Raw genomic sequence first — 988,708 nt, 5'->3', positions numbered from 1 at the left:
CTGGGGGGGAAGAGAGAGAGCGACTGGGGGGAAGAGCGACTGGGGGGAAGAGCGACTGGGGGGAAGAGAGAGAGCGACTGGGGGGAAGAGAGAGAGTGACTGGGGGGAAGAGACAGAGCGACTGGGGGGAAGAGAGAGAGCGACTGGGGGAAGAGAGAGAGCGACTGGGGAAGAGAGAGCGAGTCGGGGGAAGAGAGAGAGCGACTGGGGGGAAGAGAGAGAGCGACTGGGGGGAAGAGAGAGAGCGACTGGGGGAAGAGAGAGAGCGACTGGGGGGAGGGGGAGGGGTTGGGGGAGGGGGGAGGGATTGGGGGGAGGGGAGGGGGGAGGGGGGAGGGGAAGGGGGAGGGGAGGGGGGAGGGGGGAGGGGAAGGGAAAGGGGGGGGTGGGGGGGGAAGGGGGGGTGGAGGGGCGGAGGGGAGGGGGGAGGGGGGGAAGGGGGGTGTGGGGGGGAAGGAGGGGGGAAGGGAGAAAGGGAGGGAGGGGGGAAGGGAGAAAGGGAGGGAGGGGGGAAGGGAGAAAGGGAGGGGGGGAGAAAGGGAGGGGGGGAGCCAGCAGACCCTCTCCCTTCTGCCGGCGATGGCTCCGCGGAGCTCCGTGTCGCCCCACGCACTGACATGGCCCAGCCGAGCGCAGCGCCCCGGTCAGCCCGAGCCCCGCCTCCCGAGTCCCGCCCCCCGAGCCCCGCCCCACGCCCTCCTGAGCCCCGGCTTCAAGTCCGCCGATTGTGGCTGGGGCTGTGAGAGAGGGCCGGGGTAACCCTTCCCCCCCCTTCCCGCTCTCCCGAGCACCAGCCTCCAGAACCCTGCCCTCCCGAGTACCGGCCCCCCCGAGCACCAGCCCCCTGCACGAGCCGCGGGGGGGACGGAGAGAGAGAGCCGCCGCTCCTCCGGTCGATGTGTTGCGGGCCAACCCCTGATGAGCGCCCGATCAGCTGAGCCCGAGCCCCGCGGTGACCGCAACTCACCTCCCGCTATGCTCCCTCCTGCCCCGCCAGCCTTTACCAAAATGGCAGCGATGGCTACGCTCGGCCCAGTCCCGCGCCGCCAGCCTTTACCAAGATGGCGGCGAGCGCAGGGCGGGCCCAGCGGGAGGGGCGGTGCCTAGCTCGGGCATGGCTGGCGAGGAGAGGCTGAGGCTTCCAGGCCTGCAAAAACGGTGACAGGTAGGAAAATTAATGAGGTTAGAGAAAAGATTGACAAATTAATTAACTTTTTTTAAAAACAAAGTGTGTTTTAAAAGCAACTTTTTTTTTGCTGGAAATGTAGATTTGAAAAGAAACACGCAGAAAGCGGGAAAAAGAAATGAAGAGTTTGGAATCAAGATGGCGCCACTCACCCCGGTTCAGAATGATTAGGCCCGCGCACACACGCACCGATTGGTCAACCATCAGGTCACTGAAGTGTAGGATTGGTCAATCGTCCTGTCACTCGCCTCTAGGACGGCCCGCACGCACGACGAACCCGCCCCCGTGATGCAGCGATTGGTCGATCATCGGGTCGCTCGACTGTACGATTGGTCGACCTTCATGTCACTCGATGCTAATGAGCGGATAATGAGCGGAACTTTGAATAATGAGCGGATAATGAGCGGAATTTTGAATGTTTTTTTGATACCGTGGGCGCAAATTTTGCCTCACCGAAAAGTAAATACACTTATGACCGTTCCAGAATCGTAAGCTTTCTTTTGATGTGACGCACGTGTAGGTACGCTCTATAACTTGAGAGTGTATAGCCGGACAGACAGACAGACAGGCAGACAGGCAGACAGACAGACAGACAGACAGATGGACAGATGGAATGACAGACAGAAGTACCGCTTTATGTATAGAGACTAGCTGGAGTGCCCGGCGGTGCCGAGGCTTTTTCGAGGGCATGTTGTTGTTGGAAGAGAGAGAGCGAGCAACTGGGGGAAGAGAACTAGTGACTGGGGGGAAGAGAGAGAGCGACTGGGGGGAAGAGAGAGTGCGACTGGGGGGAAGAGAGAGAGCGACTGGGGGGGGAGGGAGGGGGATGGGAGGGAGGGGGGGGAGGGAGGGGGGGAGGGGAGAGGGGGGGAGAGAAGGGGGAGAGAGGGGGGAGGGGGGAAGGAGAGAGAGACAGAGGGGAGGAGAGAGAGAGGGGGCGAGTGGCCCGCGGCCGCAAATGGAGCCAAGACCCGGGAACAGGCGTGAGCCGGCTTGAGGCTGTGAGAGACGGCCACGCCCGGTTGCCGGGGTAACCCTTCCCCCCCTTCTGAGCCCCCGTCCTCCCGAGCACCGGCCACACCGCCCCACCCCGCACTCCCGAGAGCCCCGCTCTCCGAACCCCGGCCGCCCCGCCCCGCACTCCCGAGAGCACCGCTCTCCAAGCCCCAGCCGCCCTGCCCCGCACTCCAAGAGCCCCGCTCTCCGAGCCCCGGCCGCCCCGCCCCGCACCGCACTCCTGAGAGCCCTGCTCTCCGAGTCCCGGCCGCCCCGCCCCACACTCCCGAGAGTCCCGCTCTCCGAGCCCCGCCCCCCCCACCCGAGCCGGCTTCAAGGCCGCCGAGCGGGGAAGAGAGAGAGACGCCGCATCTCAGCTGCTGGCTTCACGCGCTCTGTGCGTCGCCTGCTGCGCGCGCACCCTGTGCATGCCCCGTGACCCTCGCGGCCAACGCCGTTGCCCCGGGTAACGTGATGGGGGGGACTGTGGTGGGGGACTCTCGGGGGGGGGCTTGTGGGGGGGGTTGAGGAGCTTACCAGAAGCCATGGGACAATTACCTAGCTCGGGCGTGGCTGGGCAGGAGAGGCCCAGGCTTTGAGGCATTACAAAAACGGGGAAAGGTAGGAAAAAGAATCATCAGGTTGGAGAAAATATTTACAAATGAATGACCATTTTTAAAAAACAATTTAATAAAAGCAATTTTTTTTTGCTGGAAATGTAGATTTAAAAAGAAACATGCAGAAAGTGGGAAAAAGAATGGAATCAAGATGGTGGCCACTCACCTCGGTTCAGAACGATAAGGCCCGCCCACACACGCACCGATTGGTCAATCGTCATGTCACCGAAGCGTAGGAGTGTTCAATCGTCCTGTCACTCGACTCTAGGAGGGCCCGCCCGGCATGCGCGACGAACCCGCCCCCACCACGCAGCGATTGGTCGACTGTCGGGTCGCTCGACCGTACAATTGGTCGACCTTAATGTCACTCTGTGCTAATGAGCAGATAATGAGCGGAATTTTGAACGTTTTTTGGATACCGCGGGCGCAATTTTTGTCTGGCCGAAACGTAAATACGCTTACGACCGTTGTGGAATCATAAGCTTTCTTTTGATGTAACGCACGTGTAGGTACGCTCTATAACTTGAGAGTGTATAGCCAGACAGACAGACAGACGGAACGACAGACAGAAGTACCGCTTTATATATATATATATATATATACAGATTTAGCTGCCTAATGCAGGTATATAAATGAATATCACAGTTTTGGTTCTAGTTAATAAAATTATATTTACTCGAATATAGAACTCTTATGCAATACTAATTCAAATGGAATAAAAATTTATATTTTTTATTCCTCATTACCTAAACATATGGGGGGAGAAACTTAGTATCGCCCCATTTGGGGCGCAATTATCGGCCAGGCGCAAAGATTAGCGCCTGGCGCTAATTATCACCTCCGACTGCAAACTTGGCTTTTATCGCCCCTGGAGGTGATTGGAACGTTAAATCAGGCGGTTCATACCTGTCTTAAGGCGCAAAGGCCGAGGAGCAAGGCGCTAACTCAGAGTGCTGGCAAAGCTCATGTGATGTCAATCAGCAATGGAACACAGACACAATGGCGCCGGCCAGTTCTTAAAGGGGAGGGTTGATCTTGCTCTCCATCCACATCCTGCTCATTGCAGCCTTGAATCTCGGCCTGGAGAGACCTGTGCATCAAATCTGCTGGAAAGAACAATGGAGAGACCCAGGGAAAGAGCTCAGAGTGCAGCCCCCACAGTCTCTTCTAAATCGATACAAGGAAGGGAAAATCAAAATGAACCTGCAAAGTGCTGCACAGTACCCAAAACTCTTTCACACAGCGTTGAATCTCTCCAGAAGTCTCTCTCTCTTTCAGAATGCGTGGTGTGAAAATGTCACCAACAAAAAAAGGCAGGAAGCGGTCGCCTTTAAATAGCGCTCCCCCAGTCCCTTCCTGACTGCAAAACGCTCCCCTCAACCTGTCATTGCTAGCGGCAGGCGGTAAGGCAGGGGGTGGCACTCAATATCCAGTCCGGGGCGTTGCACACTCGACTGACGTCACGATCTGCCGGCGGTAGTGTTTAGCGCCGCCGCGCAAACATCGCCCTGCCCGGGCACTAGTTGCTTTGCGTCCCATTAGCGCCCTCTTAAGGCGCTAACGGGAGGCGCAAACCAACTGAATTTTTCCCCCATGGTTTGATTTCATTCATTTTCTCTTTAAAAGGTAATTTTAAAGCCTCAGGGAGGAGTTAGCACTACATCATTATAATTATAGTAATAATATTCTTATTAAAAGTCTTAATTTAAAAAATGTGGATTATGGACTCAACTATTTTTAACTGCAATGACTACTTGGGAAAAAGTTATTTATGCTATGAGGGAGCATCACGGTATGTAGATTTGATCATATCAGTGTCAGTCCTGTGTTATTTGCCCTCCCTGTAATCTTTTTATATTCAACTAGCTGGGGGGAGCCCGGCTTTGCCAGGGCTGTTTTGGGCCGGGCGGTTTAAATCGAGTGCGAGGCTTTGGGGCCTCTCTGTGTCCCTCTGTGAATCTGCTGCCGGGCAACATTTTAAATCGAGTCCCAGGCTTTTGGGCCCTGTCTGTGTCCCTCTCTCAATCTGCTGCCGGGCAACATTTCTACCTTTTAATACCTTGAAAGATGAAAGTGAAAGTACTTATAAAACGTTTTTGGTAAATCTAATGTTATTTTTAAAAGAGATACTAACTTTCAAAGTAGTTTGAGCTGGAAGCTGAAGTCATGGCACTGAAACAATGGCTGCCAGATCCCCGAGATGAAAACGATTAGTCCCGCCCACACACACACACACCGATTGGCCAACCATCAGGGGACCGTACTGTAGGATTGGTCAATCGTGACGGCACAGGATTGGTCGAACCTTGACGTCAGTCAATCAATGCTAGCAGATAATGAATTTAATTTTGAAGGTTTTTTGCATAAGGCGCGAACAATTTTCAGCCGACCGAAAAGTAAATACGCTTACCAGCATCCCGGAAGCGTCGGAGGTAACGCGCGCGTAGGTACGCGGTATAACTTTCGAGCGCATAGCCGGACAGACGCACACCCGAGGACAGACAGACAGAAGGACAGACAGACAGACCGACCGCTTTATATATATATAGATAATATTTTTTCTTGCAGGTGCTGCATCTTCATTTCTTTTCCCACATAATCAAAGAGTGGAAAAGGCAGTGTTTAAAATCTAATTCCCAGTACTAATCATGTTCAATTTATATAGGTGAGTGAAATTTTACCAATTTTAGATAAAGCTAATTGATCTCCTTTGTCATTGCATATGGGGAGTCAAGACTGAGGGCGCAAAATATTAGCGCCGGATATTTAGCGCCCGGTGCGGAGGTACTAAATTCGTCCGCAGCCACTAAATTCGGCTCACCGCCCCAGAGAGGAAGCGGAGCGATATCTCGGGCGCTCCACTTCCTCCTGGTGCAGTGTCGGGGGCGCAAAGCGTTTGAACGCCAGAGCACTACGTGGCCGTGCCACATAACGCTGACGATTTTCACCGCCCCTCCCCTTCCGTTAAAGGGAGGGATGCTGTGAGCTCTTCAAGGCCGCCGATGGCCCACACTAGGCCACCAGGGCGGCGTGGTGCCGTGCCCGCCGCCCGGCACCGAGACGGCGGCCATGGACCACGGCAAGGGCCGCCAAGAAGGGCCGACCTGGAGGTCGGCCAAAAGAAGAATATGGCTTCATGTGTCACGGCCGCACCTCCCCTTTAAATACCGCCCTGCGAGCGGAGGTCGGCCTGGTTCATGGCCCGCGAGGCTGGCGCTGACATCGCCTGCGACAGCCTCACGTGGCACAGCCGAATTTCTGCCGCGGGGCGGTAAGGGGCCTCAGCAGTGCCCCGCTGAATTTCTCAGGAAGTGCTATTATCGCCCCCGGAGGCGCTCATGGCAGGCGAAAAGGAGCCAAATTTTGCCCCCCGAGTGTAGTCATCAGGTGAAACGAGGTTAGAGGGTGGGGAGAATTAGAACAGGGCACACAGATATAATTCAGTCTCCGTTTTAGGCATACATTATATCCTTATTTTTACATTGCCATTATAAATTTCTATTTCCACATTTCCATTGGAAACATCCTACCCAGCTGAGCAGGCAGACAGGGCCTCAGTTTAACATCTCATCCAAAAGACAGGACCTCCAACAGTGCAGCACTCCCTCAGCACTGCACTGGAGTGTCAGCCTAGATTCTGGAGTGGGCCCATGAACCCACAACCTTCTGACTCAGAGGGGAGGATGCTACCAACTGAGCCACAGCTGCCAATCAGCCAGTAGGTTTACTTTTTCTAAAGAAAACTCTAGAAATCTTTTTGCAAGACGCAGAATTTTTTTTGACACTGTTTCCAATGTCTTTGTATGTGATACAGTAAGCTTTAGTAAGGCTCAAACACCACTCAATTGTCTTTATTAGGTACATTTGTGGCAACAGCTCATTAGATTTCAAGAAATTTAAAAAAATCATTGAGACTAACACCGTCGGTGTATGAAACCGACAGAGAAAGCAGTGGAAACATATCTCTCCCTCAAAGTATTCTCTTCTAGTTCCAGGTGTTTAGTCAGATACAATCTGTTACTCTATTCTCTATACTGGAATTTGCAGGGAAAAAGGGATTGGGCCTTCTTTGGACCATGGATATCAAAATCAGCCAGAGTATTCAAATATAATGATGGGCTGCATCCAAGAATTTTGAAAAAAAGTACGTTTATGTTGTGTTTTTTGACAACATGTCAGTTGTGATTTAAGATGCTCGCATGCTTTATATGTTTATTCTTGTATGGTCGATATATAATTACGCTTCTTTTTTTGTCAGTATATGTAATTATTATTAGAGTGTCAGCCGTGGCTCAGTCGGTAGCACCCTCGCCTCTGAGTCAGAAGGTTGTGGGTTCAAGTCCCACTCCAGGGACTTCAGCACAAAATCTAGTCTGGCACTCCAGTGCAGTGCTGAGGGAGTGCTGCACTGTCGGAGGTGCCGTCTTTTGGATGAAACGTTAAACTGAGGCCCCGTCTGTTCTCTCAGGTAGATGTAAAAGATCCCATGGCACGATTTCGAAGAGGAGGGGAGTTCTCCCCACTGTCCTGGCCAATATTTATCCTTCAACCAACATCATTGAAACAGATTATCTAGTCATTATCACATTGCTGTTTGTGGGACCTTGCTGTGCACAAATTGGCTGCCACATTTCCTACATTACAACAGTGACTACACTTCAAAAGTACTTAATTGGCTGTAAAGCGCTTTGGGACATCCTGAGGTCATGAAAGGTGCTGTATAAATGCAAGTTTTTTTACTTTTTAATCTAGTATGCTTCAGTACAATTATGTATTGTGTCAAATTACTGAGCAATAAGGGCTGTACACTGCTCTATTGCTGTGAATGATTTTCTCTTCTACTTTTGTTTGTTGAGATAATGAGCAGCAATAAAATGATCCAACACAATAAATAAAAACATGAACAGCACTGATTGTAAATTTAGTCACACTTAACAATTTCAAACGGATGCAAGCTTGCCTCTCAACACTGCAAATCTGCTGTGGAAAGTGCTGTAAGGTGAGAGCCAGTTTCCATTTCATTAAACTACAAATTGCTGTGAGGAAAACTCTTATGTTAGGTAGCCTGCAAAATAACAGACCCGCCCTCAAAATATGGAAATCTTAAAAAAAGACCTATAGACCAACAATACATAAATCTGAATGCAGCAAGATTTTGGTCACTTAAAAAAAATGTACATTCAAGTAATGGCTGCCTCTGGGCTCTTGTGCATTCCCCCACCCCCCCACCCAACCCTCGTCCCATCACTGGCAGCCATGCCTTCAGCCATCTAGAAATTACATTCCTATAATAATTAGCATTTTAAACGATACCCAGTCTAAAGAACGGCAGAGTAGGAGGGAGAAAGACAGCAGTATCTCCCTAAAGGGGGGATTACCCTCCCCGATCCCTGCAATCTAATTTTGCAGCGAGGTCTTTTAAGAACTCGAATCAAAATATCATAGTTACCAGCAGATGATTCTGCGTAAGAGCTCCACTCAAACCTCAGTAGCACAGGCGGCTGGGGTCTCTTTTCATGCCCTAGCTTAGCTTGTTGCCACATTCCATGCTGGGTAATGGCTTCCAACCATTGAGAGCACAAAATAGTTTCCCTTCTGACGAGTCTCAGTAATACCTGCCAAGCTGAGTGCCTTAATTTATGTGATAAACAAGACTAAGACTTTGACGGGTGGGGATATTTTATATAAAATAATGTATTGTTTCTACCGCTCATGCCTATTTAATATATACGTTTTATAAGATAAATTAGAGGGGACATCAATATTGATTAAGTTTGGTGCATGTGAATTCGAGTCTACTCTAGGATGGGAACACTGAATTTGCACTTTGAACTCCATCTTAGTCTTGGTCTGTTACATTATGTGTAGGAAATGGTACAGTGTGGTACAGTACACTATGTTCTATGCTGCAACACCATATTAAGTTAGGGCCCAGTACATTTTGTTTGTTCAGCTGAAATATAAAAGCGTCTGGTGTGCCAAGCTAAGTGGCACTCGGGTTCCTTTGAAGTGCTAACCTGATGGGCTGGGATCACTGCTAACAGGTGAACGTTACTGTGAAGAATGATGTGTGGACAGAGACTTTTGTGATCTTGGCTGCAGGTGGTTAGTATAAGCAGGTTTGTTCTTCTTGGACCGTGCTACGTTATTGTTGGGTTTGATGTTTGATGGTCATTATGGGCAAGAAGTGCTTTTACATGTTGTCTTTAAGACTGATTTCTCCGTGGTGTAAAAATCAAACGTTCAAAGGATTTTGTTTCTCTGTAGTTCACATGCATTCCAGTCATGCTGTACCTCAAAGGGAAATAAACTCAAAGGCTACTTACTGAGCGTGGAGCTTGTTGTGAGATCAGTAATCATTTGAAAAGAGGGCATCCAATTAAAAGTCTGAAACAATTGTTTTCTCGCATTTGTGCTTAACTCTATCTTTTTTGGACCAGCAATTATTTCCTACACCCGATGTACATTAACTAGATTTTGTATATCATATCTGTGTCCTGAAAAAGGACAACTTATCTTTGTGTAATAGTACAAAATAAAGAACATGTCATGCTAGCCCACTTCAGTGGGTCATCTTACTTGACTTAAAATGGCTTTTAACTATGTTTCAGCACTCTAAAGAGTCAGGGAGTGGGACTAACTGGATTGCTCTTAGAAAGAGCCGGTGCAGACTCGATGGGCCGAATGGCCTCCTTCTGTGCTGTCCTGTTCTATTCTATGATAATAGTGAATAAAACAAAGTCATAGAGATGACTTCATCGCCAAGTTTGCAATCTTAGATTTAGACACAAACCTTCCGCTTTAGTGCCCCATAGGCAGAGCTTGGCGTGACGGACGCATACCAGGAATTCAACCACGGGCTGCATGATTTTCCATCTATTGTGCTTCATAAACGTTACTCCTTAGACTTAGACTAGTACTTAAACTGGACTTAGACTAGAGTTAGACTTAGTTTAGACCAGTGTCAACCAATACATTAACCACTAGCCACATGTGGCTACTGGGAATCCAGATGTGACTAATTGCATTTCTGATCAGTAAATTAAAAATGAGTAATAGACACAGTGTGCATTTCGCGCAGTGTGTGCATGTCAACTTTAACCTTTTTATGCATTTGTTGGTAAAATGGTAAGACAAAAAGCAAAGCGTACGAGTGTTTTTTGATTGTTGAGAGTGCTTTACTTACTTGGTCACTGAACGGTGGTAGATGTTTGTTAATATACACACATGAAGTACATTTACCTGGATTGTGCGACTATCTAAGGCGTTTCCTGTTAAAATTATTGCATGTGGCTAAAACGGTGTCGGTGATTTTTATTGGACAACACTGGTCGAGACTTTGGCTGGGAATTTCCTCGTAGATGATCCCCCTCCATCATCATAACTTCAACAGAACCGCAGCAGAAACTACCGTTCCGATGCCTAAATGGGGTTCCCATTGCACTTCTGGAGAAGTTACGGTGGGGGTGTGGGAGGAAGTGTTCAGCCTTAAACTTAGATTTGAAATTGGATTTAGACATAGACTTGGATTTGAATTTGATTTCAATTTCTGTGTGCCAAGCAACAAACAGCATAAAGATTCCTACCAGATGTCTCTTTCCCTGCCAGGTGGTATCCATTGGCTCTGCTGCTCATTCTTGCCTCTGAACATTAGGCATTGTCCTCTGCTCCATAGGTGGCCTACCAAGTGGGTGTCAGCCGTGGCTCAGTGGTAGCACGCTCACCTCCGAGACTAAAAGGTCGTGGGTTCAAACCCCACTCCATGAGCAAATAATCTAGGATAACACTGCAGTGCAGTGCAGTGCTGAGGGAGTGCTGCACTGTCAGAGGTGCTGACTTTCAGATGAGTTGTTAAACCAAAGCCTCAGGTGAACGTAAAAGATCCCATGGCACTATTGGAAGTAGAGCAGGGGAGATCTCTCGAAGTCCTGGCCAATATTTATCCCTCAACTAACATCACTAAAACAGATTATCTGGTCATTATCTTCTTGCTGTTTGTGGGACCTTGCTGTGCACAAATTGGCTGACGTGTTTCCTACATTACAACAGTGACTCCACTTCAAAATTACTTCATTGGCTGTGAAGCGCTTTGGGACGTCCTAAGGTCATGAAAGGCACTATATAAATGCAAGTACTTTCTTTCTTCTGTTTCCAATCCAATTAGCTTAGAACTCTTGTGAGCAGTTCCCTCATGATCTGTCTCAGGTACACATGCCTTCTTCGTCCATTTGGTCTGTCAATCTATTTGTTTGTTTGTGTCTGGTTCATAATATTCTAATTGCTCAGCCAAGGCAGTATAAACAGATTTAATTCAGGGAATGCATCTGGGAAGCAGAAGATATCTTTTGAGCAGTAAAATGTAAATGCTCATCAGTCCAGTTATCAAACTCCTCTTATTTGGAGCATTTCAGCATTTCCCCTGCACCTAAATGAGGCTGGAATTATCCTATATACATACCTTTAAACTCACCAAAAGATGCTGGATTCATGTTCAAAGCTAGTGTCCATTTCTGGCACTACACCACCCAAATTCACAGACTCCAAAATCCCCAAGACTCTGGTTGGTTTCAGTTTGGGTGCAAGTCCGAGAGTCTTTAATCTGTGCCAGAGTGGATGAACGGGCAGTCTCCCCAGTTTGGGTACACTCCCCTCCACTTACAGCAAGTGCGTTGATGGTAACACGATTCGCCTGCTATAAGAAGTGGGCGGTACTTGTTATTATAACGGCAACACCCGTAGCTGGAGGGAGGCACCGACTGCAGTGTGGGTTTTGGGAAGCAGGGAAGCTACAAAAGAAAATTGGTGCCTGCAAGAGGGTTAAACAGCACATCATGTAGGAAGATATGGAACTCTTAGGAACATAGAAACAGGAGGAGGCAATTAAGCCCCTCAAGCCTGTTCCGCCATTCAATTAGATCATGGCCGATCTGTATCTTAACTCCATCTACCCAGCTTGGTTCCGTAACCCTTGATACCCTCACGTAATAAAAATTTATCAAACTCAGTTTGAAATTTTCAATTGACCTTTTTGGGGGTGAGAGTTCCACATTTCCACCACCCTTTGTGTGAAGAAGTACTTCCTGACATCACCCCTGAATGGCCTAGCTCCAATTTTAAGGTTATGCCCCCTTGTTTTGGACTCCCCACCAGATTAAATAGTTTCTCGGATCCTACCCTATTTTTCCCCCACGGCTCTAAGCTGTTCCCCGCAGGAACCAGAGATCAGGCCATCTTAGACTGGGTATTATGCAACGAGAAAGGATTAATTAGCAATCTTGTTGTACGAGGCCCCTTGGGTCAGACCGATCATAATATGATCGAATTCTTCATTAAGATGGAGAATGAAGTAGTTGACTCAGAGACAAGGGTCCTCAATTTAAATAAAGGAAACTACGATGGTCTGAGGAGCGAGTTGGGCAGGATTGAGTGGGGAATGGCGCTCAAAGGGTTGACGGTGGATAGGCAATGGCAAACATTCAAAGACCGAATGGATAAGCTACAGAATTTGTTCATCCCAGTTTGGTGTAAAAATAAAACAAAAAAGGTGACTCAACCGTGGCTAACAAGGGAAATTAGGGATAGCATAACATCCAAGGAGAGGACATATAAATTGGCTAGAAAAAGCAATAATCCTGAGGATTGGGAGCAGTTTAGGAGTCAACAAAGGAGGACAAAGGGATTAATTAAGAAAGGGAAAATAGAATATGAGAGTAAGCTAGCAGGGAACATAAAAACTGACTGTAAAAGCTTTTATAGATATGTGAAGAGAAAAAGATTAGTGAAGTCAAGTGTAGGTCCCTTGCAGTCAGAATCGGGGGAATTTATAATGGGAAAGAAGGAAATGGCAGACCAACTAAATGCATACTTTGGTTCTGTCTTCACAAAGGAGGACACAAATAACCTCCCAGAGATGCCGGGGAACATAGGGTCTGATGAAAGCGAGGAACTGAAAGAAATCAGTATTTGTAGGAAAATGGTGTTAGGAAAATTGATGGGACTGAAGGCCGATAAATCCCCAGGGCCTGATGGTCTACATCCCAGGGTACTTAAGGAAGTGGCCCTAGAGATAGTAGATGCACGACTGATCATCTTCCAGAACTCGATAGACTCTGGAACGGTACCCATGGATTGGAGGGTAGCTAATGTTACCCCACTATTCAAAAAAGGTGGTAGAGAAAAAGCGGGGAATTATAGACCGGTAAGCCTGACATTGGTAGTGGGGAAAATGCTAGAGTCTATTATAAAAGATGTAATAGCAGAGCACTTGGAAAGCAGTGACAGGATCGGACAAAGTCAACATGGATTTACAAAAGGTAAATCATGCTTAACTAATCTACTGGAATTTTTTGAGGATGTAACTGGTAAAATAGATAAGGGAGAACCAGTGGATGTGGTGTATTTGGACTTTCAGAAGGCTTTCGATAAGGTCCCACACAAGAGATTAGCGTGCAAAATTAAGGCACATGGGATTGGGGGCAAGGTATTGACTTGGATAGAGAACTGGTTGGCGGACAGAAAGCAAAGAGTTGGAATAAACGGGTCGTTTTCCGAGTGGCAGGCAGTGACTAGTGGGGTACTGCAAGGATCTGTCCTAGGACCCCAGCAGTTCACAATATATATTAATGATCTGGATGAGGGAATTGGACGTAATATCTCCAAATTTGCAGACAACACAAAGCTGGGCGGGAGGATAAGCTGCGAGGAGGATGTCATGAAACTCCAGTACGATTTGGACAGGTTGGGTGATTGGCCAGAAACATGGCAAATGCACTATAATGTGGATAAATGTGAGGTTATCCACTTTGGTGGCAAAAACAGGAAGGCAGATTATTATTTGAATGGCAATAGATTGGGAGAAGGGGAAGTGCAAAGAGATCTGGGTGTCCCTGTGCACCAGTCGCTGAAGGTAAGCATGCAGGTGCAGCAGGCAGTTAAGAAGGCAAATGGTATGTTGGCCTTCGTAGCAAGAGGGTTCGAGTACAGGAACAAGGATGTCTTGCTACAGTTGTACAGGGCCTTGGTGAGACCACACCTTGAGTATTGTGTGCAGTTTTGGTCACCATACCTGAGGAAGGACGTTCTTGCCATGGAGGGAGTGCAGCGAAGATTCACCAGGCTGATACCTGGGATGGCAGGAATGACGTATGAGGAGAGATTGTGTCGATTGGGCTTATACTCACTGGAGTTTAGAAGATTGAGAGGGGATCTCATCGAAACCTATAAAATTCTGTCAGGTCTGGACAGACTAGATGCAGGAAGGATGTTTCTGATGGCCGGGGAGTCCAGAACCAGGGGTCATAGTCTAAGGATAAGGGGTAAGCCATTTAGGACTGAAATGAGGAGGAATTTCTTCACCCAGAGAGTGGTGAACCTGTGGAATTCTCTGCCACAGAGGGCGGTGGAGGCCAGTTCATTAAATATATTCAAGAAAGAGTTTGATATGCTTCTTGAGGCTGAAGGGATCAAGGGATATGGGGAAAAGGCGGTGACAGGGTACTGAGTTTGGATGATCAGCCATGATCACATTGAATGGCGGAGCAGGCTCGAAGGGCCGAATGGCCTACTCCTGCTCCTATCTTCTATGTTTCTATGTTTCTAGGAAGGGGCCTACTTCTTCCCATCTGGAAGCTGGCACCCCTCATCTCACTCGCCTCCAGTCTGGTCTCCAGTCTTGACTGAGTCGGGGAAGCGGGAACTCCCAGCAGAGGGAGAGTCCAGACCCCCCTCCCCTCTGTGGATGCCCCATGGTGTCATTGACCTTGTAAGAGGTGAATAGAGGATCAGCCCTGTTGTGTATGTAATATGTGTGCTACTTTGAACCTATGGACAGGACTGCACTACTTGTAGGGCGTAGTGATACGCAGTACCACTCCTGGCCATAGGGGTATAAATAGTACTGTGGGTACTGATCTCCCCTCAGTTCCCGCCTGTGGGCATGAAGTAAAGACCTACGTGCAGTCCCTACCTCCAACCAGTAAAGACCTGTTTGAGTTATACGTTTAAGTCTTTGTGTTAATTGTTCAATACAATACACATACTTAACAAGCCCCTAACAAGGCCGGCCAGGAAACCCCAGAATCGGTGGGGATCCCGCACACACTGGTCCCTGCTCTGTTCTGATGGAGTCTAGTGGAAACCCCCAGGAAATTCAAAGCCCTAGGGGGAAAAATACATCGCCGGGGGGCACTAAAAAGTTAGTGCCCCTCCCCTGTAAATTTAGTGGTAGCGCCCCAAGAAACATAGAAACATAGAAGATAGGAGCAGGAGTAGGCCATTCGTCCCTTCGTGCCTGCTCCGCCATTCAATGAGATCATGGCTGATCATTCAAATTCAGTACCCTGTCCCTGCCTTCTCCCCATATCCCTTGATCTCTTTAGCCTTAAGAAATATATCCAACTCTTTCTTGAATATATTTAATGAAATGGCCTCCACCGCCTTCTGTGGCAGAGAATTCCACAGGTTCACCACTCTTTGGGTGAAGAAATTCCTCCTCATTTCAGTCCTAAATGTCCTACCCCTTATCCTTAGACTATGACCCCTGGTTCTGGACTCCCCGACCATCGGGAACATCCTTCCAGCATCTAGTCTGTCCAGGCCTGACAGAAATTTATAGGTTTCGATGAGATCCCCTCTCAATCTTCTAAACTCCAGTGAGTATAAGCCTAATCGACACAATCTCTCCTCATACGTCATTCCTGCCATCCCAGGTATCAGCCTGGTGAATCTTCGCTGCACTCCTTCCATTGCAAGAACATCCTTCCTCAGATAAGGCGACCAAAACTGCACACAATACTCAAGGTGCGGTCTCACCAAGGCCCTGTACAACTGTAGCAAGACATCCTTGTTCCTATACTCGAACCCTCTTGCTACGAAGGCCAACATACCATTTGCCTTCTTAACTGCCTGCTGCACCTGCATGCTTACCTTCAGCGACTGGTGCACAAGAACACCCAGGTCTCTTTGCACTTCCCCTTTTCCCAATCTATTGCCATTCAAATAATAATCTGCCTTCCTGTTTTTGCCACCAAAGTGGATAACCTCACATTTATCCACATTATAGTGCATTTGCCATGTTTCTGCCCAATCACCTAACCTGTACAAATCGTACTAGAGTTTCATGACATCCTCCTCACAGCATACCCTCCCACCCAGCTTTGTGTCGTCTGCAAATTTGGAGATATTACATCCAATTCCCTCGTCCAGATAATTAATATATATTGTGAACAGCTGGGGTCCTAGGACCGATTCTTGCGGTACCCCACTAGTCACTGCCTGCCACTCGGAAAACGACCCGTTTATTCCAACTCTTTGCTTTCTGTCCGCCAACCAGTTCTCTATCCAAGTCAATACCTTGCCCCCAATCCCATGTGCCTTAATTTTGCATGCTAATCTCTTATGCGGGACCTTATCGAAAGCCTTCTGAAAGTCCAAATACACCACATCCACTGGTTCTCCCTTATCTATTTTACCAGTTACATCCTCAAAAAATTCCAGTAGATTAGTCAAGCATGATTTACCTTTTGTAAATACATGTTGACTTTGTCCGATCCTGTCACTGCTTTCCAAGTTGTAGTGTATGTACCCGTCTACCTTTAAGGGAACTATTGAATGTAACCGTTCACCTTTAAGAGAACTACTTTAGGTGTGGCACTATTTGTTTGGCTTCTGTATATTGTAATACCGATAGTGACCACACCAGTATATAAGTGTTGTGGCAGGATTGCTGGGGCAGATTCGCCCTGACCTTCGAATAGTAAAGACCTGTTTGTTTGTTACTTCTGAAGTCTGTGTATTTATTAACCGTACAACCCACAGACTTTACAGTGGCGACGAGTCCGATCGTACCCTGCGGCAAGACTACCAAAGCAACGAAGAGCGTCGAAGAGAGGCAACCGCCCTCGTCGTGCTGCTGAAAGAAAACACGAGGCTGCAGCAGGAGGAAGGAGGAAGACTTTAGCAACAAAAGCTTCCATTAGCAACAGGCACTGACTACCCTTCTACCACGGTGCGGAGTGAGCCGATCAGCTGGAAACAAGGCGGCCGCAGAGACTGTGAGTAGGGGAAGGTGTAGAGAATATCCGGAGGATAAGGGCTGTGCACTCGACCACGGTCGAGGGGGAACGGAGCCGGTCAGAAAGTCGGGTCCAATGGCGTCGTGAGACAGTCGGACCTCGATCGGCGGGAAAAGCCGGGCAGCGACCGCAGCCACGAAGCGCTGAGACTGAGAGTAGGCGCGGGAAGAGAAACCCAGCTGCAGCCGGGGAGGGAAACACCGGTCTGCGAGAGGGCTGGGAGGCGAACAGGAACCGTGCGGGTGGGAGAGAGAGTGACAGAGCCGAGCAAGGGGAGAGAGACTGCGCGAGAGCCAGTCCAGCGGCTGAGCTGTTCTCCACCAACGGGGTACCCAGAGCCGGTAGAACCGAACGTGCAGGAGAGGGAGAGACAGAGCCGAGTAAGGGGAGAGAGACTGTGCGAGAGCCAGTCCAGCGGCTGAACTGTTCTCCACCAACGGGGTACCCAGGGCCGGTAGAACCGAACGTGCGGGAGAGAGAGCGACAGAGCCGGGTACGGAGAGAGAGACTGCGCGAGAGCCAGTCCAGCGGCTGAACTGTCCTCCGTTAACGGGGTGTACCCAGCGCCGGTAGAGCCGTGCGGGCGGGAGGAAAAGACAGAGCCGAGTAAGGGGAGCTGTGCGAGAGCCAGCCCAGCGGCTGAACCTGTCCGCTGTGGGGAAAGCATACCCCTTCCACCAGGAAGAAACGCGGGAAACCGCCATTAGGCGGAGGAGACGACAGAAGCGGGAAACCGCCATTGAAGTGGGCGGGGAGAGAAAGGAAGAGCGGGAAACCGCCATTTTCACGGGAAAACCGCCATCTTAACTGACATACCGCCATTGAAGTGGGCGGGGAGAGAAGGAAAGAGCGGAAACCGCCGATTTCGCGGGAAAACCGCCATCTTAGAAATAAACAAATAAATAAGAATACTTAAAGAAATACTGGTGCTGCTCCCAAGGGAAGAAAGATGCCTAAGCGAGGGAATATTAACGACTTTAATTCTGAAATAGAAGACTGGGCCACGTATGTGGAACGCATAGAGATCTATTGCGAAGCCAACAAAATAGAGGAAAACGACAAGGCGATAACATTGCTAAACTCGATGGGGGCAAAAACATACGGGCTCTTGAAGCATCTAATAGCACCAGATAAACCAGCGGATCAGACCTTCGAAGAGATTGTGGCTGTGCTGAAGGACCACTTGAACCCCACACCGTTGATGCTGGCTGAACGATTCAAATTCTACGCAAGAACGCAGAGGAAAGACGAAAGCAATGCGGAGTACTTGGTCGAACTGCGTAGGCTAGCGAAATACTGCCAGTTCAGAGGGAATCTGACAGAAGCACTGCGGGACAAGTTCGTATGCGGATTGTCCAAAGAAGGGACGCAGAAGCGACTACTGGAAGAGAACGACCTCACACTGGACAGGGCTGTCCTTATACCTGCATCGCACGAAGCCGCAGCGAAAGGAACGGCGGAAATGCAACTAAAGGCGGCGGCACTCGGGGTGGACCAAATTACTTCAAGCACAACAAAATGCTACCGTTGTGGGAAGACAACGCATGACCAGAATCAATGCTGGTTTAAGAACCAAGAGTGTAGGAAATGTGGCAAACTGGGTCACATCGCGAAGGTATGCCGGTCAGGGAAGAAGACCAACAATCAAAGGAAGCCACCACAAGAAAAGTACAACAAGGTACACAAGGTGGCTGAGAAGAGTTCAGACGAACAGAATTCAGACTCAGACCCAAACAACCAGGAGCTGGGTAGTCTGAGAATCCACAATGTGGGTAAAGAAACGGATCTACAAACCATCTGGGTCATACTAAAAATAGCTGGAGTCCAAGTAAGGATGGAGCTGGACACTGGATCAGCTCTATCAGTCATCAACCGAAGGGACTACCACCGGCTATTCTCTCACATACCTTTAAGAAATACCAAGTTCGTATTACAGACATACACGGGGCATAACGTATACCCCATGGGGAAAATAAGAGTCAAGGTGAGAGATAGGGGTAAAGAACACCCAAGAATGAACTTGTACGTATTACCTGAAGGAGGACCACCACTTCTAGAACGGGAGTGGATTAAGAAAATAGATATGGAATGGCACTACCTAAAAGCCATAATGAGGGAGGACTCGGTGCAAGCTATCAGCTCAGATTCTGAAATGGATGACGATAAGACCAATTCAAATATGGAAGACAAGGCTAAAAGGGACTTGCCGACGATGGGGAAGGAAACGAAGACATGCAGAAGGACTTATGTTACCAAGAAGAATAAAGCTGCAGAGCAGAACTCCAGGTTGACAGAGAATTCTGAGCCTGTTCAAGCAAAGGATTCATCCACGACGGAAGAACACCGAGTTCGGACTCAAACTTATGTCAAAGTACGACAACAATTAGAACAGTTGAGTGACCGTCTCGTACAAGAGATGAAAAATATGGAAAAGTTCTGGGACACCGAATGGGAGAACCTGGAAAGACAACAGAGACAGCTAGCTCAAGCAGAGAGCGACCATAGAGCCATCGTGGCCAAATACCAATCACATTCCCCTGATGCTGTTCAGGAACTAGAATATTTACAGAACGAACCAAAGGAAGAGGAATCTTCAGGAAGCCAGGATTTTATCCCAGTTCATCTCTACGACTCGTTGCAAGCAGAGTGTAACAAGTTGAAAGAACAGTATGAACAGGCCCAGACTACAATCCTGGAAGGGGTTAACTCGGCAACCTCCGAAAAGCTAGTTTTAGTGAAAGCATCTGAACAGCTAAAGGTTGAACATGAGCGAGAATTACAAAGGCTGCAGGAAATGTTTGAGGAGCTCCAGGCCAAGACAGACTCATCGGTAGAGATTCCATCCATCGAGGAAAAATTAGAGGTGGAAGACATAGCAGAACATGAAATTCAAGATGTCCAAGAACTCATTAAATTATTGAAGGCAACCCAGGACAAATATGAGGCGGCAATGGCCGAGGTTCAAAAACTTGAAGAACATATTCAACTAGGAATCCGGGCAGTGGAAGGAAAGGCAACTGGAAGGAACATAGAGAGTTGGTGGCGCTACAGCTGGCAGCCGAGAAAGGAGCTCCGAGAGTGTCAAAAAGGCAGAAAAGGAAAAGAAGAAGCAGAAGATAATAACTGTCTAAAATATTAGCACTTCTACCATCTCAGGCGGGACACTACGAAAGGAACTAAATTAGTTGAAAAACTGGAAAATATCAAGACAGCCAGTTGGTTGTAAAAGTCCGCACTGCTGGTTCAACAGGACGAAAGTTCAAGCTGTTACGTCAAGAAAAAGGCTATGGAGGAGTCACGCTAGCCATGTGAACTGGCTACACCAAAGAGATGTTGTTTGGAACGAGTCAAGATCAGAGACTGAATCTATGAACTGTTTCCGCAGAGACTGAACCTGTGAACTGTTCCCACCAAGATTATATCTGTAAATTGTTTTATATGACATTGACTCCACCGAGATTATATCTGTAATTTGTTTTATAGGAAGTTGAAGATATGTATGTTTAACGGGGACTCTGTAAGTAATAAGCTAAAAAGGGAGGATTGTAGTGTATGTACCCGTCTACCTTTAAGGGAACTATTGAATGTAACCGTTCACCTTTAAGAGAACTACTTTAGGTGTGGCACTATTTGTTTGGCTTCTGTATACTGTAATACCGATAGTGACCACACCAGTATATAAGTGTTGTGGCAGGATTGCTGGGGCAGATTCGCCCTGACCTTCGAATAGTAAAGACCTGTTTGTTTGTTACTCCTGAAGTCTGTGTCGTTATTAACCGTACAACCCACAGACTTTACACAAGTGCTCTGCTATTACATCTTTTATAATGGAGTCTAGCATTTTCCCCACTACCGATGTCAGGCTTACCGGTCTATAATTCCCCGCTTTTTCTCTGCCACCTTTTTTGAATAGTGGGGTAACATTAGCTACCCTCCAATCCATGGGTACTGTTACAGAGTCTGTTGAGTTCTGGAAGATGACCAGCAATGCATCTACTATTTCTAGGGCCACTTCCTTAAGTACCCTGGGATGTAGATTATCAGGCCCTGGGGATTTATCGACCTTCAGTCCCATCAATTTTCCTAACACCATTTCCCTACAAATACTGATTTCTTTCAGTTCCACCCTTTCATCAGACCCTATGTTCCCCGGTATTTCTGGGAGGTTATTTGTGTCCTCCTTTGTGAAGGCAGAACCAAAATATGTATTTAGTTGGTCTGGCATTTCTTTGTTCCCCATTATAAATTCTCCTGATTCTGACTGCAAGGGACCGACGCTTGACTTCACCAATCTTTTTCTCTTCACATATCTATAAAAGCTTTTACAGTCAGTTTTTATGTTCCTAGTTAGCTTACTCTCATATTCTATTTTCCCTTTCTTAATTAATCCCTTTGTCCTCCTTTGTTGACTCCTGAACTGGTCCCAATCCTCAGGATTATTGCTTTTTCTGGCCAATTTGTATGTCCTCTCCTTGGATGTTATGCTATCCCTAATTTCCCTTGTTAGCCACGGTTGAGTCACCTTTTTTGTTTTATTTTTATGCCAAACTGGGATGAACAACTTCTGTAGTTCATCCATTCGGTCTTTGAATGTTTGCCATTGCCTATCCACCGTCAACCCTTTGAGTGCCATTCCCCAATCAATCATAAGAACATAAGAAATAGGAGCAGGAGTAGGCCAATCGGCCCCTCGAGCCTGCTCCACTATTCAATAAGATCATGGCTGATCTGATCCTAACCTCAAATCTTCTATCACTCTCCATCCCACCCGAACCCATGTGACCTCCCGGGAGAGGCAAAAAACCAGATAAAAGACCCAATGGCCAATTTGGGAGAAAAAAATCTGGGAAATTCCTCTCCGACCCATCTAGGCGATCAAAATTCTTCCAGGAGATCACTCTGTCCCTATATTTTCTACAGTACTTACCTTCTGTAAGGCGATCTCCACCCCAGCCAGGAACAGGAATAAAACCATCTCCTGAAATCTAACACAGAATTAGAACCAGTAGGAGCAGAACCAGGCTACACGGCCCCTGGGCCCACTCCACTACCCACAGGGCCATGACCATTCCGAACCTAGACTCATGTCCAATTTCCTGCCCGCTCCCCGTAACCCTTAATTCCCTTTACTTCTAGGAAACTATCTATTTCTGTTTTAAATTTATTTAATGATGTAGCTTCCACAGCTTTCTGGGGCAGCAAATTCCACAAACCTACCACCCTCTGAGTGAAGAAGTTTCTCCTCATCTCAGTTTTGAAAGAGCAGCCCCTTATTCTAAGATTATGCCCCCTAGTTCTAGTTTCACCCATCATTGGGAACATCCTCACCACATCCACCCGATCAAGCCCCTTCACAATCTTATATGTTTCAATAAGATCGCCTCTCATTCTTCTGAACTCCAATGAGTAGAGTCCCAATCTACTCAACCTCTCCTCATATGACCACCCCCTCATCCCCGGGATTAACCGAGTGAACCTTCTCTGTACTGACTCGAGAGCAAGTATGTCTTTTCTTAAGTATGGACACCAAAACTGTATGCAGTATTCCAGGTGCGGTCTCACCAATACCTTGTACAACTGCAGCAATACCTCCCTGTTTTTATATTCCATCCCCCTAGCAATAAAAGCCAACATTCCATTGGCCTCCTTGATCACTTGCTGCACCTGCATACTAACTTTTTGAGTTTCGTGCACCAGGACCCCCAGATCCCTCTGTACTACAGTACTTTCCAGTTTCTTGCCATTAAGATAATAACTTGCTCTATGATTTTTCCTGCCAAAGTGCATAACCTCACACTTTCCAGTATTGTATTCCATCTGCCAAATCTCTGCCCACTTACTTAGCCTGTCTATGTCCCTTTGCAGGTTTTTTATGTCCTCCTCACTCACTACTTTCCGTCCCATCTTTGTATCATCTGCAAACTTTGATATCCTACCCAACTCGCTCCTCAGACCATCGTAGTTTCCTTTATTTAAATTGAGGACCCTAGTTTCTGAGTCAACTACTTCATTCTCCATCTTAATGAAGAATTCGATCATATTATGATCGCTCTGACCCAAGGGGCCTCGTACAAGATTGCTAATTAACCCTTTCTCGTTACATAATACCCAGTCTAAGATGGCCTGATCTCTGGTTGGTTCCTCGACATATTGGTCCAAGAAACCATCCTGTAAACACTCCAGGAATTCCTCCTCCACAGTATTGTTACTAATTTGGTTAGCCCAATCTATATGTAGATTAAAGTCACCCATGATGACTGCTGTGCCCTTATTGCACGCTTCTTTAATTTCCCTTTTAATGCCATCCCCAACCTCCGCCTTACTGTTTGGAGGTCTATATACCACTCCCACTAATGTTTTTTTCCCCTTAGTATTTCTCAATTCTACCCATACAGATTCCACATCATCAAAGCTAATATCCTTCATTACAATTGTATTAATCCCTTCTTTAACCAGTAATGCTACCCCACCTCCCTTTCCTTTTTGCCTATCTTTCCTGAATATCGAATACCCCTGGATGTTGAGTTCCCAGTCTTGGCCATCCTTGAGCCACGTTTCCGTAATCCCAACCAAATCATATTCGTTTACCTCTATTTGCGCAGCTACTGGAAAGCTCCTTCTTGGGGTCATTGCAGGCCTCGTCCCCTGATTAAAGGGGAGGGGCCTAGCGCTGCGTGCACCAGGGCCTTGCCGGATCACTGGGGAGCGGGGGTACCGTGAAAACGGCCCGGCATTCAAGAGGAGTGCTGGGCTGCACGATTGCGGCTGGCACCCTGCATACAAATGTTAAAGATGGGCAGGTGCTGGCAGTCGGCCAAAATAAAAATGGCTGCCCAACACCTGCCCTTTAAGTAGCGTCGCCGAGTGCTGGGGTATTTGTGCCCCCCGGGGGTGCTAACTGTTGAGTCTGTGTTTTCAAATGTAGTTATGCTGAATAACAGGACACAGACTACAGAAATAATTAAACAGGTCTTTAGTGATTGAGGGTCAGGGCTGAACTGGGATACACTTTGCTCCGCAGGGTTTATATACCGGTGTGGTCACCACCGGTACTACAATGTACAGGAGCCATCAAAAAGTAGTCCATCACCTTAAGGTATCCTCTTAAGGTGGTACAGGTTACATACACTACAATTCCTCCCCTTTTAGCTTAACAGTATACACCCCAAATTAAACATTACATGGATAACATATATACAATTTTCACACAAAACTGTTCAAAGATTCAGTCTCTGAGGAGTCCTCCTGATCCGGGCCGGATAACGCCTTTCAGGGGTCTCTGGTTCTCGTTGCTGGGATGACTCATCCATTTGATCGCCTATGGATTGAACATCATCATGTACGTTCGAGTCTGAGGTAGATGCTACAGGCTCAATAAATTCTTCAACTGGTGTCTCTGCCGTAGACATGGGGTCGACCCTTGTTCTTGATTCCACAAGTTGGTCAGCATGACGTCGTATTACGTTCTCTCCAACGTCTACCGTGTACATCAAGGGTTCTTGTCGGGCACGAATTGTTCCGGATTGCCATTTATCATCCCTATAGTCCCTGGCCAACACTGGTTGTCCTATTTCGAAACTACGAGTGGCCTTGTTATTTAATGCTGGAATTGCTTGTTTTCAACTTCCCTTCGCACATTGGGTTTTAACAAATCCAACCGGGACCGCAACCTCCTGTTATAGAACATTATGGCAGGGCTTTAATTTGTCACTGCATGCGTGGTGTTTCGATACGCCATCAGGAAATTGTCCACCTTGTGTTGTAGTGGAATATGGTCTTCGCTCATGGCCTTTATCGCCTTTTTGAACATCTGTACAAATCTCTCGGCCAACCCATTTGTAGCCAGATGATATGGGGCAGATGTATAGTGTTTCACCCCATTCTTTTTCATGAATTTCTGGAATTCTTCTGACACGAACTGTGGTCCATTGTCTGAACATATTTGTTCCGGCAACCCATTCCTTGCAAATATGGTTCTTAGAACTGCGATCGTCTTCTCAGAGGTAGTGGTCGACATCTTAATCACTTCTGGCCATTTAGAATGTGCGTCTACTGCTATCAAAAACATGGAATCCATGAATGGACCTGCAAAGTCGATATGCACACGTTGCCATGGGGTTGAAGGCCATTCTCACGGATGCAGCGGTGCAATTGAAGGTGCATTTTGAACTTTCTGGCACCCTGAGCAGCTTTTAGTCAGATCCTCTATTTGTTTGTCGATACCTGGCCACCACACATAAGTCCTAGCAAGGCTTTTCATCTTGACTCCTCCCAGATGACCTTCATGCAATTCTTTCAGAACTCTCTCCCTTAATTTAGGAGGAATAATCACCCTTGTTCCATACATCAATGTTCCTTGACATACGGACAGCTGTTCTCATCTGGCTGAGAATGCTGGTAACAGTGGTTCGCCATGTGCTGGCCACCCCTTCACTGTCAAGTCGTAGACCCGAGACAGTGTCGGGTCGTTTCGGGTCTCTCTCTCAATACCCGCATTGGTGACTGGTAAGCATTCGATGATGGTCGAGTGAAATATCTCGACAGGGTCAACTGCCAGTGCCTCTTCCGCTGTAGGTAGTGGCAGGCGCGACAGCCCATCAGCATTACCATGTTGCTTTGTACCTTTGAATTCAGTATCATATTGATGTGCCCCTAGGAAAAGGGACCATCTCTGAAGCCTCTGCGCCGTCATTACCGGAACACCCTTCTTAGGGTTGAAGATGGAAACCAACGGCTGGTGATCTGTCAGCAGCGTAAACTTTTGGCCTTGCAGGTAATGGTTAAATTTCTTAACTCCCCACACGAGGCTGATAGCCTCCCTATCTATCTGAGCATGGTTGCGCTCAGCGGAGGTCAATGATCTGGATGCGAACGCAACTGGCCTTTCTGAGCCATTTGGAAACTTATGTGAGAGCACTGCCCCGATACCATATGGAGAAGCATCACAAGCTAAGCGAATAGGCAGCGTTGGGTTAAAGTGAGCCAACACTTCCTTAGAGGTGATCAGTGCCTTGCTCTTTTGAAAAGCCCGCTTACAATCATCGCTCCACTTCCATGGTATTCCCATTTGCAAAAGAGTGTTTAGCGGGTGTAACACCATGGATAAATTTGGAAGAAACTTGTGGTAATAGTTAACCAACCCAAGGAACGACCTCAACTGGGATACATTTTCCGGTGCAGGAGCTTTCACAACAGCTTCGATCTTGTCAGGTGACTTATGGAGCCCCTCCTGGTCAATGACGTGGCCGCAGTATGAGATTCGCTTTTGAAAGAACTCACATTTCTGGCGATTAACTCTAAGCCCATATTCTTTCAAGCTGATGAGCACCTGCTCCAAATTCGTGAGGTGATCCTTATCGTCATCTCCTGTAATCAGGATGTCGTCCAGGTAGCATTGTGTGCCTGGGATTCCCTGCAATACCTGCTCCATGGCCCTTTGCCAAATTGCTGGAGCCGATGCCACTCCAAAAACCAGTCTATTATACCGATATAAGCCCTTATGTGTGTTGGTCGTGAGATACTGGCGTGACGCTTCATCAACTTCCATCTGTAGGTACGCCTGCGCCAGGTCTATCTTGGTGAAGTGTTTCCCGCCAGACAGCGAAGCGAAGATATCTTCAATCCGCGGAAGCGGATATTGCACCGTGTGAAGAACCGGATTAACAGTGATCTTGAAATCGCCACAGATGCGAACCTTCCCAGGTTCCCCCGGCTTGTTGCTCAACGAACGCTTCATGACAGGAACAATGGGTGTGGCCCACTCGCTCCAGTCCACCTTGGACAGTACCCCTGAACATTCTAGCCCTTCCAGCTCTGCTTCCACAGCAGGTCGTATCGCCTAAGGTCTGGCTTTGGGGTTTGCATGTTCTTCAACTTTGATGTTTGCCGTAATTCCTTTCAGTGTTCCCAGTCCCTGTTGGAACACCTCCTTAGCATCGTCTAATATTTTGGACAGTCGTTTAGGTTTGACATCGTCCTCCTTACAGGCATCTACAGTCAGTGCTTGTATGGAATGCCAGTCCACATTTATTCTCTGGATCCATTCCCGTCCCAGTAGTGGCGGACCTCCATCAGGTAACACATACAAGTCCATTTTCTGACTTTCTTTACCATTGTAGACCACATTTACTTTTATCTTTCCTCTGGGGTATACTATTTGCCCCGTGTATGTTTTCAATACAATCTCCGTATCCCTCAGGGGAATGTGCGAGAATAACCTTTTGTAATCTTGCTTATTCATGACCGTTAATGCTGATCCAGTGTCCAATTCCATCTTCACTTGGACTCCTGCTATCCGAAGCATAACCCAGATAGTCTGGTGGTCTGCTGTGTTACCCACATTATGTATTTTTAGACAACCCAGTTCCTTACTGCTGGAGTCTGAATCCATCTTCTGTTCATCCGAACTGTTCTCTGTCACCTTGTGTACTTTTTTGTACTTCTCCTGCGGTGACTTTTTGCTACTGGTCTTCTTTCCTGACCGGCATACTCTCGCTATGTGACCAAGTTTGCCACATTGCCTGCATTCTTTATCTTTGAACCAGCACTGGTTCTGGTCATGCGTTGTCCTTCCGCAACAATAGCACTTTACTGCACCCAATGCCATTTCATTGGTGCTGAATTCCAATGGCCTTTGCTGTATCTCTGCAGCACCTCGTGCTGCTGCCTCGTGCGATGCTGCAATGCTGAAAGCTTTGTCCAGCGTAAGGTCCTTTTCCTCTAGCAGTCGCTTCTGGGTTCCTTCCCTTAGGAGCCCACACAGAAACTTATCTCTCAGTGCGTCTGCTAGTCCTGTACCGAACTGACAGTACTTTGATAACTTGCGCAGTTCGGTTAGGAATTCAGCGTTGCTTTCTTCTTTAAGTTGAATTCTTTTGTAGAATTTAAATCGTTCCGCTATCAGCAGCGGCGTGGGGTTTAAATGCTCTTGCAGGATAGTAACAATATCCGCGAAACTCTTCCCTACCGGTTTATCTGGTGTTACAAGGTTCCTTAATAACCCGTACGTCTTCGCACCCATCGAGTTTAATAGGGTTAGTGCTTTCTTATCCTCCGGTACCTCATTCGTTGTACAGTAAACTTCGATGCGTTCCACATAAGTGGCCCAATCTTCCACATCGTTGTCAAAAGCAGTGATGTTACCCGTTTTTGGCATCCTTGTTGAGTTTCCTTTCCTTCGGATGTGATTATTATTTTATTTTACTTTTTTATTTTATTTTTTTTTCAAAATGGCGGCTTCCCGCGCTTGGCGGCTTTTCCCACGCTTGTCTTCTTCCCCCGCCAACTCAAAATGGCGATTCCCGCGCTGTTGCCGTTCACGCCTCCCAGCGGTCCTTTATTTTCCCCTACGCTGCTGCTCTTGTTCCCCGCCGCTCCCGCGGTCCTTGTGGTCATAAACACTTTTCTGGCTGCTGCGCGTCTCTGCCCCGATTGCAGTCCGGCCCCTGACACCGGCTGCGGTCGTGTTCTCCGCCCTTTTCGTCGTTTCCCTCCCCTTCTCTTACTGACAACTCGGCCGACTCCCCCCCCGTGCCGCTCGACCGGGCTTACCCGCCGCTGTCGTCGAAGGGATGTTCACTGATGTTTGACTTCGTGGCCAGAAACCAACCCGGGTTCCCGATGGCCTCCCGTGCGATGCAGTGCCCAGCAGGATGTTGAGGGTGGATGTCCTTGTTCGACGCCCGTTTCAGAGGATGAAGCTTCCTTTGATGCAACTGCCGCTAGGTAAGATCAGACGCGTCGCCACTGTTGAGTCTGTGTTTTCAAATGTAGTTATGCTGAATAACAGGACACAGACTACAGAAATAATTAAACAGGTCTTTAGTGATTGAGGGTCAGGGCTGAACTGGGATACACTTTGCTCCGCAGGGTTTATATACCGGTGTGGTCACCACTGGTACTACAATGTACAGGAGCCATCAAAAAGTAGTCCATCACCTTAAGGTATCCTCTTAAGGTGGTACAGGTTACATACACTACACTAACGAGAGGCACAAAGCAACCCAATTTCTCCCCCTTAGTGTTTAAGACAGCCTCTTAATTAATGGGCAGGAAAAGACCAGCTGGTTCACCAAGCCTGACCCCTCACCCCCCACAGTCTTGTAATCTCCTGGGAGAGGCAAAAAACAGAGAAAAAACCCAATGGGAGATGGGACTATAAGGGAAAAAATACTGTAGAATATTCCTCTCCGATCTCCACCGGTGATCAAAACCTGACCAGGAGATCACATGGACCAAGTACTGTCTATAAAGACACTTGCCTTCTATATGATGCAATCTCATCTCCAATCAAGAACCGGTCCAGCTCCCTCTTAAAGGCGTACAGATTGTCAAGAGAAAGAAATTACAACTTGGACACCAAGAGGTGACTTGATAATAGAGACCGCGAATTCTTCTGAGTCTAAGCAGTTCCTATTGGGAAGATGTGGTGGGTTGTCTCTGGTAGCCTGCCATTTATCATATTTCTAAATGATATTGATGAGCGTGTTTTGTCAAAATATTTATTTTGTTGCTGAATCAGGAGAGAAAAAACAAAGGGGCGTGACGATCAGTTGCGTGACAGAGCAGAAGAATTCAACTCAACAACAACAGCTTGCATTTACATACAGGAAACTCTCGATTTACCGGCACCCAAACAAGCGGAAATCTCGGTTAACCGGCAAAATTCAGGAGTAGGTTCAGTTAAGTTTTTCTTCATATTAGTGGGCGTTTCTTGATTCTTGGCTGTGTAATCGGGGGTTTCTGCACTTGTTGCTAAGCAACAGGGACGCTTGGTCTGTGGCCCGGGTTCCTGCAGCTGTTGCTAAGCAACAGGGAAGCCTGGATTTGTTGCTGTGTACGGAGCTCTCGTACCTTTTAACTATAACTCTCTGTAATCCGGACTTTTTGATAAACTGGCACCACGCCGGTCCCATCGGTGCCGGATAAAAAAGAGTTTCCTGTAGTGCCTTTAATGTAGTGAAATGTCCCAAGGTGCTTCGCAGGAGCGTTATCATCGAGCCACATAAGGAGATATTAGGACAGGTGACCAAAAGCTTGGTCAAAGAGGTAGCTTTAAACGAGCGTCTTAAAGGAGGAGAGAGAGGCAGAGAGATTTAGGGAGAGAATTCCAGAGCTTAGGGCCTAGGCACGGCCACCGATGAGTGATGAAAATCAGGGATGTGCAAGAGGCCAGAATTGGAGGAACGTGGAGATCTCAGAGGGCTGTAGAGCTGGAGGAGGTTACAGGGATAGGGAGGGCCATGGTGTGATTTGAAAACAAGGATGAGAATTTTAAAATCGAGGCATTACCTCACATCAAAGAGACCTACTAAGAATAAACAGCTTGGCCAATCAATGGGAGATGGGACTATACATTGAGTAATGTAAGATAATGAAAAAGCAGACAGGTGATTTCCAGTCTTAATTAACTAGGCACAGGATAAGCAAATGATGACCAAAGATCCAAAGTACCATTCCAAGTGGTGATGGTTGTCTACAAAACATTAGAGAGACCACCCATGGAGTATTGTGTCCAGATCTGGTCAGTGAACTCACCAAAAGGCATTACGACATTGGAAAGGGTTCAAGATAAAGCAACAAAGATATTTCCAGGTTGTAGATCACTGAGCTACTGGAAAGACTAATGCCCTTTACACCACAGAGAGAAATAAAATCAAGCTGGAAAGGAACATGATCCAAGTTTAAAAAATGAAAATCGCAAACTCTGATCGCACATATGTAAAGAGAGAACTTTATAAAGTGCTTTCCAGTTCCCCTGGACGTCCCAAAAGTGCTTCACAGCCAACTAATTCCTTTTGAAGTTTAGTCTTTTTTGTAGTCAAACACAGCAGCCAATTTTCACAAAGCAAGATCCCACAAACAGCAAATCAGATAAATGACCAATTAATTAGTTTTTAGTGGTGTTTAATTGATGAATGTTGGCCATGGCACCTCCCCAGCTCTTCTTGAAATAGTGCTACGCTATACATAGATACATACATAGAGATAGGAACAGGAGTAGGCCATTCGGCCCTTCGAGCCTGCTCCGCCATTCAATGAGATCATGGCTGATCTCTTTTACATCTAACTAACTTGACAGGTGGGAGTCTCAGTTTATTGTCTTATCCAAATGGCAGCACTTCTGATAATACTAAATTCCTTAAATAATGCATTGAAGTTTTAAAAATTCAGTTAAAAAAATCTGGAAATAAAAAGCTGGTACCAGTAAAAGTGACAATGAAGATGTCAGATTGTCATAAAAACCCAACTGGTTCACTAATGTTTTTCAGGGAAGGAAACCTGTTGTCCTTACTCAGTCCAGTCCAAAGTGGTTAACTCTTAACTGCCCTCTGAAGTGGCCTAGTAAGCTATTCAATTGTACAAGGGCAACTAGGGATGAGCAATAAATGCCAGGCTTGCCAGCGATGCCCACATCCTGAGAATGAATTTTTAAAAAAGTGTCACCTCGACTGTGTTTAAGTCATGGGTGGGGTTTAGAAACCCACAACCTTATGTCTTGGGGGGTGAGTGAAACAGACTGAGCCAAGCTGACTCTCAATATGGGGAAAGTGACATAGAGAAGCCAACAGGATGTGAGGACCAAGGGGCCAGATATAAAGTAACTTCAGGAGTAATTTTTTTTATACTTGTTAACTTATAGAATAGATTGTTACTTAATGTAGAGAATGCAAACTTAATCGAATGATTCAAGAAGTAAAAGGAGTGATTGGCAATTCAACAGGGAGTAGAGTGGTATCGGCTTTATGCTGGGACTCTAGCACTGAGCTAAGTGAGGGGGTGAGTGGAATTTCATATTCCTGCCCTTGAATTTCTTGAATTGGTATCACAAATATAATGAGGTAAACTGTCATAAGTCATCTTGGTTCCCTTCCCTGAAGAACATTAGTGAACCAGTTGGGTTTTTATGACAAAATGTCAGCTTTCACCAGCACCAGCCCACAAATTAACAGATTTATTGAATTCAAATTCATAACTTGCCATGGTGGGATTTGAACTCACAACTACTGGGTTACTCGTCCAGTACTATAGAAACATAGAAGGTAGGAGCAGGAGTAGGGCATTCGGCCCCTCGAGCCTGCTCTGCCATTCAATGAGATCATGGCTGATCATCCAAATTCAGTACCCTGTCCCTGCCTTCTCCCCATATCCCTTGATCCCTTTAGCCTTAAGAAGTATATCTAACTCCTTGAATATATTTAATGAATTGGCCTCCACTGCCTTCTGTGATAGAGGATTCCACAGGTTCACCACTCTCTGGGTGAAGAAATTCCTCCTCATCTCTGCCCTAAATGGCTTACCCCTTATCCTTAGACTGTGACCCCTGGTTCTGGACTCCCCGGCCATCGGGAACATCCTTCCTGCATCTAGTCTGTCTAGTCCTGTTAGAATTTTATACGTTTCAATGAGATCCCCTCTCATTCTTCTAAACTCCAGCGAGTATAAGCCCAATCGGCCCAATCTCTCCTCATACGTCATTCCTGCCATCCCAGGTATCAATCTGGTGAATCTTCGCTGCACTCCCTCCATGGCAAGAACATCCTTCCTCAGATAAGGCAACTAAAACTGCACACAATACACAAGGTGTGGTCTCACCAAGGCCCTGTACAACTGCAGCAAGACATCCTTGTTCCTGTACTCGAACCCTCTCGCTACGAAGGCCAACATACCATTTGCCTTCTTAACCTTATCAACACTAAGCTACTGACCCATGCTACCCACTAAAGTATAGAGTCAGGTAGCTGGACTATGTCAACTGTGAACCAATCGCACCAAGGGTATGGAAGGACATTCATGTCTTGAAGAAAAGTATGAAGGCAATGCAAAAGTGTTGCTGAAAATGCTACTTGCCTTAATCCGGATAGCAAGAATCATAGAACGATACCGCACAGAAGGAGGCCATGCGGCCCATCGTGCCCATGCCGGCTCTTTGGTAGAGCTATTCAATTAACCCCACTCCCCTGCTCTTTCCCCATAGCCCTGTAAATTTTTCCATTCAAGTATTTATCCAATTCTCTTTTGAATGTTACTATTGAATCTGCTTCTACCACCCTTTCAGGCAGTGCATTCCAGATCATAACAACTCGCTGTGTAAAAAAATGTTCCCTCATGTCGCCTCTGGTTCTTTTGTCAATCACCTTAAATCTGTGTCCTCTGGTTACCGACCCTTCTGCCACTGGAAACAGTTTCTCCTTATTTAGTCTATCAAAACCATTCATGATTTTGAACATCTCTATCAAATCTCCTCTTAACCTTCTCTGCTCCAAGGAGGACAACCCCAGCTTCTCCAATCTATCCACGTAACTGAAGCCCCTCATCCCTGATACAATTCTAGTAAATCTCTCTGCACCCTCTCTCGGGCCTTGACATTATTCCTAAAGTGTGGTGCCCAGAATTCACAAAATACACCAGCTGAGGCCTAACCAGTGTTTTATAAAGGTTTAGTATAACTTCCTTGTTTTTGTTCTCCGTCCCTCTATTAATTAAGCCAAGGATCCCGTGTGCTTTTTTAACAGCCTTCTCAACTTGTCCTGCCACCTTCAAAGATTTGTGTACATACACCGCCAGGTCTCTCTGTTCCTGCACCCTGTTTAAAATTGTACCATTTAATTTATATTGTCTCTCCACATTCTTTGTACCAAAATGCATCACTTCACACTTCTCTGCATTAAATTTCATCTGCCATGTGTCTGCCCATTTCACCCGTCTGTCTATGTCCTCCTGACGTCTGTTACTGTCCTCCTCATTGTTTACTACATTTCTGAGTTTGCAAACTTTGAAATTATGCCCTGTATACCCAAGTCCAGGTGATTATTATATATCAAAAAGAGCAGTGGTCCTAATACCGACCCCTAGGGTACATCACTGTATTCTTCACTCCAGTCTGAAAAACAACCGTTCACCATTACTCTCTGCTTTCTGTTCCTTAGCCAGTATTGTATCAATGCTGCCACTGTCCCTTTAATTCTATGGGCTTTAATTTTGCTAACAAGTCTATTATGTGGTACTTTGTCAAATCCTTTTGAAAGTCCATATATACAACATCAACCGCACTACCCTTAACAACCCTCTCCGTTACTTCATCAAACAACTCGATCAAGTTAGTCAAACACAATTTGCCTTCATCAAATCCATGCTGACTTTGATTTATTAGCCCATACTTTTCCAAAAGCCAATTAATTTAGTCCCGGATTATTGTCTCTAAAAGTTTCCACACCACCCACATTAGGCTGACTGCCCTGTAGATGCTGGGTTTATCCCTCTCCCCTTATTTAAACAGGAGTGTAACATTTGCAATCACCACCATATCTAAGGAGGATTGGAAGATTGTAGCAGGAGTATCTGTAATTTCCACCCTTATTTCCCTCAGTAACCTAAGATGCATCCCATCCAGACCGGGTGACTTTTCTACCAACCTTTTAACCTCTTTATCTATTTTCATCCTATCCAACATCGCTACAGCCTCCTCTTTTACTGCTATGTTGGTAGCATCCTCTTCTCTAGTGAAGACAGATACAAAGTACTCATTTTGTACCTCAGCCTCTGCCTCCCCAAGAAAATCGCCTTTTTTTGGTCCCTAATCGGCCCCACCCTTCCTTTGACTACCCTCCTTAGAATATATATGTATGGATAGGAAAGATTAAGTCATTCATTACTTATGGATGTGACACTTTATTGCTGAACTTATATTAATATAGTTGAATAAAGATATCACAAAGGAGGTTGGGGAGCATTGAAAAGCAGTATATTTTTTATTACATATACCATGATAAGATAATGTAGGATAAAATAAACATGGCTGAAATCACCTTGTGACTGACCTAGACTGTGATCTTAGCATCTTATTTGACCCCAAGCTGAGCTTACGACCCTCTCTATCACAAAGATCGCCTACTTCCAGCTCCATAATATCGCCTATCTCCGCCCCTGCTTCAGTTTATCTGTTGCTGAAAGTCAAATCCTCAGCCATGCTTTTGTCACTTCCAGACTCAACTTTTCCAAAGCTCTCTTGGCCGGCCTCCCATCTTCCACACTCCGTAAATTTCAGCCCATATCCTAACTTGCATCATGTCCTGCTTAGCCATCACCCCTGTCCTTGCTGACCTACATTGGGTCCTTGTCCGGCAACCCCTCTGTTTTAAAAATGTGTTCAAATCCTTTCATGGCTGCACCCCTCCATAGCTCTGCATCAACACCCAGTCCTAAAACCCTCCAGGAACTCTGTGTTCCCCCAACTCTGGCCTTTTGCACAGCCCCCCTCCCTTTGCCCCACTATTGGGAGCCATGTCTTCAGCCATCTAGGTCCTAAACTCTGGAATTCCCTCCCTAAACTGCAATGCCTCTCCACCTCTCTCTCCTTGAAGATCCTCCTTAAAATCTGCCTCTTTGACAAAGCTTTTAGTAACACCTCCTAATGTCTCCTTCTTTGATTCAGTGTTAATTTTTGTCTGATTACGCTCCTGTGAAGCACCTTAAGGTGTTCTCCTACGTTAAATGCGCTACATAAAAGCAATTTGTTGCTCTACACTGAATGTTACAGGCAACAATAGCACCTAATTGGAGGGTGAGGTCTGAAACTGGTGATAGATTCACAACTGATTCATATTTGGCTATAAATTTATGGATCTATCACTGTAGCAGAGTGAGAGGTCTTAAAATCTACTACAAATGGGGCTTAGCTCAATCCCCTCCAACCAAAATAATGCTGAAGGTATGACTCTAGCAATGGTTGTTCTTAGTCCAAGTGCAGTGTTCATAGAATCTTACAGCACAGAAGGAGGCTATTCGGTCTATCGTGCCTGTGCCGGCTCTTTGAAAGAGCTAACCAATTAGTCCCACTCCCCTGCTCTTTCCCCATAGTCCTGCAAATTTCTCCTTTTTCAAGTATATATCCAATTCCCTTTTGAAAGTTACAATTGAATCTGTTCTGTCCTAGTTTAACATACAGACAAGGTCTTCATTCCACACTGCACCATGTGATTCCTTATAGTAGTCATCCTTATGGAATGTCTGAGACTGCCCCTTTAAGGGGGGACACTTCTGATGTGAGCCTTTAAGAAGCCTGCATCAAGCTCTGGGTCTGTTATTTTAAGACAGGCCTTAATCTGTTTATTGTAAGGGCTTGCAAGTTGGATCTGTACCTACTAGAGACTGGATTGGACACAGGAAGATGTTCATCTCATCAGCCCAAGCTAGATTTGAGCCCAGATCCCCAGTGTTTAGGATTCTGTGCTAGTCCATCACAGCATTCCAGCCCCCACACGTCACCTCTTATAATTTATTGGCACAGGATCTCGGCAAATGTTCAATTCCACACTCTAGTTACATGTTTGCATCCAGCTCCACATACCCAGTTATACCTCTTGGGAGCAGCAGATTTACGTTATATGTGTGAAAAGCATGCTGTCAATCAAATACTGGCCAAAGAAAACCAATTTAAAGAGGCACCAAATCTTCAGAAGCAAAATGGTTCAGCATGTCTTCAGCGCAGTACATAAAACTTGGACTATAAATCAAGGAGTTATTTAGATAAGTAAATGTATTCAGTCCAAACTATGAAATGAAAGCGTATCCAGGTTTATATCCTGCAATGCATTCGTGCTAACATTGTAGCCCCGATTTTAACTCGAGAATGGAGGGGTGCGAGGGCCAAAGTGGGAGGAGATCTGTCCGACAGCACCCCCTTCCCCCGACGGGGTGTGAGCCCCGGAAGATTTTGACTCCCGGGCCTCATTTAAATATTCCAACGGTGATTTGCGGCTGAAGCCGGGGGGAGGGGCTGGGTTGCGTGGGAGCAGGAAACTGTCCTCGGCAAGGTCAGTCAGGCAGGAGGGGTGCTGGGCTGATCGCGGCTGGAAGATGAGGGAGTGGGGGGAATCCTGGGGCGGAGGAGGCCTAAGGAACTGTGGTAAACCACTGTATTGTATATTGCCACCTCTGGGTGGCGCTGTGTATGGAGGCATGCCTCAGCTGACTCCACCCACCACTGTGTGGGTTTCGTTCAGACTTGTTCAGTCACTCACGAAGAAGCATGGTCTCTTCTTAGCTAATAAAAGCCTTATTCATCTCTTCTTTCGACTCATCATCTCTTCTTCGACTCATCACCTTTTATGAAGTAATTGATAAGCGTATCAATTTTATTAGCTAAAAGTTAAATGGCGACACCTGAGGAGCAACAACAGCAACGGATACAGCAGACATTGCTGAGAGCCCTCAGACCACCACGCCTGGACCTCGACCCTCAAGATGTGGGTGCATCAGCCAAGTTTGAACACTGGCTGAGCTGCTTTGAATCCTTCCTCGCAATCTCACAGGTTACAGAGGAGGATCACAAACTGAAAATTTTGACCGCCCAGGTGAGCCATCAAGTATATATGCTAATCCGGGACTCTAATACGTACGTGGCGGCCCTCGAGCTACTAAAAGGGCAATATACGCGCCCAGTGAACACAATTTACGCCCGACACCTCTTGGGATCCCGCAGGCAGCAACCGGGAGAATCGGTAGGGGCATTTGCACGGGCGCTACTGGCACTCTGCAGAGACTGCGATTGTAAAGCGGTAACGGCTGTGGAGCACGCGCAGGGACTCGCCTGTGATGCCTTCGTCAGGGGCCTCCAGTCAGACCACACCCGGCAGAGACTGCTAGAAAGCAAGGAACCCGACCTGAAGACGGCCATTGCCCTTGCGCTCTCGTTAGAGGAGGCCCACCGAAACCTCGAGGCATACCCCCGTAACGGCGCCGAGACATGGCAATCGAAACCGTGGGACACGGGACCGCCGCCCCCGGCACCAACCGCTGCAGCGACCCAACCGAGACAGCAGCCTCCGGTAAGAACTGCTTCGATGCCCAGTAACCAGGCCCAAAAATGCTATTTCTGTGGCCAGTTAAAACATCCCAGAGCGCACTGCCCAGCTAAGACAGCTACCTGCTCGGGCTGCGGGAAGAAAGGCCATTACGCTAACGCCTGCAAGGGGAAGCCAGCCAGCAGCGCAGCGTGCGGGCCGTGGGAGCAGCCATCTTATCCGCCATTTTGTGTACCCCCGGCCGCATGGCATCCGCCGCCATCGTATCCAACGCACTCAACCGCCATTTCGTCACCGGAACCGACCACCGTCTCGGCGGATGACTATAGTGACTCACTAAGCCACATACTGGCCTCCGTGACGCTGGATCAAGGCCACCCTCACCATCTATCCAGCTCCATGATGGATATCGCGGTAAACGGCCGCGCCACCAGTTGCCTGATCGACAGCGGGAGCACAGAGAGTTTCGTCCACCCCGACACGGTACGTAGCCACTCCCTCACGATTCTGCCAACGCACCATCGCATTTCTATGGCGTCCAAGTCCCAGTCAATGGACATCAGCGGCTACTGTGTGGTGACCCTGTCAGTAGGGGGCACTGAATATCAAAAATTTAAACTGCTAGTCCTGCCCCGTCTTTGCGCTGCCGTCCTGCTAGGGTTGGATTTTCAGTGCCACCTTAAGAGTGTCACACTAGCATACGGTGGACCCCTCCCCCCACTCACAGTCTGCAACCAACAACTTTTAAATCGCCCGCTGCAAACCACCTGCAGCCTTTCCACATTAAAAGTCCCCCCCCCTCCCCTGTTCGCTAACCTCACCCGCGACTGTAAACCCATCGCTACCAAAAGCAGGCGGTACAGTGCCGGGGACAGAGCTTTTATCAGCTCTGAGGTGGAGCGGCTCTTGAAGGAGGGCATTATCGAAGGTAGCACTAGCCCCTGGCGAGCCCAGGTTGTAGTCATTAAAACCACTGCAAAACGCCGCATGGTAATCGACTACAGCCAAACCATAAACCGGTACACCCAGCTGGACGCGTACCCCCTCCCTCGCATATCTGATATGGTCAATCAGATTGCGCAATACAAAGTATTCTCCACCATCGACCTTAAGTCAGCGTACCACCAGCTGCCCATCCGCCATGAGGACCGCCAGTATACTGCCTTCGAGGCAAACGGCCGCCTCTACCACTTCCTTAGGGTCCCCTTCGGCGTCACCAACGGGGTTTCGGTCTTCCAAAGGGAGATGGACCGAATGGTTGACCAGAACGCGCTGCGGGCAACCTTCCCCTATTTGGATAACGTCACCATCTGCGGCCACGACCAGCAGGACCACGACGTTAATCTAGCAAATTTCCTCCGTACGGCCCAACGGCTGAACCTAACGTACAATAAGGAAAAATGTATGTTTCACACCAAGCGCCTGGCCATCCTCGGCTGCGTGGTGGAGAACGGAGTCATCGGGCCCGACCCCGACAGAATGCGCCCCCTAATGGAGCTACCCCTTCCCCACTGCCAAAAAGCACTGAAGAGATGCCTGGGGTTTTTCTCCTACTACGCCCAGTGGGTGCCCCTCTATGCAGACAAAGCCAGGCCCCTCATCAAAGCCACCTCCTTCCCCCTGACACCAGAGGCGTGTGCAGCCTTCACTCTTATCAAGAACGATATCGCGAAGGCCGCAATGCACGCGGTGGATGAGTCCATCCCCTTCCAAGTGGAGAGCGATGCCTCCGACTTCGCCCTAGCCGCGACCCTTAACCAGGCGGGCAGACCCGTGGCCTTTTTCTCAAGGACCCTCCAGGGCCCCGAGACGAGACACTCCTCCGTCGAAAAGGAGGCCCAGGCTATTGTAGAAGCGGTGCGTCACTGGAGGCATTACCTGGCCGGGAAACGATTTACCCTGCTCACTGACCAGCGTTCAGTAGCTTTTATGTTTAATAATAAGCAGAGGGGTAAAATCAAGAACGACAAGATCTTGAGGTGGAGAATCGAACTCTCCACCTACAATTATGATATCTTGTATCGGCCAGGGAAACTCAATGAGCCCCCAGATGCCCTATCACGTGGTACATGCGCCAACGCGCAGAGTGATAGGCTGCAGTCCCTCCACAATGACCTCTGCCACCCGGGGGTCACCAGGTTTTTCCATTTTATCAAATCCCGTAACCTGCCCTACTCCATCGAGGAGGTCAGGACCATGACCAAGAGCTGCCAAATCTGCGCCGAGTGCAAACCGCACTTCTATAGGCCGGACAGAGCAAGCCTGATCAAGGCCACCCGCCCCTTCGAACGCCTGAGCGTCGATTTTAAAGGGCCCCTCCCCTCCGCTGACCGCAATGTGTACTTCCTCAACATAGTTGATGAGTACTCCCGTTTCCCCTTTGCCATCCCTTGCCCAGACATGACCAGTACCACGGTCATCAAGTGTCTGAATGACATCTTCGCTCTGTTCGGGTTCCCCAGCTATATACATAGCGACAGGGGCTCATCGTTCATGAGCGACGAACTTCGGCAGTACCTGCTAACAAGAGGTATCGCCACGAGCAGGACCACCAGTTACAACCCCCGGGGGAACGGCCAGGTGGAAAGGGAGAACGCGACGGTTTGGAAGGCAGTCCTCTTAGCACTAAAATCTAAGGGCCTTCCGACCTCCCGCTGGCAGGAGGTCCTCCCTGCAGCGCTTCACTCCATTCGGTCACTGCTTTGTACTGCCACTAATGCGACCCCTCATGAGAAAATGTTCGTTTTCCCCCGGAAGTCTACATCGGGAACCTCGCTACCGGCATGGTTGACTTCTCCTGGGCCCGTCCTACTGCGGAGGCACGTGAGGACGCATAAAACGGACCCCCTGGTCGAGCGGGTGCACCTCCTACACGCCAACCCCCAGTATGCCTGGGTGACATACCCAGACGGGCGGGAGGACACGGTCTCCATACGAGATCTCGCACCCTCGGGTACCCCTGAATTACCACCGTTATCCCCCTTACCACCGTTATCCCCCTTACCACTGTTATCCCCCACCACCCCTCCCAACCCAACCCCTGCAGACGGCATGCCAAAGCCCCAGGAATCTTCGCCAACCACCCAGACACCAGACCCGACGTCGGATGCTGCAACACCACCGCCGCCACCACGACGATCAGGACGTCAGACAAGGCCTCCTGATAGACTTAACTTGTAGTACCCTTCACCCCGCCGGACTTCACATTAAACAAGGGGTGAATGTGGTAAACCACTGTATTGTATATTGCCACCTCTGGGTGGCGCTGTGTATGGAGGCATGCCTCAGCTGACTCCACCCACCACTGTGTGGGTTTCGTTCAGACTTGTTCAGTCACTCACGAAGAAGCATGGTCTCTTCTTAGCTAATAAAAGCCTTATTCATCTCTTCTTTCGACTCATCATCTCTTCTTCGACTCATCACCTTTTATGAAGTAATTGATAAGCGTATCAGGAACCTTTTAAATGTAGCACTTACCTTGGGCTCCTTCAGACCCGTGCTTGGAGACTGTCCGTGATTCGTACATCTCACAGTTAAAATTACGTCGGGTCCAAATTACGTAATTGAACCCTAACATTTCAATATCTAGGAGAGCAACCCCCCTGCTCCTGGAAACCCAGGAGGGAACGCAGTGGGTTCCATTCGGCCGCCATTATAATTCCCCCTCTGCCCACACCAATCCCACTAGGCGGGCAGGGTTAAAATCGGGGTTTAAGTGTGTGTCTGATTTAGAATGCTCCTGATTTCCTGGCCATTACAATCAATGCCTGGAAAATCAGGAGTGTCGTAAAGTGGGCATCCTGATCTCTGACCCCGATTCTCCAATCTGTCAGCCCGTCAAGTGAGAATCTGCACTGTGTGTGGAGTCCTGCAGTTTAGGGGTTTAAGCTTGACAGGGTTCGATGAAGTAGGATGGGAGGAAGCTCATGTGGAGCATAAACACCAGCATAGACCAGTTGGGCCAAAAGGCCTGATTCTGTGCTGTACACTCAGTATAACCTGCATTAATGAGCATTCATAAGGGGTGATTTTAACTCGGTGCGGGATGGTGTCGTGTTATCCGAATTTCGTTTTTCCCACACGAATCTAAATGGATGTGGGAGATTGATGCAATTTTAACTGAATTGGCCAATTGATTTCCAATGTGTGGGAAGCCTTTGCAAATGGGTTTTTCATGACTGAAAGTCCCCTCTGATGATGTCATCATTGCTGCTGCATTTATGGTCCACAGCAAGCCTTGCTTCTTCTGCAGACTGCCAAGTTTCTTGACTGTGCAGTGTGAGGGAGCTGCAGCAAATATGACAAGCGGGAGGGCCAGATCAGCTCCTCGCTTTGACGAGGTGGCACTGCAGGCATTAGTGGATGGGGCTGGGGCCAACAGGGAGGTGCTCTTCCCTTCATCAGGGAGGAAGAGGCCTCCCACTCAGACCAAGGCAGTGTGGATGCAGGTGGCTGAGGAGGTCAACTCCTTGGGAGTCACCCGCAGAACCTGGATACAGTGCAGGGAAAGATTTCATGACCTTCAGCGCACTTGAAAAGTGAGTATGAATTTCCCATCGCCCTCAATCTGATCCCCATTGCCTTTCCTCACCAGCACTCAGCTTTAGCAATCTCTTCCTCCACATCCCACTTGACACTGACATCCATGCACCCTTACCCATTCCCTCTCTATGCTCACATTCACATAACTATTCCACCATGCAGACCTCACACTCCCTATCACTCTGATGCTTTGAACACAACTGACAACACACAGGGAGGGCCCTTGGTCTTACAACCTCACTCCATCTTTGTCTCCTTCTAAGTATCTATGCTATGCAATCTCTACACTCACTCCTTCATTCTCACCCAACCTTCATTGCAGGAAAAGAGAGCTCACAACAGGAGAGAGCGAGCCAGGACAGGAGGAGGGACAGCCTCAATAGCCCACCTGACCCCCTGGGAGGAGGCCGTCCTGGAAATTATGGGAATAGAGGATGATTCGCGCGTGGGGGACGGACAGATGGGTGTAACACAGCAAGCTGGTGACAGAAAAGTTTCCCATCTCTCTCTTTGACATTGCATGAGTCGCTGATAATGATTGTGAAGTTGTAACAGATGGACTTATGCGCATCTGCAAAAAGCTATGTGCATGTAGCCTTTGCATCACATCTCTGACTCTTTCCTTTACTCCCCCACAGGGCCATCACAAGCATCTGTCCCCCCTAGCCAGGAAGAAGAGGCTGAGCAGCCAGACTCCTCAGAGGAAGCTGCAACCTCTGAGGGCGCAGCGTCAGCAGAATTCAGTGCACCTCACACCAGCGCAGACACTCACACCTCGGTGGGACTTTCGGGACATAGAGTAGTGTTGTCACCTGGTGTATCACAGCTCACAAGTGAGCATCAGCAGATTGTGGAGACAGGGACAGCAGTGGAGAGTCCTAGTCGGAGGGCGCAGGACTCTGCCAGCTCGGCTCAGCAGCATGTCGACCCTCTGCTTTTGGGTCCATCCATAAGATCAGAGGTGATGGAACTCCAGGCACAGATGCAGGAGTCTCTGGCAGGTTTTGTCTCTAGGGTCGCTGCGAGTGTGGAGCGAATGGAGGAGTCCATAGTGAACATGAGCAGAGCCTTTGTGGAGTCATTGGCGCATGAACGCATCACCACGGAAAGGATGGCTTCCTCCGTGGAAAGGATTGCTACCTCCGTGGTAAAGCTGGCTACTGTAGAGGAGAGGATGGCTACGGTAGAGGAGAGGATGGCTACAGCCATGGAGGAGCTTAGTCGCCAGGGTATGGAAAATATGGTCATTGTTCAAATAGAATGACATCTCTTGAGGAGCGATGGGCATCTATTGAACAGAGAAACCAGACCTTCATGGAAGTCCTTCTGAGTAGGACTGCCATTGCAGATACGGGTCCCCATGGCCCCCCTGATGTGCAGCAAGGTGCTCTCCAGCCACTTGCAGGCGCTGAGGGGGACCTGACCCATGAGAGGGAAGTTGGTGGCAGACCTCAAGGAAGTGGGGGTTCCTCTCCAAGCGCTTACACTTCCATGCCCCTTCTGGCCTGTGCAGCTTCAGGTGGGTGAGCAGTAGCCTGGCGCTTCTGCTGCTGCTGCTGTTGCTGGTGCTGCTGTTGTTCCTGGTTCTGCTGCTGCCGCGGCTGGTGCTCGAGCTCCTCTAATGCCCAGATGGGAAGGAAGTAAATGGCTCCCATGCTTCTGGTATATGCATCCGTTGAGGAAGCGCCGAGTGAAGGTGGCGAGAGGGGTTTCCCAGGAGGCCACACTGGAGATGGGTGTGAGGCTCCAACCTTCCACAGGTGTGGTTAAGCCTTCTAAAAGTTGCCCCAGACCTGAGACCACTAAGTCCTGCCACCTGCAAATCATGGCTGATCAAATCTCCTCTTTAATGGTTGACCTGCAGTTGATAGTCAGCAGTCCAATCGTGCTCCCGCCAGGTTTCACAATCGTGTTTCCCACCAGGCGTGTTTTACGTGGGAAAAGGGTTAAATTTGCAAGGGCCTGTTAAAATAGGATTATAGAGGCCATTTAGTGGTTACTAAGGGCCTTAAAGACCAGTCCCGCCTGTTGGATGCGGGACGGAGTCGGGACCATCAGACACGCCTGAGTTAAAATTGCTCGGAGTCGGGAACCAGGCCGCGGGGGGGGGGGGTCCCGCCTGCCAGCTTTTGCAATTTTAACCCCCCCGCACGCCTCCAAGCCCTACTACATGGCTCAATGAAAATCGAGCCCATACTGTTCATTCATATTTTGGCTGTACTCCTACAGTTCCTCTGAGGAGTTATCCAGTTTAATGAACAGACAGGACGATCGTGGGTTTGTGGCTCCTTAAAGAAAGAAATACTTCCATTTATACACTGGGTTTCACAACCTCAGGATGTCCCAAAGCGCTTTACAACTAATGAGGTACTTTTGAAATGTAGTCACTGTTGTAACGTAGGGAAATGCACCAGCCAAATCATGCACAGCAAGGTCCCACAAACAATAATGAGATAATGACCAGATCATCTGTTTTAATGATGTTGGTTGAGAGATGTTGGGAGAGCACTCCCTTCCTCTCCAAATAGTGCCATGGGATCTTTTACCTCCACCTTAGAGGGCAGAGGGGGCCTTGGTTTAATGACTCGTTCAAAAGACAGCACCTGCAACAGTGCAGCACTTTTTCAGTACTGCACTGGAGTGTCAACCTGGATTATGCACTCAAGTGCCTGGAGTCCCACGACCTTCTGACTCAGAGACAAGAATGCTCCCACTGAGTCAAGGCTGAACATGCAAAGTTCCTCATTCTTACCTTCGAGTGTACATCATGTGCCTGAATTAAAGCTGATGTTAAGGCAGTAGAAAGAACCAGAAGAAGTTTGTTTGAAGTACAGCAGAAGGCATTGCAAGGAACGTTTGAGTTAATGCAGCAGCGTGACTTTAAAAAAGGAAAGACTTGCATTTATACAGCACCTTTCACGACCACCGGACATCCCAAAGCACTTTACAGCCAATGAAGTACTTTTTGAAGTGTAGTCACTGTTGTAATATATAAACCACGGCTGCCATTTTGTGTACAGCAAGCTCCCAAACAGCAATGTGATAATGACCAGATAATCTGGTTTGAGGGATAAATATTGTCCAGGACGCTGGAGAGAACTCCCCTGCTCTTCTTTGAAATAGTGCCATGGGATCTTTTACGTCCACCTGAGAAGGCATAATGCACTAATAGAAGTAAAATTGACAGTGGCACTCAACATTTTTTGTCACATTAAACTTCCAGGCAATTTGACAAGGATCAGCCAGTTGTAATTCACTGCTGCATCACTAAGGTCACAGATGCCCAGTTTTGTGTACATTAAATCGAGCATTGAGATACAGAAGGAGCAAGGGAGCCTGTCAACCTTTGTGAGTGGGGTGTCAACATTGACTGTAAACATGGGGCCATTTAAATAGCTATGCAACATTCCATCATGGTCATTGACAAAAAGGATACCACTCTGTGAGCGTTCAAATAGTAGTTGACCAAAGAATTCTTTGTCAATACATGGTTTACATGGAGTGCCCATATTTTGAGGAAATCCTGGGTTCCCTACTTATTCCAGGGTGACAACAGGTTCAGTGGTTGGCCCCTCAGAGATACGGGTGACACCCTCATGACATCACCTCATAGTCTCCAACAAAGAGCCTAGAATGAAGTCCATGCACGAGGCAGTAATCTCAATAGTGACTCACCCAAAGTTCCCAATCTAATGGCTAAGAGGGACCAACTGCTGCTCCTAGGGCTTTAGTATTTATTGAGTGACTCATTAGGTGTGTGTTCAACTAGCACCCAGGTAAGTTGTAAAGCTGGAAACAATAAATCTGGTAGTTTGTGGGCTAGGATTAGAACAAAATGACCAATGAACATACGAACAATGACGGACAGGTAAAGACCCTCTGGTCCATCGAGCCTGTCCCACACAATTGCGATACCTGGCGTATCACAACATAAACACTCCACCCCCACCCAAAACCATGTGATCTCCTGGGAGAGGCAAAAAAACATTAAAAACCCAGGCCAATCTGAGGGAAAAAAATCTGGGTAATTCCTCTCTGACCCCTCTAGCCGATCAGAACTAGTCCAGGAGATCACTCTGACCCTGAATTCCCTGCAGTACCTGCCTTCTGTAAGAGGTGATCTCCGCCCCAGCCAGAAACAGGCCCAGCTCTTGCTTGAAGGAATTCAGCGAATCAGCATCCACTGCACGAGCCGGCAGCCTGTTCCAGAGGCCCACTATTCTCTGGGAAAAGAACCACCTCCTGACATCTAACCTAGATCTGGCTGTATACAACTTAAATTTGTGACCCCTGGTCCTCCTGAACCAAGTTAATTGAAACAAACTGTCAACTGGAAAACAATCTATTCCCTTCATTATCATATAACCTTCAATCATATCACCTCTAAGTCTACACTATAAAGCGTAGAGTCCCAACTATTTTAGCCTACCTTGATAACTAAGATGCTTTAGACTGGGAATTAGTCTAGTGGCTCCTCCTCTGCACCCTTTCCAAAGCCACAATATCACCCACCATGTGAGGAGACCAAAACTGGACACAGTTTTCCAAGTGCAGCCTGACTAAGGTTTTGTACAAGGACAAAACAGTCTGCCTCGTCTTGTACTCAACTGTCCAATGGATACACCCAACACCTTATTTGCTCTAGTTATCACTACATGGCATTGCTCATGTACCTTCAGAGATGTATGCACTGGAATGCCCAAATCTCTTTCTATCTCCACTATCTTTAATGCCTTTCCCTGAAGGGTGTACGAATGTTGAGCATTTGCCCTGCCCACATGCATAACACTGCACTTATCTAAGTTATACATCATTTTCCAGTCTTGAGCCCAATCTCCCAACACATTAAGATCCGCCTGAAGTAGGCGAGCATCATCTACAGTTCTAAGTGGCTAGATTGTTGTTAAAAACCCAACTGGTTCACTAATGCGTCTCCAAGGTGGCAAACCTATAGGATATACACAAATAGAGATGTTAGCTATTGTCAGCCTTGGCTCGGTGGTAGCACTCTTGCCTCTAGTGTCAGAAAGTCGTGGGTTTAAATCTCACTCCAGAGACTTAAACCCATAATCTAGGCTGATACTCCAGCGCAGTACTGAGGGAGTGCTGCACTGTCAGAGGAGTCATCTTTTGGATGAGATGTTAAAATGAAGCCCAATCTACCCGTTTAGCTGGATGTAAAAGATCCTACGGCACTATTCAAAGAAGAGCAGAGGAGTTGGCTCGTCGTCCTGGCCAAAACAGAGTAACTGATTCTTTTTCTCATTGCTGTTGGTGGGAGCTTGCTGTGCACAAATTGGCTGCCACATTTCCCTACATTACAACAGTGACTATAGTTCAAACGTACTTCATTGGCTGTAAAGTGCTTTGGGATGTCCTGAGGTTGGGAAAGGTGCTGTAGGAATGCAAGTCTTTTCTTATATAAAGAGCGGAGATTTAAAAAAAAAACACGCATAAGATACAGACTCTCCTAATCAAGAGAGAGCACCTTCTGTGACTAAACGGATTTCAAATATTCAGAGCTTAATGATAAAGGCGAGATAAGGAACCTTGAACATGTAGGGCTCCTTTGATTTTCATGTCGAGTTCCGACAAAATACATACAAGTGTCCTTGTAACCTCACTCGGTTTCTGTAGGGGCGATTAATATACAGCTGTGCAGGAATGATTCTCCTGAGAAATCTCACATTATTTCTTCAAGTATTTTGTGTCTGTTTCCGGCATCTGTAGCAGTTGAGCAGATGCGAACAACCGACTCAGGTCAGGGAGTATGGGTGATGATGTTGTTGCAGACAATGGTTTCAGGAGGTATCTGCAGCAACGCTTTTGTAAACTGAGATGCTTCCAAGAGAAGGATTTTTGAGGTTTTATCTCGAAGCTCTCAAAACAATAATTTCTATTTTCTGTTTGCATCAAATGATGAAAAAAGAATTCTTAATCTAAAAGGTTAGCGGGTGGAGTTAGTTAGTTGTACATTATAGATGGCTTTTAACATTAGTGTATATTGAATATTTTGAAGTTAAATACATTTATGACAAGCATAAGTAAATATTTTTATGATAAATATATTTAACCCTTAGCAGTCTTGTCTTAACAGCCTGCCACCACTTGTGTGAGAACCAGAGAACCATGAGCAAGGAGGCACTATTAAAATAACCCAATAGAAAAGCAGTTATATTCAGTCACTGGGCTCAATTTTAACTCAGCCGTCAGGCAGGCTTTGAGGCGTGTGGGGGGTTAAAATCGCAAAACCTGGGGGTCGGGACCCCCCCCGCCTGGTTCCCGACACCTAGCCATTTTAACCCAGGTGTGTCTGATGGTCCCGAATCAGTCCCGCCTGCAACAGGTGGGACTGGTCTTTAGGGCCCTTAAACAGCAGTGATTGGCCTTTATAATCCCATTTTAACAGGCCCTTGCCTGTTTAACCCTTTTCCCACGTAATACATGCCTGGTGGGGATCACGCCTGTGAAACCTGGCGTGAGCACTATTGGCTTGCTGACTATCAGCTGCAGGTCAACCATTAAAGAGGAGATTTGATCAGTCATCATTTGCAGGTGGCAGGACTTTGTTGTCTCAGGCCTGGGGCAACTTTTACCAGGCTTAACCACACCTGTGGAGGGTTGGAGCCTCACACACTTCTCCACTGTGACTTCCTGCGAAACCCCTCTCGCCATCCTCACTCAGCGCTTCCTCAACTGAGGCATCTACCAGAAGCATGGGAGGCCTTTTTTTCCTTCCCTTCTTGGCATTAGAGGACCTCCAGCCCCATTCGCGAAATGACACACGCCACAACTGCAGAAGGTGCCATCAGAATTTTTATGCAAAACAAACAACTGATGGCATTTTTACAAAATACACAACATTTCACCCAAGTGACTACCCTTGTGACTATTTGTGCTTTATTTTCCTCTTACGCGTGCTCCTACGTAGTGGTTCCCCTCTGGCTTCAACAGATGTGGAGGCCCCTTGCTCACTTTCCTGCTGCTGCTGTCTCGACACCTTTGGCGGGCGTCCTCTGGGGTGGCGAGCCTGTGAGGGCTCGTCAGCAGTCTGCTGCTCCTGCGGCTGTGCAGGAGTTGAGACGTCTATCTCAGTTGAGTGTGGAATCCGGCGGGGCTCTGACCGAGGGCTCTGCAGTGGCATGGAAGTGTGAGCGCTTGGAGAGGAGCCCCCACTTCCTTGAGATCTGCCACCAACCTCCCTCTCATGGGTCAGGTCCCCCTCAGCACCTTGCTGCACATCAGGGGGGCCATGGGGACCCGTATCTGCAATGGCAATCCTACTCAGAGGGCCTGCCATGAAGGTCTGGTTTCTCTGTTCAATAGCTGACCACCGCTCCTCCAGAGATGTCAGTCTATTCTGAACACTCACCATGTTTTCCATACCCTGGCGACTAAGCTCCTCCATAGCCGTAGCCCTCCTCTCCTCTACCGTAGCCCTCCTCTCCTCTACCGTAGCCATCCTCTCCTCTACGGTAGCCAGCCTTACCATGGAAGCAGCAATCATTTCCACATAGATAGCCATCCTTTCCGTGTTGATGCGTTCATGCGCCACTGACTCCACAAAGGCTCTGCTCATGTTCACTATGGACTCCTCCATTCGCTCCACACTCGCAGCGACCCTGGAGACAAAACCTGCCAGAGACTCCTGCATCTATGCATGGAGTTCCATCACCTTTGATCTTACAGATGGACCCAGAGGCAGAGGGTCGACATGCAGCTGAGCCGAGCTGGCAGAGTCCTGCGCCCTCCGACTAGGACTCTCCACTGCTGTCCCTGTCTCCACAATCTGCTGATGCTCACTTGTGAGCTGTGATACACCAGGTGACAACTTTACTCTATGTCTCGAAGGTCCCACCGAGGTGTGAGTATTTGCGCTGGTGCTGGGTGTGCTTATTTCTGCTGACGCTGCGCCCTCAGAGGTTGCAGATTCCTCTGAGGAGTCTGGCATCTCAGGCTCTTCCTCCTGCACACTGGGGACGGGGGCTCTCGATGGTCCTGTGGGGGAGTCAAGGAAAAAGTTAGAGATGTGATGCCAAGGTTACATGCACATTGCATTTTGCAGATGATCATAAGTCCATATGATGTAGCTTCAGAATCATTATCAGCGACTCATGCAATGCCAATGAGAGAGATGGAAAACTATTCTGTCACCAGCTTGTGGGGATGCACCTGTCTGTCCTTCCCCAACTTCCGCATCTCTTGTTAGCCCCGACAATCTCCAGGATGGCTTCCTCCCAGGGGGTGAGCTGGGCTAATGAGGGTGGCCCTCCTCTTGTCCTGGCTCGCGCTCTCCTGTTGTGAGCTCTCTTTTCCTGCAATGAAGGAGAGAAGTGGAGGTTGAGTGAGAATGAAGGAGTGAGTGCAGAGATTGCATAGCATAGATACTTAGAAGGAGATAAAGATGGAGTGAGGTTGCAAGACCAAGTGCCCTCCCTGTGTGTTGTCAGTTGTGTTCAAAGCATCAGAGTGAGAGGGAGTGTGAGGGCTGCATGGTGGAATAGTTATGTGAATGTGAGCATAGAGAGAGAGAGGGAATGGGTAAGGGTGCATGGATGTGAGTGTCTAGTGGGATGTGGAGGAAGAGATTGCTAAAGCTGAGTGCTGGTGAGGAAAGGCAATGGGGATCAGATTGAGGGTGATGGAAACTTCATACAGTACTTACTTTTCCAGTGCGATGAAGGTCATGGAATCTTTTCCTGCACTGCATCCAGGTGCGCCGTGTGAGCCCCAAGGAGTTGACTTCACCAGCCACCTGTAGCCACACAGCTTTGGTCTGACTGAGAGGCCTCTTCCTCCCTGAAGAAGGGAACAGGACCTCCCTGTGGGCCCTACCCCATCCAGCAATGCCTGGAGTGAAGCCTCATCAAATTTGGGGGCAGCTCTTGCCCTCCCGCTGGCCGTTGCTCCTGCAGGCTCCTGTGCCATCTTAATGGTGAAGTTTGGAAGCCTGCAGAAGATGCAAGGCTTGCTGTGGACCTTAAAAGCAGCAGCAATGATGACGTCATATTCTGCGACTTTCTGACTGGAAATACTCAATTGCCAAGGCTTCCCACACGTTGGAAATCAATTGGCCAATTGAGTTAAAATTACATCAATTCACAGACCCATTTAGATTCGTGTGGGAATCACTAAATTCGAGGAACCCGCCAATTCCCCGCACCTGAGTTAAAATCGACCCCACAGTGTTCTGATTGTCACAATGGGCCAGAAATTCCAGGCCAGAAGCGTGAGTGCGGTCGGCTTACTCACGCTTCTGGCCGTTGGAAATGCCGGCGTTCAGCATGAACAGCGCATGCGGGGAACGCCGGCATTTCCAGACCTCGAGCGCGTGCGACTGCACAGGCAGCGCTTGCGCAGTGAACTTCGTGGATTTCATTCATGAAATCCGTGAGGTTAAGTCCTTAGAAGTTACACTGAAAAAAAGCAAGTGTAAAGTGGTTCATTGGCTGCGGAGGAAGATATATTTTATCGTGGAGCTTTTGAAATGCAATATTTTTGTTTGGGAAAGGGAGGGAAGTTATTTTAAGAAATTTTAAGTAAGTTTAAAAGTCAAAATTTTTTTTTTTTTTTCAAAAGGGTTTTCAGAACGGTAGGTAGAAGGAGCAATTGTGGCTGTGTGAATGGAATGTGAGAATGAGTTATGTATGTATGTCCACATATATTCCTTTACGTATATGTATGTATGTTTTATATTCCTTTACTATGAATGTATGTTTTTAATTATGATTTTCCAATAAGTTACTTTCTCTGAAAGTCATAATTAAATAATACATTCATACACATAAGTAAAGGAATATATACATAACACGCAAAGGAATATATACAGACATACATACTTTCAGAAGCTCCACGATAAGAAATATCTTCCTCCGCAGCCTCTGTAGCAACTGTACCCATGCTTTTTTCATGTGTAAGTTGTAATGACTGGACCTCACTGAAAGCATTAATGAAAGCGGCGAATTATACTGCATGTGCAGTCGCACGCGTTCTGCCTCTGAACCCCTTCGTTCAGAGGACAGGAAATGCCGGTTTTCCCCACATGCACTGTGCATGCTGAAAACCGGCATTTCATCCGGCCAGATGCATAAGTACCCCGACCGTACTAGCGTATTTGGAAGGGAATTATTGGGCCAACATTTTACATGTCAATAAAATAAAAAATTTAACACTTGCACGACTTGCCCCCTCGCATCTGCGACTGAGGGTCCAAGGAGGTGCATTGCGCAAGAGGTCATCATCGGACGTATCCTCACACTGTTCCCTTTGGGGAACTGTATGAAGTGGTGGAAGGATTTATGGCCGTGATTAACGCTCATTCCGTGACCGTAACCATCTTTGAACCAGCCATTAGGGTGGTTAGTCCTATGGCGGGAGGGTTTTACGGGCTCCCACAACCCATCTGAGGGGGGGGGGGCCACCAACACCCACGGACGCAAGTATCCCGCTGGATGTCCACCCAGAATTTAAAGTTGGAGCTCCGACTCCACTTGCCGGGACTGTCTGGAGTGGGGTTCAAAACCCTACTCCTTCTGGCCCAGCGGCGGGGATGCTTACTGCTACGCAAAAGGCCCACTCCGCACAAAAGGTGACACCCATACGTTTCCTGCACCTTTTCCCTCCCCGTGACTGGAGCCCTATGCTGCCATTTCACGTTGCTAATCGGATTGGGCGTTTGTCATAGCGGTAGGATCCCCGCCGCTGGGCCAGATCAGGGTAGGGTTTCGAACCCCGCTCCAGACAGTCCCGGCAAGTGGAGTCGGAGCTCCGGCTCTAAATTCTGGGTTGACATCCAGTGGGATATTTGCGTCCGTGGGTGTGGGTGGCCCCCCCTCCTTGTATAGCTTGTGGGAGCCCGTAAAACCCTCCCGCCATAGGACTAACCGCCCTAATGGCTGGTTCAAAGATGGTTACGGTCACGGAATGAGCATTAATCACGGCCATAAATCCTTCCACCACTTCATACAGTTCCCCAAAGGGAACAGTGTGAAGACACGTATGACGACGACATTGCTAAATAAATAAATGGAATTAAAAAAGTTCTTTTAGGGCTTTTAAAAGTCTTTAAATTGCTTTAATTCTCTTTAAAACTACTTCAGATGACTCAAAATAATGTAAACATTTAAAAAAGTTTATAAAAGTTACCAAAATCTTCAAAAAACTTCCAAAAACCTATTTAAACTGCTGCTTTGCATGTAAAAAAGCAAAGCAGCTTGACAGAAACATTGGGGGCGTGTCCAGTGAAACTGAGACCTCAAGGGGCGTGTCTCACTTACACTGCACGCTCCTGGGTCCGCGCTAGCTGCACTCCTGGGCGGCGTGATGTCATACGCTGCCCGGGAATGTGCTTTCTATTTCTCCAAGTTCAGGCGTCCCAGAAGCTGATCGGCAGGAGCGCGGGGTAAGTGCAAATACAGGGCTTGCACGCGCTGCAAGCCCCGTTCTGGAATTTCTGGCCCAACGTATTAACATCCATTCAAAGTATTCTACCAGACATGTTGTAGCCCTCTGGTCGTAATACTGAATATTAATTGAATAGACTGTACAGGCTGGGGCTCTTTTCTCTAGAAAAGAGAAGGCTGAGGGGTGACCTGAAACAGGTCTTTAAAATTATGAAGGGGATCAATAGGGTAGACGTAGGGAAGCTATTTCCGCTTGTGGGGGAATCCAAAATTAGGAGCGATTGTCACTAATAAATCTAATAAGGAATTCAGGAGAAACTTCTTTACGCAGGGAGTGGTGAAAATGTGGAACTTGCTACCACATGGAGTGGTTGAGGTGAATAGCATAGATGCATTTAAGGGGGAAGCTAGATAAGCACATGAGGGAGAAAGGAATAGAAGGATTTGCTGATAGGGTGAGATGAGGTAGGGTGTGGGGAAGCTCATGTGGAGCATAAACACCGGCACAGACCTGTTGGGCTGAATGGCCTGTTCCTGTGCTGTAAAAATCTAGGTTAAGTACTATTTTGCTCTTTTGGCAAATTAAGGAACCTATATATTCAAATCCTTTGATGCAGTTTGTAGACTTAATTTTGAATCTAAATGGAAAGGTGTTGCCTTAGGTATACTGAGTTAATCATTGTAGTGTTCCCAAGCCTTCGGAATTGTCCTGGAGTCTCCAGGGATTAAAGATTAATCTCCTGTACACTGCTGCGAGAAAAATCATAGAGGCATTAAAAAAATTGGGCATTTTTCTCATTGGGGAAAAATTCGTCCCCTTAGCGCCAGCAGATGCCGCTAACGGGGTACTCGAGCAGTATTGCCGGGGCAAGGCGAATCCAGCACCGCATGCCAAATCCCGCCCCCCACCCCCTCCCCTGTAGTGCCGCTGGTAAGAGTTATCACCGGGAACATCAACACCAGGTGGATTGTGACGTCAATGAATGTACAATGCTCACTGACCACCCGATCTGCAAAATTGATTGTTGCCACCTACGCCTGGAGGAAACACCGATAGGGAGAGCTGGCATGAAGCACCAGGAAGCCGGTTCCAGGGACATGATTTAAAGGGATCATCAGTAATGACTCGTAGCTGTCAAGTTAGTGCAGTTTCATTCAGTAATTTCAAGGTTCTTTTGTATCAGGAGTCTTGTGGCAACTAACAAGTAGCTACATTTATTCCTCAAAAATTCAAACTGCTGCACTTGGTAACATTAATGGGGGCTATACTGGCAGCCGTCCTTGCCCTCCAGGATCTACAACGGAGGGAGCGTAGGCAACAAGAATGACGGGAACATGTGTGCAGAGAGATGAGGAAGGTCACCAGGGCTCTCATCAGGAGGCCTTACCCTCCGAGGGTATTCTGAGAGCACTTCTCCTACCTTCAATGAAGTGAGGTGCAGTGTATTAGACGGCTCCGCCTCACCAAGGAGGTGGTCACAGAACTCCGCCACTTCCTCCAAACAGATCTCCAGCCTCACACCAGGATGACTTAAAGCCCACATCGTCTTTGCTCACCACATCCCCATCATTCCATCCCTCTCACAGGCAGTGGTAGACCCAGCCACAATGGCAGCAGTCAGAGCTTGCATGGCATCAAGCTGAGACTGCATGAGAGCACTAAGACGTTGCGTCGCTTCCACCTGTGCTGCAATGAAGCTGCCAGATCGGCCATCACACGTGGCATCAGGTCTGGGTCACCACGGTCTCTCTGGGAGTCTACCATCCTTTGCAGACTGGAAATGATTGGCTCCATGGTGTGCGCAGAGCCTTATGCAATGATGGAGGTGGACTCCTCCACGCTCTTTACCATTGCCGAGAGGCTCTCGGGCACCCTTGCCTTTGCACCTATCACCACTGTGTACATGCCCATCACCCTTCTTCTAAATGCCTCCCCATCGAGGTCCTCATCTGAGTCCTGTGCAGCAGAACTCGCGCGCAAACTCACCCTCCGGGGAACTGGCTACTGAGCTACCCTTTTCCCCTGGCCTTGCTGCAGCCCACTCATCCCCGGTGCCTCACCCTGTGCAGATCTCGCAACTATACTAACCTCTAAAGAATGTGTAGTGCCAGTACCTGAGCTGGTGTCTGCGGATGAGACATGCAGTGACGTGATGCGTTCTTCCTCCTCCTCTTCTCCTGCCTCATTCTCTATGGTGCCCTCAGGGACAGGCTGCTCAGGTGCTTGCTCATTATCTGAAAGCATAAAGGCACAAGAGTCAGGTTAAGGTAAGGGGAGGGAGGCAGGAAGGAAGAAATGCATGCATACAGCATGATTAGCTGGAAACTGTGAAACGCTTGAGGGGTGAGGGGGAGGAGAAGAAGGAGTAGGGATGAACATATCGTTGTTGTCGCCAAGGGGGTCAACGTTGCCGGTGGCCATGGTGCCCACCACCTGGCGCCCAATAACCTGCAGCATTCTATTCTCCAGCGCAGTCTGTGGTTGGGTGTCAGCTTGTCCCCGTCTGTGCGCACCTGCTCACTCCTGTTGTGAGCCACCTTGGCCTACCAGAGAAAGGAAAGTGTGTGAGTGAGGGTGGAGCAATGTGTTTGGGTGATGTGCCTCCCATAGCTGAATAGCTGTCATTGTGTGCAAAGTGTGAGGTAGAGATTGTTGGTGGGTGAGTGCTGGGGGTGTGGTGCTTTGAGTAGTCTGTGAAGACTGTGGTTCAGATGGTGGTATGTAGCATTTGTTGAAGCATTCACTCACCCTGACCACCCGAATGAGGTCATTAAATTTCTTCCTGCACTGTGTGTGGGTCCTGGGGACCACAGTGCTGCCCGAGATGTGCTGCATTACCTCCCTCCACATGGTGCGGAAGACTTGCAGCAAGGGACTCCTGCAACTTGCCGGGTACAGCACCGCCCTCCGTCTCTCCACAGCGAAAACCAATGCCTCCAATACTTCATCTGAGAATCTGTGGGCTCTCTCCCTGGGGCGTGGACCTGCCATGAGCACACCTGGTTCAGTCCAAGGCTCTTTCTCTTTGTTGTGCTTCTCCTTGCTGAGGCAGCTGCACAGCCAGCAATGTTGTGAATGAGGTGCTGCAGCATCAATGAACCTCCCCTTTAAGTACTGAAAAAAGCCTGTGGCAATCATGACTTGCGATTAGACTGCACCCGATACTGGTTCACCCTTTGAATGTAACGCCAATGAGCTTGGGCTTTAAGACTTGAACATAAGAAATAGGAGCAGGAGTAGGCCATTCGCCCTTCGAGTCTGCTCCACCATTCAATGAGATCATGGCTGATCTTCTGCCTCATTTCCATTCACTGGCCCTATCGCCAATATCCTTTGATGCCCTTACTAGTAAATCTATCGACTTCTGTTTTGAATATACCCAATGACTGAACCTCCACAGCCCTCTGAGGTAGAGAATTCCAAAGATTGACCACCCTCTGTGTGAAGAAATCTTTTCTCATCTCAGTCCTGAATGGCCTACCCATTATCCTGAGGCTGTGGCCCCTGGTTCTAGACTCCCCAGCCAAGGGAAACATTCTCCCAGCATCTAACTTATCAAGCCCTGTAATAATTTTGTATGCTTCAATGAGATCCTCTCTCATTCTTCTGAATTCAAGAGAATACAGGCCAAGTTTACTCAATCTCTTCTCATACGACAGTCCCGCCATCCCAGGAATCAATCTCGTGAACCTTCGTTGCACTCCCTCTATGGCAAGAATATCCTTCCTTAGGTAAGGAGACCAAAATTGTACACAGTACTCCAGGTGTGGTCTCATCAAAGCCCTATATAATTGGAGTAAGACTTCTTTACTCCTGTACTCAAATCCTCTTGTAATGAAGGCCAGCATACCATTTGCCTTCCTAATGGCTTGCTGCACCTGCACATTCACTTTCAGTGACTCATGTACAAGGACACCAGGTCCCTTTGAGCATCTGCATTCCCCAATCTTTCACCATTTAGGAAATACTCTGCCTTTCTGTTTTTTCTACCAAAGTGGATAACTTCACATTTATATTCCATTATATTCCATTTGCCATATTCTCGCCCACTCACTGAGCCTGTCGAGATCCCCTTGAAGCCTCTTCATGACCTCTTCACAACTGACACTGCCACCTAGCTTTGTGCCATCAGCAAATTTGGAAATGTTACATTTAGTCCCCTCATTCAAATCATTGATATAGATTGTGAATAGCTGGGGCCCAAGCACCGATCCTTGTGATACCCCACTAGTCACAGCCTGCCATCCTGAAAAAGACCCGTTTATCCCTACTCTTTGTTTTCTGTCTGTTAACCAATTCTCAATCCATGCTAATATATTACCCCCAATTCCATGTGCCCTAATTTTGTTCACCAACCTCTTGTGTGGGACCGTATTGAAGGCCTTCTGAAAATCCAAATACACCACATCTACCGGTTCCACTTTGTCTACTTCACTAGTTACATTCTCAAAGAACTCCAATAGGTTTGTCAAACAGGATTTCCCTTTCATAAATCCATGTTGACTCTGCCCAATCTTACTATTAGTTTCTAAGTGCCAAGTTATTGCATCCTTTATAATAGATTCCAGCATTTTCCCAACTACTGATGTGAGGCTAACAGGTCTGTAGTTCTCTCTTTTCTCTCTCCCTCCTTTCTTAAATAGCGGGGTTATATTTGCTATCCTCCAGTCTGCAGGAACCGTTCCAGAATCTATAGAATTTTGGAAGATGACAACCAATGCGTCCACTATTCCAATGGCCACTTCTTTCAAAACCCTAGGATGTAGGTCATCCGGTCCTTGGGATTTAACGACTTTTAGTCCCATTAATTTTGCTAGTACTGTTTTTTTACTAATAATAATTTCTTTAAGTTCCTCATTCTCGACACACCCTTGGTTTTCTCATATTTCTGGGAGGTTTTTTGTGTCTTCCTCCTTGAAGACAGAAACAAAGTATTTATTTAATTTCGCTGCCATTTCCTCATTCCACATTATAAATTGTACGCCAATCATTTTTTTGAGCAGTGAGCATGAATTTTGCATGCAGTCTAAAGCATTAGCGCCTGGCGCTAATTCTCCAACTTTTCTACTGACATTGCTCATTCCTGGGCTATAATGAATTTCTAACCCTTGGGAGGAAAAATTGAGTCGCGCCCCCTTTGGGGCGTTAACTTCGCCGGGGTGCTACTTTTACAGCTCCGAAAAAATTAGCACCCCCGCAGCCGAAATTCATCGGTAGCGCTCCAAGAGGGAAGCGGGGTGCTACTGGAAGTGCCCCGCCTCCCACTTGGGGCGCTGCGAGTAAATATCGCGGTGCTACCTGCCGCAGCACCACACGTTGCGCCGCTGTACTGCAGGCCTTCCTCCCCTTCATAAAGGGGAGGGGCCTTGCGCAGCGCGACCCGGGGCCCAGCTGGTCCACCAAGGATCGGAGTGCCGGCAAAATGCCCGGCACTCAAGAGAAGTGCCAGGCTCACGGAGCGCCGCCGGCACTCAGCGGGGGTGCTTCAGAGGAGGCCGGGGATGGCCGACGGGGCAGGTGCTGGCAGGCAGCCAGCAACAAAAATGACCGCCTGGCACCTTCCCTTTAATTAGCGCCGCCCCGGCCGCAGGTAGGCCCCCCTGGCCCCGTAGAACATAGCTTCCGGTGGTAAGTCAGGAGGCGCTACCGCAGATCGCGGCCGGGGCTAACCTCCCGCTGAATGTCGTGGGAGGCGATGGCGGCGCCGCACCCGGGCGCTAGTTGTTTTGTGCCCTATTAGCGCCCTTATAGGGCGCTAATGGGAGGCGCAAAGCAACCGAATTTTTAGGCCTTAATCTTTGAACACTTTTGTTTATTAGTTATAAAAATGGGGAAAAAAGTATGGGTTAGAGTTGGCAACCCTAAATCAGCGACATGTTTATTCTGAGCTGGAAAGACAATTCCCAGGTGGAGGTAAGTGGAAGAACAGTCTGCAGACCCATTACATCAGGTGCGAGCCCCTCCTGCAGTGCCCAGGAATGTCCTGGGTCTTACCCAGTGTATGTAAGTGGTGCAGTGCCTGTAGCAGGCCCAGGCCCAGGCCCAATGTTGGCATTTCAATGAGGCGTGAGGGGACGTGCCTGGCCTCCTACTAAAGCTCATTGTTTGCCTTAGCAGAGTGGTGCCTGTAGTAGCCTGCCGCACGTCCTTCCCATGGATCCCACTGATTAGAGGATCTGCAGGGGTGCCGAGACAGATCGAACACATAATGTGTAAGGAAGAAAATTACTCAGAGACTCTTCAGCAGTGGTCAGAAGGCCCAGGACCCTTGTGTCCCTATATCCTCCTTGGCTCAGGGTCTTGGGGGAGGAAAGACAGGCATAATGACCCCCGCCTCCCCCCCCCCCCTAGTGAGCACCCATAAAGGAAAGTCTACCCTGGGATACTTTAACGGTTTTAGAGAGTAGATAAGTGAGATTCTGGTTTTACATTCTACACACAATAGCCTGGCAGTTGTTTTTTGTGGGGTCAACTGAAGGTTGTCCTAGGAGTAAATTTTATGACTGCGCTCTCAGCAGGAAGCTCAGGGCAGGTGTTGACTGAGCAAAATTGCTGCAGAATTGGATATTAGCGAGGGAGGAAAGCCAGGGCTAATTCCAAGGCACTGGACACCCTACAGCAAGGTGCCAGTTGTGTCTAGTAGGGTAGACCCATTGTGTTGTGTAGTGGCAGAATAACATAGAATTTACAGCACAGAAACAGGCCATTCGGTCCAACTGGTCTATGCCAGTGTTTATGCTCCACACCAGCCTCCTCCGACCTTACTTCCTCCCACCCTATCAACATATCCTTCCATTCCTTTCTCCCTCATTTGTTTATCGAGTTTCCTCTTAAAAGTATCCATGCTATTCACCTCAGCTACCCCATGTGGTAGTGAGTTCCACATTCTCACCTCTCTGAGTAAAAAAGTTTCTCCTGAATTACTTATGGGATTTATTAGCGACTATCTTGTATTTATGACCACTAGTTTTGGACTCCCCCACGAGCAAAAACATCTTCTCTACGTCTACCCTATTGAACCCCTTCATAATTTTAAAGTCCTCTATTAGATCACCCCTTAGCCTTCTCTTTTCTAAAGAAAAGAGCCCCAGCCTGTTCAATCTTTTCTGGTAGATATAACCTCTCTGTTCTGGTATCATCCTTGTAAATCTTTTTTGTACCTTCCCCAGTGCCTCTCTATCCTATAGAAAAGACACAGTTAGGGTTCTACAATACAATCCTTCGGTTCCACCTCAAATGACAAGCTCTGTACCAATGCTGGCAAACCTGCTGTGTGTTTCGTGCGTTTTCTGTTCTTTGATTCATTTTAGATCCCCAGAGTCTGCAGTTTTAAACGCGCGTCCCATTACACAGTTTAATAGAATATTGATTTATATTTTCACTACATCATGCGGTTTGCCATTGTTAAATTATGCAGAAAAAGAAAGCCTCATTTGTCCAAAAATAATCAGAATGGATCAAAAAAGAAAGGGAGATTTAGCAGGATTTGCAGTGGACCAGTTGAGAATAGGAGGCTTCACCCTCCAAAATGATGAAAAATGTATCTAATGAAGTGCCAAAAATCAATGTTTTCGGTGGGCCTTTGTTTCCAACATCTCCACCCCCTCCCCCAAAATAAATCTTGATTCTTTAGCACTCACAACCCCGTCAGAAAAATCAAAATACCCCACAGCTGGCTGTTGGCTCTTAAAGTAGTTTAGAATCACCATGTGATTTGTTAAATCACTGATTGCTATTTTTCTCCTGCTCCTCAGCCTGAGCACCATGCCCCATTTCATTCCAACAAACTACATGTATGAGAGAGTCTGTCACCTTCAACTGTGCTGATACTTAAAAATTTCCAGATCGTTAAGCTCAATAATACCAGAACTGACCTGGTCTACAGTAACTCATTCTTCAACCTGACTAGGCAGCTGCACATTTGTGAGTCCAAGTTTTGGTTTGGCTCAGTAGGTAGCACTTTCTCCTTATGAGTCTGAAGCGTGTGGGTTCATTCCCACTCCAGAGACTCAAGCTCATAATCCACGTTGACACTTCCAGTACAGTACTAAGGGGGTGCGGAACTGTCGGAGGTGCCGTCTTTCGGATGAGCTGTTAAGCTGGTGTCCTGTTCAGGCGGATATAACAGATACCTTGGCCTTATTAGAAGAGCAAATGAGTTGTCCTGGCAACATTAATCCCTCAACCAACATCACTAAATCAGATTAACTGGTCACTTACTGTTTATGGGATCTTGCTGTGTGCAATTTTGGCTGCCTCATTTGCCAAGACAATTATAGTGATTATACTTCAAACGTAACTCATTGGATGTTAAGCGGCTGGGGATATTGAAAGGATTTATGCAAATATAAGTTCTTTTCTCTGCCTTAAGAAGCAAAACCTTGGCTTCTTCCTGACTTCTCACTAACTTATGAAAGGCTAGAGCTGCTGGGAGCAGCACTAAATACCGATCAATAGGCCACTGATGCTTTCTGTCGCTATTCCGCCACTTTTTATTCCCACCCACTTTTCGTAAATTTCAGCCGCTGCGTTTCAGAACAAAGATCGAATCCCGCTCACCCATCACCCCTGTGCTCACTGACCTACACTGGCTCCCGGTCCGGCACCACCTGGATTTAAAAATTCTCATCCTTGTGTTCAAATCCCTCCATGCCCTCACACCTCCCTATCTCTGTAGTCTCCACCAGCCCTACAATCCTCCGAGATCACTGCACTCCTTCAATTCTGGCCTTTTGCACAATCTGATTTCCTCCATCATTGGCGGCCGTGCCTTCAGCTACCTAGGCCCTAAGCTCTGGAATTCCCTCCTTAAACCTCTCCGCTTCTCCACCTCTTGCTCCTCCTTGAAGACGATTGTTAAAACCTATCTCTTTGACCAAGCTTTTGGTCACCTGTCCTAATATCTCCTTATGTGGGCTCATTGTCAAATATTGTCTGATCACACACCTGTGAAGCGCCTTGAGATGTTTTACTATGTTATAAATACAAGTTGTTGTTGTTGTTGTTGAATGTGACACCATTGTTTCTCGTTTACAGGCTGTACTCATATGAGGGTTGAATTTATAAAACCGAACCCCCTGATGGGGAGTCTTGCCACCCTCCTCTTATGTTCATTAATAAATAGACATTCTTATTATAAACACAGCTAGCTTTTGCTAGTTACTTTATTGAGCACATGTGGACTGGTACAGTATCTGTAGAGGCTTCCATCTTGACTGTTGCCTTGTGGGTAGCCTAGTGCCTCATGGGTAATGTAGTCTTAATATATATACAGCTGGGTAGTGTAGTCTTATATACAGCTCTACGGCTCCACCTAGTGTCCACTATAGAATGACATGTTATTGATCGTTACATCCCCCTTTCTTTGAGGTTTAACAAAATCAATATCAATCAACTTTCAAGAAAACAATAAAGATAATATCAGTAACACTTTTGTTAGTGCTCTATAAACATAAACATTTTCAAAACAGTCAACACATTTTCAAAGCTTTACATTGTACTCAAAGATTAAGTCTATCAGGCTTTTTTACTTCACGTGTGGATCTTCTCAACACGGGTAAGTCTGATGTGTCTTCATGAGATTGTTCTGGCGGTGAATGACAAGATGCAGTTGCGGCATTGCCATCAATCTGCTCTTGTATAGATCGAGGTGTCCTTGCGATCTTTGCTTGGAGAGGGTTTCAGTGTTTCCTTCACTCTTCATGCCATAACTCTCAATGTAGTCAATGCACTCTCGAAAAACTGCTGGCAGCTGGATCCCATCATACAGCATAGTCCTCTCAGCAGCCTTGGCTAATGGAACACCAAAGATTGGCCTGAGGGAAGAAGGAGTATCCACCGGAACTGCTTCCTGCTCTGGTGCAGGCTTCTTCTTTTTCTTTTTCTCTTTCCACTGCTTAACAACATCTGCTGCGGTTATATCTTTGGACTTTTTCTCCTTGTGTTTTTCCTCTTTGTGCTTTTCTTCCTTTGGCTTCTCTTTGACCTTAAAGTCTTTGGCCTAGAAATTCATTGACGCCACTTTTGGGGCGCTAAAGTGGGGCGTCCGCTAAAGTTAGCGTCCGCCTCCAAATCTAGGCCACTTCTCCGATATTCATTAGCTTCGCCCTACTAGTTCGGGCGAGCGCTAAAACTGCTGTTGGACGCCTTCTTTGGGCGCTAAGCCGGAGGTGGTGATCGATAGCGCCTAGGCCGGGCGCAGCGCAGGTGCGGCCATCTCGTGACTGACAGCAGACACCCTGGCGCCGGCCAGCTCTTAAGGGGGAAGGGTCGACTGTGTCTGCTGCCACGCCCTGGATAGTGGAGCCCTCCAGCTAGGCCTGAACACTGCTGCTGGACCCAAATAGCGCCTGAAGACATGGAGAAGGCCCGTGAACGTGCGCAGCGCTTCTCAGAGCATGATCTGAGTGTGCTGCTTGCTGCTGTGGAGAAGAGGCGCCATGTTTTGTACCCGGACAATGGCAAGAAGGCGACGGTCCGCGTCTACAGGAGAGCCTGGAGGCATGTCGCCACCAAGCTGTCAGCCAACAGCGACGTCCCCAGGACCGGTGCCCAATGCCGCAAAAAGATAAATGACCTTACACGCATTGTCAGGGTGAGTACCCTTTCCAATGACCTCCTCATCCTTGCATGTGCACCTCACATTATGGGCAAAGGGACCTGAAAGCTCTAATGGCCAGCCTTCATCCAGCAGCTATGGCACAGGCATGAGCATCAATTGCACATTCTGCACTGAACACACTGGCCAAGCTATTCCACCATGGGAGGCAGTGCACAGCAGATCATGGCGACACACTGACCAAGCTATTCCACCATGGGAGGCAGTGCACAGCAGATCATGGCGACACACTGGCCAAGCTATTCCACCATGGGAGGCAGTGCACACCAGATCATGGCGACACACTGGCCAGGCTATTCCACCATGGGAGGCAGTGCACACAAGATCACGGCGACACACTGTACTTAGAGGCCGTCCTTTCTCTTGCAGGCCAAGCTGGCGAATAATCGCAGGAGCCGGACTGTGACCGGGGGAGGACGACACCATTTCCAGCCACTCACCGACCTGCAACATCGCGTGGAGCGCCTCATGGGTCGCCGGGTGATTGGGCCTGTGGCATGTGGAGATGCCGACCCTGTTCTGGGAAGCAATGGTAAGGACATCACCTTTTGCACCTCTCTCGTCCCACTTGCGCATCAGATCTACATCCTTTGCCACTGTCCGACCAATGCGCTGAATGCCACCACTCATGCATCCCGCACTGACGCCCTCTCCTCACTCTAAAGCTACTCTTGTGCCTTCCTGCTTTCAGATGGTCAAGAGGAGGTCCCTCAACTTGCCAGTGACAGACCCTCCGAGGAGGAGCAGGAGGAGGAGCAAGAGGAAGGCGGCCCATCAGGGGAACCCTCAGCCGCGGCCACCCAGGCCAATGTAGGGGACACGTCTTCCCTGGAGGGCAGCGTGGCGGAAGTGTCGAAGGGGAGGGGAGCTCCTGGGACCTGCGTGCTGCAGAAAGGCGGGAGGGGGGTGGAAGCTCGGCGGCCTTCTCCCCAGAGGGGGGATGCATCGGAGGGGAGTCCAATTGCTGGGCCCAGCGGCCTCCAGCAACGCAGGAAGGGTCGGCCAGCTCGGCGGCCTTCTCCCCAGAGGGAGAGTCCGGCCTCCAGTCAGGAGATGCTCTTCGCTGAGGAGATGGAAGGCCTCGAAGACTTGTCCGCGGACTCGGAGCGCCGGCACACGGCGCTCATGGCGGTAGTGTCACGGTTGCCATCGATTCCCTCTCTCGGAGTGTGGCCGAGTTCGGGCCCTTAGAGGCCACCAGTCGGGCGGAATACCGGGCAGATCTTGCAGTGACTGGCCAGGTGATTAGTGGTGCTGTCCAGTCACTGGCTGCTCTGCTGCGGGCAGTGAACAGGTCAACACGGGCACTCACTGCTGCCACACTCGCTGTGTCTGCCAGGCATCGCCAGGGCACCCGGCGCGCTGCAGCAGCACATTGGTCTGTCCCTCGGCAGATTGGTGCGCATGCTGCAGTGCTGGCCCGGGCGAGTGCCAGTGTCTCAGGCGACCAGCGAGCGCCTGCCATCCGCCAGCTTGCCGCCATTCCTCCAGCCGCCACTGCCACTCCCCCAGTGGAGCTGCCAGGAGCTGCTGCAGCGACTGATGCTGGCCAGCCACAGCTGCAGCAATCAACAGCCGGCCGCTCGACGCCCAGACCTCGACTAGGCCGACCCCCAAGGGCATCTGCCGTCATGACATGTGCCCCTCAGGAGCCTGCCCCCAGCCTTGCAGCAGCCAATGGCCTTACTTTGAGGCGGAGCAGCAGGGCGGGCAGGGGCCAGCCAAAGATGGCCAAGGCATCGCCCTAGTGGGCCAAATATTCGAATGTGTGGCCATTTGTGTTTGTTTCTTGAGGCCGAGAATTGGATGTTAGTTTTTTGAAGGCCGATGATGTGATGTTTGTTTTGGACGAAGGCCGACAATGACGGCCATTTTAGTTGCCCTATTTTGTTAATCCTCCCCAGGTTGTGGGAGCGAGTAATGTGTTTGAGTGTTTTTTGTGGGTTTCCTCTGTTTTTGGTTTTCATGTGGGAAGGGCCCAGAGTTTGTACAATAAAGCATTTTATTTATTCACATTGTCCATGTTTGATCTTTGAAGTGTTTGTTGCCTTAACCGGCTGCGGGCTTGCGGAACGGCTGCAATCATGTTCTATCATTGGCGCAAGCCATTCCCTGACCGGGGGCCTAGAAGTGACGTTCAATAAGCCGCCGACGGGCGGCCCTTGGACCTTGTGCGTCCCTCCTGGGCTGGTACTCCTCGTCCTCGTCGTCCTCATGCTCCTCCTGCTCCTCCTCCTGAGGTGGTGGTCCAACGTGAGGTGGCAGTGCCTGAGTCGTGCGGATAGCCAGGTTGTGCAGCATGCAGCAAACGATGACGAATTGGGAGACTCGATCCTGCGAATACTGGAGGGCTCCCCCGGAGCGATCGAGACAGCGGAACCGTTGCTTGAGCACGCCGATTGTTTGTTCTATGAGGTTCCTCGTCGCTTGATGGCTCTCGTTGTATGCCTCTTCAGCAGGGGTCGTGGGCGCGCGGAGCGGGGTCATGAGCCAGGTACACAAAGGATAGCCTTTGTCCCCGATAAGCCATCCTCTTGGGGGAGGCTGTGCCTGGAACATGTCAGCCACAGTTGTCTGTCGCAGGATAAAGGCATCGTGGCTGCTGCCTGGAAAGCGGGCATTGACAGCTAGGATGCGCTGCCTGTGGTCACACACCAGCTGTACATTGAGGGAATGGTAGCCCTTCCGGTTGCGATAATCCTCGGCATGCTCAAGAGGTGCCCGCAAAGCCACATGCGTGCAGTCAATGGCGCCCTGCACCATGGGGAAGCCCACTATTCTTGCAAACCCCAGTGCACGCTGCTGCTGCTTGTCCAGGGTCATGGGGAAGGAGATGAATTGATGTCTCCTTCTGAAAAGGGCTTCGGTCACCTGGTGGATGCAGCAATGCACGGCGAACTGGGAGATGTTAGCGATGTCCCCAGTAGCGGATTGGAAGGAGCCGGAGGCATAGAAGTTGTGAGCCACCGTCACCTTCACTGCCACCGACAGAGACGTCCTGCGCATCAGCTGTGGCTGCAGATCTCTCTGAAGCAGCCGGCAGATGTCTGTGATGTGCCTCAATAAATCCAAGACTCGATGTTAGCGAAACAAAACAAGGCTTTTATTGACTTAGAAGGTAACACACAGAGGAGAATGTATCTTCCATCCAGAGGTCTGCCGTACTGGATGTGCTGCAGGCTGGGCCAGCTTACATAGGAGCCAGGTATGGGCGGAGCCCTACACACAGTACAATACAATGGAAATGAAACTGAAACCAACCACAGTCACAGGCAGAGAAATACTGATGAGTGATGAATGGAATATTTCATCACAGTCTGCAACCACCTCCCTTCGGAATCGCAGCCTCCTAACACACATCGCGGCAGACATGGTCAGATAGGAGGTCTGCTGGCGGTATACCCTGCGTGGGTAAGGCCTCAGTTGGTGACGCCTGTTGCCCCCTCTGCGTCTAGCCAGGGCTGCCACTCTCTCACGGCATCTGTAAGCCCTTCTGGCATAAGGCTGAAATTCAGCGTTGCCACCCAATGCAGCCCCCATTATATGCTGGCAAACACTGAGCTCTGAATGAAGGCTAAGATAATTGGTAAGCTCTGGCCTGAGCCAAAAATACCTGTCCAAGTGTTGGTCCAAACCAGTAAACTCTCCTCCTTGGTCTCTGTCCAAAAAACCGTTGCACAAGAGTGAATGCTGCAAAATGGCTGGCCTTTATACTGCTGGGTAAGTGCCCTTTAATTAGCGCTCCCCCGGCCCGGCTGGCCTGTGTACCGTTCCACTTCACAGTCACTCGGGACGCCCAGCGCACAATGGGCCGGCGTGAGTGAAGTTCCGGTTTGGGGCGCACAAAGGGCATTGCACTATTATATGACGTCATGATCTGCGTGCGCAGCAGGGCGCGCGCTAAGACTTTGCGCCAGCGCTAAATGTGTCCTGAATTTGGGGAGAGGCGCAGATCGCGCTGCGCCCGGGCGATAAGCGCCTAGCGCTCGAGATCGACTCCCCCTAAGGCGCTAACGGCTGGCAGGCCCAACTGAATTTCTAGGCCTTTTTCTTTCTTCTTGGAGAAACTAGGCTTTTTGAAGACATGGATACCCTTTGGCCTTTTCATCCTTGATGGGCTCTCTGCTTCATCACCTGAGTCATCTGGTTTGCTTATGGCACAGTTTATATGGTAGACTCTCTTGACCAGTTCTAAGTCTTCACAAGCTTTGTCACCTAGTATCGAATCAAGTCTTTCAGCCACAACAGAAAACATGAGATGATGCACTTTGTCTTTGACTGTCACTTTAAGTCTGCATACACCTAAGCTATCTATTTTCTGTCCATTATAGCTCTTCAGTCGTACTGACTTTTTCTGTATTTTGAGCTTTTCTTTCATATTTTTTATGTCACTCATACTGATTAAGTTTGCTTTTGCCCCAGTGTCCAGTTTCAATGTAACTAATGCTCCATTTATCTGCAGTGGGATCATCCATTTGTCCTCTTTTACTGCATTAACTTTATGTTCAGCATTGTCTATTTCTGAGGGCTGCACATTTTCTGTATCCTTTTTGATATTGTCACATGACACCATTCCTACAAAAAATGTCTCACTTAAATCAGTGTCCTCAATTACATTAACTCGTTGCCCTTTCGTTGTTTTTACTTTTGAAAAGCATTGTTTGGCAAAGTGATTCTTTCCATTACACTTTGTGCACATTTTTCCAAATGCTGGGCATTGTCTTAACTGGTGTTTGTAACCACAGCGTTTACAATTAAAAATTTCATCCTCCGATTGCTTTTCATTTCTGTTCTGCCCACGTTTCTTCCCCTTGTAGGACACAGCACCGACAGCAGCATTATCACTCGTTACAATCGCATCATTATTGATTTCACTGAAAGTCTTCGCCTGCTTTCGAGCTAGCTCGCTGGCTTCGCATATTTTCACCGCATTTTCCAAATTTAGTTCGGTTTCTCTCAACAGACGTTCCCTGACTTTTTTATCATGAATACCAAACACAATCTGGTCACGAATCATGGATGCTTTGAGCTCAGAGAAATTACATGTCTGTGCTTTCAGTTTCAGATCAGTTATAAAGCTATCAAAAGTCTCATTTTGCTGCTGTGTCCGAGAACAGAAGATGTATCTTTCATACGTCTCATTCTATTTGGGAGAGCAATGTGCATCAAATTTTTTTAGCTCATCTTCTAATTTTTCTCTGTTCTCCACTGGATTAAATACAAATGTATTAAATACCTCTATCGCCTGTGGGCCTGCAACCGTAAGCAGCAACGCTATTTTTCTTGCGTCTGGCTTCGTACCGAATCCGATGGCTGCAATGTAGAGTTTGAATTGTTGTTTAAAAATCCGCCAATTGTAGTCGACATTTCCCTCGAGATTCAAACGCTCTGGTGGCTTCAAATTCTCCATTTCGCTTTTCACAATTTTCAGCAGATCTTCACCACCCTGGTACCATCTTATGTTCATTAATAAATAAACATTCTTATTGTGAACACAGCTAGCTTTTGCTAGTTACTTTATTGAGCACATGTGGACTGGTACAGTATCTGTAGAGGCTTCCATCTTGACTGTTGCCTTGTGGGTAGCCTAGTGCCTCATGGGTAATGTAGTCTTAATATATATACAGCTGGGTAGTGTAGTCTTATATACAGCTCTGCGGCTCCACCTAGTGTCCACTATAGAATGACATGTTATTGATCATTACACCTCCCCCTTCCCTCCCCCACCCAGTTAGCAGCTTGGGTGCTGCCTGTCATTTCTCATTGAGTAATATTAGTGGATGGAAAAGCACGTGACTAGCTGACATGGCCCGCGGATGAGCTTGGTTTTTGCAAAAATTGGCCCCGTAATCTTGTTATAAAGTATTTTTTTAACTTTTGCACCCCCCCCCCGCCCCGTCTCCACCTCACCATAGCAGCTCGTATAATGAATCTGCCTGGCGCAATGGATGGGAAACAGCCCTGTTTGAACACAAGTGTTTTAACCTCTAGCAGCGGACCATGTCATCAAAAGGGCCCGCTTAAATGAAGCTTAGTAAAGGTGGGTCTTTTGTTGCCGAGCTCTGCACTGGGCTGGAATTCCTGCTGCCCCTGGTGTGACACCAGGTGGTTGTAGATGTTGCTGGGGGTTTAAAAGATAAATAAGACAGCACACCTCTTTTTAACAGATTTTTTGTTGATGATTTATTGACGCTATTATATAACTAATAAATCATCCTTTGAAACTCCGGCCACTTTAAGACTTGACCAGTAACGTTACACATGGAAGAAAACAATTCATGGCAAGAGTGCGCTGTAGCAGAGAAAGACTCAGGTACATAGGACTGAGAAAGGGGAAGAATTCAGGGGAAACTTTGAAAACTGCTCGACAATTTATTAACGCACCATCTCAGATTGTTCTGATTTGTCACGGGTGTACGCTGAAAAGAGCATTGTTTAGATTTGGCTTCTAATTGCCTCAAGCTCTAGGACCAGGGCTCAAAGCCTAGAGGAGGTGCTCAGAACCTGTGGGGTTGACTGCCCAGGGAGGCACACGGGGTGGAGAAATTTAAGGGAGAGTAGGACAGGTGTGTGAGCGAGCGGGCGATTGAGTGGGATTAGTTTTGGGACCGTGACACCTTTCCTGGTTTCGTACTTTTCGGTGAACAGCTTTGCAGGTGAGGTAGCGGAAAAAAACCAGGATCTTTTCTCTCTCCTAGTGCTGTAGTTACAGAAGCACAGCCTGAGAAAGGCACGCATGTAAAAGAGACTTTAATGTTTTGTGAAGCATTGATTCTGTCTCACTTTAACAGTGTGTATGCCTGTCGTGAAACATAAAACTAGTGCCAATGTAAAAACAGCCTTTTTCTGGCTAGCTGCCAATACCTTTGTAATGCTTATTAGTTCAGATGAGAAGGACTTGGTCTGAAGTTTGATTTTGTTCCTCTCCCTGCACTCTCTCACTCGTATCCTCCTCCTCTTCACGCACAGGAGCAGAGCAGTCGGAGTGCTTGTGAAGTGCTGTCATCAGTAATGAGCGCTGTAGTACTCGTCCTCCCCTGACTGTGCGGTTTTCTTTCTCTCTAGGCTGGTCAATTGATATGAAGTGCGATCCTACAGGCGACAGTATCAGGCAGTGACACTGAGAGCTGTGTTGGCCTTTGTTTTTTTTCCCCTCCCTGGATGCTGGTCATGGCAATTCCACTCCATCACAAATCACCTGCAATTGCTTTGCTGCAGAAGATTCAGGCTAGCGATTTGGACACTTTTGGCAGGCAAACTCTACAGTTACCTATAAGTGGCGATGGACCTCTGAATGAAATCTATGTGGAAAAAAATCGAGCAGGAACGATGAATTACCCAGAAGGTGGTTATGAGTTTGCTGCTGCAGCTACCTTGTACAACCCGGCCAGTCTCAGCTATGCAGGCTCCACTGACTCACATGGTTCCAGCAACATTGGAGGTCTTCACTCCCTCAACAGCATGTCTCCGAGCCCGCTGGTCTTTTTACAGACGGCACCCCAGCTCTCTTCCTTCGTTGCCCATGGGCAACAGGTCCCATACTACGTGGAAAACGAGCAGAGCAGCTGCAGCAGCTTTGGGCTGCGGGAGGCCCCCCCTTCCACCTTTTACAGGTAAGGTGCCTACTTTTCTCTGCTATCCTTGCAGCCGACAGCCACTGTATCTGGGTGGGGGAGGGAACGGCAGAACTTTCAGCCGATCCCCTTGAACTTTGCATCGTTACCTCAAAGTCTGCTGTTGTGCTCGGGAGTGATGCTGAAGTGCTACGTTCGGACATAACAGTTTTTATTCCCTGTGCAACGTGTGATGTTTGATACGGTTTTATGAGGTGCATCTCGCTTCATTCACTGCTTGCCACGTTTAGCTCTGCCTTATTTTTAGTTCAGGCTACGCAGTTTCCCCCCCTGCATTGAGTGAATCTGGCTGGCGGGCTGGTTCAGTTTTGGGTGTGCCCCGGATTTATTGTATAGATATCTGAAGTTGCTTGTAACGTAGCTACAGTTTCTGGAATTTGGGTCCGATCTTAATTGCACAAAGTTGCACTACAATCGAATACCTGATAGCACAATGAAACCTCTGAATAGTTTAACTTTTGATTGGAGTTTCTAGGTGATGTCAAGACTGGCTGTGCAGTAAATCTGTCGGAGGAAGCAGAGCATTCAATCAGCTTTGGGCTTATCAGGTTCCTTGAAAAAATAGACCCAAAACCATTAGCCTTCAGGAGAGGAGAAAAAAAATTGCGGGATATGTTCCACTGTTTTGTATTCCTTGCGCTGCTGTTGCTTTGGAAGGCTACCGAGCACGTAGTGAGTGCAGCTGTGTAGTCCAGACTCGCCTCCCCACCCACCCCCGAAATTCGATGCTGTTAGCACCGTAAATTGACCCGGGTCAAGACTGAGCTCAGCCGAGAAACCTCAGAACTGACTAAAATTTCACACAGCCCCAAATGTAGAGTTACACAGCGGGCACACTCCATGGTGTAGGGGCGTTATAGTAAGAGATAAACCCTGGGAAGAAAACCCTTTTATTCTCTGGCAAACGGGGTGCATTGGTGTAAAATCTGTACAAATCCACTCTGCGGCATTAGACGATATCAGTGAATATTGATCATTTGATGTGTCCCGAAATATAACTTTTTTAACAGCGCTCAGGAGTTTAAAGCATTACAAAGTTTATAAGCCCTCCATACTGGTCAAGGAGACGCATTTCAGAAATGTACACTGGTCTGGTATGAGCAGGGAAGGATTCAAACCCACTGGCCTCTACATAAATGACAGCAGGAGGTGATTTGTAGCCCAAATATATTAGATACAGGTTTTTCTATTATTGCTATTTCTCTCAACATGTTGAGGCAAGTTTCCATTTACACACACTCGGACCGCTGTTGTCACTGTTGTGTTTCATTTAAATTGCGCAATCAATATTTTCAATACCAATCCTGTGAACAACACAATGCCGAACGTGTATTTTTTCTTTAAAAAAAAGCTCTGTGGCATGAAGGGTTTTGATAAAGTAGAAATGGAGAAGCTGTTTCCACTGGCAGGAGGGTCGGTAACCAGAGGACACAGCTTTAAGATTATTGGCAAAAGAACCAGAGGGGAGATGCAGAGAAATGTTCTTTTTACACAGCGAGTTGTTATGATCTGGAATGCACTGCCTGAAAGGCTGGTGAAAACAGATTCAATAGGAACTTTCAAAAGGTAATTGGATAAATACTTGAAAAGGATAAATTTGCAGGGTGATGGGGAATGAGCCGGGGAGTGGGGCTAATTGGAGAGCTCGTTCACAGAGCAGGCACAGGCACCATGGGCCGTATGGCCTCCTTCTGTGCTGTGTGATTCTAGGATTCATCCTGACCAGGCTGTTTGAGAAACTGTTTGGTGTAGTGAGATCACCTGTCGGTGATGGGAGTGGTAACAGTTGATTTCTGTTTCACTCTCTTGTCAGTCCATGTCTGCACTTCAGAGGGTAAGGTGGAAATTCCCTGGTGGACCTGGGCAGGGAGAAAACAAATTCCTTGGGAAGTACAGAAAAAACCGTAACCAAGGAGCATGTGGTAGAAAATAGAAAGGCAGTGAATACGGTTGAGTAATAGCTTGCCTATAAACATTCCAAGCGCAGTGCTGATCAGTGCTGATGTAATATTATTATTTCTTTTTATTTATTCTCCCTCTTTTACCCCTCTCTTCACTATGAGCGCCTTCCCATTGATTGTGAAGCCTGTTATTGGGGAACTCCCTCCTCCACTGCTGCCCCCTCACCAGCCCCTCCAGAGTGTGCTGGGCGAGCCCCAAGCTGACCTCTCCCATTGCATTTTCCTTTTCTTCATGTGAAGAAGCACTTGGCCTGCACTCTGTGCTTCCCCAGGGGCCCAGATCTGCCGGTCGCTGTGTCAGGAATTGTAGGGACAGGCCTGCATGCAGCCCCTCAGCCAGCCCACCCTCTGGCTGTGGTAGTGGGAAGCCAGCACCGTGAGCCTGCTCAGGCCCCCCAGCCCTTCCTGTTGACTCAGCTGCTTAACGAAGCCATGCAGGAGCTCCCGCACTCGATCCCCAGCCTGTGCTGATCTCAGGCCAGGATGGAAGTATGGGTGATACAATCAGCCTCAGTTCCGCTGGGCTGGGGGTGGGTGGGGGATATCGGCCAGATCACCATCTCCCTGTTGGAGACAATTGTGTGTGGAGATGAGGTTGGAACAAGAGCAGACTTGGTGTTGATGCCCTGGGTGGGTCAATAACCCACCAACACTCGCTGTCTGGGCCCACACATGAAGAATAGATTCTTGGCTGAGGTACCGGGTGGCACCTGACATCCACACAACTATTGGGTACATTTTTCAATGGTCTCCTCCTGGCGCACAGCCTGTCCCACTGGGAGCGGGAGCCTGTACCAGGAAACGGGCCTGCTCAGACCGACGAGAAGTCGGCACCTTCAGGAGAGCAAGTTGGCATCAGGCCAAGGAGAAAAATAAACCCTACCCCGAGAAACCTCGATAAAAGTAAATAAACCTGCCAGTGTCCAGTGCTTTTTCAGTAAGATGCCAGGATTGACATGGATAGAAATTGATTCTGCAAATGTTTTGAGAATGGGGCCCAGAATTAGTTTCAAGATCATCAAATCAAAAACACAATATTACAGTGTACTTTATAACAAGGTGTCTGAAGGAAAATATTCTGCCTGTGAATTTAGAATCCTAGAATGTTCTAACACACAAACCGGCCATTTGGCCTATCAACTCTGCGCTGGTGTTTTTATCCACATGAGCCACCCAATCTAATCCCACTCTCCTCCTCACTCCCCATTCCCTTTAACATCCCACCCAATCTAATTCCACTCTCCTCCTCACTCCCCATTCCCTTTAACATCCCACCCAGTCTAATTCCACTCTCCTCCTCACTCCCCATTCCCTTTAACATCCCACCCAGTCTAATCCCACTCTCTTCCTCACTCCCCATTCCCTTTAACATCCCACCAAGTCTAATCCCTCTCTTGCTCACACCTCATATACTTTGATATCTCACCCAGAGTAATCTCACTTTTCTGCTCACTCCCCATACTCTTTAATATCACATCCAGTCTAATCACACTCACCTGTTCACTCTCCGTACCCTTTAATATCCCATCCAATCCCACTCTCATGCTCACTCCCCTGTCTGTTTAATATCCCATCCAGTCTAATCCCACTCTCCAGCTCACTCCCCATACCCTTTAATAGCTAAACCAGTCTAATCCCACTCTCCTGTTCTCTCCTCATACCTTATAATATTCTTCTTTTACAAGCAATTATTTACCTTATCAGAACCCTTCATTATCTTGACGACCTCCCCTTAACCTCATGCGCTCTAGTGAAACAAAGCCCTAACTTCTCAAATACACATTTCAATGGATACTGTAGTTTTTTGCCAAGTATTTCTCACCTTCACTTACACCAGCGGCCGTATGTTGTGAGGAGCAGCTCGGCATACATCAGTCACCACCCTGTTGCCCTCAACAATATTTGCTCAGTGAAAGGGGTAAACTGTTGAGATATTCATGGGGCAACCGATCTGTTCTCCTGCTGTGTGTGCAGACACTCGATGTCTGAGGTTTTCCTTCCTGAAATCTGTTTTACTGTTGCCTGAGACCTGTGCTAGTGCTGTTCGTCCAGCAATGGGCCTTAATGAGTGTAGACTGGTTGCATCAAGGTTGCCGCCAGCTGTGTGAGAACCAGAAATCCATGAGCAGGGAGGCAGCAGCAAAATAACCTGATAGAAAAGCAGTTATATTCAGTCTCAGTGTTCCTATTGTCATAAGGAATTAACGTTCATTTAAAGTATTCTACCAGACATGTTGTAGCCCTTTAGCCTTGATATTGAATATTAAGTATATAGAAAGCCAGAACAGGCTAGGGCTCTTTTCTCTAGAAAATAGAAGGCTGAGGGGTGACCTGATAGAGCTTTTTAAAATTATGAAGGGGTTCGATAGGGTAGACGTAGAGAAGATGTTTCTACTTGTGGGGCAATCCAAAACTAGGAGCCATAAATATAGGATAGACACTTATAAATCCAATGAAGAATTCAGAAGAAATTTCTTTACTCAGAGAATGGTTAGAATATGGAACTCACTACAACATGGAGTGGTTGAGGCGAATAGCATCGATGCATTTAACAGCAAGCTAGATTAGTACACAAAGGAAAAAGGAATAGAAGGATCTGTTGATAGGGTGAGATAAATAAGGTGAGAGGAAGCTTCTGTGGAGCATAAACACCAGCACAGACTAGTTGGTCCGAGTGGCCTGTTTCTGTTCTGTAAAATTCTCTGTAACTTGGACTTTAGTAACATTGAACCTTAACTGTAGCTCACTTTCTCTCTGGCAGTAGGTGCTGGTACAGTGTAGGATGGGTGTGCCAGTGTTTCCAGGGGTGGAGGAGCTGAGTGGGTTGGTGCTTGGGGTGGGGACCCCCGCCGCCGCGGTGATCATCACCCTTGGTGTTGACCTGCTTTTATTTCTGGGCTGCTGGAGCCTGCTCTGCTTTGCTGCTTTTTTTCATGCTTCCCATTCTACTTGCCTATCCACCTTTTAGCTCTTCTCACACTCTATATTGTATTTGTCTTTCATTTCTGTCAAAATGCCTCCGTTTGTCCCCTGCACATCTCCCATCTGCCATTTAACCATCGCTACCCAAGCACTTTGCAGCTCATTCTATTTCTTTTCCTGTGTTGTGTGTGTGCTTCTTCCCCTCCCCTTCTTCCTTTCCTCTTTCCCTTTGTTCTATTCCTTCCTAAATGCTGTCCATCTACAACATCCTCCAGTTCTGAGGAAGGGTCCCAGACCCGAAACTTGACCTGACTTGTGTTCTCACAACGGATCCTGCCTGACCGGCTGAGTGTCTCCAGTGTTTTCTGGTTTGGTTTTGGATTTCCACCATTTTCTTTTTGTTCCAACAGCTCACTCAGTGGACTGGTGTGGGGTTGGGGGTGCATGGGCCGCGAGCTTATTTGCCGTTTCGCCAACACAAGTTTGGAATTTTGTTGTCAGGGTTTCAAACTTAGTAGATACTCTTTGTGACTGGCATTAGGTTTTCCAGCTTCTTCTGCACACCCAATGTAAAAGCAGTCCAAGAATAATTGTTTTATCCATGTTGACAAACATAACATTGGCACAAAAGCAAAGTAGTCATCAAAACACTAGGAACAGGCATTATTGTCTCCATGGAAATGGGCCTCTGAGGGTAGTGTAGTCCCTCTAGAACGTAAATGAATAGCTATGTAAGAGAAACGTCAACCGGGAATCTTACTCTGCTCCAGAAACCATAGCACGAGTTGGCTAATTCCGCGCATTTCTGATGCTGATTTTGGGACTTAAAGAGTTAAATTATGTTGTTCATGCATAAACCTAGGTTGTATTTCCTTGAGTTTAGAAGGTTGGTGGCTGATCTGATCGAGGTATTTAAAATGATGTAAGGATTCGATAGGGTGGATACAGAGAATCTATTTCCTCTGGTGGGGGAATCCAGAACAAGGGGACATAATCTTAAAATTAGAGACAGGCCATTCAGGAGTGAAATCAGGAAGCATTTTTTCACACAGAGGGTAGTGGAAATCTGGACCTCTCGCCTCTAAAAGGCTTTGGAGGCTGGGCCAATTGGAGCTTGCAAGACTGAGATCAATAGATCTTTGTTAGCTCTGGAGCAAATGTGGGTAAATGGGGTTGAGGTGCAAATCAACCATGATCTAATTGAATGGCAGAACAGGCTCGAGGGGCTGATTGGCCTCCTCCCGTTCATTAAGTTCTTAACTATTTTGGACCCTGTCTCTCCGAATTGTCCTTGTTTGAAGGAAGACAGTGACAGTGAATGGTGTTCTAATGTCATTCTGCTTTCCCTTACTCCTTTAAATGCTGCAAGTTTATCACTAATATCCAATCCTCTTCATTCACACAGTCCATTTCTTTTTTTGGGATGTGTACAGGTGATTTACATCTGGTGCCATAAACCTCCTGGACCTCAGGTCAGGAGCGAGTGGGTTTGAGTTTTGATCCACCATTTGCACCCAGCCTGCATTCTCTTTACTATAGTATCTATAGGATTGAATTTGCTTGTAAAAAGTTGAGGCTCTAAAGAGGGTACAATGTACTAGGATACTGATTGGTACGAGGAAATACAAATACAAGGACTTGAAAATCTGGGTTTTTCTTCGTTAAAACAACCCAGATTACAGGGCTATATACCAGATGTTTTTAAAATTATGAAAGGATGGGACAGGGTAGATAGAAGCAGACCGTTTCCAGTAGTTGAGGGTTCAAGAACAAGAGGCCATAGATACAAGATTAAATGTTAGAGAGTTAGAACAGAGAGCAGGAGAAACTTCTTCACATATAGTTGTGAGGCTGTGGAATTCACTTCCAGGGTTAGTGGTTGAGGCAGAAACTATGTCAACATTCAAGATTAGATTGGAGAGCTGGTTGAAAGTAAAGGGGAATGAAGAGATATGGGAACAGGGCAGGTAAATGTGATTAGGATTATTTGCTTGTGTGGAGGGTAAACACCGACATGGACTGGCTGGGCTGAATGGACTATTTCTGTGTTGTAACTTATGAAGTGTTTTGATAGAGTAGATACAGAGAAACTGTTTCCACTAGCAGGAGGGCCGGTAATCAGAGGACACAGGATTAAGATAATTGGCAAAAGAACCAGGGGGGAGATGAGGACAATTTTTTTTACGTAATGAGTTGTTATGCTCTTGAATGCACTGCCTGAAAGGGTGGTGGAAGCAGATTCAATAGTAACTTTCAAAAGGGAATTGGATAAGTACTTGAAAAGGAAAAAATTGCAAGGCTATGGGGAAAGAGGGGGGAGTGGGATTAATTGGATCTTCTTTCAAAGAGCCAAATGGCCGCCTTCTGTGCTGTATGATTCTATGATAAGTTCCATATATTTCTGTGTATTCATTTTTACCTGTCTTTTCATTGATTTTAGACTGTTCTATTGGCATCTCACAATGCTGAGTCCTTTGCGGGCACTATTACACTGTTGAGTCTGTAAAAAAAATCGACCAAAAATTGAACTGAAGAAGGATAAAACCCGTTAACTGAAGCAATCGGTATAGACAAAATGACTGATTCACATTCCAGCAAGCGCTGCTGAGAATGCATGTTGTGTACGAGGTGGGAACGCAGTTCCCCGAGGCCTCCTTGTATCTCCTCGTGTGCTGTTTCTCATCCTGTCCTTGCACTCTGTTGTGAATCTGCAGGATTAACAGCGACAATCGACGCCAACGAGTTAATGACCATCTATCCAGCACCAGTGAACAAAGCAGCCCGTCAGCCGGCGCGTTAGAGTCGAGCAAGGAGACACGGTACTGTGCGGTGTGCAGCGATTATGCCTCAGGCTATCACTATGGAGTCTGGTCGTGCGAAGGCTGCAAAGCCTTTTTCAAGAGAAGCATTCAAGGTAACAGATTGGCTATAATCTATCGGTACTGCTCGTCATGGTAACGGTAGAATGAGCGGGGCTCTGAGGCGGCAGCCAGCTTGTGCAATCTTAATGTGTGTTTATTTTCTGTGTGATAAATCGGGATATGTTGCATTATTTTCAAACTACATCTGTTGCCTTGGGAACAACCATAAGCAAAAGACGCTGATCAACTCAAAACATCATTCGCGGCTCTCATTGGGATCATTACACAGTGTTTTCATCTAATGTTACACGGCGGTGTGAGCGACAACCCAGCTTGACAAGCTGATCCCCGTTATTTGTTCGTTGGTACCAGTGATGTTAATTAACTGATTGCAGGGAATGTCTTGGCTTTCAAGCTCAATTTCAGTACAAGCCTCGTGGAATCTGACTTTTGGAAAAAAAACAAGATGATTTCTGAATAACTTTTGCGTCGAACTTAACTGCTCAGGTGCTGCACGGAGTAACTGGGATTGAGGAGGTGTTGAACAGTCATTGCAGCAAGTGACTTGGCGCGGGAAGTGACTTGTTGTGGGGAAGGATTGTTGGTGGAGAAGGATTGGTTCATGCTCCGCTCCAATCAGCAACCAGCGTTGTTACTGCGTCCGAGACTTCTTGTGCAAAATCTTTGGTGCTCAGCGTTGAGTCAGGCTGCATATGCAAAGCGCAGAAATTGCTGTGGGATGTTAGCGTCGCTGTAAATCCCACGCCATGTCCTGCTAGCCCATCACCCCTGTCCTCGCCAAATTACATTGGCGGCTCCTGGTCCTCCAACGCCTCAAATTTAAAATTCTCACCCTTCTGTTCCAATCCCTCCATTACCTCGCTGCTCCCTATCTCCTGTAACCTCCTCCAGCCCCACAACCCTCTGAGATCGCTGTGTTTCTCAGACTCCAACCTCTTAAAAATTCATTCTTGGATTGTGGGCATCGTTGCCCTGAGAAGATGGTGGTGAGCCACCTTCTTGAACTGCTGCAGCCATCTAAAGGGAAAGTTGGAATTCTAAATTTCTGGATCTCCAAGGGATGTATTCACTATTGAAGCGCTCTTCAATTACATTCAACAAAAGAACTGTTTACTAAGATAAAATTATATTTTGAGTTTAGTAAAAGTTAAACTTCACTTATCGTAACTCAAAGGAATACAGGAATGAACATTTCAGCCATGATGTAATTGAATGGTGGGACAGGCTGAAGGGGCTGAATGGCCTCCTCCTGTTCCTATGTTTCTGTGCCAGATTCTTTGACTTCAGGTGCGACCATGAACGTTTTCTCCCTCTGATCTTTCGGACAAGTTTGGTTTCTCTGCTGACAGATCAACCATAACAGTGACTGATTTTCTCTTTGAACTTTGCACCCTCTGGGGTAAATTACACTCGGAAGGTTCTTGCCACTGAGCTTCACAGGCCTGAAGAGTGTTTCGGGAATGCTGGCGCACATTTGACTCATGGCTCTGCACGATTTTCCTTGACGGGAGCTTCCAGGGCGTCCAACTGCCCTAGCAGCGCTAAAGACAATAACGATCCTTATCTTGTTCTCACTTCTTACTTCAGTCTTTGATTCTTTTCTGTAGCGCCGTGTAGCTCAATGAAGTGTGGGTAATTGTTTTTTGTTGTTGCTATCATTGCCTACGCACTTGCCTTTCATTTTGGCAGCAACTTGGCTTTTCCATGGATCACACCTTGATGTTTGGACAACTGTCCAGCAGAAACGACCTCAGGATGTCCTAAAGCACTTTACAGCCAATGAAGTACTTTCTGAAGTGTAGTCACTGTTGTAATGTATGAAACACGGCAGCAAATTTACGCACAGCAAGCTTCCACAAACAGCAATGTGGTAATGACCAAATCAGCTGTTGGTTGAGATAAATGTTTGTCAGGACACAGGGAGAACTCATTTGCTCTTCTTTGAATAGCGCAATGGGATCTTATCTGGGTTCTGGAAATTCCAGGGAGTGGGGCCTACCTGGCTGAAGGCATGAACCTCAATGGTGGGTGAAGGGAGGAAGTGGTGAAACAGCGGCCAGAGGCAAGGATAGAAATTGCAACCTGACTTGCTTTACTTGGATCAGCCCCAAATTAAGGTATTCTTTGGTGTCTGAAACAGGTGTTGGGATCCTTGGTTCCCAGTTGGCAATGTGTTAAACCAAGCAGTGCATCTAATTCCCTTGTAAATTCCAACACTTGTAAACTTCCCCACTGCAATTCCCCCAGAGGTCTGCATTTGTTGTATAAATCTTTATGCTCTACCCCAGCGCGCTCTACACTATGAAGACTGCTCTCCCCTGTGCAACTGTGAAACGAGGCTGCTGGTAGTGACTCAGTGCAATGGGCAACCAGTGTTTGAAATGGAAGTACAACCGTGAAAGTACAAACCACTCTTGCCACTTAGACCGGCTGAAGTTTGTCGCCCGATTCCAACGTTTCAAGATTAACTGATGTAACATTTGAGAGCCTGGTAACGCCGTGCAGCCCATTGTTCCAGTTCGAATTTGCTTCATGCAACACTGAAGAAGTAATGAGATTGATTTGTTCATGGCAGTGCAGTCACTGTTGTTAGTAGAGATGAGATAGCTTGTCTGACCTTGATGTGGGAGAGAACAGTTTGTGTGCCGGGTGAGTTTCTGCCAGGGAAGCCAGCAAAAGTGAATCATAAAGGCACTTAATGAGGCAATTTTAATGCAAAAAGGAGAGGCCCCAGCAATGCTGTTGCTGTACTATGTATAGTTTGTGCTGATTTATGTTGTTCTTTGAACTGGGATTCCGATCGGTCTTTCAAAGAAATTAACTTATTTGAATAAAGGTTGCGGTTGTTTTTATTGAGAGTGGTTGTGCACCTTTTTTTGAAGTCTCCCCTCCAGCACTGTCTCGCTCAGCCATCACCCCCTCCCACCGCGTCCATGCTGAGCTACACTGTCTCCCTGTCCCCTACTGCCTTGAATCTGAAATCCTTGCACTGGTCTTCAGACCCCCTTCACGGCCTCACCCCACCCTTCCCCTGCCGCCTCCTCCAGACTTACTTCCCTTCCCCGCTCCCGCTGGCTTTACTGACTGGGATACTCCCTTCTGGTGGCCCCCACCACTGTTGGCAGAGCCTTAGGCGGCCTCAGCCCTACTCTCTGGAACTCCCTTCCTTAACGCTTTTCCTTCTCTACTCCTCTCCCCATCTCTAAACCCTTTTCAAACTCCATCTTTCTGACCAAGCTTCTGCTCATCTCGCCCACTGTGGCTCATTGTCTGATCCTTTATTCCTTTTGTTTTTTACATTTTTGTTTCCGCATCTTCTGTAACCCACCTTGCGGGGTGTTTCCCCCATTAAAGGTGGTATATTGCATTGCCCATATATCTGTCAACTGTGTCAGTTTAAACACTTTAACTACATTTAACAAAAATTATCAAACCTAATGAATGATTTGCTCTCAACGGGCACTGAGCTGTCTTTTGAAAACAGGCCTGTCTACACACCATCCTCACTAAAGCACCATGAGGAGCAATTCCAGAGGCTGTACTCCCCAGCCGGAGCACAGCTGACCTAGGCGGGAGCAGGAGGCACGGAAAGGGTTGCCGAGAAAGAACTTGCAATTAATACTATCTTATGTCTCCAAGTGCTTCATAACCAATAAATGACAGTCTCTGTTGTTTTGTAGGCAAACACAGCAGTCAATTTGAGCAGAGCAACAACAACTTGCATTTATATAGCGCCTTTAATGGAGTAAAACGTTTTTAGGTGCTTTGCAGGAGCGATATCAGACAAAAATTTGACACCAAGCCACATAGGGAGATATTAGGATAGGAGTAGGTTTTAAGGACTGTCTTGAAGGAAGAGAGTGAGTTAGAGAGGCAGAAAGGTTTAGGGAGGCAATTCCAGAGCTTAGGGCCTAGGCGGCTGAAGGCACGGCCGCCAGTGGCGGAGCAAAAGCAATCATGGATGCGTAAGATGCCAGAATTGGAGGAACACAGAGTTCTCGGAGAGTTGTAGGGCTGGAGGATGTTACAGAGATAGGATGGGGCAAGGCCATGGAGGGATTTGAACACAAGCTTGAGAATTTTATATTGCTGGACCCGGAGCCAATGTAGATCAGCGAGCACAGGGTGTGATGGGGGTGAATGGGACGGTGCGAGTTAAGATACAGGCAGCAGAGATTTGGATACAAAGCCCCACAAACAGAAAATGAAATAAATGAATAGTTAATCTGCTTTTAGTGGAGTTGGCTAAGGGAAGAATGTTGGCCAGGACACTGGGAGAATTTGCCTGCTCCTTAAATAATGCCATAGAAGTGGGGATGTTCACTGATGATTGCACAGCGTTCAGCTCCATTCGCATTCCCTCAGATAATGAAGCAGTCCATGATCACATCCAGCAAGACCTGGACAACATCCAGGCTTGGGATGATAATTGGCAAGTAACATTTGTGCCATACAAGTGCCAGGCAACGACCATCACCAACACGAGAGAGTCTAACCATCGTCCCTTGATAATCACTGGCATTATCATCGCCAAATTCCCACCATCAACATCCTGGAGGACAGCATTGACCAAAAACTCCACTGGACCAGCCACATAAATACTGTGGCTACAAGAGCAGGTCAGAGGCTGGGTATTCTGCGATGAGTCTCACACCTCCTGACTCCCCAAAGCCTCTCCACCACCTACAAGGCACAAGTCAGGAATGTGATGGAATACTCTCCACTTGCCTGGATGGATGCAGCTTTAACATTCAAGAAGCTCGACACCATCCAGGATAAAGTAGTATACAAATACAAGCCTTTTTATTGACTGTTGAATGTTCCTTGCCTTTCCCAAAATGGCTACCAAAATGAAACTTTGCCATTGTACAGTTCAGTGAAAAAACACTCAATAAATGTTTGTAGATGGAAAAACAGCATAAACCAATCTAATATAGTAATGTAACAATGACTATAGACTGGGAAACTATGCAACATCATCCAATAACCATCTCTATATGACCCACACCAGTGGTTAATGCTGAGAGGTGCAATCATTGACAACATAAATTATTATTCAATTTCCTCTCACAGTCACTCTGCTCTGCCAGTTCATCACCTTTCTTTATGATGTGAAGAGATTAGGGAGGCCTTGTGAATGAACCCTGTGTGGAGAATGTATTTTGTGATCCCACTGCCAAGATAGGCTGTGAGCAGTTGGCTTTACTGAGCCTCTCTTCTTTGATTTGACTTCCTTTCCCTGTAGCTCGGTCTGCGGACATCATTAAATAGTTGTTCAAGAGCAGAAGTTCACCGTAGCCATGATATAGAGGCTTTACTGAAAGTAGAAGGCAGTTTAAGAGCTAGTAGCACAAGGCCGTTCATTATCCAGTGGTCATGGGCACAACACCTTGTGCACTCTATCTCAATAGCAGACTGTACCGGAAACTACCGGAATCAAGGGCAGCTTGTGCTGTTAAAAGGGAAATCAGCCAAGCTCCTTCCATTGCCTCTGGTATCTTTAATACTAATAGACTATTCCTGTGTGTGATTTGTCCCTGGATCCTGAGGGGCAGCTGGAGGGCTAACCAAGAAGAGCAACCTCTTCCTCTTCCCATCTAAATGAAAGACTTGCATTTATACAGCACCTTTCACGACCTCCGGACACCCAAAAGCGCTTTACAGCCAATGAAGTACTGTTGAAGTGTAGTCACTGTTGTAATGCGCACAGCAAGCTCCCACAAACAGCAATGTGATAATGACCAGAAAACCTGATTTTAGTGATGTTGGTTGAAGGATAAATATTGGCCAGGACACAATATTTAAGACAATTCACATTTGCAGAAAGAAGATTCACAGATATATGCAAATAATAGATTTGCAAAAATGTGTCCAGAAACCTAAAAAATATTTGTGACTTGACTTCTTACATTTTTCTGATTGAACACCATGTATCGCTCTGTAACCAGACCTCCGATAGGATACAAATTATACATTCCTCGTCCTTTATCCATTTCATTGTAAAGGAAGAACAAAGCTATTGGCAGATTTCACAGTAATAGCCTCTCAGTCTATAATCAGGTTTCTATGTTCCTACTGTTCTCGTTGATTTCTAGAAATTTCTGCATCAGCATGCATTCCTCTGTAAGAGTTTAACTGTTGCTCATTTTCTAATTTATCTGATTAAACCCGACAGCTTTTGTAAAAGGGACATGATGCATCTCCAGGAGTAGATATCTTGGGGGGCTAATGTTGCATCGTGCGTTGGTGATTGACAACCTGAGCTGGAGTCAGCACATGTCGGAAACTCGCGAGCACGCGTCACATACTCAGGAAATTACCTCCTTTAACTCAGTTCATCTTCACTGATTTGATTACATTAACGATAAGATTGTTAATGGTTGTATAATGTATCTAAGGGAGCATTGATATTACTAGTTTAGCTTTGATGTGAAGCAGCTACACTTTTGCACCAAAGCTAAATGTGTGTAGTTCAATTGGGTGTTAGGGTGGATCCTGACTCCAGACTCGGGCTGCACTTACACTTAAAAAAAAATTCTTCTTGGGATTTGGGCATCGCTAGCAGGGCCAGCATTTATTGCCTATCTGTAGTTGCCCTTGAGAAGGTGGTGGTGGGCTTTCTTCTTGAACCGCGACAGTCCATGTGGTGAAGGTGCTCCCACAGTGCTGTTAGGTCAGGTTTCTGCCCCTGCCACAGCACTGAAACAGCCCTAATCAAAGTCACAAATTACATCCTCTGTGGCTGTGGTGCACTATCCTTTCTCATTCTTCTTGACCTTTCTGCAGCCTTTGACATAGTCAAACACACCATTGTCTTCCAACTCCTCTATTCCATTGTCTGGCTGAGTGGGACTGCACTTGCTTGATTCAACTCTGACCTATACAACGGTAGCCGGAAAATCTACTGCAGTGGCTTTCCTTCCCACCCCATGCTGTTATCTCTGTTGTCCCCCAAGGATCTGTCCTTGGCCCCCCTCTTCCTCAGCTGCATGCTGCCCCTTGGCGACATAATTCGCAGACATGTGGTCAGCTTACACATATATGCTGATAATACCCAGCTCTCCCTCTCCACCACATCTCTTAGACTCTCCACTACCTCACTGTTGTCAGACTGCTTTTCCGATATCTCGTCTTGGATGAGCCACAATTTCCTCCAGTTAAACATTGGGAAGACCGAAGCCATTGTCTTCAGACACTGCCTCAAAATCTGTTCCCTAGCCACTGACTCTATCCTCTTCTCTGGCCACTGTCTGAGGTTGAACCAGACTGTTCGCAACCTTGGTGTAATATTTGACCCCGAGATGAGCTTCTGACCACATATCCACACCATCACTAAGACCGCCTATTTCCACCTCTAACGTCGCCTGCCTCCTCACCTGCCTCAGCTCATCTGCTGCTTAATCCCTCATCCATGCCTTGTTTTCCTCTAGACTTGACTATTCCAATACACTCCTGGCCGGCCTCCCATCTTCTACATACCGTAAACTCATCCACGTATTCTAACTCGCACCAAGTCCTGCTCACCCATCACCCTCATCCTTGCTGACCTACATTAGCTCCCAGTCCATCAACATTTCCAATTTAAAATTCTCATCCTTGTGTTTAAATCACTTCATGGCCTCACTCCTCCCTATCTCTGAAACCTGCTCCAGTTCTAAGACCCCTCAGAAATCTCCATTCCTCTGACTCTGGCCTCTTGTGTATCCCCACCATTGGTGGCTGTGCCTTCAGGTGCCAGTGTCACACAGCCTGGTATTTCCTCTCTGAACCCCACTGCCTCTCCACTTCCCACTCCAACTCCTTTCCTTATCACCCACCTCTTTGACCAAACTTTTGCTCACCTCTCCAATTATCTCCAATTATCTCCTTCTTTGGCTCAGAATTTTTCTTTTATTACCCACACCAGCCGCCCCCCCCCCCCCCCGTGAAGCACCCTGAAATGTTTTTCTACTTTAAAGGCGCTATATAAACGCAAGTTGTTGTTACTAGGAGGAGTGACCAGAAGCAGTCCATGTGAAGCTGACACTGTGGCCTAGAAATCCATTGATGCCACTCCAAAGCATCCAAAATGGCAGGTGGCGTGTATGCGCCACCATATTGGTAAAGGCAGAAAAAGAGGCGTCCAGCACCCAAGCCTGAAATGGATGTTAGACCCTTTATATATTCCCTCTCTATTGACTCGTCCATCCTGATTACCCCCACTCCTTCTTGACTGCCCTCTCCCTCCCCATTACTTCCCCATCTCCCAATCGCCCCCTTCTCGATCATTCTTCCCTCCCAATCACCCCCTCTTTCTTGATCACCCCTCCCTCTTGATCACCCCTCTTTCTTGATCACTCTACCTTCCGATCACCCCACCCCTTTTCAATCTCCCTTCCTCCCAATCGCTTACCCATCTCTCAAACAACCCCATTCTTCTTGATTGCCACCCTCCCTCTCAATCATTACACACCCTCCCAATTGCCATCCTCCCTCCCAATCACCCCCTCTCCTGATCGCCCCACTACCTCTCAATCTCCCTACTAACTCTTAATCACTCCCTTCCTCCCGACTGCTTCCCCCATCTCCCAATCAACCCCCTCCTCGATCACCTCCCTCATGATTACCCCACCCCGGACCTATCTGAGGGCTGCTCCGAGCCACGCAGCTGCCAGAAACCAATGCCGAATCGCCAGCACGCTGCCGAGGGCCCAAGACCCAATATCGGGTGTGCCTCAGGCCCAATACCCTTGTTCAGACTCGGGGATATTTCCCTGCACCCAGTCCTTACCAGCCTGCCACTTTCTAGGCCTCTGTTTGTACCATAGACATAGAAACATAGAAGATAGGAGCAGGAGTAGGCCATTCGGCCCTTCGAGCCTGCTCCGCCATTCAATGAGATCATGGCTGATCATCCAAATTCAGTACCCTGTCCCTGCCTTCTCCCCATATCCCTTGATCCCTTTAGCCTCAAGAAATATATCCAACTCTTTCTTGAATATATTTAATGAACTGGCCTCCACCGCCCTCTGTGGCAGAGAATTCCACAGGTTCACCACTCTCTGTGTGAAGAAATTCCTCCTCATTTCAGTCCCAAATGGCTTACCCCTTATCCTTAGACTATGACCCCTGGTTCTGCACTCCCCGGCCATCAGAAACATCCTTCCTGCATCTAGTCTGTCCAGACCTGACAGAAATTTATAGGTTTCGATGAGATCCCCTCTCAATCTTCTGAACTCCAGTGAGTATAAGCCCAATCGAAAGAATCTCTCCTCATACGTCTTTCCTGCCATCCCAGGTATCAGCCTGGTGAATCTTCGCTGCACTCCCTCCATGGCAAGAACGTCCTTCCTCAGGTAAGGTGACCAAAACTGCACACAATACTCAAGGTGTGGTCTCACCAAGGCCTTGTACAACTGTAAAAAGACATCCTTGTTCCTGTACTTGAACCCTCTTGCTACGAAGGCCAACATACCATTTGCCTTCTTAACCGCCTGCTGCACCTGCATGCTTACCTTCAGCGACTGGTGCACAAGGACACCCAGGTCTCTTTGCACTTCCCCTTCTCCCAATCTATTGCCATTCAAATAATAATCTGCCTTCCTGTTTTTGCCACCAAAGTGGATAACCTCACATTTATCCACATTATCGTGCATGTGCCATGTTTCTGCCCAATCACCCAACCTGTCCAAATCGTACTGGAGTTTCACGACATCCTCCTCACAGCTTACCCTCCCACCCAGCTTTGTGTCGTCTGCAAATTTGGAGATATTACATCCAATTCCCTCGTCCAGATCATTAATATATATTGTGAACAACTGGGGTCCCAGGACCGATCCTTGCGGTACCCCACTAGTCACTGCCTGCCACTCGGAAAATGACCCGTTTATTCCAACTCTTTGCTTTCTGTCCGCCAACCAGTTCTCTATCCAAGTCAATACCTTGCCCCCAATCCCATGTGCCTTAATTTTGCACGCTAATCTCTTATGTGGGACCTTATCGAAAGCCTTCTGAAAGTCCAAATACACCACATCCACTGGTTCTCCCTTATCTATTTTACCAGTTACATCCTCAAAAAATTCCAGTAGATTAGTCAAGCATGATTTACCTTTTGTAAATCCATGTTGGCTTTGTCCGATCCTGTCACTGCTTTCCAAGTGCTCTGCTATTTCATCTTTTATAATAGACTCTAGCATTTTCCCCACTACCGATGTCAGGCTTACTGGTCTATAATTCCCTGCTTTTTCTCTACCACCTTTTTTGAATAGTGGGGTAACATTAGCTACCCTCCAATCCATGGGTACCGTTCCAGAGTCTATCGAGTTGTGGAAGATGACCAGCAATGCATCTACTATCTCTAGGGCCACTTCCTTAAGTACCCTAGGATGTAGATTATCGGGCCCTGGGGATTTATCGGCCTTCAGTCCCATCAATTTCCTAACACCATTTCCCTACAAATACTGATTTCTTTCAGTTCCTCCCTTTCATCAGACCCTATGTTCCCCGGCATCTCTGGGAGGTTATTTGTGTCCTCCTTTGTGAAGACAGAACCAAAGTATCTATTTGGTTGGTCTGCCATTTCCTTGTTTCCCATTATAAATACCCCTGATTCTGACTGTAAGGGACCTATGCTTGACTTCACCAATCTTTTTCTCTTCACATATCTATAAAAACTTTTACAGTCAGTTTTTATGTTCCTTGCAAGCTTACTCTCATATTCTATTTTCCCTTTCTTAATTAATCCTTTTGTCCTCCTTTGTTGACTCCTAAACTGCTCCCAATCCTCAGGATTATTGCTTTTTCTAGCCAATTTATATGTCCTCTCCTTGGATCTTATGCTATCCCTAATTTCCCTTGTTAGCCACGGTTGAGTCACCTTTTTTGTTTTATTTTTATGCCAAACTGGGATGAACAAATTCTGTAGCTCATCCATTCGGTCTTTGAATGTTTGCCATTGCCTATCCACCGTCAACCCTTTGAGTGCCATTCCCCAATCAATCCTACCCGCGCCTGGTTCACGGGGCCTTACTGTGCTGGCAGCAGCACAAGTTAAGGTGGAGGTGCGGGGCGGCCGCCTTTTTCGGCAGCCGCCTGCCAGCACCTCCGTCCCCGGCCTCCTAACCCCCCCCCCCCCGCGGCATTGCCGGCTGTTTCCCAAGAGCCTGGCACTTCTCCTTGGTGCCAGGCTCATTTGCCAGCACTCGCGAGCGGGGATCGCGCTGTTGCAGGCACCTCCCCCTTAACAGTGGGAGGAAGGCCTGCAGTACCGCAGCGTGCCGTGCCGCAGCATGTGGCACTGCGGCACGTTGCGCTGCGATATTCAGTTTCAGCGCCCTAAGAGGGACGCGGAGCGCATCGAGCCTCGCCCCGTCTCCCTCTAGGGGCAATGAAACTGAATATCTGACGATCGCTGAAGCCTCGAATGCTGCGCTAAATCCTGCGCTCAGGCGACTTTTGCGCCACTTTGGCGCCCCAACCCAATTTCTAGGCCAAAGCCTTCAGGCTTGTTTTTTTAACGCTCTTAGGCCTATTAGAATTATTAGAATTATTATTTACTGTGGCCACGTTTGATTTAAACCGTTGATTTCTCTGACTGCCACTTTTATTTTTCTCCTTCCTATCTTTTGCTTTTATCTCTGTTTTCCTTTCCTCTCTTTCCCTGCTCAGGTTCCCAACCCCCTGCCATTTTAGTTTAAACCCCCCCGAACAGTGCTAGCAAACCTCCCCGCAAGGATATTTGTCCCGCTCTGGTTCAGGTGCAACCCGGCCGACTTGTACAAGTCCCACCTTCCCCAGAAGCAGGCCCAGTGATCCAGGAAACTAAAGCCCTCCCTCCTGCACCAACTCTTTAGCCAGTCCCAGAGTTTGCCCCATTAGTGGAACAGTAGCTTTTCAAATTAACTTAACACCAGTCTGTTTACAGGTCCTTCCAGAAGATGGGGTCACTGAACCTGCTTTTCTCTCCAGTCACAGTTCACAGTTTTATTTGAGTCAACCTTAGCTTGCAGGTTAAGTCCACAGGGTCCACTAATAAATGCATTGTCATTGTCGATCACCTGTGGCATACCCCACCTCGAAGGAACTTGTTCAATAAGTACTGTTGCAGTCGATAAAGCGGTACAGTGAGGAGTAGGAATAACTTCGACCCATGTAGTGAAACAATCAACAATAGCAAAGAGATATTTATTTGTCCTTGCAATCTGTGGCAGCTTGCCTGTGCAGTCAATTCGCAATCATTCGCAGGGTCCCTTAGGGGGTTGATTAAGGAGCAAGGCTTGCTTCTTTCAGGAGGGAGGGTTGTGATGTGCACAGGGGAGACAATTATCAAGGCGGACCTTGACGTCATCTTTCCACTGTAGCCACCATTGATATGGTCCCGAAACTCATGATCACCTGTAATTAAGAACAGAAAATCCATTGTGGCTCTTTTGGAGAGTCCTGGAATGGGTTAATCTGCATAGCATGCATTTGTCAATTTTCTGATTTCCTTCTGTCACCATGGGGAGTGCAGTTGGTAAATATCCACTCAAATTAAGTCATAAGGTCATAAGAACATAAGAAATAGGAGCAGGAGTAGGCCTGTCATCCCTTCAAGCCTGCTCCGCCATTCAATAAGATTATGGCCGATCTTCTACCTCAACTCCATTTTCCCACACTATCCCCATATCCTTTGATTCCCTTAATATCCAAAAATCTATCGATCCCTGTCTTGAATATACTCAGCAACTGAGCCTCCATAGCGCTCTGGGGTAGAGAATTCCAAAGATTCACAACCCTTTGAGCGAAGAAATTTCTCCTCGTCTCAGTCCTAAATGGCCGACCCCTTATTCTGAGATTGTGACCCTGTGTTCTAGATTCCCCAGCCAGGGGAAACATCCTCCTAGCATCTACCCTGTCAAACTCTGTAAGAATTTTATAAGTTTCAATGAGGTCACCTCTCATTTTTCTAAATTTTATGGAATATAAGCCTAGTCTACTCAATCTCTCCTCATAGGACAATCCCCCATCCCAGGAACCAATCTAGTGAACTTTCATTGCACTCCCTCTATGGCAATTATATCCTTCCTTAGGTAAGGAGATCAAAACTGTACACAATACTCCAGGTGTGGTCTCACCAGGGCCCTATATAATTGTAGTAAAACTTCTTCACTCTTATACTCCAATCCTTTTGTAATAAAGGCTAACACACCATTTGCTTTCCTAATTGCTTGCTGTACCTGCATGTTAACTTTCAGTGATTTGTGTACAAGGACACCCAGGTCCCTCTGAACACCAACATTTCCCAATCTCTCACCATTTAAAAAATATTTTGCTTTTCTATTTTTTGCTTTGCATCCTCTTCGCAACTTACTTTTCCACCTAGCATTGTATCGTCAGCAAACTTGGACACATTATGCTTGGTCCCCTCATCTAAGTCATTGATATAGATTGTAAATAGCTGATGCCCAAGCACTGATCCTTGCGGTACCCCACTAGTTACAGCCTGCCAACCTAAAAATGATGCGTTTATTCCTACTCTCTGTTTTTTGTCCGTGAACCAATCCTCAATCCATGCTAGTATATTACCCCCAATCCCATGAGCCCTAAGTTTGTGTATTAACCTCTTGTGTGGCACCTTATCGAATGCGTTCTGAAAATCCAAATACACCACATCCACTGGTTCCTTCTTACCTACCCTGCTAGTTACAACCTCAAAAAACTCTAACAGATTTGTCAAACATGATTTCCCTTTCATAAATCTGTGTTGACTCTGCCCAATCATATTATAATTTTCTAAGTGCCCTGCTACCACATCCATCCATAACAATAGATTCTAGCATTTTGCCTACTACTGATGTCAGACTAACTGGTCTATAGTTCCCTGCTTTTGCTCTCCCTCCTTTCTTGAATAGTGGGGTTACATTTGCTACCTTCCAATCCGCAGGAACCGTTCTAGAATCTAGGGAATTCTGGAAGATCAAAACCAATGCATCCACTATCTCTGTAGCCTCCTCTTTTAAAACCCTAGGATGTGGGCCATCAGGTGCAGGGGATTTGTTGGCTTTTAGTCCCATTAATTTCACCAGTACTATTTCTTTTTACCAATACGCAGTAATGGCTATTAGATCAAACCCATTTATTTCTATCTGTGCTATTAATTCAGCTATTTTGTTGTGAATGCTTCGCTCATTCAGATATAATGCCTTTACTTTAACTTTTTTCTATTTTTTCCTGACGTCCGCTTAGTCACTGATTCCCTATTACTTTTGTTAAGCTCACTGTCACTTCCTGGCCCACTCTGGTTATTTTTACCCCAAATCACTGCTCTGCTCTACAGCCTTGACATTTCTCTTACTGCTTTTGAATTTCTCTTTCCTGAATCCTCCCACCCCTCCTTCATTAGTTTAAATTCTTGACACTTAAAAAGAAAATCTAATAAAGTATGTCTTTACATTCAGCATTGCAACTCGGCAAAAAGAAGTAAGGGGTTAATTACTTCTTGGATGTGAAAAACCTTGGGTGAGAGGAGGTGGAGTCAGTCACCACAACACCACTTTCGGACTTGTTGTACGCAAATTAAAAAAACAATTTGAAAACGTTCTAATTGATTTAAAATGGGACATCATCCTATAACTGTAACCTCATAATTCTCCAAATCTCCTTTTTCCTTTATTTTGAACTCCTTCATTTAACTGTGGTATAGTGTATCCTGTGGATTTATAAAACTTGCTACAATCAGTTTCACTTAAAATAAAACTTGCACAAAGATCATGACACAATTAAAGTTATAGATATGATTTACCCAATCAAATGCTTATGAATTCTGCCAAAGTAATTTTTAGCCTAAATGGGTCTAGGTTACTCCTGTTTGATTCCCCCCTCCCCCCCAAACATTATCCTTGCAGGCACAACGGATTTACAATTATTACCATTGCTGCCTTAAGCGACTGTATATAACTATAAAGAATTTGCATCCTTATGAAATACAAGCAGTTCAAACAAGCAGAAACCATTAGTCGATTGAGAACATCACTCTCGCTACCCCTCGTATTTCTGTGCAACATAATCCTATTGGGGAAGGCAGAATTTTAACTCATCTCATTTACAAATAATAATGTAGATTTTCCTGTCTTTGTCTCATGTGAACAAGGATGTTACTACAAATGTTTCAGATTAAATTCCAAGTTTTGTTCATTAATTTATCCCTGTTTTGTAGTTGTGGAGGTTTTCAATACCCCTTATTTTATAAACGCTTTGGCAGTCAGTACATTCCAATCACAAAGTCAAAGGGGTGCTGTCACCTTCCTGACGGCCATTCATTACCAGACTTAATCCAGAATATTATTGTTTTAATTTCTTTAACAATAGAACAGAATGAGTGAGATAAAGCAGGACTACCTTAAATCTCCAAAGCGCTTGGGGGCACAATCTTAAACTGGGCTTCATTAATGCCTTATATTTAACCAGGCTTTCTTAGATATCAACTATATTCATGTTCTCCAATATTTAACATATCAACTCCAATTACCTTTTTTATACAACTATTATTCCCGATATAGCTTAAATTATTGATTCCCTGTTGTGGGTGATGAACTCATAAATGCCAATGTCACGAACTAGAGACAGTTCACATAATATATATAACTAGCTGTCTGTAGTGGCCATCCACAGGAAACCAGAATGCATAATTTGATCATTTGGTCAGACACTCGGGGTTAGAAATTCACTGTGGACGATAGCCGTAAACAAGCGTTGTTGCATGGGCAGCCCGTTATACACTTTGCTTGAAATTCAGTGGAACTGAGTATTGATCGGGAAGTATAATGAGCTGCCAATTCGATACCGGCCACTTTGCACAACTGCCCGGGATGAACTTCTAACCCCGAATGTCTGTAAACTCAGGTCATTTAGTAATTACTCCAATTCATTTCAGATCCAGAAACAGAAGGACTCAATATCTCAAAATGACACATGTATGCATACATATGTAGAGAAAAAAATGAACAAGATTAAGATAGCATACGCTTGTAGAAAACACAATGGCCTAGACTTTGCTGGAGTGGAGCATCTTGTGGCGTGCCCCGTTAGTTAGACTTGTTCGTGCAGGTTAAGGTTTTACATTTTTTTGCCCACAAAGTTGCTGGAAGTGCGAGCTGATAAAGGCGCAGCGAGGGCAACTGGGCATCTGGGACCTCAGTGAACAACGGGACCAACAGTGTATCTCCTTAACCAATGACATTAAAAGATTGAGAAATAAACAGAGAAAGGACTGAGAAGCTGGGTGAATTAGAGTGGATGAATTCAATGTCAAATCAGGTACAGAGAGGGAAAGAAAGACTGGGTTAAGAGAGGGAGTAAAAAAGAAAGGAAAAAGGGGAAAAAAAAGTAAAAGATTAAAATGTTAAATTTTTTAAATCTCCTAAAACAATTCACAACTTGACGGAATGAGCCTCCATGCTTACAATTTTTCACTTTCTGGCGAGAGGTTGATTGGCAGTCATGAACAATTATCACATTGTTAAAAAGGATACTTATCCTGTTGATTACTAGACTTAACTTTCTTTGGCAAGTTTCATGGGCAGTTAATGTGCAAATGCAGCAACTTCATGAAAATCACGGGGAGGTTAAAGGTGAGATGCCGTTTTTTGAAGCTAACAGTGGAGCGGCACACATCGTCCAGCAACTTGTGCCGATTCACATTTCATGGGGTATCTCTTCCTCGCCACAGGTTGCTGGCCGATTTGTGCATTAATAATGGCGAGCATTGTTCAGACACCACTATTGTCTTATTCTGGGCCAATGATTTAAATGCTCATATTACTCCTAATATCAACCACAAGGACTACAAAGGGTTAAGCTGCTTTATTTCTATGATGAGGAAAGAGACGGAGCTGGCTGCAGCATTAAGCTGCAGAAACACCACATATTTAAAGAGACAGTACACTGAAAACAAAATCAATTCTGTCTTTTTCTCTCATTTCAGTTTTATCTTTCAATTTCTGATGTTTGCTGTGAGCTTTTCATTTCTCTTTTTTCTAATTCTTTTGTTGTTCTTCGCATGTCTCACAATTTTTTTTGATGCAACTCCTTTACAGCCTCTGTCTGCTGTGAAAGGGCTGACATTAACTTCTTGCCCTCCAACACAATTTATTTTCTTCTTCTCTGTTGGACAAGCAGAGGGGTGTAACGACATAGAGTACTGTAGGATGGGGGCATTGGGGAGCCAGTCCAGAGTCCCGGTCCCTTTCTCGGTTCTTGAACCATTGCAACTGCCTCTCTCACTGCTCGTCTCAACCCTACAACTCCCATTCCTCCATAAGGGCAATAGGGATGTACAACAATATCCTATAATACCTCCACATAAGGGCAATAGGGATGTATGACAATATCCTATATATACCCAACATTATCGGTGACTGTGGCACGACCAGAGACAATTGAGCATTTGAGTGTTTTAAGTTGAGCGTCTACTTGGGGACTGACCATCTCTAAGTTAGATAAACCCATTAGCTAGCAGATTCAGGAAATATCGGGGAACTGGGTGAATATATAGATGCGTACTTGGCATGACATGACAGAACATCTTTAAGAGTTAGTGATCTGTGGTGAAAGATCCTTTTGAGTGAATTAGCCCAAATCCTTAAAACTGACTTTCTGCAGATCCTGAAGGAGGGTAGAACCAAAGGTGCGGTACAATGATTGTTCTTAGTAGCTCAGATTGCATCCGAGGCTGTTCAGGATCTCAGAAGGGAGTGTAAAAGATTGAAGGAATTAAATAAACAGCAACAAGAGCTAAAGGAAAAAGAAAAGAATGATAAATTGATGCGGAAACAGTAAGAGATGGGAGCATAGGAGAATGAATTCCAGGAACTCAAGGATAAGATTGTTGAGCAACAAGCAGCAGTAGCTTGCTCAAAGCCTTTAAAGTTTATGTGGCAAGCGACCAACCCAAAACTCAGAATGAGATGTTAAAGCTAGAGAAGGAATGTGAGATGTGCAAACATAGTCTAAAGGAATGCGGAATGGGAATTGTTGGTTTGAAGCTAGCAGTGAGAGAGGCAGTCATAAACCGAGAAAGGGACTGGAACTCTCGACTAGTTCCCCAACACCCCTTCCCCCTGTAGTCTATGCCATTACAGCCCTCCCTTTCTCCAGCAGGGAGGAAGCAAAGGAATTGTGCAGGTGGATGAAAAGAGAGAAGTTAAAAGTCCACCGCAAACATCAGAAATTACAATTGTTGTGAGGAAAAAATGGATAAAATGTAAAAGGCTACAGGATATCTTTTTCAATGTACTGTCTCTTTAAAAGTCTGTGTGATGTTTGGTTTCAGTGCCTGCAATGTTAACCCTTTTCTGTAAGCCTTAGTTTAGTTAGCATTAAGAATGTTACAAAGTTTCAATCTTTGATTAACTGCAAAAGCTAACTTTTTCTTCACAGTTATATTCAGTTTTACTGTCATTTGGAAAGGCATGCTGAAGAAAGAACAAGAGAAAGGTGATTTGTAATGCACTGGGTATTTGTAAGCACGTGCTGTTCTATAACTTTATATGTGTATGTGTTATTTTGAGATATTGAGTCCCTCTATTTTTGAGTCTGAACTGAATTGAGTAATTGATGCTAAGTAACCTGAGTTTATAGACCGTAGGGTGGATCTTGACTTTTTGAAATGGCGTGGGATGGGTTGCTGACATGCTCACCCATTGTCGCCTGTTTTGCACTGTCGCGTGGGGTCAGGATCTATAGACTAAGTGTCTGATCAAATTATCAGTACTGGTTTTCTGTGGATGGCCACTGCAAACAACCAGTTGGACGTTTTACTATGTTAAAGGCGCTATATAAATGCAAGTTTCTCTATTTCGCGACATGCGACTGTCATGTAACAATTGGCACTTCTGAGTTCATCATCCATAACAGGAAATCAATAATTTAAGTTCTATAAGGAGTTAGTGTTGAGTGTAATAAGGAGTTAGTGTTGAGTGTAATTAAAGTAACTGGAGTCGTTCTGCTAAGTATCTGTGAATATGGTTGATATCTCAGAAAGCCTTGTTAAATACAAGGCATGAATGAAGTCTGTCTTAAGATTGTGCCCCTAAACTCTTGGCAGGTTTAAGGTAGTCCCGCTTTGTCTCATTTGTTTTATTCTATTGTTAAAGAAATTACAACAGTCAGTTGATCTTGGATATATTGGATTGAGTTAATTAATGAATATCTGTCAGGAAGCCTTTGATCTTGTGAGTGACTGTGGTCAAAAAGGGATCGCTGGAGGGCCTTCTGCCATCTACATTGCAACAACTGGATTCACCTTGTGATTGGATTGTACTGATGACCAAAAAGTTAATAATATCGGATATTGAAAAATCTCTCAACTATGGAACGGAGATAAAAATGTTAACAAATATTGGGGATTAATGTGAAACATTTACAGGTATGTCAGGAAAAACTATTTTCTTAAATGAAATGAACAAACTAAAATTCTGTCTTCCCCAACAGGGTTGTGTTTGAAGTTAACAGTGATGTTATCAACTGACTAATGGCTTCTGCTTGTTTTAACAGATTTGCATTTCCTAAGGATGCAAGTTCTTTATAGTTACTTACTGCACCTGTGGTACTGTCGCTTAAGGTAAAGATTGGTAAAAATGTTTGTGCCTCCACGGATAATGCTTTGAAAATTGGAAATCAAAGAGGAGTAACCTAGACCAATTTAGGCTGAAAGTTATTTGACAGAATTTATATGTATTTGATTGGGCAAATCATATCTATGACTTTACTTGTATCAGGATCTTTGTGTAAGATTTATTTTAAGTTAAATTGATTGTAACAAGACTAGAGGGGAAAGGAGGGGACTTTTTTCAGAGGGTTGTTAAGATCTGAAACAAACTACTTGAAAGGGAGGAATCAGATTCCATAGGAACTTTCAAAAGGCAATTGGACATTTATTTGAAGAGGACAAATTTGCAGGGCTATGGGGAAAAAGCTGGGGTGTGGGACTAAATTGGACAGCTTTCAAAGAGCCGGCACAGGCGCGATAGGCCAAATGGCCTCCTTCTGTGCTGTGAGATTCGATGATTCTGAGTTTTAGAAACCCACAGGATATGTTATACCACTGTTAAATGCGCAAAAAGCTTTTTTTTAAGTAAAAGGGATTTTGGAGAATTACAAAGTTACAGTTACAGTACGATGTCTGGTTTTTCAAATTTGTGCACAGCGAGTCTGGAACCGCTGTTGTGGTGACTGACACCCCTCACCCCAAGGCCTTTTAAAGTTCTGAGGTACCAAGAAGTAATTAACCCCTTACTTCTATTTGTTAAATTGCAATGCTGAGTGTGAAGACATCAATGCTGCATTCATTTTTTTTAAGTGTTCAGTCTTAACTTAAGTGGATATTTACCAACTGTATTTTTTTAACCCATTCAAGGCTCTCCAGAAGAGCCACAATGGATTTTCTGTTCTTAATTACAGGTGATTATGATTTTCGGGACCATGTCAATGGTGGTGGCTGCAATGGAAAGATGATGTCAAGGTCCACCTTGATATTTGTCTCCCCTGTGCACATCACAACCCTCCCTCTCGAAAGAAGCGAACCTTGCTCCTTAGTCATTCCTCTAAGGGACCTTGGGAATAATTGCAAATTGGCTGCACGTACGAGCTGCCTCAGACTACAAGGGCAAATAAATATTGTCTGGTTATTGTTGATTGTTTCACTACATGGGTGGAAGCTATTCCTACAGCTCGCTGTACTGCTTTAACGACTACAAAAGAACTTGTTCAACACGTTCCTGTGGGGTATGCCACAGTTTATAGATGTTGAATCCGTGATTCTTAAAGTATGATGTTTTCCAATAACTAGACGGAGGCTGTAAATTAACAATCAACAGGTGTTTACTGGAGGAGGGTAGTCTAAAGACTGACAGTAAAGAGGCATGCTCAAGGCTTATATAGAGGTGTGGTCACTGCCGGTACTACAGTATACAGGAGCTGTAAAAGTAGTTCTCTCTTAAAGTTACATACACTACAATTCTTCCCCTTTTAGATTAACAGTACCCATAACATTCAAATAACAGTTAACACTTTAACATGCACATTAAACTGAAATAGTCCATTTATAGATTCAGTCTTTGGGGCGGCTTCCTGATCCTTTCTGGATAGCGACTTTCCTGAGGTTCTTGTTCTTGGTGCGGAGGCAATTCTGGCCCCCTTTCGTCGGTTAGTTCATCAGGTTCCGCTGCTACTGTTTCTGAGGTAGATGCTACCGGTATGTCGGGTTCATCCCCAGGTACGCGAGACATGGGGTTGACTCATTCCTGTGACGCTAGGATCTGGTCGACGTGGCGTCTCACAATGTTCTCCCCGACATCCACTGTGTACATTAATGGCTCCTGCCGTGTGCATATCGTTCCGGGTTGCCATTTCTCTGTTCGGTAGTCGCGGGCCAAGACTGGTTGTCCTACATTGAAGCTCCTTGTCGGCTTTTCATTGATGTACTGGAATTGCTTATCCTCAACATTTCTTCGCACATTTGGTCTGAGCAAATCCAGACGAGATCTCAACCTTCGGTTAAAGAACATCATGGCCGGGGTCTGGTTGGTAACTGCATGTGTCGCATTTCTGTAGGCTAACAGGAAATTGTCCACCTTATGCTGTAGTGGAATTTCATCATCGCACATGGCCCTTATCGCCTTTTTAAAGGTTTGTACGAACCTCTCAGCCAATCCATTTGTGGCTGGATGATACGGGGCGGATGTGTAATGCCTTACCCCATTCCTTCTCATAAATTTCCAAAACTCTTCGGACACAAACTGTGGTCCGTTATCAGAGCAAATCTGCTCTGGCAAGCCGTTCCTGACAAATATGGTCCGTAGGACTGCAATCGTTTTCTCTGTAGTGGTTGAGGACATTTTAATCACCTCAGGCCATTTCGAGTGCGCATCCACTGCTATTAAGAACATTGAGTCTATGAATGGACCAGCAAAATCAATATGCACCCGTTGCCATGGAGAGGAGGGCCACTCCCATGGGTGTAGAGGGGCATGTGGTGGTGCATTTTGGACCTTCTGGCATCCTGAGCAGCTCTTTGTTAGGTCCTCGATTTGTTGATCGATCCCCGGCCACCACACATAAGCCCTAGCAAGGCTTTTCATTTTCACCCCTCCCAGATGGCCTTCGTGGAGCTCATTGAGCACTCTCTCCCTTAACTTGGGTGGAATTACTACACGGGATCCACACATCACTGTCCCCTGGCATACTGACAGCTGTTCTCTTCTGGATGAGAATGCTGGCAACAGTGAGTCGCCATGTGTTGGCCATCCCTTCACCGTCAAATCATATACCCAAGACAGTGTCGGATCATTGCGGGTCTCCTTCTTTATATCCGCGTTTGTTACTGGCAATCGTTCAATTATCGACGAATAAAATATTTCGATAGGGTCCACTGCTGGTGCTTCCTCCACAGTAGGCAGTGGCAGGCGTGATAGCCCATCAGCGTTTCCATGCTGTTTCGTGCCCTTATACTCTATTTCATATTGGTTCGCCCCGAGAAAAAGGGACCATCTTTGTAGCCGTTGTGCAGTCATCACCGGAACGCCCTTCTTTGGATTAAAGATGGAGACAAATGGTTGGTGGTCAGTCAGCAAGGTGAACTTCTGCCCATGCACATAGTGGTTGAGTTTTTTTACTCCCCATACTAGGCTGAGGGCCTCCCTGTCAATCTGGGCGTAGTTGCGCTCGGCTGAGGTTAGTGACCAAGACGCAAAGGCTACTGGCCTCTCCAACCCGTCTGGGAATTTGTGCGACAGCACCGCTCCAATACCATAGGGTGATGCATCACATGCGAACCGAATTGGTAGTGCTGGGTTGAAATGGGCCAACATCTCTTTTGATGTGATCAATTCTTTGCAGTTCTGGAAAGCTCGTTTACATTCGTCATTCCACTTCCATGGTACCCCTGTTTGCAGTAGGGTGTTCAGTGGGTGTAATACTGTAGACAAATTTGGTAAGAACTTATTGTAGTAGTTCACTAGCCCGAGGAACGACCTCAGTTGTGACACATTTTCCGGTGCTGGAGCCTTGACTACTGCCTCAATCTTTTCAGGGGACTTATGTAACCCCTCTTCATCAATAACGTGGCCACAATACGAGATCTGCTTCTGGAAAAACTCGCACTTGTGGCGATTAGCTCGTAGCCCATATTCCTTTAATCTCGTGAGCACCTTCTCCAGGTTGGTGAGGTGATCACTGTCATTTTCGTCCACGACCAGGATGTCGTCCAAATAACACTGGGTCCCTGGAATCCCTTGCAGGACTTGATCCATTGCCCTTTGCCAAATAGCCGGAGCCGATGCTACCCCGAACACCAGCCGGTTGTATTGGTAGAGACCTTTTATGAGTGTTGATCGTGAGGTATTGTTTCGAGGCTTCCTCTACCTCCATTTGCAGGTACGACTGGGCCAGATCAATTTTGGTGAAGCGTTTACCTCCAGATAGCGAGGCGAAAATATCCTCAATCCGTGGAAGTGGATATTGTACCGTGTGAAGGACTGGGTTCACTGTCACCTTAAAATCCCCACAGATGCGGACCTTCTTTGGTTCCCCAGGCATATTACTCAATGACCTCTTCATTACAGGAACGATGGGTGTAGCCCACTCGCTCCAGTCTACTTTGGACAGTACTCCTGAATGTTCCAACCCTTCCAGCTCTGCTTCGACGGCTGGTCGGATCGCATAAGGCACCGGTCTGGCCTTAAAAAACGTTGGGCTTGCATTTTCCTCTATTTTAATCATCGCTGTAATGCCATTTAGTGTTCCGAGGCCCTCCTGGATCACTTCTTGTGCATCAGTTAGCATTTTTGACAGTCGTCCAGGTGTGACGTCGTCATCCTTTTTGGCCTCACCCTTCAGTGCCCGTATGGAATGCCAATCTAATTGTATCTTCCGGATCCATTCACGTCCTAGTAGTGGTGGTCCTCCATCTGGCAATACATATAGGTCCATTTTGGGTATTTCCTGGCCTTTGTATATCACGTTCACCCTTATTTTTCCTTTGGGGTAGACTTTTTGCCCCGTGTACGTCTTCAAGACAATCTCTGTAGCTTTCAAGGGTATATGTGAAAATAGCCGCTTGTAGTCCCTTTGGCTTATGACTGTTAGGGCTGATCCTGTGTCCAATTCCATTTTCACTTGGACTCCGTCTATCTTGAGCATGACCCAGATAGTCTGGTGATCCTCCATTTTGATTACCTTATGTAGTTTCAGACAACCCAGCTCCTTGCTTCCGGAGTCTGTATCACTTTTCTGTTCGTCTGAACTACTGTCCATCACCTTATGTACCTTTTTGTACTTCTCCTGTGGAGATTTCTTGCTGCTGGTTTTCTTCCCTGACCTGCAGACTCTTGCTATGTGTCCTGCTTTTCCACACTGTCTGCACACTTGGTCCTTGAACCAACAATCCTTCTGGTCGTGTGTTGTTCTGCCGCAGCAATAACACTTCCCTGCTCCATATGACATTTCATTGGTGCCATATTCTTGCAGTCTCCGTTGTATCTCTGCAGCGCCCCGTGCGGCTGCTTCGTGTGATACTGCCATGCTGAAAGCCTTGTCCAGCGTAAGATCCTTTTCTGATAGAAGCCGTTTCTGGGTTCCTTCACTTTGAAGCCCACACACAAACTTGTCCCTTAACGTATCTGCTAGTCCCAATCCAAACTGGCAGTGTTTCGATAGCTTGCGCAGTTCCGTTAAGTACTCAGCATTACTTTCGTCTTTATGCTGGTTCCTTTTGTGGAACTTAAATCTTTCTGCTATCAGCAGCGATGTGGGGTTTAAGTGGTCCTGTAGGATTTCCACTATGCTTTCGAAATTCTTATCCACTGGCTTCTCTGGGGTTATTAGGTTTCGCAGTAAGCCATAAGTTTTTGCACCCATGGAATTCAACAAAACCAGTGCTTTCCTAGCATCTGGCACTTCATTCGCCTTGCAGTGCACCTCAATGCGTTCCACATATGTCGCCCAATCTTCTACCTCATTGTCGAACGCAGTGATACTGCCACTCTTTGGCATCCCTGGGTGTGATTAAACTGTCTAAAATGGCATCTGCCGCGCTCTCCCTTCTTCTCCGCTGGCACAAAATGGTGTCTCCCGCGCTTTCCTTTCTTCCCGTGCTCGCCCTTCTTCTCCGCTGCGGCTTCTAAAATGGCGTCTCCCGCGCTCTCCCTTCTTCTCCGCGGCTCAATGGCGTCTCCCGCGCTTCCTTTCTTTCCCCCGCGGACGCTCTTCAGCCCTTGAGCCCTGGCTGTGCTCTGCGCGTTCTCCTGTGCGCCTCTCTCGTTGCCGCCGCTCGGTCCTGAACCCGGCTGCTGCTTTGCCCTCTCTCTCTTTTTGTTTTCCGTCGACACTGCTCGGTTTTCAACCCCCGGCTGCGCCCTGTGTGCTTCACCCTCTCTCTTACCCCGTCGACGCTGCTCGGCCTTTTCTGTGCCGTCGGTCGGCTCCAGCCGCCGCTGTCCGGGAAGGGTCTGCGTTGTGCCTGTTGCCAGTCTGTTGCTGGATCGTCGTGGCTGGAGAACCAAGCCCAGCTCTCAACAGCCTCCCCTGCGATGTTCACTCTCTGCCGGATGACTGGGCGGTTGCTCGTGGTCGACGCCTGTGCTTCTGGCCTCGGCTTTCTTCCACCGTCCTCCTGGAGTGAATCCTTGAAAGGAAATGTAGAGTTGCAGGTAGATTCGAATCGACCTCGTCGCCACTGTTGAATCCATGATTCTTAAAGTATGATGTTTTCCAATAACTAGACGGAGGCTGTAAATTAACAATCAACAGGTGTTTACTGGAGGAGGGTAGTCTAAAGACTAACAGTACAGAGGCATGCTCAAGGCTTATATACAGTTGTGGTCACTGCCGGTACTACAGTATACAGGAGCTGTAAAAGTAGTTCTTTCTTAAAGGTACATACACTACAATAGACAGTGACAATGCTTTTACTAACGAAGCCTGTGGACTTAACCTGCAAGGTAAGATTGACGCAAATAAAACTGTGAACTGGGAGACTGGAGAGAACGGTCCCATCTTCTGGAAGGACCTGTAAACAAACTTGTAGAGATGCGCACACATGAAGCTTTGTATAATGAATTGCGATTCGAGATTATTCCTACTCTGTTCAGTTTTTCTTCTGTATCTTTGCCTTTTAATTTAGGTAATTGAATTTATGTAGATATTTATCATGCAGCGCTAAGAGAAATGGTACTCTATTTTACTAAGTGCAATTTGGAAGAAATCTAGATGAACGGACATAAAGACATTGGCCCAGAAATTCGGGTCGGGGGCTTCCCGCGGGTGCAAGCCCCCGATCTGCACTTACCTTGTGCGCCGGCCGTTGAGCTGTGGGCCCACATGGAATTCCGATCCGGGGCCTGGTCCAGCTGCCGGCGCGCAGTGCTTGCGTATCCCAGGGGCGCAGTTAGTTTGATGCGGCCCCTGGGATCACGTGGGCCATGGGGAGCCAATCAGAGCAGGGAATGCTCCATTCATAAGATTGACAGGAAGAGCTGTCAAACTTATAAATACTATAAGCCCCAAAACATCACTAAATCTTCAAATAAATTTTTTTTTTATCACATTTTTTAAATAAACTATAAAATAACATGAAATAACTATTTTAAACAATAATTTAAATTTTTGAAAAAAATAATTTTATTTTCTAACGGGGCTAAAAATAAATTTACCTTGCTTTAAAGTATTTAAAAATAATAAACCTGTGGAAAAATGTTTTAATTTTAATTAATTCACCACTTACCTTGTAAAAAGCAGGCCTTGCACCTGCTTTTTAAATGTGTAAATTCTGCAGACTTACCCTCCCGGGAAAACCTGTAAAAAAAAAACTAAGTTCAATGCGCACGCGCAGCCTCTCCCGCGCACGCGTTCGAACTCTGAACCCCTTCGTTCAGGGGAACGGAAGCGCTGGTTTCCCGTGCATGCACAGTGCATGCAGGAAACCGGCACTTCCATTGGGCTTACGGGTGAGTACCCCGTGCGTACTTGCCCGTGGAGACCCGAATTTCTGGGCCAATATGATGAACATGATGAAACATGCGTAAGCAATTAAAGGAATTGCTTAAAGGAATAATTAGGCAGACAGGGATTGTTATATCAGAAGAAGGAGAGTCTTCTGATGTAGAAGAAGAGTTAGGACAGGATAGGGATAAAGTTAATACGGTAATCATTCAGAACAGCAAAGACTATAAGGAACACCTGATCTCAAAGACAATCATTTGCAGTATGTATGTGCTGAATAAGGTACAAAAGGGGTTATATAATATAGAAAACAATTGGATCCCAAATTTTATATTAGACAAACTAACAAAAATCTGGAAATCAGGTGAGGACATGGATTGGTGTAAGGTGCGAAGATTTGGATCAGTGTATTATGCCAGGAAGCCTTGCAAGCAGAGTAACATTATTTTGGGACTGGTTCCTGTGATCAAATCAAAATCAAATCAAATCAACTTTTATTGTCATTGTTAGTGCACAAGTGCAGTACAACAAAATGTAGGCTTGCGGCTCCCGAGAGTGTACATTTAGATTAAGACATTTAAACATTCAACATACATTTGGCTTGTAATACATTAACATAAACATAACCATAATAAAGTGCATTGGCAGATGTGCAGGCTTTAGAGTTTATTTGTGGAGTTCAGTAGGATGACAGCCCTGGGAAAGAAGCTGTTCCTAAATCTGGTCGTACGGGTGCGAATGCATCTGTAGCGTCTCCCAGATGGCAGGAGGGCGAACAGACTGTGGCTGGGGTGGGTAGGGTCTTTGATGATGGACCGTGACCTCCGTAAACAGCGTTTCTGGTATATGTGCTCTATGGTCGGTAGCCAGGTGCCGGTAATGCGTTGGGCAATTTTGACTACCCGCTGCAGGGCTTTCCAGTCATAGTAGCTACAGCTGCCATACCATACTGTGATACCATTACCATTACCATTACCAATACCATTGCTATCTGTTAATATAAAACCAATAGTAGTATTTAAAGTGGAGTCGATAGATTTGTTGGAGGATGCTATACATAAGGAAATTGTAAATTGTCCACGGATAATAGTAAAGGGGAAAAGAGGGTTTCTGGATTGCAGCAGACACTTCATGCTGTTCCAGGAGAAGTGGGACTCGGTTGTGCAAATGTGATGTTTTACAAAGCGCATTGCCAGCTTCGGTATCACCCTGGATGAAGAATCCCCGAACTGTCTCAATGGAATTCTAAGAGGACCAACGTTGTTTATTTGGAGAGAGGAATTGTGTTAGAACTAATGAGAAGCACGACACACACACGGGGATACTTCATGCCCAATAGCCAACATTTTGTCTTACACTGACCGGAATGACGAAAATTGGGGATAAGGTATCAGTGCCTATTATGGCCAACATTGTTACAAAAATTCAAGTAAACATTACCCTCCAGACGGAAGCCTTATGAGCAGGTGTTAACGATGTTAGATGGAGCCGTGGAGACTTTACCTCCATAATCGTCCATGAGAAGAGTTTAAGAAGTATTGTAGGTATATAGTAAATCAATCAAGTAAGTGGAGGGAGGTAGTCTGGTATGAATAGGCTTGTGTTATGAATGTACTGGGAGAGATAAGAGGAAGGCCATACCTGCTCCATGGTTTCTTATTACTGAGTACAGTGAACGCAAACAGATGTTATTGCACAGACTCATGAAAGGGAGATTAACCAGATGTAGTTAGAATGCGTTGACACAATGGCACTACATTAGGAGGATGTAATTAAACATATAAAAGGTACAGACACTGGAGCTCTTTGGGGACTTTTCATCTAGTCTTGCTGAGGCTAGCATAAGCAGTTAAAGATGAAAGGCTTCGATCTCCTTAAGCAGTCCCTGGTCTGTGATATATAATTCGTACCAATATCACATTTACATTGCATGTGTAAGGGGTTGTGTTTTATTATCTCATTGACTTGATTTAATGAAGAGTAAATACAGGTAGACTATCCTTTATCCGCACTTCTGAAAACCTCAAGTTTTTTTGTGGAGCGTAAGTCGTGCGCACGACATAACCCGAGTGGCGCCAAACATGACCCGACGCGGCCGATGCTTTTCTGACCTGAATTGCGGGCCAGCTTAGCGTAGGAGTCAGCCGATATCCGGCTTTCCCACAACTGGCGGCGGCAGTCGAGCCCCAGACCCCCGCTAAGTCAAGGAATTCAGATACGGAGCAGGGGGAGCTGTAAACAGACTGGGAGCAGCAGCACAGAGAAGCAGGAAGGGGAATGAGACACACAACAGTCGCAAGAGGTAGTGTAGTGTATGTGCCTTTAAGTCAGAACTACTTTTACAGCTCCTGTATACTGTAGTACCGGCAGTGACCACACCGGTATATAAGCTTTGCGCATGCCTCTGTACCCCCAGTCTAGAGACTACCCTCCTCCAGTAAAGACCTGTTATTTGTTAATGTACAGCATCCGTGTGATTATTTAATAAGAGCATATCCACTGAACCACGGATCCAACAGTGGCGACTAGTGTCGATTCGAATCTACCTGCAACAAAAAAAACAAAAAAAAAATAGTCGAGGCCAGGAACACGAGCGTCGACCACGAGCAACCGCCCAGCAGTCAGGCAGAGATCCAACTTTGCAGGGGAGGCTGTGGAGAGCCGGGCTTGGTTCCCCAGCCACAACGAGCAGTAAGAGACCGATGACAGGTCCAGCGCAGACCCTTCCCGAGCAGCGGCGGCTGGAGCCAACCGACGGCGGAGAGAGAGCCGAGCAGCATCGACGGGGTAAAACAGAGGGTGAAGAGCGCAGGGCGCAGCCGGGGGTTGAGCACCGAGCGGCGTCGAGGAAAATAAAACAAACCGGAGAGAGAGAGGGTAAGAAACAGCCGGGTTCTAGACTGAGCGGCGTCGAAAAATACAAAAAGAAGAATGCGCAGAGCACAGCCAGTGCTCACGGGCCGAACAGGGTCCGCGGGGCGAAGAAAGGGGAGACGCCATTGAGCCGCGGAGAAGGGAGAGCGCGGGAGACGCCATTGAGCCACGGAGAAGAAGGAAGAGTGCGGGATACGCCATTTTTAGAAGCCGCAGCGGAGAAGAAGGGCGAGCGCGGGAAGGAAGGAAAGCGCGGGAGACGCCATTTTGTGCCAGCGGAGAAGAAGGGGAAGCGCGGGAGGCGCCATTTGTGATAGTTAACGCACACCCAAGGATGCCGAAGAGTGGCAGTATCTCTACGTTCGACAATGAAGTCGAAGATTGGGCGACATATGTGGAATGTATTGAGGTGTACTGCAGGGCGAATGAAGTGCCAGATGCTAATAAAGCACTGGTTCTGTTAAATTCCATGGGTGCAAAAACTTATGGGTTACTGCGAAATCTAATAACCCCAGAGAAGCCGGTAAACAAGAATTTTGAAAGCATAGTAGAAATCCTACAGGACCACTTAAACCCCACACCACTGCTGATAGCAGAACGATTTAAGTTCCATAAAAGGAACCAACACAAAGACGAAAGCAATGCTGAGTACCTAATGGAACTGCGCAAGCTATTGAAACACTGCCAGTTTGGAGCGGGACTAGCAGACACGTTAAGGGACAAGTTTGTGTGTGGGCTACAAAGTGAAGGAACCCAGAAACGGCTTCTATCAGAAAAGGACCTTACGCTGGACAAAGCTTTCAGTATGGCAGTATCACACGAAGCAGCCGCAAGGGGCGCTGCAGAGATACAACGGAGACCGCAAGAATATGGCACCAATGAAATGTCCTATGGAACAGGGAAGTGCTATTGCTGCGGCAGAACAACACATGACCAGAAAGATTGTTGGTTCAAGGACCAAGTGTGCAGACAGTGTGGGAAAGCAGGACACATAGCAAGAGTCTGCAGGTCTGGGAAGAAAACCAACAGTAAGAAATCTCCACAGGAGAAGTACAAAAAGGTACACCAGGTGATGGACAGTGGTTCAGACGAACAGAAAAGTGACACAGACTCCGGAGGCAAGGAGCTGGGTTGTCTGAAACTACATAATGTAATCAAAATGGAGGATCACCAGACTATTTGGGTTACACTCAAGATAGACGGAGTCCAAGTGGAAATGGAATTGGACACAGGGTCAGCTCTAACAGTCAGAAATCAAAGAGACTACAAGCGGCTATTTTCACACATACCCTTGAAAGCTACAGAGATTGTCTTGAAGACGTATACGGGGCAAAAAGTCTACCCCAAAGGAAAAATAAGGGTGAAAGTGACATATGAAGGCCAGGAAATACCTAAAATGGATATATATGTATTGCCAAATGGAGGACCACCACTACTAGGACGTGAATGGATCCGGAAGATACAATTAGATTGGCATTCCATACAGGCACTGAAGGTTGAGGCCAAAAAGGATGACGACGTCACACCTGGACGACTGTCAAAAATGCTAACTGACGCACAAGAAGTGATCCAGGAGGGACTCGGAACACTAAAAGGAATAACAGCAACGATTAAAATAGAGGGAAATGCAAGCCCAAAGTTTCTGAAGGCCAGACCAGTGCCTTATGCGATCAGACCAGCTGTTGAAGCAGAGCTGGAAGGATTGGAACGTTCAGGAGTACTGTCCAAAGTGGACTGGAGCGAGTGGGCTACACCCATCATTCCTGTAATGAAGAGGTCGTTGAGTAAAACGCCTGGGGAACCAAAGAAGGTCCGCATCTGTGGGGATTTTAAGGTGACAGTGAACCCAGTCCTTCACACGGTGCAATATCCACTTCCACGAATTGAGGATATTTTCGCCTCGCTATCTGGAGGTAAACGCTTCACCAAAATTGATCTAGCCCAGGCGTACTTGCAAATGGAGGTAGAAGAAGCTTCGAAACATTACCTTACGAGCAACACTCATAAAGGTCTCTATCAATACAACCGGCTGGTGTTTGGAGTAGCCTCGGCTCCGGCTATTTGGCAAAGGGCGATGGATCAGGTCCTGCAAGGGATTCCAGGGACCCAGTGTTATTTGGACGACATCTTGGTCACGGGCGAAAATGACGGTGATCACCTCGCCAACTTGGAGAAGGTGCTCACCAGATTAAAGGAGTATGGGCTACGAGCTAATCGCCACAAGTGCGGGTTTTTCCAGAAACAGATCTCGTATTGTGGCCACGTCATCGATGAAGAGGGGTTACATAAGTCCCCTGACAAGATTGAGGCAGTAGTCAAGGCTCCAGCACCGGAAAATGTGTCACAACTGAGGTCGTTCCTCGGGCTGGTGAACTACTACCACAAGTTCTTACCAAATTTGTCTACGGTATTACACCCGCTGAACACCCTACTGCAAACAGGGGTACCATGGAAGTGGGATGACGAACGTAGACAAGCTTTCCAGAAGTGTAAAGAATTGATCACATCAAAAGAGGTGTTGGCCCATTTCAACCCAGCACTACCAATTCGGTTCGCATGTGATGCATCACCCTATGGTATTGGAGCGGTGCTGTCGCACAAATTCCCAGACGGGTTGGAGAGGCCAGTAGCCTTTGCGTCTCGGTCACTAACCTCAGCCGAGCGCAACTACGCCCAGATTGACAGGGAGGCCCTCAGCCTAGTATGGGGAGTAAAAAAATTCAACTACTATCTGCATGGGCAGAAGTTCACTTTGCTGACTGACCACCAACCACTTGTCTCCATCTTTAATCCTAAGAAGGGCATTCCAGTGATGACTGCACAGCGGTTACAAAGATGGTCCCTGTTTCTAGGGGTGAATCAATATGAAATAGAATATAAAGGCACGAAACAGCATGGGAACGCTGATGGGCTATCGTGCCTGCCACTGCCTACTGTGGAGGAAGCACCAGCAGTGGACCCTATCGAGATATTTTATTCGTCAATAATTGAACGATTGCCAGTAACAAACGCGGATATAGAGAAGGAGACCGGCAATGATCCGACGCTGTCACGGGTATATGAATTGACGGTGAGGGGATGGCCAACACATGGCGACTCACTGTTGCCAGCATTCTCATCCAGAAGAGAACAGCTGTCGGTATGCCAGGGGACAGTGATGTGTGGATCCAGAGTGGTGATTCCACCCAAGTTAAGGGAGAGACTGCTAAATGAGCTACATGAAGGTCATCTGGGGGGAGTGAAAATGAAAAGCCTTGCTAGGGCTTATGTGTGGTGGCCGGGAATCGATCAACAAATCGAAGACCTAACTAAGAGCTGCTTAGGATGCCAGAAGGTCCAAAATGCACCACCACATGCCCCTCTACACCCATGGGAGTGGCCCTCCTCTCCATGGCAACGGGTGCATATTGATTTTGCTGGTCCATTCATGGACTCTATGTTCTTAATAGCAGTGGATGCTCATTCAAAGTGGCCTGAGGTGATAAAAATGTCTTCAACCACTACAGAGAAAACGATTGCAGTCCTACGGACCATATTTGCCAGAAACGGTTTGCCAGAGCAGATTTGCTCTGATAATGGACCACAGTTTGTGTTCGACGAGTTCCAAAAATTCATGAAAAGGAATGGGGTAAGGCTGAGAGGTTCGTACAAACCTTTAAGAAGACGATAAAGGCCATGTGCGACGAAATTCCACTACAGCATAAGATGGACAATTTCTTATTAGCCTACCGAAACGTGACACATGCAGTTACGAACCAGACCCCAGCCATGATGTTCTTTAACTGAAGGTTGAGATCTCGTCTGGACTTGCTCAGACCAAATGTGCGAAGAAATGTTGAGGACAAACAATTCCAGCACATCAATGAGAAGCCGACAAGGAGCTTCAATGTAGGGCAACCAGTCTTGGCCCATGACTATCGAACAGAGAAGTGGCAACCCGGAACGATATGTACAAGGCAGGGGCCATTAATGTACACAGTGGATGTCGGGGAGAACATTGTGAGACGCCACGTCGATCAGATCTTAGCGTCACAGGAACGCGTCAACCCCATGTCTCGAGTACCTGGGGATGAACCCGACATACCGGTAGCATCTATTTCAGACCCAGTAGCAGTGGAACCCGATGAACTACCCGGGGAAAAGGGGTCAGAATCGCCTCTGCACCAAGAACAAGAACCTCTGGAAAGGCGCTATCCCGAAAGGGTCAGGAAGCCGCCCCAAAGACTGAATCTATAAATGGACTTTTGTTGTTTAATATACATGTTGAAATGTTAATTGTTATTTGAATATTAGGGGTATTACTAATCTAAAAGGGGAGGAATTGTAGTGTATGTGCCTTTAAGTCAGAACTACTTTTACAGCTCCTGTATACTGTAGTACCGGCAGTGACCACACCGGTATATAAGCTTTGCGCATGCCTCTGTACCCCCAGTCTAGAGACTACCCTCCTCCAGTAAAGACCTGTTATTTGTTAATGTACAGCATCCGTGTGATTATTTAATAAGAGCATAGCCACTGAACCACGGATCCAACAGGTAGCCTGAACTTTTAAAATTTATATCAAATACAAATACTAATTACCAAATTAATTTAATGTTCAGAGTTTCCCAGTCTGAAATAATACCTTCTGAAATCCGAAAATTTCCGAAAACCGAAACACAGCTGGTCCCAAGGTTTTCGGATAAGGGATAGTCAACCTGTACCAGAGTTTCAATGTTTCCTAGTCCTCGAACTTGTATTAGAGGTAAAGGATGTATCACAATATCCTATAATACCTCCACATATGGGAAATAGGGATATTATGACAATATCCTTATAAACCCGATGCCGATGTCTGACAGATTGCATCATGACTGCTGATATAATGGCCCGGAATTTGCGGTCCTGATGACAGCATAACTGGCAGCGTTCGCCGTATTTCACCTTTGAAACTGGCCGCAACTTCAGGATATAGCACTTGCGCAGCCTAACGCGGTAATCCTGAAGTGGCGGTCTGTCATTCACTGCTCCGTCACAGGCTGCGCTGTGGATTCCCCCCCCCCGCCCCCCCCCACACACACACAGAGCCGGCAATCAATGCAATCAGTGAAATCAATGAAACTGACGAAAATTTCAGCTTTCCTGCAGTAATATCGCTGTTAAATACCAATTAAAAGTTAGACCCTTTTTGGATTAGGTGTAACTGGGGCTTTAACAGCTAAACAAAGGTTATGGCCCTGAAAAACTAACTTTAATTTTGTGCAATCAAAATTAAACATTTTAAGAAACTTAAAAAAAAAAGTTTTAATCGTTTTTGAAAGTTTTTTCCACCTTTATTTCAGGTTTGCCTTTCCACCGTGTGAGAGCCCCAATCTTTGTTTTGCTCTCTCTAGCATTTTAAAACATTTTTAGGAGCTTACCCACTTCCTGGATCGCTGTCTATGAGAATTCTGCCATTTGATTGGCTGCTTAGACAGCTTATTGACATCACAGCTGCTCTTTGCTGGGAAATCCCATTAACTTCTGTCGATTTAAAGTGCGCGTCGGAAAAACCCGAAATTCCGACACAGAGATCGCAAGATCCTTGTGCGAAGCTTACTTTGGGAGCCAGCGGTAAACGCCTTTGCTCCGCCGCTGACCGCAAAATCCGGGCCAATGATATCAATGTCTGACAGATTGCATCTGACTGCAGATATAATGACACAGTCCCCACCGCTGGTGGTGGGTGTGTTGGCGTCAACCCGATTTGCCCGCTGTACGCAATGGATGCTGCCATTGTGATAAGAGTATTTCTGTCCAGATCGTGGGAGGAGGGAGGTTCAATTTGGAAACTGAACTATTGATCGCGGGAGAGTCAGGCCAGGGTCCTCAGGCCCAGGAAATAAGTTCTGAGGTTTACTGCATCTCTCCCAACAATGATATCACTGCAAAAAGGAGTGTTTTAAATAGGAAAAGAAGCCAGCATGATGGGCCGAATGGTCCCTGTCTGTGCTGCATGATGCCATGATTCTAAATTAAAAGAAAACAGTACATCGTGCATATATGTATATATATATGAAATAAATCTCAGCTTCTATCAGGTGTTTGAGCATAAGCTGACTTGCAGCGCCAAAAGCAAACAAATGCCTGCGCGAATGCTTGGTCGGAAGGATTGAACATGTTAAACTAGCTGTACAGTGGTCATTCTATTGCTGCCTGGGGCCGAGAGATGAATCTTTGGCTGTTACTTTGGTTTTGCTTCAGGGCCGGGGTCCTCAAGCCCATGTGAAAGCGACCGGGGTCCTCGTGTGCAGCACTGTACCTGATGGCGGAGCTCCTGCAGCTGGTGGGTAACGCGGCGCGGGACAAGGACAAGTTATTACAAACAAGTGCCCATTGCACTCAGAGGGTGAGTTCAACTTTCAACTTCAATTTTAAACCTGATTGTAAAAACAAGACCTGGTGCTTGTGATGGGAATAAGCGGCACGATGAAGAAAGAGATTGTGCGAGCGGCGCTTTTGCATTTGGCACCTATGGAAATGACAAACGGTTGGCACTATTCCCCAGATATAGGCGGCTGTTGGGGATAAGCAGGGGCTGTGTAAATACAGGGGACAATGTTTGACATTGCATCTGGTTGCTGATGTAACGCTGCCAATGCATGACTGATTTTGAATGATTGCTGATGTATTGATACCAATGTCTGACGGATTGCATCTGATTGCTGATGTAATGATTGCTGATGCATGACTCATTATGTCAGATTGCTAATGCAAAAGTACCACTGCCTGACTGATTGCTTCTCATTGCTAATGTAATGATCCTAATGCATTACTGCTTGCATCTGATTTCTGATCTCATACCCAGCTATGATTAAGTGCATCTGATTGCTGATCCAATGATACTAATGTATGACTAATTGCTTTGCATTGCTGATTAATTATACCAATGTTTGACATTACATCTAATTGCTGCTGTAATGATACCAGTGTCTGGCTGATTGCTGATGTAACAGTGTAGGAATGTCTAGTTCCTATCCAAAAGACTGAGGTCCACTCAGGCGATCAAATAAACGAGGTTTAATGAAAACGAACAGAGTTTAACGGATAACTACAGGAGAACATCGAATATAGGTCTAGTCAGTTCGGAGGCTCCACGAGGACTGCTTGGGCGGTCCCGTGGCTGACGTCATGACATCATCACGTTTTTCCCGCCGGTGGGGGATCACGTGATGAACGGCGTGACGTCATCGCGTTTACCCGCGCTATTAAAGTGATCGCGCTCTGTACATGTAAACAGTGAAAACAAAGATACAGACTCAGGCTGTAGCTAACATATTATTAAAGGGAATTATATACAATTGATTGGAGTCCCTTAGTGGCTCCGCCACATGCGCCCCCCCAGAATTGTCTTTAATAGCAAAAGTAAAATGGCGAGGAGGCCTGACAAGCCTGTCAGATCGACTTCTGTAGCCTTGAAGTGGAAGCTGATGGACGGCGGGCGAGCTGGTGGGCGATTGCGTTTGATCTGGCATGGCGACTGTGGGCGGTCGGCCACGTTTCAGCGGTTGTGCGATCTCGACTGGGCGGTCAAGGTCCAAGTTAGCCGGCTTCAACCGGTCAACCAAAATGTGGTCCGGTTTACCTCCGACATCGACCAAAAAAGATTTGTCTCCCGGCTCTATCGCATGGAAAGGACTAGTGTAAGGGGGTTTGAGCGGGTCCCGATGAGCGTCGTGGTGGATAAACACATAGTTGGCGTTCTTCAGCTCAGCTGGGACGTGGGAGCTCTGCAAGCCATGATGCGACGTAGGCACTGGAGCAAAACTTCTGGCTGCCTCCTGGTGGCTGATGAGCTGCTGGGACGCGGACCATGGCTCTGTTGGAGTCGGAAGGAAATCCCCTGGTACACGTAGCGGCTGGCCATGCACGAGCTCCGCTGAGGATGATTGAAGATCTTCTTTAGGTGCCGTACGAAGACCCAAAAGGACCCATGGAAGCCTGTCCACCCAGCCCGCGCCTTGAAGGCTGGCTCGCAGTGCGGCTTTGAGCGACCTGTGGAATCGTTCGCACAGGCTGTTCACCTGTGGATGGTAGGCAGTGGTGCGATGTAGCTTGACGCCGAGCCCCTGAGCCACAGCGTTCCAGAGCTCCGAAGAAAACTGCTGCCCACGATCAGACGTGATGTCCGCCGGTACCCCGAAACGGGTGACCCAAGAGGAGATGAATGCCCTGGCGACGTCTGCGGAAGTGGTGGATGACAGTGGAACCGCCTCTGGCCATCGAGTGGTGCGGTCCACCATTGTAAGAAGATGAGTAAACCCGTGCGAAGGTGGAAGTGGCCCCACCAGATCCACATGCACATGATCAAACCTACGGTCCGGAACAGCGAAAGTGGCCAATGGAGCCTTGACGTGACGCTGCACCTTGGCCTTTTGGCAGACCATGCAGGTGTTGGCCCAGTCGCGAACATCCATGTGCATGCCCCGCCACACGAATTTGGACGACATCAGCTGTTGTGAAGCCTTCATGCCAGGGTGCGACAACCCGTGTATGGAGTCAAAAACTTTTCGGCGCCAGGCAACCGGGATGATAGGGCGAGGATCTCCTACGGAGACGTCGCAGAGTAGCGTAGTGCCCGCGGCATGGAATTTGACGTCGGCCGCTTGGAGGCTAGAGGGGTTGGTTCTGTAAGATTGGACCTCCGGATCCGAGGCTTGACCCGCAGCCATGAGGGCATAGTCGATGCCGAGCTGGACTGCATGAACGGTCGTGCGGGAGAGGCAATCCGCCACCAGGTTGTCCTTACCGGACACATGCTGAATGTCAGTGGTGAATTCTGAGATAAACGTCAACTGACGTTGTTGCCGAGCTGACCACGGTTTGGCGGTCTTGGCCACAGCGAACGTTAGTGGCTTATGGTCCACAAAAGCCGTGAACAGACGTCCCTCTAGCAAGAATCGGAAATGGTGGATGGCCAGAAAAAGGGCCAGCAACTCCCGGTCGAACGTGCTGTACTTCCGCTCGTTTCGCCGTAGTTGACGGCTGAAAAACGCCAGCGGTTGCCATGTCCCATGCACCCACTGTTCCTGCACTGTGCTGATGGCGTAGTCTGACGCGTCGGTGGTAAGGGCGATGGTGGCACCTGGCAGCGGGTGTGCCAGCGTGGTTGCGTTGGCTAAAGCGCCTTTTGTGTCGACGAACACCCGGTCCATGTCGACCGTCCAGCTAATTGGATCCTTGCCGGACTTGCCCTTGAGGGCCTCGTACAGGGGCTGCATGAGCAGAGCTGCATTAGGGACGAACCGGTGATAAAAATTTACCATCCCGAGGAACTCCTGCAGGGCCTTGACGGTCTGCGGGCGCGGGAACGAAGTAACTGCCTCCACCTTCGTTTGCAGGGGAATTGCGCCGTCCGATGTGATGCGATGGCCTAAAAAATCAATCTGCTGCAGGCTGAACTGGCACTTGGCCGGGTTGATGATCAAGCCGTGTTGGCTGAGGCGTCTAAAGAAGGTGCGCAAATGGCAGATGTGCTCCTCTTTTTTAGGGCTGGCGATGAGGATGTCGTCGAGGCAGACGAATAGAAACTTGAGGTCCCGAAGCACGGAGTCCATCAAGCGCTGGAAAGCCTGTGCAACATTCTTCAATCCAAACGGCATCCGCAGAAATTCAAACAGGCCGAATGGGGTGATGACTGCAGTTTTCGGGACGTCTTGCGGGTGTACGGGGATCTGGTGGTAGCCACGGACAAGGTCGACTTTTGAAAAAAGGGTATTTCCCACCAAATGGGCAGAGAAATCCTGAATATGAGGGATCGGATACCGATCAGGAGTAGTGGCGTCGGTAGTCGCCGCAAGGCCGCCAGGTTTCGGAACAATGTAGAGAGGCGAAGACCAGGGACTATTCGACCGGCGAATAATCCCTAGCCGCTCCATCGTGTTGAACTCCGCTTTCACAGCCGTGAGCTTGCCAGGTTCGCGGCGCCTGGCCCGTGCGTAGACCGGGGAGCCAGTAGTGGTGATGTGATGTTGGACACCATGTTTCGTGGCCGTGGAAGAGAAAGTGGGTCTGGTCAGGTCTGGGAAATCTCCGAGGAGGCGAGTGAAGTAATCCGGACGTGGGGACGCGCAGGAGACAGTGCGCGCCACAGTGTTACCGCGGTGGCACGGGATGGAGTGAAAAGTGGCCGCATTGATCAACTGGCGGTGCCGTACATCCACCAGGAGGCTGTTGGCACACAAAAAATCCGCCCCGAGGATGGCTTGAGAGACTTTGGCCATGATGAAATCCCAGTAAAACCGCTGGCCGGCGAAGCACACCTGCACCCACCGGCTTCCGAAGGTCCGAATGGCCCCGCCATTAGCCGCCTGGAGGGAGGGGCCGTGCCCCCCGGCTTGTAGATCAAGATTTGACGCGGGTAGGATGCTACACTGCACCCCGGTGTCGCAGAGGAAACGTCGACCAGATAGGGAGTCGTTGATGAAGAGGAGTTTTCCCGAATTACCGATTGCCATCGCAGCCGCGGGGCGCTCGTTATAACCGGCCCTCTTTCGACAGGGTGGCTGCTGTTTTTGTTTGAGCGAAAAGCTGCAGGAAGGGCGGCAGCATCTTGCTTTCACGCCAAAACAGGCGTGGTAGAAGCACAACCCCGCAGGTTGAGGGGCTGGAGCGGCGTCTGTGGGGGATGGGCGCCTCGTGGCAGCGCAGTACTGCTGTGTCACTGTGAAGATCTTGTCCGCATCGGCAGCCAGCTCTGCGCAGTCGGTGACTTCCGACCTGGCTAGGGCAGCCTGAACTTGCTCCGGTAGCTGGCTGAGGAATAGCTCCCTGAAGAGGAAGCATTCCGGTTCGGAGCCCAGGAGCATGAGCATTTGGCTCATGAGCTCGGACGGCTTGGAATCCCCAAGGCGGGCATATTGAGCAGCTGGCGGGCGCGCTCCGACTTCGTGAGCCCGAAGACCTGTAACAACTGCGCCTTTATCGTTTCATACTTGCGATCTTCTGGTGGATTACCAAGCAGGCTGACGATCCGCGAGGCTGTGGCACTGTCGAGGGCGGAGACCACGTGATAGTAACGGGACTGATCCACAACGATGTTCCTGATTGCGAACTGGGCTTCAGCCTGGATGAACCACGCGGCTGGCTGTTGCTCCCAGAACTGTGGTAGCTTCAAAGCAATGGCGTTCGATTCCATGTTCAGTAACTTCTGCGAAAACCGTTCGCAAAAGTCGGGGTCACCAATGTAGGTGATGCGCTATCAATTACTCATAAAAGACTGAGAGTTAAGAGAGTAACTAAAGGCTTTTATTAACAAAAGAATGAAGGTCTGCCTCGAGTGGTCGACCGGTCCAGAATACAAAAGGGCTGGGGAGCAGTCACCTTTATACTCGGACTTGTGGGAGGAGTCAGCCGAGGCATGTCCAGGCATGTACACAGTGGAATACAAACAGTGGTTTACCACATTCACCCCTTGTTTAAAATTGAGTCCGGCGGGGTGAAGTGTATTAAAAGTTAGTGTATTGGAGTCTCTCCGGAGGTCTTGTCTGCCGCTGTGATCGGCGTGGCGACGGCAGGGGTAGTGGAGCTTCCGGCGTCGAGTCCCGCGTAGGCTGTGGCACAGGCGTGTCGTCCTCGTAGGTGTTGAGCGGGTCACTGGGCCCAGGCCTGCCGTCTGCTGGGGCTGGATATCGGATCGTGGGGGGGGGTGGTAGTGAGTAGTGGGTTACTGCGGCCCCCGAGGGTGCAAGGTCTCTTATGGAGACTGTGTCCTCCCGCCCGTCCGGGTATGCAATGTAAGCATACTGGGGGTTGGCGTGGAGGAGGTCGACCCTCTCGACCAGGGGGTCCGTTTTATGGGTCCTCACGTGCCTTCTCAGTAGGACCGGCCCTGGGGACGTCAGCCATGGCGGTAGCGATGTCCCCGATGTGGACTTCCTTGGGAAGACAAACATTTTCTCATGAGGGGTGGCGGTAGTGGCAGTGCAGAGCAGTGACCGAATAGACTGGAGCGCATCGGGGAGCACATCCTGCCAGCGGGAGGTTGGAAGGCCCCTAGGCCTAGATTTTCAGTATAGACAGTTTTGGGGCGCTAACCTTTGCGCCCGCCCGAAGTTAGCGCCCGCCCCAAAGTAGCGCCCCGTTGCCGGAAATTCAGTGGCTTCGCCCTAAGAGGTTGGTGGAGCGCTAAAAGAGGCGTTCCACTACTATCTTTAGGCGCTAAGCCGGCGGTGCAGAGCGCAACACCCGAGCTCGGGCGCAGCGCACGGCAGACACTCTGGTGCCAGTGAGCTCTTAAAGGGGAAGAGTGCATGTGTTTTTTTCATAGGCAGAGTCTGGGGGGAAAAGATGATGATGATGATGATGATGAGGAGGAGGAGGAGGAGGAGGAGGAGGAGGACATAAATACACCGTTCACAACCACACACTTGATCCTTCCACACAACACATGCAGAGTGCCGTATATGGTGCAGGAGGAGTGCCCTTTAATTCGCGCTCCCCAGGGTGTGTTGCGTTCCATTTTACAAACGCTCTGGACGCCAGCCGCACAATGGGGCGGTCCGACTGAAGTTTGGATTCGGGGCGGCCAAAGGGCGTTGCACGAGGATGTGACGTCATTTTCTGCGCGCGCATCCGGGCGGCCGCTAAACTTTGCGCCGGCGCTACCGGGCAACTTAATTTGGGGCGGGGCGCAATCTGCGCTGCGCCCAGGCGCTACACGCATAGCGCCCGAAAATCACTTCTCTTAAGGCGCTAACTGCTGGCGCAAGCAACTGAAAATCTAGCCCCTAGACTTTAAGGCTAGCAGGGCGGCCTTCCAAACTGTCGCATTTTCTCTTTCCACCTGTCCGTTCCCCCGGGGGTTGTAACTGGTGGTCCTGCTTGTGGCAATACCCCTAGTTAGCAGGTACTGACGGAGTTCGTCGCTCATAAACGATGAGCCCCGGTCGCTATGGATATAGCTGGGGAAACCGAACAGGGTGAAGAGGTCGTTCAGACATTTAATGACCGTGGCACTGGTCATGTCCGGGCAGGGGATGGCGAACGGGAAACGGGAGTACTCATCAATAATATTGAGGAAGTACACATTGCGGTCGGAGGAGGGGAGAGGCCCTTTAAAATCAACGCTCAGGCGCTCGAAGGGGCGAGTGGCTTTTATCAGGTGGGCCCTGTCTGGTCTATAAAAGTGTGGTTTGCACTCAGCGCAGACTTGGCAGTTCCTGGTCATGGTCCTGACCTCCTCAATAGAGTAAGGCAGGTTGCGGGCCTTGATGAAGTGGAAGAACCTGGTGACCCCCGGGTGGCAGAGGTCATTGTGGAGGGCCCGCAGTCTATCGATCTGCGCGCTGGCGCAGGTGCCACGCGATAGCGCATCCGGGGGTTCATTGAGCTTCCCGGGCCGGTACAAGATCTCGTAATTGTAGGTGGAAAGTTCGATTCTCCACCTCAAGATCTTGTCATTTTTGATTTTGCCCCTCTGCTTGTTGTTAAACATGAAAGCAACTGAACGTTGGTCAGTGAGCAGGGTAAATCGTTTTCCGGCCAGGTAGTGCCTCCAATGACGCACAGCCTCCACAATCGCCTGGGCCTCCTTCTCAACAGCGGAGTGTCTGGTCTCCGGGCCTTGGAGGGTTCGTGAAAAGAAGGCCACAGGTCTCCCCGCCTGATTGAGGGTAGCGGCCAGGGCAAAGTCGGACGCGTCGCTTTCCACCTGGAAGGGGATGGATTCGTCCACTGCGTGCATGGTGGCTTTGGCAATGTCTTCCTTGATACGGTGGAAGGCTAAGCGGGCCTCTGCCGTCAAGGGAAAAGAGGTGGACTTGATCAGCGGATGGGCCTTGTCCGCATAGTAGGGGACCCACTGGGCATAATAGGAGAAAAACCCTAGGCACCTCTTGAGGGCCTTGAGGCAGTGGGGCAGTGGGAGTTCCATAAGGGGACGCATCCGGTCGGGGTCGGGGCCGATGACTCCGTGTTCCACAACACAGCCAAGGATGGCGAGGCGGTTTGTGCAGAATATGCACTTCTCCTTGTTATATGTCAGGTTCAGGAGTTGGGCGGTGCGGAGGAATTTTTCGAGGTTTGCGTCATGGTCCTGCAAGTCACGGCCGCAGATGGTCACATTGTCCAGATATGGGAAAGTGGCCTGCAACGCATTTTGATCTACCATCCGGTCCATCTCCCTTTGGAAGACGGAGACCCCGTTGGTGACGCCAAAGGGAACCCTAAGGAAGTGATAGAGGCGGCCGTTTGCCTCAAAGGCAGTATACTGGCGGTCCTCAGGGCGGATAGGGAGCTGGTGGTACGCTGATTTCAGGTCAATGGTCGAGAAGACGCGGTACTGCGCGATCTGGTTGACCATATCAGCTATGCGGGGGAGTGGGTAGGCGTCCAGCAGGGTGTAGCGATTTATTGTCTGGCTGTAGTCGATGACCAGGCGCTGCTTCTCGCCGGTCTTAACGACCACAACCTGGGCTCGCCAGGGGCTGGTGCTGCCCTCAATAATCCCTTCCTTCAGGAGCCGCTCCACTTCGGTTTTAATGAAAACCCTGTCCCCGGCACTGTATCGCCTGCTCTTTGTGGCGATGGGCTTACAGTCGGGGGTGAGGTTAGCAAACAGTGGGGGGGGGGTGACTCTGAGTGTGGAGAGGTTGCACCTGGTGCGCGGCGGGCAATTTGGGAGCTGCTGGCTGCGGACTGTGAGTGGGGGTAGGGGTCCACCGTACGCCATCGTAACACTTTTAAGGTGGCACTGAAAATCTAACCCCAGCAGGACGGCAGCGCAGAGGTCGGGCAGGACCAGAAGTTTAAAATGATCGTACACGGTCCCGTCTACTACGAGTGTCACTACGCAGTAGCCGCCGATGTCCGCCGACTGGGACTCGGAGGCCATAGAAATCCGCTGGTGCACAGGCAGGACTGGGAGAGAGCAACGCCGCACCGTGTCGGGGTGGATGAAGCTCTCCGTGCTCCCAGAGTCAAAAAGGCAGATTGTATCATGGCCATTTACCTTAATGTCCATTGTGGAGCTGGCCAGCTGGTGCGGTCTCGCTTGGTCCAGTGTAACGGATGCCAGCGTAGGGGTCGGTGTGTCGCTGCGGGTATCAGATGAGGCGGTGTTGGGGGCCTGCTGCATTCCGGCTGTCATCCAAGATGGCGGCGTCCATGATCCCCATGTAGCTGGAGGCGTCCAAAATGGCTGCTGTACCGGTGGTTCGCACATGGCCGGGGAGGCCCAAGATGGCGGCCCGCATGGCCCACACGCGGCGCTGCTGGGGTTCGGGGTGGCTTTGGCCCTGCAGACATTAGCGTAGTGTCCCTTCTTCCCGCAGCCCGAGCAGATCGCGTTTTTCGCCGGGCAGCGCGCTCTGGGGTGTTTTGCCTGGCCACAGAAGTAGCATTTCTGGCCTTGGGGCACTGCTGTCTGGCCTTGGGACACTGCTGCAGTAGTTGGGCCGTTGCTGGGGTGTGGCTGGGGTGGCACGGCGCTATGAGGCGGTCCTACCGTGTCCCAGGCTGTCATTCCCCGCGGCGTCCACGGTGCAGAGGAGTAGGCATCCATGCCCCGGTAGGCTGCATCCAGTGATAGTGTGAGTTCAGAGGCCTTGTTGAGGTCGAGGTCACTCTGCTCCAACAGTCGCTGTCGGGTGTAATTGGATCTGTGGCCCGCTACAAAAGCGTCCCGGATAAGTTCCTCTGTGTACACGGCAGCCTTTACATCCTTACAACCACAGGCCCGGCCAAGCACAGACAGTGCCTGAAGGTATTCCACGGTCGATTCCCCAGGTTGTTTACGACTCCCCAGAAGGTGCCTGGCGTACACTTCGTTCACTGGGCGCGTGTACTGGTCCTTGAGGAGCTTGATCGCGTCCGCGTATGAGGTCGCGTCTTGGATGACCGAGTACACTCGGTGGTTCACTTTGGAGGTCAGGACATCCAGTTTGTCCTCGTCCGATTTGATTGCTGCGGAGGCGGTCAGGAATTTTTCGAAACACTTAAGCCAGTGAGTAAACTTGGTGGATGAGTCCGCCTCCCGATGATCTAAGTCCAGGCATGCTGGTGTGAGGATCTTCTCCATTATAAAAATTTTGTTAATAAAATTGATGCGCTATCAATTACTCATAAAAGACTGAGAGTTAAGAGAGTAACGAAAGGCTTTTAACAAAAGAATGAAGGTCTGCCTCGAGTGGTCGACCGGTCCAGAATACAAAGGGGCTGGGGAGCAGTCACCTTTATACTAGGACTTGTGGGAGGAGTCAGCCGAGGCATGTCCCGGCATGTACACAGTGGAATACAAACAGTGGTTTACCACAGTAGGAATGTCTAGTTCCTATCCAAAAGACTGAGGTCCACTCAGGCGATCAAATAAACGAGGTTTAATGAAAACTAACAGAGTTTAACGGATAACTACAGGAGAACATTGAATATAGGTCTAGTCAGTTCGGAGGCTCCACGAGGACTGCTTGGGCGGTCCCGTGGCTGACGTCATGACGTCATCACGTTTTTCCCGCCGGTGGGGGATCACGTGAAGAACGGCGTAACGTCATCACGTTTACCCACGCTATTAAAGTGATCGCGCTCTGTACATGTAAACAGTGAAAACAAAGATACAGACTCAGGCTGTAGCTAACATATTATTAAAGGGAATTATATACAATTGATTGGAGTCCCTTAGTGGCTCCGCCACAACAGCACCAATACATCAATGATGGTGTCTGATTGCTGATATAATTAAACCAATATCTGACATTGCACCTGATTGCGATGAAATTATACGAATGTTTGACATTGCATCTGATTTCTGATATAATGATACCAATGCATGACGGCTTGCATGTGATTGCTGATACCAACGTCTAACTGATTGTGTCTGATTTCTGATGTGATGATACTATGGAATGTCAGCCGTGGCTCAGTGGGTAGCACTCTCGCCTCTGAGTCAGAAGGTTGCGGGTTCATAGTCCCACTCCAGTGACTTGAGCATCATAAATCTAGGCTGACACTTCAGTGCAGTGCCGAAGGAGTGCTGTACTGTCAGAGGTGCCGCCTTTTGGAGGAGACGTTAAAACAAGGCCCGTCTTCTCTCTCAGGTAGACGTAAAAGATCCCATGGCACTATTTCAAAGAAAAGCAGGAGAGTTACCCCTGGTGTCCTGGCCAATAGTTATGCCTCAACCAACATCACTAAAGCAGATTTTCTGATCATTATCATATTGCTGTTTGTCGGACTTTGCTGCGCACAAATTGGCTGCAGTGTTTCCTACATTATAACAGTGACTTCACTTCAAAAAAGTACATCATTGGCTGTGAAGCGCTTTGGGACATCCTGAGGTTGTGAAAAGCGCAATATAAATGCAAGTCTTTCTTTTTCCTTTCAATGCATGACTAATTGCTGATTGAGTGATACCAATCCATGACTCATTGTAATGATACCAGTGCTTGATATTGCATCTGATTACTGATGAACTGATACCAGTGTCTGATTGCTGACGAACATAGAAACATAGAAGATAGGAGCAGGAGTAGGCCATTCGGCCCTTCGAGCCTGCTCCGCCATTCAATGAGATCATGGCTGATCATCCAAATTCAGTACCCTGTCCCTGCCTTCTCCCCATATCCCTTGATCCCTTTAGCCTTAAGAAATATATCCAACTCTTTCTTGAATATATTTAATGAACAGGCCTCCACCGCCCTCTGTGGCACAGAATTCCACAGGTTCACCACTCTCTGGGTGAAGAAATTCCTCCTCATTTCAGTCCTAAATGGCTTACCCCTTATCCTTAGACTATGACCCCTGGTTCTGGACTCCCCGGCCATCAGAAACATCCTTCCTGCATCTAGTCTGTCCAGGCCTGACAGAATTTTATAGGTTTTGATGAGATCCCCTCTCAATCTTCTAAACTCCAGTGAGTATAAGCCCAATCGACACAATCTCTCCTCATACGTCATTCCTGCCATCCCAGGTATCAGCCTGGTGAATCTTCGCTGCACTCCTTCCATGGCAAGAATGTCCTTCCTCAGGTAAGGCGACCAAAACTGCACACAATACTCAAGGTGTGGTCTCACCAAGGCCCTGTACAACTGTAACAAGACATCCTTGTTCCTCTACTCGAACCCTCTTGCTACAAAGGCCAACATACCATTTGCCTTCTTAACTGCCTGCTGCACCTGCATGCTTACCTTCAGCGACTGGTGCACAAGAACACCCAGGTCTCTTTGCACTTCCCCTTCTCTCAATCTATTGCCATTCAAATAATAATCTGCCTTCCTGTTTTTGCCACCAAAGTGGATAACCTCACATTTATCCACATTATAGTGCATTTGCCATGTTTCTGCCCAATCACCCAACCTGTCCAAATCGTACTGGAGTTTCACGACATCCTCCTCACAGCTTACCCTCCCACCCAGCTTTGTGTCATCTGCAAATTTGGAGATATTAGATCCAATTCCCTCGTCCAGATCATTAATATATATTGTGAACAGCTGGCGTCCTAGGACCGATCCTTGCGGTACCCCACTAGTCACTGCCTACCACTCGGAAAACGACCCTTTAATTCCAACTCTTTGCTTTCTGTATGCCAACCAGTTCTCTATCCAAGTCAATACCTTGCCCCCAATCCCATGTGCCTTAATTTTGCACGCCAATCTCTTATGTGGGACCTTATCAAAAGCCTTCTGAAAGTCCAAATACACCGCATCCACTGGTTCTCCCTTATCTATTTTACCAGTTACATCCTCAAAAAATTCCAGTAGATTAGTCAAGCCTGATTTACCTTTTGTAAATCCATGTTGACTTTGTCTGATCCTGTCACTGCTTTCCAAGTGCTCTGCTATTACATCTTTTACAATAGATTCTAGCATTTTCCCCACTACCGATGTCAGGCTTACCGGTCTATAATTCCCCGCTTTTTCTCTACCACCTTTTTTAAATAGTGGGGTAACATTAGCTACCCTCCAATCCATGGGTACTGTTCCAGAGTCTGTCGAGTTCTGGAAGATGACCAGCAATGCATCTACTATTTCTAGGGCCACTTCCTTAAGTACCCTGGGATGTAGATTATCAGGCCCTGGGGATTTATCGGCCTTCAGTCCCATCAATTTTCCTAACACCATTTCCCTACAAATACTGATTTCTTTCAGTTCAACCCTTTCATCAGACCCTATGTTCCCCGGCATCTCTGGGAGGTTATTTGTGTCCTCCTTTGTGAAGACAGAACCAAAGTATGTATTTAGTTGGTCTGCCATTTCTTTGTTTCCCATTATAAATTCCCCTGATTCTGACTGCAAGGGACCAACGCTTGACTTCACCAATCTTTTTCTCTTCACATATCTATAAAAGCTTTTACAGTCAGTTTTTATGTTCCCTGCTAGCTTACTCTCATATTCTATTTTCCCTTTCTTAATTAATCCCTTTGTCCTCCTTTGTTGAATCCTAAACTGCTCCCAATCCTCAGGATTATTGCTTTTTCTGGCCAATTTATATGTCCTCTCCTTGGATCTTATGCTATCCCTAATTTCCCTTGTTAGCCACGGTTGAGTCACCATTTTTGTTTTATTTTTATGCCAAACTGGGATGAAGAAATTCTGTAGCTCATCCATTCGGTCTTTGAATGTTTGCCATTGCCTATCCATCGTCAACCCTTTTGTAGTGTATGTACCTTTAAGAGAGAACTACTTTTACAGCTCCTGTATACTGTAGTACCGGCAGTGACCACACCTGTATATAAGCCTTGAGCATGCCTCTGTACCCCCAGTCTTGAGACTACCCTACTCCAGTAAATACCTGTTGATTGTTAATTTACAGCATCCGTGTGGTTATTGAAAAACATCATACTCTCAGAATCACGGATCTAACAGTGGCGACGAGTGTCGATTCGAATCTACCTGCAACTCTGCATTTCCCTTCGAGGATTCGCTCCGGGAGGGCGGTGGAAGAAAGTCGAGGCCAGAAACACGGGCGTCGACCACAAGCAACCGCCCAGTCGTCCGGCAGAGAGTGAACATCGCAGGGGAGGCTGTGGAGAGCCGGGCTTGGTTCCCCAGCCACGATGATCAGCAACAGACTGACGACAGGTACAGCACAGACCCTTCCCGGACAGCGGCGGCTGGAGCTGACCGACGGCAGAGAAAAAGCCAAGCAGCGTTGACGGGGTAAGAGAGAGGGTGAAGCGCACAGGGCGCAGCCGGGGGTTGAAAACCGAGCGGCGTCGAGGAAAAACAAAATGGAGAGAGAGAGGGTAAAGCAGCAGCCGGGTTCAGGACCGAGTGGCGGAAACGGAAAAGGCACACAGAAAAAAAAACAACAAAAAAAAACACGCAGAGCACAGCCAGGGCTCAAGGGCTGAACAGTGTCCGCGGGGAGAAGAAGGGAGAGCGCGGGAGACGCCATTGAGCCGCGGAGAAGAAGGAAGAGTGCAGGAGACGCCATTTTTAGAAGCCACAGTGGAGAAGAAGGGCGAGCGCGGGAAGAAAGGAAAGCGCGGGAGATGCCATTTTGTGCCAGCGGAGAAGAAGGGAAAGCGCGGGAGACGCCATTTTTGACAGTTAAATCACACCCAGGGATGCCGAAGAGTGGCAGTATCTCTACGTTCGACAATGAAGTCGAAGATTGGGCGACATATGTGGAACATATTGAGGTGTACTGCAGGGCGAATGAAGTGCCAGATGCTCGGAAAGCACTGGTTTTGTTAAATTCCATGGGTGCAAAAACTTATGGGTTACTGCGAAACCTAATAACCCCAGAGAAGCCTGTGAATAAGAATTTCAAAAGCATAGTAGAAATCCTACAGGACCACTTAAACCCCACACTGCCACTGATAGCGGAACGATTTAAGTTCCATAAAAGGAATCAACACAAAGACGAAAGAAATGCTGAGTACTTAACGGAACTGCGCAAGCTATCGAAACCCTGCCAGTTTGGAGTGGGACTAGCAGATACGTTAAGGGACAAGTTTGTGTGTGGGCTTCAAAGTGAAGGAACATAGAAACGTCTTCTATCAGAAAAGGATCTTACGCTGGACAAGGCTTTCAGTGTGGCAGTATCACACGAAGCAGCCGCAAGGGGCGCTGCAGAGATACAACGGAGACAGCAAGAATATGGCACTAATGAAATGTCCTATGGAACAGGGAAGTGTTATCGCTGCGGCAGAACAACACATGGCCAGAAGGATTGTTGGTTCAAGGACCAAGTGTGCAGACAGTGTGGAAAAGCAGGACACATAGCAAGAGTCTGCAGGTCTGGGAAGAAAACCAACAGCAAGAAATCTCCACAGGAGAAATACAAAAAGGTACACAAGGTGATGGACAGTAGTTCAGACGAACAGAAAAGTGACACAGACTCTGGAAGCAAGGAGCTGGGTTGTCTGACACTACATAAGGTTAGCAAAATGGAGGATCACCAGACTATCTGGGTTACACTCAAGATAGACGGAGTCCAAGTGAAAATGGAATTGGACACAGGATCAGCCCTAACAGTCATAAACTAAAGGGACTACAAGCGGCTATTTTCACATACACCCTTGAAAGCTACAGAGATTGTCTTGAAGACGTACACGGGGCAAATAGTCTACCCCAAAGGAAAAATAAGGGTGAAAGTGACATATAAAGGCCAGGAAATACCTAAAATGGACTTATATGTATTGCCAGATGGAGGACCACCACTGCTAGGACGAGAATGGATCCGGAAGATACAATTAGATTGGCATTCCATACAGGCACTGAAGGTTGAGGCCAAAAAGGATGACGACGTCACACCTGGACGACTGTCAAAAATGCTAACTGACGCAAAAGAAGTGTTCCAGGAGGGACTCGGAACGCTAAAAGGCATAACAGCAACGATTAAAATAGAGGAAAATGCAAGCCCAAAGTTTCTTAAGGCCAGACCAGTGCCTAATGCGATCAGACCAACCATCGAAGCAGAGCTGGAAGGGTTGGAACGTTCAGGAGTACTGTCCAAAGTAGACTGGAGCGAGTGGGCTACACCCATCGTTCCTGTAATGAAGAGGTCGTTGAGTAATACGCCTGGGGAACCAAAGAGGGTCCGCATCTGTGGGGATTTTAAGGTGACAGTGAACCCAGTCCTTCACACGGTACAATATCTGCTTCCACGAATTGAGGATATTTTCGCCTCGCTATCTGGAGGTAAACGCTTCACCAGAATTGATCTAGCCCAGGCGTACTTGCAAATGGAGGTAGAAGAAGCCTCGAAACAATACCTCACGATCAACATTCATAAAGGTCTCTATCAATACAACCGGCTGGTGTTCGGGGTAGCATCGGCTCCGGCTATTTGGCAAAGGGCGATGGATCAAGTCCTGCAAGGGATTCCAGGGACCCAGTGTTATTTGGACGACATCCTGGTCACGGGCAAAAATGACAGTGATCACCTCGCCAACTTGGAGAAGGTGCTCACCAGATTAAAGGAATATGGGCTATGAGCTAATCGCCACAAGTGCGGGTTTTTCCAGAAGCAGATCTCGTATTGTGGCCACGTCATCGATGAAGAGGAGTTACATAAGTCCCCTGAAAAGATTGAGGCAGTAGTCAAGGCTCCAGCACCGGAAAATGTGTCACAACTGAGGTCGTTCCTCGGGCTGGTAAACTACTACCATAAGTTCTTACCAAATTTGTCCACGGTATTACACCCACTGAACACCCTACTGCAAACAGGGGTACCATGGAAGTGGAATGACGAACGTAGACGAGCTTTCCAGAAGTGTAAATAATTGATCACATCAAAAGAGGTGTTGGCCCATTTCAACCCAGCACTACCAATTCGTTTGGCATGTGATGCATCACCCTATGGTATTGGAGCAGTGCTGTCGCACCAATTCCCAGATGGGTTGGAGAGGCCAGTAGCCTTTGCGTCTCGGTCACTAACCTCAGCCGAGCGCAACTACGCCCAGATTGACAGGGAGGCCCTCAGCCTAGCATGGGGAGCAAAAAAATTCAACCACTATCTGCATGGGCAGAAGTTCACCTTGCTGACTGACCACCAACCACTTGTCTCCATCTTTAATCCTAAGAAGGGCGTTCCAGTGATGACTGCACAACGGTTACAAAGATGGTCCCTGTTTCTAGGGGCGAATCAATATGAAATAGAATATAAAGGCACGAAACAGCATGGAAACGCTGATGGGCTATCACGCCTGCCAGTGCCTACTGTGGAGGAAGCACCAGCAGTGGAAACTATCGAGATATTTTATTTGTCAATAATTGAACGATTGCCAGTAACGAACGCGGATATAGAGAAGGAGACCCGCAATGATCCGACACTGTCTCGGGTATATGATTTGATGGTGAGGGGATGGCCAACACATGGCGACTCACTGTTGCCAGCATTCTCATCCAGAAGAGAACAGCTGTCAGTATGCCAGGGGACAGTGATGTGTGGATCCCGAGTGGTGATTCCACCCAAGTTAAGGGAGAGAGTGCTAAATGAGCTTCATGAAGGTCATCTGGGAGGGGTGAAAATGAAAAGCCTTGCTAGGGCTTATGTGTGGTGGCCGGGGATCGATCAACAAATCGAGGACCTAACCAAGAGCTGTTCAGGATTCCAGAAGGTCCAAAATGCACCACCACATGCCCCTCTACACCCATGGGAGTGGCCCTCCTCTCCATGGCAACGGGTGCATATTGATTTTGCTGGTCCATTCATGGACTCTATGTTCTTAATAGCAGTGGATGCTCACTCGAAATGGCCTGAGCTGATAAAAATGTCCTCAACCACTACAGAGAAAACGATTGCAGTCCTACGGACCATATTTGCCAGGAACGGCTTGCCAGAGCAGATTTGCTCTGATAATGGACCACAGTTTGTGTCCGAAGAGTTTTGAAAATTTATGAGAAGGAATGGGGTAAGGCATTACACATCCGCCTCGTATCATCCAGCCACAAATGGATTGGCTGAGAGGTTCGTACAAACCTTTAAAAAGGCAATAAAGGCCATGTGCGACAATGAAATTCCACTACAGCATAAGGTGGACAATTTCCTATTAGCCTACAGAAATGCGACACATGCAGTCACCAACCAGACCCCGGCCAGGATGTTCTTTAACCGAAGGTTGAGATCTCGTCTGGATTTGCTCAGACCAAATGTGCGAAGAAATGTTGAGGATAAACAATTCCAGCACATCAATGAGAAGCCGAGAAGGAGCTTCAATGTAGGACAACCAGTCTTGGCCCGTGACTACCGAACAGAGAAATGGCAACCCGGAACGATATGCACAAGGCAGGGGCCATTAATGTACACAGTGGATGTCGGGGAGAACATTGTGAGACGCCACGTCGATCAGATCTTAGCGTCACAGGAACGAATCAACCCCATGTCTCGAGTACCTGGGGATGAACCCGACATACCGGTAGCATCTATCTCCGAACCAGTAGCCATGGAAACCGATGAACTAACCGATGAAAAGGGACCAGAATCGCCTCCGCACCAAGAACAAGAACCTCCGGAAAGGCGCTATCCCGAAAGGATCAGGAAGACGCCCCAAAGACTGAATCTATAAATGGACTATTGTTGTTTAATGTACATGTTAAATTGTTAATTGTTGTTTGAGTATTATGGGTACTGCTAATCTAAAAGGTGAGGAATTGTAGTGTATGTACCTTTAAGAGTGAACTACTTTTACAGCTCCTGTATACTTTAGTACCGGCAGTGACCACACCTGTATATAAGCCTTGAGCATGCCTCTGTACCCCCAGTCTTGAGACTACCCTACTCCAGTAAATACCTGTTGATTGTTAAGTTACAGCATCCGTGTGGTTATTGAAAAACATCATACTCTCAGAATCACGGATCTAACACCTTTGAGTGCCATTCCCCAATCAATCCGACCCAACTCGCTCCTCAGACCATCGTAGTTTCCTTTATTTAAATTGAGATCCCTAGTCTCTGATTCAACTACTTCATTCTCCATCTTAATGAAGAATTCAATCATATTATGATCGCTCCGACCCAAGGGGCCTCGTACAACAAGATTGCTAATTAATCCTTTCTCGTTACATAATACCCAGTCTAAGATGGCCTGATCTCTGGTTGGTTCCTCGACATATTGGTCCAGGAAACCATCCCATATACACTCCAGGAATTCCTCCTCCACAGTACCACTGATACCAGTGTCTGATTACTGATGAACTGATACCAGTGCCTGATTGCAGATGAACTGATACCAGTGTCTGATTACTGATGAACTGATACCAGTGTCTGATTACTGATGAACTGATACCAGTGTCTGATTACTGATGAACTGATACCAGTGTCTGATTGCTGACAAACTGATACCAGTGTCTGATCACTGACAAACTGATACCAGTGTCTGGTTACTGATGAACTGATGCCAGTATCTGATCACTGATGAACTGATACCAGTGTCTGATTGCTGATGAACTGATACCAGTGTCTGATCACTGAGGAACTGATACCAGTGTCTGATTACCGATGACCTGATACTGTATTGATTTCTTTGTGGGTTCAATGACGAGACATTTATGAAAGAGAATGCCTTTTAATCTAAAGTATGTTCAACTCTTGTTAACAGCATTTACAGGAGACATCATGCTAGAAATCCATCTGGAACGAAACTGAAACTAAACTCAAACTGCCTTGCTTGTCTCGGTCACATGCCCTCTGCTGGTCAGGCACAAGCAATCAATACATGCAAACATGCTGTTAAGGCATCATAATCGAACAGGCAAATACCATCTCTATTTGCTGATATCATTACATCTCCTTTTCTTAAAACAAAAGTATTTTACTTTTAACTAACAACATGTTTTCTTTGTATTAATCTGCATTTTAACTGTAACACTTAATGAACTTACATTATCATTATCATGATCAAGGTTTTTTAACCTTGCTTTGTGTGTTCACATGAAATATGTCAATACACTAGAACTTGAAGAAAGAATAAGATAACATTACTTCCTTCTATAACAATAGTCCTTAAATTTGCTCAATGAGTCTCTCAGGAGGCTTCACGTGTCTTGAGGATTTTCTGATTGATTGTCCTTGAATCTGAGTTGTTGCCTCAGATGATGGTTTCTCAGCTGTGATCAGGTTGTTCAACAGTATCAGTCTTCTGACTTGCTGTGGCTGGTCCCATGAGAAGATCTCGACGATTTCTTCTCAGAACAGCACCCTCATCTGTCTGAATGGTGTATGATCTTGGTTGAACTTCACTCAGGACAGTTCCCTTCTGAGTCCATGTGTTTGTTTTGTCTTTGAACCTTACTTGGTCACCAGTGTGGAGTTCAGGTAGGTTTTGTGTTCCTCTGTCATAGTAGTACTTTTGCTTTTCTTTCTGTTGTTCTTTGAACTTCCTCACTTTCTCCCCCTCTTTTGTTTTCAGGAGGTTCTCCGGGATGGGTAGGTTTGACCTTAGCCGACGTCCCATCAGGAGTTGGGCTGGTGACTTACCACACTCGAGCGGCGTTGTGCGGTATACAAGCATGCTCTGGTAGAAGTCAGTTCCACTGTCTTTTGCCTTGTACATCAGTCTTTTCACTGTGTTTGCGGGCTCTCCTGGGTCAACAGCTCTGGACAACGTGTCTGCTGTATACATCAGCTTACCCGGTGTGTACGCAACATTCAGTTCATCATAGACTGTCTCTCCTTCGCTTTCCACAACGAGGACTCTCTTCACCAGGTTCAGTCTCTCACAGGCTTTTAAACCTAGTATGGCTTGCACATCCTTTGGCACCACGATTAATGCTAGCGTGTGCTCTCTGTCCTTGTGTGTTACTTTGACAATGCATCTTCCTTTCACTGGTATTTCAGTACCTGAGTATCCTGTCACTTTCACTTTGATTTCATGTATCTTTGGTCTGGGTCTAATTTTCTTAAAATCAGTCTCTGATATCACATTAACTTGTGCTCCAGTATCCAATTTAAATGGAATATGTATGTCATTCACTTTTAGTGTCAACATCCAGTCTCTTTCTTCTTTTTTGTTTTCAGACACAACATCTACATTGAACTCCTCTATCTCGCTTTCATCTACTGTATGGACCTTGCTTTGTTGCGCTTGGTTCTTACAGCAACGGGCATAATGGTTGTTCTTGTTGCAACTATTGCATGTTTTATCATATGCTGGACACTTTCTTGGTGGATGCTGTGTACCGCATCGACTACATGTCTTTCGATTGTCCCTTTCATTTTCGTTCGTTGGCCACGCCTCTTTTTTCACATTGGCGCTCTTTTTGTTAAACGGTTTGTATCCGTTCTTTATCACTGCATCCACGTTGCAGGTACTGTCACTGAACAGCTCCTTTGCCTGCGACTTCACAGTTTCTGTAGCCCTACACAGTGCTATGGTTTTTCCCAGGTCTAGATCTTGCTCTCTTGGCAGTCTTTCCCTTAGACCATTATCTGGAATACCACACACCAGTCTGTCTTTTATCAGCGAGTCTGTCAGTCCCCCAAATACACATGATTTGCTTCTGTTTCTCAGTTCAGTCGCATACTGATCAATAGTCTCACCCGTTTTCTGCACACGTGAAAAATCTGTGCCTCTGAAACGTCACGTTATGTTTAGGTATGCAGTAGGCCTCAAACTGTTCCATTATTTTATCTAGCTTCATTTTGTCTCCATCAGCAGCGAATGTGAAGTTATTATACACCTCCAGCGCTTCATCACCCACGACATGTAAGAACAGTGATGATTTCCTTTTATTACTTTTCTCGTCAGCTCCGATTGCCGCTAAATACAACCCCACACGTTGTTTGAATCTCCTCCAATTTTCAGCCACATTACCTGTCAACTGAAGCGTCACCGGTGGGTGTAAATCTTCCATTTTTTCACTTCGTTAGCTATTCTCCAATGGTAAGCAATGATGTTCTCTTTTGGCTTGCTAATTTGTGGAGAGCTGATTTAACTTCAGATTTTTTCTCTTCATCTCTTTCAATCCCACTTCTGACACCATGTATTGACTTCTTTGTGGGTTCAATGACGAGACATTTATGAAAGAGAATGCCTTTTAATCTAAAGTATGTTCAACTCTTGTTAACAGCATTTACAGGAGACATCATGCTAGAAATCCATCTGGAACGAAACCAAAACTAAACTCAAACTGCCTTGCTTGTCTCGGTCACATGCCCTCTGCTGGTCAGGCACAAGCAATCAATACATGCAAACATGCTGTTAAGGCATCATAATCGAACAGGCAAATACCATCTCTATATGCTGATATAATTACAGATACCAGTGTCTGATTACTGGCAAACTGATACCAGTGTCTGATTGCTGATAAACTGATACCAGTGTCTGATTGCTGATAAACTGATACCAGTGTCTGATTACTGATGAACTGATACCAGTGTCTGATTGCTGATAAACTGATACCAGTGTCTGATTGCTGATAAACTGATACCAGTGTCTGATTACTGATGAACTGATACCAGTGTCTGATTGCTGATAAACTGATACCAGTGTCTGATTACTGATGAACTGACACCAGTGTCTGATTGCTGATAAACTGATACCAGTGTCTGATTGCTGATGAACTGATACCAGTGTCTGATTACTGATGAACTGATACCAGTGTCTGATTACTGATGAACTGATACCAGTGTCTGATTGCTGATAAACTGATACCAGTGTCTGATTGCTGATAAACTGATACCAGTGTCTGATTACTGATGAACTGATACCAGTGTCTGATCACTGATAAACTGATACCAGTGTCTGATTGCAGATGAACTGATACCAGTGTCTGATCACTGATAAACTGATACCAGTGTCTGATTGCAGATGAACTGATACCAGTGTCTGATCACTGATGAACTGATACCAGTGTCTGATTACTGATGAACTGATACCAGTGTCTGATCACTGATGAACTGATACCAGTGTCTGATCACTGATAAACTGATACCAGTGTCTGATTACTGATGAACCGATACCAGTGTCTGATCACTGATGAACTGATACCAGTGTCTGATCACTGATAAACTGATACCAGTGTCTGATTACTGATGAACTGATACCAGTGTCTGATCACTGACAAACTGATACTAGTGTCTGATTACTGATGAACTGATACCAGTGTCTGATTACTGATGAACTGATACCGGTGTCTGATCACTGATGAACTGATACCAGTGTCTGATTACTGATGAACTGATACCAGTGTCTGATCACTGACAAACTGATACCAGTGTCTGATTACTGATGAACTGATACCAGTGTCTGATTGCTGATGAACTGATACCAGTGTCTGATCACTGATGAACTGATACCGGTGTCTGATTACTGATGAACTGATACCAGTGTCTGATTGCTGATGAACTGATACCAGTGTCTGATTGCTGATGAACTGATACCAGTGTCTGATTACTGATGAACTGATACCAGTGTCTGATTACTGATGAACTGATACCAGTGTCTGATCACTGATGAACTGATACCAGTGTCTGATCACTGATGAACTGATACCAGTGTCTGATTACTGATGAACTGATACCAGTGTCTGATTACTGATGAACTGATACCAGTGTCTGATTACTGATGAACTGATACCAGTGTCTGATTGCTGATGAACTGATACCAGTGTCTGATTACTGATGAACTGATACCAGTGTCTGATTGCTGATGAACTGATACCAGTGTCTGATCACTGATGAACTGATACCAGTGTCTGATTACTGATGAACTGATACCAGTGTCTGATTGCTGATAAAATGATACCAGTGTCTGATCACTGATAACTGATACCAGTGTCTGATCACTGACAAACTGATACCAGTGTCTGATCACTGATGAACTGATACCAGTGTCTGATCACTGATGAACTGATACCAGTGTCTGATTCCTGACGAACTGAATTCAATGTCTGATTACTGATGAACTGATACCAGTGTCTGATTTCCAATAAACTGATACCAGTGTCTGATTACTGATGAACTGATACCAGTGTCTGATCACTGACAAACTGATACCAGTGTCTGATCACTGATAAACTGATACCAGTGTCTGATCACTGACAAACTGATACCAGTGTCTGATCACTGACAAACTGATACCAGTGTCTGATTGCTGATGAACTGATACCAGTGTCTGATCACTGATGAACTGATACCAGTGTCTGATTACTGATAAACTGATACCAGTGTCTGATTGCTGACAAACTGATACCAGTGTCTGATTGCTGACAAACTGATACCAGTGTCTGATCACTGATGAACTGATACCAGTGTCTGATTACTGATAAACTGATACCAGTGTCTGATTGCTGACAAACTGATACCAGTGTCTGATTACTGATGAACTGATACCAGTGTCTGATTACTGACAAACTGATACCAGTGTCTGATTGCTGACAAACTGATACCAGTGTCTGATTACTGATGAACTGATACCAGTGTCTGATCACTGATAAACTGATACCAGTGTCTGATCACTGACAAACTGATACCAGTGTCTGATCACTGACAAACTGATACCAGTGTCTGATTGCTGATGAACTGATACCAGTGTCTGATCACTGATGAACTGATACCAGTGTCTGATTACTGATAAACTGATACCAGTGTCTGATTGCTGACAAACTGATACCAGTGTCTGATTACTGATGAACTGATACCAGTGTCTGATCACTGATAAACTGATACCAGTGTCTGATCACTGACAAACTGATACCAGTGTCTGATCACTGACAAACTGATACCAGTGTCTGATCACTGACAAACTGATACCAGTGTCTGATCACTGATAAACTGATACCAGTGTCTGATCACTGATAAACTGATACCAGTGTCTGATTGCTGATAAACTGATACCAGTGTCTGATCACTGACAAACTGATACCAGTGTCTGATTGCTGATAAACTGATACCAGTGTCTGATCACTGATGAACTGATACCAGTGTCTGATCACTGATGAACTGATACCAGTGTCTGATCACTGACAAACTGATACCAGTGTCTGATTGCTGACAAACTGATACCAGTGTCTGATCACTGACAAACTGATACCAGTGTCTGATTGCTGGACAAACTGATACCAGTGTCTGATCACTGATAACTGATACCAGTGTCTGATCACTGACAAACTGATACCAGTGTCTGATCACTGATGAACTGATACCAGTGTCTGATCACTGACAAACTGATACCAGTGTCTGATTGCTGATGAACTGATACCAGTTTCTGATTACTGATAAACTGATACCAGTGTCTGATCACTGATGAACTGATACCAGTGTCTGATCACTGACAAACTGATACCAGTGTCTGATTGCTGATGAACTGATACCAGTTTCTGATTACTGATGAACTGATACCAGTTTCTGATTACTGATAAACTGATACCAGTGTCTGATTGCTGATGAACTGATACCAGTTTCTGATCACTGACAAACTGATACCAGTGTCTGATCACTGATAAACTGATACCAGTGTCTGATCACTGATAAACTGATACCAGTGTCTGATCACTGATGAACTGATACCAGTGTCTGATCACTGATAAACTGATACCAGTGTCTGATCACTGATGAACTGATACCAGTTTCTGATTACTGATGAACTGATACCAGTGTCTGATTACTGATGAACTGATACCAGTGTCTGATCACTGATGAACTGATACCAGTGTCTGATCACTGATAAACTGATACCAGTGTCTGATCACTGATGAACTGATACCAGTTTCTGATTACTGATGAACTGATACCAGTGTCTGATCACTGATGAACTGATACCAGTGTCTGATTACTGATAAACTGATACCAGTGTCTGATTACTGATGAACTGATACCAGTTTCTGATTACTGATGAACTGATACCAGTGTCTGATCACTGATGAACTGATACCAGTGTCTGATTACTGATGAACTGATACCAGTGTCTGATCACTGATAAACTGATACCAGTGTCTGATCACTGATAAACTGATACCAGTGTCTGATCACTGATGAACTGATACCAGTGTCTGATCACTGATAAACTGATACCAGTGTCTGATTGCTGATGAACTGATACCAGTTTCTGATCACTGATGAACTGATACCAGTGTCTGATCACTGATAAACTGATACCAGTGTCTGATTACTGACAAACTGATCCCAGTGTCTGATTACTGATAAACTGATACCAGTGTCTGATTACTGATAAACTGATACCAGTGTCTGATCACTGATAAACTGATACCAGTGTCTGATCACTGATGAACTGGTACCAGTGTCTGATTACTGATGAACTGATACCAGTGTCTGATCACTGATGAACTGATACCAGTGTCTGATTACTGATGAACTGATACCAGTGTCTGATTACTGATGAACTGATACCAGTGTCTGATCACTGATGAACTGATACCAGTGTCTGATTACTGATGAACTGATACCAGTGTCTGATCACTGATGAACTGATACCAGTGTCTGATCACTGATGAACTGGTACCAGTGTCTGGTTACTGATGAACTGATACCAGTGTCTGATTACTGATGAACTGATACCAGTGTCTGATTACTGATGAACTGATACCAGTGTCTGATTACTGATAAACTGATACCAGTGTCTGATTACTGATGAACTGGTACCAGTGTCTGATTACTGATAAACTGATACCAGTGTCTGATTACTGATGAACTGATACCAGTGTCTGATTACTGATAAACTGATACCAGTGTCTGATTACTGATGAACTGATACCAGTGTCTGATCACTGATGAACTGATACCAGTGTCTGATTACTGATAAACTGATACCAGTGTCTGATTACTGATGAACTGATACCAGTGTCTGATTGCAGATGAACTGATACCAGTGTCTGATCACTGATGAACTGGTACCAGTGTCTGATTACTGATAAACTGATACCAGTGTCTGATTACTGATGAACTGATACCAGTGTCTGATCACTGATAAACTGATACCAGTGTCTGATCACTGATAAACTGATACCAGTGTCTGATTGCAGATGAACTGATACCAGTGTCTGATCACTGATAAACTGATACCATTGTCTGATTACTGATGAACTGATACCAGTGTCTGATCACTGATAAACTGATACCAGTGTCTGATTGCAGATGAACTGATACCAGTGTCTGATCACTGATGAACTGATACCAGTGTCTGATTACTGATGAACTGATACCAGTGTCTGATCACTGATAAACTGATACCAGTGTCTGATTGCAGATGAACTGATACCAGTGTCTGATCACTGATAAACTGATACCAGTGTCTGATTGCAGATGAACTGATACCAGTGTCTGATCACTGATGAACTGATACCAGTGTCTGATTACTGATGAACTGATACCAGTGTCTGATCACTGATGAACTGATACCAGTGTCTGATCACTGATAAACTGATACCAGTGTCTGATTACTGATGAACCGATACCAGTGTCTGATCACTGATGAACTGATACCAGTGTCTGATCACTGATAAACTGATACCAGTGTCTGATTACTGATGAACTGATACCAGTGTCTGATCACTGACAAACTGATACTAGTGTCTGATTACTGATGAACTGATACCAGTGTCTGATTACTGATGAACTGATACCGGTGTCTGATCACTGATGAACTGATACCAGTGTCTGATTACTGATGAACTGATACCAGTGTCTGATCACTGACAAACTGATACCAGTGTCTGATTACTGATGAACTGATACCAGTGTCTGATTGCTGATGAACTGATACCAGTGTCTGATCACTGATGAACTGATACCGGTGTCTGATTACTGATGAACTGATACCAGTGTCTGATTGCTGATGAACTGATACCAGTGTCTGATTGCTGATGAACTGATACCAGTGTCTGATTACTGATGAACTGATACCAGTGTCTGATTACTGATGAACTGATACCAGTGTCTGATCACTGATGAACTGATACCAGTGTCTGATCACTGATGAACTGATACCAGTGTCTGATTACTGATGAACTGATACCAGTGTCTGATTACTGATGAACTGATACCAGTGTCTGATTACTGATGAACTGATACCAGTGTCTGATTGCTGATGAACTGATACCAGTGTCTGATTACTGATGAACTGATACCAGTGTCTGATTGCTGATGAACTGATACCAGTGTCTGATCACTGATGAACTGATACCAGTGTCTGATTACTGATGAACTGATACCAGTGTCTGATTGCTGATAAAATGATACCAGTGTCTGATCACTGATAACTGATACCAGTGTCTGATCACTGACAAACTGATACCAGTGTCTGATCACTGATGAACTGATACCAGTGTCTGATCACTGATGAACTGATACCAGTGTCTGATTCCTGACGAACTGAATTCAATGTCTGATTACTGATGAACTGATACCAGTGTCTGATTTCCAATAAACTGATACCAGTGTCTGATTACTGATGAACTGATACCAGTGTCTGATCACTGACAAACTGATACCAGTGTCTGATCACTGATAAACTGATACCAGTGTCTGATCACTGACAAACTGATACCAGTGTCTGATCACTGACAAACTGATACCAGTGTCTGATTGCTGATGAACTGATACCAGTGTCTGATCACTGATGAACTGATACCAGTGTCTGATTACTGATAAACTGATACCAGTGTCTGATTGCTGACAAACTGATACCAGTGTCTGATTGCTGACAAACTGATACCAGTGTCTGATCACTGATGAACTGATACCAGTGTCTGATTACTGATAAACTGATACCAGTGTCTGATTGCTGACAAACTGATACCAGTGTCTGATTACTGATGAACTGATACCAGTGTCTGATTACTGACAAACTGATACCAGTGTCTGATTGCTGACAAACTGATACCAGTGTCTGATTACTGATGAACTGATACCAGTGTCTGATCACTGATAAACTGATACCAGTGTCTGATCACTGACAAACTGATACCAGTGTCTGATCACTGACAAACTGATACCAGTGTCTGATTGCTGATGAACTGATACCAGTGTCTGATCACTGATGAACTGATACCAGTGTCTGATTACTGATAAACTGATACCAGTGTCTGATTGCTGACAAACTGATACCAGTGTCTGATTACTGATGAACTGATACCAGTGTCTGATCACTGATAAACTGATACCAGTGTCTGATCACTGACAAACTGATACCAGTGTCTGATCACTGACAAACTGATACCAGTGTCTGATCACTGACAAACTGATACCAGTGTCTGATCACTGATAAACTGATACCAGTGTCTGATCACTGATAAACTGATACCAGTGTCTGATTGCTGATAAACTGATACCAGTGTCTGATCACTGACAAACTGATACCAGTGTCTGATTGCTGATAAACTGATACCAGTGTCTGATCACTGATGAACTGATACCAGTGTCTGATCACTGATGAACTGATACCAGTGTCTGATCACTGACAAACTGATACCAGTGTCTGATTGCTGACAAACTGATACCAGTGTCTGATCACTGACAAACTGATACCAGTGTCTGATTGCTGACAAACTGATACCAGTGTCTGATCACTGATAAACTGATACCAGTGTCTGATCACTGACAAACTGATACCAGTGTCTGATCACTGATGAACTGATACCAGTGTCTGATCACTGACAAACTGATACCAGTGTCTGATTGCTGATGAACTGATACCAGTTTCTGATTACTGATAAACTGATACCAGTGTCTGATCACTGATGAACTGATACCAGTGTCTGATCACTGACAAACTGATACCAGTGTCTGATTGCTGATGAACTGATACCAGTTTCTGATTACTGATGAACTGATACCAGTTTCTGATTACTGATAAACTGATACCAGTGTCTGATTGCTGATGAACTGATACCAGTTTCTGATCACTGACAAACTGATACCAGTGTCTGATCACTGATAAACTGATACCAGTGTCTGATCACTGATAAACTGATACCAGTGTCTGATCACTGATGAACTGATACCAGTGTCTGATCACTGATAAACTGATACCAGTGTCTGATCACTGATGAACTGATACCAGTTTCTGATTACTGATGAACTGATACCAGTGTCTGATTACTGATGAACTGATACCAGTGTCTGATCACTGATGAACTGATACCAGTGTCTGATCACTGATAAACTGATACCAGTGTCTGATCACTGATGAACTGATACCAGTTTCTGATTACTGATGAACTGATACCAGTGTCTGATCACTGATGAACTGATACCAGTGTCTGATTACTGATAAACTGATACCAGTGTCTGATTACTGATGAACTGATACCAGTTTCTGATTACTGATGAACTGATACCAGTGTCTGATCACTGATGAACTGATACCAGTGTCTGATTACTGATGAACTGATACCAGTGTCTGATCACTGATAAACTGATACCAGTGTCTGATCACTGATAAACTGATACCAGTGTCTGATCACTGATGAACTGATACCAGTGTCTGATCACTGATAAACTGATACCAGTGTCTGATTGCTGATGAACTGATACCAGTTTCTGATCACTGATGAACTGATACCAGTGTCTGATCACTGATAAACTGATACCAGTGTCTGATTACTGACAAACTGATCCCAGTGTCTGATTACTGATAAACTGATACCAGTGTCTGATTACTGATAAACTGATACCAGTGTCTGATCACTGATAAACTGATACCAGTGTCTGATCACTGATGAACTGGTACCAGTGTCTGATTACTGATGAACTGATACCAGTGTCTGATCACTGATGAACTGATACCAGTGTCTGATTACTGATGAACTGATACCAGTGTCTGATTACTGATGAACTGATACCAGTGTCTGATCACTGATGAACTGATACCAGTGTCTGATTACTGATGAACTGATACCAGTGTCTGATCACTGATGAACTGATACCAGTGTCTGATCACTGATGAACTGGTACCAGTGTCTGGTTACTGATGAACTGATACCAGTGTCTGATTACTGATGAACTGATACCAGTGTCTGATTACTGATGAACTGATACCAGTGTCTGATTACTGATAAACTGATACCAGTGTCTGATTACTGATGAACTGGTACCAGTGTCTGATTACTGATAAACTGATACCAGTGTCTGATCACTGATGAACTGATACCAGTGTCTGATTACTGATGAACTGATACCAGTGTCTGATTACTGATAAACTGATACCAGTGTCTGATTACTGATGAACTGATACCAGTGTCTGATTACTGATGAACTGATACCAGTGTCTGATTACTGATAAACTGATGCCAGTGTCTGATTGCTGATGAACTGATACCAGTGTCTGATTACTGATGAACTGATACCAGTGTCTGATTACTGATAAACTGATACCAGTGTCTGATTACTGATGAACTGATACCAGTGTCTGATCACTGATGAACTGATACCAGTGTCTGATTACTGATAAACTGATACCAGTGTCTGATTACTGATGAACTGATACCAGTGTCTGATTACTGATAAACTGATACCAGTGTCTGATTACTGATAAACTGATACCAGTGTCTGATTACTGATAAACTGATACCAGTGTCTGATTACTGATAAACTGATACCAGTGTCTGATTACTGATGAACTGATACCAGTGTCTGATCACTGATAAACTGATACCAGTGTCTGATTACTGATAAACTGATACCAGTGTCTGATTACTGATAAACTGATACCAGTGTCTGATTACTGATAAACTGATACCAGTGTCTGATTACTGATAAACTGATACCAGTGTCTGATTACTGATGAACTGATACCAGTGTCTGATCACTGATAAACTGATACCAGTGTCTGATTACTGATGAACTGATACCAGTGTCTGATCACTGATGAACTGATACCAGTGTCTGATTACTGATAAACTGATACCAGTGTCTGATTACTGATGAACTGATACCAGTGTCTGATCACTGATGAACTGATACCAGTGTCTGATTACTGATAAACTGATACCAGTGTCTGATTGCTGATGAACTGGTACCAGTGTCTGATTACTGATAAACTGATACCAGTGTCTGATTGCTGATGAACTGGTACCAGTGTCTGATTACTGATAAACTGATACCAGTGTCTGATTGCTGATAAACTGATACCAGTGTCTGATTACTGATGAACTGATACCAGTGTCTGATTACTGATGAACTGATACCAGTGTCTGATTACTGATAAACTGATACCAGTGTCTGATTACTGATAAACTGATACCAGTGTCTGATTACTGATAAACTGATACCAGTGTCTGATTACTGATAAACTGATACCAGTGTCTGATCACTGATAAACTGATACCAGTGTCTGATCACTGATGAACTGATACCAGTGTCTGATTACTGATGAACTGATACCAGTGTCTGATCACTGATGAACTGGTACCAGTGTCTGATTACTGATGAACTGATACCAGTGTCTGATTACTGATGAACTGGTACCAGTGTCTGATTACTGATAAACTGATACCAGTGTCTGATTACTGATGAACTGATACCAGTGTCTGATTACTGATGAACTGATACCAGTGTCTGATTACTGATGAACTGGTACCAGTGTCTGATTACTGATAAACTGATACCAGTGTCTGATTACTGATGAACTGATACCAGTGTCTGATTACTGATGAACTGATACCAGTGTCTGATCACTGATGAACTGATACCAGTGTCTGATTACTGATGAACTGATACCAGTGTCTGATTACTGATAAACTGATACCAGTGTCTGATCACTGATGAACTGATACCAGTGTCTGATTACTGATGAACTGATACCAGTGTCTGATTACTGATAAACTGATACCAGTGTCTGATTACTGATAAACTGATACCAGTGTCTGATCACTGATGAACTGATACCAGTGTCTGATTACTGATGAACTGATACCAGTGTCTGATTACTGATAAACTGATACCAGTGTCTGATTACTGATAAACTGATACCAGTGTCTGATCACTGATAAACTGATACCAGTGTCTGATTACTGATAAACTGATACCAGTGTCTGATTACTGATGAACTGGTACCAGTGTCTGATCACTGATGAACTGATACCAGTGTCTGATTACTGATAAACTGATACCAGTGTCTGATTACTGATGAACTGATACCAGTGTCTGATCACTGATGAACTGATACCAGTGTCTGATTACTGATGAACTGATACCAGTGTCTGATCACTGATGAACTGATACCAGTGTCTGATTACTGATAAACTGATACCAGTGTCTGATTACTGATAAACTGATACCAGTGTCTGATTACTGATGAACTGATACCAGTGTCTGATCACTGATGAACTGATACCAGTGTCTGATTACTGATGAACTGATACCAGTGTCTGATTACTGATAAACTGATACCAGTGTCTGATTACTGATAAACTGATACCAGTGTCTGATTACTGATGAACTGATACCAGTGTCTGATCACTGATGAACTGATACCAGTGTCTGATTACTGATAAACTGATACCAGTGTCTGATTACTGATGAACTGATACCAGTGTCTGATTACTGATAAACTGATACCAGTGTCTGATTACTGATAAACTGATACCAGTGTCTGATTACTGATGAACTGATACCAGTGTCTGATCACTGATGAACTGATACCAGTGTCTGATTACTGATAAACTGATACCAGTGTCTGATTACTGATAAACTGATACCAGTGTCTGATTACTGATGAACTGATACCAGTGTCTGATTACTGATGAACTGATACCAGTGTCTGATCACTGATAAACTGATACCAGTGTCTGATTACTGATGAACTGATACCAGTGTCTGATTACTGATGAACTGATACCAGTGTCTGATTACTGATAAACTGATACCAGTGTCTGATTACTGATGAACTGATACCAGTGTCTGATTGCTGATAAACTGATACCAGTGTCTGATTGCTGATAAACTGATACCAGTGTCTGATCACTGATGAACTGATACCAGTGTCTGATTACTGATAAACTGATACCAGTGTCTGATCACTGATGAACTGATACCAGTGTCTGATTACTGATAAACTGATACCAGTGTCTGATTACTGATAAACTGATACCAGTGTCTGATTACTGATGAACTGATACCAGTGTCTGATTGCTGATAAACTGATACCAGTGTCTGATCACTGATGAACTGATACCAGTGTCTGATTACTGATAAACTGATACCAGTGTCTGATTACTGATAAACTGATACCAGTGTCTGATTACTGATAAACTGATACCAGTGTCTGATCACTGATGAACTGATACCAGTGTCTGATTGCTGATAAACTGATACCAGTGTCTGATCACTGATGAACTGATACCAGTGTCTGATTACTGATAAACTGATACCAGTGTCTGATTACTGATGAACTGATACCAGTGTCTGATTGCTGATAAACTGATACCAGTGTCTGATTACTGATGAACTGATACCAGTGTCTGATTGCTGATAAACTGATACCAGTGTCTGATCACTGATGAACTGATACCAGTGTCTGATTACTGATAAACTGATACCAGTGTCTGATTACTGATGAACTGATACCAGTGTCTGATTGCTGATAAACTGATACCAGTGTCTGATCACTGATGAACTGATACCAGTGTCTGATCACTGATAAACTGATACCAGTGTCTGATTACTGATGAACTGATACCAGTGTCTGATTACTGACAAACTGATACCAGTGTCTGATCACTGATGAACTGATACCAGTGTCTGATCACTGATGAACTGATACCAGTGTCTGATTACTGACAAACTGATACCAGTGTCTGATCACTGATAAACTGATACCAGTGTCTGATTACTGACAAACTGATACCAGTGTCTGATCACTGATGAACTGATACCAGTGTCTGATTACTGATGAACTGATACCAGTGTCTGATTACTGACAAACTGATACCAGTGTCTGATCACTGATGAACTGATACCAGTGTCTGATCACTGATGAACTGATACCAGTGTCTGATCACTGATGAACTGATACCAGTGTCTGATCACTGATAAACTGATACCAGTGTCTGATTACTGACAAACTGATACCAGTGTCTGATCACTGATGAACTGATACCAGTGTCTGATCACTGATAAACTGATACCAGTGTCTGATTACTGACAAACTGATACCAGTGTCTGATCACTGATAAACTGATACCAGTGTCTGATTACTGATGAACTGATACCAGTGTCTGATTGCTGATGAACAGATACCGGTGTCTGATTGCTGATGCAGTGTTTGACTGCACTTGATTGTGATGAAATTATATGAAAGTTTGACATTGCACCTGATTTCTGAAATAATTATACCAATGGATGAAGGCTTGCTGCTGTATTTATAGCAATGATTGACTGATTGCGTCTTATTGTTGATGTAATGATACCAATGATTGACAATGTATCTGCTTGCTGATGTATTTATAGCAATGCATGACAGCTTGCATCTAATTTCTAACATAATAAACCAATATATGATTGATTGCATCTGAGTTCCAATGTAATGTAATGATACCAATGCATGACTGCATGTGATTGCTTATGTAACGATGCCAATGTCAGACTGATTGCTTCTGATTGCTGATGTAATGATATCAATGAAACACTGAATATGTTGGATTGCTGATGTAATTATAGCAATGCATGACTCATTGCGTCTGATTTCTGATGTAATCTACCAATTTATGATTATTTGCATGAGTTCTGATGTAATGGTACCAATGTATGACTGCATTTAGTTGCTAATGTAATTATACCCATGTCCAACTGCATCTCATTGCTGATGCAAATCTACCAATGTCTGACTGATTGCTGTTCATTGCTGATGTAATGAATCCAGTGCATGACTAATTACTGATTTAATTGTACAAATTCATAACTGATTTCATCTAATTGCTGATGTAATGTTACCAATGCTTGACTGATTGCATCTGACTGCTGATGTAATGATACCAATTTTTGACATTCCATCTGTTAGCTGGTGTAATGATAGCAATGTCTGATTGATAGCATCTGATAGTTGGTGCAATGATACCAAAGCATGGCTTATTGCTGATTTAGGGATACCAATGCATGACTGATTGTGTCTGATGTAATGACTAAATACATTGGATTGCTGAAGTAATGATACAAATACATGACTGATTGCTTCTGACTGCTGATGTAATGATACCAATTTTTTTCATTCCATCTGTTTGCACGGTGTAATGATGGCAATGTCTGACTGATTACTGATAGAATGATGCCTGATGGAATTGCAATTCCCTCTGTTTGCACAATGTAATGATACAAAGGCAATGTAATGATACTTATTGTATCTGATTGCTGATGTAATTATCACAATTTTTGAATTACAGTATTGCTGAATGAATGTTACCATTGTTTTATATTGTATCTGATTGCTGGTATAATGACACCAATGTTTGAATAATTGCTGTTGTAATTATAACAAAGCATGACTACAAAACAGAAAACAAAGAGTAAGGGGTTAAAGTGGGTAATTCAAACTGGTAAAAGGTGGGAAGTGGTATTCCACAGGGATCGGTGCTGGGACCACTGTTGTTCACCATTTACATAAACAATTTGGACTCTGGAATCGGAAGTACAATTTCAAAATTTGTGGATGACACCAAATTGGGTGGGGTGTAATTAATACAGAGGAAGACTGAGACACAGTACAGGAAGACGTTAATAAACTTGCAGAATGGACGAGTAATTGGCAAATGAACTTCAATATAGTTAAGTGTGAGATTGTACATTTTGGTAGGAAGAATAAGGCGGCCACATAATCCGTGGAAAGTAAGTGTCTAAATGGGCTACAGGAGCAGGGGGATCTGGGGGTACAGATATACAAATCACTATAAAAGTAGTGTCGAAGTTAATAAGGCCATAAAAAAGAAGCAAACAAAGCCCTGGAGATCATTTTGAGAGGGATAGAATTGAAAGGCAGTGAAGTTATGTTAACCTTGGTTAGACCACACTTGGAGTACTGTGAACAGCTCTGGTCTCCACATTAGGGAGGAGATAGAGGCACTGGAGAAGGTGCACAAAAGATTTACAAGGATGATACCAGAACTGAGAGGTTGTAGCTATCAGGAAAGATTGAACAGGCTGGGGCTCTTTTCCCTAGGAAAGAGATGACTGAGGAGTGACCTGACAGAGGTCTTTAAGATTATGAAAGCGTTTGATAGAGTAGGCGTAGAGAAGATGTTTCCACTTGTGGAAGAAACCAGAACTAGAGGTCATAAATATAGATAGTCACTAATAAATCCAATAGGGAATTCAGGAGAAACTTCTTTTCCCAGAGAGTGGTGAGAATGTGGAACTTGTTAACACATGGAGTAGTTGAGGTGACGTGGACCACTTTCCATACCTCGGGAGCCTACTGTCAACAAGGGCAGACGTCGACGACGATGTCCAACACTGCCTTCAGTGTGCCAGTGCAGCCTTCGGTCGCCTGAGGAAGAGAGTGTTTGAAGACCAGGACCTCAAACCCGGCACTAAGCTCATGGTCTACAGAGCAGCAGTAATACCCGCCCTGCTGTATGCCTCAGAGACATGGACCATGTACAGCAGGCACCTCAAAGCACTGGAGAGGTACCACCAACGCTGCCTCCACAAGATCCTGCAAATCCATTGGCAGGATAGGCACACCAACGTCAGTGTTCTTGCTCAGGCCAACATCCCCAGCATCGAAGCTTTGACCACGCTCGATCAGCTCTGATGGACGGGTCACATTGTCCACATGCCCGATACGAGACTCCCAAAACAAGCGCTCTACTCAAAGCTCCAGCACGGCAAGAGAGCCCCAGGTGGGCAGAGGAAATGCTTCAAGGACACCCTCAAAGCCTCCTTGAAAAAGTGTAACATCCCCACCGACACCTGGAAATCCCTGGCCCAAGACCGCACAAAGTGGAGGAGAAGCATCCGGGAAGGCGCCGAACACCTTGAGTCTCTTCGCCGGGAGCAAGCGGAAGCCAAGCGCAGGCAGCGCAAGGAGCGCACGTCAACCCAAGCACCCCACCCACCCGCCCCTTCAACCACCGTCTGCCCCACCTGTGACAGAGACTGTAGGTCCCGCATTGGACTAATCAGTCACCTGCAAACTCATTTGTAATGTGGAAGCAAGTCATCCTTGGTTCCGAGAGACTGCCTAAGAAAAAGGAGTTGAGGTGAATATCATCAATGCATTTAAGGGGAAGCTAGATAAGGGAGAAAGAAATAGAAGGTTATGTTGATAGGGTGAGATGAAGAGGGGAGGGAGGAGGATCGTGTGGAGCATAAACACCGGCATGGACTAATTGGGCCTAATGGCCTGTTCCTGTGCTGTAAATACTATGCAACACTATGTAATGACTGACTGGTATCATTACATCAGGAATCAGACACAACGTCTGACATTGCATCTGATTGTGTTGTAAAATACAAATGTTTGATGTTGCATCTGATTGCTGATGTAATTATACCAGTGCATGACTAATTGCTGATTTAATTATACCAATTCATGATTGGTTACATCTGATTGATTTAATGATAGAAATGATTGATTGCATCTAATAGCTGATGTAATCATACCAATGCATGACCAGTTGCTGATTTAATGAGACCAATAAATGACTGATTTTGTCTGATTGCTTATGTATTGATATCAATGCATGACTGGTTGCATCTGACTGCTGATGTAATGGTATCAATTTTTTATATTGCAACTGATTGTTGATGCTATGTCAAACATTGGTATCAATACATCTGATTGCTGATATAATGATACCCATATTTCACTTTGCATCTGGTTACTGATGTAATAATACCAATGCATGACTGCATCTGATAGCTCATGTAATGACACCAATGCATGACTGATTGCTGCTGATGTAATGATACCTATGTTTGATTGCTGATGTAATTATACCAATGTTGGACTGATTCCATCTGATATCTGATGTTATGATGTTATGATAGCAATGCATGACAATCGGCTGAAAATTCAGTAGCCTTAGCGCCTCATTTGAGGCGCTAGAGGGCCTTGCGCCGGAGTTATGGCCAGTAGTGAAATTCCCTGGGGCCCTAAATCGGCGTTGCTCTGGTAGCGCTGCGCTGGCACCGATGACGTCATCGGTGTGCGCAGCGTCCCGGTTGCCGTGGTAACCCGCCCGAACTCCGAAATTGAGTTGCGGCCGCCTCGCCCGTGGCAGCCGCAACCAGCGTTTTGTCAGAGGTGCCTTACTGCAGTTAGCGCCGACGCATTAAAGGCCCCGCGGCGGCCGGCCGCTTTCCCGCCGGCCGCCTGCCCGCAGCTCCCTCCCCGGACTTCTCTCCCCCCCCCCCCCCCGGAACAGATGCAAGCCCGGCACTTGTCCGAGGTGCCGGGCTCATTTTTAAGCAGATTTGCGCGGGCCGCGGCCGGGTGCAGGCAGCTCCTCCTTAACGGAAGGAGGAGGCCTGCACTTCCCCAGCCTGCCGCACCGCATCGGGTGCCGCAGCGCCGGAATTGCGGCGCGAAACGGCAGTTAGCGCCCTTTTCCAGGCGCTAAGACCCTTCAGTAGCGCCGGCAGCCGTTTGGGCGCGGCGCCACTGAATTTTTGGCGCGCGCAGGGGACTTAGCGCCGGCACTAATTTCCGGCGCTAAAGCCCTGGCTAAGCCAAAACCCAATTTCTAGGCCAATGTGTCTGATTGCTGAAGTAATGATACCAATTTGGAAAATAGAAACATATGGTATTAAAGGAACAGTGGTAACTTGGGCATGTAATTGGCTAAGGGATAGGAGGCAGAGAGTAGTGGTGAATATATATTTTTCTGACTGGAGAGAAGTATGCAGTGGGGTCCCCCAGGTGTCGGTATTAGGACCATTGCTTTTTCAATTATATATAAAGGACCTGGACATGTGTACAGGGAGTACAATTTCAAAGTTTACAGATGATACAAAACTTGGCAACGTAGTAATTCGTGGGCAGGATAGTAGCAGATTTCAGAGAACATAGACAGACTGGTGAAATGAGTAGACACATGGCAGTTGTGATTTAATGCAGATAAGTGTGAAATGTTGTACTTTGGGAGGAACAACATGGAGAAGCAGTATAATCTAAATGGTAGGGGAGGGGGCATTTGCAAGAGCAGAGGGATCTGGGGGTGCATATTCACAAATCTTTGAAGGTGGAAGGGCAAGTTCATAAGGCGGTTAAGAAAGTGTATGGGATACTTGGCTTTGTAAATAGGGACATTGATTACAAAAACAATGACGTCATGCTAAAACTCTACAAATCACTGGTTAGGCTACAGCTGGAGTATTGTGTACAATTCTGGGCACCGCACTTTAGGAAGGATGCCAAGGGCTTGGAGGGTACAGTGGAGGTTTACCAGGATGATACCAGGGATGAGGGAGTTCAGTTATGTGGCAAGATTGGAGAAGCTGGGATTGTTTTCCTTTGAGCAGAGAAGGTTAAGGGGAGACCTAATAGAGGTATTCAAAATAATGAGGGGTTTTGACAGAGCAAGTCGGGAGAAACTGTTTGCTCTGGCAAATGGGTCAGTAACCAAAGGCCATAGATTTAAAATAATTGGCAAAAGAACTAGAGGGGAAATGAGATTTTTTTTCACACAAAGGGTTGTTAAGATCTGGAACAAATTACTTGAAAGGGTGGTGGAATGAGATTCCATGGGAACTTTCAAAAGGCAATTGGACATGTTCTTGAAGAGGACTAATATGCAGAGCTATGAGGAAAAAAATGATGAGGTGTGGGACTAAATTGGACAGCTCTTTCAAGGAGCCAGCATAGGCATGATGGGCTGAATGGCCTCCTTCTGTGCTGTAAGATTCTCTGTATGATTTCTGATGTAATTATATCAGTGTCTGACTGATTACTTCTTATTGCTGATGTAATGATCCCAATCAGATGCAATGAGCCATGCATTGCTATTATTACATCAGCAATCAGATTCAGTATCAAACATTGGTATCATAACATCAGATATCAGAAGTAATGATACCTATGTTTGATTGCTGATGTAATGATACAAATGTTTGACATTGCATCTTATTTCTGATAATGTTACCGATGCATGACATCTTGAATATGATTGCTGATGTAATTATACCAACGTCTAGCTGATTGCATCTGATTTCTGATGTAATATATCAATGTATGATTAGTTACATCTGATTGCTGATGTAGCAACACCAATACATGAATAATTGCTGATTGATACCAATGCATGATTGATGTAATTATACCAGTTTATGACATTGCTTCTCATTGCTGATGTAATGATCCAAATATTTGACATTGCATCTGATTTCTGATATATTTATGATGGCTTGCATGTTATTGCTGATGTAATGATACCGATGCCTCACTGATTACGTCTGATTTATGATGTAATATACCAATGTATTTTTAATTGCATTTGATTACTGATGTAATTATAACAATTACAGAAAATGCTGGAAATACTCAGCAGGTCAGGCATCATCTGTATCAAGAGAAAGAAAGTTGACGTTTCAGGTCGACGACCTTTCATCGAACCTGGAAAAAGTTAGATGTAATGGCCCAGTAATTCGGGTCCCAACGCGTGAGTACGGACGGGGTACTCACGCGTGGGCCCGATGGAAGTGTCAGTTTTCAGCATGCACAGCGCATGCGTGGAAAACCGGCATTTCCTTTCCTCTCAACCAAGGGGTTCAGAGGTCAAACGCGTGCGCGCAGGAGTCTGCGCGTGCGCGCTGAAATTCCTTTTTTTTTAAAGGTTTGCCCGTGCGTGAAGGCCTCAACTTTTTATGAATGAAAAAAGCAGACGTAAGGAATTAGTTTTAAAAGGTAAGTGGTCTAATAATTAAAGTTAGAATTTTTTTTCCACAGGTTTATTATTTTTAAAGACTTTACAGTAAGGTAAGTGTATTTTTAGACCTGATTTGTTAAAAAATAATTTTTTTCAAAAATTTGAATAATTGTTTAAATTAGTTTTTTACAGTTATTAATAGTTCATTTAATTAGTGTTTTTTTTAAAAACTTTTATTTGCAGTTTAAGTACTGTTTTGGGCACCCGGAGGTTTCATGAGTTTGACAGTTCTTACTATCAAACTCATGAATGAACTTTTGCAACCTCCGATTGGTTGCCCAGTGCTCACGTGATCCCAGCCGGCTCATCGAACTAACTACGCCGCTGGATCACGCAAGCACAGCGCGCCGGGAGCTGAACCGGGCCACTGACAGGAAATTCACGCAGGGCCAGGCTTCAACTGTCGGTGCGCTATGTAAGTGTAGGTCGGGGGCTTGCACCCGCGGGAAGCCCCCGACACCAATTTCTGGGTCAATGGGTTTTAAGCAAGTGCAGAGGCAGGGAAAGGGGGGAGGGGAGGAAAGAACAAAAGGGAAGGTCTGTGATAGGATGGAAGGCAGGAGAGATTAAATGACAAAAGGGATGATGGTGCAAGCCAAAAGGGGATGGTAATGGGACAAGTAAAGAAACAAAAGATGGGTCCAGAGGACGTGTAAATGGGAATATGGGAATAGCAGAATCATTACCAACAGCTGCTGTCTAAAAAAAATGGGGGCAGTGGTTATGATCTGAAATTGTTGGACTCCGTGTTGAGTCCAGAAGGCTGTAAAGTGCCTAATCGAAAGATGAGGTGCTGTTCCTCGAGCTTCCGTTGAGGAACGCTGACTGCTGATGTAATGAATCCAACGTTTGATATTGCATCTGATTGCTAAAGTAATGACACCAATGCATGACTAATTGCTGATTTAATAATACCAATGCATGACTGATTGCGTCTGATTTCTGATGTTTTATACCAATGTACAATTAATTCCATCTGATTGCTGATGTAATGATAGCGATGCCTGACTCACTACTGATGTAATGATACCTATGTTTGATGGACAAACAGGGGGCAATGGGGGGGGGGAGCTAAACACGATTAAAATCACTAAGGAGATGGTACTCAGTAAAATAATGGGACTTAAGGTGGATAAATCCCCCGGACCTGATGGCCTACATCCTAGGGTCTTGAGAGAAGTGGTGGTAGGGATGCGTTGGTGATCATTTTCCAGAACTCCCTGGACTCAGGAAAGGTCCCGGCAGATTGGAAAACTGCTAATGTAACACCTTTATTTAAGAAGGGAAGTAGACAAAAAGCTGGAAACTATAGACCAGTTAGCCTAACATCTGTGGTTGGCAAAATGTTGGAGTCCATTATTAAGGAAACAGTAACAGAGCATTTGGATAAACATAATTTAATAGGACAGAGTCAGCATGGTTTTACGAAGGGGAAGTCATGTTTGACAAATATGCTCGAATTCTTTGAGGATGTAACATACAGGGTGGATAAAGGGGAACCAGTGGATGTAGTGTATTTGGACTTCCAAAAGGCATTTGACAAGGTTCCACACAAAAGATTACTGATCAAGATAAAAAATCACGGGATTGGGGGTAATATACTGGCATGGGTGGAAGATTGGCTATCTAACAGAAAACAAAGAGTTGGGATAAATGGTTCGTTCTCGGGCTGGCAATCAGTAACTAGTGGTGTTCCGCAGGGGTCAGTGCTGGGACCCCAACTCTTTACAATCTATATTAACGATTTGGAGGAAGGGACCGAGTGCAACATATCCAAGTTTGCCGATGATACAAAGATGGGAGGGAAAGCAGTGAGTGAGGAGGACATAAAAAACCTGCAAAAGGACATAGACAGGCTAAGTGAGTGGGCAGAGATTTGGCAGATGCAATATAATGTTGGAAAGTGTGAGGTTATGCACTTTGGCAGAAAAAAATCAAAGAGCAAGTTATTATCTAAATGGAGAGAAACTGCAAAGTGCTACAGTACAAAGGGATCTGGGGGTCCTGGTGCATGAAACACAAAAAGTTAGTATGCAGGTGCAGCAGGTGATCAGGAAGGCCAATGGAATCTTGGCTTTTATTGCAAGGGGGATGGAGTATAAAAACAGGGAAGTCTTGCTGCAGTTATACAGGGTATTGGTGAGGCCACACCTGGAATACTGCGTGCAGTTTTAGTTTCCATATTTAAGAAAAGATATACTTGCTCTCGAGGCGGTTCAGAGAAGGTTCACTCGGTTGATTCCAGAGATGGGGGGGTTGACGTATGAGGAAAGGTTGAGCAGGTTGGGACTCTACTCATTGGAGTTCAGAAGAATGAGAGGCGATCTTATCGAAACATATAAGATTGTGAGGGGGCTTGATCGGGTGGATGCGGGGAGGATGTTTCCACTGATGGGTGAGACTAGAACTAGGGGGCATAATCTTAGAATAAGGGGCTGCCCTTTCAAAACTGAGATGAGGAGAAACTTCTTCACTCAGAGGGTAGTAAATCTATGGAATTTGCTAACCCAGAGAGCTTTGGAAGCTGCAACATTAAATAAATTTAAAATAAAGAAAGACATTTTCCTAGCAGATAAGGGAATTAAGGGTTACGGGGAGAGGGCAGGGAAGTGGACGTGAGTCTAGATTCAGATCAGCCATGATCCTATTGAATGGCGGAGCAGACCCGAGGGGCCGTATGGCCTACTCCTGCTCCTACTTCTTATGTTCTTATGTTCTTATCTGATTGCTGATTTTTTAGCCAGTGCATAACAAGCCCAACAAGAGAGGGAGCAGTTCTAGACTGAGTTTTAGGGAATGAAGCTGGGCAGGTGGAAGGGATATCAGTGGGAGAACATTTTGATGGTAGTGATCATAATTCAGTTAGATTTAGTGTAGTTATGGAAAAGGACAAAGATCGAACAGGAGTAAAAGTTCTCAATTTTTGAAAGGCCACGTTTACTAAGCTGAGATGCGATTTAGCAAAAGTGGACTGAAAACAGCTACTTGAAGGTAAATCAGTGTCAGAACAGTGGGAGGCATTCAAGCAGGAAATAGTGAGGGTTCAGAGCAAATATGTTCCCACAAAGAAAAAGGGTGGGACTCCCAAATCTAGAGCCCCCTGGATGTCAAGGCTCATAAGGGGGGAAAAAAGGGAAGCTTTTGTCAACACTGCAGAAAGCTGAGAGGCGTATAGAAAGTGCAGGGGTGAAATTAAAAAGGATATTAGGAAAGCAAAGAGAGGGCATGAAAAAATATTGGCAAGTAAAATCAAGGAAAACCCAAAGATGTTTTATAAATACATAAAGAGCAAGAAGATAACTAAGGAAAGAGTAGGACCTATTAGAGACCAAAAAGGTAACCTGTGTGTAGCGGCAGAAGACGTGGATATGGTTCTGAATGAATATTTTGCGTCTGTCTTCACAAAAGAGGGACATTGTCGTTAAAGAAGAGGAGTGTGAAATATTAGATGAGATAAAGTTAGTGAGAGAGGAAATATTAAGCGGTTTAACATCTTTGAAAATAGATAAATCGCCAGGCCCGAATGAAATGTATCCCAGGCTGTTAAGAGAAGCAAGGGGGGAAATAGTGGAGGCTCTGACCATCGTTTTCCAATCCTCTCTGGCTACAGGCATGGTACTGGAGGACTGCTAATGTTGTACTGTTGTTTAAGAAAGGAGAAAGAGATAGACCAAATAATTACAGGCCAGTCAGCCTAACCTCAGTGGTGGACAAATTACTGGAAAAAAATTTGAGGGACAGTATTAATCGTCATTTAGAAAGGCATGGATTAATCAAGGAAAGTCAGCATGGATTTGTTAAAGGAAGGTCATGTCTGACTAACTTGATTGAATTTTTTGAGGAGGTGACAAGGAGGGTCGATGAAGGTAGCACATTTGATGTAGTCTACATGGATTTTAGCAAGGCTTTTGACAAGGTTCCTACAATTGGTACGCTGGTCAGAAAAGTAAAAACCCATGGGATCCAAGGAAAAGTGGCAAGTTGGCCCCAAAATTGGCTCAGTGGCAGGAAGCATAGGGTAATGGCTGATAGGTGTTTTTGTGACTGAAAGGCTGTTTCCAGTGGTGTTCCACAGGGCTCAGTACTAGGTCCCTTGCTTTTTGTGGTATATATCAATAATTTAGACTTCAATGTAGGGGCATGGTTAAGAAGTTTGCAGTTGATACAAAAATTGGCCGTGTGGTTGATAGTGAGTAAGATAGCTGTAGGCTGCAGGAAGATATTGATGGACTAGTCAGGTGGGCAGAAAAGTGGCAAATGGAATTCAATCCGGAGAAGTGTGAGGTAATACCTTTGGGGAGGGCTAACAAGGCAAGGGAATACACAATAAATGGTAGGACACTGAGAAGTGCAGAGGAACAGAGGGACCTTGGAGTGCATGTCCGCAGATCCCTGAAGGTAGCAGGACAGGTAGATAAGGTGGTTAAGAAGGCATACGGGATGCTTACCTTTATTAGCCGAGGCATAGAATATAAGAACGGGGAGGTTATGCTAGAACGGTACAAAACACTAGTTAGGCACAGCTGGAGTACTGCGTACAGTTCTGGTCACCACATTACAGGAAAGATGTGATTGCACTAGAGAGGGTACAGAGGAGATTTACGAGGATGTTGCCAGGACTGGAGAATTTTAGCTATGAGGAAAGATTGGATAGTCTGGGGTTGTTTTCTTTGGAACAGAGGAGGCTGAGGAGAGATTTAATTGAGGTATATATAATTATGAGGGGCCTAGATAGAGTGAATAGGAAGGACCTATTTCCCTTAGCAGAGCAGTCAATAACCAGGGGGCATAGATTTAAAGCAATTGGTAGAAGGATTAGATGGAGGTTGAGGAGAAATGTTTCACCTAGAGGGTGGTGGGGGTGTGGAACTCACTGCCTGAAAGGGTGGCAGAGGCAGAAACCCTCATTGCATTTAAAAAGTACTTGGATACGCACTTGAAGTGCCGTAACCTACAAGGCTGCGGACCAAGAGCTGGAAAGTGGACTAGGCTGGGTAGCTCTTTTTCGAATGGGCCGAATGGCCTCTTTCTGTTCCGTAAACTTCTATGATTCTGTGTAATAATACCAATATATGTGACATTACACTTCACTGCTGATGTAATGACACCAATGCATGACTGATTGTGACTGATTTCTGATGTAAAAGCCCAATGTATGATTCATTCGATCTGTTTGCCTGATGTAATGCCTGACTTATTGCATCTGATTGCTCATGTAATGAAATCAAATATCTGACTGCATCTCACTGCTGATGTATTGACACCAATGCATGACTAATTGCTGATTTAATGATACCAGTACATGACCGATTATATCTAGTTGTGACATGACTGATTGCTTCTGATTGCTGAGTAATATTACGTGTGCATGTCTGGTATAATATTAACAATGAGGAGCAATGTTTGACATTCCATCTAAAAACAGAAGAAATAGGAGCAGGAGTAGGCCATTGGCCCCTCGAGCCTGCTCCGTCATTCAATAAGATCATGGCTGATTTTCTACCTCAACTCCACTTTCCCGCCCAATCTCCAAATCCCTTGATTCCCTTCGTGCCCAAAAATCTATCGATCGCTGTCTTGAATATATTCATCGACTGAGCATCCACAGCCCTCTGGGGTAGAGAATTCCAAAGAATCACAACCCTCTGAGTGAAGACATTTCTCCTCATCTCAGTCCTAAATGGCCGACCCCTTAACCTGAGACTATGACCCCTAGTTCTAGACTCTCCAGCCAGGGGTAACAGCCTCTCAGCATCTACCCTGTCAAGCCCGCTAAGAATTTTATACGTTTCAATGAGATCACCTTTCATTCTTCTAAACTCCAGAGAAAATAGGCCCATTCTACTAGATCTCTCCTCATAGGACAACCCTCTCATCCCAGGAATCAATTTGCTTGCATATGCAATTTTACCAATGTCTGACTGATTGCATCTGATTGCTTTTGTAATGACAACAATGCATGACTAATTGTTGATTGTGTGATACCAATGCATGACTAATTGTTGATTGTGTGATACCAATGCATGACCAATTTTGTCAGATTACTTATATATTGATGCCAATGTCTGTCTGATGTAATGAATCAATGTTTGATATTTCATCTGATTGGTATAATTACATCAGCAATGTTTGACATTGCATCTGATTGCTGATGTGATTATACCAATGTTTTACTGATTACTGATGTAATGGTTCCAATATCAAACTGAATGTGTCTGATTTCTGATGTAATATACCAACCCATGATTAATTCCATCTGGTTAATGATGTACTGTTAGCAATGTCTGACATTTCATCTGATTGCACCTGCAATGGTTTCTCTTCCCGCTCCTGCACCGTTACCTCGGGTGTCCCCTAAGGATCTATCCTTGGCCCTCTCCTATTTCTCATCTTCATGCTGTCCATCGGTGACATTATCCGAAAACACAGCGTCAATTTCCACATGTACAATGATAACATCCAGTTCTACCTCACCACCAACTCTCTCGTCCCCCCATTGTCTCTAAATTGTCAGACTGCTTGTTTGATATCCAGTACGGGATGAGCAGAAATTTCCTCCAACTAAATATTGGGAAGACTGAAGCCACTGTCTTCGGACCCTGCCACAAACTCTGTTCCCCAGCCACCTACTCCATCCCTCTCCCTAGAAATTGTCTGAGGCTGAACCAGACTGTTCGCAACTTTGGTGTCATATTTAACCCCAAGATGAGCTTCTGACCACATATCCACGCCATCACTAAGACCGCCTATTTCCACCACTGCAACATCGCCCGACTCCTCCCCTTCTTCAGCTCATCCACTGCCGAAACCCTCATCCATGCCTTTGTTACCTCTAGACTTAACTATTCCAATGCTCCCCTGGCTGGCCTCCCACGTTCTACCCTCCGTAAAATTGAGGTTGTGGCAGAGCCACTGAGGGACTCTGAACAACTGTACATAATTCCCTTTAACGATGTGTTAGCTACAGACTAAATCTGTACCATTGTATATACGGTTTGCATATACAGTGCGCGGCCCCTTTAAGAGCGTGGGCAAACGTGATGACGTCATGCTGCTAATCACATGATCACCCAAACGCGGGAAAAACGTGATGACGTCATGACGCCATCCACGGGACCGCCCAGGCAGTCCTCGTGGAGCCTCCGACCTGTTAAGACCTGTATACATAGTTCTCTTGCATCAATCTGTTTAAACTCGTTAGTTTGACATTAAAAACCTTTTTGATTGATTGCCTGCGTCGAACTCAATCTCTAGATAGGAATTTGACCATTCCTACATTGGTGACCCCGACTTTTGTGAACGGATTTCGCAAAAGGAACACAGCATGGAGGCAAATGCTGTTTCGTTGAAGCTGCCGCAGTTCTGGGAGCAACAAGCAACCTCGTGGTTCATCCAAGTCGAAGCCCAGTTCGCCCTGAGAGGCATCGTTGAGGATCAGACCCAATACTTATACATGGTCTCCGCACTCAACGGCTCTACCGCCTCGCAGATCGTCAGTCTTCTCAGGAATCCCCCAACTGACAGCAAGTATGAAACGCTCAAGGCGCGGTTGCTACAGGTTTTCGGGCTCACGAAATCAGAGCGCGCCCGTCGGCTGCTCGCTATGCCCAGGCTCGGGGACTTCAAACCTTCCGAGCTGATGAGCCAAATGCTCACACTCCTCGGCTCCGAACCGGAATGCTTTGTCTTCAGAGTTATTCCTCAGCCAATTACCGGAGCAAGTGCAAGCAGCTTTGGCAAGATCCGAGATCGAAGATTGCGCAGTGCTCGCTGCCGAGGCAGACAAAATATTCGCAGTTACGCAACAGTACTGCGCTGCCACGAGGCGCCCATCCCCCACAGACGCTGCCCCAGCTCCTCAGCCCACAGGGCTATGCTTCTCCCACGCGTGGTTTGGCATGAAGGCGAGATGTTGCCGCCCTCCCTGCAGCTTCTCTCAAAAAAGAACAACTCTGTCCAAGGAAGAACGGGCCTAACGGGTGCCCCACGGCCGCAATGGCAATCGGCACTGCTGGCAAGCTGCTCTTCATCACAGACACCCTCTCTGGTCGTCGGTTCCTATGCGACACCGGAGCGCAGTGCAGCATTCTACCCGTGTCAGCTCTTGATGTACGGGCTGGGAGGCAATGCCCCCCCCTCGAAGCGGCTAATAGCGGTGCTATTCAGACCTTCGGCAGACGGCGGGTCCAGGTGTGCTTCGGCGGCCAGCGGTTTTTCTGGGAATTCGTTATGGCCAAGGTTTCGCAAGCCATTCTCGGTGCAGATTTCCTGTGCGCCAACGGCCTCCTGGTCGATGTAAGGAACCAGCGGCTGATCAACGCGGCCACGTTTCACTCTATCCCTTGCCACCGTAGTAACACCATGTCGCGCACCGTCTCCTGCGCTTTCCCGACTCCGAATGAGTTTGCTCGCCTGCTAGGCGACTTTCCAGACCTGACCAGGCCCACGTTCTCCTCCACGGTCACGAAGCATGGTGTGGAACACCACATCACCACCACCGCCCCCCCGGTCCACGCGTGGGCCCAGCGCCTTGAACCTGGCAAGCTAGCGGTCGCGAAGGCGGAGTTCGCTATAATGGAACACTTAGGGATTATTCGCAGGTCGAATAGTCCCTGGTCTTCGCCTCTTCACATCGTTCCGAAACCTGGTGGAGGATGGCGGCCCTGCGGCGACTATCGGCGCCTAAACGACGCCACCACTCCTGATCGATACCCGATCCCCCACATTCAGGATTTCTCTGCCCATTTGGCTGGAAACAACTTCTTCTCCAAGGTCAACCTCGTCCGGGGCTACCACCAGGTCCCGGTGCACCCGCAGGACGTCCAGAAGACCGCAGTCATCACCCCATTCGACCTTTTCGAATTTCTGCGCATAACTTTTGGCTGAAAGAACGCTGCCCAGGCTTTCCAATGCCTGATGGATTCCTTGCTGCGGGACCTCAACTTCATCTTCATCTATCTGGATGACATTTTGATCGCCAGCCCCACCAAAGAGGAGCATCTTTGCCATCTACGCACCCTTTTTCAACGCCTCAGCCAACACGGTCTGATTATCAACCCAGCTAAGTGCCAGTTTGGCCTGCGACAAATCGATTTCCTGGGGCATCGCATCACCGCAGAGGGAGCAGTTCCTTTGCAGGCGAAGGTGGAGGCGGTGACACACTTCCCATGCCCGCAGAACGTAAAGGCTCTGCAAGAATTCCTAGGCATGGTGAACTTCTACCACTGTTTCGTGCCTAAGGCAGCACTGCTCATGCAGCCCCTGTACGAGGCCCTCAAGGGCAAGTTTGGCAAGGATCCGGTGGGCTGAACGGTTGACATGGACCGGGCATTCACCGACACCAAGAGCGCCTTGGCCAACGCGACCATGCTGGCGCACCCGCTACCAGGAGCCACCATCGCCCTCACCACCGACGCGTCAGATTACGCAATCGGCGCCGTTCAGGAGCAGTGGGTAAACGGGACGTGGCAGCCGTTGGCATTCTTCAGCTGTCAACTGCGGCGTAACGAGCTGGCGTACAGTACTTTCGACAGGGAGTTGCTAGCCCTTTTTCTGGCCATCCGCCATTTCCGGTTCTTGTTGGAAGGACATCCTTTCACCACTTTCGTCGCCTGGCGCCGCAAGGTGTTTGATGCCATACATGGGTTGTCACACCCAGGAATGAAGGCTTCTCAGAAGCTAATGTCATCTAAGTTCGTTTGGTGGGGCATGCATAAAGATGTCCGCGACTGGGCCAACACCTGCGTGGTCTGCCAAAAGGTCAAGGTACAGCGCCACGTCAAGGCTCCATTGGCCACCTTTGCAGTTCCTGAGCGACGGTTTGACCACGTTAATGTGGACCTGGTGGGACCACTTCCACCTTCCCATGGTTTTACGCACATCCTGACCATAGTCGATCGCACCACCAGATGGCCGGAGGCGGTTCCCCTGTCATCTACTACTTCGGCGGACGTGGCCAGGGTGTTCATCTCTTCATGGGTCGCCCGTTTTGGAGTGCCTGCTGACATCTCTTCGGACTGGGGACCGCAGTTTTCCTCTGAACTCTGGAATGCGGTGGCTCAACGACTCGGTGTCAAGTTACACCGCACCACAGCCTACCACCCACAAGCGAACGGTCTGTGCGAACGTTTTCACAGATCGCTTAAGGCCGCACTGAGGGCCAGCCTCCAAGACGCTGGATGGGCAGACAAGCTGCCGTGGGTCATGTTGGGCCTTCGCATGGCCCCCAAGGAAGATCTTCACTCTTCCACGGCAGAGCTCGTTTATGGTCAGCCGCTGCGAGTGCCAGGGGATTTCTTGCCAACACCAACGGAGCCATGGTCCGCCTCACGCCAGCTTAGCAGTCACCAGGAAGCAGACAGATGTTTCGCGCTGGTTCCCACATCGCATCACAGGGTTCAGGGCTCTCACGTTCCAGCGGAGCTGAAACAAGCCGACTACGTGTTCATCCGCCACGATGCTCACCGGGATCCGCTCAAGCCCCCATACACTGGTCCTTTCCGCGTGTTAGAGGCGGGAGACAAAACCTTCAAGGTGGATGTCGGTGGTAAACCGGACCACATTTCGATCAACCGTTTGAAGCCGGCACACCTGGACTTTGACCGTCCTGTCGAGACCGCGCAGCCACTGAGACGAGGTCGGCCACCCACCGTCGTCACGCCAGAACAAGTGCAACCACCCGCCATTCTGCCTGCCGTCCAACAGCTTCCGCTTCGGGAATACAGGAGTCGTTCTGACAGGCTTGTCAGACCCCCTCACCGTTTGACTTTTTCCGTTAAAGACAATTCTGGGGGGGGCGCATGTGGCAGAGCCACTGAGGGACTCTGAACAACTGTACATAATTCCCTTTAACGATGTGTTAGCTACAGACTAAATCTGTACCATTGTATATATGGTTTGCATGTACAGTGCGCGGCCCCTTTAAGAGCGTGGGCAAACGTGATGATGTCATGCCGCTAATCACGTGATCACCCAAGCGCAGGAAAAACGTGATGACGTCATGACGCCATCCACGGGACCGCCCAGGCAGTCCTCGTGGAGCCTCCGACCTGTTAAGACCTGTATACATAGTTCTCTTGCATCAATCTGTTTAAACTCGTTAGTTTGACATTAAAAACCTTTTTGATTGATTGCCTGCATCGAACTCAATCTCTAGATAGGAATTTGACCATTCCTACAAGGTAATCCAGACCTCTGCTGCCCTTGTCATAATTCGCACCAAGTCCTGTTCACCCATCACCCCTGTGCTCGCTGACCTACACTGGCAGCTAAGCAACACCTCGATTTTAAAATTCTCATCCTTGTTTTCAAATCCCTCCATGGCCTCACCCCCTCCCTATGTCTGTAATCTCCTCCAGTCCCACAATCCTCTGAAATACCTGTGCTCCTCTAATTCTGGCCTCTTGAGCATCCCCAATTTTAAACGCTCCACTATTGCTGGCCGTGCCTTCGGCTGCCAGGACCCTAAGCACTGGAATCTCCCCAAACCTTTCCATCTCTCTACCTCTTTTTCCTCCTTTAAGATGCTCCTTAAAACCCATCACTTTGACCAAGCTTTTGAACACCTGCCCTAATATCTCTTTATGTGGTTTGGTGTAAAACTTTGTTTTATAATGCTCCTGTGAAGTGCCTTGGGATGTTTCACTATGTTAAAGGTACTATATAAATACAAGTTGTTGTTGATGTAATGATTTGCATGCATGACAGATTGCATCTGATTTCTGATATAAAAGTATGATTGTAATGACACAATTTCATGATTGAGTGAATCTGATTGTTGATATAAGGGGTGAGGGACTTTACTTATGTGGCACGATTAGAGAAGCTGGGATTGTTCTCCTTAGAGCAGAGAAGGTTAAGGAGAGACCTAACAGAGGTATTGAAAAATATGAGTAGCTTTGATAGAGCAAGTAGGGAGAAACTGTTTCCTCTGGCAACTGCGTCAGTAATCAGAGGTCATAGATTGAAAATAATTGGCAAAAGAACTAGAGGGGAAATGAGGAGAATTTGTTCACACAGATGGTTGTTAAGATCTGGAACAAACTACTTGAAATCCGATTCCATGGGAACTTTCAAAAGGCAATTGGACATGTTCCAGGGTTATGGGGATAAAGCTGGGGTGTGGTACTAAATTGGACAGTTCTTTCAAAGATGGGTTGACTGGCCTCCTTCAGTGCTGTAAGATTCTATGAATGTCTGACTGCTTATCTCTGAGTGCTGAAGTAATTATACCAATGTTTGACATTACCTGATTGCTGATGTAATTATACCAATGCATGACTGATTGCATCTGATTGCTCATTTTATTGACACCAATGCTTGACTAATTGTTGATTGAGTGATACCAATGCATGGTTAATAACATCTGATTGCTGATATACTGATAACAGTGTCTTGTAGGAACGTCCAGTTCCTATCAAAAGACTGAGGTCCACTCAGGCGATCAAATAAACGAGGTTTAATGAAAACTAACAGAGTTTAACGGATAACTACAGGAGAACATCGAATATAGGTCTAGTCAGTTCGGAGGCTCCACGAGGACTGCTTGGGCGGTCCCGTGGCTGACGTCATGACGTCATCACGTTTTTCCCGCCGGTGGGGATCACGTGATGAACGGTGTGACGTCATCGCATTTACCCGCGCTATTAAAGTGATCGTGCTCTGTACATGTAAACAGTGAAAACAAAGATACAGACTCAGGCTGTAGCTAACATATTATTAAAGGGAATTATATACAATTGATCGGAGTCCCTTAGTGGCTCCGCCGCAGTCTGACACTTCATCTGATTGGTGATGCACTGATGGCAATGTCTGACTGGCCATGAATTCTGATGTGAAATACCAATGTATGATTAATTCTATCTTGTAATGCTTGAATCATTGCATCTGATTGGTGATGTCATTATACCAAATATCTGACTGATTGTGATGTAATTATACAATCCAATGTATGGCTAATTGCTGATTTAATTATACCAATACATGACTTTGTCTGATTGCTGATGTAATGATACCAATGTCTGACATTGCATTTGATTGAGATATAATGATACCGACTTAGGGGTGCAAAATTCCGGGAATTTTTAAAAGAGGAAACTTTCCATGGGAATTTTCGGGAATTTATGGGAATTTTGGGAATTTATGGGAATTTTGAGTTTTTTTGCACACTGATGGTTTTTGCCTCTGACCCTTATATTATCTTTGTCATCAAAATAGACATACTGTTCCATACAAATAAAAACAGGCTTTCAAAACTTTATTTAGGTTATAATTTTGAACTTTATTGAACCCCCACAAAAAAGACTCATCTAAAATAAAATAAAAAGAGCGTCAGCTTATTTATGCCTGTAATTTGTCCTTATTTTGTCCCTTTGAGTCTTCTACTCATGAGTCTTCTGAGTCTTCTACTCATCATTGCTCCCCCGATTCTCTGACTCTGATGTGTCCATTTCCTCCTCTATGTCACTGTCTAGCTGTGTGGTGGACACTTCTGTATCTGGCTCAATAAGTTGTAGGTTCACCCGGATAGCCACCAGTTTCTCCACTCTCTTGTTAGTCAGCCTGTTGCGCACCTTTGTATGCGTATTCCCAAAAAGTGACCAGTTTCGTTCAGAGGCCGCTGATGAAGGTGGGATTTGGAGTATCCTTCTTCTTCTTAGGCAGTCCCTCGGAACCAAGGATGACTTGCTTTCACATTAAAAATGAGTTTGCAGGTGACTGATTAGTCCAATGCGGGACCTACATTCTCTGTCACAGGTGGGGCAGACGATGGTTGAAAGGACGGGTGGGTGGGGTGCTTGGGTTGACGTGCGCTCCTTGCCCTACTTGCACTTGGCTTCCGCTTGCTCCCGGCGAAGAGACTCGAGGTGTTCGGCGCCTTCCCGGATGCTTCTCCTCCACTTTGTGCGGTCTTGGGCCAGGGATTCCCAGGTGTCGGTGGGGATGTTACACTTTTTCAAGGAGGCTTTGAGGGTGTCCTTGAAGCATTTCCTCTGCCCACCTGGGGCTCTCTTGCTGTGTCGGAGCTCCGAATAGAGCGCTTGTTTTGGGAGTCTCGCATCGGGCATGCGGACAGTGTGACCCGTCCATCGGAGCTGATCGAGCGTGGTCAAAGCTTCGATGCTGGGGATGTTGGCCTGAGCAAGAACACTGACGTTGGTGTGCCTATCTTGCCAATGGATTTGCAGGATCTTGCGGAGGCAGCGTTGGTGGTACCTCTCTAGTGCTTTGAGGTGCCTGCTGTACATGGTCCATGTCTCTGAGGCATACAGCAGGGCGGGTATCACTGCTGCTCTGTAGACCATGAGCTTAGTGCCGGGTTTGAGGTCCTGGTCTTCAAACACTGATCACTGATCAATCACCGATGCAATGGGTGACAGGGCCTCAGATGCACAAAGTCCCTTCCACCAGGTATGTGCATGGATATGCTTGCATGATTCCCATATCCCGTCCCCATTCCAAAGACCTTGCTTGGTAGAGAACTTTGCCAGACTTCCCAGAACTTTGCCCACGTCCAGATTGAGGTGGTGTGAGAGGGCAGAAATCACACTGTAAACGCTGTTGATCTGTTCTCCAGAAAGTATTGGTCTCCCAACATGCTTTGGGTCCAGCATGTATGCTGCAGCATGAATCGGCTTGACACAAAATTCTTGACGCGTCTGTATGAATTGAACAATTGCCTTCTCCTCTGCTTTGAGCAGCAGGGATGTGGGTAGGGCAATGCTGATTTGTTCTTTTAAATCAGCAAAAAGCCTGAGACCATCTGACAAGACAGTGTCATCTCCTTCAATCTGAGCAATTGCAGATGCTACTGGTGAGAGTAGTTTAAGGCTGCTAACCACTCTCTCCCAAAACACATCATCCAGCAGTATTTTCTTGATGGTGGTTTCCATATCCCCAGACTGGGATATTGCCATTTCTTGCAGCGACTCCTTACCCTCCAGAAGGCTGTTGTACATTAATGACAACGCCACCCCATCTAGTGTTGCTGGGCAGCTTCAGTGTGGTGTTCTTGTTCTTTGTCGTTTGCTTGGAGTTGTAGGTTGCTGCAACTACCTGTTTTTCCCTGACATACTTAACAACTTGCTTGGCTCTCTTGTACAGTGTTTCCATGGTTCTCAAACCCATGATGTCCTTGAGGAGCAGGTTGAGCCCATGAGCTGTGCACCCAATAGATGTAATATGAGGGTAGGCCTCCTCCACTTGAGCCCAAGCAGCCTTCATATTCGCAGCATTGTCAGTAATTACTGCAAAGACCTTTTGTGATCCAAGATTGTTGATGACCGCTTTCAGCTCATCAGCAATGTATGTGCCTGTGTGTTTGTTGTCCTTCATGTCTGTGCTCTTGAAGAATACTGGGAGAGGAGTGGAGACGATGTATGACATAATAAAACTCACCACACACTTGGTTTGAGTATAAAGCAAGGCTTTAATCAACTTGTTTCAGAACACGGAGGTCTAGTTGTCCTTCACTAGTTCCTGTCTTACAAAATGTCCCTGGGCAAGCTGGGCCCACGCTCGAATATTTATACTCCTTGGACGGCGCCACCAGCTGGCCGTCCAGTGTTATTTCATGAGTAGTTTCTTTATGATGATGAGGTTTATAACATTCTTCCTGCCTAAAAGATTTGGAAGTCCGACGACTTCCTCTTAACGGATTAGGCGGACCACAAATAGCCGCAGTCTTTTAGATCTTTGTTTATGGCTAGAAGGCACATCTCCCCAGACCGTGTCTTGGTCCCTGAGCCGCTTGATCCATACCGGTGGATCGACAGGGCCCGTGTTGTCCTGATCGACCTGAGGGAGGCTGGGGAGATCGTGACTCCGGGCGCGTGTCCCCACAGGCGCAGAGCTGGCTTCATCCTGTTTGATAGCCAGGGATTGACCGAGGTCCTGGCCTCGGGTAGCCATCCCACGGGGAGCGCTCGGCTCCCTGAGTGGATCCGGTGGGGCAGCCGGCAGATCTCTCGATGTCCCAGGTAGGGCATAATCTTCGAGGGAGCGCAGCGTGTCGGCATCATCACCGTGGGTCCCTCTATCAGTTGGGTCCGTGGAACCGGCTGGACAGGGAGCCAGGTCCCGGAGTGAAACGGTGGACTCCCGGCCATCAGGGTACCGCACGTGCGCATACGTGGGATTGACGTCCATGAGTTCTACCTCGTCGACGAGCGGATCGTTTTTAGACAATCGGACGAATCTTTGGAGCAGCACGGGGCCGGGAGATGCCAACCATGACAGTAGGGACGTCCCATGAGTGGAGCGACGCTGGAAGCTGAAGAATCGCTCCTGAGGTGTGACATTGGTGGACATAGAAAGAAGAGACCTGATGGAATGCAACACGTCAGGGAGCATAGTTTCCCGCTGCTGGTCTGGTAGGTTGCGTGACCTCAGTGCAAGACGAACAGCGTTCCAAATGATAGCGTTGTATCTCTCAACCTGTCCGTTACCGATGGGATGGTATGGTGTCGTTTTATTTGTGGCGATTCCCCGTTGGGAAAGATAACTTTTGAGTTCGCTTGACATGAAGGAGGGACCCCGATCAGAGTGGATGAAATTGGCCGTACCGCAAAGGGAAAAGACTTGATCAAGGCATTTGATCACTGTGGAAGTAAGCATATTGGGACAGGGGAAAGCAAAGGGAAAGCGTGAATATTCGTCCACCATAGTAAGTAAGTAGGTGTTTCGCGTTGAGGAAGGCAATGGCCCTTTAAAGTCAATGCTGAGTTGCTGCATAGGCTGCATAGCGCGTATGAGCGAGCCATCCGATGGACGGAAAAATTGCGGTTTTAATTCTGCACAAATTCTACAGGAGGAGCATGTTCTTTTCACATCTTCCGTAGAAAATGGGAGATTTTTAGATTGCACAAAGTGCAACATATGGGTAACGCCAGGATTACATAAGTCAGTATGAAGATCCGCAAGAGTCGAAGTTGACATAGAAGAGCAGAATGCCCGCGTGAGGGTATCTGGGGCCACATTCTCTTTGCCGGGTCGATAATGGTGTATCCAAAGGCGGCCAATTCCATCCTCCAGAGTTGTATTTTGTTATTCTTGATCTTCGTGTGTTTCCGGTTATCCAGCATAAAGGCCACGGAGCGCTGATCGGTTAGAAGTGTGAAATGGCGACGAGCGAGAAAATGACTCCATTTACGTACTGCTTCGATGATGGCCGTAGCCTCCTTCTCGACAGGAGGATAATGGAGCTCGCTACCCTGCAAAGTTCTGGACAGAAATGCAACGGGTCGACCACCTTGATTCAAGGTAGCAGAGATCGCCACATCCGATGCATCGCACTCGACCACGAAAGGAAGATTTTCATCAGTGGAACGAAGCATGGCTTTTTCCAGTTGTCGCTTGAGGAGGTTGAAAGCTGAAATAGCTGTTGCCTCCAATGGAAATGACTTTGCGTGAAGCAGGGGCTGGATCTTGTCGGAGAAGTGGGGTATCCATTTCGCATAATAGGCGAACATGCTGAGTGCCCGACGAAGAGAGCCGAGATTCGTAGGGGGAGGGAGCTCCTGAAGCGGACGAAGTCGCTCCGGATCCGGTTTGATGACACCGTTGCCCACCCAGTAGCCAAGGATGTTGACTGATGGTACTGATTTCACAGATTTGGATTTAAGGTTAAGTTGTGACGACGGAGAACGTCAAAAAATTCCTGGAGATTGGCAGCATGCTCCTTCTGGTCATGACCAGCAATGGTGATATTATCCAGATATGGAAAAGTGTCCGTTAAGTTCTCCTGTTTGACTAGGCTATCCATTGCCCGCTGAAAGACGGCCACCCCATTGATGACCCCAAATGGAAGGCAACAAAACTGGTAAAGTCGATCATTGGCCTCAAAGGCCATATACTTTTTGTCAGAGTCCTTTAATGGTACTTGATGATATGCGCTCTTTAAATCAAAAGTTGAAAATACCTTGTAGTTGGCAAGGTTATTGACCATGTCATCGATGCGTGGTAGTGGGTAGACATCCAGGTCGGTATACTGGTTAATAGTTTGCGAGTAATCGATGCAAAGACGTTTCTTGTGTTGCTTCAGAGGATTTTTAACAACGACGACTTGAGCCCGCCAGGAAGATGAACATGGCTCAATGATACCGTCAGCTAGAAGGCGAGAGATTTCTGCCTCGATAAAGGATCGATCATCTTGGCTGAAACGTCGTGATTTAGTGACTGTGGGCTTACATCTGGGGGAAAGATTGGAAAACAAGGAGGGCTCGTCGAGCGAAGCTGCCGAAAGCGCACAAACGGTACTTTGGAAATAGTAAGCTCCGGCTTTGACCCTCCAAACTCGAAGGTGAGTCTTTTGTGCTGTTTCTGGAAATCCTGTCCCAGGAGCACATCACTGCATAGGTTTTTGAGCACCCCGAGCCGGATGGAGAAATAAGTGTGGCCATTGAGAATAAGGTCGACAAGACAAAAGCCGGAAGAATTGGTAGTCAGTGTCGTCAGAGCCATTGCAATTTCCCTGTCTGAGGGGTAAATACGCAATTTTAACTTACCGACAGCCCGCTCAGGAATGAAGCTGTCAGAGCTACATGAGTCGATTAGTGCGCTCAAAATGTGTCCATTTACCGAAACCATCATGGCTGCATGGACAGACTTTGGGGAAAAACAGCTGTGATGGGAGGAGGGGCAGTTTTACCCTTGACAGCTGTAACCTTAGTAGTGGTTCTTGGGGGAGGAGCAGTTTCATAGATAGCAGCTGTAACCTTAGTCGTGGTTCTTGGGGGAGGAGCAATTTTATAGATAGTAGTGTAGGAGTCTATGTACTCCTAGCAAAAAATACTGAACTCGGAGAGGTTCAACAGAAATGGTTTAATTGTTGAGGCTGCATGCTGAACAGAAAATGGAGTCAGAGACTACACAAAGTGCAACTCTCTTTCATCAGTGCACAGCTTTGACTGCTCCTCCCCCGCTCTGGGCTTAACTATGTTGCAGATCGAGTTTCTTAAAGGTGTGATCCTTCTTAAAGGCATGACGCCTGATTTATAGTCTACGGACCGGAAAGCGGATTGTGTCCGTTCTGTGATCGGTACGCCACACAGCTCCCCCCAGAATCCGCTAGTAGGGAGTGTACGAACCGGCGTGGCGGCTTGATGGCACGGCCGGAACGGCTCTTGGCGGTTGGTGTCGGGAGCGGGGCGGTCGGACGCGTCGGGCTCTTAGGCGGTCTGCCCCGCGGTGGGGGTTGGCCCACTTGAACGGGTTCGTCGGGCTCTAGGTGCGCCAGCTTGAGCCGGTCGACCGACACCTTGTCAGTTCTGCCGCCCACTTCGAGGAGGAAGAACTTGTTCCCCGTCTGGAGTACCTTGTAGGGTCCATCGTATGGGGGCCGTAGAGGTCCTCGGTGGGCGTCATGGCGCACGAAAACAAATTTGGCCATGTGCAGGCTAGGTGGTACGTGGGTTGCTGGTTCGCCGTGCCGGCCGGTGGGTACCGGAGCGAACTGTTGTGCTCGGTTGGCGAAAGCGCGGCGTTGCTGGTCAGCCGACCAGGGGGTCGTGGTGGTGGGCAGGAACTCTCCTGGTACACGCAGCGGCTGGCCGTACACGAGTTCTGCCGCCGAGGCTTGCAGGTCTTCCTTGACCGCGGAGCATAGGCCGAGTAGCACCAACGGGAGGCGGTCGATCCAGGGAGGGTTGTGGGCGCGGAGAGCAGATCGGGGTCGGTGCGTTGCTCCACTGCCAGTTGAGCATAGTCCACTGCCAGGTGGGCGCCGTGGACGGCGGGGCGGGATAGGCAGTCGGCCACCACTTTGTCTCGACCGGAGACGTGCCGGATGTCCATGGTGAATTCGGATACCGCGGCGAGCTGGCGTTGTTGCCTGGCTGACCACGGGTCCGCAGATTTCGCCATTGCGAATGTCAGGGGTTTGTGGTCGACAAACACGGTGAAGGGGCGGCCCTCCAGAAGAAATCTAAAATGGCGGACTGCCAGGTACAGTGCGAGGAGCTCGCGGTCAAAGGCGCTGTATTTGGCCTCCGGGGGGCGCAGTTGGCGGCTGAAAAAGGCCAGCGGTTGCCAGGCCCCGTCGACCCGCGTGGTCGGAGGCGTCCGTGGTGAGGGCCACCCTGGCGTTGGGCTGTGGGTGAGCGAGCATGGTGGTGTCGGCGAGCGCCTTTTTGGCCGAGTCGAAAGCGGTCAACATGTCCACCGACCACTCGATCGCCATTCTGTCTTTCTTACCCCGGAGGGCTTCGTATAGGGGCCGCATGAGGGAGGCTGCTCCGGGACTGAAGCGGTTGTAAAAGTTGATCATCCCCAAGAACTCCTGGAGGCCTTTGATGGTGGTAGGCCGGGGGAACTGCTGGACGGCTTGCACCTTGGCGGGCAGGGGAATGGCTCCATCCTGCGTGATGTGGTGGCCGAGGAATTCGATCCTGCTGAGGCCAAATTGGCACTTGGCTGGGCTGATGATGAGCCCGTGCTCACTGAGCCGCTGGAACAGGGTGCGGAGGTGCTCGATGTGTTCCTGCTTGGAGGAACTAGCTACCAGGATGTCATCCAAGTAGACAAAGAGGAACTTCAGGTCCCGGAGGACTGAGTCCATGAGCCGCTGGAAGGCCTGGGCCGCGTTTTTGAGGCCGAAGGGCATTCGGAGGAACTTGAATAGCCCAAAAGGGGTGATTATGACCGTCTTGGGAACGTCCGTGGGGTGGACTGGCTCCTGATGGTAACCGTGCACCAGGTCGACTTTGGAGAAGACTGAGCAGCCGGCCAGTCTAGCCGAGAAGTCTTGAATGTGCGGTATGAGGTACCGATCCGGCGTGGTGGCGTTGTTTAGGCGCCGGTAGTCCCCGCAGGGGCGCCATCCCCCGTCGGGTTTGGTGACGATGTGGAGTGGGGAGGCCCAGGGGCTGTTGGAGCGGCGGATGATGCCGAGCTGTTCCATTGTGGTGAATTCGGCCCGCGTGATCTCCAGCTTGGCCAGGTCCAGCCTGCGGGCGTGGGCATACACCGGTGGGCCTGTGGTGGGGATGAAGTGTTCTACCCCGTGCTTAGCAACCTTCGCGGAGAAGGTCGGGTTGGTGAGGGCTGGGAACTCAGCCAGGAGTGCTGAGTAGTTGTCCGTTGAGCGGGCGCGGCACTGCCACGCCATTTCGGTGGGTTGGGGGGGGCCATGGCGCCCGGGACAGGTGACATGGTGTTCATGTCCACGAGGCGGCGCCGAGGCCTGTCGACCAACAGGCCGTGGGCGCACAGGAAATCCGCACTGAGGAGCGGGGAGAGCACCTTGGCGGTGATAAACTCCCAGTGGTAGCGGCGGCCTGCGAGGTCTATGGTGACGGTGCGGGTGCCGTACGTCCGGATGTCGGTGCCGTTGGCGGCAGCCAGCGCAGGGCCGCGGTCGCCTCGCTGGATCTCGAGGGCGGACGCGGGGATGATGCTGCGTTGTGCGCCCGTGTCGCATAGGAAACGGCGTCCGGAGGCGCTGTCCGTAACGTACAGCAGCACGCCTGCTTGCCCCACGGCCATCGTGTAGGCCGGTGTGGGGGCGGTTGGAAACGTGCAGGGATGGCTGCAGCAGCGTGCCCGTGTGCCGAACCGGGTATGGAAGTAGCAGTAGCCCTGGGTCGGAGGGCTTGGGGGACGTGGGGGCCTGGGGGGCCTCGTGGCTGAGCTGTGTGGCCGCGCGATAGAGGGTGGAGCGCGCGCCGACGCTGTGGAGGCCAGGTCGGGGGTGACGGTGTGGTTGGAGCTGGCGGACAGGAGCTTATCGGCTTCGTCGGCCAGGGCCTCGAGGTCCGTGAGGCTGGACACCACGATCGCCGGGCGGATGCTGGGAGGTAGTTGGCGGATAAAGAGCGTGCGGAAGAGGATGCCGGGCGGTTTCTCGTCGGTCAGAGCAAGCATGTGTGAGAGCAAGTCTGACGGCGTGGAGTCACCGAGGCCCGGGAGGTCGAGGAGGTGGCAGTTGCGCACGAATTGGGAGGCTCTGAATTTTTTAATGAGCGCGGCCTTGAGATGTGCGTACTTGCCTTCCTCCGGAGGGTTTTGTAGTGTTGTCCAGACTTTCGTGATTGTGGAGCTGCCCAGGGAGGCGAGGAGGTAGTCGTACTTCGTTGCATCGGCGGTGATGCCGCGGAGTCGGAATTGCGATTCGGCTTGAAGGAACCAGGCGGTGGCCAGGTTCTCCCAGAACTCCGGCAGCTTCACAGAAACTGCGTTTGTGTCAGCCATGGTTATGCTTAGGAGTCGTCCATCACGTCGGGGTCACCAATGTAGGAGTCTACGTACTCCTAGCAAAAAATACTGAACTCGGAGAGGTTCAACAGATAAGGTTTAATTGTTGAGGCTGCATGCTGAACACAAAATGGAGTCAGAGACTACACAAAGTACAACTCTCTTTCATCAGTGCACAGCTTCGACTGCTCCTCCCCCCGCTCTGGGCTTAACTATGTTGCAGATCGAGTTTCTTAAAGGTGTGATCCTTCTTAAAGGCATGACGCCTGATTTATAGTCTACGGACCGGAAAGCGGATTGTGTCCATTCTGTGATCGGTACGCCACAGTAGCTGCAAAACTAACAGGAGCTCTCGGCCGGTATACCTTAGAAAAGTGGCCTTTCTTACTAACAGAGGCTCTTGACTGGCATACCTTAGCAAGGTGACCTTTCTTGCTGCAATGATTGCAGGTTGCGTACGAGCAGGACAAAATTTCCTATAATGGAACGCTCCTCCACAGAAGAAACACTTCCTTCCAGATTGCCAAGATGCCGCTAGGGTGGGGTCATCATCAGTGAAGGCTTCTAGGGTAGGGTTGTCATCCACTAGGTTAGAGTCATCATCAGTGAGGGCTTCCGCCCGAGACCTATCGAAGGAGTCATTAAAAGTGATAGCAGCAGCCCGTGCACGAGGTAGAAGATAGGCATTTGCATTCCTCTTTGCTAAGTCCAGGGAACATGCCTGGTCATAGGCAGCCTGTAACTCAAGGGTTTTATTCTCCAACAGACGCTGGCGTATGAAGGGAGACGCAATCCCATTAATAAAGGAATCACGATTTAACTCCTCCTGGTACTGCTCAGCTGTGACAGCTTTAAGATTACAATCCTTGCTGAGCCTGCGAAGTTTCTGAAGGAATTCTTCAAGCGATTACCTGGGTTGTTGTTGAGTTGTGGCCAGTAGATGCCGAGCAAAAATTTCATTTGGGGCCTTAACATATAGTCGCAGTAATATTAGGATAGCGGAGTCATAGTCTACACAGTCTTCGATATAGTCAAACGCATGAGGAGATACATAATTGGCAAGTATCTCTAATTTATCAGGAACATTTTCACCACACACCCTGAGGAAGTTGCTGAAAGTACAATACCAGTGTTTCCATACCTTAGCAGTTGTAGGTGAATTTGTGTCCAGGTCAAGACAGGTCAGAGTAGTTTGTCCATGATGGATTGATTACTATGACGGAGTTCCCTTCTGCAGTTGAAGTTGTAGCTGGCTGTTCCCGAAATCACTCAGAGCGTGGAGTCAATTACAAGTTGATTAAATTGACGTAATAAAACTCACTACGCACTTGGTTTGAGTATAAAGCAAGGCTTTAATCAACTTGTTTCAGAACATGGAGGTCTAGTTGTACTTCATTAGTTCTGTCTTACAAAATGTCCCTGGAAAGCTGGGCCCACGCCCCAGTATTTATACTCCTTGGACGGCGTCACCAGCTGGTCATCCAGTGTTATTTCATGAGTAGTTTCTTTATGATGATGAGATTTATAACAATGTAGTTTATGATGCCCTCCCCTCGTACATTTGACCACCCATCTGAGATAACTGCAACACAGTCTGCCATCTCTATCGTTTCTTTGAGCTTTCCTTGGACTCTGTTATACTCAGCCCCCAGCAAATAAGTCTGGTGGGAGGACTGTATGCAGGGCGAATAACATTGAAAAATCTCTTCCAGTACACATTGGCTGTGAGCATGAGGGGTGAGCCTGTCGCATATACAGCTCGAGCAAGGCACTCATCTGCATTCTTCTGGCTATGGTTATCCATTATATCAAAGAACCTTCCAAGTGGGCCAGGAGTTGCTGATGATAAGGAGCCTGATGCTGAATGTGAACCATCATCTTCTTGAATGGAAGCAGAGGAACTCTGGGCTGACTGCTGTGAGCTTTGAGTGAAGTTGTTGCATTTGGATAAATGTTGCTGCATCTTTGGGGCATTCTTTACATATGGCTTTGTACAGTGTTTGCAGATGTACACAGTCTTTCCATCTTTAATGCCTGGGGTAAAATGCTTCCACACATCCGACGTGGCATTGTTCTATGCAGAGAAATAAAGGGCATTCATCTCTGTGTCAAACTGCGGTTGATCAGCACGATTGCAACAGGGTGAGCAAATTTTTCCTGATGCTCCATGTGATGGAAGCATGACCTGTGCACGTATGATGTTACATCACCAATAGAGGGAGTTAATTGCTCACCCACTCATCCAACCAATCAGGACACATTTATTCACAGTCACACACAAAACTTGTAATTATTAAAACAAGCCAAGTAAGAAGATAAACATATATTGATTAAGAAATTCCTTAATAATTAAGATTCCATCTCTGTTAGTAATTTTAAGAGAGGACCTGTGGAAAAAAATGAAAGAAATACAAAAAAGAAACAATATTATGCTAGCATGTGCTTTTTTGGGCAAAATTCCCAAGCTAAACTTCCCGTGGAAAATTTCCGGAAATTTCCCAGAAATTTACTGGAAACTTTCCACCCCTTCGCAACCCTATACCGACTCCATTCCCTTATCACCGATTCAATTCCTCTCCCTGGTAACTGTCTGAGGCTGACCAAGTCTGTTGGCAACCTTGGTGTCATATTTGATCACGAGTTGAGCTTCCTACCTCATATCCATTCCATCACTAAGACCGCCCATTTCCACCACCATAAGATCACCCGTCTCTGCCCTTGTCTCAGCTTATCTGCTGCTGAAACCCTCATCCATGCCTTTGTTACCTCTAGACTTGACTATTCCAAATGCACTCCTGGCTGGCCTCCCTAGTTCTACCCTCCATAAACTTGAGGTCATCCAAAACTCTGCCGCCCGTGTCCTAACTTGCACCAAGTCCCGCTCACCCATCTCCCTTGTGCTCGCTGACCTACATTGGCTCTCAGTTAAGCAACGTCTCGATCTTAAAATTCTCATCCTTGTTTTCAAATCCCTCCATGGCCTCGCCCCTCCTTATCTCTGTAATCTCCTCCAGCCCTACAATCCCCCGAGATCTGCCTCTGCCTATTCTGGCCTTTTAAACATCCCCGATTTTCATTGCCCCACCATTGGTGGCTGTGCCTTCAGTTGCCTAGGCCCTAAGCTCTGGAATTCCCTCCCTAAATCTCTCCACCTCCCTACCTCTCTTCCCTCCTTTAAGGTGCTCCTTAAAACCTACCTCTTTGACCAAGCTTTTGGTCATCTGCCCTAATATCTCCTTATATGGCTCGGTGTCAAATTTTGTTTTTTGATAACGCTTCTGTGATGCTCCTTGAGAAGTTTTATTATGTTAAAGGCACTATATAAATGTCAGTTGTTTGATGGTGCATCTGATTATTGATGTAATGGGACCAACGAATGACTGATTTTGTCTGATTACTGATGCCAATGTTCGACATTTGTTGATGTAATTGTACAAAAGCATGAGTGATTGCCGATGTAATGATACCAACGCATGACTGTGTCTGATTACTGGTGTATTGACATCAGTGTTTGACATTGCGTCTGGTTGCTGATGTTTTGTTAGCAATGCATGACGGATTGCATTTGATTGCTGATGTAATGATACAAATCCATGACTAATTGCTGCTTTAACGATACCAATGTATGAGTAATTGTGTCTGATTACTGATGTATTGATAGCAATGCATGACTACTTGCATCTGATTGTCGACGTAATGATACCAATGTTTGAGATTGTGTCTGATTGCTGATGAAATGACACCAATGCGTGACTAATCGTTAATTGAGTGATACCAATGTTTGACATTGCACCTGATTATTACATCAGCAATGTCTGACTCATTGTTCCTGATAATAACACTGAGGCATGTTTAGACTGGGAGTGGGCAGGGGTGGAGTGGGGGGTGGGAAATCTGGAAGAAATTTCAGTGCGTTTGTCAGTAGCATTTTAACCCACCCAGCCAGCTAATTACATAAGAACATAAGAATTAGGAGCAGGAGTAGGCCATACGGCCCCTTGAACCTGCTCTGCCATTCAATATCATGGCTGATCTTTGACCTCTACTTTCCTGCCCGATCTCCATATCCCTTGATTCCTCTAAAGTCCAAATATCTATCTATCTCAGCCTTGAATATATTCAACGACTCAGCATTCACAGCCCTTTGGGGCATCCACAGCACTTCTGGGTTTGGCATTGAATGCGGGACCGCGGGCATGGTGCAGACACGATCTCAACTGGAGTATTTAAAGGGCCAATCCAAAGATGAAATTTGGGTGAGTTTGAACAAAGAGGGAGAAGTTTCATCCTGGATTCAAGATGGTCAAGTGCTGCGCCTCAATTTAACGAAACTGCTGGGTGCAGTGAGGAGTCGGAGAGAGATACTCTTCCTCAGCAACGGGAGGAAGAAACCTGCTGCTGGCGCAAGGAGGTCAGCAGCAGGAACATTGTGCCACACTCATGGATTCAGTGCAGGAAGTACTTTAATGACCTAACCAGGTCAGGAAAGGTGAGTACACTTGTATATTCACCTACATCCTGTTGTGCACATCACCCCACCCCACCCGCACTCTGCCTTGTCAAGCCTATTCCGTCACATAACTCCTCACAAGCACACCCATCGTTCTCTTTCTATACACTTCTTCACATTCCCATCTATCCATCCACCACTGCCACTCACCCTGATCCTTATGTAATTTAATGCTTCTCCTTGATAGTCACCCTCACCAAATGCATTGCATCCATCGGGTGAACACATGCCATTGCAGTCACTCATAGGTTTGTTCTTTCCCTCATTGCAGGAGAAGACTGCGCAAAAAACTAGGGAGAGAGAGAGGGCTGGGGGGCGGTCTTCACAGATTGTGCAGTTGACAGCTGCAGAGGAGGAAGTGCTGGATATCAGTGGGGTTTTGGCATCCCTGGCTATTGGAGATGGGAAGATTGGGACCTCCCAGCTACCTAGCGACAGAATTAAATATCAGTGACCCTCATGTCATACAACACTCAGTCATGTTGACTTGATTTCAGCAGCAAGTGAAATATGATCATCTTCATAATGCTAAGTTGCCACATTCTTACCATGCCAGGACTAATTCATGTCTTTTCTCTCCACCAGGGCCTTCACGTGTACAACAGCAGTCGGTGGGGCTCCCGGTCAATGAATCCTCAGAGGAGCCGATTCCTCCTGAGGGTGCACCGTCACATTACACATGCTTACCATGCACCATTGCAGATACTCGCAATTCAGTGGGTCCAGCTAGACAGATAGTTGGGATTTCGCCTGTTGACTCACAGTTCACAAGTGAGCAAGAGCAGGTAGTGGTGACAGGGACAGTTGTGGAGAGTCTGCTTTGGAGGGCACAGTCCTCTCCAAGCTCTGCTCAGCTGGACCCGATGCTGTACCCTGGGGGGCCATCAGTGAAAAGGATAATCATTGAGAGGCAGCAGAAAATCTGCGATGTACTGGCAGGCCTTCCACACACACTGTCCACAATTGCTGACAGAATGGGGGAGTCCAGCTCAAGCATGAGTAGGGCATTGTGAGGATGTCTTCTTCCATGGATACAGCGACAAGTTCCATGGAACATCAATCATGGCAATCAAATGAGTCCATGCAGGCCTTGACCATGGCTGTGCAGACTCTGGATGTCAACATATCTGGCACCTTAAATAGGATGACAGACGCCTTAGCCTTGGCCTTACAGCACATCACTGATCTATACCAAGCTGCTCTCCAGCAGAGTGGTAGCAGTGAAGTGTTGCTGGTCCAGGAGAGGGATGATGGCGAAAAGGACATGGAAGTGGGAACTCCACTTAAAGTGCTCCTACTTCTCACCTCTTGCCCCCACCTCAGTCAGCACCCAATATGCTGCCTCCTCTCTCAATGGCCGAGTCTGACCCTGCACAGGTGCATGTGGAGCAATCTTTGATGGGGCTCTCACGGGCTCCAATACCTACAGGTCGTTGGGCAAGAGCATCTCAACAATCAGAGCAGGGATCTGAGCAGCCTGCCTCTACCTCTGCTCAAGCCACAGGGGTTGCACCACATAGGGGCGCTAGGAAAAGAAAGAGTAAAGCTTTGTAGTTGCACAAAGGTATGCATATAGGTGTTTGAGAAAATATTATGTTGTTAAGTTTCCATTGTTCTGTACAATCATATAAAATTTATTAACTTAGCACCACTTTCCTGTGTAGTCCATTCTTGTTTGTTGGGTGGCAACTTGCCTTTCCAGCATTTTCTGTTTGTTTTTATTTTGGCTTTTCAGTTGCTTGTTGATGAATGGGAAGGCATTAATTGATGGGGACCGATTGAGGGGTGGTGTGCAATGGCTGGATGGTTAGTTACAGGACTGCTTTGTGGCAGTGTGATTGGGGAGGAGAATGGCTGTTGGATTTGATTGTTACATCGGTCCAGTGGTAGTGGCTAACTGAACCGTACAGCTATAAGGGAATCCTGGGCATCTGGGCAGCACTGTGAGTGACTGTTGCTGCGTTGGGGTTGGAGTTGCCATCATTATTATCCTCCCCTCCTCCTTCTCCTCCTCCTCCGCCACCCCATCATAGAGTGCAGCACACCGCGAATATTCTGGAGTCCCTGGCTGGAAACTACTGAAGGGTGCCTCAGGTCTGTCCAGGCACCTGAATTGCATCTTGAGCATGCCGATCGCTTGATCAATGACACATCTGATTTTGACCCAGCAACGATGAAGGAACGACGATATATGTCCAAGTCAGGATTGACTTGGAGGGGCACCTGGAGGTGATGGTGTTCCCATTGCACCTGCTGCCCTTGTCCTTCTAGGTGGTGGAGGTCGTAGGTTTGGGAGGTGCTGCCGAAGAAGCCTTGGCGAGTTGCTGCAGTGCATCTTGTAGATGGTACACACTGCAGCCATGGTACGCCGGTGGTGGAGGGAGTGAATGTTTAAGGTGGTGGATGGGATGCTGATTAAGTGGACTGCTTTGTCCCAGATGGTGTTGAGCTTTTTGAGTATTGTTGGAGCTGCACTCACCTAGGCAAGTGGAGAGTATTCCATCACACTCCTGACTTGTGCCATGTGGAAAGGCTTTGGTGAGTCAGGAGGAGAGTCACTCACCACAGAATACCTAGCCTCTGACCTGCTCTTGTAACAAGCCGGAACGCAGTGGAAGGAATGGGCTGCCTCGTGTGCCGCTAGACACGGATGAGAAGAAGCGGGAACAGGTTCTGCTTTGTAGGCACGTACGTACCTGCTGGGAGCTGCATTTAGACTGTTGAAATTCATTTCAGACTGCTAATGGAGAGGAATGGTTTCATCCCACCAGGTGCAGAGCGGATTCAGACTCTGAAATGAAAAAACAGCACTAATCTGCGTGGAAGGGAGAACAAAGCAATTGAAGGGAACTGTAGATTTAAAACTAAAGCGCAATTAGCTGCCCATTATACACGTTGCCCGCCGGCCTTCAATGGAAAGGAAATCAGGCTAATGGGCGGCTGATTCGATATCGCCTGTTTTTCACCATCGGCAAAGTTAAAATGACCCCCACTGTTTCTTTACTTTAGGGTGCCAGTCCTCTTTGCACTCACATTTCTTAGGTTAGATTTTATGATTTTGCTCTCCTGGCATGGAGCCTCACCCCCAAGATTGCATGTTGGAAATAGAGCGCACGCAGTCAGTGATTTTCAATCCATAAAAAAAATGAATGGGAAATCCTGAGTTGTACAATCACGGTCCCACAATATATTCTCCGCAGATGCGATTAGTGCCAAATTGTAAAATTTACCCTCCAGTTTGCTGGTTTGTGGGCTTGGAGATTTGTAAAGGGCTGTTCTTGGAGATCCTGCTTCATTGGATAAATCCTAAATCAGAGAAAGAAAGATTTGCATTTATATAATGCCTTTCACGACCTCAGGACGTCCCAAAGTGTTATACAGCCAATGAATGAGCCCAGGCACATCCTCCTCAGTCCCTGTTGTCACCCTGGGCCTGATGTTCCTGCGTTCACTAGTCATGAGGTAGACATGAGGTAAAGTGTGTTGCAGTGCTGGGAGAGATGTGTTAACAGACACCTCGTCTATTTCTAGCACCGCAGTGAGCTTTCCTTCAGGAGTAAGAAAACTTCACGAAAAGCCAACAGTAAAGGTCAAATTAACTTGTTAAAAGATAAGTGTCCACTTGGCTCAGAAAGCCCTTTACCTGTGTCAACCCTTGTTGAGCTACAACAGTTCCAGGAACCTCTGTTGCCATCGTCACTTTAGACTAGTGCTTTGAGAAGGGCCTGCCTACTGCTATCTAGTGCTGCATGGTGACACAGAACTGACACTGGCAAGATGAGTGCAGATCAGCTACTCAGCGACTCAGTCTCGCACAAGGTGATGCATTGTGGGCAATTTCAACCTGACCCGACTGTGGGGAAACTGACGGCATCGGGTGCAACGCTGGTTTTACTCCCCGCCATTGAAGTCTGGGGAGAGTAATATTGGGCGGGGCGTAAAACCCACCTGATCCCGTAGGATTCCCACCCAGCGAGTTAGGTTAAAATCACACCCACTGAGTCATCTGCAATGATCTGGAGAGTAGTGCTGTTAGTTGCTGATACCATTATCTGCTCGTGACTGATGGAACTGTCAATCTGAGATTTTGAAGACGTTTCATTACTTCGCTCTGCATTCCCGAGCACCATACCTCGCACGTTCCCTCAAACTCATTCATCGCTGTTCTTCTTTGTGCATTTGAAAAATTCGCTTTTGCAGACTTTAGTGGGGATTTACCCGAGTGACCTTGTATTAAATACAAACCATTTGACTAACATCAAATTATTTGCATACATATGCAAACCTTTATTATTGCTCATTAATCAATAGTTTCAGTTTCATTAACAACCCAGGCCCTGAAAGCAGATTTCCTTTTATGGGGAAACAAGTATGTGATGGGGGGCGGGGCGAGAGAGCAGAGCGAGCGTCCATCCCTTGGGTGGCTGCATTGCTCACTGATTCATTGATGTTTTATTAAAAGCAGATATTGCGCTCAATTTTTAGCAGATCCTTTGAACATTTTTATTGCTATACTTTATAGTTGTCTGCTGCGGAAACAACAGGGATGTCTTGGACCTTTCGGTGTGTTTGATTTTTATTGCCAATATAGATTGCTTGCTCTTACCAGGAAAATAAGACCCCCCACTATCTTTATTATTAATCTCCCTTGACCTTAAATGTCATGTATTTTATTCAAAAGCTGTAGCTCATGTCTTCTGCAATTTGTCCTCTTTCATTTCGAATCTGTGCTGGGTGCAATAATATTGGAAGAGAGATTGGTACGAATGTGAAACTAGACAGAAATAGCCTGTGCTTTCAGCAGCTTTTTTAAAATCATGATTGATGCGTTTTGGACTTCTAACTGGCAGTTATAATAACACAGCTGTAACTAGAACCAATAGCCTCTTCCTGTCAGAGGTTTAATAACCAGTATCTTCATGAGAAGCCCGTCTTCTCCCTAAGAGCTGGTCGTAATAACGAGCAATGACTGGGCAGTAACATAAACACGTTCTAGATTACATGAAATTCCATAGAATTTACAGCACAGAAACAGGCCATTCGGCCCAACTGGTTAATGCTCCACACGAACCTCCTTCCACCCTACATCATCTCACCCTATCAGCATAACCTTCTATTCCTTTCTCCCTCATGTGTTTATCTAGATTCCCCTTAAATGCATCTCTGCTATTGGTCTCAACTGCTCCCTGTGGTAACAAGTTCCACATTCTCACCACTCTGAGTAAAGAGGTTTCTCCTGAATTCCTTACTGGATTTATTAGTGACTATCTTATATTTATGGGCCTCTAGTTCTGGACTTCCCACAATTGAAAACATCTCCTCTACGTCTACTCTATCAAACCTGATTATAACCTCTTAGTTCTGGTATCATGTAAATCTTTTTTGCACCTTCTCCAATGCCTCTATATCCTTTTTGTAATATGGAGACGAGAACTGTGCACAGTACTCCAAGATGTAAGGGTATGATATAAGTGTAATGCTGCAAGCACCATATCAACACGAGGGGCCCGATCTCCATCTCCTTCCCGTCCCGTTTTCTTCTGACTTGAACAGGGCAGTAGCAGGATCAATACCCAAGGCCCAGCCACCCATTGGGATTTCCAAGCGGGTTTTGATTGAGGCGCCCAACGCCCCCATTGGAAACAGGCAGGATGTTTTACTACATTAAAGGTGCTATATAAATACAAGACCTTGTTGTTGACATAGGAGAAGTGTAGACTGTGGTTGAAATTTATTTCGGATCTCTCCTCTCTTTCCAGGACACAATGACTATATGTGCCCTGCCACAAACCAGTGCACAATCGACAAAAATAGGAGGAAGAGCTGTCAAGCCTGCAGACTGCGTAAATGCTATGAAGTGGGCATGATGAAAGGTGGTATGTAATATTTGACTTTTAATTCTCATGTCACCTGTGTTCAGATTGTAAAAGCAGAAACACTGTTTTTGTCAATGTTTTTGATAAAAGGTGTGACAATGACAAACGATATTGCCCCTGTTGATCAATCTCTACATGCATGATGTCAGTCTTGGCTCAGTGGGTAGCACTCTTGCCTCTGAGTCAGAGGTCATGGGTTCAAGCCCCACTCCAACTTGATCCAGGCTGACATTCAGGGCAGTACTGAGAGAGTGCTACACTGTCGGAGGTGCCGCCTTTTGAATGAGATGTTAAACCAAGGTCCCATCTGCCCTCTCGGGTGGGCGTAAAAGATCCCATGGCACTATTTTGGAGAAAAGCAGGGGAGTTCTCCCTGGTGTCTTGGCTAATATTTATCCCTTAAATGAACATCACTAAAACAGATTATCTGGCTATTTATTTCATTGCTGTTTGTAGGACCTTGCTGGGTGCACAAATTGGCTGTTGCATTTCCCGGTTGGCAGGCTGTAACTAGTGGGGTGCTACAAGGATCAGTGCTTGGAGGAGGACACAAAGAGTCTGCAAATGGATATAGACAGGTTAAGTGAGTGGGAAATAAGGTGGCAGATGGAGTATAATGTGGGGAAATGTGAGGTTATTCACTTTGGTAGGAAGAGTAGATAAACAGAATATTTCTTAAATGGTGAGAAACTTTTAAATGTTAGTGTTCAGAGAAATTTAGGTGTGCTCGTACAGGAAACACAGAAAACTAGCATGCAGGTACAGCAAGCAATTAGGAAGGCAAATGGCATGTTGGCCTTTATTGCAAGGGGGTTGGAGTACAAGAATAAAGAAGTCTTGCTACAATTGTACAGGGCTTTGGTGAGACCACACCTGGTGTACTAATGCACAGTTTTGGTCTCCTTATCTAAGGAAGGATATAATTGCCTTGCAGGTGATGCAAAAAAGGTTTACTAGATTGATTCCTGGGATGAGAGGGTTGTCCTATGAGGAGAGATTGCGTAGAATGGGCCTATAGTCTCTGGAGTTTAGAAAAATGAGAGGTGATCTCATTGAAACATATAAGATTCTGAGGAGGATTGACAGGGTAGATGCTGAGAGGTTGTTTCCCCTGGCTGGAGAGTCTAGAACTAGGGGGCATAATCTCAGGATAAGGGGTCGGCCATTTAAGACTGAGATGAGGAGGAATTTCTTCACTCAGAGGGTTGTGAATCTTTGGAATTCCCTTCCTCAAAGGGCTGTGGATGATGAGTCATTGAGTATATTCAAGGCTGAGATAGATAGATTTTTAGACTCATGGGGAATCAAGGGATATGGGGATTGGGCAGGAAAGTGGAGTTGCGGTCGTAGATTAGCCATGATCTTATTGAATGGCGGAGCAGGCTCAAGGGCTGTATGGCCTACTCCTCCTCCTAATTCTTATGTTCTTACATAAAAAATTTGTTTAACATCTCTGCCATTTCTGAATCCCCCATTATAACTTTTCCTACCTCTGCCTCTAAGGGACCCAGGTTTACGTTCGCTAATGTCTTTCTTTTTACATACTTGTAGAAGCTCTTACAATCTGTCTTCATATTTCTTGTTAGTTCACTCTCATATTCTGTTTTCTCCCTCTTTATCAATTTCTTGGTCATCCTTTGCTGATTTCTAAAACCCTCCCAATCCTCAGGCTTACTACTCTTTTTCGCAACATTGTAAGCCTATTCTTTTAATGTCATACTTTCCTTAACTTCTCTAGTTAGCCATAGTTAGAACAATTTTCCCATGGAGTTTTTATTCCTCAAGGGAATGTATATTCATTGGGAATTATGAATTATTTCTTTAAATGTTCATCGTTGTTTTCTACCATCTTATCTTTTAATCTAATTTCCCAATCTACCTTAGCCAACTTACCCCTCATACCTACGTAATTGTCTTTATTTAAATTTAAGACCCTAGTTCCGTACTTAACTACGTCATTCTCGAACTCAATATGAAATTCTATCGTATTATGATCACTCTTCCCCAGAAGAGCCCCAGGTGAGCTAAAACACTTTGACAATGACAGACAGGTAATTGCCCTCTGGTCTATCCAGTCTCTCCCACACAATTGGGATACCTTGTGTATATCATAATATATACATTCTCCACCCCACTCAAAAGCATGTGCTCTCTTGGGTGAGGCGACAATGCAGATAAAAACCCAAACCCAATATGGGAGAAAGAAATCTGGAAAATTCCTCTCTAACCCATCTAGATCACCTAGTGGTATTACATGTTTTGGGAGTATTAATTCACCTAAGTGTATTAGATCACCTGGAAGTATTAGATCACCTGATCCAATACACGTAGGTGATCCAGTACTCCCAGGTGATCCAATACCCCAGCTGATCTAATACCCCCAGATGATCTAATAACCCAGGTGATCTTATACATGCAAAATGACCTACTACCCTCAGGTGATCTATTATACTTAAGTGATTGAATACCGCCAGTTGATCTAATAACCCCAAGTGATACAATACTCCCCAGGTGATCTAATAACACCAAGTAATCTAGTGACACTTAGGTGACCCAATACACCCAGGGGATCTAATACCTCCCGGGTGAAATAATACCCCCGGGTGATATAATACCCGCAGGTGATCTAATACCCCCTGGGTGATCTAATATCCCCGGCCGATCTAATACCCCGGGTGATCTAATACCCTGGGTGATCTAATACCCCGGATAATCTAATACCCCCGGGTGATCTAATATCCCGGATGATCTAATACCCCGGGTGATCTAATATCCCTGGGTGATCTAATAACCCTGAGTTATCTAATATCCCCGAGTTATCTAATATCCCGGGTGATCTAATACCCCCGGGTGATCTAATGACCCGATTGATCTAATACCCCGGGTGATCTAATACCCCAGGTGATCTAACACCCCGAGTGATCTAATACCCCGGGTGATCTAATGCCCCGGGTGATCTAATACCACAGGTGATCTAATACCCTGAGTGTTCAAATACACCAAGTGATCTAATACTCCCGAGTGATCTAATACCCCGAGTGATCTAATACCCCGAGTGATCTAATACCCCGAGTGATCTAATGCCCCGGGTGATCTAATGCCCCGGGTGATCTCATACCCCGAGTGATCGAATACCCCCAGGTGATCTAACACCCCCAGGAGATCTAATTCCTCCGGGAGATCTAATAACCCTGAGTGATCTAATACCCCGGGTGATCTAATACCCCCTGGGTGATCTAATATCCCCGGGTGGTCAAATACCCCGGGTGATCTAATGCCCCCCAGGTGATCTAATACCCCGGATAATCTAATACCCCTGGGTGATCTAATGACCCGATTGATCTAATACCCCGGGTGATCTAATACCCTGGGTGATCTATTACCCTGAGTGATCTACCCCGGGTGATCTAATACCCCTGAGTGATCTCATACCCCGGGTGATCTAATAACCCGAGTGATCTAATACCCCGGGTGATCTAATAACCCTGAATGAGCTAATACCCTGGGTGATCTAATACCCCCGGGTGATCTAATACCCCCGGGTGATCTAATAACCCCCGAGTGATCTAGTACCCCTGAGTGATCTAATACCCCCGAGTGATCTAATACACCCGAGTGATCTAATAACCCCCGAGAGATCTAATACCCCTCGCGTGATCTAATACCCCCGAGTGATCTAATACCCTGGGTGATCTAATACCCTGAGTGATCTAATACTCCGAGTGATCTAACACCCCGAGTGATCTAATACCCCGTGTGATCTAATGCCCCGGGTGATCTAATACCCCGGGTGATTTAATACCCTGAGTGTTCAAATACACTAAGTGATGTAATACTCCTGTGTGATCTAATACCCCGAGTGATCTAATACCCCGAGTGATCTAATAGCCCCGAGTGATCTAATACCCCGAGTGATCTAATACCCCGAGTGATCTAATACCCCGAGTGATCTAATGCCCCAGGTGATCTAATGCCCCGGGTGATCTCATACCCCGAATGATCGAATACCCCCATGTGATCTAATGCCCCGGGTGATCTAATACCCCGGGTGATCTAATACCCTGAGTGTTCAAATACACCAAGTGATGTAATACTCCCGAGTGATCTAATACCCCGAGTGATCTAATACCCCGAGTGATCTAATACCCCGAGTGATCTAATGCCCCGGGTGATCTCATACCCCAAGTGATCGAATACCCCTGGGTGATCTAACACCCCGAGTGATCTAATACCCCGAGTGATCTAATACCCCGAGTGATCTAATACCCTGAGTGATCTAATACCCTGAGTGATCTAATATCCCGAGTGATCTAATACCCCAGGTGATCTTATACCCGCGAGTGATCTAATAGCCCGGATGATCTAATACCCTGGGTGATCTAATACCCCGAGTGATCTAATACCCCGGGTGATCTAATACCCCCCGAGTGATCTAATACCTCGAGTGATCCAATACCCCGAGTGATCTAATACCCCCGAGAAATCTAATACCCCGAGTGATCTAATATCCCCGGGTGATCTAATAGCCTACGGGTGATCTAATAGCCCCCGGGTGATCTAATAGCCCCCGGGTGATCTAATACCCCGGGTGATCTAATACACCCCGAGTGATCTAATTCCGCCCGAGTGATCTAATTCCTCCCAAGTGATCTAATACCCCAGGGTGATCTACTACTCCGGGTGATCTAATACCCGAGTGATCTAATACCCCGAGTGATCTAATGCCCCCGGTGATCTAATACCCCGAGTGATCTAATACCCCAAGTGATCTAATATTGAGTGATCTAATACACCCGAGTGATCTAATACCCGAGGGATCTAATACCCCAGGTGATCTAATACCCCAAGTAATCTAATACCCCGGGTGATCTAATACCCTGGGTTATCTAATACCCAGAGTGATCTAATACCCCGGGTGATCTAATACCCTGGGTGATCTAATACCCCGAGTAATCTAATACCCCGGTGATCGAATACCCCGAGTGTTGTAATACCCCCCGGTGATCTAATTCCTTGGGTGATCTAATACCCCCGGTTGATCTAATACCCAGAGTGATTTAATACCCTGAGTGATCTAATAACCCGCGAGTGATCTAATACCCCGAGTGACCTAATACCCCGAGTGATCTAATACCCCGGGTAATCTAATACACCCCGAGTGATCTAATACCCCGAGTGATCTAATACCCTGAGTGATCTAATACCCCGGGTGATCTAATACCTCCACGTGATCTAATACCCTGAGTGATCTAATACCCCTGAGTGATTTCATACCCTGAGTGATCTAATACCCCTGGGTGATCTAATACCCCCTGAGTGATCTAATACCCTGGTTGATCTAATACCCCGATGGTGCTAATACCCCGAGTGATCTAATACCCCCAGGTGATCTAATACCCTGGGCAGTGTAATACCCTGGGTGATCTAATACCCCAGATGATCTAATACCCCCGTTGATCTAATACCCCGGGTGATCTAATACCCTGCATGATCTAATACACCAAGTGATCTAATACCCCCGAGTGATCTAATACCACGAGTGATCTAATACCACGAGTGATCTAATACCCCGGGTGATCTAATAACCTGAGTGATCTAATACACCTCTGTTATCCATTACCCCGGGTGATCTAATACCCTGAGTGATCTAATACCCCCGAGTGATCTACTACTTCGCGAGTGATCTAATACCCTGGCTGATCTAATATCCCAAATGATCTAATACCCCCGAGTGATCTAATACTCTGGGTGATCTAATACCCCCGGGTGATCTAATAACCCCCGAGTGATCTAGTACCCCTGAGTGATCTAATACCCCCGAGTGATCTAATACACCCGAGTGATCTAATAACCCCCGAGAGATCTAATACCCCTCGCGTGATCTAATACCCCCGAGTGATCTAATACCCTGGGTGATCTAATACCCTGAGTGATCTAATACTCCGAGTGATCTAACACCCCGAGTGATCTAATACCCCGTGTGATCTAATGCCCCAGGTGACCTAATACCCCGGGTGATTTAATACCCTGAGTGTTCAAATACACCAAGTGATGTAATACTCCTGTGTGATCTAATACCCCGAGTGATCTAATACCCCCGGTGATCTAATACCCCCGAGTGATCTAATACCCCGAGTGATCTAATACCCCGAGTGATCTAATACCCCGAGTGATCTAATGCCCCAGGTGATCTAATGCCCCGGGTGATCTCATACCCCGAATGATCGAATACCCCCATGTGATCTAATGCCCCGGGTGATCTAATACCCCGGGTGATCTAATACCCCAAGTGATCTAATATCGAGTGATCTAATACCCCGAGTGATCTAATACCCCGAGTGATCTAATACCCCGAGTGATCTAATACCCCGAGTGATCTAATACCCTGAGTGATCTAATACCCTGAGTGATCTAATACCCCGAGTGATCTAATATCCCGAGTGATCAAATACCCCGAGTGATCTAATACCCCGAGTGATCCATTACCCCTTGGTGATCTAATACCACAGGTGATCTAATACCCCGGTTGATCTAATACCCCAGGTGATCTAATACTCCAGGTGATCTAATATCCCCAGATGATCTAACACCCCGGGTGATCTAATACCCCCATGTGATCGAATACCCCAGGTGATCTTATACCCGCGAGTGATCTAATAGCCCGGATGATCTAATACCCTGGGTGATCTAATACCCCGAGTGATCTAATACCCCGGGTGATCTAATACCCCCCGAGTGATCTAATACCTCGAGTGATCCAATACCCCGAGTGATCTAATACCCCCGAGAAATCTAATACCCCGAGTGATCTAATATCCCCGGGTGATCTAATAGCCTACGGGTGATCAAATAGCCCCCGGGTGATCTAATAGCCCCCGGGTGATCTAATACCCCGGGTGATCTAATACACCCCGAGTGATCTAATTCCGCCCGAGTGATCTAATTCCTCCCAAGTGATCTAATACCCCAGGGTGATCTACTACTCCGGGTGATCTAATACCCGAGTGATCTAATACCCCGAGTGATCTAATACCCCCGGTGATCTAATACCCCGAGTGATCTAATACCCCAAGTGATCTAATATTGAGTGATCTAATACCCCCGAGTGATCTAATACCCGAGGGATCTAATACCCCAGGTGATCTAATACCCCAAGTAATCTAATACCCTGGGTGATCTAATACCCTGGGTTATCTAATACCCAGAGTGATCTAATACCCCGGGTGATCTAATACCCTGGGTGATCTAATACCCCGAGTAATCTAATACCCCGGTGATCGAACACCCCGAGTGTTGTAATACCCCCCGGTGATCTAATTCCTTGGGTGATCTAATACCCCCGGTCGATCTAATACCCAGAGTGATTTAATACCCTGAGTGATCTAATAACCCGCGAGTGATCTAATACCCCGAGTGACCTAATACCCCGAGTGATCTAATACCCCGGGTAATCTAATACACCCCGAGTGATCTAATACCCCAAGTGATCTAATACCCTGAGTGATCTAATACCCCGGGTGATCTAATACCTCCACGTGATCTAATACCCTGAGTGATCTAATACCCCTGAGTGATTTCATACCCTGAGTGATCTAATACCCCTGGGTGATCTAATACCCCCTGAGTGATCTAATACCCTGGTTGATCTAATACCCCGATGGTGCTAATACCCCGAGTGATCTAATACCCCCAGGTGATCTAATACCCCGGGTGATCTAATACCCTGGGCAGTGTAATACCCTGGGTGATCTAATACCCCAGATGATCTAATACCCCCGTTGATCTAATACCCCGGGTGATCTAATACCCCGGGTGATCTAATACCCTGCGTGATCTAATACACCAAGTGATCTAATACCCCCGAGTGATCTAATACCACGAGTGATCTAATACCACGAGTGATCTAATACCCCGGGTGATCTAATAACCTGAGTGATCTAATACACCTCTGTTATCCATTACCCCGGGTGATCTAATACCCTGAGTGATCTAATACCCCCGAGTGATCTACTACTTCGCGAGTGATCTAATACCCTGGCTGATCTAATATCCCAAATGATCTAATACCCCCGAGTGATCTAATACTCTGGGTGATCTAATACCCCCGGGTGATCTAATAACCCCCGAGTGATCTAGTACCCCTGAGTGATCTAATACCCCCGAGTGATCTAATACACCCGAGTGATCTAATAACCCCCGAGAGATCTAATACCCCTCGCGTGATCTAATACCCCCGAGTGATCTAATACCCTGGGTGATCTAATACCCTGAGTGATCTAATACTCCGAGTGATCTAACACCCCGAGTGATCTAATACCCCGTGTGATCTAATGCCCCAGGTGATCTAATACCCCGGGTGATTTAATACCCTGAGTGTTCAAATACACCAAGTGATGTAATACTCCTGTGTGATCTAATACCCCGAGTGATCTAATACCCCCGGTGATCTAATACCCCCGAGTGATCTAATACCCCGAGTGATCTAATACCCCCAGGTGATCTAATACCCCGGGTGGTCTAATACCCTGGGCAGTGTAATACCCTGGGTGATCTAATACCCCAGATGATCGAATACCCCCGTTGATCTAATACCCCGGGTGATCTAATACCCTGGGTGATCTAATACCCTGCGTGATCTAATACACCAAATGATCTAATACCCCCGAGTGATCTAATACCACGAGTGATCTAATACCACGAGTGATCTAATACCCCGGGTGATCTAATAACCTGAGTGATCTAATACACCTCTGTTATCCATTACCCCGGGTGATCTAATACCCTGAGTGATCTAATACCCCCGAGTGATCTACTACTTCGCGAGTGATCTAATACCCTGGCTGATCTAATATCCCAAATGATCTAATACCCCCGAGTGATCTAATACTCCAGGTGAACTAATACCCCCGAGTGATCTAATACCGAGTGATCTAATATCCCCAGGTGAACTAATACCCCGAGTGATCTAATACCTCCGGGTGACATAATACCCCGAGTGATCTAATATCCCCATGTGATCTAGTTGCCTGAGTGATCTAATACCCCTGAGTGATCTACTTCCTGGAGTTATCTAATACCCACAAGTGATCTAATACACCGAGTGATCTAATACCCCTGGTGAGAAAATACCCCCGGTGATCTCATACCCCGAGTGATCTAATATCCCGAGTGATCAAATACCCCAAGTGATCTAATACCCCCGGGTGATCTAACACCCCGGGTGATCTAATACCCCGAGTGATCTAATACCACGGCTGATCTAATACCCCAGTTGATCTAATACCCCGGGTGATCTAATACTCCGGATGATCTAATATCCCCGGGTGATCTGATACCCCCGAGTGATCTGATACCCCGGGTGATCTAATACCCCCATGTGATCTAATACCCTGGGTGATCTAATAACCGCGAGTGATCTAATACCCCGGATGGTCTAATACCCCGGGTGATCTAATACCCTGAGTGATCTAATACCCCAGGTGATCTAATACCCCCGAGTGATCTAATACCCCCGAGTGATCTAATACCCCGAGTAATCTAATACTCTGAGTGATCTAATACCTCGAGTGATCCAATACCCCGAGTGATCTAATACACCCCTGAGAGATCTAATACCCCGAGTGATCTAATACCCCGAGTGATCTAATACCCCGAGTGATCTAATACCCCGAGTTATCTAATGCCCCGGGTGATCTCATACCCCAAGTGATCGAATACCCCTGGGTGATCTAACACCCCGAGTGATCTAATACCCCGAGTGATCTAATACCCCGAGTGATCTAATACCCCGAGTGATCTAATACCCTGAGTGATCTAATATCCCGCGTGATCAAATACCCCGAGTGATCTAATACCCCGAGTGATCCATTACCCCTTGGTGATCTAATACCCCGGGTGATCTAATACCCTGAGTGATCTAATACCCCGGGTAATCTAATACCACGGGTGATCTAATACCCCGGTTGATCTAATACCCCAGGTGATCTAATACTCCAGGTGATCTAATATCCCCAGATGATCTAACACCCCGGGTGATCTAATACCCCCATGTGATCTAATACCCCAGGTGATCTTATAACCGCGAGTGATCTAATTGCCCGGATGATCTAATACCCTGGGTGATCTAATACCCCGAGTGATCTAATACCCCGGGTGATCTAATACCCCCCGAGTGATCTAATACCTCGAGTGATCCAATACCCCGAGTGATCTAATACCCCCGAGAGATCTAATACCCCGAGTGATCTAATAGCCTACGGGTGATCTAATACCCCGGGTGATCTAATACACCCCAAGTGATCTAATTCCGCCCGAGTGATCTAATTCCTCCCAAGTGATCTAATACCCCAGGGTGATCTACTACTCCGGGTGATCTAATACCCGAGTGATCTAATACCCCGAGTGATCTAATACCCCGAGTGATCTAATACCCCAAGTGATCTAATATGGCGAGTGAGCTAATACCCCCGAGTGATCTAATACCCCAGATGATCGAATACCCTGAGTGATCTAATACTGAGTGATCTAATACCCCCGAGTGATCTAATACCCGAGGGATCTAATACCCCAGGTGATCTAATACCCCAAGTAATCTAATACCCTGGGTGATCTAATACCCTGGGTTATCTAATACCCAGAGTGATCTAATACCCCGGGTGATCTAATACCCTGGGTGATCTAATACCCCGAGTAATCTAATACCCCGGTGATCGAATACCCCGAGTGTTGTAATACCCCCCCGGTGATCTAATTCCTTGGGTGATCTAATACCCCCGGTTGATCTAATACCCAGAGTGATTTAATACCCTGAGTGATCTAATAACCCGCGAGTGATCTAATACCCCGAGTGACCTAATACCCCGAGTGATCTAATACCCCGGGTAATCTAATACACCCCGAGTGATCTAATACCCCGAGTGATCTAATACCCTGAGTGATCTAATACCCCGGGTGATCTAATACCTCCACGTGATCTAATACCCTGAGTGATCTAATACCCCTGAGTGATTTCATACCCTGAGTGATCTAATACCCCTGGGTGATCTAATACCCCCTGAGTGATCTAATACCCTGGTTGATCTAATACCCCGATGGTGCTAATACCCCGAGTGATCTAATACCCCCAGGTGATCTAATACCCCGGGTGATCTAATACCCTGGACAGTCTAATACCCTGGGTGATCTAATACAACAGATGATCTAATACCCCCGTTGATCTAATACCCCGGGTGATCTAATACCCCGGGTGATCTAATACCCTGTGTGATCTAATACACCAAGTGATCTAATACCCCTGAGTGATCTAATACCACGAGTGATCTAATACCACGAGTGAGCTAATACCCCGGGTGATCTAATAACCTGAGTGATCTAATACACCTCTGTTATCCATTACCCCGGGTGATCTAATACCCTGAGTGATCTAATACCCCCGAGTGATCTAATACTTCGCGAGTGATCTAATACCCTGGCTGATCTAATATCCCAAATGATCTAATACCCCCGAGTGATCTAATACTCCAGGTGAACTAATACCCCCGAGTGATCTAATACCGAGTGATCTAATATCCCCCGGTGAACTAATACCCCGAGTGATCTAATACCTCCGGGTGACATAATACCCCGAGTGATCTAATATCCCCATGTGATCTAGTTGCCTGAGTGATCTAATACCCCTGAGTGATCTACTTCCTGGAGTTATCTAATACCCACAAGTGATCTAATACACCGAGTGATCTAACACCCCCGGTGAGAAAATACCCCCGGTGATCTCATACCCCGAGTGATCTAATATCCGGAGTGATCAAATACCCCGAGTGATCTAATACCCCTGGGTGATCTAATACCCCGGGTGATCTAATACTCCGAGTGATCTAATACCCCGAGTGATCTAATACCACGGCTGATCTAATACCCCAGTTGATCTAATACCCCGGGTGATCTAATACTCCGGATGATCTAATATCCCCGGGTGATCTGATACCCCCGAGTGATCTGATACCCCGGGTGATCTAATACCCCCATGTGATCTAATACCCTGGGTGATCTAATAACCGCGAGTGATCTAATACCCCGGATGGTCTAATACCCCGGGTGATCTAATACCCTGAGTGATCTAATACCCCAGGTGATCTAATACCCCCGAGTGATCTAATACCCCCGAGTGATCTAATACCCCGAGTAATCTAATACCTCGAGTGATCCAATACCCCGAGTGATCTAATACCCCCCCAAGAGATCCAATACACCTAGTGATCTAATAGCCCCGGGTGATCTAACAGCCCCCGGGTGATCTAATAGCTCCCGGGTCATCTAATAGCCCCTTGTGATCTAATAGCCCCCGGGTAATCTAATACCCTGGGTGATCTAATACCCCCGAATGATCTAATACACCCCGAGTGATCTAATTCCGCCCGAGTGATCTAATTCCTCCCAAGTGATCTAATACCCCAAGTGATCTAATACCCCAGGGTGATCTACTGCTCCGGGTGATCTAATACCCGAGTGATCTAATACCCCGAGTGATCTAATACCCCCGGTGATCTAATACCCCAAGTGATCTAATACGGCGAGTTAGCTAATACCCCCGAGTGATCTAATACCCCAGATGATCGAATACCCTGAGTGCTCTAATACTGAGTGATCTAATACCCCTGAGTGATCTAATACCCGAGGGATCTAATACCCCAGGTGATCTAATACCCCAAGTAATCTAATACCCTGGGTGATCTAATACCCCGCGTTATCTAATACCCAGAGTGATCCAGTACCCCGGGTGATCTAATACCCTGGGTGATCTAATACCCCCGAGTAATCTAATACCGCGGTGATCGAATACCCCGAGTGATCTAATACCCCCCGGTGATCTAATACCTTGGGTGATCTAATACCCCCGGTTGATCTAATACCCAGAGTGATTTAATACCCCGAGTGATCTAATAACCCGCGAGTGATCTAATACCCCGGGTAATCTAATACACCCCGAGTGATCTAATACTCCGAGTGATCTAATACCCCCGAGTTACCTAATATCCCCGAGTGATCTAATACCCCCGAGTGATCTAATACCCCGAGTGATCTAATACCCTGAGTGATCTAATACCCTGGGTGATCTAATACCTCCACGTGATCTAATACCCCTGAGTGAATTAATACCCTGAGTGATCTAATACCCCTGGGTGATCTAATACCCCCCGAGTGATCTAATACCCTGGTTGATCTAATACCCCGATGGTGCTAATACCCCGAGTGATCTAATACCCCCAGGTGATCTAATACCCCGGGTGATCTAATACCCTGGGCAGTCTAATACCCTGGGTGATCTAATACCCCAGATGATCTAATACCCCCGTTGATCTAATACCCCGGGTGATCTAATACCCCGGGTGATCTAATACCCTGGGTGACCTAATACATCAAGTGATCTAATACCCCCGAGTGATCTAATACCACGAGTGATCTAATACCACAAGTGATCTAATGCCCTGGGTGATCTAATACCCCGAGTGATCTAATACCCCCGAGTGATCTAATACTTCGCGATTGATCTAATACCCTGGCTGATCTAATACCCCAAGTGATCTAATACCCACAAGAGATCTAATACTCCAGCTGATCTAATACCCCCGAGTGATCTAATACCCTGAGTGACCTAATAGCCCCAGGTGATCTATTACCCTGAGTGATCTAATACCTCCGGGTGACACAATACCCCGAGTGATCTAATATCCCGTGTGATCTGGTTGCCTGAGTGATCTAATACCCCTGAGTGATCTACTTCCTGGAGTGATCTAATACCCCCGAGTGATCTAATAACCCGAGTGATCTAATACTCCCGGTGATAGAATACCCCCGGTGATCTCATACCCCGAGTGATCTAATATCCCGAGTGATCAAATACCCCGAGTGATCTAATACCACGGCTGATCTAATACCCCAGTTGATCTAATACCCCGGTTGATCTGATACTCCGGATGATCTAATATCCCCGGGTGATCTGATACCCCCGAGTGATCTGATACCCCGGGTGATCTAAAACCACCATGTGATCTAATACCCTGTGTGATCTAATAACCGTGAGTGATCTAATACCCCGGATGGTCAAATACCCTGGGTGATCTAATACCCCCGAGTGATCTAATAACTCCGAGTGATCTAATACCCCGAGTGATCTAATACCCCGAGTGTTCTAGTACCCCGAGTGATCTAATACACCTCTGTTATCTAATACCCCGGGTGATCTAATACCCCCGAGTGATCTAATACTTCGCGAGTGATCTAATATGACGGGTGATCTAATACACCTAGTGATCTAATACCCCGGGGGATCTAATACATTGGGTGATCTAATAACCCCAGGTGATCTAACACCCCGAGTGATCTAATACCTGTGACTGAACAAATACCTCCGATTGATCCAATACCCCGAGTGACCAATACACTGGTTGATCTAATAGCCCCCGATTGATCTAATACCCCCGGGTGATCTAATACCACCCGAGTGATCTAACACCCCAAGTGATCTAATATCCCGAGTGATCTATTACACCAGGTGATCTAATATACCTCTGTTATATAATACCCCGGGTGATCTAATACCCCGAGTGATCTAATACCCTGGATGATCTAATACTCCAAGTGATGTAATACCCCGGGTGAGCTAATACATTGGGTGATCTAATACCCCCAGGTGACCTAATACCCCGAGTGATCTAATATCCCGTGTGATCTGGTTGCCTGAGTGATCTAATACCCCTGAGTGATCTACTTCCTGGAGTGATCTAATACCCCCGAGTGATCTAATAACCCGAGTGATCTAATACTCCCGGTGATAGAATACCCCCGGTGATCTCATACCCCGAGTGATCTACTATCCTGAGTGATCAAATACCCCGAGTGATCTAATACCACGGCTGATCTAATACCCCAGTTGATCTAATACCCCGGTTGATCTGATACTCCGGATGATCTAATATCCCCGGGTGATCTGATACCCCCGAGTGATCTGATACCCCGGGTGATCTAAAACCACCATGTGATCTAATACCCTGTGTGATCTAATAACCGTGAGTGATCTAATACCCCGGATGGTCAAATACCCTGGGTGATCTAATACCCCCGAGTGATCTAATACCTCCGAGTGATCTAATACCCCGAGTGATCTAATACCCCGAGTGTTCTAGTACCCCGAGTGATCTAATACCCCGAGTGATCTAATACACCTCTGTTATCTAATACCCCGGGTGATCTAATACCCCGAGTGATCTAATACCCCCGAGTGATCTAATACTTCGCGAGTGCTCTAATATGACGGGTGATCTAATACACCTAGTGATCTAATACCCCGGGGGATCTAATACATTGGGTGATCTAATAACCCCAGGTGATCTAACACCCCGAGTGATCTAATACCTGCGACTGAACAAATACCTCCGATTGATCCAATACCCCGAGTGACCAATACACTGGTTGATCTAATAGCCCCCGATTGATCTAATACCCCCGGGTGATCTAATACCACCCGAGTGATCTAACACCCCAAGTGATCTAATATCCCGAGTGATCTATCACACCAGGTGATCTAATATACCTCTGTTATATAATACCCCGGGTGATCTAATACCCCGAGTGATCTAATACCCTGGATGATCTAATACTCCAAGTGATGTAATACCCCGGGTGAGCTAATACATTGGGTGATCTAATACCCCCAGGTGACCTAATACCCCGAGTGATCTAATATCCCGTGTGATCTGGTTGCCTGAGTGATCTAATACCCCTGAGTGATCTACTTCCTGGAGTGATCTAATACCCCCGAGTGATCTAATAACCCGAGTGATCTAATACTCCCGGTGATAGAATACCCCCGGTGATCTCATACCCCGAGTGATCTAATATCCCGAGTGATCAAATACCCTGAGTGATCTAATACCACGGCTGATCTAATACCCCAGTTGATCTAATACCCCGGTTGATCTAATACTCCGGATGATCTAATATCCCCGGGTGATCTGATACCCCCGAGTGATCTGATACCCCGGGTGATCTAAAACCACCATGTGATCTAATACCCTGTGTGATCTAATAACCGTGAGTGATCTAATACCCCGGATGGTCAAATACCCCGGGTGATCTAATACCCCCGAGTGATCTAATACCTCCGAGTGATCTAATACCCCGAGTGATCTAATACCCCGAGTGATCTAGTACCCCGAGTGATCTAATACCCCGAGTGATCTAATACACCTCTGTTATCTAATACCCCGGGTGATCTAATACCCCGAGTGATCTAATACCCCCGAGTGATCTAATACTTCGCGAGTGATCTAATATGACGGGTGATCTAATACACCTAGTGATCTAATACCCCGGGGGATCTAATACATTGGGTGATCTAATAACCCCAGGTGATCTAACACACCGAGTGATCTAATACCTGCGACTGAACAAATACCTCCGATTGATCCAATACCCCGAGTGACCAATACACTGGTTGATCTAATAGCCCCTGATTGATCTAATACCCCAAGTGATCTAATACCCCCGGGTGATCTAATACCACCCGAGTGATCTAACACCCCAAGTGATCTAATATCCCGAGTGATCTATTACACCAGGTGATCTAATATACCTCTGTTATATAATACCCCGGGTGATCTAATACCCCGAGTGATCTAATACCCTGGATGATCTAATACTCCAAGTGATGTAATACCCCGGGTGAGCTAATACATTGGGTGATCTAATACCCCCAGGTGACCTAATACCCCGAGTGATCTAATACCTGCGAGTGAACAAATACCTCCGATTGAGCCAATACCCCGAGTGACCTAATACTCTGGGTGATCTAATAGCCCCCGAGTGATCTAATACCCCAAGTGATCTAATACCCCCGGGTGATCTAATACCTCCCCCGAGTGATGTAACACCCCGAGTGATCTAATATCCCGAGTGATCTAATACACTGGGTGATCTAATAGCCCCCGAGTGATCTAATACCCTGAGTGATCTAATACCCCCAGGTGATCTAATACCTCGAGTGATCTAATATCCCCGAGTGATCTAATATCCCCGAGTAATCTAATACCTCGAGTGATCTAATATCCCTGAGTGATCTAATTCCCTGAGTGATGTAATACCACAAGTGATCTAATACCCCGAGTGATCTAATACCCAGAGTGATCTAATGCCCCGAGTGATCTAATAACCCCGAGTGATCTAATACCCCTCGAGTGATCTAATACACCGAGTGATCTAATACCCCCGAGTGATCTACTTCCTGGAGTGATCTACTTCCTGGAGTGATCTAATACCCCGAGTGATCCAATACTCCGGGTGATCTAACATCCCCGGGTGATCTAACATCCCCGGGTGATCTAATACCCCGAGTGATCTAATGCCCCCGAGTGATCTAATACCCCCGAGTGCTCTAATACCCCGAGTGATCTAATACCCCAGGTGATCTAATACCCACACGTGATCTAATACCCCCAGGTGATCTAATACACCCCGAGTGATCTAATACCCTTGAGTGATCTAACACCCTGGTTGATCTAATACCCTGGGCAGTCTAATACCCCAGGTGATCTAATACCCCAGATGATCTAATACCCCGGGTGATCTAATACCCCGGGTGATCTAATACACCGGGTGCTCTAATACACCACGTGATCTAATACACCCGAGTGAACTAATGCCACGAGTGATCTAATACCACGAATGATCTAATACCCCGCGAGTGATCTAATACCCCGGGTGATCTAATACCCTGAGTGATCTAATACCCCCGAGTGATCTAATACTTCGCGAGTGATCTAATACCCCGGCTGATCTAATACCCCAAGTGATCTAATACCCCCGAGTGATCTAATACTCCAGGTGATCTAATACCCCCGAGTGATCTAATACCCTGAGTGATCTAATACACCCAGGTGATCTAATATCCTGGGTGATCTAATACCTCCGGGTGACATAATACCCCGAGTGATCTAATATCCCCGTGTGATCTAGTTGCCTGAGTGATCTAATACCCCTGAGTGATCTACTTCCTGGAGTGATCTAATACCCCCGAGAGATCTAATACCCCGAGTGATCTAATACCCCCGGTGATAGAATACCCCCGGTGATCTCTTACCCCGAGTGATCTACTATCCTGAGTGATCAAATACCCCGAGTGATCTAATACCCCCGGGTGATGTAATACCCCGGGTGATCTAATACTCCAAGTGATCTAATACCCCGGGTGATCTAATACCACGGCTGATCTAATACCCCGGTTGATCTAATACCCCGGGTGATCTAATACTCCGGGTGATCTAATATCCCCAGGTGATCTGATACCCCCGAGTGATCTAATACCCCGGGTGATCTAATACCCCCATGTGATCTAATACCCTGTGTGATCTAATAACCGCGAGTGATCTAATACCCTGGATGGTCGAATACCCCGGGTGATCTAATACCCCCGAGTGATCTAATACCTCCGAGTGATCTAATACCCCCGAGTGATCTAGTACCCCAAGTGATCTAATACCCCCACATGATCTAATACCCCGAGTGATCTAATACACCTCTGTTATCTAATACCCCGGGTGATCTAATACCCCGAGTGATCTAATACCCCCGAGTGATCTAATACTTCGCGAGTGATCTAATATGACGGGTGATCTAATACACCTAGTGATCTAATACCCCGGGGATCTAATACATTGGGTGATCTAATAACCCCAGGTGATCTAACACCCCGAGTGATCTAATACCTGCGACTGAACAAATACCTCCGATTGATCCAATACCCCGAGTGACCAATACACTGGTTGATCTAATAGCCCCCGAGTGATCTAATACACCAGGTGTTCTAATACCCCGGGTGATCTAATACCCCGAGTGATCTAATATCCTGGATGATCTAATACCCCAAGTGATCTAATACCCCGAGTGACCTAATACACTGGGTGATCTAATAGCCCCCGAGTGATCTAATACCCCAAGTGATCTAATACCCCTGGGTGATCTAATACCACGGCTGATCTAATACCCCGGTTGATCTAATACCCCGGGTGATCTAATACTCCGGGTGATCTAATATCCCCAGGTGATCTGATACCCCCGAGTGATCTAATACCCCAAGTGATCTAATACCCCTGGGTGATCTAATACCACGGCTGATCTAATACCCCGGTTGATCTAATACCCCGGGTGATCTAATACTCCGGGTGATCTAATATCCCCAGGTGATCTGATACCCCCGAGTGATCTAATACCCCGGGTGATCTAATACCCCCATGTGATCTAATACCCTGTGTGATCTAATAACCGCGAGTGATCTAATACCCTGGATGGTCGAATACCCCGGGTGATCTAATACCCCCGAGTGATCTAATACCTCCGAGTGATCTAATACCCCCGAGTGATCTAGTACCCCAAGTGATCTAATACCCCCACATGATCTAATACCCCGAGTGATCTAATACACCTCTGTTATCTAATACCCCGAGTGATCTAATACCCCCGAGTGATCTAATACTTCGCGAGTGATCTAATATGACGGGTGATCTAATACACCTAGTGATCTAATACCCCGGGGATCTAATACATTGGGTGATCTAATAACCCCAGGTGATCTAACACCCCGAGCGATCTAATACCTGCGACTGAACAAATACCTCCGATTGATCCAATACCCCGAGTGACCAATACACTGGTTGATCTAATAGCCCCCGAGTGATCTAATACACCAGGTGTTCTAATACCCCGGGTAATCTAATACCCCGAGTGATCTAATATCCTGGATGATCTAATACCCCAAGTGATCTAATACCCCGAGTGACCTAATACACTGGGTGATCTAATAGCCCCCGAGTGATCTAATACCCCAAGTGATCTAATACCCCTGGGTGATCTAATACCCCCCCGAGTGATGTAACACCCTGAGTGATCTAATACCCCGAGTGATCTAATACTCCGAGTGATCTAATACACTGGGTGATCTAATAGCCCCCGAGTGATCTAATACCCAAGTGATCTAGTACACCCGGGTGAATTAATACCCCCGAGTGATCTAATACCCTGAGTGATCTAATACCCCCAGGTGATCTAAAACCCCGAGTGATCTAATACCTCCGGGTGACATAATACCCCGAGTAACCTAATACCTCAAGTGATCTAATATCCCCGAGTGATCTAATATCCCCGAGTAATCTAATACCTCGAGTGATCTAATATCCCTGAGTGATCTAATGCCCCGAGTGATCTAATAACCCCGAGTGATCTAATACCCTTCGAGTGATCTAATACACCGAGCGATCTAATACCCCCGAGTGATCTACTTCCTGGAGTGATCTAATACCCCCCGAGTGACCTAATACCCCGAGTGATCTAATACCCCCGGTGATCTCATACCCCGAGTGATCTAATATCCCGAGTGATCAAATACCCCGAGTGATCTAATACCCCCGGGCGATCTAATACCCCGGGTGATCTAATACCCTGGGTGATCTAATACTCCTAGTGATCTAATACCCCGGGTGATCTAATACCCCGAGTGATCTAATGTCCCCGAGTGATCTAATACCCCCGAGTGCTCTAATACCCCGAGTGATCTAATACCCCAGGTGATCTAATACCCACACGTGATCTAATACCCCCAGGTGATCTAATACCCCCCGAGTGATCTAATACCCTTGAGTGATCTAACACCCTAGTTGATCTAATACCCTGGGCAGTCTAATACCCCCGGGTGATCTAATACCTCAGATGATCTAATACCCCGGGTGATCTAATACACCGGGTGCTCTAATACACCAAGTGATCTAATACACCCGAGTGAACTAATGCCACGAGTGATCTAATACCACGAATGATCTAATACCCCGCGAGTGAACTAATGCCCCAAGTGATCTAATACCCCGAGTGATCTAATACAACAAGTGATCTAATACCCCCGATGATCTAATACCCCGGGTGATCTAATACACCGGGTGATCTAATTCCCATAGTGAACTAATACCCCAAGTGATCTAATTACCCCGGGTGATCTAATACCCCCGAGTGACCTAATACCCCGAGTGATCTAATACCCGTGAGTGATTTAATACCCCAAGTGATCTAATACCCCGAGTGACCTAATACTTGCGAATGAACTAATACCCCCGAGTGATCTAATACCCCGAGTCTTCTAATACCCCCAGGTGATCTAATACCCCGAGTGATCTAATACCCCCGGGTGATGTAATACCCCGGGTGATCTAATACTCCAAGTGATCTAATACCCCGGGTGATCTAATACCACGGCTGATCTAATACCCCGGTTGATCTAATACCCCGGGTGATCTAATACTCCGGGTGATCTAATATCCCCGGGTGATCTGATACCCCGAGTGATCTAATACCCAGAGTGATCTAATGCCCCGAGTGATCTAATAACCCCAAGTGATCTAATACCCCTCGAGTGATCTAATACACCGAGTGATCTAATACCCCCGAGTGATCTACTTCCTGGAGTGATCTAATACCCCGGAGTGATCTAATACCCCCGAGTGATCTAATACCCCGAGTGATCTAATACCCCCGGTGATCTCATACCCCGAGTGATCTAATATCCCGAGTGATCAAATACCCCGAGTGATCTAATACCCCTGGGTGATCTAATACCCCGGGTGATCTAATACCCCAGGTGATCTAATACTCCTAGTGATCTAATACCCCGGGTGATCTAATACCACGGCTGATCTAATACACCGGTTGATCTAATACCCCGGGTGATCCAATACTCCGGTTGATCTAACATCCCCGGGTGATCTAATACCCCGAGTGATCTAATGCCCCCGAATGATCTAATACCCCCGAGTACTCTAATACCCCGAGTGATCTAATACCCCAGGTGATCTAATACCCACACGTGATCTAATACCCCCGGGTGATCTAATACACCCCGAGTGATCTAATACCCTTGAGTGATCTAACACCCTGGTTGATCTAATAACCTGGGCAGTCTAATACCCCGGGTGATCTAATACCCCGGGTGATCTAATACACCGGGTGCTCTAATACACCAAGTGATCTAATACACCCGAGTGAACTGATGCCACGAGTGATCTAATACCACGAATGATCTAATACCCCGCGAGTGATCTAATACCCCGGGTGAACTAATACCCTGAGTGATGTAATACCCCCGAGTGATCTAATACTTCGCGAGTGATCTAATACCCTGGCTGATCTAATACCCCCGAGTGATCTAATACTCCAGGTGATCTAATACCCCCGAGTGATCTAATACCCTGAGTGATCTAATACACCCAGGTGATCTAATACCCTGGGTGATCTATTACCTCCGGGTGACATGATACCCCGAGTGATCTAATATCCCCGTGTGATCTAGTTGCCTGAGTGATCTAATACCCCTGAGTGATCTACTTCCTGGAGTGAGCTAATACCCCCGAGAGATCTAATACCCCCAGTGATCTAATACCCCCCGGTGATAGAATACCCCCGTTGATCTCTTACCCCGAGTGATCTAGTATTCTGAGTGATCAAATACCCCGAGTGATCTAATACCCCCGGGTGATGTAATACCCCGGGTGATCTAATACTCCAAGTGATCTAATACCCCGGGTGATCCAATACCACGGCTGATCTAATACCCCGGGTGATCTAATACCCCGGGTGATCTAATACTCCGGGTGATCTAATACCCCCATGTGATCTAATACCCTGTGTGATCTAATAACCGCGAGTGATCTAATACCCTGGATGGTCGAATACCCCGGGTGATCTAATACCCCGAGTGATCTAATACCTCCGAGTGATCTAATACCCCCGAGTGATCTAGTACCCCCGAGTGATCTAGTACCCCAAGTGATCTAATACCCCTACATGATCTAATACCCCGAGTGATCTAATACACCTCTGTTATCTAATACCCCGGGTGATCTAATACCCCGAGTGATCTAATACCCCCGAGTGATCTAATACTTCGCGAGTGATCTAATATGACGGGTGATCTAATACTCCAAGTGATCTAATACCCCGGGTGATCTAATACCACGGCTGATCTAATACCCCGGTTGATCTAATACCCCGGGTGATCTAATACTCCGGGTGATCTAATATCCCCGGGTGATCTGATACCCCCGAGTGATCTAATACCCCGGGTGATCTAATACCCCCATGTGATCTAATACCCTGTGTGATCTAATAACCGCGAGTGATCTAATACCCTGGATGGTCGAATACCCCGGGTGATCTAATACCCCCGAGTGATCTAATACCTCCGAGTGATCTAATACCCCCGAGTGATCTAGTACCCCAAGTGATCTAATACCCCCACATGATCTAATACACCTCTGTTATCTAATACCCCGGGTGATCTAATACCCCGAGTGATCTAATACCCCAGAGTGATCTAATACTTCGCGAGTGATCTAATATGACGGGTGATCTAATACACCGAGTGATCTAATACCCCGGGGATCTAATACATTGGGTGATCTAATAACCCCAGGTGATCTAACACCCCGAGTGATCTAATACCTGCGACTGAACAAATACCTCCGATTGATCCAATACCCCGAGTGACCAATACACTGGTTGACCTAATAGCCCCCGATTGATCTAATACCCCAAGTGATCTAATACCCCCGGGTGATCTAATACCACCCGAGTGATCTAACACCCCAAGTGATCTAATATCCCGAGTGATCTAATACCCCGAGTGACCTAATACACTGGGTGATCTAATAGCCCCCGAGTGATCTAATACCCCAAGTGATCTAATACCCCCGGGTGATCTAATACCCCCCCGAGTGATGTAACACCCCGAGTGATCTAATACCCCGAGTGATCTAATACACTGGGTGATCTAATAGCCCCCGAGTGATCTAATACCCAAGTGATCTAGTACACCTGGGTGAATTAATACCCCCGAGTGATCTAATACCCTGAGTGATCTAATACCCCCAGGTGATCTAATACCCCGAGTGATCTAATACCTCCGGGTGACATAATACCCCGAGTAACCTAATACCTCAAGTGATCTAATATCCCCGAGTGATCTAATATCCCTGAGTAATCTAATACCTCGAGTGATCTAATATCCCTGAGTGATCTAATTCCCTGAGTGATATAATACCACAAGTGATCTAATACCCCGAGTGATCTAATACCCAGAGTGATCTAATGCCCCGAGTGATCTAATAACCCCGAGTGATCTAATACCCTTCGAGTGATCTAATACACCGAGTGATCTAATACCCCCGAGTGATCTACTTCCTGGAGTGATCTAATACCCCCGAGTGACCTAATACCCCGAGTGATCTAATACCCCCGGTGATCTCATACCCCGAGTGATCTAATATCCCGAGTGATCAAATACCCCGAGTGATCTAATACCCCCGGGCGACCTAATACCCCGGGTGATCTAATACCCTGGGTGATCTAATACTCCTAGTGATCTAATACCCCGAGTGATCTAATGTCCCCGAGTGATCTAATGTCCCCGAGTGATCTAATACCCCCGAGTGCTCTAATAACCCGAGTGATCTAATACCCCAGGTGATCTAATACCCACACGTGATCTAATACCCCCGGGTGATCTAATACCCCCCGAGTGATCTAATACCCTTGAGTGATCTAACACCCTAGTTGATCTAATACCCTGGGCGGTCTAATACCCCCGGGTGATCTAATACCTCAGATGATCTAATACCCCGGGTGATCTAATACAGCGGGTGCTCTAATACACCAAGTGATCTAATACACCCGAGTGAACTAATGCCACGAGTGATCTAATACCACGAATGATCTAATACCCTGCGAGTGATCTAATGCCCCGAGTGATCTAATACCCCGAGTGATCTAATACAACAAGTGATCTAATACCCCCGATGATCTAATACCGCGAGTGATCTAATACTCCGCAAGTGATCTAATACCCCGGGTGATCTAATACCCCAAGTGATCTAATACCCCCGAGTGATCTAATACTCCAGGTGATCTAATGCCCCCGAGTGATCTAATACCCCGGGTGATCTAATACCCCGAGTGATCTAATACACCGAGTGATCTAATACCCTGAGTGATCTAATACCCTGGGTGATCTCATACCCCAAGTGATCTAATTCCCAGAGTGAACTAATACCCCAGGTGACCTAATACCCCCGAGTGATTTAATACCCTGAGTGATCTAATACCCCGAGTGACCTAATACTTGCGAATGAACTAATACCCCCGAGTGATCTAATACCCCGAGTCTTCTAATACCCCCAGGTGACCTAATACCCCGAGTGATCTAATACCCCCGGGTGATGTAATACCCCGGGTGATCTAATACTCCAAGTGATCTAATACACCGGGTGATCTAATACCACGGCTGATCTAATACCCCGGTTGATCTAATACCCCGGGTGATCTAATACTCCGGGTGATCTAATATCCCCGGGTGATCTGATACCCCGAGTGATCTAATACCCAGAGTGATCTAATACCCCGAGTGATCTAATAACCCCGAGTGATCTAATACCCCTCGAGTGATCTAATACACCGAGTGATCTAATACCCCGAGTGATCTACTTCCTGGAGTGATCTAATACCCCGGAGTGATCTAATACCCCCGAGTGATCTAATACCCCGAGTGATCTAATACCCCCGGTGATCTCATACCCCGAGTGATCTAATATCCCGAGTGATCAAATACCCCAAGTGATCTAATACCCCTGGGTGATCTAATACCCCGGGTGATCTAATACCCCAGGTGATCTAATACTCCTAGTGATCTAATACCCCGGGTGATCTAATACCACGGCTGATCTAATACACCGGTTGATCTAATACCCCGGGTGATCTAATACCCCAGATGATCTAATACACTGGTTGATCTAATACCCCGGGTGATCTAATACACCAAGTGATCAATACACCCAAGTGATTTAATGCCACGAGTGATCTAATACCACAAATGATCTAATACCCCGCGAGTGATCTAATAGCCCGGGTGATCTAATACCCCGAGTGATCTAATACACCGAGTGATATAATACACCAAGTAATCTAATACCCCGAGTAATCTAATACCCCGGTGATCGAATACCCCGAGTGATCTAATACCCCGGGTGATCTAATACCTGGGGTGATCTAATACTCCGAGTGATCTAATACCCCGCTAGTGACCTAATACCCAGAGTGATCTAATTCCCCGAGTGATCTAATACCCCTGAGAGATCTAATACCCCCAGGTGATCTAATACCCCGGGTAATCTAATAAACCCAGAGTGATCTAATACCCCGAGTGATCTAATACACCCGAGTGATCTAATACCCCCGCGTGCTCTAATACCCCGAGTGATCTAATACCCCAGGTGATCTAATACCCACACGTGATCTAATACCCCCGGGTGATCTAATACCCCCCGAGTGATCTAATACCCTTGAGTGATCTAACACCCTGGTTGATCTAATACCCTGGGCAGTCTAATACCCCGGGTGATCTAATACCCCAGATGATCTAATACCCCGGGTGATCTAATACACCGGGTGCTCTAATACACCAAGTGATCTAATACACCCGAGTGAACTAATGCCACGAGTGATCTAATACCACGAATGATCTAATACCCCGCGAGTGATCTAATACCCCGGGTGATCTAATACTCCGAGTGATCTAATACCCCGAGTGATCTAATACAACAAGTGATCTAATACCGCGAGTGATCTAATACTCCGCGAGTGATCTAATACCCCGGGTGATCTAATACCCCAAGTGATCTAATACCCCCGAGTGATCTAATACTCCAGGTGATCTAATGCCCCCGAGTGATCTAATACCCCGGGTGATCTAATACACCGGGTGATCTAATACCCCGAGTGATCTAATACACCGAGTGATCTAATACACCGAGTGATCTAATACCCCGAGTGATCTAATACCCTGGGTGATCTCATACCCCAAGTGATCTAATTCCCAGAGTGAACTAATACCCCAAGTGATCTAATTACCCCGGGTGATCTAATACCCCCGAGTGACCTAATACCCCGAGTGATCTAATACCCGTGAGTGATTTAATACCCTAGGTGATCTAATACCCCCAAGTGATTTAATACCCTGAGTGATCTAATACCCCGAGTGACCTAATACCTGCGAATGAACTAATACCCCCGAGTGATCTAATACCCCGAGTCATCTAATACCCCCAGGTGATCTAATACCCCGAGTGATCTAATAGCCCTGGGTGATCTAATAGCCCCCGGGTGATCTAATAGCCCCGAGTGATCTAATACCCCGAGTGATCTAATACCCCGGTGATCTAATACCCCGGGTGATCTAATACCCTGGGTGATCTAATACCCTGGGTTATCTAATACTCCCCATGTGATCTAATACCCCGAGTGATCTAATACCCCGAGTGATCTAATACCCTGAGTGATCTAATACGGCGAGTGATCTAATACCCCCGAGTGATCTAATACCCCAGATGATCTAATACCCCGAGTGATCTAATACCCCGAGTGATCTAATATCCCCGAGTGATCTAATACCTGAGGTGATCTAATACCCTGGTTGATCTAATACCCTGGGCAGTCTAATACCCTGGGTGATCTAATACCCCAGATGATCTAATACACTGGTTGATCTAATACCCCGGGTGATCTAATACACCAAGTGATCAATACACCCAAGTGATCTAATGCCACGAGTGATCTAATACCACGAGTGATCTAATACCCCCGGGTGATCTAATACCCGGGTGATCTAATACTCCGAGTGATCTAATACCCCGGGTGATCTAATACCACGGCTGATCTAATACCCCGGTTGATCTAATACCCCAGGTGATCTAATACCCCGAGTGATCTAATACCCCGGGTGATCTAATACACCCCGAGAGATCTAATACCCTGAGTGATCTATAGCCCTGGGTGATCTAATAGCCCTGGGTGATCTAATACCCCGAGTGATCTAATACCCCCGAGTGATCTAATACCCGAGGTGATCTAATACCCTGGTTGATCTAATACCCTGGGCAGTCTAATACCCCGGGTGATCTAATACCCCAGATGATCTAATACCCCGGGTGATCTAATACACCGGGTGATCTAATACACCAAGTGATCTAATACACCCGAGTGATCTAATGCCATGAGTGATCTAATACCATGAATTATCTAATATCCCGCGAGTGATCTAATACCCCGGGTGATCTAATACCCCGGGTGATCTAATACCCCGAGTGATCTAATACAACAAGTGATCTAATACCCACGATGATCTAATACCATGAGTGATCTAATACTCCGCGAGTGATCTAATACCCCGGGTGATCTAATACCCCAAGTGATCTAATACCCCCAAGTGATCTAATACTCCAGGTGATCTAATGCCCCCGAGTGATCTAATACCCCGGGTGATCGAATGCACCGGGTGACCTAATACCCCAAGTGATTTAATACACTGAGTGATCTATTACCCCAAGTGGTCTAATACCCTGGGTGATCTCATACCCCAAGTGATCTAATTCCCAGAGTGAACTAATACCCCAAGTGATCTAATTACCCCGCGTGATCTAATACCCCCGAGTGACCTAATACCCCGAGTGATCTAATACCCGTGAGTGATCTAATACCCCAGGTGATCTAATATCCCAAAGTGATCTAATACCCCCGAGTGATCTAATACCCCCGAGTGATTTAATACCCTGAGTGATCTAATACCCCGAGTGATCTAATACCTGCGAATGAACTAATACCTCCGATTGATCCAATACCCCGAGTGATCTAATACCCCGAGTGATCTAATCAAATCAACTCAAATCAACTTTTATTGTCATTGTTAGTGCACAAGTGCAGTACAACGAAATGTAGGCTTGCGGCTCCCGAGAGTGTACATTTGGATTAAGACATTTAAACATTCAACATACATTTGGCTTGTAGTATATTAACATAAACATAACGATAATAAAGTGCATTGGCAGATGTGCAGGCTTTAGAGTTTATTTGTGGAGTTCAGTAGGATGACAGCCCTGGGAAAGAAGCTGGTCCTAAATCTGGTTGTACGGGTGCAAATGCATCTGTAGCGTCTCCCAGATGGCAGGAGGGCGAACAGACTGTGGCTGGCGTGGGTAGGGTCTTTGATGATGGACCGTGACCTCTGTAGACAGCGTTTCTGGTATATGTGCTCTATGGTCGGTAGCCGGGTGCCGGTAATGCGTTGGGCAGTTTTGACTACCCGCTGCAGGGCTTTCCGGTCATAGTAGCTACAGCTGCCATACCATACTGTGATACAATTTGTCAGGATGCTCTCTATAGTGCAGCGGTAAAATTTAGAGAGGATCAGGGTGACAGGTTACATCCCTTCAGCCTCCTTAGGAAATATAGGCGCTGCCGGGCCTTCTTCACCAGAGAGGAGGTATTGAGGGTCCAGGAGAGGTCTTCCGTGATGTGGACTCTGAGGAACTTAAAGCTGTCCACCCTTTCCACCACAGCCCCATTGATGTGGATGGGGGTGTGACTTCCGCCTTTGGACTTCCTGAAGTCCACAATGATTTCTTTGGTTTTCTTGATGTTAAGGGCCAGGTTGTTATCGGCGCACCACTTCACGAGATGCTGGACCTCCTCCCTGTAGGCTGACTCATCGTTGTTGGTGATCTGGCCTACTACCGTGGTGTCATCCGCAAACTTGATGATGGTGTTGGAACCATTAACAGCCACACAGTCGTGGGTGAAGAGGGAGTAGAGGAGGGGGCTCAGCACACATCCTTGTGGGGCCCCCGTGTTCAGGGTCGGGAGGGGGAGGTGTGGTTACCTAATTTGACAGACTGGGGTCTGTTTGTTAGGAAGTCCAGGGTCCAGTTGCAGAGGGAAGTGTTCAGGCCAAGAGTTTGGAGTTTGGTGGCCAGCTTGTTGGGGACGATAGTGTTGAATGCTGAGCTGTAGTCTATGAACAGCATTCTGATGTAGGTCTCCTTACCATCTAGGTGATTCAGTGCCGAGTGTAGAGCAGTTGTGATTGCATCCTCCGTTGATCTGTTTGCACGATAGGCAAACTGGTGTTGGTCAAGAGAGGCAGGAACACTGGCTTTGATGTGGGCTAAGACCAGTCTCTCGAAACACTTCATTATGATGGGTGTGAGTGCGACAGGTCGATAGTCGTTCAGGCATGTCACAGCCGTTTGCTTTGGCACAGGAATAATGGTAGCGGTCTTGAAGCATGTAGGGACTACTGCCTGGGCCAATGACAGATTGAAGATGGCGGTGAAGACATCAGCCAGCTGATCGGCACATTCCTTGAGTACCCGTCCAGGGATGCTATCCAGTCCAGCAGCCTTTTGTGTGTTCACTCCGCGTAGAACACCCCTTACGTCGGAGGTCGACAGAGTCAGCACCTGGTCTTCCAGGGGTGGCAAGGCTTTGGTAGCCGGCTCCCTGTTGTCCCTGTCGAAGCGAGCGTAGAAGTTGTTAAGCTCCTCCGGGAGGGAGGCATCGCTAACCGGGGGGCTGGTGTTTTTGCCCTTGTAGTCAGTGATGGACTGGATGCCTTGCCACATGCGCCGGGGGTCCGAGTTGTTGCGGAAGTGATCCTCTATCCGCAGTGTCTGTTTCCTTTTGGCAGTCCTGATACACTTTTTTAGGTTGGTCCTAGCTGCACTGTAAGCCGCCGCGTCACCAGATTTAAATGCTGCGTCGCGTGCTTTCAACAGTGAGCGGACCTCTCCGTTCATCCAGGGTTTCTGGTTGGGGTAGGTCCTGATATTTTTATGGGTCGTGACGACCTCGACGCAGCTGTTGATGTAAAATAGCACTGTGGATGCGTATTCCTCGATGTCATTATGGGCAAACATGCCCCAATCAGTGCATTCGAAGCAATCCTGTAGCTCCGATACTGCCCCCTCTGGCCATACTTTCATTGCTCTCACTGATGTTCTCCCTCTTTTGATGAGCGGTTTGTATGCCGGGGCAAGAAACAGGGAGAGTTGGTCAGACTTCCCAAGGCGGGGGCAGGGAATGGCCTTATAAGCGTCTACAATGCTCGTGTAGACTTGATCCAGTGTGTTCTCCCCTCTTGTGTATCCCGAGTGATCTAATACACTGGGTGATCTAATAGCCCCCGAGTGATCTAATACCCAAGTGATCTAATACCCCCCGAGTGATCTAATACCCTGAGTGATCTAATACCCCCAGGTGATCTAATACTCCGGGTGATCTAATAACCCCGGGTGATCTAATACCCCCGAGTGATCTAATACCCCGGGTGATCTAATACCCCCATGTGATCTAATAACCGCGAGCGATCTAATACCCCAGATGATCTAATACCCCGGGTGATCTAATACCCCGAGTGATCTAATACCCCGGGTGATCTAATACCCCCCGAGAGATCTCATACCCCGAGTGATCTAATAGCCCTGGGTGATCTAATAGCCCCCGGGTGATCTAATAGCCCCGGGTGATCTAATACCCCAAGTGATCTAATACCCCGGGTGATCTAATACCCCGGGTGATCTAATACCCTGGTTGAGCTAATACCCTGGGTTATCTAATACTCCCCATGTGATCTAATACCCCGAGTGATCTAATACCCCGAGTGGTCTAATACCCCGAGTGGTCTAATACCCTGAGTGATCTAATACAGCGAGTGATCTAATACCCCCGAGTGATCTAATACCCCAGATGATCTAATACGCCGAGTGATCTAATACCCCGAGTGATCTAACACCCCCGAGTGATCTAATACCTGAGGTGATCTAATACCCTGGTTGATCTAATACCCTGGGCAGTCTAATACCCTGGGTGATCTAATACCCCAGAAGATCTAATACACTGGTTGATCTAATACCCAGGGTGATCTAATACACCAAGTGATCAATACACCCAAGTGATCTAATGCCACAAGTGATCTAATACCACGAGTGATCGAATACCCCCGGGTGATCTAATACCCCGGGTGATCTAATACTCCGAGTGAGCTAATACCCCGGGTGATCTAATACCACGGCTGATCTAATACCACGGCTGATCTAATACCCCGGTTGATCTAATACCCCGGGTGATCTAATACTCCGGGTGATTTAATATCCCTGGGTGATCTAATACCCCCGAGTGATCTAATACCCTGAGTGATCTAATACACCGAGTGATCTAATACACCAGGTGATCTAATACCCCAAGTAATCTAATACCCCGGGTGATCTAATACCCCGGGTTATCTAATACCCTGAGTGATCTAATACCCCGGGTGATCTAATACCCTGGGTGATCTTATACCCCTGACTAATCTAATACCCCGGTGATTGAATACCCCGCGTGATCTAATACCCCAGGTGCTCTAATACCTGGGGTGATCTAATACCCCGAGTGATCTAATACTCCGCGAGTGATCTAATACCCAGAGTGATCTAATACCCCGAGTGATCTAATACCCCCGAGAGATCTAATACCCCCAGGTGAATCTAATACCCCGGGTAATCTAATACACCCCGAGTGATCTAATACCCCGAGTGATCTAATACCCCCGAGTGATCTAATACCCCCGAGTGCTCTAATACCCTGAGTGATCTAATACCCCAGGTGATCTAATACCCACACGTGATCTAATACCCAGAGTGATCTAATACCCCGAGTGATCTAATACCCTTGAGTGATCTAATACCCTGGTTGATCTAATACCCTGGGCAGTCTAATTCCCCGGGTGATCTAATACCCCAGATGATCTAATACCCCGGGTGATCTAATACACCAGGTGATCTAATACACCAAGTGATCTAATACACCCGAGTGATCTAATGCCACGAGTGATCTAATACCACGAATGATCTAATACCCCGCAAGTGATCTAATACCCCGGGTGATCTAATACCCTGGGTGATCTAATACCCCGGGTGATCTAATACAACAAGTCATCTAATACCCCCAATGATCTAATACCACGAGTGATCTAATACCCCGGGTGGTCTAATACCTGGGGTGATCTAATACCCCAAGTGATCTAATACCCCGCGAGTGATCTAATACCCTGAGTGATCTAATACCCCGAGTGATCTAATACCCCCGATGATCTAAAACCCCGAGTGATCTAATACCCCGGGTGGTCTAATACCTGGGGTGATCTAATACCCCGAGTGATCTAATACCCCGTGAGTGATCTAATACCCAGAGTGATCTAATACCCCGAGTGATCTAATACCCCCGAGAGATCTAATACCCCCAGGTGATCTAATACCCCGGGTAATCTAATACACCCAGAGTGATCTAATACCCCGCGAGTGATCTAATACCCCGCGAGTGATCTAATACCCAGAGTGATCTAATATGCCGAGAGATCTAATACCCCCGAGTGACCTAATACTCCAGGTGATCTAATGCCCCCGAGTGATCTAATACCCCGGGTGATCTAATACACCGGGTGATCTAATACGCCGAGTGATCTAATACACCGAGTGATCTAATACACCGAGTGATCTAATACCCCGAGTGATCTAATACCCTGGGTGATCTCATACCCCAAGTGATCTAATGCCCAGAGTGAACTAATACCCCAAGTGATCTAATTACTCCGGGTGATCTAATACCCCCGAGTGATCTAATACCCCGAGTGATCTAATACCCATGAGTGATCTAATACCCCAGGTGATCTAATATCCCAAAGTGATCTAATACCCCCGAGTGATCTAATACCCCCGAGTGATTTAATACCCTGAGTGATCTAATACCCCGAGTGATCTAATACCTGCGAATGAACGAATACCTCCGATTGATCCAATACCCCGAGTGATCTAATACCCCGAGTGATCTAATACCCCTGGGTGATCTAATACCCCCGAGCGATCTAAAACCCCGAGTGATCTAATCAAATCAAATCAAATCAAATCAACTTTTATTGTCATTGTTAGTGCACAAGTGCAGTACAACGAAATGTAGGCTTGCGGCTCCCGAGAGTGTACATTTGGATTAAGACATTTAAACATTCAACATACATTTGGCTTGTAGTATATTAACATAAACATAACGATAATAAAGTGCATTGGCAGATGTGCAGGCTTTAGAGTTTATTTGTGGAGTTCAGTAGGATGACAGCCCTGGGAAAGAAGCTGGTCCTAAATCTGGTCGTACGGGTGCGAATGCACCTGTAGTGTCTCCCAGATGGCAGGAGGGCGAACAGACTGTGGCTGGGGTGGGTAGGGGCTTTGATGATGGACCGTGACCACCGTAGACAGCGTTTCTGGTATATGTGCTCTATGGTCGGTAGCCGGGTGCCGGTAATGCGTTGGGCAGTTTTGACTACCCGCTGCAGGGCTTTCCGGTCATAGTAGCTACAGCTGCCATACCATACTGTGATACAGTTTGTCAGGATGCTCTCTATAGTGCAGCGGTAAAATTTAGAGAGGATCAGGGTGACAGGTTACATCCCTTCAGCCTCCTTAGGAAATATAGGCGCTGCTGGGCCTTCTTCACCAGAGAGGAGGTATTGAGGGACCAGGAGAGGTCTTCCGTGATGTGGACTCCGAGGAACTTAAAGCTGTCCACCCTTTCCACCACAGCCCCATTGATGTGGATGGGGGTGTGACTTCCGCCTTTGGACTTCCTGAAGTCCACAATGATTTCTTTGGTTTTCTTGATGTTAAGGGCCAGGTTGTTATCGGCGCACCACTTCACGAGATGCTGGACCTCCTCCCTGTAGGCTGACTCATCGTTGTTGGTGATCTGGCCTACTACCGTGGTGTCATCCGCAAACTTGATGATGGTGTTGGAACCATTAACAGCCACACAGTCGTGGGTGAAGAGGGAGTAGAGGAGGGGGCTCAGCACACATCCTTGTGGAGCCCCCGTGTTCAGGGTCGGCGGGGGAAGGTGTGGTTACCTAATTTGACAGACTGGGGTCTGTTTGTTAGGAAGTCCAGGGTCCAGTTGCAGAGGGAAGTGTGCAGGCCAAGAGTTTGGAGTTTGGTGGCCAGCTTGTTGGGGACGATAGTGTTGAATGCTGAGCTGTAGTCTATAAACAGCATTCTGATGTAGGTCTCCTTACCATCTAGGTGATTCAGTGCCGAGTGTAGAGCAGTTGTGATTGCATCCTCCGTTGATCTGTTTGCACGATAGGCAAACTGGTGTTGGTCAAGAGAGGCAGGAACACTGGCTTTGATGTGGGCTAAGACCAGTCTCTCGAAACACTTCATTATGATGGGTGTGAGTGCGACAGGTCGATAGTCGTTCAGGCACGTCACAGCCGTTTGCTTTGGCACAGGAATAATGGTAGCGGTCTTGAAGCATGTAGGGACTACTGCCTGGGCCAATGACAGATTGAAGATGGCGGTGAAGACATCAGCCAGCTGATCGGCACATTCCTTGAGTACCTGTCCAGGGATGCTATACGGTCCAGCAGCCTTTTGTGTGTTCACTCCGCGTAGAACACCCCTTACGTCGGAGGTCGACAGAGTCAGCACCTGGTCTTCCGGGGGTGGCAAGGCTTTGGTAGCCGGCTCCCTGTTGTCCCTGTCGAAGCGAGCGTAGAAGTTGTTAAGCTCCTCCGGGAGGGAGGCATCGCTAACCGGGGGGCTGGTGTTTTTGCCCTTGTAGTCAGTGATGGACTGGATGCCTTGCCACATGCGCCGGGGGTCCGAGTTGTTGCGGAAGTGATCCTCTATCCGCAGTGTCTGTTTCCTTTTGGCAGTCCTGATACCCTTTTTTAGGTTGGTCCTAGCTGCACTGTAAGCCGCCGCGTCGCCATATTTAAATGCTGCGTCGCGTGCTTTCAACAGTGAGCAGACCTCTCCGTTCATCCAGGGTTTCTGGTTGGGGTAGGTCCTGATATTTTTATGGGTTGTGACGACCTCGACGCAGCTGTTGATGTAGAATAGCACTGTGGATGCGTATTCCTCTATGTCATTATGGGCAAACATGCCCCAAGCAGTGCGTTCGAAGCAATTCTGTAGCTCCGATACTGCCCCCTCTGGCCATACTTTCACTGCTCTCACTGATGTTCTCCCTCTTTTGATGAGCGGTTTGTATGCCGGGGCTAGAAACAGGGAGAGGTGGTCAGACTTCCCAAGATGGGGGCAGGGAATAGCCTTATAAGCGTCTACAATGCTCGTGTAGACTTGATCCAGTGTGTTCTCCCCTCTTGTGTATCCCGAGTGATCTAATACACTGGGTAATCTAATAGCCCCCGAGTGATCTAATACCCAAGTGATCTAATACCCCCGGGTGATCTAATACCCCCCGAGTGATCTAATACCCTGAGTGATCTAATACTCCCAGGTAATGTAATACCCAGAGTGATCTAATACCCAGAGTGATCTAATACCTCCGGGTGACATAATACCCCCCGAGTCATCTATTACCTTGAGTGATCTAATATCCCCGAGTGATCTAATATCCCCGAGTAATCTAATACCTCGAGTGATCTAATATCCCCGAGTGATCTAACATCCCCGAGTAATCTAATACCTCGAGTGATCTAATATCCCCAAGTGATCTAATACCCTGAATGATCTAATACACCCAGGTGATCTAATACCCCGAGTAATCTAATACCCCGAGTGATCTAATACCCTGAGTGATCTAATACCTCCGGGTGACATAATACCCACCGAGTGATCTATTACCTCGAGTGATCTAATACCCCGAGTGAACTAATAACCCCAGGTGATCTAATACCCCTCGAGTGATCTAATACCCCCGAGTGATCTAATACCCTGAGCGATCGAATACCGTCGGGAGATCTAATTCCCCGGGAGATCTAATGCCCCCGAGTGATCTAATACCCCAGGTGATCTAATACCCCAGGTGATCTAATACCCCAGGTGATCTAATACCCCAGGTATTCTAATACAACGAGTGATCTAATTCCCCCGAGTGATCTAATACCCCCGGGTGATCTAATGCCCCAGGTGATCTAATAACCCCGGGTGATCTAACATCCCCAGGTGATCTAATACCCCGAGTGATCTAATACCCGCGAGTGATCTGATACCCTGGATGATCTAATACCCCGAGTGATCTAATACCCCAAGTGATCTAATACCCCGAGTGATCTAATACCCCGAGTGATCTAATACCCCGGGTGATCTAATACCCCCAAGTGATCTAATACCCCAAGTGATCTAATACCCCTGAGTGATCTAATACCCCAAGTGATCAAATACCCCAAGTGATCTAAATCCCCCGAGTGATCTAATACCCCGGGTGATCTAATACCCAGAGTGATCTAATACCCCGAGTGATCTAATACCCCGGGTGATCTAATACCCCCAAGTGATCTAATACCCCAAGTGATCTAATACCCCTGAGTGATCTAATACCCCAAGTGATCAAATACCCCAAGTGATCTAAATCCCCCGAGTGATCTAATACCCCGGGTGATCTAATACCCAGAGTGATCTAATACCCCGAGTGATCTAATACCCCGGGTGATCTAATACCCCCGAGTGATCTAATACCCCCAGGTGATCTAATACCCTGGGTAATCTAATACACCCAGAGTGATCTAATACCCCGGGTGATCTAATACCCCCGAGTGATCTAATACCCCGGGTGATCTAATACCCCGAGTGATCTAATACCCCAGGTGATCTAATACCCACACGTGATCTAATACCCCGGGTGATCTAATACCCCCTGAGTGATCTAATACCCCGAGTGATCTAATAGCCTTGAGTGATCTAATACCCTGGTTGATCTAATACCCCGAGTAATCTAATACCCCGAGTGATCTAATACCCTGAGTGATCTAATACCTCTGGGTGACATAATACCCACCGAGTGATCTATTACCTCGAGTGATCTAATATCCCGAGTGATCTAATACCCCGAGTGATCTAATACCCCGAGTGAACTAATAACCCCAGGTGATCTAATACCCCTCGAGTGATCTAATACACCAAGTGATCTAATACCCCCGAGTGATCTAATACCCTGAGCGATCGAATACCGCCGGGAGATCTAATTCCCCGGGAGATCTAATGCCCCCGAGTGATCTAATACCCCAGGTGATCTAATACCCCAGGTGATCTAATACCCCAGGTGATCTAATACCCCAGGTATTCTAATACAACGAGTGATCTAATTCCCCCGAGTGATCTAATACCCCCGGGTGATCTAATGCCCCAGGTGATCTAATAACCCCGGGTGATCTAACACCCCCAGGTGATCTAATACCCCGAGTGATCTAATACCCGCGAGTGATCTGATACCCTGGATGATCTAATACCCCGAGTGATCTGATACCCTGGATGATCTAATACCCCAAGTGATCTAATACCCCGAGTGATCTAATACCCCGAGTGATCTAATACCCCGAGTGATCTAATACTCCGGGTGATCTAATACCCCCAAGTGATCTAATACCCCAAGTGATCTAATACCCCTGAGTGATCTAATACCCCAAGTGATCAAATACCCCAAGTGATCTAAATCCCCCGAGTGATCTAATACCCCGGGTGACCTAATACCCAGAGTGATCTAATACCCCGAGTGATCTAATACCCCGGGTGATCTAATACCCCCGAGTGATCTAATACCCCCAGGTGATCTAATACCCTGGGTAATCTAATACACCCAGAGTGATCTAATACCCCGGGTGATCTAATACCCCCGAGTGATCTAATACCCCGGGTGATCTAATACCCCGAGTGATCTAATACCCCAGGTGATCTAATACCCACACGTGATCTAATACCCCGGGTGATCTAATACCCCCTGAGTGATCTAATACCCCGAGTGATCTAATAGCCTTGAGTGATCTAATACCCTGGCTGATCTAATACCCTGGGCATCTAATACCCCGGGTGATCTAATACCCCAGATAATCTAATACCCCGGGTGATCTAATACCCCAGGTGATGTAATACACCGGGTGATCTAATACACCAAGTGATCTAATACACCCGAGTAATCAAATGCCACGAGTGATCTAATACCACAAATGATCTAATAACCCGCGAGTGATCTAATACCCTGGGTGATCGAATACCCCGGGTGATCTAATACCCCGAGTGATCTAATACAACTAGTGATCTAATACCCCCGAGTGATCTAATACCACGAGTGATCTAATACTCCGCGAGTGATCTAATACCCCGGGTGATCTAATACCCCAAGTGATCTAATACCCCCAAGTGATCTAATACTCCAGGTGATCTAATGCCTCCGAGTGATCTAATACCCCAAGTGATCTAATACCCTGGGTGATCTAATACACCGGGTGATCTAATACCCCGAGTGATCTAATACCCCGAGAGATCTAATGCCCAGAGTGAACTAATACCCCAAGTGATCTAATACCCCCGAGTGATCTAATACCCCGGGTGATCTAATACCCCGAGTGATCTAATACCCGTGAGTGATCTAATACCCCGGGTGATCTAATACCCCAAAGTGATCTAATACCCCCGAGTGATCTAATACCCCCGAGTGAGTTAATACCCTGAGTGATCTAATACCCCAATTGATCTAATACTTGCAAATTAACGAATACCTCCGATTGATCCAATACGCCGAGTGATCTAATACCCCGAGTGATCTAATACCCCCGGGTGAGCTAATATCCCCCGAGTGATCTAACACCCCGAGTGATCTAATATCCCAAGTGATCTAATATACTGGGTGATCTAATAGCCCTAGGTGACCTAATAGCCCCGAGTGAACTAATACCCCGGGTGATCTAATACCCCCATGTGATCTAATACCCCGGGTGATATAATACCCGCGAGTGATCTGATACCCTGGATGATCTAATACCCTGAGTGATCTAATACCCCGAGTGATCTAATAACCCAAGTGATCTAATACCCCTGAGTGATCTAATACCCCAAGTGATCTAATATCCCAAGTGATCTAAATCCCCCGAGTGATCTAATACCCCGGGTGATCTAATACCCAGAGTGATCTAATAACCCGAGTGATCTAATACCCTGGGTGATCTAATACCCCGAGTGATCTAATACCCCAGGTGATCTAATACCCACACGTGATCTAATACACCGGGTGATCTAATACCCCCTGAGTGATCTAATACTCCGAGTGAACTAATACCCTTGAGTGATCTAATACCCTGGTTGATCTAATACCCTGGGCAGTCTAATACCCCGGGTGATCTAATACCCCAGATAATCTAATACCCCGGGTGATCTAATACCCCGGGTGATCTAATACACCAAGTGATCTAATACACCCGAGTGATCAAATGCCACGAGTGATCTAACACCACGAATGATCTAATACCCCGCGGGTGATCTAATACCCTGGGTGATCGAATACCCCGGGTGATCTAATACCCCGAGTGATCTAATACAACAAGTGATCTAATACCCCCGAGTGATCTAATACCACGAGTGATCTAATACTCCGCGAGTGATCTAATACCCCGGGTGATCTAATACCCCAAGTGATCTAATACCCCCAAGTGATCTAATACTCCAGGTGATCTAATGCCTCCGAGTGATCTAATACCCCAAGTGATCTAATACCCCGGGTGATCTAATACCCCGAGTGATCTAATACACCGAGTGATCTAATACCTCGAGTGACCTAATGCCCAGAGTGAACTAATACCCCAAGTGATCTAATACCCCCGAGTGATCTAATACCCCGGGTGATCTAATATACCCGAGTCATCTAATACCCCGAGTGATCTAATACCCGTGAGTGATCTAATACCCCGGGTGATCTAATACCCCAAAGTGATCTAATACCCCAAAGTGATCTAATACCCCCGAGTGATCTAATACCCCCGAGTGATCTAATACCCTGAGTGATCTAATACCCCAATTGATCTAATACTTGCGAATTAACGAATACCTCCGATTGATCGAATACGCCGAGTGATCGAATACCCCGAGTGATCTAATATCCCCGGGTGATCTAATACCCCCGAGTGATCTAACACCCCGAGTGATCTAATATCCCGAGTGATCTAATATACTGGGTGATCTAATAGCCCCCGCATGATCTAATACCCAAGTGATCTAATACCCCTGGGTGATCTAATACCACCCGAGTGATCTAATACCCCGAGTGATCTAATACCCCCAGGTGATCTAATACCCCGAGTGATCTAATACCCAGTGTGATCTAATACCTCCGGGTGTCATAATACCCCCGGAGTGATCTATTACCTCGAGTGATCTAATATCCCCGAGTGATCTAATATCCCCGAGTAATCTAATACCTCAAGTGATCTAATATCCCCCGAGTGATCTAATACCTCGAGTGATCTAATATCCCCAAGTGATCTAATACCCTGAGTGATCTAATACCCCCAGGTGATCTAATACCCCGAGTGATATAATACCCCGAGTGATCTAATACCTCCAGGTGACATAATACCCCCGAGTGTTATATTACCTCGAGTGATCTAATATCCTGAGGTATCTAATACCCCGAGTGATCTAATACCCCGAGTGCTCTAATAACCCCAGGTGATCTAATACCCCTCGAGTGACCTAATACACCGAGTGATCTAATACCCCCGAGTGATCTAATACCCGAGTGATCTAATACCGCCGGGAGATCTAATTCACCCGGGTGATCTAATTCACCCGGGAGATCTAATACCCCAGGTGATCTAATAACCCAGGTGATGTAATACCCCAGATATTCTAATACAACGAGTGATCTAATTCCCCCAAGTGATCTAATACCCCCGGGTGATCTAATGCCCCAGGTGATCTAATAACCCCAGGTGATCTAACACCCCCAGGTGATCTAATACCCCGAGGGATCTAATACCCCAGGTGATCTAATACTCCGGGAGATCTAATATCCCTCGGTGACCTAATACCCCCGAGTGAACTAATACCCCGGGTGATCTAATACCTCCATGTGATCTAATACCCTGGGTGATATAATACCCATGAGTGATCTGATACCCTGGATGATCTAATACCCTGAGTGATCTAATACTCCGAGTGATCTAATACCCCAAGTGATCTAATACCCCGGGTGATCTAATACCCCCAAGTGTTCTAATACCCCTCGTGATCTAATACCCCTGAGTGATCTAATACCCCAAGTGATCTAATTCCCCCGAGTGATCTAATACCCCGAGTGATCTAATACCCCGAGTGATCTAATACCCCGAGTGATCTAACACCCCCAGGTGATCTAATACCCCGAGTGATCTAATACCCAGTGTGATCTAATACCTCCGGGTGACATAATACCCCCGAGTGATCTATTACCTCGAGTGATCTAATATCCCCGAGTGATCTAATATCCCCGAGTAATCTAATACCTCGAGTGATCTAATATCCCCCGAGTGATCTAATATCCCTGAGTAATCTAATACCTCAAGTGATCTAATATCCCCAAGTGATATAATACCCTGAGTGATCTAATACCCCCAGGTGATATAATACCCCGAGTGATCTAATACCTCCAGGTGACATAATACCCCCGAGTGTTCTATTACCTCGAGTGATCTAATATCCTGAGTGATCTAATACCCCGAGTGATCTAATACCCTGAGTGCTCTAATAACCCCAGGTGATCTAATACCCCTCGAGTAAACTAATACAGCGAGTGATCTAATACCCCCGAGTGAGCTAATACCCCGAGTGATCTAATACCGCCGGGAGATCTAATTCACCCGGGAGATCTAATACCCCTGGGTGATCTAATACCCCAGGTGATCTAATAACCCAGGTGATCGAATACCCCAGGTATTCTAATACAACGAGTGATCTAATTCCCCCAAGTGATCTAATACCCCCGGGTGATCTAATGCCCCAGGTGATCTAATAACCCCAGGTGATCTAACACCCCCAGGTGATCTAATACCCCGAGTGATCTAATACCCCGGGTGATCTAATACTCCGGGAGATCTAATATCCCGGGTGATCTAATACCCCCAAGTGTTCTAATACCCCTGAGTGATCTAATACCCCTGAGTGATCTAATACCCCAAGTGATCTAATTCCCCCGAGTGATCTAATACCCCGAGTGATCTAATACCCAGAGTGATCTAATACCCCGAGTGATCTAACACCCCCAGGTGATCTAATACCCCGAGTGATCTAATACCCAGTGTGATCTAATACCCCCGAGTGATCTATTACCTCGAGTGATCTAATATCCCCGAGTGATCTAATATCCCCGAGTAATCTAATACCTCGAGTGATCTAATATCCCCCGAGTGATCTAATATCCCTGAGTAATCTAATACCTCGAGTGATCTAATATCCCCAAGTGATATAATACCCTGAGTGATCTAATACCCCCAGGTGATATAATACCCCGAGTGATCTAATACCTCCAGGTGACATAATACCCCCGAGTGTTCTATTACCTCGAGTGATCTAATATCCTGAGTGATCTAATACCCCGAGTGATCTAATACCCCGAGTGCTCTAATAACCCCAGGTGATCTAATACCCCTCGAGTGAACTAATACAGCGAGTGATCTAATACCCCCGAGTGAGCTAATACCCCGAGTGATCTAATACCCCGGGTGATCTAATACCCCCAAGTGATCTAATACCCCTAGTGATCTAACACCCCTGAGTGATCTAATACCCCAAGTGATCTAATTCCCCCGAGTGATCTAATACCCCGAGTGATCTAATACCCCGAGTGATCTAATACCCCGGGTGATCTAATACCCAGAGTGATCTAATACCCCGAGTGATCTAATACCCCCAGGTGATCTAATACCCCGAGTGATCTAATACCTCGAGTGATCTAATATCCCCGAGTGATCTAATATCCCCGAGTAATCTCATACCTCGAGTGATCTAATATCCCCCGAGTGATCTAATATCCCTGAGTAATCTAATACCTCGAGTGATCTAATATCCCCAAGTGATCTAATACCCTGAGTGATCTAATACCCCCAGGTGATCTAATACCCCGAGTGATCTAATACCTCCAGGTGACATAATACCCCCAAGTGTTCTATTACCTCGAGTGATCTAATATCCTGAGTGATCTAATACCCCGAGTGATCTAATACCCCAAGTGCTCTAATAACCCCAGGTGATCTAATACCCCTCGAGTGATCTAATACAGCGAGTGATCTAATACCCCCAAGTGAGCTAATACCCCGAGTGATCTAATACCGCCGGGAGATCTAATTCACCCGGGAGATCTAATACCCCTGGGTGATCTAATACCCCAGGTGATCTAATAACCCAGGTGCTCGAATACCCCAGGTATTCTAATACAACGAGTGATCTAATTCCCCCGAGTGATCTAATACCCCCGGGTGATCTAATGCCCCAGGTGATCTAATAACCCCAGGTGATCTAACACCCCCAGGTGATCTAATACTCCAAGTGGTCTAATACCCCGGGTGATCTAATACCACGGCTGATCTAATACCCCAGTTGATCTAATACCCCGGGTGATCTAATAGTCTGGGTGATCTAATATCCCCGGGTGATCTGATACCCCCGAGTGATCTAATACCCCGGGTGATCTGATACCCCCGAGTGATCTAATACCCCGGGTGATCTAATACCCCCATGTAATCTAATACCCTGTGTGATCTAATAACCGCGAGTGATCTAATACCCCGGATGGTCGAATACCCCGGGTGATCTGATACCCCCGAGTGATCTAATACCTCCGGATGATCTAATATCCCCGGGTGATCTGATACCCCCGAGTGATCTGATACCCCAGGTGATCTAATACCCCCATGTGATCTAATACCCTGGGTGATCTAATAACCGCGAGTGATCTAATACCCCGGATGGTCTAATACCCCGGGTGATCTAATACCCTGAGTGATCTAATACCCCAGGTGATCTAATACCCCCGAGTGATCTAATACCCCCGAGTGATCTAATACCCCGAGTAATCTAATACCCTGAGTGATCTAATACCTCCCCGAGAGATCTAATACACCTAGTGATCTAATAGCCCCGGGTGATCTAACAGCCCCAGGGTGATCTAATAGCCCCTTGTGATCTAATAGCCCCCGGGTAATCTAATACCCTGGGTGATCTAATACCCCCGAGTGATCTAATACACCCCGAGTGATCTAATTCCGCCCGAGTGATCTAATTCCTCCCAAGTGATCTAATACCCCAAGTGATCTAATACCCCAGGGTGATCTACTGCTCCGGGTGATCTAATACCCGAGTGATCTAATACCCCGAGTGATCTAATACCCCCGGTGATCTAATACCCCAAGTGATCTAATACGGCGAGTTAGCTAATACCCCCGAGTGATCTAATACCCCAGATGATCGAATACCCTGAGTGCTCTAATACTGAGTGATCTAATACCCCTGAGTGATCTAATACCCGAGGGATCTAATACCCCAGGTGATCTAATACCCCAAGTAATCTAATACCCTGGGTGATCTAATACCCCGCGTTATCTAATACCCAGAGTGATCCAGTACCCCGGGTGATCTAATACCCTGGGTGATCTAATACCCCCGAGTAATCTAATACCGCGGTGATCGAATACCCCGAGTGATCTAATACCCCCCGGTGATCTAATACCTTGGGTGATCTAATACCCCCGGTTGATCTAATACCCAGAGTGATTTAATACCCCGAGTGATCTAATAACCCGCGAGTGATCTAATACCCCGGGTAATCTAATACACCCCGAGTGATCTAATACTCCGAGTGATCTAATACCCCCGAGTGACCTAATATCCCCGAGTGATCTAATACCCCCGAGTGATCTAATACCCCGAGTGATCTAATACCCTGAGTGATCTAATACCCTGGGTGATCTAATACCTCCACGTGATCTAATACCCCTGAGTGAATTAATACCCTGAGTGATCTAATACCCCTGGGTGATCTAATACCCCCCGAGTGATCTAATACCCTGGTTGATCTAATACCCCGATGGTGCTAATACCCCGAGTGATCTAATACCCCCAGGTGATCTAATACCCCGGGTGATCTAATACCCTGGGCAGTCTAATACCCTGGGTGATCTAATACCCCAGATGATCTAATACCCCCGTTGATCTAATACCCCGGGTGATCTAATACCCCGGGTGATCTAATACCCTGGGTGATCTAATACATCAAGTGATCTAATACCCCCGAGTGATCTAATACCACGAGTGATCTAATACCACAAGTGATCTAATGCCCTGGGTGATCTAATACCCCGAGTGATCTAATACCCCCGAATGATCTAATACTTCGCGATTGATCTAATACCCTGGCTGATCTAATACCCCAAGTGATCTAATACCCACAAGAGATCTAATACTCCAGCTGATCTAATACCCGCGAGTGATCTAATACCCTGAGTGACCTAATAGCCCCAGGTGATCTATTACCCTGAGTGATCTAATACCTCCGGGTGACACAATACCCCGAGTGATCTAATATCCCGTGTGATCTGGTTGCCTGAGTGATCTAATACCCCTGAGTGATCTACTTCCTGGAGTGATCTAATACCCCCGAGTGATCTAATAACCCGAGTGATCTAATACTCCCGGTGATAGAATACCCCCGGTGATCTCATACCCCGAGTGATCTAATATCCCGAGTGATCAAATACCCCGAGTGATCTAATACCACGGCTGATCTAATACCCCAGTTGATCTAATACCCCGGTTGATCTAATACTCCGGATGATCTAATATCCCCGGGTGATCTGATACCCCCGAGTGATCTGATACCCCGGGTGATCTAAAACCACCATGTGATCTAATACCCTGTGTGATCTAATAACCGTGAGTGATCTAATACCCCGGATGGTCAAATACCCCGGGTGATCTAATACCCCCGAGTGATCTAATACCTCCGAGCGATCTAATACCCCGAGTGATCTAATACCCCGAGTGATCTAATACTTCGCGAGTGATCTAATATGACGGGTGATCTAATACACCTAGTGATCTAATACCCCGGGGGATCTAATACATTGGGTGATCTAATAACCCCAGGTGATCTAACACCCCGAGTGATCTAATACCTGCGACTGAACAAATACCTCCGATTGATCCAATACCCCGAGTGACCAATACACTGGTTGATCTAATAGCCCCCGATTGATCTAATACCCCAAGTGATCTAATACCCCCGGGTGATCTAATACCACCCGAGTGATCTAACACCCCAAGTGATCTAATATCCCGAGGGATCTATTACACCAGGTGATCTAATACACCAGGTGTTCTAATACCCTGAGTGATCTAATACCCCGAGTGATCTAATACCCCGGGTGATCTAATACACCTCTGTTATATAATACCCCGGGTGATCTAATACCCCGAGTGATCTAATACCCTGGATGATCTAATACTCCAAGTGATCTAATACCCCGGGTGATCTAATACATTGGGTGATCTAATACCCCCAGGTGATCTAATACCCCGAGTGATCTAATACCTGCGAGTGAACAAATACCTCCGATTGAGCCAATATCCCGAGTGACCTAATACACTGGGTGATCTAATAGCCCCCGAGTGATCTAATACCCCGAGTGATCTAATACCCCAAGTGATCTAATACCCCCGGGTGATCTAATACCCCGCCCGAGTGATGTAACACCCCGAGTGATCTAATATCCCGAGTGATCTAATACACTGGGTGATCTAATAGCCCCCGAGTGATCTAATACCCAAGTGATCTAGTACACCCGGGTGAATTAATACCCCCCGAGTGATCTAATACCCCGAGTGATCTAATTCCCCCGAGTGATCTAATACCCCAAGTGATCTAATATCCCGAGTGATCTAATATCCCGAGTGATCTAATTCCCCCGAGTGATCTAACACCCCGAGTTATCTAATATCCCGAGTGATCTAATACACTGGGTAATCTAATAGCCCCCGTGTGACCTAATACCCAAGTGATCTAATACCCCCCGGGTGATCTAATACCCTGAGTGATCTAATACCCCCAGGTGATCTAATAACCCCAATTGATCTAATACCCAGAGTGATCTAATACCTCCGGGTGACATAATACCCCCCGAGTGATCTATTACCTCGAGTGATCTAATATCCCCGAGTGATCTAATATCCCCGAGTAATCTAATACCTCGAGTGATCTAATATCCTTTGTGATCTAATACACCAAGTGATCTAATACCCCGGGTGATCTAATACCCCGAGTGATCTAATACCCCGAGTGATCTAATACCCTTTGTGATCTAATACACCAAGTGATCTAATACCCCGGGTGATCTAATACCCGAGTGATCTAATTCCCCCGAGTGATCTAGTACCCCAAGTGATCTAATATCCCGAGTGATCTAATACCCCGAGCGATCTAATTCCCCCGAGTGATCTAATATCCCGAGTGATCTAATACCCGTGAGTGATCTGATACCCCGGGTGATCTAATACACCAAAGTGATCTAATACCCCCGAGTGATCTAATACCCCCGAGTGATTTAATACCCTGAGTGATCTAATACCCCGAGTGATCTAATACTTGCGAATTAACTAATACCTCCGATTGATCCAATACCCCGAGTGATCTAATACCCCGAGTGATCTAATACCCACAGTTGATCTAATACCCCGAGTAATCTAATACCTCGAGTGATCTAATATCCCCGAGTGATCTAATATCCCCGAGTAATCTAATACCTCGAGTGATCTAATATCCCCAAGTGATCTAATACCCTGAGTGATCTAATACCCCCATGTGATCTAATACCCCGAGTGATCTGATACTCCGAGTGGTCTAATACCCTGAGTGATCTAATACCCTGAGTGATCTAATACCCCCAGGTGATCTAATACCCCGAGTGATCTAATACCCCGAGTGGTCTAATACCTCCAGGTGACATAATACCCCCGAGTGATCTATTACCTCGAGTGATCTAATATCCCGAGTGATCTAATACCCCAAGTGATCTAATACCACGAGTGATCTAATAACCCCAGGTGATCTAATACCCCTCGAGTGATCTAATACACCGAGTGATCTAATACCCCTGAGTGATCTAATACCCCGAGTGATCTAATACCGCCTGGAGATCTAATTCCCCCGGGAGATCTAATACCCCTGAGTGATCTAATACCCCAGGTGATCTAATACCCCAGGTGATCTAATACCCCAGGTATTCTAATACAACGAGTGATCTAATTCCCCCGAGTGATCGAATACCCCCGGGTGATCTAATGCCCCAGGTGATCTAATAACCCCAGGTGATCCAACACCCCCAGGTGATCTAATACCCTGAGTGATCTAATACTCCGGGTGATCTAATACTCTGGGTGATCTAATATCCCTGGGTGACCTAATACCCCCGAGTGAACTAATACCCCGGGTGATCTAATACCCCCATGTGATCTAATACCCTGGGTGATATAATACCCGCGAGTGATCTGATACCCTGGATGATCTAATACCCTGAGTGATCTAATACTCTGAGTGATCTAATACCCCAAGTGATCTAATACCCCGGGTGATCTAATACCCCCAAGTGATCTAATACCTCAAGTGATCATATACCCCTGAGTGATCTAATACCCCAAGTGATCTAATTCCCCCGAGTGATCTAATACCCCGAGTGATCTAATACCCCGGGTGATCTAATACCCCGAGTGATCTAATACCCTGAGTGATCTAATACCCTGAGTGATCTAATACACCAAGTGATCTAATACCCCGGGTGATCTAATACCCCCGAGTGATCTAATACCCCCGAGTGATTTAATGCCCTGAGTGATCTAATACCCCGAGTGATCTAATACTTGCGAATGAACTAATACCCCCGATTGATCCAATACCCCGAGTGATCTAATACCCCGAGTGATCTAATACCCCCGGGTGATCTAATACCCCCGAGTGATCTAACACCCCGAGTTATCTAATATCCCGAGTGATCTAATACACTGGGTGATCTAATAGCCCCCGTGTGATCTAATACCCAAGTGATCTAATACCCCCGGGTGATCTAATACCCCCCGAGTGATCTAATACCCTGAGTGATCTAATAACCCCAGGTGATCTAATACCCCGAGTGATCTAATACCCAGAGTGATCTAATACCTCCGGGTGACATATTACACCCCGAGTGATCTATTACCTCGAGTGAGCTAATATCCCCGAGTGATCTAATATCCCCGAGTAATCTAATACCTCGAGTGATCTAATATCCCGAGTGATCTAATATCCCGAGTGATCTAATACCCCGAGTGATCTAATACCCCGAGTGATATAATATCCCCGAGTGATATAATATCCCCAAGTGATCGAATACCCTGAGTGATCTAATACCCCCAGGTGATCTAATACCCCAAGTGATCTAATATCCTGAGTGATCTAATACCCCGAGTGATCTAATTCCCCTGAGTGATCTAATACCCCGAGTGATATAATGCACGTGAGTGATCTGATATCTGGGTGATCTAATACCCCAAAGTGATCTAATACCCCCGAGTGATCTAATACCCCCGAGTGATTTAATACCCTGAGTGATCTAATACCCCGAGTGATCTAATACCCCCAGGTGATCTAATACCCTGAGTGATCTAATACCCTGAGTGATCTAATACCCCGAGTGATCTAATACCTCCGGGTGACATAATACCCCCTGAGTGATCTATTACCTCAAGTGATCTAATATCCCGAGTAATCTAATACCCCAAGTGATCTAATACCCTGAGTGATCTAATACCCCCAGGTGATCTAATACCCTGAGTGATCTAATACCCTGAGTGATCTAATACCCCGAGTGATCTAATACCTCCGGGTGACATAATACCCTCTGAGTGATCTATTACCTCAAGTGATCTAATATCCCGAGTGATCTAATACCCCGAGTGATCTAATACCCCGAGTGATCTAATAACCCCAGGTGATCTAATACCCCTCGAGTGATCTAATACACCGAGTGATCTAATACCCCTGAGTGATCTAATATTCCGAGTGGTCTAATTCCCCCGGGAGATCTAATTCCCCCGGGAGGTCTAATACCCCCGAGTGATCTAATATCCCAGGTGATCTAATACCCCAGGTGATCTAATACAATGAGTGATCTAATTGCCCCGAGTGATCTAATACCCCCGGGTGATCTAAGCCCCAGGTGATCTAATAACGCTGGGTGATCTAACACCCCCAGGTGATCTAATACCCCGAGTGATCTAATACCCCGGGTGATCTAATACTCCGGGTGATCTAATATCCCTGGGTGACCTAATACCCCCGAGTGAACTAATACCCCGGGTGATCAAATACCCCATGTGATCTAATACCCCGGGTGATATAATACCCGCGAGTGATCTGATACCCTGGATGATCTAATACCCTGAGTGATCTAGTACCCCGAGTGATCTAGTACCCCGAGTGATCTAATATCCCCGAGTGATCTAATACACCAAAGTGATCCAATACCCCCGAGTGATCTAATACCCCCGAGTGATTTAATACCCTGAGTGATCTAATACCCCGAGTGATCTAATACTTGCGAATTAACTAATACCTCCGATTGATCCAATACCCCGAGTGATCTAATACCCCGAGTGATCTAATACCCACAGTTGATCTAATACCCCGAGTAATCTAATACCTCGAGTGATCTAATATCCCCGAGTGATCTAATATCCCCGAGTAATCTAATACCTCGAGTGATCTAATATCCCCAAGTGATCTAATACCCTGAGTGATCTAATACCCCCATGTGATCTGATACCCCGAGTGATCTGATACCCTGAGTGGTCTAATACCCTGAGTGATCTAATACCCTGAGTGATCCAATACCCCCAGGTGATCTAATACCCCGAGTGATCTAATACCCCGAGTGGTCTAATACCTCCAGGTGACATAATACCCCCGAGTGATCTATTACCTCGAGTGATCTAATATCCCGAGTGATCTAATACCCCAAGTGATCTAATACCACGAGTGATCTAATAACCCCAGGTGATCTAATACCCCTCAAGTGATCTAATACACCGAGTGATCTAATACCCCTGAGTGATCTAATACCCCGAGTGATCTAATACCGCCGGGAGATCTAATTCCCCCGGGAGATCTAATACCCCTGAGTGATCTAATACCCCAGGTGATCTAATACCCCAGGTGATCTAATACCCCAGGTATTCTAATACAACGAGTGATCTAATTCCCCCGAGTGATCTAATACCCCCGGGTGATCTAATGCCCCAGGTGATCTAATAACCCCAGGTGATCCAACACCCCCAGGTGATCTAATACCCCGAGTGATCTAATACTCCGGGTGATCTAATACTCTGGGTGATCTAATATCCCTGGGTGACCTAATACCCCCGAGTGAACTAATACCCCGGGTGATCTAATACCCCCATGTGATCTAATACCCTGGGTGATATAATACCCGCGAGTGATCTGATACCCTGGATGATCTAATACCCTGAGTGATCTAATACTCCGAGTGATCTAATACCCCAAGTGATCTAATACCCCGGGTGATCTAATACCCCCAAGTGATCTAATACCCCAAGTGATCATATACCCCTGAGTGATCTAATACCCCAAGTGATCTAATTCCCCTGAGTGATCTAATACCCCGAGTGATCTAATACCCCGGGTGATCTAATACCCAGAGTGATCTAATACCCCGAGTGATCTAATACCCTGAGTGATCTAATACACCAAGTGATCTAATACCCCGGGTGATCTAATACCCCCGAGTGATCTAATACCCCCGAGTGATCTAATACCCCTGAGTGATTTAATGCCCTGAGTGATCTAATACCCCGAGTGATCTAATACTTGCGAATGAACTAATACCCCCGATTGATCCAATACCCCGAGTGATCTAATACCCCGAGTGATCTAATACCCCCGGGTGATCTAATACCCCCGAGTGATCTAACACCCCGAGTTATCTAATATCCCGAGTGATCTAATACACTGGGTGATCTAATAGCCCCCGTGTGATCTAATACCCAAGTGATCTAATACCCCCGGGTGATCTAATACCCTGAGTGATCTAATACCCCCAGGTGATCTAATACCCCGAGTGATCTAATACCCAGAGTGATCTAATACCTCCGGGTGACATATTACCCCCTGAGTGATCTATTACCTCGAGTGAGCTAATATCCCCGAGTGATCTAATATCCCCGAGTAATCTAATACCTCGAGTGATCTAATATCCCGAGTGATCTAATATCCCGAGTGATCAAATACCCCGAGTGATCTAATACCCCGAGTGATATAATATCCCTGAGTGATATAATATCCCCAAGTGATCGAATACCCTGAGTGATCTAATACCCCCAGGTGATCTAATACCCCAAGTGATCTAATATCCCGAGTGATCTAATACCCCGAGTGATCTAATTCCCCTGAGTGATCTAATACCCCGAGTGATATAATGCACGTGAGTGATCTGATACCTGGGTGATCTAATACCCCAAAGTGATCTAATACCCCCGAGTGATCTAATACCCCCGAGTGATCTAATACCCCCGAGTGATTTAATACCCTGAGTGATCTAATACCCCGAGTGATCTAATACCCCGAGTGATCTAATACCCCCAGGTGATCTAATACCCTGAGTGATCTAATACCCTGAGTGATCTAATACCCCGAGTGATCTAATACCTCCGGGTGACATAATACCCCCTGAGTGATCTATTACCTCAAGTGATCTAATATCCCGAGTAATCTAATACCCCGAGTGATCTAATACCCCGAGTGATCTAATACCCCCAGGTGATCTAATACCCTGAGTGATCTAATACCCTGAGTGATCTAATACCCCGAGTGATCTAATACCTCCGGGTGACATAATACCCCCTGAGTGATCTATTACCTCAAGTGATCTAATATCCCGAGTGATCTAATACCCCGAGTGATCTAATACCCCGAGTGATCTAATAACCCCAGGTGATCTAATACCCCTCGAGTGATCTAATACACCGAGTGATCTAATACCCCTGAGTGATCTAATATTCCGAGTGGTCTAATTCCCCCGGGAGATCTAATTCCCCCGGGAGATCTAATACCCCCGAGTGATCTAATATCCCAGGTGATCTAATACCCCAGGTGATCTAATACAATGAGTGATCTAATTGCCCTGAGTGATCTAATACCCCCGGGTGATCTAAGCCCCAGGTGATCGAATAACGCCGGGTGATCTAACACCCCCAGGTGATCTAATACCCCGAGTGATCTAATACCCCGGGTGATCTAATACTCCGGGTGATCTAATATCCCTGGGTGACCTAATACCCCCGAGTGAACTAATACCCCGGGTGATCTAATACCCCGGGTGATATAATACCCGCGAGTGATCTGATACCCTGGATGATCTAATACCCCGAGTGATCTAATACCCCGAGTGATCTAGTACCCCGAGTGATCTAGTACCCCGAGTGATCTAATACCCCGGGTGATCTAATACCCCCAAGTGATCTAATACCCCCAAGTGATCTAATACCCCAAGTGATCAAATACCCCTGAGTGATCTAATACCCCTGAGTGATCTAATACCCCGAGTGATCTAATTCCCCCGAGTGATCTAATACCCCGAGTGATCTAATACCCCGGGTGATCTAATACCCCGGGTGATCTAATACACCAAGTGATCTAATATCCCGGGTGATCTAATACCCCGAGTGATCTAATTCCCCCGAGTGATCTAATACCCCAAATGATCTAATATCCTGAGTGATCTAATACCCCGAGTGATCTAATACCCTAGATGATCTAATAGCCCGAGTGATCTAATACCCCGAGTGATCTAATACTCCTGAGTGATCTAATACCCCAAGTGATCTAATACCCCGGGTGATCTAATACCCCGGGTGATCTAATACCGCGGGTGTCGGCGGGAGGCGCGAGCGGGAAGCTTAGAATGGCTTCAGAGACCCAGGTAAGGTGTACCAATCTCCAGTCTCCGAACTCGGAACTCGGAGGGAAGGAGAGAGGTTAAAAAGTAATCCAAGTGTGACGTCACCACAAAGCGGGTAAGTGATTGGTTGGTAAGTATTTCTCTCTTTTTTAAGCTTAAACTCTGTGGTTTATAGTTTCTAAGGTGCGATATTCATCATCTAGAATCGGGGCAGAGGGTATTTAAAAATAATATTAATAAATTTAATTAATTACATAGAATGGGAGATCAGGTGATGTGTTGCTGCTGCAATATGTGGGAGCTGGTGGACACCATTGATGCTCACGGTGATCACATTTGCAGTAAGTGTTGGCTGCTCGAGGAATTCCGGCTCCGTGTTGAAGAGCTGGAGTCCGAGCTTCAAACACTGAGACACATCAGGGAGGGGGAGAGTTACCTGGACTCTGTGTATCAGGAGGTAGTCACACCAATTAGATTAATTAATTCAGATGTAGTCCATGGCCAGGGTCAGGATGGTGTGACTAGAAGTGAGGCAGGTACGGGGATCCAGGAGGTAGTGTTGGAGGAGCCGCAGCCCTTGTTCTTGTCCAACAGGTTTGAGGCTCTTACTCCCTGTGAGGATGGGAACAGGGACTGCGGGGAGGATGAGCAACCTGGCCACAGCACCGTGGAGCGGGGGGCCATTCAAGTGGGGGGAGTTAAATGAAATGTTGTAGTGGTAGGGGATAGTATCGTTAGGGGGATAGATAGAGTTCTTTGCAGCCGAGAGCGAGAGTCCCAAAGGCTGTGTTGCCTGCCCAGCGCCAGGGTTAAGGACATCTCCTCTGGGCTGGAGAGAAACTTGGAGTGGGAGGGGGAGGATCCAGTTGTCATGGTCCATGTTGGTACCAACGACATAGATAGGACAAGGAAGGAGGTTCTGCTGAGGGAGTTTGAGCAGCTAGGGGCCAAATTAAAAAGCAGAACCACAAGGGTAATAATCTCTGGATTACTACCTGAGCCACGTGCAAATTTGGCTAGGGTAAATAAAATTAGAGAGTTAAATGCGTGGCTCAAAGACTGGTGTGGGAGAAATGGGTTTTGCTTCCTGGGACACTGGCATCAGTACTGGGACAGGCGAGAGCTGTTCCGTTGGGACGGACTTCACTTGGCCAGTGCTGGGACTAGAATCCTGGCGAATCGAATAACTAGGGCTGTAGAGAGGGCTTTAAACTAATTAGTGGGGGGGAGGTTTTAAGAGAGCGAAAAATAAAAATGACAGTGGAGAAGGCAATAGAGCAAGGTAGCAGTGGGGGAATTAAAAACCAGAGCGTGTCAGGAAGGGACAGAATGTATAATGATAAAGGTAAAGTGGTAAAAGCAGGAATAAATTGTCAGAAAACATATTTGAAAGTTCTTTATCTGAATGCACGCAGCATTCGTAACAAAATTGACGAGTTGACGGTGCAAATAACTACACATGGGTATGATCTGGTGGCCATTACGGAAACATGGCTGCAAGATAATCATGACTGGGAACTAAACATACAAGGGTATTTGACAATTAGGAAGGACAGACAGGAAGGAAAGGGAGGTGGGTTTGCTATGTTAATCAAGGATGGAATCACTGCAATAGTCAGAAATGATATTGGGTCAAAGGATCAGGATAGTGAAACAGTTTGGGTGGAGATAAGGAATAATAAGGGGAAAAAGTCACTAGTGGGCGTAGTCTATAGGCCTCCTAACAGTTGCAACTCTGTTGGTCGGAGTATAAATCAGGAAATAGTTGGGGCTTGTAATAAGGGAACAGCTATAATCATGGGGGATTTTAACTTTCATATTGACTAATATGAACTAATATGAACTAATATTAACTAAGACAAGAATATATACAAACAAGGCGAATGTATATTTATAAACTGTATGAATAGAACCGCGTTTATGTGTTCAACCATAAATGTATTTTGATGCTTTGGCAACATAAGATGTACCTTATCATGCCAATAAAGTGATTTGAATTGTGAATTGTGAATTGTGACTGGACTAATCAAATTGCGCATGGCAGCCTTGAGGAAGAGTTCATAGAGTGTATTAGGGACGGGTTCCTTGAGCAGTATGTAACTGAACCAACCAGGGGGCAGGCAATCTTAGATCTGGTCCTGTGTAATGAAACAGGATTAATAAAAAATGTCCTAGTAAAGGATCCCCTTGGAATGAGTGACCATAATATGGTTGAATACCAAATTCAGTTTGAGGGTGAGAGAGTTGGATCTCAAACCAGCATACTGAGCTTAAATAAAGGAGACTATGAAGGTATAAGAGTAGAATTGACTAAAGTGGACTGGGAAAATAAATTAAAGTGTAAGACGGTACAAGAGCAGTGGTCTACATTCAAGGAGATATTTCACATCTATCAAGATAAATATATTCCACTGAGGAAAAAGGGGAGTAAAAGAAAAGACAGCCATCCGTGGCTTAGTAAAGTAATAAAGGATAGTATCCGACTGAAAACAAGGGCATATAAAGTAGCCAAATCTAGTGGGAGGATAGAAGATTGGGAAGCATTTAAAAGCCAGCAAACAATAACTAAAAGATTAATTAAGAAAGGGAAGATAGATTATGAAAGTAAACTAGCAAAAAATATAAAAACAGATAGCAAGAGTTTCTACAGCTATATAAAAAGAAAAAGGGTGGCTAAAGTGAACGTTGGTCCCTTAGAGGATGGGACCGGGAAACTAGTGGTGGGGAACATGGAGATGGCAAAGACGCTGAACAAATATTTTGTATCAGTCTTTACAGTAGAGGACACTAAAAATATCCCAACACTGGACAAACGGGGCAATGGGGGGGGGGGGGGAGGAGCTAAAGACGATTAAAATCACTAAGGAAATGGTACTCAGTAAAATAATGGGACTTAAGGCGAATAAATCCCCCGGACCTGATGGCCTACATCCTAGGGTCTTGAGAGAAGTGGCGGTAGGGATTGTGGATGTATTGGTGATTATTTTCCAGAACTCCCTGGACTCAGGAAAGGTCCCGGCCGATTGGAAAACTGCTAATGTAACACCCTTATTTAAGAAGGGAAGTAGACAAAAAGCTGGAAACTATAGACCAGTTAGCCTAACATCTGTGGTTGGCAAAATGTTGGAGTCCATTATTAAGGAAACAGTAACAGAGCATTTGGATAAACATAATTTAATAGGACAGAGTCAGCATGGTTTTACGAAGGGGAAGTCATGTTTGACAAATTTGCTTGAATTATTTGAGGATGTAACATACAGGGTGGATAAAGGGGAACCAGTGGATGTAGTGTATTTGGACTTCCAAAAGGCATTTGACAAGGTTCCACACAAAAGATTACTGATCAAGATAAAAAATCACGGGATTGGGGGTAATATACTGGCATGGGTGGAAGATTGGCTATCTAACAGAAAACAAAGAGTTGGGATAAATGGTTCGTTCTCGGGCTGGCAATCAGTAACTAGTGGTGTTCCGCAGGGGTCAGTGCTGGGACCCCAACTCTTTACAATCTATATTAGCGATTTGGAGGAAGGGACCGAGTGCAACATATCCAAGTTTGCCGACAATGCAAAGATGGGAGGGAAAGCAGTGAGTGAGGAGGACATAAAAACCTGCAAAAGGACATAGACAGGCTAAGTGAGTGGGCAGAGATTTGGCAGATGCAATATAATGTTGGAAAGTGTGAGGTTATGCACTTTAGCAGAAAAAATCAAAGAGCAAGTTATTATCTAAATGGAGAGAAACTGCAAAGTGCTGCAGTACAAAGGGATCTGGGGGTCCTGGTGCATGAAACACAAAAAGTTAGTATGCAGGTGCAGCAGGTGATCAGGAAGGCCAATGGAATCTTGGCTTTTATTGCAGGGGGATGGAGCATAAAAACAGGGAAGTCTTGCTGCAGTTATACAGGGTATTGGTGAGGCCACACCTGGAATACTGCGTGCAGTTTTGGTTTCCATATTTAAGAAAAGATATACTTGCTCTTGAGGCGGTTCAGAGAAGGTTCACTCGGTTGATTCCAGAGATGAGGGGGTTGACGTATGAGGAAAGGTTGAGTAGGTTGGGACTCTACTCTTTGGAGTTCAGAAGAATGAGAGGCGATCTCATCGAAACATATAAGATTGTGAGGGGGCTTGATCGGGTGGATGCGGTGAGGATGTTTCCACTGATGGGTGAGATTAGAACTAGGGGGCATAATCTTAGAATAAGGGGCTGCCCTTTCAAAACTGAGATGAGGAGAAACTTCTTCACTCAGAGGGTAGTAAATCTATGGAATTTGCTACCCCAGAGAGCTGTGGAAGCTGCAACATTAAATAAATTTAAAATGGAGATAGGCATTTTGCTAGCAGATAAGGGAATTAGGGGTTACGGGGAGAGGGCAGGGAATTGGACGTGAGTCTAGATTCAGATCAGCCATGATCCTATTGAACGGCGGAGCAGGCCCGAGGGGCCGTATGGCCTAGTCCTGCTCCTATTTCTTATGTTCTTATGTTCTTACCCCGGGTGATCTAATACCCTGGGTGATCTAATACCCCGAGTGATCTAATACCCCTGAGTGATCTAATACCCCCGGGTGGTCTAATACCCTGGGTGATCTAATACCATTTGTGATCTAATACCACCCCCCCGAGTGTTCTAATACCCCCGGGTGTTCTAATACCCCCGGGTGATCTAATACCCCGAGTGATCTAATACCCTGGGTGATCTCATACCCCAAGTGATCTAATGCCCAGAGTGAACTAATACCCTGTGATCTAATACCCGCGAGTGATCTAATACCCCGGGTGATCTAATACCCCAAAGTGATCTAATACCCCCGGGTGATCTAATACACCCAGGTGATCTAATACCCCGAGTGATCTAATACCTGCGAATGAACTAATACCTCTGATTGATCCAATACTGCGAGTGACCTAATACACTGGGTGAGCTAATAGCCCCCGAGTGATCTAATACTCCGTGATCTAATACCCCTGGGTGATCTAATACCCCCGAGTGATATAACACCCTGAGTGATCTAATACCCCGAGTGATCTAACACCCTGGGTGATCTCACACCCCAAGTGATCTAATGCCCAGAGTGAACTAATACCCTGTGATCTAATACCCCCGAGTGATCTAATACCCCGGGTGATCTAATACCCCGGGTGATCTAATACCCCCGAGTGATCTTATACCCCGAATGATCTAATACCCGCGAGTGATCTAATACCCCGGGTGATCTAATACCCCAAAGTGATCTAATACCCCGGGTGATCTAATACCCCCAGGTGATCTAATACCCCGAGTGATCTAATACCTGCGAATGAACTAATACCTCTGATTGATCCAATACCGCGAGTGACCTAATACACTGGGTGATCTAATAGCCGCCGAGTGATCTAATACCCCAAGTGATCTAATACCCCTGGGTGATCTAATACCCCCGAGTGATATAACACCCCGAGTGATCTAATACCCCGAGTGATCTAATACATTGGGTGATCTAATACCCCCGAGTGATCTTATACCCCAAATGATCTAATACCCGTGAGTGATCTAATACCCCAGGTGATCTAATACCCCAAAGTGATCTAATACCCCCGGGTGATGTAATACCCACAGGTGATCTAATACCCCGAGTGATCTAATACCTGCGAATGAACTAATACCTCTGATCCAATACCCCGAGTGACCTAATACACTGGGTGATCTAATAGCCCCCGAGTGATCTAATACCCCAAGTGATCTAATACCCCTGGGTGATCTAATATCCCCGAGTGATATAACACCCCGAGTGATCTAATACCCCGAGTGATCTAATACATTGGGTGATCTAATAGCCCCCGAGTGATCTAATACCCAAGTGATCTAATACCCCCGGGTGATCTAATACACCCCGACTGATCTAATACCCTGAGTGATCTAATACCCTCAGGTGATCTAATACCCCGAGTGATCTAATACCCCGAGTGATCTAATACCCTGAGTGATCTAATACCCTGAGTGATCTAATACCCTGAGTGATCTAATACCCCGAGTGATCTAATACCCGAGTGATCTAATACCCTGAGTGATCTAATACCCCGAGTGATCTAATAGCCCCAGGTGATCTAATACCCCCCGAGTGATCTAACACCCCGAGTGATCTAATATCCCGAGTGACCTAATACACTGGGTGATCTAATAGCCCCCGAGTGATCTAATACCCAAGTGATCTAATTCCCCCGGGTGATCTAATACCCCCCGAGTGATCTAATACCCTGAGTGATCTAATACCCACAGGTGATCTAATACCCCGAGTGATCTAATACCCCGAGTGATCTAATACCCCCGGGTGATCTAATACCCCGAGTGATCTGATATTCCGAGTGATCTAATACCCCGAGTGATGTAATATCCCCGAGTGATCTAATACCCCGAGTGATCTAATACCCCGAGTGATCTAATATACCGAGTGATCTAATACCCCGAGTGATCTAATATCACCGAGTGATCTAATACCCCCGAGTGATCGAACACCCCGAGTGATCTAATACCCCCGGTGATCTAATACCCCCGATGATCTCATACCCCGAGTGATCTAATACACCTGGGTGATCTAATATCCCCGGGAGATCTAATATCCCCAAGTGATCTAATACCCCGAGTGATCTAATACCCCAGATGATCTAATACCCTGAGAAATCTAATACCCTGAGTGATCTAATACCCCCCAGTGATCTAATACCCCAGGTGATCTAATACCCCAAGTGATCGAATAACCTGGGTGATCAAATACCCCGGGTGATCTAATAACCCAGGTGATCTAATACCCTGGGAGATATAATACCCCCCGAGTGATCTAATACCCTGAGTGATGTAACACCCCTGAGTGATCTAATACCCCCAGGTGATCTAATACTCCAGGTGATCTAATAACCCCGGGTGATCTAATAGCCCCGAGTGATCTAATACACAGAGTGACCTAATACCCCCGAATGATCTAATACACTGGTTGATCTGATACCCCGGGTGTTCTAATACCCCAAGTGATCTAATACCCCAGGTGATTTAATACACTGGGTGATCTAAGACCCCCGAGTGAGCTAATACCCCGAGTGATCTAATACCCCCCGATTGATCCAATACCCCGAGTGATCTAATACCCCGAGTGATCTATTACCCCGAGTGATCTATTACCCCAAGTGATCTGGTACCCTGACTGATCTAGTACCCCGAGTGATCTAATAGCCCGAGTGATCTAATAGCCCGAGTGATCTAATAGCCCGAGTGATCTAATACCCCAAGTGATCTAATACCCCCGAGTGATCTAATACCCAGAGTGATCTAATACCCCATGTGATCTAATACCCTGTGTGATCTAATACCCCAAGTGATCTACTTCCTGGAGTGATCTAATACCCTCGAGTGATCTAATACTCCCGGTGATCTAATACCCCCGGTGATCTCATACCAGGAGTGATCTAATACACCTGAGTGATCTAATACACCTGGGTGATCTAATACCCCTGGGAGATCTAATACCCCCAAGTGATCTAATACCCCGAGTGATCTATTACCCCAAGTGATCTGGTACCCTGACTGATCTAGTACCCCGAGTGATCTAATAGCCCGAGTGATCTAATAGCCCGAGTGATCTAATACCCCAAGTGATCTAATACCCCCGAGTGATCTAATACCCAGAGTGATCTAATACCCCATGTGATCTAATACCCTGTGTGATCTAATACCCCAAGTGACCTAATACCCCCGAGTGATCTAATACCCCGAGTGATCTAATCCCCCGAGTGATCTAATACCCCAAGTGATCTACTTCCTGGAGTGATCTAATACCCCCGAGTGATCTAATACTCCCGGTGATCTAATACCCCCGGTGATCTCATACCAGGAGTGATCTAATACACCTGAGTGATCTAATACACCTGGGTGATCTAATACCTCTGGGAGATCTAATACCCCCAAGTGATCTAATACCCCGAGTGATCTAATACCCCGAGTGATCTAATACCCCGAGTGACCTAATACCGCCGGGAGATCTAATTCCCCCAGGAGCTCTAATACCCGCGAGTGATCTAATACCCCAGGTAATCTAATACCCCAGGTGATCTAATAGCACAAGTGATCTAATACCCCTGAGTGATCTAATAACCCCGGGTGATCTAACACCCCAGGTGATCTAATACCCCTGGGTGATCTAATATCCCCGAGTGATATAACACCCCGAGTGATCTAATACCCCGAGTGATCTAATACATTGGGTGATCTAATAGCCCCCGAGTGATCTAATACCCAAGTGATCTAATACCCCCGGGTGATCTAATACACCCCGACTGATCTAATACCCTGAGTGATCTAATACCCTCAGGTGATCTAATACCCCGAGTGATCTAATACCCCGAGTGATCTAATACCCTGAGTGATCTAATACCCTGAGTGATCTAATACCCTGAGTGATCTAATACCCCGAGTGATCTAATACCCGAGTGATCTAATACCCTGAGTGATCTAATACCCCGAGTGATCTAATAGCCCCAGGTGATCTAATACCCCCCGAGTGATCTAACACCCCGAGTGATCTAATATCCCGAGTGACCTAATACACTGGGTGATCTAATAGCCCCCGAGTGATCTAATACCCAAGTGATCTAATTCCCCCGGGTGATCTAATACCCCCCGAGTGATCTAATACCCTGAGTGATCTAATACCCACAGGTGATCTAATACCCCGAGTGATCTAATACCCCGAGTGATCTAATACCCCCGGGTGATCTAATACCCCGAGTGATCTGATATTCCGAGTGATCTAATACCCCGAGTGATGTAATATCCCCGAGTGATCTAATACCCCGAGTGATCTAATACCCCGAGTGATCTAATATACCGAGTGATCTAATACCCCGAGTGATCTAATATCACCGAGTGATCTAATACCCCCGAGTGATCGAACACCCCGAGTGATCTAATACCCCCGGTGATCTAATACCCCCGATGATCTCATACCCCGAGTGATCTAATACACCTGGGTGATCTAATATCCCCGGGAGATCTAATATCCCCAAGTGATCTAATACCCCGAGTGATCTAATACCCCAGATGATCTAATACCCTGAGAAATCTAATACCCTGAGTGATCTAATACCCCCCAGTGATCTAATACCCCAGGTGATCTAATACCCCAAGTGATCGAATAACCTGGGTGATCAAATACCCCGGGTGATCTAATAACCCAGGTGATCTAATACCCTGGGAGATATAATACCCCCCGAGTGATCTAATACCCTGAGTGATGTAACACCCCTGAGTGATCTAATACCCCCAGGTGATCTAATACTCCAGGTGATCTAATAACCCCGGGTGATCTAATAGCCCCGAGTGATCTAATACACAGAGTGACCTAATACCCCCGAATGATCTAATACACTGGTTGATCTGATACCCCGGGTGTTCTAATACCCCAAGTGATCTAATACCCCAGGTGATTTAATACCCTGGGTGATCTAAGACCCCCGAGTGAGCTAATACCCCGAGTGATCTAATACCCCCCGATTGATCCAATACCCCGAGTGATCTAATACCCCGAGTGATCTATTACCCCGAGTGATCTATTACCCCAAGTGATCTGGTACCCTGACTGATCTAGTACCCCGAGTGATCTAATAGCCCGAGTGATCTAATAGCCCGAGTGATCTAATAGCCCGAGTGATCTAATACCCCAAGTGATCTAATACCCCCGAGTGATCTAATACCCAGAGTGATCTAATACCCCATGTGATCTAATACCCTGTGTGATCTAATACCCCAAGTGATCTACTTCCTGGAGTGATCTAATACCCTCGAGTGATCTAATACTCCCGGTGATCTAATACCCCCGGTGATCTCATACCAGGAGTGATCTAATACACCTGAGTGATCTAATACACCTGGGTGATCTAATACCCCTGGGAGATCTAATACCCCCAAGTGATCTAATACCCCGAGTGATCTATTACCCCAAGTGATCTGGTACCCTGACTGATCTAGTACCCCGAGTGATCTAATAGCCCGAGTGATCTAATAGCCCGAGTGATCTAATACCCCAAGTGATCTAATACCCCCGAGTGATCTAATACCCAGAGTGATCTAATACCCCATGTGATCTAATACCCTGTGTGATCTAATACCCCAAGTGACCTAATACCCCCGAGTGATCTAATACCCCGAGTGATCTAATCCCCCGAGTAATCTAATACCCCAAGTGATCTACTTCCTGGAGTGATCTAATACCCCCGAGTGATCTAATACTCCCGGTGATCTAATACCCCCGGTGATCTCATACCAGGAGTGATCTAATACACCTGAGTGATCTAATACACCTGGGTGATCTAATACCTCTGGGAGATCTAATACCCCCAAGTGATCTAATACCCCGAGTGATCTAATACCCCGAGTGATCTAATACCCCGAGTGACCTAATACCGCCGGGAGATCTAATTCCCCCAGGAGCTCTAATACCCGCGAGTGATCTAATACCCCAGGTAATCTAATACCCCAGGTGATCTAATAGCACAAGTGATCTAATACCCCTGAGTGATCTAATAACCCCGGGTGATCTAACACCCCAGGTGATCTAATACCCCATGTGATCTAATACCCCGGGTGATCTAATACTCCAGGTGATCTAATACCCCCATGTGATCTAATACCCCGGGTGATCTAATACCCCCATGTGATCTAATATCCCGGGTGATCTAATACCCACGAGTGATCTGATAATCTGGATGATCTAATACCCCGAGTGATTTAATACCCCGTGTGATCTAATACCCCGGGTGATCTAATACTCCAGGTGATCTAATACCCCCATGTGATCTAATACCCCGGGTGATCTCATACCCCCAACTGATCTAATACCCTGAGTGATCTAATACCCCTGAGTGATCTAATACCCCTCAAGTGATCTAATACCCCCGAGTGATCTAATAGCCTCGGGTGATCTAATAGCCCCCGGGTGATCTAATAGCCCCCGGGTGATCTAATACCCTGGGGGATCTATTAAGACGAGTGATCTAATACCCCGAGTGATCTAATACCCCGGGTGATCTAATACCCCGGGTGATCTAATACCCCGGGTGATCTAACACCCCGAGTGATCTGACACCCCGAGTGTTCTAATACCCCGGGTGATCTAATACCCCAAGTGATCTAATACCCTGGGTGAACTAATACCCCAATTGATCTAATACATAAGAACATAAGAAATAGGAGCAGGAGTAGGCCAATTGGCCCCTCGAGCCTGCTCCGCCATTCAATAAGATCATGGCTGATCTGATCCTATCCGCCAATCCACTATGACAGGACTATCTACTGAATCCAACAGAATTAGACACACGAAACAGGAGCAGGATCCGACTACACGGCCCCTGGGCCCGCTCCGCTACCCACAGGGCCATGACCGATCCGAACCTAGACTCATGTCCAAATTCCTGCCCGCTCCCCATAACCCTTAATTCCCTTTTCTTCTAGGAAACTGTCTATTTCTGTTTTAAATTTATGTAATGATGTAGCTTCGACAGCTTTTTGGGGCAGCATATTCCATGGACCTACCACCCTCTGAGTGAAGTAGTTCCTCCTCATCTCAGTTTTGAAAGAGCAGCCCCTTATTCTAAGACTATGCCCCTAGTTCTAGTTTCACCCATCATCTGGAACATCCTCCCTGCATCCACCCGATCCAACCCCTTCACAATCTTATATGTTTCAATAAGATCGCCTCTCATTCTTCTGAACTCCAATGAGTAGAGTCCCAATCTACTCAACCTCTCCTCATATGTCCATCCCCTCATCCCCGGGATTAACCGAGTGAACCTTCTTTGTACTGACTCGAGAGCAAGTATGTCTTTTCTTAAGTATGGACACCAAAACTGTATGCAGTATTCCAGGTGTGGTCTCACCAATACCTTGTACAACTGAAGCAATACCTCCCTATTTTTATATTCTATCCCCCTAGCAATGAAAGCCAACATTCCATTGGCCTTCTTAATCACTTGCTGCACCTGCATACTAACCTTTTGAGTTTCGTGCACCAGGACCCCCAGATCCCTTTGTACTTCAGTACTTTCCAGTTTCTTGCCATTAAGATAATAACTTGCTCTACGATTTTTCCTGCCAAAGTGCATAACCTCACACTTTCCAGTATTGTATTCCATCTGCCAAATCTCTGCCCACTTGCTTAGCCTGTCTATGTCCCCTTGCAGGTTTTTTATGTCCTCCTCACTCGCTACTTTCCCTCCCATCTTAGTATCATCTGCAAACTTTGATATGTTACACTCGGTCCCCTCCTCCAAATCGTTAATATAGATTGTAAAGAGTTGGGGACCCAGCACTGACCCCTGCGGAACACCACTGGTTACGCCGAGTGATCTAATACCCCCAAGTGATCTAATAACCCAGATGATGTAATACCCCGAGTGATCTAATACCCCTGAGTGATCTAATACCCCAGGTGATCTAATACCCCCGAGTGATCTAATACCCCGAGTGATCTAATACCCCGAGTGATCTAATACCCCCGGTGATCTAATACCCCAAGTGATCTAATAACCCGGGTGATCAAATACCCCGGGTGATCTAATACCCCTGAGTGATCTAATACCCCCGGGTGATCTAATACTCCGGGTGATCTAATACCATGAGTGAGCTAATACCCCGAGTGATCTAATACTCCTGGTGATCTAATACTCCCAAGTGATTAATACCCCGAGTGATCTAATACCCCAATGTGATCTAATACCCTGAATGATCGAATACTCTGAGTGATCTAACGCCCCAGGTGATCTAATTCCCCCGGGTGATCTAATACCCCCGAGTGATCTAATACCACGGGTGATCTAATACCCCAGGTGATCTCATACCCGAGATGATCAAATAGCCCCCGGGTGATCTAATAGTCCCATGGTGATCTAATACCCCCCGGGTGATCTAATATCCTGGGTGATCTAATACCCCAAGTGATCTAATTACCTCGAGTGATCTAATTCCTCCTGAGTGATCTAATTCCTCCCAAGTGATCTAATACCCCAAGTGATCTAAAAAAAAAAACAAGTCAGCTTGGTAGACAGGGCAAATATATAAGGGCAAGGCTGGATGGCATCTATTTTAATGCAAGGAGTCTTGCAAATAAGGTGGATGAACTGAAGGTGTTGATAAACACATGGGAGTATGATATTGTTGCTATCACGGAGACATGGTTGAGGGAAGGGCAAGACTGGCAGCTCAATATTCCGGGGTACAGAATCTTCAGGCGAGACAGAGGGGGAGGTATAAGAGGAGGGGGTGTCGCAATATTAATTAAGGAGTCAATTACTGCAGTAAGGAGGGATGATATATTAGCAGGGTCCTCTAATGAGGCCATATGGGTGGAGCTTAAAAACAAAAAGGGGGCAAGCACTTTGCTGGGAGTGTACTATAGGCCTCCAAACAGTCAGGGGGAGATAGAGGAACAGATATGTAGGCAAATCTCAGAGAAATGTGCAAATAGTAGGGTAATAATAATGGGGGATTTCAACTTCCCCAATATTAACTGGGATAGTCAGAGTATGAAAGGCTCAGAGGGTGTAGAATTCTTAAAGTGCATCCAGGAGAGCTTTTTGAGCCAGCATGTAGAAAGTCCTACAAGAGAGGGGGCGGTACTGGACCTAATTCTAGGGAATGTGGCCGGCCAAGTGGAAAAAGTGCTAGTAGGTGAGCACTTTGGTGATAGTGACCATAATATGGTAAGATTTAAGGTGGTCATGGAAAAGGACAGGGATGGGCCGGAAATAAAGGTTCTAAATTGGGGGAAGGCCGATTTTTATAGGATAAGGCAGGATCTGGCCAAAATGGACTTGGATCAGCTACTTGTAGGAAAATCCGCATCGGAGCAATGGGAGGCTTTCAGAAGGGAGATTGAGATCATACAATGGCAACATGTTCCCGTAAAGGTCAAGGGTGGTTCCAAAAACCACAGGGAACCTTGGATGTCAGGGGATATACGAGAATGGATTAGGAAAAAAAGGAGGGCTTTTGGTAGATACAAAAGGCTAAAGACGGAGGAAGCCCTAGAGGAGTACAAAAAGTGCAGGGGGATACTTAAAAAAGAAATTAGGAGATCAAGGAGGGGCCATGAAATAACACTGGCGAGCAAAATAAAGGAAAATCCGAAGATGTTTTATAAGTATATTAAGGGTAAGAGGATAACTAGGGAAAAAATAGGGCCCATTAGGGACAATATGGCAATCTGTGTGTGGAGCCGGAAGATGTAGGAGGGGTTCTAAATGAATTTTTTGCATCTGTTTTCACTATGGAGAAGGACGATGTAGACATAGAAATAGGGCGGGGGGACTGTGATATGCTCGAACATATTAACATCGAGAGGGAGGAGGTATTGGCGGTTTTAGCTGGCCTAAAAATGGATAAATCCCCAGGCCCGGATGAAATGTATCCCAGGCTGCTGTGTGAGGCAAAGGAGGAGATTGCGGGGGCTCTAACACATATATTCAGGACCTCTCTGGCCACAGGGGATGTGCCAGAGGACTGGAGAACCGGTAATGTAGTACCATTATTCAAGAAGGGTAGTAGGGAAAAACCGGGGAACTACAGGCCAGTGAGCCTAACATCAGTGGTAGGAAAATTATTGGAAAAAATCCTGAGGGACAAAATTTGTCTCCACTTGGAGAGGCAAGGATTAATCAGGGATAGTCAACATGGCTTTGTCAAGGGAAGATCATGTCTGACTAATTTGATTGAATTTTTTGAGGGGGTGACTAGGTGTGTGGATGAGGGTAACGCAGTGGATGTGGTGTACATGGATTTCAGTAAGGCCTTCGATAAAGTCCCGCACAGGAGACTGGTCAAGAAGGTAAGAGCCCATGGAATCCAGGGTGCCTTGGCACATTGGATACAAAACTGGCTTAGTGGCAGAAGGCAGAGGGTGATGGTCGAAGGTTGTTTTTGTGACTGGAAGCCTGTGGCCAGTGGGGTACCACAGGGATCGGTGCTGGGTCCCTTGCTGTTTGTGGTCTACATTAATGACTTGGATATGAATGTAAAGGGTATGATCAGTAAGTTCGCGGATGATACAAAAATTGGTAGGGTGGTAAATAGCGAGGAGGGTAGCCTCAGTCTGCAGGACGATATAGATGGGTTGGTCAGATGGGCGGAACAGTGGCAAATGGAATTTAACCCGGAAAAGTGCGAGGTGATGCACTTTGGGGGGACTAACAAGGCAAAGGAATACACAATGAATGGAAAGACCCTAGGCAAGACGGAGGGTCAGAGGGATCTGGGTGTGCAAGTACACAGATCCCTGAAGGCGGCGGAACAGGTGGATAAGGTGGTAAAAAAGGCATATGGGATACTTGCCTTCATTAGCCGAGGCATTGAATATAAGAGCAAGGAGGTTATGATGGAGCTGTATAAAACACTGGTTAGGCCACAGCTGGAATACTGTGTGCAGTTCTGGTCGCCACACTACAGGAAGGATGTGATCACGTTAGAGAGAGTGCAGAGGAGGTTCACCAGGATGTTACCAGGGCTGGAGCGCTTCAGCTATGAAGAGAGACTGGGCAGATTGGGTTTGTTTTCCTTGGAGCAGAGGAGGCTGAGGGGGGACATGATTGAGGTGTACAAAATTATGAGGGGCATAGATAGGATGGATGCTGAGGAGCTTTTTCCCTTAGTAGAGGGGTCAATAACTAGGGGGCATAGATTCAAGGTAAAGGGCGGGAGGTTTAGAGGGGATTTGAGAAAGAACTTTTTCACCCAGAGGGTGGTTGGAGTCTGGAACTCACTGCCTGAAAGGGTTGTGGAGGCAGAAACCCTCACAACATTTAAGAAGCATTTGGATGTGCACTTGAAATGCCATAGCATACAAGGCTACGGGCCAAATGCTAGAATATGGGATTAGATTAGACAGGGCTTAATGGCCGGCGCGGACACGATGGGCCGAAGGGCCTCTATCCGTGCTGTATTACTCGATGACTCTATGACTCTATGACCCCAGGGTGATCTAATACTCTGGGTGATCTAATAACCCCGAGTGATCTAATACCCCCGAGCGATCCAATACCCAAGGTGATCTAATATCCCAGGTGATCTAATACCCAAGGTGATATAATACCCCGAGTGACCTAATACCCCGGGTGATCGAATACCCTGGGTGAACTAATACACCCTGAGTGATCTAATACCCCCCGAGTGATCTAATACCCCCCGAGTGATCTAATACCCCAAGTGATCTAATACCCCCGAGTGATCTAATACCCCTGGGTGATCTAATACCATGAGTGATCTAATACCCCCGAGTGATCTAATACCCCCGGGTGATCTAATACCCTGGGCGATTTAATACCATGTGTGATCTAATACCCCCCAAGTGATCTAATACCCCGAGTGATCTAATACCCTGAGGGATCTAATACACCGAGTGAGCTAATACCCACATGTGATCTAATACTCTGAGTGATCTAATACCCCGAGTGATCTAATGCCAAGGATGATCTCATACCCCGAGTAATCTAATACCCCGAGTGATCTAATTCCCCCGAGTGATCAAATACCCGCGAGTGATCTACTACCCCAGGTGATCTAATATCCCCGAATGATTTAGTACCCTGAGTGAGTTAATACCCCAAATGATATAATAACCCCGAGTGATCTAATACCCCGGGTGGTCTAATACCCCCGAGTGATCAAATACCCGCGAGTGATCTAATACCCCAGGTGATCTAATACCCCCGAGTGATCTAATATCCCCGAGTGATTTAGTACCCTGAGTGAGCTAATACCGCAAGTGATCTAATACCCTGGATGATCTAATACCCAGAGTGATCTAATACCCCAGGTGATCTAATACCCTGGGTGATCTGATACCCCCAGGTGATCTAATACCCCAAGTGATCTAATGCCTCTGAGGGAACTAATACCTCAGAGTGATCCAATACCCCGAGTGATCTAATACCCTGAGTGATCTAATACACTTGGTGATCTAATAGCCCCCGAGTGATCTAATACCCCTGAGTGATCTAATACCCCAGAGTGATCTAGTACCCCGAGTGATCTAATATCCTGGGTGATCTAATACCTCTGGGTGACATAATACCCCGAGTAATCTAATATCCCCGAGTGATCTAATACCCCGAGTGATCTAATTCCCCCGAGTGATCTAATACCCCAAGTGACCTAGTACCCCGAGTGATCTGATACCCCGACTGATCTAATACCCCGAGTGATCTGATACCCTGAGTGATCTGATACCCTGAGTGATCTAATAGCCAGAGTGATTTAATACCCCCAAGTGATCTAATACCCAGAGTGATCTAATACCCAGAGTGATTGAATACCCCATGTGATCTAATCCCCTATGTGATCTAATACCCCCAAGTGATCTAATACCCCCGAGTGATCTAATACCCAGAGTGATCTAATACCCCATGTCATCTAATACCCAAGTGATCTAATACCCCGAGTGATCTAATACCCCGAGTGATCTAATAGTCCAAGTGATCTAATACCCAGAGTGATCTAATACCCTGAGTGATCTAATACCCCAATTGATCTAATAGCCCCAGGTGATCTAATACCCCCCGAGTGATCTAACACCCCGAGTGATCTAATATCCCGAGTGACCTAATACACTGGGTGATCTAATAGCCCCCGAGTGATCTAATACCCAAGTGATCTAATTCCCCCGGGTGATCTAATACCCCCCGAGTGATCTAATACCCTGAGTGATCTAATACCCACAGGTGATCTAATACCCCGAGTGATCTAATACCCCGAGTGATCTAATACCCCCGGGTGATCTAATACCCCGAGTGATCTGATATTCCGAGTGATCTAATACCCCGAGTGATGTAATATCCCCGAGTGATCTAATACCCCGAGTGATCTAATACCCCGAGTGATCTAATACACCGAGTGATCTAATACCCCGAGTGATCTAATATCACCGAGTGATCTAATACCCCCGAGTGATCGAACACCCCGAGTGATCTAATACCCCCGGTGATCTAATACCCCCGATGATCTCATACCCCGAGTGATCTAATACACCTGGGTGATCTAATATCCCCGGGAGATCTAATATCCCCAAGTGATCTAATACCCCGAGTGATCTAATACCCCAGATGATCTAATACCCTGAGAAATCTAATACCCTGAGTGATCTAATACCCCCCAGTGATCTAATACCCCAGGTGATCTAATACACCCGAGAGTTCTAATACCCCGTGTGATCTAATACCCCGAATGATCTAATACCCCGAGTGATCTAATACCCCGAGTGATCTAATACCCCGAGTGATCTACACCCCCCAGGTGAGGTAATACCCCCGAGTGATGTAAAACCCCCCGAGTGACCTAATACCCCCCCCAAGTGATCTAATACCCCTGAGTGATCTAATACCCCGAGTGATCTAATACCCCGAATGATCTAATACCCCGAGTGATCTAATATCCCAGGTGATCTAATACCCTGAGTGATCTAATACCCCGGGTGATCTAATAACCCAAGTGATTAATACCCCGAGTGATCTAATCCATCTGGGTGATCTAATACCCTGAGTGATCTAATACCCCGGGTGAACTAATACCCCAGGTGATCTAAAGCCCTGGGTGATCTAATACCCCCGGGTGATCTAATACACCTGGGTGATCTATTACAGCGAGTGATCTAATACCCTGGTTGATCTAAGACTCCAGGGTGATCTAATACCCGAGTGATCTAATACCCCTGGGTGATCTAATACCCCAAGTGATCTAATACCCCGGGTGATCTAATACCAAGTGATCTAATACACTTGGGTGATCTAATACCCTGAATGATCTAATACCCCAAGTGATCTAATTGCCAAGTGATCTAATACCCCGGGTGATCTAATGCTGTGGGTGCTATAATACCCCCGAGTGATCTAATACCCCGGTTGATCTAATGCCCCATGTGATCTACTACCCCGAGTGATCTAATACCGCGAGTGATCTAATACCCCCGAGTTATCTAATACCACCGAGAGATCTAATACCCTGAGTGGTCTATTATCCTGAAAGATCTAATACCCCGATTGATATAATACCCCGGTTGATCTAATACCCCGAGTGATCTAATTACCCGGAGTGAGCTAATACCCCACGTGATCTAATAGCCCGGGTGATCTAATAGCCCGAGTGATCTAATAGCCCGGTTGATCTAATACCCTGAGTGGTCTAATACCCCGTGTGATCTAATACCCCCGATTGATCTAATACCCCCAAGTGATCTAATACCCCCAGGTGATCTAATACCCCGGGTGGTCTAATACCCCCTGAGTGATCTAATACCCCGGGTGATCTAGTAGCCTCTGAGTGATCTAATACCTTCTGGGTGATCTAATACCCTGAGTAATCTAATACCCCGGGTGATCAATACCCCAGGTGATCTAATTCTCCGAGTGATCTACTACCTCGGGTGATCTACTACCCTGGGTGATCTAATACCCCAGCCGATCTACTACCCCGGGTGATCTAATACCCAGGGGCATCTAACCTCTTGAGTGATCTAAACCCCGGGTGATCTACTACCCTGGGTGATCTAATACCCCTGGGTGATCTAATACCCCTGGGTGATCTATTACAGCGAGTGATTGAATACCCTGGGTGAACTAATACTCATGGGTGATCTAATACCCCGAGTGATCTAATATCCAGATTGACCTAATACCCTTGGCTGATCTAATACCCCGAATGATCTAATACCCCGAGTGATCTAATATCCCAAGTGATCTAATATCCTGGCTGATCTAATACTCCAGGTGCTATAATACCCCCGAGTGATCTAATACCCCGGTTGATCTAATGCCCCATGTGATCTAATACCCCGAGTGATCCAATACCCCGAGTGATCTAATACCCCCGAGTTATCTAATACCACCGAGTGATCTAATACCCTGAGTGATTTAATACCCTGAGTGATCTAATACCCCGTGTGATCTAATACCCCGAGTGATCTAATACTGCCGAGCGATCAAATACCCCGAGTGATCTATTACTCCGAATGATCTAATACCCTGATTGATATAATACCCCGGTTGATCTAATACCCCGAGTGATCTAATACGCTTGAGTGATCTAATACCCCGAGTGAGCTAATACCCCAGGTGATCAGCTAAGATCTCAGACGAAGATCAGCCATGATCTCATTGAATGGCGGAGCAGGCTCGAAGGGCCGAATGGCCTACTCCTGTTCCTATCTCTATGTTTCTATGTTTCTATGTGATCTAATACCCTGGGTGATCTAATAGCCCGGGTGATCTAATACCCCGAGTGGTCTAATACCCCGTGTGATTTAACACCCCTGAGTGATCTAATACCCCTGAGTGATCTAATACCCCCAGGTGATCTAATACCCCGGGAGGTCTAATACCCCCTGAGTGATCTAATACCCTGGGTGATCTAATAGCCCCTGAGTGATCTAATACCCCCTGGGTGACCTAATACCCAGTGTGATCTAATACCGCAGCTGATCTACTACCCTGGGTGATCTAATACCCAGGGGGATCTAACCCCCCGAGTGATCTAACCCCCTGGGTGATCTACTACCCCGGGTGATCTAATACACCTGGGTGATCTAATACCCCTGGGTGATCTATTACAGCGAGTGATCTAATACCCTGGGTGATCTAATACTCACGGGTGATCTAATACCCCGAGTGATCTAATACACAGATTGATCTAATATCCCCGAGTGATCTAATACCCCGTGTGATCTAATACCCAGGATGATCTAATATCCCGAGTGACCTAATACCCCGAGTGATCTAATAACCCGAGTGATCTAATAACCCGAGTGATCTAATAACCCGGGTGATCTAATACCTCCGGGTGATCTAATTTCCTGGGTGATCTAATACCCCCGGGTGATCTAATGCCCCGGGTGACGTAATAGCCCAAGTGATCTAATACCCCGGGTGATCTGTTACCCCAGGTGATCTAATACCCGCGAGTGATCTGATACCCCGAGTGATCTAATACCATGGGTGATCTATTACCCCGAGTGACCTAATTACCCCGAGTGACCTAATCACCCCGAGTGATCTAATTACCCCGGGTGATCTAATACCCCCTGAGTGATCTAATAACCCGGGTGATCTAATACCCAGGGTGATCTAATACCCCTGAGTGATGTAATACCCCCCAAGTGATCTAACACCCCCGAGTGACCTAATACCCCGAGTGACCTAATACCCCGAGTGACCTAATACCCCGTGTGATCTAATACCCCATGTGATCTATTACCCTGAGTGATCTAATACTGCCGAGTGACCAAATACCCCTAGTGATCTATTACCCCGAGTGATCTAATACCCCGGTTGATCTAATACCCCAAGTGATCTAATTACCCTGGATGATCTAATACCCCGGGTGATCTAATATGCCTGAGTGATCTAATACCCCGAGTGACCTAATACCCTGGGTGATCTAATACCCTGGGTGATCTAATAGCCCGAGTGATCTAATACACCTGAGTGATCTAATACCCCGGGTGATCTAATACCCCGGGTGATCTAATAGCCTGGGTGATCTAATAGCCCGGGTGAACGAATACCCCGAGTGGTCTAATACCCCATGTGATCTAATACCCCTGAGTGATCTAATACCCCCGAGTGATCTAATACCCCGGGTGGTCTAAAACCCCCGAGTGATCTAATACCCCAGGTGATCTAATAACCCCTGAGTGATCTAATGCCCCCTGAGTGATCTAATACACTGAGTGATCTAATACCCCGGGTGATCTAATACCCCGGGTTATCTAATAACCCGAGTGATCTACTACCTCAGGTGATCTACTACCCCGCATGATCAATACCCAGTGTGATCTAATACCCCAGCTGATCTACTACCCCGGGTGATCTAATACCCAGGGTGAGCTAACCCCCCGAGTGATCTAACCTACCAGGTGATCTATGACCCCGGGTGATCTAATACCCCGAGTGATCTAAGACCCCATGTGATCTAATACCCTTAGTGATCTAATACCCAGGTTGATCTAATATCCCCGAGTGATCTAATACCCTGGGTGATCTAATACCCCGAGTGATCTAATACCTCGAGTGATCTAATACCCGAGTGATCGATTCTGGGTAATCTAATACCCCGGGTGAACTAATACCACGGGTGAACTAATACCCCAGGTGAACTAATACCCCCAGGTAATCTAATACCCTGAGTGATCTAATACCCCCGGGTGATCTAATACCCCGAGTGATCTAATACACCCCGGTGATCTAATACCCTGAATGATCTAATACACCGAGTGATCTAATACCCCGAGTGACCTAATACCCCAAGTGATCTAATAACGCGGGTGATTTAATACTCCGGGTGCTCTAATACCCCGAGTGATCTAATACCCCCGAATGATCTAATACCCCGAGTGATCCAATATCCCCCGAGTGATCTAATACCCCAGGTGATGTAATAACCCCTGAGTGATCTAATACCCCCTGAGCGATCTAATACCCTGAGTGAGCTAATACCCCGGGTCATCTAATACCTCGGGTGATCTACTACCACGCATGATCTAATACCCAGTGTGATCTAATACCCCAGCTGATCTACTACCCCGGGTGATCTAATACCCAGGGTGATCTAACCCCCCGAGTGATCTAACCTACCAGGTGATCTACTACTCCAGGTGATCTACGACCCCGGGTGATCTATTACCCCGAGTGATCTAAGACCCCATGTGATCTAATACCCTGAGTGATCTACTACCCAGGTTGATCTAATATCCCTGAGTGATCTAATACCCTGGGTGATCTAATACCCCGAGTGATCTAATACCCTGAGTGATCTAATACCTCGAGTGATCTAATACCCGAGTGATCTATTCTGGGTGACCTAATACCCTGGGTGAACTAATACCCCGGGTGAACTAATATGCCAGGTGAACTAATAATCCCGGGTAATCTAATACCCCGAGTGATCTAATACCCCCGGGTGATCTAATACCCCGAGTGATCTAGTACACCCCGGTGATCTAATACCCTGAATGATTTAATACACCGAGTGATCTAATACCCCGAGTGACCTAATACCCCAAGTGATCTAATAACGCGGGTGATCTAATACTGCAGGTGATCTAATACCCCGAGCGATCTAATACCCCAGGTGATCTAATACCCCGAGTGATCTAATACCCCCGGGTGATCTAATACCCCGAGTGATCTAATACACCCCGGTGATCTAATACCCTGAATGATCTAATACACCGAGTGATCTAATACCCCGAGTGACCTAATACCCCAAGTGATCTAATAATGCGGGTGATCTAATACTGCAGGTGATCTAATACTCCGAGCGATCTAATACCCCAGGTGATCTAATACCCCGAGTGATCTAATACCCCCGGGTGATCTAATACCCCAGAGAGATCTAATACCCTGAGTGATCTAATAGCCTGGCTGACCTAATACCTGAAATATCTAATACCGAGTGATCTAATACCCCGACTGATCTAATACCTTGAGTGATGTAATACCCCCAGGTGATCTAATACCCCGAGTGACCTAATACTGCCGAGTGATCAAATACCCCGACTGATCTAATACCCCGAGTGATCCAATACCCCGAGTGATCTAATACCCTGGTTGATCTAATACCCAGAGTGATTTAATTACCCTGGGTGATCTAATACCCCGGGTGATCTAATACGCCCGAGTGATCTAATACTCCGAGTGAGCTAATACCCCGAGTGAGCTAATACCCCGGGTGATCTAATAGCCGAGTGGTATAATACCCCAGGAGGTCTAATACCCTGGGTGATCTAATACGCCGAGTGATCTACTACCCCAGGTGATCTACTACCCCGAGTGATCTAATACCCAGTGTGATCTAATACCCCAGCTGATCTTCTACCGCGGGTGATCTAATACCCAGGGTGACCTAATACCCCGAGTGATCTAACACCCTGGGTGTTCTACTACCCCAGGTGATCTACTACCCTGGGTGATCTAATACCCCGAGTGATCTAAGACCCCATGTGACCTAATACCCCAAGTGATCTAATACCCAGATTGATCTAATATCCCCGAGTGATCTAATACCCCGTGTGTTCCAATACCCCGTGTGATCTAATACCTCGTGTGATCTAATACCTCGTGTGATCTAATACCCCGAGTGATCTAATACCCCAGAGTGATCTAATACCCCCAGGTGATCCAAAGCCCCGGGTGGTCTAATAACCCCCTGAGTGATCTAATACCCTGTGTGCTGTAATGCCCCCCGAGTGATCTATTACCCCCCCAGTGATCTAATACCCCGAGTGAACTAATACCCCGTGTGATCTAATACCCCAGATGATCTAATACCCAAGGTGATCTAATACCCTGAGTGATCTAATACCCTGAGTGATCAAATACCCCAGGTGATCTAATACCCGAGTGATCTAATACCGAGTGATCTAATACCCTGAGTGATCTAATACCCCGAGTGATGTAATACCCCCATGTGATCTAATATCCCGAATGATCCAATACACCGAGTGATCTAATACCCCGGGTGATCTATTACCCCGGGTGATCTAATACCCCGAGTGATCTAATACCCAGGTGATCTAATACCCCCGAGTGATCTAATACCCCCGAGTGATCTAATAGCCCGGGTGAGCTAATACCCTGGGTGAGCTAATAACCCAGGTGAGCTAATACCCCGGGTGATCTAATACCCCCGAGTGATCTAATACCCCGAGAGATCTAATACTCCCTAGAGATCTAATACCCCCGAGTGATCTAATACCCCGAGTGAGCTAATACCCCAGGTTATCTAATGCCCCGGGTGATCTAATAACCCAAGTGATCTAATACTCCTGAGTGATCTAATACCCTGGGTGATCTAATACCCCGAGTGATCTTATACCCCGAGTGATCTAATTCCCCGGGTGATCTAATGCTCCCGAGTGATCTAATACCCCACGTGATCGAATACCTCGGGTGACCTAATACCCGAGTGATCTAATACCCTGAGTGATCTAATACCCCGATTGATCTAATTCCCCGGGTGATCTAATACTCCCGAGTGATCTAATACCCTGAGTGATCTAATACCCCGGGTGATCTAATTACCCTAGTCATCTAATACCGAGTGATCTATTACCACCAGCTGGTCTAATACCCCGAGTGATCTAATACCCGGGTGAAATAATACCCCAGGCGATCTAATACCCCCGAGTGATCCAATACCCCCGGGTGATCTAATACCCCGAGTGATCTAGTACTCCCGAGTGATCTAATACCCAGTGTGATCTAATACATCGGGTTATCTAATGCCCTGGGTGATCTAATACCCTGAGTGATCTAATACCCCGGGTGTTCTAATACCCCCAGGTGACCTAATACCCCCGAGTGATGTAAAACCCCCTGAGTGACCTAATACCCCAAGTGACCTAATGCCCCGAGTGACCTAATACCCAACTGATCTAATACCCTGAGTGATCTAATACCCCAGGTGATCTAATACCTCCGAGTGATCCAATACCCCCGGGTGATCTAATACCCCGATTGATCTAATACCGATTGATCTAATACCCCGAGTGAGCTAATATATCGGGTTATCTAATGCCCCGGGTGATCTAATACCCTGAGTGATCTAATACCCCAGGTGATCTAATACCCCCAGGTGATCTAATACCCTCGAGTGATGTAAAACCCCCTGAGTGATCTAATACCCACGAGTGACCTAATACCCCAAGTGACCTAATACCCCGAGTGACCTAATACCCCGAGTGATCTAATACCCTGAATGATCTAATACCCCAAGTGATCTAATACCCTGAGTGATCTAATGCCCCGAGTGATCTAATACCCGGGGTGATCTAATACCCCAGGTGATCTATTACCCCCGTGTGCTCTAATACCCCGAGTGATCTAATACCCTGAGTGATCTAATACCCCGGGTGATCTAATACCCCCGGGTGATCTAATACCCTGTGTGATCTAATACCCCGGGTGATCTAATAACCCCGAGTGATCTAATACCCCGGGTGATCTAATACCCCCAGGTGATCTAATACCCTCGAGTGATGTAAAACCCCCTGAGTGATCTAATACCCACGAGTGACCTAATACCCCAAGTGACCTAATACCCCGAGTGACCTAATACCCCGAATGATCTAATACCCCAAGTGATCTAATACCCTGAGTGATCTAATGCCCCGAGTGATCTAATACCCGGGGTGATCTAATACCCCAGGTGATCTATTACCCCCGTGTGATCTAATACCCCGAGTGATCTAATACCCCGAGTGATCTAATACCCCGGGTGATCTAATAACCCCGAGTGATCTAATAACCTGGGTAATCTAATACCCCCAAGTGATCTAATACCCTGGGTGATCTAATAGCCCCTGAATGATCTAATACCCCCTGAGTGATCTAATACCCCAAGTGATCTAATACCCCGAGTGATCTACTACCTTGGGTGATCTACTACCCCAGATGATCTAATACCCAGTGTGATCTAATACCCCAGCTGATCTACTACCCTGGGTGATCTAATACCCAGGGTGGTCTAACCACCCAAGTGATCTAACCCACCAGGTGATCTACTACCCCAGGTGATCTACGACCCCGGGTGATCTAATACCCCGAGTGATCTAAGACCCCATGTGATCTAATACCCTGAGTGATCTAATACCCTGAGTGATCTAATACCCAGATTGATCTAATATCCCCGAGTGATCTAATACCCTGGGTGATCTAATACCTCGAGTGATCTAATACCCCGAGTGATCTAATTCCCCGGGTGATCTAATACTCCCGAGTGATCTAATACCCTGAGTGATCTAATACCCCGGGTGATCTAATTACCCTAGTCATCTAATACCGAGTGATCTATTACCACCAGCTGGTCTAATACCCCGAGTGATCTAATACCCGGGTGAAATAATACCCCAGGCGATCTAATACCCCCGAGTGATCCAATACCCCCGGGTGATCTAATACCCCGAGTGATCTAGTACTCCCGAGTGATCTAATACCCAGTGTGATCTAATACATCGGGTTATCTAATACCCTGGGTGATCTAATACCCTGAGTGATCTAATACCCCGGGTGTTCTAATACCCCCAGGTGACCTAATACCCCCGAGTGATGTAAAACCCCCTGAGTGACCTAATACCCCAAGTGACCTAATGCCCCGAGTGACCTAATACCCAACTGATCTAATACCCTGAGTGATCTAATACCCCAGGTGATCTAATACCTCCGAGTGATCCAATACCCCCGGGTGATCTAATACCCCGATTGATCTAATACCGATTGATCTAATACCCCGAGTGAGCTAATATATCGGGTTATCTAATGCCCCGGGTGATCTAATACCCTGAGTGATCTAATACCCCAGGTGATCTAATACCCCCAGGTGATCTAATACCCTCGAGTGATGTAAAACCCCCTGAGTGATCTAATACCCACGAGTGACCTAATACCCCAAGTGACCTAATACCCCGAGTGACCTAATACCCCGAGTGATCTAATACCCTGAATGATCTAATACCCCAAGTGATCTAATACCCTGAGTGATCTAATGCCCCGAGTGATCTAATACCCGGGGTGATCTAATACCCCAGGTGATCTATTACCCCCGTGTGCTCTAATACCCCGAGTGATCTAATACCCTGAGTGATCTAATACCCCGGGTGATCTAATACCCCCGGGTGATCTAATACCCTGTGTGATCTAATACCCCGGGTGATCTAATAACCCCGAGTGATCTAATACCCCGGGTGATCTAATACCCCCAGGTGATCTAATACCCTCGAGTGATGTAAAACCCCCTGAGTGATCTAATACCCACGAGTGACCTAATACCCCAAGTGACCTAATACCCCGAGTGACCTAATACCCCGAATGATCTAATACCCCAAGTGATCTAATACCCTGAGTGATCTAATGCCCCGAGTGATCTAATACCCGGGGTGATCTAATACCCCAGGTGATCTATTACCCCCGTGTGATCTAATACCCCGAGTGATCTAATACCCCGAGTGATCTAATACCCCGGGTGATCTAATAACCCCGAGTGATCTAATAACCTGGGTAATCTAATACCCCCAAGTGATCTAATACCCTGGGTGATCTAATAGCCCCTGAATGATCTAATACCCCCTGAGTGATCTAATACCCCAAGTGATCTAATACCCCGAGTGATCTACTACCTTGGGTGATCTACTACCCCAGATGATCTAATACCCAGTGTGATCTAATACCCCAGCTGATCTACTACCCTGGGTGATCTAATACCCAGGGTGGTCTAACCACCCAAGTGATCTAACCCACCAGGTGATCTACTACCCCAGGTGATCTACGACCCCGGGTGATCTAATACCCCGAGTGATCTAAGACCCCATGTGATCTAATACCCTGAGTGATCTAATACCCTGAGTGATCTAATACCCAGATTGATCTAATATCCCCGAGTGATCTAATACCCTGGGTGATCTAATACCTCGAGTGATCTAATACCCCGAGTGATCTAATACCTCGAGTTATCTAATACCCGAGTGATCTATTCCGGGTGATCTAATACCCCGGGTGAACTAATACCCCAGGTGAACTAATACCCCCGGGTGATCTAATACCCCCGGGTGATCTAATACTGTGGTGATCTAATACCCTGAGTGATCTAATACCCACGGGTGATCTAATACCCCAAGTTATCTAATACCCCCCGGTGATCTAATACCCCGAATGATCTAATACCCCGAGTGACCTAATACCCCAAGTGATCTAATTACCCGGGTGGTCTAATACTCCGGGTGCTCTAATACCCGAGTGATCTAATACCCCCGAATGACCTAATACCCCGAGTGATCCAATACCCCCGGGTGATCTAATACCCCCGGGTGATCTGATACCCTGAATGATCTTATACCCCCGGGTGATCTAATACCCCCCAAATGATCTAATACCCCGAGCAATCTAACACCCCCTGAGTGATCTAATAAACCAGTTGATCTACTGCCCCGTGTGATCTAATACCCCGAGTGATCTAAAACCCTCGAGTGATCTAATACCCCCGAATGATCTAATACCCCGAGTGATCCAATATCCCCGGGTGATCTAATACCCCCAGGTGATCTGATACCCTGAGTGATCTTATACCCCCGTGTGATCGAATACCCCCCAAGTGATCTAATACCCCGAGTGATCTAATACCCCAGTTGATCTACTGCCCCGTGTGATCTAATACCCCGAGTGATCTAATGCCCTCGAGTGATCTAATACCCCCGAGTGATCTAATACCCCCGAGTGATCTAATAAGGCGAGTGATCTAATACCCCGAGTGATCTAATACCCCGAGTGATCTAATACCCCGTGTGATCTAATACCCCATGTGATCTAATACCCCGAGTGATCTAATAGCCCCCGAGTGATTGAATTCCCTGAGTGATCTAATACCCCATGTGATCTAATACCCCTGGTGATCTAATACCCTGAGTGATCTAATACCCTGAGTGATCTAATACCCCTAGTGATCTAACACCCCACGTGATCTAATACCCCGGGTGATCTAATACCCCCCGAGTGGTCTAATACCCCGAGTGATCTAATACCCTGAGTGATCTAATACCCCGATTGATCTAATACCCCCGAGAGATCTAATACCCTGAGTGATCTAATACCCTGGCTGACCAAATACCTGAGCTATCTAATACCCTGAGTGATCTAATACCCCGACTGATCTAATACCTCGAGTGAACTAATAGCCTTAGTGACGTAATAGCCTTAGTGATGTAATACCCCCAGCTGATCTAATACCCCGAGTGACCTAATACTGCCGAGTGATCAAGAACCCAACTGATTTAATACCCCGAGTGATCTAATACCCCGGTTGATCTAATACCCAGAGTGATTTAATTACCCCGGGTGATCTAATACCCCCAGGTGATCTAATACCCTGTGTGATCTAATACCCCGGGTGGTCTAATACCCCCCGAGTGATCTAATACCCTGGGTGATCTAATAGCCCCTGAGTGATCTAATACCCCCTGAGTGATCTAATGCCCCAAGTGATCTACTACCTCGGGTGATCTACTACCCCGGATGATGTAATACCCAGGGTGATCTAATATCCCAGCTGATCTACTACCCTGGGTGATCTAATACCCAGGGTGATCTAACCCCCCAAGTGATCTAACCCACCAGGTGATCTACTACCCTGGGTGATCTATGACCCCGGGTGATCTAATACCCCGAGTGATCTAAGACCCCATGTGATCTAATACCCTGAGTGATCTAATACCCAGATTGATCCAATATCCCCGAGTGATCTAATACCCTGAGTGATCTAATACCCCGAGTGATCTAATACCTCGAGTGATCTAATACCCGAGTGATCTATTCCGGGTGATCTAATACCCCGGGTGAACTAATACCCCAGGTAAACTAATACCCCCGGGTGATCTAATACCCCCGCGTGATCTAATACCCCGGGTGATCTAATACCCCGAGTGATCTAATACCCCCGGTGATCTAATACCCCGAATGATCTAATACACCAAGTGATCTAATACCCCGAGTGATCTAATACCCCTGAATGATCTAATACCCCGAGTGATCCAAAAGCCCCGGGTGATCTAATACCCCGGGGTGATCTGATACCCTGAGTGATCTAATACTCCCGGGTGATCTAATACCCCCAAGTGATCTAATACCCCAGCTGATCTAACACCCCCTGAGTGACCTAATACCCCAGTTGATCTACTTCCCCATGTGATCTAATACCCCGAGTGATCAATACCCCCGAGTGATCTAATGCCCCGATTGATCTAATACCCCCGAGAGATCTAATACCCTGAGTGATCTAATACACTGAGTGATCTAATACCCTGGCTGATCTAATACCCCCTGAGTGGTCTAATACCCCAAGTGATCTAATACCCCGAGTGATCTAATACCCCGATTGATCTAATACCCCCGAGAGATCTAATACCCTGAGTGATCTAATACCCTGGCTGACCTAATACCTGAGATATCTAATACCGAGTGAACTAATACCCCGACTGAGCTAATACCTTGAGTGATGTAATACCCCCAGGTGATCTAATACCCCGAGTGACCTAATACTGCCGAGTGATCAAATACCCCGACTGATCTAATACCCCGAGTGATCCAATACCCCGAGTGATCTAATACCCCGGTTGATCTAATACCCAGAGTGATTTAATTACCCTGGGTGATCTAATACCCCGGGTGATCTAATACGCCCGAGTGATCTAATACCCCGAGTGGTCTAATACCCCGAGTGAGCTAATACCCCGGGTGATCTAATAGCCCGGGTGATCTAATACCCTGAGTGGTATAATACCCCGTGTGATCTAATACCCTGAGTAATCTAATACCCCCGAGTGATCTAATACGCCCAGGTGATCTCATACCCCGGGTGGTCTAATACCCCCCGAGTGATCTAATACACCAGGTGATCTAATAGCTTTCGAGTGATCTAATACCCCCGAAGTGATCTAATACCCCGAGTGATCTAATACCCCGGGTGGTCTAATACCCCGGGTGATCTAATACCCCGAGTGATCTACTACCCCAGGTGATCTACTACCCCAGTTGATCTACTGCCCATGTGATCTAATACCCCGAGTGATCAATACCCCCGAGTGATCTAATGCCCCGATTGATCTAAAACCCCCGAGAGATCTAATACCCCGAGTGATCTAATACCCCGAGTGACCTAATACGCTGAGCGATCTAATACCCTGTGTGATCTAATACACCATGTGATCTAATACCCCAAGTGATCTAATACCTCCCGAGTGATTGAATTCCCCGAGTGATCTAATACTGTAGTGTATGTGCCTTTAAGAGCCCCAGGTGTGCTGTAATGCCGGTAATGGCCACTCGGGCTATATAAGCCTGTATATTGTGTATATCCGTTAGAACCCCCCCAGACTTTGCTTAGTAAACACCTATGAACCAACTCCTGTCTTCAGTGTCTTTATCAACACACGGACACTACAGTGGCGACGAAGTGGAAACGGACTTACCTGCAATTCGGCAGCACCTCCAGGACATCGATTCCTCGGGCGTCCAGAAGACTCAAGAAAGTGAGAGAAGCTGTGGTTTCACCAGCTGGCCAAGCTGGTGGCAGGTACTGCGCTAATCCTTCTTGGGCGTCAGGCTGGGGCTCCAACGGCTGGCTCTACAGCTGAGACAGGCAGCAAAATCGGAGGCAAGCAATAACGGACTGGGAGGGAGCACTCGGGAGACGGCCGGCGCAGCAAGCAGGTCAGCGTTCAGACCTGCAGAGAAAGTCCGGCAGGAACGAGTCTCCAACTGTAAACAAATAAAATAAAAATAAAAAAACAAAGAACGGAAACCGCGGGAAACAGCGTTGTCATCGGCAGCAGCGGCGGGAAAGCACGGGAAGCGCCATATCTTTGCTGCTGAAAAGAAAGAAAAGCGCGGGAAGCGCCATATCTTTTCTGAAATGCCTAAGTCTGGCAATATTGATGCTTTTGATAGCGAAATAGAGGATTGGACCACATACGTGGAAAGAGTAGAGGTATATTGCACTGCAAATGGAATAGAAGATGAAAAAAAAGCTTCAGTACTGCTGAACCTAATGGGCGCAAAGGCATACGGGCTGTTACAAAATGTAATCACTCCAGCCAAACCAAAGGACAAGAATTTTAAAGAAATTGTTGATACCCTGCAGGAGCACTTAAACCCAACACCGCTGCTGATAGCGGAACGATTCAAATTCTTCAAGAGAAATCAACACAAGAATGAAAGTAACGCTGATTACCTAACCGAATTAAGAAAGCTATCAAAGTACTGCCAATTCGGGGCAGGACTAGCAGATTATCTTCGAGACAAATTCGTTTGCAGTCTCTTAAGTGAAGGAACACAAAAAAGGCTGCTTTCTGAAAAAGATTTAACATTGGACAAAGCTTTCAGTATGGCTGTATCATACGAAGCAGCAGCAAGAGGAGCTGCAGAGATATAACAAAAGACACAGGACTTCGGCACCCATGAAATGACACAGGGTTTCGAAAGATGTTATCGCTGCGGCAGATCCACCCATAACCAGAAGGACTGCTGGTTCAAGGACAAAGCATGCAGGCAATGTGGAAAGATTGGACACATTGCACGGGTATGCCGATCTGGACAAAATAAATCCACAGACAGAAAAAAAAAAATCAATAAAGGAAAGTACAGGAAGGTACAAATGATGACGGACAGTAGCTCCGAAGACCAGAAGAGCGATAGCGACTCCGAAAACAAGAGACTAAGCTGTCTCAAATTACATAATGTACTTGCCAAAGATGATTACCAAACCATTTGGGTTACCCTCACGATAGCAGGGTCCCCTGTTAAAATGGAGCTAGATACAGGATCAGCTCTAACCATAATAAAACGACGGGATTACGAGAGGCTATTTTCACATATACCTCTAAAAGACACATCCATTGTCTTAAAAACATATACGGGGCAGAAAGTATAACCCAAAGGAAAAATAAGGGTGCCTGTTGTATACAACGGCAAAGAAATACAAAAGTTGTATTTATACATTCTACAAGATGGTGGTCCACCGTATTTGGGACGTGAATGGATCAGAAAGATACATTTAGACTGGCACTCCATTCAGGCACTGACGGTGACCAGTAAGAAAATAAACAATGATGACATCATACTGAACGATTATGATACCCTGAGTGATCTAATACCCCGGGTGATCTAATACCCCAGGTGATCTAATTCCCTGAGTGATCTACTACCTTGGGTAATCTACTACACTGGGTGATCTAATACCCAGGGGCATCTAACCCCTCGAGTGATCCAATACCCTGAGTGATCTAATACCCCGGGTTATCTAATACCCCAGGTGATCTAATTCCCCGAGTGATCTACTACCTCGGGTGATCTACTACCCTGGGTGATCTAATACCCAGGGGCATCTAACCCCTCTGGGTGATCTAATACCCTGAGTGATCTAATACCCCGGGTGATCTAATACCCCAGGTGATCTAATTCCCCGAGTGGTCTACTACCTCGGGTGATCTACTACCCTGGGTGATCTAATACCCAGTGTGATCTAATACCCCAGCTGATCTACTACCCCGGGTGATATAATACCCAGGGGCATCTAACCCCTCGAGTGATCTAACCCCCGGGTGATCTACTACCCTGGGTGATCTAATACCCCTGGGTGATCTATTACAGCAAGTGATTGAATACCCTGGGTGATCTAATACTCATGGGTGATCTAATACCCCGAGTGATCGAATATCCAGATTGATCTAATACACTTGGGTGATCTAATACCCCGAATGATCTAATACCCCGAGTGATCTAATATCCCAAGTGATCTAATATCCCGGGTGATCTAATACTCCAGGTGCTATCATACCCCCAAGTGATCTAATACCCTGGTTGATCTAATGCCCCATGTGATCTAATACCCCGAGTGATCTAATACCCCAAGTGATCTAATACCCCCGAGTTATCTAATACCACCGAGTGATCTAATACCCTGAGTTTAATACCCTGAGTGATCTAATACCCCGTGTGATCTAATACCCCGAGTAATCTAATACTGCCGAGTGATCAAATACCCCGAGTGATCTATTACCCCGAATGATCTAATACCCCGATTGATATAATACCCTGGTTGATCTAATACCCCGAGTGATCTAATACGCTTGAGTGATCTAATACCCCGAGTGAGCTAATACCCCGGGTGATCTAATACCCTGGGTGATCTAATAGCCCGAGTGATCTAATATACCTGATTGATCTAATACCCCGGGTGATCTAATAGCCAGAGTGAGCTAATAGCCCGGGTGATCTAATACCCCGAGTGGTCTAATACCCCGTGTGATTTAATACGCCCCGAGTGATCTAATACCCCCGAGTGATCTAATACCCCCAGGTGATCTAATACCCCGGGTGGTCTAATACCCCCTGAGTGATCTAATACCCTGGGTGATCTAATAGCCCCTGAGTGAACTAATACCCCCTGGGTGATCTAATACCCCGAGTGATCTAATACCCCAGGTGATCTAATACCCCGGGTGATCTAATACCTAGTGTGATCTAACACCGCAGCTGATCTACTACCCCGGGTGATCTAATACCCAGGGGGATATAACCCCCCGAGTAATCTAACCCCCCGGGTGATCTACTACCCCAGGTGATCTAATACACCTGGGTGATCTAATACCCCTGGGTGATCTATTACAGCGAGTGATCAAATACCCTGGGTGATCTAATACTCATGGGTGATCTAATACCCCGAGTGATCTAATACCCAGGATGATCTAATATCCCGAGTGACCTAATACCCCGAGTGATCTAATAGCCTGAGTGATCTAATACCCCCTGAGTGATCTAATACCCCGATTGATCTAATACCCCGATTGATCTAATACCCCGAGTGATCTAATAACCCGGGTGATCTAATACCTCCAGGTGATCTAATTTCCTGGGTGATCTAATACCCCGGGGTGATCTAATACCCCGGGGTGATCTAATACCCCAGGTGACATAATAGCCCAAGTGATCTAATACCCCGGGTGATCTGTTATCCCAGGTGATCTAATACCCCCAAGTGATCTAATATCCCGGGTGATCTAATACTCCAGGTGCTATCATACCCCCAAGTGATCTAATACCCCGGTTGATCTAATGCCCCATGTGATCTAATACCCCGAGTGATCTAATACCCCCGAGTTATCTAATACCACCGAGTGATCTAATACCCTGAGTGATTTAATACCCTGAGTGATCTAATACCCCGTGTGATCTAATACCCCGAGTAATCTAATACTGCCGAGTGATCAAATACCCCGAGTGATCTATTACCCCGAATGATCTAATACCCCGATTGATATAATACCCCGGTTGATCTAATACCCCGAGTGATCTAATACGCTTGAGTGATCTAATACCCCGAGTGAGCTAATACCCCGGGTGATCTAATACCCTGGGTGATCTAATAGCCCGAGTGATCTAATATACCTGATTGATCTAATACCCCGGGTGATCTAATACCCCGGGTGATCTAATAGCCAGAGTGATCTAATAGCCCGGGTGATCTAATACCCCGAGTGGTCTAATACCCCGTGTGATTTAATACCCCCTGAGTGATCTAATACCCCCGAGTGATCTAATACCCCCAGGTGATCTAATACCCCGGGTGGTCTAATACCCCCTGAGTGATCTAATACCCTGGGTGATCTAATAGCCCCTGAGTGATCTAATACCCCCTGGGTGATCTAATACCCTGAGTGATCTAATACCCCAGGTGATCTACTACCCCGGGTGATCTAATACCCAGGGGGATCTAACCCCCCAAGTGATCTAACCCCCTGGGTGATCTACTACCCCGGGTGATCTAATACACCTGGGTGATCTAATACCCCTGGGTGATCTATTACAGCGAGTGATCAAATACCCTGGGTGCTCTAATACCCAGGATGATCTAATATCCCGAGTGACCTAATACCCCGAGTGATCTAATAGCCTGAGTGATCTAATACCCCCTGAGTGATCTAATACCCCGAGTGATCTAATACCCCGATTGATCTAATACCCCGAGTGATCTAATAACCCGGGTGATCTAATACCTCCGGGTGATCTAATTTCCTGGGTGATCTAATACCCCAGGTGACGTAATAGCCCAAGTGATCTAATACCCCGGGTGATCTGTTACCCCAGGTGATCTAATACCCCCAAGTGATCTAATACCCCGAGTGATCTAATACCATGGGTGATCTATTACCCCGAGTGACCTAATTACCCCGGGTGATGTAATACCCCCCGAGTGATCTAATAACCCGGGTGATCTAATACCCAGGGTGACCTAATACACCGAGTGATCTAATACACTGAGTGATCTAATACCCCTGAGTGATCTAATACCCCAAGTGACCTAATATCCCGAGTGATCTAATACCCCGAATGATCTAATACCACCGAGTGATCTAATACCCTGAGTGATCTAATACCCCATGTGGTCTATTACCCCGAGTGATCTAATACTGCCGAGTGACCAAATACCCCTAGTGATCTATTACCCCGAGTGATCAAATACCCCAATTGATCTAATACCCCGGTTGATCTAATACCCAAGTGATCTAATTACCCTGGGTGATCTAATACCCCGGGTGATCTAATATGCCCGAGTGATCTAATACCCCGAGTGACCTAATACCCTGGGTGATCTAATACCCTGGGTGATCTCATACCCTGTGTGATCTAATACCCTGTGTGATCTAATAACCCCGTGTGATCTAATACCCCTGAGTGATCTAATACCCCCGAGTGATCTAATACCCCCAGGTGATCTAATACCCCAGGTGGTCTAATACCCCCCCGAGTGATCTAATACCCTGGGTGATCTAATAGCCCCTGAGTGATCTAATACCCCGAGTGATCTAATACCCTGAGTGCTCTAATATACCGAGTGCTCTATTACACCGAGTGATCTAATACCCCGAGTGATCTACTACCCCAGATGATCTAACTCCCAGTGTGATGTAATACCCCAGCTGATCTACTACCCAGGGTGATCCAATACCCAGGGTGATCTAACCCCCCGAGTGATCTAACCCACCAGGTGATCTACTACCCCAGCTGATCTACGACCCCGGGTGATCTAATACCCCGAGTGATCTAAGACCCCATGTGATCTAATACCCTGAGTGATCTAATACCCAGATTGATCTAATATCCCCAAGTGATCTAATACCCTGGGTGATCTAATACCCCGAGTGATCTAATACCTTGAGTGATCTAATACCCCGAGTGATCTAATACCCCGTGTGATCTAATACCCCATGTGATCTAATACCCCGAGTGATCTCATACCCCCCGAGTGATTGAATTCGCCGAGTGATCTAATACCCCATGTGATCTAATACCCCTGGTGATCTAATACCCCTGGTGTTCTAATACCCTGAGTGATCTAATACCCTGAGCGATCTAATACCCCGGTTGATCTAATACCCAGAGTGATTTAATTACCCTGGGTGATGTAATACACCAGGTGATCTAATATGCCTGAGTGATCTAATACGCCGAGTGATCTAATACCTCGAGTGAGCTAATACCCCGGGTGATCTAATACCCCAGGAGACCTAATAGCCCGGGTGATCTAATACCCTGAGTGGTCTAATAACCCATGTGATCTAATACCCCGAGTTACCTAATACTGCCGAGTGATCAAATACCCCGACTGATCTAAAACCCCGAGTGATCCAATACCCCGAGCGATCTAATACCCCGGTTGATCTAATACCCAGAGTGATTTAATTACCCTGGGTGATCTAATACCCCGGGTGATTTAATACGCCTGAGTGATCTAATACTCCGTGTGATCTAATACCTGGAGTGAGCTAATACCCCGGGTGATATAATACCCCAGGTGATCTAATAGCCCGGGTGATCTAATACCCTGAGTGGTCTAATACCCCGTGTGATCCAATACCCCGAGTAATCTAATACCCCGAGTGATCTAATACCCCCAGGTGATCTCATACCCCGGGTGGTCTAATACCCCCCGAGTGATCTAATACCCCAAGTGATCTAATAGCCCCCGAGTGATCTAATACACCCTGAGTGATCTAATACACTGAGTGATCTAATACCCCGGGAGGTCTAATACCCCGGGTGGTCTAATACCCCGAGTGATCTACTACCCCGGGTGATCTACTACCCCGGGTGATCTAATACCCCAAGTGATCTAATACCCCAGCTGATCGTCTACCCCGGGTGATCTAATACCCAGGGTGATCTAATACCCCTGGTGATCTAATACCCTGTGTGATCTAATACCCAGGGTGATCTAATAACCCCGTGTGATCTAATACCCCCGAGTGATCTAATACCCCCGAGTGGTCTAATACCCGCAGGTGATGTAATACCCCAGGTGGCCTAATACCCCCCGAGTGATCTAATACCCTGGGTGATCTAATAGCCCCTGAGTGATCTAATACCTCCTGAGTGATCTAATACCCTGAGTGATCTAATACACCGAGTGATCTAATACCCCGAGTAATCTACTACATCGGGTGATCTACTACCCCGGATGATCTAATACCCAGAGTGATCTAACACACCAGGTGATCTACTACCCCGGGCGATCTACGACCCCGGGTGATCTAATACCCCGAGTGATCTAAGACCCCATGTGATCTAATACCCAGATTGATCTAATACCCAGATTGATCTAATATCCCCGAGTGATCTAATACCCCGAGTGATCTAATACCCCGAGTGATCTAATACCCCGAGTGATCTAATACCCCGAGTGATCTAATACCCCGAGTGATCTAATAGCCCGTGTGATCTAATACCCCTGGTGATCTAATACCCCTGATGATCTAATACCCTGAGTGCTCTAATACCCTGGGTGATCTAATACGCCGAGTGATCTAATACGCCTGAGTGATCTAATACTCCGAGTGATCTAATACCTCGAGTGAGCTAATACCCCGGGTGATCTAATACCCCAGGTGATCTAATAGCCCGGGTGATCTAATACCCTGAGTGGTCTAATAACCCGTGTGATCTAATACCCCGAGTAACCTAATACTGCCGAGTGATGAAATACCCCGACTGATCTAATACCCTGAGTGATCCAATACCCCGAGTGATCTAACACCCCGGTTGATCTAATACCCAGAATGATTTAATTACCCTGGGTGATCTAATACCCCGGGTGATCTAATACGCCCGAGTGATCTAATACTCCGAGTGATCTAATACCGCGAGTGAGCTAATACCCCGGGTGATCTAATACCCCAGGTGATCTAATAGCCCGGGTGATCTAATACCCTGAGTGGTCTAATACCCCGTGTGATCTAATACCCCGAGTAATCTAATACCCCCGAGTAATCTAATACCCCGAGTGATCTAATACCCCCAGGTGATCTCATACCCCGGGTGGTCTAATACCCCCCGAGTGATCTAATACCCCAGGTGATCTAATAGCCCCCGAGTGATCTAATACCCCCTGAGTGATCTAATACACTGAGTGATCTAATACCCCGGGAGGTCTAATACCCCGGGTGATCTAATATCCTGAGTGATCTACTACTCCAGGTGATCTACTACCCCGGGTGATCTAAAACCCCAAGTGATCTAATACCGCAGCTGATCTTCTACCCCGGGTGATCTAATACCCAGGGTGATCTAATACCCCGAGTGATCTAACACTCTGGGTGATCTACTACCCCGGGTGATCTAATACCCCGAGTGATCTAAGACCCCATGTGATCTAATACCCCTCATGATCTAATACCTCGGGTGACCTAATAAGTACATAAGAAATAGGAGCAGGAGTAGGCCAATTGGCCCCTCGAGCCTGCTCCGCCATTCAATAAGATCATGGCTGATCTGATCCTAACCGCCAATCCACTATGACAGGACTATCTCCTGAATCTTACAGAATTAGACACACGAAACAGGAGCAGGATCAGGCTACACGGCCCCTGGGCCCGCTCCGCTACCCACAGGGCCATGACCGATCCGAACCTAGACTCATGTCCAAATTCCTGCCCGCTCCCCGTAACCCTTAATTCCCTTTTCTTCTAGGAAACTGTCTATTTCTGTTTTAAATTTATGTAATGATGTAGCTTCGACAGCTTTTTGGGGCAGCATATTCCATGGACCTACCACCCTCTGAGTGAAGTAGTTCCTCCTCATCTCAGTTTTGAAAGAGCAGCCCCTTATTCTAAGACTATGCCCACTAGTTCTAGTTTCACCCATCATCTGGAACATCCTCCCTGCATCCACCCGATCCAACCCCTTCACAATCTTATATGTTTCAATAAGATCGCCTCTCATTCTTCTGAACTCCAATGAGTAGAGTCCCAATCTACTCAACCTCTCCTCATATGTCCATCCCCTCATCCCCGGGATTAACCGAGTGAACCTTCTTTGTATTGACTCGAGAGCAAGTATGTCTTTTCTTAAGTATGGACACCAAAACTGTATGCAGTATTCCAGGTGTGGTCTCACCAATACCTTGTACAACTGAAGCAATACCTCCCTATTTTTATATTCTATCCCCCTAGCAATGAAAGCCAACATTCCATTGGCCTTCTTAATCACTTGCTGCACCTGCATACTAACCTTTTGAATTTCGTGCACCAGGACCCCCAGATCCCTTTGTACTTCAGTACTTTCCAGTTTCTTGCCATTAAGATAATAACTTGCTCTACGATTTTTCCTGCCAAAGTGCATAACCTCACACTTTCCAGTATTGTATTCCATCTGCCAAATCTCTGCCCACTTACTTAGCCTGTCTATGTCCCCTTGCAGGTTTTTTATGTCCTCCTCACTCACTACTTTCCCTCCCATCTTAGTATCATCTGCAAACTTTGATATGTTACACTCGGTCCCCTCCTCCAAATCGTTAATATAGATTGTAAAGAGTTGGGGACCCAGCACTGACCCCTGCGGAACACCACTGGTTACTGATTGCCAGTCTGAGAATGAACCATTTATCCCAACTCTCTGCCTTCTGTTAGATAGCCAATCCTCTATCCATGCCAGAATATTACCCCCAATCCCGTGATTTTTTATCTTAAGCAATAATCTTTTGTGTGGCACCTTGTCAAATGTCTTTTGGAAGTCTAAATACACTACGTCCACTGGTTCCCCTTTATCCACCCTATATGTTACTTCCTCAAAGAACTCCAGCAAATTTGTCAAACATGACTTCCCCTTCATAAAACCATGCTGACTTTGTCTTATTAAATTATGATTATCCAAATGTCCTGTTACTGTCTCCTTAATAATGGACTCCAAAATTTTACCTACCACAGATGTTAGGCTAACCGGTCTATAGTTTCCAGCCTTCTGTCTACTGCCCTTTTTAAATAATTAGCAGTTTTCCAGTCTGCCGGGACCTTTGCTGAGTCCAGGGAGTTTTGGAAGATTATTACCAATGCATCCACAATCCCTACCGCCACTTCCCTCAAGACCCTAGGATGTAAGCCATCAGGTCCAGGCGATTTATCCGCCTTGAGTCCCATTATTTTACCGAGTACCACTTCCTTAGTGATTTTGATCGTGTTTATCTCCTCCCCCCCCTATAGCCCCCTGCTTGTCCAGTGTTGGGATATTCTTGGTGTCCTCTACTGTAAAGACTGATACAAAATATTCATTCAGTGTTTTTGCCATCTCCATATTTCCCACCATTAATTTCCCGGTCTCATCCTCTAAGGGACCAACATTTACTTTAGCCACCCTTTTTCTTTTTATATAACGATAAAAACTCTTACTATCTGTTTTTATATTTTTTGCTAATTTACTTTCATAATCTATCTTCCCTTTCTTAATCAATCTTTTTGTTATTTTTTGCTGTCTTTTAAAGTTTTCCCAATCCTCTATCCTCCCACTAGATTTGGCTACCTTATATGCCCTTGTTTTTAGTCGAATACTATCCTTAATTTCTTTACTTAGCCACGGATGGCTGTCTTTTCTTTTACACCCTTTTTTTCTCAGTGGAATATACTTTTTTTGGAAGTTGTAAAATAACTCCTTAAATGTACACCACTGATCATGTATCGTCTTACCCTTTAATCTATTTTCCCAATCCACTTTACTCAATTCCGCTCTCATACCTTCATAGTCTCCTTTATTCAAGCTTAGCACGCTTGTTTGAGATACAACCTCTTCACCCTCTAATTGAATATGGAATTCAACCATGTTATGGTCACTCATTCCAAGGGGATCCTTTACTAGGACATTTTTAATTAATCCTGTCTCGTTACACAGGACCAGATCTAAGGTTGCTTGCCCCCTGGTCGGTTCAGTTACATACTGCTCAAGAAACCCATCCCTAATACACTCAATGAACTCATCCTCAAGGCAGCCCTGCCCAATTTGATTTGTCCAATTAATATGATAGTTAAAATCCCCCATAATTATAGATGTTCCCTTATTACAAGCCTCAACTATTTCCTGATTGATACTCCGTCCAACCGAGTTGCGACTGTTCGGAGGCCTATAGACTACGCCCACTAGTGTTTTTTTTCCCTTATTATTCCTTATCTCCACCCAAACTGTTTCATTATCCTGATCTTTTGACCCAATATCATTTCTCTGTATTACAGTGATTCCTTCCTTTATTAACATAGCCACCCCACCTCCCCTTCCTTCCTGCCTGTCCTTCCTGATTGTTAAATAACCTGGTATGTTTAATTCCCAGGCATTGTCACCCTGCAGCCATGTTTCTGTAATGGCCACAAGATCATACCCATATGTAGCTATTTGTGCCATTAACTCGTCTATTTTGTTACGAATGCTACGTGCATTCAGATAGAGAACTTTCAAATGTGTTTTGTGACACTTAGTTCCTGCTTTTGCCCTTTTTATTACTTTACCTTTTACTCCATCCCTTCTGCCCCTTCCTGACACGCTCTGGTTTTTAATTTCCCCACTGCTACCTAAGTCTTTGACCTTCTCTGTTGTCATTTTTATTATTTGTTCTCGAGGAACCTCCCCCCCACTAGTTAGTTTAAAGCCCTCTCTACAGCCCTAGTTATATGATCCGCCAGGACTCTAGTCCCAGCACTGGCCAAGTGAAGCCCGTCCCGACGGAACAGCTCCCTCCTGCCCCAGTACTGGTGCCAGTGTCCCAGGAAGCAAAACCCATTTCTCCCACACCAGTCTTTGAGCCACACATTTAACTCTCTTATTTTATTTGTCCTAGCCATAACCGAGTGATCTAATACCCTGAGTGATCTAATACCCCGGGTGATCTAATACCCCTAGTGATCTAATACCCGAGTGATCTATTACCCCCCAGCTGATCTAATACCCCAAGTGATCTAATACCCATGTGATCTAAAAGCCTGGATGAAATAATACCCCAGGTGATCTAATACCCCCGAGTGATCCAATACCCCTGGGTGATCTAAAACTGCCGGGTGATCTAATACCCCGAGTGATCTAATACTCTGAGTGATCTAATATCCCCGGCTGATCTAATACCCCCCAAGTCATCTAATACCCCGAGTGATCAATACCCCCGAGTGATCTAATACCCCGGTTGAACTAATGCCCCATGTGATCTAATACACCGAGTGATCTAATACCCCAGAGTTATCTAATACCACCGAGTGATCTAATACCCTGAGTGATCAAATACCCCGAGTGATCTATTACCCCGTGTGATCGAATACCCCGATTGATCTAATACCCCGGTTGATCTAATACCCCGGTTGATCTAATACCCCAAGTGATCTAATTACCCTGGGTGATCTAATACCCCGTGTGATCTAATACCCCATGTGATCTAATACCCCGAGTGATCTAATACCCCCGAGTGATCGAATTCCCCCGAGTGATCTAATACCCCTGGTGATCTAATACCCCGGGTGATCTAATACCCCGAGTGATCTAACACCCTGCGTGATCTAATACCCCGGGTGATCTAATACCCCCTGAGTGGTCTAATACCCCGAGCGATCTAATACCCCGATTGATCTAATAGCCCCGAGAGACCTAATACCCTGAGTGATCTAATACCCTGGCTGACCTAATACCTGAGATATCTAATACCGAGTGATCTAATACCCCGACTGATCTAATACCTCGAGTGATGTAATACACCCAGGTGATCTAATACCCCGAGTGACCTAATACCCCGAGTGATCAAATACCCCGAATGATCTAATACCCCGAAAGATCTAGTACCCTGAGTGATCTAATACCCCAGGTGATCTAATACCCTGAGTGATCTAATACCCTGAGTGAGCTAATACCCCGAGTGATCTAATACCCCCGGGTGATCTAATACCCTGTGTGATCTAATACCCCGGGTGATCTAATAACCCCGAGTAATCTAATAACCTGGGTGATCTAATACCCCCAAGTGATCTAATACCCCTGAGTGATCTAATACCACTGAGTGATCTAATACCCCGTGTGATCTAATACCCCGTGTGATCTAATACCCCCGAGTGATCTAATACCCCCAGGTGATCTAATACCCCGGTTGGTCTAATACCCCCTGAGTGATCTAATACCCTGGGTGATCTAATAGCCCCTGAGTGACCTAATACCCCGAGTGATCTAAAACCCTGAGTGATCTAATGCACCGAGTGATCTACTACCTCGGGTGATCTACTACCCCGGATGATCTAATACCCAGTGTGATCTAATACCCCAGCTGATCTACTACCCCGGGTGATCTACGACCCCGGGTGATCTAATACCCCGAGTGAGCTAAGACCCCATGTGATCTAATACCCTGAGTGATTTAATACCCAGATTGATCTAATATCCCTGAGTGATCTAATACCCTGGGTGATCTAATACCCCAAGTGATCTAATACCCCGAGTGATCTAATACCTCGAGTGATCTAATACCCGAGTGATCTATTCCGGGTGATCTAATACCCCAGGTGAACTAATACCCCGGGTGATCTAATACCCCCAGGTGATCTAATACAGCGAGGTGATCTAGTACCCCGAATGACCTAATACCCCTGGGTGATCTAATACTGCGGGTGATCTAATACCCCGAGTGATCTAATACCCCCAGGTGATCTAATACCCCGAGTGATCTAATACCCCCTGGTGATCTAATACCCTGAATGATCTAATACACCGAGTGATCTAATACCCCGAGTGACCTAATACCACAAGTGATCTAATAACCCGGGTGATCTAATACTCCGGGTGCTCTAATACCCCGAGTGATCTAATACCCCTGAATGATTTAATACCCCGAGTGATCCAATATCCCCGGGTGATCTAATACCCCTGGGTGATCTGATACCCTGAGTGATCTAATACCCCTGGGTGATCTAATACCCCCCAAGTGATCTAATACCCCGAGTGATCTAACACCCCCTGAGTGATCTAATACCCCAGTTGATCTACTGCTCCATGTGATCTAATACCCCGAGTGATCTAACACCCCCGGAGTGGTCTAATACCCCAGTTGATCTACTGCTCCATGTGATCTAATACCCTGAGTGATCTAATACCCCGAGTGACCTAATACCCCTTGAGTGATCGAATTCCCTGAGTGATCTAATACCCCATGTGATCTAATACCCCTGGTGATCTAATACCCCTGGTGATCTAATGCCCTGAGTGATCTAATACCCTGAGTGATCTAATAACCCAAGTGATCTAACACCCCGCGTGATCTAATACCCCCTGAGTGGTCTAATACCCCGAGTGATCTAATACCCCGATTGATCTAATACCCCCGAGAGATCTAATACCCTGAGTGATCTAATACCCTGGCTGACCAAATACCTGAGCTATTTAATACCCTGAGTGATCTAATACCCCGACTGGTCTAATACCTCGAGTGATCTAATAGCCTTAGTGACGTAATAGCCTTAGTGATGTAATACCCCCAGGTGATCTAATACCCCGAGTGACCTAATACTGCTGAGTGATCAAATACCCCGACTAATCTAATACCCCGAGTGATCTAATACCCCGAGTGATCTAATACCCCAGTTGATCTAATACCCAGAGTGATTTAATTACCCTGGGTGATCTAATATCCTGGGTGATCTAATACGCCCGAGTGATCTAATACTCCGAGTGATCTAATACCTCGACGGAGCTATTACCCCGGGTGACCTAATACCCCGAGTGATCTATTAGCCCGGGTGATCTAATACCCTGAGTGGTCTAATACCCTGCGTGATCTAATACCCCGAGTAATCTAATACCCCCGAGTGATCTAATACCCCCAGGTGATCTCAGACCCCGGGTGGTCTAATACGCCCAAGTGATCTAATACTCCGAGTGATCTAATACCTCGAGTGAGCTAATAACCCGAGTGATCTAATACCTCGAGTGAGCTAATAACCCGGGTGATCTAATACCCCGAGTGAACTAATAGCCCCGAGTGATCTAATACCCCCTAGTGATCTAATACCCCGGGTGAGCTAATACCCCAGGTGAGCTAATACCCCAGGTGAGCTAATACCCCGGGTGATCTAATACCCCCGAGTGATCTAATACCCTGAGTGAGCTAATACCCCAGGTTATCTAATGCCCCGGGTGATCTAATTCTCCTGAGTGATCTAATTCTCCCGAGCGATCTAATACCCTGGGTGTTCTAATACCCCGAGTGATCTTATACTCCGGGTGATCTAATACTCCGGGTGATCTAATACCCCGGGTGATCTAATACCCCCGAGTGATCTAATACCCCATGTGATCTAATACCTCGGGTGACCTAGTACCCAAGTGATCTAATACCCTGAGTGATGTAATACCCCGAGTGATCTAATACCCACGTGATCTAATAACCCGGGTGAAATAATACCCCAGGTGATCTAATACCCCCGAGTGATCTAATACCCCCGAGTGATCCAATGCCGCCGGGTGATCTAATACCCCAAGTGACCTTATACCCCGAGTGATCTAATACCCCGGGTGATCTAATACCCTCGAGTGATCTAATACCTCGGGTGACCTAATACCCGAGTGATCTAATACCCTGAGTGATCTAATACCCCGGGTGATCTAATACCTCTAGTGATCTAATACCCGAGTGATCTATTACCCCCCAGCTGATCTAATACCCCGAGTGATCTAATACCCACGTGAACTAATAAACCGTGTGAAGTAATTGCCCAGGTGATCTAATACCCCCGAGTGATCCAATACCCTCAGGTGATCTAATACCGTCGGGTGATCTAATACCCCGAGTGATCTAATACCCCGAGTGATCTAATACTCACGTGATCTAATAACCCGGGTGAAATAATACCCCAGGTGATCTAATACCCCCGAGTGATCTAATACCCCCGAGTGATCCAATGCCGCCGGGTGATCTAATACCCCAAGTGACCTTATACCCCGAGTGATCTAATACCCCGGGTGATCTAATACCCTCGAGTGATCTAATACCTCGGGTGACCTAATACCCGAGTGATCTAATACCCTGAGTGATCTAATACCCTGGGTGATCTAATACCTCTAGTGATCTAATACCCGAGTGATCTATTACCCCCCAGCTGATCTAATACCCCGAGTGATCTAATACCCACGTGAACTAATAAACCGTGTGAAGTAATTGCCCAGGTGATCTAATACCCCCGAGTGATCCAATACCCTCAGGTGATCTAATACCGTCGGGTGATCTAATACCCCGAGTGATCTAATACTCTGAGTGATCTAATACCGCCCTGTGATCTAATACCCCCCAAGTCATCTAACACCCTGAGTGATCAATATCCCCGAGTGATCTAATACCCCAGAGTTATCTAATACCACCGAGTGATCTAATACCCTGAGTGATCAAATACCCCGAGTGATCTATTACCCCGAGTGATCTAATACCCCGATTGATCTAATACCCCGGTTGATCTAATACCCCGAGTGATCTAATTACCCTGGGTGATCTAATACCTCGTGTGATCTAATACCCCATGTGATCTAATACCCCGAGTGTTCTAATACCCCGATTGATCTAATACCCCCGAGAGAGCTAATACCCTGAGTGACCTAATACCCTGGCTGACCTAATACCTGAGATATCTAATACCGAGTGATCTAATACCCCGACTGATCTAATACCTCGAGTGATGTAATACCCCCAGGTGATCTAATACCCCGAGTGACCTAATACTGCCGAGTGATCAAATACCCCGACTGATCTAGTACCCCGAGTGATCCAATAACCCGAGTGATCTAATACCCCGGTTGATGTAATACCCAGAGTGATTTAATTACCCTGGGTGATCGAATACCCCGAGTAATCTAATACCCCCGAGTGATCTAATACCCCCAGGTGATCTCATACCCCGGGTGGTCTAATACCCCCCGAGTGATCTAATATACCAGGTGATCTAATAGCCCCCGAGTGATCTAATACCCTCTGAGTGATCTAATACCCTGAGTGATCTAATACCCCGGGAGGTCTAATACCCTGGGTGATCTAATACCCCGAGTGATCTACTACCCCGAGTGATCTACTACCCCAGGTGATCTACTACCCCGAGTGATCTAATACCCAGTGTGATCTAATACCCCAGCTGATCTTCTATCCCGGGTGATCTAATACCCAGGGTGATCTAATACCCCGAGTGATCTAACACCCTGGGTGTTCTACTACCCCGAGTGATCTACTACCCTGGGTGAGCTAATACCCCGAGTGATCTAAGACCCCATGTGACCTAATACCCCAAGTGATCTAATACCCAGATTGATCTAATATCCCCGAGTGATCTAACACCCTGTGTGATCTAATACCTCGTGTGATCTAATACCTCGTGTGATCTAATACCCCGAGCGATCTTATACCCCTGCGTGATCTAATACCCCCAGGTGATCCAAAGCCCCGGGTGGTCTAATAACCCCCCGAGTGATCTAATACCCTGTGTGCTCTAATGCCCCCCGAGTGATCTATTACCCCCCTAGCGATCTAATACCCCGAGTGAACTAATACCCTGTGTGATCTAATACCCCAGATGATCTAATACCCCAGGTGATCTAATACCCGAGTGATCTAATACCCTGAGTGATCTAATAACCTGAGTGATCTAATACCCCGAGTGATCTAATACCCGGGTGATCTATTACCCCGAGTGATCTAATACCTCCGAGTGATCTAATACCCCGGGTGAGCTAATACCCTGGGTGAGCTAATACCCCGGGTGATTAAATACCCCCAAGTGATCTAATACCCTGAGAGATCTAATACCCCCGAGTGAGCTAATACCCCGAGTGAGCTAATACCCCAGGTTATCTAATGCCCTGGGTGATCTAATAACCTGAGTGATCTAATACTCCTGAGTGATCTAATACCCTGGGTGATCTAATACCCCGAGTGATCTTATACCCTGAGTGATCTAATTCCCCGGGTGATCTAATACTCCCGAGTGATCTAATACCCCACGTGATCTAATACCTCGGGTGATGTAGTACCCGAGTGATCTAATACCCTGAGTGATCTAATACCCCGGGTGATCCATTACCCCTAGTGATCTAATACCCCGAGTGATCTATTACCCCCTGCTGATCTAATAACCCGAGTGATCTAATACCCGTGTGAAATAATACCCCAGGTGATCTAATACCCCCGAGTGATCCAATACCCCCGGGTGCTCTAATACCCCGAGTGATGTAAAACCCCCTGAGTGATATAATACCCCCGAGTGACCTAATACCCCGAGTGACCTAATACCCCGAGTGACCTAATACCCCGAGTGACCTAATGCCCCGGGTGATCTAATACCCCGAGTGATCTAATACCCCAAGTAATCATATACCCCGGGTGATCTAATACCCCCGGGTGATCTAATACCCTGTGTGATCTAATACCCCGGGTGATCTAATAACCCCATGTGATCTAATACCCCCGAGTGATCTAATACCCCCGAGTGATCTAATACCCCCAGGTGGTCTAATACCCCCCGAGTGATCTAATACCCTGGGTGATCTAATAGCCCCTGAGTGATCTAATACCCCCTGAGTGATCTAATACCCTGAGTGATCTAATACACTGAGTGATCTAATACCTCGAGTGATCTACTACCTCGGGTGATCTACTACCCTGGATGATCTAATACCCAGTGTGATCTAATACCCCAGCTGATCTACTACCCCGGGTGATCTAATACCCAGGGTGATCTAACCCCCCGAGTGATCTAACCCACCAGGTGATCTACTACCCCGGGTGATCTACGACCCCGGGTGATCTAATACCCCGAGTGATCTAAGACCCCATGTGATCTAATACCCTGAGTGATCTAATACCCAGATTGATCTAATATCCCCGAGTGATCTAATACCCCGGGTGATGTAATACCCCAAGTGATCTAATACCCCGACTGATCTAATACCCCAAGTGATCTAATACCCCGAGTGATCTAATACCCCCCGAGTGCTTGAATTCCGAGTGATCTAATACCCCATGTGATCTAATACCCCTGGTGATCTAATACCCCTGGTGATCTAATACCCTGAGTGATCTAATACCCTGAGTGATCTAATACCCCAAGTGATCTATCACCCCGCGTGATCTAATACCCCGGGTGATCTAATAACCCCTGAGTGTTCTAATACCCTGAGTGATCTAATACCCCAAGTGATCTAATACCCCGATTGATCTAATACCCCCGAGAGATCTAATACCCTGAGTGATCTAATACCCTGGCTGACCAAACACCTGAGCTATCTAATACCCCGAGTGATCTAATACCCCGACTGATCTAATACCTCGAGTGATCTAATAGCCTTAGTGACGTAATAGCCTTAGTGATGTAATACCCCCAGGTGATCTAATACCCCGAGTGACCTAATACTGCCGAGTGATCAAATACCCCGACTGATCTAATACCTTGAGTGACCCAATACCCCGAGTGATCTAATACCCTGGTTGATCTAATACACAGAGTGATTTAATTACCTCGGTGATCTAATACCCCGGTGATCTAATACGCCTGAGTGATCTAATACTCCGAGTGATCTAATACCTCGAGTGAGCTAATACCCTGGGTGATCTAATACCCCAGGTGATCTCATACCCTGGGTGGTCTAATACCCCCGAGTGATCTAATACCCCAGGTGATCTAATAGCCCCCGAGTGATCTAATACCCACTGAGTGATCTAATACACTGAGTGATCTAATATCCCGGGAGGTCTAATACCCCAGGTGATCTAATACCCCGAGTGATCTACTACCCCAGGTGATCTACTACCCCGGGTGATCTAATACCCCAAGTGATCTAATACCCCAGCTGATCTTCTACCCCGGGTGATCTAATACCCAGGGTGATCTAATACCCAGGGTGATCTAACACACTGGGTGATCTACTACCCCGGGTGATCTAATACCCTGAGTGATCTAAGACCCCATGTGATCTAATAGCCCTCGTGATCTAATATCCAGATTGATCTAATATCTCCGAGTGATCTAATACCCTGGGTGATCTAATAACCCGTGTGATCTAATACCTCGTGTGAACTAATACCCCGAGTTATCTAATACCCCTGAGTGATCTAATACCCCCAGGTGATCCAAAGCCCCGGGTGGTCAAATAACCCCTCGAGTGATCTAATACCCTGGGTGCTCTAATACCCCCAAGTGATCTAATACCCCGAGAGATCTAATACCCCGAGTGAGCTAATACCCCAGGTTATCTAATGCCCCGGGTGATCTAATAACCCGAGTGATCTAATACTCCTGAGTGATTTAATACCCTGGGTGATCTAATACCCCGAGTGATCTTATACCCCGAGTGATCTAATTCCCCGGGTGATCTAATACTCCCGAGTGATCTAATACCCCACGTGATCTAATACCTCGGGTGACGTAATACCCGAGTGATCTAATACCCTGAGTGATCTAATACCCCGGGTGATCCATTACCCCTAGTGATCTAATACCCCGAGTGATCTATTACCCCCGCTGATCTAATAACCCGAGTTATCTAATACCCGTGTGAAATAATACCCCAGGTGATCTAATACCCCCGAGTGATCCAATACCCCCGGGTGCTCTAATACCCCGAGTGATGTAAAACCCCCTGAGTGATCTAATACCCCCGAGTGACCTAATACCCCAAGTGACCTAATACCCCGAGTGACCTAATACACCGAGTGATCTAATATCCCGGGTGATCTAATACCCTGAGTGATCTAATACCCTGAGTGATCTAATGCCCCGAGTGATCTAACACCCCGGGTGATCTAATACCCCAGGTGATCTATTACCCCCGAGTGATCTAATACCCCGAGTGATCTAATACCCGGGGTGATCTAATACCCTGTGTGATCTAATACCCCCAGGTGATCTAATAACCCCGTGTGATCTAATACCCCCAAGTGATCTAATACCCCCGAGTGATCTAATACCCCCAGGTGGTCTAATACCCCCCGAGTGATATAAAACCCTGGGTGATCTAATAGCCCCTGAGTGATCTAATACCCTGAGTGATCTAATACACCGAGTGATCTAATACCCCGAGTGATCTACTACCTCGGATGATCTACTACCCTGGATGATCTAATAACCAGTGTGATCTAATACCCCAGCTGATCTACTACCCCGGGTGATCTAATACCCAGGGTGATCTAACCCCCCGAGTGATCTAACCCACCAGGTGATCTACTACCCCGGGTGATCTACGACCCCGGGTGATCTAATACCCCGAGTGATCTAAGACCCCATGTGATCTAATATCCCCGAGTGATATAATACCCTGGGTGATCTAATACCCCGAGTGATCTAATACCCCAAGTGATCTAATACCCCAAGTGATCTAATACCCCGAGTGATCTAATACCCCTGGTGATCTAATACCCCTGAGTGATCTAATACCCCGAGTGATCTAATACCCCGAGTGATCTAATACCCCGGGTGATCTAATAACCCCTGAGTGTTCTAATACCCCGAGTGATCTAATACCCCAAGTGATCTAATACCCAGATTGATCTAATACCCCCGAGAGATCTAATACCCTGAGTGATCTAATACCCTGGTTGACCAAATAACTGAGCTATCTAATACCCTGAGTGATCTAATACTCCGACTGATCTAATACCTCGAGTGATCTAATAGCCTTAGTGACGTAATAGCCTTAGTGATGTAATACCCCCAGGTGATCTAATACCCTGAGTGACCTAATACTGCCGAGTGATCAAATACCCCGACTGATCTAATACCCCGAGTGATCCAATACCCCGAGTGATCTAATACCCCGGTTGATCTAATACCCAGAGTGATTTAATTACCTCGGTGATCTAATACCCTGGTGATCTAATACGCCTGAGTGATCTAATACTCCGAGTGATCTAATACCTCGAGTGAGCTAATACCCCGGGTGATCTAATACCCCGGGTGATCTAATACCCCAGGTGGTCTAATACCCCGTGTGATCTAATACCCCGAGTAATCTAATACCCCCGAGTGATCTAATACCCCCAGGTGATCTCATACCCCGGGTGGTCTAATACCCCCCGAGTGATCTAATACCCCAGGTGATCTAATCGCCCCCGAGTGATCTAATACCCCCTGAGTGATCTAATACACTGAGTGATCTAATATCCCGGGAGGTCTAATACCCCAGGTGATCTAATACCCCGAGTGATCTACTACCCCAGGTGATCTACTACCCTGGGTGAACTAATACCCCAAGTGATCTAATACCCCAGCTGATCTTCTACCCCGGGTGATCTAATACCCAGGGTGATCTAATACCCCGAGTGATGTAACGCACTGGGTGAACTACTACCCCGGGTGATCTAATACCCCGAGTGATCTAAGACCCCATGTGATCTAATACCCCTCGTGATCTAATATCCAGATTGATCTAATATCCCCGAGTGACCTAATACCCCGGGTGATCTAATACCCCGTGTGATCTAATACCTCATGTGAACTAATACCCCGAGTTATCTAATACCCCTGAGTGATCTAATACCCCCAGGTGATCCAAAGCCCCGGGTGGTCAAATAACCCCCGAGTGATCTAATAATCTGGGTGCTCTAATGCCCCCCGCGTGATCTATTACCCCCTCTAGTGATCTAATACCCCGAGTGAACTAATACCCTGTGTGATCTAATACCCCAGGTGATCTAATACCCAAGGTGATCTGGTACCCGGAGTGATCTAATACCCTGAGTGATCAAATACCCCAGGTGTTCTAATACCTGAGTGATCTAATACCCTGAGTGATCTAATACCCTGAGTGATCTAATACCCCGAGTGATCTAATACCCCCATATGATCTAATATCCCGAATGATCCAATACACCGAGTGATCTAATACCCTGGGTGATCTGCTACCCCGGGTGATCTAATACCCCGAGTGATCTAATACCCGGGTGATCTATTACCCCGAGTGACCTAATACCCCCGAGTGATCTAATAACCCGAGTGAGCTAATACCCCAGGTTATCTAATGCCCCGGGTGATCTAATCCTCCAGAGTGATCTAATACTCTGGGTGACCTAATACCCCGAGTGATCTTATACCCCGAGTGATCTAATACCCCGGGTGATCTAATACCCCCGGTGATCTAATACCCCCGAGTGATCTAATACCCCGAGAGATCTAATACCACCGAGTGATCTAATACACCGAGTGATCTACTACCTCGGGTGGTCTACTACCCCGGATGATCTAATACCCAGTGTGATCTAATACCCCAGCTGATCTACTACCCCGGATGATCTACGACCCCGGGTGATCTAATATCCCGAGTGAGCTAAGACCCCATGAGATCTAATACCCTGAGTGATCTAATACCCAGATTGATCTAATATCCCTGAGTGATCTAATACCCTGGGTGATCTAATACCTCAAGTGATCTAATACCCTGAGTGATCTAATACCTCGAGTGATCTAATACCCGAGTGATCTATTCCGGGTGATCTAATACCCCAGGTGAACTAATACCCCGGGTGATCTAATACCCCCAGGTGATCTAATACAGCGAGTGATCCAATGCCATGGGTGATCTAATACTCCCCGGTGATCTAGTACCCCGAATGATCTAATACCCCTGGGTGATCTAATACTGCGGGTGATCTAATACCCCGAGTGATCTAATACCCCCGGGTGATCTAATACCCCCGGTGATCTAATACCCTGAATGATCTAATACCCCGAGTGACCTAATACCACAAGTGATCTAATAACACGGGTGATCTAATACTCCGGGTGCTCCAATACCCCGAGTGATCTAATACCCCCGAATGATTTAATACCCCGAGTGATCCAATATCCCCGGGTGATCTAATACCCCCCAAGTGATCTAATACCCCGAGTGACCTAACACCCCGTGAGTGATCTAATACCCCAGTTGATCTGCTCCATGTGATCTAATACCCCGAGTAATCTAACACCCCCGGAGTGGTCTAAAACCCCAGTTGATCTACTGCTCCATGTGATCTAATACCCTGAGTGATCTAATACCCCAAGTGATCTAATACCCCTTGAGTGAACGAATTCCCCGAGTGATCTAATACCCCATGTGATCTAATACCCCTGGTGATCTAATACCCTGAGTGATCTAATACCCCGAGTGATCTAATACCCTGAGTGATCTAATACCCCGAGTGATCTAACACCCGGTGTGATCTAATACCCCGGGTGATCTAATACCCCCTGAGTGGTCTAATACCCCGAGTGATCTAATACCCCGAGTGATCTAATACCCCGATTGATCTAATACCCCCGAGAGATCTAATACCCTGAGTGATCTAATACCCTGGCTGACCAAATACCTGAGCTATTTAATACCCTGAGTGATCTAATACCCCGACTGATCTAATACCTCGAGTGATCTAATAGCCTTAGTGACGTAATAGCCTTAGTGATGTAATACCCCCATGTGATCTAATACCCTGAGTGACCTAATACTGCCGAGTGATCAAATACCCTGACTAATCTAATACCCCGAGTGATCTAATACCCTGAGTGATCTAATACCCCGGTTGATCTAATACCTAGAGTGATTTAATTACCCTGGGTGATCTAATATCCCGGGTGATCTAATACGCCCGAGTGATCTAATACTCCGAGTGATCTAATACCTCGAGTGAGCTAATACCCCGGGTGATCTAATACCCTGGGTGATCTAATAGCCCGGGTGATCTAATACCCTGAGTGGTCTAATACCCTGCGTGATCTAATACCCCAGCTGATCTTCTACCCCGGGTGATCTAATAACCAGGGTGATCTAATACCCCGAGTGACCTAACACCCTGGGTGTTCTACTACCCCGGGTGATCTACTACCCCGGGTGATCTAATACCCCGAGTGATCTAAGACCCCATGTGATCTAATACCCCAAGTGATCTAATACCCAGATTGATCTAATATCCCCGAGTGATCTAATACCCTGGGTGATCTAATACCCCGTGTGATCTAATACCTCGTGCGATCTAATACCCTGAGTTATCTAATACCCCTGAGTGATCTAATAACCCCAGGTGATCCAATGCCCCGGGTGGTCTAATAACCACCCGAGTGATCTAATACCCTGGGTGCTCTAATGCCCCCCCGAGTGATCTATTACCCCCCTAGTGGTCTAATACCCTGAGTGAACTAATACCCTGTGTGATCTAATACCCAAGGTGATCTAATACCCGGAGTGATCTAATACCCTGAGTGATCAAATACCCCAGGTGATCTAATACCCGAGTGATCTAATACCCTGAGTGATCTAATACCCTGAGTGATGTAATACCCCGAGTGATCTAATACCCCCTTGTGATCTAATATCCCGAATGATCCAATACACTGAGTGATCTAATACCCTGTGTGATCTACTACCCCGGGTGATCTAATACCCCGAGTGATCTAATACCCATGTGATCTATAACCCGAGTGAACTAATAGCCCCGAGTGATCTAATACCCCCGAGTGATCTAATACCCCGGGTGAGCTAATACCCCAGGTGAGCTAATACCCCAGGTGAGCTAATACGTCGGGTGATCTAATACCCCCGAATGATCTAATATCCTGAGTGACCTAATACCCCAGGTTATCTAATGCCCCGGGTGATCTAATACTCCTGAGTGATCTAATACTCCTGAGTGATCTAATACCCTGGGTGGTCTAATACCCCGAGTGATCTTATACCCCGGGTGATCTAATACCCCGGGTGATCTAATACCCCTGAGTGATCTAATACCCCACGTGATCTAATACATCGGGTGACCTAATACCCGAGTGATCTAATACCCTGAGTGATCTAATACCCCACGTGATCTAATACATCGGGTGACCTAATACCCGAGTGATCTAATACCCTGAGTGATCTAATACCCCGGGTGATGTAATACCCCTAGTGATCTAATACCGAGTGATCTATTACCCCACAGCTGATCTAATACCCCGAGTGATCTAATACCCACGTGATCTAATAACCCGGGTGAAATAATAGCCCAGGTGATCTAATACCCCGAGTGATCTAATACCCCGACTGATCTAATACTCTGAGTGATTGAAATAAAGAATAGATTTGCCTTTCTAATCTAGGCTTTATTAACTTAAAAATCCTGTAGCACATCTTTCAACACCCAGTCCCAACTAAAGGCTGGAAAGAACTGAATTTAAGATGGCCACCACAAATCACATGACATCAACTACCAATGAGATTACAGCATATATCCCAAGGCAGGAAACAAACAACCAATCACAATACTTCTTACTAAACATAAAGAATAATCACCACATTCAGCCCTCCTTTTAAAATATACTCCAACCTAAATAACCTTTACAATTTATAATTAATTATTTACAACTAAAACTATGCACAGACAAAATAAAACTATTCAACATGACACAATACCAAGTGAGCAACAACAAATAGTAACATTGCACATAAGTATTAAGTATCTCTCAACTAAAACAATATAATATAATATTTCAACAATTTTAAAACATTACTATCAATTTAAAAGTCCATTTTCAATCGGTCGACCAGATATCTTGTTCGTGTCGACCTTCTTAACCTTGGTGAAATTCCTTGCCCTCCTACACCAGGAGACACAGAAGTATCTTCTGCAGGAAGGCTATCCATATCCCGATTTTCAACGGTTTCCGGATTAGAAACCCCATCAGGAGATAAACTGGGACGGCCATGAACATCCATCGAGGGCTGACTAATAGAAGTATAATTATCTGCAATCGGATTGGAAATATTCGTAGTATCTGTAACAGCATCCACATTATCTGAATCATGACTATTGTTAATATCCTCAGAAGAGGGCTGGCCACCACAAGGAGCCAAGTCTTTAATTGAAACGGTACTTTCTTTCCCATCTTGGAATCAAATATGAGCATATTGGGAATTTGCCTCCAACAGCTCCACCTCCTCCACTAAAGGATCATATTTTGACAATCTAACATGGCGTCGAAGCAGCACAGGCCCCTGCATAGTAAGCCATGAAGGTACCGAATATCCCGTAGTAGATCTCCGCAGATAGTTAAAGAGCCTTTCATGGGGGGTCACATTAGTAGCCGTTGAAAGCAATGATCTAATGGAATGCAGGGCATCAGGCAGTACCATTTCCCACTGTGTATTCTTAAGGTTCCGGGATGTCAAAGCCAACATAACTGCCTTCCAGATCACCCCATTGTATCGTTTGCACTGTCCATTACCCTGGGGATTATACGGGGTAGTTCTGCTAGTAGAAATTCCCCGACTCTGAAGGTATTCCTTCAACTGGGAAGACATAAAAGAACTTCCCTGATCTGAATGGATATACGCAGGCATCCCAAAGATGACAAAAAGTTGAGTCAGACATTTGATAACTGTAGCAGCTGATACATCTGCGCAAGGAAAAACAAAAGGGAACCTTGAAAACTCATCCACAACAGTAAATATATATCGGTTTTGAGTAGTTGAAGGAAGAGGCCCCTTAAAATCGACGCTCAAACGTTCAAAAGGAGAAGTAGCCTTTATAAGATGAGCTCGTTGAGGCTTAAAGAAATTCGGTTTACACCGAGCACAGCTAGAACATGATGAAGTCATCCGCTTGACGTCTTCAACTGAAAAGGGCAAATTCTTACTGCGTACGAAGTGTATCATCCTCGTAACCCCAGGATGGCATAAGGCATTGTGAAGATTAATAAGCATATCTCCGTGAATCACAGAACAATAAGCCCTCGACAGCGCATCAGCAGCAACATTATCCTTCCCCGGACGATAAACTATATCAAAATGGTAACATGCCAACTCAATCCTCCACCTCATTATTTTATCATTCTTAATCTTTCCAAAATGTTTGACATCAAACATAAAGGACACAGACTTTTGATCAGTTACCAACGTAAAATGTCGCCCCGATAAATAATGTCTCCATTTACGCAGTGCTTCTACTATTGCATACGCCTCTTTCTCTATTGAAGAATGCCTTTTCTCACTATTGTTCAAGGTACGTGAGAAAAAGGCCACAGGTCTTCCATTTTGGTTCAGAGTAGCCCCAATTGCAAAATCAGAAGCGTCCGTCTCAATCACAAAAGGAACCTGCTCATCAATAGAATGCACAACTGCTCCAAGGATATCCTTTTTAAAATTATCAAAACATGTCCTGGCCTCCCATGATAGAGGATATGTCGTAACCCGAATAAGAGGCTGGATCTTCTGTGAAAAATTTGCAATCCAATTAGAATAGTAAGAAAACAGTCCAACAACTCGTTGCAAAGCCTTAGAATTAGTAGGACAAGGTAAATCAATCAATGGTCGCAGACGTTCTGGGTCTGGTTTAATCTTGTTTCCCGAGATAATGTACCCCAGTAGATTTACCTCAGTGGTCGAAAAGGTACACTTCGCTTTATTGAAAGTTAAACCAACTTTTTCCGCAGCTTGAAGGAATCTTTCTAAATTAGAATCATGCTCCACCCTTGATTTGCCACACACCGTGATGTCATCTAAGTATGAAAAGGTGTCAGAGAGAGAGTTATCACTTATAAAAGCATCCATTGCCCGTTGAAAACAAGCAACACCATTAGTAACACCAAATGGTATTTGGCAAAACTGATACAGCTTTCCACCAGCCTCAAAGGCCGTATATGGTTGATCCTTCTTAACAATAGGAATCTGATGATAAGCACTCTTTAGGTCAATAGTGCTAAAAACCTTATACTGAGATACTTTATTGATAAGCTCATCAATCTTAGGCAAAGGGTACGCATCTAATTGAGTATATCTATTAATAGTTTGGGAATAGTCTATCACCATTCGTTTCTTATGTCTCTCGTTAGTCGTGACAACTACCTGTGCCCGCCAAGGCGAACAACTAGGTTCAATGATTCCTTCCAATAAGAGACGTTGAACTTCAGAATTAATAAATTCTCTATCCTGACTGCTATACCTTCTTGACTTGGTAGCAATTGGCTTACAATCCGGCATCAAATTGGAAAAAAGTAATAATGGAGAAATGGATAAAGAGGTTAATCCACAAATAGATAAAGGTGGCTTAGTCCCTCCAAATGAAAGACTGAGAGACTCGTGTAACTGAAGCACATCATGACCAATCAAAATATCCGCACAGAGATTAGGCAAAACAGATAGGCGTATATCAGTATACGTATTACCCAGAAGAATCAATTTCACAAGGCAACAACCAGCTACTTGTGAAGTGAGAGTCGTCTGAGCCATACACACCTGATAGGAAACAGGCGAAATTTTCAAATGCTTCTCCTTTGCAAACTGAAGACTTATAAAACTCTCGGTACTGCCCGTATCTATAAGGGCCTTCACTTCCAACCCATTAACTTGGGCCGTAACTATAGCTTTGTTTAGGCCATGAGCAAATGCAGCAGAAATTGATGCAATAAACGCCCTATCTAAAGGCTGAATAGTCACAGAGGAGGTAATTGAACCTGATGATTTACACACACGTGCGTAATGACCTCTCTTGCCGCATTTACTACACACAGCCTCCTGAGCAGGACACTTCAGACGAGGGTGCCGGACGTTCCCACAAAAATAACACTTCTGAATCCTAGAGGCAACAGCCGCTGAAGTAGAAACTGTTTCAGAATCTAGTAAACCACTCCTATTAAGTCCACATAATTCCTTTTCATCCGGAACTGCCGAAACCAGTCACAGGCCGATTAAAAAGAGCATAAGAATCCGAACTTCTCTGAGCCACATCCAATGTAGAAGCTTGCTCAAAAGCACTCTTAAGATCCAAAGTCTTATTTTCTAACAACCGCTGACGAATTGATCAAGACAGTAATCCATTAATAAAAGCATCCCGTACCGATTCTTCCTTATATTCTTCAGCCGTCACGGCCGTATAATTACAGTTAACACTAAGGCACCGAAGTGCTTGTAAATAAGTATCCAAAGATTATCCCACCTGCTGCCTACGGGCAGATAGAAGGTGACGTGCAAATACCTCATTCTTTGATTTAACAAAAATCTTTTCCAATGTAGAAATAGCCACTTCGTAAGTTTTACAGTCCAAAATATACTTATACACATCCGGAGCAATGTAGTTGATCAGCATATTCAGCTTATTTAGAGACTCTTGATCCAACACACCCAAAAAGTTTTTAAATGTACAATACCAGTGTTTCCATTTATCATCCACTCCTGCAGAATTAGGGTCAGCATTGAATCGTTCTGGTTGAAGATATCGCTCCATTCTGACATAAAGTTAATAAATTGAAATAAAGAATAGATTTGCCTTTCTAATCTAGGCTTTATTAACTTAAAAATCCTGTAGCACATCTTTCAACACCCAGTCCCAACTAAAGGCTGGAAAGAACTGAATTTAAGATGGCCACCACAAATCACATGACATCAACTACCAATGAGATTACAGCATATAACCCAAGGCAGGACACAAACAACCAATCACAATACTTCTTACTAAACATAAAGAATAATCACCACAGTGATCTAATACCCCCGGGTGATCTAATACCCCCCAAGTCATCTAATACCCCGAGTGATCAATACCCCCGAGTGATCTAATACCCCGGTTGATCTAATGCCCCATGTGATCTAATACCCCGAGTGATCTAATACCCCAGAGTTATCTAATACCACCGAGTGATCTAATACCCTGAGTGATCAAATACCCCGAGTGATCTATTACCCCGAGTGATCTAATACCTCGATAGATCTAATACCCCAGTTGACCTAATACCCCCTGAGTGATCAAATTCCCCCGAGTGATCTAATACCCCATGTGATCTAATACCCCTGGTGATCTGATACCCCGAGTGATCTAACACCCTGCGTGATCTAACACCCCGCGTGATCTAATACCCCCTGAGTGGTCTAATACCCCGAGTGATCTAATACCCCGAGTGATCTAATACCCTGATTGATCTAATACCCTGAGAGATCTAATACCCTGAGTGATCTAATACCCTGGCTGACCTAAAACCTGAGCTATCTAATACCCTGAGTGTTCTAATACCCCGACTGATCTAATACCTCGAGTGATCTAATAGTCTTAGTGATGTAATATCCCCAGGTGATCTAATAGCCCGAGTGACCTAATACGGCCGAGTGATTAAATACCCCGACTGATCTAATACCCCAAGTGATCCAATACCCCAAGTGATCTAATACCCCGGTTGATGTCATACCCAGAGTGATTTAATTACCCTGGGTGATCTAATACCCCGGGTGATCTAATATGCCTGAGTGATCTAATACTCCGAGTGATCTAATACCCCGAGTGAGCTAATACCCCAGGTGATCTAATACCCCGGGTGATCTAATAGCCCAGGTGATCTAATACCCTGAGTGGTCTAATACCCTGTGTGATCTAATACCCCGAGTAATCTAATACCCCCGAGTGATCTAATACCCCCAGGTGATCTCATACCCCAGGTGGTCTAATACCCCCCGAGTGATCTAATACCCCAGGTGATCTAATAGCCCCCGAGTGATCTAACACCCCCTGAGTGATCTAATACACTGAGTGATCTAATACCCCGAGAGGTCTAATACTCCGGGTGATCTAATACCCCGAGTGATCTACCCCAGGTGATCTATTACCCCAAGTGATCTAATACCCAGTGTGATCTAAATACCCCAGCTGACCTTCTACCCCGGGTGATCTAATACCCAGGGTGATCTAATACCCCGAGTGATCTAACACCCTGGGTGTTCTACCAACCCGGGTGATCTACTACCCTGGGTGATCTAATACCCCGAGTGATCTAAGACCCCATGTGATCTAATACCCCAAGTGACCTAATACCCAGATTGATCTAATATCCCCGAGTGATCTAACACCCCATGTGATCTAATACCCCGTGTGATCTAATACCTCGTGTGATCTAATACCTCGTGTGATCTAATACCCCGAGTGATCTAATACCCCTGAGTGATCTAATACCCCCACATGATCCAAAGCCCCGGGTGGTCTAATAACCCCCCAAGTGATCTAATACCCTGTGTGCTCTAATGCCCCCCCGAGTGATCTATTACCCCACCTAGTGATCTAATACCCCGAGTGAAGTAATACCCTGTGTGATCTAATACCCCAGATGATCTAATACCCAAGGTGATCTAATACCCGGAGCGATCTAATATGCTGAGTGATCAAATACGCTGAGTGATCTAATACCCTGAGTGAACTAATACCCCGAGTGATCTAATAACCCCATGTGATCTAATATCCCGAATGATCCAATACACTGAGTGATCTAATACCCCGGGTGATCTACTACACTGGGTGATCTAATACCCTGAGTGATCTAATACCCCCGAGTGATCTAATACCTCGTGTGAGCTAATACCCTGGGTGAGCTAATACCCCAGGTGATCTAATAACCCCGAGTGATCTAATATCCCGAGAGATCTAATACCGAGTGATCTAATACCCCGAGTGAGCTAATACCCCAGGTTATCTAATGCCCCGGGTGATCTAACACCCCGAGTGATCTAATACTTCCAAGTGATCTAATACCCCGAGTGATCTTATACCCCGAGTGATCTAATTCCCCGGGTAGTCTAATACCCCCAAGTGATCTAAAACCCCACGTCATCTAATACCTCGGGTGACCGAATACCTGAGTGATCTAATACCCTGAGTGATCTAATACCCCGGGTGATCTAATACCCCTAGTGATCTAATACCCCGAGTGATCTATTACCCCCAGCTGATCTAATACCCCGAGTGATCTAATACCCGGGTGAAATAATACCCCAGGTGACCTAAAACCCCCAGTGATCCAATACCCCCGGGTGATCTAATACCCCGAGTGATCTAATACTCCCGAATGGTCTAATACCCCAGCTGATCTAATACCCCCAGGTGATCTAATACCCCCAAGTGATGTAAAACCCCCTGAGTGATCTAATACCCCTGAGTGACCTAATACCCCGAGTGACCAAATATCCCGAGTGACCTAATACCCCGAGTGATCTAATACCCCGACTGATCTAATACCCCGAGTGATCTAATACCCCGGGTGATCTAATGCCCCAGGTGATCTATTACCCTCGAGTGATCGAATAACCCGAGTGATCTAATACCCTGAGTGATCTAATACCCCCGGGTGATCTAATACCCTGTGTGATCTAATACCCCGGGTGATCTACTAACCCCAAGTGATCTAATAACCCGGATGATCTAATACCTCTGAGTGATCTAATACCACTGAGTGATCTAATACCCTGGGTGATCTAATAACCCGGGTGATCTAATACCCCCGAGTGATCTAATACCCCAAGTGATCTAATACCCTGGGTGACCTAATACCCTGAGTGATCTAATACCACGAGTGATCTAAAACCATGAGTGATCTAATACCCGGAGTGATCTAATAGCCCAGGTGATCTAATACCCTGGGTGATCTAATACCCGAGTGATCTAATCCGGGTGATCTAATACCCCGGGTGAACTAATAACCCAGGTGAACTAATACCCCAGGTGATCTAATACCCCTGGGTGATCTAATACAGTGAGTGATCTAATACCCTGGGTGATCTAATACCCCGTGTGATCTAATATCCCTGGTGAACTAATACCCCAGAGTTATCTAATGCCACCGAGTGATCTAATACCCTGAGTGATCAAATACCCCGAGTGATCTATTACCCCGAGTGATCTAATACCTCGATAGATCTAATACCCCAGTTGATCTAATACCCCGAGTGATCTAATACCCCCTGAGTGATCAAATTCCCCCGAGTGATCTAATACCCCATGTGATCTAATACCCCTGGTGATCTGATACCCCGAGTGATCTAATACCCTGAGTGATCTAATACCCCGCGTGATCTAATACCCCGAGTGATCTAACACCCTGCGTGATCTAATACCCCGGGTGATCTAATACCCCCTGAGTGACCTAATACGGCCGAGTGATTAAATACCCCGACTGATCTAATACCCCAAGTGATCCAATACCCCAAGTGATCTAATACCCCGGTTGATGTCATACCCAGAGTGATTTAATTACCCTGGGTGATCTAATACCCCGGGTGATCTAATACGCCTGAGTGATCTAATACTCCGAGTGATCTAATACCCCGAGTGAGCTAATACCCCAGGCGATCTAATACCCCGGGTGATCTAATAGCCCGGGTGATCTAATACCCTGAGTGGTCTAATACCCTGTGTGATCTAATACCCCGAGTAATCTAATACCCCCGAGTGATCTAATACCCCCAGGTGATCTCATACCCCAGGTGGTCTAATACCCCCCGAGTGATCTAATGCCCCAGGTGATCTAATAGCCCCCGAGTGATCTAACACCCCCTGAGTGATCTAATACACTGAGTGATCTAATACCCCGAGAGGTCTAATACTCCGGGTGATCTAATACCCCGAGTGATCTACCCCAGGTGATCTATTACCCCAAGTGATCTAATACCCAGTGTGATCTAAATACCCCAGCTGATCTTCTACCCCGGGTGATCTAATACCCAGGGTGATCTAATACCCCGAGTGATCTAAGACCCCATGTGATCTAATACCCCGTGTGATCTAATACCTCGTGTGATCTAATACCTCGTGTGATCTAATACCCCAAGTGATCTAATACCCCTGAGTGATCTAATACCCCCACGTGATCCAAAGCCCCGGGTGGTCTAATAACCCCCCGAGTGATCTAATACCCTGTGTGCTCTAATGCCCCCCCCCGAGTGATCTATTACCCCACCTAGTGATCTAATACCCCGAGTGAAGTAATACCCTGTGTGATCTAATACCCCAGATGATCTAATACCCAAGGTGATCTAATACCCGGAGTGATCTAATATGCTGAGTGATCAAATACGCTGAGTGATCTAATACCCTGAGTGAACTAATACCCCGAGTGATCTAATACCCCCATGTGATCTAATATCCCGAATGATCCAATACACCGAGTGATCTAATACCCCGGGTGATCTACTACACCGGGTGATCTAATACCCTGAGTGATCTAATACCCTGGGTGATCTATTACCCCGAGTGATCTAATACCCCCGAGTGATCTAATACTTTGTGTGAGCTAATACCCTGGGTGAGCTAATACCCCAGGTGATCTAATAACCCCGAGTGATCTAATATCCCGAGAGATCTAATACCGAGTGATCTAATACCCCGAGTGAGCTAATACCCCAGGTTATCTAATGCCCCGGGTGATCTAACACCCCGAGTGATCTAATACTTCCAAGTGATCTAATACCCCAGGTGATCTAATACCCCGAGTGATCTTATACCCCGAGTGATCTAATTCCCCGGGTGGTCTAATACCCCCGAGTGATCTAAAACCCCACGTCATCTAATACCTCGGGTGACCGAATACCCGAGTGATCTAATACCCTGAGTGATCTAATACCCCGGGTGATCTAATACCCCTAGTGATCTAATACCCCGAGTGATCTATTACCCCCAGCTAATCTAATACCCCGAGTGATCTAATACCCGGGTGAAATAATACCCCAGGTGACCTAAAACCCCCAGTGATCCAATACCCCCGGGTGATCTAATACCCCGAGTGATCTAATACTCCCAAATGATCTAATACCCCAGCTGATCTAATACCCCCAGGTGATCTAATACCCCCAAGTGATGTAAAACCCCCTGAGTGATCTAATACCCCTGAGTGACCTAATACCCCGAGTGACCAAATATCCCGAGTGACCTAATACCCCGAGTGATCTAATACCCTGACTGATCTAATACCCCGAGTGATCTAATACCCCGGGTGATCTAATACCCCAGGTGATCTATTACCCTCGAGTGATCGAATAACCCGAGTGATCTAATACCCTGAGTGATCTAATACCCCCGGGTGATCTAATACCCTGTGTGATCTAATACCCCGGGTGATCTACTAACCCCGAGTGATCTAATAACCCGGGTGATCTAATACCCCCAAGTGATCTAATAACCCGGATGATCTAATACCTCTGAGTGATCTAATACCACTGAGTGATCTAATACCCTGGGTGATCTAATAACCCAGGTGATCTAATACCCCCGAGTGATCTAATACCCCAAGTGATCTAATACCCTGGGTGACCTAATACCCTGAGTGATCTAATACCACGAGTGATCTAAAACCATGAGTGATCCAATACCCGGAGTGATCTAATAGCCCAGGTGATCTAATACCCTGGGTGATCTAATACCCGAGTGATCTAATCCGGGTGATCTAATACCCCGGGTGAACTAATAACCCAGGTGAACTAATACCCCAGGTGATCTAATACCCCTGGGTGATCTAATACAGCGAGTGATCTAATACCCTGGGTGATCTAATACCCCGTGTGATCTAATATCCCTGGTAAACTAATACCCCAGAGTTATCTAATGCCACCGAGTGATCTAATACCCTGAGTGATCAAATACCCCGAGTGATCTATTACCCCGAGTGATCTAATACCTCGATAGATCTAATACCCCAGTTGATCTAATACCCCGAGTGATCTAATACCCCCTGAGTGATCAAATTCCCCCGAGTGATCGAATACCCCATGTGATCTAATACCCCTGGTGATCTGATACCCTGAGTGATCTAATACCCTGAGTGATCTAATACCCCGCGTGATCTAATACCCCGAGTGATCTAACACCCTGCATGATCTAATACCCCGAGTGATCTAATACCCCCTGAGTGGTCTAATACCCCGAGTGATCTAATACCCCGAGTGATCTAATACCCTGATTGATCTAATACCCTGAGGGATCTAATACCCTGAGTGATCTAATACCCTGGCTGACCTAAAACCTGAGCTATCTAATACCCTGAGTGATCTAATACCACGAGTGATCTAAAACCATGAGTGATCTAATACCCGGAGTGATCTAATAGCCCAGGTGATCTAATACCCTGGGTGATCTAATACCCGAGTGATCTAATCCGGGTGATCTAATACCCCGGGTGAACTAATAACCCAGGTGAACTAATACCCCAGGTGATCTAATACCCCTGGGTGATCTAATACAGTGAGTGATCTAATACCCTGGGTGATCTAATACCCCGTGTGATCTAATATCCCTGGTGAACTAATACCCCAGAGTTATCTAATGCCACCGAGTGATCTAATACCCTGAGTGATCAAATACCCCGAGTGATCTATTACCCCGAGTGATCTAATACCTCGATAGATCTAATACCCCAGTTGATCTAATACCCCGAGTGATCTAATACCCCCTGAGTGATCAAATTCCCCCGAGTGATCTAATACCCCATGTGATCTAATACCCCTGGTGATCTGATACCCCGAGTGATCTAATACCCTGAGTGATCTAATACCCCGCGTGATCTAATACCCCGAGTGATCTAACACCCTGCGTGATCTAATACCCCGGGTGATCTAATACCCCCTGAGTGACCTAATACGGCCGAGTGATTAAATACCCCGACTGATCTAATACCCCAAGTGATCCAATACCCCAAGTGATCTAATACCCCGGTTGATGTCATACCCAGAGTGATTTAATTACCCTGGGTGATCTAATACCCCGGGTGATCTAATACGCCTGAGTGATCTAATACTCCGAGTGATCTAATACCCCGAGTGAGCTAATACCCCAGGCGATCTAATACCCCGGGTGATCTAATAGCCCGGGTGATCTAATACCCTGAGTGGTCTAATACCCTGTGTGATCTAATACCCCGAGTAATCTAATACCCCCGAGTGATCTAATACCCCCAGGTGATCTCATACCCCAGGTGGTCTAATACCCCCCGAGTGATCTAATGCCCCAGGTGATCTAATAGCCCCCGAGTGATCTAACACCCCCTGAGTGATCTAATACACTGAGTGATCTAATACCCCGAGAGGTCTAATACTCCGGGTGATCTAATACCCCGAGTGATCTACCCCAGGTGATCTATTACCCCAAGTGATCTAATACCCAGTGTGATCTAAATACCCCAGCTGATCTTCTACCCCGGGTGATCTAATACCCAGATTGATCTAATATCCCCGAGTGATCTAAGACCCCATGTGATCTAATACCCCGTGTGATCTAATACCTCGTGTGATCTAATACCTCGTGTGATCTAATACCCCAAGTGATCTAATACCCCTGAGTGATCTAATACCCCCACGTGATCCAAAGCCCCGGGTGGTCTAATAACCCCCCGAGTGATCTAATACCCTGTGTGCTCTAATGCCCCCCCCCGAGTGATCTATTACCCCACCTAGTGATCTAATACCCCGAGTGAAGTAATACCCTGTGTGATCTAATACCCCAGATGATCTAATACCCAAGGTGATCTAATACCCGGAGTGATCTAATATGCTGAGTGATCAAATACGCTGAGTGATCTAATACCCTGAGTGAACTAATACCCCGAGTGATCTAATACCCCCATGTGATCTAATATCCCGAATGATCCAATACACCGAGTGATCTAATACCCCGGGTGATCTACTACACCGGGTGATCTAATACCCTGAGTGATCTAATACCCTGGGTGATCTATTACCCCGAGTGATCTAATACCCCCGAGTGATCTAATACTTTGTGTGAGCTAATACCCTGGGTGAGCTAATACCCCAGGTGATCTAATAACCCCGAGTGATCTAATATCCCGAGAGATCTAATACCGAGTGATCTAATACCCCGAGTGAGCTAATACCCCAGGTTATCTAATGCCCCGGGTGATCTAACACCCCGAGTGATCTAATACTTCCAAGTGATCTAATACCCCAGGTGATCTAATACCCCGAGTGATCTTATACCCCGAGTGATCTAATTCCCCGGGTGGTCTAATACCCCCGAGTGATCTAAAACCCCACGTCATCTAATACCTCGGGTGACCGAATACCCGAGTGATCTAATACCCTGAGTGATCTAATACCCCGGGTGATCTAATACCCCTAGTGATCTAATACCCCGAGTGATCTATTACCCCCAGCTAATCTAATACCCCGAGTGATCTAATACCCGGGTGAAATAATACCCCAGGTGACCTAAAACCCCCAGTGATCCAATACCCCCGGGTGATCTAATACCCCGAGTGATCTAATACTCCCAAATGATCTAATACCCCAGCTGATCTAATACCCCCAGGTGATCTAATACCCCCAAGTGATGTAAAACCCCCTGAGTGATCTAATACCCCTGAGTGACCTAATACCCCGAGTGACCAAATATCCCGAGTGACCTAATACCCCGAGTGATCTAATACCCTGACTGATCTAATACCCCGAGTGATCTAATACCCCGGGTGATCTAATACCCCAGGTGATCTATTACCCTCGAGTGATCGAATAACCCGAGTGATCTAATACCCTGAGTGATCTAATACCCCCGGGTGATCTAATACCCTGTGTGATCTAATACCCCGGGTGATCTACTAACCCCGAGTGATCTAATAACCCGGGTGATCTAATACCCCCAAGTGATCTAATAACCCGGATGATCTAATACCTCTGAGTGATCTAATACCACTGAGTGATCTAATACCCTGGGTGATCTAATAACCCAGGTGATCTAATACCCCCGAGTGATCTAATACCCCAAGTGATCTAATACCCTGGGTGACCTAATACCCTGAGTGATCTAATACCACGAGTGATCTAAAACCATGAGTGATCCAATACCCGGAGTGATCTAATAGCCCAGGTGATCTAATACCCTGGGTGATCTAATACCCGAGTGATCTAATCCGGGTGATCTAATACCCCGGGTGAACTAATAACCCAGGTGAACTAATACCCCAGGTGATCTAATACCCCTGGGTGATCTAATACAGCGAGTGATCTAATACCCTGGGTGATCTAATACCCCGTGTGATCTAATATCCCTGGTAAACTAATACCCCAGAGTTATCTAATGCCACCGAGTGATCTAATACCCTGAGTGATCAAATACCCCGAGTGATCTATTACCCCGAGTGATCTAATACCTCGATAGATCTAATACCCCAGTTGATCTAATACCCCGAGTGATCTAATACCCCCTGAGTGATCAAATTCCCCCGAGTGATCGAATACCCCATGTGATCTAATACCCCTGGTGATCTGATACCCCGAGTGATCTAATACCCTGAGTGATCTAATACCCCGCGTGATCTAATACCCCGAGTGATCTAACACCCTGCATGATCTAATACCCCGGGTGATCTAATACCCCCTGAGTGGTCTAATACCCCGAGTGATCTAATACCCCGAGTGATCTAATACCCTGATTGATCTAATACCCTGAGGGATCTAATACCCTGAGTGATCTAATACCCTGGCTGACCTAAAACCTGAGCTATCTAATACCCTGAGTGTTCTAATACCCCGACTGATCTAATACCTCGAGTGATCTAATAGCCTTAGTGATGTAATACCCCCAGGTGATCTAATAGCCCGAGTGACCTAATACGGCCGAGTGATTAAATACCCCGACTGATCTAATACCCCAAGTGATCCAACACCCCAAGTGATCTAATACCCCGGTTGATGTCATACCCAGAGTGATTTAATTACCCTGGGTGATCTAATACATCGGGTGATCTAATACGCCTGAGTGATCTAATACTCCGAGTGATCTAATACCCCGAGTGAGCTAATACCCCAGGTGATCTAATACCCCGGGTGATCTAATAGCCAGGTTGATCTAATACCCTGAGTGGTCTAATACCCTGTGTGATCTAATACCCCGAGTAATCTAATACCCCCGAGTGAGCTAATACCCCAGGTTATCTAATGCCCCGGGTGATCTAACACCCCGAGTGATCTAATACTTCCAAGTGATCTAATACCCCAGGTGATCTAATACCCCGAGTGATCTTATACCCCGAGTGATCTAATTCCCCGGGTGGTCTAATACCCCCGAGTGATCTAAAACCCCACGTCATCTAATACCTCGGGTGACCGAATACCCGAGTGATCTAATACCCTGAGTGATCTAATACCCCGGGTGATCTAATACCCCTAGTGATCTAATACCCCGAGTGATCTATTACCCCCAGCTAATCTAATACCCCGAGTGATCTAATACCCGGGTGAAATAATACCCCAGGTGACCTAAAACCCCCAGTGATCCAATACCCCCGGGTGATCTAATACCCCGAGTGATCTAATACTCCCAAATGATCTAATACCCCAGCTGATCTAATACCCCCAGGTGATCTAATACCCCCAAGTGATGTAAAACCCCCTGAGTGATCTAATACCCCTGAGTGACCTAATACCCCGAGTGACCAAATATCCCGAGTGACCTAATACCCCGAGTGATCTAATACCCTGACTGATCTAATACCCCGAGTGATCTAATACCCCGGGTGATCTAATACCCCAGGTGATCTATTACCCTCGAGTGATCGAATAACCCGAGTGATCTAATACCCTGAGTGATCTAATACCCCCGGGTGATCTAATACCCTGTGTGATCTAATACCCCGGGTGATCTACTAACCCCGAGTGATCTAATAACCCGGGTGATCTAATACCCCCAAGTGATCTAATAACCCGGATGATCTAATACCTCTGAGTGATCTAATACCACTGAGTGATCTAATACCCTGGGTGATCTAATAACCCAGGTGATCTAATACCCCCGAGTGATCTAATACCCCAAGTGATCTAATACCCTGGGTGACCTAATACCCTGAGTGATCTAATACCACGAGTGATCTAAAACCATGAGTGATCCAATACCCGGAGTGATCTAATAGCCCAGGTGATCTAATACCCTGGGTGATCTAATACCCGAGTGATCTAATCCGGGTGATCTAATACCCCGGGTGAACTAATAACCCAGGTGAACTAATACCCCAGGTGATCTAATACCCCTGGGTGATCTAATACAGCGAGTGATCTAATACCCTGGGTGATCTAATACCCCGTGTGATCTAATATCCCTGGTAAACTAATACCCCAGAGTTATCTAATGCCACCGAGTGATCTAATACCCTGAGTGATCAAATACCCCGAGTGATCTATTACCCCGAGTGATCTAATACCTCGATAGATCTAATACCCCAGTTGATCTAATACCCCGAGTGATCTAATACCCCCTGAGTGATCAAATTCCCCCGAGTGATCGAATACCCCATGTGATCTAATACCCCTGGTGATCTGATACCCCGAGTGATCTAATACCCTGAGTGATCTAATACCCTGCGTGATCTAATACCCCGAGTGATCTAACACCCTGCGTGATCTAATACCCCGGGTGATCTAATACCCCCTGAGTGGTCTAATACCCCGAGTGATCTAATACCCCGAGTGATCTAATACCCTGATTGATCTAATACCCTGAGGGATCTAATACCCTGAGTGATCTAATACCCTGTCTGACCTAAAACCTGAGCTATCTAATACCCTGAGTGTTCTAATACCCCGACTGATCTAATACCTCGAGTGATCTAATAGCCTTAGTGATGTAATACCCCCAGGTGATCTAATAGCCCGAGTGACCTAATACGGCCGAGTGATTAAATACCCCGACTGATCTAATACCCCAAGTGATCCAACACCCCAAGTGATCTAATACCCCGGTTGATGTCATACCCAGAGTGATTTAATTACCCTGGGTGATCTAATACATCGGGTGATCTAATACGCCTGAGTGATCTAATACTCCGAGTGATCTAATACCCCGAGTGAGCGAATACCCCAGGTGATCTAATACCCCGGGTGATCTAATAGCCAGGTTGATCTAATACCCTGAGTGGTCTAATACCCTGTGTGATCTAATACCCTGAGTAATCTAATACCCCCGAGTGATCTAATACCCCCAGGTGATCTCATACCCCAGGTGGTCTAATACCCCCCGAGTGATCTAATACCCCAGGTGATCTAATAGCCCCTGAGTGATCTAACACCCCCTGAGTGATCTAATACACTGAGTGATCTAATACCCCGAGAGGCCTAATACTCCGGGTGATCTAATACCCCGAGTGATCTACCCCAGGTGATCTATTACCCCAAGTGATCTAATACCCAGTGTGATCTAAATACCACGGCTGATCTTCCACCCCGGGTGATCTAATACCCAGGGTGATCTAATACCCCGAGTGATCTAACACCCTGGGTGTTCTACCAACCCGGGTGATCTACTACCCTGGGTGATCTAATACCCTGAGTGATCTAAGACCCCATGTGATCTAATACCCCAAGTGACCTAATACCCAGATTGATCTAATATCCCCGAGTGATCTAACACCCCATGTGATCTAATACCCCGTGTGATCTAATACCTCGTGTGATCTAATACCTCGTGTGATCTAATACCCCGAGTGATCTAATACCCCTGAGTGATCTAATACCCCCACGTGATCCAAAGCCCCGGGTGGTCTAATAACCCCCCGAGTGATCTAATACCCTGTGTGCTCTAATGCCCCCCCCCCGAGTGATCTATTACCCCACCTAGTGATCTAATACCCCGAGTGAAGTAATACCCTGTGTGATCTAATACCCCAGATGATCTAATACCCAAGGTGATCTAATACCCGGAGTGATCTAATATGCTGAGTGATCAAATACGCTGAGTGATCGAATACCCTGAGTGAACTAATACCCCGAGTGATCTAATACCCCCATGTGATCTAATATCCCGAATGATCCAATACACCGAGTGATCTAATACCCCGGGTGATCTACTACACCGGGTGATCTAATACCCTGAGTGATCTAATACCCTGGGTGATCTATTACCCCGAGTGATCTAATACCCCCGAGTGATCTAATACCTCGTGTGAGCTAATACCCTGGGTGAGCTAATACCCCAGGTGATCTAATAACCCCGAGTGATCTAATATCCCGAGAGATCTAATACCGAGTGATCTAATACCCCGAGTGAGCTAATACCCCAGGTTATCTAATGCCCCGGGTGATCTAACACCCCGAGTGATCTAATACTTCCAAGTGATCTAATACCTCAGGTGATCTAATACCCCGAGTGATCTTATACCCCGAGTGATCTAATTCCCCGGGTGGTCTAATACCCCCGAGTGATCTAAAACCCCACGTCATCTAATACCTCGGGTGACCGAATACCCGAGTGATCTAATACCCTGAGTGATCTAACACCCCGAGTGATCTAATACTTCCAAGTGATCTAATACCCCAGGTGATCTAATACCCCGAGTGATCTTATACCCCGAGTGATCTAATTCCCCGGGTGGTCTAATACCCCCGAGTGATCTAAAACCCCACGTCATCTAATACCTCGGGTGACCGAATACCCGAGTGATCTAATACCCCGGGTGATCTAATACCCCTAGTGATCTAATACCCCGAGTGATCTATTACCCCCAGCTAATCTAATACCCCGAGTGATCTAATACCCGGGTGAAATAATACCCCAGGTGACCTAAAACCCCCAGTGATCCAATACCCCCGGGTGGTCTAATACCCCGAGTGATCTAATACTCCCGAATGATCTAATACCCCAGCTGATCTAATACCCCCAGGTGATCTAATACCCCCAAGTGATGTAAAACCCCCTGAGTGATCTAATACCCCTGAGTGACCTAATACCCCGAGTGACCAAATATCCCGAGTGACCTAATACCCCGAGTGATCTAATACCCCGACTGATCTAATACCCCGAGTGATCTAATACCCTGGGTGATCTAATACCCCAGGTGATCTATTACCCTCGAGTGATCGAATAACCCGAGTGATCTAATACCCTGAGTGATCTCATACCCCCGGGTGATCTAATACCCTGTGTGATCTAATACCCCGGGTGATCTACTAACCCCGAGTGATCTAATACCCCCAAGTGATCTAATAACCCGGATGATCTAATACCTCTGAGTGATCTAATACCACTGAGTGATCTAATACCCTGGGTGATCTAATAACCCAGGTGATCTAATACCCCCGAGTGATCTAATACCCCAAGTGATCTAATACCCTGGGTGACCTAATACCCTGAGTGATCTAATACCACGAGTGATCTAAAACCATGAGTGATCCAATACCCGGAGTGATCTAATAGCCCAGGTGATCTAATACCCTGGGTGATCTAATACCCGAGTGATCTAATCCGGGTGATCTAATACCCCGGGTGAACTAATAACCCAGGTGAACTAATACCCCAGGTGATCTAATACCCCTGGGTGATCTAATACAGCGAGTGATCTAATACCCTGGGTGATCTAATACCCCGTGTGATCTAATATCCCTGGTGAACTAATACCCCAGAGTTATCTAATGCCACCGAGTGATCTAATACCCTGAGTGATCAAATACCCCGAGTGATCTATTACCCCGAGTGATCTAATACCTCGATAGATCTAATACCCCAGTTGATCTAATACCCCGAGTGATCTAATACCCCCTGAGTGATCAAATTCCCCCGAGTGATCTAATACCCCATGTGATCTAATACCCCTGGTGATCTGATACCCCGAGTGATCTAATACCCTGAGTGATCTAATACCCCGCGTGATCTAATACCCCGAGTGATCTAACACCCTGCGTGATCTAATACCCCGGGTGATCTAATACCCCCTGAGTGGTCTAATACCCCGAGTGATCTAATACCCCGAGTGATCTAATACCCTGATTGATCTAATACCCTGAGGGATCTAATACCCTGAGTGATCTAATACCCTGGCTGACCTAAAACCTGAGCTATCTAATACCCTGAGTGTTCTAATACCCCGACTGATCTAATACCTCGAGTGATCTAATAGCCTTAGTGATGTAATACCCCCAGGTGATCTAATAGCCCGAGTGACCTAATACGGCCGAGTGATTAAATACCCCGACTGATCTAATACCCCAAGTGATCCAACACCCCAAGTGATCTAATACCCCGGTTGATGTCATACCCAGAGTGATTTAATTACCCTGGGTGATCTAATACCCCGGGTGATCTAATACGCCTGAGTGATCTAATACTCCGAGTGATCTAATACCCCGAGTGAGCTAATACCCCAGGTGATCTAATACCCCGGGTGATCTAATAGCCCGGGTGATCTAATACCCTGAGTGGTCTAATACCCTGTGTGATCTAATACCCCGAGTAATCTAATACCCCCGAGTGATCTAATACCCCCAGGTGATCTCATACCCCAGGTGGTCTAATACGCCCCGAGTGATCTAATACCCCAGGTGATCTAATAGCCCCTGAGTGATCTAACACCCCCTGAGTGATCTAATACCCTGAGTGATCTAAGACCCCATGTGATCTAATACCCCAAGTGACCTAATACCCAGATTGATCTAATATCCCCGAGTGATCTAACACCCCATGTGATCTAATACCCCGTGTGATCTAATACCTCGTGTGATCTAATACCTCGTGTGATCTAATACCCCGAGTGATCTAATACCCCTGAGTGATCTAATACCCCCACATGATCCAAAGCCCCGGGTGGTCTAATAACCCCCCGAGTGATCTAATACCCTGTGTGCTCTAATGCCCCCCCCGAGTGATCTATTACCCCACCTAGTGATCTAATACCCCGAGTGAAGTAATACCCTGTGTGATCTAATACCCCAGATGATCTAATACCCAAGGTGATCTAATACCCGGAGTGATCTAATATGCTGAGTGATCAAATACGCTGAGTGATCTAATACCCTGAGTGAACTAATACCCCGAGTGATCTAATACCCCCATGTGATCTAATATCCCGAATGATCCAATACACCGAGTGATCTAATACCCCGGGTGATCTACTACACCGGGTGATCTAATACCCTGAGTGATCTAATACCCTGGGTGATCTATTACCCCGAGTGATCTAATACCCCCGAGTGATCTAATACCTCGTGTGAGCTAATACCCTGGGTGAGCTAATACCCCAGGTGATCTAATAACCCCGAGTGATCTAATATCCCGAGAGATCTAATACCGAGTGATCTAATACCCCGAGTGAGCTAATACCCCAGGTTATCTAATGCCCCGGGTGATCTAACACCCCGAGTGATCTAATACTTCCAAGTGATCTAATACCTCAGGTGATCTAATACCCCGAGTGATCTTATACCCCGAGTGATCTAATTCCCCGGGTGGTCTAATACCCCCGAGTGATCTAAAACCCCACATCATCTAATACCTCGGGTGACCGAATACCCGAGTGATCTAATACCCTGAGTGACCTAATACCCCGGGTGATCTAATACCCCTAGTGATCTAATACCCCGAGTGATCTATTACCCCCAGCTGATCTAATACCCCGAGTGATCTAATACCCGGGTGAAATAATACCCCAGGTGACCTAAAACCCCCAGTGATCCAATACCCCCGGGTGATCTAATACCCCGAGTGATCTAATACTCCCGAATGATCTAATACCCCAGCTGATCTAATACCCCCAGGTGATCTAATACCCCCAAGTGATGTAAAACCCCCTGAGTGACCTAATACCCCTGAGTGACCTAATACCCCGAGTGACCAAATATCCCGAGTGACCTAATACCCCGAGTGATCTAATACCCCGACTGATCTAATACCCCGAGTGATCTAATACCCCGGGTGATCTAATACCCCAGGTGATCTATTACCCTCGAGTGATCGAATAACCCGAGTGATCTAATACCCTGAGTGATCTAATACCCCCGGGTGATCTAATACCCTGTGTGATCTAATACCCCAGGTGATCTACTAACCCCGAGTGATCTAATAACCCGGATGACCTAATACCTCTGAGTGATCTAATACCACTGAGTGATCTAATACCCTGGGTGATCTAATAACCTGGGTGATCTAATACCCCCGAGTGATCTAATACCCCAAGTGATCTAATACCCTGGGTGACCTAATACCCTGAGTGATCTAATACCACGAGTGATCTAAAACCATGAGTGATCCAATACCCGGAGTGATCAAATAGCCCAGGTGATCTAATACCCTGGGTGATCTAATACCCGAGTGATCTAATCCGGGTGATCTAATACCCCGGGTGAACTAATAACCCAGGTGAACTAATACCCCAGGTGATCTAATACCCCTGGGTGATCTAATACAGCGAGTGATCTAATACCCTGGGTGATCTAATACCCCGTGTGATCTAATATCCCTGGTGAACTAATACCCCAAGTGATCTAATACCCCTGGGTGATCTAATACAGCGGGTGATCTAATACCCCGAGTGATCTAATTCCCCGGAGTGATCGAATACCCCGGTTGATCTAATGCCCCATGTGATCTAATACCCCAAGTGATTGAATACCCCCGAGTGATCTAATACCCCTGAGTGATCTAATACCCTGAGTGATCTAATACCCTGAGTGATCTAATACCCTGTGTGATCTAATACCCCGTGTGATCTAATACCCCGAGTGATCTAATACCCCCGAGTGATCTACTTCCCCCAAGTGATCTACTTCCCCCCGAGGGATCGAATGCCCTGTGTGATCTAACACCCCTGGTGATCTAATACCCCGAGTGATATAATACCCCGGGTGATCTGATACCCAAAGTGATCTAAAACCCTGCGTGACCTAATACCCCCTGATTGATCTAATGCCCCGAGTGATCTCATACCCCCGAATGATCTAATACCCCGAGTGATCTAATACCCCGATTGATCTAATACCCCCAAGAGATTTAATACCCTGAGTAATCTACTACCCTGGCTGACCTAATACCTGAGCTATCTAATACCATGAGTGATCTAATACCCCGAGTGATCTAATAACCCGAGTGATGTAATACCCCCAGGTGATCCAATACCCCGGGTGATCTAATACTGCCGAGTGATCAAATACCCTGAGATATCTAATACCCTGAGTGATCGAATACCCCGAGTGTTCTAATACCCCAGTTGATCTAATACCCCGAGTGATCTAATTACCCTGGGTGATCTAATCCCCCGGGTAATCTAATAGGCCCAAGTGATCTAATACCCCAAGTGAGCTAATACCCCGGGTGTTCTAATACCCTGGGTGATCTAATACCTCGAGTGATCTAATACCCCTGAGTGATCTAATAACCCCAAGTGATCTAATACCCCGAGTGAGCTAATACATTGGGTTATCTAATGCCCCGGGTGATCTAATACCCCGAGTGATCTAATACTCCCGAGTGATCTAATACCCCGGGTGATCTAATACCCCCAGGTGATCTAATACCCCAGAGTGATGTAAAACCCCCTGAGTGATCCAGTACGCCTCAAGTGACCTAATACCCCGAGTGACCTAATACCCCGAGTGACCTAATACCCCAAATGATCTAATACCCCGAGTGATCTAATGCCCTGAGTGATCTAATACCCCGGGTGATCTAATACCCCCGGGTGATCTAATATCCCCGGGTGATCTAATATCCCCGGGTGATCTAATACCCTGGGTGATCTAATACCCCCGGGTGATCTAATACCCCCGGTTGATCTAATACCCTGTGTGATCTAATACCCTGGGTGATCTAATAACCCCGAGTGATCTAATAAACCGGATGATCTAATACCCCTGAGTGATCTAATACCACTGAGTGATCTAATACCTTGAGTGATCTAATAACCCGAGTGATCTAATACTCCTGAGTGATCTAATACCCCGAGTGATCTTATACCTCGAGTGATCTAATACCCCAGGTGATCTAATACCCCCGAGTAATCTAATACCCCACGTGATCTAATACCTCAGGTGACCTAATACCCGAGTGATCTAATATCCTGAGTGATCTAATACCCCGGGTGATCTAATACCCCTAGGCCTAGAAATTCGGTTTTGGCGCAGCGAGGGCTTTAGCGCCGGAAGTTAGTGCCGGCGCTAAGTCCCCCTGCGCGCGCCAAAAATTCAGTAGCGCCGCGCCCAAACGGCTGCCGGCGCGACTGAGGGGTCTCAGCGCCTCAAAACTGGCGCCACGCGCCGCATTGCGGCGCTATTCGGCGCTGCGGCGCCCACTGCGGTGCGGCAGGCTCGGGAAGTGCAGGCCTCCTCCTTCCGTTAAGGAGGAGCTGCCTGCACCCGGCCGCGGCCCGCGATAATCTTTTTAAAAATGAGCCCGGCACCTCGGACAAGTGCCGGGCTTGCTTCTGTTCCGGGGGGGGGGGCGGGGAAGTCCGGGGAGGGAGCTGCGGCCAGGCGGCCGGCGGGAAAGCGGCCGGCCGCCGCGGGGCCTTTAATGCGCCGGCGCAAAGTTCTGTAAGGCACCTCTGCCAGAACGTTGCTTGCGGCTGCCACGGGCGAGGCGGCCGCAACTCAATTTCCGAGTTCGGGCGGGTTACCATGGCAACCGGGACGCTGCGCACACCGATGACGTCATCGGTGCCGGCGCAGCGCTACCGGCCTAACGCCGATTTAGGGCCCCTGTCAATTTCTAAACTGGCCATAACTTCGGCGCTAGGCCCTCTAGCGCCTCAAAAGCGGCGCTAAGGCCAGTGAATTTCTAGGCCCTAGTGTTCAATACCCTGAGTGATCTATTCCCCGCAGCTGATCTATTACCCCGAGTGATCTAATACCCGGGTGATCTAATAACCCGGGTGAAATAATACCCCAGGTGATCTAATGCCCCGGGTGATCTAACACCCCCGGGTGATCGAATACCCATGGGTGATCTAATAGGGCAAGTGATCTAATACCCTGGGTGATCTAATACTCCCGGGTGATCAAATACACCGAGGGATTTAATACCCCCGGGTGATCTAATACCCCGAGTGCTCTAATACCCCCGGGTGATCTAATACCCCGAATGATCTAATACACCGGGGCCTAGAAATTCAGTGCCCTTAGCACCGATTTTGCGGCGCTAGAGGGCCTAGCGCTGCAATTGGCGCCGGTTCCTAAATTGCCTGCGGCCCTTCCGCGGCGGTAGACCGGTAGCGCTGCGCCGGCACGATGACGTCATCGGTGTGCGCAGCGTCCCGGTTGCCGTGGTAACCCGGCCCCAAGCCGAAATTCAGTTGCGGCCGCCTCGCCAGTGGCAGCCGCAACTAAGACTCCGGCAAACGAGTGTTGCCGGAGTCTGCGCCGGCGCTTTAAGGAGGCGCGGCGGCCGGCCGCTTTCCCGCCGACGCCTGCCCGCAGCTCCCTCCCCGGACTTCTACCCCCCCCCTCACCGGAACAGATGCAAGCCCGGCACTTGTCCGAGGTGCCGGGCTCATTTTTGAAGAAATTTGCGCGGGCCGCGGCCGGGTGCAGGCAGCTCCTCCTTAACGGAAGGAGGAGGCCTGCACATCCCGAGCCTGCCGCACCGCAGCGGGCGCCGCAGCGCCGGAATAGCGCCGCAATGCGGCGCGTTGCACCAGTTTTCAGGCGCTAAAACCCTTCAGTAGCGCCAGCAGCCGTTTGGGCGCGGCGCTACTGAATTTTTGGCGCGCGCAAAGGGACTTAGTGCCGGCGCTAACTTCCGGCGCTAAAGCCCTGGCGCAGCGCAAACTCAATTTCTAGGCCTGAGTGATCTAATACCCCAAGTGACCTAATACCCCAAGTGATCTAATACCCCTGGGTGATCGAATACCACGAGTGATCTAATACCTCCTGAGTGATCTAATACCCTGAGTGATCTAATACCCCGAGAGGTCTAATACCCCGGGTGATCTAATACCCGGAGTGATCTAATACCCCCGAGTGATCTAATACCCCGTGTGAGCTAATACCCCGGGTGAGCTAATACCCCAGGTGAGCTAATACCCTGGGTGATCTAATACCCCCGAGTGATCTAATACCCCGAGAGATCTAATACCCCCGAGTGATCTAATACCCCGAGAGATCTAATACCCCCGAGTGATCTAATACCCCGAGTGAGCTAATACCCCAGGTTATCTAATGCCCCGGGTGATCTAATACCCCGAGTGATCTAATACTCCTGAGTGATCTAAAACCCCAGGTGATCTAATACCCCGAGTGATCGTGTACCCCGAGTGATCTAATTCCCCGGGTGGTCTAATACCCCCGAGTGATCTAATATCCCGGGTGATCTAATACCCCTAGTGATCTAATACCCCGAGTGATCTATTACCCCCAGCTGATCTAATACCCCGAGTGATCTAATACCCGGGTGAGCTAATACCCCCGAGTGATCTAATATCCCAGGTGAGCTAATACCCCGGGTGACCTCATACCCCGGGTGAACTAATACCCCCCGAGTGATCTAATACCCTGAGTGATCTAATACCCCTGAGTGATCTAATACCCCGAGTGAGCTAATACCCCAGGTTATCTAATGCCCTCGGTGATCTAATACCCCGAGTGATCTAATTCTCCCGAGTGATCTAATACTCCCGAGTGATCTAATACCCCGAGTGATCTTATACCCCGAGTGATCTAATACCCCGGGTGATCTAATACCCCGAGTGATCTAATACCCCACGTTATCTAATACCTCAGGTGACCTAATACCCGAGTGATCTAATATCCTGAGTGATCTAAAATCCTGGGTGATCTAATACCCCTAGTGATCAATACCCCAGGTGATCTAATAGCCCCGAGTGATCTAATACCCCCGAATGATCTAATACCCCTGAGTGATCGAATTCCCCCGAGTGACCTAATACCCCGTGTGATCTAATACCCCAGGTGAACTAATACCCTGAGTGATCAATACCCCTGGGTGATCTAATACAGCGGGTGATCTAATAGCCCGAGTGATCTAATACCCCCGATTGATCTAATACACCAGTTGATCAAATGCCCCATGTGATCTAATACCCTGAGTGATCTAATACCCCAAGTGATCTAATACCCCTGAGTGATCTAATACCCTGAGTGATCTAATACCCTGAGTGATCTAATACCCTGAGTGATCTAATACCCTGTGGGATCTCATACCCCATGTGATCTAATACCTCACGAGTGATCTAATTCCCCGAGTGATCTAATACCCCCGTGTGATCTAATACCCCGTGTGATCTAATACCCCGAGTGATCTAATACACCGGGTGATCTGATACTCTGAGTGATCTAACAGCCTGAGTGATCTAATACCCCACGAGTGATCTAATACCCCGAGTGATCTAATACCCTGAGTGATCTAATACCCCTGAGTGATCTAATACCCCCGAGTGATCTAATACCCAGAGTGATCTAATACCCGGGTGAGCTAATACCCCCGAGTGATCTAATACTCCAGGTGAGCTAATACCCCGGGTGATCTCATACCCCAGGTGATCTAATACCCCCGAGTGATCTAATACCCCGAGTGATCTAATACCCCGAGTGAGCTAATACCCCAGGTTATCTAATGCCCTGGGTGATCTAATACCCCAAGTGATCTAATTCTCCCGAGTGATCTAATATTCCCGAATGATCTAATACCCCGAGTGATCTTATACCCCGAGTGATCTAATACCCCGGGTGATCTAATACCCCCGAGTAATCTAATACCCCACGTGATCTAATACCTCAGGTGACCTAATACCCGAGTGATCTAATATCCTGAGTGATCTAATACCCCGGGTGAGCTAATACCCCTAGTGATCAATACCCCGAGTGATCTATTACCCCCAGCTGATCTATTACCGCGAGTGATCTAATACCCGGGTGATCTAATAACCTGGGTGAAATAATACCTCAGGTGATCTAATGCCCCGGGGATCTAATACCCCCGGGTGATCGAATACCCCTGTGTGATCTAATAGGGCAAGTCATCTAATACCCTGGGTGATCTAATACTCCCGGGTGATCTAATACCCTGAGTGTTCTAATACCCCCGGGTGATCTAATACCCCGAATGATCTAATATACCGAGTGATCTAATACCCCGAGTGATCTAATACTCCCGAGTGATCTAATACTCTCAGTGATCTAATAACCCTGAGTGATCTAATACCCCGAATGATCTAATACCCCCGAGTGATCTAATACCCCGGTTGATCTAATGCCCTTTGTGATCTAATGCCCCATTTGATCTAATACCCCCCGAGTGATCTAATACCCCCCGAGTGATCTAATACCCCGAGTGATCAAATACCCCATGTGATCTAATACCCCGGGTTATCTAATACCCCAAGTGATCTAACACCACGAGTGATCTAATAGCCCGAGTGATCTAATACCCCCAGGTGACCGAATACCCTGAGTGATCTAATATCCCTGAGTGATCTAATACCCCGAGTGATCCAATACCCCAGGTGGTCTAATACCCTGAGTGATCTAATTACCCTGGGTGCTCTAATATCCTGGATGACCTAATACGCCCGAGTGATCTAATACCCCGAGTGATCTAATACGCCGGGAGATCTAATACCCCGGGTGATCTGATACCCCGAGTGATCTAATACACCGAGTGTTCTAATACCCTGGGTGATCTAATACCCCAGGTGATCTAGTAGCCTGGGTGACCTAATAACCCGGGTGATCTAATACCCCGTGTGATCTAATACCCCAGCTGATTTACTACCCTGGTGATCTAATGCCCAGGGTGATCTAATACCCCGAGTGACATAACAACCCGGGTGTTCTACTACCCCAGGTCATCTACTACCTCGAGTGATCTAATACCTCCGAGTGATCTAATACGCCCGAGTGATCTAATACCCCTGAGTGATCTAATACCCCGAGTGAGCTAATACCCCAGGTTATCTAATGCCCTCGGTGATCTAATACCCCGAGTGATCTAATTCTCCCGAGTGATCTAATACTCCTGAGTGATCTAATACCCCGAGTGATCTTATACCCCGAGTGATCTAATACCCCGGGTGATCTAATACCCCCGAGTGATCTAATACCCCACGTGATCTAATACCTCAGGTGACCTAATACCCGAGTGATCTAATATCCTGAGTGATCTAAAATCCTGGGTGATCTAATACCCCTAGTGATCAATACCCCGGGTGATCTAATACCCCCGAGTGATCTAATACCCCCGAATGATCTAATACCCCCGAGTGATCTAACACCCCGAGTGATCTAATACCCGGGTGAGCTAATACCCCCGAGTGATCTAATACCCCAGGTGAGCTAATACCCCGGGTGACCTCATACCCCGGGTGAACTAATACCCCCCGAGTGATCTAATACCCTGAGTGATCTAATACCCCTGAGTGATCTAATACCCCGAGTGAGCTAATACCCCAGGTTATCTAATGCCCTCGGTGATCTAATACCCCGAGTGATCTAATTCTCCCGAGTGATCTAATACTCCCGAGTGATCTAATACCCCGAGTGATCTTATACCCCGAGTGATCTAATACCCCGGGTGATCTAATACCCCCGAGTGATCTAATACCCCACGTTATCTAATACCTCAGGTGACCTAATACCCGAGTGATCTAATATCCTGAGTGATCTAAAATCCTGGGTGATCTAATACCCCTAGTGATCAATACCCCGGGTGATCTAATAGCCCCGAGTGATCTAATACCCCCGAATGATCTAATACCCCTGAGTGATCGAATTCCCCCGAGTGACCTAATACCCCGTGTGATCTAATACCCCAGGTGAACTAATACCCTGAGTGATCAATACCCCTGGGTGATCTAATACAGCGGGTGATCTAATAGCCCGAGTGATCTAATACCCCCGATTGATCTAATACACCAGTTGATCTAATGCCCCATGTGATCTAATACCCTGAGTGATCTAATACCCCAAGTGATCTAATACCCCTGAGTGATCTAATACCCTGAGTGATCTAATACCCTGAGTGATCTAATACCCTGAGTGATCTAATACCCTGTGGGATCTCATACCCCATGTGATCTAATACCCCACGAGTGATCTAATTCCCCGAGTGATCTAATACCCCCGTGTGATCTAATACCCCGTGTGATCTAATACCCCGAGTGATCTAATACACCGGGTGATCTGATACTCTGAGTGATCTAACAGCCTGAGTGATCTAATACCCCACGAGTGATCTAATACCCCGAGTGATCTAATACCCCTGAGTGATGTAATACCCCCGAGTGATCTAATACCCCGAGTGATCTAATACCCGGGTGAGCTAATACCCCCGAGTGATCTAATACTCCAGGTGAGCTAATACCCCGGGTGATCTCATACCCCGGGTGATCTAATACCCCCAAGTGATCTAATACCCCGAGTGATCTAATACCCCGAGTGAGCTAATACCCCAGGTTATCTAATGCCCTGGGTGATCTAATACCCCAAGTGATCTAATTCTCCCGAGTGATCTAATATTCCCGAGTGATCTAATACCCCGGGTGATCTAATACCCCCGAGTAATCTAATACCCCACGTGATCTAATACCTCAGGTGACCTAATACCCGAGTGATCTAATATCCTGAGTGATCTAATACCCCGGGTGAGCTAATACCCCTAGTGATCAATACCCCGAGTGATCTATTACCCCCAGCTGATCTATTACCGCGAGTGATCTAATACCCGGGTGACCTAATAACCTGGGTGAAATAATACCTCAGGTGATCTAATGCCCCGGGGGATCTAATACCCCCGGGTGATCGAATACCCCTGTGTGATCTAATAGGGCAAGTCATCTAATACCCTGGGTGATCTAATACTCCCGGGTGATCTAATACCCTGAGTGTTCTAATACCCCCGGGTGATCTAATACCCCGAATGATCTAATATACCGAGTGATCTAATACCCCGAGTGATCTAATACTCCCGAGTGATCTAATACTCTCAGTGATCTAATAACCCTGAGTGATCTAATACCCCGAATGATCTAATACCCCCGAGTGATCTAATACCCCGGTTGATCTAATGCCCTATGTGATCTAATGCCCCATTTGATCTAATACCCCCCGAGTGATCTAATACCCCCCGAGTGATCTAATACCCCGAGTGATCAAATACCCCATGTGATCTAATACCCCGGGTTATCTAATACCCCAAGTGATCTAACACCACGAGTGATCTAATAGCCCGAGTGATCTAATACCCCCAGGTGACCGAATACCCTGAGTGATCTAATATCCCTGAGTGATCTAATACCCCGAGTGATCCAATACCCCAGGTGGTCTAATACCCTGAGTGATCTAATTACCCTGGGTGCTCTAATATCCTGGATGACCTAATACGCCCGAGTGATCTAATACCCCGAGTGATCTAATACGCCGGGTGATCTAATACCCCGGGTGATCTGATACCCCGAGTGATCTAATACACCGAGTGTTCTAATACCCTGGGTGATCTAATACCCCAGGTGATCTAGTAGCCTGGGTGACCTAATAACCCGGGTGATCTAATACCCCGTGTGATCTAATACCCCAGCTGATTTACTACCCTGGTGATCTAATGCCCAGGGTGATCTAATACCCCGAGTGACATAACAACCCGGGTGTTCTACTACCCCAGGTCATCTACTACCTCGAGTGATCTAATACCCCCGAGTGATCTAATACGCCCGAGTGATCTAATACCTTGAGTGATCTAATACCACTGAGTGATCTAATACCCTGGTTGATCTAATAACCCGGGCGATCTAATACCCCGAGTGATCTAATACCCCAAGTGATCTAATACCCCGGGTGACCTAATACCCCGAGTGATCTAATACCGAGTGATCTAATACCCTGTGGGATCTCATACCCCATGTGATCTAATACCCCCCGAGTGATCTAATTCCCCGAGTGATCTAATACCCCCGTGTGATCTAATACCCCGTGTGATCTAATACCCCGAGTGATCTAATACCCCGGGTGATCTGATACTCTGAGTGATCTAACAGCCTGAGTGATCTAATACCCCCCGAGTGATCTAATACCCCGAGTGATCTAATACCCCTGAGTGATCTAATACCCCCGAGTGATCTAATACCCCGAGTGATCTAATACCCGGGTGAGCTAATACCCCCGAGTGATCTAATACCCCCGAGTGATCTAATACCCCGAGTGATCTAATACCCGGGTGAGCTAATACCCCCGAGTGATCTAATACCCCAGGTGAGCTAATACCACGGGCGATCTCATACCCCGGGTGATCTAATACCCCCGAGTGATCTAATACCCCGAGTGATCTAATTCTCCCGAGTGATCTAATACTCCCGAGTGATCTAATACCCCGAGTGATGTAATACCCCGGGTGATCTAATACCCCCGAGTAATCTAATACCCCATGTGATCTAATACCTCAGGTGACCTAATACCCGAGTGATCTAATATCCTGAGTGATCTAATACCCCGGGTGATCTAATACCCCTAGTGATCAATACCCCGAGTGATCTATTACCCCCAGCTGATCTATTACCCCGAGTGATCTAATACCCCAAGTGATCTAATACCCCGGGTGACCTAATACCCCGAGTGATCTAATACCATGAGTGATCCAATACCCCGAGTGATCTAATACCCCGAGTGAGCTAATACCCCAGGTTATCTAATGCCCTGGGTGATCTAACACCCCAAGTGATCTAATTCTCCCGAGTGATCTAATACTCCCGAGTGATCTAATACCCCGAGTGATCTTATACCCCGAGTGATCTAATACCCCGGGTGATCTAATACCCCCGAGTAATCTAATACCCCACGTGATCTAATACCTCAGGTGACCTAATACCCGAGTGATCTAATATCCTGAGTGATCTAATAACCCCGAGTGATCTAATACCCCGAGTGAGCTAATACATTGGGTTATCTAATGCCCCGGGTGATCTAATACCCCGAGTGATCTAATACTCCCGAGTGATCTAATACCACGGGTGATCTAATACCCCCAGGAGATCTAATACCCCAGAGTGATGTAAAACCCCCTGAGTGATCCAATACCCCCCAAGTAATCTAATACCCCCCGAGTGACCTAATACCCCGAGTGACCTAATACCCCGAGTGATCTAATACCCCGAATGATCTAATACCCCGAGTGATCTAATACCCCGGGTGATCTAATTCCCTGAGTGATCTAATACCCCGAGTGATCTAATGCCCTGAGTGATCTAATGCCCCGAGTGATCTAATACCCCGGTTGATCTAATACCCTGGGTGATCGAATACCCCCGGGTGATCTAATATCCCCGGGTGATCTAATACCCTGTGTGATCTAATACCCCGGGTGATCTAATGCCCCGAGTGATCTAATACCCCCGAGTGATCTAATACCCCGTGTTAGCTAATACCCTGGGTGAGCTAATACCCCGGGTGATCTAATACCTCGAGAGATCTAATACCGAGTGATCTAATACCCTGAGTGAGCTAATAACCCGAGTGATCTAACACCCCGCGTGATCTAATATCCCCGGGTGATCTAATACCCTGTGTGATCTAATACCCCGGGTGATCTAATGCCCCGAGTGATCTAATGCCCCGCGTGATCTAATACCCCGGGTGCTCTTATACCCTGGGTGATCTAATACCCCGAGTGATCTAATGCCCCGAGTGATCTAATGCCCTGAGTGATCTAATACCCCGGGTGATCTAATACCCTGGGTGATCGAATACCCCCAGGTGATCTAATATCCCCGGGTGATCTAATACCCTGTGTGATCTAATACCCGGGTGATCTAATACCCCCGGGTGATCTAATACTCCCGGGTGATCTAATACCCCCGGGTGATCGAATACCCTGTGTGATCTAATACCCCGGGTGATCTAATAACCCCGAGTGATCTAATAACCTGGATGATCTAATACCCCTGAGTGATCTAATACCACTGAGTGATCTAATACCCTGGGTGATCTAATAACCCGGGTGATCTAATACCCCGAGTGATCTAATACTCCAAGTGATCTAATACCCCGGGTAACCTAATACCCCGAGTGATCTAATACCACGAGTGATCCAATACCCTGAGTGATCCAATACCCCGAGTGATCTAATACCCCAAGTGATCTAATGCCCTGGGTGATCTAATAACCGAGTGATCTATTCCGGGTGATCTAATACCCCGGGTGAACTAATACCCCGGGTGATCTAATGCCCCGGGTGATCTAATGCCCCAGGGTGATCTAATACCCCCGAGTGATCTAATACCCTGAGTGATCTAATACCCTGAGTGATCTAATACCCCGTGTGATCTAATACCCCATGTGATCTAATACACTGAGTGATCTAATACCCCTGAGTGATCGAATTCCCCCGAGTGATCTAATACCCCGTGTGATCTAATACCCCAGGTGAACTAATACCCTGAGTGATCAATACCCCTGGGTAATCTAATACAGCAGGTGATCTACTAGCCCGAGTGATCTAATACCCCCGATTGATCTAATACCCCAGTTGATCTAATGCCCCATGTGATCAAATACCCTGAGTGATCTAATACCCCCAAGTGTTCTAATACCGTGAGCGATCTAATACCCTGAGTGATCTAATACCCTGTGGGATCTCATACCCCATGTGATCTAATACCCCCCGAGTGATCTAATTCCCCAAGTGATCTAATACCCCCGTGTGATCTAATACCCCGTGTGATCTAATACCCTGAGTGATCTAATACCCCGGGTGATCTGATACTCTGAGTGATCTAACAGCCTGAGTGATCTAATACCCCCCGAGTGATCTAATACCCCGAGTGATCTAATACCCCGAGTGATCTAATACCCGGGTGAGCTAATACCCCCGAGTGATCTAATACCCCAGGTGAGCTAATACCCCAGGTGACCTCATACCCCGGGTGATCTAATACCCCCGAGTGACCTAATACCCCGAGTGAGCTAATACCCCCGAGTGATCTAATACCCCAAGTGAGCTAATACCCCATGTTATCTAATGCCCTGGGTGATCTAATACCCCGAGTAATCTAATTCTCCCGAGTGATCAAGTACTCCCGAGTGATCTAATACCCCGAGTGATCTTATACCCCGAGTGATCTAATACACCGAGTGATCTAATACCCGGGTGAGCTAATAACCCCGAGTGATCTAATACCCTAGGTGAGCTAATACCCCGGGTGACCTCATACATCGGGTGATCTAATACCCTGAGTGATCTAATACCCCGAGTGAGCTAATACCCCAGGTTATCTAATGCCCTGGGTGATCTAATACCCCGAGTGATCTAATTCTCCCGAGTGATCTAATACTCCTGAGTGATTTAATACCCCGAGTGATCTTATACCCCGAGTGACCTAATACCCCGGGTGATCTAATACCCCCGAGTAATCTAATACCCCACGTGATCTAATACCTCAGGTGACCTAATACCCGAGTGATCAAATATCCTGAGTGATCTAATACCCCGGGTGATCTAATACCCCTAGTGATCAATACCCCGAGTGATCTATTACACCCAGCTGATCTATTACCGTGAGTGATCTAATACCCGGGTGATCTAATAACCCGGGTGAAATAATACCCCAGGTGATCTAATGCCCCGGGGGATCTAATACCCACGGGTGATCGAATACCCCTGTGTGATCTAATAGGACAAGTCATCTAATACCCTGGGTGATCTAATACTCCTGGGTGATCTAATACCCCGAGTGATCTAATACCCCGAGTGCTCTAATACCCCTGGGTGATCTAATATCCCGAATGATCTAATACCCCAAGTGATCTAATACTCTGAGTGATCTAATACTCTCAGTGATCTAATAACATTGAGTGATCTAATACCCCTAGTGATCTAATACCCCCGAGTGATCTAATACCCCGGTTGATCTAATGCCCTATGTGATCTAATGCCCCATTTGATCTAATACCCCCCGAGTGATCTAATACCCCCCGAGTGATCTAATACCCCGAGTGATCAAATACCCCATGTGATCTTATACGCCGGGTGATCTAATACCCCAAGTGATCTAACACCACGAGTGATCTAATAGCCCAAGTGATCTAATACCCCTAGGTGACCGAATACCCTGAGTGATCTAATATCCCTGAGTGATCCAATACCCCGAGTGATCCAATACCCCGAGTGATCCAATACCCCGGGTGATCTAATACCCTGAGTGACCTAATTACCCTGGGTGATCTAATACCCCGGATGACCTAATACGTCCGAGTGATCTAATACCCCGAGTGATCTAATACGCCGGGTGATCTAATACCCCGGGTGACCTGATACCCCGAGTGATCTAATACACCGAGTGTTCTAATACCCCGGGTGATCTAATACCCCAGGTGATCTAGTAGCCTGGGTGATCTAATAACCCGGGTGATCTAATACCCCGTGTAATCTAATACCCCAGCTGATCTACTATCCTGGGTGATCTAATGCCCAGGGTGATCTAATACCCCGAGTGATATAACAACCCGGGTGTTCTACTGCCCCAGGTGATCTACTACCCCGAGTGATCTAATACCCCCGAGTGATCTAATACGCCCGAGTGGTCTAATACCTTGAGTGATCTAATACCACTGAGTGATCTAATACCCTGGTTGATCTAATAACCCGGGTGATCTAATACCCCGAGTGATCTAATACCCCAAGTGATCTAATACCCTGGGTGAACTAATACCCCGAGTGATCTAATACCACGAGTGATCCAATACCCCGAGTGATCCAATACCCCGAATGATCTAATACCCCGAGTGATCTAATACCCTGGGTGATCTAGTAACCGAGTGATCTAATCCGGGTGATCTAATACCCCAGGTGAACTAATACCCCGGGTGAACTAATGCCCCTGGTGATCTAATACCCCCGGGTGATTTAATACCCCTGGGTGATCTAATACAGCGAGTGATCTAATACCCTGGGTGATCTAATACTCCCCGGTGATCTAGTACCCCGAGTGATCTAATACCCCATGTGGTCTAATACCCCGAGTGATCTAATACCCCCGAGTGATCTAAAACCCCCGAATGATCTAATACCCCATGTGATCTAATACCCTGAGTGATCTAATACCTCTGAGTGATCGAATTCCCCCGAGTGATCTAATACTCCGTGTGATCTAATACCCCAGGTGAACTAATACCCTGAGTGATCAATACCCCTGGGTGATCTAATACAGTGGGTGATCTAATAGCCCGAGTGATCTAATACCCCCGATTGATCTAATACCCCAGTTGATCTAATGCCCCATGTGATCTAATACCCTGTGGGATCTCATACCCCATGTGATCTAATACCCCCGAGTGATCTAATTCCCCCGAGTGATCTAATTCCCCCGAGTGATCGAATACCCCCGTGTGATCTAATACCCCGTGTGATCTAATACCCCGAGTGATCTAATACCCCGGGTGATCTGATACTCCGAGTGATCTAACAGCCCGAGTGATCTAATACCCCCGAGTGATCTTATACCCCGCGTGATCTAATACCCCTGAGTGACCTAATACCCCCGAATGATCTAATACCCCGAGTGATCTAATACCCGGGTGAGCTAATACCCCCGAGTGATCTAATACCCCAGGTGAGCTAATACCCCGGGTGACCTCATACCCTGGGTGATCTAATACCCCCGAGTGATCTAATACCCCGAGTGAGCTAATACCCCAGGTTATCTAATGCCCTGGGTGATCTAATACCCCGAGTGATCTAATTCTCCCGAGTGATCTAATACTCCCGGGTGATCTTATACCCCGTGTGATCTAATACCCCGAGTGATCTAATACCCCCGAGTAATCTAATACCCCACGTGATCTAATACTTCCGGTGACCTAATACCCGAGTGATCTAATATCCTGAGTGATGTAATACCCCGGGTGATCTAATACCCCTAGTGATCAATACCCTGAGTGATCTATTACCCCCAGCTGATCTATTACCCCGAGTGATCTAATACCCGGGTGATCTAATAACCTGGGTGAAATATTACCCCAGGTGATCTAATGCCCCGGGGGATCTAATACCCCCGGGTGATCGAATACCCCTGGGTGATCTAATAGGGCAAGTGATCTAATACCCTGGGTGATCTAATACTCCCGGGTGATCTAATACCCCGAGTGATCTAATACCCCCGGGTGATCTAATACCCCGAGTGCTCTAATACCCCCGGGTGATCTAATACCCCGAATGATCTAATACACCGAGTGATCTAATACCCAGAGTGACCTAATATCCCAAGTGATCTAATACCCCCGGGTGGTCGAATACCAAGAGTGACCTAATACCCCGAGTGATCTAATACCCCCGAGTGATCTAATACCCCGGTTGATCTAATGCACTATGTGATCTAATGCCCCATTTGATCTAATACCCCCCGAGTGATCTAATACCCCCGAGTGATCTAATACCCCCCGAGTGATCTAATACCCCGAGTGATCAAATACCCCATGTGATCTAATACCCCGTGTGATCTAATACCCCAAGTGATCTAACACCACGAGTGATCTAATACCCCGAGTGATCTAATAGCCCGAGTGATCCAATACCCCGAGTGATCTAATTACCCTGGGTGATGTAATACCCCGGATGACCTAATACGCCCGAGTGATCTAATACCCCGAGTGATCTAATACCCCGGGTGATCTAATACCCCGAGTGATCTAATACACTGAGTGTTCTCATAGCCCGGGTTATCTAATACCCCAGCTGATCTAGTAGCCTGGGTGATCTAATAACCCAGGTGATCTAATACCCCGTGTGATCTAATACCCCAGCTGATCTACTACCCTGGGTGATCTAATGCCGAGGGTGATCTACTACCCCAAGTGACCTAACAACCCAGGTGTTCTACTACCCCAGGTGATCTACTACCCCGAGTGATCTAATACCCCCGAGTGATCTAATACCCCCGAGTGATCTAATTCCCCGAGTGATCTAATACCCTTTGTGATCTAATACCCCGAGTGATCTAATACCCCGGGTGATCTAATACCTCAAGTGATCTCATACCCCGAGTGATCTAATACCCCGAGTGATCTAATACCCCGAGTGATCTAATACCCAGATTGATCTAATATCCCCGAGTGATCTAATACCCCAGGTGATCTAATACCCCGAGTGATCTAATACCCCGAGTGTTCTAATACCCTGTGTGATCTAATACCCCATGTGATCTATTAACCCGAGCAATCTAATACCCCGAGTGATCTAATACCCCGAGTGATCTAATACACCGGGTGATCTAATACCCAGGATGATCTAATACCCTGAGTGATCTAATAGCCCGAGTGATGTAATAGCCCGAGTGATCTAATACCCCGATTGATCTAATACCCCGATTGATCTAATACCTCCGGGTAATCTAATTCCCCGGATATAATAGCCCGAATGATCTAATACCCCGGGTAATCTGATACCCTGGGTGATCTAATACCCCTGAGTGATCTAATACCCTGTGTGATCTAATACCTTGAGTGATCTAATTTGCCTAGTGATCAAATACCCCGAGTGATCTAATACCAAGGGTGATCTATTACCCTGAGTGATCTAATTACCCTGAGTGGTCTAATTACCCCGGATGATCTAATATCCCCCGTGTGATCGAATACCCCGGGTGATCTAATACCCCGGGTGATCTAATACCCCCGAGAGGTCTAATACCCCGTGTGATCTAATACCTTGAGTGATGTAAAACCCCCTGAGTGATCTAAAACCCCCCAAGTGATCGAATACCCCCGAGTGACCTAATACCCCGAGTGACTTAATACCCCGAGTGATCTAATACCTTGAGTGATCTAATACGCCAAATGAGCAAATAATCCGAGTGATCTAATACCATGGGTGATCTATTACCCCAAGTGATCTAATTACCCTGAGTAATCTAATTACCCCGAGTGATCTAATAACCCGAGTGATCTAATACCCCTGAGTGATCTAATACCCCGAGTGATCTAATACCCCCGAGTGATCTAATACCCTGAGTGATCTAATACCCTGTGTGATCTAATACCCCGTGTGATCTAATGCCCCGTGTGATCTAATACCCCATGTGATCTGTTGTGTCTCAAGGGGTTTTATACCCTTACCTATATAACAATTAAGAAGGACTCCGGGGTGGAGAGTTTAGTTAACGGCCATTTTATTTACAATGTGCTTCTTCACTCAATGCACTACATTTCCCATAGTGCATTGCAAATCACCACTATGGTATCCCATGTGGGACAATTCTAATACACATTCAAAATACACAACATATTTCCTCCCCCTTAAAATAGAATGTCCACAAAACAGAATATTTGAAAATGACTATAACTTTGGAAGAGAGGGCAGACTGCCTCTACATTCCGCTAACCCTGGGGATTATTCTGCCCCATGCACACAGGTTAGCACTAACTGTAACTAAGGCGCTCTGGAGGCTGCCTTTCTCTTTAGGGGTAATGCCTAGTCTCAGGAGCAGTCTCTGGCTGGCTCTCCCATGACCCTACAGGTGTGGCTTCCTCCCTCGATGGCACAAGAGTGGATGGTGCCACCATCTCAGGGTTGGATGACCAGTCCCTGCAGGAGCCCCCAGCAGGTCCTTGATCCTCTGTTTCTTGGGTTACCTGTGGCGACTGTCTTGGCAGTAACTGGTCGACATGCCGTCTCCATGTTCGGTCATCTCCGGTGCGGACTCGGTATGAAACGGGGCCCATCTTTTGAATGACCGTAGCCAGGACCCACCGCTCCGGGGTGGTGTAGTTACGCGCGAGGACTTTGCCCCCCACCACAAAGTGTCATTCTTTGGACCTCTGAGCTCGTCTGCTGACTTGATCCTGCTGATTGGCGTGCACCACTGCTTCTGTGGACGTTGGCCTCAGCAGGTCAAGGCGTGTCCGTAGCTGCCTTCCCATGAGTAGGTAAGCAGGAGATGCTCCAGTCGTAGCATGAGGCGTGTCGGTATTTCAGCAAGAAAGCATTCAGGCGCTGCTTTAGAGGAGCATCACTTCTTGCCGCTTTCAACGCGCGTTTCAGCGTTCTGACAAATCTCTCCGCCAATCCATTCGTGGATGGATGATAAGGCGCGGAGAACGTGTGCTGGATTCCATTGCTCTTGAGGAACTCCTCCATCTCCTGGGATGTGAACTGTGTTCCATTGTCGGTTACGATCTGCTCCGGCAGACCAAATCGCCCAAACATCTCTCTCAGAGTCTCGATGGTTTTCTCCGTAGTGGTAGTGGACATTACTGCAACCTCCGGCCATTTGGAATGGGAGTCCACCGCGACCAGGAACGTCGCTCCTTCCACTGGTCCCGCGAAGTCCAGATGGATCCGTTGCCACGGTGTTGCCGGCCATTCCCATGGATGCAGTGGCGCTGCTCTTGGCGTATCCCTGGTTGTCTCGCATGATGGGCATGATTTCGCTTCAACTTCAATTTCATGATCCAGACCGGGCCACCAGAAGTAGCTTTGTGCCAGCTCCTTCATCCGGACAATACCACAATGTCCTGAGTGCAGCTCGTTGAGGACATGTTTCCGCAGCTTTGGTGGTATGATCACTCGCATGCCCCAAAGGAGGCATCCTGACATGACAGACAACTTCCCTCTTGACAGGTAAGGTAGGAGCTCAGGTGGTGCGTCTGACACCTGTGATCCGTCTCCTCGCATCACCCGATCCAGCACCTTGGATAGCGTAGGGTCCACTCTGGTCTCTTTCTTGACCTGCCGGGCCGTGACAGGGGTGTAGTGTATGTACTTTGCAGAAGGAACTATATTCTGCAGCCCCTGTATACTGCAGTACCAGTAGTGACCACCCCTGTATATAAGCCTGTATAGTAACATTTGCATAGTAGTTCCAGATTGCCTCCATTCAGTAAAGACCTGTTATAACCAAGTCCTGTAGTCCATGTCTCAATTATACATGGACATAATACTGGCGACGAGCAGATACGAACTTACCTACAGTCTGCACCACCTCATGGGGATCCATCCCTGAAGTGAAGTTATCAGAGGTCGAGGCCAGAAGGAAGAAAGAAACAGAAGAAACAGGCGTCGACCGCGGGCATCCGCCTCTGAGTCAGCGGAGTTGAAGATTTGCAGGAGAGGCTGTCGAGAGCGGGGCTTGGTTATCCTGTCGATGGTGCTTCAGCTAATTGGGCTGGTGGCAGGTAGTACACTGATCCTTCCTGGGCTGCGGCGGTCTAGAGCTCGAGCAGGTGGCTTTGCAACGGGGCCGAGCAGCGTTGTCGGGAAGAGGAGAGTGAGAGAGGGTGGAGCACACAGGGCGCGGCCGGTGCTACGAAGCCGGGCAGCGTACAGACCCGAGAAGAGGGAGGCAAGAGTCCCGCAGGGTTGTTCCGACGACGGGGAAAGAATAAAAATTAAACGTGCAGAATGCCGCGAGGAGCTGCAGTTTGCCACGGGAACCGCAGAGAGCGGCGTTAGCAGCAGCGCGGGGGGAAGTGCGCGAAGACCATAGGGCGTCGCCATCAAGGCATAAAACGCCAGCAACAGCGCTAGCAACAGCGGAGAAGACAGAAAGCGCGGGAGGCGCCATCTTAATCCAGCGGGGAAGAAGGCAAAGCGTGGGAGGCGCCATTTTGTTAAATCGGGGAAGAAGGCAAAGCGCGGGAGGCACCATCTTAGATTTCCAAGATGCCGAAGACTGGCTATATCACTGCCTTCGATAATGCAATAGAAGACTGGACCACATATGTGGAAAGAGTCGAGGTATATTGCGAGGCAAACGAAGTAGCCGATGAGAAAAAGGCAACGGTACTGCTAAACTTAATGGGCGCAAGAACGTACGGCCTATTGCGGGACCTGATTACTCCAGCCAAACCGAAGGCGAAGAGTTTTAATGAAATTGTTGCTATCCTACAGGAACACCTAAATCCTACACCACTGCTGATAGCAGAAAGATTTAAATTCCACAGGAGAAATCAGCATAAAGATGAGAGCAATGCTGATTACCTTACGGAACTACGCAAGCTATCAAAGCACTGCCAGTTCGGAGCAGGACTGGCAGATACCTTACAGGACAAATTTGTCTGTGGACTCCTGAGTAAAGGAACCCAGAAGAGGTTACTCTCAGAGAAAGAGCTGACGCTAGATAAGGCTTTCAGCGTGGCAGTATCGTATGAAGCAGCAGCAAGGGGAGCTGCGGAAATACAGCAAAAGCCACAGGAATACAGCACCCACGAAATGACACAGGGATTTGCAAAATGTTATCGTTGCGGCAGGACAAAATATGCAGGCAATGCGGAAAGATGGGACACATTGCACGAGTTTGCAAGTCTGGGAAGAAGACCAACGACAATAAAAAGGCTACTAAGGAACCGTACAGGAAAGTACAAAAGATGACGGACAGTAGTTCCGAAGACCAGATGAGCGATAGTGAATCCGGGAACAAGAGACTAAGCTGTCTCAAACTTCACAACGTAATCGCAAAAGAGGATCACCGAACCAGTTGGGTCACCCTCATGATAGCAGGGTCCCAAGTCAAAATGGAATTGGATACAGGATCAGCTCTAACCGTCATGAATCGACGAGACTACGAGCGGCTATTCTCACACATACCCTTGAAAGAGACATCCATTGTCTTGAAGACGTATACGGGGCAAAAAGTATACCCCAGAGGAAAAATAAGGGTGCCTGTCGAATACAACGGCAAGGAAATACGGAAATTGTATCTGTACATACTGCAAGATGGTGGATCACCGTTATTGAGACGTGAATGGATCAGAAAGATAAGTTTAGACTGGCACTCCATTCAGGCACTGACGGTGGCTGGTAAAAAGGATGACGACGTCACTCCTGGACGATTGTCAACAATCTTAGCTAACGCCAAAGAGGTATTTCAACAAGAACTGGGAACTCTTAAAGGCGTAACCGCCTCGATAAAAATAGAAGAGAATGCAATTCCCAAGTTTTTCAAAGCAAGACCGGTACCATATGCAATTCGCCCAGCCGTCGAGGCAGAGCTGGAGAATCTGGAGAATGCAGGCGTGTTATCTAAGGTAGACTGGAGCGAGTGGGCGACACCCATCGTTCCTGTCATGAAGAAAACGTTAAACAATAAGTCTGAGGAGCCAAGGAAGGTTCGCATCTGTGGGGACTTCAAGGTGACGGTGAACCCGGTCCTTCACACAGTACAATATCCTCTTCCAAGGATAGAAGATATCTTCGCCTCACTATCTGGAGGGAAGCGTTTTACAAAAATTGACCTAGCACAAGCATATTGGCAGATGGAGGTTGAAGAATCCTCTAGGAAGTATCTCACGATAAACACTCACAAAGGTCTTTACCAGTATAATCAACTGGTATTCGGAGTAGCATCAGCTCCGGCGATATGGCAAAGAGCGATGGAACAAGTCCTGCAAGGGATTCCGGGGACTCAGTGTTACTTGGACGACATCCTAGTGACAGGTGAAGATGACAGTGAACACCTTGCCAACCTAGAGCAGGTGCTCACTAGACTACGTGAACATGGGCTACGGGCCAATCGCCCCAAGTGCGAGTTTTTTAAGAAACAGATATCGTATTGTGGCCATGTGATTGATGAAGAGGGGTTACATAAGTCCCCTGACAAAATTGAAGCGGTAGTTAAGGCTCCAGCGCCTGAAAATGTGTCGCAACTGAGGTCATTCCTCGGATTGGTGAATTACTACCATAAGTTTTTGCCGAATTTGTCCACAATTCTGCACCCACTGAACGCCCTACTACAAACGGGAGTAGCATGGAAATGGAGCGATGAATGTAAGCGGGCCTTTCAGAAGTGTAAGGACCTAATCGCTTCAAGAGAAGTATTGGCTCACTACAACCCATCACTACCGATAAGACTGGCGTGTGATGCGTCTCCCTACGGCATTGGGGCGGTACTGTCACATAAATTCCTTGATGGTTCAGAGAGGCCGATAGCTTTTGCGTCACGCTCGTTAACTTCAGCCGAGCGTAACTACGCCCAGATTGACAGAGAGGCCCTCAGCCTGGTGTGGGGGGTGAAGAAGTTCAATCACTACCTGCACGGTCAGAAATTTACTCTACTTACTGATCATCAACCTCTTGTCTCCATTTTCAACCCTCAGAAAGGCGTACCGATAATGACAGCACAACGGCTACAGAGGTGGTCCCTTTTCCTAGGGGCACACCAATATGACATCGAGTACAAAGGAACTAAGCAGCATGGGAATGCTGATGGATTGTCGCGCCTACCGTTGCCGACAGTGGAAGAAGAACTTGCAGTGGATCCAGTGGAGACATTCCACTCGACCACAGTCGAATGTCTCCCTGTGACGAATGCAAACATAGAAAAGGAAACACGAAATGACCCGACACTCTCCTGGGTCTATGATTTAATGGTGAAGGGATGGCCAGCACATGGCGAACCACTGCTGCCAGCATTCTCGCCGAGAAGAGAACAGCTGTCAGTGTGCAGAGGAACCTTGATGTGTGGATCCAGAGTAGTAATTCCACCCAAATTGAAGGATAGAGTGCTCAATGAGCTTCATGAGGGTCATCTGGGAGGGGTAAAAATGAAGAACTTAGCCAGAGCGTTTGTGTGGTGGCCGGGAATCGATAGAGAAATCGAAGAGATGACCAAGAGCTGTACAGGATGCCAGAAGGTCCAAAACGCCCCACCACAAGCCCCTGTACATCCATGGGAGTGGCCCTCATCTCCATGGCAAAGGGTGCACATTGATTTTGCTGGTCCATTTATGGACTCGATGTTTTTAATTGCGGTGGATGCACATTCAAAGTGGCCAGAGGTAATAAAAATGTCCTCAACCACCACAGAAAAAACTATCACAGTCTTACGAACCATATTCGCCAGGAATGGGCTGCCTGAACAGATTTGCTCCGACAATGGACCACAGTTTGTGTCTGAAGAGTTCCGGAGGTTCTTAAAGAACAATGGTGTTAAGCATTACACATCCGCCCCATATCATCCAGCCACTAATGGATTGGCTGAGAGGTTCGTTCAAACATTCAAGAAGGCTATCAAGGCAATGTGTAATGAAGATATACCCCTACAACACATGCGGTTACCAACCAAACTCCAGCCATGATGTTCTTCAATCGAAGACTACGATGCCGCTTGGATTTGGTTAAGCCAAACATCAGAAGAGATGTGGAGAACAGGCAGTTTCAGAATATGAATGAAAGGCCGACCAGAAGTTTTAAGATAGGTCAACCAGTTTTGGCCCGGGACTACCGCACAGAGAAATGGCAGCCAGGAACGATCTGTACACGGCAAGGACCTCTAATGTATACCATGGACGTTGGAGAGAGCATTGTAAGACGCCATGCTGACCAGATTCTAGAGTCACTGGGAAACGTCAACTCCACACCACGATCTGATACACCTGGCGATGAAACCGAAGTACCAATTGCACCTACCTCAGAATCGGTGATATTGGAAGCAGACGAACCAAACAACGACATTGATCCCGACTCAACTTTGCCAGAAGAACCTGATACCCCAAAGAGGCGTTATCCAGACAGAATCAGGAAGCCTCTTCAAAGACTGAACTTATAATTGCTTAACTTCAACTAATGTATCTAGCAACTGTAATTGTAAATATGTTATTTCATTGTTAATCGAATGTTATGTACTGTTTAGCTAAAAGGGGAGGAATTGTAGTGTATGTACTTTGCAGAAGGAACTATATTCTGCAGCCCCTGTATACTGCAGTACCAGTAGTGACCACCCCTGTATATAAGCCTGTGTAGTAACATTTGCATAGCAGTTCCAGGTTGCCTCCATTCAGTAAAGACCTGTTATAACCAACTCCTGTAGTCCGTGTCTCAATTATACACGGACATAATAAGGGGCATTGCTCACCATGTCAAAGTAGAAAATCTTCTGCTCACAGCCTTCAGAGGGCACAGGCAGCGGAAGTCTTGACAATCCGTCCGCATTGCCATGTGCTGCTGACCTCTGGTATTTGATGTTGTAATTGTGAGCGCTTAACATCAGCGCCCAGCGCTGCATCCTGCACGCTGCCAGGGAGGGTATTCCTGTGTGTGGACCAAAGATCGATGTCAGAGGGCGATGATTCGTCAGCAAGGTGAATTTCCTTCCGAACAAGTAGTGATGGAACTTTTTGATTCCAAAGATGATGCCCAAAGCCTCTTTTTCGATCTGCGGGTATTTCACCTCCGCCTTGCTCAGGGACCTTGATGCGAATGCAAGCGGCTTCTCTTCGCCTGAGGGAAAGATGTGGGATACGACCGCGCCGACGCCATAAGGCGACGCGTCACAGGCCAGCTGAATCTGCAACGACGGGTCAAAGTGCGGCAACACTCTGGGGTCAGTCAAAGCTGTTTTGGCTTTCTTGAATGCAGCTTTGCACTCCTTCGTCCACGCCCAGGCCTTGCCCTGACACAGCAACTCATGTAATGGCTTCAACAGTGATGCCAGCTGTGGAATAAACTTTCCGTAATAGTTCAGGAGACCTAAGAATGACCGCAGCTGGCCGACATTTGTAGGTGCAGGAGCGTCGGCAATGGCTTTCACTTTCGACGGTGCTGTGTGTAGGCCGTCCGCGTCGATGACATAGCCTAGGTACTCCACTGATGGCTTGAAAAATTCGCATTTGTCCTTGCGAACGCGTAAGCCATATTCTTCAAGTCTTCCCAGTGTCTTCGTCAGGTTCTGCAGATGCTCGTTGTCGTCCTTTCCTGTGACAAGGATATCGTCGAGATAACATTGTACCCCTGGAATGCCGCTTAAGATCTGGTCCATAGCCCGCTGAAACAATGCTGGTGCTGACGTCATACCAAAGGGTAGGCGGCAGTACCTGTAGAGGCCCTTGTGGGTGGTGATGGTGAGGTACTTCTGTGAGTCCTCTTCTACATGCATCTGCAAGTAGGCTTGGCATAGATCAATCTTGCTAAACTACTGACCGCCTGCTAGACCCGCGAAAAGATCTTCAATGATGGGGAGGGGGTACTGTTCAGCTGAGAGCACAGGATTCACTGTTACTTTGAAATCTCCACATAAGCGAACCGCGCCGTCACTCTTCATCACTGGTACCATGGGCATGGCCCACTCACTGTGCGAAACCGGCACCAGGACCCCTATCTTGACCAGATGCTCCAGGTCAGCCTCCACCTTTGGTCTGAGGGCGTAGGGAACGTTCCTGGCCTTCAGGAATCGTGGCTGGCTGTCAGGTTTCACCTTGAGTTTGACCGTAATCCCCTTCATACTCCCCAATTCTCCATCAAAGACAGCCGCATGCTTTGTCAACACTGCCGCTAGCCCCGCCTCTTCGACTGTTTCCCCAGTGTAGGTCTTTAAGATGGGCTTGGCCAGTGTCAGTGATAGGTGGTTCAGTTTTTCTTTGAATAGCTTCTCTGAAATCAAGGAGACAGCGGCCCTCATATCCAGCTCCATTTTGACCGGTATTCCCTCTAGTAGTGGAGTGACTCCATAGCCTGATGAGCCTCCACTCACCGTTAACACATGGAGATTCAGCTCCCCATCAGAGTCTGTGTCACTGTCTTCCTGTTCTTGTTTCACCATGTGTAGGTTTTTCTTTTTAGAACGCCAGTTGGATGTGTTTCCTTGTTTGTTTTTGTGTGTCTCTGTGTAGGATTGTTTGCTTTGCCCTTTACACACACGTTCAATGTGTCCTTTCTTTTCACATTTCCGACAGGACAGGTCTTTACACCAGCAGTCAGATGGCTGATGACCTGACCTTCCACATCTGTAACACTCTCTGGGGCCCCTTGCATGCTTATCTGGTGTAGCTGCTACCCTGTGCACTCTTGTTGCAGCCCCCAACAGCTGTGCATCTTTAGCTGCTAACTCCATAGACACAGCGAGCTCCACTGCTGATTTAAGCATCAGTTTGTCAGTCGTGAGCAAGCGCTTCTGTGTTGCTTCACATCTTAATCCACACACAAACCTATCATGGACAGTGTCATTTAGAGTTTCACCAAACTCACAATGCTCAGTTAGCTTCTTTAGCACTGCAACATATTCGGCTATGGACTCACCCTCCCCTTGGTTTCGTTTGTGAAACCTGAACCTCTCGGCAATCAGCAGCGGCTTGGGTGCGAAATGTGTTTCCAAAACTTCCACAATCTGATCATATGTCTTAGCGCCGGGCTTATCCGGGTGCATCAAACTCCATAACAAGCCAAATGTTTTTGCTCCGATCACACTGAGGAACGTCGCCACTTTCACGTCATCTTTAATGCCATTTGCAGTCACGAAAAATCTGAAACGCTCTGTATAAGCACTCCATTGCTCCGCCGTTTTATCAAATGGTCCAAACGCTCCGGTTAGCATAGCCATTTTTTTTTACAGTCCTTTCCCTCCACTTCATTTCACTGTATCGTTACTCTCCCCCTTCTTATTTGTGCAACACACGAACCGCCACCTTTACGAGGCGATTGCATCAGCACTAAACTGCGGGCGCGCCATTAAGAAAAGACAAGAACTTCTTACTTTAAACATCGCTGATTCCAGTGCAAAATGATGCGCAAGTCTGTCATCCTCGTCGCCAGTTTTGTTGTGTCTCAAGGGGTTTTATACCCTTACCTATATAACAATTAAGAAGGACTCCGGGGTGGAGAGTTTAGTTAACGGCCATTTTATTTATAATGTGCTTCTTCACTCAATGCACTACATTTCCCATAGTGCACTGCAAATCACCACTATGATATCCCATGTGGGACAATTCTAATACACATTCAAAATACACAACAAGGATGTAACTAGTAAAATAGATAAGGGAGAACCAGTGGATGTGGTGTATTTGGACTTTCAAAAGGCTTTCGATAAGGGCCCACATAAGAGATTAGCATGTAAAGGACAACTTGGTAGCTGATTGCATTTCTCGCGCGACCGTACGGGCGGTCCAGCTGGGCATCGATTATGCCCTCATGGCTACCGATCAGGCATCCGACCCTGAAACACAGGCATATCGCACCGACACCTCTGGCCTCCAACCGACCAATGTGCAATTCCATGCTGCAGGCACCTCGTTACTCTGCGATGTCTCCATTGGAGATCCCAGCCCGATCGTTCCAGTCACCTGGCGCTGCAAAGTTTTCGACGCCATACATGGGCTTTCGCATCCTGGCGTGAAGGCATCTCAAAAATTAATGTCGGCTAAGTTCGTCTGGAGAGGAATGCGTAAGGATATCCGTGATTGGGCTAACACCTGCGTCGTCTGTCAAACGTCTAAGGTGCAAGGTCACGTTAAGGCCCCATTGGCCACGTTCGCAGTACCAGAACGTCGATTCGACCATGTCAACGTGGACCTCATCGGGCCGCTTCCACCATCACAGGGGTTCACACACATCCTCACCATGGTCGATCGTACTACTAGATGGCCAGAGGCAGTTCCTCTGGTGTCTACTACGTCCGCTGATGTCGCCAGAGCATTCCTCTCCTCGCGGGTCGCACGTTTCGGCGTTCCGGCGGACATTTCTTCAGACCGCGGTCCACAGTTCTCTTCCGAGCTCTGGAACGCTGTGGCCCAGGGTCTCGGCACCAAGCTTCACCGCACCACGGCCTATCACCCGCAAGCAAGCGGTTTGTGCGAACGTTTCCACAGATCGTTAAAGGCATCGCTGTGGGCCAGCCTCCAAGGCGCCGGATGGGTGGATAAGCTTCCGTGGATCATGTTGGGTCTCCGCACAGCACCCAAAGAGGACCTGCAATTGTCTGCCGCGGAGCTCGTGTATGGCCAGCCACTCCGCGTACCGGGAGATTTCCTGCCGCTTCCAACTGAGCCGTGGTCCGCAGCCGATCAACTCAGCAGCCACCGGGAAACAGCCAGGGCTTTTGCGCCTATCCCAACTTCCCATCACGGCCTTCCATCTTCACACGTACCAGCGGAGCTAAAGAATACTGAATTTGTATTCATTCGTCATGATGCCCATAGGGATCTGCTCAAGGCCCCTTACACAGGCCCTTTTCGTGTACTGGAGACAGGTGACAAGAGTTTCTCTGTAGACATCGGTGGTAAACCCGACCACATATCCATTGACCGTCTCAAACCGGTACACCTGGACATCGACCGGCCAGTAGAGACCGCACAGCCACCACGACGTGGTCGACCTCCCGCTGCATCCACGCCAGACCGAAGACTTCCATCCGCCAGTCCGCCCGCTGTTCAACAACGTCCACTCCAAGAATACAGGAGTTGCTCTGACAGGCTTGTCAGACCTCCTAGTCGATTGACTTTTACTGTTATAGACAATTCTGGGGGGGCGCATGTGGCGGAGCCACCAGGGGGACTCTGATCTAATGTACATAATTATCTTTAACAAATGATTAGCTACAGAATGAATCTGTATCTTTGTTCATATCATTGCATGTACATAGCGCGGTCCCTTTAAGAATGAGACCAAATGCGATGACGTCATCACGTTGATCACGTGATCCTCCAGCGGCGGGAAAACGTGATGACGTTATGATGTCAGGCTGGGGAGCCGCCCTAGCCAGTCCTCGTGGAGCCAGCAACGACTACAGACCTGTAATGTCGTTCTCCTGTGTTTTCGTGTTAAACTCTGTTGATTAGTATTAAACATCGTTTGTTTGATTGACTGACTCGACCTTAGTGCTTTAGTTAGGAATCTAGCCATTCCTACAATACCACTTTGAATACTGCTGAGGGGGATGGCTTATCAGAGGAAGGCAGCAGCAGCCAACTTCCTGGCACCAGGGGTGGCTCTGCTGCACAGGACGGGAGGAAAAAGAGGGGTAGAGCTATAGTAATAGGGGATTCTATTGTAAGGGGAATAGATTGGCATTTCTGCGGCCGCAAACAAGACTCCAGGACGGTGTGTTGCCTCCCTGGTGCAAGGGTCAAGGATGTCTCAGAGTGGCTGCAGAACATTTTGGAAGATGAGGGTGAACAGCCAGTTCTCGTGGTGCATATAGGTACCAACGATATAGGTAAAAAACGGGATGAGGTCCTACAAGCTGAATATAGGGTGTGAGGAGGTAAATTAAAAAATAGGACCTCAAAGGTAGTAATCTCAGGATTGCTACCAGTGCCACGTGCTAGTCAGAGTAGAAATAGAAGGATATTTCAGATGAATACGTGGCTAGAGGAATGGTGCAAGGGGGAGGGATCTAATACCCCAGGTGATCTAATACCCAGGGTGATCTAATACCTAGAGTGATCTAATACCCTGAGTGATCTAATACCCCGGTTGATCTAATACCCGAGCGATCTAATACCCTGAGCGATCTAATACCCCAAGTGATCTAATACCCCCGTGTGATCTAATATCCCGAATGATCCAATACCCCGAGTGATCTAATACCCCCGAGTGATCTAATACCCCGAGTGAGCGAATACCCCGGGTTATCTAATGCCGCGGGTGATCTAATACCCCAAGTGATCTAATACCCCGAGTGAGCTAATACCCCGGGTTATGTAATGCCGCGGGTGATCTAATACCCCGAGTGATCAAATTCTCCCGAGTGATCTAATACCCCGGGTGATCTAATACCCCGGGTGATCTAGTAGCCCGAGTGATCTAAAAGCCCGGGTGATCTACTACCCCGAGTGGTCTAATACCCCGTGTGATCTAATACCCCGAGTGATCTAATACCCCCGAGTAATCTAATACCCCCAGGTGATCTAATACCCTGGGTGGTCTAATACCCCCCCGAATGATCTAATAGCCCCCGAGTGATCTAATACCCCTCAAGTGATCTAATACCCTGAGTGATCTAATACCCTGGGTGATCTAATACCCCGAGTGATCTAATACCCCGGGTGGTCTAATACCCCCTGAGTGATCTAATACTCCCGAGGGATCTAATACTCCCGAGTGATCTAATACCCCAGGTGATCTAATACCTCGGGTGATCTAATAGCCCGAGTGATCTAATAGCCCGGGTGATCTAATACCCCGAGTGGTCTAATACCCCTTGTGATCTAATACCTTCTGAGTGATCTAATACCCCCCGAGTGATCTAATACCCCAGGTGATCTAATACCCTGGGTGTTCTAATACCCCCCGAGTGATCTAATACCCCAAGTGATCTAATACCCCGGGTGATTTAATACCTCAAGTGATGTAATACCCCGGGTGATCCAATACCCCGAGTGATCCAATACCCCGAGTGATCTATTACCCTGGGTGAACTAATACCCCAGGTGAACTAATACACAAGGTGAGCTAATGCCCCGGGTGATCTAATACCCCCGAGTGATCTAATATCCCCGGGTGATCTAATACCTCGAGTGATCTAATACCCTGAGTGATCTAATACCCTGAGTGATCTAATAACCCGGGTGATATAATACCTCGAGTGATCTAATACCCTGAGTGATTTAATACCCTGTATGATCTAATACCCCAGGCGATCTAATACCCAGGGTGATGTAATACCCCGAGTGATCTAATACCCAGGATGATCTAATACCCTGAGTGATCTAATACCCCCGAGTGATCTAATACCCTGAGTGATCTAATAACCCGGGTGATCTAATACCTCGAGTGATCTAATACCCTGAGTGATTTAATACCCTGTGTGATCTAATACCCCAGGCAATCTAATACCCAGGGTGATGTAATACCCCGAGTGATCTAATACCCCGGGTGATTTAATACCTCGAGTGATCTAATACCCCGAGTGATCTAATACCCTGCGTGATCTAATACCCCAGGCAATCTAATACCCAGGGTGATGTAATACCCCGAGTAATCTAAGACCCCATGTGATCTAATACCCCGAGTGATCTAATACCCCGAGTGATCTAATACCCCGAGTGATCTAATACCCTGCGTGATCTAATACCCTGGGTGATCTAATACCCAGGATGCTCTAATACCCTGAGTGATCTAATACCCCGAGTGATCTAATAACCCAGGTGATCTAATACCTCGAGTGATCTTATACCCCGGGTGATCTAATACCCCGAGTGATCTAAGACCCCATGTGATCTAATACGCCGAGTGATCTAATACCCTGAGTGATCTAATACCCCGGGTGATCTAATAACCCGGGTGATCTAATACCCCGGGTGATCTAATACTCTGAGTGATCTAATACCCCAGGTGGTCTAAACCCCCCCCCCCACGAGTGATCTAATACCCAGAGTGATCTAATACTCCCGAGTGATCTAATACCCTGGGTGATCTAATACCTCGGCTGATCTGATAGCCCGAGTGATCTAATAGCCCGGGTGATCTAATACCCCGGGTGTTCTAATACCCTGAGTGATCTAATACCCCGGGTGTTCTAATACCCCGGGTGATCTAATACCCCAAGTGATCAATACCCCGGGTGATCTAATATCCCGGGTGATCTAATACCCAGGGTGATCTAATACCCCGAGTGATCTATCACTCCGCGTGATCTACTACCCCGGGTGATCTATTACCCCAAGTGATCTAATAGCCCGAGTGATCTAATACTCCGAGTGACCTAATACCCCGAGTGACCTAATACCCTGAGTGATCTAATACCCCGAGTGATCTAATACCCTGTGTGATCTAATACCCCGGGTGATCTAATACCCAGGGTGATCTAATACCCCGAGTTATCCAATTCCCTCGAGTGATGTAATACTCCGGGTGATTTAATACCCCGGGTGATCTAATACCCCGAGTGATCTAAGACCCCATGTGAGCTAATACCCCGGGTGAACTAATACCCCATGTGATCTAATACCCCGTGTGATCTAATACCCCAGGTGATCTAATACCCAGGATGATCTAATACCCCGAGTGATCTAATACCCCGAGTGATCCAAAACCCCGGGTGATCTAATACCTTGAGTGATCTAATACCCCGAGTGATCTAATACCCCGAGTGATCTAATACCCCGAGTGATCTAATACCCCCGGGTGATCTAATACCCCGAGTGATCTAATACCCCCATGTGATCTAATGCCCCCAGAGTGATCTAAAAGCCTTCGAGTGATCTGAAACCCCTGGGTGATCTAATACCCCCAGGTGATCTAAAATCCCATGTGGTCTAATAGCCCCCGAGTGATCTAATACCCCAGGTGCTGTAATGCCCCCGAGTGATCTAATACCCCCTGAGTGATCTAATACCACTGAGTGATCTAATACACCCGAGTGATCCAATACCCCGAGTGATCTAATACCGTGGGTGATGTAATACCCCGGGTGATCAAATACCCAGGGTGATCTAATAACCCAGGTGATCTAATACCCCCGAGTGATCTAATACCCCCTGAGTGATCTAATGCCACCGAGTGATCTAATACACCCAAGTGATCCACTACCCCGAGTGATCTAATACCGTGGGTGATCTAATTCCCCGGGTGATCAAATACCCAGGGTGATCTAATAACCCAGGTGATCTAATACCCCCCGAGTGATCTAATACCCCAAGTGATCTAATACCACGGGTGACCTAATACCCCGAGTGGTCTATTACCCTGGGTGAACTAATACCCCAGGTGAACTAATACACAGGGTGAGCTAATGCCCCGGGTGATCTAATACCCCTGAGTGATCTAATATCCCCGGGTGATCTAATACCTCGAGTGATCTAATACCCTGAGTGATCTAATACCCTGAGTGATCTAATAACCCAGGTGATCTAATACCTCGAGTGATCTAATACCCTGAGTGATTTAATACCCTGTGTGATCTAATACCCCAGGCGATCTAATACCCAGGGTGATGTAATACCCCGAGTGATCTAATACCCCGGGTGATTTAATACTTCGAGTGATCTAATACCCCGGGTGATCTAATACCCCGAGTGATCTAAGGCCCCATGTGATCTAATACCCTGAGTGATCTAATACCCCGAGTGATCTAATACCCCGAGTGATCTAATACCCTGCGTGATCTAATACCCTGGGTGATCTAATACCCAGGATGATCTAATACCCCGGGTGATCTAATACCCCGGGTGATCTAATACCCTGAGTGATCTAATACCTCAGGTGGTCTAAACCCCCCCCCCCCGAGTGATCTAATACCCCGAGTGATCTAATACTCCCGAGTGATCTAATACCCCGGGTGATCTAATACCCAGGGTGATCTAATACCCCGAGTGATCTATCACTCCGCGTGATCTACTACCCCAAGTGATCTAATAGCCCGAGTGATCTAATACTCCGAGTGACCTAATACCCCGAGTGACCTAATACCCTGAGTGATCTAATACCCCGAGTGATCTAATACCCTGTGTGATCTAATACACCGTGTGATCTAATACCCAGGGTGATCTAATACCCCGAGTTATCCAATTCCCTCGAGTGATCTAATACTCCGGGTGATTTAATACCCCGGGTGATCTAATACCCCGAGTGATCTAAGACCCCATGTGAGCTAATACCCTGGGTGAACTAATACCCCATGTGATCTAATACCCCAGGTGATCTAATACCCAGGATGATCTAATACCCCGAGTGATCTAATACCCCCCGAGTGATCTAATACTCCCAATTGATCTAATACCCCGAGTGACCTAATACCTTGGGTGATCTAATACCCCGGGTGATCTAATACCCAGGGTGATCTAATACCCCGAGTTATCCAATTCCCTCGAGTGATCTAATACCCCTGGTGATTTAATACCTCAAGTGATGTAATACCCCGGGTGATCTAATACCCCGAGTGATCTAAGACCCCATGTGATCTAATACCCCGGGTGATCTAACACCCCGAGTGATCTAATACCCCGAGTAATCTAATACCCCTGAGTGATCTAATACCCCGAGTGATCTTAAACCCCGTGTGATCGAATACCCCCCGAGTGATCTAATACCCTGAGTGATCTAATACCCTGAGTGATCTAATACCCTGGGTGATCTAATACCCTGAGTGATCTAATACCTGAGTGATCTAATACCTGAGTGATCTAATACCCTGTGTGATCAATACCCTGGGTGATCTAATACCCAGGGTGATCTAATACCCCGAGTGATCTAATACACTGAGTGAACTAATACCCTGGGTGATCTAATACCCGAGTAATCTAATACCCTGAATGTTCTAATACCCCGAGTGATCTAATATTCCCGTGTGATCTAATACCCCCAGCTGATCTAATACCCTGAGTGATCTAATACCCCAGGTGATCTAATACCCCGGGTGATCTAATACCCCAAGTGATCTAATACTCTGAGTGATCTAATAACCCGAGTGATCTAATACCCTGGGTGATTTAATAGCCCGAGTGATCTAATATCCCGGGTGATCCAATACCCGAGTGATCTAATAACCTGAGGGATCTAATAACCCCCGGGTGATCTAATACCTCCTGAGTGATCTAATACCCTGAGTGATCAAATACCCCGGGGGATCTAATACCCCGGGTGATCTAATACCCCGAGTGATCTAATACCCCGAGTGATCTAATACTCCCGAGTGATCTAATACCCCGAGTGATCTAATACCCCGAGTGATCTAATAACCCATGTGATCTAATACCCAGAGTGATCTAAAACCCCTGACTGATCTAATACCCCAAGTGATCTAATACCCCCGACTGATCTAATACCCTGAGTGATCTAATACCCCGTGTGATCTAATACTCCGTGTGATCTAATACCCCATGTGATCTAATACCCCGAGTGATCTAATACCCCCAAGTGATCTAATTCCCCAGAGTGATCTAATAGCCCATGTGATCTAATACCCCTGGTGATCGAATACCCCGAGTGATCTAATACCCCTGGGTGATCTAATACCGTGGGTGATCTAATACCCCGAGTGATCTAATACCCCTGAGTGATCTAATACCCCGGTTGATCTAATGCCCCATGTGATCTAATACCCCGGGTGATCTAATACCCAGGATGATCTAATAGCCCCGAGTGATCTAATACCCCCGAGTGATCTAATACCCCCGAGTGATCTAATACACGGAGTGATCTAACACCCCGTGTGATCTAATACACCGTGTGATCTAATACCCCATGTGATCTAATACACCGAGTGTTCTAATACCCCGGATGATCTAACACCCCGAGTGATCTAATACCCCCGTGTGATCTAATACCCCGGGTGATCTAATACCCCATGTGATCTAATACCCCAGGTGATCTAATATCCCGGATGATCCAATATCCTGTGATCTAATACCCCAAGTGGGCTATTACCTCGAGTGATCTAATGCCCTGAGTGATCTAATAACCCGAATGATCTAATACCCCGGCTAATTTAATAGCCCAAGTGGTCTAATACCCTGGGCGATCTACAACCCCGAGTGATCTAATACCCAAGTAATCTAATACCCCTGGGTGATCTGATACCCCGTGTGATCTAATACCCTGAGTGATCTAATAGCCCTGTGTGATCTAATACCCCAAGTAATCTAATACCCCCAGGTGATCTAATACCCCGGGTGATCTAATAACCCAAGTGATCTAATACCCCCGGGTGATCTAATACCCCCGGGTGATCTAATACCCATGGGTGATCTACTACCCTGGGTGATCTATTACCCCAAGTGATCTAATACCCCGGGTGATCTAATACCCCAAGTGATCTAATACCTGAGTGATCTAATACCCCCGGGAGATCTAATACCCCATGCGATCTAATACCCCAAGTGATCTAATAATCCCTGGGGATCTAATATCCCGAGTGATCTAATACCCCGAGTGATCTAATACCTTGGGTGATCTAATGCCCTGAGTGATCTAATACCCCGGATGAGCTAATACCCCGAGTGATCTAATACCCCGGGCGATCTAATACCCCGAGTGATCTAATACCCCAAGTGATCTAATACCCTCGAGTGATCTAATACCCCGAGTGATCTAATACCCCAAGTGATCTAATACCCTCGAGTGATCTAATATCCCGGGTGATCTAATGCCCTTTGTGATCTAATACCCCGGGTGATCTAATACCCCGGGTGATCTAATAGCCAAAAGTGATCTAACACCCCAGGTGATCTAATACCTCGAGTGATCTAATACCCCTGGGTGATCTAAAACCCTGAGTGATCTAATACCCCAAGTGATCAATACCCCATGTGATCTAATACCCCATGTGATCGAATACCCTGGGTGAACTAATACCCCGGGTGATCTAAAACCCTGAGTGATCTAATACCCCAAGTGATCTAATACCCCATGTGATCTAATACCCTGGGTATTCTAATACCCCGGGTGATCTAAAACCCTGAGTGAACTAGTACCCCAAGTGATCTAATACCCCAAGTGATCTAATACCCCGGGTGTTCTAATAGCCCGGGTGATCGAATACCCTGGGTGATCTAATACCCCGGGTGATCTAAAACCCTGAGTGATCTAATACCCCATGTGATCTAATACCCCATGTGATCTAATACCCTGGGTGATCTAATACCCCTGGGTGATCTAATACCCTGGGTGATCTAATACCCCAGGTGATCTAATATCCCGAATGATCTAATACCCCCGGGTGATCTAATACCCCGGGTGATCTAATACCCCGGGTGACCTAATACCCCTGGGTGTTCTATTACTCCGAGTGATCTAATACCCCATGTGATCTAATACCCTGGGTGATCTAATACCCCTGGGTGATCTAATACCCTGGGTGATCTAATAACCTGGGTGATCAAATTCCCTGGATGATCTAATACCCCTGGGTGATCTAATACCCTGGGTGATCTAATACCCCAGGTGATCGAATACCCTGGGTGATCTAATACCCCGGGTGATCTAAAACCCTGAGTGATCTAATACCCCATGTGATCTAATAACCCATGTGATCTAATACCCCATGTGATCTAATACCCTGGGTGATCTAATACCCCTGGGTGATCTAATACCCTGGGTGATCTAATACCCTGGGTGATCTAATACCCCGGTTGATCTAATACCCCATGTGATCTAATACCCCGGGTGATCTATTACCCCCGAGTGACCTAATACCTCCAGGTGATCTAATAACCCAGATGATTTAATACCCCCTATGTAATCTTATGCACTTAGCTGGTCCACTGCCCCAGTTGATCCAAAGCACACAGGTGATGTAATACCTATAACAACAAAAACAGCTTGTATTTAAATAGCGCCTTTAATGTAGTAAAACATCCCAAGGTGCTTTACAGGAGTATTATTAAACAAAATTTGACATGAGCTACATAAGGAGGTATTAGGATAGATGACAAAGATGTAAGTTTTAAATAACATCGTAAAGGAGGAACGAGAGGTAGTGAGGCAGAGAGGTTTAGGGAGGGAAATCCAGAGCTTAGGGCCTTGGCCACCAAAGTTGAGCGATTATAATCAGGGATGCTCAAGAGGCCAGAATTAGAGATGCGCAGATACCTCGAAGCGTTTGGGGCTGAAGGAGGTTCCAGAGATAGGGAGGAGCGAGGCCATGGAGATATTTGAAAACAAGGATGAAAATTTTCAAATCGAGGCATTGGTTAACTGGGAGCCAATGTAGGTCAGCGAGCTCAGAGGTGATGGGTAACTGGGACTTGGTGCGAATTAGGACACAGGCAGCAGAGTTTTGGATGACCTCAAGTTTACAGAGGGTAGAACATGGGAGGCCAGCCAGGAGTGCATTGGAATAGTCAAGTCTAGAGGTAACAAAGGCATGGATGAAGGTTTCAGCAGCTGATGAGCTGAAGCAGGGGGCAGAGTCAGAGTCGGAGTCAGGCAATGTGCCGGAGGTGGAAATAGGTGGTCTTAGTGATGGCGTGGATATGCTCATTTCGAAGTCAAATATGACATCAAGGTTGCGAACAGTCTGGTTCAGCTTCAGACAATTGCCAGGGAGAGGGATGGTACTAGGGAGTCAGTGGTTAGGGAACGGAGTTTGTGGCGGGGACCGAAGACAATGGCTTCGGTCTTCCCAATATTTAGTTGGCGGAAATTTCTGTTCATCCAGTACTGGATGTCATTTAGATACAGTGGAGAGGTCGAGAGAGGTGGTGGTGAGGTAGAGATGGTTGTTGTCAGCGTACATGTGGACACAGTGTTTTCGGATGATGTCGCTAAGGGGCAGCATGTAGATGAGAAATAGGAGGGAGCCAAGGATAGATCCTTGGAGAACACCAGAGGTCACAATGAGGGAGTGGGACCAGAGGCCATTGCAAGCGATTCTCTGGCTGCGATTAGATAGATAAGAATGGTCCTAGGTGAGTGCAATCCCACCCAGCTGGACAATGGTGGAGAGGCATTGGAGGAGGATGGTGTGGTCAACCCTGTCACCCCCAGGTGATGTAATATCCCCATGTGATCAAATATCCCCAGTGATCTAATGTCCCCAGGTGCTCTAATACCCCCTGGTGCTCCATTACCCTCAGGTGATCTAATACCCCCAATTCATCTAATACACTGAGGCAATCTAATACCCCCAGGGGATCCAATACCCCGAGATAGTTCAAAGCACCCAGGGGATCAAATAGCCCCAGGCCATCTACTACCCCTAGATGTTCATGGAGCATCCTCCTCCTGTTAGTTGTTTAATTGTCCACCACCATTCATGACTAGATGTGACAGGACTGCAGAGCTTTGATCTGATGTGTTGGTTGTGGGATCGCTTTGCTCTGTCTAAAGCATACTGCTTTTGCTGTTTGGCATGCATATGTTGTAGCTTCCCCAGGTTGGCACCTCACTTTTAAGTACACCTAGTGCTGCTACTGAAATGCTCTTCTACACTCTTCATTGAACTAGGGTTGGCCACGAAGGGTTGGTCACCAATGGGATATGCCGGGCCATGAGGTTACAGACTGTGGTGGAATACAATTCTGCCGGTGCGGATGGCCCACAGCACCTCATGGATGCCCAGTTTTGAGATGCTAGATCTGTTCTGAATCTATCCCATTTAGCACAATGGTAGTGCCACACAACACGATGGAGAGTGTCCTCGCCTCCACAAGGACTGTGCGGTGCTCACTACCAATACAGTCATGGACAGATGCATCTGTGACAGGTAGATTGGTGAGGATGAGGTCAAGTAGGTTTTTCCCTTTTATTGGTTCTCTCACCACCTGCCGCAAGCCCAGTCTGTCAGTCTTTCAGTTGGTCAGTAGTGGTGCTACCGAGTCACTCTTGGTGATGGACTTTGAAGTCCCCCCACCAAAAGTACGCTCTGCTGTTTATTTTTCTTGGTGAATTGGAGTTTGTCTGAAGTTACTCTCAGGATTATTATTTATACGGACGGTATAAGTTATGTCTAAATACGAGGAAGACCAAGTGTTGTTCAACATGGAGGAGTACTGATTCATCAGCTGAGGGAGGGCAGTAGGTGGTAATTAGCAAGAGGTTTCCTTGCCCATGTTTGACCTGAAGCCATGAGACTTCATGGGGTTTGGAGCCTATGTTGAGGACTCCAGGGCCACCCCCGACTGCCGCCACCTCTGGTGGGTCTGGTATGATTCTAGTATGACTATTCAGGCTTGACTAGTCTGCAACATTCCCTATTCTTTAAAGTTAAAGAAACTGTGAATGGGCTGGGCACCCAATTTTTTTTTACAGGGAACATTGCTAGTCTGTGGGACTAATTTTGGCACAAATCCCCAGATGTTATTGCTAAGGACTTTGCAGGGTCGACTCGGCTTTATCATGTTCAAATCCGGTGCCTAGGTCGATGCTGGGTGGTCCGTCCGGTTTTATTCTTATTATGCTTTTTCGTAGCGGTTTGATACAACTGAGTAGCTTACTAGGGCATTTCAGAAGGCAATTAAGAGTCAACCACATTGCCGTGGGCCTGGAGTCACATATAGGCCAGACCAAGTAAGGACGGCAGATTTCCATCCCTAATGGACCAGATGGATCTTTATGACCATCGGCAGTTTCATGGCTACCATTACTGATACTAGCTTTCAGATTCCAGATTTATTTAATTAACTGAATTTAAATTCTCCAACCGTCATGGTGGGATTTGAACTCGCATTATTAGTCCCGGCCTCTGGATTACTCCAGATTATTAGTCCAGGCCTCTGGATTACTCCAGATTATTAGTCCAGGCCTCTGGATTACTCCAGATTATTAGTCCAGGCCTCTGGATTACTCCAGATTATTAGTCCAGGCCTCTGGATTACTCCAGATTATTAGTCCAGGTCTCTGGATTACTCCAGATTATTAGTCCAGGTCTCTGGATTACTCCAGATTATTAGTCCAGGTCTCTGGATTACTCCAGATTATTAGTCCAGGCCTCTGGATTACTCCAGATTATTAGCCCAGGTCTCTGGATTACTCCAGATCATTAGTCCAGGCCTCTGGATTACTCCAGATTATTAGTTCAGGCCTCTGGATTACTAGTCCAGTAACATAACCACTATGTTACCGTACCCATGTATGTGCAATATGATTCTGTGGTATCAGCTCAGGGTGATAATCTGATATTAGTCAGAGGCACAGGTAACAAACCTGCAGCATTTAAACATCCACTTTCAATTATTCAATGCTTTATATTTAGAAGACAATCTGCCCAACCGTGCAGTCAGTTCACTGCCGTTCAGCTCCAGTCAATGATTTCTGTATTTATTCATAAAATGCTTATTGCTCAGGTTGATACACCTATTCAAGGGGCCAACTTACTCCCATGACCATGTCGATGCTTCTGTTCAATTGGTAGCTTACATCCCTCCCCCACCCCCACCCAGCTCTTTGATTGGATGCTGTTCATGTGGCAAAGCATCTAGCTGTCACTCCCAATCTTCCTGTGGCACTGTATTAACAAATTAAGTTTACAAAAATTAAGAGCACTGCGCTGCGTATAAATGGTATAAAATGATTAGGGACAGATTCAAGATCTATGGGATCCTCAAAAAGGCAAATGGAAAGTTGGCCTTTATTACAAGGGGTTTGTAGTATAAAAGCAGGGAAGTCCTGCTACATCTGTACAGGGTATTGATGAGACCACACCTTGAGTACTGTGTACAGTTTTGGTCTCCTTATTTAAGGAAGGATATACTTGCATTGGAGGCAGTTCAGAGACGATTCACATGGTTGATTCCTGAGATGAGGGGTTTGATTTATGAAGAAAGGTTGAGCAGGTTGGGCCTATACTCATTGGAATTTAGAAGAATGAAAGGTGATCTTATTGAAACATATAAGATACTGAGGGGCTCAACAAGGTAGATGCAGAGAGGATGTTTCCCCTCGTGGGGAAATCTAGAACTCGGGGGCATAGTTTCAGAATAAAGGGTCGCCCTTTTAGAACTGAGATGAGGAGAAATTTCTTCTCTCAGAGGGTTGTAAATCTGTGGAATTCTCTGCCCCAGAGAGCCGTGGAGGCTGGGTCATTAAATACATTAAAGGTGGAGATAGACAGATTTTTGCAAGATAAGGGAGTGAAGGGTTATGGGGAACGAGCAGGGAAGTGGCTTTGAGCCCAAGATCAGCCATGATCTTATTGAATGGCAGAGCAGGCTCGAGGGGCCAAGTGGCCTACTCCTGCTCCTATTTCTTATGTTCTTATGTTCTTAAGTTGAGGGTACAATCACCTATCAGTTATAACCATGAAGGGAGTGCATGTGGCTTTCCAGTACATCTGCATGCCTCCATTATTATGCATGTTATGATAACAGCAGGCTGAAAGGACAATGCAGTCATTCACTGGAATACGAACCTCCCTTGCCTTGCGAGCTGTACTATCAGCCCTCTCTGCGCATGCAGTGCTGTTATGACACTGGGGTCAGGTGGCAGGGATGCTGGATCTCACTGCAGCTGCATTTCAGTGCTGGCACTCGTTCAATGAGGTGACTAACCTGGAAAAAATGGTCCCAAAAAAAGTGGGGAGGGGGGTGGGGGTAAATCTCAGCATTGAAAAAGGGAGAGGCAGAAATGGATTAAGAGGGAAAATTAATAATGAGGAGTAAAATGAAAGGAGAAAGAGGCCGAGATACAAAGATAATGAGGGTAGAGAGAGAGGCACAAAGAAGTGGAGAAAAAAAGAGAAAATTAGGTGGAAAGACATTGGTGTTTTGTATTATCTCTTTGAACACTCATGTAGAAACAGATTATTAATAATAAAAATCATTATTATTATTGGACTTCCTGCACCAATTTCCATCACTTCCAATGTCAAATCAAACAGAAAGCATGGCCTGAGTGGCTGTGAGGAGATCCATTTGCAGTGTGTACAATTTACTCATGATAGTGCAGTTGACAATGTACATCACTTGGTAATACTCTTGACTCTAAATCAGCAGGTTATGGGCTCAAGCCCCACTCCAGGACTTGAGTACATGACCTAGGCTGACACTTCAGTGAAGTACCGAGGGAGTGTTGCATTGCTGGAGGTAACACCTTTGGGATGGGATGTTAAACTAATGCCCTAACTGCCTGTTTAGATGTAAAAGATCCACAATGAGCAGGGAATTACTTTGCTGTCCTGGTCAATATTTCTCCCTCAACCAATACCACAAAAAAAAAGAGGTCATTTATCTCATTGCTGTTTGTGGAAGCTTGCTGTGCGCAAATTGGCTGCCGCATTTCCTACAAAACAACAGTATACTTCAAAAGCACTTTATTGGTTATGAAACGCTATAAGGCATCATGAGAGTGTGAAAGGCACTGTACTTGCAGTGGTACGGTATCATAGAGGTTATGTTACTAGTAATCCAGAGGCCTGGACTAATAATCTGGAGACAAGAGTTCAAATCTCACCACGGCAGTTTGTGAATTTGAATTCAGTTAATTAAATAAATCTAGATTAGTAATGAAGTTGTAAAAACCCAACTAGTTCACTAATGTCCTTACCTGGTCTGGCCTAGATGTGACTCCAGACCCACAGCATTGTGGTTGACTCTTAACTGCCCTCTGAAATGGTCTAGCAAGCCACACAGTTGTATCAAACCACTACAAAAAATTACAATCAGAATAAAACCGGATAGACCACTTGGCATCGACTTAGGCATCGGATTCGGACACGACAAAGGCACAGTCAGCCCAGTCAACCCTGCAAAGTCCTTCTCACTAACACCTGGGGATTTGTGCCAGAATTGGGAGAGCTGTCCCACAGGCTGGTCAAGCAACAGCCTGACATAGTCATACTCACAGAATCATACCTTTCAACCAATGTCCCAGACTCCTGCATCACCATCCTTGGGTATGTCCTGTCCCACCGGCAGAGAGATCCACCAGAGGTGGCGGCACAGTGGTATACAGTCAGGAGGGAGTGGCCCTGGGAGTCCTCAACATTGTCTCTGGACCCCATGAAGTTTCATGGCATGGCATCAGGTCAAATATGGGCAAGAAAACATCCTGCTGATTACCACCTACCACCTCAACTGATGAATCAGTACATCTCCATGTTGAACACCACTCGGAACAGCATTGAGAGTAGCAAGGGCACATAATGTACTCTGGGTGGGGGACTTCAATGTCCATCACCAAGAGTTTCTCGGTAGCACCACTACTGACCAAGCTGGCTGAGTCCTGAAGGACATAGCTGCCAGACTGGGCTTGCGGCAGGTGATGAGAGAACCTACACGAAGGAAAAACCTACTTGACTTCGTCCTCACCAATCTACCTGTCGCAGATGCATCTGTCCATGATGGCATTGGTAGGAGTGACCACTGCACAGTCCTTGCAGAGATGAAGTCCCATCTTCACACCGAGGACACCCTCCATTATGTTGTGTGGCACAACCATGCTAAATGGGATAGATTCAGAACAGATCTAGCAGTTCAAAACCATGCATCCATGAGGCGCTGTGGGCCATCAGCAGCAGCAGAATTGTATTCCACCACAATCTGTAACCTCATGACCCAGCATATCCCTCACTCTACCATTAACATCAAATCAGGTGACCAACCCTGGTTCAATGAAGAGTGTCGAAGAACATGCCCGGAGCAGCACCAGGCATACCTAAAAATGAGGTGCCAACCTGGTGATGCTATAGACAGAGTCAAGCAACCCCACAACCAATGGATCAGATCAAAGCTCTGTAGTCCTGCCACATCCAGTTGTGAATGGTGGTGGACAATTAAACAACTAACGGGAGGAGGAGGCTCCATGAACATCCCCATCCTCAGTGATGGCGGAGCCCAGAAAGTGAGTGTAAAAGACAAGGCTGAAGCGTTTGCAACCACCTTCAGCCAGAAGTGCCGAGTGTATGATCCATATTGGTCTCCTCCTGAGGCCCCCACCATCACAGAAGCCAGTCTTCAGCCAATTCGATTCACTCCACGTGATATCAAGAAATGGTTGAGTGCACTGGATACAGCAAAGGCTATGGGCCCCGACAACATCCTGGCTGTCGTGCTGGAGACTTGTGCTCCGGAACTAGCCGTGCCTCTAGCCAAGTTATTCCAGTACAGCTACAACCCGACAAAGTGGAAAATTGCCCAGGTATGTCCTGTCCACAAAAAGCCGGACAAATCCAATCCAGCCAATTATTGCCCCATCAGTCTACTCTCAATTATCAGCAAAGCAGTGGAAGGTGTTGTCGACAGTGCTATTAAGTGGCACTTACCAATAACCTGCTCACCGATGCTCAGTTTGGGTTTCGCCAGGACCACCCGGCTCCCGACCGCATTACAGCCTTGGTCCAAAAATGGACAAAGGAGCTGAATTCCAGAGGTGAGGTGAGAGTGACTGCCCTTGATATCAAGGCAGCCTTTGGCTGAGTGTGACACCGAGAAGCCCTAGCGAATTTTAAGTCAATGGGAATCGGGGGGTAAACTCTCCACTGGTTGGAGTCGTACCTAGTACAAAGGAAGATGGTTGTGATTGTTGGAGGTCAGTCATCACAGTCTCAGGACATTGCTGCAGGAGTTCCTCAGGGCAATGTCCTAGGCCCAACCATCTTCAGCTGCTTCATCAATGACCTTCCCTCCATCATAAGGTCAATAGTGGGGATGTTTGCTGATGTTCAGTGCCATTCGCAACTCCTCAGATAATGAAGAAGTCCATGCCCGCATGCAGCAAGACCTGGACAACATCCAGGCTCGGGGTGATAAGTGGCAAGTAACATTCGTGCCACACATGTGCCAGGCAATTACTATCTCCAACAAGAGAGAGTCTAACTACCTCCCAATGACATTTAGTGGCATTACCATCATCGAATTCCCCACCAACATCAACATCCTGGGGGTCGCCATGGACCAGCCACATAAATACTGTGGCTATTCTGCGGCGAGTGTCTCACCTTCTAACTCCCCAAAGCCTTTCCATCATCTACAAGGCACAAGTCAGGAGTGAGATGAAATATTCTCCACTTGCATGGATATGTGCAGCTCCAGCAACACTCAAGAAGCTCGACACCATCCAGGAGAAAGCAGTCCACTTTATCGGCACCCCATCCACCACCTTAAACATTCATTCCCTCCACCACCGGCGCACCTTGGTTGCAGTGTGTCTACAAGATGCACTGTAGCAACTCGTCAAGGCTTCTTCGGCAGCACCTCCCAAACCCATGACTTCTACCACCTGGCGGACAAGGGCAGCAGGTGCATTACCCCACTATTCAAAAAAGGTGGTAGGGAGAAAACGGGGAATTATAGACCGGTAAGCCTGACATCGGTAGTGGGGAAAATGCTAGAGTCCATTATAAAAGATGTAATAGCAGAGCACTTGGAAAACAGTGACAGGATCGGAGAAAGTCAACATGGATTTACAAAAGGTAAATCGTGCTTGACTATGTTGTGTATGTAATATGTGTGCTACTTTAAACCTATGGACAGGACTGCACTACTTGTAGGGCGTAGTGATACGCAGTACCACTCCTGGCCATAGGGGTATAAATAGTACTGTGCGTACTGATCTCCCCTCAGTTCCCGCCTGTGGGCATGAAGTAAAGACCTATGTGCAGTCCCTACCTCCAACCAGTAAAGGCCTGTTTGAGTTATACGTTTAAGTCTTTGTGTTAATTGTTCAATACAATACACATACTTAACACTGGCGACGAGTCAGGCTCTTACCCTGCGGCAGTTATTCCAGGCGGCTTCGTCCAAAGACAGGACGTTGAAGAGAGGTTTCAATCCTCAACACCCCACTCAAAACTGAAGGGCAGCAGAAATCCTGACAGCTTCCAGCGACTGGAAGAGACAGGCATTAGGACCCTGAAGCCTCCATCAGCTTGTGAACCGGAGTAAAGACAGGACTGGGGAAGAGAGAGAGGTAGGGCGATAGCGATCGGCAGATAAGGGCCGGGCCGCTTTGAAGTGAGGGGCGCAGCCGGGCCAGCGATCGGGACCAAAGATAAGAGCCGCACTCGGACTGAAAGGCGCGGCGGCTGCAGAAGCTCAAGGTGCGAGAGTCGCGGTGCACAGCGCGGGCTATCGATCGCGGCGAAGATAAGGGCCGCACTCGAGGGCTGAAGGGAGACGGCGTCGGGGGACGGGTGAAGACCGCCAAGCGCGGGAAAACCGCCATTTTGTGGGCGGAGGACGACGGCAAGAGCGGGAAGCCGCCATCTTTGATAACAAGTAAAGAAAAGAAAATCTGAGAAATTGCAAATCTACAATGCCTAAACACGGGAATATTAGCACCTTTGATAGTGACCTCGAAGATTGGGCCATATATGTTGAAAGAGTAAAAAATTATTGTAAGGCCAATAAAATTCGTGACCAAGATAAAGCTCTAACATTATTAAATTTAATGGGTGCGAAGACGTACGGGCAATTGAAACACCTGTTATCACCAGATGAACCGGCGGATAAGACGTTCGATGAGATTGTTACTGTCCTGAAAGATCATCTAAACCCCACGCCGCTGATGCTAGCGGAACGATTTAAATTTTACGACAGAAGGCAGCTACAGCATGAAAGCAATGCTGAATATTTGCTGGAATTGCGTAAATTAGCGAAATATTGCCAGTTTGGAACGGGATTGACAGATGCACTACGAGACAAATTTGTGTGTGGTTTATTTAAACAGGATACACAAAAGCGACTGCTCGAGGAGAATGAGCTGACGCTTGAGAAGGCGGTCACTATGGCAGCAGCACACGAAGCCGCAGCGAGAGGCACGGCAGTAATGCAGCTACGGTCACCGGAGCTCAGTGCACACAAATTTGGTGTGAGTTCTGGCAAATGTTATCGTTGTGGAAAGACAACGCATGATCAGAACCAGTGTTGGTTTAAAAACCAAGAATGTAGAACTTGTGGTAGGCTTGGACATATAGCTAGAGTATGCAGGTCAGGGAAGAAGACCAGCAACAAGAAGTCACCGCAAGGAAAATACGCAAAAGTACACAAGGTGGCCGAACAGGAGTCCGATTCAGATGCTAGCAGTAATGAACTGGCTGGCTTAAGCAGTATTGAACTGGCTAGCTTAAGAGTACTCAACGCTGGTAAGGTTGCAGACCTCCAGACAATTTGGGTCACTCTTCAGATAGAAGGAGTCCAAGTAAAACTGGAATTGGACACTGGATCGGCATTGACGGTCATAAATAAGAAAGATTACGGAAAGTTATTCCAACATATTCCCCTACAGGATACGGGGATTATATTGAAAACATACACGGGGCAAAGAGTGTACCCCATCGGGAAAATAGAGGTTGCAGTGGCCAAAGACAGTCAAATAATGGACTTATATGTGATATCTGAAGGAGGTCCTCCACTACTAGGACGGGAGTGGATTAGGAAAATGAATAACGAGTGAGAACTCGGTGAACATAATCAACCCAGACTCTGGAACTGATGATGGTAAGACCAACCCGTGTGCAAAAGACAAAGTTTCAGCACAGAATTCCACTGAGATAGAGAATTCTGAGTCTGTCCAGTCCACTGACATGCACATTTCTGAGGGACACCGGGCTCGAACTCAACTCCATTTCAAACTGCAACAGCAATTAGAACAAATGATTCGCCGTTTTGAGCAAGAGATGAATGCGACGAAAGAGTTCTTTGATATAGAGTGGGAACATCTGGAAAGACAACAGAAGCAGCTGATGGAGAAAATGGAGCAGGAGCACACAAAACGTCTGATGTCAGAGGAGTTAACGGTCAGCCAACTCCTGCATATGCTGAAGGACAGGACTCTGAAATGGGAAAAACTTGAACACGAACTTCAATATTCAAAGGAAAGGGGTTCGGAGCTATCAAAGGTTATTGGAAGAGCTGAGGTGGCAACACAGACTGAGATGACTGCAACAGAGCAGCCCTTGGATGCCAAAAGTACGCTGACTCACGTCAACGTAGAACAACAGACCGCTGAAACAGCTGCTCCGGTAGAGGGATTGAATAGTCCGATCAATCAATCTCCAAAAGAAGTTGAAGTAGTAAAATCTCAAATGAGGTCATTAGTAAACGACTTGCTGAAAGCCCAGAAAAAGCTGGATGAAGAGGTACGCATGAAGAAGTCTCTTCAGGAAAGATGTCTGGACTTGGAACAAAAGCTGGCTAACGCCCAGCTGGGTATGGAGGAAATAGAAGACCCTCTCGCTGGCCTAGATCAGGATGACACCGAATATTACCATGACCTATTGAGTGACACTGAATATTATAGTGACCTGGTCTGCCCAGCTTGTGATGAAAACTCCCAAAGTGCAGAAATCAGGATGAATCACTTAAAGTCTAAGGAACATAGGGAGATGATGGCGCTACAGCTGGCAGCTGACAGGGGAGCCCAGAGAGTCTCTAAGAAGCAGAAAAGGAAAAGACGAAGCAGAAGATGATAACCATCTGAACCATTATCACCCCTACCAGATCACACACGTGGTCCCTCCGAACGGAGCCAAATCAGTTCGGAAGTTCAAGCTGTTAAATCCATGGAAGGACTATTGAATGAGTCACTCCAGTAACGTGAACCGACTACACCACAGAGACTGAATCTGTGAACTATTTTCCGCAGAGATTGAATCTGTGAACTGTTTTCCGCAGAGACTGAATCTGTGATCTGTTTTGACATGAAGTTATCTATGTATCTGTTATTCTGTTATGTAAACCTGAAGTTATATATGTATATATGTTATTACGTTATGTTAAATGGGGAGATGACTGTAAAGCTAAGAAGGGAGGAATGTTGTGTATGTAATATGTGTGCTACTTTAAACCTATGGACAGGACTGCACTACTTGTAGGGCGTAGTGATACGCAGTACCACTCCTGGCCATAGGGGTATAAATAGTACTGTGGGTACTGATCTCCCCTCAGTTCCCGCCTGTGGGCATGAAGTAAAGACCTATGTGCAGTCCCTACCTCCAACCAGTAAAGGCCTGTTTGAGTTATACGTTTAAGTCTTTGTGTTAATTGTTCAATACAATACACATACTTAACAGACTAATCTACTGGAATTTTTTGAGGATGTAACTGGTAAAATAGATCAGGGAGAACCAGTGGATGTGGTGTATTTGGACTTTCAAAAGGCTTTCGATAAGGTCCCGCATAAGAGATTAGCATGTAAAGTTAAGGCACATGGGATTGGGGGCGAGGTATTGACTTGGATAGAGAACTGGTTGGCAGACAGAAAGCAAAGAGTTGGAATAAACGGGTCTTTTTCCGAGTGGCAGGCAGTGACTAGTGGGGTACCGCAGGGATCAGTCCTTGGACCCCAGCTATTCACAATATATATTAATGATCTAGACAAGGGAACTAGATGTAATATCTCCAAGTTTGCAGATGACACAAAGCTGGGTGGGCGTGTGTGCTGTGAGGAGGATGCCGAGAAACTCCAGGATGATTTGGACAGGTTGGGTGATTGGGCAGAAGCATGGCAGATACAATATAACGTGGATAAATGCGAGGTTATCCACTTTGGTGTCAAAAACAGGAAGGCAGATTATTATCTGAATGGCAATAGATTGGGAAAAGGGGAAGTGCAACGAGACCTGGGCGTCCTTGTGCACCAGTCACTGAAGGTAAGCATGCAGGTGCAGCAGGCGGTTAAGAAGGCAAATGATATGTTGGCCTTCGTAGCGAGAGGGTTTGAGTACAGGAACAAGGATGTCTTGCTGCAGTTGTACAGGGCCTTGGTGAGACCACATCTTGAGTATTGTGTGCAGTTTTGGTTGCCTTACCTGAGGAAGGATGTTCTTGCTATGGAGGGAGTTCAGCGAAGATTCACTAGGCTGATACCTGGGATGGCAGGAATGACGTATGAGGAGAGATTGGGTCGATTGGCCTTATACTCGCTGGAGATTAGAAGAATGAGAGGGGATCTCATTGAAACTTATAAAATTCTGGCAGGACTGGACAGACTAGATGCAGGAAGGATGTTCCCGATGGTCGGGGAGTCCAGAACCAGGGGTCATAGTCTAAGGATAAGGGGTAAGCCATTTAGGACAGAAATTAGGAGGAATTTCTTCACCCAGAGAGTGGTGAACCTGTGGAATTCTCTACCACAGAAGGCAGTAGAGGCCAATTCATTAAATATATTCAAGAAGGAGTTGGATACATTTCTTAAGGCTAAAGGGATCAAGGGGTATGGGGAGAAAGCAGGGACCGGGAACTGAATTTGGATGATCAGCCATGATCGCATTGAATGGCGGAGCAGGCTCGAGGGGCCGAATGGCCTACTCCTGCTCCTATCTTCTGTGTTTCTATGGGAACACCACCACCTCCAAGTTCTCCTCCAAGTCACACACCATCCTGACTTGGAAGCATATCGCCGTTCCTTCACTGTCATTGGGTCAGAATCCTGGAACTCCCTCCCTAACAGCATTGTGGGAGTACCTTCACCACACGGACTGCAGCAGTTCAAGAAGGCAGCTCACCACCACTTTCTCGAGGACAGTTATGGATGGGCAATAAATGCTGGCTTTGCCAGCAACGTCCACATCTTGTGCATGAATAAATAAAAAATATGAATAAAATATAAATGCAAGTTCTTTCTTCCACAGGTTGTGAGTTTAAATGCCACCGTAGTAAGTTATAAAATTGAATTCAATAAACCTGGTAATTTATGGGCTGACACCAGAAATTGGGCATGAAAAGTTGTTGGATCATTGCTTAGACCCAACTGGGTCACTAAAGTCCTTCAGGAAAGGGGACATTGCACCCCTTCCCGGTCTGGCTGACAAGTGACTCCAGTCCCACACTACGTGGTTGACTCTTAACAGCCTCAGGGCAACTAGGAATGGGCAATAAATGCCACTTTGCCAGTGCCACCCATATTTTCAGAACAAAGCAAACACTGAATGGTGCTTTTGAAATATATATTTTAACAGGCACGATGTAAAGCCCGATACAGATTGGGACTTTCACAGGGAAAGATTGGGTGAAATGCAGGTTCACACTGACGCAGTGTGGGCATACCTGTTGCAACCTGCAGAATACGGCATGCAGCGACTTTTATCCTTTCAAGTTTCTTCCTCCTCCTCCTCCTCCTCCTCTTAGTACAGGGTTGGGCAGAGTTAAGGACTAATGTTTAAAAGCAGCTTGTGTTCTGTTAAAATTTAACCTCTCCCATCACTGATACAGTCAGGTCTTGTTATAACAAGCTGCCCATATAATTAACTTAATTGTATTTCTTAAAGACATGGCTTCATTTATCTCGGGATCTGCCATTTGTTATTAACGTGTTCAATTATAACAAAGAACGAAGCATACTGAATTCCTCTTCGAAGACCACCATCAATCGGAGATGTATTTTGGGTCATTAACTCCTCTCGAGCTTTCATGTTCAGAAATTCAGTCCCCTTTTTCTGGTCAACTCCCCCTTCCTCCACAGTGCTGATGAAATATGACGCTCTCCCCAACCCTCTGCTTTAAGTAGCTTGACCCCAAATTCAAAAAAACTCATTCGACTGAGGCAGACGGTCAAAGGTGACGGGCAGCCCTGGATTTGAAGCTGTGACATCTAGGTCGGTGACTTGAGCATTAACTTTGGCTTAAAAAGAATTCACCGTTCCCAGTTTTTTTGTGGGGGCTGGTCAAATCCTTAGTTCCACCTCCCCCCCCGCCCCCAACCACCCCCCAATCTTCTGAGTTCGAGACACTGCAGCTCTAGCCTTTCTTCAAGACTCAGAACCTTCTCTTCATCTTGCCCTATTTTCTTTGAACCAATAAAATGGCAATCAGATTCCCTCATTTCCGCAGAATAACTGGCCATTACTGACGTGTGCTCAGCATGCGGAGCAAGCACGCTCTATCCCTCCCGCTGCTTCAAAAAGAGAAGCATTGCAACTGGGCTGGAACTACTTCATTGTCCGATTTTAAATTCTCATCTTTGTGTTGAATTCCTTTCAGGGCCTCCCCATCCCCCTCTCTAATTGTCTCCAGCTCTACAACCCCATCTCTGAATTCTCTTTGACTCTGGCCTCTTTTGCATCCCCCCGCCCCCTGCCGCCCCCCCCCCCGCCCTTCCCTTCATCCCACCATTATCAGCTGTGCCTTCAGCTGTTTAGGCCCCACACCCTGAATTCCCTTTCTAAATTCTGAAGCCTCTCGTCCTCCCTCTGCTTCTTTAAGACCCTCCTTACAATCCATCCCTTTGACCAAGCTTTTGGTCACCCTTCCTAACATCTCCTTCTTTGGCTTTGCATCTGTTTTGTCTGATTACATCTCTGTGAAGCACCTTGGGATGTCCTTCTGTGTTAAAAGTGCTATATAAATGCAATTTGTTGTATCAACAACAACAACTTGCATTTATATAGCACCTTTAATTTAGTAAAACGTCCCAAGGTGATTCACAGAAGCGTTATCAAATAAAATGTGACACCGAGCCACATAAAGAAATATTAGGACAGGTGACCAAAGCTTGGTCAAAGAGGTAGGTTTGAAGGAGCTTCTTAAAGGAATAGAGAGAGGTTTAGGGAGGGATTCCACAGCTTCGGGCCTTGGCAGCTGAAGGCACAATAGCCAATGGTTGAGTGATTAAAATTGGGGATGCGCAAGATATATATATCTCCATATACAATAACTGTTCTTGTTTCAAACACCCAACCCTTGATTCAGGGAGTAAGGAAACTCAAATGGCTAACTTGCCTCTCCTTTGTTTGGCCCACCTTTCTGCATGGCCGCGATGCCAACTTTCTACTGTTGACACGGTGAGCACAAAAGTAGCCTGGACATCAGCAGCTATGAACTGGTGTGAACTGCTCACTGACTGGGACAAAGCCAGCCTAGCCTGTCCAGAAAAAGGGAACATTGCTGCATTGTTTCGGCCACTCATTGCCAATTCCTTCTCCAAAATCCTCTCCACAGTGGCACCTTAAGTAGTCTAGACCATTTTTGATCACTCACATCAAAGCACGCTCTGTACTTACACTGACAAACTGCTGGTAATAAGTGAGCCATTTCAATAGTAGTGCTTTAAATAAATGTTATAACGCTTTAAAAAAACATTGAGAACAAAAGAAAGCCCAGATAGTGCTTTTTATTAAAGATATACACAAGGTATTTCAGTTATGCATGACTGCTTCTATACAATAGGCTTGTGCCCATGAGTTGTATGTAGACAGGGACCTTAGCCCAGTTGCAGTGTAAGTTCAGCTCACATATCTTATCCCTGCACCTTTTGAATTAAGTGTCCATAAATGGAATGAGAGTTAGTCGCCTCTGCTTAGGAGTCCCTGGGGCAGGTTTTCAACTTGCCGCCCAGGCTTCAAACTGGCGCTGTGGAGGAGATGCCCCCTATAGAAACCATCTGGTCTTCATCTCCATTTATTTCAATGGAAATGTAAATTGGGAGGCACTGTTGGCGCACTAGGTCAGTTCAGGGATGCTATGATCCCAGCATAGGCGGGAGTGTGGATCGCAGATTTAGCACGATAATGTTAAAGGAACTATCTGCAATATGTGCTCCCATCAAATGAAACTCCTCGGCAGAAACAACAGACATCAAAAATCCACGTCCAGGCATCTCAGAGCAAATTTGTTTAATTGTACACCCTGGGACCTAAGAAGGCCTTTTGTTTGTCTTCTAAGCTGTCAAGAAGGATGGTGAGATCTTGGTTAGAAAAGTTGAAACGTTGCGATCAGCCATTGCATGATCCTTCAGAACTCCTATGACTGTGACTGTAGGAGTACCTGAGGTGGGAGGGGTGTGGGACAATGGGAGTACGTGAGGAGGGTGTGGAGTGGGACTATAGGGGGCTAAATTGGATAGCTCCCAAAAATGGGCACGGGGATCGCGATGTGTGATTAACCCGCACCCGTTGATTACAATGCAGGCAGCATGCCAACTTGGTGCGGCCTGCTCATTTAAATGATCTCTGCATCCAGCCAGCGCTAATCGCGCTGTTCATTGACTGGTCATAAGCCTGCACTGCTTAAAGCCAGTCTGTACCTCTTAAAGGGGAGGTGCATTGTGGCTGGAGCAGATCCATTGTGGCTGGAGCAGATGCTGGGAGTCTTTGTTGAAGAGATTCTGACCTGGGAAAGAGTGAGGAATGGCACAACAGGGGAGAGAGCGGCCTCCAAGGTTTTTGGAGCTAATCGGAGGAAGACAGGTGCGCCTGCATGTCCTAACTCCCATGGAGGAGACAGTGCTGGCCATTATTAGAATGGCCATTGCTGAGGCCGTGACCAGCAGCAGGGCTGAAACCATCGAAGGTGACGCAATCCTCATACCTAATCCTCCTTGTCACATCCCACTTCCCCCTCATCCCACAATCTCTTCTGATTTACAAGCTGCAGATAGTGTAAGCATGCACCTCTTACTTCCCCCCACCCCCACTCCCTTCACCACAACCTTACCCTTGTGCTTTTTTCCTTTCTGATACCCAAGAAGTGCAACCTGGCCAGGCAGTGGAGGAACACCAAGAAGAGCGTGATGATAAAGACACATTGACACTTGATTTCACACTCACAGTCACCAGCTCAGATACTGACACTGCGCGTATCTTAGAGGGTAGATTAGAGGCAGGATCTGCACGTGGTGAGACTCTGGGCACAAGAGGCCTGCAGCCGGGGCAGGAGGCAAGGATAGTGCAGGTGCCAGCTCGCCGGAGGATGAAGTCGCAAATGGCTTCCGCTGCTCGGGTTCAGATTTGGCTTACAGAAGAATGTTGATGGGTATGCACAACAAAATGCTTGGTGCATTGGGAAGCCTGCCAGAAAGCCTGTGGTCAATGTCAAGGTGCATGGAGGAGACCATCACCAACTTGGCACAGGGCTTTGCGCAGAGCTTGGAGCACATGCTTTCCAGCGTGGAAGTGGTGGCCAACTTCGTTCACACACTTGTGGACCCAACCATGATGCAATGTCTGATGGCCGATGTCGCAGCTTCCAGTGCAGCACAAGCAGCTTCCACCAAAAGTCTGAGTGCTGCAGTGGAAGCTCAGACAGCTGTCATGCAAGGTCAGACTGCTGTCATCATAGTTGTCGATTACGGTGTGTGAAGGGACTTGCAGGGTGTCACAACAGTGCAACAATCTGTCCTCCAACAGATTACTAGGATTGTTGAGGTGCCGCCCCAGGGGAGTGGTATTGGCTCCAAGGAGCATGAACCTGCTGTCCTCTCTCAGGTCCTCCCACCACTGCCTCTCTGTCAGTGCCCTTGCTGTTGCTCATCAGCCCGGACTGCTGCCGCCAATACCGAGGTGGTGCAGTTCGCAGACCGGCCTCTAGGCCCAGAGCTGCTTGAGGTTGTCCTGCAAGGCCATCTGCTGTCTCCACCACTGAAAGTCAACAGCCTTCCACCAGCCATGCTGCAGCCACTGGGGTAGCACTACGTAGGAGCACTAGGACAGGCAAAGGCACATGGACAACAGGCACTAAGGCCGCGATTTACCCTACCTCGGTGGGTCCGTGGCGGGTCTCAGCCCCGTTGCTGGCTCCATCCTGGCCTCCGAAATGACTTTTTGATGATTGGGCTTGTTTAGTCTGCCCAGTGTGTTACCCGGCCAATTGAAGGAAGCGGGTCATTCATGACGTGTCATCAGCCGGTTTACAGTTGTGCTGTCAGTGTTCTACAGCATTGAGGTGCTGCAAACACTGATAAGCACTGCACAAAGGTGCACGGCTGCACCCAGGTTCTCCCATGACTCCCTCCATATGCTTATGGAGGGAGTCACAGCACGCAGGGAGGTCCTCTTCCCTTCCCATGGGTGGAAGAGACCTCCTCAGGAGACCAACGCAGCCTGGTTGCACATTGCAGAGGAGGGCAGAAGCAGGGATGTTGTCAGGAGGACCAGGCTGCAGTGGCGCAAACCTTTCAATGATCTCAGTAGATCATGAAACGCTACTGCAAAGCCACACTCAACCTCATCCTGCTGTGCCACTCATCACATCCCCATCACTCTGCCTTCCCTACCTTACTCCTGCACATCCTTACTCACACCAACTTACCTTGCACCTCCACCCATCCCTCTCTACATTATCATTTCCCCATCTCACTAACCACCCCTCACACTCACCCTCATCCTAGTGCAATCATAGCAACTAACAGCACACACGGGTAGGCACTTGGGTATTTTAGCCAATGTTCAAGTAAAGTTTCTGTTAATGTCCTGTCAAACATTGAAATCTTTATCCTCAACACTTTGTGTTCTTAGACAGATTTGTGTGCACCTTTGGAAGTGGCTTAGTGAGTTGCAGTGAATGGTGAGACATAACGGTACCCCCTGCAATGGTGATGAGTGTGAAAGGAATGGCTTGGGTATTGTAGGGATGCTTTATGGTGTTGGTGTGGGGTGATGCCAACCTGGTGCATCATGTGGTAGCCACGGTATACAGCGTCAAGTGAAGTAATCTGGCCATGGTGAGGCCATCCCTGGCTTTCCAAGCAGCAATGTGGTCGGGTGCTGATGCCTTCTGTCCTGTGCAGCATCAGGTGATTGCGGAGAAGGTTGGTGTGGTTGTTGGTGCTGCTGGTGTGCCTGGTGCTGCTATTGTTGGGGCTGATTGTGGTGGGATTCTGAGGACCAAGGTGAGAGAGTATAAAGGGCACCGATGCTGATGGAATAGATGGCAGGTGAAGTAGAGATGACAGAAGTGATCTGTCAATGGTGGGAGAGGTAATGAGGTTAGACTGGATGGAGACTTGTGTAAAGACTTGCAGCATCCTGAATCTGTAGTGGAAATGCAGTTTAGAGATGCTAGTGGTTAAGGGAACATGTCTCAATCAGGTGGGAGCTTTGACTTGACATTTGAAGCTGTCAACTCATCAGCTGATTCAGTGGCCACTGACCTCCCGCCTCAGCTTCACAGACGAGGTCTAGGCACAGCAGAAAACCGGTGGGTGACCTGCCAAATTCAAAAAGCTGGGAAAAAACCATTAATAAGTGACTATAAACAATCCGCTAATAATTTGAATTGCTTCCCCCGCCGCTGCCTGTCGGGTCTGCTCAGCGCTGGCAGACCTGACATCGGGAAAGTCCAGTGTGCGCGTTTTGACTGGGCCCCCAGGAGACCAGAACTGTACACAGTACTCCAGGTGTGGCCTCACCAATACCCTGTATAATTGTAGTAAGACTTCTTATACTCTAATCCCTTTGTAACAAAAGCTAACATACCAATTGCTTTCCTAATTGCTTGCTGTACCTGCATGTTAACTTTCTGTGATTCATGTACAAGGACACTCAGGTCCCCCTGATGCAAACATTTCCCAGTCTCTCACCATTCAAAAAATATTCTGCTTTTTTGTTTTTCCCACCAAAGTGGATAACTTCACACTTCCTCACATTGTATTCCATTTGCCATGTTCTTACCCACTCAGTCAAACTGTCTATATCTCTCTGCAGCCTCTTTGCATCCTCCTCACAGCTTACTTTCCCACCTAACTTTGTATCATCAGCAAACTTGGATATGTTACACTCAGTCCCTTCGTCTAAGTCATTAACATAGATTGTAAATAGCTGAGGCCCAAGCACTGATCCTTGTGGTACCCCGCTAGTTACAGCCTGCCAACCTGATAAAGCCCCGTTTATTCCTACTCTCTGTTTTCTGTCCATTAACCAATCCTCAATGCATGCTAATATATTACCCCTAACCCCATGAGTCCTAATTTTGTGTAATAACCTCTTGTGTGGCACCTTATCAAATGCTTTTTGAAAATCCAAATACACTCCATCCACTGGTTCCCCCTTACCCATCCTACTAGTTACATTTTCAAAAAACTCTAATAAATTTGTCAAACACGATTTCCCTTTCATAAACCATGTTGACTCTGCCTAATCATATTACGATTTTCTAAGTGCCCTGTTACCACGTCCCTAATAATAGATTCTAGCATTTTCCCTACTACTGATGTCAGGCTAACTGGCCTGTAGTTCCCCGTTTTTTCTCTTCCTCCTTTTTTAAATAGCGGGGTTATGTTTGCTACCTTCCAATCCTTGGGGACTGTTCTAGAACCTAGGGAATTCTGGAAGATTAATACCAATGCATCCATTATTTCTGCAGCTACCTCTTGTAAAACCCTAGGATGTAGGTCGTCAGGTCCAGGGGGCTTATTGCCACTTAGTCCCATTAATTTTTCCAGTACTATGTCTTTACTTATACTGATTTCTTTAAGTTCCTCATTCTCTCTAGACCCTTGGTTCCCCATTATTTCTGATTTTTTTTGTATCTTCTACTGTGAAGACAGATACAAAGTATTTGTTTAATGTCTCTGCTATTTCTTTATTGCCCATTATTATAATTTCTCCTGTCTCTGCCTCTAATGGGCCTGTTGGAGTCGCTAGAAATCAACAGGCTCTGAGACTTTTGTTGCAGCAAAGGCAAAACGTGTGTTACTTTATTCACTCTCCATGAGGACTGAGGGTCTCAGTCTTGTTGCAGGGCTATGACGTCATCACGCTACCGACGCATGACGTCATCACGCTACCGACGCTCTTAAAGGGACCCTGCCCTGATAACCCAACCAAGTACGTACATATAACAACACTGGCTATACATAGTGAATTGTGTTTAGGTACATATAAAAACATTGGCTATACATTGTGAATTGTGTTATTGTCCCTATGTGGTCTCCGCCACATATGTCCCCCCAGAATTCACTAGCACTGGCAATGTCAGTCGTTGGGGGGGCCGGATCACACGGTCGGAACGGCTCCTCGATTCCGGGGCGGGGACAGGGGGGTTCGTTGGAGGGACCTCGGGCGCTCGGTGGTGGACTGAGGGTGCAGAAACCGGAGGTCGGCCCCGCCTCGAGGGCTGTGCCAACTCAACGGGTCGGTCCAGATCCAGGTGGGCCGGCTTAAGACGGTCCACGGAAATGCAGTCTGGCTTACCGCCGACATCCACTACGAAGGTCTTGTCCCCGGTTTCCAGGATGCGGAATGGTCCATCGTAGGGTGGCTGAAGAGGTCCCCGGTGGGCGTCGTGGCGGACGAAAACGTACTCCGCCGCACGAAGGTCGAGCGGAACGTGGGACTGCGGGAGGCTGTGCTGCGACGTGGGCACCGGCGCGAAAACCTTGGCGTTGTCCAGAAGGTCGGACCGCTGACGGTCTGCGGACCAAGGTTCCGTTGCGTTGGGGACGAAATCCCCAGGAACCCGCAGCGGCTGTCCATAGACGAGCTCGGCGGACGAGGACTGGAGGTCCTCCTTGGGGGCGGTCCTGAGTCCCAGCATGACCCACGGGAGTCTGTCGATCCAACCGTCATCCTGAGGCTGGCCCAGAGCGCGGCCTTCATGGAGCGATGAAACCGTTCACACAGTCCGTTAGCCTGAGGGTGGTATGCTGTGGTGTGGTGGAGTTTCAACCCGAGGCCTCGGGCAACAGCGTTCCAGAGCTCCGACATGAACTGGGGCCCCCGGTCGGAGGAAATGTCAAATGGGGCGCCGAACCGGGCGACCCAAGTGTTGATGATCGCCCGAGCCACATCGGCGGCCGTCGTTGAAGACAGCGGGACGGCTTTCGGCCATCGGGTGGTTCTGTCGACCATTGTGAGGAGGTGGGTGAACCCACGGGAGGGCGGCAGGGGCCCCACTAGGTCCACGTTAACATGGTCGAACCGCCTCTCGGGCATCGCGAAAGGCGCTTTCGAACATTGGCATACCACGCAGGTGCTGGCCCAGTCGCGAACGTCTTTCCTGAGCCCGTGCCAGACGAACTTAGCCGCCACCAGCTTCTGTGATGGCTTCCTGTCCGGGTGGGAAAGATTATGGACGGCGTCGAAAACTTGCCGTCTCCACCCGTCGGGCACGACAGGACGTGGCTGCCCAACGGAGATGTCGCACAGGAGTGTGGTGCCGGCATCGTCGAACGCGACGTCCGCTAGTTGCAGGCCCGTGACCGCCGTCCTGTGCGCCTGGACGTCCGGGTCGGAGGCCTGGTCGGCCGCCATGTGGGTGTAGTCGATGCCAAGGTATACAGCGCTGGCGACGGCTCGGAAGAGACAGTCGGCGACGGGGTTGTCTTTCCCAGCCACATGCTGGATGTCCGTTGTGAACTCTGAGATGAAGGCCAGCTGGCGTTGCTGACGGGCCGACCACGGCTCGGAAGCTTTGGCCATGGCGAAGGTCAACGGTTTGTGGTCCACGAATGCTGTGAACGGGCGAGCCTCCAGTAGGAAACGGAAGTGTCGGACGGCGAGGTAGAGGCCGAGAAGCTCGCGATCGAAGGTGCTGTACTTCCGCTCGTTGGGGCGGAGCTGACGGCTGAAGAAGGCGAGCGGCTGCCAGGTGCCGTTGACCCACTGTTCGTGGACGGCGCCGACCGCATAGTCCAAGGCATCGGTGGTGAGAGCGATCGGAGCATCAGGTAACGGATACGCCAGCATGGTCGCGTTAGCCAGGGCCCTTTTTGTGTCTGTGAAAGAATTGGCCATCTCCTCGGACCAGTCGACGGCGAGCTTGTCGGGCTTGCCTTTGAGGGCCTTGTAAAGGGGCTGCATAAGCTGGGCTGCTCGGGGGACGAAGCGATGGTAAAAGTTCACCATGCCCAAAAACTCATGCAGGGCCTTCACGGTGAGGGGTCGCGGGAAGTCGATCACGGCCTCCACTTTCGATGGTAGTGGCACCGCCCCATCCTTCGTGATGTGGTGCCCGAGAAATTCGATCGAGGACAGCCCGAACTGGCACTTGGCCGGGTTAACGATTAGGCCGTGCTGGCTGAGGCGTTGGAAGAGAGTCCGAAGGTGCGACACATGCTCCGTCCTGGAGGCGCTGGCGATGAGAATGTCATCCAGGTATACGAACAGGAATGTCAGATCCCGTAACATGGTGTCCATTAGGCGTTGAAAAGCCTGGGTGGCGTTTTTGAGGCCTAATGGCATGCGGAGGAATTCGAACAGCCCGAACGGGGTGATCACCGCGGTTTTCGGGACGTCCTACGGCTGGACAGGGACCTGGTGGTAACCCCGGACGAGGTCCACTTTCGAGAATACCACTTTCCTGGCCAGGCGGGTGGAAAAGTCCTGGATGTGTGGAATCGGGTAGCGGTCGGGGGTCGTAGCATCGTTGAGGCACCTGTAATCGCCGCACGGGTGCAACCCGCCGCCTGGTTTCGGAGCGATGTGGAGGGGCGAGGCCCACGGACTGTTCAACCGGCGGATGATGCCGAGGCGCTCCATGGTGTCGAACTCGGCTTTGGCGATGGCGAGTTTCCCTGGGTCGAGGCGCCAAGCGCGGGCGTAGATGGGCGGACCGGTGGTCGAGATGTGGTGTTCTACCCCGTGTTTGGTGGCAGCGGACGAGAACGTGTGCTTCGTGAGGTCCGGGAACTCAGCGAGGAGGCGGGAAAACTCGTCGGAGGCCGAGAGTGCGCTGGACAACTTCGTCGTGCTGGACCCGCTGAGGGAGCACGGGAGCGAGCTGAAAGTCTCAGCGTTGATGAGACATCGGTTCTTGACGTCCACCAAAAGGCCATTGGTGCAGAGGAAGTCAGCGCCGAGAAGGGGGGTGGACACTTTTGCCGTGACAAAGTCCCAGGTGAACCGCTGCCCGCCAAAATAAAGCGCCACTCTCCGTTTCCCGAAGGTGTGGATGGAACTGCCGTTGGCGGCTTCGAGGACGGGGCCGTGGTTCCCCCCTTGTATGTCTATGGTTGACGCGGGCAGGACGCTCACCTGGGCACCCGTGTCGCAAAGAAAACGACGGCCGGAGTCGGTGTCCGTAATAAATAACAAACTGCCTGAACGGCTGACAGCCAGAGCAGCCAACGAGTGGTCTTTCGTTTGTTTCGACGCGGGAAAACTGCACGGGGGCCGGCACTTCCTGGCCTTGGGGCCGAACTGCGCATGGTAGAAGCAGAGGCTGGGGGCTGCCGCCGTTGTGCTGTATCGGCGGGGGCAGGGCTCCGCGTGGTCGCGCAGTACTGTTGCCCGGTGGAGAAAAATTTGTCGGCCTCCTTGGCCAGGTCACGGAAATCGATACTGGAAGAGTTGGCTAAAGCCGACCGTACCTGACCTGGCAGCTGTTGAAGGAACAGTTTCTTGAAGAGGAAGCACGGCCTGTGTGTGCCCAGGAGGGCCAGCATGTGGTCCATCAGTTCCGAGGGCTTGGAGTCGTCAAGCCCGGGTAGAGAGAGAAGCCGGCGTGCGCGCTCGGCTTCGGTGAGTCCAAAAGTTTCTAAGAGGTGCGTTTTCAGCGTTTCGAATTTGTTGAGCTCCGGGGGGTTCTCGAGCAGGCTCACGACTCTGGCTGCGGTGGAGCTGCTGAGAGCAGAGACGACATAGTAGTACCTTGTGTCATCCGCGGTGATGTCCCGGAGTGCAAATTGAGCCTCGGCCTGGGCGAACCAAGCGGCAGCCTGTTGTTCCCAAAACTCGGGTAATGTGATGGAAACGGCGTTCGTCGCCATTTCGGATGAGGTCTTTGGAATCGTCCAAAAGAGCAGCAGGGTCACCAATGTTGGAGTCGCTAGAAATCAACAGGCTCTGAGACTTTTGTTGCAGCAAAGGCAAACTGCGTGTTACTTTATTCACTCTCCATGAGGACTGAGGGTCTCAGCCTCGTTGCAGGGCTATGACGTCATCACGCTACCGACGCATGACGTAATCATGCTACCGATGCTCTTAAAGGGACCCTGCCCCGATAACCCAACCAAGTACGTACATATAACAACATTGGCTATACATATTGAATTGTGTTTAGGTACATATAACCACATTGGCTATACATTGTGAATTGTGTTATTGTCTCTATGTGGTCTCCGCCACAGACCCACGTTTATTTTCACTAATCTCTTATTTACATACCAATAGAAAAGTTTACAATCTCTTTTTATGTCTCTTGCTAATTTACTCATATTCTTTTTTCTCTTTCCTTATCAATTTCTTGGTCCTCCTTTGCTGAATTCTAAAATCCTCCCAATCCTCAGGCTTACTACTTTTTTGGCAACATTATAAGCCTTTTCCTTTGATCTAATACTATCTTTAACTTCTCTTGTTAGCCACAGTTGGACCACTTTTCCTGTGGGGTTTTTGTGCCTTAAAGAAATGTATATTTGTTGTAAATTATTTATTAATTCTTTAAATGCTAGCCATTGCTTGTCTACCATCATAACTTTTAATGGAATTCCCCAATCTACCTTAACCAACTCACCCCTCATACCTATGCAGTTTGCTTTGTTTAGATTTAAGACCCTAGTTTCGGACTTAACTAAATCACTTTCAAACCCAATATAAAATTCTATAAAATTATGATCACTCTTCCCTAAAGGCCCCTTTACTACAAGGTTATTAATTAATCCTTTCTCATTGCACAATACTAGATCTAAAATAGCCTGTTCCCTAGTTAGTTCCTCAACATATTGATCCATAAAACTATCTTGTATACATTCCATGAACTCGTCCTCCACACTATTACTGCAAATTTGGTTTGCCTAGTCTATATGTAGATTGAAGTCCCCCATGATTACTGTATTACCCTTGGTACATGCGCCTCTAATTTCCTGATTTATACTCTGCCCTACATTACAACTACTGTTCGGGGGCCTATAAACAATTCCCACCAATGTTTTCTGCCCCTTGCTGTTTCTTAGCTCCACCCAACCTGATTCTATTTCTTGATTTTCTGAGCCAAGATCCTTTCTCTCTACTGTCTTTATCCCATCCTTTATTATCAGGGCTACCCCTCCTCCTTTTCCATTTTGCCTATCTCTTCTAAAAGTTAAGTATCCTGGAATATGTAGTTCCCAACTTTGGGCACTTTGCAACCACGTCTCCGTAATGGCTATTAGATCAAACCTATTAATTTCTACTCCATGGAATGACTGATTTATTGTTTACAAAAATAGATAGGAATCTATTAATAAAGTATGGTTCCTTTTTGCATGTTATGCCACAGCCCAAGGCTCTATCTTTTAGATACAATTGGCCAAAAAGTGCGGTCGGCGGCGTAGCCCCAGAGTACGAGCTGCGAAAAGAATACGAACCTACCTGTACCGTCCTCCCTACGTGTATGTGTCTGTACGCAGTTAGACAGCCAGCCAAACTCCTTTCAATAACGACATGGGAGTCAGGATGTAGCGTCCAAGCTCCGGTGTTTAATGATGACACACTTGCATGAGGTCAATGAAACAATACAAATCAGTTGTATTGGGTTGGAGTAAAACTGAGAAAGAAAAAAGAAAGAAATGTACCTTGTTACATACATGAGATATAACTAACATCTAAACATGAATATGTAATGAAACCATTCAACTCACAGGCAATGCTTTCGAAGGCGTAACAATGTAAGATTACAGCAGATTAACTTGCAGCACACTTCATGCTGATGTGACCTCTTTGTTTGCTTATCACTATACTACTTCCTGTTCCTGTTGAGTGACCCTACGGGCCATTACCATTTACTGCCACCTACTGGCGGCAACAAAACGTAACACCTGCAATTATAAGGCAGAACACTCCCCTCCTGGCGTCTATTAGATGCCACTACTTATAAAACATACAGAACTGTGGAATCAATAACACTCAGTCCTCCTTAGGTAAGAGGAGTACGACCTCTGAGATGGGTCTGAAGAACTTTTTGACCGTCCCTTGAACAGTGGCCTTCACCTCTATCTTTCGCACCCTGTCGTCTTTGCTGGGGAAGACAGAGGTGACAAGACCCATAGGCCACTCATTGCGGGATACTTGGCTTTCTTTCAGTAAGACGATGTCACCTTCTCGGAGACTCCGACGAGCCTCGTTCCACTTCCGCCGGCTTTGCAAAGTGGGAAGGTACTCGGTGCGCCAGCGGCTCCAGAACTTACTGGCCAAGGCTTGTACTCTTCTCCACTGGCTCTTCAGGAGGTCTTTGTCAGTGAAGTCTCCAGGAGGAGTGGGTACACTGCCCTTCTGTGTGAGTAACATGTTTGGAGTCAAAAGGAATGGTGAATCTGGATTGGAAGAAACAGGAACAAGGGGCCTTGCATTAATGATTGCTGACACTTCAGCCATGAAGGTGCACAGCACTTCGTGCGTCAGCTGAGGTGGTCTGTTCTGTCGCAACATGGAGTCCAGAATGCGCTGCGACACTCCAATCATGTGCTCCCACGCACCACCCATGTGTGAAGCATGTGGAGGATTAAATTCCCATGTGCAACCTTGCTGGCTTAGGTATGTCAGGATGCTTGGCCTTTGGTTGTGTTCATTCCCTAACTCTAGCTCTCGACAGGCTCCAATGAAATTTGTTCCACAGTCAGATCTTAACTGCTTTGCTGTCCCGCGGATGGCGAAGAATCTTCGTAATGCATTAATGCAGCTGGACGTGTCCATGGACTCAATCACTTCTATATGCACAGCTCTTGTGCTCATACAAGTGAATAGCATAGCCCAGCGTTTGCTATGAGCGGCGCCTCCTCTGGTGCGGCGAGTAGTGATAGTCCAAGGGCCAAAAACATCCAGGCCGACGTATGAAAATGGTGGCGATGAACTAAGTCATTCCGGAGGCAGATCAGCCATCTTCTGCTCCTCCATTCTCCATCTGAGCTTTCTGCATGTGACGCATTGGTGTAAGACAGATCCAATCAACCGTTTGCCACTGACAATCCACAAGCCGGCTGCTCGAATGGCTCCCTCAGTGAACTGGTGGCCCTGGTGATCTATCAGTTCATGGTGGTGTCTTGTGAGCAATGTTGTGATGTGGCTTTGATGTGGCAGGACAACAGGACTCTTTTCTTGCAAGCTCAGTTCTGCATGCGTCAGCCATCCTCCAATTCTGATGAGGCCGTCATTCAAAACTGGATTCAGTTTCCACAGTGAACTGGTCTTGGTAATGGTTCTTTTTTCAGCAAGTGCTCTATACTCCTCAGAACTGACCTGATGATAATGTTCTCAGCTGCAGCCAACTCGTCTGGGGAACGAGGCTTCCTGCACCAGTGCCAACCTCTGCATTTGTTTGATGAGCTGCCAGGATCGGACTTGTGAGAGCGAGCCACATGGATTAAGAAAGCTATGGCTCTAACGAGCGATCGCTAGGTTGAAAAGCGCTCAAAGCGCTCACAGGTAAGTAGGCTCTCTTGGGTGTGAGTCATTAAGCTGATCACATGAGGACGGACCTCCACATCTAGTTCTGGGCTGACGAACTTGAATGATTCTTGTGCCGTATGGTCAGCTTGGTCAGGTTTGTGTAAGAAAGCTGGCCCGGTAAACCACATTGTACTGGAGAGCTGGGAGGCAGGCACTGACCTGGTGGCGAGGCCAGCTGGATTCAGCTCTGTGGGCACATAGTGCCACTGGTCAGGGCATGTTGATTGTCTTATTCGCTGAACTCTGTTGTGTACATATATGAAGAACCTCTTTGACTCATTGGAGATGTAACCGAGCACAACTTTGCTGTCACAGTAGAATTTCACTGCATCAAGCTTGAAATCTATCTCACCCAGGATGAGATCCGCCATCTCCACCGCTAATACTGCAGTGCATAACTCCAGGCGTGGTATGGTGGGCTCTGGCCGGGGTGTCAACTTCGCCTTTCCCAGGACAAATCCCACGTTGCTTTGGCCCTCATCATCCAGGGATCTCAGGTTGGCTACCGCGCCAATAGCTTTCTCGGACGCGTCTGAGAATACACACAACTCGGTGCGTTTGGATTTGGAGAGTGTGTCTGGTGAGTAGGTGCGTGGGATATGAAGATTTTTTAGATTTTTGAGAGAATTTCTCCATGTCTCCCATTCTATTAACCTGCCTTCGGGGAGTGGAGAGTCCCAGTCGCTCATGTCTGTGCAGAGTTCTCGTAGTAGGGCTCTTCCCTGAATAGTCATGGGCGCCACCATGCCGAGAGGGTCAAAGAGTGAGTTGACCGTTGACAGCACTCCACGGCGTGTAAATGGCTTGTCACCTACAGACGCTGCAAAGGTGAAGGTGTCAGATTCAATTTCCCAACGTAAACCAAGGCTTAGCTGGGCTGGCATGGTTTCGTCACTGAGGTCTAAGTCTTTAATGCCCTTGGCGAGATCCTCAACTGGGAAGGCCTTCATCACTGCTACACTGTTTGAGGCAATTTTGTGCAGCCTCAGGTTGGACTGTGCTAATGAAGCTTGAGTTCGCTTCAGCAGGTTGATGGCTTCTGCTTCTGAAGGTAAGGATATGAGGCCGTCATCAACATAAAAATGTCTCTCCACAAACTGTCTTGCGTCTGTTCCATGCTCGTGTTCTCCCTCTTTGGCTGCACTTCTGAGCCCATAGATGGAGACTGCAGGGGAGTGGCTGTTACCAAAAACGTGGACCCGCATCCTGTATTCAGTGATGTCCTTTGACATGTTGTTGTCGCGATACCAGAAGAACCTCAGATAGTTCCTATGGTCCTCTCTCACCACAAAGCAATAGAACATCTGTTGGATGTCTCCGGTTACTGCTACGAGCTCTTTCCTAAAGCGAATCAGCACGCCAAGGAGGGTGTTGTTTAGGTCCGGACCCGTGAGCAGAACGTTGTTGAGTGAGATGCCACAGTGCTGAGCGCTGGAGTCGAAAACTACTCTTATTTGACTAGGCTTCTGAGGGTGATAAACTCCAAAAATCGGGAGATACCAGCACTCTTCTCCTTCTTTGAGTGGAGGTGCTAATTCAGCATGGTTACTCTCGAAAACCTTTTCCATGAAGGCAATGAACTGTTCCTTCATTTCGGGCTTTCTATCTAATGTGCGCCGCAGTGATGCGAGGCGTGACAGTACCTGATCGCGATTGTTAGGCAGAAGAAGCCGGGGTACCTTGAAGGGGAGAGGCGCAACCCAGCTGTTCGCCTCATCTTTGTGAAATTCTTTCTCCATAATATTCATGAAAGCTTCATCTTCGAAGGAGAGAGCACCTTTGTTGTCATCTTTTGTCTTTTCAAACACGGTGTGCCCCAGTTTGTCGACAGCTCTGGTGTCAGCCGAGCACCCCCATGCTGTGTGAGAGAAATCACCTTGCTGCTCCCCGCCGTAGCTCGCTCTCTCTTTCAGGTGGATGTGACTTGGGCAGGGAGTGAGGAAAGAGGGTCGTCCGCTTTCTAGCACGTTGGTCTTAAAGGTGCTTACGTTGGGCTTGTGAGCTTGGCCTAGGCAAACTGCTCCCACGAGCACCCAGCCTAAGTCAAGTCTTTGGGCAAAGGGGGCATCGTGTGGTCCGTTAACTTGCTCTCTCACCGTATGCACCCTCACCACATCTCTCCCGAGCAGGAGGAGAATCTGGGCCTTTGGATCCAATGCTGGGATGCGTGATGCTATGGGCTTTAGGTGGGCATGGTGAAGTGCTGTCTCAGGCATTGGTATCTCCGATCGGTTGTTCGGGATTTCACTGCACTCTATCAGTGGCGGTATGTCTATGCTCACCCCTTCACTCACTGCCTCGGCACAGAACCCATCTGCTTTCCTTCCTGCCATCTCCAAGAGTCCGGCACAGGTTCTCAGTGAGTAAGGGGCTGGACTACTCTCGATGCCAAATATGTCAAAAAAGTCTGACCGTGCGAGTGACCGGTTACTTTGGTCATCGAGTATTGCGTACATGTTAACTGAGTGGTCGCGCTGTCCTTGTGGGTAGACTCTTACAAGGCATATTTTGGAACACGATCGTCCTGTGAGGCCTTGGCCACACACCTCAGTGCATATGGAGCTCACCGGTGGTGCAGTGGTAAGGGTTCCCTTTCTCTCGTCTCCGGGCTCAGAGTCTTTGATGGTTGGCTTTTCCGTTGTGGGGGTAGGACCTGGGTGCATAGCTGTGCTGTGGTGGTCACTCTCACACTCCCTGCATCTCAACGCTATCCTACAGTCTCTTGCAGTGTGGGAAACGGAGGCGCAACACCTAAACCATATCCCATTATCTTTGAGGTAGGCTCTGCGTTGATCTGTGGTCTTGTTTCTGAAGCCTCTACATTTTGCGAGCGGATGAGGCTTATGATGGATGGGGCAGTGTTTTCTGGGATCGTCTTCATTCTTTGCTGCATCTATGCTGATGTCGGTCTTTGCAGTGACATCCGTCTTATGCACAGATATAGGCATTCTTGTGCCTACGTACTTTGACATGGGCTTCTCATACTTTGAGGGTCCACTACAGTAGCTGGACAGGGCAAAGCTTGGATCATTTCTAATTCTGGCCTCCCTGCAGATAAAGTTCACAAAGAAGGAAAATGGGGGAAACCACATGTGGTTGTCTTCTTTGAATTTTGAGCCTACGTTGATCCATTTTTCTTGGAGAGAGTGGGGCAACTTCTCCACTATTGGGTTGATGCCGCGAGCAGTATCTAAATAGGAGAGCCCAGGTAAGTATCTGTCTGTTTTGGCTGCCAGTAACTCCATTAAAAGGTCTCCAAGTTCTCTAAGCTTAAGGTAGTCTCTGTTACCTATTTTACGAAAGTTTTCCAGCTTACTGAAGAGGGCCTTCTCTATCACCTCAGGAGCGCAGTAACACTCCCTGAGTCTTGCCCAGACCATTCTAATGGCTGTGCTTGGGTCATTTGTGTACACAAACCGGATCCTACGGGCATGTTCTGACGATTCTTTGCCCAGCCATGATGACAATAAATCCAACTCCTCACTAGCACTCAGGCTCAAGCCGCCAGTGGCATTAAGGAAGGATGACTGCCATGCTCTAAAACTCTCTGGCTTGTCGTCAAATTTTGTGAGACCTGTGATTACAAGTTCTCTACATACCAAATATTGGGCAATGCCTGTCATATTAGGAGTCTGTGCATGGGTTGCCAGAGTATGATCGCATCAGAAGGGCTACGATTGGATGGGAGACTGCCATGCTGGGTGACCTGTTCTAGCCTTTGAAAAGGGTTCTTTTTTGATGTGTGGAATTTTGGCATGAGTACCTTCCAAGTGGTTGGGAGCAGCGGATTGAGGCACAGGTTTCTTCGGGAGCGCTGCAAACTCTCCTTCAGTAACAAGGAAGGGGTCGTCATCAGTGTAGCGTGAATGATTCACCTGAGTGACCTCATGTTGGGCTGGTGATGGCGATTCCGTGTTCTCGTGCAATGGTTCAAAGTTTGGGAAGGAGGAGATGTCTGTGCGTATCCTAGCCTGCTCCTGGACATAGTCGCTTGTCCGCCTCTCAGTGCTTTGAGGTGATGCAGGACGAGCAATGCTGCGGTGCTCTCCCACCTCTGCTTCTAGTGCCGCTTCCTATATCTCTGCCTCAGCAGTAGCGGCAGCTGCTTCTTTCTCAATGTGTAGTGCCTCCAGCGTGGCGTCCAATGTAGCAGCCTCTGCTTGTAGTCGGACCTTCTTTTTCTTCACAGCCAGTTCCTTTTTAGCAAAGGTCATGCGAGCCTGTGCCACTTTAGCTTTAGCACATGCTCTAGCTGCTGCTACACTGGCTGTTGATGATCTAGATGAGCGTGTACTTCTTGAGCTGGTCACAGATCTCTGCTCGTCTTGGAAGCTCTTGCCGTCCATGGCTGCACTGTGCTGCACTGCGAATGTTGCTTGTTGCACCAGCTGATGACATGCCTTTTTACTGTACCATCCTCCCTACGTGTATGTGTCTGTACGCAGTTAGACAGCCAGCCAAACTCCTTTCAATAACGATATGGGAGTCAGGATGTAGCGTCCAAGCTCCAGTGTTTAATGATGACACACTTGCATGAGGTCAATGAAACAATACAAATCAGTTGTATTGGGTTGGAGTAAAACTGAGAAAGAAAAAAGAAATGTACCTTGTTACATACATGAGATATAACTAACATCTAAACATGAATATGTAATGAAACCATTCAACTCACAGGCAATGCTTTCGAAGGCGTAACAATGTAAGATTACAGCAGATTAACTTGCAGCACACTTCATGCTGATGTGACCTCTTTGTTTGCTTATCACTATACTACTTCCTGTTCCTGTTGAGTGACCCTACGGGCCATTACCATCTACTGCCACCTACTGGCGGCAACAAAACATAACACCTGCAATTATAAGGCAGAACACTACCTGATGGCAGCCCTCCTGCGAAAACTTGCGCTCTGCCGCTGCAAGTAGGAGGGCAGCGTAATGGCCCATGGATCCCAGGGACGCAGCCTGTGCGGAACCATACCTGAGATCACGTGGGCCTGGACCTCCGATCAGAAAACAGAATTAGATTTTACATCATTTCTGAAGGGAATCCTGCAATCAGATTTAATGGAGTCCCGTATCAGATTTAATCACAATTTACAGGATTGGAATTTACTTCCTAATTTGCTTCATTCCACCAACTTTACTAAAAATGTAATTTTGTTGTTAATTTTATTGACAGCATTAAAACTCAAATTTTTGCATAAACAAGAAAAACTCATTTGATACAGTTAAACTATGCAATTTTTGAGATGAAAATGTTTAAAACATGCCTGAGGTATCCCCTTACACTGATGCAAACAGGCCCTGCGCCTGTTTGCGTCAATGGTAACATTTCCATACGCAATTGCTGTGCAGTCGGTGGGCAACTCTGCGCCAGAAATTGCTTTCTCGTGGGCTGTGCGGGTGGCCTGTCAACGCTTACATTGACAGATCGCAAGTTCAGGATTTAGCACATGCACAAGCCCATGTGGAAATCCCAAACTTGCGATGGATTTCAAAGGAGGTATGATGGCGTACTCCGAGAGTACGCTGTCATACCCACCGCTAAATCCGGGCCAGTGTAAAGTGTTTTCCATCATTTATGGATTTCTAAAAAATCCTTCCTAATGCATCGGTCTAGATCTGTAATATGATAAAGCTGTTAAAAAAGCATACTTGCCATTCTAAATAGAAGCATAGAGTACAAAAGCAAGGAAGTTATGGTAAACTTTTATAAATCACTGGTTCAACCTCAGCTCGAGTATTGTGTCCAACTGTGGAGAGACCAGAGAAGCTGGGATTGTTCTCCTCAGAGCAAAGAAGGTTAAGGGGCGAGTTAATAGAGGTGTTTAAAATTATATGGGGCTTTGATAGAGTAGATAGGGAGAAGCGGTTTCCAACGGTTGGAGGGTCAGTAACCAGCGGACACAGATTTAAGATAATTGACGAAAAAGCCAGGGGGAGATGAGGAGAATTTTTTTTTTAATGCTGTGATCTGGAATGCAGTGCTTGAAAGGGAAGCAGATTCAATGGTAACTTTCAAAAGGGAATTGGATAAATACTTAAAACGAAAAAAATTGCAGGTCTATGGAGAAAGCGCAGGGGAGTGGGACTAATTGGATAGCTCTTTCAAAGAGCCGGCACAGACACGATGGGCCAAAAGGCCTCCTTCTGTGCTGTAAGATTCTGTGAGAACAGCAGACTTATCAAGAATAAGTGCTTGTACCCTTTAGACTCTTTTGTGATAATCATCCAATAAATGTGTTACTCCCAACTTTCGAATGCTCCATCAATAAACTCGCAGCCAAAAACACCACACAAACATTTAAAATGGAAGAATGTTCTTAACCTCGTGTAGAATAGGATCTGAAAGACCAAATCAAAGGCCATGTGAATTATTACATATTATGTGCATGCGAGCTGGCTGACTCAGTAACAGATTTTGCTTAGTTGTAGATTTTTAAATCAATCCATCAATTACGATTGTGAATTGTGAATGAGTCTCGGAACTTTCTTGTTTTGCATTTTAATAGAACTCAAAAAATTAGCCAAGAGTAAAGTGCATGGTATATTATTCTAACTGGTGACTGTGCAATGAACAACTTGCTTATTTGGGGGTAATTGAACTGTGAAGTTCAAAGCTGTGGATTATGTTAAATAGAAACAAACGTGATACTGTAGGAATGGATTAATTCCTATCAAGAGACTGAGGTCAACTCAGGCATTCAATCAAAAGAAGTTTAATGTAAAACTAACTGAGTTTAACAGACAAATGCAAGAGAACTACGGATACAGGTCTTTACAGTTCGAAGGCTCCATGAGGACTGCCCGGGCAGTCCCGTGGACGGTGTCATGACGTCATCACGTTTTTCATGCCGTTGGAGGATCACGTGATTAACGGCATGATGTCATCACGTTTGCCCGCGCTCTTAAAGGGATCGCGCTCTGTACATGCAAACAGTATATACAAAGATACAGGTTCAGGCTGTAGCTAACAGATTGTTAAAGGGAATTATGTACAGTTCAGAGTCCCTTAGTGGCTCTGCCACATGCACCCCCCCAGAATTGTCTTTAACGGAAAAAGTCAAACGGCGAGGAGGCCTGACAAGCCTGTCAGAGCGACTTCTGTACTCCTGAAGTGGAAGCTGCTGGATGGCGGGCGGGCTGTCAGGTGGTTGCGCTTGTCCTGGCACGGCAACTGTGGGCGGTCGACCACATTTTGGCGGCTGTGCGGTCTCGACAGGACGGTCAAGGTCCAAGTGTGCCGGTTTCAAACAGTCCACCGAAATGTGGTCTGGTTTACCCCCGATATCCACCGAGAAGCTTTTGTCTCCTGCCTCTAGCACGCAGAAAGGACCAGTGTAAGGGGCCTTGAGCGAATCCCGATGAGCGTCGTGGCGGATGAACACATATTCGGCGTTCTTCAGCTTTGCTGGGACGTGTGAGCTCTGAAAGCCGTGCTGCGATGTTGGTACAGGTGCGAAACGCCTGGCTGCCTCCTGGTGGCTGATGAGTTGGTCGGATGCGGACCATGGCTCTGTTGGAGTCGGAAGGAAATCCCCTGGTACGCGTAGCGGCTGGCCATATACGAGCTCCGCCGAGGACGAGCGAAGATCTTCCTTGGGTGCCATGCGAAGACCCAACAGGACCCATGGTAGCCTGTCCGCCCATCCAGCGCCTTGGAGGCTGGCCCGCAGTGCAGCTTTGAGCGACCTGTGAAATCGTTCACATAGGCCGTTCGCCTGTGGATGGTAGGCTGTGGTGCGATGTAGCTTGATGCCGAGCCCCTGAGCCACTGCGTTCCAGAGCTCAGAGAAAAACTGCGGTCCACGATCAGAAGAGATGTCCGCAGGTACCCCGAAACGGGCGACCCAAGAGGAGATGAACGCCCTGGCTACGTCTGCCGAAGTGGTGGATGACAAGGGAACTGCCTCTGGCCATCTAGTGGTGCGGTCTACCATCGTTAGGATATGTGTAAACCCATGGGAAGGTGGAAGTGGCCCCACCAGGCCCACATTCACGTGATCGAACCGTTGCTCCGGAACAGCGAAGGTGGCCAATAGAGCTTTGATGTGACGCTGCACCATGGCCTTTTGGCAGACCACGCAGGTGTTGGCCCAGTCGCGGACATCCATATGCATGCCCCGCCAAACGAACTTGGATGACATCAGCCTTTGCGAGGCCTTCATTCCAGGGTGTGACAACCCGTGTATGGCGTCAAACACTTTGCGGCGCCAGGCGACCGGCACGATAGGGCGAGGATCTCCTACGGAGACGTCACAAAGTAGTGTGGTGCCTGCGGCATGGAATTTGACGTCGGCCACTTGGAGGCTAGAGGGGTTGGTTCGGTAAGCCTGCACCTCCGGATCAGAGGCTTGATCTGCGGCCATGAGGGCACAGTCGATGCCAAGCTGGACCGCATGAACGGTCGCAAGGGAGAGGCAATCTGCCACCAGGTTGTCTTTACCGGCCACGTGCTGAATATCTGTAGTGAATTCAGATATAAACGTTAGCTGACGTTATTGTCGGGCTGACCACGGTTCGGCGGTCTTGGCCATGGCGAAAGTTAGTGGCTTATGGTCCACAAAAGCGGTGAAAGGACGTCCTTCCAACAAGAACCGGAAATGGCGGATGGCCAGAAAAAGAGCCAGCAACTCCCGGTCGAAGGTACTGTACGCTCGCTCGTTCCGCCGCAGTTGACGGCTGAAGAACGCCAGTGGTTGCCACGTTCCGTTTACCCACTGCTCTTGTACTGCACCAATGGCGTAGTCTGACGCGTCGGTGGTGAGGGCGATGGTGGCTCCTGGCAGCGGGTGTGCCAGCATGGTCGCGCTGGCCAAGGCGCTTTTGGTGTCAGCGAAAGCACGGTCCATGTTGACCGTCCAGCTTACTGGATCCTTGCCAGACTTGCCCTTGAGGGCCTCGTAGAGGGGCTGAATGCGCAGTGCTGCCTTAGGCACGCAACGGTGGTAGAAGTTTACCATACCGAGGAATTCTTGCAGGGCCTTAATATTCTGTGGGCGTGGGAAAGATGATACTGCCTCCACCTTCGTTTGCAAAGGAACTGCTCCTTCCGAGGTGATGCGATGCCCCAGGAAATCAATTTGTTGCAGGCCGAACTGACACTTGGCCAGGTTGATGATCAGGCCGTGTTGGCTGAGGTGCCGAAAAAGGGTGCGTAAGTGACCGATGTGCTGCTCCTTGTTAGGGCTGGCGATGAGAATATCGTCCAGGTAGACGAATATGAATTTGAGGTCCCGGAGTACGGAGTCCATCAGGCGCTGGAAAGCCTGGGCAGCGTTCTTCAGTCCAAACGGCATCCACAGGAATTCGAAAAGGCCGAATGGGGTGATGACTGCAGTTTTCTGGACATCTTGCGGGTGCACCGGGACCTGGTGGTAGCCACGGACAAGGTCGACTTTGGAAAAAATGGTATTTCCTGCCAAATGGGCAGAGAAATCCTGGATATGAGGGATCGGGTACCGATCAGGAGTAGTGGCATCGTTTAGGCGTCGGTAGTCGCCGCATGGCCGCCATCCGCCGCCAGGTTTCGGGACAATGTGGAGAGGCGAAGACCAGGGACTATTCGACCAGCGAACAATCCCTAACCATTCCATTGTGGCGAACTCAGCTTTCGCGGCCGCGAGCTTGCCAGGTTCGAGGCGCCGGGCCCGTGCGTAGACCGGGGGGCCAGTAGTGGTGATGTGGTGTTCGACACCATGTTTCGTGGCCGTAGAGGAGAAGGTGGGTCTGGTCATGTCTGGGAATTCGCCGAGCAGGCGAGTAAACTCATCCGGAGTCGGGAAAGCACAGGAGACGGTGCACGACATGGCGTTACCGCGGTGGCAAGGGATAGAGTGAAACGTGGCCGCATTGATTAACCGTCGGTTCCTTACATCGACCAGGAGGCTGTTGGCGCATAAGAAATCCGCACCGAGGATGGCTTGAGAGACCTTGGCCGTAACGAATTCCCAGTAAAATCGCTGGCCGCCGAAGCACACCTGGACCCGCCGTCTGCCGAAGGTCCGAATAGCCCCGCCATTAGCCGCCTCGAGGGAGAGGCCGTGCCTTCCAGCCTGTACATCAAGAGCTGACGCGGATAGGATGTTACACTGCGCCCGGAGTCGCATAGGAATCGCCGACCAGAGAGGGAGTCGATGATAAACAGGAGCTTGCCTGAATTTCCGATTGCCATCACAGCCGCAGGGCACCCGTTAGACCCGATACTCTTTTGGCAGAGTTGCTGTTTTTTTTGGGCGAGAAGCTGCAGGGAGGGCGGCAACATCTTGCTTTCACGCCAAAATGGGCGTGGTAGAAGCACAGCCCCGCGGGTTGAGGAGCTGGAGCGGCGTCTGTGGGGGATGGGTGCCTCGTAACCGCGAAGATCTTGTCCACTTCGGCAGCAAGCACTGCGCAGTCTGTGACTTCGGACCTGGCCAGGGCAGCTTGTACTTGTTCCGGTAATTGGCTGAGGAATAGCTCCCTAAAGAGGAAGCATTCTGGTTCGGAGCCCAGGAGCGTGAGCATTTGGCTCATTAGCTCGGAAGGCTTGGAGACCCGAGGCCAGGCATAGCGAGCAGTCGGCGGGCGCACTCCGACTTCGTGAGCCCGAAGACCTGTAGCAACCGCGCCTTGAGTGTTTCATACTTGCGGTTGTCCGGGGGGTTCTCAAGCAGGCTGACGATCCACGAGGCAGTGGAGCCATCGAGTGCGGAGACCGTGTAAAAGTATCGGGTCTGATCCGCAACGATATTCCGCAGTGCGAACTGGGCTTCGGTTTGGATAAACCACGAGGTCGCCTGTTGCTCCCAGAACAGCGGCAGCTTCAATGCAACGGAGTTTGCTTCCATGCTTCGTTCCTTCTGCGAATATTGTTCGCAAAAATCGGGGTCACCAATGTAGGAATGGATTAATTCCTATCAAGAGACTGAGGTCGACTCAGACGATCAATCAAAAGAAGTTTAATGTAAAACTAACTGAGTTTAACAGACAAATGCAAGAGAACTACGGATACAGGTCTTTACAGTTCGAAGGCTCCACGAGGACTGCCCAGGCGGTCCCGTGGACGGCGTCATGACGTCATCACGTTTTTCCCGCCGTTGGAGGATCACGTGATTAACGGCATGACATCATCGCGTTTGCCCGCGCTCTTAAAGGGATCGCGCTCTGTACATGCAAACAGTATATACAAAGATACAGGTTCAGGCTGTAGCTAACAGATTGTTAAAGGGAATTATGTACAGTTGTTCAGAGTCCCTTAGTGGCTCTGCCACAATACTTTAATCTGGCAGTAAGTAAACCAAACCTGCTGCTGGCCAGCAGCGGTGTACTCCAAAGGGCCCACCCATGTTCTGGCGCTATGATAAAGTGAGCAGATATGTGCGAACTCCGCCCAGCACAGCTGAATTGTTGAACATACTGGGGCCAAATCTGCACTGGCCATGATCCCAGCAGTCACACCCTCCACTGTGGGCACAACTTGTACCTGGCAGGCTCACTCTATCAGGAAACCGGACGTCTCTCCCCAGTTGGGCTTGGAGTTGTCTGGGCTGCCCCCCCAGCAACCCCCCACCCCCCCACACAGAAACAAAGAAACTGACCCCTTTGTGAGGGAGCTGTTGTAACAAAAAAAAATTGGACTTCGGATGAGACGTCAAACCGAGGCTCCACCTGCAATCTCAGATCCCACGGCACTATTCGAAGAAGAGCAGGGGAGTTCTCCTCGCTGTCTTGGCCAACATTTATCCCTCAACCAACATCATTAAAGCAGATGGTCTGGTCATTTATCTCATTGCTGTTTGGGGGACCTTGCTGTGCAAATTGACTGCCGCGTTTCCCTAAATTGCAAGGTCTGATTTCCTGCCCCCGGCCCCGTCCCCTCTGACGTAGGGGACCATGTTTGGGGCAGACAGAGGACCTGTCCCAGACAAGGCCCCCCCCCCCCCCCCCCCCGGAAACTACCACTACCAGCGAAGGTGGGGGCCTGACGTATCTAAGTCTTGGCCCATTTTCCAGGCTTCCCGCTGCACTCCTGCTGGGGTTAAAGTGGGAATGAATGCCATTTTTGGGGGCCATTGAGTATAGTGAGCCAAATACGGAGACCTGAACTGTGTATATAGAGTTCTGGTCACCATATTACACAAATGATATAGAGGCACTGGAAAGATGCAGAAAAGATTTACAAGGATGATACTGTAGGAGTCTGTGCACTCCTAACAAAAACACTGTGAACTAAACTGGTAGTTAACAAACTTAGTTTAATGCACTGAAAGTATTACAAAACAAAAACGCAGGAGAAACTCCAAACAGGTCTGTACACTAGCTCACTCCACGAGGACTAACTGGAAACGCCCTCCAACCATGACGTCATGACGTCATCACGTTTCCTGCCGTTGGGAACGTCACGAGACCCACGTGATGACGTCATCGCGTCAGATCGCGATTTTATCAATCCCGTGCTGTTTAAACAGGGCAAACATTAAAAGGTAACAATAATGATTAAAGACAATTGTACAAGTTACTGTGAGAGTCTCTTTGGTGGCTTTGCCACATATGCCCCCCCAGAATTGTCTTTAATGAGGAAAGTCAATCGCCGAGGAGGTCGGACAAGCCTGTTTGACCGACTCCTAAATTCCCAGAGAGGAAAACGCTGAGCAGGTGGCGAGCTGGCAGGTAGCACGGTACGGTTAGGCGTAGCGGCGGCCGGCCCTGGCGCGGAGGCTGCGTCAGTTCGACCGGCTGTTCGAGGCCCAGGTGCGCAGGTTTGAGGCGATCAACAGAGATGTGATTAGGCTTGCCCCCAACGTCGATCACAAAACTCTTGTCCCCGGTCTGTAGAACCTGAAACGGACCTGCATAAGGAGGGGCAACGGGGTACGATGGCCGTCTTGGCGCACAAAGACGAACTTGGCCTTTGACAGCTCCCCAGGGATGTTGGAAGAAGGCAAACCGTGCTGCGAGGTCGGAACTGGGCGGAAACACTGAGCCACGTCCCGATGGGCCTCTCGCTGACTGGCTGCAGACCACGACCGCGTAGGGGACGGCAGGAACTCGCCCGGAACTCGAAGTGGCTGACCGTAAACCATTTCCGCGGCCGACGACTGTAGATCCTTCTTCGGTGCCGTGCGCAGTCCCAGCATCACCCACGGCAGTTTATCGACCCATGCTGCATCCAGAAGGCTGGCCCTGAGCGACGCCTTCAATGAACGGTTGAACTGCTCGCACAAGCCGTTCGCTTGCGGGTGATAAGCCATAGTGCGGTGTAGTTTAGTGCCCAATACTGAGGCCATCTCATTCCATAGTTCCGACGAAAATTGCGGCCTGCGATCCGACGAAATATCCGCAGGGACACCAAACCGGGCTACCCATGATGAAATGAAGGCTCGCGCGACATCCGCAGAGGTGGTGGATGTCAGGGGAACCGGCTCCGGCCACCTCGTGGTGCGATCCACCATTGTCAGAAGGTGCGTAAAGCCACGGGACGGTGGAAGTGGGCCCACTAGTTCAACGTGAATGTGGTCGAAACGCCGCTCCGGTACCTCGAAGGTGGCCAGAGGGGCCCTGACGTGCCGTTGCACCTTGGCCCGTTGACAAACCACACAAGTGTTCGCCCAGTCGCGGACGTCTTTGCGTATTCCTCTGCATACGAATTTGGAGACTAGCAGCTTCTGCGACGCCCGCACTCCAGGATGCGACAGCCCGTGTATGGCGTCGAAAACACCTCGGCGCCAGGTAGACGGCACAATCGGACGGGGTGCACCCAACAAAACGTCACAGAGTAGAGTGGTACCTGCCGCATGGAACAGTACATCTCTCGGCTGGAGGCTGGCGGGGACAGAACGAAAGGCCTGAGTCTCCGGGTCGGCAGCCTGGTCGGCTGCCATTCTTGCGAAGTCAATGCCTAATTGAACGGCCTGGACGGCGGCGCGGGAGAGGCAATCAGCGACAACGTTGTCCTTGCCGGCCACGTGCCTGACGTCGGTGGTGAACTCGGAGATGTAAGTCAGCTGCCATTGTTGCCGAGCCGACCACGGTTCAGCTGTCTTGGCCATTGCGAACGTCAATGGTTTGTGGTCAACAAACGCAGTGAAGCGGCGCCCTTCGAGGAGGAATCGGAAGTGGCGGATGGCCAAAAACAAAGCTAACAGCTCCCTGTCAAAAGTACTGTATCGACGTTCGTGCCGTTGCAGCTGGTGCCTAAAAAATGCCAGAGGCTGCCATGCGCCGTCGACCCATTGCTCCTGGACGGCCCCACAGCATAATCCGACGCGTCCGTCATGCGGGCGATGATAGCTCCTGGCAGGGGATGTGCCAACATCGTTGCGTTCGCGAGTGCGGTCTTCGTATCCTCGAAGGCGCGACCCATTTCTTGCGACCAAACCACGGGCTCCTTTCCCGTCTTGCCCCTGAGGGCCTCGTAGAGCGGCCGCATGAGCTGTGCGGCCCTGGGGACGAACCGGTGGTAAAAATTAACCATCCCCAGGAACTCCTGTAAGGCTTTCACGGATTGCGGCTTCGGGAACGCTGTGATCGCCTCCACCTTAGCTTGAAGCGGCATTGCCCCTGCGGAAGCTATGCGGTGGCCGAGAAAATCGAGCTGCGCCAGGCCGAAACGGCATTTGTCTGGGTTCACAATGAGGCCGTGCTGCTGAAGCCGTCGAAAAAGGACACGGAGATGCTTGAGGTGTTCATCCTTTGTGGTGCTAGCAATCAGAATGTCATCCAAGTAGATGAACAAAAAATCGAAGTCCCGCAGAACCGAGTCCATAAGGCGCTGGAACGCCTGCGCCGCATTTTTAAGCCCAAAGGGCATGCGGAGAAATTCAAAAAGTCCAAAAGGGGTGATGACAGCCGTCTTTTGGACCTCCTGGGGGTGCACTGGGACCTGATGGTACCCACGGACGAGGTTGACCTTTGAGAATATTGACTTTCCCGCCAAATGCGCAGAGAAATCTTGTATGTGGGGGATGGGGTAACGGTCGGGCATCGTTATCTCATTGAGGCGACGATAGTCGCCACAGGGCCGCCATCCCCCGCCGGGCTTTGGGACGATGTGGAGCGGTGAAGACCAGGAACTACTGGACCGGCGAATAATCCCCAGCTTCTCCATCGCAGCGAACTCCGCCTTCGCCGTCGCGAGCTTGCTGGGCTCCAAACACCGCGCCCTGGCGTAGACGGGAGAGCCGGTTGTCGAAATATGATGCTCCACCCGATGCTTGGCGGTCGAAGCTGAAAAGGTGGGCTTTGTCAGCTCGGGGAAGTCCCCGAGAAGGCGGGAGAAGTCGTCGGGAGGTGGCCGCGCGCAGGAGACCGAGTGCGGTGCAGCCGTGCTGCACGCACCTGAAATACCGTCGAGCATGGTGGCGTGAACGAGGCGTCGATTTTTCACATCCACCAACAGGCCGTTGGCGCCTAAAAAGTTGGCGCCCAAAAGGGCCTGCGAAATTTGAGCGGTGACGAAATCCCAGGTAAAGCGCTGGCCACCGAAACAGACTTGCACCCGTCGTTTCCCGCAAGTGCAGATCGTACCCCCGTTGGCAGCTTGGAGGGGGGGACCCCGTCCGTCGGACCGAAGGTCGAGGACCGAGGCGGGAAGTATGCTGCACTGTGCCCCCGTGTCACACAAAAAACGACGGCCCGAGATGGAGTCGGTTAAATACATGAGATTCCCGGAGTCGCCGATCGCCATCGTGGCCACGGGGGACGCACCGGACCCGGTGTTCTTGACTCGCGGCAGTCTGTTCGACGGTCTGGGCACGAAACCACACGGTGGTCGGCAGCAGCGGGCCTTCGGGCCGAAACGAGTGTGGTAGTAACAGTAACCGGCCGTCGGAGGCGCCGGGGCCGGGGCCAGGCCCCTCGGGGCGGGGCGTTGCGCGATGGCGCAGAATTGCTGCCGGACCGCATAAATTTTATCCGCCTCTTCGGCAAGCGCGATGCAGTCCCCGGTGTCCGATCTGGTGAGGGCTGCCTGGACGTGTTCGGGCAGCTGCGTAAGGAACAGCTCGCGGAACAGGAAACATGGGGGTTCGGACCCCAGGAGCATTAGCATGTGGCTCATTATTTCCGAGGGTTTGGAGTCACCTAACCCTGGTAGTGTCAGTAAGCGGCGAGCGCGTTCTGCCTTGGTAAAGCCAAATACCTGCAGCAGCCGAGTCTTGATGGCTACATACTTGTCAGCATTCGGGGGGTTCTCCAGAAGGCTGATGATCCTCGACGCCATCGAGCTATCGAGGGCGGAGACCACGTACAAATATCGGTCTGGTGCTGCACGATGTTGCGGAGTTCAAATTGCGCCTCAGCCTGCACAAACCAGGAGGCCGCCTGTTGTTCCCAGAATTGGGGGAGCTTCAAGACCACAGCGTTGGCATCCATCACTGGCCTGCGTTCCGTGTCCACTGCGAAAAACGATCGCGAGGATTCGGGGTCACCAATGTAGGAGTCTGTGCACTCCTAACAAAAACACTGTGAACTAAACTGGTAGTTAACAAACTTAGTTTAATGCACTGAAAGTATTACAAAACAAAAACGCAGGAGAAACTCCAAACAGGTCTGTACACTAGCTCACTCCATGAGGACCAACTGGAAACGCCCTCCAATCCTGACGTCATCACGTTTCCCGTCGTTGGGAACGTCACGTGACCCACGTGATGACGTCATCGCGTCAGATCGCGATTTTATCGATTCCGCGCTGTTTAAACAGGGCAAACATTAAAAGGTAACAATAATGATTAAAGACAATTGTACAAGTTACTGTGAGAGTCTCTTTGGTGGCTTTGCCACAATACCAGAATTGAGAGGTTATAACTATCAGGAAAGACAGAACAGGCTGGGGCTCCTTTCTCCAGAAAAGAGAAGGCTGAGGGGTGACCTGATAGACGTCTTTAACATTATAAAAGGGTTTGATGGGATAGACATAGAGACTGTGGAGGGAATTTTAACTTTAAAAACTGGGTGGGTTTGGAGTGTGGGGGTAGTTAAATTGTTAAAAATGGGATTCCCGACCTGAACCCGCCTCCAACCCATCCGCTTCTGGTTTTAACAGAGTTGGGACGGGATGGGGGCAGGCAACCAACCTGCTCCCAGGAGGCGCGACATCAATTTATAAATATTATAATGAGGCTGGAAGCCTCTTTTTTAACCACCATTTTGTGTTTAACTGCATGTGGATGGGTTTTATACAATTCGTGAAACATGTCAGTTAAACCGAGGTGGGGACTGCTGCATCAGGAGGTAAGTGCCTTTATACCTACCTCCTGGATGCAGGGTCCCTACCTAACACACCCCTTGCGATCAGAGACCCACCTCCCCATGAGGTCTCCGATTGCCTTCCTGGAAATTTCCCCTCCCCATCAATCATCTTGAGACCGGCCACGATCCTCTGGTGGCTGGCCCCGATGTGATGTTTTCTTCCCTCTCCCACCACCCCCTCCCCTGGTCCCTGGATAGCCGCGATCTTCTTCTCCCCCAGCCCCTCGATAGCCGTGATCTACTTCTCCCCCAGCTCCTCGATAGCCGTGATCTACTTCTCCCCTGGTCCCTCGATAGCCGCGATCTTCTCCCCCGGTCCTTGGATAGCCGCGATCTTCTCCCCCGGTCCTTGGATAGCCGCGATCTTCTTCTCCTCCCCCGGTCCCTGGATAGCCGCGATCTTCCTCACCTCCCCCGGTCCCTGGATAGCCGCGATCTTCTTCTCCTCCCCCAGTCCCTGGATAGCCGCAATCTTCTTCTCCTCCCCCGGTCCTTGGATAGCCGCGATCTTCTTCTCCTCATCGGTCCCTGGATAGCCGCGATCTCCTTCTCCTCCCCCGGTCCCTGGATAGCTGCGATCTTCTTCTCCTCCCCCGGTTCTTCGATAGCCGCGATCTTCTCCTCCCCCGGTCCCTGGATAGCCGCGATCTTCTCCTCCTCCCCCAGCCCCTCGATAGCCACGATCTTCTTCTCCTCCCCCGGTCCCTGGATAGCCACGATCTTCTTCTCCTCCCCCGGTCCCTGGATAGCCGCGATCTTCTTCTTCTCCCCCGGTCCCTGGATAGCCGCGATCTTCTTCTCCTCCCCCGGTCCCTGGATAGACGCGATCTTCTTTTCCTTCCCCAGTCTCTGGATAGCCACGATCTTCTTCTTCTCCGCCAATCCCTGGATAGCTGCGATCTTCTTCTCCTCCCCGGTCCCTAGATAGCCGCGATCTTCTTCTCCTCCCCTGGTCCCTGGATAGCCACGATCTTCTTCTCCCCCGGTCCCTGGATAGCCGCGATCTTCTTCTCCTCCCCCGGTCCCTGGATAGCCGCGATCTTCTTCTCCTCCCCCGGTCCCTGGATAGCCAAGATCTTCTTCTCCTTCCCCGGTCCCTGGATAGCCGCAATCTTCTTCTCCTCCCCCGGTCCCTGGGTAGCCGCGATCTTCTTCCCTCCCCCCCCGGAGGCCCGCACTGGCCCCCTCCCTCACTCCTCTGTGCCGCCTTTCAGTCTGGCTAGTTGCGGGCGGGAAATCGAGACTTCTGTTGCAAATCAGGCCCTGCCATTAAAGTCTGGGTTTCCTGTCCACATTGGAGCACTCTGCCCTCCCCCCACCTACCACAACCCACCTTCCCCATGAAAACCCAGCCCTCTGCTTCCACTTGTGGGGGAGTCCAAAACTAATGGCAATAAATATAAGATAGTCACTTATAAATCGAATAGGGAATTCAGGAGAAACTTAACACAGAGATTGGTTAGAATGTTAGTTTTTAAGGCGAATAGCATAGATGCATTTAAGGGGCAGCTAGATAAGTACATGAGGGAGAAAGGAATAGAAGGTTATGTTGATAGGGTGAGATGAAATAGAGTAGGATGAGGCTTGTGTGCAGCATAAACACTGGCACGGACGAGTTTTGCTGAATGGCCTGTTTCCGTGCTGTAAATTCTATGTAATTCTGTGAAATACAACCCTGAGTACAGGAGCCCGGAAAGCGGATCACGGCTTTGAAATGAGATAGTGATAAAGGAGCAGCAACTAACAGGCAAAAGACAAGAGATAGGGGGGGGGAAATTCAGTTGGTAGCGCCACCCGTTAGTGCCTTAAGAGGGCGCTAGGTGGGGCGCAAACCAACTAGCGCCCGGGCGCAGCGATATCTGCGCCTCTCACAAAATTGATCGGACATTTTGCGGCGGCGCTAAACAATACCGCCCGATCTCCTGCGCATGCAGATCTTGACGTCATTCGAGAGTGCAACGCCCTTGGGGTGCCCCGGACCGGAAATTCAGTGGTGCCCCCCTCCTTTCCGCCTGGCGCTACCAACAGCAGATTGACTGGAACGCTTCCCAGTCGCTGTGGGGCTGGGGGGGGGGCGCTATTTAAAGGGGGCCTCTTCCTGGCTTTTGTGTGGTAGCCATTTTTGCACCACTCGTTCTGAGAGAGAGATTTGCAGAGACAAAAGAGAGAAAGAGAGACTTCTGCATTGAGTCAACGCTGTCTGAGGTAGTTTTGGCTTCTGACCATAACTTTGCAGGTACTTTGCTTTTTGACCTTCATAACTTTGATTGGCCAGATACTATGGGGGCTGCAATGAATGGGAACGTCGTCCTTCTCCATTACATTCGGAGGGCACGGAGACGCAGAGAGAGAGTGGCAATCATGGCCAGATGGAGGAGGGCTAACAGGCCTCGGTACAGGAGACCTTACCCTCCCAGGGTTTTTCGCCAACAGTTCTCAAACATTAATATGTCTGAGGAGCAGTGTTTGCAAAGGTTGCGATTCAGCAAGGAGGTGGTCACTGAGCTGTGCCACCTGCTTCAGCCAGATCTGCAGCCTCAACTGAGGAGTAGGACATCTCTGTCAGTGGCAGTGAAGATAACAGTGGCTCTCAACTTTTATGCCACCGGCTCATTTCAATCAGCTACTGGGGACATCACCAATATCTCCCAGTTCGCGGTGCATTGCTGCATCCGTCAGGTAACAAATGCCCTCTTTAAAAGGAGATGAGAATACATCTCTTTCCCCATGACCCCGGACAAGCAGCAAGAACGTGCAACGGGCTTTGCTAGGATAGCGGGCTTCCCCATGGTGCAGGGCGCCATTGACTGCACGCATGTGGCTTTGTGGGCACCGCAAGAGAATGCCGAGGAGTTCCGCAACCGGAAGGGCTTCTATTCCTTAAACGTCCAGTTGGTCTGTGACCACAGACAGCTGATACTCGCTGTCAATGCCCACTTTCCAGGCAGCAGCCACGATGCCTTCATCCTGCGCCAGACTTCTGTGGCAGACCTTTTCCAGGCACCGCATCACCCAGGAGGTTGGCTTCTCAGGGACAAGGGATATCCTCTGTGTACCTGGCTGATGACACCGCTCCGTTCGCCCAGCACCCCTGCTGAGCTACGATACAACGAGAGCCATCAAGCTACCAGGAACATCGTTGAGCACACAATCGGCGTGCTCAAGCAACGGTTCCACTGTCTGGACCATTCTGCAGGAGCTCTACAGTACTCGCCTGAGCGAGTCTCCCACTTCGTTGTTGTGTGCTGCATGCTGCATAACCTGGCAATCCTCAGGACCCAGCCAATGCCAGCAGACATTGGAGCACCAGCGGAGGAGGAGGAGGAGGAGGAAGATGAGGAGGATGATCATTAGCAGCACCAAGGCGGGAGGGAGGCACAAAGTGGAAGGGCTGTCCATCAAAGGCTCATAGCAAGTCGCTTCTAGGCCCCCTCTGAGGGAATGGCTTCTGCCATTCAAACAACCTGAATGAAACCATCCCGCAACCTCTAAGCCGGTCAAGGCAGCAATGAGTGCAAAGACCAAACATGCACATTTTGAATACAGACAGTTCTTTATTTCACAAACTGTGTCTCATTTCCGCATGACAAAGTAATAGAATGAAACACAAAAAAAAGTCATTCACATAACTGGCTCTCACAACCTGGAGACAATGTCCAAAACAGTAACAAAAATGTGACCACGAACCTCTACCTTCAATAACACAATGAAAGACATTTTGCCACACCTCCTACTTTTTACCCTTCGAGGGTGATCTGCTTCCCTTGCGAAATTGCCCCCTTCCCACCCTGCAGTTCCTCCGTAATGGGACCCCAGTGGCTGGAGCAAGGCTGGGGGAAGGCTGCTGAGTGTCAGAAACTGAGACTGCAGATGCCCTTGAGGGACGGCCTGGACCAGCTCTGGGCCTGGAGGGCCCGGCTGCTGACTGCTCCAACTCTGCATGGGCGGCAGCAGTCTGTCCTACAGGTGGTGGCAACTGCAGTGGAGAAGTGCCAGTGGTGGCAGCAGGAATGCTGTCATCCTGACAGAGGACAGCAACTCCCTGCTCGACCGACACACTGGCACTCCCACGGGGCAGCACTTCAGCATCCGGAGCAATCTGATGGAGCACAGATTGCTGGCCTGCTGCGGTGCGGTGAGAGCCCCAGGGAAATCAGCCCGATCCAGTGAGGGTGGCAGCAGTCAGTGCTCGCGTGACCTCAATCTGCGTCTGCATGAGACCAGCCACTGACTGCATTGCAGCACTTAGCATTTGCGTGGCAGCCGCCTGTGCTACAGCGAAGTGCTCCACACTCCTTGCCAGTGATTCAATGGATTCGGGCAACCTTGCCACTGCAGCCATGAGCTCAGTGTGCCTTTGCTCCGCCTGGGCGCTCATTTCAGTGAGGACCCGCTCCTCGTCTGCATCCAGTGCAGCAGGACTCGAGGCCATACTCTCCGTCCGGGGAGAACGCCCCTGAGCTTCCCTAACCCCCTCACATTGCTGCAGCCCGCTGGGTCCTGGAGCTTTACCCTCATCAGACCATTCCCCCCTGCTCCCCTCCAGGGAAGGTGTATCCCTAGTATGGGCATGGGCTGCCTCGGTAGAGGGTGGTGCTGATGGTCCGGCTTCCTCTTCCTCCTTGCCTTCAGCTTCACTCTCGCTGGCAGCTTGAGGGCCCGTCTCCTCACCTGGTGACTCACCATCTGAAAGCAGGGAGGTACAAGAGTGGCTTTAGCGTGAGGACAGGGTGGCAGCAAGGGAGGCATGAGTGCAGCGATTTAGTGATTTGGATTGAAAGTGTCAAAGGCTGCTGTTGTGAGGAACAAGTGGAAGGAGAGAGGACAAAAAGGTGATGACCTTACCATTGCTGTCCAGAAAGGGGTCGGCGTCTCCAGTGGCGATGGGACCAATCACCCGGCTTGCCACAATCCTGTGGACGCACTGCTCAAGATCGCTGAGGGCTTGAAGGTGAGGCCGCCCTCCACCGGTCCGTTGCTGCTGTCTCCTATTATGAGACAGCTTGGCCTGCAAGAAAAAGGACAGCATCTGAGTAAATATGCAGCCATGATCTTGCCTGAAATGCCTCCCATGGTTGAATAACCCTTACTGTATGCAGCCATGATCTTGCCTGAAATGCCTCCCATGGTTGAATAGCCCTTACTGTATGCAGCCATGATCTTGCCTGAAATGCCTCCCATGGTTGAATAGCCCTTACTGTATGCAGCCATGATCTTGCCTGAAATGCCTCCCATGGTTGACTAGCCCTTACTGTATGCAAAGTGTGGAATATGCGTGTGTGTTTCATGAAAGGGCCATAGGTGTTGGATGAGTGTTGGGCATTGAGGCTTTCAAGACCCTCTGGCCATAAAGTGAGGTGGAGATGGAGGGATGAAGAGGTTTTGAAAAAAAGGCACTCACCCTGACGACACGAGTGAGGTCGTTGAACTTTTTCCTACATTGCACATGGGTCCCAGGCACCATGCTGCTTGAGGACACTCTCTGAGCCACCTCCCTCCACACTTTCCTGTACTCACTTGGCAAAGGCCTCCTGCCACTCTCTGAGTACAGAATGGATCTTCTGCGCTCCACCTCGCGAACCAGAGCCTCCAAAGCCCGCTCGCAGAAGCGCTGCGCTCGTTCCCTGGCCCTTTCCATAGTGTCTGGCTGCTAGATTTAGCCACAGGTCTGCCCAGGCCGAGATTCAAGGCTCCACTGAGCAGGGTGTGGCTGCAGAGCAAGATCGACCCTCCCCTTTAAGAACTGACCGGCGCCAGTGTGTCTGTGTTCAATCGCTAACTGACAGCCCCTGCGCTGCGCCCGCCCTCTGAGGTAGCGCCTCGCTCCTCGGCCTTAGCGCCTTAAGAGAGTTGTGTAGCGCTTGATTTAGCGCTCCAATCACCTCCAGGGGCGATAAAAACCAAGTTTGCTGTCGGAGGCGATAATTAGCGGCAGACGCTAATCTTTGCGCCCGGCCGATAATTGCACCCCAAATGGGACGATACCGAATTTCTCCCCCAGGAAGTTTACACATTGCTGAGGTCCTCAAACTTCACATGGGTCAAGTGCTAACTGAGTGATATGCAAATGAGTGACCCAGGGACAACCTAATGGCTGGTGGTGAATGGATGTGAATAACTGAGGGGGAAATCTGGGGCCGGGCTAGGGAAATAACCTCAAAAGGTTAATATGCTTGTTAGTTATTGGCAATAGCTTTACATTTAAATGTTGGCTTGGGGGTGGTGAGGACCTACTGACGGATGAAATACAGTGTGCAATGTTGGCGATGATTTACTAAACTGTGTCCATCTGGAGCTTATTAATGAATTCAGTGGAGGAGCCCACCCTGTTAATACTGAAGCACATTTTATGTGACGCGAGAGAATTGTTACAATTTTGTCTCCCTCACAACGGTTTCTATTTTTGCTCACAGTATATGGCCATTTTCAGAAGCAAACCCATTATCACTTTTTGAGATTTCTGCCTATTTGGTCTAGAAGGGATACATGGAAATATACAAACATACGAAAAGCCTAGCTGGTCCACCCAGCCTGTCCTGTACAGTCACGGTGCCCCTTGCATCATGATACAGAAACTCCCTATCCACCAGGAGCCATGTCATCTCCTGGAAGAGGTGGAAAACAAACTGGCCAATTAGGGGAACGACATCTGGAAAATTCCTCACCGACCCCTTTAGATGAATGAAATTAGACCAGGAGATCACATTGGGTTAATTTGAAATAGGATGATGTTGTAGAGTTAAATTCACCCTACAAGGGGTTAACTTACAGCAAAGTACCTGAGACATCTGAGACAGAGGGGGGTGTAAAAGGGGAGGGGGTGTTGCAATATTAATTAAGGAGTCAATTACTGCTGTAAGGAGGGATGATATATTAGCGGGTTCCTCTAATGAGGCCATATGGGTAGAACTTAAAAACAAAAAGGGGGCAAGCACTTTGCTGGGAGTGTACTATAGGCCCCCAAACAGTCAGGGGGAGATAGAGGAACAGATATGTAGGCAAATCTCAGAAAAGTGCGAAAATAATAGGGTAATAATAGTGGGGGATTTCAACTTCCCCAATATAAATTGGGATAGTCAGAGTGTGAAAGGCTTAGAGGGTGCAGAATTCTTAAAGTGCATCCAGGAGAGCTTTTTGAGCCAACATGTAGAAAGTCCTACAAGAGAGGGGGCGGTACTGGACCTAATTCTGGGGAATGTAGCCGGGCAAGTGGTGGAAGCGTCAGTAGGAGAGCATTTTGGCGACTGACCATAATTCGGTGAGATTTAAGGTGGTCATGGAAAAAGACAAAGACGGCCCGGAAATAAGGGTTCTAAATTGGGGGAGGGCCGATTTTAATGTGATAAGGCAGGATCTGGCCAAAGTGGACTGGGAGCAGCTACTTATAGGAAAATCCACATCAAAACAGTGGGAGACTTTCAGAAGGGAAATAGAGAGAGTACAACGCCAACATGTTCCTGTAAAGGTCAAGGGTGGGACCAACAAGCAAAGGGAACCTTGGATGACAAGGGATATACAAAAATGCATTAGAAATAAAAGGGGGGCTTTTGGCAGTTACAAAAGACTAAAGACGGAAGAAGCCCTAGAGGAGTATAAAAAGTGCAGGGGCATACTTAAAAAAGAAATTAGGAGGGCGAGGAGGGGCCATGAAATAACACTGGCGAGCAAAATGAAGGAAAATCCTAAGATGTTTTATAAGTATATTAAGGGCAAGAGGATAACCAGGGAAAGGGTAGGGCCCATTAGGGACCAAAGTGGCAATCTGTGTGTAGAGCCAGATGATGTAGGCGGGGTTTTAAATGAATTTTTTGCATCTGTGTTCACTATGCAGAACGACGATGCAGACATAGAAATCGGGCAAGGGGACTGTGACATACTTGAACATATTAGCATCGAGAGGGAGGAGGTGCTAGCGGTTTTAGCAGGCCAAAAAGTGGATAAATCCCCAGGCCCGGACGAGATGTATCCCAGGCTGCTGTGGGAGGCAAAGGAGGAGATTGCAGGGGCTCTGACACAAATTTTCAGAACCTCTCTGGCCACAGGGGATGTACCAGAGGACTGGAGAACAGCTAACGTAGTACCATTATTCAAGAAGGGTAGCAGGGATAAACCAGGGAATTACAGGCCAGTGAGCCTAACATCTGTGGTAGGAAAATTATTGGAAAAAATTCTGAGGGACAAAATTAGTCTCCACTTGGAGAGGCAAGGATTAATCGGGGATAGTCAGCATGGCTTTGTCAAGGGTAAATCATGTCTGACAAATCTGATTGAATTTTTCGAGGGGGTGACTAGGGGGGTGGATGAGGGAAATGCTGTGGATGTGGTTTACATGGACTTCAGTAAAGCTTTTGACAAAGTCCTGCATAGGAGACTGGTCAAGAAGGTAAGAGCCCATGGGATCCAGGGTGCCTTGGCGCGTTGGATCCTAAACTGGCTGAGTGGCAGGAGGCAGAGGGTGATGGTCGAAGGTTGCTTTTGTGACTGGAAGCCTGTGTCCAGTGGGGTACCTCAGGGATCGGTGCTGGGTCCCTTGTTGTTTGTGATCTACATAAATGACTTGGATGAGAATGTAAAAGGTATGATCAGTAAGTTCACAGATGACACGAAAATTGGTGGGGTGGTAAATTGCGAGGAGGAAAGCCTCAGGCTACAGGACGATATAAACGGGTTGGTCAGATGGGCGGAAAAGTGGCAAATGGAATTTAACCCTGAAAAGTGTGAGGTGATGCATTTTGGACGGACAAATAAGGTAAGGGAATACACAATGAGTGGTAGGACCCTAGGAAGTACAGAGGGTCAGAGGGACCTTGGTGTACATGTACATAGATCCCTGAAGGCAGCGGAACAGGTAGATAAGGTGGTTAAAAAGGCATATGGGATACTTGCCTTCATTAGCCGAGGCATGGAATATAAGAGCAGGGAGGTTATGATGGAGCTGTACAAAACGCTGGTGAGGCCACAGCTGGAGTACTGTGTGCAGTTCTGGTCGCCTCACTATAGGAAGGATGTGATTGCTTTGGAGAGGGTGCAGAGAAGATTCACCAGGATGTTACCTGGGATGGAGCGCCTCAGCTATGAAGAGAGGCTGGACAGGCTGGGGTTGTTTTCCTTGGAGCAAAGAAGGCTGAGGGGGGACCTGATTGAGGTGTACAAAATGATGAGGGGCATAGATAGGGTAGATAAAGAGGAACTTTCCCCCTTAGTAGGGGGGTCAATAACAAGGGGGCATAGATTCAGGGTAAGGGGCAGGAGATTTAGAGGGGATTTGAGGAAGAACTTTTTCACCCAGAGGGTGGTTGGAATGTGGAACTCAATGCCTGAAAGGGTGGTAGAGGCAGGAACCCTCACAACATTCAAGAAGCATTTGGATGAGCACTTGAAATGCCATTGCATACAAGGCTATGGACCAAATGCTGGAAAATGGGATTAGACTGGACAGGGATTGATGGACGGCGCAGACACGATGGGCCGAAGGGCCTCTTTTCTGTGCTGTAAAACTCTATGACTCTATGACATTGATTAGATCCACTAACTGACTACCAGACGAAGTAATTAACAGAATTGTGTTTCTCATAAACTAAAAGAAAGACTTACATTTCTATAGTGCCTTTCACAATCTAAGGACATCGCAAATCGCTTTACAGCCAATGAAGTGTAGTAGTGTTGTAATGTAGGAAACACGGCAGCCAATTTGTGCACAGCAAGATCCCACAAACAGCAATGCGCTAAATGACCAGATAAACTGTTTTTAGTGAAGTTGGTTGAGGGATAAATGTTGGCCAAGACATCAGAAGGAACTTCCCTGCTCTACTTCAAATAGTGCTGTGGGATCGTTTATAGCCACCTGACGGGCCTCAGTTTAATGTCTCCTCCGTAAGACAGCACCTCTGACAGTGCAGCACTCCCTCACCATTGCACTGTGAGTGCTAGCCTGGATTATGCGCTCAAGTTTCTGGAGTGGGGCTTGAACCCATGACCTTCTGACACAGTGTCAAGAGTGCTACCCATTGAGCCAAGATTAGTTTAAGAAAATGCAGTTCTCCAGCGCCTCCTAGAGGAATGTGCATCTGTAGTGTTAGAATGTTAAAACATGCCACTAATGAAAATTCCACTTCACCTCTTGATAAAGTTTCAAGGACTATGGAGCAAAAGTGGGTAAATGGAGTTGAGGTACAGATCAGCCATGATCTAATTGGCTGGCAGAATAGGCTCGAGGGGCTGAATAGCCTGCTCCTGTTCCTATCTTCCTAGAATGGCCCCCATTCATTGGACATAACAGAAGTCCTAGGAAAACAGGCAGTATGTTGGCCATTATTGCAAGGGGGTTGGAGTATAAGAGTAAGGAAGTCTTGCTACAATTGTACAGAGCCTTGGTGAGACCACACCTGGAGTACTGTGCACAGTTTGGACTACTTATCTAAGGAAGGATATACTTGCCTTGGAGGCGGTGCAATGAAGGTTCACTAGTTTGATTCCTGGGATGAGAGGGCTGTCCTATGAGGAGAGATTGAGTAGATTGGGCCTATATTCTCTGGAGTTTAGAAGAATGAGAGGTGATTTCATTGAAACATATAAAATTCTGAAGGGGATTGACAGGGTAGATGCTGAGAGGTTGTTTCCCCTGGCTGGAGTGTCTAGAACTAGGGGGCATAGTCTCAGGATAAGGGGTAGGCCATTTAAGACCGAGATGAGAAGGAATTTCTTCACTCAGAGGGTTGTGAATCTTTGGAATTCTCTGACCCAGAAGGCTGTGAATGCTGAGTCTTTAAGTATATTCAAGGCAGAGGAGATAGATAGATTTTTGTATAGAGGAATCGAGGGATATGGAGATCGGGCGGGAAAGCGGAGTTGAGGTCGATGATCAGCCATGATCTTATTGAATGGCGGAGCAGGTTCAAGGGGCTGTATGGCCTACTCCTGCTCTTATTTCTTATGTTCATATAGATTCCATGGCGCTACATGAACCGGGGAGGTAATAGTTTAGATATCACAGCTCAACAAGCCGATCCTTGACACAGAGAGCTGAGGAAGGGGCAGAGTTTAAACTTTTGTCTCTCTTGGGTGAAGTATTTTGCAATATGTTTGAATTTGAGACAGTCGCAGAAGGAAGGAACTCCCTCTTTCTAAGTGAACATCAGTCAGTGCAGCGGTACTGACTACTAAATTGCAGGTAGGCCCTTATCAAGGGCAAAGTTTTATTATTTTTGATAAGACGAACGATAAGAATTACTTCAATCTCACTGTGATAACGATAGTCTGTTCAGTCATGAATTTCGTGTGAAATAAACCAGTTGGTTGGTTTACAGTTGTTCTCATCTCTTAGAGTGCTCATTAGTCCGCCTTCTGGAACATAGGAGAAATGCATGTGGAGCAATGCCTAGTATATAAAAGGGGTCTTATGGCTATGGTCCCTGGATTACGCTAACATTTTAAATTTTATTTGTTTTTTATAGGATGTGGGCATCGCTGGCAAAGCCAGCATTTATTGCCCATCCCTCATTGCCCTTGAGAAGGTGGTGGTGAGCCGCTTTCTTGAACCGCTGCAGTCCATGCGGTGAAGGTACTCCCACAGTGCTGTTAGGGAGGGAGCTCCAGGATTTTAACCCAGCGTCGATGAAGGATTGGCGATATACTTCCAAGTCAGGACGGTGTGTGACTTGGAGGGGAATTTGGAGGTGGTGGTGTTCCTATGCGCCTGCTGCCCTTGTCCTTCTAGGTGGAAGAGGTCGCGGGTTTGGGAGGTGCTGCCGAAGAAGCCTTGGCGAGTTGCTGCATCTTGTAGATGGTACAAACTACAGCCACGGTATGCCGGTGGTGGAGGGAGTGAATGTTTAAGGTGGTGGATGGGGTGCCAATCAATCGGGTTGCTTTGTCCTGGATGGTGTCGAGGTTCTTGAGTGTTGTTGGAGCTGCACTTATCCAGGCGTGGAGAGTATTCCATCACACTCCTTACTTGTGCCTTGTAGATAGTGACAAGGCTTTGGGGAGTCAGGAGGTGAGACACTCGCCACAGAATACCTAGCCTCTGATTTGCTCTTGTTGCCACAGTATTTATGTGGCTGGTCCAGTTAAGTTTCTGGTCAATGGTAACTCCCAGGATGTTGATGGTGGGGGATTTGCCGATGGTAATGCCATTGAATGTCAAGGGGCGGTGGTTAGGCTCTCGCTTGTTGGAGATAGTCATTGCCTGGCACTTCTGTGACGCGACTATTACCTGCCACTTAAAAGCCCAAGCCTGAATGTCGTCCAGGTCTTGTTGCATGCGGGCATGGACTGCTTCATTATCTGAGGAGTTGCGAATGGCACTGAACACTGTGCAGTCATCAGCGAACATCCCCATTTCTTACCTTATGTTGGAGGGAAGGTCATTGATGAAGCAGCTGAAGATGGTTGGGCTGAGGACACTGCCCTGAGGAATTCTGGCAGCGATGTCCTGGGGCTGTGATGATTGACCTTCAATCACCACAACTATCTTCCTTTGTGCTAGGTATGACTCCAGCCAGTGGAGCGTTTCCCCCCTGATTCCCATTGACTTCAGTTTTACTGGAGCTCCTTCATGCCACACGCGGTCAAATGCTGTCTTGATGTCAAGGGCAATCACTCTCACCTCACCTCTGGAATTCAGCTCCTTTGTCCATGTTTGGACCAAGGCAGTAATGAGGTCGGGGGCCGAGTGGTCTTGGCAGAACCCAAACTGGGCATCAGTGAGCTGGTTATTGGTGAGTAAGCACCGCTTGATAGCACTGTCGATGACACCTTCCATCACTTTGATGATGATTGAGAGTAGACTGATTGGGCGGTAATTGGCCGAATTGGATTGGTCCTGCTTTTTGTGAACAGGACATAGCTGGGCAGTTTTCCACATTGTCGGATAGATGCCAGTGTTGTAGCTGTACTGGAACAGCTTGGCTAGAGGCACAGCTAGTTATGGAGCACAAGTCTTTAGCACGAGAGCCGGGATGTTGTCAGGGCCATAGCCTTTGCTGTATCCAGTGTGCTCAGCCATTTCTTGATATCATGTGGAGTGAATCGAATTGGCTAAAGACTGGCTTCTGTGATGGTGGGACCTCAGGAGGAGGCCGATATGGATCATCCAGTTGGCACTTCTGGCTGAAGATGGTTGCAAACGATTCAGCCTTGTCTTTTGCACTCACGTGCTGGGCTCCACCATCATTGAGGATGGGGTTATTCATGGAGCCTCCTCCTCCCGTTAATTGTTTAATGGTCCACCACCATTCACGACTGGATGTGGCAGGACTGCTGCCTGATATAGGGCAGTCAAGACATACTCCTGATCATAGGGGACATGGAGCCCATTTCTGAGAGTGACCAGTGATGTTGAATCGAACAGAATTTATAGCACAGACCCAGTAATTTGGGATTCCTGCATTTGCTATGGTCTGGGATAGCGTTCTATGTACCATGAATAGTAACACACTCCTGGGATCCCTTGAAAATAGTGACTCCCCCTGCACATAATGACACACTCCCAGAGATTCCCTGGAAATACAGACTCAATCCCAGGGACCCCCTTAGAGTTGCCAAATCTCCCAGATTGCTCAGGAGTCTCCCGGAATGGGGCATGAATCTCCTGGATGCTGTCGCTAGCAGTCTGGGGGATATTTGCCACACAGCTTCCCCCACCCCCCACTCCGTGACATCCCTGCAGGGAAACCTCCATCTCGGTGACGTCACTCCTCCCCCACCTCACCCCACCCACGGGGTTTGGATGGAAGAGAGTGAACAGGGACTAGGGGGCAAGGGATTGGGGCTCAGGTGGATGTGGGTCACTGGGGATTGGGGGAGTCAGAGGATTAGGGCGGGGGGCGGGGGAGAGAGTGACAGCAGACTGGGGGTTGAAGGAGAGGGAGACAGGGGACTTGGGGTTGGAGGATGGATGCTCAAGGAGAGAAGGAGATGAGTGAATTGGAGTCAGGGGAGAGAGAGAGCATGGGGAATGAGGATCAGAGGGATTGGTGTTCGGGTGGGGGGAGAAAGAGAGACGGGGGGTGGGGGTGGGGATGAGGTGGGCTTGGGGTCCAGCATTTCCTGCAGAGCCGGGAGTAGCAGCAAATTGGTGAGTGGGAGCAGCACTGAGAGAGGAGTAGCCAGTAAAGAAGTGAATGAAACCTGGGGACCTTATTGTTTCCATTGGTGGGAGAATGGGGAACGAGGGAATGGAGACCGAGGATTCTCACTGGAAGAACCAATGGGGAAGGGAGAAGGGAGGTTCTTCATCTGAGGGCTATTAGATCATGGGATGCTTCACCATGTGGCTATTGAGGTAGAGGCTAGAACATCATTTAAAGGGAATGGGATAAACATCTGAAATGGAGAAATATAAAAGGATCTGGGAGGGCTGGGGTTACAGGAGAGAGTGCCAGCACCAAGGGTTGAATGGCCTCCTCCTGTGCTGTAATTTCTATCATTCTATGAAAACGCTCCTTTATTGAGTCTTAGCCCAGTGAGTGCTTTAGAAATTTGTTTGTTCTTTAAGATGGCTCTTTGCAGTTTGTAGTTTCTCCGTTTTTAATTTACTTTTAGGTTTCTTCAAATTTTTACTCACCTTAAATCTTTAATCAAAATAGCCCCAAACATTGCAGGAGTTGCTCAGAGGCCTTTGTGGATGGGCACAATAGATGCCCCCAGTGCCCTGCTGCTAAATGCAACGTGGCAGAGTGCGAAGATTGTCTGTCACATTCCACCTGCAGTCACTCACACCAATCCACACTTCAAACTGGGTTTGCTGAAACTGTTAGAGAGCTCGTGGGGTAGAAATTGGTTCTCGATTGAAATTAAATTGGATTGCTGGCACTGATGCTCTGAGGATAAGCAATCACAATTCACAATTCAAATCGCTTTATTGGCATGATAAGTTACATCTTATGTTGCCAAAGCATCAAAATACATTTATGGTTTAGCACATAAACGCAGTTCTATTCATACAGTGTATAGACAGGTATATCCCTGAGTGTATAAATATACATTTGCATTGTACATTCACATAATCATTAGGAACTGGATTGAAATTTACCAAAGTCATTTTAATTAACGGAGAGAGACAGGCAGAGAGAGAGACAGAGAGAGAGAGAGAGACAGACTGAGAGCGAGAGAGAGAGAAAGAAAGAGAGAGTGACAGAGAGACAGGGACAGTGAGACAGGGGACTTACAATCCTTATCATTGGGCTAATTTAAAACCAGCTCCTTGGTGTCAAACCAACTACATCACCTGAAATGTGGTGCCCGACTATAGAAAGAGCTTGCATTTATATAGCACCTTTTACATCCTCAGGACATCTTAAAGCACTTTACAGCCAATGAAGTACTTTTGAAGTGTAGTCACTGTTGTAATGTAGGAAACACGGCAGCCAATTTGTACACGGCAAGATCCCACAAACAGCAATGAGATAAATGACCAGATAATCTATTTTTGGTGGTTTTGGTGAGGTGCGTTTCTCACTTTTAAAACCAGGGGTTAATTTCTCCATTTAAAAAAATATTTACTAGCAACTCATAAAAATTCTAATTACTGTACTTCCAATTTCCATTGGCAGAGTGTGTGCTATGGGATTTCGCTATCTCTAAGTGGCTGAAATCTGGCCAATCAGGGACTCAGCTGCAATAATCTTCACTTTGAGCCTCTCAGGTGGTTCAATAAACACTAAGCTATTCAAGGAACAGCCAATCCAGAGAGCAGGAAACTGTAGAAACTTTAGGCAATTTCTTAAAAGGTAACTGACTCTAGCAGGCAATTCTGTATTTTGAAAGACTATTTTTTAGATTTCTGGAATTTAAAAAAAATAGTTTATGTGATGTGTGCATCGCTGGCAAGGCCAGCATTTATTGCCCATCCCTAATTGCCCTAATTGGAAGCAAAGCACTTGCTTCTGCGGCCTAGAACTTCCGGGTTAGCAACCCCAGGGGTGAGGCGGGGGCGGGACATCTGCTTGCCTGCCCGAGCAATGACCTCGTCTCAGAAAAAAACAGAAAATGGTGGAAACACTCAGCAGGTCGGGCATCTGTGGAGAGAGAGAAGCAGCATTAACATTCCAGGTCGATGACCTTTCATTGGAACCGGAGAACATTAGAAGTGAACAGGCAGGTTCAGGGTCGGGTTGCCAACTCTGGTGGGACATATTCCTGGAGGTGTCATCACATGACCTCCTGCCTCCAACCGCCCCGCCCCCACACTTCTGCCATTGGTTGCTCAATACCTTCCCACGCCAATTGGAAAGTGAATAGACTCCTCGTTACTCTATTGGATGACTCTGGACTATCAGTCAAACGGCCTTTTTCCCATGTCCAAAATTTATATAACTAATAAACAGAAAAGCTCAAAGAACTTTCTTTAAAAAAAACACAATTTTTTAATCCCCCCCCCTATGATTTTTCTCCCGGGTGTTGCTCACAACAATGTCCTGGAGATTACTCTTTAATTCCCGTAGGCTCCAGGGCAGTCCTGGAGTGTTGGCAACCCCTAGTTCAGAGGGAGATAGATTAGAACGAGTGAGGGGAGTAGAGAAACTGAGATAGCTGATGTCACGCCCGTAGTTCTCAAATGAAAAGTTCAAGAGAGGGTAAGAGGCCAAGGGGTGGGGGGGGCGGTCCAGGTGGAATGAGAACTCTGAAAACAGGAGAAGCCTCCTGGCCAATGACCTTATCCCAAATCGTGGCGATGGGGGGGGGGGTGCAATAACATACGGATGTGGGTACCTGCACCATTTATGGTGCTGTTTGGGCGTCTCCCGCAAGAGGGCACCTCATCACTCCATCGGGGGCGGAGTGGACTGTGTGGACCAGACCAGCCTAAGATTCCGCAGAGACAGGTTTTTGTCCTGCAGTGGTCCTGAGCTGTTCTTTCACTCTCCGAATGGTAGTCTATCTCTCTTGAATATGGCATTGTGGGTCCTACTTATGACCATTGTATGGCAAGTTGAGGGGTGATCTAAGCGAGCTGTTAAAATGATTAAGGGATTCGATAGGGCAAATACAGAGAATCTATCTCCCCTGGTGGGAGAATTCAGAACAAGAGGGCATAACCTTAAAATTAGAGCTAGGCCATTCAGGAGGGAAATCTAGAAGCACTTTTTCCACACAAAGGGTAGCGGAAATCTGAAACTCCGATGCTGAGGGTCAATTGGAGCTTTCAAGACTGAGATGGGTAGATTTTTGTTGGGTAAGGGTATCAAGGGATATGGAACAAAGGCGGGTAAATGGAGTTGATGTACAGATCAGCCATGATCTAATTGAATGGCGGAACAGGCTCGAGGGGCTGAATGGCCTCCTCCCAATGTTCTCCCTAATTTGTTTTTTGGGTGCGCAGTCCCTTTAATGGGCTGCGCAGCCCATTCAAATCTCGCACGTGTGCATTAGAAATCTGGTGAACGGCCTGCGCTTCGTGGGAACGTTGCCTCCCCCTGTTTCTATGCCCCCCCCCCCCGTCAGAATTCCATATCCTAGCCAAAAATGGGTGGGAACTTGGTGGAATCCATTCCTCCCTTTCCTTTACAAATAACACCAAAACTGTGCTCAAAAAAGGGTGAGAATTTCTAGTCTAATTGCGTTTTGAAATGAGATACAAAGATTGAACTACAACTCAGATATAACAAATTGTTACGTCACCTGTTTATGTGTATCGCATTAATGAATCTCTTAGTTCTGGCGTAAATCATTTCTTGGTAAATTCTGGTCTTTTTTTGTACTTGTAATGATTTATTTAAACCGTGAAATTTTTCATTTTGCCGTGCGGGAGAGGGAAACGCTCAGTTGAACAACACATTGGCAGATTTTGTTCATCAGTTTTAATTCGGCCAAGCGCAGTTTGCTGCTCAGCAGGTTAAAGTACTGCTTAGTGCAGCATCAGAGGGAGTTGACAGGGAGGGTGGTTAAGGTTTAGTGGCTGGAAAATCAGGAGCAGCGGGAATCAGGAGCCCCGATCTTCGCGCCCAATCTTCCGATCTGTGTCTCCTCACAATCTAGGCTGACACTCCTGTGCTGAGGGAGCGCTGCACTGTCGGAGGGGCCGTATTCCAGATGTGACGTTAAACCGAGGCCCTATCTGCCGTCTCAGGTGGACATGAAAGATCCCATGGCGCTATTCGAAGAAGAGCAGGGGAGCTCTACTGGTTGACCTGGCCAATATTTATCCCTCAACCAATACCTAAAAGCAGATTATCTGGTCATTATCACATTGCTGTTTGTGGGAGCTTGCTGTGCATGAATCGGCTGCTGTGTTTCCTACATTACAACAGAGACTACACAGTGGCTGTAAAGTGCTTTGCGATGTTCTGAGGTCATGAAAGGTGCTATATAAATGCAAGTCTTCCTTTCTTTCCTTCTGCCTTCCTTGTTTTTTTGCCTTCCCAGTGAGTTCAAATGTGTATGTTTGTCTTATTTTAACAATTAGTTTTGGCAAAGTAGTCAGATATGTGCCCAATCCTGTGACTAATGTAGACCTCCTGTGGCCCATTATTCCCTAATTAGCATTGCCAGTTTTTCTTTCAAACCAGTTTCTGAAATCGCACAAGAGGAACTAACTTTGTTTCATCAACTGAAATCCTCATGGCTTAAAAGGTTTGGATGTTGGAGTCGACAGAAATCAACAGGCTGAGACTTTTCTTTAAGCAAAAACAAAACGTGTCTTACTTTAATCAATCTCCACGAGGTCTGAAGGCTCAGCCCCGTGCAGGGGCTATGACATCATCACGCAACCGACATCATGACGTCATCACGTTCCCGACGCTCTTAAAGGGGCCCTGCACCAATAACCCAACCCAGCATGTACATATCACAACATTGCTATACAAAGTGAATTGTGTTTAGGTACATATAACAGCATTGGCTATACATTGGCCCAGAAATTAGGTTCGGGGGCTTGCCGCGCGTGCAAGCCCCCGATGTGCACTCACCCGGCGCGCCGGCATCTGAAGCCTGGGCCTGCTTGGAATTCCTGTCACTGGCCCGGTTCAGATGTCAGCGCGCTGTGCTTACCTGATCCAGCAGCGTAGTTAGTTCGATGTGCCGGCTGGGATCAGGTGAGCACTGTGCAGCCAATCAGGGGAGGGGAATCTTCATTCATGAGTTTGATAGTAAGAACTGTCAAACTCATGAAAAGTACGGGCGGCCAAAAGACTAGTTTAACTTTAAATAAAATTTTAAAAAACATCCTAATAATTAAATAAACTATAAATAACTTTAAAAAACTATTTTAAACAATTAATCAAATTTTTGAAAAAAATAATTTTTTAAGAAATCGGGTCTAAAAATAAACTTACCTTACTGTAAAGTCCTTAAAAACAATAAAGTTGTGGAAAAAATGTTATAATTTTAAATAATAGACCACTTACCTTAAAGAATCAAGTCACTTACCTTAAAGAATCAAGTCCTTACGCCTCCTTTTTATATGTCTAAAAAGTTCAGGCCCTTACACACGGGCAAACCTGTCAAAAAGAAGGAAGTTCAACGCGCGCGCGCAGAGCCCTGCGCGCACGCGTTGGACCTCTGAACCCCTTGGAGGAAATGCCGGTTTCCCGCGCATGCGCTGTGCATGCTGAAATCCGGCACTTCCGACGGGCCCACGCGTGAGTACCCCGTCCGTACTCACGCGTTGGGACCAGAATTACTGACCCATTGTGTTATTGTCCCTATGTGGTCTCCGCCACATACGTCCCCCCAGAATTCACTAGTACTGGCAATGTCAGTCAGTGGGGGGGCCGGATCACACGGTTGGAACGGCTCCTCAATTCCAGGGTGGGGACCGGGGGGTTCGTCGGAGGGACCTCGGGCGCTCGGTGGTGGATTGAGGGTGTGGAAACCGGAGGTCGGCCCCGTCTCGGGGGCTGTGCCAACTCAACGGGTCGGTCCAGATCCAGGTGGGCCGGCTTGAGACGGTCCACGTAAATGCAGTCCGGCTTACCGCCGACATCCACGACGAAGGTCTTGTCCCCGGTTTCCAGGACGCGGAATGGTCCATTGTAGGGTGGCTGAAGAGGTCCCCGGTGGGCATGGTGTCGGACGAAAATGTACTCCGCCGCACGAAGGTCGAGCGGAACGTGGGACTGCGGGAGGCCGTGCTGCGATGTGGGCACCGGAGCGAAAACCTTGGTGTTGTCCAGAAGGTCGGACCGCTGACGGGCTGCGGACCAAGGTTCCGTTGCGTTGGGGATGAAATCCCCGGGAACCCGCAGCGGATGTCCGTAGACGAGCTCGGCGGACGAAGATTGGAGGTCCTCCTTGGGAGCGGTCCTGAGTCCCAGCATGACCCACGGGAGTCTGTCGATCCAGCTGTCGTCCCGGAGGCTGGCCCGGAGCGCGGCCTTCATGGAGCGATGAAACTGTTCACACAGCCCGTTAGCCTGAGGGTGGTAAGCTGTGGTGTGGTAGAGTTTCAACCCGAGGCCTCAGGCGACAGCGTTCCAGAGCTCTGACGTGAACTGGGGTCCCCGGTCGGAGGAAATGTCAGATGGGGCGCTGAACCGGCCGACCCAAGTGCTGATGAACGCCCGAGCCACATCGGCAGCCATCGTTGAAGACAGCGGGACGGCTTCCAGCCATCGGGTGGTTCTGTCGACCATTGTGAGGAGGTGGGTGAACCCACGGGAGGGCGGCAGGGGCCCCACCAGGTCCACGTTAACGTGGTCGAACCGCCTCTCGGGCACCACGAAAGGCGCCAACGGGGCCTTAGTATGGCGATGTATTTTCGAGCGTTGGCATATCACACAGGTGCTGGCCCCGTCGCGAACGTCTTTCCTGAGCCCGTGCCAGACGAACATGGCCGCCACCAGCTTCTGTGACGGCTTCCTGCCCGGGTGGGAAAGATTATGGACGGCGTCGAATACTTGCCGTCTCCACCCTTTGGACACGAGGGGACGTGGCTGCCCAACGGAGACGTCGCACAGGAGTGTGGTGCCGGCAGCGTCGAACGCGACGTCCGCTAGTTGAAGGCCCGTGACCGCCGTCCTGTAGGCCTGGACGTCCGGGTCGGAGGCCTGGTCAGCCGCCGTGCGGGTGTAGTCGATGCCGAGGTGCACGTCGCTGGTGACGGCTCGGGAGAGACAGTCAGCGACGGGGTTGTCTTTCCCAGCCACATGCTGGATGTCCGTTGTAAACTGCGAGATGAAGGCCAACTGGCGTTGCTGATGGGCCGACCACGGCTCGGAGGCATTGGCCATGGCGAAGGTCAACGGCTTGTGGTGCACGAACGCCGTGAACGGGCGGGCCTCCAGCAGGAAACGGAAGTGTCAGACGGTGAGGTAGAGGCCAAGAAGCTCGCGATCAAAGGTACTGTACTTCCGCTCATTGGGGCGAAGCTGCTGGCTGAAGAAGGCTAGCGGCTGCCAGGCGCCGTTGACCCACTGTTCGTGGACGGCGCCGACCGCATAGTCCGAGGCGTCGGTGGTGAGAGCGATCGGCGCATCGGGCAACGGATGCGCCAGCATGGTCGCGTTAGCCAGGGCCCTTTTCGTGTCCGTGAAAGAACTGGCCATCTCATCAGACCAGTCGACGGCGAGTTTGTCGGGCTTGCCTTTGAGGGCCTCGTAAAGGGGCTGCATAAGCTGGGCTGCTCGGGGGTCGTCGCGTCGTTGAGGCGCCGGTAGTCTCTGCACGGGCGCCACCCGTCGCCTGGTTTTGGGGCGATGTGGAGGGGTGAAGCCCACGGACTGTTCGACCAGCGGATGATGCCGAGGTGCTCCATGGTGTCAAACTCGGCTTTGGCGATGGCGAGCTTCCCCGGGTCGAGGCGCCGAGCGCGGGTGTAGACGGGCGGACCGGTGGTCGAAATGTGATGTTCTACCCCGTGTTTGGTGGCGGCGGATGAGAACGTGGGTTTCGTAAGGTCCGGGAACTGGGCGAGGAGGCGGGAAAACGTGTCGGAGGCCAAGAGTGCACTGGACAGCTGCGTCGTGCTGGACCCGCTGAGGGAACATGGGAGCGAGCTGAAGGTTACCGCGTTGATTGGACGTCGGTTCTTGACATCCACCAAAAGGCCATTGGCACAGAGGAAGTCAGCGCCGAGAAGGGGGGTGGACACTTTTGCTGTGCAAAGTCCCAGGTGAACCGTTGCCCGCCGAAAAAAAAGCGCCACGTTCCGTTTCCCGAAGGTGCAGATGGAACTGCCATTGGCGGCTTCGAGGACGGGCCGTGGTTCCCCCCTTGAATGTCTATGGTTGACGCGGGCAGGACGCTCACCTGGGCACCCGTGTCGCAAAGGAAACGACGTCCGGAGTCAGTGTCTGTAATAAACAACAAACTGCCTGAACGGCCGACAGCCATGGCAGCTGATGAGTGGTCTTTAGTTTGCTTCGACGCGGGGAAACTGCACGGGGGCCGGCACTTCCTGGCTTTGGGGCCAAACTGCGCATGGTAGAAGCAGAGGCTTGAGGGTTGCTGCCTTGGGCTGTATCAGTGGGGGCAGGGCTCCGCGTGGCCACGCAGTACTGTTGCCCGGCGGAGAAAAATTTGTCGGCCTCCTTGGCCAGGTCGTGGTAATCGGTAGTGGAAGAGTTGGCTAACGCCAACCATACCTGACCTGGCAGCTGTTGGAGGAACAGTTCCTTGAAGAGGAAGCACGGCGTGTGTGTGCTCAGGAGGGCCAGCATGTGGTCCATCAGCTCCGAGGGCTTGGAGTCGCCCAGCCCGGGTAGAGAGAAAAGCCGGCGTGCGCATTCGGCTTCGGTGAGTCCGAAAGTTCGTAAGAGGTGCGCCTTCAGCGTTTCGTATTTGTTGAGCTCCGGGGGGTTCTCGAGCAGACTCACGACTCTGGCCGCGGTGGAGCTGCCGAGAGCAGAGATGACATAGTAGTACCTCGTGTCGTCCGCGGTGATGTCCCGGAGTGCAAATTGAGCCTCGGCCTGGGCGAACCAAGCGGCAGCCTGTTGTTCCCAAAACTCGGGTAATTTGATGGAAACGGCGTTCGTCGCCATTTCAGATGAGGTCTTTGGAATCGTCCAAAAGAGCAGCGGGGTCACCAATGTTGGAGTCGACAGAAATCAACAGGCTGAGACTTTTCTTTAAGCAGAGACTTTTCTTTAAGCAAAAACAAAACGTGTCTTACTTTAATCAATCTCCACGAGGTCTGAAAGCTCAGCCCCGTGCAGGGGCTATGACGTCATCACGTAACCAACGTCATGACATCATCACGTTCCCGACGCTCTTAAAGGGACCCTGCACCAATAACCCAACCCAGCATGTACATATCACAACATTGCTATATAAAGTGAATTGTGTTTAGGTACATATAACAGCATTGGCTACACATTGTGTTATTGCCCCATGTGGTCTCCGCCACATGGACTTTTATCTTTCTTTTTTTTTTATTTGCCAGGTATCCGCAAGGATCGTAGGGGTGGGCGCCTGCTGAAGCACAAGCGGAGGAAGGACGAGAAGGATCACAGCATCAAAAGTACTGGGGTCACTAGTAGACCAGCCTCCAGTAGTGTGAGCCCAGCGCAGAGAAACGCCAAGCAGAACTCGGTGATGGGCATGACGTCGGACGAGATTCTCAGCACCCTGATGGAGGCCGAGCCTCCCATGGTTTACTCCGAGCACGACCCCAGCAAACCCTTCACCGAGGCATCCATGATGACTTTGCTAACGAACCTGGCTGATAAAGAACTTGTGCATATGATCATTTGGGCTAAGAAGGTTCCAGGTAGGCCCATAGAACTTTGACGGTCTCCAAGACAATGCGTTTTTGTAAATCGCGATAGTTAAGGTACAAGCACATCACATGAGTCTACGCAGATGCAGGGCTGACATTTATTAGCAGTGTCAGAACAAAGTACAGCGTTTGTCAGATTAAATAATAAATTCAAATATAACCTTCATTCAAAGATATGTGACATTGTTCCAAGGTTACTCAGTGTTCCTTTGTGCATTTCCTACAAAGGTTGAGGGAGATGCAGCTTGTGCTAGCTTCCCTGACGGGGCTACCCCTGCCAAAACCTCAGGCCTCGAACTGCTTCGGTCCAGCACAAATCACAGATCATCTCTGATCAGACTTTGATGTTTAAATGTCTTTTTTATTGGCTTGAATACAGTGTCAGCATCTCTCAAACAGAATGAATGTGTTTGGTTTGAAATAGAGTGAATAAAGTGACGGCAGGTTGTTAGGAAGTATGTAGCAAGCTGCGTCTATCGATTCAAAGTATTGAGAAATGAGAGTTGCAAAAACACATCCAGTATAACAAGAGTGTGCCAGTTTGACATCATCACAAAAACTAATGGGCAGGGTGGGAAAAGGTTCCTTACACAGAGGGTAGAATTCTCAGCCACAAACCGTTGTTGAAGCAGAGTCTATGAATTATTTAAAAAGAATTAAAACAGGGAGAGAGGGATTAGACTGGGTGGTTTATGTGGAGGCAAGTGCCAGCACAGACTTGATGGCCTGTTTCTGTGCTGCAGTATTTATGATTGTATGTCAGGTGCTGTTACTCAGGAGCCATAGCCCAAGTTATCCATATGTGTATATATGCGTGTGTCAGATACTGATATACACGACGGGCCGAATGGCCTCCTTCTGTGTTGTGAACTCTCTGATAGATTGCTTTTACAAATGATTTCTGTCACTCTTATGCTGGAATGTCTGATTGATTGCAAGAAGTTTTGACACATATTGGCCTAGAAATTGGGTTGAGGTGCCAAAGTGGCGCCAAATTCGCCTGGGCACTGATTTTTGCGCAGCGTTCGGAGCATTAACGAACGTCAGAAATTCAGTTTCAGCGCCCCTAGAGGGAGACGTGGCGAGGCTCGAGGCGCTCCGCGTCCCTCTTAGGGCGCTGAAACTGAATATCGCAGCGCAACGTGCCGCAGCGCCACACGCTGCGGCACGGCACGCTGCGGTATTGCAGGCCTTCCTCCCATTGTTAAGGGGGAGGGGCCTGCAACAGCGCGATCCCCGATCGCGAGTGCCGGCAAAAGAGCCCGGCACCGAGAAGTGCTGGGCTCTCGGGAAACAGCTGGCAATGCCGCGGGGGGGGGGGTCAGGAGGCCGGGGACGGAGGTGCTGGCAGGCGGCCGCCCCGCACCTCCACCATAACTTGCGCGGGTAGCGAACGGCGCTACAGTGGCGTTCGCTACCAAATATCGCGATCGGGGCGCTAATGGGACGCTGCGCACACCGATGACGTCATCGGTGGCGGCGCAGTGCAACAGGCTAACGCTACCATTAGCGCCCCCGCTGAATATCGCGGAAGGCGCGGCCAGTGGCGCTACAGCCACTGACTGCCCTCTTTAGGCACTAATAGGTGGCGCTACATACCCAATTTCTCCAAAGGATTTGTGGAACAGCATGGATAAGGAAAACTAGTTTGAAATATTAAGGAGCACCTTGATCATGAAAATGACCAAAAAACCTTTGTTCGTTCGCACGGCCAGTAACGCACTGAAATGGCACTTGACTGTGATGGGACCATAACAAAAATTTGGATTTTATTGCCGAACCTCCTCCCCAAATAAAACGCTAGAACAAGTCCTTCTTCATCAATACAGTCACCCATCTGACTTGGTTATTGTGACACTGATGTAAACATGAGATGGTTCAGAAGAGTGGGGGGTAATAGCACTTCAGATAGGAATGCAGCAGAAAGGAACCTCAATCATAGAAACCTAGAAACATAGAAGATAGGAGCAGGAGTAGGCCATTCGGCCCCTCGAGCCTGCTCCGCCATTCAATGCGGTCATGGCTGATCATCCAAATTCAGTACCCTGTCCCTGCTTTCTGCCCATACCCCTTGATCCCTTTAGCCTTAAGAAATATATCCAACTCTTTCTTGAATATACTTAATGAACTGGCCTCTACTGCCTTCTGTGGTAGAGAATTCCACAGGTTCACCACTCTCTGGGTGAAGAAATTCCTCCTCATTTCTGTCCTAAATGGCTTACCCCTTATCCTTAGACTGTGTGCCCTGGTTCTGGACTCCCCGACCATCGGGAACATCCTTCCTGCATCTAGTCTGTCCAGTCCTGTCAGAATTTTATAAGTTTCAATGAGATCCCCTCTCATTCTTCTAAACTCCAGCGAGTATAAGCCCAATCGACCCAATCTCTCCTCATACGTCATTCCTGCCATCCCAGGTATCAGCCTGGTGAATCTTCGCTGAACTCTTTCCATGGCAAGAACATCCTTCCTCAGATAAGGCGACCAAAACTGCACACAACACTTAAGATGTGGTCTCAACAAGGCCCTATACAACTGCAGCAAGACATCCTTGTTCCTGTACTCAAACCCTCTCGCTACGAAGGCCAACATGCCATTTGCCTTCTTAACTGCCTGCTGCACCTGCATGCTTACCTTCAGCGACTGGTGCACAAGGACACCCAGGTCTCATTGCACTTCCCCTTCTCCCAATCTATTGTCATTCAGATAATAATCTGCCTTCCTGTTTTTGCCACCAAAGTGGATAACCTCGCATTTATCTACATTATATTGCATCTGCCATGCTTTTGCCCAATCATCCAACCTGTCCAAATCATCCTGGAGTTTCTCGGCATCCTCCTCACAGCACACACGCCCACCCAGCTTTGTGTCGTCTGCAAATTTGGAGATATTACATCTAGTTCCCTTGTATAGATCATTAATATATATTGTGAATAGCTGGGGCCCAAGGACCGATCCCTGTGGTACCCCACTAGTCACTGCTTGCCACTCGGAAAAAAACCCGTTTACTCCAACTCTTTGCTTTCTGTCTGCCAACCAGTTCTCTATCCAAGTCAATACCTTGCCCCCAATCCCATGTGCCTTAACTTTACACGCTAATCTCTTATGCGGGACCTTATCAAAAGCCTTCTGAAAGTCCAAATACACCACATCCACTGGTTCTCCCTTATCTATTTTACCAGTTACTTCGTCAAAAAATTCCAGTAGATTAGTCAAGCACGATTTACCTTTTGTAAATCCATGTTGACTTTGTCCGATCCTGTCACTGTTTTCCAAGTGCTCTGCTATTACATCTTTTATAATGGACTCTCGCATTTTCCGCACTACCGATATCAGGCTTACCGGTCTGTAATTCCCTGTTTTCTCTCTACCACCTTTTTTGAATAGTGAGGTAACATTAGCTACCCTCCAATCCATGGGTACTGTTCCAGATTTCATCGAATGCTGGAAGATGATCAGCAAAGCATCAACTATTTCTAGGGCCACTTCCTTAAGTACCCTTGGATGTAGATTATCAGGCCCTGGGGATTTATCGGCCTTCAATCCCATCAATTTCCCTAACACCATTTCCCTACAAATACTGATTTCTTTCAGTTCCTCCCTTTCATCAGACCCTATGTTCCCTGACATCTCTGGGAGGTTATTTGTGTCCTCCTTTGTGAAGACAGAACCAAAATATGTATTTAATTGGTTTGCCATTTCTTTGTTCTCCATTATAAATTCCCCTGATTCTGACTGCAAGGGACCTATGCTTGACTTCACCAATCTTTTTCTCTTCACATATCTATAAAAGCTTCGAGTCAGTTTTTATGTTCCCTGAAAGCTTACTCTCATATTCTATTTTCCCTTTCTTAATTAATCCCTTTGTCCTCCTTTGTTGAATCCTAATCTGCTCCCAATCCTCTGGATTACTGCTTTTTCTGGCCAATTTATATGTCCTCTCCTTGGATCTTATGCTATCCCTAATTTCCCTTGTTAGCCACGGTTGAGTCACCTTTTTTGTTTTATTTTTATGCCAAACTAGGATGAACAAATTCTGTAGTTCATCCATGCGGTCTTTGAATGTTTGCCATTGCCTATCCACCGTCAACTCTTTGAGTGACATTCCCCAGTGAATCCTACCCAACTCGCGCCTCAGACCATCGTAGTTTCCTTTATTTAAATTTAGGACCCTAGTCTTTGATTCGACTACTTCATTCTCCATCTTAATGAAGAATTCGATCATATTATGATCGCTCCGACCCAAGGGGCCTCGTACAACAAGATTGCTAATTAATCCTTTCTTGTTACATAATACCCAGTCTAAGATGGTCTGATCTCTGGTTGGTTCCTCGACATATTGGTCCAGGAAACCATCCCTTAAACACTCCAGGAATTCCTCCTCCACAGTATTGTTACTAATTTGGTTAGCCCAATCTATATGTAGATTAAAGTCACCCATGATGACTGCTGTGCCCTTGTTGCACGCTTCTCTAATTTCCCTTTTAATGCCATCCCCAACCTCCGCATTACTGTTTATAGGTCTATATACCACTCCCACTAACGTTTTCTGCCCCTTGGCATTTCTCAGTTCTACCCATACAGATTCCACATCATTAGAGCTAATATCCTTCCTTACAATTGTGTTAATCCCTTCTTTAACCAGCAATGCTGCCCCACCTCCCTTTCCTTTTTGCCTATCTTTCCTGAATATTGAACACCCCTGGATGTTGAGTTCCCAGCCTTGGCCACCCTGGAGCCATGTTTCCGTAATCCCAATCAAATCATATTTGTTTACCTCTATTTGTGCAGTTAATTCATCCACCTTATTACGAATGCTCCTCGCATTAAGACACAAAGCCTTCAGGCTTGTTTTGTTAACGCTCTTACACCTATTAGAATTATTATTTACTGTGGCCATGTTTGATTTAAACCATTGATTTCTCTGACTGCCACTTTTGTTGTTCTCCTTCCTATCTTTTGCTTTTATCCTTGTTTCCCTTTCCTCTGTCTCCCTGCTCAGGTTCCCAACCCCCTGCCATTTTAGTTTAAACCCTCCCCCAGAGCACTAGCAAACACTCCCCCTAGGACATCGGTCCCGGCCCTGCCCAGGTGCAAACCGTCCGGTTTGAACTGGTCCCACCTCCCCCAGAACCGGTTCCAATGTCCCAGGAATTTGAATCCCTCCCCCTTGCACCATTCCTCTAGCCACGTATTCATCTGAAATATCCTTCTATTTCTACTCTGACTAGCATGTGGCACTGGTAGCAATCCTGAGATTACTACCTTTGAGGTCCTATTTTTTTAATTTACCTCCTAACTCCCTATATTCCGCTTTTAGGACCTCATCCCGCTTTTTACCTATATTGTTGGTACCTATATGTACCACGACAACTGGCTGTTCACCCTCCCCTTCCAAGATGTTCTGCAGCCGCTCTGAGACATCCTTGACCCTTGCACCAGGGAGGCAACACACCATCCTGGAGTCTCGTTTGCGGCTGCAGAAACGCCTATCTATTCCCCTTACATTAGAATCCCCTATTACTATAGCTCTCCCCCTCTTTTTCCTCTCTTCCTGTGCAGCAGAGCCACCCCTGGTGCCAGGAAGTTGGCTGCTGCTGCCTTCCTCTGGTAAGCCATCCCCCCCAACAGTACTCAAAGTGGTGTATCTGTTTGAGAGGGGGATGTCCACAGGGGACCCCTGCACTACCTGCCTGTGCCTGGTACTCTGTCTGTTGGTCACCCATTCCCTTTCTGCCTGTCCAACCTTTGCCCACGGTGTGACCAACTGATCAAACGTGCTATTCACGACCTCCTCAGCCTCGCGAATGGTCCAGTATGAATCCAATCGCAGCTCCAGCGCCGCAATGCGGTCTGCCAGTAGCTGCAGCTGGACACACTTCCTGCACACATAGTTGTCAGGGACACAGGAAGTGTCCCTGAGTTCCCACATAGCGCAGGAGGAGCATACAACGGGGCCGGGCTCTCCTGCCATGACTTACCCTTTAATTAATTGCAATTAAATTAAATCAATCCCACCAATTACACTGCCATTAAATAGTATATAAACAGTCACCGCTACACCACAGAGACTTTAGAAACTATAAACCACAGAGTTAAAGTTTATAAAGAGAGAAATACTCACCAACCAATCACTTACCTGCTTTCTGGTGACGTCACACTTCGATTACTTTTTACTTCTTTCCCTCTGAGAATGGAGATTGGTACGCTCTGAGGCCTACCTGGTCTCTGGGGCCTTTTGTACTGCCGCCGCTCCACGATTCCTGCTGAGATTTCGCCCGCTGATGCTCTGAGGCCTACCTGGTCTCTTGGAGCCTTTTGTACTGCCGCTGCTTCGCGATTCCCGCCGAGATTTCGCCCGCTGACGCTCTGAGGCCTACCTGGTCTCCTGGAGCCTTTTGTACTGCCGCCGCTCCGCGATTCCCGCCGAGATTTCGCCCGCTGATGCTCTGAGGCCTACCTGGTCTCTTGGAGCCTTTTGTACTGCCGCTGCGCTGCGATTCCCACTGAGATTTCGCCCGCTGACGCTCGAGGGTAGAGGGTAGACCAAGAGGCCCAGATGCTTTGTTGATAAACGTTGTTTACATGATCGATTGGGACAACACTCGTGGAAACTGAAGCCTAGTGAGTGCGTTTCAGAAGTAATCCATTGCCCATGAAGTGCTTCGGGGCGTCCCGAGGATGTGACAGGTGCTGCATAAATACAAGTTCTCTTCCTTATTTCTCTATTGCACGACAGCGTCCAACACAATAGATTTATTTGTTTCATTTCCCAATTGTAAATTAATAAATAGAATTGTGCATCTTGGCATGACTGGGGATGTCAGACTGGTGCAGTAAGTCAGTAGGTGGTGGGGTGGGGGGATGTGGAGGGGCGGTTCTTCCTGTGAGGCCAGAGGGAAAGGTTGTAAAAAGCTATGCCCGCTATCTGGGGCACACTATACTTGACCTGGGAACGTTTGAGTGCACTGAGTACAAAATACGTCCCTTTCCCCAGCACCACCATCTCCTGTTGCCCTAAATGTCTAACTGCATAGGCTTGGGTGCTTTTGCCCTAGGAAGGCCCTAGTAGTGGGTAAAATTAGTTTGCTTCCATCAAATACAGTGAAATTTACTTCCAAATAGTGACCACACCACCCCCCTTGAAAAAAATATTAACATTTACTTGAGACTCACTAGAATTTTTCAGTTTAACTTCAGTCGCTCCTACCTCTAATTATTTTGGCCTTCACCCTGAAGAACTGAGGCACCTTTTCCTCTGTTGGATCACCGCCTTCCATATTGGCAATTGGCTCCAGTTGCAAATTGAGACTGCAACTGGAGGCGATCTAATTTTTGGCGAACGTTTTAATGTCATCCAGCAGTTTTCTGCAGTCATCTCAAGCTCAGTTGATTTGTGTTACTAATAACTGTGGCAGTGTCTGTCTGTGCAGTGCAATATTTACTAGATGTGGAGAGATGCTTCATGGAACTGGCTCTGTGCCATTTTAAGACTTTTATCACCAGCAAATCTATATCTGCTTCTCTCTGGTTTATCTTTTCCATCCTCCACTTTCCATTGGTTACAGACAATGCAGCCACCACACCTTCATTTGTAGAGCTCTGGGAGCTAATGTTGGATTCACCAAGGCAATTCAATCGTATCATATCATCATATAATTTAGTTGACTGAAAGAAGTTGCATTTATATAACACCTTTCATGACCTCAGGACGTCCCAAAGCGCTTTACAGCCAATTAAGTACTTTTGAAGTGTAGTCACTGTTGTAATGTAGGAAACGTGGCAACCAGTTTTGTGCACAGATTAATCCCACACACAGCAATGTGATAATGACCAGATAACCTGTTTTAGTGATCTTGGCTGAGGGATAAATATTGACAAGTACACCGAGGAGAACTCCCCTGCTCCTCTTCAAATAGTGCCATGGGATCTCTTGCGTCCACCTGAGGGGGCAGACGGGGCCTCGGTTTAACGTCTCATCCGAAGGATGGCACCTCCGACAGTGCAGCATCTAGTGTCATGCTAGATTTCGTGCTCAAGTTTCTGGAGTGGGGCTTGTAACCACAACCTTCTGACTCTGAGGTGAGAGTGCTACCACTGAGCCAAGGCTGACACCTAAATTCATCCCTCAAGAAATTTGCTGTTACGCTGAAAGTGAATTATAGCAAATGTGACTGTATCTCTCCCGCTTCCCACCCCCCTTTCCCAGGAAAATTCCACAAACAGGAATATCTGCTCAGCGTGGGCAGCGCGGGAAGGGAATGTACTGAATTTTCTTCCCCATTTAAGTGTTTTGATGAAGGCGCAAGTCAGGCTGGGATAAAAAAGGGCCTTTAACCCATTGCTCTCATCCTTCTGGAATACCAGATGTACCTTCTCATTGCAGCACCCAACTGTTTTGTAAATAAGTCCAGTCTTCTGGCCTCACCAACCTTCTGACCAACCCCTTCCAGCTTCTGATCACCCTTTGTGTAAAGAAATGCTTCTCTCAACCTTGCTCTTCACAGTGCTGAGCCTGTGCCCTCTTGTTCTTCTCCCCTGAAAACGAAGGCATACAATGTTGCCAAGATTGTGGGAGGCCAGAGGATTGGGAAATATTAAAAAACCAGCAAAGGATGACTAAAAAATGAATAAAGAGAGAGAAGATGAATTATGAGAGTAAACTGGCAAGAAATGTTACAACAGAAAGTAAGAGCTTCTACAGGTATATAAAAAGGAAGAGAGTAGCTAAAGTAAACATTGGTGCCTTAGAGGATGAGAATGGGGAATTAATAATGGGGAACAGGCAAATGGCAGAGACTCTGAACAAATATTTTGTATCTGTCTTCACGGTAGAAGACACTAACAACATCCCAATAATGGATAATCAAGGGGCCACATGGAGGGGGAAACTAAAGACAATCACTATCACTAAGGAAAAAGTACTTGGTAAAATAATGGGACTAAAAGATGACAAGTCCCCTGGACCAGATGGCCTGCATCCCAGGTCTTAAAAGAAGTGGCTGCAGAGATAGTGGATGCATTGGTTGCAATATACCAAAATTCCCTGGACTCTGGTGAGGTCCCAGCGGATTGGAAAACCGCAAAAATAACACCCCTATTTAAGAAAGGAGGGAGACAGAAAGCAGGAAACTATAGACCAGTTAGCTTAACATCTGTTGTTGGGAAAATGCTGAATTCCTTCATTAAGGAAGCAGCAACAGGGCATTTGGAAAAGCATAATGTAGTCAAGCAGAGTCAGCATGGTTTTATGAAAGGGAAATCATGTTTAACAAATTTGCTGGATTTCTTTGAGGATGTAACAAGCAGGGTGGATAAGGGTGAGCCAGTGGATGTGGTGTATTTGGATTTCCAGAAGGCATTCGATAAGGCGCCACATAAAAGATTACTGCATAAGATAAGAGCTCAAGGAATTGGGGGTAATATATTAGCATGGATAGAGAATTGGCTAACTAACAGAAAACAGAGAGTCAGGATAAATGGGTCATTTTCCGGTTGGCAAACGGTAACTAGTGGGGTGCCACAAGGATCGGTGCTGGGGCCTCAACTATTTACAATCTACATTAATGACTTGGATGAAGGGACTGAGTGTAATGTAGCCAAGTTTGCAGATGATACAAAGATGGGTGGGAAAGCAAGTTGTGCAGAGGACTCAAAGAATCTACAAAGGGATATAGACAGGCTAGGTGAGTGGGCAAACATTTGGCAGATGGAGTATAATGTGGGAAAGTGCGAGGTTATCCACTTTGGCAGGAAAAATAAAAAAGCAAATTATTTAAATGGAGAGAGATTACAAAATGCTACAGTTCAGAGGGACCTGGGGGTCCTTGTGCATGAAACACAAAAAGTTACCATGCAGATGCAGCAAGTAATCAAAAAGGCAAATGGAATGTTGGCCTTTATTGCAAGGGGGTCAGAGTATAAAAGCAGGGAAGTCCTGCTACAACTGTACAGGGTATTGGTGAGACCACACCTTGAGTACTGTGTACAGTTTTGGTCTCCTTATTTAAGGAAGGATATACTTGCATTGGAGGCTGTTCAGAGACGATTCACTCGGTTGATTCCTGAGATGAGGGGGTTGACTTATGAAGAAAGGTTGAGCAGGTTGGGCCTATACTCATTGGAATTTAGAAGAATGAGAGGTGATCTTATTGAAACATATAAGAAACTGAGGGGGCTCAACAAGGTAGATGCAGAGAGGATGTATCCCCTCGTGGGGAAATCTAGAACTCGGGGCATCGTTCCAGAAAAAAGGGTCGCCCTTTTAGAACTGAGATGAGAAATTTCTTCCCTCAGAGGGTCGTAAATCTGTGGAATTCTCTGCCCCAGAGAGCCGTGGAAGCTGAGTCATTAAATACATTTAAGGTGGAGATAGACAGATTTTTACAAGATGAGGGAGTGAAGAGTTATGGGGAGCGGGCAGGGAAATGGCTTTGAGCCCAAGATTAGCCATGATCTTATTGAATGGCGGAGCAGGCTTGAGGGGCCAAGTGGCCTAATCCTGCTCCTATTTCTTATGTTCTTTTGTGTCTGGAAGTTTTGCTGTGGGTTTACTATCTCTATTCCTGCTAAATATCTGGCTGCGTTTGCGTGGAACATACTCCTGACTGTGTGGGGCTGGGTGAGTATTTTTAATTCAGCCCTGTTGAAGTTCAATCACCGCGAATCCAGAGCTGAAGGTAGTTTTATTGATCGGTTTGGCTCTGACTTCAGATCATCGGATACCTGAATGAATAAAGCTCAAGACCTGAGCCCTCAACACGAAATCGTAAACCAAATAGTGCGACAGAAAAAGTGTAGAGTGGCCATCTTGAAAGGCCCTGTTCCCAGTCACAGAATCAGCTCGTCACAGTTACAGCCCTTTCTCCGACTTGTGCTTGCCTCTAGTGAGCTGGGGGTGGAGTTTTTCAAAATGGCTCCTGGACTCTGCTTTCTCTAATATTGTTACACTGCAGTTTGGATATGCTCCTCAACATAAGAACCCTCAGGCCACTTACGGAAGTGACCCACAGCACTGTCCCCAAGAGAATATCTAAGGCAAGATCCCAAACTTGTAACACCCATTGTTCCATTGGTCCCTATCCCGTGGCTTCCTATTGTGAACTGCTCTATCACACGATTGCACTGGTAGCCAGAAGGAGCCATTTGGCCTCTCTGCCAGCACCGGACCCATGCAGCACCAACTTGATTCAATGTCATGCACTACTCCTGTGGCTCTGATTCTGGCTGGAGACTTTGGCTTCTCGTGCAGGCTGGCACCAGAGCTGCTCTCTTACTTGTAAAAAGACCATTAAAGGGTATGGGAAGCGAGCAGGAGAGTGGGATTAGACTAGATGGAATATTAAAGGGTATGGCGAGAGAGTAGGAGAGTGGGATTAGACTGGGTGGGTCAGAAGCTGGGTATTCTGCGGCGAGTGTCTCACCTCCTGACTCCCCAAAGCCTTTCCACCATCTACAAGGCACAAGTAAGGAGTGTGATGGAATACTCTCCACTTGCCTGGATGAGTGCAGCTCCAACAACACTCAAGAAGCTCGACACCACCCAGGACAAAGCAGCCTGCTTGATTGGCACCGAATCCACCACCTTAAACATTCACTCCCTCCACCAACAGCACACCGTGGCGGCAGTGTGTACCATCTACAAAATGCACGGCAGCAACTTGCCAAGGCTTCTTCAGCAGCACCTCCCAAACCCGCGACCTCATCCAGTTAGAAGGACAAGGGCAGCAGGCATGTGGGAACACCATCACCTCCAAGTTCCCCTCCAAGTCACACACCATACTGACTTGGAAGTATATCGCTGATCCTTCATCGTCGCTGGGTCAGAATCCTGGAACTCCCTCCCTAACAGGACTGTGGGCGTACCTTCACCACACGGACTGCAGCGGTTCAAGAAGGTGGCTCACCACCACCTTCTCAAGGGCAATTAGGGATGGGCAATAAATGCTGGCCCTGGCAGCAACACCCACATCCCATAAATGAATTTTTTTTTAATTAAAGGATATGAGGAGTGAGCAGGAGAGTGGGATTAGACGAGGTGGCTCATGTGGAGAAGCATAGCAGCACAGTCTCGATGGGCCTTTTTCTTCGTACAGTTGTCTATTTCTTTTGTCCTGAAAGCGTCCATTCTACAGTAGGCCAGGCTCTGATGTGTTTGTTTGCAAACCGTCTGTTTGCTTTCTGTTAGGGTGGACTGAAACGGAAATGTTTTGTGCTGAAGGGTCCTGGTGCATTCACTGTAGGTGTGCTGATATGATGGAGGTCATTTTAACCTAACCCGCCTGGGGTGGGGGGAACTAATGGGAGAAGATTGGCCGCCCTTTTTACATTGAAGTCAGTGTAAAGTGAAATGGAGCGGGGATGTAAACAGGTGGCTGATCCAATCCCTTGGGGCTGGGCCGGAACGGGGGGTGGGTGGAGGTGGTGTTAGGTTAAAATTGCCCCTTCCCCCATGTCATAGGTTGAGGAAGTTTAAAAAGGTGCAGGGAAAATCAGTGGCTGTGAGACACATCAGTAGCAATGATCTCTTCGAGGTAAATTCACTGATCCCAAGCTCCGAGCAGATGGCCAAATTCAAACGGAGCATGAGTCAAATCAGGGACTGCAACAGTGTTGAGCCGATTCACCAACTGTACTGTGCCTGAGCACAGCTCCCTGCTGGGGATTGGTGAATTTAAAGGAAGAACTTGCATTTCTATAGCGCCTTTCACATCCTCAGGACACAGCCAGTGAATTACTTTTTGAAGTGTAGCCACTGTTGTACAGAAACACAGCAGCCAATTTGCATAGAATAAAAGTAAATGATCGATTAATCAGTTTTAGTGATGCTCACTGAGTGGTCAATATTGGCCAGGACACCAGAGAGAACTCCCCAGCTCTTCTTCGATTTAACGGTTTAACGTCTCATCTGAAAGACGGCACCGCCGACAGTGCAACACTCCCTCAGTATATTACGTGCTCGAGGTTCTGGAGTGGGACTTGAACCCATGACCTTCTGACCCCAAGGCAAGAGCTGTACCGCCGAGGTACGGCTGACATCCAGATGTCTGTATCATTATGTGATTGAGTGTAGTTTCCTCGTTATTCCTATTAACTTTAATGAGGCTGTTCTCTGTAAGGCTGTGGCACATCTCAATACAGCATCTTTCCCATTCAACGTTGGCTTCAAAGGACTTGAATCAGATTGAATTGGCCAGCGAGTGTGGGCAAGGTCTCGGGCAGATGCACACAATGTATGTTTCCCTTGTACGAGTTGAATGAAGCCTTTAATAAACATTGCCTTTCCACTCTACTTTTGAATATCTCGGAAAGGAAAGACTAGCAGACAAAATGACACATGTTTAAATATCACATTCAGCTTCCAAGCTGAATATAAGTATGCACTTTGGGGAGCAAAGTCCAGACGGCATAAAGCTCATTAAAAATCAGTGGTGCAGCTAATGGGAACACAGTGAGCAGCCCTTCAATACCAGATTGTTGCATTGTGTACTCTTCAAGTATTTCAGTACGTGCACACACAAGAAATTACTGCGGCCCCAAATCTGATCCATCAAATCAAAACCACAGTTATTGATTGTGGTTATGATGCATATCCCTAACTAATATCCCAGTGCAGGAACTGTCACAGACACTGTGTTATACAGGGGTCTGTGCCCAGTTCTGGTCTCCATATTACTAAAAGGATATAGAGGCACTGGAGAAGGTGCAAAAAAGATTTACAAGGTTGATACCAGAACTATCAGGCAGGGGGCTCTTTTCTTTAGAAAAGATAAGGCTGAGAGGTGACCTGATAGAGGTCTTTAAAGCTATAAGAACATAGACATAAGAACATAAGAAATAGGAGCAGGAGAAGGCTATTCGGCCCTTCGAGCCTGCTCCGCCATTCAATGAGATCATGGCTGATCTTCTGCCTCAACTCCGTTCACTGGCCCTATCGCCATATCCCTTGATGCCCTTACTAGTCAGAAATCTATTGACTTCTGTTTTGAATATACCCAATGACTGAGCTTCCACAGCCCTCTGGGGTAGAGAATTCCAAAGATTCACCACCCTCTGTGTGAAGAAGTTTCTTCTCATTTCAGTCCTGAATGGCCTACCCTTTATCCTGAGGCTGTGGCCCCTGGTTCTAGACTCCCCAACCAAGGGAAACATTCTCCCAGCATCCACCCTATCAAGCCCTGTAATAATTTTGTATGCTTCAATGAGATCCCCTCTCATTCTTCTGAATTCAAGAGAATACAGGCCTAGTTTACTCAATCTCTTCTCATATGACAGTCCCACCATCCCAGGAATTAATCTCGTGAACCTTTGTTGCACTCCCTCTATGGCAAGTATATCCTTCCCTAGGTAAGGAGACCAAAATTGTACACAGTACTCCAGGTGTGGTCTCACCAAGGCCCTATATAATTGGAGTAAGACTTCTTTACTCCTGTACTCAAGTCCTCTTGTAATGAAGACCAGCATACAATTTGCCTTCCTAATGGCTTGCTGCACCTGCACATTCACTTTCAGTGACTCATGTACAAGGACACCCAGGTCCCTTTGAGCATCTGCATTCCCCAATCTTTCACCATTTAGGAAATACTCTGCCTTTCTGTTTTTTTCTACCAAAGTGGATAACTTCACATTAATCCACATTATATTCCATCTGCCATGTTTTCGCCCACTCACTGAGCCTGTCGAGATCCCCTTGAAGCCTCTTCACATCCTCTTCACAACTGACACTGCCACCTAGCTTTGTGTCATCAGCAAATTTGGAAATGTTACATTTAGTCCCCTCATCCAAATCATTGATATAGATTGTGAATATCTGGGGCCCAATCACCTATCCTTGCGGTACCCCACTAGTCACAGCCTGCCATCCTGAAAAAGACCCGTTCATCCCTACTCTTTGTTTTCTGTCTGTTAACCAATTCTCAATCCATGTATATTACCCCCTATTCCATGTGCCATAATTTTGTTCACCAACCTCTTCTGTGGGACCTTATCGAAGGCCTTCTGAAAATCCAAATACACCACATCTACCGGTTCCCCTTTGTCTACTCCACTAGTTACATCCTCAAAGAACTCCAATAGGTTTGTTAAACAGGATTTCCCTTTCATAAATCCATGTTGACACTGCCCAATCTTACTATTAGTTTCTAAGTGCCCAGTTATTGCATCCTTTAGAAAAGATTCCAGCATTTTCCCAACTACTGATGCGAGGCTAACAGGTCTGTAGTTCCCTGTTTTCTCTCTCCCTCCTTTCTTAAGTAGCGGGGTTACATTTGCTATCCTCCAATCTGCAGGAACCGTTCCAGAATCTATAGAATTTTGAAAGATGACAACCAATGCGTCCACTATCCCAATGGCCACCTCTTTCAAAACCCTGGGATGTAGGTCATCCGGTCCTTGGGATTTATCGACTTTTAGTCCCATTAATTTTGCTAGTGAAGGGGTTCGATAGGGTAGATGTAGAGAAGATGTTTCCACTTGTGAGGGATTCCAAAACTAGTGACCATAAATATTAATATATGTCACACATAAATCCAATATGGAATTCAGGAGCAACTTCTTTACTCAGACAGTGGTTAATGTGGATCTCACTACGACAAGGAATAGTGGAGGTGAATAGCAAAGTTGCATTTAAGAGGAAGCTAGATAAGTACATGTGGAAGAAAGGAAGAGAAGGATAGGTTGATAGGTTGAGATGAAGTGATGAAGTAAAGTGGGAGGAGGCTCGTGTGGAGCATAAACACCAGCATGGACTTGTTCAGCTGAATGGCCAGTTTCTGTGCTGTAAATACTCTGTAATACTATATCAAACAAAAGCAAAATACTGTGGATGCTGGAAAACACTCAGCAGGTAAGGCAGCATTTGAGAGAGACAGAGGTAACATTTTAGGCTGGCTTTCATACAGTGTTATACAGTATAACTGAAAGCCCACTGCGTGAAGTGTCCCAGACACAGGGTTATACAGTATAACGCTAACACATAGACCACTGCGTGACGAGTCCCAGACACAGTGTTATACAGTATAACACTAAATGATAGCCCACTGCAGGAAGTGTCCCAGACCCAGGGTTACAAAGTATAACACTAACTGATAGCCCACTGGGTGAAGAGTTTCAGACACACGGTTATACAGTATAACACTAACTGATAGCCCACTGCGTGAAGAGTACCAGACACAGGGTTATACAGTATAACACTAACTGATAGCCCACTGCGTGAAGTGTCCCAGACACAGGGCTCTACAGTATAACACTAACTGAAAGCCCACTGCAGGAAGTGTCCCAGACACAGGGTTATACAGTATAACACTAACAGATAGCCTACTGCAAGAAGTGCCCCGGATACAGGGTTATACAGTATAACACTAACTCATAGCCCACTGCATGAAGTGTCCCAGACACAGGGCTATACAGTATAACACTAACTCATAGCCCACTGCATGAAGTGTCCCAGACCCAGGGTTATACAGTATAACACTAACTGATAGCCCACTGCGTGAAGTGTCCCAGACACAGGGCTCTACAGTATAACACTAACTGAAAGCCCACTGCAGGAAGTGTCCCAGACACAGGGTTATACAGTATAACACTAACAGATAGCCTACTGCAAGAAGTGCCCCGGATACAGGGTTATACAGTATAACACTAACTCATAGCCCACTGCATGAAGTGTCCCAGACACAGGGCTATACAGTATAACACTAACTCATAGCCCACTGCATGAAGTGTCCCAGACCCAGGGTTATACAGTATAACACTAACTGATAGCCCACTGCGTGAAGTGTCCCCGACACAGGGCTATACAGTATAACACTAACTCATAGCCCACTGCATGAAGTGTCCCAGACACAGGGCTATACAGTATAACACTGTGGCGGAACCACTAAGGGACTCCAATCAATTGTATATAATTCCCTTTAATAATATGTTGGCTGCAGCCTGAGTCTGTATCTTTGTTTTCACTGTTTACATGTACAGAGCGCGATCACTTTAATAGCGCGGGCAAACGCGATGACGTCACGCTGTTCATCACGTGATCCCCCACCGGCGGGAAAAACGTGATGACGTCATGACGTCAGCCACGGGACCGCACTAGCAGTCCTCGTGGAGCCTCCGAACTGACTAGACCTATATTCGATATTCTCCTGTAGTTATCCGTTAAACTCTGTTACTTTTCATTAAACCTCGTTTATTTGATCGCCTGAGTGGACCTCAGTCTTTTGGATACGAACTCGATATTCCTACATTGGTGACCCCGACTTTTGTGAACGGTTTTCGCAGAAGTTACCGAACATGGAATCGAACGCCGTTGCTTTAAAGCTACCACAGTTCTGGGAGCAACAGCCAGCCGCGTTGTTCATCCAGGCTGAAGCCCAGTTCGCCATCTGGAACATCGTTGCGGATCAGGCCCGTTACTATCACGTCGTCTCCGCCCTCGACAGTGCCACAGCCTCGCGGATCGTCAGCCTGCTTGGTAATCCACCAGAAGATCGCAAGTATGTTACGATAAAGGCGCAGTTGTTACAGGTCTTCGGGCTCACTAAGTCGGAGCGCGTGCGCCGGCTGCTCAAAATACCCGGCCTCGGGGACTCCAAGCCGTCCGAGCTCATGAGCCAAATGCTCACGCTCCTGGGCTCCGAACCGGAATGCTTCCTCTTCAGGGAGCTATTCCTCAGCCAGCTACCGGAGCAAGTTCAAGCTGCCCTAGCCAGGTCGGAAGTCACCGACTGCGCAGAGCTGGCTGCCGATGCAGACAAGATCTTCGCGGTGACACAGCAGTACTGCGCTGCCACGAGGCGCCCATCCCCCACGGACGCCGCTCCAGCCCCTCAACCTGCGGGGTTGTGCTTCTACCACGCCCGTTTTGGCGCGAAAGCAAGATGCTGCCGCCCTCCCTGCAGCTTTTCGCTCAAAAAAACCCAGCAGCCACCCTGTCGAAAGAGGACCGGTTATAACGAGCGCCCCACGGCTGCGATGGCAATCGGTAATTCGGGAAAACTCCTCTTCATCAATGATTCCCTATCTGGTCGACGTTTCCTTTGCGACACCGGGGTGCAGTGTAGCATCCTTCCCGCGTCCAATCTTGATCGACAAGTTGGCGGGCATGGCCCCTCCCTCCAGGCGGCTAATGGCGGGGCCATTCGGACCTTCGGAAGCTGACGGGTCCAGGTGTGCTTCGGCGGCCAGTGGTTTTACTGGGATTTCATCACGGCCAAAGTCTCTCAAGCCATCCTCGGGGCGGATTTTTTGTGCGCCAACGGCATCCTGGTGGCTCAATGCGGCCACTTTTCACTCCATCCCGTGCTACTGCGGTAACACCGTGGCACGCCGCGCACTGTCTCATGCGCGTCCCCACCTCCGGATGACTTCACTCGCCTCCTCGGAGATTTCCCAGATCTGACCAGACCCACTTACTCTTCCACGGCCACGAAACATGGTGTCGAACATCACATCACCACTACTGGCTCCCCGGTCTACGCACGGGCCCGGCGCCTCTAACCTGGCAAGCTCGCGGCTGCGAAAGCAGAGTTCGACACGATGGAGCGGCTAGGGATTATTCGCCGGTCGAATAGTCCCTGGTCTTTGCCTCTCCACATTGTTCCGAAACCTGGCGGCGGATGGCGGCCTTGCGGCGACTACCGACGCCTGAATGACGCCACTACTCCTGATCGGTACCCGATCCCTCATATTCAGGATTTCTCTGCACATTTGGCGGGAAATACCATTTTTTCAAAAGTCGACCTTGTCCGTGGCTACCACCAGGTCCCCGTACACCCGCAAGACGTCCCGAAAACTGCAGTCATCACCCCATTCGGCCTGTTTGAATTTCTGCGGATGCCGTTTGGATTGAAGAATGCTGCACAGGCTTTCCAGCGCTTGATGGACTCCGTGCTTCGGGACCTCAAGTTTCTGTTCATCTACCTCGATGGCATCCTCATCGCCAGCCCTAATAAAGAGGAGCACATCTGCCATTTGCGCACCCTCTTTAGACGCCTCAGTCAACACGGCTTGATCATCAACCCGGCCAAGTGCCAGTTCGGCCTGCAGCAGATTGATTTTTTAATCCATCGCATCACATCACACGGCGCAATTCCCCTGCAAACGAAGGTGGAGGCAGTTACTTCGTTCCCGCGCCCGCAGTCCGTCAAGGCCCTGCAGGAGTTCCTCGGGATGGTAAATTTTTATCAGCGGTTCGTCCCTAATGCAGCTCTGCTCATGCAGCCCCTGTACAAGGCCCTCAAGGGCAAGTCCGGCAAGGATCCGATCAGCTGGACGATCGAAATGGACCGGGCGTTCGTCGACACAAAAGGCTCTTTAGCCAACGCAACCATGCTGGCACACCCGCTGCCAGGTGCCACCATTGCCCTTACCACCGACGTGTCAGACTACGCCATCGGCGCAGTGCAGGAACAGTGGGTGCATGGGACGTGGCAACCGCTGGCATTTTTCAGCCGTCAACTGCGGCAAAACGAACGAAAGTACAGGACGTTTGACCGGGAGTTGCTGGCCCTTTTTCTGGCCATCCGGCATTTCCAGTTCTTGCTAGAAGGACGTCCGTTCACGGCTTTTGTGGACCATAAGCCACTAACGTTCGCTGTGGCCAAGACCGCCGAACCGTGGTCAGCTCGGCAACAACGTCAGCTGACGTTTATCTCAGAATTCACCACTGACATTCAGCATGTGTCCGGTAAAGACAACCTGGTGGCGGATTGCCTCTCCCGCGCGACCGTTCATGCAGTCCAGCTCGGCATCGACTATGCCCTCATGGCTGCGGATCAAGCCTCGGATCCGGAGGTCCAATCTTACAGAACCAACCCCTCTAGCCTCCAAGCGGCTGACGTCAAATTCCATGCCGCGGGCACTACGCTACTCTGCAACGTCTCCGTAGGAGATCCTTGCCCTATCGTCCCGGTCGCCTGGCGCCGAAAAGTTTTTGACGCCATACACGGGTTGTCGCACCCTGGCATGAAGGCCTCGCAACGGTTGATGTCGTCCAAATTCGTGTGGCGGGGCATGCACATGGATGTTCGCGACTGGGCCAACACCTGCGTGGTCTGCCAAAAGGCCATGGTGCAGCGTCATGTCAAGGCTCCATTGGCCACTTTCGCTGTTCTGGAACGTAGGTTTCATCATGCGCATGTGGACCTGGTGGGGCCACTTCCGCCTTCGCACGGTTTTACTCATCTTCTTACAATGGTGGACCGCACCACTCGATGGCCGGAGGCGGTTCCTCTGTCTTCCACCACTTCCGCAGACGTCGCCAGGGCATTCATCTCCTCTTGGGTCGCCCACTTCGGGGTACCGGTGGATATCTCGTCCGATCGTGGGCCGCAGTTTCCTTCGGAGCTCTGGAACGCTGTGGCTCAGGGGCTCGGCGTCAAGCTACATTGCACCACTGCCTACCATCCACAGGCGAACGGCCTATGCGAACGATTCCACAGGTCGCTCAAAGCCGCACTGCGAGCCAGCCTTCAAGGCGCGGGCTGGGTGGACAGGCTTCCATGGGTCCTTTTGGGTCTTCGTACGGCACCTAAAGAAGATCTTTAATCGTCTACGGTGGAGCTCGTGCATGGCCAGCCGCTACGCGTACCAGAGGATTTCCTTCCGTCTCCAACAGAGCCATGGTCCACGTCCCAGCAGCTCATCAGCCACCAGGAGGCAGCCAGAAGTTTCGCTCCAGTGCCTACGTCGCATCACGGCTTGCAGAGCTCCCACGTCCCAGCTGAGCTGAAGAACGCCGACTATGTGTTTATCCGCCACGACGCTCATCGGGACCCGCTCAAACCCCCTTACACTGGTCCTTTCCGTGTGATAGAGCCGGGAGACAAATCTTTTTCGGTCGATGTTGGAGGTAAACCGGACCACATTTCAGCTGACCGGTTGAAGCCTGCTCACTTGGACCTTGACCGCCGAGTCGAGATCGCACAACCGCCGAAACGTGGCCGACCGCCCACAGTCACCGTGCCAGATCAAACGCAACCGCCCGCCAGCTCGCCCGCCGTCCATCAGCTTCCACTTCAAGCCTACAGAAGTCGATCTGACAGGCTTGTCAGGCCTCCTCGCCGTTTTACTTTTGCTATTAAAGACAATTCTGGGGGGGCGCATGTGGCGGAGCCACTAAGGGACTCCAATCAATTGTGTATAATTCCCTTTAATAATATGTTGGCTGCAGCCTGAGTCTGTATCTTTGTTTTCACTGTTTACATGTACAGAGCACGATCACTTTAATAGCGCGGGCAAACGCGATGACGTCACGCTGTTCATCACGTGATCCTCCTCCGGCAGGAAAAACGTGATGACGTCATGACGTCAGCCACAGGACCGCACTAGCAGTCCTCGTGGAGCCTCCGAACTAACTAGACCTATATTCGATGTTCTCCTGTAGTTATCCGTTAAACTCTGTTACTTTTCATTAAACCTCGTTTATTTGATCGCCTGAGTGGACCTCAGTCTTTTGGATAGGAACTAGACATTCCTACATTGGTGACCCTGACTTTTGCGAACGGTTTTCGCAGAAGTTACCGAACATGGAATCGAACGCCGTTGCTTTAAAGCTACCATAGTTCTGGGAGCAACAGCCAGCTGCGTGGTTCATCCAGGCTGAAGCCCAGTCGCCATCAGGAACATCGTTGCGGATCAGACCCATTACTATCACGTGGTCTCCGCCCTCGACAACGCCACAGCCTCGCGGATCGTCAGCCTGCTTGGTAATCCACCAGAAGATTGCAAGTATGATACGATAAAGGCGCGGTTGTTACAGGTCTTCGGGCTCACGAAGTCAGCGCGGGCCCTCCGGCTGCTCAATATGCCCGGCCTCAGGGACACCAAGCCATCCGAGCTCATGAGCCAAATGCTCACGCTCCTGGGCTCAGAACCGGAATGCTTCCTCTTCAGGGAGCTTTTCCTCAGCCAGCTACCGGAGCAAGTTCAGACTGCCCTAGCCAGGTCGGAAGTCACCAACTGCGCAGAGCTGGCTGCCGATGCGGACAAGATCTTCGTGGTGACACAGCCATACTGCGCTGCCACGAGGCGCCCATCCCCCACGGACACCGCTCCAGCCCCTCAACCTGCGGGGTTGTGCTTCTACCACGCCCGTTTTGGCGCGAAAGCAAGATGCTGCCGCCCTTCCTGCAGCTTTTCGCTCAAAAAAAAACAGCAGCCACCCTGTCGAAAGAGGACCGGTTATAACGAGCGCCCCGTGGCTGCGATGGCAATTGGTAATTCGGGAAAACTCCTCTTCATCAACGATTCCCTATCTGGTCGACGTTTCCTTTGCGACACCGGGGCGCAGTGTAGCATCCTACCCGTGTCCAATCTTGATCTACAAGTTGGCGGGCACGGCCCTTCCCTCCAGGCGGCTAATGGCGGGGCCATTCGGACCTTCGGAAGCCAGCGGGCCCAGGTGTGCTTCGGCGGCCAGCGGTTTTACTGGGATTTCATCATGGCCAAAGTCTCTCAAGCCATCCTCGGGGCAGATTTTTTGTGCGCCAACAGCCTCCTGGTAGATGTACGGCACCGCCGGTTGATCAATGCGGCCACTTTTCACTCCATCCCGTGCTACCGCGGTAACACCGTGGCGCGCACTGTCTCCTGCGCGTCCCCACCTCCGGATGACTTCACTCGCCTCCTCGGAGATTTCCCAGACCTGACCAGACCCACTTTCTCTTCCACGGCCACGAAACATGGTGTCGAACATCACATCACCACTACTGGCTACCCGGTCTACGCACGGGCCCGGCGCCTCTAACCTGGCAAGCTCACGGCTGTGAAAGCGGAGTTCGACACGATGGAGCGGCTAGGGATTTTTCGCCGGTCGAATAGTCCCTGGTCTTCGCCTCTCCACATTGTTCCGAAACCTGGCGGCGGATGGCGGCTTTGCGGCGACTACCGACGCCTGATCGACGCCACTACTCCTGATCGGTACTCGATCCCTCATATTCAGGATTTCTCTGCACATTTGGCGGGAAATACCATTTTTTCAAAAGTCGACCTTGTCCGTGGCTACCACCAGGTCCCCGTACACCCGCAAGACGTCCCGAAAACTGCAGTCATCACCCCATTCGGCCTGTTTGAATTTCTGCAGATGCCGTTTGGATTGAAGAACGCTGCACAGGCTTTCCAGCGCTCGATGGACTCCGTGCTTTGGGACCTCAAGTTTCTGTTCGTCTACCTCAATGGCATCCTCATCGCCAGCCCTAATAAAGAGGAGCACATCTGCCATTTGTGCACCCTCTTTAGACGCCTCAGTCAACACGGCTTGATCATCAGCCCAGCCAAGTGCCAGTTCGGCCTGCAGCAGATTGATTTTTTAGGCCATCACATCACATCAGACGGCGCAATTCCCCTGCAAACGAAGGTGGAGGCAGTTACTTCGTTCCCGCGCCCGCAGTCCATCAAGGCCCTGCAGGAGTTCCTCGGGATGGTAAATTTTTATCACCGGTTCATCCCTAATGCAGCTCTGCTCATGCAGCCCCTGTACGAGGTCCTCAAGGGCAAGTCCGGCAAGGATCCGATCACTAACTGAAAGCCCACTGTGTGAAGTGTCCCAGACACAGGATTATACAGTATAACACTAACTGATAGCCCACTGCAGGCAGTGTCCCAGACACAGGATTATATTGTATAACATTAACTGATAGCCCGCTGCAGGCAGTGTCCCGATACAGGTTTATACTGTATAACACTAACTGAAAGCCCTCTGCCTGAAGTGTCCCAGACACAGGTTTATACTGTATAACACTAAGACATAGACCACTGCGTGAAGTGTCCCAGACACAGGGTTATACAGTATAACACAAACTGATAGACCACTGCATGAAGTGTCCCAGACACAGGGTTATACAGTATAACACTAACTGGTAGCCCACTGCGTGAAGTGTCCCAGACACAGGGTTATAGAGTATAACACTAACTGATAGCCCATTGCACGAAGTGTCCCAGACACAGGGTTATACAGTATAACACTAACTGGTAGCCCACTGCGTGAAGAGTCCCTGACACAGGGTTATACAGTATAACATTAACTGATAGCCCACTGCGTGAAGTGTCCCAGACACAGGGGTATACAGTATAACACTAACTGAGCCCACTGCATAAAGTGTGCCAGACACAGGATTATATAGTATAACATTAACTGATAGCCCACTGCAGGCAGTGTCCCAGACACAGGGGTATACAGTATAAGACTAACTAATAGCTCACTGCAGGAAGTGTCCCAGACACAGGATTATACGGTATAACACAAACTGATAGCCCACTGCATGTTGTGCGTAAAGTAGTATAACTCTAACACATAGACCACTGCGTGAAGTGTCCCAGACACAGGGTTATACAGTATTACACTTACTGATAGCCCACTGCGTTATGTGTCCCAGACACAGGGTTATACAGTATAACACTAACTGGTAGCCCAGTGCGTGAAGAGTCCCTGACACAGGGTTCTACAGTATAACACTAACTGATAGCCCACTGCATGAAGTTGAGTGTTTAATCGTTCTCTGGTGTCGATCTCAGTTATTCGCAGGAATTCGTTAATTCCTACATTGGTGACCCCGTTTTTGTGAACGTTTTCACAAAAGAAGAGCACAGCATGGAAGCGAACACCGTTTTCCTAAAGCTACCGCAGTTCTGGGAGCAGCAAGCGCCCTTGTGGTTTATTCAGGTCGAGGCCCAGTTCGCCCTGAGGAACATCGATGCGGATCAGACCAAGTATCTTTACGTAGTCTCCGCACTCAACAGCTCTGCCGCCTCTCGGATCGTCAACCTCCTCGAAAACCCCATAACGGAGCGCAAGTATGAAACCCTCAAGGCGCAGTTACTGCAGGTTTTCGGGCTCACAAAATCGGAGCACGCCCGTCGATTACTCGCTATGCCCGGGCTCGGGGACTCCAAGCCTTCAGAGTTGATGAGCCAAATGCTCACACTCCTGGGCTCAGAACGGGAATGTTTCCTATTCCGCGAGATTTTCCTCAGCCAACTGCCTGAACAGGTACAAGCTGCCCTGGACAGATCTGAAGTTGAAGACTGTGCAACACTCGGTGCGGAGGCTGACAAAATTTTCGCTGTAACTCAGCATTACTGCGCCGCCACGAGGCACCCATCCCCCGCAGACACCGCCCCAGCTCGTCCGCCTGCTGGGCTGTGTTTCTACCGCGCGAAGTTTGGCGCGAAAGCGAAGCGTTGCCGCCCTCCCTGCAGTTTTCCCCAAACAAACCAATGACTGACACTGCGGCCACCGAGGAACGGGTCTAACGGGCACCCTGCGGCCGCGATGGTGATCCGCAACGCGGGAAAATTGCTGTTCATCACCGATACTCTCTCCGGTCATCGTTTTCTGTGCGACACCGGAGCGCAGTGCAACATTTTACCCGCGTCCGCCCTCGATGTGCAGACGGGGAATCACGGCCCCGCCCTTGAAGCGGCCAATGGCGGAACAATTCGGACCTTCGGCAGACGGCGAGTGGAGTTGTGCCTCGGGGGGCAACGTTTTCAGTGGGAGTTTGTTACGGCCAAAATTTCCCAGCCCCTCCTCAGCGTGGATTTCCTGTGTGCCAACAGCCTCCTGGTCGATGTTAGGAACCGGCGGCTGATCAACGCAGCAACTTTTAATTCTCTTCCGTGTTACTGCAGTAACACTACATCATGCACCATCTCCTGTGCGTTCCCGACTCCTGATGAGTTCGCGCGCCTGCTCAGCGAATTCCCCGACCTGACAAGACCCACGTTCTTCTCCACAGCCACGAAACATGGAGTGGAACACCACATCACCACCAACGGCCCCACGGTCTATGTGTGGGCCCGGCGCCTAGAACCTGGCAAGCTGGCGGTCGCAAAGGCGGAGTTCGCAACCATGGAACGGTTAGGGATTATTCGCCGGTCGAATAGTCCCTGGTCTTCACCCCTCCATATCGTCCCGAAGCCTGGCAGCGGATGGCGGCCATGCGGCGACTATCGACGACTGAACGACGCCACCACTCCTGATCGGTACCCGATCCCCCATATCCAGGATTTCTCTGCTCATTTGGCAGGGAACACCGTGTTCTCAAAAGTCGACCTCGTCCGGGGCTACCACCAGGTCCCAGTTCATCCACAAGACGTCCAGAAGACCGCAGTCATCACCCCATTCGGCCTCTTCGAGTTTTTACAGATGCTGTTTGGGTTGAAGAACGCCGCCCAGGCTTCCCAACGCCTGATGGACTCCGTGCTGCGGGACCTCAAGTTCCTTTTCGTCTACCTGGACGATATTCTAATTGCCAGCCCTACTAAAGAAGAACATACCTGTCACCTACGCACCCTTTTTCGACGCCTCAGCCAACACGGCCTGATTATCAACCCGGCCAAGTGTCAGTTTGGCCTGCACCAAATTGACTTCCTGGGGCATCGCATCACCTCAGAGGGAGCGGTTCCTTTACCTTCGAAGGTAGAGGCGGTGATATCCTTTCCACGCCCGCAGAACATAAAGGCCCTGCAGGAATTCCTAGGCATGGTAAACTTTTACCACCGTTTCATGCCTAAGGTGGCACTACTCATGCAGCCCCTGTACGAGGCCCTCAAGGGCAAGACTGGCAAGAACCCGGTAGACTGGATGGATGACATGGCCCGAGCGTTCGCCGACACCAAAAGCACCTTAGCCAACACGACTGTGCTGGCGCACCCACTGCCAGGAGCCACCATCGTCCTCACCACCGACACGTCGGACTACGCAGTCGGTGCCGTGCAACAGCAGTGGGTGAACGGGACGTGGCAGCCGTTGGCATTCTTCAGCCATCAACTACGGCAGAACGAGAGAGCATACAGCACGTTCGACTGGGAGTTGCTCGCCCTTTTTCTGGCCATCCGCCATTTTCGGTTCCTTCTGGAAGGACGTCCTTTCACCGCTTTTGTGGACCATAAGCCGCTGACCTTTGCAATGTTCAAGACCGCTGAACCGTGGTCAGCCCGACAGCAGCGTCAACTGACCTACATATCCGAATTCACCACGGATATACGACACGTGGCCGGTAAGGACAACCTGGTGGCAGACTGCCTCTCCCGCGCGATCGTCAATACGGTTCATTTGGGCATCGACTACGCCCTCATGGCAGCGGACCAAGCCTCAGACCCGGAAGTCCAAGCATACCGAATGGCCATCACTGGCCTCCAGTTGGCCGACGTCAAGTTCCATTCGGCATGTACCACGCTGTTGTGTGATGTCTCCATCCAGGATCCTCGCCCTATCGTGCCGGTCGTCTGGCGCCGCAAAGTGTTCGACGCCATGCATGGGTTGGCACACCCTGGAATGAAGGCCTCTCAGAAACTGATGTCAGCGAAATTTGTATGGCATGGCATGCATAAGGATGTCCGCGACTGGGCCAACACCTGCGTGGTCTGCCAAAAGGCCAAGGTACAGCGCCACATCAAAGCTCCGTTGGCCGCCTTCACAGTTCCGGAGCGACGTTTTGACCACGTCAATGTGGACCTGGTAGGACCACTCCCACCCTCCCATGGTTTTTCACACATCCTGACCATGGTTGACCGCACCACCAGATGGCCGGAGGCGGTCCCCCTGTCATCCACTACTTTGGCGGACGTGGCCAGGGCGTTCATTTCCTCCTGGATCGCCCGCTTCGGAGTACCCGCCGATATTTCGTCAGACAGGGGACCGCAGTTTTCCTCTGAACTCTGGAATGCAGTGACCCAAGGACTCTGTGTCAAATTACACCGCACCACAGCCTACCACCCACAGGCGAATGGCCTCTGCGAACGTTTCCACCGGTCAATGAAGGCCGCCCTGAGGGCCAGCCTCCAGGGTGCTGGATGGGCAGACAAGCTACTGTGGGTCCTGTTGGGCCTTCGCACGGCCCCCAAAGAAGACCTTCACTCTTCATCAGCGGAGCTGGTTTATCGTCAACCGCTGCGAGTCCCAGGGGACTTCCTACCAACATCGACGGAGCCATGGTCCGCGTCTGCCCAGCTTGCTAGTCACCAAGAGGCGGCCAGATGTTTCGCACCGGTGCCCACTTCGCACCATGGGCCGCCGAGGTCACATGTTCCCACGGAGCTTCACAAGGCTGAATACGTCTTTATTCGCCATGACGCGCATAGGGATTCGCTCAAGGCCCCATATACCGGTCCCTTCCGCATGTTTGGGAGCAGGGGACAAAACCTTCATGGCAGATGTTGGTGGTAAACCGGACCACATTTCGGTCGACCGCTTAAAGCCAGCACATTTGGACCTCAACCGCCCCGTCGAGACAGCACAACCACCGAGAAGGGGTCGGCCACCCGTCGTCGTTACGGCAGACCAAGTGCGACCGCCCGCCAGACCGCCAGCAGCCTCCACCTCGAGAGTACAGGAGTCGTTCTGACAGGCTTGTCAGACCCCCTCACCGTTTGACTTTGTCCGTTAAAGCGAATTCTGGGGGGCGCATGTGGCAGAACTCTGGCTAACTGTATATAATTCTCTTTAACGAGGTTCTAACACCAACCTAAACCTGTACCATTGTGTTAGGCATCACTGTGTTTTGTATATAGAGTTTGCATGTACGGGGCGTGGCCCCTTTAAGAGCGCGGGAAAACACGGGCAAACGCGATGACGTCACGTCGCAAACCACGGGACTGCCCAGTCAGTCCTCGTGGCATCTCCATTGAGTAAAGACCTGTTTAATCGTTCTCTGGTGTCGACCTCAGTTATTCGTAGGAATTCGTTAATTCCTACAGTATCACACTAACTGAAAGCCCACTGTGTGAAGTGTCCCAGATACAGGGTTATACAGTATAACGCTAACACATAGACCGCTGCGTGACGAGTCCCAGACACAGTGTTATACAGTATAACACTAAATGATAGCCCACTGCAGGAAGTGTCCCAGACCCAGGGTTACAAAGTATAACACTAACTGATAGCCCACTGCATGAAGTGTCCCAGACACAGGGCTATACAGTATAACACTAACTGATAGCCCACTGCGTGAAGTGTCCCAGACACAGGGTTATACAGTATAACACTAACTGATAGCCCACTGCATGAAGTGTCCCAGACACAGGGCTATACAGTATAACACTAACTGATAGCCCACTGCATGAAGTGTCCCAGACACAGGGTTATACAGTATAACACTAACTGATTGCCCACTGGTGAAGTGTCCCAGACACAGTGCTATACAGTTTAACACTAACTGATAACCCACTGCGTGATGTGTCCCAGACACAGGGCTATACAGTATAACACTAACTGATAGCCCACTGCATGAAGTGTCCCAGACACAGGGTTATACAGTATAACACTAACTGATTGCCCACTGGTGAAGTGTCCCAGACACAGTGCTATACAGTTTAACACTAACTGATAGCCCACTGTAGCGTGTGTCCCTGACACAGAGTTATACAGTATAACACTAACTGATAGTCCGCTGCAGGAAGTGTCCCTGACACAGAGTTATACAGTATAACACTAACTGATTGCCCACTGCGTGAAGTGTCCCAGACACAGGGCTATACAGTATAACACTAACTGATAGCCCACTGCAGGAAGTGTCCCAGACACAGGGTTATACAGTGTAACACTAACTGATAGCCCACTTAATGAAGTGTACCAGATACAGAGCTATACATTATAACACTAACTGATAGCCCACTTAATGAAGTGTACCAGATACAGAGCTATACATTATAACACTAACTGATAGCCGACTGCAGGAAGTGTCCCAGACACAGAGTTATACAGTATAACACTAACTGATAGCCCACTGCGTGAAGTGTCCCAGACACAGGGTTATACAGTGTAACACTAACTGATAGCCCACTTAATGAAGTGTACCAGATACAGAGCTATACATTATAACACTAACTGATAGCCGACTGCAGGAAGTGTCCCTGACACAGAGTTATACAGTATAACACTAACTGATTGCCCACTGCGTGAAGAGTCCCTGACACAGGGTTATACAGTGTAACACTAACTGATAGCCCACTTAATGAAGTGTACCAGATACAGAGCTATACATTATAACACTAACTGATAGCCCACTTAATGAAGTGTACCAGATACAGAGCTATACATTATAACACTAACTGATAGCCCACTGCGTGAAGTGTCCCTGACACAGGGTTATACAGTGTAACACTAACTGATAGCCCACTTAATGAAGTGTACCAGATACAGAGCTATACATTATAACACTAACTGATAGCCCACTTAATGAAGTGTACCAGATACAGAGCTATACATTATAACACTAACTGATTGCCCACTGCGTGAAGAGTCCCTGACACAGGGTTATACAGTGTAACACTAACTGATAGCCCACTTAATGAAGTGTACCAGATACAGAGCTATACATTATAACACTAACTGATAGCCCACTTAATGAAGTGTACCAGATACAGAGCTATACATTATAACACTAACTGATAGCCGACTGCAGGAAGTGTCCCAGACACAGGGCTATACAGTATAACACTAAGTGATAGCCTACTGCGTGAAGTGTCCCAGACACAGGGCTATACAGTATAACACTAACTGATAGCCCACTTAATGAAGTGTACCAGATACAGAGCTATACAGTATAACACTAAGTGATAGCCTACTGCGTGAAGTGTCCCAGACACAGGGTTATACTGTATAATACTATTTGCTAGACCACTGCGTGAAGTGTCCCAGACACAGGGTTATACGGTATTGTGGGAGTCGCTGGAAATAAACAGACTGCAAGACTTTCATAGCAGCAAAGAAAAACGCGTGTTAACGTTATTAACTCTCCGCATGGACTGAGGGACTTGGCCTCGTCGCAGGGCTATGATGTCATCACACAATCGACGACTCTTAAAGGGACCCTGCCCCGATAACCCAACCAAGATTCGTACATAACGTGGAGCGATAACAACTTTGACTATACATAGTGAATTGCGTTACTGTCCCTATGTGGTCTCCGCCACATACGTCCCCCCAGAGTTCACTAGAACTGGCAATGTCAGTCGTTGGGGGGCCCGGATCACACGGCCGAAACTGCTCCTTAAGTCCGGGGCGGGGACCGGGGGTGGTCGCAGGAGGGTCCCTGGGCGCTAGGTGGTGGACTGAGGGCGCAGAAGCCGGAGGTCGGCCCCGCTGCGGGGGCTGAGCCAACCCAACGGGTCGGCCCAGATCCAGGTGGGCCGGCTTAAGACGGTCCACAGAAATGCAGTCCGGCTTACCGCCGACATCCACCATGAAGGCCTTGTCCCCGGCTTCCAGGACGCGGAATGGTCCATCGTAGGGTGGCTGAAGAGGTCCCCGGTGGGCGTCGTGGCGGACGAAAACGTACTCCGCCGCACGAAGGTCGGGCGGAACGTGGGACTGAGGGAGACCGTGCTGTGACGTGGCCACTGGCGCGAAAACCTTGGCGTTGTCCAGGAGGGCGGACCGCTGACAGGCTGCGGGCCAAGGGTCCGTGGCGTTGGTGCCGAAATCCCCGGGAACCCGCAGCGGCTGTCCGTAGACGAGCTCGGCGGACGAGGACTGGAGGTCCTCCTTGGGGGCGGTCCTGAGTCCCAGCATGACCCACGGGAGTCTGTCGATCCAACTGTCATCCCGGAGGCTGGCCCAGAGAGCGGCCTTCATGGAGCGATGAAACCGTTCGCATAGCCCGTTAGCCTGAGGGTGATATGCGGTGGTGCGGTGGAGTCTCAACCCGAGGCCTCGGGCGACAGCGTTCCAGAGCTCCGACGTGAACTGGGGCCCCCGGTCGGAGGAGACGTCAGATGGGGCGCCGAACCGGGCGACCCAAGTGTTGATGAACGCCCGAGCCACATCGGCAGACGTTGTTGACGACAGCGGGACGGCTTCCGGCCATCGGGTGGTTCTGTCGACCATCGTGAGGAGGTGGGTGAACCTGCAGGAGGGCGGCAGGGGCCCCACTAGGTCCACGTTAACATGGTCGAACCGCCTCTCGGGCACCGCGAAAGGCGCCAACGGGGCCTTAGTATGGCGATGCACTTTCGAGCGCTGGCATACCACGCAGGTATTGGCCCAGTCGCGAACGTCTTTCCTGAGCCCGTGCCAGACGAACTTAGCCGCCACCAGCTTCTGTGACGGCTTCCTGGCTGGGTGGGAAAAGCTATGGACGGCGTCGAAAACTTGCCGTCTCCACCCGTCGGGCACGACGGGGCGTGGCTGCCCAGTGGAGACGTTATACAGGAGCGTGGTGCCAGCATCGTCAAACGCGACGTCCACTAACTGAAGGCCCGTGACAGCCGTCCTGTAGGCCTGGACATCCGGGTCGGAGGCCTGGTCGGCCGCCATGCGGGTGTAGTCGATGCCGAGGTGTACGGCGCTGGCGATGGCCCGGGAGAGACAGTCGGAGACAGGGTTGTTTTTCCCAGCCACATGCTGGATGTCCGTCGTGAACTCGGAGACGAAGGAAAGCTGCCGCTGCTGACGGGCTGACCATGGCTCGGAAACTTTGGCCATGGCGAAGGTCAACGGCTTGTGGTCCACGAACGCCGTGAACGTGCAGGCCTCCACCAGGAAACGGAAGTGTCGGACGGCGAGGTAGAGGCCGAGAAGCTCGTGATCGAAGGTGCTGTACTTCCGCTCGTTGGGGCGGAGCTGCCAGCTGAAGAAGGCGAGTGGCTGCCAGGTGCCGTTGACCCACTGTTCGTGGACAGCGCCGACAGCATAGTCCGAAGCGTCGGTGGTGAGAGCGATCGGCGCATCGGGCAATGGATGCGCCAGCATGGTCGCGTTAGCCAGGGCCCTTTTCGTGTCCGTGAAAGAATTGGCCATCTCCTCGGACCAGTCGACGGCGAGCTTGGTGGGCTTGCCTTTGAGAGCCTCATAAAGGGGCCGCATAAGCTGGGCTGCCAGGGGAACGAAGCGATGATAAAAGTTCACCATGCCCAAAAACTCCTGCAGGGCCTTCACGGTGAGGGGTCGCGGAAAATCCTTCACGGCCTCCACTTTTGACGGCAGTGGCACCGCCCCGTCCTTCGTGATGCGGTGCCCGAGAAAGTCGATCGAGGACAGCCCGAACTGGCACTTGGCCGGGTTGACGATTAGGCCGTGCTGGCTGAGGCGTTCAAAGAGAGTCCGGAGGTGGGACACATGCTCTGTCCTGGAGGCGTTGGCCATGAGAATGTCATCCAGGTAGACGAACAGGAATGGCAGGTCCCGTAACACGGTGTCCATTAGGCGTTGAAAAGCCTGAGCGGCATTTTTGAGACCGAATGGCATGCGGAGGAATTCGAACAGCCTGAACGGGGTGATCACCGCGGTTTTCGGGACGTCCTGCAGCCGAACGGGGACCTGGTGGTAACCCCGAACGAGGTTTAGAGAAAACGACTTTCCCCGCCAAGCGGGCGGAAAAGTCCTGGATGTGTGGAAGTGGGTAGCGGTCGGGGGTAGTAACGTCGTTGAGGCGCCGGTAATCACCGCACGGGCGCCAACCGCCGCCTGGTTTTGGTGCGATGTGGAGGGGCGAGGCCCACAGACTGTTCGACCGGCGAATTATGCCGAGGCGCTCCATCGTGTCGAACTCGGCTTTAGCGATGGCGAGTTTCCCCGGGTCGAGGCGCCGAGCGCGGGCGTAGACAGGCGGACCGGTGGTCGGGATATGGTGTTCTACCCCATGCTTGGTGGCGTCGGACGAGAAAGTGGGCTTCGTGAGGTCCAGGAACCCGGCGAGGAAGCGGGAAAACTTGTCGGAGGCCGAGAGTGCGCTGGACAACTTCGTCGTGCCGGAACCACTGAGCGAACACGGGAGCGAACGGAAAGTCTCAGCGTTGACGAGACGTCGGTTCTTGACGTCCACCAAAAGGCCATTGGCGCAGAGGAAGTCAGCACCGAGGAGGGGGGTGGACACTTTCGCTGTAACAAAGTCCCAAGCGAAACGCTGCCCGCCAAAACACAGTGCCATGCTCTGTTTCCCGAAAGTACGGATGGAACTGCCGTTGGCGGCTTCGAGGGCGGGGCTGTGATTCCCCCCCTGTATGTCTACGGTTGATGCGGGCAGGATGCTCACCTGGGCACCCGTGTCGCAGAGGAAACGACGTCCAGAGTCAGTGTCCGTAATGAATAACAGACTACCTGAACGGCCGACAGCCATGGTAGCTAATGAGTGGGCCTTCGCGTTTCCCGATGCGGTAAAGATGCACGGGGGCCGGCACTTCTTAGCGTTGGGGCCGAACTGCGCATGGTAGAAGCACATGCTTGGGGGCTGCCGCCGTTGGGCTGTGGCAGTGGGGGCAGGGTCCCGCATGGCCGCGCAGTACTGTTGCCCGGCGGAGAAAAATTTGTCGGCCTCCTTGGCCAGGGCGTGGAAATCACTAATATGAGAGTTGGCTAAAGCCGACCGTACCTGCCCTGGCAGCTGTTGTAGGAACAGTTCTCTGAAGAGGAAGCACGGCTTGTGCTTGCCCAGGAGGGTCAACATGTGGTCCATCAGTTCTGAGGGCTTGGAGTCGCCAAGCCCAGGTAGAGAGAGAAGCTGGCGTGTGCACTTGGGTTCAGTTAGTCCAAAAGTCTCTAGGAGGTGCGTTCTCAGCGTCGCAAATTTGTGGTGCTCCGGGGGGTCCTCGAGCAGGCTCATGACTCTGGCCGCGGTGGAGCTGCCGAGAGCAGAGACGACGTAATAATACTTTGTGTCGTCCGCGGTGATGTCCCGGAGTGCAAACTGAGCCTCGGCCTGGGCGAACCAACCGGCAGCCTGTCGTTCCCAAAACTCCGGTAATTTGAGAGAAACGGCGTTCGTCACCATCTCGGATAAAGTCTTTGGAAACGTCCAAAAGAGAAACGGGGTCACCAATGTGGGAGTCGCTGGAAATAAACAGGCTGCGAGACTTTCATAGCAGCAAAGAAAAACGCGTGTTAACTTTATTAACTCTCCGCATGGACTGAGGGACTCGGCCTCATCGCAGGGCTATGACGTCATCACACAATCGACGACTCGTAAAGGGACCCTGCCCCGATAACCCAACCAAGTTCCATACATAACGTGGAGCGATAAGAACACTGGCTATACATAGTGAATTGTGTTACTGTCCCTATGTGGTCTCTGCCACAGTATGACACTAACTGATAGCCCACTGCATGAAGAGTCCCAGACACATGGTTATACAGTAATACACTAACTGATAGCCCACTGCTGGCAGTATCCCAGACAGAGGGTTATACAGTATAACACTAACTGATAGCCCACTCAATGACGTGTCCCAGACAGAGGGTTATACAGTATAACACTAACTGATAGCCCACTGCATGAAGAGTCCCAGACACAGGGTAAAATGGTAATACACTAACTGATAGCCCACTGCGTGAAGTGTCCAAGACACAGGGTTATACAGTAAAACACTAACTTATAGCCCACTGCATGAAGTGTCCCTTTCACAGGATTATACAGCATAACACTAACTGATAGTCTACTGTGTGAAGTGTCACACACAGATGGTTATACAATATAACACTAACTGTTAGCCCACTGCATGAAGTATCCCTGACACAGGGTTATACAGTATAACACTAAGTGATAGCCGACTGCATGATGTGTCCCAGACACAGGGTTATACGATATAACACTAACTGATAGCCCACTGCATGAAGAGTCCCTGACACAGGGTTATACAGTATAACACTAACTGATAGCCCACTTCATGAAGTGTCCCAGACAGAATGCTATACAGTAAAACACTAACTGATAGCCCACTGCAGGAAGTGTCCCTGACACAGGGTTATACTGTATAACGCTAACTGATACACCACATTCACGCAGTGGGCTATTTGGACTTTCAGAAGGCTTTCGGTAAGGTCCCGCATAAGAGATTAGCGTGTAAAGTTAAGGCACATGGGATTGGGGGCAAGATATTGACTTGGATAGAGTACTGGTTGGCAGACAGAAAGCAAAGAGTTGGAATAAATGGGTCTTTTTCCGAGTGGCAGGCAGGGACGAGTGGGGTACCGCAGGGATCGGTCCTTGGATCCCAGCTATTCACAATATATATTAATGATCTAGACAAGGGAACTAGATGTAATATTTCCAAGTTTGCAGACGACACAAAGCTGGGTGGGCGTGTGTGCTGTGAGGAGGATGCCGAGAAACTCCAGGATGATTTGGACAGATTGGGTGATAAGAACATAAGAACATAAGAAATAGGAGCAGGAGTCGGCCAATCGGCCCCTCGAGCCTGCTCCGCCATTCAATAAGATCATGGCTGATCTGATCCTAACCGCCAATCTACAATCACTGAACCATCTCCTGAATCTAACAGAATTAGACACACGAAACAGGAGCAGGATCAGGCTACACGGCCCCTGGGCCCGCTCCGCTACCCACAGGGCCATGACCGATCCGAACCTAGACTCATGTCCAAATTCCTGCCCGCTCCCCATAACCCTTTATTCCCTTTACTTCTAGGAAACTGTCTATTTCTGTTTTAAATTTATGTAATGATGTAGCTTCTACAGCTTTTTGGGGCAGCATATTCCATGGACCTACCACCCTCTGAGTGAAGTAGTTCCTCCTCATCTCAGTTTTGAAAGAGCAGCCCCTTATTCTAAGACTATGCCCCCTAGTTCTAGTTTCACCCATCATCGGGAACATCCTCCCCGCATCCACCCGATCCAACCCCTTCACAATCTTATATGTTTCAATAAGATCGCCTCTCATTCTTCTGAACTCCAATGAGTAGAGTCCCAATCTACTCAACCTCTCCTCATATGTCCATCCCCTCATCCCCGGGATTAACCGAGTGAACCTTCTTTGTACTGACTCGAGAGCAAGTATGTCTTTTCTTAAGTATGGACACCAAAACTGTATGCAGTATTCCAGGTGCGGTCTCACCAATACCTTGTACAACTGAAGCAATACCTCCCTATTTTTATATTCTATCCCCCTAGCAATGAAAGCCAACATTCCATTGGCCTTCTTAATCACTTGCTGCACCTGCATACTAACCTTTTGAGTTTCGTGCACCAGGACCCCCAGATCCCTTTGTACTTCAGTACTTTCCAGTTTCTTGCCATTAAGATAATAACTTGCTCTACGATTTTTCCTGCCAAAGTGCATAACCTCACACTTTCCAGTATTGTATTCCATCTGCCAAATCTCTGCCCACTTAGCCTGTCTATGTCCCCTTGCAGGTTTTTTATGTCCTCCTCACTCACTACTTTCCCTCCCATCTTTGTATCATCTGCAAACTTTGATATGTTACACTCGGTCCCCTTCTCCAAATCGTTAATATAGATTGTAAAGAGTTGGGGACCCAGCACTGACCCCTGTGGAACACCACTAGTTACTGATTGCCAGTCTGAGAATGAACCATTTATCCCAACTCTCTGCTTTCTGTTAGATAGCCAATCCTTTATCCATGCCAGAATATTACCCCCAATCCCGTGATTTTTTATCTTAAGCAATAATCTTTTGTGTGGCACCTTGTCAAATGCCTTTTGGAAATCTAAATACATTACATCCACTGGTTCCCCTTTATCCACCCTATATGTTACTTCCTCAAAGAACTCCAGCAAATTTGTCAAACATGGCTTCCCCTTCATAAAACCATGCTGACTTTGTCCTATTAAATTATGATTATCCAAATGTCCTGTTACTGTCTCCTTAATAATGGACTCCAATATTTTACCTACCACAGATGTTAGGCTAACTGGTCTATAGTTTCCAGCCTTCTGTCTGCTGCCCTTTTTAAATAAGGGCGTTACATTAGCAGTTTTCCAGTCTGCCGGGACCTTTGCTGATTCCAGGGAGTTTTGGAAAATTATTACCAATGCATCCACAATCCCTACCACCACTTCCCTCAAGACCCTAGGATGTAAGCCATCAGGTCCAGGTGATTTATCCGCCTTGAGTCCCATTATTTTACCGAGTACCACTTCCTTAGTGATTTTGATCGTGTTTAGCTCCTCCCCCCCATAGCCCCCTGTTTGCCCAGTGTTGGGATATTCTTAGTGTCTTCTACTGTAAAGACTGATACAAAATATTCATTCAGTGTTTTTGCCATCTCCATATTTCCCACCATTAATTTCCCGGTCTCATCCTCTAAGGGACCAACATTTACTTTAGCCACCCTTTTTCTTTTTATATAACTATAAAAACTCTTACTATCTGTTTTTATATTTTTTGCTAATTTACTTTCATAATCTATCTTCCCTTTCTTAATCAATCTTTTTGTTACTTTTTGCTGTCTTTTAAAGTTTTCCCAACCCTCTATCCTCCCACTAGATTTGGTTACCTTATATGCCCTTGTTTTTAGTCGAATACTATCCTTAATTTCTTTACTTAGCCACGGATGGCTGTCTTTTCTTTTACACCCTTTTCTTCTCAGTGGAATATATATTTTTTGGAAGTTGTAAAATAACTCCTTAAATGTACACCACTGATCATGTATCGTCTTACCCTTTAATCTATTTTCCCAATCCACTCTACTCAATTCCGCTCTCATACCTTCATAGTCTCCTTTATTCAAGCTTAGCACGCTTGTTTGAGATCCACCCTTCTCACCCTCTAATTGAATATGGAATTCAACCATGTTATGGTCACTCATTCCAAGGGGATCCTTTACTAGGACATTTTTAATTAATCCTGTCTCGTTACACAGGACCAGATCTAAGGTTGCTTGCCCCCTGGTCGGTTCAGTTACATACTGCTCAAGAAACCCATCCCTAATACACTCAATGAACTCATCCTCAAGGCAGCCCTGCCCAATTTGATTTGTCCAATTAATATGATAGATAAAATCCCCCATTATTATAGATGTTCCCTTATTACAAGCCTCAACTATTTCCTGATTGATACTCCGTCCAACAGAGTTGCAACTGTTCGGAGGCCTATAGACTACGCCCACTAGTGTTTTTTTCCCCTTATTCCTTACCTCCACCCAAACTGTTTCATTATCCTGATCTTTGGACCCAATATCATTTCTCTGTATTACAGTGATTCCTTCCTTTATTAACATAGCCACCCCACCTCCCCTTCCTTCCTGCCTGTCCTTCCTGATCATTAAATAACCTGGTATGTTTAATTCCCAGGCATTGTCACCCTGCAGCCATGTTTCTGTAATGGCCACAAGATCATACCCATATGTCGTTATTTGTGCCATTAACTCGTCTATTTTGTTACGAATGCTACGTGCATTCAGATAGAGAACTTTCAAATATGTTTTGTGACACTTAGTTCCTGCTTTTGCCCTTTTTATTACTTTACCTTTTACTCCATACCTTCTGCCCCTTCCTGACACACTCTGGTTTTTAATTTCCCCACTGCTACCTAAGTCTATGACCTTCTCTGTTGTCATTTTTATTATTTGCTCTCTAGGAACCTCCCCCCCACTAGTTAGTTTAAAGCCCACTCTACAGCCCTAGTTATATGATCCGCCAGGACTCTAGTCCCAGCACTGGCCAAGTGAAGCCCGTCCCAACGGAACAGCTCCCTCCTGCCCCAGTACTGGTGCCAGTGTCCCAGGAAGCAAAACCCATTTCTCCCACACCAGTCTTTGAGCCACGATTGGGCAGAAGTATGGCAGATGCAATATAACGTGCATAACTGTGAGGTTATCCACTTTGGTGGCAAAAACAGGAAGGCAGATTATTATCTGAATGGCAATAGATTGGGAGAAGGGGAAGTACAACGAGACCTGGGTGTCCTTGTGCATCAGTCGCTGAAGGTAAGCATGCAGGTGCAACAGGCGGTTAAGAAGGCAAATGGTATGTTGGCCTTCGTAGCGACAGGGTTCGAGTACAGGAACAAGGATGTCTTGCTGCAGTTGTACAGGGCCTTGGTGAGACCACATCTTGAGTATTGTGTGCAGTTTTGGTCGCCTTATCTGAGGAAGAATGTTCTTGCCATGGAAGGAGTTCAGCAAAGATTCACCAGGCTGATACCTGGGATGGCAGGAATGTCGTTTGAAGAGAAATTGGGTCGATTGGGCTTATACTCGCTGGAGTTTAGAAGAATGAGAGGGGATCTATTGAAACTTAGAAAATTCTGACAGGACTGGACAGACTAGATGCAGGAAGGATGTTCCCGATGGTCGGGGAGTCCAGAAACAGGGGTCACAGTCTAAGGATAAGGGCTAAGCCATTTAGGACAGAAATGAGGAGGAATTTCTTCACCCAGAGAGTGGTGAACCTGTGGAATTCTCTACCACAGAAGGCAGTAGAGGCCTATTCATTAAATATATTCAAGAAGGAGTTGGATATATTTCTTAAGGTTAAAGGGATCAAGGGGTATGGGGAGAAAGCAGGGACAGGGTACTGAATTTGGATGATCAGCCATGATCGCATTGAATGGCGGAGCAGGCTCGAGGGGCCGAATGGCCTACCCCTGCTCCTATCTTCTATGTTTCTATGTGAAGAGTCCCTGACACAGGGCTATACAGTATAACACTAACTGATAGCCCACTGCATGAAGAGTGCCAGACACAGGGTTATACAGTATAACACTAACTGATAGCCCACTGCATGAAGAGTCCCAGACACAGGGTTATACAGTATAACACTAACTGATAGCTCACTGCAGGAAGTGTCCCTTACACAGGGTTATACAGTATAATGTGGCGGAGCCACTGAATGACTCTGGGCAACTGTACATAATTCCCTTTAATGATGTTCTAACACCAGCCTAAGCCTGTACCATTGTGTTAGACATTACTTTGTTTTGTATATAGTGTTTGTATGCACGGGGCGTGGCCCCTTTAAGCGCGCGGGAAAACGCGGGCAAACACAATGACATCACGTCGCAAACCACGTGACTGCCCAGGCAGTCCTCGTGGAATCTCCATCTTTTTAAGACCTGTTTTCGTGGCTCTCCTGTATCGATCTCATCAAACTGTTTGAACTCGTTTAGTCTTACATTAAAGACCTGTTTGACTGATCTCCTGAGTCAACCTCAGTTATTAGTGACCCCGTTTTTTGTGAACGTTTTTCACAAAAAGGACGCAGCATGGAGGCCAACACCGTTTCACTGCAGCTACCGCAGTTCAAGGAGGAGCAAGCGACCTCGTGGTTCATTCAGGTCGAGGCCCAATTCACCCTGAGGGACATCGCTGCGGATCAGACCAAATATCTCTATGTGGTCTCCGCACTCGACAGCTCCACCGCCTCGCGGATCGTCAGCCTCCTCGAGAACCCTCCAACGGAGCGCAAGTATGAAACCCTCAAGGCGCGGTTACTCGCTGTGCTCGGGCTCGGGGACTCCAAGCCTTCGGAGTTAATGAGCCAAATGCTCACACTCCTTGGCTCCGAACCGGAATGCTTCCTATTCCGTGAAGTATTCCTCAGCCAGCTACCGGAACAGGTGCAAGCCGCCCTGGCCAGATCCGAAGTTGAGGACTGCGCAGAACTCGCGGCAGAGGCGGACAAAATTTTCGTGGTTACTCAGCAGTACCGCGCCGCCACGAGGCGCTCATCCCCCACAGACGCCGCCCCAGCTCGTCAGCCTGCTGGGCTGTGTTTCTACCACGCGCAGTTCGGCGCGAAAGCAAGACGTTGCCGCCCTCCCTGCAGCTTCCCCCCCAAAAAAACAACTACGACCACCGAGGAATGGGTCTAACGGGCGCCCCGCGGCCGCGATGGTGATCGGCAACGCAGGCAAGTTGCTGTTTATCACCGATACTCTCTCCGGTCGTCGTTTTCTGTGCGACACCGGGGCGCAGTGCAGCATATTACCCGCGTCTGCCCTCGACGTGCAGACCGGGATTCACGGCCTCGCCCTTGAAGCGGCCAATGGCGGAGCGATTCGGACCTTCGGCAGACGGCGGGTGCAGTTATATTTCGGGGGCCAACGTTTTTACTGGGAGTTTGTGACGGCCAAGGTTTCGCAACCCATTGTCGGCGCGGTTTTCCTGTGCGCCAACAGCCTCCTGGTTGACGTGAGGAACCGGCAGCTGATCAACGCGGCAACTTTTCATTCTATCCCTTGTTACTGCAGTAACACTACGTCGCGCACCATCGCCTGTGCTTTTCCGGCTCCGGATGAGTTCGCTCGACTGCTCGGCGAATTCCCCGACCTGACATGACCCATGTTCTCCTCCACCGCCACGAAACATGGTGTGGAACACCACATCACCACCAACGACCCCCCGGTCTACGCGCGGGCCCGGCGCCTGGAACCTGGCAAGCTGGCGGTCGCAAAAGCGGAGTTCGCGACCATGGAACGGTTAGGGATTATTCGCTGGTCGAATAGTCCCTGGTCTTCACCCCTCCACATCGTCCCGAAGCCTGGCGGCGGATGGCAGTCATGCGGCGACTATCGACGCCTAAACGACGCCACCACTCCTGATCGGTACACGATCCCCCACATCCAGGATTTCTCCGCCCATTTGGCAGGGAACACTGTCTTCTCGAAAGTCGACCTCGTCCGGGGCTACCACCAGGTCCCCGTTCATCCCCAAGACGTCCAGAAGACTGCAGTCATCACCCCATTCGGCCTTTTCGAGTTTTTAAGAATGCCGTTTGGGTTAAAGACCACCGCCCAGGCTTTCCAACGCCTGATGGACTCCGTGCTGTGGGACCTCAAGTTCCTCTTCGTCTACCTGGACGATATTCTCATTGCCAGTCCCACTAAAGAAGAATACATCTTGTAGTGTATGTAACCTGTACCACCTTAAGAGGATAACTTAAGGTGATGGACTACTTTTTGATGGCTCCTGTACATTGTAGTACCGGTGGTGACCACACCGGTATATAAACCCTGCGGAGCAAAGTGTATCCCAGTTCAGCCCTGACCCTCAATCACTAAAGACCTGTTTACTTACTTCTGTAGTCTGTGTCCTGTTATTCAGTATAACTGCAATTGAAAACACAGACTCAACAGTGGCGACGAGTCTGATCTTAACTTGCGGCAGTTTTGCATCAAAGGAAGCTTCGTCCTCAGACACGGACGTCGAAAAAGGGCATCCGCCCTCAACATCCTGCATCGCACGGGAGGTCGTTCCTCGGGTTGGTTAACTATTACCATAAGTTTCTTCCAAATTTATCCACGGTGTTACACCCGCTAAACACTCTTTTGCAAATGGGAATACCATGGAAGTGGAGCGATGATTGTAAGCGGGCTTTTCAAAAGAGCAAAGCACTGACCACCTCTAAGGAAGTGTTGGCTCACTTTAACCCAACGCTGCCTATTCGCTTAGCTTGTGATGCTTCTCCATATGGTATCGGGGCAGTGCTCTCACATAAGTTTCCAGATGGCTTGGAAAGGCCAGTCGCTTTCACATCCAGATCATTGACCTCCGCTGAGCGCAACTATGCTCAGATAGATAGGGAGGCTCTCAGCCTCGTGCGGGGAGTTAAGAAATTTAACCATTACCTGCAAGGCCAAAAGTTTACGCTGCTGACAGATCACCAGCCGTTGGTTTCCATTTTCAACCCTAAGAAGGGTGTTCCGGTAATGACGGCGCAGAGGCTTCAGAGATGGTCCCTTTTCCTAGGGGCACATCAATATGATATTGAATTCAAAGGTACAAAGCAACATGGTAATGCTGATGGGCTGTCGCGCCTGCCACTACCTACAGCGGAAGAGGCACCGGCAGTTGACCCTGTAGAGATATTTCACTCGACCATCATCGAATGCTTACCAGTCACCAATGCGGGTATTGAGAGAGAGACCCGAAATGACCCGACACTGTCTCGGGTCTACGACTTGACAGTGAAGGGATGGCCAGCACATGGCGAACCACTGTTACCAGCATTCTCAGCCAGACGAGAACAGCTGTCCGTATGTCAAGGAACATTGATGTATGGAACAAGGGTGATTATTCCTCCGAAATTAAGAGAGTTCTGAAAGAATTGCACGAAGGTCATCTGGGGGGAGTCAAGATGAAAAGCCTTGCTAGGGCTTATGTGTGGTGGCCAGGTATCGACAAACAAATAGAGGATCTGACTAAAAGCTGCTCAGGGTGCCAAAAAGTTCAAAATGCACCTCCAATTGCACCGCTGCATCCGTGGGAATGGCCTTCAGCCCCATGGCAACGTGTGCATATCGACTTTGCAGGTCCATTCATGGATTCCATGTTTTTGATAGCAGTAGACGCACATTCTAAATGGCCAGAAGTGATTAAGATGTCGACCACTACCTCTGAGAAGACGATCGCAGTTCTAAGAACCATATTTGCAAGGAATGGGTTGCCGGAGCAAATATGTTCAGACAACGGACCACAGTTCGTGTCAGAAGAATTCCAGAAATTCATGAAAAGGAATGGGGTGAAACACTATACATCTGCCCCATATCATCCGACTACAAATGGGTTGGCCGAGAGATTTGTACAAACGTTCAAAAAGGCGATAAAGGCCATGAGTGAAGACCATATTCCACTACAACACAAGGTGGACAATTTCCTGATGGCGTATCGAAACGCCACGCATTCAGTGACAAATCAAAGCCCTGCCATAATGTTCTATAACAGAAGGTTGCGGTCCCGGTTGGATTTGTTAAAACCCAATGTGCGAAGGGAAGTCGAAAACAAGCAGTTCCAGCATGTAAATAACAAGGCCACTCGTAGTTTTGAAATAGGACAACCAGTGTTGGCCAGGGACTATAGGGATGATAAATGGCAACCTGGAACAATTCGTGCACGACAAGGACCCTTGATGTACACGGTAGACGTTGGAGAGAACGTAATACGACGTCATGCTGACCAACTTGTGGAATCGAGAACAAGGGTCGACCCCATGTCTACGGCAGAGACACCAGTTGAAGAACTTATTGAGCCTGTAGCATCTACCTCAGACTCGAACGTACCTGATGATGTTCAATCCATAGGAGATCAAGTGGATGACTCACCCCAGCAACGAGAACCAGAGACCCCTGAAAGGCGTTATCCGGCCCGGATCAGGAGGCCTCCTCAGAGACTGAATCTTTGAACAGTTTTGTGTATAAATTGTATATATGTTATCCATGTAATGTTTAATTTGGGGTGTACACTGTTAAGCTAAAAGGGGAGGAATTGTAGTGTATGTAACCTGTACCACCTTAAGAGGATACCTTAAGGTGATGGACTACTTTTTGATGGCTCCTGTACATTGTAGTACCGGTGGTGACCACACCGGTATATAAACCCTGCGGAGCAAAGTGTATCCCAGTTCAGCCCTGACCCTCAATCACTAAAGACCTGTTTACTTACTTCTGTAGTCTGTGTCCTGTTATTCAGTATAACTGCAATTGAAAACACAGACTCAACACATCTGTCACCTTTGCACCCTTTTTCGACGTCTCAGCCAACACGGCCTGATTATCAACCCGGCCAAGTGTCAGTTTGGCCTGCAACAAATTGATTTCCTGGGGCATCGCATCACCTCAGAGGGAGCAGTTTCTTTACAAGCGAAGGTAGAGGCGGTGACGTCCTTTCCACGCCCGCAAACCATTAAGGCCCTGCAGGAATTCCTAGGCATGGTAAACTTTTACGACCGTTTCGTGCCTAAGGCAGCACTACTCATGCAGCCCCTGTACGAGGCCCTCAAGGGCAAGACTGGCAAAGATACGGTGGACTGAATGGTTGACATGGCCCGGGCGTTCGCCGACACCAAAAGCGCCTTGGCCAATGCGACTATGCTGGCGCACCCGCTGCTAGGAGCCACCATCGCCCTCACCACCGACGCGTCAGACTACGCAATCGGCGCCGTGCAAGAGCAGTGGGTGAACGGGACGTGGCAGCCGTTGGCATTCTTCAGCCGTCAACTACGGCGGAACAAGAGAGCATATAGCACGTTCGACCGGGAGTTGCTCGCTCTTTTTCTGGCCATCCGCCATTTTCGCTTCCTCCTGGAAGGACGTCCCTTCACCACCTTTGTGGACCATAAGCCGCTCACCTTCGCCATGGCCAAGACCGCCGAACCGTGGTCATCCCGACAGCAACGTCAACTGACCTACATATCCGAGTTCACCACGGATATAGAGCACGTGGCCGGTAAGGACAACCTGGTGGCCGACTGCCTCTCCCGCGCGACCATCAATACGGTTCATTTAGGCATCGATTACGTCCTCATAGCAGCAGATCAAGCCTCGGACCTAGAAGTCCAGGCCTACAGAACCACCGTCACTGGCCTCCAGTTGGCCAATGTCAAGTTCCATGCGGCAGGTACCACGCTCTTGTGTGACATCTCCGTACGGGACCCTCGCCCTGTCGTACCGGCCGTCTGGCGCCGCAAATGTTCGACGCCATACATGGGTTGTCACACCCAGGAATGAAGGCCTCTCAGAAGCTGATGTCAGCGAAATTCGTATGGCACGGCATGCACAAGGATGTCCGTGACTGGACCACCACCTGCGTGGTCTGCCAAAAAGCCAAAGTACAGCGTCACATCAAAGCTCCGTTGGCCACCTTCACAGTTCCGGAGCGACGGTTTGACCATGTCAATGTGGACCTGGTGGGTCCACTCCCACCCTCCCATGGTTTTTCACACATCCTGACCATGGTTGAGCGCACCACCAGATGGCCAGAGGTGGTTCCCCTATCATCCACTACTTCGGCGGACGTGGCCAGGGCGTTCATTTCCACCTGGGTTGCCCGTTTCGGAGTGCCCACTGATATTTCTTCAGACAGGGGACCACAGTTTTCCTCTGAACTCTGGAATGCAGTGGCCCAAGGACTCGGTGTCAAATTACACCGCACCACAGCCTACCACCCACAGGCGAATGGTCTCTGTGAACGTTTCCACCGGTCACTGAAAGCTGCCCTGAGGGCCAGCCTCCAGGACGCTGGATGGGCAGACAAGCTACCGTGGGTCCTGTTGGGCCTTCGCACGGCCCCCAAAGAAGACCTTCACTCTTCATCCGCAGAGATGGTGTACGGTCAACCGCTGTGAGTCCCAGGGGATTTCCTACCAGAATTGACGAAGCCTTGGTCCGCGTCTGACCAGCTTACTAGTCACCAAGATGCGGCCAGATGTTTTGCGCCGGTGCCCACTTCGCACCACGGGCTGCAGAGTTCGCACGTTCCAACGGAGCTTCACAAGGCAGAATACGTCTTTATTCGCCATGATGCTCATAGGGATCCACTCAAGGCTCCATATACTGGTCCCTTCCACGTGTTGGAGGCAGGGGACAAAACCTTCAAGGTAGATGTCGGTGGTAAACCGGACCACATTTCAGTCGATCGATTAAAGCCGGCACATCTGAACCCCATCGAGACAGCACAACCGCCGAGACAAGGTCGTCCACCCATCGCCGTTACAGCAGACCAAGCGCAACTGCCCGCCATACCGCCAGCCGCCCAGCAGCCTCCACCTCAGGAGTACAGGAGTCGTTCCGACAGGCTCATCAGACCCCCTCACCGTTTGACTTTGTCCGTTAAAGCGAATTCTGGGGGGGGGCGCATGTGGCGGAGCCACTGAATGACTCTGGGCAACTGTACATAATTCCCTTTAACGATGTTCTAACACCAGCCTAAGCCGGTACCATTTTGTTAGACATTACTGTGTTTTGTATATAGTGTTTGTATGCACGGGGCGTGGCCCCTTTAAGAGCGCGGGAAAATGCAGGCAAACGCGATGACGTCACGTCACAAACCACGTGATTGCCCACGCAGTCCTCGTGGAATCTCCATCTTGTTAAGACCTGTTTTCGTGGCTCTCCTGTATCGATCTCATCAAACTGTTTGAACTCGTTTAGTCTTACATTAAAGACCTGTTTGATTGATCTCCTGAGTCGACCTCAGTTATTAGTTAGGAATTCGTCAATTCCTACAATAACACTGACTGATTGGCCACTGCATGAAGAGTCCCAGACACAGGGTTATACAGTATAACACTAACTGTTAGCCCACTACGTGAAGTGTCCCATACACAGGGTTATACAGTATAACACTAACTGATAGCCCACTGCAGGAAGTGTCCCAGACACCGGGTTATACAGTATAACACTAACTGATAGCCGACTGCATGAAGTGTCCCAGACACAGGGTTACACAGTATTAAACTAACTGATTGCCCACTGCGTGAAGTGTCCCAGACACAGGGTTATACAGTATAACACTAACTGTTAGCCCACTACGTGAAGTGTCCCATACACAGTGTTATACAGTATAGCACTAACTGATAGCCCACTGCGTGAAGTGTCCCAGACAGAGGGTTATACAGTATAACACTAACTGATAGCCCACTGTGTGAAGAGTCCCAGACACAGGGTTATACAGTATAACACTAACTGATAGCCCACTGCGTGAAGTGTCCCAGACAGAGGGTTATACAGTATAACACTAACTGATAGCCCACTGCGTGAAGAGTCCCAGACACAGGGTTATACAGTATAACACTAACTGATAGCCCACTGCGTGAAGTGTCCCAGACAGAGGGTTATACAGTATAACACTAACTGATAGCCCACTGCAGGAAGTGCCCCTGACGCAGTGTTATACAGTGTAACACTAACTGATCGTCCACTGCGTGAAGTGTCCCAGACACAGGGTTATACGGTGATACACTAACTGATAGCCCACTGCGTGAAGAGTCCCTGACACAGGGTTATACATTATAACACTAACTGATAGCCCACTTCATGAAGTGTCCCAGACACAAGGCTATACAGTATAACACTAACTGATAGCCCACTGCGTAAATGTGGTGTATTTGGACTTTCAGAAGGCTTTCGGTAAGGTCCCGCATAAGAGATTAGCGTGTAAAGTTAAGGCACATGGGATTGCGGGCAAGGTATTGACTTGGAAAAAGAACTGGTTGGCAGACAGAAAGCAAAGAGTTGGAATAAACGGGTCTTTTTCCGAGTGGCAGGCAGTGACTAGTTGGGTACCGCAGGGATCGGTCCTTGGATCCCAGCTATTCACAATATATATTAATGATCTAGACAAGGGAGCTAGATGTAATATCTCCAAGTTTGCAGATGACACAAAGCTGGGTGGGTGTGTGTGCTGTGAGGAGGATGTCGAGAAACTCCAGGATGATTTGGACAGGTTGGGTGATTGGGCAGAAGCATGGCAGATGCAATATAACGTGGATAAATGTGAGGTTATCCACTTTGGTGGCAAAAACAGGAAGGCAGAGTATTATCTGAATGGCAATAGATTGGGAGAAGGGGAAGTACAATGAGACCTGGGTGTCCTTGTGCACCAGTCGCTGAAGGTAAGCATGCAGGTGCAGCAGGCGGTTAAGAAGGCAAATGGTATGTTGGCCTTCGTAGCGAGAGGGTTTGAGTACAGGAACAAGGATGTCTTGCTGCAGTTGTACAGGGCCTTGGTGAGACCACATCTTGAGTATTGTGTGCAGTTTTGCTCGCTTTATCTGAGGAAGGATGTTCTTGCCATGGAAGGAGTTCAGCAAAGATTCAGCAGGCTGATACCAGGCAGGAATGACGTATGAGGAGAGTTTGGGTCGATTGGGCTTATACTCGCTGGAGTTTAGAAGAATGAGAGGGGATCTCATTGAACCTTATAAAATTCTGACAGGACTACACAGACTAGATGCAGGAAGGATGTTCCCGATGGTCGGGGAGTCCAGAACCAGGGGTCACAGTCTAAGGATAAGGGGTAAGCCATTTAGGACAGAAATGAGGAGGAATTTCTTCACCTAGAGAGTGGTGAACCTGTGGAATACTCTACCACAGAAGGCAGTAGAGGCCAATTCATTGAATGTATTCAAGAAGGAGTTTGATATATTTCTTAAGGCTAAAGGGATCAAGCGGTATGGGGAGAAAGCAGGGACATGGTACTGAATTTGGATGATCAGCCATGATCGCATTGAATGGCGGAGCAGGCTTGAGGGGCCGAATGGCCTACTCCTGCTCCTATCTTCTATGTTTCTATGTTTCTATGTGAAGAGTCCCTGACACAGGGTTATACAATATTACACTAACTGATAGTCCACTGCATGAAGAGTCCCAGACACAGGGTTATACAGTATAACACTAAATGATAGACCACTGCATGAAGTGTCACAGACACAGGGTTATACAGCATAATACTAATTGATAGTCCACTGCGTGAATGTGATGTATTTGGACTTTCAGAAGGCTTTCGATAAGGTCCCTCATAGGAGATTAGCGTGTAAAGTTAAGGCACATGGGATTGGGGGCAAGGTATTGACTTGGATAGAGAACTGGTTGGCAGACAGAAAGCAAAGAGTTGGAATAAACGGGTCTTTTTCCGAGTGGCAGGCAGTGACTACTGGGGTACCGCAGGGTTCGGTCCTTGGACCCCAGCTATTCACAATATATATTAATGATCTAGACAAGGGAACTAGATGTAATATCTCCAAGTTTGCAGACGACACAAAGCTGGGTGGGCGTGTGTGCTGTGAGGAGGATGCCGAGAAACTCCAGGATGATTTGGACAGGTTGGGTGATTGGGCAGAAGCATGGCAGATGCAATATAACGTGGATAAATGTGAGGTTATCCACTTTGGTGGCAAAAACAGGAAGGCAGATTATTATCTGAATGGCAATAGATTGGGAGAAGGGGAAGTACAACGAGACCTGGGTGTCTTTGTGCACCAGTCGCTGAAGGTAAGCATGCAGGTGCAGCAGGCGGTTAAGAAGGCAAATGGTATGTTGGCCTTCGTAGCGAGAGGGCTTGAGTACAGGAACAAGGATGTCTTGCTGCAGTTGTACAGGGCCTTGGTGAGACCACATCTTGAGTATTGTGTGCAGTTTTGGTCACCTTATCTGAAGAAGGATGTTCTTGCCATGGAAGGAGTTCAGCAAAGATTCACTAGACTGATACCCGGGATGGCAGGAATGACGTATGAGGAGAGATTGGGTCGATTGGGCTTATACTCGCTGGAGTTGAGAAGAATGAGAGGGGATCTCATTGAAACTTCTATAATTCTGACAGGACTGGAGAGACTAGATGCAGGAAGGATGTTCCCGATGGTCGGGGAGTCCAGAACCAGGGGTCAAAGTCTAAGGATAAGGGGTAAGCCATTTAGGACAGAAATGAGGAGGAATTTCTTCACCTAGAGAGTGGTGAACCTGTGGAATTCTCTACCACAGAAGGCAGTAGATGCCAATTCATTGAATATATTCAAGAAGGAGTTGGATATATTTCTTAAGGCTAAAGGAATCAAGTTGTATGGGGAGAATGCAGGGACAGGGTACTGAATTTGGATGATCAGCCATGATCGCATTGAATGGCGGAGCAGGCTCGAGGGGTCAAATGGCCTACTCCTGCTCCTATCTTCCATGTTTCTAGGTGAAGAGTCCCTGACACAGGGTTATACAGTATTACACTAACTGATAGCCCACTGCAGGAAGTGTCCCATACACAGGGTTATACAGTATAACACTAACTGATAGCCCACTGCGTGAAGTGTCCCAGACACAGGGTTATACTCACAGAAATCACAGAAATCACAGAAACCCCACAGTGCAGATAGAGGCCATTTCGGCCCATCGAGCCTGCACCGACACATATCCCACCTGATCCCCGTAACCCCACGTATTTAATCCCCCTAACACTAAGGGTCAATTTATCATAGCCAATCAACCTAACAGTATAACAATAAATGATAGCCCACTGCGTGAAGTGTCCCAGACACAGGGCGATACAGTATAACACTAACTGATAGCCACTGCAGGAAGTGTCCCAGACACAGGGCTATACAGAATAACACAAACTGATAGCCCACTGCAGGAAGCGTCCCAGACACAGGGTCATACAGTATAACACTAACTGAAAGCCCACTGCAGGAAGTGTCCCAGACACAGGGCTATACAGTATAACACTAACTGATCGTCCACTGCAGGAAGTGTCCCAGACACAGCGTTATACATTATAACTCTAACTGATAGCCGACTGCGTGAATTGTCCCAGACAGAGGGTTATACAGTGTAACACTAACTGATAGCCCACTGCATTAATTGCCCCAGACACAGGGTTATACAGTATAACACTAACTGATAGCCCAATGCGTGAAGAGTCCCTGACACAGGGTTATACAGTATAACACTAACATATAGCCCACTGCGTGAATTGTCCCAGATAGAGGGTTATACAGTATAACACTAACTGATAGCCCACAGCAGGAAGTGTCCCAGACACAGGGCTATACAGTATTACTGATAGCCCAATGCGTGAAGAGTCCCTGACACAGGGTTATATAGTATAACACTAACTGAAAGCCCACTGCATGAAGTGTCCCTTTCACAGGGTTATATAGTATAACACTAACACATAGACCACTGCGTGAAGTGTCCCAGACACAGGGTTATACAGTATAACACTAACTGATAGCCCACTGCATGAAGTGTCCCTTTCACTGTGTTATACAGTATAAAACTAACTGATAGCCCACTGCGTGATGTGTCCCAGACACAGGGTTATACAGTATAACACTAATGTAGGGGGTTTGCACAGGCGTGTTTGGTCAGTCAGCTTTGCCTCTGACTGCCTTCTTTGAGCGGTTCGAATTGCTCGCCCCCTGGGTTCTGGACTTAGATACAAGCAGCAATACAGAAAATCGAGTAGAGAAGTGGTTTGGTGTAAAAGAACCAAGATTTTATTGAACTGAAAAATTATAACGATCTTACACGAGAAAATTACTGGTACAGCACACTACAGACATAAAATGCTTATACTTAAAGGTAATGGGGAGCACACGGCACAATCGAGGGAAAGCAATGATATTAGCAATCCCCTTATTCACACCCACTATACCTAACTAGATTAGACTATGAGGGGCCAGAACGTCATGCTCACCAATCCAAGAACTTGTTACGTTTAAAAAAAACAGTTGAAGGTTTTGGGTTCACTCCTTTTGCACTCTGTGGCCTGCCGACGTCACGTGGTTCCAGCACGCTGCAAGGGTGCCGTCCAGGTAAAATACCCCAATATTAAAGTCTCTGCCTGGGTATTTTACCTCGCAGGACGGGCTCTTCTTCAGTTGATGTTCTTCCTTGGTTGATCCTGTTGGGTTGAATGAGCTGGACTGAGGGCCCGTTTATTCGAAGCCCCACGCAGTCTTCTTCATACAACCCATCCTGGTTGTAATCTGGCAGCGAGTTGAGAGGCAGGAGGCAGGAGAGAAGAGGCAAGAGAGAGAGTGGCTTCCTGATGGGCCCATAGTTATACCCTGTATGTTACATCCTCAAAGAATTCGAGCAAATTTGTCAAACATGACTTCCCCAGTGGATGTAGTGTATTTGGACTTCCAAAAGGCATTTGACAAGGTTCCACACAAAAGATTACTGATCAAGATAAAAAATCACGGGATTGGGGGTAATATACTGGCATGGGTGGAAGATTGGCTATCTAACAGAAAACAAAGAGTTGGGATAAATGGTTCGTTCTCGGGCTGGCAATCAGTAACTAGTGGTGTTCCGCAGGGGTCAGTGCTGGGACCCCAACTCTTTACAATCTATATTAACGATTTGGAGGAAGGGACCGAGTGCAACATATCCAAGTTTGCCGACGATACAAAGATGGGAGGGAAAGCAGTGAGTGAGGAGGACATAAAAAACCTGCAAAAGGACATAGACAGGCTAAGTGAGTGGGCAGAGATTTGGCAGATGCAATATAATGTTGGAAAGTGTGAGGTTATGCACTTTGGCAGAAAAAATCAAAGAGCAAGTTATTATCTAAATGGAGAGAAACTGCAAAGTGCTACAGTACAAAGGGATCTGGGGGTCCTGGTGCATGAAACACAGAAGGTTAGTATGCAGGTGCAGCAGGTGATCAGGAAGGCCAATGGAATCTTGGCATTTATTGCAAGGGGGATGGAGTATAAAAACAGGGAAGTCTTGCTGCAGTTATACAGGGTATTGGTGAGGCCACACCTGGAATACTGCGTGCAGTTTTAGTTTCCATATTTAAGAAAAGATATACTTGCTCTCGAGGCAGTTCAGAGAAGGTTCACTCGGTTGATTCCAGAGATGAGGGGGTTGACAAATGAGGAAAGGTTGAGTAGGTTGGGACTCTACTCATTGGAGTTCAGAAGAATGAGAGGCGATCTTATCGAAACATATAAGATTGTGAGGGGGCTTGATCGGGTGGATGCGGTGAGGATGTTTCCACTGATGGGTGAGACTAGAACTAGGGGGCATAATCTTAGAATAAGGGGCTGCCCTTTCAAAGCTGAGATGAGGAGAAACTTCTTCACTCAGAGGGTAGTAAATCTATGGAATTTGCTACCCCAGAGAGCTGTGGAAGCTGCAACATTAAATAAATTTAAAATGGAGATAGACATTTTCCTAGCAGATAAGGGAATTAGGGGTTACGGGGAGAGGGCAGGGAAGTGGTTGTGAGTCTGGATTCAGATCAGCCATGATCCTATTGAATGGCGGAGCAGGCCCGAGGGGCCGTATGGCCTACTCCTGCTCCTACTTCTTATGTTCTTATGTTCTTAACACTAACTGATAGTCCACTGCGTGAAGAGTCCATGTCACAGGGTTATACAGTATAACACTAACTGAAATCCCACTGCATGAAGTGTCCCTTTCACAGGGTTATACAGTATAACACTAACTGATAGCCCACTGCAGGAAGAGTCCCTGACACAGGGTTATACAGTGTAACACTAACTGATAGCCCACTGCGTGAACTGTCCCAGACAGAGGGTTATACAGTATAACACTAACTGATAGCCCACTACGTGAAGTGTCCCAGACACAGGGCTATACAGTATAACACTAACTGATAGCCCACTGCAGGAAGTGTCCCAGACACAGGGTTATACAGTATAACACTAATTGATAGCCCACTGCGTGAAGTGCCCCTGACACAGGGTGATACAGTATAACATTAGCACATAGACCACTGCGTGAAATGTCCCAGACACAGGGTTATACAGTATAATACTAACTGATAGCTCAATGCGTGAAATGTCCCTGACACAGGGCAATACAGTTTAACACTAACTGATAGCTCACTGCATGAAGTGTCCGTGACACAGGGTTATACAGTATAACACTAACTGATAGCCCACTGCATGAAGTGTCCCTGATGCAGGGTTATACAGTATAACAGAGTTATAGATGTAAACGGATATGATATGATTGGGATTACGGAAACATGGCTCTAGGGCTGGGAACTCAACATCCAGGGGTATTCAGTATTCAGGAAAGACAGGCAAAAAGGAAAAGGAGGTGGGGTAGCATTGCTGGTTAAATTGGAGATGAACACAATTGTAAGGAAGGATATTGGCTCTGATGATGTAGAATCTGTATGGGTAGAGCTGAGAAATACCAAGGGACAGAAAACGTTAGTGGGAGTCATATGCAGACCCACAAACAGTAATGTGGAGGTTGGGTATGGCATTAAACGGGAAATTAGAGACGCGTGCAATAAGGGCACAGCAGTTATCATGGGTGCCTTTAATCTACATATAGATTAGCCTAACCAAATTAGTAACAATACTGTGGAGGAGGAATTCCTGGAGTGTTTACGGAATGGTTTCCTGGACCAATATGTTGAGGAACCAACTAGAGATCAGGCCATTTTAGACTGGGTATTATGTAATGAGAAAGGATTAATTAGCAATCTTGTTGTGCGAGGCCCCTTGGGACGGAGTGATCATAATATGATAGAATTCTTCATTAAGATGGAGAGTGAAGTATTTGACTCAGAGACTAGGGTCCTGAATTTAAATAAAGGAAACTACGATGGTATGAAGCGCGAGTTGGGTAGGATTGATTGGGAAATGTTACTCAAAGGGTTGACGGTGGATAGGCAATGGCAAACATTTAAAGATCGCATGGATGAACTACAGAATTTGTTCATCCCTGTTTGGCATAAAAATAAAACAAAAAAGGTGAATCAACCATGGCTAACAAGGGAAATTAGGGATAGCATAAGATCCAAGGAGAGGACATATAAATTGGCCAGAAAAAGCAGCAAACCTGAGGACTGGGAACAGTTTAGGATTTAACAAAGAAGGACAAAGGGATTAATTAAGAGGGGGAAAATAGAGTATGAGAGTAAGCTTTCAGGGAACATAAAAACTGACTGTAAAAGCTTCTATAGATATGTGAAGAGAAAAAGATTGGTGAAGTTAAGCGTAGGTCCCTTGCAGTCAGAATCAGGGGAATTTATAATGGGGAACAAAGAAGTGGCACACCAATTAAATACATACTTTGGTTCTGTCTTCACAAAGGAGGACACAAATAACCTCCCAGAGATGTTGGGGAACATAGGGCCTAATGAGAGGGAGGAACTGAAAGAAATCAGTATTTGTAGGGAAATGGTGTTAGGGAAATTGACGGGATGGAAGGCCGATAAATCCCCAGGGCCTGATAATCTGCATCCTAGGGTACTTAAGGAAGTGGCCCTAGAAATAGTAGATGCATTGCTGGTCATCTTCCAAAATTCTATAGACTCTGGAACAGTTCCCATGGATTGGAGGGTAGCTAATGTTATCCCACTATTCAAAAAAGGTGGTAGAGAGAAATCGGGGAATTATAGACCGGTAAGCCTGACATCGGTAGTGGGGAAAATGCTAGAGTCCATTATAAAAGATGTAATAGCAGAGCACTTGGAAAACAGTGACAGGATCGGACAAAGTCAACATGGATTTACAAAAGGTAAATCGTGCTTGACTAATCTACTGGAATTTTTTGAGGATGTAACTGATAAAATAGATCAGGGAGAACCAGTGGATGTGGTGTATTTGGACTTTCAGAAGGCTTTCGATAAGGTCCCACATAAGAGATTAGCATGTAAAGTTAAGGCACATGGGATTGGGGGCAAGGTATTGACTTGGATAGAGAACTGGTTGGCAGATAGAAAGCAAAGAGTTGGAATAAACGGGTCTTTTTCCGAGTGGCAGGCAATGACTAGTGGGGTACCGCAGGGATCGGTCCTTGTACCCCAGCTATTCACAATATATATAAATGATCTAGACAAGGGAACTAGATGTAATATCTCCAAATTTGCAGGCGACACAAAGCTGGGTGGGCATGTGTGCTGTGAGGAGGATGCCGAGAAACTACAGGATGATTTGGACAGGTTGGGTGATTGGGCAAAAGCATGGCAGATGCAATATAACGTGGATAAATGTGAGGTTATCCACTTTGGTGGCAAAAACAGGAAGGCAGATTATTATCTGAATGGCAATAGATTGGGAGAAGGGGAAGTGCTACGAGACCTGGGTGTCCTTGTGCACCAGTCGCTGAAGGTAAGCATGCAGGTGCAGCAGGCGGTTAAGAAGGCAAATGGTATGTTGGCCTTCGTCGCGAGAGGGTTTGAGTAAGGAACAGGGATGTCTTGCTGCAGTTGTACAGGGCCTTGGTGAGACCACATCTTGAGTATTGTATGCAGTTTTGGTCACCTTATCTGAGGAAGGATATTCTTGCCATGGAAGGAGTTCAGCGAAGATTCACCAGGCTGATACCTGGGATGGCAGGAATGACGCATGAGGAGAGATTGGGTCGATTGGGCTTATACTCGCTGGAGTTTAGAAGAATGAGAGGGGATCTCAGAAACTTAAAAAATTCTAACAGGACTAGACAGACTAGATGCTGGAAGGATGTTCCCGATGGCCGGGGAGTCCATAACCAGGGGTCACAGTCTAAGGATAAGGGGTAAGCCATTTAGGACAGAGATGAGGAGGAATTTCTTCACCCAGAGAGTGGTGAACCTGTGGAATTCTCTACCACAGAAGGCAGTTGAGGCCAATTCATTAAATATATTGAAGAAGGAGTTAGATATATTTCTTAGGGCTAAAGGGATCAAGGGATATGGGGAGAAGGCAGGGACAGGGTACTGAACTTGGATGATCAGCCATAATCTCATTGAATGACGGAGCAGGCTCAAGGGGCCGAATGGCCTACTCCTGCTCCTATCTTCTATGTTTCTATGTAACACTAACTGATAGCCCACTGTGTGAAGTGTCCCAGACACAGGGCAATACAGTATAACACTGACACATAGACCACTGCATGAAGTGTTCCTGACACAAGGTTATACAATATAACACTAACTGATAGCCCACTGCGTGAAATGTCCCAGACACAGGGTTATACAGTATAACACTAACTGATAGCCCACTGCAGGAAGTGTCCCTGACACAGGGTTATACAGTATAACACTAACTGATAGCCCACTGCGTGAAGTGTCCCAGACACAGGGTTATACAGTATAACACTAACTGATAGCCCACTGCGTTATGTAAAACTGCTTCAACCTACTAAATGCCTAACTTCTTTCTGTAATATTAGAAATGTCCTTTTTAACTGACGAACTCTATTCCCAGTCCTTATGTTGTCAATACTTCTTCCTGGTTCGGTCATGCCTCCTTTCTACACACTGATACTCCTACACAATAGCCACACAACTCAAATCAATTTGGCAAGCAGAGGAAATTGTTAATTTTTTTCGTTCCCTTTTGATGTATAGCAAAGAACCTTGAGACCAACTTACAAAACAATCCTGCACACTGAAACTCCTACGCAACTCAACTCATTTGGGCAACCAGAGGAAATTGTTTGAATAATTCTTTTTCTTTTTCTTTTGATGTATGGTGGAGTCTTGAGAGCAACTTTTAAACATTGGCTCGAGATCAAAGATCAGCACCAACTGCTTTAGAAAAAGTTGTCAGTGCCTCCATTATAAATAATCCCGCTCTGATTTGAGCTACTTTACGGAAAAAAAATCCTTGGGTTTTGATTAGAGTCTGGATGCTCCGCATCATTGAGCCCGAGTTATGGGTTCTCCCTTTTGGGATTCTCTGCATACCAAACAAACTATGTTACAGTTGGTCCAGGGTCACATCCAGTTGGAAAGTGGCATCTGACTTCCTTGTGACCTTTAGCTGTAGTTTATTTGATTTTATTTTAGTCACAGTGAAATGTCGAAAAACCGTTTATGATGAATTCAGTTTCATCGTCAATCTTTATCCATTAACATTTAACAGGGGTCCAGCATTTCTCCCCGTTTTTCAATGTTTGACACTGTAATGTACCTACCAAATAAGGGGTATTTAAAGAACACGCTTTCATTTACGGAGCACTTTTTCAAGCTGCATTCTCAGGATATCTCAAAGTACTTCAAATCCAATGAAGTACCTTTGAAGTGTAATCGCTCTTCTTGCATAGCCAAATACGCCAGCTAATTGTGCACAGCAAGATTCAAAAAACAGCTATGAGAGGAATGACCAGAATAATCTGAGGTGGGTGGTGGGGTTTGGTACTGTTAGCTGAGGGAGGACTATTGATCATGCTCTTCTTCACATAGCACCACACGATCATTTACATCCACCCGAGCAAGGAGACAGGGCCTCAGTTTAATACCTGATCATGCTCAGTCGTTGAGTATATTCAAGTCTGAGATCGATAGATTTTTGGACTCTTGGGGAATCGAGGGATATGGGGATCGGGCGGGAAAGTTGAGTTGAGATCGAAGATCAGCCATGATCTTATTGAATGGCAGAGCAGGCGCGAGGGGCCATATGGCCTACTCCTGCTCCTATTTCTTATGTCCTAAAAGATGGCACCTCTGACAATGTAGCTCTCTCCCAATCCTGCACTGAAGCATCACCCTAACTTATGTGCTTCAAGTCCTGGAATAGGTCTTGAACCCACAACCTTTTGACTCAAAGGTAAAGCTGGCACTTTCACAACCAAGCCTTTCTTTCTCATGTCTATAGCCTTTTATACCCAAGTCAAATGGGGGCCGCTCCATTTCAGCACTCTCCCCATGGCTCATTTGGGCATAAGATCAGGATCAGGAAAGTCCCAGGTTCCATACTCGGCCTGTGCTGAGTTTGCTGCCTCAATCTGAGCACTGATAGGGACACTTCAATTGGCCTCATTATCCTCTAGTTAAGGAAGGAAAAATCAACCAAGCTTCCTGCACTGATCACTGACCTGGGATGTGTGTCATTTTCACTTTGGGCGCGGGTGGAAAACTGGCGATCGGGGCTATCAGCCGTCCGTTAAACAACCCGCCCGATTTTTCTTTCTACTGAAGTCAATGGAAAGGAAAATCAGGTGTGTAAAACGGGTGGCTGATCCACAACTGCCAGTTCTCAGCCTGCGCACAATGTGGAAATTACAGTGTGTGCATACATGTGTGTGTGTGTGTGTGTGTCAGTGCATGTGGGTTTTTGCGTCTTAGTGTTGTAATGACCAATAACATGTCATTCTATAGTGGACACTAGGTGGAGCCGTAGAGCTGTGTAGAGCTGTATATAGCTGTATGTATAAGACTACACTACCCAGCTGTATGATATTAAGACTACATTACCCATGAGGCACTAGGCTACCCACAAGGCAGCGGTCAAGATGGAAGCCTCTACAGATACTGTACCTAGTCCACATGTGCTCAATAAAGTAACTAGCAAAAGCTAGCTGTGTTCATAATAAGAATGTCTATTTATTAATGAACATAAGATGGTACCAGGGTGGTGAAGATCTGCTGAAAATTGTGAAAAGCGACATGGAGAATTTGAAGCCACCAGAGCGTTTGAATCTCGAGGAAAAAATCGACTACAATTGGCAGATTTTTAAACAACAATTCGAACCCTACATTGCAGCCATCGGATTCGGTACGAAGCCAGACGCAAGGAAGATAGCGTTGCTGCTTACGGTTGCAGGCCCACAGGCGATAAAGGTATTTAATACATTTGTATTTAATCCAGTGGAGAACAGAGAAAAATTAGAAGATGTGCTAAAAAAATTTGATGCACATTGCTCTCCCAAAAAGAATGAGACCTATGAAAGATACATCTTCTGTTCTCGGACACAGCAGCAAAATGAGACTTTTGATAGCTTTATAACTGATCTGAAACTGAAAGCACAGACATGTAATTTCTCTGAGCTCAAAGCATCCATGATTCGTGACCAGATTGTGTTTGGTATTCATGATAAAAAAGTCAGGGAATGTCTGTTGAGAGAAACCGAACTAAATTTGGAAAATGCGGTGAAAATATGCCAAGCCAGCGAGCTAGCTCGAAAGCACGCGAAGACTTTCAGTGAAATCAATAATGATGCGATTGTAACAAGTGATAATGCTGCTGTCGGTGCTGTGTCCTATAAGGGGAAGAAACATGGGCAGAACAGAAATGAAAAGCAATCGGAGGATGAAATTTTTAATTGTAAACGCTGTGGTTACAAACGCCAGTTAAGACAATGCCCAGCGTTTGGAAAAATGTGTACAAAGTGTAATGGAAAGAATCACTTTGCCAAACAATGCTTTTCAAAAGTACAAACTAAGAAAGGGCAACGAGTTAATGTAATTGAGGACACTGATTTAAGTGAGACATTTTTTGTAGGAATGGTGTCATGTGACAATATCAAAAAGGATACAGAAAATGTGCAGCCCTCAGAAATGGACAATGCTGAACATAAAGTTAATGCAGTAAAAGAGGACAAATGGATGATCCCACTGCAGGTAAATGGAGCATTAGTTACCTTGAAACTAGACACTGGGGCAAAAGCAAACTTAATCAGTATGTGACATTAACAATATGAAAGAAAAGCCCAAAATACAGAAAAAGTCAGTACTACTGAAGGACTATAATGGACAGAAAATAGATAGCTTAGGTGTATGCAGACTTAAAGTGACAGTCAAAGACAAAGTGCATCATCTCATGTTTTCTGTTGTAGCTGAAAGGCTTGATTCACTACTGGGTGACAAAGCTTGTGAGGACTTAGAACTGGTCAAAAGAGTCTACCGTATAAACTGTGCCATAAGCAGACCAGATGACTCGGTGGATTCTGTAGTGAATAATTTCCAGGATGTGTTCAAAGGATTTGGAGTTCTACCATTCACTTACAAGATCCAGCTAAAGCAGGATGCTCAGCCAGTGGTACATGCTCCACGAAGAGTTCCAGCACCCCTGCGTGACCGGCTCAAGAATGAACTTGACAGAATGACCACGCTAGGAGTCATCAGGAAAGTCGAAGAGCCAACAGACTGGGTTAACTCCATGGTATGTGTAAAGAAAAAGAACAATGATCTAAGAATATGCATGGATCCAAAGGACTTAAATGCAAACATAAAACGTGAACACTACCAGATTCCCAAGCGAGAAGAAATCACCAGTGAAATGTCAGGTGCCAGATACTTTACAAAGCTCGATGCCTCACAAGGATTTTGGCAACTAAAACTGGATGAAGAGAGCACCAAATACTGTACCTTCAACACACCATTTGGCAGGTATTGTTTCCTCAGAATGCCTTTCGGGATAATATCTGCATCTGAAATCTTTCATAGAGCGATGGAACACATAATTGAAGGTCTGGAAGGAGTTCGGGTCTATGTTGATGACATCATCATCTGGGGCTCCACACTGAAAGAACACAATGAGAGACTGACTAAAGTGCTACAGAGCATACGCCGGAATGGACTGAAGCTCAACAAAGCCAAGTGTCAGTTTGGCGTCCAGGAAGTCACTTTCCTAGGAGATAATCTATCTGGTAAAGGAATAGAGCCAGATATGGAAAAAGTAAACGCCATACTCAAAATGCCCCGACCCACTGACAAAAAAGGAGTGCTACGCATCATGGGGATGATAAACTTCATTGGAAAGTTCATTCCTTACTTGTCAGCCAAGACAGCCTGTCTGCGAGACCTGCTACATAAAACAAATGAGTTCGCATGGACAGAAAGACATGAACAAGAGTGGATAAACCTCAAAACAGTGCTGACAACCACACCTGTACTCACCTTCTTTGACCCAACAAAAAGAATCAAAGTGTCAACGGATGCATCAAAAGATGGCCTAGGTGCGGTCTTGCTATAAGCAGAGGGTGAAGATTGGAAGCCTGTTGCCTATGCCTCCAGGTCTATGACTGATACTGAGTGTCGATATGCCCAGATTGAAAAGGAATGTCTAGGCTTGGTAGTTGGACTAGAAAAGTTTCATGGCTACATATATGGACTTCCCACCTTCACAGTTGAGACAGACCACAGCCCTCTGGTTGCCATCATAAAAAAAAACCTGAATGAGATGTCTCCAAGGATTCAACGACTCATGATGAAGCTGCAAAGATATGACTTTGAACTGATCTACACACCAGGCAAATACATAGTGTTAGCAGATGCACTATCCCGAGCACCCACAATGAGTCATGTGAGCTCTACTGAAGAAGACGTGGATGTTCATGTGAGTATGGTCACTGCTGCGCTGCCCGTGTCAGACACAAAATCAAAGCAAATAGCAGAAGAAACAGTAAAAGATACAGTATTACAAACAGTAATAGAGAACATTCATCATGGTTGGCCAAAAGGATCCTGTCCAAAATATTTTCTCATAAGGTCAGAATTGAGTGTCGCAAGTGGACTATTACTAAAACAGAACAGAATAGTCATTCCACAGGCTCTACGTCAAGACATGCTCAAAAGGATTCATGAGGGACACCTTGGAATTGAAAAATGCAAAAGGAGAGCAAGAGACACTGTTTATTGGCCTGGCATAAATAAGGACATTGAGAACATGATAGGCAAATGTGAGACATGTCAGAAACACCAAAACAAACAAGCAAAGGAACCAATGATAGTAGCTGACATACCAACAGCAGCATGGCAAAAGGTTGGTATGGACCTTTTTCATTTAAATGGTAAAGACTATCTAATAGTGATTGACTACTATTCTAACTATCCTGAGATGGCGCTGCTCTCAAGCACCACAGCAAGCAGTGTCATAATGCATGTGAAATCCATCTTCGCCAGACATGGAATTCCCAGGATTGCCGTTAGCGACAATGGTCCGTGCTTCAACTGTAAGGAGTGGCAACAGTTTGCAGCACATTATGACTTTCAGCACATCACATCCAGTCCTTTGTATGCTCAGTCAAATGGTAAGGCAGAGAAAGGTGTTCAAGTTCTCAAGCAGCTACTGAAGAAAGCGACAGAAAGCAAGTCTGATCCTTATCTCGCCGTGCTGAGCTACCGAGCCTCACCTTTAGACTGTGGTTCTTCACCTGCTGAACTACTAATGGGGCGCAAGTTGCGCACCACGCTACCCTGCTGTGCAAAAGAACAGCAAAGTGAGGAACTGAGACAGAGACTTCAACTGTTAAAGCTGAAACAGAAATCATACTATGACAAGTCACCCAAAACTCTAAAACAATTGACAAGGGATGATGTTGTCAGGATTGAGGATCCAGATGCATGGAACAGGAAAGTTACAGTTCTTGAGGAAGTAGGACCAAGGTCATACACTGTTAGAACTGAGGAAGGACAGATTCTCAGGAGGAACCGCCGTTCCCTCCTAAAAACACAAGACTATTCAAGACCAGATTGATGACAATGCCGCAACTGTATCTTGTCATTCACCGCCAGAACAATCTCATGAAGACACATCAGACTTACCCGTGTTGAGAAGATCCACATGTGAAGTAAAAGAGCCTGATAGACTTAATCTTTGAGTACAATGTAAAGCTTTGAAAATGTGTTGACTGTTTTGAAAATGTTTGTTTATAGAGCACTAACAAAAGTGTTACTGATATTATCTTTATTGTTTACTTGAAAGTTGATTGATATTGATTTTGTTAAACCTCAAAGAAAGGGGGATGTAATGATCAATAACATGTCATTCTATAGTGGACACTAGGTTGAGCCGTAGAGCTGTGTAGAGCTGTATATAGCTGTATGTATAAGACTACACTACCCAGCTGTATGATATTAAGACTACATTACCCATGAGGCACTAGGCTACCCACAAGGCAGCAGTCAAGATGGAAGCCTCTACAGATACTGTACCAGTCCACATGTGCTCAATAAAGTAACTAGCAAAAGCTAGCTGTGTTCATAATAAGAATGTCTATTTATTAATGAACATAAGAAGTGTGTGTGTCTTTGTGTCTTGAGTGTGTGTGTCTTTGTGTCTGAGTGTGTGTGTGTGTGTCTTTGTGTCTGAGAGTGTGTGTCTTTGTGTCTGAATGTGTGTCTTTGTGTCTGAGAGTGTGTTTTTGTGTTTGAGTGTGTGTGTGTCTTTGTGTCTGAGTGTGTGTGTGTCTTTGTGTCTGAGTGTGTGTGTGTCTTTGTGTCTGAGAGTGTGTGTCTTTGTGTATGTATTTGTGTGTTTGTGTCTCTGTGTGTGTTTGTTTGTTTGTGTGTATTTGTCTGTTTGTGTGTGTGTATTTGTCTGTGGGTTTGTGGTTGTGTGTGTGTGTGTCTGTATTTGTCTATGTGTCTGTGTGTGTATACGTGTGATTCTGAGATCTCATCAGTTGATATTAACTTCAGGGGGGGAGGAAATAGGATCACTCACATTTCAGTGTACTGTACTTTGGAAACATTTCACTGTAGTACGTAGCGAACAGAAGTAACGCTGGCGGGACTGTTATTTTTTAATCCTATGACGTGGTGTTATAAATACTACCCCTGGAGCCCCCCTACCACTACTGCCAAAGAACGCCCGCCTCTGTCTAAAGCACCTCAATTAAACTCACCAAAGGGCTGCTTTTGCCAGCTCCTTTTCCCCCTGATCACTAATACCACTGCAGATAAAAACCTTCTCATTCAGCCAATGTAAATATCGCAGCACACTTAAAAAGTAACACAGAGTGTTGCCATGAAACTTGGTGGCAAATTACAGACAGAACAAGGAATGAAAACAGTTGGAATGAAAAACCGGCATCAGCAGAAGTGAAGTGATTTGAAGGCCATATTTAAACTCGGGGGTGCAGACAATGGGTATAATAAACGGCTCAGGATATCCTGTCGCAGTCGCTGATGTTGTCTGAACCCTATAGTTAACCATGTGACCTTGCAGTCACTCCCAGCATTGTGTATGTATTGGTTGATAAGGTTACTTTCTTCTTAAGACTGTCTTTTCTTTCCCTTTGGCAAGATTGAGTGCAGTGAACCAGCAGAAGATCACACGGGGTTTGGTGAACCTTCACATCAGTAAGATTTCTGTTGCCTTTTCTAAAGAACATCTGGTCTTGATGTACTTTGCAGCAACATGTTTCATCCAATTTTTTATTGGCCCATCTTTGGCTGTTCGCTGAACAAAGGTCAAAATATGTATAAAAAAAAGAATCATGATGTTTTTATGAATTCATATAAAGCGCTCCAAAAATGATACAGATGATTCATGTTAGACTGTCGTGTTTAACTCAGTTTGTTTAAATCTAGGGCTGCAATGTGTCAGTGAGATTAGGTTAGTTTTGGAGTCTCGTGTCCTTATTTTTAACTCCTGTCTAAACTACCTTAATATAGCTTCTTTTGACATACGGGCATAGAGATTGGATAAGGCAGCGCCTGTTTCTCAGGCCTAGAACGGGTACTGATAGGTCCAATATGGTGTGCAGCTTGGGCACAATCATTCTGGGTCGGGTATATGCCCACACGCCATATTGGTTAGGGTGCCCCTTGCAGTCACCGTGCAATCTGCAGTCAGTTTTCTCAGGTGCACAGCAGCTACGTCAAACATTTTTTCATTTACCTGAATGTGGAGCTGGGAGGGGCAGGAGCGTTCCTCCCAGTTCCACAAATTCCGGGCCACTGATGGCCACCCATCCCTTCCTGGCGATGCCAATCGCATGCCAGCAATGGAAGAGGACCAATTTCGCACGGTCTACTTGATCATTCATTTTGCGGTTCGTGGTTGCCACTGGGAACTAATTCCCAGGCCGTGATCTCTCCTAGCATCTAGTTGTCTTACTTGTGGAGGTGTGCATACTCTTTGCCCTGGAAGAATCAATCTCTTGTTAACAAGTGGGCTGGACTACAATTGATGAATGTACGGCATTCTAGAGGACAACAATCAATCTGACTGCCCAGCCTAAACATTGAGAGCAGGCTGATTTTTCCAGCACCGATTACAATGCAGCTTCTTTTCCACTTCATTTCAAATGTGCTGCTGAGTTCATTAAAAGGGTGTTATTGTTACGGTAGCACTTCCTGTTCGCCACTTGATTGCGTTTATAGATCAAGGTGTGCACAGTGCTGCAATTATTGTGTTGGCAACTCACAGGTCTTGCTGCAGATTACTTGTTTTGGAATTACAGCACCGGCATAAAAACAAAATTATATATATTTTTTAAATGCAGATGTTTATGCTATAAACCAATAGAACATCTGTTGCAAAATTGACTTTGCCTCCTGTCCAATTTTTGAAGTGCAGCCTATTCCAGGAATTAGCCCCAAGTGAAAGCTACCAAATACACGGCCCCTTTATCGTGGTTGAGGGATAAATATTGGCCAGGACTCCGGGGAAAACTCCCCTGCTCTTCTGCAAATAACACTATGGGATCTTTTACATCCACTTGAGAGAGAAGACGGGGCCTCGGTTTAACATCTCATCCAAAAGACGGCGCCTCCAACAGTGCAGCACTCCCTCAGTACTGAACTGGAGTGCCAGCCTTGATTTTGTGCTCAAGTCTCTGGAGTGGGACTTGAACTGCCCGACCTTCTGACGCCAAGGCTTGAGTGCTACCCACTGAGCCACAGCTGACAGAGAATAGAACAATGTAAAAAGTGATAATGAAGCCGAACACTGTAAATAGATCAGAACAGAGTGTCCAGACTTTGAATGGCAGTGAGAGATAGAGGCTCACTGGCCATCTGGCATGGTAACTAATAGAAACAGAATTACATTTCTCTGCTGACTATTACATTCTATCTGATGACCATTTTACAACACTTCAGATAGTCAGTACTGTCTGGGAACACAGCTGTAATGGGCTGCCCTTGCATCCAACGTTTGATCTGTTTAGAGATGGATTCCATAGATAAAGCCCGCTCTTAAGATGTAATTTGGCAGTTGCAGAATGAGTGATAACATCATGCAATAACTAGGAATATAAATTGTGTTTTTTAACTAGGTAACCTCAAAAGTGGGATCCAGAAACACATTTCTTCTGATGGGTCAGGTTGTTTTTGTACATTGGATTCATGAAGAAAGTCAAATACCTAAAATTTGAATAAACGGTGCTGATATTGACCTGAATCCTTGCTATGTCCTGCTATCTTTACATTAAAATAAGAATTCTTGACAGGTAGAAACTTGGGTCATGCCTAATGAAATCTCCAGAGGCATCTTTAATTTACTAGACTAGGGTTTCTCTCACATTTGAACCCTCATCACACATGAGAACCCTCTGACCCCTTCCAATCAGTTTTTCATTATAAACAGCCAAGCAAAGTCCAAGCTTTGCTTTTTTTTATAAAGAAAGAAAAACTCACATTTCTATAGCGATTTTCACGACCTCAGGACGTCCCAAAGGGCTTTACAGCCAACTAAGTACTTTTGTAGTCACTGTTGTAATGTAAGAATGGCGGCAGCCAATTTGCACACAGCAAGCTCCCACAAACAGCAATGTGATAATGACCAGATCATCTGTTTTTGTTATGTTGGTTGAGGGATAAATATTAGCTAGGACACCAGGGAGAACTCCCCTGCCCTTCTTCAAATAGTGCCATGGGATCTTTTACGTCCACCTGCGAGGGCAGACGGGGCTTCGGTTTAACGTCTCATCTGAAAGACGGCACCTTTGACAGTGCAGCACTCCCTCAGCAATGCACTGTAGTGTCCACTTAGATTACATGCTTGAGTCTCTGGAGTGGGACCTGAACCCACAGCGTCCTGACTCAGAGGCAAGAGTGCTACCACGTGAGCCACAACTGACATTGGTTTTGTAACAACATTTTGGTATTAAATTCCCCGCCCCCCACCACTCCCCTGATGATACAGTCTTGTGCCAGGGTACCTCTCCAGTTAACACCCCACCCAGTCTAATCCCACTCTCCTGCTCACTCCCCAATCCCTTTAATATCCCACCCAGTCTAATCCCACTCTCCTGCTCACTCCCCATTCCCTTTAATATCCCACCCAGTCTAATTCCACTCTCCTGCTCACTTCCCATTCCCTTTAATATCCCACCCAGTCTAATCCCACTCTCCTGCTCACTCCCCATTCCCTTTAATATCCCACCCAGTCTAATCCCACTCTCCTGCTCACTCCCCATACCATTTAATATCCCACCCAATCTAATCCCACTCTCCTGCTCACCCCTCATACCCTTTAATATCCCACCCAGTCTAATCCCACTCTCCTGCTCACTACCCATACCCTTTAATGTCCCACCCAGTCTAATCCCACTCTCCTGCTCACTACCCATACCCTTTAATGTCCCACCCAGTCTAATCCCACTCTCCTTCTCACTCCCCATACCCTTTAATATCCCACCCAGTCTAATCCCACTCTCCTGTTCACTCCTCATACCCTTTAATATCCCACCCAGTCTAATCCCACTCTCCTGCTCACTCCCCATTCCCTTTACTATCCCACCCAGTCTAATCCCACTCTCCTGCTCACTCCCCATTCCCTTTAATATCCCACCCAGACTAATCCCACTCTCCTGCTTACTCCCCATACCCTTTAATATCCCACCCAGTCTAATCCCACTCTCCTGCTCACTCCCCATTCCCTTTAATATCTCACCCAGTCTTATCCCACTCTCCTGCTCACTCCCCATTCCCTTTAATATCCCACAAAGTCTAATCCCACTCTCCTGCTCACTCCCCATTCCCATTAATATCCCACCCAGTCTAATCCCACTCTCCTGCTCACTCCCCATTCCCATTAATATCCCACCCAGTCTTATCCCACTCTCCTGCTCACGCCCTTTATAGATTTATAGATATGCGAAGAGAAAAAGATTGGTGAAGTCAAGCGTAGGTCCCTTGCAGTCAGAATCAGCGGAATTTATAATGGGGAACAAAGAAATGGCAAACCAATTAAATACATATTTTGGTTCTGTCTTCACAAAGGAGGACACAAATAACCTCCCAGAGATGTTGGGGAACATAGGGTCTGATGAAAGGGAGGAACTGAAAGAAATCAATATTTGTAGGGAAATGGTGTTCGGGAAATTGATGGGATTGAAGGCCAATAAATCCCCAGGGCCTGATAATCTACATCCTAGGGTACTTAAGCAAGTGGCCCGAGAAATAGTAGATGCATTGCTGATCATCTTCCAACATTCGATGGAATCTGGAACAGTACCCATGGATTGGAGGGTAGCTAATGTTACCCCACTATTCAAAAAAGGTGGTAGAGAGAAAACGGGGAATTACAGACCGGTAAGCCTGACATGCTAGAGTCCATTATAAAAGATGTAATAGCAGAGCACTTGTAAAACAGTGACAGGATCGGACAAAGTCAACATGGATTTACAAAAGGTAAATCGTGCTTGACTAATCTACTGGAATTTTTTGAGGATGTAACTAGTAAAATAGATCAGGGAGAACCAGTGGATGTGGTGTATTTGGACTTTCAGAAGGCTTTCGATAAGGTCCCACATAAGAGATTAGCGTGTAAAGTTAAGGCACATGGGATTGGGGGCAAGGTATTGACTTGAATAGAGAACTGGTTGGCAGATAGAAAGCAAAGAGTTGGAATAAACGGGTCTTTTTCCGAGTGGCAGGCAGTGACTAGTGGGCTACCGCAGGGATCGGTCCTTGGACCCCAGCTATTCACAATATATATTAATGATCTAGACAAGGGAACTAGATGTAATATCTCCAAATTTGCAGGCGACACAAAGCTGGGTGGGCATGTGTGCTGTGAGGAGGATGCCGAGAAACTACAGGATGATTTGGACAGGTTGGGTGATTGGGCAAAAGCATGGCAGATGCAATATAACGTGGATAAATGTGAGGTTATCCACTTTGGTGGCAAAAACAGGAAGGCAGATTATTATCTGAATGGCAGTAGATTGGGAGAAGGGGAAGTGCAACGAGACCTGGGTGTCCTTGTGCACCAGTCGCTGAAGGTAAGCATGCAGGTGCAGCAGGCGGTTAAGAAGGCAAATGGTATGTTGGCCTTCGTTGCGAGAGGGTTTGAGTAAGGAACAAGGATGTCTTGCTGCAGTTGTACAGGGCCTTGGTGAGACCACATCTTGAGTATTGTATGCAGTTTTGGTCACCTTATCCGAGGAAGGATATACTCGCCATGGAAGGAGTTCAGCGAAGATTCACCAGGCTGATACCTGGGATGGCAGGAATGACGTATGAGGAGAGATTGGGACGATTGGGCTTGTACTCACTGGAGTTTAGAAGAATGAGAGGAGATCTCATTGAAACTTATAAAATTCTGGCAGGACTGGACAGACTAGATGCAGGGAGGATGTTCCCGATGGTCGGGGAGTCCAGAACTGTTGTGTATGTACCTTTAAGAGAGAACTGTTTTACAGCTCCTGTATACTGTAGTACCGGCAGTGACCACACCTGTATATAAAGCCGGAGCAGGCTTCTGTACTTCAGTCGTGAGACTACCCTACTCTAGTAAACACCTGTTGACTGTTAAGTTACAGCCTCCGTGTAGTTCTTGGGGAAACATCCTATTTAAAGAATCACGGATCCAACAGTGGCGACGAGGTTGATTCGAATCTGCCTGCAACTCTGCATTTCCCGTCAAGGAGTCGCTCCGGGAGGACGGTGGAAGAAAGTCGAGGCCAGAAGCACGGGCGTCGACCACGAGCAACCGCCCAGTCATTCGGCAGCAAGTGAACATCGCAGGAGTGGCTGTTGAGAGCCACGACGATCCAGCAACAGATTAGCAACAGGTGCAGCGCACACCCTTCCCGGACAGCGGCGGCGGGAGCCGACCGACGGCGTAGAAAAGCCGAGCAGCGTCAACGGGGTAAGAGAGAGGGTGAAGCGCACAGGGCGCGGCCGGGGGTTAAAGAACCGAGCGGCGTCAAGGAAAAACAAGCAGAGAGAGAGAGAGGTTAAAGCAGCAGCCGCGTTCAGGACCGAGCGACGGCAACGGGAAAGGCGCACAAGGAGAACGCGCAGAGCACAGCCAGGGCTCAAGGGCTGAACCGCGTCTGCGGGGAGAAGAAGGGAGAGCGCAGGAGACACCATTGAGCCGTGGAGAAGAAGGGCGAGCGCGGGAGACGGCAGTTTTTTTGAAGCCGCAGCGGAGAAGAAGGGCGAGCACGGGAAGGAAGGAAAGCGCGGGAGACGCCATTTTGTTCCAGTGGAGAAGAAGGGAGAGCGCGGGAGACGCCATTTAGACAGTTAAATTATACCCAGGGATGGCGAAGAATGGCAGTATCACGGTGTTCGACAATGAAGTCGAAGATTGGGCGACATATGTGGAACGCATTGAGGTGTACTGCAGGGTGAATAAAGTGCCAGGTGTTAGGAAAGCACTGGTTTTGTTAAATTCCATGGGTGCAAAAACTTATGGCTTACTGCGAAACCTGATAACCCCAGAGAAGCCCGTGGAGAAGAATTTCGAAAGTATAGTAGAAATCCTACAGGACCACTTAAGCCCCACACCGCTGCTGATAGCAGAAAGATTTAAGTTCCACAAAAGGAACCAGCATAAAGACGAAAGTAATGCTGAGTACTTAACGGAACTGCGCAAGTTATCGAAACACTGCCAGTTTGGAGCGGGACTATCAGATACGTTAAGGGACAAGTTTGTGTGTGGGCTTCAAAGTGAAGGAACCCAGAAACGGCTTTTATCAGAAAAGGATCTTACGCTGGACAAGGCTTTCAGCATGGCAGTATCACACGAAGCAGCCGCACGGGGCGCTGCAGAGATACAACAGAGACCGCAAGAATACGGCACCAATGAAATGTCATATGGAGCAGGGAAGTGTTATCGCTGCGACAGAACAACACACGATCAGAAGGATTGTTGGTTCAAGGACCAAGTGTGCAGACAGTGTGGAAAAACAGGACACATAGCAAGAGTCTGCAGGTCAGGGAAGAAAACCAACAGCAAGAAATCTCCACAGGAGAAGTACAAAAAGGTACATAAGGTGATGGACAGTAGTTCAGATGAACAGGGAAATGATAGACTCCGGAAGCAAGGAGCTGGGTTGTCTGAAACTACATAAGGTAACCAAAATGGAGGATCATCAGACTATCTGGGTCACGCTCAAGATAGACGGAGTCCAAGTGAAAATGGAATTGGACACAGGATCAGCCCTAACAGTCATAAACCAAAGGGACTACAAGCGGCTATTTCCACATATACCCTTGAAAGCTACAGAGATTGTCTTGAAGACGTACACGGGGCAAAAAGTCTACCCCAAAGGAAAAATAAGGGTGAAAGTGATATACAAAGGCCAGGAAATACCTAAAATGGACCTATATGTATTGCCAGATGGCAGACCACCACTACTAGGACGTGAATGGATCCGGAAGATACAATTAGATTGGCATTCCATACAGGCACTGAAGGTTGAGGCCAAAAAGGATGACGACGTCACACCTGGACGACTGTCAAAAATGCTAACTGACGCACAAGAAGTGTTCCAGGAGGGACTCGGACCACTAAAAGGCATAACAGCAACGATTAAAATAGAGGAAAATGCAAGTCCAAAGTTTTTTAAGGCCAGACCGGTGCCTTATGCGATCCGACCAGCCGTTGAAGCAGAGCTGGAAGGATTGGAACGTTCAGGAGTACTGTCCAAAGTAGACTGGAGCGAGTGGGCTACACCCATCGTCCCTGTAATGAAGAGGTCGTTGAGTAATACGCCTGGGGAACCAAAGGAGGTCCGCATCTGTGGGGATTTTAAGGTGACAGTGAACCCAGTCCTTCCAGGGATCCAGTGTTATTTGGACAACATCCTGGTCACGGGCGAAAATGACAGTGATCACCTCACCAACCTGGAGAAGGTGCTCACTAGATTAAAGGAATATGGGCTACGAGCTAATCGCCACAAGTGCGAGTTTTTCCAGAAGCAGATCTCGTATTGTGGCCACATTATTGATGAAGAAGGGTTACATAAGTCTCCTGAAAAGATTGAGGCAGTAGTCAAGGCTCCAGCACCGGAAAATGTGTCACAACTGAGGTCGTTCCTCGGGCTGGTAAACTACTACCATAAGTTCTTACCAAATTTGTCTACAGTATTACACCCACTGAATACCCTACTGCAAACGGGGTACCATGGAAGTGGAATGACGAATGTAAACGAGCTTTACAGAAGTGCAAAGAATTGATCACATCAAAAGAGGTGTTGGCCCATTTCAACCAAGCACTACCAATTCGGTTGGCATGTGATGCATCACCCTATGGTATTGGAGCGGTGCTGTCGCACAAATTCCCAGACGGGTTGGAGAGGCCAGTAGCCTTTGCGTCTTGGTCACTAACCTCAGCCGAGCGCAACTACGCCCAGATCGACAGGGAGGCCCTCAGCCTAGTATGGGGAGTAAAAAAATTCAACCACTATCTGCATGGGCAGAAGTTCACCTTGCTGACTGACCACCAACCACTTCTCTCCATCTTTAATCCAAAGAAGGGCGTTCCGGTGATGACTGCACAACGGTTACAAAGATGGTCCCTTTTTCTAGGGGCGAACCAATATGAAATAGAATATAAAGGCACGAAACAACATGGAAACGCTGATGGGCTATCATGCTTGCCACTGCCTACTGTGGAGGAAGCACCAGCAGTGGACCCTATCGAGATATTTTATTCGTCAATAGTTGAACGATTGCCAGTAACTAACGCGGATATAGAGAAGGAGACCCGCAATGATCCGACACTGTCTCGGGTATATGATTTGATGGTGAGGGGATGGCCAACACATGGCGACTCACTGTTGCCAGCATTCTCATCCAGAAGAGAACAGCTGTCAGTATGCCAGGGGACAGTGATGTGTGGATCCCGAGTGGTAATTCCACCCAAGTTAAGGGAGAGAGTGCTCAATGAGCTCCACGAAGGCCATCTGGGAGGGGTGAAAATGAAAAGCCTTGCTAGGGCTTATGTGTGGTGGCCGGGGATCGATCAACAAATCGAGGACCTAACCAAGAGCTGCTCAGGATGCCAGAAGGTCCAAAATGCACCACCACATGCCCCTCTACACCCATGGGAGTGGCCCTCCTCTCCATGGCAACGGGTGCATATTGATTTTGCTGGTCCATTCATGGACTCAATGTTCTTAATAGCAGTGGATGCGCACTCGAAATGGCCTGAGGTGATAAAAATGTCCTCAACCACTACAGAGAAAACGATTGCAGTCCTACGGACCATATTTGCCAGGAACGGCTTGCCAGAGCAGATTTGCTCTGATAATGGACCACAGTTTGTGTCCGAAGAGTTTCGGAAATTTATGAGAAGGAATGGGGTAAGGCATTACACATCCGCCCCGTATCATCCAGCCACAAATGGATTGGCTGAGAGGTTCGTACAATCCTTTAAAAAGGCGATAAAGGCCATGTGCGATGATGAAATTCCACTACAGCATAATGTGGACAATTTCCTGTTAGCCTACAGAAATGCGACACATGCAGTTACCAACCAGACCCCGGCCATGATGTTCTTTAACCGAAGGTTGAGATCTCGTCTGGATTTGCTCAGACCAAATGTGCGAAGAAATGTTGAGGATAAACAATTCCAGCACATCAATGAGAAGCCGACAAGGAGCTTCAATGTAGGACAACCAGTCTTGGCCCGTGACTACCGAACAGAAGAAATGGCAACCCGGAACGATATGCACACGGCAGGGACCATTAATGTACACAGTGGATGTCGGGGAGAACATTGTGAGACGCCACGTCGACCAGATCTTAGCATCGCAGGAACGAGTCAACCCCATGTCTCGCGTACCTGGGGATGAACCCGACATACCGGTAGCATCTACCTCAGAAACAGTAGCAGTGGAAACTGATGAACTAACCGACGAAAGGGGGCCAGAATCGCCTCCGCACCAAGAACAAGAACCTCAGAGAAGGCGCTACCCCGAAAGGATCAGGAAGCCGCCCCAAAGATTGAATTTATAAATGGACTATTTTCAGTTAATGTTGCATGTTAAAAATGTTAATTGTTAAATGAATGTTATGGTACTGTTAATCTAAAAGGGGAGGAATTGTTGTGTATGTACCTTTAAGAGAGAACTGTTTTACAGCTCCTGTATACTGTAGTACTGGCAGTGACCACACCTGTATATAAAGCCAGAGCAGGCTTCTGTACTTCAGTCGTGAGACTACTCTACTCTAGTAAACACCTGTTGATTGTTAAGTTACAGCCTCCGTGTAGTTCTTGGGGAAACATCCTATTTAAAGAATCACGGATCTAACAAGAACCAGGGATCACAGTCTAAGGATAAGGGGTAGGCCTTTTAGGACAGAAATGAGGAGAAATTTCTTCACCCAGAGAGTGGTGAACCTGTGGAATTCTCTACCACAGAAGGCAGTAGAGGCCAATACATTAAATATATTCAAGAAGGAGTTGGATATATTTCTTAAGGCTAAAGGGATCAAGGGGTATGGGGAGAAAGCAGGGACCGGGTACTGAACTTGGATGATCAGCCATGATCGCATTGAATGGCGGAGCAGGCTCAAGGGGCCGAATGGCCTACTCCTGCTCCTATCTTCTATGTTTTTATGTTTACATATTCTTATTGTTCAAGCAACTATCCAATTCCTTTCTACAATAATTTCTGGTCTCTGCTTCAACAGCCATTTGTTGGGGAGAGTTCCACATTCTACTCCCCCTATGTGTAAAGAAACTCCCTCTCTCTTCCCCTTTAATTCAGTTTCTGTTCATCTTAAATTTGTGTCCTTTCACTACTGTCTCACTGACCAGTAATCTCTCACTATTCATCTCATCATAACCCTTCATAATCCTGAAGCCCTCTCTCTATCAGTACTCCCCTTAACCTTCTCAGTCCTAATGAAATTATCCCCTCACTTCTCCAGTCTCAGTTCCCTCATCGTTAGTTGGTCTGGCTCAGTACCACAATGGTTTTTTGGCCATTCTACGCACCTTTTTAAAGACTTGTCACTATTAACCACAATGAGATGGAAAGCAGGTATGTCAATACTTCAATTGCACAATGTTTTATCACTTTAAATATTGTCTAGTTTGACTTAGCTTTTTGTGATATTTCTGCACTTTAATACTTGTATCTCTGGAATAAAATTTCTGTTCCACCCCTTGTCTACCCATTCATTTTCCTCTTCTCCCATTGGCTGTGTTTAATTCTCTGTTGTTTTTCTCCATCCTAATTGGTTATTTTCAACTTTTGTTACTGACCAATCATATTATAGAAAACCTTTCTCCCCAGTCACGTTCCACCAAAAGGATTCTACCCGGCAAAAAATAATTCCGTGAGATACAGACGGCAAGTTGGCCCTGTTCCGATCCCACTATAAGCCTTGAAAAATAAATGTTTGCATAACATACCGATAAGTTCACAAAGCTTAGCTCCAACACCTTCAACCCCTCCTCTTCACAAGCACCATGACAGACCGTACAAGGTCTCTGAATATCTTGAGTTCAGTCTTCTATCTCAGACCAGCTACACCCTCCTCCTCGTAAACAACCAGGCAAAGTCTGTCTGTATTCAAAATATTGCTGAGTGTCTCTTTACAGCCAACATATTGGCCATTAGTGACCATGTGACCATGTAGGAATAGGCGTATTCCTAACCAAATCACTGAGGTCGACTCAGGAGAAACAATCCAACAGGTCTTTAATGAAGGATTTGACGAAGTACAGAAAACAATAAGGATCGATGCATGAGAGCCTTGGAACAGGTCTTACCCGAACGGGGACGCCACGAGGACTGACTCGGCAGTCCCGTGGATTGCGTCGTGATGTCATCGCATTTTCCCGCGCTTGGGGCGGTCACGTGATGTGCGACGTGACGTCATCGCGTTTGCCCGTGCTTGGGGCGATCACGTGATGTGTGCCGTGACGTCATCGCGTTTGCCCGCGCTTAGGGCGGTCACGTGCTGTGCGACGTGACGTCATCGCGTTAGGTCGCGTTCTTAAAGGGGCAACGCCCCGTACACGTTCTTAAAGGGGCAACGCCCCGTACATGCAAACTCTATACAAACATAGTTAAAGAGAATTATGTACAATAAGTAAGAGACACTCGGTGGTACTGCTACATATGCCCCCCCAGAATTCGCTTTAATGGACAACGTCAAACGATGAGATGGTCTGACGAGCCTGTCCGAACGACTCCTGTCGTCTCAAGACGGAGACTGTTGGGTGGCTGGCGGTCTGGCGGGCGGTCGTACTTGGTCTGCCGTAACGACGATGGGTGGTCGGTGGTCTCGGCGGTTGTGCTGTCTCGACTTGGCGGGTGAGGTCCAAATATGTGGTCCGGTAGATGGGGTCTTGAGCGGATCCCGATGTGTGTAAGGGTGAATAAAACGTATTCAGCCCTGTGAAGGAGCATGGAAGCGTGTGACCTCTGCAGCCCGTGGTTCGAAGCGGACGCCGGGGTGAAACAGCTGGCCACGTCATAGTGACTGGCAGGTTGGGCAGGCGCGGACCATGGCGCTGTCATTATTGGAAGAAGGTCCCCAGTCAGACGAAATCTGCAGGAACGCCGAACGGGCGATCCAGGAGGAAATGAACGTGGGTCTAGGCAGGTCGGTGAACTCGCCGACAGGCGAGCGAACTGTTCGGCAGTTGGGAATGCACGGAACGGTGCATGCCGTAGTGCTACTACGGTAACACAGAAGAGAGTGCACCGTTGCTGCGTTGATCAGCGAACTCTTCGGCAGTCGGGAACGCAGACGAGAGTGACCCGATGCTTCGGTGATCAGTGGTGACAGCAATGTTCGCGTGGCCGATCGCGGCCGCAGGATGCCCGTTGGACCCGTCCTCGATGGTCGCAGCGTCAGTAGATGTTTGCTTTTGTTGAGGGGAAAACTGTAGAGAGGGCGGCAACGCTTCTAGTTGTTGTTGATTTAGGGGGAAAACTGCCGGGAGGGTGGCAACGCTTCTAGTTGTTGTTGATTTAGGGGGAAAACTGCCGGGAGGGCGGCAACGCTTCGCCTTCGCGCCGAAAAGCGTGGTAGAAGAAACAGACCAGCAGGCTGATGGACTGGTGCGGCGTCGGCGGGGGATGGGTCCTCGTGGTTTGCAAGGGGCGAATCTTCGTGGTTTGCGAGGGATGGGTCCTCGTGGTTCACGAGGGAGGAATCCTCGTGGTTTGCGAGGGAGGAATCCTCGTGGTTTGCGAGGGGTGGGTCCTCGTGGGTTGCGAGGAGCGAATCCTCATGGATTGCGAGGGGCGAGTCCTCGTGGGTTGCGAGGGGTGAGGCCTCGTGGGTTGCGAGGGGTGGTTTGCGAGGACTGAGTCCTCGTGGCCTCTCCGCCGGGGCACGCTCCGATCTTGTGGGCCCGAAAACCTGCAGAACCCGCGCTTGGAGGGGTTTCATACTTTCTGTTCCGTTGGGAGATGTCGAGGAGGCGGACGATCCGTGAGGCGGTAGAGCTGTCGAATACGGAGACCTCGTTGGTCTGCGCCGCATCGATGTTCTTGGCGAATGGGGCTTCTACCTGAATAAAGCACGAGGGCAGTTGCTGCTCCCTGAATTGCGGCAGCGACAGCAAAACGGCTGGTGCTACCATGGCGTGCTTCTTTTGTGAAAATCGTTCACAAAAATTGGAGTCCGGCTGCGCTTCTTTCGTGAAAAACGTTCACGAAACTCGGGGTCACCAATGTAGGAATTGGTGTTCGTCGGTTGTTGTTCGTCGGTTGTTGTTCGTCGTGCCGTTCTTCTGTGAAAACGTTCACAGAGACGGGGTTCAGGCTGTGCGCTTCTTCCATGAAAAACGTTCACGGAGACGGGGTCACCAATGTAGGAATAGGCGTATTCCTAACCAAATCACTGAGGTCGACTCAGGAGAAACAATTCAACAGGTCTTTAATGAAGGATTTGACGAAGTACAGAAAACAACAAGGATCGATGCAGGAGAGCCTTGGAACAGGTCCTACCCGAACGGGGACGCCACGAGGACTGACTCGGCAGTCCCGTGGATTGCATCGTGACGTCATCGCGTTTTCCCGCGCTTGGGGCGGTCACGTGATGTGCGACGTGATGTCATCGCGTTTGCCCGCGCTTGGGGCGATCACGTGATGTGTGCCGTGACGTCATCGCATTTGCCCGCGCTTAGGGCGGTCACATGCTGTGCGACGTGACGTCATCGCGTTAGGTCGCGTTCTTAAAGGGGCAACGCCCCGTACACGTTCTTAAAGGGGCAACGCCCCGTACATGCAAACTCTATACAAACATAGTTAAAGGGAATTATGTACAATAAGTAAGAGACACTCGGTGGTACCGCTACAACCATTCCATTTGTCACGGCCAATAGAAATAATCTTCCTGATCTGTGAAGATTGCTTTTGAGCACTTGCAACTTTTTGAGTGCCGTGATTGGTCTGTGGGAAGATGTGACAGCAAAACCTTTGGGACGTCCTGAGGTCGGGAAAGGTGCTATATAAATGCAAGTTCTTTCTTCAGGAACATAGGAATATAAATTTTGAGGACAGGTTGCACAGACTAGGCTTGTATTCCCTTGAGTTTAGAAGATTAAGGGGTGATCTGATTGAAGTGTTTAAAATGATAAAAGGAGTTGATAGGGTGGATAGAGATAAACTATTTCCTCTGCTGGGGGAGTGACTGCACTTCAGAAGTAATCCACTGGTTGTAAAGCGCCTTGGGGCGTCCTGAGGATGTGGTGAGGTGCAATATAAATACAAGTTCTTTCTTATTTGCACCAGTGGAAATATATTAATTTGCAACCAATATGTATCTTCAAGAGTGTTAGAAATTCAAAATTGTCTACTTGGAGAAAGTAATAAGGTCACAGAGAGTTTAAGTCTTATGGAAACTTATGTGTTTTGTGTATGTGAGTCTGTGTATCAGTGTATGTTTTGTGTGTGTGTGTGACCTTGTGTGTATCTATGTATCCATATGTCTGTGTTGTGTGTGGCCATATGTATGTGTGTGTGTGGCTGTGTGTGTATCTATGTATCTGTATGTGTGTGTGCATCCGTGTGTGTCTTGTGTGTCTGTGTGTGTGTGGCCGTATGTCTCTGTGTGTGTGTATCTATGTATCTGTACGTGTGTGTGCATCCGTGTTTTGTGTGTCTGTGTGTGAGTGGCCGTCTGTCTGCGTGTATGTGCATCCGTGTGTGTATGTGTATCTGTGTGTGTATGTATATCCATGCATATTTCGTGTGTGTTTGTGTCCAGGCGTGTGTGTGTACCACGTACGCTGAACACTTTGTCTTATAAAATACACTCCTCTCCACAAGAGGCAGTCCCGTTTAATAAGTAAGTGACTTGCTGCTCAGTCTGTCCCGTTCAGACTTGGCACTTTGAGATATTGGCCCAGAAATTCGGGTCGGGAGCTTCCCGCAGGTGCAAGTCCCCGACCTGCACTTACCTAGCATGCCGGCCGTTGAGCTACGCGTGGGATTCCGATCCTGGGCCTCCTCCAACTGCCGGCGTGCAGTGCTTGCGTATCCCAGGGGCGCAGTTAGTTTGATGCATCCCCTGGGGTCTCGTGGGCAATGGAGAGCCAATGGTAGCAGGGAATGCTTCATTCGTAAGTTTGACAGGAAGAGCTGTCAAACCTATAAATACTATAAGCCCCAAAACATCACTAAAATTTCAAATACATTCTTTTTAAACCACATTTTTAAAATAAACTATAAATTACATGAAATAACTATTTTAAACAATAATTTAAATTTTTGAAAAAATTAATTACATTTTCTAACGAGGCTATAAATAAACTTACCTTTCTTTAAAGTATTTAAAAATAATAAACCTGTGGAAAAAATGTTTTAATTTTAATTAATTCACCACTTACCTTGTTAAAAGCAGGCCTTGCGCCTGCTTTTTAAAAGTGTAACTGCTGGAGACTTACCCTCCCGGAGAAACCTGCAAAAAAAACGTAAGTTCAATGCGCACGCGCTGCCTCTCTGGCGCACGCGTTCGACTTCTGAACCCCTTCTTTCAGGGGAACGGAAGTGTTGGTTTCCTGCGCATGCACAGTGCATGCAGGAAACCGGGACTTCCATTGGGCCTATGCGTGAGTACCCCGTGCATACTCACGCGTTGGGACCTGAATTTCTGGGCCAATGGCCCACGTGAGATCCGTGTTGTTCTGAAGCTGTGAATAACCCTAATATGTAGATCGGACCTGACCGTCTACCTTTAACCTATGAAGTAGAGGGGCTTGCTGCTGCTACCTCAAGGACTACCTCCCACCTCTCCATGGGCGGTCCAAACAGCGGCCGCCAACAGGGTCTTTACAAGCTGACCTTTATGCATTTGCTCCAGGTTTATTCAGCTTTGCCCGACTTTGGCTGACAATTGTATCCAAATATAGATGTGAGGGCGCTTGTCCCTTTAAAAAAAATTTAGAATCTATGCACAGACTCCCTTTTTCTGCTTCTTGTTTTTTTGCTGCTGTTTTTGAAAGATTTATCTGATTGTGAAGCGAAGCTCCCATCACTGAGTTGCGCTCACCGGGTGCGCCTATAGGAGAATCGGTGCGGCTGTCGATACAGAAGCCTCCAATTCTTCAGTCGCTAACGTCAATGGGTGGAAGATTCTGGGGCGTGCACTGACCTTTGTGATCAACAGCTCCCAATGTGCACGTCCGACAGGTGAAGCTCTCTACCGTGAGCTCCACCTTGCGAGCTGTTCTGTGTTCGATCCCGAGCTGTCTAGCTGGGAGATGCGGTATGTTTCTTGGCAGTTTAGTGAGGGCCGTGCATCGTGAGAGCTGCTGCCTCCCAAATACTCAGGTCTCCGAGTATAGTCAGCACAGTCAAGGCCTTGGAGATCAAAATGGCCGCCCTTACTGCATAGACAGATTGAGATATCGGCTGAATGTAAGATAGAAAAGTAACAAAATGTTCCCAGTCTTTTCGTTAGTCTGTTGTATGTGATAGGATCATATTGTTACAGCAAGCAATATGTGATCCTATTGGTTTGTCGCTCCATTGCACAGCGAGGATTTCTAAATGTGTAAAATAAAGTTTAGCTTTGAGATCCTCGCCGCTGTGATCATATCAGCCCTTTGACTGTGTCTGGTTAATAAGTCTCAATGGAAACAATTTTGGTATGGCCAAATCAGCCAGGCACAACAAACATACAAGTTGCCTTGTTTAATCCTTGTCTTTAGTACCTTTCAAAAGGGAGAAGTCATAAAACTAAAACAAACAAGATATTAAGGACGAAAGACTTGGCCTTGCTTTGGATAATTCGTTTTTTTTTTCTCTGAACTGGCCAAAACCCATCAAATCTGGAGACAAGCTATGGCATTAAAATTCCTGTTTCCATGACAACAGAGATCAATTGGAACACTACACATTTTATCAGGTAACACAATTGTAGGACTTGAAAAGGGGGCAATCTTACGAGTCCGCAGTGCTACTGGGCATCTTGCCCGCCTACAGCACTGATCAGAAAGTTGGGTGTGCACATTCCTGAGTTTTCATCCCTGTGCTTGCTGACCTACATTGGCTCCCGCTCCAGCAGTGCCTTGAATTTAAAATTCTCTTTGTGTTCAGGTCCCTCCATTGCCTCGCACCCTCCCTATCTCTGTAACCTCCTCTAGCCCTACAACCCTCTGAGATCTCTGCGTTCCTTCAATTCTGGCCTCTTGTGCATCCCCCACTTCCTTTGCCCCACTATTGGCGGCCATGCCTTCAGTTGACTAGGCCCTAATCTAAGGAATTCCCCCCCATAAACAGCTCCATCTCTCTCTCGCCTCCTTTAAGATACTCCTTCAAACCAATGATGTGCCTCAATAAATCCGAGACTCGATGTTAGCGAAACAAAACAAGGCTTTTATTGACTTAGAAGGTAACACACAGAGGAGAATGTATCTTCCATCCAGAGGTCTGCCGTACTGGATGTGCTGCAGGCTGGGCCAGCTTACATAGGAGCCAGGTATGGGCGGAGCCCTACACACAGTACAATACAATGGAAATGAAACTGAAACCAACCACAGTCACAGGCAGAGAAATACTGATGAGCGATGAATGGAATATTTCATCACAACCAACCTCTTTGACCAAGCTTTTGGTCACCTGTCCTAATATCTCCTTATGTGCCTCAGTGTCAAATTCTGTCTGATAACGCCTCTGTGAAGCCTGTGGGACATTTTACAACTTTAAAGAGGCTATATAAATACAAGTTGTAGTTTTTGGCCATTTTCTTGCCTGAATTTCCAATTTTCACCCCTGAAATGTCTGCTTGGGCCCACTATACGGTAGGTAAGTGGCTATGATGTTGGAATAGCAGCCCAGCGTCTACGAGTTCAGATCCCCAAAATGCCAAATTTTGAAACCAAATTCAATACATCTGGTAATTTGTGATTGGCAGATTGTTATAAAAACCCAACTGGGCCACTAATGCCCTTCAGCGAAGGGAACCTGCCGCCCTTACCCGGACTGGCCTACATGTGACTCCAGTCCCACTCTGTGTGGTTAACTTTTAATGCACTCAAAGCAGCTAGGGATGGGCCATATCTACTGGCTTGCCAGCCTTACCCAGATTCCTCAAACAAGTAATAAAAAGGTAGAACAAAAGGACAATACAGTAGATGGCGAAAATCTGAAATAAAAACAGAAAATGCAGGAAACACTCAACATCTGTGGAGAGAGAAACAGAGTTAATAGTTCAGGTCGATGACCTTTCATCAGAACTGGAAGAAGTTAGAAATGAACAGCTTTTAAGCAAGTGCAGAGGCAGGGAAAAGCAGGGTGCGGGGGGGAGGAAAGAGCAAAAGGGAAGGTCTGTGATAGGGTCGAGGGCAGGAGTGATTAAATGACAAAAGGGATGATGGCGCTAGGCAAAAGGGGGTGATAATGAGACAAGTAAAGAAACAAAAGATGGGTCCAGAGGAGGTGTAAATGGTTATAACAGAATAGCAGAGGCGAAGGAAGCATGGAAAAAGTTTTTTAATAAAGGTGTTTGAGAAAGTATTACATAATACACTTGTTAGCAGAATTGAAGTGCATGGGATTAAAGGGACAGTGGCAGAGTGGATATGAAATTGGCTAAGGGACAGAAAGCAGAGAGTAGTGATCAGTTATTTTTCAGTCTGGAGGGAAGAATACAATGGTGTTTCCCAGGGGTCGGTATTAGGACCACTGCTCTTTTTAATATATATTAATGATCTGGACTTGGATTGGCTGTTAAAAAGCATATGGGTTAATTGGCTTTATTAATAGAGACACACAGTACAGAAGCAAGGAAGTTATGCTAAACCTTTATAAAACACTGGTAAGGCCCCACTCAGCTGGTGTATTGTGTTAAATTCTGGGCACCACACTTTAGGAAGGATGTCATGGCCTTGGTGAGAGTGCAGAAAAGTTTTACTGGAATGGTACCAGGGATGAGGAACTTCAGTTATGTGGAGAGACTGGAGAAGCTGCGATTGTTCTCCTTAGAGCAGAGACAGTTAAGAGATTAGATAGAGGTGTTCAAAATAACAAACTGTTACCCAGAGGTATTAAGGGATATGGGCCAAAGGCGGGTATATGGAGTTAGGTCGCAGATCAGCCATGATCTCACTGAATGACGGAGCAGGTTCGAGTGGCTGAATGGCTTACTGCTGTTCCTATGATAGAGTAAATAAGAAGACTCTGTTTCTAGTGGCAAAAGGTACGGTAGCCAGAGAACACAGATTTAAGATGATTGGCAAAGGAACCAGAGACGACATGAGGTAACATTTTTTTACACAGCGAGTTGTTGTGATCTGGAATGCACTGCATAAAAGGGTGTTGGAAACAGATTCAATTGTAACATTCAAAAGGGAACTGGATAAATAGTTGAAGGGAAAAGTATTGCAAGGCTATGGGGAAAGAGCAGGGGGGTGGAACGAGTTGGATAGCTCTTTCAAAGAGCCAACACAGGCATGATGGGCAGAATGGCCTCCTTCTGTGATGCATCATTCTATGATAATATAAATGTGTTGAGCAGTGGAGTAGCAGGACGTGAGTTTGCTTCCCGATCCTTCATGTAAGGAGCTTCCGATCACAACAATGATAACATTGAGGAGATGTTGAGTTGGAACTCTGCATTTCCCCATGAGGGCCAGTCGCTCCAGGTTGTCCTCTTGCACTTGTTGGCAGGTCTCCAGCAAAGGTGTGTGATGTGGTGTACGGAGAGTGCAGGAGGCAATGCTGGGGGGTAAACTAAACTACACTACAAGAAAAAGGCCTGTTACTGTGCTGTCTGTTCACCGGGTTTCACCTGCTGCCCCCTCCTTACAGTCACCTCTCCTCAACGTCAGTTTAAGAACATAAGAAAATAAGAAATAGGAGCAGGAGTAGGCCATTCAGCCCTTCAAGCCTGCCTGCATTCAATGAGATCATGACTGATCTTCTGCTTCAACTCCATTCACCGGCCCTATCGCTATATCCCTTGATGCCCTTACTAGTCAGAAATCTATCGACTTCTTTTTGAATATACCCAATGACTGAGCTTCCACAGCCCTCTGGGGTAGAGAATGCCAAAGATTCACCACCCTCTTCTCATCTCAGTCCTGAATGGCCTACCCTTTATCCTGAGGCTGTGGCCCCTGGTTCTAGACTCCCCAGCCAAGGGAAACATTCTCCCAGCATCCACCCTATCAAGCCCTGTAATAATTTTGTATGCTTCAATGAGATCCCCTCTCATTCTTCTGAATTCAAGAGAATACAGGCCTAGTTTACTCAATCTCTTCTCATACGACAGTCCCGCCATCCCAGGAATCAACCTTGTGAACCTTTGTTGCACTCCCTCTATGGCAAGTATATCCTTCCTTAGGTAAGGAGACCAAAATTGTACACAGTACTCCAGGTGTGGTCTCACCAAGGCCCTATATAATTGGAGTAAGACTTCTTTACTCCTGTACTCAAATCTTCTTGTAATGAAGGCCAGCATACCATTTGCCTTCCTAATGGCTTGCTGCACCTGCACATTCACTTTCAGTGACTCATGTACAAGGACACCCAGGTCCCTTTGAGCATCTGCATTCCCCCAATCTTTCACCATTTAGGAAATACTCTGCCTTTCTGTTTTTTCTACCAAAGTGGATAACTTCACATTAATCCACATTATATTCCATCTGCCATGTTCTCGCCCACTCACTGAGCCTGTCGAGATCCCCTTGAAGCCCCTTCACATCCTCTTCACAACTGACACTGCCACCTAGCTTTGTATCATCAGCAAATTTGGAAATGTTACATTTAGTCCCCTCATCCAAATCATTGATATAGATTGTGAATAGCTGGGGCCCAAGCACCGATCCTTACGGTACCCCACTAGTCACAGCCTGCCATCCTGAAAAAGACCCATTTATCCCTACTCTTTGTTTTCTGTCTGTTAACCAATTCTCAATCCATGCTAGTATATTACCCCCAATTGCAAAGGATTTCCCTTTGGTGACTCTGCCCAATCTTACTATTAGTTTCTAAGTGCCCAGTTATTGCATCCTTTATAAAAGATTCCAGCATTTTCCCAACTACTGATGTGAGGCTAACAGGTCTGTTGTAGTTCCCCGTTTTCTCTCTCCCTCCTTTCTTAAATAGCGAGGTTACATTTGCTATCCTCCAATCTGCAGGAACCGTTCCAGAATCTATAGAATTTTGGAAGATGACAACCAATGCGCCCACTATCCCAATGGCCACCTCTTTCAAAATCCAAGGATGTAGGTCATCCGGTCCTTGGGATTTATCGACTTTTAGTCCCATTAATTTTGCTAGTACTGTTTTTTTACCAATAATAATTTCTTTAAGTTCCTCATTCTCGCCACACCCTTGATTTTCTCGTATTTCTGGGAGGTTTTTTGTGTCTTCCTACGTGAAGACAGAAACAAAGTATTTATTTAATTTCTCTGCCATTTCCTCATTCCCCATTATAAATTCTCCCGTCTCTGACTGTAAAGGACCTACATTTACCTTCGCCAGTCTTTTCCTTTTCACATACCTATAGAAGCTTTTACAATCCGTTTTTATATTTTTTGCCTGTTTGTGCTCATATTCCATTTTCCCTTTCTTTATCAATTTCTTGGTCCCCCTTTGCTGATTTCTAAAAGATCCCAATCCTCAGGCTGACCGCTTTTTTTGGCAACTTTATAAGCTTCCTCCTTTGACTTAATACTAGCTTTAATTTCTTTTGTTAGCCATGATTGGATTACTTTTCCTTTTGTTTTTTTTGCCCTAGAGGAATATATGTTTGTTGCAAATTATGCATTATTTCCTTGAATGTTAGCCATTTTATGTTCACCTTCATACCTTTTAGTGTAGTCTCCCAATCTACCATGGCCAACTTGTCCCTCGTACCCTTGTAGTTTCCTCTGTTTAGATTGAAGACCTTAGTTTCAGATTGGACTACATCACTCTCAAACTTAATGTAAAGTTCTCTGATTGTGGACAAGATAGCCAACATGCGGAGTGACTGTAGAGATGAGGAGATGGCAAAAATCTAGTCTCATCACAGATGGAAAAATATATAAAATATATAAAAACAAAGACTTGCATTTATATAGCGCCTTTCCTGACCTTGGGATGTCCCAATACACTTTATAGGCATTTAAGTACTTTTGAAGTGTAGTCACTGTTGTAATATAGACACATGGCAGCCAATTTGCGCACATCAAGGTCCCACAAACAACAAAATGATAATGACCAGATCATCAGTTTTAGTGATGCTGGTTGAGGGATAAATATTAGCCAGGACACTGGGGAGAACTCCCCTGCTCTTTGAATAGTGCCATGGGATCTTTGACATGCACCTGAGAGCGCAGACAGGGCCTCGGTTTAACATCCCATCCGAAAGACGGCACCTCCGACAGTGCATATGTGCGGACATCCAGAAAAAGGACTACCCCGACCTCACACAGCGAGGCCAGGTGTAACTGCTGCCGAGTAATGGCAATGAACGCTATTTTTGAACGCAAGTTAGTTTGTGTTCTGACAGAGCGAAAACAAGGAAGAATATTTCAGATTCAAGCAGCCGAATGCTTTAGCAAAAATGCACTAAGCATTCCACTTCTCAGATACGATAACTAAAGGGGCAGTGACTGGACCAGGAGAAAATTTTCACTCAAATTAGGGGTTTCTGTTAGAGGTGTTTAAAATGTTAAAAGAATTCAATAGGGTAGACAGAGAGAAACTATTTCCTCAGGTGGGGGATTCAAGAACGAGGGGACACAATCTTAAAATTAGAAACACGCCATTCGGGAGCGAAATCAGGAAGCACTTTTCCACACAAGGGGTGGTGGAAATCTGAAACACTCTCCCCGAAGGCTGTGGATGCTGAGGGTCAGTTATAGCTTTCAAGACGGGGATCGATAGATTTTTGTTGGGTAAGGATAACAAGGGATATGGAACAAATGTGGGTAGATGGAGTTGAAGTACAGATCAGTCATGATCTAATTGACTGGCAGAACAGGCTTGAGGGGCAGAATGTCCTCCTCCTGTTCCTATGTTCTTCTCTTCAATAGGGTCTCTTTTGAGCTAGATGAGGGATAAGTAGAGAAGATTTAGTCACCATGCTCGTAAGCCTCTGATTCAGCTGCACTGGTGCAAGGAACTGGATTGGGTGTCATGCTTCCCTGAAAGGGAGGGAATACCAGAGGAAGAGCTATCCTCAGATCATACTCACACATCTCCTTTGGGACCCCCTGAAGTCGTGAAAGGCGCTATATAAATGTCTTCCTTTCTTTCATTAGTAGGCGACCTAGAGCAGTGCTGGGGTTTCGGAGCAGGATGCTCACGCAGTCAATCAGCCAACATTTATCTTTAAAGTCGCACGTTCTGTCCTTATTTTTACATTTTCATTAAAAATCCCAGTGCCCACATTTATGATGGGAACTGCCGATGTAAACTAGTCACATTGTAATTACAACTTCTGGAGAGTGGTGGTGCTGCAGATCTTCTACTGGCCGGACAGTGTGATTACAGCATGACAAGCTTGTGTAGTTTCCATTATAAATATAGACATAGGAACTTAGGGCTAAAAATTCACTTTGGGGCGCCAAGCTCGCCTGGGCGCCGGAATTACCGCTGCGCGCGGAGCCACTTGCGCCATCGGGATATTCAGTTTCTGCGCCCCAAATGGAAGCCGGCCGCTATACAAGGCTTCCCACGCCCCGCTTGGGGCGCTGAAACTGGATATCGGCGCGCAAAGTGCCGCAGCGCCACCCGCTGTGGCATGGCACGCTGCGGTACTGCAGGCCTTCCTCCCACTGTTAAGGGGGAGGTGCCTGCAACAGCGCGATCCACGCTCGCGAGTGCCGGCAAATGAGCCCGGCACCAAGGAGAAGTGCCGGGCTCTCGGGAAACAGCCGGCAATGCCATGGGGGGGGGGGTGTAGGAGGCCGGGGACGGAGGTGCGGGCAGGCGGCCGCCGAAAAAGCGGCCGGCCGCACCTCCACCTTAACTCGCGCCACTACCGCCACAGGTAGGCCCCTGTGTACCGGTCGCTATTTGCGGCTGGCGCGGAAGAGGCGGCCGCGACCTAATATGGCGTTCGGGGCGGTAGCAGGGCGTTGCGCACACCTATGACGTCATCGGTGGCGGCGCAGCGCTACAGGCTAACACCGCCATTAGCGCCCCGCTAAATATCGCGGTGGTTGCGGCCAGTGGCGCTAAAGCCTCTGAGTGGCCTCTTTGGGCGCAAACTGGTGGCGCAAGCAACTGAATTTCTAGGCCTTATAGTGGAAAAAGTTGACAAGAAGTGCGTGCAGAAGTATGGTCTTTAATATGTTTGATGAGGTAACAGAGAGGGTTGATGAAGGCAATACGGTTGACGTGGTGTACATGGATTTCCAAAAGGCATTTGATAAAGTGCCACACAATAGGCTTGCCAGCAAAGTTGAAGCCCATGGAGTAAAAGGGACAGTGACAGTATGGATATGAAATTGGCTAAGTGACAGGAAACGGAGAGTAGTGGTGAACGGTTGTTTATCGGACTGGAGGAAGGTATACAGTGATGTTCCCCAGGGGTCAGTACTAGGACCACTGCTTTTCTTGATATATATTAATGACTTGGACTTGGGTGTACAGGGCACAATTTCAAAATTTGCAGATGACACTACACTTGGAAGTATAGTGCACAGTGAGGAGGATAGTGATAGACTTCAAGAGGACATAGACAGGCTGGTGGAATGGGTGGACACATGGCAGATGAAATTTAATGCAGAAAAGTGCAAAGTGATACATTTTGGTAGGAAGAACGAGGAGAGGCAATATAAACTAAAAGGTACAATCCTAAAGGGGGTGCATAAACAGAGAGACCTGGAGGTATATGTGCACAAATCATTGAAGGTGGCAGGGCAGGTTCAGAAAGGGGTTAAAAAAACATACAGGATCCTGGGCTTCATAAATCGAGGCATATGCCTCGATTTTCATTGGGCCATGAGGCGGGCTTTTAGGCGTGCGGGGGGTTAAAATCGCAAAACTAGGTGTCGCGACCCCCCCGCCTGGTTCCCGCCTCCGCGCCATTTTAACCTAGGTGTGTCTGATTGACCCGAATCAGTCCCGCCTGCAACATGCGGGACTGGTCTTTATGGCCCTTAAGCAGCACTGATTGGCCTTTATAATCCCATTTTAACAGGCCCTTGCCTGTTTAACCCTTTTCCCACGCAAATCGCGCCTGGTGGGGATGACGCCTGTGAAACCTGGCGTGAACACTATTGGCTTGCTGACTATCAGCTGCAGGCCCAACATTAAAGAGGATATTTGATCAGTCATCATTTGCAGGTGGCAGGACTTTGTTGTCTCAGGTCTGGGGGAACTTTTACCAGGCATAACCACAGCTGTGGAAGGTTGGAGCCTCACACACTTCTCCAGTGTGACCTCCTGCGAGACCCCTCTCGCCACCCTCACTCAGCGCTTCCTCAACTGAGGCACCTACCAGAAGCATGGGAGGCCTTTTTTTCCTTCCCCTCTTGGCATTAGAGGACCTGCAGCTCCATTCGCGAAATGACACACGTCACAACTGCAGAAGTTGCCATCAGAAATTTTATTTACAATAACCAACTGATGGCATTTTTAAAATAAACACAACATTTCACCCAAGTGACTACCCTTGTGACTATTAGTGCTTTATTTTCCTCTTACGCATGCTCCTATGCAGTGGTTCCCCTGTGGCATCAGCAGATGTGGAGGCCCCTTGCTCACTTTCCTGCTGCTCCTGTCTCGACACCTTTGGCGGGCGTCCTCTGGGATGGCGAGCCTGTGAGGGCTCGCCAGCAGTCTGCTGCTCCTGCGGATGTGCAGGGGTTGAGACCTCTATCTCCATTGGGTGTGTACTCCGGCGGGGCTCTGCCCGAGGGCTCTGCAGTGGCATGGAAGTGTGAGCGCTTGGAGAGGGGCCCCCACTTCCTTGAGGTCTGCCACCAACCTCCCTCTCATGGGCCAGGTCCCCCTCAGTGCCTGCAAGTGGCTTGAGAGCAGCTTGCTGCACATCAGGGGGGCCATGGGGACCCGTTTCTACAATGGCAGTCCTACTCAGAGGACCTGCAATGAAGGTCTGGTTTCTCTGTTCAATAGCTGACCATCGCTCCTCCAGAGATGTCAGTTTATTCTGAACACTCACCATGTTTTCAACACTCTAGCGACTTAGCTCCTCCATGGCCGTAGCCATCCTCTCCTCTACTGTAGCCATCCTTTTCATGGAGGTTGCCATCCTTTCCGTGGTGATGCGTTCATGCGCCAATGACTCCACAAAGGCTCTGCTCATGTTCGCTATGGACTCCTCCATTCGCTCCACACTCGCAGCGACCCTGGAGACAAAACCTGCCAGAGACTCCTGCATCTGTGCCTGGAGTTCCATCACCTCTGATCTTACGGATGGACCCAGAGGCAGAGGGTCGACATGCAGCTGAGCCGAGCTGGCAGAGTCCTGCGCCCTCCGACGAGGACTCTCCACTGCTGTCCCTGTCTCCACAATCTGCTGATGCTCACTTGTGAGCTGTGATACACCAGGTGACTACTCTATGTCCCGAAGGTCCCACCGAGGTGTGTGTCTGCGCTGGTGCTGGGTGCGCTTATTTCTGCTGACGCTGCACCCTCAGAGGTTGCAGATTCCTCTGAGGAGTCTGGCTGCTTAGGCTCTTCCTCCTGCACAGTGGGGACGGGGGCTCTCGATGGTCCTGTGGGGGAGTCAAGGAAAAAGTTAGAGATGTGATGCCAAGGTTACATGCACATTGCATTTTGCAGATGATCATAAGTCCATATGATGTAGCTTCAGAATCATTATCAGCGACTCATGCAATGCCAATGAGAGAGATGGAAAGCTATTCTGTCACCAGCTTGCGGGGATGTTCCTGCCTGTCCTTCCCCAACGTCCACATCTCAGTCAGCCCCGGCAATCTCCAGGACGTCTTCCTCCCAGGGGGTGAGCTGGGCTAATGAGGACGGCTCTCCTCCTGTCCTGGCTCGCTCTCTCCTGTTGTGAGCTCTCTTTTCCTGCAATGAGGGAGACAAGTGGAGGTTGAGTGAGAATGAAGGAGTGAGTGCAGAGATTGCATAGCATAGATACTTAGAAGGAGACAAAGATGGAGTGAGGTTGCAAGACCAAGGGCCCTCCCTGTGTGTTGTCAGTTGTGTTCAAAGCATCAGAGTGATAGTGAGTGTGAGGGCTGCATGGTGGCATAGTTCTGTTAATGTGAGCAGGCATAGTTCTGTTAATGTGAGCATAGAGAGAGAGGGAATGGGTAAAGGTGCATGGATGTGAGTGTCTAGTGGGATGTGCAGGAAGAGATTGCTAAAGCTGAGTGCTGGTGAGGAAAGGCAATGGGGATCAGATTGAGGGTGATGGAAACATCATACAGTACTTACTTTTCCAGTGCGAAGAAGGTCATGGAACCTTTTCCTGCAGTGCAACCACGTTCCTCGTGTTAGCCCCAAGGAGTTGACTTGACCTGCCACCTCTATCCACACAGCCTTGGTCTGGCTGGGAGGCCTCTTCCTCCCTGTAGAAGGGAAGAGGACCTCCCTGTGGGCCCTACCACCATCCAATAATGCCTGTAGTGAAGCCTCATCAAATTTGGGCACAGACCTGGCCCTCCCGCTGGCCGTTCCTCCTGCAGGCTCCTGTGCCATCTTAATGTGGAAGGTTGGAAGCCTGCAGAGGAAGCAAGGATTGCTGTGGACATTAAAAGCAGCAGCAATGATGACGTCATATTCTGTGACTTTCTGACTGGAAATACTCAATTGCCAAGGCTTCCCACACGCTGGAAATCAATTGGCCAATTGTGTTAAATTTGCATCAATCTCACAGACCCATTTACAATTGTGTCAGAATCACTAAATTCAGGGAAACCGCCAATTCCCCGCACCTGAACGAAAATCGACCCCATAGAGTACAAAAGCAAGGAAGTTATGACCCTTTATAAAACACTGGTTCGGCCTCAACTGGAGTATTGTGTCCAGTTGTGGGCACCGCACTTTAGGAAGGATGTGAAGGCCTTAGAGAGGGTGCAGAAAAGATTTACAAGAATGAGGAACTTCAGTTACATGGATAAACTGGAGAAGTTGGGGTTGTTCTCCTTAGAGCAGAGAAGGTTGAGAGGAGATTTGATGGCGGTGTTCAAAATCATGAGGGGTCAAGACAGAGTAGATAGAGAAACCGTTCCCATTGGTGGAAGGGTCGAGAACCAGAGGACGCAGTTTCAAGGTGATTGGCAAAAGAACCAAAGGCGACATGAGGAAAAACTTTGTTACGCAGCGAGTGGTTAGGATCTGGAATGCACTGTCTGAGAGGGTGGTGGAGGCAGATTCAATCATGGCTTTCTAAAGGGAGTTGGATAAGTACCTGAAGGAAAAAAAATTGCAGGGCTATGGGGAAAGGGCGGGGGAGTGGGACTAGCTGAAGTGCTCTTGCAGAGAGCTGGCATGGACTCAACAGGCCGAATGGCCTCCTTCTGTGCTGTAAACATTCTATAATTCTATGTTTCTATGTAGGAAGTGGTAAAGTGTTAAGTACAAAAATTCCTTTCAGGAGGAAGCAGGTAAAACTGTTTCATCGGATTTCAAAAGGTTTCCTCTGTCAGACTGGTGGATAGCTTGTGAATGAATAAAAATCTGCCAACCCTTTCTATCAAATATTCAGCGTGGAACCTCACACAAAGCGGTTCGAGAATCAGATGTAGAGATCTCCTCATCCTTGGCCCTCTCCGTTTTCTGGACTAGAAATTTGGGAATGCCACAAATCAGGCACTGAGGGCATTCTCTGACCCACATGCTCATCAAGTGAGATTCAAAGCCTTGCTGAATTTACTCTATGAAGTATACGACTTAGACCTCCATAGCTCTATGACATCGCCTGTCTCTGCCGCTGCCTCAGCCCATCTGCTGCTGAAACCCTCATCCATGCCTCAGATACCTCCAGCCCTGGCTATTCCAATGCTCTCCTGGACGGCCTCTCACCGTCCACCCTCTGTAAACTTCAGCTTATCCAAAGCTCTGCTGCCCATATCATAGCCCACACCAAGTCCCGTTCACCCATCACCCCTGTGCTCACTAACCGACATTGACTCCCAGTACACCAGTGCCTCGATTTTAAAATTCTGTCCATCGTGTTTAAATCTCTTTGTAGCCTTGCAATGCTTCATTTCTGTAACATCCAGTCCTGCAACCCTTTGAGATCTCATTCGTCCTCTGATTTTGTCCGTGTGCATCCCCTACTTCCTTCGCCCCACTTTTGGTGGCTGTGTCTTTAGCTGCCTAGGCCCTAAGCTCTGGAATTCCCTCCCTAAACCTTTGCCCCTCCACCTCTCTCGCCCCTTTTAATCGCCCCTTCTAATATCTCCTTCTTTGGCTCAGCTTCCATTTTTGTCTGATTACATTTCTGTGAAGCGTCTTGGGATTGTTTTTATAAATTAAAAGTGCTATTTAAATGTAGGTTAATGTTGTTGTACTTCCATAATACTAAGTGGTTTGGCTTTAATATTACCCTTAATAATTAATTGTTGCAAGAATATGTCATAGGTGCGATCCTTCTGTTTCATTCAGGCAATGGGCCACTTACAGCCGAACTTCCCAGTTGAAGACTACACTGTTTTTTAAAATTCATTCCTGGGATGTGGACGTCACTGGCAAGGCCAACATTTATTGCCTATCCCTAGATGCCCTTGAGAAGGTGGTGGTGAGCCACCTTCTTGAACTGCTGCAGTCCGTGTGGTGAAGGTAGTCCCACAGTGCTGTTAGGGAGTTCCAGGATTTTGACCCAACGACGATGAAGGAATGGCGATATTCTTCCAGGTCAGGATGGTATGTGACTTGGAGGGGAACTTGGAGGTGGTGGTGTTCCCATGCGCCTGCTGCCCTTGTCTTTCTAGGTGGAAGAGGTCGCGGGCTTGGGAGGTGCTGCCAAAGAAGCCTTGGCGAGTTGCTGCAAAGCATCTTGTAGATGGTACACACTGCAGCCACAGTGCGCCAGTGGTGAAGGGAATGAATGTTTAAGGTGGTGGATTCGGTGCCAATCAACCAGCCTGCTTTGTCCTGGACGGTGTCGAGCTTCTTGAGTGTTGTTGGAGCTGCACTCATCCAGGCAAGTGGAGAGTATTTCATCATTCTCCTGACTTGTGCCTTGTAGATAGTGGAAAGGCTTTGGGGAGTCGGGAGGTGAGTCACTCGCTGCAGAATACCTAGCCCCTGACCTGCTCTTGTTGCCACAGTATTTATGTGGCTGGTCCAGTTACATTTCTGGTTTCCCACATTACAACAGTGACTGCACTCCAAAAGTACTTAATTGGCTGTAAAGCGCTTTGAGAAGTCCAGTGGTTGTGAAAGGCGCTACATAAATGCAAGTCTTTCTTTTTTCTTTAATGGTGACCCCCAGGATGTTGATGGTGAGGAATTCGGCGATGGTAATGCCGTTGAATGTCAAGGGGTGGTGGTTAGACTCTCGCTTGTTGGAGCTAGTCATTGCCTGCTACTTGTGTCGCACGAATGTTACCTGCCACTTATCACCCCAAGCCTGAATGTCATCCAGGTCTTGCTGCATGCGGGCATGGACTGCTTCATTATCTGAGGAGTTGCGAATGGCACTGAACACTGTGCAGTCATTGGCGAACATCCCCATTTCTGACCTTATGTTGGAGGGAAGGTCATTGATGAAGCAGCTGAAGATGGTTGGGCCTAAGACACTGCCCTGAGGAACTCCCGCAGCGATGTCCTGGGGCTGTGATGATTGGCCTCCAACAACCACAACCATCTTCCTTTGTGCTAGGTATGACTCCAGCCAGTGGAGAGCTTTCCCCCTGATTCCCATTGACTTCAATTTTACGAGGGTTCCTTGATGCCACACTCGGTCAAATGCTGCCTTGATGTCAAGGGAAGTCACTCTCACCTCACTTCTGGAATTCAGCTCTTTTGTCCATGTTTGGACCAAGGCTGTAATGAGGTCTGGAGCCAAGTGGTCCTGGCGGAACCCAAACTGAGCATCAGTGAGTAGGTTATTGGTGAGTAAGTGCCGCTTGATAGCATTGTCGACAACACTTTCCATCACTTTGCTGATGATTGAGAGTAGACTGATGGGGCGTAATTGGACGGATTGGATTTGTCCTGCTTTTTGTGGACAGGACATACCTGGGCAGTTTTCCACATTGTCGGATAGATGCCAGTGTTGTAGCTGTACTGGAACAGCTTGGCTGGAGGCGCAGCTAGTTCTGGAGCACAAGTCTTCAGCATGACAGCCGGGATATTGTTGCTGCCCATAGCCTTCGCTGTATCCAGTGCGCTCAGCCGTTTCTTGATATCATGTGGAGTGAATCGAATTGGCTGAAGACTGGCTTCTGTGATGGTGGGGACCTCAGGAGGAGGCCGAGATGGATCATCCACTCGGCACTTCTGGCTGAAGATTGTTGCAAAAGCATCACCCTTGTCTTTTGCACTCATGTGCTGGGCTCTGCCATCATTGAGGATGGGGATATTCATGGAACCTTCTCCTCCTCCCGTTAGATGTTTAATTGTCCACCACCATTCACGACTGGATGTGGCAGGACTGCAGAGCTTTGATCTGATCCGTTGATTGTGGGATCGCTTAGCCCTGTCTATAGCATGCTGCTTCCACTGTTTAGCATGCATGTAGTCCTGTGTTGCAGCTTCCCCGGGTTGGCACCTCAGTTTTAGGTATGCCTGGTGCTGCTCCTGGCATGCTCTTCTACACTCCTTATTGAACCAGGGTTGGTCCCCTGGCTTGATGGTACTGGTAGAGTGAGGGATATACCAGGCCATGTGGTTACAGATTGTGGTGGAATACAATTCTGCTGCTGCTGATGGCCCACAGCGTCTCATGGATGCCCAGTTTTGAGCTGCTAGATCTGTTCTGAATCTATCACATTTAGCACAGTGGTAGTGCTACACAACACGATGGAGGGTGTTTCCTCAGTGTGAAGATGGGACTGCTAATAATGCTGTCATGGACAGATGCATCTGCGACAGGTAGATTGGTGAGGATGAAGTCAAGTAGGTTTTTCCCTCGTGTTGGTTCACTCACCACCTGCCGCAGGCCCAGTCTGGCAACTATGTCCTTCAGGACTTGGCCAGCTCGGTCAGTAGTGGTGCTACCGAGCCACTCTTGGTGATGGACAATGATGTCCCCCACCCAGAGTACATCTGTGCTCTTGCTACTCTCAGTGCTTCTTCCAAGTGGTGTTCAACATGGAGGAGTACTGATTCATCAGCTGAGGGAGGGCAGTAGGTGGTAATCAGCCGGAGGATTCGTTGCCCATGCTTGACCTGAAGCCATGTGTTTTATGGGGTCCGGAGTCAATGTTGAGGACTCCCAGGGCCACTCCCTCCCGACTGTATACCACAGTGCCACCACCCCTGGTGGGTCTGTCCTGCCAGTGGGACAGGACATACCCAGGGATGGTGATGGAGGAGTCTGGGATTTGGCTGAAAGGTATGATTCTGTTAGTGTGACTGTGTCGGGCTGTTGCTTGATTAGTCTGTGGGACAGCTCTCCCAATTTTGGCACAAGTCCCCAGATGTTGGTGAGGAAGACTTTGCAGGGTCGACTGGGCTGGGTATGCCCTTGCCGTGTCTGTAGCCGGTGCCTAGTTCGTTGCCGGGTGGTTCCTCCGGTTTTATTCTTATTGTTTTTCGTAGCCGTTTTGTTACAACTGCGTAGCTTGCTAGGCCATTTCAGAGGGCAGTTAAGAGTCAACCACATTGCTGTGGGTCTGGCGTCACATATAGGCCAGACTGGGTAAGGACGGCAGATTTCCATCCCTAAAGGACTGTGCCAATTTAGAAATAATGAACGAGGGCAAGGTGTTACATAAGTTAGGAACGCAGGAAGGAACATTAGGAACAGGAGTAGGCTATTTAGTCCCTCGAGCCTGTTCCGTCATTCAATTAGATCATGGCTGATCTGTACCTTAACTCCATTTATCCAACTTGGTTCTGTAACCCTTATTATCCTTGCCTAACAAAAATCTATCAATCTCAGTTTTTAAATTTTCAATTCATCCCCAGCCTCAACAGCTTTTTGGGGGCGAGAGTTCCAGATTTCCACCACCCTTTGTGTGAAGAAATGCTTCCTGACATCACCCCTGAATGGCCTGGCTCTAATTTTAAGGTTATGACCAATATTTCAAAGCTCTGGACCTCCTGCGCAGTCGGCTCACCGGCTTTTCAATGGGGAAAGCCGCACATGCGCGGTATTTTGAATGGGCCGCGCAGCCTCTTAAAGGGGCCACGCACCCACAAGGAATTATCGGGAACATTAGTTATGCCCCTTTGTTCTGGACTCCCCCCACCACAGGAAATAGTTTCTCTCTATCTACCCAATCAAATCCTTTAATCATCTTAAACACCTCACTTAGATCACTCCTTAATCTTCTATACTCAAGGGATTACAAGCCTAGTCTACGCAACCTGACCTTGAAATTTAACCCATTTTGCCAACAACATTTTAAGAACTTCTCCTTGTCTTAATACTGGAAATAAAAGGCGTTAAGGGGTTTGTTTTTTCATTTGATTGATGCTGTTGGCATGATTGCAATCTGTGCGTGCTTGCTCCAGGAGAATGGGCACAGTGCAGCGCCGTCAGCCTCTTGTATAATTAGCAGACTCGATATTCGCTATGTCTTGTTTTCACTGCATTTAGTGTATATGTATCACTAACACAGTCTTTTCCCCCCACTCCCCCAGGATTTGTGGATTTAACACTTCATGACCAGGTGCAACTGCTGGAATGCTGCTGGTTAGAAATTTTGATGATTGGCCTTGTCTGGCGCTCCATGGAACATCCGGGAAAGCTCATATTTGCTCCAGATCTGGTTTTGGACAGGTACTTCAAACTTAGCTCCTTGATTTGCACAGATGCGGTTTTGGACTCAGTACATCTTTAAGGTACACTGTTCAAGCACGATACGCTGAGCCAAAGTCCTGGCTTTCCTAATTACGCCTCCTAATTTCTGTTGATAAGCTGAAGAGCACAGAATGAAGAAACACATTTGGCTAAACTAAAGAGGTGGGTGGTGGTGGGGTTGGAATTATCACACGAAACATTCCAGAGTCAAATTCCTGCTGAGTGTGATAAGCATATGCAGCTGCATCATGCAGAAGTCCAACTTCTTGGTCTAGACAGTGGCTCTCATGTGTCAAATTTAAGTCTTAAAATGGACGACTAAGGACCAATATGGCTGGTGGGTTGAGCATGCTCATTCCGCACCGCCCGTCATTTGGTTAGGGCTCCTCCATAGGCGTCCAGGGTGCGAGCCTGAAATGGGTATTGGAGCCCTTTCAATATGCAAGTCGGGGTCTAGTGCCCATTTCAGGCCCCTAGTTGGGAAATTGGACCGCGAATGACAGCAGAAAGCCCCGTGCGTGCTGTGGTCAATTTCCGCAGGCGCTCAGCAGCCAAACCAGCGATCCGTAGACTTTTTTTTTAACTTACCTTATCGTGGTGCCAGGAAGAGCAGGAGTGCTCCTCCCAGCTCTGCATTAAAACCGGGAGCCGCTGTTAGCCCCCACTCACCCCCATCCTGTTTGCGCCACCCGAACTCCCCTGCGACCCTTGACCAGTGCCCAAGCTGGCCAATCTTGTGCCCCCTCCTGACTTGACCATGTGCTGCACTGAGAGCGCACTCCGGTTCGGACTCGATCCAATTTCTATGCCATAATGTTGGATCTATGCACCACTAGGGGACACCATTGCTTCTCCTCCTTGCAGTGAATTCCAGCTAGGATGTTGTGCTGCGATAACCGGCCCCCATTTAGTTGGAATTTTAACCGTCGCAATAAAACTGACATTTGTTTCTCAACCACTGGGAAAGGAATTTTAACACAGCCGCAGAGTATAAACACAAAACTCAACTCTTCCTCGTTCAGATTCAGATTCTTTCAAAAAAACTAGATTCAATGCTGTACAGTTGTTAACGTTTGTAGCTTTGTTTGTAATTCAGATGATGAAAGGCACAACTTGTTGTGATTGAGACATGGGATTGCTCGGAACTGAGCACTGACACACTCTGCTGACGCAATCGATGGGCTGGGTTTTCATTGAGGAGTCGGGTTCGAGGCGGGACTACAACTTTCGGGGTTGTAGTCCCGCCTCCATTGAGATGCGGCCAACCCACGCGATTTTAACTTGATTGACCATGTTGAGCCCGCCCAGCGAGCTCAGCAGGCCAATTAAGGGCCACCCGGCAACAGGTGATGTCACAAACTGAAATTTTATCTGTCAAGAGATTTTGACAGATGAAATATCAGCGTTTCACAGCTGTTTGAAGCTGCCAAACACTGACAGTCTTACTTCTAACCTGAGTCCTTCTCCACAGACTCAGTTAGAAATCTCTCCTGCACAGAAAGCTGCAGGCTGTCACTTTTGACAGTTCGCAGCCATTCGTCTTTCTGTGCCGGTGAGATGACGGACTCCCGGCACCTAAAGGAAGGAAAGCTGAAAAGGTAATTTAAACTTCTTTAATCACTTTAGACACACCAAACACATTTACCTTTGCACTCATGCACACATCACTCACCTGAACACCGACATCTCGACCCCTCCAAGTCCTTCAACCCGACGGCCTGACTCCTCTAACTTGACGCGGTTTGGAGCCATCGGGAATCCCACAGTTCAACCTTCAAAATAGGGATTAGGCTAAAAACTGCCTGTTAACAAGCAGTTAATTGGCACTAATCCCTTCCCGCCTCGGGTAGGTGGGTCCCAGTGCGGGGCGGGTACCCACCTCTGAAACTGGCATGGAGGCGGGTTGGGGGCGGGATGGTGTCGGGACCCCCAATTTCGGGATTTCAACCCCCCCCACACGCCTCCAATCCCGACTCCACGGCACAATGAAAATCCTGCCCGATGTCTCAGGAAGCTGTAAAATATAGCGTTGGTGATGGGATTTTGCTCAAATTGCAAAGAGGCAGCCTGGAAGCTAGTTTGGAAACATAGAAACATAGAAGATAAAAGCAGGCGTAGGCCATTTGGCCCCTCGAGCCTGCTCCGCCATTTAATGAGATCATGGCTGATCATCCAAATTCAGTACCCTGTCCCTGCTTTCTCCCCACATCCCTTGATCCCTTTAGCCTTAAGAAATATATCTAACTCGTTCTTGAATATATTTAATGAATTGGCCTCAACTGCCTTCTGTGGTAGAGAATTCCACAAGTTCACCACTCTCTGGGTGAAGAAATTCCTCCTCATCTCAGTCCTAAATGGCTTACCCCTTATCCTTAGCCTGTGACCCCTGGTTCTGGACTCCCCCGCCATCGGGAACATCCTTCCTGCATCTAGTCTGTCTACTCCTGTTAGAATTTTATAAGTTTCAATGAGATCCCCTCTCATTCTTCTAAACTCTAACGAATATAAGCCTAATCGACTCAATCTCTCCTCATACGTCATTCCTGCCATCCCAGGTATCAGTCTGGTGAATCTTCGCTGCACTCCCTCCATGGCAAGAACATCCTTCCTCAGATAAGGCAACCAAAACTGCACACAATACTCAAGATGTGGTCTCACCAAAGCCCTGTACAACTGCAGCAAGACATCCTTGTTCCTGTACTCAAACCTTCTCGCTACGAAGGCCAACATACCATTTGCCTTCTTAACCGCCTGCTGCACCTGCATGCTTACCTTCAGCGACTGGTGCACAAGGACATCCAGGTCTCATTGTACTTCCCCTTTTCCCAATCTATTGCCGTTCAGATAATAATCTGCCTTCCTGTTTTTGCCACCAAAGTGGATAACCTTGCATTTATCCACATTATACTGCATCTGCCATGCATCTGCCCAATCACCCAACCTGTCCAAATCATACTGGAGTTTCTCGGCATCCTCCTCACAGCACACACGCCCACCCAGCTTTGTGTCATCTGCAAACTTGGAGATATTACATCTAGTTCCTTTGTCTAGATCATCATTAATATATATTGTGAATAGCTGGGGTCCTAGCACCGATCCCTGCGGTACCACACTAGTCACTGCCTGCCACTCGGAAAAAGACCCATTTATTCCAACTCTTTGCTTCCTGTCTGCCAACCAGTTCTCTATCCAAGTCAGTACCTTACCCCAAATCCCGTGTGCTTTAACTTTGCACGCTAATCTCTTATGCGGGACCTTATCAAAAGCCTTCTGAAAGTCCAAATACACCACATCCACTGGTTCTCCCTTATCTATTCTACCAGTTACATCCTCAAAAAATTCCAGTAGATTAGTCAAGCATGATTTACCTTTTGTAAATCCATGTTGACTTTGTCCGATCCTGTCATTGTTTTCCAAGTGCTCTGCTATTACATCTTTTATAATGAACTCTAGCATTTTCCCCACTACCGATATCAGGCTTACCGGTCTATAATTACCCATTTTCTCTCTACCACCTTTTTTAAATAGTGGGGTTACATTAGCTACCCTCCGATCCATGGGAACTGTTCCAGAGTCTGTAGAATTTTGGAAGATGGCCAGCAATGCATCTACTATTTCTAGGGCCACTTCCTTAAGTACCCTAGGACGTAGATTATCAGGCCCTGGGGATTTATCGGCCTTCAATTCCGTCAATTTCCCTAACACCATTTCCCTACAAATACTGAAATCTGCATATTTTCAGACACCTCCAATAGTTTCCTGCTGTAACATAGAGTTGGAGTCTTGATGATGATGACTTTGAAAGTGAGGAAGCTGAATCATGTACAATCGTGAACAGTTCTGATCTCCATATTACAAAAAGGATATAGAAACAGTGGAAAATGTGAAAAAAAGATTTACAAGGCTGATACCAGAACTGAGAGGGAGTAACAACCAGGAAAGACAGGACAGGCTGGGGCTCCTTTCTCTAGAGAAGGCCGAGGGGTGACCTAATAGAGGTCTTTAAAATTATGAAGGGGTTTGATAGGGTAGACACAGAGAAGATGTTTCCACTTGTAGGGGAGTTCCAAACCAGGGGACATAAATATAAGATAGTCACTAATAAATTCAATAAGGAATTCAGGAGAAACTTCCTTACCCAGGGAGTGGTTAGAATGTGGAACTTGCTACCACATGGAGTGGTTGAGGTGAATAACATAGATGCATTTAAGGGGAAGCTAGCTAAGTACATGAGGGAGAAAGGAATAGAAGGATAGGCTGATAAGGTGAGATGAAGTAAGGTGGGTGGAGGCTCGTGTGGATCGTAAACACTAGCATGGACCAGTTGGGCCGAATAATCTGTTTCTGTGCTGTAAGTTCTATGTAATTCTATTTATTAACGGCAGTGGGCATCAGTGAGCAGAGGACATAGAGTGACAAAGTTCTGTTTCAGCTCCATACATTCGATACAATGCCAATGTAGTTCCTTCACGCCTAGTCAAGTACTGGCCAATCATCCTGTCCTCACTGACCTACATTAGCTTCCCCCCGCCCCCATGTGTTCAATTCTCTTTGTTCTTTCCCTGTTTTTATTCATTACGTTCTCATTATTATTTTCCACTTTTTACTCACCTGTCAACGTTAGCTTGGCTCACTGGTAGCACTCTTGCCTCTTGTCAGAAGGGTTCAAGCCCCACTCCAGAGACCTGAGCACTTAACCGAGGCCCATACCTCAGTGCATTACAGAGGGAGTGCTGCACTCTCAGAAGTGCTGTCCTTCAGATAGCTGTCTGCCTGCTCCAGGGGTCAGGTACTCATTAAAGATTCCATGGCACCGATGGAAGAAGACCAGTGGAGATCTCCTGGTGTCCTGAACAGTATTTCTCCTTCAACTAACGCCGCTAGAAAGAGATTTTCTGGTCATTCATCTCATTGCTGTTTTTGAGATCTTGCTGTGCCCTTTTACCTAATGAATTAAAAAGTGATTGATTGGATGCAAAGCGCTTCAAAATGTTTCTGAGAGGTGCGATAAGGAGATACATAAATGCAAGTCTTCCCTCCTTTATTATCCGTGTTTTTTCTCTTAATTTCTCATTATCCAATTTTTATATTTTTTTTGTACATACTGATTCTTTTAGTTTTAGCCTGACAGGCAGTCCGTAATGGTCAAGAGCAGCCAAGATGTCGAGTGGGAAGATTAAAATCAGTCCAAGGGAATTAAGGAGTGATGGGGGTAGGAGACTGAGCAGCAAGGAGAGTGTAGAGAGCGTATAACTTCATACATACGAACAATGACGGACAGGAAAAGACCTTTTGGTCCATCCAGCCGGTCCCACACAACTGCTATGCCTTGTGCATCACAATAAATACATTCCACACCTCACCTGTAATCATGTGATCTCCTGGGAGAGGCGAAAAACCAGGTAAAAACCCAGACCAATTTGGGAGAAATTCCTCTCCGACCCCCTTAGACGATTGAAACTTTCATGGTGGAAAAAGACTGTTAAATCATAATGGGGCAAGATGGTGGAAGAGTGCATGGCAAGAGAGGCAGGTGAAAGGATTACAGGCCGTATGGGCAGGAGGTTATGAGATTGAGGGAGGCAGACAATGGGCTCGAATTTCACAGGGCCGTGGAGGCGGGAATGGAGGCGTGTGGCGTGTTATAATTGCAAAAAGTGGCGGGCGGGCCCAAACCCACCTCCATCCCGCCTCCAAGCAATTTTCAATAAATCGTGTTTACTGCTCCCATTTCCGTCCCGCCTCCCAAGAGGTGGGATAGGCCCTAAAGGCCCTTAACAAGCACTAAATTGCCTCTATTATCCCATTTTGAAAGGCCTTGGTGATTTTAACCCTTTTCCGACGTGAAGCACACCTGCTCTGAAACACGACGGTGAAACCTGGCGGGAGCACAATTGGATTGCTGACTATTAGCTGCAGCTCCAACATTAAATAGGATATTTGATCAGCCATCATTTGCAGGTGGCAGGACTTTGTAGTCTCAGGTCTGGGGGAACTTTTAGAAGGCATAACCACAGCTGTGGAAGTTTGGAGCCTGACACCCATCTCCAGTGTGACCTCCTGGGAAACCCCCCTCGCCACCTTCACTGAGCGCTTCCTCAACTGAGGCATATACCAAGTAATCCTAAGCCCACAATGTAGAAGTCCCATTAGCGAAATGACACACACCACAACTGCAGCAGTAGCCATCAGATTTTTTATTTACAGTAACCATCTGATGGTTTTCTAACAATAAACATCAAATTTCACCCAAGTGACTACTCTTGTGACTATTTGTGCAGTATCTTTCTCTTACGCGTGCTCCTACGTGGTGCTTCCCCTGTGGCTTCAGCAGATGTGGAGGCCCCTTGCTCACTTTTTTGCTGCTCCTGTCTCGACACCTTTGGCAGGCGTCCTCTGGGGTTGCAAACCTGTGAGGACTCGCCAACAGTCTGCTGCTCCTGCGGCTGTGCAGGGGTTGAGACGCCGATCTCAGTTGGGTGTGGACTCTGGTGGGGCTCTGACCAAGGGCTCTGCAGTGGCATGGAAGTGTGAGCGCTTGGAGAGGAGCCCCCACTTCCTTGAGGTCTACCACCAACTTCCCTCTCATGGGTCAGGTCCCCCTCAGCGCTTGCAAGTGGCTTGAGAGCACTTTGCTGCATATCAGGGGGGCCATGGGGATCTGTATCTGCACTGGCAGTCCTACTCAAAAGGACTTGCATGAAGGTCTGGTTTCTCTGTTCAATAGATGACCATCGCTCCTCCAGAGATGTCATTCTATTCAGAACATAAGAATTACATAATAAGTAGGAGCAGGAGTAGGCCATACGGCCCCTCGGGCCTGCTCCGCCATTCAATAGGATCATGGCTGATCCGAACCTAGACTCACGTCCACTTCCCTGCCCGCTCCCCATAACCCCTAATTCCCTTATCAGCTAGGAAACTGTCTATCTCCGTTTTAAATTTATTTAATGTCGCAGCTTCCACAGCTCTCTGAGGTAGCAAATTCTATAGATTTACTACCCTCTGAGTGAAGAAGTTTCTCCTCATCTCAGTTTTGAAAGGGCAGCCCCTTATTCTAAGATTATGCCCCCTAGTTCTAGTCTCACCCATCAGTGGAAACATCCTCACCGCATCCACCCGATCAAGCCCCCTCACAATCTTATATGTTTCGATAAGATCGCCTCTCATTCTTCTGAATTCCAATGAGTAGAGGCCCAACCTACTCAACCTTTCCTCATAAGTCAACCCCCTCATCTCCAGAATCAACCGAGTGAACCTTCTCTGAACTGCCTCGAGAGCAAGTATATCTTTTCTTAAATATGGAAACCAAAACTGTACGCAGTATTCCAGGTGTGGCCTCACCAATACCCTGTATAACTGAAGCAAGACTTCCCTGCTTTTATACTCCATCCCTTTTGCAATAAAAGCCAAGATTCCATTGGCCTTCCTGATCACCTGCTGTACCTGCATACTAACCTTCTGTGTTTCATGTACCAGGACCCCCAGATCCCTTTGTACTGTAGCACTTTGCAGTTTCTCTCCATTTAGATAATAACTTGCTCTTTGATTTTTTCTGCCAAAGTGCATAACCTCACACTTTCCAACATTATATTCCATCTGCCAAATTTCTGCCCACTCACTTAGCCTGTCTATGTCCTTTTGCAGGTTTTTTATGTCCTCCTCACTCACTGCTTTCCCTCCCATCTTTGTATCGTCGGCAAACTTGGATATGTTGCACACGGTCCCTTCCTCCAAATCGTTAATATAGATTGTAAAGAGTTGGGGTCCCAGCAATGACCCCTGCGGAACACCACTCGTCACAATCTGCTAGGACATTACCTGAATCCAGAGAGTTCTGGAAAATTACCACTAATGCATCCGCAATCCCCACCGCCACTTCTCTCAAGACCCTAGGGTGTAAGCCATCAGGTCCAGGGGGTTTATTCGCCTTTAGTCCCATTATCTTACCGAGTACCACCTCCTTAGTGATTTTAATCGTGTTTAGCTCCTCCCCCCCTATAGCCCCCTGTTTGACCAGTGTTGGGATATTTTTAATGTCCTCTACTGTAAAGACTGATACAAAATATTTGTTCAGCATTTTTGCCATCTCCATGTTCCCCACCACTAATTTCCCGGTCTCGTCCTATAAGGGACCAACATTCACTTTAGCCACCCTTTTTCTTTTTATATAACTGTAGAAACTCTTGCTATCTGTTTTTATATCTTTTGCTAGTTTACTTTCATAATCTATCTTCCTTTTCTTAATTAATCTTTTAGTTATTCTTTGCTGGCTTTTAAATGCTTCCCAATCTTCTATCCTCCCACTAGATTTGGCTACTTTATATGCCCTTGTTTTCAGTCGGATACTATCCTTTATTACTTTACTTAGCCACGGATGGCTGTCTTTTCTTTTACGCCCCTTTTTCCTCAGTGGAATATATTTTTCTTGAAAGTTGTGAAATATCTCCTTGAATGTACACCACTGCTCTTGTACCGTCTTACACTTTAATCTATTTTCCCAGTCCACTTTAGTCAACTCTGCTCTCATACCTTCATAGTCTCCTTTATTTAAGCTTAGTACGCTGGTTTGAAATCCAACTCTCTCACCCTCCAACTGAATTTGGAATTCAACCATGTTATGGTCACTCATTCCAAGGGGATCCTTTACTAGGACATTTTTTATTAATCCTGTCTCATTACACAGGACCAGATCTAAGATTGCCTGCCCCCTGGTTGGTTCAGTAACATACTGCTCAAGGAACCCGTCCCTAATGCACTCTATGAACTCTTCCTCAAGGCCGCCCTGCCCAATTTGATTTATCCAGTCAATATGAAAGTTAAAATCCCCCATGATTATAGCTGTTCCCTTATTACAAGCCCCAACTATTTCCTGATTTATACTCCGACCAACAGAGTTGCAACTGTTAGGAGGCCTATAGACTACGCCCACTAGTGACTTTTTCCCCTTATTATTCCTTATCTCCACCCAAACCGTTTCACTATCCTGATCTATTGACCCAATATCATTTCTCACTATTGCAGTGATTCCATCCTTTATTAACATAGCCACCCCACCTCCCTTTCCTTTCTGTCTGTCCTTCCTAATTGTCAAATACCCCTGGATGTTTAGTTCCCAGTCATGGTCACCTTGCAGCCATGTTTTTGTAATGGCCACCAGATCATACCCATGTTTTCTGCACTCTGGCGACTTATCACCTCCATGGAGGTTGCCATCCTTTCCATGGTTATGCGTTCATGCGCCAGTGACTCCACAAAGGCTCTGCTCATGTTCGCAATGGACTCCTCCATTCGCTCCACACTCGCAGTGACCCTGGAGACAAAACCTGCCAGAGACTCCTGCAACTGTTGCTGGAGTTCCAGCACCGCTGATCTTGTGGATGGACCCAGAGGCAGAGGGTCGACATGCAACTGAGCCGAGCTGGCAGAGTCCTGCGCCCTCCAACGAGGACTCTCCACTGTTGTCCCTGTCTCCACCATCTGCTGAAGCTCACTTGTGAGCTGTGATACACCAGGTGACAACACTACTCTATCTTGCAAAGGTCCCACCGAGGTGTGAGTGTCTGCGCTGGTGCTGGGTGCGCTGAATTCTGCTGATGCTGCACCCTCAGAGGTGGCAGCTTCCTCTGAGGAGTCTGGATGCTCAGGCTCTTCCTCCTGGCTAGTGGGGATGGGTGCTTGCGATGGGCCTGTGGGGGAGGAAAGGAAAGAGTCAGAGATGTGAGGCCAAGGTTACATGCACATTGCATATTGCAGATGATCATTAGTCCATCTGTTAGAGCTTCAGAATCATTATCAGCGATTCATGCAATGCCAATGAGAGAGATGGAAAACTATTCTGTCACCAGCTTGCTGTGATGCACCCGTCTGTCCGTCCCCCACTTGCGCATCGTCCTGCACTCCAATGATTTCCAGGACCGCATCCTCCCAGGGGGTGAGCTGGGCTACTGAGGGTGGCCCTCCTCCTGTCCTCGCTCTTTCCCTTTTATTGTGAGCTCTCTTTTCCTGCAATGAGGGAGACAGGTGGAGTTTGAGTGAGAATGAAGGAGTGAGTGTAGAGAATTCATAGCATAGATGCTTAGAAGGAGACAAAGATGGAGTGAGGTGGCAAGACCAAGGGCCCTCCCTGTGTGTTGTAAGTTGTTTTCATAGCATCACTGTGATTGGGAGTGTGAGGGCTGCATAGTGAATGTGACCATAGAGAGAGAGGGAATGGGTAAGGGTGCATGGATGTCAGTGTCAAGTGGGATGTGGAGGAAGAGATTGCTAAAGCTGAGTGCTGGTGAGGAGAGGCAATGGGGATCAGATTGAGGGTGATGGGAAAGTCATACTCACTTTTCCAGTGCGCAGAAGGTCATGAAACCTCTTCCTGCACTGAAGCCAGGTTCTGCGGGTTATCGACAAAGAGTTGACCTCCTTGGCCACCTGGATCCACACAGCCTTGGTCTGCTGGGGAGGCTTCTTCCTCCCTGAGGAAGGGAAGAGCACCTCTTTATTGGCTCTTGCTCCCTCCACTAAAGCTTGCAGGGCAACATCATCAAACCTGGGAGCAGACCTAGGTCTCTCGCTGGTCATTCTGCCTCCAGGTCCCTCTAACATGAAAGGCCAAAAGGTTGGCAGTCTGCAGAAGAAGCAAGGCTTGTTGCAGACCTTAAATGCAGCAGCAATGATGGCGTCATCAGAGGCGAGTTTCAGACTGAAAAACTAATTGGGCCATGGGTTCCCACACGCTGGAACTCAATTGCCCACTTAAGCTAAAATCACTTCATTCTCCCACATTGATTTAGAGTCGGGTGGCTAACACGAAAAGCGGATTACATGACCCCAGCCCACTCCAGTAACAAAATCGAGCCAAAGTGTCCATTCATGTTTTCTCTCAGGATGCAACAAAGTGGAGATAGTCTGATATATAAAAGAACTGTTCATTTCATTGACCAGGACCAGAGTCCAACACAATGGAACTAGAAGAACGTTAATGGTCATTTTATTACTACAGACTGGCAAGTAGTGCAGGTGTAAAGTTGCACTTGTGTGCTCTGTATGGCACGTTGCAAATACAGACATAGTTTAACCTGGTGGTAGAACGAAAAATGACAGTTCTGCCAATTATTGAGGGTAGCCCCAGTTAACCTTACCCAAGGCTGCAAATTCCAATTTGTTATTTGGTATATCCAAGCCTCACTCAGATTAACATATAACCAATGCCAGTGAAACAAAGCTACTGTGTGACAGAAACACATTTAAAAAATAGTTAATTTGAACCATTCAGACATCTTTGGTGGCCTCCAGTGTTCATAGTGATGATTGTACCCATGTCATTTGCAATATGTGCACCAAACCCTAAGTATATTGCATTAATTTACTGCATTTTTCCTTGCAATATGTATCTTTCAACATGAAGGCATCTCTGGCATGTACAATGTCAGCAGAATTCACAAGTAGTTATGTGACTGGACCAGTAATCCAGAGCGCCGGACTAATAATGCAAAGAACGTGAGTTCAATTCGCACTGTGGCAGTTTGAGAATTTGAATTCAGTTTAAAAAATCGGAAAATCAAAAGCTGGTAGCAGTAAAAGTGACCATGAAGCTGTCGTATTGTTATAAAAACCAAACTAGTTCACGGATGTCCTTTAGGGAAGGGAACCTGCCATCCTTACGCGGTCTGGCCTATGTGTGACACTGGTCCCAGACCAGTTGACTCTTAAATGCCCTTTCAAGTGGCCTAGCAAGCCAGGGATGGACAATGAATGGCAACTTTCCCAGCATCCCACACCCTGAGATTGAATAATTTTAAAAAAAATAGAGTGCAGTATGTGTCTGACCACTTACAACCTGCAGAGTGACCAGTCACTCTGCTGATGACTCCATCCTAGAGATGAACTGGGATCAGAAGACTGGCCAGCGGAAAAGGAAGACAATGGCAATAAAAGTGAGAAAAATAAATGCCTCACACAGTCAGAAGATAGATATAGATGAGGCCCATCTCTGCTAATCCCCCATCACAGCATCCAGCTGTTTCCTGAATGATTCCAGAGTTTTCCCCTCCATGGCTATACCTGGAATCTCTGAGCGAAGACGATCTTCCAGCGTCTGTCCTACAGTTGCCTTGCATGAATTTGAACCTGTGTTCCCCGTGCCCTACTGTCATTGTTTAATTTGCAGTTGTATCCCTTTTCCATACTGTTTACTATCTCATATCCATAAGGTCACCTCTCAGTTGCCTCTTTTTAATGCTGGAAAGCTCAAGTTTCACTTGTCTTCCCTTCTAACTCATCCCGTCGACACTAGTGATTAGTCTTGCTGCGCTTCTCCCAACGGCCTCCACAGCTTGACCGTCTTCCTTGTGTCTCAATGGCCAGGAGCGTATGGAGTACGCAAGGGTGCAGTCTGAATAGAACACTGACATGTACCCTACTGTTTGGCTGCAAAGTTCAGCATTGATTTGCGTTGTTGACTACTGCTCCACGATGTTGAGTGTCGAGTCTACTGAAACATCTAGAACTCTTTCAACATTAATTCCAACTAAAACAAAGTGACAGGTAAAGAATCAGTTTCTATTTTAAACCTAATATGCAATTCGTTTTTATTTTCTCGGCCACAGTTTGAAATACTAACTTGAAATGAACAGGAAATAATAATTCTTCTTAGCCATGTCTGCACTGTGTCAGTAATTCTGTACAATATCGCGACACTATTTGAACAAAGCAAAATTGTCAGTGTCTGAGAAGTTTGCATGATTGCTGTACTAAAATGCGGTTGCCCATTTCTAGATTAGAGAAAAAGTGGCTGTTGAGCTTTAGAAAACCCACTAGCCAATCAATGTCCTGCTAGATGACAAGGGCACCTCAGTAACAAGAGGCGTAGATGCTGGCTCCATAATGACGTTCCGGTGACTTTGGGGAGACCTGAGTAGTTACTTCATGGACTGTGGTGTATGTAACCTGTTCCACCTTAAGAGAACTTAAGCCTGTTCCACCTTAAGAGATGTACTACTTTCTCTGGCTGCTGTATACGTAATACCGGTGGTGACCACACCGGTATATAAGCACTGTGTAGTAATATTGTATTCAGTATAGTCCCTACCTCCAACCAGTAAAGACCTGTTGAATTTACTCTTGTAGTCTGTGTAGTAATTATCACTATAACACACAGACTTAACAGTGGCGACGAGTCCGATTCTTACCCTGCGGCAGTTATTTCCACGGCGGCTTCATCCACAGACAGGACGTCGAAGAGAGGTTTCCACCCTCATCACCCTACTGGAAGACACGTCGAGCGGCAGGCATCGAGAAACCGGAGTGCAGAAGACATCCTGACCTCGAAGCCTCCATCAGCGACTGTCAGCTTCTTCTTTCTACCTCGGTGGTGGGTAAGCCGGGCAGCGACGCGACAGAAAGTCAACCGCGTTGGCTGTACAGACGGGGCTGGGAAGACGGAGGAATAAGGGCGGTGAGATCGATCGCGACCGGAGATAAGGGCCGGGCCGCTTTCGAGCGAGAGGCGCAGCGCGGGGACATCGATCGCGACCGGAGATAAGGGCCGCATTCGGGCTAAAAGGCGCAGCGTCTGGGGAAACCGAAGGCGCGAGAGCCGCGGTGAAGCGGAGACAACGTCGGGGACGGTTGAAGACCGCCAAGCGCGGGAAAACCGCCATTTTGTGGGCGGAGGACGACGACAAGAGGGGGAAGCCGCCATCTTGGATAACATAAAAATACAATAAATTGCAACGATGCCTAAACATGGGAACATTAATACCTTTGATAGTGACATCGAAGATTGGGCCATGTATGTAGAACGCATACAAAATTATTGTAAGGCAAATAAAATTCCTGATGCAGATAAAGCACTAACATTATTAAATTTAATGGGTGCGAAGACATACGGGCAATTGAAACACCTTGTATCACCAGATGAACCGGCAGATAAGACGTTCGAGGAGATTGTTACTGTCCTGAAAAATCATCTAAACCCCACGCCGCTGATGCTAGCGGAACGATTTAAATTTTACAACAGAAGGCAGCTGCAGAATGAAAGCAATGCTGAATATTTGATGGGATTACGTAAGCTAGCAAAATATTGTCAGTTTGGAACGGGACTGACAGAGGCACTACGAGATAAATTTGTGTGTGGTTTATTTAAACAGGATACACAAAAGCGACTGCTCGAGGAGAATGAGCTGATGCTTGAGAAGGCGGTCACTATGGCAGCAGCACACGAAGCCGCAGCGAGAGGCACGGCAGTAATGCAGCTACGGTCACCGGAACTCAGTACAAACAAATTGGGTTTGAGTTCTGTCAAATGTTATCGTTGTGGAAAGACAACGCACGATCAGAACCAGTGTTGGTTTAAAAACCAAGAATGCAGAACGTGTGGCAGGCTTGGCCACATAGCTAAAGTATGCCGGTCAGGAAAGAAGACCAGCAACAAAAAGTCACCGCAAGGAAAATACGCAAAGGTACACAAGGTGACAAAGAACAGTTTGACCGAACAGAAGTCAGATTCAGACGCTAGCAGTAATGAACTGGATAGCTTAAGAGTACACAACGTTGGTAAGGATGCAGATCTCCAGACAATTTGGGTCACTCTTCAGATAGCAGGAGTCCAAGTAAAAATGGAATTGGACACTGGATCGGCATTGACGGTCATGAATAAGAAAGATTACAGAAGGTTATTCCAACATATTCCCCTACAGGATACGGAGATTATATTGAAAACATACACGGGGCAAAGAGTGTACCCCATCGGAAAAATAGAGGTAGAAGTGGTCCACAAGGGCAAAGAAAGCCAAGTAATGGACTTATATGTGCTACCTGAAGGAGGTCCACCACCACTAGGACGGGAGTGGATTAGGAAAATGAATATGGACTGGCACTCCTTGAAGGCACTAATGGTAGATTCTGGGGAAACAGATGTCAAACCTAAACGATTGTCCAGAATATTGGATGATGCTAAAGAGGTGTTCCAGCAGGGACTGGGAACACTGAGAGGAATTACGGCAAACATCAAGATTGATGAACATGCACAACCAAAATTTTTTAAAGCCAGACCGGTACCCTATGCAATATGACCTACTGTTGAAGCGGAACTGGAAGCACTAGAACGTTCAGGTGTACTGTCTAAGGTAGATTGGAGTGAGTGGGCTACGCCCATTGTTCCCGTTATGAAACGTCCTGCGAGCAACAAGCCAGGAGATCCAGGGAAGGTTTGCATCTGTGGAGATTTCAAAATCACCGTTAATCCGGTGCTTCACACGGCGCAGTATCCGCTTCCACGAATTGAGGATATTTTCGCTTCATTGTCTGGCGGGAAACACGTCACCAAGATAGACCTGGCGCAGGCGTACTTGCAGATGGAGGTTGAGGAAGAGTCACACCAATACCTCACGATCAACACGCATCGGGGGTTGTACCGGTACAATAGGCTGGTTTTTGGAGTGGCATCGGCTCCAGCAATTTGGCAGAGGGCCATGGAGCAGGTATTACAGGGAATTCCAGGCACACAATGTTACCTGGACGATATTCTGATCACAGGTGATGGTGATGAACAACATCTCGCAAACTTGGAACTGGTGCTCAACAGACTGAAAGAGTATGGACTTAGAGTAAATCGGCAGAAATGTGAGTTCTTCCAGAAGCGGATCTCGTACTGTGGCCATGTCATTGACCGGGAGGGGCTTCATAAGTCTCCTGACAAGATTGAGGCAGTTGTAAAGGCTCCCGCTCCGGAGAATGTCTCTCAGTTGAGGTCGTTTCTAGGATTAATTAACTATTACCATAAATTTCTGCCAAATCTATCCACGGTACTGCACCCGTTAAACGCTCTTTTACAGAAAGGGGTACCATGGGAATGGGGCGAAAACTGTAAGAAGGCATTTCGCAAAAGCAAAGAATTGATCACCTCAGAGGAAGTGTTGGCTCACTTCAACCCGACACTGCCTATTCGGTTGGCTTGTGATGCTTCTCCATACGGTATTGTGGCAGTACTCTCACACAAGTTGCCAAATGGCACAGAAAGGCCAGTCGCGTTTGCATCCAGATCATTGACCTCCGCTGAGCGCAACTATGTGCAGATCGATAGGGAGGCTCTTAGCCTTGTATGGGGAGTGAAGAAGTTTAATCATTACCTGCAGGGCCAAAAATTCACACTTCTGACAGACCATCAACCGTTGGTATCCATTTTTAACCCTAAGAAGGGTGTTTCGGTGATGACAGCGCAGCGTCTCCAGAGATGGTCTCTTTTCCTAGGGGCACATCAATATCAAATAGAATTCAAAGGTACGAAACAGCATGGCAATGCTGATGGGCTGTCGCGCCTGCCACTACCTGAAGAAGAAGACACGACGAAAGTTGACCCTGTTGAGTTATTTCATTCGACCATCATCGAGTGTTTACCAGTCACCAATGCAAGTATTGAAAGAGAAATCAGGAACGACCCAACACTGTCCAGAGTCTACGAGGTGACAGTGAAAGGATGGCCAACACGGGGTGATCCTCTGTTACCGGCATTTTCGGCAAGGCGAGACCAGCTGTCCGTCTGCCATGGTACCTTGATGTACGGGACAAGAGTGATTATTCCTCCCAAGTTAAGGGAAAGAGTTTTAAACGAACTGCATGAAGGTCATGTGGGGGGAGTTAAGATGAAAAGTCTTGCTAGGGCTTATGTATGGTGGCCGGGTATTGACCAACAGATTGAGGAGTTAACGAAAAGCTGCGCTGGGTGCCAAAAAGTGCAAAATGCACCTCCGATAGCACCGCTACACCCATGGGAATGGCCTTCAGCCCCATGGCAACGCATACACATTGACTTTGCTGGTCCATTCATGGACTCCATGTTCCTAATCGCGGTGGACGCACATTCCAAATGGCCAGAAGTCATCAAGATGAATACCACTACTTCAGAAAAGACAATTGCGGTGTTAAGAACAATATTCGCAAGGAACGGATTGCCAGAACAGATCTGTTCGGACAACGGACCACAGTTTGTATCGGAAGAATTCCGACAATTCTTAAAGAAGAATGGAGTAAAACATTATACCTCTGCCCCATATCATCCGGGGACAAACGGGTTGGCTGAAAGATTTGTCCAGACATTCAAAAAGGCAATTAAGGCCATGAACGATGATCAGATTCCGCTGCAACACAAGGTCGACAAGTTCCTGATGTCATATCGAAACGCCGATCATGCAGTGACTAACCAAAGTCCTGCCATGATGTTTTATAACAGGAGGTTGCGGTCCAAGTTGGACTTGTTAAAACCAAATGTGTGGAGGGAAGTGGAAAACAAACAGTTTCGGCATATTAACAACAAGACCACTCGAACTTTCGACGTAGGACAACCAGTGTTGGCAAGGGGCTATGAAAACGAAAAATGGCAGTCCGGAACAATTCGGGCCAGACAAGGACCTCTGATGTACACAGTAGATATTGGTCATAATGTGATAAGGCGTCATGCGGATCAACTGGTAGAGTCGAGAGCAAGGGTCGAACCCATGGTTGTGACAGAGACAACTGTGGAAGACGTTAATGAACCTGAAGCATCTACCTCGGCAGGGAATGTACTTGATGATGATGACACCCAATACATTGGAAACCAAATAGAGGAGGCACCTCAACAACAAGAATCAGAGACTACTGAGAGGCGTTATCCAAGCCGCATCAGAAAGCCTCCTGAGAGACTGAACCTTTGAACTGTTATACCTGAAGTTATATATGTATATATGTTATTATGTTATGTTAAATGGGGATATGACTGTTAAGCTAAAAAGGGAGGATTGTGGTGTATGTAACCTGTTCCACCTTAAGAGAACTTAAGCCTGTTCCACCTTAAGAGATGTACTACTTTCTCTGGCTGCTGTATAACACACAGACTTAACATGGACCAACAAGGAGGAAGGTTGCTGGTTCTGCACCAGTGTCTGGGTGTTCCTGGATGGCCTTTGCCCGTAGCTTGCTCAAGCAGGAACATATTCTCCTCTACAAGTTTCTGGGTTGATGTTGGGGAGCAGGAATGGTGCCTGTGGAAGAGCCAGCATTCGTCCTAGTGTGGCCGATGTGTTCCCTTGCTCGTTGTTCGTTGCAGAGCCTCCTTCATATTTGGAGTCTCTCTCTTAGGCAGTCCCTCGGAACCGAGGATGACTTGCTTCCACATTAAAAATGAGTCCTCAGGTGACTGATGAGTCCAATGCGGGACCTACAGTCTCTGTCACAGGTGGGGCAGACGGTGGTTGAAGGGGCGGGTGGGTGGGATGCTTGGGTTGACGTGCGCTCCTTGCGCTGCCTGCGCTTGGCTTCCGCTTGCTCCAGGCGAAGAGACTCGAGGTGTTTGGCGCCTTCCCGGATGCTTCTCCTCCACTTTGTGCGGTCTTGGGCCAGGGATTCCCAGGTGTCGGTGGGGATGTTGCACTTTTTTAAGGAGGCTTTGAGGGTGTCCTTGAAGCATTTCTTCATATTTGAAGTAGTTCAAAGAGAGCCCACTGGAAGATACAGCAACAAGTCTTTCTATTGTTCAGTACGCAGGATTCCTCTCACTGGGTGACCGTGACAATTCCCCTTCAATAGATTTCTCACTTTCCTGTCTCTTGTCAAGTCCTCTGAAATGTTTGTGTTCTCATGGATGGATGTAGTGGAACTGGATGAAGGTGACGTCTCTGTGGTGAGAAGGAGGATATTGTGTGCCTTATGTCATGGGACATGAGAGTACATATTGACTGAAATTCAAGAAGGACTGCTGCACATACCAGACAGACAGATTTCAAAATGGGTGTTGGGATCGATAGAAAACAACAGGCAGAGACTTTTGTTTAAACTAAGGCAAAACGTGTCTTACTTTAATCACTTACCACGAGGTCTGAAGGGCTCAGCCCCGTGCAAGGGCTATGACATCATCATGCAAACGACATCATAACGTCATCACGCTACCGACGCTCTTAAAGGGACCCTGCACCGATAACCCAACCCAGCATGTACATATCACAACATTGCTATACATAGTGAATTGTGTTTAGGTACTGTGAGCTATGGGGGCGGTTTGTGGTGGATGGACGGTATGTGGCCACCAGATGGAGACAAAGTCCCCCTCTCACTCCAATTCAGGTGAAGGCCACACCCACCTCCAACACACCTGAGGCAAATCTACCCATTAGCTCAGGAGTTCAAAAGGCAAACTGGTGCATCCCTTCAGGGTCAGTGCCTGAGGAGAGTGCCAGTGCCAGTGCCAGTGCCAGTGCCTGTGCCTGTGCCTGTGCCTGAGGAGAAGGCGAGGACAGGGCCGGGACTGCTGTTGAGGACCAGCTTACGGCTGCCACAGAGAGGTCTGCTATGGAACCCGGCCAGGTGGAATATTGTTTAGTTCTGAGAGCCTGATATCATCCCTGGACCGGCTGAGAAAGATCCAGTGGTAAAGTAACCCTGGCTTATTGTTTTTTGGAGAAAATTGATTTAAGGACTGCCTTCCTAACCACCCGTGGCGGGTGATGGTTTTGTTCTTCATTTTTTCTTTTTGAACGTCATGTGGTTTTGGATTTTGCCAGACGTGAACCTTTCTCCCCGTTTTCTAAAAATAAAACACAGCTAACTGCTGTTTTTCATTTAACAATCTTGTGACTGTGCTTGTGTCCTCCACCCCCACCCCCCCCCCCCCCGCATCAACACACCCTTCGGTCTAGGTGGTGGTTGATTGCAGTACATATAACAGCATTGGCTATACATTGTGTTATTGTCCCTATTTGGTCTCCGCCACATACGTCCCCCCAGAATTCACTAGCACTGGCAATGTCAGTCGTTGGGGGGGCCGGATCACACGGCCGGAACGGCTCCTCAGTTCCGGGGTGGGGACCGGGGGGTTCATCGGAGGGACCTCGGGCGCTCGGTGGTGGACTGAGGGTGCGGAAACCGGAGGTCGGCCCCGCCTCGGGGGCTGTGCCAACTCAACGGGTCGGTCCAGATCCAGGTGGGCTGGCTTAAGACGGTCCACGGAAATGTAGTCCGGCTTACCGCCGACATCCACTACGAAGGTCTTGTCCCCGGTTTCCAGGACGCGGAATGGTCCCTCGTAGGGTGGCTGAACAGGCCCCCGGTGGGTGTCGTGGCGGACGAAAACGTACTCCACCTCACGAAGGTCGAGCGGAACGTGGGACTGTGGGAGGCCGTGCTGCAACGTGGGCACTGGCGCGAAACCCTTGACGTTGTCCAGAAGGTCGGACCGCTGATGGGCTGCGGACCAAGGTTCTGTTGCGTTGGGGACGAAATCCCCAGGAACCCGTAGCGGCTGGCCGTAGACCAGCACGGCAGACGAGGACTGGAGGTCCTCCTTGGGAGCGGTCCTGAGTCCCAGCATGACCCACGGGAGTCTGTCGCTCCAGCTGCCGTCCCGGAGGCTGGCCCGGAGCGCGGCCTTCATGGAGCAATGAAACCGTTCACACAGCCCATTAGCCTGAGGGTAGTATACTGTGGTGCGGTAGAGTCTCAACACGAGGCCTCGGGCGACAGCGTTCCAAAGCTCAGACGTGAACTGGGGCCCCCGGTCGGAGGAAATGTCAGATGGGGCGCCGAACCGGGCGACCCAAGTGCTGATGAACGCCCAAGCCACATCGGCGGCCGTCATAGAAGAGAGCGGGACGGCTTCCGGCCATCGGGTGGTTCTGTCGACCATTGTGAGGAGGTGGGTGAACCCGCGGGAGGGCGGCAGGGGCCCCACCAGGTCCACGTTAACATGGTCGAACCGCCTCTCGGGCACCGCGAAAGGCGCCAACGGGGCCTTAGTATGGCGATGTACTTTCGAGCGTTGGCATACTACGCAGGTGCTGGCCCAGTCGCGAACGTCTTTCCTGAGCCCATGCCAGACGAACTTAGCTGCCACCAGCTTCTGTGACGGCTTCCTGCCCGGGTGGGAAAGATTATGGACGGCGTCGAAAACTTGCCGTCTCCACCCTTCGGGCACGACTGGACGTGGCTGCCCAACAGAGACGTCGCACAGGAGTGTGGTGCCGGCAGCGTCGAACGCGACGTCCGCCAGTTGAAGGCCCGTGACCGCCGTCCTGTAGGCCTGGACGTCCGGGTCGGAGGCCTGGTCGGCCGCCATGCGGGTGTAGTCGATGCCGAGGTGTACGGCGCTGGCGACGGCTCGGGAGAGACAGTCGGCGACGGGGTTGTCTTTCCCAGCCACATGCTGGATGGCTGTTGTAAACTCCGAGATGAAGGCCAACTGGCGTTGCTGACGGGCCGACCACGGCTCGGAGGCTTTGGCCATGGCGAAAGTCACCGGCTTGGTGAAGGTCACCGGCTTGTGGTCCACGAACGGCGTGAACGGGCGGGCCTCCAGCAGGAAACGGAAGTGTCGGACGGCGAGGTAGAGGCCGAGAAGCTCGCGATCAAAGGTGCTGTACTTCCGCTCGTTGGGGCAGAGCTGCCGGCTGAAGAAGGTGAGCGGCTGCCAGGCGCCGTTGACCCACTGTGCGTGGGCGGCGCCGACTGCATAGTCCGAGGCGTTGGTGGTGAGAGCAATCGGCGCATCAGGTAACGGATGCGCCAGCATGGTCACGTTAGCCAGGGCCCTTTTCGTGTCCGTGAAAGAATTGGCCATCTCATCGGACCAGTCGACGGTGAGTTTGTCGGGCTTGCCTTTGAGGGCCTCATAAAGGGGCCACATAAGCTGAGCTGCTCAGGGGACGAAGCGATGGTAAAAGTTCACCATGCCCAAAAACTCCTGCAGGGCCTTCACGGTGAGGGGTCGCGGGAAGCCCATCACGGCCTCCACTTTCGATGGCAGTGGCACCGCCCCGTCCTTCGTGATGCGGTGCCCAAGAAAGTCGATTGAGGACAGCCCGAACTGGCACTTGGCTGGGTTGACGATTAGGCCGTGTTGGCTGAGTCGTTCGAAGAGAGTCCGGAGGTGGGACACATGCTCCGTCCTGGAGGCGCTGGCGATGAGAATGTCGTCCAGGTATACGAACAGGAATGTCAGGTCCCGTAACAAGGTGTCCATTAGGTGTTGAAAAGCCTGTGCGGCGTTTTTGAGGCCGAATGGCATGTGGAGAAATTCGAATAGCCCAAACGGGGTGATCACCGCGGTTTTTGGGACATCCTGTGGCCGGACAGGGACCTGGTGGTAACCCCGGACGAGGTCCACTTTCGAGAATACCACTTTCCCGGCCAGGCGGGCGGAAAAGTCCTGGATGTGTGGAATCGGATAGCGGTCGGGGGTCGTCGCGTCGTTGAGGCGCCAGTAATCTCCGCACGGGCACCACCCGCTGCCTGGTTTCGGGGTGATGTGGAGGGGCGAAGCCCACGGACTGTTCGACCGGCGGATGATGCCGAGGCGCTCCATGGTGTCGAACTCGGCTTTGGCGATGGCGAGCTTCCCCGGGTCGAGGCGCTAAGCGTGGGCGTAGACGGGCGGACCGGTGGTCGAGATGTGGTGTTCTACCCCGTGTTTAGTGGCGGCGGACGAGAACATGGGCTTCGTGAGGTCCGGGAACTGGGCGAGGAGGCGGGAAAACTCGTCAGAGGCCGAGAGTGCGCTGGACAATTGCGTCGTGCTGGACCCGCTGAGGGAACATGGGAGCGAACTGAAGGTTTCCACGTTGATGAGACGTCGGTTCTTGATGTCAACCAAAAGGCCATTGGCGCAGAGGAAGTCAGCGCCAAGAAGGGGGGTGGACACTTTTGCTGTGACAAAGTCCCAGGTGAACCGCTGCCCGACAAAACAAAGCACCACGTTCCGTTTCCAGAAGGTGCGGATGGAACTGCCGTTGGCGGCTTCGAGGACGGGGCCGTGGTTCTCCCCTTGAATGTCTATGGTTGACGCAGGCAGGACGCTCACCTGGGTGTCCGTGTCACAAAGGAAACGACGTCCGGAGTCGGTGTCTGTAATAAACAACAAACTGCCTGAACGGCCGACAGCCATAGCCGCCGATGAGTGGTCTTTATTTTGTTTCGACGCGGGAAAACTGCACGGGGGCCGACACTTCCTGGCTTTGGGGCCGAACTGCGCATGGTAGAAGCAGAAGCTTGAGGGTTGTCACCGTTGGGCTGTATCAGTGGGGGCAGGGCTCCGCGTGGCCGCGCAGTACTGTTGCCCGGCGGAGAAAAATTTGTCTGCCTCCTTGGCCAGGTCGTGGAAATCGATAGTGGAAGAGTTGGCTAAAGCCGACCGTTCCTGACCTGGTAGCTGTTGAAGGAACAGTTCCTTGAAGAGGAAGCACAGCGTGTGTGTGCCCAGAAGGGCCAGCATGTGGTCCATCAGCTCCGAGGGCTTGGAGTTGCCAAGCCTGGGTAGAGAGAGAAGCCGGCGTGCGCGTTCGGCTTCGCTAAGTCCGAAAGTTTGTAAGAGGTGCACTTTCAGCGTACCGTATTTGTTGAGCTCCGGGGGGTTTTCGAGCCGGTTCACGACTCTGGCCACGGTGGAGCTGCCGAGAGCAGAGACGACGTAGTAGTATCTCGTGTCGTCCGCGGTGATGTCCCGGAGTGCAAGTTGAGCCTCGGCCTGGGCGAACCAAGCGGCAGCCTGTCGTTCCCAAAACTCGGGTAATTTGATGGAAACGGCGTTCGTCGCTATTTCAGATGAGGTCTTTGGAATCATCCAAAAGAGCAGCGGGGTCACCAATGTTGGGATCGATAGAAAACAACAGGCAGAGGCTTTTGTTTAATTAAAGGCAAAACGTGTCTGTTAAGTCTGTGGGTTGTATTATAAATAATCACAGACTCCACTGTTAACAAAATAAAACACGTCTTTACTATTCAGAGGCTCGGGCGATTCTGCCCTAGTTAACGTATCACAACCCTTATATACTGGTGTGGTCACTATCGGTATTACAGTATACATGAGCCAATAGATAGTGCCACCCTAAAGTAGTGCTCTTAAAGGCGAACGGTTACATTCTATAGTTCCCTTAAAGGTAAACGGCTACATACACAACACTCCTCCCTTCCTAGCTTATTACTTACAGAATCCCGTTAAACATACAATCTTCAACTTTATATAAACAGTTTGCAGATATACTCTCGATGGAGTCAACGTCATATAACAATTTACAGATATACTCTCAATGGAGTCAACGTCATATAACAGTTTACAAACATACTCTCAGTGGAATCAGTTTACAGGTTCAGTCTCTGTGGGAACAGTTCATAAATTCAGTCTCTGGTATTAATTCGTTCCAGACAGCATCCTCCATAGCCTTTTTTTTTAACAGCTTGTACTTTCGTCCTGTTGAACCAGCAGTGCGGACTTATACAACCCACTGGCTGTCTTGATAATGTCCCTGGATTTTTTTTACAAATTTAGCACCTTTCGTAGTGTTCGGACTGAGGTAGTAGAAGTAATAATATTTTAAACAGTTATTATTTTCTGCTTCTTCTTTTTCTTTTCTGCCTTTTTGAAACTCTCCGAGCTCTTTTCCCGGCTGCCATCTGTAGCGCCACCAACTCTCTATGTTCCTTAGACCTTAAGTGCTTCCTCAGGATTTCAGCACTTTGGGAGTTCCCATCACAATTTGGGCAGACCACATCCTCATAACATTCGGTGTCACTCAACAGGTCAAAACCCTTCTTCAAGCAATCATATTCATCCTGCTCTTCCTCGGATGTCTGCCCTTCCTTCCCTCCTGGCCTCATTTGTGCGTTCAATCCTTTCCCTTCCTTCAGGGATTTCGTTATCAGGCTATTTAATCCTTCTACTGAAGTAGCTGTTTCCCCATTCTCCTGTTCCCCTGGACGTAATTCAGCGTACTCCTCCATTTCATCCATCATTTTCTCCAATGCTTTCATCTTCTCTTCCTCTTGTACTTTGGCTTCCAGTGCTTGGAGAAGTTGCGCCTCGATGCTCTCTAGCTCATGTTCAGGGCCCATTCCCAGTTGAAACTGTTCTTCAAGTCGGTCAACCTCGGTAATTGCCGCCTCATATTTGTCTTGGGCTTCCTTCCATATTTTTATGAGTTCTGCCATGTCTTTCACCTCTACATCCTCATCTATGTATGGAACTTCTACCGATGAGTCTGTCTTGGCCCTGAGCTCCTCAAGAATTTCCTGCAGCCTTTGGACTTCTTGCTCATGTTCAACCTTTAGTTGCTCATATACTTCCAACGAAACTAGCTTTTCGGAGGTTGCTGAGTTAACCCCCTCCAGAATTGTAGTCTGGGCCTGTTCATACTGTTTTTTCAACTTCTCGCACTCTGCTTGTAAGGAGTCGTAGAGAAGAACTGGAATAAAATCCTGGCTTCCTGAAGATTCCTCTTCATTTGTTTCTTTCGCAATTTCCTGTTGGAGTTCAGCCAAGGCTGCTATGCTATCTGCCTCTCGAAGTCTCACTGCCATCAACTCTTCTTTATTCTTGCAGTCCATCTCAGCCATTTCCCGTTTACTTTCATTTAACTGAGTGAGTAGTCCCTTATTTTGGGCTGAGAGATATTGCACCTTCTCATGTAGACCCTTGCACTCCTTCTCTGCTTGACATAGCTGATTACCGCTGATTTGGTTCTGCGTTTCAAGTTCCAACATCCTTTGCTTAGCTTCTTTCAGTTTCGCCCCTATAAGCTCCTCTTGCAACATGGCCACATTATTCTCATCAGGTAAAGAAGCGTTTCTCTTTTCCATGTCCAAGATTTGTTTCTGCATCTCCTTAAGAGCACCCTGTGATTCAACTTCTCTTAACTTTGCCTGCACTAGCTCTGTCTCTAATTGCAGAACAAAATCCTCAGTGCAGCGTGATTTGCCCTTCTGCTGTATCTCTAGATCATGCAAATATTCTAACCCCTGAACATCATCAGGGAGATGTGATCGGTAATTGGTCACGATGGCTCTATGGTCGCTCTCTGCTTGAGCCAGTAGGTTCTGTTGTCTTTCCAGACTCTCCCATTCGGTGTCATAGAACTTTTTCATTGTTTTCATCTCTTGTACGAGGCGGTAACTTAATTGTTCTAATTGTTGTTGTACTTTGAAATAGCGTTGAGTTCGAGCCCGGTGTTCCTCCGTAATGCATATGTCTGTAGCTTGAACAGACTCAGAATTCTCTGTCTTTATGCACGCCATCGATTTTCCAACCTTAGTCTGTGAGTTAATGTTAACCTTGTTTTTCATACATAAGCTGGACTTATCGTCTTCCGGCTCAGAGTCTGAGCTGCTTGTCTGCACCGAGTCCTCACTCGTCATTGCTTGTCGGTAGTGCCATTCCATGTCTATTTTCTTGATCCACTCCCGTCCTAGAAGTGGTGGTCCTCCCTCAGGTAGTACGTACAAATTCATTCTTGGGTGTACTTTACCCCTATCTCTCACCTTGACTCTTATTTTCCCCATGGGGTATACGCGATGCCCCGTGTATGTCTGTAATACGAACTTGGTATTTCTTAAGGGTATGTGAGAGAATAGTCGGTGGTAGTCCTTTTGGTTGATGACTGATACAGCTGATCCCGTGTCTAGCTCCATTCGTACTTGGACTCCAGCTATTTTTAGTGTGACCCAGATCGTCTGTAGATCAGTTACTTTACCCACATTGTGGATTCTCAGACTATCCAACTCCTGGCTGTTTGGGTCTGAGTCTGAATTTTGTTCGTCTGAACTCTTTTCAGCCACCTGATGCACCTTGTTGTACTTTTCTTGTGGTGGTGGCTTCCTTTGTTTGTTGGTCTTCTTTCTGGACCTGCATACCTTCGCGATGTGACCCAGTTTGCCACATTTCCTGCACTCTTGATTCTTAAACCAGCACTGATTCTGGTCGTGCGTTGTCTTTCCACAACGGTAGCATTTGGAAATGCTTGCAGTCATTTGGTCCACCCCGAGTGCCGCCGCCTTTAGCTGCATTTCCGCCGTTCCTTTCACTGCGGCTTCGTGCGATGAAGCTATGAGGACAGCCCTGTCCAGTGTGAGGTCGTTTTCCTCCAGGAGTCGCTTCTGCGTTCCTTCTTTGGCCAAGCCGCATACGAACTTGTCCCGCAGCGCCTCTGTCAAATTCCCTCCAAGCTGGCAGTATTTCGCTAGCTTACGCAGTTCGACTAAGTATTCCGCATTGCTTTCATCTTGCCTCTGGGTTCTGGCGTAAAATTTAAATCGTTCAGCCAGTATCAACGGTGTGGGGTTCAAGTGATCCTTCAGCACTGCTACGATCTCTTCGAAGGTCTGGTCCACTGGTTTAACTGGTGCTATTAGATGTTTCAAAAGCCCGTATGTTTTTGCTCCCATCGAATTTAACAAAGTTATTGCCTTGTCGTCATCCTCAATGTCGTTGGCTACGCAATATATTTCCATGCGTTCCACATACGTGGCCCAGTCTTCTATTTCAGCATTAAAGTCATTAATATTTCCTCGCTTAGGCATCTTCTTCTCTTTTCGAGTACAGTACAAGTATTACTTTACTTATTATTAATTTTCTTCTCTCTTCTTGAGAACACCACAAGTATTGCTGTACTTATACTTATTTTCCCTCTCTTCTTGAGAACACACCAGCCTTTCTGAAAAATCTTATTACTTTCCTGAAATTCTTAATAATTTCCAAGATGGCGGTTTCCCGCTTCTTCCTTCTTCTTCAGCGGTTTCCCCGCGAAAAATGGCGGCTTTCCCGCGCTTCTCGCTCTCCCCGCCCACTTCGATGGCGGTTTTCCCGCGCTTCTCGGCGCTCTCCGCCCACTTCAATGGCGGTTATCACCCGTTCCCCGACGCTGACTTTCAGCCCGAGTGCGGCCCTTATCAGCGGATGCGATCGATGGCCCGGCTGCGCCTCGCACTTGAAAGCGGCCCCCGGCCTCTGGCTCACCCGCTCGCGCGGCTCTTGCTCGCTCCCTCCCGGGCTCTGGCTTACCCGCTCGCGCGTTTCACCGCGGCTCTTATCAGGGATTGCGATCGCCCTGTCTTTGCAGCCAACGCTGCGGCTTACCCACGAGGTTATGGAGGCTTCAGGGTCCTAATGCCTGTCGCTTCCAGCCTGTCGGTTCCAGACTGGTGAGGATTGAAACCTCTCTTCAACGTCCTGTCTTCGGACGAAGCCGCCGTGGAACAACTGCCGCAGGGTTCGAATCCTGACTCGTCGCCAATGTTAAGTCTGTGGGTTGTATTATAAATAATCACAGACTCCACTGTTAACAAAATAAAACACGTCTTTACTATTCAGAGGCTCGGGCGATTCTGCCCTAGTTAACGTATCACAACCCTTATATACTGGTGTGGTCACTATCGGTATTACAGTATACATGAGCCAATAGATAGTGCCACCCTAAAGTAGTGCTCTTAAAGGCGAACGGTTACATTCTATAGTTCCCTTAAAGGTAAACGGTTACATACACAACAGTGTCTTACTTTAATCACGCTCCACGAGGTCTCAAGGGCTCAGCCCCGTGCAGAGGCTATGATGTTATCACGCAACCGAAGTCATGACGTCATCACGCTACCGACGCTCTTAAAGGGACCCTGCACCGAGAACCCAACCCAGCATGTACATATCACAACATTGCTATACATAGTGGCTACACATTGGCCCTGAAATTAGGATCGGGAGCTTGCCGCGCGTGCAAGCCCCCGATCTGCACTCGCCCTGCGCGCCGACATCTGAAGCCCGGGCCTGCTTGCATTTCCTGTCACTGGCCCGGTTCAGATGTCAGCACGCTGTGCTTACCCGATCCAGCGGCGTAGTTAGTGCGATGTGCCGGCTGGGATCAGGTGTGCACTGTGCAGCCAATCAGGGGAGGGGAAACTCATTCATTAGTTTGACAGTAAGAGCTGTCAAACTCATGAAAAGTATGGGCTGCCAAAACACTACTTTAACTTTAAATAAAATTTTAAAAAACATCCCACTGATTATATTAACTATAAATAAGTTTTAAAAAATGTTTTAAACAATTAATCAATTTTTTGAAAAAAATTAATTTTTTAAAAATAGGGTCTAAAACTAAACTTACCTTACTGTAAATTCTTTAAAAATAACAAACCTGTGGGAAAAAAATGTCTACATTGTACTAAAAGCCCACTTACCTGAAAAACTAAATACTTACGTCTGGTTTTTCCACGCGTAAAGACCGGAGGCCGTTACACGCGCGCAACTCTGGGGAAAAAAAAGGAATTTCACTGCGCACGCGCTGCCTGTGCAGTCGCGCGCGCTCTGCCTCTTAACCCCTTGGGTTAGAGGACAGGAAATGCCGGTTTTCAGCGCATGCACTGTGCATGCTGAAAACCGGCAATTCCTCCGGGCACACGCGTGAGTACCCCGTCCGTACTCACGCCCGGAATTACTGGGCCATTGTGTTATTGTCCCTATGTGGTCTCCGCCACATGGGTATTCTCAGTGCAACTGTGGCATATTTAAAAAGGACTTGATTACAATGTATATACAAACTAATAGCAGGAAGCTGATTAAGATAAACATTATGCAAAGCAATTTCCTCCTCTCTTCAGTTGCAACAAAGGATTGTTCAGGGATAAACATCATATGCTAAATTTAACAGACTGCTGGGACTCTAGCCATGAACTTCTTCCTTCGAGAGGTAACGTGAACATTTATCCCTGATGTGCTTTAGTCACATTACCTGCAGCTGAGCTTCCGCCGCCTGCTTTGGATCATCAAAAATTTCAAGTCAGCCTTCTTTCTTGCTGAGCTTTTTATGCGATTGCTGCATTTCGTCCAATTTTTAATTGGATTTATTTCTGAATTTTTGCTGACATAAGCCACACTAGATGACTGCTGGCTCTTCCACAGTCTCCACCTCCTGCTCCCCCAGCATCATCCCAGAATCTGATAATGCAAATTGAGTTGTGAAGCTGACAAGTCAATTTTATCCCACCACCGGACCTCTGACTTTAACTTTGGACTCTCCTTTATTGTCTCCTCTCTATTCTCTGTTTGTTACCAGGACATATCTATCTGAACCTTTATCATGCATATGTAACCTGAGTTTCCCTGTGTCCATTCACATATGCATTTTGGCTGCTCCGGACCCAAGCTCATTACTTCAACCTTCCTTTTGCTTTCTCTTTTCCTAACTTGTTTTGGACCCTTCTCTCCTGTCTCCTCGCATTCCTGTTACCCAGTCGTGCCTCCTTTAATTTCTCCCCTCTCAGGTACTTTGCCCACCGAAATCCCTACCCCAACCCATCACTATTCCTCAACCTTCCTGCTCTCTCCTCTTGGATAAGCCCACAGCTTCCCTCTGTGCCTCTCTTGGTATCCTCCGTATGGCCCATCGAGGTACTCGTTACTGTCTCCTTACGAGCAACAACTCCAACTACCTCATCCGCCTCCCTCACCAGCCTTTCAACCTTTCCACCCAGCATACCTGCTGTGCCAAACTCCTTCCCCCGTTCCGCTGACCCCTCCCAGCACTGACCCTATGAATTTTGCCAGCGGATCGACTATCATCGCCCCTCTCCGCATCTCCTTCTAGAATGTCCATTGTGAACAAGGTACTTGCCAGCCATGAACTTAATTTTTTTTTTTTTAATTCATTGATGGGATGTGGGCGTCGCTGGCTGGCTAGGCCTGCATTTAGTGCCCATCCCTAATTGCCCTTGAGAAGATGGTGGTGAGCCGCCTTCTTGAACCGCTGCAGTCCATATGGTGTAGGTATACCCACAATGCTGTTAGGAAGTGAGTTCCAGGATTTTGGCCCAGCGACAGTGAAGGAACGGCGATACAGGTCCAAGTCAGGATGGTGTGTGGCTTGGAGGGGAACTTGTAGGTGGTGATGTTCCCATGCGTCTGCTGCCCTTGTCCTTCTAGTTGGTAGAGGTCGCGGGTTTGGAAGGTGCTGTTGAAGGAGCTTTGGTGAGTTGCTGCAGTGCATCTTGTAGATGGTACACACTGCAGCCACAGTGCGCCGGTGGTGGAGGGAGTGAATGTTGAAGGTGGTGGATGGAGTGCCAATCAAGCGGGCTGCTTTATCCTGAATGGTGTCGAGCTTCTTGAGTGTTGTTGGAGCTGCACTCATCCAGGCAAGTGGAGAGTATTCCATCACACTCCTGACTTGTGCCTTGTAGATGGTGGAAAGGCTTTGGGGAGTCAGGAGGTGAGACACTCGCCACAGAATTCCCAGCCTCTGGCCTGCTCTTGTAGCCACAGTATTTATATGGCTGGTCCAGTTCAGTTTCTGATCAATGGTAACCCCCAGGATGTTGATAGTGGGGGATTCAGCGATGGTAATGCCATTGAATGTCAAGGGGAGATGGTCATTGCCTGGCACTTGTGTGGTGCGAATGTTACTTGCCACTTGTCAGCCCAAGTCTGAATGTTGTCCAGGTCTCGAATGGTGCTGAACAATGTGCAATCATCAGCGAACATCCCCACTTCTGACCTTATGATGGAGGGAAGGTCATTGATGAAACAGCTGAAGATGGTTGGGTCTAGGACACTGCCCTGAGGAACACCTGCAGTGATGTCATGTGATTGAGATGAATGACCTCCAACAACCACAGCCAACTTCCTTTGTGCTAGGTATGATTCCAGCCAATGGAGAGTTTTCCCCTTGATTCCCATTGACTTCAGTTTTGCTAGGGCTCCTTGATGCCACACTCGATCAAATGCTGCCTTGATGTCAAGGGCAGTCACTCTCACCTCACCTCTTGAGTTCAGCTCTTTTGTCCATGTTTGGACCAAGGCTGTAATGAGGTCAGGAGCTGAGTGGCCCTGGCGGAACCCAAACTGGGCGTCAGTTAGCAGGTTATTGCTGAGTAAGTGCCGCTTGATAGCACTGTCGACGACACCTTCCATCACTTTGCTGATGATTGAGAGTAGACTGATGGGACGGTAATTGGCCGGGTCGGATTTGTCCTGCTTTTTGTAGACAGGACATACTTGGGCAATTTTCCATATTGCCGGGTAGATGCCAGTGTTGTAGCTGTACTGGAACAGCTTGGCTAGGGGCGCAGCTAGTTCTGGAGCACAAGTCTTCAGTACTATTGCCGGAATGTTGTCAGGGCCCATAGCCTTTGCAGTATCCAGTGTCTTCAGCCGTTTCTTGACATCACGTGGAGTGAATTGAATGGGCTGAAGACTGGCATCTGTGATGCTGGGGACCTCAGGAGGAGGCCGAGATGGATCATCCACTCGGCACTTCTGGCTGAAGATGGTTGCAAATGCTTCAGCCTTGTCTTTTGCACTCACGTGCTGGGCTCCACCATCATTGAGGATGGGGATATTTTTGGAGCCTCCTCCTCCTGTTAACTGTTTAATTGTCCACCACCACTCACGACTGGATGTGGCAGGACTGCAGAGCTTTGATTTGATCCGATGGTTGTGAGATCACTTAGCTCTGTCTATCGCATGTTGCTTCCGTTGTTTGGCATGCAAGTAGTCCTGTGTTGTAGCCTCACCAGGTTGATACCTCATTTTTCGGTATGCCTGGTGCTGTTCCCGGCATGCTCTCCTGCACTCTTCGTTAAACCAGGGTTGATCTCCCGGCTTGATGGTAATGGTAGAGTGAGGGATATGCCGGGCCATGAGGTTACAGATTGTGGTTGAATACAATTCTGCTGCTGTTGATGGCCCACAGTGCCTCATGGATGCCCAGTTTTGAGTTGCCAGATCTGTTCGAAATCTGTCCCATTTAGCACGGTGGTAGTGCCACACAACACGGTGGAGGGTATCCTCAACATGATGTGGATGATTGCATCGACATCATGGCCTTGACAGAAAATTGGCTGATGGATGATGACACCTTGCTACTTACTGAAGCCTCCCCACCTGGCTATACCATCCACCCTTTGCCCCACCCAAACCGCCGCACTGGCAGTGTGTCCCTTATCACAAAATCTCCAAAGTCCTTTAATGTGTTGTTACCTCCCAAATCCCTGCCCATCGTTCCCGCAACTCCATGATCGAACCCCTCCAGTCAGATTTCTGGTCCTGTCATAACACTGAAACAGCCCTCATCAAAGCCACAAATAACAGCTATGTGACGGACTGTAGTAAGCTATCCCTCCTCGTCCTTGTCCTTCTCGACCTGTCTATAGCCTTTGACACGGTTGACCACACCATCCTCCTCCAACACCTCTCCACCATCATCCAGCTGGGTGGGACTGCACTCGCCTGGTTCCACTTTAATCTATCCAGTCATAGCCAGAGAATCACCTGCAATGGCTTCTCTTCCCACTCCCACTGTTACCCCTGGAGTCCCCCAAGGATCTATCCTTGGCCCCCTCCTATTTCTCATCTACATGCTGCTGCTCAGTGACATCATCCAAAAACACTGCGTCAGTTTCCACATTTACACTGACAACATTCAGTTCTACCTCACCACCACCTCTCTCAACCCCTCCACTGCCTCATGTTGCTTGTCCGAAATCATGTGTGGGATCAGCAGAAATTTTCTCCAATTAAATATTGGGAAGATCAAAGTAATTGTCTTTGACCCCACCACAAACTCCATTCCCTCGCTCCCAATTCCATTCCCCTCGCTCCTGATTCCATTCCTCTCCATGGCCACTGTCTGAGGCTGAACTAGTGTGTTCACAACCTCGCATTCTATTTAACCCTGAGCTGAGTATCTGATCCCATATCCTCTCCATCACCAAGGCCACCTACTTTCTTCTCTGTAATATCACCCGTCTCTGCCCCTGCCTCATCCCATCTGCTGCTGAAACACTCATCCATGCTTTTGTTAACTCCAGACTCGACTATTCCAATTCCTGGCCAGTCGCCCATCTTCCACCCTCCTTAAACTTGAGCTGATCCAAAAATCTGCTGCCCCTAACCTAACTCTCACCAAGTCCCATTCACCCATCACCTCTGCGCTCGCTGACCTACATTGGTTCACGGTCCACCAATGCCTCAAATTTAAAATTCTCATCCTCGTGTTCAAATCCCTTCACGGCCTCACCCCTCCCTGTCTCTGTAACCTTCTCCAGCCCCACAAGCCTCTGAGATTTCTGTGTTCCTGCAACTCTGGTTTCTTGTCCATCAGCCACTTTCTTCACACCACCATTAGCGGCCGTGCCTTCAGCTGTTTAGTGCCTAAACTCTGGAATTCCCTCCCTCTTCTCCTTAAAACCTACCTCAGTGACGAAGCTTCCTGTCCTAATATTACCTAATGTGGCTCGTGTCAAATTGTTTTTTGATTACGCGCTTGTGAAGCGCCTTGGGATGTTTTACTATTATATAAATGCAAGTTGTTGAAGAAAATGCCTTTCAATTAGATGTAGCATTTTGCTAGAATAAAAAGCTTGAAATGTGCATGTCGATCTCCTTCTGGGGACCATTGTGTGCCATTACTGCATTTACCACCACCTGTGTACAATATCACATTCAGTCGCACTTGCCAGCATATATTAATATGTGGAAAATGCCTCATTGAGGATGTAGATTAGAACTATTGCAGTGAAAATGTAATTGTATGTCTTAGCTAATCTTAGAAAATTATTTGAATCTTGTTATAGACCTCATACCTATCCTCCTGTTGTGTGTATGTGTGTGATGGTTAGGGTTGTGGGATGGAGGGAGTTGTGGCTGGAGGGAGTTGTGGCTGGAGGGAGTTGTGGCTGGAGGGAGTTGTGGCTGGAGGGAGTTGTGGATGGAGGGAGTGGTGGATGGAGGGAGTTGTGGCTGGAGGGAGTGGTGGGGTGGACGGAGTTGTGGATGGAGGGAGTTGTGGATGGAGGGAGTTGTGGGATGGACGGAGTTGTGGATGGAGGGAGTTGTAGGATGGAGGGAGTTGTGGGATGGAGGGAGTTGTGGGATGGAGGGAGTTGTGGATGGAGGAAGTTGTGGATGGAGAGAGTTGTGGATGGAGAGAGTTGTGGGATGGAGGGAGTTGTGGATGGAGGGAGTTGTGGGATGGACGGAGTTGTGGATGGAGGGAGTTGTGGGATGGATGGAGTTGTGGATGGACGGAGTTGTGGATGGACGGAGTTGTGGATGGAGAGAGTTGTGGATGGAGAGAGTTGTGGGATGGAGGGAGTTGTGGATGGAGGGAGTTGTGGGATGGACGGAGTTGTGGATGGAGGGAGTTGTGGGATGGATGGAGTTGTGGATGGACAGAGTTGTGGGATGGAGGGAGTTGTGGGATGGACGGAGTTGTGGATGGAGGGAGTTGTGGATGGACGGAGCTGTGGATGGACGGAGTTGTGGATGGAGGGAGTTGTGGGATGGATGGAGTTGTGGATGGACAGAGTTGTGGGATGGACGGAGTTGTGGATGGACGGAGTTGTGGATGGAGGGAGTTGTGGATGGACGGAGCGATGGATGGAGTTGTGGATGGACGGAGTTGTGGGATGGAGGGAGTTGTGGGATGGAGGGAGTTGTGGGATGGACGGAGTTGTGGATGGAGGGAGTTGTGGATGGACGGAGCTGTGGATGGACGGAGTTGTGGATGGAGGGAGTTGTGGGATGGATGGAGTTGTGGATGGACGGAGTTGTGGGATGGACGGAGTTGTGGATGGACGGAGTTGTGGATGGAGGGAGTTGTGGATGGACGGAGCTGTGGATGGACGGAGTTGTGGGATGGACGGAGTTGTGGGATGGACGGAGTTGTGAGATGGACGGAGTTGTGAATGGACGGAGTTGTGGGATGGACGGAGTTGTGGATGGACGGAGTTGTGGGATGGAGGGAGTTGTGGAATGGACGGAGTTGTGGATGGACGGAGTTGTGGAATGGACGGAGTTGTGGATGGATGGAGTTGTGGGATGGAGGGAGTTGTGGGATGGACGGAGTTGTGGATGGAGGGAGTTGTGGGATGGACGGAGTTGTGGAATGGACGGAGTTGTGGAATGGACGGAGTTGTGGGATGGACGGAGTTGTGGATGGACGGAGTTGTGGGATGGACGGAGTTGTGGATGGACGGAGTTGTGGATGGACGGAGTTGTGGGATGGACGGAGTTGTGGGATGGAGGGAGTTGTGGAATGGACAGAGTTGTGGGATGGAGGTCTTATGTTCATTAATAAATAGACATTCTTATTATGAACACAGCTAGCTTTTGCTAGACACTTTTATTGAGCACATGTGGACTAGGTACAGTATCTGTAGAGGCTTCCATCTTCACTGCTGCCTTCTGGGTAGCCTAGTGCCTCATGGGTAATGTAGTCTTAATATACATACAGCTGGGTAGTGTAGTCTTATACATACAGCTATATACAGATCTACACAGCTCTACGGCTCCACCTAGTGTCCACTATAGAATGACATGTTATTGATCATTACATCCCCCTTTCTTTGAGGTTCAACAAAATCAATATCAATCAACTTTCAAGAAAACAATAAAGATAATATCAGTAACACTTTTTCAAAGCTTTACATTGTACTCAAAGATTAAGTCTATCAGGCTTTTTTACTTCACGTGTGGATCTTCTCAACACGGGTAAGTCTGATGTGTCTTCATGAGATTGTTCTGGCGGTGAATGACAAGATGCAGTTGTGGCATTGTCATCAATCTGCTCTTGAATAGTCTCTTGTGTTTTTAGGAGGGAATGGCGGTTCCTCCTGAGGATCTGTCCTTCCTCAGTTCTAACAGTGTATGACCTTGGTCCTACTTCCTCAAGAACTGTAGCTTTCCTGTTCCATGCATCTAGATCCTCAATCCTGACAACATCATCCCTTGTCAATGGTTTTAGAGTTTTGGATGACTTGTCATAGTATGATTTCTGTTTCAGCTTTAACAGTTGAAGTCTCTGGCCTAGAAATTCAGTTGCCTTAGCGCCGCTTTTGAGGCGCTAGAGGGACTAGCGCCAGAGTTATGGCCAGTTTAAAAATTCCCTGGGGCCCTAAATCGGCGTTGCACCGGTGGCGCTGCGCCGGCACCGATGACGTCATCGGTGTGCGCAGCGTCCCGGTTGCCATGCCGACGGGCCCTAGCGCCGAAATTCAGTTGCGGCCGCCTCGCCCGTGGCAGCCGCAACTAAGACTCTGGCAACAGAGTCTTGCATGAGTTTGCGCCGGCGCATTAAAGGCCCCGCGGCGGCCGGCCGCTTTCCCGCCGGCCGCCTGCCCGCAGCTCCCTCCCCGGACTTCTCCCCCCCACCCCCCGGAACAGATGCAAGCCCGGCACTTGTCCGAGGTGCCGGGCTCATTTTTAGACAGATTTGCGCGGGCCGCGGCCGGGTGCAGGCAGCTCCTCCTTAACGGAAGGAGGAGGCCTGCACTTCCCGAGCCTGCCGCACCGCATCGGGTGCCGCAGCGCCGGAATTGCGGCGCGAAACGGCAGTTAGCGCCGATTTACCGCCGCAAAGCCCCTTCAGTAGCGCCGGCAGCCGTTTGGGCGCGGCCCTGCTGAATTTTTGGCACGCGCAGGGGGACTTAGCGCCGGCACTAACTTCCGGCGCTAAAGCCCTGGCTAAGCCAAAACCCAATTTCTAGGCCTCTGTCTCAGTTCCTCACTTTGCTGTTCTTTTGCACAGCAGGGTAGCGTGGTGCGCAACTTGCGACCCATTAGTAGTTCAGCAGGTGAAGAACTACAGTCTAAAGGTGAGGCTCGGTAGCTCAGCACGGCGAGATAAGGATCAGACTTGCTTTCTGTCGCTTTCTTCAGTAGCTGCTTGAGAACTTGAACACCTTTCTCTGCCTTACCATTTGACTGAGCATACAAAGGACTGGATGTGATGTGCTGAAAGTCATAATGTGCTGCAAACTGTTGTCACTCCTTACAGTTGAAGCACGGACCATTGTCGCTAACGGCAATCCTGGGAATTCCTTGTCTGGCGAAGATGGATTTCACATGCATTATGACACTGCTTGCTGTGGTGCTTGAGAGCAGCGCCATCTCAGGATAGTTAGAATAGTAGTCAATCACTATTAGATATTCTTTACCATTTAAATGAAAAAGGTCCATACCAACCTTTTGCCATGGTGCTGTTGGTATGTCAGCTACTATCATTGGTTCCTTTGTTTGTTTGTTTTGGTGTTTCTGACATGTCTCACATTTGCCTATCATGTTCTCAATGTCCTTATTTATGCCAGGCCAATAAACAGTGTCTCTTGCTCTCCTTTTGCATTTTTCAATTCCGAGGTGTCCCTCATGAATCCTTTTGAGCATGTCTTGACGTAGAGCCTGTGGAATGACTATTCTGTTCTGTTTTAGTAATAGTCCACTTGCGACACTCAATTCTGACCTTATGTGAAAATATTTTGGACAGGATCCTTTTGGCCAACCATGATGAATGTTCTCTATTACTGTTTGTAATACTGTATCTTTTACTGTTTCTTCTGCTATTTGCTTTGATTTTGTGTCTGACACGGGCAGCGCAACAGTGACCATACTCACATGAACATCCACGTCTTCTTCAGTAGAGCTCACATGACTCATTGTGGGTGCTCGGGATAGTGCATCTGCTAACACTATGTATTTGTCTGGTGTGTAGATCAGTTCAAAGTCATATCTTTGCAGCTTCATCATGAGTCGTTGAATCCTTGGAGACATCTCATTCAGGTTTTTTTTTATGATGGCTACCAGAGGGCTGTGGTCTGTCTCAACTGTGAAGGTGGGAAGTCCATATATGTAGCCATGAAACTTTTCTAGTCCAACTACCAAGCCTAGACATTCCTTTTCAATCTGGGCGTATCAACACTCAGTATCAGTCATAGACCTGGAGGCATAGGCAACAGGCTTCCAATCTTCACCCTCTGCTTGTAGCAAGACCACACCTAGGCCATCTTTTGATGCATCCGTTGACACTTTGATTCTTTTTGTTGGGTCAAAGAAGGTGAGTACAGGTGTGGTTGTCAGCACTGTTTTGAGGTTTATCCACTCTTGTTCATGTCTTTCTGTCCATGCGAACTCATTTGTTTTATGTAGCAGGTCTCGCAGACAGGCTGTCTTGGCTGACAAGTTAGGAATGAACTTTCCAATGAAGTTTATCATCCCCATGATGCGTAGCACTCCTTTTTTGTCAGTGGGTCGGGGCATTTTGAGTATGGCGTTTACTTTTTCCATATCTGGCTCTATTCCTTTACCAGATAGATTGGGCCAGAAATTCCAGAACGGGGCTTGCAGCGCGTGCAAGCCCCGTATTTGCACTTACCCCGCGCTCCTGCCGATCAGCTTCTGGGACGCCTGAACTTGGAGAAATTGAAAGCACATTCCCGGGCAGCGTATGACGTCACGCCGCCCAGGAGTGCAGCCAGCACGGAGCCAGGAGCGTGCAGTGTAAGTGAGACACGCCCCTTGAGGTCTCAGTTTCACTGGACACGCCCCCAATGTTTCTGTCAAGCTGCTTTGCTTTTTTACATGCAAAGCAGCAGTTTAAATAGGTTTTTGGAAGTTTTTTGAAGATTTTGGTAACTTTTATAAACTTTTTAAAATGTTTACATTATTTTGAGTAATCTGAAGTAGTTTTAAAGAGAATTAAAGCAATTTAAAGACTTTTAAAAGCCCTAAAAGAATTTTTTTAATTCCATTTATTTATTTAGCAATGTCGTCGTCATACGTGTCTTCACACTGTTCCCTTTGGGGAACTGTATGAAGTGGTGGAAGGATTTATGGCCGTGATTAATGCTCATTCCGTGACCGTAACCATCTTTGAACCAGCCATTAGGGCGGTTAGTCCTATGGCGGGAGGGTTCTACGGGCTCCCACAAGCTATACAAGGAGGGGGGGCCACCCACACCCACGGACGCAAATATCCCACTGGATGTCAACCCAGAATTTAGAGCCGGAGCTCCGACTCCACTTGCCGGGACTGTCTGGAGCGGGGTTCGAAACCCTACCCTGATCTGGCCCAGCGGCGGGGATCCTACCGCTATGACAAACGCCCAATCCGATTAGCAACGTGAAATGGCAGCATAGGGCTCCAGTCACGGGGAGGGAAAAGGCGCAGGAAACGTATGGGTGTCACCTTTTGTGCGGAGTGGGCCTTTTGCGTAGCAGTAAGCATCCCCGCCGCTGGGCCAGAAGGAGTAGGGTTTTGAACCCCACTCCAGACAGTCCCGGCAAGTGGAGTCGGAGCTCCAACTTTAAATTCTGGGTGGACATCCAGCTGGATACTTGCGTCCGTGGGTGTTGGTGGCCCCCCCCCCTCAGATGGGTTGTGGGAGCCCGTAAAACCCTCCCGCCATAGGACTAACCACCCTAATGGCTGGTTCAAAGATGGTTACGGTCACGGAATGAGCGTTAATCATGGCCATAAATCCTTCCACCACTTCATACAGTTCCCCAAAGGGAACAGTGTGAGGATACGTGCGATGATGACCTCTTGCGCAATGCACCTCCTTGGACCCTCAGTCGCAGATGCGAGGGGGCAAGTCGTGCAAGTGTTAAATTTTTTATTTTATTGACATGTAAAATGTTGGCCCAATAATTCCCTTCCAAATGCGCTAGTACGGTCGGGGTACTTACGCATCTGGCCGGATGAAATGCCGGTTTTCAGCATGCACAGTGCATGTGGGGAAAACCGGCATTTCCTGTCCTCTGAACGAAGGGGTTCAGAGGCAGAACGCGTGCGACTGCACAGGCAGCGCGTGCGCAGTATAATTCGCCGCTTTCATTAATGCTTTCAGTGAGGTCCAGTCATTACAACTTACACATGAAAAAAGCATGGGTACAGTTGCTACAGAGGCTGCGGAGGAAGATATTTCTTATCGCGGAGCTTCTGAAAGTATGTATGTCTGTATATATTCCTTTGCGTGTTATGTATATATTCCTTTACTTATGTGTATGAATGTATTATTTAATTATGACTTTCAGAGAAAGTAACTTATTGGAAAATCATAATTAAAAACATACATTCATAGTAAAGGAATATAAAACATACATACATATACGTAAAGGAATATATGTGGACATACATACATAACTCATTCTCACATTCCATTCACACAGCCACAATTGCTCCTTCTACCTACCGTTCTGAAAACCCTTTAAAAAAAAAAAAAATTTTAACTTTAAAACTTACTTAAAATTTCTTAAAATATCTTCCCTCCCTTTCCCAAACAAAAATATTGCATTTCAAAAGCTCCACGATAAAATATATCTTCCTCCGCAGCCAATGAACCACTTTACACTTGCTTTTTTTCAGTGTAACTTCTAAGGACTTAACCTCACGGATTTCATGAATGAAATCCACGAAGTTCACTGCGCAAGCGCTGCCTGTGCAGTCGCACGCGCTCGAGGTCTGGAAATGCCGGCGTTCCCCGCATGCGCTGTTCATGCTGAACGCCGGCATTTCCAACGGCCAGAAGCGTGAGTAAGCCGACCGCACTCACGCTTCTGGCCTGGAATTTCTGGCCCAATATCTCCTAGGAAAGTGACTTCCTGGACGCCAAACTGACACTTGGCTTTGTTGAGCTTCAGTCCATTCCGGCGTATGCTCTGTAGCACTTTAGTCAGTCTCTCATTGTGTTCTTTCAGTGTGGAGCCCCAGATGATGATGTCATCAACATAGACCCGAACTCCTTCCAGACCTTCAATTATGTGTTCCATCGCTCTATGAAAGATTTCAGATGCAGATATTATCCCGAAAGGCATTCTGAGGAAACAATACCTGCCAAATGGTGTGTTGAAGGTACAGTATTTGGTGCTCTCTTCATCCAGTTTTAGTTGCCAAAATCCTTGTGAGGCATCGAGCTTTGTAAAGTATCTGGCACCTGACATTTCACTGGTGATTTCTTCTCGCTTGAGAATCTGGTAGTGTTCACGTTTTATGTTTGCATTTAAGTCCTTTGGATCCATGCATATTCTTAGATCATTGTTCTTTTTCTTTACACATACCATGGAGTTAACCTAGTCTGTTGGCTCTTCGACTTTCCTGATGACTCCTAGTGTGGTCATTCTGTCCAGTTCATTCTTGAGCCGGTCACGCAGGGGTGCTGGAACTCTTCGTGGAGCATGTATCACTGGCTGAGCATCCTGCTTTAGCTGGATCTTGTAATTGAATGGTAGAACTCCAAATCCTTTGAACACATCCTGGAACTTATTCACTACAGAATCCACCGAGTCATCTGGTCTGCTTATGGCACAGTTTATACGGTAGACTCTCTTGACCAGTTCTAAGTCCTCACAAGCTTTGTCACCTAAAATGAATCAAGTCTTTCAGCCACAACAGAAAACATGAGATGATGCACTTTGTCTTTGACTGTCACTTTAAGTCTGCATACACCTAAGCTATCTATTTTCTGTCCATTATAGTCCTTCAGTAGTACTGACTTTTTCTGTATTTTGGGCTTTTCTTTCATATTGTTAATGTCACTCATACTGATTAAGTTTGCTTTTGCCCCAGTGTCTAGTTTCAAGGTAACTAATGCTCCATTTACCTGCAGTGGGATCATCCATTTGTCCTCTTTTACTGCATTAACTTTATGTTCAGCATTGTCCATTTCTGAGGGCTGCACATTTTCTGTATCCTTTTTGATATTGTCACATGACACCATTCCTACAAAAAATGTCTCACTTAAATCAGTGTCCTCAATTACATTAACTTGTTGCCCTTTCTTAGTTTTTACTTTTGAAAAGCATTGTTTGGCAAAGTGATTCTTTCCATTACACTTTGTGCACATTTTTCCAAACGCTGGGCATTGTCTTAACTGGTGTTTGTAACCACAGCGTTTACAATTTAAAATTTCATCCTCCAATTGCTTTTCATTTCTGTTCTGCCCACGTTTCTTCCCCTTGTAGGACACAGCACCGACAGCAGCATTATCACTCATTACAATCGCATCATTATTGATTTCACTGAAAGTCTTCACGTGCTTTCGAGCTAGCTCGCTGGCTTGGCATATTTTCACCACATTTTCCAAATTTAGTTCGGTTTCTCTCAACAGACGTTCCCTGACTTTTTTATCATGAATACCAAACACAATCTGGTCACGAATCATGGATGCTTTGAGCTCAGAGAAATTACATGCCTGTGCTTTCAGTTTCAGATCAGTTATAAAGCTATCAAAAGTCTCATTTTGCTGCTGTGTCCGAGAACAGAAGATGTATCTTTCATAGGTCTCATTCTTTTTGGGAGAGCAATGTGCATCAAATTTTTTTAGCACATCTTCTAATTTTTCTCTGTTCTCCTCTGGATTAAATACAAATGTATTAAATACCTATATCGCCTGTGGGCCTGCAACTGTAAGCAGCAACGCTATCTTCCTCGCGTCTGGCTTCGTACCGAATCTGATGGCTGCAATGTAGAGTTCGAATTGCTGTTTAAGAGTCTGCCAATTGTAGTCGATGTTTCCTGTGAGTTTCAAACGCTCTGGTGGCTTCAAATTCTCCATGTCGCTTTTCACAATTTTCAGCAGATCTTCACCATCCTGGTACCATCTTATGTTCATTAATAAATAGACATTCTTATTATAAACACAGCTAGCTTTTGCTAGACACTTTTATTGAGCACATGTGGACTAGGTACAGTATCTGTAGAGGCTTCCATCTTCACTGCTGCCTTGTGGGTAGCCTAGTGCCTCATGGGTAATGTAGTCTTAATATACATACAGCTGGGTAGTGTAGTCTTATACATACAGCTATATACAGCTCTACACAGCTCTACGGCTCCACCTAGTGTCCACTATAGAATGACATGTTATTGATCATTACAGGAGGGAGTTGTGGGATGGAGGGAGTTGTGGGATGGAGGGAGTTGTGGAATGGACAGAGTTCTGGGATGGAGGGAGTTGTGAGATGGAGGGAGTTGTGGGATGGAGGGAGTTGTGGGATGGAGGGAGTTGTTGATGGAGGGAGTTGTGGGATGGAGGGAGTTGTGGGATGGAGGGAGTTGTGGAATGGACAGATTTGTGGGATGGAGGGAGTTGTGGGATGGAGGGAGTTTTGGGATGGAGGGAGTTGTGGGATGGAGGGAGTTGTGGATGGAGGGAGTTGTGGATGGAGGGAGTTGTGGATGGAGGGAGTTGTGGATGGAGTGAGTTGTGGGATGGACGGAGTTGTTGATAGAGGGAGTTGTGGGATGGAGGGAGTTGTGGATGGACGGAGTTGTTGATAGAGGGAGTTGTGGGATGGAGGGAGTTGTGGATGGACGGAGTTGTGGGATGGACGGAGTTGTGGGATGGACGGAGTTGTTGATGGAGGGAGTTGAGGTTGGACGGAGTTGTGGATGGAGGGAGTTGTGGGATGGAGGGAGTTGTGGGATGGACGGAGTTGTGGATGGAGGGAGTTGTGGATGGACGGAGTTGTTGATGGGAGTTGAGGTTGGACGGAGTTGTGGATGGAGAGAGTTGTGGGATGGACGGATTTGTGGGATGGACGGAGTTGTGGATGGATGGAGTTGTGGGATGGAGGGAGTTGTGGGATGGAGGGAGTTGTGGATGGACGGAGTTGTGGATGGACGGAGTTGTGGGATGGAGGGAGTTGTGGATGGAGGCAGTTGTGGGATGGAGGGAGTTGTGGGATGGAGGGAGTTGTGGGATGGAGGGAGTTGTGGGATGGAGGGAGTTGTGGGATGGAGGGAGTTGTGGGATGGAGGGAGTTGTGGATGGACGGAGTTGTGGGATGGAGGGAGTTGTGGATGGACGGAGTTGTGGATGGACGGAGTTGTGGATGGACGGAGTTGTGGGATGGAGGGAGTTGTGGATGGACGGAGTTGTGGGATGGAGGGAGTTGTGGATGGACGGAGTTGTGGGATGGAGGGAGTTGTGGGATGGAGGGAGTTGTGGATGGACGGAGTTGTGGATGGAGGGAGTTGTTGATGGAGGGAGTTGTGGGATGGAGGGATTTGTTGATGGAGGGAGTTGTGGATGGAGGGAGTTGTGGGATGGAGGGAGTTGTGGGATGGAGGGAGTTGAGGTTGGACGGAGTTGTGGATGGACGGAGTTGTGGATGGAGGGAGTTGTGGATGGAGGGAGTTGTGGGATGGAGGGAGTTGTGGATGGAGGGAGTTGTGTATGGAGGGAGTTGTGGATGGAGGGAGTTGTGGATGGAGGGAGTTGTGGATGGAGGGAGTTGTGGATGGAGGGAGTTGTGGGATGGAGGGAGTTGTGGATGGAGGGTGTTGTGGATGGAGGGAGTTGTGTATGGAGGGAGTTGTGGGATGGAGGGAGTTGAGGTTGGACGGAGTTGTGGATGGAGGGAGTTGTGGATGGAGGGAGTTGCGGATGGAGGGAGTTGTGGGATGGACGGAGTTGTGGATGGAGGGAGTTGTGGATGGAGGGAGTTGTGGATGGACAGAGTTGCGGGTGGATGGAGTTGTGGGATGGAGGGAGTTGTGGATGGAGGGAGTTGTGGGATGGAGGGAGTTGTGGGATGGAGGGAGTTGAGGTTGGACGGAGTTGTGGATAGAGGGAGTTGTGGATGGAGGGAGTTGCGGATGGAGGGAGTTGTGGGATGGAGGGAGTTGTGGATGGAGGGAGTTGTGGATGGAGGGAGTTGTGGGATGGAGGGAGTTGTGGGATGGAGGGAGTTGAGGTTGGACAGAGTTGTGGATAGAGGGAGTTGCGGATGGAGGGAGTTGCGGATGGAGGGAGTTGCGGATGGAGGGAGTTGTGGGATGGAGGGAGTTGTGGATGGAGGGAGTTGTGGATGGAGGGAGTTGTGGATGGACAGAGTTGCGGGTGGATGGAGTTGTGGGATGGACGGAGTTGTGGATGGAGGGAGTTGTGGATGGAGGGAGTTGTGGATGGACAGAGTTGCGGGTGGATGGAGTTGTGGGTGGACGGAGTTGTGCGATGATTAGAGTTGTCCTTCTGGGTGATAGCCATCGCAGGGCAGGGAGGTTGCCTGCCTGTTTTGTCAGACAGCTTTGGCGAATGTCACAGGGAAACTAAAATGGAGACATGAGAGGATAAATGTCTGAGGTGATGGCGAGAAATGTGCCCACACAACACAAGCACCTCTCACATACCACCATGACATCATATCAAATACACACTTGTATCGTTCATACTCTGAAGGAACACATGCCAATGACTGCCTAATGCACACACCATACACACGGCATTCTACACATTTATACACACATCCACGCAAGCACGCATATCCTACAAATATCATCGGCTTGCATCTCGGGTTGCAAAATTCCAGGAATTTTTAAAAGAGGAAACTTTCCATGGGTTTTATGGGAATTTTGAGTTTTTTTGCACACTGATGGTTTTTGTCTCTGACCCTTATATTATCTTTGTCATCAAAATAGACATACTGTTCCATACAAATAAAAACAGGCTTTCAAAACTTTATTTAGGTTATAATTTTGAACTTTATTGAACCCCACAAGAATGACCCATCTAAAATAAAATAAAAAGAGCGTCAGCTTATTTAGCCAGTAATTTGTCCTTATTTTGTCCCTTTGAGTCTTCTACTCATGAGTCTTCTGAGTCTTCTACTCATCATTGCTCCTCCTGATTCTCTGACTCTGGCTCTGACATGTCCATTTCCTCCTCTATGTCACTGTCTAGCTGTGTGGTGGACACTTCTGTATCTGGCTCAATAAGTTGTAGGTTCGCCCGGATAGCCACCAGTTTCTCCACTCTCTTGTTAGTCAGCCTGTTGCGCACCTTTGTATGCGTATTCCCAAAAAGTGACCAGTTTCGTTCAGAGGCCGCTGATGAAGGTGGGATTTGGAATATCACCGATGCAATGGATGACAGGGCCTCAGATGCACAAAGTCCCTTCCACCAGGTATGTGCACTGATATGCTTGCATGATTCCCATATCTCGTCCTCATTCCAAAGACCTTGGTTGGTAGAGAACTTTGCCAGACTTCCCAGAACTTTGCCCACGTCCAGATTGAGGTGGCGTGAGAGGGTAGAAATCACACTGTAAGCGCTGTTGATCTGTTCTCCAGAAAGTATTGGTCTCCCAACATGCTTTGGGTCCAGCATGTATGCTGCAGCATGAATCGGCTTGACACAAAATTCTTGACGCGTCTGTATGAATTGAACAATTCCCTCCTCCTCTGCTTTGAGCAGCAGGGATGTGGGTAGGGCAATGCTGATTTGTTCTTTTAAATCAGCAAAAAGCCTGAGAACACCTGACTAGACACCGTCATCTCCTTCAATCTGAGCAATTGCAGATGCTACTGGTGAGAGTAGTTTAAGGCTGCTAACCACTCTCTCCCAAAACACATCATCCAGCAGTATTTTCTTGATGGTGGTTTCCATATCCCCAGACTGGGATATTGCCATTTCTTGCAGCGACTCCTTACCCTCCAGAAGGCTGTTGTACATTATGACAACGCCACCCCATCTAGTGTTGCTGGGCAGCTTCAGTGTGGTGTTCTTGTTCTTTGTCGTTTGCTTGGAGTTGTAGGTTGCTGCAACTACCTGTTTCCCCCTGACATACTTAACAACCTGCTTGGCTCTCTTGTATGTGTTTCCATGGTTCTCAAACCCATGATGTCCTTGAGGAGCAGGTTGAGCCCATGAGCTGTGCACCCAATCGACGTAATATGAGGTTGGCCTCCTCCACTTGAGTCCAAGCACCCTTCATATTCGCAGCATTGTCAGCAACTACTGCAAAGACCTTTTGTGATCCAAGATCGTTGATGACCGCTTTCAGCTCATCAGCAATGTATGTGCCTGTGTGTCTGTTGTCTTCCATGTCTGTGCTCTTAAAGAATGCTGGGAGAGGAGTGAAGACGATGTAGCTTATGATGCCCTCCCCTTGTACATTTGACCACCCATCTAAGATAACTGCAACAAAATCTGCCATCTCTATCATTTCTTTGAGCTTTCCTTGGACTCTGTTATACTCAACCTCCAGCTAATAAGTAGACAAAGCATGTCTGGTGGGAGGACAGTATGCAGGGTGAATAACATTGAAAAATCTCTTCCAGTACACATTGGCTGTGAGCATGAGGGGTGAGCCTGTCGTATATACAGCTCGAGCAAGGCACTCATCTGCATTCTTCTGGCTATGGTTATCCATTGTATCAAAGAACCTTCCAAGTGGGCCAGGAGTTGCTGATGATAAGGAGCCTGATGTGAACCATCATCTTCTTGAATGGAAGCAGAGGAACTCTGGGCTGACTGCTGTGAGTTTTGAGTGAAGTTGTTGCATTTGGATAAATGCTGCTGCATCTTTGTGGCATTCTTTACATATGGCTTTGTAGAGTGTTTGCACCTGTACACAATCTTTCCATCTTTAATGCCTGGTGTAAAATGCTTCTACATATCCAACGGTAAACATGGCATTGTTCTATGCAGAGAAATAAAGGGCATTCGTCTCTGTGTCGAACTGCGGTCGATCAGCACGATTGCAACAGGGTGAGAAAATTTTTCCTGATGCTCCATGTGATGGAAGCATGACCTGTGCACGCATGACGCTACATCACCAATAGAGGGAGCTAATCGCTCACCCACTCATCCAACCAATCAGGACACATTTATTCACAGTCACACACAAAACTTGTAATTATTAAATCAAGCCAAGTAAGAAGATAAACATATATTGATTAAGAAATTCCTTAATAATTAAGATTCCATCTCTGTTAGTCATTTTAAGAGAGGACCTTTGAAAACAAATGAAAGAAATACAAAAAAAAAAACAATATTATACTAGCATGTGCTTTTTTGGGCAAAATTCCCAAGCTAAACTTCCCATGGAAATTTCCCGGAAACTTTCCAGCCCTTCGCAACCCTACTTGCATCTCACATCCAATGCAATGTTTCGATCTCTTCTTCCTACATACAAACTCTAACAGTAACTGCCCAGTTCATTAACTTCATTGAACCGTCTTCACCATGCTGAGCATGCTCAGATATTGGAAATCAAAGTAGGTTTTATTCTTGTTCCTTATTTAGTTGGTATTACTTCAAAGCTTTAAAAGGAAGTAGAACATGGATGAGCTCTTGGTGACATTTAGATCAGAAAGTGTTATAAAATGGCTGGAGTTTTGGTTTTTAATGGAAATTCTTGCATTGGAGGCAGTTCAGAGACGATTTACATGGTTGATTCCAGAGATGAAGGGGTTGACTTATGAAGAAAGGTTGAGCAGGCTGGGCCTATACTCATTGGAGTTTAGAAGAATGAGAGGTGATCTTATTGAAACATATAAGATACTGAAGGGGCTCGACAAGGTAGATGCAGAGACGATGTTTCGCCTCGTGGGGAAATCTAGAACTCGGGGGTATAGTTTCAGAATAAAGGGTCGCCCTTTTAGAACTGAGATGAGGAGGAATTTCTTCTCTGAGGGTCATAAATCTGTGGAATTCTCAGTCCCAGAGAGCCATGGAGGCTGGGTCATTAAATACATTTAAGGTGGAGATAGACAGATTTTTACAAGATAATGGAGTAAAGGGTTATGGGGAGTGGGCAGGAAAGTGGCTTTGAGCCCAAGATCAGCCATGATCTTATTGAATGGCGGAGCAGGCTCAAGGGGCCAAGTGGCCTATTCCTGCTCCTATTTCTTGTGTTCTTATGAAATGCTCTTTGATTGTCTGTGTGTTTGGTGTTTCTGAGGATCTTGTTTTTTGCAGTGTGTTGTATGCTGTCCAACCACATTTTTAATAGGGAGGATAGCAAAATACTGCAGATGCTGGAAATCCGAAATAACAACAGAAAATGCTGGAAAAACTCAGCAGGCCAGGCAACATCCGTGGAGATAAAAGAGTCAACGTTTCGGGTAAAACCTTTTGTCAAGACTGATGAAGCACAGGAAATGAAATAGATTAAAAGGCCAGTATGGGGGCTGGGAGAGAACAAAAGAGAAGTGAAGAGACATTAAGAGGTATTCAAAACGAGACGAGATGGTGATAGGACTAGTGGAGACAAAAGACGGCTCTAGATTAGGTGTGAAATGCGCTGGCAGAATGGGAGACAGCTGCCATGTGGGAGAGAGAAAAAAAGAAAGAAAGGGGGGGACGGGGGAAAGGCCAAAACAAAGGTGTGGATAAAAAATATAAGTAAAAATGTAATAGGGGTCGAGGTTATGATCTGAAATTGTTGAACTTGATATTGAGTCTGGAAGGCTGTAACGTGCCTAATCGGAAGATGAGGTGCTGTTCCTTGAGCTTACGCTGAGCTTCCGTGGAACAATGCAAGAGCCCAAGTACAGTGAGGTCTGAGTGGGAATGGGGCGGTGAATTAAAATGACAGGCGACCGGAAGCTCGGGGTCATCCTTACGGACTGAACAGAGGTGTTCCGCAAAGCGGTCACCCAATCTGCGTTTGGTCTCTCCAATGTAGAGGAGACCACATCGTGAGCAGCGAATACAGTATACTAGATTGCACAAGAAGTACAAGTAAATCGCTGTTTCACCTGGAAGGGGTGTTTGGGGCCCTGGACAGTGGGAAGGGGAGAGGTATAAGGGCAGGTGTTGCATCTCCTGCGCTTACACGGGAAGGTGCCAGGCGAAGGGGAAGGGGTGCTGGGAGTGATAGAGAAGTGGACTAGGGTGTCTCGGAGGGAGCGGTCCCTACGGTTGTTATCTGAATATCCAGTATAATTTACTACCCACACAGCTATGATGCTTAGCTTCAGGTCAGGAGACCAGTGTTTTTTCATTCAAGGATATATGAGGACTGTTCAGCTTGGTTCAGTTGGTTGTGCAATCACCTGAGTCAGATGATGAGTGTTCAAAGCTCACTCCAGGACTTGGGCATCTAATCTAGGTATGAGGTACCTAAAGGAACTGAATGCTTCCTGACCTAATCCTGAACTTGCATTTGGCCAGTTTGAGCTCATGTCCCTTTGTCCTATAGTCCTGGTTCGCCCAGTTTGAGCTCATGTCCCTTTGTCCTATAGTCCTGGTTCGCCCAGTTTGAGCTCATGTCCCTTTGTCCTATAGTCCTGGTTCGCCCAGTTTGAGCTCATGTCCCTTTGTCCTATAGTCCTGGTTCGCCCAGTTTGAGCTCATGTCCCTTTGTCCTATAGTCCTGGTTCGCCCAGTTTGAGCTCATGTCCCTTTGTCCTATAGTCCTGGTTCGCCCAGTTTGAGCTCATGTCCCTTTGTCCTATAGTCCTGGTTCGCCCAGTTTGAGCTCATGTCCCTTTGTCCTATAGTCCTGGTTCGCCCAGTTTGAGCTCCTGTCCCTTTGTCCTATAGTCCTGGTTCGCCCAGTTTGAGCTCATGTCCCTTTGTCCTATAGTCCTGGTTCGCCCAGTTTGGCTGCTCAAAGAACATCAGTTAAAAGAGCTTCTCTGAAAGCGATTTTGGATCCTGCACCAAACAAAACAATTGTGATTGAGTCAGGGGTGAAGAAATCAGTCCAATTGTTTTAAAAAAAAAGGAAAAATAAAAGTGGTGAATGAAGGTGAAGCTTTTAGACAGAAAAATAACACAGGGGTTGTCCCAATCTCCCACCGTAACTTCCAACTCAAGATTCAGGTAACCCTGGAGCAACAGTGTAAATGGCCGCTTTTTTAGCCCTTTACGTCAATTCTCTGCTGATCTCCCACCAGGATCCCCCACGGAAATTCCAGGCGTGTAAATCAGTGAGTGGAGGTCGTCACCTACAGTGGGGTCATGCAGCATTCTGGGACGGATTTTCAATTTGCTGCCCGGCCATTAAAACTGATGATGCAGATTGACCACCTGCTATAGAAACTGCCCGGCTTTCGTTCCCATTGATTTCTATAACGGGTGGCCGATTCGCTCGGCCAGTCTTAACAATAAGTTAAAAATCTGCCCCTCTGTTTTATTGTACAGTTTCTAAACCGATCAATTAAATGTTGCAACATCTTTTGTAAAAGAATACGGTTACGGTAATTTAATATCACAGTGTTAGTGCTTTCACGATAGCTATTGTTGTCTATTAATAGTTACTGGCAGCCTTGATGTTACTCAAGAGTTTTTCTTGACCTCATCCATTAAGTAATGGTAGTTCAGGTCACATCCAGAGGCAGACTCAGCCATTCCACATTCCAATTTAGCTAATGGTAGTGATTTTTATTTTTCTATTTGAATCTCTTTGTAATCTTTCAGGTTGTTTTTGTATTCAGCCTCTGGAAAGGATGGCAACAGGCTTGTGTGTGAGTACAATTGGTCTCCTAATAGTAAGTGTTACTGTGAGCATTGCTAAACACAGTTTAAAGATATTGAGGCCAGACTGTGCTGTAGGGTAAGGTCTCCTGTGCACAGGCCTGTTGGCCCTCCTCCTTCTGGCCATGATTGCCACTCTCCCTCTGTGTCTAACCATCGCACAACTCTGTCCATCCCACAACTCCGTCCATCCCACAACTCCCATGGTTGAATAGCCTGTCAACGCTCGCTGCCCAAGCTCACTGCTGAAGAATGGAGAAGGCCCGTGAAACTGTCTCCTCTCCAAGGAGAGGAGAGAGGCTAATACAGCGAGGGAAAAAGTAAATCATTCCGTAGCAATAATTTTAAGCAATTTAAAAACCTAAATGGGAAAGGCAAGTCTAATTAACGGCAGATGCCATCAAATTCATTCCTACACCTTACCCTCCCAGGGTATTCCAGGAACAATTTTCCTACATTAATTTGTCTGAGGAGCAGTGTTTGCGCAGGCTGCGTTTCAGCAAGGAGATGGTCACTGAACTCTGCTACCTGCTGCAGCCAGATCTGCAGCCTCAACTGAGGACCAGGACGTCTCTGTCGGTGGCAGTAAAGGTGACAGTGGCTCTAAATTTTTATGCCACCGGCTCCTTTCAAGCAGCTACTGGGGACATCGCCAATATCTCCCAGTTCGCAGTCCATTGCTGTATCCGGCAGGACACAAATGCCCTCTATAAAAGGAGACGCCAGTACATCTCTTTCCCGATGAGCCGGGCCAAACAGCATGAACGCGCATTGGGCTTTGCGAGGATAGCGGGCTTCCCCATGGTGCAGGGCCCCATTGACTGCACGCATGTGGCATTGCGGGCACTGCAGGAGAATGCAGAGATTTTCCAAAACCACAAGGGGTTCCGCTCCTTAAATGTCCAATTGGTGTGTGACCACAGACAGCTGATACTTGCTGTCAATGCCCGCTATCCTGGCAGCAGCCACGATGCTTTCATCCTGCGCCAGACTGGTGTGCCAGAGCTTTTCCAGGCAGCGCATCAGCCAAGTGATTGGCTCCTCGGGGTCAAGGGTTATCCACTCTGCACCTGGCTGATGACACCACTCCGTAACCCCAACACCCCTGCTGAACTGCGGTACAATGAGAGCCATCTCGCCACCAGGAACATCGTTGAGCAGACAATCGGCGTGCTCCAGCAACGGTTCCGTTGTCTGGACCACTCCGGAGGAGCCCTGCAGTACTCGCCTGACTGAGTCTCCCTCTTCATAGTTGTTTGCTGCATTCTTCATAACTTTGCAATCCTCAGGACCCAGCCAATGCCACCAGGCCTTGGTGCACCACCAGAGGAGGAGGAAGAGGAGGAGGAGGAGGATGAGGAGGATGATCAGCAGCAGCACCAAGGCAGGAGGGAGGCCCACAATGTTGAAACTGCAAGGGCCGTCCGTCAAAGACTGATAACAAGCTGCTTCTAGGCCCCTACTCAGGAAATGACTTCTGGCATGGAGAACATGATGGAAAGCAACCCGCAACTCCTATGGCCGGCCAAGGCAGCAATGATTCCAAAGGCCAAACATGTACATTTTGAATACAACAACTTTTTTATTTTACAAACTCTGTGTGTGTCATTTATTCATAACAATCTAATAGAAACAAACACAAAAAATCATTAATTAACATAACTGGTTCTCACAATCTGAAGATAATGGCCAAAACACTAAACAAAAGTAATTACACGAACCTCGGCCTTTAATAAAAACATTCCCAACATTTTGTCAGACCTCCTACTTTTTGCCCTTCGAGGGTGATCTCCTTCCCTTGCCCACTTGCCCCCTTACCACCCTACTGCTCCTCTGTAATGGGGCCCCAGTGGCTGCAGCAAGGCTGGTGGAAGGCTGCTGATTGTCAGATCCTGAGACTACAGATGCCTTTGAAGGACGCCCTCCACCAGCTCTGGGCCTGGAGGGCCCGGCTGCAGACTGCACCAACTTTGCATGGGCGGCAGCAGTCTGGGCTACAGGCGGTGGCAAGTGCAATGGGGAAGTGACCAAGTGGTGGCAGCAGGAATGCTGTCATCCTGAGAGAGGACAGCACCTCCCTGCTCGACCGACACACTTGCACTCCCACGGGGCAGTATCTCAGCATCTGGAGCAATCTGCTGGAGCACAGATTGCTGGCCTGCTGCGGCGCCGTGAGAGTCCTGGGGAAATGTATCCAAACCAGTGATGATGGCAGCAGTCAGTGCTTGCGTGGCCTCAATCTGAGACTGCATGAGACCAGTTTGAGCTTGGATCATGGCAGCCAGTGACTGAATTGCAGCACTAAGCATTTGTGTGGTGTCCGCTTGTGCTACAGCGAAGTGTTCCACACTTCTTGCCAGTAATTCAATGGATTCGGGCACCCTTCGAACTGCACCCATGAGCTCAGTGTGCATGTCTGCCACCTGGGTGTTCATTTCAGCGATGAGCCACTCTTCCTCTGCGTCCAGTGCAGCAGGACTCGCTGGCCTACTTTGCCTCCGGGGAGAAGGCCCCCGAGCTTCCCTACCCCCATCGCGTTGCTGCAGCCTGCTGGGTCCTGGAGCTTCATCCTCATCAGACCCTTTCCCCCTGCTCCCCTCCAGGGAAGACATGTTCACAGTGTGGGCATGGGCTTCCTCGAGAGAGGGTGACGCTGATGCTCCGGCTTCCTCTTCCTCCTCGCCTGCGGCTTCACTCCCACTGGCAGCTTGAGGGCCCGTCTCCTCAGCTGGTGAATCACCATCTGAAAGCAGGAAGGTACAAGAGTGGCTTTAGCGTGAGGACAGGGGGGCAGTAAGGGAGGAAGGAGTGGAGCGATTTAGTAAGTTGGATTGAAAGTGTAAAAGGTTGGTGTTGTGAGGGACAAGTGGAATGAGAGAGGAGAGAAAGCTGATGACCTTACCATTGCTGTCCTGAATGGGGTCGACCTCTCCAGGGGCGACAGGACTGATCACCTGGCTTGCCACAATCCTGTGGACACGCGCCTCAAGATCGCTGAGGGGTTGCAGCTGAGACCGCCCTCCACCCGTCCGTTGCTCCTGTCTCCTATTATGAGATAGCTTGGCCTGCAAGAAAAAGGATGGCGTCTGAGTAAATATACAGCCATGGTCTTGCCTGATGTGCCTCCCATAATTGAATAGCCCTTACTGTATGCAGCCATGGTTTTGCCTGATGTGCCTCCCATAGTTAAATAGCCCTTAATGTATGCAGCCATGGTCTTGCCTGATGTGCTTCCCATAGTTAAATAGCCCTTAATGTGTGGATTGTGCGTGTGTGTTTCATGAGAGGGATGAGTGTTGGGCATTGGGGTTTTAAGACCCTCTGGCCATAGAGTGAGGTTGAGATGGAGGGATGGAGTGGTATTGAAAAACAGCCACTCACCCTGATGACCCGAGTGAGGTCGTTGAACTTTTTGCGACATTGGAAATGGATCCTGGGCATCATGCTCCTGGAGGAAACGTGATGAGCCACCTCCCTCCACACTCTTCTGTAATCGCGTGGCAAAGGCCTCCTGCCACTCTCAGGGTACAGTATAGCTCTTCTGCGCTCCACCGCGCCAACCAGAGCCTCCAAGGCCCGCTCGCTGAAGTGCTGAGCTCGTTCTCTCACCCTCTCCACAGTCCTTGGCTGGAAAATTTAGGCACAGGTCTGTCCACGACGAGATTCAAGGCTGCAATGAGCAGGATGTGGCTGGAGAATAAGATCGACCTACCCCTTTATGAACTGGCCGGCACCAGTGTGTCTGTGTTCCATTGCTGACTAACATCACCTGCGCTGCGCCTGTGCTCTGAGTTAGCGCCTCGCTCCTCGGCCTTAGCGCCTTAAGAGAGTTGTGTAGCGCCTGATTTAGCGCTCCAATCACCTCCAGGGGCGATAAAAACCAAGTTTGCAGTTGGAGGTGATAATTAGCACCAGGCACTAAACTTTGCGCCCGGCCGATAATTGCGCCCCAAACGGTGCGATACCGAATTTCCCCCCCTTTAACTTTTATTCAAGGTGTTACTGTTTGTAGGATAGAGCCATTCTACAGTGTTGTCCTTGGAGAATTCTTTTAAACATTGGGAATTGGCAGTAGTATGAGCAAAGACTGTATCACTAACCCTAATGACTGCCTGCATTCATATTTATTTCTTCCTACAATTGATGTCGCTTGCTAGTTGTTTCACTATAAACAGTGTTCTTACTTTTTCTAGCAACAAACACCCATGTAGTTAATCTAACACTTAACATCAAGGTTTTTCTTATACCTCACTCAATGTGCTTTCAATGGCAAACCATTGTCATTTGAATTAAAAATCTATTCTAAAGGAATGTAACACTGTTTACATTAGGACCAGGAGGAGGCCATTCAGCCCCTCGACCCTGCTCCGTCATTCGATTAGATCATGGCTGATCTGTACCTCAACTCCATTTACCCACCTTTGCTCCATATCCCTTGATACCCTAACCCAACAAAAATCTATCGATCTCAGTCTTGAAAACTACAATTGTCCCACTAACATCCACAGCCTTTTGGGGAGAGAGTTCCAGATTACCACTACCCTTTATGTGAAGAAGTGCTTCCTGATTTCACCCCTAAATGGCATGGCTTTAATTTTAAGCTTATGTCCCCTTGAACTCATAGAGTCATAGGGCTCATAGAAACATAGAAACATAGAAGATAGGAGCAGGAGTAGGCCATTCGGCCCCTTGAGCCTGCTCCGCCATTCAATGAGAGCATGGCTGATCATCCAAATTCAGTACCCTGTCCCTGCCTTCTCCCCATATCCCTTGATCCCTTTAGCCTTAAGAAATATATCCAACTCCTTCTTGAATACATTTAATGAATTGGCCTATACTGCCTTCTGTGGTAGAGAATTCCACAGGTTCACCACTCTCTGGGTGAAAAAATTCCTCCTCATCTCTGTCCTAAATGGCTTACCCTTTATCCTTAGACTGTGATCCCTGGTTCTGGACTCCCCGACCATCGGGAACATCCTTCCAGCATCTAGTCTGTCTAGTCCTGTTAGAATTTTATAAGTTTCAATGAGATCCCCTCTCATTCTTCTAAACTCCAGCGAGTACAAGCCCAATCGACCCAATCTCTCCTCGTACGTCATTCCTGCCATCCCAGGTATCAGCCTGCTGAATCTTCGCTGCACTCCTTCCATGGCAAGAACATCCTTCCTCAGATAAGGCAACCAAAACTGCACACAATACTCAAGATGTGGTCTCACCAAGGCCCTGTACAACTGCAGCAAGACATCCTTGTTTCTGTACTCAAACCCTCTCGCTACGAAGGCCAACATACCATTTGCCTTCTTAACCACCTGCTGCACCTGCATGCTTACCTTCAGCAACTGGTGCACAAGGACGTCCAGGTCTCGTTGCACTTCCCCTTCTCCCAATCTATTGCCATTCAGATAATAATCTGCCTTCCTGTTTTTGCCACCAAAGTGGATAACCTCGCATTTATCCACGTTATATTGCATCTGCCATACTTCTGCCTAATCACCCAACCTGTCCAAATCATACTGGAGTTTCTCGGCATCCTCCTCACAGCACACACGCCCACCCAGCTTTGTGTCGTCTGCAAACTTGGAGATATTACATCTAGTTCCCTCGTCCAGATCATTAATATATATTGTGAATAGCTGGGGTCCAAGGACCGATCCCTGCAGTACCCCACTAGTCACTGCCTGCCACTCGGAAAAAGAGCCGTTTATTCCATATCTTTGCTTTCTGTCTGCCAACCAGTTCTCTATCCAAGTCAATACCTTGCCCCCAATCCCATGTGCCTTAACTTTACACGCTAATCTCTTATGCGGGACCTTATCGAAAGCCTTTTGAAAGTCCAAATACACCACATCCACTGGTTCTCCCTTATCTATTTTACCAGTTATATCCTCAAAAAATTCCAGTAGATTAGTCAAGCACGATTTACCTTTTGTAAATCCATGTTGACTTTGTCCGATCCAGTCACTTTTTTCCAAGTACTCTGCTATTACATCCTTTATAATGGACTCTAGCATTTTCCCCACTACTGATGTCAGGCTTACCAGTCTGTAATTCCCCGTTTTCTCTCTACCACCTTTTTTGAACAGTGGGGTAACATTAGCTACCCGCCAATCCATGGGTACTGTTCCAGAGTCTATCGACTTTTGGAAGATGACCAGCAATGCATCTACTATTTCTAGGGTCACTTCCTTAAGTACCCTTGGATGTAGATTATCAGGCCCTGGGGATTTGTCGGACTTCAATCCCATCAATTTCCCTAACACCATTTCCCTACAAATACTGATTTCTATCAGTTCCTCCCTTTCATTAGACCCTATGTTCCCCGACATCTTTGGGAGGTTATTTGTGTCCTCCTTTGTGAAGACAGAACCAAAGTATGTATTTAATTGGGATGCCATTTCTTTGTTCCCCATTATAAATTCCCCTGATTCTGACTGCAAGGGACCTACGCTTGACTTCACCAATCTTTTTCTCTTCACATATCTATAAAAGCTTTTACAGTCAGTTTTTATGTTCCCTGCAAGCTTACTCTCATGCTCTATTTTCCCCCTCTTAATTAATCCCTTTGTCCTCCTTTGTTGAATCATAACCTGCTCCCAATCCTCAGGTTTACTGCTTTTTCTGGCCAATTTATATGTCCTCTCCTTGGATCTTATGCTATCCCTAATTTCCCTTGTTAGCCACGGCTGAGTCACCAAATTTTTGTTTTATTTTTATGCCAAATTGGGATGAACAAATTCTGTAGTTCATCCATGCAATCTTTGAATGCTTGCCATTGCCCATCCACTGTCAACCCTTTGAGTGACATTCCCCAATCAATCCTACCCAACTCACACCTCATACCATCGTAGTCTCCTTTATTTAAATTCAGGACCCTAGTCTCTGAGTCAACTATTTCACTCTCCATCTTAATAAAGAATTCTATCATATTATGATCGCTCCGACCCAAGGGGCCTCGCAGAACAAGATTGCTAAATAATCCTTTCTCATTACATAATACCCAGTCTAAGATGACCTGATCTCTAGTTGGTTCCTCGACATATTGGTCCAGGAAACCATCCCGTATACACTCCAGGAATTCCTCCTCCACAGTATTGTTACTAATTTGGTTAGCCCAATCTATATGTAGATTAAAGTCACCCATGATAACTGCTGTGCCCTTATTGCACGCTTCTCTAATTTCCCGTTTAATGCCATCCCCGACAAAGCCATGCAGGCTATCCTTTATTAATCCTTGCCTCTCCAAGTGGAGACTAATTCTGTTCCTCAGAATTTTTTTCAATAATTTCCCTACCACAGATGTTAGGCTCACTGGCCTGTAATTCCCTGGTTAATCCCTATGACCCTTCTTGAATAATGGTACTACGTTAGCTGTCCTCCAGTCCTCTGGCACCTCCCCTGTGGCCAGAGAGGTTCTGAAAATTTGTGTCAGAGCCCCTGCAATCTCCTCCCTTGCCTCAGACAGCAGCCTGGGATACATCTCGTTTTGGCCTGGGGATTTATCCACGTTTAAGCCTGCTAAAACCACTAGTACCTCCTCCCTCTCAATGCTAATTTGTTCAAGTATATCACAATCCCCCTGCCTGATTTCTAAGCCTACATCCACCTTCTGCATAGTGAACACAGCTGCAAAATATTCATTTAAAACCTCACCCACATCTGCTCTACACACAGATTGCCACTTTGGTCCCTAATGGGCCCTACTCTTTCCCTGGTTATCCTCTTGCCCTTAATATACTTATAAAACACCTTGGGATTTTCCTTTATTTTGCCCGCCTGTGTTTTTTCATGCCCCCTCTTCGCTCTCCTAATTTCTTTTTTAAGTACCCCCCTGCACTTTCTATACTCCTCTAGGGCTTCCACTGTTTTTAGTCATTTGTATCTGCCAAAAGCCTCCCTTTTTTTCCTAATCCATTCTTGTATATCCCTTGATATCCATGGTTCCCTGGACTTGTTGGTCCCACCCTTGACCTTTACGGGTACATGTTGGCGCTGTACTCTCTCTATTTCCTTTCTGAATGACTCCCACTTTTCTGATGTGGATTTTCTTACAAGTAGTTGATCCCAGTCCACTTTGGCCAGATCCTGCCTTATCATATTAAAATCGGCCTTCCCCCAATTTAGAACCTTTATTTCCGGTCCATCTTTGTCCTTTTCCATGACTACCTTAAATCTCACCAAATTATGGTCACTGTCACCAAAATACTCTCCTACTGACACTTCTACCACTTGCCCAACTACATTCCCTAGAATTAGGTCCAGTACCGCCCCCTCTCTTATAGGACTTTCTACATGCTGGCTCAAAAAGCTCTCCTGGATGCACTTTAAGAATTCCGCACCCTCTAAGCCTATCCCAGTTAATATTGGGGAAGTTGAAATCCCCTACTATTATTACCCTATTATTTCTACAATTCTCTGAGATTTGCCTATATATCTGTTCCTCTATCTTCCCCTGACTGTTTGGGGGCCTATAGTACACTCCCAGCAAAGTGCTTGCCCCCTTTTTGTTTACAAGTTCTACCCATATGGCCTCAGAGGAACCTGCTAAGATAGCATCCCTCCTTACTGCAGTAATTGACTCCTTGATTAATATTGTGACACCCCCCTCCTCTTTTACACCCCCCTCTGTCTCGCCTAAAGATTCTATACCCCGGAATACTGAGCTGCCAGTCCTGCCCCTCCCTCAATCATGTCTCTGTGATAGCAACAATATCATACTCCCATGTGTTCATCAACACCTTCAATTCATCTGCCTTACTCGCAAGACTCCTTGCATTAAAATAAATGCCATCCAGCCTTGCCATACGCCCTTGTGCCATTACATATTTGCTCTGCCTTCCAGACTGACTTGTTTTTTCCTCTATATTTGGCTGTGCATCAACCCCTACTATAGTTCCACTCCGTATCCCATCCCCCTGCAAAATTAGTTTAAACCCCCCCCAACAGTACTAGCAAACCTCCCCGCAAGGATGTTGGTCCCGTTCCGGTTCAGGTGCAACCCGTCCGACTTGTACAGGTCCCACCTTCCCCAGAAACAGACCCAGTGATCCAGGAAACTAAAGCCCTCCCTCCTGCACCAACTCTTTAGCCACGCATTCATCTGCTCTATCCTTCTATTCCTATACTCACTAGCACATGGCACCGGGAGTAATCCAGAGATTACAACCTTTGAGGTCCTGCTTTTTAATCTGCTACCTAGCTCCCTAAATTCTTGTTGCAGGACCTCATCCCTCTTTTTAGCTATGTCGTTGGTACCAATATGAACCACGACCTCTGACTGTTCGTCCTCCCCCTTCAGAATGCCCTGCAGCCGTTCAGTCACATCCTTGACCCTGGCACCAGGGAGGCAACATACCATCCTGGAGTCATGTCTGCGGCCGTAGAAACACCTGTCTGCACCCCTCACTATTGAGTCTCCTACCACTATTGCCCTTCCACTCTTACTCCTCTCCCCTTGTGCAGCTGAGCCACCCAGTGCCATGAACTTGGCTCTGGCTGCACTCCCCAGAGGAACCGTCAGTTTCACCGTTTTCCAACACAGAAAAATGGTTGTTGAGTGAGATGCACTCTGGGGCTTTCCTGACTACCTGCCTGCCCCCCTTCTGACTGGTGGTAAGCATTCCCTCTCTGACTGCACTTTCTTAAGCTGAGGGGTGACCACGTCTAAAAACGTGCTATCCACGTAACTCTCAACCTCGCGGATACACCGCAGTGCCTCCAGCTGATGCTCGAGCTCCGAAAACCGGATCTCAAGTTGGTCAAACCGTTGGCACTTACTGTACATGTGGTCATGCTGACAGCAAGAAGCGTCTAGGAATTCCCACATGCTGCAGGCTGTGCAACGCACGGGAGTGAGGTCCCCTGCCATACTTATAATTAAAAAACTCTTACCTCAAATTTAAACTCTCGGATTCTCGCTCTCCCGAACTACCTTAACTATGAACTACCTTAAAAGAAATAAACTTAAAATTGAAGGAAAAAAAAGCACTCACCCACTACTCACCAATCAGCTTCTTCCCCTGCGCCGGCGTCACTTTCTGTACTGTGATGTCACTCTCGAATTCTGCCACCGCTCCCGCTGCTGCCGCTGCTCGACTGGGCCTGAAAATCACCGACCTTTATTTTCTCCCACAGCCACCGCTCCCTCGCAGGTCCGCCACTCCCACCGCTGCCACTGATCCTTGATTCCCCTGCCAGAGGAAATAGTTTCTCCCTATCTATCCTATCAAATCCTTTTAACATTTTAAACGCCTCAATTAGATCACCCCTTAATCTTCTAAACTCAAAGGAATACAAGCCAAGTTTATGTAATCTGTCCTCATAATTTAACCCTTTTAGCCCCGGTATCATTCTGGTGAATCTGCGCTGCTCCCCCTCCAAGGCCAATCTATCCTTCCTGAGGTGCGGTGCCCAGAACTGGACGCAGTTACTCCAGATGGGATCTAACCAAGACTGTGTGACCCTGAAGCATAACTCCCCCCCCCCTTTATATTCCAGTGCTCTTGAGTTAACGACCAATATTTAGCCTTTTTGTTTACTTTTTGTACCTGTCTACTAGCTTTAAATGATTTGTGTATTTGGACTCCCAAATCTGTTTGCTCCTCTACAGTTCCTAGTCGCTTATCATTTAGAAAATACTCTGAGTTATCCTCGTGGTCCAAATTGGATGACTTCATACTTACCCACGTTGAACTCCATCTGCCACAGCTTTGCCAACTCACTTAATCTGTCTACACAGGTGGTTATTTTCATAAAACGAATGAAGATATCTAGCCTTTTGTCTTCAAATGACAAGTGTTAATAACATTCCAGGAAGTTGCAGAGCTGTCATCTTTTTAAAAAATAAAATGCTAAACTTATGTTTTACAATTTGTTGTCTCAGGAATGAAGGGAAATGTGTTGAAGGGATGGTGGAAATATTTGATATGCTCCTAGCAACAGTGTCACGTTTTCGACTGCTAAAACTTCAGTGTGAGGAGTACATCTGCCTGAAGGCTATCATTCTGCTGAATTCTGGTGAGTCACAGCGTCACACGGGATTATCCTATCAATCACACGTTCTGTGATTGGCACTGCACATCACATCAACATGTCCATGCACACTGTGCAAAAGTGCTTAATAGTTCACATATTGATAGAACGGTACCCAAATGGATTAGTGTGCTGAGATACTTGTAATGTCCCATCTGCTATCTTCATGGAGCAAGAGGTGGTCTTCATTGTGCACCTGAAGAGCACTGGTCACCATCATCACATGCACACTTGCATTGATCACCAACATAGATTGAGGCAAAACTAATCAGTGATGTAGAAGAAGAAGCTCAGGGTGAGGTAGAGGGCATTACCGATAAAGAGGTTGCAGGGGTGGGGGAACAATGAGGAGAGAGGTTCAGAATAGAGATTACCCCTCCTGAGCTGTCTAGGAATACCAACCTTTCTCATGGCGGATGTTAGAATATGGTTTGTGTTGACCAAACACTAGCCTCCAAATACACAACAGGGGAAGGTGGTATTGGCTAACTATTGGCTGGGTTGGAGGAATGCTTGTCTGCACTGCATTGAGCACCTGGTGACACCAGTGGCAACCTCAGTGATGTATGTCATGGACCCAATGATGGGTGCCTTTCTCATGATTGTTCCTATTGCTCCAATGGGAGCTTTGGATTTCAAACTCCGAGGAACCATCGCAGATGGCTTCAATTTGCTTGGAGAACAGCTACAGACAACCAAAAGGGAGGGGTTTCAGAGTCCCCTCTGCTCAGAGAACAGTGTGGGAAAAATGAGAAGATGGTTTCCAATAGTAATGTCCGTAGAACAGCATAGAAGCAGCTGGAAGGACACTGTGGTGTAAAGGTTGAGGGCAGTGATGACCTTCAGTTTAGATGGTTGACTGTTCCTTCAGCTCTTTTGAACCAGGCTACACGTTTCAACCTCCCTTCAGCTGAAGATATGTTCAGGCTTTACCAAGTATCAGGCTCACATTTGGCCTAATTATCTTATTGGAAGTATCATAGCCAGGGAGCTTCCCCTGTTGTTTCCTACATCGCAACAGTGATTACACTTCAGAAGTACTTCATTGGTTGTGAAGCACTTTGGGATGCCCTGAGGTTGTGAAAGGTGCTATATAAATGCAAGTCTTTCTTTTAATTCCACTGACTGAGGCAGTTTATGCTGTGAGGCATGCACTTCCTTCGCTCTCTGTACTTCCAATGGCCTACTCATGTTACTATGTTCCAAGCTGCCCTCTCTTCCTGCTACTTCAGGCCTGAGCGACCCTATTAATGACCACTCATTCCTACCCAAAAAATCCTCAGTACTACTCACTTCTGTCAGTGCGCTGGGGCTCAATTGAAATTTTATTCAGCCAACTAAGACCAACGTTCAGGACTCGCTTGTTGTTTATGCCCCCACTGTGAGCCCAGTTCAGAAGGTCTCTGTACCAGACCACTACCCTTTACTCCCATTAAATAGGAGTACCCATTTAGAACTGACACTCAAATAAGAAATTTTATACTTATTTAAGTTTGCATTGGCCAATCCAATGGATATTGATTACCTAATGCATGTTTTCATTGGCCAATGCAATGGATATTGATTACCTAATGCATGTTTTCATTGGCCAATGCAATGGATATTGATTACCTAATGCATGTTTTCATTGGCCAATGCAATGGATATTGATTACCTAATGCATGTTTTCATTGGCCAATGCAATGGATATTGATTACCTAATGCATGTTTTCATTGCAACACGATATAATAAATCAGTCCCTTTTTTTATAAGCAGTCTGTTGAAATCCCAATCCAAGCATAATAATTCTTGGGAAACTTATCACATATTTCCCATGCCCTTTAATAGGTGCAGGAGTTCCGATCGATGCTTTTTTTATATGTAGGCCACGCGAGGTCCAAATCTCAGGGCTCTGCACCTCAGGAAGGACGCGAGCTGGACTCAGTCAGCAGATTCCTGCTGCTCCACTGGCACCAACAGTTGGTCCTGCTCACTCGCGCTCAATGATTCAGCCAGTGCCCCCTTCTCAGACTGACGATCTAAATCTGGGGGTACTGCAGCTGAACCTCTCCACCTGCGGTTTTAATATTTATATCTACACTGCTGTTGCGTGTGGCTTTTACAGATCGTCACGGCAACAATGTGTCTGTGGTACCAAGGACATTCTCACGCACTTCACCAACCTTATCCAAATGCAATCACTCGCGGTGCCTCAGGAGTGGAACAAAAACCTTTAAATTACAAATCACACTCTGTTATCAAAAATACACTGATAGTACATGTGGCTAGTGCTGGCTTGTGTCATAAACTATGGTCAGGAGACAGTAAAACATTGATAGAGAGCGTAGGATAAGAGCAAGTTTCTTATTAAGGAGGGGTGTGGATGCTGAGACATTGAGTACATTCAAGACTGAGATTGATAGACTTTTGGACTCTAGGGGAATCAAGGGATATGGAGATCGGGCGGGAAAGTGGAGTTGAGGTCGAAGATCAGCCATGATCTTATTGAATGACGGAGCAGGCTCGAGGGGCTGAATGGCCTACTCCTGCTCCTATTTCTTATGTTCTTATGAAAGAGAGCCACTGGAGTCATGTGTATTTACAGTTTGCACCCATGTTCACAGATGAGGCAGGTCTGAAACTAACTTTAGCTTTATAGAATTGCAGAGTTACAACTCGGACACAGGCCGTTCGGCCCAACCAGTTCGTGTTGGTGTTTCTCCTCCACGTGAGCAGTATCCCAATCTCATGTGTCCAGCCTTTATCCCCCTATCATTCAACCACCAATAAAACCAAATCTGGAACTCTCTTCCCCAAAAAGCTGCTGAGGCTGGGGGTCAATTGCAAATTGCAAAACTGAGATTGATAGATTTTTGTTGGGTAAGGGTATTGAGGGATACGGAACCAAGGCGGCTAATTAGAGTTGAGATACAGATCAACCATGATCTAATTGAATGGCAGAACAGGTTCGAGGAGCTGAATGGCCTGCTCCTGTTCCTATCTTCTTAAAACTGTTAAATGTTGACATGGTTTCTGCTTCAACCACTAACTCCAGCTGTGAATTCCACAGCTTCACAACTCTCTGTGTGAAAAAAAATTCTCCTGCTCCCTCTCCTAAATCGCTTAAATTTAATCTTATATTCATGTTCTCTCATTCTAGATCCCTCGATCACTGGAATCAGTCTGTTTTTATCTACTCTGTCCCATCCTTTCATAATTTTAAACGCCTTTATCAAATCACTCTGGAGTCTCTCCTGTTCTAATGAAAACAGTCCCACTTAATTAAAGAAATAAAAACAAAATGCTGGAAATACTCAGCAGGTCAGGCAGCATCTGTGGAGAGAGAAACAGAGTTAACGTTTCAGGTCTGGGACCCCTCGTCAGAACTGGAAAAAGCTGGAAATGGAACAGGTTTTTAAGCAAGTGCAGAGGCAGGGAGAGGGGGAGGGGAGGAAAGAACAAAAGGGAAGGTCTGTGATAGGATGGAAGGCAGGAGAGATTAAAAGACAAAAGGAGATGGTAATGGAACAAGTTAAGAAACAAAAGATGACACTAGATGAAGTGTAAATGGCACTGGCAGGATGATCAACAGCTGCCATGTGAGAGAGAGAAAAAAGATTGGGCCAGAGGTTATGGTCTGAAATTGTTGAACTCCATGTTGAGTCCAGAAGGCTGCATTTTCTGTTTTTAGTTCAGATTTCCAGCATCTGCAGTATTTTGCTTTTCCACTTAGTTAAAGATTGTGAGCTGGCTGATTAAATTCTATGCCGACATTCCTAGATTTCTGAAATGATCTAGTTTAAGCAAACATGTCCTGACCTCGCCAATGACGCGTCTTTTATTTACATTCATATGAAGCAGTGTTGGGGTCGATAGAAATCAACAGGCTCTGAGACTTTTGTTTCAGCAAAGGCAAAAAGTGTCTTGCATTAATCACTCTCCACAAGGTCTGAAAGGCTCAGCCCCGTGCAGGGGCTATGATGTCATCATGCCATCGATGCTCTTAAAGGGACCCTGCACCAATAACCCAACCCAGAACATACATATCACAACATTGCTATACATAGTGAATTGTGTTTAGGTACATATAACAGCATTGGCTATACATTGTGTTATTGTTCCTATGTGGTCTCCGCCACATACGTCCCCCCAGAATTCACTAGCACTGGCAATGTCAGTCGTTGGGGGGGCCGGATCACACGGCCGGAACGGCTCCTCAATTCTGGGGCGGGGACTGGGGAGTTCGTCAGAGGGACCTCGGGCGCTCAGTGGTGGACGGAGGGTGCGGAAACCGGAGGTCAGCCCCGCCTCGGGGGCTGTGCCAACTCAACGGGTCGGTTCAGATCCAGGTGGGCCGGCTTAAGACGGTCCACGGAAATGCAGTCCGGTTTACCGCCGACACCCACTACGAAGGTCTTGTCCCCGGTTTCCAGGACGCAGAATGGACCATCGTAGGGTGGCTGAAGAGGTCCCCAGTGGACGTCGTGGTGGACGAAAACGTACTCCGCATCACGAAGGTCGAGCGAAACGTGGGACTGCGGGAGGCCGTGCTGCGACGTGGGCACCAGCGCGAAAACCTTGGCGTTGTCCAGAAGGTCGGACCGCTGACGGGCTGCGGACCAAGGTTCCGTTGCATTGGGGACGAAATCCCCGGGAACCCGCAGCGGCTGTCCGTAGATGAGCTCGGCGGACGAGGACTGGAGGTCCTCCTTGGGAGCGGTCCTGAGTCCCAGCATGACCCACGGGAGTCTGTCGATCCAGCTGTCGTCCCAGAGGCTGGCCCGGAGCGCGGCCTTCATGGAGCAATGAAACCGTTCGCACAGCCCGTTAGCCTGAGGGTGGTATGCTGTGGTGCGGTGGAGTCTCAACCCGAGGCCTCGGGTGACAGCGTTCCAGAGCTCTGACATGAACTGGGGCCCCCGGTCGGAGGAAATGTCAGATGGGGTGCCAAACCGGGCGACCCAAGTGCTGATGAACGCCTGAGCCACATCGGTGGCCATCGTTGAAGACAGCGGGGCGGCTTCCGGCCATCGGGTGGTTCTGTCGACCATTGTGAGGAGGTGGGTGAACCCGCGGGAGGGCGGCAGGGGCCCCACCAGGTCCACGTTAACGTGGTCAAACCGCCTCTCGGGCACCGCGAAAGGCGCCAACGGGGCCTTAGTATGGCGATGTACTTTCGAGCGTTGGCATACCACGCAGGTGCTGGGCCAGTCGCGAACGTCTTTTCTGAGCCCGTGCCAGACGAATTTGGCCGCCACCAGCTTCTGTGACGGCTTCCTGCCCGGGTGGGAAAGATTATGGATGGCGTCGAAAACTTGCCGTCTCCACCCTTCGGGCACGACGTGACGTGGCTGCCCAACGGAGACGACGCACAGGAGTGTGGTGCCGGCAGCGTCGAACGCGATGTCCGCTAGCTGATGGCCCATGACCGCCGTCCTGTAGGCCTGGACGTCCGGGTCGGAGGCCTGGTCGGCCGCCATGCGGGTGTAGTCGATGCCGAGGTGCACGGCGCTGGCGACAGCTCGGGAGAGACAGTCGGCGACGGGGTTGTCTTTCCCAGCCACATGCTGGATGTCCGTTGTAAACTCTGAGATGAAGGCCAACTGGCGTTGCTGACGGGCCGACCACGGCTTGGAGGCTTTGGCCATGGCGAAGGTCAATGGTTTGCGGTCCACGAACGCCGTGAACAGGCGGGCCTCCAGCAGGAAACGGACGTGTCGGACGGCGAAGTAGAGGCATAGAAGCTCGCGATCAAAGGTGCTGTACTTCCGCTCGTTCGGGCAGAGCTGCCGGCTGAAGAAGGCGAGCGGCTGCCAGGCGCCGTTGACCCACTGTTCGTGGATGGCGCCGACCGCATATTCCGAGGCGTCGGTGGTGAGAGCGATCAGCGCATCAGGTAACGGATGCGCCATCATGGTCGTGTTAGCCAGGGCCCTTCTCGTGTCCATGAAAGAATTGGCCATCTCATCGGACCAGTCGACGGCGAGTTTGTCGGGCTTGCCTTTGAGGGCCTCGTAAAGGGGCCGCATAAGCTGGGCTGCTCGGGGGACGAAACGATGGTAAAACTTCACCATGCCCAAAAACTCCTGCAGGGCCTTCACGGTGAAGGGTCGCGGGAAGTCCATCACGGCCTCCACTTTCAATGGTAGTGGCACCGCCCCGTCCTTCGTGATGCGGTGCCCGAGAAAGTCGATTGAGGACAGCCCGAACTGGCACTTGGCCGGGTTGACGATTAGGCCGTGTTGGCTGAGTTGTTCGAAGAGAGTCCGGAGGTGGGACACATGCTCCGTCCTGGAGGCGCTGGCGATGAGGATGTCGTCCAGGTATACGAACAGGAATGTCAGGCCCCGTAACACGGTGTCCATTAGGCGTTGAAAAGCCTGTGCGGTGTTTTTGAGGCCGAATGGCATGCAGAGAAATTCGAATAGCCCGAACGGGGTGATCACTGCAGTTTTCGTGACGTCCTGCGGCCGGACAGGGACCTGGTGGTAACCCCGGACGAGGTCCACTTTCGAGAATACCACTTTCCCGGCCAGGCGGGCGGAAAAGTCCTGGATGTGTGGAATCGGATAGCGGTCGGGGGTCGTCGCGTCGTTGAGGCGCCGGTAATCTCCGCATGGGCGCCACCAGCCGCCTGGTGGAGGGGCGAAGCCCACGGACTGTTCAACCGGCGGATGATGCCGAGGCGCTCCATGGTGTCGAACTCGGCTTTGGCGATGGCGAGCTTCCCCGGGTCGAGGCGCCAAGCGCGGGCGTAGACGGGCGGACCTGTGGTCGAGATGTGGTGTTCTACCCCGTGTTTGGAGGCGGCGGACGAGAACGTGGGCTTCGTGAGGTCCGGGAACTGGGCGAGGAGGTGGGAAAACTTGTCGGAGGCCGAGAGTGCACTGGACAACTGCGTCGTGTTGGACCCGCTGAGGGAACATGGGAGCGAGCTGAAGGTTTCAGCGTTGATGAGGCGTCGGTTCTTGACGTCCACCAAAAGGCCATTGGCGCAGAGGAAGTCAGCGCCAAGAAGGGGGGTGGACACTTTTGCTGTGACAAAGTCCCAGGTGAACCGCTGCCCGACAAAACAAAGCGCCACGTTCCGTTTCCCGAAGGTGCGGATGGAACTGCCATTGGCGGCTTCGAGGACGGGGCTGTGGTTCCCCCCTTGAATGTCTATGGTTGACGTGGGCAGGACGCTCACCTGGGCGCCCATGTCGCAAAGAAAATGACGTCCGGAGTCGGTGTCTGTAATAAACAACAAACTGCCTGAACGGCCGACAGCCATAGCAGCCGACGAGTGGTCTTTAGTTTGTTTCGACGCGGGAAAACTGCATGGGGGCTGGCACTTCCTGGCTTTGGGGCCGAACTGCGCATGGTAGAAGTAGAGGCTTGAGGGTTGCCGCCGTTGGGCTGTATCGGTGGGGGCAGGGCTCCGCGTGGATGCGCAGTACTGTTGCCCGGCGGAGAAAAATTTGTCGGCCGCCTTGGCCAGGTCGCGGAAATCGGTAGTGGAAGAGTTGGCTAAAGCCGACCGTACCTGACCTGGCAGCTGTTGAAGGAACAGTTCCTTGAAGAGGAAGCACGGCGTGTGCGTGCCCAGGAGGGCCAGCATGTGGTCCATCAGCTCCGAGGGCTTGGAGTCACCAAGCCCGGGTAGAGAGAGAAGCCGGCGTGTGCGTTCGGCTTCGGTGAGTCTGAAAGTTTGTAAGAGGTGCGCTTTCAGCGTTTCGTATTTGTTGAGCTCCGGGGGGTTTTCCAGCAGGTTCACGACTCTGGCCGCGGTGGAGCTGCCAAGAGCAGAGACGACGTAGTAGTACCTCGTGTCGTCCGCGGTGATGTCCCGGATTGCGAATTGAGCCTCGGCCTGGGCGAACCAAGCGGCAGCCTGTTGTTCCCAAAACTCGGGTAATTTGATGGAAACGGCGCTCGGCGCCATTTCAGATGAGGTCTTTGGAATCGTCCAAAAGAGCAGCGGGGTCACCAATGTTGGGGTCGATAGAAATCAACAGGCAGAGACTTTCGTTTCAGCAAAGGCAAAACGTGTCTTACTTTAATCACTCTCCACGAGGTCTGAAAGGCTCCGCCCCGTGCAGGGGCTATGACGTCATCACGCCACCGATGCTCTTAACGGGACCCTGCACCGATAACCCAACCCAGCACGTACATATCACAACATTGCTATACATAGTGAATTGTGTTTAGGTACATATAACAGCATTGGCTATACACTGTGTTACTGTCCCTATGTGGTCTCCGCCACAGCAGGCTATTTTTTTTTGCATTTAGAGGTTGGTGCTCTACGAGTTAAAGAAAGAAATAAAGGACTTGCATTTATACAGCGCTTTTCATGACCTCAGGGTGTCCCATAGCACTTCACAGCCAATGAAGTACTTTTGAGGTATAGTCACTGTTGTAGTGTAGGAAACGTGGAAGCTAATATGCGCACAGCAAGGTCCCACAAACAGCAATAAGATTTTTAAAAACACAGTATCTGGTCATTTTTGATGTTGTTACCGGAGAACAGTATTGCCATTTTTTCTGGGGTATCTGCAACCCAAGTTACAGCAAACAAGCTGGAGAGCCTCCGCAGAAATTCACCCCCATGCTTTCCTCGCCCCAGCATCACTAACACCTCCCTCTGCTCTGGCACCACCTTCTCCTTCTTAAAACTGACACCATCACCCCTCCCTCCAACTGTACTCATCTCAAAAAGCCCTTGGCCTTGGACAGAGGTTGTTTCCTTCCAGCTCCATGCCCACAACAAACAACCTGCTCAACTTCCCTTAGTTTCTGACATAGAAACATAGAAGATAGGAGCAGGAGTAGGCCATTCGGCCCCTCGAGCCTGTTCCGCCATTCAGTGCGATCATGGCTGATCATCCAAATTCAGTACCCTGTCCCTGCTTTCTCCCCATATCCCTTGATCCCTTTAGCCTTAAGAACTATATCCAACTCCTTCTTGAATATATTTAATGAATTGGCCTCAACTGCCTTCTGTGGTAGAGAATTCCACAGGTTCACCACTCTCTGGGTGAAGAAATTCCTCCTCATCTCTGTCCTAAATGGCTTACCCCTTATCCTTAGACTGTGACCCCTGGTTCTGGACTCCCCGACCATCAGGAACATCCTTCCTGCATCTAGTCTGTCCAGTATGGTTAGAATTTTATAAGTTTCAATGAGATCCCCTCTCATTCTTCTAAACTCCAGCGAGTACAAGCCCAATCGACCCAATCTCTCCTCATACGTCATTCCTGCCATCCCAGGTATCATAGAGTCATAGAGTTATACAGCACAGAAAGAGGCCCTTCGGCCCATCGTGTCTGCGCCGTCCATCAATCCCTGTCCAGTCTAATCCCATTTTCCAGCATTTGGTCCATAGCCTTGTATGCAATGGCATTTCAAGTGCTCATCCAAATGCTTCTTGAATGTTATGAGGGTTCCTGCCTCCACCACCCTTTCAGGCAGTGAGTTCCAGATTCCAACCACCCTCTGGGTGAAAAAGTTCCTCCTCAAATCCCCTCTAAACCTCCTGCCCCTTTCCTTGAATCTATGCCCCCTTGTTATTGAGCCCCTACTAAGGGGAAAAGTTCCTCTTTATCTACCCTATCTATGCCCCTCATCATTTTGTACACCTCAATCAGGTCCCCCCTCAGCCTTCTTTGCTCCAAGGAAAACAACCCCAGCCTGTTTAGTCTTTCTTCATAGCTGAGGCGCTCCATCCCAGGTAACATCCTGGTGAATCTTCTCTGCACCCTCTCCAAAGCAATCACATCCTTCCCATAGTGAGGCGACCAGAACTGCACACAGTACTCCAGCTGTGGCCTCACCAGCGTTCTGTACAGCTCCATCATAACCTCCCTGCTCTTATATTCTATGCCTCGGCTAATGAAGGCAAGTATCCCATATGCCTTTTTAACCACCTTATCTACCTGATCCGCTGCCTTCAGGGATCTATGTACATGTACACCAAATTCCCTCTGACCCTCTGTACTTCCTAGGGCCCTACCACTCATTGTGTATTCCCTTGCCTTATTTGTCCGTCCAAAATGCATCACCTCGCACTTTTTGGGGTTAAATTCCATTTGCCACTTTTCCGCCCATCTGACCAACCCGTTTATATCGTCCTGTAGCCTGAGGCTTTCCTCCTCGCAATTTACCACCCCACCAATTTTCGTGTCATCTGCGAACTTACTGATCATACCTTTTACATTCTCATCCAAATCATTTATGTAGATCACAAACAGCAAGGGACCCAGCACCGATCCCTGAGGTACCCCACTGGACACAGGCTTCCAGTCACAAAAGCAACCGCCTCCTGCCACTCAGCCAGTTTAGGATCCAACGCGCCAAGGCACCCTGGATCCCATGGGCTCTTACCTTATTGACCAGTCTCCTATGCGGGACTTTGTCAAAAGCTTTACTGAAATCCATGTAAACCACATCCACAGCATTTCCCTCATCCACACACCTAGTCACCCCCTCGAAAAATTCAATCAGATTGGTCAGACATGATTTACCCTTGACAAAGCCATGCTGACTATCCCCGATTAATCCTTGCCTCTCCAAGTGGAGACTAATTTTGTCCCTCAGAATTTTTTCTAATAATTTCCCTACCACAGATGTTAGGCTCACTGGCCTGTAATTCCCTGGTTTATCCCTGCTACCCTTCTTGAATAATGGTACTACGTTAGCTGTTCTTCAGTCCTCTGGTACATCCCCTGTGGCCAGAGAGGTTCTGAAAATTTGTGTCAGAGCCCCTGCAATCTCCTCCTTTGCCTCACACAACAGCCTGGGATACATCTCGTCCGGGCCTGGGGATTTATCCACTTTTTGGCCTGCTAAAACCGCTAGTACCTCCTCCCTCTCGATGCTAATATGCCCGATTTCTATGTCTACATCGTCTTCCTCCATAGTGAACACAGATGCAAAAAATTCATTTAAAACCCCGCCTACATCATCTGGCTCTACACACAGATTGCCACTTTGGTCCCTAATGGGCCCTACCCTTTCCCTGGTTATCCTCTTGCCCTTAATATACTTATAAAACATCTTAGGATTTTCCTTTATTTTGCTCACCAGTGTTATTTCATGGCCCCTCCTCGCCCTCCCAATTTCTTTTTTAAGTATGCCCCTGCACTTTTTATACTCCTCTAGGGCTTCCTCCATCTTTAGTCTTTTGTAACTGCCAAAAGCCCCCCTTTTTTTCCTAATGCATTTTTGTATATCCCTTGTCATCCAAGGTTGTGAGGGTGCCAGTCAGTTCCTTTTTGTAACCTCTAGATGGCACCTTCACTGTGTTCCTTTTGTTAATTGTTTCTCGTTCTCTGGTGTTAGTTTTTAATCAGCCTGTTAGCTGTTTATGGGTGGCACCTGGTTTTCTTGGTATATAAGTTCTGTTGTTGTTTCACTCAGTGCTGAGTCCTCACTAGGGTGAACCAGGGAGTTAGTCCTGACAATGTTCCTTGTCTTGACTAGGTTCTCTGTGTGACTAGCCTTTCCTCTATGGCAGCTTGCCTTCACAAGCTGGCTGCCATAGTTCTCTTGAGCTATGTATCTAAGTCTGTGTTCTAGTTCTCTCGAGCTATGTATCTAAGTCTGTGCCATAGTTCTCTCGAGTTATGTATCTAAGTCTGTGTTCTAGTTCTTTTGAGCTATGTATCTAAGTCTGTGCCATAGTTCTCTCGAGTTATGTATCTAAGTCTGTGCCATAGTCCTCTCGAGCTATGTATCTAAGTCTGTGTTCTTGTCTCTGGATTTAAGATGTATTTAAGTCTTGTTCTGTTGAGCTGCTTGTCTTGGTAAGGTGCTGTTTGGACTAGCGTGTTGCCATGTGGGAGCCGTTGGGATCTTGTCTTGAGCCTTGCATTGGTAAGCCGATTACCCTTGGGGTAGCTTGTCTGGAGTTGTGTCTCGGCAAGCCGGTTGCTCCTTGTGGTAGCTTGTCGCAAGCTCAGTATAGACAAGTGGGCTTCCTCATGGAAGCTGTCCTGAGTTCCTATCTTGACTAGCCGTTTTGTAACTTGTCTCTAGTTCTCTTGTCTCTAGTTCTTATGTATATTGCTGTGTCTCTTGTGTTAATCTGGTTATGTGTAAATCTAGTAAAGTTCAAACAAAGTACTGTATGTGTCTCTTGTCTGGTTTCTGCACTTGGGTCCAGATCCTACCTCGCCCGGAGAGCACGGCCTCGTATTTATACGGCCCCGTGGCTCCCCAACCCTGACAAAGGTTCCCTTTGCTTGTTGGTCCCACCCTTGACCTTTACAGGAACATGTTGGCATTGTACTCTCTCTATTTCCCTTCTGAAAGTCTCCCACTGCTTTGATGTGGATTTTCCTATAAGTAGCTGCTCCCAGTCCACTTTGGCCAGATCCTGCCGTATCATATTAAAATCGGCCTTCCCCCAATTTAGAACCCTTATTTCCGGGCCGTCTTTGTCTTTTTCCATGACCACCTTAAATCTCACCGAATTATGGTCACTGTCGCCAAAATGCTCTCCTACTGACGCTTCCACCACTTGCCCGGCTACATTCCCCAGAATTAGGTCCAGTACCGCCCCCTCTCTTGTAGGACTTTCTACATGTTGGCTCAAAAAGCTCTCCTGGATGCACTTTAAGAATTCTGCACCCTCTAAGCCTTTCACACTCTGACTATCCCAATTAATATTGGGGAAGTTGAAATCCCCCACTATTATTACCCTATTATTTTTGCACTTCTCTGAGATTTGCCTACATATCTGTTCCTCTATCTCCCCCTGACTGTTTGGGGGCCTATAGTACACTCCCAGCAAAGTGCTTGCCCCCTTTTTGTTTTTAAGTTCTACCCATATGGCCTCATTAGAGGAACCCGCTAATATATCATCCCTCCTTACAGCAGTAATTGATTCCTTAATTAATATTGCAACACCCCCTCCCCTTTTACACCCCCCTCTGTCTCGCCTGAAGATTCTATACCCCGGAATATTGAGCTGCCAGTCCTGACCCTCCCTCAACCATGTCTCCGTGATAGCAACAATATCGTACTCCCATGTGTTCAACAACAACTTCAGTTCATCCACCTTATTTGCAAGACTCCTTGCATTAAAATAAATGCCTTCCAGCCTTGCCATATTCCCTTTTGCCTTCACATATTTGCTCTGCCTTCCCAGCTGACTTGTTTTTTCCTCCGTATTTGGCTGTAAATCCCCCCCTACTATAGTTCCACTCTGTATCCCATCCCCCTGCCAAGTTAGTTTAAACCCCCCCCAGCAGTGCTAGCAAACCTCCCCGCAAGGATATTGGTCCCCCTCTGGTTCAGGTGTAAACCGTCCGACTTGTAAAAGTCCCACCTTTCCCAGAAGCAGACCCAGTGATCCAGGAAACTAAAGCCCTCCCTCCTGCACCATCCCTTTAGCCACGCATTCATCTGTTCTATCTTCCTATTCCTATACTCACTAGCACATGGCACCGGGAGTAATCCAGAGATTACAACCTTTGAGGTCCTGCTCTTTAATCTTCCACCTAGCTCCCTAAATTCTTGCTGCAGGACCTCATCCCTCTTTTTACCTATGTCGTTGGTACCAATGTGGACCACGACCTCTGGCTGTTCGCCCTCCCCCTCCAGAATGCCCTGCAGCCGCTCAGTGACATCCTTGACCCTGGCACCAGGGAGGCAACAAACCATCCTGGATTCACCTCTACGGCCACAGAAACGCCTATCTGTTCCCCTTACTATAGAATCCCCTACCACTATTGCTCTCCCACACTCTTTCCTCCCTTCCTGGGCAGCAGGAGCACCCCCAGTGCCAGGAAGTTGGCTGCTGCTGCCTTCCCCTGGTGAGTCAGCCCCCTCAACAGTATCCAAATCGGTATACCTGTTTGAGAGGGGAATGGTCACAGGGGTCTCCTGCACTACCTGCCTGCTTCTATTGCTCCGCCTGGTGGTCACCCATTTCCTTTCTTCCTGTGCAGCCCTTACCTGCGGTGTGACCAACTCACTAAACGTGTTATCCACGACCCTCTCAGCATCGTGAATGCTCCACAACCCATCCACCCGCAGCTCCAGCGCCTCAATGCGGTCTGCTAGTAGCCGCAGCTGGATGCATTTCCGGCACACGTGGTCATCAGGGGCACCGGCAGTGTCCCTGAATTCCCACATAGAGCAAGAGGAGCATAACACGGGGCTGGGCTCTCCTGGCATGACTTACCCTTTAATTAATTTAAATTAATTCACTATCACCAATTAAAGATATCTCTAAGGCGCTTGTATAGTCTACCAACAGTCCCTACTACACCAGAAAAGACTCTAGTAACTATAAACTACAGAGTTAAAGTTTAAAAAAGAGAAATACTCACCAACCAATCACTTACCTGCTCCCTGGTGACGTCACACTCTGATTACTTTTTACCTCTCTCCCCACTGCTGAGTTGGTGTGCCTCGCTGCTTGCGCCGGTTTTTATACCGGGCTCACCTCGCTGCTCCCTGCTCCGAACTGGTCGGGCCTCGCTGCTTGCGCCGGTTTTTATACCGGGCTCACCTCGCTGCTCCCTGCTCCGAACTGGTCGGGCCTCGCTGCTTGCGCCGGTTTTTATACCGGGCTCACCTCGCTGCTCCCTGCTCCGAACTGGTCGGGCCTCGCTGCTTGCGCCGGTTTTTATACCGGGCTCACCTCGCTGCTCCCTGCTCCGAACTGGTCGGGCCTCGCTGCTTGCGCCGGTTTTTATACCGGGCTCACCTCGCTGCTCCCTGCTCCGAACTGGTCGGGCCTCGCTGCTTGCGCCGGTTTTTATACCGGGCTCACCTCGCTGCTCCCTGCTCCGAACTGGTCGGGCCTCGCTACTTGCGCCGGTTTTTATACCGGGCTCACCTCGCTGCTCCCTGCTCCGAACTGGTCGGGCCTCGCTGCTTGCGCCGGTTTTTATACCGGGCTCACCTCGCTGCTCCCTGCTCCGAACTGGTCGGGCCTCGCTGCTTGCGCCGGTTTTTATACCGGGCTCACCTCGCTGCTCCCTGCTCCGAACTGGTGAATCTTCGCTGCACTACATTACAACAGTGACTACCCTTCAAAAAGTACTTCATTGGCTGTAAAGCGTTTGGGACGTCCGGTGGTCGTGAAAAGCGCTGTAGAAATGCAAGTTGTTCTTTCAGTTGGCTTCTGTGTATTGTATCCTTATCCACTCTGCCTCTCCAACTCCTCACATTAGCCTCTCACTCGAACCCCTTCCTGGATGACCACTCGGGCTGAACCAGGCTCTGTGCACAATCCCGTTACCTTCTCAACGGAAGAGGATGAGGAAATGAATGAGAGCAGCACCCAGTGTGGTACCTTTAGCAAGATGGAGGGGTTAGAATGGAGCAGGCACAGCTGGGATATTAACACATGAATCTTCAGAATCTGGCCTTTCAGTTGGCTGGTTGCAGCCTTAGCCTTCAGTTAATGAAAACCCACTTTTAAAATAATGGTTTCCACCTCCAAATATTCGGAGAAGAAAAAATTTTAAATTGAAAAAAATTGGGAAAAATTAAACTAAAAAGGCAAAGAAACAAATGGGGTAAAGGGGGATTGGAGGACAAAGGAAAGGAGCACAATCAAACGACTAGAATTTCACTCCTGATCTCTTGCCGTAACTTCAGCGGATGACCAGCAGAAACCCTGGAGAAACGGCGTAAAGGAAAGGTATGGAGAATGTTTTTTGATTAATCAACTAACCCTGGGCAACACAACAGGTAATTTACTTGTCTAGTAGTAAAATAGTGCCATCTGGCTAAACGAGTGGACTTTATTTAACCTGCTGTTTGTCAGCTTGAGTCCAATGCAGATCCATAGCCAACTTATAACTTTGCATCAACTAATGAAAATCTGCTGTTAAAGGGGAATTAATACATTTTATTATGGGGGAATTGGAGGACAAGAAATTGCTGATCAAAATCATTAGTGTGCTTCAGCGCAATGTGCTTAACAAGAGTGATTACATAAAGGAATCATGGTGTTTACCAAAAAGTATGTTACCAATCATTTATATTAGACTTATTTTTACAATAATTTTCAATTACCCGAGTCTCCAAACCCAGACAACAATAACCCGGTCTCCCAGCTCAGATTACAATAACCCGGGTCTCCTAGCCCAGACTGCAGTAACCCAGGTCTCCTAGCCCAGAATACAATAACCCGGGTCTCCTAGTCCAGACTGCAGTAACCCAGGTCTCCTAGCCCAGAATACAATAACCCGGGTCTCCTAGTCCAGACTACAATAACCCAGGTCTCCTAGCCCAGAATACAATAACCCGGGTCTCCTAGCCCAGAATACAATAACCCGGGTCTCCTAGCCCAGAATACAATAACCCGGGTCTCCTAACCCAGAATACAATAACCCAGGTCTCTTAGCCCAGAATACAATAACCCAGGTCTCTTAGCCCAGACTACAATAACGCAGGTCCCAAGGCCCAGACAACAATAACCCAGGTCTCCAGGCCCAGACTACAATAACCTGGGAATCCAGCCCAGACTACAATAATCCGGGTCTCCAGGCCCAGGCTAAAATAACCCAGGTTTCCAGGCCCAGGTTTATTGTAGTCTGGGCTAGGAGACCCGGATTATTGTAGTCTGGGCCTGGAGGCTCGGGTTATTTAGTCTGGGTAGGAGACCCGGGTTATTGTAGACTGGGCTAGGTGTCCTGAGTTATTGCAGTTTGGGCCTGGAGACATGGGTTATTGTAGCCTGGGCTGGGGGACCCGGGTTATTGTAGTCTGGGCCTGGAGGCGCGGGTTATTGTAGTCAGGGCCTGGAGACCCAGGTAATTGTAGTCTGGGCCTGGCGACCCGGGTTATTGTAGTCTGGACCTGGAGACCCAGGTTATTGTAGTCTCGACCAGGGGACCTGGTTATTGTAGTCTGGGCCAGGAGACCCAGGAGATTGTAGTCTGGGCCTTGAGACCCGGGTTATTTTAGTCTGGGCTATTAGACTCGGGTTATAGTAGTCTGGGCTAGGAGACCCGGTTTATTGTAGTCTGGGCTAGGAGACCCGTGTTATTGTAGTCTTGGCCTGGAGACCCTGTTACTGTAGTCTGCGGTAAGAGACCCGAGTTATTGTAGTCTGGGCCAGGAGACCCGGGTTATTGTCGCCTGGGCCTGGAGACCTGGGTTATTGTAGTCTGGGCTAGGAGGCCCGGATTATTGTAGTCTGGGCCTGGAGACCTGGGCTATTGTAGACTGGGCCTGGAGACCCGGGTTATTGTAGTCTGGTCCAGGGGACCCGGTTATTGTAGACTGGGACAGGAGTCCCGGGTTATTGTAGTCTGGGCCTGGAAACCTGGGTTATTCTATTCTGGGCTAGGAGGCCCGGGTTATTGTAGTCTGGGCTAGGAGACCTGGGTTATTGTGGCCTGGGCCTGGAGACCTGGGCTATTGTAGTCTGGGCCTGGAGACCCAGGCAATCAGAGTCTGGGCCTGGAGACTCGTTATTGTATTCTGGGCCTGGAGACCCGAGTTACTGTCGTCTGGGCCAGGAATCCTGGGTTATTGTAGTCTGGGCTAGGAGACCCAGGTTATTGTAGTCTGGGCCAGGAAACCTGGGTTATTGTAGTCTGGGCCAGGCGACCCGGGTTATTGTAGACTGGACCAGGAGACCCGAGTTATTGTAGTTGGGGCCTGGAGACCTGGGTTAATGTAGACTGGGCTAGGAATCCCAGGTTATTGTAGTCTGGGCTAGAAGTCCCAGGTTATTGTAGTCTGGGCTAGGAGACCCGGGTTATTGTAGTCTGTGCAAGGAGAACCGGGTTATTGTGGTCTGGTCTAGGAGGCCCAGGTTATTGTAGTCTTGGCTAGGAGACCTGGAATAATGTAGCCTGGGCCTGGAGACGCGGGTAACTGTAGTCTGGGATAGGAGCCCGGAGTTATTGTCGTCTAGGCCCAGAGCCCCAGGTTACTGTAGACTGGGCCCAGAGACCCAGGTTACTGTATCCGAGCCTGGAGACCCGGGTTATTGTAGCCCAGACTACTATAACCCGAGTCTAATAGCCCAGACTAAAATAACCCGGGTCTCAAGGCCCAGACTACAATCACCTGGGTCTCCTGGCCCAGACTACAATAACCCTGGTCTCCAGGCTCAGAGTACAGTAACCCGGGGCTTTCTAGTCCACCCTACAATAACCCGGGTCTCCAGGCTCGGATACAGTAACCTGGGTCTCTGGGCCCAGTCTACAGTAACCTGGGGCTCTGGGCCTAGACGACAATAACTCCGGGCTCCTATCCCAGACTACAGTTACCCGCGTCTCCAGGCGCAGGCTACATTATTCCAGGTCTCCTAGCCAAGACTACAATAACCCGGGCCTCCTAGACCAGACTACAATAACCCGGTTCTCCTTGCACAGACTACAATAACCCGGGTCTCCTAGCCCAGACTACAATAACCCGGGTCTCCTAGCCCAGACTACAATAACCTGGGTTTCCTAGCCCAGTCTACATTAAACCAGGTCTCCAGGCCCCGACTACAATAACTCAGGTCTCCTGGTCCAGTCTACAATAACCCGGGTCTCCTAACCCAGACTACAATAACCCGGGTCTCCTAGCCCAGACTACAATAACCCGGGTCTGCAGGCCCAGACTACAATTACCCACGTCTCCAGGCCCAGAATACAATAACCTGGGTCTCCTAACCCAGACTACAATAACCCGGGACTCCTGGCCCAGACTACAATAACTGCGTCTCCTGATTCAGACTACAATAACACGGGTCTCCTAGGCCAGACTACAATAACCCGGGTCTCCTAACCCAGACTACAATAACCCGGGACTCCTGGCCCAGACTACAATAACTGCGTCTCCTGATTCAGACTACAATAACACGGGTCTCCTAGACCAGACTACAATAACCCGGGTCTCCTAGCCCAGACTACAATAACCCGGGTCTCCTAGCCCAGACTACAATAACCCGGGTTTCCTAGCCCAGACTACAATAACACGGGTCTCCTAGACCAGACTACAATAACCCGGGTCTCCTAGCCCAGACTACAATAACCCGGGTTTCCTAGCTCAGACTACAATAACCCAGGTGGCCCGGCCTGGACTATAATAACTTGGGACTCCTAGCCCAGACTACAGTAACTCGGGCCCCCAGGTCCAGACTACAATAACCCGGGTGTCCAGGCCCAGGCTACAATAACCCGGGTCTCTAGGCCCAGACTACAATAACCCGGGTTTCCTAGCTCAGACTACAATAACCCAGGTGGCCCGGCCTGGACTATAATAACTTGGGACTCCTAGCCCAGACTACAGTAACTCGGGTCCCCAGGACCAGACTATAATAACCCGGGTCTCCTAGTCCAGACTACAGTTACACGGTTCTCCAGGCCTAGACTACAATAATCCGGGTCTCCTAGCCCAGACTAGAATAACCCAGGTGGCCCGGCCTGGACTATAATAACCCGGGTCTCCTAGACCAGATACAATATCCTGGGTCTCCTAACCCAGACTGCAGTAACCTGGGTCTCCAGGCTCAGACTACAATAAACTGGGTCTCCAGGCCCAGACTACAATATCCTGGGTCTCCAGGCCCAGGCAACAATACCCCGGGACTCCTAGCCAGACTATAATAACCCAAGTCTCCAGGCTCAGACTACAGTAACCCGGGTCTCCTAGCCCAGACTACAATAATCTGAATCAACACGCGCAGACTACAATAACCCGGGTCTCCTAGACCAGACTACAATAGTCTGGGGGGCACGGTGGCATAGTGGTTAGCACTGTTGCCTCACAACGCCAGGGACCTGGGTTCAAATCCGGCCTCGGGCGACTGTCTGTGTGGAGTTTGCACATTCTCCCTGTGTCTGCGTGGGTTTCCTCCGGGTGCTCCGGTTTCCTCCCACAGTCCAAAGATGTGCAGGTTAGGTTGATTTGGCTATGATAAATTGACCCTTAGTGTTAGGGGATTAAATACGTGGGGTTACGGGGATAGGGTGGGATATGTGTCGGTGCAGGCTCGATGGGCCGAAATGGCCTCTATCTGCATTGTGGGGATTCTGTGATTTCTGTGAAACCGGGTCTCCTAGCCCAGGCTACAGTAAACCGGGTCTCCTGGCCCAGACTACAGTAACCCGGGTTTCCAGGGTCAGACTACAGTAACCCGGGTCTCCTAGCCCAGACTACAATAATCCGAGTCTCCAGGCCCAGACTACAATAACCCGGGTCTCCAGCCCCAGACTACAATAACCCGGGTCTCCTAGCCCAGACTACAATAACCCGGGTCTCCTAACCCAGAATACAAAAACCCAGGTCTCCTAGCCCAGACTACAATAACCCGGGTCTCCAGGCCCAGACTACAATAACCCGAGTCTCCAGGCCCAGACTACAATAACCCGGGTCTCCAGGCCCAGACTACAATAACCCGAGTCTCCTAGCCCAGACTACAATAAACCGGGTCTCCCAGCCCAGACTACAATAACCCGGGTCTCCAGGCCCAGACTTCAATAACCCGAGTCTCCAGGCTCAGACTACGATAACCCGGGTCTCTTAGCCAAGACAACAATAACCCGGGTCTCCAGGCCCAGACTACAATAACCCGGGTTTCCTAGCCCAGACTATAATAACCCGAGTCTTCTAGCCCAGACTACAGTAAACCGTGTCTCCTGGTCCAGACTACGATAATCCTGGTCTCCTAGCCCAGACTACGTTAACCCGGGTCTCCTAATCTAGACTACAATAACCCGGTTTTCCTAGCTCAGACTACAATAACCCAGGTGGCCCGGCCTGGACTATAATAACTTGGGACTCCTAGCCCAGACTACAGTAACTCGGGTCCCCAGGTCCAGACTACAATAACCCGGGTCTCCTAGTCCAGACTACAATAACCCAGATCTCCTAGCCCAAACTACAATAACCCGGAACTCCTAGCCCAGAATAGAATAATCCGGGTGTCCAGGCCCAGACTACCATAACATGGGCCGCCTACCCAAATTACAATAACCCGGGCCTCCTAGCTGAGACGACAATAACCCGGGTCCCCTTGCCCAGAATAGAATAACCCGGGTGTCCAGGCCCAGACTACAAAACCCCGGGTATCCTAGACCAGACTACAATAGCCCAGGTCTCCAGGCCCAGACTACAATAACCCAGGTCTCCTAGCCCAGACTACAATAACCCGAGTCTCCTAGCCCAGACTACAATAACCCGAGTCTCCTAGCCCAGACTACAGTAACCCAGGTCTCCAGGCCTAGACTACAATAACCTGGGTCTCTAGGCCCAGATTACATTAACCCGGGTCTTCACGCCCAGACTACAATAACCCGGATCCCTAGGCCCAGACTACAATAACCTGGGTCTCCTAGCACAGACTACAATAATCCGAGTCTCCTGGCCCAGACTACAATAAACCGGGTCTCCTCGCCCAGACTACAATAACCCGGGACTCCCAGCCGAGACTACAGTAACCCGGGTCTCCAGGCCCAGACTACAATAACCCGGGTCTCCTGGCCCAGACTACAATAACCCGGGTCTCCCAGCCGAGACTACAGTAACCCGGGTCTCCAGGCCTAGACTACAATAACCCGGGGCTCTGGGCCCGGACTACAATAACCCGGGCCTCTAGGCCCAGACTACAATAACCCGGGTTTCCTAGCCCAGACTACAATAACCCAGGTGGCCTGGCCTGGACTATAATAACCCGGGTTTCCTAGAGCAGACTACAATAACACGGGTCTCCAGGCCCAGAGTACAATATCCTGGGTCTCCAGGCCTAGAAAACAGTAACCCAGGTGTCCTAGCCCAGACTACAGTAACCCGGGTCTCGTATCCCAGGCTACAATAACCCGGGTCTCCAGGCTAAGACGACAGTAACCCGAGTCTTCTAGCCCAGACTACAGTAAACTGGGTCTCCAAGCCCAGACTACAGTAACACGGGTCTCCAGGCCCAGACTACAATAACCCGGGTCTCCAGGCCCAGCCTACAATAACCCGGGTCTCCAGGCCCAGACTACAACAACCCGGGTATCCAGCCCAGACTACAATAACCCGGGACTCCAGGCCCAGACTACAATAACCCGAGTCTCCAGGCCCAGACTACAATAACCCGGGTCTCCAGGCCCAGACTACAATAACCCGGGTCTCCAGGCCCAGACTACAATAACCCGGGTCTCCAGGCCCAGACTACAATAATCCGAGTCTCCAGGCCCAGACTACAATAATCCGAGGCTCCAGGCCCAGACTACAATAATGCGGGTCTCTAGGCCCAGACTACATTAAACCGGGTCTCCTGGCCCAGACTACGATAACCCGGGTCTCTTAGCCCAGACAACAATAGCCCAGGTCTCCAGGCCCAGACTACAATAACCCGGGTTTCCTAGCCCAGACTACAATAACCCGAGTCTTCAAGCCCAGACTACAGTAAAACAGGTCTCCTGGTCCAGACTGCAATAACCCTGGTCTCCAGACCCAGAGTATAATAACCCGGGTCTCCTGGCCGAGACTACAATAACACGGGACTCCTAGCCCAGACTACAATAACCCAGGTCTCCTCGCCCAGACTACATTATCCCGGGTCTCCTAAACTAGACTTCAATAACCCGGGTCTCCTAGCCCAGACTACAGTACCCCGGTTCTTCAGGCCTAGACTACAATAACCCAGGTGGCCCGGCCTGGACTACAATAACCCGGGTCTCCAGGCCCAGACTACAGTAACTTGGGACTCCCGGCCCAGACTACAGTAACCCGGGTCTCCTAGCCCAGACTACAATAATCCGAGTCTCCAGGCCCAGACTACGATAACCCGGGTCTCTTAGCCAAGACAACAATAACCCGGGTCTCCAGGCCCAGACTACAATAACCCGGGTTTCCTAGCCCAGACTACAATAACCCGAGTCTTCTAGCCCAGACTACCGTAAACCGTGTCTCCTGGTCCAGACTACGATAATCCTGGTCTCCTAGCCCAGACTACGTTAACCCGGGTCTCCTAATCTAGACTACAATAACCCGGTTTTCCTAGCTCAGACTACAATAACCCAGGTGGCCCGGCCTGGACTATAATAACTTGGGACTCCTAGCCCAGACTACAGTAACTCGGGTCCCCAGGTCCAGACTACAATAACCCGGGTCTCCTAGTCCAGACTACAATAACCCAGATCTCCTAGCCCAAACTACAATAACCCGGAACTCCTAGCCCAGAATAGAATAATCCGGGTGTCCAGGCCCAGACTACAATAACATGGGCCGCCTACCCAGATTACAATAACCCGAGCCTCCTAGCTGAGACTACAATAACCCGGGTCCCCTTGCCCAGAATAGAATAACCCGGGTGTCCAGGCCCAGACTACAAAACCCCGGGTATCCTAGACCAGACTACAATAGCCCAGGTCTCCAGGCCCAGACTACAATAACCCAGGTCTCCTAGCCCAGACTACAATAACCCGAGTCTCCTAGCCCAGACTACAGTAATCCAGGTCTCCAGGCCTAGACTACAATAACCTGGGTCTCTAGGCCCAGACTACAATAACCCGGATCCCTAGGCCCAGACTACAATAACCTGGGTCTCCTGGCCCAGACTACAATAAACCGGGTCTCCTGGCCCAGACTACAATAAACCGGGTCTCCTGGCCCAGACTACAATAACCCGGGTCTCCTGGCCCAGACTACAATAACCCGGGTCTCCAGGCCTAGACGACAATAACCCGGGTCTCTGGGCCCAGACTACAATAACCCGGGTCTCCAGGCCTAGACTAAAATAACCCGGGTCTCTGGGCCCAGACTACAATAACCCGGGTCTCCCAGCCGAGACTACAGTAACCCGGGTCTCCAGGCCTAGACTACAATAACCCGGGTCTCTGGGCCCAGACTACAATAACCCGGGTCTCTAGGCCCAGACTACAATAACCCGGGTATCCAGCCCAGACTACAATAACCCGAGTCTCCAGGCCCAGACTACAGTAAACTGGGTCTCCAAGCCCAGACTACAGTAACACGGGTCTCCAGGCCCAGACTACAATAACCCGAGTCTTCTAGCCCAGACTACAGTAAACTGGGTCTCCAAGCCCAGACTACAGTAACACGGGTCTCCAGGCCCAGACTACAATAACCCGGGTCTCCAGGCCCAGCCTACAATAACCCGGGTCTCCAGGCCCAGACTACAATAACCCGGGTATCCAGCCCAGACTACAATAACCCGGGACTCCAGGCCCAGACTACAATAACCCGAGTCTCCAGGCCCAGACTACAATAACCCGGGTCTCCAGGCCCAGACTACAATAACCCGGGTCTCCAGGCCCAGACTACAATAACCCGGGTCTCCAGGCCCAGACTACAATAACCCGGGTCTCCAGGCCCAGACTACAATAACCCGGGTATCCAGCCCAGACTACAATAACCCGGGTATCCAGCCCAGACTACAATAACCCGGGTCTCCTAGCCCAGACTACAATAATCCGAGTCTCCAGGCCCAGACTACAATAATCCGAGGCTCCAGGCCCAGACTACAATAATGCGGGTCTCTAGGCCCAGACTACATTAAACCGGGTCTCCTGGCCCAGACTACGATAACCCGAGTCTCTTAGCCCAGACAACAATAGCCCAGGTCTCCAGGCCCAGACTACAATAACCCGGGTTTCCTAGCCCAGACTACAATAACCCGAGTCTTCAAGCCCAGACTACAGTAAAACAGGTCTCCTGGTCCAGACTGGAATAACCCTGGTCTCCAGACCCAGAGTATAATAACCCGGGTCTCCTGGCCGAGACTACAATAACACGGGACTCCTAGCCCAGACTACAATAACCCAGGTCTCCTCGCCCAGACTACATTATCCCGGGTCTCCTAAACTAGACTTCAATAACCCGGGTCTCCTAGCCCAGACTACAGTACCCCGGTTCTTCAGGCCTAGACTACAATAACCCAGGTGGCCCGGCCTGGACTACAATAACCCGGGTCTCCAGGCCCAGACTACAGTAACTCGGGACTCCCGGCCCAGACTACAGTAACCCGGGTCTCCTAGCCCAGACTACAATAATCCGAGTCTCCAGGCCCAGACTACGATAACCCGGGTCTCTTAGCCAAGACAACAATAACCCGGGTCTCCAGGCCCAGACTTCAATAACCCGAGTCTCCAGGCTCAGACTACGATAACCCGGGTCTCTTAGCCAAGACAACAATAACCCGGGTCTCCAGGCCCAGACTACAATAACCCGGGTTTCCTAGCCCAGACTACAATAACCCGAGTCTTCTAGCCCAGACTACCGTAAACCGTGTCTCCTGGTCCAGACTACGATAATCCTGGTCTCCTAGCCCAGACTACGTTAACCCGGGTCTCCTAATCTAGACTACAATAACCCGGTTTTCCTAGCTCAGACTACAATAACCCAGGTGGCCCGGCCTGGACTATAATAACTTGGGACTCCTAGCCCAGACTACAGTAACCCGGGTCTCTGGGCCCAGACTACAATAACCCGGGTCTCCCAGCCGAGACTACAGTAACCCGGGTCTCCAGGCCTAGACTACAATAACCCGGGTCTCTGGGCCCAGACTACAATAACCCGGGTCTCTAGGCCCAGACTACAATAACCCGGGTATCCAGCCCAGACTACAATAACCCGAGTCTCCAGGCCCAGACTACAGTAAACTGGGTCTCCAAGCCCAGACTACAGTAACACGGGTCTCCAGGCCCAGACTACAATAACCCGAGTCTTCTAGCCCAGACTACAGTAAACTGGGTCTCCAAGCCCAGACTACAGTAACACGGGTCTCCAGGCCCAGACTACAATAACCCGGGTCTCCAGGCCCAGCCTACAATAACCCGGGTCTCCAGGCCCAGACTACAATAACCCGGGTATCCAGCCCAGACTACAATAACCCGGGACTCCAGGCCCAGACTACAATAACCCGAGTCTCCAGGCCCAGACTACAATAACCCGGGTCTCCAGGCCCAGACTACAATAACCCGGGTCTCCAGGCCCAGACTACAATAACCCGGGTCTCCAGGCCCAGACTACAATAACCCGGGTCTCCAGGCCCAGACTACAATAACCCGGGTATCCAGCCCAGACTACAATAACCCGGGTATCCAGCCCAGACTACAATAACCCGGGTCTCCTAGCCCAGACTACAATAATCCGAGTCTCCAGGCCCAGACTACAATAATCCGAGGCTCCAGGCCCAGACTACAATAATGCGGGTCTCTAGGCCCAGACTACATTAAACCGGGTCTCCTGGCCCAGACTACGATAACCCGAGTCTCTTAGCCCAGACAACAATAGCCCAGGTCTCCAGGCCCAGACTACAATAACCCGGGTTTCCTAGCCCAGACTACAATAACCCGAGTCTTCAAGCCCAGACTACAGTAAAACAGGTCTCCTGGTCCAGACTGCAATAACCCTGGTCTCCAGACCCAGAGTATAATAACCCGGGTCTCCTGGCCGAGACTACAATAACACGGGACTCCTAGCCCAGACTACAATAACCCAGGTCTCCTCGCCCAGACTACATTATCCCGGGTCTCCTAAACTAGACTTCAATAACCCGGGTCTCCTAGCCCAGACTACAGTACCCCGGTTCTTCAGGCCTAGACTACAATAACCCAGGTGGCCCGGCCTGGACTACAATAACCCGGGTCTCCAGGCCCAGACTACAGTAACTCGGGACTCCCGGCCCAGACTACAGTAACCCGGGTCTCCTAGCCCAGACTACAATAATCCGAGTCTCCAGGCCCAGACTACGATAACCCGGGTCTCTTAGCCAAGACAACAATAACCCGGGTCTCCAGGCCCAGACTTCAATAACCCGAGTCTCCAGGCTCAGACTACGATAACCCGGGTCTCTTAGCCAAGACAACAATAACCCGGGTCTCCAGGCCCAGACTACAATAACCCGGGTTTCCTAGCCCAGACTACAATAACCCGAGTCTTCTAGCCCAGACTACCGTAAACCGTGTCTCCTGGTCCAGACTACGATAATCCTGGTCTCCTAGCCCAGACTACGTTAACCCGGGTCTCCTAATCTAGACTACAATAACCCGGTTTTCCTAGCTCAGACTACAATAACCCAGGTGGCCCGGCCTGGACTATAATAACTTGGGACTCCTAGCCCAGACTACAGTAACTCGGGTCCCCAGGTCCAGACTACAATAACCCGGGTCTCCTAGTCCAGAGTACAATAACCCAGATCTCCTAGCCCAAACTACAATAACCCGGAACTCCTAGCCCAGAATAGAATAATCCGGGTGTCCAGGCCCAGACTACAATAACATGGGCCGCCTACCCAGATTACAATAACCCGGGCCTCCTAGCTGAGACGACAATAACCCGGGTCCCCTTGCCCAGAATAGAATAACCCGGGTGTCCAGGCCCAGACTACAAAACCCCGGGTATCCTAGACCAGACTACAATAGCCCAGGTCTCCAGGCCCAGACTACAATAACCCAGGTCTCCTAGCCCAGACTACAATAACCCGAGTCTCCTAGCCCAGACTACAGTAATCCAGGTCTCCAGGCCTAGACTACAATAACCTGGGTCTCTAGGCCCAGACTACAATAACCCGGATCCCTAGGCCCAGACTACAATAACCTGGGTCTCCTGGCCCAGACTACAATAAACCGGGTCTCCTGGCCCAGACTACAATAAACCGGGTCTCCTGGCCCAGACTACAATAACCCGGGTCTCCTGGCCCAGACTACAATAACCCGGGTCTCCAGGCCTAGACGACAATAACCCGGGTCTCTGGGCCCAGACTACAATAACCCGGGTCTCCAGGCCTAGACTACAATAACCCGGGTCTCTGGGCCCAGACTACAATAACCCGAGTCTCCCAGCCGAGACTACAGTAACCCGGGTCTCCAGGCCTAGACTACAATAACCCGGGTCTCTGGGCCCAGACTACAATAACCCGGGTCTCTAGGCCCAGACTACAATAACCCGGGTTTCCTAGCCCAGACTACAATAACCCAGGTGGCCTGGCCTGGACTATAATAACCCGGGTCTCCTAGACCAGACTACAATAACACGGGTCTCCAGGCCCAGAGTACAATATCCTGGGTCTCCAGGCCTAGAAAACAGTAACCCAGGTGTCCTAGCCTAGACTACAGTAACCCGGGTCTCGTATCCCAGGCTACAATAACCCAGGTCTCCTAGCCCAGACTACAATAACCCGGGTCTCCAGGTTAAGACGACAGTAACCCAAGTCTTCTAGCCCAGACTACAGTAAACTGGGTCTCCAAGCCCAGACTACAGTAACACGGGTCTCCAGGCCCAGACTACAATAACCCGGGTCTCCAGGCCCAGACTACAATAACCCGGGTCTCCAGGCCCAGACTACAATAACCCGGGTATCCAGCCCAGACTGCAATAACCCGGGTATCCAGGCCCAGACTACAATTACCCGGGTCTCCTAGCCAGACTACAGTAACCCGAGTCTCCAGGCTCAGACTACAGTAACCCGGGTCTCCGAGCTCAGACTGCAATAACCCGGGTCTCCTGGCCCAGACTACAGTAACCCGGGTCTCCAGGCCCAGAGTACAATAACCCGGGTCTCCTAGCCCAGGCTACAGTAACCCGGGTCTCCTAGCACAGACTACAATAATCTGAGTCTCCAGGCCCAGACTACAATAACCCGGGTCTCCTAGCCCAGACTACCATAACCCGGGTCTCCTAGCCCAGACTACAATAACCCGGGTCTCCTAGCCCAGACTACAATAATCCGAGTCTCCAGGCCCAGACTACAATAATCCTGGTCTCCTAGCCCAGACTACAATAACCCGGGTCTCCTAGCCCAGAGTACAATAATCCGAGGCTCCAGGCCCAGACTACAATAACGCGGGTCTCTAGGCCCAGACAACAATAGCCCAGGTCTCCAGGCCCAGACTACAATAACCCGGGTTTCCTAGCCCAGACTACAATAACCCGAGTCTTCAAGCCCAGACTACAGTAAAACAGGTCTCCTGGTCCAGACTGCAATAACCCTGGTCTCCAGACCCAGAGTATAATAACCCGGGTCTCCTGGCCGAGACTACAATAACACGGGACTCCTAGCCCAGACTACAATAACCCAGGTCTCCTAGCCCAGACTACATTATCCCGGGTCTCCTAAACTAGACTACAATAACCCGGGTCTCCTAGCCCAGACTACAGTACCCCGGTTCTTCAGGCCTAGACTACAATAATGCAGGTGGCCCGGCCTGGACTACAATAACCCGGGTCTCCAGGCCCAGACTACAGTAACTCGGGACTCCCGGCCCAGACTACAGTAACCCGGGTCTCCTAGTCCAGACTACAATAACCCAGATCTCCTAGCCCAGACTAAAGTAACCAGGGTCTCTTAGCCCAGATTACAATACTCCAGTTCTCCAGGCCCAGACTACAATAACCCGGGTCTCCTAGCCCAGACTACAATAACCCAGGTCTCCTAGCCCAGACTACCTTAACCCGGGTCTCCTAATCTAGACTACAATAACCCGGGTCTCCTAGCCCAGACTACAGTAACCCGGGTCTTCAGGCCTAGACTACAGTAACCCGGATCTCCAGGCCTAGACTACAGTACCCCGGGTCTTTAGGTCCAGACTACAATAACACGGGTCTCCGAGCCCAGACTACAATAACACAGGTCTCCATGCTCAGACTACAATAACACGGGCCTCCTACCCAGACTACAATAACCCGGGATTCCTAGCCCAGACTACAATAACCCGGGTCTCCTAGACCAGACTACAATAACCGTGGCCTCCTAGCTCAGACTGCAATAACCCAAGCCTCTAGGCACTCACTACAATAACCCGGGTCTCTTAACTCAGAATACAATAACCCGGGTCACTTTGCCCAGGCTATAATAACCCGGGTCTCCTAGCCCAGTCTACATTATCACGGTTCTCCTACGCCAGACTACAGTAACCCGGGTCTCCAGGCCTAGACTACAATAACCTGGGTCTCTAGGCCCGGACTACAATAACCCGGGTCTCTAGGCCCAGACTACAATCACCCAGGTGGCCCAGCCTGGACTATAATAACCCGGGTCTCCTAGACCAGACTACAGTAACACGGGTCTCCAGGCCCAGACTACATTAACCCGGGTCTCCAAGCCCAGACTGCAGTAACCTGGGTCTCCAGGCCCAGACTACATTAACCCGGGTCTCCAAGCCCAGACTACAATAACCCGGGTCTCCTAGCCCAGACTACAATAACCCGGGTCTCCTAGCCCAGACTACAATAACCCGGGTCTCTTAACTCAGAATACAATAACCCGGGTCCCTTTGCCCAGGCTATAATAACCTGAGTCTCCTAGCCCAGTTTACATTATCCCGGTTCTCCTATGCTAGACTACGGCAACCCGGTTATCCTCCCCCAGACTACGGCAACCTGGGTCTCCTAGCCCAGATACAATAACGCGGGTCTCCCGGCCCAGACTACAGTAACCCGGGTCTCCAGGCCTAGACTACAATAACCTGGGTCTCTAGGCCCAGACTACAATAACCCAGGTGGCCCGGCCTGGACTATAATAACCCAGGTCTCCTAGACCAGACTACATTAACCCGGACTCCTAGCCCAGACTGCAGTAACCTGGGTCTCCAGGCTCAGATTACAATAAACTGGGTCTCCAGGCCCAGACTACAATAACCCGGGTCTCCTAGTCCAGACTACAGTAACCCGGGTCTCGTATCGCAGACTACAATAACCCGGGTCTCCAGGCTCAGACTACAGTAACCCAGGTCTCGTATCCCAGACTAAAATTACCCGGGACTCCAGGCCCAGACTACAGTAACCCGTGTCTCCAGACCCAGACTACAATAACCCGGGTCTCCTAGCCAGACTATAATAACCCGAGTCTCCAGGCTCAGACTACAGTAACCTGGGTCTCCTAGCCCAGACTACAATAACCCAGGTCTCCTAACCCAGACTACAGTAAACTGGGTCTCCTGGCCCAGACTACAATAACCCGGGTCTCCTAGCCCAGACTACAACAACCCGGTTCTCCAGGCCTAGACTACATTAACCCGGGTCTCTAGGCCCAGACTATAATAACCTGGGTTTCCTAGCTCAGACTACGATAACCCAGGTGGCCCGGCCTGGACTACAATAACCTGGGTTTCCTAGCCCAGACTACATTAACCCGGGTCTCCAGGCCTAGACTACAATAACCCGGGTCTCCAGGCCCAGACTACAATAACCTGGGTCTCTAGGCCCAGACTACAATAACCCGCTTCTCCTAGCCCAGACTACAATACCCCGGGTCTCCTAACCCAGACTACATTAACCCGGGTCTCCAGGCCCAGACGACAATGACCCGGGTCTCCTAGCCCAGACTACAGTAACTCGGGCCTCTTCATCTGGAATGCAATGTGTTCTCCTAGTTCAGTAACTGTCATGTCCAAATTCAGGTTCCAGTGCATTTTACCTTCTTGCACTTTGCTGACTAGCCTGTATCCCTCTCCCCTTTCTTGAATAGTGGTATAACATTCGCAACCCTCCAGTCCTCCGGCACTACTGTATCCAGTGAGGATTGAAAGATTGTGACCAGTGCCTCTGCTATTTCTACCATTCCTTCTTTCAGCAATTTAGGATGCATCCCATCTGGACCAGGTGACTTAGCAACTTTCAGCAATACAAATCTTTTTAATCCATCTCTCTATTACTACCCTGTCCATAACTTCCCTCTCCTCTTGTAGTGTAACCTTCACCTCATCTGCTTCCTTTGTGAAGACAGATGCAAAATACTCATTTAATAGGAACATAGGAACACAGCAACAGGAGTAGGCCATTCAGCCCCTCGAGCCTGTTTCGCCATTCAATAAGATCATGGCTGATCTGCGACCTAACTCCATATATCTGCCTTTGACCCATATCCCTTAATACCTTTGGTTAACAAAAAGCTATCAATCTTCAATTTAAAATTAACAGTTGATCTAGCCACAATTGCCGTTTGCGGAAGAGAGTTCCAAACTTCTACCACCCGTTGTGTGTAGAAATGTTTCCTAATTTCACTCCTGAAAGGTCTGGCTCTAATTCTTAAACTATGCCCCTAGTCTTAGAATTCCCAACCAGTGGAAATAGCTTCTCTCTATCTACCCTATCTGTTCCCCTTAATATCCTGAAAACTTAGATCAGATCACCCCTTAACCTTATAAATTCTAGGGAATACAACCCTAATTTGTGTAATCTCTCCTCGTAACTTAACCCTTGAAGTCCGTATCATTCTGGTAAACCTATGCTGCACTCCCCCCAAGGCCAATATATCCTTCCTAAGGTGTGGTGCCCAGAACTGCTCACAGTACTCCAGGTGTGGTCTAACCAGGGCTTTGTACAGCTGTAGCATAACTTCTACCCCCTTGTATTCCAGTCCTCTAGATATAAAAGCCAACATTCCATTAGCCTTTTTGATTATTTTCTTTACCTGTTCATGACATTTTAATGATCTATGTACCGGAACCCCCATCCACTGTTTTTAGCCTTTCACCATTTAAGAAGTACCCTGTTCTATCCTTTTTAGGTACAAAGTGGATAACGTCGCATTTGCCTACATTGAAATCCATTTGCCACAGTTTTACCCATTCACTTAATCTATCGATATCCCTTTGTAATTTTATGCTTTCATCTATACTGCCTACAATGCCACCTATCTTTGTGTCATCGGCAAATTTGGATATATGACTAACTATGCCGTCATCTAAGTCATTAATAAATACTGTGAATAGTTGAGGCCCCAACACAGATCCCTGCAGGAGACCACCAGTCATATCCTGCCAATTTGAGTACCAACCCATTATCCCTTCTCTCTGTCTCCTGCCACTCAGCCAATTTCCTAACCAGGTCAATAATTTGCCCTCAACTCCGTGGGCTTCTACCTTAGATAACAGTCTCATATGTGGGACTTTATCAAATGCCTTCTGGAAGTCTATATAAATAATATCCATAGACATTCCCCTGTCCACTACTTTAGTCAGCTCTTCAAAAAATTCAATCAGGTTTGTCAGGTATGACCTATCTTTCACAAATCCATGCTGGCTCTCTCTGATCAACTGAAAATTTTCAAGGTGTTCAGTCACCCTATCCTTAATTATAGACTCTAGCAATTTCCCGACAACAGATGTTAGGCTAACTGGTCTATAATTCCCTGGTTTCCCTCTCTCGCCATTCTTAAATAACGGAGTGACATACGCAATTTTCCAATCTAAAGGAACAGTTCCTGAATCTAGAGAACTTTGGAAGATTATAGTTAGGGCATCTGCAATGTGATCACCTACTTCCTTTAAAACCCTGGGGTGGAAACCATCTGGTCCTGGGGACTTGTCACTCTTTCGTGCCATTATTTTCTTTATTACTGTTATTTTACCTACGTTAATTTAATTGAGTCCCTGTCCCTGATTCAATATTAGTTTCCTTGGGATTTCTGACACTACAGATGCATTCGCACCCATACGACCAGATTTAGGAACAGCTTCTTTCCCAGGGCTGTCATCCTACTGAACTCCACAAATAAACTCTAAAGCCTGCACATCTGCCAATGCACTTTATTATGGTTATGTTTATGTTAATGTATTACAAGCCAAATGTATGTTGAATGTTTAAATGTCTTAATCTAAATGTACACTCTCGGGAGCCGCAAGCCTACATTTCGTTGTACTGCACTTGTGCACTAACAATGACAATAAAAGTTGATTTGATTTGATTACTGACGCAAAGTAATTATTCAACATGTCCGCCATTTCCTTATCATTAACAATATTACCACTTTCAGTTTTTAAGGGGCCAACATTGCTCCTGACCACCCTCTTTTTCCTAATGTAACTATAAAAATTCTTCGGATTGATTTTGATATCCCTTGCAAGTTTCTTTTCAAGCTCCATTTTTGTAGCTCTTACTATCTGTTTTGTCACCCTTTACTGTTCTTTGTATCTTTCCCATTTGCCAGGATCAGTGCTATGTTTTGTATTGTATGCCCTGTCCTTTAGTTTGATGCTGTCCTTTACCTCTTTAGTTGTCCATGGATGTTTTTTTGGCAAGTAGAGCTCTTGCCCCTCAGGGGTATAAACTGGTTCTGTATCACCTTAAATTATTTTTTAAACATCACCCACGGATCTTTTGTCCTTTTATCCATTAACAGATTTGCTCCGTTTATTTTGGACAGTCTCTGCCTAATCCCATTAAAGTCAGCCTTATCTAAATCTAGAATCTTAGTCGCTGTTTTGCGTTTCTCCCTTTCAAATGCTATTTTGAACTCGATCATGTTATGATCGCTATTGGATAAATGTTCACGCAGAGTTAGGCTGGTAACTAAATTTGGCTCATTACTCATTACTAAATCTAATATAGCTTGCCCCCTTGTTGCCTCTAGGACATATTGTTGTAGAAAACTATGCCGGACACATTCAAGAAATTGACTACCTTTCTGACAGGTGCTAGTCTGCTTATCCCAATCGATATGAAAGTTAAAATCTCCCATTAAAACCACTCTGCCTTTGCTACACGCTTGTCTAATCTCTGTATTTATACAATCTAATACTTCAGAGCTGCTACCAAGGGGCCTATACACAACTCCAACTACAGTCTTAGATCCTTTCCTATTTCTTAATTCAACCCATAAGGTCTCCACTGGCTGTTTACCTCTCTTTAAATACTCTCTTATCATTGAAGTGATTTCATCCCTAATCACTAAGGTGACTCCTCCCCCTCTGCCATTTTCCCTATCTTTCCTGTAGACCTTATAACCTGGTACATTTAGTTCTGTCTCAGTAATGGCTACCAAATCATACCCTCCAATTTGAATTCGTGCCTGCAGTTCATTCAATTTATTCCTTATACACCGTGCGTTTGTATAAAGAACGCTTATTTGGGCCACACACCCTAGCCTGTCCTTCAATTCTGATGCTTTATTCACATGTTTCTTATTTCTCTCTCCTGGTTAATCGCCTTACATCTTTTAGTTTTCCCTTTACCTGTAGTGCCTAAAGCACAATTTCTGACTGTTACTCTACTCTCTTCCCTTTCGTTTGTTTTTGAACTACTATTTGTACTATTTGTATGTAATTTCCCCCTGAGCCTTCCCCCCCCCCGCGCCCCCCCCCCATTTACTAGTTTAAAGTCCTTGTGACCACCCTATTTTTCCTTTCCGCTAGGACCCTGATCCCAGACCGGTTCAGGTGGAGCCCGTCCCAACGGTACAGTTCCTTCCTGTCCCAATACGGTGCCAGTGCCCCATGAAATGGAACCCCTCTTTCCCACACTACTCCTATAGCCATGTGTTCACTTCTCTAATCAGCTTATCTCTATGCCAATTTGCACGGGGCTCAGGTAATAATCCAGAGATTATAACCCTTGAGGTCCTGTTCTTTAATTTAGCTCCTAGTTCCTGGTACTCCCCAAACAGGACCTCTTGCCTACTCTTCCCTATGGTGTTGGTCCCAATATGGACCACAATGACTGGATCCTCCCCCTCCCTCTCCAGTATCCTTTCAAGTTGGTTCGAGATGTCCCTTATCCTGGCACCAGGTAGGCAACATACCATGTGGGACTCTCGATCTTGCTTACAAAGGATGCTATCTGTCCCCCGAATTATAGAATCCCCTACCACTACCACATTACACTTCCTCTCCTCCTCCCCTGCCCCCCCTCCCCCGCTCTTAGGACAGCCTCCTGCTCCAAGGTGCCATGGTCTGCATTTTGGCTGTCCTTCCGACAGTCTTTATCCTTATCCTCACAGGTAGCCAGTACATTGTACCTGTTGGATAGGATCAGCTTCTGTGGATCCTCGTTCCCTTTCTTACCTGGGTTCCCTTTACTCTGCGCACTATCAGTCACACCAAATCCATTCTGATCCTGCACCTCTCTACGAGGTGTGACCAATGTCTGGAGCTGTCCAGATACTCCTCCCCCTCCCTTATGTGTCAGAGGTCTAGAAATTGGGTAGCGCCAACTTTTTTAAAGTAGCGCCAGGCGCTAATGATTCTCTCCTGACAGGAATTCAGCTTTAGCGCTCCAAGAGGAAAGTGGAGTGCTAAATTAACCAATAACCACTTCTCCTAGGGTGCTAAAGTCCGGGAGCGGGGCGGTAGTGGCAGAGTGCTGAACAATTTGGAGTGCATCGCTAACGGCATCAGCGGCTGCTTCCCTCGCTTAAAGGGAAGGGCCAGTGATGCTTCACAACCCACTTGTCGGCAGGTCTGCGTTGCAAGGCGACCTGCGCGACTGCCATTACAGCCCCAAACACTGCAAAGTGGAGGGCTGGACATCTTGTAGCAATGGAGCGACCAAAAACTTTCAGCAGGAACCAGGCTGGTGGAAATATTAAAGGTTGACCTACCTGAAAACCCTTCCCTTTAAATAGAGCTCCCCAAGTGGCCAGCCGAGTTGACAACGCCTCCTCTTCCTGCCGCTGTTCATGGCCGGCGATACAGCAGGGGGCAGAAGCCAATTTCACATCCGGGATGGTAACAGGGTGCTGCGCACTTGATGACGTCATGATCTGCAAGGCACTCGAGACCCAGGCAGTAAGAGGTAGCGCGAGCACTAACCCCCCCAGGCGCTAACGGGAGGCACTAACCAACTGAATTTCTCCCCCGTAGTGTCTCCAACTTGCCCTCCAGCTCAATGGCTCTGAGCCGGAGAGATTCGAGATGAAGACATCTACTGCAGATGTGTTCGCTCGGGATAGTCTCACTGTTCACAAACTCCCACACACTGCAGATCAGACACACAACCTGCCCTGCCATGTCTTGGTCTAATCTTATTTTATTTATTTAATTAGGTAAAGTATTTATTCAATGACTATTTATAGTTATATTAATTATGTCCTTTAGCTATGTCCTCTGCCTCTACAGGAAGATTTCCCTTTGGGTCCTTAATAGGCTCAACTTTTTCCCTAGCAAACCTCTATTTATATGTTTATAAAATGTTTTATGGTTCAATTTAATGTTGCCTGCTAGTCTTTCTTGTAATCTCTCTTTGCTTTCCATATTAACTTTTTCAATTCCCTGAACTTTCCTTAATTGTGCTGGTTATTAACTGAGTCTTTTTCCTGACATTTGTCATAAGCCTCCTTTTTCTGTTTAATATTTCCTTTGTTATCCAGAACGCATTAGCTTTGGATGCTCTACCTTCAAAGGAATATGCCTAGTTTGTACCTGAACTATCTCTTCCCTGAAGGCCTTCCATTGCTCCATTGCTGCTTTACCCTGCAATTGCCTTTCCAATCTACCTGTGCTAGGTCTCTTCTTAAATCACTGAAATGAGCTCTTCCCCAGTTGTTGAGCATTTTTACCTTCGATATTTTCTGGTCTCTTTCCATAATTGTTCTAAACCGAATTATGTGGTGGTCACTGTTACTTGGCGATCTCCTGCTGTAACACACTCCACTTGCCCTACTTCATTTCCCAGAACCAGATCCAACACTGCTTCCTTCCTTGTTGGACTGGAAACATATTGATCGAGAAAGTTCTCCTGTACACATATCAGAAATTCCTCTTCTTCTCTACCCTTAGCACTATGGGCGCGAAAGTCGGTTACGCCCTGTTTGGTAACCAAGGCGATGTCGGGGCGCGATCAGCAGCGCTCACGGAGGCTCTGCGGTGCGCTGCCATGTTTCAATGCCCCTCCCCTTTAGTTAAAGGGGAGGGGCGCTGTGCACTCTTCAAGGCCTCTGATGACCCACACTAGGCCACCAGGGTGGCGTGGTGCCGCGGGCACAGCCCAGCACCGAGACGCGGTGCCGGGCTGCACAATGGCGACCAGGACCACGCCCTGGCCCACCACGGAGGACCGACCTGGAGGTCGGCCAAAAAAAAATGGCGGCATGGGTTGCAGCCTCACCTCCCCTTTAAATACCGCCCCGCGAGTGGAGGTCAGCCCGGTTCGCGACCCGCGATGCTGGCGCTGACATTGCCCGTGGTAACCTTGCGGGTCGCAGCTGAATTTCAGCTGCGGGGCGGTAAGGGGCCATGGCGGGGCACTAAGGGGTCGGGGCGCACAGTGATGACGTCATCACCGGAGGTGCAGCGGCCCGAGGCAGGGGCGCGGCACTATCGGTAGCGCCTAAGCAACGCCATGCCTATTTTTTCAGGAGGGGCTTTTTTCCACCCCCCTCCCCGGCGATAAGCCCTTTGCGCCTGCCGTTAGCGCCGTCCAAAGACGTTAACGGCAGGCGCAAAGGAGCCAAATTTCTAGCTCTATGAGCATTGAAATTCAGGAGGCTTGAATGGTTTCCTGTGCATAATTGAAGTTCATGATACAGAATAGCCATGGGCCGGTTTTAACTCCCTCCGCCAGCTGGTGTAACTGTGGCGATAATGGCCTCAAAATGGCCTTGGTCACTTAGTGATTCGCTAATGCTGCCGCTCAGGCGGCCACCATCTCGGGCAGGGTCCTGAAGAGCAGGAGTGCACCTCCTGGGCCCACAAATAAAATCTAGGCCACTGCTGGCCTGCCTGAGGCCACCTTCTTCCCTCCACCCTCCACTCCAAGATCACCTCCCTCCCAGCCTCTGACCCCACCCTCCCAGAACTGGTGAGCTGCAGCGTGGCACCCATTTGGAAGGTAAATGAGACCCGGGCCTCAAAATTAACCTCATGCCGGCAAAAATGGGCGGGTGATGGGTGCACTCTGCCTGCTGTCCACCCTTTCTCCGCCGGCAGTTAAAATCGTCCCTCCTCGAGTCTTGTGGGACTTCCTCATCCGTGCTGTTTTACCCGCAGACTCGACTATTCCAACGCTCTCTTTGCCAGCATCCCATCTTCCACCCTCCGTAAACTTGAGCTCATCCAAAACTCTGCTGCCTGTATCCGAGCTCGCACCAAGTCCCGTTACCCATCACCCCTGTGCTCGCTGACCTACATTGGCTCTCGTTCTGCCAATGCTTTCAATTTAAAATTCTCATCCTTGTGTTCAAATCCCTCCATGGCCATCGCCCCTCCCTAACTCTGTAACCTCCTCCAGCCCTACATTCCTCTGAGATCTCTGCGCTCCTCCAATTCTGCGCATCCCCGATTTTAATCACTCCACCATTGGCGGCTGTGCCTTCAGCTGCCTGGGCCCTAAGCTTTGGATTTCCCTTCCTAAACCTCTCCACCTCTCTCACCTCCTTTAAGAAGCTCCTTTAAACCTACCTCTTTGACCAAGCTTTTGATTATCTGCTCTAATTTCTCCTTAGGTGGCTCGGTGTCAAATTTTGTCTGATAACGCTCCTGTGAAGCGCCTTGGGATGTTTTACTACGTTAAAGGCACTATATAAGTGCAAGTGGTTGTTGTTGATGAGATTTGTCAGCCCCGCAGAAGCATTTATACTCCAGGTTCTCTCGCTCTCCCACCCTGCTTTTCCTCACTGATCTGTTTGTTTCCCCGCAGGCGTATTCCCCTTCCTCTCCAGTACCATGGAAGCTCTGAACGACAGTGAGCAGATTCAGATCATCTTGGACAAAATCACTGATGCTTTGGTTCACTTTATCACCAGGGCAGGGCTCTCGCTGCAGCAGCAGTCTCGGAGGCTAGCCCAGCTCCTCCTCCTCCTCTCCCACATCAGGCACATGAGGTGAGCAGAGCCCCTTTCTCCACACCCAATACCCAGCCAATTGGCAGACTGTCACATTTCCCTAATAATCATACTGTCTCCATATTATAAGAAGGATATAGAGACACTGGAGAAGATGCAAAAAAAAGACTGACAAAGGTGATACCAGAACTGAGAGGTTGCAACTATCAGGAAAGACTGAACAGGCTGGGGCTCCTTTCTCTCGAAGAGAGAAGGCTGAGGGGTGACCTGATCTAGGTGTTTTAAATGATGAAGGGGTTTGATAGGGTAGGTGTAGAAAAGATGTTTCCACTTGTGTGGAGTCCAAAACTAGGGGCCATAGATATGATAGTCACTAATCAATTCAATAAGGAATTCAGGAGAAACTTATTTACCCAGAGAGTGGTGAGAATGTGGAACTCGTTACCACAGGGAGTAGTTGAGCCAAATAGCATGAATACATTTAGGGGGAAGCTAGATAAGTACATGAGGGAGAAAGGAATAGAAGGATATGTTGATAGGGTGATAGGGTGGGAGGAGGCTCCTGTGGAGCATAAACACTGGTTTAGGCCTGTGGGGCCGAATGGCCTGTTTCTGTGCTGTCAATTGTATGTAATTCTATGGTTATAATTTGAAGAGTCAGTACCACCATTAACACCCTCTTAAAAATTACAAAAGACTATCATTGACATGGTATCAGCTTTATATCATTTTTATAAAATTCAACTTCTGTCAAATTAGGGTACAAATTTCAGCCAACAGGGCCAGAACTACTGTATGATTCCAGCGGAGGTGGGAGGTCGCAGTCTGTGGTGGAACCTGGATTGCTGGGTTTCTGTCTCTCTTACACTCCCCACTGAATTATGCTCGGGAGAGGGAAATGGCTTCTTAAACTCAGCCAGATCACATCAAAGGATAACTCTAGGTGTGTTGGGGGAATGTCCCACAGTACCCTGGGAATTCTACTCGCTAAGCCCCTGATAGACTCAGCTGAACCTATACCTGCCCAAACCAAACGTAGGCTTCATTCTGAGCCATAAGAAGGCCCAATAAACGCAAGTTGATAAGGCTAGTTAAAAAAAACATATGGACCCTGGGCTTTATAAATAGAGGCATACAGTACTAAATGAAGGAAATTATGCTAAACCTTTATAAGTCACTGGTCAGGCTTCAGCTAGAGTATTGTGTCCAATTCTGGGCACCCCACTTTAAGAAGGTCTTGGAGAGGAGATTTATTAGAATGATACCAGGGACTTCATGTATGTGGACAGACTAGAGAAGCTGGGATTGTTCTCCTTAGAGCAGCAAAGGTTAAGGGGAGATTTAATAGATGTATTTAAAATTATGAAGGGTTTTGACAGAGTTGATAGGGAGAAACTGTTTCCGCTTGCAGGAGGGTTGGTAACCAGAGGACACAGATTTAAGATAATTGGCAAAAAGGAGAATTTTTTTTTACACATTGAGTTATTTTTTTTATTCATTCACGGGATGTGGACGTCGCTGGCAAGGCCAGCATTTATTGCCCATCCCTAATTACCCTTGAAAAGGTGGTGGTGAGCCATCTTCTATGAATCACTGCAGTCCGTGTGGTGAAGGTACTCCCACAGTGGCTTTGTTGTAGTGGTTTGGTACAACTGAGTGCTTTGCTAGGACATTTCAGAGGAGCAGTTAAGAGTCTGTGGCCTAGAAATTCAGTTGTTTGCGCCAGCTGCTAGCGCCTTAGGAGGAGATGTGGGGCGCTAGGCGGCTAGCGGCCGGGCGCAGCGCGATCTGCGCCTCTCCCCAACTTCAGTAAAGATTTAGCGGCGGCGCAAAGCCTTTGCGCGTGCTCAGCTGCGCGCGCAGATCCTGACGTCATTTCATCGTGCAACGCCCTTTGTTTGCCCCACACCGGAAATTCAGTGGCGCCGGCCTATTGTGCGCCTGGCGCCACTAGCGACTGGTAGAGGGGAACGGTTCTCAGTCACTGCGGGGCGCGGGGGGCGCAAATTAAAGGGCACTCCTGCAGTAGAAAAGGCAGCCATTTTGCAACACTCCTTCTTTGTGAGAGACGGATCTTTGCAGAGAGACAAAGGTAGAGAGCTTTTTGGTTTGGCTCAACACTCGCACAGGTACTTGTGGCTTCAGGCCACAGCTTTCCACTTGTCTTTAACTTCAGAGCCATATCATTGATTGGAAACATATAATGGGGGCTGCAATGGGTGCAAACGTTGGCCTTCTCCATTGCATTCAAAGGGCTCACAGACGCCGTGAGAGAGTGGCAGACATGGCCAGACGGAGAGGGGGCAACAGGCGTCGGCAAAGGAGGCCTTACCCACCCAGGGTATACCGCCAGCAGTTCTCATATCTGAACATGTCTGACGAGCAGTGTGTTCGGAGGCTGCGATTCCGAAGGGCGGTGGTCACTGAGATCTGCCACCTGCTTTGCAGAGATCTGCAGCCACATCTGAGGAGCAGGACGTCTCTGTCGGTGGCAGTGAAGGTGATGGTGTCTCTCAACTTCTATGCCACCGGCTCCTTCCAATCCGCTACTGGGGACATTTCCAACATCTCCCAGTTTGCCGTGCATTGCTGCATCTGCCAGGTGACCAATGCCCTTTTCAGAAGGAGACGTCAGTTCATCTCCTTCTCCATGGCCCTTGTCAAGCAGCAACAGCGTGCAATGGGCTTTGCAGCATTAGCGGGCTTCCCCATGGTGCAGGGCGCCATTGACTGCACGCATGTGGCTTTGCGGGCACCTCTGGAGAATGCCGAGGATTACCGCAACCGGAAGGGCTACCATTCGCTCAACGTGCAGTTGGTGTGTGACCACAGGCAGCTCATCCTAGCTGTCAATGCCCGCTTTCCAGGCAGCAGCCACGATGCCTTCATCCTGCGCCAGACTTCTGTAGCAGACATGTTCCAGGCCCAGCCTCACCCACGAGGATGGCTTCTCGGGGACAAAGGCTATCCTTTGTGCACCTGGCTGATGACCCCGCTCCGTGCGCCCAGCACCCCTGCTGAAGAGGGATACAATGACAGCCATCAAGCAACCAGGAACATCATTGAGCAAACAATCGGCATCCTGAAGCAACGGTTTCGCTGTCTGGATCGTTCCGGAGGAACCCTACAGTATTCGCCTGAGCGAGTCTCCCATTTCGTGGTCGTGTGCTGCATGCTGCACAACCTGGCTATCCGCAGGACTCAGCCACTGCCACCAGACATTGGAGGACCACCAGAGGAGGAGGAGGAGGAGGAGGAGGAGGAAGACCAGCACAGGAGGGAGGCAGAAAGTGCAAGGGCCGCCCGTCGGCGGCTTATTGAACGTCGGTTCTAGGCCCCCTCTCAGGGAATGGCTTGTGATGGCACAAGAAGAATGTAGCCACTCCACAAGCCCTCAGCCGAGCAGGGCAACCAGGACTTCCAAAAGAAAGCATGGACAGTGCGATTTAAGAACATTTATTTCTTTGAAACCTCTGCCCTTCCCACATTACAAACTAATGGAGAGAAGCCCCCCCAAAAAACACAAATCGACCAGTCTCGGCCTTTCAAAAAACACAAATACACCAGTCTCGGCCTTTCAAAAAAACGAATCCACCCTCCCCCTTTAAGAGCTCACCGGCGCCAGAGTGTCTGCCGTCAATCAGCAGCTCGTCGCACCTGCGCTGCGCCCGCCCTCGGGGGTTTTGCCCCGGGCCGCCGGCTTAGTGCCTAATGATAGTCGTGCATCGCCTGTTTTAGCGCAGCAGCAACCTCTTGGGGCGATGCCACTGAATATCGGCGAAGGTGGCGCGAAGTTGCGCCGGGCGCAAACTTTAGCGGCCGCCCGGCTGCAGCGCCCCAAACGTGGCTATACTGAATTTCTAGGCCTGTGTGTCTGGACCAGATGAGGATGGCAGATTTTCTTCCCTAAAGAACATTAGTGAACCAGATGGGTTTTTACGACAATCTGATAGTTACCATAGTAGCTTTTTTTTAAAATTCCAAATTTATTTAATTAACTGAATTTAAATTCCCAAGCTGTCATGGTGGGATTTGGACTCATGTCTCCAGATTATTAGTCCAGGCCTCTGGGATTACTAGTCCAGTAACATAACCATTAAATTAAAAAGCAGAACCTCAAGGGCAATAATGTCTGCATTATTACCTGAGCCACGAGCAAATTGGCATAAGGTAAATAAAATTAGAGAGATGAATGCGTGGCTCAAAGACTGGTGTGGGAGAAATGGGTTTCAATTCCTGGGGCACTGGCACCAGTACTGGGGAAAGTGGAATCTGTATCGTTGGGACAGTCTTCACCTAAACTGCGCTGGGACCAGGGATCTGGCGAGTCGTATAACTAGGGCAGTAGAGAGGGCTTTAAACTAAATATTGGGGGCATGGGATCAAATTTGGGAAGATGTGGTAATTCAAAGATTTGAGACAAGGCAATAGAGAAAGGTATTAATATGGGAAATGATAAACAGACCATGACAGGAAGGGATAGAGAGTACAAATCTAAGAGTAAATCAACAGATAAGGCTAAAGGTTACAAAAATAATAAAAGGACAAAACTAAAGGCTCTGCATCTGAATGCACGTAGCATTCGAAACAAAACAGATGAACTGATAGTGCAAACAGAAATAAATAAATATGATCTGATAACCATTACAGAAACATGGCTGCAGGATGACATAGATTGGGACCTGAATATTGAAGGGTACATGACATTTAGGAAGGACAGTAAGGTGGGAAAAGGTGGAGGGGTGGCTCTGCTAATTAATGATACTATTAGCATAATAGAGAGGGATGACCTAAGTTCAGGAAACCAGGATGTAGAAGCGATTTGGGTAGAGATGAGAAATAATAAAGGCAAGAAGTCACTTGTGGGAGTGGTGTACAGGCCCCCTAACAGTAACCACAAGGTAGGATGGAGTATAAAGGAGCTTGCCGGAAGGGTACGGCAATAATCATGGGGGATTTTAATTTGCATATAGACTGGAAAAATCAGATGGGCAAAGGTAGCATAGATAAGGAGTTCATGGAATGTTTTCGGGATAGTTTCTTACAACAGAATGTTCTGGAGCCAACCAGAGAGCAGGCTATACTAGACCTGGTATTGTGCAACAAGATAGGATTAATTAATGACCTCGTAGTGAAGGCACCCCTAGGTAGCAGCGATCATAATATGATTGAATTTTACATTCAGTTTGAGAGAAGAGTGGGTCCAAGACTAGTATTTTAAACTTAAATAGGGGCAATTATGAGGGCATGAAAGCAGAGCTAGCTAAAGTGAACTGGCAAATTAGGTTAAGGGCTAGGTCAATAGAGTTGCAGTGGCAGACATTTAAGGGGATATTTCAAAATACACAGAATATATACATTCCAACAAGAAAGAAAAATTCCAAGGGGAGGACCCACCATCCATGGTTAACTAAAAAAGTTAAAGATAGTATTAAGCCAAAAGAAAAAGCATATAATTGCGCAAAGATGGTTGGCGGGTCAGAAGATTGGACAGAATATAAAAAACAGCAAAGAATGACTAAAAGATTAATAAGGAGAGAAAAATTAGAGTACAAGAGAAAGCTAACTAGAAATATAAAAACAGATAGTAAGAGTTTCTATAGATATTTAAAAAAGAAAAGAGTTAACAAAGTGAGCGTTGGTCCTATAAAAAGTGAGTCGGGGAATTAATAATGGAAAATAAGGAGATGGCAGTTGAATTGAACAGGTATTTTGCATCGGTCTTCACTATAGAGGATATAAGTAACATCCCAGAAATAGCTGTAAATCAGGAACTGGAAGGGAGGGAGGAACTCAAGAAAATTATAATCACCAGGGGAGTGTGGTACTGAGCAAATTGTTGGAGCTGCGGGCTGACATGTCCCTGGATCCTGGTGGACTTCATCCTAGGGTCTTAAAAGTGGCTAGTGAGATAGTTGATGCGTTGGTTTTAATTTTCCAAAATTCCCTAGATTTGGGAAGGTTCCATTAGATTGGAAAATAGCGAATGTAACTCGTTTATTCAAAAAGGGAGGGAGACAGAAAGCAGGAAACTACAGGCCAGTTAGCTTAACATCTGTCATAGGGAAGATGTTAGAAGCTATTATTAAAGACGTTATAGCAGGGCATTTAGAAAAGTTCAAAGTAATCAGGCAGAGTCAACATGGTTTTGTGCAAGGGAAATCATGTTTAACCAATTTATTGGAGTTCTTTGAGGAAGTAACATGTGCTGTGGATAAAGGGGAACCGGTGGATGTACTGTACTTAGATTTCCAGAAGGCATTTGATAAGGTGCCACATCAAAGGTTATTGCGGAAAATAAAAGCTCATGGTGTAGGGGGTAACATATTGGTATGGATAAAAGATTGGCTAGCTAACAGGAAACAGAGAGTAGGCATAAATGGGTAATTTTCTGATTGGCAAGATGTAACGAGTGGTGTGCCACAGGGATCAGTGCTGGGGCCTCAACTTTTTACAATTTATATAAATGACTTGGATGAAGGGACCGAAGGTATGGTTGCTAAATTTGCTGATGACACAAAGATAGGTAGGAAAGTAAATTGTGAAGAGGACATAAGGAGGCTACAAAGGGATATAGATAAGTTAAGTAAGTGGGCAAAGATCTGGCAAATGGTGTATAATGTGGGAAAATGTGAAGTTGTCCATTTTGGCAGGAAGAATAAAAAAGAAGCATATTATCTAAATGGTGAGAGATTGCAGAGCTCTGAGATGCAGAGGGATCTGGGTGTCCTAGTGCATGAATTGCAAAAGGTTACTATGCAGGTACAGCAAGTAATTAATCATCATAATCATAATCAACTTTATTGTCATTGTTAGTGCACAAGTGCAGTACAACAAAATGTAGGCTTGCGGCTCCTGAGAGTGTACATTTAGATTAAGACATTTAAACATTCAACATTCATTTGGCTTGTAATACATTAACATATAAACATAACCATAATAAAGTGCATTGGCAGATGTGCAGGCTTTAGAGCTTATTTGTGGAGTTCAGTAGGATGACAGCCCTGGGAAAGAAGCTGTTCCTAAATCTGGTCGTTCGGGTGCGAATGCATCTGTAGCGTCTCCCAGATGGCAGGAGGGCGAACAGACTGTGGCTGGGGTGGGTAGGGTCTTTGATGATGGTCCGTGACCTCCGTAAACAGCGTTTCTGGTATATGTGCTCTATGGTCGGTAGCCGGGTGCCGGTAATGCGTTGGGCAGTTTTGACTACCCGCTGCAGGGCTTTCCGGTCATAGTAGCTACAGCTGCCATACCATACTGTGATACAGTTTGTCAGGATGCTCTCTATTGTGCAGCGGTAAAAGTTAGAGAGAATCAGGGGTGACAGGTTACATCCCTTCAGCCTCCTTAGGAAGTATAGGCGCTGCTGGGCCTTCTTCACCAGAGAGGAGGTATTGAGGGACCAGGAGAGGTCTTCCGTGATGTGGACTCTGAGGAACTTAAAGCTGTCCACCCTTTCCACCACAGCCCCATGGATGTGGATGGGGGTGTGACTTCCGCCTTTAGACTTCCTGAAGTCCACAATGATTTCTTTGGTTTTCTTGATGTTAAGGGCCAGGTTGTTATCGGCGCACCACTTCATGAGATGCTGGACCTCCTCCCTGTAGGCTGACTCATCGTTGTTGGTAATAGAATGTTATCGTTTATTGCGAGGGGAATTGAATACAAAAGTAGGAGGTTATGCTTCAGTTATACAGGGCATTGGTGAGACCACATCTGGATTACTGTGTACAGTATTGGTCTCCTTATTTAAGGAAGGATGTAAATGCATTAGAAGCAGTTCAGAGAAGGTTTACGAGACTAATACCTGGAATGGGCGGGTTGTCTTATGAGGAAAGGTTGGACAGGCTAGGCTTGTATCCGCTGGAGTTTAGAAGAATAAGAGGTGACTTGATTGAAACATATAAGATCCTGAGGGGTCTGGACAGGGTGGATGTGGAGAGGATGTTTCCTCTTGTGGGAGAATCTAGAACTAGGGGTCACTGTTTTAAAATAAGGGGTCACCCATTTAAGACAGGGATGAGGAGAAATTTTTTCTCACAGAGGGTCATGAGTCTTTGGAACTCTCTTCCTCAGAGGGCGGTGGGAGCAGAGTCTTTGAATATTTTTAAGGCAGAGGTAGATAGATTCTTGGTAAGCAAGGGGGTGAAAAGTTATCGGGGGTAGGCGGGAATGTGGAGTAATCGGATCAGCCATTGTCTTATTGAATGGCGGAGCAGGTTCAAAGGGCCGAGTGGCCTACTCCTGCTCCTAATTTGTATGTTCGTATGTATGTAACCACTATACTACTATTCCCATATATGATCTGGAATGCAATGCCTGACAGGGTGGTGGAAGCAGATTCAGTAGTAACTTTCAAAAGGGAATTGGATAAATACTTGAAAAGGAAACATGTGCAGGGTTTCGGGCAAAGAGCAGGGGAGTGGAGCTAATTGGTAGCTCCTTCAGACACGATGGGCCGAATGGCCTCCTGTGCTGTATGATGCCCCTTCTCAGTTACCGCTCCGATTCCTGCCTCCTCTGCTGTCCCGTTACAGATGTTGGGCACTTGCCCTGAATATTCAAAGTGGTTCACAGAGATGGGTCAAGCCCTCGCCCCACTTTACTTCCTCCCTCTCAAAAGTGTGCACTGAACTTTTTTGAACAGCTTTTTGGCGGCCATCTTGGACTCTCAGTAAACTGAGAAACAGAATACAGGAAATCAGATTTAAAACATAATAAAGATGTAAAAATTTGCAAAGTCAGCAAAAGCACGATTGAACATACCTATACGGCAGCAGTGTGTGTGTTTAAAATGTGACTAACATGGCTTTTCCATCGGAGGCCTGTGCCTCTCTGAGAAGCCATGGGCTTGAGTTCATGGGGCTTCCAGGGCGATAGCTCTCAGTCCAACAAGGTAGCAGTCAATGACTCCCAGCATGAACCTGTGCCTGCAACTCCCATGATTGACAGGAAAACTGGCCATTCACAGAGCGTGGTAGAATTTACTGTTCGTAAGCCTTGCCCCATCCCTGTCCAGTACTGGCCAAAGCCAGCAAACCATTTTGGGTGATTGGAAGGTAAATATTAATGAGGGTTTTTTTGTATAAAAATATCAAAGCAATGCAAAATGTGAACTTTTAATAAACAATTTATGTTTATTAAAGCAACTAGATGTTAATGTACTGTTTCAAAGACAAACTATCCCCCAAGCCAGTCATGATCCTCCCCCACTCTCAGGAACAACAGTTTTTTTTACCCCCAATCTGCAGTCCTGGCTTGAGGTGTCTGCTGTCCCCACATCCTTACTAAACTTGACCATCAGATCAACAACAATGTTACAGGTGAATTTTTCAGGTGAAATGTTTCATATTTGGACCCTGTATCTGAGCTCAGTAACAAGGATCTCCCCACTCTATCTCCATGGTCATCCTTTACACCAGATGGAGCTGGTTTAGTGACTCCGTTTTGGAGATTTTTGTGCTTCAGACTCATTGCTTTAGGCTAAAATAAGCAGCGTGGACATTCTTATCATTGAACCATGGAGTGTTAGGGGGTTTCTGCCATCTGTCTGACTCAGGCCACTCCTAGGGAGGTGTTAAGTTGTGAGCAATCTCTCACTCTCGGCCATCTCCACTTGTGCCTCTCTCACTTTTCCCCTTTGTTTCACATTCACTGTTTGTCTTTCTTCTCCCATTCCCTCTCTCCTTTTCTCTCATTCCCTCTGTTTCCCTTTCATTATTCGGCTTCTCTCTTTCACACCCCCTCCTTCCCTCTTTCTTCACTCTCTCTCCTTCTCATTCTCTTTCATTTCCTCCCTCCTCTTTCATTCCATCATCCTCTTTCACCACTCTCTCACCATCTCTTTCATTCCCTTTCCTTTTATCTCCTTCTCTCTCTCTCCCATTCCCTCCTCTTCCCTCTTTCATTACTCTCTCTCTTTCATTCCCTCTCCATCCCTTTTTCTCACCCCTCTCTCTCTCACACAGTTACTGATGGTAGCTCTTTACATCATTAATCTGAAGTGCTATACCACTCCAGGTAATGCTATTTGGCTTCTTACCTGCTGTGAAACTGAGTAACACTGATGATTTGTGCTTTTGGCAGTCTCTCCCCATTTGTTCCTTTGCCATGCACCCAATCAGTTGATTATTTAAGAACTGAATGTGCCTGGCAAGCTCCTGTTTAATATGGTAGCACATTCACAAACATACAAACGGATAAACTATTGTACATTAGAGCAGGTCCACTCCAGGATTAGTTATAGTTTAAAATCACGATTCTCGCTCTTGGTATACGAGTTAGGAACAGGAGTAGGCCATTCAGCCCCTCGAGCATTCAGTTTGATTATGGCTGGTCTGTATCTTAATTACCTCTACCCGCCTTAGTTCTGTAACCCTTAATACCCTTGCCTAACAAAAATCTATCAATCTATTTTGAAATATTTAATTGACCTAACCTCAACAGCTTTTTGGGGGTGAGAGTTTCAGATTTCCACAACTCTTTGTGTGCTTTCACCCCCCCAGCAGCCTGGCTCTAATTTTAAGGTTATGCCCCTTATTCTGAACTCCCCCACCAGAGGAAATAGTTTCTCTCGATCCACCCTATCAAATACTTTAATCATCTTAACCACCTCAATTCGATCACCCCTTAATCTTCTACACTCATAAACCGTTTCAACTGTCCGGGACGTCATGCCACCTCTGAATGACACTTGGTTAAAGAAGGAAATAGAACAGAAAATACTGGAAACACTCGGCAGGTCAGGCAGCATCTGTAGAGAGAGAAATAGAGTTAACGTTTTAGGTCGTCATCAAAACTGGAAGATGAGTAGCTTTTAACAACTACAGAGCCAGGGAAAAGGGGAAGAGGAGGAAAGAACAAAGGGGAAGGTCTGTGATAGGGTGGCAGGCAGGGATGATGGGCAAGGCAAAAGGAGGTGATAATGAGGCAAGTAAAGAAACAAAAGATGAGTCAAGAGGTGGTGTATCTGGTTACAGCAGAGGGGGAGGGAAGCATGGACATTCTGGCAAAGCGAAGGAGGCTCCCGTGGCCTGGGAATGTGGCGGAGAAAGGTGGGTAGCCCCCAGGGGTGCGGACCACCCCATCAGCCGTGTCCCGATAAAGGATCCCCAGCCCAAGCACCAGTGTGCTGGAACATTCTACTATTTACAGTCATAAAGAACTGAAGCTATTTTTACTGTGATGATTCGAGTTATCAAACCTCCCTCTCACTCCCAAACAATCCTACTGCTTGTCATGAGAATGGAATCAAAAGAACATTTTCTCAGGGATGTCTCCAATTTCCATCTACATTTGTCATGGTTTTAAACCTTGTCCTGTTCTAGTTTCTCTCCCTTTACCCCTTTTCTGATTCTGGGCTGCACTTCAGGCACCTGAAGAAACCATAAAGTTTCTCAATCTGAAGACTGGACAAGCCCTTTTATAGAACTGTTTATAAGCAACTTAGTATTTCAGAAAGACATATGAGGACAGACAGAAAATCGTAGCAGGCCCTGTCCAAATTCCTGATGAGTGGCCCAGATGGGTGAGGCTCCATGGTGGGGGTGTGATATCCTAAACATACCTTGAAGTTGCGATCACACAAACAGAACAATACCTTCAGGGCACTGTCATTAAATGGTAAAGAGGGAAGGAGTGGGCTAGAAAACAATTGGAAGCAAAACACAACCGCCGATATTGAAGGCAGGAAACTGGAGAACCCTAGACATTCCAGGAAGGTAGAATGTAGAAACCAAAGTCAAACTCTGAACAATAAAAGGATCAACATGCTTCGGATGCTGGAAATCTGAAATAAAAACAGAAAATGCTGGAAACACTCAGCAGGTCAGGCAGCAGCTGTGGAGAGAGGAAGGGTTAATATTTCAGATCAATGACCTTTTGTCAGAATGTGCTGCGAAAGGTAATTGACTTGAAATGTTTTCTGCACCAGAAAAGGCCTCAAAAGGACCATTTTTCAAACAGTTTGCCTTGCTCCACCCTACAAGATTGTAAGATATTAATGGGTGAGGAAGGCCATTCAGCCCATCTTAATTCATCCATCCCGAGACATCCCAATGTTCCCCCCCCGTTGTAACATCCAATTGTTTCTTAAATGATTCCCAGGTTTCTGCCTCCTCTACTTTATCTGAAAATGTATTCCATCGCGTTGATCTCTGTGTGTCAGTCTCAAAATTACTTTTTACTAGTTTGAATCGATGTCCCCGAGTTCCACTCCCACAGTTTAATTTAAAGTAAATTTAAAGTTTTTTTCCATTTTATTTATTTATTTATTTATTCTCTCTCCCACATGGCAGCTGTCTTTCATTCTGCCAGTGCCATTTCACTCCATCTAGAGCCATCTTTTGTTTCTTAACTTGTCCCATTACCATCTTCTTTTGCCTTGCACCATCTCTTAATCTTTCTTAATCTCTCCTGCCTTCCATCCTATCACAGATCTTCCCTTTTGTTCTTTCCTCCCCTGCCCCCTTTCCCTGCTCCAACACGTGCTTAAAATCTGTTCCATCTCCAGCTTTTTCCAGTTCTGACGAAGGGTCATCGACCTGAAACGTTAACTCTGTTTCTCTCTCCACAAATGCTGCCTGACCTGCTGAATATTTCCAGCATTTTCTGTTTTTATTTTTAATTTAAAGTAAACCTTGCTGAAATCACAATTGTGGCTGGCATTATTTACAATAAAAGTTCTGCAATTAATACATGATGAAACCCTTTTAAGAAAAAGCTACTTAATCCAAGATGAAGTGCAGACCGGGTGGTCTGTAACATGCCCCTTGTATTAAAGCTCGGAGTTTATCACATAAGAGATGTCTAAGCAGAGCTGTTGATTTTGTAATTTGCCTCCCGAGTGTTCCTGACGTACATCACTACACTCCCTCCTTTTCTGTCAAATCTGCCTCGTAAACCCCAAAGTAATATGGGCTAAACAAGTACCTTTGTAATCGATCAACACAACAGCAATTTCCAATTGTGTAATCCATCCCCTTACCTTTCTATAGCATTTTTAAAAAACTTGTCATTTTATATATAAAATTAATGTGTTGCCTTTCCGTCAGATTGACTGGTCTGTGCAATCGTGTGAATGGTCTTGGGGGTGGGGGGGGACATTTCTGTGTACGTTGTGTGTACTCACCTGATGCTGAACTGATTTCCCTATAATGTGCTTTGATCACCAGTAACAAGGGAATGGAACACCTGTACAGCATGAAGTGTAAGAACATCGTGCCACTGTATGACTTGCTCCTGGAGATGCTGGATGCTCACAGAATGCACACTCCAGTGGACAAGACCCAGCCTGGAGGAAATGGTGCAAGTCCAATGAATAGAGGGACCACCTCATCCTCTTCTTCATTGTCACTGAAGAAGACTGACGTGAGTTTTGAAACATCCAGATAGGTAATTGATCCAATGGTGCAGAGTATTAACGGAAATCCCAACAGAAAACTACCTATGATCACTTGCAAATGAAGCAAATGTCACTGCAGCAAAATCATATAGCTTCAGCTTCATCTAAGCGCACTCCATCCAACTCTATCCTGCAGTAGAAGAACGCCCTGTATTTTAAATGCCTACTGACTGGGGACAGGGGCTGTTAATGATGCAGGAACAGTATAATGTTTCCAACAGTTATGTAAAGTTCTCTAATATTCCTGAAGAGTTTACCACGATTCCAAATGCTTCACACAAACGTTAACGCAAGAAGCATGAATATGAACGCTCAACAGAAGGACTAATACTAAAGGATCCGTAATGCTTAGCCTTTTAAGAAACGCTTGGTGGCGAAATGAGTTAGACACTGACCTTTCACCTCTGGGACCTGCTGACTGTTTGGATGGAAGTCTGGGATGAAAGGGTTCAAGGTGAAATGAGTCTTAATGCACTTCTCATAGCACACAACTGGCTCTTAAAGACAATCCCAAAGGACGGCTGTTGTGGGGACTAGGGGGAAAATGCCACACTGGTGCGTTAGGGGGCAGTTTTCTGAGGTGGGGGCATGTTGTTGGCGCAGAGTAGAGACAGCTTTACTCTGATGCTGAATCCCATTCTCTCCCTCAACTTCAGCACAAAACTTAAAAAGCAAAGCACACATCACCCCTATGAACCCTGCTCGTGAACTTCCCCATGACCCAGCTGACCCAGTCTCCACCTCAGCTCTTCTGCTAACACTGGCATCAGTCTTAGTTGTGTTGCTTCCTCCATCATCTTTGTTGGTGAATTTGGTTTATGCTATGCTCATTATTAACTTGAATAGGTCTACTTGTTTTATGCCCAGTTAAAAGTTTATAATATGACCAAGACGTAAGGCAGTGCCTGCTTCCACTAATTACAGCCACTGCTCTACACACCTCCAGTTAAGTCTGACATCGTCGCTGGGTCAAAATCCTGGAACTCCCTACTTAACAGCACTTTGGGAGCACCTTCACCTCACGAACTGCAGTGGTTCAAGAAGACCCACCACCGCCTTCACATGGGCAACTAGGGATGGGATGTAAATGCCAACTTTACCCGTAACCCCAGAATAGTTTTTTTTTAATGGATTTTACTGGGTGTGGAAGGATGACCAAAGCACCATGATCAGGGGCTGAGGTGTCTGAATCTCATGGTACCATCCAGACCTTGATGCTTACTTCAGGGCCTCATTCCTACAAAGCTTTTTGTCACTTGATGGGCAAATCTGATTCTAAACCGCGGTCAGGAAAAGGTGTTTCACTCTAGATTGAGGTCTTGTTGAGTTGTCCAGACTTTGGTGCACTATTATGTTACCAGTATCAGCACTGGCTACTACCTCATCCATTGGTGGTTAGTAGGACATCGTTTCTAGAGCAGTACAGTTCAGTCCGTATCATTGCTCCATCATCGGTGAGAAAGCCGATTCTCTGCTTCAGAGCAGTCTGGCCTTTGAGCATAATGTTATGTTTCCCAATTTTGGTTCATCTTTTTTATTGTTGCATAAGATGCTTATAGTTTAGGCGCAATCAAACCTGCAACACCACTGGGGGTCATATTGATGTTTTGTGTTTCGAATTCTGGGAATATTGCTGCAACCCCAAGACTAGGCAGATTATTTCAGGAGCTAGATTTAAGATGGTCTTGCCTGATGCAATCAGGATAGAGCAATTACTTACTTTGTATGTTGAATGAGTGACATACCACCAGCCCTCTGGATCCATCCTCAGTGTTGATTTCGTCTCAGGTTATATTCGTTTCACAATAAGTGAAATTGAGACAGAGATACTGACTGATTCAGTAGTATAGGAATCCTCTTGCTCTTCCTCCCCTGACTTCAGTTAAGATCACCCAACTGCTCATTATACCCTTATTGGAGCAGTTTTGTTTTCTACAGTATTGAATTTACTTGATTTCTAGTTCCACTGCCTCTTTGGGAGGTAACCAAGAGGTCACAGTCATAATTAGCAAGAGGAAACTCTCAGGCAAGAACAGAGAAGATCTGTATGGGTCCCAGAGAGCATTCTGGGGCCACACTTGGAAGCACATAGGCACATTCAACGATTGCTTACTAGAGTAAGTCATTCGGTTTACAAGGAGCCGTTCAACCTGTAAAAACCTCTCTGTGGTGAGACAAAATTTTTGAAGTGCTTTGAACATAACCACTGTACATGTGGAATGCTCCAGGTGTACACTAGTTATGTGCTGTTCATTCTGAACAAACTAAGGGTTCATGCCCATACTTCTTATTCACCTGTGGGGAGACTAGAATTGTACTCTGGCTGCCAGAATACTACAGCTTGGAAATCCAGAATTAGTTAGCCTTTTTCTGAACTGATGGCAGGACCTTTTCCAGATGTTGTTTTAAGATCCTGGGATCTTGTGTTTACTTTAATAGTTGCTCTTGTTAAGTTTATTGTGAGCTTGTTGTTAGATCTGTTGCCTCAATGGTTCTTCAAACATCTTTCCTTGTGGTGGCAGCTGAAATATAGATGGAGCTTTTCACAAGACTCTTCACCATGCGATAGAATGAGGTGAATTTTCTCTCCCGGGTGAAGTTACAACAACAAAATTATTTTAAAATATTTGAAATTATGAGGGGTTTTAATAGAATAGATACGGAGAAACTGTTTCCACTGGCAGGAGGGTTGGTAACCAGAGGACACAGATTTAAGATAATTGACAAAAAAGCCGGGGAGGGGGGGTAATGAGTTTTTTTTTTAATGCAGCAAGCTGTTATGATCTGGAACGCACTGCCTGAAAGGGCGGTGAAAGCAGATTCAATAGTAACTTTCAAAAGGGAATTGGATGAATACTTAAAAAGGAGAAATTTGCAGGGCTATGGGAAAAGAGCAGGGGAGTGGGACTAATTGGATAGCTCTTTCAAAGAGCCGGCACAGGCACCATGGGCCAAATGGCCTCCCTCTGTGCTGTAAGATTCTATAACAGCCCTCTTGTTTTCTGGGAACAGATGTTCTTTCTCTAGTACAAGGTTAATTTGTAGGAAGAGACAGTTATTAAAGAAAGAAAGACTTGCATTTATACAGCGTCTTTCATGACCACCGGACGTCTCAAAGCACTTTACAGCCAATAAAGTGCTTTTGGAATGGAGTCACTGTTGTAATGTGGGAAGCGCGGTAGCCAATTTGCGCACAGGAAGACCCCACAAACAGCAATGTGATAATGACCAGATAATCTGTTTTGTTATGTTGGCTGAGGGATAAATATTGGCCAGAACACTGGGGATAACTCCCTTACTCTTCTTCGAAATAGTGCCATGGGATCTTTTACATCCACCTGAGAAGGCAGACAGGGCCTCGGTTTAATATCTCATCCAAAAGACATCCTCCGACAGTGCAGCACTCCCTCGGCACTGCACTGGAGTGTCAGCCTAGATTTATGTGCTCAAGTCCCTGGAGTGGGACTTGAACCCACAACCTTCTGACTCAGAGGCAAGTGTGCTACCAACTTTAAAAATTTTTTAATTATACTTTATTGAACATTAAGAACATTTATAACATTGTGATCATTACATTGTATGATACAAATCAATTCCACCGCCCTGCACAGCCATTCCGCCACCACATTTTAACATCAAAACCTGAAGTTTAATTTGTCACCTGTAACATATATTAATCGATTGACGTGTGCTACCAACTGAGCCACAGTTAACACTGCATGGTAAGGAATGGGGTTGGGGAGGTGGTGAGAATTGCTCTTGCCCTTATTCTATAAATTAAGAGTCTTCTTCACGCACTATTGCTTTGCTCCTGTCTGTAAGGTACTTGGAATTAGAGTCAGAGGTAAGCTTTCATGTCTGTGGCTCGCTTAGTCATGCAATGTTTGGGGTTATTTTGCAGCATCATTAGTTCCACAGTGCTGTTTTGCCTCTGAGGGCCAACAGTTGAGGCAGATCATAAGACAGCAACTTAATCCAGGACACAGGAGTAGGGACAGGCTGTGTAACATTTCTTTAAAGGGGCAACACATGGATCCTCAAGGATCAATATCTTTACATCCAGGATGTGGGGGAAACCTTCCAAAGAAACACATTCAGTAATCTACCTTTTGATGGCGTGCTTATCGTTAAACAATGACGAAACTTTCATTTCATCAAAAAAGACATTGGGCTAAATATCCATACATTCTGATAGAGAATGAGGATTCATTGTCAGCACATATCGGAGAATTGAGGCTATTATTTCAGCTTAAATTAATTTTAATCCTGTATTTTATTCTGTTAAATTCTATTCCTCTTATGCACCAAAGCAGAACCATCTGTTAATGGTTCAGTTCTGTGCACACAATAAAATTGCAGATAATTTTGAAATAGAATTTTAAAGGATATTAAATCATTAAATTTGTGTTTACTTACTGCTGTGGGTCTATCACTATCAGTAACTAGGCAACAATATAAATTTACAGCACAGAAGGCGGCTGTTCGGCCCATCCTGTCTGTGCTGTCTCTTTGCTTGTGCAGTGCAGAGACCTGCTCTTTCCCTATAGCCCTGTATCAATCCCAAACTAATCCCACTGCCCCACTCTTTCCCCATAGTCCTGTATCAATCCCAAATTAATCCCACTGCCCCACTCTTTCCCCACAGTCCTGTATCAATCCAAAACTAATCCCACTGCCCCACTCTTTCCCCATAGCCCTGTATCAATCCCAAACTAATCCCACTGCCCTGCTCTTTCCCCATAGCCCTGTATCAATCCCAAATTAATCCCACTGCCCCACTTTCCCCACAGTCCTGTATCAATCCAAAACTAATCCCACTGCCCTGCTCTTTCCCCATAGCCCTGTATCAATCCCAAACTAATCCCACTGCCCCGCTCTCTCCACATTAATTGTATTCATTAAGCGCCTTTGTGAACCCATCTATTCTACCATACTCCCAGCCTGATCAACTTGGAAGAACCCTCTTTTGGGAGTGGTAGGGGTGGGGAGAAACACATGTGGGTACTTCTAAAAAGAGCCCGATCTCATGAGTACAGCAAAGAAAGAAGCCCTGTACTCACTGTCAAACTGGCCTCAGAGTGGCTGGGAACTGCAACTGTTTGCACGTTGGCACCATGTTCTCCTGTCTATGCCAAAATACCACATTGTCAACCAGTACATTCAGGCTAACACAGTCAACTTTATTTACAAGTGGAACCATACAGGGACCCTACAAGATGCAGTGAGACATTAACAGAACAATATCAGATTAAGACAATGTATAAATGATTTCAATTCAACAACAGTCTGAAATGTTTCTGGTCGTTTCCAGTATCTTCTGATTGGGTCTCTAGGTGGATGGTATGTGGGACACGACCTTGCGTGGAGCATCTGTTAGCTCCCTAATGTGGCTGAGGTGATGTGAAGTAGGCAGGGAACTACAAGGCTGTTTACTTTGATGACTGAACAATTTCTTCCTGATTGTCAGGCAGTCAAGATGTTAACCATTTTTAATACTTACCTGGATACGGCATGACTTGTAGTCTCCGGGCCGCCTCATTGTTTACTTTTGACAACCATGACTTCATCTGATTGACATGAACCAGAGTTAATATATAAAATACCCACCGTCCTTGTGTAGCTGCAGTTGCAAGGCTACCGTGGCCTTGACCCAGTCATCCTGCATTCAGTCCGGCTATTATGAGCTTCCTTTAAGATCTCTGGCTGAAGACAATTTTTAAAACACAGTTGCCCTGCCTATTTATTTAAAGTCCTATAAAACAGTAATCTCCCAAATCATCACAACCATGATAGGAGGGTTGATGCAGTAGAGGCGGGAGATTCACTGGCCTTTTCTTCTACCTTATGTCCCATCTATGTAGGTACTGTTGGGGGTGTCTCACATCTCTAGTTTTCCTTGCATCCCTATTATTGAAAGGGGTTGTCAATTATAATGACCCGAGTACAAGGATCAGATTCCCAGTCATAAGGGCCACTGTTAATCACAATGAACAAGTGTGCTGATGGGACAAGTTACTTTACTCTAAGACTCTGGGTAAATGTTGTAGTACCATGAATTCTTGCTCATATGCAAGATGCCCCATTGCTATCTAACTATCTATTATAGGGCTGTGACAGTTGCTGAATAGCATCTAGTATGTGTTGTATGGGAAAAATGCATGTGTACATGTAAATTTGTTACTGTTTCATTGATGACGTTTCAGTTTCAAAACTACAAGTGATAAAGCAGGGCTAAGTATTGCTCCCCTTGAATCACTGAGTGTCAATACTATGCCACACAGAAGCACTGCTGGAAGCAGCAGATTAGTTTGAGACAAATGATTATTTTGTAGCTCATCTATACAGACAAGATGAATGTATTTCTGTGGGTTATCCGAGATATACACTTTGTGAATATAGCAGCTTTCAAAGCATTTACTACCTTCTCTGAGTGACCTGTTTCATCAGAGTCTTTGCAAATAGTTTTCAAAACTTTTCTTTTTAAACTTTTTTGACTAACTGAAGAAGGGAGCTCATAGGGTTTAACACTATCATAGTCGACATAAGGATTGCAATTTATATATAGCTTTACATCTTTACTACATAATCTCAATCATCACTGCGTATTAGTTACTAAGTATTATTAAAATGGCACCAAATGGCATGTGTTAGATTATTTTTAAAGGCAGCTGATTAATGTTTCTATTGTTGAATTGTGCAGATAGTTAAAATGGACTCTTTGCTGCTGTTTAAAGTAGAATTAGAGGCAGTGAGCACCAATGGTTACAGATTGAAATTGGACTAAATGAAACTTGCCCAAAGGTCCACAATGCTAGATCAGTCAGGGAGCTCGTTTGTATTTGGTCAAAGTTTCTTTTAAGCGACGTTGCTCCTGAAATGGCTGGTTTTAAAATTCTGAGAACACAATCTGCAGGTGTGACATTCCAACATGAAATAAATGAAACCAAAGATGTATTTGCAAACTTTGAGTGACTTTTAGTGATTCTATTGTGGCATCAACTCCAACTGGTCTCTCAGATTTTGAAGAAAAATGTCTACAGTGATGTCTAAGAAAAACCTACAAGTGTACTGTATCTTTTTACATTTAAGTGCTGAATACTCTTGATTCTAGTTTGCTCTAACTACCTAATGTGGTACAGTTCTGAGTAGCAGGAACACTTTGATTGCAGTTCAGCAGTGACAATGGTTTAAAAGACAAAAGCTCGTTAACAAAGTTATTTTCTTGCATCATTCTTGCTCACATAGCTGTGCCTGGGCTATGCCATGTGTAAGAAGCTGATGAACTGTACACTTGGCTTTTAGTCAAAAATGTTAATATTCATTGTTATTTTTTAGCTTAAAATGTCTATTTTTTGCTCATGCATGTATGTGATGCAATTCCACCTGTGTTCATGTACAAAAGGTTGAGGGTGAATGTAATGTGAGAACAGGGGATTTCAGGGGTAAACATGTACTGTAATTTGTTCATTAATAATTGGTTAAGTGATTTCACTCCACAGAAATCCATTCACACAAACACCCTCCCTTAGGCGCGATGTGCTAAGACTATGGCACAATCCCAAAGAGTAATGGCTTTAAACCAAAGAAAAATGTGTCTTTTTTTTTATTCGCATTTAGCTGGGTGTGTTAAAAAAATTACGAACCTGTGGGTGTGTCGTAAGCAGCGTAACTGAGGGCTGCTGATACTGAAAATGTAGGTCCACACATGACTAGGTCATATACTGCTCGCTGTCTGCTAGAGGCATCTGTAAATTAGAACATGTAAACCCTTTATAAAAAAAGAGAATGAAAAGGTTCATTCACAAAATATTGGATTACGTACTTGTGTACTGTGTCACGCATTCAGTGTGAAAAGTGAATGAAGCCTCCAAAAAAATCAGATTGGTGTTCCCTTGCTGCATAACTCCTGCTACCTTACTCACGCGCGCGAAATTGGAACCACTATTGCCAATTTCATTGTGGGATTCCTCCTAGAATGATGCGGAGATGCAGATTAGAATGAGAGCTGGAAACTGAATGAGGAATGTGTGATGCCTAAGATTCCCCGCCTCCTGGCCCCAACACCCATTGGTCAGGAGCTTCGAGGAGAGCAAAGTGATTATTCCCAGCGAAAGTTATCCCGGAATGCGGGGAAGGCGCAATTATCCTCTTCCAAAATGAAGATGTAAATCTCAGGAGGAGGAGCGCATTAACTGATTGGTGTGTGCCAGTCATTCACACTACACGATTCATTCTATCTTATTCGAATGCTACCTACATTGATGAATTGTTTGAACTACCTATTGCAATGCACTACCTAGTAACTAATGGTGGCCCTTCCTCCCCCAACCCCCGAAGGGTCTGCACTTTGTAGCACCAAGAAAGTGTTTTGTAACAGACTTTTCTTTTTCTTTCTTAATACATTAATCCAGCTTGTAATTTGTTTGTAATTGTTGTGTGATTTAATTTAGGAAATCCCGTGCATGTAGAATTTTATTTGCATATTGAATAGGTGAAATAAAACAGTGATTTAACACGCGCCTGTTACCGTGTTTTGCTTTGAACCCAGATCTCAGGTTTACAAGTGAGCAAGGCTGCATTATTCCGTGGAAAGGTACTTTAGAAATGGAGTCACGCCATGATATTGCACCACCATTGCTGTAGGACAGACTTGGCTCAACGAGGGGCTCTATCGACAGCTCCATGATTGGTGAACAAGTTTGTGGTGGGGGGAGAGAGCACAACGCTACCACAGTTGCATTAACAGAGAATAGATGTCACAATCTTTGAAGGTGGTGGGACAAGTTGAGAAGGCTGTTAAAATACGCATATGGGCTTTAAAAATAGAGGCATAGAGTACAAAAGCAAGGATGTTATGCTAAACCTTTATAAATCACTGGTTAGGCCTCAGCTGGAGTATCCTGTCCAATTCTGGGCACCACGGGAGGATGTCAAGGCCTTGGAGAGGGTGCAGACGAGATTTACTAGAATGGTACTAGGGATGAAGGAATTCAGTAATGTGGAGAGACTGGAGAAGCTGGGATTGTTCTCCTTAAAGAGAAGGTTAAGGGGAGATTTAATAGAGGTGTTCAAAATTATGAGGAGTTTTGATAGAGTAGATAGGGAGGAACTATTTCCACTGGCAAGAGGGTTGCTAACCAGAGGACATACATTTAAGGTACTTGGCAAAAGAACCAGAGGCGACATGAGGAAAATAAAACTTACGCAGCGAGTTGTTGTGATCTGGAATGCACTGCCTGAAAGGGTGGTGGAAGCAGTTTCAATAGTGACTTTCAGAAGGGAATTGGATATATATTTGAAAAGAGAATTTTTGCAGGGCTGTGGGGGGAAAAGCGGGGCAGTGGGACTAATTGGATAGCTCTTTCAAAGAGCTGGCACAGGCATGATGGCCTCTCTATGCTGTATGATTCTATGATTCCTTAGAATGATCTTGATGGGCTTTTCCCAACTACTGCTTCACTTTTCATGTCCTAAGTCCCCATGTTATCAGGGAAGGGGTTAATCACCTGCATTCCCTTATGGGGGAGTGGGGGAAAATGGTGCGTCTGGGCTAGATGGAATATGAAGTGGCAGAGCTTGGGGTGGATCACCCTCTAATGAATAGCACATGACCGGTTGAGACAGGAACATAGTAATGATGACACAAAGACTAAGGATGAAAGAAGTAGGTCTTTAATTAGAGACCCAGTTTTCCGCTGTACACCAAAAGAACCAGCTTTCCATATTATTACTTGTAGACACGTGAGGCTGCTTCTGTATAGAAAAATGCACCGCAGTTTGACCATTATCTGAACATGCCACTATTAGCCAATGACAGTAGTTAAAAGGAGTGACGCTGGTCAAGAGGCCTTCCTTATCTCAAAGAGATTAAATCACCTGATTCATACTGGGATTGCTTCAAACGTGAGTCACACCAGCTGGACAGAGCAAGAGATGCAGTTTACAGGAGGATTTATATTTATATATTATGTACACATCCATGTCCCAAAAAAAACAAGAAAGGGGAGTATTCATTCCATGGACATTTTGAAAAGAAAATACAAGCAGCACATGGGTTAAATCGATTAGCAGGTGTAATAAATGCAAAGGAAAATATTGAAACAAAATAGCTTTAACAAACTGTACACAAATAATCTGTTCAATTTTAGTTTACATCCAATAATTGTCTCATGAACATCACCAGAAATGTTACTTACACCTCACTTCTATCCTGCTCGCAAAGTCCCTTCCAGATTTACATCATTTGCATTCAGACATTCAAAGGGTTAGTTTTAAAAGCTCAAGTTATATATGGCCATGCCTAAAGCAAACACTGTAAAAAAAATAATGACCATTTAAAAGCTATTTAATTATTATATTACACATTTCTCTTTGAATCTTGGGACAGGTGGCACGGATTGGCCGTTTCGTACCCTACTTGATGCAGGTTGGCTTTATTTCACCTGAGACGTTTAGAAGGACAGTGTACAGACCAGCCAATGGCGTGTTGGGAGAGCACAAGTAGGAGCTATGGCCGGCTCCCCCATCTCCGTGAGAAAGTCCTTCTGCGGATGATTCCATTCTTCATCGGGTTCCAACGGGTCATATTGGAGGGGGGCCATTGGTGTATCTCAGCATGGGGTGGAAGGATCGGGCAAAATTGTTGGACATGGTACAACTGTAGTCTTCCTCGGTCATTGGCACCAGACAGGCCAGAGCAATCAACAGCAGCAACAGAAGCTGGAGGGGTAATGCCGCTCTGATCACCCGCAGGAAGAAGGAAGGACTCTTCTGGACTCCTTGCTCCTCAGAACGGGAAGAACCTTTTCGGCTTCCTGTGTGGGACCTGTATACAGAATACATAAAAAGTTACAGCTGAGACAAAAATCAGTTTGGAACAGAAGCCTCTTTAGAGATTTTCAATTGTCATTTTGTGTTTGTTGAACTACTAACCTTAAAAGTAGGAACCTGGCATGCTTCGCTGTCAGTAACTTGCTGAGAAATGAAACTCCATCTAGCTTTCACTCAACATTTCTGCAGTCGACCTCTACACCAGGCATGGGGTGTCCAAGCTTTGTGGGCCTCCTTAATATGGAGCTTCAGGGCCCATATGTAAAGTTTAAGCCCATGTCCCCATTGATTCGCATTGATCTCAAGCTGCTGATACAGGTCTGTGGGGGGGGGGGGGGGGAAATTGGGTGGCGCCCATAATTTTAGCGCCCGAAAAAATTAGCACCCCTCTGCTGTAAATTCAGTAGTAGCGCCCCAAGCAGGAGGTGTGGTGCTGCTGGAAAGCGCTCCATCTCCTGCTTGGGGCACTACTACTGAATTTCGCGGTGCTGCAGCACCACGCACAGCGGTACATAGCGCCTCATCATTGCAGGCCTCCTCCCCTGATTAAAGGGGATGGGCCTAGTGCTGCACACACTGGGTCCTGCTGGATCACCGGGGAGCGGGGTGCCATGGAAACAGCCCGGCACTCAAGAGGAGTGCCAGGCTGACCAATTGCGGCCGGCTCCCTGAAGAAAAAAGTGAAAGGGGGCAGGTGCTGGCAGTCGGCCAAAATAAAAATGGCCGCCCGACACCTGCCCTTTAGGTAGCGCCGCCGCCGCTGCAAAAATGCCCCCTGATCCTGTCGGACATATCGTCCGGCGATAGGTCAGGGGATGCAAGGGAAGATTGCGGCCGGGGCGCTGCGCACGGCGATAATGTCATCACCGGCAGCGCAGCAGTGCGGGGCGCTACCAACTACTGCCTCCACTAACCTCTCGCTGAATTTCACGGGAGGCATTAGAGGAATCTCGCCCGGGCACTAGGGTATTTGCGCCCGGGGGCGCTAACGAGAGGCGCAAACCAACCCAATTTTTCCCCGTTAGTGTTTAGAGTTATCCAACAATGAGACAGTGTGCCTTAAAAAAGGCTCTTTCCAAATTGCCAGGCCAAACCTCGGGTGGCCAACCCTCCAGGGTCATCCTGGAGTCTCCAGTAATTGAGGATTCATTTCCAGGACACTGCTGTGAGCAACACCGGGGAGAAAAATCACTGGGGCATTAAAATAACATTGTGTTTTGTTCATTTTCTGTGAACAACTTCATTTATTAGTTACAAAAATATTGGAGATGGGTGGAAAAAAGACTTGCACTAACAGTCAAGATTAATCCAATTAGGTAACAAAGAGTCTGTTCGCTTTCCAATTGGCTGTGGGAAGGCAGTGCTCCTGCAGGATGGACCAATGCTGGGAGCGGGATGGCTCGAGGTGAGAGGTCATGTGATGAAACCTCCAGAAAATCACGCAGCCAGAGTTGGCAACCCCAGACAAACCACTAAATGAGAAATGGATGAGCAACCAGGCCTCAGCTGCCCTGGCTTCAAGGACCTTGTGGGCAGGGCTCAGGTGGCCCTGGGGATTGGATGCCCCCTAGCTTGACCTGCGATTTTCTGGAAATCCCCACTGATGCTCCCTCTTGATTGGTGGTAGTGGCTGTGGACAGCAGTCGCCTCTCCCCACATCGCTGGAGTGGAACCAGGACCGGTTCAACACAACATGGCTTCCTGGGCCATCAGAGTAGTGAGCCTCTAGAATACATTCTGGCTGGTGCAATGGGTGCTGGCTCTCTGTACACCTTCAAGAGGGAGCTGGACCAGTTCCTGACTGAGGCAGAGATCGCATCATATAGAACGCAAGTGTCTTTATAGACAACACTTGGTCCATGTGATCTCCTGGACTGGTTTTGATCGCCTGAGGGGATCGGAGAGGAATTTTCCAGAGTATTTTTTTTCCTTCTTGGCCCCCTGATTTTTGCCTCTCACAGGAGAGTACTGGCTGGGGGAGGAGGGGGGCGGGGGCAGCGGCTGGTGGAGGAGGGGGGCGGGGGTTGGGGGGGAGGAGGGGGGCGGGGGCAGCGGCTGGTGGAGGAGGGGGGCGGGGGTTGGGGGAGGAGTGGGGTGGGGGTTGGGGGAGGAGTGGGGTGGGGGTTGGGGGAGGAGTGGGGCGGGGGTTGGGGGACGAGGGGGCGGGGGTTGGAGGAGGAGGGAGGCGGGGGTTGGGGAGGAGGGGGTGGGGGTTGGGGGAGGAGGGGGCGGGGGTTGGGGGAGGAGCAGGGCGGGGGTTGGGGAGGAGTAGGGCGGGGGAGAAGGGCGGGCGTTGGGGGAGGAGGGGGGCGGTGGTTGGGGGAGGAGGGGGGCGGTGGTTGGGGGAGGAGGGGGCGGGGGTTGGGGAAGCGGGGGCAGGGGTTGGGGAGGCGGGGGCGGGGGAGAAGGGCGGTCGTTGGAGGAGGGAGGCGGGGGTTGGGGAGGAGGGGGGCGGGGGTTGGGGAGGAGGGGGGCGGGGGGTGGGGGAGAAGGGCGGGCGTTGGGGGAGGAAGGGGCGGGGTTTGGGGAGGAGGGGGGCGGGGGAAAAGGGCGGGCGTTGGGGGAGGAGGGAGGCGGGGGTTGGGGAGGAGGGGGGGCGGGGGTTGGGGGAGGAGGGGGGCGGGGGTTGGGGGAGGAGGGGGGCGGGGGTTGGGGGAGGAGTGGGGCGGGGGTTGGGGGAGGAGGGGGGCGGGGGTTGGGGGAGGAGGGGGGCGGGGGTTGGGGGAGGAGGGGGTTGGGGGAGGAGGGGGCGGGGGTTGGGGGAGGAGGGGGCGGGGGTTGGGGGAGGAGGGGGGTGGGGGAGGAGGGGGCGGGGGTTGGGGGAGGAGGGGGGCGGGGGAGAAGGGCGGGCGTTGGGGGAGGAGGGAGGCGGGGGTTGGGGAGGAGGGGGGTGGGGGTTGGGGGGGGAGTGGGGTGGGGGTTGGGGGAGGAGTGGGGTGGGGGTTGGGGGAGGAGTGGGGCGGCGGTTGGGGAGGAGGGGGCGGCGGTTGGGGAGGAGGGGGGCGGGGTTTGGGTGAGGAACGAGGCGGGGGTTGGGGAGGAGGGGGCGTGGTTGGGGGGAGGAGGGGGGTGGGGGAGAAGGGCGGGCGTTGGGGGAGGAGGGGGCGGGGGTTGGGGGAGGAGGGAGGTGGGGGTTGGGGTAGGAGGGTGCGGGGGTTGGGGGAGGAGCGGGGCGGGGGAGAAGGGCGGGCGTTGGGGGAGGAGGGAGGCGGGGGTTGGGGGAGGAGGGCGGCGGGGGTTGGGGGAGGAGCGGGGCGGGGGAGAAGGGCGGGCGTTGGGGGAGGCGGGGGTTGGGGAGGAGGGTGCGGGGTAGAAGGGCGGGCATTGGGGGAGGAGGGAGGCGGGGGTTGGGGAGGAGAGGAAGTGTTATCAGGATGCTCTGGCCATCATAATGTGGGGCAGGCTTTATGAACTAGTGGGCCTTTTGCTACCTGTCAATTTTGTATGTACCTCTAACTACAACACTAGACACGGTAATGAGGAGTAACTGACAGCCATCGCAGAGAGATATCCCTCCGCAATCATAGGGTAATTCAAACCAGGCTCCCCTAGCCCGTTAGCCAACTAACGACACCACGTAGCACTGTTTAAATAAATAAGTCTCGGAATCACACATTGTGCCTGATAGATCTCACCATCCCTCTGGTGACTGCAACATTAGCCAACTCCCACAACTCCCTCTGCAGCACCTACAATGACCTGTTCTGCAGCTTTAGCAGTTTACACCCTTTGAGCTGCCCTCTCCTGGTTCATGACACTGCCAGATGATTTAGATTGAAATTCAATTTAACTCCTTCCAGTCAAATTCCTTAATCCAAATTAAAATAATTCTGCAGACGTGTGCAATAGGGTGGAACAAAACAAATTCCTCAGCCATTCAATGTGGGGGTGTTCATGCTATTTACCCAAGAAACAGTAAACCAAATTGCGGCCTCTTCCCTCTAAGATAAGTAGTGCCCCATTACTTCTCTGTATGCGAGTGTATGGATTTTCGTGTTTGCTCTCATTCTGTAGCATGTCCAATTGCATACAGTGAACTACTCGTGCTGTGGAGCTGATATTTTCGAAGGCATCTGGTTCAGACACAAGGTAAGGGTGCTTGCTTTAATGACCATATCACAGAGTTTGGGGAAACTTTTCATTCATTTACAAACGCACAATGCAATAATGTACACTGCCCTGAAACATACCGATGCTCCACCTGCGCTCATTGCAACAAAAATAAAATTCAGATCCTCAGACTCTTCCCCTTTCTAAATTTGTTCTCAGGACATCGGCATCACTGGCAAGGCCGCATTTACTGCCCCTCCTTCGTAGCCCTGAGGGCTCTACGAATCAAAGCCACAGTGTAGGACTGGAGTCACATGTATGCCAGACCGGGTAGGGGTGGCAGACTCCCTTCCCTGAAGGACATTAGTGAACCAGTTGGGCTTTATGGTCATTTTTCTATTGTCAGCCAAATTATCAGTTTATTGAATTCAATTTCACAACTGGCTATGGTGGGACATGAACTCACAACTTCTGAGCTCCTAGTCCAGTACCATAACCACCAGGCTATCATACCCATATAAACCCGATCCCCCCACCCTTTGAAAAAGTTAGCCAATCATTTAGTCACCAAGGCAGTGCATTAATTCTGTTCTCTTCTGCACTATCTTCTTCTTAGGCAGTTCCTCGGAACCGTGGATGACTTGCTTCCACATTACAAATGAGTTCTCAGGTGACTGATGAGTCCAATGCGGGACCTACAGTCTCTGTCACAGGTGGGGCAGATGGTGGTTGAAGGGGCGGGTGGGTGGGGTGCTTGAGTTGATGTGTGCTCCTTCCGCTGTTTGCGCTTGGCTTCCGCTTGCTCCCGGCGAAGAGACTCGAGGTGTTCGGCGCCTTCCCGGATGCTTCTCCTCCACTTTGTGTGGTCTTGGGCCAGGGAATCCCAGTTGTCGGTGGGGATGTTGCACTTTGTCAAGGAGGCTTTGAAGGTGTCCTTGAAGCATTTCCTCTGCCCACCTGGGGCTCTCTTGCCGTGCCGGAGCTCCGAGTAGAGTGCTTGTTTTGGGAGTCTCGTATCGGGCATGCGGACAATGTGGCCCGTCCATCGGAGCTGATCGAGCGTGGTCATAGCTTCGATGCTGGGGATGTTGGCCTGAGCGAGAACACTGATGTTGGTGCGCCTATCCTGCCAATGGATTTGCAGGATCTTGCGGAGGCAGCGTTGGTGGTACCTCTCCAGTGCTTTGAGGTGCCTGCTGTACATGGTCCATGTCTCTGAAGTATACAGGAGGGCGGGTATCACTACTGCTCTGTAGGCCATGAGCTTGGTGCTGGGTTTGAGGTCCTGGTCTTCAAACACTCTCTTCCTCAGGTGACCAAAGGCTGCACTGGCACACTGAAGGGGGAGTTGGACTTCGTCATCGATGTCTGCCCTTGTTGACAGTAGGCTCCCGAGGTATGGAAAGTGGTCTACGTTGTCCAAGGCCTCGTCATGGATTATGATAATTGGGGGGTGGGGGGGGGGGGCAGTATAGAACATGTTGGATCATCCACTACAGCCATTAGCAAGCGCCTCAGGAATAGTTTGAACATTATCAGAAGTTGTGTTTAAGCAGCTTTGTCCAAGACTGCTGGAACCTCTGCGTATACAGGGGACGCTAATACAAGCAGAGCTTCCCCATGGGACTACTGTCCAGAACACCATGGTTACCCTGCACGCTCCGTGCTTAGTGGCGAGAGTTCTTTATCAGCTACCAGGCCTCGGTACATTGTCTAATTCAAAGAATTTAATTCAGGTAAACATCTTGCTTTTCTCTTTTCCATCAGCGCTAAGGGAGTGTAGCGAAGATTCACCAGACTGATACCTGGGATGGCAGAAATGACGTATGAGGAGAGATTGAGTCGATTGGGCTTATATTCGCTGGAGTTTAGAAGAATGAGAGGGGATCTCATTGAAACTTATAAAATTCTAACAGGACTAGACAGATTAGATACAGGAAGGATGTTCCCGATGGCGGGTGAGACCAGAACCAGGGGTCGCTGTCTAAGGACAGAGATGAGGAGGAATTTCTTCACCCAGAGAGTGGTGAACCTGTGGAATTCTCTACCACAGAAGGCAGTTGAGGCCAATTCATTAAATATATTCAAGAAGGAGTTAGATATATTTCTTAAGGCTAAAGGGATCAAGGGATATGGGGAGAAAGCAGGGACAGGGTACTGAGTTTGGATGATCAGCCATGATCCAGTTAAATGGTGGAACAGGCTCGAGGGGCCGAATGGCCTACTCCTGCTCCTATCTTCTATGTTTCTATGTTAAAATTTAAATGTTTTTAACCAGGATCTGGTGACTCCTGTCTCAGCTATTTGGTAAAATGGTGAAATGGCCCATTCCAGTTCCCTGCAGGTGAACTCAAGTAACGGCTGAGAGTTTGGGCTCTTGCAAAGTGTTAGCAGCGACCGTTCCTGCCAGACTGCCAATTTCTTCTCCACCCTAGTGTGCACGATACGCATCAATGGAACCAGACAGAAACACACGCAACCTGAAGGAACGCTGAATGAGGCACGTACAACCGTTGGGATCACCACTCAGCGATGGAGAAAACATTTCAGTACTTCTTGACAGTTCTCCCTTCAGAACCCACCAGCTGCAGAGTTCGGTGGAATGCCTATCGTCAGAGATGAGTTTTCTCTGACAACATCTGTCTATAGTCCATTTCCAACATTTCTCCTTTCGATTCAGGACCTCCTTGTCACAGTCTCATTGTTTCTCCATCATCTTCCACGTGATTAAGAAAGAAAGACTTGCATTTATATAGCGCCTTTCATGACCTCAGGACGTCCCAAAGTGCTTCACAGCCAATTAAGTACTTTATGAAGTGTAGTCACTGTTGTACTGTAGGAAATGTGGTAGCCAATTTGCATACAGCACAATCCCAATAACAGCAGTGAGATAATGACCAGATAATATGTTTTTGGTGATGTTTGTTGAGGGATAAATATTGGTCAGGACACCTGGGAGATAAGAAAAGAAAGACTTGCATTTATATAGCACCTTTCATGACAACCGGACGTCCCAAAGCGCTTTACAGCCAATGATGTACTTTTTGAAGTCTAGTCACTGTTGTAATGTATGAAACGCGGCAACCAATTTGCACGCAGCAAGGTCCCACAAACAGCAATGTGATAATGACCAGGTATTACATAGGATATACAGCACAGAAACAGACCATTTGGCCCAACCAGTCCAAGCTGGCGTTTATGCTCCACTCGAGCCTCCTCCCGTCTTTCCTCATCTAAATCGATCAGCATAACCCTCAATTCCCTTCTCCCTCATATGCTTATCTAGCCTTCCCTTAAATGCATCTCATAGTCATAACGGCACAGAAGGAGGCCATTCGGTCCATCCCATCTATACTATTTGCTTCAACCACTCCCTGTGGTAGCGAGTTCCACATTCTCACCACTCTCTGGGTAAGGAAGTTTCTTCTGAATTCCCTATTTGATTCTTGGTTACTATCTTATATTGATGGCCTCTAGTTATGCTCTTTCCCACAAGTGGAAACTGTTATGTCCGTGTATCTTAATGTTGTGTCCTTCAATAATCAGACAACAGACTGTAGGGAACGATTCAACAGGTGTTTACTGAATGAGGGTTACTCTAGAACTAACTGTACAGATCACTACTCAGGGTTTATATACAGGTGTGGTCACTGCCGGTACTACAGTATACAGGAGCTGTAAAAAGTAGTTCTCTCCCTTAAGGTATATATATACATTACATACATCACAATTCCTCCCCTTTTAGATTAACAGTACCATAATACTCATTTAACAATTAACATTTTTAATATACAATGTTATATGAAAATAGTCCATTCATATATTCAGTCTCTGGGGAGGCTTCCTGATTCTTTCTGGATAACGCCTTTCCCGAGTGTCTCGCTCTTGGTGCGGAGACGATTCTAGCACCCTGTCGTCAGTTGATTCATCAGCTTCCAATGCTATTGTTTCTGAGGTAGATGCGACCTGTACGTCGGGTTCCTCACCAGGTACGTATGGCCGAGACATGGGGTTGACTCGTTCCTGTGACTCTAGGATCTGGTCAGCATGGCGTCTCACAATGTTCTCCCCAACATCCACTGTGTACATTAGTGGCCCCTGCTGTGTGCATATCGTTCCTGGTTGCCATTTCTCTGTTCGGTAGTCGCGGGCCAAGACTGGTTGCCCTACATTGAAGCTCCTTGTCGGCTTCTCATTGATGTGCTGGAATTGCTTACTCTCAACATCCCTTCGTACATTTGGTCTGAGCAAATCCAGACGAGATCTCAACCTTCGGTTAAAGAACATCATGGCCGGGGCCTGGTTGGTGACTGCATGTGTCGCATTTCTGTAGGCTAACAGGAAATTGTCCACCTTATGCTGCAGTGGAATGTCGTCATCGCACATGGCCTTTACTGCTTTTTTAAAGGTTTGTACGAACCTCTCAGCCAATCCATTTGTGGCTGGATGATACGGGGCGGATGTGTAATGCCTTACCCCATTCCTTTTCATAAATCTTCGAAACTCTTCGGACACAAACTGTGGTCCGTTATCAGAGCAAATCTGCTCTGGCAAGCCGTTCCTGGCAAAAATGGTCCGTAGGACTGCAATAGTTTTCTCCGTGGTGGTGGAGGACATTTTGAACACCTCAGGCCCTTTCGAGTGCACATCCACGGCTATTAAAAACATTGAGTCCATGAATGGACCAGCAAAATCAATATGCACCCGTTGCCATGGAGATGAGGGCCACGCCCATGGGTGTAGAGAGGCATGTGGTGGTGCATTTTGGACCTTCTGGCATCCTGAGCAGCTCTTTGTCAGGTCCTCCATTTGCTGATCGATCCCCGGCCACCACACATAAGCCCTAGCAAGGCTTTTCATTTTCACCCCTCCCAGATGACCTTCGTGAAGCTCATTGAGCACTCTCTCCCTTAACTTGGGTGGAATTACCACTCGGGATCCACACATCAAGGTCCCCTGGCATACTGACAGCTGTTCTCTTCTGGATGAGAATGCTGGCAACAGTGAGTCGCCATGTGCTGGCCATCCCTTCACCGTCAAATCATATACCCGAGACAGTGTCGGGTCATTTCGGGTCTCCTTCTCTATACCAGCGTTAGTTACTGGCAAGCATTCAATTATAGTCGAGTGAAATATTTCGACAGGATCCACTGCTGCTGCTTCCTCCGCAGTAGGCAGTGGCAGGCGTGATAGCCCATCAGCGTTTCCATGCTGTTTCGTGCCCTTATACTCGATTTCATATTGGTGCGCCCCTAGAAAAAGGAACCATCTTTGTAGCCATTGCGCAGTCATCACCAGAACGCCCTTCTTTGGATTAAAGATGGAGACAAGTGGTTGGTGGTCAGTCAGCAAGGTGAACTTCTGCCCGTGCAGATAGTGATTGAACTTTTTCACTCCCCACACTAGGCTGAGGGCCTCCCTGTCAATCTGGGCGTAGTTACGCTCGGCTTAGGTTAGTGACCGAGACGCTAAGGCTACTGGCCTCTCCGAGCCATCCGGGAATTTGTGCGACAGCACCGCTCCAATGCCATAGGGTGATGCATCACACGCCAACCAAATTGGTAGTGCTGGGTTGAAATGAGCCAACACCTCTTTTGATGTGATCAATGCTTTGCTCTTCTGGAAAGCTCGTTTACATTCGTCACTCCACTTCCATGGTACCCCCGTTTGCAGTAGGGTGTTCAGTGGGTGTAGTACGGTAGACAAATTCGGCAAGAACTTATGGTAGTAGTTCACCAGCCCGAGGAACGACCTCAGTTGTGACACATTTTCCGGTGCTGGAGCCTTGACTACTGCCTCAATCTTTTCAGGGGACTTATGTTACCCCTCTTTATCAATAACGTGGCCACAATATGAGATCTGCTTCTGGAAAAACTCGCATTTGTGGCGATTAGCTCGGAGCCCATATTCCTTCAATCTAGTGAGCACCTGCTCCAGGTGGGCGAGGTGATCACTGTCATTTACGCCCGTGACCAGGATGTCGTCCAAATAACACTGGGTCCCTGGAATCCCTTGCAGGACTTGTTCCATTGCCCTTTGCCAAATAGCCAGAGCTGATGCTACCCCGAACACCAGCCGGTTGTATTGGTAGAGACCTTTATGAGTGTTGATCGTGAGGTACTGTTTCGAGGCTTCTTCTACCTCCATTTGCAGGTACGCCTGGGCCAGATTAATCTTAGTGAAGCGTTTCCCTCCAGATAGCGATGCGAAAATAGCTTCAATCCGCGGAAGCGGATATTGTACAGTGTGAAGGACTGGGTTCACTGTCACCTTAAAGTCCCCACAGATGCGAACCTTCTTTGGTTCCCCAGGCGTATTACTCAACGACCTCTTCATTACAGGAATGATGGTTGTAGCCCACTCGCTCCAGTCCACTTTGGACAGTACTCCTGAACGTTCCAAACCTTCCAGCTCTGCTTCGATGGCTGGGCGGATCGCATAAGGTACCGGTCTGGCCTTAAAAAACTTTGGGCTTGCATTTTCCTCTATTTTGATCGTCGCTGTTATGCCTTTTAGTGTTCCGAGTCCCTGCTGGAACACTTCTTGTGCGTCAGTTAGCATTTTTGGCAGTCGTCCAGGTGTGACGTCGTCATCCTTTTTGGCATCTACAGTCAGTGCTTGTATGGAATGCCAATCTAGCTGTATCTTCCGGATCCATTCACGTCCTAGTAGTGGTGGTCCTCCATCTGGCAATACATATAGGTCCATTTTTGGTGTTTCCTTGCTGTTATATATAACGTTCACCCTTATTTTTCCTTTGGGGTAGACTTTTTGCCCCGTGTACGTCTTCAAGACAATCTTTGTATCTCTCAAGGGTATATGTGAGAATAGCCGCTTGTAGTCCCTTCGGTTTATGACTGTTAGGGCTGATCCTGTGTCCAATTCCATTTTCACTTGGACTCCTGCTATCTTGAGCGTGACCCAGATAGTTTGGTGATCCTCCGTTTTGATCACATTATGTAGTTTCAGACAACCCAGCTCCTTGCTTCCGTAGTCTGTATCACTCTTCTGTTCGTCTGAACTACTCTCCGTCACCTTATGTACCTTCTTGTACTTCTCCTGTGGAGATTTCTTGCTGCTGGTTTTCTTTCCCGACCTGCAGACTCTTGCTATGTGTCCTACTTTTCCACACTGTCTGCACTCTTTGTCCTTGAACCAGCAATCATTCTGGTACGTGTGTTGTTCTGCCGCAGCGATAGCACTTCATTGTTCCGTATGACATTTCATTTGTGCCATATTCTTGCGGTCTCCATTGTATCTCTGCAGCGCCCCGTGCTGCTGATGTGTGTGATACTGCAATGCTGAAAGCCTTGTCCAGCGTAAGATCCTTTTCTGATAGAAGCCGTTTCTGGGTTCCTTCACTTTGAAGCCCACACGCAAACTTGTCCCTTAAAGTATCTGCTAGTCCCGTTCCAAACTGGCAGTGTTTCGATAGCTTGCGCAGTTCCGTTAAATACTCAGCATTACTTTCATCTTTATGCTGGTTCCTTTTGTGAAACTTAAATCTTTCTGCTATCAGCAGCGGTGTGGGGTTTAAGTGGTCCTGTAGGATTGACACTATGTTTTCAAAATCCTTTTCTACTGGCTTCTCTGGGGTTACTAGGTTTCGTAGTAAGCCATACGTTTTTGCACCCATTGAATTCAACAATACCAGCGCTTTCTTGTCATCTGGCACTTCATTCGCCTTGCAGTATACTTCTATGCGTTCGACATATGTCGTCCAATCTTCGACTTCATTGTCGAACGCAGTGATACTGCCACTCTTCGGCATTTTTGGGTGCGGTTAGACTGGCTTAAAATGGCGTCTCCTGCGCTTTCGTTTCTTCCCCCGCTGCGTCTTAAAATGGCGTCTCCCGCGCTGCTGCCAACGCCGCTCTCGGCGGTCCTCGTGGCAAATGGCGACATCCTGTGGGTTTCGCGCGCTGCTCCTGCGCTGCTGCCAACGCCGCTCTCTGTGGTCCTCGTGGCAATGGCAGCGCCTCGCGTTTTCCTGCGCGCCTCTCTCCCCCGTTGATGCTGCTCGACCCTTGAACACCGGCTGCGCTCTGCTCTCTCTCGTCTCTCTCCCCCGTTGACGCCGCTTGGTCCTGAACACCGGCTGCGCCCTGTGCGCTCTGCCCTCTCTCTCTCCCCCGTCGACACTGCTCGGCCTTTTTCTGTGCCGCTAGGTCAGGCTCTAGCCCGCCGCTGTCCGGGAAGGGTCTGCGCAGTACCTGTTGCCAGCCCGTTTTGCTGGACCACCGTGACTGGAAAGCCAAGCCTGGCTCTCGACAGCCTCCCCTGCGATGCTCAAATCTCCGCTGGATGACTGGGCGGTTGCCCGTGGTCGACGCCCGTGCTTCTGGACTTGACCTTCTTCCACTGTTCTCCAGGAGCGAATCCCTGGGAGGTGATGCAGAGTTGCAGGTAGGTTCGAATCTGCCTCGTCGCCAATGTTATGTCCGTGTATCTTAATGTTGTGTCCTTCAATAATCAGACAACAGACTGCAGGGAATGATTCAACAGGTGTTTACTGAATGAGGGTTACTCTAGAACTAACTGTACAGATCACTACTCAGGGTTTATATACAGGTGTGGTCACTGCCGGTACTACAGTATACAGGAGCTGTAAAAAGTAGTTCTCTCCCTTAAGGTATATATACATTAAATACATTACAGAAACAATTATCAAAACCTTTCATAATTTTAAAGACCTCTATTAGGTCACCCATAGAAACATAGAAGATAGGAGCAGGAGTAGGCCATTCAGCCCCTCGAGCCTGCTCCGCCATTCGATGAGATCATGGCTGATCATCCAAACTCAGTACCCCGTACCTGCCTTCTCCCCATATCCCTTGATACCTTTAGCTCCAAGAAATATATCTAACTCCTTCTTGAATATATTTAAAGACTTGGCCTCAACCGCCTTCTGTGGTAGAGAATTCTACAGGTTCACCACTCTCTGGGTGAAGAAATTCTTCCTCATCTCTGTCCTAAATGGCTTACCCCTTATCCTTAGACTATGACCCCTGGTTCTGGACTCTCCGACCATCGGGAACATTCTACCTGCATCTAGTTTGTCCAGACCTGTCAGAATTTTATAAGTTTCGATGAGATCCCCTCTTATTCTTCTAAACTCCAGCGAGTATAAGCCCAATCGACCCAATCTCTCCTCATACGTCATTCCTGCCATCCCAGGGATCAGCCTTGTGAATCTTCGCTGAACTCCTTCCATGGCAAGAACATCCTTCCTCAGATAAGGCGACCAATACTGCACACAGTACTCAAGGTGTGGTCTCACCAAGGCCCTGTACAACTGCAGCAAGACATCCTTGCTCCTGTACTCAAACCCTTTCGCGATGAAGGCCAACATACCATTTGCCTTCTTAACCGCCTGCTGCACCTGCATGCTTACCTTCAGCGACTGGTGCACAAGGACACCCAGGTCTCGTTGCACTTCCCCTTCTCCCAATCTATTGCCATTCAAATAATAGCCTTCTTTATTCAAGCGAAGAGACCCAGCCTGTTCATCCTTTCCTGATAGGTATACCCTTGCATTTCTGGTATCACCTTATAAATCTTCTCTGCACCCTCTACAGTGCCTCTATATCCTTTTTATAATATGGCGACCAGAACTGCACGCAGTACTCCAAGTGTGGTCTGACCAAGGTTCGATACAAGTTTAGCATAACTTCACCACTTTTCAATTCTATCCCTCTAGAAATAAACCCTAGTGCTTGGTTTGCTTTTTTTTTTATAGCCTTGTTAACCTGGGTCAGTACTTTTAGTGATTTGTGTATTTTTACTCCGAGATCCTTTTGCTCTTCTACCCCACCCAGACTCGCAGCCTCCAAGTAATAAGTGACCGCCCTATTCTTCCTACCAAAATGTAATAACTCACATTTATCTGTGTTGAATTTCATTCGCCAATGATATGCGCATTCTGCAGGTTTATTAATGTCTTCCTGTAATTTGTTGCAGTCCTCCTCAGTAGTAACTATCCCACCCAATTTGGTGTCATCCGCAAATTTAGAAATTGTGTTTTTGATTCCAAAGTCTAAATCGTTAACAACAGATAATCTGTTTTTTAACTGATGTTGATTCAGGGATAAATATTGGCTAGGACACCAGGGATAACTCCCCTGCCCTTCTTCGAAATAGTGCCATGGGATCTTTTACGTTCACCTGAGAGGTCTCATCCGAAAGACGGCACCTCTGACAGTGCAGCACTCCCTCAATACTGCACAGGAGTGTCAGCCTAGATTTTTGTACTCAAGTCCCTGGAGTAGGACTTGAACCCACAACCTTCTGACTCAGAGGCGAGGAGTGCTACCAACTAAGCCACAGCTGACACAGATGCAAAAGATCCCATGGCACTATTCGAAGAAGAGCAGGGGAGTTCTCCCCGGTGTCCCAGCCATTATTTATCCCTCAACCGACCTCACTAAAACCGATTATCTGGTCATTATCACATTGCTGTTTGTGAGAGCTTGCTGTGAGCAGATTGGCAGCTGTGTTTCCTACATTACAACAGTGACTGCACTTCAAAAGTACTCCATTGGCTGTGAAGTACTTTGGTATGTCCTGAGGTTGTGAAAGGCGCTAACTAAATGCAGCTTCTTTCTTTTTTTTGTGATTCTAAAGCTCTTGAGAACAGATATTGACTTAAGTGGGCGTGACTCCCTCCCCCTGCGACGGCCTGGGGGGACTTCACACCGGAAACAGTATATCCCCAAACCCCAGTGTGAAGGTGGAATCCTCACTTCCACTGCACACTTACACTTTTACTAACTCACTCTCAAAACCAATTCACATCTTGGAACAGCGGCAATTAGACAGTCCAACATTCGGCTCAGTTACAGGAAATGGAAGGATGTGACAAAGGGAGCAGAGCTTGTGGGTGAGGGGCTTGGAAGAGCTGGTGTAAATCAGCTCAGTGCGGAAACGAATTGGGGAGCGATGATCTCACTTTGTGGACTAGTAGTAAGGCATTAGCCATCTGCCATTTCCTATCACATCATGAAACAGGCGGAACAGGCTCGAGGGGCTGAATAGCCCACTCCTGTTCCTGTGCTCACATTAGGAACAGGAGGAGGCCATCTAGCCCCTCGAGCCTGTTCCGCCGTTCAATTACATCCTGACTCATCTTTACCTCAACTCCATTTACCCACCTTAGCACCACATTACTTTCTTTTGACATAGTTATCATATGCGTTTCAATTTAAAACGTGTTTGACCCTAAAACCTCCACAATAAGGAGGATTGTATAAATTGAAGCCCTGCTCATTCTAATGCGATTATCTCAGGTTCATTTGGATCCACGGGTACAATCGCTGATAATTGTGCGCACTTACTGCAAACACTTCAGCAAACAGGCCTGTTAAACCTTCCTGCATAACACTCGATTGCTGCTGTATTGAGTAATCTTTTCTTTAAAAGGGCAGTAAGCAGAACTGAGGGTGACTAGGATTGCATCAGTGCTCCAGGATTTAGTTTACAGATGTGGCTGCTCTCCCAGTTATTCCAAAAGCCTATTATAGCACTGAAAGTCATGGCACATTAAACAGCATCACAGTGTTCCTTTACTGAAGTCCCATTATACATTACCTCAGACTGTCTGAGAACGCCAATAATGGGAGTTAATGAAATGCAACAGGCACAACAGGAACAACAGGAACAAGCAGTACCTTATTGCTCACTAACAGGTTGTTTTATTAAAATTAAACATTTTAACCAAAGATACCTTCACCACAGATAATGTTTTTCTTTGTCTCTGATATAATGATGTTTGACCTGTGTCACCTTTAAGTGAAGCCCAGATTTATTTTTGAATTTAACTGCATACTGAATGCAAAACGTGACTGAATAATGGGGTTGACCATAAGTATCAACTGCCCCACACCACAAATATAACGTCCCACTAACCTGGTCTCGAACTCCTACCCTGAGTGATTCTCGAGTGCAGCAGACTTGTGGTGTAGCATGTGAACTTTCTCAAACTCCACACACAAAACAATGCAATATTTATGGTGTAATATTTCTTGAGATAATGCTGGGCTGACGAGAGTTATTAATTTCATTTAGGGATGAGCTGATTTCCACCCCCCCGCCCAATGTCAGAACCATATGGAGACACTTTTCAAGTGTCAATCTGTGTCCCAGTGGGTGGCACTCTCGCTACTGAGTCAGAAGTTCCACTCCAGAGACTTGAGCACAAAATCTAGGCCGACACCTCCATGCAGTACTGAGGGAGTGCTGCACTGGCAGAGGTGCCGTCTTTCAGATGAGATGTTAAACAAGGCCCTGCCTTCCCTCTCCGGTGGATGTAATAGATCTCATGGCACTGTTGCAAAGAAGAGCAGGGGAATTCGCCTCTGGTGTCCTGCCCAATATTTATCCCTCAACCATTCACTTAAAACAGATTATCTGGTTATTTATCTCATTGCTGTTTGTGGGACCTTGCTGTGCACAAATTGGCTGCCATGTTTCCTACATTACAACACTTCAAAAAGTACTTCATTAACTGTGAAGCGTTTTGGGACATCCTGAGGTTGTTAAAGGCGCCATATAAATGCAAGTCCTTTCTTTACTGGACTCCTGACATTGGCATGCACGGGAGAACAGGGAACACAGTTTGGGGAGTGTCACTGTCTGCCCCAGGAATGACGGGTGATTGTACCTGCTGAGAGATCCAGCAACCTCCCACCAATTTGTAGATGCTTATCCCAGGCAAATATAAAGTATTCTTTACAACAAAGTAATGTAGCTGCTAAAATCGTGTCTTACGTTAAGGTAAGGACAACCCAAGGTAAATGAAGGCAACTCATACTGGCCACAGTCCAGTATTTTGGGAACAAAGTTACTAGCCGAACAGTTAAGCATTCCACTCCTGCACATTTATACAGAAATGGTGTGTGCATGGATTGCAAAAACTCTAAATAATAATGTGAATTGTTACTGTCCTGTATAACTTTTCTGCATGTCTTCAAGTGGGAGCTGGACCGGTTCCTGACTGAGGCAGAGATCGCATCATATAGAAGGCAAGTGTCTTTATAGACAACACTTGGTCCATGTGATCTCCTGGACTGGTTTCGATCGCCTGAGGGGATCAGAGAGGAATTTCCAGAGTATTTTTTCCTTTAATGGTCCTGGGTTTTTTCCGCCTCTCCCAGGAGATTACATGGCTGGGGCGAGGGGGATCCAGAAATAATGCTGCAGCCATCATGAGGTGTGGGGCAGGCTTGATGGACCAGCTGGCCTTTTCCTGCCCGTCAATTTTGTATGTTCATACAATAGAATACACAAGAGGTAATGTTGCGAATGTAAAACTCTCTTCCTGGGGGAGAGGGGTGGTGATGTTCTGCGGGAGTCTCCGGAACAGACACAGTAACTGCAGCAGAAGATCCGGTGGCCGATCGGATGAACCTCAATGGAAATAGAACCCCGTAGTCTTTAAATCCCTCCAATGCCTCACTCCACCCTCTCTCTGTAATCTCCTCTACCCCCTCCCCCCTGAACACACTGTTCCCACCCCCCACTCTGGCCTTTTGTGCAGTCTCCCCTTCCTTCACCTCGATCATTGGTGGCCATGCCTTCAGATACCTCCACCCCTCACTCTGGAAGCCGCTCCCTAAACCTCTCCCCCCATTTTAAAGTTGCTCTCTTTGACCAAGCGTTCAAGGACCCTCTGCTAATGGTTGGTTCATGCATTGTGAGATCAAACGCAAAGCACCCTGATCAGAGAACAAATGCTGATAGCCCAGAATGCTCCGGAGCAAACATTTATAATACACAGGCACACTGACCACAAGCTGTCAGGCCTGTGTGCCTGATTTATTCCTCTATTCAGTGAAAACTGATTTATATCAGTGCTTGTCAAAGTAACAAATTGAATATTGTACACAGACAAGAAACATAATAATAACAATAAACCAGGCAGTAGCACACTGACCTTACTGTATTGATAAAGCTAGAATTAGCTTTTGAATGCGAGTTGCACAGCAAGTTTCAAGCGCTGTTAGGTTACTTAGAGCCAGCTGCTTGTGGTGCTGCTGCTGTTAAAAAATGTATTGGCTCAATGCCACGAGAAGCATATAGACTGGTGCAAAGGTTAGTCAATCGCAAGGCTCCCTGGCTGCACTGATGTTACACAGACAGCCTCAAGGTGCTGTTAGGGCTTGGGTGCATTTGGAATTTCTTCGTATCTTGTGTTAGAAGCAAGTAAGAAAGGGCAGGGAGGGGGGCAACATGTGCAGGAATAAACAGAAGGGTTGGACACACAGGGCGATGAGACACAGTCAGCGATGAGATAGATGTAGGAAGCGGGATGCAACTGCAAAGTTTGCCCTCTTGTGGCCGGGTTAGGTTACAAGCACTGTCTGCTGCTCTGGGCAGAACGGATAGAGGCAAAGCCAATAAGGTTTCCTGTTAACCAGCAGTGAAAGCATTCAAGCAACAGAAGATAGTGTCTGAAGAGTATATAAAGCACTGCGTTACTGCAAAACCCATTAACTAGCTTCATTTAAAGTCTAGGATCAAAGAAGATGATGGAAGCTGGCAAGAAGGGAGGTCATGTGGCAGGATATTCAATATGGACAGCTGTCTCCCGATGTGAACAGCTGTCTCCCGATGTGGACAGCTGGAATGAAGTTAAAACTGCACTTTACATTTGGAACCAGGATTGCACACCATCCAGTATTCTGGAGAGGTGTAAATGCACAATTCATTTCTGTAAAAGGCAGTTTGAGAACATTTTGGAAACCTGTTAAATGCATACCTCTAAAGCAATACGGGGAGAGAGTTCTGCATTTAATATTTTGGATCATTATACAGGCTTTTTAAGCATGCTGTTTGATTCTGAGTGTAAGTGTGTTAAGGAACAGTCAGATCCTGCTGTCAAATAACACAAAGACGGGGTCTGAACCTGAAGGAATTTTGCACTTTTTAAAAGCAAATTCTGCACAGGTTATGCCAATCCTTCCTCCCCAGTGTTTAGCACGCTGGATGCTTTCGAGAAGTTTCCATCATCCTCTCCGAGCTCTAGCGGTAAACTGTAGAAACCAGGAGAACAAGGTACCTGCTGTGTGGGCTGCTGACAGAGGCTCCAGGCTGGGAGAGGCTACATTTGCCTCTTGGCTGTTTGGAGTGAACGAAGGGGTAAAGAAAGAGAATGTTCAGTCCAGGCAAATAAAGACAAAGCTACTGATGACAGAACACAAAGAAGTGCAGCAAAAAATCAGATGAGGCGACTAATACCCATGATAACAAGGAAACTGGCTCTTCCTGCTGTCTTTAGTCAGCTGGTTAACTGCAGTGTCCTTTTATATGTGTTTATACTGATGGGCTCAACTGTGTTACTGGAAGGATTTTACTGAGGGTAAGTGTGCACACTGTGACGTTTATATTATCGGGTGTTTGTTTAGTTCAGCAAACTGATCTGGTTTCCTTAATCCTACTTCCCCGTCTCCTGAATCCTCCCCCCCTGCCCGTACTGAAAGGGTCAGCTCCTTACACAGAATGATCAGGCCGTTTGGCCCAACCAGTCTGTGTTGGTGTTTCTCCTCCACGTGAGCAATATCCCAATCCCATGTGTCGCTCTGTTCTGTATCCCTTTATTGCCCCTTTCCTTCAACCACCTTTCTAACCTATTCCTAAATGTTGACATGGTCGCCGCTTCAATCACTAACGCTGATAGAGGGTTGTGAGGCTGTAGAATGCACTGTGTAAAAAAGTTTCTGCTGTGCTCTGTCCTAAATCTCTTACATTTAATCTTATATCTACATCCCCTTGTTCTAGACCCACAACCACTGGAAAGAGTCCGTTTCTATCTACTCTGTGCCATCCCTTCATAATTTTAAACACCTCTATCAAATCGCCCCTAATCTCCTCTCTTCCACTAGCTTCCTACAAGACCTTGCCCAACTGACTGTCGCTCAAACAGCAAGTGTCAGCACTATTTGACCATGGGAGGCACAACATCGGGGCCCTAGCCCTCATTCAGCATTCACACCCCTGGGACGTTGAGCAAGGGTCACTGGTGATTGGGAGTGGGGACTCTGGCCACTTTTCCCCCTCCCTAACCCACAAGTGCAGCATCCAGTTGTGGCCCCTCTAGCAGAGCCGTGGCTCAGGTCAGTTAGCTCAGCACAGGCAGAGGACTGAATCTTGAGCTCCTCCTGGCCTGTGCGACATCGCTAGTAACAGTCTCCAGTCACGGTGGAAGTAGAGCTACCAGGATAGGGACATCGCCCCCAGGAACGGCACAGCGCCCCCAGGATAGACACAGCACCCTCAGGAATGTCACAGTGCCCCCAGGATAGACACAGCACCCCCAGGAATGGCACAGCACCCCCAGGATAGACACAGCACCCCCAGGAACGGCACAGCGCCCCCAGGAACGGCACAGCGCCCCCAGGATAGACACAGCACCCCCAGGAACGGCTAGCACCCCCAGGATAGACACAGCACCAATGCTCTGCGTGAGACTGCACGTTCGGTGGCTAATGATGGAGAGCTGAGGGTCCTGCAACTGACAGTAAAAGTGCTAAGATTCGTGTGCTGGAGGTCCCCTAGAACTGGCAACGAGGAGACACTTTCATCCCCTCACTCTAGACTTAGACACACCCGGCGGTGGCAGGAGACCTCCAGGGTAAAGGATGGAGTTTCTACCATACTCTAATATTAGTCTGACGTGGGCAGGACAGAGACCGTTCGAAACCACTTAACTCCAAGATCCCCAGCAACCTCCAGCTGAAGGCAGCCTGATGCCGTATCACACTCTGAGTTCTCAATCCTCAACTGCACTGCCGGGAAGGGACAGGCAAGTGGAGCCCAGGGGCTGCCCAATCACAGCCGAGCCTAGTCCTTCCACCATCCAACTAGGGTACGCTGGCTGACATCTCCCCTCACCATGATACACACACCCCAGCCTCTCCACCTTGCTCTCCTCCTTTAAGACGCTCCTTAAAACCGACGTCTTTGACCAAGCTTTGGTCACCTGTCCTAATATCTCCTTATGTGGCTCGGTGTCAAAGTTTGACACTCCTGTGAAGCGTCTGGGGACGTTTTACTACATTACAGGCATTACATAAATGCAAGTTGTTGTTGATGTTGTAACGATCAGGAGGTCAAGTGAGCTGCCCCTCCCCCTATCATATGCCCCTACACATTAGCTGAGATCAGTGAATGTCAGCACCGATCAGGGATAGTCCTGGTCTAGGTGACTCACTACCATACAAGACATACTTGTCAGTGAGCGGGTGGTGACTAGGCCATCCTTGTTTAGCTTGTGGTTTTGACATTACACCAAGTCATATATTGTAGTGCAAATTATTCACAGCATAATCATGCAAGTGGTTTCAAATTGGTTAAAAATATGGGGAAGACAGTTATAATATTGATTATAATGTGTATGTAGAATGAGAATGCAATGCGAGGCATACGTGTGTGTCAGCGCTCTGTGCCTTGTGAGTCTGAAGTGTGATGGAAAGCCAGTATTCCTTTAGAAAAGCTACCATTCGTGAATGGAGAAAAATCAATCCAAAGAACTAGGGCTGATTAACAGACAGAAATATTGGAACAAACAATAAACATACCGCTCAGAACTCAGAAAAATCGAATTAAAAAAGAACAAACAGTCAAAAGAAACATTTAGCCAAAGTAAAATTTACGATTTTTCTCGATTCCATGCAGGGGAGAGGAGGGGCGGGGGTAAGCAGGAGGGAGCATGAAGGGGTGTGAGGGCTGTATTTCCTGTTCAGGAGGTTCGTTGTATGATATCATGGCACCAGCTGTCGGATGTGAGGGTTAAATAAATACTCGTTACCACCCTACCATGTTGGTTATAAAGATTGGCGAAGGTGAATTACCAGTCTGGGTCGAACGGGCAAGCTGCCACCAGACACGGGACTGAGGGAGCCCGATGTGTCCAAATCATCTGCCGAAGACCATGACACCAGGTCCTGAAAGGAAGAAGAGACCCTTAAGCCAGTGCGCCAAATGACGCACCAACGACACAACAAGAACTTACGCCATTTGAAGAAAAACAACTGCAAGTATTAAGAATTACGTGCCAGGGCTTTGTACTTGTGTGCTCGCCAGACTAAAGTGATTGGAGAGGGGGAATCACAAGCAAGGACAGAAGTAGAAACTGCAGGCCTTATCATCTTATATTTAATGCTAAACCTTGCAGCTACCAAATCCTTAAAATTAAATGTAATTTGTGATCAAGGTAATTTGCAATTAATTAACATTTAGTGCACGTAACAAGGTCATTACAATTTTCCCAAGTTTGCTTAATTGTATTCTGTAGCCTTGTGCTCATTGTTTAATACAATTCCCATTGTAATGGATCACAGGAAGCTGTAGCTGCCTGCTGGAGCACATCCCATGTATAACTTGTTTAGTATTTCTGCCATGAATGCAAAGGTTTTGAGCCCACACTCATTCCCCTTCACGTTTATTGGCTCGGAGGCCAATCTGGATTTGATTTGATGGAGCTCCACCTCAAAATTGTTTGCAGTCTTATCAAATGCCTGGGTTTCCAAACCAATATCCCCAGATCCTGCGGAGTCCCGTCCTATGTCTGTCTGCGGGCAGGAACCCAGGAGAAATGGCGCAATCGGCTCTTTACATCATTTCCTCAGGGTTTCCGCTGATCTTACGGTGGGAGATTCTACCCGCATAGTGTAAGTCGGGTCTGACGACACAAGGTGACTCTGAGGCGAAGTGGAGTGAGATTACCTCCGTGGGGTGAGGTGGGCTCCCCAATCTGGATTCAAAGCTGCCCTTCCATTGGAGCTGCAGAGTCAGACCCTGATTAACACAACACACCGTTATAGTGTTAATGGACCTTGACTGACACAACACACAATTATAGTGTGAATGGACACTAACTAACACAACACACATACACGCAATTGTAGTGTGAATGAACACTAACACAACACGTACAATTATAGTGTGAATGGACCGACTAACACAATACACACAATTACAGTGTGAATGGGCACTAAGAACATAAGAATTAGGAGCAGGAGTAGGCCATTTGACCACTCGAGCCTGCCATTCAATGAGATCATGGCTGATCTTCTACCTCAACTCCACTTTCCTGCACTATCCCCGTGTCCCTTGATTCCCTTAATATCCAAAAATCTATCGATCTCTGTCTTGAATACACTCAACGACCAAGCCTCCACAGCGCTCTGGGATAGAGAATTCCAAAGATTCAGCACCCTCTGAGTGAAGAAATTTATCCTCATCTCAGTCCTAAATGGCCGACCCCTTATTCTGAGACTCTGACCCTGGTTCTAGTATCCCCAACCAGGGGAAACATCCTTCCTGCATCTACCCTGTCAAGCCCTGTAAGAATTTTGTATGTTTCAATGAGATCACTTCTAAACTCCAGAGAATATAGGCCTAGTCTACTCAATCTCTCCTCATAGGACAATCCCCCCCCATCCCAGGAATCAGTCTGGTGAACCTTCGTTGCCCTCCCTCTATGGCAAGTAAATCCTTCCTTAGGTAAGGAGACCAAAACTGTACACAATACTCCAGGTGTGGTCTCACCAGGGCCCTATATAATTGCAGTAAGACATCTTTACTCTTATACTCAAATCCTCTTGTAAAAAGGGCCAACATACCATTTGCTTCCCTAATTGCTTGCTGTACCTACATGTTAACTTTCAGTGATTCATGTACAAGGACACCCAGGTCCCTCTGAACACCAACATTTCCCAATCTCTCACCATTTAAAAAATACTCTGCTTTTCTATTTTTCCTACCAAAGTGGATAACTTCACATTTCTCCACATTATATTCCATTTGCCATGTTCTTGCCCACTCACTTAGCTTGTCTATATCCCCCTGAAGCCTCTTTGCATCCTCCTTGCAACTTACATTCCCACCCAGCTTTGTATCATCAGCAAACTTGGATATATTACATTTGGTCCCCTCATCCAAATCATTGATATGGATTGTGAATAGCTGAGGCCCAAGCACTGATCCTTGCAGTACCCCACTAGTTACAGCCTGCCAACCCAATAAAGTCCCGTTTATTCCTACTCTCTGTTTTCTGTCCGTTAACCAATCCTCAATCCATGCTAGTATATTACCCCCAATCCCAGGAACCCTAATTTTGTTTAATAACCTCTTGTGTGGCACCTTATCGAATGCCTTCTGAAAATCCAAATACACCACATCCACTGGTTCACCCCTATCTATTCTGCTAGTTACAACCTCAAAAAACTCTAACAGATCCATCAAACACGATTTCCCTTTCATAAATCCGTGTTGACTCTGCCCAATCCTATTATTTTCTAAGTGCCCTGTTACCATGTCCTTAATAATAGATTCTAGCATTTTCCCTACTACTGATGTCATTTTCTCTCTCCCTCCTTTCTTAAATAGTGGGGACTAACACAACACACAATTATAGTGCGAATGGACACTAACACAACACACACAATTATAGTGCGAATGGACACTAACACAACACACACAATTACAGTGTGAGTGGACCCTGACAAACACAACAGGGTAGATTTTCCCGAACCTGTCGGGAAGAAGGCGGGACTTCCCCTTTCGGGTTTTTGACCCGCCTACTTCGACGTCCGGCCAATCCGCGCGATTTTCCCTTGATTGACCTTGTTGAGCCCGCCCAGCGGGCCACCTGGCAACAGGTGACGTCACAGACTGAAATTTCATCTGTCGAGAGTTCTTGACAGATGAAATATCAGCGTTTCACAGCTATTTGAAGCTGTGAAACACTGACAGTTTGAGTTCTAACATGAGTCCTTCTGTACAGACTCAGTTATCAGCAGCACTCAAAGCTGAAGGCTGTCACTTTTGACAGATCGCAGCCATTCAGCTTTCAGTTCTGGCTGAGTGATGCGCTCCCGACGGCTACAGGAAGAAACGCTGTTAAGGTAAGTACAGGTAAGTAAAAGTTCTTTACACACTTTAGACACACCAAACACACTTACCTTTACACTCATGCACCCATCACTCACCTGAACACCGACATCGCGACTCCTTCAACCCGACGGCCCGCTTGCTCTAACTTGGCGTGGTTTGGAGCCGTCGGGAAACCGACACGAAACCCCTCAAAATAGGGATTAGGCTAAAAACTGCCTGTTAACTGCCTGTTAACAGGCAGTTAATTGGCACTAATCCCATCCCGCCTGGGGTCGGCGGGTCCCAGTGTGGGGCGGGTACCCGCCGCCCCTGAAACTTACGTGGGGCAGGGTTTTGGGCGGGATGGTGTTGGGACCTCCAAATTCGGGATTTTCCTCCCCCCACATGCCTGAAACCCCGCCTGACGGCTCCACGAAAATCTAGCCCAACATATCCCCTTAAAACGGGAGCATCGTCATGAAGAGAGGTCGGAATGTTTTTGCTTTTGTTTACAAACAAGAAATCAGACGGAACAAATTGCGGAGAAATTCATCACTGTGTAACTTCTAGCAAATATTGGGGCAGAAATTCGTGTCGGCGGCTTGCCGCGCGTGCAAGGCCCCGATATGCACTTACCTGACGCGCCGGCCGTTCACCTCCAGGGACGCCTGGAATTCCAGTTTGAAAGAGAAGAATCCCGGGCAGTGTCTGACGTCACGCCGCCCAGGAGTGCAGCCAGCGCGAAGCCTGTAGCGCGCTGTGCAAGTGAGACACGCCCCTTGAGGTCTCAGTTTAATAGGACACGCCCCCAATGTTTCTCACAAGCTGCTAAGCATTTTTACATGCAAAGCAGCATTTTAAATAGGTTTTTGGTACTTTTATGAAGCTTTTGGTAACTTTTATAAACTTTTAAAAACGTTTACATTATTTTGAAGAATCTGAAGTAGTTTTAAACAGAATTAAAGCAATTTAAAGACTTTTAAAAGCCCTAAAAGAATTTTGTTTATTCCATTTATTTATTTAGCAATGTCGTCGTCATATGTGTCTTCACACTGTTCCCTTTGGGGAACTGTATGAAGTGGTGGAAGGATTTATGGCTGTGATTAACGCTCATTCCGTGACCGTAACCATCTTTGAACCAGCCATTAGGGTGGCTAGTCCTATGGCAGGAGGGTTTTACGGGCTCCCACAAGCTATACAAGGAGGGGGGGCCACCCACACCCACGGACGCAAATATCCCACTGGATGTCAACACAGAATTTAGAGCCGGAGCTCCGACTCAACTTGCTGGGACTGTCTGGAGCGGGGTTCGAAACCCTACCCCATCTGGCTCAGCGGCGGGGATCCTACCGCTACGCCAAAGGCCCAATCCGATTAGCAACGTGAAATGGCTGGAATGAGCACAATTCACGGCATTAAAAGAACTCACAATTGAACTGATGATGACCTCAGCAATCTCCTCAACGAGGTGGAGGCGCAGCGCCTGCTCATCATTGGTAATGAGAAGTCAAAGGCGCCGCAAAAAGGACAGATGATAGCTTGGTCTTTCAAGTGGCAGCATAGGGCTCCAGGCACGGGGAGGGAAAAGGCGCAGGAAACGTATGGGTGTCACCTTTTGCGCGGAGTGGGCCTTTTGCATGGAGTGGGCCTTTTGCGTAGCGGTAAGCATCCCCGCCGCTGGGCCAGAAGGAGTAGGGTTTCGAACCCCGCTCCAGACAGTCCCGGCAAGTGGAGTCGGATCTCCAACTATAAATTCTGGGTGGACATCCAGCGGGATACTTGCGTCCGCGGGTGTGGGTGCCCCCCCCCCTCAGATGGGTTGTGGGAGCCCGTAAAACCCTCACGCCATAGGACTAACCACCCTAATGGCTGGTATGAAGATGGTTATGGTCACGGAAGGAGTGTTAACATGGCCAGAAATCCTTCCACCACTTCATACAGTTCCCGAAAGGGAACAGTGTGAGGATACGTACGACGATGACCTCTTGCGCAATGCACCTCCTTGGACCCTCAGTCGCAGATGCGAGGGGGCAAATCGTGCAATTGTTAAATTTTTCATTTTATTGACATGTAAAATGTTGGCCCAGTAATTCCCTTCCAAACGCGCGAGTACGGTCGGGGTACTTACGCGTCTGGCCGGAGGAAATGCCGGTTTTCAGCATGCACAGCGCATGCGGGGAAAACCGGCATTTCCTGTCCTCTGAACGAAGGGGTTCAGAGGCAGAACGCGTGCGACTGTACAGGCAGCGCGTGCGCAGTAAAATTCGCCGCTTTCATTCATCCTTTCAGTGAGGTCAAGTCCTTACAACTTACACATGAAAAAAGCATGGGTACAGTTGCTCCAGAGGCTGCGGAGGAAGATATTTCTTATCGTGGAGCTTCTGAAAGTATGTATGTCTGTATATATTCCTTTGCGTGTTATGTATATATTCCTTTACTTATGTGTATGAATGTATTATTTAATTATGACTTTCAGAGAAAGTAACTTATTGGAAAATCATAATTAAAAACATACATTCATACACATAAGTAAAGGAATATAAAACATACATACATATACGTTAAGGAATATATGCGGACATACATACATAATTACTTATTACTGATGAAAAGTTTCTTTCTTAAAAGTGCTGGAAATGTTACATTACTCATTTTAGAACACTCATTTTCACATTCAATTCACACAGCCACAATTGCTCCTTCTACCTACCGTACTGAAAACCCGTTTAAAAAAAACAATTTAAGCTTTAAAACTTACTTAAAATTTCTTAAAATAACTTTCCTCCCTTTCCCAAACAACAATATTGCCTTTCAGAAGCTCTACGATAAAATATATCTTCCTCCGCAGCGTTGGAGCAACTTTACACATGCTTTTTTCAAGTGTAACTTGTAAGGACTTACCCTCACTGAATCCATGAATGAAATCGACGAAGTTCACTGCGCAAGCGCTGCCTGTGCAGTCGCACGCGCTGTGCCTCTGAACCCCTTCGTTCAGAGGACTGGAAATGCCGGCGTTCCCCGCATGCGCTATGCATGCTGAACGCCGGCATTTCCACCGGCCAGATGCGTGAGTACCCAGACCGTACTCACGCGTTCAGAGATGAATTTCTGGGCCATTGTAACACAAAGCTCTTTGCCATCTCAACCCAGGAGAAAGTTAGCCAGACGTTTTAATGAAGATGGCGTTGCCTTCACTTGTATTGAATTAGGCACCATAGATTTTCCACATTGTGGACTTATTCTAATGACGTACCACTTGACTGCCACAGATGTCCAAGAGTCTCTCCAACTCCTTCAGGTCTTGGGTGACCTCTTTCAGAAGAAGCTTGAGGCGGTTGCCAATGACATGAACCTTCTCCTTTGCTTCGAGACAATCCCTGCCCTCTGCATTTACTAGCAGTTGGCTGGACATGTCCTGCAGTGACGCCACTTTCAGTTGAGACTCCAGTAGCTCACGTCTGATTTGCTAAATCAGTGCACAAAATAACAGAACTCACGTTGGGATTACAACCCCATCATTATGGGATGTGCTACACAATCACAACAGTTATCGTCCTTATTTTCAATTATTTACCATTATTAAATGCTTGGAATCAATCAGTGAGCCTTATATACATTAATTACTTTGCATCCATTTACTTTGATCAGTGGTAGCACTCTCGCCTCTGAGTCAAGAGGTCGATGGTTCAGAGACTTGAGCACATAATCCAGGCTGACTCCCAGTGCAGTACTGAGCAAAGCCCCGTCTGCGCTCTCAGGTGGATATAAAAGATCCCATTGCACTATTCGAAGATGAGCAGGGGAGCTCTTCCAGGTGTCCTGGCCAACATTTATCCCTCAACCAACATCACAAAATCAGATTATCTGGTCATTACCTGATTGCTGTTTGTGGGAGCTTGCTGTGCACAAATTGGCTGCCGTGTTTCCTACATTACGACAGGGACTACATTGCAAAAGTACTTCATTGGCTGTAAAGTGCTTTGGGAAATCCTGAGTTCATGAACGGCGCGATATAAATGCAAGTCTTTCTTTTAAAACTGTAGGGAAAGGACAAACTTTAACCGAAGACTCATAACTGAAGACTTCACACCTGGGATTTATCCGATATTAACAGCTTTGTGCGTGGACAGGAAGTGCACTGATCTTTTAATTTTTATTCATTCATGGTGTCTGGGCATCGCTGGCAAGGCCAGCATTTATTGCCCATCCCTAGTTGCCCTCGAGAAGGTGGTGGTGAGCTGCCGTCTTGAACCGCTGCAGTCCGTGTGGTGAAGGTACTCCCACAGTGCTGTTAGGGAGGGAGTTCCAGGATTTTGACCCAGCAACGATGAAGGATCGGCAATAAACTTCTAAGTCAGGATAGTGTGTGACTTGGAGGGGAACTTGGAGGTGATGGTGTTCCTCTGTGCCTGCTGCCCTTGTCCTTCTAGGTGGTAGAGGTCATGGGTTTGGGAGGTGCTGCCGAAGAAGCCTTGGTGAGTGGCTGCAGTGCATCTTGTAGATGGTACACACTGCAGTCACGGTATGCCGGTGGTGGAGGGAGTGAATGTTTAAGGTGGTCGATGGGGTGCCAATCAAGCGGGCTGCTTTGTCCTGGATGATGTCGAGCTTCTTGAGTGTTGTTGGAGCTGCACTCATCCAGGCAAGTGGAGAGTATTCCATCACACTCCTGACTGTGCTTTGTGGATGGTGGAAAGGCTTAGGGGAGGCAGGAGGTGAGACACTCGCCGCAGAATACCTAGCCTCTGACCTGCTCTTGTTGCCACAGTATTTATGTGGCTGGGCCAGTTAAGTTTCTGGTCAATGGTGATTCCCAGGATGTTGATGGTGGGGGATTCGGCGATGGTAATGCCGTTGAATGTCAAGGGGCGGTGGTTAGATTCTCTCTTGTTGGAGATAGTCATTGCCTGGCACTTCTGTGGTGCGAATGTTACCTGCCACTTATCAGCCCAAGCCTGAACGTCGTCCAGGTCTTATTGCACGCGGGCACAGACTGCTTCATTATCTGACCTCAGTGAACCAATTCTGAGGTGCAGCAAATGACCATGAATGAAGCATTGGTGACCTTCTAAATCAGGACTTCTGTGGGAATCCAAGTTGTCAAGACCTGCATATTACACACTAGGTCATATTATTGAATAGAGAAGGTTGCGGTGGTTATAAATAGCACACATTTTAGGTGCGTCCAGACAGTCAAGACTGTTTACAGTTACGAGAAAACTACAGTCCATAACAGGGCCATTGATAGACACAGGCAGGGGGACAGGTTAGGATCTGTCTGGATGGATGAGCTAAAACGGCCTGATTAGGGCTCAGACAGCATGTGGGAGGGTTCTGCCCTTGTTGTAATGTTACAGTCAGAACGTACATCAGGAAGATGTGGGTCGGATACTAGCTTTAAAAACAAAGAAAAGCACCTCCATTTATATAGCGCCTTCGGCAACCTCAGGACATCCCAAACTGTTTTACAGCCAATGAAGTACTTTTGAAGTGTAATCACTGCTGTGATATACGCAAATGTGGCAGCCAATTTGTGCACAGCAAGATCCCACAGACAGCAAAAGAGATCAATCACCAGATTAACTGTTTTATTCGTGTTGGGTGAGAGATAAAGTTTGACCAGGACACCGGGATAACTCCCCATCTCTCTGAAGTATTGTCGTGGGATCTTTTGCGTCCACCTGAGAGGGCAGACGGGGCCTCAGTTTAACGTCTCATCTGAAAGACGGCACCTCCGACAGTGCAGCACTCAATTCAATTCAATTCAATTCAAATCGTTTTATTGGCATGACAAGTTACATCTTATGTTGCCAAAGCATCCGAAAACATTCATGTTTGTTCACAAAAATACAGATCTATCCATACAGTGTATAAACAGATATATCCCTGAGTGTATAAATATATACTTTCATATAATTTATATATACTCTTTTCTTAAATTTGCTGGTTGTCCCTCTGTTTATGGCAAGCTGTAACATAGTGTGCCGCTAGTGTTATGCAATTTCTCTCTTCCCCTAGTAGGTATGGGAGTTTTTGGTCGTCATTCAAATTTTTGAATTCCGGGCATATTTTTGTGAATTTTGGGTAGAAATTCTCCCTTATGTCCTGATATTTTCTACAAGCTGTGCAGTGCTATACGTAATGGCATATTTAATGATTAAAAGCAGCATCCGGTTTTCACTATAACTAAGTTACTAGCTAGTACCAACTGTTAAATAGTAACACACCCAAATTACTTCACAAGTTCAAAATAACATGGCAGGAGGTCAGAGTGATAAAGATGATGGATTGTACTGACGTAGATGTAGCATTTATAGTGCTGGCAGGAAGTAGCTGGGAGACATTGAAAAGCAGCCAATTTGTTGATTGTGGCAGAAAAACTGACTCACCCATAACAGAAAAAAACAATCCTGATTTACAGTATCAACACCTGTTAGAGTCTGAAGGCAGTGAAGTGAATGTTAAACCACCCCATAGAAACTGCACTTCCCTCCCCCTCTCACCCATTGGCCCCTCCCACCTCACCCATCGGCCCCGCCATCCCCTACCCATTGGCCCCTCCCTCCCCTTCACTCCCTCCCTCCCCTACCCTTCACTCCCTCCCTCCCTCCCCTACCCTTCACTCCCTCCCTCACCCCCTCCCTCCCCTACCCTTCATTCCCTCCCTCCCCTACCCTTCACTCCCTCCCTAGCCCCCTCCCTCCCCTTCACTCCCTCCCTTCCCTACCCTTCACTCCCTCCCTCCCCTACCCTTCACTCCCTCCCTTCCCTACCCTTCATTCCCTCCCTCCCCTACCCTTCGCTCCCTCCCTAGCCCCCTCCCTCCCCTACCCTTCATTCCCTCCCTAGCCCCCTCCCTCCCCTACCCTTCACTCCCTCCCTCCCCTACCCTTCACTCCCTCCCTAGCCCCCTCCCTCCCCTACCCTTCACTCCCTCCCTCTCCTACCCTTCACTCCCTCCCTTCCCTACCCTTCACTCCCTCCCTCCACTACCCTTCATTCCCTCCCTCCCCTACCCTTCATTCCCTCCCTCCCCTACCCTTCACTCCCTCCCTAGCCCCCTCCCTCCCCTACCCTTCATTCCCTCCCTCCCCTACCCTTCACTCCCTCCTTATCCCCCTCCCTCCCCTACACTCCCTCCCTCCCCTACCCTTCATTCCCTCCCTCCCCTACCCTTCACTCCCTCCCTAGCCCCCTCCCTCCCCTACACTCCCTCCCTTCCCTACCCTTCACTCCCTCCCTCCCCTTCACTCCCTCCCTCCCCTACCCTTCACTCCCTCCCTCCCCTACCCTTTGCTCCCTCCCTCGCCCCTACCCTTTGCCCCCACCCTCGGAGTTGGAGAGAGACAAAGAAAGAGAAAGAAAGTAACAGAGAGACAAAGAGAGAGGCAGACAGAAACAGAAAGAAAGAAAGATAGAAAAAGGGGAACAGAGGAGGAGATGAAGAGAGTTCATGAACAACATACAAAGAGACTGAAACTGCAAGAGTCAGTGAGAACGGGCATGGAATATCCCAGACGGAGAGACTGAGCTGGTGTGTGAGCGAGAGGATCCTCTCTGACCAGCGAGCTCACTTTATTCGGTTTCTCACACTGTGAGGCACAGTGCCATCTAGTGCGCGTCTGATGAAGATCACAGACTGAATCTCCAATTTTAAAACCGGCTCTGCCAATGGCTCAGTGACTGTGTACAGACCTTTGTTTCAGGTTCGATCCCCGGTCTATGCCAGGTTTGGTGGCCTCGGTTGGAGCGCTGCCTGTGGCCACAGTGTCCTAGGGTTAGAGAGAAGTGGGTGGGGAGACCAGAAAAAGGGGGAAAGAGCTCAGCCGGGATCCCACTCCTGATTGCTATCGGGGGAGCTTCTGCTGGAAATGGGGATGTGCAAACATCGGGTGAGGACAGATTGGGAATGGTTGTGTTACATGGGAAGGGATTAAAAACATTAGGTTATAAAAATGGATAAGGCCCTAATGCTACTTCATTGCTGGGCGTGCGTGGGATATTTAGCGCTATTCATTTCGTGTTTCAGTTTTGCTGCTGAACATCTGCCGTTGCAGGAAGGTGAAAAGGGGCCAGATTTTAGGAAGCAGCATTATCCTCCCTCCCTCCTCCCCTTCACTCCCTCCCTCCCTCCTCCCCTTCACTCCCTCCCTCCCTCCCCTTCACTCCCTCCCTCCTCCACTTCACTCCCTCCCTCCCTCCTCCCCTTCACTCCCTCCCTCCCTCCTCCCCTTCACTCCCTCCCTCCTCCACTTCACTCCTTCCCTCCCACCTCCCCTTCACTCCCTCCCTCCCTCCTCCCCTTCACTCCCTCCCTCCTCCACTTCACTCCTTCCTTCCCTCCTTCCCTTCACTCCCTCCCTCCCTCCTACCCTTCACTCCCTCCCCTCCTCTTCACTCCCTCCCTCTCTGCTCCCCTTCACTCCCTCCCTCCTCCCCTTCACTCCCTCCCTCCCACCCTTCACTCCCTCCCCTCCTCTTCACTCCCTCCCTCTCCTCCTTCACTCCTTCCCTCCCTCCTTCCATTCACTCCCTCCCTCCCTCCTCCCCTTCACTCCCTCCCTCCCTCCTCTTTCACTCCCTCCCTCTCCCCTCCCCTTCACTCCCTCCCTTCTCCCTCCCCTTCACTCCCTCCTTTCTCCCCTTCACTCCCTCCCTCCCCCCTCCCCTTCACTCCCTCCCTCCCTCCTCCCCTTCACTCCCTCCGCCCCTTCACTCCCTCCCTCCCACCTCCCCTTCACTCCCTCCCTCCCCTTCACTCCTTCCCTCCCTCCTCCCCTTCACTCCCTCCCTCCTCCCTTCACTCCCTCCCTCCCCCCTCCCCTTCACTCCCTCCCTCCCTCCTCCCCTTCACTCTCTCCTCCCCTCCCTCACTCCCTCCCTCCTTCGCTTCACTCCCTCCCTCCCACCTCCCCTTCACTCCCTCCCTCCCTCCTCCCCTTCACTCCCTCCCTCCCTCCTCCCTTTCACTCCCTCCCTCCCTCCTCCCCTTCACTCCCTTCCTCCTCCACTTCCCTCCCTCCCTCCTCCCCTTAGCATTATCCTCCCTCCTTACCCACTCCTCCCCAGTGATACCAGACACAACTGAGTTAAATCGATCCACCAAGAACAATGACATAAGACAGAAATAAAGAGCAGCAAACCAGATTCCAACATAGCTCTCACCATCAATGTTTTGTGATGGTCCTGCAGGGTGTCCGGATCCAGATTGGGGTCAATGGGGAGAATTTCATTCCTCCTCCTGTCTATATTCTCCAGCCAGAGCAGTAGGCCGTGGCTCATCTCATGGAAATCCTACGGACATAGAAAGGGAAAGCTAACATCAGATGCATTACAGCAGACCTGCCAATTCCAACCGCCAGGAAGCCCGCTTGGAAACTACACCAGCTACCTGTTATCAAGGTGTCAACCTCAGCTCAGTAGTACATAAGAACATAAGAAATAGGAGCAGGAGTAGGCCAATCGGCTCCTCAAGCCTGCTCCGCCATTCAATAAGATCATGGCTGATCTGATCCTAACCGCCAATCTACTATCACAGAACCATCTCCTGAATCTAACAGAATTAGACACACGAAATAGGAGCAGGATCAGGCTACACGGCCCCTGGGCCCGCTCCGCTACCCACAGGGCCATGACCGATCCGAACCTAGACTCATGTCCAAATTCCTGCCCGCTCCCCATAACCCTTAATTCCCTTTACTTCTAGGAAACTGTCTATTTCTGTTTTAAATTTATGTAATGATGTAGCTTCTACAGCTTTTTGGGGCAGCATATTTCATGGACCTACCACCCTCTGAGTGAAGTAGTTCCTCCTCATCTCAGTACTCACACCTAAATCAGAAGGTCGTGGGTTCAAGCCCCACTCCAGAGACTTGGGCACATAACCCAGGCTGACACTCCCAGTACAGTTGTGAGGGAGTCTGTCGGAGGTGCTGTCTTTCAGATGAGACATTAAATCGAAGTCCCGTCTGCTCCATCTCTCAGGTGGACATAAAAAAATCCCATGACACCATTCGAGGACGAGCAGGGGAGTTCTCCCCGGTGTCCAGGCCAGTATTTCTCCCTCAACCAACATCACTAAAACAGAATATCTGGTCATTTATTTCATTGCTATCTGTGCCAGCCTGCTATGCACAAATTGGGTGCTGTATCTCCTTACATTACAACAGCGACTACACTTCAAAAGTACTTCATTGGCTGCAAAGCACTTTGTGACGTCCCGAGGTCATGAAAGATGCTGTAGAAATGCAAGTTCTTTCTTTATTTAATACTAGAGTTCAAGACACAAGTGATTAATGACCTACAGCGGCTCAGAGCTCTCCCAGCCATTGCCCAACAGTTAGGGCAGTCTCTTTGAAGAAAGTCTGAAGAACCTATATAGTGAGTGTTAACAATCCAACCTTCTGTCCCTCCTTCAGATCACAGGGTTGTCTCTGTTGGGTTAAACAAACATGTGATGCTCTCATGAACACGCAGCTTATTTTGGCCCCTTGTCTATAAGGAATCAGATTATATACATTTTTGCTGAAGAGCTCTGTGGGGAGACCCACAGTAATACTCACATGGCACTGCATGAGGGCATCCTGCAGAGTGCTACGCCAATCCTCCAGCAGGCTGCCGACTCGGTCCCACCGCTTATTCATCTGACTCAAGCGTTCCTGGAGCTCCTGCGCATCACTAGTGTCCGACTGGGTGAACTCGGCACTGCACAGGTTTATAGACAAGATGATGGCTTTGCGGGTGTCGACTGCCTTTTGTAACTCCTGGATCAAACACAAGGAAACAAACTGAAGTGGCCACGTTCATCCCCAGAGCAGGTGGCTGAGCCGCCACCTTCATCACTCTACTGAACAAACAAAGGATGAAAACATCCCATAGTCCAATCTCCTTCCAATAACTTGAGATGTTATCAAGACTGGTAATGGATGGGAGAGCGAATAAAACGTGTATCTATTATAGCTTAAAAATATTGCATCTGCACACACTTCCTGTGTCAAATTTAAACACTGAAATTTCCTATGACAACATTTATAATGGAAACTCCCCATGTAAACTTGTCATGCTGCAATTACACCCTCCCGCCAGAAGTGGTGCGGAGTGCTTCAGTCAGTGATCCCCAGCTCCTCAGTCTGTGATCCACAGCTCCTCGGTCTGTGATCCCCAGCTCCTCAGTCTGTGATCCGCAGCTCCTCAGTCTGTGATCCCCAGCTCCTCAGTCAGTGATCCCCAGCTCCTCAGTCTGTGATTCCCCAGCTCCTCAGTCTGTGTTCCCCAGCTCCTCAGTCTGTGTTCCCCAGCTCCTCAGTCTGTGATTCCCCAGCTCCTCAGTCTGTGTTCCCCAGCTCCTCAGTCTGTGTTCCCCAGCTCCTCAGTCTGTGATCCCCAGCTCCTCAGTCTGTGTTCCCCAGCTCCTCAGTCTGTGATCCCCAGCCCCTCAGTCTGTGATCCCCAGCCCCTCAGTCTGTGTTCCCCAGCTCCTCAGTCTGTGATCCCCAGCTCCTCAGTCTGTGTTCCCAGCTCCTCAGTCTGTGTTCCCCAGCTCCTCAGTCAGTCAGTGATCCACAGCTCCTCAGTCTGTGATCCCCAGCTCCTGTCAGTCTGTCATCCCGAGCTCCTCAGTCAGTCTGTGATCCCCAGCTCCTCAGTCTGTGATCCCCTGCTCCTCACTCTGTGATCCCCAGCCCCTCAGTCTGTCATCCCCAGCCCCTCAGTCTGTGATCCCCAGCTCCTCAGTTTATGATCCCCAGCCCCTCAGTCTGTGTTCCCCAGCTCCTCAGTCTGTGTTCCGCAGCTCCTGTCAGTCTGTGATCCCCAGCTCCTCAGTCTGTGTTCCCAGCTCCTCAGTCTGTGATCCCCAGCTCCTTAGTCTGAGATCCCCAGCTCCTCAGTCTGTGTTCCCCAGCTCCTCAGTCTGTGTTCCCCAGCTCCTCAGTTTGTGTTCCCAGCTCCTCAGTCAGTCTGTGTTCCCCAGCTCCTCAGTCTGTGTTCCCCAGCTCCTCACTCTGTGATCCCCAGCTCCTCAGTCTGTGATCCCCAGCTCCTCAGTTTGTGTTCCCAGCTCCTCAGTCAGTCTGTGATCCCCAGCTCCTCAGTCTGTGTTCCCCAGCTCCTCAGTCTGTGATCCCCAGCTCCTCAGTCAGTCTGTGTTCCCCAGCTCCTCAGCCAGTCTGTGATCCCCAGCTCCTCAGTCTGTGATCCCCAGCTCCTCAGTCTGTGATCCCCAGCTCCTCAGTCTGTGTTCCCCAGCTCCTCAGTCTGTGATCCCCAGCTCCTCAGTCTGTGATCCCCAGCTCCTCAGTCTGTGTTCCCCAGCTCCTCAGTTAGTCTGTGATCCCCAGCTCCTCAGTCAGTCTGTGATCCCCAGCTCCTCAGTCAGTCTGTGATCCCCAGCTCCTCAGTCTGTGTTCCGCAGCTCCTCAGTCAGTCTGTGTTCCCCAGCTCCTCAGTCAGTCTGTGTTCCCCAGCTCCTCAGTCAGTCTGTGTTCCCCAGCTCCTCAGTCTGTGATCCCCAGCTCCTCAGTCAGTCTGTGATCCCGAGCTCCTCAGTCAGTCTGTGATCCCCAGCTCCTCAGTCTGTGATCCCCAGCTCCTCAGTCTGTGATCCCCAGCTCCTCAGTCTGTGATCCGCAGCTCCTCAGTCAGTCTGTGTTCCCCAGCTCCTCAGTCTGTGTTCCGCAGCTCCTCAGTCTGTGTTCCCCAGCTCCTCAGTCTGTGTTCCCCAGCTCCTCAGTCTGTGTTCCCAGCTCCTCAGTCTGTGTTCCCCAGCTCCTCAGTCAGTCTGTGATCCACAGCTCCTCAGTCTGTGATCCCCAGCTCCTGTCAGTCTGTGATCCCCAGCTCCTCAGTCAGTCTGTGATGCCCTGCTCCTCACTCTGTGATCCCCAGCTCCTCAGTCTGTGATCCCCAGCTCCTCAGTCTGTGATCCCAAGCCCCTCAGTCTGTGTTCCCCAGCTCCTCAGTCTGTGTTCCCCAGCTCCTCAGTCTGTGATCCACAGCTCCTGTCAGTCTGTGATCCCCAGCTCCTCAGTCTGAGATCCCCAGCTCAGTCTGTGTTCCCATCTCCTCAGTTTGTGTTCCCAGCTCCTCAGTCAGTCTGTGTTTCCCAGCTACTCACTCTGTGATCCCCAGCTCCTCAGTCTGTGTTCCCCAGCTCCTCAGTCTGTGATCCCCAGCTCCTCAGTTTGTGTTCCCAGCTCCTCAGCCAGTCTGTGTTCCCCAGCTCCTCAGTCTGTGTTCCCCAGCTCCTCAGTCTGTGATCCCCAGCTCCTCACTCTGTGATCCCCAGCTCCTCAGTCAGTCTGTGTTCCCCAGCTCCTCAGCCAGTCTGTGTTCCCCAGCTCCTCAGTCTGTGTTCCCCAGCTCCTCAGTCTGTGTTCCCCAGCTCCTCAGTCTGTGATCCCCAGCTCCTCAGTCTCTGTTCCCCAGCTCCTCACTCTGTGATCCCCAGCTCCTCAGTCTTGTTTCCCCAGCTCTTCAGTCAGTCTGTGATCCCCAGCTCCTCAGTCTGTGATCCCCAGCTCCTCAGTCAGTCTGTGATCCCCAGCTCCTCAGTCTGTGTTCCCCAGCTCCTCACTCTGTGATCCCCAGCTCCTCAGTCTGTGTTCCCCAGCTCCTCAGTCTGTGATCCCCAGCTCCTCAGTCTGTGATCCCCAGCTCCTCAGTCTCTGTTCCCCAGCTCCTCACTCTGTGATCCCCAGCTCCTCAGTCTTGGTTCCCCAGCTCCTCAGTCAGTCTGTGATCCCCAGCTCCTCAGTCTGTGTTCCCCAGCTCCTCAGTCTGTGATCCCCAGCTCCTCAGTCAGTCTGTGTTCCCCAGCTCCTCGTCTGTGATCCCCAGCTCCTCAGTCTGTGCTCCCCAGCTCCTCAGTCTGTGTTCCCCTGCTCCTCAGTCTGTGATCCCCAGCTCCTCAGTCTGTGATCCCCAGCCCCTCAGTCTGTGATCCCCAGCCCCTCAGTCTGTGTTCCCCAGCTCCTCAGTCTGTGATCCCCAGCTCCTCAGTCTGTGTTCCCCAGCTCCTCAGTCTGTGTTCCCAGCTCCTCAGTCTGTGTTCCCCAGCTCCTCAGTCAGTCAGTGATCCACAGCTCCTCAGTCTGTGATCCCCAGCTCCTGTCAGTCTGTGATCCCGAGCTCCTCAGTCTGTGATCCCCTGCTCCTCACTCTGTGATCCCCAGCTCCTCAGTCTGTCATCCCCAGCCCCTCAGTCTGTGTTCCCCAGCTCCTCAGTCTGTGTTCCCCAGCTCCTCAGTTTGTGTTCCCAGCTCCTCAGTCAGTCTGTGTTCCCCAGCTCCTCACTCTGTGATCCCCAGCTCCTCAGTTTGTGTTCCCAGCCCCTCAGTCTGTGTTCCCCAGCTCCTCAGTCTGTGTTCCCCAGCTCCTGTCAGTCTGTGATCCCCAGCTCCTCAGTCTGTGTTCCCAGCTCCTCAGTCTGTGATCCCCAGCTCCTTAGTCTGAGATCCCCAGCTCCTCAGTCTGTGTTCCCAGCTCCTCAGTCTGTGTTCCCAGCTCCTCAGTCTGTGTTCCCCAGCTCCTCAGTCAGTCAGTGATCCACAGCTCCTCAGTCTGTGATCCCCAGCTCCTGTCAGTCTGTGTTCCCCAGCTCCTCAGTCTGTGATCCCCAGCTCCTCAGTCTGTAATCCCCTGCTCCTCACTCTGTGATCCCCAGCTCCTCAGTCTGTCATCCCCAGCCCCTCAGTCTGTGTTCCCCAGCTCCTCAGTCTGTGATCCCCAGCTCCTGTCAGTCTGTGATCCCCAGCTCCTCAGTCAGTCTGTGTTCCCCAGCTCCTCAGCCAGTCTGTGTTCCCCAGCTCCTCAGTCTGTGTTCCCCAGCTCCTCAGTCTGTGATCCCCAGCTCCTCAGTCAGTCTGTGATTCCCCCGCTCCTGAGTCAGTCTGCGATCCCCAGCTCCTCAGTCTGTGTTCCCCAGTTCCTCAGTCTGTGTTCCCCAGCTCTTCAGTCTGTGATCCCCAGTTCCTCAGTCTGTGTTCCCCAGCTCTTCAGTCTGTGTTCCCCAGCTCTTCAGTCTGTGTTCCCCAGCTCCTCACTCTGTGATCCCCAGCTCCTCAGTTTGTGTTCCCAGCTCCTCAGTCAGTCTGTGATCCCCAGCTCCTCAGTTTGTGTTCCCAGCTCCTCAGTCAGTCTGTGTTCCCCAGCTCCTCAGTCTGTGTTCCCCAGCTCCTCACTCTGTGATCCCCAGCTCCTCAGTCTGTGATCCCCAGCTCCTCAGTTTGTGTTCCCATCTCCTCAGTCAGTGTGTGATCCCCAGCTCCTCAGTCTGTGTTCCCCAGCTCCTCAGTCTGTGTTCCCCAGCTCCTCAGTCTGTGATCCCCAGCTCCTCAGTCAGTCTGTGTTCCCCAGCTCCTCAGCCAGTCTGTGTTCCCCAGCTCCTCAGTCTGTGATCCCCAGCTCCTCACTCTGTGATCCCCAGCCCCTCAGTCAGTCTGTGATCCCCGGCTCCTCAGTCTGTGTTCCCCAGCTCCTTAGTCTGTGTTCCCCAGCTCCTGAGTCAGTCTGTGTTCCCCAGCTCCTGAGTGAGTCTGTGATCCCCAGCTCCTCAGTCTGTGATCCCCAGCTCCTCAGTCTGTGATCCCCAGCTCCTCAGTCTGTGATCCCCAGCTCCTCAGTCTGTGTTCCCCAGCTCCTCAGTCAGTCTGTGATCCCCAGCTCCTCAGTCAGTCTGTGATCCCCAGCTCCTCAGTCTGTGTTCCGCAGCTCCTCAGTCAGTCTGTGTTCCCCAGCTCCTCAGTCAGTCTGTGTTCCCCAGCTCCTCAGTCTGTGATCCCCAGCTCCTCAGTCAGTCTGTGATCCCCAGCTCCTCAGTCTGTGATCCCCAGCTCCTCAGTCTGTGTTCCCCAGCTCCTCACTCTGTGATCCCCAGCTCCTCAGTCTGTGTTCCCCAGCTCCTCACTGTGATCCCCAGCTCCTCAGTCTGTGATCCCCAGCTCCTCAGTCAGTCTGTGTTCCCCAGCTCCTCAGCCAGTCTGTGTTCCCCAGCTCCTCAGTCTGTGATCCCCAGCTCCTCAGTCAGTCTGTGATCCCCAGCTCCTCAGTCTGTGTTCCCCAGCTCCTCAGTCAGTCTGTGTTCCCCAGCTCCTCAGTCAGTCTGTGATCCCCAGCTCCTCAGTCTGTGATCCCCAGCTCCTCAGTCTGTGTGCCCCAGCTCCTCAGTCTGTGATCCCCAGCTCCTCAGTCTGTGTTCCCCAGCTCCTCAGTCTGTGATCCCCAGCTCCTCAGTCTGTGTTCCCCAGCTCCTCAGTCTGTGATCCCCAGCTCCTCAGTCTGTGATCCCCAGCTCCTCAGTCTGTGTTCCCCAGCTCCTCAGTGTGTGTTCCCCAGCTCCTCAGTGTGTGATCCCCAGCTCCTCAGTCTGTGATCCCCAGCTCCTCAGTCTGTGATCCCCCGCTCCTCAGTCTGTGATCCCCAGCTCCTCAGTCTGTGATCCCCAGCTCCTCAGTCTGTGATCCCCAGCTCCTCAGTCTGTGATCCCCAGCTCCTCAGTCTGTGATCCCCGGCTCCTCAGTCTGTGATCCCCGGCTCCTCAGTCTGCGATCCCCGGCTCCTCAGTCTGTGTTCCCCAGCTCCTCAGTCTGTCATCCCCAGCTCCTCAGTCTGTGATCCCCAGCTCCTCAGTCTGTGATCCCCAGCTCCTCAGTCTGTGTTCCCCAGCTACTCAGTCTGTGTTCCCCAGCTCTTCAGTTTGTGTTCCCCAGCTCCTCAGTCTGGTGATCCCCAGCTCCTCAGTCTGGTGATCCCCAGCTCCTCAGTCTGTGATCCCCAGCTCCTCAGTCTGGTGATCCCCAGCTCCTCAGTCTGGTGATCCCCAGCTCCTCAGTCTGGTGATCCCCAGCTCCTCAGTCTGGTGATCCCCAGCTCCTCAGTCTGGTGATCCCCAGCTCCTCAGTCTGTGTTCCCCAGCTCCTCAGTCTGTGATCCCCAGCTCCTCAGTTAGTCTGTGATCCCCAGCTCCTCAGTCAGTCTGTGATCCCCAGCTCCTCAGTCAGTCTGTGATCCCCAGCTCCTCAGTCTGTGTTCCGCAGCTCCTCAGTCAGTCTGTGTTCCCCAGCTCCTCAGTCAGTCTGTGTTCCCCAGCTCCTCAGTCAGTCTGTGTTCCCCAGCTCCTCAGTCTGTGATCCCCAGCTCCTCAGTCAGTCTGTGATCCCCAGCTCCTCAGTCAGTCTGTGATCCCCAGCTCCTCAGTCTGTGATCCCCAGCTCCTCAGTCTGTGATCCGCAGCTCCTCAGTCAGTCTGTGTTCCCCAGCTCCTCAGTCTGTGTTCCGCAGCTCCTCAGTCTGTGTTCCCCAGCTCCTCAGTCTGTGTTCCCCAGCTCCTCAGTCTGTGTTCCCAGCTCCTCAGTCTGTGTTCCCCAGCTCCTCAGTCAGTCTGTGATCCACAGCTCCTCAGTCTGTGATCCCCAGCTCCTGTCAGTCTGTGATCCCCAGCTCCTCAGTCTGTGATCCCCAGCTCCTCAGTCTGTGATCTCAAGCCCCTCAGTCTGTGTTCCCCAGCTCCTCAGTCTGTGATCCCCAGCTCCTCAGTCTCTGTTCCCCAGCTCCTCACTCTGTGATCCCCAGCTCCTCAGTCTGAGATCCCCAGCTCAGTCTGTGTTCCCAGCTCCTCAGTTTGTGTTCCCAGCTCCTCAGTCAGTCTGTGTTTCCCAGCTCCTCACTCTGTGATCCCCAGCTCCTCAGTCTGTGTTCCCCAGCTCCTCAGTCTGTGATCCCCAGCTCCTCAGTTTGTGTTCCCAGCTCCTCAGCCAGTCTGTGTTCCCCAGCTCCTCAGTCTGTGTTCCCCAGCTCCTCAGTCTGTGATCCCCAGCTCCTCACTCTGTGATCCCCAGCTCCTCAGTCAGTCTGTGTTCCCCAGCTCCTCAGCCAGTCTGTGTTCCCCAGCTCCTCAGTCTGTGATCCCCAGCTCCTCAGTCTCTGTTCCCCAGCTCCTCACTCTGTGATCCCCAGCTCCTCAGTCTTGTTTCCCCAGCTCTTCAGTCAGTCTGTGATCCCCAGCTCCTCAGTCTGTGATCCCCAGCTCCTCAGTCAGTCTGTGATCCCCAGCTCCTCAGTCTGTGTTCCCCAGCTCCTCACTCTGTGATCCCCAGCTCCTCAGTCTGTGTTCCCCAGCTCCTCAGTCTGTGATCCCCAGCTCCTCAGTCTGTGATCCCCAGCTCCTCAGTCTGGTGATCCCCAGCTCCTCAGTCTGGTGATCCCCAGCTCCTCAGTCTGGTGATCCCCAGCTCCTCAGTCTGGTGATCCCCAGCTCCTCAGTCTGTGTTCCCCAGCTCCTCAGTCTGTGATCCCCAGCTCCTCAGTCTGTGATCCCCAGCTCCTCAGTCTGGTGATCCCCAGCTCCTCAGTCTGGTGATCCCCAGCTCCTCAGTCTGGTGATCCCCAGCTCCTCAGTCTGGTGATCCCCAGCTCCTCAGTCTGGTGATCCCCAGCTCCTCAGTCTGGTGATCCCCAGCTCCTCAGTCTGGTGATCCCCAGCTCCTCAGTCTGGTGATCCCCAGCTCCTCAGTCTGGTGATCCCCAGCTCCTCAGTCTGGTGATCCCCAGCTCCTCAGTCTGGTGATCCCCAGCTCCTCAGTCTGGTGATCCCCAGCTCCTCAGTCTGTGTTCCCCAGCTCCTCAGTCTGTGATCCCCAGCTCCTCAGTCTGTGATCCCCAGCTCCTCAGTCTGGTGATCCCCAGCTCCTCAGTCTGGTGATCCCCAGCTCCTCAGTCTGGTGATCCCCAGCTCCTCAGTCTGTGTTCCCCAGCTCCTCAGTCTGTGATCCCCAGCTCCTCAGTCTGTGATCCCCAGCTCCTCAGTCTGGTGATCCCCAGCTCCTCAGTCTGGTGATCCCCAGCTCCTCAGTCTGTGATCCCCAGCTCCTCAGTCTGGTGATCCCCAGCTCCTCAGTCTGGTGATCCCCAGCTCCTCAGTCTGGTGATCCCCAGCTCCTCAGTCTGGTGATCCCCAGCTCCTCAGTCTGTGATCCCCAGCTCCTCAGTCTGGTGATCCCCAGCTCCTCAGTCTGGTGATCCCCAGCTCCTCAGTCTGTGATCCCCAGCTCCTCAGTCTGGTGATCCCCAGCTCCTCAGTCTGGTGATCCCCAGCTCCTCAGTCTGTGATCCCCAGCTCCTCAGTCTATGATCCCCAGCTCCTCAGTCTGTGATCCCCAGCTCCTCAGTCTGGTGATCCCCAGCTCCTCAGTCTGTGATCCCCAGCTCCTCAGTCTGTGATCCCCAGCTCCTCAGTCTGTGATCCCCAGCTCCTCAGTCTGCACTGCACAGAAATGCCTGTGCTCCAAACAACTCTAGTTCACTGCTTCCCTAATCCAAGACTCTCCTTAAAATCCGTCCCTTTGTCCAAGCTTTTGGTCACCCCTCCCAATATTGCCTTCGTCCATTTTTCCCATTACGCCTCTGTGAAGCGCCTTGGACCGTTATTCTACATTAAAGCTGCTATATAAATGCAAGTTGCTGTTGCTGAGTTTAAAATAGGGACTGAACCGTGCCTCAACATAATGGTAATGGCCAATGTAAATGTGTCATTGTCCATGGGTGTGCCGATTCCCACTCCTGAAATCCCCATACACGGGGAGTGTGCCGATTCCCACTCCTGAAATCCCCATACACGGGGAGTGTGCCGATTCCCACTCCTGAAATCCCCATACACGGGGAGTGTGCCGATTCCCACTCCTGAAATCCCCATACACGGGGAGTGTGCCGATTCCCACTCCTGAAATCCCCATACACGGGGAGTGTGCCGATTCCCACTCCTGAAATCCCCATACACGGGGAGTGTGCCGATTCCCACTCCTGAAATCCCCATACACGGGGAGTGTGCCGATTCCCACTCCTGAAATCCCCATACACGGGGAGTGTGCCGATTCCCACTCCTGAAATCCCCATACACGGGGAGTGTGCCGATTCCCACTCCTGAAATCTTGCCACCTAAAGCTGTACTAATTCATGAAATCTACCCTGTATTTCAATTATGTAAAAATAAAATGTAGTTATAAAAGAACCAAAAGTTCCTATGGCGGCTTAAATACAGCAATTTGCATTTATGTAACGCCTTTAATGTAGTAAAACGTCCCAAGGCACTTCACAGGAGCGTTATCAGACAAAATTTGACACCGAGCCACATAAGGAGATATTAGGGCAGGTGACCAAAAACTTGGTCAAATTGGTAGGTTTTAAGGAGCGTCTTAAAGGAGGAGAGAGGTAGAGAGGCAGAGTGGTTTAAAGAGGGATTTCCAGAGCTTAGGGCCCAGGCAGCTGAAGGCACGGCCACCAATGGTGGGGTGAAGGGAGGCGCAAGAGGCCAGAATTGGAGGAGCGCAGAGATCTCAGAGATTTTTAGGGCTGGAGGAGGTTGCCGAGCTAGGGAGGGGCGATTCCATGGAGGGATTTGAACAGGAGGAGGAAAATGTTAAAAATCGAGGCGTTGCGGGACTGGGAGCCAATGTAGGTCAGCGCACACAGGGGTGCGAGTTAGGATATGGGCAGCAGAGTTCTGGATGTACTGAAGTTTACGGAAGGTGGGAGGCCAGCCTTGGAATAGTCAAGTCAAGAGGTATCAAAGACATGGATGAGGGTTTCAGCAGCAGATGGGCTGAGGCAGGGGTGGAGACGGGTGATGTTACAGAGGTGGAAGTAGGCGGTCTTGGTGATAGAGAGGATATAGTCTTGTTTACTTTCAGAACGTAGGGTCTCCATCAGTTCACTGCTCAATAGAGGAGAAAGTGGGGACATACTTTGAGCTTTTTAATCCGCAGTTCTATGGTCTGGATGTCTGTGCTGATGTCCAGCCTGCTGAGATGCTCCAGCTCTTCCTCGGTCTCACTCAGCCACTCCCAGATGCTGCTGAGGTCGGAGTTGAACTGTTGCCACTGCTGGAGGTTCTGTTTCATTCTCAGCTCTTTGTTGAGAGCCTGGGCTTGGATTAGCTCCCAGCGCTCGATCACACCTGCACAGGGAACGAGACAGCCCATAACAAGTCAGCTCACGTCTACCGTCTGTGCGATTCTGATCGATCATCGATTCATGTGTAGAATTTGTCCAAACCATACTAACTTGAAATATCCCCTCCCCCGTGTTAATAATATTAGCAAAGTATTTACCTCACTTAGGATCAAGGGTCCTACAGGTTTCATTAACAACAGACAGGAGGTGTGGCAGTAGTCTATTTCAGTTCCTTCCTGGTAACTGTCATTTTATTATTGAATGTACGCAGAGCAATAATACAAGTCTGAGTAATGAAACATACCGAGGTGGATTTTAACTCTGAGCGGGCTTTGGGCTGGTGTGAAACTCACCCGCTGTCAGAAATGTTAGGCCTGGGGTATTTTAACTCCAGGGCCTTGTCGACATGCCACCTCGAAACGGGTGGCGAGCGGCAGCTGGGGAATGAAGCTGGGGCGGTTCGGAGCCCGCTGGTCCGCGGAGCAAACCGCCCGCCTGGTGTAGAACCTGCCCGAGTTATATTCCAAAGAATCCAATGGGATATAAAGCGGACATGTTCTACGCTGGGGGTCTACATTCATTACCTGCATTACTGCCCCCTCCCCATTAGAACATACATTCCCCTAATTCAAACTCTGAGCGGCTCAAACTCCAGCTGTGTTGAAGGTCCACCCTCTCCAACAGCTGTTGCACGCAAATGTGCTTTCATTACTGTGCGTGAAGATTTCTGTTCTCGCTCACTCACTGGACGTAATACACAGGATGCGGCCCAATCCTCCTGTGTTGAGCTCGCTCATTTTTGCAATCCAGTGGTGCTCTCACAAGGAATTCTCGAAGGATGAGGCAGGAGAAAATGCAATTTTTGAGGCCTCCCTTAATTCTCTCAACAAGAAAATGTTATTGCTGAATTCCCAAACAGCTCTGCCACACAAGCACAGACGAGGGAGGACATTCAACCCATCTAACCCAACCCATGAACGCCCTCTGACACCTGGATGATTGTGACCATTTTGAAGCATAGAACAGGAAGGGAACATGGGCTAGTTTTGAACTGGTATAAACAAGATTCAAACAGGGCCACTCATTGCCCCACCTCCAACAGATTGCTGATATGCCGATAGGGTGCGATGAAGTGGGGTGAAAGGAGGTTTGTGTGGAGCATAAACGCCGGCAAAGACCAAAGTTGGGTCAAATGGCCTGGTTCTGTGCTGTAAATCCTATGCAATTCTTTACACTTTACAGTTTATTAATCCAATAAAGAGGACACTGAAATTAAACTATGAACCGTTGTGCTCTGCCTTGAATTTACTAACCTCAGGACCTATTCAGAAAGATGACTATGAGTTAGAAATGTGATGTTTACAAGGCCCATCTAGTTGGGCTTCTACTAGCCTGGTAGTCCCATGATACAATGATAATGGAGCTTTTGACTATTCACAGCAATCAATTGTTATCAATTAGCCCCCACCACCGTCACCAGCCCCCACCACCATCACCAGCCCCCACCCCCGCCTGTGACCAGCCCCCACCACCGTCACCAGACCCCACCCCCACCTGTGATCAATCCCCACCCCCGCCTGTGACCAGCCCCCACCCCCGCCTGTGACCAGCCCCCACCCCCACCTGTGACCAGCCCCCACCCCCGGCAGTGACCAGCCCCCACCCCCGGCAGTGACCAGCCCCCACCCCCGGCAGTGACCAGCCCCCACCCCCGGCAGTGACCAGGCCTCCCCCGTGACCAGCCCCCACCCCCGTGATCAGCCCCCATCCCTGGCTGTGACCAGGCCTCCCACGTGACCAGCCCCCACCCCCGTGACCAGCCCCACCCCCGTGATCAGCCCCCACCCCCGTGATCAGCCCCCACCCCCGGCTGTGACCAGGCCTCCCCCGTGACCAGCCCCCACCCCCAGCTGTGACCAGGCTCGGCGCAGGTTTCGCCCGATTGGCTGTACTGTACTGCTCCGATCCAAAGTACTGAGCTTGCTTTTTACAGGATTAGGAACAGAGGAATTGCTAAACGAAAACAGACCAAGGTCCATCTAATCTAGTTCACCTTTTACCATCCTGGTAGTCACATGATACAACGACAATGGAGTTGTTGACTCTTTATAGCAATCAATCTCCATCAATTGGTCTACAACAGACCCAGACATGAGGCGAGGAAAGCCCGTGGTGGAGAACTTTGGGAACCTTAGGTCCACAGTCAACTGTTCCCCCCAAGCCAGGCTACATTTACTACATATACTGTATTGTTGGGCTGGCATCGATTTGTAATAAATAGATCAGCAGATCACTCACCAGAAGTCTGTGTCTCTGTGCTAGTTAGATTAATGAAGCCAGAGAGCTTGTCTTCCTCCTCTTTGAGTTTGTTTCCCACTCTTTTCACCATCTCAATGCTACCGCGGCATTCCGACAACAGCTTCATCTGAGTAACAGAACAGCGGGAAGATTGAGCAGACATGGGACTTCAATAGGCAGCCCTGGTGCATTGGACAAATCCACGTCAGCACAATACAACACAACACCTCCTGTTCAACCTGCACTGCACCCACTCCAAGGCTAATCTATCCTTCATGATGTGTGGTGCCCAGAACTGAATGCAGCAGTCTAAAAACTCTTCCCCCACACCCCACCTCCAAATAGCCGTGATCCTTCTGCCGTACAGCCGATGTGGCTTCAGCGGAAATCTGCCGGAAACTAGACCTCAACCCGGCCTTAAGTCGGGGATTCCCATTGGCCTGTTGGGAGCAAAGCCTCTGCCCACACCACCACCACCACCACCCCCCCGCATGACCTTCGGTGTAAGAAGGGCTGGGACCCAGTCCTCAGTGAGACGGTACAGTGCGCCTGTCCCAGGGAGCCACAACTTCTTCCCGGGGGGGGCGGATGAGAGGTGACTGGACTCTCCCGCCTCTTCAGCAGGTGAGCGTCCTAGAAACGCTTCTAGTGGTTCGGACACCTGCCTTTGGTGGGCTTTAGTGGAAGCCTCCCTGATCGCTGGTGCCACGTTGGTGGAGGCAATGAGTAACCAACCAGTACAACAAACATGAGTGATTAATATGCAAGGCAAACAAAGCAAAGACAACAGTACTTATGCAGGACATTGAACACATGGATTAAACCCAATGCATTATTGAGTTTAGTACAACAGCTCCTGGTTACCTCAGGTGATCCACGTTTTGAGGAATCCCGTTCAGGGTGTGGACTCCCTATATTTCCCCTATTCCCCATCTTGTTAATGGAACATAGGAACAGGAGTAGGCCATTCAACCCCTCGAGCCTGTTCTGCCATTCAATTAGATCCATCATTCACGACCATCAGAATGGAACAGAAATAATCAAAAACCACTGGTTCATTTTTTGTGGAGAAGCGGATGGAGTTGGGGAATTCACTCCTCAAAACCCGGGAATCCCGCAAAATAAAAATGGAATCCAAATTCAGTTTAAAAAAAGAATCTGGAAATAAAAAACTGGTATCAGTAAAAGTGACCATGAAGCTGTCGGATTGTTGTAGAAACCCAACTGGTTCACTGATGTCCTTCAGGGAACGAAATCAGCTGTCCTTACCCGGTCTGGTCAAAACGTGACTCCAGTCCTCACACCAACGTTGACTCTTAACTGGCCTCTGAAGAGACCTAACAAGCCACTCAGTTGTATCAAACCCGTTACCAGCAGCTCAAGAAGGCGACCCACCACCACCTTCTCAGGGCAACTAGGGATGGGCAATAAGTGCCTTGCCAGTGCTGCCCACATCACCAGAATGAATTAAAAGAAATAATCCTGGATTAAATGCTGAGGTGAACCTGCCGGGATCCTCAGACGCTGACACCAGCGGAGTTTCCAGGATCAGGGCGGCTTCCACAACAGCCCACCAAAGGCAGGTGTCCGAACCACTAGAAGTGTTTCTAGGACGCTCACCTGCTGAAGAGGTGGGAGAGTCCAGTCACCTCTCATCCGCCCCCCCCCGGGAAGAAGTTGTGGCTCCCTGGGACAGGTGTACTCTACCGTCTCACTGAGGACTGGGACCCTGCCCCCAACAACGGTTCCACCCCTTCTTACACCGAAGGTCATGCAGGGGGGTGGGCAGAGGCTCTGCTCCCAACAGGCCAATGGGAATCCCCGACTTAAGGCCGGGTTGAGGTCTAGTTTCCGGCAGATTTCCGCTGAAGTCACATCGGCTATACGGTAGAAGGATCACGGATATTTGGAGGTGGGGTGTGGGGGAAGAGTTTTTAGACTGCTGCATTCAGTTCTGGGCACCACACATCATGAAGGATAGATTAGCCTTGGAGTGGGTGCAGTGCAGATTGAACAGAATGATACCGGGACTAAAGGTTATATTATGAGGACAGGTTGCATAGACTGGGCTTGTATTCCCTTGTGTATAGAAGATTAAGGGGTGATCTAATTGAGATGTTTAAGGTGATTAAAGGAATTGATATAGTAGATAGAGATAAACTATTTCCTCTGGTGGGGGAATCCAGAACAAGGAGACATAACCTTGAAATTAGAGCTGGGCCATTCAGGGGTAATGTCAGGAAGCACTTCTTCACACAAAGGGTGGTGGAAATCTGGAACTCTTTCCTCTAAAAAGCTGTTGAGGCTGGGGGGTCAATTGAACATTTCAAAACTGAGATTGATAGATTTTTATTAGGCAAGGGTATTAAGGATTACAGCACCAAGGCGGGTAAATGGAGTTAAGATACAGATCAGTCATGATCTAACAGAATGGTGGAACAGGCTCGAGGGGCTGAATGGCCTACCTCTGTTACTATAATCACGAGATCCACAAATTTTACCAAAGTGGGAGACAAATAAACCCGTACCCCAGTTTCAAATCCTCATTGAACTACATATACACGAGTGACAATCAGCTGCAAATGAATTAGGGATATATATAAAGGGTTCATTCTGCCATCCCACACTCCCTGGCTCGGAGACAGGTTCACAACATCGGAGCCCGATTCTCCGACCCATGGTCCTAGTGAGCGAGACTCCCCCCCCCACTCCCACACTGAGTACTCACATATCCCCAGTAACTTGAGTCCAGCTCGGGACCAGTGGGCGTCTTGCTGCGGATGACATTTTCTGTCTGCTGCAGATGGTATCGGCTGCTGTCCAAGGCTTTGTCCAGCTGGCGGATTTGCGTCTCTAAGTGGCCGGGCTCCCCTGCTGGAGATGGAAAAACGCCGAGTAAATGGAGAGAATGGGCCTCCGTTAAGAGGCTGCTGCTAACTAATCACAACCACATGCAAACCCAATCAACGCTGAGAGAATTTCCCAGTGCAGAACTAGATGATGAGGTACATGCGCTCTCACTAACCAATACCTACCTGTACAAGGCAGATCCCCAGCCCCCAAGTGGGTGAGCATGCATTGGCCACTAGACTGGCCCAAGAGGTTCAACAACATTAGCCAGAGGTTAATCAGTTGATTTGCATTTCACAAACAAGTGAGAGGCACAAATCGGAGGTTAGGTAGGGGTGATGCAAGGTCAGTGTTAAGATGGATGACTATGGGTTGAGTTTGGTAGGGTTTGATGTGGGGGAGCCAGAACATGCTTGGATCATTGAATGCCTACCAGTGGATCTCAAAGTACTTTCAGTCAGTTTTACATAGGCCTCTGGGCTTTCAGGGATCACTACATCTGTGGAAATAAGAGCACAATTTCAACAGCTACTAAATCGGCATCGGGTGATGGCCATTCTCGCCAGTCCCCCCACCCCATCCACCTCTTTGTCCTGTCGTCAGATGGATCCATCATCCCTGACGCATCGCAAATCTGACCTTCATGCTCCTTAAAATAAAACAGAAGTCAGAGCAGAGTCTGAGTGCAGACCAGTAACCCAGTCTGAGAAGCAATCCTTGAAGAGACGGTGATACGATTAAAGAGCCTCTTATGTTGGTCTTCTTGTAAGCCCAACATCTGTGAGTGAGCTCCTGGTATTCAGCGCTCAGAATCTGAATTAAAGGACCGCTACAACAGAGTCTAAAATTAAGCCTCAAATAGCTAGAGATGTGGTGGGGGAAGGAGGAAACGGGAGGCTGTTTGACTGAATGTTACCTGATAGTCAAGAATCATCCAATAGGGTAAGCGAACGGTTTGTGCGCTGCTTGGATGGACATGTCGACCAACCAATGGCGGAAGAATGGGGGCGGGCCGGTTGGAGGTCATGTGATGGAACCTCCTGGAATACGTCCAAGCAGAGTTGGCAACCCTACTCTCATTTCAAACCATGCAACTTCTGGAAGAAATCCATCAGATGCCCGCTGCCGATTGCCCTCATTGGTCATTCATTCTCAGTTCAACCATGACGTTTTTACTGTACACACTACGAAGCCACTTTGACACTGGCCCTGCTTCTAGGAAGGAAATATAGGAAAAGGAGGAGGCCGTTCAGCCCCTCGAGCCTGTTCCGTCATTCAATTAGAAATGGTTGATCTGTATCTTCACTCCATCTACCCACCTTGGTTCCATAACCCTCGATACCCTTGTGAAACAAAAATCTATCAACCTCAGTTTTGAAATTTTCAATTGACCCTCAGCCTCAACAGATTTTTGGGGGAGAGAGTTCCAGATTTCCACTACTCTTTGTGTGAAGAAGTGCTTCCTGACGTCACTCCTGAACAGCCTAGCATTTATGTAAAGGTTAAGCCCCCTTGTTCTGGATTCCCCCACCAGAGGAAATAGTTTCTCTCTATCTACCCTATCATATCCTTTAATCATCTTAAACACCTCAATTAGATCGCTCCTTAATCTTCTATACTCAAGGGAATACAAGCCCAGTCTATGCAACCTGTCCTCATAATTTAACCCCTTTAGCCCCGGTATCATTCTGGTGAATCTGCGCTGCTCCCACTCCAAGGCCAATCTATCCTTCCTGAGGTGCGGTGCCCAGAACTGGACGCAGTTACTCCAGATGAGGTCTAACCAGAGTTCTGTACAGCTGTAACATAACTTCCACCCCTTTGTATTCCAGCCCTCTTGACACAAAGGCCAACATTCCATTAGCCAGTTTAATTATTTTTCTACCTGTCCACTAGCTTCTCTTCTCATTCCAGGAGACCACATCACTTCCGTCATTGTCTATTCTAACTCGCTTGTCCCTCAAAAGAATGGAGCCATGAGTCTGGCACTGGGAAAAAGAGCCTGACAAAAATGCCGCCCTTCTGCCCTGCGAATTCTGTGATTCTATACAAAGTCTTCAGCCATCTTCCTTCCTGCCTTTGTATCTTTGTGACTACCATGTTCGATCCAGAAAAATCAAATCCCCTACTTTGTGATTTTCACACTGCCATCATCCTATTAGTTGGGGATTTTACTAACCCCATCGCTATCAGGACTCTCTAGTTTCTAGCCAACCCGCCATTCTGGAAACTCCTAATTTCATGAAGCTCTTCTATCTGTGTGCTTTATTTATTGTTTGGGCGCTCTGTCCATGAGGCACTGGTAGTGAGAAATGCAGTACTGAGGGAGTGCTGCACTGTTGGAGGTGCCGTGTTTCGGATGAGACATTAAACCCTATCTGTCCTCTCAGGTGGACATAAAAGATCCCATGACACTATTTCGAAGAAGAGCAGGGGAGTTCTCCTCGGTGTCCTGGCCAACATTTATCCCTCAACCAACATCACTAAAAAAACAGATTATCCGGTCATTATCAAATATCTGTTTGTGGGACCTTGCTGTGCGCAAACTGGCTGCCATGTTTCCTACATTACACTTCAAAAGAACTTCATTGGCTGTAAAGGGCTTTGGGCCATTCAGTGGTCCTGAAAAGTGCTTTTTAAATCAAGCTCTTTTTTTTTCTTTCACTGCCTTCTTCCAGTGCTTCTGGATCTTTAATATAGGATACAGAAGTTCAATTTCTGAATATACACCCACCACCCTGACTCCCTCACTCACCCCTCCCTCCTCTCCCGGCTCCCTTAACCCCCCCATGGCTCTCGCAATCCTCATCCCTGGGCTCCCTCACACCCCCCATCAGGACTCCCCCACATCCACCCCCCCCGCCCCCCAGGGCTTCCTCACTGCACCTCACCCCCCACCCCTCACTCCCCAGGGCTCCCTCAAGCCTCACCCATGGGTTCACTCACTCCCTCCCGCCCCTCCCTGGGCTCCCTCACTCCCCAGGGCTCCCCCACTCCCAGGGCTCCCTCACTCCCCCTCACTCCCCAGGGCTCCCCCACCAGGGCTCCCTCACTCCCCAGGGCAACCCCAGCAGGGCTCCCTCAGTCTCCAGGGCTCCCTCACTCCCCAGGGCTCCCTCACTCCCTAGGGTTCCCCAACTCCCCAGGGCTCCCTCACTCCCCAGAGCTCCCTCACTCCCCAGGGCTCCCTCACTCCCCCCAGGGCTCCCCCACCAGGGCTCCCTCACTCCCCAGGGTTCCCCAGGGCTCCCTCACTCCCCAGGGTTCCCCCACTCCCCAGGGCTCCCTCACTCCTCAGTGCTCCCTCACTCCCCAGGGCTCCCCCACTCCCAGGGCTCCCTCATTCCCCAGGGCTCCCTCACTCCCCCTCACTCCCCAGGGCTCCCCCACCAGGGCTCCCTCACTCCCCAGGGCTCCCTCACTCCCCAGGGCTCCCCCACTCCCAGGGCTCCCTCACTCCCCAGGGCTCCCCCACCAGGGCTCCCTCAGTCTCCAGGGCTCCCTCACTCCCCAGGGCTCCTTCACTCCCCAGGGCTCCCCCACTCCCCAGGGCTCCCTCACTCTCCAGGGCTCCCCAGGGCTCCCTCACTCCCCAGGGCTCCCTCACTCCCAGTGCTCCCCCACTCCCCAGGGCTCCCCCACTCCCCAGGGCTCCCTCACTCCCCAGGGCTCCCTCACTCCCCAGGGCTCCCTCACTCCCCAGGGCTCCCCACTCCCCAGGGCTCCCTCACTCCCCAGGGCTCCCTCACTCCTCAAGGCTCCCTCACTCCACAGGGCTCCCTCACTCCCCAGGGCTCCCTCACTCCTCAAGGCTCCCTCACTCCACAGGGCTCCCTCACTCCCCAGGGCTCCCCGACTCCCCAGGGCTCCCTCACTCCCCCTCACTCCCCAGGGCTCCCTCACTCCCCCTCACTCCCCAGGGCTCCCTCACTCCCCAGGGCTCCCCCACTCCCCAGGGCTCCCCCACTCCCTCTCACTCCCCAGGGTTCCCTCACTCCCCAGGGCTCCCCCACTCCCCAGGGCTCCCCGACTCCCCAGGACTCCCTCACTCCCCAGGGCTCCCTCACTCTCCAGGGCTCCCCCACTCCCCAGGGCTCCCTCTTTCCCCAGGGCTCCCTCACTCCCCAGGGCTCCCTCACTCCCCAGGGCTCCCCCACTCCCCAGGGCTCCCTCACTCCCAGCGGGTTTCCCTACGTGCGCTCACCTGTGATTTCAGCCGCTCCTTTGAGGTAGAAATCGCTGTCCTCATCTCCCGCATCCTCTTCCGCGCCCTCCAGCGCTCGCGACACGGCACTTTCCAGGTTTCGACTCAGGTCGTAATCGTGGTCCCACTCCAAGGGGATGGAATCGACGCTGGCTGGAGTATCCCGCCCCGAACGCGTGTCCTTGGGCTGCTGCAGACTCGTGCCCCGGCTCAGCGATAGCGGAGGGGTTGCCGCATTGTCCGGAGCTCTATCGAGCCACTGCATGCTGGAGAGCTCAATGCTATCGTCGAAGTCCACCTCCCGGTCAGACATCTCATGCTCGTCATCAGTCAGCTAAAGGGAGGGAGAAGCAACTCAAATAATCCAGACTGAGTAAAACTATAGGAACCCACATCAACTACACACAAAACACTGATGAAATCGGCACCTCCTAAGCCACTTTACATCGAATTACATAGATTTTTACAACATAGAAACAGGCCATTTGGCCGAATTGGTCAATGCTAGTGTTTATGCTCCACACGAGCCTCCTCCCACCTTACTTCATCTCACCTTATCAGCATATCCTTCTATTCCTTTCCCCCTCATGTCCTTATCTAGCTTCCCCTTAAATGCATCTATGCTATTCACCTCTACTACTCCATGTGGTAGCAAGTTCCACCTTCTCGCTGCTTTGCATGGGTGTGTTATAGAGTGAGATACCTTTAGGGTTTAGAACTCCTGGCACAAAGCTTTACATGGCAGGAATACAGATCAGGCCAGTGACTGATTCACGTCTTGTCCAATGTTGCACTTGATAGAGATGGAGTATCATGTAGGTCGTGAATCGAGCATTACCCCATCACATGGGGTTCTGAGCAGGGAAGCACTGAACCCTAAAATGTGCCCTTTTGATGGCAAATATTTACCGGGTGTTTATTTGTAGCAGAATACAACGGTGCAAAGGCTGCAGCCACGGTTCTGATGCTGCAGTCAAGCCAAACAAGAGATATGTTCTAGCAAACTGCGCCGAGCCCATTACCCTCTCCCCCCTCACTCCTCCGAGGGACACAGGTATCCGCGCTGCTCCAATGTCCCATGAAAGCCAGCTGTGCATGTTGGGCTCCTGGTTACCTGGATGAGGTGTATCTGAGATAAGAACAGAATGTGGGGGTGTGATGGGGCAGGCCAGTCAGCATCTATCGAAGGAAAAGGAAGGTCAACATTTCAGGTGTAGACCCTTTGACAGAGAGTATTCTGACAAAACGTCTACATCCTAAACTTTAACTTGATCTCTCTCTTCACCGATTCTGATGGGCTTGCTGGGTATTTCCAGTATTTGGAGCTTGTTTTAATTTAATTTATAATGTTATAGGTCGACTGAGAGCTCCTTGACATTCATTTACATTGCGTGGAGTCCCAGTGAGTTGAACAGTTGAGAGGTAAGTATTTGCACTCTCAGTGTGGCCTACAAAAACAGGCAGAACAGAAGAAAGGATCCATACAAACTGAGCAACAGCTAGGGGTTTTGTTTATTTTTTTTGTAGGACGAGATTCTCTCTGTATCGCAATTTATATTTTGACAGGTTCCTCCTTCAATTGGTCTCTGCTCTGTGCATCACCCAGTGCAGCTGGGAGCTGCTCCGAACCCGACTGCCAACAAGCCTGCAAGAGGAGGCCACAGTGATGTGTGTGTGTGTGTGTGGGCGAGAGAGAGAGAGAGAGAAAGAGTAATAAAGATAGAAAGAGAAATAGAGAGAGATAAAGAGAGAGACCGAGGAAAAGAAAAAAGTGAGACAGAGACAGGAGAGATAAAGAGAAAGATAATAAAGAGAAAGTGAGAAAGAAAGAAATAGAGAGAAAGAGAGAGAAGGCGAAAGAGAGAGAGGAAGAGAGAAAAAGAGAAAGAGTTGCTGGCTTTTTGGCAGCACCTTGGGCCTCACATTGTGTGTCTGGGAGGGAGGGAGGGAGAAGGTTAAATTGCAAGCCTAATCCAGTGCAATAACTCTGCAGCATAATGTACTGGCATTTAATTTTCCTGCTTCAGCTCATCTGCTGCTGAAACCCTCATTGTTCTGGACTTATGGACATTTTACATGCAGATGGCACCCTCTGGTGGTGGTTATTGTGTTAGCAGTGTTTGTATACAGCAGAGATCAGTTGACCGTTCTTCCTGTTTGACCCGGAAGGAGTTTTCCCAGAAAGAACCTGGCAGAGTGATGAAGGATCTTCCATGAGGAAATCCATTCTCAATCCAATTGCATCTTATCTCATATGTTAGGCCAGACGCAATATCTGTGAGTATCCTTGTTTGTTAACATGATAGCAACTTTGTCAGTGTAGTATTTTGACAATACTTTGTTTATAAAAGGTTAATATTTGGTAATTACAGAAGTTAGTCCAAATGTTAGTTAGTTATACAATGAGTCTATTCTACCGTTGTAAATATGTTTATATCTTATGTAATATCTAATGTATAGCACAGGAAACTTCGCGATATCCGGCACCGACGAGACCAGCGTGATGCCGATCTATGAAAACTTCCGGACAGACCAGCGCTAATGTTGAAGGATACGGAGGTTTTCATCTCCGTATCTGACAACAAACAATGTTGCTTAGCAACAGCTTGTAAACAGTCGGCCCATACCTTGGAAGCGTCTCTGTAGCTTAGCAACAGCTTCAGAGAGGCTTTCCAGAGACTGACTGTGGTGATTATTCCTTGTTTAGTAAAAGTATTGTGATTGGTTGTTTGTTAATTGCCTTGGGATATATGTTGTAATCTCATTGGTAGTTGATGATCACATGATGTGTTGTGGCCACCTTAAATTCAGTTCTTTTCCAGCTTTGGTTGGGACTGGGTGTGGGAAGATGTGCTGCAGATTTTAAAGTTAATAAAGCCTAGCTTTGGAAGGCAAATCTATTCTTTATTTCACTGACTGTTTAAAAAAATGCTAGGAGAAGAAAAAAAACCCTAACAAAACGGCTGCTGATTTCTGCTGTTAGATCGAGGTTTCCGGACACACAACTTCTGGATAAACCAAAGTTTCCTGTACTCAGTTTTATGTACAAAACATACTTTGTCTTTGTTTACAGTTTCACAAATTTATTCAAGTAAAGCTTCAAAACAGCAAACGGCTTCACGAGGAATTATTTGAATAAGTGTTTAACTTGCTGGATAACTAGATAGGAGCACGTCTAGCGAGGCCAGTACAGTGAAAAGATATTGCGTCTGGCCTGGCATATGAGATCAGATGGCATAAGGTAGCATTACAGCTAGCTGTGAAGAGTAGAGCAGGAGGAACTCAGAGTAAGCCTTCACCTTGTACACCACACCTACCTCACATCAACATGTCAGAAGATAATAACGAATATGCTTTGCAGCAAGTAGAAGACCTTAAACAGGCAGACGAAACTGTAGAATGTGACAATCGGTCTATAAGCTCCAGTTACTACAGATCGCAAGCTAGTTCACGGTCATCAGGTGGTTCTAGAGTAAGCATAGCCATCGCCAAAGCACGGGCTTAGCTAGTAGCAGCTCAAGCCAGAGCTGCGCATGCAGACAGAGAAATAGAAATAAAAGTAAAACAGGCCCATTTCCAAGCTGAACAGGCCCGTCACCAGGCTGAACAGGCCCGTCTCCAAGCCACATTAGAAGCTCTGCAGCAACAAAAAGAGATAGATGCTGCATTAGCTGAGACACAAGTATTCGAGGCAATTTTTGGAGGGAGCTGATCCCAAGACAGCTTACAAACCTTTAATTCCCGTTCCGCAGCAGAGTCGACAACAGTGCACTAGAGATTACGTGAGCGATCATGCCGACATACAGTTTACGAGAGAGAGGGATGGAGACCCGCATATCTCCACAGACGCAAGCACTTCATACAACATGCCCCAAGTTGCCAACCAAGGTCAAAGTAGACAGCGTGCCTCAAGCTGCAGAGTCTCCCCCAGCAAAACGGAAGACACGGTGCAGAGGTATAGAACGCTGAATAGAGAAAGTCAGCAGCAAACCCCCTCTCGTTTCCTTGAGACGCCCAACAGAGCCCCTATTCAGGGCAATCCTGGCACAGGTCCCAGCACCTACGACCTTGCCAAATACCTTGCACGCAGCCAGCTGGTGACTACAGGGTTAAACAAGTTTGATGACAGGCCGGAGAATTATCGGGCTTGGAAGTCCTGCTTCCACGATGCCATATCGGGCTTAGACCTGTTGGCAGGAGAAGAGCTCGGCCTTCTTATCAAATGGCTCGGCCCAGAGTCCGCCGAACAGGCACGCAGGATAAAAGCGGTCAAAGTGGGACAACCGCCAGCGGGGTTGAAGATGGCTTGGGCGAGGCTGGAAGAAAGCTACAGCTCGCCTGAAGCCATTGAAAGGGCTCTCTTTGACAGGTTGGAGAACTTTCCGAAGGTGACGAATAAAGAACCCCAGATGCTCCGTGACCTTGGAGATCTGCTGTCAGAACTCGAAGCCGCAAAGCAGGACGGCTACCTACCCGGCCTATCGTACTTAGACACTTCCAGAGGGGGAGGTCCCATCATTGAGAAGCTTCCATTTAACCTGCAGGAGAGGTGGATATTGTTTGGGTAAGAGTTCAAGCTAAAACACAACGTTACCTTCCCTCCATTCTCTGTGTTTGCCAACTTCATCTGTAAAGAAGCCAAAGCCAGGAATGACCCAAGCTTCAACCTCTTCTCCTCCCACACAGCACTTGCCAGAAGAGACAAGTTTGACAGACATGGAAAGACACCAATATCTGTCCACAAAATTCAAGTGTCCTCAACTGAGAACACAAAGATTCAGAAGAAACCTGAGGATATGAGCAAACAATGTGTAGTGTATGTGCCTTTAAGTCAGAACTACTTTTACAGCTCCTGTATACTGTAGTACCGGCAGTGACCACATAAGCTTTGCGCATGCCTCTGTACCCCCACTCTAGAAACTACCCTCCTCCAGTAAAGACCTGTTATTTGTTAATGTACAGCATCCGTGTGATTATTTATCCACTGAACCACGGATCCAACAGTGGCGACGAGTGTCGATTCGAATCTACCTGCAACATAAAAGGAAAAAAAAAATAGTAGAGGCCAGGAACACGGGCGTCGATCACGAGCAACCGCCCAGCAGTCAGGCAGAGATCCAACTTCGCAGGGGAGGCTGTGGAGAGCCGGGCTTGGTTCCCCAGCCACAACGAGCAGTAAGAGACCGACGACAGGTCCGGCGCAGACCCTTCCCGAGCAGCGGCGGCTGGAGCCGACCGACGGCGGAGAGAGAGCCGAGCAGCGTCGACGGGGTAAGACAGAGGGTGAAGAGCGCAGGGTGCAGCCGGGGGTTGAACACCGAGCGGCGTCGAGAAAAATAAAACAAACCGAAGAGAGAGAGGGTAAGAGACAGCTGGGTTCTAGACTGAGCGGCGTCGAAAAATATAAAAAGAACACGCAGAACACAGCCAGTGCTCACGGGCTGAACAGGGTCCGCGGGGCAAAGAAAGGGGAGACGCCATTGAGCCGCGGAGAAGAAGGAAGAGCGCGGGAGGCGCCATTGAGCCGTGGAGAAGGGAGAGCGCGGGAGACGCCATTGAGCCGCGGAGAAGAAGAGCGCGGGAGACACCATTTTTAGAAGCCGCAGCGGAGAAGAAGGGCGAGCGCGGGAAGGAAGGAAAGCGCGGGAGACGCCATTTTGTGCCAGCGGAGAAGAAGCGGAAGCGCGGGAGGCGCCATTTGTGATAGTTAACGCACACCCAAGGATGCCGAAGAGTGGCAGTATCTCTATGTTCGACAATGAAGTCGAAGATTGGGCGACATATGTGGAACATATTGAGGTGTACTGCAGGGCGAATGAAGTGCCAGATGCTAATAAAGCACTGGTTCTGTTAAATTCCATGGGTGCAAAAACTTATGGGTTACTGCGAAATCTAATAACCCCAGAAAAGCCAGTAAACAAGAATATTGAAAGCATAGTAGAAATCCTACAGGACCACTTAAACCCCACACCGCTGCTGACAGCAGAACGATTTAAGTTCCATAAAAGGAACCAACACAAAGACGAAAGCAATGCTGAGTAACTAACGGAACTGCGCAAGCTATCGAAACACTGCCAGTTTGGAGCGGGACTAGCAGACACGTTAAGGGACAAGTTTGTGTGTGGGCTACAAAGTGAAGGAACCCAGAAACGGCTTCTATCAGAAAAGGACCTTACGCTGGACAAAGCTTTCAGTATGGCAGTATCACACGAAGCAGCCGCAAAGGGCGCTGCAGAGATACAACGGAGACCGCAAGAATATGGCACCAATGAAATGTCCTATGGAACAGGGAAGTGCTATCGCTGCGGCAGAACAACACATGACCAGAAAGATTGTTGGTTCAAGGACCAAGTGTGCAGACAGTGTGGAAAAGCAGGACACATAGCAAGAGTCTGCAGGTCTGGGAAGAAAACCAACAGTAAGAAATCTCCACAGGAGAAGTACAAAAAGGTACACCAGGTGATGGACAGTGGTTCAGACGAACAGAAAAGTGACACAGACTCCGGAAGCAAGGAGCTGGGTTGTCTGAAACTACATAAGGTAACCGAAATGGAGGATCACCAGACTATCTGGGTTACACTCAAGATAGACGGAGTCCAAGTGGAAATGGAATTGGACACAGGGTCAGCTGTAACAGTCATAAATCAAAGAGACTACAAGCGGCTATTTTCACACATAGCCTTGAAAGCTACAGAGATTGTCTTGAAGACGTATACGGGGCAAAAAGTCTACCCCAAAGGAAAAATAAGGGTGAAAGTGACATATAAAGGTCAGGAAATACCTAAAATGGATATATATGTATTGCCAAATGGAGGACCACCACTGCTAGGACGTGAATGGATCCGGAAGATACATTTAGATTGGCATTCCATACAGGCACTGAAGGTGGAGGCCAAAAAGGATGACGATGTCACACCTGGACGACTGTCAAAAATGCTAACTGACGCAAAAGAAGTGTTCCAGGAGGGACTAGGAACACTAAAAGGAATAACAGCAATGATTAAAATAGAGGAAAATGCAAGCCCAAAGTTTCTGAAGGCCAGACCAGTGACTTATGCGATCAGACCAGCTGTTGAAGCAGAGCTGGAAGGGTTGGAACGTTCAGGAGTACTGTCCAAAGTAGACTGGAGCGAGTGGGCTACACCCATCATTCCTGTAATGAAGAGGTCGTTGAGTAATACGCCTGGGGAACCAAAGAAGGTCCGCATCTGTGGGGATTTTAAGGTGACAGTGAACCCAGTCCTTCACACGGTGCAATATCCGCTTCCACGAATTGAGGATATTTTCGCCTCGCTGTCTGGAGGTAAACGCTTCACCAAAATTGATCTAGCCCAGGCGTACTTGCAAATGGAGGTAGAAGAAGCTTCGAAACATTACCTTACGATCAACACTCATAAAGGTCTCTATCAATACAACCAGCTGGTGTTTGGAGTAGCCTTGGCTCCGGCTATCTGGCAAAGGGCGATGGATCAGGTCCTGCAAGGGATTCCAGGGACCCAGTGTTATTTGGACGAGATCTTGGTCACGGGCGAAAATGACGGTGATCACCTCGCCAACTTGGAGAAGGTGCTCACCAGATTAAAGGAGTATGGGCGACAAGCCAATCGCCACAAGTGCAAGTTTTTCCAGAAACAGATCTCGTATTGCGGCCACGTCATCGATGAAGAGGGGTTACATAAGTCCCCTGAAAAGATTGAAGCAGTAGTCAAGGCTCCAGCACCGGAAAATGTGTCACAACTGAGGTCGTTCCTCGGGCTGGTAAACTACTACCACAAGTTCTTACCAAATTTGTCTACGGTATTACACCCGCTGAACACCCTACTGCAAACGGGTACCATGGAAGTGGGATGACGAACGTAGACGAGCTTTCCAGAAGTGTAAAGAGTTGATCACATCAAAAGAGGTGTTGGCCCATTTCAACCCAGCACTACCAATTCGTTTGGCATGTGATGCATCACCCTACGGTATTGGAGCGGTGCTGTCGCACAAATTCCCAGACAGGTTGGAGAGGCCAGTAGCCTTTCCGTCTCGGTCACTAACCTCAGCCGAGCGCAACTACGCCCAGATTGACAGGGAGGCCCTCAGCCTAGTATGGGGAGTAAAAAAATTCAACCACTATCTGCATGGGCAGAAGTTCACCTTGCTGACTGACCACCAACCACTTGTCTCCATCTTTAATCCTAAGAAGGGCGTTCCAGTGATGACTGCACAGCGGTTACAAAGATGGTCCCTGTTTCTAGGGGCGAATCAATATGAAATAGAATATAAAGGCACGAAACAGCATGGGAACGCTGATGGGCTATCGCGCCTGCCACTGCCTACTGTGGAGGAAGCACCTGCAGTGGACCCGATCGAGATATTTTATTCGTCAATAATTGAACGATTGCCAGTAACAAACGCGGATATAGAGAAGGAGACCCGCAATGATCCGACGCTGTCACGGGTATATGAATTGACGGTGAGGGGATGGCCAACACATGGTGACTCACTGTTGCCAGCATTCTCATCCAGAAGAGAACAGCTGTCAGTATGCCAGGGGACAGTGATGTATGGATCCAGAGTGGTGATTCCACCCAAGTTAAGGGAGAGAGTGCTAAATGAGCTACATGAAGGTCATCTGGGGGGAGTGAAAATGAAAAGCCTTGCTACGGCTTATGTGTGGTGGCTGGGAATCGATCAACAAATCGAAGACCTAACTAAGAGCTGCTTAGGATGCCAGAAGGTCCAAAATGCACCACCACATGCCCCTCTACACCAATGGGAGTGGCCCTCCTCTCCATGGCAACGGGTGCATATTGATTTTGCTGGTCCATTCATGGACTCAATGTTCTTAATAGCAGTGGATGCTCATTCAAAGTGGCCTGAGGTGATAAAAATGTCTTCAACCACTACAGAGAAAACGATTGCAGTCCTACGGACCATATTTGCCAGAAACGGGTTGCCAGAGCAGATTTGCTCTGATAATGGACCACAGTTTGTGTCTGACGAGTTCCAAAAATTCATGAAAAGGAATGGGGTAAGGCATTACACATCTGCCCCGTATCATCCAGCCACAAATGGATTGGCTGAGAGGTTCGTACAAACCTTTAAGAAGGCGATAAAGGCCCTGTGCGACGATGAAATTCCACTACAGCATAAGGTGGACAATTTCTTATTAGCCTACCGAAACGCGACACATGCAGTTACCAACCAGACCCCGGCCATGATGTTCTTTAACCGAAGGTTGAGATCTCGTCTGGACTTGCTCAGACCAAATGTGCGAAGAAATATTGAGGACAAACAATTCCAGCACATCAATGAGAAGCCGACAAGGAGCTTCAATGTAGGGCAACCAGTCTTGGCCCGTGACTATCGAACAGAGAAGTGGCAACCCGGAACGATATGTACAAAGCAGGGGCCATTAATGTACACAGTGGATGTCGGGGAGAACATTGTGAGATGCCACGTCGATCAGATCTTAGCGTCACAGGAACGCGTCAACCCCATGTCTCGAGCATCTACTTCAGACCCAGTAGCAGTGGAACCCGATGAACTACCCGATGAAAAGGGTCAGAATCGCCTCTGCACCAAGAACAAGAACCTCTGGAAAGGCGCTATCCCAAAAGGGTCAGGAAGCCGCCCCAAAGACTGAATCTATAAATGGACTTTTGTTGTTTAATGTACATGTTGAAATGTTAATTGTTATTTGAATATTAGGGGTATTACACTAAAATTCCTCCCCTTTTAGATTAGTATGTGCCTTTAAGTCAGAACTACTTTTACAGCTCCTGTATACTGTAGTACCGGCAGTGACCACACCGGTATATAAGCTTTGCGCATGCCTCTGTACCCCCAGTCTAGAAACTACCCTCCTCCAGTAAAGACCTGTTATTTGTTAATGTACAGCATCCGTGTGATTATTTATCCACTGAACCACAGATCCAACACCATGCCCTATCCAGAAAAAGCCCCATCCATTAAAGAAGTGCAGAGGCTTCAGGGAGATGTCCCTGGAAGATCGGGAACAGTATCTCAAAGAGAACTCTATGTTTCAAGTGCTGCTCTTCCACGAACCATCTCGCTAAGAACTGCAAGGTAGATGCAAAATGCACAGAATGTGAAAGTGATCGGCACATTTCAGCACTCCACCCAGGCCCAGCTCCTTGGAAGTCAGAGTCGCCTCCTCCCGCCTCAGAGCACGGCGGGGAGAGAGAGGGAGCTGCCGGTCCGGAGATTACATCCAGGTGCACCGAGGTGTGTGAAGAAGGAGTGAGCGCAAGAGCATGCTCCAAGATATGCCTCGTTAATGTGTACCCTGTAGGACGTCGCCAGGAATCTGAAAAGATGTATGCCATACTAGATGAACAAAGCAATCGTTCTCCAGCAAGATCCGAGTTCTTCAACATCTTCAAGGTCAAAGGAAGTCCGTCGCCTTACACGCTGAAGACGTGTGCTGGACTTTCAGAGACAGCCGGCAGGAGGGCCTGCGGTTATGTTGTTGAGTCAGCCGACGGGAAGATTAGCCTCCCCCTTCCTACACTCATCGAATGTAATAAAGTCCCCGACAACCGTTCTGAGATTCCCACTCCGAATGCAGCTCATCATCACCGTCATCTGGCGACGCATTGCAGACGAGATCCCACCTCTTGATCCAGATGCAGGCATACTTCTGTTGTTGGGAAGGGACATCCTGAGGGTACATAAGATAAGGAAACAGATCAACGGTCCACATGACGCCCCTTTCGCCCAAAGGCTAGACCTCGGCTGGGTCGTCGTTGGAGACGTGTGCCTCAAGGGCGCTCACAAGCCATCTCAGGTGAGCACACTCAAGACTTCCATCTTGGAGAATGGTCGTCCAAGCTACCTTACCCCATGCAGTAGTCAGATCCGAGTGACAGAGAAGTTCAGTCATACGGCTCAGCCTCAGAAAACCCCAGCGCTGATCTCCACAGACAGCACATAGATGATGCTCACTGGAGAGAACCCGGGTCACTCAGTCTTCTGTCGCACCGCCAACGATCACAAACTTGCTCCATCGATTGACGACATGAGATTCCTCCAGATTATGGACAATGAGGTCTCTCGTGACAGCTCTAACAGCTGGGTTGCACCCTTACCCTTCCAGAACCCCAGACGACGGCTGCCGAACAACAGTGGGTATGCCTATAATCGTCTTAACTCACTCCGTCACACACTAGAGAAGAAGCCGGAGATGAAAGCACACTTCCTAGAGTTTGTCAAGAAAATGCTTGTCAACGATCATGCAGAGATAGCTCCTCCACTCCAGGAAGGCCAAGAGTGTTGGTACCTCCCTTCCTTGGGAGTCTATCACCCCAAAAAGCCGGAACAGATCCGCGTGGTGTTTGACTCCAGTGCACCATATCAGGGAGTCTCTCTCAATGATGTACTCCTCACAGGGCCCGATCTCAACAACAGCCTCTTGGGGGTACTCATGAGATTCAGGAAAGAGCCCGTCGCCATCACTGCTGATATCCAGCACGTTTCATTGCTTTGTGGTGAGAGAAGACCACAGAGACTTCCTCCGCTTCCTGTGGTATCGGGACAACGACCCCAACAGAGACATTTTGGACTACAGACTGCGTGTCCATGTCTTCGGGAATGGCCCGTCCCCTGCTGTCGCCATATACGGACTGAGGAGGGCTGCCAAGGAAGAAGACGACGACTTTGGCAGTGATGTGAGAGGGTTCATTGAACGAGAGTTCTATGTCGAAGACGCACTGAAGTCATTCCCGACCGAAGCAGAGGCCATCAGTACCCTCGGACGAGCTCAGGAACTACTTGCACTATCCAACCTCAGGCTACACAAGATAGCCTCTAACAGACCAGCAGTGATGGAGGCATTCCCCCCTGAAGATCGTGCTAAGGACGTCAAGGATCTAGACCTCTTTACTGATGACCTCCCCCTACAGCGGAGCCTAGGAGTGTCTTGGAACATAGCAACTGACACGTTCACGTTCCAAGTCTTAGATGCCAAGAAACCCTTCACACGTAGAGGAGTGCTCTCTTCAGTCAACAGCCTATATGAACCTCTCGGCTTCTTGGCCCCTGTCACCATACAAGGCAGGCTGCTCCTCAGGGAACTCTCCACACGCGCTGAAGAGTGGAATTCACCTCTCCCTGAAGAGATGGAAGCAGAGTGGGATAGATGGAGAGACTCACTCCAAGACTTACAGGAAATCTGAATACCTCACTCCTATACGTCCTTCTCTCCCTTAAATGCCCAATCCAAAGAGCTTTGTGTCTTTGCAGACGCATCCGCTAAGGCCATTGCAAGTGTGGCTTATCTGAAGGTCACCACTCAAGATGGACAAAGCAAAATCGGCTTCGTCTTTGGTAAGGCCAAGTTGGCACCCCAGCCAGACCTCACCATACCCAGATTGGAACTGTGCGCAGCAGAACGCAACCTACCCCCTCACAGCAGTCTATGGAAGCTGCATCCTATCATCGGCACCGACGGACTGTCTCTGAGGTGGTCCTTCTTTTGTCGCCAGAGGACTCCAGTGACAAGTAGAGTTCGGACTATGTGGAGTCGTTAACGACCCCAGACGGGGAGTGTTCTGGATTTTTACATGCAGATAGCACCCTCTGGTGGTGGTTATTGTGTTAGCAGTGTTTGTATACAGCAGAGGTCAGTTGACCTTTCTTCCTGTTTGACCCGGAAGGAGTTTTCCCAGAAAGAACCTGGCAGAGTGATGAAGGATCTTCCATGAGGAAATCCATTCTCAATCCAATTGCATCTTGTCTCATATGTTAGGCCAGACGCAATATATGTGAGTATCCTTGTTTGTTAACATGATAGCAACTTTGTCAGTGTAGTATTTTGACAATACTTTGTTTATAAAAGTTAATATTTGGTAATTACAGAAGTTAGTCCAAATGTTAGTTAGTTATACAATTAGTCTATTCTACCGTTGTAAATATGTTTATATCTTATGTAATATCTAATGTATAGTACTCAGTTTTATGTACAAAACATACTTTGTCTTTGTTTACAGTTTCACAAATTTGTTCAAGTAAAGCTTCAAAACAGCAAACGGCTTCACGAGGAATTATTTGAATAAGTGTTTAACTTGCTGGATAACTAGATAGGAGCATGTCTAGCGAGGCCAGTACACTCATGCATGCCTTTGTTACCTCTAGACCTGACAATTCCAACGCACTCCTGGCCGGCTTCCCACGTTCTACCCTCCGTAAACCTGAGGTCATCCAAAACTCTGCTGCTCGTGTCATAACTCGCACCAAGTCCCATTCACCCATCACCCCGGTGCTTGTTCACCTACATTGGCTCTGCCAATGCTTCGAATTTAAAATGATCATCCTTGCGTTCAAATGCCTCCATGGCCTCGCCCCTCCCTATCTCTGTAATTTGCTCCAGCTCCACAACCCCCTCCCACCCGAGATATCTGCGCTCTTCCAATTCTGGCCTCTTGTACATTCCCGATTTTAATCGCTCCAGCATTGGTGGCCGTGCCTTCAGCTGCCAAGGCCCTAAGCTCTGGAATTCCCTCCCTAAACCTCTCCACCTCTCTTTCCTCCTTTAAGACGCTCCTTAAAACCTACCTCTTTGACCAAGCTTTTGGTCATCTGTCCATATTTCTCCTTATGTGGCTCGGTGTCAAATTTTTTGCCTTATAATACTCCTGTGAAGCGCCTTGGGACGTTTTACTATGTTGAAGGCGCTATATAAATACAAGTTGTTGTTGTTGTTGTTGTTTAAGCTTTCATAAATTATTATTCACTTAAGTGAATAGAGTCATGTGGGGCAGGCTGCAGACATGGAAAATAACCACATTCAGTGAAGGAGAGAGCCTCTTGAAATTCCCTTCCCCGGTCACCCAGTGACACAGCACAGGCAATCTAAATACCAATATAAATACAAATGCAAATGTTTCATGTAAAATGTTGCTTGTATAACTTGATAAATTAAAAGTAGACATGTCAAGAGAATATATAACTATATATAGTAGCCGGTACTTCATTTCAGTCAAGAGCTAAACCTTACTCCCAGCTTTACTTTACCTCATCTGAACCTGCTGCATACCAACACTCAGTTTGCGCTCTAAATAGCCCCAGCATCTGCAGATGGTTCTCTCCGATCACAGACGTGTTTAGACTGCTGGAACTGTAATATAATGCTGCAGTGCAGGCTGGTGCCAAGCCACAGATACCCAGATGCTAGAGATAGCGACTGATCCCCAACGGCTCAACACTAGCAGTGCGCAGGTTTACGGGGATACACACACGTTACAGCGTGTAACTCCTGCCTCATCCATGTAACCAGCCCGTTGGTGACCAACAAACTGCAGTTATTTACCTCACAGTGGCCATTAAATAATGTGGTTGGTGGGGGCGGGGGGGTGGGTCCATTTTACCCGTTCCCTGTTCACAACAAAATGCGCACTGTGTGCTACGGATTGGAGCCAAGCTGAGCTGGTACGGTTCTCAGCCCGTGTGCATTTCCTTCGTGAACTTGTCACTCTCTTCATGCAAAGCTCTGCACAGGAGCGCTAAATCGTACGATGCAACCCGCAAATAGAACAAAAGAGCCACTTAAGTGAACTGAGTGGTGAAAATCTGCAAAGAGGGGGAGAAGTTGCCATGTTATATTGCTCAGATTTATTGGGGGTGATATCCTGATCAGGCAAGGAGTGCTGATCGCGGGGAGCGCTGGTCAGGGAATCGGCCCAACAATAACAAAGGTGCCAACCGTGGCTCAGTGGTAGCACTCTCGCCCCATAGTCAGAAGGTTGTGAGTTCAAATCCCACTCCAGAGACTTGAGCACAAAATCCAGGCCAACACTCCATTGCAGTACTTGGGGGTGCTGCACTGTCGGAGGTGCCGTCTTTTGTATGAGACGTTAAGCCCAGGCCCCATCTTTCCTCTCAGGTGGATGTAAAAGATTCATGCACTATTTTGAAGAAGAGCAGGGGCGTTCTCCCCGGTGTCCTGGCCAATATTGATCCCTCAACAACACCAAAAAAACAAATGATCATATTGCTGTTTGTTGGGACTTTGCTGTGCACAAATTGGCTGCCGTGTTTCCTACACTACAACAGTGACTGCACCTCAAAAAGTACTTAACCAGCTGTAAAGTGCTTTGGGACATCCTGAGACTGTGAATGGCACTATAGAAATGCAAGTGTTTCTTTTCTGTAGAACATCACTACACAAATAACTTAAACTTCCCTGGTTACCAGAGAGAAGTGTTCATGCTGTTTGCGCTGTGAGATTGCACTGAGCACATCTTTTATTTGCTGATTTATATTTCCTTAAGAAGATGAGTATTTAACAGGCCTTCTAGTGAGTCAAAGGGGAGAACAAGTATCAGCGTGCATGACAATCGCAAGAGTGCCCGCACCTCTGCTCTGATCGGAGAGAGAGCATCAGACACTTTATGAAGGCCCAGCCCACACGCAGGCTGCCAGGCTAAAGCACAACAGAACAGTCTAACCACAACATCTTCTGTTAGGATGGAATTCAGTGACCCTGAGCTCCCAGCACAGAGCCTTACACGATAGGAGCACAGGACAGAGAACTGGCACTGTAAGATGATGCTGCAGCACGAACTCTGATCCCCAACGCCCATCGAACAAGGCTCCAAATATCTGAACTTTAGTCACAAGTTTTTAATGACAACTACCTCAGTGTAACAAGATCACAAGCACCAATAATGTATGAATCGCACTCTCCACACAATCTGCTAACTGGATAGTTGAACTCATGTAAGTGAGTCACTTAGGTTTACATTTTTTGTTCATTTGGAAAAATATTTACTTATTTGTTACTTGTAACCACTTTCTTCCCTCTTGTTAGTTGAATCACTGAGGTGCTTATTCCAGTTAATTGAATTATTGAGGTGCTAACTCCTCTTTAATTAATTATTGAGGTGCTAACTCCTCTTTAATGAATTATTGAGGTGCTTATTCCAGTTAATTGAATTTTTTAGTTGCTCACTCCTATTAAGCTGATACCTTCTAACACAGATTCCATGTTTCACCACATCACATGGTCACCGGCACATGACTCACTTCATTAACCTATCAACGATGACCTGTGAAAAGCAACGACTGTACGAAATACTTGCCATCACAGTTCAAAGTAACCCTGAAACAGAACATTCCTAATAGTATTTGGCTGTAAATTCCTGCAAAGTGATCTCAATGGGGTCAGGTGCAAGTTATTCACTCAACGGGAACTGGTGCAGTATTGTGAAAAACACTCTGCACCCCAGCCCAACATGCATGAGGAACAGCTGCCAACACTTACCGGAAGCTGCATCAGCTTCTTGTAGTAGCGCTCCACTCGGCCAAAGACCTCCTGGCAATAGCGGTGAAGTTCCTCCAGCTCTTCTTCGATTATTGCAGCGTCCATGGGCTCGCTCTTCTCTATAAGTTGCTCTCCGTGAATGAAGATCTGGTCAATTTTACTCGTGTTGAGGGATATTTCCTGCTGGAAGGCCTGTGGATGGAAACAGGTCAGTGAATGGAGACAGGCCAGTCAATGTCCGGAGACAGAAGCAGCCACAGTGAAGGATGAGGAGCTACGCAGACCAACTATGCTGTCCTGGTTTATTTCTTGAAGAGTGAGCCAAATTTGAAATTCAGAGGTGATTTTTAGAGATACTCGGTTCTAGCCTGACCTGTCCTTTTAAACAATAAGACAGCTTCCCTATACAGAGCTGTCTCCATGTGCCGTGTCCCAGAACATGGAAGGGCCCCATCATCCCAACACTGGGGGCAGAGCCTTCAGCTCTAATGCCCAGATCTCCCTCCCTATATCTCTCCTTCTTTCAAAACATTCTCAAAATCCACATTTTCTTTAACTCTATCTGTGAACCGTCCTGGGGCAACAGCAAGTGCAGCCCTGGGTGGAGACTAAGCACGGAGACCGAGGAGTTAAAGAGCAGGGAGAGAGAGCGGCCCAGACACACCAGCGGCAGCAGCGAGAGCGGCCCTGGGTGGAGACTGAGCGCGGAGACCGAGGAGGCCGAGGAGTTAAGGAGCGGGGAGAGAGTGGCCCAGACTCACCGGCGGCAGCAGCCCTGGGTGGAGACTGAGCGCGGAGACCGAGGAGTTAAGGAGCGGGGAGAGAGAGAGAGCGGCCCAGACACACCAGTGGCAGCAGCAAGAGCGGCCCTGGGTGGAGACTGAGCACAGAGACCGAGGAGTTAAGGAGCGGGGAGAGAGAGAGCGGCCCAGACACACCAGCGGCAGCAGCCCTGGGTGGAGACTGAGCGTGGAGACCGAGGACACCGAGGAGTTAAGGAGCGGGGAGAGAGAGAGAGCGGCCCAGACACACCAGTGGCAGCAGCAAGAGCGGCCCTGGGTGGAGACTGAGCACAGAGACCGAGGAGTTAAGGAGCGGGGAGAGAGAGAGCGGCCCAGACACACCAGCGGCAGCAGCCCTGGGTGGAGACTGAGCGTGGAGACCGAGGACACCGAGGAGTTAAGGAGCGGGGAGAGAGAGAGAGCGGCCCAGACACACCAGCGGCAGCAGCGAGAGTGGCCCTGGGTGGAGACTGAGCGTGGAGACCGAGGAGTTAAGGAGCGGGGAGAGAGAGAGTGGCCCAGACACACCAGTGGCAGCAGCGAGAGTGGCCCTGGGTGGAGACTGAGCGCGGAGACCGAGGAGTTAAGGAGCGGGGAGAGAGAGAGCGGCCCAGACACACCAACGGCAGCAGCGAGAGTGGCCCTGGGTGGAGACTGAGCACGGACACCGAGGAGTTAAGCAGCGGGGAGAGAGAGAGTGGCCCAGACACACCAGCGGCAGCAGCCCTGGGTGGAGACTGAGCGCAGAGACCGAGGACACCGAGGAGTTAAGGAGCGGGGAGAGAGAGAGTGGCCCAGATTCACCGGCAGCAGCAGCGAAAGCGGCCCTGGGTGGAGACTGAGCGCGGAGACCGAGGAGTTAAGGAGGGGGGAAGAGAGCGAGCGGCCCAGACACACCAGCGGCAGCAGCGAGAGTGGCCCTGGGTGGAGACTGAGCGCGGAGACCGAGGAGTTAAGGAGCGGGGAGAGAGTGGCCCAGACACACCAGCGGCAGCAGCGAGAAGTAAAAAGTAATCGAAGTGTGACGTCACCAGAAAGCAGGTAAGTGATTGGTTGGTGAGTATTTCTCTCTTTCTCGCTTTTTTCCAAACGTAATTTTTGTGGTTTAAAGTTTCTAGGGTCTCTGTTGTGTAGCGGGGAGTGGTAGTAAACAAGGGCCCATGAGTATATCATTTAATTGTAGTGTAATTAGTGGTATTGATTTGATTTAATTAAATTTGAATTAATTAAAGGGTAGGTCATGGCAGCAGAGCTCGGCCCCGTGGCTTGCTCTTCCTGCACGATGTCGAAAATCAGGGACACTTCCTGTGTCCCTGACGACCATGTGTGCAGGAAGTGTATCCAGCTGCAACTACTGACAGACCGCATTGCGGCGCTGGAGCTGCGAATGGATACATACTGGACCATTCGCGATGCTGAGGACATCGTGGATAGCACATTTAGGGAGTTGGTTACACCGCAGGTAAAGGCTGCACAAGCAGGAAGGGAATGCGTGACCGCCAGACAGAGTAGTAGGCGCAGGCAGGTAGTGCAGGGGTCCCCGTGGCCATCCCCCTTTCAAACAGATATACCACTTTGGATATTGTTGAGGGAGATGGCTTATCGGGGGAAGGCAGCAGCAGCCAACTTCCATGGGTGGTCTTGCTGCACAGGACAGGAGGAAAAAGAGCGGGAGAGCTATAGTGATAGGTGATTCTATTGTAAGGGGAATAGATAGGCGTTACTGCGGCCGCAAACGAGACTCCAGGATGGTATGTTGCCTCCCTGGTGCAAGGGTCAAGGATGTCTTGGGGCGGCTGCAGGGCATTCAGGAGGGGGAGGGTGAACAGCCAGTTGCCGTGGTGTATATAGGTACCAACAATATAGGTAAAAAATGGGATGAGGTCCAAAAAGCTGAATATAGGGAGTTAGGAGGTAAATTTAAAAATAGGACCTCAAAGGTAGTCATCTCAGGATTGCTACCAGTACCACGTGCTAGTCAAAGTAGAAATAGAAGGATATTTCAGATGAATACGTGGCTAGAGGAATGGTGCAAGGGGGAGGGATTCAAATTCCTGGGACATTGGAACCGGTTCTGGGGGAGGTGGGACCAGTACAAACTGGACGGTTTGCATCTGGGCGGGACTGGAACCAATGTCCTAGGGGGCGTGTTTGCTAGTGTTGGGGAGGGTTTAAACTAAAATGGCAGGGGGTTGGGAACCTGTGCAAGGAGACAGAGGAAAGGGAAGCAAGGATAGAAACAAAAGACAGGAAAGAGAAAAGCAAAAGTGGAAGGCAGAGAAATCAAGGGTGTAAATCAAACAGGGCCACAGTAAATAAGAATTCTAAAAGGACTAAGTGTTAAAAAATCAAGCCTGAAGGCTTTGTGTCTTAATGCGAGGAGCATTCGTAATAGGGTGGATGAATTAGCTGCGCAAATAGATGTAAACAGATATGATACAATTGGGATTACGGAGACATGGCTCCAGGGTGACCAAGACTGGGAATTCAACATCCAGGGGTATTCAATATTCAGGAAGGACAGGAAAAAAGGAAAAGGAGGTGGGGTAGCATTGCTGGTTAAAGAGGAGATTTACAGAATAGTAAGGAAGGATATTAGCTCTGATGATGTGGAATCTGTATGGGCAGAGCTGAGAAATACCAAGGGGCAGAAAACGTTAGTGGGAGTTGTATACAGACCCCCAAACAGTAATGCTGAGGTTGGGGATGGCATTAAACGGGAAATTAGAGATGCGTGCAATAAGGGCACAGCAGTTATAATGGATGACTTTAATCTACATATAGATTGGGCTAACCAAATTAGTAACAATACTGTGAAGGAGGAATTCCTAGAGTGTATACGGGATGGTTTCCTGGACCAATATGTCGAGGAACCAACTAGAGATCAGGCCATCTTAGACTGGGTATTATGTAATGAGAAAGGATTAATTAGCAATCTTGTTGTGCGAGGCCCCTTGGGGAGGAGCGATCATAATATGATAGAATTCTTCATTAAAATGGAGAGTGAAGTAGTTGACTCAGAGACTAGGGTCCTGAATTTAAATAAAGGAAACTACGATGGTTTGAGGCATGAGTTGGCTAGGATGGATTGGGGAACGTTACTTAAAGGGTTGACGGTGGATAGGCAACGGCAAACATTTAAAGATTGCATGGATGAACTACAGAATTTGTTCATCCCTGTTTGGCATAAAAATAAAACAAAAAAGGTGACTCAACCGCGGCTAACAAGGGAAATTAGGGATAGCATAAGATCCAAGGAGAGGACATATAACTTGGCCAGAAAAAGCAGCAAACCTGAGGATTGGGAGCAGTTTAGGATTCAGCAAAGGAGGACAAAGGGATTAATTAAGAGGGGGAAAATAGATTATGAGAGTAAGCTTGCAGGGAACATAAAAACTGACTGTAAAAGCTTCTATAGATATGTGAAGAGAAAAAGATTGGTGAAGTCAAGCGTAGGTCCCTTGCAGTCAGAATCAGGGGAATTTATAAAGGGGAACAAAGAAATGGCAGACCAATTAAATACATACTTTGGTTCTGTCTTCACAAAGGAGGACACAAATAATCTCCCAGAGATGTCAGGGAACATAGGGTCTAATGAGAGGGAGGAATTGAATGAAATCAGTATTTGTAGAGACATGGTGTTAGGAAAATTGACGGGATTGAAGGCCGATAAATCCCCAGGGCCTGATAAGCTACATGCTAGGGTACTTAAGGAAGTGGCCCTAGAAATAATAGATGCATTGCTGGTCATCTTCCAAAATTCTATAGACTCTGGAACAGTTCCCATGGATTGGAGGATAGCTAATGTAACCCCACTATTTAAAAAGAGTGGTAAAGAGAAAATGGGGAATTATAGACCGGTAAGCCTGACATCGGTAGTGGGGGAAATGCTGGAGTCCATTATAAAAGATGTAATAGCAGAGCACTTGGAAAACAGTGACAGGATCGGACAAAGTCAACATGGATTTACAAAAGGTAAATCATGCTTGACTAATCTACTGGAATTTTTTGAGGATGTAACTGGTAGAATAGATAAGGGAGAACCAGTGGATGTGGTGTATTTGGACTTTCAGAAGGCTTTCGATAAGGTCCCGCATAAGAGGTTAGCGTGTAAAGTTAAAGCACATGGGATTGGGGATAAGGTACTGTCTTGGATAGAGAACTGGTTGACAGACAGGAAGCAAAGAGTTGGAATAAATGGGTCTTTTTCCGAGTGGAAGGCAGTGACTAGTGGGGTACCGCAGGGATCGGTGCTAGGACCCCACTTATTCACAATATTAATGATCTAGACGAGGGAACTAGATGTAATATCTCCAAGTTTGCAGATGACACAAAGCTGAGTGGGCGTGTGTGCTGTGAGGAGGATGCAGAGAAACTCCAGTACGATTTGGACAGGTTGGGTGATTGAGCAGATGCATGGCAAATGTAGTATAATGTGGATAAATGTGAGGTTATCCACTTCGGTGGCAAAAACAGGAAGACAGATTATTATCTGAACAGCAATAGATTGGGAAAAGGGGAAGTGCAACGAGACCTGGGTGTCCTTGTGCACCAGTCGCTGAAGGTAAGCATGCAGGTGCAGCAGGCGGTTAAGAAGGCAAATGGTATGTTGGCCTTCATATCGAGAGGATTTGAGTACAGGAGCAAGGATGTCTTGCTGCAGTTGTGCAGGGCCTTGGTGAGACCACACCTTGAGTATTGTGTGCAGTTTTGGTCGCCTTATCTGAGGAAGGATGTTCTTGCCATGGAGGGAGTGCAGCGAAGATTCACCAGGCTGATACCTGGGATGGCAGGAATGCTGTATGAGGAGAGATTGGGTCGATTGGGCTTGTACTCGCTGGAGTTTAGAAGAATGAGAGGGGATCTCATTGAAACTTATAAAATTCTAACAGGACTAGACAGACTAGATGCAGGAAGGATGTTCCCGATGGTCGGGGAGTCCAGAACCAGGGGTCACAGTCTAAGGATAAGGGGTAAGCCATTTAGGACGGAGATGAGGAGGAATTTCTTCACCCAGAGAGTGGTGAACCTGTGGAATTCTCTGCCACACAGGGCAGTTGAGGCCAATTCATTAAATATATTCAAGAAGGAGTTGGATATATTTCTTGAGGCTAAAGGGATTAAGGGATATGTGGAGAAATCAGGGACAGGGTACTGAATTTGGATGATCAGCCATGATCTTATTAAATGGCGGAGCGGGCTCGAGGGGCCGAATGGCCTACTCCTGCTCCTATCTTCTACGTTTCTATGTTTCTATTACATTAAACACTTTACTCTCCTGGTGGGCTAGTGATGTCTATATGTAACTTTTTTTTAAATTCATTCTCGGAATGTGGCCAAGGCCGGCATTTATTGTCCATCCCTAGTTGCCCTGGGAAGATGGTGGGCCTTCTCCTTGAGTGCGTTGATACAACTGATTGGCTTGCTAGACTACTTCAGAGGGCAGTTAAGAGTCAATCACGTTGGTGTGGGACTGGAGTCTTTAATAGGCCAGAATGGGTAAGGACGGCAGGTTCCGTTCCCTAAAGGACATGAGTGAATCAGTTGGGTTTTTACCACAATCTGATCCCTCGTGTGAGCAAGGCAGACTCTGGCTTAACACACATCCTCCAGCAGTTGGTTTAGAAAATGTATACCATACCCAAGACCGGGTCTCTTCTCTATGTTTCACAACCTAGGCCAAAGTTCCCATTCAGTCAGAGTTTCAAGTGATTTATTTAACTGTCCTGTACTTGGGTCTTTGTCAAAAAATAGTTTGGCAAAGCTGTTTTGTCCTCTTGCCAAAAAGTAGGCCATGGTGACCCAATTAATATCAAAACACATCACCATAAAATGCCACTGATTATTGGCACATCATCATAATGAAAGGAAGACATTCCTGATCAGTTATCCCTCTCCCTGGTAATCAAGGCAACGCCTCTGAGTTTTGGAAGGGTGTTAAAATTCAGGGACAGGAGAAAAAACAAAATATATACCAAAAAAAACAGAAATAAGGAAAGATCAAATCCAACTACAATAAATTATGTTTAGATACTTAGCATGAAACTGAGACAAGGATTAAGACTTTTGAATATGGCATTGAATTCAGACCCCCTCAATATATTTTTAGATGGCACAAAGGTTTTGGGAAAGGGCAAACGCAGCTTTGTAAATCTCTGTGATTTAACATTTTAAAATCACTCAGAGCTGATCGAGGAGATCAATTCTGTCACTATCACCGTACTCCAATAAGAAAAGGCAAACAGAGCCAGCTGCTTAATATTCAGGCATTAAGGGGATGAAGTCAATGGAAAAGAAATTTGAGCGAAGTGTCAACGGGCTGCCGTCGCTACTGCCCAGGCTGAATGTCACCCCCAAAGAGTCTAGATGTTTGACTTACTTTTAGTTGTTTGATTTTGGCTTGTACGTCACATTCAGAGAAGTGCTCAATGTTCGTCAGCTGCAGGTCCATCTCGGTCAGCCACACCAATATACTCTCACGCGCAGTTTCAAACTCCTCTCGCTGACCGATAAAGTGCTGTTCAAACAAGACAAAAAACCTACTGTAAATCCATCCATGCTCATGTGAAGCTCACTTCCAGAAAACAGGCACTTTAACTTCTTCCAAACAAGAGACAATTCTTTGTGGAACAGATTGTGTTTAACAGTATCTGTGATACAAGTCAGGAAACAATAGTACTTCACCCTTTGCCTCTCTCCCTTTTCCACCTGGAACCTTTACAGGCTTTACCATACAAACCCAACTCCCCCCTCACCTTCATGTCTGTTGCTTTTAGATCAGAACTAATTGGTACTCCAAAAAGTAGCATGGAATCCCTACAGATTCCTTCGCAATGCAGTCTTTCTTTTACATAGAATGTACAGCACAAAAACAGGCCATTCGGCCCAACTGGTCTGTGCCGGTGTTTATGCTCCACACGAGCTTCCTCTCACCCTATTATCATATCCTTCTATTCCTTTGTCCCTCATGTACTTATCTAGCTTCCCCTTAAATGCATCTATACTATTCGCCTCAACCACACCATGTGGTAGCAGCAATCTGCGAGAATGAGCCAGTGCTCGGGTTATCCTGGTTAGGTAGTTTCATTGCCAGGTGATAGAGGTTAAGGGGGAAAAATGCAGTTGTTTGCACCTCCCATTAACACCTAAAGAGGGCGCTAATGGGGCACAAAGCAACTAGCGTCCGGGCGCGGCGATGTTTGCACCGCTCACGAAATTAACTAGACATTTTGCGGCGGCGCTAAACACTACCACCACAATCTCCTGCGCCGACAAATCGTGACGTCAGTCGAGTGCGCAACGCCCCGGACTGAATATTGAGTGGCACCTCTGCCTTACCGCCTGCCGCTAGCAACGACAGGTTGAGGGGAGTGTTTTGCAGTCAGAAAGGGACTGGGGGAGCGCTATTTAAAGGCGACTGCTTCCTGCCTTTTTTTGTTGGTGACATTTTTGCACCATGCATTCTGAGAGAGAGAGAGAGAGAGACTTCTGCAGAGATGCAACGCTGTGTGAAAGAGTTTTGGGTACTGAGCAGCACTTTGCAGGTTGATTTTGATTTGGCCTTCCTTGCTTCACCAGCGCTCTGAGGTAGCGCCTCGCTCCTCGGCCTTTGCGCCTTAAGACAGGTGTGAAGCGCCCGATTTAGCGCTCCAATCACCTCCAGGAGCGATAAAAGCCAAGTTTGCCGTCGGAGCCAATAATTAGCAGCAGGCGCTAAACTTTGCGCACAGCCGATAATGGCGGCCCAAACGGGGCGATACTGAATTTTTCCCCCTAATTGTTTTAATCACCTTAGTGATTACTAACACATCCACGTGTCTAGAAAAACAAACAAGACTTGACTCAATTCTTTCTGATATACTTCAAGCAAAACATGAAGAATAAATAACATATTTATATAACTACAGAAACCATTTTGAGGGTGACACCTTTCTTAAGCAAAAAACACCATGAGAGGTCACATAGACTATGAAAAATTACAGCATTTTATGTCACAGCTACTTCCCCCTTGCTTTCAAAATACTGCAAGATTTTTCTCTTCGATTTGTATTAGCACGCCCCTCAACCTCTGTCCCCCCTTCAACAACAACAAGTATTTATATAGCGCCTTTAACGTAGTAAAACGTCCCAAGGTGCTTCACAGGAGTATTATAAGACAAAACATTTGACACTGAGCCACATAAGGAGAAATGAGGGCAGGTGACCAAAAGCTTGGTCAAAGAGGTAGGTTTTAAGGAGCGTCTTAAAGGAGGAAAGAGAGGTAGCGAGGCGGAGAGGTTTAGGCAGGGAAATCCAGAGCTTAGGGCCTCGGCAACAGAAGGCATGGCCACCAATGGTGGAGTGATTATAATCAGGGATGCTCAAGAGGGCAGAATTAGAGGAGCGCAAATATCTTGGGGGTTGTGGAGCTGGAGGAGATTACAGAGATAGGGAGGAGCGAGGCCATGGAGGGATTTGAAAACAAGGATGAGAATTTTGAAATCAAGGCGTTGCTTAACCAGGAGCCAATGTAGGTCAGCGAGCACAGGGGCGCTGGGTGAACAGGACTTGGTGCGAGTTAGGACACTGCAGCCGAGTTTGGATGATCTCAAGTTTACGTAGGGTAGAACATGGGAGGCCAGCCAGGAGTGCGTTGGAATAGTCAAGTCTAGAGGTAACAAAGGCATGGATGAGGGTTTCAGCAGAGGATGAGCTGAGACAAGGGTGGAGACGGGTGATGTTACAGAGGTGGAAATAGGCAACCTTAGTTATGCCGCGGATATGTGCTCGGAAGCACATTTCGGGGTCAAATATGACAATGTAGGAATCGTCGAATTCCTAACACAGAACTGAGGTCGACTCAGGAGATCAAACAGGTCTTTAATGTAAGACTAAACGAGTTCAAACAGTTTGTTGAGATCGATACAGGAGAACCACGAAAACAGGTCTTAACAGGATGGAGATTCCACGAGGACTGCTTGGGCAGTTACGTGGTTTGCGACGTGACGTCATCGCGTTTGCCCGCGTTTTCCCGTGCTCTTAAAGGGGCCAGGCCCCGTACATACAAACACTATATACAAACAAAGTAATGTCTAACACAATGGTACCGGCTTAGGCTGGTGTTAGAACATCGTTAAAGGGAATTATGTACAGTTGCCCAGAGTCATTCAGTGGCTCTGCCACATGCGCCCCCCCAGAATTCGCTTTAACGGACAAAGTCAAACGGTGAGGGGGTCTGATGAGCCTGTCGGACCGACTCCTGTACTCCTGAGGCGGAGGCTGTTGGGCGGCTGGCGGTTGCACTTGGTCTGCTGTAACGGCGATGGGAGCTGTGGTAAACCACTGTTATACCTGCCTGTATGAGTGTTTGTATTCCACTGTGTACATGTCTGTACATGCCTCGGCTGACTCCTCCCACGAGTCCAGGTATAAAGGTGACTGCTCCACAGTCCCTCTGTATTCTGGACTGGTCGACCACTCGAGGCACACCTTCATTCTCTCGTTAATAAAAGCCTGTTAGTTACTCGCTTAACCTCAGTCTTTTGAGTAATTGATAGCGCATCAATTTTATTAAAAAGATTTTTTTATAATGGAGAAGATCCTCACACCAGCATGCCTGGACTTAGACCATCGGGAGGCGGACGCATCCACCAAGTTTGCTCACTAGCTTAGGTGTTTTGAAAAATTCCTGATCGCCTCCGCCGCAACGGTCAAATCGGATGAGGACAAACTGGATGTCCTGACTTCCAAAGTGAACCACCGAGCGTACTCGGTCATCCAGGACGCGACCTCGTACACGGCTGCTCTCAAGCTCCTCAAGGACCAGTACACGCGCCCAGTGAACGAGGTGTACGCCAGGCACCTCCTGGGGAGTCGTAAACAACAACCTGGGGAATCGACCGAGGAATACCTTCAGGCACTGTCTGTGCTTGGCCGGGCCTGTGGTTGTAAGGATGTAAAGGCCGCCGTGTACACAGAGGAACTTATCCGGGACGCTTTTGTAGCGGGCCACAGGTCCAATTACACCCGACAGCGACTGTTAGTGCGAGGTCGAGGTCACTCTGCTCCATCATTGGACGCAGCCTACCGGGGCATGGATGCCTACTCCTCTGCACCGTGGACGCCGCGGGGAACGACAGCCTGGGACACGGTAGGACCGTCTCATAGCGCCGTGCCACCCCAGCCACATCCCAGCAACGGCCCAACTACCGCAGCAGTGTCCCAAGGCCAGAAATGCTACTTCTGTGGCCAGGCCAAACACCCCAGAGCGCGCTGCCCAGCGAAAAATGCGATCTGCTCGGGCTGCGGGAAGAAGGGACATTACGCCAGCGTCTGCAGGGCCAAAGCCACCCCGAACCCCAGCAGCGCCGCATGTGGGCCGTGCAGGTCGCCATCTTGGGCCTCCCCAGCCATGTGCGAACCACCGGAACAGCAGCCATTTTGGACGCCTCCAGCCACATGGGGATCATGGACGCCGCCATCTTGGACGCCAGCCGGGACGCAGCAGGCTCCCAACACCGCCTCATCTGATACCCGCAGCGACACACCGACCCCTACGCTGGCCTCCGTTACGCTGGACCAAGCGAGACCGCACCAACTGGCCCGGTCCACAATGGACATTAAGGTAAATGGTCACGAAACAACCTGCCTTTTTGACTCTGGGAGCACGGAGAGCTTCATCCACCCCGACACGGTGCGGCGTTGCTCTCTCCCAGTCCTGCCTGCGCACCAGTGGATTTCTATGGCCTCCGAGTCCCAGTCGGCGGACATTGGCGGCTACTGCGTGGTGACACTCTTAGTAGACGGGACTGTGTACGATAATTTTAAACTTCTGGTCCTGCCCCACCTCTGCGCTGCCGTTCTACTGGGGTTAGATTTTCAGTGCCACCTTAAAAGTGTTACGATGGCGTACGGTGGACCCCTGCCCCCACTCACAGTCCGCAGCCAGCAGCTTCCAAATTGCCCGCCGCGCACCAGGTGCAACCTCTCCACACTCAGAGTCACCCCCCCCCCCCCACTGTTTGCTAACCTCACCCCCGACTGTAAGCCCATCGCCACAAAGAGCAGGCGATACAGTGCCGGGGACAGGGTTTTCATTAAAACCGAAGTGGAGCGGCTCCTGAAGGAGGGGATTATTGAGGGCAGCACCAGCCCCTGGCGAGCCCAGGTTGTGGTCGTTAAGACCGGCGAGAAGCAGCGCCTGGTCATCGACTACAGCCAGACAATAAATCGCTACACCCTGCTGGACGCTTACCCACTCCCCCGCATAGCTGATATGGTCAACCAGATCGCGCAGTACGGCGTCTTCTCGACCATTGACCTGAAATCAGCGTACCACCAGCTCCCTATCCGCCCTGAGGACCGCCAGTATACTGCCTTCGAGGCAAACGGCCGCCTCTATCACTTCCTTAGGGTTCCCTTTGGCGTCACCAACGGGGTCTCCGTCTTCCAAAGGGAGATGGACCGGATGGTCGATCAAAATGCGTTGCAGGCCACTTTCCCATATCTGGACAATGTGACCATCTGCGGCCATGACTTGCAGGACCATGACGCAAACCTCGAAAAATTCCTCTGCACCGCCCAACTCCTGAACCTGACGTATAACAAGGAGAAGTGCATATTCCGCACAACCCGCCTCGCCATCCTTGGCTGTGTTGTGGAACACGGAGTCATCGGTCCCGACCCCGACCGGATGCATCCCCTTATGGAACTCCCACTGCCCCACTGCCTCAAGGCCCTGAAGAGGTGCCTAGGGTTTTTCTCCTATTACGCCCAGTGGGTCCCCTACTATGCGGACAAGGCCCGTCCGCTGATCAAGTCCACCTCTTTTCCCTCGACGGCAGAGGCCCGCTTAGCCTTCCACCGTATCAAGGAAGACATTGCCAAAGCCACCATGCACGCAGTGGACGAATCCATCCCCTTCCAGGTGGAAAGCGACGCGTCAGACTTTGCCCTGGCCGCTACCCTTAATCAGGCGGGGAGACCCGTGGCCTTCTTTTCACGAACCCTCCAGGGCCCGGAGACCAGACACTCCGCTGTTGAGAAGGAGGCCCAGGCTATTGTGGAGGCTGTGCGTCATTGGAGGCACTACCTGGCCGGAAAACGATTTACCCTGCTCACTGACCAGCGTTCAGTTGCTTTTATGTTTAACAACAAGCAGAGGGGCAAAATCAAAAACGACAAGATCTTGAGGTGGAGAATCGAACTTTCCACCTAGAATTACGAGATCTTGTACCGGCCCGGGAAGCTCAATGAACCCCCGGATGCTCTATCGCGTGGCACCTGCGCCAGCGCGCAGATCGATAGACTGCGGGCCCTCCACAATGACCTCTGCCACCCGGGGGGTCACCAGGTTCTTCCACTTCATCAAGGCCCGCAACCTGCCTTACTCCATTGAGGAGGTCAGGACCATGACCAGGAACTGCCAAGTCTGCACTGAGTGCAAACCGCACTTTTATAGACCAGACAGGGCTCACCTGATAAAATCCACTCGCCCCTTCGAGCGCCTGAGCGTTGATTTTAAAGGGCCTCTCCCCTCCTCCGACCGCAATGTGTACTTCCTCAACATTATTGATGAGTACTCCCGTTTCCCGTTCGCCATCCCCTGCCCGGACATGACCAGTGCCACGGTCATTAAATGTCTGAACGACCTCTTCACCCTGTTCGGTTTCCCCAGCTATATCCATAGCGACCGGGGCTCATCGTTTATGAGCGACGAACTCCGCCAGTACCTGCTCGCTAGGGGTATTGCCACAAGCAGGACCACCAGTTACAACCCCCGGGGGAACGGACAGGTGGAAAGAGAGAATGCGACAGTTTGGAAGGCCGCCCTGCTAGCCTTAAAGTCTAGGGGCCTTCCGACCTCCCGCTGCCAGGATGTGCTCCCCGATGCACTCCACTCTATTCGGTCACTGCTCTGCACTGCCACTAACGCCACCCCTCATGAGAAAATGTTCGTCTTCCCAAGGAAGTCCACATCGGGGACATCGCTACCGCCATGGCTGACGTCCCCAGGGCCGGTCCTACTGATAAGACACGTGAGGACCCATAAAACGGACCCCCTGGTCGAGAGGGTCGACCTCCTCCACGCCAACCCCCAGTATGCTTACATTGCGTACCCGGATGGGCGGGAGGACACAGCCTCCATACGAGACCTCGCACCCTCGGGGGCCGCAGTAACCCACTACCCACTACCACCCCCCCCCCCCACGATCCAATATCCAACCCCAGCAGACGGCACGCCTGGGCCCCGCGACCCGCTCGACACCCACGAGGACTACACACCAGTGCCCCAGCCTACGCGGGACTCGACGCCGGAAGCTTCACTACCCCTGCCGTCGCCACGTCGATCACAGCGGCAGACAAGACCTCCGGAGAGACTCCAATACACAAACTTTTAATACACTTCACCCTGCTGGACTCATTTTTAAACAAGGGGTGAATGTGGTAAACCACTGTTATACCTGCCTGTATGAGTGTTTGTTTGTATTCCACTGTGTACATGTCTGTACATGCCTCGGCTGACTCCTCCCACGAGTCCAGGTATAAAGGTGACTGCTCCACAGTCCCTCTGTATTCTGGACTGGTCGACCACTCGAGGCACACCTTCATTCTCTTGTTAATAAAAGCCTGTTAGTTACTCGCTTAACCTCAGTCTTTTGAGTAATTGATAGCGCATCAGTGGCCGACCTCGTCTCGGCGGTTGTGCTGTCTCGACGGGGCGGCCGAGGTCCAGATGTGCTGGCTTTAAGCGATCGACCGAAATGTGGTCCGGTTTACCACCGACATCTACCGTGAAGGTTTTGTCCCCTGCCTCCAACACGCGGAAGGGACCAGTATATGGGGCCTTGAGTGGATCCCTATGAGCATCGTGGCGAATAAAGACGTACTCAGCCTTGTGAAGCTCCGGGGGAACGTGCGAACTCTGCAGCCCATGATGCGAAGTGGGCACCGGTGCGAAGCATCTGGCCGCCTCCTGGTGACTAGTAAGCTGGTCAGACGCGGACCACGGCTTCGTCGATGCTGGCAGGAAATCCCCCGGGACTCGCAGCGGCTGGCCATACACCAGCTCCGCTGATGAAGAGTGAAGATCTTCCTTGGGGGCCGTGTGAAGGCCCAACAGGACCCATGGTAGCTTGTCTGCCCATCCAGCGTCCTGGAGACTGGCCCTCAGGGCGGCTTTCAGTGATCGGTGGAAGCGTTCACAGAGGCCATTCGCCTGTGGGTGGTAGGCTGTGGTGCGGTGCAATTTGACACCGAGTCCTTGGGCCACTGCATTCCAGAGTTCGGAGGAAAACTGCGGTCCTCTGTCGGAAGAAATATCTGCGGGCACTCCGAAACAGGCAACCCAGGTGGAAATGAACGCCCTGGCCACGTCCGCCGAAGTAGTGGATGACAGGGGAACCGCCTCCGGCCATCTGGTGGTGCGGTCAACCATGGTCAGGATGTGTGAAAAACCATGGGAGGGTGGGAGTGGTCCTACCAGGTCCACATTGACATGGTCAAAATGTCGCTCCGGAACTGTGAAGGTGGCCAATGGAGCTTTGATGTGGCGATGTACTTTGGACTTTTGGCAGACCACGCAGGTGTTGGCCCAGTCATGGACATCCTTGTGCATGCCATGCCATACGAATTTCGCTGACATCAGCTTCTGTGAGGCCTTCATTCGTGGGTGTGACAACCCGTGTATGGCGTCGAACACTTTACGGCACCAGACGACCAGCACGACCGGGCGAGGGTCCCGAACGGAGACGTCACACAACAGCGTGGTACCTGCCGAATGGAACTTGACGTCAGCCAACCGGAGGCCAGTGACGATCGTTCTGCAGGCTTGGACTTCTGGGTCTGAGGCTTGGTCCGCTGCCAGGAGGGCGTAATCGATGCCCAAATGAACCGTATTGACGGTCGCGCGGGAGAGGCAGTCTGCCACCAGGTTGTCCTTACCGGCCACGTACTGTATATCCGTGGTGAATTCGGATATGTAGGTCAGTTGACGTTGCTGTCGGGATGACCACGGTTCGGCGGTCTTGGCCATGGCAAAAGTTAGTGGCTTATGGTCCACAAAGGCGGTGAAAGGACGTCCTTCCAGGAGGAAGCGAAAATGGCGGATGGCCAGAAAAAAGGCGAGCAACTCCCGGTCAAACGTGCTATATGCTCTCTCGTTCCGCTGTAGTTGACGGCTGAAGAATGCCAACAGCTGCCATGTCCCGTTCACCCACTGCTCTTGCACGGCGCCGATTGCGTAGTCTGACGCGTCGGTGGTGAGGGCGATGGTGGCTCCTGGCAGCGGGTGCGCCAGCATGGTTGCGTTGGCTAAGGCGCTTTTGGTGTCGGCGAACGCTCGGGCCATGTCATCCGTCCAGTCTACCGGGTTCTTGCCAGTCTTGCCCTGGAGGGCCTCGTACAGGGGCTGCATGAGTAGTGCTGCCTTAGGCACGAAACGGTGGTAAAAGTTTACCATGTCTAGGAATTCCTGCAGGGCCTTAATGTTTTGCGGGTGTGGAAAGGATATCGCCATCTCTACCTTCGCTTGTAAAGGAACCGCTCCCTCTGCGGTGATGCGATGCCCCAGGAAATCAATTTGGTGCAGGCCAAACTGACACTTGGCCAGGTTGATAATCAGGCCGTGTTGGCTGAGGCGTCGAAAAAGGGTGCGTAGGTGACAGATCTGTTCCTCTTTAGTTGGACTGGCGATTAGAATATCGTCCAGGTAGACGAAGAGGAACTTGAGGTCCCACAGCACGGAGTCCCATCAGGCGTTGGAAAGCCTGGGCGGCGTTCTTTAATCCAAACGGCATTCGCAAAAACTCGAAGAGGCCGAATGGGGTGATGACTGCGGTCTTCTGGACGTCCTGTGAGTGCACTGGGACCTGGTGGTAGCCCCGTACGAGGTCGACTTTCGAGAAGACAGTGCTCCCTGCCAAATGGGCAGAGAAATCCTGGATGTGGGGGATCAGGAGTGGTGGCGTCGTTTAGGCGTCGATAGTCACCGCATGGTCGCCATCCGCCGCCAGGCTTCGGGACGATATGGAGGGGTGAAGACCAGGGACTATTCGACCGGCGAATAATCCCTAACCGTTCCATGGTCGCGAACTCCGTCTTTGCGACCGCCAGCTTGCCAGGTTCCAGACGCCGGGCTCGCGCGTAGACCGGGGGGCCGTTGGTGGTGATGTGGTGCTCAACACCATGTTTCGTGACTGTGGAGGAGAACGTGGGTCTTGTCAGGTCAGGAGATTCGGCGAGCAGACGAGCGAACTCTTCAGGAGTCGGGAAAGCACAGGAGACGGTGCGCGACGTAGTGTTACTGCGGTAACAAGGGATAGAATTGAAAGTTGCCGCATTGATCAACCGCCAGTTCTTCACTTCGACCAGGATGCTGTTGGCGCACAGGAAATCCACGCCGAGAATGGGTTGAGAAAACTTGGCCGTAACAAACTCCCAATGAAAACGTTGCCCCCCGAAGCACACCTCCACTTGCCGTCTGCCGAAGGTCTGAATTGCTCCGCCATTGGCCGCTTCAAGGGTGAGGCCGTGATTCCCTGCCTGCACATCGAGGGCGGACGCGGATAAAATGCTGCACTGTGCTCCGGTGTCGCACAGAAAACGACGACCGGAGAGCGTATTGGTGATGAAAAGCAACTTGCCCGCGTTGCCGATTGCCATGGCGGCCGCAGGGCGCCCGTTAGACCCGTTCCTCAGTAGTCGCGGTTGCTTTTCTTTTTGGGGAAAGTTGCAGGGAGGGCGGCAACGTCTCGCCTTCACGCCGAACTGCGCGTGGTAGAAACACAGCCCAGCAGACTGACGAGCTGGGGTGGCGTCTGCGGGAGATGGGTGCCTCGTGGCGGTGCAGTACTGCTGCGTTACTGCGAAAATTTTGTCCGCCTCTGCCGCGAGTGCCGCACAGTCTTCCACCTCGGATCTGGCTAGGGCAGCTTGCACCTGCTCAGGCAGCTGGCTGAGGAATAGTTCACGGAAAAGGAAGCATTCTGGTTCAGAGCCCAGGAGTGTGAGCATTTGGCTCATCAACTCCGAAGGCTTGGAGTCCCCGAGCCCAGGCATAGTGAGCAATCGACGGGCGCGCTCCGATTTAGTGAGCCCGAAAACTTGCAGCAACCGCGCCTTGAGGGTTTCATACTTGTGCTCCGTTGGAGGGTTCTCGAGGAGGCTGATGATCCGCGAGGCGGTAGAGCCGTCGAGTGCGGAGACCACATAGAGATATTTGGTCTGATCCGCAACGATGTCCCTCAGGGCGAACTGGGCCTCGACCTGAATGAACCACGACGTCGCTTGCTGCTCCCAGAACTGCAGTAGCTCCAGAAATGGCGTAGGCCTCCATGTTGTGTTCTTTTTGCGAAAAACGTTCACAAAAAACGGGGTCACCAATGTAGGAATCATTGAATTCCTAACACAGAACTGAGGTCGACTCAGGAGATCAATCAAACAGGTCTTTAATGTAAGACTAAACGAGTTCAAACAGTTTGTTGAGATCGATACAGGAGAGCCACGAAAACAGGTCTTAACAGGATGGAGATTCCACGAGGACTGCCTGGGCAGTCATGTGGTTTGCGACGTGACGTCATCGCATTTGCCCGCGCTCTTAAAGGGGCCACGCCCCGTAGATACAAACACTATATACAAAACACAGTAATGTCTAACACAATGGTACCGGCTTAGGCTGGTGTTAGAATATCGTTAAAGGGAATTATATACAGTTGCCCAGAGTCATTCAGTGGCTCCACCACAACACCAAGGTTGCAAACAGTGTGGTTCAGCCTCAGACAGATGTTAGGGAGAGGGATGGAGTCAGTGTCTAGGGAACGGAGTTAGTGGCGGGGACCGAGGGGTCGAGAGAAGTGGTAGTGAGGTAGAGCTGGGTGTCATCAGTGTACATTTGGAAACTGACGCTGTGTTTTCAGATGATGTCGCCAAGGAGCAGCACGTAGATGAGAAATAGGAGGGGGCCAAGGATAGATCCTTGGGGGACTCCAGAGGTGACGCTGTGGGAGTGGGAAGAGAAGCCATTGCAGGTGATTCTCTGGCTATAATTAGATAGATAAGAATGGAACCAGGTGAGTGCAGTCCCACCCAGCTGGACGATGGTGGAGAGGCGTTGGAGGAGGATGGAGTGGTCAACTGTGTCAAAGGCTGCAGACAGGTCGAGAAGGATGAGGAGGGATAATTTATCTTTGTCACAGTCACAAAGGATGTCATTTGTGACTTTGACGAGAGCAGTTTTGCTACTGTGGCGGGGTGGAAACCTGATTGGAGAGATTCAAACATAGAGTTGCAGGAAAGATGGGCACGGATTTGGGAAGTGGCAACACATTCAAGGACTTTGGAGATGAAAGGGAGGTTGGAGATGGGGCGGTAGTTTTCAAGGATTGAGGGGTGAAGGGTTGGTTTTTTGAGGAGAGGGTGATGACGACAGATTTGAGGGAGAGGGGGATAGTACCTGAGGAAAGAGAACCGTTAACAATTTCAGCTAACATGGGAGCCAGAAAAGTAAGTTGGGTGGTCAGCAGTTTGGTGGGAATAGGGTCGAGGGAGCAGGAAGTGAGTCTCATGGACAAGATGAGCGCGGAGTGATCACGAGGAGAGATCGGGGAGAAACTGGAGAAAGATGTGAGTTCAGAGCTAGGGCAGGGGGGAACCTTAGAGGAAGTTTGGCCTGGTGGGCTAGGGGAAGGAATGGAAGTGGCAGAGGCAACTGATCGGATGGTCTCAATCTTAGAGACAAAGAAGTTCATGAGCTCCTCACACTTGTTGTCGGAGGTGAGGGTGGAGGAGACAGGTGAGAGGAGTTTAAGAAGACGGTTAGCAGTGGAGAATAGAAGCAGGGGTTTATCTTTGCATTCCAGGATGACCCAGGAATAGTGAGCAATTTTGCCAGACGAGAGCAGGACCCGGTAGTGCTTTATGTGGTCCAGCCAGATCTGGCAGTGAATGGCTAAACCAGTTGTCCGCCATATCCATTCAAGTCTGTGTCCCTTGGACTTAAGGGAGCAAAGATGAGAGCCGTACCAGGGGGAATGGCCAGGGTGAGAGAGAGTAATTGTTTTAGTAGGGACTAGGGCACCAAATGTGGTGGTGAGAGTGTGGTTGAGCAGATCGGTAGCTGCAGAAATGTCATGGTGAATGGAGGGCCAAAGGCTGGACAGTTGGGGTTTCGTACGTGCAGTAGTAAGAGTTTTTTCCAGGGGCAGACACAGAAGGAAGTGGGATGTGGGTGAAGAGCGATACGAGGAAGTGGTCAGAGATGGCCTTATCTGCGATTGACATGATGGGAGTAGCGAGGCCACGAGAGATGGCAAGGTCGAGGGGGTGGCCGTGAATATGGGTTGGAGTGTTTTCATGGAAGGAGAGATTAAGGGAGGATAGAATGCTAGAACTCAAAGGAGAGAGAGCATGATGAATTGAGATGGAGGTTGAAATCATCAAGGAAGAGAAGTCATTCGGTGCAGAGGCTGAGGGAGGAAAGTAGTGAAGATATCTCGGTAATAACATTTTCACGGTACTTGAGTGGGCATGATAAGCTCATGGATGGCAAGGGCCTTGTTTGCAGAATGGACATTCTGGAGGGAGATGCGGAGAGCGTCAGAGGTGGCTGACCCACTGCCAGCGTCCACAGGTCAGCACTGGGAGGGGTGAGTTGCACGGGGAGGAGATTGGCAAGATTAGCCCCCAGTGAGCGCGCTGGGCGGGAAGGTCGGCGAGAGAGTAGGATGGGACAGTTGGGGTTGCTGCTTGTAAGGAGGCAGCAGGAGAGTAGGAAGGTCGAAGAGTAATGAAGGGTTGGGATAGGGATTTGTGAGGGCAGAGTATCTGACAGAGGAGAGACTCTAGCTCAGTCTCCATCTTTTACTTTCCACTGCTCTGTAAAGTGCTGAGTGTTGGGTTTTTACTCGGTGAGGAGTATTATACAGTTGTTGTTGACTATTAATGAACATTACGAGCTGTGCTACAAAGCCCCCTATTGCACATAGACCCCCAAAAATTTTTTAAAAAGTAAATCAAATCAAAGCAAAGCAGTCAACATCACTAAAAACAGATTATCTGGTCATTATCTCATTGCTGTTTGTGGGAGCTTGCTGTGCGCAAATTGGCTGCTGTGTTTCCTATATAGCAACAGTGACCACACTTCAAAAAGTACTTCATTGGCTGTAAAGCGCTTTGGGACATCCTGAGGTCGTGAAACGTGCTGCATAAATACAAGTCTTCCTTTTTTCAATTAAAAATACCCACAGTGCTTTATTGCATTAGTAAAGATTAATAAAGTGCATGGTTAATGCTGCGGAATTAAACTCGTCCCCTTTCAGGCACCCAGAGTCAGCATCAAGCACTCCCAGTTCAGGTATGACACAATACGATACAGAGCAAAGCTCCCTCTGCTCTGTCCCAGCAATGTGCCTCAGCCCAAACCTTAAGAGGGTTCCCCATCTTGTACCAGTGTGGTGTTTTTTCCCATTCCTCCCACATCAGCCATCTTTTGGGCCGTCAGAGAGATATTGTCAATCAGTGCAATCTGGGGCACAATTTTGTGTTGTAGGCCCGTGCCTGCTAGGGATTAAGTTGAAACTTTCCAAACACATTTTACAGAGGACCCTTAGAGTCGGTGGATAATGGAGACTTTCATCCCATCAGCTAGGCTGTCTAACTCACAGTGCCTGTGCTCGATGATCTACACTGGCTCCAGGTCCAGCAACACCTCGATTTTAAAATTCTCGCCCTAGTGTACAAATCCCTCCATGGCCTCACTGCTCTCTTATCCCTGTAACCTCCTCCAGCTCTACAATCCTCCGAGATCTCTGCACTCCTCCAATCTTGGCCTCTTGCATATCCCGATTTTCATCACTCCACCACTAGCAGCTGTGCTTTCAGCTGCCTAGGCCCTAATCTCTGGAATTCCCTCCTTAAACCTCTCCGTCTCCCACTCTTTCTTTAAAATGGTCCTTAAAATCTGCTTCTTTGACCAAGTTTTCGGTCACCTGTCCTAATATCTCCTTATGTGTCTCGGTGTCAAATTTTGTCTGATAATCGATCCTGTGAAGTGCCTTGGGATGCTTTATTATATTGAATCATAGAATGGTTATTGCACAAAAGGAGGCCATTCGGCCCGTCAAGCCCATGCCGGCTCTCTGCAAGAGCACTTCAGCTAGCCCCACTCCCCCACCCTTTCCCCATAGTCCTGCTAATTTTTTCCTTCAGGTTCTTATCCAATTCCCTTTTGAAAGCCACGATTGAATCTGCCTCCACCATCCTCTCAGGCATTGCATTCCAGAGCCTAACCACTCGCTGCGTAAAAGGTTTTTCCTTTGTCGCCTTTGGTTCTTCTGCCAATCACCTTCAATCTGTGTCCTCTAGTTTTCAACTGGGAACAGCTTCAATCTATCTGTTCTGTCTAGACCCCACATGATTTTGAACACCTCTATCAAATCTCCTCTCAACCTTCTCTGCTCTAAGGAGAACAACCCCATCTTCTTCAGTCTATCCATGTAACTGAAGTCCTTCATCCCTGGAACTGTTCTTGTAAATCTTTTCTGCACCCTCTCTAAGGCCTTCACATCCTTCCTAAAGTGCGGTGCATAGAATTGAACACAATACTCCAGTTGAGGCCGAACCAGTATTTTATAAAGGTCCATCATAACTTCCTTGCTTTTATACTCTATGCCTCTATTTATGAACCCAGGATCCCGCATGTTTTTTAACCCCGTTCTTCCTACCAAAATGTATCACTTTGCACTTTTCTGTGTTAAAATTCATCTGCCATGTGTCCACCCATTTCACCAGCCTGTCTGTGTCCTCTGTCTATCACTGAAGGCGATATACAAGTGCAAGTTGATGTATCACCCAATTCTTAAAGTTTCGATCTAAAGATATTGGCTGAATCTTGATCAGAGAATCCCCTACAGCAGCCTGTTGCTGGAGCCTTACTTTCAGTCTCCTGAGGATGGCCGTGACCCTCCGCTGTAGGTTGTCCCAGCGCTGGTTTCCCTCGTGCACCATCTGTTTGAGTTTGCTGCCAGAATCCGTGCGGTTTTCACGAGCCAAGCGCCGATACTGCTTGTTGATCAGTTCCAGCTGGGTCAGGCTCTCATGGACCTGACGCTGAAATGCCTGAGGACAGAAGGAAGGAAGAGTAACAGGACGTTCCCACTACTTCATTATATAAGAGAATGTTTTCAAACACATTGATATATTTTTTAAAAAACACTGCGAAATTAAGCTTGGTGTTTTGTGTGACTATTTAGCTACTGGATCACCTATTTAAACCAAGTTGCAATTATTAAAAATATGACATGCGAGTGATCTCCTGTAGCATTGCATTTGTGCGAGTGTAAAACGGGTGATAGCGAGTCGGCAGCCCGTTTTACATATCTCCCAATACACAAGGTCAAAATTACCCCTGCGGGAGGGTCGAGACCATATTTAGTCTTCAGGTGAAGTGAGGTTAGTGGATCCAGCAAAGATCCAAACAACATGGACCCACAATAAATTTCACAGTAGGAACAACCAAAATTGAACAAACCACTCACTACACATACTTGGGCTTAAAAATCAGTTCTACGGGAAACTTCAAACTGGCTGTGAATGAACTGAAAGAGAAAGCAAGAAGGGCTTTCTATGCCATCAAAAAATCAATCCAAATAGAAATCCCAATTAGCATTTGGCTCAAAATTTTCAAATCAGTAATTGAACCAATTGCACTCTATGGCAGTGAGGTCTGGGGACCACTAACACAACAAGATTTTGCAAAATGGGACAAACACCCAATTGAGATCCTACATGCGGAATTCTGTAAAAGTATCCTCCGGACTCAAAGGAAAACAGTAAACAACGCATGCAGGGCGGAACTAGGCCAATACCCATTAATAATCACTATCCAAAAAAGAGCCACCAAATTTTGGAATCACCTACAAATGAGCAACCCCCAATGCTATCACTACGACGCCCTGAAATGCCAAGAGCTGACCATAAAGAAGAATACCCTCAGTCAACTAGTCCTGGGACTCAATAAAGTAACTAATAACAATACTAACAATAACCAGCCCCAGGACAGTGACAGGGTAACACAAAGAATTCGACCCAACACAATCGTCGCTAAGCAAAAGGAAAAATATCTGTCATATTGGGCAGAAACAACAAAAACCCAAAGCAAACTCAATTGCTACTTGGCCCTAAACAGACAATACAACATAGCTGATTACCTGACCATGGTAAAGGATAACAAACTGAGAAGAACCTTGACAAGGTACAGACTTAGCGAACATAGCCTAGCGATCGAAAAAGGCAGACACAGGCAGACCAGGCTGCCAAGAGAAGACAGGATATGCTCTCACTGCAGTCAGGGAGTAGTTGAGACAGAGATGCACTTCCTCACAGCCTGTGGAAAATATCAGGGCATCAGAGAGAATTTCTATCAAAAATTCTCACAAATATGCCCTGAATTCAGAAATCTGACTGACAACCAAAAACTCCCATTCCTACTGGGGGAGGAGAGAAGCTGTGTAACACTGGCGGCACACTATGTTACAGCTTGCCATGAACAGAGGGACAACCAGTAAACTAAGACAAGAGTATATATAAACAAGGCGAAAATATATTTATAAACTCAGGGATATACCTGTTTATACACTGTATGAATGGAACCGCGTTTATGTGTTCAACCATAAATGTATTTTGATGCTTTGGCAACATAAGATGTACCTTATCATGCCAATAAAGCGATTTGTATTGTATTGTATTGTAGAGGGTGGGGAATAATTACACCAGGGTGTGTAGACATAATTCAGTCACCATTTCAAAGTCAGGCATTTTTATGATTCTATACAAATTCCGACATCCACATTCAGAATGTAAATTTGTCAGACTGTAATTACTCACTCCTGCCAGAAAGGTGGCACTGCAGCACCTCCACTGGCAGGAGAGTGTAACTACAGCATGACAAGTTTACATAGGCAGTTCCCATTATAAATGTGGACATTGCGATTTCTAATAGAAAAAGTCAACAGAAAGTGCACACAGATGTAAGATATTTAATATGTTATAGGTGTAAATTCAATCAATTCCATCTTGAGCAAATAGTCCTGCTGTGAAGCCCTCTCTAATTCCAATTAATAATCAACAGCACAGCCAGGAACAATGTCTGGCTGTTCTGTACAAACGGTAAACATGCACTAGCCAGGAGATGAGCAAGACAGCGGCCACTTTAAGCCGCTGTGTTGTTGAGGCCGTACAGCACCAACTGCTCTACTCCTCATTACAGCACCTCAAATTTCTTCAGTTCCTCTTTGGCGACAGTGTAGAGGACCTCTGAGGAATTGGGCACCGCCGCTGTTCGTTCGGAGGTTTCGAGCCAGTCTTCAAAGCGAGAATAATCATCCAGAAACTTCTGCCACAACCTCCAGGTCTCTTCAATCCTAAAAAAAAAAGGGGGAAAAAATGAAGACACAATGAAACTGTGGATATGTTGATAGGGTGTGAGGAAGCAGTGAGAGAGGATCGTGTGGAGCATAAACACCAGCAGAGACCTGTGGGGCCGAATGGCCTGTTTCCGTGCTGTAAATTCTATGTAATACTGTAAAATTAATATTGGAGGCCATTCAATGAGCTTAGACTCCCTGAAGCTGAAAGCCTGGAGCAAAGTTAAAATGTGGAACACTTCATGGCTTCAACCCAAAACACAATCCCATCATTGGGAAATTTAAACCAGCTGTTTCATTTCTCCAATTTGCAGTCCAACAAGACGGCGCAAACCCTGAAGGCCAGACTTTGAGTGCTGTACACATCGAGTTTCCTTTGAGGTGCCAATCCCATTGCTGCATTTTAAAACAAATTTCATTATCGGGATGTGGGCGTTGCTGGAATGGGTGGCATTTATTGCCGATCCCGAGTTGCCCCGAGTAGATAGTGGTGGGCCTTCTTCTTGAACCACGAATAGTGGTTTAATACAACTGCTAGGACACTTTAAAAGGCAGGTAACTCGAACCTGAGCTAGACTCTCTGTCCTGATTCCTATGGCCTTCTGTTCTCACTCAGCCTCATCTTGCGCGTAAACTTCCCCATGCACAGGTAAAGATGATTGCGAGTTGGGGAGAGTAGAGTTGCAGGCCTACCCTGGAGAGTAACACAGCAGGCTGCTAGAGAATCTATAGCGGGTTAATTGGGCCAGTTCTAAGCACACTGTGGGTCCTTGCAGCAACCTGGAACAGCAGCTACGAGAGTTCAATGGGACCAGGTTAGGGGTAGCTGAGTGGGACCACAGAATTACTTCAGTACATCAGGATTTACTCTGCAAGCTCACCCAGTCCTATGTGCAGTGTGTACCCTCCCGTCTCCGACTCTTTGCCTCCCCCTCCCCACTCCACCCTTGGTGGCACAGCCTTTGTCCACCTTGGCCTCACACTCCAGAAAGCTGCCTCACAGCTCTTGCTATCTCAAGGCCTACTTTTTTTGGCCAGGCCTTCAGTCACCGCTCCCCAACTACCACGCAATGTCCTTTCTTGCCTCTGTGAAGCACCTTGGGATGTTTACTATGTTAAAGGTGTCATTTAAATACAGGTACTTGCTGGATATTAATTTTAATTGCAATTTTATCATAGGAACCAGACCGAAACTTTGGTACATTCAATACATCAAGACTCCACTATAACCTCCTCTGGGTCTGGTATAGCACAAGGACACACTCTGGGCAGTACAGTCGGGTAGCAGTGGTTGACCAATACAGTTTGCATATAAAAATTAAAAAATGTAAAAGTTATTGCAACTAACCCCACATTAAAACCTTTAGCGTCTGGTACTGCTGAACCCAAAGCATGGAATGACTGGGGGGGCGGGGGATGTGGGGGGTGACGTTTCCCTTGCGGGGACCGCCTGCAGTGGTTGGGTATGGGGGCCCCGACGTCGAGATCATTAAACTTATCACTGACTCCGCTTGGATTGCATTTATATAGCGCTATTACCATAGTAGAACATCCCAAGGCACTTCACAGGAGCGTTATCAAACAAAATGGATGCCGAGCCAAAGAAGGAAATGTTGGGACATGTGACCAAAAGCTTGGTCAAAGAGGTAGGTTTTAAAGGAGGGTTTTAAAGGAGGGGAGGGGGAGCCATTTAGAGAGGGAATTCCAGAGCTTAGGGCCTAGACGGGCTGAAGGCACGGCCGCCAATAGCGGGGCAAAGGAAGTGAGGGATGCGTAAGAGGCCAGAGTGGGAGGAACGCAGAGATTTTGGAGGTTTGTAGGGCTGGAGGAGGTTACAGAGATAAGGAGGAGTAAACCATGGAGGGATTTGAACACTAGGTTGAGAATTTTAAATTTGAGGCGTTCCTGGACTAGGAGCCAAAGTAGGTCAGTGAGCACAGGAGTGATGGGTGAACAGGACTTGGTGCGAGTTAGGATATGGGTGGCAGAATTTTGGATGAGCTCAAATTTATGGAGGGAGTGGAGACTGGGAGAGCGGCCAGGAAAAAATTGGAGTAGTTAAGTCTGGAGGCAACAAAGGCATGGATGAGGGTTTCAGCAACAGATGGGTTGAGGCAGGGGCGGAGACAGGCGATGGTACAGAGGTGGAAATAGGTGGCCTTGGTTATGGAAAGGATATGGGTTGGATGCTTAGCTCAGGGTCAACTGCACGTGCTGCATGGTCCTATCGCTGCCCCTTGGAATGACTCCTTTCCCTAAAGCTGTTCTTCTGAAGCTGATCTTTAAAATCTTATACACTTTGCAGCACCTCCCACTGGCATGAAACAAGAGCCCTTACTTGAGCCTCCTTTCCATGGACATGGCGCAGATGTTCCTCCACCTGCGGTCCAGGTTGCGTGTGGCCTGCTGGATTGAGTCGCACTCCGTCTCAGTGGCACAGGCATCGCAATCGTGGAGCAGAACTTCACAAAGGTTGAGGACAGAGGCCACACCCGTACTGTGCTTCTCAATGTCCCGCTGCAACTCCTGCAAGTACAAAGATGCAGTGTTTAAAGTAGCATAGGAGGACAGCCCAATTCACCTCGCAAACATTCAGGATGAATTTTAGACTTTAGAAATCACTTTCTGGCCCTTCAATCCCCAAGAGGTTGGGCACCCAACACTGCCTCTGCCCATTAGGAAATGGGCGAGAGCAGACTGGGGTGCTCTGCACTCTAATTCTCCTGCCTTCAGAGAAAGAAAAAGAAAAAGAGAGAAAGACAGAGAGAAAGTGAGAGAGAATGAGAGAAAGAGAAAGAAAGAGAGAAAGAAAAGAAGAGCTCAGGACATCACAAAAGCTTTACAGCCAATGAAGTAGTTTTTAAAGTGTAGTCACTGTTTTATTGTAGGAAACGCAGCAGCCAAATTGCACACAGCAAGCTCCCACAAACAACAATGTGATAATGACCTGATAATCTGTTTCAGGTGTTGGTTGAGGGATAAATACTGGCCAGGACATTGGGGAGAACTTCCCTCCTCTTCTTCGAATAGTGGCATGGGATCTTTTACGTCAATCTGAGGGGGCAGATGGGGCCTCGGTTTAACATCTCATCTGAAAGATGGCACCTCCGACAGTGCAGCGCCCCCTCAGCCTGGAGTTTGAGCTCAAGTCTCTGCAGTGGGGCTTGAGCCCACAACCTTCTAAATCAGAGGCGAGAGTGCTAGCACTGAGTCATGGCTGATTCCCCTCCTCAGGTGATGGTCCTCAGTCGGGTACGCCGCAGAGCAGGGAGTGATGGATGTCTGTTTACCTGTTGCTCCGTGAGCTTCTGTTGTATTTCATGAGAATCACAGGAGTCATAGACAATTGGTCTCGATAGCTCGGTTTCAATCTGGACAAGCCACGATCGCAAGCTGCTCATATTTTTGTCCAGCTGCTGCACGGCAACCAGCGTCTCCTTCAACTTCTTCACTCTGAAACGGAAGAGAAGGTGAGAAATATTCAGCCGAATCAAACTGCGTTCAGTTCTGGGCACGGCACCTCAGGAAGGATATATTGGTCTTGGAGGGGGTGCAGCACAGATTCACCAGAATGATACCGGGGCTTAGAGGGTTAAATTTTGAGGCGAGTTGCATAGACTGGGCTTGCATTTCCTCGAGTTTAGAAGATTAAGGGGTGATCTAATCGAGGTGTTTAAAATGATTAAAGGATTTGATTGGCTAGATAGAGATAAATTATTTCCTTTGGTAGTGGAATCTAGAACAAGGGGGTACAATCTTAAAATTAGAGTTAACCCATTCAGGAGTGAAATCAGGAAACACTTTTTCACACAATTAGTAGTGGAAATCTAGAATTACCCCTCCCAAAAGGCTGTGGATGCTGTGGGTCAATTTGAGCTTTCAAGACTGAGATCAATCGATTTTTGTTGGGTCAGTGTATTAGGGGATATGAAACCAAGGCAGGTAAATGGAGTTGAGGTACAGATCAGCCATGATCTGACTGAATGATGGAACAGGCTCGAAGGGCTGACTGGCCTCCTCCTGTTCCTATGTTCCAAGAACTCTGGTCACCACAGTTGGGAGTTTCAAACAGGCAGTAGTACCCAACCTGAGTGTATTCTGACCGGTTGAAAGATTGTCTCATAAATGAACCCATGTTGGATGGGCTATCTTAGCATTGGACATGTTCCTGTTCTTTAAAGGGTAAGGTTTCTCAAAGTGCGGCGGCTCATGCACTGGGAGCACACACCTGGGAAATGGCAGCATCTTCTCCCCATTAAAGGAAATGGATGGAAAATTACAGAGGGCGCATCAGGTGGGTGTGGCTCCACCCAAAGGGTGGGCATTGAGAAAATTCATCCTTAAAACGGCTTCAAATTGGCACTAGGGAGTGAAACAAAGCTGTGCTGGGACCCACTGCATCACAGCACACGCATTACTGAAGACTGCATCGCAGCACACTGCATTACTGAAGACTGCATCGCAACACACTGCATTACTGAAGACTGCATCATAGCACACCGCATCGCTGAAGACTGTATCACAGCATACTGCATTACTGAAGACTACATCATAGCACACTGCATCACTGAACACTGCATTACTGAAGACTGCATCGTAGCACACTGCATTACTGAAGGCTGCATCACAGCGCACTGCATTACTGAAGGCTGCATCGTAGCATGCTGCATTGCTGAAGACTGCATCACAGCGCACTGCATTACTGAAGGCTGCATCGCAGCGCACTGCATTACTGAAGGCTGCATCGCAGCACACTGCATTACTGAAGACTGCATCATAGCACACTGCATTACTGAAGACTGCATTGCAGCACACTGCATTACTGAAGACTGCATTGCAGCACACTGCATTACTGAAGACTGCATCGCAGCACACTGCATTATTGAAGACTGCATCGCAACACACTGCATTACTGAAGACTGCATCATAGCACACCGCATCGCTGAAGACTGTATCACAGCATACTGCATTACTGAAGACTACATCATAGCACACTGCATCACTGAACACTACATCACAGCATACTGCATTACTGAAGACTGCATCGTAGCACACTGCATTACTGAAGACTGCATCACAGCGCACTGCATTACTGAAGGCTGCATCGTAGCATGCTGCATTGCTGAAGACTGCATCACAGCACACTGCATTACTGAAGACTACATCATAGCACACTGCATCACTGAACACTACATCACAGCATACTGCATTACTGAAGACTGCATCGTAGCACACTGCATTACTGAAGACTGCATCACAGCGCACTGCATTACTGAAGGCTGCATCGTAGCATGCTGCATTGCTGAAGACTGCATCACAGCACACTGCATTACTGAAGGCTGCATCGCAGCATACTGCATTACTGAAGACTGCATCATAGCACACTGCATTACTGAAGACTGCATCGCAGCACACTGCATTATTGAAGACTGCATCCCATAACACGGCATTACTAAAGACTGCATCGCAGCACATTGCATTACTGAAGACTGCATCACATAACACTGCATTACTAAAGACTGCATTGCAGCACACTGCATTACTGTAGGCTGCATCGTAGCACACTGCATTACTGAAGGCTGCATTGCAGCGCACTGCATTACTGAAGACTGCATCGCAGCACACTGCATTACTGAAGACTGCATTACTGAAGACTGGATTGCATAAAACTGCATTACTGAAGACTGCATCGCAGCACACTGCATTACTTAGGACTGCATCGTAGCACACTGCATTACTGAAGACTGCATCACAGCACACTGCATTACTGAAGACTGCATCACAGCACACTGCGTTACCGAAGGCTGCATCGTAGCACACTGCATTACTGAAGACTGCACTGCATTACTGAAGACTGCATTGCAGCACACTGCATTATTGAAGACTGCATCACATAACACTGCATTACTAAAGACTGCATTACTGAAGACTGCATCGCAGCACACTGCATTACTGAAGACTGCATTGCAGCACACTGCATCACTCAAGACTGCATCGCAGCACACCGCATCGCTGAAGACTGCATCGCAGCACACTGCATTACTGAGGACTGCATCGTAGCACACTGCATTACTGAAGACTGCATCATAGCACACTGCATTACTGAAGACTGCATCATAGCACACTGCATTACTGAAGACTGCACTGCATTACTGAAGACTGCATTGCAGCACACTGCATTATTGAAGACTGCATCACATAACACTGCATTACTAAAGACTGCATTGCAGCACACTGCATTACTATAGGCTGCATTGCAGCGCACTGCATTACTGAAGACTGCATCGCAGCACACTGCATTACTGAAGACTGCATCACAGCACACTGCGTTACTGAAGGCTGCATCACAGCACACTGCATTACTGAACTGCATCGCAGCACACTGCATCACTCAAGACTGCATCGCAGCACACCACATTGCTGAAGACTGCATCGCAGCACAACGAATTACTGAAGACTGCATCGCAGCACACTGAATTACTGAAGACTGCATCGCAGCACACTGCATTACTAAAAACTGCATCGCAGCACACTGCATCGCTGAAGACTGCATCGCACCACACTGCATTACCGAAGACTGCATCGCAGCACATTGCATTACTGAAGACTGCATTGGGAAACACCGCCACTGGTAAACGTTGCATTGCAAAATGCTGCCATTGCGAACCATTGCCAACATAAAACACTGCATCGGGAATCAATGCGTTAAGCAGGGCAGCAACAATTGGCCTCACTGCCCCACAACTGGAAGGCAGGGAAATGAATATCAGTACCACATCCAAGCTGGAAAGTGCATGTGTGTGAAGTCAGCTGAGGGCAAGATCAGGCTGGGCTGTGATGCACTCCGTGCTCAAACAGTCTGCTCACACTCATGGTTTAGCTTCACTTTGTAAGAGGGGATGGAGGTAGAGAACATAAATTAGTGAAGTGCGGAACCCTCACTGCCCAATTACTGGCTTCACACTTCATGGCTCTACACTGGAGCTCTACTGCACTGCACCGAGTGAGCGGCTGAGATTTCCTATACTTTGCATATAGTGTAGACTTTCTACAACGGCCTACAAAAGTTCAAGGTCGAGTCAAATTAGTCACTGAGTGAGGAAGCCAAACAACACACGGGGCTCACAGCGTGGCTCCAAGTAAAAGGTATCCCGCTTACAGTGAACGGATGAGAGCTGGTTGCCAACACAAGCACTTCAAGTTTCCCAGGAAAGTGCAGACATTATTGTGAAAGAGATTAAAACAGCATGAAGAGGCCTGGAGGCAACACATTGCCCTTCCCCTCGGGATGGTTTTGTAGACTGTCATACTGAAACAAGTCATGCCGTTCAAATCACCAGAGAGATGAAGTGGGGAAGTGAGGGAGGGACAAAGGGAGAGACGGAGGGAGGGACAGGCAACCTAAGAATATAAGAACATATGAAATAGGAGCAGGAGTAGGCCATTTGGCCCTTCGAGCCTGCTCCACCATTCAATGAGATCATGGCTGATCTTCTGCCTCAATTCCATTCACCGGCCCTATCGCCATATCCCTTGATGCCCTTACTAGTCAGAAATCTATCGACTTCTGTTTTGAATATATCCAATGACTGAGCCTCCACAGTCCTCTGGGGTAGAGTATTCCAAAGATTGACCACCCTCTGTGTGAAGAAATTTCTTCTCATCTCAGTCCTGAATGGCCAACCCTTTATCCTGAGGCTGTGGCCCCTGGTTCTAGACTCCCCAGCCAAGGAAAACATTCTCCCAGCATCCACCCTATCAAGCCCTGTAATAATTTTGTATGCTTCAATGAGATTCCCTCTCATTCTTCTGAATTCAAGAGAATACAGGCCTAGCTTACTTAATCTCTTCTCATACGACAGTCCCGCCATCCCAGGAATCAATCTCATGAACCTTCGTTGCACTCCCTCTATGGCAAGTATATCCTTCCTTAGGTAAGGAGACCAAAATTGTACACAGTACTCCAGGTGTGGTCTCACCAAGGCCCTATATAATTGGAGTAAGACTTCTTTACTCCTGTACTCAAATCCTCTTGCAATGAAGGCCAGCATACCATTTGCCTTCCTAATGGCTTGCTGCACCTGCACATTCACTTTCAGTGACTCATGTACAAGGACACCCAGGTCCCTTTGAGCATCTGCATTCCCCAATCTTTCACCATTTAGGAATACTCTGCCTTTCTGTTTTTTCTACCAAAGTGGATAACTTCACATATATTCACATTATATTCCATCTGCTATGTTCTCGCCCATTCACTGAGCCTTTCGAGATCCCCTTAAAGCCTCTTCACATCTGACACTGCCATCTAGCTTTGTATCATCAGCAAATTTGGAAATGTTACATTTAGTCCCCTCATCCAAATCATTGATATAGATTGTGAATAGCTGGGGCCCAAGCACCGATCCTTGCGGTACCCCACTAGTCACAGCTTGCCATCCTGAAAAAGACCCGTTTATCCCTACTCTTTGTTTTCTGTCTGTTAACCAATTCTCAATCCATGCTAGTATATTACCCCCAATTCTATGTGCCCTAATTTTGTTCACCAACCTCTTGTGTGGGACCTTATCGAAGGCCTTCTGAAAATCCAAATACACCACATCTACCGGTTCCCCTTTGTCTACTCCACTAGTTACATCCTCAAAGAACTCCAATAGGTTTGTTAAACAGGATTTCCCTTTCATAAATCCATGTTGACTCTGCCCAATCTTACTATTAGTTTCTAAGTGCCCAGTTAGTGCATCCTTTATAATAGATTCCAGCATTTTCCCAACTACTGATGTGAGGCTAACAGGTCTGTAGTTCCCCATTTTCTCTCTCCCTCCTTTCTTAAATAGCAGGGTTACATTTTTTTAGCTGGCTGATCATTTATTGGACAGCGCATAAAACTGTAAAAGGTCACCTAGTTCAACCTTTCTTGCAAAGGGAGGGAGGGTCAAAGGGAGGGAGGATCAAAGGGAGGGCGGGTCAAAGGGAGGGACAGCGGCATGAAGAGTGGAGGGAGAGATTCATGCATATAACAAAAACCGCAGGATTGCATGTGGCAACAAAACAAGTCAACTCAGTTAATCTAGCACTTCAAATGGAACTCTTGGACAAACTACATGCAAAATAGAAATTCAAAATATAACTTAGTATATTACAACTTTTTTTAGCTGGCCGATCATTTATTTGACAGCGCATAAAACTGTAAAAGTTCACCTAGTTCAACCTTTTTTACTCAAAAAATATCTCCACGGCTGTAATGATCATGTGGAATGGTTGGGGTGAGGATCCATTAATACCCAGAACTAGCTCCATTACAACAGCTTTCAACTTGAGAAAAGTGCAGGGCTACAGGGAAAGAGCAGGGGAGTGGGACTATGTGATGGGCTGAATGGCCTCGCTCTGTGCTGTAAGATTCTATGATTCTAACTCTGGTGTACTGGGACAGTCCTAGCTTCAGGTCACATTATTCTACATTAAATATTTTAAAAATTTTGCTTCTTAATTCACAAATTAGCCATATGTATGACTCATCATTTAACTGTTGCCAACTCAAACAGTGGCTTAGAAAGGAACACGTGCCCGTACTGTAGTGCTGGTGGCTCTGTACTAGTCTTTTATTTGTACATTAATTATAGTTCACTGTATTTGTGAGGAATGCCTCCATCAGACTGAAGAACACCCACAATACTAACTGTTAAAGCTTTACTCTAAATTGCCTTATAAAAGGTTAGCTTGTGAGAGTGAAATTTTCCAGTGTGTTGTGAATGCGAACTGCCAGATATCCCAGATACAACCTCTGGCAGAGTGGAACCTGCTGTTCTGCAAGTTTGTGATCAGCGATGAGTTTTTCTTTCCCCAGCTCCAGATTTTTTGAAGCCACACAATGCTTTGAAAATTCTCAAGCTATATTTAACTAAACTGGTGTCAGCCATTGCTCAGTTGGTAGCACCCTCGCCTCTTCGTCTGCGGGTCTCACTCCAGAGCTGACAAAATCCAAGCTGACACTCCCAGTGCAGTGCTGAGGGAGTGCTGCACTGTCGGCGGTGCCGCCTTTCAGATGAGACGTTAAACCGAGGCCCTCACCTGCCCTCTTAGGACATAAAAGATCCCGTGGCATTATTGTGAAGAAGAGCAGGGAAGTTCTCCCCAGTGTCCTGACCAACATTTATCCTTCAACCAACATCACTAAAACAGATTATCTGGTCATTATCTCATTGCTGTTTGTGGGATCTTGCTGTGCGTAACTTGGCTGCCGCACTTCCTACATTACAACAGTGATTACACTTCAAAAAGTACTTCATTGGCTGTAAAGTGCTTTGGGACATCCGGTGGTCGTGAAAGGCGCTATAGAAATGTAAGAGTTTTCTTCTTTCTTTCTAAACTAGCCAGTATTGCCAACCAAATTCTGTGCTGATCTGAACTGGGCAAGGTCGAGACTACCCAGAATAGAATCAAGCTTTCCTAGATCAATTCAGCTACTTTCCGCAAGCTACCTAGTATCTAACCAAAAACTACCACCAAATGGCAATGAATTAAAGTTTTTACGGCTCCTTTGTCAACAAACTCTGCTCCAACAAAGAAAAGCAAAACAGCAAATACTTCAAATGGCTATGTGTAGAGGTCAGCATTATTTAAAAAACATAATTAATGAACAAATTCAAATAACCCATGACCTGCAACAGGGCTTCAGAGCTGTTTAGACAGTTTCATACTCTAGCTCTCTGTTACATAGAATTACATAGCATGTACAGCACAGAGACAGGCCATTCAGCCCAACAGGTCTATGCTGGTGTTTATGCTCCACATGAGCCTCGATCCTACCTTACTTCATCTCACCCTATCTGCATATTCCTCACCCTCTATTCTGTTCTCCCTCACATGCTTATCTAGCTTCCCCTTAAATGCATCTATACTATTCGCCTCAACTACACCCTGTGGTAGCGAGTTCCACATTCTCACCACTCTCTGGGTGAAGAAGTTTCTCCTGAATTCCCGATTGGATTTATTAGTGCCTGTCTTATATTTATGGCCGCTAGAAAAGTAAAGGGTCCTGCACTGGCCGGAAATGTTGTTTGTTTTTAAATCTGCAAGCCTACCAGAATAGAGACAAAAGCCACAAGTGAAACTGCAACAAAGTGAGGTGATGTGAGGAAGAGGATATAAATGAATGAGACGGTGTGCGCAGTAACTGTAACCAGCAGCCGCATAAGACTGCCAAACTAAACACTGCGACAAACAGGACTGGGGAGATGGAATAGCAGAAGTTGGCGAGGTAGCGGGTGTCAGGTTTACAACTAAACCAGCATTCTGAGACTGCCAGGCTGGTCAAAACCTTTGTAACTCCAGTGAGATTTATAGATCCTTTGCTAACTTGTTGCTCCATCTCACTGCTTTGAGCGTCTGTCATTTATTGTGGGTTCAAGCCCCACTCCAGAGACTTGAGCACAAAAATCTAGTACTGAGGGAGTGCTGCACTGTCGGAGGTGCCGTCTTTCGGATGAGGCATTAAACCGAGGCCCCGCTGCCCTCGCTGGTGGATGTAAAGGATCCCATGGCACTATTCGAAGAAGAACAGGGGAGTTCTCCCTGGTGTCCTGGCCAATTTTTACCCCTCACTCAACATCACAAAAAACAGATTATCTTATCATTGTCTCATTGCTATTTGTGGGAGCTTGCTGTGCACAAATTGGCTGCCACGTTTCCTACATTACAACAGCGGCTACACGTCAAAAGTAGTTAATTGGCTGTAAAGCTCTTTGGAACATCCTGAGGTCATGAAAGGCGCTATATGAATGCAAGTCTTTCTTTCTTTTATTAAAGGGCTCACAGCTGTGGATCAGGAACCTGCACAGGTCAAAACAGATATTTACGACTTGAAAGCCTTAATTTTGCATTTGGTTGAGTTTGTCTTAAAATGAATGAAAAGTCCCATCTTGTTCCTCGAAAACTCTTGCATTAAAATGTCATTGCCGAGTTTGCCAAAAAAATAACAGTGCGTGAATGACACACGCTGCTATCAACGTACAAATCGTCCACCAATTTGTGACGCGGAAGAGATACACCGTGAAATGTGAATCGCCACAAGTTGCTGCACGATGTACACTGCTCCGCCGTTAGTTTTGCGAAAATGGCATCTCTCCTTTAACCTCCCCATGATTTTCATGAAGTTGCTACATTTGCATAGAAACTGCCCATTAAACTCGCCACAGAAAGTTAAGTCTAGTAATTAACAGTGCAAGTACCCTATTAACGAGTTGATTATTGTTAATGACTGCCAATCAACCTCTTGCCCAGAAACTGAACAATTGTAAGTGTAGAGTCTGATTCTTTCAGGTTGTGAATTGTTGTTGGAGATTTTTTAAATGTCAAATTTGAAATTTTTACTTTTTTTTTCTTACTTTTCTGTCTTTTTTTTCTCCCGCTCTTAATCCAATCTTTCTCTCCCTCTCTTTATTTCTCTTTCTGTACCTGAATCGACATGGAATTCACCCACTCTAATTCGCCCTCTTTCTCAGCCCTTCCTCTGTTTATTTCTCAATCCTTAAATCTCATTGGTTATGGTATGGCAACTGCACCGCCACAGACCGCAAGGCTCTACAGATGGTGGTGAAAGCTGCACAAAATACTATAGGAATTAAACTACCTGCTGTCCAGGATATCTACCCCGAGAGGAGGCGGGGGAAGGCCCTGAGAATCATTAAAGACGCGAGCCACCCCAGCCACAACCTCTTCGCCCTGCTCCCGTCCGGTAAGAGATACCAAAGCATACGGTCTCGTACCAGCAGGTTTCGAAACAGCTTCTACCCCCAGGCCATAAGACTCATGAACGTATAATTTATTATTATTTATTACTGTTGTTTTATTTATTATTACTGTATTTCTTAGTATTTTATCATTGTTATGCCATATTTATTCCAATGTTGGGAGGACTCGTAAAAATCAACATTTCATTGTGCAGTACACACGTCTGCTGCATGTATGACAAATAAAAAAAAAATATTGAAAATTGAATTGATACACTGTTTGTCCCGTCATTCACCAAGGTCCCAAATGTCCTGTTGTCCTTGTTATCAGCTCGCACTTCCAGCAACTTACAGAGCAAGGCATTTTTGAGCTGGAGGGTGCAGGAAAAAGTCTAACTAACGCCCCACTCCAGCCAAGTCTGGGTCGTTGTTTCATTCAAAGTAGTTTTACTTTCTAAAGAAGGGAAAGGGTTAAGTTGTTAATCTAGTGTTTTAGCCAGATTTTAAATGCTCGCCCAAGCTAATTAGATACAAGCTTCCCATTCAGATGGTATCAGTAAAGAGGAGTTTGAAGGGATATCCTGAGCAGATAGCCAAACTGCTTGCTCTGCAAGAACAGACCGCGACAGGAGTTCAGCACACGTTCCACTTCCCTGCACCTCGCAGGGAGATTCTTCATTAAATAGTGACAGCAATTCGGTGTGCTGACAGCTGACAGACTGTAACCTAGCCTGCGCAGATTTATTGGGAGGCTGCTGCCTCTTTGTGCTGTTCGCAGAACGAAGAAGTGTGACACATGGCTTTGCACAGGAAAGGAACAGGATGTGTAATCAGATATTTTAAAAGCTGCTCTTTCTTATAGAAAAGGTGAAGAAACAACAACAGACAAACACGACCTGGAGCATGCAACGCTGGAGCAACCCAAGGCGTGCTAACGCCTGTGGGGTCAAATGGTGCAATTGGTCTCTAGCCGAGCATGCAACAGCAGAAAGCGACTGAAATAGAAGAGAAGAAGCAAAGACCTGCCTGGTAATGTCACAGTGACACTCGGGGAGATCAAGGTCCACATCGCAGCACTCAGCCATTGCTTCTACCAGGGCAACTGCAGCGACAAGGAGAAAGGGGACCACCTCCTGCAAAATGGGCTGAAGAACTCTAGGACAGTGCACGCGAACACTCTCACACAGCAGATAGCGGCCAAGCAAATCGCTCGCCAATCGTCACTCTCAGCAAGTGTTATTAGAGCCGACCTGACAACTGGCACCATGGAGTGACAAGTGTTCAGGTTTCTAAATAAAAACTTACGCTCATCGGCATGTGTCGCTGGGCTCACATTCCTGGGGCGTCAGGCCAGTGACGTCAAGCGCGGCTCCTTCCAAATGGGGACACCCAACCTCCGCCCAGCAGACCCGATTCCCCAGCACCCCAGCATTAAGAGACCAGAGCTGGCTTTAATGCAGAAAGGATCTGGTGCCTTGCTGCACTCTGCAAACACAGCAAACACTCGGAACTATTCCTAAGCTATGACGTCTCTCCACTGGGATGTGTGGAGGCCAGCAAGGAAAATCACAAGCAGTAAGCAAGCAGCAGCTGTCTCTCTCTCTCTCCCCCTAAAGCACTTCCCTCCTAACACAGAAGAACTGATTTGTGATAGAGCAGAACCTTTCCCACATTATTCACTGCGCACTCACAATCGGGTGCTTACATACTGGCCATTTTTCTCTCGCAAGACAATCTTAGCCGGAGAGTCACTGAACTGTGCAACTTTTAACTCAGCACATTTTGCCAATGGGACAATGGACAACAAAACCCCCACCAGATACTGAATTCAGCACTAGGTTTAACTTCACAGCCTTATCTTCATTTATGGCCTTCTTTCCTGCTAGGCCAGATGTGCGCAAGACTCATTGCAATACCTGAGAGTCTCCACACCGAGCCACTGATAAACCCAAGTAAATAGAGCTCGCCTGTCTGACATAGAGAGCATGCATCACTAACCCCACCAACCCCCACCGCCCCGGGGAGATCACCCCACTCTCTGAGGGTCATTCTGACTTTGAACGATGGTGTAAAACGGGCAATATCGGCTCGACCGCCCCATTAAACACCTGTCCCCATTTCCGTTGAAATCAATAGCAAATGGGGAGAGGTGTTTAATGGGTGCTTGAGCCAATAGCGAGCGTCTTAAACTACCGTCCAAAGTCAAATTTACCCCCAGTGAGTCCAAAGATCTTTGTGCAGATTAGTATGAACAAAGGCCCCCGCACAGCCTCCAAAGTATGAATATGGTTACTTATGGGGCTACACTGGCTGATACCATGCAGTTTGTCAGCTCAGCACACTGGTATAGAATGGTCTGCTGCCCATATCCTAACTCCCACCAAGTCCCGTTCACCCATCACCCCTGTACTCGCTGACCTACACTGGCTCCCGGTCCAGCAAAGACTCAATTTTAAAAGGGCTAGAATTGCCCTCGATGGACAAGCAGCAGGAAACAGACCCGGGCTCTGAGCTGGTAATCTCAGGAAACATACCAGGGCTCTGAGCTAGTAATCTCAGGAAACAAACCCGGGCTCTGAGCAAGTAATCTCAGGAAACATACCCGGGCTCTGAGCTAGTAATCTCAGGAAACATACCAGGGCTCTGAGCTAGTAATCTCAGGAAACAAACCCGGGCTCTGAGCTAGTAATCTCAGGAAACATACCTGGGCTCTGTGCTAGTAATCTCAGGAAACATACCTGGGCTCTGTGCTAGTAATCTCAGGAAACATACCAGGGCTCTGAGCTAGTAATCTCAGGAAACAGACCCAGGCACTGAGCTAGTAATCTCAGGAAAAATACCTGGGCTCTGAGCTAGTAATCTCATGAAACATACCTGGGCTCTGTGCTAGTAATCTCATGAAACATACCTGGGCTCTGTGCTAGTAATCTCAGGAAACATACCTGGGCTCTGAGCTAGTAATCTCAGGAAACATACCTGGGCTCTGTGCTGGTAATCTCAGGAAACATACCTGGGCTCTGAGCTAGTAATCTCAGGAAACATACCTGGGCTCTGAGCTAGTAATCTCAGGAAACAGACCTGGGCTCTGTGCTAGTAATCTCAGGAAACATACCCGGGCTCTGAGCTAGTAATCTCAGGAAACAGACCTGGGCTCTGTGCTAGTAATCTCAGGAAACATACCTGGGCTCTGAGCTAGTAATCTCAGGAAACAGACTCGGGCTCTGAGCTAGTAATCTCAGGAAACATACCCGGGCTCTGAGCTAGTAATCTCAGGAAACATACCTGGGCTCTGAGCTAGTAATCTCAGGAAACATACCTGGGCTCTGAGCTAGTAAACTCAGGAAACAGACCCGGGCTCTGAGCTAGTAATCTCAGGAAACATACCTGGGCTCTGAGCTAGTAATCTCAGGAAACATACCTGGGCTCTGAGCTAGTAATCTCAGGAAACATACCCGGGCTCTGAGCTAGTAATCTCAGGAAACAGACCCGGGCTCTGAGCTAGTAATCTCAGGAAACAGACCCGGGCTCTGAGCGAGTAATCTCAGGAAACATACCCGAGCTCTGAGCAAGTAATCTCAGGAAATATACCCAGGCTCTGAGCTTGTAATCTCAGGAAACAGACCCGCGCTCTGAGCTAGTAATCTCAGGAAACATACCCAGGCTCTGAGCTAGTAATCTCAGGAAACATACCCGGGCTCTGTGCTAGTAATCTCAGGAAACAGACCCAGGCTCTGAGCTAGTAATCTCAGGAAACATACCTGGGCTCTGTGCTAGTAATCTCAGGAAACATACCTGGGCTCTGAGCTAGTAATCTCAGGAAACATACCCGGGCTCTGTGCTAGTAATCTCAGGAAACATACCTGGGCTCTGAGCTAGTAATCTCAGGAAACATACCCGGGCTCTGTGCTAGTAATCTCAGGAAACAGACCTGGGCTCTGAGCTAGTAATCTCATGAAACATACCCGGGCCCTGAGCTAGTAATCTCATGAAGCATACTAGGGCTCTGAGCTGGTAATCCCAGGAAACATACCACGGCTCTGAGCTAGTAATCTCAGGAAACAGACCCAGGCTCTGATCTAGTAATCTCATGAAACATACCAGGGCTCTGAGCTAGTAATCTCATGAAACATACCTGGGCTCTGAGCTAGTAATCTCATGAAACATACCCAGGCTCTGAGCTAGTAATCTCAGGAAACATACCAAGGCTCTGAGCTAGTAATCTCAGGAAACATACCCGGGCTCTGAGCTAGTAATCTCAGGAAACATACCTGGGCTCTGTGCTAGTAATCTCAGGAAACATACCAGGGCTCTGAGCTAGTAATCTCAGGAAACAGACCCAGGCACTGAGCTAGTAATCTCAGGAAAAATACCTGGGCTCTGAGCTAGTAATCTCATGAAACATACCTGGGCTCTGTGCTAGTAATCTCATGAAACATACCTGGGCTCTGTGCTAGTAATCTCAGGAAACATACCTGGGCTCTGTGCTGGTAATCTCAGGAAACATACCTGGGCTCTGTGCTGGTAATCTCAGGAAACATACCTGGGCTCTGAGCTAGTAATCTCAGGAAACAGACCCGGGCTCTGAGCCAGTAATCTCAGGAAACATACCAAGGCTCTGAGCTAGTAATCTCAGGAAACATACCTGGGCTCTGAGCTAGTAATCTCAGGAAACATACCTGGGCTCTGTGCTGGTAATCTCAGGAAACATACCTGGGCTCTGAGCTAGTAATCTCAGGAAACAGACCCGGGCTCTGAGCCAGTAATCTCAGGAAACATACCAAGGCTCTGAGCTAGTAATCTCAGGAAACATACCTGGGCTCTGAGCTAGTAATCTCAGGAAACAGACCTGGGCTCTGTGCTAGTAATCTCAGGAAACATACACGGGCTCTGAGCTAGTAATCTCAGGAAACAGACCTGGGCTCTGTGCTAGTAATCTCAGGAAACATACCTGGGCTCTGAGCTAGTAATCTCAGGAAACAGACTCGGGCTCTGAGCTAGTAATCTCAGGAAACATACCCGGGCTCTGAGCTAGTAATCTCAGGAAACATACCTGGGCTCTGAGCTAGTAATCTCAGGAAACATACCTGGGCTCTGAGCTAGTAAACTCAGGAAACAGACCCGGGCTCTGAGCTAGTAATCTCAGGAAACATACCTGGGCTCTGAGCTAGTAATCTCAGGAAACATACCTGGGCTCTGAGCTAGTAATTTTAGGAAACATACCCGGGCTCTGAGCTAGTAATCTCAGGAAACAGACCCGGGCTCTGAGCTAGTAATCTCAGGAAACAGACCCGGGCTCTGAGCGAGTAATCTCAGGAAACATACCCGAGCTCTGAGCAAGTAATCTCAGGAAATATACCCAGGCTCTGAGCTTGTAATCTCAGGAAACAGACCCGCGCTCTGAGCTAGTAATCTCAGGAAACATACCCAGGCTCTGAGCTAGTAATCTCAGGAAACATACCCGGGCTCTGTGCTAGTAATCTCAGGAAACAGACCCAGGCTCTGAGCTAGTAATCTCAGGAAACATACCTGGGCTCTGTGCTAGTAATCTCAGGAAACATACCTGGGCTCTGAGCTAGTAATCTCAGGAAACATACCCGGGCTCTGTGCTAGTAATCTCAGGAAACAGACCTGGGCTCTGAGCTAGTAATCTCAGGAAACAGACCTGGGCTCTGAGCTAGTAATCTCATGAAACATACCCGGGCCCTGAGCTAGTAATCTCATGAAGCATACTAGGGCTCTGAGCTGGTAATCCCAGGAAACATACCACGGCTCTGAGCTAGTAATCTCAGGAAACAGACCCAGGCTCTGATCTAGTAATCTCATGAAACATACCTGGGCTCTGAGCTAGTAATCTCATGAAACATACCCAGGCTCTGAGCTAGTAATCTCAGGAAACATACCAAGGCTCTGAGCTAGTAATCTCAGGAAACATACCCGGGCTCTGAGCTAGTAATCTCAGGAAACAGACCCAGGCACTGAGCTAGTAATCTCAGGAAAAATACCTGGGCTCTGAGCTAGTAATCTCATGAAACATACCTGGGCTCTGTGCTAGTAATCTCATGAAACATACCTGGGCTCTGTGCTAGTAATCTCAGGAAACATACCTGGGCTCTGTGCTGGTAATCTCAGGAAACATACCTGGGCTCTGTGCTGGTAATCTCAGGAAACATACCTGGGCTCTGAGCTAGTAATCTCAGGAAACAGACCCGGGCTCTGAGCCAGTAATCTCAGGAAACATACCAAGGCTCTGAGCTAGTAATCTCAGGAAACATACCTGGGCTCTGAGCTAGTAATCTCAGGAAACATACCTGGGCTCTGTGCTGGTAATCTCAGGAAACATACCTGGGCTCTGAGCTAGTAATCTCAGGAAACAGACCCGGGCTCTGAGCCAGTAATCTCAGGAAACATACCAAGGCTCTGAGCTAGTAATCTCAGGAAACATACCTGGGCTCTGAGCTAGTAATCTCAGGAAACAGACCTGGGCTCTGTGCTAGTAATCTCAGGAAACATACCCGGGCTCTGAGCTAGTAATCTCAGGAAACAGACCTGGGCTCTGTGCTAGTAATCTCAGGAAACATACCTGGGCTCTGAGCTAGTAATCTCAGGAAACAGACTCGGGCTCTGTGCTAGTAATCTCAGGAAACATACCCGGGCTCTGAGCTAGTAATCTCAGGAAACATACCTGGGCTCTGAGCTAGTAATCTCAGGAAACATACCTGGGCTCTGAGCTAGTAAACTCAGGAAACAGACCCGGGCTCTGAGCTAGTAATCTCAGGAAACATACCTGGGCTCTGAGCTAGTAATCTCAGGAAACATACCTGGGCTCTGAGCTAGTAATCTCAGGAAACATACCCGGGCTCTGAGCTAGTAATCTCAGGAAACAGACCCGGGCTCTGAGCTCGTAATCTCAGGAAACAGACCCGGGCTCTGAGCGAGTAATCTCAGGAAACATACCCGAGCTCTGAGCAAGTAATCTCAGGAAATATACCCAGGCTCTGAGCTTGTAATCTCAGGAAACAGACCCGCGCTCTGAGCTAGTAATCTCAGGAAACATACCCAGGCTCTGAGCTAGTAATCTCAGGAAACATACCCGGGCTCTGTGCTAGTAATCTCAGGAAACAGACCCAGGCTCTGAGCTAGTAATCTCAGGAAACATACCTGGGCTCTGTGCTAGTAATCTCAGGAAACATACCTGGGCTCTGAGCTAGTAATCTCAGGAAACATACCCGGGCTCTGTGCTAGTAATCTCAGGAAACAGACCTGGGCTCTGAGCTAGTAATCTCAGGAAACAGACCTGGGCTCTGAGCTAGTAATCTCATGAAACATACCCGGGCCCTGAGCTAGTAATCTCATGAAGCATACTAGGGCTCTGAGCTGGTAATCTCAGGAAACATACCACGGCTCTGAGCTGGTAATCTCAGGAAACAGACCGAGGCTCTGATCTAGTAATCTCATGAAACATACCAGGGCTCTGAGCTAGTAATCTCGTGAAACATACCTGGGGTCTGAGCTAGTAATCTCATGAAACATACCCAGGCTCTGAGCTAGTAATCTCAGGAAACATACCTGGGCTCTGAGCTAGAAATCTCATGAAAAATAACAGGGGTCTGTGCTAGTAATCTCAGGAAACATACCAGGTCTCTGAGCTAGTAATCTCAGGAAACAGACCTGGGCTCTGTGCTGGTAATCTCAGGAAACATACCAGGGCTCTGTGCTAGTAATCTCAGGAAACATACCAGGTCTCTGAGCTAGTAATCTCAGGAAACAGACCCAGGCTCTGTGCTGGTAATCTCATGAAACATACCTGGGCTCTGTGCTGGTAATCTCAGGAAACATACCAGGGCTCTGAGCTAGTAATCTCAGGAAACAGACACGGGCTTTGAGCTGGTAATCTCAGGAAACATACCCGGGCTCTAAGCTAGTAATCTCATGAAACATACCAGGGCTCTGAGCTAGTAATCTCAGGAAACAGACCTGGGCTCTGTGCTGGTAATCTCAGGAAACAGACCTGGGCTCTGTGCTGGTAATCTCAGGAAACAGACCTGGGCTCTGTGCTGGTAATCTCAGGAAACATACCCAGGCTCTGTGCTAGTAATCTCAGGAAACATACCAGGGCTCTGAGCTAGTAATCTCAGGAAACAGACCTGGGCTCTGTGCTGGTAATCTCAGGAAACATACGAGGGCTCTGAGCTAGTAATCTCAGGAAACAGACCTGGGCTCTGTGCTGGTAATCTCAGGAAACATACCAGGGCTCTGAGCTAGTAATCTCAGGAAACATACCAGGGCTCTGAGCTAGTAATCTCAGGAAACAGACCCGGGCTCTGAGCTAGTAATCTCAGGAAACATACCTGGGCTCTGAGCTAGTAATCTCATGAAACATACCAGGGCTCTGAGCTAGTAATCTCAGGAAACATACCTGGGCTCTGTGCTGGTAATCTCAGGAAACATACCTGGGCTCTGAGCTAGTAATCTCATGAAACATACCTGGGCTCTGTGCTAGTAATCTCATGAAACATACCTGGGCTCTGTGCTGGTAATCTCAGGAAACATACCAGGGCTCTGAGCTAGTAATCTCAGGAAACATACCTGGGCTCTGTGCTGGTAATCTCAGGAAACAGACCCAGGCTCTGTGCTAGTAATCTCAGGAAACATACCAGGGCTCTGAGCTAGTAAACTCAGGAAACATACCCGGGCTCTGAGCTAGTAATCTCAGGAAACGGACCCAGGCTCTGAGCTAGTAATCTCAGGAAACATACCTGGGCACTGAGCTAGTAATCTCAGGAAACAGACCCGGGCACTGAGCTAGTAATCTCATGAAACATACCTGGGCTCTGTGCTAGTAATCTCAGGAAACATACCTGGGCTCTGAGCTAGTAATCTCAGGAAACATACCGGGGCTCTGAGCTAGTAATCTCAGGAAAAATACCCAGGCTCTGAGCTGGTAATCTCAGGAAACATACCCGGGCTCTGTGCTGGTAATCTCAGGGAACATACCAGGGCTCTGAGCTAGTAATCTCAGGAAACATACCAGGGCTCTGAGCTAGTAATCTCAGGAAACATACCTGGGCTCTGTGCTGGTAATCTCAGGAAACATACCTGGGCTCTGAGCTAGTAATCTCATGAAACATACCTGGGCTCTGTGCTGGTAATCTCAGGAAACATACCTGGGCTCTGTGCTGGTAATCTCAGGAAACATACCTGGGGTCTGTGCTGGTAATCTCAGGAAACATACCTGGGCTCTGAGCTAGTAATCTCATGAAACATACCTGGGCTCTGTGCTGGTAATCTCAGGAAACATACCTGGGCTCTGTGCTGGTAATCTCAGGAAACAGACCCAGGGTCTGTGCTCGTAATCTCAGGAAACATACCAGGGCTCTGAGCTAGTAATCTCAGGAAACATACCAGGGCTCTGAGCTAGTAAACTCAGGAAACATACCCGGGCTCTGAGCTAGTAATCTCAGGAAACATACCTGGGCTCTGAGCTAGTAATCTCAGGAAACATACCCGGGCTCTGAGCTGGTAATCTCAGGAAACATACCCGGGCTCTGTGCTGGTAATCTCAGGGAACATACCAGGGCTCTGAGCTAGTAATCTCAGGAAACATACCTGGGCTCTGAGCTAGTAATCTCAGGAAACATACCAGGGCTCTGAGCTAGTAATCTCAGGAAACATACCTGGGCTCTGTGCTGGTAATCTCAGGAAACATACCTGGGCTCTGAGCTAGTAATCTCATGAAACATACCTGGGCTCTGTGCTGGTAATCTCAGGAAACATACCTGGGCTCTGTGCGGTAATCTCAGGAAACAGACCCAGGCTCTGTGCTAGTAATCTCAGGAAGCATACCAGGGCTCTGAGCTAGTAATCTCAGGAAACATACCAGGGCTCTGAGCTAGTAAACTCAGGAAACATACCCGGGCTCTGAGCTCGTAATCTCAGGAAACAGACCCAGGCTCTGAGCTAGTAATCTCAGGAAACATACCTGGGCACTGAGCTAGTAATCTCAGGAAACAGACCCGGGCACTGAGCTAGTAATCTCAGGAAGCATACCCGGGCTCTGAGCTAGTAATCTCAGGAAAAATACCCGGGCTCTGAGCTGGTAATCTCAGGAAACATACCCGGGCTCTGTGCTGGTAATCTCAGGGAACATACCAGGGCTCTGAGCTAGTAATCTCAGCAAACATAACAGGGCTCTTTGCTGGTAATCTCAGGAAACATACCAGGGCTCTGAGCTAGTAATCTCAGGAAACATACCCGGGCTCTGTGCTGGTAATCTCAGGGAACATACCAGGGCTCTGAGCTAGTAATCTCAGGAAACAGACCTGGGCTCTGTGCTGGTAATCTCGGGAAACATACCAGGGCTCTGAGCTAGTAATCTCAGGAAATATACCCAGGCTCTGTGCTAGTAATCTCAGGAAACAGACCTGGGCTCTGAGCTAGTAATCTCATGAAACATACCCAGGCTCTGTGCTAGTAATCTCAGGAAACATACCAGGTTTCTGAGCTAGTAATCTCAGCAAACATACCAGGTTTCTGAGCTAGTAATCTCAGGAAACAGACCCAGGCTCTGTGCTGGTAATCTCATGAAACATACCTGGACTCTGAGCTGGTAATCTCATGAAACATACTCGGGCTCTGAGCTGGTAATCTCATGAAACATACTAGGGCTCTGAGCTGGGAATCTCAGGAAACATACCTGGGCTCTGAGCTAGTAATCTCAGGAAACATACCAGATCTCTGAGCTAGTAATCTCAGGAAACAGACCCAGGCTCTGAGCTAGTAATCTCATGAAACATACCCAGGCTCTGAGCTAGTAATCTCAGCGAACATAACAGGGCTCTGTGCTGGTAATCTCAGGAAACATACCAGGGCTCTGAGCTAGTAATCTCAGGAAACAGACCTGGGCTCTGTGCTGGTAATCTCGGGAAACATACCAGGGCTCTGAGCTAGTAATCTCAGGAAATATACTAGGGCTCTGAGCTAGTAATCATAGGAAACAGACCTGGGCTCTGAGCTAGTAATCTCATGAAACATACCCAGGCTCTGTGCTAGTAATCTCAGGAAACATACCAGGTTTCTGAGCTAGTAATCTCAGCAAACATACCAGGTTTCTGAGCTAGTAATCTCAGGAAACAGACCCAGGCTCTGTGCTGGTAATCTCATGAAACATACCTGGACTCTGAGCTGGTAATCTCATGAAAACATACTAGGGCTCTGAGCTGGTAATCTCATGAAACATACTAGGGCTCTGAGCTGGGAATCTCAGGAAACATACCTGGGCTCTGAGCTAGTAATCTCATGAAACATACCCAGGCTCTGAGCTAGTAATCTCAGGAAATATACCTGGGCTCTGTGCTGGTAATCTCAGGAAACTGGCCCGGGCTCTGAGCTAGTAATCTCAGGAAACAGACCAGGGCTTTGAGCTAGTAATCTCAGGAAACATACCCGGGCTCTGAGCTAGTAAACTCAGGAAATATACCCAGGCTCGGTGCTGGTAATCTCAGGAAACAGACCCGCGCTCTGAGCTAGTAATCTCAGAAAAGATACCAGGGCTCTGTGCTGGTAATCTCAGGAAACATACTAGGGCTCTGAGCTAGTAATCTCAGGAAATATATCCGGTCTCTGTGCTGGTAATCTCAGGAAACAGACCCGCGCTCTGAGCTAGTACACTCAGGAAACATACCAGGGCTCTGAGCTGGTAATCTCAGGAAACATACTAGGGCTCTGAGCTAGTAATCTCAGGAAACAGACCTGGGCTCTGAGCTAGTAATCTCATGAAACATACCAGGGCTGTGAGCTAGTAATCTCAGGAAACATACCTGGGCTCTGAGCTAGTAATCTCATGAAACATACCAGGGCTCTATGCTAGTAATCTCAAGAAACATACCTGGGCTCTGAGCTAGTAATCTCATGAAACATACCCAGGCTCTGTGCTAGTAATCTCAGGAATCATACCAGGGCTCTGAGCTAGTAATCTCATGAAACAGACCCAGGCTCTGAGCTGGTAATCTCAGGAAACATACCCGGGCTCTGAGCTAGTAATCTCAGGAAACATACCCGGGCTCTGAGCTAGTAATCTCAGGAAACAGACCAGGGCTTTGAGTTGTAATCTCAGGAAACATACCCGGGCTCTGTGCTGGTAATCTCAGGAAACAGACCCGCGCTCTGAGCTAGTAATCTCAGAAAAGATACCAGGGCTCTGTGCTGGTAATCTCAGGAAACATACTATGGCTCTGAGCTCGTAATCTCAGGAAATATATCCGGTCTCTGTGCTGGTAATCTCAGGAAACAGACCCGCGCTCTGAGCTAGTAATCTCAGGAAACATACCACGGCTCTGAGCTAGTAATCTCAGGAAACATACCTGGGCTCTGAGCTAGTAATCTCATGAAACATACCTGGGCTCTGAGCTAGTAATCTCAGGAAAAATACCCGGGGTCTGTGCTGGTAATCTCAGGAAACAGACCCAGGCTCGGAGCTAGTAATCTCAGGAAACAGACCTGGGCTCTGTGCTGGTAATCTCATGAAACATACCTGGGCTCTGTGCTGGTAATCTCAGGAAACATACCAGGTCTCTGAGCTAGTAATCTCAGGAAACAGACCCAGGCTCTGTGCTGGTAATCTCAGGAAACAGATCTGGGCTCTGAGCTAGTAATCTCAGGAAACAGATCTGGGCTCTGAGCTAGTAATCTCAGGAAACAGACCCAGGCTCTGTGCTAGTAATCTCAGGAAACATACCAGGGCTCTGGGCTAGTAATCTCAGGAAACATACCAGGGCTCTGAGCTAGCAATCTCAGGAAAAATACCCGGGCTCTGAGGTAGTAATCTCAGGAAACAGACCCAGGCTCTGAGCTAGTAATCTCAGGAAACAGACCCAGGCTCTGAGCTAGTAATCTCAGGAAACAGACCTGGGCTCTGTGCTGGTAATCTCAGGAAACATACCCAGGCTCTGAGCTAGTAATCTCAGGAAACATACCCAGGCTCTCAGCTGGTAATCGCAGGAAACATACCAGGGCTCTGAGCTAGTAATCTCAGGAAACATACCCGGGCTCTGAGCTAGTAATCTCAGGAAACAGACCCGGGCTCTGAGCTAGTAATCTCAGGAAACATACCTGGGCTCTGAGCTAGTAATCTGAGGAAACATACCCGAGCTCTGAGCTAGTAATCTCAGGAAACATATCTGGGCTCTGAGCTAGTAATCTCAGGAATCATACTAGGGCTCTGAGCTAGTAATCTCAGGAAATATATCCGGTCTCTGTGCTGGTAATCTCAGGAAACAGACCCGCGCTCTGAGCTAGTACTCTCAGGAAACATACCAGGGCTCTGAGCTGGTAATCTCAGGAAACATACCCGGGCTCTGTGCTGGTAATCTCAGGAAACATACCAGGGCTCTGAGCTGGTAATCTCAGGAAACATACCCGGGCTCTGAGCTAGTAATCTCAGGAAACCTACCAGGGCTCTGTGCTGGTAATCTCAGGAAACCTACCAGGGCTCTGTGCTAGTAATCTCAGGAAACAGACCCCGGCTCTGTGCTAGTAATCTCAGGAAACATACCAGATCTCTGTGCTAGTAATCTCAGGAAACAGACCCAGGCTCTGTGCTAGTAATCTCAGGAAACATACCAGGGCTCTGTGCTGGTAATCTCAGGAAACCTACCAGATCTCTGTGCTAGTAATCTCAGGAAACAGACCCAGGCTCTCTGCTAGTAATCTCAGGAAACATACCCGGGCTCTGAGCTGGTAATCTCAGGAAACATACCAGGGCTCTGTGCTGGTAATCTCAGGAAACCTACCAGGGCTCTGTGCTAGTAATCTCAGGAAACAGACCCAGGCTCTGTGCTAGTAATCTCAGGAAACATACCCGGGCTCTGTGCTGGTAATCTCAGGAAACCTACCAGATCTCTGTGCTAGTAATCTCAGGAAACAGACCCAGGCTCTGTGCTAGTAATCTCAGGAAACATACCCGGGCTCTGAGCTAATAATCTCAGGAAACATACCAGGGCTCTGAGCTAGTAATCTCAGGAAACATACCAGGGCTCTGAGCTCGTAATCTCAGGAAACATACCAGGGCTCTGAGCTAGTAATCTCAGGAAACATACCAGGGCTCTGAGCTAATAATCTCAGGAAACATACCAGGGCTCTGAGCTAGTAATCTCAGGAAACATACCCGGGCTCTGTGCTGGTAATCTCAGGAAACCTACCAGATCTCTGTGCTAGTAATCTCAGGAAACAGACCCAGGCTCTGAGCTAGTAATCTCAGGAAACATACCAGGGCTCTGAGCTAGTAATCTCAGGAAACATACCAGGGCTCTGAGCTAATAATCTCAGGAAACATACCAGGGCTCTGAGCTAGTAATCTCAGGAAACATACCAGGGCTCTGAGCTAGTAATCTCAGGAAACATACCAGGGCTCTGAGCTGGTAATCTCAGGAAACATACAACAACAACTTGCATTTATATAGCGCCTTTAATGTAGTACACAGGAAGGTTATCAGACAAAATTTGGCACCAAGGGGATATTAGGGCAGGTGACCTAAAGCTTGCTCAAAGAGGTAGGTGTTAAGGTGAGACTTAAAGGACAAGAGAGAAGTAGAGATGTTTAGGGAGGAAATTCCAGAGCTTCGGGCCCAGTCAGCCGAAGGTACGGCCGCCAATGGTGTAGCAATGAAAATTGGGGATCTGCAATAGACCAGAATTGGAGGAGTGCAAAGTCTCGGAGGGTTGTAGGGCTGGAGGAGGTTACAGAGACAGGGAGGGGCGAGGCCGTGGAGGAGAACAAACACAGCTTATCCAGTTTTGGTTGGCAACAACAACTTCACAGGAGCATTATCACACAAAACTGGAGAAGCTGTGTTTGTTCTCCTTGGAGCAGAGAAGGCTAAGAAGAGATTTGATAGAGATGTTTAAAATCATGAAGGGTTTCAATAGAGTAAATAAAGAGAAACTGTTTCCAATGGCCGAAGGGTCGATAACCTGAGGGCACAGATTTAAGGTGATTGGCAAAAGAACCAGAGGTGACACGAGGAAAAACTGTTTTATACAACGAGAGGCTAGGATTTGGAATGCACTGTCTGATAGGGTGGTAGTTACAGATTCAATCGTTGCCTTCAAAAGGGAATTGGGTAAAATACTTGAAGGAGAAAAAAATTGCAGGGATATGGGGAAAGAGCGGGGGAGGGGGACTAACTGGATTACTCTTCGAACGAGCCGACGCAGACTCGATGGGCTGAATGGTCTCCTGTGCTGTACTATTCTATGATTTTATATGCTGGAGGAGAGGGCCCCCAGTGACACCTCCAATCCCCTAGGTTTTATTCAGGAGTCAAGCAGGTCTATCATGCTGCATTACTGCTGGTCGGCCTCGCCTGGGGATCGGATTACCGAGTCTGCCTCAGACGATTGGCTCAGTGTCAAACGCTTGACCTCGTAGTGACCTACTGCTGAAGGAGGGCAGTGATTGGTTGATCATTGGGACAACCCACAAGCACAGGTATGACCCCTCGCTGGTCAGACGGTGGATACCCGGAGCTCCTCGCGAGTGCCAGTGAGCAGCAGAATGCACCATAAAACATGTGGCGGTGCTGCCACCATTCTTCTAAACACAGCACGGTCACACACCGTATCCCATCGCACACTGTTTCCATCAGTTGGCGGTGCTGAGTGTCAGCAGCAGCTGATTGCCTCTCTGCCACCCAACGAGGGTAGGCACTGAGCCCTGGATCTATGAAGACACATTCACCTATCCCTGCAGGCAGCTAGCAACTTCCAGCAGCTGTTGTCCTGTCCCAAGCCTCACCAACAACTTGCATTTATATTGCGCCTATAATGTAGAAGAGCGTTCCAAGGCGCTTCACAGAGGCGTAATCAGGGAAAAATCGATGACGAGCCAAAGAAGGAGCTATTAGAAGGGTTGACCGAAAGTCTGGTCAAAGAAGTGGGTTTTAAGAAAGGCCTTGAAGGAGGAGAGGGAGCTGGAGAGGCAGAGAGGTTTAGGGAGGGAATTCCAGAGCTTTGGGCCAAGACGACTGAAGGCGCGGCCGCCAATGGTGCGGCATAGAATTAAGGAGCTGCACAAGAGGCCAGAGTTGGAGGAATGCAGAGTTCTTGGCGGATTGTAGGGCTGGAGGAAGTTACAGAGATAAAGAGAGTGAGGCCATGAAGGGACTTAAACACGCGGTTGAGAATTTTAAATTGGGGAACCGGGAGCCAGTGTAGGTCAGCAAAGACTGGGGTGATGGTGAGCAGGACTTGGTGTGAGTTTGGATATGGGTAGCGGAGCTCAGAATTGCCTCATCAGATGGACATATGCCCTCAGTGCGGCACAAGTACCTGCACAGGGCAGCTTGCATCATGCCGGCTAGCTTGAGCTTCTAGACATCTAAATCAAATATTGTGTGCCAAGCCTTACTCGTCATGAACTGAGTAATGCAGGTCCTGATTGGCAAATTGGCTATTGCATTTCCCTACATTAAAACAGTGGCTTTACAAGTACTTCAGTGACTGTGAAGCGCTTTGGGACATCCTAAGGTTGTGAAAGGCGCTATATAAATGCAAATCTTTCTATTCTGATGTAAAGGGCTTACAATGCCTGAAATGGAACTAAATTCAGATCATAAAACAATCAACAAAATGATTTAAAGAACAGCAGTGAAAATATTAAGTATGGCTATAATGATAAAATTGCAACAACACATTAACAAAGGGTCAGGCAACTCAACACAAAATCCTACCTACATCATTTCACAAAAAACAGGGAGAAGGGCGAAAGGTAAAACAGAGCAGGAGTGGAGTGAGATCTGAGCAGTTGTGAGACCTGAGGGCAGACAAGTTTAACACTTAAAACAGCCCGACTGGAAAATCATCGCTGCTTCATTCAGACTACACACGTTTTTTTTAAAAAACTTATCAAAGTAGAGAGATCACGTTCACAGAATTTGGCTCATATACATTTACCAGCAACTGCAAAACAAAACAGCAGGCTTCCCTTCTCATAAAAAGCAGTGAAGTCAACTGTAAATCATCTCCAATGGATAGGCAGCATCTAAACCCGTCACATTGGATCCAAGGATGTGGTCCCCGTAGAAAGCTGGATTACTTGTATCGTCACTCAGAAAGTTCTGGCATAAAAGGAGTTAAGCTGACTTGATCCATTTTATGCGCCGTTCGGCATGACCAGACATTATCATGGTCTGAAACAATCCCTGGAGGCCCAGCAGCAGTTTCTTGCACTTAGCTCAGTCCGTTTGGAATCCAGCACTTTATTTCACTGCAAACAAAACCTCTTTTGTCCAACCTCCCACAATCCAGCTGAACGAGAGACCCAAAGCGGCTCGAATCGCTTCCAATAGGGAGACGAGCGATATTTGGACGAACTGTTCATCGGTCCCCATCGACAGGGCACCTCCTCAGCTCTCTAAAGGACCCCGCAGCATTAAACCAACACAAGTCAGAGAATTTCCTGCCTGCGCGGCTGATTATTTCAGCAGTTTAAAAAAAAAGCCCCTCATTCCAGCTCTTGCTTGATTCACTGACGAGGCTAAAAACCTATTAAAAGGGCTCACAGTCCAAGGGTCAGATTCAAACGGAAGCAGAACCATGATCTGAATTGTAATTCCCAACGACACAGACACAGAGCTCTGTCTAATTTAACAGGACAACAATCTGCTTCTTATTTCAGTAATTCTCTCTCCTTCAGATCCGTTTGGCATTTCTAATCCAGAAGCAGGCAGGACATTTACACACGCGCCTGATTTCAAGCAATTTATTTTATTTTTTCTACACTTTCGCACGATACAGATGAGGGAGGTCATTGCGTCTATCATAGTTCATCCATTGAGAAAGCTGCCATCATCCCCTCCCCCATCCAACTGCTTCTTAAACGATTCCAGGAGTTTTGTCTCCTCTCTAGTTCACCCAGACTTCCAATCCATGTGTTGATCACTTTATCACCAAGACTGCCTACCTCCTCCTCCATAACATCGCCCGTCCCCACCCCTTCCTCAGCCCATCTACTTCTGAAACCCTCATCCATGCCTTTGTTATCTCGAGACTCGACTACTCCAGTGCTCTGTTGGCTGGCCTCCCGCCTACCACCCTCCGTAAACTTGAGCTCATCCACAACTCTTGTTGCTCAGGTCCTAACTCGCATCAAGTCCCGTTCACCCAACACCCACCCCTGTGCTCGCTGACCTATATTAGCTCCCGGTCCAGCAACGCCTCCATTTTCAAATTCTCATTCCTGTTTTCAAATCCCTCCATGGCCTCGCCCCTCCCAATCTCTCTAACCTCCTCCAGCCCTACAACCCTCTGAGATCTCTGCGCTCCTCCAATTCTGGCTTCTTGCGCATCCACAATTTTCATCGTTCTACCGTGCCTTCAGCTGTCTTGGCCCTAAGCTCTGGAATTCCCTCCCTGAACCTCTTCATCCCTACTGTCTGACCAGTGAGTGGTTAAACCTGAGCTTGTGGGTTGTTAATGATCAAACAATTGCTGTCCTCCTTCAGGAGTAGGTCAGCGGGTCACTACGGGGTCAAGCATTTGACACCGAGCCAATCATCTGAGGCAGACTCAGCAATCCGATCCCCAGGCCAGGCTGGCCTGCAGAGTGTTAGACCAGCCTGCTTGGTTCATTAATGAAACCATTCACGTAACCCTAGCCCTTCACTGGAATTCCCTCCTTAAACCTCTCCACCTCTCTGGAAATCCCTCCCTAAGCCTCGTCACATCTATCTCCCCACCTTTAAAACCTACCCCTCACCTGTCCTAATATCTCCTTATGTGGTTAGGTGTCAAATTTTGTCTGATAACGCTCCTGTGAAGCGCCTGGGGACATTTTACTACGTTAAAGGCGCTATATAATGCAAGTTGTTGTTGATGTCGTAAGGGGAACTGTGGCTTAGACACTGACCTTTCACGCATGTGCGAAACTGTGAATGGGCCGCGCACCCAAAAATAAATTACGGGGAACATTGGATGAGAGGCTCCTCTGTTGGTCTGTAACGGCTCTTTGTTAAAAGAATTCTGATTGGGCACTGACCAGCTGTGAAGAACTGCCCCTGATTTGGCACCAATGGAACTGTCCCTGATTTGGCACCAATGGAACTGCCCCTGTTTTGGCACCAATGGAACTGCCCCTGATTTGGCACCAATGGAACTGTCCCTGATTTGGCACCAATGGAACTGTCCCTGATTTGGCACCAATGGAACTGCCCCTGATTTGGCACCAATGGAACTGCCCCTGATTTGGCACCAATGGAACTGCCCCTGATTTGGCACCAATGGAACTGCCCCTGATTTGGCACCAATGGAACTGTCCCTGATTTGGCACCAATGGAACTGCCCCTGATTTGGCACCAATGGAACTGCCCCTGATTTGGCACCAATGGAACTGTCCCTGATTTGGCACCAATGGAACTGCCCCTGATTTGGCACCAATGGAACTGCCCCTGATTTGGCACCAATGGAACTGTCCCTGATTTGGCACCAATGGAACTGCCCCTGATTTGGCACCAATGGAACTGCCCCTGATTTGGCACCAATGGAACTGTCCCTGATTTGGCACCAATGGAACTGCCCCTGATTTGGCACCAATGGAACTGCCCCTGATTTGGCACCAATGGAACTGTCCCTGATTTGGCACCAATGGGGAATCTTACTCAGATGCGAGAGCCAATTAAGATGGTTACGCTGCTGCAACAGGGAGTATTCCTCTGAGTCTGGGGTGGAGGTGAGCTGTCGGGGCTGATGGAGGGAGCTTTACTCTACATCGGGCTGCACTATACCATCCCTGGAAATGCCTGATGCCAACACTGAGTGCCTGAAATGGAGTCATTCCATTCCCCAGCACTAATGTTGCTGAGCACAAAATATTTTTTAAGAAGAATTATGGTTCAAGTACTGTCTTTGACCTCATCATAAGCAAACAGGAAATGAATCAGAGTGTGGCGGAGACCACATAGGGACAATAACACAATGTATAGCCAATGCTGTTATATGTACTTAACATAATTCACCTTGTATAGCAATGTTGTGATATGTACATGCTGGGTTGGGTTATTGGTGCAGGGTCCCTTTAAGGGCGTCGGGAATGTGATGACGTCATGACGTCGGTTGCGTGATGACGTCATAGCCCCTGCACGGGGCTGAGCCTTCAGACCTCGTGGAGATTGATTAAAGTAAGACACGTTTTGTTTTTGCTTAAAGAAAAGTCTCAGCTTGTTGATTTCTGTCGACTTCAACATTGGTGACCCCGCTGCTCTTTTGGACGATTCCAAAGACCTCATCTGAAATGGCGGCGAACGCCGTTTCCGTTAAATTAACTGAGTTTTGGGAACAACAGGCTGCCGCTTGGTTCGCCCAGGCCGAGGCTCAATTTGCGACCCGGGACATCACCGTGGACGACACAAGGTACTACTACGTCGTCTCTGCTCTCGGCAGCTCCACCGCAGCCAGAATCGTGAACCTGCTCAAAAACCCCCTGGAGCTCAACAAATACGAAACGCTGAAGGCGCACCTCTTACGAACTTTCGGACTCACCGTAGCCGAGCGCGCACGCCGGCTTCTCTCTCTGCCCGGGCTTGGCGACTCCAAGCCCTCGGAGCTGATTGACCACATGCTGACCCTCCTGGGCACACACACGCCGTGCTTCCTCTTCAAGGAACTGTTCCTCCAACAGCTGCCAGGTCAGGTACGGTCGGCGTTAGCCAACTCTTCCTCTACCAATTTCCACGACCTGGCCAAGGAGGCTGACACATTTTTCTCCGCCGGGCAACAGTACTGCGTGGCCACGCGGAGCCCTGCCCCCACTGATACAGCCCAACGGCGGCAACCCTCAAGCCTCTGCTTTTACCATGCACAGTTCGGCCCCAAAGCCAGGAAGTGCCGGCCCCCGTGCAGTTTTCCCGCGTCGAAGCAAACTAAAGACCACTCGTCGGCTGCTATGGCTGTCGGCCGTTGAGGCAGTTTGTTGTTTATTACAGACACCGACTCCGGACGTCGTTTCCTTTGCAACACGGGCACCCAGGTGAGCGTCCTGCCTGCGTCAACCATCGACATTCAAGGGGGGAACCATGGCCCCGTCCTCGAAGCCGCCAACGGCAGTTCCATCCGCACCTTCGGGAAACGGAACGTGGCGCTTTGTTTTGGCGGGCAATGGTTCACCTGGGACTTTGTCACGGCAAAAGTGTCCACCCCCCCTTCTCGGCGCTGACTTCCTCTGCGCCAATGGCCTTTTGGTGGACGTCAAGAACCGACGTCTCATCAACGCGGAAACCTTCAGCTCGCTCCCGTGTTCCCTCAGTGGGTCCAGCACGACACAGTTGTCCAGCGCACTCTCGGCCTCCGACGAGTTTTCCCGCCTCCTCGCCCAGTTCCCGGACCTTACGAAACCCACGTTCTCGTCCGCTGCCACTAAACACGGGGTAGAACACCACATTTCGACCACCGGTCCGCCCGTCTACGCCCGTGCTCGGCGCCTCGACCCGGGGAAGCTCGCTATCGCCAAAGCCGAGTTCGACACCATGGAGCGCCTCGGCATCATCCGCCGGTCGAACAATCTGTGGGCTTCACCCCTCCACATCGCCCCGAAACCAGGTGGTGGGTGGCGCCCGTGCGGAGACTACCGGCGCCTCAACGACGCCCGACCGCTATCTGATTCCACACATCCAGGACTTTTCCGCCCGCCTGGCCGGGAAAGTGGTATTCTCGAAAGTGGACCTCGTCCGGGGTTACCACCAGGTCCCCGTCCGGCCGCAGGACATCCCGAAAACTGCGGTGATCACCCCGTTCGGGCTATTCGAATTTCTCCGCATGCCATTCGGCCTCAAAAACGCCGCACAGGCTTTTCAACGCCTAATGGACACCGTGTTACGGGGCCTGACGTTCCTGTTCGTATACCTGGACGACATCCTCATCGCCAGCGCCTCCAGGACGGAACATGTGTCTCACCTCCGGACTCTTTTGGAACGACTCAGCCAACATGGCCTAATCGTCAACCCGGCCAAGTGCCAGTTCGGGCTGTCCTCAATCGACTTTCTCGGGCACCGCATCACGAAGGACGGGGCGGTGCCACTCCCATCGAAAGTGGAGGCCATGATGGACTTCCTGCAACCCCTCACCGTGAAGGCCCTGCAGGAGTTTTTGGGCATGGTGAACTTTTACCATCGTTTCGTCCCCCGAGCAGCCCAGCTTATGCGGCCCCTTTACGAGGCCCTCAAAGGCAAGCCCGACAAACTCGCCGTCAACTGGTCTGATGATGATGGCCAATTCTTTCACAGTACGAAAAGGGCCCTGGCTAACGTGACCATGCTGGTGCATCCGTTGCCTGATGCGCCGATCGCTCTCACCGATGCCTTGGACTATGCGGTCGGCGCCATCCATGAACAGTGGGTCAACGGCGCCTGGCAGCCACTCGCCTTCTTCAGCTGGCAGCTCCGCTCCAACGAGCGGAAGTACAGCACCTTTCATCGCGAGCTTCTCGGCCTCTACCTCGCCGTCCGACACTTCCGTTTCCTGCTGGAGGCCCGCCCGTTCACGGCGTTCGTGGACCACAAGCCGTTGACCTTCGCCATGGCCAAAGCCTCCGAGCCGTGGTCGGCCCGTCAGCAACGCCAGTTGGCCTTCATTTCGGAGTTTACAACGGACATCCAGCATGTGGCTGGGAAAGACAACCCCGTCGCCGACTGTCTCTCCCGAGCCGTCGCCAGCGCCGTGCACCTCGGCATCGACTACACCCGCATGGCGGCCGACCAGGCCTCCGACCCGGACGTCCAGGCCTACAGGACGGCGGTCATGGGCCTTCAACTAGCAGACGTCGCGTTCGACGCTGCCGGCACCACACTCCTGTGTGACGTCTCCGTTGGGCAGCCACGTCCCGTCGTGCCCGAAGGGTGGAGACGGCAAGTATTCGACGCCGTCCATAATCTTTCCCACCCGGGCAGGAAGCCGTCACAGAAGCTGGTGGCGGCCAAATTCGTCTGGCACGGGCTCAGGAAAGACGTTTGCGACTGGGCCAGCACCTCTGTGGTATGCCAACGCTCGAAAGTACATCGCCATACTAAAGCCCTGTTGGCACCTTTCGCGGTGCCTGAGAGGCGGTTCGACCACGTTAACGTGGACCTGGTGGGGCCCCTGCCGCCCTCCCGCGGGTTCACCCACCTCCTCACAATGGTCGACAGAACCACCCGATGGCCGGAAACCATCCCGCTGTCTTTAACGACGGCCGCCGATGTGGCTCGGGCGTTCATCAGCACTTGGGTCGCCCAGTTCGGCGCCCCATCTGACATTTCCTCCGACCGGGGGCCCCAGTTCACGTCAGAGCTCTGGAACGCTGTTGCCCGTGGCCTCGGGTTGAAACTCCACTGTACCACAGCTTACCACCCTCATGCTAACGGGCTGTGCGAACGGTTTCATCGCTCCATGAAGGCCGCGCTCCGAACCAGCCTCCGGGACGATGGCTGGATCGACAGACTCCCGTGGGTCATGCTGGGACTCAGGACCGCTCCCAAGGAGGACCTCCAATCCTTGTCCGCCGAGCTCGTCCACAGACAGCCGCTGCGGGTTCCCGGGGATTTTGTCCCCAACGCAATGGAGCCTTGGTCCGCAGCCCGTCAGCGGTCCGACCTTCTGGACAACGCCAAGGTTTTTGCTCCGGTGCCCACGTCGCAGCACGGCCTCCCGCAGTCCCACGTTCCGCTCGACCTTCGTGCGGCGGAGTACGTTTTCGTCCGTCACGACGCCCACCGGGGACCTCTTCAGCCACCTTACGATGGACCATTCCGTGTCCTGGAAACTGGGGACAAGACCTCCGTCGTGGATGTCGGCGGTAAGCCGGACTGCATTTCCGTGGACCATCTTAAGCCGGCCCACCTGGATCTGGACCGACCCGTTGAGTTGGCACAGCCCCAGAGGCGGGGCTGACCTCCGGTTTCTGCACCCTCCGTTCACCATCGGGTGCCGACGAACCCCCCGGTCCCCACCCCGGAATTAAGGAGCCGTTCCAGCCGTATGATCCGGCCCCCCCCAACAACTGACATTGCCAGTACTAGTGAATTCTGGGGGGACGTATGTAGCGGAGACCACATAGGGACAATAACACAATGTATAGCCAATGCCGTTACAGGAAACTTTGTGTTATCCGGAGGCTAAATGTCCGGCAAGCTCGAGCCACCGGCAAAAATCAGGAGCCATTTTGTTAGGTTTTTTTTCTTCTCGTAGGTGTTTTTTTTCTTCTCGTAGGTTTTTTTTCTTCTCGTGGCTTTTTTTTCAACAGTCAGGCTCTGCAAAGTCTCTGTAGCTTAGCAACAGCTTCAGAGAGACGCTTCCAAGGTACGGGCCGACTGTTTAGAAGCTGTTGCTAAGCAACAGTGTTTGTTGTCAGATACGGAGATGAAAAGCTCCGTATGCTTCAACATTAACGCTGGTGTGTCCGGCAGTTTTGAGGGAACGACAACAGCTCGGTCCCGTCGGTGCCGGATAGCACAAAGTTTCCTGTATATGTACCTAAACATAATTCACCTTGTATAGCAATGTTGTGATATGTACATGCTGGGTTGGGTTATTGGTGCAGGGTCCCTTTAAGAGCGTCGGGAACATGATGACGTCATGACGTCGGTTGCGTGATGACGTCATAGCCCCTGCACGGGGCTGAGCCTTCAGACCTCGTGGAGATTGATTAAAATAAGACACGTTTTGTTTTTGCTTAAAGAAAAGTCTCAGCCTGTTGATTTCTGTCGACTCCAACAAGAGCTGTCTAATATATTGCTGCTGGGATTCTTTGCTCAACATCTAGATACATTTTTGGCCTTTATCAAACCATTATTAAGTACCCAACTACCACTCTCTAAACAAAGCATAAGTTTGACCAGAAGTAAGACTACAATTTCCTAATATATGGTAGATAAGGTGCAGAAGTCTAATGGTTCTGGTACTAGACTGCTAACCCAGAGATCATGAGTTCATAATCCCATCATAGCAAGTTGTGAATTTGAATTCAATAAATCTAGTCATTTGTAGACTGACAGCAGAAAAAGTGACCATGACAAACTGTTGGATTGTTGTAAAGATCCAACTGGGTCACTAATATCCTTCATTGAAGGGAAACTGCCGTCAGTCTGGCCTACATGTGACTCCAGTCCCACACTATATAGTTGACTCAATGCCCTCATGGCAACTAGGGATGGGCAAACAGCTGTTGCCCACAATTTACAACAGTGACTACACCTCAAAAGAACTTTATTGGCTGTAAAGCGCTTTGGAACGTCCCGAGGTCGGAAAAGGCGCTATATTTCCCTCAAAAAGCTGTTGAGGCTGGGGGGTCATCCGAAAATTTCAAAACTGAGATTGACAGATTTTTGTTGGGTAAGGGTATTAAGGATTATGGAACCAGGGCAGGTAGGTGGAGTTACGATATAGGTCAGCCATGATTTAATTGAATGGCTGAACAGGCTGAAAGGCCAATCCTATTCCTATGTTCCGACCTTCCTAAGATTCTAAATGCAAGCCTTTTTTTTTAAATGCATATTTATCCAGTATGACATCAGGGGGATGGAAGGATGCATTAGATTAAACATTTTTCAAAAAGTGGAATCACTTGCCTTGTGCTGTTTAATGGTTTGACATAATTTTGAAATCTTCAAATATAATAACAAAATTTTACATTTGTTTTAAATCTTTGCCTTTCTACATCAAAGTATGGTACAAGGGCACAGGTTCCAGATACCACTGAGGGATTCAAAATCTCCAGAGACCATTCTCATCCATACTGCTCACACTTGAACCAGTCGGGTTAAATGCCATAAAGTAGAGTGAAGCAACAACGTGCATTTATATAGCACCTGTAAAGTAGTGAAACGTCCCAAGGTGCTTAGTCACCTGAAATCAGTCTCCTGGTTTCATACTAATAGTTCAAGAATTAGGACAACACAGCCCTGTCGTCTCCAAAACATCACAATCCATTCATCAAACATGCCACTTCAAAAAAAAATATTAAAATTATTTTACACTCTGTTGTACTGATATTGGAGAAAAGCAACTAAATCAGATCAGTCTTCTGGCCAATATTTATCCCCCAACCAACATCACTAAAAACAGATGATCTGGTCATTATCACATTGGCTGCTGCGTTTCCTACATTACAACACTGACTATTCTTCAAAAGTACCTCATTGGCTGTAAAGCACTTTGGGACGTCCTGAGGCTGTGAAAGGCGCTATAGAAATGCAAGTTCTTTATTTAAAGAAGTTGAACTGTTAGAAATGAAAGAAGTTCTCTGACTGTAATAAAGATGTTAATAATCGGTGCACTTGTGGCGATATGTCACGTATACCAATCATAAGCTGCATTCTCAGAGTGAGCACAAGCGTAACCCCTTCAGTGACTACAAAACAAATAGAAACATAGAAAAATAGGAGGAGTAGGCCATTCGGCCCTTCAAGCCTGCTTCGCCATTCAATATGATCATGGCTGATCCTCTATCGCAATACCATATTCCCACTCTCTCCCCATACCCCTTGATGCCTTTTGTGTCTAGAAATCTATCTGCTATCTCCTTCTTAAATATATTCAGTGACTTGGCCTCCACAGCCTTCTGTGGTAGAGAATTCCACAGGTTCACCACCCTCTGAGTGAAGAAATTTCTCCTCATCTCAGTCCTAAAAGTCCTACCCCATATCCTGAGACTGTGACCCCTTGTTCTAGACCTTCAGCTAGGAGAAACATCCTCCCTGCATCCCGTCTGTCTAGCCCTGTCAGAATTTTAATACGTTTCAATGAGATCCCCTCTCATTCTTCTAAACTCTAGTGAATACAGGCCTAGTCGACCCAATCTATCCTCATACGAAAGTCCTGTCATCCCAGGAATCAGTCTGGTGAACCTTCGTTGCACTCCCTCTGTGGCAAGTATATCCTTTCCTAGGTAAGGAGACCAAAACTGCACACAGTACTCCAGGTGTGGTCTCACCAAGGCCCTGTATAACTGTAGTAAGACATCCTTGCTCCTGTACTCAAATCCTCTTGCAATGAAAGCCAACATACCATTTGCCTTCCTAACTGCTTGCTGCACCTGCATGTTTGCTTTCAGTGACTGGTGTAATAGCCCTATATTTATGAAGATAGAGATTCACTGCGGTCTGGCACAGTCAAACATTACTGGAGTTTTACCATTATATCAAGGGAAATGCGCAGTCTAACTCCTGATTCTAGGAAATGTTTCAGAATACAGCCATTGGGCATGCTACTACCTATTTTTGCTTTGGTGTGTGTGTCTCTCACTCTCCCCGCTAAGTAGAAACAGTCAGTGTGCAGTGAGTGTTTGGACGGTAGACAGTTCAATGTTTCTGTACGAATGATAACCCCAGCAGTGTGCTCAGCAGCAGCTCCACATCCAATTCAAGTGGAAGAAAATGTGCCCACTTGGACAGATGAGCGGCACAACACTGAGTCCTTTGTAACACCAGGCAAGGAAAGTGGACAAAATGGCAGAAGCAGCTGCCCAAGGATCTGCCAGCTGTTTAATTACATGACAGCAGATGATTATCATTTGATTTTTATGTTTCTGACAAAAATCAAAATCAAAATGTTCTCCATAGAGCTCAGCTCCAGCAGGTTGGGCAACTATGGAAGGAGATCTGTGACCGCAACTGTGGGTTGTCTCGTGCTGCGGCCATTTCCTTTTTTAAGAAAGGGATCACTTTAATAGTTCACGATACGCAATCTTCAAGTCTCCTAAACCAGTGCGCTACTGTCCTGTTCTAAAGAAAACTATCGGATTCATTCACAGGCTAAAATGTATCACAGTACTGCTGGAGTATAAAATCCAAGGGGTATGGTAGTGCAGTGGTGATGTTACTGGACTAGTAATCTAGGTGCTTGGACTAGCAATTTCAGGAAACACAAGTTCAAATCCCACCATTTGAATTCAGTGCTTTTTAAAAAAAATGGAAATTAAAAAGTTGGTATCAGTAAAAGTGACCAGGAAACTAGGACTGTCGTTAAAAACCCAAGTGGTTCACTAATGTCCTTTAGGGAAGGAAACCTGCCGTCCTTACTCGGTCTGGCCTATATGTGACTTCAGGCCCACCCCAACGTGGTTGACTCTTAACAGCCCTCTGAAGTGGCGTAGCAAGCCCCTCAGTTAAAGCACAGGAACATCACCTTAAATCTGTGTCCCACATTAACCAACACTTCAGCCATTGGGAAAAGTTTCTCCTTATTTACTCTATCAATACCCTTCATGAATTTGAACACCTTTATCAAATCTCCTCTTAACCTTCTCTGCTTTGAGAACAAGCCCAGTTTCTCTAGTCCCTCATCCCCGGGACCATTCCAGTAAATCTCCTTTGCACCCTTTCTAAGACCTTGACAGCCTTCCTAAAGTGTGGATTTCCTCACCAGAGGAAATAGTTTCTCCACATCTGCCCTATTAACACCTTTTATCAATGTAAACACCTCAATCAGTTAACCCCTTAATCTTCTATACTCAAGGGAATGCAAGGCAAGTTGATGCAATCTGTCCTCATAATTTAACCCTTTTAGCCCCGGTATCATTCCAGTGAATCTGCTGTACCCCCCCCTCCCCAAGGCCAGTATATCCTTCCTCAGGTGCAGTGCCCAGAACTGAACGCAGTGCTACAAATGAGGTCTAACCAGAGTTCTGTGCAACTGAAGCATAACTTCTTCCCCTTTGTAATCCAACCCACGTGAGATAAAGAGACAATTGATGGGCCTATATTGCAGTAAGACCCATGGCGTCCATTTCCGATGCTCAGATCTCCTGCAGCTGGGGGTGATCCAAAAAATATACTTGCCGGGATTCCCTCAGCCATAGCTAAAGACAAACCAGAAAGGAGTAGACCTGTAGGCACAATGATGCCTTTCAATAAAATGGTGAAGAAAATCATAGAATCATAGAAAGTTACAGCACAGAAGGAGGCCATTTCGGCCCATCGTGTCCGTGCCGGCCAACAAAGAGCTATCCAGCCTAATCCCACTTCCCAGCTCTTGGTCCTGCAGGTTAGAGCATCCCAAGTGCACATCCAAGTACTTTTTAAATGTGGTTCGGGTTCCTGCCTCTACCACCCTTTCAGGCAGCGAGTTCCAGACCCCCACAACCCTCTGGGTGAAGAAATTTCCCCTCAAATCCCCTCTAAACCTTCCACCAATTACTTTAAATCTGTGCCCCCTGGTTTTTGACCCCTCTGCTAAGGGAAATAGGTCCTTTCTATCCACTTTATTTAGGCCCCTCATAATTTTATGCGCCTCAATAAGGTCTCCCCTCAGCCTCCTCTGTTCCAAGGAAAACAGACCCAGCCTATCCAGTCTTTCTTCATAGCTAAGATTCTCTACTCCTGGCAACGTCCTTGTAAATCTCCTCTGTACCCTCTCTAGTGCAATCACATCTTTCCTGTAATGTGACCACCAGAACTGCACGCAGTATTCTGGCTGAGGCCTAACTAGTGTTTTATACAGTTGAAGCATAACCCCCCCAGCTCTTGTATTCTATGCCATGGCTAATAAAGGCAAGCATTCCATATGCCTTCTTAACCACCTTATCTACTTGGCCTGTTACCTTCAGGGATCTGTGGACATGCACTCCAAAGTCCCTTTGTTCCTCCACACTACTCAGTATCCTACCATTTAATGTGTATTCCCTTTCCTTGTTAGCCCTCCCCAAATGCATTACCTCACACCTCTCCGGATTGAATTCCATTTGCCACTGTTCTGCCCACCTGACCAATTTATTAATATCTTCCTGCAGTCTACAGCTTCCTTCTTCAGTATCAACCACACAGCCGATTTTAGTATCATCTGCAAACTTCTTAATCATACCCCCTATATTCAAGTCTAGATCATTGATATATATACACCGCAAAAAGCAAGGGACCTAGTACTGAGCCCTGTGGAACCCCACTGGAAACAGCCTTCCAGTCACAAAAACACCCATCAACCATTACCCTCTGCTTCCTGCCTCCGAGCCAGTTTTGAATCCAACTTGACACTTTGCCTTGGATCCCATGGGCTTTTAACTTCGTGACTAGTCTGCCATGTGGAACCTTATCAAAAGCCTTGCTAAAGTCCATATACACTACATCAAATGCTCTACCCTCATTCACCCTCCTTGTTACCTCCTCAAAAAATTCAATCAAGTTTGTCAGACACAACCTTCCCTTAACAAATCCATGCTGACTATCCTTGATTAATCCATGTCTTTCTAAATGAAGATTTATCCTGTCCTTCAGAAGTCTTTCCAATAATTTTCCCACCACCGAGGTTAGGCTGACTGGCCTGTAATTACTCGGTCTATAAGACCTCAAATTTAAAATGACATTCATTATTCAGTATTACTGCCCTGCAGATGATATATTAGGTCTGACAGGTGTCAATCAGGTCTAACAGGTGCTGTACATGTCTCACCTGGCGCCAATCAGGTCCAGCAGATGCTGCCAGCGGTCATCAACCTTGCCCAGTTTGTACTCTATCTCTGACGCTTTGCTCTCGTGACTTGCTCGGACCAGTCTCTGGCCCATCTGCTGCAGCTGCATCTTGTTCTTTCTCTCTGCCGTGATTTCCTCCTGATAGTCCTGTGGACAACGTAGGAGAGTCCTGTTAGAGATTAGCATTCTGCTGACGATGATCAATAAGGCAGTGTTTGACTCAACGCAGCTGGAAGGGAAAAGGCATTTGAATGCCAACAAATTGGGCTGAATTGGCAGGTTCAATTGACTGAAGTCCAAGCTCATCATCTTCAAGTTCCTGCACCATTTGTGAGGTTGTCTTGCCCCCATACAGGAGAATTCATAGAATCATAGAAAGTTACAGCACGGAAGGAGGCCATTTCGGCCCATTGTGTCCGCGCCGGCCAACAAAGAGCTATCCAGCCTAATCCCACTTCCCAGCTCTTGGTCCATAGCCCTGCAGGTTAGAGCATCCCAAGTGCACATCCAAGTACTTTTTAAATGTGGTTAGGGTTCCTGCCTCTACCATCCTTTCAGGCAGTGAGTTCCGGACCCCCACAACCCTCTGGATGAAGAAATTCCCCCTCAAATCCCCTCTAAACCTTCCCCCAATTACTTTAAATCTGTGCCCCCTGGTTTCTGACCCCTCGGCTAAGGGAAATAGGTCCTTTCTATCCACTTTATCTATGCCCCTCATAATTTTATACACCTCAATAAGGTCTCCCCTCAGCCTCCTCTGTTCCAAGGAAAACAGACCCAGCCTATCCAGTCTTTCTTCATAGCTAAGATTCTCTACTCCTGGCAACATCCTTGTAAATCTCCTCTGTACCCTCTCTAGTGCAATCACATCTTTCCTGTAATGTGGTGACCAGAACTGCACGCAGTACTCTAGCTGAGGCCTAACTAGTGTTTTATACAGTTGAAGCATAACCTCCCCTGCTCTTGTATTCACAAGGACCTTGTGCTTGGAATTAGATAAACAGTGGGGAGGTTGGTGGGGGGGTGCAATTTTCAGTTTCACCCCCGGGTGGTAACTCGGCGGAGCGGATTGTCCGTCCTTTGTAGAACCTGCCCGATTCCCGCTCCGTTGACTTCAATGGGATCAAACTCAGGCTGGATCTGCAACGGGCTGGCGATCCATTCCACCAGGGGGTGGGTAGCTTAAAATGAATCCTGATGGAGTCAGCTAGGATGGCCTCAGGGCCTTTGCTTTCTTCATCCAGTCATGCAGTTCCATGGCCCCTCTCTGTGCAGAATGCATCCAAGTTCTGTGCACACACAAACCCCAAATGCCATTGTTTCGATTTCTTGCTCTTTCCCCTCCCCCTTCCCCCCAAACAAATGTTAAAGCAGCTCCCAGTAGAGATAGCTAACAGGCAGAATGTTGATTTTGTTTAAGGGGGAGAAAGTTACTTGCCCCCAATGTTCTCTGACAACAGGCCTCATCCAAAACGCCAACCTATTTCTCCGTTTTAGACGCAGGCAGGGCCTGCATTTTTAAGTTCAATTTTAAAATCAATGTGTAGTTTAGAGCTAGCATACACCAGACTGTTTGTCAATCTGTACAAAGCTTATAGTCTTCTACCTGATAAGTCATTTTTCTGCCTTAAAAAAAAATCTGAATAATTTGAATACCAAATGGGAAATGTAGTGCTAAAATAAAGATTGAGTCATCAAATCATCTAAATTACGAGCGCACTCCACTCAGGGAGATCTCTGCCTCTGTAGAAATGCCCGTGACTTGCTGCACCTGTGCACTTAAAAAACAAGGAAAATATGGGCCTGTGTGTTCTAAGTAACAGGACTTAATAAATGCTCCACAAACAGCTAGGGTAGAGTTTCAGAATTTACCTTCTTCAGTTTCTCAATCATCTCCTCGATGCTGATATCGCCATTCTGTGACACTTTGCTTTCCATTAGGGTCAGCCACTCGCACAGCTCCTTGTTCTTCTCATTGAACAGTGCCCACTCGTTTAGTTTCTCTGTTACCAACTGTCTGCGTAGCAAGACCTGGGGATTTACAACAGCAGAAGGCTCACACTTATGCACGTTACAAAAAAAAACAAATGCGCATGAAATATTAATTAAGTTACTAATATAACTTCTGCCAACAGGATACATTTCAACACTGACACAACAATGCTCCCATATCTACAATCATAAACTACTTACATTATTGAATTAAAAACTCAACTCCTTTCTTGCACAAATTTGTATGACGCCTTGTCAGGTTTCCTCCAGAAACTTAACTGGACCAGCCACATAAATGCCTTGGCTATGAGAGCAGCTCAGAGGTTGGGTATTCTGCAGCGAGTGGCTCACTTCCTGACCAATGTTCTCCCTAATATTAAATTTTGGTGCGCGGTCCCTTTAACGGGCTGCGCGGACCACTCAAAGTTTCGCAAATGCACAAAATTTTACACTGGAAAAGCCGGTCCCGGGCTGCGCAGGACCAGCAGACAGCTGTGCGGCAGCGCAGCTTAGAGGGAACGTTGCTCCTGACTCCGCAAAGCCCCTCCACTACAAGGCACAAGTCAGGAGTCACCTACAAAAAAAGGCAGGTAGCGGTCACCTTTAAATAGCGCTCCACCAGGCCCTTTCTGACTGCAAAACGCTCCCCTCAACCTGTCGTTGCTAGCGGCAGGCGGTATGGCAGGGGACGCCACTCAACATCTGGTCCGGGGCATTGCACACTCGACTGACGTCACGATCTGCCGGCGCAGGAGATCATGTCGGTAGTGTTTAGCGCCGCCGCAAAATGTCTAGTTAATTTCGCGAGCAGCACAAACATCGCCGTGCCCGGGCGCTGGTTGCTTTGTGCCCCATTAGCGCCCTCTTAAGGCGCTAACAGGAGGCGCAAACAACTGAATTTTTCCCCCAAAGGGTTAAAAATTGAGTAGCGCCCTAGAATAATTAGCACCCCCGTGCCAGATACTGAGTGGTTGCGCCCCAAGAGGGAAGCGGGGTGCTACTGGAAGCGCCCCGCATCCCTCTTAGGGCGCTCCGAGTCAATATCGCAGCGCTAGGACCCCAGCTATTCACAATATATATTAATGATCTAGACGAGGGAACTAGATGTAATATCTCCAAGTTTGCAGATGACACAAAGCTGGGTGGGCGTGTGTGCTGTGAGGAGGATGCAGAGAAACTCCAGTATGATTTGGACAGGTTGGGTGATTGTGCAGATGCATGGCAGATGCAGTATAATGTGGATAAATGCGAGGTTCTCCACTTGGTGGCAAAAACAGGAAGGCAGATTATTATCTGAACAGCAATAGATTGGGAGAAGGGGAAGTGCAATGAGACCTAGGTGTCCTTGTGCACCAGTTGCTGAAAGTAAGCATGTAGGTGCAGCAGGCGGTTAAGAAGGCAAATGGCATGTTGGCCTTCGTAGCGAGAGGATTCGAGTACAGGAGCAAGGATGTCTTGCTGCAGTTGTACAGGGCCTTGGTAAGACCACACCTTGAGTATTGTGTGCAGTTTTGGTCGCCTTATCTGAGGAAGGATGTTCTTGCCATGGAGAGAGTGCAACGAAGATTCACCAGACTGATACCTGGGATGGCAGGAATGACGTATGAGGAGAGATTGGGTCGATTGGGCTTATATTCGCTGGAGTTTAGAAGAATGAGAGGGGATCTCATTGAAACTTCTAAAATTCTAACAGGACTAGACAGACTCGATGCAGGAAGGATGTTCCCGATGGCGGGGGAGTCCAGAACCAGGAGTCACAGTCTAAAGATAAGGTATAAACCATTTACGACAGAGATGAGGAGGAATTTCGTCACCCAGAGAGTGGTGAACTTGTGGAATTCTCTACCACAGAAGGCAGTTCAGGCCAATTCATTAAATATGTTCAAGAAGGAGTTAGATATATTTCTTAAGGCTAAAGTGATCAATGGATATGGGGAGAAAGCAGGGACAGGGTACTGAATTTGGATGATCAGCCATGATCTCATTAAATGGCAGAGCAGGCTTGAGGGGCCGAATGGCCTACTCCTGCTCCTATCTTCTATGTTTCTATGTATTGCAGGCCTTCCTCCCCTTCTTAAAGGGAAGGGGCCTTGCGCAGCGCGACCCGGGGCCCAGCTGGGCCCTCGGGGATCAGTAGTGCCGGCAAAAGAGCCCGGCAGTCAAGAGAAGTGCCGGGCTCATGCAGTGCAGCCGGCACTCCATGGGGGGGTGGGTAAGGAGACCGAGGACAGCAATGGAGGCAGGTGCTGGCAGGCAGCCAGCAACAAAAATGGCCGCCCGCACCTCGCCTTTAAATAGCGCCTTCCCGGCCGCAGGTAGGCCCCCCTGACCCCGTTGGACACAGCGTCCGGCGGTAAGTCAGGGGGCGCTCCCGAAGATCGCGGCCAGGGCGCTGCCTGGGCGCTGCGCACGGCGATGACCGCGCCGCTAACCTCCCGCTGAATTCCGCGGACGGCACCGTGCCCGGGCGCTAGTTGCTTTGCGCCTCCCGTCAGCGCCCAATTTTTCCCCAAGGAGCCTTATTTATAAAGACAGTTTAGCCATTAGGGAATCATTCTCGGATACTCAGCTTACATTAATTATGGATGAATATTCTCATTAAAATTAAATGTACGTACGGATTTAAAAAGTCAAACCAAGTCACTAAATGTCATCAGGTGCATTGCGCATAGATTCCAAGCGCTTGACAGGAAGTATAGGCATCGATACATGCACACTCATATCTAACCCAAGAGGAAGCTGAGTGCCACTCTAACAAGCATACTCGCAATAGCCACCTCCATCACCCATCAGTCTTAAAGTCTCACTACTGAAGACCTGCCCCATCACCGAACCTTCACTATTTAGAAGGCGGGCAAGGTACCAGCCCTAATCGCAATATTTAATTCTTTCAAAGGGATCTACTGTACATTGTAAAACCTGAACTGCACGACAAAAGCATTCCAGACGAACCTGCTCGCATTACTTCCTATCGTCTGCTGTCAGGTGACCTTCCTCAGGGTCAGAGATTAACACACTTCCTGTTGCGGTCTGTTCGGATGCAAATACTACACCAGAAAATAACTGGTGACAGAACTCTCTGCTGCAGACCTTCAGAAAGGCAGCTAGGAGATGACACTCTGCAAATTCGTTCGATACTGACTAAACCAAGAAAATAATCTCTTACTTAATGATTTTATTATCCAATTAATTTACAAATTTATATTTATACCATAGGTGGGGCGGCAAACTGGAGAGATTTTCACATATCCAGTGATGCTGATTCACTTTTTAAGAAATATTTTAACTGTGTGATATAATAGAGCTTGTCAAAATGTTTGACAAATGATTAATCATGTAGTGAGAGATTAATAAGTCTCGCTACACTCTGTCCTCTAAGAATCCATTTCTGGCTTTAAATAAATTCTTGAAGTGTCATCCTTGGCTCAGTGGTAGCAGGCTCGCCTCTGATTTCGAAGGTTCAAGTCCCACTTCACAGACTTGAGCACCTAATCCAGGCTGACACTGGAGGGAGTGCTGCACTGTCAGAGATGCCGTCTTTCAGGTGAGACATTAAACCAAGGCCCTGTCAGCCCTGAAGAAGAGCCGAGGAGTCCTGGACAATATTTATCCCTCAACCAACATCACTAAAACATATTATCTGGTTATTTATCACATTGCTGCTTGTGGGACCTTGCTGCGTGAATTTTGCATTACAACAGTGACTATATTTCAAAAGTACTTAATTGGCTGTAAAACACTTTGGGACGTAATTGCTCTTGCTTCTTTCTATCATATACTGCAGCTTTGTGAAGCTGTCAAACACTGACAATCTGACTTCTAACTTGAGTCCTTCTCCACAGACTCAGTTAGAAATCTCTCCAGAACAGAAAGCAGAAGGCTGCAGCTTTTGACAGCTCGCGGCCATTCTGCTTTCTGTGCCGGTGAGATGAGGGACTCCCGAGACCTGAAGGAAGGAAGCCTGCATTAGTAAGTAAAGGTAAGTAAAACTTATTTAAACACTTTACGCACACCAAACACACTTACCTTTGCACTCATGCACCCATCACTCACCTGAACACTGGACATCTCGAACCCTCCAAGCCCTTCAGCCCGACAGTCCGCCTTGCTAACTTGACGTGGTTTGGAGCCGTCGGGCAGCCCACACTTCAGGGCTAAAAATAGGGATTAGGCCAAAAACTGCCTGTTAACTACCTGTTAACAGGCAGTTAATTGGCACTAATCCCCTTCCTGCCTCGGGGAGGCGGCTCCCAGCACAGGTCGGGTACCCGCCTCCTGGGAAACGGGCATGGAGGCGGGTTGGGGGTGGGAAGGGTTCGTGTCCCCAGATTCTGCAATTTTCCCCCCACTCCCACCTCCAAACCCGCCTCCACGGGGCTTGGAAATTCGAGCCCTATGACTTCAACTTTTACCCACCCCTACTACCTGCATGATCAAACAGTTAGCCAAACCTTTGTGGCTGGGTCATTGGGTAGCATTGATAAGCCATGGAATGGGCTGTAATCCACTTCTTCTCCAGACTGGGGACACTCCCAGCTGTATTCAGCTGAGCAGGAACCAGGCTCATCACACAAGTAGCTCAGCATCCATCAAGACTTAGAGGCCATCGTAGAGGGCTCTTTACTGAGTCACCACTGGCTCAGTTAAACAGTAGGTGTGTATTCCATATCTGCACTCCATTGAAGAGTGAGCCCTTGTATCAGAATCTGGATTATGCTCAGAAGCACATTATACCCCCGTACAGCAGTCGCAACCCATTCATAGAATCCTACAGCACAGAGGGAGGCCATTTGGCCCATCGTGCCTGTGCCGGCTCTTTGAAAGAACTATCCAATTAGTTCCACTCCCCTGCTCTTTTCCCATAGCCCTGCAGACTTTTCCTTTTCAGGTATTTATCCAACTCCCTTTTGAAAGTTACTATTGAATCTGCTTCCACCACCCTTTCATGCAGTGCACTCTCACTAGCAGTTTTGGCTGTTGAAGTTGACTTGTGTGCCAGTTATTGATTCAGGAGCAGGGGCTGTTCCAGCTCCAAAGTACAGGAATTAAACCAACACCATTCAACACAAGAGAGTGAATAAACACATAAATCATATGTGGTGTGTTATTTTATGGAATGGTTGCAATATTATTAACTAAAAACAGCTTCAAGAGGGATTAAAACATGTTAATAAAAAGGAAAGGACCTGCATTTCTATGGCGTCTTTCATGACCTCTGGATGTCCCAAAGCGCTTTACAGCTAATGAAGTACTTTTTGCAGTGTAGTGACTGTTGTAGTGTAGGGAAATGTGGCAGCCGATTCGTGCACAGCAAGATCCCACAAACAGCAATATGATAATGACTAGATCATCTGGTTTTAGGTGTTGGTTGAGGGATAAATATTAGTCAGGACACCGGGGAGAACGCCCCTGCTCTTCTTTGAAATAGTGTCGAGGGCAGACGAGGCCTTGGTTTAACTTCTCATCTGAAAGACGGCACCTTGGCCAGTGCAGCACTCCATCAGTACTGCACTGAAGTGTCAGCCTAGATTATGTGCTCAAGTCTCTGGAGTGGGACTTGAACTCACAACCTTGGTGACTCACAAATGAGTGTTACCACTGAGGCAAACTGACATTTATTTACATCAAATAAAGAAAATTGCTGCAAGTCGTCTCAACATCGGGTACTTGGGGTACAATATCATGCTGCTATTGCCCTGCTCAGGCACATTTTGGAGCGGCCAAGTTACAAAAAATTATTTAAAAGGCTCGTGGAATGTTGGCCTTTATTTCAAGGGGGCTGGTATACAAAGGGGTGGAAGTTATGTTACAGTTGTATAAAGTTCTGGTTAGACTCTATCTGGATTACTGTCCAGCTCTGGGCACCACACCTCAGGAAGGATATATTGGCCTTGGAGGGGGTGCAGCACAGATGCAGCAGAATGATACTGGGGCCAAAGGGGTTAAATTATGAGGACAGGTTACATAGACTAGGCTTGTATTCCCTTGAGTATAGAAGATTAAGGGGTGATCTGATTGAAGTGTTATAGGGTAGATGGAAACTATTTCATCTGGAGAATCCAGAACAAGGGGGAATAAAATTAGAGCCAGGCTGTTCAGGGGCGATGTCAGGAAGCACTTCTTCACACAAAGGGTAGTGGAAATCTTGAACTGAGGTTGATAGATTTATGTTAGGCGAGGGTATTAAGGGTTACGGAACCAAGGCGGGTAGGTGGAGTTAAGATACAGATCAGCCATGATCTAACTGAATGACGGAACAGGCGAGGGGCTGAATGGCCTACTCCTGCTCCTATATTCCTAAATCAGCAGCTAATGAGCCCAATCCAGCACTGCTCTGAACAGTTCCAGCAGCCTTGCTAAGCTGGTTTACACTATGCAAGGCTTGTGCTAGAGCTGGCATTTCCTGATACACAGGCCTGATGCAGCCAGCTGCTCCCCCCGAAGCTAAAACTCCTGGGATTCTCTAAGGCGGTAAGTCCCGGTGTACAAAACACTGGGTCTTCCTGGCACTGGGCCTTAGGGAATCCTGGAAGGTTCAGTTTGGGAGATGGCGGCTTTGAGAGACGCATGTGTCAGGAGTTGGGTGAGCTAGCATGGATCCTGCATTGCATAGAGGCAGCTTAAAATGAACGCATTTGAAAGAAAAAAAGAAAGTCTTCCATTTCTATAGTGCCTTTCATGACCTCAGGACGTCCCAAAATGCTTTACAGCCATTGGAGTACTTTTGAAATGTAGTCTCTGTTACAATGTAGTAAGTTTGATATATGTGTGATCATATTCCAGGTCGTGTGTGTTGTTGTGTTTTTAACCTTCCCCTTGTGGTGTATGTAACCTGTTCCACCTTAAGAGAACTACCTTAAGAGATGTACTACTTTCTCTTGGCTGCTGTATACTGTAATACTGTAATACCGGTGGTGACCACACCGGTATATAAGTGTTGTGCAAGGATTTGCTGGGCAGTTCAGCCCTGACCTTCGAATAGTAAAGACCTGTTAAAAGTTATTCTTGTTGTCTGTGTCCAGCGATTGATCCTAAACATAACTGGGACATACAGACTCAACAGTGGCGACGAGTCCGATCTTACCCTGCGGCAAATTTACATCCAAGGCAGCTTCGTCCTCAAAACGGGCGTCGAGAAGAGGCATCCGCCCTCATCATCCTGCTGAGCACCATCGCACGGGAGGCATCGAGAACCCGGGTTAAAAAGAAAAAGAATTCTGACCACGAAGCCCTCCATCAGCGACAGGCAGTGATTATCCCTTCTACCACGGTGGTGGGTAAGCCGATCAGCAACACGAGCAGTAAGTCGGCCGCGTTGACTGTGGAGTAGGGGAGGGAAAACGGAGGAATAAGGGCGGAGAGCTCGACCACGGCCGGTAGAAAGGGCCGGGCTGCAATCGAGGCTGAGAGGCGCAGCGACTGGGGCAGCTTAAGGCTCGAGAGCCGCGGAGAGCTCAAACGCAGCCGGTGTACAGGACCGGGCTGCGAGCGGGGCTGCGAGGCAAAGCAGCGTCGGGGAGTTGAGAAGCTTAAGGCACGAGAGCCGCGGAGAATTCAAACGCAGCCGGTGTAAAGGACCGGGCTGCAAGGCAAAGCAGCGTCGGGGAGTGAGAACCGCTGGGGAGGCGAGAACGGCAGCAGCAAGGCAATCGCCATTGCAGCCAGCGGGGGAAGGCGGCAAACGCGGGAATCCGCCATTGTAGTCGGCGGGGGGGAAGAAGACGAGCGCGGGAAAGACCGCCAAGCGCGGGAAGCCGCCATTTTAGTAGGCGGGGGAAGAAGACAAGCGCGGGAAGCCGCCATTTAAAAAAAAAAAAAAAAAATTTTTAAACTTGCAAGGATGCCTAAACATGGGAGCATTAATACCTTTGATAGTGATGTCGAAGGTTGGACCACGTATGTAGAACGCATGGAAGTTTATTGTAAAGCAAATAAGGTACCAGATGATGAGAAAGCATTAACCTTATTAAGCTCAATGGGGGCGAAGACATACGGGCTATTGAAGCACCTTCTATCACCAAATAAACCGGCGGATCAGACCTTCGCGAATATTGTTACTGTCCTGAAAAATCATTTAAACCCCACGCCGCTGATGATAGCGGAACGATTTAAATTTTACAGAAGAACGCAGTTGAAAGACGAAAGCAACGCTGAATTTTTAATTGAACTACGTAAGCTATCGAAGTACTGTCAGTTTGGGACAGGGCTAGCAGATGCGCTGAGAGATAAATTTGTGTGTGGATTGTTAAAAGAAGGAACACAAAAGCGACTGCTTGAAGAGAATGATCTTACGCTTGATAAAGCTGTCACTATTGCAGCATCGCAAGAAGCCGCAGCAAGAGGCACTGCAGAAATGCAGCTACGGTCACCGGAACTCTGCACCAATCAAATGGTCTTGAGTACAGAAAAATGTTATCGTTGTGGAAAGACAACACACGATCAGCACCAGTGCTGGTTCAAAAATCAGGAATGCAGAAAATGTGGCAGGCTTGGTCACATAGCTAAAGTATGCCGGTCAGGAAAGAAGACCAGCAACAAAAAGTCACCGCAGGAAAAGTACAAAAAGGTACACAAGGTGACAGAGAACAGTTCGAACGAACAGAAGTCAGATTCAGACGCCAGCAGTAATGAACTGGGTAGTCTAAGAGTACACAATGTTGGTAAGGAAGCAGACCTCCAAACAATTTGGGTCACACTTCAGATAGCAGGAGTCCAAGTGAAGATGGAATTGGACACTGGATCGGCATTGACGGTCATGAATAAGAAAGATTACAAAAGGTTATTTCCACATATTCCCCTACGGGATACGGAGATTGTATTAAAAACATACACGGGGCAAAGAGTATACCCCATCGGGAAGATAGAGGTAAAGGTGGTCCACAAGGGCAAAGAAAGCCGAGGAATGGACTTATATGTGCTACCTGAGGGAGGTCCACCACTACTGGGACGGGAGTGGATTAGGAAAATAAATATGGACTGGCATTCCTTAAAAGCACTAACGGTAGATTCCGGTACAAAAGATGTCAAACCTAAACGATTGTCCAGAATATTGGACGATGCTAAAGAGGTGTTCCAACAAGGACTGGGAACACTGAGAGGAATTACGGCAAACATTAAGGTTGAAGAACATGCAAACCCGAAATTCTTCAAAGCCAGACCGGTACCTTATGCAATACGACCTGCTGTGGAAGCTGAGCTGGAAGGGCTAGAACGTTCAGGAGTACTGTCTAAGGTAGACTGGAGTGAGTGGGCCACGCCCATTGTCCCAGTCATGAAGCGTTCATCGAGCAACAAGCCGGGGGAACCGGGGAAGGTTCGCATCTGTGGTGATTTCAAGATCACTGTTAATCCGGTGCTTCACACGGTGCAGTATCCGCTTCCACGGATTGAGGATATCTTCGCTTCGTTGTCTGGCGGGAAACACTTCACCAAGATAGACCTGGCGCAGGCGTACTTACAGATGGAAGTTGAGGAAGAGTCACGCCAGTATCTCACGATCAACACGCATAGAGGCTTGTACCGGTATAATAGACTGGTTTTTGGAGTGGCATCGGCTCCAGCAATTTGGCAGAGGGCCATGGAGCAGGTATTACAGGGAATTCCAGGTACACAATGTTACCTGGACAATATTCTGATTACAGGAGATGATGACGAGGAACACCTTGCAAACTTGGAACTGGTGCTCACCAGATTGAAAGAATATGGTTTTCCAGTTAATCGCCAGAAATGTGAATTCTTTCAGAAGCGGGTCTCGTACTGTGGTCATGTCATTGACCAGGAGGGGCTTCATAAGTCTCCTGACAAGATCGAAGCCGTTGTGAAGGCTCCTGCTCCGGATAATGTATCCCAATTGAGGTCGTTTCTAGGGTTGATTAACTATTACCATAAGTTTCTGCCAAATTTATCCACGGTGCTGCGCCCGCTGAACGCTCTTTTGCAGAAGGGAGTACCATGGAAGTGGAGCGAGGACTGTAAGAGGGCCTTTCGCGAAAGCAAGGCATTGATCACCTCAGAGGAAGTGTTGGCTCACTTCAACCCAACGCTGCCTATTCGTTTGGCTTGTGATGCTTCTCCATATGGTATTGGGGCAGTACTCTCACACAAGTTGCCAAATGGCCAGGAGAGGCCAGTTGCGTTCGCATCCAGATCATTGACCTCCGCTGAGCGCAACTATGCTCAGATAGATAGGGAGGCTCTCAGCCTTGTGTGGGGAGTAAAGAAGTTTAATCATTACCTGCAGGGCCAAAAGTTTACGCTTCTGACAGACCACCAGCCGTTGGTATCCATTTTTAACCCTAAGAAGGGTGTTTCGGTGATGACAGCACAGAGACTCCAGAGATGGTCCCTTTTCCTAGGGGCACATCAATATCAGATAGAATTCAAAGGTACAAAGCAGCATGGTAATGCTGATGGGCTGTCGCGCCTGCCACTACCTATAGAGGAGGAGGCACCGACGGTTGACCCTGTTGAGTTATTTCACTCGACCATCATCGAATGTTTACCAGTCACCAATGCAAGTATTGAAAGAGAAACCAGGAACGACCCGACACTGTCCAGGGTCTACGAAGTGACAGTGAAGGGATGGCCAGCACATGGTGATCCACTGTTACCGGCATTCTCAGCAAGACGAGAACAGCTGTCCGTCTGTCAAGGAACATTGATGTATGGAACAAGGGTGATTATTCCTCCTAAGTTAAGAGAGAGAGTTCTAAAGGAACTGCATGAAGGTCATATGGGGGGAGTCAAGATGAAAAGCCTTGCTAGGGCTTATGTGTGGTGGCCGGGTATCGACCAACAGATAGAGGAGCTGACGAAAAGCTGCTCAGGGTGCCAAAAAGTGCAAAATGCACCTCCGATTGCACCGCTGCATCCATGGGAATGGCCTTCAACCCCATGGCAACGTGTACATATTGACTTTGCTGGTCCTTTCATGGACTCCATGTTTTTAATTGCGGTGGACGCACATTCTAAATGGCCAGAAGTGATTAAGATGACGACCCACTACCTCGGAAAAGACGATCGCGGTGTTAAGAACGATATTTGCGAGAAATGGATTGCCAGAACAAATATGTTCAGACAACGGACTGCAGTTCGTGTCAGAAGAATTCCAGAGATTCATGAAGAAGAATGGGGTGAAACATTATACCTCTGCCCCATATCATCCGGCTACAAACGGGTTGGCCGAGAGATTTGTACAAATGTTTAAAAAAGCAATAAAGGCCATGAGCGAAGATCAGGTTCCACTACAACACAAGGTGGACAAATTCCTACTGGCATATCGAAACGCCACTCATGCAGTGACAAACCAAAGTCCTGCCATGATGTTCTACAACAGGAGGTTGCGGTCCAGGTTGGACTTGTTAAAACCAAATGTGTGGAGGGAAGTTGAAAACAAACAGTTCCAGCATATAAATAACAAGACCACTCGGAGTTTCGAAATAGGACAACCAGTGTTAGCCCGGGACTATAAAAACGAGAAATGGCAATCTGGAACAATTCGGGCCAGACAAGGACCCCTGATGTACACGGTAGATATTGGTGAAAATGTAATACGGCGTCATGCTGACCAACTGGTAGAATCGAGAACAAGGGTCGAACCCATGGTTACAGCAGAGACAACCGTGAAAGAAGTTAGTGAACCTGAAGCATCTACCTCAGAAGTGAATGTACCTGATGATGATGATGTCCAATCCATAAGAGACCAACTAGATGAGTCACCCCAGCAACGAGAATCAGAGACCCCTGAAAGGCGTTATCCAACTCGAATCAGGAGGCCTCCTCAGAGACTGAATCTTTGAACTGTTTTGCATGAAGTTGTATATATATATGTTATTATGTTATGTTAAATGGGGATATAACTGTTAAGCTAAAAAGGGAGGATTGTGGTGTATGTAACCTGTTCCACCTTAAGAGAACTACCTTAAGAGATGTACTACTTTCTCTTGGCTGCTGTATACTGTAATACTGTAATACCGGTGGTGACCACACCAGTATATAAGTGTTGTGCAAGGATTTGCTGGGCAGTTCAGCCCTGACCTTCGAATAGTAAAGACCTGTTAAAAGTTATTCTTGTTGTCTGTGTCCAGTGATTGATCCTAAACATAACTGGGACATACAGACTCAACACCCCTTGTTCTGTTCCTTTTTAGATGCTGCTCCTCTGTCATATCCTCCAGTTCGGGGGAAGGGACCCAGGCCTGAAACATTGACTGACTTGTGTTCTCTCGATGGATGCTAATTAACCTGCTGGCTATTGCTTAATATTTTGTCCAAACGGCTAATTGTTAAGGAGCTCTCAAACAAGGTAGATTTAAGTCTTGACACAGCCAATTTGCACACAGCAAGGGCTCACAAACAACAAATGAGATAAATGGCCAGCTAACCTGTTTTTGGGGATATTGCTTGAGGCAGGAATGCTGGCCAGGAGACCGGGAGAACTCCCTGCTCCTCCTCAAATGACCTGCCACATGTACGTACGGGGGCTTGCAATTTACAAAGCAAATGTGAGTGGCGTGCAAAGTGACATTCTTATTTGATTAGAAAATTCAATGTCAGCATATGACTGGGGAGCATTCTACACATAACTAGGTTTTGAGTTTGACAGAGACACCTATTTAAATTTGTTTTTCATTTCTTAGAAACTATTTCTCAGCCTGCCTTGTTAGAATTGGGTGGTCCGTCTCAAGCCATCAGAGATAGATAGGCCAGAGGGACTCAGCGGGTGGTCTTCCAAAGCCAAGAAGATCACCGAGGGCACATGATATCACCAAAAGCCAATATTATGGAGGTATTCTGTTTGATCCCTCGTCTCACTGCATATTAAGAAAGAACTTGCATTTCTCTTGCGCCTTTCATGATCTCAAGATCATCCCGAAGCACTTTACAGCGAATTAATTACTTTTGAACTCTAACACTGCTGTAATGTAGGAAACGTGACAGCCAATTTACGCACAGCAAGATCCCACAAACAGCAACGAGATAAATGTCCAGATAATTGAGGTTTATGGGGCAGCACGGTGGCATAAGTGGTTAGCACTGTTGCCTCACAGCGCCAGGGACCCGGGTTCGAATCCGGCCTCGGGTGACTGTCTGTGTGGAGTTTGCACATTCTCCCCATGTTTGCGTGGGTTTCCTCCGGGTGCTCCGGTTTCCTCCCACAGTCCAAAGATGTGCGGGTTAGGTTGATTGGCTATGATAAATTGACCTTAGTGTTAGGGGGATTAAATACGTGGGGTTACGGGGATAGGGTGGGATATGTGTTGGTGTAGGGGTTACGGGGATCGGGTGGGATATGTGTCGGTGCAGGCTCGATGGGCCGAAATGGCCTCTATCTGCACTGTGGGGTTTCTGTGATTCTGTGTGATATGCGGAAGTCTCTGGAGTGCGACTTGAACCCATGACCTTCTGATCTGATTTTGGTGGTGTTGGTTGATGGATAAATATTGGCCAGGACACCGGGGGGAACTCCCCTGCTCTTCTACAAATGGGATATTTTACATTCACCTGAGAGAGCAGACGGGGCCTCAATTGAACGCCTCATCCGAAAGACATCACCACCAACAGTGCAGCGCTCCCTCAGTACTGCACTGGAGTGTCAGCCTGGTTTATGTGCTCAAGTCTCTGGAGTGGGACTTGAACCCACGACCTTCTGACTCAGAGGCGAAAATACCAATTCAGCCACGGCTATTACCTCAATACTAGACAGGTAAATGCACACTGGAATGGTCTGAGCTTCAGAACCAGCAAAAAACATCTAAAGATAAAAAAATACATAACAGCTGTCAGGTATGACCTAAGTTAGGACATGTTCTGATTAGAGATGTAGAAAGTTCAGGCTCCACTCTCTGCACATTAGCAGATAGAAATTTCACGTGATTTAAACAGGACAGAAAACAGCGCTAAGACCGTCGTCTGTGGTACTGTACAAGAGTTGGTCATTATTGGCATTCACGTAATGACATTCACAGTGAACACAGTAAGAACAATAAATGAACTGAATTTACAGAAGGTACGAAAAGGAATCGAATGCAAACTTCAAGCAGTTAAAACGATACATTATTGTGTTGTCACTGAATAAGGTGACACTGTTAAGAGAGCTGAATGGAGATGTTAATGAACACACACATAGCAGCGGCGGGGAGGGACCGATACACCGGCAGGAGATGAGGGTCGCAGTTAGGAGCAATGCTCTTACCTGATAGCACAGCTCATCCCACTGCCTGTGTAGCAGTTCAATCCGTTCCTGCAGGATCGAAATATCGTCAGCGCGAATGTAGCTGGACAGTGTCTCCTTCAGAAAGGAGAGGCGGGCAAGGTCATCAGTCCACCCTCCGAAGGAGCTTTCTAGTTCCTGCAGCGAGAAAGTTAAACCATTTTCATTGAGATCTGATATGATACCAGCACAGAAAGCACAGCCAGCGGGTGTTTTTACACTTGAGCATTATCAAGTTCGCTTTAGCAGCTAATAGGTCAGCTGGCTGGACAGGAACTGCAGAGAGTTTATGTTTTTACAATAACGTTGGTGATAAAATATTCAGACTAAATGAAACAGAAAATATAACTTAACCATGCATCTGATCTGTTCCGTGTGTAGCTCATCGTGATGGTCAGGCAGCGGCTGTGAAAGCTTTTTCTTGAAAGTCCTCAGCTTGGCCAGGGAATCTCCGATTCCTTTCTCGCATCGCTCCCAGTCCTTGAAAAGGGATCAATGATATCAATTAGAAACTTTTAAAAGGATCAATTCAGCGTGTATGGGAGAACGGTAAATCTCAGCTAAACCACACTCTTGCTCAAAGGGATTGCAGAGGGAGAGCGCTCAATCAATAAGCTGTCTGTGCTGTGTTGGCCAAAACATAATGCAGTATTTAAGGGGGAGAAGTCCCAGCCTGCTTGGCACCTCACACAGGAGACAGAATGCACCGGGCATTTTAGTATGGTTGTGTCTTTTTTTTAATAAATGTGATGGAATACTCTCCACTTGCCTGGATGAGTGCAGCTCCAACAACACTCAAGAAGCTCGACACCATCCAGGACAAAGTAGCCCGCTTGATTGGCACCCCATCCACCACCTTAAACATTCACTCCCTCCACAACCAGCGTACCGTGGCTGCAGTGTGTACCATCTACAAGATGAACTGCAGCAACTCGCCAAAGCTTCTTCGGCAGCACCTCCCAAACCCGCGACCTCTACCAGCTAGAAGGACGAGGGCAGCAGGCGCATGGGAACACCACCACCTCCAAGATCCCCTTCAAGTCACACACCATCCTGACTTGGAAGTATATCGCCGATCCTTCATCGTCGCAGGGTCAAAATCCTGGAACTCCCTCCCTAACAGCACTGTGGGAATACCATTACCACACGGACTGCAGCGATTCAAGAAGGCGGCTCACCACCAACTTCTCAAGGGCAACTAGGGATGGGCAATAAATGCTGGCCTTGCCAGTAACGCCCAGATCCCATAAGCGAATAAATAAATAAAAAGCTGATTTTGTTCAAATCCCAAACCAACTGGCCTAACATTAATCAGGCCTACTGCAGGGGTTTGGTGTTTAGTTAGCAAGGTAACATGTTGTCAATTGGGGCTGGCACACACACACAAGCATTTCAATTAGTAGTTCAATACTAGCAGCACTCTTGTGCCATTGCTCACAATGAATTAGAGGACCCACCAGCTTGACAGCTTGGCCAACTGCTGGGCAAGAACACCAGCAGCAGGAGGCTGCAGCGGTGGACCCTTGGGGACGGTTCCCAGCGATCTGAAGGGTTGGGGAAGGTCGGCATTCGGGGCTGGGGCTGGGGTGGGGGAGGGGAGGCTGTGGTTGCGGTATAAAGTGGTCAGTAATTGGGGCTGGGGTGGGGGAAAGTCCGTGATCGGGGCTTGGGGAGAGAGAACGGCCATCGGGGCTGGAAGGGCAGATGTTGAGGTCAGTGATCACAGCGGGGGGGGAGGGGGCGAGCGAGAGAGAGGCCACAATTGGCAGAGGGGAGGCCAGGGGCTTCCTTGAGGGGCCGGGGGGAGCACTCGACATAGCTAGAAAGAGAGATGAGGTCCTGCAACAAGAATTTAGGGAGCTAGGTAGCAGATTAAAAAGCAGGACCTCAAAGGTTGTAATCTCTGGATTACTCGCGGTGCCACGTGTTAGTGAGTATAGGAATAGGAGGATAGAGCAGATGAATGCGTGGCTAAACAGTTGGTGCAGGAGGGAGGGCTTTAGTTTCCTGGATCACTGGGTCTGCTTCTGGGGAAGGTGGGACCTGTACAAGTCAGACGGGTTGCACTTGAACCAGAACAGGACCAACATCCTTGCGGGGAGGTTTGCTAGTACTGTTGGGGGGGTTTAAACTAACTTGGCAGGGGGATAGGATACGGAGTGGAGCTATAGTAGGGGGTGATGCACAGCCAAATATAGAGGAAAAAACAAGTCAGACTGGAAGGCAGAGCAAATATGTAATGGCACAAGGGAGTATGGCAAGGCTGAATGCATTTATTTTAATGCAAGGAGTCTTCCGAGTAAGACAGATGAATTGAAGGTGTTGATGAACACATGGGAGTATGATATTGTTGCTATCACAGAGACATGGTTGAGGGAGGGGCAGGACTGGCAGCTCAATATTCCGGGGTATAGAAACATGTTCCCATAAAGGTCAAGGGTGGGACCAACAAGGCCAGGGAACCCTGGATGTCGAGGGATATACAAGAATGGATTAGGAAAAAGAGGGAGGCTTTTGGCAGATACAAAGGAGTAAAAACAGTGGAAGCCCTAGAGGAGTATAGAAAGTGCAGGGGGGTACTTAAAAAAGAAATTAGGAGAGCGAAGAGGGGGCATGAAAAAACACTGGCGGGCAAAATAAAGGAAAATCCCAAGGTGTTTTATAAGTATATTCAGGGCAAGAGGATAACCCGGGAAAGAATAGGGCCCATTAGGGACCAAAGTGGCAATCTGTGTGTCGAGCTGGAAGATGTGGGTGAGGTTTTAAATGAATATTTTGCATCTGTGTTCACTATGGAGATGGATGATGTAGGCATAGAAATCAGACAGGGGGATTGTGATATACTTGAACAAATTAGTATTGAGAGGGAGAAGGTACTAGCGGTTTTAGCGGGCTTAAAAGTGGATAAATCTCCAGGTCCAGACGAGATGTATCCCAGGCTGCTGTGTGAGGCAAGGGAGGAGATTGGAGGGGCTCTGACACAAATTTTCAGAACCTCTCTGGCCACAGGGGAGGTGCCAGAGGACTGGAGGACTGCTGACGTACTACCATTATTCAAAAAGGGTAGTAGGGATAAACCAGATAATTACAGGCCAATGAGCCTAATATCAGTGGTAGGGAAATTATTGGAAAAAATTCTGAGGGACAGAATTAGTCTCCACTTGGAGAGGCAAGGATTAATCAAGGATAGTCAGCATGGCTTTCAAGATTCAAGATCATTTTATTGCCATATGTAACTAGTACAATGGAATGCTTACTCCCCACTCACTCCCACAATACAAGCATATAAATATAAAAGCAAAAAATAAAAACAAGTATAAATAAAAACAATAAGCAAATAAGCAGAAAGTATAGCAATAACAGTCCAAGTTGCAGGATATGATGAATAGTGCAAAAAAGCCTCAATTACCACTGGAAATAATAGTAATGTAATATGATAAATATATGGTAATATAAGTATAATATATATAGTTACATAAACATATAACTATAATATGTGGGGCAGTGCGGTTAGCAGTTCAGTAGGCGCACTGCCTGTGGCTAGAAACTGTTCTTAAACCTGCTGGTCCTGGTTCGGATGCTGCGGTACCGACGTCCGTACCGCAGGAGGGAGAACAGTTTGTGCCCAGGGTGATTGGGGTCCTGGATGATGGAGCGGGCCTTGTTCCGGCACCTGGTCTGGAAGATCTCCTCGATGGACAGAAGTGCACACCCGATGATCTTTTCTGCCGTATTCACAACTCTCTGGATGGCTTTCTTGTTCTGTGCAGTGGTGTTACCATACCACACATTGACACCACTCGTCAAGACACTCTCTATGGTGCCGCGGTAAAAGTTCAAAAGCCACTGTGTGCTTATGCTGCATTTCCTCAGGCACCGTAGAGGGTAGAGGCGCTGGTGTGCCTTCTTCAGCATAGCCTCAGTATTATGGTTCCAGGCCAGGTCATCAGAGATCTGCAGTCCCAGGAATCGGAAGCAACTGGCGACTTCCACTGGTGTCCCGTCTATGCTGATGGGGCGATGGCTTTGTCAGGGAGAGATCATGTCTAACCAATTTGATTGAATTTTTCAAGGGGGTGACTAGGTGTGTGGATGAGGGTAGTGCCGTTGATGTAGTCTACATGGACTTCAGTAAGGCTTTTGACAAAGTACCGCATGGGAGACTGGTCAAGAAGGTAAGAGCCCATGGGATCCAGGGCAATTTGGCACATTGGATCCAAAATTGGCTTAGTGGCAGGAAGCAGAGGGTGATGGTCGAAGGTTGTTTTTGTGACTGGAAGCCTGTGTCCAGTGGTGTACCGCAGGGATCGGTGCTGGGTCCTTTGCTGTTTGTAGTGTACATTAATGATTTAGATATGAACGTAGGAGGTATGATCAGTAAGTTCGCAGATGACACAAAAATTGGTGGAGTGGTAAATAGCGAGGAGGGAAGCCTCAGGCTACAGGACGATATAGACGGATTGGTCAGATGGGCAGAACAGTGGGAATTTAACCCTGAAAAGTGTGAGGTGATGCAGTTTGGGAGGACTAACAAGGCAAGGGAATACACAATGAATGGTAGGATCCTAGGGAGGACAGAGGATCAGAGGGATCTTGGTGTGCATGTACACAGATCCCTGAAGACAGCAGGACAGGTAGTAAAGGTGGTTAATGTTACGTCCGTGTATAATCAGACACAGACTGCGGAGAACGGTACAAACGACGTTTACTCAACGTGGCTCAGACTGCAACTGAACTGTACAGATTACTACTCAGCGTTATATACAGGTGTGGTCACTGCCGGTACTACAGTATACATGCGCTGTACAAAGTAGTTCCCCCCTTAAAGGTACATACATTACAATTCCTCCCCTTTTAGATTAACAGTACCATAACACTCATTTAACAATTAAATATCAAACTAATTACAATTAACACTTTTAACATGCAACATTAGCTGAAAATAGTCTATTTATAAATTCAGTCTTTGGGGAGGCTTCCTGATCCTTTCTGGATAGCGCCTTTCCCGAGTGTCTTGCTCTTGGTGCGGAGGCGATTCTGGCCCCCTGTCGTCGGTTGATTCATCAGCTTCCGATGCTACTGTTTCTGGGGTAGATGTGACCTGTACGTCGGGTTCATCACCAGGTACGTATGGGCGAGGCATGGGGTTGACTTGTTCCTGTGACTCTAGGATCTGGTCAGCATGGCATCTCACGATGCTCTCCCCAACGTCCACTGTGTACATTAGTGGGCCCTGCCGTGTGCATATCGTTCCTGGCTGCCATTTTTCTGTTCGGTAGTCGTGGGCCAAGACTGGTTGCCCTACATTGATGCTCCTTGTTGGCTTCTCATGGATGTGCTGGAATTGCTTACTCTCAACATCTCTTCGTACGTTTGGTCTGAGCAAATCCAGGCGAGATCTTAACCTTCGGTTAAAGAACATCATGGCTGGGGCCTGGTTGGTGACTGCATGTGTCGCATTCCGGTAGGCGAACAGGAAATTGTCCACCTTGTGCTGCAGCGGAATGTTGTCATTGTACATAGCCTTTATTGCCTTCTTAAAGGTTTGTACAAACCTCTCAGCCAATCCATTTGTGGCTGGATGATACGGGGCGGATGTGTAATGCCTTACCGCATTCTTTTTCAAGAACCTCCGGAACTCTTCGGACACAAACTGTGGTCCGTTGTCGGAGCAAATCTGTTCTGGCAAGCCATTCCTGGCAAAAATGGTCCGTAGGACTGCAATAGTTTTCTCCGTGGTGGTGGAGGACATTTTGATGACCTCAGGCCATTTCGAGTGCGCATCCACGGCTATTAAAAACATTGAGTCCATGAATGGACTAGCAAAATCAATATGTACCCGTTGCCATGGAGATGAGGGCCACCCCCATGGGTGTAGAGGGGCCTGTGGTGGTGCATTTTGGACTCTCTGGCATCCTGAGCAGCTCTTGGTCAGGTCCTCGATTTGTTTATCGATTCCCGGCCACCACACATAAGCCCTGGCTAGGCTTTTCATTTTTACCCCTCCCAGATGACCCTCATGAAGCTCATTGAGCACTCTATCCCTTAACTTGGGTGGAATTACCACTCGGGATCCACACATCAAGGTCCCCCGGCACACTGACAGCTGTTCTCTCCTTGTCGAGAATGCTGGCAACAGTGAGTCGCCATGTGCTGGCCATCCCTTCACCGTCAAATCATATACCCGAGACAGTGTCGGGTCATTTCGGGTTTCCTTTTCGATACAAGCGTTAGTTACCGGTAGGTATTCAACTATAGTCGAATGGAATATTTCGACAGGATCCACTGCTGGTGCTTCCTCCGCAGTAGGCAGTGGCAGGCGCGATAGCCCATCAGCATTTCCATGCTGTTTCGTGCCCTTATGTTCAATCTCATAGTGGTGCGCCCCTAGAAAAAGTGACCATCTTTGTAGTCGTTGCGCAGTCATCACCGGAACGCCCTTCTTCGGATTAAAAATGGAGACAAGAGGCTGGTGATCAGTCAGCAAGGTGAATTTCTGCCCGGCAGATAGTGATTGAACTTTTTCACTCCCCACACGAGGCTGAGGGCCTCCCTGTCAATCTGGGCGTAGTTACGCTCGGCTGAGGTTAGTGATCGTGACGCAAAGGCTATTGGCCTCTCTGAGCCGTCCGACAATTTGTGCGACAGCACCGCTCCAATGCCATAGGGTGACGCATCACATGCCAACCGAATTGGTAATGCTGGGTTGTAATGAGCCTTGACTACTGCCTCAATCTTCTCTGGGGACTTACGTAACCCCTCTTTATCGATAACGTGGCCACAATACGAGATTTGTTTTCTAAAAAACTCGCATTTGGGGCGGTTAGCTCGGAGCCCATATTCCTGCAACCTAGCGAGCACCTGCTCCAGGTTGGCAAGGTGATCACTGTCATTTTAGCCCGTGACCAGGATGTCGTCCAAATAACACTGAGTCCCTGGGATCCCTTGCCGGACTTGTTCCATTGCCCTCTGCCAAATAGCCGGAGCTGATGCTACCCCGAATACCAGCCGGTTGTATTGGTAGAGACCTTTATGGGTGTTGATTGTGAGGTATTTTTTTGATGCTTCTTCTACATCCATTTGCAGATACGCCTGGGCCAGATCAATCTTAGTGAAGCATTTCCCTCCAGATAGCGAGGTGAAAATATCTTCAATCCGCGGAAGTGGATATTGTACGGTGTGAAGGACCGGGTTCACTGTTACCTTAAAGTCCCCACAGATGCGAACCTTCTTTGGTTCCCCAGGCGTGCTGCTCAACGACTTTTTCATCACAGGGATGATGGGTGTAGCCCACTCGCTCCAGTCTACCTTGGACAGTACACCTGAACGTTCCAGACTCTCCAGCTCTGCTTCGACGGCTGGGCAGATCGCATAAGGTACCAGTCTGGCCTTAAAAAATTTTGGGCTTGCGTTTTCTTCAATTTTAATCGTCGCTGTCATGTCTTTTAGTGTTCCGAGTCCTTGCTGGAACACTTCTTTCGCGTCAGTTAGGATCTTTGACAGTCGCCCAGGTGTGACGTCGTCATCCTTTTTGTCAGCCACAGTCAGTGCCTGTATGGAATGCCAATCCAGTTGTATTTTCCGGATCCATTTACGTCCCAGTAATGGTGGTCCTCCATTTTGCAATACATACAGGTCTAGTTTTGGTGTTTCCTTACTGTTATATATAACGGTCACCCTTATTTTTCCTTTGGGGTAGACTTTTTGCCCCATGTACGTCTTCAAAATAATTTGTGTGTCTCTCAAGGGTGTGTGTGAGAATAGCCGCTCGTAGTTCCGTCGGTTTATGACTGTTAGGGCTGATCCTGTGTCCAATTCCATCTTTACCTGGACTCCTGCTATCTTGAGAGTGACCCAAATGGTTCGGTGATCCTCCGTTGTGATCACATTATATAGTTTCAGAAAACTCAGTTCCCTGCTTTCGGAGTCGTTATCACTCTTTTGTTCGTCTGAACTATTCTCCGTCATCTTATGTACCTTCTGGTACTTTCCTTTGGTAGGTTTCTTATTGCTGGTTTTCTTTCCCGACCTGCAGACTCGTGCTATCTGTCCTACTTTTCCACACTGTCTGCACACTTTGTCTTTGAACCAGCAATCATTCTGGTCGTGTGTTGTTCTGCTGCAGCGATAGCACTTCTCTGTTCCATATGACATTTCGTTTGTGCCATATTCTTGCGGTCTCTGTTGTATCTCTGCAGCGCCCCGTGCTGCTGCTTCATATGATACCGCAATGCTGAAAGCCTTTTCCAGCGTAAGGTCCTTTTCAGATAAAAGCCGTTTCTGGGTTCCTTCACTTTGAAGCCCACACACAAACTTGTCCCTTAAGGTATCTGCCAGTCCTGCTCCAAACTGGCAGTGTTTCGATAGTTTGCGCAGTTCTGTTAAATAATCAGCATTGCTTTCATCCTTATGCTGGTTCCGTTTGTGAAACTTGAATCTTTCTGCTATCAGCAGCGGTGTGGGGTTTAAATGTTCCTTTAGTATCGTTACTATGTCTTCAAAACTCTTTTCCATTGGCTTCGTTGGGGTTACTAGATTTCGCAATAAACCATACGTCTTTGCACCCATTAAATTCAACAATACCGACGCTTTCTTGTCATCTGACACCCCATTTGCCTTGCAGTACACCTCTATTCGTTCGACATATGTAGTCCAATCTTCGACTTCATTGTCAAATGCGGTGATACTGCCACTCTTCGGCATTTTGGGTGTGGTTTAAAATGGCGTCTCCCAATGGCTTAAAATGGCATCTCCCACGCTTTCCTTCCTCCCCCGCTGCTGCCGACGCCGCTCCCGGCGGTTCTCGTGGCAATGGCGGCGCCCTGTAGGTTTCGCGCGCTTCTCTCTCCGACGCTGCTCGGCCCCTGAACACTGGCTGCGCCCTGTGCGCTCTGCCCTCTCTCTCTCTCTCCCATCGACGCTGCTCAGCCCTTTGCTGTGCCGCTCGGTCGGGCTCTAGTCTGCCGCTGTCCAGGAAGGGTCTGCGCACCACCTGTTGCCAGCCCATTTCGCTGGACCACCTCGACTGGAAAGCCAAGTTTGGCTCTCGACAGCCTCCCCCGCAATTCTCGAGTCTCTGCTGGATGACTGGGCGGTTGCCCGTGGTCGACGCCCGAGTCTCTGGCCTTGACCTCCAATCCACTGATCTCCAGGAACGAATCCCCGGGAGGAGATGCAGAGTTGCAGGTAGGTTCGAACCTGCCTCGTCGCCAATGTTCCGTCCGTGTATAATCAGACACAGACTGCGGAGAACGGTACAAACGATGTTTACTCAACGTGGCCCAGACTGCAACTGAACTGTACAGATTACTACTCAGCGTTATATACAGGTGTGGTCACTGTCGGTACTACAGTATACATGAGCTGTACAAAGTAGTTCCCCCCTTAAAGGTACATACATTACAGTTAAAAAGGCATATGGGATACTTGCCTTCATTAGCCGAGGCATAGAATATAAGAGCAGGGAGGCTATGATGGAGCTGTACAAAACGGTAGTTAGGCCACAGCTGGAATACTGTGTGCAGTTCTGGTCGCCACACTATAGGAAGGCTGTGATTGCATTGGAGAGGGTGCAGAGGAGATTCATCAGGATGTTGCCTGGGCTGGAGCGTTTCAACTATGAAGAGAGACTGGACAGGCTGGGGTTGTTTTCCTTAGAGCAGAGAAGGCTGAGGGGAGGCCTGATTGAGGTGTACAAAATTATGAGGGGCATAGATAGGGTAGATATAAAGGAACTTTTCCCCTTAGTAGAGGGGTCAATAACCAGGGGGCATAGTTTCAAGGTAAGTGGCAGGAGGTTTAGAGGGGATTTGAGGAAAAACTTTTTTACCCAGAGGGTAGTTGAAATCTGGAACTCACTGCCTGAAAGGGTGGTAGAGGCAGGAACCCTCACAAGGTTCAAGAAGCATTTAGATGAGCACTTGAAACACCATAGCATACAAGGCTATGGACAAGTGCTGGAAAATGGGATTAGAATAGACAGGGCTTGAGGCCGGCGTGGACACGATGGGCCGAAGGGCCTCTTTCTGTGATGTATAAATCTATGGGGGAAAAATTCAGTATCGCCCCGTTTGAGGCGCCATTATCGGCCGTGTGCAAAGTTTAGCGTCTGGCGTTAATTATCGCCTCCGACGGCAAACTTGGCTTTTATCACCCCTGGAGGTGATTGGAGTGCTAAATCAGGCGCTTCACACCTGTCTTAAGGCGCAAAGGCCGAGGAGCGAGGCGCTACTTCAGAGCGCTGGCGAAGCTCATGTGATGTCAGTCAGCAATGGAACACAGACACACTGGCGCCGGCCAGTTCTTAAAGGGGCGGGTTGATCTTGCTGTCCATCCACACCCTGCTCATTGCAGCCTTGAATCTCGGCCTGGAGAGACCTGTGCATCAAATCTGCTGGAAAGAACAATTGAGAGACCCAAGGAAAGAGCTCAGAGTGCAGCCCCCACAGTCTCTTCTAAATCGATACAAGGAAGGGCAAATCAAAATGAACCTGCAAAGTGCTGCTCAGTACCCAAAACTCCTTCACACAGCGTTGAATCTCTCCAGAAGTCTCTCTCTCTCTCTCTCTCTCTCAGAATGCGTGCCATAAAAATGTCACCAACAAAAAATGGCAGGAAGTGGTCGCCTTTAAATAGCACTCCCCCAGTCCCTTCCTGACTGCAAATCGCTCCCCTCAACCTGTCGTTGCTAGCGGCAGGTGGTAAGGCAGGGGGCGCCACTCAATATCCGGTCCGGGGCGCTACCGGGGCGTTGCGCACTCGACTGACGTCACGATCTGCCGGCGCAGGAGATCGTGGCGGTAGTGTTTAGTGTCGCCACAATATGTCTAGTTAATTTCGCGAGCGGCGCAAACATCGCCGCGCACGGGCGCTAGTTACTTTGCGCCCCATTAGCACCCTCTTAAGGCGCTAAAGGGAGGCGCAAAGCAACTGAATTTTCCCCCCTATGACTCTGTAAGGAGTGCTGGAAAAGGCACTTATCTTGTGGAGCTGGCAGCTCCTGCCTCCCTTTCATCATCGGGTTTACCGACTAAGGGAAACATTTAAATCAGGCTCTCAATTGCACTGTGGGAGCCCGATTTTAATATGTTTAATGAAGTATCCCGCCTCTCCATGCCGGTGCACTCAAATGCCTCGAAAGCGACTCTGTAAAAAGGGCAACAGGCGAGTACAGGATGGGTTGGAGACATGCTCCACATTTTTTCATTTTTACACCCTCTCCCCAATGTTCCCTCTAATGTTTTTCTCGTGCACGGTCCCTTTAAATTTGCTGCGCGATGGTATCTTTACCAGCAGCAACAGCTGGTGAGCGGCCTGCGCGGGACCTCCGAATCGGTGCCCCCCTCCCCGCCGACCCTCTCCCATCTGCCGTGGAGGGGGTTTAATATTCTTCTAAACTCCAGAGAGTATAGGCCAAATCTACTCAATCTCTCCTCATAGGACAACTCTCTCATCGAAGGCAAGTATATCCTTCCTCAGATAAGGAGACCAGAACTGTGCACAGTACTCCAGGTGTGGTCTCACCAAGGCCCTGTACAATTGTAGCAAGACTTCTTTATTCTTGTACTCCAACCCCCTTGCAATAAAGGCCAACATGCCATTTGCCTTCCTAATTGCTTGCTGTACCTGCATGCTAGTTTTCTGTGTTCCCTGTACGAGGACACCTAAATCTCTCTGAACACCAACATTTAATAGTTTCTCACCATTTAAAAAATATCCTGTTTTTCTATTCTTCCTACCAAAGTGAATAACCTCACATTTCGCCACATTATACTCCATCTGCCACCTTATTGTCCACTCACTGAACCTGTCTATATCCCTTTGCAGGCTCATTGTGTCCTCTTCACAGCTCACTTTCCCACCTTGCTTTGTATCGTCAGCAAACTTGGATACATTATGCTTGGCCCCCTCATCTAAGTCATTACTATAGATTGTAAATAGCTGAGGCCCAAGCACTGATCCTTGCGGCACCCCACTAGTTACAGCCTGCCAACCGGAAAATGACCCATTTATTCCGACTCTCTGTTTTCTGTCCGTTAACCAATCCTCTGTTCATACCCCCAACCCAATGAACCCTTATCTTGCGTAGCATCCTTTTATGTGGCACCTTATCGAATGCCTTTTGGAAATCCAAATATAGTACATCCGCTGGTTCCCCTTTATCCACCCTGCTAGTTACATCCTCAAAAAACTTTAATAAATTTGTTAAACATGATTTCCCTTTCATAAAACCATGCTGACTCTGCTTAATCATATTATGATTTTCTAAGTGCCCTGTTAGCACTTCCTATCTCTCTATACTGACCATCAGTAACAGGGACAAACTCCCATCTCTCTACACTGGCCATCAGTAACAGGGACAAGCTCCTGCCTCTCTACACTGACCATCACTACCATTCCGTACCTCTCCCTCTCCATCATTCCGTACCTCTCCCTGTCCCATTCCGTACCTCTCCCTGCCCCATTCCGTTCCTCTCCCTCTCTCATTCCGTACCTCTCCCTGTCCCATTCCGCACCTCTCCCTGTCCCATTCCGTACCTCTCCCTGTCTCATTCTGTACCTCTCCCTCTCTCATTCCGAACCTCTCCCTGTCCCATTCCGTACCTCTCCCTGTCTCATTCCGTACCTCTCCCTGTCCCATTCCGTACCTCTCCCTCTCTCATTCCGTACCTCTCCCTGTCCCATTCCGTACCTCCCCCTCGCCACCATTCCGTACCTCTCCCTCTCCACCATTCCGTACCTCTCCCTGTCCCATTCCGTACCTCTCCCTGTCCCATTCCGTACCTCCCCCTTGCCACCATTCCGTACCTCTCCCTCTCCACCATTCCGTACCTCTCCCTGTCCCATTCCGTACCTCTCCCTCTCTCATTCCGTACCTCTCCCTCTCTCATTCCGTACCACTCCCTCTCTCATTCCGTACCTCTCCCTCTCTCATTCCGTACCTCTCCCTCTCTCATTCCGTACCTCTCCCGCTCTCATTCCGTACCGCTCCCTGTCTCATTCCGTACCTCTCCCTGTCTCATTCCGTACCTCTCCCTGTCCCATTCTGTACCTCTCCCTCTCTCATTCAGTACCTCCCCCTCGCCACCATTCTGTACCTCTCCCTGTCTCATTCCGTACCTCTCCCTCTCTCATTTTCCGTACCTCTCCCTCTCTCATTCCGTACCTCTCCCTGTCCCATTCTGTACCTCTCCCTCTCTCATTCAGTACCGCCCCCCCGCCACCATTCCGTACCTCTCCCTCTCTCATTCCGTACCTCTCCCTCTCTCATTCCGTACCTCTCCCTCTCCCATTCCGTACCTCTCCCTCTCCCATTCCGTACCTCTCCCTCTCTCATTCAGTACCTCCCCCTCACCACCATTCCGTACCTCTCCCTCTCTCATTCCGTACCTCTCCCTCTCTCATTCAGTACCTCGCCCTGTCTCATTCCGTACCTCTCCCTCTCTCATTCCGTACCTCTCCCTCTCTCATTCCGTACCTCTCTCTCATTCCGTACCTCTCCCTCTCTCATTCCGTACCTCTCCCTCTCTCATTCCGTACCTCTCCCTCTCTCATTCCGTACCTCTCCCTCTCTCATTCCGTACCTCTCCCTCTCTCATTCAGTACCTCTCCCTCTCTCATTCCGTACCTCTCCCTCTCTCATTCCGTACCTCTTCCTCTCTCATTCTGTACCTCTCCCTCTCTCATTCCGTACCTCTCCCTCTCTCATTCCGTACCTCTCCCTCTCCCATTCCGTACCTCTCCCTCTCCCATTCAGTACCTCTCCCTCTCTCATTCAGTACCTCTCCCTCTCTCATTCCGTACCACTCCCTCTCTCATTCCGTACCTCTCCCTCTCTCATTCCGTACCTCTCCCTCTCTCATTCCGTACCTCTCCCTCTCTCATTCCGTACCTCTCCCTCTCTCATTCCGTACCTCTCCCTCTCTCATTCCGTACCTCTCCCTCGCTCATTCCGTACCTCTCCCTCTCTCATTCCGTACCTCTCCCTCTCTCATTCCGTACCTCTCCCTCTCCCATTCCGTACCTCTCCCTCTCCCATTCAGTACCTCTCCCTCTCTCATTCAGTACCTCTCCGTCTCATTCCGTACCTCTCCCTCTCTCATTCCGTACCTCTCCCTCTCTCATTCCGTACCTCTCCCTCTCTCATTCCGTACCTCTCCCTCTCTCATTCCGTACCTCTCCCTCTCTCATTCCGTACCTCTCCCTCTCTCATTCCGTACCTCTCCCTCTCTCATTCCGTACCTCTCCCTCTCCCATTCCGTACCTCTCCCTCTCCCATTCCGTACCTCTCCCTCTCTCATTCCGTACCTCTCCCTCTCTCATTCCGTACCTCTCCCTCTCTCATTCCGTACCTCTCCCTCTCTCATTCCGTACCTCTCCCTCTCTCATTCCGTACCTCTCCCTCTCTCATTCCGTACCTCTCCCTCTCTCATTCCGTACCTGTCCCTCTCCCATTCCGTACCTCTCCCTCTCTCATTCAGTACCACCCCCTCGCCACCATTCCGTACCTCTCCCTCTCCCATTCTGTACCTCTCCCTGTCCCATTCCATACCTCTCCCTCTCTCATTCCATACCACTCCCTGTCCCATTCCATACCTCTCCCTCTCTCATTCCGTACCTCTCCCTCTCTGCCCTTTTTGATGAAACTTGCAATCGCCTATCCAAACTCTTCCACCAAGACTCAATGCCCAGGATGTTTTAGGTGCTATATGATACATTACAACAGGGGCGATAGTATAATATAAGCTCACATGAGTGGCTGCAGCAGTCAACACCTACCTTTAATAAAATGTTTAGCTGCTTCCTCTGTTCCTCCAGGTGGATGTTGGCTGCCCTCCATTGCTCTTGGATATCAGTGAGCTCAGCCTGCAGTGCTGCCTCAGCCCCACTGTCAGCGGAGAGCAGCAGCTGTTTCCCGGCCTCCACTGTCAGGATGTAGCTGCCCTGCTGACGTTGCAATACTTTCTCCTTCAACTGCAAAAGAGAGCGAGAGCATTGATCAATATCTTGTGGGGTCGGTCTGTCGGGAGCGGAGACACGGGGCATTAGACTGATCTCTGAATTAGCATGATGGTCAAGATGGCAAAAGACCAAGAACTGTTGGCAGCAAAGACCATACTTACTAAAAACCAGGACTGCTGACCACATAAGGAATTCTTCTAGACTCTGGCTTTCAGTATGGCTTCACAATAATTAATGAGTTGTCTACAGTAAATAATTAATACACTAGAGTAGGCTGCTACAGTAACATGGGATTGGACAGATACAGTAACATGGGATTGGACAGATACAGTAACATGGGATTGGACAGGTACAGTAACATGGGATTGGACAGATACAGTAACATGGGATTGGACAGATACAGTAACATGGGATTGGACAGATACAGTAACATGGGATTGGACAGATACAGTAACATGGGATTGGACAGATACAGTAACATGGAATTGGACAGATACAGTAACATGGGATTGGACAGATACAGTAACATGGGATTGGACAGGTACAGTAACATGGGATTGGACAGATACAGTAACATGGGATTGGACAGATACAGTAACATGGGATTGGACAGGTACAGTAACATGGGATTGGACAGGTACAGTAACATGGGATTGGACAGATACAGTAACATGGGATTGGACAGATACAGTAACATGGGATTGGACAGATACAGTAACATGGGATTGGACAGGCTGCAGTAACATGGGATTGGACAGGTACAGTAACATGGGATTGGACAGGTACAGTAACATGGGATTGGACAGATACAGTAACATGGGATTGGACAGATACAGTAACATGGGATTGGACAGGCTACAGTAACATGGGATTGGACAGATACAGCAACATGGGATTGGACAGATACAGCAACATGGGATTGGACAGATACAGCAACATGGGATTGGACAGGTACAGCAACATGGGATTGGACAGATACAGTAACATGGGATTGGACAGGTACAGCAACATGGGATTGGACAGATACAGTAACATGGGATTGGACAGATACAGTAACATGGGATTGGACAGATACAGTAACATGGGATTGGACAGATACAGTAACATGGGATTGGGCAGATACAGTAACATGGGATTGGACAGATACAGTAACATGGGATTGGACAGGTACAGTAACATGGGATTGGACAGATACAGTAACATGGGATTGGACAGGTACAGCAACATGGGATTGGACAGATACAGTAACATGGGATTGGACAGATACAGTAACATGGGATTGGACAGGTACAGTAACATGGGATTGGACAGATACAGTAACATGGGATTGGACAGGTACAGTAACATGGGATTGGACAGATACAGTAACATGGGATTGGACAGATACAGTAACATGGGATTGGACAGGTACAGCAACATGGGATTGGACAGATACAGTAACATGGGATTGGACAGATACAGTAACATGGGATTGGACAGATACAGTAACATGGGATTGGACAGATACAGTAACATGGGATTGGACAGATACAGTAACATGGGATTGGACAGATACAGTAACATGGGATTGGACAGATACAGTAACATGGGATTGGACAAATACAGTAACATGGGATTGGACAAATACAGTAACATGGGATTGGACAGGCTACAGTAACATGGGATTGGACAGATACAGTAACATGGGATTGGACAGGTACAGTAACATGTGATTGGACAGGTACAGTAACATGGGATTGGACAGGCTACAGTAACATGGGATTGGACAGGTACAGTAACATGGGATTGGATGGGCTACAGTAACATGGGATTGGACAGATACAGTAACATGGGATTGGATGGGCTACAGTAACATGGGATTGGACAGATACAGTAACATGGGATTGGACAGATACAGTAACATGGGATTGGACAGATACAGTAACATGGGATTGGACAGGCTACAGTAACATGGGATTGGACAGATACAGTAACATGGGATTGGACAGATACAGTAACATGGGATTGGACAGATACAGTAACATGGGATTGGACAGGTACAGTAACATGGGATTGGACAGATACAGTAACATGGGATTGGACAGATACAGTAACATGGGATTGGACAGATACAGTAACATGGGATTGGACAGATACAGTAACATGGGATTGGACAGATACAGTAACATGGGATTGGACAGATACAGTAACATGGGATTGGACAGATACAGTAACATGGGATTGGACAGATACAGTAACATGGGATTGGACAGATACAGTAACATGGGATTGGACAGATACAGTAACATGGGATTGGACAGATACAGTAACATGGGATTGGACAGGTACAGTAACATGGGATTGGACAGGTACAGTAACATGGGATTGGACAGATACAGTAACATGGGATTGGACAGGTACAGCAACATGGGATTGGACAGGTACAGCAACATGGGATTGGACAGATACAGCAACATGGGATTGGACAGATACAGCAACATGGGATTGGACAGATACAGTAACATGGGATTGGACAGATACAGTAACATGGGATTGGACAGATACAGTAACATGGGATTGGACAGATACAGTAACATGGGATTGGACAGATACAGTAACATGGGATTGGACAGGTACAGTAACATGGGATTGGACAGATACAGCAACATGGGATTGGGCAGATACAGTAACATGGGATTGGACAGATACAGTAACATGGGATTGGACAGGTACAGTAACATGGGATTGGACAGGTACAGTAACATGGGATTGGACAGATACAGTAACATGGGATTGGACAGATACAGTAACATGGGATTGGACAGGTACAGCAACATGGGATTGGACAGGTACAGCAACATGGGATTGGACAGATACAGCAACATGGGATTGGACAGATACAGTAACATGGGATTGGACAGATACAGTAACATGGGATTGGACAGATACAGTAACATGGGATTGGACAGATACAGTAACATGGGATTGGACAGATACAGTAACATGGGATTGGACAGATACAGTAACATGGGATTGGACAGATACAGTAACATGGGATTGGACAGATACAGTAACATGGGATTGGACAGGTACAGTAACATGGGATTGGACAGATACAGTAACATGGGATTGGGCGGGCTACAGTAACATGGGATTGGATGGGATACGGTAACGCGGGATTGGATGGGATACGGTAACGCAGGATTGGACGGGATACGGTAACGCAGGATTGGACGGGATATGGTAACGTGGGATTGGATGGGATACGGTAACGTGAGATTGGATGGGATACGGTAATGTGGGATTGGACGGGATATGGTAACGTGGGACTGGACGGGATATGGTAACGTGGGATTGGACGAATTATGGTAACGTGGGATTGGACAGGATACGGTAACGTGGGATTGGATGGGATACGGTAACGTGGGATTGGACGGGATATGGTAACATGGGATTGGACGGGATACGCTAACATGGGATTGGACGGGATACAGTTACGCGGGATTGGACGAGATTCGGCAACGATGGATTGGACGGGATACAGTAACGCATGATTTGATGGGATATGGCAATGCAGGATTGGATGGGATATGGCAATACGGGATTGGATGGGATACAGTAACGTGGGATTAGACGGGATACAGTAACGCGGGATTGGACGGGATACAGTTACGCGGGATTGGATGGGATACTGTAACGTGGGATTGGACGGGATACAGAAACACGGGATTGGACGGGATACAGTTACGTGGGATTGGACGGGATACTGTAACGTGGGATTGGACGGGATACAGCAACGCGGGATTGGACGAGATACGGTAACACGGGATACAGAAACACGGGATTGAATAGGATATGGTAACATGGGATTGGACGTGGGTACTGTATCGTAAAATGCTGTATAACAGCACATATCAGAAAGTCTGGATTCCCCTTCCCCAATACCTATCCCCTTAACCTTCTCCGCTGTGTGACAGTGAAACGAGCGTGTGACGGTGATGTTGAATTTCTTTTCGTAAGTGTTGCTCCCACCTGCACCTCATCCAGCAGAGCCCTGGCCTGCTGCAGGGCGATGGGAGCTGCACTACTCCACCTCCGCTCCAGCTGCTGGGATACGTCCAGCAGCCACTTCCTCAGCTTCTCCGCCATCTCCCGGTAACGCTGCCACTGCCGGATCTGACTGTCGATAATCCCCCTCCGCTGCTGTGTGCGGCGAATCACTCCTTGCCACTGGTTACTCAGCATGGCCAACTTCGAGTTAAACTCATCCCTGGGAGAGGAAACGAACGACAGCTAAATTGTATATTTTATTATCTCCACGCTATTTCCCTTCTCCCCACTCTCATCAATCAGGTGCCCCAAGATTTGTTATTTTACCTCCCTGGTTGTCAAGCTGAAAAATACTTGTGAGGTGGAACATAGGAAGAGAAGAGGAGGACAGTCAGCCCCTCAAGCCTTTTACATAGAACCAGGAGGCCATTCAGCCCCCTGACCCTGTTACATAGGAAAAGGAGCAGGCCATTCAGCCACTCGAGCCATTCAATTAGATCATGACTGATCTGTTTCTTAACTCCATTTATCTGCCTTTCCTCTATATCTCTTAATACCCTTACCAAACAAAAATCTATCAATCTCAGTTTTGAAATTTTCAATTGACCCAGCCTCAACGGCTTTTGGGGGAGAGAGTTCCAGATTTCCAGAAGTGTAGGGCACTGTCAGAGGGTGCACGCAGGAACGTTAAGGCTGGAGTAGATTATAACGGTAGGGATGGGCAAGGCCTGTAGGGATTCAAAAATGAGCTCGAGGATCTTAGTCTATTCTCGAGGCCACAGGAATCCAGTGGGGGCTTGCAAGGACTGGGTGATGGATAAATGGGACTTTCAATGACTGGGTGATGGATAAATGGGCCTTGAATGGACTGGGTGATGGATAAATGGGACTTTCAATGACTGGGTGATGGATAAATGGGACTTGCAAGGACTGGGTGATGGATAAATGGGCCTTGAATGGACTGGGTGTTGGACAAATGGGCCTTGAATGGACTGGGTGATGGATAAATGGGCCTTGAATGGACTGGGTGATGGATAAATGGGCCTTGAATGGACTGGGTGATGGATAAATGGGCCTTGAAATGACGGGGTGATGGATAAATGGGACTTGCAAGGACTGGGTGATGGATAAATGGGCCTTGAATGGACTGGGTGATGGATAAATGGGCCTTGAATGGACTGGGTGATGGATAAATGGGCCTTGAATGGACTGGGTGATGGATAAATGGGCCTTGAATGGACTGGGTGATGGGTAAATGGGCCTTGAATGGACTGGGTGATGGATAAATGGGCCTTGAAATGACGGGGTGATGGATAAATGGGACTTGCAAGGACTGGGTGATGGATAAATGGGCCTTGAATGGACTGGGTGATGGATAAATGGGCTTATTTAAATTCTAATCTGATTCGATATGTCCACCTGAATTTCTTTTGAACAGGTTTCAGTTTTGGTACACCTAAATTAATATCGGATATTCATTCGTTTAGAAGGTTTATTCTAAAAAAAATGAACTCTCTAAAGCATCGCTACTGCCCTTGGACACAGAGTGACAGGACTGCGAGGATATTACCTGTCGTCGACCTGACCCAGCTCCAGAAGATGCTGTCCATCGCTGATGATGGAGTGCAGGATCTGTTGACGACTGAACATCTCCGCCTGGAACAGCTGCACCAGAACAGAGAGGAGGAGCAGTTAGAAAGAATGAACTTGCAGTTATATCGCGTCTGATCGCGACTGCTTGGAATGCCCCAAAGGACTTCGCAGTCAATGAGTTACTTTTGAAGTGCAGTGACAGTTGTTAAGTAGGTAAACAGATCAGTTTAATATGGATACAGTGAGGCCCCACATACTGCAAGTCAGATGAATGACTGGCTACTCCTGTTCTTGGTGGCGCATGTTAAAGTAGGAATGTTGGCCAGGACACTGGGAAAATTCCTCTGCTCTTCTTCAAATCCACATGAAGAGGGAACCAGGATCTTGCTTAATGTCTCATCCAAAAGACGGCACCTCCGACAGTGCAGCACTCCCTCGGTATTGCATATGGGAGTATCAGCCTGGGTTATGTGCTCAAGTCTCTGGCGTGGGACTTGAACTCATGACCTTCTGACTCAGAGTGGAGAGTGTTACCAACTGAGCCACGCACCGAGTGTCCAGAGCAGTGGACACAGGCACACCCAAAGGATGCTGTATATTATTGTCCAAGCTCCGGTTAATTTTTTGCATTGAGCAAGTTGACAACAAGGACAACTGGAACAAGGACAAAATCCACGCTGCTGTATAATGAGAGCACGCACAAGCTCGCACAAACTGTACCAAGATACCCAAGGGCAACAGACTGTAAATATTATGAATGCACACTCCTGGTGTCGAGACTCACTCGCAGGAGCGCTCATCAGAAGAGAGCGGGTGCAGTCCCCAAGAGTTCCAACTTAGTGGCAGAAAATGGTGGGGACTGCACTCACGGTTCCCTGTTCTTGGTTTTCCAGGTGGTGAGGCTCCATCCTAGGAGTGTGCATTTGTCACATTTAGCCTTAGCTGTCCACTAGCTCGACACAAGCAACTATGGGGTTTTGTTCTGTTCTTGGGATGTGGGCAACACTGGCAAGCTTGTAATTATTGCCCATCCCAAATTGCCGAGGGCATTAAATGGCAATCACATAGGCCAGAATTTTGCCGGCGCTCAGTGGACGGGATGGGTGGCGGGTCAGCTGGTGAATTTAAAATGATTGACAGCGGGTCGGGAACCTGCTGTCAAAACGCACACACTGGACTTTCCCGATGTCGGGTTTGCCAGCGCTGCGCAGACCCGACAGGCAGCGGCGGGGGAGGCAATTAAAATCATTAGTGGCTTGTTTACAGCCACTTATCAATGGTTTTTTTCCCAGCTTTTTGGATTTGACAAGTCGCCCACCAGTTTTCCGCTGTGCCTAGACCTCGTCTGTGAAGCTGAGGTGGGAGGTCAGTGGCCATTGAATCAGCTGATGAGTTGGCAGCTTCAAATGTCAACTCAAACCTCCCACCTGATTGAGATATCTTCCCTTAACCACTAGCTTCTCTAAATTGCATTTCTACTACAGATTCAGGATGCTGCAAGTCTTTCCACAAGTCTCCATCCAGTCTGACCTCATTACCTCTCCCACCATTGACAGATCACTTCTGTCATCTCTACTTCACCTGCCATCTATTCCATCAGCATGGGTGCCCTTGAAACTCTCTCACCTTGGTCCTCAGAATCCCACCACGATCAGCCCCAACACCAGCAGCACCAGGCACACCAGCAGCACCAATAACAGCACCAACCTTCTCCGCAATCACCTAATGCTGCACAGGACAGAGGACATCAGCACTCGAGCACCTTGCTGCCCGGGAGGCCAGGGATGGCCTCATCATGGCCAGATTTACTTCACTTGATGCTGTACACCCTGGCTGCCACATGATGCACCAGGTTGGCACCACCCCACACCAACACCATAAAGCATCCCTACAATGTCCAAGCCATTCCTTTCACACTCATCACCATTGTGGGGGATACCGTTATGTCTCACCATTCATTGCAGCTCACTAAGCCACTTCCAAAGGTGCACACAAATCAGTCCAAGAACGCAAAGTGTTGAAAATAAAGGTTTTAGTGCTTGACACCACATTAACAGAAACTTCACATGAACATTGCATAAACCACCCAAGTGCCTACCCTTGTGTGTTGTTAGTTGGTATGATTGCACTAGGATGAGGGTGAGTGTGAGGGGTGGCTATTGAGATGGGGATGTGATAATGTAGATAGAGAGGGATGGGTGGAGGTGCAAGGTAAGTTGGTGTGAGTAAGGATGTGCAGGAGTAGGATAGGGAAGGCAGAGTGATGGGGATGTGATGAGAGGCACAGCAAGATGAGGTGGAGTGTGGCTTTGTACTAACGTTTCGTGATCTACTGAGAACATTGAAAGGTTTGCGCCACTGCTGCCTGGTCCTCCTAACCACATCCCTGCTTGTGCCCTCCTGTGCAATGTGCAACCAGGCTGTGTTGGTCTCCTTGGGATGTCTCTTCCACCCATCAGAAGAGAAGAGGACCTCCCTGCGTGCTGTGACTCCCTCCATAAGCATATGGAGGGAGTCATGGAAGAACCTGGGTGCAGCCCTGTACTTCTGTGCAGTCATTGTCAGTGTTTGCAGCCCCTCAATGCTGTAGAACACTGACAGCACAAATGTCAAAAGAAAGTTGGCCACGGTCCCTTTAAGGAAACTGGCTGATGACATGTCATCAAATGACATCACCAGACCCGCTTCCTCTAATTGGCTCGGAAACACGCTGTGCGGGCTTAACAAGCCCAATCAAGGGAAATTCATTTCAGAGGCCAGGATGGAGCCAGCAGTGGGGTAGGGACCCTCCACCGACACTACCCGCCACCGACCCACCAAGGTTCGTAAAATCGCGGCCATAGCGTGGGACTGGAGTCACGGTAAGCCAGACCGGGTAAGGGTGGCAGGTTCTGTTTACTGAAGGACATTGATGAACCAGTTGGGTTTTTACGACAATCCAGGAGTTTTCATGGTCATTTTCCTGGTGCCAGTCCACACATAAGCAGATTTATTGAATTCAATTTCACAACTTGTCATGGCGGGATTTGAACCCACGACCTCTGGGGGGTGAGTCCACAACCAAGACAGGCAGCAGAAGCAGTGTGATCAAAGTTAGTGGAAATTACCTCAGCTACAGAGTTTGGACTCTACTCAGTTCAAATGGTCAACAATCTGAAGTGGAATTCCCCAAAAAATAGAAGAAATTATTGGTTACATGGTCACGGATAAGTCTGTTGTACTGGATTAGATCATTAACCGCTGGTTAATTCCTCGACACAAAAATGTAGCAGTAACTAAAAAGCCCCCGACAAGACACTCATCACCAGTACTCTGAACTGAAGGTCCCAGCCAGCGACCGTATTGTAACTCTCCTGTACCAAGTTCTCTGTGATTTTTTTACTTATTTATTCTAGGGATATGGGCATCACTGGCAAGGCCGACATTTATTGCCCATCCCTAGATGGCCTTAATAAGGTGATGGTGGGCCTTCTTCTTGAACCACTGCAGTCCGTGTGGTGAAGGTACTCCTACAGTGCTGTTAGGGAGGGAGTTCCAGGTTTTTAACCAGCAACAATGAAGGAATGGTGATGTATGTCCAAGTCAGGATGGTGTGTGACTTGGAGGGGAAGTTGGAAGTGATGGTGTTCCCATTGCTGCTTGCGTTCCCAAATCTCCAACCTATCTCCACTTGCCTCATGCGCTCTCTGCTGCTCTAGAAGATTCTGGTAGTTTCCGGATATCTCCACTGCCAGCTTCTGTTCAGTTTGGACCAGGAATTCCATCCAGGTTTCACATTTCTCGAGAAAGGTCTGGTGCTGAAGCAGGAATGCTTGCAGTTTGCTGTGAGAGCAGAGAGGGGGTGAAAAATTCAATCAGTTTAGCAAAAGGGAAACCATAAACGTCCTGAAGGGTCAGACAATCCACCATGCTTAAAGAAATTCGTTATCTGAATAAACTGAACCTCTGATCGTGTTGCACAGACCCAAGAATGGACAAGTTGACAAGGCTGTTAAAAAAGGATACAGGATTCTGGGCTTTATAAATAGAGGCACAGAGTACAAAAGCAAGGATGTTATGCTAAACCTTTATAAATCACTGATTAGGCCTCAGCTGGAGCAAAGTGCCAATTCTGGGCACCACACTTTAGGAAGGATGTCAAGGCCTTGGAGAGGGTGCAGAGGAGATTTACTAGAATGGCACCAGGGATGCGGGACTTCATTTATGTGGAGAGACTGGAGAAGCTGGAATTGTTCTCCTTAGAGCAGTGAAGGTTAAGGGGAGATTTGATAGAGGTATTCAAAATTATGACGGGTTTTGATAGAGTAGATAGGGAGAAACTGTTGGCAGGAGGGCCGGTAACCAGAAGACACAGATTTAAAATAATTGCCAAAAGAACGAGAGGGGAGATGAGGAGAATTTTACAAATGCAGCAATTTGTTATGATTTGGAATGAATTGCCTGAAAGAGGGATGGAATTAGATTCAATTGTAACTTTCAAAAGGGAATTGGATATATACTTGAAAGGGAAAAATTTACAGGCTATGGGGAAAGAACAGGGAAGTGGGATTAATTGGATAGCTCTTTCAAAGAGCCGGCACAAGCACGATGGGCCGAATGGCCTCCTTCAATCCTGTATGATTTTATGAATGGAGAATATTGATCACATTGTACAACCAAACAGGTTACCTGCCAGAATGCTCCCCTTCCCCAGTGCAGGTCATGTCACAGGTGTTAATAGTTCTCCTGGAGCTTGGCTTACATAAATGTCATGTGGAAATGCCCCATGTCCTCAAATCAGGCCCCTTTCCCCAAACTCAGAAGAATCCAAGTAATCCACTTTTGATTGGTCCGAGGGGTAAACATTGGCTGAGACACCATGAGAACTCCCTATTCTTTTTGACGTCCTCCTGAACAGGGCCTTAATTAGTTACATCCACTTGAGAGGGCAGACGGGGCCTTGGTTTAATGTCTCCTCTGAAAGACAGCACCTCTGACAATGCAGCGCTCTCTCAGTATGGAATGGCAGCCTGGATTATGAGCTCAAGTCTCTGGAGTGGGGCTTGAACCCACAACCTTCTGACTCAGAGGTAAGAGTGCTACCACTGTAATTGTTCTTACTAAGATCTGCACTACACTTCCAAAGTCCTGTCAGTCTCAGTGCACCCGAGATTTCTTCGGAGACACCTCTGCCCCTCCCCCCACACATTGAGAAGGACTGGAATGGCCTTCCCAATAGGGCTACCCAAGAGGAAGAGGAGCAGGAGAGGCAGGAGGCTATGAGAGTGAGGCACCACGACAGATGACCACTCGCTGTTACCACAATCGGCGGCGTGGCATTCGCTGCTCGTTTTACCCCAGTTTTTATGTTCTGGTATAGGGCAAATAAGCACCACAGGAAATTTTGGCGCAAGTTCCTGGCGGCTAAATCAGTGCCAAAACCGGTGTAACTTTTGGCGTAACTGTGCTCCAGTTAGATCCGTTCCCATTTCTGACGAGGGGCCACATTCTTTCCCAACAATCGACACTGAAGGACACAGTGGGGGAAAAATGCAGTTGTTTGCGCCTCCCATTAGCGCCTTAAGAGGGTGCCAATTGGGGCGCAAAGCAACTAGAGGCTGGACGCAGCGATGTTTGTGGCGCTCGCGAAATTAACTAGACATTTTGCGGTGGCGCTAAACACTTTCGCCACGATCTCCTGCGCCGGCAGATTGTGACGTCATTCGAGTGCGCAACGCCCCGTTAGCGCCCCGGACCGGATATTGAGTGGCGCCCCCTGCCTTACCGCCTGCAGCTAGCAACGACAGGTTGAGGGGAGCGTTATGCTGTCAGAAAGGGACTAGGGGAGCGCTATTTAAAGGCGACCGCTTCCTACCTTTTTTTGTCGGTGACATTTTTGCACCACGCAGTCTAAGAGGGAGACTTCTGGAGAGATTCAACGCTGTGTGAAGGAGTTTTGAGTACTGAGCAGCACTTTGCAGGTTTATTTTGATTTGCCCTTCCTTGCTTCGCCAGCACTCTGAGGTAACGCCTCACTCCTCGGCGTTTGCGCCTTAAGACAGGTGTGAAGCGCCTGATTTAGCACTCCAATCACCTCCAGGGGCGATAAAAGCCAAGTTTGCTGTCGGAGGCGATAATTAGCGCCAGGCGCTGAACTTTGCACATGGCCAATAACGGCGCCCCAAATGAGGCGATACCGAATTTTTCCCTCAGAATGTTTAGCCGCAGTACTATACAGCAGTGGTTTACAAGATTGAGACAGTAATCTGCTGAATGTGGCTCGCAAGCAGCAAAGTGCTGACTTACCTAAACCTCTCTGTGGTCTGGGTGGAAATTGAGGACCAGTGTCTGTTCAACGTCTGCATGCGCTTGATCTCCCTGTCGTTCAGGGGTAACCTGTACCCCAATTCATTCAGACGATCCAGGTCAGGAACCGTACTGCTGAACCTCAGCATCTGGACCTAAAATACAAAAACATCTTCGCCATCACCCCACTGCTCACCTTCAGACTGAAATCACGGTAGAATTATTTCCAAAACACTGATCCAGATTTCTGAACAGGTCACTTCAAACAAAGGTTAGCGATGAGGGTTTATTCAATGATCTCAAGAGTGACCCATGGTTCACAGGAGTAGGGTTCTATCGAGAACGGAAGGAAGCCATTCGCTCCCTTCAGACAAGGGGGTCTGAGTGGTCTCCTCCTGTGCTGAAGCAAATAGGGGAGATTTGCCTGGAGCTATTACAGTGTCTGGGTGCAGGAGAATTAGGCCGCGAGCAGCACCTGCCCCTAGCAGAGTCCACCCGCTTTCTGTCCATATTCATATAAAAGGATGGAAAGATGGGCGTGCTTACTTAGGGGGTGTGAGCTCCTCAGCACCCGGTCTTCCTGCATTGACTGCGCCCAGATACACCAATAGACCCTGACACTGGACCAGGAAACTCTCCCCTCATGCTATGTCCAGGAATTTACCCTGTAGTATAATCCTGCAATTTCACAAAGGTCAAAAACCTTCACATTCTCTTCTCATAGTTTCAGTTTTGTGATTTGTTTTTATGTCTAATGATTGGATGTCTGTTTTCAAATCCCTCCGCGGCCTCGCCCCTCCCTATGTCTGTAACCTCCTCCAGCCCTACAACTCTCCGAGAACTCTGCACATCCCCCGATTTTCATTGCACCATTATTGGTGGCCGTGCCTTCAGCTGCCTCGACCCTGAGCTCTGGAAATCCCATGCTAAACCTCCCTGCCTCTCTCTCCACCTTTAATGCTCCTTAAAACCTACCTCTTTAGCCAAGCTTTTGGTCACCTGTCCTAATGTCTCCTTATGTGGTTCGGTGTCAAATATTGTTTGATAACGCTCCTGTGAAGAGCCTTGGGACATTTTACGATGTTAAAGGCGCTATATAAATGCAACATGTTGTTGTTGTCATCGTCTTGTAGGCACTTTAAGAAAAGAAAAATCTAAATTCTCAGTACATTTCTCGTTCCCAAATGCAACCCTGACTGCACGGATAAAAGTCTGACAAATAAAATGTTAGACTTTATAAATGCAACTTATATTGATCTATTCTACATCCAACTATGTACTGTCCTGCGATCAAACACCTGCCCTCTATAAAATAACAAAAACAAACAGCGATTCCTCGTAATAAAACAAGTTCCTTTTAAAAACCACTTGATCTGAAAGAATAAGCTGAAAATCCAACACCGTCAATCAGGGACTATAAGAAGCTCCCCTCTGTCAAACTCCTGCTCCCCCTCACAGACTGACTGAAGGTTCAACAGGAACATGTAGTAGGACAGTCTCATTGAGAATTCATGCTGTCACAGACTGCGTTATTGTAGTGTATGTACCTTTAAGAGAGGACTACTTTTACAGCACCTGTATACTGTAGTACCGGCAGTGACCACACCTGTATATAAGCCGTGAGCATGCCTCTGTACCCCCAGTCTTGAGACAACCCTACTCCAGTAAATACCTGTTGATTGTTAAGTTACAGCATCCGTGTGGTTATTGAAAAACATCATACTCTCAGAATCACGGATCTAACAGTGGCGACGAGTGTCGATTCGAATCTACCTGCAACTCTGCATTTCCCTTCGAGGATTCGCTCCGGGAGGGCGGTGGAAGAAAGTCGAGGCCAGAAACAAGGGCGTCGACCACGAGCAACCGCCCAGTCGTCCGGCAGAGAGTGAACATCGCAGGGGAGGCTGTGGAGAGCCGGGCTTGGTTCCCCAGCCAAGACGATCAGCAACAGACTGACGACAGGTACAGCGCAGACCCTTCCCGGACAGCGGCGGCTGGAGCCGACCGACGGCAGAGAAAAAGCCGAGCAGCGTCGACGGGGTAAGATAGAGGGTGAAGCGCACAGGGCGCAGCCAGGGGTTGGAAACCGAGCGGCGTCGAGGAAAAACAAAACGGAGAGAGGGTAAAGCAGCAGCCGGGTTCAGGACCGAGCAGCGGAAACGGGAAAGGCGCACAGAAAAAAAAACGCGCAGAGCACAGCCAGGGCTCAAGGGCTGAACAGTGTCCACGGGGAGAAGAAGGGAGAGCGTGGGAGACGCCACTGAGCCGCGAAGAAGGAAGAGCGCGGGAGACGCCATTTTTATAAGCCGCAGCGGAGAAAAAGGGTGAGCGCGGGAAGAAAGGAAAGCGTGGGAGACGCCATTTTGTGCCAGCGGAGAAGAAGGGAAAGCGCGGGAGACGCCATTTTTGACAGTTAAATCACACCCAGGGATGCCGAAGAGTGGCAGTATCTCTATATTCGACAATGAAGTCGAAGATTGGGCGACATATGTGGAACGTATTGAGGTGTACTGCAGGCCGAATGAAGTGCCAGATGCTAGGAAAGCACTGGTTTTGTTAAATTCCATGGGTGCAAAAACTTATGGGTTACTGCGAAACCTAATAACCCCAGAGAAGCCTGTGAATAAGAATTTCGAAAGCATAGTAGAAATCCTGCAGGACCACTTAAACCCCACACCGCTGCTGATAGCAGAATGATTTAAGTTCCATAAAAGGAACCAACACAAAGACGAAAGCAATGCTGAGTACTTAACGGAACTGCACAAGCTATCGAAACACTGCCAGTTTGGAGTGGGACTAGCAGATACGTTAAGGGACAAGTTTGTGTGTGGGCTTCAAAGTGAAGGAACCCAGAAACGGCTTCTATCAGAAAAGGATCTTACGCTGGACAAGGCTTTCAGTATGGCAGTATCACACGAAGCAGCCGCAAGGGGCACTGCAGAGATACAACGGAGACCGCAAGAATATGGCACCAATTAAATGTCCTATGGAACAGGGAAGTGTTATCGTTGCGGCAGAACAACACACGACCAGAAGGATTGTTGGTTCAAGGACCAAGTGTGCAGACAGTGTGGAAAAGCAGGACACATAGCAAGAGTCTGCAGGTCTGGGAAGAAAACCAACAGTAAGAAATCTCCACAGGAGAAGTACAAAAAGGTACACCAGGTGATGGGCAGTAGTTCAGACGAACAGAAAAGTGACACAGACTCCGGAAGCAAGGAGCTGGGTTGTCTGAAACTACATAAGGTAACCAAAATGGAGGATCACCAGACTATCTGGGTTACACTCAAGATAGGCGGAGTCCAAGTGAAAATGGAATTGGACACAGGATCAGCCCTAACAGTCATAAACCGAAGGGACTACAAGTGGCTATTTTCACATATACCCTTGAAAGCTACAGAGATTGTCTTGAAGACGTACACGGGGCAAAAAGTCTACCCCAAAGGAAAAATAAGGGTGAAAGTGATATACAATGGCCAGGAAATACCTAAAATGGACTTATATGTATTGCCAGATGGAGGACCACCACTGCTAGGACGTGAATGGATCCGGAAGATACAATTAGATTGGCATTCCATACAGGCACTGAAGGTTGAGGCCAAAAAGGATGACGACGTCACACCTGGATGACTGTCAAAAATGCTAACTGATGCAAAAGAAGTGTTCCAGGAGGGACTCGGAACACTAAAAGGCATAACAGCAACGATTAAAATAGAGGAAAATGCAAGCACAAAGTTTCTTAAGGCCAGACCAGTGCCTTATGCGATCAGACCAGCCGTCGAAGCAGAGCTGGAAGGGTTGGAACGTTCAGGAGTACTGTCCAAAGTAGACTGGAGCGAGTGGGCTACACCCATCGTTCCTGTAATGAAGAGGTCGTTGAGTAATACGCCTGGGGAACCAAAGAAGGTCCGCATCTGTGGGGATTTTAAGGTGACAGTGAACCCAGTCCTTCACACGGTACAATATCCGCTTCCACGAATTGAGGATATTTTCGCCTCGCTATCTGGAGGTAAACGCTTCACCAAAATTGATCTAGCCCAGGCGTACTTGCAAATGGAGGTAGAAGAAGCCTCGAAACAATACCTCACGATCAACACGCATAAAGGTCTCTATCAATACAACCAGCTGGTGTTCGGGGTAGCATCGGCTCCGGCTATTTGGCAAAGGGTGATGGATCAAGTCCTGCAAGGGATTCCAGGGACCCAGTGTTATTTGGACGACATCCTGGTCACGGGTGAAAATGACAGTGATCACCTTGCCAACTTGGAGAAGGTGCTCACCAGATTAAAGGAATATGGGCTACGAGCTAATCGCCACAAGTGCGAGTTTTTCCAGAAGCAGATCTCGTATTGTGGCCACATCATCGATGAAGAGGGGTTACATAAGTCCCCTGAAAAGATTGAGGCAGTAGTCAAGGCTCCAGCACCGGAAAATGTGTCACAACTGAGGTCATTCCTCGGGCTGGTAAACTACTACCATAAGTTCTGACCAAATTTGTCCACGGTATTACACCCACTGAACACCCTACTGCAAACAGGGGTACCATGGAAGTGGAATGACGAACGTAGACAAGCTTTCCAGAAGTGTAAAGAGTTGATCACATCAAAAGAGGTGTTGGCCCATTTCAACCCAGCACTACCAATTCGTTTGGCATGTGATGCATCACCCTTTGGTATTGGAGCGGTGCTGTCGCACAAATTCCCAGACAGGTTGGAGAGGCCAGTAGCCTTTGCGTCTCGGTCACTAACCTCAGCCGAGCGCAACTACGCCCAGATTGACAGGGAGGCCCTCAGCCTAGTATGGGGAGTAAAAAAATTCAACCACTATCTGCATGGGCAGAAGTTCACCTTGCTGACTGACCACCAACCACTTGTCTCCATCTTTAATCCAAAGAAGGGCGTTCCAGTGATGACTGCACAACGGTTACAAAGATGGTCCCTGTTTCTAGGGGCGAATCAATATGAAATAGAATATAAAGGCACGAAACAGCATGGAAACGCTGATGGGCTATCGCGCCTGCCACTGCCTACTGTGGAGGAAGCACCAGCAGTGGACCCTACCGAGATATTTTTTCGTCAATAATTGAACGATTGCCAGTAACGAACGCGGATATAGAGGAGACCCGCAATGATCCGACACTGTCTCGGGTATATGATTTGACGGTGAGGGGATGGCCAACACATGGCGACTCACTGTTGCCAGCATTCTCATCCAGAAGAGAACAGCTGTCAGTATGCCAGGGGACAGTGATGTGTGGTTCCAGAGTGGTGATTCCACCCAAGTTAAGGGAGAGAGTGCTAAATGAGCTTCATGAAGGTCATCTGGGGGGAGTGAAAATGAAAAGCCTTGCTAGGGCTTATGTGTGGTGGCCGGGAATCGATCAACAAATCGAAGACCTAACCAAGAGCTGCTCAGGATGCCAGAAGGTCCAAAATGCACCACCACATGCCCCTCTACACCCATGGGAGTGGCCCTCCTCTCCATGGCAATAGCTGCATGTTGATTTCGCTGGTCCATTCATGGACTCAATGTTCTTAATAGCAGTGGATGCTCATTCGAAATGGCCTGAGGTGATAAAAATGTCCTCAACCACTACAGAGAAAACGATTGCAGTCCTACGGACCATATTTGCCAGGAACGGCTTGCCAGAGCAGATTTGCTCTGATAATGGACCACAGTTTGTGTCCGGAGAGTTTCGAAAATTTATGAGAAGGAATGGGGTAAGGCATTACACATCCACCCCGTATCATCTAGCCACAAATGGATTGGCTGAGAGGTTCGTACAAACCTTTAAGAAGGCGATAAAGGCCATGTGCGACGATGAAATTCCACTACAGCATAAGGTGGACAATTTCTTATTAGCCTACCGAAACGCGACACATGCAGTTACCAACCAGACCCCGGCCATGATGTTCTTTAACCGAAGGTTGAGATCTCGTCTGGACTTGCTCAGACCAAATGTTCAAAGAAATGTTGAGGATAAACAATTCCAGCACATCAATGAGAAGCCGACAAGGAGCTTCAACTTAGGACAACCAGTCTTGGCCCGTGACTACCGAACAGAGAAATGGCAACCCGGAACAATATGCACAAGGCAGGGGCCATTAATGTACACAGTGGATGTAGGGGAGAACATTGTGAGGCGCCACGTCGATCAGATCTTAGCGTCACAGGAACGAGTCAACCACACGTCTCGCATACCTGGGGATGAACCCGACATACCGGTAGCATCTACCTCCGAACCAGTAGCAGTGGAAACCGATGAACTAACCGACGAAAAGGGGCCAGAATCGCCTCCGCACCAAGAACAAGAACCTCAGGAAAGGCGCTATCCCGAAAGGATCAGGAAGCCGCCCCAAAGACTGAATCTATAAATGGACTATTGTTGTTTAATGTACATGTTAAAGTGTTAATTGTTATTTGAATATTATGGGTACTGCTAATCTAAAAGGGGAGGAATTGTAGTGTATGTACCTTTAAGAGAGGACTACTTTTACAGCTCCTGTATACTGTAGTACCAGCAGTGACCACACCTGTATATAAGCCGTGAGCATGCCTCTATACCCCCAGTCTTGAGACTACCCTACTCCAGTAAATACCTGTTGATTGTTAAGTTACAGCATCCGTGTGGTTATTGAAAAACATCATACTCTCAGAATCACGGATCTAACAGTTATAAGAACCCATTCCCGTGCACACAAAACACAGAATCCTCTGTTCATACATCCAGCCTCAAACATCTCCGCTCCCATTTCTATATAGCTCTTCAGTAATATAGGGATCTAGGGTTACAGAATAACAAATCATCAAAAATAGCAACACCATAAAAACTGCAAACAATGCACTGGGGTCAATTTCTAGAGGAATAGAATTTCAAAGGCAGAGAAGTTATCTTAAACGTGTATGGAACCTTGGTTAGACCACATTTGGAGTACTGTGCACAGTTCCAGTCTCCACATTTTAGAAGGGATATAGAGGCACTGGAGAAAGTGCAAAAAAGATTTACCAGAACTGAGAGGATACAACTATCAGGAAAGACTGAACAGACTGGAACTCGCTACCCACATAGAGTGGTTGAGGCAAACAGCAGAGATACATTTAAGGGGAAGCTAGATAAGTACATGAGGGAGAAAGGAATAGAAGGATATACTGATAGGGTGAGAAGAGGTAAGGTGGGAGGAGGCACATGTGGAGCATAAACGCTGAGCACAGAGCAATTGGGCCGAATGGCCTGTTTCTGTGATGTAAATTCTATGTAATTCTATGTAATATTCCTTGCACCCAATTTTGCTTCTCATTTATTCCAGGAGAAATATAATGAAACACTGATCCTTTCACTTAACTAAACTATAATTGAACGTAAAAAAGATACATAGGGGGTGAAATTGGTCCAGGGCGTTAACGCAAAATGGGTGACTGCGAATCGGCAACCTGTGTTACATCCGATGTTCTCTTCGAGTGACTCCCTGCCCAAGACCAATTTCACCCCTGTTAATACTCTGAACACCATTTACAATACAGACTCTCCAGCAAACTCCTGGGGAGTAGCGCAGTGTTCGGAGCTCTAAAAGGGAATACCGTAGAGCGAGAGGAGCCGTTCCTGTCCCCAGCCCACTCCGTCTGAGATGCACTGTGCACAGCGGGAGGGGAGCGTAGCTAAGTGGCCAGACCATCTCTCCCTGCAGAGGGCAATTGGGGGTAGATCGAAGGGAGGTGGGAAAGATTTGTGCGTTATTGACAGGTCAGCTCTGAGCAGCAATAACGAGGTATTGGTGAAATGTCTCCGTGTGCACATCCTCTTGAGGCCAAGAGCCTGGGAATACCAGGACCTAGAAATACAGTGAAGGAAAACTGAAGGCACGACAAAACAATATTAAAATCCAAACCAACGGGAAGGAGACGTATATAAACATTCATGTCCGTTTAATATCTGATACATAAAACAACACAAGTATGAAGAACTTACTTTGAGCTCCTCCATTCTGTCCTGGATTATGGTTAGATCGGATGATCGGTTGGGATCCTGCAATTTTAGCACCTCATCAGCCTCCACAATCCACTTCTCCAAGGCTTCCAGTCTCCTGCTGAATGTCTCATAATCTTGAATGCCAGCCTGTAGTGTGAAATGTTCCCAGTTAGAGGCTCTTACAGTCACAGAATTAACCTTTACAGATCCCTTGGCTCAGTGGGTAGCACTCTTGACTCTGAGTCAGGAAGTCCTGGTTTCAAGTCCCACTCCAGAGACTTGAGCACATAATCCAAGCTGACACTCCAGTGCAGTACTGATGGGAGTGCTGCACTGTCGGAGGTGCCGTCTTCTGGTTAAGAAGTTAAACAGAGGCCCCATCTGCCCTCTCTGGTGGATATAAAAGATCGAAGAAGCAGGGGAATTCTCCCGGTGGCCTGGCCAATATTTATCCCTCAACCAACAGCATCATAAACAGAATTGTTGGTTATTCATTGGAACCTTACTGTGTACAAATTGGCTGCTGCATTCGTATAGCCCCTTTCACAACCTCAGGACGCCCCAAAGTGCTTTACAGTCAATGAAGTACTTTGGAGTGTAGTCACTGCTGTAAATGCAGAGAAACATAATCTAGGCTGACAGGAGTGGATTACTGAGAGAACTGCATTATTGGAGGTGTCGAGACCAACATTCATCAGTCAATGTTCACCACTCAATCATATTATCAGTCATTTATCTCATTGCTGCTTCTGGGATCTTGTTGTGTGCAAATTGGCTGCCACACTTCCAAATTACAACAGTGACTACACTTCAAAGGTGTTTCAGTGGCTGTGAAGGGCTTTGGGACGTGCTAAGGCTGTGAAAGGTGCTATATAAATGCAAGTTCTTTCTTCCTTTCAGAAACAATGATACAACCGGCCTTTAAATTCTCTGTATGTCGAATTTCGAACTACCTCTACATTTTGTTAATAAATTTAAAGTGCACTTAGTTTGTTGTCCAGGAGCTCTGAAAAAGAAACTGTAATTCATTGTGCTAAAAACGAACACAGATTGTTAGATGAATTAGTGCGCAGAAACGGTACCTGTAGCACAGTCCGCTGCCTACTGAGAGCTTGCTCCAGAGAAGACAATCGCTGGGTGAGGGACAGCCGGTCAGACTGAATAGCAGCCGCTGCAGAAGCGTCCACCTGCCGTCTCAGCTCCTCTCCGAGCTCCGAAAGAACTTGAAGGGAATCTCTCAGCGTTCCCAACTCCTCCAGTAGCTCCTGCGGTGGGAATTACAGGGAGAGTTTCACTTAAGGACACTGCAGTTTGAAAAGTTCAAAAGAACTGGAGAGCTTTCTCTTTCCCCCAACATGCACCTCAAATGCTGACCCTTAATACCCTTACCTAACAAAAATCTATCAATCTCAGTTTTGAAAGTTTCAATTGACCTCGTCTCAACAGCTACTTTGGGGCGAGAGTTCCAGATTTCCACTACCTTTTGTGTGAAGAAGTGCCTAGCTGTAATTTTAAAGTTTGTACAAACCTCACTTAGCTTCCAATACTGAAAGCCGGACTAGGATTGAGAGAGTCTGGGAGAGGCACCTTGGTGGGTTGGTGTCGTGGGATGATTGGAAAGATGTCGGGATGACCGCAGGGACTGTCCCAGATTTTGGAAACAAGAGGCACCTAACACAGTCTCAAAATGGTAGAGGCCAGCGAAACACATCCAGAGCTCACAGTGTATGGCATTTCCATTTCTCAAACATCGTATAACCTCTTGTGATCGAGCTTGTCAAGTTGGTGCCAACCGGTACCAAATTCTGGGCGCTTTGGATTCGTGGCCACTGACGGGAGAGCTGAAACAGTCGTCTAAACAAATGGGCTTTCATTTCGCCAGTCTGGGCTAGGTTACAGTCTCAGTCGACAGGTAGGTGAAAATGTTCTAACCCGCTGCCCCATCCAGTCCGCCCGCCAGTGACTTAGTACAGAGTGAGGCTTTAATCCAACAATGTGCAGACTTCCAGCTCATTCTCAGGATGTGGGCATCGCTGGCAAGGCTGGCGTTTACTGCCCATCCCTAGTTGCCCTTGAGAAGGCAGTGGTGAGCCGCCTTCTTGAACCGCTGCAGTCCTAACAGTGCTGTTAGGGAGGGAGTTCCAGGGTTTTGACCCAGCGACGATGAAGGGATGACGATATCTGTCCAAGTCGGGATGGTGTGTGGCTTGGAGGTGATGGTGTTCCCATGCAACTGCTGCCCTTGTCCTCCTAGGTGGTGGAGGTTGCGGGTTTGGGAGGTGCTGTCAAAATGCTGCAGTTATTATAGGTTAATATTCAATATCCATAGACATTTTTAATTTTCCCTTAACCATTACGCAGTCAGATCAGTCCTATTGGATCAGAAATTCAGATGATTCAATTCAGATTCAAGTTTATGAATCACCTTGGTGATTAAAAAGAATCTGGGGATTACCTCTAATACATTCTCATACCTCTGTACACCTCTACCCTTCTCCCCAATCTCTACCCCTCATCATAAAACGCCTAAAAATCCCTCTGCTGCGGTCCATTGGGGATTTACAATACTAAGTCACTGTGGTTTTTAAAGGGTTAAAAGCAAATTGTAGTTCTGGTTTTGCTGTTGTGCTAACTTCTGTGTCTACAGCACTCACGTCACAGTCCTGAATCCATTTTGTAACCTCCTCATCAGCGATATCCCTGTTTGCGGCTTTCTTAATCAGCTCGTTGCTTTTCTCCTCCTGCTGCCACACCGTAACTGAGCAGTGGCCCGAGTAATCCTTGTATTTCTGCCAGAGTTGGAGCAGAACCTTGCTCGCGTGCAGTTGCTCCACGATATCTTGAAGCAAATTATTCCAGCTGATTCATGGAAATGAAATGAAATGAACACATTGGGTCAGAGGCACAGGTAACACTGGATTAAGACACAGAGACAGTACTGGCGATTAGAACATTAGCTTTGGTTTGGATGGTACTGCATACAACAACAACTCAATGGATTTCTTCCTCCCCAAAATCGACCCAGGTGCCTCAGAATGCTCCGTCCCCCCACCCCAATCCACCTATCCCAGCCCGACTCCAAATTGTGTCACATCCCCCTTATCTCCCTCAATAGACTCCTCGCCTCCTTGAGATGCACCTCCTGCTCCCTCAACTCAACGCTCACCAAAGTCATCAACTGCTCCTTTTCCTCGGCTATTTCCTCCTTCTCCGTCCACCAATTCAAGACCACTGTTATCACCGCACTCCATCCTCACCAACAACAACTTGCTTTTATACAGCACCTTTAATGTAGTAAAATGTTCCATGTTACAAATGTTGGCTCCTCACCAACTACCAGACCATCCCCAAACTCCCAGTCGGCTCCAAGCCTCTAAATGGGGCATCACCACTCATCTCCCCTATCACTTCCCGCTCAATCTGTCTGCAGTCCACGATACAGTATATCATTCAATCTCTCTTCCCCTCCCCATGATGTCCGTTGCTTCATTCAAACCCGTCCCATAAGCATCAGGTCAACTATCATGCACATGGTCATGACACCCAGCTTTTCTGCTTTAGCTGTCAGCTGTGGTTCAGTGGTAGTACTCCCACCTCTGAGTCAAATGGTTGTGAGTTCAAGCCCCACTCCAGAGACTTGAGTAGATAATGTAGGCTGACACTCCAGTGCAGTGCTGAGGGGGTGCTGCACTGTCGGAGGTGTCATCTTTTGAATGAGAAGTTAAATAGAAGTCCCATCTGCCCTTTCAGGTGGATGTAAACGATCCCATGGCACTATTTGAAGAAGAGCAGGGGAGTTCTCCCTGGTATCCTGGCCAATATTTATCCCTCAACCAATATCACTAAAACAGATGATGTGGTTTATTGTTGTCTGTGGGACCTTGCTGTGCACAAATTGGCTGCTGCATTTCCCTACAAAACAACAGTGACTACATTTCAAAAGTACTTCATTGGTTGTAATGTGCTTTGGGACGTCCTGAGGTCATGAAAGGCACTATATAAATACAAGTCTTTCTTTACCTCTCCACCACCACGCTCAGTTCCATGACTGTTGATGTTGAATAGATTGTCAGCAACACAGCAAGGGGTGGCTGGGTCAAAATGTTTTGCAGATTAACAATGACTAGACCGAAGACAGCATATACAGCTCCTGGCAGAAACTCTCACCGTGACCCAATTCCTACCCCTTTCCTTGCTGCTCACTTAAACTAAACCAAATGGTACTAAACCTCTGTTCTGCTTGACCCTGAGCTGAGCTTCAAACCCTGCATCAGCCCATCACCAAGTCCGCCTATTTGCACCTCCCGACTTCACCCACCTGTTTATACTTCACCCCCACTGCCGCTCAAACCTTCACATTCGTCACATTCAGATATTTTCTTCTCCAATACTCTCTTTGCTGACATCCCAAGTACCACTGTGAACAAAAGCCAACTCATCCAGAACTCAGCCCAAATCCTAACCCATACCAAATCCTGCTCACCAATCACCTTAGGCTCCCATCCATAATGCATTGCTCTCAGGGTGCTTGTCCTCAACCCACTCTGCCTGTCCGCCATCCCAGCCTACACCTGCTCTTCTACGACGCTCCTTTACACTCTGGTATTCTAGCCCTAAACCCCTCCCCCTGTTCCATCTCTCTCCACCTTCAAAAACCTCCTTAAAGCTCAACAGATTTCCACTCCTGTATCCCTAGCGCACCCGGGAAGTTCCACAGCTGAATCTCGCAGTTCCCCAATTGTATACCCAGGGTGCGCTGGGGCGCTGATGTTTTGAGATCCCAGTCCACGTCTTTATCCACACCTTCAGTGACCTCCACTAACTCGTCACCCTTGATGTCATGAGATTCCGTCTTTCGGATGAGACATTAAACCAAGGCCCCATCTGCCCTCTCAGGTGAATGTAAAAGATCCCATGGCACTATTCGAAGAAGAGCAGGGGATTTCTCCCCGGTGTACTGGTCAATATTGATCCCTCGATCAACAAAACTGAAACAGATGATCTGGTCATTATCACGTTGCCGTTGTGGGACCTTGCTATGAGTAAATTGGCTGCCGCATTTCCTACAGTGATTATATTTCAATTGTACTTCATTGGTTGTAAAGCGCTTTGAGACGTCCGGTGGTCGTGAAAGGCGCTATAGAAATGCAAGTCTTTCTTTTCTTTCTTTAGTGTCCAATTCACGCCCCCACCCTTTCCCCCCATGATGTTTTCCTAGGTGCTATACAAAATGCAGGTTCTTGTGGTTGAGAGCACTAACCCTGAGGAAAAGGACCAGCAAGGTGAAATGTCCCATATTATTTATGTATAAGATACAAACAAGAACAGATGTACACGAGTGATTTCAAGGCTGCAATCTCATCCTTGGGGTCAGATGACAATCAGTGACAATTTATAACCATCATATCAAAAGCTTCGAGTAACCTTAGAAAGTGCGAGTGATACTCAAGTGACCTATAAGATCACAGCCTTGAAGTTGCTCCCAATCATCCACTGTTCACCACTTAAGAATCTCTGAAAAATACAAACTGGTATGAAAGAAGAAAGACTTGCATTTATATTGCGTCTTTCATGACCACCGGACATCCCAAAGCGCTTTACAGCCAATGAAGTATTTTTGAAGTGTAGTCACTGTTGTAATGTAGGAAACATGGCAGCTGATTTGAGCACAGTAAGCTCCCACAAACAGCAATGTCATGTTTTAGTGATATTGATTGAGGGATAAATATTGGCCAGGACACCGGGGGTAACTCCCCGGCTCTTCTTACTTCCACTTGAAAGAGGAGACGGGGCCTCAGTTTAATGTGTCATCTGACAGTTCAGCACTGCACTGGAGCGTCAGCCTAGATTTTTGTGCTCAAGTCTCTGGAGTGGGACTGGAACTCACAACCTTTTGACTCAGATGCCAGGGTGCTACCCACTGAGCCACGGTTCACACGCATGGGGACAGTTAGAGACACGAAACCTCACACCTAGGTGAGTTGTGGCAGAATAATGGTGCACATAAACCTGTTAGCCCAGAAATTCGGGTCTCCACGGGTGAGTGCGCATGGGGTACTCACCCGTAAGCCCAATGGAAGTGCCGGTTTCCTGCATGCACTGCGCATGCGCGGGAAACCGGCAGTTCCGTTCCCCTGAACGAAGGGGTTCAGAGGTCGGACGCGTGCACGGGAGAGGCTGCATGTGCGCATCGAACTTCGTTTTTTTTTTGTTTTTTTTTACAGATTTTCCCGGGAGGGTAAGTCTGCAGAAGTTAGACATGTAAAAAGCAGGCGTAAGGCCTGCTTTTTACAAGGTAAGTGGTGAATTAATTAAAATTAAAACATTTTTTCCACAGGTTTATTATTTTTAAATACTTTAAAGCAAGGTAAGTTTATTTTTAGCCCTGTTAGAAAATAAAATTATTTTTTTCAAAAATTTAAATTATTGTTTAAAATAGTTATTTCATGTAATTTATAGTTTATTTAAAAAATGTGATTTAAAAAAAAAATTATTTGTAAATTTAGTGCTGCTTTGGGGCCATAGTATTTATAAGTTTTGACAGCTCTTCCTGTCAATCTTATGGATGGAGCATTCCCTGCTCCGATTGGCTCTCCATGGCCCACGTGATCCCAGGGGACGCATCGAACTAACTGCGCCCCTGGGATACGCAAGCACTGCGTGCCGGCAGCTGGAGCAGGCCCCGGATCGCAATCCCACGCGGGCCCACAGTTCAACGGCCGGCGCGCAAGCTAAGTGCAGGTTGGGGGCTTGCACCCGCGGGAAGCTCCCGACCCGAATTTCTGGGCTGTTATTTTTATTTGTTCTCGGGAGGGGGGTGGACACTGGTGAGGCCTCATTTAGTGACCATTCCTAGTTGCCCTGAGGGCATTAAGAACCAACCAGATAATATGGATTTCCCTTCCCTGAGGAACAAGTGTGAACCAGTTTGGTTTTTATGACAATCTGGCAGTTTTTCATGGTAATTTTCTGGTGCGAGCTCACCAAATTTATTGAATGCAGCTTGCCATGATGGGATTTGAAGCCATGACCTCTGTGTTGCTCGTCCAGTACCAGAACCACTCGGCTAGCATGCCCCAGGTCATGGAATGAATCAACATGTTTAATTAAAATAGAGGGGAATACCTCTGAAAATACTCTAATTTATCAACAGGAAATTGTGAAAACTATGCCCAAAGCAGTCAAAGACCAGTGAGATCATTACCCAACAGGCTGAGGGATTGTTCCAAACAGGAAATTCTGTATTTTATAGATTACAGTAATTTAACAAGCAGCTGCCATTGTACTCAGGTGCAGCAACCAGAAAATGGCACTACAGGACAATGTGTGTACGGAACAGGGGCGGTCAGGGGGGCAAGCATTCTGCTCATAGGGTCGAAGCATCAGGGATAAATCCATGCTCCCACATTCGAAAGGAGTGTGGGTGGTGTGTAGGCTACACATTGTAAAACAGAGACAAGACCTGATAGAAAAATTATCAAAGATTTTGATCAAGTAAATCGGTGGAAATTATTTCCACTGGTCAGTGAGGCAGTAACTAAAAGGGAGAATTTTAAAATAATTACCAAAAGGACGGGAGGGGTTGGGAGAATTTTTCTTTTAAGCAGAGGGCTGTTAAGACACGGAATGCCTGACCAGAAGCAGTGGTGGAAGCAGAATCTACAATAGCTTTTAAAAGGGAATTGAACAAATATTTGAAAAAGAAAAAATGGTATGTGGGGAAAGGGCAGAGGAGTGGGACTAATTGGACAACTCTTTCAGAGAGCTGGCACAGGCACGATGGGCCGAATGGCCTCCTTCAGTGCCGGAAAATTCTATGACACATCCTGAAGAAAATGGCTGCTCACTGGTTTTGTTGCAAACCTGTATTATTGTTAAACAGTGGGAGCAGTGCTCCAGGAAATCCTTACCCCATATTAACTTCGTTCAGACTAGTCGTCAGTGAGCTGTTAACTGGCGGGCGACACTCCTTTAGCAGCAGGTTAGTCACAGAGCCAAACTTCTGCAGGCTGCCCTCCGACCTCTCCAGCTCCTCTTGCAAGTTCTGTCAAATAGATTTGGACCAAATGTTTATGAGGTTACAACAGGTGCCATTTAAACGAGAGGAAAAGGGGTGGCGCGTTTGATTTTGAACGGTTTAAATGCACTTTGGTCCCATGCGATTGGTGCAACTGAAGCAATTAAATCAACTACTTCTGCTTAAAACCACATGGGGCCTTTCACTTATTAAGGTCCTGAATCAATTGGGCAAATTATAGTTTCTATCTCAACCAACACTGAAAGGAAATGAGCTTCTGAGTGAAAGCCCCAGACCAAATCTGGCAGCATCTCGTATTTCTATAGAGCTCACGTGTATGAAGACAGATGCTTTACATTAAGGATGGCAACATGGGGAAAATGGAGAGGGTTAGCGTACCAAAGGCACAAAAGGGTAGGCTACTGAAAGTAAAGACTGAGAAAAGAGAAAGAGCTTGCATTTATATAGTGCCTTTCATGACCTCAGGATATCCCAAACCGCTTTACAGCCAATAAAGTGCTATAAGTGTAGTCACTGTTTTAATGTAGGAAACGCAGCAGCCAATTTACACACAGCAAGGTCCCACAAACAGCGAAGTGATAATGACCAGATCATCTGTTTTAGTGATGTTGGTTGAGGGATAAATATTGGCCAGGACACCGGGGAGAACTCTCCTGCTCTTCTTCAAAATAGTGCCATGGATCTTTTGAAGGCAGACGAGGCCTCGGTTTAACATCTCATCTGAAAAACGCCACCTCTGCCAGTGCAGCACTCCACTGGGAGTGCTAACCTAGATTAGGTGTTCAAGTCTCTGGAGTGGGACTCTGAACCCACAACCTTCTGACTCAGAAGCAAGAGTGCTGCCAACTGAAGCATGGCGAACACAGCAGAGGGGTGAAAGCAGAGTCCCAGAATGCAGGAGTGTAGTAGTTGAATGACGGGCCATTAATGGTGGAACAGAGGAAGTGAGGAATGAAGTCCAGTGATAGAGGAACAGAGGATCTGGATAGGGGCACAAGACAGGAGGAGATCACCAGAGCAGGATGGAGGCGAGGGATTTAAAAGCAAAGACAAGAATTTTGTAGACAAATTGCTGGAGGATGAGAAGATTGGAGAGGAGGTATAGAAATGATGGGAGTACTGGTGAAGATACAGGTTAAAAAAAATCAAACTAAATTAGTTCAACCGTAAATTTCAGAATTCTTTGTGCCTAATATAAAAAGCCACTTTCTAAACTGCTATTCCGTTTATATGATATTGTAGACAAAGTGCTACTAATTAAATCTCTATAAAATCCTTGAAAGGCATCACAGTTTATAATATTTTAGCTCAAAACACTTTTATAGCTACTTATGAAGGAAACATGGAAGGAACTGTAAGACAAAATACTAATGTTTAAAGCGGTGTTTAAAATTGATGGTTAAAACAGGAATCCCTAATCTGGTTTGCGTGCTTTAATTTATATAATACAGGCCAGATAAATGGAACATTGGAACAGGAGGAGGCTATTCAGCCCCTTGAGCCTGTCCTGCTATTCAATTAGATCATGGCTGATCTGTACCACAACTCCGTTTACCCATCTTGGATCCATATCCCTTGATACCCTTACCTAGCAAAAAGTTTTCGATCTCATACTTGAAAGCCTCAACTGACCCCAGCATCCACAGCTTTATGGGAAGTGAGTTCCAGATTTCTGCTACCCTTTGTGTGAAAAAGTGCTTTTTTTGCTCCTGAATGGCCTAACTCTAATTGTAAAATTGTGCTGCCTGTAGGTTTTAAAGCGTGTCTTAAAGGAGGAGGAAAAGGTAAAAAGGCAGAAAGGTTCAGGGAGGGAATTCCAGAGCTTGGGACCTTGGCAGCTGTAGGCACGGCCACCAATGGTGCAGCAATTAAAATCGAGGATGTGCAAGAGGCCAGATTTGGAGGAGCGCAGATATCTCGGAGGGTTGTGGGGCTGGAGGAGATTATAGAGAGAGAGGGGCGAGGCCATGGAGGGATTTTAAAACAAGGGTGAAAATTTTAACATTGAGGTGTTGCCCGACCGGGAGCTAATGTAGGTCAGCAAGCACAATGGTGATGGGTAAACAGGACTTGGTGCGAGTTAGGACGTGGGCAGCAGAGTTTTGGATTAGCTCAAGTTTACGGAGGATGCAAGATGGGAGACCAGCCAGGAGGCCAGAAGGGACATTCTCTCCTCCCAATCTAATTATTATCCACTTTCATCTGTGATTACTTCTGGCTAAAATGGGAGTGCAGCATGTGCTTTGCACCACTATGGGACATAAGGGGATGCAAAATTCCTCAACACAAAATGCTATTCTGATGGGTTCAATGGCGAATAGCATAGATGCATTTAAGGGGAAGCTCGATAAGTACATGAGGGAGAAAGGAATAGAAGGATAGGGTGAGATGAAATAAGGTGGGAGGATAGGGTGAGATGAAATAAGGTGGGAGGATAGGGTGAGATGAAATAAGGTGGGAGGATAGGGTGAGATGAAGTAAGGTGGGAGGATAGGGTGAGATGAAATAAGGTGGGAGGATAGGGTGAGATGAAATAAGGTGGGAGGATAGGGTGAGATGAAATAAGGTGGGAGGATAGGGTGAGATGAAATAAGGTGGGAGGATAGGGTGAGATGAAATAAGGTGGGAGGATAGGGTGAGATGAAATAAGGTGGGAGGATAGGGTGAGATGAAGTAAGGTGGGAGGATAGGGTGAGATGAAATAAGGTGGGAGGATAGGGTGAGATGAAATAAGGTGGGAGGATAGGGTGAGATGAAATAAGGTGGGAGGAGATCTCATGTGGAGCGTAAAAACACTGGCATAAACCAGTTGGGCCGAATGGCCAGTTTCTGTCCTGTAAATTCTATGTAAAGCTACATTATTCAAGAACATCATTGCTGATCAACAGGCATGTCTCCAAGATACGCTGTTCACTGGTGTTTCTGAGGGAACCTGACCATCAGCATGCAAGGGGAGAGTAGTCTGCCTGGTTCAACTGAGGTGGTGTTCATTAAATATCACTTCCGCCGAGTGGACAAGTGCACGAATATTGGCTTAAAGGTGAAGCCTCTTACCTGTAGGTTGTCCACCTGGATTTGTACAGCTTCCAGAGAGCCAGTCAGCAAACGGAAACGAGAAAGGGAGTATCTGGCCTCCATCAAGTGGCCATTAATTTCTTCATAGGCTCCCTTGTAAATATTCCACTGGTCCAGCACTGATTGCAAAGTAATCTTTAGTTGGCCAACCTGGAATATCACAAGATTGAACACAGATTATGTGACCTCTGATTGGGGAAGACTACATGTGTGAAACTCTCAAATGAAGTAATCAAAGCAAATGTATCCTGGGCTATCTAGGCTAGATGGAGCTGATTAACGGTATCTCATTCCTGCCTTAACATGAAAGTATTGTGACAATAAATGATTGCCTGTATTAGCAGGCACTGAAGAGGAGGCCCTTCTCTTTCCCTGACTGGCTCTAACCTTTCGCTGGGGAATCCATCTCATCTCCCCTCCATCTCAACCGCTAGGGCTTAAAAAGATTAATTTCCTTTCTTCCCCTTTCCCCCAACCTCCCTCCCTGCCCGATGCAGGGCTATGGGGACAGAACAGTGGAGTGGGGACTAATTGACGGCACAGGCACGATGAGCCAAATGGCCTCCGTCTGTTCTGTAGGATTCTATGAAAAGGGTGTTGAAATATGCTAGTAGCCGTTGGCATGGTTTTGGTGCAGGAAATCCTGCCCTGACCTCGGCACATTTAAAAAAAAAACATATTTGTTCTTGGTATGTGAGCGACACAGGACTGGAGAAACATGTAGGCCAGATCGGATGGGGGTATGGTGGGCTCCTTTCCCTGAAGGGCATTAATGAACCAGTGAGGCTTTTACAACAGGCCAACAGGTTCAATGGTCATGTTTTCTGGTGCCAGCACACAAATGACCAGATTTCTTGAGTTCAATTGGTGGGATTTGAACTCATGACCTCTGGGTTACTGATACCAGTATCAGAACCACCAGGCTACTGCACCTCAAGCACTGAGTACCATCCAATTATGTATAATGGAGTGAGTGAGGTCAGTTCGATTGGGAACAAGCGCAGCCAGCGCCTCAGGCACTGAGATCCAAGGGCACTGCACTGGGATGCCTATTATCGGCCCCTCTTAGACGTATCTACGAATTCACCAAACGGTAGCTGATGATTGATTCATTTATTTCCCAGCACTGAGGTGGAAAACAGAATCAAAGCAGGAGCCAAACAGGATTCAGGCAAAGTAACTACAGCACTTCTTTGAGTCAATCATAGGCGCAGCACGGCACATGGAAATTCAGTTCACTGCCATTTCATTGTAATGCGACACAGCTATCCTATATCATTCAAACATTAATACCAAGTGGTCCAGGTGAGCCCAGGAATGATTGAGTTCTCGGAGTGTATCCATAACACTGCTGGAGGCCTCCTCTTTCTTGTTCTGGATCAGGAGCAGTCCACTTTGTTCAACCTTTTCCACTTCCTTTTCTTTCACTCGGATCATATCTTCCAGTTCCTAAGAAATAGAATTACATAGAATTTACAGCAGAGAAACAGGCTGATGTTTATGCTCCACATGAGCCTCTTCCCACTCTATTTACTTCAAGCCACCCTATCAACATATCCTTTTATTCCTTTCACCCTCTAGCTCCCCCTTAAATGTACCTATGCTATGCGCCTCAACCACTCCATGTGGTAGCAAGTTCCACATTCTCACCACTCTCTGGGTGAAGAAGTTTCACCTGAATTCCTTATTGGATTTATTAGTAATATCTTATATTTATGGCCCCTAGTTTTGGTCTCCCCCACAAGTGGAAACACCTTCTCTATGTCTACCCTTCATAATTTTAAAGACCTCTATTAGGTCACCTCTCAGCCTTCTCTTTTCTAGAGAATAATCACTCGAGTAACAGAAGTGCACTGAGAGAGATCTAAGAGCAAGTCGGCAGCTGAGCTCTTGGTGAGTGGATGTGGGCCGGAGAGATGGAACAGGCGGGAGGAAGTAATGAGGCTTGCGTTTGTATCCATACCTGGCAATCCTTCAGAGCAGTATGGACGGAGGCAAGGTCACTGATAGAGTGCCACTTCTTCAATTTGTCTTCCTGAGTTTCGAACCAAGTTTTCAAGCACTGGACGCTATTCTCATACTCTGTCCATGATTCCAATGAGCCTTCTAATGACCTGATCTGTCAACATAAATTTTCTTCATTACAAGTCAATTATTAAATCACAGCTGGGTGCATCGTCATGTTTGAACCTGGTAAGACATTAGTGGTCACAGATTGATGCAGAGTGTCTTCTAGAACACATTGGGATGTGTTTAATATTCACAGAGAGACAATACTAATCAACTGCCTGTCTGGGAGAAAGGAAGGACCAGCCGGTAGTGGGAGACAATGAGGTCAGGATTACGGACCGTTGACACGGATCTTATACTGTGTAAAACTCACTGGGACTTGCAGAGGCTGAGATGACCCGTTTCCTGGTCTGGAGGCATCGCAGGTCCCGGTGACTCTACTGCTGGGTTTTGGTCGGTTGTGGGAGAGGTGTGTACATTGGAATATAGAAACAGGAGGAGGCCATTCAGCCCCTCGCGCCTGTTCTACCATTCAATTAGATCATGGCTGATCTGTATCTTAACTCCATCTACCCAGCTTGGTTCCATAACCCTTAATACTCTTACCTAACATACATCTATTTAATTTCAGTTTTGATATTTTCAACTGACCTAGCCTCAACTGGACCATCCCTTAATCTTCTATACTCTAGTCAATACAAGCCTAGTCTCTGCAACCTGTCCTCATAATTTAATGCTTTTAGCCCGGTTCAAACTCCAGTGATTTGAGCACAAACAAAATCTAGGCTGACACTCTAGTGCAGCACTGAGGGAGCGCTGCACTGTCAGAGGTGCCATTTTTCAGATGAGACGTTAAACCTAGGCCCCATCTACCCTCTCAGGTGGACATAAAAGATCCTATGGCATTATTTCGAAGAAGAGCAGGGGAGTTATCCCTGGTGTCCTGGCCAATATTTATCCTTCACCCAACATCACTAAAACCGATTATCTGGTCATTATCACATTGCTGTTTGTGGGAGCTTGCTGTGCGCAAATTGGCTGCCGCGTTTCCTACATTACAACAGTGACTACACTTAAAAAAAAAGTACTTTATTGGCTGTAAAGCGCTTTGGGACGTCCAGTGGTCGTGAACGGCGCTATATAAATGTAAGTTTACAGTTATATAAAAAGAAAAAGGGTGGCTAAAGTGAACGTTGGTCCCTTAGAGGACGAGACCGGGAAATTAGTGGTGGGGAACATGGAGATGGCAAATACACTGAACAAATATTTTGTATCAGTCTTTACAGTAGAGGACACTAAAAATATCCCAACACTGGACAAACAGGGGGCTATAGGGGGGGGAGGAGCTAAACACGATTAAAATCACTAAGGAGATGGTACTCGGTAAGATAATGGGACTTAAGGCGGATAAATCCCCTGGACCTGATGGCTTACATCCTAGGGTCTTGAGAGAAGTAGCGGTAGGGATTGCGGATGCATTGGTGGTAATTTTCCAAAACTCCCTGGATTCAGGAAAGGTCCCAGCAGATTGGAAAACTGCTAATGTAACGCCCTTATTTAAAAAGGGAGGTAGACAAAAGGCTGGAAACTATAGACCAGCTAGCCTAACATCTGTGGTTAGTAAAATGTTGGAGTCCATTATTAAGGAAGCAGTAACAGGACATTTGGATAAGCATAATTTAATCAGGCAGAGTCAGCATGGTTTTACGAAGGGGAAGTCATGTTTGACAAATTTGCTCGAATTCTTTGAGGACGTAACAAACAGGATGGATAAAGGGAAACCAGTGGATGTGGTGTATTTGGACTTCCAAAAGGCATTTGACAAGGTGCCACACAAAAGTACTGCACAAGATAAAAAATCACAGGATTGGGGGTAATATACTGGCATGGGTGGAAGATTGGCTATCTAACAGAAAACAGAGAGTGGGGATAAATGGTTCATTCTCGGGTTGGCAATCAGTAACTAGTGGTGTTCCGCAGGGGTCAGTGCTGGGACCCCAACTCTTTACAATCTGTATTAACGATTTGGAGGAGGGGACCAAGTGCAACATATCCAAGTTTGCCGACGATACAAAGATGGGAGGGAAAGCAGTGAGTGAGGAGGACATAAAAAACCTGCAAAAGGACATAGACAGGCTAAGTGAGTGGGCAGAAATTTGGCAGATGGAATATAATGTTGGAAAGTGTGAGGTTATGCACTTTGGCAGAAAAAAATCAAAGAGCAAGTTATTATCTAAATGGAAAGAAACTGCAAAGTGCTACAGTACAAAGGGATCTGGGGGTCCTGGTGCATGAAACACAGAAGGTTAGTATGCAGGTACAGCAGGTGATCAGGAAGGCCAATGGAATCTTGGCATTTATTGCAAGGGGGATGGAGTATAAAAGCAGTGAAGTCTTGCTTCAGTTATACAGGGTACTGGTGAGGCCACACCTGGAATACTGCGTACAGTTTTGGTTTCCATATTTAAGAAAAGATATACTTGCTCTCGAGGCAGTTCAGGGAAGGTTCACTCGGTTGATTCCGGAGATGAGGGGGTTGACTTATGAGGAAAGGTTGAGTAGGTTGGGCCTCTACTCATTGGAATTCAGAAGAATGAGAGGCGATCTTATCGAAACATATAAGATTGTGAGGGGGCTTGATCGGGTGGATGCGGGGAGGATGTTTCCACTGATGGGTGAGACTAGAACTAGGGGGCATAATCTTAGAATAAGGGGCTGCCCTTTCAAAACTGAGATGAGGAGAAACTTCTTCACTCAGAGGGTAGTAAATCTATGGAATTTGCTACCTCAGAGAGCTGTGGAAGCTGCGACATTAAATAAATTTAAAATGGAGATAGACAGTTTCCTAGCTGATAAGGGAATTAGGGGTTACGGGGAGCGGGCAGGGAAGTAGACATGAGTCTAGGTTCGGATCAGCCATGATCCTATTGAATGGCGGAGCAGGCCCGAGGGGCCGTATGGCCTACTCCTGCTCCTACTTCTTATGTTCTTATGTAAGTATCTCTTTCTTTATCATGACTGGACATGTCTTGTCCCCTCCACAGCCATGTAATTTCCTGGGAGAGCCAAAAAAACAGGAAGAAAGCCAGGGCCAAGAAGGGAAAAAATACTCTGGAAAATTCCTCTCCAACCCCCTCAGGCAATCGAAAGCAGTCCAGGAGAGAATAAGTGAGATTCTATCCGTTACCTCCTCAGTAATGAGCCCTTGCAACAGTTGCCACCTCCTGTTCATTACTCCAAGGCGCTCAGCGAAATCTGTTTTGTCGCCGCGCTTGCTCTCCACGTCGTGGCTACTGATCTGTAACACCGACTGGTTCACAAAGTCCACCGTTAGCTGCTTACATGTCAAGTCGATCTTGAAAGCCTGCAGAGTACAAATACATTATAAAATATTGTTCTGTTAATATTAACAAAGTCCAACACACCTTGGGTCTACAGATATCCAACTGTACAAATGCAAGGCTTAGGTTTTGAAGTAATTGCAACTTAAACTTTTGAGCCAATTGCTGAGAGTATGAATCAGTCTATTCCATCCACCCAGTCTTCCTATTCTCCCTAGTCCACATGCTATATGTAACCAACCAGTTCCCAAACCAACACTCTTCAACTGGCTAGTAACAAGGAAAGGGACACAGCCCAGGATCGAGTCTCTTCCTCAGGCACCTGACTTCTGCTCAGCCCCTCCCCCCTGGAGTGTGCCCGGGGCCATGAACTCGGTGCAAAACTGACCCTGTGCCCCTTTACCGCTACACAGCTATGGACTGATGCTCCAATAGCATGCCATCAAGTAGGCACTCTCAAATGCTCCAATTCTGTGTAGTTTGCCAACATCACTGGCTTCATGGCTCTGACACTATCGTCGAATACAACAGCTACAAGTGAAGGATTTTAATCTTATAATCTAGACAAACATGGTTACAGGTCACTGCAGTGTTACAGTTACGACCTTGTTAGAACTACTGCAATGATAACTGAAACAGCACTTGCCTTGCCTAGGTTTTTGGAATAGTCTTTTTGGAAATGTACAGTGTTTGTAAAGCACACCACAGAAACCTGGATTTCGCATCATACTTTGGCACTTTCACCTGAGTCAGAAAGTTGTGGGTTCAAGTTTCACTCCAGAGACTCAAGAACATAATCTAGACTGACACTCCAATGCAATACTGAGGGAGTGCTGCGCTGTCAGTGGTGCCGTCTTTCGGATGAGACGTTAAATCGAGGCCTTGTCTGCTCTCTCAGGTGGACGTAAAAGATCCACGGCACTATTCGAAGAAGAGCAGCTGGGGTCTCCCCGGTGTCCTAGACAATATTTATTCCTCAAGCAACATCACTAAAACAGATTATCTGGTCTTTATCACACTGCTGTCTGTGGGACCTTGCTGTGCACAATTTTGGGTGCCGCACTTCCCTACAAAACAGTGGCTGCAATTCAAAAGCAATTTATTGGTTGCAAAAGCACTTTGGAATGTCCTGAGGATCTGATAAACTGCTATATAAATGCACATTCTTCCTTACCTTGTACTTCTTAGGAACATAGAAACAGGAGGTGGCCATTCAGCCCCTCAGCATTTTGGGGCGAGAGTTCCAGATTTCCACCACCCTTTGTGTGAAGAAGTGCTTCCTGACATCACCCCAGAATGGCCCAGCTCTAATTTTAAGGTTATGCCCCCTTGTTCTGGACTCCCCACCAGATTAAATAGTTTCTCTCGATCTACCCTATCGAATCTTTTAATCATCTTAAACACCTCAATTAGATCACCCTTTCATCTTCTATACTCGAGGGAGTACAAGCCTCATCATCGTCATTGGTCGATTATCGTTGGAGCCCCTCTGACTGTCCTCCGCACCTAAGGCATGAGCTTGAGCCCTGGTGTTGTGTCGGACTGTCCACGGTCGCCTTTTCATTGACTTGTTCTGCACTGCGGCCGCATCACTTGTAGGTTGGTTAATTCAGGGATTAAACACTTCAATTAGATCACCCTTTAATCTTCTATATTTAAGGGAATACAAGATTATAAACGCAAGCTCTTCCTTACCTTGTACTTCTTGAGGTATTGTTCTATCATCTGTGAACCCACTGCGCTTTTGATCTTCTCATCATCCTCTTCAATGATTTGATCCATGAGGGAGATCCAGTTCATGAGTTCGTTGATTGCTGTGCGAGAAGGTAATTTCTCCATCTGAAGCTGAGAAATGAAAGATTTTCAACCTCCGCCACAGTCAACACCAGTCCTGCACATTGACACTTAAACAGCCGCCCCCAGCCTAATCTTTTAATTTAAAATAGAGACCGCATAATAAAACCCACATAAGATGGTGCGTGCATTTGAGTAACTCATTTTATTTAAATGTCCATGTGCTGTGTGAATGGGTGACATTACCTTTAATGATAATATCCTCCACAATTATATCAGTTAGCTCCCCATGTGAATAGATGATATTACCTTTAATTAGCAATAAAAACATCACAAATTCATCAGAAAGCGCAGCACTGCCTTTAATATTAATAAAACCTCCACTTCAAATTAGTCAGCTCCTGATGTGAACAGGCAACATTGCCTTTAATATGATAATTAAAAAACGCCTCTGCTAAAGAGAAATGAGAGACAGACATTCATTGAAGTCCGTGCTGGTTCCCCAGTCGTAACTGTGGGTTTACGTTGCTCGGGATCGGTCAGAAGCGGTGCTTTTCACCAACAGTCAGCCAGGCCGATAGAGAATGGGCCTCACAGGACCCGAGTCCTCTTTGGGGGTCACCTCCCATGTCTCCCGACATGCACGCTTAGCATTGGTCGATCACTCTGGGGGTGGGTAGTGCGGAGATATACCTGTGGCCTGGGACCCCAACTCTCCGGGCCAGCGACTTACATGCAGGTAACGAGCGGTGTGAGGGTTAATAACTAGAAAAACCAAGGATGGAACTCACAATAAACTCAGCATCCGATGGGGTGCACCAATACCTTTCCACACATATCAAACCCACTTTTTGTCTTGGAGTCTTCAAAAGAAAGCAGTCAGCTCTTCTGACGGTCTAGTGAGTGAAGCCAGAAAGACCAGAAGGTCCTGGGCTTGATTCCCCATTCGTGCTTCAATACCCAATCTCAGGCAGGCTAAGGGTCGGCATGCCACAATTGCCCTCAGTACACTTGGCATGGGGGGCGGTGGTGCGGAGGGGGAGGCAGCCAGGGTTCCCCATGATTTGAGGACAGGATTCAGCTCGGCTGTGGTGCCTTGTGGTCACAAGCCTGCCGACACTCACAGTCCACGTTCACACATGAAAAGTGGTGACTTACAACCACAGATATTTGCAGCACAGAAGAAGGCCACTCAGCCCATTGAACCTGTGCCGCCTCATTGCTAGAACAATCCCAAACTAATCCCACTGGCCCACCTCTCCCCACAGTCCTGTATCAATCCAAAATTAATCCCACTGCCCTGCCCTCTCCCCATAGTCCTGTATCAATCCGAAACTAATCCCACTGCCCTGCCCTCTCCCCACAGTCCTGTATCAATCCCAAACTAATCCCGCTGTCCCACCTCTCTCCACAGTCCTGTATCCATCCCAAACTAATCCCACTGCCCTGCCCTCTCCCCACAGTCCTGTATCAGTCCCAAACTAATCCCGCTGTCCCACCTCTCTCCACAGTCCTGTATCAATCCCAAACTAATCCTACTGCCCTGCCCTCTCCCCACAGTCCTGTATCAATCCGAAACTAATCCCACTGCCCTGCCCTCTCCCCACAGTCCTGTATCAATCCGAAACTAATCCTACTGCCCTGCCCTCCCCACAGTCCTGTATCAATCCGAAACTTATCCCGCTGTTCCACCTCTCTCCACAGTCCTGTATGAATCCCAAACTAATCCCACTGCCCTGCCCTCTCCCCACAGTCCTGTATCAATCTGAAACTAATCCCACTGCCCTGCCCTTTCCCCACAGTCCTGTATCAGTCCAAAACTAATCCCACTGCCCTGCCCTCTCCCCAGTCCTGTATCAATCCCAAACTAATCCCACTGCCCTGCCCTCTCCCCACAGTCCTGTATCAATCCAAAACTAATCCCACTGCCCTGCCCTCTCCCCATAGCCCTGTATCAATCCGAAACGAATCCCACTGCCCTGCCCTCTCCCCATAGTCCTGTATGAATCCCAAACTAATCCCACTGCCCTGCCCTCTCCCCATAGTCCTGTATCAATCCGAAACGAATCCCACTGCCCTGCCCTCTCCCCATAGTCCTGTATGAATCCCAAACTAATCCCACTGCCCTGCCCTCTCCCCACAGTCCTCTATGAATCTGAAACTAATCCCACTGCCCTGCCCTTTCCCCACAGTCCTGTATCAATCCGAAACTAATCCCACTGCCCTGCCCTCTCCCCACAGTCCTGTATCAATCCGAAACGAATCCCACTGCCCTGCCCTCTCCCCACAGTCCTGTATCAATCCCAAACTAATCCCACTGCCCTGCCCTCTCCCCACAGTCCTGTATCAATCCGAAACAAATCCCACTGCCCTGCCCTCTCCCCACAGTCCTGTATCAATCCCAAACTAATCCCACTGTCCTGCCCTCTCCCCACAGTCCTGTACCTTTCTGAACAAGATGCTGGAAGGAGTGAGGGAAGAAGGAATCAGCCAGTTGTCTCGCTCCCAATTGTGGAACAGCGATCCCTGCTGGGAAACGCGTGTCATTCTAACTCTTCATCCACACTGGATTCAAGATAGATCCCATTGACTAGATGACACATAAATCCCTCCAATACCTGATGCAGCTTCTCCTGGACCAATGGGATTTGAGTAAGGAGCTCCGTCCACTGACTGTCAGTCTGGGCCAGCCCAGATCGCAAGGCCGCTGTGTCCACCTTCTTGAGCCGCAGCAGCTGGTTTCCTCGACTCAACACTGAGGACTTGAGGGAAGACTTGGTGTCAACCTCCTTGGAAAATTCCTGAAAAGGAAATGAGTCAGGAGAACACTTGCAGAATCCCTTGAGCATTACTTCTAGACCATTATCAAGAGAGACGGTTATGTGCAGTAGCTAGTGGTTTATGAGATGGGAAAATCAGTCAATTCAAAGTGTGGGTGCTATTGGAATCATAGAATCATACAGCACCGAAGGAGGCCATTCAGCCCATTGTGCCTGTGTTGGCTCTTTGAAGGAGCTATCCAATGAGTCGCACTGCCCCGCTCTTTCCCCATAGTCCTGCAAGTTTTTCCTTTTCAAGTATTTATCCAATTCCCTTTTGAAAGTTATTGAATCTGCTTTCAGGCAGTGCATTCTGGATCATAATAACTCTCTGTGTTAAATAATTGCTCCTCATCTCCCTACGGTTCTTTTACCAATTAGCTTAAATCTGTATCCTCTGGTTACCGACCCTCCTGCCAGTGGAAACAGTTTCTCCTTATTTACTCAATTAAAACCCCTTTATCATTTGAACACCTCTATTAAATCTCCCCATAACCATCACTGCTCTAAGCAGGACAATTTCAGCTTCTCCAGTCTCTGTACATAACTGAAGTCCCTCATCCCTGGTACCATTCTGGTAAATCTCCTCTGCACCCTCTCCAAGGCCTGACACTTCTCTAGAAACTGTGTTTGATCAATTACACCAATAAAACATCCATGTGAAGTTTTTAAATATTAAACGGCACAGAGGATGTGCATACTTGTGGACAAAAATGACTTTTAAAGATAAGGATAAGCTACAGGGTATACTTCACTGCAACAAGGAGCATGCTTGCTGGAGGGAGACTGTAGATATCACTGCTCACTCAGGAGGACGATGATTAGGAGTGGAGAATTCTGATTTAGAAACCAAAATTGTCTTTTCTATTGATTGGTGGGCTACTGACTATAACTGACAATACTCAGCGACAGGGTCCCTCAAAACAGTAATTCCTTTCATGGGGAGGTTCAAGGCCAACAGAGAGTTTAAGAACTTGTTGATGCCTTTTAGACAAGGTATTATGCCTTATAAAACTCTGCTAACGTTTCAGCTCATTACTGTAGAGCAGGTCTGTATAAACAGTCCCATCAAATTGGCCCATGCTCTTAGCGACTTGGAGACATCAACACAACTTCCTAAGATACAGGTCCTGCACCACGAGGGGGGACTGTTCGCCGCACATCTCGTTGGTGAGACGCTTTCCTTTTACTCTGAACGAGACCTCAACTCAATAGCCACCGAGCTAACAGCACCTGTGGAATGTTCCAGCACAGGAAACAGACCATTCGGCCCATCAAGTCTACACTAGTGTTTTTCCCCACTGGCTTCTTAGTCGAATCCCGCACTCCTCTTTTTTCAAGCAACTATCTAATTTCCTTTGAAATGAATATCTGGACTCTGCTTCAACAACGGTTTGTGGCAGAGGATCCCACATTCCAACTGTGTGAAGAAACCGCCCCTTTAATTCTGTTCCTGCTTATCTTCAATTTGTGCCCTCACATTACCGTCTCACCGACCAGTGGAAACAATTGTTCACACCAGTTACCTCAGCGTAATCCTTCGGAATCTCGGGAGATCTCAATCAGGTTGCATGCAAACACTTGATGACTGAAGTTTGAACTCGCAGACATTAGGATATTGACCACAAAGACGGAGATTACCGGCAGATCAGACAACTCACCAGAAAAGAGCTAAGATGGTCCCTGACAGTGTCCAGCTCTTGTGGGAGGGTCACTGACTGTAACTTCCAAAACTCCAGGCGCTCCATTGCAGATTGGAGCCATTGATTCAGCTCAGCATATTCAGCCTGGTACCTGGCAGGAAGCAAGGAATTGAACAAGAGTTAATCCCGTGAAATGAGGCAACTGCAGCCTTGTCAGGTTGAGGAACCTACAAGGGCTTGAAAAACAATGTTGAAATGTAACATATGGCCAGATTTATGGTGGAGAGCTTGATTTATTTGCCCCTGGAACCTGAGGGAGCTCTTGGCTCTGATTGGTATTACGCCCTGTTATCACTTTCCATACAAACTATGTATCATCTCTGAAAATGCGAGAAAAAACTAAAGCTGAATGCTGCATTGCTTACTTTCCCACTGCCCAAGGTCCGTGTTCTCTCACCCCTCCAGTAAGGACTACAATTCTCCCCATCACAGCAACCAGAGAGGGGCAGTCACCATGAGGATGGAGGCCTGTCAAAGGTGAGTGGGTTTTCTTTGCCCATAAGTGGACATCATCCTTGGGGGTTGGATGACTTCAGGCTGCTGCTTTTTGGCCATCACTGCTGCAGCAACCCTATTGGACCTGAGCCGCTGGCTGGATTTTCACCTCCTATTTCCAGGCTCAAGGCCCTGCCGGGGGCGAGGTTGCTCTAGGAGAAGTTCTGACCTAGGGACACTGACTTGCACCTGGAAATCCAGCTGGGTTCGTGTCATGTTGGGTGGAGCGCACATTGGGTATGCCCAGGAATTGGGGCGGGGGAGGGATGAGGATTTGAAAGTAAGCCTCACTTTGTCTAAAGATGCTTTTACACTTGTTGTATCCTAACTCACACCAACTCCTGTTCACTCATCACCCCTGTGCTCACTGATCTACACTGGCTCCACCTCGATTTTAACATTCTCATCCTTGTGTTCAAATCCCTCCGAGGCCTCGCCCCTCCTGCTAAAATTCTTAGCGGGCTTGACGGTAGATGCTGAGAGGCAGTTTCCCCTGGCTGAAGAGTCTAGAACTAAGGGTCATAATCTCAGGATAAGGAGTCAGCCATTTAGGACTGAGATGAGGAGAAATCTCTTCACTCAGAGGGTTGTGAATCTTTGGAATTCTCTATCCCAGAGGGCTGTGAATACTCAGTTGTTGAATATATTCAAGACTGAGATCGATAGATTTTTGGATATTAAGGGAACCAAGGGATTTGGGAATAGGGTGGGAAAGTGGAGTTGAGGTCGAAGATCAGCCATGATCTTATTGAATGACAAATCAGGCTCAAGGGGTCGTATGGCCTACTCCTGCTGCTAGTTCTTATGTTATGCTCTCTATAACTCCTCCAGCCTTAGAACCCTCCAAGATCTCTGCGCTTGTCTGACTCTGGTCTCTTGCACATTCCTGATTTCCTTCGCCCCACCAATTTTCTTCACAGCTACAGTTTTCTCGCAGCTCCTTATTGCTGGCTCGTACGTGGGAAATTTAGGCCATAGTCTCTTTTTTATCATTTGTTCACAGGATGTGGGTGTGATGTCAGCGAGGCATCATTTGGTGCCCGTCCCTAGTTGCCCTGACAACCCAGTGGCTTAAGAGTCAACCACATAGTGTGGGACTGGAGTCACGTGTAGTCCAGACCAGGAAGGGGTTCCCTTCTCCTGAAGGACATTAGTGAACTGGTTGGGTTTTTACAGCAATTCGACAGCTTCATGGTCGTTTTTCTGGTGCCAGTCACAAATGACTAGATTTATTGAATTCAATTTCATAGTTAGCTCTGGTGGGATTTGAACTCCTGATCTCTGGGCTATTAATTCAGGGCTACCTTCTGCACTAACGTGCCCTATACCCATTACACTACCACAGCCCATTGATTCACGGACAGCAGATTCACACCTAAAACTAACAGAGGTTGCACAGCGTAAATCCCACCCCACCCCCATCCGTGACATTTTACATTGGAATGCAGTTAATATCCAATAAAATCAAATCTTATTTCAAACCAGAATATCCTGTGTACAAAAAACTGTTTCCAATCGCAATGTAACAAGCCAGCAGGAAGTGACTGAACTCACAACAATGTAAAATATCGCGGATAACACGGAGGTAAACACGGCAAAAGGATGAAAACACAGCCCAAAAAAAAACAATGCTTTTCACCGTCTAAAGGACAAAGGGATAGATTTTGAATTTAACGCCCAAAAGTACGCATTTAAAATAAAGTGAAAACAGTCAGACGCAATTTACATCAAAACGTGTAATTTAAACACAAAATGATCAGTCGGTGACTTGTACAAGATCTTCTTCTTAGGTAGTCCCCCGGAGTCGAGGATGACCTGCTCCCACTCCAATATTGTAGATTCTAAGGTGACTAATCAGTCCTATGCGGGATCTACAGACTCTGCCACGGGTGGGGCAGGTAGTGGTTGAAGGGACGAGTGGGTGGAGTGCTTGGTTTGTCAGACGGTCCTTCCGCTGTTTGTACTTGGCCTCCACGTGTTCCCGACGAAGAAACTCAAAGCGCTCGCCACCTTCTCGAATGCTTCTCCTCCAATTTGTGCGGTCTTGGGTCAGGGATGCCCAAGAGTCGATGAGGATGTTACATTTTTTCAAGGAGGCTTTGAGGACGTCCTTGAAGTGTTTTCTCTGCCCTCTTGGAAATCGCTTGCCGTGACGGAGCACGGAGTAGAGTGCTTGTTTTGAGAGTCTTCTATCAGGCATGTGGATGATGTGGCCCGTCCATCGGAGCAGATTGAGCGTGATCACTGCCTCAATGCTGGGGATGTTGGCCTGAGAACACGGACATTGGTTCGCCTATCCTGCCAATGGATTTGCAGGATTTTGCGGAGGCAGCGTTGGTGGTACCTCTCCAGTGCTTTGAGGTGCCTGCTGTACGTTGTCCATGTCTCTGAAGCATACAGCAGGGCGGGTATCACTGCTGCTCTGTAGACCATGAGCTTGGTGCCGATTTTGAGGTCTTGGTCTTCAAACACTCTTTTCCTCAGGCGACCAAAAGCTGCACTGGCACACTGAAGGCAGTGTTGGATTTCATCAGCGATGTCCGCCCTCACTGACAGAAGGCTCCCAAGGTATGGAAAGTGGTCCGCGCTGTCCAAGGTCTCGTCATGGATCTTGATAGTCAGAGGGCAGCGTTGTGCGGTGGGGGCAGGTTGGTAAAGAACCTTTGTCTTTCGGATGTTTAATGTAAGGCCCAGTCTCTCATATGCTTCAGTGAAGGAGTCAGCGATGGTTTGGAGTTCGGCCTCCGAGTGTGCACAAACACAAGCATCATCTGCATACTGTAATTCAGTAACAGAGGTTGGGACAATCTTGGTTCTGGACTGAAGGTGACGGAGATTGAACAATTTCCCGTTCGTCCTGTAGATTAGCTCCACTCCGGCAGGAAGCTTGCTAGAAGTGAGATGAAGTATTGCAGCAAGAAAGATTGAGAACAGCGTTGGTGCAATGATACAGCCTTGCTTGACCCCGGACTTTACTTGTATTGGGTCTGTGATGGATCCGTTAGTAAGGATCACGGCTTGCAGGTCATCGTGAAGCAGACGGAGGATGGTAATGAATTTTTGAGAACAGCCATATTTGAGAAGGACACTCCATAATCCCTCTTGGTTGACAGAGTTGAAGGCCTTTGTGAGGTCAAAAAAGGTCATGTACAGAGGTTGATGCTGCTCCATACATTTTTCTTGGATTTGTCGCACAGTGAAAATCATGTCCATCGTGCCTCTTAGTGGGCGGAAGCCGCATTGTGACTGGGAGGAGCTCTTCAGCCACTGGGAGGAGATGATTGAGGAGGATTCTTGCAATGACTTTCCCTGTGACAGACAACAGGGAGACCCCTCTATAATTACTGCAATCAAACTTGTTTCCTTTCTTGAAGATGGTTACGATTACAGCATCTCTGAAATCCCCTGGCATGCTCTCCTCCTTCCAGATAAGGTCAGGGATTCGCACCAAGAGTACTTCTCTGCCATGCTTTAGTACTTCGGCAGGGATTTCATCTACTCCGGAAGCCTTGTTGTTTTTCAGCTGTCGGATGGCCTTTTCAACCTCATGCCGGGCTGGGATTGTGCCGAGATAGTGGCGGGTAGCATGCTGTGGGATGGAGTCAAGGACACTCACGTCGAAGACGGAGTCTTGGTTCAGGAGATCTTCGAAGTGCTCCTTCCAGCAGGCACTAACTGCCTCTCTGTTCTTGATGAGCACCTCACCATTCTTAGCTCTCAGCAGGATATATCCTTGGGCCGTAGATAGTCTTGAATGCACTAAAGAATCTACGCACGTCATGGCTGTCAGCTAGTTGCTGGATCTCCTGCGCTCTTTCCAGCCACCATCTGTTCTTTAGGTCACAAGTTTTTTGTTGGACCTCGGCCTTCAGTTGTCTGTAAATCTGTCCTCTTTCCCTTGAGTTGTGATGATGTTTCCAATTCAAGAATGTCTTATATTTACGATTTATTAGCTCCTGGATCTCCTGGTCATTCTCATCAAACCAGTCTTGATGTTTTCTGGTAGAATAAACAAGAGTCTCTTCAGAGGTGCTAATTTTTTTTTTATTCGTTTATGGGATCTGGGCGTCGCTGGCAAGGTCAGCAGTTATTGCCCATCCCTAGTTGCCCTTCAGAAGGTGGTGGTGAGCTGCCTTCTTGAACCGCTGCAGTCCATGTGGTGAAGGTACTCCCACAGTGCTGTTAGGTAGGGAGTTCCAGGATTTTGACCCAGTGACGATGAAGGATCAGCGATATACTTCTAAATCAGGATGGTGTGTGACTTGGAGGGAAACTCGGAGGTGGTGGTGTTCCCATGCGCCTGTTGCCCTTGTCCTTCTAGGTGGAAGAGGTCACGGGTTTGGGAGGTGCTGCCGAAGAAGCCTTGGTGAGTTGCTGCAGTGCATCTTGTAGATGGTACACACTGCAGCCACAGTAAGCCGGTGGTGGAGGGAGGGAATGTTTAAGGTGGTGGATGGGGTGCCAATCAAGCGGGCTGCTTTGTCCTGGATGGTGTCGAGCTTCTTGAGTGTTGTTGGCGCTGCACTCATCCAGGCAAGTGGAGAGTATTCCATCACACTCCTTACTTGTGCCTTGTAGATGGTGGAAAGGCTTTGGGGAGTCAGGAGGTGGGACACTCGCCGCAGAATACCTAGCCTCTGACCTGCACTTGTTGCCACAGTATTTATGTGGCTGGTCCAGTTAAGTTTATGATTAATGGTGACCCCCAGGATGTTGATGGTGGGGGATTCGACGATGGTAATGCCATTGAATGTCAAGGGGAGGTGGTTAGACTCTCGCTTAAACATAGAAACATAGAAGATAGGAGCAGGAGTAGGCCATTCGGCCCCTCAAGCCTGCTCTGCCATTCAATGCGATCATGGCTGATCATCCAAATTCAGTACCCGGTCCCTGCTTTCTCCCCATACCCCTTGATCCCTTTAGCCTTGAGAAATATATCCAACTCCTTCTTGAATATATTTAATGAATTGGCCTCTACTGCCTACTGTGGTAGAGAATTCCACAGGTTCACCACTCTCTGGGTGAAGAAAGTCCTCCTCATTTCTGTCCTAAATGGCCTACCCCTTATCCTTAGACTGTGACCCCTGGTTCTGGACTCCCCGACCATTGGGAACATTCTTCCTGCATCTAGTCTGTCCAATCCTGTCAGAATTTTATAAGTTTCAATGAGATCCCCTCTCATTCTTCTAAACTCCAGCGAGTACAAGCCCAATCCACCCAATCTCTCCTCATATACCATTCCTGCCATCCCAGGTATCAGCCTGGTGAATCTTCGCTGAACTCCTTCCATGGCAAGAACATCCTTCCTCAGATAAGGCGACCAAAACTGCACACAATACTCAAGATGTGGTCTCACCAAGGCCCTGTACAACTGCAGCAAGACATCCTTATTCCTGTACTCAAGCTCTCTCGCTACGAAGGCCAACATACCATTTGCCTTCTTAACCGCCTGCTGCACCTGCATGTTGGATACTCATTGCCTGGCACTTCTGTGGCGCGAATGTTACCTGCCACTTATCAGCCCAAGCCTGAACGTCGTCCAGGTCTTGTTGCATGTGGGCATAGACTGCTTCATTATCTGAGGAGCTGTGTATGGCGCTGAACACTGTGCAGTCATCAGCGAACATCCCCATTTCTGATCTTATGTTGGAGGGAACGTCATTGATGAAGCAGCTGAAGATGGCTGGGCCTAGGACACTGCCCTGAGGAACTCCTGCAGCGATGTCCTGGGGCTGTGATGATTGACCTTCAACGACTGCAACCATCTTCCTTTGTGCTAGGTATGACTCCAGCCAGTGGAGCGTTTTCCCCCTGATTCCCATTGACTTCAGTTTTACTAGGGCTCCTTGATGCCAGACTTGGTCAAATGCTGCCTTGATGTCAAGGGCAGTCACTCTCGCCTCACCTCTGGAATTCAGCTCCTTTCTCCATGTTTGGACCAAGGCTGTAATGAGGTCGGGAGCCGAGTGGTCTTGGTGGAACCCAAACTGGGCATCAGTGAGCAAGTTATTGGTGAGTAAGTGCTACTTGATAGCACTATCGATGACACCTTCCATCACTTTGCTGATGATTGAGAGTAGATGGGGCGGTAATTGGCCGGGTTGGATTTGTCCTGCTTTTTGTGGACAGAACACACCTGGGCGGTTTTCCACATTGTCGGATAGATGCCAGTGTTGTAGCTGTACTGGATCAGCTTGGCTAGAGGCGCAGCTAGTTCTGGAGCACAAGTCTTCAGCACGATAGCCGGGATGTTGTCGGGGCCCATAGCCTTTGCTGTATCCAGTGCGCTCAACCGTTTCTTGATATCACGTGGAGTGAATCGAATTGGCTGAAGACTAGCTTCTGTGATGGTGGGGACCTCGGGAGTATGGTGGACTTAAGGGCAGACCAGGCATTATGGACACTACGGGCTAGATTTTCGTGGAGCCGTTAGGCGGAGTTTCAGGCGTGTGGGGGGGGGGGGGGAAATCCCGAATTTGGGGGTCCCGACACCATCCTGCCCAAAACCCCGCCCCACGTAAGTTTCAGGGGCGGCGGGTACCCGCCCCACACTGGGACCCGCCGAAACCAGGTGGGAAGGGATTACTGCCAATTAACTGCCTGTTAACAGGTATTAAACAGGCAGTTTTTAGCCTAATCCCTATTTTGAGGGGTTTCGTGTGGGATTCCCGACAGCTCCAAACCACGCCAGGTTAGAGCAGGCGGGCCGTCGGGTTGAAGGAGTTGGAGAGGTCGTGATGTCGGTGCTCAGGTGAGTGATGGGTGCACGAGTGCAAAGGTAAGTGTGTTTGGTGTGTCTAAAGTGTGTAAAGGACTTTTACATACCTGTACTTACCTTTACAGCCTTTCTTCCTGTAGCCGTCGGGAGCCCATCACTCACCCGAAACGTAAAGCTGAATGGCTGCGATCTGTCAAAAGTGACAGCCTTCAGCTTTGAGTGCTGGTGAGAGTTCTAACTGAGTCTGTGCAGAATGACTCATGGTAGAACTCAGACTGTCAGTGTTTCACAGCTTCAAACAGCAGTGAAACGCTGATATTTCCTCTGTCAAAAACTCTTGACAGATGAAATTGCAGTCTGTGACGTCACCTGTTGCCGGGTGGTCCTTAATTGGCCTGCTGAGCCTGCTGGGCGGGCTCAACAAGGTCAATCAAGGGAAAATCACGCGGATTGGCAGGACGTCGAAGTAGGCGGGTCAAAAACCCGAAAGGGGAAGTCCCGCCTTCTTCCCGACAGGTTCGGGAAATCTACCCCTACGTCTCTGGTTCATTGGGAGTCGTCAGGTTAGCTATGAGGTGTTGACTGAATAGGGCTTTCTTTGCAGGGACTTAGGGCTGGATTTTCCAAGCCCCGAGGAGGCTGTCTTGTTTTGCACACTTTGTACAAAAATAATAAATTGCAGGACAACGGAGTATTACAGTTTAACTCTTTTATTAAGCATTAGGTCTGTGATCTTATTCATAGCAGCACAGTGGGGAAAAGCCTGGCATTAGGACCCCTAGCCTGGGTCTTCAAAACAATAGCAGTCCTTACAGATGCCTGCAGGCCAATGACAACTCAGCATGTGATCACATGCGAATATAATAGGTATTCCTTACAGATGCCTGCGGGCCAATGATAATTCAATATGCAAATGTTACATCCCCTTTCTTTTAAAAGAAAAATGTTATGCATTACTTTTAAACCTTTCTTCTACATAATGTTCTCGGTAGCATAAACATATAAGTAAACTCAGCATTTAACTAGCACTGAAAACATCTCAACGTTTCAATAACGATGCACAGTCTTTTTTTTTAGGGCAGCGATCCGCCTACACCCTTTGACAGTTCACAAGTCAAGGATAACTCTAGGCTTGACCTCTCGTCCCGACCTTGTGTGGTATGGAACTGAGCATGCTCCTGAATCGGTCAACAATTCAGGTTCAGGTTTCGGTTCAGGTAAGTATGATGTGTTTTGTGTATTGCTCTGTTCATCACACTCTGTTGAACTGATCCTCTCGTCGGAATGACGGTGTTGTTCCTTGGTGTTCAGGAGGTGCCTGCGATTGCGGCAGCACACCTGTCCTTCTGGGGTGCGGATGTGTTACGATCGCTCAGTGTCAGCTGGCTGGATGACGACTGCTGGCTTCCAGTAGTCATGCTCCTGGATTCTGACGGATTCTCCATTGTGCAGCAGCGGCAGTAGTCTAGCTGACCTGTCATAGTATCTCTTTTGGTGTTGCTGTCTCTGTACACGTTTTGCATGCACTTGCTTGCAGCTGACGACCTCTGGCTGCAGCTGCTGGTTGGTGCTTGGAAGGATTGAGCGAAGTCTGCGGCTCATCAACAACTGTGCTGGTGACTTGAAGTTGTCAACCGGAGTGTTGCGGTACTCAAGGAGACTGATGTAGGAGTCTCTTTTGTCCGCTTTGGCTTTGTCCATGAGTGTTTTTGCAATCTGGACAGTTTTTTCAGCAAGGCCATTACTTTGAGGGTAATGTGGACTTGATGTGACATGTGTGAAATCCCATTCCTTGGCAAACGACTAACTCTTTTGATTTGTATTGGGAGCCTGGCAAAGGCTGCCTTTAGCTTGTGGATCACAGCTGCAGATGTGGTGCTGTGAAGCTTGTCCAGTTCAAAAAATCTGCTGTAGTAATCAACAGTCACTATGTAGTCCTCGTTGTTCCATGTGAACAGATCCGTTGCCGCGACCTGCCAGGGCCTGTCTGGGATACGGTGAGGTATCATGGGCTCTTTGACATTTGATGGGCGGCGTTCTAGACAAATGGAACATTTGCCGACAATGTCCTCAATGTGTTTGCACATTCCGGGCCAAAACATAATGTCACGTGCCCTTTGTTTGCATTTTTCCATGCCCATATGTCCAGCATGAATTTTTGTCAACATCTCTTCTCTGAGACTGGTAGGAATGATTTTCTCCCCTTTGAAGACGATTCCGTTGATTTGTGACAGTTCATCTCTGTGGTTCCAGAATTCAGATATGCTCTGAGGGCATTTCCTCCTTTCCTCAGGCCATCCTTCATGTATGACTTTGCTCAGCAGTGTGAGTTGTGCATTTTTCTCTGTTCCTGCTTGGATCTCCTTCAGTTTTGAGTCACTCACAGGTAAGCTGTTGTACACCATGTGTACCTGCACATCCATGCCTTCTCTGATGCTGCTGTCCTGGTAGCTAAGAGACTTTCTGGAGAGCGTGTCTGCGACAGGAATGTCTTTGCTTGGACGGTGAATGATTGTGAAGTCGTACTTCTGTAGCTGAAGGATCATTCTCTGTAACCTTGGTGGGGCTGCGGCTAGTGGTTTCCTCATGATCGATTCGAGGGGCTTGTGGTCGGATTCCACAATGACTTGTCGGCCATAGACGTACTGGTGGAAACGCTTACATCCAAACAGAATTGCATACAGCTCTTTCTCGATTTGAGCATGGTTGATTTCACTGTCTGAGAGAGATCTGGAAGCTTAGCCGATGGGCTTTCCTTCTTGCAGTAATACTGCGCCTAGTCCGTACTTTGACGCGTCCACTTGTAGTCTGAGCTCTTTGTTGGGGTTGAAGTAGGCAAGAACTGGTCCTGGTTCTCTGGTGATTAGGTCTTTCATTTTCTGAAATGCTGTGTCATGTTGTTTGTCCCACAGGAACTCATTGGATTGTTTGAGCAACTGACGCATGGGTGCGTTGATTTCGGAAAGGCTCGGGGCAAACTTGGCTAAGTAGCTAACCATGCCTAGTACTGTCTCTAGCTCTGCGTGGTTCTTCGGCAGCTCCATCTTCTTGATGGCGGCGATTTTCTCTGGATCCGGCTTAATGCCATCAGTTGAGAGGCGATGCCCGAAATAACTGATCTTGGTGGGTCCGATTATGCTTTTCTCGGGGTTGAGCCGGATACCTTTCTCCCGTGATCTTTGTAGCATCGCACGGAGGTTCCTGTCATGTTCCTCTCTATTCCTGCCATAGATGAGGATGTCATCTACGATTGCGACTACTCTGTCGAGGCCTTCATAGGTTTCGTCGATCTTCCGCTGGAATTCATCCTGAGCTGAGATAAGACCAAATGGTAAATGCAGAAATCGGTAGCGTCCAAATGGTGTGTTGAACGTTGTTAGCTTAGATGACTCTTCCGTGAGCTTGATAGTCCAGTATCCTGATCATGCGTCCATTACACTGAAGTAACGTGCTCCCACCAGCTTGGGTGTGATGTCATCTAGCGTTGTTAGAGGGTAGTGAGGGCGTTTGATAGCCTTGTTCAAATCTCTGGGGTCGAGACAGAATCTGAGCTTGCCTGTACGTGGTTTCTCAACCACTACTAACGCGTTGACCCACTCTGTCAGTTCTGTTTCCTGGACGATGATTTCTGTATTCTCCATGCTCTGCAGCTCCTCCTTCAGGTGACTACGTAGAGCAAGGGGTATCCTTCTCGGTGGGCAAACCACAGGGGTTGCTGCTGGGTCAAGGTGAATAGTGCATTCACCTGGGAATAGTCCGATTCCTTTGAAAACGTCAGCAAACTCCTCCATGACTGTCTGCTTCTCAACTGGTGCTGTCAATGATAGCACTAGCTTGACGAGGTCCATGTCTAAACATGCCTTTAGACCTAGCACTGGAGGTGCTCGAGTGTCAACAATGTAAAAGTCCAACATCATGTCGCTCTCTTTGTACTTGCATTTCATCACGCATGTGCCTTTTACAATGAGCTGCTCACCCCCATAGCTGGTCAGTCTACGTGAGGTGTGCTGTAGCTCACACTCATCCTTCAAGCTGTGATACTCACTCAGAGGAATTACATTAACCTGAGCTCCAGTGTCTAGTTTAAACCTAAGCTCTGTGCCCTGTTTTCCTATCTCAATATCTACAAAGGCTTGCTCAGTCTCTGAAATCTGTTTTTTCTGTGACACAGAATCAATAAACAGTTCCTCTGCATTTGGCTCTCTATCTGGCATTTGGCTGTCACTCACTGTGTGTACTGCTATACCAAAAGCAGTCCTGCAAACTTTAGCAAAGTGGTTCCGTTTACCACATTTAGCACATTGCCTTCCTTTGGCAGGGCAGTGCTCCTTTTCTCCATGCATCTTGTTTCCACAATATCCACAGTTTTTGAAGCGTTTTATGCCTGTGTCGCTCATTTTTAGAACTCTCTCTGTTCTTTCTGTTCTGAAACATGCTCTCTGGGCGGTGTTCTTTGGTGTGTATCTATTAACTGCGTGCACTGTCTGCTCACGCGAGCTGCTCGTGGCGCCGGTTATGGTTTTCTCGTGCAATCTAGCTATGTCCATAGCTTTGTCCAGCGTTAGCCTGGACCCAACATTCAAAAGTTTCTCTCTCACTTTAGCTGAATGTATTCCAAACACGATGCGGTCTCTGACCATCTCATCTTTATCTGCATATTCACAGTCTTTTACCAGCAATTTTAACTCAGTCACGAACTGTTCAAATGACTCACTAGCTCCTTGTACTTTCTCCTGAAACTTGTACCTAGCGAATATCGTATTTGTCTTGGGCATCACATATGATTCAAAACGGTCAAAATAACTTTCCAGTACCTTTGCTTCATCCACGGTGAGAGACCATGTGTTAAAAGTCTCTCCCTTTTTCTCCGATCCACAGGAGTAGGTAGCTGCATCTTTCTTCCTCCCCTTTGCTTTTCAGGGGACCCGAGAACATCAACTCCACATGTTGCTTGAACTTGCGCCATTCTCTATGTAAGTTCAAAGATTCCCAATCGATTCGAGGCAAGGGAGCTCCAATGATGTCCATTTGAAATCCCTGTCCTGACACCATGTCTTGTTTTGCACACTTTGTACAAAAATAATAAATAGCAGGACAACGGAGTATTACAGTTTAACTCTTTTATTAAGCATTAGGTCTGTGATCTTATTCATAGCAGCACAGTGGGGAAAAGCCTGGCATTAGGACCCCTAGCCTGGGTCTTCAAAACAATAGTAGTCCTTACAGATGCCTGCAGGCCAATGACAACTCAGCATGTGATCACATGTGAATATAATAGGTATTCCTTACAGATGCCTGCGGGCCAATGATAATTCAATATGCAAATGTTACAGAGGCGGGACTGCTGGTAAATTAGCAGAAAGTGGGGGCGGATGGCAAACCCGCCCCTATCGCGCCTCCGTGCCCTTTTGCCAGGAGGCGGGAAGATGTGCTGCTTCGGGTCCCGTCTCCTGGAGGCGGGAAAGGCATTTAATCCTTTTAACTGCCTGTTAACAGGTAGTTAACTGGCAGAAAAAAGGATTAGTGCCATTTTACCTTCACAGGTGAAGGCTTCCTGACCTCAGAGAACCCCGCCGGGTTGGAGGAGATGTGGAGGAGGTCTGCGGGGGTTGGAGGCACCTGGAAGTAAGATGCAGAGGTGAATGATGGGTGCAAGTGTGGAGTGGTAAGTATGTGAGGTGAGTGATAAGTTTTTTTAAATGTTCACTTACCTTGTTTTCTTCCTATAGCCTTTTGCCACGCTGGATAGGCAGACCCGACATCCTCCTTGTCGATTTCACAGACTGGCTGTTTGATCCTCTAAACCAACAGCCATGTGAAATCAACAAAATTGAAAGGTTTGATGAGTCCTGAACACAAGGTCTCATCAAACTACAGAGAATGTCAGTGGTTGACAGCTTCACAGAGCTGTCAAACGCCAACATTTCTTCTTTCAAGAGGTCTTGACAGATAGCACATCTGACGTTGACGTGATCTGTCAGTGACTTCCTCCCTAATTGGCCTGCTGAGCCCACAGGGCTCAATCAGGAGAAAATCCCTCTGGTTGGTCAGACGAGGATGGAGGTGGGACATTGACACGACAAGCAGCGGCCCCGCCTCCAACTCGTCTCCATTCACAAAATCCAGCCCTTTGAGTCCTTCAGCATTAATTTTTCTGCGGCAGCGTTTTTGTTGCTAGGTTGAGGCTAGGTTGATGGAAATAACGGAACGGATTAGGCAGTGGTCAGTCCAGCAGTCATCAGCTCCTGTCATCGCGTGGGTGATGAGGACATCCTTGCGGTCCCTCGCTCGGACGATGACGTAGTCCAACAGATGCCAATGCCTGGAGCGAGGGTGTTGCCATGAGGCCTTGTACTTATCTCTCTGACGAAACAAGGTGTTGGTTATGACAAGACCATGTTCGGAACATTTCGTCAGGAGAAGGATTCCGTTGGAGTTAGTTTTCCCTACTCCTTCCCTGCCAATCACACCTCTCCAGAGGTTTATGTCCCTTCCAACTCTGGTATTAAAATCGCCAAGGATAATCAGCTTGTCACCCGCTGGATCTCGGGACAGGGATTGTTCAAGGCTGGAGTAGAATTCCTCTTTGGCCTCGTCCGAAGCTTCCAGGGTTGGGGCGTACACACTGACAACCGTAGCGTACTGGTTCTGGGTTAGAGTGAGCCGAAGGGTCATGAGGCGTTCGTTTATCCCACAAGGGGAATCTCTAAGACACCAAACTAGCTCATTTTTGATGGCAAAGCCAACCCCATGGAGACGCCGTTCCTCTTCTGCTTTGCCTTTCCAGAAGAAAGTGTAACTGCCACCTTGTTCCTTGAGCTGGCCTTCTCCTGCCCGCTGTGTCTCACTCAGGGCAGCGATGTCGATGTTGAAGTGTCTGAGTTCCCGGGCTATGATAGGGGTGCGATGTTCAGGTCTGTCGTTGTTGGGGTTATCCATGAGGGTCCTGACGTTCCGGGTCCCAAACTTCATTTTAAAGGAGTGGAAGATGCCTGTGTGTGAATTCTTTTAACGTGGGGTGGCCATTGCACACCAGCCACTACACGAACTTGACAGAGCAAGGTCTTGGTCCAATGGAAAGGAAACCAGGTTATGCTGCAAATGTACAAGATGTCACTGTGATGGAAATGAGACAAGGCTACATTCCCTCCTTAGTTTTAAAGGCCAGACAAACGAATGAAGCTGCAGGAAGTGTGAAAAGTGACCATTACAAAAGCACAGGTGAAATTATTATCTGCATGCACTTAGCAACTGTTCCCATAACAAATTCTATAATACAAACTGCCTACGGAAACTTGTCTGGTTTTTCTGTGGAAGTAACTCTTGTTTCAAGAAAAACACTTTCCAATGCCCCTTATCAATCGGTGGACAAAAGGCAACATATATCTGAGCCACACAGAGCAGGAGAGTCACAGGTTTGACTCCCGATCTGCACTGACGTAGCAAACCTGCGCCTCTGTGGCATTAGGGCTGTTAATTGGCATCAGTCAGTGCCCTGCCCAGTGAGCCGGGGGGCCTGCTCCTGGTCACCAGTCAGCAACCCCTGCTGGAAAGTGAGTTTGCGCTTGAGTATTTTGTTTGAGGACAGGATCAGTGTCTGCTGTGATAACTCTATAGTCAAATACCTTGTCGACATTCACCCTCTAAACTCACACCTGAAGAATGACCAGTTTAGGTGACATAATTGAGCCGTTCCTGAGCAGAGGCCTGTGTCTTCTGGGGCAAGAAGGGGATAAACAGAAACACAAAAAGGTTATTTTTTGTGCTCTGACTTCATCTGTCTGAACCAATGGATGCAAGTTTGGCTCAGTGGCAGCCCTCTCCCCTCTGAGTCAGAAGGTTGGGGGTTCGAGCCCCACTCCAGACACTTGAGCACAAGATCTAGGCTGACGCTCCTGTGCAGTGCTGAGGGAGTGCTGCACTGTCTGAGGTGTTGTCTTTCAGATGAGACATTAAACTGAGGCCCCGCCTGTCCTCTTCAGTGAGCATAAAAATCCCAAGGTGTTATTCGAAGAAGAGCAGCGGAGTTCTCCCTGGTGTCTTGGCCAATAGTTAGCCCTCAAATAACAACACTAAAACAGATGATTTGGTCATTATCACACTGCTGTTTGTGGGAGCTTGCTGTGCACAAATTGGCTGCTGCATTTCCCAACATTTCAACAGTGACTCCACTTCAAAAGTACTTAATTGGCTATAAAGCACTTTAGGACATCCTGAGGTTGTGAAGGACGCTATATAAATGCAAGTTCTTCCATTCTTTGCTCCCAAAACCACACAGCTTGAATTTTTGACAATAGAGCAACATTTTAGGTGTACGCTTCATTGAAAAGTTCTCCTTTTACCTGTTCCAGTGTTTACGGACGGTTTCGAGCCGATGTAGCTCTCTGCTCACTCTGGTAGTACTGGACAGCCAGTGCTCGCCCAGTTGGGCTATCTGAACCTCCAGGTCTGCACAGCTGATGGACGTCAGCAGCCTCTTCCCATCCTCCAGCACTTTGTACAACTGCGGCTGATGCTCGGTCAAGCTGCCTTTCAACCGCTGAAATGGACAGACACCAGAACATGCACTTGTTAAATCTTATATTCAGCAGAGGAGTCATTCTCCTTCTTTAAACATAGGCACTATATACTGAGCATTTCAGGTAAAGAGTTCCGCTGTACAGCACCCCATTCTTTTTGGGCATTCAAAACTGGGGGCCATAAATATTAATTGGTCACCTGAAACATAGCCACTACAAGTATCTAAGTTTATCATAGAATCATACGACACAGAAGGAGGCCATTCAGCCCATCGTGCCTGTGCCGGCTCCTTGAAAGAACTATCCAATTAGTCCCACTACCCCCCTGCTCTTTCCCCATAGCCCTGCAAATTTTTCCTTTTCAAGTATTTATCCAATCCCTTTAAAAGGATACACTTGAATCTACCTTCCTGCCAGTGGAAACAGTTTCTCACTATCTACTCTGTCGAAACCCCTCTTACTTTTAAGTGCCCTGTGATTCATTATGAACTATTGCACTGAAAATATGTGGCACAATTTAGATCATCTGTGTTTGTAAACAGTGCAACAGTTCTTTTAAAAAAATTATAATGAGAAATGTGAATGTGTTTACCTGCAAAAATCAGAAATGTTGATGCATACTTTCAGACTGGACACTAAAAAGGCCAGGAATTGTCACAAACAGGTTGTGATGTGCTTCAGGCAGTACACAGCAATATGGTGAGCTCATAGTGTTAGCAGGGAGGACTGTAATAGACTTCAGGAGCACACAGACAGGTTAGTGATTGGGCAGGCAGGTGGCAGGTGCAGTTTAATGTGGGTAAGTGTGAGGTAATCCATTTTGGGAGGATGCAGTCAAAGGAAAGACACTGAAGGGTATGAATGAACAGAGATACATAATTCCCTGGATGTGTGAGTGTAAGGCGACGTAGGCTGCAGTTGGAGTACTATGTGCAGTTTTGTGCGCCCCATTATGGAAAGGACATTAAAGCCATAGAGAGCTTACAGTGTTGATTCACCCAGATAATGCCAGGGATGAGTCTTGAGATATCAGGCCATTCAGGCATAAAGCACAGCACCTGATCTGTCCTAGGTCTTAAACACTAGTCCTCATCTAACCTCTTCTCCTTCTTACATTTGCACATGGGGCTTGATGATATTAGAATGAGGAAAAGACTCATTAAGGCCTGAGTTTAGGAGATTAAGGGATGATCTGATCAAGGTGTTTAAAATGATAAAAGGATTCAATAGGGTAGATAGAGAGGAACTATTTCCTCTAATGGGTGAATCAAGAACAAGGGGCATACTCTTAAAATTAGAGCTGGGTCATTTAGGAGTGAAATCAGAAAGCACTGTTTCACACAATGAGCAGTGGCAATCTGGAACTCTCTCCCTCAAAAGGCTACGGATGCTGGAGGTCAATTGGAGCTTTCAAGACCGAGGTCGATAGATTTTTATGAGGTAAGGGTATCAAGGGATATGGAGCAAAGGCAGGTAAATGAAGTTGAGGTGCAGATTAGCCATGATCTAATTGAATGGCAGCACAAGCCTGAGGGGCTGAATGGCCTCCTCCTATTCCTATGTTCCTAAGAAGTAGTAACTTAAGCACAAACCAACCTGATACAGGGTGATCCGTTCAGTGAGCCGCTCTTCAGATTCTTCTACCAGTCCAGCTCCGGGGATACTGCTCTCCACACCTTCCAGCTGCCTGTACAAAGCCTCATAATCCTTCGCCACATTGGTCCAGGTCTAAAGGGGAGGGACAATAGAATACTTCAGGCATCGCTGCTCCAACTGCTATTGAAAACTGAGAATTGTTAAAAAGTGTCACACTTTCAGGTTTTTACGCTGGATATTCTCTCTGGTTTAGTGCCCCTGGTCAGTCCCATAAGTGGACCCTGTGGCCCCTACAAACTGGAGTGCACCTTTTTTGGCCCAATATTCAGGTAAACAATAGCAAGACATAGGAATCAAAACAGACAATGCTTACTCTGTGCACTGACTACAGGAAAGCATCACATATCATGGTGTGATTCTCAACTCTTTCAAAAGCGAACTGAATATGCACTCAAAGTGAGACTCTGGCTCTAAACTAACAGACAATTTGCTAAATAAATCAGGTTTAAGAAGTGTATACAGTAAAACAATAGGGGAGAATCCCCTATTCACAGCACCCAGGGAATGTTCTGATCCCAAGCACAATGAAGAGGAAAAACATTCGGGTACCTGTTACCATCAGATCTCTGACCCCGCTAAGCCAAATATCAGCCCCCCCCCCCCCGCCAAGCCTAAATCTCCGACCCCAGCTACGCCTAGATCTCCGACCCCGCTACACACGTATGATACTTGCCATGGCCTTTTAACCCAATTAAGTACCTTAGACTTCCTAACTATTCACACCTTGCTAAGCCCACCACAGCCAGCCTGCCTGGTCTCTTAGCTCATGGCTGTTCCCTTGAGAAATATGCTCTGATGATCCTGCATTATTTCTCCCGTGCCATTTCTAACAATAAGTTAGTTAAAAATTCAGCGCAGAAAAAACGAATCCAGTTTTTTTTTTTTTTTTAACAGGGCGATTCATACAGTTCAGTTGATTCCAGAAGCTGGGCAAAAAAGCAGCATCGTGAAACGATAAATGTTACAAGTGAGTCTGATAAAGTCCCAAAGGGGTTATAGTCAGGTACCATAGCAGAGAGATTGATCACATCACACTGCAGGCTGCAATAGTCTCTCTGTAACTCTGGCGAGATTTCAATAGAAATAGAAGTATTCACTTAGCCCAGGACAATCAGTTAAATCAGCTTTGGGGCATTACTCTGTCATGTTGATGAGACATAATTCCACACAGGTGTTACATTATACAGTGCGATGGTCATAAACTGAGATTAGATGACCATTTACAACATAAAATTGTCCCTAATCCTGAAAGTATGGTTGGGGACCAATTTTGGATGACACATTGCAAAACTCGACAAACTGTTGCTGATTCTAACTGCGTGTCAAAGAGCTTACTTCCAAAATGCCCTCCAATTCCACGCCTCTCCTGTGAGCCTCCTTCAGTAAGGCCGAGGACTTGCTCATCAATTCCTCCTGGGAGCTGGTTTCTTTTTGATGGATGCAGGTGCTGACTTTTTTACAAAGTGTTTCTGTAAGGATCTTGTGAGACTCCAACCCTTGGAAAAATTCCTGCAAAAATTGTACAAACATCTGATAGACTTGGAAAGCACTCTACTTTAGTCACAGGGTAGTCTTCACTGTAATTACTGCACTGATTTCAAATCGCCAGCTGGAGAACGTTACAAGTTGCAATAATTCAGCACCTTTGACACGGCAGGTGCACCAAAGGGGAGGGAACAGACTGCAAGCAGTAACAGAGGAGGGGTGGCTGGGAGCACGGTTGAAAAGATTGGTTAAGAAGACAGGGAGAGAAGGAGCAAGGTGGAGAGGTTTAGGGAGGGAGAACTGGAGTAGGGCCAAGACGGCTAAAGACTCTGTCACCGGTGGTGGGTCAAAAGAGTGGGTTGTACGGCAGGCCAGAGTTGGAAGAATGAATACGTGGATCCACCTGACAGCCTGACTCGGACCCAGTCAGACTCTGTGGTTGTAATACAGACTAACTCTGGGGGTGGAGAGCACATCCAAGGGGACCTGGGTCCCGTTGAGATTACAGGACTGATTTTAGGAGGTGGTGTCGGCAATTTCGCAGCCCGTCATTTTCCGACCGGTCATCTCAAAGTTCGGGGAATCATGGGGAGCGCTTGCCTGAGCCTCCGATCCTCGTGCCTGTGGGGTATAGGCAACAGCTTGCGACCCTGCGCACCCGTGCTCACCTTGTGTTTATCCAGAAGGTTTTTGACGTCTTCCCTGGAGGTGACCAGGATCCTCTGGTCCAGGGTCATCTTCTCTTGGCCTGTGTCGGTCAGATCAGCCAGATCCTGCAGGGCTTGTTCATACTGGCCCCTCAGCGCCAGGCTCTGGTTTAAAGAGGTGCGCCTGGAGCCAATGATCATCGTCAGCTCTTCGTACATATCCTTTAAGCGGATGAAATGTTTTATTAAATGCACCAGGAACTGCTGCACTGACTGCACAAGATTCATTAAACCCATCAGTTCTATTACAATTGGATGTGACTGGAACAAACAATGCTGCAAGGGAGGCCCAATTTTATTCTTTGAATTTTCTCCCGGCTGGCCCTCTTCATTTATGCCCCTGCCTTTGCTTGGCAAATTCTTGAAAGAATTTGATTCTACTCCTTCCTTCCCCCACCTCTTCCCCTCCAGAAGGGATTGAAAACAAAAAAATGGCAGTATTGTAAGGATAGTCAGCGGCCCTTTACTGACTGCTGATGCCTGATATTCACCCCCTCCCCTCCCTCCATGACCCATGTAATGCTACTTGCCACGAGTGCCACCGAGATACTAAAAGGGACTGGCCTTGTGCTATCAGTTCATTCAGGCAGAGACGCACACAGTACACAAGAGCAGCGGGAGTGTAGCACTATTCAACCCATAATAGTGATATTAACATTCATAAAGAAGGCACTTTGGCCTAAAAATTCGGTTGCTTTGTGCCTCCCGTTAGCGCCCTCTTAGGGCGTTAATGAGGTGCAAAGCAACTAGCGCCTGGGCGCGGCACCGCCAACGCCTCCCATGAAATTCAACGGGAGGTTAGCGGCAGTGGTAACCGTTAGCGTCCCGTGGCGCTGCCGGCAATGACATCACCACCGTGCGCAGTGCACCGCTCGTGCAATGGCCACGATCTTCGGTAACGCTCCCTGACTTACCGCCGGACGCTATGTCCGATGGGGTCATGGGGGCCTACCTGCGGCCGGGGCGGCACAAATTAAAGGCGAGGTGCCGGGCAGCCATTTTTGTTGCTGGCCGCCTGCCAGCACCTGCCCCCAGTGCCGTCCCTGGCCTCCTCAACAGCCCCCCCGCGGAGTGACGGCTGCGCTCCGTGAGCCCAGCACTTCTCTTGAGTGCCGGGCTCTTTTGTCGGCACTCTGATCCCTGGTGGCCCAGCTGGGCCCCGGGTCGTGCTGCGCTAGGCCCCTCCCCTTTAATAACTTCCACTAGCACCCCGCCTCCCTCTTGGGCGCTACCGGTGAATTTCGGCCACAGGGGGAGCTAATTTTTTCGGGGCACTAAACGTAGCGGCCCAGCAAAGTTAGCGGCCCAAAGGGGGCCGACTCTATTTTTTCCCCTTTTAATCCCTGTTGGCAGTTTCCAAAGCCAAATGATAAATTAGCCACTATCCTATACACCACATTACATATACACCGCACATCTACCAACCAACACTCATACCACACACACCACACCAACCAACACATCACATCAACAACCAACACTCATACCACACACACACACCAACCAACACATCACATCAACAACCAACACTCATACCACACACACACACCAACCAACACATCACATCAACAACCAACACTCATACCACACACACACACCAACCAACACATCACATCAACAACCAACACTCATACCACACACACCACACCAACCAACACATCACATCAACAACCAACACTCATACCACACACACACCAACCAACACATCACATCTACAACCAACACTCATACCACACAAACCACACCAACCAACACATCACATCTACAACCAACACTCATACCACACACATCACACCAACACATTACATCTACAACCAACACTCATACCACACACACACCAACCAACACATTACATCTACAACCAACACTCATACCACACACACACCAACCAACACATTACATCTACAACCAACATTCATACCACACACACACCAACCAACACATTACATCTACAACCAACACTCATACCACACACACACCAACCAACACATTACATCTACAACCAACACTCATACCACACACACACACACCAACCAACACATTACATCTACAACCAACACTCATACCACACACACCACACCAACCAACACATTACATCTACCAACCAACACTCATACCACACACACCACACCAACCAACACATTACATCGACAACCAACACTCATACCACACACACCACACCAACCAACACATTACATCTACAACCAACACTCATACCACACACACCACACCAACCAACACATTACATCTACAACCAACACTCATACCACACACACCACACCAACCAACACATTACATCTACAACCAACATATATACATGTAAAACACACAAATGTAGATGCCAACACATATCAACACAAAGGTACATATACCAACACACACACAAACATATAACACAAATACATACACATACTCCTCCTGCATTATGATCTCTATATGGGACCAGTTTGAGGAGAAAACAGTAAAATGGGACTGTGTAAATCCAGCCCCTGACAGGGGCCTGAATTCAGCACAGGCCAGAATCTCCCCCCACCCCCGGACTAAAATATCTCTTTCTGTGATGAAAGGATGTTACAGTTCAATGGTCAAGCTGATCTTGGCAGTGACCTTTCCCCGAAAAATCTCGATAGTAATTGACTCCAGACCTGTACTTTAGAAAGATCCAGTAGGATAGTCTGATCTGGCTGCAGTTCCTCCCCTCGCTCTTTTAAGTGGCCAATCCGCACCTCAAATTCCCTCAGGTCATCTTCTGCCTGCAAAATGGCCTGCGAACAAAAATGACAGATCTTAATGCAGCCTACGGGCACACTTACAATAACACAACCATCTCAGGTTGGGAGGGAGGAGCAGAGAGGCCTTTTTACATACTTCACTTTCACACAAATAATGAGAGGAAACTGGTTCTATCTTTAATGATTGAACCTCTGTGTAACTTTGATTGACCTTATTGGGAATGTTTGATGATTAACCTTGATTGTTTGGGTAGATTATAAGTTAGGATGCTGTCTACTCATCCTACGTGTGTCTCCCTTAGGCAGTCCCTTGGAACCGAGGATGACTTGCTTCCACGTTAAAAATTAGTTCTCAGGTGGCTGATGAGTCCAATGCGGGACCTACAGTCTCTGTCACAGGTGGGGCAGATGGTGGTTGAAGGGGCAGGTGGGTGGGGTGTTTGGGTTGACGTGCGCTCCTTCCGCTGATTGCGCTTGGCTTCTGCTTGCTCCCGGCAAAGAGACTCGAGGTGTTCGGCGCCTTCCCGGCTGCTTCTCCTCCACTTTGTGCAGTCTTGGGCCAGGGATTCCCAGGTGTCAGTGGGGATGTTGCACTTTTTCAAGGAGGCTTTGAGGGTGTCCTTGAAGCATTTCCTCTGCCCACCTGGGGCTCTCTTGCCGTATCGGAGCTCCGAGTAGAGCGCTTGTTTTGGGAGTCTCGTATCGGGCATGTGAACGATGTGACCCGTCCATTGGAGCTGATCGAGCGTGGTCAAAGCTTCGATGCTGGGGATGTTGGCCTGAGCGAGAACACTGATGTTGGTGCGCCTATCCTGCCAATGGATTTGCAGCATCTTGCGGAGGCAGCGTTGGTGGTACCTCTCCAGTGCTTTGAGGTGCCTGCTGTACATGGTCCATGTCTCTGAGGTATACAGGAGGGCGGGTATCACTACTTCTCTGTAGACCATGAGCTTGGTGCCGGGTTTGAGGTCCTGGTCTTCAAACACTCTCTTCCTCAAGCGACCGAAGGCTGCACTGGCACACTGAAGGCGGTGTTGGACTTTGTCATCGACATCTGCCCTTATCGACAGTAGGCTCCCAAGGTATGGAAAGTGGTCCATGTTGTCCAAGGCCTTCTCGTGGATTTTGATAATCGGGGGGGCAGTACTGTGTGGCAGGGACAGGTTGGTAGAGGACCTTTGTCTTACGGATGTTTAGTGTAAGGCCTATGCTCTCGTACGCTTTGGTGAAGGTGTTGACGATGGCTTGGTGTTCGACCTCCGAGTGTGCGCAGACGCAAGCGTCGTCTGCATGCTGTCATTCGATGACAGAGGATGGGACGACCTTGGATCTGGACTGGAGATGATGGAGGTTGAACAGTTTCCCGTTTGTTCTGTACATTATCTCCACTCCAGTGGGGAGTTTACTGAGGGTGAGATGGAGCATTGCAGCCAGGAAGATGAAGTCCAACTCCGTCTTCAGTGTGCCAGTGTAGCCTTCGGTCGTCTGAGGAAGAGAGTGTTTGAAGACCAGGACCTCAAACCCAGCACCAAGCTCATGGTCTACAGAGTAATAGTGATACCCGCCCTCCTGTATGCCTCAGAGACATGGACCATGTACAGCAGGCACCTCAAAGCACATCCCACGTTGCTACACTCTGGAATGCACTGCATGAAAGGGTGGTGGAAGCAGATTCAATAGAAACTTTTAAAAGGGAATTGGATAAATACTTTAAAAGAAAAATGTACAAGGCTATGGGGAAAGACAGGGGAGTGGGACTAATTGAAGAGCTCTTTCGAAGTGCAGGAACCGGCACGATGTTCCAAATGGCCTCCTCCTGTGCTCTAAGGTTCTATGATTCCATACTCCTGCCAAAATATCAGGTTAGGCTTTTCTACCCAATCAGTACTTTTGGAAAAAGAGGATTTGAAAGTCATTCATTTGTTCTTAGAACCTGAGCACTTGAACATTGAACCTGACAATGTCGCATGCCCATTCAATGCAATGACAAACACTATTAGTCTAAAAATGCACAAAGATTTCAACCCCAGGGCAGCAGGCAATGTTTATGGTGGTTTTACAATATAAATACCATATAGTGTCAGACAAAGTCAGATGAAAGGATTTGAGAGGGTAAATAGTGAAAGGCTGTTTCTCATTGGTTGGTGAATTCGTACTAAGGGAGTCGCAGATCGAGGATTATCACTGGAAGAATGAAGGGGGAAAGCGAGGAGAAATGTTTTCACAGAGGATTATTAGAACAGGGCTGTGAGGCAGAGACTGTAACAACATTTAAAAGGGAACTGGATATTTGAAAAGGAAGAATATAAATGGAAATGGGATTAGAGTAGATGGCTCCAGTCGAAGAGCTAGCATCAAAACAGGCATGATGGGCCAAATGGTCTCCTTCTGTGCTGTAGTGTCAGAAATTCACAAATTCTTTAAGGAGACAACAGCAAACATCTTTAAAAGTTGCTTTCCTTCCCTCCACTATCCATTTTGTAATTCCATTTCACCTCTTACAACTGGAGAAGATTGAAGCAGCAGCTTCACCCGAACACGATACAGAGCACTACAGTAATTACTTTTACCTGCAGTTGCTCTGTGACAGTGTGCTCCAAAGCCTCGGCCAATTTTTGTAGAACGATGTATTTACTGTCTGCCAGGGAGGTGATCAGCAGCTTCAACTCAGTCTGCAAGCAAAGAACAGCAATGAGATTTTGAAAGGGTCAAGCCTACACTTCCACATGAGTTTTGATTACGTGACATACAGCAACGACACACGTCAAGTACTGTAGTACAGGTATATCATCAAACTGATCTACAAACTCAACCATCAGTACCCTCCAGGCACTGAGGGGTCTCACGCCCACACATCTCCTTGGTGCATTGCAAATGTTCCACACCGCCAGCCCAATCACCAATTCAGAATCCTGAACTCCAGGGGTGCTCAGGCTTTGTGTCTTTGCAATCTGCATAGGTGTGCACTATATAGAGTCTCTGGGCCACACATGGTTCACATCCATGTTGACAAGTGTCAGGTCTGGCTCAGTTGGCAGCACTCTCGCCTCTGAGTCAGAAGGTCGTGAGTTCACGCACCACTCCAGAGGCTTGAGCACAAAATCTAGGTTGACACTTCAGTGTAGAACTGAGGGATGTGCCGTCTTTCAGATGAGATGTTATACTGAGGCCCCATCTGCCCTCTCAGGTGGATGTGAAAGATCCCATTGCACTATTTGAAGAAGAGCAGGGGAGTTCTCCCCAGTGTCATAGCCAATATTTATTCCTCAACCAACATCACTAAAACAGATTATCTGCTCATTTATTTCATTGCTGCTTGTGATTGCTTGCTATGTGCAAATTGGCTACTGTGTTTCCTACATTACAACAGTGACTACGCTTCAAAAATATTTCAATGGCAGTAAAGCACTTTGGGATGTCCTGAGGTTGTGAAAGGTGCGATATAAATGTAAGTTCTTCTTTTCTTTCTATGTTCCCACTAAGCTGCGTATATTCCAGGTTGGTGATACTAAGAGATCTTGCTCTGAGTTATGATTTATGCACCAATTAGACAGCAGCACTAAGAACAGCCCTTTCCAAACCTTCAGGTGCACAAAATTCAAACAGGACAAACGAGTAAATGGGAATCATAAATGTCAACAGGACTGAGTCGCCTGAACTAAAAGGGTTGGATCGTCAAGGTTTGGGGGTCAAATACGGCCTACAGTTTGGACACTCCACTCCATTGTATGTATTAGCCAGCCAAGGACAAAGGAAGTGAATGAGTGCTGCTTTGTATAGCAAGGAGTATCTCTCTGATCAGTGTGTAGGTAGCATCTCCAGGCAAACCACCTCCATGGCAGTCCTAACCCATACCACTTCTTTTCCACTTTCTCATGAAGGAAATCTTATAGCAGTTACTGGGACTCCCCTAAGCCCTTTGACTGTGCTGTTAGTTCCCTTCCCTTAATCTTTCCCACATGCTGCTCACTGCCCCTCCTCTCCCCCTTGTAAAATGCTCAATCACTCTTCCACGCGAGGGGTACTCTATAAAGGTCATCGCTGTTCTACACAAACAACGCCCTTCAACTTCCAACTGCCGTTACCGGACCTTGATGTAATTAGCCACACGGTAATGAACGACAACTCCTCCAGCCATTCCCACAGTGTCCAGCATTGGCCTGACCTTTGGCCTTTGTTGTTCCATTTACCTTTTGGCCTCAGCACAGTGCAAATAATGCAGGTTGGTTATAGCACATCAGATCGTCTAACCTAAGTGGTAGAGAGCCACCACCAGTTTTATGATACATTTCAGTATTTAGGCCCACGTTGAAGCACTGACAAACTGTTTCTGTTAGTGTCCTCCTGTAACCTGCATGTTTAATGCCTGCCGGTAAGTACAATTACAGCACACAATTTAAATCAATTAAAAGGACCTGTATAGAATTCAAATAGTATATATTTATAATATGTTAAAAGTCTTACATCTACATACACTTCCTCTCAACCTTTTTATCATTATAAAATCCTATGTCCTCATTTACAATGGGAACTGCCCATGTAAACTGATCACACTGTAATGACTCCCTCCCACCAGTGGTGGCACAATAGTGCCTCAGTTTTACATATTCTAGCTGTACTGCAGAGAAACTTCTCTGCTCCAATCAACTCCACTTCTTAAATTGCACAAAATTGCCTTACGTTTTGCTATTTAACTATCAACGATAATATCAAATTAAAGTGTTATCTAAAAATAAGTACGTGAGTTTTAAGCAGTACAGGTAACTTGCAGTGAGCACACTGAGCAGATACGCACTTACAGGTGTAATGCAACGTGCTTTTGAAATTCAGGAATGGAGAAGTACATTCGCTGGGACACTACAAGCCATGAGCACTACAACCAGACTCCACTATAATCCTCCAGTGTAGTTAAGTAAAACCAAAATACTCCCAAGTACAGAGCACCACTTACTTGGTACTCCATCAGCTGCTGCAGTCGGTCTTTGATCTGCTCACACTGCTGCTTCACCGTTAACCCCAGCGCACGCAGTCTTTCCTGGAGGCAGCTCAGGGTTTCCTCAATAACGTCCTGGTTCTTCTTGGTCTCGGGCAAAATATGGAAGAAGACACTCTTTTTCTCGTTTACTTCTTCAATCACGTCCTCAATATCTTTTGCGAGACCCTAAGTAACAAAACAAAAGCAGCTGCCGTCAAATGATTAACTCTCCCTGCACTGTACACCAGAGAGGCTGGGTGATCTATTCCCAGACACGAGATTGCCTCAAGTTGACCTGACTGACTGAGAGGAAGTCCTCGATCTTCACTCCTCACCTCTCCCTAACACCTGGGCTAAGGGATCCAGCAGTCTAGATGTAAACACAGGTCCTGTCCCTCCAGTATACCAATAGACCCTTAATAACACACTGTGTGGTGGAATCTATATTCCAAGTGAATGTCTTTAAATATTCGTGACCCCGACAATTTCTTACCTCTTCATGATTCAAGTGTGCTTCAACTTTTTCTGGGAGGAAATTTGCACTGGCAAATAAGTGATCTTCAACGCCATCCAGCCAGTGGGAGGCAGCTGACGTGGCATCATACAACTTCTGCTCCAGGGGGAGGCTTTGTTCCTCAGCATCTTTACCCTTCACAGAGATGGAAAGTGATTTTGACTGACTTTTTGCTTCAATCAAAAATCCTTCTTAATAAAAATGAGAAAGGAAGCTCAAACTGTACCTGAGCGGAAACATCTCCAAAAGCTTGGCTCAAGCCAGCCAACAGGGATTTGACTGTCTGTACAGACTTGTCCAATGTCTGAGCTTCCCCTTTAAATAAAGCCATACCACTCGATACACCACTGGACAGACCATAAACCTGCTAACGGTACGGAGAAAGGAAAAAGGCATTAACTACTACCATTTTCAAAAATGGTTGTTAGGCACAGGTTGCGTTCGTACAAAGGCCACACAATGTTGCAGTCTATTAGTGAATACAATTAACAGCTAGGCCAGTGTGTTATTTATTTATTGGCACATCCCTACCCTAAATATCCTACAGATAGGCCATTTCAATAGCTGCCATTGCTGCCCCTCTGGTACAAGATAAGGTCAAATGCACCAATCCTAAGCTCCCACCAGGTAGCCATAGTCACAGAGCCCGAGGGTTGGAGCTAGGGTTTGAACATGCCAGTCAGTGGCACTCTCGCCTCCGCGTCAGATAGTCATGGGTTAAAGCCCCACTCTAGAGACTTGAGCCCCATTATCTCAGCTGACACTCCCAGTGCAGTACTGAGGGAGTGCTGCACTGTCGGAGGTGCCGGCTTTCAGATGAGACGTTAATCCAAGGCTTCGTCTGCTCTCTCAGATGAACATAAAAAATATTATGGCACTATTCGAAGAAGAGCAGGAGAGTTCTCCCCGGTGTCCTAACCAATATTTATCCCTCAACCAACATCACTAAAACAGATTATCTGTCATTATCACATTGCTGTTTGTGGGACCTTGCTGTGTGTAAATTAGCTGTCGCATTTCCTACAGTGACTATACTTCAAAAATTGGCTGTAATGCGCTTTGGGACGTCCTGGAGTTGTGAAAGGTGCTATATAAATGCAAGTTCATTCATTTGAAAGTCGACACACTGCGGGATGGGGGCTGCATGCTCCAGCAGTTACCTGTTGCTCCTGATTTTGCTCCAGTGTATTTTTGAACATCTTCTGCTTGGTGCTGATCTCCTTCTGGAGATTCTGCCACTTCAGTCTCAGTTGCTGCAACGCGAATGCCTTCTCCCCTTCGAAGCCAAGCTCCTGCGATAAAGATTCAGGCTGGGCAGTCTCGCTGACAAAGCAACAAAAAAAATCCCAAACAATCAGTAATGCCATCTCCCCAATCACAGACAGACGGCGAAGTCGTCTGAGCAGAAAAATACCTGGTCAGTGTCTATACTTGCCCATCTACTCCCCTGTGATTGCAAAGGTGTCAACTCTTCGCTGGGATACAGTTCCATGTGCACCAGGTACCTTCCCCCAAGCAGCCGATATGTGATCTTGGTCAAGTGAGCGTCAGCAGATTATTTGGCCACAATGGGCATTGCCATTGAGCCTAATTGATTGAGAGTGGCACGCCCACATTTAGCGGGGGGCGGAGCGGGGGTGGGGGTGAGATAACCCTCAGGGACAAGAACCCAGGACTTAGTTTACTGTTCATAACCCAGGGGCACGGAGGCCAATTGGAGCATGCTTACTGCTGCCCCAGCCGAGATCAGGTAACTCATCTCAGACTCGTTCTGGACAGTATGGCTCAGAAACTCACCGGATAGACTTAGTCAGTCCGCAGGTCAGGCAGCATCGAGGAGAGAGAAACAGAGTTAACGTTTTGGGTAGAGGACCCTTTCGTCAGAACTGGAAAAGGTTAAAGAAGAAAGATTTTTAAGCAGGGGCAGGGAGGAGGGGAGGAAAGAACAAAGGGCAGGTCTGTGACAGGCTGGAAGGCAGGAGAGATTGACTGACAAAAGGGATGATGGTGCAAGGCATAAAGAGAGGTAATGGGACAAGTTAAGAAACAAAAGATTACTTTTGTTTGATGAATATGACTCATCTAGAGTCATCTTTTGTTTCTTAACTTGTCCCATTACCTCTCTTTATGCCTTGCACCATCATCCCTTTTGTCAGTCAATCTCTCCTGCCTTCCAGCCTGTCACAGACCTTCCCTTTGTTCTTTCCTCCCCTCCTCCCTGCCCCTGCTTAAAAATCTCTCTTCTTTAACCTTTTCCAGTTCTAACAAAGGGTCCTCTACCCAAAACGTTAACTCTGTTTCTCTCTCCTTGATGCTACCTGACCTGCTGAGTGTTTCCAGCATTTTCTGTTGTTATTTCAGATTTCCAGCATCCACAGTATTTTGCTATTGTATTAGACTTAGTCAGTGTCTGCGGGAGCCAGGAGGGACTTCTATCCTATTAGCTTAGCAAGAATCACTGGAGCTGCCATCCTAGGGCACCTGGGTGCGGGAAGGTTTGTGTGTGTGTAACAGACACACGTTTGGGCCACAATGTCCTGATTCCCTTTGGGCCGCTGAGTTTTATTAGTGAACAACAACAGAATTAACATGAGTCAGTAAATACAGGGATCTGATGATGGGACTGAGATCTGGTGGCCTAGGGTCCAGGGGCCTCAGTCTAGAAGATCTAGTGGTCCAGGGGCCTCAGTCTAGAAGATCTGGTGGTCTAGGGTCCAGGGGCCTCAGTCTAGAAACTCTGGTGGTCCAGAGTCCAGGGGCCTCAGTCTAGAAGATCTGGAGCCCAGGGTCCAGGGGCCCCAGTCTAGAAGATCTGGTGGTCCAGGGTCCAGGGGCCTCAGCCTAGAAGATCTGGAGCCCAGGGTCCAGGGGCCTCAGTCTAGAAGATCTGGTGATCCAGGGTCCTCAGTCTAGAAGATCTGGTGGTCTAGGGTCCAGGGGCCTCAGTCTAGAAGATCTGGTGGTCCAGGGGCCTCAGTCTAGAAGATCTGGTGGTCCAGGGTCCAGGGGCCTCAGTCTAGAAGATCTGATGGTCCAGGGTCCAGGGGCCTCAGTCTAGAAGATCTGGTGGTCCAGGGGCCTCAGTCTAGAAGATCTAGTGGTCCAGGGGCCTCAGTCTAGAAGATCTGGTGGTCCAGGGGCCTCAGTCTAGAAGATCTGGTGGCCCAGAGTCCAGGGGCCTCAGTCTAGAAGATCTGGTGGCCCAGAGTCCAGGGGCCTCAGTCTAGAAGATCTGGTGGTCCAGGGTCCAGGGGCCTCAGTCTAGAAGATCTGGTGGTCCAGGGTCCAGGGGCCTCAGTCTAGAAGATCTGGTGGTCCAGGGGCCTCAGTCTAGAAGATCTGGTGGTCCAGGGTCCAGGGGCCTCAGTCTAGAAGATCTGGTGGTCCAGGGGCCTCAGTCTAGAAGATCTGGTGGCCCAGAGTCCAGGGGCCTCAGTCTAGAAGATCTGGTGGCCCAGAGTCCAGGGGCCTCAGTCTAGAAGATCTGGAGCCCAGGGTCCAGGGGCCTCAGTCTAGAAGATCTGGAGCCCAGGGTCCAGGGGCCTCAGTCTAGAAGATCCGGTGGCCCAGAGTCCAGGGGCCTCAGTCTAGAAGATCTGGTGGTCTAGGGTCCAGGGGCCTCAGTCTAGAAGATCTGGTGGTCCAGGGGCCTCAGTCTAGAAGATCTGGTGGCCCAGGGACCTCAGTCTAGAAGATCTGATGGTCCAGGGTCCAGGGGCCTCAATCTAGAAGATCTGGAGCCCAGGGTCCAGGTGCTTCAGTCTAGAAGATCTGGTGGTCTAGGGTCCAGGGGCCTCAGTCTAGAAGATCTGGTGGCCTAGGGTCCAGGGGCCTCAATCAGGAAATCAGGAGCCCAGGGTCCAGGGGCCTCAATCTAGAAGATCTGGTGGCCCAGGGTCCAGGGGCCTCAATCTAGAAGATCTGGAGCCCAGGGTCCAGGGGCCTAAGTCTAGAAGATCTGGAGCCCAGGGTCCAGGGGCCTCACTCTAGAAGATCTGGTGACCTAGGGTCCAGGGGCCTCAGTCTAGAAGATCTGGTGGTCTAGGGTCCAGGGGCCTCAGTTTAGAAGATCTGGTGGTCTAGGGTCCAGGGGCCTCAGTCTAGAAGATCTGGTGGTCCAGGGTCCAGGGGCCTCAGTCTAGAAGATCTGGTGGTCTAGGGTCCAGGGGCCTCAGTCTAGAAGATCAGGTGGTCCAGGGTCCAGGGGCCTCAGTCTAGAAGATCTGGTGGTCCAGGGTCCAGGGGCCTCAGTCTAGAAGATCTGGTGGCCTAGGGTCCAGGGGCCTCAGTCTAGAAAATTTGGTGTTCTAAGGTCCAGGGGCCTCAGTCTAGAAGAGCTGGTGGTCCAGGGTCCAGGGGCCTCAGTCTAGAAGATCTGGTGGCCCAGAGTCCAGGGGCCTCAGTCTAGAAGATCTGGAGCCCAGGGTCCAGGGGCCTCAGTCTAGAAGATCTGGAGCCCAGGGTCCAGCGGCCTCAATCTAGAAGATCTGGTGGCCTAGGGTCCAGGGGCCTCAATCTAGAAGATCTGGAGCCCAGGGTCCAGGGGCCTCAATCTAGAAGATCTGGTGGTCTAGGGTCCAGGGGCCTCAGTCTAGAAGATCTGGAGCCCAGGGTCCAGGGACCTCAGTCTAGAAGATCTAGTGGCCTAGGGTCCAGGGGCCTCAGTCTAGAAGATCTGGTGGTCTAGGGTCCATGGGCCTCAGTCTAGAAGATCTGGTGGCATAGGGTTCAGGGGCCTCAGTCTAGAAGATCTGGTGGCATAGGGTTCAGGGGCCTCAGTCTAGAAGATCTGGTGGCATAGGGTCCAGGGGCCTCAGTCTAGAAGATCTGGTGGTCCACGGTCCAGGGGCCTCAGTCTAGAAGATCTGGTGGTCCAGGGTCCAGGGGCCTCAGTCTAGAAGATCTGGTGGCATGGGGTCCAGGGGCCTCAGTCTAGAAGATCTGGTGGCATAGGGTCCAGGGGCCTCAGTCTAGAAGATCTGGTGGCCTAGGGTCCAGGGGCCTCAGTCTAGAAGATCTGGTGGCCTAGGGTCCAGGGGCCTCAGTCTAGAAGATCTGGTGGTCCACGGTCCAGGGGCGAGGGTGGGGTGGAACTTCCTCGGGCCATCTCCAGCTTCTCTAACTTTGACGGAAACCATGGTTACGCACATAAACAGTGCTTCCGAAGTTATGACAGAGGGGTGGGAGCACCCCTAAAGACATTCAACCCCTATGTTCTGAGGTACTTAACACAACCCCGGCTTTAGGGTGGGTTTGATGAATGTGATTACAGCGGTACAATCAATGAATAAAACATAAGGGGTCATTTTACGAGCCTGGGCTGCTGATGAGGAGCTCTGTCTACTAGCTGTGCAGATCAGGGATCCAGGCACACACTGCCTATTGGTCTTCCCAGCATTGTGCCCAGAAGTGAAGACTGGTATCCCTATAGTCAGCTATGGCTCAGTGGGTAGCACTCGCTAGGTGGGAGAGGCTAGGAGTGAGCCTGGTGTTACTGGTTGCCTGATTGCAGCTGGGAGCTGGAGGGAGTTTTGTAAAAAGTTGGTGGTGGGTTTTGTTTTCAGGTTTTAGGACCTTTTTGGCCCACAAAAACAGCCAGATGGCTGCTGAGGGGTCCGGAGTGCCAGGCCCCTCAGAGGACAATGTTCCCGAGAGGAATTTAATTAGGGAAGAAACTGTGGTGGGAAAGGGAAAAAAAAGGCCCAAAGATTTGGGCCGGGACCTCAGGAGGTTTGGTAAAGAAAACACGGTGGTGGTGCAGTGTGAGGATAAGAAGATTCAAGCTTGGGATATTATCCAGGCGGTTCATGAGGACTGTGGCAAGGGAAGCTGCTTTGCTTGCAGACCAAAGCCAAATGTGGGATTCGAGGTGACGGTCAGTGGTCGTGAGGAGGTGGAAAGACTGTTACTCAGTCTGAAAGTTGGTGAGAAATTCTTGGAGGCGACTCTGCTATATTCAGAGGAGGTGGTGGTTTCATTTTTAAACTTGCCAGTTTACATCGAGGACAAAGTGCTAAGCAAGAAGTTGGAGTCGTGGGACATTAAAATCTGTTCTGCAATAAAAAGGAGGTACTATCCGGGAACACGGATAGCAGACGGAACCCGGTATGTAAAGGTGCGGTTCCCAGAGAGGGTGAGGTCATTGCCGTACAGTATGAAGTTCGAGACACTGGAAGGAGTGCAGTACTTTCGTGTGCTGCATGATAACCAAGTAAAGGTGTGCTATTATTGTCTTGGACATGACCATCTCGTAAGAAACTGTCCAGACCTGTATTGTTACAATTGTGGTGAGTCGGGACACATTGCTTGGAGCTGCAAGGCGGAGAGCTGTGGGTTGTGTCGCAAAGGCCCCACCCACTGTGAGTGTGTGGCAGAACAGAGCGATATGAGTGATGAGGAGGTGGGAGAAGGAGCAGGAGATGAGAGTGGAACGGCCGGAGGAGCGGTGCAGTCGGAGGACACAGCCGGTAAAATGAAGGAGGAAGGAGCACAGGAAGAGGCAGAGGATGGCGGAGTGGAGAACGGGATGGAGATGGCAGAAAACACGCCGAGTGTTGTGGAGGGGAACAAAGACAGCAGCGGGCAGCGAGGGTCGAGTGCAGACTCGAGCCTTAGTGCGGTTCGGCTCCCCCTGGGGAGTCTGGTGTCTGCGGGGGGAGAGGTGGCGGGAGCGGGGTGTGTGGTGGATGTGGGTGCTCCGGGGAGAGGCGGGGAGTCGGATATCTTGGTGAGCGGGAGGGGGCAGGATGGGGAGAGGGTGCAAGAGGCAGGAGCCTTAAAGGGACAGCAGGACGGGATCGGCGAGATAGAGACGTCAGAAGGGAACAATTTAGGTGCGCCATTGTCCCATGAAGTGAGGGAACAGGGTGCAAGGGTCAGAGGTGGAGATGTGGTCGAAGGGAGCGGCACAGTGGGAGAAACTGCGATAGCAGGAAGACTCTCTATGGGAGATGAAGTATCTGACGAGGAGCAGGATTATGTATCTGACGGGGAGCAGGCACAGGGGGTTGCAGAAGAGCTTGAGTGTGAGGAATTAGAGGGGGACAGAGACATGGAAGTCAGGGGTGGGGTGGCATCATGTGGAAAGTGAAAGGTTAGTGAGGGGCAGAAGGAGGGAGAAAGGGCAGCTCCTGGGCCCAAACTTAATACAAGGAAGAGGCTGAAACAGCAGGGAGGGGTCAAACAGGAGGTGAAAAAGAGCCGGAGGCTGCAGGAAAAAGCAACAGCTGCCCGAAAAGTTGAGAAGAAGCATGAGAGGAGGGAAGAGCCAGAGATTAAATGATGGGGAGCTTATCAGGCAAACTTCCCTTCTTTGGAGCCATGATTACATTGGTCTCGATTAATGTGAACGGACTGAGGGGCGAGAAGAAATTGCAGCAGTTGTTGCAGGGTTTTAAAGGCACGGACTTGTTGTGTCTACAAGAAACCTTTTGGGATGAGGATATTCTAGAAAGAGTTCAGAAGGTTTGGAAGGGAGAGGTGTTTGCAAGTTGTGCAGACAATAACCATAGAGGGGTGGCTGTTTTGGTGAGTCTGTCCATAGAAGAGAATGTTGCCTTGGTGGACAAGGACACTGAGGGGAGATTTTTACGGCTAAGGGTAAAAATGGAGGGATTTAATTGCGATCTCTTTAATATCTATGCACCGAACGACCATTGCAAGTGTCGCGAGTTTTTTCGGGGGTTATTCACTGAAGTGGCAGAGGTGGAAAATCCTTGTATAGTGGGGGATTTTAATGTATTTTTATCTCGGATGGACATTTCAGCCCAGATGACCTTTAAGGATGATAACTCCAGAGGGATAATTGTAAAAATGACGGCAAATTTAAATTTCAGAGACTTATGGAGGGACCGGAACCCCATAAAAAGGGAGTTCTCCAGAGCAGGTTGGGTGGGTGATGTTTTAAAACAGCCGAATAGATTTTGTGTTAATGCGGGAAGGGTTAAGTTCGAAGGTGATGGAGATTTATTATAAAAAAATATTTTTTAGTGATCACTCGGCTTTGGTTCTTAGAATTAGGAACAGCAGAGTTAAGATCGGTTCAGGGGTTTGGATTTTAAACAATCAATACCTGAAAGAAATTGCTTATAAAGAAGGGATTATAAATATAATAAAGAATGCTCGGAAGGAACCTTTGTTCTTGAAAGAAAGAAGAGTTTGGTGGGACAATTTCAAATATGAGGTAAAAGTTTTTTCGGTACGTTATGGGAAAAAGAGGGCGGCAGCTAACCAGCATCGAGAAGAGAATATAAACAAAAGGTTTACGGATGTCAGTAAAGCAGTTGACGGAGGGGATAAGGGAGCTGAGACTAAGTTCCGGTGCTAAAGGAAGAGTGGGGATTATTGCAAGCTGAAAAATGCAAGGGGGCCATTCTCCGTGCAAAGGCTAGAGATGCATTGGAGGGCGAAAGATGCACTAGATATTTTCTAGAGCAAGGGAAGCTGCAACAGAGATTATCGTTAATTGAAGAGTTGAAGGTTGGGGAGAAGATCATTCATGAAAGTGGGGAGATTTTAGAGGCGGCTAGCAGCTTTTATCAAGAGTTATATACAAAAGAAGACATTTCCAAATTGGCGATGGAGAAGGTTACTGCTTTTATTGAAGAGGGTTTAAAGGAGGATGAGAGAAGCATGTGTGACAAAGAAGTAGGATTAGCGGAAATAAAAGTACCAATAAGTGGAATGAAGGGGGGGAAAAGCCCAGGGTCCGATGGACTAAGTGCAGAATTTTATAAAGAATTTTTTGAGATTTTAAGTCCATTGCTCTTAGAAGTTTTTAAGGAAATTAAAATTGAGGGAAGCCTGGCCCCATCTATGAGGAGAGGTATCATAAGCTTAGCTTATAAAAATAAAGGGGATAGATGGGATCTGAAGAATTGGAGGCCCATCACATTATTAAATGTGGATTATAAGATCTTGGCGAGGGCTATGGCAAATCGTTTGAGGTGTTACCGGAGATAGTTTGGCCCTCTCAGTCCTATGGAGTCATAGGCCGGGACATCGCAGACTCTGTGGTCTCAATCCGAGATGCGACAGAGCTCATGGAAGAGAGTGGGAGGGAGGCTTATGTATTAAAGATAGATCAAGAGAAAGCCTTTGATAGGGTCTCTCATGAGTTTTTATTGAAGGTTTTGGAAGCATTTGGTTTCAAGGAAAATTTCATTCAGTGGATAAGGATTTTTTATTCAAACATATTTAGCTGCGTTAAATGTAATGGTTTTTTATCCAAGTATTTTCCGATACAGAGATCAGTGAGACAGGGTTGTCCCCTGTCCCCATTGTTGTACACATTGGTAGCAGAACCATTAGGTTACATGATGCGACAGAAACAAGGTGTAGTTGGGATTGTGGTCCCCAGTTCTGGGCTGGTGTCGGTGATACACCAATATGCAGATGACACAACCTTAACATTGAGAAATGGGGAGTCAGTGAGGAAAGCTATGGATGTAGTGGAGGAATATTGTAGAGCTTCAGGAGCCAGAGTGAATTATAGTAAGTCCCAATGCCTGGTTGCAGGGAGGGGTAGGGGGAAATGGTTGGGGAAATGTCCCTTTAAGGTGGTGGAGGTTTTGGAAGTTCTGGGGGTGCATATGGGGTGCAAGAAAGACAGGGATGAACTGGATCAACCTTGGGAACCGAAGGTTATGAAAATTAAAAAGATTTTGGGAAGATGGGAAAGAAGGTGGTTGAAAGTGCAAGGAAGAGCGACAGTGGTGTCTGCTCTCCTGCTATCTAAGCTATGGTACTTATTGACGGTGGAGGATATTCCTGAGTGGGCGGAAAAGTCCATGCGAGAGGCTTGTGTGAGGTTTTTATGGGAAGGGAAACCAGCCTTGATGGCATACAATACCATCATTGGACAGAGAAATCAGGGAGGACTCAATTTTCCAGATATTGATTTGAAGAAGAAATCCTTTAGAATCAAACAAATGGGTGAAGAGATTTCTTCAGAAGTCAAATACAAGTTTTTGGAAGAGTTGTTTTGAGCATTTTTTAAAACGAAGTGGGATAGGAGGGCAGGGGATATTGTATATGGAATACAATAATATGTTTTTGAAATCGATTAAACTTCTCCCTAGGTTTTATAAGGGGGTTGTAGAGACTTGGGCCCAATTTTTAAAGAGTGTGCAGTTTATGCCCAAGGGGGCTGCGGAATTTTTAGAACAGCCCTTATTTTTGAACAGGTGGGTCAACATCGACGGAGAGGTTTTATTTAATCAAGCTTTTATAAAAGCTGGGATTATATCTGTGAAAGATGTATTATACGAGGTAATTCCAGGTTGGTTGCCGGAAGCGATGGTGAGGGACATGGTGTGGGAGGAGGATCAGGAGGTAGAAGGAAAAGCAATAGGAATCATGTATGAGAAGATTGTGAGGGCAATGCCACAGGATTGGATGGAAGAAATAAATGCGGAAATCTCCAAAGGAAGTAAAATGCGTCCTGCTTTTCCAAGCTTTGTACTGGAGAAAGGGGGAGAGTTGGTCCAATTTGACAACTGTAATACTCGAGATTTCTATGAGGTATTCAGAGAATGGAGATTCAAGACACCTGCTGGTCAGGAGTTTTGGCAGAGTATATACCCACAGCTGGACTTCAACAGGATTTGGAAGGGAGTGTGGGTGAATTTTAAATGCCCAGAATGGATTGAACTGGATTTCAAATTGGCTCATAACCGGATTTTTACCATGACGGTCTTGTGCAAGATTGGACGAGTGGAGGCGGCAACTTGCCCAATGTGTGGGACACGGGATGAGACTCTGTCCCATTTACTGGTATTATGTCCGCAGTTAAATGACTTTAAGTACTATGTTCGACAGTTGTGTGAAGCTTTTTTGCTGGGTGGGGACCGAAGAGCGAGAATGGGAATCCCGTGGGACTCAATTTTGAGATGGGGATTGCAGGAGAGTCTGCCCGAGTCTAGCGGAGCGGCAATTAATTTAATGTTCAGTTTGGCTAGATTCGTGATTCTGCAAAGAAGGGATGCTCTGTTTTTTAAGGGGAGGAGAATCAATCTAAAAGAGTATTTTAAATATAAGCTAAAAGATCATTATAAGGCTCTGTGGATGTTTTATTCAGAAAGGAATTTAAGGACAGTATTTTACAACCAATTTTTAAAGTACAATCGATTAATATATGTTACAGGTGACAAATTAAACTTCAGGTTTTGATGTTAAAATGTGGTGGCGGAATGGCTGTGCAGAGCAGTGGAATTGATTTGTATCATACAATGTAATGATCACGATGTTGTAAATGTTCTTAATGTTCAATAAAGTATAATAAAAAAAAAGTGGGTAGCACTTGCGCTTCTGAGTCAGAAGGTTGTGGGTTCAAATCCCACTCCAAAGATACTTAGCCCTCAACCAACATCACTAACACAGATAATATGGTAATTTATCTCACTGCTGTTTGTGGGGCCTTGCAGTGTACCAAATTGGCTGCTACATTACAACAGTGACTACAAAGTGCTTTAGGATGTCCTAACATCACTATATGAATGCAAATCTTTCTTTTCATGACATGTTTGCATTGGCGACTACAGAGCAGGTTTCCAATTGAATCAACCCTACAATCTTCAATGTAAATGGAGCCTCAAACTCACAGCTAACACAGGGGTTGGAGCTTGCACAGTCAGCAAAAAGGATTTACTGAAACGACCAGTTTCATCTTGCAAAATTAAGTCCGATGAGGTTAAATAGGTCAAGGGCCCCTGGTCGCTGGAGAAGAGGCACCCGATCTTTTAACGAGAAGGCTGGGTACTCACATAGCCTGCGACCTCTGCTCCTCATTGACAGCCTCCATGCTGCTTTGTTGGGTTATGATCTTCTCTCCACTGCTTGCAACTGATCGCAACAGGTTCTTCTGCTCTGCGAGCTGCTGCTCCAACTCCTAGAAATAGATTCAGAAAACAGTCTAAACTTTCATGAAACGGAAACAGACAACATTCAGCATCCATGAAGAGAACAGACAAGGTAACGTTTCAGGTGTGGACCCTATGTCCAGTTCGGACGATGGGTCTACTGCTGAATTATTAATTCATCTCTTCTTGCTGATTGACCTGCTGAGTGCTTCCAACATTTTCACTTCTTGTTTCAGATTTCCAGTATTTTGCTTTTGAAGCTAAATTTCATGTTGGGTTTACTGCTTTCTGCAATATCTGAACATCATAACTCATTCATGTCCAAAACAATCCAATATTGAGGGTGTATGAGTGTGGGGGAAGGAGAATTAGCTCACAGTGAACAATCTTGTGGTGGAATGGACAAACTGTTGAAGACCTGGGCTTTTCATACCTCCAGGCAAGGCTCCTCGGTCTTCAGGTTTTTTGCAGTAAAAGAGTATTGGCCAGGTTTGCAACTTCTGCTGGATCACCTGCCTGAGGGAGCTCCGTGCTCCTCCCCACTTGACTTCAAGAGGTACCTTGTTTCTTGTACCAATGTCACATCTCCAGTACATCTTTCCTCCAGCTACCCTGCTAATCGATTCACTTTTTTAAAAAAGTGTGTTCTCGGGATATGGTCAATGCTGGCAAGGCGGCATGCATTGGCCAAACTTAGTTGTCTTGAGAAGGTGGTGGTGGGCTGCCTTCTCTTTCCTGTAAAGAGTAGCTTGCTGGACCACTTCTGTAAGGTTTCGCAAGAATTTCGAAAATCTCTACAGCTCCGAAGACTTTTTTTGATTAAAGAAAACCTGTATTAAGTGAAAGAGTGCTGCACTAGGTAAAAGTGCTGTATTAAGTAAAAGAGTGTTCTACTAAGCAAAAGAGTGCTGTAGTAAGCGAAAGTGTACTGCACCAAGTAAAAGTGTGCTGCATTAGGTAAAAGTGAAAAGTACTGTATCAAGTAAAAGTGCTGTATTAAGCATAGTTGTGCTGTATTGATCATTTTCAATTTATTTCCTTTTATTTCAATAAATACTGGTCTTCTTTGCACCCAACCACGAGTCTCGTTTTGTCTACATCGCTACTGAATAAGTCCGGCGGTCAGAACCAAGAAAAGGGGAGCGATTCGAAACTGCACGGGGCTCTGGAGCAGCTCAGATACTTCTGACTGGCCAGAGATTATAACCCCATCCCCGTTAATTTCTACAAAACGGCGACCACGGCAGGACCGTCAGCAACAGTGTGCAATGTAGCAGATGGTGGTTTGGGTCTGGAGAGAGCAGCAGTTATTGGTTTTCTTTTTATCCCACTGGTCTGTTTGTGGTTAGGTGCCCGCAGGCTTGGGGAAGTTACCCGCAGGCTTAGGAAATCTAGAGCAGAGAGTTGGGATAGGGAAAGGGAGGTTGAAGAATACCAGGCCAAGATAGAGCGCCTGGTGGTTCAGTTTAGTGAGGGCAAAAGCCACACGAGGCACGAGTCAGAGTACCTGAAGTGCCTAGTTGCAGAGGCCAAGAGCAATGAGATGAGGGTGCGGGAGGAGAACGCCCGTCTCATACAAGAAGTAAAAGAGCAGGAGGAAAAGGTTAAGGAGGTAAAGGCAGCATATAAGCTGGCCTGCGAGCAAGGGTTTGAGGAAGCAGATCATGGTCCCTGTAGGGAAGAGATAGAAAGCTTGAATATGGCTTTAAAGAGGGCAAAGGGGATATGTCATGTCTGATCAGCCCGAAGGCAGGTCAGCGGATTTTACCGGCAACCCAAATAAAACCGTCCCACAGGCAACACCCAGGAAAAGGTTGGTCAGGGAATCAGAGGTCCCATGAACGCCACCCACGGCTCCGAGCTTTCAGGAGCTCTGGCAGCAAAGGGGGGGTGGAGGATGAGGTGGTAGAGGAAGCACAGCAGGCCCCGCTAGATAGGCCGGGACCAGGACCAGTGTACCCCCTCCGACAATGGAGGTACGGTCCGCCCGTTGATGAAGATGACCCAGGGGCCATCCAGAATCAGTTTGTGGTGCCGTATGGCACCCAGCTCAGGAACCTGGTTAGCCACATCCCCAAGCTCACTAAAAAGGGAGATCCCTCTCTGCACTTCAGGGAAATAGAGCAGGCAGCTTGTGTAAATGACTGCGATGACGCAGAGCAAGCAAAAATGCTGCTGTTTTTCCTGGCAGGTGATCCCCTCCAGGCCCTATCTGGCGAGTGCAAAAGGGGGCCGAGGGATTATGAGGGTCTCAAGAATGAGATATTGGAGGCCATGGGACTCAATGATGGTAGTCCGTTCGCCCGGGTAGAGAGAACAGTGCAGCTCCCAGGGGAGTCCCCGCAGGCGTTCGCAGACAGGCTGTGGCCAGTCTACCGGAGCGCATGCCTGGGAATGCCAGGGCGGGCAGCACTGGACCCAGTCCAATTGACCCACTGGCTCCGTTGTCTTATGACAAACAGCCTACCCCAGATCCAAGCCCAGGTCGCGGCTTGGTTTGACCCCCGAAACCCCCAGACCACCGAAGAAGCGGTGATCCGCCGGCTCACAGTAGCCTTTAGAAACCTAAGGTGTATCGAGACGCCCCAACCCAAGGGAAAGGTCCATGAGGTTAAACCTGGGTGCCAGAGTAAGAAAGAGTGGCACCAGGAGGGTAACCGTCCCACCCAGGCTAAGTTAAATTGTTATGGGTGCGGGAAAGACGGTCACTGGAGAAAAGACTGTAAGAATCCCTGGAAGGATAACCAGGGAAAGGATCCCACAGCCCCAGCCCAAAAGGCAGGGCCAGATATCCCTCCCGCTGCGATCGAGTCATTTTTACAGTCCCTACGGTTTCTTCTGACTGACCAGGGGAGAGTAGCAGCCACCACCGGTGCTTTGACCCCGTCTGCCCCATCCCACTACCAGCAATGACTAGAGCCAGCGCAACCTGTTGACCTGTGTCCCCGCGAAAATGCTGAGGGGAGCAGACCCTATGTTAAGATGGGGGTGAAGATGGTGCAGGGGAGATATTCGGTGGACATTGGAGCCTCCAGCACGGTGGTCCACTCGGAAGACCTAGCCAATTCACCCCGGTCTAACAAGGTCCCATTTAGCTTAATGGGACCCACAGGGAAATGGGCAGCTGGGAGTGAACCTGAGGACAGAAATTCTCAGCCCGCAGTGGGTACAAGCTCACAGGCTGCACAGGCAGGTGCCGTGGCTTGTGTTGGGGGAGGAGCCATTCATGACCAGTGTAAGCTGTTTAAGCAGGGGGGCAGGGAAGGAGAGTTCTGGGACCCCTGTAGAGCAGGTCTGGTAGCAACAATCCGGGACAGGGGAGGCACACAGGGATAGCTTTGGCCCCGGACCAAAAGCAGGTCCAAGCCCAAGATTCCGCCTTTAAGGCCGCCCTGGTAAGGGAAAAGGATTTAGAACAGGATTACTGGCAGGCTGCCAGTTATATTAAACAATGCAGGTTGTTTGAGCCAAGGGCAGGGAAACAGGCAGCTGGGATTGTACCTGAGACTAGAAATCCTCAACCTGCAGCGCGTACGCTCACACAGACTGCACACGCAGGCGCAGTCGCGTGCGTGAGAGGAGAAGTTCCCCAGCACTTGGCCCGAGCGATTCCCCCTCTCTTGTGGGACGCCGGGGAGGAGCCTGAACCAGGTTTCAGACCTGAAGGGGAAGGCTCTCAGCCACCGGCAGCCGGTGGCAAGGGATTGCCTGTCCCCAGCCCAGGTTTGGGAAGGGAGGGACCCGAAGGAGGAGGTCCCCAGCCAGCAAGGAGTGTGACCCGAGTTAAGGGTCCGCTCACCAGGGTAGCCCCACCAGCGACACTCCCTAGGAGGTCTCTTCGGGTACCCCAGCCCAAGAAAGTATGGTCACCAGCTTTCCAGTGGAATAGGGCGGTCTCCCGAGTCAGGGAGAAGCCAAAAGACAGAAGTCCCCAACCAGCAGCCATAAGCTGCGAGGGACGAGAAGTTAGGATCAATCCAACCACGCCGCAGGGAGCAGCCTGTGGCAGCCCAAACAGGGATTAGGCTGGCCGCCCGGAGACGGGCGGCGCTTGTATATAGCTTTGTTCAAGTAATGTGTATAAAGGATTAAGGTAGAACGTGTTAATTTTAAATTTTATATTGCATATTGGTAGTGTTAATTATTAGAGTATAAGTTTTAAGTATGGTACCATTCCAGAAGTTGTATTATGTGAGCCAAGGTTGCGGGACCTGATCACACTCCCCCGAGCCAGGGGACCTGGCTAGATGTTTTCCCTTTAAAGTCTTTTTCAGAGTTCCGGAAGGTACAGAGGACCATCGTGTCTTTGGATGCTCGAGGAAAGGAGCACCCCTAGCCCACGACAGGAGGGGTCTGCAGGAGGCAGATGCCCACAGCATTTTAACTGTTATTGGAGATCCCGATTAAGATTAAGAGTTTACAAAAAGCTTGTTAATTATTTTATATTTTGTATTATGTATTGGTCCCAACTCCAAAGGAAATAATGTGTGAATTTAGTTCCTAACTGTAAGATTGTACTACTTGTTTAGAGTTAATTGAACAAATTGCATATGCCTAGGGATTGTCGTGTTTGCAGATTGTAAAATTTGAAATACATTTATGGCTGTAGAATGGTGCCATTTATTAAAGTGTCAGGCTATTGCATTATATAAAAAAGGGAAAAGGGAAGCTCGTTTTCTTCCATTCATTTTTTTAACAGATATGTTTTGGCTTGGTGGTAATCCCATTAAAGATGTTGTATCGTGTTAAAACTATGTCACAAGTGGTGCAGGGGCATTGGACCCCTCCATGTTTGAATTATTGTACTAATCATGTTTTTCTGTCGATAGATGCCTACTGTGTACTGCGATTCTCTCTGGGTAGGGGAGATGGAGGTGTCGGGGGATCAAAGATAGATATAGATAAGTATAAGGGAAGGTTGTTTGCGGGGGGTCAGAAATTATTGCTCACCTTTGGACAGGATACTACAAGCAAGTTTTAGTATCCGATGGGGGACTGTAAGGCTTCGCAAGAATTTCGAAAATCTCTACAGCTCCGAAGGCTTTTTTTGATTAAAGAAAACCTGGGTGGAATACCTTAAAAATCCAGGGCATCAAAAAAATGGCTATCAGACCTCATGGCAGGAGACAAAAGGACAGCCTGCTTGTGTGTTTGCAAAGGATTTGAAAAAAAAACACCAGCCTGTGCGAAATGCATGAAGTACTTGAGACTGTCAATTAACTGCAGTTTAGGAAATTTCAAACCGCAGGACAAAGGGGTTGTTTGTTTACAGAACCCTCTACAAACTTGAGATATCAGTAAGACATTTAAACTGAACGAATACCAGTTTAAACGAATGGGGAATACATTCAAAACCCATCACAGTCAATGGGGACAGATCGATTCTCTTTTGTATAGCCCAGATACATCGGGATTTGGGCGCGAAGATTATGGCTCCCAATGGGTATAAAATAGCCTCTCAGGAAGCCATCTCTCTCTCTCTCTGCCGCCTCGCCTCCATGCTCTGCCTACAGAAGAACAGCTCAGCAAGCCCACCCAAAAGAAGTGGAATACCAGCAGTTACTTTTAAATACTGGGGTATCTCTACTTCGGGGCGGTGAAGAATACAGACCGCAGGGGCACGGAGCAGGCATTTCACTGGTGAGCATAGATTTTCTGGCCCATCACAAGGCAACCTAGATAAGTATTAGGGGTAGGAATTTTTGTTAAATTGTAATTTTAGTCAATTTTCCCTCGTTGTGTCCGTTTTCTCCTCCCCTATTAAGTAAAAGTGCTGCACTAGGTAAAAGTGCTGTATTAAGTAAAAGTGCTGCACTAGGTAAAAGTGCTGTATTAAGTAAAAGAGTGCTGCACTAGGTAAAAGTGCTGTATTAAGTAAAAGAGTTCTGCACTAGGTAAAAGTGCTGTATTAAGTAAAAGAGTGTTCTACTAAGCAAAAGAGTGCTGTAGTAACCGAAAGTGTACTGCACCAAGTAAGAGTGTGCTGCACTAGGTAAAAGTGAAAAGTACTGTATTAAGTAAAAGTGCTGTATTAAGCATAGGTGTGCTGTATTGATCATTTTCAATTTATTTCCTTTTATTTCAATAAATACTGGTCTTCTTTGCACCCAACCACGAGTCTACATCGCTACTGAATAAGTCCGGCGGTCAGAACCAAGAAAAGGGGAGCGATTCGAAACCGCATGGGGCTCTGGAGCAGCTCAGATACTTCTGACTGGTCACAGATTATAACCCCATCCTCGTTAATTTCTACACTTCTGAGGGCACTTAGAATCAACTGGGGAGGGGCAGGAGGTTTCCCTTCCCTGAAGGGCATTAGTGAACCAGTTATGGTCATTTATTTCTGGTGCCAGCCCAAAATTGCAAGCTCTGGGTCACTAGTCCATCATAACCACTACCCCAGCATGTCCTCATAACATGAAACACACATTCTAAACACCTGCAGTTCAGGCAACCCATTGTTGGAATAATGTACATTATTCCGGTTCTACCCCAATAATAGATGACCTTCCACACTGAAGCTCTTCTTGGGTATCAGCCTTGGCTCAGTGTGTAGCATCCTCACCTCTGAGTCAGAAGGTTGTACGTTCAAATCCAACTCCTGAGACATAAGCACCATAATCTAGGCTGACACTGAGGGAGTGCTGCACTGTTGGAGGTGCCGTCTTTCAGATTTGACATTAAACCGAGGCCTAATCTGCCCTCTCAGGTGGATGTAAAAGATCCCGCTGCATTATTTTGAAGAATAGCAGGCAAGTTCTCCCAAGTGTCCTGGCCATTATTTATCCCTCAGTAACATCACTAAAACAGATTATCTGGTCATTATCACATTGCTGTTTTGGGAGCTTGCTGTGCGCAAATTGGCTGCACGTGTTTCCTACAATACAACAGTGGCTACACTTCAAAAAAGTAGTTCATTGGCTGTAAAGTGCTTTGGGACGTCCTGAGGTCGTAAAAGGTGCTAAATGGAAGTCTTTCTTTCCTGCTTCTCTCCTGAAAAAAACAGCTTAAACTCAGCTAAGGCCACCATCTTGTCCCATGTGAGCCTGGCCAGAAAGCACCATGAATCTGAGATCAGACATAGGGTCGATCTATTCTGTACGTCTAAGTGCCACACGACACAGTGCACTCCTACTTATAGGAGCAGCTCGCTGCAGTATATATTATGGGCCACTAGGAAAACATGATAACCTGACAGGGCCTCAATAGCCCCATGTTGGAAAAATATTCCCTGTTCTAATAACCCTCTGTGAGAAAATATTTCTTCTAACTTCCCCCTTCATTTTATCCAGTGATAATCCTCAGTCCGTGCCTCCTTGTTACAGATTTGTCAACCACTGGAAACAATATTTCACTGTTTAGCCTCTCAAAACCATTCCTAATTTTGAAAGCCTCTATTAGATCTTTTCTTAACCTTCTCTGTTCCAGAGGAAAATAAAACATTGGCGTAATGAAAAGCTCTAATTTCTGAGCTAAACGTTGACCGATGGTCCACTTGCCTTCTGTCTCTGCAGACTGTTCTGCTGGTGTTGGTAGCGAGTGGCCCGAGCCTGGACCAGCCACTCCTGGACACTGGGGCTCGTGTGGAATGTGGGATCTGTTTCCGTGTCCTCCTTCTCCTGCACCACGCCATGCTTTATCATAGAAAAAAAACAGGGTTACTCAATGGACTTATATCGGCAATTCCACCAATCCCCACCCAACTCTATAAAAAATTCTTCGAGATGTAGGCACCTTGAAAGGCCAGCATTTATTGCCCATCCCTCGTTGTCCTGAGTTTGATGCAACTGAGTGACTTGCGAGGCCCCTTCAGAGGACAGTTAAAAGTCAACCTCTTTGGTGTGGGACTAGAGTCACATATAGGTCAGACCAGATAAACGGCAGGTTTCCTCTTCTAATTAGTGAACCAGTTGGTTTTTACAACACTCTATAGCTTCATGGTCACTTCTACTGATATCAGCTTTTTATTTCCAGATTTTTGAAACTGAATTCAAATTCTCAACCTGACACGGTAGGATGTGGACTCACATTCTCTGAATTACTAGTCCAGTAACAGAACCACTACACAACCTTACCTTAAGGGACATGAGGAGCGGGACCCTGGATGGAGGAAGGGAACGGGACCCTCGATGGAGGAGGGGACTGGGATCCCCGGGAGGAGGAGGGGAGCGGGACCCTCGATGGAGAGGAGTGGGACACTCAATGGCAGATTGGAGTGGGTCCCTCGATGGAGGGAGGCGGGGCTCTCAATGGCGGATTGGAGTAGGAACCTCGATGGAGGAGGGGAGCGAGACCCTCAATGACGGATTTGAGTAGGAGCCTCGATGGAGGAGGGGAGCGGGACCCTTAATGACGGATTGGAGTGGGAACCTCAATGGAGGAGGGGAGCGGGACCCTCAAAGACGGATTGGAGTGGGAGCCTCGATGGAGGAGGGGAGTGGGACCCTCAATGACGGATTGGAGTGGGAACCTCGATGGAGGAGGGGAGCGGGACCCTCAATGACGGATTGGAGTGGGAGCCTTGATGGAGGAGGGGAGTGGGACCCTCAATGACGGATTGGAGTGGGAGCCTCGCTGGAGGAGGGGAGCGGGACCCTCAATGACGGATTGGAGTAGGAGCCTCGATGGAGGAGGGGAGCGGGACCCTCAATGACGGATTGGAGTAGGAGCCTGGATGGAGGAGGGGAGCAGGACCCTCAATGACGGATTGGAGTGGGAGCCTCAATGGAGGAGGGGAGCAGGACCCTCAATGACGGATTGGAGTGGGAGCCTCGATGGAGGAGGGGAGCGGGACCCTCAATGACGGATTGGAGTGGGAGCCTCGATGGAGGAGGGGAGCAGGACCCTCAATGAAGGAAACGCCACTGAAAGGCGGATGAGCTCATCCCTGAATTAACCAACAGCAGCCACAACCTACAAGTGATACGGCCGTGCTACAGAACAAGTCAATGAAAGGGTGACCGTGGACAGTCCGACACAACACCAGGGCTCAAGCTCATGCTCTAGGTGTGGAGGACAGTCAGAGGGGCTCCAATGATAGTCGACCGATGATGATGACAATGACTAGGCTTGTATTCCCTTGAGTATAAAAGATTAAGGAGCGATCTAACTGAGGTGTTTAAGATGATTAGAGGGTTTGATAGGGTAGATAGAGAGAAACTATTTCCTCTGGTGGGGGAATCCAGAACAAAGGGGCTTAAGTTTAAAATTAGAGCTAGGCCTTTCAGGGGTGATGTCAGGAAGCACTTCTTCACACAAAGGGGAGTGGAAATCTGTTGGGGCTGGGCCAATTGAAAATTTCAAAACTGAGAGATAGATGTTTGTGTTAAGGGTTACAAAACCAAGGCGGGTAAATGGAGTTAAGATACATCCAGCATGATCTAATTGTATGGCGGAACAGGCTGAATGGCCTACTCCTGTTCCTATGATGATGTTATATGTTTCAAAAGAATCATTGTAAAAAATAAAACTCTTCCAAGTGCATTTAATCGTAATAACAGATCGCAACACAGCCATATCCTTTAATGCTTGACTGGGATGATACTGACCCCACCCTGTGACCCAGACAACTCAGAATGTGAACAAATTCCACACTACACTATTTCCCTAACTTATGCTCAATTAGTAGATGAGATTCTTCACAGTTTCAAATTGGAAAAAGAAAATCCTGGACTCAAGTACTGATGAAAAGGAAGAAGATGGGCAAACACCTCAGGTGGCATGGTGATTAAACAGGACGGAGGTGGAGGCAGGAAAGGGACTTCCAGCTCACATTCAAATGCATATAGAATTACATCGAATTTATAGCACAGAAACAAGCCATTCGGCCCAACAGGTCTGTGCCGGTGTTTATGCTCCACTTGAGCCTCCTCCCACCTTACTTCATCTCACCCTAACAGCATATCCTTCTATTCCTTTCTCCCTCCTGTGTGTATCTAACTTCCCCTTAAATGCATCTCTGCTAGTCGCCTCAACCACTCCCTGTGGTAACAAGTTCCACATTCTCACCACTCTCTGGGTAAAGAAGTTTTTCCTGAATTCCTTATTGGATTTATTAGTGACTATCTTATATTTATGGCCCCTAGTTTTGGATTTCCCCACAGGTGGAAACATCTTCTCTACGTTTACCCTATCAAACCCCTTCATTATTTGAAAGACCTCGATCAGGTCACCTCTCAGCCTCTCTTTTCTAGAGAAAAGGGCCCCAGCCCATTCAGTCTTCAGAACCTTTCCTGCTTCAGTGGTGTGACTCGGTAACTGTGGCCCTGGATTGCTTCAGGGCGAAGGTGGGGGCTTCTCCCGATCTCCTGCTCTAATGTTGGTGAAAGCCTCGCCCCTCCCCTTGAGAAACAGCTGGATAACAGGCCTTCACACCACCTCTCCGGGGGTTGTGCCGATTCCACCCCCCTGCCCCCTCCACGAGATACCGTGTGAAGTCAGGCGATTCCCTGTGGAATTTCTGGGCCCGTGTCTCCAAGTGTTTGTACAACTGCTGTCTGCGTGTCCCCCTGTAACACACTGTCCCCGCTGAATCCCGTGGGATCTCACTGTGTCTCACACAACAGGCCGTCTCCCTGGAACACACTAAAAGCTCATTTTATATCGGTCCTTTAATTCAGATTCCGCGAGCCTGGTGCCCATAACACGGGTCCTGGCATCCAACCCCAGTGGAAGATTTAGTAAATTTGGATCTCCCAGTCTGCTGGCTGTCTACAGGATCCAGATTTAACAGAGCAAACACAAGGAGCCAGCATATGGAGTCTGTGTTACCTAATAGAGGTATTCAACATTGTGAAGGGTTTTGATAGAGCAAGTAGGAAGAAGCAGCTTCCTCTGGCAAGTGGGTCGGTAACCAGAGGAAACAGCTTTAAAATAATTGGCAAAAGAACTAGAGAAGAAACATTTCCATACAGAGGGTTGTTAAGATCTTATAGCACAGGAGGAGGCCCGTTGTGCCTGAGCCGGCTCTTTGAAAGAGCTAGTTAGTCCCACTCCCCCCTGCTCTGTCCCCATAACCCTGCAAGTTTTTCCCCTTCAAGTATTTATCTAATCCCCTTTTAAAAGTTACTATTGAATCTGCTTCCATCACCAGATCAGAACAACTCGCTGCATAAAAAAATGTCTCCTACATAACATGTCAAGCACAGGTCACTGAAGTGAGGGGCACCCACATGAAAATCACCACCTCAGAGCTACACAGCAGAGCACAAAGAACATGCAGAGAAATACTTTCAGGATCATAGGGACATGGAATAATTATGCAGTCCTGATGTGCCATCAATTCAGCAGTTTCCAACATCTTAATGAGCTGGGTTTCTAAGATCAAACTATTTTCTCAGAATCACTGGGGTACTGGCCGACGGCAATGATCAGATATTCAGATTAATGAAGTTATTAATGGTCAGGATTTTTCCAGGCCCTGTGGGATTTATTGGTGATTATTGGTCAGGATTTTTCCAGGCCGTGGGATTTATTGGTGTTATTGGGCAGGATATTCCCATCTGAAATGGGTGGTGGAATCAAATGCCATAGGAAATTTCAAAAGGCAAATTCACACGTACCTGAAAAGGATTAACTTGCAAGGTTATGGGGAAAAAGCTGGGTTGTGGGACTATATTGGACAGCTCTTTCAAAGAGCCAGCACAGGTACAATGGGCCGAATGGCCTCTTTTTGTGCTGTAAGATTCTGTGGTCCTATGGACCAATATATTGATTGCGACCTCAGAACAGAGACAGAATTAATTTTCAGCGGTTTACACCAACAAAGCTTCAAGCGCACAGTGACCACATTACATGTTGCAAACCCTTTGATGTATATTCAGTTCATACCACGCAAGGCTGGCCTGCAAAAACAAAGAAGTAATTCAACCCACAAGGCACCGATTTCTCTTCATTTTAGACGCAGGTTTGCTCGCTGTATTTCGTTAAAGATAGACTACGGCAAAAATAAAATGTGAGCATGACGGTGCTTGTATTAATTTGTGAGCTCACTTGCTGGGTTACTTTTCTTTCCCCAGTTTGTCTGAGCCAATGATCACCGTTTGACTGTTGTATTTCATTGTATTTACAGATTAGATGTTGATTGTTTGCATTGCTTTGGGCACGATCGCTCACTTGTATACTTTACGCTGGATCTTTACACGTGTGCATTTCCTGTCGCACACACATCCTGCCTGTATAACAAACTGAACTGGACTGCAAGTGTGAAGCAACATACAGTTACAGGAGTTTAAGAATTATACTGAACCCAATCGGTCTTTACAACAACACAAGTTATCTGCAATGCAGGAGTTAAGTCAGGGGCTCTGGCACAGCATGCCGTAGCAACGAACCAGGACATCAAAGAATGACGGGACTTGCGTTCGACTGCCTGCTCCCTCGAGTGCCTGATCTCAGCCATATCGCTCTACTCCAGCACCAAATGGAGGTCAGTCTTTTGGGTGGGGAGGGGTTGTATATCAGGAAGGGCATCTTAACCATCTCCCAGTCACAAACACTAGGGCACATGGGAAGTGGCCTTGGAGCAGCTGACCCACTCATCTGCCCCCTCATCTGCAAGAGAGGAGCAGCCTTGGTTAAACAAGCCAGGGGAGAGAATTTTTAAAAATGTAGCATACCCTCACGAGACATTGGTGCGGAACCGAAAATGTTCTGAAACGTACGATGCAGTTAGCACGGGGATGGGGGTAAAGGCCTTACTTTGATACTGATCCTTTTGTCCTGCAGCATTTTCTGCAGGTCCACCAAGCTCCCCTTCAGATTGCGGAGTTTCTCGGTCAGGTGCTCAGCTTGCTCCCGGGTCTGGGGCTTCCCTTCCATGAGCAGGTTCTCGCTGTTCACCGAGAGCTCAGAAATGGACGCCACTTTCCGCTCGATCTCCACCAGCATGTTCTGTAGCAGCAGAAACAGCGAGGGCAATTCAGATCATCTTCCAACACACACACACACACAAAACTCTAAATCACAAACCCTCTTGAGGCCCATGTAAAAGCATAAAAGCCGATCTGATGCTTCAAGGCATTTACTCTGTATATAGTTCAGAATCTAAAAGTTTTATACACTTTTGTTTTACAAAGGTATCCTGCTTCACAAGACAGGTGCACAGATTATTGGCCAACATTTACCCCTGAACCAACACCTAAAACAGATTATCCGGTCATTATCACATTGTTGTTTGTGGGCGCTTGCTGCCACATTTCCTACATTGCAACAGTGACTGCATTTCAAAAAAGTATTTCATTGGCTGTAAAGTGCTTTGGGACATCCTGAGGTCATGACAGGTGCTATATAAATGCAAGTTAATGCTTTCTTCCATTGATCGCAGCAGATGCTCAGAAGGCCTAACTGGGAAAGGCTTGTTGTAGCAGCTATGGATAATGATTAGGTCTTCCTCACGGCCATAGTCTAGCAATAGAAAAACGCAACAACATTGACCAACACTTCCCTCTCTGATTGTTCATCCGTGGCAGACAGCATTCGGTGATTATGCTAGAACAACCATCTAAAACTCATACATGCACACATAGGTGTCAGCCTTGGCTCAGTGGTAGCACTCTCGCCTTTGAGTCAGAAGATCGTAGGTTCAAGTCCCACGCCAAAGACTTATGCACAAAGTCTAGGCTGACACTCCCAATGTAGTACTGAGGGAGTGCTGCACTGCTGGAGGTGCCGTCTTTCTGATGAGACGTTAAACCAAAGCTCTGTCTCCCTTCTCAGGTGGACGGAAAAGATTCCCATGGCACTATTCGAAGAAGAGCAAGAGAGTTCTCCCTAGTGGCTGCCGTATTGCCTACATTACAACAGTGACTAAACTTCAAAAGTACTTCATTGGTTTAAAGCGCTTTTGGACGTGATCAGCCGTTATATAAATTCAACTTTTTTTCTTACTTAACAGGCATTCCATAACACAACTCAACTCAGTTAAAAATCTAGACATGGAAGGAAAGTAATCCTTTATTATCTGGAGTTCTGGCTTGAGCCAATACCTGACAGTCAATGAGCTGTTCCTCCATGTCCATTTGCTCCTCGGGGACATTTAATGTAGCATCCAATGTGGCCTTTGTAATCAGAAGCCAATTGTCCAGCTCATCAGCCTCACTGCGATACAGTTGGAGGGCTTGTTCCTGCCGCTGTTCCTCCACCTGTTCATTCAGCCTCTCCTAAAAGAGCAGACAAGGTCACATAACTGTGATTACTATATTCGCTGCTCATGATGCGTGCTCCTCTACATCGGGGAGACCAAACGCAGGTTGGGTGATCGCTTTTCTGAACATCTCCATTCAGTTTGCAAACATGACCCTGAACTTCCGGTCGATTGCCACTTTAATTCTCCATCCCATTCCCACTCTGACCTCTATCCTCGGCCTCCTACACTGTTGCAATGAAGCTCAACATGTGCTCGAGGAACAACAACAGCCTTCCAGCCTCAACGTTGAGTTCAACAACTTTAAATCATAACCACCGCTCCCATTTTCTAAGACATCAGGTGCTGGTAATGATTCTACTGTAACCATTTACACCTCCTCTAGACCCATCTTTTATTCCTTTACTTGTCCCATTACCATCCCCTTTTGTCACTTAATCACTGCCCTCCACCCTATCACAGACCTTCCCCTTTTGTGCTTTCCTCCCCAGCCTACCCCACTTTTCCCAGGCACTGTACTTGCTTATAAACTTTTAAATCTCTGACACCTTCCAGTTCTGATGAAAGGTTATCGACCTGAAATGTTAATGCTGTTTCTCTCTCCCCACAGATGCTGCCTGACCAGCATTTTCCTTTTTTATTTAAGTTCACTTCACTTAACTACCCAAATGGGTTTTAATACAAAATATTGTGCTGTGTTGTTAGAATGGGCGCAGTGCATCAAAAGCTGTGCCTGGATGAGTTCTAACTGCTTCAAGCTTGCTTTTGTCCCATCTACTGAAAGGTAGAATAATGTTCCTGCATGTTTTGTGTTGGAATAGAGCGCCTGAGAGTAATTAAAGGACAGGGCTCTATGCCTGTCACCTACTTGCACAGGAACCTTCATCAGCTACAGGATTATAAGGTAGCACACCACAGCTGAAATTTATTGGGCTAATCTGTGAGGAATGTTACAGATGACGATACAGCAGTCAAATGACTGCCGACATAGAAACATAGAAGATAGGAGCAGGAGTAGGCCATTCGGCCCCGCGAGCCTGCTCTGCCATTCAATGCGATCATGGCTGATCATCCAAATTCAGTACCCTGTCCCTGCTTTCGCCCCATCTCCCTTTATCCCATTAGCCTTAAGGTTATGTGAGGTTATGCACTTTGGCAGGAAAAATCGTAGAGCAATCTTAATGGCAAGAAACTGGAAAGTACTGAAGTACAAAGGGATCTGGGGGTCCTGGTGCACGAAGCTCAAAAGGTTAGTATGCAGGTGCAGCAAGTGATTAAGAAGGCCAATGGAATGTTGGCTTTCATTGCTAGGGAAATAGAATATAAAAATAGGGAGGTATTGCTTCAGTTGTACAAGGTATTGGTGAGGCCGCACCTGGAATACTGCATACAGTTTTGGTGTCCATACTTAAGAAAAGACATACTTGCTCTCGAGTCAGTACAAAGAAGGTTCACTCAGTTAATCCCGGGGATGAGGGGATGGACATATGAGGAGAGGTTGAGTAGATTGGGACTCTACTCATTGGAGTTCAGAAGAACGAGAGGCGATCTTATTGAAACATATAAGATTGTGAAGGGGTTGGATCGGGTGGATGCGGGGAGGATGTTCCCGATGATGGGTGAAACTAGAACTAGGGGGCATAGTCTTAGAATAAGGGACTGCTCTTTCAAAACTGGGATGAGGAGGAACTACTTCACTCAGAGGGTGGTAGGTCCATGGAATATGCTGCCCCAAAAAGCTGTAGAAGCTACATCATTACATAAATTTAAAACAGAAATAGACAGTTTCCTAGAAGTAAAGGGAATTAAGGGTTACGGGGAGCGGGCAGGAATTTGGACATGAGTCTAGGTTCGGATCGGACATGGCCCTGTGGGTAGCGGAGCGGGCCCAGGGGCCGTGTAGCCTGATCCTGCTCCTATTTCGTGTGTTTAATTCTGTTAGATTCAGGAGATGGTTCTGTGATAGTAGATTGGCGGTTAGGATCAGATCAGCCATGATCTTATTGAATGGCGGAGCAGGCTCGAGGGGCCGATTGGCCTACTCCTGCTCCTATTTCTTATGTTCTTAAGAAATATATCTAACTCATTCTTGAATATATTTAATGAATTGGCCTCTACTGTCTTCTGTGGTAGAGAATTCCACAGGTTCACCACTCTCTGGGTGAAGAAATTCCTCCTCATCTCAGTCCTAAATGGCTTACCCCTTATCCTTAGACTGTGACCCCTGGTTCTGGACTCCCCCGCCATCAAGAACAGCCTTCCTGCATCTAGTCTGTCTAGTCCTGTTACAATTTTATAAGTTTCAATGAGATCCCCTTTCATTCTTCTAAACTCTGGCGAATATAAGCCTAATCGACCCAATCTCTCTTCATATGTCATTCCTGCCATCCCAGATATCAGTCTGATGAATCTTTGCTGCACTCCCTCCATGGCAAGAACATCCTTCCTCAGATAAGGCGACCAAAATTGCACACAATACTCAAGGTGTGGTCTCACCAAGGCCCTGTACAACTGCAGCAAAACATCCTTGCTCCTGTACTCGAATTCTCTCGCTATGAAGGCCAGCATACCATTTGCCTTCTTAACTACCTGCTGCACCTGCATGCTTACCTTCAGCGACTTGTGCACAAGGACACCCCGGTCTCGTTGCACTTCCCCTTTTCCCAATCTATTGCCATTCAGATAATAATCTGCCTTCCTGTTTTTGCCACCAAAGTGGACAACCTCGCATTTATCCACATTATACTGCATCTGCCATGCATCTGCCCAATCGCCCAACCTGTCCAAATCATACTGGAGTTTCTCTGCATCCTCCTCACAGCACACATACCCACCCAGCTTTGTGTCGTCTGCAAACTTGGAGATAGTACATCTAGTTCCCTCATCTAGATCATTAATATATATTGTGAATAAGTGGGGTCCTAGCACCGATCCCTGCAGTACCCCACTAGTCACTGCCTTCCACTCGGAAAAAGACCCGTTTATTCCAACTTTTTGCTTCCTGTCTGCCAACCAGTTTTCTATCCAAGTCAGTACCTTACCCCCAATCCCATGTGCTTTAACTTTGCACGCTAGTCTCTTATGCGGGACCTTATCGAAAGCCTTCTGAAAGTCCAAATACACCACATCCACTGGTTCTCCCTTATCTATTCTACCAGTTACATCCTCAAAAAATTCCAGTAGATTAGTCAAGCATGATTTACCTTTGTCCGATCCTGTCACTGTTTTCCAAGTGCTCTGCTATTACATCTTTTATAATGGACTCTAGCATTTTCCCCACTACCGATGTCAGGCTTACCGGTCTATAATTCACCATTTTTTCTCTACCACCTTTTTTAAATAGTGGGGTTACATTAGCTACCCTCCAATCCATGGGAACTGTTCCAGAGTCTATAGAATTTTGGAAGATGACCAGCAATGCATCTACTATTTCTAGGGCCACTTCCTTAAGTACCCTAGGATGTAGATTATCAGGCCCTGGGGATTTATCGGCCTTCAATCCCATCAATTTCCCTAACACCATGTCCCTACAAATACTGATTTCATTCAGTTCCTCCCTTTCATTAGACCCTATGTTCCCCGACATCTCTGGGAGTTTATTTGTGTCCTCCTTTGTGAAGACGGAACCAAAGTATGTATTTAATTGGTCAGCCATGTCTTTGTTCCCCATTATAAATTCCCCTGATTCTGATTGCAAGGGACCTACGCTTGACTTTACCAATATTTTTCTCTTCACATATCTATGGAAGCTTTTACAGTCAGTTTTTATGTTCCCTGCAAGCTTACTCTCATACTCTATTTTCCCCCTCTTAATTAATCCCTTTGTCCTCCTTTGCTGAATCCTAAATTGCTCCCAATCCTCAGGTTTGCTGCTTTTTCTGGCCAATTTATATGTCCTCTCCTTGGATCTTATGCTTTCTCTAATTTCCCTTGTTAGTTAATGTTGAGTCACCTTTTTTGTTTTATTTTTATGCCAAACAGGGATGAACAAATTCTGTAGTTCATCCATGTGATCTTTAAATGTTTGCCATTGCCTATTCACCATCAACCCTTTAAGTAACATTCCCCAATCCATCCTAGCCAACTTGCGCCTCATGCCATCATAGTTTCCTTTATTTAAATTCACTACCCAAGTCTATGAATCAACTACTTCACTCTCCATCTTAATGAAGAATTCTATCATATTATGATCACTCCTCCCCAAGGGGCCTTGCACAACAAGCTTGCTAATTAATCCTTTTTCATCTTTTGGGGAATATCTTTTGAGGTACATTTTGTGACCCTAGAGTAAATACATAGAAAATCTCAAGGCTTGAAGAGACCACCAGTCCAACTAGTCAGCCTTCCTGGTGTCCCAGCATTTGTATCCAATAATGTGTTTCTCTTCAAGGTACTTGTCCAATTTTTGCCTTGAAGTGATCCCAAGCTCTTTACCCCTACAACCCATCTTGGTAAGCACTTCCAAAAACCAACCATCCTTCCTTAAATCTTCCTTAAGTCCTGCCTGAGTCTAGCTCTTCCCACTTTATACACACACCCTTGTTCTGCTGTCTCATACCAATTCAAAGAACCCTGACCGATCCTCTACGTCATGAAGTCTGATTAGTTTGAAAACGTCAGTCATATTCCCTCCCCTCCACCCAGCATCTTCTCTCCAATGAAAAGATTCCCAAATTTTTGAGCCTATTCTCATACTTTTTATTCTCAAGTCCTCTCATTATCTTTGTACCTTTTCCATCACAGAAAGCTCTGAACAGTTGGCCAAAAGAACATCTATGGACACCGGATGTTTAACTTTGTTCAGGCTAGTCAGATCGCTTTACATACGCATGTTACTTTGCACAGTCTAGCTCCTACACCTCCCACCAGCTAACCTCTCAGTCCCCATTCAGCCTATTGACCTTGTAACTGCTCTCTGAAAGAGCACTCCCCTTAGTCCCATTAACGAGCCCTTTCCCCATTCAGCCCACTTCCCCGGTGCCTTTCTCTGGAACAGCTCACCATTTGGTCCCATTCTCCCTGCCCTTTCCCCATACCCCTTTAAATGTTGCTTTTTCAAATATTTATTCACTTCCCTTTTAAAAGCTATTTTAGATTCTGCTTCCCCCACTGATTCTGGCTGGGCATTCCATGTCCGAACAATTCTCTGCATAAAATAAATTCTATCCTTCCTTCTTTGATTTGTTGTTGATGATCTTAAACTAATACCTCTAGTTACTGACTCACTGACCAGTGGAAATACTTTTTCCAATTTACCTTATCAAAGGCCATAATAATTTTGAACATGTCCTCTTAACTTTCTCTACTCTAATGAAAAGGGCCCCAATTTCTCTAAGTAAAGCCTCTCTTCCCTGGGTGATTTATATCCAGCTCCAGACAAGTCTCTTTTCCAGAATTTAATAGATGATTAATAACAACAGATAACAACAAGGGCCTCTGAATGAGCACAAAGAGGTGGAATGGAAAAACGACCAAAAAGCAGAATCCCTTAAGAATGCGAGTAGGAAGAGAATTCGGAGTCTACAAACCTCGAGAAGTTGTTTCTTTCCCAACGTTTTCATCTTGATGGTGGCCATTCGCTCTGCGAGGACCGTTAGTGTGGACTGCATGGCCAGTTGGTCAGCGGTATCTGCGTCCACAGTGTCGGACACCAGCTCTTCGGCAAAGCAGATCTGGAGCTCATTGATCTCATCCTGGAGCATCACAATCTCATCCATCAGCGCCTGGGAGACAGAGAATCACAAATACCCTTAATCCAAATCTGACAAACCTCAAGGCTCAAAGCTCAACGGACACGTGCTCAAAGTGTGCAGAGTGATGCTGGTCCCACAGGCCACCAAGCAGTTCACTCTTAAGCCAGAGTTGCCTGTGTGTCAGAGAGATAAGCGCCTGGAGAGCAGAGTTCACTGATAGCAGTAACGAGCTAATCAGAGACAGCGCTGCTCAAGGGACATACCTGGTGTGCAGCCATCTGGACGTCGTGGCTCTTGCCTGCATCGAGCGCCTCACCTAGCTTCCCTTCAATCGACTCCATCTTGGTCGAGACTGACTGGACAGAATCCTGATACTTCTGCTGTCGTTCAAGTGCCTCATAAAGAGTGCGCTGCTTTTCACTGATCTGCAACAGAGAGAGGGTTTAGAGGGACAAATATTTACACAGCACACACTCTATGTGATAGCTGGTTATCATGTGTGTGTGCATCCGATAGCATTTACTCCACGCCCCATCTGACCAGAATCACCTTCCCAGAAACCACAGACTGGAGTGGAAATCAAAATAATCAAAACAGCTCTGCCTACGGTCAGCAACACCACTTACATCTGCCACTCCACATGCGGTGCCAGCACAACGAGACACACACAGAACACAAAATAAAACCTCCGGCTCCCTCCATCCCATACACAAGCTTAAACTTCAATATGAACTCCCTAACTGTGCACCTGCTCCATAACAAGAAGCTTCACAGTCAAACCAGCTCCCTCCTCTTATTCCCCTGCCATCTTTCTTCGGACACGCACTTTGTAGGTTGAAGCCTCACTCCAGGGACTTGAGCACATACTTCATGCTGACACTCCCAGTGTAGTACAGTACTGAGGGAGTGCTGCACTGTCGCAGGTGCCGTCTGTCAAATGAGACGTTAAACTGAGGCCCCGCCTGACCTCTCATAAAATATCCCATGACACTCCGAAGAGCAGGGGGGGCTCTCCCTGGTGTCCTGGCCAGTATTTATCCCTCAATCTACATCACTAAAACAGATTATTTGGTCATTTATCCTATGCACAAAACTGGCTGCCGCGTTTCCTACATTACAACAGGGACTACACTTCAAAAGTATACAATTGGCTATAAAGCACTTTGGGACGTCCTGAGGTTGTGAAAAGCGCTATATAAATGCAAGCTCTTTCTTTTTTTTTGTTAATCTACAAATTTATCATCAAAAGCTGTCCAGTTAACAATCCTGCCTCATCATCACCTACGAAAAAAATCCTTCTAGCTCTCTCATAGGGCTTTCACTGTACCTGCCCCTTTAATGGCGCTGGAGCCTTTAAGGCCCCAGCAGCACCTGGATTTCCTATCGTGTCTGGCCTGCCCCACTGTGCTCCTGCTTCATTACATCGAGGCTCAGGTGCTGTAGAATCCGGCATAGCGAGACAGATTGCCAGTGCACTCCGTACTGGCTGTTCCTGGACGGCCTCAGGGGAGGAAGATTGGCCCCAATAGCTCCAGTCGAAGAGCACAGGCCCAAAGGGCTGAATGGCCTTCTTCTGTGCGGTAGTTTCTATGATTCTGGGGTACGGTGGCTTAGTGGTGATGTTACTGGACAAGTAATCCATCGAACACAAGTTCAAATCCTACCGTTGGCAGTTTGAGAATTTGAATTCAGTTTTTTTTAAAATTTGGTATCAGTAAAAGTGACCCTGAAGTTGTCGGATTGTCGTAAAAACCCAAATGGTTCAATTAATGTCCTTTAGGAAAGGAAACCTACCGTCCTTACCCAGTCTGGCCCATATGCAACTCCAGTCCCACACCTGGCAAGCCCTTTAGTTGCATCAAACCGCTATCAGTGGTTAAAGAAGGCGGCCCACCACCACCTTCTCTACTACAGATGGGCAATAAATGTCGGCCTTGCCAGCGACGCCCACATCCCAAGAATGGATAAAATTCTATAAATCTAGCAGAGCTTCGGGAGGTGATCAGCAGCCTCCACTCTTGACCAGAGGGCGAGGTAGAGGAGCAAGTACAACAAACAAAGGGAAGAAAACAGATAAAAAGGAAGAGTATTTATGCTGCCCATCAGTCACCAGCTCACCACATTCTTTAGAGTTTCCCAGGATCGCTGCAGGTCATCGAGCTTCGAGGAGGCCGGCTCTCCCAGTGCAGTCTCAAAAGCTTCCTGCAGTGATGCTGCGCTGTTCATATCCTGGGCGACAGGAGCTGCTGTCTGCAATTCATCCGCAGATAATGTTGTGTAATAAGCACTATCCTAGAAACATAAACACTTACAAACTGAGACTCGCAACTACCAAGGACAAGATCAAAAGACCATAAGCCGCAGCTATACATGCTTCAAGGTTAGAATAGACCCCATAGATTTCTCGTACATGGATAGTTAACATCACTATTAACTTTTATGACATAGCATCACAAGCAAATCTGGTTTCTCCCCATTTTCCTCTCCCCCTGTACGTGTCAGGCCTCCCCTGCACCTCCAATTACATGATCCTCAGGTCACCTCATGCAAGTTGAAATCCCTGTTCCCATTCATTCCCATTTATCCCAAATTCCTGATACTAACAGACCCTGGTGCTCTAATGTGGGGTTTATCCACCAATGTGGCAACAGCACTAAGAACAGCCCTTTCCAAACCTCCAGATTTGAGGACAGTGCGAAGTAGTGGAAGGATTCGTAGGTTGATTAACAGTCTGCAAATGCTTCTTCCATGTAATGTGTTACCAGTTATCTGTTAACTGACACCCTTTCACCAGTGCTTTCACCTCAAACCAACATAACCAAGACTGGTTTGCACAATAACAATAAGGATATAAACGCACCATGCTAAATTAACGGGGTGGTTGGCGGCGGGGGGATGAATTTCCACAGGGGTTTCTCCCACCAGTTTGCCATTTTTCTACTCTTCTCCTGAAGTTACGGGAGGAACAAGCCAGATGACCAATGGGGAAATTCACCCCCATGCTCTTTAAGGGGTAAAGCTGCCTCATTCGTTTTATCTTCGTGAGTTAGTCTCCCTCTCCCCACCTCTGATTACAGCAAAATTAGGAATTCACCCTGGCCCTCTGTGGCCACTGCACATCAGAACTGATTACATTTACTGCAAATTTGCATCTTGAATGTCTAGCAGATGCTCGGGTAAATTTGGTGATCCCAGTGGGTGGGACGACAACACTGCATCTCTGGTTTTCTGACCAGCATTCCCCGTGGACATGGCTCCACACTGAGAGTGGAGAACATACCCACTTGTTCTCTAACATTTCTCTGTTATGAGTAGCCTCCTTGTCTGTGGGTTTCTGACCCTGAGCTGAGATTCCGACCCATATCCTCTCCATCACCAAGACCACCTAGTTCTACCTCCGTAACATCGCCCGTCTCCGTCCCTACCTCAGCTCATTTGCTGCTGAAATCCTTATCCATGCTTTTGTTACCTCTAGACTCGACTATTCCAATGCACTCCTGGCCATCCTCCCACCTTGCACCATCTGTAAATCCAAAACTATGCTGCCCGTTTCCTAACTCGCACTAAGTCCCACTCACCCATCACCCCTGTGCTTGCTGACCTATATTGGCTCCCGATCTGACAAAGCCTCGATTTTAAAATTCTCATCCTTGTATTCAAATCCCTCCATGGCCTGGCCCCTCTTTATCTCTGTAATCTCCTCCAGCCCTACAACCCTCTGAGAGTTCTGCGTTCCTCCAATTCTGGCCTCTTGCGCATCACCGATTTCTATCATTTCACCATTGGCGACCGTGCCTTCAGATGCCTCGGCCCTAAGCTCTGGAATTCCCTCCCTAAACCTCTCCATCTCTCTACCTCTCTCCTCCTTTAAGACACTCCATTGACCAAGCTTTTGATCATCTGTCCTAATATCTCCTTAGGTGACTCGGTATCAAATTTTTGTTTGATAATACTCCTCTGAAGCACCTTGGGACGTTTTACCATATTAAAGGCGCTATATAAATGCAAGTTGTTGTTAGGTCAGCAGCAGATATTTTATTCAAAGCAATTGAACAAAAAGGGGGGAAATGCCTCTTACATATTGTACCTTCTCTGTGCAAACTGCTGCTCCCTGCTGGCCTGGTGTGGCACACGAGCAGAAGGCTCCAGGTCTGAATCCTAGCCTGAGATCTGGGCAGGGCCAGCAGTTGGGGTACTGGAGGTATGGGCTTCAATGGGTGAGTTAGGATACTAGAGGGATGGGCTTCAATGGGTGAGGTAGGGTACTAGAGGGGTGGGCTTCAATGGGTGAGGTAGGGTACTAGAGGGATGGGCTTCAATGGGTGAGTTAGGGTACAAGAGGGATGGGCTTCCATGGGTGAGGTATGGTACTGGAGGGATGGGCTTCAATGGGTCAATAGGGTTCTGGAGGGATGGGCTTCAATTGGTGAATCAGGGTACTAGAGGGATGGGCTTCAATGGGTGAGGTAGGGTACTAGAGGGATGGGCTTCAATGGGGTGTTAGGGTACTAGAGGGATGGGCTTCAATGGGTGAGTTAGAGTACAAGAGGGATGTGCTTCAATGGGGTGAGTTAGGGTACTGGAGTAATGGGCTTCAATGGGGTGAGTTAGTTTTCTAGGGATGGGCTTCAATGGGTGAGTTAGGATACTAGAGGGATGGGCATCGATGGGTGAGGTAGGGTACTAGAGGGATGGGCTTCCATGGGGTGAGTTAGGATACTAGAGGAATGGGCTTCAATGGGTCAGTTAAGGTACTAGAGGGATGGGCTTCAATGGGTGAGGTAGGGTTCTGGAGGGATGGGCTTCAATTGGTGAATCAGGGTACTGGAGGGATGGGCTTCAATGGGTGAGTTAGGGTTCTGGAGGGATGTGCCTCAATGTGTCAGTTAGGGTACTAGAGGGATGTGCTTCAATGGGTGAGTTAGGATGCTAGAGGGATGGGCTTCAATGGGAGAGGTAAGGCACGAGAGGGATGGGCTTCAATGCGTGAGTTAGGGTACTAGAGGGATGTGCTTCAATGGGTGAGTTAATGTACTGGAGGGATGCGCGTCAATTGGGTGAGTTCGGACATTAGAGGGATGGGCATCGATGGGTGAGGTAGGGTACTAGAGGGATGGGCTTCAATGGGTGAGTTAGGATACTGAAGGGATCGGCTTCAATGGGTGAGGTAGGGTACTAGAGGGATGGGCTTCAATGGGTGAGTTAGGGTTCCGGACGGATGTGCGTCAATGGGTCAGTTAGGGTACCAGAGGGATGTGCTTCAATGGGTGAGGTAGGGTACTAGAGGGATGGGCTTCAATGGGTGAGTTAGGATACTGAAGGGATCGGCTTCAATGGGTGAGGTAGGGTACTAGAGGGATGGGCTTCAATGGGTGAGTTAGGGTTCCGGAGGGATGTGCGTCAATGGGTCAGTTAGGGTACCAGAGGGATGTGCTTCAATGGGTGAGTTAGGGTACTAGAGGGATGGGCTTCAATGGGTGAGTTAGTATACTAGAGGGATGGGCTTCAATTGGTGAGGTAGGGTACTAGAGGGATGGGCTTCAATGGGTGAGTTAAGGTACTGGAGGGATGGGCTTCAACGGGTGAGTTAGGGTACTGGAGGGATGGGCTTCAATGGGTGAGTTAAGGTACTGGAGGGATGGGCTTCAATGGGTGCGTTAGGGTACTGGAGGGATGGGCTTCAATGGGTGAGTTAAGGTACTGGAGCGATGGGCTTCAATGGGTGAGTTAGGGTACTGGAGTGATGGGCTTCAATGGGTGAGGTAGGGTACTAGAGGGATGGGCTTCAATGGGTCAGTTAGGGTACCAAAGGGATGGGCTTCAATGGGTGAGTTAGGGTACTGTAGGGATGGGCTTCAATGGGTGAGTTAAGGTACTGGAGGGATGGGCTTCAATGGGTGAGTTAGGGTACTGGAGGGATGGGCTTCAATGGGTGACGCATGGTACTGGAGGGATGGGCTTCAATGGGTGAGGTAGGGTTCTGGAGAGATGGGCTTCAATTGGTGAATTAGGGTACTGGAGGGATGGGCTTCAATGGGTGAGGTAGGGTACTAGAGGGATGGGCTTCAATGGGGTGTTAGGGTACTAGAGGGATGGGCTTCAATGGGTGAGTTAGGGTACAAGAGGGATGTGCTTCAATGGGGTGAGTTAGGGTACTGGAGTAATGGGCTTCAATGGGGTGAGTTTGTTTTCTAGGGATGGGCTTCAATGGGTGAGTTAGGATACTAGAGGGATGGGCATCGATGGGTGAGGTAGGGTACTAGAGGGATGGACTTCAATGGGGTGAGTTAGGGTACTAGAGGGATGGGCATCGATGGGTGAGGTAGGGTACTAGAGGGATGGGCTTCCATGGGGTGAGTTAGGATACTAGAGGAATGGGCTTCAATGGGTCAGTTAAGGTACTAGAGGGATGGGCTTCAATGGGTGAGTTCGGATACTGGAGGGATGGGCATCAATGGGTCAGTTAGGGTACTAGCGGGAAGGGCTTCAAAGGGTGAGGTAGGGTACTGGAGGGATGGGCTTCAATGGGTGAGGTAGAGTACTAGAGGGATGGGCTTCAATGGGTGAGTTAGGATACTAGAGGGATGGGCTTCAATGGGTGAGTTAGGATACTAGAGGGATGGGCTTCAATGGGGCGAGTTAGGCTACTGGAGGGATGGGCTTCAATGGGTGAGTTAGGGTACTGGAGGGATGGGCTTCAATGGGTGAGGTAGGGTTCTGGAGGGATGGGCTTCAATTGGTGAATCAGGGTACTGGAGGGATGGGCTTCAATGGGTGAGTTAGGGTTCTGGAGGGATGTGCGTCAATGTGTCAGTTAGGGTACTAGAGGGATGTGCTTCAATGGGTGAGTTAGGATGCTAGAGGGATGGGCTTCAATGGGAGAGGTATGGTACGAGAGGGATGGGCTTCAATGTGTGAGTTAGGGTACTAGAGGGATGTGCTTCAATGGGTGAGTTAATGTACTGGAGGGATGCGCGTCAATTGGGTGAGTTCGGACATTAGAGGGATGGGCATCGATGGGTGAGGTAGGGTACTAGAGGGATGGGCTTCAATGGGTGAGTTAGGATACTGAAGGGATCGGCTTCAATGGGTGAGGTAGGGTACTAGAGGGATGGGCTTCAATGGGTGAGTTTGGGTTCCGGAGGGATGTGCGTCAATGGGTCAGTTAGGGTCCCAGAGGGATGTGCTTCAATGGGTGAGTTAGGGTACTAGAGGAATGGGCTTCAATGGGTGAGTTAGGATACTAGAGGGATGGGCTTCAATTGGTGAGGTAGGGTACTAGAGGGATGGGCTTCAATGGGTGAGTTAGGGTACTGGAGGGATGGGCTTCAATGGGTGAGTTAAGGTACTGGAGGGATGAGCTTCAATGGGTGAGTTAAGGTACTGGAGGGATGGGCTTCAATGGGTGAGTTAGGGTACTGGAGGGATGGGCTTCAATGGGTGAGTTAAGGTACTGGAGGGATGGGCTTCAATGGGTGAGGTAGGGTACTAGAGGGATGGTCTTCAATGGGTGAGTTAGGGTACTGGAGGGATGGGCTTCAATGGGTGAGTTAAGGTACTGGAGCGATGGGCTTCAATGGGTGAGTTAGGGTACTGGAGGGATGGGCTTCAATGGGTGAGGAAGGGTACTAGAGGGATGGGCTTCAATGGGTGAGTTATGATAATATAGGGATGGGCTTCAATGGGTGAGTTAGGGTACTAGAGGGATGGGCTTCAATGGGGTGAGTTAGGGTACTAGAGGGATGGGCTTCAATGGGTCAGTTAGGGTACCAAAGGGATGGGCTTCAATGGGTCAGTTAGGATACTAGAGGGATAGGCATCAATGGGTGAGTTAAGGTACTGGAGGGATGGGCTTCAATGGGTGACGCATGGTACTGGAGGGATGGGCTTCAATGGGTGAGGTAGGGTTCTGGAGAGATGGGCTTCAATTGGTGAATTAAGGTACTGGAGGGATGGGCTTCAATGGGTGAGTTAGGGTACAAGAGGGATGTGCTTCAATGGGGTGAGTTAGGGTACTGGAGTAATGGGCTTCAATGGGAAGAGTTCGTTTTCTAGGGATGGGCTTCAATGGGTGAGTTAGGATACTAGAGGGATGGGCATCGATGGGTGAGGTAGGGTACTAGAGGGATGGACTTCAATGGGGTGAGTTAGGGTACTAGAGGGATGGGCATCGATGGGTGAGGTAGGGTACTAGAGGAATGGGCTTCAATGGGTCAGTTAAGGTACTAGAGGGATGGGCTTCAATGGGTGAGTTCGGATACTGGAGGGATGGGCATCAATGGGTCAGTTAGGGTACTAGAGGGATGGGCTTCAATGGCAGAGTTAGGGTACTGGAGGGATGGGCTTCAATGGGTGAGGTAGGGTACTGGAGGGATGGGCTTCAATGGGTGAGGTAGAGTACTAGAGGGATGGGCTTCAATGGGGTGAGTTAGGTTACTAGAGGGATGGGCTTCAATGGGTGAGTTAGGATACTAGAGGGATGTGCTTCAATGGGTGAGGTAGGGTACTAGAAGGATGGGCTTCAATGGGTCAGGTAGGGTACTAGAGGGATGGGCTTCAATGGGTGAGTTCGGATACTAGAGGGATGGGCATCGATGGGTGAGGTAGGGTACTAGAGGGATGGGCTTCAATGGGTGAGGTAGGGTACTGGAGGGATGGGCTTCAATGAGTGTTAGGGTACTAGAGGGATGGGCATCAATGGGTGAGCTAAGGTACTGGAGGGATGGGCTTCAATGGGTGTTAGGGTACTAGAGGGATGGGCTTCAATGGGTGAGTTAGGATACTATAGGGATGGGCTTCAATTGGTGAGGTAGGGTGCTAGAGGAATGGGCTTCAATGGGTCAGTTAGGGTACTAGAGGGATGGGCTTCAATGGGTGAGTTAGGATACTATAGGAATGGGCTTCAATGGGTGAGGTAGGATACTAGTGGGATGGGCTTCAATGGGGCAGTTATAGTACTAGAGGGATGGGTTCAATGGGTGAGGTAGGGTACTAGAGGGATGGGCTTCAATGGGTGAGTTAAGGTACTGGGAGGATGGGCTTCAATGGGTGAGTTAGGGTAGTAGCGGGATGGTCTTCAAAGTGTGAGGTAGGGTACTAGAGGAATGTGCTTCAATGGGTGAGGTATGGTACTGGAGGGATGGGCTTCAATGGGTGAGTTCGGTTACTGGAGGGATGTGTTTCAATGGGGTGAGTTAGAGTACTGGAGTAATGGGCTTCAATGGGTGAGTTAGGTTTCTGGAGGGATGGGCTTCAATGGGTTATTTACGGTACTGGAGGGATGGACTTCAATGGGTGAGTTCGGGTACTAGAGGGATGGGCTTCAATGGGTGAGTTCGGATACTAGAGGGATGGGCATCGATGGGTGAGTTAGGGTACTAGAGGGATGGGCTTCAATGAGTGAGTTAGGATACTGGAGCGATGGGCTTCAATGGGTGAGTTAGGGTACTAGAGGGATGGGCTTCAATGGGTGAGTTAGGGCAGTAGCGGGAAGGGCTTCAAAGGGTGAGGTAGGGTACTGGAGGGATGGGCTTCAATGGGTGAGTTATGATACTATAGGGATGGGCTTCAATGGGTGAGTTAGAGTATTAGAGGGATGGGCTTCAATGGGTTAGTTAGGTTACTCGAGGGATGGGCTTCAACGGGGTGAGTTAAGGTACTGGAGTAATGGGCTTCAATGGGGTGAGTTAGGTTTCTGGAGGGATGGGCTTCAATGGGTGAGTTAGGGAACTAGAGGGATGGGTTTCAATGGGTGAGTTTGGATACTAGAGGGATGGGCTTCAATGGGTGTGTTTGGATACCAGAGGGATGGGCATCAATGGGTGAGTTAGGATACTAGAGGGATGGGTTTCAATGGGTGAGTTTGGATACTAGAGGGATGGGCATCGATGGGTGAGGTAGGGTTCCGGAGGGATGTGCGTCAATGGGTCAGTTAGGGTACTAGAGGGATGTGCTTCAAGGGGTGAGTTAGAATACTAGAGGGATGGGCTTCAATGGGTGAGGTATGGTACTAGAGGGATGGGCTTCAATGGGTGAGTTCGGATGCTAGAGGGATGGGCATCGATGGGTGAGGTAGGGTACTGGAGGGATGGGCTTCAATGGGGTGAGTTAGGGTATCACAGAATCACAGAATCACAGAAACCCCACAATGCAGATAGAGGCCATTTCGGCCCATCGAGCCTGCACCGACACATATCCCACCCGATCCCCGTAACCCCTACACCAACACATACCCCACCCTATCCCCGTAACCCCACGTATTTAATCCCCCTAACACTAAGGGTCAATTTATCATAGCCAATCAACCTAACCCGCACATCTTTGGACTGTGGGAGGAAACCGGAGCACCCGGAGGAAACCCACGCAAACACGGGGAGAATGTGCAAACTCCACACAGACAGTCACCCGAGGCCGGATTCGAACCCGGGTCCCTGGCGCTGTGAGGCAACAGTGCTAACCACTATGCCACCGTGCTGCCCTGGAGGGATGGGCTTCAATGGGTGAGGTAGGGTACTCGAGTGATGGGCTTCAATGGGGTGAGTTAGGTTACTAGAGGGATGGGCTTTAATGGATGAGTTAGGGTACTAGAGAGATGGGCTTTAATGGATGAGTTAGGGTACTAGAGGGATGGGCTTCAATGGGTGAGTTAAGGTACTGGGAGGATGGGCTTCAATGGGTGAGTTAGGGTAGTAGCGGGATGGTCTTCAAAGTGTGAGGTAGGGTACTAGAGGAATGTGCTTCAATGGGTGAGGTATGGTACTGGAGGGATGGGCTTCAATGGGTGAGTTCGGTTACTGGAGGGATGTGTTTCAATGGGGTGAGTTAGAGTACTGGAGTAATGGGCTTCAATGGGTGAGTTAGGTTTCTGGAGGGATGGGCTTCAATGGGTTATTTACGGTACTGGAGGGATGGACTTCAATGGGTGAGTTCGGGTACTAGAGGGATGGGCTTCAATGGGTGAGTTCGGATACTAGAGGGATGGGCATCGATGGGTGAGTTAGGGTACTAGAGGGATGGGCTTCAATGAGTGAGTTAGGATACTGGAGCGATGGGCTTCAATGGGTGAGTTAGGGTACTAGAGGGATGGGCTTCAATGGGTGAGTTAGGGCAGTAGCGGGAAGGGCTTCAAAGGGTGAGGTAGGGTACTGGAGGGATGGGCTTCAATGGGTGAGTTATGATACTATAGGGATGGGCTTCAATGGGTGAGTTAGAGTATTAGAGGGATGGGCTTCAATGGGTTAGTTAGGTTACTCGAGGGATGGGCTTCAACGGGGTGAGTTAAGGTACTGGAGTAATGGGCTTCAATGGGGTGAGTTAGGTTTCTGGAGGGATGGGCTTCAATGGGTGAGTTAGGGAACTAGAGGGATGGGTTTCAATGGGTGAGTTTGGATACTAGAGGGATGGGCTTCAATGGGTGTGTTTGGATACCAGAGGGATGGGCATCAATGGGTGAGTTAGGATACTAGAGGGATGGGTTTCAATGGGTGAGTTTGGATACTAGAGGGATGGGCATCGATGGGTGAGGTAGGGTTCCGGAGGGATGTGCGTCAATGGGTCAGTTAGGGTACTAGAGGGATGTGCTTCAAGGGGTGAGTTAGAATACTAGAGGGATGGGCTTCAATGGGTGAGGTATGGTACTAGAGGGATGGGCTTCAATGGGTGAGTTCGGATGCTAGAGGGATGGGCATCGATGGGTGAGGTAGGGTACTGGAGGGATGGGCTTCAATGGGGTGAGTTAGGGTATCACAGAATCACAGAATCACAGAAACCCCACAATGCAGATAGAGGCCATTTCGGCCCATCGAGCCTGCACCGACACATATCCCACCCGATCCCCGTAACCCCTACACCAACACATACCCCACCCTATCCCCGTAACCCCACGTATTTAATCCCCCTAACACTAAGGGTCAATTTATCATAGCCAATCAACCTAACCCGCACATCTTTGGACTGTGGGAGGAAACCGGAGCACCCGGAGGAAACCCACGCAAACACGGGGAGAATGTGCAAACTCCACACAGACAGTCACCCGAGGCCGGATTCGAACCCGGGTCCCTGGCGCTGTGAGGCAACAGTGCTAACCACTATGCCACCGTGCTGCCCTGGAGGGATGGGCTTCAATGGGTGAGGTAGGGTACTCGAGTGATGGGCTTCAATGGGGTGAGTTAGGTTACTAGAGGGATGGGCTTTAATGGATGAGTTAGGGTACTAGAGAGATGGGCTTTAATGGATGAGTTAGGGTACTAGAGGGATGGGCTTCAGTGGGTGAGTTAGGGTACTGGAGGGATGGGCTTCAATGGGTGAGGTAGGGTACTCGAGTGATGGGCTTCAATGGGGTGAGTTAGGTTACTAGAGGGATGGGCTTTATGGATGAGTTAGGGTACTAGAGGGATGGGCTTCAATGGGTGAGTTAGGGTACTAGAGGGATGGGCTTCAATGGGTGAGGTAGGTTACTGGAGGGATGGGCTTCAATGGGTGAGTGAGGGTACTAGAGGGATGGGCTTCAATGGGTGAGGTAGGTTGCTGGAGGGATGGGCTTCAATGGGTGAGTTAGGGTACTAGAGGGATGGGCTTCAGTGGGTGAGTTAGGGTACTAGAGGAATGGGCTTCAATGGATGAGGTAGGGTACTAGAGGGATGGGCTTCAATGGGTGAGGTAGGGTACTAGAGGGATGGGCTTCAATGGGGTGAGTTAGGTTACTAGAGAGATGGGATTCAATGGGTGAGGTAGGGTACTAGAGGGATGGGCTTCAATGGGTGAGGTAGGGTACTAGAGGGATGGGCTTCAAGGGTGAGATAGGGGGCTAGAGGGATGTGCTTCAATGGGGTGAGTTAGGGTACTGGAGTAATGGGCTTCAATGGGTGAGTTAGGTTTCTGGAGGGATGGGCTTGAATGGGTGAGTTAGGGTACTAGCGGGATGGGCCTCAATGGGTGAGTTTGGGTACTAGAGGGATGGACTTCAAGGGTGAGATAGGGAGCTAGAGGGATGTGCTTCAATGGGGTGAGTTAGGGTACTGGAGTAATGGGCTTCAATGGGTGAGTTAGGTTTCTGGAGCGATGGGCTTGAATGGGTGAGTTAGGGTACTAGCGGGATGGGCCTCAATGGGTGAGTTTGGGTACTAGAGGGATGGACTTCAATGGGTGAGTTTGGGTACTAGATGAATGGGCTTCAATGGGTGAGGTAAGGTACTAGAGGGATGGGCGTCCATGGGTGAGGTAAGGTACTAGAGAGGTGGGCTTCAATGGGTGAGGTAAGGTACTAGAGGGATGGGCGTCCATGGGTGAGGTAAGGTACTAGAGAGATGGGCTTCAATGGGTGAGGTAAGGGACTAGAGAGATGGGCTTCAATGGGTGAGGTAAGGTACTAGAGAGATAGGCTTCAATGGGGGAGTTAGGGTACTAGAGGGATGGGCGTCAATGGGTGAGTTCGGATCCAAGAGGGATGGGCATCGATGGGTGAGGTAGGCTACTAGAGGGATGGGCTTCAATGGGGTGAGTTAGGGTAATGGAGTAATGGGCTTCAATGGGTGAATTAGGGTACTAGAGGGATGGACCTCAATGGGTGAGGTATGGTACTAGAGGGATGGGCATCATTGGGTGAGTTTGGATACTAGAAGAATGGGCTTCAATGGGTCAGTTAGGGTACTAGAGGGATGGGCTTCAATGGCTGAGGTAGGGTGCTAGAGGGATGGGCTTCAATGGGCGTGTTAAGGTACTAGAGGGATGGGCTTCAATGGTGGAGTTAGGGTACTAGCGGGAAGGGCTTCAAAGGGTGAGGTAGGATACTGGAGGGATGGGCTTCAATGGGTGAGTTAGGATACTATAGGGATGGGCTTCAATGGGTGAGGTAGGGTTCTGGCGGGATGGGCTTCAATTGGTGAATTAGGGTACTAGAGGGATGGGCTTCAATGGGCGAGTTAGGTTACTGGAGGGATGGGCTTCAATGGGTGAGGTAGGGTTGTAGAGGGATGGGCTTCAATGGGGTGAGTTAGGGTACTAGAGGGATGTGCTTCAATGGATGAGTTTGGATACTAGAGGGATGGGCATTGATGTGTGAGGTAGGGTACTAGAGGGATGGGCTTCAATGGGTGAGTTAGGGTACTAGAGGAATGGGCTTCAATGGGTGAGTTAGGATGCTATAGGGATGGGCTTGAATGGGTGAGTTAGCGTACTGGAGGGATGGGCTTCAATCGGTGAGTTAGCGTACTAGAGGGATGGGCTTCAATGGGGTGAGTTAGGGTACTGGAGTAATGGGCTGCAATGGCTGAGTTAGGTTTCTGGAGGGATGGGCTTCAATGGGTGAGTTAGGGTACTGGAGTAATGGACTTCAATGGCTGAGTTAGGGTTCTGGAGGGAAGTGCTTCAATGGGTGAGTTAGGGTACTGGAGTGATAAGCTTCTGTGGGTGAGGTAGGGTATTGGAGTGATGTGCTTCAATGGGTGCGCTAGGGTTCTGGAGGGATAGCCTTCAATGGGTGAGTTAGGCTACTGGAGGGATGGGCTTCAATGGGTGAGGTATGGTACTGGAGGGATGGGCTTCAATGGGTGAGGTAGGGCACTGGAGTGATGGTCTTAAATGGGTTTGATAGGGTCCTGGAGGGCTCGTCTTCAATGGGTGATTTCAGGTACCAGAGGAATGAATGAATGAATGGCCTTGTCTCACTCTTGAATTTCAGGATAATGTTCTAATGATTAGACAGGGCTTGATGGTCGGCGCGGACGCGATGGGCCGAAGGGCCTCTTTCTGTGCTGTATAACTCTATGACTCTATCTATGATCTGTAATTTACCTCTAACCATCTCTACACATGATGAGCTTTGGGTCTACAGTATATTATTCAGCATTATATATTCTACAGGATAACACCCTTCTAACGAATACGAGGCACGCAATGACCAGATACACAAGAGTAATGTGATGTCTAATTACTGATTAAGCATGCGATCAGTGTAAAGGATTGTGCAGAAGATAGTACCTGGTTAACAGACACATCAGCATTAGCCACAGGTGAGGGAGAGCGACAAGCTGTCGGAGAGGAAAGCTCACTGTTGGTCCCCTCTTCCCCAGACTCCTCAGTGACAGGTGAGAGTAGCGTATGACAGCGCCCGGCTGTCATCTGATACAAGCCAAGCCAGAAGGAACAGAATTTAATAAGAGAGAGATCAGGGCGGGGGTTACATTTAATCACACTGTACAGTACAAATCATTGAAAATATTACAACCTTTCTCGAGTAATGTGAAACAGATCGGAATAAAAACTCACAACAACAATTAGCGTTAACCAACCCCACCCCCTTCACTATCTGAGAGAAATCTCCATCAGTGTGTTACTGGGGAAACGTTCCAGGAGGGAAAGGGTTAACTCGCACACGACAGGCAATGAGATCCAGCAGGTTATTGAAGCGGGAGGGTGATATTACGTTAGTGCAGTCGGTAAGCAATGATTAGGGGAGGAGGAAAGTTAGCAATCTTACCATCACCACGGAAGGGTGGGCTGAGTGCGTGGGCAAGGGTTCTCCATCCAGCTCCTCCATCCCTTCAGAGAGCCCCTCCACCTCAGTGACCGTCAGCAGCATCGTGGCATGTTTCGCTTTCATAGTCAACATCTTGCACTTGGTATTCAGCGCGGCGATCTGCTCCTGGTACCCCTTGATCTTCCGGGCGAAATCCTGCTGAGACATTGTTGATGGGACAAAAGAACAGCTTAGAACCTCATCCACGTCTCAGACATCCAATCTGGCCCGCTCCTCTCTCTGGCCAGCCAATGAACGAGGAGCCGAGCCTATGGCTGAATCCATACATCAACAGCGAGTCTGGCAAAGCAGGATGTTCAGCTGTGTGTGTGTGAGAGAGAGGATAGCAGAACAGGAGCTCCGCCACTCACAACCTCTAAAGGCAATCTGCACTGCACAAACAGGAAATGAGCTGAGCAGTCTCGTCTTCCCCACCCCACCCCCTTTCAGAAACACGACCCTGACATGAAGCAGCTCCAACAACACCGCTTTCACCGGGATCAGGGAAAAGAACAGGAGGAACGCGGCAATCGTTCCACTGTTTGAATGAAGAAACAGATGGCCCGCTGTAAAATAACTGGGTCACATGGTGATGGGACTGGTTAGAAAGGCTATAGATTCAGCGCTGGTATCCAACAGCTTCCTCGCCGAGGGCTCTCCATGCGGTGTTCTGTTTAATGCTTTGAAAGGCGATATTTTCTCCCTGTGTCCCCGTTAGTGGGGCGAACCTGCAGCAGAATATCTGCAGCACTCGATCAATCTAACCATTCTGCCAACCCCTCGCTGCGCAGGGTATTCTACTATAATTCTTTTCTTTCTGCAGAACTCTGCTATCGCTTGCGGAAATGAGCCCAGTGTGTGTGTTTTTTGAAGTGTCAGGTGGAACTGGCCCGTCACTGCGTAGGTGTGTGCAGTGATGAAACGGGAGTCATGGTGCTCGAAGCTGCACAGGGGAATTCACACCCCTTCCTGCTCGGTTAGTCAGTCATCTTGATCAGAGTCGCGTTGCAGTCCTAATGTTGGTGTCAAGTGTTTTCGCTTTGAAGCATTAGTGTAAAACGCAGTCTGAATACAGAGTCAGATATTGGAGTGAAGCAGACTCTCGCTTTCCACTCAGTTGAGGCTTTGACACCCAATTTACACTGCAAGTTTGAAGCCAAAACCGATGCTCGTCTACACTGAACTTGTAACGTGAATGCTCTGTACCACTTGTACATAAACCCAGCTCAATATCACTAGGACTGAAATAAACTAATGCAACATGACTGCACTAATGATGCAGCCTTTGGGGCAATTGATCCGCTCTTTGAAAGCGATTCTTACACAATGCGACCACAATCATTTTTCTGGAACGTTATCAAGATACAGACTCCCACTCTTGATGGCTGGTCCACAGACTTTTCCTGTGGGCTTTTGCACTGCAACTGACGGTGATTAGAAATCCAAAACAGCGCAGCGCCCTCTACAGGGGATCTGCGACCTGTGTAAACAGACAAGCAACTGTGTATCTCCTTAACCAATCAGATTGAAGAATTCTTAATAAGCAGGGAAGTGTAAGTTTGAAAATGAATTCAATGCCAAATCATGTACAGAAAGCGAGAGGATGAAGATGTGATTATGAGAGCGAGATAAAAGTGATGGAAAGAAAAAGTTAAAAAATGTACTTCTAAAAATGTTTTTAAATCTCCAACAATAATCAAAATCTGAAGGAATGAGACTCCACACGTGTAAAAGTAAATTTTCAGTGCCAGAGAGGTTTTTTGGCAGTAATTGAGACTTATCACGCCATTAAAAATCTACTTAAAATCAAGGAAAACCCAAAGATGTTTTATGTAAATATATAAAGAGCAAGAGGATAACTAAAGAAAGTAGGGCCTATTAGAGACCAAAAAGGAAGCATATGTGTGGAGGCGGAAGACTTGGGTATAGTTCTTAATGAATAGTTTGCGTCTGTCTTCACAAAAGAGAGGGACGATGCAGGCATTGTAGTTAAGGAAGAGGAGTGTGAAATATTAGATGAGATAAACATAGTGAGTTCTCCCCAGTGTTCTGCCCAATATTTATCCCTCAACCAACATCACTAAAAAACAGATTATCTGGAAATTATCTCATTGATGTTTGTGGGATCTTGCTGTGCGCAAATTGGCTGCCGCGTTTCCTACATTACAACAGTGACTACACTTCAAAAGTTCTTCATTGGCTGTGAAGCGCTTTGGGACGTCCTGGGGTTGTGAAAGGCGATATATGAATGCCATTTCTTTCTTTATTTGATACTGTTGGAACCTGCAAGTCTTGTAATAACCATTGAACTGTCTCTTTCTGATTTGCACCAAATTAAATGAGGGATTTATCCCTGCGTTTACCTCGTGTCGGGAGATCTGGGCCTGCAGCTGCTGGATGTTGCTGGTAGACACGGGCTTCTCCTGGATCTCACGATGCGCTCTCTCAATTAGCTGCTGGAGGTGCCGCATCTCCTGCTCGTACTGTTCATACTGGATCACCGCTTCCTGTATTGCCAAGTTACATCCAAAATAAACGCTTATTATTTGACAAACTTATTCTAACCACGAGGACCAAGGGCCTTCGTTAAACCCGTCTCAATTTGCACTGCCGCGGGAATCAAATCTTCCACACTAATCGATTAAATTCCTCTTCACTTGCAATTGGAACTAAGTGAGCACCCATTGCAAGAGCGCCATTTCATTAATCGATCGCTCATGCCTCACCTTTGCCTCATCGTGGTGTGGATCAGTTTGGACGGAAACATGAGAGAGATAATTTTCTGACTTTTCACTGCCCGTGAGGAATCCCATCCAACGGGAGTGCTAAGTTGACCATTTTTTAATATTAATTCTCGGGATGTGGGCGTCGCTGGCAAGGCCGGCATTTATTGCCCATCCTTATTTGCCCTTGAGAAGGTGATAGTGAGCCTTCTCCTTGAACCACTGCAGTCCATGTGGTGAAGGTGCTCCCACAGTGCTGTTAGATAGGGAGGTCCAGGATTTTCACCCAGCGACAATGAAGGAACAGAGATATATGTCCAAGTTGGGATGGTGTGGAGGGGAACTTGGATGTAATGGTGTTCCTATGTGCCTGCTGCCCTTGTCTTTTTAGGTGGTGGAGGTCGCGGGTTTGGGAGGTGCTGGTGAAGAAGCCTTGGCGAGTTGCTGCAGTGCAGCTGCAGTGCGCCGGTGATGAAGGGAGCGGACATTGAGTCCAGCGGAAGGGGCAGCGATCAAGCGAAGGCCTCTGTCCACAAATTACCCCCCAAAGATTTACTGTAAGAACATTGTGGCATTGCAGACTTCGATCAGGCCAGACTCGAGGGCCCCAGCAACCTACCTGTAGGATGTTACACTGTTGGATCGCAGTGTGCTGCAGACGACTGGCCTCCTCCTGCAGCCTCAGTGCCGTCTGGCAGATGGGCAGGTTGGTGACAATTTCTTCTGGAATTCGTAGGGCAGCCTGATATCTGTGCACTGCCTGGACCTTCTGCTTGAACCCCTCCATGTCAGCCAGTAACCTCTAGCGAGACAGAAACCGCAGTGTCAATCGGGACAGTCACACTGCCGTCTGAATCGTGTGTCGGATGTGGATCTTGAGGCATTTAAATGTGGAAGCCACAAATTCCTGGGTGGTGGGGGAGGGGAAGGAGAGTGGAAACCCAATGGGGGGGCAATAATTTACAGTGAAGCCCAGTTTCCGTTGGAATCCCGCCCCCTTCACACTGGCCCTTTAAGTTCCCATTGAATGGACCTTCAACCCGCCAGCCTGCCTCCTCCCTATGTCGAGAGGGCACGTCTGGGGTGGGAGGTGGGGAGCCCGGGAGTTCCCAGGGAACCCCCATAAGTGCCACCCTATATGTCACCAAGAGGCCTCAGCAGAACTCATGAGGTTAAGAATCTCAGAACTTTTACTAGGGAAAAGTAATCAACGGCAGAGGGGATTGACCTTCTTCCTAAACAAACCCGGCTGTTCTGTGGTGCCACTCCGACATTCTGGTTGGTGGGTCACGACGGGTGCCCCATGCCACGTAAATGTCCCCATCCCCGGAATCTGGGATGGGCTCCCTGGCTCGAGGCTTCCACTCCACCACACGCACCGGTGGAGCAGACCACCATTAATACAGGGGCCTGGGTTTTCTCAGAATTGGGGTTAGTTAATAGGTGCTGTTACATCGCAGCTCAGAGCGAACTAAGTGAGTCGCTCTCCCATACTTAGCATTGTTAATGTGCAGTTAGAGCTGTGGAGGCCCCATCAAACCACACGTGCACAGACCGTCCTTGATGGTTGAACGGTGGGCCTGCATAGAAACGTGTCGGCCTCACCTCAGTGGGTAGCACTCTCGCCTCTGAGTCAGAAGGTTGTGGGTTCCAGTCCCACTCCAGGGATCTCCACATTCTTTCTTTGACTGGTACCAGCGATGAGAGACTTCCGTTATGTGGAGAGACTGGAGAAGTTGGGATTGTTCTCCTTAGAGTAGAGAAGGTGAAGGAGAGATTTCGTAGAGGTGTTCAAAATTATATGGGGTTTGGTTAGAGAAGATAGGGAGAAACTGCAGGAGGGTCGGTAACCGGAGAACACAAATTCAAAATAAATGGCAAAAAAACAAAGATGAGGAGAAATGTTTTTAGGCAACGAGTTATGAAAATCTGGAACGCACTGCCTGATTTAATAGTAACTTTCAAAAGGGAATTGGATAAATACTTAAGAAGGAAAAATTTACAAGGCTATGGGGAAAGAGCAGGGGAGTGCGTCTAATTGGATAGCTCTTTCAAAGAGCTGGAATAGGCACGATGGACCAAATGCCTCCTTCTGTGTGGTGTGATTCTATACATTATCTGGTACCTGTCTTTGAAAGAGTTGCTCCTTAAGGCACAGGCGAGCGAGCTCAGGGGAGGTCAAAGTAACTTGGGCCTGCTTCACCATCGCCTGCAGGCTCTTCACCTCAGTCTCAAACTGTTCCATATCCTGTGAGACACACAGAGCTGGTCAACGAACGTCCGCATCATAGTGAGTTACCTGCATCACCTGGCCATCTCTTCTCTGTCTGTAGTGTTGTGTTTGCACAGCCTCCTTCCCCACACTGCTTCATATTGAACACTTTTAAATCTAACAGGAGCAAGACAATTGTTGCTTATTTCCGTCTCCGTAACATCAACCGTCTCTGCCCCGTTTCAGCCCATTGGCTGCTGAAACCCTCATCCATGCCTTTGTTACCTCCAGACTCAACTATTCCAATGCTGTCCTGGCCGGCCTCCCACCTATCACCCTCCATAAACTTGAGCTCATCCAAAACTCTGCTGCCTGTATCCTAACTCGCACCAAGTCTTGTTCACCCATCACCCCTGTGCTCGCTGACTTACATTGTTGCTCCCAGTCCAGCAACACCTCGATTTTAAAGTTCTCATTCTTGTTTTCAAATCCCTCCATGGACTCGCCACTCCCTTTCTCTGTGACCTCCTGCAACCCTTTGAGATCTCTGCATTCCTCTAATTCTGGCCTCTTGCGCATCCCCGATTTCCTTTGTCTCTCCATTGGCGGCCGTGCCTTCAGCTGCCTAGGCCCTGAGCTCTGGAATTCTCCTGGCACTATTTCGAAGAAGAGCTGGGGACAATGAAGGGCAATCCAGCAACAAAGAGCATGCCCCTGCCAATCTGAGTCCATCAGCCAAGGAATGAATGTTCGCTACTCTTACCTCAGCCCCACAATAGGACAAGGTACCAAAACAAAGGATGGAATGAGAGCTGTTGATTGGGCCTCCCCTCCCCAACAAGCCCTACAATTGACAAGCCTACATGTCAATCAATAGTGACAATTCTTCCCTCCTCCCTTGCCCCGCCCCGTCCCGGAACCTTGTCTCGCTCTGGTTAATCTCACAAGCTATTGAGGTTAACAGAAGGTCAGTCAGCCTCAATCATCCTCCCCAAGAAATCAATATCCCCCCACTTTTCAATAGTTAATTAATACAATAAACTGTGGCATTCTCTCCTTTAAAAACACTCCTTTAAACCTACCTCATTGACCAAGCCCTGTCCTAATATTTCCTTATGTAGCTCGGTGTCAAATTTTGTTTGCTAACGCTCATATGAAGCACTTTGAGACATTTTACTATGCTAAAGACACTATATAAATGCAAATTGTTGTTGTTGAAGTGGCAATTAACTGGCTCAGTAGGTATGTGAATAAATGATGCACTGTTAAAAGTATTTATTACGCTGACAGTATCAATCAGTTGTGATTCTGTTACATCCCAAAACAATAAAAACTTAGCAACACCAGACCAATTAGTGATTCAATTAAGAGATTTCAAGGCATTCCCCCTCTCAGATTCAAGATAGCATCAGTCCAAAGTATGATCATTGTATCTGTGCAGTGGATATTTAACTGTTCAGAATTATTCAGGAACCCCAACCCAAAAATGAACGATGATCAAGATGAGGTTATATATTACGAAGATCATCACTTTAATGGTGTTAAACTATTTAAGCTAAGGGGCTTAACCCGTTATAAATCTCATCATTCATCAAGAAATTACTCGTGAAATAACGCTGGATGGCCGTCCGCCGTCCAAGGAGTATAAATACTCGGGCGTCGGCCCCAGATTGCCAGGGACATTTTGTAAGACAAGGAACTAGTGAAGTACAACTAGACCATCATGTTCTGAAACAAGTTGATTAAAGCCTTGCTTTATACTCAAACCAAATGCGTAGTGAGTTTTATTACGTCAATTTAATCAACTTGATATCGACTCCACGCTTTGGGTGATTTCGGGAACAGCCAGCTACGACTCGAACCGTAGAAGGGAACTCAGACAAGTAATCGATCCATCATGGAGAAACTACTCAGACCCGCCCATCTCGACCTGGACCCAAATTCACCTACATCTGCTAAGGTATGGAAACACTGGTATCGTACTTTCAGCAACTTCCTCAGGGTGTGTGGTGAAAATGTTCCTGATAAATTAGAGATACTTGCTAATTATGTATCCCCTCATGTGTTTAATTATATCGAAGACTGTGTAGACTATGACGCCGCTATCCAAATACCACAGCAGCTATATGTCAAGTCCCCAAATGAAATTTTTGCTCAGCATCAACTGGCCACAACTCGACAACAACCCGGGGAATCACCTGACGAATTCCTTCAGAAACTTCGCAGGCTCAGCAAGGATTGTAATCTTAAAGCTGTTACAGCTGAGCAGTACCAGGAGGCGTTAATTTGTGATTCCTTTATTACTGGGATTGCGTCTCCCTTCATACGTCAGCGTCTGTTGGAGAATAAAACCCTCAAGTTACAGGCTGCCTATGACCAGGCATGTTCTCTGGACTTAGCAAAGAGGAATGCAGACACCTATCTTTCACCACGTGCACGGGCTGCTGCTATCACTTTGTGTGACTCTTTCGATAGGCCTCGGGTGGAAGCCCTCACGGATGACGACTCCAACCCGGCTGATGACAAACATACCCTAGAAACCTACACTGATGATGACCCCGCCCTAGCGGCATCTTGGCAATCTGGAAGGAAGTGTTTCTTCTGTGGAGGTGCGTTTCATTATAGGAAATTTTGTCCTGCTCGTAACATGACCTGCAATCATTGCAGCAAGAAAGGTCACTTTTCTAAGGTATGCCAGTCAAGAGCTCCTGTTAGTTTTGCAGCTACTATCTATAAAACTGCTCCTCCCCCAAGAGCCACTACTAAGGTTACAGCTGCAACCTATAAAACTGCTCCTCCCCCAAGAACCACTACTAAGGGTGCAGCTGTCAAGGGTAAAACTGCCCCTCCTCCCATCACAGCTGTTTTTCCCCAAAGTCTGTCCCATGCAACCACAAAGGTTTCGGCAAATGGACACATTTTGAGTGCACTAATTGACTCGTGCAGCTCTGACAGCTTCATTAGTGAGCGGGCTGTCAGTAAGTTAAAACTGCGTATTTACCCCTCGGACAGGGAAATTGCAATGGCTCTGATAACACTGACCACCAATTCTTCTGGCTTTTGTCTTGTCGACCTTATTCTCAATGGCCGCACTTATTTCTCCACCCGGTTCGGGGTGCTCAAGAACCGATGCAGTGATGTGCTCCTGGGACAGGATTTCCAGAAACAACACAAAAGACTAACTTTCGAGTTTGGAGGGTCAAAGCCGGAGTTTACTATTTCCAAAGTACCGTTTTGTGCGCTTTCGGTGGCTTCACTCGACAAGCCCTCCTTGTTTGGCAATCTTTCTCCCCGATGTAAGCCCATAGTCACTAAATCACGACGTTTCAGCCAAGATGATCGATCCTTTATCGAGACAGAAATCTCTTGCCTTCTAGCTGACGGTATCATTAAGCCATGTTCATCTTCCTGGCGGGCTCAAGTCGTCATTCTTAATAATCCTCTGAAGCAACACAAGAAACATCTTTGCATCGATTACTCGCAAACTATTAACCAGTATACCGACCTGGATGCCTACCCACTTCCACGCATCGATGACATGGTCAATAACCTTGCCAACTACAAGGTATTTTCAACTTTTGATTTAAAGAGCGCATATCATCAAGTGCCGTTAAAGGACTCTGACAAGAAGTATACGGCCTTTGAGGCCAATGGTCAGCTTTACCAGTTTTGTCGCCTTCCATTTGGGGTCACCAATGGGGTGGCCGTCTTTCAATGGGCAATGGATAGCCTAGTCAAACAGGAGAACTTAACGGACACTTTTCCATATCTGGATAATATCACCATTGCTGGTCGTGACCAGAAGGAGCATGATGCCAACCTCCAGAAATTTGTTGACGTTCTCCGTCATCGCAACTTAACCTTAAATGAGTCCAAATCCGTGAAATCAGTACCATCAGTCAACATCCTTGGCTACTGGGTGGGCAACGGTGTCATCAAACCGGATCCGGAGCGACTTCATCCGCTTCAGGAGCTCCCTCCGCCTACGAATCTCGTCAGGCACTCGGCATGTTCGCCTATTATGCGAAATGGATAGCCTACTTCCCTGCTTCACGCAAAGTCATTTCCATTGGAGGCAACAGCTATTTCAGCTTTCAACCTCCTCAAGCGACAACTGGAAAAAGCCACGCTTCGTTCCATTGATGAAAATCTTCCTTTCGTGGTCGAGTGCGATGCATCGGATGTGGCAATCTCTGCTACCTTGAATCAAGGTGGTCGACCCGTTGCATTTCTGTCCAGAACTTTGCAGGGTAGCGAGCTCCATTATCCTCCTGTTGAGAAGGAGGCTACAGCCATCATCGAAGCGGTACGTAAATGGAGTCATTTTCTCGCTCGTCGCCATTTCACACTTATAACCGATCAGCGCTCCGTGGCCGTTATGCTGGATAACTGGAAACACACTAAGATCAAGAATAACAAAATACAACTCTGGAGGATGGAATTGGCCGCCTTTGGATACACCATACATTATCGACCCGGCAAAGAGAATGTGGCCCCGGATACCCTCACGCGGACATTCTGCACTTCTATGTCAACTTCGACTCTGGCGGATCTTCACACTGACTTATGCCATCCTGGCGTTACCTGTATGTTGCACTTTGTGCAATCTAAAAATCTCTCATTTTCTACGGAAGATGTGAAAAGAACGTGCTCCTCCTGTAAAATTTGTGTGGAATTAAAACCGCAATTCTTCCATCCATCAGATGGCTCGCTCATACACGCTATGCAGCGACTCAGCATTGACTTTAAAGGGCCATTGCCCTCCTCAACGTGAAACACCTACTTACTGACTATGGTGGACGAATATTCACGCTTTCCCTTTGCTTTCTCCTGTCCCAATATGCTTACTTCCACAGTGATCAAATGCCTTGATCAAGTCTTTTCCCTTTGCGGTATAGCCAATTTCATCCACTCTGATCGGGGTCCCTCCTTCATGTCAAGCGAACTCAAAAGTTATCTCTCCCAACGGGGAATCGCCACAAGTAAAACGACACCATACCATCCCATCGGTAACGGACAGGTTGAGAGATACAACGCTATCATTTGGAACGCTGTTCGTCTTGCGCTGAGGTCACGCAACCTACCAGACCAGCAGTGGGAAACTATGCTCCCTGACGTGTTGCATTCCATCAGGTATCTCCTTTCTACGTCTACCAATGTCACACCTCACGAGCGATTCTTCAGCTTCCAGCGTCGCTCCACCCATGGGACGTCTCTACTGTTATGGTTGGCAGTTCCCGGCCCCGTGCTGCTCCGAAGATTCGTCCGATCATCTAAAACCGATCCTCTCATCGACGAGGTAGAACTCATGGATGTCAACCCCACGTATGCGCACGTGTGGTACCCGGATAGCCGGGAGTCCACCGTTTCAGGACCTGGCTCCCTGTCCGGCCGGTTCCACGGACCCAACCGATAGAGGGACCCATGGGGATGATGCTGACACTCTGCGCTCCCCCAAAGATAACGCCCGACCTGGGGCATCGAGAGATCTGCCAGCTGCCCCACCGGATCCACTCGGGGAGCCGAGCGCTCCCCGTGGGATGGCCACCTGTTGTGCCTCAAGGGGTTTTATACCCTTACCTATATAACAATTAAGAAGGACTCCGGGGTGGAGAGTTTAGTTAACGGCTATTTTATTTACAATGTGCTTCTTCACTCAATGCACTACGTTTCCCATGGTGCATTGCAAATCACCACTACGGTATCCCATGTGGGACAATTCTAATACACATTCAAAATACACAACATATTCCCTCCCCCTTAAAATAGAATGTCCACAAAACAGAATAACTGAAAATGACTATAACTTTGGAAGAGAGGGTAGACTGCCTCTACATTCCACTAACCCTGGGGATTATTCTGCCCCATGCACACAGGTCAGCACTAACTGTAACTAAGGCGCTCTGGAGGCTGCCTTTCTCTTTGGGGGTAACACCTAGTCTCAGGAGCAGGCTCTGGCTGGCTCTCCCGTGACCCTGCAGGCGTGGCTTCCTCCCTCGATGGCACAAGAGTGGATGGTGCCACCATCTCAGGGTCAGATGACCAGTCCCTGCTGGAGCCCCCAGCAGGTCCTTGATCCTCTGTTTCTTGGGTTACCTGTGGCGACTGTTTTGGCAGTAACTGGTCTACATGCCGTCTCCATGTTCGGTCATCTCCGGTGCGGACTTGGTATGAAACGGGGCCCGTCTTTTGAATGACCGTAGCCGGGACCCACCACTCCGGGGTGGTGTAGTTACGCGCGAGGACTTTGCCCCCCACCACAAAGTGTCGTTCTTTGGAACTCTGAGCTCGTCTGCTGACTTGATCCTGCTGATTGGTGTGCACCACTGCTTCTGTGGACGTTGGCCTCAGCAGGTCAAGGCGTGTCCGTAGCTGCCTTCCCATGAGTAGGTAAGCAGGAGATGCTCCAGTCGTAGCATGAGGTGTGTTTCAGTATTTCAGCAAGAAAGCATTCAGGCGCTGCTTTAGAGGAGCATCACTTCTTGCCGCTTTCAACGCGCGTTTCAGCGTTCTGACAAATCTCTCCACCAATCCATTCGTGGATGGATGATAAGGCGTGGAGAACGTGTGCTGGATTCCATTGCTCTTGAGGAACTCCTCCATCTCCTGGGATGTGAACTGTGTTCCATTGTCGGTTACGATCTGCTCCGGCAGACCAAATCGCCCGAACATCTCTCTCAGAGTCTCGATGGTTTTCTCCGTAGTGGTAGTGGACATTACTGCAACCTCCGGCCATTTGGAATGGGAGTCCACCGCGACCAGGAACATCGCTCCTTCCACTGGTCCCGCGAAGTCCAGATGGATCCGTTGCCACGGTGTCGCCGGCCATTCCCATGGATGCAGTGGCGCTGCTCTTGGTGTATCCCTGGTTGTCTTGCATGATGGGCATGATTTCGCTTCAACTTCAATTTCATGATCCAGACCGGGCCACCAGAAGTAGCTTCGTGCCAGCTCCTTCATCCGGACAATACCACAATGTCCTGAGTGCAGCTCATTGAGGACATGTTTCCGCAGCTTTGGTGGTATGATCACTCGCATGCCCCAAAGGAGGCATCCTGACGTGACAGACAACTTCTTCCCTCTTGACAGGTAAGGTAGGAGCTCAGGTGGTGCGTCTAACACCCGTGATCCGTCTCCTCGCATCACCCGATCCAGCACCTTGGATAGCGTAGGGTCCACTCTGGTCTCTTTCTTGACCTGCCGGGCCGTGACAGGGGCATTGCTCACCATGTCAAAGTAGAAAATCTTTTGCTCACAGTCTTCAGAGGGCACAGGCAGCGGAAGTCTTGACAATCCGTTCGCATTGCCATGTGCTACTGACCTCCGGTATTTGATGTTGTAATTGTGAGCGCTTAACATCAGCGCCCAGCGCTGCATCCTGCACGATGTCAGAGGACGATGATCCGTCAGCAAGGTGAATTTCCTTCCGAACAAGTAGTGATGGAACTTTTTGATTCCAAAGATGATGCCCAAAGCCTCTTTTTCGATCTGCGGGTATTTCACCTCCGCCTTGCTCAGGGACCTTGACGCGAATGCAATCGGCTTCTCTTCGCCTGAGGGAAAGATGTGGGACACGACCGCGCCGACGCCATAAGGCGACGCATCACAGGCCAGCTGAATCTGCAATGACGGGTCGAAGTGCGTCAACACTCTGGCGTTAGTCAAAGCTGCTTTGGCTTTCTTGAATGCAGCTTCGCACTCCTTCGTCCACGCCCAGGCCTTGCCCTGACACAGCAACTCATGTAATGGTTTCAACAGTGATGCCAGCTGTGGAATAAACTTTCCGTAATAGTTCAGGAGACCTAAGAATGACCGCAGCTGGCCGACATTTGTAAGTGCAGGAGCGTCGGCAATGGCTTTCACTTTTGACGGTGCTGTGTGTAGGCCATCCGCGTCGATGACATGGCCTAGGTACTCCACTGATGGCTTGAAAAATTCGCATTTGTCCTTGTGAACGCGTAAGCCATATTCTTCAAGTCTTCCCAGTGTCTTCGTCAGGTTCTGCAGATGCTCGTTGTCGTCCTTTCATGTGACAAGGATATCGTCGAGATAACATTGTACCCCTGGAATGCCGCTTAAGATCTGGTCCATAGCCCACTGAAAGAATGCTGGTGCTGACGTTATACCAAAGGGTAGGCGGCAGTACCTGTAGAGGCCCTTGTGGGTGGTGATGGTGAGGTACTTCTGTGAGTCCTCTTCTACATGCATCTGCAAGTAGGCTTGGCATAGATCAATCTTGCTAAACTTCTGACCACCTGCTGGACCCGCGAAAAGATCTTCAATGATGGGGAGGGGGTACTGTTCAGCTGAGAGCACAGGATTCACTGTTACTTTGAAATCTCCACATAAGCGAACCGCGCCATCATTCTTCATCACTGGTACCACGGGCGTGGCCCACTCACTGTGCAAAACCGGCACCAGGACCCCTATCTTGACCAGACGCTCCAGGTCAGCCTCCACCTTTGGTCTGAAGGCGTAGGGAACGTTCCTGGCCTTCAGGAATCGTGGCTGGCTGTCAGGCTTCACCTTGAGTTTGACCGTAATCCCCTTCATACTCCCCAATTCTCCATCAATGACAGCCGCATGCTTTGTCAACACTGCCGCTAGCCCCGCCTCTTCGACTGACACCGCATTCACTTTTTTCCAATCCAGATGAATTTTCTCCAACCATGGCCTGCCTATCAGGGATGGATAGTCACCCTTGACCACGTAAACTGGCAGCATCACGGTTTGTCCATTAAGCTCCACCTTGACCTCTGTCTTACCTAGCATTGGGACTGTTTCCCCAGTGTAGGTCTTTAAGATGAGCTTGGCCAGTGTCAGTGATAGGTGGTTCAGTTTTTCTTTGAATAGCTTCTCTGACATCAAGGAGACAGCGGCCCCCGTATCCAGCTCCATTTTGACCGGTATTCCCTCTAGTAGTGGAGTGACTCCATAGCCTGATGAGCCTCCATTCACCATTAACACATGGAGATTCAGCTCCCCATCAGAGTCTGTGTCACTGTCTTCCTGTTCTTGTTTCACCATGTGTAGGTTTTTCTTTTTAGAACGCCAGTTGGATGTGTTTCCTTGTTTGTTTTTGTGTGTCTCTGTGTAGGATTGTTTGCTTTGCCCTTTACACACACATTCAATGTGTCCTTTCTTTTCACATTTCTGACAGGTCAGGTCTTTACACCAGCAGTCAGATGGCTGATGACCTGACCTTCCACATCTGTAACACTCTCTGGGGCCCCTTGCATGCTTATCCGGTGTAGCTGCTACCCTGTGCACTCTTGTTGCAGCCCCCAACAGCTGGGCATCTTTAGCTGCTAACTCCATAGACACAGCGAGCTCCACTGCTGATTTAAGCATCAGTTTGTCAGTCATGAGCAAGCACTTCTGTGTTGCTTCACATCTTAATCCACACACAAACCTATCATGGACAGTGTCATTTAGAGTTTCACCAAACTCACAATGCTCAGTTAGCTTCTTTAGCACTGCAACATATTCGGCTATGGACTCACCCTCCCCTTGGTTTCGTTTGTGAAACCTGAACCTCTCGGCAATCAGCAGCGGCTTGGGTGCGAAATGTGTTTCCAAAACTTCCACAATCTGATCATATGTCTTAGCGCCGGGCTTATCCGGGTGCATCAAACTCCGTAACAAGCCAAATGTTTTTGCTCCGATCACACTGAGGAACATCGCCACTTTCACGTCATCTTTAATGCCATTTGCAGTCACGAAAAATCCGAAACGCTCTGTATAAGCACTCCATTGCTCCACCGTTTCATCAAATGGTCCAAACGCTCCGGTTAGCATAGCCATTTTGTTTTCTTTTTTTTTCTTTAGTCCTTTTCCTCCACTTTTTTTTTTAAACAGTCCTTTTCCTCCACTTCATTTCACTGTATCATTACTCTCCCCCTTCTTATTTGTGTAACACACGAATTGCATCAGCACTAAACTGCGGGCGCGCCATTAAGAAAAGACAGGAACTTCTTACTTTAAACATCGCCGATTCCAGTGCAAAGTGATGCACAAGTCCGTCATCCTCGTCGCCAGTTTTGTTGTGTCTCAAGGGGTTTTATACCCTTACCTATATAACAATTAAGAAGGACTCCGGGGTGGAGAGTTTAGTTAACGGCCATTTTATTTACAATGTGCTTCTTCACTCAATGAACTACATTTCCCATGGTGCATTGCAAATCACCACTATGGTATCCCATGTGGGACAATTCTAATACACATTCAAAATACACAACACCGAGGCCAGGACGCCAGTAAATCCCCGGCTATCCAACAGGATGAAGCCAGTTCTGCGCCTGTGGGGACCCGCACCCGGAGTCAAGATCTCCCCAGCCTCCCTCGTGTCGATCAGAGCAACACGGGCCCTGTCGATCCACCGATACGGATCAAGCAGCCCAGGGACCAAGACACGGTCCGGGGAGACGTGCCTTCTAGCCATAAACAAAAATCTAAGAGACTGCGGCTATTCGTGGTCCACCTGATCCGCTAAGAGGAAGTCGTTGGACTTCCAAATCTTTTAGGCAGGAAGAATGTTATAAATCTCATCATTCATCAAGTAACTACTCGTGAAATAACGCTGGACAGCCAGCTGGTGGCGCCGTCCAAGGAGTATAAATACTCGGGCGTCGGCCCCAGCTAACAGGGACATTTTGTAAGACAAGGAACTAGTGAAGTACAACTAGACCTCCATGTTCTGAAACAAGCCTTGCTTTATGCTCAAACCAAGTGTGTAGTGAGTTTTATTACGTCAACACCCATGTTGAAAGACACCCTACGATGATCCCTAAAGAATAAAGGTGAACACTCCAATCGGCTTCTCAATCTGCTGCACACTAACAGCCCGTACACTGTCCACTGATTGTGATCAGAAAAGAACAGACATCAGTCCTTAAAATGGGACTACAGCTTGAAGTTGAGAGACTAAAATCCAGCGTCCTGTTCCTAATGAGGTACAACGTTCCTACATTGGAAAATAATAAACCATGTGAGGCACTAAATGAGATTAAATATAAAACAATCGACTCCCGCTCGAAGTCTTTGTAAACCAAGAATCATAATTACACCCCCTTGATCTCTAAGTATTGTGGGATACAGATAGGAAATCTTATACCCTGCGAGCAGTTTCATTGTGTGTAGTGGGCCATTTTATAATATACATTGGCTGATTTGTTTCCCAACAATTGGTTGCCAGAAACTAAACATGAAAAAAATGTTAGAATATTGGTTTTATTTGTAAAATATTTGAAGATTGTGATTTTATATCATCAAAGCCCCTAGATTTAGTTGCAACCTTATAGCTCATCCTTGCTATCTGTTATTCCACATTTCATTATTACTTCAGGATGAATGTGAATCGAATATGATCATTGTATGGGTGGAAATTAGACTTTCACGGTCTTTGAACTTGGTGAGCTCAGTGAAATTACATAGAATTTACAGCACAGAAACAGGCCATTTGGCCCAACTGGTCTGTGCCAGTGTTTATGCTCCACACCAGCCTCCACCCACCTTATTTCATCTCACCCTATCAGAATATCACCCTAGAGAATATCCTTCTATTCCTTTCTCCCTCATATATTTATCTAGCTTCCCCTTAAATGCATCTATGATATTCACATCAACCACTCCTTGTGGTTGCGAGTTCCCCATTCTAACCACTCTCTGGGTAAAAAAGTTTCTCTTGAATTCTTTATTGGATTTATTAGTGACTTTCTTATATTTATGGCCAATAGTTTTGGACTTCCCCAGAAGCGGAAACATCTTCTCTATGTCTACCTTATCGAACCCCTTCATAATTTTAAAGACTCTACTAGGTCACCCCTCAGCCTTCTCTTTTCTGGAAAATAATCCATACAAAAGCAGCAAGGACACTAATCTCAGTCCCTTGCACAAAACTGCATCAAATTCTACTTTAATATATCAAAGTAGTTTGGTGGCTTTGATCAGAGGGTGGAGTGGAAAGGCCTGCAAGAAATTTGGCTTGGGCGGAGACACAAAACAAGCATCAGCCTCCCATTATATGCCCCACATACATATCTTCACCCGCGATGAAACACCGAATGGAGGCCAAGGAGGCTCGTAGGAGAAGAGGCAGGTGTTGCACCTCGAGCTCATCCATTCCGAACCGTGCTCCTGTTTTCAAGTGGCGTATGGCCTGGCCTGGGGAGAGGCCGTAACAAACAGAAACGGCTCAGGGAAAGAAAGGAGAGGTAATGGGAACCAGAACCACACAGAGTATTAGTGGGATGTATTGGAGAGTTGTCTATGTCTCTTCGGCTAGCTCATTTTTCACCCGCTGCCAAGGAATGATTAAACGCTGATATCCCTTCTGTAAATACCTCATCCTAAGAAACATTAATATATGATAATGCCACGTAAATAAAGGGTCACTACAAATGGAAGATGAAGGTGAATCAGAATAAAATGTTTTTGCTTGTGGGAGAGTCCAAAACTAGGGGCCATAAATGTAAGACAGTCACTAATAAATCCAATAAGGAATTCAGGAGAAACTTCTTTACCCAGAGAGTGGTGAGAATGGGGAACTCGCTACCACAGGGAGTGGTTGAGGCGAATAGCATAGATGCATTTAAGGGGAAGCTAGATAAGTACATGAAGGAGAAAGGACTAGATGATATGTTGATAGGGTGAGATGAAGTAAGGTGGGAGGAGGCTCGTGTGGAGCATAAACACCAGCCTAGACCTGTTGGGCCGAATGGCCTGTTTCAGTGCTGTAAATTCCATGTAGCCCATTACATGGAGTACAGCCTCAAGTTTTAAATTCATTGTGATATTTTTCACAGGAAGGATCCACAGCGGGTTTTTTTTTTTTTTTGAGTGGGAATCTAATCCAACTTTCTGACACAAATGTATGTACCTCAGCCTTCACTTGGTGTTAATCAGCAACACTGCTATGTTGGTGTTCAGTACCAAGAGCTGTGGAAGCAGCATTCTGCTCTCGCTCACTCTCACTCTAATTTTGCCACAAGTGTCGGTAAGAATGGACAGCGGACCAGCTGTAAATGAGTCGGGTGGCTGGTTTACCTTAGCTGCATCTTGCAGGCTTTGTAGCCGGGTTCGCGTAAGTTGCTGGAGCTCTTCTGTCTGTCGGCGGAGATCGCTCACGTGCTGAGACATGGCACCCGTCTGATACACATCGCTCACGCTGTCTAACTTCTCACTCATGGCCTGCAGGTCGCTCTGGATTTCCTCAGATTCGCGCAGTGTAGCCTAAAGGGGAAAGGAAGGACTTTGGAATTGATATAGGGCCTTAGGACATCCCGGAGCAACCGACAACCAATTAGTTACTTCTTAAATGAAATTAGCGTAATTTTGTAAGTAAATGTGGTGGAGAGCTTGCACAGCAAGATCCCACAAACAGCAAATGAGTGGAGTGAAGAGTTAAACATTGGACGTGAAAAGAAAGATTTGCATTTATACAGCACCTTTCATGACCTCAAGACGTCCCAAAGTGCTTTACAGCCAATGAAGTACTTTTTGAAGTGTAGACGCTGTTGTAATGTGGGAATCGTGGCAGCTCATTTGTGTACAGCAAGATCCCACAAACAATGAAAGAAATGACCAGATCATGTTTTAGATGCCGTCTGCTGCAAGGACACCCCATGCGGCACAGAGCTGGCATACGCAGGGGGAGGTGATGGTCAGCTGCAGCCTGAAACCAGGGCCCACCTCCTTGGGGGCATGTACAATGCCGTCCCGTGGGAGTGGCGCTGCGGAGTGGCACAGAGGGGGGCAAATCCTTGTCACAAGAACCTCATGCAGCAACATTTCCTACATTACAACAGTGACTACACTTCAAAAAGTACTTCGTTGGCTGTAAAGTGCTTTGAGACATCCGGTGGTCATGAAAGGCGCTATAGAAATGCAAGTCTTTCTTTCTTTTAACACCTTTACCTGAGGGGACAGGTGCTGGGCGGCTCCCTCGCCAGCCTGCAGGCTTATGATGGCACTTCCCATTTCTTTTCCCTTCATGTTTGCTTCTTAAGTCTTCCTCTGCTTCAGCCAAAGGCTGCTTCTGGGTTGAGGTTTCTTCTGAGCTTCTCAAAGAAATATTTCCCCTCCCACCACCCCCCCGCCATTCTAACATTCCGCTTTAATTGTCCCCATCCCTTTAAATTTGACTTGCATGTCATTTTCCAATTTGCACCCAGGCTTATGCTAATGAGCTGACTTTGGAAAATTAGGAGCTTTCCATTTGTATCATGCAAAGCCACTTTCTACTCATTCAGGTATAAACTGCACCCTAATTGGATCTCTGGTTTACACCTTCAAAATTTCCAGGCATTCTAGTGTCTTCAGAATCCCAAGTCCCTCATCCGTGAGACCAGTGATGAGGGACTTCAGTTATGTGGAGAGACTAGAGAAACTGAGATTGTTCTCCTTAGAGCAGAAAAGGTTAACAGGAAATAACAACAGAAAATGCTGGAAAAACTCAGCAGGTCAGGCAACATCCGTGGACAGAAATTTGAGTTGACGTTTCGGGTCGAACCCTTCTTCAAAACTGGAAAGAAAAGATAGATCGGAGGCAGGGCTGCGATCGGACAAAAGAATAAAAGAAACAAAAGAAGTAAAAAAGAGACAATAAAAGGTGTTAGAAGCTAGACGAGATGGTAATAGGCTGAGATTGGGTGTAAAGTGTACTGGCAGGGCAAGGGATAGCTGCCAGGTGTGAGAGCGAAACAAAAGGAAAGGGGGGGGGGAAAGGAGTGGAAAAATTACAAGAAAAAATGAAATAGGGGCCGAGGTTATGATCTGAAACTGTTGAACTCGATATTGAGTCCGGAAGGCTGCAGAGTGCCTAATCGGAAGATGAGGTGCTGTTCCTCGAGTTTACGTTGAGCTTCCGTGGAACAATACAAGAGGCCAAGGACGGTGAGGTCCGAGTGGGAATGGAGCGGTGAATTAAAATGACAGGCGACCGGAAGCTCGGGGTCACCCTTACGGACTGAACAGAGGTGTTCCGCAAAGCGGTCACCCAATCTGCGTTTGGTCTCCCCAATGTAGAGGAGACCGCATCGTGAGCAGCGAATACAGTATACTAGATTGCGAGAAGTACAAGTAAATCGCTGTTTCACCTGGAAGGGGTGTTTGGGGCCCTGGACAGTGGGAAGGGGGGGAGGTATAGGGGCAGGTGTTACATCTCCTCCGCTTGCACGGGAAGGTGCCAGGGGAAGGGCTGTTTGGGGTGATAGAGGAGTGGACTAGGGTGTCTTGGAGGGAGCGGTCCCTGCGGAATGCTGAAAGGGGAGGGGAGGGGAAGATACGTTTGGTGGTGGGATCACTTTGGAGGTAGCGGAAATGCCGGAGGATGATCCGTTGAATGTGGAGGCTGGTGGGGTGAAAGGTGAGGACAAGGGGAACCCTATCGTGGTTCCGGGAGGGATGGACCATGTGAAGGTGAGGGAAGGGTGGAAATTGGAGGCAAAGTGAATGAAATTGTCACGTTCGGGACGAGAGCAGGAAACGGCACCGATACAGTCATCAATGTATCGGAAAAAGAGGTGAGGGAGGGGACCCGAGTAGGACTGGAACAAAGATTGTTCCACATAGCCCACGAAAAGGCAGGCATAGCTAGGACCCATGCGGGTACCCATGGCAACACCTTTGATTTGGAGGAAATGAGTGGAGTTAAAGGAGAAGTTGTTCAATGTGAGAACAAGTTCAGCCAGGCGGAGGAGGGTGGTGGTGGATGGGGACTGGTCGGGCCTCTGTTCAAGGAAGAAGCGGAGCGCCCTCAGGCCATCCGGGTGGGGGATGGAGGTGTAGAGGGATTGTACGTCCATGGTGAAAAGGAAGCGGTTGGGGCCAGGAAACTGTTAAAGTGGCGGAGGGCGTCCGAAGAGTCGCGGATGTAGGTGGGAAGAGACTGGACAAGGGGAGAAAAGATAGAGTCAAGATAGGAAGAGATAAGTTCCGTGGGGCAAGAACAGGCTGAAACGATGGGTTTTAATAGGAGTTTTAATAGAGATGTTCAAAAGTATGAAGGGATTTGATAGAGTAGATAGGGAGAAACTGTTTCAACTGGTAAGAGGGTCAGTAACCAGAGGACACAGAAAAGATAATTGGAAAAAGAACCAGAGGAGAGACGAGGAGAACATTTTTTTCATGCAGCAAGTTGTTATGATCTGGAATGCACTGCCTGAAAGGGTGGTGGAAGCAGATTCAATAGTGACTTTCAAAAGGAAATTGGGTAAATAACTGAAAACGAAAAACTTGTAGGGCTCTGGGGAAAGAGCAAGGGAGTGGGACGAATCGGATAGCTCTTTCAAAGAATCGGCACAGTCATGATGGGCCGAATGCACTGTATGATTCTATAAGTACTTCTTAAATGAACTATGGGACATGCATACATAGTTGCACTAAATCCAATGCTGTCTGATTCACTGGGCTGGATTTTGTCAATGGGGGCGTGTTGGTTGTCGGGTTTCAGTCCCGCCCCCACGCTATTTTCCCTTGATTGATCTTATTAAGCCCACCCTGCGGGCTTAGCCAGCCAATTAACGGAAAGCCGGTGACAGAGAACGTCAGCGTATGACGTTTCATCTGTCAAAAATTGACAGATGAACTGTCAGCGTTTGACAGCTTTGAGAAGCTGTCACACAGATATTCTCTGTTCTAAGGTGAGCCCTTGCACAAAGACTCACCAAAACCTCTTTCCTCAGCAGAAATCAGATGGCTGCTGCATCTGAGAATGCAGCAGCTATTCTGTCATTTCTGTCATTGAGATGAGGCACCTCCGGATCCCCAGTGTTGAAGCCTACAGGAAGAAGCAAAGGTAAGGAAACTTTTTTTTTAACACTTTACACTCACCTCTCATACTTACCTCTCCACACTTGCACCCATCACTCACCTTCACAGCGGACTTTACGACCCCTCTCACCCCTGTAGACCCACTACTCGCCTCGTTGACCCTGGCGAGGTTCGCAGCTGTCGGGAAGTCCGCACTTGCAGGCGTAAAATGGGAATAAGCCTCAAAACCGCCTATTAACAGGCAGCTAATTGGCTGTAATCCCATTCCCGCCTCGAGCAGTCGGGGACCCGCCTCCCGGGAAGATGGCATTGAGGCGGGCTGGGAGCGGGTTCAGTACCCGCTCCCAGTTTCTGCCATTTTCCCGGCAATCCCGCCTCCATACCTGCCTCCCCAGGGCTGTGAAAATTGCCCCCGATGAGTCTATGACAGCCCATTCAAAAACTCAGAGACGTGGTAGTGCAAGATGAAATCATTTTCTGTCTGGTGGGATTAGTTGGCCGCTCTCATGGAACACATCAGTTTATTACTTCTCTGAAGGATTCCTGGCAGAATATCGGGAGTTGCTAACAGTTTAGCAGATGAGTACTAACTCGTGCTAATACTGATAAAAAGCACGTTAAGGAGTTTGTGTCCTACCTGGTAGGTCATCAGCTGGTCGTTGAGCTGAGCCGCAGAGTGCCAGCTGATGGCACTGTACCCGAGGTTCTTCGTTTTCTCCACCCACTTCAGCACAAAGTCAAGCATTTCATGGAATTCCTCCAACTGTGAAGCAGCCTGCGGAGGTCAACGGGAGAGAAGGAGAAGATTAGATTAGAACAGCAGACACAACACACACACCAACAGACACCAACACACCAACTCACACCCAACAGACACCAACACACCAATTCACACCTGACACCAACACACAACACACACCCAACAGACACCAACACACAACTCACACCCAACAGACACTAACACACAACACACACCCAACAGACACCAACATACAACACACACCCAACACACACCCAACAGACACCACACAACTCACACAACACACACCCGCCATCAACACACAACACACACAACGCACACCCAACAGACAGCAACACACAACACACACACAACACACACCAACACAGCACACACACACCAACACACAACACCCAACAGACACCAACACACACCAATACAGCAGACACACACAACACAGCACACACACCAACACACAACACACACCCAACAGACACCAACACACAACACACACCCAACAGACACCAACACACAACACACACCCAACAGACACCAACACACAACACACACCCAACAGACACCAACACACAACACACACAACACACACAACACACACCCAACAGACACCAACACACAACACACACCCAACAGACACCAACACACAACACACACCCAACAGACACCAACACACAACACACACCCAACAGACACCAACACACAACACACACCCAACAGACACCAACACACAACACACACCCAACAGACACCAACACACAACACACACCCAACAGACACCAACACAACACACACACCAACACACAACACACACAAAACACACACACACCAACACACAGAATACACAGCGGTGATGGATGAGCAGGACTCTGTACAGGACAGGATCAGGCGACTAAGTTTTAAATGAGTTGGAGTTTTAGGAGAATGGGAGGTGGCAAGGAGAAGCTGAAGAGATTGAGCTGCTCATGACTGGAAGCAACTAGACAAATTGTCAAATGTCAACACATTTAGGAGACAATTTTTAGAGAAGTTTTCCCGTGTCCCTGTTTTGTTGGTAACTTTCTACCCATCTTCTCTCCTTTTCTGCTGAAAGTGTTAACTCCCCAAAGCAATCTGGTCACAGGAGTTCCTGGCACCCTCCAGCCTGAGCCTAAACAGTGAGTGTTGGCTCATCCTATCCATTAACAAGAGTGCTAACTCCCACCTCAGTAACATCACCAGCCTCCACCCCTACCTCAGACCCACAGCCTCCCAAACCTTTATCCATGCTTTTAGTGACTCTAGACTTTGTTCCTCCTCGATGGCATCCAACCTTCACCTTTCATTAACCACAACTCATTCAAATCTCAGCTGTCCATATCCTGCCCAATCCTTGTTGATCTGCATTGGTTCCCTGCCCAATCCTTGTCCTCATCCTCAAATCCTCCCAAGCCCACAGCCCAGCCCACACCACCTCTGCAACCTCCTCTAGCTGGTTGTCCACTCCAGCACCCTTCAATCCTCCTGTACCCTTAGCAAGCACAGTCTTCACCCACCCTGCCCTACTCTCCGGAACCACTCCCTCAGCCCCTCTGCCTCTCTATTTCTCTCTCCATCATTAAAAGCTTACTTTTTTCAACTAACTTTGATTACCTCTCCTGACTCTCCTAGTACTGCTCAGAATCAGCTCCTTATTTTCCCTTCAGTGAAGCACCGTGGGACTTTAAAGGTGATTTATGAATGGAATTTGCTGATGGTGTTGGCCAGGCACCAGGAGAATGCCCTCCTCTTCTTCAAATAGCACCAGGGGATCTTTTACGTCCACCTGAGAGGGCAGATGGGGCTTCGGTTTAACGTCTCATCCAAAAGACAGCACCTCCGGCAGTGCAGCACAACCTCAGCACTGCACTGGAGTGTCAGCCTGGATTATGGGCTCAAATCCTGAAGTGGGACTGCCAACTTTACAGCGCGCCTTTAACTGATCTTTATGGTGTACCTTTAACTGTCACCCAGTCTTACACGATGAGAATCTACCACTGAGGACAGGATGGCCCCACACTGAATGCACCAGTCACAGAGCTGCTTTGCTTCATCATGTCTTGACCTGCAGAAGTGTTCCTTTAACTAAATCACTTGTAGGCATATGGAGAACCAATTATCAGAGGCTGTGCTAGTGAGGCTGGGAGGGGGAGCCTCCATCTATCCCTTAAACTGAGTGGATCGTGGGCTTCTTGCCTGCAATATGCTCGAATGTCAGGCGAGGCTCCATCAACATCATTGGTAACTCAGAATTCAGACCACTTGGGTTTAATGAAGATCTGATGGTGTGGGTACCATAAACCTGCGAGTCTCTGTGTGCAATCTGAATGTGGCGGGAGGGGAAGAGACAGCGGGGCAGTGGAAAGAGCATGAGGTCAGAGAGAGAGTGGGGCAGTGGAAAGAGTATAAGGTCAGAGAGAGAGCGGGACAGTGGAAATGGCACGAGGTCAGAGAGAGAGCGGGGAAGTGGAAAGGGCATGAGGTCAGAGAGAGAGCGGGGCAGTGGAAAGGGCATGAGGTCAGAGAGAGAGCGGGGCAGTGGAAAGGGCATGAGGTCAGAGAGAGAGCGGGGCAGTGGAAAGGGCATGAGGTCAGAGAGGGAGCGGGACAGTGGAAAGGGCATGAGGTCAGAGAGAGAGCGGGGCAGTGGAAAAGGCGTGAGGTCAGAGAGAGAGCGGGGCAGTGGAAAGAGCATGAGGTCAGAGAGAGAGCGGGGCCGTGGAAAGGGCATTAGGTCAGAGAGAGAGCGGGGCAGTGGAAAGGGCATGAGGTCAGAGAGAGAGCGGGGCAGTGGAAAGGGCATGAGGTCAGAGAGAGAGCGAGGCAGTGGAAAAGGCATGAGGTCAGAGAGGAAGCGGGGCAGTGGAAAGGGCATGAGGTCAGAGAGGGAGCGGGACAGTGGAAACAGCATGAGGTCAGAGAGAGAGCGGGGCCGTGGAAAGGGCATGAGGTCAGAGAGAGAGCGGGGCAGTGGAAAGAGCGTGAGGTCAGAGAGAGAGAGCGGGCAGTGGAAAGGGCATGAGGTCAGAGAGAGAGAGCGGGCAGTGGAAAGGGCATGAGGTCAGAGAGAGAGAGCGGGGTGATGTGCCTCAATAAATCCGAGACTCGATGTTAGCGAAACAAAACAAGGCTTTTATTGACTTAAAAGGTAACACACAGAGGAGAATGTATCTTCCATCCAGAGGTCTGCCGTACTGGATGTGCTGCAGGCTGGGCCAGCTTACATAGGAGCCAGGTATGGGCGGAGCCCTACACATAGTACAATACAATGGAAATGAAACTGAAACCAACCACAGTCACAGGCAGAGAAATACTGATGAGCGATGAATGGAATATTTCATCACACGGGGCAGTGGAAAGAGCATGAGGTCAGAGAGAGAGCGGGACAGTGGAAAGGGCGTGAGGTCAGAGAGAGAGCGGGGCAGTGGAAATGGCGTGAGGTCAGAGAGAGAGCGGGGCAGTGGAAAGGGCGTGAGGTCAGAGAGAGAGCGGGGCCGTGGAAAGGGCATGAGGTCAGAGAGAGAGCGGGGCAGTGGAAAGGGCATGAGGTCAGAGAGAGAGCGGGGCCGTGGAAAGGGCATGAGGTCAGAGAGAGAGCAGGGCCGTGGAAAGGGCGTGAGGTCAGAGAGAGAGCGGGGCAGTGGAAAGGGCATGAGGTCAGAGAGAGAGCGGGACAGTGGAAAGGGCATGAGGTCAGAGAGAGAGCGGGGCAGTGGAAAGGGCATGAGGTCAGAGAGAGAGCGGGGCCGTGGAAAGGGCATGAGGTCAGAGAGAGAGCGGGGCCGTGGAAAGGGCGTGAGGTCAGAGAGAGAGCGGGGCCGTGGAAAGGGCGTGAGGTCAGAGAGAGAGCGGGGCAGTGGAAAGGGCATGAGGTCAGAGAGGGAGCGGGGCAGTGGAAAGGGCATGAGGTCAGAGAGAGAGCGCGGCCGTGGAAAGGGCATGAGGTCAGAGAGAGAGAGCGGGGCAGTGGAAAGGGCATGAGGTCAGAGAGAGAGAGCGGGGCCGTGGAAAGAGCATGAGGTCAGAGAGAGAGAGCAGGGCCATGGAAAGGGCATGAGGTCAGAGAGAGAGAGCGGGGCAGTGGAAAGGGCGTGAGGTCCGAGAGAGAGCGGGGCAGTGGAAAGGGCATGAGGTCAGAGAGAGAGAGTGGGGCCGTGGAAAGAGCATGAGGTCAGAGAGAGAGCGGGGCAGTGGAAAGGGCATGAGGTCAGAGAGAGAGAGAGAGCGGGGCCGTGGAAAGAGCATGAGGTCAGAGAGAGAGAGCGGGGCCGTGTAAAGAGCATGAGGTCAGGATCTTGAGGAATGGAGATCATAGGAACAGGAGTCGCCATTCAGCCGCTCGAGCCTGTTCTGCCATTCAATTAGATCATGGCTGATCTGTATCTTAACTCCATTTCCCCGTCTTGGTCCCATATCCCTTATTAATCTTACCTAACAAAAATCTACAAATCTCAGTTTTGACATTTTCAGTTGATCCCCAGCCTCACCAGCTTTTTGAGGAAGAGAGGTTCTGATTTCCACCACCCTTTGTGTGAAGAAGTGCTTCCTGACATCACCCCTGAAAGGCCTAGCTCTAATTTTAAGGTTATGCCCTGTTGTTCTGGATTCCCCCACCAGAGGAAATAGTTTCTCTCTATCTACCCTTTCAGCTCCTTTAATCATCTTAAACACCACAATTAGCTCACCCCTTAATCTTCTATATTCAAGGGAATACAAACCAAGTATCTGCAACCTGTCCTCATAATCTAACCCTTTTAGCCCCATTGCAGGGGAAAGAAACAGAAATGGACTGGGATAATGTTTTGAAACGACAGAATTCACTGTGATAACGATAAGAGGACTAATGTTGAACTGCGTGCACAGGTGACACTGCTTACCTTGTTGAGTTTGGTGGCTCTGTACTCAGTCTGCCTGAAGACCTGTTGATAGAGACTGGACAGCTTCGTCATGTCGTCTGTCAGATATTTGCTCTGTTGAGGGTTCTGCTCTGTGAAATCCTGCATCGTCGCATCCAGTTCCACAAGCTTCACGTTACAGCTGTCGAGCTTGTCCCAAAGTCTCTGCAAATACAAGGTCATCAAATCCCCTCACAATAAACCCATGTTCAACTTATTGTTCTGCCCCACTGTTTCTCCATGTAATGCAAGTCCCCCAGGCCCCCATTACTGAACTTAGGGTGTGCACAGCAAACCTATTCACAGGCCTCTTCTAATATCAGTGCTGGTCTTGGTGTCAGCCATAGCTCAGTTGGTAGCACTCTCACCTCTGAGTCAGAAGGTTGTGGGTTCAAAGTCCCAATCCAGAGACCTGAGCACAAAATCTGGGCAGACACTTCAGTGCAGTACTGTGCGAGTGCTGCCCTCTCAGGTGGACGTAAAAGATCCCACTATTTTGAAGAAGACCAGGGGAGTTCTCCCTGCTATACTGGCCCACATTTATCCCTCAACTAATGTCACTTACAAACAGATTATCTGGTCATTATCACATTGCTCTTTGTGGGATCTTGCTGTGTGCAAATTGGCTGCTGCATTTCCTAGATCACAACAGTGACAGCATTTGAAAAGTACTTCAATGGCTGTGAAGCGCTTTGGGATGTCCTGAGGTCGTGAAAGGTGCCGTACTAATGCAAGTTCCTTCTTCTTCTTTACCATCACTATGAAGAACTAGGGTAGGTTTTCAACCAGTTAGCCCCTCAATTAACAGACATAAATTAGACGTAAGCACAGAAAGTTGCATGTGGCAAGGATCAGGAAGCAGTAACTTCTGAGGAGCAGTACCATCAATTAGTCAAGAGTGGGGTCAGAGTTGCGAACGAAACAAACTAGAGTCGGTGACTGAGCAAGGAGTAGCACCAAGAGGAGTGGTGTTGAGAGGAAAGCGAGGACCATGATTGAACAGGAAATGGCACCAAGAGGGAGTGGTGTTGAAAGGGGAGAGAGGACAATGACTGAGCAGGGAGTAGTGAGCTAAGTGGTGAGTTTTAACTTGCCCCTTTATTATTGTGGATGTGAAAAGGTCAAGATCCCAAAGGTGATTCTGAAATAAATGAGAGAACAAACAGCTGCTCCTTTAGAGAACTGTTGCATTTTCTTCATTGCACATCCTGAAATACTTCCTCCTGATAACAGGTTGTGGGGTTTCAGACTCAACATAAAGTAGTGAAAGAAAAAACCCTGGAGTCATTTAAGAACCAATTGAATGCTGCACTGAAGGGACTTTCTGGTCTTTCTGGATTAATCAGCTGCAATGGGCCGAATAGCCTGTCCCATCGGAATTATCTTGTGATCTTCTGATAATTCACCTCCTTCTTAGGAACTCAAAATTAAGGTCCCTCAATAGAACAATGTTCTACAGAATGCTGAAGCTTCCCAAAGGTCAACTGTACTTTTAGAAAAGGGAAAAATGCAAGCGAGACCATCTGTAAAATAAATATTTTAGAAAACTGAAAACATGAAAGAGTCTAGTCTCTGAGTCAGAAGGCCGTGGGTTCAAGTCCCACTCCTGAGACTTGAACACATAATCCAGGCTGACACTCCCGAGTGCAGAACTGAGGGAGTGCTGCACTGTCAGAGATGCTGGGGGAGAAATTCGGTGGAGCCGCAAACGGGGCGCCAAGCTCGCCTGGGCGCCGGAATTAGCACAGCGATCGGAGCAGTTGCGACCGACGGAAATTCAGCTTGAACGCCCCAAGAGGGACACGGGGCGAGGATCGAGGCGCTCCGCATCCCTCTTAGGGCGCTGTAACTGAATATCGCAGCGCAACGTGCCGCAGTGTCACACGCTGCGGCACGGCACGCTGCGGTACTGCAGGCCTTCCTCCCATTCTTAAGGGGGAGGGGCCTGCACCAGCGCGATCAGAGATCGCGAGTGCCGGCAAAAGAGCCCGGCACCAAGGAGAAGTGCCGGGCTCTTGGAAAACAGTCGGCACTGCCGCGGGGGGAGCTCAGGAGGCCGGGGACAGAGGTGCTGGCATGCGGCCGCCGAAAAAAACGGCCGCCCCACACCTCCACCTTAATTTGCGCCACTGCCACCACAGGTAGGCCCCGTGAACCGGGCGCGATTTGTGAACGGCGCTACAGAGGCGGGCGCTACTGAATATCGAGATCGGGGCGGTAGCGGGGCGCTACGCACACCGATGACGTCATCGGTGGCGGCGCAGCACAACAGGCTAACGCCGCCATTAGCGCCCCAGCTAAATATCGCAGGAGGCGTGGCCAGTGGCGCTAAAGCCACTGAGTGCCCTCTTTAGGCGCTAACTGGTGGCGCAGCCCACCGAATTTCTAGGCCGCTGTCTTTTGGATGAGACGTTAAACTTCGGTCCTATTCGCCTGTTGAGTTGACTCGTGAGCACTGAAGATCCCGTGGCCCCTATTTGAAGAACAGAATACAGGCCAACAATCCTCCCTCAACCAACACCACCAAGCAAAATAGTTTAATTCCTCATCTGTCTGACGACAGTTTGTGGGACCTCGCTGTGCTGGAGCGTTTGTGTACCCAGCAACAGTGACTACACTTCGAGTAACTCACTTTTTTAAAAACACTTTGAGATGTTTTTGGATATGTGATAAGGTGCTGTATAAACTAAAGTTCTTTCCTTCTTGCTCTTATCCCATTCTGCTGTAAAACGATAGTAAAGTCTCCTTGTGTTAGAGGTGAGCTAGCAAGATAACACAGGCTCTGTGACTTAGAGAACATTCATCAAACCTCCCCGTGTATACAGATGTATAATACATATACACTTCATTGTAACATGCTGTGAACTAAAGACACCAAAATTTGCTTTTTGTGTCTCCAACATTGAATGCAATAAAACTGGCCATTGTTTGTCTTCCTCACCTTCTGCTCAACCTTGGCTTGTACGATATCGGTTCCTTTCTCTTTCAGTTTTCTGGAAATGTCAGTCAGTCCATCAGAGATCTCCTGCATCCTGCAGTTAAAGTCCAGGGTCACCGCCTGCATTTGCTGAGCTTCTCCTTCTTTCATGTTCACCTAAACAGTGAGAGCATTGAACGTAACAACTGAGAGTCACAGCTCATAGTCAACAAAGTCTAAACTAGCCCTCCCTTTTACAACTGAAAGTTATCTCAGTTTTATTCTGGGGAGAGTGGTTGTGAGGGGTGGGGGGTGGGGAAGAGGAGAGGCTCCATTTTGTGCAGAGAGAAAATGACAGAAACATGTTTCACAAAATGACTATTTTCCCAGGTTTGCTTTGCCTCTCAGCATCATAGAATCTTACAGCACAAAAGGAGGCCATTCGGCCCATTGTGCCTGTGTCGGCTCTTTGAAAGCGTGATTCAATTAATCCCACTCTCCTGCTCTTACCCCATAGCTCTGTAAAATATTCCTTTTCAAGTATTTATCCAATTCCCTTTCAAAAGTTACTATTGAATCTGCTTCCACCACCCTTTCAGGCAGTACATTCCAGATCATAACAACCCACAGCGTAAAAAAATTCCCCCTCATTTCCCCTCTGGCTCTTTTGCCAATTATCTTAAATCTGCGACCCCAAGTGAACAACTCACCTGTCAGTGAAAACAGTTTCTCCTTATTTACTCTGTCAAAACCCTCCATAATTTTGAACAACTCTATTAAATCTCCCCTTACCCTTCTCTGCTCTAAGGAGCACAACCCCAGCTTCTCCAGTCTCTCCACGTAACTGAAGTCCCTCATCCCTGGTACCATTATAGTAAATTTCCTCAGCACCCTCTCCAAGGCCTTGACTTCCTTCCTAAAGTGTGATGCCCAGAACTGGACACAATCCCCTGCTGAGGCCCAACCAAGAATTTATAAAGGTTTAGCATGACTTCCTTGCTTTTGTACTTTGTGCCTCTATTTATAAAGCCCAGGTTCCCATATACTTTTTAAAGAGTCTTATCAACTTGTCCTGCCACCTTCAAAGGTTTGTCTATGTGAACCTCCAGGTCTCTCTGTTTCTCACTTTAAAATTGTACCATTTAGTTTATACCACCTCTCCTCATTCTTCCTACCAAAATGCATTGTGTACTGGTATCAAACAAGCCCCCTTTTGCTCTGCTCCAATGATATCCTTTATCCCCACTCCGTCACCCACTTTGCGCGCCTCAAGTTTCAGTGAAATTATGATCGATTCCCTGCTCTAATAGACAGCTTACTGCCTTGAGTTTACATCCAGCCAAAACAGTAAGAAAGTCATAGCACTACAGACCTCTCTCCAGGGGGGAAAACTGAGTCAAGATTATACCAATTTGACCCAGTTGGAAAGCCTTGCTTCTTCCAGGAAGAATGATCCCTAATGGGTCAATCAAGAAGTGGGTGCAAGACACTCGAGTCTAAGTGACAGGCAAGCTTGGGACAAACTTTACGGTGTCCCCTAAAGATGTAGGCTGGAGCACTGAACTGTCGAGCAGGAGACTCGAGATCAAAACCCTGTCTTGACTTGACACATAGGTCTAGGAATTCAGCTGCTTAGCACCTCCCGTTAACGCCTGCGGGGGGCGTTAACGGGGCACTAAAGGGTTACCAACTGGGCGCGGCAAATTCACCGAAGCACGCGAACTTCCCTGGCAGTTTTGCACTGGCGTTAACACTTAACGCCTCGCTCTGTTGCGCCCCGTAGATCGTGACATCATCAGGTGCGCAGCGCCCCATTACCCTCCCTGATGTGATATTCGCTCCCGCCCCCTGCTGTATCGTTGGGCGTCAATAATGGCAGCAACAGGAGGTGTTGTCACTTCGGCTGGCTGCTTGGGAAGTGATATTTAACGGCAGTGGTGATCAAGTAGGGCAAACTTTATTCTTTGCACCAGTCTGGTGCCTGCTGAATGTTTTTCACGTCTGATTGATGCGCGATTACACAGCCCTCCACTCTCTTAGAGTGCTTGGGGCTGCAATGCAAGTCGCGCAAGCCCTGTGGCCCCACAGAAATACGAGGAAGAATCATGCATCCTATCATTGACCCTTCTCTTTAAGCGAGGGAAGGAGCCTCTGATGCCGGCAACATGCACTGAACTTTCGCCAACGTTCTGCCGCTATCTTCCCTCTCACACACTTTAGCGCCCCAAGAGAAGTGGTAGTGCTTGATTTAGTGCTCCACTTCCCTCTTGGAGCCCTAAAGCTGAAGGCCCCAGTAGGAGAGAAGGATTAGCGTCTAGAGCTACTTTTTCAACTTTTGAAAATTTAGTGCTCCAAGCAGAGCGATATGGAATTTCTAGCCCTTACAGCTGCGTGAGCTTGCAAGCCCTGGCCAGGTCATCTGGGAGAATGGAGAGAAACTAGCCCTCACCTATCACTCAACTCTGGTGATCAACCCAGATGTGTGAGACCTGCACTAGCCGGGGAGAGGAAGTGGAAATCAACCATGGAAAAATAAAATACAGAATAACTGCTTATTTCAATTAAATTAAAAAAAAGTCTGTTTTAAATCAGAATAAAAGGTAATGGCTGAAGTGTTTTTAATATATTAGAAGCCAGTTGCCTTTTTAAAAAAAATCGTTCTTGGGATATGGGTGTCGCTGGCAAGGCCGGCATTTATTGCCCATCCTTGGTTGCTCTTCAAAAGGTGGTGGTGGGCAGTGTGAATCACTGCCATTTCCTAAAGCTTCCCAATTACTGCTGAAGAGGCAGCATTAGTACTTCCTACAGTGCAGGACCATGAATGTTTAAATGTTACACTTATAACTAATGTCAAAGACTCCAAGCTATTTAATATCTTTACAAAGAGCGTAAGAGGCAGTGAATCACTTTTTGAAATTATTTCTTGGGATGTGGGCATCGCTGGAAAAGTTGGCACTTATTGCCTATCCCTAGTTGCCTTCGAGAAGATGGTGGTGGGTCTTCTCCTTGAGCCACTGTAGGCTGTGTGGTGAAGGTGCTTCCATAATGCTGCTAGGTCGGGAGTTTCAGGATTTTGACCCAGCGACAATGAAGGAATGCCGATATATGTTGGATGGTGTGTGGCTTGGAGGGGAACTTGGAGGTGATAGTGTTCCCATGCACCTGCTGCCTTTGTCCTCCTAAAGGGTGGAGGCTGCTGGTTTGGGAGGTGCTGTCGAAGAAGTCTTGGTGAGTTGCTGCAGCGCCTCCTGTATACGGTACACACTGCAGCCACGGTGTGCCGGTGGTGGAGGGAGTGGATGTTTAAGGTGGTGGATGGACTGCCTGAGAAAAGTACATCGCTGAAGGACTGAACGCCAACTTTACCTGTTCTTCAATGGCTCCAAGGGCCAGTGTGACCTCAGCCAATTGCTCGGAGAGCTCAGAGGGCAGAATGGTGTAAAGCTCCAGGTACTTATCGCGCTGTTGACCTCCCAGTCGTTCCACCATCTGGTGTCGAGCAGCTACCTCGGTGTGCAGTTCCTAAACACAAGAGATTACATTACAGCGAGAGAAAGACTTCCCAATTCCTTTGATTAAAAAAACAAATGGAGGAAATGACTTGTAGAAATTAAAAATTATCTTTGCTGGTGGGTAAATGCTACAACATTACATGACCACGAGCCGGCACAGACACGGTGGGCCGAATGGCCTCCTTCTGTGCAGTAAATTTCTATGATTCTACAATTCTAAGACTCACTTTGTACAATTAAAATCTTCCAGGGTGCCCCAGTGAAAATCCAGTAGGGTAAAATTTCATTTTTACTGCATTGGCTCCCAGTCCACCAATGCCTCAGTTTTAAAATTCTCATCCTTGTTTTCAAATTCCACGATGGACTCGCCCCTCCCTGTCTCGGTAACCTCCTCCAGCCCTACAATCCTCCGAGATCTCTGCGCTCTTCCAATTCTGGCCTCTTGCGCATCCCCAATTTCCATCGCCCAACCATTGGCGGCCGTGCCTTCAAGTGCTGAGGGCCTAAGTTCTGGAATCCTCTCCCTAAACCTCTCCGTCTCTCCGCCTCTCTCTCTTCCTTTAAGACGCTCCTTAAAATGTACCTCTTTGACCAAGCTTTTGATCACCAGTCCTAATATCTCCTTAAGGGGCTCGGTGTGAAATTTTGTCCGATAATGTTCCTGTGAAGCGCCTTAGGTTGTTTTACTACGTTAAAGGCGCTATATAAATGCAAGTTTTTACAAAAGCAAAATACTGCGGATGCTGGAAATCTGAAATAAAAACAGAAAATGCTGGAAATACTCAGCAGGTCAGGCAGCATCTGTGAAGAGAGAAACTGAGTTAACGTTTCAAGTCGATGACCTTTCCTCTGACGAAGGGTCATCGACCTGAAACGTTAACTCTGTTTCTCTCTCTCCACAGATGCTGCCTGACCTGCTAAGTATTTCCAGCATTTTCTGTTTTTATTTTAAATGCAAGTTATTGCTGTTTGCCACCTAGGCGTCAAGTATCACCTGGACAGAACGCAGGACGCAAACTTCAGCCGGGAGGATCGCAGGCTGCTAACAGAACCCTCCAGAAATTAACGGAAGTAAAATCAGGCAGGTTCTACAGGGGGGATATGTGAGTCTCCCTGGCAGACTTTCCGTTCTGCGCTCTGTCCAGTCGGTGTTTAATGCCCAAGTGATAACAATGAAATTCTGCCCCAGTGTCTGTTCAGCTGCCACGGATAGCACCTGTTAGCACTCTCTCCTCTGAGTCAGAAGGTTGTGGGTTCAAGCCCCACTCCAGAGACTTGAGCACAAAATCTGGGCTGACACTCCAGTGAAGTGCTGAGGGAGTGTTGCACTGTCGGATGAGACGTTAAACCGAGGCCCCGTCTACCCTCTCAGATGGACGCAAAAGATCCTGTGGCACTATTTGGAAGAAGAGCAAGGGAGTGTCCTAGCCAATATCAATCCCTCAACCAACATCACTAAAACAGATTATCTGGTTATTATCACATTGCTGTTTGTGGGAGCTCGCTGTGCGCAAATTGGCTACCGCGTCTCCTACATTACAACAGTGACTCCACTTCAAAAGTGCTTAATTGGCTGTAAAGTGCTTTGAGATGCATTGAGGTGGTGAAAAATGCTGTATTAATGCAAGTCTTTCTTTCTTTTCTATTAACTGGTGGCTGTCCCTTACCTTCAACTCCCGGAGCTCTGCAACAGCATTGGAGGTTGGGTTTAGCAGATACTCTCTTGTCTCTTGGAGCCACTGTTTGATGGCATTTAATTCGCTCTCCACCTCCTCCCGCTCTTTCAGCTCCTGTTGGACCATTTTCTTGCTCTTCCTTATCTTCTGCCGAACGCTTTAATTGAAAACAGAGACTTTGCTCAATATTCACCTCAACCACATCTTACGTAACCCAACAAGGAAACCCAGCCCATGGAACAAAATCCTCCCGTAAGGAAAAATGGATTTCATTTTTTAAAATTTGATGAGTTCAAATATGATTACGAGAGTGTAAATATCAGCAAGAAATGTTTAACCATTCTTTGGTAAGTCTGTCCATTGAATGAAACAGCAGAGGCTTGGACTTGGCCCAACATTTAGCCCTCGAGCAACACCATTAAAACAGAGTATCTCACTCGCTATTTGCGGGATCTTGCAGGCATGCCAGATCAGGTCAGGTGTGATGGTCCCCACTAGGAACGACAGGGAGAGAGGAACGTTTTCAAGTTGGGAAGGGGCTGGGGGAGCGCTATTTAAAGGCGGGCGCTTCCTGCCTTTTCTTGTCGGCAAAATTTTTGGTTTTAACGCTGTCCTAAGGAGTTTTGGCCCTCAGCATCACTTTTGAGATTCCTAAGCGCCGAGCTCTTTCCCTGGGCCTATCCATTAGTGCTTCCAACACAATTGCTTTTGAGATCTCTCCAGGCCGAGTATAAAGGCTGCAATGAGCAGGGAGTGGCTGGCCAGCAAGATGGCCCCTTCCCTTTAAGAACTGGATGGTGCCAGTCTGTCTGGCTTCTATGGTAATTGGCCTGAGCTTTGGTAGCGTTCTGAGGTAGCGCCTCGCTCCCTGACTTTTGCGCCTTAAGAGAGGTGAGTAGCGCCTGATTTAATGCTCAAATCACCTCCAGGAGTGACAGTCGGAGATGATAATTAGCACCGGGCGCTAAACTTTGCGACTAGCCAATATTAACGCCCCAAAATGGGCGATACTGAATTTTTCCCCCCATTAGTTTAAGATCTAGCACTGGCACAATGGATCAAGTGACCACCTACTTGGCTGTAATTTCTATGATGGCAGTCATGGAAATATATCCCAGCTTGAGATCACCTGGAGGAGCGGGGAGAAAATCAAGAGGGAACGGCAAAATGAGTCGTGCTGTTGGAAACATTATAGAGCTAGTTTCCGATGTATGCTGATTTGATATTTCTGTAATGATAGAGAGGCGTTGCACTAGATATCACACTGCGTCAATATGCTGTGGCTTGCTTGTCTTTATTCATTTATAAAAATCCCCATCTATCTACGAATTAGACCCTAGCCTGGTGAAGTACCTATTGGTGAATAAATACTGATCAACTGGGAGAAGTGGGGCTTCGTGTCTGGAGTATAAGGGTTGGTGTTAAACGCTCATGGCTGGGAGCAAGTGGCAGTCACAGAGCATGACTCAGGTAAGGGGCACCGACTGTGAACAGTGAATTCTTGCACTTGTCCCTCACTGCAACACAGGATGGTAGATGTGTGTTCACAATGTGTAACAGGTCTACACCTGGACTGTTCACACGGCTGCACAGGATGGTGGCTCGAACTCCACTGATCTAAGCTGCACACTGAAATATAAGTTGCATCGAAAGTTCAAGGTCACAGAGGTCAGCAAGATTGTAAATGGAGTGGAAAAAGAAAATCTGGAAATTACTTTATATTAAATTGTGAGAGTAGGACAAGGAGTCACAGGTTTAAAGTAGTCAAAGGCAAATTTTGGACTGATACAGAGCAATTCTTCTCCACACAACACATGGAATGGACTGCCGGGTGGAGTAGTGGAGGTAAAAGCCCTGGAATCAATTGAACACTCAATGAAGGGAATGTTGGATCTTTCTGGACAGATGAACCTAGATGGGCCAAATGGCCTTCCTCATCTGTAATTATCTTGTAAAGTCACCTGGACAATAAACTTCCCCCTTGCTTACCTTATTTAGGAAGAACTTTACAGCAATGGTCAATGCTACCCACTGGTAAATCATTCATTTACCGCACCTACTCAAGGGAGGGAGATGCTCCTTTTCTAAAGTGTAAATACTAGTCTCTCATCCGATCCACTTACTTGTCATATCTGTCCTGCATGGCTTTGATCTCATGCATTACAGGCAGGTCCTCGACGGAGGTAGAAGGCATGGCCACATCTCGGAGCATGTTCAGCGCTTGTTGTCGGAGCACAGTCAGAGTGGACTGCTCCCGTTCCACTTCCTGTGCAAAGGCGTCGTGGTACTCCAGGAGCTCGAGCAGCTCGGCCTTCCTCGCCTTTTCAACAGAGCTGTCAGGGAGCCGATCCTGCAGCTGGTCCACCACGACAGTGGTTGTCTCGATCTGGGGACCAAAGTCAATCCCACGGAGGGGGGCAGAGTAACTAACATGAAAACAACCCGCCTCACCGACAGAAAATAATTGGGTGAATTCACCACCCCCCACTGCCCCACCCCCTTCCTCCCCTGCGTGCTCCAAGTGAGAGAGGGTTGGAGGAGGAACATAGGAACTGGGGGACGCCATTCAGCCCTCGAACCTATTCCGCCATTCAATTAGATCATGGCTGATCTGCATCTTAACTCCATTTACCTGCCTTTGTTCCGTAACTCCTAAGATGGGGGTTACAGTGCTGGAGGAATGGGATCATTGAGGTTACCCAGTTACTCGCTCAAAAAGTTAGGTCTTGACTCCAAACTTATACAAAACTCAAAGGCCTAGAAATTCACTTGGGCGCGGGCAGCTCGCTCGCGCCCAAAAGTTAGCGCTGGGCGGGGAGGCATTAGCGCACGCCGTATATTCGTCTTCTGCGCCCCAATTCGGAAGCGGGCGCTATACCAGGGTGTGCCCGCCTCCGTTTGGGGCGCTGCAACTGAATATCGGCGCGCTAGTTGCCGCAGCGCCACCCGATGCGGTACTGCAGGCCTCCTCCTTCTCTTAAGGGGGAGGTGCCTGCAACGGCCAGAGCCCCGATCGCGAGTGCCGGCAAAAGAGCCCGGCACAACGGAGAAGTGCCGGGCTCCACGGAAACCAGCCGGCAATGCCGGGGATGGGGGGGGGGTGGAGGAGGCCGGGGAAGGAGGTGCGGGCAGGCGGCTGCCGAAAAAACGGCCGGCCGCACCTTCAGCTTTAAAGCGCCCCACTATGGCAGCAGGACGGCCCCGTTTTCTGTTCGCTGTTTGCGCCCGCTTCGGAGGAGGCGGGCGCAAATAAATATGGGGATCGGCGCGGTTTCGGGGCGTTACGGGCCACCGCGCACACCGATGACGTCATCGGTCCCGGCGCAGCGCTAACGGCTACCGCCGCCAATACCGCTGCACTCAATTTCCGCGCTACCACCCCGCCGGCGCAAAAGACCTCTTTAGGCGCTAAGTGGGCGCAAGGCCCACTGAATTTCTAGGCCAAAGTGTAGGAACAGCATTAGAGCAGAATGCTAAAACACGATTGCAATTGAATAACATTACAAAGGAACCCGGTGCATACATCCTGCATGATAATGAAAGCTGTGGTGATATTGCCAACCCTTGTTATTCACTGGCCTAGTTCCCACTCACTAGCTAGGGTAACATTGAAAGAGATGTAGGGGTATCAGTGGGGTTGGCCTTGACATGTCCAATTAGTGTGGAGCAGTAACTGAGAACGCTGAACTGTAGAACTGGGTGACAAAACTTCAGCTTTTCAACTTTGAAAGGGGTCGACTGAGGGGAAACTCGATGGATAGAAATTGGTAGAGAATAGGTAAATTGGGGCCAGAATTTTAAATTAAACCCTAACAACAGGACAAGGAGACACAGGTTGCAGCAGCTCAAAGTGCAAATTTAGGACTGAAATCAGCAATGATTGATCTCCGAGTGAGTAGTAAAAACCCCAGGAATCAGGTGGATGGGAGACTGTTGCAGGGTCTGTCTAGATGGCTGAGTTGGGTTGGGCTGAAAGGGCCATCATTATCTTGTGATCCTGCGATTAACGCCATCCTTACCCAGACTTCCAATTTTTGATGAACTCTCCCGTCCGCCCAGCACCCCCTCCCAGAATTCTGCCCAATCACCCTTGTCATTGTTTTGTTCGTTTTCAATCATTTACCCCAATCTCACTTCAGGATGCAGCGCTACAAACAGGCCAAGAGCTTCTTCCTACTTTCTACCATTGGGACTCCTGTTTGAGCCTTCACACCATTTTTGTAAAAATGAACTCATTAGTCAATGAATTGATAAGACAGGTGTTTTAAGCAGTTTCAGGTGGCTCTGACCTTGTGTCAATGGCTCTTTATTTGGAAAGATGAGTCCTTTAGCCAAACCTGTGGTAAGGGATAAACACAGAAAATCTCAGCAGTCAGGCAGCATCTGTGGAGAGAGGTACAGAGTTAACGTTTCAGTTTGATGACCTTTCATCAGAACTGGAAGATGTTAGACATGAACAGCTTTTAAGCAAGTGCAGAGCCAGGAAAGGGGGAGGGGAAGGAAAGAATAAAGGGGAAGGTCTGTGATAGGGTGGAGGGCAGGAGTGCCTTCTCCTCCTTGCCCAGATTTTCCATACTTCCCTCCTCCCTCTGCAATTCTACTATAACCATTTACACCTCCCCAAGGCCCATCTTTTGTTCCTTTACTTGTCCCATTATCATCCTCCCCCCTTTTCCTTGCACCATCATCACTTTGGTCATCTGATCACTCCTGCCCTTCATCCTATCACAGACCTTTTGCCTTCGTTCTTTTGATACCCCCTTTTCCCTGGCTCTGTACTTGGTTAAAAACTGTCCATCTCTGACATCTTCCAGTTGTGATGAAGGGTCATCGACCTGAAACGTTAACTCTGTTTCTCGCTCCACAGATGCTGCCTGACCTGCTGAGTGTTTCCAGCATTTTCTGTTTTTATTTCAGAGTTCCAGCATCTGCAGTGTTTTTGCTTTGTACCTTGTCAGTGAGGTTTTTCCATCCACGTGCAGCTTCTTCCAGCATCTTTTCCTGCTCTCGGGCTACGCTGCGGAGACGAGTCCAGCGCTGCCACACAGTTGTCATCGACCTGCTTATGGTGGCCTTGCTGGCGTCATTCCCCAGGCTCTCGAGATGTGCGGCTTGCTCCTCCAGGGCTGTGATCTTCTCGTGGAAGGAGTTCACCACAGACAGCAAGGACTGGGAGCGGAGAGAAATATTGGTGAAATGTGTGCTCAGACTAGAATTAGATGCTTTTGCAAACACGTATAACTTATTACATAGAATTATCTATCTATATCTATATATATAAATGGATGGTGGTGTCTGTCTGTCTGTCTGTGTGTATGTCTGCGCTTAACTCAAAAGTTATAGAGCGTACCTACACATATGTTATATCAAAAGAAAGCTTATGATTAGGGGAGCGTCATAGGTGTATTTACTTTTTGGAAAGCCCTTCAAAAAATGGTAAAAATCCGCTCATTAGCGTTGAGTGACGTATCCGCTCATTAGCGTTGAGTGACGTGATGGTTGACCAATCCTATGGGGGGAAGCGCGCTGCGTCACAGGGGGCGTTTCATGGCGTGTGTGGGCGGGGCCTAATCCTACAGCCTGCCGTTAGTGCGGGAGCGGGAAAAACCGGAGTAGGAGCTCATCAGGGGTCAGCCCGCCGTCGTCGGGGGCCCGGAGCGGGAGCTCATCAGGGGTCAGCCCGACCGAAAGCGAGGTGAGCGGCGGCGGTACAGAATGGGAGCCGCTGCGCACGGGGGCTCCGGGTCACCAAGGCCGGGCTCTGAGTCCTACCCCCTTCCCCGCGGTCTCAACCGCGCGGCCCCGAGAGCCCGGGGGAGAGGGAAGCCAGCTCTATTACAGCCCTGGGGGGCTCGGGGTGTGTGAGAGAGACTCGGCGCCATTCCCTCCTTCCTCCCCGCCCCCGGCCAATCACCCCCCCACACACCCGGGAGGCTGGGCTCAGCTCACACTCAGTGTGAAAGAGGAGGAGGAGGCCGGGGATCCGCGGCCTACCACCTCAACATCAATCCCCGAGCTCAGAGCTTTAGCAAAGCGCAGAGAGAGAGAGAGACTCACCTCAGATGGTGTCTGGTGGGGCTGCGGAGACTCTCCGTCTCCTCACACAACACACACACAGCCCGGGTGATGAGAACCTCCGGCTTCACCTACATCTCCTCTCTCTGGATCCTTTTAAAAAAAATTTAAACCACAATCTCGCCTTCTTCCTTCCTTCCTTCCGCCGCCGCGATTCAAACTTCCCGCCGACCTCACAAAATGGCTGCCGCCCCTTCTTCACCCACCGGGCTCTGAGTCCAGCCCCTTCCCTGGGGAGTCTTCCTCTCTTCTCTATCTCCTTCCCTCACTCTCTCCTTCCCTCTCTCTCTCTCTCTCCTTCCCTCTCTCTCTCTCTCCTTCCCTCTCTCTCTCCTTCCCTCTCTCTCTCTCTCCTTCCCTCTCTCTCTGTCTCTCTCTCCTTCCCTCTCTCTCTCTCCTTCCCTCTCTCTCTCTCCTTCCCTCTCTCTCTCTCCTTCCCTCTCTCTCTCTCTCCCTCTCCTTCTCTCTCTCTCTCTCTCTCTCCTTCCCTCTCTCTCTCTCTCTCTCCTTCCCCCTCTCTCTCTCTCTCTCCTCCCCCCCCTCTCTATCTCTCCTCCCCCCCCTCTCTCTC

The 988,708-nt window shown here is 47.9% G+C and overlaps 2 protein-coding genes across 15 annotated transcripts in view; one reads left to right on the top strand and one right to left on the bottom strand.

Annotated features, from left to right (window-relative positions):
• The first annotated feature begins 71,260 nt into the window (after positions 1–71,260).
• On the top strand, positions 71,261–647,443 carry esr1 (estrogen receptor 1). The gene is made up of 9 exons (XM_085977844.1): positions 71,261–71,851; positions 79,470–79,669; positions 189,638–189,754; positions 431,404–431,730; positions 531,402–531,540; positions 594,191–594,324; positions 633,569–633,752; positions 646,886–647,081; positions 647,366–647,443. Exons 1-9 carry the CDS (start codon positions 71,400–71,402, stop codon positions 647,441–647,443), a joined length of 1,827 nt encoding a protein of 608 aa, XP_085833970.1. The 5' UTR covers positions 71,261–71,399.
• A 9,328-nt stretch (positions 647,444–656,771) lies between these two features.
• The window catches only part of syne1b (spectrin repeat containing, nuclear envelope 1b), an 834,787-nt gene continuing 502,850 nt past the window's right edge, over positions 656,772–988,708 (bottom strand). For 3 of the 14 annotated variants that reach the window (XM_085981805.1, XM_085981813.1, XM_085981809.1), the window contains 67 exons: positions 987,013–987,231; positions 984,186–984,448; positions 982,054–982,219; positions 980,241–980,396; positions 976,899–977,051; positions 973,940–974,122; positions 968,928–969,065; positions 964,565–964,750; positions 951,434–951,556; positions 949,928–950,110; positions 948,949–949,092; positions 946,547–946,744; positions 946,048–946,188; positions 933,190–933,363; positions 931,335–931,496; positions 930,907–931,101; positions 925,221–925,394; positions 923,935–924,126; positions 918,735–918,869; positions 911,140–911,264; positions 900,538–900,700; positions 899,604–899,744; positions 899,357–899,512; positions 898,840–899,049; positions 896,459–896,560; positions 893,802–893,921; positions 891,118–891,318; positions 890,300–890,473; positions 888,905–889,036; positions 887,132–887,328; positions 871,535–871,667; positions 869,673–869,855; positions 866,956–867,105; positions 865,107–865,283; positions 861,873–862,028; positions 861,203–861,358; positions 859,889–860,059; positions 856,707–856,840; positions 851,451–851,655; positions 849,879–850,061; positions 848,797–848,943; positions 840,831–840,985; positions 838,220–838,367; positions 834,523–834,617; positions 832,935–833,172; positions 828,741–828,935; positions 814,317–814,442; positions 813,945–814,100; positions 799,631–799,789; positions 797,739–797,905; positions 757,899–758,061; positions 756,947–757,134; positions 754,455–754,605; positions 752,120–752,302; positions 736,590–736,727; positions 729,429–729,620; positions 713,162–713,495; positions 709,391–709,456; positions 708,836–708,981; positions 706,108–706,234; positions 703,602–703,813; positions 693,429–693,629; positions 692,032–692,160; positions 686,120–686,332; positions 679,842–679,934; positions 677,051–677,109; positions 656,772–657,940 (listed from right to left, as the gene is read on the bottom strand). In XM_085981805.1, coding sequence (XP_085837931.1) covers positions 657,697–657,940; positions 677,051–677,109; positions 679,842–679,934; positions 686,120–686,332; positions 692,032–692,160; positions 693,429–693,629; positions 703,602–703,813; positions 706,108–706,234; positions 708,836–708,981; positions 709,391–709,456; positions 713,162–713,495; positions 729,429–729,620; positions 736,590–736,727; positions 752,120–752,302; positions 754,455–754,605; positions 756,947–757,134; positions 757,899–758,061; positions 797,739–797,905; positions 799,631–799,789; positions 813,945–814,100; positions 814,317–814,442; positions 828,741–828,935; positions 832,935–833,172; positions 834,523–834,617; positions 838,220–838,367; positions 840,831–840,985; positions 848,797–848,943; positions 849,879–850,061; positions 851,451–851,655; positions 856,707–856,840; positions 859,889–860,059; positions 861,203–861,358; positions 861,873–862,028; positions 865,107–865,283; positions 866,956–867,105; positions 869,673–869,855; positions 871,535–871,667; positions 887,132–887,328; positions 888,905–889,036; positions 890,300–890,473; positions 891,118–891,318; positions 893,802–893,921; positions 896,459–896,560; positions 898,840–899,049; positions 899,357–899,512; positions 899,604–899,744; positions 900,538–900,700; positions 911,140–911,264; positions 918,735–918,869; positions 923,935–924,126; positions 925,221–925,394; positions 930,907–931,101; positions 931,335–931,496; positions 933,190–933,363; positions 946,048–946,188; positions 946,547–946,744; positions 948,949–949,092; positions 949,928–950,110; positions 951,434–951,556; positions 964,565–964,750; positions 968,928–969,065; positions 973,940–974,122; positions 976,899–977,051; positions 980,241–980,396; positions 982,054–982,219; positions 984,186–984,448; positions 987,013–987,231 — 11,079 coding nt within the window. In that variant the 3' untranslated portion in view covers positions 656,772–657,696. Of the gene's footprint in view, positions 657,941–677,050; positions 677,110–679,841; positions 679,935–686,119; positions 686,333–692,031; positions 692,161–693,428; positions 693,630–703,601; positions 703,814–706,107; positions 706,235–708,835; positions 708,982–709,390; positions 709,457–713,161; positions 713,496–729,428; positions 729,621–736,589; positions 736,728–752,119; positions 752,303–754,454; positions 754,606–756,946; positions 757,135–757,898; positions 758,062–768,358; positions 768,544–797,738; positions 797,906–799,630; positions 799,790–813,944; positions 814,101–814,316; positions 814,443–828,740; positions 828,936–832,934; positions 833,173–834,522; positions 834,618–838,219; positions 838,368–840,830; positions 840,986–848,796; positions 848,944–849,878; positions 850,062–851,450; positions 851,656–856,706; positions 856,841–859,888; positions 860,060–861,202; positions 861,359–861,872; positions 862,029–865,106; positions 865,284–866,955; positions 867,106–869,672; positions 869,856–871,534; positions 871,668–887,131; positions 887,329–888,904; positions 889,037–890,299; positions 890,474–891,117; positions 891,319–893,801; positions 893,922–896,458; positions 896,561–898,839; positions 899,050–899,356; positions 899,513–899,603; positions 899,745–900,537; positions 900,701–911,139; positions 911,265–918,734; positions 918,870–923,934; positions 924,127–925,220; positions 925,395–930,906; positions 931,102–931,334; positions 931,497–933,189; positions 933,364–946,047; positions 946,189–946,546; positions 946,745–948,948; positions 949,093–949,927; positions 950,111–951,433; positions 951,557–964,564; positions 964,751–968,927; positions 969,066–973,939; positions 974,123–976,898; positions 977,052–980,240; positions 980,397–982,053; positions 982,220–984,185; positions 984,449–987,012; positions 987,232–988,708 lie in introns of those variants that run through there. The other 11 variants (XM_085981820.1, XM_085981819.1, XM_085981808.1 and 8 more) reach the window with 10 other exon arrangements.

Source organism: Somniosus microcephalus, chromosome 3 (assembly GCF_052327205.1).
Source record: "Somniosus microcephalus isolate GS21.2 chromosome 3, FLI_Smic_1.0, whole genome shotgun sequence".
In the NCBI taxonomy this organism is placed as follows: domain Eukaryota; kingdom Metazoa; phylum Chordata; class Chondrichthyes; order Squaliformes; family Somniosidae; genus Somniosus; species Somniosus microcephalus.
Note: the sequence above shows the minus strand (reverse complement) of the source record. Positions and strands in the feature narration are given on the sequence as shown.

Excerpts from the sequence above, each read along its gene's own strand:
- esr1 (XM_085977844.1), top strand. The coding sequence starts at position 71,400 with ATGCTGGTCATGGCAATTCCACTCCATCACAAATCACCTGCAATTGCT. Across the intron at positions 71,852-79,469 it reads CCCCCTTCCACCTTTTACAG|GATTAACAGCGACAATCGAC; the intron begins GTAAGGTGCCTA and ends GTGAATCTGCAG. Across the intron at positions 633,753-646,885 it reads TCCCACATCAGGCACATGAG|TAACAAGGGAATGGAACACC; the intron begins GTGAGCAGAGCC and ends TTTGATCACCAG.